Raw genomic sequence first — 912,147 nt, forward strand, 5'->3', positions numbered from 1 at the left:
AGTCAAGGGCCCAGTTTCATAAAAATTTAGGTTTTCATGATTCTGAAATCATTTCTATTAATGCACTCTGAAGGAAATCCTGAGTCCCTAATAAGACTATATAACAAGTAATTGAAACTGAAGTCTTTATGATTTCATAATTGTCAACCCTTCTTTCTCAGAATTATACTTCCAATGAACCAAAAGTTTTCTGTAAGTTTCTAATATTTTCAATGTTTCAGAACTATTTCTGTTAGTGTGAAATTTCCAACAGAGGGAAACAGGTATGTTTTCTATAAACCTCACAGAAATACTTAGCTTGGACAACAATGTTTCACTTGGAAATGTCATTAAAAGTGTTTGGGTTTCTACAGTGTTCACTTTAGAAAGAACTCTAGCCTGCATTTTTCTGTTGTTCCCTGTCTGACTTCCGTTCATTCATCTTTTGTATCCTGATTTCCCTTGTACTGCCCTTTCCATAATCTCAGTAGGGTGGTGTACACTCATTTCCATAGTGCCAGAGGTGGACCTGTGATTCAAGCCTGACCAATCACAGCATCCCTGTGATTCAGCTTGACAAATCAAATCCCCGGGACCATAGTGATTAGTTCAGGGATGAACAAAGGAGCTCAGTTCAGGCTGATTATAGCCAATGAGTTTCAATGTCAGGACTCTACTTTGGAAGAGAGAACTTCTGTTATCATAGGGGTAGCTTTTCATTAATGCATACCTTCCCAAGAAAGTTTTTCCTTATTGTGGTTTTGGCCACGTTCTCAATTTTCTTGGAGCTTTTGGCAAATGAAATCAACCTCAAACTTGGATATTTCACCCCTTTTTTGTTTTTCTTTGTTTTGATCATTTCTGTTCCCTTCAGGTTGCTGACTTGTTTTCTTAAATTTTAGTCTGAAGAACTCTCCTCTATGTCTCATTCTTTCAGAACCACAGTACCCAGGAACCATCCAGAGAATAGGGGGAAAAATGTTTTTTCTTCAAAAGGATCAGGATCTAAGCACCAAGTGGAATTCAACTGGAGAATTTTTTACATGTTCTTTACAAAAACAACAAAACAAAAAATAAATTAAACAACTACAGTCAAAATACAGCCAATCCAGCACTTCTTTTTTCTTGAAGTTTGACTGAACATCTTGCAAAACAAAGCAATTTACTGGCGATGTGGGATGCATGTAACAGTTAAAAAGTTAACCCTTTCTCTTGCATGGGGCTGAATACTCAACTTCAACTGAATTAAGTTTTAAAAAAAAAGTTATTGGCCCTTTTTCCCAGAATTTGCAGGGTAGAGGTTGACTTCAGGATCAACTGGATTCTAGATGCAAATGATATTATCAGGACCAAATGATACTTTCATTCCCTCTCTGCTCTATCTTCTACACTGTTGGCTTTATAGTGAGAATCTTCATGATGACACTGAAAAATCAGGGCTCAAGCACCCCTTATAACTAGAAAAAGAGAAAGAATGCACAATCCACTCAGTGATCCCTGTTTCTCTCCACACAGTTGTTTTTGTTTTACAAACACATATCTGATCATGGCATCTTTAAAATGGTGGCTTCAGATGACAAGTCTATATGACTTTCCAACTCATCTTTCCAAAGGTAACTAATTCAATCACTATGCCTAATTGCAAAAACTCTGGAGAGAGGCTCTGATAGGGGCCATTGATGTCCACCTCTAGTCAAATCAGAGGAGCCATGAATGCTTTTCTGGGCTGTAAGGCAGAGTCTTTACAAAAGCTGAATGGCAAAAGAGGAAATGATAGACTTCTCAAGTGTAACACAGTCCCCACCACAATACACACACACACACACACACACACACACACACATTTCAAAGCCACTTAGAGGTCTTCTTAGTATGCCTACTTATTCTCCCATCAAGCTAGGCAGAATTCCCATTTCCAGCCTCTCCCACGTGCTCCCAAAGTACAAGCTTCCTCACAGATCACTGAAGTAGGGTCAACAAATCTCTCAGAATATTCTAAACACAGATGAGTCTAGTAAAACCCTTGGCCAACTCCAGTTTAACTTCTAACTAATAGAAATTAAGATACTAACTAGAAGTATGTAACAGGCCAGATAAGAGTTCAAATCTTGGTTCCATCAATTATTAGCTATGTTGACTTCAGCAAGTCATTCAACATCTCTGCCATGTTTTCTTTGACTGTAACATGTAGCCTTCACAATCTTCGTGGTCCCTTCTCTATAACATTCTGTGGGTCACAATTTCCCACATGGGTTTATTTAGTAGTATTCTTTTATATTTAAATCCCTGTTAATGCTGTAAGTTTTTAACTACCAAGTAGCATCCAAATGATTGCATGTCAAGAGTTGAAAGAGCATCATTGTGGAAATACTAATCTGAGTTCTCAGCCCAGCACTGACCCATCTTTGTGTTGCCTTGAGAATACACTCAACTTGGGTCCTCAAATCGTCACCTATAAAATGAAGTAATTGGAGTAATTATCTCTATGTCTCTTTCCAGCTTTAGTCTGACAATACCTCTAAGTGTAATAATTATTTTAATATGACACTTGAGGTAACTTCAATGTTACCGTCATAGGAAAATTAATATGCCTTTGTTAAATAAAAGAAGTACCCGAATCCTGTCAAATATGGAATTCTCTTGTACACATGTGGTTGCAGAAAAATAATTAAGAAAACACCCTCTTAGCCAGGCCTTCGGTAAACTCCCTAAGGTAATACCCTGAGAGAACAGAGCTCCTCACTCAGATGCCCAGGCCCAACAAAGCAGAAAGAGAAAAACGCAGGACATTTTCCCTTGTAGTATGTCACTGGTCGTCCGTGGGTCTGCATGTCTCCCCTCTCTGGATTCCATTTATTGTTTAACTAATAATAGTTTCCTTGGCCGGGTCATAAGCCCCATTTGTGATTTATAAAATGGATTCCAAAGCAATCTTTGGTTTGTTGCAGGCAAAGAAATTGGCTTGCTATACCTATGGCCTTTGGGGTTCTAAAGGAAGCTTAACCTGAGCAGAATATTATGTCTGAGTAAGGAGCCAAGCAGTCCCTCGGCTTCCGTATACTCATGGTATGGCAGGAAACACGCTTTGGATCAAGAATCACTTTCAAGTTACTGCCTATGCTCCACAGAAGCAAATGCCATTCTGTCATTTCTTTCTTTCTGACCTGTGTTTGAGCATAAATACATTTTCCCACAGCATCACACACACTTCGCTGGAGGCTCCAGCCTCCAACCATCCTATCAAAGGTTTGAACAGATGATGCCAATTTCACAGTGGAACTGATTTTCAGTATGTGCCCCTTTCTTTGTGAACGTCATCACATCTCCCGTGTAAAAAGCAAAAATCCCATTGAGAAGCAAAATTCATAGATGGGTATGAATGGGTGTGATATCTGACACTCTAGAAAAATAAGGAGGATGGGAAAATCATTCGCTGGGCACTTACTACTGGTTGATCTTTAAATGCGAATGTCAAATTAAATCCAAAGAAGAATCCTAGGGGCAGGCTTTCCTCTTTCCCTTTTATACAGCTAGGAAACAACTTGCCCAAGGTCACTTAGCTAGTAACTAGCTGACCCCAGGTTCGTTTGGCTTCAAAGCCTATGCTTTTTCCCTACCCTCAAAATGCTGAAATGTCATTTGATATGATTGGGAGAGCATTCGTCTCATTTCCTAATTTAGATTCACACTGATGCATATTATATGATGTTTCCTGTAGAATGACCAGGGTTTCCTTCTATAGCATTTTCATAATGCCCCAGAAGGTGAATTTTTTCTCTAAAAGGAACTCTTAGAATATTAATATCTTGCTTACTTGAAAAGGCAGATTACACTCTGCATTCAAAACAAAATAGCTCCCCCTACAGTTTTCGTCCCATCCATGTCCTCAGCTTTGGCAAAAGAGGCTGAGAACCGTCTCGGGTCAGATGCCAGAAGGCGGAGCTGTGCTTTTGTCCCTTAGTGATGGGAATAATGATTCATCCATCTGCTTAGAGAGCATCAGCGGTCCTACTCAGGACAAGGGGACGTCCCTGTGGCATTTTCCTCATTTTCAACAGAATGAATCTTTAACTGCTGAGCCTTGTGCTGATTTTGACCAGCTCTAGGCTGGAGTGAAAGTGTGCTTTCCGGAGGCCAAACCCCTCTGACTCCCAGTGCGTAGCTGGCAAAGGCAGTCTGTCAGCCTTCCAAGTGCTGAGATTCCTCTGTGACATCACCAGTCCCAGCTCGGCCCGGTGCCCACCGCCTGTTCGGAACTATTTGGAACCTCGTAGGGCTGTGCGTCAGCACCACTTCGGGACAGGGCACCAACGAGCTCTCCCATGTGGCTGCCACTAGGGAGCCACCAATGATGCAAGGGCCAGTGGGAACTTCTCTACAGTGTCATGGGTGTCAGGGGGTCTGAGAACATTACGAATTTGAAGTGGCCTAATGTCATTTGTTCTCATCATTATTCCTTCCACCAACAAGCTGTCTCCACCCCTCTCCCATTTGAATCTCTCTCCTAGAGCATTTCCCAGAGAATATGGGGGGGTGTGGGGGGGGAGAGAGGGGCAGGGTGGAGACCCTTAATGAATCCATGCAAAACCTACCTAAGTGGATAAATGAAGTAAGATTGATAATAATCAGAACCTCCACACACCTTATTGATAATGTTAAGGATGATTAAATGAGCAAATGCACCTTAAAGGTGCTGCGTAAACTTTAAAGCAGATAGAAATAGTAAGAGCTAGCATGTCTTGAGTTCTTCACATTAACTAACCACTGTGTTAACAGTTTTCCATGTAATATTCTATTTAATCTTCAAAATAGGCTTATGAGGTCAGTTCTACCAATAGACCCATTTTGCAGAGGAGGAAACTGAGATTCAGAGAAGTTAAATAATTTCACCAAGATCATACAGATGTCAAAGTGCAGAACATAGAATTGAACCTATATCTGTGTAACTCTTAAGTCCAGAATTCTTGGCCCTCTGCAGTACTGTTTCCACAAAATAGAAACACCAGCTCTTAAGTAGCTATTTACAATGGGAAGTACAATCAGCTGCTAGAAATGATACTTAGATACACAGATACTTGAGAAAACTGAAATTTTAAAATATGAGTATGCTTTCCCTGTGAATTGTTCTTTCATCCACAAATTGTTTCTCATCTCAGTGACTGGACATGACAGTTAATGTGTATAGAATGATTTGTGGCTTTTTAAGCATTTCCACATTTTATTAGACATTTCCAGGAATCTATGAGAAACAGAGGGCAGGAATTATTATTATCCCCATTTTCTGGACAAAACTACTGAGGCTTCAGGAGATTAAGTGACATGGCCCTGGTCAGATAGTTTAAAAAGAAGAGTCTCCTGATTCTCATTTCACAGCTTTTCTACTTCTCTGGATGCCTAACTTGAGAATATATGACAACTTCAATCCTCCCATCTCCCATCTACAGCAAATCTGGTCAGTCAGACCTGCCTTCCTCCATCTCAATGAAAGGTATAACAGTCCTTTCACCTGGATATCCCTATCAAGGGACAAGGTTAAGTCACTGATTTGTGCTAATCCTCCCTGACTGCCCTATTTGATGTGTGCTTTCTTCAGAAAATTCCCCAACTTTTTTTGACCAGCTGAAAGTGATGAGAAACAGAGAGAATTTCAAGGCATGAGGGTTGAGTGGATGTGTGGCAGACTAAACATCTGGGGATAATATTGCCTGGATTGGCAAATTTATTTTAATCAAGTAGCTTAGTTCAAACCATGATTAGCTTTCCCATGTCAATGATATCAATGGAATGACTTCCTACAAGTTCTGCTGACTCAGTCTGGCCACTTGGATTCATTTTTCAGCGAAGCCAGTGTAATCTCATAAAAATGCAAGTCCCTCTCCAGCTTTAAGCCTTTCAAGTGCTTCCTAGGGCTTTTAGGATTAAGACACTGAATCCTTACAAGAACGTACAATCCTGAATTACCAGTCCAAATTCTTAGGTTGTCCCCCTAAAGCCACCTTTCCCCTCTGAGCCTTCATCTTGTCCTCTTTGGTCAGTGTACAAGAATTCTCCTTACAACATCCCTGACAATAACCCTCATCCCAGGCACGGGCATCTCCAGAAGTAGCCTGGCTACTTGACAAGTGCATCAAATTATCATCCACTAGTTGAATCCCAATCCACTCCTGGAGTCACAGAGATATGGGTCCAAATACCATTCTCTTATAGACTAGTTGTGTGAGTTCTATCTCAGAGCCTCAGTTTCCTCATCTGAGAGATGGGCAGCCTCATAAAGTTGTTGCTGCTATTAAATGAGAATATGTGTAGAGCGTTTCAAACAATGTCTTACATATAATAAGTGTTCAGTAAGTATTAGTTATCATCATTATTATCATTACTTCACCCATATAACTTCCATTCACTTGGCTACACACCCCGAGTTTCTTCAACCAATGTATAGTAGTATTAACTATTAAGAAAACAAAGTCCTCACAGAAGATAGGGCCCACGGCTTTTTCATATCGGCAGAAAATGCCCTGGGTTATGGTTAGTTTCCCTACCACTGCTGCCAAGTTTATGATTTTACTGACCAGGACCACAAGCCTACTGCCACAGCTCCTTCCACTAAATCATGCCCACATCTCATGCCCGTGCACATGGACCAAAGGGTAAATCAATTTCCCTGTTCAGTTGCCTTTAGAAATTGAATTCTAATCCACCTTGAGTTTTACTACATTCACCCTATAGGTGTATATGGGATAGATGAGAAGAGAGATAATAAGCTAAGACCAGGGGCAGCTGCACAAGAACTTTCTTTTTAACAGAAGGACAGAGAAGTAAAATAAAATAAATAACAAGAAAGAAAAAAAAAAAAACCCTACCTAATGTAATGCTCTCATTTGTGTTTCAGGTTCACAGTGAAAAATCAACAGGGTCTCTGTCTTTTCTTTCCAGAATTCAAATGCTTCCTACTTCAAAGCCTATCATCTGCTTAGTTACTGCCTGTCACAATAACACAAAGTGAGACATTGATTTGTGCAGCGGGAACTGAATTTCCAAAAGAAATATAGGGCGAGTGTACACCAGCAGAACCTACGGATGCCAATGCTATGAAGCCCAGGGCCCTGCTCTGAGGCCATGAGCGAGCACGCTCAGCTGGATATGGGTGGACTCTACCACTGTTCCATCACGCTCGTATTGACAGCCTGAAAACTGCACCAGATGTGTCGTGAAGAAGCAGCAGATTTTCTCTGTCCCTACAGCTTCCTCTAACCGTAAAGAAACAGTTAAAATAGGCAACTGATAAAAGCCCTGGGCCTGTATTTTTTTTACCCAAATATAGTGTATTGATAACAGTTATGAAACAGATCAGAAGAGAAAATGATCAATCTTTGAAGCATAAATTGAAGTGATTCAAAATCAAAACACCATCTCAGGAATGCAGCTCTTCTTGCCTTATCACCTCAGGAGGACAGCCAACTCAGGGTGAAGAGAAGAAATTAATTTCTCAGTCCCCACTCACTTTACAATTCCCACCCCCTCCTCACACCATCGGGCTCTGCTTTGAGCAAAAGCGCTGATGAGGAAGTTGACAGCAACGCCTTTCTCTCTCCATCCTCACGGCCTTCCTCCATCATCACTGCCCTGCGCATCTCTGTGCCCTCACAGCATTCAGAACATTGCTGGATAACTCACTGGGACTCCCTTGGTTACAAATGACAGAAACTAAAATTAGATAAGCTAGAATGATTGGCTGGAATGATTGGCTCAAATAGTGGAGAATTCCAGAGGTAAGCTGGCCTCTGGATTTAGAGGTATGTCCGGAGGTAAGGTTGCCCAGTAACATAGATAATGTGATTAAGTTTTTACCATCTCCCTCCATGTCCCAGCTCAGATTTTACCTAATATCCTCCTTCTGTGTGGTAGCTTGGTTTCTTCCTTGTGGCCAGACTGAGGAATGGAATGACAAAAGAAGTGTGAGTGCAGACAAGTCCAGGCTTCCATCTTCCCTGCTTCGTCACACCAGACCTCTCTATTCTATCATCTGTCTATACAACATAGCAGACATGGACACTGATTGGCCTGAAGAGGGTCACATGCTCATCCCTGTAGCCATGGAACAGGCTAATATGATTGGCCAGGCCTACTTGTGTGACCATTCTTGTGGTCACAGGGTTATGTCCCGTGATTGGCAGCTCCTTAGAACTTCCTGGGGTGGAAGAACAGTTACTGGAAGGAGGGTGTTTGTTGTTCTGAGACGGTGGGTGGAAAGCCAAAAATAACAGATCAGAGAATCACCAGATCATCCCAGTAAGCCTTTATTTCCAGGAGAATCATATACTCTGACCCTCTTTCACCTTATTGTACAACTGTGCCTCCCAACAAATATTTCCTGTAATAACCTTTATAAAAACAGGCCTTTGGGATCCCCCTTAAAGTCCCACTTTTAATCCCATTTTCATATTTAAAGAAATTTATCTTAGCAATCACAAGTAAATAAAAAGCAATTTCAATGTTTACTACAGTTTCATAAGGAAAAATACCAATTTACCAGTTACTCTTGTAACACCTAGAAAATATTCTCTTACCAAGAATTCCCACTTTCTCAAACTCCGAGATGCATGAAGGCTACTGTCAAGGTCATTCACCTGCGATGCTCAAATGCCAACAATTACTCTCCAAACCTTTCCCACTTGTCATTTTCCCCTTAATATTCCTATGACTTTTCTCCTACCATTTGCTCTTTGACCTCATTTGAGTAATTAGCTGGCAACTCCAGACCTTACTGTTTAAAGTGATATATACTAAAGACCTAGAAGCTGGTGATCAAGAGACAAATATGTTTGGTGAAGCACAAGAGGTGGAACCAAATTGGCAAAGTCAAGTTTTCCTTTAGCAGATGAAGGAGGAAGAGGTCTCTGAATATTCACATGTTGATATATTTTCCCTGCCATATCCTATTTACTTAATCTCTAGACAGCTGACAACAGCCCCTATTTCGCAAACTCATTCATAGCCGGGCAGGGTTATACAAAGCATGTAGCATAGACCATCTTCTCATGAGATGTTACACCGTAAAAGGTTTTGTAATTAAATAAATTTGGGAAATGTTTCATATTATATTCCTCCATTTGAGATTTATGATGTGTCTTAAAGACTCTGACATTTCTGCAGAAAGGAAATGTCTTTAATTTGTTTTACCTGGCATTTCAAAACTAGTGTGAAGATAAAAATCTTCAAGGTAATACCTATTAACAGTCTTCATAATACACTTTGAGAATATAACACCATGCGATTTGTAGTAATGATATCTCTAGGAACATTTTCATTTTTTTGAAAGGCTCACCCAAACAACAAAGCTGTAAAGGTGGAGATGCTGGGCGTGCAGTGGCAGTGGTAGGTACATGGATGCAGGACCCTCTGAGAGCTGGTCTGCCCCTGGCTGTGCTTGGCTTGGAATTGCTTTCTGTTACTGGGTACCACAGGGAAGAGAAGAATAACTGTGGTCCCACTGGAAGGCTGCCCTCCCACCAAACCAGTTTAGTGCCTTTACAGCTCACGTTGTACCTCATGCTTGTTAGATGTTCCCTACAAAAGAAACCAGGTGCTGTTATCCATGTTTCAGGAACCTTCTCCTGGTTCCTCCCTTATTGCTCCTTTTGCGTATGCTTCCTCGATCTTGCTATTTCTTGTTGAGAACTTTTGGCTTCAGACTGGGTTTCCATCGCTCTACCTAGTCCCGTGAGATTTGATGTTTTGTTCCAGAGATCTAGCTCCAACTCCAAACTGCTCTCAAACTCCAAAACTATAGGTCAAATTAAACTCAGGGTAAACTTTACCCTATTAAACTCAGATTAGAGAATTCCAGCTCAGGGATGAACTTCTAACCCACTACTGGTCTGCAAGGGAAAAATAAAAAAGTTCCTCTTTGAAACATCCTATAAAATTTTACCTTTCTTTTGTCAAACTTAGTACTTTCTACTTGCATTTATAATTATGTGTCTATATGACCAAAATCCCCACTCTGCTCCCTCTCAGTTTCAAGCTTCTCGAGGACAAAAATCTGTACCATTATTTTCTATATCTTATCTGTCACTATGCCTGGGTAAAGTCAATCGCATGCAGTAAGCACTCAATGAATGTTTATTGACTCATTAAATAGGAGAATGAATGATCTTTCATATAGCATATGGAATTTTGCTTTTGAGGACCAAGAGGAAGGACAACATATTTATAAGTGCAATGTGTAAAAGTAAGACAAAATTACCCCCTTGTTAATTTAGAATTCCCTAATTCAAAAGCTGTTTTAGTTCCCATAGTGCAATCGTTTTGCCTGTCTCCTTCCCCCACCCCCAGGTACATCTAGCAGTGTCTGGAAACATACTCATGTTTCATTGTCACAACTGGGGTTGGGAGAGCAGAGCTATTGGCATCTAGTGAGCCGAAGCCAGGAATACTACTAACCATCTTACAATGCATAGGACAGTCCCCCACAAAAAAGAATTATATGACCCAAAATGTTAATAGTGCCACTACTGAGAAACCTTGCAACAGAGGTCAGGCAAAAGCCCTCCATTCCACTGCTCAATAACAAAAGCTTGCCAAAGAAATTAATAGCCTGAAAAGATTGCAAATAGAGTTCAAGCTTTTTCAAGTGCTTTGAGTCACCTGATTTGCTTTCATCAAAGAGTGGTTTTCATTATTGTTATTATTATTCTACCTTGTAATCACCCAGAATGCTTTGCTCATGCTATGTGTTTTACACCAATTAATTGATGAATTGAATTGCTTAAATGCTTTCTCTTCTTAGTGATGCTTTTGTCTATACTACAGGATAGGAACCAAATTTAATTCCCTCGTCATAAGACAAATATTTACCACAGACAATAGCATTCCAACAACTCCCTAACTGCCAGAAGGGCTTCTATAAAAGAAATTGTAAGCACAAATACTCAGTATTTTAAGACCCAATTGCTCATAAGCCAGACAGCACATGCACAAATTATCGCTTTCTTCACTTGATAGCGGCTGTTTTTATCTTGACACATCCACTTAAAAATTATTTCTGACAAGAATCTTAATAGCTTTAAATCAGCCTAATTAAAGGTAATACATTTTTGCTAGAAAAGTGTTTGAAATTATACAGTATTGCACAGTTCACGTTTCCAATCAAGTTACTGAATACATTAGTAAATGCCAGAGACACCTCTATTGACATATGGCCTTCTGTCAAAGGAAAACATTTCTATTATTCTTATGGAAGTTCCTAACTGTAAAGTTACAGATGGCAAAAAATGCTTAGAGAGTTTGCCTAGAGTGGATCAGCAGCATTTCCTCAAATATTACTTTACATAGATGTGGTAGGTGGGTTCTGACTTGGTTCCCAACGAGGCCTGACTCCTGGGACCCACACCCTGTAATCCCCTTCCCACTTCCCACGAGTGTATATGGGACCTGGTGAGTCGCATCTAGCAAACAGGATACAGCACAAGTTATGGGCTGTCATTTCCATGAGGAGGTTCTGAAAGAGTCCAACTTCCATTTTGCTGGCTTTCTCTCCGTTGCTGGCACTTTCTCTTACCTTTCTCATCCTTGCTACCATGTTGTCTGTTTCCCGGTGAAGAGGCCCACATGATAGCAACCAAAGGTTGTCAACAGCTCCTGAGGAACGAAAACTCAGTCCACAAACACACAAGGACCTGAATCCTGGCAACAAACACATGAGTGGGCTTGGAAGTATCCTTCACAGTTGAGCCTTAAGATGACTTTGGGGAGGCCCAAAGCCGGAGGACCCAGCTACTCTGTACCTGGATTCCTGAGTCACAGAATCTGTGAAATAGTAAATATGTCACCATTTTCAGCTGCTAGGTTTTGGAGCAATCTGTTGTGCAGCAATAATATATAACTAACACATGATATCACCTCCAAATCTTTACCTCTTAAATCTACGGTAATCATACAGAAAACTCCCGTTTCTCTTATTCCTTGATAGGTTTCTTACTGATTCCACCACGCTCTTAAACGGAACTATGTATCTCCTTACCCCACACAAGGATTTCATCTGATGTCTGTATTTTTCAAAAGCGTGCTTCTTTACACTCTTTTTTCCTCTTCCCCAAAGCCCAAATGAATTAACTGAGAAATGTAACCTCAGCCATTTGAATTCAGAGCGTCAGTGTCATCATTATCTTCTCCATTTTCTGCATTGGCAATGCCACACGCGACCGCAATGCCCTCACGCTGGGCCTCTCCTTCACTGAGGCTCTCACGCCCACCCCTCTCTTCTTATTTTTTTAATGTCATATCTATTGTAATTGTTCAAAGCTGATTTCTTCTCTAATTAATTTTGTATCCACAAAGCCAGATTACACCTTGTAAAATTTTTCTCATTTTACATGAAACAGTTGCCTAAAAATCTAGAGAACAGTCATTTACTTGTATTTGGAAAATTACCTTTGACCATGACATTCAATCTGACAGTGCACCTGACATGCCAGTTTCTGTCCCTTTTATGACCAGGATCTTATGGAAACTTGACTTCAGAGGCTTAGTTTTGCTAAGTCTTAGAGCAAAATAACACAGCAGAGCCGACTTCATATAATATATCCATCGAGAACGGTGCGGCAGGTCAGGTTCCCAGGAAGTGGCCTGTGAGACGGAGATTATTACCAGAAGAGAACATTATTCGGGAGTCCTTTACGACTAACGGTGACGGGAGGAGGGCAGGCAACAGGCCTGGGCAGAGGGAGGAGTTGGGTGACAACGCAGTCACTAAACGGGCCTCATCCTTCCTCAGAATAGCGCCTTTATTCATCGAAGCCTAAAACTGGGAACAACCCCAAACTGCCCACAACAAAGTCAATTGTGGTGTATTCAGACAAGAAATGCGATGGAGCAATTAAAATAATAAGAAAAAAGGACAAACTACTTTATTCAACGACATGGGTGACTTTTACAGACATAATATCGAGCAAAAGAAATCAGACACCAAAAGATAATTACTGTATGATTCCATGTCTGTGAAGTTCAAGAAGTGACAAGACTAATCTATGGGGATAGAGGTCAGGATAGTGGTTTCCTGTTAAGGGAAGGGGTTCCTGACTGAGAAGAGTCATGAGGGAACCTTTGGAGGTGTGAGGCACTGAAAACATTCTGTCTTGATCTAGGTGGTTATCATATACATGTAAGAATTCCTCAAACTGCACACCGAATATTTTTGTACCATAATGTATGCATGCTGTAATTTTCTTTTTCTTTTTTTTTTTAAGGAGGGCACAGCTCACAGTGGCCCATGAGGGGGTTGAACTGGCAACCTTGGTGTTATTAGCACCACGCTCTAACCAACTGAGCTAACCAACCACCCTCATAACTTCTTTTAATGGGGAAAAATAAGCATTAGCCTAAATAAAACAACAATTATCTCAAACAAATATATCTATTTTTCTTGACCACCAGCTAAAGTTACAGCCCAATACATCTTCACAGCTGTAAGGCTATATATATAGCTCTATTCGTAAATTACAGATACCTGTGTACAGATACAGTACTACAGATACAATACAAAGGGAAGACACTTGTACAACAACAATAGTAATTTCTGCCCACTTTAATTGCACATAATTTTTATTTTCTTTTTCACCTCTCGATTTTTAAAAATGAACATTGATTGGTATGTTTTTTGTTATGGGAAAGGGTGATTATTCATTTTAAAATACATTATACTTCATTGAAGATAGGCTGAAAGAGAAAGTCAATGCCAAAAGTGAGGTTACAAGCACTGTATTTACTTAGAGTATGTGTTAAACAACAAGGTAAAAGAGAATATGTTTATTTTTTAAAAGGACATGAGAGTGGAGATCAGTATAGAATGTTGGTTAAGAGCCAGCTGAAAATAACCCAAACTGAAACGACAATGCATTCAAAAGGGACCATCCATGTGAAAGGACTACAGCATAACTGCTGACAGCCAGTTAGGGACTTCTGGCAAGCAGCAGGCAGAGACAGAGGGGCTGTTCCCACAATATGGCTCTGATCTCCCAGAAGGCCAAGAGAGGCCCATCCTCTGACAATGACAGGCTCTTCCCATGGTGACAGCCTTCTCTGGCCAGAACACAGGCTAGACAGATGCAGAGCAGGAAAGGATTTCTGTCATTTGCAGGTGCCAGAGTAACCAGGATGTCAGCCCTGTTGTCTGGGAATACCCGGAGTGACAGGTAAATAAAGAAGGGTGTGAATTTGTCAGATTCCAAAGGCTTCCAGCCACTCTGACTCAGTGCCTACTAAAATCATTTCATGACGATGAGACAATCCCCAAAACCCCTACAGTGAAGCATCACATCTCTGCCAGTGCAACTCAGGATCAGGGATCCCCAGGGATGGCCGAAGGAACACAGACATTTTCCCGCATAGTTGTGATAAGGGAGGGAAAAAGAGTCTTTCTTCTCCAAAGAACGCTGAAGGCTCTCAAAAAGACAAAAGTTTCATTTCTCTATCACTTAGTAGAAGCAAAACAATAATAGAAATAATAATTTAGGGATTTCTATTTGGGGAAGGAGCAGAGAGAAAGGGTGGTGGCTGTGAAAGGGTCCACCTCCCTTTGTGGAAGCAAAAATGTCTTGTGATTAAAAGCACTAGTGCTGGCTGCATGGCCTTGGGCCATTTACCTAACCATGCTTGGGTCAACTTCCTCCTGTGCAAAGTGGGAGAATAACACCCATCTCACAGATCGTTGTGCATGAGGAGTTACGGGATTAACATACATCATGTGCACTCTGTGCGATGCCTGGCACTTGGCAGCCTCTTATTAATAACACCTGTTACATAATGCATGCTATTGTGATTCTCACTGTGTATTGGCAGTCTTCATTATAGCCTCTCTGACATTTCATTCCAGTTTCATTCCTGGTGTAAAGTCTCTTCCATGCCTTTTGTTGTGTCTTCTTCCTAAAATAGAGTCTAGCCGTATAAAAGGTATACATGACAAGGGCTAGCCCAAGCCAACTGGCATGACTCACAGTAAATGGATTGGATGTAGCACATGGCAAACCCAGATAGACAGAAGCTTAGTTAAGACAATTATGCAAAGTCATCTTACATGGTTTTTCCCATTGGAGAGACATCAGAATCTTGACTCATAAAATCTGGTATGTTCCTTTTGTCTAAGTACCTACATATGAGAATACACAGACGTGTTCTTTAATCACAAAACCTGAGAGGTTCATAGCAATAAATGGAATCCATATTCTACAAGGAAATCCACATTCTATAAAATTGATAATAAAAGACGCATAGGCTAGCCACTCCTCACTAAGGAACTGGTGATCGCTTCAACAGTGAAGTTGAGGAAACAGTCCTATACCATGTCTGGTCACAGAGAAACTTTGTACTACTTTTGGTTTAGAAACATTGGGTCATAGTTCCAAGGGTGGACTTGGGCATCACACTGCCTGGGATTCTAAACCCAGCACCAACATTTGCTAGATGTGTAACTTGGGTGTGTTAACATCTCTGTGCCTCAATTTCGTCAACAGTGAATGGGATCAACAGTAGTCAGTCTCAGAGGGTGACTGTCAGCATGCAACTGATTTATGATAAGGTAAAGCACACAGTAGTTCAATCTTTAGCTATTTGTATTAATTCATTCTTGATCGATGGCTGCGTTTCATTAATTTTTTATTTATAGTCACTTTAGAAATTTCAGAAAAATTTAAAAAGAGGAAAATAAATTAAAAGGAAGAAAATTAAAAATCTTGTCATCTAACCTTTCAGAGACAGCTATTGGTAACATTTTGCAAAAGTGTTCTTTTTAAATATATAATTTCAGAACTAAGATCAAAGTGTACTTGGTATTTTGTAACCTAATTTGTTTCCACCAATTATTGGGGAGAAAAGGCCTATTTTTCATTTAATCGTACTTAATGGGAAAAAATTCTTATCATAAAATATTCTTCTACAACATTATCGTGCCTAATGCAGACTATTACATTACCTAGAAGAGTTTATTTAGCCATTCCTCCATTACTGGACATTTTGAAGGTTTCTCCAATTTTTACTATTTTTTAAAAATGGTTGGACATCCATGAAGCTCAATGTTTATGCAGATCTATGATCTTTTCTTCAGATAAATTCCTAGGAGTGGAATTTTCAATATCCAAAAGGAAAAAACATTGTTAAACTTTTGGTATAGTCAGTGGACTTCTATTGTAATGCATTATTTCTTCAAAAATGCTCTGTAAAAATCTGGCTGGGAATATGTGATGCTACAGGTCTTTGTCTCTCTAACCAACAGGATCTTTTATCAGTTCCGTTGTGAGATCCACATTCTCTTTTGTGTGGCAGTTGGGACAGCTTTTAAAATTCCTTCTGATAGAAAATAATCCTTTCCTGTTGCCATTAAGCTGTAATTGGATTATACAAAAATATGAAACCCAAGATACTTATTGTGCAACCTTTGGCAATAGCATCCCTAGATGTTATCTTTTCATCACTTGAAGGTCAGTATTTTGTGTGTTTCATTGTTTACCAGTTTGAGGTTCAGCTAGAGTGAAGAGCTTCAACTCCTCTTGACCGTCTCTACACTTTCCTTTTTCACTTTCTGGACTGGTAATGATACTTTTTATAGGCCAAAATAAAACCGAAAAACATGACATCCCAAAACTTCAACAAATTTATAAACCAAGGTTCACATAAATGTCCTCTAGTGGCTTCTTCTTGGACTTAGAATAAATCTCAACCGCTCACACTGGCATGCAAAACCACAGAAGAAAGAGCCCTGGCGATTTCTCCAAAGGCTCAGCTGCCTCTCTTGCCTTTGCCTACTAACCCTAGTCACCCTAAACATTCTCCGGGTTCTTTAACACGCCAAGCACTTCTGATATTAGAGCGTGTGCATGAGCTGTTCCCTCTGCCTGGCATGATTTTTGCTCCTTCTTGTCATTGAGATCACAGCTCAAATGACATCTCAGCACAGACCTTACCTGGCCATTCAATCTTAAGATGCCTCTCACTCACTCTTTCTGACATCACCCAATTTAAGTCTCTGCACTGCACTTGTCATTTTCTGATCTTGAATAACGTCAAGGACCTCAACTGTCTTGTTCCCTGATGTATCCGTTACAACTAGCGCCTGGTACATGGTAGGTGCCCAATAAATATTTCCTGAAAAATTTTGTTGAATGAATTATGAAAAAAAAGCGTGTTATATCCTGCTTAAAACTGCCATCAAAACTTGAGTTCTGGAAGGAGAGGAATGTTGTAATGAGAATAAGGTGAACTTCTGTAAGAACAACATCTGTTATACAACTAGTCTTAGGAAACCAATTGTGAGCGGATCTATAGATACTGAATAGGATGAGACAATCTTAGAGACTTTAAAGTGGCAGAGAAACTTCCTTCTAATTGTCAAAAAGGGATGGAAGGAGATAAGGAACAGGGGTTGGAGAAGAAGAAAGGGAAGGCAGAAGGAAAGAAGGGAAGAAGGGAGGAAATGAGGAAGGGAGAAAAAGAGGGAATTCAAAGTGGGTCTTTGAAATGCAATGTGGTTGAGATCTCAGAGAAGTACAATCCACATGTAAGAAATAGGCCCACAGAAAGCAAGAATGATGTATTATAGGGCCAGGAAACCAAGGAGCGTTTCAAGGAGAAATTTGAACTGAGCTCATAGAATTAGCAAATGCTTCTTTTCTAATAGAAAGAGATGGAAAAGAAAAACACAGAAGAGCCTGAGCAGAGGTGAGGAGAAATAAAAGTGCATGGCTGGTTCAGAGAAATGGAAGTCATTTTGTGGGGCTGGTAGGTGAGGTAATCCTGACTGCTACTATGTATACAGAGGGTGCTAAAAAAATGCATGCACATTTTAAGAAAGGAGAAAATTGTATTAACATTGTAATACTCAATATATACTGATAACAAAAGATGAAGACAAGTCATGTGTATACATTTTTTTGGCACCCCGATATATTCAGCATATTCCTTCCCCAGGAGCCATTGCACGGCCTGGCCAGTTCTGACCAGTAACAAGAAGAGAAGTGAGTCCTGTGTTCCATGTTCTTAGCCGTTGCCCTCAATTTTCTTTTGCCATTTTTCTTTTTCTTGACATCTTTATTGAGATATAGTAAACATACCACCCAGTTCACCCATTGAAGTGTACAATTCAATGGCTTTTAGTATATTCACTGAGATGTGCAACGATTAATACAATCTAATTCCAAAACATTTTCATCACCTGCAAAAGAAAGCCCATACCAGTAACAGTCAGCCTTCATCCCCACCCTCCATCCCCAGGAGAGCTCTAGCCACTTCACGTCTCTATGGATTTGCTTATTCTGAACATTTCATATAAAGGAATCACACAACATATGGTCTTTTCTGACTGGCTTCTCTTACTTAGGATAAGGCTTTCAAAATTCATCCCTGTAGCTTGTATCAGTACTTCAGTCCTTTTCGTGGCTCAGGGATATTCCATTGAATGGAGACATTTTATAAAGCCATCCATCAGCTCACTGTGATATCTCATTCTAGTTTTGATTTGCATTTCCCTAATGACTAACGCTGCTGAACATCTTTTACTGGGCTATTGGCTATTCTATTCTGCCCAGTCTATTCTTCACACACTAGCAAAAGTATCGTCTTTAACCCACACTAGGTCTCAGTACTCCCTTACTGAAGACTTTCAAAGGCTACCCATTACACTAAAGACTAAAATCCAAATGCCCCCTACAATATAGTAGACTCTGCATGATGCTACAACTTGCAATGATTTTACTAACTCGCATGTTTCCTTTTGGAGTATGTGTCAGTCTTCCCCACTCAAAAGGGCAGAAATAATGCCTGCCTGTCCTCCATGCATCCCCGTGCCTAGAATAATGCCTAGCATATGGTAAAACAAATGCTCACCAAATGCAGGAAAAACTAAGAAATTAAAAAATACATGATTCCACCAATATATAGCTAAATAATGCACAGTACTAGGTGGATGAAAAGTGAAATAAATGTCTGCCCTTCATTTATTTAGGTGGAATAATAATACTTTATTAACTTTTCTCATAAAAAATATACACTAGCTGATATAGAAGTAGAGAGTAGAGACTATATTGAAAGTAGACATACTTATTGTAGTTAATTCAATTCAATCACATTCTCTAAAGAGTGTTGTCAGCTGTTGTTATATTCTCAGCCACTACAACTCATATCCATGTGCTGTACATGTCACTCAGAAATATAAAAAAGGAGAATAAATTAGTCAGACAACAGGCCTATTACCATTATGCAGATTTATAATGCAGGCTCTTTTGCATAGGTTGTTGTTGATGTGTCTATTCTGATTCTGTTAACAATGAACTTGTAACAGACAAATGAAATTGTCAGCAGCTTCTTTGTACGTCTGTGTCTTAACACACTCTAAGGGTATTGTGATTCTCCCACAAGTCAACCTTTGCTCAATAAAACATGAAAGTCATTTTGAATTATGCTATAAGATTTAAGTTTCTTTGGGATTTTGAGGTTGCGATTGCCACACCCCAATTTATTTAAAGTAATTGGAAGTTAATAGAGAAAGAAATTATTCATGCCATGTGTTACTTAAAAATGAAAAACCATCAATTCTATGGCTTGTGATCTATTACACGGAAAGCAACTTTTTTCCTTTGCCTTTCTAAATGCATGGCTTAGAGGATTCAAAAGGAAACAAAACAGAAAGTAGGTCCCACCTAAGCCTGACTGTCTTCTCATACTTTTCTACATATTTGTCCCCAAGAACTCATCTTGTTCTTTAATAATTTAAACTTGTTTTACCTCTCCCATAAAAATTCTACCCAGTCCATCTATCTTATCTTGAGTCATCCACTTCTTCCCACCTTCTCACTCACCACCCTGATCTAGGACACTCTCATTTCTCTCCAGGGTGACAGCAACCACCACGCTGCTCTCCCCACCTACACTCAGGCTTCCCTTCAGCCCACCACGCCCCCCAGGCAAGTCAGATCATGCCACTCCCACCATTACTGAACACATGAACCAGTGAATAAATGAGTAATCCATAGGGGAAGAAGCAACAATTCTAACAATAACCTTCTCTTATGAATGAAGCATTGGTTCATATCTTTAAACCAGCATTTTGATGGGGATGGGTGGAAATTATTATTCTTTCCATTTCACAGGTGAAGAAACTGTAACCAGAGCAATGGGATGATTTGCCCAGGGTTATACAGCTAGTTTGGGGGCAGAGCCAAGATTCTAACTTGGAATTCCAAATTCCCTCTCCTTTGTTCTTTCCATGGCACTGCTTCTTCTGCCTTCCTCACCAAAACACACACACACACACACACACACACAGTCAGACACACACACACACACACACACACACACCAATTCAATAAAATCTAGGGTGCCTAATCTGTTTCAAAACAAATCTAAAAGCTAATTACATTTTTCTGTCTTTAGACTGAGAGAAACTATTGCTTGAACATCTGCAATAGCAGAAGTGTACAAGTGAGAAATTACTTCATTTCCAAACTATAACCAATCATGCTGTCCCCAAAACCGCCCGAGAAGAAACTCCCAATCTCAGAACATGCACACAACTCAAATTATCAGGAAAGCCATTGAGATAAGAAAGCCATGATCTCCTTTCTAAAGAGCTGCCTCAAATTAACATTCAGCTGAGTGAATCTGAAAAATGGGAAAGATTAAAATGCTCCTTGACACTTTTCTTCCCTTCAAGCAAGTTATTAAATGAGACAGAGCCCTTTGTGAGGCCTGTTTCTCTGATGGCTCACAGGAGGAACTCACTACATGATGAAAGGGTGCTCTGATTAAGCAGGGCAAAGGAGACTGGAGAAAAGGTAATGAAAAAATAAGAAGGGAATCATAGCGTGTCTCCATACCAAAATACACCTTAGAACAGAAGGCAGGCAGGGGACACCGTGCCTCAAAACTCTTTCACTGGGCCATCTTATTTCTTACGAATCATCTTCATCTTCTTTCTCATCCAGGACAAGAATGACAACTTGTCCTCTGGGGAAGGCGGTTAGGTAAGTGCAAAGGAGCCAACATTTTCATGCGTGACTTGCAGAAGCTGGCTACCATATGGTACATTTTCTGTTACTCTGGTCAGAAAGTGAGCTCAGGAACTAATGGGAACTAAAGGGTAATCGAATGAAATTATCCTAGATCAAGGAGTCAAGGGCAAAAAAAGAAAAGGGATGAATCAGGGCTTGAGACAAAAATACATTCGATGTCAAAAATTCTTCCTCCAGACAACCCACCCTCCTTGTTTCCGCAGGTATGTATTCCCTCTTTCCCATCACCTTACCATTTTTGCTTTGTTAGTGCCACACCCCTCCCAGTTCAGTTCCTCTTTTTTTCTTCTCTTGAGTTCTAAGTATGGGAATTTGTAACAAAACAACTTTCAGATGCCTAGGTAAGTGAAAACAGTGAAGCCCTGGTCTGCCAGAACCCGGCTTCATCTCATGTCTGTCATATGTCACTGCTGTACTGTACTCCCACTTTCACCAGGAAGAAGGATCTCTCTCTCTCTCTCTCTCTCTCTCTCTCTCTCTCTCTCTCTCTCTCTCTCTCTCTCTCTCTCTCCTCTCTGTTCTTTAAACACTCCATACTTTTGATTCTTTGGGACATTCAGAAATGTTCTTTCCTCCTCCTGGAATGCTTTGTTTTTCTTCTCATCCTTCTTTGGATGCCTGCCTTGACCTTGTGCCCTCTGCCCCTCCTATCCAGACCTGATTAGTTCACTTTATCTTGCTCTCATGGTATTTGTCACAGAAACAAAAGTAATTAATGAGGTAATTATAATTATTTATTGTTTGTCTCTCCCAATAGAATGGGCATTCCAAGAGGACAGGAACATGATCTAATCTTCCTTGTACTGGAGGAACCAGAGGCAGGCTGCATGGCACTAAGGACCAAGATGCAGTAGGGCTGCCCCTCCTCCATGGAACATGTTCCACCATCTCTCCTGCTGCACCAGAAATCTAAGCATCATTCTTCATACCTGTCTCTCTCGCACCCTCACATCTAACCCATCACCTAGGACTGTCAGTTTTCTCTCCTATCTAATGCTCTGCCAACCACTCTCCAAGTCCCCTTGACAACACAAGTCCAAGCCACTCTTCTTTCCCAGTTTTCTCCTCTCTGGGCTCACTACATCTCTCTTGCTCCTTTTCCTTCCATTCTCCACTTAGCAGCCAAAGCATCCCTCATGAAACATCTATGATGCTACAGCCCTCCCTACAATGACTTCCCATTGTTCTTAGGATAAAGAACAAAAGCCTTAATTAATCTACAAGGCCTTGTAGAGAAGTCTGCTGTGCACCTAACCCACCTCCATTAGAGCCAGTTCTCCCTATACTCAGCCACTCTGGCCATCTTACTGTCCTGTTGCCATGCCAAGCCCTTGGTGTCACATGAACTTACAAGAATGTTCCCTCAGTCTACAGTGATCTGTCCAACCTCTCTCCTCCATTAACTCCAATATTCACCAATGATACATCTGATAAGAGGTTAATATCCAAAATTGATTAAGAACTCACGCAACTCAACACCAAAAAAACTAACAATCTAATTTAAAAAATGGGCAGAGGACCTGAATAGACATTTCTCCAAAAAGGACATACAGATGGGCAATAGACATATTAAAAGATGCTCAACCTCACTAATCATCAGAGAAATGCAAATAAAAACCACAATGAGATAGCACGTCACTCCTGTCAGAATGGCCCTCATCAATAAATCAACAAACAACAAGTCTTAGCAAGGAAGTAGAGAAAAAGGAACCCTTGTGCACCCTTGGTGGGAATGCAAATTTTTGCAGCCACCATGAAAAACAGTATGGAGGTTCCTCAAAATATTAAAAATAGAACTACATTATGACCCAGCAATTCCACTTCTGGGTAATTATCTAAAGAAATCCAACATACCAATTTGAAAGGGCATATGCACCCCTATGTTCATTGCAACATTACTTAATAGCCAAGATATGGAAGCAACCTTAGTGCCCATCAGTAGATAACTGGATAAAGAAGAGGTGGCGCATACAGTGGAATATTATTCAGCCATAAAACAAAATGAAATTTTATCATTTGCGACAACATGGATGGATTGGAAGGTATTATACTAAGTGAAATAAGTCAAACAGAGAAATGCAAATACCATATGATCTCACTTATGTGTGGAATCTAAAGAACAAAATAAACAAAACAGAAATACACTCAGAGATACAGAGAACAAACTGATGGTTCCCAGATAGGAGGGGGGTTGGGAGACTGGGTTAAAACAGGTGAAGGGATTAGGAAGTACAAATTGGTACCTATGAAACAGTCAAGGGGATGTAAAGTTCAGCATAGGGAATATAGTCAATAATATTTTAATAACTGTATAGTACCGGGGGGTACTTGACTTATCAGGGGATCACTTCATAAATTATATAAATGTCGAACTGCTATGCTGCACACCTGAAATTAATATAAAGTAATATTGAATGTCAAATGTAATTGAAAAAGGTTAAAAACTTTCGTGGATGGATGGATAAATAAATGGATGTATGGATAAATGAATGAATAGTTTCAGGTGCCATCTATCTATCATCTAAGCACTACAAAATCCCCACAGGGACCAACTAGGTAGCATAAATGTGTGTATTATGCTGGGGGTTTGTGGTGAAAAGTGCACTGAAATTTAAAATATTCTTGAAACCTTAGGTTGGCCAAACAAAATTTTTGCCCACTTTTTTGCAGCTTTTAATTTAAGCCTTTGAGAAGACTTTCCAGGAAGCTCCTCCCTCAAGTCCCACCTACCTCGCCCTCAGAGAGGAAGGAGGGCTTTGTTGCTGACAGGTCATGACCACGTGACCTCTGCCCTCAGGAGGCAAGTTCTGTTCAGAGGAGGCAAAGGCTGTCCACACGAGTGTAAGTCCAGTGAAGAAGGGTACACAGAACCCAGAAGCCAGACACGAGAGTGCCCACATCCACGTATTCCGATTCATTTCATGGAATTTCAATGACTAAAAGAGGTTCAAAACTTAAACGTGTGGTATAACTCTAGCAATTCATTTGTTCATTTTTTTCAAAAAAGAAGAAAGAAAAAGTTAAAGTTTGTAACAATAGACTGAAAACAAAAACATTTCCTGGCAGCAAAAGTAGGATCATGGCTTTGAAATTCTGTCTTTTTCCTTCATGGGGAAAGCAAAAGCTTGCAAGCTGCAAAAAAAAAAAGTTTCCTTTTGGGAAACTCTCAGGACCTTGGCTGTCGCTTCCATACAATGTCAACTGTTTTGTGCTGATCTATGCTTTGACCACGTAGAAATGTTCAAATGAAAAAAATCAAGGTCATTTTCACTTATCCTTCTTAATCTTTTCTGTGAAGAGAACTAAATATAGTCTAGGTTTACATATGATTTTACAAGATTTTTGCCATTAGAAATCTGTTTTCCTTTAACTGCAAACCACCTGATTGTAATTTTTCCCTTGCCATAAATCTGAATTTTTACTACATATTATTTGGGATTCACAACAGATGGGCTGTGAACCAAGAAAAATATGATGGGAGGAAAGAAAAGATAAAAATTATTGGGCAAAACTACACAGGCTGTGAAACAATTCTCAGATAGGATATAATGGTGTTGGAAGAGGTAGTCTTACCAAAACAAAAAATGATCTGACAACTAACTTTAATGGAAAAAAGAAAACATTTCCTTAATAAAACTATAGAAACAGTTGCATCACCTTTAATGTCGTCGCAAACAAGAAAGAGAGAAGAAGCCTTGCTGGTATATCAACCATATTTTTACGGGCTGCCATCAAAAATTTCTTTCCACGTTCTCTGTATCCTCTCTGGTCATAAAAGAGAGCAACCATTTTCAATGATGTTAAACCCACCAATTCCATACTCCTGACCCAACACTACATGTTTCTCTGCAGCCAAGCTCACCAGACACTTTTAATCTGCCTCACAGAAAGAAGCTATGGAAACCAATGTCTACTCAGACTGAAGTCTAGCCCATCCAAATCTTTTAGAGAAAGGACAAGAAAGAGCACAGTCAATTGACTAAATAAGTGCCTACAATTTTAAAAGTGATGTTAAAATGCACGATTAAAGCAGAATAACAATTTATACTTGATAAAAATACCTAAATAGGAAAAGTTTATTTTATCATATATGTAATATGTATGCTACCTACATGATGTCAGTTCACTTCAAAGTTGTACATTAAAACAGATATCTTCATGTTAGCAACTTGTATCTAATTTCTACAAGGTTCTCGCCTGCAAAACTCCTCTGATGTACACCATTGTCTTGTTTTTTTAAAATCCATTAGCAGAAATTCAAGAACTGACTTTATCTGATAGAAGAACTCCATCTCTCATTTTAAAAAGCCACTGATAAAACTTGACTTTCAATCAAAACCAAACCTTCATTTCTAAAAATCACACAGCTTTCAGCAAACTTAGAAAAACATTCTGATGAGTTTCTGTTGTCAGTTTTCAGAAGGATTTATCCCTTTTGTGTTAAAAGCTCATTTGGTCACAATAACAGAAATTGCTTTGCGGTAGGGAATGAAGACGAATATGTTGTGGAACTCAAAGACAGGAAACAGCTCAGGAAGGATGGGACCCAAAAAACTAGACAGCCAGTCTCTGGATCTCCTGACCTGTCTGTGTGAAGTCCTGTCATTTCTCCATCTCTCTATAGTCGCCTTCAGGCTTCTCTCTATAGATCAGCGTTCTCTGCACTCTAGGAATGCTTGACAGAAACTGACCATTCCCTCAACTCGCAAATTGTGGGTTCCCAAGTCAAATGATTGGACCAACTCCCTTTTCTGACACTACATTTCCAGATGGAACTCAACTGCCAGTCAGCTCTCAGCAGAGAGGCATGTAAAGCAATCTGGAACTCGTCAAGCAAATGATGTATATGCATTTCCTGTGACCTAGACAGCCTACTCCAAGGAAAATTTCACACAGGTTTGTAGAGATACATGAATAAGGCTGTTCTTTGTACTGCTTGTCGTAGCAGAAGTTAGGGGTCCATTTCTGGGAGAGGAGACTAGGTAAAATTCAGTGGATGCACATCACAGAGTATTATGCAGCAGTTAGAAGCAAAGGACTACATATAGCTACATGGGGGATCTTGGCTGAGTTCAGGACTTTGTCACACACAATGGAAGCCCCATATGGACAGAAGAGAAGTCGTAGGAAAGAGGGCTGCAGCAGGATGGTGGACATGCAATTGTCCTTTACAACAGCACCCCATAGGGAGGTATTCTTGGGCCAGAGTGCAGCCAGGTGTATTATGGGTTGTGCCCCAGGAAGGAGATCCACCCCTTCTTACAAGGCTTGTGAGAGTTGCCTTGCATGCAGGTAAAACAGGGCCCAAAAAGGCTGTGTGTAGGGGTTGGCTATTCAGGGGAGTTATATGCTCATGCTGATAGCACCTTTTGGGAAATTGAGGCTGGGTGCAGCCCACCCCACTGGGGAGAAGGGAGGAACCCCCAATCCCAGCCAGCTTTCAGTTAATGGGAAGAGAACACTGGATCCTGCACCTGACATCCTATTGGTCGCTGCAAATCTTAAATACGTAGTGCTTAGTAAAAAAGGTAGAAAATAGAAAAAAGAACTGTAAAATAATAAGGAGTACCATTTGCATAAAGAATGGGGCACGTACGAATGAAATGGAGTGAACGATGAACAAATAAAAGATCATCTTTCACAGAACAATGAGGATAATGTGACAGCAACAGACCAGGAGTCAACTGAACCCTTTCTAGTGGAGACCCCATAATAACAACAACAAACAAACTTCTAAAAATAAATAAATGAAAGAGTTACATGGCTGCAGTTTCAGAAAGGCTGTGGGTCTCAGGCTGAGAAGACAACCTCAAAGCTGTATATGAAATCCTGTCACTAATCATTTGTACAGACATTAAATGCTTATTCTGAAGCAGAAATGAATGTTGTTTTACAGTGGAGCTGGAATGACCTTTAAATAACAGCCTCTCTTGGACACCGGGATATCTGTCACTGAATGGTAGTCTGCTAAGACATAAGATCAACTCTTCTTTACTTTGAAGGTGGTCGTGATGGTAAGATTAAATATCCTCTTGACCCCCAAAATCACATAAATAACAGCTCAGCAACGTAATGCTTCATTGTTGTCAAGGAAAATCTTGTCCACGAGCTGGTAAGCATTTGTAGAGAAAGAGGAAAAACAATGTACCCAGCAAATGTTTTAATAAATCACTACAGCTCGGTAATGTGTCTGAAGGCGTGTGGCATACATTGATTTCTAGATTTCTGATTTTAAAAGTCTTGAGCACATTCAAGATCTGCAAAATCATATTCTATTTCAATGTTTATCACCTTTTCAAATCAACTTGAAATGAATCTAAGATGGACTAATGTCTTTGACTAACGTGGAACAAGGTAAATTTCCTGTCAGAGAACAATTACACACTGGATTTTTAACGATCAACTTTCATTTATACACCAACTTATATTTCTAGCTTTTGCCTTGTGTCAACAGACCAGACCAGCACTTCCAGAGGGAAAGTTTCAGGGGCAAAATGCTGATTAAAGCCAAGCTGGGGTTGAAAACAGGACAGCTCTTTTCCCTGGAACTTCTTGGGCTCGTACAGAACACAGATGATTGGGTCTGCAGGAGAGAGGCCCCCCGGCCACCAACAGGCAAACAGAAGATCACTAGTTTATGGTGTACAGAATGTCATGGTGACCCTTTGCTTGGGTCTGAGGCTCCACAATTTATAGTTTGGTTGTTATGTGACCTCTGGAAGTTTATTGAGAATCATTAGTTCTCATTAGGAGACTTGTTTTTTAGCTCCAAGTTTTTTATAGCTCATCTCCAAAATTCTTACAAAGGGCACTACGTTTATAAAACACGTCAATACCCAAAAACTTGGCTGAGCCAAGGCAACCCTGGGAAGTAGGTAACATCTGTTCTTGTATTCCAAACCTATCAGCTTTCTGTCCAATGCCACTCTGTTATTAAACCCGTCTCACCCCAAATAGATAGCCAGTCAGTCACACACCCTGCATCTTTGGTCCTCAAACACTACTAACTTCTCCCTTCACTTGGGTTTTTGCTAGCAGACTGCTGATAATAAGATGAATTCACAGTGTGCAAGAGTCAGTAGCTGCCAGTGTCCTAACACCCAGATTTTCAAAGTTAGGGGCATCTCAATGAGCAGAGCTGGTAATAAGTAGCTCGGTGCCCGTGCCACATTGGTTGTCAGTCCTGCATGTGAAGCTTCGGCAAGCTACGTATGCCATTCCTTCCCTTCCCTCCAGTTTCTCTGTTCCCTCACCCCAACCCAAGATTCTGTCTCATGAATCAATGCCAAAGTGAGTCACTGTGACTGATGAAGGTGTGTGGTAATCTGTAGGTGTTTTGATTAAAAAAAAAAAAGATTCAAGAACCAGAGTTTACATTGTTAGTGAAATTGTTTTCAAGCCTGGTTGCAGATTCAAAAATTATGTGGGAAAGCTTTTTTGCTTTTTTTAAAATACTGACGCCCAGTTCTACCCGATGGATGACAATTAAATTTTATTTCCTCGTAGACAGTGAATGGCATCAATATTTTTTAAAAAAAACTTTCCAAGTGATTCTAATTTACAGTCAAGGTTGATAACCACTGGCTTTGTCATTTCCAGATAGAATATTATATTTGTGCTTTAGGATCTACCGTGCTTTAACTCAAAGGAAAATTTTACAGAGAAATTTCAGTTACTCTGGCTGAGTGGAAGAAATATTTTTGATTACTTTGGATAGCACATGATGTAATCAGTTTTTTTTCTTCCATCTCGGCTTGGGATGACAACATTGTGTCTTAAATTCTCATCTTCCTTAACCAACAGGGAAATCAGACTGGCTGAAGAGTCTGGTGAGAGGTGCTCTGGTACCCACTGAAGTGTGTCTGATGAAAGCCTTCTCTTGGCAGTTACGTTCATGCGTGGAAAAGCAAACTATCGTACTGTGCTGTTGAACATGGAAATTAAAAAAAAAGAAAAGAAAAGAAAAGCCAAACCTATACCCTTAAGACACTCTACTTCTTCTTTATTTACTCTACTTAAGTTTACTCCATGCTGGCATTTTTATATTAAATTATTTTTCCTGCTGTCTTGTATTTGAAAGCCCTTTGAGAAGTCCGACATTAAATTGGCCACACAATAGAAAAATTGGGAGAAGCAGACTCCCTCCCACTCTCTTTTGTTAGCATGATTGTTTTTTATTAAGTCAAGTCCCAAATGAAAACCACAGGGGCCTTCCATCACAGACATCCATCATAAGCCATGTTGAAGGCATTCTCCGAATCCTATTAGAAGCCCTGCTCATGTGAACATGGGAACTTGCTTGAAAATTCCGGTATCTAAGAAAGATTTCTGAGGGGTCGGTTTGGCAATTGAGGTACAGGAAAGGATCACTAAACTAAATCACTCAGGATTAGAGAAATACCTCCCTAAAATAGCAGGGTTTTTTCCTATTAGAGTTTTCCCAAAATGATAGCACCACAAAATCCAAGGGATTGTTTAATTTTTTTGTGGGTTTGGCATTTCTTCTCCTCTCGGTTGCTTTTGTTTGTAATTATTTTCTATCTTAATTCCGATGCCTCCATACCAAATATTATATACCACACATAAAACAGTGTTGGAATGGTAGTCAAGGGATCTTTACTTGACACAGAAACTGCCATATATTTTCCTAACCACCAACAATAAAAATACTAAATGCAGCAATCGCTCATTCTGCTCAGTACAGATGCTTCCTGGCCGTGACTGTTAAAAGGCTCAGCTTATGGGGACCAGCTCTGGTTTTGTCACACGGCTATCACTTATTAAGTCCTACTATGGGCTATACATCATGTTCTCATTTTAAGTCTAGTTTATTGTGTAATCCTCACCATGGATATTATTCCCCTCATTTTACAAAGAAACTCACTTCAGAGTGGTTAAGTTACTTGCTGAAGGCCACACAGCTAATATTCGGAAGACCCAAAGAATAGAACTCCAGTGTGTGGCACTCCAAAGCCTATTAGCTCTCAATGACAACTCTATATTCCCTCATGTGACAGAGGCTATTGAACAAAATCTGAAAGGAAAACAAACGCATGCGTATCTTCTGGCTGAAATCCTCCCTAGGCCACCTTGAAGCGGAGGCCTAGGTCATGCAGAGAGCAAGTCATTCACGCACAGCAGGGTTTCTCTGCTCTCGCTATGAACAGTGTGGGCCAGATAATTCTGTGTTGTGGGGGGCTGTCCTACACATTGTAGAGCGTTAGCATCCTTGGCCTCTACCCACTAGATACCAGGAGAAACCCCTCCCCGTTGTGACAACCTAAAATGACTCAACACATTGTAAGAATGTCTTCTGGGGTCAAAATCATCCCCGGTTGAAAACCAGTGACACAGACTCAAACGAGAATGGGGAGCTCAGGCGTACTGCAACCATCCCACGCATTACCAAAGGCTCCCAGTGAAAACTGAGATCCAACTAGAGTAAGTCAAATCAAAGATGAATGGGTGCCACTAGAACAGAGGGGTTTGAGACTCCTCTAAAGCATTTATGCGCCATCAAACTGACTGGATAGGAGTCTGCACCACTACCCAAGTCAGTGAATCATTACTTTACAGATAGCCCCTGTCACATTCTTCCAGGATCAATCCAGATGGTGTCACCTTGCAATGTCTGGTTTATGTCACACCCTGAGCGATCTATTGTCTGCTCTGTGCTGTGGTCCACATTTCCTGTCTTTCAAAAGCAGAACAGAAAATGGAGGCGGTAATAATGCAGGCAGAGTGAAGTCTTGAGGTCAGTGTGTAAAGTCTTGCTACTAGTCTGGTTTCCTTCACAGCATAAAGATTATTCCTATTCTACAAAATGTCTCTGTGTCATATATTCCAAGGATTTTTGACCTGACATTATGCAAATGGCGGACATCGCCCCTCCTTCTCTCACCCCTGCCAAGGAAAGTAGAGAAAATAAGCCACAAAAGGTAGTTCTTTAAATGTCGGAATGTTAAGGCTTACATTAGAATTAAGACCTTGAGAGGCTCCATGTAATGAATTTTAACCTGAGCATCAGGCTGTGTTAGCAAAACAGAGTAACCATGACACAGATTTCATTTATTTGTTGGTCTTGGCACTCTGATCTTCTTATCTCCCCAACTGTTGGTCCTGGTAGAATTGCAGACACTTTCAACTCTAGTTCAAGGCAATACCTAGGATGAAGGCAAGCCATTTCATTAACAGTTGATAACTGGGGGTGGGGGGTAAGGGATGGGTAGCAGGAGTGTTCTAAGATTCCAAGCGTATTTTCTCCAGAGCAGCTTTCACAAGTCTGTCTACAATGCATTTTTCTGTTTCAAACAGGCTCAAGACAGCAGGCTCTGCAGATTTACACATAACATTGAAAAGCTTTCATAGCTTGGTTTTTTGGGGGGTCATTTTGCCTCCTGCAATCACTGAATGTCACAGGAGGTATGGTCCCCTCATTGTCCTGACAACAGAATGCAACTAGGTTGGCTGCTAGCCACTAGGGCTTGGAAATGATGTTAACACCCCAGGAATACCTCTCCCTTGGCACTTTGTGGTCCCAAACTGAACCAATGGCGTTGTGTCCCTGTTAGAAATAACTCTAGGGGTTTTCCTCAAGTGAACTGGAGCTCAGACCCAAGCTTGGCCTTGAAAGCTCTTCCTGCCACTGAACTGAGCCAACAGAATGAGTTGTTTAAGGCAGAAAAGCCTCCTTGGAGCTCAGGACCTCTCTGTCCCTGCCAGATGACTCAAAGGATAAATCTGATTTTCCCTCCTTCTTGCTCATCTTCCTTCTGATGTTCAGGCCATGTGCGTGTCTCACAAACATTTTTACAAGTAGGAGAGCAAGGAAAGGAAAAACAAAGCAGCTCGTTCTGTTACCCCACCCCTTACATTTTTTTTCTGCTAAATAAGCCTCAGGGAACGAAGAAATCAATGGCTGAAATAGGCACATCTGAAAACTTGTGAGTTTTCCCTATTCAGGATTATGCCATCCTCTGGTTTTATCAGTAACTGTGGGTTGGCTAGTTCTTACCTTGGTGCTGGGCATTGAGGCTGGTACATCAGGAGCACCTGAGGCACATGTGAACCAAGTGAGTCCCACGGCCGTTCTTGTCATAGTTTAGAGAATGGCAGTCAATGGAACACAGACCAGAAATCAAAACAGAATTCAAGTACATGAACTATTCACACAGTAACCCAAAGAAATGCCACATGAGGAGCCGCCTAACTGGTCCCTCTGCTTCCTTTCTTAACCGCCTGCAGTCTATATTCCATAAAGCAATCAAATGACCATTAGGCCATGTTACCCCTCTGCTTACAACTATAAAAGCCAAAGTTCGATTATGGCCTCCACGACCTGGCCCATGGCCGGCTCCCTCTCTGATCTCGTCTCCTACCTTTGCCCTCGTGGTGACTCCAGTCCAGAGCTCTGCCTTTCTTTCTTTTCTTTTGTGAATGAAAAGGGAGCTGTGCAACAAACCTGACAAGCTGGAGGGGCCACATGGAAGGCCTGACAAGCTCAGTGACCAAAAGGAACGACACAGAATGGTCTGATCGCAAATTCCTAACTGGGCAGGTCATAGCAGGTAGCCAGGCCAATGGCTTCCTTAGCAAAGGTCAGTCTTTACCTTAAGCGAGCCCTGTCCATTATTCTTCTGATCTATGATAACATACCTTTGAAATGTCAGAGTGATTTTTTCTACAACCTTCAAAGACATAACTGCAGACAAAAGAGCACGAGACCAACAGAACACAGACCCCTGCAGTGTTATCTTTTTGTCCACATACCATCTGTATTTACTGTAAATGTTAAATGTTAACTGTCCTGTACCCATCAATGTAAAAGAAGTATGTATTTCTCCAATTTCCCTTCTACCCAATCCTAGAGATTTCCCTGATTTGCTTCCTCCTGCCTCTTTAATCTACCACCAATGGATTTCATGCACCTTCCTTACTTCTTTGATTCTAATGTATGAAGTAAGCTGCAAAGCTGCCATTCTCTGGAGCATTTGAGACCTTGCTCCCTGGCATATGTCGTCAGTTTCGTTCATGTAAATTCATAAAAACTCTCTACAGGTTTGGATGTTTCTTAGGTTGACACTTTCAAGGCACAGAGCAAGCTTTTGTTCTTAACCTGTTTAAATATCCACTGATCAGGGAGGCCTGTGCTCACTGGTCAATACAGCCCTGTCCCAGCCTCCCACTCAGACTATTTTCTCTCTCCCTTACCCTTTGTTGGCTTCTTATCACATAAAACATTAACCGTTTATCAATGTATTTGTCGTCCCCTCCCTAAAAGGTCAGCTCTGTGAGAATAGAGACTTTGTCGGTAGGGTAATCATGGGAGGCTTCTCTAAGGAGGTGACACCTGAGCAGAGACCTCAATGACCCCAAAAAGCTGGAGGGATCAAGCTTGGGGAAGAGAGCTCTCATCAGAGTGTAACCACAAAGACTCCAAGACAGGACCAGGCTTGGCAATTTTGAGAAACAACAGGGGAAAAAATTTCCAATAATTTTATAATAATTTCTTAATGTTGGCTTCTTTTCTTTCTGCAACAAACAAACAAACGTCTCTTTCCAATGTTGTTTATTATATTTGATAGAATTAGATGAGGCCTTTGTGTTCTTATGGATTTACAAATTCTCTCCTCTGAGTGTGAACATTCTCTGTAGTAAGACATGTGGGACCAGTAGGGATTTTGTGAAAGACAGTGTGTCTGGGGCGAGAAAGCATCAGCAGCTGATCCATCCCTTTTCTACTCCCAGGAAGATTCTTAAATGCTTCTCCCAATCTAAGTCCATCTCTAATATTTTTGGAAAATGGGGACTAAGCAACTGAAGTGTTACCTTGTCCAGTCCCCAAAAGACTAGTTTACAGAGCAAATAGGCTAAGGCCTAATTCTCTAAAAGAATTAGAAAGACAGCCCACAGGCCTATCCTTGGGGAGGCTAATGGCTAATTCGTGGTTCCTCCATCTCTGCATCCCTGTGTGTAATTTCTTTTATTAGGGAGAGAGTATCAGAGGTGTTGTGAATCCTTAAAATGCATATGAGATACACATACCAAATCTTACTTTAGAGCAAGGAATTACCTGCCAGGTAAATCCTTTGGGGTGGGTGGGAGAATTTAGGCCAGGTGTTTATAATTCGATTATGCCCAAAGATCTGGGCTGGTCATGTTTTCTAAGAAGCTTTGACCTCCTTATGTGCCTCTGACTGTGGAGCCATAGGGGATTCAACGCCCATCTATCACCCAGCATTCAGAAAGGACCTTTGATGCTATTTCACCCCAAGGTGATGGCAACTTAATCTGCTTCCTCTCCCACAGATGTTTGCAATACAGTTTCATTTTGCTGAAAAATGTATTAAGCGCTTGCTACGAACAAGGCTTTCTGCTCCCTGATTAAACCTGTCTTATTTCAGTGATTCTTAATAGGATGAAGCTAGCAGATTTAGGTTAGGGAGTGGGCATAAGTAGTTTAAAAAAGATGTGTAATAACTCTATTATTTTCATGGTACAAACTACAGAAATTAAAGTTCAACCAAAATCCTCTTGGCTAGTGGCCTTATGCCAGTTAACCCTAAGCCTTGAACTTCAGTAATTCTGCCTCTTTGTCCCTCAGCCCTCAGGGTACCAGCTTCCTGCTGGTACTGTCGGATTGCCAACTCCTGCTGGCTTTTCAGTCTCTCGTCCATCACCCATACAACCAATTCTCTACATTAGATTCCCTCAATTTTAAATGCATAGAGTGTTCTGTTTTTCAGGTTGGATCCTAATTGATACAGAGACTATGTGTAACACGTCCAAGGTCATCCTTAAAAGAGGTAGAGCTGGGAATGAAACTCCAGTCTGTATGCATCCAATAGCCACTCTTTCCACTACTTCTTGCCACTTAAATAAATGAACTCATTCAATGAATATTTATTGAGCCACCACTGTCTCTTAGGCACTGTACTAAGAAGTATAATTGATAGACAAGATTCTGAAAGCAAAGGCTTATGACTGACAAAGACCTCAAAAGTGGCCTTAGCTTGGACCCTGTGTTTTTTTAAAAAAAGGCATTAAGGATGCCCTTCCCAAGAGTCAGCTTGGTTCACTGCTCTGCCTGCACTTATGGCTACATTCTCCAAACGGCAACTCAGGCACTGAGGGAATGCTTCAAAAACTTCAGTGTCCAAGGAATGAATCACAAGAATCTCCTAATTTTAGGAAATTATAAAGTTCACTTACTATAACATCAGGAGTAGCAACTGTGCTGAGAGATGATCAGAGGGGTATCTGAACTCCACAGTTCTTGTCAGCCCAGTTCACAGGTACTCGAAGCTTGAGCTCATTGGAGCGATCTCCCGGTTTGTTGAGTGCTTCCTCATAACTCAGACCCTTCCAGCTCTTCCCTCTTCCCCTATGGAGATGCACTGGCAAGGCGTCTTGCCTGAGTACCACAAGGTTGTAATAAAATTCATGTTTCACTGTCTCCTGATCCCATAGCAGGTTACCCCCAAATGATATCATGAAATCCATCTTGCTTTTCCTCCTCTTCCTGTATCTCACCAGTAGGGGAATGGGGGGGGGGGTCATAAAATCATCTCTTCCTATGTCTTATCAGCAGGGGAAGAGTGGAAATATATGACAGGGACACAGAGGCAGTGGGGAATTCTTGAGAGGCTGAGCATGTTCGTTTTAAGATTTATGGGGATTAGGCACCTAGGAGGAATTTGGTACAATACATATATAGGAGGATTTTTGTTTTGTGTGTATGAGGCTGAGCACCTCAGGCTTTAAGATTTATGGGTTTTAGACATGAGCTTCTGAATACATGAAGCTCCATGTCTAATGTAGCCCAACAGAGAATCTAAGGCACATAAAAATGACATGATTTACCCAAAGTCATAATCCAAATTCGTTGCAAATAGAATTGACAAAGCCTGCCATTAAAGCTTTTCTCAGGCAGGAAAAGACAGCTGCTTCACTTGTTTTTGCTAATAAAACATTTTAAACCATTTATTTACACACACACACACACACACACACACACACACAATTGTAAATTTAGAAACCCTTAAGAAATATACTAAAAATAAGGCATGAAAGGAGATTAGACAACTTTCGAGAGCAAAAAGCCCTTCTACCACTTGGCATATCACTCCTCAACAAAAATGATTATTTACACAAGAAAACAAACTCCTAAAGATATCCAGAATCCTTTGCAGGCACAGGAAATACAACGGCTTATGACTGACCAAGTATGCTGCCCTCCCTTTACCAGGAGGTTCTCTAAAGTCAACAACAACAAAAAAACACAAACACTTATTGGCGTACGTATAAATTCTCAGTATGAAATCATACGTTTCTTTGGGATTTGGAGTACTGATTAAGAAAATGTATGTAATTTTTTTCTAGTCTAGAAATTAAAAACTTCCATCTTTAAATTCTGTGACTTTTTCACCTTCCTTTGTCAAATACATATAAGTCTCAGTCAAATCTTGGCCTCATCTAGAAATAATTCTCAATTAAGTGCTGGCTTAGAAAGACCAAAAAAAAATTGTTTTTAATTCTCATATGATGGTTTTAAAATGTATCCACAAATTCTTCAATGCTTCTCTCATCAAGAGTGGACTCTCATTCCACGCCCCTTGAATATGGCTCCCTTCTAAGGAAGAGAAGGCAGCAGAAGTGTCACTGTGTGACTTCTGAGGCTGCATTCATAAAAGGCACCTGGATCTCTCTCCTCTTGGGACATAGCACTCCAGAGCCCTGAGACGTGGTGTAAGAAGTCTGGCTACCTTATAACTGCCATGCTGGGGAGACCACATAGAGAGAGAGAGATGCAGAAGGAATTCCAGCTATGAGTCTTCCCAGCGCAGGCACCAAATCTGTGAGTGATGAGACCTGCAAGGTAACTCCAGGTTAGACGCCGCCTGACTGCAACTGCTTTAACGATCCTGAGTGGAGACCATCTAGCCAAGCCCTGTCAGGTCACACGACTGTGAGAGATGATAATAATAAATGAGTATTCTTGAAGTTGGGATGCTTTGTTATACAGTTACACACCGCATAACCAAGTCTGTTTTTTGCTCAAAAACAGACCACATATACAACATCGATCCCATAAGATTATAACAGAGCTGAACTTCCTTTAAGAAATACAAGTATATGTGGTCCAGGAGGAATCATTTTTCTTTGACAGGAGCAAGGTCTGTGGAGCGTGGCAATAGATTCCCTTCCACTCACAGCACCTCAATTGGAGTTCACAGATTACAACCCAGTCAGCCACGGACCTGTTTCAGCACAGAGGAGCCTGACCCCCAGATGTAGCCCGATGGTCTTCACGGCTGTAAGTTCTTTGTTGAGGACCTAAGATCCTGTATAAGAACTCAGGTCTGTAACGGCTAATGTAGCAAGTATTAAAGTGCCACTGCCACTTTAGTGAAAGCTTCCTGTGGGGGTGTGGAGCCAGCCTGACGCTGTACTTTGGAAATATTTTCAGGTTGTAATGATGGAAAGCATGGCATAGACAAGTTTTATTCTCCCATCACTGCAATGCCTTTTGTGCCAGATAGAGTTAGTAGAACCAAAAATAAATTTCTAAAGTCAAAATATCGAGTCCTCAGTTCTTCCCCCGCTCCATGTTAAATGCTCTCTTTGTTATGAATACCACAAAGTTTCGTAACCTGACCACTGCTCCAACATGCAGTAGCCAACACCAGACTGCCCTGTCAGTCCCCTGTGTGCCTTTATCTCTCCATCTTGATTTCTTATTTCTATAGACTCAGGCCACCTTTCCCTCCCTCCTGACCGCCAGTATTATGGTGATCTATGCCTTATCCAGCCTGTTTCTCCTTGACATTTCTAATCAATTCAGCCCACATCCTTGTTCATTAAACAGCATTGATGTTTTATTTCCGACCCTATTGGAAGGAAACAAAGGCAGGGCTTGTGGGACAGTGTTTATGAAGTCTCCAGTAGTGGACAGTCATGTCCTCGGCCTTCACCTTCACTCACAGCTCACTCACTGACTCACCCAGAGCAACTTCCAGTCCTGGAAGCTCCACTTATGGGAAGTGCTCTATACAGGTGGACATTTTTTATCTTTTACACCATATTTTGACTGTACCTTTTCTATGTTTAGATATGTTTAGATACACAATACTCACCATTGTGATACAACTGCCTACAGTATTCAGTGCAGTGCCATGCTGTACAGGCTTGCCAAGGATCCCAGGAGCAACAGGCTCCACCACAAGCCTGGGTGTGCAGCAGGCTGCACCATCTCGGTTCATGTAAGTGCACTCTGTGCTGTTTGCACAATGACTAAATTGCCTAATGACACATTTCTCAGAATGTATCCCCCTACATTAAACAATGTCTTAATTTATAGCAATAAATAACCATAATATTCTAAGAAATAAATTTTTATCTTTCAACTGAGTGGACCTCTCATACTTTTTAGCTGCCTGGAATTTTTTCCTTTTTAGGAGCTCTCTCCCTTCCCAACTCATGTGATTTTTCTGGCGTTGTCCACCAGGTGCCTTGGAGTCGTCTGCCTCAGGGGCAGATATGTGGCCCAACCTAGCCAATCACAGTATCACATCTGCAGATAGTCATTGATCCAAGACAGGGAACATACAACCTAACAGGGCCAGTGAGAGACCACTGGGAGAATCAATGCAGACTCTAGGAAAAGGAGATGTCCTTTCCTCTAGGTTATCTAACTTTGAGGCGACATCTTTGTTGAAAGGAAGAAAGAGTTGGCATGGACACACAAAATGTACAAGAGAATGCAGAGACAGAGGTGTGGAAAGCAGCAAGTGGGGGGATTGGAGAGACAGGGAATTGGAGAGAAAGTGATTGAGTCATGGGGCCTGATTTGAACCCTCACATCTAGTAATGCTGAAGCCAGGACCCACGTCCTTAGATTTTTCACACACATGAATAAATAAAGCCACATTTTTGCTTAAGCTGGTTTGAGTTTGGTTTCTGACACTTGCAGAATGAATTCTGCTTAATTCAATACGCTTTTAGAAAGAAGCGGTCGGGAAAGAGCTAAAGAGATAGACACAACTTTAGCCAAAACAAAATTACAATTATAATTATTCATTCCATGTTTCCCCAAAAATAAGACCTAGCCGAACCATCAGCTCTAATGCGTCTTTTGGAGCAAAAATTAATATAAGATCCAGTCTTATTTTACTATAATATAAGACCCGGTCTTATCTAACACAATATAAGACCGGGTCTTATATTAATTTTTGCTCCACAAAACGCATTAGAGTTGATGGTCCGGCTAGGTCTTATTTTCGAAGAAACGCGGTATAAATGCTACATGTCAATGATGGAACACTAAATATACAATTCATTTTTAATACACTTAACGTACTTAATCCAACTGAAAACAAAGGAGTAAAAGTACAAAATTGAGGGGTCAGGATAAAGATTGGAATTTGACTTAAGAATTATTTTACTTTAGGACGTAAATATTATTTTAAGACCCAAACTTAGTGGTTTAAAAAATGTATTATGTCACAGTTTCTGTGGGTTAGGTATGCAGAAGCAGCATAGCTGGGTTCGTTGCCTCAGGAACTCTCAGGCTGCAGTCAACGTGTTGGCCAGAACTGGGGTCTCATCTGAAGGCTCAACTGAGGAAGGATCCTCTTTCAAATTCACTTATGTAATTACTGACAGGATTCATATCCCCACAGGCTGTCTCAGTTCCTCACTGGGTGTTTTCAAGTGAACACCCTCAGTTCTTAGCAATGTGAACTTCACTAAAGGGCAGCTCACAGTATGGCAGCCAGCTACCATCAGATAAGGAAATGAGAAAGAGTGAGAGAATGAGGGCAAGATAGAAGTCACAGTCTTTTATCACCTGATCCTAGAAGTAACATCTCATCACTTTGTCCTATTCTATTCCTTAGACACAAGTCACTAGGTCTGGCCCACTTTTACACAGGACATGACCACTGAAAGGCAGGGATCATTGAGAGCCATGTTAGAACCTAAATATCTCTCCAGGGGTATTCTCACTTCACAGAAGGCCTCCAGATGCTCTGACGCTAAACTTAAAGCCACAAGGGTCTGATGACAGAGTTCCTGGAACAGAAAGTGATGATGACAGAAAAATCCTTTTAGGAAATTGAAGGCAGGGATTTTTCCAAAACCTAGGCTGCTCTAGACTTTCTATGTATCAGGGGATTATGTTCAACAGTCTTATTAGAAAAGGAAAACTAGATCTGTGCCTTTTTTTTTTCAGCTCATTAGTGAGTAGTTGAGGAGTAAGAATAGTGGATAGAGATTATGATGGTACCACACCTTCTCCAAGCCTCAGGTATGCCAGCATCAGAACTTTTTGCGCAAAATCCACAACTTTCTTGATCTCGAGGAAGATCAGCCTTGGACCAAGTCCTTCCAACGTGGTCACTCTTACCTGGCACCACTGCTGAGAAACACAGGTGCATTGGGGTCCGTAGGAATGATAGCTGTGAAGTTCAGAGTGGATGAATCAGTGGAATGAACAGGAAGAACATCACCAGCTATCTGCTTATCAGAAGTACTTGGCTTCCCTATATTTCAAAAAACTTTATTCCTCCTTTTTTCTAACCACTGTTCCATAAAACCCAGTTTGGCTATTGTACACATGATCCTCCAGCTAAATGAATCCATAAAACAAAATTGACACTATTAGAAGAGCTCTTTGTTAAGCTTTAGAAAGGGACTATCATTATTCTTATGTGGCACAAGAAAAAGGACAGAATCATTTGCATAAAAGTTATTGAATGTAGCATTTTAAAAGAAGCTTTAGGTTCCAGAGTGCTTTATTCCAAAAATAGTTTTACTTTTCTTAAGGAAGCATCTATAGAAGGAGTTGTTTATTATTTTTTGGTTACTTTTTTCCCCACATACAAGGGTACATTCTAGATTTTACATGTTTGGTACTAATTCTTGAAAAAAGTGCCTCCATTTTCCTATCTTTGTAAAAGGCAGTATTGGATTTTCCCTGAGAACAGCAGGCACCAGCCAGTAGCCTGAAGAGCTCTCTTGTGAGCGTGTTTGCTGCATGGGAAGGCCAAGGTAGAGAGTAAAGTAGACACAGAGAATTTTCTCAGCTTGATTCAAGTTGTGTATGTGTCAAGTTCATTCAAGAACACAAAAAAATTATCTGCCATCTAGCTATTAAACCAAGACAGGTGAGCTACAGGAAAAAATTATGTGTCAGCAGAGAGCTCTGCTACAAAACTCCTTCCATCACCAAAATACTAATATAATAATTGATTCTTTATAGTTCATTCTGACCTTCAAAATTGTAATCAAGCTCCTTTCATGTGCCTTCCCAAGCTAGGTATGACCAATATGAACACAAAGTCTGAGACTTGGAGTTTTCCACAAGAAGTGCCTTAAAGGCACCCCTCCCTTCATGTACACTTCAAACCAAAGTCTAGAACAAAGGTCAGAAAGGACACATGTCTCCACCTTGTGGTCTCACTCATGTTGTCCATGAAAGGCACGTGACATGGGTGGGAGGCTATGCTTATTAGAATAGCTCTCAAGTCTAGAGACTAAAGGAGTGACACCATATGTATACACCTCCAGGAACTCCAAGGTACAAACTGCCCTTGAAGTCATTTTGAAGAGGCTTGCTTCAATATATAGTTCCTTTGGATACAAATACGACAGGGGACATGATAGCCCCCCAAAATGGCCTATTGGTCTTTATTCTCAGATCCTCCAACTCTGATGGGAGAGTCTGTCCTTCCCACGTGCCTATGGGAACACTATACTTGCATTTTCTGTATCCTAGCCCCCTGCCTTGATCGTCGGTTCTCAGTTACAAACTACTGATAACTTTCCATCTGGACTGAAATTATTTTTAGCAATTTTATCTAAGGCCCCAGATTAGACATTATGGTTATCTCCAAATATTCATTTCACTCCTCCTCCACTGAGAAGCAGACACACAGCTTGGGAAAATGGACTTCACACCCAAGAGCCCCACTCCAGATAAGTTGTGTTGAGGATTCCCAGTTTTCACTTCCCCTGGGAAACAGCCTGGTGGCTAAGAACACATGTTTTGGTGTCAGAGAGCCTGAGTTATGTGGTCACACAACAGCCTAGACGTCTGTCCCCCCATGTCTTTCCCTAAGAAAGGAAAGATTTGTGGAAAATGACTCAGACCCCTCAGCCTCATCTAATTTCTTTTTTATCCTCTTGGGGGAATCTTTATTGTCTTCCTCTCTTTCTTCCTTTTCTTCTTCTGAATCTGTTTGTAATGGCTCTAGAACTGAACGGAACTTCTCGAAAGTTTCCCAGACTGAACCTGGAAAGGGAACTCCGTTAGCATGTAAATCATGGAGGTCCTGGCCAACTGCTTCCCATTTATCTAAGTCCAACGTTCCCAGGTTTGGAAACCAGGAACAATGAGTCTCAATTACTTTAAGGAGTTCTTCTAATTTCTTTTCTGAGGTTTTATGCTCCCCATTTTTAAGAAGCTGCTTAAGCAGGCAAATATATGGTCTATACTTGCTTTCTGTATTACCCATGTTAGTTAATGAAAAGGAAAGGAAAGGATTTTCACTCGATCTCCACTCTGATGCTCGGCCGGCCGTGCCCCTCTCGGGACCTTAGCACTCATCTTAGCTTAAGGCATGGTCACATAACCCCTGATCCTGGTTGGGGAGACCCCCAAAATTCTATTATGCCTTATGACGAGATGACGAAACCGCGGTGACGAGCCCAATTAAGTCTCATAGCCACAAGTACCGTGGGGCTATAAGCATTCACTCACACAATCACACATTTTCACACGGAAGTGCTAGTAGTTTGTTCTCTGTTAACTTTCCTCCGTTACCCTGGTTAAATCTCCAAGTCCAATGACTACCTCCTTGCCCCAGGTCGCTGCTGTGGCGGATGCTTGGAGCCCTTCAGCCATATCTGCAGACCTCATGACTCTTGGTCGTCCTTCCCTTCTCTCTCGAGCCCCCCACATTGCGTGTCAGATGTCGCGTCCAGCGCAACAAAGGCTGTATGGAGGCGAGAAGGGGCGGCTTTGGGTTAAGCTATAATAAAGAGACAAAGACACAATACAGTTAAATTACAGAGGACCAGGGGACCCACAGTATCAAGAGACTGGGGCCCCGAATTGAGCCAACTGTCAGTATTTATTGATTACAGACAAAGAAGTCACCTGATTTAAGGATTTAAGGCACAGTCTGTGAAACTCTTACACCACATAGAAAAAATGATCTCAAAATCCAATTATTTATCGCAAAACAGCCGAGGCATCCAGTCCCAAGATAACTAAGGTGTGGTATGTACCTCACTGGGGTGGGGAAAGTCTCTCCAGGTAAAACAATGCCTTGAGCTGAGCAGAAAGAGCTTGATCTTATTGCTCTAATGAGCCTCTCTCACAATTAGGTGAGAGGAAGAGGCAAGAGTCAGCATCAGCTTTTCTCAAGCAGGGGGAAGGAATGACACAGCCTCTTCCCATCAATCTTCATACAGCTCATCGGGGGTCTCAACAGGGTCCCTTCTGGCTTAGGTTGTTTCTCCTGTGAGAAATCTTACCCGTCTTTGACTGCAAACCCTTCATCTGAAGACCAGGCAGAGAGACACAAGGTGTAACAAACTCAATCCCAGAGAGGCACAGTCCACAAATCCTTCCTTTCCTAGAGAGAGGCACGGGGGGTTGGGGACAGACGTCTAGGCTGTTGTGTGACCACATCTCCCCCTTTTTGTTTCTGTAGGGTGAGAAACACAGACCGTGCAGTTTCTTCATTTGGTGCCCTTCGGAGGGAGGCTTGTCCACAACCGAGGACTAAAAAAAACAAACAAAATACAACAATCAATACAGCAACAAAACCAACAAACCAACCACCCAAAGTTTTTATCCAATTAACAGGGTTAAGGGTGGAAAGTCCCTCTGTAGCCGCAGAAAGAATATCTTCTCCCGGAAGAAGTGGAAGCTTAGCACTAGACATTTGATCAATCTCTTGTTGTAATTGAACAATACCTACAGTGAGATTAGGCATATGTCCTAAAAGATGAGCTCGCACCTCGGACCAAGGGGTACGAGTTTGATTATATGAAAATGGGGTTACACAATAAGTGGACACATTCCAATCACATTTAAGAGTAATCATTGCACGAAGATTTTCCAGTTGATCACCAAGAAAAACAACAGTTGTTTCTAAATCAGTTAATCTAACATTAATCTCTTGATCTATTTTAACTTGTTGATTCCAAGTTTTACTAGCATTTTCATGCCATTTTTGTACAAATTCAGTGGTCTGAACAGTTTGATGAAGTGCAACACCAGAAACAGCAGCAACAGTGGTTACAGCAATTATTCCCATAATAGCAGCAATCAACAAATCAATAAATCTTTTAGCTCTATGTACAATCTTATGAAGCAATTGAAGAACAGTGTGAATAGTGGGAAGCCCTCCCACACTCGAGGGGCTTGGACAGGAATCCATAGACACCATCTTTTTCTCAAGATCATAACCTTATCTTGAGATGAATTATAAATTGAGGAATCTATACAGGTAAAAAGATGACATTGAGGACATTTAACAACCTTAAGAGAAGAATCAACTGTAAATTTTCCAACTAGAAAAACATAAGGAATTTTAAGACATACCTGTAAATTAAGCATACATGTCTCTTTAAATCTAAAGGTATATTGTTTACTATTATCTTTGGTAAGATTTCCATTCCATACTTTAATTGGACCTAAAGCTAAGGCTACTTTCCACAAGGTTTTTTGTACCGGACAGAGGATCAGAACATCTTCCTTGAGAACAGGTATTCATAGCAATACCATAAGGTCCCCAATCAACTATGGTTCCTAAGGAGGTACAAGCCAACACTCAGTCTCCATTTCCTCTGCATTCTTCCCAATGAATGCAGGAATGAATATTAACCCAATTATCTTGAGGACATGGATGAAGGGGAGTGGGAAAAAGATGAGTACTTAATCCCTCTGTTGGAAATCCTTTACCAGAAAAAATAAACAAATCTTTATATGTATCATTTCCCTTTTCTCCGGGGACTACCCAAACCTGATCAAAAGCAGGAATGCATGGAGGAATGGGACCAATGCAAAGAGGAGGATACACATAACCTAAGGTAGTATGGCCAGAAAGTGTAAACTCTTGGCCTTCTTCCTCAGGAAATTCTGGACCTCTTTGATCCTCAGGTCCTGGAAACCAGGAGCTATCATTGATATAAACTAAAGGAGGATCATCATTCCATGTTATAGGTGTCAGCAATGGGGGATTGGGAACATAAGCCCAATAAGTAAAATTATCAGCTTGAACACCCAATGGAAAACAACTTACTGCTGTAAGAACAGCCATCATGGAAACAAACATATTAGTTCTCGGGAGCCTTTCCTTGACTAACTTTCTTTCAGCCCCTCGAGACAACTTTCTAAGCTGTCTCCAAGCGGGGAGAGTAGTGGCACTAGGAGAAACTCCAGCCGAGGATGCCACAGGATCAGACTGGCGAGATGCACCGCGTGGTTCAGTTTCAGTTTCGGGGGGCGGGGTTTGTTGCTCGCGAAGGTGTCGGCAGAGTTATAATCCTAGTTCTGCCTCTTACTCTCTCTTGGCTTCATTTTCATCATATCACATATCACATTAGAGATAATAATGGCGTCCACTTTATAAGCATGCTGCCAAGGTTAAATGAGACAATCTATGCAAATTGCTTTTAATAGTGAATATAGTAGATGTTCAAAACATGACATTACATTAAAATGCAGTGTGAGTAGGACTGAAAACAAGGCAGGAAGTGCCATCATTATATTGGTGGCACCAAGGTTGTATAAACAGTGAGTGCTTGCATTTGGACACCAAACAAAAAAACAAACAAAAAACTTCAGAGAGTAACAAGGCACAAGCTTTCAGATGAGAGTGTAAAAGTTAAGTGGGAAAAAGAGAGCTTGGATGGGCTAGTAGCTGGACAATTGGTTTGTATTCCTGTGGCTGGAGTAATGGTGGAACAAGAAAAGCACAAACTCTTACACCTTTTGAATTCTTCTCTGGGTCTGATAGGGCCATAACCAAGTCTTAGTTCTAAGGTCATAGAAACCTAGGAGCATCAAGCACAACCCTGTAATTTTATAGATGCAGAAATGGAGGTCCAACAAAGTGAAATGACTTCCCCAAGGTCACTCAACTGGTTTGTGGTAGAAGAAATAATGGAATAAAATCTCACAACAGCCAGGCCAGTACATTTTATCACCAACCAGAATCGAATTAGCTTTGATTATGATACTATCATGGAAGTGTTCCAAGTGTCATGACCTGCAGGTCAACTTTATACATAATGAAAACCCAGATTTGAGTTTTTACTACTGAGAAGGCTCATGTGGCACCACAAGTTCCTGCCCGTCAGTGAGAAAGACAGAAAATAAATATGATTATTCTAACATCTCCAAACCAAATCATCAAACAAAATGTACTTATACTAGGGCATCAGTCTATACATAAAACAGAGCAAACCACCAAACATAAACGGGGTCCAGGCAAAATGGGGCGAGGTTGGATGTTGACTAATAAAAGTGGTCCAAGATAAACCAAAAGAACTAAAAGTGCGCTCGCCACTCCAAGTTAACCAGTTTGACCTTACAACTCTCATGAGATCCAGGACACAAAGACATGCATTTCAATTCTCTTCCACTTACTAGCTATGTGACCAGAGCCACTTACTTAAACTCTCAGGGCTCCAGATTCTGCTTTTATAAACAGGAGATAATCTGACTCACAGGGTTGTTTTCATGAGGCATTAGAGAGAAATTGCTGATGCTGTCCAGAGTAGTGCCTGGCCAACAGAGTTTGGCACTGCCTCTCCCAATCCAGGTATAGTCAAAGATACTCATTTTCTGCAAAAGCAGTAATTATCTGGTATGCAGCAGGTCTTTTCTAATTGGGCTTTTGTTTTCTTTTGCTTTAATGATTTTTCCAAATTAAAAAGAGAGGAAAGAACTGGTTTAGATTACAGGGTCACCACAAAATAACTGAGACTGTAGATATGACCTATTTTTAAGCTGCCACAGCATAATTGGGAATATTTTCTTTGTTATGGGAAAAAGCCAGAGCTAGAAAGCTTCTCTCCTCTGTTTTGTAGGTCATACCAAGAAAGACAGCCACTCTCACAGCTCTAGGGCCCTAACCCGTGCCTGGTTCCTTCTTCTGGCCTTCCTGGCGTTCCTCCCCAGAAGGCTTGCTTAGCACACTGCCCAACATTATTGAAATGTTCTTTACTTACAATTAAAGCCCTAATCAAGGTTATCATAAGTGTATTTATGATGCTATTGCAACAATCTCTGATGCTATCTGTTGTTGGTGGGTGGAGTACAGTACATGCCTTTGTTGAATTCCACAACAATTTATAGTAGATTATCTCTAAAGATGGTCACTAACTCATCTTACAAGAAATACTAAAGGAAGTTTTGCAGGCTGAAAAAAAGTATTCCATGACAGTACTTTGAATCCATACAAACAAAGTACACACCAGTTACAGTAATTATGTAATTATAAAAGATAGTATGAATGCTTATTGCTCTTACTTTCTTCTGTTAATTATTTTAAAGAGCAACTGTAAATACATATTATTGTATTGTCAAGTCTATAACATATGGAAGTATAGAATATTTTACAATAATAGCACAAAGATAGTGGGTTGGACCAAAGCTACATGGGAATAAGGAAATGAAATCAAATGGTAAATTGAATCCACAGAAATGAAAAAAAAATAGAAATGGCAAATAGGAAGGTTAATATCATAGACTTTATAAATATATACTTGTCTCCTTTTCTCTTTGTTTATGCAGATTTGTTTATAGATGTAAGTTATATAAAACAATCATTATAACCACAAATTGTAACATAGGTAGATGTAATATTATAACAATGGCACAAAGGGAGAAGAGAGAATAGAGATCTATAGCAGTAATGTTTCTATATCTCACTGGAATTGCTTTTGTACAAATCTAAAGTCAATTCTGATAAGATCAGATGCATGTGGTAAGCCCTAAAGCAATCACTAAGAAAATTACTCGAAAAAACAGAGTAAAAAGATTATTAAGGGAATTGAAATGTTTCTCTAGAATATATTCATTTAATGCAAAAGAAAGCAGTAAAAAAAGAATAGAGGAGCAAGAAAGACATACACCACATACAAAACAAAAAGTGAAATGGCATACATAAACCTAACTATATAGTAATACCACTAAATGTGAATGAAGCAATCTAATTAAAAGGCAGAGATTGTCAGACTAGATAACAGAACAAGATACAACTGTGTACTGACTACAGGAGACACACTTTAAATTCAAAGACAAATATGTAGAAAGTAAAAAGATGGAAAAAAGATATGCCATGCAAGCAGCAATCATAACAAAGCTTGAATAGCTATCCTAATATTGGACAAAATATACTTTAAACACAAAATGTTACAAGAGACAAAGAAGGACATTTTATAATGGCAAATTATAAATTTTCTTTGACAGTCAATCAGGAAGATAGTTATAAATATCTATGCACCTAACAACAGGGCCCCAAAATACAGGAAGAAAACTAAAAATTGAAAAGAGAAATAGACAATTCAACAATAATAGTTGGGACTTCAATACTTCACTTTCACTAATGGATATAATCAGGATATCAGCAAGGACACAGAAGACTTGAGTAACCGGATAAACCAAGAAGACCGAACACATATCTATAAAACACTCCAAACAATAGCAGAAAAGACATATTATTTCTCAAGGAAACATAGACGATATGCTAAGCCATAAAGTAAGCCTCAACAAATTTAAAGGGATTGAAATAATACATAGTACATTGTCTGACACAATGGAATGAAATTGGAAATCAGTAACAGAAAAATTTTGGAAATTCACAAATATATGGAAATGAAACCACCCACTCCAAAATACCAATGGATCAAAGAAGAAATAACAAATGAAATTAGGAAATACTTTGTGATAATTGAAAATGAAGACATAACACACTGAAATGCATGGGATGCAGCTAAAATAGTGTTTAGAGGGAAATTTAGCTATAAATTTTTAAAAACAAGATCTGAAATTGATAACAATTTCCACCTAAAGGCACTGGGGGAAAAAAAGAGTAAACTAATCTGAAAGCCAGCAAAAGGTGGGAAATAATAAAGATTACAGCAAAAATTAATGAAGTAGAGAATAGAAAAACGGTAAAGGAAATCAATGAAGTCAAAGATAAGCCACCAGTAATCCCTCCCTTCCTGTACACACATGGAGCTCCTCCCATCAAGAGGAGGGCATCTATTTCTCTTCTTTTTGAATCTGGACGGTCATTGTAATTTGACTGACCAGTCAAATAAGGCAGAAATGACACTTAAAGAGGTCACCATGCTATGTAAGTTCAGTCTAGCCTGCTGTGAGAAAGGCCTCCTGGACAGGCCTGAGGGGATGAGAGGACACAGAGTGAAGATCCAAGCTTTCCTAACTATCAACCAGCACTGAGACATCAGACATGAGAGACAGGACTTCTGGAGCTTTCGAGCCCCACCCAGCCACCAGCTAAATGTATAATAACTTCATGAGGAAGCCCTGCCGATACCATGTGGAGCAAAAGAACCACTTAGCCAACCGCTAGAACTGTAAGGAATACCATGTTCCCCAAAAAATAAGATCTAGCCGGACAATCAGCTCTAATGTGTCTTTTGGAGCAAAAATTAATATAAGACCTGATATGATATGATACGATATGATATGATCTGATACGATACGATATATTACATAAGACCAGTCTTCTAGTAAAATAAGACTGGGTCGTATAGTATAGTATAGTATAGTATATTAAACACCGGGTCTTATATCAATGTTTGCTCCAAAGGACGCATTAGAGCTGATTGTCCGGTTAGGTCTTATTTTCTGGGAAACACTGTAGCACATGGTGTGTTGAGCCACTAAGTGATGTATGACTGAAAACAGTTTTTAGATTTAAAGCTCATAAGTAGAAGAACTTACAGTAAATGTTAGCTGAATCTCAATCTCATGTCTCCGTAATGTTGAAGGTAAGGAGGCACCTGATCTTCGGGTCCAATGGTCTTCAGCCTCCCACACACAAAACTAAATGAAAGTGAAGTCTCTCTGGTTGAAGTACAGATAGTGATGGGGAGACACCCAAAACCTTCCTGTTTGGCCTCCATAATTGCCCCTCACAGGTTTCTCATAGCCAGAAATCTGAATAACCAAACACCATTGATGCCATTTGAAGACCCATGACTTAAGTCAATACTGTAATTTTACAAATGAGGCAGCTCTATAAAGGAGAGAAAGGAAGCTGCCCAAGTCACATAAAAAGTTACTGGCCAGTCTCATGGTCTCATTCAGCATTCATCCTCAACCAGGGTTTTCCTGAAAACGACTTCATTTTGTGTCACTTTTTGGACCATCTCTCACTGTTATAGGCTAGACAGAGTGTAGCAGCTAAGACATAGGCTTTGGAGCCACATTCCTGCACTAGTTGGGTAACCTACAGCTCTCCCAGCAGTGGAGACCAACCCTGAGTCCCTGAATATGGCACAATTCCCCAGGGTGACCAGCCAGCTACTTGGTAGCTGGTTGATTACATTGGACAATTTCTATCAGGGAAGGGGAAACATTATGTTCTTACTGGAATAGACATGTATTCTGAATATGGATTTGCCTTCCCTGCACTCAGTGCCTCTGCCAAAACTACCGTTTATGAACTGACAGAATGCCTTAGCACATTCATGCGGTTTTACCCAGCATTGCTTCTGATCAAGGAACTCACTTCACAGCCAATGAAGTACAGCAATGGGCCCATGCTTACAGAATTGATTGGTCTTGCTGTGTTCCCCACCATCCTGAAGGGGTTGGCTTGATAGGCTGCTGCAATGACCTTCTGAAGACTGTTACAGTGCCAGCTAGGAGGCAGTGCCTTGCAGGGGAGGGCAACCTTCTCCAAGAGGCTATAATATGCTCTGAATCAGCATCCAATATATGGTGCTCTTTCTCCCACAGCCAAGATTGACGGGTCCAGGAGTCAAGGGGTGATCTACTAGCTAATACTCCCAGTAATCCACCAGCAAATTGTGTGCTTTCTGTCCCTGCAAACTTATCCTCTGTGGATCTAGAAGTCTTCGTTCTGGAGGGAAGAATGCTTTCACCCAGAGAAACAACAATAATTCCACTGAACTGGAAGTGAAGTCCACCACCCAGTCATTGTGGGCTCATCATGCCTCTGATCCGACAGGCAAAGAAGGGAGTTATACTTTGCTGGCTGGGATGATGGATCCTGAGCACCCAGGGGAAAGTGGACTCCTACTCCATGATGGAGATAAGGGACAGTAGGTCTGGATGAGAGGAGATCCCTTAGTGTGTCTCTTAGGGCTCTTTTGCTTTGTGATTGAAGTAAATGAAAAACTATAACAACTAAATTCAGCTAGGATTACTCATGGCTCAGATCCTTCAGGAATAAAGGTTTGGATCACCCCACCAGGTAAAGGACCACAACCAGTTAAAGTTCTTGCAGAGGATAAAGGGAATATGGAATGGGTCCTGGAGGAACGTAGTTATAATTGCCAACTATGACCACGTGACTAGTTATAGAAGAAACAGGTACCATAATTGTCCTGTGTACTTCTTCATTTTGTTATAAATGTATGTGTATATTAAGCAAATATTTTTTCATCCCTCTTTTATTCTCTTATCATACAAGATAAGATGTGTTAACTTTACATCATGGTAATTAAGTATTGTTAACTTTATATAGTAATATTTAAGTTATAGTATGTCACAAAGAGTGAACATCACCCAAGTATTTTGTACCTTTTCTGGGGAAAGTAATAATGCATTTTTGGTTATAAGTGGGCTATTTGTATCATGTTAGGCAGAAGTATTACCTTGTTATTGTCTTTATTTGGAGATTCAGCATTGTTTAAGGGGATGTACATAACTGCCAAGTTGACAAGAGTGGACTATGATGGTTAATTTTATGTGTCAACTTAGCCAACTAACTACGACTGCAATGGCTGATTTTATGGTCCCCAGGTTTTGCTCAAATACCAGTCTGGATGTTGTTGTGAAGGTATTTTTTAGATGTAACTAACCTTTAAATTAGTAGATTCTGAATAATGCAAATTATCCTCCACAATATGGGTGGGTCTTATATAATCCATTGAAAACAGTAAGAGAAAAAGGCTGAAGTCCTCTAAAGAAGAAGGAATTCTGTCACCAGACTGCCTTTGGACTCAAGCTGCAACATCAACTCTTCCTTGGGTCTCCAGCCTGCTACCCTGACCTGCAGAGTTTGGACTTGCTAGCCTCCAAAATTCTGTGAGCCAATTCCTTAAAAAACATCTCTCTCTCTCTCTCTCTCTCTCTCTCTCTCTCTCTCTCTCTCTCTCTCTCTCTCTCTCTCTCTCTTCCTCTTTCTCTCTCAATAGAAGATGACAGCTAGCTACACACATACTAGATTTTCTCCTGTTGGTTCCATTTTCCTGGAGAACCCTCACTGATAAAAAAGCACTACATGAGCATGTGCTATTATTATAATGTACTTTATTATTTTAGGTATCTGTATATGCCATCTCAATTTCCCTTTAGACTATTACATCAATTTCTGTCCATGGAACACTTCAAATCATATTATAGGTATCATTCTCCATTTATTAAAATATAAGATCTTGAGTACAAATTTTTTTCATCTTTTCATTCCCATGGCAAACAACAGGAGATCAACAAATATTTTTGAATGAATGAATGAAAAAATTCTGCCTTACAGCAGACATAGAAATCCACTTGCTCTTAACTCATGTCACATTAGTCCGATCAATTCTGTCACTGTAACTGAAGGCTAAACTGTGGTTATGCTAAAGGAAAGTTTGAAAAAACACTATTTCAGTGATGAATCACTTATCATAGGATCCATAAGTGCCTTGTCATCCTTTAGTTACCATCTATTAACTAAAATTTCCCCAAAGGCCTTAATCATAACACAAAAAGAATCTATTCAGTTTTCCAAAGTCAGTTACCATGCCGTGTTTCCCCAGGCAATCAGCTCTAATGCGTCTTTTGGAGCACACATTAATATAAGACCCGGTAGATGATATGATATGATATGATATGATATGATATGATATGATATGATATGATATGAAAGAGCCGGTCTTATATTATAGTAAAATACGACTGGGTCTTATATTAATTTTTGCTCCAAAAGATGCATTAGAGATGATTGTCCAGCTAGGTCTTACCTTCGAGGAAACATGGCAGTGTATGAGTAAGTTATTGTCAGGCTGAAGGTGCTTAAGAACTGTGAGGACATGCTTTAAAAAAACAGGAGTATCTCTCAAGACTTCATGATTTCTACGAACTGAAGAGCCAGAAAGAAAGCAGAGCCCAAAAATTCTGAGTCCATCCTCCTTCTGTAACTTAATGGTGTACAATTAGCATAGTGAGCATTTATCTTACTACATCCAGGTTATCTATTCTTAGCTTGCTCTGTCTTACAATTTTAGCATATATGCTGAATTGGTGCAAACCAGAAGACAAGCAGTATAACCGGAACAATCAGTACATATTTCCATGGGCTAATGAAAATCAGTTGCTGGAATTTCAGCAGATATAGTTTTGTAATTATCATTATAATTAATAGTAATAATGATAAGTAATTTTCTAATCAGCAAGGGTGAAACCAATCAGTCAACGTTCAAAATTGACGCGTAATCTCAGTCAGAATTATAGGCTCAACTTTTTAGCTGTTTGGGAATCTAACAGTTCTCCTGTCACTTTGAGGAAATAAGCTTGAGGATTTGGGAAATTTGGTTCATAACGAGTCATAGAATCCCCAAGTCTCAGAAGATCAGAGATAAGAAAAAGATCTACATTCAATCTCTTTAGAAGAGGTTGACATGCATAGACATGGAAATATGTTCAAGATACACTGTCACACTGAAAACAATAAATTGCAATGCAATATATATAACATCAGTTTTCCAACCACAAAAATAAAAGCAAATAGAAAATAAACTTTCTGGAAAATATATATTCTCCAAAATAAAAATAAATAGAAGATATGCATTCTGGATAAATCTAGAAAAGTGTACATCAAAATATTGACAGTGATTATTTCTGAGGGAATAAAGTGATGTAGTGATTGCAAAAATAGCACCAGTTATTCCCCCTTCTTGTATGTATGCTGTTTGCAAAGTGATTTTGCAACTCCCACCAAAATGTGGAGTCAGTTTCTCCTTCTCTTGAATCTTGGCTGGTCTTCTGACTTGTGTTGGCCAATAGAAGCAGCAGGAGTAGAGGTATGCCAACCTCGACCTTAATAGGCTTACACGTACTTTTGTAAGCCTCTGCTCAGCTGCCATGAGAACAAGCCCCAGACTAGCCTGTCATGTGATGAGAAACACAACCCTGATACCCACTGCCCTAACTGACAGCCAACCCCACCAGATTTGCAAATGAGGCCATCCTAGACCAGTCAGCCCCCAGCCAATATACCAGCTGAACACGGACACATAAGTAACCTCAAGTGTGATCTTCTAAGCTTGATCCAGATTAGCAGAACTACCCAATTAACAATTAGAGTCATGAGCAATAATAAACACTTATTATTTCAAGCCACTGGATTTGGGTGTGACTTGTTATGCAGCAACCATTAACTGATACACCCTAATAACGGTACTGTGGACACAACCTAATAATCCTTTTCTATAATGTTATAATTTTACAATGCATATATTGCTTTTTAAATCAGAAAATAAAATATTTTAAAAATACCTAACCCTTTAAAGAGAAGCAACCTAAAGGCCTAAAGAGGAACTGCCCAACTGGTTAGAATTCTGGCTACAAGTGACAAAAACTTAATTCAAAGTTTAAGCAAATCAATAAACTTACTGATTCACAGGAATTCTGAGGCCAAGAGTGGAATGTTTCCAGTTTTGGTAACAGTTAAATTTAGGTGATCAAATCATATTTCTCTGCAGTATGTTTCTCTCTTCTTTTACATTGCTTTTCTTCGAGTTTGTCTTCATTCTCATGCAGGTGCTCCTAAGAGTGAGAAGATGGATATCTACAGGTTTAGCAGCCTCCTATGTAAAAGAGAATTCTCCTTTCCTAAAAATTCTAGGAAAATCTCAGGACTCTTTCTAATTGGCCCATTACATGCCCATCTGTTATTCAATGATTCTTGCTCTCATTGGCCAGGCCTATTCATATCCCATCCCTCAAAAAGGCATGTTCACTGAATAAAGAGCAGTTACTTAAATGATAATTGGGGTCCTGTTACCCTAAGAAAGGAAAAGTGAGAGTTTGGCAGGGAAACCAAAACAGAGGCTCACAACACCCAAGGACATGTAGTAGTAAGTGACTAAGTTGGGATGAACTCTCAGGTCTTCTAACTCCCAGCACAGTCCTGGAAAATGCCATTCCACATCCTGGAACAATATGGTATATTCACCTCTGCCCTTGCACTTCCTCTAACTGGCCAATGGTCTTAAAAATTATGAAATATTTGGCTGCTGAGAAACCTCATAACAAAATACTGTGCTTTCATAAATTAAAGTGAATCAGCTATCGCCTTTTATTGGGAAGCAACACAACTTGCATTCATTTATTCAATAACTATCTTGTGGCCACTACTACATGCGTTAGACTGTTCTATGACTCTATCAGCATATAAATGAAAGTCAGTATAGACACCCAAGAAGGAGGTTAAGTTTAATTATCATCTCACAACCCATCTGTTTCACAGACCTTCCCAAGTAGAGTAGAAAAGATACCTTATTACAGCAGAAGCATAGGGAGGCCATAATTTGATATGTGGAATAAACTGAGTCTGAGAAAATAAGACCTTTAAATGGGTTTTCCCTATACTTAAGTAACCTTCCTCCTTTTTCATCAAGTTTCAGAACATGCACATATTATCCTTTGCCAAATCCTCTCATAGCCAACTCCTCTGACTCACTGTCAAGTGAAAGAAAATGACGACCCAGAGAGAGAAACCAACAGGCTCAGGTTCAGTGTTTCACTAGACCTGTGTCTGTTCTGATCATCCAGGAGTGGAAAGGATTCTGACCCACAAAGTGGAAGGCAGAAACAATTTTCTTCCACATATTTTGACATCACATAGCCACAGCTGGTGCATATTGGAAGATATTTGATGTCTTCCTCCTCCAATTCATTTGGTAATTAACCACAGACTGGCTTGTAACATTTCTTCTTTCTTTCATTACTTTGAACTGGAAAGCTAATCTTTGTACTGCACTTTTCCTATGTTTGCCCTGTCTCCCAATTAAATACAGTGCCTTGGAGACCAGGACTCTGTATTAAACCAGCAAGACCCGTAAGTAGATTGCTCCCTGTGTGCCCTCTCCAATCAACTGCTGGTAATTGATGGGATGTTAGGAAGTTTGATGCCCAGGCTCTGTTGGAAAGAGGGCTGACGTCTCTGGTAATGCCTGCCTTGAGTTTCATACAGTGGGGAGTGGGGGATCCCAAGTCAGCCAGGCACTTGCCACCTTGCAATTCTAACCCCCAGCTCCCTCCTCACTTGGCCCCCCAACTGCATATCTTTCATGAAACGTTGATATGTATTCTTTATCCAGGATTTAAACGTTTGTATTTGTATGGATAAATAAATATCAGACTAGTATCCAATGTATATGCAGATATTCTTTTAAAAACAATTTGTTTTGTTTTCCAATCAGAAAGTTATCATGTACTTTGTGCAGTAAATTCAGAAAATAAAGGAAAAATTACAATGAATATAATATGATAAATAAAAATGACTGTAATTATGTCATCCAGAGATAACCACTGATAATATTTTAGGAGTGTTCCTTACCAGCCAGTTTATTTTTGTTTGGCTTCCCCCCAAATTTGGTTCATACCAGTATATATTTTTTGATTATTTTTATAACAGCATTGTACCTTGAACATTTTAAATGTAACACACAATATAAAAACAATATGTTTATGCCAAATAATATTCTATTGCATGGATTTCCATATGTTGAGTTTCAATTTATTTGAGGCTTTACATGTGTTAATGTATACTGGTTTTGATGATTTAGGTAACTTATTTATAATTTTCCAGATAGCAGTAGGACTTCTCACTGCATTATTATAATAAATAAAACATTCTCAGGGGTTCTGTTTCCAAGCAGGAAAACATCTTGAATTCAAACCCAGCTAAGATAAGTGTCTGCCTTGGCTTTACTGTTGTAAAAATAGATAATTTTATAAGGAAAGGAGAACAATAGTTGGGTTAGGTGTATCTATTGGAATATGATTTTGAAGCACATTATGCTTCTATTTCTCTTACTGAATTAAGAATTTACACAAAAGCCATCTGGTTCACTTCTTGTTCCCTTAATTGTCCTGAGAGCCTCCACATCCTTGAATCCACAGGAAAAGAGTCGGATTACCAGCAGGGAATTTCCCTTTAACCTCTTGGCAGGTAACACAATCTTCACATTTCATTCAGTCAATATTCCACAGAAGCAGTACTTAGGGGTAAGGTCAGGGAGAAAGAAGAGCGGGCAAGATCTAGAACATTCTAATAATCATCCAAGGGAGATCACTCGTAGGCATCCTTATGCTTCATAGACTGAAAAAGAAACTTTAAACCTAGTTATTATAGTTTTTGTTGTCGTTGTTGTTGTCATTGTTGTTGTTACTTAATGTTGACCTACATTAGCAGTTCCTAAATTTAACTGTGCTTAATAATTACCTGGGGGTTTGTTAAAATTTCAGATTCCTGGGCCTTACCCTAGACCTACTAAATCAGCATTGTGGAGGAGAAAAGAAGGAAGCCAGAGAATCTGTAGTGTAAAACGTTCCCCAGGTGATTCTGATGCAACTTTTGGAAAACCACTGTCTGAAAACAAATAGAATTGAAAATCTCAGTCAATAACCTGCTATTTGGTCTGTTTGATTTGATGTCAAACAAACTGAAGAACTTATCTCGATGAAATAGAGTCGCCCTCCCCGATGTTTATGTACTAAACATTAAAATTGTGTTCAACTCTGTCCTCAGCCAATGGTTTGTAATTCTTTCACTATCAAACCATAAGTCTCTGAACTGGCCCTCCACACACATTCCAGAAATTTCTGTAGTGGCCTTGGCAGCCAATTGGTACATCTGGCAAACAAGAAATAACTAATATTATTATCCTGATCATATTGTTCCAGCCAAGAGCGGAAAAAAAAAAAATTGACATTTTGGTTGGCCTAAATGGCTTTAGGATGGGAAAATACATCATGTCTGCTTGACATTTTGAAATACTAAAAATAGGCCAAGAATTTTCATCCATTACTCTCTACTCACAAATCCCTAGTGGGTCTTGGTTTGCTAGGAAGGAAAAGCATAAGGCTTTTCCCAAGAAAATCCTAACGTGATGAGGAGAACAGAATTTATTCCAAATAACTAAAAGAGAAGAATAGAAGACACTGCATAAGCAAGGACTAGATTGTGAAGGAAGGATCTTAAGTACCAGAGGACTCTGGTGACGAGAAAAACTACATGAGATTTGGTTTATATGATGACATTAGCCTTGCAGATGGCAACTTGCCTGCGAATGAGTGGTTTCTCATGATCTTTATTTTAAATGTCTCTTTATAATACCATCTCTGGAGCCTGGATGGGTTAACCATTTTTGTCTGCTAATATATTTGGGGAAATTTTTTGAAAGCTTGATTTCAACCATAAATCAATCAGAACGCTCAACATAAAATCCACTTAAAGAAGCCATTATAATTCACCCTGTCCTTCTGCCTAAGATAACTTTTCACCCCAGCAATCCAATTGTGAATTGTCCAAAAGATGTCACTTGCAGAATAGTTTGTCACATATAATAGACAGGAGACTTTGATCAGTTATAGCCAGCATCATTTCACTATCTGATTTTGGAAAAGAAATTTTTGTTTTAATGTAATGGAAACATTAGCATTTAGAAAACAAACCATATAAAACATTGCCATGAATATAAATACATTTCAATATTAAATATAACCAGAATATTTTTGTTACAAAAAAAGTTTTTATTACATGTATTGGGATGACATTGGTTAATAAAATTTTATAGGTTTCAAGCGTACAATCATACATTACCTACAATACAACATCTGTATATTTACATTGTGTATTTGTCACCCACAGTCAAATCTCCTTCTGTCACTGTATATTTGACGCCCTTTATCCTTTGCTACCTCCCTCTCTCCCCACTTTCCCTTGGTAAACACTAAACTGTTGTCTGTGTCTATGAGTTTTTGTTTGTTTGTCTTGTTCGTAGGTTGCTTTCAGTTTTATATTCCACATAAGAGTGAAATTATATGGTTCTTAACATTTTCTATTTGACTTATTTCACTTAGCATAATAATCTCAAGATACATCCATGCTGTCGCGAATGGCAGTATTTCATCTTTTCTTATGGCCAAGTAGAATTCCATTGTATATATATATGTACCACATCTTCTTTATCCAGTCATCTACCAAAGGATACTTCAGTTGTTTCCATGTCTTGGCCACCATGAATAATGCTGAAATGAACATAAGGGTACATATCCATAAGGATATGGATAAATGTTTTCAAATTTTTCAGGTAGCTACTACAATGAAATACCACACCTGTTAGAATGGCTACTACCAATAAGATAAGTAATAACAAGTATTGGAGAGGTTGAGGGAAAAAGTAACCCTCACACACAGCTGCTGTGGAAAACAGAATGGAGGTTCCTCAAAAAAAATACCAAAAAAATTAAGAATAGAATTACCATATGACCCAGCAATAAATAATAATAATAATAATGCTATAATTCCACCAACCAGAGAGAAGTATTGTTAACACCTTGGTGTATATAACTTTACAAATCTTTTCCTAAGTGTATCACATGCACATACACAGACACACACACACACACACACACACACACAGTTACATTTGTATAACATATGATTAAAATTTTAAATGAATATAAAATTATACATGCATTTTTATAAATAAAGGATTATGCTATACATACATTTTGTAATGTGCTTTCCTTACTCTACATGTGAATATATTTTTTCCATATCAAAATGTTCATCTACAATGTTATTTTTAATGGATAACTTGAATTCTATTACAGAACTCCAGAAACTTTTCAACCAGTTCCACATTGTGAGACATTTAGATTTGTTTTCATAAATTGTTTGCTATTATACAAAACACAGTAATAAACATCAAAAAGACAAAATATTTTTACCAGTATTGATTACATCTTCAGGAAAATTTCTTAATGTGGTGCTTGGGGGCCAAGTGCGAGCTCATGATACATGTAATGCCAAGTGTTCCCTGGCCCCAGCCCAGACCAGAACCATTTACCTGAGTTCTTTGCATGAGGAGGAGTAACTATAAAGCAAACCAATCTTTGCTAAATAGTATGGGTCTCCTGTCCTAGCACACACTATGGTGCTAGCCCTCTACTGAGTAGAAAGACTTCATCCCCATCACAGGTGACCTGGGCCGGGTCAGTCAGATGAGGAAGGGGAGAGCCCCACCAGGCGCATTCCATTCATTCAGTCCACAAGCAGGTATTACGCATGTACTTTGTGCCACAAGCAGGTATTACGCATGTACTTTGTGCCAGGCGCTGTGTTTGGTGCTACCAATTCATAGTTTACTGACCAGCATTTTGAACAGAGGTAATCACGGATTCTCACAGACAATCCTGGAAGGGTTTGATACGTGCTGTGTCAGAGTCTTGTGTAGGGTTCCCTGGAAACACAAAAGATAAGGTGACACGCTCTACGTGAGATGTCAGAGTTCGGATCATCTAATAGAGAAGATCATCTATTCTGAGCCTAAAGGAACAGTAGAAGTTTTCCAAGTAAAAAAAGCAGACAAGGGAAGGATATTATAGCCAGAGGGAACAGATATGCAAAGGCTCAGAGGCCTGCATGAGAATGGTGCATTCTGGGAAATGGCAATAAAATTACAGCTACAGGCAGGGAGCGCAGATCCCAGCTATAGACAGGACATGAGGATGGCTTTGTGACCGCAGCCAGACCTCAAAGGCCATTAAATGCCATGTTAGTGACTCTGGGCAACAAAAGAGTTTTGAGAAATCTTTCTCTAAGAAAAAAAAAATTTTGAGGAGATTGCTCATCTTTAAAGACATGATCTCATCTGACCAGACTGTGAGTGGTTAAACATAAGCTTTGGAGTCACCTGAAGCTGGAGATAATACTGTCTATCCCACGGGATTGTGGAGATGATTAAATAAGTTGACACTTGTAAAGAACTCAACAACTGCCCAAGCTATTCTCTGCCCTCAATACATAGCAGAGGATGCAATGATAGGCGTCCTACAACATTCTGAATCCTCACGGCAACCATTTGGAGGAGGCTTGGAGGGGGGAAGAAAGTTCTAAAGCACTGAGTGTCTTGCTGAAATTCCAGAAGATAATTAATGGAGAAGCTTGAACTCAGCATCAGGTTTTGTGACTCTAGATCAGGGGTGTCCAAACTTTTTTCAACGTTTTTCACCAAGGGCCGTATGCGGTAAAATATACACACAGCCGGGCCACTCACTCGAGGTGAAGTACGTATTGCCTCACCTGGTTTATTTAAGTAAACTAAATATATTTTTGGAATTTGCTGCGGACCAATTAACAATGGATCGCGGGCCACAGTTGGCCTGCGGGCCGCAGTTTGGACACCCCTGCTCTAGATTATTGCTCCCTTTTTTTTAACATCACAGTGTATTGCCTCCACAGTGTCCTAACTGGCTGCTACAATTTCCCCTGACATTCAGCCCAGATAGAGCAAACTGGAACCCCTCTAAAAGACTCTCTCTCCAACCTCTCCAGGAAAGCTAAGAAAACACAGTTGGGTTAACCATTAACCTGATTAAAAATAACATAACGTAAGACTAACACAGCCTCAATAACAACAGCGTTTACAATTGCTAACTTTTACTGAGCATTAACTATAACCAGTGCAAGGCACCACACTACATGCCTTACACCATGTAACAACCCCCATCCCAAATGAAGTAGTATTCTACAGAGGAACAAAGTGAAATTCAGAGAGGTTAAACAATTCGCCCAAAGCTACAAAAAAGGAAGTGTTAGATTCAAACATACACCGCCTCATTCCTAAGCCAGTATGTCTAACCTCTATAAACATTTTGTCCAAACAATCCCGACAGCCCACTTTTACAACAACAACGACAAGAAAACTCCACATCTAGACAGATGCAATCATCAGCTTTGATACAGGCTTGTTCCAGAGCTGATGCTTCTGTACTGCTCCCAGGAATCCCTGCGCATTAGGCCACAGAGTGACCCTGCCTGTTGCCATTCTGTGTCTTGCAGAAGGACAATCTCCCACATGAAAGGCCACATAGGGAAAGACACTTGGCTACTGTTATGGGCTGACAGGAACATCTGCAAATGAGTACCACTGCCTGGCCGTGTGTCTGAGGCTGCTGATACATGGGAGGCGAGAGTGACATTTACTCTGTAAGATTGTATCCTCCATGCAGAGGAGCGAAGAGCACCTGAAAGCAAGAATAATTCACTGAACTTGCTTTGGCAATCTGTGAAGACTTGGTTCCAGACTCGCAGCAGGGAAAAACATACTTAAATCTTGCCCGCAGAGCTCCCCAGGAATGAAATCTATCATATCGCTGCAGGGGGAGAGAGAGATCAGCTCTGTAATTGTGTGCTGTGTCCAGCGTCCAGTCACTGCTGTCGGTATCAGAACTTCCCCTCGATGTGTAATGAGATGCTACCAGTAACACCTGCGCATGCAGCACAGTGCTGGCCGGTGGGCAGGGGAGGCTCCACTGGGCCGTGAGCAGCTTTGATGGGGTAGGAAACAGCTCCGTGCACAGAGGGTGAGAGGAGGTCTTTGTTTAAAGGCTATAAGCCGTCAAGTGGAATAAAAGAGGATTCTAAGGGGGAGAACGCACTGCATCCATCTTCCCTGGTGGTCAGCCATTGTCTCCCTAAATGGAGCTTGCTGTGAGGTGCAGCCTCCTGGGCAGTGGAGGTGGGTCAAATGCATGGTGGTACTCATGTGTAGGGGAGGCAGAAAAGCTTTAGCAACTCCTTACCACCTCATCCTCTTCTCTACCTGTATTGCCCACCAGTGAGTCCTCATCTTTTTTGAGCCCTTACCATGTGCCAGGCACTGTGCCAAGTAAAGCCCATGTGTAAAACAACCCTCCCCAGTGGGGACTTCTATTACCCCTGTTCTACGGGTGAGCTTTTTAGTAACTTGCGTGGGTCACCCAAATCATTGTAACTTTGCCAGGGTTTATACAGCACCTTTTAACCTGAGCACTAGGCTCTCCTATCTCCAGTGCTTACACTTGGTTCTGCCCTCGAAGGTCAGCGCTAATCCCTATTTGTCCCGAATGGGGTGATACCAAACCTTTGTTGATTTCCCACTTCATTTCCTTCATAATATTCATCACAACATGGGACATATTTATTGCCTCTTAGCTTACTAATAATCATCGTTTCCCCAATAGACTGTAAGCTCCCAAACAGCAGGGATCATATGCGTCATGTTCACCAACGACTCACCAGCACTTAAAACCTGCCCAGCATGTACAAGACTTTAATTACATATTTGTTGAATGAATGGTTTGCCATTAACACTCTTGGTTTAAGTAGCCATATAGATCCTGAGCTTCTCAGAGACAGGGCCCATGTTTCATTCATCTCTGTGCCCTACAGTCTAACTCAGGGCCTGACACCTAGTGAGCGAGCAATTCACGCTCATTGCCATGTGGTATAGTTTTAATAGTAGACATCTACTTTTTGGAGCAGATTGACTTGAGCTCAATTGCGCTAATTGTGTGACTTTGTGAAAGTTACTTAAATCATCTGTTCCACCACTGCAACCTTTATACAATGACAGCGTTTTGGAGAGACTTAAATGATAAAAAGCCTGGTACTTAGTCATATGCTAACGTTAATTGTTAAGTTCTTTATCTTCTGTGTCTGGAGTAATGTCACGCATTATAGTAGAGGCTCAAAAATGTTTGTGGAATGACTGGGGGGGGAATCCCTTCCCAGATGGGACCCCTGAGGGCTCCAGTCCATGTGGCCAAGAGCATGTGGTTCAGGGCTGTGGGTGGGCTTAGCCCGTGGGCATTGGTTAAATAGTGGTCTCCTCTCCAAAATTCCTGTCCACCCAGAACTTCAGAATGTGATCTCTCTGGAAATCAGGTCTTTTCAGATATAATTAGTTAAGGATCTCAAGATTAAAAAACAACAACAACATCATGGATGTAGGGTGAACCCTCTTCCTTTTAAGAGGAGAGGACACAGAGCCACGCAGAGGGCAAGGCCATGTGAAGACACACAGACAGATCTTGGAGTGATGCTGCCACAAGCCAAGCATGGCTGGAACCACCAGCAGCTGGAAGGGTCAAGGATTCTTCTCTCTGGAGCCCTCAGAGGGAGCAGAGCACCACTAAACACCTGGATTTCAGACTTCTGACCTCCAAAACTCTGCCAGAATACATTTCCATTGTTTGAAACTTTCCAGTTTATAGTACTTTGTTATGGCAGCCCTAGGAAACTAATACAGTGGTGAATGTAGGTGCTATTTGAGAATACACCTTAACTTTAAATGTATAAACAAACAAACAAACAAATAAATGCAGCACAACAGCAAACAACCTGTATTTGAATCAGTTCATGTGCTTCTCCCTGGGAGCAAGCTTAAAGAATACAAGTCTTAATTCGTAGACAAGATGAATTAGAGAGCCAGGACCTTATCACAATGATCCATCACAGGGTCTCCTTAAAGAACAAAATTCAATTTAGCAAAATGCATTTACCCACAAATTTGCATCCCACACTTGGTGAGCAAATAAGATATAATTATAAAAACCATTGTCCTTGAATCAATCACGTTCCTTTTCTTTTCCTGATGAAATGAGATGGTCAGCTTATTTATCAGGCATCACCCTTTGTGACGTTTTCTCGGTAAATGATTTCATTGAAGTATAACAGATACAGAAAAACGTCCAACATAGTATATAAGTGTGTGGCTCAATGAATTTTTACAAATTGTTCACGCCCATGTAATCAGACAAGAAATAGAGTGTGACCAGCGTTCTAGAAACCTCTCTCCTGCCCCCGCCCAGCCACTCTCTTGACCTCTAACACCTTTGATCAGTTTAGCCTGTTTTGAATATATATAATGGAATCACACAGTACTTACTCTATGTCTGCTTGTTTGCCCAACATTACGACTCTGAGCTCATTCATGCTGATCTATGCGTGGTAGTTGTTCTTTTGTATTTCTAGGTAAATATAACACAATCTATTTATCCATTCTACTGCTGATAAAATTTGGGGTGATTCCAATTTTGTGGCTATTAAAACAGTGCTTCTGTGAACATTTTTATATCAGCCTTTTGATGCACATATGAACACTTTCCTTTGGGATATTCAACACATTAGTGTCAAATTATTGGGTCATTACAAGTACTTACATACATTCAGCTTTCTGACATGTAGTCAATTTTCCAAATACTGATTGGCCATTTGGTTATCCTCTCCTGTAAAGTGCCTCTACAAGTCTTCCCATTTGACAAAAAAATCAGGTTGCCATCTCTAATATATTTTTAGTTTCAGGGTTTCCACGTCACTGTTTTACAAAGATAATGTGATAAACATTTATTCTGGTGGAGTACTATAAACAAGGGGCAGACTACAGGAATTCTGTTTTGCTATGTGGTTAGACTAGTTCCCTTTGTTGTTGGACCGACAAGAGCCTTAAATGATACAAGGCTTCTGGGTCTTGAGGCTAGAAATCCATTTGGGGCCACAACACTGGAGATACTGCTGCAAACAAGCTGTGGGATTCCCCCGGGAGCCAGTTGGAGACTATTTTAAGTTTTTCTCTCTTGTCTTTCTCATAAGTAATTTGAATGCAGTACACATGATTCAGGGTCCTTATAATGAAACTGCTTTAAGACCTCAAAAATTCTCATCTTTTTCTCAGCTTGTGGGGAGCTCATCCATCAGTGATCGCATTGTCTTGATAGATGGGTATGAAGTTTTCCAACATCAATCCCTGCAATGTTTTTATATGTCCTTTTTTCTTAGTAAAAAGAATTGATATTCTTTCTAATTTTCACTTTGCTTTCAAAGAAAATATTTTGTTAAAATAAGTAAATTGGTTGGCTTAGATCTGATTTCTGTCCTTACCCAGTGCTCTCTCTACAAATCACTGGAATGATCGATTTGGACTAGTTTGTCTTCATTGATGGTACAATGATAAAATGTTCCAGAATTTTGACTGTGTAAAAGGCACCTAAAATAATAATTTGAGTTCTTTTGAAGAGTGGAGAAACTTTTACACTCAATAGAGATCATGGTTCCCATTGACATATTAGACCTTGGGTCTAGAGGCAGCTATGTAGGAAAACCCTTGGGAAAAAATCTGCAGAATTGAAAATGTAATCCTTAGTGAGTTTCCCAAATACTGTTCTGAAATGTTACCTCTGGGACACCCCAGAGCAGACACAGTCTCAGGAGATCGATGTAAATCAGGAAGAGCACATTTTTACCACTTATCAAGCCCTTACCTCAATGACAGACCTAAGCTTCTACCTGGGGTTTATACCCAGAACTTAGTGGTAGAGATCTCAACCAAAACTGGTGACAAATAGCTTTGTTGGTTCTGCTTGCAAAATATGAAATAATCCTAATGAAATCATTAAAAATATGCACAAAGATTTGCAGACAAGAAGGGTCACCTCAGCATTACTTATAAAGGTAACGTATTGCCAATTACCTAAATATTAAACAATAAAAGATTAGAGTTATGTGTTACGTTTTCCTTATTTTTGCTTATGTTTTCCTTCTGTTTTTCCACAAAAGTATGTATTTCTTGTTTAATTAAAATATATTCAAAAAATTAAGTGATATTAAAAATCAAGTTAGATAAATAAGGAAAAGAATACAGGAGCAGAATTGCAAAGAAGTATTTCATAATGTTTGAAATAGAGCTGTACAATGAGGCAGGATAGGGCTGGGTAGAACTAGGCTTCCAGTGAAGTAACTTCCTTTAGAAAAGGAGGATTATGGTACAATAATAGGTGAGGCAGCTTGTTCTTGCAGAGACTCTTGTGTGATAGAAAACAGTAACAATAGATTTGTCCTTGGGTCGAGAGTTAGTTACCATTTAAGTGTAATTAGATGTCAGATCACGTGCCAGACACGATAATTATGTGTATCACGTATTGTGGGCAAACATGTGATGCAGCCACATTTTATGGTCGATAGCTCCATCTGCCCTGCAACGCCAATGTGCCTCTCTACACTATTCCCTTTATCCCCAACCCCCAATCCTTACTCCATGCCTTACTCCCAGGCCCTGAGTTAGAGGCTGAGTGGCACCATACTGCCCTCCTGTTCACCAGAATTATTACCCCATCTCTGCTTCATCTGGAGCATTCTGGACCTTCTCTGCTACCTCCACAGGCATGTTATGTACAGCTAAGTCACTCATTCGTTCAGTCTTCCATTCAACATTGAGTCAAGACCCAAATTCAGGTAGGGCAACTCCAGAATCATGCTCTTCACCTTTCTGCTCTACTAGCCTTGTCACACACATGAGCTTTGACCTACATAGACAGGGGTTCAAATCCCTATGCTGCCAATTTCTAGCTGGACCTTGGGCAAATCACTAAGCTCCCTAAGCCACACTGCCTCTAGTAGTAGAAATGGATTTGCTGATGGTAACTGTTTCATAGATTTAATGTAAGAGTTAAATTAAATAAGGCAATGTAGCAAAAGTTCTTGCACAAAGACTGACATATAGACAAATTAGTTTGATTGATTATAATCGAACTGAAAAATTAGCCCATCAAATCAGGTTTCCGAAAGAAAAATTTATTAAGTGTTAATTGCAACATTTGCAAAGTGTCAGAGAATGAACTATGTAAATAAAGGTTTTTGGTAAGTACATAAATACAGAGTTTCTGTTGAGGTCAGTTTGTCCCCAATCATCCCAAATTATCATTTTATAAAGGGCTAATTGAAGGCTTTCTGTTCTAAGAAGTGTCCCTTCTAGCAGATTTTTCTCTGACCTGCCTCTCTCTCTCCGAGATATAATCTTCTGATCTCCCTGATTCCTTCTAATAAGATTTAAAATGGGATGTTATATTATCACTACATCACACTCAAAAATTTCACACAGTATTTGAAAGAAGAAAGGACCCTCCGAGATCATCCCTCCTGGTGCTCGTCAGTCTTTAACGTGCACACAAATAACGTGGGGCTCTTATTAAATAAAATGCAGCTTCTGATTCAGATCTGAGGTTGGGCCCGAGCGGCTGCATTTCTACGCAACGCCCACGTGATGTGCTGCTGCTGGACTAAGGCTCACACCCTGAGTAGCACAGCAACAGAGCCCTAATTCTCAAATGGCCCCACATATCTGAGTCACTTGAAGCTGTTAAAATACTAATGCCTGGTTCTCGTCCCCAGAGATTCTGATTTCACTAATGTAGGGTGCAGCCTGGAGAGTGGATGCTTTTGTTGTTAGTAGCTATACATACAAGCTATACATTTTTAGGAAATGGTAGCACATTTTTCTTGAAGTATTCCCATATCCTAAGCGTACAGAATACTGAGATCCCCAGAAACAAGACAATAGACGTGTACACATACAGCTCAGATTGTCTTCTGTCAGGTAAGGTCCCCACTGTAGGACAACAGCTTCTTATTAGGGAATTTACTATGTATCAAGTACTTTGCGAGAAGGCACATGTATTTCAATGACTCTAAGTCAACCTTCTAGGGTAGATATAACTGAACCCACTTAAATCTGACACTCAAAAAATTAAGCGATTTTTCAAACTAAGAGTATCAGTGAGAAGCAAAGCTGGGATTCAAAATCAAGTCTGTCTGATGGCAAGGTTTGGCAAACCATGGTTTTTATTTTTTAACAGATTTATTGAGGTAAAGCTGACATACAATATACTGTGCATTGTACGATATAAAAGGGTACGATATAATGAGTTTTGAAATAAGTCTACATCTGTGAAATCATAAGCACAAACAAGAAAATGCCTCTGTCTATCTCCCCTAGAAGCTTTCTTATGACCTTTGTCATCCCTCTCTCCCTGTCCCCACCCCACCCCCAGGCAGCCACTATCTTTCTGTTCCTATACCTTGATTTGCATTTTCTAGAGCTTTACATAAATGGAGTCACAGACTGCCTTTTTTCGCAGATTTCTTTTACTCAGCATATTGACTTGAGACGCAGCCATGTTGTTGAGTGTAGTAATGGTTCTCTCCTTTTTACTGCTGAGTAATATTCCATTGTATGGATGTACCATATTTGTTTATCCATTTGACTAAAGATTTAAATTGTTTCCAGTTTGAGACTACTATAAATAATACTGCTGTGAGCATTCACCTAATATCTATGTGAATACATGCTCTCATTTCTCCTGGATAAATACATAGGAGTGGAATGGCTGGGTCATATCTTATCTGAAATTTAACTTTTTGAGGAACAGCCAGATTGTTTTCCAAAGTGGCTGCAGCATTTGACATTCTCAACAGTAGTATATGAGAGTACCAGTTGCTGTACATTTTCGCCAACACTTGGTATGAGTTAGTCTCGTTAATTCTAACCATTCTGATGGATATGTAGTGATATCTCATTGTGGTTTTAATTTTCATTTCCCCAGTGACTAATGATGTTGAACATCTTTTCATGTGCTTATTTCAAGTGCAAGATTTTACACTCAACATCACTGCTTCTCAAACAAATACAGTACGATTCTTTTTAAATGAAAAAATAAAATTATACCAATCCCTGAACTTTACTTAAATAACTTTTATAGTGATATTAATTTTATTATAATATTAATACAATACCAATATAAAACCAGGCAAACATTTATTTTACTTATAAATTTTATACGACTATTAAAAAATTAAAAATTAAATCCAAACAAAACTAAAAATTCACACTAATATAAACAGTAATGAGAAATGATGATGTTTGCTGCCTCTAAGTCACCACTTGTAAATGTACTTGAACTGTTCATATAGGAACCCATGATATTAGGTGACCTCCCTTGGCAGGAATTCATAATTTGTGTGTCAGGTCTGCCTTCACACTTCAGCCTGTGATAATCAGAGTAGCTCTTCTTGGCTCTAACACAAACCTAAGCACCAATGTAAATGTGGGTGCTGGCATTGCATGGCAACATAAGGAGAACCAGATGATTCAAAACATACTTATATTTCATGCCATTTTCATCAAAATGAAAAACATAATATTGAAATACCCTCACAGCAAACAAGTCACCCCCTAAAGACAGGGCTGTGGGTTTCAGGCTTTGGGACCCATCATAGGTAGAAGAGTTCTACGATGTGAGACAGTGTTCTGTGCTCTCTTGACCTGACCACACACTCCCCTTGCATCCTGTGTTCAGTACTCCTCGCACATTCCCACAGCCCTAATGGCTCTTCCAATATTTTATACTTCATTATGTCGCTTGATTCCCCTCTCCACCAAAACCCTGCAAAGAAGGCAGAGCATTACCCGGATCTGCAGACGAGGCAACTGGGGCTGACAACGTTAGATGCACCGTTCCACATTTACACGATGGAAGCTGGTCCATTAGGAGTCAAGACTAAAGCCAGTTCACCCAAGTCCAACTTACATCTTTTTTCCTGCATCGCATAACTTCCCCGGCATTATTACTAGAAGAAACATTCTGGAGAACATACAAACCTGGAACTTTTTTAATAGCTCTTCTTATGATCAAACAACCAAATGTTTTCCACCCATTTCATTTCCACTAATCCAAAACAGACTCAATGCACTTTTCCCTATAATTCATTTCTTTTTTCTTTTTTTAAAAAGTTGTCTCTTTATCCTCTTCAATTGTCTCTTTATCCTCTTCAATAGGAAACACAGAATCCTAGGCACAGAACTGGGTATGACATAAGCCAGCTACCACCCACCATGCAGCTCTGCCCATCATGTAAAAGTAGGGACCCCTTCCTCCCTCATTCCTACAGACAGAACCCTGGTGTTTTGACAATCACACCAGCTTTCAGTATCCTCTGCATATTCACAAATGTCAGTAAGGATGCCACATTTCTTTTCCAGGTGGAACTTTTCAAATAAAACTCTAAAAACAATTACAGCAAAACAATGACATCTGCCATTCATCGAGCTTCTGTTTCACGACAGTTATGCTAAAACTCACACGTGCCTCATCTCCACGTCATGTCCCTGACAGGCAGATACTATCTTACTCCCATTTTGCAGATACTGCAATGAGTTTAGAGTGACAATTTTACACAGCTAATAACTAGCAGAGACAGAATCAAACCCTAGTCTTTAAAGGGTGTTCATCTCATCATGATGCTAATATTACCTCTGATAAGTAGATCCTCCCAGTTTCTGCTAGCTGTAGGGAATACTTTTTTCCTCTGAAAATTCCTAGCCCTTCAACTAGATCTCTCTTACCCTACTTAACACTTCTGACCTTGCACTACCTTGAATTGCGAGTCTTATACAGGGCTTTAGCACATTGCTGCGCTACTTTTAGTAAATGTCTGTTTGTTTGTTTGTTTCTTTGGCGAGCTGGCTGGATGGGTAGGTAGGCAAATAAAGAGAACCCAGTTGCTTTCATCTGGCCAGTATCCTTATTTCTGGAACTGGCACTTACCACCATCACCACCTATTCCATGAGTGGTCAATCATCGCGTCCACTCCCTTCCCTGGTCACATGAACAAAATGATTCCTGAATTTGCCTGCAATACCAGTTGATCCAGAAGGGGTAGTTGATCCAAGCAGACTCTTTTCCTGCAGTCATACATGGACACAGGCAGAGAGAAGTACCTCTTCCTTCTGGAACGGCTTAACTGGGACAATGTGACTCTGAAATGATCAGAGCTCATTTTTCCTCACCTTGAGGACAGAGTTTGCATGTAGGATAATGGAAACGTCATTTGAACCCTGGATTCAGCCAGCCATGCCTGAAGCATGAACCACCCCTCCCCGCAGATATATTAGGTAAGTGAGCTATGTTTGGCTTATACTTATTTGAGTATTGGCCACTTCCAGTTTCCAATGTCCTAAAAAATACAAAGGCCTAGATAAGGACAGTTTTATTTATATAACCTATCACTCTTTGTATTAATATTATGAAATCAGCAAGAGTACGAGAGAAAGGTAGACATAACACATGAGTTTTATGCAATCTGTCATCACTCACAAGACAAATACCACTTAACACATCTTATACATCATGGCACTCACAGAAGTTTTCTTGTCTAGTCTTTTACTTCTATTCTTCTTTTTTCTATTCTTTTTCCCCCTTCTTTCACCTCTCCCCCTCCCACTCCGGTTCAAGCCACTGTTTCTCAGTCTAGGTGTGTAGGACACAGCTCCCTGGCCCCTGCTGGTATTATGAGCCTTGCGCTCCCCCAGCTGAGGTAGTTGGTAGCCAGTTTTCAGTCTGCTGCTCACAGCAGCTCACGGCAGCTCTCGCTGGCTGCCGGCCACTCACACTGGCCACTGGCCACTCATGGCAGCACACGGTAACCCACAACAGTACTTAGCAGCCCGCGGCAGCCCACACCAACCTCTAGCAGCTCACAGCAGCTCAGCTCCAAGGAGAGCTGTTGTTCACAGTCTTAGCTGTAGAGGGCACAGCTCACTGGCCCATGTGGGAATCGAACCCCGAGACCTCGGCCTTAGGAGCGCGGTGCTCCAACCACCTGAGCCACCGGGTCGGCCCCTTATTTGTATTCTTATGCATTGAAAAGAGCAGTTTATTTTCTCACCTAAATGAAAAGTCCAGAAGTAAACCTGATTTCAGGGTACATTCAAATAATACCATGAGCAGGGAGACCCGGCTTCTCCCTTTCTCTTGTATCTGATTCCCCCCTTGTTCCCTTAACCCTCAGGCTTCACATGGTGGCCATTTGGCAACTCCAACCTATCTACCCCTTCATGGATGCAAAATTGCTGCAGCAGTTCTAGCATCACTGCCTCATACTGCACCACACCAAGAGGAAAGAAGAGTCTCTTTTCGTACCTCTTACAAGAGAGATTGGTATAAATGAGGTTGTCAGTTTCCCATAATCACATGGTTAAAAAGGGGAACTCTATTTTCCCTAAAGCAAAACCCATATATTTTACCATGGAGAGAGGGCAGGACACACACGCAAATGGGGGTGGGGTGGAGGAATGGACCACAAGTATGGTAAAAATTGACCATTGCTGAATCTAGGTGTGGAATGCATTTAGATGTTCACTTCAGCGTATGAGTTTTCAAAACTTCTCTATGTCTGTAATTTTCATGATAAAAAGTTGGTGGAGGGGCAGCAATTTGGCTCAGTGGTTAGAGCGCAGTGCTCATAACACCAAGGTCACCAGTTCAGTTCCCACATGGGCCAGTGGCTGTGCCCTCCACAACTGGATTGAAAATGATGACTTGACCTGGAGCTGATAGGTCCTGAAAAAACACACTGTTCCCCAATATTACCCAATAAAAATTTTAAAAAGTTGGTGGAAAAAAAGAAGATGCAGATGTCATTAGTGCTCTCTGCTTTCAAGGCACCTGGTGAGTTTACTCTTCCCTCTTTCTTTGAATGTAGCTGTGCACAAGTGACTTGCTTTGGCCTGTGAGATGTGAACTAGCGTCGCTTCTGAAAGAAGCTTTGTAGGCCTATTTGTGAGTCACCATGTCCCCTTCCCACTGTTGCAGTGATCAAGGAAGCATATATTAAGATGAAACCTTCCTCAACCTAGGTCTCTGAGAGACTGTAACAGAACAATGATCAGGCAAACCTTGGTGGGCCTGCATGTAAGCAAGAAAGAAATAACCCTTTCTTATCACGCATCTCTGAGATCTGAGGGCTGTTTTTTACAGCAGCAACACTTAGATCATCGTGACTGATACAAAATTGATGCTCTGCAAGAAAAACAATACCACCTTATCCTCCTAATAACAGGAGGATGTAACCATGAAGTTTTAACTCCCAGACCATTCTTAAATAGGAACGAACTTTCAAGCACATACTCAAAGCTGGCTAAAAATATTGGTTTTGTTTTTGTTTCAAATTATCAGTTAAAATGTGGCCCAGTGCCAAATACAATGTGCTTGCTCTTCTGAGATGTCTGTGCTGTTAAATAATATTGGGAAAACATTCCCAATTGCTGTATTTCCTACTTTCCTGTCCTCCAAGAATATATCCCCAAATTGTGCCACAGCAGTAGGCAAGAAACTCTGCAAAATAATCTGTCCTATTAGCTGATTGTTGTGACTCAGAAGGGAGACATGTGCAGCCAGCTCCTCATAAGGCACATCACTGTGCACTAAATGTAACTGGAGACAAAGAAAATGCACAAATGGACCTGGCCTTTGGGTAGTTTCAAAGACGTTATAACAGGCAAGTGGAATTCGAGAGAATTCATCAGCAATATCAACCAGAGAAGTAAATGACTTCTCTTCACTACTTAGAGGAACTCTTTCTTACTACTCAAAACCCTTTGCATCAACTCCACAAGAATTACCTGTTGTGACAAGTGGCACTTGGTGGGTCATTATTGGATTTTTTAAAGTAGCTCAAGTGACCTCTCCAAAGAGAAATCATTTAAAAGTGGAAGAGTCACCTGGAGTCCAAATTCAACATAGAAGAAAGATTCTCTGAGAACAGAGAAAGAATAGGTAAACGGCCTGGTGAGTAGGTCCGTGGTTTGGGACAGGAAAGAATCACAGAATTCTGGGTTAATGATGATTCCATGTCAGCTGCTTTATAGTGGTGACTCTCACCCACCTTTGGGGCCCCACCACATGTTACCTCTCAGTAATTCCCTCAGCAGCTCTGTCTGAAACCTTTATATTTGTCTAAATTGACTGAGCAGCCATAGGATCTTGGGTAAGTTAATGAAAATCTCTGACCCTCAGTTTCCCCCTCTATAAATTGGGAATAAGACTATTGTGAAGATTAAACAAAATCAAAATATAAAGTGCTTAGCAAGGCCTGGCACATAGTAAGAGCTCAGTAAAAGTTTAGTAGCTATAATTATAATTATTATGTCTTCCTTGGACATCTTCTGTGTCTTTCTGTGTGTTGGCTAGCCTTTTCCTTTCTAACTCTTCATGGGCTCAAGCCATCATTTTCTTTCCTCTTTAATTCAAGGACATTGAACTGTGTGCCAGGCACTGTCCTCATAGGTTGATGACAATGAGGAATGAGACAGATATCCTTGTTCTCAATAGACAATACACAGAATGTAATGTGATCAGAATGTAATGCAAAAAAGGGCTGTGGCACCACCTAGGAGGGGCACCCGGGGTAGCCCGGGTTCTGGTAGGCCTACCCTGAGTCACTGATAATTTGAATGGCATCTGCTCCCCAGGCCCAGCTCCACACCCAGCAGGAGCTGCAAACACCATTCTACAAATTAGGAAACTAAAGCAATACTCCCCACCCAGCTTTCAGGGCAATGAAAACTGGCCTAAAAAAAGAGCTCCAGGAGGCCTGGGTAAGCATTGGGACCGGGGGCTTGAGGAAGGCATCGTTTTCTGCTTGTATATTGGATATATCCATACCAAAAACCATAAGGCTAGAGCTTCTAGTCCAATAACATTGGGAAAACAATTGCAATTGCTGCATTTCCTTCTTTCTGCAGTTTCTGCTGTAGACATTTCTCATTGCCCGCTTGTGTCATAAAGCCTCACCTGACAGTCTCCCTGCATTTCGATCTGAATTTGTCATTTCAGAAAAACGTGTACATTATATTAGTGTGCACATACATCTTGATTTGGTTGGGACAGTCCTGCTTTACACCTACTATCCAAGTGTAATTATTAATAGTGTTACCTTTCACTGTCAAAGGTGTCCCAGCTTGAACAGTAAATTACAATTATATATTCAACCTAATTTTAGTAAATCTCTCTAAAATTAAAAAAAAAAAATTAAGTGTGTTTTGATGTTGAAGATTCCTTAAAATTATAAGAGAAGTTGAACTCACTTTCAATATTATTCATATCACAGATTGACAGAATCATAGTGATAATAAAATTATGTACCATGTATGAAAAAGCAAATACGCTAGTCATCATGCCAGGGACTTCCCTCATTTTATGTCATATATATACTTTATAGCTTCATTGTTGACCACTTTGTACGGATGTGGAAATGAAGCACAAGACAGGAAAGTGGCTTGAGGGATCATCGAGGGGCAGGTGGACGTATGCCGTGGAGGGAAGACAAAGTCATGGTCTCCAGAGGGAACAGAGAAGGTGCTAGAAGAGGAAGGCACATAGGGACAAAGCGGGGACCATGAAGTCTGCTTGGTTTAAGGCCAATCATACTCCTTGGCTAACACCTTGCCGAAGTTGAAACACAAATGCTTCTTGGCTTTGGAGCTTGAGTCAAACACACAGCTGCCCAGGTGCTTAAGTCCACTGATCCTAGAACACTGCGACACAAAGCTCAGCAATAATGAAGTCTCTTCTCATCTCAACTACCCATCTCCCCAGTTCCAACCCTGAGATTTTCCTTGGCCTTGCATCAGCTGTCGGGAGCTCTCTAGAACAATATCAATTAAGAAAGATAAGCATGACTTTTAAAATCCAAGGGTCATTAAAAATTGATTCGAGAGTTGTCACAGCCTGCAAAATCCCTGATATGGCTCAGTCGCTGAGGACTCATTTCCTGCCTCTGCTCAGATGAGTCTACAGGCAAATATGAAGCATGGTCAGTGGACCTGAGCACAGGGAGACGGGTCCCAATGTCCCTTCTGACATTATTCACAGTCTCACTGCTCCAGCAGTTTCATTCCCAACGGCTTGGTTAATCCAATCCCTCCAGGTTTTCACTACTAATCACATCTTCATAAAGTTTAATTTAATGTAATTTGACGTAATACTGCCCTCTTGTGCCTCACCACACAAGGGGCCTTTTTGGAGAAATGTTTATTTTTAATTAAAAATAAAATTTATAATTTCAGCACGTTATTGAACATTATGCTGGAGACAGGGAGGGCATCTTTCTTATTTATCTCCCTTCATGTTTTACCTCAGTCTTTTGTCACATTGGCTTCCATCAGTGATAACTGCAGGCCAAGGAAATCAATTCTCAGGGCAGACTTCCACATAAATCCACATGTGATTATTTTAAAGTAGCATATGGACGGAAATAGCAAACAATGAATCCAGGCTGCCCAGGAATGAGGAGAGCAGGAGAAACTGAGTAAGAAATCAGGAAATGAAAAGAAAGTTATTAAATAGACTTGCCACAGCTGGCTTAGTGATTTCAATAGACTTGGTTAATGGGAAAAACAATCATAGAGAGCTCTTTAATTGCTTTTCTGCTGAGTTTCTGTCCACATCTCCATGTTTACAGAGATTAATTAGGAGTCTCAATCACAAACTAAAACTAAACTTAGTAAGACAGATCAGAGAATTTTTTTTAAATGGTAGCATGCTTCGGAGACTTCTGAGCAGTGTGGTTCATAAAACTGATGGTCATTGGTTCCAGTGTGCAAAAAATTACTTGCAAGGAATAAGTTATGTAAGTGCAGAACCTAACATGAATTAACACACAAATCACTACTTTCTGAGTCTTATTCTTTACTCAAAAGTTAGGTCTTAGTATTTTTCTCTTGATCAGCCACTACTCAGCACTCAGGGCAAAAAATAATGGGAAGGAAAATTATCCAGAAAACTTCGGATGTTCTATAAATGACCGAAGAAGACAGGATGTAACCAAGCTGACCTGTAAGATAAGGTTAAACAGACAGGGTCTGCATAAACGCCTCTGGAGGTGTGCTCGTCACTCTTGCAGGGACCGACCTTCTAAAAATTGCTCTGTTTCCATTTGGTTTTCTAATTCCAGCATCCATCTCTGTGATTATCTCAGAAGATGGACATGCTGGCCAATGATCGATATCTGAGGACAGGTGCCTAAAAAGTAAGGTGCCTAAAAAGACCAGTTCATGTGTTTCTTTTCCCCTCCCTTACTCATCCCTTTTTAGGCCATTCTTTGCTTTCTGAGGATCTCTCTTCACCAAGTCCAGAAGTTTCCGCATTGCCTAAGGCTCTAAACATTCCCAATGTCTTGAACTACCAAGAAGTCCCCTTTCCCTTTATCTTCTATTCCTTTTTGTTTGTTTTTGTTTTAAGTAGTGTGCCCCCTGCTGGTCAGTTTCACTCCAAACCCCATTAGGATTACATGACAGACAAGCAAACTTGTCCTGAGAGGTTATGAGAGGGTCATCTTACCTACTTTAGCAGGTGGAGACAGGTTTCCCTGAGGAACTTTCACTCTCCCCAAGGAAGGGGACCCTGATGGTGAGCAGAGAAAGGGGTGGAGGGAAGGAGCGGGGGATCATTTCCAACGGGAGGCACAGCAAAGGTGGAAATCAGAATAAAAGAAGGAGCTCAATGTGTGAGGAGAATTTTAAAAATGCAGCTAAAAGTAAATATGCAGGAGGGTGACAGTGTCACAAGATGAACCTGAGAAGGCACGTTTTATGCCATGTTTCAGGAGAGAGCAAGAACTCTTATGATCATTATACTGTCAGATTCCCCTTTCTGTATCCTTGGTACTGTTTCTCAGAGCAACAAAATTCTGCACCTGGCAAAGCCCTCTACCCATCAAAACCACATCTGCACCACACAGCTGATACAACTCGGTCACACAGAGAACTGACTATGAAAGTTGGTGAGTCACAGGACTTTCTGAAGTTTCGGAAGACTACAGAATCCACAGAATCTGTAGATGGCCTGACTTCAAATCCAGTGCTTCACTCTGACCTTCAGTTTCCTCATCTGTAAAGTGGAAACATTAACCATACCTTCCTCACAAAGCTTTGGTGAGGGTTTAACAAGATAGTAAAAGTAAGGCACTTAGTACCATGCCTAGATTATCGTAACAGAATAGTCTTAGCTATTATTTGCATTTTCATCATAGGATAAAACTTTAGGCAGAAGAAACAAATCCTGGAGGCATTTTAGGTGAGAGTGAGCAGGAAAAGGGATGTGCCTTTTGTTCATCTTGGAGTCATGTGCAGATCTCCAACCTGGCACATTGAAAGGTCAGGTTTACTATCTCATGAAGCAAAGTGAGGCATACTTTATAACCCAGTAGTCTGCTTTGCACAGAAATGACAATACAATATTTATCTTGGAGTGGGCACTAAAAGCATTTCTTTTTTTTTTTCTGACTAGCTTATATTTGCTGATCTTTTGGTAATAAACATGAAAGGCTTTTGCAATTTTTTTAAAAAGCATGTTTTTAACATTTAAAATTCATTAAGGAATGAATTTTTAATAAGGTTGAAGACTTACAATTTTTTCTTTAAGAATTTTGTACCAAATTTTGGATGTTGAAATCTTTTTACTCCCTTTATCATATATTATGGACGTTTTCCTTTTGCAGCAGTATCTATTACTGTGTAGGACAATAATCATATTGGCCCAATACATCATTACCTATTGTGTAGATAGCAGTGATACACACAATATACATGTGTGGGAGTGGGAGAAGGGATAGGAAAGGGGGCAGAGACTGATGAGATTTTAAATCTAGAGACTGATGAGTTTTAAAGTCTTAGAGAAGAGCCATGTCCAGGATTAACTGCTTCACAAGGTGGGAAAAAATCAGTACCATCAGAGGCAGGTATCAGTGGTTCTTAGCCTATTCATCAGAACCACTTAGGAGTTTTTAAAAATTGCAGATGTCTAGATGTCTCTGCCCCACCCCTAGAGATCCTGATTCCATCTGGCTGGGGGCAAGGCCCTAAGTATTTGTGATTTTTTTTTTTAAAGGACCCTCAGGTGATTCTGATGTGCAGCCAACGTGGAGAACTATTAGTATAGCTAGATAGGAATGGGGATTCGGAAAAGTATGAGGTTATTTGCCCTTGGAAAGAATGAGAAAGTGGCTTCGTAGAAGAGATGGCATTTTACATGTTGTTATCGGAAATGTCACTTTCAGCCTTTCACTTAAGAGAAAAGGGGGCATTTACAATAGGCAGAGTACAGCATTGGGAGTGTAGAGAGTGGAAATGGGATGGCTCGGTGCGATGTCAGAGAGACAGTGGATGGGGGGCGGGGGGTCCACAGTGTGAGGGATAGAAATGATAAACGTCTAAGTAAAAAACAAACAAACAAACAAAAAAACTCATAGATACAGACAATAGTTTAGTGGTTACCAGAGAGTAAGGGAAGTAGGGGGTGGGAGATGAGGGTAAGGGGGATCAAATATATGGCGATGGAAGGAGAACTGACTCTGGGTGGTGAACACACAATGGGATTTATAGATGATGTGATACAGAATTGTACACCTGAAATCTATGTAACTTTCCTAACAATTGTCACCCTGATAAATTAAAAATAAATTTAAAAAATTAAAATTAAAAAAAGAGAGAGAGAGAGAAAAGGGGCCAGATGGATGATGGGAACACGGGGGCCATACTGACATGCATTGTCTCCCTTCAGTACCCAAAGTGAAAGCAGGGAGCTCTGATTGCTTTTCTAAGGCTTCTGCTTTGCCGAGGTGAGGAGACAGCCCAAACTGTGCCATCAAAACCACTCTGTGTTTTTGTTGCTTTCCATTCTACCTCCACCATGCTTTTATGTTTATTTGAATCTATTGGAATGGCCATGGCCATCTTTGAGATTGGGCTAAAGCTGGCGATACATTAGCTTGGATTTAGTGAGTCGGATTTATTTGTTCACAGTCATTTCCATGTAGTGACATGATCATATAGGGCCAGAGGTCGCACCCCAATATAAACTTTTCCTACAGTACCTGCACCACAAACATGTAGAAAAGAAAAAGAAAATTGAATTGTATAGAGCCAGAGACTCACATGTACAAAATACTTTCAATGTTTGTAGCTCATACATAAAGGATATTAGTCAGCCTTTTCCAAATTTGACAATTCTAAAAATGTATAATATTGCCAAAAATTATGTGTGAAGCTGAAATTAATTTTTAAACCACAAATAATAAAAACTAAGTGTTGATCAAATATGCTAGAGAAAAGACTAACAATAATATAAACTCATGTGAAGCGGATGTCAACTGTAGAGTTGCGTCAGGCAGTTAACTAATGTAAGTATGTTGTTATTTTTCTGTATTTTGTTTGATGTTTGTGGCATTTGTCAAGTTTTTGAAATCTATAATTTGTTGTGATTTCTTTTCTCATTCTAAAAAAAATAAAAGCGCTCTGTGTTTCTATCACTATGACTTTTTGCCTTTCCTTAATTTCACAGAAGCATCAAGGTGAAACTTCTAAATGTTGCAAGAATGCATCTAATCCTTATCTCAGGAAAGCAAAAAATACCACATATTTAAATCAAATTATCTGATTCCCAGTGCCCGATTTATCATGGGATTAGGCAATTGTCAGTCATTATTGGCGTTTCTGCTCTCCCAGGGTTGTGCCAAGGTCCCAGGATGTCATCCAACCCCAGCATGGGGGGAGGGGCGGGGATGACACCGTCCATCTGCGAGGCTCTGTGGCACACTGCTTCCAAGGACAGGTTCCACGGCTGCCGCGCTACGTACGCTGGCAACTTGCCAATCTTGGACTAGTCCTGACGCCCTCGAGCTTATGTTCCTCTCACTGGGTTCCCTGGAGAGGCATCACCCCTCCCCACCCAGGGACACAGCCTTGGATGAATCTGCTAATCTCACTGCCCCCCCCCCCAGCTGCACCATGTTTAACCATGTTTAGACACTTCTCAGTTCTTAGAAATACTCCCTTATTCTCTATCCTTGACCTCAAACACCTTCCCTCTGACCTACACGCTTGGACCCTTAGTCCCATCTCTTCTAAAAGCTTAGGCTTTTCAAAAAGGTGTTGTGTTCAGGCAACTTTGGCCGTTATCTACGGGGTGAGGGAAGAATTTGACTTAAAGGAAATATTAAAGGCCTGGCTACTTCTTGGAACAAAGAGAAGGGGGAAATAAAGGTAGAATATTGACCAAAAATATTTAAATAACATCTCAGATTTAAAAAGCAAGTCTGACCACACCATTCCCTAAACGGTACCTTTTTAGTGGCTTGCCATCACGTGTTAGACAAAACATATAGCCATGAGGAACAAGACCATTTATGATATTTCCCCCACCAAATAAACCCCTTAGAAGTTCTTCACAAACTTTAATGTGCATTAAATTGCTTGAGGGTCTTTTTAAAATGCCGATTCTGGTTAAGATGGTCTGGAGTGGGGTCTGAGGTTCTGCCTTTCTAACAAGTTTGCAGCTGATGCCAAGGCTCCTACTTCAAGGATCACACACTGAGTAGCAGGGACTGTAGCTTTCCCTTCTGGCATTCCAAGCCTTCTGCCAATCTGGAGTGAGTCTGTGCTGCTTTCAAGCATCCCATGAATACTTGAATCCTAATATTCTGTCTACTTGTATGTCTCCCTCACGGCTTATGAGCTACTTGAGAACAGGAAATTCTTTATCATTTATACACTATGGACATTCCCCATTACCAGGGATAGATGGATGGATGGACTGATGGATGGATGGACGGATGTGCGGATGGACGTATGAACAGATGGATAATGAGTGAATCAGGGGCAGATCAGTCTGTTGATGTAAACACACATAATTCTTACTTGAATGGAATTCGTAGGAGTCGTTTAAAACATATTTAGCTAAACGAATAGTGACAAAGTCACGGTGTGTGCTCATTAAAACCTCACCAAAAAATGTCAAGCATGTCAAAAAGCAGGGCTCTTCCTCCCAAGAAGGGTGCTGTGCCCTCCATTTTGGCCTTCAGCCTTGCCAAAGAGGTGATAATATAACTGACTCTTGAAAAGGCCCTTGAGAGTGTTTCCATCTGCTATCCTGTGTGTGTACTTTTATTCAGCCTATGTCGTCCACAAAGCGCATCTAAGTTTCTACTAACCGTAGCTGCTGTATTATAAACTAAATTAGAGCAGCAAGATCAGCTAGAATTTTTTGAGCATTTTTTACCATCTGGGGACTCTGTTGGTCACTTTTATTTTAAATATCTCTCATAAACTTCTCAGTAACACTAACGTATGTGACAGATGAGGAAACTGAGATCAAAGAGCTTAAGTTAGCTACCTAAGATCAAACAGCTGGAAGTAGAATGGAGCTTGGAACTCAGGACTCTCTGACCAAGGAGGCCGTACTTTTAACCTCTACATCACAGCAGCTCCCCAGGGATGTGCTTTGGTCATCCATAGGCACATTGTTCAAAGCCTTTGGGACATTCATTTGGATAGAACACAGGATTTGTCACAATTTCATTGGCTGACCATTGGGAATTTTCATCATAGAATCTCTGTGTTACTTCCTACGGTTTAAATCACACTAAACTTAGTCGGGTCCCATCCAGATTCTGGGATCCTCACACTCCTGGGTAGTCTTGCATTTCTTCTCTTCCACATCTTATTTATTAAAGCAGAGGGAGAGAATCAACATGTGGTTAGTAAATGGTATATTAAACTACCCAAAGAATTGCATAAAGCATACAGTGTCCCCCAGACTCAAGGTGTTTTTCCTAGTGTTACTTGCTGGAAGGATGGTGCGTTCAGGGAAAAATCCACAAAGTCTTCAGCTTTCCTCTATTTACTCATATGGCTGCTGAGACCTCTCTGCATCTGAGATTTAGATTAACTCAGCTTAAATCCATGATTATGCTGCTCTCCCAATGGCCTCTGCCACTTCCCCACTTCTCTTATATCCCCACTTCCTGCATGTGTTCTGTTTCCCTCTTTGTCCACCCAGATGAGAAGTTCAGTCCCTTGCAGTTTCTATAAAAGCATTCTAAGAGTGAGGAAGAATTTATCAGCATGAAGAAAACCAAGAAAGCAGTTACATCAGAGCTCCTCCCACATCGCGGATCCTTTCCCTTACAGCCCTCCTCACTTATTGCACAGAGAAACCAACTTAGTCCCTTCTGAGTATGCAAAATAAATATATTAGACACCGATGCTTGGAGAATCAGCAATATTTCCCTCTTTTGCATCCTAATACAACTCTGAAATGTTTAACGATTCACCTGTACAAGCAACTGTGTGCTTCAGAGGATGCCCCTCTCCCCAGCTCCAGAGACAGGTTTGACTTGTCAAAGAGGAATCCCATTTCCCTTCCAGTGATTGGTGCAGGAAGGGCAGCAATCAATGGCCAGTGAGAGGTGAGGGAAGATTTGCTGGGGGACTGCTGAGAAAAGTGTCTCATTCATGGGAGATAGCCAGAACAATGAGACAGTCTCTTTTCTTCCCTCAGCCATGGTGGTGGTTGGATATGACACCTGGAACTGCTGCAGCCATCTTGTTACCCAGAGAAGGAAGGGGACTGACAACGACAGAGTAGACACATGGAAAGAACTCATGAGAAAGAGATATTTTCCTCCTGGGCACATAGCAAACCAAAATTAACAGACTCCCCTGAAGTTAGTGAGACAAAATTGAGTCCTGACTAGTGGATGATGGATGGAAGTGATGTTTATAGCTTCTAGGCCTGGCCTCTAAGATGTCCTGCTTGATCCTTCATTCTTTCTTTTTCTCCATCTGCAGGCTGGATCACGCCAGGGTGATTCTGAAGCCATAGTCAAGATGGCACGACTATAGCATAGAAGAAGCTGAGGTCTTGGATGTAGTAGAAGCCTCCATTTCCATAGAATGATTACATGAATGAGCAGTTATGTTGTATTGTAGTAAGCCACTGAGATCTCAGGACTAGTTTGTTACAGCATGTTGTAGATTGAATGTCTATATACTCCCCAAATTCCTATGTTGAAATCTAATCCCCAATGTGACGGTATTTGGAGGTGAGGCTGGTACCAGGTAATTAGGTCATGAGGGTGGAGCCCTCATAAATAGATTAGTGCCCTTATAAGAAGAGGCAGAATAGCTAGCCTCTCTCTTTCTGCCATGCGAGGATACAATGACAAGTCGGCAGTCTGCACCCCAGAAGAGGGCTGTCAACAGAACCTGGCCAAGCTGCCACCTTCATCTTGGACTTTCCATCTCCAGAACTTTGAGAAATAAATTTCTGGTGTTTTTCAGCTGCCCAGTCTGTGGTATTTTGTTACAGAAGCATGAGCTGAGTACGAAACAGCACATGGCATTTCTTACACTGATTAGTACAACGGCTGCATCCTGAAGTCCTTCTACCTATAGACTTCCTATGATGAGCTAAGTTTTCCTTAATCTTTAAGCCCATTTGGGGCGAGATCTTTGGTTACATTCAGCACAAAGCATCTTATCAGAGAAATTCATATTTCTGCAGCTCTTACTTTCATACTTGCATAAACAAACTCATCAAGATGTTCGCCGAACCAAGGCCAGGATCTACTATGTTAAAGATTATCAATGTATATCAAAATTTTTTAAACCCTCTCAGGGGGTGGTCTGCTTTCTCAACCTCATTGTGATTTTCCTGCCCTCTATTAACAAGATCTATTTCTGTCCTTATTTCTGTTTGACGAATCCAGTGAATCCTCCTAACCAGCTTTCTCTCCCAGCTAGCCAGCGTGCCTACAGTAGTGTGGGTTTTAGCAGTAGGCATTCTGGAAAATCTCTCTAGATAAATCCACTGATCAGAACTCCTTGAGCAGTTCCCTCCAATCTGGCAACAAATTAGATTTTCTCCTTAGTCTTCTCTTCCCTGCGCTTGGTTCACTGGCCTCCTTTTACAAGGAGAGTCTTTGAGAGATGCTACCCTCCTTCCTTTGTATGCACACTTTTAGTTGCCACTAGATGAAGAGACACGGCCTTGACCTTTCTCCCACTGCAGGAGTCCCATCCTTCTCAGCCTAGTGGCTCCATGATACCTCTGGGTATTGATGCGTCAATGGATCCACCCACACTTCAGGGGATAACAGACTACCCCAATTGGTCTTCCCGCAGCTCCCATGAGATACGCAGATATGGGAGATCTAGAGAAGAAACAAAGCATTCCCAACAAACAGGAGTTACAGCACCTTGTGTATGTATGACAAGTGTCTACATATTCTCCTTCCTTGTGGTATTTTCCCTTACAGAATGAAATAATTTGTCTGAGTGCCAAAGCCTTTCCTGAAACTCCTCTTCCTTACTCCCTACATTAGAATTCATTACTTCCGCCTTAATGTGTGCTGTTATGGTACCTACTGGCCTTTGACATGCTCATTGATGTAGCTGGTATGGAGGTTAGGAGCTTGGACTCTGGAGCCAGGAGGCCTTGGCTAGATTCCTAGTTCTATCAATTACTTGGCCAAAGTAACCCCTGGGCCTCAGTCTCCTCATCTGTAGAAAGGGATAATAATAATGTGGACTTCATCAGGTAGTGGTGAACAATAATTGAGGAAATTCACTTAATGTGATCAGAAGAGTACCTGGAACACAGCGAGTGCTCAATAAATATCCATGTGGCTATTTGCATAGTATCTGTCTCAGCTCTTCTTAGACTATAAGTTCCATGGAGAAAAAAGTCGTATTCATCTTTGTACTCCTGTGGTAGGTCCTAAATAATGCTCTGTAGGTGTTGTTTGAATGAATGAATAAATGAAAGAATGAATGCAAAATAAGTATTTGAGTGAATTTCCAGGTGTGTCTACAGCTAATAAGCAATTATTGGGAGACCATCTCACTGAAAAACATAGCTTTGTAGCTTGATAATTCCAGTCTTTATGTCATCTGTCATAGCCTGAGCCAAGCTTGGTGTCATTTTCTCTGCACCAGTGAGCTTTCTGATGTTTTTCCTGCTTCCACCCCCATCCTCAACCCCCCATTCTGCCCCCTGTACTCGGTGAAAACATCCTCCCTGTAAGTGAAATCACACTATGAGGCCATTAAAAAGAGAGGTTCGATATCCTTCTGTGGAAAGATATTTGTAATAAACTGTTAAATGATAAAATCAGGTTCTAAAACTATATTATAGTTGCCCATTTGAATAAAATACATGTTTTATATACTAAATGTCTAGACCTGTGGTTTTCACCTGCACATTGCACCTAAACAAAATGATCCCTGCCCAGGTCCACTTCAGGCCATTTGAGTCAAACTGTCCGGGGGGATATATAGGCTTTGGTGCAGTAGTCCCCGGTATCTACAGTTTCACTTTCTGCAGTTTCAGTTACCCACGGTCCAAAAATATTAAATGGAAAACTCCAGAAATCAACAACTTATAAGTTTTAAGTTGTGTGTAGTTCTGAGTAGCATGATGAAATTTCACACTGTCCCGCTCCCTCCCTCCCAAAATGCGAATCATCCCTTTGTCCAGTGTATCGACCCTGTTTCTACTCCCCAACAGTTAGTCACTTAGTAGCTGTCTCCATTATCACATCGACAGTCATGGTATCACGGTGCTTGTGTTCAAGACACCCTTATTTTAGTTAATAATGGCCCCCAAATGCAAGAGTCGTGACGCTGACAATGTGTATATGCTGAAGAGAAGCCATAAAGTACTTCCTTTTAGTGAAAGGGTGAGTACAGTATAGTAAGATATTTCACATAACTTTTATTACAGTATATTGCTATCATTGTTTTATTTTATCATTAGGTATTGTCGTTAATCTCCAACTTTAAGTTAATTTTAAGTGAAACTTTATCATAAGAATGTATATATAGGAAAAACATAGTATATATAGAGTTCAGAACACTCCAGAGTTTCAGGCATCCACTGAGGGTCTTGGAATGTATCCCCCGTAATAAGGAGGAACTACTGTATTTCCTTAAAGCCCCCCAAGTGATTCAAAAGATATAAACTGATGTTTATCAGCAGCTGTCTCTGTCTGCTGGAATGGTTGGTGTTTTCTATTTTCTTCTCTTTGCTTATCTCTTTTTTCCTCCCGTAAACATGTACTGCTTTTGTGATAAGAAAAAAAACCCACATTCAATCAAAGCGAAGGTGGAGAGAAGGGTAGAGTGGAGGCAATTTGTAATATCGGCCAGCTCCTTCCTAGAAGGGAGCGAGCTGTACCGCCTGTGCACTGCGCTGTGTAAATTTTTCCACAGGCACTTGTGGGGAAGACGGGGCAGCGTTGTACTGCACACCAACCCAACCAGTGGGAAGATGATTAAACAAAAAGCTGGGTGGCTCTAAAATACTGGGCTCGCTTTTCAAGTTTATTAACCTCCTCGTTAGTTGAATCCAGCTTTAACTGTCAAGTGCCATCAGCCTTTCACTAAAAGAAGACACAGTGTGCAGAGAAGCGTCCACAAGTGGATGGTCCATCCACCAGGCTGTCTAAGAGAAAGCAGACAGCCGTGGCTACTATACAGGTCAGCAAATGCAATCCTCTCTAATGTACAGAACTTGGAAATAACATCTGAGTTTTCTCTAGAGTTCAAGACAATCACGAATTTCAGTCATTACATAAATAGTGAGCTGGATAAGGAAATCTGGGAAAGCCTACCCTAACATTTGAAGGGCCTGGGGCAAGAGTACAAATGGAAGTCCACATACTAAATGTCTATGTTATAAGTCAATCTAACAAACTGTTGAATAAAAGGAGACTAAAGAGACAGGACAATCAAATGTAACATGTGATCCACGCCGAGCTCCTTTTGCTATAAAGGACATTAATGGAACAATTGACAAAACTTGAATGGGGCCTGTGAGTAACATGGTAGTCATTTATGAATGTAATTTCCAGCTGTTGTTGGATGGATGGTAATTACATGAGAGAGTGGCCTCATTTAGGTCAAACGTACTCTCAGGTCTTGGGGGACGACTGGCACGATGTTTGCCACTTACTCTCAAGTGGTTCAAGGAGGAAGAAAAGTTCTTTGTACTGCTTCTTCAACTTTTCTCTAAGATAGAAATTTAAACATCATTTTTAAATCATCCCTCATGCTGAAATTCTACTATTATTGGCATTATTAATTCTCTCCAATAGAAGAAAGCTTTATCTTCTCTTTGCTCCTCTTTTTATACTAATATTCCTGAAGGGGATTAACACATTCTGTTATCCATGACTGACTCCTTCATTTGATAAAAATTTACCCATCCAGTCAATAAATATTTTCAGCACATGTTATGTTTCGGGGACTATATTTGTTAGTAGGGATATGTTGGTGAGCAAAATTAGTCTTGATCGTAGCCCTTTTAGGCTTTTGATCTATTATAGTAAAGATACAAATTAATCCAAAAGTCACACAAGCAGTTATAACATTCCATTGTGACACATGTTGTAAAGAAAATGTGACGCCACAACAGAATAGAATAGAGGAATTGATCTAGTTCGTTTGTTTAGAGCACTGAAGATAACAGGGTGAATGGAATATACATTCAGTGTAATAAAGGAAAAGACACATCAAATACCATTATTATGATGTGATGAGTCTAATAAGAGTAATATTAATACATCGGCAGCTCAAAAGAGGATTTGATCTTACTGTAAAAATTAGGTCATGAATAAGTACCACCTGATCCAAATCTTGAAACATGAGTAGGCAAGAAAGCGCACCCTTATCCAAGAGATGAGCAAAGGCAGTGGTCGTCATGGGGGAGGAGAACCAAGGCTTGTTAAGAAAGAGGTAAATATCGCAGTGTGCCTGCCACACAAACTGGCTGAGAAAGAATGGTTGGAGCTATGGCTTCAAAGGCAGGTTGGGATTAGATTGAGAAGGACCCAGAATGTGACTGTTTTTCTAGGCAATGTGCAGCCTTTAAAAGTTTGTAAACAGTGGAGTCATACAGCCACTTCTTTGTTTGAAAGGTAGCTGCACTCATTCAGAGTTGAGATTCCAAAATGTTGCATGAATAAATGAATGAATAAACTAGACTTACACCTAAACCAGTGACTATTGAAGAGACTCCTGAGAAAAGTACAAGATAAATCTAATGTTTATTGCTAATGTGGTCACCCCAGTTTTAAATGACACAAACTCACTTAGCTAATAACCATTCTACTACCACAAAGGGCTGAATTATCCAGACGCCCACCCACAAAGAGCTCCAATTTATGCCTGAACTGCATCCCTTCCACAAAACTTCTAACAACGAAATGGCATTTCTATGAGAAATAAGATGCTGGGTGTTATACAATCTCTATGATCACTTTTACAAAAAGGGATGGTTTCTAGTTATAAATACAGGAGGGGGCACATCAAAATATGTTGATTCACATAACTATGAATCAGAACCCTGTTTGGTAAGTGACAGAAACCCAACTGAAACTAGTGTAAACAAAAAGGAATTTATAGGACAATATAAATGAGCAATCAAAAGGTTAATAGATGGACATAGTTTGATCCAGAGATCCAAGCAAAATCAAAGGAATTCTGCATCTCTCTTTATTTCTGACATCTTCCTGAATCTGTTTGGCTTCATTTTCAGATAGGTCCTCTCTTCATGGTGGCAAACAATCACTAGCAGCCCCACATGTTTAGGATTCTCAGTAGCAAAAACAAGCTTTGTTTCATAGCTTTGGCGAAAGAGACTTGGGGAAGACTCTTACAGAACGAAGATGGAGCAAGTGCATATCTATAAACCAATCACAGTATCTAGGGGACAGGTTCATCCAATTGGCAGGTCTGAGGCAGTGTCTATGATCGAGTGAATTGTTCCCTTATAGATACATAAATAAGTATAAATAAATAAATAAATAAATAAATAAATAAATAAATAAATAAATAAATAAATTCTGTTTCCAGAAGAAATAGGGTGATGCGGAACAGGCAAACAAGAACAACAGATACGGAAGATTTTTGCAGATTGGTTCATGCCTCTCCACTTCAGCTCCCTCGTCCCATGCCCTCCTGGATGCTAGAAGCTGTAAATCTAAAAACTACCTGTCGCAGACTCCCTTATAGCTCACATTTGCACAAAGAAGTTTCTGCTAGAAAACATACTCATGTAAAATTTAGCAACTTATGATGTTTATCCTGGCAACATGCTTTCATGGAGGCATTTTGGTGAGATAATTATAGATGGTCCCCAGCTTCATGGGTAGCAAGAAAAATAGTTCAGGGCATCTAATTTGCTGGAAAGGGTCATGGCTGAGACAATCAGGCCTTGGAGGCAGTAACTGTGGTGGCGGCTTTCTCATCATTGCTGTGGTAGCAGCTCCTTTGGTAAACCACTTTTGCAATGTAGTTTTGGAGACCTTCCATGAAAGCCCAGCCTACAGCCTGTTCCTCCAGTTCCAAGGATTTTGTAAGCCTCTAAATCTCTCTGTATTTATTCCCTTTCTATTTAAATCAGATAGATTATTTTCTGTTATCTGCAACTAGACCCTGACCAATACAGTTTCTGAACAATGTTCCACAAGCAAAAACTTTGTTTTCAACTTTGATTTTTCAATTACAGTTGACATTCAATATTACATTAGTTTCAGGAGTATAGCATAGCGCTTAGACATTTATATAACTTACAAATTGATTCCTTTGTTATACAATGGTTCTTACATAAATGGAATCCAGCTTCTGGAGTGATCTATATGTTCCATGAGCTCGTTCCATTACTGATGGCCCTCAGCAGTTTGAGATGTACTTTCTTATTCTGACATGTTACATTTCTTCAAGTCTCTCTTCATCTGTATCTAATTTGCTATCAAACTCATCTCTTAAAATGTTAATTTTGATTGTTATAGTTTTCAATTTCCATGTTTGTATTTAGTTCTTTTAAAATCCATTGTATCATTTTTCCAGTTTCCTGACAAGATTTTTAATTTTTCAAGCATAATTACTTTAAAATGTGTTTAATCTTTCCAACATTTGGGTTGGGCCTAACTCTATTTTCTGTTGTTCTATCTGTAATTACTCACATGTAGTCTCCTTGTGTGCCTGGTTATCCATGGATACAAATGTATTTGAAAGTGTCCACAGAAATAATTTGAGAACTCAAATCATGTTATATCTTCTTCCAAAGAGGATTTTTCCATTTACTTTCATCAAGCAACTAAAGGCATTAAAAATCTAGAATCACCACTATCCAATTTTAGGAACCACCCAGATAATTCAAAAATGGGCTGCAGACTCTAAGAGGGCAGATTTGCTCCTGGATTATCTTTCCTAATTAAGGAGTAGTCCTTTATGTCTCCAACCCAATCTACAGAGCTTTTACTAGTTCTCTACCCTTAGTGGGTCCTGAACTCCAACTTTCGTCCCTCTAGCCCCATCAGGCTGTCAGAAGCAGTGCTCAGGCCTCAGGTGCCTCTTCCAGAATCAACAAGTGCACCCAGAGTTGAGGTGACCAAAAATGCTGGTTTCACCTCTCAGTGTGCTTCTTTCTCCTGCATCTTGGCCCAATAGTTTCGCATAACCTAGTGAGCTCTCCTAAGCCTTCAAACATAATTTTGTTGTATATAATACTTGTCCAGATTCCTGGTTTTCATCAGTGAAAGGCTTGTTCCAAATTATAAAATCTGCTATAATCCAAGGGCATTTTACTTTTCTGGGATCTAGAGTTAATTTTTCAAACTCAGTCTAATTCAGATTACAGAGACTCAAAATTAAGTCAGAAACTTGTATAAAATGTTCTAGCTATTTTATCCTAAGTCATAGAAAATCAGTCTGGGTACACTTAAGAAATAAACCAACCATTTTGAGGAAGTTACTGGTGTCACGTGGGGCAGCCTGCGGGGTCTCTGCTCCCGCTCCCCACATAAGAACGCAGGATGTGGCTAGGCCAAAAAGGAACACCCATGGAGCCATAGGTAGGGGAGTCATACCACCACAGTCTCACTGGAGGCTGGATTCACACGACGTGTGACCTGCTGGCCGCTTTTCTGCCTGCCAACCGACCAACTCTCCTCGACTCGACTCCCCAGCGCAGCCGCGGCAGTTATATTAGTGGCCAATGGCTCAATGGTTACAGCTGACAGCCAACTAGCCACAGCTGACAGCCATCTACTACCCGAGCCAGCACCTTTCCACGTGAGGCCGAGAGCCTGGAAACTGCTCTCTGGGCTCTGTCCCAACACTCCACACCTACAGGGTCTCGCCTCACAATCTATGTGACAAGCATCTTCCACGAGGGTCCTTGTGCCATATTAGCCTATCAGCACACAACACAACACAACACCCGACCACACAACACCCAAACACTTGACGGATAAGCCAGGGCCTTGGACCTTTTCCTCATTCACCGCCCAGCCACGTGACTTCAGGTGGCGGAGAAGGGAGGGAGCTGCTTGCTCTAAATCAGAAAGAGAATCTGATGTTAATAAAATATCATCAACATAATGAAACAAGGCCACAGAGGATGGGCGATCCCACTGTGCCAAATCCTGGGCCACGAGCCCGTGGCAGATAGTGGGGCTGGGCAAGTATCCTTGTGGAAGGACTTGAAAAGTCCACTGGCGCCCATCCCAAGTAAAAGCAAACTGCTCTTGACACTCGGGTGCAATGTCAATGGAGAAAAAAGCATTGGCCAAGTCCACTACATAGTGATATGTCCCCAGGTGGACAGTCAGACGATCCATTAAATCATGTATTGAAGGCACTGCAGCATGCAAGGGTGGCGTCACCTTATTTAACTCCCTATAGTCCACAGTCATTCGCCAGGTCCCATCTGGCTTCTTGACAGGCCATACTGGGGAGTTAAAGGGACTGTGCGTTGGCCTCACAATATGTGCCTTCTCCAATTCCAATATTGTACGACCAATCTCCTCCTGCCCTCCTGGCAGGCGATAATGTCGCACTGTAACCACGCTCCAGGGCTGTGGCAACACTTGAGGAGGGTGGTGAGCATGCCCGCGTGTCAGCGCTTTCACCACCCGGATCCGGAGACGGAACTCTCCCACCAACATCTGTAAGCTGAGGCCATGTAGCACATCCACCCCTAGAATATACTCCGGAACGGGGGAGACATAAACCTTGTAGGTACGAGGGGGAAGCCTTCCTATACCCAGTGGTAAGGAAACAGCTTTCACAGTCACAGTCTTTCCCCCGTAGCCATCAATGCAGATTGCTGGTCCGGGGAACAGTTCTGGGTTCCCATAAACGAGACTGCAGTCTGCGCCAGTGTCAACTAGGGCCAAAACCCTCTGCACATTAGAAGGGGACCAGTGTATGGACAGTTCCACATGGGGCTTCCGGTCCCTGCTCATCCCATCTGACCTGGTACCTTGGCTCCACCCCTAATCAGACTGAAAGGAGTCGGCTTCAAGCGGCCGCATGAAGTCCTGGAGGGACACGGGTGGTGCTTTCCCAGACTTCTCCTTTAGGCTTCTCCGGAATTGCTGTTCCGGATGCAACTGTTTCCAAAGTTCCAGCAGGAGTGTACTGGGTTGTTGGTCTATTTTCTCCCGATCAACCACTGCTTCCACGAGATCACATCTGTGCGCGTGTTACTCTCCGAGGCCCGCAACCTCGCCTCTTTACTTTTGATTTGGGCTTCCAGGTCTCAACTGCGCGGACCTCCTGTCTTAACTTCCTTCGCCTCCGGCTTTCAACATCCCCTAGGGTGGCCATGGCAGTTGTAACTTCATGGATCCGTCGCCCTACATAAGGTGTAAGAATGGCAACCAAGGATGCAAAAGCACTCGCAGGTGCAGTATCCAAAACCAGATCTCTCATGCTGGCTGTAAAAAACTTGTCATCCAGCCCCTGCATATTAAGGTTGAAAATAGCATGTCTCATACCCATTTCACGGATGATTTGAGTAAGTTCCGTATATGACTGCCATTGACTCACGGTGCCTGGCAGCTCGCCAGCCTGTCCCCATACTGTGTGGACCGCAGCAGTGAGCCACTCCATTAGAGTATGGTTGCCCTGGTCGTGGGCCAATGAATGGCAGTTCTGTAACCTTTGTCGCAGGGACGGATGCACTGTAACGAAGGCTAGCTTTTCCATCTCACCTGGGGAGCAGAGAATGTTGTCTGCCCCCTCATCCCATAAACGTAGTAGCCAAGCCGAGACTGGCTCTCCAGGGCGCTGTCGGTACCACCTCCCCAGCTCCTGCAACTCAGTGGGAGTGTAAGGGGTGTAGGTTGTGAACTCAGTCACAGCTGGGTTGCCGGCAGCAACGACCCCAGGACCCAAAGGTTGTTCACGTTTTACCCTTTGCTTCAAGATTGGCCCGGCTTGGGGGTTGGGAGCTACATTGTCTCCACTGGCTTCCTCCGCCTCTGCCTCAGAGTCTCCACTGTGGGGCCCCTCTTCTAACAGGAGGACCCGAGCTTCCAGCGCCTCCAACCGGGACATCTGGTCCGGCACCTGGGCCATTTCATGAAGCGCATTTTCCGTGTTGAGACTCAAGGCCGTGAGGAACATCCAGCCCACACGGCCGGCTGTAGCCTTCTCCTCCTCCGGCAGCTGCTCAGCCAGAGCCTGCAGGGCCCTCTCCACGCTGGCCGGAGAGCCATCCATGTCCTCCCACCCCTCCTTGGGGGTCCAACTCCTGAGAACAGTGGCCACGGGACACCACACACTGTGTGGGGGCCACCCGCCCTCCTGCCCAGAGTCAGATTCCATTCCTACCTGGTCAGAATCCTGCTCGCCGTGCCAGGTGTCTGAGTGCGTGGAGGCCTCCTTATAAGATGTCCACAACCCCCGGAGCCTAAGGCCACAGCAGATCACCAAAATGAAGGCAACGCCGTCCACGGCCAAGAGGGCGGTGTGCCAGCTGGAGGCCTGAGTCTCCCAGGCGGACCGCGCCTCCCGGTCCCGGTGTGGCTCCTCGTGGGCCTCCCGAAGCTGGGCTCTCACACGCACAAACCGCGCCACCTTGCTTTGGTAGGTTGTGGCCGGCACCGTACCCTGCTTACGAAACTGAGCTTTTATACGTGTAAACTGCTCCAGTACATTCTGGAGAGTTTCGGCCAACAACACACCCTGCTCGCTGTGCCATTTGTCATGCGGGGTGGCCTGCGGGGTCTCTGCTCCCGCTCCCCACATAAGAACGCAGGATGTGGCTAGGACAAAAAGGAACACCCACAGAACCATAGGTAGGGGAGTCAGACCACCACAGTCTCACTGGAGGCTGGATTCACACGATGTGCGACCTGCTGGCCGCTTTTCTGCCAACCGACCGACTCTCCTCGACTCGACTCCCCAGCGCAGCCGCGGCAGTTATATCAGTGGCCAATGGCTCAATGGTTACAGCTGACGGCCATCTACCACCTGAGCCAGCACCTTTCCACGTGAGCCTGGAAACTGCTCTCTGGGGCTTTGTCCCCACAAGTGGTCAAGAACTTTTGTCTTCCCACAAACACAACAGTGACTGAAAATTCTCTTGTCAAGGAGCGCTCTTTTTATGGTAAGAGACGCAGTTCTCACACGTGAGCGCCTGCTGAGAATCATTTCATTACAGACAACTGCTCTGCCTTCTCCTCACTCCTAACAAGCTGAGAGGTTCTGAGTTGGTTCTCCCAGGAAACTGTTTTGTGTGTGACATTTTTCATTTTTAGTTGGCAGGCCAGAAAATATGTGGTTTGGGAAAAAACTATTTCCTCTCAGTGAATAAAAATAAAAGTAAGCAGGGGACTTGACTCAAACATGTTTTACAAAGAATCTGCATTTTAATATATAAGAGACTTCATCATCTTTTGTATATTTTGCTTTGGCATTTTCCAAGAAATGCTTACCTAGACGGACTTTGACCTACTTTTAATACTTATTGAAAATCTGACCTGGTCTGAGCCTGGATCTCTTAACAGTCTCTTGAGAAATTATTTGCTTCTGTCATGATGTTGAGGAATGATAATCACAGTGCTTAAAGCCATTTGAGTGGCAAAACAAAAAAACATGCGGTAGCACCAGGGAAGCCCCAGCTTTTCTGGTTTTGCTTTATGGACAAATTTTTCCATTCCATTCTACAAGAAATAAACTCCCTCTAGGCTGTTCCTCTGGTAGACAGATTCCTTATTGCTGAGAAATCAGAGAGCAGAGCAGTTCTGACGAAATACTAAGGGTTGCAGTATTGATTGTATTTCTTAAGCAACCCAGGATAAAATATTGGTTGCAAAATCACACAAAATGATCCACGGAAGGCAATAACTCTTAATGGGTTGGGGAAGGCTAGGGAGATTGGTCATTAGAGTTGCCCAGAAAAAAGAACTAGTATTTGTTGTTAATGAGAGACCTTACACATTATTGACATAGAAGTGACATACAGAGCAATGCGACATAGTCGAAGGACAAAGAAAATAAAGATCACACAAAATGAATGTCAGAGAACATAAAAATCTAGGCCTTTGAAGGTTAGTTTTTCCATATAGACCTATGTAATACAATTTTTTTTTTCCCCACAAAAGTGAAATAAAAGTGAGTTCAGTGCCCAGCTTTGTCACTTACTACTAGTTGTATGAGTTTGGACGCATTTCACAGCCTTTCTATACCTCAGTTTGCTCATCTCTAAAATGGACTTAATAATGGTTGCCATCTTCAAAGGCCAGTTACTATGAAGAATTTAGAATAGTTTTTGTCATGGAGTGAGTGATCAATATTGTTATTGTTGATATTAGCACATTATTATTTAGTTAGCTTGCCATGAAATCCAAAGTTTACAAATGGTAAATGAAGTGGTCCCCAGATGAACTGGCATTAGCCAAGGAGGAAGAGAGTACAGTGTTTTCAGGCATTGTGATAAAACATCTTTAAATAAAAATCCACTACTTCAGACCCAGTAGTGTTAAGAAAAATGCCTCACTAACGTTTCCCTTTGAACTGCTGATTTTAAAAAAGTATTTTTAAACAAAACAGTGGAAAGCAGATTATGTAAATGGAATATGACCAAGTTCAACAGAAACCGGAGTCTATGTTCCTGGTCAGTATGCAAACACAACTCTGCTTTCAGAGTTTCCTAAGAGAATCAACCACATTCACCTTGGCAGAGAGCTCTTTGTACAAGCAACAAAGGGTCTCCTCTCATTTCTCTGATGTTTCCATCTTCATATCCTTGGCAAAGTTCTCTAGATCCACTCGTGTCTTAATTTGTATTGTTCTCAAAACTCCTGCCAGCTTACTCTGCTGGAGAAGATGTACCAGTCAGGTTCCCTTACTTTCACCTGGCAGAACCTCACCTTGACTTGACTTAAACTGAAAGGGGTATTATTGCTCATGTTACTAAAAAAGCCAGAGTCCTTGGGCATCAGCAGAGCGGTGTCCAGATGATCAGATGATACCCATTAGGAATCTGTTTCTGTCACATCTCAATTCTCTTTTCCAAGATGGTGGCTGGCTCTCCTTCCAGTAGCAAGCTGACCACCAGATGCTGATCTACTTAGCAACACCAGAAGAAAGAGAGAAGACTCCTTCTTGTAATACATTCATCATGTGTCTTGGGACTGACTCTTACTGAACTCACTTGGGTCCCATGCACATCACTGAGCCAATCACTGTGTCAAGGGGAAAGACACATTTAGCCAGACCTCTATTACACGTCCATCCCAAATAACCGGAAGTGGGAGTCGATCACATCCAAACTACCAGTCTGAGATTGGGGGCACAGTAACCCAAAAGAAAGAATTAGGTTCTGCGAGCAGAAGGGATGCTATGCGACAGAATAACAATTAGTGCATACATCAGGTCTGCCCTGGTCTGGGCCCACCCTCTTCTCCCACTCCTCTGGGCAATTCCTGCCAGTGAAACCCATGGACTCCCCCTCCTCACCTCCGTGCCTCAGAAAGGTAATCCTCACTCACCCTGTAAGACTCTGCTCAGTTATTACTTCCTCCAAGAAGTCTCCCCTGTGTATTCACATCACCATACCCCCAGGCTGGATTAGGAGCTCCCAATGATACTACTATTCCCTTTGCTCCTGTCATGGTACTTACACATTTATGTGCTACTCTCTACTCCTCGACTGAACTCCTTGAGCACAGGAACTATTCAATTTCCTATGCCCTGAATTTAGAGCAATATCTCGCCTATAGTGGCATTCAGTTAGTCTTTGTTGAGAGAATGAATTGATGAAAAAGTCAGATGCCAAATAATTATACACACACACAAACACACAGATCATATTCAAAGTGGTTAACTACCTATAAATTCACAGACCAATCAGAAAGGACACGCTGCCTGAATGATTTGGCAGGGTCCTGAAGGTACCCTTCAGGGGCCGAATGTATTCACCTTAGTTGCTGAATCATGGGGAGACCAAGAATTATAGGGGATGGCAAGAGAGCATGCAAGGGCAGCAGCTATTTACCCTGTGCTATGGAAATATTTCAATATTAGCTCAGTTGGAATATTAGTACTGGCATATACTTGGTGATGACCAGCTACATATGTGCTTGTGTGTATTTATATGCACAATATAGTTAATATACATACTTACGCATGAAATATAAGATTTCTATCAGTTTTCATTTTACACATTTTCTTATCCAAAAACTTTCAACAGTATCCAGGCAGGTATTCAGATTTCTGGGAAATATATCTCTGCCTGGATAGATATTGTAACTCTCTTTCCCATTATACTTTCCATCAGAGAGGCATCTGCTCTGACTTCAGCTCCCAAAGCAACAGACCTCAAAGATGATGCTAGTCTCTGTGACACTTGCTCCTATCATATGCGATCCAGACATACTCATAGCCTTCCCTTAAACTTGCATTCATGTCCCAAAAGGCTGCAAAACCCTCCTTTAAAATGATGGAACACACATTAAGAGTCTCAAGTGATCTAAAGGCAACCAAGGTTGAGAAAACCTTCAGAAAAGCTAATTTTGCATTCACACAGGGGGCAGCAGTAGTCAGGTCCTGCCAGTGGGTGAATTTATAACATATAATTCTTTCAGAATGAGATATGCAAATTAAATCAATTAAATCCTGGCTGTGCTTGGCCATTCTAATGCACACACTCATCACCACATTAATTGAAACGACGCTGAAGGAGCCTTAAATTCAGAGTAATAAGTTGTGTCTGAGATAATCAACAGGCAATGCATTCATATTAGGACTGAGTGGAAGAGCTGATTCTAAATCATTCAAGAATGCAGCATCGCATGTGAGAAAGGCTAGTCACGTGGGGATGATAAACCCCTCCCATAAAAAAGGAGCTCCATTTTTCAATTTTGTTGGCAAGAGGCGCAATTCGCTCAGGAAAGAAACTTCCTCCCACCCCATCCCACCCCATCTCACCCCACCCCACCCCACACTCTGGACACCAAGCAGGCATGAGGGTGAGGAAAAGCAGTGACCGAGATCTTGATTTAGCAAGAGATCAAGAGAATAAAATTTTAGAATAAAACTGGGCCAGTAGCTAGAAGGCAAGCCAGACAATGGCTCTGCCACACACCAATAGTAGCTCAAGACAGAAACCCGGGTGTTATCCTGGATTCCTACCATTCCACGATCCCTTCCACCAGCCAGTCCATCACCACGACCTTCTTTTTGTGCCTCCCAATTATACTCTTAATCCATCAGCCTTTCTCAACCTCCACTGGCATCTCCCTAGACCAAGCCATTACCATGTCTCCCTAAGATTTTTGTAATTGCTTCCTCACTGGTTTGCCTGATTCCACTTTCATTTCTTTTCAACCCAGTCTCCTCATAGAAGCCATAGTGGCTTTTATAAATAGAAATCTGATCGTGTTACTTCTTTCCTTAAAACCCCTCAATAAGTTTCCTATTGCACTTTGAGTACAATCCAAACTTCGCATCATGGTCCAATGGGCCAAGCACAATGGACCCTGTCCTGTCTCTCTGATCAGGTCTGGTGCCCAGTCTCCCCACTCCCCTCTCCCCCAATCCTCTCCCACTCACTCATTACAGCCACACTGGCCTCTTCAGTTCCTCAGATATACCAAGTTCTTTCCTCCCTCAGAGTGTTTGCAATGCTGTTCTCTCTCTGGACATTCTTCCTTATTCTCCACCCCTACCCCCCAAACCCCAGCCTCATCCCTAACCTCTCCTTATGGCTGGCTCCTGCAGATTTTACTGGCCTCACCCCAAGTATTACCTCGATGAGCTCTTCTCTGACCACCCTACCCAAAAAACATTCCTTTCCTATTCCTAAGCCCAACACCATACAATACCACCTCCCCAAAAGAAAGTTTGATACCTTCTCACAAGGTTTCCACGTTGTCCCCTTTAGCTTGTTTCAAGACACTGAGAAATAGAAACCCCAATTTTTACCCTAGCCATCTCAGGCCAGTCAATGCTGCTGCAGTCGCAGTGAGAGAAGAAATACTCAGGGATCTGCTCCTGCTGGGATCCATTTCCTCTACCAGCAGGCATGCTCCAAAAGGAATAGCGTTTGGGTGGCAAGGACCCACTTCAATCCAGTCAATAAGGCAAAGCAATTTAGCCTCACACTTAGTACCACTTGCTTTGCTAAGTACATTCTAACAAGTTTTAATGACCTAACCCAGGGAGCACTCTATCTACATATAAGTTGATTGGTTGAGAACTTTGATTTTTCCCCACTGGAGGCTTCACTATTAATGCATGATTTATTAAGCAATTAGTCAGTGATTTCCACACCCCAAACATACTGTCATTAATATTTCAGCTACCCTTCTATCTCTTACCCTTCTGTTCCACTTCTGGGAATGAATTCTGGGGGCGGCTGCCTCTAGGTATCTCCCCTCAAAACCACTGGCATACCCATCTCACTTCATGTTCTACACACATTCTTCAGCCTTGAACTCTGAATTATCCAGAGGCCTTGACAGAATTGCCATCCTAGTCTTTAACCAACTTCTCTGCTTCCTAATCTAATTTCACCCATCTTGGCCATGTAAGGGCTTTTAATATATGTCCAGTGACAGCTTCCCATTTTTCTCAATTGATTAGCCTAACCCACTTAATTAGATCCATCTTCTGACAACTCACTCATTTTTACAAATATGCTCGAGAATTTTGACGCAAAAGAGGTATATACAATGGATGCCGGCTCTCTGCCAAACACAGTCTATCAAATTGCTAATTTTATATATTTGTTTTTAATTTTTTTTAAACAAAATCTTGCCTCATTTTTATCCTTCCCTGGTGTTAAAGGAGTGGGGGTGTGGTGGATAATAATTAATTTATGATTACCACTGTCATATCCAGTTAAAAAGGTATCTTCTTTGTACTAATGTTAGTGTAGATAATAAGCATTCTTCTAGAATTCAGCTTTCCTCCTTTCCTCATTTGTAACCTATTTCCTTTATCAACCAGAGTTCCTAGTTCCAAGAAACCAAACCAACTCTCAATGTCTGGAGATAAAATGGAGTTTATTGGAAACAGGAAACTCACAGAATCAACCAGAAATTCAAGGATTAGAAAATGTTCAGGAAACATGGTACACTGGGAAGCTGTGTTTCAGGAATATTTTGGCAAGTCACTATTGCCACAAAGCTCCAAAGACAACCATGCTTCCTGCTGCTGCTGCTGCTGCTGCCATCCTATGCAAATGCTAGTGGACGCTTCTTTGTGTTCTTTGCTCCAGATTGCAAGTCCTCAGAGAATGTGATGAGCTGCACTAGCGCATATGCACATGCCCTAGCAGTCAGGCAACATGCAGACAGGGAAGCTGGCCCCTAAAGAGAGGGCTGTGGTGTATGACCAGGCCCTCATACCCCAGCCTTTGGGATGCTGCCCGCTGCTGGCTCACAGGTGAGTCCCTCCTAAGCAATCACCCTTCACTGGGAGGAGCTGCCTCACCCACGGGTACAACCTCTCCTGGGGGCAGCCTACATTCAATGCCTGGCTGATAGAGGGACACAAAGGCTTGGCCCCTGTGCCTCAATTCGGGACATCTCTGAAGGACCATCCCACACTCAGAGCCCCTGTGGGGTTGGCTGGCGTTTCTAATGCAAACTACATCACTATTGAATGCCATCCTCTTTCCTTACTCCTTTACAGGTACTATTCCTAAAGTACTTCCCATGAAACACCTATAGGCAAATGTCTATCTCAGCATTTGCCTTCAAACTGTGACAGCCCCACACCCTCCATTTCCCAAAAAGAATTAAACATAATAGGAGAGTCTGTCATGAAGAAGTCAGGGCTTGGATACTGGGTAACCAAATAAAATGTCATATGTTCACTACACATTCAAATACTTTTCCATTGTAGTTAGATTAGACATTGTCATCACCAAACAGTTTGCAATTTATAGTTCTGCTTTTTAAATCCTAGAAAGTTTCTATCAAGTCAGGCGAGTTTCCTTATGCGCACTCATCCTCCGACCCAGTTTCCCTCCTGTATTTCATTCCTGTCTATATCTATCGATTTCTATTATCTCTCTATGCATCTATCTCTATCCCTAGAGATAATAGGGATGGAGATGGAGTGGAGATACAGATGGAGATAGAATAGAGAGAGAAAGGGAGAGGGAAACGGAGACACAGATACAGATACAGGTACAGATACGGTACAGGTACAAATGAGAGATATCAGAAGTGATTTTACTTCTGTCTGTCCTCATGCTCTCCTCCCTTCCTGGAATTCCTTCTTCCTTTCTCTCTTTGCTGACATAAATCCTACCTATTCTCATTTATAAAACCAATCCCTCACATTTGAAAAGCACTTAGATAGTTCAAAGGGCTTTAATATACTTTAACCGCTTTGATCTCACAAAATCACCACAAAGAAAGCAGAGCAGATATTATTATTCCCATTTTATTCATGGCAAAACCTGTCCTGGAGATGTGCGATACTCATCCAGATTCATTTCTCCATCATGTTCTCTGAGAATCTTCCAATTCATTTTGACCCTTGTCTAAGCTGCTGCAGTGGTAAGAGTTTATACTTTAAACTTGATTCAGAGTGGCAGGTGTCATTCTCTGAGTATTCCTTGCATGGATGCATTTTGTCTCTGTCCCATCTTCCAATCTTCCAATCCACCCCTACTCTGACCCAGGCTGGATACATGCTTCCTGAGGAGCAGGGCGCCATCTTTACTCCTACTATGCATCCAGCAGTGTACAAGGTTAGAGACCCAGTCCTGGCTTTGGCTCTTTCTTGCTGGGTGATCTTGAACAACTTGTTTAATCATTCTGAGACTTAGATTCCTCGTCTACGAAGGGACGAATGACTACTTTGCAAAACCACTGTGAGCATTAAATGAAATAAGGCGTTTGGAAAAACTTCTATCATCAGTCACACAGTGCCCACTTCATAAAGAATCATTTTTCCTTTATTTTCATTTTCTCAGTTCTAGGCACACCAAGGTCATTTTTACGAATATTAATTTACTGTTAAAAGAAATGATGGACATGATCACAATAGGAAGGAAAAGTATACTAAAAATGGGCAATGGGGCCGGCCTGGTCGCTCAGGCAGTTGGAGCTCCATGCTCCTTATGCCAAAAGCTGCCGGTTGGATTCCCACGTGGGCCAGTGGGCTCTCAACCACGAGGGTGCCAGTTCAACTCCTCGGCTCCCGCAAGGGATGGTGGGCTCTGCCCCCTGCAACTAAGATTGAACACAACACCTTAAGTTGAGCTGCCGCTGAGCTCCCGAATAGCTCAATTGTTGGAGCACCTCTTCTCAACCAAAAGGTTGAAGGTTCAACTCCCGCAAGGGATGGTGGGCTGTGCCCCCTGTAACTAACAACGGCAACTGGACCTGGAGCTGAGCTGCGCCCTTCACAACTAAGACTGAAAGGACAACAACTTGACCTGGAAAAAAATCCTGGAAGTGCACACTGTTCCCCAATAAAGTCCTGTTCCCCTTCCCCAATAAAAATTTTTTTAAAAAGAGAGATTATTTATAAATAAATAAATAAATAAATAAATAAATAAATAAATAATAAAAGATAAATAAAAATGGGCAATGGTCTTGAAAACAGTTACTAAAAATGTGTTTAGTGTTTACTTCATGCAAGCCCAAATATATATTTCAGTCACATCATCTTCTACAAAACACCAGCTAATCCCTCTGCCTTTCCACCAACCATTGATCGAAAAAAAATGGCACACATTTGTGCATCTGTTATTGTTACAGAGCACTGCAGTTCATTAACACATGTTGCATTACACATATTGCCAAAACACAGTATTTTAAACCAGGAGCAGTTCTCGCTTTGAGGATGTGGTGGTAACTTTGCCCAGAAAGTAAATGATTATCCAAAGCCACACAGTCAAAAGGCAGCAGAATGGGAGCTAAAATTCAGATTTGGGAGTTCAGAACCAATATCTCTTTCTCTAGTCCACAAATGGAGCATTATTTCATAAGCAATTTACCTTTTTCACAGACCCATTGTGAAAATTCTGGGTTGAGCATCACCAACAACAACAAAAGATGAGATTAAATGCTACTGTCATTTTTAGCAAAGGTTCAAAGTCGTTTGTATGCCAGAAATGGAAACCCACTCAAGGGGCCTTAAGAGGAGATAGTTGTTTCTTTTTTTCGGTTGGACTTTTTTTTTTTTTTTTTTTTTTTTTGAATCAGGGATATCTTATGGAATTATAAGACTGTTGAGAAACAGAGAACTAAAAAAGCTAACTCAAGCCAAGGAAGCATTTTCTCTGTCTCACACTTCTCCATTCTTCACTGCCTCATTGTCTCCTGGTCTCTCACTTCGCACATTCTTCTAGAACCTAGCTTTCTCTGCTTCTTCATAAGCATGATTGAAACATAACTGCCTGAATGCCTACTGCTTCCCTATTCCAATGTCACCAGCTCCTAGTACCATTCCTGTGTCTCAGTTCCAGTATCCCAGGTGAGAAGATCTGACTGGCTGAACCCAACCAATGGAAGGAGTCACTTTACTCGGGTGTCTATCCTCAATCAATCTGATGGAATCATGGAGGACAGTTATGTGATGTAATCATAACTGCATTTGTCACATCTTTGTTTATGGAGAGAGACAATTTCTCAGAGAAGGAGCAATCCAAAAGTAGCTACTAGAATAACGCTGAATATTAAAATGACTGCCTTGTACCAATCATCTGGCTTCTCCCAAACTTCTCCATGATGGACATCTCTATGTAGGCATTATGATAATTCATCCAAAAAGAGATGGGAACTCTAACAGTGCCACAGTCACAGGGGTGCACCACTCAGATCTGACTTAAGAGACCCTGGCATCTCAAAGAGATATTGTACACCCATGTTTATTGAAACATTATTGACAATAGTCAACAGACAGAATCAATCTAAATGTCAATCAGCAAATGAATGGGTTAAAAAATGTGGTATAAACATGCAATGAAATATTATTCAGCATGAAAAAAAGAATGAAATTCTGATGCATGCTACAACATGGGTGAACCTTGAGGACAGTATGCTACAGTGAAATAACTCAGTCATGAAAAGACAATTACTGCATGATTCCACTTATATGAGGTATCTAAAATAGTCAAACTCTTAGAAACAGGAAGTAGAATGGCAGATACCAGGGGCTGCAGGGAGAGGTAAAGGGGGAGTTGTTCAATGAATATGAAATTTCCATTTTGCAAGACAAAAAAGTTCTAGAGGTCCATTGTACAATAATATGCACATAGTTAACATTACTGTACACTTAAAAATGGTTAAGATGGTGGCCAGCCCTGTGGCTCAGGTGGTTGGAGCTCTGTGCTCCTAACTCCGAAGGCTGCTGTTTCGATTCCCACATGGGCCAGTGGGCTCTCAACCACAAGGTTGCCAGTTCAATTCCTCGAGTCCTGCAAGGGATGGTGGGCTGTTCCCCCTGCAACTAAGATTGAACACGGCACCTTGAGCTGAGCTGCCGCTGAGCTCCCGGGTGGCTGTTGGTTGGAGCGTGTCCTCTCAACCACAAGGTTGCTGGTTCGACTCCCGCAAGGGATGGTGGGCTGCGCCCCCTGCAACTAGCAACGGCAACTGGACCTGGAGCTGAGCTGCGCCCTCCACAACAAAGACTGAAAGGACAACAACTTGACTTGGAAAAAAAAAAAAAAAGTCCTGGAAGTACACACTGTTCCTAATAAAGTTCTGTTCCCCTTCCCTAATAAAGTCTTAAAAAAAAAAAATGGTTAAGATGGTAAACTTCATTTTATGTGTTTTTGAGAGAAAGAGAGAGAAAGAGAGAGAGAGAAGACAACTGTCAGTCTCCACCTGTGGGTATCTGCTTGAGTTTTCAGCGGAAGCCACCCAGTCCCCAGGCATCCCCAGCCGGTGACAGAGCACCATGACGGCACAAGACTCACCAACTTTTGATGTCTTTGCAGGTGATCTTTGTACCAGTGCTCCCTTTGGGCTGGTCGAGACTGTCTCAGAGCTATCCTACATTCTGCGGTCTTCCTCCTTCCTTTCCCCTTACTTTTCACAGGTGTCAGCCCTACTTCAGTGTCTGAGGGCTCTCCGTGACTACCCTTCATCCCTTCAGAGTCATATCTTTCAAAGGCAATGTCCCCAGTAAATCTCTTATACGTCTACATTTATCTTGGCATCTGCTTCCCAAGGAATCTAGCTGTCATAAATCAGTAAAACTGCACACAGACAACTTCTCCCCTACCCCCTGTGCATGCATACTTAGAGTTCAGAACACTACATGAGGGAGCACCCCTGGAAGCCAATGTGACTCCCCCAGACAGCGTTAGCTCTCCTCTGTTCCCACTGCATCCTTCATACCTCCATCCTCACACTTAGCACACTGTTGTTGTTGTTTACAAGTCCGTGATGCCACTGTGAATATGCTCCTTGAAAGCTAAGGCCTTACCCTCATTTACTTCTGTATTCCCTGCACCTGTCAGGGTGCCTGGCAGAACAGTCATGCTCGGGAAACGTTTGAGGAAGGAAAGAGGAAAGGATAGGAGGGAGAGAGTGGAGGAAGAAGAGTTAAAGCACAGGGAGAATTCTGGATATATCTCAATACACGATTGACATTCAAAACTGCTTACCCACAGCCTGCGTATATGCAGCAATCCACCCCGTCCTGTGACCACCCAACACTTAACAAACAGGTAGTATGGAGTGCTTACAGTGTGCTGTTTGGAGAGAGACTGTCTCCTTGTGACTTACGCATGTGCTCGCCACACTGAGCATTGAAACACAGGGACGTTTGATTGTATGGTAATCAGTTGGTATCCATATTTCCCCCGACACTATTTGGTAAACAAAGCATCCTGTGTCCACTGTGGGTTTTGACAGATGTGAGGAAGGGTGAGGGTCATTGCTCGAGAAAATGGACAGTCATGTCACTGATGGTTCTCCCAAGACGGTACGGGGAAACATTTCACTTAATGAGCCATTTGTCATTTTCAGGTATAGCCTAAGCTTTCTCTGCACTAATTATGTTGACCTTTCTTGAGGCAAAGATTTACACTGTGAATATATTACCGGTTTCAAAAATCATCAGTTTATAAATGAAATGGTGCCACGGTGCCTGGGGAGATTTGCAGATGTGGTGACATGAGCATTCCTTCCATTTGGAAAATTTTACCACATTTAAGTGATTTGAGGCATTAAAAACAATTGTCCCAACTATTACAAAACCTGGCAACTTTTTTCAAGAACAAATATTACTAAATATAGCCCAATTTTCACTCAATCTTTAAAATTTGTTTTGCTGACTCATCTTGCTTTGGGTGGATTTCTGAGTTCCACAGTGGAGTGACCAGTAAGTGATGGAGATTGCTTCAGTTCAGTGTCCCTTAGCAACCATAATTTCACTTTCCTGTTGCCATAACAACTACAGCATGAACATCAAGGTCATCAAGCCCAGTAAGCCTCTCTCAAGAAGCTGAGTGTCTCACACTCTCCAGGCTTCTCTTCGCTGTTTGCTCTCACAGGAGACGTTGTATGGAAAATGACATTTGCTTGTCTCGTCCTCCACTCCATGTTACTTTAGAAAGCAATGTATTTCAATAAAAAAGATAATCCATAACACAGGAGGTGCAGAGGCCTCCCCTCTAGATTGACAGAGACACTGTCATGAAAACTGTGATATATCCTCAAATGGTTCTGTTTTAAAAGAATAGAGAGACAACATAGCAGGGGGGAGGATTTTGAAATTCTGTAAGCCTTGGGTTCCAGTGACATTTGTCATGACCTTAGTACTCTAGCTTAGGACTTAGGCCCCTAGCTTACAGTTTCTGGAAAAAGAGGGGGGTGCTGAACTCCATGATCTCCAAGGTCCCTTTTAGTTTTTACGTTTTGCGTATCCCCATTTCAATGCATCACAGTTTGCAAATGCTTGTCTGGAAGTGGTAACTGAAGCCAGTCAGAGCAGAGGGAGGTTTATCAGCTTCGTGAAACAAAGGAAAAGACCCCTCCAGACGTGGGCTTTTGTGCTCGTGTCTAGGAGCATGGGGTAGAGTTGGCCCTCTAGAAATGTTGAATCACCCTGAATAATTATCAGCAGGAAAACTTTCCCTTCTTTGTGTTCTCTTAAGAATTAGAACTACATTAGTCAACATTAAAAATGACTTTTGCCTCAGCTCTCACCCCCAAATCAGAGGAATTAGCTAGATATTAGCATTTGGAGATGGTATATAATTTTGCAGCTCTTTTAAGACAGACATAAATCTCCCAGCAAAACTTATTTTACTTTGGGAGAAAGACAGGTCTGCTTAGGCTCCAAGAAGAATAAGTGATCCTTAGCACAGTCCACCTGCCAAGCTTTCCAAGCCATTATTGTTAACTGCAACCATCTTCTGAAATTCTGCACTGCCCATCATGCAATTTGGGCTTTAATGTGTATCAGACAAAATTGACTTTAGGACATGTGCATTGTGCTCACGTAATGAACTGAAGACCTCGCCTTTTTCCCCTTACTTTTTATTGATTTTTTTTGTTGTTGTTGGAAAAAAGAGTTCATTAGTTGAGAATAGTCTTATGGTATTGTGCCTTTTTCTACTGGTCAAAATATTTATGACACTGTTATATGGTTTTTCTTTTCTTTTTTTTCCAGAAAACAGTGCTAGCTGGGGTGGAGGTTTGAAAGTATCATCTGCCCCCTTGCTGGTTCTGCCAAGCCGTACTGACGTCACAAGCTTACTGCTTGCTAGTCATAGCCTTCTCCCCCGGCCAGAATGTACACTTTGAAAAGCTACTGGGGGAAATATGGCACCAAGAGCACCACTTACGTAGTAAAACATTTTTCCTTCGGGATAAGGAAGGACATTGTGAGAAACAATGGCTGCTTCCTGGTTGCCCTGGTTTTGTTAGTGCCTTCTCAGGAGGAAAAAGAAATGACTCTTGGCAAAGGAGGCAGAATACCTGGAAACTAGTCAATAATTTCCTCCAGTAGGCGTGGAGGTCTGAGTAGTGTGCTCCGAAGGATTGGAAGAAGATCATAGATACACAGCAAATGATAAATTCTTTATAGAAATGTGAGGCACTTACAAAACATCTCGAGAATGAATGCACGAATTCCAATGTCAGTAATTAGCTTGTGCTGAGTGGAGGTAGAATAAAGCTGCAACACAGAAGAATTAAATCAAATTCATCCACTCATGGATGATCCACATAATTCTATCCCACGTCTATAATTCAGGTGGCATTCTGGCTTTTCAGTTCTCTGCCACATACTCTCACTGGCACTCATAATATCCCTGTGTGCAGAAAAATTTCCTCTCCCCATTTTATAGATGAAGAAACAGAGATGGACATTAAACAATTTACTGGAAATCATATATCTAAATGGTATCGAACTGGGGTTTTAGTTATCCTGACTTCCAGCCTAGTGGCTTTACCCTAATGTGGAAGTTTTTCTACAAAGTAGATACATTTGGAATTAGAATTCTTTACCTATAATATAGAGTTTTAAAAAAAAATTTAACAAAGCATCAGTTGGGATTCCTGGCTGCAAACAAAATAAACCAAGTGGGACCACATTTAGCCAGAAGGATTAGTTGGAAGGATGTAAATGACTCAGTACAAATGGGAATTTCAAGGCCTCTGAGGTCTGATTTGAGAGCCAGGAGGCACAGCAACTCTCTTCAAAAATAGTCTGGTCAGAACATTGCACTTGACACCACTCTTGCCACTGCCATTGCTATCAATGTCCATGAAAATCCTTCCAAATATATATACACATATATATATATATATGTATATATATTTTATAATAAGAGATTATCAGCAATAATCTATTTTTTAAAAACTTTTATTTATTTTAAGTGTGTTTTTCCAGGACCCATCAGCTCCAAGTCAAGTAGTTGTTTCAATCTAGTTGTGGAGGGCGCAGCTCACAGTGGCCCATGCAGGGACTGAACTGGCAACCTTGCTGTTCAGAGCACCGCACTCTAACCAACTGAGCCAACCGGCCGCCCCTCCAAATATTTTCTTTATGCTTATATCACTACTCCAAGATTAAAGTCCCAGGAAGAGGGTCTGCTTGGCTGAGCTCAAGCCACACATCCAGCTCCTGGCTCTTTCAGAGCAGGGAGAGAAGGAATCTGCTTTCCTTTCCCCACCCCTCAGTTTCTGTAACAGAAGATGAATGATTACTGATCCAAAAATGAAAGTCAAGTGCTTGCTACTCCAGGTTACAGATAAATATATTATCTGGGAGAATTTTACTAGAAAGTTAAAGCCTAAATGTAGAGAGCTGGGCCATCTCCCATCATTTAGACTTTCTTGGGGTCTCTGGGGTAACATAGTGAAAACAGAAGCTAGGCAGGACACATCGAATCCTAGACAACCTGCAGACCTCATGGGATGTTCTGGCATCATGGAAGAAGGCATCTGAAGTCCTCCTTACAAGAGCATGGCTACAAAGCCTTGTATTTATAAACCCTGCTCTCTTTTCTTAATGGCCTCCTAGGTGTGTGCACTCCTCTTCACCATAGTAAGTCACCACTCATACCTACTGGGCGGGGGCGGGGGCGGGGGCGGCAGCGGTTCTTATTAGAAAGGAAGAGAGAGTAAGCTGGCAGATCATTTCTGCCTTTCATTTGGGTTTGCCACTGTGGGCCTCAGCTGGTGATCTAGTGAGCCCTTCGGGTCAATTAGCTCTTTCTTTTTTTTTTCCCTTTCCTTTTCTTTTTTTTTTAAATTAAAGTGATTGGGGTGACAATTGTTAGTAAAGTTACATAGGTTTCAGGTGTACAATCCTGTAATACATGATCTATAAATCACATTGTGTGTTCACGACCCAGAGTCAGTTCTCTTTCCATCGCCATACATATATATTCGATCCCTTTTACCCTCATCTACCACCCTCTTCCCCCTTACCCTGTGGTAACCACTAAAAAGCAAAAGTCTGGGACCAGATGGCTTCACTAGTGAATTCTACCAAACATTCAAAGAGGATCTAATGGTTGTCCTACTCAATTAGCTCTTTCTAAGGCTGTTTCTACTTCTCAGCTTCAGGGATACTTATCAGTCTTACAGGCATTTTGGCACCAAAGTGAATAACTGTTAGTTTTCTCCATCCACCACCCTTGCTTTTTTCTTCCAGACATAGCATCTGAGTTCTGACAGGAAGAACAGCACGTCTTCTATCTCAAACCACATGATTCTGGTGGGGATGACCACACCCTCCCCTGACCCTGGGGTGGGCATGAACAAAGGCTGGCCACCTCCAATAATCCTCCCTCCTTGCGATAAGGATTGGTTAGGAAATGAACATGCTACTCAGTTTGGACCAATGATATTCAAATCTGGGGCTTCTGATGAAGCAGTAGTTTTTTTTACACTGAGATGACTGAATTGTGAGGATACTCTCCTGTAGCTGGTGGCAGTCTATTCACCATAAGGTAGCAGATTAGCCCAGACATTAAGAGAACAGAGAGAAGCAGAGCTTATAGATGGGGAAACGGAGAGATTGATCCTCACTGAGCACTTGGATATGTGGTCATTCCTGCATCCATTCCTGAATCTACACCTGAATTCTCAATTATGTGAGTCAATGATTCCCTTTTCATGATTGAGTCCATTTGAGTTGTATTTATGTCCATGCTTGTTCTCCACAAAAAAAAAAAAAGATAAATCCATCCATTCAGTCCACAAATATTTACTGAGAGCCAGGTGCTCTGATAGGTCCTGGGGATACTGTCATGTGTAAAATAGACATGGACTTGACAGTCTGGGAGTGGAGAGAGACGTTAATCAAGAAACACACAGAAAAACACATTTTGAAAAATTGTGATGAGTGCTAAGAAGGAAAATGTAGAGAACTGTGATACTGTAAGGCCCACTGAAAACTCCCCGGACACAAAAGAGATTGTGAAATGTCTACAGGCCAGTCATCTGAAGGAGAGACCAAGGGAAGTGAGGCAGATCAAACCAGCTAGGTCAGGCAGTTTTACCCCTAGCTTATTTGAGTATCTCTCTCTCTCTTTTTCTAATTGTGATAAGAACACTTAACATGAGATCTACTCTGTAAACAAACTATAAGCGCACGGTTGTATGGCAAATCTCCATAACTTACTTGTCTTGCATAACTGAAATTTTTTACCTGTTGAAAAGCAACTTCCCTTTTCCCCCTCACCCCAGCCCTTGGCAACCAGCATTCTATTCTCTGAGTTTCTATGAGTTTGATGATTTTAGATACCTCGTATAAGGGGCATCAAGCAATATTGGTCCTGACTTATTTCACTTAGCATAATGTCCTCCAGGTTCATCTGTCACACATGGCAGTATTTCCTTCTTTTTTAAGGCTAGATAATATTCCATTGTATTTATATACCACATTTTTTATTATTTATTCATCCTGAATGGGCATTTAGGTTGTTTACACCTTTGGCTATTGTAAAATAATGCTATGATGCATATGGGAGTGTAGATATCTCTTTGAAACGCTGATTTCAATTCTTTCAGGTTTTTTTAAGATGCCTCAACATAGACCATGCATACAGAGTTGAGAATAAGAAAATTTAAGTCTTCCAGAACAGAGAATATAGTCTAAACTCCAAGTAAACAAATTTGAGAGATAAAATCCTAAATGAACCCAAACCTGGTCAGTCTGTTTTCAGTAAAGGACTCTGAGCATCTGTCCATGATCTCTTATTTCACCAGCATTGGGACAGGCCCTGAGGGAGATGAAAAGAGAAACATCAAACACTCCCAGTGTCCTTAGGATGCTCACAGTGTTGTACGGATAAAACTGTAAGAGTAGTCAGTTTATCTGAGGGCATGGTCGCATGAAGCAGATGAACCATGTTCAAGGACAGTGATTCTCAGTAGGGAAGAAGATGCTTGACTTTGAAAAAGCATTCCATACCACAGAAACAAGGCTTTACTAAACAAGTTTGTGGCTGGTACAGATACATAGAAAACAGTGAAAAGTACAGAGGAAACATTGGTTTTTAAAACGTCTAGAACTTCTTCATCTAGAGAAGAGGCTCAGGGCAGGTACAGCAGCAATGGAAGATAGCACTTTTTCAGTACCAGCGCTTTGGAACTGGAGAGTCCAGGGTTCAAATCCCAGCACTGCCACATACTACCGTGTTTCCCCGAAAATAAGACCTAACTGGAAAATAAGCCCTAGCATGATTTTTCAGGATGACAGCCCCTGAACATAAGCCCTAATGCGTCTTTTGGAGCAAAAATTAATATAAGACCCAGTCTTATTTTGAGGGAAACACAGTAATAATAGCTAACTGATATAGCACATGGAGTTGCATTCCAGGCATTATGCTGAGCTCATAGCACAATGGGGAGGTACTATTATCACCCTCATCTAACATGTGACAGCATGGAAGCACAGAGAAGTTAAGTTACCAGTCTCGGCTCACACAGTTCACCAGTAACAAAGCAGGGATTAACCCTATACAGTCTGACTCGTAGTCCCCATACTTGACTGCTATGCAGTGCTGCTCAAGGCAGGGTATCCAGCCTGTCCAATCCTAAGATGTCCTGTAGAAATGGTTTTCAAAACTTCATTTTGAGGGCCCACTTCAATGGGGACCCAAGTCTCCCATTCAGTAAGTTTGGTTTAAAGCTCTGTAGGGGACTCTGAAGATGAAAAGAATTTAGAAACCCCAAATGGAGAGGACCATGACCCTGAAGACCCTGGCTGGGGGTTAACTGTAGCTGCCCCGCCCTATGGCCTTCAGAACACAGTACTGTGTCTCTCACCAATAGCAAAGAACTGTTTTCCTGCAGCACTAACTCCTTTGGAAGCAGATGTAACTCAGTAGGCAGGTGCTGGTTTCCTGCATCAAAGTCAAGAGCTTTCTTTGCCCAGACTTAAAGGCCACTCAAATATTGATTTCAGTTCCATTATAAATCATGAGTTGTAGCATGTAGCAACAGTCTCTTAAAATACCTTGAGCTCCCTAGAGCTACGAAGTCTGTGACCCAGCTCCCCCTCGAGCTATCTCAGAGCTACCTCTCAGAATGTTAGGCTGCCCATTAGTGATCATCCCTGGGCCCCCAGCTCATGGTCAGGTCCGGCTCTCAAACACTGCCAAGGAGAAAGTGAACATTCTTCCTGTGGCTCAGAGTCAAAAGGGCCCAACGTGATTCTCCATGCAGGTTCAGAGCAGAGGAGTTAACTGCTTACGTGGTCTTGTTATATGCTTGGCACAGACTCACTACAACAAGTAAAAGCTCTATTTGATTTTCCGGGAACATTTTTTCTTAGCATACCGGGGATTATGATTCTTGAAAACAAGGCCAGGCAACTGCTAACAAACCCAGCTGAGGAAAGTGAATTTATGCCATGAATTGAACCCGGTTGATCTACTACGTTATTAACTTGTTTCGGAAGAACTGGACAGAAAGTCCTAAATGGGTCAAAAACAGAGCAGGGATTTTAGACCCTTTGAAATCATCTGGCAAAATAAAGGCTGGTACCACACTCAATTCTGAATGTTCTAAATCCTAGAGAAAAAGCACGATGGTCCAGAAAAGACTGTTCTCTCTTCTTTTTGATCCAAGACCCACATGTTTGCTGCATGAGCATATAAAAACAAATGGTAGTAGAGCATTAATTCTCTGAGTTAATGGAGACTATTCAAAGTCCCCATGTTGGGGGTGGAAAAAGGCATAGGATAAGACGGTCCTGAGAATCATTCTAGATCTACTGAGGTCAAGACAAATGGACACAAGACACACTTCTATATGCACGGAAGCTTCTATCTCACCAAGCTACAGACTTTAACTCTTAAGTCCATTTATCTGGGAGCATTTAGAATGAACGTTGTTCTCAGAAGGTCACCTAACCAATACTGGAAGTTGTTCCCTATCGCCTGTGAAAACCACCAGAGGTGAGGGCTGTCTGCATGTGACTGTCAGCTCAGCCCAAACAAAGCTATCACTTCACCAATGATGCCAGCAAGTCATTAATGATGTATGGTACTCATAGATTGCTAACTCAGGCTAATATGTCCAACAGCATCCAAAGTCGAGGGGCACCAAGTAAATGTTTAATCCAGGCCAGGAATTTATATGCAATGAAACTATTCAGCTGCTAAACTCTTTTCTTCCTTTTCCTGTATGATATCCCAGCAGCCATTGCTGCTGCCTGAAGAAGCAATAAACCTTATTTAGACAAGTGTTTGAAGCACATTGTTCACACAACAATGGAGAGACACTGAGCGAAAGCTCTGTGCTTTGACTGATGTGTGATGCAGTCCAAGGTAACATATTATAAAATATTTAGTTGAAACAATGCACAGAGCTGGAACTCGTATGCAAATATAAACACTAGCACCTTCACAGCCATTTCCTCATTATCTGCTGGTGGTTTTCTGCACTGTTGCTTTTGCTCCATCCTTCTTGATAAGAGAACTTTTGGGGACTACCTCTACTGGCTTTCATGTGTTTTTAATAGAAAATTTTAACTTTATTTAAGATAAATGCTTAACTCTGTTCAAGAAGCCTAGGGGTGATGTCCTTTGAAATCCAAACAACCTCATTTTCTACACAAGAGGAGGTATGAGGGTAAGCAATGCTCTTTGGTAGCCATTGACTTCAATCTGTGAAGTAGGTCTCTTCAGGATGTATGTGGACAAGCAGAAAAATGAACTGCCTTCCAGCTCACCTCCCACAACACCCTTACCCTGGAAAATGTATTTAAAACAAATTCTCAGTATGTAAAGCACCTCATCCCTGAATTCCAGATGAGCAAGCAAACCATGAAATTAAATGGAACCAGATGAACTTGGGGAAGGTCTACTCTAAGATTTTTTTATCCCTATTTCTGGTTTCTCTCCATAAATGTATTAAATATAACTGTGTGCTGCTATTCATGTGTCCTAAAAGCTATACTTTTGTGCCATTGGGAAAATACATTCCCTTTTAGTAACAGTTATTTTCATATTTTTACAATTTATTCTTTGCCCCCATTTTTCTTGGTTAATGGTACATCAAGATTCACTTAGCAGAGCCTATTGAATTCTCAGTGCTGCAGCGATTAAACACATTCAAGTGACAAACATGTATTGAGCATATCTTTTATGGTGAAGACACAGACTCTGCTCTCACACACACACACACAAAAATCTAAAATCAAAATAAGACATGCATCTCATCTTCCTCCATCCTCCCAAAAGAGCGGCACACCTTCCACAGTGGTCACCAAATCACCATTTGTGCGTCACCATTTTCTAAGGTGTTATGACAAACTCCTAGTTTTTGTTTGTTTGTTTGTTTTTGTTTGGGTTACTTAAAGCCATCAGCAATCCCTTCGTTGCAGGCAAAGTTGGTCATGGGACTAAAAACCGGAATAATACAGAAAGGAAAAGAAAGCGTTGTGGACAATTGGTGGTAGTTTCCTAAGTTTCCTTCCTTTTCTTTCTCAAAAGCTTTCCATTTGCATTTGGAGATCCACATGGTTCTGAGAAACCGACTCCACCCTGAGCTCCAGCAGGGGAGAATGTGACCTCAGCTGAACCAATCTGCACATACCATTCTCCCATGATTAGTTCAGGATAAGGTAGGTGTTTAAAAAAGATGTGGCTATAAACGAGGCAGAGACCCAAAGTAAACAATGACTTAAACAAAATCAAAGTTTATTTCTCTATCACATAAAACTAAGTTGGTATGATGACTCTGCACTTTAGAGGCACCAGGGGCCTGAGGTCCTTCTGTCTTGTTGCTCCTTCATTCCTATCATTCTGTTCTTGTTTGCATGCTGTCAAGATTGTTTACAACTACAAAAGCTCTCATGTTTCCTCTTTCTACTTTAGGGACAAAACACCGTCATTTCACAGGATTATTTCACTCACGTCTGATTGGCTAGAACTCGGTCACATGGCCATACTAGCAGCAAAGAAAGGTGGAAAATCTGTCTTTTTTTCAGGCAGCTAAAATGTTATCACTAGGAAAGAAGGGGCGACTAGACACTAGAGGTCAACCTGGAAGTAGCTTCTTCTGGGCATGTGACAAACTATTCCAGATGCTCAGCCAACTTGAAATTCAGGAAAACAGGTGCATATTCACCCTCTGAACACATGGTTTGCTGAAGTGGGAATGAGTGACAGTAGCAATTTTTGCAACTATAAGGAAACCAATAGTAAGATGAAGCTGACACACAGAAGAGGGCACAGTCAAGTGAATCCCAGAGAAAAGTACCTAGATATTTAGTGATATCATAAAATTCTGCCTCAAAACACCTGTGAAACTCTATCTCCAGACTTTTCACTTATGTAAGCCAGTAAATTCTCTGAAAACATATTTTCTGAAGCAGCTTGAATTGGGGTTTTCTTATTTTCTTTTAATTCTTCCCCTTCCCCCTTCTTCCGCCTCCTCAAGCCGTTGTTTCTCAGTCTAGTTGTGTAGGACACAGCTCCCTGGCCCATGCTGGTATTGTGAGTCTTGCACTCCCCCTGGCTGAGGCAGTCTGCCGCCTGCACACGGCAGCCCAGCTCCAGGGAGAGCCATTGTTCACAATCTTAGCTGTAGAGGGCGCAGCTCACTAGCCCTCGTGGGAATCGAACCGGTGATCTAGGCATTAGGAACACAGCGCTCACAACCATCTGAGCCACGGGGCCAGCCCGGGTTTCCTTATTTTCAATCAAAAGATATAGAATGAAAAAGGGAAAGAGAAAGAGACGGGAAGAAAGACTATAAGATAAATACAAATATACAAGACAGCCATTAACATGAAATCTTGGCTAAAGTCACTTTCAGAGTCTTGAAGGGTGTAAACTATTTAAACAGAAGAGCTTAATATTAATAAAAGTAGGGAATGACCCAAACATTACCAAAACTTTTTAGAACACAGAATAGAGGACAAAGAATAGCCAGTATTGAGCAGCCAAGAAGTATGTTTTAAATAATTAGTTAGAAACTGCTAGCTTGGATTGAACTCTCCTGTCACATCATACTCTACTCCACCCTCTTTCATGAAAAAGTGTTTGTTGGGTTAAAGAATGCCTTGAATATAAAGACTCATTAGATTGACAGTTATTCTAGATCAAAGGCTTAGGTAGATTTTCCAACAAATTCTGCTGTGATGGTTAATGCAAAGCCTTGAAAACTAGCTCTTTAACCTTCCAAGTATTTAGTCTAAGGCTCCTGTAACTCTTGTCACTGACGACAAGACAAGGCAATTATGACCTTTATGATATAGCCTTTATTTTTCCCTGAGATCATCACCAGGAAGTCATTAAGGAAAAAAATAGAATATAAATGAAGGTGAAATAGGCACAATTCTTAGGAAACTAAAAGGAGTTTCTTTTTTTCTATAAGAAAGTTGAGTAAAATGATATGTTTAAATAAGAAGGAAATTCCAGAGATCAGAAAAAAATAAGATAAAAAAGATTGCGTTCTTCAAAGTCATAAATAAATTAGAGTACATTTACAATTAGAATTCAAATTTACTTGTTATACTAGACATCCTACCAAAAAGGCCTTTCACTTTATTGATTTCTAGACCGAGAAGACATATATAGTAGGGGTAATTGACAGAAATGCAGTTTAAAATTGGCTTAAAACTGCCTCCTACTGCAAAGGGTCATTCAAATTCAAAAACAAAAGCCAGATGTTTCAGTAGATATTTTCATGTATTATTTTTCATGTGAGACAGGTAAGGGTTAGAGCAACACTGCTAAGAGTACAGATTATGGAGAAAGACATTCATTCATTTGTTCCACAAATATTAATTGTCCCGACTACGTGCCATAAACTGCTCTGGGTGCAGACAAGACACCCCTGTCCTCAGGGCCCTCAGGTGGTGATAAGGGCTAGGGAGAAGAAAAAGTTGCAAGGGAGCTAGGGAGTTTCGTGACAGCAGGGGAGTCAGTTTTAAGTAGGGTAGTCAGGGAAAGACTCATTGAGAAATGTGACCGTATAGGTTGTCTATTACTCCATAGAAAATTTCTTCCAAAACTTTGCGTCTTAAAACAACAAACATTTATTATTTCACCATTTCTGTGGGTCAGAAATTCAAGAGCAGCTTAGTTGGGTGATTCTGAGTCAGGGACTCTCAAGACATTGCTGTCAATTGGGACTCCAGGCATCTGAGACTTGCCTAAGGCTGCGGCGCGTGCTTTCACGCTGGTCACGGTTGTCAGCGGCCTGCTTCTGTATGGACTTGTTACACGACGTTCTCTCTATATATATGCTTCTGACAGCCCTCACAACATGGCAGTTAGCTTCCCCCAGAGCAAATGGTGAGAGGGAGGGAAGGAAGGAGAGAGACAGAGAGAGACAGAGACAGAGACAGAGAGACAGAGAGCCCAAAACGAAAGCCACAGTTTTTTACAACATCATCCGAGAAGTGACATACCACCCCTTCTGCTGTATGCTCTTGGTCACACAAATGAAACCTGCAACATAGTGGGAGGGCACTTCACAAGGGTGTGACTAGCAGGAGGCTAGGATCACTGGGGGCCTTTTGGGGGGCTGGCTAGCACTAACATGGAGCAAATACCTGAAGTGGGTAAGTTCAAAGTCTCATAACTTCAGACAAGTCACTCAACTTTTATAAATTTCAGTTTTCTCGTCTACACAGTAGAAAAATTTTTTTAACTATCTACACTGTAGTCATGTTGAGAAGACTTAGAGCAAATAAATTTCTTTAGCTCAGGGCCTGGCATTCCATAGTGAGCAATACATGTTAGCTGTCATTATCATTCTCATTACTGGGGATGTGGTTGTCATTATCATGCTCATTTTACAGATGAGGAAAGTGAGGCTTCAACATTTAAATCCTTACTGATGGTCTTGCCCCTGAAACAGATAATAATTTATTCAAACTTTCTGAATTCAATACCTTCTTTCTTTATTTCATTGTGCTGCCTCCCACATACCATGGTAAGGATGAATTAAAGTTTTAAAGATTTAGCCAAAGCAGGAATTCAAAAATTAGAATTATATGAGGGAACAAAGGCAAAAGAAGATTCAAAGTCTACTCTACTGGTGATAACCAAACAGGGCTGTCAACGTTGCTTTTGGGTTGAGGAGATTCAAGATGCACAGCAGATAAATGCTACGCTTGCCTCACCCCACATCAAAATTGCAACTAAATTACAGAACAATCAACCTGGAGAACCATCTGAAGTCTGGCTAAACAGAAGTTTTATATAACTATAACTAAGGATATAAAGGATATATATATAACTAAGGATATATATATAACTTATATAACTAAGGATATAAAGAAGAAACCATTTCAAGACTGATAGAAGGGCTGAAGGCACAAAACAGGCTGGTCCCACACCCACATGTGGTGGTTGAAAATTAGGAGAGATATCTTGGCCACAGAGGTTCCCCGTGAAGGAACGAGGGACCTCAGCACCCCCAGACTAGCCTCCCCAGCCCAGAGTACTAGTGCCAGGAAGAGGAGCCCCCCCAAATTATGGCTGTGAAAAACAGTGGGGATTTCAACTGTCTAGGTGAAATGGAAAGCTGCAAGAAAACCAGACGTCTCTTAAAGGGCCCGCGCAGGCACTTACCCTGGGCTCCAGCGGAGGAATGCTGATTCGGGGGCCTCAAAGACATATGGGGAGATGCAGCTCAGCTCCAGGTCCAGTCTGAGCTGCGCCCTCCACAACTAAGATTGAAAGGACAACAACTTAACTTGGAAAAAAAAAAGTCCCGGAAGTACACACGCTTCCCCAATAAAGTCCTGTGCCCCTTCCCCAATAAAATCTTAAAAAAAAAAAAAAACCATATGGGGAGAGACTGAGTTGTGTAGATTTGGGGTAGGGACTGGAGAGACGGTCCCCATTTTTTCTGTGTGGGGCCTTCTTTTGTGCAGCAGGCAGGTGGGCACCATCTTTCCTGTGTTAAGCCCACCCCCACAGGCCAGATCTGAATCTGATTGGCCTGGTGAGCTCCACTGTTCCTCCCTGCTGACTCACTGAGACCCTACCTCATCCAAATTTCATGCAGCTGAAGGCTTTATCAGCAGCTGAACCTTACAGAAGCTGGCAAGTGGCAGCAGGCCTCAGAGTTTCCTGGCTTTTTGCAATGCTACCCCAGACCCAGTATTGGTGGCAGCTGTCTTCAGTTCACAGCATGGACTCTCCCACATGCCTCCAGGTCCAACACAGGCAGACTCCAACCATGGATCACATTGTAACTACTACCTGACCAGTCACAGGCAGTGGCAGACCTGGACCTGCACCAGAGCCCTTCCCAACAGGCCCCAAAACCAACATACTTGGAGATTGGCTTCAGACCACAACAGAGCACCACCTAATTAGCCCCACAAGCAGCATGACCAAAGGGTGGTCTTAAAAGCACCAGAGTCCACTGGGGCAAATCCCATTCAGTGGGGTAAGCCTCCCACACAGCAGTCTGTAAACTGTGGACATGGCCAAACCCCACAGCCAGTCAGCCTGAGAGTCAATCCCAACCACTGAAGTGCCAATAGCAACCAAGGCTTAACTACAACAGGAGGGCACACACAACACACACAAGGGACACTCTTGGAGCACCTGGCTCAGGTAACCGGGGAGACTGTGCCAGGGCCCACAGGGCACCTACTACAGAAGGCCACTGAGTAAGACTAGGAGGTGTAGCAGATCTATCTAATACATGGAAACAAACACAGAGAGGCAGCCAAACTGAAGAAACAAAGAAATATTTCCAAATGAAAGAACAGGAGAAAACTCCAAAAAAAGAACTAAACAAGATGGATGCAAGTAAACTCCCAGAGACAGAGTTCAAAACAATGGGCATAAGGGTGCTCAAGGAACTCAGTGAGAACTTCAACAAAGAGATAGCAAGCATAAGAAAGGACATAGAAACCATAAAAAAAAAGTCAGAAGTGAAGAATACAGTAAATGAAATGAAGAATGCACTAGAAGGAATCACCAGCAGACTAGATGAAGCAGAAGAGTGAAACAGCAATTTGGAAGACAAGGTAGCAGAAAACACCCAATTGAAACAGCAAAAAGAAAAAAGAATGCAAAAAAATGAGGATAGTTTAAGAGCCCTCTGGGACAACATCCAGCATAACAACATTCCCATCATAGGAATACCAGAAGGAGACGAGAGAAAGCAAGGGATTGAAAATCTATTTGAAGAATAAATAACTGAAAACTTTTCTAACCTGGTGAAGGAGATAGACATACAAGCCCAGGAAGTGTAGAGAGTCCTAAACAAGAAGAAACCAAAGAGGCCAACACCAAGACACATTATAATTAAAATGGCAAAGTTTAAAGACAAAGACAGAATCCTAAAAGCAGCAAGAGAAAAGCAGTTAGTTACATGCATGGGAGCTCCCATAAGATTGTCAGCTGATTTCTCAACAGAAACTTCACAGGCCAGAAGGGATTGGCACAAAATATTCAATGTGATGAAAAATAAGGATATAAAACCAAGGGTACTCTACCTAGCAAGGCTATCATTTAGAATCAAAGGACAGCTCCCCAGACAAGAAAAATCTAAAGGAGTTCGTTACTAGCAAACCAGTAGTATGAGGAATGTTAGAGGGAATACTTTAAGATGGAAAACAAAAAGATTAGAAAATATGAATAATATAATGGCAATAGCTACATATCTATCAACAATTACTTTCAATGTAAGTGTATTAAACTCTCCAATCAAAAACATAGGGTGGCTGAATGAATAAGAAAACAAAACCCTTACATATGCTGTCTACAACAGACTCACTTCAGATTGAAAGATACACACAAACTGAAAGTAAAGGGATAGAAAAAGTTATTTAATGAAAATGCAAACAAACAAACAAAAGGCTGGGTTAGCAATACTTATACCAGACAAAATACACATTAAAACAAAGGCTACAAGAGACAAAGAAGGACCCAGTAATCTCACTTCCTGGTATTTATCTGAAGAAACCCAAACTGCTACTTCGAAGTGACGTGTGCATCCATAAATTCATTGCAGCATTGTTTACAGTAGCCAAGATGTGGAGGCAGCCTGGTGTCTGTCAATGGACGAATGGATAAAGAGGAGGTGGTACATATATATACAATGGAATATTGCTCAGCCAGGGAAGGGAATGGGTTCTTGCCATCTGCAGTGGCATGGATGGACCTGGAGGATATCATGTTGAGTGGAGTGTGAGACAGTGAAAGACAGATACTATGTGATTTTGCTTATATGTGGAATCTAAAGAACAAAATAAACAAACAAATAAAACAGAAACAAACTCATAGATACAGAGAACATTTTGATGATTGCCACATGGGAGGGAGGTTGAGAGGGGTGGGTGAAAAGGGGGAAGGGATTAAGAAGTACAAATTGGTTGTTACAAAGTAGTCATGGGGATGAAGGGTATAGCATAAGGATTATAGTCAATAATATTGTAATAACTATGTATGGTGTCAGATGGGTACTAGATTTTTTGGAATGATAGGATGGGGGTATGGGGGCAGGGTGAAAAAGGTGAAGGCATTAAGAAGTACAGATTGGTAGTTACAAAATAGTCATGGAGATGTAAAGCACAGGAAATATAATCAATAATATGGTAATAACTATGTATAGCGCCAAGTGGGTATTAGACCTAGTCACAGGGGTCACTTCTTAAATTATGTGAATATTTAATCATATGCTGTATACCTCAAACTAATATAAAATTATATTGAATGTCAACTGTAATTGAAAAATTTTAAAGGGGGGAAAGGTGAAGGGGAATAAGAGGTTCAAATTTCCAGGTATAAAACAAATAAGTCATGGGGATGTAATATACAGCATGGGGAATATAGTCAATAATATTTTGATAGCATGGTACAGTGTCAGATGGTTGCTGGACTTATCATGGTGATCACTTCTTTAGGTATATATATAAATGTTAAATAAATATTGTGTGCACCTACAATGAATATAATATTGTATGCTAACTATATTTTTAATAAAAATCTTTTGTTTTAAAAGTGCTTTTGCCTTGAATTAATAGAATACCAATTTCTCCCTGACTCAAACAAGAAATAAAAAGGTAGCTAATTGCTAGCTTTGATTCTGACAGTTACGTTTTGGTTTTCTATATTCATGCTTGTCTCCGCATAGTTACAAGATGACTGCTGTAGCTTCTGGCATCATAGCTACTGTGCAGGAAGACTGAAGAGTGGTGCCATAAAGTGCTTTCTAACATGCCTCAGCTGACTTTCATTTATATCTAATTGGCTAGAACCGTGTCAATGGCTACCCTAGTACAAGAATAGGTGGTAAATTTATAGCTTAAACCAATCATGATGCACCCCCAGGCCCAGACACATTACCATCCAAATAAATCTGGGTTCTGATTTGGAAAAAAGAAATGTCTTTGTCTTTCTGAGGCAATCGATAGGTTCTGCCACTGTGTGAGTTCCCCAACAGGAAAGCACCCATAAAGCATGGTTGTTTGTACCACACTTACAGGTTAAATCCATTCAAAGTGAAATACTTTCATGATAACTGAGAAGAGCTACCATAATTTACTAGCTTCTAGGTCAGAGATATAAAAATTGCAGAGAAGCCCCTGGGCAAATGCACACCGGCCCATTGGAACCACTTAACCTTGTTTATATAAGGTTTTAGAGAGGCAGATAAGAGAAACATAGCTTCATCTGGATGAAGTCCGTTACAGGGCACCTAGCAAAAAAAAAAAAAAAACACTTGGCAATTCAACCAGAGTATACTGTCACTGCCCCACACACTTCTAACCTGACTTCCCTCACCACGTGACCACACTGCCCAATGTTTTCTTTCGTGGTAATTCAGGATACCACTTCTTGCTCTCAGGAAGTAGTAACAACTCTTCTCACTATTCCGAACCATAGATATCACAATCATCAACATTTAACATAAAATGAATCTTTTTTTTTTTTTCCATTATTTTTCAAATGTGATGTTTTGTGACTACGAGGATTTTCCCTTCTTTGTGGGGCCAGAGAGACCCCAGCAATACATTCTAACGGAGGAAAAGGTTTCAAACAGACAAGACAGACTTTTTAAAAAATGAAACTTTTTCTCCGATGATCAAATGAAATCACAATTCAGAGGACTTTTTAAAATTAATTCAAAGAAAGCAGATGATTTTTTTTTTAATCTCTTTACCATTGAAGTCATGAGGCGCTGTGGTGTATTAGAAAGAGCAAAGAGCCTCACGGTTCCTGAGTTCTAAGCCCTGTTTGTCCAGCCATAAGCCCTGCGGCAGGAAGAAACTCATCTCCTTGCTAAGGCTGAGATCTTTTCTGCCAACACCACAAGCCTAAATGGTGGGCATGGGGCTGACCAAAAACAAGATATTTTGTGTGGAAGTGCTTTCTAAATAGCTGTATTTTATTGTGTGACAAGTTTGTGGAAAATGCTGCAATGCACACTTTACCCTCATCTCATTTGAGCCCAATTTTACATGGGAGATACTATTTCACTATTTTGAAATTGGACATCAGAAGAGCTAAAAGTGATGTAGTCTTGATTATATAGACAGAAAATCATAAAACTGGGATTCAAAATTGGATCTGTATGGCTCTTTCCACCACAAAATTATTATTTTCAGTTCAGTCTCTCTCTCTCTCTCTCTCTCTCTCTCTCTCTCTCTCTCTCTCTCTCTCTCTCTCTCTCTCAGAGTGCAGTGCCTGTATTTATATTCTCTAGTCTTGTCTGCTTTCCAAAACATCTCATTGTCCTTCAGATCTGCCAACAGAATCTTTAAACAAAACCCAACAACTTACTCTAGTATCTGTCCTCCACTGACAAATCCATTATTTTAGAAACACACACACACACACACACACACACACACACACACACACACACACACAGACCAAACACAAACCATTTTGGATTTTACAGTTTGAGGTGAACTATCAGAAAAAGAATAAAGTGATTGAAACACACTAAACTGAAAAAAATTAAAGGAATAAAATTGCTGAAGCTACAAAATGTTTAGAAGCCAATAATCTTTGGACAGAGAAGCTTATTGACATTTTGGAATGTCATTATCTATGGGAAATAAAAAAGATGACAATTGTAAGAAGAAAATGATAATGTGGTTTTAAAATGTGAGGAAGGAGGGGAAAAGAGTAGCATAGGCTAGGGAAGAAATTCTACCAGGACACATTTAGTCTCAGAAAAAGGTTCTTTGATGACCAGAAAACACATTATAACGTTAGAGATTTAATTCTCATAGGTCCATTACAGATAGAATCTTTACCATGCTGGAAATAATTGAAAAACATAGTCATGCAATTGACCTCTTTATGGCTTCTTTGATTTCTCCAGGCTGTTTGAAGAGTTGAATTCTGGAAAGGATTTGAAAACTGGGCATACCAACCCTGACCATCTAATTGCCAATGGAGAAGAATGAATTACTCCGCAATTATATTAAAGGTGAAAGAGGTCCCGGGGAACAATTCTAACAAGAAATGGACTGACATGGGATAAAAGGTTGACTGGTGACAGCCATGACTATTAAGATGTTGAGCCTGAGTTCAAAGGGAGGACAGGAGCAACTTTATGTTTGACAATCTTTAGACAAGGTCATCACCCTCTACCAAGTACATGCCAACTGATTCAGATACGATATTTCAGTTCATATATCCTTTCTTCACCCACCAAAGTTTTACAAATGCTATCAGACTTGTTTACCATGACTTGGACCTGGCTTTGTCCATAAAGTTTGGCCATTGTCAAGTTACAGATAAATTTCTGACAGAGCAGCCCAGATAGACATTCTTGTGGAGTTGATAGGGGTTAGTCACCTTATGGAACTCATTAATCCCCAAAGCTGATAGAACTTGAAAATAGAGATAGATTGCAAACAGGTTTTGATAATTCTTAGATGACAGATCATAAGGGCTTATGAAGAAAAAGGAGGTCCAACAATTATCTATTGAGCTTCTATGAGGGTTGCCACATAAAATACAGGACGCTCAATTAAATTTAAGTGTCAGATAAAAAATGAACAATATTTTAGTATAAGTATGTCTCATGCAGTATTTAAGTCTTACTTATTCTAAAAAAGGTATTGTTTATCTGAAATTTACAGGTAACTGCTCATCCTGATTTGCTTTTGTTTTGTTTTGTTTTGTTTTTTGCTTGTTTGCTGCTTAATTGCTTGTTTTTGCTAAATCTGGCAACCCTAGTGTCTGTTGCCAGAGTCTTCTCACATGGGGTGAGTTTTTTAGTTGGTAAGTAAGGAAAAAAATTGTCTGTTTTAAAAACTATCATGGAAAAACTCTTAAATCACTCAAAGTCAAGTCTAGTTGATTTTAGATCATTGTACCATCTCTCAGTGATTCCAGAACAGGCCATTTTCCCTCAGTGTTCAGAAGTTCTCTAACCAGTTAACCAGTTCTTAATATTTCCCAAATGCTCCAATATCTCTGTCACACACCTCTGAATAATATTTTCCATTTATTCAAACACATCAGTTGCATATTTTTCTCCCTCAAACGCCTTTCTCCTGGAGCTTTCCACACACTTTCCTCCATCCTGCACCTTCCTTTCTAGGTCTGCTATTCAACTGACATTCTGGGTCTTCTGCTTTCCAATTATCCTGTGTTGGCGTGCCTATTCCTGAATTCCATGTTTGCTTTTGTTGTTGTTGTTTATCCAGTTGTTTATAAGAGCACGCCCTCTAGAATCTTCCTAGGGAAGGCAACCCTGAAAGTAAATATTTTGAGTCCTCGCAAGTTATTTCAGTGTCATTTGTCTATTTTTATTTAAGAGACTGAGTAGAATTTTAGCTTGAAAATTAATTTCACTCAGAATTTTGTTACTGCATTGCTTCTCGTTTCCAGGGTTGCTGCTGATGAGAAATCTGATGCCATCCTGACTCCTAATCCTCGACATGTGACTTTCCCCCCTCCCTTTTGAAGCCTTTAGAGCTCACTCTTCAATCTTTGGGTCTTAAAACATCAGGATGGTATTTTGTTTTGTTTTGTTTTTATGTGTGTCTAATCTCATCCACAGGACTGGAAACTTGTATAAATTTCCTAGGGCTGCTGTAACAAACTACCATAAGATGGGTGGCTTAAACATCAGAAATTTAGTCTCTCACAGTTCTGGAGGCTAGAAGTCCAAAATCAAGGTATCAAAACAGTTTGGTTCCTTCTGGAGACTTTGAGGGAGAATCTGTTCCATACCTTACTTCTACCTTTTGGTGGTTGCTAGAAATCCTTGCCATTCCTTGACTTACAGCTGTATGACTGAAATCTGTCTCTGTTGTCATATAGCCCTCTTCCCTATGTGTCTCTGCGTGGCCTTCTTATAACACCAGTCATTGGATTTAGGACCACACTCTAACCCAGTATGGCTTCATCTTAGCTTACATCTTCCAATACTGTATTTCCAAATTAGGTCACATTCTGATGTTCCAGGTGAACATAAATCGGGGTTGGGGGCGCATTATTTAAACCACAACAGTGATCATGGGTTGCTTTCATTCTGGAACTTACCACCTCTACTTCCGGATATTTTCCTTAATGAACTGATGTTTTCCTTCCCTCTCTTTTCTCTAGTTTTGTTGTCTGGAATTTATATTTGTACCCTGGACCTCCAGGAATCATCCTTTAATTTTCTCGCGTTTTATCTGTCCATTTCTTTCCTTTTTTTTTTCTGTTACACCCTTCTATGAAACTTTTTTAAAATTTTTTATTTCTTTTATTAGTTTCAGGTGTACAAAACAATGTAATAGTTAGACATTTAACATTTACATCCCTCACAAAGTGATTACCCCTCTCCCCCAATCCACTACTCCTCTGACATCGTGTACAGCCATTACATTTCCACTATCTCTATGTCGAATGCTGTACTCCACTTCTTGTGAAATATATATATATATATATATATATATATATATATATATATATATATATAATTATACTTGAGATTCATTATTGTTCAGCTTCAGCTTCAGGTGTACAGTGCAGTGATCAGGCATCTACACCATCCCTGAGGTGGTCTCCCTAATAAGCCAAGTGTCCATCGGACACCCTACAAAATCTTTACAACTTATTGATTATATTCCCCAAACTAACTTTCATATCCCTATGGCCATCTTGTGAGTACCGACTGTGCTTTCTAATCCCCTCACCTTCCCCCTTATCCCCACCCCTCCTCCCATCTAGCAACCCTCAGTTTTTCCTCTATGTCTCTGAGGCTGTTTCTGATTAGTTTGTTCATTTATTCTTTTCTTTAGATTCCACATATAAGTGAGGTCACATGGTATTTGTCTTTCCCTGACTGACTTATTTCACTTAGCATAACGTTCTCTAGCTCCATCCATATCATTGCAAATGGTAAGATTTCATTCTTCTTTATGGCTGCGTAATACTCCATTGTGTAAATGTATCAGTTTCTTAATCCAGTCATCTACCGATGGGCATTTTGGTTATTTCCATATGTTGGCTATTGTGTATAGTGCTGCAGTAAACATAGGGGTGCATAAATTTTTTTGAAGTAGAGTTTTAGATTTCTCTGGATAGATACCTAGGAGTGGAATTGCTGGGTCATAAGATAGTTCCATTTTCAGTTTTTTGAGATACCTCTATACTGATTTCCATAGTGACTGCCCCAATCTGCAATCCCACCAACAGTGCACAAGGGTTCCCTTTTCTCCACATCCTCGCCAGCACTTGTTGTTTGTTGATTTATTGATGATAGCCATTTTGACCGGGGTGAGGTGGTATCTCATTGTGGGTTTTATTTGCATTTCTCTGATGGTTCGTGAGGTTGAACATTTTCTCATGTGTCTGTTTGCCATCTGTATGTCCTCTTTAGAAAAATATCTCTTCATGTCCTCAGCCCATTTTTTAATTGGATTGTTTGGGGTTTTGTTTGGAATCGAGTGAGTTTTTTATAAATTTTAGATATTAACAGCTTATCATTGACAAATATCTTCTCCCATTCCCTAGGATCCCTTTTTGATCCCTTTTTGTTTTATTGATGGTTTCCTTTACTGTGAAAAAACTTTTTAGTTTGATGTAATCCTACATGTTTATTTTTTCTCTTACTTCCCTTGCCGAGCCTTCTGTGAAACTTTTAATTTCAGCTTTTGTTTCCATTTCACTTCAGCATTTAATTTCCCAAAGTCTTTTCTCTTTCTTAGATTTTCCTTTTTAAATAGCTTCTTGTTCTCATATCATGGATGAAATATCTTTTAATGTCTCTGAGGATAGTGGTTGCTGTCAGTTATTGCCTCTGCTATTGTTATGGTTTTTAAAGCTTTGTCTCTATTTCTTCCAGGAAAATGAAAATGCCTCTCACTGCCAATTTGAAGGCTTTCCTTAAATGTGTGGTGATCCTTTGCTGTTCTTCCTAAAAAGTGAGACACTAAAAGGGCAAATTGGAATCTCTGTGTGTAGGAAGAGTTGCACTACAGGATGATGACACAATAAGCCAGTTCTCAATTCAATTTCTCCATAAAATAAATATCCATTCTCTTATCAGGAGAGGATAGGGAAGGGTAGTCTACTGGCTGAGAGGGTGGAACAGGAAATCTGGGCTATCATAGCACCAACTATATTTTTTCCACTGTTTCTTCAACCCCATCTATCAGTCAGCCCTGACCTTGGTAATTGATCCAGCTTGCTGGATCAATACTGTGTGAAAGAAGAAGCAACTATTTTTTAGATCTTAGAGTGTACTGGGCACTTTAGCCAATTTTAGAAAGTTCCATTTCTAACATTTGAGGCTACCACCAACACATCCTCTCAAATACTGCATTGTGAATGATGATGATAAGAATGACTCAAAGGTCCTACCTTAGGTGATGTGAAAGCAAAAGATGGCATTTGTTAACAGTCCATCAGGTCTGCATTGGGGAATTTTAGAATAGGCATGAGTTGAAGAAGCACTAACACATGGAGTTGAGAAATCCCTAAATGACCAGGGATGCAATACTAGTTGGGAAATAAAATTGGTACTGGGCTATAGATAGTTAAGGGAAATGGGGAGTGGTGTGTGGGAAGGATGAAGTCGACTATGCTCAGGATTCTAGCGGTTAAGAACAAGGATCTGAGTTCAAGTCCCGGTTGACATATTTTCTCAGCAACTCCAGCTCCAATTTCTATCTCAAGCTGAATTCTCCAACAGTGCGCTGCATCCCTTCCTCGCTTGTGCTTTTCTGGAAAATGTGAGGCCACATTGGACACAACCCTAGAGACTTCACAGCACAGAGTACCCCAGACAAGAGAAAATGTATGAGCTCTACAGATGGTTTAGAAAAGTGTGATGGGACAGTGGTGAAGAAAGTACTCACAGCACTTTCACAGAGATTGGCTAAAGATTGGACTTGGGCCATGATGTTTTGTTTTGTTTTTTAAAACCCTCCACACTTGCACTGGCTTTTAGTTTGTCTCGAGCTAATTTGCTTGCTAGCTCTCTTTCCTCCAGAGCCTCTTCTACCGCTTTCTACAGTGGCCCCTGAGAGCTCTCAGATTCATATTTTATCATGAAGAGAATTTAGTTCTCTTTGTTTCAATTTTCTACCATAAGGACTTGTACACAGGCCATCATTTTGTTGATAAATGACCTGTTATTGTACTTTACTAAGAAAAGGTTATCTGATCTAGAAAGAAATGTTGCCATCCCTTAGAGACAGATGTGGCTACATGTGTTTTATTGTAAAGAACAATTTGTTTTTCTCATACCTTCATATAGTCATATAGTGTGGTTACAGTTTTATAAACATACATGTGTGTATTCCCATACACATACACAGACTTCATATATATATATATATATATATATATATATATATATATATATATATATATATAGCAGCATGTGTATATATGAGATATACCTATTCCGCGGTGTCAAAAAATGTATACTCGTAACTTTTATTCATCTTTTTTATCAGTATATATTGAGTATTACAATTTTAATACAGTAATACAGTTTTTCCTTTCTTAAAATATGTATGCATTTTTTGACAACCTTTGTATACACACACACACACACACACACACACACACACACGAGGTCTGACAATTAAGTTTGCGAACTTGCCACTGTGCACTTACATTGGCAGCACTGTACGGACAGCTTGGTAAGGATTAATAACCATGGTATATCAGTATCTCACAGCTGTGTTTGTGTCAACATGTGGTGGTGTCTTCCTGAGTGGTATTCCTTATTGTTGTTGAGTGTTTTTGTGTGTCATAGCGAGAATGTCGGAGCTTGAATTAGAGCAATGAACAAACATTAAATTTCTTGTTAAACTTGGCAAGAGTGGAAGTGAAATCACGGACATGTTAGTCCAAGTTTATGAGGATAATGCCGTGAAGAAAATGGCAGTGTAAAAGTGTATTAAACATTTTTCTGAGGGGAGAGAACGCCACTAAGGGGAATGTCACTGATGAAGAGAGGTCAGGGCGGCCAGTAACAAGCAGAACTGACAAAAACATTGCAAAAATTCATCGAATTGTGTGTCAAAATCATCAGCTGACTGTAAGAAGCATAGCAGAGCAAATAAAATCAATAAAGAAACAGGAAAATCTTAGTTGAAAATCTTGGCATGAGAAAGGTATGTGCAAAAATGATCCCAAAGGAGCTCACTGATGAACAAAAGCAAAGGAGAGTTGAAGTTTGCCAAGACCTTTTGGAGAGGCAAGATGATGTTTTGGGCCATGTTACCACTTGTGGTGAAACATGGGAATACCAATACAACCCTGAAACAAATCAAAGTGCATAATGGAAGTCAGCCAATTCTCCATGACCAAAAAAGTTCCATCAGTCCAAATCAAGAGTCAAAACGATGTTGCTAACCTGTTTTGATATCAGAGGGATTATTCATTATGAATTTGTACCCACTGGACAGTTAACCAAGTTTATTATTTGGAAGTGCTAAAAAGACTATGTGAAAAAATTAGATGAGGGGCCGGCCCAATGGCTCAGGCGGTTGGAGCTCCATGCTGCTAACACCAAAGTCTGCCGGTTCAATTCCCACATGGGCCAGTGGGCTCTCAAACACAAGGTTACCAGTTCAACTCCCCACAAGGGATGGAGGGCTGTGTCCCCTGAAACTAACAACGGGCAACTAGACCTGGATCTAAACTGTGCCATACACAACTATGATTGAAAGGACAACAACGAGACTTGGAAAAAAAAAAATTGTGGACATACACAGTGTTCCCCAACAGAGTCCTGTTCCCCTTCCCGAATAAAATCTTAATAAAAAAAAATTAGATGAAAATGACCTGAACTTTTCATCAATTCATGCCTCTTGCATCACAACAATGCACCAGCTCACATGGCACTGTCTGTAAGGGACTTTTTAGCACATAAACAAATAATTGTATTGGAACACCCTTCCTACTCACCTGATCTGGCCCCCAATGACTTCTTCCTTTACCCAAAGATAAAGGAAATATTGAAAAGAAGACATTTTGATGGCATTCAGGACATCAAGGGTAATATGACAACAGCTTTGATTGCCATTCCAGAAAAAGAGTTCCAAAATTGCTTTGAAGGGTGGACTAGATGCAGGCGTCGGTGCGTAGCTTCCCAAGGGGAGTATTTCAAATGTGACTGTAGTGATATTCAGCAATGAGGTATGTAGCACTTTTTCTAGGATGAGTTTGTGAACTTAATTGTCAGACCTTGTATATATTGCACACAGAAAGATGTATAGAGACAGATAAAGATAATTTGGAATAGTATTTACCAAAACTCTGAATAGAGTAATAGTTGATTTCTCTGGAAAATATTAAAGAAGTGCTTTGGTTTTCTATATTTTTACAGGGATATATACACAAGGAATGAGAAAGTAAAAGCAAAGCTATCTCCATTTAGAAAAAAATATAAATTAAGTATGTGTCAGATGAATAATAAATGTAAAATGTCTAAATAGAACCACAGAGAATTAAAAACAAAAACAATAAAAAGACATTTATAATAGAGAGGAAGGAAGTCAATCTTAAACAATTCATTAAACAGAGTATAACACATCTTATGTAACAGTCCCATAATAACAAAACAGAGGTCCTAAGTGTATTTCATGAAGCATGAAAAAATACAGATAAAGGTTAATGAAAAGCTAAAATGAAGGAAGTTTGTTGTAAGACCTGCAAAATCTATGCAATCTGGAATTGCATTCATATTAAGGAAGTGGATGGCTCATACTTCCCTGCACAATTTACTTCTTTATGGATATCTCTGGTTATTCTACCAGATTAATACAGCTTAGATCACTTTTTTTAATGGAAACATATTCAATAAGTTAAATAAGTAAATTAGCCAATTTGGCGGATTTTATAGAAAAATGGTGATTATGTATGCAATCCCACATCTGGTATAGACAAGAGTAAAGGCCCAAATTTCATTGCAATGCTTACCATATGCTTACTTCATTTCCCCTTAGCACTCTGAAGTTGATGGTAACATTGGAAAAAAATATCGATTCCAAGAAGTTAGAAAATTTTTTTAATTAGTTTCAGATGTACAAAACAAGGCAAGAGTTAGACACTTAAACCCCTCATAAAGTGATAACACAACCCCCAAGCTACTTCCCCACTGACATCTTATATAGCTGTTACATCAACTATCTTCCCTACGTTGTACTCCATATCCTGTGACTATATATACCTGTATATTTAGTTATAGTTGACATTCAATATTATTCTACTTCAGTTCTTCAGGTGTATAGTGCACTGGTCAGGCATCTACACAGTTTATGACATTGATCCCACTAATGAGTTCAGTGCCCATCTGGCACCTTACATGGTCTTTACAACATTGTTGATTATATTCTCCATACTGTACTATCAATTTGTATTTCTTAATGCCTTCACTTTTTTCACCCCGCCCCAACCCCATTCCCATCTATCACCCTGATAGATCTAGTACCTATCTGGCACCATACCTAGTTATTACAATATTATTGACTATATCCCTTATGCTATACCCTACATCCACATGACTGTGTAACACCCAATTTGACTTTTTAATCCCTTCTCCTTTCACCCCACCCTTAACCCCCCTCCCATCTTAAAGAAGTCCCTCTAATAGTCCCTGTAATACTGGTTTGGTGGTGATAAACTCCTTCAGCTTTTTCTTGTCTGAGAAGCTCTTTATCTGTCCTTCAATTCTAAATGACTGCCTTGCTGGGTGGAGCAATCTTCGTTGTATGTCGTTGCTTTTCATCACTTGGAGTATTTCCTGCCACTTCCTTCTTGACCTGCAAAGATTCTTGAGAAATCAGCTGACAATCTTATGGGAGCTCCTTTGTAGGCAACTAACTGCTTTTCTCTTGCTGCTTTTTCTTTGTATTTAATCTTTGGTGTTTTAATTATGATGTGTCTTGGTGTGGGCCTCTTTGGGTTTTGTCTCGTTTGGGACTTCTATGTCCATTTCCTTCACCAGGTTAGGGAAGTTTTGTGTCATTATTTCTTCAAATAGGTTTTCAATTCCTTGCTCTCTCTCTCTTCTCCTGCTGGTACCCTTATAATGTGAATATTGGTACGCTTGATATTGTCCCGGAAGCCCTTTAAACTCTCCTCAATTTTTTGGATTCTTTTTTCTTTCTGCTGTTCTGGTTGGGTGTTTTCTGCTACCTTATCTTCCACATCACTGGTTGGATCCTCTGCTTCATGTAATCCACTGCTGATTCCCTGTAATATATTCTTCATTTCCATTATTGCATTCTTTATTTCTGACTGGTTCTTTTTTATGGTTTCCATCTCCATTTTTATGAGATCATTGAGCATTCTTATAACCAGTGTTTGGAACTCTGCATCCGATAGGTTGCTTATCTCCTTTTCGCTTAGTTCTTTTTTTGGACCTTTGTTCTGGTCTTTCATTTGGGACATGTTTCTTTGTCTCCCAATTCTGGCTGCCTCCCTGTGTTTGTTTCTATGTATTAGTTAGGGCTGCTATGTTGTCCAGTCTTAGTAGAGTGGCTTTATGTAGTAGGTGTGCTGTGGGGTTCAGTGGCATAGTCTTTATGGTCATCTGAGCCACATGCTCCAGGTGTGTCCCTTTTGTGGGTTGTGTGTGCCCTCCTCTTGCAGTTTAGCCTTGGTTGATAATTGTACATCAATGTGAGCGACTGATCCTTGGGCTCACTGGTTGTGAGGACTGGCCTTGAATACAGTGGAAGAGTTGTTGTGCAGGGGCTGATCCTACAGAGCAGGATCTGCCTCAACAGGACTCTGGTGCCTGCCCAATTTGCCCCTTGGATATGTCATGCTTGGAGATGGCTAGGTGATGCTCCAGCTCTTTTTGAAGCTGGCCACTGGGGGCGCCAGCCCCAGGACCACCTTGGAGGGGATCCACTGTAGGTCTATTTCAGCCACAGCCCGTGCCCCACCCAGGGCCACCTAGCAGGAACCAGAAAGAAATCCACAGATGGCTGCCGCCCATGCTGTGCTTGGAAGAGCCTTGAGAGGCCAAGCTGCAAACCAAGGGCAGCTGCCACTAGTGCCGGCTTAGGGCTGCTCAGCTAGAGTTACAGGATACACTCAAGCCAGATGCTGCTTGTCTGGGTTCTGCAAACCTTTGAGAGATTCTAGGAAAGTGCAGCTTGAGCCAAGGCAAGCAGTCTCCATAAAAAAGCCATGGAAAGCAGCCTGGGTGTGCCTGAAAGTTGGGTGGGGCACGAATTGCCAAGACATGGTGAACTAATGGCGGAGACTCAAAAATGGCGGCCACCTGTATTCCCATGCCAGGCTCAACAAATAAACAATGGCCTTTACCAGCTCCTCTGTCCAGGAGAAAGCCGCCTCTCCAAGACAAACAACTCAATTCCCCATCATTTCTCCCTGCTGCCTCTCCAGCTGCTGCCCCAGTGCTGGAGCTCAGAGCAAATGATTCTGTTGGTGGGTAAGTCTGTGTGCGGTACCTTTATGAGGAGAACCTGGGAGTGCAGCCGCACTAAGTCTCACTCAGTCACAGTCTCTGCTGGTTTTCACACCAGAAATTATGGGGATTTTTCTCCCAGGTACTGGAACACTGGGCTGGGTGGTGCTGGTATCTCTTGCTCCTTTAAGAGGTGGGGGGACCCCCACAGCCGAAATAGACCTCCTGGTCTTTAATGGTCACACATGGATGTGGGACGAGCCCATTCCCCGTCTCTGCCCTTCCTACCAGTCTGGAGGTGGCTTCTTCTGCACATCCTTAGTTGAAAACCTTCAGTTCAGCTTGATTTTAGGAGATTCTTAATAATGGTTGTTTGATAGATTAGTTGTAATTTTGATGTGATTGTGAGACAAGGTAAATGTGGCATTTGCCTACTGCGCCAGCTTTGTTGTCTCCCAAGAAGTTAGAAATTTATCTCGAAGTATAAAAGACAAAGAAAGAGAATAGGGTATACATTAAAGAAAAATTTTGAATTCTTAGTTTTTTTTCCTGATTGAAAAGGAAAAGTTATTAAAGATGATTCATTAAATAACTGATGAAGTGGCAATGACAGACCAGATTATTTGACTATCTCTTCCATGAAAAGAAACAAAACTGCTGCATTAAACAAGTTTAATCCTTTATACAGCATTAAAGAGCTGACAAAATAGAAAGGAAATACTAAATAAGTACTGGAATGAAAAAGGTAAGTAGAAAACTTGATAGTTGCTTTAGCTCTGGAGCCATTTGCAAATCGGAAACTTAGCTGTGTTTTTGATGGCCTGGTGGGATGAGGAAACAAAAGTTATAGCATGGGGCCCATTCAGTGTTGTGTGTCTTGTAAACCACCTGCCAGATGCATTAAACTGAGGTCTCAAGCCTACAGAATCAGGGGAAGGATAAACCAAGAGTATATCTACCCCCTTTTTTCCACCCTAGTAGTTTCGAGAAATGTCCCTTGGCATTGAGTAGAGCAAGAGAAAAGAAAGGAAGGAGGAAACAAAGAGAATTGTCCCTGAGAGGATATAAACCATGGATAGGCTCTCTCAAGAATTTACAGCTCCAATTTTGGAGCATCTAAGTAATCCAAAAACTATAAGCTATGATTTTAACTTAAAATAGTTCTTCAATCATCAGGAACCACAGCCCCTCTCCATACACACACATACACACACACACACACACACAAATAGTTGTTTACAGGCAGTGAGCAACACATGAACAACAAGTACATAGGAAATAATATACCATAAGTGAGAACCAACAGACATAACAGACACAGAAATATTTCAAATACTGTAATTATCAGACATGGATAAAAAAGCTATGTTTCTATGTTTAATGAAATAAAAGATAAATATAAAAATAAATGAAGGGCCCAGGAAATTATAAAAAGTCCTACAGAAGATTTGGGAAAGAACCAAACTGAACTTGCATAAATAAAAAAAACAATAACCAAAATATAAAATTTAATGTATAGACTGGGCAGCAGATCACATAAAAAGAGAGTATGTGAACTAGGAGTGTAGAAGACACTTTTCCAGAATGTAACACATAAAAAAAAATAACTGTAAAAGAAAGAGAGACTTAGGAGAGTCCTGGCTCATAACTACTGTTTAAAAAATATTTGTTGAATGTCCTTAAAACTGAGGACATTCGAACATTTGAGATCTTGCTCCCCTGCATATGTCGTCAGTTTGGTCCAAATAAACTCATAAAAATTATTAAAAAAAAGAAAATGAAGACCCTCTAATTTCACTGATGAGATTATTTTCTGGCTTCAGATATGAGCTGGCTCTTTTAGACTGGTACTTCAAGAGGACCCTGGGAAAAGTCTTTCAATTTCAGTGGCTACAACTGGAAAAATTGGTATGATCAACAGATACTTACTGAGAGCTTACTAATTGCAAAACCCTGGGCTAAGCAACCAAATTAAAAATAAATATGTTGTTGGTGGGATTGCAGATTGGTGCAGCCACTGTGGAAAACAGTATGGAGGTATCTCAAAATTCTGAAAATGGAACTACCCTATGATCCAGTAATTCCACTCCTAGGTATCTATCCAGAGAAATCCAAAACTCCAATTCAAAAATCTTTATGCACTCCTATGTTTATTGCAGCACTATACACAATAGCTAAGACATGGAAACAACCGAAATGCCCATCGGTAGATGACTGGATTAAGAAACTGTGGTACATTTATACAATGGAGTATTACGCAGCCATAAAGAAGAAAGAAATCTTACCATTTGCAACAACATGGATGGACCTAGAGAACATTATGTTAAGTGAAATAAGTCAGACAGAGAAAGATAAGTACCATATGATCTCACTTATATGCGGAATCTAAAGAAAAGAATAAGTGAATGAACTAATCAGAAACAGTTTTGGAGACAAAGAGGAAAAACTGAGGGTTGCTAGATGGGCGGGGGGGTGGGGTAAGGGGGAAAGTGAGGGGATTAGAAAACAATCAGTAACCACAAGATGGCCACAGGGTTTGAAAATTAATCTGGGGAACGTAATTTAGTGGTTACCAGAGGGTAAGGGGGTTGGGGGGTGGGATATGAGGGTAAGGGGGACCAAATATATGGTGATGGAAGGAGAACTGACTCTGGGTGGTGAACACACAATGTAATTTATAGATGATGTGATACAGAATTGCACACCTGAAATCTATGTAATTTTACTAACAATTGTCACCCCAATAAATTTAAAAAAAAAATAAAAAATAAAAAAAATACATATGTTATCACATATAAAATAGATGTTCTTTCTTATAAGATCAAAAGTTTCATAAGGATTTTGTAAGGGTAAGATGGATCTGAGTTCTAATTTGATTCTCCTACTTGCTGGCTGCGCAATTTAAACAACGTATGTAGAAAGTCTCTCTGAGGCTCATTTGCTCTATTTGTAAAATGCAGACCATAGAATCAAAAGAGAACACACAGAAAGCAATGGCAGTGTGCAGGGCGTTTGGTATATGCACAGTAAATGTGAGGATGCTTGCATCGTTAAGTGAAATCATTTTTTGATGCACTGGGCTTAGAGAAACTTACATATGACATTTAATTTCAAATTAATTGTGAATCCTCATAATCTCCAAAGCCCGTGAAGTACTGAAATCTAGCTTTTGATTTTGACAGTTACCTAACAATTTGTGGAGACTATTGCTACTGCCCTACCCAATTTCTAGCTAACAAAATCTTCCTAACAATATCTCCTTAACAGAACCCAAAATGTACTTGTGGCAGTGATATGCTGAGCTAATACTAACAGTTTACTTCCCCGATCCTCAGAAGCCAGGGTGTCCGTGTGGCATAACTCTGGCCAATAAGGCATTAGCCATGCTGCCACACAAGGGTACCTACAAGCCCCTTTGGCCTTTGTCCCGCCATCACCTTCCTGCCTGGAATGCAGATGAAACTCCTGGATGTGCAACAGCAGCCTTGTGAGCATGAGGACAAAGCCACACAGAAAGGCAGGGAAGGATCACAGGGGGATCCTAAGTCTTTGATCAGTGGATTTCCATGTCGATCCAGTATTGCCAACTCCAGACTATTTCTATGTGAGAAAAATAGATCTCTTAGTTATTTAAGTTTTACAGGGTTTTTTTTTTTTTCATTTCAAGCTGCATTAGTATGGTTCTCCAGACAAAGAAAACCAGCAGGATGCATATACATACATATAGAGAGATGGAGATAGATGGATAGACAGATAATAGATAGATAAAGCAAGATGGACAGATTTATTATAGGAATTGGCTCCCATGATTATGGAGACTGAGATATCACAAGATGCGCAGTCAGCAAGCTAGAGACTAAGGAGAGCCAGTAGTGTGAACTCCAGGCCAATAGCTGGCAGCCTTGAGCCCTAAGAGCCAATGTTTCAATTCAAGACCAAAAGCAGGAAAAGACTAATGTCCCCGCTCACGTAGTCAGGCAGGAGAAGTTCTCCGTATTCATGGAAAGGTCAGCCTTTTTGTTCTATTCAGGCCTTCAAGTGATGAAATAAGGGCCACCCACATTAAGGAGGGCAATCTGCTTTACTCAGTCTACTGATTCAATACTATTCTCATCCACACACACACAGGTACACTCAGAATAAAGTTTTTGACCAAATATCTGGGCAGCTTGCAGCCCAGTCAAGTTGACACATAAAACTAACCATCACACAAGCAGATACAATCCTGATACACCAGTCCAGACCTCCCCATGGGCATCTGTAAAAGAGAATCCAAGGCTTCATTTAACAATAAGCTTCTTTATGTGGTGTCCTCACCCTCTACAATTTTACATTTAGAAAGGTATAACACGGGAAGGGTAGTGAAACATGAACATAAATATTAAGGGAGTTAAGAATAGTAAAGGAAATTGGCTACTATAGCTTAAAACGTTAACTAACCCTCAAAGAACAGCTATAGTAAAAGCCTTGGGAACAGGTAGAAAAACCCCGGCCCGTTCCCCAAGATGTCCTTTGCAATTGCTCCCAAAGGAATTTTGCAATCTTCAGTGCTCAACACAGAAAGTGAGATACGAGCCACAGGTCCCACCACTGGCCCCAAGAGAGAGAACAGAACCATGTACTTCATCAATATTACAAAAGCTTTTATGTGAAATTCAACGTTCTTTTTGATCATTTTCCCTGATACTTTTGAATTTGTGTATAATGAGTATGTGATACACAAACGTATTTATACATTAACAGTGGTTTCGTGAGCCAAAGGAAAGGTCCTAATTTACATGTGACACTTGCTCACTCATTCATTCACGTGTCGGATAAATTACTGAGTGCACTCTCCGTGTCAGGCTCTGGGAACACAAAGCCAAGCACTTTGTAAAGAGGTTTAAGGAGGCAGTTCTGTCCGCTCAAGTTAATAACCTAATATTAACACTAACATACATGCAAATACCCCATGGCACAGAATAAAAGAATTAATTCAGGACATTCTCAGACAGTGAAGTATTTATGTCACAGACAAATTAGCTTAGCATTGAAGTTAATGTTTGCAAACAAGAGTAATTGGAAATGTAACGAAATGTGTTTCTGCGTAAACTGCGATTCCCAGTCTAGTTGAATGACCTTGGGCGATTCGCAGAGCCTTCTGTGAACCTCATCCTCATAAAGAAAACAGAGATAATATCTAGCATTGCAGACTCTTAGATGATTAAATAACAGCTTATAAAATATATAACACATATAGCACAATGTCCATCACAGAGGAAATGGAAAAGGCTTTTAATAGCTGCTCCTACAATGATGACAATTTTCTGAACAATATTAATCTCTCTAGAAAAGTAAAGGGTTTATATACTACACGAACATTTAAATTTCACAGACTTACCTTTCTGCTACCAAAGAGGCAAAGTTCCCTAAACTTAGTTTTCATCAAGGCAAAACGTTTTACTTGAGCAAACAGTATGGGGGCTCGAAGTATAAAAAGAAACCAAATTAAGTGATTCTTTCAAATGCCTTTGCCAGTCATGGAATTAGTTATCTCTGTTTTGTCTTATCAGCCACTGGTCTCCTGAAATCCTTCAGTCAATTCACCTTCCCCTGAAAATGAGCAATTTTATATTGCTAATCATTATTTTCTTGGCCCTCCTTTTAATGCATTCATATTTCTGTTTAACATCATAGTATTTTTATTCATTTGTTCACTTATTCATTAGAAATATGTTTTGTGCACCACCTAGAAGCCAGGCACTGTTCTGAATTTAACATGTTAAATAATAGAAAATCACCAGATAAACACAGCCCCTAATCCCAGCTCCCTCAGCCAAGGTCAAAGGTCCAAAATGTCTCCCAGGTCCTTTCATATCATGCACTTTTCTGGACAATCACTATAAAGGTTCATCCCTTAAAGATGGTTCATTACATAAGTATCCACTAAACTCCCATCTTTATGTATAAGCTACAATTGATCATGATTATTTTTATTTCTGCTTCTATTATTTAATCCACAGTTTCTCAAGTTAGTGGGTCCCAGGATAGACAGATGCATTGACGCCTAATTTTGTGATTGGAAAACTGTTGTGTCAAGGTTTGATTGAATAATAGGTCATTCTTCTGACACAAAATGCAATGTGATGATGACACATGAAAAGGAGGCTTTCCAGTAAATTCTTCAGAGTTTTCATCAACTCAGCAGGTAGGAGAGATTGAATGTCTGCTCAAAGCATATGTTTATCAGCGACATATGCACTAAGATGTGAGCTATCATTTTTCCAAGCAAGATTTTAAACTCCAAGTACTTTCATGTTACAAGACATTAAAGGCGTTGAACATTCCCTGCCTGAATTATAGCCATTCACCGTGCAGGGAACCAGCGAGAATTTCTGTGCATATCAAAAGCTATTGCCACCAAATTTTCCATCTCGCTTGACCTTCATGTCGGCCTTGGCTGATCCCCCATGAAAGACTAATATAATGTCTTTTTAAATGGCCTTTTTTGTCTTATGTAACATTCACGGACCAAATACTCAGGAAAACCTTAGCCAATTTGTAGGAAGAGTTGAAAGCATGTTTTTGTTTTAGATATTCATCCTCTCGTTCATGGAGAGATGAGGTAAACACATTTCCAAAAGTTCAGCAAAACTTTTTCAGAAGCTCAATAAAAACCTCCTGGAAAGCTGAGAGGTATCGATTCCTTCCAGCCCAGCAGCGTTGTCCCAGACAAGTGTTTAACAAATGGCGACTCAGGGTCTATATTGATGTCCTTTCTGAATCACCTAATTTATACCCAGGAAGTAACTCACCGAGCAGGGCCTGGCCTCTTTGTTTAATCATCCACCAGCCCTGTCGCGATGACAAAGCGCATCACCGGTGCCCGCCCACCGGTCCGCAGGCAGGCGCGCCCCTAGTGCTCACAGGCGGGGAAGTCTCTGCCTCTCACTTTGCCTGTCTCGAGCTTGTCTGTCAGTCTCCACCACAACCTGACCGATTGACTCGTGTCTGTATCTGTCGCTATGTCTGATTCTTCATCCCTCCCTATTTCTCTGTCACTATGGGGGTCTCTCCCTGTTTGCATGCCTCTCTCTTTAAGTTCCTCTCTATATGTATCTCACTCTGTCTCTGTCCCTCTCTCTTCCTCTCTCTGTGTTTCTCTGTTTCTCTATCTCTGTGTGTGCCAGTGTGTGAGCTTTTCTGTCTCTGTCTCTGTCTTTTTCATATGTGTTATTTTTCAATCTAATAGTTACACACCTACCATCATATATTTTTTGCAAATAGATATAATTCAAGGCTTCTTAATATAGAATCCACAGATGTCCACAATGGATGCCTATAATTTTCTGCCTATAAGCATTTTTCAGGAGAAAAGTCTGTAGCTTTCAACAAGACTCCCAAAGGAGTCCTCATTACACAGAAAAAACAAGTTTAATCATCAATGTGGCTATCATTTTCAATAAATTATAAATTTTTTGTAAAGGTTTCGCTTTTGGTCAACATACACCTTAATCAACCAAGAATACTAATAGGCACACACCCACCATCATACAGAAGTTCACAAAAACATTTTGACATTTAAAACAGTGAAAAAAAACAGTGCAAATAATTGTTCCAGAGGCTTATAAATTCAGCCTACAGGGAACTGTTTCATTTTGCACTGCTGTTATTTTGCAATCTTTTCTATAATATTTGAGAACTATTCATGACATAGTCCAATGATCTCCAGCTCCATACATGTTTACCTTCCTGAATATTTCCACAAGAATCTTTCCTAACACAGCTCCTTAAGCAGATACTCATAGGAGAGGATACAGACATGATGCATTTAGCAAGTAGGGCATTCTGTTCTCTCCAGTTTGTCCCACAGAGGAGTTGTGCTAGAGAAAAGGTTGAAAAGGTTACATCTTGTCTTGCTTCTCAAGGCAGGATGAGATTGTGTGTTTGGCTTCAGCAACTTCCCAAATGACAAAACCTTAGAAAATGGTCAAGGTTAATTCAATGTAGATACCTGACTTTAAATGCAATTGTCATTTCATTTCTAAAACATTTCTAAAAAGAAATGATTGCTTGGAAAATGAGTATCTGAGCAGAGAATTGAAAACAAAATCGAGTTTCTTAGTAAGGATGCTGGCTTCAGGAAGCAACATGAGACCGAGGATGGCAATGTTCTTTAGTAAGTTCCACGGGGCCAAAGGGGCAGATCTCTCATTCTGGACCTCAAGGCTCCCTAGAATGGAGCACCAATCTTCAGATCCATCCTGACCTCCAATATTCTTCCAAAGCCGATTTCTCTCTTCCCTTCCCTTTTGAACCCAATATTCTAATATCCCTCCGTATCTTTGATACTGTGGCACACAGACTGTAAGGTGGCCACCAAGATCTCCACTGTGCCTTGTGTTCACATCTTTGCATCATCCTATGCTTGAGTGTGTGCTTCCAACCAGCAGAATATGACAACGGGGATGGGATGTTATTCCATGATTATATCATGTTATGTAAGACTCCATACTGCTAGCCAATTCATTCTGAAATATCTCTCTCTCTCTGTCTCTCTCCATTATTCACTTTTAAAAAGCAATCTGCCATGAACCCCATCCCCAAGGAAATGAATTCTGCCAACAACTTATTGAAATCATGAAGTGTATGCTACCCAGCCCTGGTCAACACCTTGATTGAAGCCTTGTGAGATCCTGAGCAGAGAACCCCATCAAGTTGTCCCCAAATTCTTGACCCACAGAAACTGTGAGGTAACAAATGTGTGTTGTTTTAAGTTGCTACGCTTGTTACACAGCAAAGAAAATGAGTACAATTAGTACTGCACTGTCTTTCTAGAATGTTCTCACTCCTCCTTTGAAATCCTGTCCCTTTGCCGAGAATCAGATCCAAAATTTCTTCTTCATCTTTTTCTCACCAAAAAGCTGACAATTTACTCTAGGCCTTCTTAGCAGTTTGATTTCCAGTCTCTTCCCAATATCCCTTTCCCACATGGGAGATTCTGGGCCTTGTTCTCTTGTAGGGACATCTCTGCATATTTCCATGTGGATCAACATGACTTCAAATACACGTCTATATGATCCATTCTCTCTACCTGCTAAGTTCTTCATGGCTTTTCCGGTCCTGCTTCCTTGGGACCATCGCTCCTCCTTTCCCTACAACTCAACTCTCTTCCTTTCTCACAACAAAAGCAATCCCTACCATCTCCCTGAACTTTTGTGCGACCCCAGCTTTAGAATTGTTTCTTCTTGGCTCTGAACCCAGGCCGATTGCCCCAGCTGACCAAACCCTCTGGCACAAGTTTGAAAGGTGTGAGGACTTGACTTTGAATCTCTCCATCAGGGAGCACAGCTCTCTTAACGAATCAAGTCCCTCACCACTGGTACACTGGAGCCCTCATCAGGCCCTGCCCGCCTTTTAAACATTCAGCATCCAGATGCAGCGAAGATGAGCCCGTGTTTTGGTCCACATCCAGGTCACACTAGATACACCTCACTTTACTCCACCTCTACCCACTAAACATCAGGTGAGTGTAGAGCTGGCCTTCGATGCTCACAATATATTATCCAGTGCACATCAGGATGGGTGCGAGTGTAAACTGAGAATGCCTTTTTGGAGGACATTCTGGAATATCTACCTAAATATAAGAGTCTATACCCATTGGCCAAGCAACTCTGCTCTGACTAATATCGTAGAAAAAATATTCTCACAGGTGCAAAAAGACATGTACAAGGCCATTCAATGGAGCATGGTGTTTAGAGTAAAAATTTGGAAAAAGTGGAAGGTGAATGAAATAATTATCCATACATTCATACTATTAGGTCATATTCAGCAGTTAAAAAGAATGGTGGGACTTCTGCTTCCAGGAAAACTAAATAGACATCCTTTTTCCTATTCCTCCTGTTAACTATAACTAAGAACTCTGGACATTACTCATAAAACAAACATAAGGAAACTCCAAAAGGAATGAAAAAGATAGATTAGCTAGGAATGAAGAGCAGGTTTTCTTTTAGCCTCACATATCCCAGACCTGGAGCTGAGGGAGTCAGCAACCCAACCTGTATACGAACGTTTGTAACATTCTTAATGGCCCCAAACTGGAAAAAATCAAGGTGTCCTTCAGTGGGTGAAAAAGGTAAACAAGCAGTGGTACACCCATACTATAGGACGCTAAAAAGGAACTATTAATACATGCAACAACCTGAAAGAATATTCAGAGAATTATGCTGCGAGAAAAGAGCCAACCCCAAAAGGTTACAAATGGTAATGTCTATAGAACATTCTTGAAATGACAAACTTATAGAAATGGAGAACAGATTAGTAATTGCGGGGTTTAAGGAGAGGTGGGGACAGGAGAGAAGTAGGTACAGCTATAAGAGGGAAACATTAGGGGTCCTTATGGTGACACCTGTAAAAGGGTACACAGGAGCTCTGTACCTTTTCTGCATATGAATCCACGATTATCTCAAAATAAAAAGATGAATTTTTTTAAAAAGGAAATCTAGTCTCTAATCTCCCCACGGGGTATTTTCAAAAAAAGTAAGTTGTAGAACATTACCTACAGTGTGACCCCATTTATGTTAACAATATTAACTAAAATTTATAGAGACTTACTGGGTGGCAGGGCTGTTCCAAGCCCTTTGCGTACATTCACTCATTTTGTCCTCACTATACCTCTAGGTATACTACCATCTTCATTCCACACAGGAAACGGAGGCTCGTCTCAGAGAGGTTAGGTGGCTCAGCCAACGTCACTTAGCATAGGATTTGAATTCAAGCTGCCTGACGCCAACGTGCTCATAAAGGATTGTAAGTTCTAAGCCAACAGGATACACCCTTAGATTGTTTCCATTTTGTATTTTTGTATTTATTGCGTCTGAAATGAACTTTTACACGTAAATAAGTAGAAAAGGGTCTTAATAGATACACAAGACCAGTGGCGTCCTTGTGAACTATCTTTGCAAGGGACGAGCTCTGACTTGAAGCCAGTGCCAGTTTCCATAGTGCAGACATGCCCAGTTTCAAGCTACTAATGTGATGCCCTTAAACTGAGGGCTGGTAGAAGCCAGGTCCAGCACGTCACCGTTCGTTGAGTCCTGTGTGTTACAACAAACCAAAGTGTGATGGCCTGGGGAAAGGAAAGGAGGGGTAAAAAATACAAAGGGTGATTTTTACTGTGTATGAAAGAACTGCTCACAATGAGAATACATACATTGCTCATGCATTTTAAAAACACAAAATAAAAACAATCTAAGGGTGTGTTCTGTTGGCTTAGAACTTACAATCCTTTAGGAGCACAGCCCCTTCCAACATATTCTAGAGCTCAGAGTACTTCAGTGCAGCCATTCCCCCCAAGAAACTCTCACAGTCCCCTTCTCAGGACACACAAATTCCCATTAGGCTTTGGCCTCCACCTGGTGCCAGTCTCAACTCCTGCCCTCCTTCCTCAAAGCCCTGTGCCTCAAACTACCCACCATGCGCTGTCTTGTGACCATGCCTTCGTTCGTGCCACTTCCTGTCCTGGGAAAGCCTTTTCCAGCTCATGTCCACACTCATGCTCCTCGGCTGACAGAACACCTCCCACTCACCTGTATGCTCCTTGATAAGAAGAACCACTTCTTACTCATCTTTTTCTCGTTTAGTCCTCACAGCAACCCTCCATGAGCGGGTCATTTACTATCCACATTTTACAGGGAAGGAAACTGATTAAGAACTTATTCAAGATGTATTAGTATATAGATAGATATATTGCTGCATAACAAATTCCCTCAAGAGCTAACAACTTAAAACAACATTTATCTGTCATAGATTCTGTGCGTCAGAAATCTGGGCCCCACTGAATCCTGGCCCACATTCTCTCACAAGGCTGTAATCAGTGTTCCCTGCGGCTGCAGTCTCATCTCAATGCTTGACTGGGGAAGTGTCCACTTCCAAGCCACTCACAGTTGTTGGCAGGAGTAGGTTCCCTGTAAGCTCTTGGACTCAGCCTCAGTTCTCCTCTGACTGTCAGCCGGAAGATAGGTTTGGTACCTTGCCACATGGGCCTCTTCACAGGGCAGCCCACAGCATGGCAGGTTGCTTTATCAGGGGGAGCGAGCAAGAGGAGTCAGAGAGAGAAAGGGCAAGCAAGGAGCCACAGTCTCCTAATACCTCTGCTTAGAACTCTCTTCCCTACAACCCCACAGCCTTGCTGCCTCACTTCCTTCCATCTCTGCTCAAAGAGGCCGTCTTCGGCCGTTACCTCTCTCAACATCTCTCTTTATTCTCTTATCTTTTTTTATCACCTGATATAATTTACATTTTTCGGTTTGTGTGCTTGTTCCCTGCTGTCCCTCAGCACCCAGGACAATGCCTGGCACACCGTAGGCATCCAATAATATTTGTTAAAAGGATGCATGTAGCAAGCTACAGAACACTAACCACATGCACAGGCTGATAGAAGAAGCTGCAGATCAGTGTAGAACACGGGAAATGTTATGCCCCTTGGCAGCTGTATAACACAAACGGCGCCCCACGGCCCCTGCCTCCTGCTATCCATGCCCTTAAGTGAGGATGGGACCAAGTGTCTCACTTCAACAAAGAAAATGTGGCCCACCTGATGGAAATGGCTTCCAAGATTAGGTAATGGTTGAATACGGCCTCTTGGGGCAGAGACATGAAGGCTGTGACGGAGCAAGCCCAGTGGGAACATACGGAAGAGAGTTCCCAGCAGAGGGAACAGCAGATGCAAAGCCCCTCAGTTGGGGCTATGCTGAGGTGCTCCAGGAACGGAGAGAGAGAAGGGCAGAGGCGTGGCAGGGCCTTGCAGACCGTGGTGAGAACTGTGGTGTTTTACTTTAAACGTGCCGGGAAGCCATTGGAGGGTCAAAAGACTTCTTTTCAAGACCCAGTCACATAGTGAGAGACCAAAGCGTTTTCTGAGCCTCTTTCTGACCCTCACTGTCATCCTGACTTTGGCAGTTTTTCTTTTATCTGTTTCAAAGGAAGGAGAATTTACAAATCATCAGCCCATGACACACCCATGTGGCAAGTTCACCATCAGAAACCTCATCTTCCACTGAAGGCTTCGCTTCTTTTCTCTTTTTGGCTTCATTTGGGAGGTCAAGAGCAAGTTGCCAACAAAACAGCAAAGACATAGTTTTTCCTCTTTCTTTTTCTAAGCAAACCTCTTGATTTTTCTCTAAACAAACACCATCCAGTTTGACTAAGAACACAAACACTAGCCAAAATGAAGTCCAAAGCCCCATAAGATAAAAACAAAGCTAAACCATCCAGAGCACCTGTGTAAGCAATTACTCCCACACCGTCCAGTGCACACATAGGGCGTCCCTCCAGTTTAAAGAGGCTTTGTGTTATGCATGTTTCTAGAACTGTACTTCTTGCTTCAGATCTGAAGTTAGTAGATCTAAGCTCTGATGCCCTACATGGCAAGAGTAAAACTGGGGTTACCAGCCTCTGCACTGTGGACATTTTGACCTGCGCGATTCGTTGCCATGAGGCCAACCTGTGCACTGCTGGATGTTGAATAGTATCCCTGGCCTCTGATTATTAGAAGCCAGCAACACCTCCCAGTGTGACAGCCAAAATGTCTCTAGACAGTGCCAAATGTCCCTTTCAGGGTAAAATTGCCCCATTTGAGAATATAATTCCATAATGGCTCAGGTACGCGCCCTTGGGGGAAGTTATTCCCCTCTTTTGGCCCTCATGTGTTTTCTTAGACAATGAGAAGCATGTTATTCTATGTGCCTAAGGATAGGAGGTTAGACAATATGATTCTCTGAGAGCTCGGTTCAAGCTTCATGCTTACATGACTCTGTGATACTCAATGAAACCATTACATTCCATTGAGAGCGTCCCTGTGATACTCTGAGCTACTTGAGGGCCAGAGTAAAATCTTATGCAGCTCTCTGTACCAGTGTCTAGTGCAATGTGTGACATACAGTAGGTTCTCAATAAATGTTGGCTTAATTATGGTTAAATATTACCATACTGTTCTACTCATGATTGGGACTACTAGACCTCCTGTTCCCAGCACACAGTAGGTGCTTAATAAATGCTTAACAGTGTTATTTAATGTGGTGAAGTCACCTTAAAATCAGGTCCTATGGTAATTAAAAAATGTGCAAGTTAACCAACTTTATTGGTCACTGAATGATCCAAGTGCTGGAAAGATAGATATAAAGTGGAACATGGCTCCTGCCCTTCAGAGAATCATGCTACAGTGCTATAAGTCAGCTGCATATCATAAGAGACTCTACAAGGAAAGATGGCAGAGGGTTCCACAGATAATTCTGCATAGTTCTGCCAATCCTTTCTTTGCATGGATTCCCAGGGTAAAGAATTGCAGAGAATTGGGGCATATTAATAGAATCAACTATATTTTATAGAAATTAAGTCATTTCTTGGTTAGAACTCTTCATGAGTTGGATCACACATGTCCCCACCTTCCTACCTGAATCATATTGTAATTGAATCCAGCAATGGCTGCATGTTAGTGCCAACTTTAAAACCTATGCGTTTCCACGAGAACTATGTTAAGAATGATGCTGAGGCCACAATCAAGCTCATTCTCAATGTCTGTCATGGACCCAGCACGAAGAAATGGGAGCTAACTTCCAGGTATTGACCATCTCTGTTTTAACCTCTTCTTGTAAGTCAAGATTACATTCTAAACATGGTCCCCCATCTTAGTAAATGACAACTCCATCATTTGAGTTACCTGGGCCAAAACCCTTGGAATCATCCTAGATTCCATTTTCACTCTTACAAGCCACATCTAAATTGTCAGCAAATATTAATAGCTCAATCAGCAACATATATCCACCTCTACTGCTTCCACCCTGGTACGAGTCACCATTATCTGTTTCTATCTCCAACTACTGTCCCTTCCACCAAACTCACCCAATAGCTGTTCTGTGAACCCAGCAGGGAACCTCCCAGCTCAGGACTTTTGAGCTTCTAGTTCCCTCAAGGGGGCAGCTCTTTCACCAGGTAACCAGAGCTTGATCCCTCACCTCCTCCACCTTCTCAGTGAGGCTTTCCCTGGCCTTCCTGTTTACAACTGCGACTCCCACCCCCTGCCCTTCTCCCCATCCCTTTTCCCTGACTTGTAGGTACCTCTCGTCATCAGTTGCAATCCTATACCGGGGGTGCGAGAAAAATGTACACTCATGACTTGTAGTCATCTTTTGTTATTGGTATATATTGTTACAATTTTAATGTAGTTTTTTCCTTTATTAAACTGTGTACATATTTTTTTGGTATCCTCTCTATATTTTTATTATTTATTTAGTGGAGACATCTCTTCACTAAAATACAAACTGCATGAAAACAAAGATTTCTCTCTTATTCTGTTCACTCTTATACCTCCAGCTCCTAGAAAAATGCAAGTACATCGTGTCTAATTAATAGATATTTATCAAATGAAAAGTAGATAAACAAGTGAATGATTAGGGCTATAATTCAATGATACTCAGGGATTGTTATTGGTACTTCAGGAACCTCTTTGTCCCTCTGTTAAATAACCAAATACAATAATTTCTTTGTTTAATTCACTATTGCCAGTGAGTCTGTTTACAGTTGTACGATCCAATAGAATAGCTACTAGCAACACGTAGCTTTTTATATTTAAATTTACACTAATGAAAATTAAGTAAAATTAAAAATTCAGTTCCTCAGTCACATTAGCCATATTTCAAGTGCTCAACAGCCATGTGTGGCTGGCAGCTGCCATATTGGACAGTACAGATATAGGACATTTTCATCACTGCAGGAAGTTCTATTGGCCAGCACCTTTCGGAAACATCTACTCTGACTACCCAAAAGTAATTACTATAATTAATCTGCTCATGTAAAAGACTAACTAAACCAGCTTGTTAAAACTACATACAAGAGGAAATTGAACATCAATGAAGGCCTAAGGAATTCTCCCAGGAGATTGTATGCCTGGGCTGATCCATACTTTATCCCTTAGAGTCTTTCTTTCTTCCTTATGGCTTCTCATTGCTGTTCCAAAGTGACGCACTGGCTGGGTAGACGGCCTGTAGTTAAGTGAGTTGCTACATTATGACCTCTACCACCTAAAAATTGCCTCCTTAACGCAGAACTCTACTTTGTCAATCAAAAGATGAAGGACACACGACACAATTGTCAGAAGTAAAGACAGGAGCAGGATAATATTCTCTTTGTGCCCGGAGATCAGAAGAGGGGTAAGTGACTAGGAAGATAGGAAGTAGACTAATTATGAAGCTACGTGGACAGAACTTACAACATCAATGGTAGTTGACCTTCAGAGTGTGAGATAAACAAGTGGAGGAATAAGGTGTAACTTGACTATTTACAGCTTGAGCATCCTTGGCACACAGGAAGAAAAGGCACAAACATTTGAATGTCTGTCATCAGTTTTTTTTCAGTATACCCACATACTGCTTCATCATGGATCCTTGATCATTGATCCTTGATCCCTCTCACGTATATTACCTGGCCATTCGATAGGCATGTGATGAGTCTCATCACCTAGTGATTCTGTATTCGTTCATTCTTTCTTTCATTCATGCAATCATTAAAAAATTGCACACCAATTAATGGTCAGATTCTTTCAAGATTTTCCGAAATATTCAAGAAAATTTTATTTAGATAGGAGTGCTCATTCTTCATTTAAGTGTCAGTTTATAGATCATTACCTATTTAATAGAAAGGATAGAGCTGGAAGCCACTGCTATTTGATGTTCAATCAGAAAGAGATGAAACAACTTTGATGATATAATGGAAGTCAAAAAATTGCTAAAATTCAATTGGCTTGCAGCTTTTCAGTATATACATTGCATCGAGTATGGTACACCAAGAATAGGTCAACTTTAACCCAAGCTTGCTTCCATTCAATTTGACTGAGTGAAACAAAACATTATAATAGCATTCCTTCTTTTATTCATGCAGTAAATCTTGCCTTCCATGTTGGGGAAAGGTTTTTCCAGAAGTATCTATATTAGTCAAAGAATGCACCCTCTTGGAAGCCTGTCTATTTAAAGAGTATTAAATAATCTAGCCAAGCCACCTGCAGAAATCAGGGTGGGCAGACCTCTCTGGAAAGGAAGTATTTTACTCTGCCTGCCTTCAGCTTTCTCCTCTCCTAAGGACAAACAGATCTGTCACTGCTGAGGGAAGTCTGCCCTTCAACACTTGTAAGTGTCACCTTCAGAAACAACCTCAGTTTCTCTGTCACTTCTTACTTAATTACAAACTGCTTTCAGATCCATCCAAGGAACTGTACTTATCCCTGATTGACAATAAGCCTTGAGGACGCTCAAGGCTAAGATCAGAGGTTGGGTTTGAATGAGCTACCAGTACAATCTGACCTAATTTTAACCCTGCTAAATAACGAAAGGAAAAAAAATTAAGCTAATTTCTTTTAAAAACTCAAGATGGTCTTTTAGTTTACAGTGAAAAGTTATTTATTTTAAAAATGGGCCATGTTTTATCCACTTCTTTTTTCTAGTCTGAGGAATACTTTTGCTATTTCACATCCAAAATGTTCTTATCATTTTCTAAAGGCCAAAATTTTAGCACGGTGACTTTCCACCATTTAATGTTTGTTTCATAACTAACAGAATTGTGTCCTAATTTCATTTCATGATTTATTGGTTCTTCCCTTATCTATGCCTCAATTCCATATTTTAGAAAGCTGGCCAGCGCATCTTTGAGAATTCTGTGTTCCCCAGGGTGCCTTGAGAATCTAACCATGAATTGGTGTGCAATTCTTGAATAAATGTATGAATGAAAGAATGAATGAGTGAATACAGAGTAACTAGATGAAGACTCATCACAGGTGCCTATCAAATGGCCAGTCTTACCTGTGTGTCTTCACTTCAAGAATGCACTCAGATCCTGCAGCCAGAAACACCTTTACCAATGGGACTTGGTTATGTGTGGGATAATCCAGCTCAAGAATAATTGGGAGCAGATGAAGGAGAGATACCATGAGAACACTGGGATGCAACACAGCATTTAAACAGTAATAAAGATCCAACCATATGGCATTTTTCTGATTGGGTTAAAAAAAAAAAAAAAAAAAAGGCAAAGAATATTTGCAATAAGTGGAATGTACCAGGAAACAAAGACAACCTGAAAGTGCTCCCTTTTAAAGTCACATACTGGCACCTGGGTGACTTGTCTGAAATGGCTCTCGGTCACTCCTCTGTTGGTCTATAGAGTGGCACAGAGAAATACAGTCTGAACTCTAATTTAGCAGGTCACCACGCAAATGCAAATGCCCAAGTGGCTGAGTATCAGAGACTCTGGAAAGATGACCTCGTGGTGGAGGAATGAGTATGGTCTCGGAAGCCAGGTCACACTTGGCCATGAGACCCAGCCAAGTTACCTGACACTTCTGTGTTCCAGTTTTCTCACATGCAAAATGGGGACAGGAATTGTACCTACCTCCTGGGTTTGTTGTACAGATGGAACAAGTTGAGAAAATGCAAAGCATTGAGAATAGAGCCAGGCGTGTAGTACGTCACAAGCAGTTATTGATGCTATGACAATAGTGACAATGATGACCAAATTGGGAAAGGAGCATTTGAGGTTTAGATTCTCATTCCAGGACACAGCGTGTGACATGGACATGTCTGGATTGCGTGCACAATTCGTATGTCCTATTACACATCACAGGTCAAGGGTTCCACTGTACATCCACATATGCACCCACATGTGAGACGATCCGATAGCACACATGTGTTGGACCACTACCACAAAAGTGGGAGGCAAAAGAATGTAGTATTTACGAGTCAGGCTGGCATGAGCTCAAACCTCAGCTATATCCCTTATCCACGTAGCGTGGACAAATTAGTCAACCTCGCTCTCTTTCCTCTTTTAGAGATAAAAGCAGCACCTGTTTTCCTACTTCTGCCATGAAGATGAAATACAATACTGCATTTCCTCTTTGGTGCAGGGGACGTGTTCAATAGAAGGTAGCTATCATAATTTATCCTTTTGTTTAAGGTGCTGGTGGCAAACATGGATCTGTCTCTTTGAGTCCATCCCAAGCCTTTGATTCAAAGAACCCTCAACTTTTGAGCTGGAAGGGGCCTCCAGGATCATTCACCCCATCTCCTTTCTTTACAGATGACAAAATCAGAGGCCCAGAGAAGGAATGTCACTTGCCCAAGCTTACCCATCTGGGTGAAGTAAGAACTGATTTCCTGGTCTGGGGCTCTTTCAGCTGTCCCCTGCATGAACACAGCCTTCCTCGTTCTCAGACTCTTTTCTTCACCACGTCCCACTGCAGCCGGTGCTATTACTGCCACTCCATTGTCCCTCAGCACTCACTGCCCAGCTTATAGCATCCGCTGTGGGGGAACATCTCTGAGGATGGTACGCAGTTCTTGGGGATTTCCCCCCAGGACTGGGCCCAAGTTGCCTCAGAGGTAGCCTGTTCACTAATGTACCTTGTGTTGGCTTCCTTCTTTTCCCTGCCTCACTTCCTCATTACCTTCCCAGGCCTTCCTGGGATCACCTTCCAAATACACTACTTGAACTCAGTGGCTTACTTCGTGGACAGCCTCTGGAAAATACAATCTAAGACACTTGGAAATAGGATGGTTGCTTGAAGAGGGGGGAAAATGGAGGAATCAAATAATAGGAAAAAATAACACAGAATAAAACATGTTGCTTGCAGAATATACAGATACAATCTGGGCATCATGTAGACTTGAATCAGAAAGTACAAACTGGTCCTTGGGAGCCACACAGACTAGATAACCTCAGGTTCAAGTACCCTGGCATGGCTCTGGGTTAGATCTTTAGTCAATGGAAAAGTCACTGTATCCTTCTATGGACAGTCATACAGCAAAACACAGCACCTCTCTCCATCAAGTACGCATAAATCTGCCAACCTATAAAATATCCTCTATGTTTTCCGTCTCCCCGCAGAAACCTTTCTCCCCTCATGTACTCTCCAAACATAAATTCCTAACCTCGGTAAACTCAGTCTCTCACTTGCTTTCCTGAACACATGAGTGGTAAGGGAAATCTTTCAGATTGGTTCTGGGCTCAAGCTTTAGAGCCATGAAAGCTGGTTCAACTCCAGGCTTCAGGGCCACTGCTAAATAGCACAAGCTATTTCATCATTATGAGCTTCCGTTTTTTCACCTGTAAAAATAAGTAGTATTGCCTGCTTCAAATAATGTGATTAAACAATACAATGCCTGTAACATACATGCTGGCATATGGAAAATGTTCCACGAGCAGCAGGAACGAAGCTGTGGCTGTGTTGTTATTGTTATATAATGGCCTCATTTGTCATGGCCTTCCAAGACTTCTCTGGGTGGCAGGCGTTCTTCAGTGAAGGCTTACAGAATCAGGCCTTCCTCACCTTTCATCATGAAAGACTCATTTGGAGTCTTTTAGCCACTGAGGGAGGCGAGAAATAGAGAGTCCTCTAAAAATAGAGACAGCACGCTAACAAATCTAAAGGGAAGAGGCCTTGGGAACCAAGGGCCACAAAAAAAAATAAAAGAAACAAAGATGCTATTGTGATGAAGTTTAAAGCTTCCTTGCAAAAGTGCTGCAAGGCTATCTGCTTCTCATTTCAGTTTCACTACAGTTTACTGGAGATCTTGAAGAAACGATGTCATTTCTCCTTCATTGTCTTTGTAATCAGGACAAGTCAAACTCACACAGGAAATTCAACAAAGAGATAAACAGCATGATATCTGTTTCAAAATACGACCACCATGGAGTTAGAATTCCTCTGTTTTGCACTGAGAGAAGGAAGTGTTATTTGTAATCCCACAGAAGCCCACCTAACACAACGAGCATGGTATAGCAAAACAAACTAACAAACAACTTCAGTCTGAGGTAGGCTAACTGCTGTAACAAATAGACCCTAAAACGTCTGAGGTTTATTTCTTGGTTGTATAACAGGTCTGCATAGGTGTCATGCAGGGTCTCTGATCCTGCTCCCCGCACAAGAATGCAGGATATGGTTAGGCCAAAAAGGAACACCAATGGAGCCATAGATAGGGGAGTCATACCTCTATATTCTCACTGGCGGCTGGGTTGGCAACACAGGAAGTAAGAGCCACATGATCCGAATCCGCTGTCAATCCGCTGTCTGCTTCTCTGCCAATCTAGCCACAACAGTTATATCAGTGGCTAATGGCTAACTGGTAACAGCTGATGGCCATTTACTACCCAAGCCAGCGCCTTTCCACGTGAGGTCGAGAGCCTGGAAACTGCTCTCTGGGACTCTGTCCCCACAGTAGGTAAACAGGGTGGCAGGACATGTTTACCATGCAGTCATCTGGGGACTCAGGCTGGTGGAGACTTTTCTATCATCAACACATGACTTACACGGATGGCTGGGAGCAATCTCCATTTGACCCAGCTGGCAGGGAAAGAGCCTAGAGAAATGTGTCGAGAGGTTTATGGGCCAGTGCCGAAGTGGTGTTCGTGGCTTCTGCTCACAGTCCACTGACTAGAACTTGGTGTCATGGTCTCACAGTACTCAAAGGGAAGAAGATATAAATATTGGTAGTCAACCATCTATTCCACAGAACCCCAGATTTTGATTCAAGAGCTGTGACTTCCTAGACCTAGCTACTAACTAGCAGTGAAAAAGTAACTCAACATCTCTGAGTCAAAATGAGCAGCTGAGACTGTTTTTTCAACATGGATGGAGAGTGTATGAAAATCACCTGGGTGAATTTCTCAAACTACACAGCGAGATTCCAGTATGGCTTCTCCAGCCCTGCACACAATGTGAAATGCTAATATGGCTCCACAGGGTTCTGCGCTGGTTGAGAATCGCTGGCACTGGGCACACTGACGGCAGTGTGTGGCATCATAAATTGCTGAGGATGAAATAATCTGGCAAGAGAAGAACCCTAAGGTTGTTTCCGGCTCTCACTTTCAACTGTTAATACTTATACATATAACAACAAAGTAGCAGTTATTTCCCTCATCAAGATATCAGTTTTTATAGACCAGAGTAGAAGCTATAGTCTGTGCTAATTCAGCGTGTTCTTCCCTCTGTCTTCTTCTGGTCACGAACACAGAGATCAGAAGCCAACACCGACTGCAAGCAGAAGCTCGGTGAGACAGGAGGGAGAAAGATCCCTGTTGTCATGATTTGAGATGCTGGATTTGAATGTGAATGCAGCAAATGTCCCAGGATCCCAAGATAATCATTTTTGTTTTACTATATTATCTTGAATTGGTTTTCTGTCATTAGCAAACTAATACAAGTTCTTTGGTTATTAGCAAATTTGGACTAACAAAAGCATACTGTATTTTGCCATGTATAAGGTGCACCCACGTTTTTGGCCCAAACTTTCAGGGAAAATAAACTTGCATTTTAATTTTTTAATGCAAATTTTTATTAGTTTACATTTATGTACTTGTTTTTTGTATTAAAAGGAATTTTAGCATTTATGTTTTAACATATTATGGTACAAAAAAATTTATGTAACAAATAATTACAAAACACAGGAACAGATACAAGGTACAAGAAATTTTATGTATCAGTAACAAATTTACAATATTTAGGTATCATAGATGACCAAGAACTTTTCATCGTTGCAAGTTCATCGTAAGTTAACAAAACCAATGATCATATTCCAGGGTGTTATTTTGCATACAGATATTGTTATTGATTTCTAGTTACACTTTTAACTCATAAGCATAATTAAAGAACTAAAAACATTTATATAGATACAGAATTAGAACTACCCATGTATAATGTGCATCCTTATTTTTCCCTCACAAATTTGGGCAAAAATGTATGCATTATACACAGAAAATTAAGGGAAATTGAACATAAAATAAATATATTGAAAGGGTCTTAGGAATACTACACAGAAGCAAAGGAAGAATAAAACAATCAGAGAAGCTTAGGGGACAGCACTATCAGATGCTCACTGACCACCTTTCTAGGTTATCATTGAAATACGACTTGGCTCTAGCAGCCTTCCATCTATAAGAACCACCATTTGGATTTTCAAATTTCTTGGAGAAAATAATCTAACTGACCCTACTTGGGAAAGATGCCGCTACACTATCACAAGAGTTTCTCAACCTCAGCAATATTGACCTTTGGGTCAAGATAAGTCTTCACCGTGGGAACTGTCCTGTGCATTGAAAGACGTTTATCAGCATCCAGACACTACCCACTAAATGCTAGTAACACCCACTCTAGACATTGACCAATGTCCCCTGTAGGGCAAAATCACCCTTGGCTGAGAACCACTGCCTTAGACTGAACGGCTGTGACCGGGAGCAGTTAATACCACTACAGTCACTGGGAGAGCCCAGCTTGTGTCTACTGAAAAGATTTCTCCCTTGAACTTCAAACTCTTACCCTCAGATACCTTCTGGACATCTCCATCTCGATGTAAGAAAAATTTTTTTAAATGTAGTATTTCCTCTTGAAACTATTCCTTTTTTATTTTGTATTTGCTATCTTTTAAAATATATGTATGTATGTATGTATGTATATATATATATATATATATATATATATCATCATAATGATACTTTTATTGTAATTAATACTTTCCACAAAGAAGTGTGAAATTAACATGCCACTGTTCTGATTAACTATCTAATAGAATTTTCATTTGAATCACTTGAAAAGATGAATGATAATGTTAGGGAAAATTAAGTTTTAACTTGAAATCAGAACTTTTTTCCTCCTGAATAGAAAAGAAATCCCTATAATTTGATATGAACTCTCCTCCTATTCTTTTCCCACATTTTTTTTATTATATAAGTTTCAGGTGTACAACGTTATCATTCGACATCTGTATACACTACAAAGTGATCACCACTACAAGTCCAGCTGCCATTCGTCACCTTACAGTTGACCCTCCTAATGCGTTTCTCCCACTCCTTCCCCTCTGGTAATCACTAATCTGGTCTCTGTATACATGAGTTTGTTTTTGTTTCATTTCTTTTATTCATTTGTTTTCCAAATATGAGTGAAATCATATGGTTTTTGTCTTTTTCTCTCTGACTTATTTCACTTAGCATAATACCCTCAAGTTTCATCCATGTTATTGCAAATAACAAGATTTCATGATTTTTTTTATACTCGTAGCTGAGTCATAATCCATTGTATATATGTACCACATCTTCTTTATCCAATTATCCATCAATGAATGTTTAGATTGTTTCCATATCCTGGCTACTGTTCATAATGCTGCAATGAACATGGGGGTATGGATAGCTTTTTGAATTAGTGTTTTTGTATTCTTCAGATATTAGGTTGGTGCAAAAGTAATTGTGGTTTAAAAGGTTAAAAATAATTGGAAAAACCGCAATTTCTTTTGCACCAACCTAGGATATCCAGAAGTGGGCTGTGTTTGTTATCTTGATGAATAGTAAAACCACTTACCCATTCTCTCCAAGCTGGCCAGTGATGCTCACCTCTGCTTCTTCATCTCTCCCACCTGACTTCCATGCCAACAAACTCTGCCCAGTGTGTTTCATAGTCCTCTTTTCTTTGTACTCTAATACCCACAGCCTTAGATCCAGCCCACATTATTTTTTGCTGCACTTTGACCACAGCCTGCTGACCCGGCTCTCTATCATCACTTCCCTTTACTGTCCATCTCCCCAGAATTGTACCTCATTCTGCCCAAAACATCGCATGCTCTTAATTCTTTAAAGTGACCGATTCCAATTTCTACATTGGTGTATAATGTTATTCCCTGTCTTGCCTCAGATTATTTTTCTCCATTTTATTTTCCTTTCCTCTTCCTTCCCTATTCCTTGTGTTTCAGCCATAACACAGACACACACACACACACACACACACACACACACACACACAAATCAATGTTTCCAAAGATATGTCATTCTTTTGCCCTGCCTTTATACATACTACTGTTCTTCTTTGGAACATATTTTGCTTCTCCTCCAACTAAACTTCTCATTCTAAAGAGTCTCTAGGACACTGTCCCTGACATTTGCAGAAAGAGTTACCTGTTCCCTTCTCTGTGTGCTTGCAATGCTTCATGCCCTGTCTAACATTGCACTTCATTAGCAGAGTTGGACAAACCTGCTTATCTCTCTGTCTTCCCCACAAATTCATAGCTTCCCTAGTCAGTGGTAACATCTGTCCAGCATCTAATGGAATACTGGGCATCTAGCAGACACACAGAAAAGTTGTGCTAAATGGGCTTGTCTATTGAAAGTTTGAGGCTGTTATTGCAAGAGCAGTATAAAATAGTTAAGTGTATGGGCTCCAGAATCAAAAAGAGCCAAGTTCCCATCGCGGCTCTTCCACACACCTACTGTGTGGTACTGAACAAGTTACCCTGCTTTTCTACCTCAGTTTTCTCGTGTGTCACATGGGAATAGACAGACCAAGTTCTGCATAGGATTGCTATGAAACTCGTTAAATGAAAGTTAAATAAGGTCACTTCCATTAAGCGCTTACACAGTGCCTTTGCAAGCCCTGAATAAACATTAGCTGCTATTAATTTCACCATCACCATCATTATTATCCATTCATACTCTGACAAAAGGCATTCAGGTCCTCTGTTGAAAAGCCATTACTGACTATAACTTGGAAGAGAGCCAGAAACAACTACTCATATTTGAAGGGATGTGGCCTGGTGACATTATCCAACACAAGCTGTGCAGACAGTGCTTTAATAAGGCTGAACATCAGCATAATGTCAGACTGTTCTGAGGCTGAAGACAATGGGACATCCCTCATACCACAGTGAGGAAGCATGTGAGGATGGGAAATCTGGCTTTAATCCTCCACCCATAAAATTCTGGGCAAATTTGATCTGGCTGAACAGAACTCCTATAACTAAGGATGTGAAGAAGAAGCCACATTGAGACTGATAGGAGGAGCAGAGACATGAAACAGGCTGGCCCCAAACCTGCATGTGGCAAAAGAAAATTGGGAAGGATACCTCGGCTGTAGCGGTTCCCCCCAGAGGAACAAAGGACCCCATCCCCACTCCAGGCTCCCAGCTGGAGTACTAGTGCAGGGAAGAGGAGCCCCCACAAAAATCTGGCTGTGACAAACAGTGGGGATTCCGACCATATGGGTGAGACGGAAGGCTGCGGGAAACCCAGACATCCTCTTAAAGAGCTCACACAGATCCACTCACAGGCACTCACCCTGGGCTCCAGTGGAGGGATGGTGACTCGGGGGACCTCAGAGACATACAGGGGGCCTCCAAGACATAGAGGAGGAAAGCTGAGGTGTGTGGTTTCAGATGAGGGATGGAGGACAGTTGGCATTTCTCCTGCATGGTGTCCTCCTCCCCTGCAGCCAGCAGGCAGGTGTCATCTTTCCTGTGTTGAGCCCTCCTCCACACAGCCAATCTGAATCTGATTGGTCTGGTGAGCTCCACTTGCTCCACCCTGGTGACTCACTCAGATCCCACTACACCCAGCTACATACTGCACAAGGCTTTATCAGCAGCTGAACCTTACAGGAGGTGGTTACCAGCAGCAAGCCTTTGTGTGTCCTGGCTTTTTGTAGAGCTACCCCAGACCCAGTACTGGTGGCAGCCATCCTCCACTCACAGCGAGGTCTCTCCCACACCCCTCCAGGATTAACACAGGCAGCAACAAACCATGGATGTTTTGTAGCTCCTACCAGGTAGTCCCCGGCCCGTCATAGGCAATGGCTAACCTGGGCCTACACCAAAACTCTGCCCAGGAGGCTCCAGAACCAACATACTTGGAGGTTGGCTTCAGACCACAGCAGAGCACTGCCCAATTAGCCCCACAGGTGGCACTGGGGCAAATCTCGCTCCATGTGGTAAGCACCCCTGCATAGTAGCCCATAAGCTGTGGACATGGCTAAACTCCACAGTCAATCAGCCTGAGGGTCAATTCCAACCACTGACATGCTAACAGCAATCAAGGCTCAACTCTACCAGGAGAGCACACACAGCCCACAAAAAGGACACTCCTGGAGCACCCAGCACAGATGACCAGGAAGATTGTGCCATGGGGCCCCACAGGGGACGTTCTGTATAAGGCCACTGGCAAGTCTGGAGATGTAGCAGATCTACCTAACACATAGAAACAAACACAGAGTGGCAGCCAAAATAAGGACACAAAGAAATACATCTGATTAAGAGAACAGGTGAAAACACCAGAAAAAGAACAAAAAGAAATGGAGGCAAGCAACATCCCAGAGACAGAATTGAAAACACTGGTTATAAGGATGCTCAAGGAACTTAAATGAGAACTTCAACAAAGAGATAGCAAGCACAAAAAAGGACATAGAAACCATTAAAAAAAGAACCAGTCAGAAGTGAAGAATACAATAACTGAAATGAAGAATGCACTAGAAGGAATCACCAGCAGACAAGATGAAGCAGAGGATTAAATGAGTGATTTGGAAGACAAGGTAACAGAAAACAATCAGAACAACAAAAGGAAAAAAGAATTTCACAAAATGAGAATAGTTTAAAAGCCCTCTGGGACAACATCAAGCATGAAAGCATTCGCATCATAGGGGTACCAGAAGAGGGAGAGAGAGAGCAAGGAATTGAGAACCTATTTAAAGAAATAATCACTGAAAACTTTTCTAATCTGGTGAAGGAAATAGAAGTACAAGCCCAAGAAGCACAGAGAGTCCCAAATAAGATGAACCCAAACAGGCCCACACCAAGACATATTATAATTTAAGTGGCAAAGGTTAAAGACAAAGAGAGAATCATAAAAGCAGCAAGACAAAAGCAGTTAGTTACATACAAGGGAGCTCCCATAAGATTGTCAACTGATTTCTCAACAGAAACTTTGCAGGCCAGAAGGGATTGGCAGGAAATAATCAAAGTGATGAAAAACAAGGACCTACAACAAAGGGTACTCTACCCAGCAAGGCTATCATTTAAAATCGAAGGACAGATAAAGAGCTTCCTAGACAAGAAAAAGCTAAAGGAATTCATCACCACCAAAGCAGTATTACAAGGAATGTTAGAGAGACTTCTTTAAGATGAAAAAAAATATATATTTGAAAATATGAATAATAAAATGACAATAACTACATATCTATCAACAATTTCAATGTAAATGGATTAAATGCTCCAACCAAAAGATAGGGTAGCTAAATGGATAAGAAAACAAGACCTTTACATATGCTGCCTATAAGAGACTCACTTCAGATCAAAAGACACACACAGACTGAAATTAAAGGGATTGGAAAAAAGATATTTCATGAAAATGTAAATGAAACAAAACAAAACAAAACAAAAGCTGGGGTAGTAATACTATACCAGACAAAATAGACTTTAAAACAAAGGCTATAACAAGAGACAAAGAAGGACCCAGTAATCCCACTTCTGGGTAATTATTCGAAGAAACCCAAAATGCCACTTTGAGGGGAGGTTTGCATTCCTATGTTCATTACAACATTGTTTACAATAGCCAAGATTTGGAGGCAGCCTGGGTGTCTGTCAATAAAGAGGAGGTAGTACATATATACAGTGGAATAGTGCTTGGCCATGGAAGGGAATGGGTTCTCACGACCTGCGGAGACATGGGTGGACCTGACAGATACCGTGCTAAGTGAAGTATGTCAGACAGCAAAAGACAGATGAAATGTGATTTTGCTTATATGTGGAAACTAAAGAACAAAGTAAACAGACAAACAAAACAGAAACAAACTCATAGATACAGAGAACATTTGGATGGTTGCCAGATGGGAGGGGTATTGTGGGTGAAAAGGGGGAAGGGATTAAATACAAACTGGTAGTTACAAAGTGGTCACGGGGATGTAGGGTATAGCATAAGGATTACAGTCAATGATATTGCAGTAACTATATATAGTGTCTTATGGGAACTAGATTTTTGGGATGGTAGATGGGTGGGGGTTGGGGGACAGGGTGAAAAAGTGAAGGGATTAACAAGTACAAATTGGTAGTTACAAAATTGTCATGGGGATGTAAAGTAAAGCATAGGGAATATAGTCAAAAACATGGTAATAACTAAGTATAATGCCAGGTGAGTACTAGACTAACCGGGGGATCACTTACTAAATTATATAAATGTCTAAACATTATGCTGTATATACCTGAAATTAATGCAAAATTATATTAAATGTTAAGAGTAATTGAAAAATTTAAAAAGGAGGAGATGTGAAGGTGAATAAGAGGTTCAAATTTCCAGGTATAAAACAAATAAGTCAGGGGGATGTAATATACAGCCTGGGGAATATAGTCAGTAATATTGCGATAGCGTGGTACAGTGTCAGATGGCTCCTGGACTTATCATGGTGATCACTTCCTTAGGTATAAACGTTGAACAAGTATAGTGTACACCTGAAACTAATATAATATTAGATGTTAGCTATAATTTGTAAGAAAAATCTTTTAAAAAACATATTAATTGTTGCTGTTGATATTGTTCGGTTTTCTGTCATTTCTCTTATCCTAAATATCAATAAATATTTTATTTAAAAACTCAAAAAAGAAAACTTCGGACAAATTTCTTTCAGGTCTCAGTTTCCTCATCTATAAAATGGGCACAAAATTATATACACCTCCCAGCGCTATGGGTAACTATAAATGAGACATTTTGTTGTAATATCACTTTGCAAAGCTTTAGAATTCAATACAAATGTAGGGCTGTAGTTTTTCAAAGTAAGTTGTAATTGTTCTTCATCAGGTGTCCAGCAGAATGGGCTGGGCTGAGGGAATTCAACCTCCTGCAGGACCACAGTGCTCAGAGAATCAGGCTAGAAACTTGGTCTATGACTCAAATGATTTAGCATACACAACGCCACAAGGCTGATGGGATACACATTAGTCCACACACTAAAAAGGCACTTTAGATTCCTTAAATATGTGCACTTCAGAGCCCAGGGAAGGAAAGCTTGTGACCTAGGGTCACAGGTAGGTAGTGAAAGGAACTTGTTAAAATTCAATCATGGACTGTCTCTAGATGAAAACACAGGCACTGGGGTTTTCACAGAAAACAAATATTCCATAGTTAAGATTCTCAGTAAAAATACAAACTGCCCCTACTATGTGTCAGTCACTTTATTAGGCACTGCACATACTCAATTCTCATTCTTTCCCAAATTCTAAAATAGTAGGTATTATAAATCCCATTTTGTGGGGGAAATTGAAGCCTAGAGAGGTGCAGTGATTTAGCCTGGGTCATGCAGCTTGTACACAGTGGAATAAAATGTAAACCAATACCTTCCTCCAAAGCTGGAATTCTTTCACCCTTTAACATCCTGCCTCATGTTCAATATATAGCTCCTTGAAATGTTAATTGTCTTAGTTGCTTTCTCCTGGCCTTGGCTAATTTAAATTTTGCAGCTAACACAACAGCTGCTCGAATGTGATTTAAAGAGCTTCGGGGCTTCTCTCAAGTTGAATACCACAGGGGGATTATGGAGAGGAAACAAATGCAGATTGTCTCCTAAGGAAAAGGTAATTTGGACTAAGCAAGGCTGGAGTCAGGCTAGACCGCAGGCTACTTTCCCAGCCAGAGCCATGCAAGGTCAAGGTTGATTGGAAATCCCAAATGAGAAATTGAAATACTCAGCCACAAGAAGGTTGCCAAGAAATTAATTCATTAAAGAACAGGCTTCAGTGCCATGAAAAGCACACAGCTTTTGATAAGGGCAAAAAGGCAAGCCCATGGCCAAAACTCTGGGAACCTCCTTTCAAGGAGGAAGTGGCTTCCTCCATTTTGCAACCTTGGTGGTATCCAGCTAAGGGCTCATTTGCCTACGCATTCTCCCTGGTCAAAACCGTTTTCATGATTACAATGGCTATTTATTCAGCATCAGAAAGTAGTCAGTGTGTGTGTGTGTGTGTGTGTGTGTGTGTGTGTGTGTGTGTGTGTGTACTGTGAGAGCAGTGTGGAATCGAAAATAGTCTAGAGAAATGGGGAAAGCCCAAAGTGAAAATGTCCAATGTTAAAATATAGAAATGTCAAGTCTTTGAAAAATAAAATGTAAAGTCAAGAAGGAAAAGTAAACGACTTTTTTTTTAAAAGCTCATGGCTTTTGCAAGAACAGAGAACACTCACTCTTTTCTGTTCATAAAAAAGAGCCAGGAATTCCTGCTATCTGTAAATTAGGATAATCATTGCAAGTCTTCTTCTGTTATTGCCAAGTTGGTGCTGAAGGAGACTAGTAATTTTGTCTGGGAGGGAAAAGCTACAGAGAACTCGAGGTTAAGCAAGCAATTAATCCAATATTGACAGTGGGATTTGCTGACAGACTGACAGCTCATGTGTGATCTGTCTCCTGGCTGCCTACCGTTTCCACCTCACTTCTATTAGCCATTTTTGGATTAGGAAGGGAAGTCAGAGAGAAACAAGAAATAAGCATTTGTCAAGGGGTAGAAGGATCTGGGTTTTAATGGATCTAAAATTTCTACATAGGCGGGACTTGCAATAAGGCATGGGGAGAATGTGGAAAATTAGAAGAGGAAAGCTGAGAAAATTGTCTTAAAGCTGCAATTGCAGAACCAGCACAAAGCTGTTCCTTGGACTGTATGCATCTCTGCAGTTGAAAGGGGCTGACGGACACGTGGGTGGCTTTGCTTCTTACTAACCACATGTGATGTTGGGCAAATTACTTAATCTTTCCAAACTTCAGCACTCAGGAATCTTACATGCAAGTGGCGATGAAGGACAAAAAACATAAATATATACTTTAATTCTAGATAGAGGTAAGCTGGATAAGAGAATAAGGAATGAGTAGGGTTAGAAGAGAGGAATAGTTGTTTCCTAATGAGTGTGGCATGAGTTTTCTATGAAGAGAAAACAACTGAGCAGAGAACGACTCCGGGCAGGGTTTCTCATCCTCGGTACCACGGACCTTTGCGGACCAGATCATTCCCTGTCATGAGGGCTGTCCTGGGTAATACAGAATGGTGAGCAGCATCTCTGATTTCTACCCACTACATGCCAGTAGCACCCCTCCTCAGTTGTGACAATTAAGTTTTTCTCTGGAATTTGCCAGATGTCCTCTGTGGTGAAAAATTCCCCAGTTGAGAACCAATGGAGAAGAAGCAGGGAGACAGCAATGCAGTTGTTGAAGGATAGAGTCTTCCAGGCAAAAGGAAGGCCAAGTGTAAAGGAAATAAGCCAGTGGTTTGGAAGAACAGGAAGTCTAGATGGCGTGACTGCTGAAGTCAGGGTAGTGAGGGGCTGGACCACTCAGGGCCACAGAGACTGCAGGAAGAGGTTTAGAATATGAGTGGCAAGAAAAGCTATTGGGAAGTTTGATCAGGGAAAGGATTTGACCTGATTTTCATCTTGAAAAGATCTCTCTGGCTGCTGTGCAGAAAACCGACCCTAGAGGGCAGAACAGAAGCAATGGGACCTCTTATAGATGCTCAGGCATCTAAGGAGAGAGGTTGTGCTGAAGACGATGGTGATGGCAACAGGGAGGTGGAGAAGCTGTCAGGTGTCGGTTGCATTTCAATGGAAGAACTCACAGAATTTGATGATATACAGGACGGGAGAAATAAGGTGAACAGAAGCCAAAGGAGTGCCTCGTTTGAGGTGTGAGCAACGGGGTGGGACTGCTGCCGTTACTCAGGGCTGGGGAAGACTGTGCAGAAGCAGCCTGGGGTGGAGGAGCCAATAGCGCCAAGTAGCACATGCTGACTGACATGCTTCTCCCGCGTTCAGGGGCGGGGTTTGCACAATGCTTGGCACATAGCAAGAGTTCAGTCAATGGAGCAAGAGATGACGGGGGAAGCAGACACCCCTGGACAATCACAGCATAGAATTATTTACTTTGTAAAGGTTTATGAGCTGTTCATTTAAATTTTGCATTTCCCGTGTACATTTCAATTAAGACAACTTTGGGAAGAAAATTGTATCCATGTCATTCACGCAAATGTTTTTGTCCCCAATATTTTCATGCTGACATGGGGGCAGTTGATCGGAGGAGTTATTTGAGCATCTGCGATCCGTCCTCCATGAAAAGCTTGGTTAATCTTCATGACTCTCCCTCTATTTATCTGTTAGACGGTAAATCAGTGGCAGAGTTAATTGGAACCAATCTCTTTACAATAATTTTCTTTATGGTTTCTTATATTCCAAAAAAAGTTGCACTCCAGAGAGAAGGATTACAGACTCTGCGATGTTGACTACACAGAAAAGTGATTTTTGAAGGAGCTTAAGGATGGTGTTTATATTTAGAACAAGCTGGGCTCCCTGTTGCTGAACAGAGAAATTGCAATCGGTCATTAATTAAATAAAGCCCTGCTGTTCCTCTCCACGAGCATGCTGCATGCATGTGTCCGTGCGAAAAGCACCTCTACCCCAGGTGGGCGGCTGCCATTTGGACCAGCTACCTCTGCAGCTTCAGGTTTTCGCTTGTTATTTGAAATTGCTGTTTTCTCTGCCCTTGTCTTCGTCATCCATATGGCACATCTCTTCTAATTACTATAGCACATGGACACTTCACTTTATTTTATTTTTAAATTCTGGGGAGTAATTATTGTGGGTTTTTTTTTTAATTGGGGAAATATTGGGGAACAGTGTGTTTCTCCAGGGCCCATCTGCTCCAAGTTGTTGTCTTTCAATTTAGTTGTGGAGGGCGCAGCTCACTGGCCCATGTGGGAATCGAACTGGCAGCCCTGTTGTTCAGAGCTCACGCTCTAACCAACTGAGCCATCCGGCCATCCCATGGAAGCTTCATTTTAGATTCTCTAAAGCTGGGATTGGCAAACTTTTTCTATAACGGCCAGACAGTATTTATTTTAAATATTGCAGGCCACATAGTCTGGGTCAAAATTTTACAACTCTACCATTGTGGCACAAAAGCAACCATAGATAACATGTAAACAAATGAGTGTGACTGTGTTCTAATACAATTTTATTTCCAAAAACTAGCCAAGGGTGGGATTTGGCCCATGGACTATAGTTTGCCAAGCTCTGTTCGATAGTTTTAATCTCTTTCAGAAACACTCAAGTCATCTGTAGAGTGACTTCCATGTACATCAGATAACCCAGGCTAAGACAGTCATGTGGAATATAGCCTGCAACACAGTCTAAAATCTATAGTAACATATAAAGACAAAACTATAATATCCTTTCCTTTCAAGTTTTATGTTCCAGATTTAAGCATTTAAAATTCCAATAGAAGAAATTTTGCTAGCATATCAGCTGTATCTATCTATTGCTACAATGAGGTCATGTAACAGATCACTGAAAAACTTAGTAGCTTAAAACAATAGCCAGCTATCATTTCTCCAAATTCTATGGATCACTTGGATGGCTCTGCTAATTGGGCTCTGTTTGCTGACCTTGGCTAGACTTGCTGGTGTGTCTGTAGTCAGCTGCCGAGTTGCTGGGACTGGCTGACCTCAGATGGCCCTGAGTAGGATGACTTGGATCTGCTCCACATAGTCTCTCATCCTCCAGAATCGAGTGAGGTGAGGGCTGGAGTCCAAGCATGAGCAGGACCACGTGTGCAAGACAGCAAGTGAAGTGTGCAAGGCCTCTTGAGACTTAGGCTCTAAACTGTCATGCTTTCATTTCCACTACATTCCTTAGGCTAACGGAAGACACAAAACTAGCCCAGAATCATACTGAAATGGAACCATACATAAAGTTTCAGAGCAGAGGAATGGACAGAGAGAGACCATTAACTGGGATCATCAATGCAGCTACCACTATGGTCATTCCAATACCAGCTCGTTACTGTCATGCTTTCTCAAGATTGGAACACTTCATAGTATCACTTAAGCAGGGGAAAGGTGAAAGAAACCAATTCATTGATTCAGAGTCTTTGAAAACATGTGTTCCAATATATCAAGTTTTTAGAATAGCTGAAAGATGCCATTGCTTATTTCCTCTATCTAACCATGCTTAAGAGAAGTACTTTATCATTTCAAGGGTGGTTGCCATAAAATACAGTTTTCCCCCAAAGTTAGGACTTAACAGAGACAAGAAATCTTAAGAAGTAAAATGGCACCAAAATAATCTAGTTGGATGGACAAACTAAAGGAAAAAAAATAATTCAAAAACCAAAAGCCTCTTAGAAAACAAAAGCACAAAGCACGGTGCTCACCACCTTTGTTCAGACGGTGCTGTGGGCACAGAAGGCTTATTGTTAGGCCACCTACGTGGTTTAAACAAAAATCTACCACCAGGAAAGCACATCAAAGATGTTTCACTTCTTTTGTAGAAAGCTCCATAGGAACACTATCCATTCAAACCCTTTGGTTGCAAGTAACAGAAACAATTTGAGCCAGCTAATGCATTTTTTAAGCTTAATAAGGATACAAGTTGTCTCTCAGAACCCATGAGCAGAAATGCCACTGAGCTTCAGGAAGAGACTGGAAAATTTGCCAGGAACCAAAACAGTTGTCTAGTTTTCTCATCACTCCCTGCTTTATTTTCTTCTCTCTGTAGACTAGTGTTTTTTGCTACTTAGCCCATGTGGTAGAAAATATGGAATGGCTATCCCATTGTTTCTATGTTTTGTTTTTCTCATCTGAACTAGAATGTCTGAATCCAAACTCTATTCCTGAAAGAGTGGATTTTGGTCCAGCTTGGGTCACTGGGCCACTCAGATCCAATCACCTATGACCAGAGTTAAAAACTATAACCATGATTCTCAGAGCCCTGAGTTTTGTGGGTGAAGAGAACACTTAAGTAATTGTTGGAAGCAGTTTAAGTATAGCCCAAAAGTGCTTATGATAGTAATTCTCCCCAGCTTTATGGATGAGTTTCAAAAAGGAAGAGGAAAGCAGTCAATCTTGTGATATTATAAAAAGGCGTCATTCAAACTTTCTTGATTCTGTGCAGTCCTTCAATTCTTTATGTTCTCCTATTCACCAAGCACAAATGGCTATTAATGGTCTAACACACTGAGAAAAGACTAAGAGCTTACTACTGTCATGGTTTGGGGACCCCTGAACAACAGACCCTGAATCATGGATTTGAGGGCAAATGGCTTATTCAGGAGGTGATCCCAGGAAACACCAATTCAGGGGTGAGAAAACTAGACAGAGACCAGAAGGAACCAATCAATTGTGAGTTAACAAGCAAAGTACCACTGTAAGCAACTGACACTTAATCCTGCTGGGGAACTCTGAGAAACAGTGCAGGCCATACATGTAAGGCTTGTCAAGCATTGGTTGAGGGCCTGCTGGGGTTGGGATGTTTAATTCTCTGGCACTGCAAGCCTACTGCTTACATGGTAATAATTGGCTCCACCAGCCAGAGAAAGCTCACAGGCATTGAAATTCAAGTTCTGACCATTGGAATTCCAGCTGGTGTGCACTGAAATGGTTGTCAGCAAGGGGAGTGGGTGTAGTGAATTAGGGAGGGGCTACCCAGGCAGATAAGGAAAAAGATCTGACCCACTTCTAGAAAGATCCACACTAGGGAGATCCAAGATGGTAGTGGATGAACACTGTGCCTGCTTCCTTCCATGAAAAAAATTAAAATTTCAACTAAATTATAGAACAATCAACCTGGAGAACCATCTGAAGTCTGGCTGAACAGAAATTTTATAACTAAGAATAAAGAAGGAACCACATTGAGACTCGTAGGAGGGGCAGAGATGTGAAACAGGCTGGTCCCAAACCTCCGTGTGGTGGTTGAGAAATGGGAGGGATATCTTGGCCAAGGAGGTTCTTCCTGGTGGAGCAAGGGACCCCAGCCACAAACGCGTCTCCCCAGCCTGGAGTATTGGTGCCGGAAAGAGTACTGGTCCCCACAACATAAGGCTATGAAAAACAGTGGAGATTCCGACCATCCAGGTGGGATGGGAGGCAGTGGGAAAACCAGACATCTTCTTAAAGGGCGCGTGCACAGACTTTCTCACGTCCAGGTACTCACCTTGGTTTCCAGCGGAGGGACAGTAACTCGGGGGGTGTTGGAGACATACAAGGGGCAGAATGAGTTGCGTGGCTGCGGGATGAGGGCTGGAGGGCAGTTGGCACTATCTCTGTGAGGGCTCTCCTCCTGTGCAGCTGGCAGGCTGGCGCCGTCTTTCCTGTATTGAGCCCTCCCCCACACGGCCAAATCCAAATTTGATTGGTCTGGTGAGCTCTGCCGCTCTGCCCTGCTGACTCACTGGGACCTGGGACCCCAAGCTACCCAACGCCCCCTTTGCTGGAGGCCCTCTCTCCATAAATAGCCAGCTCCTCCCACATTGCACTCTTTCTTGGGAAACTATCAGAGTCCCACAGGCCTCTGTCTGGCGGCGACTGGCCAGTGTGTTCTGAGAGGTTTGCTGAGTACCTTCAGGCTCAGCACTGGCACAAAACAAACTCATAGATACAGATAGTGTATTCATGGTACCAGATGGAAGGGGGGCTGGGGATGAGTGGAAAAGGGGAAGAGATTAAGAAGTGCAAATGGGTTGTTACAAAGTAGTCATGCAGATGTAGGATATGATATAAGGCATATAGTCAATAATACTGGAATAACTATGTATGGTGTTATATTTGTACTGGATTTGTTGAGGTGATAGATGGGAGGAGGCTTGGGGGGCAGGGTGGAAAAGGTGAAGGGATTAAGAAGCGCAACTTGGTAGTTACAAAATAGTCATGGGATGTAAAGTAAAACATACGGAATATAGTCCAAAGTGTAACATGTATAGTGCCAGGTGGGTACTAGACTAGTTAGGGGGATCACTTCTTAAATTATATAGCACAGTCTAACCACTGTGCTGCACACCTGAAATTAATGTAAAATAATATTGAATGTCAACTGTAATTGAAAAATTTAAAAAGAGGGGAGCAGGTGAAGCGGAATAAGAGGTTCAAATCTCCAGGTATAAACACATAAGTCACGGGGATGTAACGTACAGCCTGGGGAATATAGTCCATAATATTGTGATAGCGTGGTACGGTGTCAGCTGGTTGCTGGAGTTATCACAGTGATCGCTTCTTTAGGTATACAAATGTTGAATAACTGTGGTGTACCCCTGAAACTAATATAATGTTGTTAAGTTAACCATATTTTAATAAAAACCTTAAAAGAAACAAAAAGAGTCACACTAGAAGGAGGGCGATTGTGGAAGGAGTAAGAACAATTAGAAAGCTGGTCCGTTAGTCCAGGCCCAAGATGCTGGTGCCTTGAAAGAGCACTGGTGGTAAGGATGGGGAAGTGTTTGACAGCTGCAAAGAGTTGTGAGGAAGTCTAAAGGAGCTACTAATGGGTTAGAAAGTGACAAAGATGACTTAAAGGTGCATTTGAAATTTTTTTGGTAGGAAGGGGAAGACATTCGAGGCCAGGCACTGGCCAGTACCAGGCACAGGCAAGTACCATGCCATGATTTCTTTCAGAGTGGGTGCCCAGCACCTCTGGGGTGGGGAGCTGCTGGAAGGTTAGGTTGGGCTCTGATTCTGAAAAGTACACCCTGCTTGTCTTTGGCAATGAGTGGCCATCAGAATCTTTTACAGGGTAGAGTGAAATGATCAGATCTGTGTTTATAAAAATCATGAGTATCAAATTATCAGGGGAAAGAGTATAGAGGCAAAGGGGTCCAGTTACAAAACTAATATAATCCTGAAAGTACAGAGATGAGGGCAGACTTGGAAGCAGAAACATCACCAAAGAAATGAGAAGGAAAGCTTCAAGAAGCATGTTAGGATTGCAGAAGAAGAGTCAAAAGAGTTGATGTTTGTGGGGCTGGAAGAGAAAGAAGGTTAAAGAAGGATCTGAGGTTCACCACTGGGTTGATTGGAAGAATGGTGAAGCTAAGGGACATACAGGCAAAGAGACAATTCAAAGACAAATCACTTTCTCTTCTGCAGGGTTGCCAGATGAAATGCAGGGGGCCCACTTGTGTTTGAATTTTTAGGAGAAGTATATCCCATATAATACTTAGAACATACTTATACTAAAAAAGTTATTCATTGTTTACTTGAAATACAAATTTAACAGAGTTTTCTGTATTTTTACTTGCCAAACTTGGCAACCCTATTCTTTGGAGGTGCCGAGTTTGAGGTGTCCATGGGCCACAGGGCGCAGGTGTCCCACATAAGCCTCAGACTAATGGGAGAGGGCTTGGCTAGCACTACACATCTGAGCATCACATAGCGGACAACTCATGCCTCTGGTTCTCACATTTGGCTGCATTCTGGAATCATCTAGAGAACTTTTTAAGAAAACACTGATGACCAGAATTCTGATTTAATTAGTCTAGGGTGCAATCTGGGCACTGGGATGGTTTAAGGCTCCTCCCAGGTGATTCTAATATGCAGCAAAGTTAGGAACCACTGATCTAAGCCATGGAAATAGATAAAATCACCAAAGTGGAAAAGAATGCACAAGGTGGTTCCCTGGGGGAGCCATCTGTATCTGAAGGTACATAGGGACAAGGAGACAACAAAGGGGGGTCAGAGCACAGGTCAGCGGGGGAGGGAGGAAGGAGCAAAGGTAAAGGGGAGAATCAAGGGTGTGGTCAGCTGTGTGCAGTGCTGTAGGAGGGAAGAGAGGGGATCGGGAAGTACCACTGGACCTGTCAATTAGGACAGGTGGCCTTTGTGGGCTCAGGGTCACAAGGGGTCAATGTGTCAACCAAACTGCAGGGGTTGAGGAGTGTATGAGAGAATAGCAAGGTGAATTAACCAATGGCAAATCCATTATCTATGGTCTCTTTATCTGACGAACAGACAAAAAGCCACCTTTCCTATAGACTCCCAGCAGGACACAAACTGCATGAAAAAAAGGTGCAGTGGAATTTCTTTTAGCTTGAGGTTCTAGAAAGAATAAACATTGGCTTTGAAACAATTCGGCCCAGTGCCACTTCCCAGCTCTGTGACCATGGTTGAGAAAGCAGTCCCTGTGAGATCCCGTTACTGCAACTAGAAAGTGAGGATAATCGTACCTATCTCAGTAGGTGTGAGGAGTAGATGGGGTATTCAGCCCTCAAACAGCTGGTGTGCCTGGCACATTTTGGCTTCAATTTATTTTCCATACTACAAAGGCCTATGCAAATATAATCTGTGATGATAAGTGACAATAGTGATGGTTATAAGGGAAGAAGGAAGCAAACCAACTCCAAAGGGGTTGAAAGATAGCGTATACACAGAAAATAAAGATTCCCCCAACACAGGTGTGGTTTACTTGAGACATTTTTAGCAGAGTCTCACAATGACGCTGTCCTCTTGGTGGGGGTAGGGGTGGAGATGAGTAGAGAGGGTGAGGGAAGAGACAATGCAGGAGTGAATAAGCATCAGAGAATACACCATTTCTCTAATTTGCTTATCGGTATTTGCTTCGGGGTATTCAGAGGTAATACCCCGAAGTCTTCCATCACCCCTAAAGGATTTTAATTTCTTTCAGGGATGTTTTTCGTCTCATCTCACCTCTAAAAGAGAATCTGAAAAAAGCCATCACAAATGAAGTTTGCATTTTTCCACTGTGGGCACTATTGCTTGTTCTAATATCTTTCCTCCCAGTGAACTAACTGTTCAGGCAAGTGAGAAGGCAGGCAGGATCAAAGCCATTTGTGATGGCTAAAAAGTGCCTAATTATCATAGTTAGAACTTAAAGCAAAAATTTTTAATCTTTAAAGCACTTTAAAAAACTTAACTAATTAATCCCCATAACAACTTCTGAAACATGCATTATTTTTTAACTCAATGTGAAGTTTCCGTTGGTGGCTGAAATTTAAATCACGGCCACTTGATAGTGACAATTAATACCACAATATTCAACCAATTAAGTTGGCTGTAGATGTCACAAACTGTTCTCCAAGGATCTCGTGTGTTATGACAAAGAAATTTAACAGACTGCTTCAGTAGCCGGCTGAAAAAAAACAAAAGGAAGTTATTTACTGAACTACCCATTTCAAAGCAACATTCAGATCAGCAATTTTGGAGAAATGCAGGCTTATCCAGGAATTACATCTTCTGCAAAATTAAGACACCAATATTCTTTGAAAGTATTTCACTGTCTACAAGGCCCCAGCAAACCTCTATCATTTGGCTGAGAGCAGTTTTTTTCAACCTTGGCACTACTGATATTTTGGGCCAGATAATTCTTTGTTGTGGGGACTGTCCTGTGTATTGCAGGATGTTTAGCAGCTTCCCTGGGCTCTGCTTATTAGATTCCAGTAGCACATCACCCCCCCCACTCCCCCAGCTGTGACAATCAAAATGTCTCCAGACATTACTAACTATGCCCTGAGGGGCAAAATTTTCCCTGGGTGAGAGACACTGGCTTAGAGGAGAAGTCAAAGTACTGATCTCCAGGACTGCACACATCCAGAAATCTCTTGGTTTACCAAAAAAAAAGAAAAAAAAATTTTTTTTTCTTCCCTTGGTCTTGCTCTCTGATCTCAATGAACAAAGAATTCCAGATTTTCCTATGGCATAAAATAAAGTGACAGGAGTATGCACACAGAGGGTTCCTAAAAGATGCACAGAATTGTGACTGTTGCATTTGGTAACTAGATGCAAATCCCCCTGGACAACTCTGGGTAGTGGCCGGAAACTGAGCTGGGGAGGTCTGCCTGTGGCCTGGAGCTTTTTCAGTATTCCCAGGTTTCCCATTGGTGATGCTAATTTTCAAAGAAGGCATGGCGGCCCACACAGGACATTTCTGCCTGCCTCCTCCAACTTTGCATCCTCAAATGCCAGATTCTCCCGCTTTCTTAGCAGGGAGAGAAGAAGCTGAACACTCAGTGGGCTAGTGAGAATGAGTAACTGGATGTCAGCCTTTTAGAAATCAATCTCTCACTTCCTTACCCTCCCCATCTCCATTCCCTTTCTCTTGCCTTCCCACACCCCCCAAAGGTGAAGGAAATCTTGGTGCCTTTTAGACCAATTGGACAAAACCATGCTGTAGTTAAGCTTAAAAAATGTAAAGAAATTTATCCCATGGCAGATAAAGGGGTTAAATAAAGTGTAGTCTATCCATACTACGTGTGATGGACTGAATTGTGCACCTCCAAAATTCTTGTGTTGAAACCTGTATTTGGAGATAGGGCCTTTAAAGAGGCCTTTAAAGTTAAAGGAGGTCATAAGAGTGGGGCCTTAATCAAAAAGAACCGGTGTCATTAAAGAAGAGGAAGAGACAAGAGGAGAGCTCACACTCAGGGGAGGCCATGTGAGGACACAGTAGGAAGGCGGCCACCTGCCAGCCAGGAAAAGAGCCCTCACCAAGAACCAAGCCTGACAGCTTGATCTTGGACTTCCAGCCTCCACAACTATGAGAAAATAAATCGCTGTTGCGGAAGCCTCCCAGTCTGTGGTATTCTGGTATTGTGGCCTGAGCAGACCAAGGCATGATAGAATACTATACAGATGGTTTTTTAAAAAAAGAGAGGGGAAAGGCATGAGAATAATCACAACCTGGTAAGATCTACAAGATGTATTATGTGGGAGAAAACAAATAACACCACCCAACAGAATGTACATTGTCATGCACTTGCCATCTGCAGATCCCACAGATAAAAACTATCATCTGTATCTATCTACCTTTCTATCCAGCCATCCATCTACCTACCATCTAACTATGTATATATACTTTTATGCATTTGCACAGATGTAGTGGTGCATTTGCACATCTGTGCATTTGCACAGATGTAGTGTGTCTGGGAGAAGAGCCCCAATTTCACAACAGCAACTCTGGGGAATTGGTATGTGTGTGGTCATGAAGGGCTTTTATCTCACACTATTTAGATTGCTTTAAACAAAGCTAACGTGGTGTATTAATTGTCTCATAAAAAAATTAAAAATTAAGCTTTTTTTTGGTCTCACTGTCCTTTCTAGTCTTTTCAAAGCCTGAATCCTGTTTTCAGTGATGCTCACACCTCGCCCCTCCTAAAAGTAGCGTAAGACCATAGAGAATATGGAATTTTTTGGATCTAAATCCTATAAATGAACCAGACAATTTCCCAACATTTGAGTGTAACTTTCCACGATGCCATAGGGGAGGGGCACAAAGGAATAACCCCTTCCTGAAAATACAAATTAAAGTTCCTTAATAGGAAAAGAAATTAATAGGAAAGAAAAAGACGTTTTCATTCTCTAGGCATGTGTCTTTGGGATTCTCTTTTTCTTTTTAATGGAATTCAGGATGAGGGAGAAAAAAAAAATTAATAAATATGAAGAATGAAACAAAAACAATCCAGACAAAATACACCAAAGTAATAAAAACAAACTCCCATGAAACAGATTACTAAAACTGAAATCGGTTGACAGGAACAGACATCAGAAGCCAGCCTGGGTGATTTCATGGGATTCATGACATTGCTCAATAATTTTGCCCATCTATCTACAGAAAATGTTTCCTTGTGTTACAAGTCTACAATAAGACCTGCGTGGTAAAAGAGAGTGATGGCAGCAAAGGTAGTCCCAGCCTAAGGGTGCTTTCTATTACCCACATGTTGGCTCATGCAGGAAGAATAAATAAAATATTTGCTTCTTTGTGAAAAGGAGACCAACACATGATTTTCCCTTCATAATCTTGGTTATTCTAGTAGATTTTAGGATTTTAGAGATGTAGAATGTGGGCCCTCCTCACTGCTTTTTGTTGTAGGAGTCGTTTTAGCATGAGGTGGCGGGGTCAATTTACAGGTGAATTGCTCCTCTTGTTTCTCTTTTCTCTCCCAATGTCTCTCCCTAAAACCCACATACACAGTCCAGGTCTTGCTTTTATCTCTTCCTGCCTTGCTATGCTAAATCTTTAGTCCCATGGGTCTTTGCTTCGCTCCTGGAATAAGCCATGAGGCCTTTGCCAAGGTCTTGTTTTCTCCTTCCCCTCCTTGCCTCCCTTCTTTGCACCATCCAGACTAAGCCCCCTCTTATAGACAATCATGTGCACCACGTACACCTCCATAGCTCTTAGCACAATTTAACTCAATTATTTAATGTCTGCCTGTACCGCTAGCCTTTAAACTTCAGAAAGGTTGGGGGGTTTACTGCCTTTGTTTGACACTGGGTGTCTAGCATCATGCCTGGAAAACACTCCTCAGTATATATATTTAATTATTTATTTGTGTTTTTCAGTTATAGTTGACATTCAATATTATTTTACATTAGTTTCAGGTATACAGCATAGTGGTTAGACATTTATGTAATTCATGCAGTGATTCTCCCAATTAATTCAATACTCACCTGGCACTATGTACAGTTGTTGCAACATTATTGACTATATTCTCCGTGCTGTATTTTACATCCCTCTGACTATTTTTTTAACCACCAATCTGTACTTCTTAATCTCTTCACCTTTTCCACCCAGCTCCTCAATCCTTCTCCCCTCTGAAAATAATGTATATTCTGCTTTGGGGTGAAATACTCTCAAAATATCAGTTAAATCCATCTGGTCTAGTGTGTCATTTGAGGCTGCTGTTTCCTTGTTGATTTTCTTTCTGGAAGATCTATCCACTGATGACAATGGGTTGTTAAAATTCTCTAGTTTGTATGACTGCTGATCTCTCCTTTATATATTTAGGCACTGCTATGTCAGGTGCATAGATGTTTACAAGGGTTATATCCTATTGGATTGATCCCTTTATCATTATGTAATGTCCCTCTTTGTCTCTTATTATAGCCATTATTTTCAGTCTATTTTGTCTAATATAAGTATTGCTATCCCAGTTTTTTTCATTTCCATTAGCATGAAATGTCTTTTCCATCCTTTTACTTTCAGTCTGTATGTGTCTTTTGATCTGAAGTGGGTCTCTTGTAGGCAGCATGAGTAAGGGTCTTGTTTTCTTATCCATTCAGCCACCCTAGATCTTTTGATTGGAGCATTTAATTCATTTACATTTAAAGTGATTATTGATAGGCATGCAGTTATTGCCATTTTGTTATTGCCTTTTGTTCCAGAGGCCCCTTAAACTAGCCTCATTTTTAAAAATTCTTTTCTCTTTTTGCTGTTCTAATTGGGTGTTTTATGCTACCTTGTCTTCCAAATCACTGATTTGATCCTCTGCTTCATCTCATCTGTGTGGATTTCTTCTAGTGCATTCTTCATTTCATTATTGTATTCTTCACTTCTGACAGGTTCTTTTTTTATGGTTTTATGTCCTTTCTTATGCTTGATGCTTCTTTGTTGAAATTCCTTTCACTAAGTTCCTTGAGCACCCTTATAAGCATTGTTTTGAACTCTGTCTCTGGTAGGTTGTTTGCTTCTATTTTGTTTAATTCTTTTTCTGCAGTTTTCTCCTATTCTTTCATTTGGGAATATAGTTCTTTGTTTCCTCATTTTGTCTGCCTCTCTGTATTTGTTTTTATATATTAGGTAGGTCTGCTATGTCTCCCAGTCTCAGTCAAGTGGCCTTACGTAGTAGGTACACTGTGGGGCCCAGTGGTACAGTCTCCCTTGTCACCTGAGTTGGGTACCCCAGGAGTGTCCCTTGTGTGTCCTCCCATTATAGTTGAGCCTTGTTTGTTGTTGGCACATCAGTGGCTGGGATTGACCCTCATTATGATTGGCTGTGGGTTTGGACACATCCGCAGCTTATGGGCTGCTGTATGTGGAGCAATATTTGCCCCCACAGACTGTAGTGCCTACCCTTTGGGTGTGCCACACATGGGCTAATTGGGTGGTGCTCTGCTGTGGTCTGAAGCTGACTTCTGGGTATGTTGGTTCTAGGGCCTCTCAGGAGGGGCTCCAGTGCATGGTCAGTTCAGCCAGTACCTGTGACAAACTGGGATTACCTAGTAGGAGCTACAAAGTGATCCTCAGTTGGTTGCTTACTATGCTGGACCTCAAGGTGTGTGAGAGATGCCACGCTATAAACTGAGGATGGCTACCATCAGTACCAGGTCTCGGGTAGATCCAAAAAAGCCCAGGACACCCCAAGGTCTGCTGCTGCCTGCCAGCTCTTGTAACGGGACAAGTGGTGTTCACCAGGTTAATGTAAATTCTGGTTTGGTGCCAGTGCTGAGCCTGGAGTTACTCAGAAAAAGTCTCTGAGGCCAGCCACCACCCACCTTGGGCCTGCCAGCCCCTGAGAGTTGTCCAAGAAAGAGTCCAAGAAAGACTGGGCTGGCTGCTGGCCAAGAAAGTGTCTCTGGAGTAGAGTGAGTTGGGTGGGGCTTGGTCCCAGGGAGTCACCAGGGTGGAGCGAGTGGAGTATACCAGGCCAATGCAGATTCAGATTTGGCCATGTCAGGGAGGGCTCAACAAAAGAAGATGGTGCCCACCTACTGGCTGAATGGGAGGAGAATTTTACATGGCGACTGTTTCTCTTGTCCTTGCCCTGAAGCCATACAGTCAGTCTCTCTCTCTCTCTCTCTCTCTCTCTCTCTCTCTCTCTCTCTCCCTGTATGTCTCTGACACCTCCCGAGTCACCGTCCCTTTGCCAGAGCTCAGGGTGAGTTCCTTCACATGAGTGGGTCTGTGAGCAGGCCCTTTAAGAGGATGGCTGCGTATCTAGTAGCCTTTCATCAAACCTGGATGGTCAAAATCACCACTGTTTTTCACAGCCAGATGTTGTGGGGTCTCCTCTTCCTGGAACCTGTACTCTGGGCAACGGAGGCTGGTGTGGTGCTGGGGACCCCTTGCTTCTTGGGGGTGGGGGGACCTCTGTTGCCAAGATATCCCTTCCAATTCTCAACCACCATGCACAGGTGTGGGGTGGGAAATTTTCGTGTCTGTACCCCTCCTACCAGTCTCGACATGGCTTCTTCTTTATATCCTTGATTATAAAACTTCTGTTCAGCTAGACAACAGATGGTTCTCCAGTTTGACTGTTGTATAACTTAGTTGTAATTTTAATGTGGTCACGGGAGGAGGCAGGCACAGCATTTATCTACTCCCTCATCCTTGGGGATCCCCCTTATCCACAGTATATATTTGCTAACAAACTTCTTTGAACTGAGCTATATTTTCAGGAGATAATAGAAGGAATTAAAGCCAACTAAGATATAATTTCCAAAGATAAGTGAAGAATGTGTCTCAAAAAAGTTCCTTCTAGAATGGATGGTTATAGGGAGGGTTGTCAAATTGATGGTTGGGAGAGACATGAAATTTTCACTGGTCTTGCCACAATCAGCAGCCAATGAGAGATGGATACTAGTAGTTCTATATTTCAGGACTATTTCAAACTTATTCTTGAGTTTGCCTTTGGTCCAGAGTTAGGGCTAGTCATATTAATGGTGAATTCTGCACCACTGGTCTGGATCAATGTTAGAGTCTCTTATGTTAACACAGGAGTTTCTAGGTGAGTTGCATTTATTCCCAGCAATGTTTCCCCCCAAATTTTGTTCCCCTTAAATTTTAAGGCATGTATGTTGTTTTGGTAATAGGAATGTCACATTTCTCTATTCAGCCATGACACAATTACTTTTCAGCCCCCAAACTGTCTGCTAAAAGTGGTTGGGGAAGGGGGAGTAGTATCACATATATTTCAGAAGAATTTATCAGAAAAGAATCTTTCATCCTTATGACTACTAATTGCTAATTATTCAATATTCTCTTTCTCATTTGATTTTAACATGTCCCATTTAATAAGAGCACTAAAATATTTCTCAAATGAGTTTAAGTGAAAGAACTCTGGCTAAATCTTGGATAACTGATAATGCTTTGATCTCTTCTTGTTGAAAATGCAGAAGTCTCTCAATAATTCTTATTAATGAATAGGTTAGCAGTGACAGGAATATGACACAGAATTCACAATTGACACACTTGTGCCCATTGTTTATATTTGGGTAATAACTTCCTGGGACCAGGAGACTGTTTAGTTTACTTTGGGAAAATAATCTCTAACCATCTTTCCTTTGAACTGCTGCTATATTGCAAACTAAAAAAGGCAACAGTCGACAATATAAAGAAGAGAGAAAGAAGCTAAGCAGACCCATTCAATCCCACACAGTCTATGACATTAAAGCAGATGAAAAATGTAATGGCTGCCTATTACAGTCACATGTGACCTTAAAAAAAAAACCAGGCCACACCCCAAACTAATTACATCAGGATCTCTGTGGGGTGGGCCCAGGCATCAGCATTTTTAAAGCTCCCGGGGGATTCCAATGTGTAGCCAAGGCTATGAACTGTTGGTTCAGTGGCTTTGCTCCGCTTAGTAACTCTTACCTGATGAGATATAGCCTGTAGCCTGCAAGCACTTTGCTAAAAACAGCTGTTTCCAATGAAAGCATGCAAAACCTCAATAATATCAGTGTCATCAGAAATAAAAAAGAACTAGGAGTCACAACGTATCCCTTCAAAAATATTTAAACCAAACCACTCAAGGGTACCAAGTTTTATGTATAAGGTTATTCACTGCTGCATATTTTTATTATCCATAAGGGACTAGTTAAATAAATGGTGGTCAACTTCAGAATATGAAACTACTAAGAGAGCAGACTACATCTACTAACTGAGTGCCTACTATGTGCACCTACTATAAGTATGATCTTGTTCCAGGAACTTGGAATTCATCAGAGATCAGGACTGTAAAGACCCTTGCCTCTGTGAAACTTATGCTTTAGACAAGATCAGCTACACAATTTGTGTGACCCAGTGCAAACTGAAAAGGTGATTTTTATTCAAAATGTACTTGTTCAACAATTACTAAAATTTCAAGATGGTGACAGTAGAGCATTAAAGCAAGTCCGGGGCCCTTCTGAGTGCAGGCCTTGTGTGACTGCACAGGTTGCATGCCTGTAAAACCAGCCCAGATTCTAGATGGGAGAGACAGGTGATAAAAAATAAAGATACTAAGTACATAAATTATCAGCATGTAAGAAGGTGGTAGGTGCTATGGAGGGGAAAGAGTAGAACAAAGGAGGAAAATCAAGTTGCAATTTTAAATAGGGTGGTCAGGGTGGGCCACATTGGAAGAATGAGATTTGGGAAAGATCTGAAAGAAGTGAGGGAGTCAGCCATGAATATTTGGGGAAAGAGCTTTCCAGGCAGTTGACTGGCTAAAGCAAAGACCCTAAGTAAGGCTGGGAGCACGCCAGGAGTACGGCTGGAGCAGAACTGGTGAGGGAGGGTCAAAAAGGAAAGGAGAGGCTGGATCACATGGGCTTTATAGCCTGTTGTAAGGACTCTGAACTTTCACTTGACATTTTAAAAGAATCGCTCTGGCTGTTGCGTGAAGAGTCTGTAGGTGGATGGGCAATGGTAAAGGAAGGGAAAACAGTAAGGAAGCCTCTGTGGTGATTTAGGAGAGAGGGGAGAGAGAAGCACAGCTAGAGAATGAGAATAAATTTGGTATATGAGACTACATATATATAACATATATATATACATATACATATATATTCACACATATGCATATATATTCACATGTATACATATTGCAGCATGGAAAAGTATACACAATATATAACATAAAGGTGCAGTGCATAAAATAGTATGTACTTAATGGTGCATTCTTTTTGTGTAAAAGCAAAACCCCAAACTACATACAATGTGGCAGATATGTGCCAAGACCCCCAGGAGATGCCTAAAAGCACAGATAGTACCAAACCCTGTTTTCCCCGATATATGAGGTCTGACAATTAAGTTCGTGAACTCATCCTAGACAAAGTGCTACACACCTCATTGCTGAATATCACTACGGCCACCTTTGAAGTACTCCCCTTGGGAAGCTATGCACCGATGCCAGCGCCTAGTCCACCCTTTGAAGCAATTTTGGCACTGTTTCTGGAATGGCCATCAGAGCTCTTGTCGTATTACCCTTGATGTCCTGAATGTCATCAAAATGTTTTCCTTTCAATATTTCCTTTATGTTCGGGTAAAGAAAGAAGACATTGGGGGCCAGATCAGGTGAGTAGGGAGCGTGTTCCAATACAGTTATTTGTTTACTGGCTAAAAACCCCCTCACGACAGTGCCATGTGAGCTGGTGCACTGTTGTGATGCAAGAGCCATGAGTTGTTGATGAAAAGTTCAGGTCGTCTAATTTTCACGCAGCCTTTTCAGCACTTCCAAATAGTAAACTTGGTTAACTGTTTATCCAGTGGGTACAAATTCATAATGAATAATCCCTCTGATATCAAAAAAGGTTAGCAACATTGTTGCAACAAGTTCACGAACATAATTGTCATAACTATGATAAAGTTTAATTATAAATTAGGCATAGTAAGAGATTAATGATAATAAATAATAGTAAAATAGAAAAATTATAATGATATACTGTAATAAGTTATGTGAATGTGGTCTCTCTCTGTTCGTGTCTTCCACCCACAAATTTTATGTCTTTTCCATCTCAACTAAGCACTTACATCATACAGTGTGGTCCTATCTTTTGTGGTTTGAGGTGTGACAGCAAAACTTGCATGAATTTTTTTCCTTCTTCACAATTTCACATATAGAAGACTCATACTTACCACAGATCTTAGCAACCTCAGCATATGATTTTTTTTCTTTCCTTAAGTTGTGAACTTTCACCTTTTCACTGATAGGGAGCACTTCACAGTTTTTCTTTGGCACATTCGAATTGTCAGCAATACGACTCTTGAGATAAAGTAAAATAAAGGTTAGTTGAACACAAGATACTCTGAGAGTCAACCTCATCACCAAGACAGATGGCTACTAAGTGAGTAACGGGCAGGAAGCATCTATAGCACAGAGACAACTGGGCAAAGGGATGGTTCACACGAGACGGTTCACACGAGATTTCATCGCGCTACTCAGAATGGCGTGTCATTTAAAACTTATGAATTGTTTATTTCTGGATTTTCCATTTAATATTTCTGACTGCAGTTGACCATGAGTAACTGAAACTACAGAAAGTGAAATTGTGACTAAAGAGAGGCTACTTTGCATACATTTAGCTATAAGCAGAAAAAGATCATAAATATCATGAACCAAACTGTTAACAATAGTTACTGCTGTGGATTGGGATTGAAAGGAATAGAGTCTCCTTTTATTTTATACTCTTCCTGACATGCTTGAATATTTTTATTTAAGTATAATTTAGTTTTGTAAATTAAAAAACACTGCTTTTCAAAGTAGGATGTCATAGGAGCGGTTCCTCTTTCACTCAAACATGGGGAATAGCTGTCAAAGACTAGATAATGCTTAATTGGGCTTACGAAAGCTTGAGAAAAATGTGGTTAAATCTAAAAATATGTGAAAACACAGGATTGCAAGGTTTGAAAGCAGGATCTGAAAGAAAAGGGTAGTGAGGTGGGAATTTGTAAACCTAGAGAAAACCAGGTAGAATAGTAAATGATTGACTCTACGTAACACAAAGAGTCCAGTACAAGGTGTTCTGCATGTATTAACAAAGACATAGTGAGAAGGAGGTGGAAGGATTTAGATTGGAAGGAAAATGAATTCTTGTAATAAGATGATGATAAACATGGGCTTGGGAACATTTCAGCTCTGAGAAATCCTGCTTTATCTAGGATGGTTTTTCACGATAAGGGGGTGGACTTGCACTAGCGCCCAACTGGATTCATTGCCACCCTCCTCTAACCTGCTGTGTTGCTTTCTGACGCTTAAACCTGAGGTGGCCACCATCCCTCCCTGAGCACACACCGAGCATACCAGGGGCCCAGTTAAATTCTTCATGGTCTCCTGTTATTCTTAAGTCTAAAATTTGCACAAGGCCAGCCCGACCCGTCAGAGCCTAGCCCCTTGCACTTTGTACCACACTGTCACATATGGGCGCTGGCCTCCTTTCACCAGTGAATTCCTTCTCTGCCTCTGGAATCACAACCTTCCTCCATCTGGTTACATCCCCTATCAATTACCTTCAGGACTCTGTACTTTGGCTTGGTATGTGGTTTACATATATTTATTGGCCTTTCCCACCAAACTATAAGCTCTGAAGACCAGGAAGCAGGTTTCTAGTCCCACCAAGTACCTAGCAGAGTCCGTCCTCAATATGCATAGAAAAAAAAATGAGTAATTGAGTAACAGACCTTGCCTATTATGCACGTCAGGATTGGCAGCCTTTCTGGGCTATTTTCCTTTCAACTCTACGATCCTCTGAGGTCGGAGCCTGTTCCCTGAGGGATGAACACCCTTAAACGGACTGTGCTTATTAGTGTGGTGTTTAGTCCCGGGCTGTGCAGACCAAGTTGTCCTCAAGGGCTATGACCAGGACAATGACAACTTTTCAGTGAAGTGGAAAGGTGATAGAGGGTAGCAGTCACATGCAGTACTTGAGTATTTACTGTTAATACCACCTTGCTTAAATCCATTTACTGTCAGAACGATCCATGCTTTGGATCTGCGATAACCTAGCGCTTACATTAGAGAAGTGACACCACAGTGCCCGTTCATGCCAACGAGCACAATGCATGGAGACACCACTGGGTGGAACTGGGAAAAATATGTTCACAGAAAGCCCTCCTACAAAAACCTCCCCAATAATTGTGTTGGTGAGGGCCCAACTCTGTCATTTCCCTTCTTCAAAGCTTGTAATGACGTGTATTCCAAAAGCACTAGAATCTTATTGTCCTGAACACGCGGCCCCTAATGCTGACGAGGCTGTCTGATTATAAGAAAAATCACCTGGAAGAACTTGAAAGGGCTCGTCCTTTAACGATTAATGCAGACCATCAAAGGTGGTGTCAGACTGCCCACATCAGGAAAAACCCCGAAAGCTGCAATTGAGTGCATGCTTTTGAATGGGGCTATTTATGGCAGGCAAAGAACTTGTGCGACATAAGGGCTTTACAAATAGCTTCAGTTGTCAGTTAAGCCAGGGACCATTTCCAGACACCATCTTTGGCCAAAAAAAAAAAAAAAAGATACCAGGGAAGTGAGCAGTATCTGTAATTACCATGTTCGTGACAAAATAAAGCAAAATACAGGAGAACACCTACTATTAAACTCAGTACCTTTTTGAATGCCCAGGAACTTAGGTTCTGTAGAAAAACCCTAACCACTAAGTCATACTGAACAACCAATAACTGTGTAAGGGAAATTCGAAGGTCATTATAAAGTACATGATCAACCTGGACAGACATTAAATCGCTCACTAATGGGTTACCCTTGTGTGACAAGCTGGAGTATGTTTAACTCCACATACATCTCTATCTACAAGAGTCACGCTTGGAGACTATTTTTGTCTTAACTTTGACAGCACAGCCTTTTGGTTTCGTATTTCAAAACACTGGTAAGCGTAATTATACTTGTGAAGCGGCATGAGCCACATTTAGGGTTTCTAGGCGGGAATTCCCACCCATTCTAATTTTTTTTCGCTTTCCCGTTCCCAAATCCTGAGAAAAGTTGGTCGGAAAATGGGGAAAATCAGCTCCTTGAACCCAGGAATACCCACAATGGGAAATAAAAGTACTACTCACAATGTATCTCTTAGACATTTTTCTTATTTATCGCTAGGGTTTCCAGGCCGGAATTCCTGCCCGTTCTTGGGAATTTTTTCGCTTTCCCGATCCCGAATCCTGAGAAAAGTTGGTCGGGAAACCAGGAATATTGGCTCCTTGAACCCAGGTGGTTGGTAGTAACGGCCGTCACTTTGTGAACGATTCATTGTGGAGAACAGAAAACAGTTTATATCTCGGGATTCGGGAATGGGAAAGCGAAAAAAATTCCTGAGAACAGGTGGGAATTCCCGCCTGGAATCCCTAGCCACATTGTTCGTTTATAATTAAAACAGAAGGTCTTCTTCCCCATTTTAGTAGAGAAATTTCTTCATTTTGATTGGAAAATAAACCAGAATAAAAATAGAATACTGATTACCATTTAGAAAATCCTCCCCCTGCCAAAAAAAAAAAAAAAAAAGCATCTTTTACTTAGGATTTTCCCGATTGTCAGAGGTGTGCTAAGTGCTTTGCATGTATTCTTACCAAGTCTATGAGGTGTGGCCTTTTAAAGATGGCCTTAAAAAGAGGTTAAGGAACTTGCCCAAGATCAAAGTTAGGAAGTGATGAAGCTCTTTGTTTGGCAGGTTTTGGTTCATTACCAGGGTTCCATGTGTTACCATGCTGCTCAAACTTTCATGAGCACATGAATTAGCTGGGGATCTTGTTAAATGCACATTTTGACTTAGTAGGTCTAGGGTAGGGCCTCAGCTTGCATTTCTAACAGGCTCTGCAGTGATGATGAGGCAGCCAGAAGCAGGGCACTACACTAAGCCAAGGCACGATTCCTTCTTTCAACAGAACGGTATATTCATCGAGCTGGAGCCAGACACTCTCAGTTGATTATTTGACCTTGATACATTTGAGACAAGGAGACAAGAAAGATACCAATCCAGAAGCAATAGTGGTTATGGAATGCATACATTTCCATGTATTTTTACAGTAAAAATGCATTAAAAAATCTTTCACAAAAGAAACTTAAAAAATACAGGTAGGGTGTTGAGTTCTTCCGGCAACATTCTTCCAGGCATCCACTGTGTAATAGGTGGGAGGGGCATTCCTAAATGGTTTGATTTCATCACACAAAATACTCATCCACCTTCTCTCATCAAGACAATTACATGAAGCGGGGGACTAGGGAAAGTAGGCTCACAATAATCAGTCTCCAATTTAAGGTTACAGTAGTTCAGAGAAAACTATATGTTTCTGCTTAATGCATAGTCCCTGTACAGTACAACATTTCCAAAGCAAATCTGATGTGTGGAATTCCGATGCAACTGCCACACCGAAAGTCTTCACAGACTGAGACAAGCCCAGGTGGGTAGCACACAGATTTTAAAATGTCAAATGTCATCTCTGACAACAAGAAAGACATCAAGATATTAACTTCAGGAAGTACTCCAAAAATCCACCTTGATTTCATTTATTTAAAACTGTGGACCACAGTTGAGAGCATCATTTAACATCACAGATTGTGCTAGAAAGAGTGAGAAAATTCCTAGCAGGGGAACCTTAGGAATAAAATCCCGAAGTTGGCTCTTAGGAAATGGATGAAAAAGAACATCATTATTCAGTTGTATTCTCCCTCACCATTACTACTACAGCTTAATGTATGCTTTGTATGAAAAACTTCGATAAGAAAAATAGCAGTCAGACTTTCCCCCTCTCTTTAGCTATTGAATGTTCATTGTGTCTATTCCACGAAAGGAACTTGTGTTTTGAATGTCCACACAACTATAGCTACTCATTCTAATGTTGTGTATAAACCCATAAGTCAAATAAAGCTATGAACAATGTAATATTTATATATGCATAGTGTTTTATAAAAAGATTGGCCCACATACTGCTTTTCATCGATACAGAAACAGCATTATGTCCATAGCACACTGCAAGAAATGAGTGAAGAACAGAATGCAAACAAGTGCTTAATAAATCACAAGCAGGCTCACCATGGAGGAAATGATGATATTCAAACCAACTAAAGCTTTAGAGAGTTACTTATATAGCCTCCCATTTTAAAACAGCTTTACATACCTGATTTAGTTTACATTAAAATATATCCAAATGAATCAATTTGTTCCATATTCAGAAATATAAACACGTATCACATTCCTCACTGCTAAATTTTTTTGTCATAAATTCTCTTTTATACAAGAAAAAAAGGCAACAGCTTTTTGTTTTTTTGTTTTCTTTAAACAGGCTCTATTAATTACAATTTTTAACTCTGTACACACAATGATCGGCTGGTTTTCTATTTTTTTTTTTTTTTAACAGTACCATGAGAACAACAGTGATTGACTTTCGAAGTTTTGTGTCTGTATGGAAAATGCACAACATTACTACGGAAATCTACAATGCATTGTAAGCAGCAGTTTGCTGTCGTGGTCCAACAGGTACAAGCAAACATTTTGGCTCAGCTAGGCAGTAATCCATTTCAACCACATCTTGGGGCTATAGCCGACCCAACCACACCTGCTGTGGAATAGCAAAAGAATGTTTTTGTTTAAAGAAAAATCGTTTTGTTCTGCTGTCCAAAAATTCAAGGGACAGGGTCACCAGGGTGTAAGTTTGCCAACTAGATCTAGAATCCTTCTTTCCCCTTCAATCATCCTGAAGACTACTAGGGTTTCAAAGGGAAATCGACGTTTCTCAGAATAAGCACCTCCAACCCTCTCACTTCTTTAAATATCAACAGACAGGTAACTTCCACCAACCCCATTCCCTCCCCCCCAATTTTGCAAAGGGCAATCCTGGGCTTATGCTAAAACAGAGGAACATATTTTCTATATTGGGGATTTTTATGGCTCCTTCACACCGGGCACGTCGTCTCCCACTCCCCATCTACTATTCAGCCTCAAATCAGACAACACAGAAGGTGTTGGTTGTCCACTCCTTCCAGTAGTTGAGCAAAGCTGTGATGGAACTGCCTTAATGAGATCTTATTAGGTGTCGGTAATGCTAATAAACCTGACCATCGGTGCTTGGGCTGCATTAGGGTAATGGCCGCCAACCTCCTCCTCTCTGTGCCTTTCTGTGGCCAGGGAGAATGCCAACTGTTTTCTGAACCAACTATGACTTGAGAACGTAACATTTCTTTGTATTGTGTAGGTTAGCTATAAATATCCTTCATCTGCAATAGTAGTCTCTTCATATAGTTTGCTTGATTTTAGGATCAGCAGCAATCCTAACCCATCCCAAAGAGTCCTCAGCTTTTACAAATATAACTTTTGCCTTTTTTTTTTAAGAAAAACTCCTAACTACAGTATAGCACTACATCATTACATAACAGTTTGTATCAAATTAAACCTAATCAATAATTTCCCTTACTTAAGAGAAAATGATCAACAGCCCTATTTAACCAGGAGAGAAAAAGATTGCCCAAAAAAGGGGAACAATTCTTGACAATTCTACAGTTTACGTAGAAACAAAATTTATAACCCTTTGGGGCAGCATTTGGCAAATAATTTCCAAAAAAGTATGCATTTAAAAATACTTTTTTTTTTTAATATTATACATCAGGCACAACACTTTTCATATATATTTTTCTCTTATAAGATTTCAAATGCATAAAATGTTTGTTGCTATTTATAGGATCATCAGGTGTCAGATGCTTCATCTAAGTAAGAAACTAAATTATTTCAGGTTTGTGACCTTCCCCTTAGAACCTTTGACACGGTAAAGGTTGGAATGTGACTCCGAGCTCAGATACTGAGGTCCGTGCTACACTCTTTGTAAGGTCGCCTCCTCTGCTCCGGGGGATGTCTGGAACTTCTGCCGCCATCCTGCTTCACACTTGTCTCTTCCCTTTCTCGGGGGCCGACTTTGTCCTCTCTGTTCCTTTTCTCCAGTGACCGCTCTCTCCTCCGCTCGGGGGACCTGGCTCGCCTCCGGTCGGTCGACTTTGCTCTCCTTTCGGGCGAGCTCCCTCTCCTCCGCTCCGGAGACCTTCTCTGATCCAGGAGTCGCTCCAGGGACCTCCTCCGACGGCTGGGGGAGCTGTCGCGCCGGCGGGTCGGTGAGCGCTCTCGCCGCCTCTCAGGAGACACTTCTCTCTTCTTCTCCTGCTTCTCCCTCCTCTCCAAAGTGGTGTCCGCGCTGCGGGTGCCTTCCCTCCGCTTCTCGGGAGACCTCCTCTTGGGGCCGTTGGTCACCATCCGCTCGGCGGGTGCTTCTCTGCGTCCGTCCGGCGCCCGGTCCTTGGGTCGGCAAGCCCCGCTGTCGGCTTTTCTAGAAGTTCCGTTCCAGGTGTGATGCTCACTGGCTTGTCTGCTATACTCCCTGCTGCCTTTGGACTCTTTCGCGTGTGCCCGCTTCTCCCCGTGTGGTGATGGTTTGTGAAGGTCGGGTGGGTAACTGGACTCCAGCGACGGGAGCTGTCGGCGGTCGGCTGGCCCCGCCCTCACTTCCGGAACACCTTGTGCGCCGGCGCAGGGGCCGTTGCGGTCGCTGCTGGGGTCTGCAAGGCAAGGAACGAGAGCGACGGGTTGGTAAGAAGGGCCTTGGGCCCCGGCCCCACGCCCACACTTGAGATCTCATTAGTCACAACAAGCACACAACTGTTAAAGCCCTCAGAATCGAAGCCAACGGAGTCTTGGATAAGTATAACTGCAACTAGTTAGGGTTAACAACTAGTGCTTGTGGCTTTCAGGGTCTAGTCTCCTGCTCTCTATACCCGAGACACTGATCAGTGTCGAACTTGTAACAGTCATTAATGTTACTCTAGAAAGGCACAGCCTAAGTAAGTCTGTCTAGAAGTATCAAAACTTCCCCACTTTAACTCCCTTGTCCTCTTTGCCACCCACCAACCCTTCTCCCTTGCCCACCCCTCCCCTGCCCCCATGAAAGAAAATATTTTCTTTTAAAGAATATTTGTTTTAATTTGCTTGAAAATAATTTGGGCGATTGACCTGGAGGGGCATGAGGGAACTTTCTGGGGGAATGGAAATAGTCTGTGTTTTGGTCTGGGTAGATGCAATACGTGCACATAGAAGCAAACTATTCACTGCACTGTACACTCAGGCTTTATGCATGTTACTGTACGCAAAGTACACTTCTATTGAAAAAAAGTAATCCAGGCTGGTGGGCAAAGGGGATTACCGAGGCAACGCCGCCCGACGTTGACGACTGGCAAATGTGACAGGAATTTGAGGGTCCATTAAACATTGTCTCTGTTTTTGTGCACGTTACTCAACTATTTTCTCTACTTTTATGTAAATTTAAGGAACTGTTTTTAAAATGTGGAGTGTTCTGACAGATAACAGAGAATGGAAAGGAGGCGGTCAGTTGACATGAGATGGCGTTCAGATAAAGCCTCTAAGTTTAGAGGCATTTCTCATTCTGCTATAGGAAGCAGCTGTAATTATATCTGTGAGCCATGGAGTCACCGGAATGCTTCCTACCACGTCGAGCTCTCTACAGATTGAAAAGCAGGGCAACATACAAGGGCTGCTATTTATTATACACTATCTGAAATAACACTGGAAATGTTTTAGGTAGCATCCTGAATTTATGAGCGCTCTTTTCAAAGCAGGGATGTTTTGCTACAACTAAACCCAACGAATCATAAGCATTATACCATTTTAGGTAAGGCACCAGCAGTGGTGTGCTGCAGCGTGGAGGGCAAACCAGGGAGCTAGTCAGAGATGAAGTGGATTCTCTGAAAGGATCTTGCATGAGGCAAAAAGGTAAACATTGAGCAATCCATTTCATGAATGATCTCCCAGAAACTTGGGTGGGTGTTAACAAAAGCAGGAATATAGCTTTGAGCAGGGAGGGCTTGGCAAGGTTTTTAGTAAAGGGCCAAGGAATGCATTATTTTTGGCTTTGTGGGCCACACAGTTTGTTACAACTACTCAACTCTGGCACTGTAAAAGCAGTCTTAGACAACACATAAAAGAAATGGGCGTGCCAATGTGCTACTTACTAAAATTTTACTTACAAAAAACAGGCTGTGGACAGGATCTGGCCCGTGGGATAATGATCAAGCCGGAAATCGCATCTTCCCATCTAGCAAAGTCCTATCTACCTAGGTGAGAGCTCTGTGATAAGAGATTTGTTCTTTCTAAATGCTGGGTATGCTACCAGAATGAACACGAAGTCATTTTAAGATTTGGGTGAGGGAAGGTTGCTTAGATCACTATCATAAATCTAACCTTGGGGTTTTTTACACCTACTTTTAAGATAAGGGAGAGCAAGACTTCAACAGGGTCAGTGATGTACTTACAATTCAAAGAACGCAGGGTGCTCAGAATGAATTGCCAAACATATCAAAATAGAGCTAAGCAGAAGCAATGAGGAAATTAGGCCACAGCACAGAAACACCTAGTATTGATTGAGCTACAAACCGTAGTTTGATTATGGCCCATAAGGTAGAAGCAAGCCTCCCCGAGCTTTTCATTTCTCATACATGCAGCGATATTAGGAGGTATCATCGCTGTAGGAGGGAGGGCCCAGCACCAAGAACAGTCAGAGAGAAAGAGAAAGAGAGAAAGAGAAAAAGTTGAACATTTAGATTCCCTATAACAAAGAGGAAAGAAAAAAAATCTGCATTTGTTAACATAGGGCAAAGAGAGTTTATTTGTCCAGTCAGACAGTCTAAGGCAACACTCAATAAGGCTGCAGAGACCGCAATCAGAACAGTGAAGTTTTTAGACAGCCATATAAGGTGACTCGAGGACCCAGACAATAGATGCACCCTTTTTTCTTTCTTTTTCTTTTTTTTTTTTTTTTCAAACAACTGGAACAATGACAGGCTGGCATAGGAGAGCATTAACAATAAACAACAAAAGAACAAAGTTCCCTCCCACCCCCACCCCGGAAGACCGCGGCAGTTAAATTAAGTACAAAAAACTCATTACAAAAATAGCCTCACAGAGAAGCAGGTTCCAATCAAGTCAGAAAAATATTGGAACTTAACATATTATAACCCATTTGTGACTCTAATCAATAGAATTAGATTTAGTCCAAATGACACATGGAGACATTACAGCAGCACAACCCTGGCACGTTCAACCCTTCTTGGAAAACCGAGTATTTAAATGATCTTTATTTTTAGCCCAAAGAACATTTGTTAGTGTTGGATTTTCATCCTCAGTGCAACAGACATAGGTTTTGAGAAGGTACACAGGTTACTGACGGTGACTCTCAAATGAAATATCACATCCAACAGAAGCATAGGGAAGACAGAAAAGGGAGACAATGTTACACATTTCAGTGGCATCCATACACCTATCAGTGGTTTAGTACAGTGCACAGCTGTAACATCTTAATGTTGTCAGAATACCTCCCTTGTGGTTGGCCATGCCTAAGGGGGCCTCATCTGACACCCACCCAACCCCCACCCTGGGCCCCTCATATTTTGCACCTGTATTAATGTCTAACACCTGGAAAGGCTGTCCTTGGAAGGAGTTATCCTTGTCCTTGAGGATTAAAGAGCTTGTCCTTGCATCTGAATTAAAGATCTTATCAAGTCCAAAATGCAACTGGGAAGTGTGCAGAATGACTTTCAGAAAAGAGGGTGACAGATAAAATCCCTAATAAAGGGGACTGACGTATATGGGGACCATTCAATCACAGTTTCTATAGAAACTTTTGTAGACCTTTGGTTGGGAAGAAAAGCCCTACATCTAGGGCATAGCTTTTTTTCTTTTTTAATTTTAAACAAGAATCTCAAATAAATAAATAGGACATAATTATTATAATATACAATATTTTTGCCATCAGGACACTAAGCTATGTAAAGATCATTGCTGTTTACTCAAATCATGTCTAAAGATATGACAAAGGAACTCTATGTATAACCTGGCTTTCCCCATAGGAAAGGTATAGTAATGTGTTTCCCTCATGATGAGCACTGGGAATCTATTTCATCCTTTATCATGTAAAAACATATGGCTAACATATCAACAGTTCTGTTTGTTTTATAGCAGTGGGCTCAGGTGGTCTGATTTGGGGTAGGGACTGGTGGGGTGGATGCAGAAGTGTTGTACACAGAGTATAAAGGAGGTGAGCGAGGCCCCCAAATCATCTGAAAATTTCACGTCTCTTAAATAAGACAGCAAGTAACCAAACAAGGAAAAAAAAGGAAGATTTGTGCCTCAACATATCACTCAGGAAACCTGCTTTCCTGCTTCTGAAAAGGAGTAGAGTCATTTTGTGCTAACAATTGGATCTGAGAAACAGTTTGGCACAGTTCAAACAATCATTCCTTCGCTCTTGGTCGGACTAGACAAAATGTTCTCTCTGATTATCAGAAAGGGGGCTATACAGATCTTGTCCTAGGCCAGGCCCCAGTCCACGTAAGCAAGCAAAAGGATGAAATGTGCAGAGATTTCAGAACAAGCGAGGCAAATAATCACACGGTGCGAAAGGCTGGTAAGACACTGGTGAATGGGGGGAACAAAAAGACTGTCCTGCTGCAGTTCTGGAGACAAATTCATGGAGTCATGCCAGGGAAGGAAGGAATGTTTTCATAGTTTGACCCACCATATTCTGGTACTGAGCCGTCTCCCCGCTTCAGAAAAAGACGCACTCTGCGGCCACCATTCTTAATCAGTTCTATAGCCCGAGAATGCTTCATGTTTTTGGTGGTTTCACCATTGATCTCTAAAATTTCATCACCAATCTGCCCAAAGCAAGAGAGAACAAAGTGAGATAATTACAAAAGGGTTTCACCGGCTACTGAGGTGCTTTATGATTTAATATTCTTTTATCGATTGATTTATTAAATATTTATTGAGTATATGCCAGGAAATCTTCTGTTGCTTAGGATTCAGCAGTTAAAACAACCCCCAAATTCCTGCTCTCATGTAGATGACATTCTAATGGGAGAAAGATAATTAACAAGAACATTAGAAAAATACATGTATGTCAGATAGTGTAAGTGCCAAGGAAAAAAATAATAAAGCAGTAAGGGGATTAATCATTGTTGAAGGAAGGAGGATATGGTAAGCAGTTTCTAGGGGGGCCCCCAATGATCCCCACCTCCTTGTTTTCACATCCTGTGTAATCTCCTTCCCTTTGAATGTGGGTTGAAATTAGTGACTTGCTTCTAACACACAGAATATGGCACATGTGATGAGAGGTCAATTCAAAGAAAAGGTTACAATATTATTTGGTTTCTGTTTTACTTGCCCTCTTTTGTCTGTCACTTGTTCACTCTGATGCATGCTATGAGCTGCCATATGGAGTCCATGGTAAGGAAATGAAGGAGGGCTCGGGCCAGTCGCCCAAGAGCACTGCATCCTGCCAGCGACCCTGTGAGTAAGCTTAGAAGCAAATCCTTCCCCAGCTGAGCCTTCAGATGAGACCACAATCCTGACTGATACGTGGACTGCTGCATTCACTATGTGTCAGCTGCTATTGTAGGCACTGGAGATAAAGAAGTGAACGAGACAGGCCAGACCCATACTTTCATGAAACTTATACTCTAAAAGGGAGAAGAGAAGCACTAGCTTTGGACTTTGAAGCCGTGAATTTGAATTTTATCACTTATTAGCTAAGTGATCTTGCTCAAGTCCTTTTAACTTCTTAGAGTTCACTTCATCTGTAGAAGGAGGTGATAATACCCTATGCCTACCAAGCTAAGGGGGTCAGATATGTCTTGTGATCACTACAGCATTGTACAAAATATCATGATAATGGTATTTCATTCAGTCAGAAACACTTAGGTGAGTAAAGACATGGAAAAGCATGTCTTTGAAATTTAAATAAAAGGAATACATTCCACTATATTTTGCCTAGTATATGTACAAATTGTGCATGTTTATGCACAAAGGAAGGATATATAAGAAACTGGTAGACAGTTTGACACTAGAAACTATATTTTTACTACATACCATTTTTCAGTTTGATGTTTTAAAACCATCTACATGTCTACTTTTCCAATTGAAAAAACAAAAACAAAAACTCGTTAAAAAATTCAATCTGAAGAAATTTAAAAATCGTGTCTTAAGTATTAAGTTCCCTACCCTTGGTCACTTTTTTTCTTTCCTGGACTGACCCTTCATAGCTTTTAATTCTTTGCAAATTGCTCCCTATGTGCATGTCTCAATCTACGTGACCTATCTATAATGAAGGGATGATTTTCCTTTTTTAGAAAAATTATCTGCCTAGGAGAACAACACATTCATACACAATAACAGATATTAGATATCTAAACAGAACAGAGTGGACTTTTGGCATGTGTATATTTAAAATTTGCAGCTTTGACTACCTCAGAGCAACCTTGAATATGCCTGCCATGGAGTAACCCTTTGCAGAGGCAGAGTCAACATGCTCCTGAGGCTGGGGTAAGATGGTTGGTGACTGGCTAGAGAAGAAATGGAGCTCCCCACCGAAAACTTATACCATGTTTCCCCGAAAGTAAGACCTAGCTAGACCATCAGCTGTAACACGTCTTTTGGAGCAAAAATTAATATAAGATAACTGGTCTTATTTTACTATAAGACCGGGTCTTATATAATAACATAACACAACATAACATAATACTGGGTATAATATAATACCAGGTATATAATATATGATATGATATAATATAATACAATATAATAAAGACTGGGTCGTATATAACAACATAACAATTATAACATAATGTAATACCGGGTCTAATATAATATAACACTGGGAATATAATATAATATAACATAACATTAATATAATATACTATAATATACTATAATATACTATACTATACTATACTATAATATAATATAATACCAGGTCTTATATAATATGTTATATATAGGACCAGGAATATAATATAATACAATATAGGTAATTATAATATAATACCGGGTCTTATATTAATTTTTGCTCCAAAAAAAGCATTAGAGCTGATGGTCCGGCTAGGTCTTATTTTTGGGGAAACATGGGACAACTACAGGGCTTTCCTGCTTTCTAAGCATCTGGGTACACCCAGGATTCTTATGAAGTGATGTGTCTGCCACAGGAGATTAAGTATAACAACTGTGGTAATGGGATTCAGAAAATACCTACTTTAATAAGTTTGTAAGTAATTTTAATCCTTCATTCAATTCCGAAGAGTTGGAAGGACTCATCTAACTTGAGCAGCTACAGCTAACTACGCTTTGGGAGAAATTCACCCAGGGTGGGAGTCATGCATTGAGAGTGTATTGAACACTGTAGAAAATGTAATTCTCATGATCAAGAAGGTTCCAGCCACATAATGTCCAAGTCACTGCAGATGACATGTTTACATCTACTCTGGACTCCTCTTACTACTTACCCTCATCTTTCCACATCTTTCTGCCGGACCATCCTCTGCTAAGCGCAGGACATAGAGGTCCATGTTATACTCTCGGCCTCCTCGAAGACTAAAGCCAAATCCCTTGGCTCCTCTTTCCAGTTCCACAGTGTAAAAATCTTGCTCCTATTTCAAGAAATGAAATATAATCATTCTGGGAGAACTTATCTCCACACCCATTTCTCTCCATCTCTTCCCAAACATTTGTATCGTGCTGATTTGACAAAAAGGCACAATCGCTATCCCCCTCTTGGTGAGCCTCAATTGTTTATTAACATCCATTAACCTTAGAAGTTTGGAGATCCAGAATTTGAAAATATTCATAAGTGTGCCTATAGCCTGCAGACCGTATTAAAACTTAATCAGTGAGGCTGCGATTTACATGTGTGGTAGGAAAGTTCATTCCGTGATACTGCGCTGCACAGTGCTAGATGTTTGGCCTCCCTGTTTCATGCCGGAAACATGCCAGCAGCATCCAGCATTAAGATAGCAAAAGGCTCTGAGAAGGCCAGCAAAAAAGGAACCGATTAACTTCCACCCAATGTTTCCCAAATTTACTTCACTTGCTATTATTTATGCACCCTCCCTTACCACCATGTAGGACAGGTATTTAGTTCTATGGATCCCTGAAATTCACAAGTCTGAGAAACACCTTAAGAAAAAGACATTTTGTTGGCATAAATATATTTATGAATAGCACAAGTAGATAGAAATCAGCTGTTTTGCTCTTCTATTGATCCCCAATTATGGCTTTTATTTTGTGTGTTTCTTCTCCCTAGAAAAGGATATCTAGGAATGTTTTTCAAAGGTAGTAAAAGGTCATTTCCTAGACAACCAAATATGTGAGTACATATTTAGTACATCCCTTCACAAAAGGTTATTTCTTTTAATTGAAGATAACTTGTAAAGGATATCTCGTAAAAATAGCTTCAGAAAGCTGGAAGGAAACATTCAAAGCCAACAGAGAAAAAGGAGAAACGGGCCTCACCTGTGTTGCCTGGGGTGCTTTGAACTCAAACTGAGATTCCGGCTTTGGTTTGGTGGAATTCCTGCCAAAGTGAGAGAAATAAACATGAGAACAACCCCTGGGGAAACTGAGAAAGACCCAAGGACCAGTGCCATCCTGCCAGGAGGTACATTTTTCCCTTTAACTAACAGAAAAAAACCAAAGCCATGTCTGACCTGGTCTCCTGGGCCCCTTGCTGAGCAGGGGTGTGTGTGGTGGTGATGGTGGCGATCTTCTCTGCATTGGTCAGCAAAGTGGCATTCGAAGACTCTGCAGGATGAGACAGAATGTCATAAAATGAGGCCCCCAGAGAAGACATCGTCACACCAGGAGGTGTGCAGAAGCCCCATATCTGAATGACAAGTCTGGCTTCTCTAGCACCATTCCAAGCAGTTCTGACGTGAGTTTCTATTAGGTTGGTGCAAAAGTCATTGCGGTTTTTGCAGTTGTTTTTAACCTTTTACACCACAATTACTTTTGCATCAACCTAATAAACAAGAGTTTAAAGAACAATTCTAAGCTATTCTATGATGTGAGCCACGTATAATACCTCCATTACCCTCCTCCCAGCCAGACATCCCCACAGATGAAACAGAGTCTGCCCAAGAAAATGGTCCTCTAACACTGTAGCCAAGATAGGTGTCTCTCACTCCTCTCCCACCACATAGAAACAGCACGCCCATCCAAACACTGTGCCACACCAGAATTCTCGCCCAGAATGTCACAGGCTGATAATAAATATCTTTGCTAACATTTCCTGCAGTTTATCAGCAATATCTAGTGAGTCTGCTTGATTTCCTCACGTGAATATTAAAATTAGAAGTGGGCGAACCTCTTATTACACACACACACACACACACACACACACAATCTACTTTCTTCCCCATTGCTTTTCATGAAGCACAGTTGAAAATGTGGAGTTCTTGACAGATGTTGTCTAATATCACTCATGAGAAATTAATTTTAAAACTTGCATTTGTTAGAGCCAGAGTTTGTAAATACAAGTTGTATAAATCATGAAGCCACCCTAACATAATGAATATGACTATATTCTTATGTAAATTGACTTTCTTCTCCACTGCCCACATTCGTAAGCAGCCTCATTCATCTCTAGAAGACTGGAGATCCAGATCTTGAAAACATTCATGAGCAGGCCTACAGACTGCACCCCAACATGCATATATTAACATGTGATCATTTATATAGTAATGGTTACATGTTACTTTACAAATTATTGCGATCAAGGGAACTAGTAAGCAACTATAAGCAAACTGCACTTTAAATATTTATGTTTAGGTTCACTGTTGGGAGCATGGAATAACTTTGCTATTTAAGAAAATACTGAATATGGTGGTTAGGTTCTAAGATTTGCCTAGAAATGCCCATTTAATGCACAGTATGCCAAGAAGTCTAGAAGTGTTTAGGAGTCCTACGGTTCATTGGAGGCACTCTAATGTTTGTCGAATAAGTGTATCTACCCGTCACATACAACAAAGTTTCTATGGGAAACTATGTTAAGTACCCGCACTGGGCTACCTGGACTGTACCTCTCCCTCTCTTTACTGCAGTCCTGGGTGACTGACATCCCTCAGATCCCAATCGCTTGTGCTCTATCTTCCATTTTAATTTCCTAAGGATATCACTCAGCTTGTTGTTTTCATTACACAGTTGTTAAAAGCATGGGCTTGAGATTCAAACTCCGGTTCAAATCCTCCTTTCCCTGCTCATTAGCTGTGTGCCTTAGTTTCCTCATTGGATAGAAAGAGATGACATTAATTCCCTTCTCTGGGACAAAAGTATGTGAAATGTTTAGTACAGTATCTGACATGCAATACACAATACACGTTTACTGCAGCGATGGCTCTTGCTACTAGTTCTATTTTGTATTTGTTACTGTGGAACTTGTATAAATTATTTAAATTCTCTGCAAAATGAGAAAGTGGAACTATGACTTTAACAGTTTGTAGTCCAGTCATCAAGCCCATGATTCTTATAGCTAAGGTATGAGATTATTTAAAAAATGTAACTAGATCAAGGGAACTGAGAAGTGAATCCTGTTCATGTGTTAGGACAATGTTTCTGATACTGTTTTACCCAAAGTTTTTATAGATTCTGAGGGAAAAGGAACCTCTGGTCAATTAAGAGTGAGAAATAATGGGTAGAATAGAAATGTTTTTGCACATCTGTGGTTTGCTTTTCCTGTGGATTCAGAGCCGTAACCATGCCAACATGCCTTGCAACCCTCCGAGTTGGGGAGGAGGTGCTTCTCAAATTCATGGGGAGGCAGTTTATCTTTAACGGTTATGATGTCAGATTCCCTAGTCAGACTATCTGGCTTTGCCTCCCAAGGTTTGCCATTTACTGGCTGGGACATGAGCAAAGTTACTTCAACTTTCTATGCCTCAGTTTCCTCCACTGCACGTGTGGGATAACAGAGATATCTAAGAGAATTGGTGCAAAGATTATCTGAGAGAAAACTGCGTGGGATAGTTCCTGGCACATAAAAACTGCCCTCCAAGTGAGTGGCATATTTTTTATTGGTAGCATGTGTTTATTACTGTTATCATAATATTAAAAGCATATGAGTACATTTGTATGATTGCAGTTAACTGGTACAATCAAGGTGATAAAGTTAAGATATTTCATAAAGTATACCCACTATGTCAGTACAAAGGACTAAGCCTGCACAGCCTGCCATTATAATCCACCAGAAGTTTCACAAATACATGTATTGGTCCGTTAAAAATACTTGTTATTGCTCATTGTAATTAATTTTACGGGGACTCTCTGGGAAATCACAAGATTGTTCAGGCCATGGGGAAATCATCATCAGGATACCAACTATGTTTCCTGGTGATTAAAGTGATTCTAATTACTGAATTGTGCGGTGGTTCCCCTTGGTAGTTCTTGTGTGTTTTTGGTAGCCAGAGTTTTCCAGGCAGATTAGATCCCATTCTCAGATCAGATTTTTATTTCTGCTGCTTTTCATGATCGCTGAGATTAACAGATAATTACTCAATACACATATAAACAAAAAACTATTTTATTAATTTTCTTCCTAGCCTTCATTTGTTATTTTCTCCGTTTACATGCAAATCTGTTTTGGGTTCAAGCTTAACTTTAAGCGTTTTAAAAATTAACATTTAATATGCAAATGCCTATTTGAGCTCCCTGAATTTTCTTGGTTTTCTTACTCTGAACCACCACCATTTCCTCATCATTTACAGTGTGCTAAGAGCTGTGCCAAGTGCATTATCACATGCATTATTTCATTTACTTCTTACAACTCAATGAAATAGGTGCAATTAGTACCCTCATTTTGCGGAGAGATACACTGAGGCTTAGAAAAGGCAGAGAGCAAGTGGAAGCAACTTTTTAAGTCTTCATTTAGAATTAAACCAAGACTTTCAGGGCTGAAATTCTCTCTGGCTTTTAAAATATAGAGATGAAGCCCATTATCATAAATGTATAGCTCTATCCCAAAGCAAAATTTGCTCCCTGTAAGAGAAAAACTATAAAAGACGGGCTTGGTATCAGCAGCGGTATTACGAAGGGGTGTCATTGTATTGGACTTTTAAAACTCTAAGGAAGGTGGACAGATGGCTGTTTTTATGATACAGTCCAGAAAGTACTCTACATCTTTTATTAAGCAGTGTTCACAGCTACTTTAGCTCTCGCAGAAAAATGGAAATGGATATTACCACACTTTCCAGAGCAATTATGTATCAAGAAAAGCATATCCTAGCTCCCAAGCCACAGTCACGGCGCTGCACTAAATCAGGGCCCTAACTGCTGACAGGAGCTTCTAGCTTCAGTTTCAACGTATCTCTGTGACGAGATTACAATTCTAACCTCGCTTCCACCGTAATATCCTTAGCCTCCCCGACGGAATTCACATTACGAAGCCAAGCAAATCAACAAAGGATACAATCACTCCTTTCATAAATATTTCAGTGCATAAACATGCATGTGATATCTGAAGGAAGTGTTTGAAATTTGAATCCCATAAATATTTGGAAAGTTTTGGGACACTTGAAATGTGTATGGCTGGACCCGTGCTCCTTTTGTCTGAGGATCTGCTAGCATCATATCCACAGAGCCTTGTATTAAGATAAACCTATATCCTATTCTGTGCCTTTGCTAAGGAGATAGTAATATCTGTGTTGCCAAGCCCTACCTCCTATTTAAGCAAATACTGTGAATCAGAGAGATCAAAAGTACAAACTTAGGACCAAAACTAATATATTTTTAAGCTCACAGATATATTCACTATCATGAACTTGATTCACTCTGATGGTTCTATGTTAGCCTGGCTCACTCAGCATCTGCTTGTCTGATTAGAGTCTCATTCGCACCCAGACTTCACAGGGTGTATGAATACAACACAGGTGGAAGGAAGCATGTGTGATCTGATTTGTCAGATTTTAAGTTCAGATTTAGTAGGTGGAGCTATTCTCTGGGCCTTTCTGTGCTGCCATTATGGCTCTCCTATCCCTTACCCATATGTCACAGGAGAAAAGATTCTGCCCCCACTCATCCTCCCACCCTGGTCCCAAAGACAGTAAAAGCAGAGAAGGTAGGACACCCCTGATCTAGGCCTGTCCAAGGTCTGTGAAAGCCAGCCTTCTAATAACACAATAGTGCCGAGGAAAGGGGAGCCCTGTTCCAGAGCTTTTGTTGGAGGGGGCTGGCAGTGAGAGAAGAGAGAGAGAGAGTGTGTGTGAGTGTGTGTGTGTGTGTGTGTGTGTGTGTGTGTGAGAGAGAGAGAGAGAGAGAGAGAGAGAGAGAGAGAGAGAGAGAGAGAGAGAGAGAGAGAGAGAGAGAAGTATGAGAAAAATGGGAGCTGCAGAGAGAGGAAAACTATAGCTAAACCCAGATAAGTGAAGTTGGAGAAAGAATGAGGTGAACAATGACAGGAAAAAACAATTAGGCAGCATGAGTAAGGTAAAGTGGATTCGGAGTGAGTTCCAAGCACTGCCCAACCAAGAATGCATCCTCCTGGAGTGGCTCCTAGGGTTTCTGAGAACAGTACTCTGCACAAGATGGATTTCTAAGAGCTTAGAAACCATTCTGAATAAGAACTTCCGTCTCCTTGTGAGGATCACAAAACAAACTGTCTTTGGGCTACCGGCTGAATTAAACATTAGAGTGAAGGATCTGAATGAGACCAGAGGTCACTAACAGAGAGAGCACCTCCCTTTTACCCTACAATCTACAGTGTCCAACACACTTGCACAGAGAGGAAGTGGATCCATCATGAATCCCCTTCATCAAAGTGTAACGGTTACTCTGTCTTCTAGGTGTTTGCAAAACCTTCCCAGGTTGCTCCAGCATCTCTCCAGGAATCTAATTCCCCTGTCTCAACTCTAATTTCCAAGATGGCAATTTTCGGCCCCATTTAAAAGATGAGTATCAAAAAATCCACTCTCTGTCAGACCTGCCTGCCTTCTCCTGGCTGCCAAAACTTAAAAAGGAACCGAGGAAGTTTTATTATCATGGCAACACACTCCTGCAGTATCCTGGGATGAAATCACATCCTCAGCAATTTATCAATCCTTAACTATAGTGTATCAACTTTAATGTTTACTGTCTTCTAACCAAGGTAGCCTGTGGATGTCTATCTTAGTTACATTTTTGAAGTATTCATGTTGAAAAACATTTTTTTTTATTGACAATTGTTACTGAATAATTCACCTTGCATTATATTTTTTTGGGTTCAGGTTTTCCAAAAATATTTTCCATTGCTCCAAGTAGTTGTTTCAATCTAGTTATGCAAGGTGCAGCTCACAGTGGCTCATGTGAGGATGAAATCAGCAACCATGTTAAGAGCACCGCGCTCTAACCAGCTAAGCTAACCAGCTGCCCTCCATTGCACTTTTTAAAAATTAATCAACACCTAGTATGTGCACAGTAGTATAAGTTGCTTCTGCATACTTCTGTCTTTGCTGATTTCAAACTCTTTTTCTAAGCCCTTCCCTCAAGGAGTGCTTTCTTTTCTTCCTTCCTTTTTTGGACATTCTCATTTCCACATTAAGACGGAATAATACAGATCCAGCAAGTCAATCCCTGTGTCTTCTTTCGGATTAGTTTTTTGAAATCTGACCATGACATGTAGATAATTGTGTCTAAATTTATATGGTACATTTGGCTCTCTCAACCATTTCTCACTCAATTTTTCTGGCTTTCTCCATCCTTTCCATTAGGAACCTATGTTCTATCACCATGTGATTACTTTCTTAAATTGTAATAGCTTTCCAGAGTGGTGAACTGGTAGAATGGACTCCAGACCAGATGGTAAATTACTAGCCTGCATTTGAGGCAGGCTGAAGGAGAACATCAGTCAAGGAGCTATTTTTCCTCAACATTTGTATGGGGTATTTTTGGTGCAGAGAAAATTCTCTGTTCTTGGAACCAACAATTTTCAATATTTATTGTTTGGTTTTGGATTTACTTTTTCTGAAAGGCATAGTCCATACTACTCAAATATTAAACTATAAGGCTCACTTGCTAACCATTCGTATACAAAACTATTCATTTGTTGAATTGTTTAGATAAAAATCTCTGATTTTCTTATTTTACACATCAATGGCATAGAATTCTTATCACACTAGTTCCATAAACCACATTTCCTCTTGAGAAATACTTACTGACTTTTAGAATATATATTTTATTTTATAACATGTAGAGCAAAATGAAAAAAAGACATTGCAACATTCTTGAACAAGTATCAGTTTTCTCCCATGGGCAAAATCTGCTTAGAATGAAGTCAATATTCAGGACTTAGTTCTCTGAAGAATCTGTACTTAGTAACATTAGTGTATCAACTTCATTTTTATTAAATATGAATAATACAATGAGTATTGATATTTTTGCTGGATAACTTTATTGCGGGGGTAGGCTGTTCAGAAGCATCCCTGGGTCGACCCCCTATATGCCATTAGCATCCACTCTAAACAATGGCAAATGTCCCCTGGGGGACAGAATCACCACTGGTGTAAAACAACCTAAGATTTGAATTTCACCAACCAACCAACCAAGCAACCAACCAACCAGGAATAGGCCTAGTTTAATGTAGATACGAATTACAATTAAATAAAAATATAGAGATTTCATTCTTTCTTCATTCACATGTAAAAATTACGAACAAATCAAGGAGGCACAAACCCTAAGACTCTCCCAATTAAATACAAAATTTATTCTGAAAAAAAACATAATACTGACGCTGCACTGTCATAATGTAGATTTTGTGATGTCACCGCATTATATAGTTCAATTTTAGTGATTGTTTAAAAAATATCCTCAGTGATTTCCAGATAGAACATCAGATCTTTACCACCTGTATTCAAACTATTCTATTGTTTTAAAGCCAACGGTACCAAAACCAAAATAAATTGGGGGACATCTGAAGATTTTCTGAAATGTTTCTATCTGCAGCAAGACAAGTATTAAGGGCGAGAGGGTTAAGTAAGAGGGTGAGGTAAGGTTTAGTAACAGTGGCTCACGTTTGTTTGATGGGTGTGTTCAGTTAGGGATGGATAAGTCTGCCTTTAAGTCAACACTAGTCAATTACATGAACACTAATGATAAAGAGATCGAGAGAGAGAGAGACAGAGCTAGAGAGAGAGCGAGCTACAGAGAGAGACACAACAGGTATACTTTACCATCCCCGGGAATGATGCGGAGGGTAACTGTGTTTCCCGCTTCCTTGATTAGGTTGACAATGTCTGAATGGGACTTGTTGGTGATGGAACATCCATTTACTGCCAAGATCCGGTCTCCTACTTTCAGCTTGCCACATCGGTCAGCAGGGCTCCCCTCAATAATCCGACCTATTTTGTGAGGCATAGCCACACATGCATTGCCTGCTTTGATATTGAGTTTTAATTTTTTTTTTTTAAGTTACGTGGGAATGTAGTAAAGGGAGGAGAAAAAGGGTTGAAAAGGGAAAGAGAAGGTTAAGTGTTAATTAATTAAAGCATTAAGCAAATGTTATTAAAGGAGAGCTTGGCGCCTGCCTGTGTTAGAAGCTCTAGCCCTCACACGGTAGGCAGCTCGCTGCTGCAGTCCTTTCCTGATTCAGAAGGAGGGGACAACCCCAGATTCCCTTTAAATCAACTACAAAATGTGGGATATTTAGCAACTTGAAAGATTCTCAAGAGCCCCATGATAGCTGCCATTGGCTTATTTGGGGACTGCAAATGTGAAACCCAGAGTTGGAATGGATGCTTTTACGCATTTTGTGTTCATGTCACTTCACTTTTGCCAGCTGTTGTTTAAGCTTCTACCAATGTTTTGTTCTTTCTCCATTTAGAAAAATAATCACTGGACGTCTGGTGAGGGATGAGAGTCTGCTAGCACCAAAAATTCAATCTGAGAACACCTAATGGACAAACACTTAGACTTCCTGCCTTTTATCCAGAATGATGAAAGCTTTAGAAAAAGGGCATAATTACAAAAGATGAGCTGAGAAAGCCCCCAACCTTGACACCTGTTTTTGCTTTTATGACCCTTGCTCAATTAGCCTATTCTGTGTGCTTTCAGGGTAGGGCCCAAATGGCTCACGAGCTCTGAAATCCTCCAAGCTCACAAAAATCCCTCACAGGAATATGAAAATCTTGTACCTACTTAGGCTGAGGACAGTGATCCAAAGCTAAGTTCCAATCATTCTTCAACCCTTTCTTTTGATCATTTCCTTTCTCATTATCAGTCACTACACGTCTACAATATGAAAAACCAGGAAGAGTGCATTTGAAGAGGAAAGTATATAGTGCACTTTGAGGGACCCCATGTCACAACCATGAGCTAACTTCTAGAGAGAGGTGGAAAATTGCCTTTGAAGCCTGACATAGGGATTTTAGTGAATCATACATTTAGTTTCAAAGTTTCCTATGCATATTCACGTATTTTTGGAATTTGTCTTTCTGGGGACTGTGAAGATAGTTACGCAGTTGAGCTGTCTTTTGGAAAGAGTGACAAAATTAACACGGGAGACATTGAAACGGAGTAGGCTTTTCCATCATAATTTGGACCTTGAGGATAAAATGTGTGGGAAAATGAGCTATAATTCATTTGAATTTTAGCATATTTGCCTGATGTAATTCACTGGATGTAACGTCATGGACAAAGAATTTTTTAAAAAGAAGTTAAACAGTCTTTTGGGATTCAACAGGTAGGTTTGGTGGAAAGCTTCCATACTCAAATTCAAGGTCTTGATTAAGTTTAGCCCCATTCCCAGGACAACTGGCATCAGAAACGTGTGAAACAGCAGGTATGAAGAAAGCTCTGCATAGCTCAGAACAGAAGTCTCATGCAAGGTATTTGGGAAAGTTGAATTTGATCATTGTAAGAGCCAGAGGAAAAGAATCAAAGACCAAATTGAGTGAAGACATTCAATATTCATTAAACAACACATAGCCGCCCACCTGACATATCTGCTACTTTGTTCTAGACAGTGAAGCTGAGAATTCTGAAATCCCGAGAATATCCATGGTGCATGGGGACAGTCAAAATGTAGAGCCGAAGAAAATAACTTGGGATCTTTTCTCCCCCTCTGCTTTTCTTTTTTGGGAAAAGTCTCCAAAATTAATTTTAAAAACAAAAAAATCTTGCCTTAATGTCATGTCACCCATCCATGACATGCTGTGATAACTTTATTAAAGCATCTCACACAAGCACGGTTAGTAATGGGTGTTTGTTACTGCAGCCACACATGCACAGACCTGCTGACTCACTGTCCCTTCATGGACAGACCGCAGGGAAAATGGGCTTAGCAGGCAGCAATGGACCACAACTGAGTGGGGGCAAGGGAGTCCCACAGGAGGAGAAAGCTAAAGGCACGGAGCACCTCACTGGTCCTGGGCCGCAGGTGACGGGCAACTGGTCATCAGACTCCTTGTGAGTAAGTCGTTTGTGGATGGAGTTGGGGGACATTTCAAAGCGTGCACAGCCTTTCCCACCTTCCCTCATATTCCATATTAACCAACAAATGTCCTTGGGGAATAACAAACGACTTTATCTAATGAAGAAGGTGGATAGTTTTTGGAGTATATATTTATAATCCATTGAACTGGAAACAGATTCATAAATTACTAGTTCCTGGAATCCCCTGGGTTCCTATTTGTCTCTGCTAGTGCACCCAGCAGAGAGTTCACCTTCTGAGTGGGTGACAGTTGTGTTTCTCCATACGCTGCCAAAACCCCCAACACCTGGGTGAGATGGGGAAAATCACCCCTGCTAGAATTCAAGGGCAACGAAGGCAAATGACTCTTAACTCAGATTTTAATTAGATTCTTAACCGGGCAACAGTAAAACTATTTTTTAAAATTTAAAAACTTCAGATGGGGATAGAGTAGAAAAAGGACACAGATAAGGTGGAAAGGGCATTTCAGGTAATATTTTTAACTCCTCACGCCTCTATTTTTTCCCAAACATTTTTACAACCACATGTTTCTTTTAAAAACCCTTATGCCTTCCGATGCTACTGCTGTTACAGCTGTCCGACTCAGGACGTCGCCAAAGGCTTTCCCTGGCAAGCATGTCTGACGCTCTACGGTCAGGGGGCTGCTCTGCAAATTTCACATATGCCTTAAGTGAGTACATGTGAACACACATTCAGGATGGAAGCTGAATGGTTTAAAAAAAAAAAAAAAACCAAAAAAACCCAACCTTCAGGATGGGAAAAGCTACCCAATACAGCGCATCCCCAAGTAGGACTTGAATGACCCGACGCGCAAAGCACGGAAGCACTTCTCTTAATGAGATGTTGGCCACCTTTCCCAGGCACCTTGGAAACACCGCGGGCAAGACGGGGCCACACTCACCGAAAGTCGTGCCTGCTTCGGGCCTGCTCACCGACGACACGATGACGAAGCCGAAGCCCTCGCTGTCCCCGCGCCGGATGTCCACGTCGTAGGGCTGCGCCGCCGCGCTCCCCAGGCCGCTGCCGCCGCCGCCGCCGCTGCCGATGCCGCTGGTGCTGCCGCTGCCCGAGCTCACGGTGTTCAGCGAGTTCTGGCTGCCCTGCGGGGTGCGCTTCTCCTCCGTCAGGGAGGCCGGCTGCGTGCTGCTGTGATGAGACGAGGCCGGCGAGGGCACCTCGTTCTCTGTTTTGGGGGCTGCACAAGCGATGCACCTCTCAGTTCCCTGGCGTGGCCAGAAACGTGCCCCGACACCCCCTCCTTCCTTCTCCCAACTCCACAGCGCGCAAGAAATCAAGACAGTAACCGCGGTAAGGCAGCACCGGGGCTTACAGAGCTGAGATGCAAGGATTTAACAGCTTCTCGAGGAAAGTGTTTCCTTTTCAGTGTCTACTGACATCGATCTTACAGGAACACCCCCAGATGGACACCCAAATCCTGTATCCTTTCCAGCGTACTATACATCAGTACCCACACTCAGACCCTGGTTTGCAGCGAGACCAGCCCGCTCTGAAATACTTCCTGTGCACAAAACAAAGGCCACCGTCTCCGCAGTACAGGTGCGGCCCACACCGACAACGACCGCCGTACTGCCTCAGAGATACGACGGTGGCCGCACACTCCTATTTCCATTACCGTTCTATGCAGCGTTCCAGTTTTTGCTTTTTCCATCAGGCAAGTGATTGTAAATTGGAAATACCATTCATGTTGCCATATTGTGGGATTCCTGACAAAACCTGGCAGAGGTAGACTTAATTTCTCTTCCCAGCTTCCAGATGTCAATTACCTACTCTCATCACACAACTGGACACATTAGCCTCCCTCTGAATTCCTTTTATTAAATTCCGCTTTTATTAAATTGCTCTGTCAGGTGACAGGGTGAAGCACTCCTAAGTGGCTACAACAGTTGGTGGAACCCACTTATGTTTCATGCCCAAAGCAAAACGTATGTTCAGGTTTTGGATATGACTATATTTATTACAGAAAGCTTCTCCTTTCATAGACTTCTTTTTATTGTAGTAAAATATCGGAGAACATAAAAGTTATCCTTTTAACCACTTTTAAGTGTATAGTTCAGTGCCATTAAGTACGGTTACACTGTTGTGCAACCATCACCACCGTCCATCTCCCCAACTTTTTCACCTTCCAAAACTGAAACTCTGTCCCCACGAAACGCTAACTAACCATTTCCCCCCCTCCCCCAGTCCCTGGTAACCACCATTCTACTTTCTGTCTCTAAAAATTTGACTGCTCTAGGTACCTCATGAAAATGGAATCATATAACATTTGTCCTTTTATGACTGGCTCATTTCACTCAGCCTAATGTCTCTTCATAGATTCAGCATACCTTTGACCCAGAGCTAAAAATCCGAAGTATTTAAGATTTTAAAAATAATTCTGAAGCAAACAAAAATCATATTATTCTACTATTTTTATTTGGTCCAATGAAGTAAAAAAGTTTTCATGGCATTTCAAAAGCCATTTCTAACTGGCTGCTACTGGATGCATGTGATATGTTAGGAAAGCTTCTGAGGCCAAAAGTGAGCTCTGGGCTCCTAACCAATTCATACCGTCTTCTATAGCTACAGGAGGTAAGTCTCTCCACTAGAATCTGATCTCTTAATGTAATTAATTGTATACCATTAAAATTAGTTTTGCTAGTTTTTTTTTTAAACAAGGTGCCAGTTGACTTTATCTGATAAGTAATATTTCACTAATAATAAAGCTATAGAGAATTCATACTATTAGGTTGGTGCACAGGCAATTGTGCTTTAAAAGGCTAGAAACAATTGCAAAAACCACAATTACTTTTGCACTAATCTAATATTTCACATCACATTTCTTCAGTAACTCAACTGATACCACTGAATCTGCTTCTACTGAATTCTGGGTTCTGTCTTGAATATTTGGAAGTGGGGGCTGCAGACAAAGATGAACCACCAACACGTGTGCTCTCAGGCAGCTGGTGAGTGAGTGGAAAGGACACACACAGTGAGCTAGCTGTCCCTAAATGGTGGATTCTGGTCCAGAAGTAAACCCTGACTCACCAGAATGGCAAGAAGGGAATGCTAAAATCTGGAGCCAATTGGAGGAAGGACGGAATTTCCGAGGGTTTCACAGAGATTATATTTGAGTTGGGCCTGGAAGGGTATGTAGTACTCAGTACGTATGTAGTCTTATTATGTATGTAGAAGTACTTGAGAACTCAAGTACTTCAAAGCTTGCAGGAGGAAGGAATCAAGTATGACCTACAACTGGCCAGTTCTACAACTTTCTTGTAGAGGGGAAAAAAAAAATGTCTGTCAACAACAGAGTAACTTTTTTACGAGCTTATTTTGCAGCACGAGCCTACTTTTTGTTCTCTTAATTTGAAGTTACAATTCTCCTGACTGTCATAATGGCTTCGTTCATTGAGAGTTATCATCAAATGAAGAGACACCTGAGTTCTGGTTGGCAAGGAGTCGGGGGAGGTAATATACATTCAACTACCCTTCTTCTAGAAGCCTTTGCTGAACATGGACGGACGGCACATTAAAGTACTTTTGAATGACAGTAGTTCTGCAGGGTTGGAGAGAAGCAAACCATCTGGAAATTCTGAGCTTAATCACATTTGCAGACATTTGCTAAAATAGATGCTTGAGGAGGCAGACACAGGAAGGGGTCCTTTTCTGTGCATAAAGTGACACTGTACTGTCTGAAGGAAGGAATAAGAAGCATACCCGAAAATACCACTTTACGCCGCACGGTGAGGTTGACATGGCCTTGCTTGGCGGCTTGTTGCATAAGCTGGACCACAAGCTGGTGTGATTTTCCAATCACTGGTGTCCCATCCACACAGATTAATTCGTCCCCAGACCTCAGGCGGCCGTCCGTATCAGCAGCCCCCAGCGGTACGATGTGACCGATATAAATCTGTTGAATAATTGGATGATGGATGAAACACTGACCTTTTGCTTTACTATTATACTGATGGCCTTCACGTCTCCAACATTTCAATCCCTTCATTCATGTCTGCATTCATACCACAAACATTCACTGAGTGCCCACTGGGTAGCAAGCATTGTGTGTGCTATTTGCTGCAACAATTTTTAAATGGTGGAAAAAATAACTTTTTCTTGTTTGGTTCCTTGACACTTATCTATGGTCTGGTGATGATTCACTTCTTCCTCTTTGCAGAAATAAATCACTTCATTCCTTTCATTTGCAAAACCCTTTCTCCTTTTCTATCTACCTAAGAACCCTCCTTTCAGAACACTCGGCTCATTATACTACTAATACCACTTTTCTTTAAAGGTCCAGCACCATGCCTAGCAATAGCAAATGCACAATAAATATTAAGAGTCAGGCAGAGTCTGGTTCGACATTCCCATACCGGTACTCTTTGAGCACCTGCATACGAGCAGTCCTGATATTTCACGCATTGCTGTTATAGTTACCACCCACTAAATTTTAGTTAACATATTTTTGTTTTCTTTACCATCTCACTAAGTAATAACGCTGTAGCTACCTTTACATGACATTTATTGTTTAAAAAGAACTTTGAAATGAGTGGTTTAGAATATGGACTCTGGAACCAGACCTTTTCCAGTCCCTCCATTTGCTAACTCTGTGATCTTGGGTAAGTTAACAAACTTTCTGTGTCTATGATTTGAAAAATGGGGATAAAGTCATGGATTCAATGGATTAATGACAGAATGTACGTTAAAAGCCTTAGGGATAGCATCTGGCACATAGTAAGAGCTCAGTAAATAAATAGCCATTTTTATTATGAGGAGGAAATTAACAATACTCATCTTTAGTCCTCTTTTTCCCTTCCAAAGGATTTTGTGATGTAATACTAAATTTATTCTAGAGATGAGGAGGCCCAGAGAGGGTAAACATCTCCTAACCCTTGTTTAGGGTTCTCTCCTCCTTTTGTAAAGACAGTGGTCCTACTTTCTCTAATCTCCCATGATGCCTTGGTGAAGTGCTCTCAATGTACTAGCTATTCAATATACAAAGCCAACCACCTGTGGCAGATTTAACAGAACTGGCCAGAGCGATCAGGCTATTGTTTTCTTAGTTGATACAGATTCCTTTTTGGTTTCATTTTCTTTGATGGGGATCTCCAGATGCTCTAGCTGCCACTTTTCACAAACACGAACACAAACTTTTTAGAAAGGATCTCGTCCCTTCTTCTTTGAGATAAAAAAAGCTCCACAAACTATAATGAATAACCTCCACTGCTTGACACGAAACATTCAGTATTGTATCTAGCTGGACTCAAATCTTCATGATTTGTCACTGCTGCTGATCTGCCTTGAAGTCTTAGAAAATAGCACTGAGGGGGAGAAGTAGACAAAGAACTCACAGGTTCCCCTGGTTCATTTCCACCCAGAATCCTAAATCCAAATCCAGTCTCTTTCCTCCAGAGGAAGATGTCCTGTTCTTGGTAATCTGGAACTGCAGAGGGGAGAACAAAGAGGGAGATTATTTCTCTGATAAAAGGCATGACACCCTTAAATGTACACAGTTCCTGGACGAGTACTGATGGTGCTTGAGCAGATGACAGCTTTCCAACACAGACAAGGAAGCAAACCATCTGGACAGGTGGAACAAGAGGACGCTGGGCGAAAGGAAACAGTGGGAGGAGTCATTGAGCCCTGAGTTTTTCCAAAGGACTAATCACTGTTTGATAATTCCTAATGAAGCGCAAGTCATTATCCCTGACTGAGCCGGAAATCAGCACTGGTTGCTCTCCTTGGTGCTGTTGCAGGGGAATTAAAATCATCACGTGGGAAACCACAATGGGTGCCCAGGTCCCCGAAGAGAGCTCATGCTGAGTCAGAGTGACCTCTGAAGCCAAGGCTGCTCTGAGGATTTAGCAGGCCGATTCAGTCACCTGATGTTATATCAATGACAGAAGAAAGAGGAGAGCTTGGGGTAAAGACTCTTCTACTTAAAAAACAAACAAACAAACAAACAAAAAAAATCACTTCTTTCTCTCTTAACGTAATGCAGACCAACAACGCCAGAATTTGATTTGGTACATCATATTTATCAAAAAAGGTTACTCAGGAACATCCTTGTATTTCCAAATATACAAAGTGTACTATGATTTCAGCACTGTTACCAAAAGTAGTAGCCTCCTATATCTTTAAGATTAATGAAATTGTTCCATATCAATCAACCATATTTCATCGTTAAAATGACCGTTTTACTGCAGAATTTGCCTATAACATTTCAACATTATAAGTATTAATTTATTATCCAATAACTTGATTTTACTTTTAAAACTCAGTAATAGTTCAGGGTTTTACAATGAAAAATCTACTTTTTTAAAAGAGAATTTCCATATAAACATGCTTACTGTACACGAAATTGTTCTATGTACCAGTCTGTTACTTAAATAAGATCATAAAAAAGGGTTATTTCTATTCAATTCTTATTTAATACTTTAATGTATAGTGTTTTACAGTGTGTAAAATGACCTATCTTTTATTTAAAGAGAAAAAATATAGCTTAGTGGTAGTGAATCTTTAAAACGGAGATTTTCAAATACTGTTCTGCAGACTTTCTGGCTTATTTAGTTAATTGGATTTTAGGCTGAAGGAGTGTGTAGGCCTGAGAATTTACTTCTCGCCTTCTCCAATTTTGTACAATGGGCTACGGAAGAAGAAGGTGGTTGTTTAGATTTCAAGTTGGAGAGAGATGTCCTTTCTTAGTGACTCACCCACAAGCTTACAATGTACAGTGAATTAGTATGCCGAGAGAGAAGAAGCTAAATAAATAGGTAAGTACAAGTCGGAGGAGTTTGAATCTGGTATTTTTGCTTGAGCTATCTTAATGCCATGGCTTTAAATGGTGCTTTTTATCCAATGCTTCTTTTAAAATTGTAATTTGCTGAGGCTGAGCTTCAAGACGCCAAGGAACATGGAGTTAAGCCACATCACAGTACTCCCATGAACACAATTTGAGAATGATATTTTCTTGAGCACGCTAAGGGTCACAATATTTCCTTTCTGTTCGAGTAGCTGGCTAAAGGGTATTTACCGTAATAACCTAATGGAAACAACAAATTAAATCAAGTTGGGTCTCCGTCTTCTGTTCACCCAAGCAGGAGGATTATTACCAAAACAGACCACGGGTGCATTCCAACCAGCACGAGATTCCTGGCAGTCTGCTTTATGTCTGCAGAGCTTTCTGTGAACAAGGAAAGGGCCTTTGCAGAGACCTGCAGCCCAGACCCGTTTTTCTCAGCATCATTTGACACAGGAACACTTGCCCACTCTACAGTGACACGAAATGTACCGAGTCTTACGTTGCTCATTTGCTGTGAGCTAGCGTGGTGCCTATGGGTGGTTGTGGTCAGCAGACTTAGGCTTATCACACAGTTTAGTCCATAGGAAAAAAGCATTTGTTTCTAAGACTCAATGGGAAAATGGCACATTTATTTAAAGAGCTTCCGGTTGAAACACAAGATGCCGAATGACACCAAGGATGTGGAAGACTCCAGACATGAGATGGGAAAACTCCGACACAAACATGATACACCAACACAGAGACATGTTACAAGGAAAGTCTTTTGGCACCTTTACATTGGCATTTTAACATTTAACTCTTCTACCAACACAAGTACATGACTTGGGTGATAAGTCAGTCTGCAACATATTCTAGAATTACAGAATTTCTCTCTTCTGTGTCCTCTGCTGCCACTCCCTGCCAGGGACAGTGAAGTTTCTAAACTATCCCCCGCAAATGGTTTGTCCTCTTCTTTATTTCAGGCAAATTCTATTATAATTAAATTTTTAGGTAGAGCCATCTTTCTGTTTATATTACTTTGTTTTTCTTTTGAGTAAGGCTAAATCAAAAAGAGTTAAGAAAATCTTGTCCAACTTTCTTCATTTTTAAGCCCTAACACAGGAGACAATCTCAGCAGATACTCTCCTTTGGTAACACCAGTGACAGCTCAGTAAAGTGGTCAAAAGACTTCCTTTGATAATTAGAAAGAATGGCATCACCCGGTTTGCTACACTTTTCCAGACGTAGCTAACACATGCCCAGCACTTTTCATTTCATCTTGTCTTTGGTCTATGCCTGGTCAACACGAGCACCAGGACACTTCTGTTCATGGCAGTTCTCTCTCCGAGTGTCTCCCCAGCCCCCAGACCAATGGGAACATCAAACAGGATGAACAATAATGGAGAAATAAAAGTTTTCAGTGCATCCTTACTCTGACATTCTCCAAAATTCGTGGAATTGATTTCTCTCTCTCTTTCACCCTTGCTCAATCCCGATGCAGGCGAAGGTGACATAGCTGGAATATTAATTTCACAATTTTGCAATGCTTAATGTATGTGCTTTCTCTTAGTTCATTTCAATTTAGTTTTGATTGATAAAGAACGTACAGTTAAGCTTTCACAGTAAAGGTCATGGCTGCTGTGGATTTTAAAAGACTATAGTTTGATTCTGTTTTCCTTTTTGCATGGTGCTTTTCTTGTCAAAAAGCTAGAATTTACAATTGTACTGTTGAAAATTTCATAGAACTCCCATTACCATCTGAGACTCTTCAAATTTAATTATACCCTAAAGTACACATTCTTGTATGACCTTGTTTGAATCATGTCATGAACTGTAGATTTGTCTAAACCCTTATTTCCTTTTGAAAAAAATTAAGTATACTTTTGTCACTGCCACGCTACAGCATTTATTTAAAAGAGTATCAAATTCCTGGTGGAATTCATTCTTGTGCTAATACCTGCTCAGATGAATTCTAGGCAGTTCAGCCAGAACAGCCTTTTATTTAGAGACACAAATCATCAGATCTGGCCAAGATCTGAACACACACACTCACACACACAAGAACTGTCATAAACAGCTCTTAAAAATCTACAAGTGCACCAAGCTCCTTAAACTCAGTATGATAAAGGAGCCCATTCACCAGTTCCAAACTTGTAAGTGTGTCTCCCCTGAGCAGGATAGGTTCATGTGGTTAATATGACAGTTTTGACATTTTTTTCTTTCCAAACTATTTTGTGAACAGGCAAAATTTCAACCAAAGTTTTAGATTTTCCTTTATAGTAAACACTAGTGGATACTAGTTGGTCTTCCTGAACACTAACGAATAAGATTGCATCAATGTCATTTTTAAAATCACGTGCACAACTGGTATGTTACCTAAGAAAACACAAAACAGGCAACATGGCTTTAAAGGACTTCCATGTTTGCCTTTGTTTTAAATTAAACATTTAAGCCCTGCAAAGGGATTTATTAACACATCTGCAATTCAGATTGATTCATTTGACACTACTGTTTTGACAGATGGCCATGTCAAGAATGTGGTATTTTGCTCAGCATTTAGATCACGTGAAGATCAGAGACGGTACGAATCTTCACATTGCCTTTCACACACACACAAGAAAGCATATCAGGGAAATACCGGGGGTGCCAAAAACATGTATACAAGTGGACACTTTGGCCAACGCAGCTCAAGCAGTAGTTCGCCATAATCGGAAGTGTCTGGACGCTGATGGTAACCACTTTGAGCACCTCTTGTAATTGCAGAAGTCAAACCTGACTTGTATTCATCTTTTGTTATTGGTATATATTGAGTGTTACAATTTTAATACAGTTTTCCTTTCTTAAAATGTGTATACATTTTTTTTTGCACCCCCTGTATGTTTTCCCAGAAAGGGGGCATAACTTAAGAGTACAATTAAGGTGCTATTGCTGACTTCAATTTTCCCGGAGAACTTTGCTCATTTTAATGTCTTGGGGTAGGGACAGCGAATCACATCTAATACTGCTGCACACCGTGTGTGTGTGTGTGTGTGTGTGTGTGTGTGTGTGTGTGTGTGGTGTGTGTGTGTGTTTTAAGACAAGGTAAAAAACAACCTAAGGGAATGGCATAAAACGATTTGGGATACAGCAAAATACTAATTAAAAGACAAGACTGAGGCAGGTTCACTCACAGGTACTGTGTAAAGAAGGAAATCTATGACGGATTCTGAATAATTACTATTGGGGGAAAAACTGTCATCATTATCCTTACTTAGTAGTGAGGAAGAATCCAAGTGAATCTTAACATCAGTTAGGCTGCTACAATCACTCAATTAGAGTCTCCGATCACCAAAAAGAAATTGATTCTCATTTGTGCTGCTAGATCCTGTTCCTTAGAAGTTAAAAAAAAAAAAAAAAAAAAAAGGCACAAAACTGGCACCCTTCCAAATATTTCAGTCTGACTGCCTCCTGAACAATTTTGAGTCTTAAAGCAGCTGGCTGTGGCAAAATTACAAATTTTCCATTATGGGGTGGGGGAGGGGTAGAAACTTTAAAACAATTGGATTAAATATCAAATTCTGAAGAAATTTTGCTTCCATCAAGGTGAAAACGGCATTTGAGCTGGTGCCTCCTATTAGGTGGATGCATCAGAATTGTCTGTCCATCCGCGATGCCCCTGCCAGCCCTTCAGAATACCATGTATTTGATCACAAAAAGATTCATACATGGGAAACTCAGTCATAAATGTGTACTGCACTGAGAAAAGCAGGGGCACGGTCAATAAAGCAGTAGCTCAACATCAACGGAAGTGGGGTCATTGATTGGAGAAGCTGCATGGTTAAAGAGAAACGTGAACAGAACGTGAAAATATTCCTCTTTGGAAAACATTTCTTCAAAGAAATCGTTGCAGTTAACGAGAGGACAGTGAGAGCAGACTCTAGGCTCATACTCAGGAACCACTGCTTACGAGACATGATCCAAATGGAACTCCATTTCCTGTGGCCTGGTGTCAGGGTGACTCCAGGGGTCTTTCTAGACCAGGGACTAAATCAATCCCTTCTCGAATTATCTGGCTTCTGTCAGCATACTGAACCCTTAGCCAAAACAGCCTATTTAATTCCATGCACTATTCTAATAAGAAGGAAATGATATTTCTCCCCCGAGAAAGAAAACCATGGAGGGACCCTTCAGTGACTTCTAAAATTTGACCATCTTCCAGACTCCAGACTTGCCTTGTGCCCCAAACTGCTGAGTCGCACCCAGTAGTGTGGCTGACATTCCTTCTCAGACAGGGATTCTGGCCTCACCCCTGCCCCTATTTTGTTTGGGTCACAGAGGAGTTGCTTCAGCCAGCAAAGGAAATGCTTCACAGCCAAGCCTGAGTGGGTGAGCGGACCACCTCCCACGCATCCACCACCTCTGTGCCACGACTCCCAAGGGGCTTTGCCTGAGAGACAACCACAGCTGTGGCCATGAACCACACCTGTGCTGAGGGGGGACGGGCACAAAGACGATGGGCGAAATGATTCTCTCTCTCCTCCAGTTTAAATCAGACTTTTCACCAAATGTGGCCTTCTCCGTCATTAAACATTCTCTCCCATCCCGTGCCAGAAAGAGAAAATGAAGCGCATGTACTTCCTGGTTGCTTCGCCCTGACCAATCAGACTCATGAGAAAATGTCAGTGATAGCTACTGCCAACAAGGGACCATCGGTATGCCCTGAGAGGAAAATGAATATTACTTATGGTGAAAGCTTTGGAAATCATTTCATAATAAAAGGTAAGAAATTAAACATGAAGGCAATATTAAGTTTATAAGAGCCAAAAAGTTATAATGTATGGCATCACTAGTTCATATTTCTCGAAAAGGTAAAGCTAGAGGAAGAGGAATACATTTAATCATGGTATAAATAATTAAAGCACCAACCACTCACCATTTTTTTTTAAAGGGGAATATTTAAAAAGACAGATGATAACAGTAAAAAAAAAAAAAAAAAATTACCAGTATTCTTAAAAACTAAGAGACTACTAAGAAAGCATTTAATTTCTTCTCATTCCTCCTGCAATCCAGACCAATCATATTTATGTTCTGTTGGACATCAGAGCTCTTTCACAAGAGCACGCCATGCCGCAATCTCCACACGGGGGAAGCATTAATTAGATGGTAGCTCTGATCTACCACTTCTTTGAACTGAAAGGAAAAACAAGTCCATTTCTGTCCAGGTCCTTTATGCGATGACCGTCCGTATCTACCCCTCCCCAGACTGAAGACATAAGGGAGCCTCCAAGAATATCCAACAGATTCCGTCGCTGCTCTGCTAAGCTTTTGTCTCTCACCTTGATTCACCTCTACCCAGTCTACACACCGAAAAATCTACTTTTAATAAGCCTCAAAAGAAAGTTGAAGCCCTGAGGTGGGGTCATGGAAAGATAGCGGCTAAGGTGCTACTCACGTCGGTTTTCATACATGCTCCTGGACTGGGCCCAGATTTTAAAAGGATCTGGTTTTTTCTGCCCAGAGCTGTCGGTCTGTTCTGGAGCTGGGGCCTCTGCAGGTGGGTACTCGGGGAGCACCTGTGTGCTGTGGCTTGGGGATGCCGTGTGCAGGCTTCGGCGGCTGGAAACACTGTGCTGAGAACTATTCTGGCTGTCTTTTCTCTCCAGTGGTTGCTGCAAGTAAGCGAGTGAGAGGGGCAAGAAGAGAAGATCATTATTGGTTCTCTGAGTGGGTGTCTCCCATCGGCTTGTCTTTGTTCGGCCCTTGTGCACACACATATATAAATGTATCAACAACATTTTGGCTTCTACCTTCCTCCAGCTAATGCTGAATGCAGATAAATCCCCAGGTGATTGGCAGACAGAGAGAGGGGTGGGCCAGATGGAAAGACATAATCACAAACCATACTGCTCTCTGGGCTGTGGCAGAAAACAAATCCAATTTTCATCATAGGTTCTTGGCTAAGACACTGGGCTCATCTATGACAAGATGTATTAGTTTTAACATCCTCATTTTTTGAAAGAAAATGTGTGACACAAAATACCACAAGTGGTTTAAATGTAAGCCTGTGATATCCAAAAGAAATACAATCAAGGCTAAACATGCATTTTGGGATTCCATGTCTTGCACTTTCAATAATAAAATACCCAACTCCTATCTAAGGGTTTGCTATCAGTTCTTCAAGATCATAGGAAAAAGGGATCAGATCTTTTAAAAATCATGCCTAGCATTTTGTGTGCACTTGAATGTGTATGTATATAAATAAGTATTGTATGAAAAGCTTTCATAACTCTTAGCTAATCAATTTTGCAGGCCTCACATTTCACCTCTTGATCTCCTGACACTGCTGTTGGTTGAAAACTAAGATCAAATTTTGTATATAGGCTGACCTCAGAAGGTCAGCCTGCTTAGATTTGCAACTTGTCCAAAGTCCAAGTAGTATTCAATGGGAAAGAATTTCGTTTAAATTTCAATAAAATAAGCAGGTTCCTGTTCCTTAAAACCTGCCTAGCAAAAGACCTTTCCCATTTTATGAAATGTTCTTTGAATGGTGGAAAAAAAATCAGTGGGAGAAAAAAATACCAGGTGGGAAATAAAAGAATTTCAGTTGTTGTTTTCGCCAGCAGAAGACTGTGGTGAGCCCAGATTTTGTCTGCCCCATTCAAAATAAAATCCTGGAGATCTGCCTGTCACGTACCATCACGTAAAATCCTAGACACCTGCTACGTCCCTACACTTACCTGTTTAAGGGCACTGGAAAGGAACAGAGGAAAGGAAGGGGGCACCTGTATGTTCTTAAAGATTCTGTATAGCTTGTGCTTTTGAAGTAGTTTATAAGATCTTTGACTCAGAGCATTCTAGGTCTCTAACGTTCTTCATAGAATCAAAAATTTCCCCTAGGTCTTAACAATGAATCTTATCAAAACAGTTCTTCTTTGCTTTTTCCCCAGGTATCTCCCATCTTTTATTCCCTGTATCGATGGAAATTTCCAAGGTCACTTTCATCTAAATCCCAGGTCTCTCTGCCCCCTCTCCTTCCAGTCCTTGATTTGAAATAAGTGTCTGAAGAAAGCCGGGAGGACAAAGGCTTCATGTGCCCGACTATTACAGATTACAATCTGACGAGAGGTTCTGGCAAGGATTCAGAGGTGAGGAAAATTGGGCATGTCTTTAACGAAGGGAGTATGATTTAAACTTTTATTTGGTGTGCCTATGGGGGAAATTTGAGCTTATTCTAAATTAACACAGGGGTCTTGGTAAAACTGTATGAGGGGTTTAATTCACTTAGACTCAGGGGGACAGCACATGCTGGGGAAGATGCCAGGAAAACACACTGACGTTTGGGTGGTGACAAACACCATCCTAACCCCACGTTCTCACTGTTCTCTTTTGAGGAGAAAGTGTTCACTCCGACCTGGATGGAGCAGCATTCCAAAGATCTGGAATAGAACCTGGCTACCCACTTCCAACAGTGTTCTCTCCAACAGGGAATTCGGTTCTCAGGCCAGCTTTCCAGTTCCTGCCCCCAGAAGGTCAAGACCTGCCTTCTCACTTCCTCTGGAGACATGCTGAAAATTTTCAGTCAGAAAAGATGAATGACAGATAGAATCTCCATGCTCTTTTGCAGCCTTTACGAAGGTCTCTATTATAAATGAGTCCGTGCAACATGAGCTCATTTGTGGTGTGTACACACACTAGCATGAGTAGAAAAAGGTGGGGTTCAGGGTGGGTTTCCCCCTCTTTACACTTTCCTGGATTGTTTATTTTTTCTTATAATGCACAGAGAATGCTTTTTATTATCAAGACAAAATTTAAAGCTATTTTCATCTTGAAAAAAACCTGGTAAAGAGAATTAATGGGGATTCTGCTTTTTACATTTTGGTAGTACTTTGTTTTTGTTCACCTCTTGGGAGCAAAAGTAAAAGCAAACAGATAAAGGACCTCTGAGTTTACCCTGAGAGTTGCATCCCTCCCTTCAAATGCCCACCCCATCTCGGTCCCTCAAATGAATAGCAACTGCCAGACTGTGGTCTGTCCACTGACACTAAATTCGTTCCACAGTTAAGTCTCTGAGCCTTGAAGCTCTAGTCTCCTTCGCGTTGAGACCACAGTTCATGAAGCCTCACCAGGACCGCAGGATTACCGGAGGGCGATGCCACATGTCCTTTCCTGGGGATACTCTATATGCCCTGGACATCTCACTTTAACCTCTTCCATTCCTGAACTGGAGAAAAGTATCTTCCTGGCAACTCTGCCTCACTGACGGAGTCTGAGAAAAGATGGGGTGGGCATTTCTCCTGAAGAGAAGGCACACGTGCTTTTACATGTGCACCCACAAATGCACACGTAGAGTTTGCACCTCAGGGGTTTCCAAGGTCCTTCAATGACTGTCCCAGTGTAACAAATCTCTGGAATTTAACTGAAGAGATGGCTTTGTCACAAACAGAGTGCAAATGAAGTCTACTGGAAATGGCTTGAGCCATTTTTCAAATTTTAACACCCCCTTTCACCTCCCTAATAAACGAGTCACTTAAGTCCAATTTAACACAAAATGACAGGTAAGGTCTGGAACAAGTTTGCAAAACTGCCTCTCAATCAAACTGCACTTCTGCAATCCTTTGAAATGCCATAAACTTTGTTCCTAGATTTGGAAAATAAAAAGTAGCATCCTGAGAATGTGCTCTAAAAACTGTGGCATCACTAAGCTTTCACTAAATGGCATATTCTAACCCACATTAATGGGCTGAATACACAATAATCTGGAAGCTTTTTAGATTTTCCCCCAGATAAGATTTCGCTTCACTTTGTATTTCGTGTCAAGTCCAATTATAAAAATGATTAATTTGAAGATGCAGTCTGTGTTTAATACCTTGTTGGCATTGTGAGCTTTCTGAAGATATGCTCTCTCTATGTGGAAAACTTCAAAATAGGCCTTTTTATTTTCTGTGACCATGCTAATTAGCTATGACATTGTCTTTTATCTGGTTAGAGCCCAGATTGTTCAGGAGAAAAGCCATGTTTATATATCTCTCAAATTACAGTCAACTTGCATGCCTCTTCAGCAGTCTGCATTACCTCCTGGAAGACTTGGGACATGAGAACAAATTCACTACTGAACTGTTATAACATAGGACCAGATGTGCATGTAATGTGATTGTTTTCAACCTTATTTTCTACGTAAAACACTGGCCCAAAGACAAGCGTTTAGTAAAAGATACATTTTCAAGTCTGCTAAAGTAATTCCATGCTTACTAAGAACATGGATAAAGGAAGCACCTAGTACACCACTGACAGCTTATGTCCTCTTGAGTAACCACCTGCAATACATTTATCCACTCATCTAATAAATACATACTGATCACCTACTGTGAGCTAGATTCTAAGGGATACAATGTGTAAATAAGAAAGAGATGGTAGCTAAGCTCTTAGAATTTATATCTCAGTGTGTATCTAGGGCTGTGTGTGTGTGTAGATTGTTATTAACCAAATAAGCACATAACCATTGCTGAGTGATAACACACAGCAATGTCCTTTAGATAGACGGTAAGGAGACGCCTCTGGAAGAACATTCTAGTAATGGAAGCACCGTGTGCTAAATCTTCAAAACAAAAATGAGTGTGGACAGTTTGAAGAACGGAGAGAAGGCTAGTGTGGCACAGAGGGACCGGGGCGATCTGAGATGAACTTGGGGACTAAATCATGCAGGGGCCTCGTGGGTCACTCTAAGGAGCTTGGGTTCCATTCTTAGTTCAGGGTGGGGGAAGCCACTAATGAAGTTAAAGCAGGTGTGCACCAGGAGCCAACTGACTTCCAGAAAGTGTGGTCTGGCTACTGGGTGGTGAAAAAGTTAGTGGGGGTAGGAGTGAAAGCAGAGAGCCAGTCAGGAAACTACCGGCTGTCCACGTGAGGGACCCAAGGTGGTTTATACTAGGGGAGGAGTAGTGACAAAGGAGAGGACAAGTGAAGTTAAAAGACATTTTGGTGCCAGAGTCAATAGGTACTGCTGACAGACTGAACAGGGGAAAGGAGAAAGAGGAGGAAGAAGAGAGCTTAGAAACGTGGACAGACACCTCCCAGGTCTCCAGCTTGAGTAACTGGTTGGAAAGGGGTGCCACATATTAAAATGGGTATTTCCAATGCTAGCTGTTGTCTCTGTACTGATATTTTTATTTTTGAATATAAAATCAGAGCCAACTAGGAAGAAAGAAATGGGTTTCATTTTGAAAACCCCATAGAAGTCCTTGGCTACACACTAGCCGTGAACTTGTGCCATGAGACCTTTTAAAATAAAACTGTACCAACCTCCCTAGAATGAATGACAGGCCAGGGAAATCGGGAAGATGCGGTAATTTCCATAAACTGAAATGGGGGGAAAAAAATCAGCTCATCAGTATTTCACTGAATCATTGCAAAATGAAGGTTCTTCTAAAGTGAGCTGAAAATATTTGCCTGGAAGAGCAAACGAATGCAGACAGCACTTATTAGCTTTAATGATGAGAAGAATTCACGTGGCTTAAAAATGACAAATCGATCCATTTTAAAGCAAAATTATTTACAGTTCACTTATCTGCCAAGATTGAAGGCCACTGCAGTGATTTACATGGACAACAGGAAAAACTGCAAGTGCTGATGAGGTATTAGGCCAATGTCATGAAAGGTGGTGTGAGAATCACAGACGCAAATTCCAGGCAAGGCAGAGGGTGGCCCTTGCTTTTGTCTCTTTCTTCCATCGCTTATGGCTCTAAGTCAAATGATTTCTTCCCAAAAGGCAGACAAGAGGAGTTAATGGAGAAGAAAAGGGAGGTATCGATTGGATATGAAAATGAATTTTAGTCCACACTGAATGTTTTAAAGAAATCTAACCCAACAGCGAAGTCTATTTTCTAGGGCTCCAAAGGGTTGAGGTATGAGGTGCTGTAGGAGGGGAGAGGCAAGGAGACTTCTTGTAAGTAACCCTAATGCTCCTCCCATCCACCCCTCTCTGCAGTCTGTAGGAGCGTTGACAGATTGTGGCATTTCCCTGGCTAAAGACAAGTGGTATTGGGTGCTGAGCCACCAAGGAGTTTCAGGAAACACTGAGCTGGGTGACCCAGGCCAGGCTCGCACACTGTGCACGTTACCTAAGAGACCTCTCCATCACATCTCTTAGCGACTAGTGGTCAGTGATGTCCCTAGCATCCTTTCCAGGGGCAAAGAACAGAAGCCAACGGAACAGAAACCTGCCACTATTGCTACCTTTTATCTGGCCGCCTGTGCTACAAAGAGGTTGTTGAAGAGACTACCTAGCCCACCATTCAGTTTTCCCCACAGGAAAACTTTGTGTGAGAAGCTGTTTTGTAACTGGGAGCGTTGTGTCCCTAGTGAATATGGCATGTTTTCTTTGGTCTGACTCAGTAAATGAGGTGGTGTCCTACGTTGCTCAGGCCGCTGGGGAACTCGGAAGAATTCCATAGCTCAATCACAGCAACTAACTCAATCTTGGGCCTTTTCTACGGCTTTGTATGACTACTTAACTTAGGTCATTGCAATCTAGAGCTGAATGACTTTCATTAAGTGTGTACTTGGTTCTGCTTTAACTTTTGGAAGTATATATGATCATCAGACGTTAAGCCCCATGAGGAGGGTCTGTACAGATCTGCCTGTTTGTGTCGTCAATTGTCTCTCCTCAGCTGCAAGAGCAGGAGTGTTTTCTGTTTCAGTTCCTGTTGTGCACTGGCCCTGGGCCTGACACATAGAAGGTACTCAAGAAACACTTATTGTTGGAAAAAAAATGCATAAAACAATTTTGGTGACTTGTGACAACGAATCTTTTTTTTGAAAGTAGCAATCGATAAATCGATAAATCGATAAGTTTCTATTTGGAAACTCCAAAAAGAAAGGTGCCATGACGACTTACTTATTATAGTATTTCCAGTGCCTCACACAAATCCTGACACCTAATAAGTTCTCCATACTAGTTTGATGAATAAATAGATAATAGATGGATGGATTAAGGAATAAAACATAAGTGCATTGATGGATAAATGGATAATGGATGGACAGATAGATAAACGAACAGATGGACAGATGGAAGAAGGGAGAAACGAAAGCAGTAGTGGGAAATGAACTAGTGAGAAAACATAAGTGAATAAGAACTTAATATTCAGGGTTTGGTATTACAGCTAGAGTTTTAAATTCTCAGACACAAAATCCTTGAGAGCGATCTAGATGGAGAATCTCAGCTAAATAAGGTTCCAGTCAGGACGATTAAATCAGGCCACGTAATGAGCTTCCCAGTAAGGTCTAAAACCTGACAGCAAATATGTCTTATTTTTGTCTCCGCCATTTGGTAGGAAAATCTCTGATGTTATGGATGTCCTGGTATTAAATTAATAAAATTTAATTAAGACACTGCCGTTGTCCCCAGTGAGTATATGAACCACAAATTCAACACTTAAAACTGAACCTTGTAGGTGAAATTGCGTATTAAGAGTACGCCGTAGAGGCTATCCAGAAGGAGAAACTGATCAAAAAGATAAGTCCTTCTGTTCTAATAAAAACCCAACTACTCAATTATTGAAAACATTGTTTTTTTAAAGGTATGAGGGCAAAAGTAAGCCGTCAGTCACATGAGCAAGCTGACAATGTCAGGAGCCTCTAAGAGAAAAGAAGAAACACAGTCCTGGGTTAAGACGGTGTATTCACAGAGCTGAAGGTAAATCTAAGCATCTCACCACGCAGGCATTTCATTACACAGCCTGCGTAAGTGACCTGCCTGTCATCACGTGAATGGCTTTCTGGAACCATGACATGCAGCTTCCCCCTGGGTTCCCTCAGACTCCACCAGAAAAATCCCACAATCATCTGTTTCTCTGGCAGGACATCATCAAAATTCAAACTGGGAAAGGGAAACAGCTTTCAACCCACCTGTACAGAGCTCCCACTGAGCACAGATGTGAGCAATACGCTACTGGCAACAGCAGACCTTGGCTGGTATCCCCCAAATTTTGTACAGCAGCTGCCAGAGTGTGCCAGCAGTGCTGTGAAAACCATCATCCCTGTCCTGGCACAGAACTCGGGGAAGGACAAGCCTCAAGCTGGGGGCTCATTTTTCTCTAACCTAGCAACACACCAGTCTCTTGGCTTGTGGTAATTAGGAGCCAGCAGACTGTGGGCAAAGCAGTTAAGAGAGCTTTTTTCCTAGGAACACAGCCCGAGTAATTGGCTTGCTGCTTGCTAATGACACGGCTTCTACAAAAATAAACTGTCACCGGGCATTCTTTCAACTGACTCGGTGAACGCAGGCTCTGTACCTGTCTGATACCTTTGAGTTTAACAGGGAATTCCAAAACACTTAGGGGAAGAAGAGATGCAACCGAATCTACAAAAATCTTCTTGCACAGTAAATTTAAATAGGATGCAAAACAAAAAAGAACCCCATGCTACGTGAAGTCATGCTGCCCGTGCAGAACTGCTGTATCTCCCCCAGCACGCTCCTTCTCAAGACTCATTTATGTGGGGCGTGTAAAATAAGTCCATCTAGCACATAGGATGGTTGGGGGTTGGGGGAGAAGAAAGGATGGATCCCGCTAACTCGAGCTCACATGACTCATCTTCCAGACGGGCTTGTTTTTCTGAAGGCTGAATAGGTTTCTGACTATGAACCAAGAAGGGGTGGGGAACACACACACATACACACATACACACAGGTGTTGGCATCGGGGTGTTTCCAACATGGGCACCTACCAGCACTTTTCTGCCTGGACATTAACACACACTGACAAGGGACACAGCCCTGAAGTCACCTGTTCCAATCACTATGGCACTATGCCAGTGGATCACATCAATTACTGCAGATTTTTCTCTTTGGAGAACTTAGGAGTTGGACGTCAACACGCAGGAAGAAGCTCCCTCTCTCATCTCCTTAACAAACTTCTTGCGGCCAGGCGTGGAGACAGGTGGAAAGAATTCAGCTGCAGCTCCATGAGCTGCAAAGTTTTAAAGGTTCTCCTTTTCCCGGGTGGCAGAAAGTGGTAAAATTTCCTTGCCCCCGATATTCTAAGACACATGGAAGTACTTCTCTTTATCCTAATGTTAATGAATTGGGAAGACTCTTCCACTCTGATCAATTTTACAGGCATCGGAGTTCCAGATTTTGAGTTTTTAAGTAGCATTTTAATTTGTTGTCAGTGCCCTGGGAGCAAAAGCTCACACCACCGAGCAAAACACTCCAGCCTCCAAGCTATTAGCTAACATGTCAACTAGGTAATGCATCTTCAGGGAAACCAGATTAGAACGGACAGCAAAACATTGATTTTCCTTTCTTTCTTTCTTTTTTTTTTTTTTTAAGAATCCTCTACCTGCAGCATAACGCTGCTAAAGCTAGCCAAACAACAAAGGGCATTTCCACAGCAAGGAAATGTCTTCTTCTTAGTGCTGGGGCAGTGAGCATTGCTCCACGTGAGCATGGACAGATGTACAGGGCAGAGCAGTGTCTCCTCAAACCTACAGGCTTTTTAATTTTGTAAGTAATTCATCATTCATTCAGTGCACAAGAAAGCTCGAGGAGAGAATCTACCCAAGTGAACGGCTAGGCTGGAAACACCAGTTGAGAGCAAGGCTACCCAGAAAGCCGGTGGAGCTTTTTTTTTTTTTTTTTGCCTCCTCCCAAAAGAAACAATAGCATTTGTATCAAGTTAAAACATCTAAGAAACTCAGCCATTTGAATGAGAGTTGTAATGCATTTATAGAGAAGATTCCAATCATGCATTCTTCATCCTGGCTCCTGCAGCCTGCCCACAAATCACTAGACAGTTGACGACAAACCCAAATACCTTCTAAACCAAACACATCCCCAGAACTTAACATAACGAGCTCAGGCTCCTGAATTCCCCATCCACTCTAAAACACATTTAGTGAAGTCAAGCCAGACAGCATCCCCTCCCACCATCAACCGCCCACCCCACCCCTCACCCCAAGGAAGCACCAAGTAACTGACAAGTCCTTACCGACTTTGGGCTCTTCTTGGGAACCGGCAGCCCTGGAAAAAATGCAACAAGGACAGGAGGGGGGAAGAAATCATTAGCATATAAATGTTACCTTTTCCTTAAAGAACCAGCCCCAGGTGTTTCATGGCAACCTAGCCATCTGCAGAGTTATGTCAGATTTTTCCCTAGCATCGGAGTTACCAGGCTGTTCATATCGAATCAAAGCAGAGGGAGGAGGAGAGCGAGAGGCAGGAGATCTATCTGCATTAGCTATGCTGACTTGTACTGCAGCAGCCTGGAGGCTGGGAAAAGAAATTCACAGACCTCAGCGGCCTGGGAAATTGAACACTTGGACAGAATCTCTAATGCTCTTCTGGATTAAGAGAGACTTAACTCACAATTAAGTCCAGGATATTTCCTTTCTACACGATCCACTTGTCAATTGAAGCGGACCAATCAGGATAGAGGAAAGGGTGTATATTGAGTTTCCGAGGAGTACATGGTTAAAATCTAATTTTTTCCTTTTTGTCTTCTCTTTCTTTTGTTCTTCTGCCTTTCAGGAGAGGAAATGCCCTTTCTCTTTGGATGAGCTGAATACCAAAACAAAGACGGGTGCTCCATTGCCAGCACAGAACCCAAATTCAAGTTGGTCTAGGACCCCCTACAGATCGCGGATACCTCTCCATGTGTCACCATCCAAGCAAACTCCTGCTCAGCCTGCTGGGACGACTCAGCTGGGACTGGCCCCTCAGGGGGAAAGCAGATCACTGGGGTGTTAAAATGAGGAATTTCACAGAGCTGAGAGAAAAAATAATAATGAAGGAAGAGGAAGGTAAAGGAGACAACGGGTCAGGGAACCAGGCTGGCTCTTCTGAAACCCTGTTTTTAGTGGGAGGAAGAGAGCTGGAAGGGACCTTTGATCTCATTTCTAGGAAAGTCAGAAGGGATTAGGGGTAAACTATGGAAAATCTGGGAGTGTAACAAAGGAGGGCTAGAAAGCAAAATTAAAGCATATAACAGTGTTTCTAAAGTAATCATTTCTGTAAGCTGCCCTCTCATTTTTTCTTGTTCTGGTTTGAGCAAGGGCTCAAAAGCAAAAGGGAGATTATATCTGTATTAGACACCAAAGATACACTTGGGATCTGATGATTTTTGCACTGGAAATTTCACTCTTCCTTAGAAAATGACCCCTATGTAGCGTGATGATTTCTATTCTTTTGGAGGTGATTTGTCAAACCACGAGACGCGAACTTCAGTGCAAGTGACACGAGGCAACGTAAGTGGGTGAGTAGGCGGAAGCGGCCAGAGGGGCACTGAGAAAGTGCCCGTGCAAGTGAGGCACGAGAGGGGTCACTGGTCCTCAAAGGCGAGGGGGTGCTCTTCTGGCAGGCTCGGCACATCACCCAAATGAGGTCACCAGGGCCTGGCAGAGTGGCGCTCTGACTTCAGAGTGCTTCTGGAGCACCTGGCAGCTTTTTAAAAACGCAGAATCCCTGGGCCTTCCCAGGCAGGGGCCCAGGACTCTGCAGTATGAACAAATAGTGCAGGAGATTCTGATGCAGGGGGTCTGAGGACCACATTAAGGATCCTGTGACACGGTGTAAGGCTTATTTCTCTTTCGAGTCAGGCCAACTCAGAGAGGCAACTTTCAGTGAGTCGCTCTAGAGCCCTCTATGCCTCAACTTCTCAATTTATGGAGCTAATAAGACAGACTTCACAAGATTGTTATGGTAACTAAACAGACAAAATGTTCAAAAGCCTTGTACCTGGCACTGACTAGGCCCTCAAATGTCCACACCTCACACCTTCCTTTGCTCATTTACACCATTCATCAAGGAGGTGGTTCTGGTTTTCTTACTCTAACTAGGGAAAATAATTTGCCTGGCATATTAAAATTACGTAGGGAAATATTTTACCTATGGATGAGAATATTTAGATGTGTCATTATTCTTAACAATAATTATTAGGTGCTGTTATTTCTTCATTAATATCATTCCCTTAAGGAATATTATCAAGTTACACTAGTGTGGGTCACTATACATACTTCAAAATTATATAATATTACATCTTAAAGTTCAGACTTTTCCCCAGTTCACAATGACCTTTAGTTAATTGGATGAACAAAGTTTTACCATAGTTAGCTTTTCCTAGACGTGGCTTTACCCAGAATCCTTATGAGTCACCACAAAAATTTATAAAGAATGTCCAACGGGGTAAGAGGAGTCGGGTAAAAGGCTTCAGTCCACACTCTGCTAGTCATCGATAGGACTACAACCATCGTAAATCCCCTGTATCTTAAGATTTTCACATATAAGATACAGGGTACTTTCCATTGTCAATCATAAAGAAGCACTCCCACACACGTTCGAAGGTGCCTGTATAAAGATGCTCACTGCAGCATCATTGGTACAAAGGAAACCTGGAAAGGACTGGAAGTTCTAAATAAACAGTGGGATAGCCAACCTATTCGAGCAGTCTGCAGAAATTAAAAAAAATAAAAAATGAGCTGTCTCTAAGGGAAACAACATGGATGGTCTCCGAAACACAACGCTGAGTGAGAAGAGCAGGCTGCAGAATGGCCCGTACAGGAAGAGACAGGTATTAATCACACTCAGACACGTGGCACTGGCCTTCTGTGACTGTCCCCACTAAACTGAGAAGTGGGGTATTTCTGGCGGGACAGGACGGGCAGGGATCAGAGGGACGAGTGCAGACAGAACTTACTTAGTCTTAATCTAGAATTCTTTCCCAAGACTATATTCACATCTTGCTGAGGTAACAAAATACTAATTTAAAAATCAACATTAATTAATTAATGGCCCTTCCATTAATTGTAAAAAACCAACCAGTCTGCAGCATATTGGGGTAACTGGTGATAGCCTGTTTCCTCTGAGGAAGTGGTCCATGGAACATTCCGATGGTTCCAGCTCAACTGGAGTAAGTTGTATTTTACAACAGATAATAATAGTAGTAATAATAAAAATTTCTTTTAACCTACAGAGGGATTTGTTCCTCTTTGCAAGCTAATTGTTATAAACTTTCTTTTTAACAATCTGCACCTTTTATAGGAGCCCAAAGTAGCCAAAGTAAAAAATCAAGAGACTCCACTTGACTGCTTAAATACACACACACACACACACACACACACACACACACACACACACATTTTAGGTCCATATAGTCATTAAGTCTTAAAATCTGTTGAATATGAATGCCAGAACAAAGCTCCGGATTATAATTTATAATTTATTTTAGCCAAAACTATTCAGATGGGTTGAAAACAGCTGGGAGACCTCATAGAAAACACTCAAAAAAGGTCACCGTTTGGCAGAATTCTCCAAGCCCCAGAAATCACAGGATGTGGCTCTTGTCTAGCTAGAGTTGACAGCAGGCCCCTCCCTGGCTGCGTGACAGTCCCAGTTCATGGCACGTAGTGGTTTCCTTAGGACAAAGGTACTCCGCGTTCCCAGCGGCAGCAGGGAGCTTGTCCTGCATCCATCATGTCCCACGTTACATCGGAGAAATACTGGTAGAAACAGTACCCGTCTTACTGGACTCAGGGAAAGGAAGGGGAATTTCGCGAAGAGGCAGAAGAAAGAGTTTACCGATAGCACCATCTGCTCTGAGAGCCTACAATGTGGCAAATGCCACTTCAAAAGGATCCCAGCAAACTTCTGGGTAAGTGTACATTCAAAGTGTGAGTCTCGGTGTGATCTACAGAAGTGAGAAAAGCTGAAGAACTACATTTCTGACGGCCCCTGGGAAAAAGATGTCCCTTTGGAGGAAACAAATGGCAGATTCTTGGCTGGTGACTGGGACCTGACCAATTAACTCGAGGTGGAGAAATCTCATTCCTTTTAAATATCAAGGCCATAAACTATGCTGTTGAACATGTTCTCATACAATTAAATGTCAAATGTTATTCTTGGTGAAATGCAGTAACGGTTGTACATAATCTATATGAAAAAAGTAAAAATACAACATAATACATTTGCATTTGGAAACAAAGACTAGAAGGTTACACATTGAAACAGCATGTTCTTTGGTTCACGGGGTCATGGATGGCTTTGTTACCAATTTTAGTATTTTCTACAATATGAACAGTTTTATTTATTTCTTTATAAATGCATACATACATATATACCCAGGTACCACAATAAATAAAACTCCATACTGCCTTTTTAAGTAAGACAAATGCAGCAAATTTCAGAACGTTTTATGGCACTTTGAAATCCTAGAGCCATTACTGACCTGTCTACATCCTCCAAGAACTGCTCACATCTTCCTAGTGATATATACAAAGGTCGGACAATTAAGTTCCCGAACTTGTTGCAAAGACATTGCTAACCTTTTTGGATATCAGAGGGATTATTCATTATGAATTTGTACCAACTGGACAAACAATTAACCTAGTTTACTATTTGGAAGTGCTGGCAAAAAGTTAGGTGACCTGAACTTTTTGCCAACAATTAATTCATGGCTTTTGCATCACGACAATGCACCAGCTCACACGGCACTCTCTGTGAGGGCGTTTTTAGCAAGTAAATAAATGACTGTGTTGGAACACCCTCCCTACTCACCTACTCTGACCCCAAATGGCTTCTTTCTTTACCCGAAGATAAAGGAAATATTGAAAGGAGGACATTTTGATGATATTCAGGACATCCAGGGTAATATGATGACAGGTCTGATGGCCATTCCAGAAGAGTTCCAAAATTGCTTTGAGTTCCAAAGGTGCTGGTGTCGGTGCATAGCTTCCCAAGTGGAGTACTTCGAAGGTGACGAGAGTGATATTCAGCAGTGAGGTATGTAGCACCTTTTCTGAGTTTGCGAACTTAACTGTCAGACCCCATATACATACAGAGTTTAAGCACCCTATTGAGATTAAGACTTGTGTTTGTCCTACTGCCTAAATGGAAATAGGGAAGATGTTTGGTAGCTCAGCTGGGCTACTGGGGAAGCCAAACGGAAGCCAAGCATGGTCATTTTGGCACAGAGAGGAACAAAACCCGAGTTGCTGGGAAAGAGAGGTAACTTCTCTGGGCCTAATGTCCTCTAGGTTTAAAGGAAATAGAAACGTCAACCAACCTCACTCACTGAAAAAAATCAAGAAAAATCCCACAAAGGGCTGTGAAAAGGTGAATCCTGAAGTCACTGCCATATGCAAAGTAGATCAAAAAATTATGAAAATGTACTTTGTCATTTTGGTTTCCTCCTAAGCTTTCTAACACGCTATGTCTATGTCGCTAATCCACATGTCGTGAAGCACATGGGGTACTTTCGTGTTTTGCACAGCAAATGTTGCATTAAAAACTGTACTGCAGCTGAATCAGGTAATGCAGTGTGCAAGGGGCAGGGAACTGTTATATATCGTTAGACACACAGAGAGTGAGAGACAGAGGGGCAGTTCATGGAGATCCGAGCTGCCACGGAAAGCAGAAGACTGTGAGAACTTGATTAGGAGGCTAGTCTTAGATACCAAAGAGGATGAGGCTACTCCTGAGCACTTTTCATCTCAGACCCTAGTCGCCTTCTCTCTTACTCTATATGTCATGCTAAACGCAGGACCTAAAATTATAGCTGACTTTAACTCAGTGAACTCCTCATTAGGAGTTTATAATATGGAAATAATCAGTGTGTCTCAAAGAGTTACATGAAAGATGTTTAATACAGTACTTAAAGAAGATAAAAATTGGAAACAATATGAACTTCCACAAACAGAGGACTAAGCAAACTGATTGTGATATCAATAAGATGAAAAATTATAAATCCATTAAAAATGAGTACAGTGAAGAATATTTAATGCTGTGGCAAAATGGTAAGGATATAAGACATGAAAACAGGACCAAAACTGCTACACAATATAAACTCTGTTAAAAACAGACATATGTATATATCACACGTATACATCATAAATCCGAAGCCTAGAAGGAAATGTATTAAAATGTTTTTTCTGAATGCCAGAATTAATAGGTGATTCGTGTTCTTCTCAGTGTTTTCCTTGTTTTCTAAATTTCACGTATAATAGAGCTACAATCATAAACACCTAAGCATTATGGGAAGTTGCCGCCACATTGAGTGTGCTTGGACAATGGAGGTACTTACTGGCTTTAGTGCTGTGCTAGATTAAATAATTGGAGTTTGTTCTAGCTCTTTCTTGATTCACTGACTGCCATTTCTACTCAAGTGTCTGCGCTACAAAATTACTGGTCCACAGCCTTGATTGAAAATGGGATAGAAAGCTGTTAGAACTTCTCTCAAGCAAAGCTGTACAGAAGCACACAATTGTGCATATAGTCACAAGCGGTCTCTGGAACCTTGACCAATGACCTTGAGAAGCCGTGTGTTGGGGCCTGTAAGCCTTAGGTTAAATCACCCTTGTCCAAGCACATCGCTATGGTGTTAGATGCAGTTCTTAGGGTGAGATTCACATCAGCTACGTGTGTGCCTCTGATAAGGGCAGCGTATGTAAAATACGGTGTCTGCAAGTAGAAGGGACAATGAGAAGGATGAAGCAGAAAGGGAATAGTTTCATTGCTTGCTTCTCCTTCTTCTTTCTTTTAAGATCTAAAGAGCATATCTTAAAAAAAAAAAGAGGAGAGAAATTACATTAAAGAACATACCAGAACACTATTATTTATCGCTGAAAATGCTGCTGCATGAAAAATAATGAACCTTATAGGTAATGCTTTTATTGGGGAGGGGGAGTAGTATGATGACGGAGCCAAACACTAAGAGATCAGTGAGGTACATATGTAAAGGGGTGCAGGAAAAATTGTGTGAGAAAATCTATGATTTCTCCAGAAATGCGGAATTAATGATTATTTAACTGCAAACCAGCGGCTCTAAACAGTTAATATTGATGACCAGTAACCCTTCTAAAGAAAATCACCTGCACCATTCATTGCCAACAAGGTTTCTGTTTTCTGTGTTTAATACATACTATATAAATCATGAAGTAAATTTGCACTGCCTTCGCCTTACCAACGAAATGCTTAACGACAGTCCAGAAAGCTGGAAATCATAGGTCCAGTCAGCCCCAACTTTTTCCACTGAGGGCAGGAAGGAAAATGGGGAAAATTCACTCACTCATTTAACTAAACTGTCCTAAGCTCCTACTGTGTTCCAAGAGTTGGCACAAAATAAAGCAAAGAAAAAAACCTACGAAGGCCTATTTTCACAGCGCTCATATTCTGTGCGCAGAGAATAAACAACTTGGCCAGTAGCTTCAGAGTGATAAGCTGGGTGAGGAAGGTGAAGCAGGATAACGAACAGGCTGTGTGTGGGAGGCACAGCTACCAATACTGGGTGTAAGCACGTCTTTCTTGAGGACATAGTATTTGAGGTAAGACGGAAATCATGAGAAAGAACCAACCATGTGACTATGCATCCATACAAGATTTAGTGAGCTCTGCCATACGCCAAGTGAAGTACTACCGAAGAGATAAAGGTAAATCAGACAGGGCCCTGACCTGGACGAGTTCATAGTCGGCCTTCAAAGAGAAAGATGCAAAGTAACACTTATAATTCAGTGTGGTTGGTGATAAGTGCTACGATAGAAGAAAGCGCTATTGCTCCTGGGAGCACGAGAACTGAAAGCTAAATCCAATGCGCAGAAGGGTCGGAGGGAATGAGCTGAGCTGAACGCTGATGGAGGCCAGCACTGAGTCATGCATGGGGCTGGGGACTGAGCGGCAGCAGCTGCAGTCATTGATGCTCGATGGCATCATGATGACGACTGTGGTTAAAGGTGGTTGTTTTTTATTTTGTTTTGTTTTTTAGCTAAATCAGTGTGCCAACATAAACTCAAGGCCAAGTTTAAACTAGAGTATGTTTTCACTGAAGGACTTTACAAACACTATGTATCACAAAACTGAACCCATAAAACAAAATGAAAAATGGTTCTAGTTTAAATTTGTTTGATTTTTTTCTCCTACCTCTGGCCAAATATCATCATTAACCCTGCGGTATAATTTTTCAATGTAAATCTGGTACCAGCTGCCAAGAACAGGAGCATCAGACCTGATGTCTCCAAAAAGATGAAGACATTCTTTCCTTTGGGGGCCTCTCATGGTCATTATGATATATTATGGCCATCATAATTTACAGAGAGATGGTTGGATTTCAGATGTCCGCAATACGCAGCTCCCAATGCTGTGTCAGTTGGCATTTTGTTAAGAAGATTAAGAATACAGTTGTACAGCTTTACAGCTACGGAGAAGTCTGCTCCAATTACACAGTACGTATAGCCTAATAAATACGTCCTGAAGAGAAATAAATGGTCTGCGAAGCTGGTGATTGCTAATGGCTTTACAGAGCCTTTCACCTCAAAGTCATAAGCTTGAACTCGCACAGGTGAGGAGAGACCCAAAGTCATTAATACTTTGGGCTGCTCAAAATATCTAGCTAAGATGGATGAATTGTCATCATGCAATTCCTGAGAGATAAATGGTCACTTAGAAAAGGTGTCATTGAAATAACATAGATAGTCCTAAGGTTGGTGGCTCTCAAAAACATGTGAAGTACATCTTGAAGGGTTGAAAATGCAGCTTCTCTTTTCATTTCTAAAAAAATTGATCTTCAAAAGCAAGGGCTGAGTGCAAAATTAACTAACTAGCAAGAACTGGGAGCTTGCCTTTGACACATGTACTCTTCATAACTGCTGCGAATGAAGTACTAGTAACATCCCTATTTTACAGATGAGAAAATTGAGATACTGATAATTAAATAATATGGCCAAGGTCACATCGTCAGGTGAGCGGCTTAGAGGAGGCTTGGTCTAATGCCAAGTCTGTGCTTTTAACATTGAACTGTACAGTCTTATACAAAGGTGCTTAATCTATTTTTGGATCATAACCCACTATAAAGGAAATAAAACAACAGTGTTTGTACATGCAAAATACATTCACAGAAAATTTTGCATACAGCTTCATGGACTACATGGATATCAACCTATAGGTCAGTGAATCCAGGAATCTTGGACCCATAACTGTGATGTAGATTTAGGAAGAGTTTCCTTTCTACAGATAGCATGCAAGTCTATGCATAGTCAGTCAAGTTCTTCAAATGTCCCTGATAATTTACTCCAAGTCACAGTACCTAAATCATTGTCTATTCAAGGCTACATATGCTGAAATATAACAAGATGGGTCTCTGATTTGGGGACAATGAAGCAAGTCTTTAATCCCTATGAAGTAGTAGTGGGAGGAACTTTAGCTAGCTTGCAAATGTATCCTGACAGTACCTGATAACAGGAATTTTTAAATTTAAATTAGGAGTAGGCAAAAGATGGAGTGAGTCAGTAGAGTGAGTTATGGCATCTTCTGTCCAGCGGGGGAAAGGAAACGCACTGTCAACTTAAAAAGACCACTAATTTGTTGTGATGTACCTACCACAAGGTCAATCTGTCTTCTCCAGGGAATATTCCTACCAAGATCTACTTCTTTATTTTTTTAATTATTGGGGAATATTGGGGAACTGTGCTTTTCCAGGATGTCAAGACATTGTTTTTCAATCCAGTTGTGGGGGGCACAGCTCAGCTCCAAGTCGTTGTTTTCACTCTAATTGTGGAGGGTGCAGCTCACTGGCTCATGTGGGACTCGAACGGGCGACCTTGGTGTTATGAGCACCTTGCTCTAACCACTGAGCCAACTGGCTGCCCAGCGGTGGCTCAGCTCCAAGCTCAAACCATTGTTTGCAATCTAGTTGTGGAGGGCGCAGTTCACTGGCCCATGTGGGAATCGAACCGGCAACCTCGTTGTTAAGAGCTTGTGCTCTTACCAACTGAGCCATCCGGGCCAACCCCAAGATCTACTTTTTATGGGTGGATTTAAGCCAGTTTCTCAAATGGTTCCAGAAAAGCTCTCTAACTCTATGTGGGTTGAAAATATTTATAATTAGGGTGTTTAGGCATAGGGTGTTAGTTACCTCAGTCAATAAATGCTTCTACTCTGAGAAATAGTCCCCAGCAGCCAGACCGACAGCGTGCCTTTTCTACCACGTATACTTCAAATCTGAATCGCTTTCTGTGCACATGCTTACGGGTGGGCCCTGTTACCCATTCGCTTCTCAACAGTCCATCAAGGTCTCCCTGGAAAAGACTACATGTAGCCTGGAAGCTCCAAGGAAGTTCCCCCAAAGTCAAAAGTTTGACTTTTAGCTGTATAGGATGTATGGGGGGATATGAAACAATAGCTCAAAATAGCTCATTGAAAGAAAAAACCCCATAATGATTCCTTTTCTGGGTTGGAAAAGCAGGATGCTGTGTGAGCCCTGATTTTAAGGTCACTGGCCCCAAAGGGAAACCTATCACTGTAATTGGTGCTGAGATAGTTCTAGGTTAAAAAAAAACACAAAAGAGTACATGCCAGGATCCTTTATTTCAGGACTATGGACTTTTAGAATGATTCTTATCCTGCCTGTTTATTTTTAGCAATGTTAAGTTAGGCACCGGACCAAGAAAGACATCCAGGAGAGTATCCCAAATTTCATCCTTACAGAAAAACAAACCCCTGAAATATAAGGTCCTCCTCCAAAATGTATCCTGAATCCATCATGTCTTTTCATCTCTACTGCCACAGCCTTTTCTTTCTTAAATGGCTGCAAGAGCCTAAAAACTGGTCCCTCTGCTTTATTCTTCATCCCTTTTAATCCATTATCTACACGGAGGTCAGAGACATCTTTCTACAGCACAAAGCAGATGACATGGCCTCCGGGTTACGTGCCCCTGTGGCTTCCCAACACAGTTTCAATGAAACACAAACTCCTTTTCCCGCCCCACAAAGCCCTCCTTAATCTGACCCTGACTACCTCTTTCATGTTATTTCCTACGACTCTTCTCCTTGTCATTCGCTCCAGCCAGGCTGGCACCCTCCTCTTCTGGGCTAATTCCTTCGATTCCTCTGGACATTGCCACTGGCTGTTCCCTCTGCCCAGAACACTGTGTCTCAGATTGATGTCTGGGTGGTTTCTCGTCACTCAGGGCTCTCCTCAATGTCATTTATTCAGAAAAGCCATCCAGGGGTACAGGCCATCAGTAGATCTGAAGTGATCCTTCTTGTCACACTTTATTCACACAGCACAGTTTCTTTGTTTTCATAGACCCTGTGACTCTACAATTATTTTATTTGTTTATTGTTATCATTTCCTTGCTTATTATCGCTATTTCAGTGACCTCGTCTCTTATTTTAGGGCTGATCCCCAGCCCTAGAACTGTGCCTGGTCTCCAGTTCAATAAATACAGAGGGTGCCAAAAAAATGTCAACACATTTTAAGAAGCAATAAACTATTAAAATTGTAGTACTCAATATATACTGATAACAAGAGATGAATACAAGTCCCACTTGACTTCTGCAATGACAAGAGGTGCTCAAAGTGGTTCCCATCAGCATCCAGACATTTCTGTTTATGGCAAACTACTGCTTGAGCAACGTCGACCGAAGTGTCCACTTGTACAGATTTTTTGGCACCGCTGGTATCTTTTGAATAAATGTGTGAATGTGTGGAACTTCTGAGGCGAGCGTGTGCGTGGAGGGATGCGGGAAGGGGAGGGGCAGCTCGGCCTCTCTTGATCACCACCACACCGCTGCGCCTACTGCACAGCCCTCGATCCCCGGGCTCCTTGATTGATGAGTCAGCTGCCGCGCTCAGCTCAACTCACCACGCTCAGCTCAACTCACCAACGGCCTCCCCCCACACGGCGAGCAAGGTTCCACTGTGCCACCTTGTGTTCTAAATTCCCATCACAACAGATGGCTCAAGTCCAGAATTCACTGAATGCTCACAAAGAAACCCCCGACCCTACAGCTCTCAGCCCCAGCCAATGGATATGTTCTCAGGGATTCTATGAAAGTCTAAATAACTCTTCAGTTATGGATACCTTTATGTCTTTCCTTAGAAAAGCAACATTTATGACAAAAGTGAGTTAAAACGCTCCAATGCCTCACACTTTCCCACAAAAAGCAAACAAACACTAATGAAAAAGAATATTTCAGGTCATTTTCTCCAGCCAAATTCATGAATCTCTTGAGTAGTTTTACAACCTCATTGGTGTGACAATCACTTTTCTGTTGCAATGTAATTTTGCAAAATAGGAGCAAAATTTTCCCGTTTGCTCTGTAAGGGCGTCTATTATTTAGCCATTTCAATTAACTTTATTACCAAACTGCTTAATTGTGACTGAAGCCACCCCTGGCACCATATAAGATTTTACTCCAATCTCTTAAATGTAGGAAATCACATTAGCCTTAGGAGACACCGGTCATGGTTAACTGAGGCAGAACGATCGATGTGGGAATCCTGCAGCTCTGCACGATAGGTCTGGAAGTCAGACCTAAAGATCCATTTACTGAAGAAGAATCAGGTTTTTGCAAAGAGCAAAGGACATATGGTGGGCAGCCCCTTTCATCTCCCATGGAGACATTCAATGTCTTCAAAAACCTCTTGCTGAAACAATATCTGAACTGGTCTAAGCGATTATGTGAATTATAGAGAGGAAAAAAAGCTGTTTCCTTGACTTTGTCAATTCCTAATGAATTGGTGCCCCAGATAGCCATGGGAAGCAGCAGAAGCTTATGCTTTGTTCAGCTATTAGATTTCAGGTTCCAGTGAGTCAATACTCATTTTGACAATTGAATTTGCTTAAAGGCAGACTATAGGAACCCGTTTTGTCCCCACACACCCCAGCATACACACTGTCCCACTCAAAATAAATCTCAAGTAACAATAACTTTTATAAGTCAAGTACATTTAAGATGGAGGGAAAAATTGAAGAACTATAAGGCTATATAATGAAATATTTGATCTGGGAACAAGATGTATCACAGGGCATTCATTGCCTTAGAGGAGTACTTTGCATTTGGGGAGGGAAGAGCAACAGAAATTCACACTGGAAATGAGACACATGCTCACCCGGTAAGCATTTACCCAGGAAGATACTCAATACGTTTCTCACGGTGGAGACCAAATGCCAGGTCCTTTTGCTTTCTCTTCTGTCTGATTTTGGCTGTTGCCTATTTTCCTGGCTCTAAATGAGGCTCTAATCAAGAGTCAACGCAGATGGAGAAGTTAATGCAAGCAAATAAACTTGAAATGGATTTTTAAAAGTTGGCAAAGTTTTTGAGATTGCTTGCGCATATAAGTAATCAGACATGGTTATTTTGGGGTACCGTGCGCACAGCGAATGTGCACAGTTCACCCCATTTTTCTTCCTTCTCAGGACAAAAGAATTCATGGAAGAGTCTGACCAATAAAGGTAACATTACATACAGGCAACACATAGGAGAGTGATGCCTCTACCCCCGGACATGAACCCAGACTCAGCTTCTGCCTAATTTAAGATGCCCTGTGAGGGGACAGAGCCCCAGAGAGCAGTTTCCAGGCTCTCGGCCTCACATGGTGGGGTGCTGACTTGGGTAGTGGATGGCCATCGGTTGTGGCTAGTTGGCCGTCAGCTGTAGCCAGTTAGACAACTGGCCCCTGATATAACTGCCCCAGCGACATTAGAGTCGAGTCAAGGAGAGTCAAGATGGTCGGTTGGCAGAAAAGCGGCCAGCAGGTCGCACGTCGTGTGAATCCAGCCTCCAGTGAGACTGTGGTGGTCTGACTCCCCTACCTATGGCTCCGTGGGTGCTCCTTTTTGGCCTAGCCACATCCTGTGTTCTTGTGTGGGGAGCGGGAGCAGAGACCCCGCAGGCCACCCCGCATGACAAATGGCACAGCGAGCAGGGTGTGTTGTTGGCCGAAACTCTCTGGAATGTCCTGGAGCAGTTTACATGTATAAAAGCTCAGTTTCGTAAGCAGGGTACGGTGCCGGCCACAACCTACCAAAGCAAGGTGGCGCGGTTTGTGCGTGTGAGAGCCCAGCTTCGGGAGGCCCACGAGGAGCCACACCGGGAACGGGAGGTGCAGTCTGCCTGGGAGACTCAGGCCTCCAGCTGGCACACCGCCCTCTTGGCCGTGGACGGCGTTGCCTTCATTTTGGTGATCTGCTGCGGCCTTAGGCTCCGGGGGTTGTGGACATCTTATAAGGAGGCCTCCACCCACTCAGACACCTGGCTCGGTGAGCGAGATTCTGACCAGGGAGGAATGGAGTCTGACTCTGGGCAGAAGGACGTGTGGCCCCCACACTGTGTGGTGTCCGGTGGCCACTGTTCTCAGGAGTTGGACCCCAGGGAGGGGTGGGAGGACGTGGATGGCTCTCCGGCCTGCGTGGAGAGGGCCCTGCAGGCTCTGGCTGAGCGGTTGCCGGAGGAGGAGAAGGCTACAGCCGGCTGTGTGGGCTGGATGTTCCTCACGGCCTTGAGTCTCAACACGGAAAATGCACTTAATGAAATGGCCCAGGTGCCAGACCAGGTGTCCCGGTTGGAAGCTCGGGTCCGGGTCCTCCTGTTAGAAGAGGGGCCCCACAGTGGAGACAATGAGGCAGAGGCAGAGGAAGCCAGTGGAGACAATGTAGCTCCCAACCCCCAAGCCGGGCCAATCTTGAAGCAATGGGTAAAACGTGAGCAACCTTTGGGCCCCGGGGTCATTGCTGCAGGCAACCCAGCTGTGATTGAGTTCACAACCTACACCCCTTACACTCCCACTGAGTTGCAGGAGCTGGGGAGGCGGTACAGACAGAGCCCTGGAGAGCCAGTCTCGGCTTGGCTATTACGTTTATGGGATGAGGGGGCAGACAACATTCTCTGCTCCCCAGGAGAGATGGAAAAGCTAGCCTTCGTGACAGTGCATCCGTCCCTGCGACAAAGGTTACATTCATTGGCCCACGACCAGGGCAACCATACTCTAATGGAGTGGCTCACTGCGGCGGTACGCACAGTATGGGGACAGGCTGGCGAGCTGCCAGACACTGTGAGTCAATGGCAGTCATATATGGAACTTACTCAAATCATCCATGAAATGGGTATGAGACATGCTATTTTCAACCTTAATATGCAGGGGCTGGATGATGAGTTTTTGCAGCCAGCATGAGAGATCTGGTTTTGGATACTGCACCTGCGAGTGCTTTTGGATCCTTGGTTTCTATTCTTACACCTTATGTAGGGCGACGGATCCATGAAGTTACAACTGCCATGGCCACCCTAGGGGATGTTGAAAGCCGGAGGCGAAGGAAGTTAAGACAGGAGGTCCGCGCAGTTGAGACCTGGAAGCCCAAATCAAAAGTAAAGGGGCCAGGTCGCAGGCCTCAGAAAGTAACACACGCACAGATGTGGCGTGATCTTGTGGAAGCAGTGGTCGATCGGGAGAAAATAGACTGACAACCCAATGCACTCCTGCTGGAACTTTGGAAAAAGTTGCGTCCGGAACAGCAATTCCGGAGAAGCCTAAAGGAGAAGTCTGGGAAAGCACTACCCGTGTTCCTCCAGGACTTCAATCGGCCGCTTGAGGACAACTCCTTTCAGCTTGATTAGAGGTGGGGCCAAGGTACCCGATCAGAGGGGATGAGCGGGGACCAGAGGCCCCACGTGGAACTGTCCATACATTGGTCCCCTTCTAATGTGCAGAGGGTTTTGGCCCTAGTTGACACTGGCACAGACTGCAGTCTCGTTTATGGGAACCCAGAACTGTTCCCCGGACCAGCAATCTGCATTGATGGCTACGGGGGAAAGACTGTGACTGTGAAAGCTGTTTCCTTACCACTGGGTATAGGAAGGCTTCCCCCTCGTACCTACAAGGTTTATGTCTCCCCCGTTCCGGAGTATATTCTAGGGGTGGATGTGCTACATGGCCTCAGCTTACAGATGTTGGTGGGAGAGTTCCGTCTCCGGATCCGGGTGGTGAAAGCGGAGACATGCGGGCATGCTCACCACCGTCCTCAAGTGTTGCCACAGCCCTGGCGCGTGGTTACAGTGTGACAGTACCGCCTGCCAGGAGGGCAGGAGGAGACTGGTGGTACCCTAAGAAGTCCAAGAAGTCTGGCTTTGCCCAGAGAGAGTGGCAGTGCCCTGAGAGCCCTGGCTGTGTCCAGGATACTGCATTCACCTCAAGGCTCCTCGCACAGGGACCCTCGCGGAAGATGCTTGTCATGTAGATTGTGAGGCGAGACCCTGTAGGGGTGGAGTGTGGGGACAGAGCCCCAGAGAGCAGTTTCCAGGCTCTCGGCCTCGTGGGAGCAGAGACCCCGCCTGACGCCCCACATGACACCCTGGAAACAACAGTCAGAAAAAGGGGGGAGTTCCCACTGCCGTTCTCCAAGTTGGGTTCCAGACCCCGACTCTCACGTTACTTCCGTGCATCCTCCCTCCTATCCTGTCTTCCCAGCCTCCTGACGGCCCTCTTCCCTGCAGCAGACATTCCTAGATTTTAGAATTCATGGACCAGCATATTTGTATAAAATAGATTTAAGCAACTGATTACAATTTGCCAATTCCTTATTTTGCAAACAAGGAACACTGAAGAGGGAGAGACAAATAATGAACTACCATTCCATAAGTAAAAGCCTATTTCAACAGAAAAAAGACAGGAAGGATATAATCTACAAAGGAGTGTTCTTCACTTTGAAAAAACTTAACTTCTACTATTCTGTCACGGTTTTTTCTCATTTCATCATTTGCTGGAAATCATGTCACCAAGGACCAGTATCATCTCCACTATCTTTTCCCTTGAGGCTCCTCCTTTTCCTTCCCTTATCTTTTCTCGACACTGGAAAATGACACTAAAGTACTGAAAACAGTAGGACCACCTGAGTATCTCCACCTCCTTTCTCTGAAGCCCCATCCGATCTGACAGACCAACAAACCCTCCACTGGGACATGGTGGCGCTGTGGGTGTGATGAGTCCTCGTCTCGTTCCCGCCTCACGACAGGGCTGAAGAAGGTACAGTGGCACCCGTATTACAGATGACAGGGCAGAGGCTCAGGGACATTGCCCATGCTGGCCCAGGCTGCACTGCTAGCAGTGGCAGAGAGGAGGTCTGAGGGGAGACCGTGACCACTGGCCCAGCTGCTACTTCTATTACTGAGCCGATGCAGAAGCAACGACTGAGAATAGGGAAATTCTCACATGAAATTTCTTCCATCCAATTTCTACAAAAATAATCCATAAACTGATTTCATTTGCACCTAAAAAAATAGAACACAGCATTTCCAACAATGAAAACCAAGATGGCTGTCAAAAGGGTTAAAGCAGTGGTTCTGAATAAGGTTGACGTTGCTCTTCAGGGGACACCTGCCCTGTCTGAATGAGGGGACACTGCCCTGTCTAAATCAGGGGACACCTGCCCTGTCTGATGATGCTGTTGGATATTACCCCTGGAAAGGAGGAGAGGGTGCTACTGGCATCTAATTGGGGGAGGCCATGGAGGCTGCTAGACACCCTATGATGTGCAGGACAGCCCCCCCCCCCGAAAAGAATCATCCAGTCCGTGATATCAATAGTGCCTAGTTTAAGAAACTGTGATAAAAAGCAGCTGCCTCTTCCTCCTCTAATCGCCAAAGTCTAAGAGAAAATTGCTTTGCAGGGGCAAACTACATAAACAGAGTCCCATTGATTAAAAAAAAAAAAAAAAAAAAAAGGCCTGATAAGTGTTTATCAACACTTTCTTTCAACTCTAAGAAAGCTTTTCAAAATACAGCTTTTAGATGGGTACATTATGCTAAGCCCCCTGAACATACCAATGGCCAAAATAAAAGTCTAATAAAAACACAGGTTTCTGAATGAGGTGAGCTGAGAGCCAACACCAGGGATAGAAAGGGATTCCCTCGATCACACCGTCTCATCATTGGTCCACAGTGCAGTTTCCTAGCTATTATGACTGCCACTCTATGACACAGTGCAAAGGATCCTTTAAACAACTCTGCCTCAAATATTACATTACAAAATTAGTATACCAGAAGTTTTCACTGCAAAGGTAACATACCAGGTGAGACTTCCAGAAAAAAAAGCAGGAGAAAATGGGGAAGATGTGTTAACCACACTACTTTAGATGTTTGCTTGCATGTTAAGCACAGGGCTGGAGTTCGTTAAATGAAAGAAAGAATGAATATTGTTTACTGCATCTGGTGAAAAACAAAAAACATTTAGAACATGAGAAACACAGAAAGAAACAGGAGTTTGAAATAAACCTAGGTAACAACTTGGCGCACACACACAAACCATGCTGCACGTTGCCAGGATAAACACTCCTACAGATTCAAAGCTATTTTCGAAGATATTAAGATTCTACCAAGGAGCTTTCTGAACCAAAAAAGGATTATGTTCACAAATAGGGGACGTGATTAATATCTGAGCAGGAATACAAATGGGAAATAACAGGCCAGGTGTAAGTTGGGGAACATTTTAAAAATCTGCAAGAGACAATGAAAGATTCAATAAAAAGCATGGCAAGTACTTAACTCCATATGGTGGTAAAGAATGTGTGATATAATTTGACGGCAGGGAAGGAAGGTGGAAATACATTACATAGAGTAAACTCTCTGCTTCAGATAACAAGTTTGAAAATGTTCAAAACTGCGAAAAACTTAGAACAGAGGATAGGAAGATACCTCTTGGCAATACACAGAAATTCAATGAAATAAGGCTGCAAAACTAGTATCAGAGAAGGAAGAAGCTGTGACAACAGTGTCCATCATAGCAGAGGCTTTTCACATAGGAGACACCATTCAAAGAAGGTGATAATTACTAAATTAATTTTCATATGGAACCAAAGGAAAGGTAGACAATGAACTCCAAAGTTAAGAAAAAAATATCTGAAGATATCTTGTTTCCTCTGTTTGAAAAAAATGTATAAAAATTAAACCAAAAAGAAAGGAGAAGTAGCCAGTTCCTGGAATTTTGAGACCCTGGTGGTAAAAAGAACTTCCTAAGAAATGGGTGTACAGCAGGTCTACACACCTCTTCCAGTGCTGTCCGCGCACTTTCTCTGGGCCTCAAGCTCAGCTGCAAGTCGGCAATGGCAGGTCTTATGTAAGAGTGTGCCAGCACGGACCCCAGGCAATGGCAGGACTGTGGCCAATGGGAATTGTTGGTGCCAACGAAATGCATTCAAATTTAAGAATATTTTTTAAACTGTCTACTAAAAAAATACATGAAAGGATCATGCCCAACACCAGCCCTGGGCCACCAGTTCACAACCCTAACTCCTTCCGTACGTCACAGTTGTAGTCTAGTGGGTCTCAGCAGAGAGCAATCTTGCCTGTCAGCGGACACTTGTCAGTGTCTGGAGACATTTTTCGTTGCCCCAATTTGGAGGGGAGGGGGGGCGGGGAGGTGGTGCGGAGGCAGGGACGCTGGTAAACATCCTACTACGCACAGGCCTGACTCCTGCAACAAAGACTTCTCTCTCCAAATGTCAATAGTGCTGAGGTTGCGACAGCCCACTCTAGCCTCATGTCATGTAAAAAGACTCCATTGGAAGCCCTCGACCTCCCTGATTCACCTCTTGTCCAAGTCTGCACCACACAGGTTCAGACTACATGTTATTGCTAGTAAAACTCCTGTTAGTCTTGTCTCGCTAACCTGTGAGTACCCTGTTTCTCTTCCCTTATCCTAGAGCTGTGCACAAAGGAAGTGTTCAGTCCTTGATTAAGACCAAGAATGGGTCAAGCGGGAAAAGACTTGCCGCAAATATTATTAGAACTATGAAATTAAAAGAAAAACAGCTACAGTATAACCTCAATTGATTCTACCAACAGGAAACCTCAGATATAGAAATTTCAATAGTTTACTTTTACGAGAAAAAAAAAAGAGTGAATGAATCTAGTCCCGTTTTCTGCATAGTTTACATACACTGTCCCGAAGGCCAGTTCCTCCTCTCACATGCTGGGCTCTTCTTAAAGCCCTCACTCCTGCAGTATTTCCCCTTTTTCCTCGGCATCTCCAGTTTCTCTGTCTTCTAAATTATTTCTATCAGCAAACATGAATGCTGCAGGATCTCCATCTTAAAAACCAAACCAAACCCTCTCCACCAGCTGGTACGAGCTCTCCCCAGCTAGTACCACTATTCTCCATTCCACTTGACAGGGAAACTTGCGAAACAGCTTGTCGGAATCCCCTTTCCACTTCCTCCTCTCCTCCCCACTCCCATCTGCTGCATTTGCACACTTCATGACCCGGCTCTCAGACACCAGCAATGTTTCCGTCCTCATATGCTTCCACTTCTTGATGCCATCCCTGTAGCTCGAATCTCCTTGAGACACTTTCTTGTCTTGGATTTGTAATAGCGTATTTCCTGTATGCACTGGCTTTTCCAGCTTGATCTCTTACTGGTCCCTTCTGCTCAGCCTGACCCGTGAGAGGTGATAAAGCCTGAGGGTTCCATCTTGGAGAATATTCTCATTCTGCTCTTTCCATAAATAATCTCATTCAGCCCCATGGTTCCAAATACTGTCTACATGAATATTTTACAAACTTTTGTGAATGTGGTCCACAATGAGAAATACACTTTATAATACACTCATCCACATATACACGTGTTTGTATGTGTGTATGTATGTATACGCACATACAAGTAAAGGTTTCATGAAAAAGTACTTACCTTTACTAACTATAATGTACTCTGATTGTTTCTATTCTATTTGACTTTCAAGAGAAACCGTGACTATAGCCCAATAGGTTCGTTTCACAGTCTAATAATAGGTCACAGCTCACAGCTTGTAGCACACTCATTGATAAAATAATGGCCCATACGTGTAGTCTCTCCTGCCCTACCCTTGCCAACACTGAACCCCAGGCAGACAACTGCCTACGTTTCCGCTCCATTTAGATGTCAAATGGACATTTCACAATGAACATGCCTGAGACGGAGCCCCTGATTCCAGAGTTCAAGACCCACCCACTACTACCTCAGTATCCAAATCTTCACCAATGGCCCCTCTGTCTATCCAACTGCCTAGGCCAAACACCCAGGGGTCATTTTGGCTGCTCCCCTTTCCTTTCCTTCTTCAGCAGTGGTTGGCAAACTATAACCTGTGGGCCAAATACTGTTTTCTTGGAACACAACCAATCCATTTGTTTACATATTGTCTGCTACAAAGACAGAGTAGAGTACAGGCGACTAAGACCATACAGCCTACGAAACTAAAATATTTACCATCTGGCCCTTTACAGAAAGAGTTTGCTGACCTCTATCCTTTAGTCCACCTAACACGTCCCACTGACTCTCCTAAATCCCCCACTTCCCTCTGTCTCCACTGTAATCATTCTAGACCAAGCTGCCAACACCCTTCTGAAACCACTGCAATGGCCCTATTAGGTCTCTCCCCTTCCACGCCTTCTCCTCTGAAATATATTCCTCACACACACACCAGAGGGAGTGTCTAAAATATAAATGAGCTCTCGCCCTTTCACTGCGAGGAAGTGGACCCACACTGAAAATGAAATTTGAGCTCCCGATCGTGGTCTCCAGTCTCTGAACTTCATCACCACTTCCTGTGTTCACCTTTCTTTAGTCACATGGGCGTCCATTCTATTTCTTGGTGCCTTTGCAGTAACTGTCCCTTCTTCCTGGAATGCCATTCCCTTCCCTGTGATCACTCACATTTTACCACCTAATCTAAAGCAGCCTTCTCACTTCTACCCCTTTCAACTCTTGCTTACTTCACCCAGTTTTATTTTCTTCACAGCACTTCTTTCTGGCTGACATTTTTTATTCTTCTGTTTATTTCTGCCCTTTCTCTCCTTCCTCTCGAATAAAAGCTTCATGAAATTAGACACTTGTTTGTTTTGTTTGCAGATGGTTCTATTCTCAGGCCAGTGCCTAGACAATTCCTGGCACATGATGTTAATGAATCTGTACCCAAAAGGGAAAACAAAACAACTTCTTTATATTCAAATTCAGCCCTGTAAGTAGAAGCACAGAATGATAATTCTATAGCCTGCAAGCCATGCCAATAATTCTACCTTGAAATTCCTACACTCTTTCAGAAAGGGGAGGTTATGTCACCACTGATTAATGAGAATTATGAGTCACACACACATTTATAATAAATAATGCACAAAAGCAAATAACTCAGTGCATTAAGTTTAACGTCAAGGAAGATGAGACATTACTTTACAGGAAGAAACGCTGAAGTTTTACGTGTGCCAACCACTCTGCATTATGAATATAATAGAACTAACACTGAAACATCCAATCAAGTCTAAAACTGCATATAAATGATAGAACAAATAGTGAAGCCTGCTTATGTTTAAAAATTATGAGAACAAAAATCCGTTAAAAATTTTTAAAACCAAAACCAGAGCCCCTTAAGATGCTGAAAGTGAGGGGTAATTTTTATGTTATATAATGAAAGACAGATGCGAAATAGAGACATTTTTATATTTATTTCATCTCTTGCTACAAGTCATCATCTCAAATATAAATATGACCTAACAGTCTGTAAAAAAAATTATCAAATAAAATCCTTGATAACTTTAAAGCATGACAATACATAAAAATAGCAACTTAAAGCTGTGTTAGAAATAAAGGCCAGAAGGCTGCTTGCTAGCAAATGAGACTGCCATCCTGGTCAACCTGTGGGATGTGGCAGTGTTAGGAAGTTTGCTAATTTAACTTCAACGACGTCTATAATAATACCTAAGAAGGTATTAGGCAGCAGAGTAGGTCTGACTAGAGGACTTGACTTCCACAATTATTAGAAACCTTACCTCAGCACGGCAGGTAAGCAGGGAGGTCAACTAGTTTGAGATACCAAATCAGAGAAATATGCCACGGATACGTCAACATCTTTTTAAAAGAGAGTTCTGACAAACTTTAAGTTGCCGATAGTTCCTGTAGCAGATTATATGTTATTTTACATGGAAGGACATAAGGTGAATTTTCCTTGAGTTTTAAAGTTTTTTCCCCTTTTGGGATTTAAGATACTTTACATAATAAGATAATTTAAATTAAGCTTCTTAAACAATGTCAGTCCAGTATAAAAAGACGATATGTATACACTTCCTGGTTGGTGGCGACCTGTAATTCCCATTAAAACTTGATGAGCTGTCTACCTGGGATATAGCAGATCGCCCCAAGTGCTAATACTTTACAAGTCTTTTAAGTTCTCTGAGTCTCAATTCCTTGTGATCCTCTAACATCTAGTTAACACATATAAAGAGCTTACAGCAGTGCCTACACATGGAAAGAACTGAATAAATAGGACCTATTATTATTATCTGTATTTAAAAAAAATCCATTCACCATCAAGTTGCTGTCCATCCCTTATGTTTCTTCTATTGAAATGTATAAAAATAAGAGAAAGGGTAAAATAATAGATATTCAACATCTCACCTCTGAGGGTAAAAGAATCAAAATCTCTACAGCAGCACTAATAGCACTTCCTGTCAGGATGGAAATGTTCTATTAACTTCGCTGTCCAATGTGGCGTCCACAAGCCACGTGTGGCTCCTGGGCTCCTGAAATGTGGCCAGCTGGACTGAAGAACTGAATTTTACACTGCATTTAATTTTAACTAATTAAATAGCCACATGTAGCCAGTGACTACTGTACTGGATGCTGGAGGACATGCTTAATTGGACAAGAACATGGTTCACTGATGTGATTCTCCAGTATCCTGGCCTCAGACATGCCAGTCAATGCATTTCCTTGTCATGGAGAACAGCCTGAAACAGAGAGCACAGGCTTTGCACGTAACCAGGCCTGGGCTGGGATTTAGGGTCTGTCCCATTCTCACTGTGCGATTCTGAGGTGGTTAATCTCTCGGTTGGTGCTCATTTCCTCGGCTATAATGATAGTGCTCAACTCAGAAAAGTTCTCTGGAGGATTAGTGTTTATGAACACAAAGGGCCTGATATTAATTCATATTTTCGTTCAATATGTATAATTTTCTGAATACCTACAATGTGCCAGGCACGGTCGAAGGTGGTGGGGATGAAGAAGTGGTTGAGACCAAGCCCCTGCTCTCAAGAAGATCACAAGGAAGTAAGTGACAAGAGGGAGAAAGACAGAGCAGGAAGTGATGGCGGTGGACGCTCCTTTCTTTTTTATGGAGTGGTCAGAGCAGGCTTCTCAGAGGAAAAGACCTTGGAGCAGAAGCCTGAAGGACGTCAGTGAGAGAGCTTCTGGGAGAAGGAAAATACAGACAGAGGGAAAAGAGCAAGTGCTAGGGCCTTTAGAGTTTACTCTGAATGATGGGAAGCCATTCTGACTGAGGAGTGACTTGATCCAATCGACTCTAACACTCCTGCAGGACAACGGACTGTACGGAACACTGGGACCTGTTGCAAGGCTAGGTCCCACAAGGTGGATGGGGGAAGCCAGGAAGAGCTGGGTGGTAGATGGAGCCTGGCCATACTGAGCGGGCGCTGGCAGGATTTGCAGATGTGAATACACAGAACTATTAGGATATCACTCTGCAAGGAACCTGAATTGCCTTTCAGAGGCCCTGCAGCTCAATTTGAGAGATACTGGCACTCAGACACTTAACTGGTGCAATCTGCAATTCATTCTCCAGTCCAAGACCAGAGGGCAAAGACAGGAGAGGCGTCTGATCACCGGGGTTTAACTCTCTGGCACAGGGCTCACTGCGGTTCTAATTATGATAGGTTTGCATAATTTCAGAAGGAAAAAAACACACACAAAGAAGATGTAATGTCAGTGATGTGCTTAGATGACGAGATTAGATATTGCTGGCCTTATCTGGATTGATGATGATTTAATGGGCTAAATACCATCAGTAAATTTTGATGAAAAATAAGTGGCATCAACTTGCCCATGGACTTCAGACCATACCCATTCCTTTGTGGATAAGATACAGTCCTCAACAGTTATGGCATTGGAGTGTCTTCTCGATAAGCCAAAGGCTGCTTAGCACAGTGGTTAAGAGCCCAGTCTCCAGAACCAAAATTCCTGGGTTCAGATCCTTGGCTTTGCCAATAGTCAGCCACACGAGGATGATTCTTGGTAAACCCCTCAGCCGCTGTAGTCTCATTGTCCTCCTCTCCAACATGGAGCGGAGATTTTTACTTACCTCAGAAGGCTCTTTTGGATTATGATACATAAAATGTTGACAACCAACGATGCTTGGCACATTGTGGAAGTGTTTATTATTTTTACTACAAGTGGTTTAAGCAAGGAGGAGTCATATATGCTTTCCCAACCAAACCAGAAATTCCCTCTTTGCTATATACTAAGCAAATTTAGCTGTGGAGTTTGACCATGAAAGAGAAAAACAATTCCTTCCATTTCTCCCCACTGGCATAGAGGCTAAAAATCACAGCTTTCATTTCCCAGAGGAGCCTCCTCAGACTCACACTGAAAATTGGTAACAGTTCCAATGTGATCACACCAGTGGGGTGTTGTGAGATTTTATTTATGTGTGTGCATTGCCTGTAACATGGTAATAAGCCCGGCACATAGTAAGTACTCAGTCAGTGCTAGTGGTAACATTATCATTACCATCACCACCATCATTTTCATGTCTAATTTTTGCCTTTTAGCATCTCTTTATCATCTTTCTAAAGCTATGAGGTCTGACTATAAAGCTATATGACTAATTTTCTACTGTGACTTGTGGAACAAGTTTAATTTATTCAGCTAGTGTTTATTGAGACTTTACCACATGCCATTTCCCTATGAGGTACCAGGGACATAGAGTCAAAGGTGGACATCCTAACATTTCATTATTTTACATTCAGATCCTAAAAATTGCTGAGTGACCTGACAAAAACATTCAGCATACAGTTTGCGCAAACTGGAAAACAAAACATCACTTCTATTATTGTTGTGATCAGCAAAAGCCACTGGGAGACTGTGCTCAAAATAAACATCAAGATCATGTCCTCCCTTTGTATTCTCCTCTGAAGTAGAAAAATGTAGAATTTGGGAGCTGAAAAGGATCTTAGGGAAGACTGAGAAGTCTGTTGCTTATAAAGCGGACTTTAAAGAAAGATTATTACTTAGAAATAAGAATAATTTTTTAGTTTTAGAAAACTTATTTTCCCAAGTTATATGCCACAGAATCAAAACTAGAAGGATCCAGGAGGGCAGGAGCGTGACATTGGTTAAAACTCTGGCTGTACATCAGAACTGCTAGTGGAACTTCTGAAAAAGTACAGACGCCTGGCAGTCATGCACTGAGATTAAGGTATTATGCGTCCATGCTGGAGCTTTCGTTCTTTTTCTTTTTTTAAAATAAATTAAAAGCCACCCCTACCCAGTTGTTTTTTCTATCAGGTAATATCAGTAAAATACCACTGACTGACTGAGTGACAACTTCTATGTCAGAAATTAGCACAAATGCTATCTTACGTTATCTCCATCGTGCAATGGCATGTGCAAAGTAAGTATTACCATTCCCATTTTGTCCAATGACTTGCCTAAGGTCATAAAGCCAGTAAAGGTGGGGGCTGGGATTTAAACTCACATCACCTGGCTCTAGAGTCGTGTGCTCATTTCTCTACACCTCTGTTAAAAACAAGACAACAGGCCCAAAATAAAGCCACTTATGCTAAGCCCCATGTCACCAAACCCAGACTTAACAGTTTTGGCCTCTCCCAGGAATGGAATCTGAAACCAGTCAATTTGGAATTACCTGATCTGTACTAGTGAGGTCATCTGCCTGAGAGACCCCTGCTGTCCCCTAAAGGAAGGTGACTTAATACAACCACTCCGCTTTTTATCAGTAAAACTTCTTGTACTATTCCCTTCTACCTATAAAAGTCTTCCATTTTGTGCAGCTCCTCGGAGTTCCTTTCTATCTGCTAGATGGGATGCTGCCCGATTCACAAATCACTGAATAAAGCCAATAAGATCTTTAAAATTTACTCAGTTGAATTTTTTTTTAAACACCTCATGAGGTCAATTTTTGCATGAAATTAGAGCCAAAAGGGGTTACGTTAAAGATGATCTACTGCGAATCATCATTTTTTTTGTTTGTTTTTTAAATAAAGAAATGAGTCTCAGGGCAAGAGTGGAAACCTGGTCAAAGATATGGAGCAGCTCAGAGCAGAGTTGAACCAGAGGCTGGCTCCTGATACCTCCAGCTCAGCTTTCTTTTCAATACACACTTTCTCTCAAAAGCAAAATGTAATTCTCCACTTTCATAAAGCATTGTCACATCTTCTCTTGAAACAAAGTATTCTGATTCAACCTAAAAATCTTAAAGTGTCCCACCTACTAACTGATGTTGAATTAGCCAAATATACAAAATATTTTACACAGAGGGACACAGGTAGTTATATATTACACATAATTCCTTTCTTTCAAAAAGTAAAAAGCCTTTATGTGACAAATTCTGTGTCTTCTGTGCATTAAAAATACAACTTAAAAAAATAATAATGACCTTCTAGCATGATTTCCAAATACCTCAAAAACTGTCTCTAGACTCACACTGCTATCAGATGACAGGCTGTCTGAAATCAAATGCTATGTAAAAATGAATGAATAAATAAATAAATAAATAAATAAATAAATAAATAAATAAATAAATAGCATTCTCCTGACTGGACAGCAGAGGGAGAAGGAGGAAAGAACCGCTCATGGGAGCCAGGCACAGGGAGAAGGCACTGCCCCTTAACCAATGACCAGCAGGCAGGGTCATGTTTACAGAGAAGAGACTTGTAAACAAATCAGTAATGGTCCCAGCATCCAGTGCATCTGGTGGACACTGCCAGCCACTCCAAGCCTGACCCAGGAAACTGTCTGACCCCAGAAATTAACAAACGGTATTTCAACCTCTGCTTGATTTCCAGGTAGGGGGGCGGGGAGGGAGGAGGTATGAAAAACACTAAAAATCCAAATAATAACTGAAAAGACTAAATATCAAAAATGAGGTCGGGAGATTAAAAATTAAGACAGTTATGCCCCAAAGTAGAAGAAGACAGGTCTTTAAAGCACAGAAAACCTCATCCTAGAGATTTGAATTCCTGAGAATCACAGACTGTGGATTTAATGAGTTTATCAATCTGCTTACTAGAAGTTATGACAGATGAGATTCATTAGAAAGAATCAGTGAAGTGGCCATTTACTTACTCATTTAACCTAGCTGCTGTAGTTGTTTCATCAAACCTTCTCACCCCCACCATACAGGAGACATGATTAAAATGTCAGCACTGATTCAAATAACAAATGTATGGCAGAAAAAATATATGTATATGCTTCTAGAAAGATTAATAGTAGCTACTGCTAGCCTGCCAACTGCAGATGTACACACTTTCTATCTGATATGTAAATCAAACACAAGACATATGGTGTATTTTAAAGACTGCTGATGTTACAGTGATTTTAAATTACTCAGGTTCTAGAATAAACTATGTAGATGTTAACTAATGTGGCAATATACTCTGGGTATTTCCATATTAATTTAATGTTATAAAATTTAATGGTATCAACAAAAAGAAGGTCTCAGAAATTAAGAACAGAGAATGCAAACACATTTGAAATTAAAGGGCATGTTTGCAAGTCAGTTGTTTGCTAGTTTGGGCACATTCATTGTAACATGGTTCTCGAAACCATTGTAAGTTAGTACATTGCAATAAGATTTTATTTTTTGGTCCCCTTAAAAGTTAACCTAATAAACAAGAAAAACTGAACATAGTGACAAAAGAAATGATGGCGCAAATAACTTAGGTAGGAGAGCAGGATGGTGTGTGACTGTCAAATGAGCAGTGGCTGAATCAGAGACGTCCCTGATGAACTAAGAACTACTGAAAAGTTCCCAAGTTGTTGGCTACAGAAATCAGCCATTATGGAAAAAACAGTGTCATTCAGAGCTAAGTAGGGCAGAGCACTGGACTGGAAACTACAGATCGCAGGTCAACATCTCAGTCATGTTGTGGGCTGGCACCTTCCTACCTTTCAGGAACATGGTAAAAATGAGATGTGAGGCATGTGCCCACGTGAAAAGTGCTTTGTAAATTGCCAACTTATCAGAAGTGCCAGGTATCATCATCATCATCTTCACCATTGTCATCGTCACCGTCATCCTTATACTCAAGTAACTCCCAACTACACCTTGGTCACTTTAAACAACAATCTATGCAGTCAAGTGATGTAGGCACAAGAAGAGACTTCAAAATTTTATCAGTGGCAACATTTTTTAAGAATAAAATCTGCACAATGGCTTTTATAACTGTTCAAGAAGGGTTGAGCATTTCAATTCAGGTTTCAATTCACAGATAAACGCTCTGAATTTTAAATTTCCTTCCAGTGACCCCAATCGGTTTGATCACAGAACACAGAGCTTCATGAGAGCATGAGAACGTGGCTGCTGTGACATAAATGAGCGCTTCTGCTGCAACGGAACCAAGAGGAAATACAAGTCTGGTTCCTGATCTCTTTCCAGAGGGCCAGAATATGCCCTGCAGAAAACAAATCATGTTGGCAAGGATAAGGGGACACCAATCCCAGGCCCACTGTGTGAGGTGATCAGTCAGCACTAGTCACAAATGCATATCCAGAAGCAAGACATTTCAGAAGTGTGGAGAATATTTCTCAGTGTGAGATGCTGGGAGTTCAGGAGAGGCAAGGGTCAGGGGTGCAGGCAGGAGAAAGAAGGAGCTCGTTAACATCTCGAGATTTAGAATAAATACCTCACTTCTCTGAGATCCTTAGCTACTTCCATGAATTGTGGGTATGTTGAGGTATGTTTTTAACACGATTGGTGGAGCTGTTGTTCCTGACAAGTATAAATAATCACATATTCATTCGTTCATTCATTCATTCATTCATTCATTCATTCATTCAGTATCTATTCATTCATGAATACCTAGCAGGAGTCAGGTATTGTGTTAAATGCTGGGACTATAGCGTCAACATGTAGACATGGGCCCTAGCTTTACGGATCGTATATTCTACTGGAAAAGAGAAAGCAGCAAAAATAAACAAATAAATAAACAAATCAATTACTTGTGATAATCACAATAGAGGCTATGAAGAAATAGGGTGAAACAGAGATCACACGGAGGCGTTGGGGGACTACGTTAGATAAGTGATCACTGAGGCCTTCTCTGAGGAGGAGACCTGAATGAGGCTGAGTAGGCCAAGGGAAGAGCTGGGAATACAGCATTCCACGCAGAGGGAACAGGAGGTGCAAAGTCCCTGAGACAGAAAGGGCTTGGAGCACTAAAGGTACTTTAGAAAAAAAAGCCAGGTGGCTAAAGCATAGGGAGAGGAGTGAGATGAGTGGCCATAAGCCACATTTTGCACACAGGTGTTAAAATCTTAATGGTCATTGAAAACACAATTTGATTTACATTTAAGAGTATCAGTCTAGCTGCACACATGTAACATAATGTATAAACACAGCCTTTATTCTAAAGATGCTAGCATTTGAAGAAATCAGAAAGCATTTTGAATGTATTTCCAAATATTTAAATAAAAATGATCTTTAAAAAGTAGACATTTTAAAAAGCCCCGAATAGCCACCCAAAGACCAGTAAGTTAAACAATGGATTGAGTTTAAAAAAAACAAAACCAATGAACAAAATAAATCTACGTACCTCCTCGCTGCACCAGCAATGTGACCTCACTTCCCTTTGGACATTCGATCAGCATATCCACGACCTGGTTGTGAGTCAGAGCCTGCACGTTCTTCTTATTCACTTCCACTATGAGATCTCCTTCTTTCAGGCCTCGGCACCTTGGACTGTCAACAATCTGTTTCACTCTTTGGCCGCCACCACCAGGACTGTCCGCAATAGTAAAACCAAATCCCATTGGCCCTTTGACTATATGAACAGTTATGAGTTCCGGCTGAGTGGCTATGGAAGAAGCCAAAGAGACAGTATCATTGGGGTAACCATGGGAACCGTTTGAAGCCACATCAGCAGGGCTGCTTGGCCTGGCGTCCTTCATGCCATTGACTTTGCCTGTTTTACTACTGTGACTAGCTGGTGAATCATAGGTCTCTTGCCCATTCACGATAATGGGTTCTTTATCCAAAATGGCCACCGAGGTCACCAAACTCGTATTGGGGTCATCTGGGTCAAAAGGCAGTGGATAACCTCGGCAGAGTTCAAGGTCCACGCTGGCACCAATGGGAATGGACTGGAAGATTTTCACAACTTGCGCATGTGTGTGTCCCAAAACACAGGTGTCGTTCACACTGACAATTACATCTCCTGCAAAAGGTAAGAGTTTGGGAGTTAAAAGAAAAACAACAGTACCCAGAAAATTATATCAATATTATATTATAAAATCCTACCAATAGGAAGCTGAACTGAAACTGGATTTGGGGGTGGTCCCATAGGACACAAAGAGACTGTTTCTATTACTTATTTTAAATGCTTACAAGGCATTCTTTTAGCATCTAATGTCTTCCCTACCAGTAAGAATATAATGAGAATTGAAAGCACGTTGGAACTTTTTTCTAAAAAAAATTCTCACTGCGGAATTCCAAGTTCAGAATTCATTTATTCAAACAGATCTACATTTTTAGTAAAGGACTGCTTTACTATACTCAACAGCACCGTAACAGCTCCCCCAAAGTTAAATGGCTTCAAAGGCTTTCATCTGTACCAGGGAATGCATTTATGTCGTGGAGGAATCTTGCTCATTCGTAAAGTTTTTAAAGAACATTCTTGAATTCATGAAATCATGCTGTTGCTTGGTCGTGTTCGGGTGCCAGGGTAGAATTCTTTCCCACCACACAGGAAATGCCACTGGACCATGTAGCATCTCTACCTGTTTCCATCTTGCCGTCCAATGCAGCAGGACCGTCTAGGACCAAGCTCTTGATCTGGAGAAACTCGTCAGGTTCATCCCCTCCAACGACTGTGAAGCCAAAGCCACGACTGCTTTTCCGCAGCTTTGTATGAATAAACTTGCCTTTCAACTCAGAAGGGTTTCGTGTAAAAAAGGGTTTGCCTAGATTAAAACAAGAAAAATATAGGAATGTTATCACAAGTGAAAAGGTGATTTAAGTAAGAAATTATGCAACTTATAGATAACTCTCCAAGCTCCCGCGTTGGGGCATTTTTGCACAAAGCTGTTTTAAGAAAGTCCTCTCTTGATTTCAGTAATAAGGGTGATCCCAGGCTCCTTTGTTTAAGGAGGGGAATACGGTACCTATCTCATGTCAGCATGGTCCAAAAGAAAATATAAGAGAAGAATTAAATTGACGTTCATCATCTGACATGCTCCCATGGTTTCAGTTCAGGTCATTTGACAGCAATTGAGCTGCCATGAGGTCCTTCCAGAAAATGGAGTGGGTCTTTCTGTCTTTGGTTTTGTTATACTTTATATTTTGCAATACAGCCTCCAAGGTGTCGCTTTGGGCTTGGCTTCCACTTGTAAAACCAATTCAACAAAATTTTTAGCTGTTAATCAAACAGAAAACTCATTCTGAAAATACATAGATAATACTAAGAAACATATTATAGTCACAAAAACTAATTTGATAAAAGTGTAGAATCACTGCTTTCAAAATGAAGAGCTTTTACAGTAGTACCTCGGTTTTTGAACGTCTCCGTTGACGAACATTTTGGTTTATGAATGCCATAAATTTTATGGATCTATGGTATCATTAGATAGTAAAATTCATGCTAAATTTGCAGTTTTAGGGGTTGATTTTAAAGATCTGGAATGGATTAATTAATTACTTTCTATGGAGAAACCATGCCTCTGTTTTTGAACGTTTCAGAACTTGAATGGTCTTCCGGAATGGATTATGTTCGAAAACATAGATACCACTGTACTTCGAATTGAATTCTGAATTCAACTGATTTTTCCTGTTAATTTGCATCTTTTAAGAATTTCTTAAATAGCTTGGACATGTCCACTGTTAAAATTTATTGTTTTAAAAATAGTTTAGAACATGTGGCTTAGAATATTAAAAAAAACACACACACAAAAATATAGAAACCTAAATGAAATAGTTACTAACAAGAGCCATATAGCTCCAAATTCAGTTGTCTTATTTAAAAAAAAAAATATATATATATATGTGGCTAAATAACTTCCAAAAATGCTACCTAATGTTTCATTGAATTTTCTTGGTAACATTCATAAATAACATGCTGTACAGAAACCAAAAACCTTATTTTTGGTTTTGTTAGCTAGGTAGTTCATTGTAATGGAGAAACTCACGGAAATTTCTCTGGTTATCTCAAATAGTAGACATAATTCAATGCTTAGACTCTTTCAACTCTCCTAATTAATCATACTTCCTATCTCCTAAGCTCCTTGCCACAGCTTTCATTTGTGCCCTATTTCTTTTCTATCAAAAATATTAAAAAACAAAACAAACGAACAAACAACAAACAGGAGAAAAAGTCCCTGTAACCCCAAACTAGAACCTGGCACCCAGGAAGGAAAGTTATTTTTGGTTAGCTATATTCTAAAACACCTTTTTAAAAAGGTCTCTGGGCACACATACAATTTCTAATTGCGTATTTCAAACGTTTCTGACTCCTAAAAAGGCTCTTTTAAATTGCCTAGAGTCATAAGTCTGCTCACCAACCTCCCCCTCTCCAATGCAATCTCAAGGCTGGTTGGAAGCTTGACAAACTGCAGCCTTGTCACCATGGCTAAAGAAAGTAAAAACGTAGCAGATTCACCATGTAAGGTCATCTGCCAAGGCACCAGGAAGGTGATGCCAGCTGCAGTCAGGGCTTGTGGGGAGACAACGGCCATGGCAATTATCAGATGCAAAAGTGAGGACAAACGAGATAACACCAGATTTTACTTTGAGGTGTATGTCAACAGCCCACATTCTTGAAGCAGAGGCTGCTAGGGAGTTCGGAGAGCTTGAAGGGCAACACACTGCACTTGTGTAGAGGTACCAACAGCCGTTACCTTCTCAGTGAGGCTTTCCCTAACCACTGCATTAAAAATTGCAATCCTCCAACATCCTGCTTTCCTGCTTTATTTTTGCCTTTAGCATTTATTACACCAACACAATTTACCTCTCCCTTGTTGGTTTGGTGTGTTTTCTCACTCTCCTCCACCCCCTTGCATGAGGGCACTGCATGTGCACATACATAAAACCACTGGAATGTCAACTCCATGAGGATTTCTGCTCGTATATTCAGTGTGTTGAATACCACCCGTTTCATTTTATGTGCTCCAAAAATATGTGTTGAATGAATTAATGAATGAATGTGCAACAGAACACAGAAATGAGATTTAATATGTCTTTGAGAAGGCTGAAAGAGGTGGGTGGGTGCTTAAGCTTTTCACCCTCATTATAGGCAGTTAGAAAACATGAACATGTATCTGGGAGTTTATCTGAATGAATTTTTAAAAAACCATTAGCATATTTTGAGCTTAGAATGTTTTCAACTTAATACAGACATGAGCAGAGCTTTGAAATTACACCACTGACGTCCTTTTGCAACACTTAACTAGGGAGAAAAGATCAGAAGGTTTCACATTTAGGCACATTTTATGATGTTTTAAGTATGGGTGGGTCATCAGTTAATGCAGCTTTGGAAAAGAAATGCTTTCCTACCCATAAGCAGTGAAATTTGGAGCTCTCTGCTGCAGCCCTGTGGTGCACGTAACTTCCTAAGAGATTCTAGTCTGCTGACTAGTTGCTGGTTGTAAGATCTGCTTATGTATGAGAATCACCTGCGTAACTTTGTAAAAATGTACTCATTTTTAGGGCCTGCCCTAGATTTACCAAATCAGGATCTCTTGGGTCTGGGCCCCCAAATCTGCTTTTGAATAATCCGGGGGTGCCTGCTTCCCTGCAGATTGGTACTGTTCTGGGCATGACTGTGTGAAACCCTAGACCAGTGCTGTCCAATGGTACTTTCTGAGGCAAAGTTATAATTGTTTGAAAGGCAAGGATCAGCATGGAGACTACACAGTAGAAAGGTTGTAAGAATCATGAATGGTTTCCAGGGATCATTCAGTGAGCCTCTTCCAAATCTCAAACCACTACAGGACCAAAGAGGGTCAAAGAAAAAAAGAAAACACCACCAAAAAGGCCTAGAAAAAGAAGGAATCTGAGATGAAGCTTCTAACACAGATAATACCATCTGGCCCTCAGTTGCAGCACTAAGCATTTGGCACCCAGAACCTGAACCTTTAAAGCTTCAATTTATTCAATCTCTAAGACAATCCTTTAAGGAAGCTGGTCTGCTTATCATGTATGTATGTATGTACATATGTTATGTGCACATACATAATTGTTTCACTCAATAAATTTCAGCCAAAACTACATATCAAAGGGATTCTGCCCTGTTTGGAGGATCTTACAGAGAAAAAAAAAACCCAGTCTCCTGACTCTGTGGGATCTAAAGTCTAAAGAGAAAACTTGTCAAATAGCTGAACACACATAAACACTAATTACAAACTGTTAAAGTCTATAAATGAAAAGAATAAGATGGGAAGAGTGACTCTAACAGAGGAACCCAGCAATAACCGGAGATGAGAAGGAGTTAGCAAAGCAAACAGTGGGAGGAAAAGACAGCTGCAAACAGAGGGAACAGCATATGCAAAGGCGCAGACATGTCTAAGTTTTTCTAGTTAAGGAACTGAAAAGTTAGTGTAGCTAAGGTATCAAGAGACGGGGAAATAAGACAACACAAGGCTGCAGAGGGAACTTTATATTTAAAAAATACAGAGGAAGCCACAATCATGTTATTACCTACTCTGTTCTATCTTTAACAAAGCCATTATCACCATAAAAAAGTATATCCAAGCCAGCAGAAATAATTTTACATAAATTGATATTAATACTAATCTCATGCCAATATCAGTTAGCAGGGAAACTTTTTCTTATGAAAATTATAATGGAGGAGTCAAATTAGAGAAAATAATTATTCTATTTATCTTTTTACACCTAACACAACTATTATCTCTTCGAAAATGGAGAGAGCACAAATTTTATAGTCATTTTAATTGTCCTGTGCCACATTCCCTAAGTCTATCAAATATGGTGTTTGCTCTATTTTTCTTATTTGAAAGAAAAAAACTAAACAAATTAAAAAAAAACAACACCAAAACCACTTCTATCATTTAAGAGTAATGAGGCCTGAAAGTAACAAGATTCGGGACCTTTCAATTTTCAAAATGGACCTCTTTGGGGGGTTCATAACTATTTGAATATAAATAAGTGAGACCCAGTTAAACATTGTAGAACATACATAAAGGCCAAAACTGCAGCAAGAATCTGGAGATGAGAATTTGAAACAGTAATATCAAATCATTTTACATTTACAGGAAAATGTTAGTTAAAAGCAAATATGTTGACTAGAATCTTGAAACAGCCAATGCTGAGTTTTCAATTTATCTTATTTAACACAATAATTTCTATGGATCTAGATCAGTGGTTCACACCTGTGGGATCATTTTGCCCCAGCAGGGAGTTTTTTGACTGCCACAACTGGGGGAGGGGTTTTACTGGCACCAGCTGGGCAGAGGCCAGCATGCTGCTGTCATCCACCCTGTACAGGACGGCTGCCACCACAGAACGGGATCTTGCCCAAAATGTTAATTGTGCCGAGGTTGATAAACCCAGGCTTGATAGATCCTTAATGACAAGTAGTCATTACCTTTAGAGCATTACAAATAGTTTTAGAACTTCATACAGAAAAGTTTCTAATGTTTTTGACAATTCTGGTTAACAATATACTTAGAATTTCAATATTGTGGTTTTTATTATCAAGGCAATGGGTTGGGAGTTACAAGATTCTACTCCTTTAAATATTTTTTTTATTTTTCAATTACAGTTGACATGCAATATTGTATTAGTTTCAGGTGCACAACATAGTGATTAGACATTTATATAACTTATGAGGATATCACCTGATAAATCTAGTACCATCTGACACGACACAGTCATACACAGTCATTACAATATTATTGACTGTATTCCGTGCTATACTTTATATCCCCATGACTGTTTGTAACAACCAATTTGTACTTCTTAATCTCTTTACCTTTTTCATCCTGTCCCTGCCATGCCCCTCCCCTCTGACAACCATCAAAATGTTCTCGGTATCTACGGTATGAGCTTGTTTCTGTTTTGTTTGTTCATTTATTTTGTTCTTCAGATTCCACATATAGGTGGAATCACATGGCATTTGTCTTTCTCTGACTTACTCCACTCAGAGCAAAACTCTCTAGGTCCACCTAAGGTGTTGCAGATGGCAAGATTTCATTTCTTTTTTATGGCTGGGTAATATTCCATTGTATACATGTACTACTTCTTCTTTATCAATATCCTACTTTTTAAAGTGGAAAATTAGAGTTCCGAGCTAAAACTATGATGTCACTGGCAAAACGCTTTACCCTGAAGTGGAGCTTCTCTGGCCGGCTCTGGGTGGCTTGCGGGGCGGTCTGGCATAACAGGAGGCACAAGCGACGAATGGTCTTCTGTCCACTCTACGAGAAAGAGAAGCAAGAGTTTACTGGTCTTCCCTTCAAATGGCTGTTCAAATTCCTTAAGATTCACCTTCTTCTTCATTATAATACTGCCCAAAACAATAAAACCAGGAGCAGAGAACTTAAAAAGAATTTGGTATTTGAGCCCACTTTATGTTTAGGATGTCTCTCTTTTCTAAGATCTTTGGGGAAAGAAATATTGTGATATAACCAATAACTCTCCAGTTCTCTCTGGCTGGAGAGTCCAAAGTGAGACCAAGTGGAAAACACCAGGAAAGACAGAGTCAACTAAAGCCAGCCCAATGAGGGAGACAGTTCTCAAATGCAACTGAGACACACGGGGCTGCTCAGCCTGCTTGTCTGAGGTAGTGATGGTGAATCTAGTAGTTTGCTAAGCTCCTATCATCTTTGAACCCAAATGACCAATGCTCCTGGGTCCTACTGGAGGCCTGTTCCCCTCGGAGGCCCGGAGATAACTCACAGTGAGTGACTCTGACATGCACCGTAGACTTCGTTCCAGCTCAGGTAACACCGTCAACCGCACACTCATATGTAACTGCCCCCTCCCATTCCCCTACTGCTCTAACACCACCCAGTTTCACCGGCTCAGAAAGAATATGAAAAGACAATTTTAAAAATTGAACAGAGATTAAGGTAGAAAGGAGAACTTTTAAACAGGTGAATTCTCTCTCTCTCTCCCCACCCGCCCCGCTCCCTCCCTCCCTCAAATATAGTCTATGGCAGTGGTTGGCAAATAAATTATGGCCAGAAGGCCAGATTGGGCCCAATACCTATTTTTATATAGCCTGTGAGCTAAGAATGGCTTTTACACTTTTAAATGGTTGAAAAAAATGAAAAAAATATTTCATGACAGTTTACACTTCAGTGTCCACATCTGAGGTTGTATCGGGACACACCCACACCCACTGTTCACTATTGTCTAGAGCTGCTTTCACACCACAAGGGAAGAGATGAGTAGCTGTAGTAGAGACTGTGCAAACCACAAAGCCCCCAGGTTTACTATCTGCCCATTTGTAAAAAACGTTTGTCTTCTAAGACCTTTAGGGAAAGAAAAATTGTGATACAACCAACTTTGAAAAATGTGCAAGAAATATATACAAGTGAGAGAAACAGGTCACAAAACATATATGTAACTTTGATTTTTGTTAAAATAAGCATATTTGTACATTTCTAGAAAATGTCTGCTCAATGTTTATCGCTGAGAATGGGTTGGGAGTGCACAGGGGAGAACTGAATGTTCTACTCTCCTGAATTGTTCTTATTTTTACAAAGAGCATGACTTAACTTGTAATTTTTACAAAGCACTCAAGTTATTAGTTTTTTTGTGATGCTTACAGGTAAATACTCCTAAAATTAAAAGTCAGTTTCACACCCGATAACTCCTCAAGTCCTAAAAGTGGTGTGCAAATGCTGCTGGGGCAAGAGAATTCTTTCACCACCAGAAAGTTCTCCACTCTAAAGACAGCTCCTTTCTAAATTACAGTGAAGATTTTGGTGCCTTTGAATTGGGCCCCCACTTGAGCTGTCTGGGTCCCAGGGCAGGGAACTCTAGCTGCTCTGTATTGGGCCCCCAAGACATCACATCCTCTGATGGCAAAAGGACGAGATCACCCAGGCCGATTCTGACCACACGGGGGTGTCAGTGCCCAGGCTTTGCCCTGCGCTGCTCTGCCCACAGAGGGAGACGAAGCCAACCTTCTGGCTGCTGGGGCTGTGGCTGCTGCTGCTGCTGCTGCTGCTGCTGCTGCTGCTGCTCAAGCTGCTTCTTCCGTTTGGCTTCTAGAACTGGGTTCTCATACTGTGTCTTCCTGTTGATGTGGCTGGAGCAGAAGGCACATAGTATGGTTAGGAAACATTTCATCCCACAAGCAAAATGCCCATCAGGCCAAGTACCACGATTAGAACTGAGCAAAGCAGGTGGTCTGAGATGTTGACCATCTTGTGACAAAATGTGCAGTTAGGAAGAAGAAATAAAAATGAATGATTTCCAATATTGACTGCTCAATGTACCAAGCATTGCGCTGTGACTTTTACATGCTTGTTATTTTAAAATCTCCAATAAATGCCAGGAGTTAGGTCCTATTTTTATTTATATTTAATGGCTAAAAAAAGTAAATTTCTGAGCAGTTAAGTAATAACTCACCTAACATAATATAGCTAGCCAACAGTAAAGAGGCATGCAAGCTCAGGTCTGTCTGCTTTCAAATCCCAGGGCTCCCAAATGTTTAAGGAATCACCTGACAGGGCAAGTTGCTTTAATTCAACAAGAAACAGATTATAGAATTGTTAAAAAATGAGATTAAAGTGGAAATGTGCTGCTGTCTCTAACATATAATGCTAAACACTGCTGTATAACTTTCTATGACAGAGTTCACCAAAGCTTAAGCATTCACCCTAATGGTAAAGTTAAAGAAGGAAACTACCAACATCTGTCAACGATTCTGATCAACAGACATGGAGTTAGGATTAAAAGTATAAGCCTTGGGGCAAAAGGACTCCAAATGCAACTAAGCTAAGCAAATATGACATGCTCAAAGTGACAAAGACCCAGATACTTCAGGTGGCTCCAAAACTCAAGGCCACGGCAAAACAAACACATCCTCCTCTGCCCCACCCCACACATGTACATACACATACATACATAGGAACACATACAGAGGTTTTGGTCACGGCCTTATTTATTGTGCGTGTATGTACATACACACGTTATATAAACAGTCGTAAACATAATAGTATTTTTTTCTTTCTTCATCAAAATCATACTTCACTAGAAGTTTGGGAACATACCTATTGTGATTATTGAGAATCAAAATGCTTTTTAAAGCCAGGCTTTATTTTCTAAAGGCAAGCTCGTCAAATAGGTGGATACTCTGACTTACCTTGATTCCTATCGCAGGACTACTAGTGTATTTCCTAACTCTGTAGGCAGTTTCATGCTAAGGAAGAGTCTAATGTTAACAGGCACCTGGGCCTGTAAAAACAAAGGGAGGAGAACTGTATAGCAAAGTAACAGGGGCCCCTCAAACCAAGTTTCTTCACGCATTAAAGCTGTCCTTACCTGTTCCTTTTCTCTTAACACACACATTAGCTGAGGGAGAACTCAAAATGAGCCCCAAATAGGCAAGAACCCCACTGTTCATCTGCAAGAAAGATGATCTGAAGGGCACACAAAGGAATTTTATTTTGTGAAGGTCAGAGAAACCACTGAGCTGGCCTCCCTGATGCTCCCCTCACTCATCCTTCTTGCTACATAAAGAGGTGGCAATGTGACACGTGCTATATTGAACTTGTAACTTTTTACAATACGACACTGAGCATTTTACGACCTGGCCTTTTTCATCGTATGTTCTTATCACCAGGGTATCTATTATACAGATGACTTCTCATTGCCAGCAGTGTGAGGGACAGAAACTTTGGCAGTGATCTTCATTGTGGCAGCTAGAATTATGATGACAGAACAATTATATGACATTTGTTTCCTTCAAAGGATCTTTTATTAGTTATTCCTCATCTTTTTCAAAGGAAATGATACGAGGCATATATATTCAATGTTTAATTGCTTGAGTTTTTAAAAATTTTTTTTTAAAACGGACAAAATGTATGCCCAATGCTAAAATAAGGTACACAGTAAAGAGGATGATAAGGGTTTGAGACACTTAAAAATGGAAATCAGGAGCCAAGTGTATAGTCCCCAGGCAAGGGAAAGACAAAGAGACATACAAGAGCTTGCAGGTTAGGCTAGTTCTCAATTTCTTAATCTTGGCAACATTTCATACATTATCGAGATTTGTCTGACCTTTTTAGAAAGTCTGAATGAATAAATAATTATGAAGAAGTTCAGACCTGGGCAGGGCAAAAAGTAGGCAAAAACATCCATCCTCCTCTTGAAGATAGCTCCTACTCATTTGGTCTACTGAATCCTTGCTTTTCCCATTCATTCATGCATTCATTCATTCTACTACTACTTACTAAGTACCTGCCATTCACCAGGACTAGGTTGGGCCTTGATAATACAGTAGTAAACAAAAGACGCAGCTCTAGCCCTCATGCATTTTATAACTTGCTGTCTTCAGATTCTCTGAATATTTTCTCATGCATTAAAATATACATATATATTTTCATTATAAAATTGTTCTTATTATTTAGTTTATACCTTGTAATGATGGCTAATGCTGTTCAGCATAAATGTATATCATTACATAGGATACAAACAAAAGTGTGGATTAACAGGCACTTACTCTACATAGTAGACACCATAGACAGGGTCTTCAATCTTTTCCCAACCAGCAGGCAGTTCTAAAAAATAAAAGAACATTTAGAACAAGAAGAGCATATTCTTAAAGAACCTAGGGATTGTCAACAAGTTAGGCTAAAAGAGAAAGACTCATAAAAATGCCTTAAATCCAATTAAAACTGTGTGTCCTAAAAGAAAAGACAGCATTATTTTTCTTTTATCAGTGTATTTTTCTACATGAAGAACAATTCTTTACTGATATGTTACACAAGCAAGTGAAACTAATAAAATACATTCCCGGGGGCGTTCTTTCTAAATCAACTATTAAATTCGATTTTAATAAAAATATAGTTAAGATTTGCCTTTGAACGCCTAGCTCCTATCTTAAATATTTATAGTTTTCTCATTTTACTTCTAGACTAACATCACAAAAGCAAAATAGGATAAAAATTAATGCTTCTTTTCATTTTCAATACAATAGTGCTGTTGTTGCTCTTCCTGGAATAAAATAAAATTTACATCTTATTTTCTCCCTGTTCCTAATTAAAACGCCCAGATGGACTTGGGTTTTTAAATTACATGCGTCTATCACTCAACTGCTACATTTGGACATGCCTATCCTACTTCACCAGCGTTTACCTACGAAAGCAGAAAGACAGGCCTTACTCTCCAAGAACTCACTAGATTTTATTCCTTTAAATGTGGTGGTAAAATGGCACTGGGGGACGTATGTGCCTTTCTGAAAACTCAACTGTCCTCTACTGGACTTGACTTTGTAAGGCTTCATATCAAAGGTTTGAACTTTACTAACAAGGGTACAGTGAGTTCTGTTACAGCAAGAATCTACTGTGAAAAAGCCCACCAGATAATTTGAAGTGGTGAAAGAAGCATCGACCCTGTTTCCCCGAAAATAAGACCTAGTTGGACAATCTGCTCTAGTGCGTCTTCTGGAGCAAAAAGTAATATAAGACCTGGTATTATATTATATTATATTATATTATATTATATTATATTATATTATACCAGGTCTTATAGTAAAATAAGACCTGGTCTTATATTACTTTTTGCTCCAAAAGATGCATTAGAGCTGATTGGCTATTTTTGGGGAAACACGGTAGGTTGTGTTTTGTGTCATTAAACAATTCTGTCAGGCAGAGAATAATCACTCAATTTGAAAGCCACCCAGATACAGACATAAGTAAAGCAAGCTCGTATAATACAGTGCTCCAAAGTAACTCATTATGTGTAGAAACAGCTATTAAGATCAACTTGAATGGAATATTACAAACGCTTGAGATATCACTTATTTTGAAATGCTAGATGTTTTTTTAAATTCCAGGAATCGTGTGGTCACTACTTTCAAATAGTGACCGTTTCATCAGTGCACGGGGCTTACAAACGCCACAAACATTTCCTTGCTAAAATGGAGTCATGCACGTGCACCCAAACACACACAGGCTAATTGCTGAGAGTTTGTTTTGCTCAAATTTGGCTGCACATCAAGGCACATTAATTTCATGGTTTTTGCTCCATGTTATACGTTTGCAAACAAAAAGACAAGGTTTTCCCCTTTTTTCTAATTTTTTTTTTTTTTTTTTAAACAGCAGGTTTGAAAGAACTTTTTGAATTCTGGGAGACATAAACTACTAAACAAAATGCAAGACAGGTCCGATTTGCAGATGTTGGTACCACCTGGCCTTTGTATACGCAGTCTCGCAGACTAAGGCAAATCAAATGGCAGGGAAATGGTTTCCCCTTACAAAGCTGGAAATTACCATTTAAATTAAAACGAGCCAAGAAAATATTTCCAAAGAGTTGGGAAAGTGAAGATTAAAAAAATGCAAATTGGTGCACAGTTGTATATTTGTTCTGGCATGGCAGCAGAACCGGTGAGTGTGAGGGGATTGACCACATTATGCTTAATGAACCAAACCTATTTTCAAAACCTGCAACCTTAAATATTTGGCCCTATTTAGATACAATAGAAAAAACATTAAGAATTCAGTTCATTCCATTGTGAAACATTTATTATTAATTTGTGAACCATTTATTGAGCTCTGACTGTCTGCCTGACAGTGTGCTAGGCACCAGACACACAGATAATTACAAGAGCCCCGTCTGAGCAGACAATTCAAACACCACACCACAGTGCTCTAATGGAGATCTGAGGAAATGTAAACACATCTTCTGGTACAGATTAACAAACTCCAAAAATTTTCTAGTTTTTCAACCTAAAACTCATTTAAAATTGAAAAGACAGATATGTTACTTCCAAAGTGGTGATTAATTTGACAGGAATTAGTCTCCTAATGCTTAAAATAGAAATGGGTCATCCATTTAAAAAAGGAAGATGTTTGTCCTCGAATTTGCCATTTGGTTCTAAAACACTGAAAATGGAAGAAAATGTTGAAGCTCAGAAAAAGATGACGTTACACTTTTTTTTTTTTTTTTTTAAACTAAACACTCTGAAGATGCCTGAAGAACCATACTCCTCTCCCACCTTGTTTAACAACTGCGGGACATCAAACCAGACTGTACAACCGGTCAGTGATCTCAGGCAGCTAAGACCCTTTTGGGGTAGCCCAGACCTGGGACTGAACCACCTCTTAAGTCGGGAGTTAAGCTAGTTACTTAACATTTTGGACCACATCTATATCTTCAATTTACCTCAAAGATCGACTGCAGATTAAGTGAGGATGCTTGTAAAACATTTTGCACAGCACCTGGCTGGCACTTAGGCTCCAAAAATGGCAACTGTTCTAGGAAAGCAGAAAAGGAATGGGACAGATTTGTATGGTCTATCTGCTTGCTATTCCTGCCTCTGAAAACCTCAGATTTTCACCACAGAAGCAAATATGAAGCAGTCAGATCTTCTCAGTTCTTTTCAAAAGGGATTTGTCAGCACACAGATTGAAAGTCGTGTTCATAATCAGAGATAAATTTCAAAGCTGTGACTTAGTTTTGGTTGGGAGGAAACCTTGTTTCCTCATCTCTACCTCTCGTAGTTAGTTTCAGCACACAAATACCCTGTAATTCCAAAGGAAGGTTCTATGAGTGCTCTTCAATTCTGGGGAGATGTCTGCAGAGGATGTGAGGAATTCTGCAAACCCGAAGTGCATAATGGAGCTACTGACCCAGCTCAAACAACAGAATTCAGAAATGACGACTCTATAATCAAATGATCTGTGTCTAACATCCCTGCCAACAGCCCCTGCCTCTCAGAGGCAGATTATAGAGAGGGTTTCCCTGTCACATCTGGAATTGTATTATTGTTCTCTGAAAACCTGACAGTTGCTGTTGTTTGAAATTAAGACCCTCTTGTTAAGAAAATGGGCATATGAGCTGGTCAATAGAATCTGGAGTGAATTCAAAATAAAAGTCTCTGTGTGTGTGTGTGTGTGTGTGTGTGTGTGTGTGTGTGTGTGTGTGTTCACATGCACGTACACCACTCTTTACACAGTGGACACGTGCAAGCAAAAACCAAGAGTCTATCTCTACTCCACCCACAGGGGCACAATTAGGTCATTTCTACAGTGTACGTGTTTCTCTCCTGTCTCGTATTAAAGGTAAAAAGTACCACAGGAAGTACTGAAAAGTCCAACAAGAGGGAATTAGGAAATAAAGAATAAAACTGGTAAAAACAACAATATGAGCTGATCACAGGGACAAATGTTAAGGCACAAACATGAAGTTTCCTTGACAAGCACCACGGGAGCTCCTCTTTCAGCCCCTCTTTACAGATAAGGAAAGGGAAGCTAAGAGAAGGTGAATGACTTGCCCAAGGTAATGAAGCCAGTAAGTGGGGGAGCCCGGGTAGGAGGCCAGGCCGCCCTGTCTGACCCCAGAGACAGACGGCTCCTCCACTTCACCACACCAGCTCCCTGACTGTTGCCATGACCCTCATGAGAACGGATGCTGTGAGCCATTACAACTTATTTTTTAGAGTCTGTAACAGCATAGGAAAGTTCCCATAATATTACAGTTACATGGGAAAAAAGAAAACAGACACTTGTTCCCTAAGAATTTCAACATTCCAACTTCCACAGAATCAAATAAATCCGTGCCCCTGCACATGGCCGCATTACGTCCCCCAGCTGCCCAGACAGCACTGGTCACTCACATGTTAGGCAGGTAAAAAGACTGGTTTCAACTGGTTCAGCAAACGATTAAGGCACTTATGTCTGCAAAACCTCATTCTATCTTTTTCAATTACTTTATCCAATATCACTAGATTGATATCTTTTTAAAAAATAAAATTAGTTTCCAATTGTTCTACTACACAGGCTGAATCTCACATCATCCCTACTGCAACGACCACAAAGAGACAACTTAGTGAACATGTTTAAAAATAGATCTATCAATAGTTATTGAGTATTGCTGGCGTATCCACCAATCACAACAGGATATGTTCCAAACATTAAGAAAAAGAGAGGTAAATTCTATCATAACTCTTTTGTTATATGATTATCTTCACCTATATAACAAAAGCAAAATTGAATGAAAACAATAATCTGTATTAAATCTGTATTAAATATTTATATTTCCAGTTCTTAAGACAATCTTAAAAATGCTAGGTTGATTCAATAATCTCAGTACAGTTCAATTCATATTGATATTAAATAATTTTCTATTTAAAACATGTACTACGGTCAATTTTCAGTCACGCAGGCTTTCTTATGCCATCAGCCAGAACCTGTATTTCCCACCTGTGGAGGCATCAGATGCAATGCAAACTATTATTAACATTGTTCAAAGTGGAACATAAAACATTAAACTTAGCAGGGGACATAATTCAATATATTCCAATAGCAAAGATAAAAGAGTTGGCATTATCTGCTAATGTAAATTATTTCTAAACTACAACAGCTAGGGTAGTCAAGAGTTGATTTATATTGATATATACACTCTAAGGAAAATGGCATATATGAACCCAGCATCTGGCTTTCAAGCCATTCACTACAGTCACAAATGACTTAATCACAACACAACACACTAAAGATATTAACTATTCAGTTAATCATTTAAATTACTATATTGCTGTCACTCGCATAAAGATCCTTAAATTAGTCTGGTAGGTTTTTGTTTCTTTTGCTGTGCTTTTTTGTATTACCCATGTAGATTACTACCCACACCAAACAAACAAACAAAAAAAATGAGGCTGAGATCTGTTATATGAGAGTTCAAGGGACCTGACAAGCATCTATGACCTCAGTTTTTCTTAATCTTCAAATTACAAGAATGCCTTGCACTGATTGGCTAATTCTCGTTCTAGTCTCAATTCACTCAGACCTTTTCTTTGTAGACACAATTTATTACAACTCTGCGTGATGCCTGCAGTCGGACACATGGGTGGTAAGAACGACCTTTCATGGACAAGCTGGAATGAAAATCATAATTGGAGAAGTGCAAACTAAAGAAACGGAGAGATTAAGCAATTCACTGGAGACAAAAGCATTCAGGGCAAATCATGCATCAGCAGCAGCAGCAGGTGGGCAGGCGTTACCTAGTTCACTGTCCAGCTCCTCCGTGTGGACACCTTCTTCTCCAAAGGAATAGCAGGAATGAGACAGAAAAGAGAGAAAGAAAAATTCAGACACCAGCACCAAGAAAGGAATTCCCCTCAGAAAAATAGCAGCAAACACATCACTTTATTTTGTCCTTACCTGCATTGTGGCTTATTTCATTGGCTTGGCTAATAAACTCGAGACCTCAGTGTAAATCACAAAGCGGTAAGAGCTGATATTGGTAACGTAATTATAGGGCTCATTTCCTTGCATGTCGAAATCGGGTTTGATTGGTTGTAAAAGATGATAAATACCTTTGCGGTTTCACTGTTCTTAAGTAAAGAGTCACTTATTACAGACCTTATTTCAAGCAAACAAAGCTGTTAGAGCTTTCAATATTAGTCCTTTTAATCCTTCAATAAGCCTCTAATCAGCAAGACAATTATACTCACAATTAGAGCATTACTTAACTTATAAGTAATACTGTTGCCTGAAAAATAGGAGGTGAGGTCAAATTGAGAATGCAGATTGTAAAATGAGCTACACTTCAGTCTCTTTAAAAAGGGTTAGAGAGACGAATTATTTCATGATGATGTGCATTAGGGAAGGAAAGCTTGAAGGCTGCCCCACAGGAGGCAGAGTTTACTTTATATAAGATTTCCAAGTCAAACAGCTCAGGCATATTAGAATGAAAATGTTCTCCATAATTTCAGTGAGCAAAACAAGTCAAGATCCTTTCCATTCCATCCCCTTCCTGCTGTCAGTAAAAGGTTTTGTTACTGCTAAGGAGAGAACACGGGACAGCACACAACAAATCATTTCACGTTTAAAACCTCTCCGGCGACAGAGCAGGTGACTGTCCCCGTCACTGGAAGCACCACAAAACCAGGGACCGAGCCTGTTTTCACACTGTAAGTTGTTCAGTGCCCAGTGTAGTTTGGGTACATGATAGGGACTAAACATTTCTCAAATCGATGAATGAATACACAAATGAATGACTCGATTATTGACTTTAGTAACCAACATGGTCCTACACACCTTGTAAACTCTTCATTTAAAAACTCTACAACTGGCAATAAGTTTTGACACAGGCATCGTTTCTTAAAAAGGGAATATGATTTATATAAAATCTTTCATGAAAATGCCCACTTGGATATTATTTAATAGTGTCGTTGGGAGCACTCATTCATTTCCTCAATAATTATTTAATGAGAACTACCATGTGCCAGTCGCTATGCTAGGGGACAGAGATTCAAAATGAGCACAATCAGACATCTCTCTATCCTTTTGGAGGAGACAAATCCAAAGTCACATAAATAAAAATTAAACTAAAACTGCAATCTTTTCTAGAGTAAAACACATAACAGAGTGACCTAATCATATCTGGGGATAAGGACATAGAAATAGTCCCTGAGTTATAATCTGAAGGATGTGAAAAATTTCACAAAAAGACCTAAAGTACAAAATGTCTAGAATTTAAGCTCTCCAAGAGCAGGGCTTTTTGTTTATTGGGATCACTGGTAATCTGAAGTTCCTAAAACACACTTCACATATAAACAGATGTGGAATTTAAAAGTATTTTAACAAGAGCAGACTGCACATCTAACTGGCCTGGAGCAGGACCTTGATGAGGACTAGTGGGAGTGAAGGGCAGAGAGTGGACAGCAGCGAGGATGAGAGGAACTATAGAGGCTGAACCACATCAAGCTTGGAGAGGCAAGCTAAGGACTTGGCATATACTGAGCAGACCAGACAGCCACTGAACAGGGTGTGAGGGGGTGGTCAGTGATAACACAGTCTCAAAGACTGCTCTGAGTACAGCGTAAGGAGGAGAGTGGGCAAGAGTCCAGGTGGGAGAGGAGCATGACCTGGACGAGGGTGGTAGAGGTGGCGAAGAAAATAGGGAATGGACTGCAAGGTATCTGGGAGGCCAAGTAAACTCAGCTCGTAGAGGGGTTAAAAATGGGTGTGAAGAAAAGTAACAGGTTAAGGGGGACTTCTGAGTATGCATGACTTTACCCTCAACTGAAATATGAAACACAGAAGACCAGGTTTCGGAGGGAAAGATCATTAGTTGGGTTTTAATCATATTGAGTTTAAAGTCTCTTTGGGACAGTTGGTGTGATCGATCAGGCAGATTAAAATATTGGCCTGGAGCTCAAAGGCAAGTTCAAAGGCTTCTTAATTGAATGAAATACATAGAAATGACAAAAAGAGTTATACTCTGAAAATCAAAATCCCAAACTAGTTTTTCAATTTTTGAGATAGGAAATTGAAAATAAAAAAAATTTTTTAAATAAGTATGATGCTATACTGTTACCTTCCATGTTTTTATTACCTACAGAGAGGAAAAGGAAACACAGGAACAATTTTGCAACCAACAAATGTTATTCTTCTTTGTGACATGATATAAACAACAACACAAGGCAGCTTTGCACTAACTGGCAACAGAAGATGCAAGTGTGGGACTTGTATTTGTCATTGTGGAACAATCTGGCAATCTGGTTATATATTTATACTGCTGGTGTATACAGGCAGACAGACATACACGTAATTTCTACTACGAAAAGAATATATAAATCCTAATGTTGAAGGGATAATTACTAAACTCAGTGCATTTGATATGAATACATACTTGTTCTAAAGGAAGTAACATTAACATCAATGATAAGAATCCGAAGAATTAAAAATTACTAGATTTGGTAACAAAACCATTCAGTAATTCTTTTACTGCATTAAGTTTTTCTCAGTAAAAGTTACCAGAGTTTTCTACCACCTATAAAATTATATTAACAGGTGTTTCCATACCTTCCCAGTAGAATTATAATGGACACTGACACTGAAGATCTTATGGCAACGTGAGTGTCTAAAGTGCCTTCAAAATCATCAAGTCATCAAGTAAAGTTTAAATTTTGTTCCATGAAGTTTTACAGTTGAATGTATTTTATGTTCTGATCTTTGAAAATTGGTCACATGTGACTAATCGGGACAGTCCATTATCTATCCCGTAAGCATGCAAAATAACACACGTGACAACACATCTGTTCCATCCTTCTTCAGGACCAGGAGTAAATGAGTATCTTAGTCATGCCCCTCAGTGAAAAGGCTTTGTATTTCCACTTGAAGTCAGTCACAGAAATGTAAACATGAAAGTCTATGTTCATTTCATGTTCATCTGTGATCCAGATACAATGATGAATCTTAGAGTACAAGGTTTTGACAGTATTGTAATTTACTGGCTCACATTTTCAAATAAACTTCAACTACACACACACACACACACGCAACACACATATGTAGATATATACTTACACACACACAATTCTGCCTGAGGATAAATTAATAAAGATCCAGTATCTTACAGTAAAACATGTATTCTATAATTATACTAATTCAAATGCCAGAAATGAATAATGAGTAGCAAAGCAAACCGTTTCTCTTTTAATTTGTTCATACCAAAAAGTAATTTTGGTAGAATATGGGATAGACTTCAGTATACTGAAAAGGAACACATTTGTTCAGTCTCAATTTTTTTTCATTTTGGAAGAGTAATTAAAAATCCCAAAGCCTTGAAATAAACTTTTTAAAATAGGAACTTTTATAACCAGTTGATTCTTTTTCGAGATTAACAAGGAGAGTGGGGCTAGGGTAACACCTGAGACTCTTTCTTGGAAGAACACACTTTCCAGGTACTTAAGAAATACTCTAAGTTACACAGCGATTCTCAAACAAGTCAAGATCTGCTTTCCCTATATCAAGACTTGGGAAATAATAGTTATGAAACATGAAGAGTTTTAAAAATGCTACTGATCTTTTCCTCTAAGAATTTCATAATATAGGAGTAGAGTCCAATAGGTACATGGTTATTTTTAGAGACATTCTAGAGTTTCCTCCAAGGTCCTGAAGGCAGAGGTTGTATCTTCATTTGAATAATTTCTGGCTGTGTATTGTTCCATTGCCAATGGAGGTATGACTATGCATCTGCCTTTATGTGTAAACAAATCATTCTTTTATAACAATTCTACTGATTTCCCTTCTGCTTTTGGAAACCAGAGTGCATTTACTAGAAACTGGATTACCTTGTAGTTTATTTATTTATTTTCATGTATTTATGTTTCAATGAGCTCTAAGCCTGCAGGATCTGTGCTAAACCCAGGTAAATAGAGTCACGACTGAACTAAATTGTAGGACACGCAGGTGGTGTGTATAGAGAATAGGGGGACTGCCCGGTGTGGGAAACCCCCACAGATATGGTGTCAGAAGTGAAGGATTCTGGAAGTTGACAAAAAACTGTTTTTCCTTTCATAGACCATGGGACTCTTGTACCACAAAGCAGAAAGAAGGATATCCACTATAAGCATCTCTTTTGTTATTTATAGTACTCTGAGAGTTCAAATAGATTTCGAAATTGTTCAAATAAGGTTGATATTTGGGATTCAGGGAAATGAATGAGATTTTCCCCAGAGACTGCATTTTACATAGAAACAGGAATGAACTCAAAAAGCAAATACATGATAATTACCAAATTTTAAAAGGGCATACAATGGAAGGAATTCAGAAATCGTTCTCAAAGAGGTAGCAGAATAATGAGAGAGTAGAGTCTGCAACAGTGGGCATGCGACAGTGAAAATGAACGGCGCTGTCCCTGCTCTTGGGGAATTAATTGTAGGACTGGAGAGAGGAGACTGATTACGGTGCCTAACCCAGTCGGGAGTGGGTGGGGTGGTCAGGGAAGATTCCCAGAGAAAGGTACCACCTATGCTGAGACTGAAAGGAAGAGACAAATGTGATGCATGATGTTCCAATGAGAGGCAACATCACGTAAGAAGGCATAGGGTGCACGTTTAGATCGAGTCACTGGGAGCACTCATAGTCCCACTGCATTGAGTCCCCAATCGCAATGAGTATAAACAGATATGAGAAAACAGAAAAGAAATAGGCAGAGACTATTTCTGCTTATTTGGAAGATGTCTAAGGGGTGAAACTAAGGCTTTCGTCCTAGAAAAACCAAAGGAAAAACAACCTCAACCCTATCCAAAGAAAGCTCTTCAACCTTTCCCTTACACCTGCCTTGCATATGGCCAAGAATTTTGAAACTGAAAGTTAGATTGACGATATTTTTGGGCAGCTGACCTAGCACAGGTCCAGATTACCTTTTAAAAACTCTTTGTTGAAACCTGGTTGACCTTTGCTACAACTCTTTAAAATTTGCATGTGTGAACAAACACCCAACTCACTTAAACCATGACCTGCCGAGCCCCTTACCATCATCTTCACACTCTTCCAGAGGCTTCTGCTGCTTGTTCAGGCACCGAGGGTCTAACCAGGATGTTGTTTTTGTGTTATGGCTGAAATCCAGAAACAAAAACAAGAAATATGTTTGAAAAGAAAAGGAAAAAGCTCAATGACAAAAGAATTACATACACTTGAACATTTGCTCTTCAACCAATCAAAGATACTTTCCAACAGCAAACCCACACCAGAAGAGAGCCTGAGTTTGGAATTATAAAATGGCTTAGGAAAGATCTCAGGCAGGCTTTTCACTTATCTAAGATATAATCATTCCATTATTGAAAGCTGAAATTGGAACACGAGTTTTATTTTTGAAAAATGAGTTCCAAATGACACCCCTTGTCTACACTGTCTACTGCTGTCTACTTATTTTAGTCTTCACATCTGCTGAAGAGCAAACTTCAATTTATTTTCAATTTGCTATCACTTAAATCTTGAATGCTGGAATTCACAAAGAAGGCTGCTCTTTCACTCATTCTTTTATATAAGGATTCTCATGACAGTGTGAAATTACCTCAATTCATGCAAGTGGCTCACAGCTGCTAACACATATCATTAATCACAGCGCCCTAAACTATGCTTTAGATATAGTGAAGGCAACCCCAAATTATCTACCATAAATTTCTATTTATGGGCCAAGAAAATCTTTGGAGAAGTTAAACATGTCACCCAACCCCTTGTGGAAGCTATAGCCCAACTCTAGATGAAGTGTTTCAACCGACACTGACTGAGCCCTTGAAGGTCTGAAAGAGCAGGAACATTCCCAAGAATACTGCCCTTCGTCCTGTTAGAAATGTCACGAGAAGGATGGAAACACTAAATCTGAAGCAGAGCAGTACACTGGGTCAAAGTTTTGCCTGAGCTCCCAGCCACTGCATGCAAGCTAAACAGGAGGGGTAAAGGACGGCAAATCCAGTAGTTTATACTGCAAACCAGAAACGAAAGCAAGACATTAAAAATAATTTTTTTGGAAATCTGAAGTTTAGGTTGTAAACATGTTGAAAAATCGCCAGTTCTTTGCCTTAGATTTAAATCTTATTAAGTATTGAAAAATAATATGCCTTAAGTGAAAAACGGAATGCGCAAATGTATACAGAGTTAAAAGAAAAAACTAAGTTAAAAGGAAAAACAGTAAGGTAATATAGTAACAACTGTCACCGTCAATACTACTTATTTGCTCACTTACGAGGTGTGATCAAACCAATACAGTGAATGTTTAAACAAACAAAAAAATTTATTACAGTAAAAGACACATTGCCATTAAATCCCTCTCAAAATATTACCCCCTCGCTTCAAACACACTTATCCCATCGTTCTGGCCACTTTCAGAAGCAGTTCTGGAAGTCCTCTTTCGTGAGTGTCTTTAGTTGTGCTGTCATGGCTGCCTCAATGTCCTGAATTATTTCAACTTTGGGGAAGAGCCAAAAGTCGCACGGTGCCAGAACCGGTGAATAAGGTAGATGAGGACACACCATTATGTTTTATTTGACAGAAATTGCCATACCAGAAGCGATGTGTGACACGGAACGTTGTCATAATGGAGGATGATTTACGGCACACTTCAAAACACACCTCTCAACCATAGCTCACACCTAACTGACTGCACCAAACAAATTGAAGCTTGTCACACATTCTTACTAAGATTCTATGTACTGCTCCCTGTATTGAAGATCCCTGCCTTTCTATTGGATGGCACTTGGCAGCAGCATTCACAGTATTTTGTGATCACACCAGATAAGCTCTGTGTCACGTATCGCTTCTGGTACGGCAATGTCCGTCAAATAAGAACATTACGGTGTGTTCTCATCCACCTTATTCACTGGCACTGGCACCTTGTGACTTCTGGCTCTTCCCCCAAATCAAAATTACCATGAAAGGTAAATGTTTTTAATTGATTCAGGACATCGACAGCACATAGCACACGACAGCACAACCAAAGACACTCACGAAAGAAGACTTCCAGAACTGCTTCAGTAAGTGGCAAGAATGATGGGATAAGTGTGTTCGAAGGAAGGGAGAATATTTTGAGGGGGATTAATGGCAATGTGTCATTTTCTGCAATACATTTTTAAAAATGTAAACATTCACCATATTTTTTTATTATACCTCGTATTCTAGAATTTTCTGTACAACTCTTGAAATTTTCTACATAATCATATAATCTGCAAAGAGGGACAGTTCTATTCCTTCCCTTCCAATTTTTGTCTTTTATTTCCTTTTATTGATTTATTATCCTGGCTAGAACTTACAGTATGATGTTGAATTAAGAGTGGTGAGAGCTAATATCCTTGGCTTATTCTCAATCTTGCAGAAAAAATATTTTGTCTTTCACCATTAAGTATAATGTTAGCTGTAGGTTTTTTGTAGATGCTATTTATCAAGTCAAGAAAGTTACCCCATTCTTATTTTTCTAATAATTTTTTTCATGAATGAGTGCTGAATTTTGTCAAAAGCTTTTACTGCATTGATGATTATGATTGTGTGATATTCTTCTTTAGTCTCTTAATATGGTGGATCACATTGATAATAATTTCGAATATTGAACTAGTCTTGCATCCCTGGAATAATTCCCACTTGGTCATGGTGTATAATTCTTTTTCTAAATTATTGAATATTATTTGCTAACATTTTGTTACAGATTTTTGCATCTATATTCATGAGGATATTGCTCGGCAGTTTTAGTTTTTCTTGCACAGTCCTTGTTTGTTTTTGGTAACAGGGTAACACTAGCTTCATGAACATATTTTAGAATCTAGAATCTCTTTTAGAAAATAGAATCTCTTCTATTTTCAGGAAGAGATTGTGTAGAAATCGAATTCTTCTTTGATTGTTTCTCTAGTGAAACCATCTTGGCCTGGAGATTTCTTTTTCATGAGCATTTAAATTACAAATTCATTTTCCTTAATAGTTACAGGGCTATTTATATTATCTGTTCCTTATTGGATGAGTTGTGGTAGTTCACACTTCCTGAGGAAATGGTCCATTTCATGTAAGTTGTCAAATTTATGTATGCAGACTTGTGGGCAGCATCCTCTAATCTTTTTGATGTCTTCAAGGTCTGAGGCAATTCCTTATTTAGTTCCTAATAATGGTAACTTGTGCCTTCTCTAATTTTTTTCCTTTGTCAGTTTTGCCAGAGGTTCTTCAATTTCATTAATCTTTTTCAAGAATCAGCTGTTTGTTTCATTGATTTTCTCCACTGTTTTTGTTTTAGATTTCATTGAGTTCTGCTTTTTATCATTTCCTTCCATTTACTTATTTCATGTTTAATTTGCTATTTTTTTTCTGGGTTCTTGAGTTAAATGCTTAGGTTGTTTATTAGAGATTTTTCTTCTTTTCCATTGGTTTAATGCTATAAATTTACCTTTTATCACTGCTTTGGCTGTGCCCCACCTATTTTGAGATGCTGTTTTTCACTTTTATTCAGGTCAATGTATTTTTAAAATTTCCCTTGAGACTTCCTGTTTGACCCATAGATTATTTAGAAGTGTATTATTTAGTTTCTAAGTGTTTAGAGATTTTCCTACTTTACCTGTCATTAATATGCAACTCTATTTCTTCTGATTAATGTTTCAAGATATATTTTTCCAGACTTTTACTTTCAACTTAACAATATTGTTTTATTTGAAATACGTTTTGGTAAAAAGTATATTGTTTGGTCACATTTGTTAATCTCTTTGCCAGTCTCTATCTTTTAACTGATGTATTTAAATTTATTTAATATAATTATTGACAAGTAAGAACATAAGTCTTCTATTTTGTTTTCTGTTTTCTATTTGTTGTCTTTTTCCCACCATGTGAGAATACAGCAAGAAGACAGCTGTCTATGAACCAGGAAGTGAACTCTCACCAGACACAGAATCTGCCATCACCTTGATCTTGAATTTCCCAATGTCTAGAACTGTGAGAAATAAATGTTTGTGGTTTAAGCCACCTGGTCTATGCTGTTTTTGTTATAGCAGCCCAAATACTCTAACTATATCATCTCTCACTACATATAGTCACATATAATATAACTATATATAACACACACACACACACATATATATCCTTTAACCCTTTAGCATTTATAATAAAATTGTCTTAAATATTTTCTCTCCATACATTTAAAAACGTATTAGATGGTGTTATAATTTTTGCTTCAACCCTTAAACCTACTTAGAAAACTTAAGAGAAGTGTATTTTATTTACCAATATTTTAACTTTCTTTTGTTCTTTCTTCCTTTCTGATGTTCTAAGATTTTTTTTATAATTTTATTTTTGTTTACAGAATATTGTTTAGCCATTCATTTAATACAAGCTTGCTGGTGACAAATTCTTTTAGTTTTCCTTCATCTAAGAATGTCTTGGTTTCCCCCTCATTTTCACTGGATATTATTTTCACTGGATATAGAATTGTAGGTTGCTTCTTTATCTTCAGCACCTGAAAAATGCTGTGCTGCTTCCTTCTGACCTGTGGCTTCTGATGAAATATATGCTGTCATTTGAATTGTTTCACTAACATAAGGAATGTGTCATTTCTCTGTTTTCAAGATTTTTCTTTATTTTCACAAGTTTGACAATGATGTGTCTTGGTATAGTTTTTTGAGGGGGGACAGGGGTTATCCCATTTGAGACCACTAAGCTTCTCTGTAGGTTTATTTCTTTGGCCAAATTTGAAGGATTTTGTTTTTCAAGTACTTTGTCAGCCCCACCTATTTTCAGTTCTCCTGGGACTCTGATGACACAAGTATTAGATCTTCTGTTATTGCTTCAAAGGCTCCTGAAGCTCTGTTCAACTTGTATGGAGTGTATTCCCTCTGTTGTTCATGTTGGGTAGTTTCTATTTTCTGCCTTCGAGTTTATTGGTTCTTTCCTCTGTCCCCTCCAGGCTGTTGTTGACGCCACCTACTGAGTCTTTTATTTTGGTTCTTGTATTTTTCTGTCCATAATTTCCATTTTTTATGTCTTCTGTTTCTTTCCCGAGACTTACTTTTTGCTGAAACTTTCTATAGTTTTCAAGCATGTTTATAATTGCTCATTAAAGACTTTCACGACGGCTGCTTTGGAATCTTTGTCAGATCATTGTACCACCTGTCATCTTGGTGTTGGCATCTACTGATCATCTTTATTCACTCCATTTGAGGTATTTTCTGATTTTTGATATAACAAGGGGATTTTTATTAAAACCTGGACATTTATGCATAGCATTCTAGAGCTTATTTAAACTTTCCATTTTAGGTGTCCTTCCCTGACACTGCTCAAGCAGGGGGAGGGTGGGTGCCACCTCTTAGTTCTCAGTTGGGGTTCAAGTCCAGCGTCCCAGTTTGGTCTTCATTGACACCCAAGGGGGTGAGGAGCTTCTGGTTACTGCTGGGTGGAGATGGGAGTTCCAGCTTCCCACTAGATCTCCACTGATACCAGCTTAGCTGGGAGGGGAAGGAGTGTCTCATTACTGCTCCCAGCTTATTGCTACTGACTCCATGGCAGGGGCTCTTCACCACTGGATGGTGGTAAAAGCCCCGATGTTCCGTCACACCTCCTCTGATGCCACCCTGGTGGGTAGGGGGAGGCTGCCTCAAACAGCCAGGTCAGGGTGAGAGTCCAAGCTTTACCCGCCATGGCCTCCACTGAGTCCGTGTGGGGAAAGGAGGAGTGCTCATTACTGCCTGGCCACAAGCCAAGTCCCAGCTCTTTCTGAGCTCTTTTGGATGTACCGCAGCAGAGAGGTTTGGGCTCCTAGTTATAGCCCGTAGAGGGTAGACGACCAGGCTTTCCACCTGACGTTTGCTGGCAGGGCTGCGGGAACACAGGATTTTCTGGGCTGTTGGCTGGAGGCCAGCAGTTATTGAATACAATTGTACTGTCTTGTACGATGCCCTTTCCCTGGTCCTTTTCCTAGAGAGAGTAGGCCTTTATTAGGGCTTATTTTTGTCTCTGTGTGTGTGTCTCCACCTGTTGGTATTTCTGGGTTACTGGTTTGGTTTCTTCAGCTCCAAGTCTGCGGTATACGAGGTAAAAAGAAAACTCAGGGAACTCACCATCTGTATTCCTTTGACCCTAAAATCCTTAGCCAATGTGCCTTAGTTTTTCTTCCTTTCAAAGTCTTATATTTGTTTTCTATTTAATGTTCAAAGTTTATGTCAGTCCACGCTTGATTTTTAATGTTCTTTTAAAATTCCAGCATTTCTTAGATTTTTCATAAACATTCACACACATACATAAAACAAGCTACTTCTGATTTCATAGAAATTTAATTTTGCTATTCAGTGTAAGATACTCGAAGATGAAGTTCTTTAGAATGAAGAACATCTGAAAACGAATTAACCTGGATATATAATTTAGGCTAAAATATAAATGGTGCTTATCTAATAACTTAATATCTATGTAATTTGATAGCAGTGGAACAAATGCCACAGTTGTCATAAGCCACACTTTTGCATAATTTTTCTAATAAATATTAGGCCCATGTAGAAAACATTAGCATCAGTTAAAAGCTAAATTAGGTTATGAAATGTAAGGAAATCACTGCACTCTCCTATAAGCAAACCAGAGTCTTGGATCTTCAGTAACCATCAAAATAACCAACTTTCTTTTTTCAAATTTATCAAGTCAGTATTTAGCAAAATTATTGGTACATTCTTTTCCAAGAATTAGAGTTTCACATATTACTCTGTATCAGAAATTCCTCTGTTATACTTTCCTTCGCTCAATACAATGTTTCATTACTAATGGAGATAATATTGAAGGCAATTTATTGCCAAAGGTTAAGTACAAAATCCTAAACCTAGAGTTGATATCCAACCTTAAAACATTTAAACTCCTCTGTAATAACCAAATTTCGATGACGAAAATGGCAACAGTAACAATAATGCTCACTAATTAGTACTAGCCCACTGTCTCATCTTTACATCCACTGTCTCATCTTGAGACAGGTTAGTTAGCAAGGTCCCTGGTGACATAAACAAAAGGCAGCCATATCCTGAAACTCCAGGTTTGGAATGTCTCCTTCACTCCAAGACAAAGACATGAGGATGCGCCTTGAGGTTAATAAATTATCTCGCAAATCCCTTTTGGCCCACAAGGGAGCAGATCTGATAGATAGGAACGGGCTCGTTAATCCCTTTAGGGTGGGCAAACAGGACAAACCTGATAGAAGAATTCTATTAGAAGGCACCAGCCCCCTTCTCCAAGCAGGCAAGGGAAGGCATAAAATGGACAGCCTTTGCCCCACGCTGGGCAACCCGGTGGGGACCCCCTCTCGTTCTGAGAGCTGCGACTCTTTACTCTGTACTTTTAATAAACTATCCTCTTTTACAACTCCTCGCCTCTCCTTGGTCTGTGCTTCCATTCTTGGATTGACGAGACGTGATTCCGGCACAAAGAAAATATCCTACATCAATATGATTCTCACGACAGTGACACGGCAGGTCTGATTTATAATGTTCAGTCCTTTCACAGATATGGAAAATTGAGAGTCAAAGAAGTAAGCACAACTAGTAAGTGGTGGGAACAATATGACTTTGTAGGTGAGCTCTTAAGTGCTATACTTCCCTGACTCCCAGGAAAAAAACTCCATCTTCCATCCCTGTCTTTAATAAGCATTTGTCGTTAATGTGAAGACGGAAACAAGGACTTGTCCCCTCCTTCTAGATGGAAAATAACACAGGAGCTCTCGTTCACTAGAAATCTCAGATTTCCTACGTCGGTTGTGAAAGAGGGTGTTCTGAGACTTAAGCCTTTTCCATTTCTCCCACCTCTTTAGGGAAAATTACACTTTCTTACCCTCAGTGATTTTTCAATTACAAAATATATGCTCAAAAATACATTTGAATGGAAATACATATTCAAGCCAAAGAGAAATGTATAATGGGTTTATAAAGTAAGTTACTTAAATTCCTTATTCAAATTCAAGTGTTAAGATATTTCTAGAGTTTTTCTATACATAGAACTATATCTACATATTCACAAACAAATGTACATATATATACACCTAGCATAATACCCATATATTTTACAAAAGTGAGAAACTTCATATATTGTTCCTGCAATTCCCCCTTTTGTTACTGTTCACTGAACAGAGGAATTTCGATTTCAATCTGTTTGAATATAATAGAGTTACCTATACTTTTATTTATTTTATAGTTTAATTTGGCCATTTTGTTTTTTTCTTTTCAGTGGTACATAAAATTATGGTGAATCTTAATAGACAATCTTAATAATAGAGCCAAAGAACAGCATTTTTAAAATTTACTATTGTTGGTTAGGAAATTACAATCTTAGATTTCTTAATATGGTTTCAATCATATGTATTTTTATTCTTTTCAGTAAAGGCTATTTATTGTTTAACTATATAGTATTCTCTGTTATAATTTTGAAAGACTTCATATCTATATATTCTCAAACTTCAATCAACATGCCTTGCACCATGTAAAAAATTAACTTAAAATGAATCATAGATCTAAATGTAATATGGAAACTATAAAACTTCTAAAAGAAATAGAGCAGACTGCTTTATTACTGAGTTAAACAAAGATCTCTTAGCAACAACACTAAAAGCACAATCCACAATAGAAAAAAATTGGTAAATTAGACTCCATCAAAATTAAGAACCCCGGCTCTTCACAAGACAAAGTTAAAACAATGAAAAAACACCTGACTTAGAGAAAATGTTTGCTAATCAGAAATATGATAAGAGAATTGTATCCAGAATATATAAAGACCTCTTAAAACTCGACAAAAAGAAAACCCAATTAAGAAAAAAATAAGCAAAGGATTTACCTATTTTTAATGGCTAAACATATTCTTTATAGATTATACCATAATTTTTATATATACACCATAATTTAGTTGTCAAACTCTTTTGGGAAATTTTTAACCGTATGGGTCCTCAAGCTATTCAGGCTCAATGATCAGGATGATACGCTAATTGCTGTTTTGTACAAAGCTTGTTAAAGTGTATAAGCGAATACCATCAGTGTGTGATCAATCCTTTTAGATTTGATCTACACCTATAGCTGCTAGAGAGAGGAAAGGAAGGGGAGTAAAAGGAAGGGAGAGGTTCAGGTAGAAATAATGGTATACTTTACTCTATAAAATAGACTTCTCCATTTTCGGTATAGGCCATCTCCCAGTTTTCAGGTAGAGGACCTAAATTATCCTCTGCAGAAAGAGGTAGGTACTGAGGGAACTTCTGAGAAGGGTCCGTGATGGGAGCAGCGGTGATGCTACTATTCCCAGGCGGTAGTGCTGTCTCTTGGAGAGTGTGCTCTTCTTGGTCACCAGAATCGGCTGCTTAACCAGGGGCGGAGAGAGAGAGAAAAAATATCATCAATCATACCCCAAAGTGGGGTACCAGCCCAACCACAGTATGCACCTATACTCTTAAAAGCCCTCATCCTTTCCTAATTTCTGACCATTGACTATGTTCTGTTTTATTTAGATCAAAGTTCTCTTGATGAAAACATCAGAACGATGGACCAAATTTATTTTACCTAAAGAGAAAATGCTCAAATCATGCATTGCTCACAATCTTGGAAATGTAAGAGAAGAAACAAATTCTTGCCTCAAACCTTTAAGTATCTTAAACTAAGAAGACCATCCAAACACAGACTGAGCTGCACTCTCATTCCAGAACTATCGTTTGCTTTCATGACTTAGCGGACTTTCGAAAGTAAAAGTCCAGGCTAAAAACAGATATATAGTAACACTATTGTCCATTCTGTATAAATTATTGAAAACATTTTTGGCAGAGATCAAAGACACAAATAAAGCTGGAAAGTCGACAAAAGTTTAGAATATAGAGACAGCTATACCACTGAGTCAGATTTGAGTCTCTTTTGCCAAACTGAAGAAAATGTTCCTGTGAAAACCAAGATGGTTATCCCCAGAACAGTAGCGTGTGGGTGGACTCATTTGACTTGGGTCTTAAAAGAAGGCTGTAAGTACATGAGTCTTCTCCTTTTTATGAACTAGAAACATTAAGAGGTGATGTCATCAAATTTCTGCAAAGGGCAATGTTGACATTCTGGTTGAATTTTTATAGAGGCCGATGATATTAAATGTCACTCTCTATGGGGTTTTAAAACATAATAATCAGGGGTGGAGTTACTTTCTATCTCCCACAGTAATTTTCCTGTAGCTATTTCTGATTTACTGAAAGCAGATTGAGGAATAATAAAAGGCTGTAATTCAAATATTTCTCAGATGAGAAGCTCCCAATGACACACATGAGAACAAAGGTAATGCAACGAACGGTTGGATAGAAGATATGTTGAGCCTATTAAAAAAATCACCTCCACCAAAAATGCACCACCATTGAGCAGGCTGCCTGTGGTCTTTCCTTACTCTGCATCTATCCCCTCTTCTTCTGGTCCCACCACTTAGATCTCCCTTTAAAAATCACCCACTCTATGCCAGCTCTAGGTGAGGCCTGACTAATCCACTCGTAGCTCATGTGGTGACACCAAGTCACACTCTTACCAGCACATGATCCAAAGCAAACCAACAAATGTCAAACATGGAAGTTTTGTTCTATCAAGCAAAAGGTGGCCTCTTGATGCTGAAGTTACTAAGTGAGTAGGTTCTCATGTTGTAGGTGCTTGGTAAGACCTGCTTGAGACTAAGCCTACACAGAGGAACAGGAGGTGGGTCACCCGGTACCCCCACTGAGCCTCTGATTTCAGGCCTGAAATCAAGGCTGCCTCTGGCCTCTTTAACTGCTGAATTCCCCTGAATTCCCTTTCCTGCTTAAACCAATTTGACTTGGTTTTATAATTTGCATCCAGGAGTACAGATTAATAAAATAACTGTAAGTTTGAGGGAAAAAGGGAAATTAGGACAACAGAGAAGAAATATTTTGAAATTACTAATCAATAAATAATAAATTCAAAACTTTGCAAGGATTGAAAGATTTACCCATATTCATTTCGGGTATATCTTTGGAAGGTCTACCTTTCTCACTTCACTGTACATAATAATCACCCGGAGAGATTGTTAAAAAGGCAAGACTTCATTATGCTGCTGTCACTCTATGCTCCAAGAGGCTGGTGGATTGTTACACAAAGTGGTTCAGAGTGCGAAATGCTCTGACACAGCTAGTTTGATACCCATGCCATAGGCTGGGTAGCGTCAATCATTTGAAAGAATCGATGTGAGTTAGTGCATGGCAGGTTGCCAGCTGTCACAGCTGTAGTTTGGTTAAGTGAGGAATCATATGTTCAACACATTCCGTATATACTGAGGGTGTCCCATCGCATGTATATTTTGAGACCAGGTCTCTCTGTGCATCCAATCACCTTTCTTGGTGCAAAGACAGACACCTGAATAAGGCAATCAGGTGCCTCCTGGCTTTCTTTTTTGTGCAGAAACTAGTGATCAGACTGACTTTAGCTATGACGACCTGGGCCCAGAAGCTTTCCTCTGACGCTAGGATTCCAATGGGGGTTTTATGGAGACAGATTTTCTGAGGCATGGCTTCTATAGACAGGGACAGGAAACAGGAAAAGCCCCAAGACCTAGAGTAAACTACCCCTACTTGCTTTGTCTCAAGAAACCTACTTAATAAACACAGGACAAAGGCACATATGCTTCTTAGGGGCCATGCACCTGGCCTGGCAGGACTGTTGCACCGCAGGTTACTCCTAAGGTCTTCAGTTTCTGAGCCCACATCTATGTTTTGGGTTATATCATGATTTGCTATCCTTACTTGTTGAAAGACTAAGACATTAAAACATTAGCTATTTTTTAAAAGAAATATTGACTTTTTAAATAATCTGCTTTCGGATCAACAAGTGCTACTATAAATGCATGAAATATTTATGTCCGAGTGGATGAAATCAGCTGATTTCAATAAAGGCGTATGTAACAGATGGGAAATTTCTCCTAGCTATTCTAACTATAGGATATAGCCATTGGCCTAATCCATTCTAAATGAGAAAATGGAAATTTTCATGGAATCAAATTCTTAGAGCTGGAAGGGGGAAGTGAGACATGATTTAATCCTGACGAGTCTTTTTAAGGATAAGAAAGATTAGATATTTATTATGTTCATAATAAGACAACTACCAAGAACCAAACTAGGATACCAAACCAGGCCTCTTCCTCCTTTTACCAATGCTTCTTGCAGAAGGCTTGGGCTACTGTCATGACAAAAAAAGTCATCAACACATGATTTTAATGGCCATCTTGGAGAATTTTAGGTCTCTGAGCTCAATGAATGAGAAAACCTCAGAAAGACCTGTACAGTCTATAGAAAGTATTCAACTAATACAAAGTTTTCCCTAAATATTCTCTTAGGCTTGGCAGCACAAGGAGGAAAATACAGAATTTAACTAATTTCCCCTTTATTGGAGTTAGGTCTCACTAAGTAATGAGTGAAGTGGGGTGATGCCAGAAAAGCCCTTATGAGAGAGAAAGAACTCATACATTGCAAATGGAAAGTCCTCAAAAACTATAACCCTAAAGTATAAAAGAAAACATTTAAGTATAGGAAAAATAGAAGATACAAGATATTCTTCAAAGTCAAAACATTATATAGAGTGGAGTAACTCACGACTCATACAGTTGCTACATTCTGAGTAACTACGTAAGGTTAAACCCCCACATAGTGAAAAATATTTTTGAACAGTTCTAGGTCATTTCATTAACACAGAGAACATACCTAAGCCTGGGGGTAGGTAGACCTCAACATACATAAATACATAATGCAATGAGTAATATATGTTGTATAATACAGAATGCATATGCAAGATACAATCTTAGAGTGTTTATTATTTTTCCATCTTTCTCTCATATAGGGTATATAGTAAACTGAACACATGACATATTTCCACTGAATCTCTATTTACAAAGGTATGATGTAAAAGGATGTGCTAGTCTTCTATACAGCATCATTTGTTACTAAACCGTAAAACAAATTCTCTTACTTTTCTTTATAAGCAATCAGCCATAATTATAGAGCAGTGTTAAGGCCAAGAAATAAATGAACAAAAAGGAAATATTCATATATATACACAAACACACACACACACACACATACACACATACATGAGTATATACATATATATGTATACATATAATTTTGAAAAGAAAGAAACAATGCTGATTATTCTTGACTCCCTTCTACAGACATTTCCCTCCAGCCCCTTTAAGCTATTTAGTTGAAGTTAAAACATCTGGTGAAGAAGTATGAAAAACAGACCAGGAGAAAGACCCCCTCTTCCAAGCATTGTGTGGTCAGAGTTTGAATTTTGGCCACCTTTCTGAATTCCTCATGAGAAGAGAAACCTTCTCAACATCCTTTGCAAACGCCTCCCACTGCCCGCTTTACCAAGTCCACTGAGGGGAAGAAGATCTGTTCTTTACCTGTAAAGCTACTGTTCATTTCAGGAACGTCATCATCCTCCTCATTCTCCGCATGGACTATGCCAGCATTTTGCATATCATTGTAGGACTTGCTTCTCTTCGGGGTCGCCTGCTTGGAGCCAGACTGCAGGCTTTGCAAGGCTTCCGTTGTGATCACTTTCCCACTGACTGGCTGGCTAGGAGGTTTGGGTGTCCCATAATAGTTTCCTAGGAGATGGAGAGACACACATTTGCATGTTTCAGAAAGAAGACTTTGTTTTTTTCAAGACTTCACATCCAAATCTCTCAGCACATTTAAAACTATGTATTTAAGCTGGAAAAAAACAACAACACAGAACAAACTGTATTTCATATCTGAAACTGGTGAGAAAAGATGTCTTTGCTACCCAGCTAGACGAGACGATTTCAGAAGCAAGGAGGAAAGTTCTTGCAAAGAACTTACTAGGAGGGCTAAAAACAAAGGCGGCCGTGCTGAATAGCAAAGCTTCATCCTCATTACACTGGGATTTCAATTGGTCACCTTTTTACATACGCACACTAGCATAATGCTGAATCCGATTTAGAGAGAGCCTCACAGAAAATAAAAAATTCATTACCGCCGGCACCCTGACATGCCTACCAAGCGGAGGTCACTTTCCCTTAATAAGGGAACTCCTCAAGAGGGAACCAGGGTAATACTTAAAAAGGAGGACAGTGAGCCCCACGTGGCGCCTCTTTCACTGAATGGCAGGTTTGACTTTCAGGGTCATTGGGGTGGGAACAACCTTGCCAAGTTTTAATAGAAAACTCTGTGTCAACGGTGGGACCCCTTAGGGGTCACTCTTAGTAATTGCCCATCTTCTTTCAGCCACTTTTCTCCTAAGTTTGGTTCAGGTCCAACTATAACGTGCTTAGCGATTCTTTGGTACACGGATGGAGTTTTGCATATTTTTAATGTGCACTAGAAAAAATTCTAACTAGCAAATTGTGGTACTAATATAAAGTTGACTTTAAAAAATTAAGTGAAAAACGGTATTTTTTAAAATTGACTTTTTTAACTTGAAGTTTGAAAAGGTAAGTATGAAGAATAAGAAATTATTCAACTGAATAAAGAATAGCAATGGTAGTGATGAGTTCCTTTTGAAATGCTGTGTTAGAAAGTAAGCTTTTAAAAGAAAATTTTAAGTAAATAATAGACATTATATTCAGATATGGACAAAATCATGAAGGTAATTCATAAATGGCCCAAGTTTGAAAAGTATAGCTTATAATCAATAATACTCCGTGACTACATGATAAAAAAAATCAGCATTAGAATGCCATTGATCCATTCACCATCTCACATATTTTAGAGTAAGCCCCGGAAGACAAATTATATTGAGCTCTTCAATATATCATAAGCAAGATTTGTAATTCTTTGCTTAGTTAAGTAGAATTTGTAAATCACACGGAAGCCTGTACATGCTGTTTCTTTCCAAGGATCTCATCCCACTGTCTAACCTCAGAACATAATTACATAAAATATACATTTTTATTATACAAGCACAAAGGCAAAATGAGACAGTAATATATGTCTCTGTATGAGACACAGATGATGAAGAATTTGCTTCCATTAAGCGTTATAATTAAGCTTTCTTTTTTATTATTTCTTTACAATATTTTTTTAAATCACCAAATGTATGAACGTACACATCCACTTTCTTTGAGAGTATTGTAATGGCATGTCAGCGGGGGAGCTCTGAACACACAAATTAAAAGTGCAGTAGACTACAGGGTACCATGTTTGCATTTGAAGGATACTGGACAGAAACCCGATAAACACATTATGGTGACTTGCCCTCAATCTTCATAGTTATTTCACAGGAGGTGATAGGCACATCAACTCTTCAAAAAGATTCTTTCAGGTTTCCAACCTAAAGGTATGGGGACTGAGCAGAATCAGCCTGAAGAAAGGCAGCCCATTTGTGCTTTTAGGGGCTAACACATACCCAAGGAAGAATGAGAACACGTAAGGAACAAGCCTTATCGTACACTTCGACAGAGCTTACATCAAAGGATGTCCCATGCCTTCTTGAAGTTCAAACTTGGCCACAGTGTTGACTTTTTCATTAACCAAAGACTATTAGTGAGGTTTAGGAAAGTAAAGCAGCTAATTGCTAAAAAAAAATCTTTACAGTGAACAAAAAATAGAGACAAAGCTCTACTGACATTAATTGTGTAGTAATTCCTTCCGATCATTATTACACAAAAACATGATGTATTATTCTGAGTTACAGGTTAAAATAAGGTCAATGTCTACAACTAAGAATCTTCCACTGAAAGATGTGACTAAACGATGGGACCCTTAATTTGTAATTTTATACTTATAATTTTATAATCGTATTACTCTTTTTTCAGTGCCATTAAACACTCATAAAACTATTGTCAATTAAGAATCAATTAAAACTTAGACATCCTCAGTTTATGACAGAAATAAATGTTTGGGAAATAAAAGTTCTACCTATATTTGACAAATATGTATGGATTTTCCTCAAGTTTTCAAGCTCAGGGTCTTTCTTAAATTAATAAATGATTAGCAGATTTCTAAACGCAACTGAAAACTCCCCAAAACAATCCAGTTATTTACAGTTGTTTCCTGTTTCTGGAAATTAGTTTAAGATTGATAGGAGACAGATAAAGCACCTATTATTAGGTTGAAACACATGAAATTGCTGTTCCAGAAAACAAACGGTCAGACATCAGCAGTTTCATTTGGGTTAATCTGAAATACAGGCATTAGTACTCAGCACACTGTAGTAGTAAAGAACGTAGAAGAGACAGCCCATGGTTCAAATCCCAGCGACACCAGCCACTAATTGGCTATGTGACCCTGGGCCAGTTTATTTCACCATTCTGTAAAGTCTTGTCCTCGTCTGTAAAACTGGGATTCTAAGAGTACCTAGTTTCTACCTAGAATACCTGTCAGTAGGACAAAATGAGATGGTGCATTTAGAGCCTGTATGTAGCCCATGCTCAAGTCTGCCACTAGAGTGAGGTTTGATAAAAGCTTATTAATGTTGACAGTGTATGTTTCTAATCTTTAAAATGAGGCTCATTACACCTTGTTGAGAGGATTAATGAGACAATGCGTCTGAAGTGATTGCCACTTGGTAACTGAATATTGTTCCTTGATATAAAGGAAGAAGCAAAGCAAACCTGCCAATGACCAAATAACCTTGGACAAGTTTTTTTTTACATTCACTGTAATCCTTTCTCTATGAAATGCGAAACTTCTCTGAAACAGCACCTGCGCTAGCTAGCGTCCTCTAGCTAGCGTCCTCACAGGATTATTTTGACGATCAAATAATGTACCTTTGTTGAAGGTACCCTGTAAACTAGAAAGTGTTATAAATATGAGATGGTGTTCTTATTCAAATTACTCCAGCATTTCTCGTTTTCCATATTGTCCACAACCTTGACAGAAAAGCTTCTATGTAGTGGTTTCCTAATTGCAGAGGGTTCAACTTTCCTTTCCAGATATTTTATTTTTACATACCGTGTTTCCCCGAAAATAAGACCTAGCTGGGCAATCAGCTCTAATGTGTCTTTTGGAGCAAAAAGTTAATATAAGACCCGGTCTTATTTTACTATAAGACCGGGTCTTATATAATATATAATAATATAACATAATATATTATAATACCGGGTCTTATATTAATTTTTGCTCCAAAAAATTCATTGGAGCTGATTGTCTGGCTAGGTCTTATTTGTGGGGAAACACGGTATTTAGAAAAATAATTTGAATTCGTGACCAACATTTAAAAACAGTCAGATTATGCACTGACTGCCACCATTGGCCACAGTTACTGGGGTCTCTGCTGCCTCGTCCCCACCCTATTCACTCTCTCACTCTACCTGTTGGTCCTCCCAGGTAATTGAGTTTACAACTCCTCCCTTCCAGGAAACTCTCCACCTTATCAATAGTCTGCACTCTGGTAGTAAATATGGCCAAGCCTAGACGCCATGGCAGAAACACAAACCTCACAGCGAGTACGCACGAGAGACTGCCTGTAAAGAATATACAGATCCCTTAATGGTATTAGAGATAAAACTCATGCGAAGAATTATAAATGATTAGAAAATTAATGTGGGTTACCACTTGGCAGGCTGCACAGTTTCTAGGAGACACGAGGTTGACTGTCCCCCAGTCTCCACATTAGCAAACACACTCTTCCCGAGGTGGCTGGGCTTCCTCCCAAGTGGAAATGTGTGTGTGTGTTGCTATTTCCAGAACTGGCTCTACAATAGAACTCAACGGGGATAGCGGCTGGGGACAGAGGGGAGGGCAGGGGATGACGGAAGCAGCAGCCACCGCTGCCCTTAATTAACAGGCATGATCTCTGGCCACCATTAAGCCAAAGAAAATATTTTCTGACATGCATTTAAAAATTAATGGGGACTGCAAATCAATTTTTAGAGCTTGATAAAATATTTAAGAAGGACGGTAACCCTGAGTTGTAAGGCAGAATGAATCAAATCTATACTGCTGCTCACTTTGTACAAATTTAGTATTCACTCATATATTTCCTCACAGAGAACCTTTTTATACCCAGCACCATGCTAGGCACTAGAAATAAAATGTAAAAATGGGACTAAAACACGATCTTCACAGTTGCTCTATATGGTATACATCAGTTTTCTTAAACTTTGTGCAAAGTGTCAAGTCCCACCCTAAATGCAGATTCTAATTCCGTGAGTCAGGGAGGGGCCTGTGAGCCCTCATTTCTAACAAGCACTCGGGATGCCGGCGCCGTTGGGCCACGGAGCACCCTCTGCACAGCAGAGGTCACCAGGACAGAGACAACGATTCCTCTTCGGCAAATAGCAATGCCAAGGCCCAAAGCAGCAGAACTGTCTTTCTGAGGGTCAACTTGGCTGGTCCTGGGGAAACAGCACTCAGGCCCTCTGTCCCCAGGTCCCACCTTTTGTGTGGGGTCGGGGAGAGAGACTTGTCTGTGTTCTCCTATGAAAGAAACTTGTTCAAAATAAGTAGAACAGTATAGTGGTGACCACTAATAGCTGGGAATCTAGAGCACACATTTTCAGTGGGACAATGTCACACCCAAGGGGGCAAACAGGATTTTTTTGGGGGGAGAGGGGTGTTCAAAAACACCTTATGCTCCTGATGTGTAAAGCAGAGACACACATTTGTACATAACCGCCCAGCGTATCTGTGTTTGCCTCAGCCCCAAGGCAGGGCATGACGAGCCCAACAGCTCTGTAGGCACATTTCTGTCGCTCCCCTCTGCTCTTTCTGCTCTAATCCCACTGGTTTTCTTTCAGCCCTCACATACAAACGGTGCTCCCCTCATCTCACAGCTCTTGCACCCACTCTTCCCTCTGCTTCTTGCCCCATGGTCACTCTTCATCCTCAGGGACAGTAACTGACCCCACAAACTAGACCAAAGCCGCCCTTAGAGGTTCTTACGTGTTCTCAGGAAACCATGTACCTTTCCTTCCCAACGCCCTTTACTGTATTTATCAGACTGCTTAATTAATTGATGCCTGTCTTTACCCTAGAGTAAAAGCTTCATGAGGGCAGGGACCACATCTGTTTTCACGTACACCGCATCCCACACCTAACACGGTGCCAGCCATGCACTGTCACTCAGTAATTCTTTGCAGAATGAGTAAATGAACAAGTGGAGACAGTATCCATGAACGGCAGCCATGAATAGCTATAGGTGGGTGTGCTTTTTTAATAGCATGACTCAGGGCGGTTTTACCGCAGTCCATCAATTATAAGTGAATTACCTCCGATCCGCGTCACTTCACTTTGCCACTCGCTTGCCCAACGCCCGATGGTATCATTCATGACTCCCATCACTTTCTTTTCACTCTTCCTTTTCCCTCCTGCTCCACCCTACAGAACTATCATTTGTACGTGCGGGAGGGCAATAAGCCAACATCCTATAATTAGGTGTTTGCTCTTGCCAGTGCCATTTGGCTTTAAATATAAGACCAAAGAGGGCAACATAATAGTTTTATTACCCTAGGCAGGTAAGGGCCCTCTCTCTTTCCAGTCTCAGTTCCCACGGTACAAACCAAGGTAGGACTCGTACCCATCTAATAGACCTTTTGTGAAAATTAAATTAAATAATATATATAAAGTACTCAGCATTGTGCTTGGCACAACATTAGCACATAATAAACCCTAGCAGTCTTAAATTGTGCCAGATGTTGTGGGCAGATAAAAGCTTCAAAATGTAGCACAGGGTATTGTTATCAAAATACATATTCAAAGAACATTAACAAAAGTTACTTTATTGTGCATCTCCCATTTGTCACTACCCATGTATTCACTTACTCTAATCTTTATTAACAAGCCTACAGCAAAAAAGGCATCGATATTTCCACTTCCATGTAAAGAAACCGAGATCCCCACAATGCCTACGTGATGACTGGCATTTACACAGATTTCTCTGTCGCCAGCACCTGTGCTCTCAACTCCAGGAATCTCGGGGGGTCTCTGAGCAGGGAACTAAGAGAAACTTCCCTGCCCCTGGCCTCCTGTCCTCATATGTAGAGCAACAGTCAACAGACTCCCTGTGGCTACTGTCATTATCAACAGAGAACATTCCACGGTGGGGTTTGCCACCAGAGCTTATCACACAGAAGGCTTCCAAGGCCTGCCAAAAGCAGGCCTTCAGCCGGTCTCATTTTCGTCAATGACAAACAAGAACTCTCTTCACCCCTGCTTTTTCTCTGTGTACCCCCAAAGTATACCCATGGCAGTAGCATTTTTGCAGACCTTCTAGGAAGCAAAACAATAATATCATTGAATGCTGACATCCCCCTCCTAATTAACACACAGAAACATGCAACCCTCAATTCCAATTTGAAATGTCACACTGGTACTGCACTCCAATGTTGAGGGAAAACCTCTGCAAGGCTCAAAGTGAATACTCAGTCTCTTCTACCCAGAGGCATTTGTAAAACAGGCATGTTTGGAACCACCCCCACTGAACAGTCATCCCTTGTAAACTGTCTCCTAGAGAAGATCCAAGAGCTGGCCGAGGCAGCACCCTGTCTTGCTGGTGAAAACGTCAAAAGGAGAGAGAGAGACAGAGAGAGACAGAGAGAGAGGAGATGGTGTAATTGATTGATTTCAGGCACCATATCAAATAAATTAGCTCAGTGCCACGATTAGGAAGTTGGGCCAAGGAGAAAAGACATGTTTATCCTTGACTTCTTGGCTTGACTTGCCTTGATATTGATTCTGTCTAGTGACAGAAAGAGAAGTTGGTTCAAATTGCAAAGCAGACATCAATTATGAGCTCCACTAAAACTTTGATGCCTTCTGAGGGGTGATATGGGTTCCTTGCACAGCCAGAAGGGGCCTCTGCTCTGCTGGGGTAGACACAACCGTCTGTATTAGAGCTGGGGGGGGTAGAAAGTTTCATCAAGGAGGCTTGCCCCCCGCCCCCACCACACCTGACCTTTTCTAGTTTCTCATTTCAGCAAATGGTAGCAGCATCTCGCTAGCTATGTAAGACAGAAACGAGGGGTCTTCCTCGGAGGATCATCACCACCTGCTTCTTTAGCTCCTTATTGTAACAAATACATTACCAAGCCCAGCTTTTTTCAATCACATAAACATCTTGAGATTCATCACCACCGCCAATGGAATCCAAAACTAACTCCAATTAGGGTTGCCAGATAAAATGCAAGATTAACTATTCTGCATTTTTATTTGCCCCATCTAGCAACCTAACTCCAGATCCACAGAGCTCACCTCAATTCATGTTTCTGCAGGGGACGTTTTCCCAACTCCATAAGGATCAAATCTCCCCATTCTATGGTCTCCTTTATAGATCCCAACACACTTACAATTATATATGTATTTCTGTGATTATTTGAATAATGTGTCCTGTGCACTAGACTGGAAGACCCATAAGAACAATGATCCTATCTGCAATTGCTCAGTGTTTCATCTTTAATGAATGAGCAAACTAGGAATAGAGTCTACAAAAGAAGTGTCAATTTCCAGGCGGCAGACACAGGAAATACTGGCATTCTCGTCCTGCCTGTGGCATGACCTAGGTGACGGGCATTTGGCCAGGCTTTGTCCCCAATTCCCTTCAGTGTCTTGATCAGTCTCTCTCTCTGGAGCTCAGTTCTATAGTGTGAAGAAATGAGCTCCACTGCATTCCCACCTTTAAAATCCTACAACTCTATTCTAAAACCCAAACAAATATTGGGCCTGAAAAAATATTCTGGAGGTGATCAGGCCTTGAGGCTTTATTGGTTCACTCTACTTGCCTGCCATGTCACAGGTCACTGAATGTATCCACACAAAATGACCACCACTCCTCTGTAGTGACATCCCTCTTGGGAGGATTTAAAATTATACATTTTTTGAAAAGGAGTTTAACTCTTACAGAGGTGCTTTAGCTTTCTGAAGTCAGCTGGGTGAGAAGAGAAAGATCTTTTTGAAGAGGTCCTCACCCTTTCTTGCAGAAGCTTTTATTCTCCAATTACACTGTAAAATATGGCAGCCACCAGGCACGTGTGACTATTTAAGGTTACGTTTGCCTAAATTAAACTAAATTTAAAATTCAGTTTCTCAGTTGCATAGCCACATGTGACTAGTGGCTTTTCCACTGGTCACTTTTACTTCTATCTGAACATTTATTTCTATCACTAAAGAAAGTTCTGTTGGACAGCACCGGTGCTGAAGGAAGCAAGCGTGGTCCCTTGCCCCGCCTTTCCGAGGACCCATCATCCTACCCTTCTCTTTGTTCATCATCTTGCTCTCTCTGGATTCAGGCGTTATGGCCGGAGCTGACTTCTGACCTGAAACCCAATCATGAGCCTCTCACTTAAACCCATGAAGTCCTCTGACACGCTTCAGTTCAAATGTCACTTCCTCCAGGGGCCTCACTCTGGTGCGGGATTAGATGCAGTGCTCTTTCTAGATGCTTCTGGAGCTCGCTGTAGTTCCCTTCGCAGGACACTCATCACTTGTCTAGAAATTGTTCCAATGTAATTGCCTCACAAGCCTGACAGGCTGCAGAGTGCACACCCTGGAGCCAGATGGCCTGGGTTTGAGTCCCAGCTTTAGCTCTGGCTCACCACTTGAACTTAGAAACAGTAACTGGCATCTCCCGGCTTCATACTCCTTTTCTGTAAAATGGGGATAAATGATAACTACCTCATGGGATTGTTGGGTAATTGAGTTAGTGAATATAATGCACTTTGGAGAGCACTCAGCACCTAGTACACACTGGACAAGTGTCGGTAAAAATAAATAACTAAAAAGCATAAGCACGTTAAAGATAGAGCTTCTTTGGTCTTCTGCCCTGGACGTTACACCCTGTGGCTCGGAAAATGTCTGACCCAAAGTAAATGCTCATTCAATATTTGTTGAAACAAATTGTATCTGTATAAAAGGCTTGCTTTAAAACTGCACTGCCAGCAACTTAGCCTATAGATATATATTCAGAACATGATAGTGAGATATTTATACAGGGATTCTCACTGCAGCATTTTCACCAAACACCAAAAAAAGAGGGGGTGGGACAGGGTCCACCCTAAGTCTCCATCTACTACAGGACCACTGGTTAAATAAATTACGTACATTAATACAGGTAATGGGGTACTGCAACATTTATAAAGAATGAGGTGGAACTATGTGGGGTTATGTAGAAAGACCTCTAAGATATATGTGAAAGGCAAGAACAGAGTGAAATAAAGAAGAATATATATGCCATTTATGTACAAGTTTTCTGAATCTTTGTATTAGATCCTTTCACAGTGGTTACCTACAGGGCGGAGAAGAAGGAAGCAACTTGGACTTAGATATGTTTACCTGTTCTTTAAGTTCTTTACTATAGGAATATTCCATCCCGTCCATTTATTACTTACAAATGTTTAAGGTGCCTTGCTGTAGAGAGTGTTTTGTGTTGTGGTGGCATACATTTCCTCTCCGGAAGCAGGACAAGCCGAGAGAAAAAGAATTTGAGCAGGGAAAATAGAGGATGAGTACATACCTGGAATGTAAATAAGATATTTTACTGGCAAATCTGCTGGTTTACTTACTAATAGAAAGGGGAGGGAATCCACTCAGGTGGCAACTGTGGACCGACCGGCCCTGTGTGTAAATATAAGAGCTAATGCTGATTGAGGGCTTATATGTGTCAGACAGTGTGCTCAGCCCTTTCCAATTATTGTCTCATTTAATCCCACCTATGAGGAAGCACTATTATTATCCTCATTTTACCGAAGGGAAAATGGAGACAGAGAGCATTAAGCAACTTGCCGGAGGGCACACAGCTCCACAGCAGAGCGGCTGAGACTCAAACTCAGGCGGTGCCGAACGTAGCCCGCCTGCACGGTCCTCAGTGTCCCACAGACAGCAGCCGCCCTTGAGGGGCTAGGCCAGGGAAGGCAAAGACTGAGGAAGCTCTCTGAAAATCTATCCAGCCCTATTCTTGTCACAGTATCTGGCATTTAATAAAAATCCCACTTTGCTTTCAGCTTATAAGAGTCAACATAATACACTGCAGTCAGTTCCAAAAAATGATGAGCCATCTCACATGGCAGGCAAATTATACAGCTAAAAGGTCAAAGACTGAAAAACACTGCACAAACGCCTTAAAAAATGGAATGGATTAATCCCGGGCATAAGAAAATTTCAACTCCAAAATAACTAAGCGACATTCACAGAAAGTCAGTTTTATGTACGATGTTCAGACATTTTCTGAAAAATGTTTCCCTGTTGCTATATAGCAGGAAGTTAGGTTAAGGTACCTAATGGGTTAGTTCTACAACATTTTGGTTACATTTAGGATATTCCTCCTGGGTTTTCGGGAAGCAGTGTGGGGTATGAAAGTCAAACTGGGCTGGGTTCAGTTCCTGGCTCGAGCATTCTAGAACCAGCTGTACCACCTTGAAAAAGTTCCTAAGTGCTACTTGGCTTCCGCATCCCCATCTAAAAATTGGTGGTAATAGCTACCTCTGTCAAAGTAATAAAATTAAATGGGAAACAAAGAGATTCGACCTATATATCACTTGTAACACTAACACCTCAATAAAATGAGTTTATTTTCCTTTTTCCCCAGACCAGTTGCTGTCTGAGCCACATGCTTTTCCTTTTCAACCCAACATTCTTTGGCTTTGCACAACCACTCTTACCCTTAACCTCTCCAAAAATGTAAATGAAGGGTTTTTTTTTTTTTTATATTAGGGGACTCAAGCTCCCCAGATGGGCATACTAAGTGATTTCAGATAAGGACTATTCGCTTTCTGCTAACGAAGGAGGATTCACATTGGCTCTGTTCTCAGCCACTTGAATTTTTAATTTTTAGCTGGATTCCCATCTATAAGACAACATGTCGAAGAAGCTCCCGGTACTCCTCCCTTCCCTCACCTCAATCCTAGGCCTATTATACTGAACCATTCTTGCTTCAGGCATTGTCAGATACCCTCCCAGGCTCCCAACCACCAGGAAACTAAGACAAGTGATAATTAGCAACACACAAAAGAAATATTCCTGAGTTCACAATCAGGAGTTTGATGAACATCTAAACACTGTCCAGCTTATATTCACAATGTGGAAATGAACAGTAGGTAGGTACAAAGATAATTCTCTTCCCTTTGCCTCTCCAAAGAATGTCAAATCAGAACAACACACGGAAGATTCATGGTCAATTACTTAACTCTTACCCACGGCCAGGAACAGGGGCTGTTCTCACATCAAAGATACAATGTCCCTAATACAATAATAGTCAACTTTGTATTTACCCTTTGTTTTTAAGTCTAATCTTGAAAATGCCCTGTCATTGTCCAATAAATCCTAATTTTCAGAGTTTATAAGAGATACCATAATAACTTGGCCAAGTTAATAATTTGACCTAGTTAATAACAGTATCATATTACAGCCTTCTGTCTCAAATAATAACACTCAAAAAAGCAAACAAATAATATTGTTTTCAGAAAATTAAAGTTTAATGTTTTCCCCACATTTGGCTGACCTTATAATCTCATTTGTGGGATCTCATCCTATAGATATATTTTCACCTGTGTGAAATTATTTATGTCCATGTTATGCAGTGTAGTAGTACTTTGAAATATGAAAAATATTTATCCAAAGGGAACTAATTAAATAAATTATGGTATGCCCATACAAAAAGATGATACAGCCACTTAGAAAAGAAAACACGAAGTGCTCTATTACTGAATTCCAAAAACCTGTAAGACATACTGTTGAATAAAAGAGCAAGGTACCAAATAGCACATATTGTATACTACCTTTTGTGTAAAACAGGGAAGAAATAAACACATAAACACACACAACACACACACGCGCGCGCACACACGTGTACACACACGCACATTTTTTTTTACATAAAAAATATCAGAACAGTAACCAGAAACTAATAACACTGGTTGTAATATTGGAGGGAAAAAAAGAACTGGAAATTAGGCAGGTGGACCATAGGTACATGAAAGAGAGTACTTACTGAATATTTTTGAAATATTTTGCTTTATGAGCCATGGAAATGTATTATGTACTCCAAAGTACATTAAAAATCAGTTAGTGGTAAAAATGACATTCCATTCCTTTAAGATGAAAACAATAGTACCTATAAGGTCACCTTCTACCACAATACATGCACATATTAAAAAACAACACACATACACACATATTTAAATTAATAAATTAAATCAGAAAACTCCTAGAGGAAAAAAAACCCAAAAACTACTTTTACAGAGCCTCTGAAGGCCTTATTCCACACAGATCTTATCGTTCATATTAAGTGAAGTGCAGGCGCCTGTGGTTGTTGAGACCTCACAGTCCACGCAGCACTTCTGCCTGGACGGCCCTGGACGCTCTGAAGTGCTGAGGGGAGCGGCGTCCTCCACGCGGCTACCTGGGCAGCTCACCTTCATAGGTGCCGACTTCCAGAAGAGTCCCGCTCCGCTCGAGGTCCAAGAACTCCTTGACACTCAGAAAGTTATAGTCCACGCCGGGCACTTCTCCTTCTCTCGGAGATCGGGTTGTGCCTGCACCAGACAAGACAAAGGCAGAAGACACCATCAGTCAGCTGAAACAGGAAGCTCCAATCCGGGTGTAATTAAAATAACCTGTTCAGTAAGCTGGAGCACTAAGCCTCGGAGACCGATCTGCCTGGGCAGGGGCCTGGTGAAGGCAACTCTTCCCAACAGAACCGCATCCTCACTTCGCCCTCCACTACCTGGGACTCTCAAATAGGAGAAGGAAAACCACGCACAGCCAGGAAACCCAGGGAGAGCTTTACCGTTTTAAAAATGCACTGAATGAGAAAGGTGAACGGGATTTTATACAGAAAACATTCATCAGCAGCAGCTTTGAGGACTCTGGTAAATGCTAAAACGTTATCCACCTTACGCTCTGAGCCTAAGGGGTTTATATATTTTTATCATAGGCCTTGCAATTCTTGTGTCCCTCAGAACATCCGGCGAGCTCCAATGTAACAAGCCTTTTGGAGAAAATGACACCCACTGCATAAACACATCATTAGAGAAATGTGATTGCCCAGGATCTGTGGATGGATATCTCCCAGGGACTAAACAACGTGGCTGCTCTCCATGTAATTAATATGTTGGGTAAAAAGAGGCCACCCTCAAGTTCTGACTGAAGAGAAAGGACCCTGCATTTGCTAGAAAATTCTCCCCCTGAATTAAGCTGGTTATTCTCTGTGACTAATAAACAGAACTCAGAAAAGAAAATAAACCAAGAAATAGTTACGTAGTGCGTACTGGGAGCCTAGATTGCATATTATGAAAGACCAAAAAAAAAAAAAAAAAAAAAAAAATCCCATGATTTCTACTCCTGTTTAATCGAGGGGATATAACTGACATGATGACATGACTGACTTTGAAAGGCACCATCACCTCTACATAGTGCTTTAAGTTCAATGTTTTCTTACGTAGTGAGCAGGGATTTCTCCCTATTTCTAGGAACTTGAAAGCAATACCAAGGGTCGTACCTACTGGCTGCGATGTTCCTAGCGCCATGCAGGCTCTGATCTCTTGCCTGTGTGAGGGACCACATCCACTTACCTACAGCAGATATCCAAAAGTAACATCTGAAATCTGGGGGCTTGAAATAGTTGCAAATTGTCCCTAGATTGGTTATATCACAAATGTCTGTTCATCATGCCCAGCGTGCTAGGGCTTTCTGGTAAACCTGCCTGCTTGTGTTGTAGCTAGAAGTGTAGTCTTGTACTGTTTTCTAATTTGTTCCCATTTCTGGCTCCCCTGCAAGACAATGCCAAGTCCCTTGAGGTAGCTCACAACTTTTACATTTATATCTCCAGTGTCAGGCACACAGTAGGAACTCCAGAAACATAAAGAGCATAATGTACTGTTGACGAGCAGGGGTCTGGAGTGGGAATGATGGGTGCATGGTCTGATTCCGCAATTTGTGGCCTTGGGCATGTTCCTTAGCTTCTGTTATTTCTCAGTGTCTTCATCTGCAAAATAGGGATCATAATAGTACCTACAACGTAGGTTTGCTGTGCGTATTGCATGAAATAATCCTTTTAGAAGACTCAGCTCAATAATCATTAGCAGATATTATAGTTTGTGTTATTGTTAGAATTAAATGAGGTGATAGAATCTCATAGTTCATATGATTTATATATTCATCATTGCATAAATCCTTATGTTCCATTTACTTAATAAATATTTACTGAGGTCTCAATATATGCCAGGCACTGGGGTAATACTGGTGAATGAGACAAAGCCGCAACCCTAACAGAATTTATATTTACTCTGAAAGACAGAAAATAAACATGTATGTAAATAGATACAGCATTTAATTTCAGATATAAATAATTCTTCTGTAGGAAACAGAGGTTAAAGGGCTACAAAGTATCTCAGAACAATGTAAGTTAAAAGGCTTAAATGTGTCTGGAGAAAGGAAGGAAGGTGGAGAGGAGAGTTGGGAAGTTATTTTAGATAGGTGATGAGGAAAAGCCTGGCTAAGGAGGTGCCATCCAAATCGAGAACCCTGCAAAAGTGATGGGAAAAGCATTCCAGGAAGGGGTTCGGTGCTAGAGCTCTGAGGTGGGAATAGGCTTGGCATGTTGAACAATGGCAGAAAGGTCAGAGAAATTGCGGGGAGCGATAGCAAAGAGGTTAGAAATGAAAGCAAGAGGCCAGGTTATGTAGGCCACAGAAAAACTAGAGATTTTATTCTAAGAATGATGGGAAGCCACTGTAAGGTTTGGAGTAGGGTGAGGCCATGATTCATTTTTAAAAGATCATCTGGCTTTACAGAGAATAGGCTATGGGCAGAGTAGTAGCGGGAGGTGGACAAGAACAGAAGAAGCAAGAAGACCAAGTAGGCGGCTATGACAGCGTCCAGGTGAGAGAAAATCAGGGCACAGACAGGAAGAGTAGGAAGAAGGCGGGAAGAAGCAGTCAGATTTCTATCACGAATTATAAATATCATAAATAGCTGTAATATGAGTACACAAGATAGACGTATGTCATCTCATTGGGCCATGCTAGATCTATGTTTTAAAGTAGAACTTGCTGATGAAGTGGATGGAGTATGTACGAAAATCAGAAGAATAAAGACTGACATCTAATTTTTGACCTGGGCAAATGGGTGGTGCCATTTATAGAGATCGAGAAGATGGGAGAAATGATTTTTAGGGAAAGAGTTCTTTTTTTAGGGAAGAGTTCATGTAAAGTTTGAGATGCCTTTTTGACACCTAGGTGTAGAGGGCTGTGGACAGTTGGATATATTCAGTCTGAAGATCAGAGTGAAGGTTGGGACATGAACTTGGAAGTGATTGGGAAACCCCTGGTATTTAAAGGCAAGAGACAAAAGATAATTTAGGGAGAGTGTATAGAAAAAGAAGCCAAGAACTTTGGTTGAACACTAAAACCCTGTAATACGTAGAAGCTGGGAGAAGAAGGAGGAGCCTCCATGGAGAGTAAGGGCAGCAGTCACAGGGCAGGAGCAAAGGACGAGGCTGTGACGTCTTGGAGCTAAGTGAAAAGACTGTTCAGCCAGCTGTTTGGAAAACACAAACAGCTGACATCATATTGGGAAAGGCCAGGGTAGGGCATGAAAAGAATCTTTTTGAAACTTGCTGTTAAAAGATCTGTCCCAACGATGTTCTGTATGGCAACTGGCCTCCATACCCAATTCCGTGAACTTAATCCATCCCCCACTCCATCCCTACACAAAATGAGGGTGAATAAAACCAAACAAAAAATCTGCTAGGTTTTTAAAGTCTTCCCAAACCAGACAATGTTGTTTTTTTCCTCCCGCTGGAGTCATCTTATCTTTGCCACTTCTTTCAACCATGTTCTCAGAACCAATTTGTCAGATTTACTCTAAAGACAACAACAATCACCCCTGGGTCTTAATTCCTGAAAGGATTCAAAAATAATGATGAACTTCAAAAAATGCAACATTTTAGAGGAAAAATGAAACCAGCAGACACCATCTTCCCATGAAAATAAATATGCTTAGATGGTCTTTGAGCTGCCGGGGAAAGGAGTGGGGGTGGGTAAGTCTCCACCCACAAAAGCTTCAGGGCTTATTACCCAGACAAAACCTTTCCACTCTCCAGGCTAGCAGGAGGTTTACTCCCAGTTCTCCTCTGAGCAGCCCGGCCTGGGTCTCGGCCAACGCGACCAGCTCCATTCAGTGGTGTGAGGGAGAGCAGGGCTGGGAGGGGCTCCGCCTCCTCTTTTCTTCCAAGCAGAATGACGGGCTGCCGGCTGGACACACGCCTGGCAGATGGCATTTCAAAGGGTTTTCAGGAGCCATCTGGGGTGGGTACAATTATTACAAACCATGCTTCTAACAAAGCCAGAAGGGTTACTTCCTGGCAGAAGAGAAGTAAAACAAATTCTATCATGTTTCTCAGGGACAGCATGTTATATTAAAAAAAAAAAAGAAAAATCACCAGGCTGATAAACTGGGGTTTTCTACAGCCTACAACACTGCCTTCGGCTTGTCTAGCTGCAAATCGGGCCAAAAATATCTTGTAGCTATTAGCTTTAAATGAATAAACACGGTGCCCACCTACTACTTTCAAAAAGGAAACAAAAAGAGGTTATGAAACACTAGGAAAAGAATAATAACTTCCATTTATTGGATGCTTACTTATATATCAGAGTGTGAAGCACTTAATCGAGACTATTGGATTTCATCTTCACAAGAAATGTAGAAGTAAGGATGGCTCGGCTACTCGTCTTATGGATGAGGAAACAGAGAGTCAGAAGTCAAGTAACCTGTCCAAGGTCACGTAACAAGGAAGCTGGGCAGCGCTGATGTGAACGCAGACATTCTGACTTTAGCATCCCTCATTCTAAACCATCGCTGTCCAACAGAACTTTCTGCCATGAGGGAAGTGTTCTGTATCTGTGCTAACATGGTAGCCACGAGCCACCTGTGGTATTAATACGTGGCTAGCATGACTGAGGAGCTGAATTTTAAATTCTAAGAACTTTAAATAACCACATGTGGCTGGCGGCAACAAGATTGGCCAGCACAGCTCTCAACCACGTTCTATTTGGGTGGCTTGCCCACATTGCACTGTGTCTGCACCATGCCCCCAAAGCACTTCTGCTCTCAAAATAATAACAAGAAACATCCTTACACTAAACAGCAGACACCCTGTACTCACCCAGGAAAACCTTCCTTTTTAAAAACTCACATGCTTTGAAAAATGATCAAGTCTAACTCTGTTTCATACTAAAAATTCTATTTGGTTCCTATGGGCTATGGTCTCTTAGAAAAAAAACCTCCATAGATATTTGCATAGATAGCATGGTTTGTAGCAAAACAAAAACAAGACCAAAACAAAAGCTGCCCTCCAAAACAAAAAAAAAACCGAGTGCCCGTGAATACAGGAATGATTGAATGAAATGTGTTATTTTCACCCTTAAATTTTTTTTCACTACATAAAGGTTGGATGTATACACAGTTACCAGAAGGAATATCTGTGCTATGCAGTTGAGTAATAAAACAATTCATAGAATAAAATGCAAAATACCACTGCATTTTATTGAAAAATACAAATGCTGCCCTTTTTATGATGCCGCATGTATTATGAGTTAAACAAGAGTTAAAAAGGGGGGAATAACAGTAAACCTTTCACAGTGGCAACCTCAGGACGGTAGGCTCAGAAATGGGAAGGGACGAAATGATTGTTTATTTAAATTCCTCTCACACTCTGAATTGTACCAATAAGTATGTAATCATTGTTTTAGCATTTTATAAATTGGATGAAATAATTATTTAAGGAATCTTGACAGACTTGAATCTTGGACATCCTACTCTGGCATAGTCCTCAGATATTGCCTCAAGGGTGCGAAAGAATACAGGCTCCAACTGAACCAAACAAACAGTATGTTCTAATTCTCCCACCTCCTAGCAGCCAGCACCACTGTGCACTTGCCAGTAGCTATTAATAGGAACATACTACAAAGAAAGTTGAGAGAAGGTGGGACTGCTTTTCGGCCTGGTTTTGTTTTATAAACCTGAAACTCACGTAAACAAAATCCTTTTTAAATGTCTCAGTACCTACAGGAGTTGCACCGGAGTAGTGAACATTACCGACCCATTCCCCCAGCAGATCACAAACTAATTTCAGCTCTGCCCTTCTGAGTATCTCAGTGTGAATTAGCCATGTCCCCCAAGATTCGCCCCTTAAAGCTTGAGTGGTGGCTTGCTTCTTATACACATTTTATGGTTCGTCAGCTTTCAGTGTCCATGGCTTGAGTGACCCTTGCTGAGGAAATCAGAAAGGGACCTTCCTTATCATCAAACTCCACAAGCCATGGTCACAGAAAGGAAACCCCATTCGGAGCTCACTCACTTCTCTTCTTATTCTAGAAATTCTCTTGAAATACCAAGTTGAGGCAGCAGAAAAATCCTAGAAGTGAAACATTGATACGCCATTCTGCCTGCTACGGGTCCCAACAGCACCAGGTTTCTAGGCAAACACCTGTCCAAACTGTCTCAAGGCCAGAATGCTAATAGGGGAATCACGAGCCCACTAAGATTAAATTACTAACACTCAATCATATCACCCAATGTTAAATTAATCTGGGCCCTGCTTATCGAAATCCAACAAGACCAAAAATTATAGTTACCTCAATTGTCGCCATGTTAAGAAAAGACCATCACTTTTTATAACAAAACAATTCTTTGCATTACTTGAAATTGGTTCAATATCCAGGATAGCCTTATGATACTCATTCCTTAGTTAGAGAACATGTTGTTTCCCCCCAAATTCACTGTTACCTGCCACTCGCACAATTTTTGCAGTATCTCAGGACCTGCAGCGGTATTTACTCAATATTTTCCTTTCAAGACAAACTGCTTTAAAACAAAATACATTCATGTACAAAGGAAATACTTAACTGCTACAGACCTATTAGAATTTAAAAAAAAAAACCTTACAACACCAAATGCTGGCAAAAATATGGGCTAACTGGAACTCCCATACACACGTTGTTGGCAAGACGCAAAATGGTACAGTCGCTGGGAAAATAATTTGGTAGTTTGCTAAAAAGTTAAAAATATAAATTTACCATATGACCCAACAACCACACTCCTAGATATTTAACCCAGACAACTACAAACTTATTTTCTACACAGAAACCTACGCACAACAGTCCTTCAATTGGTGAATGGATAAACGGGGTACATCCATACGATAAACACCACTCAGGGAAACCACAGATGTGTACAACAACATGGAGGAATCTCAAACACATTGTGCTAAGTGAAAGAAAAGGCTACATACATACTGTGTGGGACCATTCAAATGACATCCTATAAAAGGTAACCTGACAGCAGGGATGGAGAATAGACCAGTGGTTTCCAGGTGTGGGGTGGGCGTTGACTACAGGTGAATCAGGGGAGGATGAGTTGTTCTGTATCCTGATTACAGCGGCGGTTGAAGGACTATGCATTTCTCAAAACCTACAGAACTGTACACCTCAAAGGGTGAATTTTACTGCTTATAATTTTTTAAAAGAAAACATTTCGCATTACCTCAAATGAAGAATCAGTTTCACCCTGCCATAAATAGTAACTAAAAATAAAACAATTTCATTTTATCTAGAGCCTAAAATCTGAGCCTGAGGTCTGCAATGTTATTACAAAGAGCAACTGACAAACATTAGAAAGGTATTGCATACCTCTCAGTACCAAATTGAGACTTTCTCCTTAACATAATTATAAGGATTTTAAAAATTATAAAGAAAATCAGCTGCTCACTATTGGATTAAATGTTCAAGTGGCATCTGAAACACTGCCTAAACTCCCCTCACGTCATCCTGTAGTTGTTTTGAGACCCACTAGAGCTAAGCCTCTGGCATTTGGGAGATCAGCACTGACTGAGGGCTTCCACCGTGATGTTGAAAACACCTGGTTTCAAAGTCCAGTTCCGTCACTTTACTCTCTAAAGAATTTAGGTTGCTAAATCATTCTAGGTCTCAGTTTCCTCACCTACAGGTGAAGATGGAAAAAATAAATAAAAATTTAAAAACGTTTTAATGAAAATAAAATATCTTCACCTCAGGGTTCTGTGAGATCGTATCACAACGGCCAGCATACAGTATATCTGAAACAAACAAGTGGTTGATATTCGGCTGGCTGCTTTGGCTGGCTTGGAAACGGATCAAATTTCAACAACACTCTTGGAGACAGGCTCCCGGAGGAAAACCTGTATGCTTATGATTTAGATACATTACATATTACTTTGTATTCATGCAAAATATCATCAAAGCCAAACCCGCATCATTCTTTGGATTCTGGCCCTCAGTTAATGCAAGCTTCTTTACTCTGGCTAGGAGTTTACCTGCCTAGGTATTATTTCAATCCTCCCTGTTTCAAAATAAAAATGGAAGAAACGTATATCCTACAGCTAAGCCATTTTTATGGTTTCACCCTGAAAAGCCCTGAGTTGTTGGCTCTGATTCATGAGTGATCTTGTCCTCTTTTCACCACCCCAGAAATGCAAATCTCATAGCACAGGCCATTGCAAACTTTCTCCTATGAATAGATGCCTTTTTCGTATGGAGCCTGATCAGACACAAGGAGGGATATAAATGTCTTTATTCCCAAAACAGAGATTTGGAAACAAAATATCCTCATTACCGACCACAGCCGTCTGCATTTTATGGACTCAAAACAGTAGTCACTTTTCTATGGTGCATTTTATGGACTCAAAACAGTAGTCACTTTTCTATGGTGCCTGACACGCGGAAGCAGGCATCCAAAAGTGGAGCCACTAGAATTACAATGCATGTTATTTTCCTGTTCTTTTTAAATAAAAACCACTAACTTTCAGTGAAGCTTTTGTATCACTAATGCTGTGAGTTAACATGCAGTATCTACAGAGAACGGACAATGGAAGACCAACAGATCTTCTCTCCTACGAGAACGTGCCTATGTTTAATACAAGTCCATGTGGCTTCTTGTTTCTGTCCTTTCAAATCTACATTCCCTGGAAAAGTGGATTGAAACTGATTTTCTGTAACTGAGAGGCATAACAGAATCAACCAGAAAGCATTAAAGGAAAGGTTAAGAAGAGCTAAAGACAGAAAAAACACAAGGCTAGGGCATAATACATGACTGTTGAAAGTATCTCATTAAGGATACAGAACAATATTATTAATAGCTACTATTTATTGAGCACTTATTATGTACCTGGGAATTGCTAAGTAATTCACAGATGACCGGATCCCGATGCTTGGCAAGAGGAAAAGTCTTTAGAATTACCCTTCTAGTTAGGACTAGTTGAAGGACTATGCATTTCTCAAAACCTACAGAACTGTACACCTCAAAGGGTGAATTTTACTGCTTATAATTTTTTTACTGCTTATAACTTTCTAATGCATGCTTGTTCTCTTTTATTCTGCCAACAATTATTTCTAAAGAGCCTACTATATATGTGCCATATACTGTGTAAAGTGATGGGGGTCAGCAAGTCAGGTGCAGGCCCTGCCCTGAGCGAGCTTAATGTTGGTGGGGAGGACAAAACCAAGTATTCACATTAATGAACAATAAGTGATATGAAGGAGAAGCTAGAGAAGGTTCTGGGTGCTCCTCTCAGAGGAATCTAAATGTGAGAAGACCAGAGATAAGACAAGGAAGGGTGTGTTAAAGCGTGTAAAAAAAAATTCCAGTATTGAGAGAATTGGACAAGGTGGTCATGGAGCATGAAAAGGGCTGAAAATATTATGGGGCTCATACTTGGTGTATGTGGGGAGCAGGGGAAGAAAACAAAACAGTGGAGAGGGTGAGAACCCATAACACTGATGGTCTCGGATGTCACAGCTGCTACTCAGAATGGTCACAGGAGTGACTGTGCCTCCAACTGTCAGTGTCAGGGAGCAGCACGCACGCAGGGAACCACACACACACACACACACACACACACCAGCTCAGGGAGCAACACACACACACACCTCTGCTGTGTTTCCAGCAGAACAAAGCTGAGAGGGTAAGGTCCTTGTGTTCCAGGAGCTCTGAATCTACTGGGCCTGTGTCCAATCAAAATTGATGCCTCGTTATAAATGGGAAAGCAACTAAAAGAGACTTGACTGATTAAAATAAAGAGAAATAAAGAAGGACAGCCTAATCCTAGGGGCACCAGAACCAAAGTTTTGAGGCTATTGATGTGTTCTTCAATGCTCCAGACATGGTGATTTACAAATCACCACTCACTCCTTCACTTCACAAGGGGGACCCATGAGGAAGGAAGGTCACACAGGGGATGAGGTTAATTTCATGTGTCAACACAACTGGGTTAAAAGATGCCCAGTCACGTGGTAAAACATGATTTCTGGTGTGTCTGTGAGAGATTCCTGAAGAGATCGGCATGAAGGAGCTGGAGTAAAGAATGCCCTCGCTAGGGAGGGTGCAGCCACCAATCCACTGGGGGCCTAACTACAACAAGGGACAGAAGAAGGCGAATGTCCTCTCTGTTTGAGCTGAGACGTCCACCTTCTCCTGCGCTCAGACTGCAGGCCTGCTGGTCCTCAGGTTTTCAGTCTCAGACCAGCACGAATACCATCAGCGTCCCTGGTTCTTAGACCTTGGACTCAAACTGAGCTACACCGCCAGCTTTCCTGGTTCTCCCACAGGCAGAGGGCAGACTGGACAACTCCTAGGCCTCCCTAACTGTGTGAGCCAATTCCTATAATCAGTCGATCTCAATCACTCTCTCTCTCTCCACACACACCCCTATTGGTCCTGTTTCTCTGGAGAACCAGGACTAGTGCGCAGCGCAATGTAAATCGATCCTGTCAAGAAACACCGCTTTGATTGAGCGGGCATTGGCTCTCTCCAAACATCGTAACAAAGGTCTGAAACAGTACCCTTACCTTTCCTTCCTGGATTGTAACACAGAATACTCAGTAATTACATCTTGAATGGAATACTGCCAAGGTGCTCAACAGCGCATGTGTGAAGGTCATTATTTCACGCCACCTACAACTCCCATGCTTGGATGCGAGGACCTGTTAGGGTTCCATCGTGCACGTAGGAACTGTGCGATGGAGGCACAGGACTCTCATTAACGGATCACACCTAAAATGCCTGAAATAAGCAAGGACCTGGCATTTATTCCACTGTGTTCATGATTTGGAAACGTGCCCTACATACCAGAGATGGCAAGCATCTGATCTGGTTTTCATGATCCTACTTCTAGCTTTTCTCTCCACAACTCTGACTTAGGATAAAGAGGAAGAAGAAGTTGTGAGTGCCAGATCCAAGGGAACTACCAAGTTGAAGGCAGCTCCATAGGAACTATTCAAATTGCCCCTACATCCTTGTCTTGGACGCCAGGCGTCCTCTGTTATTAGAAGTTTGAACATGTTACCTTTCAAGGAGATCCACCCAATAACTGCTGAGTGAATCACATGATGATACAAGAAGAGGGTATGTTTGCCTATGCAAGACTTTGGGAGCAAATGGCTCCCCAAAATAAACAAAGGCAGCAACTCAAGAGGAAGAAACGGGTATAGGAAGATTCAGCTTCAAGTTTCAGCTCTGCCCCTCAATGCATGATGTCGCTAACCTGCACAGTTCTTTTCTATGAACTCAGTGTCCTTAGTTATGAAACAGGAAGGGTCACCATTGCCCTGATGATATCACAGAATCATTATAAGGTAGCAAATCAGTTCCTGTGCAATGACACAAAGTCCTTGGCAAATTTAAGGCATGTAAAAATTGTATTTATAATAAAAATTTGTATTTAGGCCAGCGTTTATACTTTATACATGTATCTCATTTAATCCTCGTAACAACCCTGTACAGTAGGTACCACTATTACCCCCACTTCACAGATGAAAAAACGTGCAGAGAGAGATTAGGTGACTTGCCAAAAATTACCCAGCTGCTAAGTGACAGAGCTAGGATTTGAACCCAGGACTTTATTGCCACATAGTATTTAAAGCTCCTGTACACAAAGATGACACTGGAATAGGGGAACAAACTGGTGACAGCTGAGTCTACACAGCTTGTCACCTGAGGGTGAATAAATCATTACCTGGCCTCATTGAAGAAAGTAAAGAGGCACCGATGGAGTTGGCTTGTGGGAGAGATGTCCCTCCCCCACGACTTCCTTGATTCGAAACCCACACTTTCAGGGACTGTATCTTACTACCTCTTAACCACAATGATGAGGTAAATTAGGGCAGAATCCACTGAACAGGAAAGTCAAGTAATGACTTGAACCTGAGTATTAACCACTCTTCCTCTTTTATGCGGGGGAGGGAACTTTGGCACCTACACTCACAGAAACCCTGCATTCATTAAAAACAGGAAAGTGAAAACTCTCAGGCTGTCATTGAGTCATTCCAAACATTCAGCTTTCAAGAAATAAAGGGTAAGAATCTCCAACACGAGATACATGCTTATCCAAAATCAATCTCTCAGGATTATCTGAGGCATTTTTGTGCAGAAAGGAATTCTGGAAATCTGTAATGCCCCATTCCCTAGTAAAGGCTACCTACGACCAAGATCATAGAGACTTTTGCCATCGACAGGTAACACTCTTTACTTTCTCTGAATTAATGACAGCAATTGTTTATATAAAATGTAACAAACTAATTCCAACGATTTCAACCAGGTAATTTCAAAAGCATGTGAAAGAAAATGATTATTTTGGTGAAAAGCTATAATTAATTAAGAAAATCAAGTTTCCACAAAGTTGGTGACTTTGTAAACCCATTGGTGAATGTTTCTAATATTTGGCAGCTTTCTTTCTTCAACTCAAAAAAAAAAAAAATCAAGAGCGACTGTAAATGGGTACATGGTTTCTTCGGGGGTTATGAGTATGTTCTAAAATTAGATTGTTGCAATGGTTGCACAGTTCTAGGAATATAATAAAAATAAGGAATTGTACATTTATTAATAAAGGGGTAAATTTTATGGAATGTGCATTGTATATCAATGAAACTTCTTAAAATAACATTAAACTACAGAGATGCAGAGATAAATAGAAAACAGTCTGTATGCAATGCTATCATAATTTAGTAGAAGAATTATTACATTTCCATGAACAATATGTGCCTGCTATAATTCATTCTTCAACAATTTATTATCTGCTCCCATTAGTCCTCCCAATGTATGAACCAAGAACAAGTGTGAGATCAGAAATTACTGGCCACGCTATGTCATTTTCCTAAAAACTGCAGGGGTCTGGAATTCTCCCAGAATGACAGCCTAGAGACATTGTTATAAAATCTAAAATCAGACTTGGTGAGTTCAAATTCCAGCTCTGATATTTACAAACTGTGCAACCATAGCCAAACTAAATATCTGGGGCATTGATTACTCATCTCTAAAATGGGGATAATAGTAATAATAATACCTGCCTCATAAGGCTGCGTGAGGATTACAAAAAAGCAACACATATACAATGCTTGGCCTGGTCAAAAGGTGCGTGCAGTAAACACGGGCTGTAACAAGAGAGCATATTTACCATCACCAGCAGCACACACTCTGCTTCTGAAGGGAAACGGTTGTGAAAGAAGGAAAAGAAGCTGGTTATTGATCATTTATTATCCTGTTAACATGAAACACAAGTTTCTTATAAGTAATGCCTAATTCAGTGCTCCCAAGAGGGGTATTGTTCCCCATTACCTGCACAAAATTTTCTACCCTCAACATTTTTCAAAGCTTTTCGCAAAAAATGTACACAACTCCCAACTAAAACTCCTTGGATTATCTTTTGATGAGAAATCACAAAGTCAACACATTCCTGTAAATACCATAATTTTAGCTGACCATTTGTTATTAAGCACTAGCATCTATCTACAAGAAAATGCTTTTATTTGTTGGAATGCAGTGTCTCAATTTGAGGACCTCAAGTGCCCTAATTCCATGTTATTATATTCTTCTTCATATGATTAACTTCTAACTGAATAGATGTGACACATGCTTATTCAACAAATACTATTTGACTGTACATAAAGACAGAAATCAATTTATACCAAGTACTAAGACAATGCAATTACAAGAGCAATTCCAGACAAATAGAGGGAAAAAAGGAGTTTGTGTTGATTTAACGCACGGGTTCTCCGTTGACTTAGGCATGCAAGTTCTTGAAGCCTTCCCAAGCATATAGCCGAATACTCATCACTGTACAGATTTCATTTTGGCTCCCATCAAGTATATATACTGCCATGTCCAAGCAAACAAAAGGGAATATTGGGTAATGGGTATATTAAGCCTACACCAATGAAAGATACAGTGCTGTACTACTTATGTGTTTCCTTACTGAGTACTGCCTTCACAGTATAAAAGAAAACACAGTGGGAACACTAAAATTTCTAGGATTATATTTCAGCACAGTGCTGAAGGGTTACTGAGTGAAGAGTTTAAAAACTGGATATTTCATTCCATTTTTAAATAGTTGCTTTTTTCCTTTTTTCTGGTCTTTTTTTTTAATACCAACATTCATCTTGAAAAACTTTACTGGCACCCAAAACTCTAACATTCAAAAAGTGTCTTATGAGTGAAGACAGAAACATTAGTACTTGAACATCACTTAAGGGTGGGTTGGTTTCCAGGCATCTGAATTCACTCTTGAGACTATTGTTCATAAGTCACTTATGCTTTACCCCCATAAATGGTGACATCACCAGATTCCCAGAAGACTGAATTATCTCCTTGACCCCCCCTCCCCCACCCTGGGACCATCCATTACCTTATCTAATGCTTGCCAACTGCCTCTGTAACTATCGTCAGGATCCAAGGAAGCACGGACTTCGAGCAACTGCAGGATGATCTAGACTCCATTGATTTACTGTTATTGCCCTCATTTCAATTAGTTCATTTCTCAATGAGCAATGATATTCTCACATTATGTAGTATTTCTCTTGCCACAACTCCAGTTCATTTTGTTATAGACTACACTTTCCTGATAGATGACACCTATAAATTATTATTATTCACTCTGTTAAGCCAAATTAGGTAGCTTTTAGTGGTGAAATTAAAAAAAAATTACTAATGCTTGAAGAACATTTGCTTAGAAAATGTAGGCAGAAATGAATAAGCCCGCACTGATACGATAAATTAAAAATCTCGTCTTCACCCACACTCACTTTTTAAAAAATTATTTCATTAGAATACTACATGAGGTATCAAAGGTATTGTTAGAAAACAAGTGGCCAGTTTTTAAAAAGCAAAATCAAGTGGAAATCTTTATTACTAGAAGTTACTAAGAATAATTATTACATAAAACAAACATTACTCTATGCCAGGGGTGTCCAAACTGCGGCCCGCGATCCATTTTTTATTGGCCCGCAGCAAATTCCAGAAATATATTTACTTTACTCAAACAAACCAGGTGAGGCAATACGTACTTCACCTGGAGTGAGTGGCCCGGCTGTTTGTGTATTTTACCGCATATGGCCATTGGTGAAAAATGCTGAAAAACGTTTGGACACCCCTGCTCTATGCCTTCCACTAATAGAAATCGGCCCTTTCAAACAAGCCTTAGTTCAGATGTGTCAGGGAGTGAGTGCATTGCCTCCTGAGACGACCACACCATTTTAAGCCTACAGGATTCTCACTAATCCAAGAATGCAAATTATGCCCTGTCATCTATACAAACTGGACCTAATGTGAGTCCAGATAAAATCGAATCAAGGATCAAATCAATGACTCTGTATTAGACACAGAAATTTAAAGATCGATTAATCAAAAGATAATGACATCTTAGTTGTGAACAATCTATTTTTAAAAGGAAAAAATTGAGTGGTTTTGTTTTGGTTTTGCTTTATTTTATATATGTATTAATTAAATGTCCTATCCTATCACACAATGCTTACTGGTTCTCTCCCTTGGGTTTCATCTATTCGTCATCCCTGAAGACAGCGTCTGCTGATCAAGGGCAAAGGGAGGGTGGAGACAATCTTTATTTCCTGATATGGCAGCAGGGTATAACTGCCATTAGCTTCCTGTCAGCAGGTGAAGACCTGGTGAGGTGATAGATGCCCTGGAGCGCTTGCAAGTTTTCACCAGGCACCTACCTCTTAACCTATTTACCTGGCAGTTAACACTCTCATCTTCTGCCGAAACCCACATTTTTGCCCAGAGGAGAACAAAGAATCAAAGTCTTTCATAAACTAAGAACTACCACCAAGGCCTTCCACAGGCTTGGCTTCTCAAAACAAAACAAAACAAAAAAGAAACAAAAACAAAAATAAAAGGGTATTTAAATGAGCCAGCTTGGAAATCCAGAAAGCTTCTTCCCATCTCAATATGTAATAATACATGTTACATTTGAAAAGAGTAATAAGAGATTAAAGTTATTCACTTTTAAAGTAAGTGACTTCACAAAGGTTTGTAGAAATTTTTGGTTTTACACAGGTAAAACAGGAAATGAGACATTGAGGAGAAAATAATTGGTTTTCTAAGCCTTTAAAGGAAGGACCAACTAATGTCAATTTATTTATTTTTATTTCATTTCTCGATTTTATAACAAATTAAATGACAATGGAAAATTTAAAAATTCACAAAGTAGGACATGATCAAACTTTGGGTAAAAGTTGCTGACTTTAAAACTAGTAACATTAAATCTCTCAAATTTCTCTTCAGATATACAAAGTGCATGCTGTGGAAAATTTAGAACCCACAAAAGAACACAAAGAAGACAAGCTCCGCAACAGCCAGAAATGAACACTATCAAAGCCCCCCGTCCCCATTCCAGTCCCAGAGATGAAGTCTGCAGTCTTCAGGTAAATTCTCAGACCTCAGAATTGTCACCAACCACCGCAGGCTTGTCACAATCAACATAGATCAATTGTTACAATCAACACTCAACAACTGTCAACCAATACTTTGCAAAGAAAGAGCACTGTTGTTTTTCATGACCACATTAGCACAGCAGCTCATGTGCCTCCTGTTACACAAATACTGAAACTGAGAGTGAGGGCACATCACAAAATTTACTGGAAAGCGTAGTGCTGACAGATGCACAATTCAGAAACCTTTACATGGGGTTGAAGGGCTGGAATTACAAACACACCAGAACTTATCAAAAGTAATTTCTTGTTGTCGGTTTTAAACCCTGGGTCATTAAATAAGTACATTAGTATTAGTGTTAGTATTAGTATTAGTGTTAGTATTAGTAGTAATAATAATAATAATAATGAGAAGCAGCAGTAGCAGGAACAGCAGGTGCTGAATTAATAATACAGGTCTATTATTGTCACCACCACAACCAAATATTAAGAGCCAGGCACTGCGTAAGTACTTTAACATTCTTTGTCCGCTGAAACCTCATCACAACCATGAGCATAGTTTTAATATCCTCACTTCTTAAATGAGGAAACTGAGAATTGGGTTTCCCCGAAAATAAGACCTAGCCGGACCATCAGTTCTAATGCATCTTTTGGAGCAAACATTAATTAATATGAGACCCAGTCTTATTGTATTACATTATATAAGACCCGGTCTTATTATATTACACTATATAAGACCCGGTCTTATATTACAGTAAAATAAGACCGGGTCTTATATTAACGTTTGCTCCAAAAGACGCATTAGAACTGATGGTCCGGCTAGGTCTTATTTTCGGGGAAACACAGTATTAACTTGCCTAAGGCCATCATATAGTTAAACAGGGGGATGAACTGGGATTAAAACCCCGTATTTCCTGACTCGGGCCTAAAATCTAAAGTTTGATACTGTATAGATTCATGTATCACTCTGTCAGCCACGTTCGTCTCGTTGTTCCTAGAACACTATAAGCAGGTTCCTGCCTCAGGGCCTTTGCACTTGCTGTAACTCATCCCTACTACACTCTTGCCGGGGGCCACTCTTTCACCAGATAGACTCATGGCTGATCCCACACCTCCTTCAAGTGTTTGCTCAAATATCACTGCTGTTGACTGAACTGTGTCCCCTGCCTCAAATTCACATGTTGAAGCCCCAACCCCCAATGTAATGGTATTTGTAGGCGGAGATTTTGAGAGGTAATTAGGTTTAGATAAGGTCATAAGGGTGGGGTCCCCATGATGGGATTGGTGTCCTTATGAGAAGAGACACCACAAAGCTCTTGCCTCCCTCCCTTGCATTCTCTCTCTCCCCTTCTCCCCTTCTCCTTTTCTCTCTCTCCCTCCCCTCCCCACACCTGCCCTGTGAGGACACAGCAAGAAAGTGAGCCATCTGCCAGCCAGGAAGAGGGTCCTCAGCACAAGCCAATCATGCTGGCACACTGACCTTGGACATCTGGCCTCTCAGACTATGAGAAAATACATTTCCGCTATTTAGGACACCAGTTGATGGTATTTTGTTACGGCAGCCCAAGCAGACTCGTCATCCTCCCAGTAAGGAGATCCCTGATGCCTTATGTTAAATTGCAAGCCTCCCCCTTCCGTCCATCCCTGCACTGCCGCTCTTGCTTTATCTTTCTCCATAGTATGTATCACCATTTTTGCTGGTTATTAAAGTAGTCTCTTAGCTCCCAATCTACCCTTCCAAACCCTGCTCCGTGAAGCTAGCATTAGGAGTCTGCAAACTATTTCCCAGGATTCTTGTGCAACAGAGGCCACCTGAGGAAGATCAGAAGGCAGAAGGAGAGACGGGACCTGCTTCTTCCTGCTTGTTTGCTGTTTCTGTCAGTGCGAGCCCAGCAGAGACCCTGGACCTGGTTCCAGGCCACAGCTCCCCAGAATCAGCCTCGTCTCACCCAAGAGGTCCCAGCACTAGGGGGAGGGAGAGCTCTCTGCCCGCCCCTCCGCACCCCCAGTTAAACAACCCCAACTGCTTTCTTTTGGTCCTCCCACCCTAGGAGCCCAAGGGGCTTCACGGTGTCTTCTCCTGTGTAGCCTCAGCTCCCCTGTGGCTTTTTCAGACTTCCAACACCTATTCCCTATAACATTACAGAGCCCCTCTGTTGAAATACCTAGAGTTCTGTTTCCCTGACCGAACCCTGACTGGTATGTTATAAAACATTACATTATATTTTAATTTTAGATTATAAACAACATTTAGAAAGTATCTTCTCATGCTTGACTGTAAGCTCCATGAGAACAGGGGTTTGTCTGTCTCATTATTTACTGCAGAAACCCTAGAACCTGGAATAATAGCATCTGGCACATGGCAGGGGCTGAATAAGCATGAGCAGAATGAATGTACCCCTCTAGTTAGCAGTTTAACACTAACCGGAAGCCACTGCCTCGTTTCAGCCTAGAGACCACCTGGTACCTGAAGCCTTCCTGTGACCCTATCTAAAGTTGCCTTCCCAGCCTTCCTTTGCAGACCACTGTAGGTTTCTTTCATGGCATTTTCACAATCTCTAAGGACTTTATGTACCTGCACACTTACTTGTCATCTTTCTCTTTCACCATGAGATTAACACCATAAGGACTTGGGTTATGTCCATCCCACTGCGTCCTAAGTGACCAATACGGCCCAGGTGTGCAGCAGTTACACAATTATTTGTTGAACGGAAGGTATGTGGGGGTTTAGATAACCTCACAAAACAATACTCCCTTTTAATGTTTCCAGAAAGAGAGCAGGAGGCGTTGGGAATTAGTGCTTTCACCCTGGAGCTCCTTCGCTATGACTTTGAATCCCAAATGGCTGTTTGTTAAGCCACATATGACGTCCTATAGCATGATGAGACATTGAGTTGTGGTCGTAAATTGAAGTTCTTCATAAACATTGGTTCCATGAAAATTAAATTCTGTGTTGAAATCAAGTTCCTCCATACATTTAACAAGTATTTACTGAACACCTACTATGTGCCAGGTAGTGTTCACGGTGCCGTTGGGAAACAGCAAAGAAGTATAAAACAAACAAACAAACAAACAAACAAAGACACCTCAAGGTTTCTGTCCTCATGGACATTGAGTGGGTGGAAATACACGATGAATAAGCTAATAAATATGTAATGTGTAACTTAGTGTAAAGGAGAACAAGCAGAGTAAGAGTGACCGGGAATCACTTGGGTGATGGAAGTGGAATTACAATTTTCTATGGTCGGGGAATGTCTCACAGAGAAGGTAAAATATGCACAGAGGTCTAAGGGAACTGAGAGTGGGAGCGATGCCGAAACCCCAGAAAACCCAGCCGTGTGTTCCAGGCACAGCAGGGAGAGTCAAACGCAAACGGCCCGTGGCAGGACGGGCGTGGTTTGTAGGGCGCAGTAAGCAGCAGACTGGGCGGGGGAGGGTAAAATTTTGGATCCGAGTTAGTGGAGACTCGATAAGAAAGGGAGATACAGGCCACCATATGGTCTTCAGTTCTTACTCTGAACAAGATGGAAAGACATTGGAGGGTTTTTACCAGAGGAGCGTCATGAGATTTTACAGACTGATTTTACAGAGGTCACTCTGACTGCTGGATTGAAAATCAACTCCATAATGTACGAGAGAAAGGGGAACAATATCATAGTAATTGAAGTAAGGGACTGTGGTAGGGAAATGGGCTAACAATCCCTCCCACGTAAAGTGTCCGGTTCTCCTCCCATCGAATCTAAATCTGTTCAGCGACTTGCATGGAATATGGACAATATGGAAGAAGTGACACTGTGTTAGTTCCAAGGCTGCTCAGAAGAATTCTTGTAGCTTCTGATTTGGCCTCTTAGAACACTTGCTCTTGGATTAAAACAGCCATGCTAGGAAGAAGCACGAGAGACCCACGGACACAGGAACTGAAGCTTCCACCCAGCAGTCCCAGCTGAGCTCCAGACAACAGCGAACACAATTCTGCAGACACAGGAGTTGACCACCGTAGAAGTGGGCCCTCTACTTCCACCTGAACCAGCCAGTCTACTCTTGGTGGAACAGACACGAGCTATCCCTCTGAGCCCTAGCTTAAGTGCAGAGTCTTGAATAAAACAAACACTTGTTATTGTTTTAACTCATTAAGTGCTGGAGTGGTTTGTGACACAGCAATAGATAATCAAAGCAGAATTCACGGGGGCCAGGACCAGCCATAAAGGAAAAGCTCCTACGCACTGCTTTGGGAGATACTAATATGGTTAAGAACTGGGGCTTTGGAGTCGGAAGGACTTGTCCTTGAACCTAGTTATGCCAAATAACAGGTGACCTTAGGTACGTTAATCAATTTTTCTGAACTTCAGTCCCCTCATCTGTAAATGGGATTAATGGTAGGACCTGCTTCCTTGAGACACTGTAAGGTTACCTGAGACAATGTGTGTAGAATGCTTTGCTAATGCATGACACACAATGAGCACTCTTCCAAAAGTAAGCTAGCAAAAGGACTGATTTTTCACCTTTTTAAAAATGGCATATACCACTGAATATCTTCAAAATGGAAGCTTCTGTGGCATGACCCCGATTTCCATTACATTAAGAACCCAGATGCAAAAAAAATTAATCCCAGGGGTATCAACAACCACAGCTGACTACCCACCTTCTAAGTAAGAACAGTGTTTGAGATGCTGTATGATTATCTGCCAAACTCCCTTTCAGAAGCGTGTGGTGACTCGCGAAGCATGGAGGCAATGAAAGGAGCTAACTAAATAGTCCCAACTAGGACAATAAGTTCCCCAAATTTAAAGGCCATCACATCGATTTTGGCAAAGATTTTAGCCAACTCAGTGGAAAGCAAACTATAATGACACTGATTTATGAGACTTTGCAAATTTATAAGAGAAAGAGCATGGTTTTATCATTCCATCCAAATCTTGCTGCAGAAAATTAGTGTAAATTCCATTAAAAAGCCCGAGACATGAGACGGAACATCTACCACAGAGAGTGTAAGAGATTCAAACAGAAGGATCACTTTACCACTTTATTATGCTGGGCTAGATAACAGATCGCTGAGATACTCACATCCACTTCTACTTTATCACAGCGATTACACTGAATAGAGAGCTGATTTTAACCGTAAAAGTCTTTCTCTGGCATTTAGCCAGAAGCAGTAAAATTCTGACCTAATAACTATCACAAAACAGAAAAACCTACTGTCATACATACATCTCTATATTAAACAACCAGTCTTCAAGATACATTGTTGGGAGGACATTGGAAAGGAATGTTGCTTAAAAATATCAATAGCCTACAATTTAAGAGCAAGTACAACAGATGTGCAGAATTGGTTTAATAAATATTTAAATATATATGCCGACATGCCATTAGTTTGTGAAAAAGAGATTTCAGAAAATATTGACTTGAGGCCTGCATTACTTACTGAGTAAATACAAAGTACAATGAATATTCATGAACAATGAAAATTCACTATTTTAATGTAAATATGCATACCTGAGTTTCTGAGTGATTTAGCTTCCTACTTGGCAGTTGTTAGATTATGACAAATGTTATATCCCTTAACCACATGTTAATGAGTAATTTAAAGCACGAGAGCTTTATGAAGAATCAAGTTTTCATCTTAAACTACAAAATGTTGAAATGCATTAAAAAGTCATTACAAAAAAGCAATCATGAAACTTCTCATTTTTACAAAAAAGGCACCATTCATCTGCTGAAGCATACACCAAAATTTTATTTTTAAAAACTTGTATTGGCTATGAAACATTCAATAGAATGTAGTGTATCTGGGATGCATTTCTCTATCATTTCATTTCCGTTAGTCTCCTTTATAGCTACATAAGCTTAAAACAGCAGTGAGTTCCCCAAACTCTATTGTTAGAGAGGTTAATTATAAAGAGAACATACTATCACAGAAGGGGAAAAAAAAAAAAGTTTCATTCTTCCTTCACTCTCACATGATTTTCACCAAAAATTCTGCTTTGTCCTACAGCATGGGCTGCAAATGTTAACATAATTTAATCCAATTAAACACACTTGTTTACTGCAAGACTTCTTCAAAGTCGTTAATGTGCAGATACTCATTGAAAGTTTGCAAAAAGGATAAACTATGCTGCATTTACCCAACTTTTTCTTCACGGGGCATTTCAAGGACTAGCGTTCCCTGGCATACACTTTGGGAAACACCAACGCTGGCTGGGAAGTTTGAGTACCACTTTCCTTAATCCCATAGGCAACTTACTCATGCTTTTAGAGGGACTCAGTATCAAGAAAAGATTCCTGTTCTTATTTTCTCCCCCACATAAAGCCAAGATTAGGATGAAATCTTGCAATGATTTATGAGATAGGGCTCACACTTTCTAGACCCTGGAGACAACAGGAAACACAAATCTAATTACATCATTCCCCTGTATGAAGTCCTCCAACGGCTTTCTAAAGTCTACAAGAGAAAACCCAAATTCTGCAGTTCTTGAAAGATTTTCATGACCTGCTTCTTCCCCAGTCATATCTGCCAGCAATTAGGACCCCAGTTCTGGTATTCCTGCTTCCCTGCACCCCCTCCCTCCAAAAAGCTCCAAAAGCAGAGAAGTCTTGGCTAATTTAGCTGAATGTGGCACGTACCACGATGTCTACACTTGGAGACGGTACACCTGTTATTCCGCAATCAGAGTAACAACGCCACACCGATTCCTGCTGGACTCCTATTGTTCTGTTGGCATTAGGCTCAGCTTAGACATTACTTCCCCCAGTAAACCTTTCCTGATGCAAGGCTGAACCGGGTATCACTACTGTGGGTTCTCACAGCGTTCACCCCTTCCCCACACCACAGGACTCACCACTCGCCACTGAAATGACTTGTTTACTTGCTTCAACCAGCATGTACATCCTTTCGGGGCTAACTATGCGGCCCAAGCACATATATCATTTTAGTAAAGAGTCCTTTACAGCACACTCACTAATGGACATGTAGTCACTTAGAAGATATGATAGCCCATAACGGTCACTAAACAGACTATTGTTGACCCAAAGCATGCCTGCCATTTTATCTCAAGAGTAGGAAATTCCACTTCAGGTGCTCTGGATATTTAATGAGACCATAATCTAGTTCTACTGCTGCGAAAGTGCAATCACTATAAACGCCATTTAATTTGTACAAACTTAGTGGATGAAGTCAAAAAATAAAAGGGAGTGGGGAAAAAAAGGGGAGGGAGGTAGAAAAGCAAGCTACAAAGTGCTGTTGTTTCTCCATTTAAGTGACCTTGTGTCCTGAGTGGCCGGGAGATGACAGCTTGCTCTCCCACTGGCCTCTGTTCCACGTGCATCCCTAAGCGAGCATCTCGCCCCGGGGAGCGTCAGATACTGCACAACTTAAGAGAATTTCAAGGGGAACCTTGACCAGAAGCAATTTTGTTTGCCTTATATGCTTGAAAATGGACTCATTTGCAAGTTAGGCCTCAACTGCATAGACATTCTAAGAAAGAATTCTTTCAGTGCCGGCAAGAACTGGGAATAATGACTAGAACGAAATGCAAACATAAATTAGCCATAGGGGCTAAACTATCCCTTTCATAATTTTGTGTCATTCAAGATAACAAGCACAAATATTTCTAGAGTGCACGTCCTGGGATTTCTCATTTCAGAAGAGTTGATGATATCGTCTTGTTCCTGACACCAACAGAAATTCAAATGTAAAGATCACATAAAACACAGCCTTCCAGTCACTACAGTGGCTATTAAAAGGCAAATGCTCAATGAAACTCTGAGAAAGAAAGGAAGGAAATGAGAAAGAAAGGGAAGGCAAAGCATAGAGAAGGAAGAAAAAGGGAAGAAGGGAAACAGAGGAAGAAAAGGGAAAAGAAAGGTAAAGAAGGAACACTGGTTTTGGTCTTTGAGAAAGGTTTTATTATTTCATAGCAAACTTTTATAATTAAATTTTTAATTTACACTCTCAAACCACAAAGTATGGTATACAATGGAAATAGATACTACTACACAGTGGAAAATATCTGATGTGTTCTATTTGGAAACAATGGAATCTCTTACAGATTCCATAAGAAGAAAAAGTGCCACAGGTAAAGCAGAAGTGCTCATTTCTAATCAGCAGCTCATAATTGTTCTGAGAAGTCTAAGACATAATGCATAGAAAGTTTCTTTGGCAAAGGGCTTGCCGCCTCATGGGACTTAATGAATGTTCACCTCTAGCTCTATTATTCCGTTTTTGCTTATAGAAAAGTGATAGGCATGTAGCTGTGTTTTGTCAAATTTCCAGGGCAAATGCTGCCACATTTCAGAGCATCACTCAAGTCCACAGTTGGCCATGCTAGCACAGAATAGGACTGGGTAAAAGAGGGACATAGAAAAACTGAGCAACTGCAGCCCATGCCACAAAACGTGAACACATCCTGCTCTCCTGGCCTGCTTTGTGAGTGTGAAAACAAGTGAGAAATATGGAAGTGAGTAGTCCTTATTGTAGACCCAAGTTGAGCCAAACAGCAGCTCGATTGACGGGTGGATACGTGAAAAGTCAGCCATGCAGAATTCCTTGCGGGCACGCACTCTAACTCTCTCAGCGCCATGGGGCTCTCTCTGGAGATCAGAGGTCATCCACAAGGTTCTGGCCATGATCCAGAAAAAAATGCAACAGGAAAACTGGCAAGACTCCCAGCCCAGCCCATTGATAATCTGCAAACTATGCCCTTCAGATCAAGCACTCACAACCACAGGTCTTGGAGGTGCAGCCTCACATATGTCTTCCAGAAAAAATTACTTTAAATAGAGGTTCATTTGTGCTATTTGCTAGAAATGGTTCTCCTCTCTCCTCAGCTCCAACCCCCCCTCAGTCATCATTGGAAACATTTACTTGGAGCTGCATCTGTAGACTCAAATTTAAACATTCTCATCTCCCTGTAATGAGTCCAAGGTTCCTTTCCAGGTCACCATCAGTCAGCAAGTTCCCAAGATGCAGCCATCCCTTTATCCTGACTTCACAGATGCCTCAATTGTGAATAACCTTTCCGGAAAAATTCCAACATGTGCTGAAAAGAATCTTTTCCTCAAATCGGCACCTGCAATCCATATCCTCACAAACTCCATCAACTCTAATCATTTCTGTCCCCTCTTCTCCCTTAGTGTATTGTACTGAGGTTGTCTGCAGAGAACTATCAGCTAACCTTAGGAATGCTTTGAAAATTTGTAGAACTATAGTTATTGCCATTTTGTTATTCATATTTTTGATCTTTTTTTCTACTTCTTCTTCTCAAAGAAGTCCCTTAAACATTTCTTGAATACTGGTTTGGTGGCGATGAATTCTTTTAGCATTTTCTTGTCCAGGAAGCTCTTTATCAGTCATTCAATTCTAAATGATAGCTTTGCTGGGTAGAGTAGTCTTGGTTGTAGGTCCTTGCTTTTCATCAGTTTGAATATTTCGTGCCAATCCCTTCCGGCCTGCAAAGTTTCTGTTGAGAAATGAGCTGACAGTCTTATGGGAGCCCCCTTGTAGGTAACTAACTGCTTTTCTCTTGCTGCTTTTAAGATTCTCTCTTTGCTTTTTTAACCTCTGGCATTTTAATTATGATGCGTCTTGGTGTGGGCCTGTTTGGGTTTATCTTGTTTGGGACTCTGTGCTTCCTGGGCTTGTATGTCTATTTCCTTTGCCAGGTTAGGGAAGTTTCCCATCATTATTTCTTCAAACAGGTTTTCAATTCCTTGCTGTCTTTTTTCTTCTCCTTTTGTTACCTCTATAATGCAAATGTTGATATGCTTGATGTTTTCCCAGAGGTCCCTTAAATTATCCTCATTTTTTAAAAAAATTCTTTTCTCTTTCTGCTGTTCTGATGGGGTGTTTTCTGCTACCTTATCTTCCAAATTGCTGATTTGATCCTCTGCTTCATCTAGTCTGCTGGTGATTCCATTTAAAGTATTTTTAATTTCAGTTATTATATTCTATAAAAATAACAATTTCTGACTGGTTCTTTTTTATGTTTCCTATCTCCATTTTAATGTTTCCTAACTCTTTGTTGAAGTTTTCGCTGAGCATCCTTATAACCAGTGTTTTGAACTCTGTATCAGACAGATTGCTTGTCTCTACTTTGTTTAGTACTTTTTCTGTATCTCTGTTCTGTTCTTGCATTTGGGACATGTTTTGTATCCTCATTTTGGCTGACCCTCCCCCCTTTGTTTCTACATAGTAAGTAGAGCTGCTATGTCTCCCAGTTTTGGGAGAGTGGCCTATGTAGTAGGTGTCCTTCGAGGCCCATATCTATCAACAATTACTTTACATGTAAATAGATTCAATCCTCCAATCAACAGACAGGACAGCTAAATGGGTAAGAAAACGAGACCCTTAGATATGCTGCCTACGAGACACTTCAGATCAAAAGACACACACAGATTGAAAGTAAAGGGATGGAAAAAGATATTTCATGAATACGGAAATGAAACAAACAAACAAAAAAGCTGGGGTAGCAATACTTACACCAGACAAAATAGACTTTAAATCAAACGCTATAACAACAGACAAAGAAGAACCCAGTAATTCCACTTCTGGGTACTCATCCAAAGAAACCCAAAATACTAACTGGAAAAGGCATATGCCTCCATATGTTCAACTGCAGCATTATTTACAGAGATATGGAAGCAACCTAAATGTCCATCAATATATGAATGGATAAAGAAGACATGGTACATATATACAATGGAATATTACTCAGCCACAACAAAGAATAAAATCTTGCCATGTGGAACAACATGGATGGACCTAGAGGTTATTTTGTTAAGTGAAATGAGTCAGAGAGAGAAAGAGAGATACCATATGATTTCACTTAAAAGTGGAATCCAAAAAACAAAATAAGCAAAACAAACAAAACAGAAACAAACTCATAGGTATAGGAAACATTTTGATGGGTGCCAGATGGGTTGTAGAGAAAAGGGGGAAGGGATTAAAAAATACAAATTGGTAGTTACAAAATAGTCATGGGGATGTAATGTATAGCACAAGGATACGTTATAGTCAATGATATGGTAATAACTATGTATGATGTCAGATGGGCACTAGATTTACCAGGGTGATTACCTCATAAGTTATATAAATGTCTAATTACTATGTTGTACACCGGAAACTAATATAACATTGCATGCCAACTGTAATTGAAAAATAAGAAAAATATATAAAAAATCCATTAACTCATGATACCCAAAGATTTGTCACTAAAGGACCAAGAGTAATCTGAGAAATATAAATACTGAGTTTAAATTAGTGAGGTTTCAAATCCACTAAAGTAGCTCCTAGGAAGTAAAATAACTTAAAACACGGACTACTGTCAGGAATAAATCTATATGCTCCACTGTATTCTCTTTTAAGATAATGTCGTGGAGTATTCCAATCACACATGCAAAGAACCTGTGATTCGTAAAAAATGTATCAAAAAGCAAAAGGAAAAAACAATTATCTTGTCACTAATATAGCATGTGCCTAATCCTTAATATCCTCAGAGTCAATGATGAGAATCCTAGTCTTATTATACAAATATTTACTGAGCACCTACTACGTTCAATCACTGGGCCTGATAAAAGTGACACAGTCTCCTGTCCTCACCACACTCACTTCCCTGGGGACCTCAGTGACTTTACCAAATCACAGCCATGAGGAGACAACAGGTTTCTAACAAATGTGTATCCAAAAAGGCGTCCTAATCTTTGCAAAGCAACAAAGACTCTTTTGTTACATATAATCATAGAACTGTATCTTACATCCTCTATGTCCATAGTTAACATTACCCTAATTACGTAGACCTGCAAGTTAGAAGTGTCTCTTGTGCTTTTGCACCCCAACGACAGCAAGGGATATCTGATTGTTTCTTTTCTTTGCTTCCTGCCCCTGTGCTGTTCAGTTCCCTGTGAGGGTGCTGTTGACATCGTTGCCACGTTTTGCCAAAATGGCTACTCAAAGGAAGGTAACTTGGGAAGTTATTGCCTGGAAAACAAATGAGGTGTCACGGAAATGGCTACTTTTTGCTTGTATATCATTTGAAACTTAACAAAGTCAGGGAGATGTGTCCCACGAGCATACCTCGGGTAAAAGCTCCAGCTTTTACTGCAACGTATGTTATGCAGTAATTATGCTACCAAGCTGTCCAGAATTCCTTATCTGCATGCAAATTAGTTCAGATGTGCTCCAGCTGCTATTATGACAGTATTAAAAGAATTTGATAATGAAACTATCCTCTTTATGAAAACAGAGTCAATTACTCTAATAACACATTGCATGTACCTGCAGTCCTTCACCAACCGGAGAGCATATTGCTCTCCTCACAGGCAGAACCCTGTGCCTGACCCACCTTCGCACTGCTTTAAATAAATACAAGAATAGCCAGCCAAGAGGGGCATTTCTAGGCTGCCTTCTACAGATCGGACTCTAACGCTGAGATGGGAGTGCTCCCTCAACTGACAATATGGGTAATTGGGTGATTAAATATTCCCACAATCCTCTAAAGGTTAAAAAATTAAATGGCCATCAAACTCACAGCTGTTGGCTCCCAGCTCTGCCATCAATCATTAACATTAAGTCCTGGGACTTTCAAAGGCCACCAGCAGGCAGGAGTAAGGGAAAAAAAAAGAATGTCAAGGTCTTAATTCCAGGCCTAAAACACAGGCATAAAGCTAAGAATGCAGGCTTTAAACCGTTTAGAATCATCATTATATTTTAGAAGAGCTAATATTCACGTATATTCTCGTTCTCTGGTGATTTTCTAGATGTTTCAAACAGCTGTCCTAACTCATTGCTTTTAGGCTGAGCGTGCAGAGGGAGAGTAACCACTGCTCAGTCCCACGGGCAGCCCTGGTTCCAGGAAGCGGAGTCCCAGGCAGAGGCCCGGCACCCACAGCCTGCTGCGCTGGCTCGGGACATTCCCAGGGAGACACTCAGAGTCTCACACCTCGATATCTGCACTACTGTTTTCAAAGTTAACTATATTTCAGAGAGATTATAAGTAGCATCTGGCAATTTTACAATAAGTGGGGAGGACTGATCTTCACATAAAGTTATTTTTATAGATTGCCTTTTCTGGCTGACCAAAAGAATATAAAGGCTTTAAGAGGACTGTACGTTAATAAAAAAACTGCTAATTAATTCCTCCTCGCACCACCTCTATCATTTACATCACAGAAAAACTGAAACACCTTGTAAAAGGTAGCCTGAAACTTAGACTGTTTTAAACTAACAGAAATGCGTATTTTCTTCTCACTTTCCTTTTACTCTGTCAGTTGATACAGATGCATCTAATGGCACAAAATTCAGAACTGACTTTTTTCCAAGGGGCCCGACTGCCATCACACACTGTGCTAGTTAGCATAGCCGAAGGTCTCTGTCCACTCACTGACCAGAGTCAACCATCCACCGTGGCAGGGCCAAGGCCTGCAGTCACCAAGATGAACAAGAAGGGGTGCCTGTCCCATGGAGCAAACAACCAAGCAAACTGGTACTCACAGAGACTGCACCTCTCTGAGAGACCCTGGATGGGCCAGGACCACCTGCACCTCAACTTCGGAATCTCTACCATGGAGAAAGTACCCCCCGCCCCGAACGAAAGGCTGTTGTGATTATTTAAATTGGATAACCTAGTTAAGCACTTCATAAAGGGCCTGAAGAGAGCAAACGTCAACTCACTTTTCCTTCCCTTCTTCCCAAGGTAAAAATTCACCACGTGCCAATACATTACTTTTTGGTATTCAAAATATTGCCATTAATTAATGTATCATTAGAATGCTCTCTTTTCTAAAAATAAAGAAGAAATTCAGGAATGTCCCACTTTATAACAACCTATTGTTATATTGGTAAAATATAAAAACATAAATTTCACCATTTGAACCATTTTAAACTGTACAATTTGGTGGCATTTAGTACATTTACAATGTTGTGTAACCATCATCACTATCCAGTTTCAGAATATTTTCATCACCCCAAAGGAAATCTCATAACCATTAAACATTCACTCATATTCTCATCTCCCCATAACTCCTGGCAACTACTACGGATTTGCCTACTCTGGATTAGAGTTCCATTATATAAATGGAACCATACAATATGTGGCCTTTTGTGTCTGGCTTCTTTCACTTAGCATATTTCTAAGGGTCGTTCATGTGGTAGAATATATCTTCTTGTAGTATGTAGAACTTCCTTTTCATGGCTGAATAACATTCTTTTGTGTGAATATCAATTTTGTTTATTCATTCATCAGTTGATAAACATCTGGGTTGCTTCCACTTTTTGGCTATTGTGAATAGTGTGCTGCATGAACATTCATGTACAAGCTTTTGTTCGAACATCTGTTTTCAATTATTTTGAGTATATATCTACGAGTGGAATAGGTTTTAAATATTTTAAACTTACACTCACATGTATTATATATATATATACACACACACACACATTCATAAAACACATAAACACATACACACACACATATAACATATACACATGCATAAGATCTACATAGATAATATATATAGTTGACCCTTGAACAGCGCGGGTTTGAATTGCACAGGTCCACAAATACATAGATTTGTTAAAAATTGTTTAGAGATTTCCTTATTACTGTGAACCAATTGTATCTATTACACTAGGCTACCATAAAGCAATCATATTTCTGCTTCTCCGTTATCAGTGCATGAATCTTTATGCCTGTAAGTAAATATGAATTTCTTTTTCATATTATCTTTTCATTTTTGATGTCTAGTGTTAGTAATACGTATAAAATCTACAGTTTTGTATCACATAAATCAATATTAATGTAGGTACTGAGAAAGACAATTCATTTTATAATCAGACGATGTAAACCTATAGTATTGATAAATACAGTACAGTACTATAAATGTATTTATTCTTCCTTATGATTTCCTTAATATTGTCTTTTCTCTAGCTCACTTTATTGTAAAAAAATAGTATATAATACCTATACCATACAAAATGTGTGTTAATTGACTATTTATGTTATCAGTAAGGCCATTAGTAGTTAAGTTTTTTGGAGAGGCAAAAGTGACATGTGGGTGTTGGACTGCATGTGGACTGAGGGGTCGGCATCCCTAATCCCTGCATTGTTCAAGGGCTGACTCTACACGACATAACAGGCATTCACACTACACACACACATGCACACAGCAGGTACTTCTGCAGCAAGCCTTCCCTACACTTGTTTGGTGAAGGCTTCTCCTCTTCCTTTATCCACTGTTAGCTGATTTTGACTCCCTCCCACCTTCACATTTGTAATCTCTTAAATGACTTCATGTCCTCTCCATTCCCCACCTGCTTATGTAACCCATGTATCCAGGAGAGTGCCTGGCTCACATTAGGTGTTCACTAAATGTTTGCTGGATAAATGAATGCATGAAACAGTACCTTGTATATAGCAAAGATCAATTGAGCACCTGAAGGAAAATCAGCCCCACAATCATCCAAGGTTAAAACAAAGAAGGGCATCCTTTGGTGTTCAGAGTCGTACCAGGAATGTCACCGAATGCCTGTCACCAGTGTCACCATGGCGTCGAATTAGGCAAGTGCTAGGACTGATTTTGATTGCTCTCTTTATCACAAAACTCCTCCAGAGTGGTGAAAAATGTAAGTGTGGAGACAGCCCAGTGTTAGACTTTCAACTGGTCAAGTTACTTTGCAGTTTCCATAGATTCTATTTGCTTGTCTAAAAATAAGGACAATAATCCCTATGCCTTCGAATTGCTGTGGGAATTGAATGACATAACCCATGTGAAGTACCTGGCACACAGGAAGTGCAATGAAAGGTAGCTCTTACCATTAATTAAGTAGGTTCTAAACATGAACTAAATCTCTCTTAGGGCACACCAAAATCTCTGGGAAAATCGATGCCAGTTTCTCTAATCCAGGCCCATAGTTCTACATCTATATACTCACGAATCTCAAAATTATACTCCTAATTTAGAGCTAGAGTTGCTTGCTGTCTGAGCTGCAGACTTGTCTATTATCCAACTGCCTACAAGAAATCTCTATTTAGATCTCTAAGAGACGTCTTAGATTTAATACAGTGCCAGCCTAAGATATCTTGGGGGGAAGTTTACACAGGAACTCACCGTATTATGTTTGCAAATTTGCGTGTTAAATTATTTCAAAATTAACTTACTAATAATGCTAAAATTCACAAACTGATCTACTCCAGATTAGCTCTCCAGCCCCAATTGCCCCATCCGTCCAGTAGTGAACCACAGAGCACCCAAGCACTCAGGTGAAGCACCTACGAATCATCCTCAAGGTCTACAGAGAGCAGCATTAGGAGCAGATGCCCAGGGATCAGATTGCTGGGTTTGAAAAATGGCTCCTCCCGTTTCCAGCCAAGTGACCTTGGGCAAATTACCTGACCCCCCCATACTTCTGTTTCCTCATCTGTAAAGTGAGAATAAACAGGACCTATGGCATAGAGTTATTATGAGAATTAGTCGATATACTAACGTACTTCAAATGGTGCCCAGCGCATTGCAAGTTGTCAGTAATTAGTACTATCATTTCCCTTTTGCCTCACAGCCGTACTCCATGTGTATTCCAAACCCGACCTCGTCCAGCTCGCTCAGCTGCCAACAGCTCCAGTAGAACCCACCAACCTCATCAATTCCTGTAAATCTGCATCTTCTCCTATTACATGTCTTTGTTCCCACTCTCGCCCTTCAAAAATTTATTTTCCATAGTAGTCAGAGCAAACTTTCTACAACCTGAATCAAATCATCTTATCTTCTACAATACTGGTTTCCTTTTAATACTCCAATGGTTTTCCATTGGGAACAAATTTTTTAAAAATTCCTAACAATAAACTAAAAAGCCCTATATGTTTCACTCCGACTTTCCCCTCAGACCTCCTCTGTCTCCACTCTTTTCACTAATCTCCAGCCACAATGGTCTTGAACGTGGGAAAGCTTCTGCACTTGCTGACTGCGGCAGGGACTGCTCCTCCTCGACCTCCAACACCCTCCCTCCCATTCTGCCTCAGTAAGGGAACCTTCAACTTCTCATGGTGACATGGTGTCCTAGAATAAAGACTAGATACAGATACACATAGGGGATTCCATTCTAGCCAATGAAACCTAAGCAGAAATATTATGTGTGACTTTCAGGAAAGGACCTGAAGTTGAGAAAGCACATCTCCTTTTAGTGCTTCCTTGGTCAGACCGGCTGTGGGGCAAATATGCAGCTCAGGCTTGGACAGCCATTTTGGAGCATGAGGTTGCAAAAGTGCAAAGCAACAAGGGAGAAGAAGCCCAAAGCTATGGAAGGCAAAGCAAGAACACAGAAGACATGTGGGTCCAGGTGATCATCAAGCTGCATTATCAGGTCCAGATTACTCACCTCCATATTGCTAATGTGAGAAGCACACAATGCATTCCTAGCTTGTTTAAGCTGCTTTAATGAGTTCTCTTGCCGTTTTTTTGCAGAACAATTTCCCCGGCTGATCCCTGCATGGCGGGCTGCCTCTTTCTCCTCTCAGATGTCACGACCTTAGAGAAGTAGACTGACCACCCTGGTTCAGCAGGCCCCTCCTCTGTCTCCCAGTGTTTCCAGCACATGTCCTATGCTTTTTTCTTTGTAGCACTGGATAGCACAAGGAGTTACTTATTTACGTCTTTCATGTATGTCTGTCTCCTTTCACCACAGGTAAGCATTTTGGGGATCCTCTGTATCCCCAGCATTTAGAACAGCTCCTGGTTCACAAAAGGAGTGAAATACTTCTCTTTCTAACTGACTGATTTATTATGGTATGTGTGAATGGCCTGGTATGTTTCCTCCAAATACTGGGTGACTTGCTCATCTCTAATTAGTGGATTTAATTCAGTTGAGTATTTATTGAACACCTACTTGGTGGAGACACTGGAGAAACAAAGATAAGTGAGGCAGTCACTGTCCCCAAGAGTGTTCTAATGTGACAATGATGTATTCAACATTTCTTAGCATACCATTAAATATTCAACGAGTAAAGAGTAAGCTGATGGTAACTTTTGCTCTGTGTATACATAGAAAGAAGCTTAGACTTTACCCATTATTTTTATTTTTGGATCTAGTTTTGAAACATACTGCAATCACTGCTTTAGTGTTTTGACTATCACAAAGTATGAACATCTTCCAAAATACAGTTTCAAAATGTCACTAAACACCCAATTATTGAGAAATTCTGTCATTGCACCATTCTCCCTTCAAAAATCACTTTCCAGAATTCAAAGACTCTGACTACACACTGAGAATAGCAACAAGTAGAATTCTACCAAACCTTTTTAATGAGACCAAATATTCCCACAAGATGCAACTTCTCATAGATCTCCTCCATCAAAACATTTTCTGTGCATTTGAATAAGGAATTATTCACATGGTTAAGAAAGTTTGTTGGTCTAATTCTACTTGGTAGAAGCCTTGAAAATTAAACCTGCAAAGTCTTCTGAAACCATCCCACATATTGTATCCATCCAATCCAAAACTCCCCACTACTTTCTAAGATCACTTCTGCAAATTTGGGAGGTTTTATAAAAAGTACGATCAGTAATGGTCCTCCTTCTAAATTATGTCATGACATAAAACACAGTATAAAAGCACAATTTAATATTGGATGATATTTTAGAGTTAAAAGATGCTATGTGTTAAGAGTATGGGATATGGAAAGAAAAAGACCAGAGTTTGAAAGTGGCCTGAGCCATGTGACGTGGGCAAACAAGTGTCTTAATAAACATTCCCAGCATCAGTTCCACGAGAGATGATGTAATAAATAAATCAGATCAGAAAGAGATCACAGTGCCCGAGCCTGGCGTAACTGCTCACTGTGTTCTGTCAGTCAGAACAGTGACAGTCACAGCAAGAGGGAGCCAGGATTTGAACCCAGGTCTGACTGCCTCCAAAACTCAATCTCATTTCACCATTTCTTGTTCAGTTTTTTCATTGCTGGTTGCTAATCTAGAGCATCTAAAGGAGGCCTCAGCTCTGATTTTTAAGGCACAGAGGTTGCGAAGCCTCTGGGGAGTTTGTTCAACCCTCTCACCATGGCAGATAATTTGTGCAGCAGAAAGAACAGACACTGAATGGAGAAAGAGTGCCAACTCTCCATGTGGGGGACAAGGCGCCATATGGCCCTGCAATTAGGGAGGAAGAAGACTGCCAAAGGCAAAAATAACCCTGGCAAAATCCAGTACGGCTGGTAGGAGATGTCAGCCCAGGTCCGCTCTTTCTTGGTGTTGTCCTTGTTCCCCAAGAGATTTTACTGTCACTCCTTACCATGAATTTGAAAAGGATTTGAAAGATGAAAAGGAAGTCTGATGATAGTGGATATTTCTAGGGCCAGTTCATTAAAATAATTTTTCCCTTTCCTGAAAGGCTGGGGCATGAACAACTCTTCAAAGGGGATATCTACTTCAAGAGAAGATCACTGGTAACTTTGAGGAAGCTTAGCAACCTCACTCTCCTCTCCTGTAAAAGAACCAGATGAGATGCCTTGTCCCCTGCAGCTCTGACATAAGCTTCCAAATGCAGTCAATATGTTGGCATTCGGGAGAGGAGGAAGGAAGCGGCACAGACGCAGACTACCAGTTCCTAGGGGTGAGGTTTACGTTCAAAGGCAAAGGGCAGGGAACACTGAAATCGCGTCCATAAGGATGTGTTCCAGATCTCACCTGTACTTCTGTCAGCATACAGGTTTGTTTCACACCAGGAGAACAGCAAACACGGTAGTCTTTTAAACCCAGAAAGCAACCCAAATATCCAGATTCTTTATTTTTTTAAGAGAATAAAAAATATCAAGGCCATTCAAATAGTATCATCCATTTAGTTGAAAGCTATTTCATGCATTTGACCTCGAGGAATGAATCAAAAAAAAAACAGCTAAGGCCCGAATCTGGCAAACTGAAAATTAATATTTCTTAAAATAGAAATCAGTGACGTAATCTTGATCTTAATTATGACACCTCAGTATTTTTGTCTTGACAGCTTATATCCCAAATCACCATTGATCGCTGCTTCTCTGATCAAACAGCAGCTGCAGAAGATGGACTGGATTCAAGGGCCATGATGAATTAAAAATATATATATATATACACTTAACAAGCACTAGAATCACACCCACTTGATGGGATGCTCACACCATGAAGAGTACACAGAAACTGAAAACAAATGAAACAGACCGATTCATGCCTAAATCATGCTCACTCTGACATCTTCACCCATTGTTTTGAAAAGCAGCTGGCACTGACTGTAATATTTATGTTTTTCCTCATAGATTGTTGATTTTCACATATACTCACATTTCACTATATATTATTATTTTTGCTCTAATCTTATCTCCCCTACCAAGCTGTAAGTTCTGTGAATGCAGGATTCATCTTTTCATAATAATTCCTAGCACATTGTAAGTTACTAGCTTCAAGCGCTTCCCACATACTCGGTTCTCAGGAACCCTGTATTGGATAATATGAATGGGGAAGAAAGTGATCTATTAATGCAATATGAGTTTTTTTAAAGGAAAGGCTGTGAAAATACTGCTACAGCTTATCCTTTCTAGGGATTTCTACAAAAAGCATGATGAGGCTCTGCCTGGCCCCCCTTACAACAGTTACGAAGGTAAAATAAATCAGAAAGGATTCCAGGGCATTTTCAAAGGAGCCAATCCTTTTGTTTGTATGGAGTAGAATTTATAGTATTGGAAATGTACTGTATTGGTGTAAGTAGTCTCCATTCCCCATTTTACTGCAACCAGCTCCCAGCTCCAGAGATCAGCACGGGAACCTGACCTAGCTAATCAGCCTGACCGCTTTTCTCCAGCTGAGGTGTTCCGGAGTGGTCACAGGACCCAAATGAATCTAAATGGACTCAATCTCGGGACTTTGGTCATAACTATTAAGAAAAAGAAACTCCTTTCCATAGAGGGTGCTAAGCTGCCAGGATGGGAGTCTAAAGCTTCCAGGAATAATCTAAATCCTACCAGAGATGTGAATAAAAGCAACACAGCAGAGGGCAGAGTTGAGTCATAGGGACAGATTCATGACAACAGCCTTTGGGTACCTGGATCCGGCCAACCTGAAGGCAGTTATAGATCTTTGGATTTTTCATTACATAAGCCAATAAATTCTCATTTTTGTTTGAGTCAATTTGAGTTCAGATTCTGTCTATGGTAATGCAAAGGGTTCCAAGTGACAAATGGTTGTTACTGAGGATTAGCATAGGGTCACAACACTCAGATCCTTCACAATGTACCCCACCCTACTCTAACCTCATCTGCCATCATCCATTCCACACACTTAAATACTGCTGTGTTTCCCCAAAAATAAGACGTAGCCGGACAATCAGCTCTAATGCGTCTTTTGGAGCAAAAATTAATATAATCTCAGTCTTATTTTACTGTAAGACCGGGTCTTATACAATGTAATATAATATAATATAATATAATTAATATAATATAATATAATATAATATAATATAATATAATACTAGGTCTTATATTAATTTTTTCTCCAAAAACTCATTAGAGCTGATTGTCCAGCTAGGTCTTATTTTCGGGGAAACTGGGCAGATGCACTCCACGATATATTGCCAATGAACAGACAATGCACATTCATGCCAGCATGGCTCTGTTCATTATGTTACCTCTTCCTATGAGATCCTTCCCCCTTTCTCTGCCTGGCAAACTCCTATTGATGCTACAAAGCCCACTTTTCTGTGGTGGCCTTTCCCAACACTCAAAGCAGAAAAAAATACTCCTTTCTCCGTGTTTCCTTAGCATTTTCCCCATGACTTATGGCATCCTATGACTTCTGCCACATTGGATTATTGTTATTTGTTCATTTGTCTCTGCCCTGCTCAACAGTCCAAAATGATAACTTATTCATTTTTGTCTTCTTATCATCAATAAAAAATGGAAGGAAAAGGAATGAAAGGGAGGGCAGAGAAAAGGATGTTCCCTGAATAAGAGTGTTTAAGACCTGAATATACCTTGAAATACAAGCAAAAACCATGAGATCAGTATTGGATTCAAATATTTCCAAAATCACCTTCCCATCTTTTGACTTAACACTAGGTTATTAAGTAAATACAAAGGAAACAATCACTGTTTAACTAATAGTCAAATTAGGAGTTCATGTCTTCCTCAAAACCTTTGAAAAGTATACATTTAAAGAGACAGAGAATGAAGTTACTGATCTTTTAAATGTAATCACAATTGTTTCTCTCTCCCTGCCATTTTCCCTAACCTACAGGTTGGAGCATAAAGATAAAACCAGGGGGAAGAATAACAGGAATCAGGAAAGCACTGGACTCAGACCTCCAAATTCTAAGATAATCACCAAAATGCCTCAGCTAGAAATAAATGCTTTAACTGGGATAGACTACACTTTTCAGTGTAGTGATGAAACACCAATCTCTCTCTCTCTCATCCAAAACTATCTGTCGTATGCTAAGCATTTTTCTGAAATACCCATATCTAAAAATCCCCTACAGATAGGTTCTTACCAGGTTAGCTACGTTTAACTCTAATATTACCAAAGCTCTTTAAAAACAGGAAAATAAAATATAAGGAATATCAAAAGATGCATGTAATTGAGCTGAAAAATTAATTACAGACTCTGTAATTCTCTTCAACTGGTTCGATCTGCTAGATCTAACTCGAGTAAGAGAAAGATTCATGTCAGAACCAGACGGACGTGAAGGGCAGCAGTCTGACCCAAAACAGCCACTGTCTCTCGATTTGATCTTCAGTATTTTTCTTTTATGAGAAAAGACACACATACCAACTACTGTCAAACAGAAAACGCTCTTCCCCACCATGTTGCCAAGGGGCCATCTGAAGTGGATATCCTCGCTCTCTAGGGAACAAGCACAACAACAAAAAAAGATGCTGTGTCCTTTTAACCTGCATCCACATTTGTGATCCCCGGCCAAAGCATATGTGCTCAATAATGGGGGTGTAAGGAAACATATGTTAAATAACTCACTACAGCCCAACTCGGATCAAAGGCAGAGCAAGCTTTTCCATGCTATTCCTAGACACAAAGGGAGGTGGCTTCCTCCACACGTTAGCAGACTTTGTACGGAGGGCTAGTTAGCATATGAAGAGAGGCCTGCGCCAGTATCCACTTTTTGGAAACAAAAGCAGCCTGTCATCAATATAAATATAGTTTACATACCAACGGTTTCTAATTAACCTATCAGCAGTAGTTTTGGCCACAAGTGCCTTCTCCTTCTTAGTCTCAGGAAGCTAGGGAAAGACTAACTCCAGACTTCTTAGTTTTGGCCAAGGATGCGTTTTAAGAAGCTTAAAAAAAAAAAGTCTGGATTTGAGTATCAACTCTGCTCTTTAGAAGCTGTGTGAACTTAGGCCAGTAACTTAACCTCACTCACTCCCATACACTTACTTCTATAGAAGAGGCACAATAGCTATCTCATAAGAGCAGTGGGAATATGAGACTAAATAGTATATGGCAAGTACTTGTCACCGAGATGGGCTCAAAAGGAAAGTCACCAACCACACACAGTGACAACTGGTAGTCAGATGTTCACTAACATCTAAGCCACAAGGAATATTCTGGATCAGTAAGCACAACCAATAAATAGGAGAGAGACTGTAATTCTCATTTGCCTTCCTGGACCACTCTATCCAAAATAAGCACCAACCCTTGACACTCTATCTCCTCCTCCGGCTTTACTATTTTACATTACAGCATGTATCATTCCCTGGCACTTTACATTACTTGAGGTTTATTTTCTGTATCCACGCTCCATAAAGTATGCTTGGTTGAGTTCACTGCTATATCCCCAGTTCCCTTACTAGCGAAAAGGAAGCCCTTCAAAAAGTATTTGCAGGATGACAGAAGGAATGAATATAAGTCCAAATATGTAGGGGGTTATAACTTTTATATTTGGTTTGGGACGGGAGCTGTATTTTATTAAAAATATTTTAAATATCACAGGTTGCTTTACGTCTGAAACAGGATTCTCATCTACTTCGGCAACAAATATTTACTAGACAGTGTATTTTACAGACCTGCCTGCTAGGCGCTGAGGAAGAGGTAATGATGAGTCAGATTCTGCCTTAAAGCAGTATTAGAAGAATACAGTGCATCCACACTGGGGGGCATCAGGGCACATTAACTCCCCCTTCACCGGAACTGCCCCGCTCCCTTTTTCCACATCGTGACAGCAAATGCAGCCATGTTGGTAAAACATAAAAACCAGTCAGCAGTGACACAGAAGGAAGGAGGGAGAGCGCGTGCAGAACAGCAGCAGGCTGAGACTCCGGGGCTCTTCAGGGGGCGGGAAGCCAGGTTCTCGACTGTTACCAAACCTCTGGATGATAAAAGTACCAATATCGTTTTGGAGAAATAGTTGGGCAATACATATGAAGAACTTCTAAAAAGTATTTACATCTCTAAGGAAAGATATCCTAAAGAAATAAACAGTAATCTAAATACATTAAATCATGTAGACGTCATCACAGTAGTTAAAAAAGAAACTGATCATTTTAGATAGAATAATTTGAGAGAATGTGTGTATAGTTTATATGTAGTATATTTTTGTGTGTGTGTATATATGGAGAGAGGGATGCAGAAGTAGATATAAAGGAAATGTAACTGAGTGTTCATAATGATTATTCCTGGTTATAGAATTAATATAAATTTTCCTTTTATTCTTGGAATCTTTTGGTACTTTTCACATTCTCTAGAATGTATTATTACTATTTTACAGACAAAATGCTGTATTTCACTTTAAAATATTACTCAAATACTTCTGAAAAGTTCTTCTGTTTCTAGACAACTAAATAGCAAATGCTTCAAAGACCAGCAGGAACATACTGGTAATCGAACAACTCGGCTTACTACTCATTGCAACAGGAAGAATGTACACTAATGGGGAACTGAGCGGTGGGCAGTAGGAGGGTACTGCAAAGGGCTTTTACAGGAGTTGGGCATGTGTCAGGTGACATCAGGTGACTTGAGAGAGGGTTCAAGGAAACAAGGCTTAGATTTTGACTGGATGCTGTTAAGAAGGGGAGGTAATGCTATGCTTGAGTATCCTAATAAATCTTACCTAGAACGCAGGAGGAAGAGAAAAACACTACAACTATAATCACCAAATAAAAGCAGCAGAAGTCAGCCATGTTAGTTAGGAAGGAAGGATGTTTGGTCATTTTTGTGGTCTAGACAAGTTTTATGTTTCTGTCTGTGTTAAGGCATCATTAGGAGTGGTCTTGCCCTTTCCATCACCAAAGCCTAACAGAAAGCAGCAGGGCAGCTCCAGAATATCAAAAAATACTGAGGAAAATATTACAGTGGGATTAGTGTTATCTGTGAGAACAAACATAATGCAAGTGTGATGAGATTATTGTGTGGATTAAGTAATACATGCGATTATAAATTAGAAACTGCCATGACATGTTAATATGTTTCTAACACTTTCACTGTCACCTATATCGTTGTTACCTGTATCGATCTCTTTTCGGACATTAAGGATCAGTATCTTTGTTTGGAGGTCTGCAGTAGACACTTGAGCGTTAGTTTTAGTTTATCGAGAGAGTTCAGGTTAATGGAAATTAAGACCCAAATCTTATAAATGGACTCATACTAAAAATTTGACATACTAACTCATACTAACAACTTAAAATATATACTCGTATTTCTTCCAGACTCTAACGTCACTCCAGAATTCCATAGGAGTGTAGCACTCATCCCAAAATACAGTAAGGTAAAAATTAAAAAAAAAAAAAAAAAGTTGGCAAAGGTGACATGGCATAATGTGGGCAACTAACTTTCAATGGTTCAGCCAAACAAATCAAAACAACGAAGAGAAAAATAAATACCAAATACTATTAACACTCGGGATATATACCGGGGTGTCAAAAAATGTATATCAGTGGACACTTTGGTCAATGTTGCTCAAGCAGCAGTTCGCCGTCATGAGAAGTGTCTGGATGCTGATGGTAACCACTTTGAGCCCCTCTTGTAATTGCAGAAGTCAAACGTGACTTGCATTCATCTTTTGTTACCAGTATATATTGAATATTACAATTAATACAGTTTTCCTTTCTTAAAATATGTATACATATTTTTGCCACCCTCTGTATATGATATTCAAAAAGACAACATTTTTTAAATGTACACAGAACTCTCGATAGTTTCTTCTCGTATTCTTATAGGTCATCTTGCACTTTGGAAACCATCTCCCTAATGGACCCATACAGAGGTCGGAATTCTAAAAGTGCGTGTAAGGTGCTTCTCAAAGACTAGGAAGTACTCATCTTGAAGCAACAATTGAGACTTGCCCTTACTGCTATGCAATTATAAATTCTTAGGTGACTCATACTCTAGCCATCCATTCACTTTAAAATATCTGTGGAGTTCCTGAGAGAGACCATGCTCTGTGTAAGGCGTGAGGTCTATGAAGACAGCTCCAAAGGACAACAGTCGGTGTGCCTCATGAGCGATCTCACAGGCAGGACGATGCACCACTTATTATTACATAGGAATTCCACCTCGTGCACACTCCCATCCACCCCAAAATCCATGCTCTTCATCCTATCAAAGGGCTGCAGGTATTCCAACAAGGCAAAGAAATTATACAGCCTGTAGCAAAGGACTAACAAGAAGGGTGAATTACATAGACTAAAAATTAAGACCAAACTCAGGGAAATCCTCTGGAATGTTTTAATATTTAAAATCTATAAATGTTTTAATTAGTACATGCAAATAGTGCGGTATGTTACAAAAAGCCAACCCACCAACCAACCAACACAAACACTCCCCCATCTTCAACCCTCCAAGCCCCTCCTTGGACAAAACCATTGTTTTCTACACACATGCACACACAAATACATTCACTCATTTAAAAACATACCTGGCAATGACCTACACACACTGTTCAATACCTTGTTTTGTCTCACTGAGTAATACTCACTCACTCATTGAATTATTTATTGAACAACTATTAGGTAGCAAGCACTGTTCTAGGAGGTGCAAAAGAGGTGATCAAAATGGACAAAAATTCTTGACCTCATGAAGTTGATGTTGCAACGGTCCATTCCATATCATCATATATAAACACCTCATTCTCTCAGTGGGGTGTACTCACCTCATTGTATGAATGAGACAATTTCTTTAACGTCTCTTATTCATGGGCATTTGTTTTCTAGTCGATACATTATTTTTTATAAACACTGATCTTACAGCATCCTCTTCCTTTATAAACAATTATCTTAGCCAAATTCTAAACAGCTGTTTAAAACACATTAATCTATGCCAGCATTGTATTTTAAAACTGTTTCATTAAATGACTTCTTTTCACTTACTAACATCTACAGAACCATATCTGAAATGGTACTCATTCTAGAATTGTTCAACTAAGTGAAGAATCCAATTGATTATTCCTAACAGTTTAACAGAATGTACAATATTTAAAAGCCTAGGAAGAAAGTAAATGCCAGTCAATCCATTTTTTTCCTTGCAACTACTAGGTGTGGTGTTAATTCTTCCAGCTGGTTTTCAGCTTTAAAATTAACTTTGAAGTTTCCCGAGCCCTGAAAAGTCAGTCACTGCTTTGCCAAGACCAACAGAGCTCTTACTGAATGAGTCAGAATTCACTAAGTTCTTGTAAGTTCAAATGTAGATGTTCTGGGTTGTGTGTGTGTGTGTGTGCGTGTGTGTGCCTGTGTGTATGCGCCTGCACACACACACACACAGGCACACATGCAAGAACATGAGTGTGGGTGTACATGTGCACAAGCAAACTCTTTAAGGTAAGATTTGTAGAGGGTTTTTGACACACTACAGACCAAAGAGTAATGCTGAACCATACTAACCCAGATATTACAAAACCAAAACAAACCCAATACAGTAGCCTATGCTGATTTATAAAACAAAACAAAACAAAAAAGAGCAATGTCTCCTGAGCACTATGTATGCCAAGCTCTGTGCTGTTTTAAGTACATCTTCTAATATGGTTGCAGAACAACCCACATTACAGATGAGAAAACAGGTTTCTGAGAGGTTGAGGTACGCGTATTTTCAAGTTCATTTAGCCCCTAAGTGAGAGTGGAACATAAACACAGACAGCCTCTGCTTTAAAATCTATAACTGGTTATGGCACTGTGCTCTTGCAACTACAACATACATCTAAAAAATAATAACTTTATAAATTATGTGCTAGGAATTTTATATTCATTATTATATGATGTATCATGTAGGATTTATACAAGTTAACTCACACATTCTGTAAATGTTGCATCCACAGTGCAACCTAAATCTATCTGACTGCACAGTTAAGAGCATGATCTCTGGAGTGATACTGCCTAGATTCAAATCTCAGCACAGCCATGTGGTTGCTGTGGACACTGGACAAATTAATCTCCCTGTGTTTCTATTTATCTGCTAGCTGGGGATTCGTGGTGGCTGTATGTGTATCGACGAGCATAACAGGTGTAAAGAGCCGAGAACAGTGTCTGACCCCTGCTTAGATACTCCACATAACTCACTGCTGTGGTTATACTGTCCGTATTCATTCTGTCTTAGAACTACCATCACACATGTTCTATCGCACATATAAACCAACACAGGGCCACTTTAGGGCAGACCATGGGGTTGGGACACACCACACGTTGTAGAAAAGGCCACCTAGGAAGCTTCATGATCAGGAGAGAATTAAGGACAATGCTCAACTGAGTAGTAAGAGTAACTGAGGAGCTACCAAACTACTGTCCAAGAGCTCCAAGCAAAGGTCTCTAATAACCCCCAACTCAGACTAGAATGCATACAGTCCACTAATGTGGGCCCGTTTTGGTCTGCAGGAAGAAACTGCTCATGGCAGACAGGCATGATTGCCAAGAGTTGCATTTCCTGTCAGTGCACGGGGACACCATGGAAACTAGAGCCAAGAGGTTTCGGGGGCATTCCAGGTAAAATGGGGTCCTCACAGCTTCAGGGCAACCTTTTACTCACAGAGGAAGAATCCCAAGACAGGAGGAGAAGGAGCAGCTGCCAGACTGCAAGCCAAGGAGGTCTGGGGTGCCCTACCATCCTTCCTTCTGTGTTGGGGACCACCACAGGCCCACTGGTGGCAGGGAGAAAGACGGCTTTACATTGGGCTCTGCACAAAAGGGCCTCCTCCTTTTCAGATCCTCTCCATTTTCTCCAGCTGAGTCGTTTTACGCAAACAACACTCTTAAAGAAGCTCAAACTACAGGCTCCTGGGGGTGGGGTGGGGGTGGGTAAGCCAACAATTCATTAAGTGGCAGCGGGCCAGTGAAGTGGGGACGGCAGGAACGGGAGGCAGCAAGGAGGAAGGCGCCCTGGCTCTCAACCCGCTGGGGGCAAAGCAAAGCATCCTCCCACGGACCGCAACCCCTCATCAGCGAAAGCCCGGAGGCGCCTGGCCGCTCCCATCTCCTTCCACCTGTCCCCACGCCGCAGCCACGGCCGTCCCGGCGAGCGGGCCTCGCTGCTCCGCGGGCCGGGCCGGGACGCCTGCCCAGGAAACATGGCTGGCTGGGGCATCCGCGCCGCGCGGGAGCCTTTCGGGGAGGGATGTGGCCGGCGCCCGCCGGCGGGGCGAGGGCGGAGGTGGGGAACTTGAACGCCAGGGCTGCAGGCAAGTGCAGCGCGTCCCGGCGGCTCCCTGGCGCGGCTCCTTCCTTCCTTCTTCCCTCCCCTTTTCCTTCCTGCCCTTTCCTCCTTATTTCCTTCCCTGCTTCCCCTTTCTCATTCCTGCCCAGCCTCCTTCCTGCCTTCCTGACCCCGCCCCCCCTCCTGCTGTCACTTCCAAGCCCAAGGACAAAACCCGCCCGCGCGTGGTTACCTGCGGGCCCCCGAGCGGCCCCTAGGTTCGCCTCGGTCACCGCCGGCGCCCAGGCGCGCACTCAGCCGCCGCCCGCCTCATTCCCGCGAGTCTGAGCGGCCCCGGCGGCAGCTGCTCCTTTTATGGGGCCCGCAGGCAGAGGCACTGCCCGGGCGTCTCCAGCCAGATCGCTCGGGCCGCAGCGGCGTCAATGCGCGCTATTCACAGTCGGGGCCGCCGCGGGATCCCCCTCGGAGTGCGAGGCCTCCCCCCCACCCCCCCCCCCCGGCCCCCGTCCACATGGTCTGGGTGTGGGTGTGGGTGGGGGTGGGGTGTAAACAAGGTTTTCAGGGCACCGAGCAGCCGAGGGGGTCACGTGGTCCCAGCCCAGGGTAGCCAAGGAAATGTGGGCCCACTAAGAGTTGCTGCAACCTTGGAAATGGATTTGGAGGTGTGGGTCTAACAGGACTGCTGGATTTACCTTAAATTGAAGAAGAATAAAGTTGAACCTTCCATCATCATCACCATCATCATTTTACTTACAATAACAATTATCAAATGGCACCTGTCGTTTTATTAAGTAATTAAGAAAAATATTCTTTACTGGTGCAGACCATTTTTAAAGCACTGTTCTGGTATTCCCCTCTACACCCCCACTTTGGTTAATACAAATCCAATCATATTTTCACTCTTCTGGAAACTTGTATTGGCCCTAATCCATGAAATACAGGCTAACCACCTTAACAAAACATTCAAGGTCCCTTCAAAATCTATCCTGGCGCTGCTTTCCATCCCAAATACAAATGCCTCTCAGCCTCCTGCCACCCTAGAAAGGGGTAACTATTTGTCTTCTCTTTGAAAGATGAGAAAGATGGGTTCAGAGAGGTTAAGTAACTGCCAAAGTTGACTCAACTGAGAAGTTAAGTGCTTGGAGCAAGGTCCCAAATCAGTCCAAGTTCAAAGTCCTGTGTCTTAGTCCCCCCAAGCTACTGCCTTTTGTAAACTTTAAGGCCAAGAGAGCATGCCTTTTGAATTTTGGAAGATATTTCACGTCTTCTTGGGCAAGGATAAAACCTGCGGGAAAAATAACAGGACTCCCTGGGCCAAGAAAAAGAATCCTCCAAGAGCATCTTTGAACCTGTCACCTCAAGCCAGCTTGTCCTTTTTATTAATACAGAATTTTAGTTCTCATTTCAGGTGGACCATCGTAATTGTGAGTGGGCATTCACGGGAAATAACTGATTTGACTACACTGGGATTGGCCCCCACGTGCTCACATCCCTGCCTGGGACAGCAAAACATTCACCAAGGCAGAAGCCGAAAAGCAATTATTTGATATACTTTATATAATGTTAAAATAATTTTCCATGTGAATTATATATAGAAGAGGACAATAGAATCCACAATACACATTGAAGCAGGCCTCCCCCCGAGGGTATGAAAATGCATTAGCCAATGAGTGAGTAATATCATATTCGCTTGTGTCTTTTTTATTTTTTTTACTTTTTAAGCAGCCACAGGGGAAGGATTTGACATGAGGGGTTCCCCAAAGCAAAGCTGGTACAATTTCCCTAAGTGGAGCTCATCAGAGGACTAGATAAGCATGATTCTGGTAAGATGCAGAAAATGAATGTCTAGGTTAGTAACTCCAAAAGAAGGGGGTGGGGTTGAGATACTCCTGTTGAAGTGAAAGTGATTTTTCAATTTTGAATAATTAAATTAGGTCATTCAGTGTGTGGAATGGAGCACGTGTAGTACAGGGCGTTCCTGCTGGGAGGGTTCTCAAAGAGTGAGTGTTAGGTGGCAGAAAGCCTGTACTAGAAGCAGGGAAGCATCACCTCTTCCTGAAGAGGGCTCTAGTACAACCTGCCCTGGTATTTAGGATCTGATCGTGTGTGTGTGTGTGTGTGTGTGTGTGTGTGTGTGTGTGTGTGTGTCCCTATTTCCCAACACTGCCCTCGAACTATGCCAAGTCTTATAAGCTTCAAGGGAGTGGGAAAAGAAGAATTAAAAACAAAGGGAAACAAAAAAGCCACTTTACAAGACTCTAAAAAATGAGAATTTGAGAAAGAAATATTTGAACCCACATCCAAAAGAAGCTTGAGTCTAACACAGGGGTGGAAGAGTGGCTTAGCCTTTGAAGCAGCCAGCAAAATTCCTAACCGCTCTCACATTCTGAGCAACTTCGGTTTCATTTGTACTTGTGGTAGATTTTCTTAGAGGCCCTCTCATTGCTGCTGGTAACTGCCACCAGGAATAAAAAAATGAGGATGTGATGGTGATGTCACCATCCCTTTGTCTATCCCTACTCATACAGAGGGTGCCAAAAAATGTATACACATTTTAAGAAAGGAAAAAACTGTTTTAAAATTGTAATATTCAATATATACCGATAACAAAAGATAAATACAAGTCACGTTTGACTTTTGCAATTACAAGAGGTGCTCAAAGTGGTTACCATCAGTGTCCAGACACTTCTGATTACGGCGAACTACTGCTTGAGCAACGTTGACCAAAGTGTCCACCTACATACATTTTTTTGGCACCCCCGGTGTATTAAAATGGGCTTCTTTTGAGCCACTCTAGCCTTCTTGGGCTCTGGTCCTTTGAATTACTTACTTTTGGGCAAGGGCCCATGTAAACTGAAATTTTCATTTGCCTGTAGGGGATAGTTTGGCAAATCCAGTTTAAATCTGTAGCCACTCCTGAATCTTCAACCTAGTTTAAGACGATACGTGTGTTACGCCTCAGTAAGGATTCTAAGATGAATTTAAGTTTTGTGTAATACGCTGATTAATCTATGTTTCCTGTTTACAGATGGTAAATGTAAATTTTCTTAAGGGGAGGAAATTTCAAAATTTCTTGTATATCTTCATCCAACTTGGGATTTCTGCTCATCTGTCCAGTGCAATGAAACATCTCAGGTAGGTTTACTCCCCACCTCAAACATAAATAGCTGTCTTTAATGCTCAACTGATAAAGAAGATGCTTTATATTTCACTCAATTGTATTATCGCCATTCTATCTCAAACAATAATATTATGGGTTTTATTCGAGCCCCTCAAAATGGATGGAAAAATAAAGTCTGATTTAATCTGTCAGCTCTACATGGTATAACGATATGAAGTCATACATTTAGAGTTTGAGTGGCTGGAGGTGGTTTCTACATTAAACTCAACTGGCCACCCAGAACTTATTTTCTCTGTGGTAGGTATGAGTCTTGTCCTACATTTTAGTGGTTGGTGCTTATTTTTTTAAGTGCAAACATCATATCCCTAACATCAAAGAGAATTAATTCAGTTTGGTTTTGACATTTTTTTCTTAAAATATATCACCCTTTCCCCTTTATTCATTCAACACATATTGTTTGAGCACTTCCTGTGTGTTGCATTGTTCTGGACACTGGAGATACCACAGGAAACAGACAAAAGGGCCCTGCTTCATGTAATTATGTTCCTGTACCTAACTAGAATCCTAACATCAGTATTGCAAATGTATACAGAGCTGACCCACAATTATTAACCCTAATCCTAGGGTAATAGAACAGGAAATTCCAATGAATAACTAAGCCTAGAAAACTTTTCCTTGGTTTTAAGATACACAACGTACTTTTTCTATTGACTTTCTAACTACTTTTTAATATGAGTAAGGCTACAAATTGACAGGAATGATCAGTGTTTAGACCTTGGCCTTTGGAGTCTGGGCGGATATCCCCAGTCTACCCTGGGCTGTGTGACCTTGGGCAAATTACTCAATTCCACTAATCCTCAGTTTCCTCATTTGTATTTTTTTGATGGGTATAATAAGAATACTTCCCTTGAGGTAAGGTTTTAAAATTAAATAGATAATATAAGTATATCATTAGGCCTAGATCAATGTTTTAAAATCTTATTTCATTATCAAGCCAATTAATAGGCTTTCTTAGGTTTCTTGTCCCCTAATGAACGTGCCTACACCACCTTCCAGTGAAATTTTAATACTACAGATATCTTGCATGCCTGTTTAGGTATTGTAGGCCTACCTGTACTTACACATAAAAAGAGAAAGATTTTTTCACATCTGCCCCAAGAACCAATGTTTGTCCCTTTAGGGATAATATTGCTCCCTATTGAGAAGGCATAACCTAGAGTCTGGCATGCAGTACTTACTAAATCTTAGCAAATATAATAGTCGTAATAAAAAAGATAACAATAAATATGAGACCCTATGTCCCCAGACTGGAGAAGGGTGTAAGTCTGGTAAAAAGAGGACCAGAAGCACATCAGCTGTGACACCCAGGAAGCTAAAGTCTGAATCCAGTAGCACAGCAGGCGATATCTGGAGGCTGGGGTTGAGCTCCAGTCAAGAAGACCTTCTTGCTGATGGGAGAAGCACAGGACCCAAAGCAGCAGGGTCGCTGGACAAGGAGTGATTACAACTTAACCAGTCAGCTAAGGCTCCCCATTACTTGCACATGCAAAGAAGAACCAAGACAACACCAAAATGCTCCAGGACAGATACAATCCATTCTCCTTGCCTGAAAAGGCCTCTGTCAATCCAAGTCTCAACTTTGTATCAAGCCCAGCAAAAGTCCCACTTTCTTCACGAAGTCTCTTCCAGCACAAAGTCTTTTGCCAGCCCTCAGTCATCTGCAAACCCTAAATTAGTGGAGATTTTACAAAATAACTGACTACAGCTCTTCCTCAAAAGTGTCAAGGTCATGGAAGACAAAGAAAGACTGAGAAGTATCCCAGATTGGAGGAGACATGACAACTGAACGCAATGTAGATCCTAGATTGGATCCTGAAACAGAAGAACATTACTGGAAAAAATGGTGAAATCCAAATAGTCTTTAGTTTAGTTAATAGTGGTGTGCCAATGTTAATTTCCTGGTTTCGATCATTGTGCCATGGATACGTGAGATGTTAATATCAGGGGAAGCTGGGTAGAGGATATAGGAGCTCCCCATACTATTTCTGCAACTTTTCTCCAAGTCTAAATTATTTCAAAATACACACACACACACACACACAAACACACACACACACTCACTCAGCGATTTGTTCATTCTTTCAACAAATATATCCTGAGGGTCTACTCAGTGTTAGGTCCCTTCCGAGGCTTGGGACTCAGTGAACCAAACAAGACAACAACCTCTAACATCACGGATATCATTATACTCTAGGGATTTCGCCTCTCCTCAGAATAGCTATGGGGCAACGCGTCTGGGCCTTATCTTGTCTATTGTTGCCATGCCACGTTCATGCCCTATGGTGGGGGTGTAAATTGCTCATGGGCAGCGTATGGTTGTTGTTCTCTGCCACTCAAGGGAATGGATGGGAGATGAGAGCTCGAAGTCCATTGGCTGGCAGGCAACACGTTCCCTGAACCATGCTTGGTACAGAGTAAATCTTTGATGGGTGAGAGAAGGTGCCATTATTAAAAATATGAAAACCCTTGACAGAGCCTGACACAAAGTAGGTGTTCAACATATTTCTTGCCTAGAATACAAAAATGATCAGCTGCTAGTTCCCTTAGACTCTCAAATGTTATAATTTTATAACATGTCATAATTCTTTGATGAATTAAGAGTGTATATGTGTTTGTGTGTGAGAGAGAGTTCATTAGTGAATTTATTTTGGAGATAGAGGGAAAGAGAAATAGAGGTCTCAACTAACATAGCCCAATGACCCTAAAAATTACTTCAAAAAATAAATTAAGCTGGGATTTTTTTTTTTTTAATTGGGGAATAGTGTGTTTTTCCACGACCCATCAGCTCCAAGTCAAGTCGTTGTCCTTCAATCTAGCTGTAGAGGGCAGAGCTCAGCTCCAAGTCCAGTTGCCGTTTTCAATCTTAGTTGCAGGGGGCGCAGCCCACCATCCCATGTGGGAATCGAACTGGCAACCTTGTTGTTGAAAGCCCTCGCGCTAACCAACTGAGCCATCTGGCCGCCCCTCCAGAAGCCCAGCGGCTGCTTGTTGTCTTCAATCCTGTTGTGGAGGGCACAGGTCACTGGCCCACGTGGGAATCAAACCAGCAACCCTGTTGTTAAGAGCTCGTGCTCTAACCAACTGAGCCATCCAGCCACCCTAAGCTGGGATTTAAAAGAGTTCAACAACTTGCTTTAAAGAACAAGAATGATAATCAAAAGAGAAACACCAAGAATTTCCTGCCATACATTGCCAGACTTTAGCAACTCACACATAAATTAAAACAGAAAACAAAACCTGTCATATGGTTCTAGAAACTTAGCATGCTTTTGTGAATCAGAATGGAATTACATTTTTCCTGGCAAAGAGCTCCCTGCTTGTCTCCATACCTGAATAACCTAATACATTTACTCAATGCGTGTAATGATATCTCTAAGTTCAGGGTCAGTTCTGTCATGTATTTCATATACCTGTTCTGCTTCCAGGGTTTACTCTATTAGTGAACGTTAACTCCATCCATCCCGTTCTGTAAATCAGAACTTCTGCAATCATCCTGAATAATACTTTCCGTGCATCTCTAAGATCTGACAAATTTTCCTCCTAAATATATTTCATGTCCATCTAGTACTATCTCTACTGCCAATGTTCTTCTCGTCCACCACGATCTTTAGGCTGGATAACTATAATAGCTTCTAAACTGGCTTCCATACCTATAATCCATTCTGCTCACAGTAGCCAGAGCGGTTAAAAAAATGGGAGGAGGTGGGTGAATCTGATTGTGTCATTCACCAGTTTAAGTCTCCAAAGAATGAGGTGTTTAATTTAACTTAAAAGGACACGTACACTCTGGTCCCCACCAACCGCTTCAGCATCACCTCTCAGCACATGATTCCCAGCTATTTCTGCTCTATCCACACCAGTTTTCATTCAGTATCAAAACATACCATGCTGACCACCCAGAAAAGGCTCTCCACCACACTCCCCATTTCATGTACTCATCCATTGTGTCTCCGCTTGAACAGCACCTTCTCAGAAAAGCCTGCGAACATTCCCTGGACTCAGTGAGTTGGTGACCTCCAAGATAGACCTTAATGGTGCCAATTTCCTGGTATTAAGACTTTTGTGTATTCTCCACCATCAGTGTACCAGGTCTATGTGACCAGTAGAATGTAGAAGTAATGGTATATGTCACTTCCAAGGTTAGGTTATACAGACACTACCACTTCCATGTTGGTGATGTGCACACACTCTTTCTGACTCCGTTTTGGACTATTTGCTCTGGAGGAAAGCCAGCCGTCGTGTGTGAGCAGCCCATAACTGAAGCCTCTTGCCAGAGCCACGTAAGAGATCTTCAAAGTCCATCCTTCAACCCAGCCAAGACTCCGGATGACTGTAGCCCCAATCAGTAGTATGGCTTCAGCCTCATGAGAATCCTTCAGCTAGGACCACCAACTTATACCATTCCCGGATTCCTGACCCCCAGAAACTGTGTGAGATTACACATTTGTTGTTTTAAATGGCTCAGTTTTGGGGAACTTTGGGAGTGATTTCTTACACAGAAAGAGATAATGAATACACTTTGTTAGATGCCACTGTCATATCTTGTCACAGAACCTTATTCCTCCCCTTGCTCGTGCGTATCCCATTTGGTAATTACATACTTACTGAAGTAAATTGATCAGTGCCGGTCTCCTCATCAGTTTTGACTCTCCATCTTACCATGGTATTTCCAGAACTTTGTGCCAGGCACAAAGTGGACCCTCAAAACCATTAGGTGGTTCAATTTTCCTAGTCTGACATTCCTTCAATAACATAATCACCTTGTTCAATCTGCTCTTGGTAGGGAGTCACCATATTACACGAGGCTTAAAATTAATCAGTAATTAATGTGTGATATCCATGTAGACGAGTCCCCCAACCACGGCCTAATCCTCCATTGATGTCACTCGGCACATGCCTTCAATAGGGAACACCCTGCTCCAAACCCAAGAGTCTGTTAATAATGATAAAATGGCATCTGGTCCAGATCTGGCCATATTGCAGTCGCTCTCTGTCACTGTCTTGCAGATCTATGGGAGTTCAGGCTTTCTCACCTTTGAAAGATGATCATCGTTCTCCATGTTAAGTACAATGTCTAGGCAGACGCTATCAACACTCACCCAGCACCTAAAAGTTCCATTTTTAAGTGATTGATTTTCATTCCTCACAGATGACAACCACTTTTTTGGCCTCCCCTCTGAAACAGTGAGATTGTTGGTCATCAGCGGAATCAGTTTCTAAGTAATACGCCGCTACACGACGTTTAATCAAAGTTAGTGATAGATTTTATTTTTTCCTTGCACCATTCCCTCTCAGCCACTTCCCCAAATTCAGGTCTTGTGGTTCGAGAAAGCCCACCTTTCACTTCTAAGAAACACAGGGGTTTAGCCAATGCTTCCACTGGATTAACTGTAGAGGCCAGGATTGCCCAAACTGGCTTGAATATACAGTTTCAACTGGGCTTCTTGCTTTAACAAAAACATTTTTTTAAAAATGGAGATTTAGACCCCACCCTGATCAGTCAGAATTTCCAGAGGAGGAGCCTAGGAATCTGCATTTTTAACCAGTAACTCAAGAAATGGGCTATAGCACCAGGCATAAAAGCTCTATGTGACCTAAAATCACTTCTCCTATAAGGGGCTATGATCTCCCAAATGCACATATTTGCTCTAATGCAAATGACAGAAAACTGCACAGAACAATGACCCTCCTCCAGCAAAACTCTTTAGGAACTTCATTCTCAAGGACTACTATTCTTCTAAATCAAGCTTCTCACTAAGGAACTAAGGAACTGAAAGGATCAGGTTATACACACACGTGGCACGCTCCATAGCTCAAATCCTTCTCATAGGTGGGGGTAAAAAAAAAGTCATACAACAATGAAAATAACAGTGCTCGTCTTGGAGTTTACTTTCCTTAACGAACTCACAAATAAGGGGCCAACTTTAACATCTTCTTGAGAATATCTCCCTCAGGTGACCATCTGACGGAGACAACCAGAAAGATTTTGTCATGTCACGTATCACCATAAACATGAATTGTGTTCCAAAGCAAAGGACTTAATCATCTTTACACTTTTCTTAGCCACTCTTTCTAATCTTATCAGGAAGAAGAAGAAGCTGTATTTGACCCCATCTTCCAACCTACTTTAAATAAAACTACCTAAAAATCTGAGGGACATTTCCATGCATTTGGCTGATTTTGCAATATTTTCAGTTTCCAAAATACCAATGATTTATTTGAAAATTTGTCTATATACTACTTTAAATTTTCTTTCATTTTTCGTCCTTTGCTCTCTGTTGAAATATCTCTAATATTCTTGTGGTGCTCGCTCAGTATATGCTACGTGCAACACTATGATTTTTAATCCATTCCTTATTTAATCTGCCCCAAACCCTTATAAGAGATTTTTTCGTTTTTTACAGATGAGAAAATGGAGACTCGGAGAGGCTACAAAACTTGTCTAAGTTCACATGGCTCATGGGTGGTGAACAGGTTTAAAACAAATCTGAATTATTCTACAATCCCATTTCTGGGTATATAGCCAAAGAAAATGAAATCAGTATTCCAAAGGGATATCTATACTCACTCCCTTGTTCACTGCAGCATTATTCACAATAGCCAAGATATGGAAACAATCTAAGTAAGTATCTTAGGTTGAATGGATAAAGAAGATGTGAACTATATATATTTATATGTACATATGTATAATACATAGTTATTGCTATTATATAAATATCATGCAGTCATTAAAAAAAGAAAGAAATCCTCCCATTTATGACAAACATTGAGGACATTATGCTGTCAAACAAGCTAGACACAGAAAGATAAATATTGTATGATCACTTGTATGTGAATCTAAAAAACCAGGATTTACAGAACCAGAGAGTAGAACAGTGGTTGCCAGGGGTTGAGGGTTGGAGGAGATGAGGAGATGCTGGTCAAAGGGTACAAGCTTTAAGTTATAAAATAAATAAGCCCTGGGGATCTAATGTATTGCCAGATAACTGTAGTTAAAAATACTGTATTGCATATTTGAAATTTGTAAAAGAGTAGATTTTTTTTAGTATTCTCACCACACACACACAAAGGTCAGTATGTGAGGTGATGGGTATGTTAGTTAACTTGATTATGGTAATCATTTCACAACTGTATACTATATCATCACATTGTATACCTTAAGTATATGTAATTTTTATTTATCAATTATATCTCAATAAATCTGGAAAACTAAAACAAATCTGACTTCAAAGCTTGTTTTCTTGGCAAAATACCAAACTCCACATATATAAGAATAAAAATAATTAATATTGTCACATTGTGACATTAAAAACACTGGTTTGAGACAAGTGCATAGGAGATAGCATAGCATGTATCGGTGCTGGTGTTCTATCGCTTCAGAGAAAGTGACACAACATTGCCATTAAATCAGTCTCTTTTAAATTAAAATGGTTCATTAGGATCGTACAATGAAAAATGGACCCCATCACTTATTCTATCCTTTAACAAGGAGAGACTGCAACTGCTAGACCAAATTCTAAAGATAGTTTTGGATTAAAAAAAAAAAAACAACCCAAAACAGCCACCTGCCATTAATTTAATAGGTGTAGAGGAAACGTGAACTGTTCCCTATCCCCTATGTTACCAGATATAAAAGAAATGGCACTAAGGAAAAAGTAAAGCCACCAAGGACAAAGCCACAATGCGGACGTTTGCCCCAGTGGGAGGGTTTCCTGCTGTGGTGCCCTAAAGGTGGTGAGAGATGTGGCCGGTCTCCGAACACTGAGAAGTGTGGGATGAGGGCTGCTCGGTGATCAATCCAGGTGGGAACTGCTACAATCGCTGACTTGAGCATTAAGGTGATCCATGGAGATAAATGTTTGCATCATGACACAGCAAGCCCACTTTTAAAAATGTTCATGCCAGTACATCCTTCCGCAATTCTTATCAGCACAACACAAGCAGAATGGCAGATACGTACAGCAAAGATGAAAAACAAGCTGTTCAAGCCATTTAAATGTTAGACCTGGTGCTTTTCCTATTTCTTTAATGGACTCTAACTGGGGGTTTTATCGAGCATTTATACTTCCAGGTAGAAAAAGCTTTTATAAATCTTCAAACACTACTAAGAAAACTCAAAGTATAACAATGATCTTTTTCTATCAATAACTCTTCCCTATGTGGCAGAGCTCTGAGTTATAGAGATTATTTTATTAAAGCATTTTGAGAGCTTCTTTCCCTCCAGAGTTGTATTGGCACCTGGTTGGAATATCTATGGCTGGGGCGAATGAAAAGTCAGATCTCTAGCTGGACTAAGGTGGAGGATGCTAGCAGAAGTCTGAGCCTTAAGGAACAATCTATAGATTCAGAAGTCAAAAAGTCCTACTTTACATATTTTCACAAAGAGAAAAACCACAACACAGAAAAATCCAAACTTAAGAAGCAAAATCCAAGGACGTGCTTAGCTTGAAGTCCAAGGACCCTGAGATGTGGAGGGACAAGCTCTGGATTGCCCAGTAACCCCTGAAATCACAGGCAGGCTTTGGGAACATGCACTCTGGGCTCTGCTGGTGGCTGGGGAGGGGTGATAGATTTCAGCCTATTATAAAAGACAGCTGACAGCCCCCAATAGATTAAGAATTAAGTTCTGGTTTCTTCTAGAAGATTCTAGACCCAGAATCTTAGGATGATCAAGGTGACAGGGTGTTTAGACATCATCTATGTCAACTTATTTTACACATCAGAAAATTGAGACACAGACATGTGATGTTTACTGCCTTCACTTAAAAGATAAAATATGAGTTTCTCACTTTTTAAATCAGGCCATGCTTTAGAAAATTTTATTAATAAATTTAGACAGACTGAGTTAGCCCAACGATATCTGGGCAGATATGCCCACCTCAACTCTAATGAGCAATTCACATGTATTTAACATATTTTCTAGAAAATAAAATCATAAAACACACCATATTCGATCAAGTCTAAGTTATAATTTATAAAGACAGACAGAGAAAAATATTGCCAATTAAATGAGAACATGCCACGATGCATGTATTTCAGTTTCTGAAACATTAAAATGAAGAAAATGATGGGTCTTAGAATTGATGAAATATACTGCAAAAAAGTAATGCCTTAGGGGAGAAGGGTTATCACTTTGTGAGGGGTGTGAATGTCTAACTATTACATTGTTTGTGCACCTGAAACTAATTAAAAAAAAAAAAGTAATGCCTTTATTTGCATGGCTCTTAAAAGAAAAGAATACAGTAAACTTCCTTTTGTAATAATAGGTAAGAGCGTATGGAACATCTCATACTGAAAGCCCTGTTTCCAGCAGGTTTGAGACCAACATACAATGAGTTAATCAAAAGAGTTCCACAAAAGAAGAAATCATACCAAATTACTCATCTATACATAAAGTATCTTATTTTAACACACACAGTGTTCACTCTTTCACCTATCTTTAAAATTAGATTGAGAACTTTTTTTGAACCTACACTCCGTGTTCAGGATTTTAAAGAATCTTTCTTGACATAAACTAGTATAGTTATAATTTAGAGCCTATGATTTCCAATTTGGGCTGTTTGGAAATGAAGTGATAATGTAAAAGACACTTGCAAAGCAATTTGAAGGCTTTTTTTTTTATGACTTCTCTGTATTTTACAATCCTTCCTATATGTAATTTAACAATTTTTAAGCAACCAACCTTTGTCAAGTCTCCCTAAAGGATTCAGGTAAGTTTTCAAGGAAGAAAGAGCTCTCTTTTTTTCCCACTTATATTTCATTCATTTATGTAATATTTAGTTAAATTATATTATTATAATAATATAATAGACATAAGCATGTTTGAGAATAAACGAGAGACTACTAGAAAGCATGCAACTCATATTTGGAAGAGAAGTGTGCAAACAGATACCAGTTTTCGAGGTGGCACCCACTGACTCTTACTTCCAGGTAGTCAAGCTCCTACATAGTCTCCTCCCACAATGAACGGGGTTAACCTGATATTGTAGAAATGATGGAGTGTGATTTTTGAGGTTAGGTCATAAAAGACATTACAATTTGCAACTTGCACTCTCTTTGCTCGCTCACTGGAGCGAAGCCAGCTGTCATGTCATGAGGTCGCTCAAACAACCCTGTGTAGAAGTCCATGTGGCCTCCTGCCAACAACCAGCACAAACTCACCAGGCACGCGAGTGAGACACCTTGGAGGTCCAGCCCCAGTCAAGCCCTTCGAACAACACAGCTACCTAGGCTGACATCCTGACTGTAATCTCATGAGACACCCTGGCTCAGACCCACAGTTAAGCCATTCCCAGATTCCAGATCTACAGAAGCTGTATGAAGTAACATGTGCTTACTGTTTTAAGCCACTAAGTTTGGGAAGAGTTTGCCACTTAGAAGTGACGAGTAAGACAGCAGTCTGCTACACAATATGGGCAGTCAGCCAGCCATGGGCACCTTTTTCGAATGAACAGCAAGTTGGTTACGTGGAAATTTCTTAAGTGAGGTCAAACCAAACATCCCTTTAAATGTGAGGCTCTTCTCTCCTTTCCTAATTCCTCAGTAAGGTGCTAAAGCAAATATGAGTTTAAAAAATTGAGGGAGAGTGATAATGGCACCCCAAGCAACAGGGCTGGGTTAAAGATGAATGAGCCATGTACACAAATGGAAATGGGGAAGTAAAAAGGATACCAGAAAACCAAACTCTCCCTGTACCTGTAGTCTTTGTGATGGCAAACCAGTGCCCACAGCCAGACATCCCACCTCAACACCTGCAAATGGCTTCCAGCCAAGAAGTTTAATTCCATTGGCTTTCCTCTCTTCTTGCACCAACGGCATTGCACCTCCAAAGGTCTACATCAGGGAGAGCCTGGACCTCGGAATTGTCAGGCTCAAAAGCGTGGATCTCTAAAGCCCACATACAAATCTGTTTCGTTAACACAACAAAATCAAGAGTAGAAGAAACAAGAGAAAAGTGATTAAGAAAATACCTATATTTCCAAATATCCTATCCAGTCTATCTTTGCATGCAAAGAAAATCAACTAGGAGAAACTACTGTCATCCTATTCAAATCCCATAGTCAAGACTGAGCTAAATAAATCTGTTTCGTGAAATACAGAAGTAGGCTAACATGTTTTATGAGCATGTGTCAGGTGAGGCAGGCTTTTTAGACCTCAAAATTCACAGGAGGACAAGGGTGGGTTTTGATTGACAATAACAGAAACGTTATGGTTCTCAGGTGTTCTGAATATTCTTTATTTCTTACCTGGTAAAGGCAATATTATCAGCCCAATTTTACAGATAAGCAAACAGGTCATGGAGATTAAGAATGTACCCCAAATCATAGTCAGCTTGACTTCAGCACACCCATTTTGTCTGCTATACACTAAAAAGGGGCATCTAATGCCCGGACTCTTTGTCCTGGTCCCTTCCGCTTGGGCACTGAGCACAGCAGGGGCATTCGAGCTGCTCACTGTCAGGGATGGTGAGGGCTTCCCTTGAACTATCCACCACCTTCTCCAGGCATAAGAAGGATAGAGAGGTCACAGGGAGAACGGAACAGGGAAATCAGAGTTGAAAACCAGCTCATAATTAGGAGGCTGATTTTGGTAAAAATACAGATAATTCAATTCCTGGGCTTCTGTGACTGAAATGAGTGACAGCACTGAAGGTAAAATCAAGAATTGAATTCAAAACTGAACCCCAACTCTTATGAGTTGTGTGATATTGGGTAAGTCAGATAAGACCGACATCACCAGGATGTCATAAAGATTAAACGAGAATGTCTACAAAACAGTTGCAAAAAGGAAGCACCCATTACACAAATGGTACTAATCATTATTAATATTATTGGTGCTTATGTGCATAAATTTTGTGATCATTCCAACCTGGGTTGCACTCAGCCACTTATTAGCTGGAAAACTTTGGGTGAGGTACTCCACTTCCCTACCAATCAACATTCTCATCAGTAAAATGTGGGTGGCAATTGTGCCCACTCATTGGATGGTCACAAATTGTTAAAATTCAAACATATTATGTTGGTGCAAAAGTAACTGCAGTTTTGGCAATTATTTTTAACGTTTTAAACTACAATCACTTTTTAAAAATTAGATTCAGGTGTACAAAACAATGCACTAGACATTTCACCCCTCACAAAGTGATACCCCTCCCCCAATCTATTGCCCCTCTGACATCGTGTAAACCTATTATAATTCCATTGATCTCAATTCCTTTTGCACCAACCTAATAGCTAACAAGAAACTGTTACTGAATGCTTACTTATCTCAGACCACTATGCCAAGCCTTTATATTCGTAATCATTATCATGGTGCTAAGCCTTCACAGACCTAGCTTCTCATCTACTAAGGCAGGTAGGTACTAGGGCACGGCCCTTGGGAAGTGCTTGATAAATACAGCTTCTAGCAACAGCACATATGATAAGTAAGCATGCCTGCACCTGGAGGCGGGGCTGCTAGGGAGGGAGGCCCTGGTCCTGACTGGCCAAGTGGAGCACCCAACCTCTTGCATTTTCCTTTTCTATTCCTTCTCTCCTACCCAAGCCACCCTCCTGACTAGGTCATTAAAAACCAATTGGAATGGAGTGCAGGACTGGCAAGTGACCTCATGAATCCTGGACCAGCTCCCCTGCCTTAGACAAGACTACAAAAATAGATAAGAAATTTTTATGGGGGGGGAAGAGAAAAGGGCAAAACAAATCTATTTTAAAGATTCGTTCCTTCCTTTTACAATCACAATGTGCTTTGCAAGTGCCCTGATTTTGATATTTCAACTGACATCCTCTGCCTCTGCAATTGGCTTGTTTCCACATCTAATTCTGATTTTTCTTGTTCACTGAATAGATAGATCTAGCCAAGGCAAAGAGAAAACTAGATGCCGTAAGAATGAATGAGATTTATTTTTTAAAAAAAACCCTTATAAATAACTCCCAGCAGAAATCTTGAAATAACTGTGGACAAGAATTGTCATCCAATTTACAATACTAACATGAAGACCAAAAAAAAAAAAAAAAAAAAAAAAAGCGGACCATGGAATGGCTATTCCTGAATCCCCTGGGAAATTAACAATACGTCTCATGTTCAATGGCAACCTAAAGATTTATTTGCTTAATATTTTGATGGCCTAACAGTATTCCAACCTGCAGCCAGGGTCTTTAACTGAGAGACTACTTGTCAAAAATGCTCTTAAATGGCATCACTAATGTTTTATCATCATTAAATTCTTGTGAGAGAATAAGTTTACTGGTCCCTCGGTGCCAACCAACTCATCAATGGCAGACACACAATATGTTTCCAAAGGCTTCAGACCAAGTGGGACAACAACTTAAGACTAGAGATGAGCCAGCAGGCTGCACACCCAGAGGGCTGGCTCCCGAGAGAACATAAAAACAACAGACCCTCAGGCAAGGTCGGCAGAACTGCTAAGATATTGTGGTGATTATCCGTTTCTTCCTAAGTCTAGATACTCACCAACAGGCACCAGCAGAAACCCATATGCAGTCATGCACACAAATAGACATGTGTGCGCACAAGCTATTAATTAAAGGGTTAAACACATCTCTTGTGACAAACAAGATGAAAACTGTACATGATTTAACACACCTTTTTTCTCATTATCAGATGCTGTGACCTATACCAGATACGAGCTAACTCTAAGAGGAAATAAACATTTTTATCAATGGCCTATCATATTCCTTGCTGTTAGTCCACAGTAGGTAGCCAGATCTAGCATGCCAGTGCTAATTGGAAAATATTTAGGAACATGCAAGGACAACAAATATTTCACAAGACTTTAGGAGTAGTTTAAAAAAGAAAAAGCACACAGTGCCCATTTGCATGCACGGCAGTTAGGCCAAAGTGTTTGAGTTAACATCTCAGAGCCTCACGTTGTTCGGCTGGAGGTGTGGTTTGGTTTGGGCAATACCACTCATTGAGGCACGTTTATGGAAGAACCTACATACCCTCCAGCAGAGCATGGCCTCAACGTGAAAATCTATCACACAATGGATTGAGAGGGAGCCCTTCCCAATTATGTGGCAGTTACAGGAACCAGAAGAGAAAAATGTTACAACATTTTACGTAAAAAAGAACAAAAAGCAATTTTGGTTAATATGGGTAGACGTGTTAGATATCTACATATGTCACCTATATCCCCACAGAAGAAAGACAGGAAGGCAACTAGATCAACAGTTACTAAGTAGTGGGATTCAAGGTGGTATTTCTTTCTCCCATGTTGCTCACCTGTAATTCTTTCCACAAGTAACACAAATGATCTCTGCGATCATCACATTAACTGCAAATGGTAGCAAAGGCAAAAAGTAAACCGTTCACACTAAAAACCTGGGGGAAGTTGTTTTCAAAGTTTCTTAGGGTTTTGGCTAACGTGACCTGTGAACTCAGATGTCCGTTCCCAAGTTAACGTCACTGGGTTTTGTTTGTTTGTTGTGGGATGTGGATCATATGCTTGTGCACAAGCATTTAAGCATTTAGCAAAAAGCAACCTACAGTATGACATAGTTTTAATTTGCAGTGCTTCTCTGAAAGCAGACAAAATTGACAGGGTCTCTGAGATGTCTGAGGAGGCCCAAGACGCTTAGGATTTTTGAGACCTCCAGTGTAAAATGTCCAGAAATAGTTATTATAATTATGGTTTATTTTTAGATATATTAATTAAAATACTGTGAATATATTTATGTGGCTCTATGTCCACTTTCATTTGGAGATAACATCAAAAGTCTGAATTTGAGCCCATTTTTGCTCCCTCCACAGTCAGTCACCCTGATTCTGTGAAAAGGAATGCCTGCCCCCCTCAAAAGAAAATGCCTCAACAGAAGGCCAGCTGTTAAAATCAAAAAAAGGAATTTTTACATGTCTTGGTACTCAAAGCATTTCATGGAAAACCCTCTAATTGTGTCCTTGACCGTTTCATCAAATCTAAGTGCCTAATTAAAGAAAGAAGAGGATGGGGCCAGCAAGCACGCCTCATGCACCACTGTAGCACATCCCACTGGCACGCTACATATACACTTAGGCTGAGCATGACTCTAGCAAATCTCTATAGCAACTGTTTCCTTCAGAGGGGTGTCAGGATACAAATCCTGACATTGGCTTCCAAATCAACATCAGCACAGAAATCTTTAAAAGCACCGTCCTAAGGGAACCCATTTACCAGGAAAGGGACATGACCGGAGGGGCAATTAACGTGAAAGATTACTGAAGGACCAAACACCCACCTAAGACTAACTCTTCATAAATTCTTCATTCACCTGGGTGAGCAGTAGGTCGTGTTCTGCGGGTAATGAAGCAGGAATTATTTCTCCACCTCTTTCCCTCTCCTCTCCCCAGTTCAGATCCCAAGTTTGGTTTACAGAAAATAAAATAAGTTTTCACTATGTAAAAATGCATTATTTTCCCCCTTTGGTAGTTCACAAGAGCTTAACGACCTTTTTTTTATAGACATCTAAGCAATTTGAGTAATGCCTTGCTGTGGTTTCTCAGGTCAATCCTTAACAGTAATGAAAGTGGGGCACAGAATGGAGTCAACCTTGTGACCCGAGTCGGAGAGCCAGGGCAGGTGAGCGGGAGCTTTAACGCGATTACCGCTCAGGCTGGTGATGCGCCAGCAGGTGCTGGGACATAGGGACTGCACAACTTAGGTGTGCAATGCATCCATTCATTCCGCACCTGTTTAGTGCCGGTTTTGGACAAAGCTCTGTGCAAGGTGCTGTATGTTGGTCCCAAAGGAGGAGGACTGCTGCCAAGTTTACTTTAAAATTTTAACCACATTGAGTAGGAAATATAAGCGCTCAGTGTCTTGAAAAGTCTCTGATGATGCTCCATAAATCTCACTTACAGAATTAGCCAACCCTTTAAGCAGAAGGAGGACTGTCCCATTAGTGTGATTTCCAGGGTTATTTTATCCTCTGTGCCTCCAAGGTTTCAATGACCTAAAGCAATAAGTTAGTAATACTGTCCATGTGTAATTTTATTGTCCATATAGGGTGGCTGACACAAAATGGCAGCCCATGGGCTAAATTCAGCCAGCTGAGAAACTTTTTGTGTGTCTCACACAGTGCTTTCAATTCTTTTAGAAAATTAGTTGCCAAGCAACCCAAGTATCCATCAGTGGACGACTGGATAAACAAAATGCTGAATATCCATACAATGGAATATTATTCAGCCTAAAAAGAAAGGAGATTCTGATACATAGTAAAACATGGATGAACCTTGAGAATGTTCTCCTAAGTGAAATATACCAGTCACAAAAAGACAAATATCGAATGATTCCACTTATGTGAGTTACCAAGAGCAGTCAAATTCATTGAGACAGAAAGTAGAATGGTGGTCACCGGCTGGCGGGGAGGAAAAATGGAGAGTTGTATAATGGGTAGAGACTCAGTTTTACAAGATGAAAAGAGTTCTGAAGATGGGTGGTAAAATAGTGTAAATGTACTTCAAACTGTTGTACATTCAGTGTGAATAAAATGTGACAGAATTGTACACTTAGAAATGATTAATAGGGGATGTTTTATATGTATTTTAATTCAATTAAAAATAATTAGTCATCAATATTTAAAAACTGGGATAAGTCACAGAAAAAAATATAAAATAAAAGAGATTCCCAGCTTGGCTTTAAAAACACAGAGCAGATCTGACAGGGCAGGGCCTGCACTGCTCCCTGGCATGATGGCTGGAGAGAAGCAGGAGGCTCTATTTCTGTCCTCCGTTCTCCCGAGCCCCTGCCATTCCTGCTGTCAGCTCTGCACGGCACATTTCATTATTTATGTCAGGACTTCCCAACAGGGAGTGTGTACAGTGCTTGTGTGAATCATGACTCGTAGTGCCAGTTCTTGCCAGAGCACCTTATCAATACCCATAAATAAAAGCTGTGTGCCCAGAGAAGGACACCACATCTTATTAGAACCAGGGTATTAGGCTTGTCTGATTTATGAACACATGAAGCCTAGCACTAGATGGATGGAAGCAAGACAGCCAGTATCTGCAATAACTATAACTAAGGCCAGTATATTGGGACTCACTAAAGATGAAAAGCCCGGAGCTTTCCCCTTTCAATGACACTCGTTCTCACTGCAGGGGTGTATGCAGCCCTTCACTCTCCTAACACTGGAAGCACCAGTCTGAGCAGAGGTGCTGAGCCTTGCTCTGCTTAGAGACCTAATATCGGAGTCAATTCACAGTGATGGTCTCCGGGGTCACTGGCAACACAGGATCCTTCTTCTCCATGGTGACTAAGGGACCACTGCAGACACCCATCTAGAAATAGTGTCCCATAGCCTGCTTACCCTCAATCTCCAAGGATTGTGTGTGTGGTGTGTCTTAATAGGAAGATTTAGTTTAGATAGATTCTTTTTGCTAGAAATAATTTGTTGTATTGCATAATTCCATAATAATAGAAATTGCTTAAAAGGCTACTTCAGGTCAGTTTCCATATTATTTTATGTCTAATTGCAGGAAGTGACTATAAAGTGGTTTGTAGATCTTAAACTCTATAGATTTGATGCAAAAGTAACGCCTATCCACCCTGCCTATCCCGCTCTCCCCACTTCTCAAGCCAGAAAACATACAGAAAATATGTGGATAAGATTTTCGTTGTCACATGATAAACGATCTGCAGTACTTATAACAGTCACACAATGGAACTGTCCCACCCAAATGATCCATAAGATCCTCAATTAAAGAAAGAGAAAAACATGCTGGCATCTGCAGACCTCCAGCGTGTGACCCAGGATACAGAACTAGTTTAACAACGTCAGAATCCTAGAGCTCAAGTCTCAAGGACTGGACACAAGTATGAATACCTTATGTCTACTTCCAAGCGTATAACCTTTCTGAATCTCAACTTCCAGATCTGTAAAAATGAGGCCGGTGATCCCTGACCACCTTCAAAGTTTTCTGGAGGTTCAGATAACACATGGATATAAAAGAGTTTTTTAACTGTAAAGCAAAGGACACATTTAAAAGAGGACTTAAAAAAAACAAAACAAAAAACCTGTGGAAACATCCCAAATGTCCATCCGTGAATGAATGGATAAAAAATGTGGTAACATATGTATATACTGGAATGTGATTCAGTCCCAAAAAGGGACTGACACATGCTACAAAGGATTTACCTCCAAGACATTCTGCTAAGTGACATAAGCCTCTACAAAGGACGAATACTATATAATGCCACTTACTTGAGGTACCTTGAATAGTCAAATTCACAGAGACAGAAAGGAGAACAGCGGTTGGGAACAGCCGAGGGAAGGAGGGAATCGGGAATCACTGTGTAATGAGTACATAGTTTCAGTTTGGGAAGACGTAAAAGTTCTACCGTACAGATAAAGGCTGGTGGTGGTTGCACAACAGTGGGAATGTACTTAATGTAACTGAACTGTACACTTAAAAATTATTAAAGTGGCAAATTGTGTTATTTATATGTAACCGCAATAAAAATTTTTAAAAATAACTTTCCTCATTTATAAAAATGAATATATGTGCATTTATATGGAATCAGAAAATGCAGATGAGTAAAAGAAAGCATAAATCCTTCCACAATTCAGAAATAACCACACTCATTATTTTGGTTTATATTATACCAGGATATTTTCTTTTAAGATCCTTTTAAGATTAAAGATGTTCAAACACGCTGAAATATTTATAATGAAATTATATGATGTCTAGGATTTGCTTCAAAATGATCCAGTGGCCAAGAAGACAGCAAACTGGAGGGCATGTACAGATGAAACAGGAGTAGCCTATTATCCGCTAATATAGGTGATAGGTATGTCTAGATTACACCATTCTTTCTACTTTGATGGCGGGGTGGGGGGGGTGTACACACATCAAGTTAAAAATAGAGAACACAATAAGCAATGAATAGGGACTAACAAATTTATCGCACTATCTCACTCCATTTCTAGCTGTTCGTCTCGTTGTTTGGGGATACCTTTTAGACTCAGTGCTACAGAACGACTACCAAAAAAGAAAAAGGAAAAATAAAAAACATGCAAACTAAACTGTTAAGTACTGAATGAGAAATTCAATTGTGCCAATCGTGTCTGTACAAAAGTGGGTTTAAATGTTTTTAAATATCAGATGCGTTTACTATTTTTGTTTCGTTGAAGAGAGCAGACTAAAAGGTCATCTCTTTTTCCAGAGACTTATAAAGCAGTTTGCTTTTTATTGTTTTTCATTAAAATTTTAAGTATGAAATATATTGCAGCAAATGAAAAACCCAAATGCACCTGCCCACATTAGGGATTAACTGCTTGGAAAATTCCACTTTAAAAATCACAGTGGTTGAAACTAAGGGGCATATTTTCCCCCTTTACTCAAGTGTCTGGAAATTATTTCATATAACTTTCTATCAAGGCAATAAAAATATAAAATAGGAATTTTCCTCAAATGTTGTGTTTTGGAGAACGTTGAAGAAAACAAGTGTTCTTTAAATGGTTTTTAAATCATGAATACATATAACGAAGGCCTATCACTCAGTGAAAATTGTATAGTGTTATTTATAAGGGTATCCAGATGATCTTGAATTGAATCTGTAGCTAACATTTCAGACGACTTTATTAAACTTTAAACTTAATAAGTTATGAAATGTACCCTTCAAAAGCAATTAATGATTATCAGTATATATCCTGATATCCTGGGACTATCAGGAACAAAAACTATAACCAACTAACTTGTTTAAGTAATTATTAGGTTTCTTCATTACAGATCATAGGTCAAAGAATACAGCAAAGGGGTTATCTGGATTTCAAAAGACATTTGGTAGGGTTTTCCTCGATAAGGGAGGGGCGATGGGTGACTGGACAACCACATCCGAACGGTACTGATTGATGGATCAATTTTGAGATATGTCACCAATCCCCACATTTGACTCTGTCTCACTCAGTGTACACATTTTCAGTGCGAACACAAATGGCATGCTAATCAAACATAGCTCTAAGACAGTGCTGGTAATTTGATCCATCAAAGGAGCATTTAAAATAATTCTGTCAGTTTAGATAAATACATCCCACCTCACAAGAAAAGATAAAAAAATAAAAGTCCTATTCTTTGGGTGGGTAAACATAAAAAATATAGCACACATGCATAACCTGAAAAAAAAACAACTAGGAATAAAAGGGGACAGGAAATTATTCTCTAACAGAGAAATAACGTTAAGAAACAAGGAAGGTATTAATCCTATTTAATTTTGACTAATGAGAATGAGGCAGGTCAGACTGCTTTCTAATACCGAGTACTTATTATGTGCTAGGCACCATCCTAAATACTTTATAAATAATATCTCATCAATTCCACCCAACAAGGAGGGTACCATTATTATCACATTTTTATGGATAAGTAAATTAAGACTCAAAGGGGTTAAAAAATGGCCTAAGGTTACATGAATTTAAGTGAGAAGAGCTGGATTTGCTTCCCAGGCTGAGAGAGCACTTAATGAAAACACAAGAAACTAAGAAAAAGCTAAAGGTGTTAGAAGGACAGAGAGAACACCAATGTTACTAACACGTGGTGTGTCGGACAACATGAGGGGACACTGGGTGACCAGCCGGGGAGTTATTGCTGACCACTCCAGTGGAAGAGTGAACACTATAAGGTCATAAACATCCGTCCTTCAAAGTGCTTAAGCAGAGGTAAGAGGTCACCTGTCAAGCATGGAGACTGAACTTCAGCATTGAAGGCAGAGGTGAACTAGAAAACTGGAGTTTCTTCGATTCTACAAACAGTAGCAGAAGTAGTAGTATTGGAAATGTCATATGCTAGTCTCCTTATCCATTAGGTCTTATTTAAACACTTTAAACACAGGAAAATCAAATGCTCATAGCAAGTCAGTTAACAGGATCAGGATTCAAGGTCAGATGTGTTTTGTTACAAAAATTCATGCCCACTACACTACTTTCCTTCCCAAAGGAGAACCGGTCGAGTATTTGGCTTGTTCAACAGTTTTAGGAAGGATCAAACTGTGGCCAAAAACCAGACTGCTTCTCTCCAACTTACACAGTTCCCAGAGTTTTAGCTTCCCATGAATTTCAATTTAGGCTTGCACGTCTTTTACAAATAGAAAAAAAATTACAGCTATATGAAGGCAAAATTAACTATCTTATTCCTATTCTCCAATCATATGCTAAAAATAACCAGTGTGAATATTCTGGTGTTCATATTCACTCGTTTCATACAAAAGTAGATAAACATATGTACACATATATCTAAGGGGTTTCTTTTCATCAAAATAGAATCAAACTGTACATATCACAAAACAATACCTCACATGAACACTGATAGAAAAAGTCTAAATAAAATATTAATAAATCAAATCCAACAATAAATAAGAAGGATAATAAATCAAGTCAAAATGGGGTTTATCCCAGGAATGCAAGATTGGTTTAACATAAAATAAAACAAAACAAAAAACTATCAATATAATTTGCCACAGTAATAGACTTAAAAATAAAATTAATATGATCATCAAATAGACACAGAGAAAGCATTTGACAAACTCTGTCATTGATGATTCCTGATTTTAAAAAAAAGAAAGAAAATACCTTGGCAAACTAAATAGCAGGGAACTTCTTCAACCTGATAAAGGAAATCTATGAGAACCTATAGCTAACATCATATTTAACAGTGAAAGAGCAAACAAGACAAAAATATCTACTCTTTCCACTTTCATTCAACATTTTCTAGAGATTCTAGCCAGTGCAATAAAGCAAGGAAAGGAAATAAAAAATCAGATTGGAAAAGAAAGATATAAAACTGTATTTTTTCTCAGAGGGCATGTTTATTTATGTCAGGGGTTGGCAAACTAAGGCAGTTTTTGTAAATCAAGTTTTATTAGAACAGTCACACCCAATTCACTTATGTCTCTCCTCCAACACTGGGGAAAAGTTGAAGAGTTGCCACAAAGACCATTTGACTTACAAACCTAAAGTATTATCTGGCTTTTTAAGAAAAAAGTTTGCTGACTTCTGATCTACATAGAAAATCTGATAAAACCTACAATAAAACTATGAGAAGTAATACACAAGGTTAGCAATATTTCAGAATACAAGATCAATATACCCAAATCAATTATATTTCTATATACTACAATTTGTACAGAAATTGAAATTTTAATTACCATTGATAATACCAATAAAATTTTTAAAACTCTCAGAGAAATTCTGACTAGAGATATGAATAAACTGCATGAAAACTATAAAAATTTACTGAAGTTTAAAGATGTATCATGGTCAATATTTTTAAAATCCAATTCTCTCCAAATTTATTTCTCTATATGTATCAATGTAATCCTAATCAAAATCCCACTATGCTGCTTTGTAGAAAAGGGCAAATTCTCCCATGAATTAAGTAACAAGTATTAACAACCCATTCAGCAATAATTTTTACACATCCTGACATTGGCTCTCTGGAAATTCTGTTCAGAGCACTAGAATAATCAACATACTGTGTTTCCCCGAAAATAAGACCTAGCCAGACCATCAGCTCTAATGCGTCTTTTGGAGCAAAAATTCATATAAGACCTGGCCTTATGTTATATTAGGTGAAACCTGGTCTTGCATTGTATTGTATTGTATTGTATTATAATATTACATATTATTATATTACATAAGACCCGGTATTATATTGTATTATATTGTATTATATTATATTATATCTTATTTTAACATAAGACCAGGTCTTATATTAGTTTTTGCTCCAAAAGGCGCATTAGAGCTGACGGTCCAGCTGGGTCTTATTTTCGGGGAAAGACAGTAGTGACACCAATACTATTATGTATGCGACGTATTAGCATGAAACTAGTGGTGCTCCATGGGAATCCCATGCAGACATTGTTCCTGATCACTGATCACTGCGCTCTTCCTCGATGAGCCTGGTTAACGGTCCCAGTTAAAATAGCTTGGAGCCAGTACAAAAGGTGACCCTCGTTGCTATTCCAGAGGTCTAGGGGATGTTGCTGATCGAGGTAGGTAAATACTTTTCGATCTTCATTTGTTTTGCCCCGCCTTCTCTGTGCCATTTCATAGCTTCGCCAAAATCAAGGAAAATAGATTCTGTATGGCTGTCTGTATTTGTTTACATATTGTTTAAATATGTTTACATATTGTTCTTTAAGAGCAGTAGGACTCATATGTTGCTGGAAGCTGCCTATTGACTAAGCCTATGTCACACATTAAGTCTGACTTTCTCCGAATCCTTTCCACACCATATTCTATCCTAGAAAATGCCATCCTCAGTTGTCTGCTGCCACGGTTACTCTGTGAGCCTCACTTTTCTCGCCTGTACAATGTTTGCTAAAATGGTGAAACTGACATCTGTATTGCAGAGCTGTTGTGAGGACTAGAGATGATGTATGGTTAACACTGGGATGTTAGTAGCTCTACAAATACTCGAATTTTGTCTAATTTGTGCATCACTATAACCGCAGCACCTAGACTAGTGCTAAGCATACAGTACGTGTTCAATAAATAGCTATTAAATAAATGAATATGTACATAGCCTTTCCCACAATATGGCACATGAAAAGGAGTTCAATTCATGCACACCGTTAATATTCAATAAGAATTGAGCTGCTTGAAGACAGTCACCCTGGGTGCTCTTTTGTTCCCTGGAACCATATTTTACTCAGGGCTTCTAAAATTAGAAATGAAGGCAAATATCACAAACAGAACCAGACAAGAGTGAAACAAATGAAGCACAATCTTGGTGTGCAAATTTTAAAGTGCCAGAAAAACTCAGTAATCAAGAGAAATAGTACACAATATATTTTTTTTAAATGCGACTTTTTTTTTTTTAAGATTTTATTGGGGAAGGGGAACAGGACTTTATTGGGGAACAGTGTGTACTTCCAGGACTTTTTTCCAAGTCAAGTTGCTGTCCTTTCAGTCTTAGTTGTGGAGGGCGCAGCTCAGCTCCAGGTCCAGTTGCCATTGCTAGTTGCAGGGGGCGCAGCCCACCATCCCTTGTGGGAGTCGAACCGGCAACCTTGTGGTTGAGAGAACGCGCTCCAGCCAACTGAGCCATCCGGGAGCTCAGCGGCAGCTCAGCTCAAGGTGCCATGTTCAATCTTAGTTGCAGGGGGCGCTGCCCACTATCCCTTGTGGGACTCGAGAAATTGAACTGGCAACCCTGTGGTTGAGAGCCCACTGGCCCATGTAGGAATCGAACCGGCAGCCTTCGGAGTTAGGAGCACGGAGCTCTAACCGCCTGAGCCTCCAGGCCGGCCCCAGTACACAATATTTTTAAAAATTAAAATTAATGCAAAAAATCCACGATGAATAAAATCAGTTTTAAATAAAGACAAGATCGGTTAACAGTGCCGTCTGAGCCATTTTGAAGCCTGAGGCAAGAAGGAAAAATATGAGTAACACTGATCCTATCTTTATTTAAAATAATTTTGATTTTTAAAAATTGCATTAAAATATTATTTCTCTTGATTACTAAGTTTTTTAGCACCCCCTTAAGTTTTGTGTCCCAGGTGAGTGTCTCACTTGCTTCACCTCATCCTAGCCTGGCACAATAGTCGAAATGGCCCTTGAAAAATCCCTTAGATTGTCCACAAAATACAACATGCCACACTTAATAAATTCAACTTAGTTTGTCTCCATGTTGGAACAGCTCACGGTTTCTCCAGGGGACCCCTGGATGAAGAAGCTGGCTTACATTTACGGAGTCATGCTATATACAAACATGTGTTTTTAACCAGTGGAGTCACATCAGCTCAGGGAGGTGCAGGTGCTATGAGAGTCTCCTGGGAACTGAAAAGAGCAGAATCATGTTTCCCGTGTCACCCTTACGCCAGACACAACTACACTATTTTATTTGTCTATGTTCATTCTATTTGTGTTATTACTCTCCTCCTCAGTTTCTCTCTCTCTCTCTCTCACACACACACACACCCCCGACTTGTGCAATTTGAATGCATAAATAATATGACTCCACTGGAAAGGCAATGCTGCCTGTCCGTGGCTCTAGCCAGCATGCCTCCTTGTTGACCGACTGTGTCCTTAGTGCTCACGAATGGCTAGTAATTTCCTCCAGCCACAAGACAAAGGCGACTCTGGCAAGACAGGCTATGTATTCCTTTTGCTTTCCCTAAGTACCCATATCATGTTGCTTCGTACAAATTCACAGTTTTATCCTGAGATGAAATTGTACCATTTCTGCCAGGAATCGCACATGGAAACCTGGTTTAGTTTTGCTTCTGGACATACTGTATTTGATAAAATTAGAAGGAAGTCACCATATCAACATGTTCACACAAGAAGAAAGAGAAAAAGAGAAGAAAGTAAAATTCAATTAGCTATGAGATCCAGTACAGAGAAGACATTGGAATGTTTCTTATAGGTTCCAAATAGTGAGGTATTAAATATTCTCTCCTATTTCTTTTTGTTCCCACTTATGGCATCTAGCCAGTCACCAACTAATATAAGAGCTGGATGCCAATTCCATTAAATGTATTTACACCTAAATGGAGAGACAGTCCTGGGGGAAAATGAAATCTGTCTGGTCCAAGTCTCTCAGTGAGAACACACATGCACTGCAAGCTCTCGAAAATCAGGTCCATCTTGGGGGTCACTGATACAAAATATCGCCTTGGCACTGGGTCTCCCATTGCAGAAGGGAGGTTCGATAATTCTTTTCATGCAAATATCTATTAGGTAACCGTTCTTGACATTCAAAGCAGGCACTGTCCAAAACCCTCGCGGTGCAAATTCTGGAGTCATAGGGTATCAGCTTCCACAAGTTTGACCCAGGTACTTTCCAGGTGAGGTAACAGGCTTAGCAAGACCAAGTGACTTGTCTTAAGTCATACTGACAGCAGGTGCAACCCTCCATCAAAGCCTCTGCCAAGGAACCATCGTGGTCTCTGCTGCCCTGTGGTAGGACCATTTGAACCCAAGGGTAGCTCATGTGCCTTATACAGTCCCTCCCTATCGTGAGGGGAGTGAGGCCCCTCTCCCCACTGCAACAAGATATACCACACACGAGGTCAGACAATTAAGTTCACGAACGCATCCTAGAAAAAGTGCTACATACCCCATTGCTGAATATCACTACGGTCACCTTTGAAGTACTCCCCTTGGGAAGCTATGCACCGACGCCAGTGCCTAGTCCACCCTTCAAAGCAATGTTGGGACTCTTTTTCTGGAACGGCCTTCAGAGCTGTCACCGGATTACCCTTGATGTTCTGAATGTCATCAAAATATCTTCCTTTCAATATTTCCTTTCTCTTCGAGTAAAGACAGAAATCACTGAGGGACAGATCAGGTGAGTAGGGAGGGTGTTCCAATACAGTTATTTGTTTGTTTACTGCCTAAAAACGCCCTCACAGGCAGTGCTGTGTGAGCTGGTGCATTGTCGTGATACTAGAGCCACGAGTTGTTGATGAAAATTTCAGGTCGTCTAATTTTCACGCAGCATTTTCAGCACTTCCAAATAGTAAACTTGGTTAACTGTTTGTCCAGTTGGTACAAATTCATAATGAGTAATCCCTCAGATATCAAAAAAGGTTAGCAACATCAGTGCAACAAGTTCACAAACTTAATTATCAGACCTTGTAAGCAAGGGCATCAGAAATGCAGCCAGAAGTCACGTAATCATAAATGCTGACTCCTCTGAGATAATAACAGGGAGAAACATGGACGGAGAGAGATTGATAAAAACAAACAAACAAACAAACAAACAAGAAAAACACTCAGTACTGGTACACAAAAAAGCCAATGAAACAGACAAGTTCACTTGCCTTCTTTTTTCATTAATTAATGAATCTTCTTTCTAATTATAAAATTATAATGATATCACAAGATCACAAGGCTATTAGCTACACACACACACATACACACACACACTGAGAAAATCCCCAAAACATGGAGAAATATTTTAAATGAAGCAAAACTCTCCCACCGTTTCTCAGCACAGAGATTTACATTTGAGTTATACTTAATTACATTTTAGGATACTCTGTTCAGCACGTACTCTGTACATATATATATATATATATATACACACACACACACAAGTTTTCAATCTAATTTGAGATTAAACCATATGTAGAATTTTGTATCCTTTTTTGCCAACTAACATCATACCTTGCTTTTAATTTTAGCTTTGCCTTCCCTTCTGTCTTCTTCAACTCAAGTGCATTGGCAGCTAAAGGCACCAAGAATGACTAAATCAATACATAGTGACTCAAAGTCAAACACCAAAAGATCCTCCTGGAGCTCAACAGCTTTGGTGGAGTAAAAAGAGTCCTTCTGAACCAGTTTTTCCTCTCTGCTGACACAGGTCATTTTTTCTGTTAACATGTCAAGCAAACACCAGGCCCACTACAGTCGTACTGAACTTTGTAGTATTCTCTGCATAGGAAGGACATATATCTTTCTATGAAAGAATGGATGAAGAAGAGAAGTGAAAGACAACACTGAAGATGGGGCAGACAACGATCTGGGTGCAAGGGTAATCAAGCAGCTCTGAATCCTAAAGACTGACAAGTGGTTCCTATACGACTGTTTCACGACGTGCACCTGGTTTCCAAACATAAACTGTGCAATTTGACTCAGCAGCCTTCTCTGTCAGTATCGCTGATCAGACATCTAACAGACAGTGAGACCCAAAATGCCGAAGTTGAACAGCCATCTCTTTCTTCAAACCTGCAACCCGCCCCATCTCAGTAAATGATGACTCCCGCTTTCGTTTTGGCTCAGGGCAAAAATCATGATGTCATCCTTTTGGTCCACCTCCCCCCAAACCTCTACTTTCAGAATCAACCCAGAGTGTGACCACTTCCTAGGCACCCTGGGCAAACGTCCATCATCACTCACTTTGATGGTGGCATGCACCTCCCCTGTCCTGCCCTATCCAAGCTCGCCTTCCTACAGTCTTCTGTCCACAGACCATCTAACATCCAGAACTGTCCTTGAAAATGTTAAGATAATGCAGGGGCAGGAAGGAGGAGTTTTGAGAGTAATGGAATGACTGACTGTATCCTGACTATGACAGTGGTTACATGCACAGTCATGTAACCACTGTCATAGTCAGGATACAGTCAGTACACCAATAAAGGGAAATTCTCCTGTATGTTAAAAAAAATTAAAGCAAAAATATAAGTCAGACCACAGAACTTTTCTGCGCAAAACCTGTATTACAAAAGTGAAGTTCACACACAATCTAATTCCCTATTATGTCTTGACTTCATCTTCTAATACCCTTTCTCCTCTTGGTCTATTTTGGCCCAGGCTGGTCCCCTTGCTGCTGGTCCCCTTGCTGCTCTTCAAACAAGTTAGGCACGCTCCTGCTTTAGAGATTTCACACAGGCTGTTCCCTTTCCCTGGACTCTGCCCCCTGCCCCGCCTTCCAGATATTTGGAAGGTTAACACCCTCCACCTCTTGAACAAATGTCACCTTCCCAATTAGGCTATATTTAAAGTTGCCATCCATCGCCCGTCAGCATTCCCAACACCGCTCACCTTGCTCTGACTGTTCTTTTCCTTTCATAGTTTTTATCAATTTCATACATACCATATAACTAACTTACTTACCTTTTGTGGCCGTTGTCCGACACCCCACTACCCATCCCCAGGTGGAATCTCAGCTCACTGAGAACAACAATCTTTCTTCTGTTCACCAACATATCTCCGACACTTAGGAAAGTGCTTAGGACACAGTAGGTGTTTAATAAATATCTGTTGACTAAATGAGCAGACACAATTCGTGCCTATCATGTGGGAGGCACTGCACTAGCCCCTGTGTAGATTCAAAATGTAAAGTGACGCTTATTCTTTTTAAATAAATGGGTTGGACTACATAACCTCCAAGGTCCCCTCTAGCTCACAAATTCATTCCAAATGAGTGTTTTAAATTACATTATAGGCTACACTGGAATGTAACTCCCCAGAGGCAGGGATTTTAGTCTGCTTTCTTGCTGTTGCCCAACGACAGTTCACCGCACAAAGTGCTCCATATTTGCTGGACGAGTAACCTCCTTGTGGACAAGAAATAACAGCTCCTGTTTGCTCCATGTTTTTGATTCTCTCAGCACAGAGAAGGAAAACCAGGCATGGGGGAGGGGCTCAGCCCTGGTTATGCTCTGCCCGGTCTCCTCATGGCCAGATCAAAAACATCCAGTTGACACCAATATACACAGACTTCCCTCAATATTCTTGGGAATAGTGGAGAGAGGGACAATTTTAAACATGCCATAGAGGCATTTAACTGCAGGCCTAGCCCTTTGCAATTTCTACGAGGTGCATGACATTAGAGACAGACTCGCTGATATTGACATACTTGAGGATTCTGAGAGTGAAAATTAGGTCAAATAAGAAGCCCATGGAAAGCAAGCTCCTCCAGAGAAATCGCTGGGTTTTCCTTTGTATTCTGACCTTGTTACCTCATTCCTTTATCTTGAACTTCACACCAAAGTTGTGATAAGCCCAACATCCAGGAAAGAAACCTTAGCCATCACCTACCCAGGCCCCTGTGATCTGCCAGAATGCTCAAAGGCTTTGCTTCCATGAATGTGAATTCTCATTAGCAAATGAACAATACCATGAAATCTGACTTCAACTCCTACAACCATTGTCACAGAGTCACTCAGCACTGTCCAACAGAGACATAATGTGAGCCACGGACGTAATTTTAAATTACACATATAACATTAAAGAGAAGTCAAAAGGAACAAGTGAAATTAATTCGATAATATATCTACTCTAACCCAATATACCCAAACTACTATAATTTCAATAGGAAATCAATAAAAAATTATCAGTGATATATTTTACCTTCTTTTCTCAAGTACTGACTTTTCAAAATCTGGTGTATATTTATTTTATACTGCCAGTACATGTCAATTCACAATGACCACATTAGAATTGCTCCATTTCACGTGTGGCTAGCGGCTCCCGTATTGTACAGCACAAGTATAGATGTTAATTTAAGCTCTTTCTTTTTTGGGATGCTGTTGTTCCTCTCAGACTCAGGCCATGCAAAGACTTATAACTGATTTTCAAATGTCTTCTAATCTATAATGACATCACTTTCCTTACTCACAGCTTCAGAACACGCTTCTTGTAAGGCAGCTAAACATGGCAGCGTCACAGTGGGAAAGGGCTGCAAAGTGCGGCTGAGCTAGTCAGCCTGTCTCTGCTGCTCACAAAGAATATGTGGGTTTCTCTGTAGTCTAACGAGAGCCCATTTCATCGAATTCCAATGAATTCCGTAAGTTTTTTAATAGTGGCGTTTCTCTTTGATGACAGGGCACGTGTGTGCTGACTGCAAGGTTTTTTTAAACAGCTATGCCAACAACAACAACAACGAAAGATAAACTAAACAGCCACAAAAAGGAGACTTCCTGGAAGCAGGAGAAAGTTCAAGTGCATTTAATGTCTCATTATTATTACACCACCATAGACCAGCTCTTAGTGTTCTAAGAGGTACAACCAAGATGAAGCTTAAGAACAGGGCTTTTTAAGGATTCAATGTAATGGTCTAACTGAGTTTTTAATGAAGAAAAACTAAAAACACATTCAGGTTAGGTGGTAATTCACCAGGTGAGAAAGTTGTTTTGAAAATCTATACCAAGAAGAACTGTGATTTTCTCCTTGAAGATGCGATTGTTGCTTCTACCAGCCTCTCAAAGGTGAAATGGATTATCAGAATATGAAGGCAGTTCAATTTGGAGAACTTTCCACAGTGACAGTGGTGTGACGTTTGTGGCTAGATGGAAGATAAATAATTAACACATCACAGAGCATCCAGACTGACATTCTCAGCCCCTATTTCCATTTCCCATGCATGGCCTCAAACAGCTACTTTTGCAAAAAAAAAAAAAAAAAAAAGAAAAGAAAAAAAAAAGAATGCGGCAAAGTAGATTGAAGTTAACTTTCTCTCTTTCAGTGCAAGGTTGGTTTCAAGTATTGCTCAGCCTACAGAATGAGATATTCTGGCCCAGTTCTAACAGCTGACTCAGCAGAGAGCAGCTGCAACAATGGTTTTCAGGAGACCAATGATGGAATGGGTGAGGCTCTGAAAGTACCCTGCCAAAGTCAGCGATTTCTTAAAAATGGAGTCACATTATAGAAACCCAGATGTTGTATCTACAGGCCCAGTTTCTTGGAGACAGGAAAGACCAGCCTGTAACACACCCACTATCCAAAAAACAGTCAAGAAATAATTGGCAGCAACCTCCAGTAGAACTGAGTGATAAGCAGTAGTTGGCACAGAGCGGGGAAGCAATTGATTTATTCGGCAGTTACTTGCAGATATCACACTGAAGTGGAAGAGAAATCCCTCATGGGTCATGGCCCATTTGGCCTTTGAAAATGCATAAAAAGCAGAGAGAAGAAGGAAAGCATGTAGCATCCCAAAACCTTATGCCTCAACCTTCCTAAAAATAAATTTGAAGTGTGTGGGTAAAAAGATATCAGTGACGACAGCACTCAAGCAAATGGAAAATGTAATAAAGGTACAGATACTAGATTCAGAATAGTGCCTCACAACGATATATTTGTGGCATTCTTGGTGAGTCAAGCATAAACTGTACTCACTCTTTTCTTCATTCATGTATTTATTCAAGCGGTTCATCCAAGCCTTTCATCCACTGGGTACTATGCCAGACACTGGTATTACCAAGGTGAAGTCAACATGACAAGGACCTGCCTCAGGGACCCTACTTATTGGCTGTGGGGAAGGCAGACGTGGTTCAATAAATTCACCTGACAACATTTGTAATGAGAATTGTCACTTAGTGAATGCCTAATATGTGCTGGGTTCTACGCAAGGCGCTCATTTAAACCTAACAACCATCAGCAATTAGGCATTAAGACCATTTCACAGATGAGGTAACTGAGTCTTACAGAGGTCTAATGACTTGCCAAGGTCATCCAGATTGTCAATGACAGAGTTAGGCTGTAAACCCAGATTTGTCTGACTGCTATGTTAAGTTTCGTGTTTGATAATAAGATGTTTGTAAATCATGTTTGAAAATATCATCTTGATATTTTAAACAAATTAAGCAAATCAATGGTTAGCAGGATTGAGTGATATTTGTGTATGTCATTAAAATTCATAATTGAAGAAAAACCAATTTAAAACATACATAAAGAGTTTGAACAGACACTTCTCCAACGAAGACATACAGATGGCAAATAAGCCCACGAAAACATGTTCAACATCTTTAATAATTTGGAAAATGCAATTTAAAATCACAATGAAATACCACCACATTATTAAAAAATCTAAGGGAAAAAAAACTTTTTTTTTTAATTTGACACCAAGTGCTATGAACATGCACAGCAACTGGAACTCTTATCCATTGCTAAAGGAGAAAGCAAAATGGTAATCGGTTTGGAAGAGTTTGTCAGTTTCTTATAAAGTTAAATATACCAGACAACACAGCAACCTCTGCTCTCCTGGGAATTTACCCAAGCAAAATGAAAACCTATGTTTGCACACACACCTCTTCAGTATACATTTGATTCTTTCCCTGGAGCTCTGACCGATTCTCTTGCTTTCTTTGGGAGCTCCTTCAGTAACTTTATTCATAATCCCCCAACATGCAAACAATTCAACTTTCCTGAATGGATAAACATATTGTATTACATTCATACAAAGGGATACTATGCAGCGATACAAAGGAACAAACTAACGATACAGGCAAAAACATGGATAAATCTGAAATCCATTTTATTAAATGAAAAGAAGCTAAATCCAAAAGCTTCATACTGTGTAATTTCAATTATATGGCATTCAGAAAAAGGTAAAATTATTAGCAGCAGAACAAAAGGGCTGCAGGAAAGAATGTTTTTGGGGGGAAGGGAAGTGACAGAACTATGCTGTGTGTTCTCTGAAGTGGTGGTTACATGACTATATGCATTTGTCAAACTCAGAGAACCATATAGCAAAAAGGAGCGAATTTTATTGTAGGTAAATTCAAAACGTGAATGAAATTGACTCCAAAAATTGTGATTTTAACATGAGAAGTTAAACATGTCTCATAAATACATTAAAACTCATTTAGATTAACGCCATCTCAAACAAACTACAAGTTTTCTTAATGACAAAATGTTGGAGCCCACGTTTTTTCAAACTGGCAAGTAACCGATTTTCTTTTAACACCTCTGAGATTGGCAAGCAGAATCGCTTGCCCCAACACCTTCACACTGGAAGGTGTAAACACTGGGCAGCAGGGCTTCTGGAATGGGGGTGCAGGTTTCTCTTCAGCCTGTAATAAGTCACAAAATCTGCTGTAGCTAATGTGTGTCTTCAAGGAGGAGAAATTGCCAAGAAGCTAGAATTTTCCAAAGGCTTGCTAATTTTCCAGTAAGGAAGACGCACCAGAAGAATAATCTGGTCGATTGCCCTGGAAGTTTCTATCCTAATCTACTGCTGGTAAGTGCTTTGCTATCAGACTGCTGGTTAAACTCCTTTTATGTATATTCTAATTCCCCAATAAGATATCCTTGGGCCCCAAAGTCTTTCCTTACCTGGTTCCTTTTTCACTGTCATTGGGAGTTTTAAGTACACCCTCTATCCCACATACTTGCATGACATATAACACAAGGACACCAGACAGAAGCTCTGAGTCAGTGAATAACTTTACGAAGTATCTGGTAAGCACAGAGAAGCTCGCCTTGGCAGTGCTGGGAGAGGAATATCCTGGATCTCCATTCTCTGGCACACAGGTGGTTCTCTCCCTGAGGCTCCAGATCCTCTTCTCTTGTTTGCTTTCCTTAGAGGCTCCTTTCGTGAACAGCCCCAAAGCTCTGGCTCATCTGCCTACGAAAGACTCGCTAAAACCCATATTACAAGCAATTCATAGCATGAAATGAAAATTGACGCTTTCAACTCCTGTAAAAATGAAAACGGGAAGCTGCCAGAGATTCTGTATGCCTTCATTTTCTGTGTCAGTTTTCAAGAATACAGATCCCAGCATGTTATATGGGATAAGAACATGGACTGGGGCGCAGCCTCCCTCCCTAAACGTGACCCCATTAAGGCAGAGTTTTTGCAGTATAAGACAAGTCTGGTAGGGTTGTACTGATAGCAAAAAGACAAACTTCAGAATCGACACTCACCAGAGTCGAGATGACAAGCAATGCCCTGTATATAAAGGCGCATTAGAACAATGAAAACTATGTTCTTAAATGGGAATCAAATCACATCATTCAATCTGGACAACACAGATGAAAGCCTCACCACTCTTGGTGAGATGGGCAGTTCTGGTTCTATCGCTATTCAGTGTAAACTTCTGTAAAATAAGAAGGTCGATTAAGAATAAAATCTCAGAGTCCTTTCACAATATTACACTCTACAGTTTTAGGAATTGGAAAAAGCATAGAGGGTCTGGTATTATCTGTCCTCTATTAAAACATAAGCTCCACGAGGGCAATCCTTGCACCCTTCGTACCTAGCAGAGAACCTGGCATATACAATATGATCAAAAAGGTTTTTGTTGAATGACAGAATGAACAAGAGGTAGGATAACTGCTTTATGCCATCATTTAACTATCAGCTTCTGTAATTAAGAAATAAATACTTATACACCTAAATTGTGATTTCACGGTACACTGGTAGTCACAGAAAAATATACGAGATGCTGAACTTCTCTTTGAAGTTATGTTCTAGGTAGGGAAATCAGAAATGTTTCCTGGAGAAAAGAGCCAAGGAGGCAGTAAAGAGTTGCCACTGATACCACACACACAGTGGTTCGGAGCAGAGGTAGGTCACCGAGCGTGTCGTCTGCAGAGTGTGTACACGTGAAGCCAAGCCTTACTTGACTGGTCACCAAATATTAAGAATGACAAAGATGGGAGTTCATTTCAAGAACAGGCTATTAGATGGGGCATTGGGATACGGCGCTTCTGGACTTTTACGTATTAACATGATACTATGAAGACAGGTCCAAACTTAAACTTTCCATTTTGAGCAGCACTTAGGCCACTCCGGGCTCACCTATCCTACACTCCGCTGCACATCTCCATTTGGAGTCCTTTGTGACCTTCCAGCACCTGGTCACTCCTTTCCCAGGACCCCGTGTGCCTGCCATCTTGGACCCCAATCTCTCCCTTCCATCTCCCAGTCCATCACTCACTAAGTTCCCTCTCCTGAGTACCTCGTGGGTATCTGCCTTCCTCCTGGGCCTTAACTTGGGCTTTCACTTGGACCACAGCTTCCCTGCTGCCCCTCCTGCATGAATATCATCCCCTGCATCATGGGCCAACACACTTTTTCTGTAAAGGGCCAGATAAATAGTTTAGGCTTTGGAGGCCATACAGTCTCTGTCTCAACTACTCAACACTGGCATTGTAGCACAAAAGCAGCCATAGACAATGCATAAACACATGACTGTTTCAATAGAATGTTTTAAACAGAAACAGGCAGTGAGCTGACTGTTGCCCGAGGACCATAGCTGGATGACCTCCGCCTTAGATGACTGCCAAAGTGGTTTACAAAAAATGCAAATAGCATACCAGTCTTCTGCGTAGACTTTCCAAGACTCCCATTGCCCCCCAGGATAAGTTCCAGGATCCTTGGCAGAACATACAAGGACCTCTGTGTATCTCCCCCTGCCTGTTCCTCCAACTCTTAGCACTGCACATCCAATAATCAGTGACTTGATGCTTCTCAGAAACACCAGCCTCTTATGCCATGATTTGCACATGGTTGGGTCCTTTTCCTGGAATGTCTCCACTGTCCATCTGGCAAACTCTTGTCTGTCCTTCAAAACCAAACCAATGTCTCTTCCCTGAAACCCTCCCTGACCTGAATTCTGAACAAAGTTGGACCAGTCTCTCTATTCCCCAAGGCCCTTTACATTCTTTTATTGCCCATGTGACATTGGATTGTCATTGCCATGTATGTATCTCCCACTGCCACCAACCCCACTGGACCCTCTCTAAGGATAAAGGCTGTGTTTTGTACATCTTTGTATCCTCTGGATCTAGCAAAATATCTAGTACACAGCTGGGTCATAGCAACGATTTGTTTCATTAATTAGTAAAAAAAAAATCACAAATATTCCTACTTGGTGCTCATTTGACCCTGTATAACTTAAAAGAAATCTGAATTCTCTCAACATTCTAACTACTGTGGTTATACCAATGATTTAAATTCAACATGTGGTATCAAAAGTTGTCCAAAGACCAGAATGCACTGTTCTTCCCCAGGATGCTATAATTCAAAATTTCCTCTTTTGAAGGAGATCTACTTTAAAACTGCTACTTAGGTATCCCCCATTAGTCTTTAAGTGGCTGCTTGAACAATGCTGAATATGTTCCATGCTCTTGCAGAAATCTTAGGTCCTCAAGCAATGAGTCTGTCCTACCGAATACAGGCATACCTCTTTTTTATTGTGTGTCACCTTATTCCATGTCACTTTACCGTACTTTTTATAAAGTAAAGGTAAGACCCTCCGCCAGCAAAACGATTACAACTCACTGAAGGCTCAGACGATGGTTTGCATTATTTAGTAATAAAGTATTTTTAAATTCAGGTATTGTCTTTTAGACACAATGCTATTGCACACTTAACAGACTACAGTATAGTATAAACATAACTTTTATATGCACTGGGAAACCAAAAATTTCATGTGACTCGCTTTACCAGTTTTATTGCACCGTTCCGGAACCGAACCCACAATCTCTCTGAGGTCTACCTGTGTGATCTCAGCCCCCACCGTGCCACGTCAGGCACACCTTCACAGAGCAGGAAAAACTCCTGCTTCCCAGAAGCTGAATACAGCCTGAGGCCAGAGGATACCTGAGCTTGTAAGTAAAGACTATAAGAAAATCTTTCACTTATCAAGCTGGCAAAACTTGAAAACATGATATTCTTTTTTTGGCAAAGATGAAGGGAAATGAATACTTGTACACATTGATGGGAATGTAAATTATACCACTCTTTTGGGAGAGTGGTTTGGAAGTACTTTCTAATCCTAAAATGCACACCTTCTTAAACTCAGTGATCACTTTCAGGAGTTTAACCTACAGAAAGGTTCACAATTGGGCTCCCAGCTCGATGTATGAGAATACCCCACCCAGCATTGCTCCTAGCACCCCCAAACTGGGAAATGATGACCAAAATCATGGTACAGCGATGTTCTCCGCAAACTCCACTCTGCCTTCCTAACAGCCCAGTCTAGTAGACATCTCAGACTCACTAAACCCAAAACGAAACTCCAGAGCGACAACCAAAAGATGACACAGCCCCAGCTTTCCCCATTCATCAAATGGCAGCTCCATCCTTCCAGCTGTTCAGATTTAGAAACACCTAGAGTGATTCGTAACTCCTCTCTTTTTCACGCCCCTCATCTAATCCATCAGACAATTTTTGTGGGTATACTTTCAAAATATATCCATCACTGCTACCATAACTACTCTGGTCTAGCCACCATCATCTTGCACCAAAATTTCAATCACAGCTTCCTGTGTTCTGTGTATCCACCGTTCCATATATCCTTAATGCATTACCTAACGTGAGACTTTTCAAATGTTAATTGAGGCATGTCACTATCTCAATCAAGACCTTGCAGTGGCTCCCATCTCACTCTGAGTATAGTGGCTAAAATGGCCTCAAATGCTTGGCATAATTTGTCCTCTCTCTCTTCCACTCTGACCTCCTTGCATAGCTCTCTCTACTCCAGCCACTCTGGCCTCCCTGTGGTTCTGCAGACAATACAGGCACTTCTGCCACAGGGCCTTTGCACAAGGCCTGTGTGCTTCTGCCACAGGGCATTTGTATTTCATCCAGGTACACAGGTGGCTCCTTTCTTTACCCGTTCACGTCTCTGCTTCAATGCTGCTTTCCCTGTGAGATCTGCCCTGACAACCCTATTGAAAGTCACAACATCCACATCTCCACAGTCTTGGCCGCCTTAGTCTGCTCTGCTTCCCCCCGCCCCAACACCACATCACTTACCACCTGCTAATAAAGAAAATAATGTACTGATTTAGTACATCTACTGCTTATTATCTATTTCCATGGCCAGAGCATAAACTCCAGGAGGGATCTTTATCTGTTTTGGTTAATACTATCCCAAGCACCTGCAACAGTTCCTAGCACATAAAGGTTGCTAAAAAATATTTGCTGAACGAGTAAGTCTACCTTAGAGTTTTTGTGAGAACAAAATGAAGCAGCCCTAGCAAACAACCACCTAATCAATGTAGGTGACAGTTATTACTAGAAAGAATGAGGCAGGCATAGATGTACTAATGTGGAAAGCTGCCCATATGTAATGGCAATAAGAAAAAAACAAGCTGGATGCGTGTGCAAAGATAGCATGGCTAGTAAAACTGAAAAAAATGAAAATAATCTAATCTGCAACCTCTCCATCCCAGCAATGATGAATTAGATTATACAAACCCTCACACACCAGATAGTTGTCACCGAGAATTAGGTAGGAATATTTGTATTCTCCTATTAAGATATAAGTTTCAGGTGGAGGCAAAAAAGTGACTTATTGACTAAACAGGATGTTGAGTGTGATACCATTTTATTTGAAAGAAAAAGAAAACTGTGCGTATATGTTAATGATGAAAGTTTTGGAGGGAAACTAAATTAAATATACACCTAATGGTTACTTGTAAGAAGTGAGGGCTAGTGCATAATTTTATACTCTAGAGTTCCATGGTGCTCGACCTCTTTGCAAGTAATGAAGCAAATGCCAGTTTTGCCAACCACAGTGATTTTTAGGAACAAATGTCTCACAGCTGAAAGATTTCATTTTAACTGATCATTTCCACCTTATTCCCCATTCCCTGATCTTATTAGGACCAAATTCACATGGATTCTAATACAAGATCCAGGAGGGTCGGGGAGTTTTGTCTGTTTCATTCCCTGCACTATCCCAAGACCTAAAATGTGCCTGACACATGGTAGGCACGCAAATATTTAGAAGGTAAGTTAGTTTTGATACGAGATCACCTCCAGGTAAAAATATAAGTAGTGAATTAAGGGGTTCAAAAAGCTACAAAAAGAAATAGCAAAGGCCTCCATAAACTGGAGTATTGAGCCTCATAAAAGGGAGTTAAACATTTTAGACTTCCCTGCTTCCTGTCAGGTCTCTATCCACAATCACTATGTTTTTTTTTTTTAAAGCAACTCTCTTTGGCACTGAGACACAATTAATTAGAAAATTATGGCACTTACTGTCTTACAGGAAAGTTATCATATGGTTGTTGTTAAATTTGTAGGTTCCCACTGATTTAATTTTTCTTGCAGCAAAGAAATATGCCGGTGCGATAATTCAGACCCACGACCCTCTAAAGTAGAAAGGTAGTGAGAGAAGGAGATGCTTTAATCAGGAGGACAGCATCAATTTTAAAGATCAATTAAACAGTGAGTGGAAATCTAAATGCTTTTTTATTGCCAATAGAACTACAGGATAAACTACCTAATTTCTAGGAAAGAACATGTGTTATTACATACAAGGAAAAGCTGTGTTTCCTTTTTCTATTTTTAAAACAACTTTTCATGGAGTTGGACTTTTTGCCTTGTTTAGGTAATGACAGATCCATGCTAGGAAATAGCTCAAACTTCTTAATGACTGGTCAAAGTTCTGGATACATCCACTCATTCAAGTATTTATTGAACACAGGTTACATGCTAAGCATTGTGCTTAGAAGTGGGATATAGAAAGAAAAAGAACAAAAACGCTACAGATGAAAGTGTTAAGACTCACAAAACAGAGTTAAAAGTGCACGGTGCTTTTATGCTGCCCTTTCAGGTCAGATACCACAAACACTAAAACTTTAAAAATCTTTTCATGCAAGAACGTTCAGCCTACTGATTCATTTTTCTAGCCAAAGACCTCCCCTTTACTCTCATGTTTAAGATCTTCTCGAACATCTCAGTAAAAATTAGGTAATATTTTCCCCATTCTGTTTTTACTCTTGAATCTGACAGCCTACTGAAACTTTAAGAGATGTCAACCACATTAGAAGAAGGAATAAAAATCAGCAATAGCAGCTCAAGGACTGTATCAGGAAAAGAGAAAGAATCTAGATAGCATTCAGTTATCAACTCACGAGACTACTGGGGACTGAACAGATTTAGTACCATTGTTATCAATATGGAACTATGCGTTAAACAGGTTTACCAATGAAAAATGGCACATCACCCTATCCACAGGCATAATTTAGAAGCTGCCAATGGCAGAAACTTGTCATCAAGACCTAGTAAGGAAAGGAAGGCCAGCAAGATCTTTGTACTTGGTGTTTATTATAACATTCAAAAGCCTAAAGAGTCATCCAGAGCCGCTTGCTCTCAGACCCAGGCATCGGCAGAGTTACTGAATTAATGGTTGGCATTGCTGCCTTTTCTTCCCACCAGACTTCTCAAAAAATGCTATGACAGCCTTTCTGGTGCCAGAGGGTGTCAGTATGACTGCAAGAGATGTGCTTACATTCAAATGTTTGGGGTCTGATTATCAACATAAGAAACATTTTTTTAAAAGAAGAAACAAACATGCTGACACATTGTTGATTACCAAACTAACTGGATTCTGCCATAAAAACAGAGTTGCAAAGAAAAAAATGTGGAGTGCTTTGACCAGGGTGGAGGGAATCTTTGGATGTAGTTTTTCTATTACTGCATATCATTTCTATATTTACTTTTAACTTTAGAAATCCTTTTACCTTTAGCTATAGGTGTCTCCCTAATTCTTTGCCCTAGAGCGACTCTAATAAGCCAACCTCAGAAAAACACATGGGTCTACATCATTACTGGCATCATGAAATAGGCAATCACAGTTGGTATCACATCAGCTGTTTTATATGACATGGCATAGGGTCAAACAGAAATTACAATTCAATTTTGCAATAACTGGTGTCAATTAATCATGATGGTTGGCTCCTTTGTGACTATGGAGATCTCCTTTTCCTCTCTTCTTTTTCCTCTACTCACATCCATATGCCAAGAGTGAATGGGAGAGGAGGAGCGCCCGGGCAGAAGCCTCTGCGAGACGTGTCTTAGTAATATCAGCAATAGTAATGACTTATGGTGCCTTGAACACATGGGTATAGTTTGTTCTTATACACAAGAATGTCAAAGATCTACAGCCGTGTATCACAAAACTGTCCTAGGGGCTGGGGGAAAGTATAGTGGCTCCAGGAGATTCTTTTTGTTAATGAAAACGTTATCTGCAAATTTGTAGAGAACCTGGGTCCAGCGGACACACATGGGGCACATAACAAATTGCTTCTTCTGGCCACAGTTAATTTAAAAGGCAGTGAGGCTCTGGTCTCCCCTGGGGAGGTCTCATAATAAACACAACTGCCAAGGCTTTTTGACTCGGTGAGGACTGGCAGGTAAGACTCAAGTTAAAGGTAATAACAGACCATTCAAGAACCATAATTAAGTGAAAAGAACAACAAGCGGACCCTACACCTCTTTATCACAAGCACAACAAATCCAATCATGAAAACCCAAACATTGTTTTTTAAATGCTGCCACAGAAATACAGCTTGAAATATGCAGCCTAAGAAAGAAACCACACAGCAATGCAAACGGTAACCTACAGGATTTAAGTTGGGAGGGTGGAGGGTAGGGGGTTAGAGACCAGTGTCCTCAGCAGGGATCCTTTCCCTCGGCCCCATCCCCTTACCCAAAACCCAAAGAGGAAAGGCGTTGGGAGTTGATAGCAGACGGTGTCTGTTTGCTCAATTGAGAAATGGAGGGATCCAGGCTCTGTTGATAACCATTACTCTGCTAAAGCTTTCAACAGCACTAAAATTCACTGGCGAGTGATGAGTTGCGTCTTGTGGACGAGTCACAGTGCAAGTTAAATCATGAAAAGGACCTAAGAGCATATCCAATCAATACTTGAGAGCTTCCAAAGTTATCATAAAACACCAATTTTCAGAAGGTAATATAGCCTTACAGATGATGAAAGACAAGCTATTCTCAACTAAGAAATGCATTTATTTTCCCAGAGCCAGAAAGACAATGTGTTATTCTGTGGGTTACCAAGTGCATATACATGGGTTCATGTACATTGTATACACACTCAACTGAAATATTTTTAATATAAAAAGTCATAATGCCCTCTGCAAAAGCTTCCAGTTTTAGCTGAACCACGAACAAAAATGTCTGAACCTTTTGAAAGCACTGAATACTTGTTCCAGAGGAATTGTCAAACAAGCAGACAACAACAAAACCCCGTGAGGGTGGTTTGGCCAGCACACACTCATAAGTAGTCTCGTAAAAGATTCTCAGTCGACAGAGCCCTAAGCATGGTAAACTCTAGGAAAGAGAAAAGGACACTACATACCTAATCCTTGTAAATATGCTGCACATGCCCTCAAATGATTTGGCTCAGGCACAAACCCACTCCCTTTGTGTGAGACCAAGTGAATGTACCACCACCATGGACATGATAGCTTCCTCATACTCAGGTACCCAGGGCAGTTAGAATTAGGACTTACAAACCCCCCAGCCTTCCTGGCTTGGCCCAGTCCCTTAAAAGAGCCACAGGGAGACTAGCCTCTCAGCTCAGCAAGCCGGACTCTAGCTTCGGCTCTCTATTTTCTGGATGCTCACAGACATGCATATCTTACCTACACGAGACAGTGCTCTCATATACACATGTTAATTTCCAGGAAGCAAACTTAAAAAGCCTTCTGCAAGTACATTCTTTTAAAAATGGGGGAAGTGGGAAGGGGCGTGCGGATCGCTGTTCCTTCCTCCTTTATTAATTCCCGGGAGCTTGCAAAGCCCTCCAAAGTGCAAAGGCATTTGCCCACTGCAACCGGGAGAGGCAGCTTTCCCTTTCCCCGCCTTCCCCGGCCTGGGCGCCGGAACAATGCAGCAACGTACATTTACCAACACCTGCTGGAGCCTATTAATATGCGAGGGGGTGTATTGATCCCCCCCCCTGCCCCTGCCCTCCACACTGAGCAGGCTTTCATCTCCTCCTTTAGCATCCATCAGGAACTCATTTCACCGGCCCCCTTTCCCTCCCACCCCCAGTCCCCATTCAGCCGAGCCCCTCACTCTGAAAGCCCAGGCTGACGAGCACACTTTGGAATGCACTTCATTAAAATTTAGCTGCCCGATTCCAACCTGCAATGCGGAGGAGGCAATACAAAGCGCACGCCACACTTCCTCCAGCATCCCCTTCAAAAGCCCCATTGTTCGCCAGGCATCTGCTCCAGAGCCCGGCCTCTCCCTACCCACTGACCCCTGATTTTTTCCTCCCCCTCCCCCTCCCACCCTGCCCGGCCAAACGGGCCTGCCCGGTGAATTAAAACACGGCCGCAGCCATCTGGCCCTCCAAGCTGGCCCGGCTTCTTCCCGCCCTCCTCCCTGGTCCACACACCGCGCACGGCATCTTCACCTCCATGGATGTTCCCACAACCCACGCGCAAACCTGGGGCGGCAGGGCGCCTCTGCCGCTGTCTGCCGGCCAGTCCCCAGCCTTCCTCCCGCGGCGGAGCGTTCGAATCCAGAGGTGGGCAGGGGGCGGCGGGTGACGGCAAAAGGAGACCATGGACCACTGTACTTGCCTGCGAACCCCAGCCCAATCGCCAAGATTAATCCTTCCCTTTGTGAGCCTGAAAGAGCCTCCCACCACGCTGGTCCTCGGCTCCGCAGCGGCTGTAAAGAGAGGGGGTGGGGTGGGGGTGGGATCCGAACCCCTTCCTAGGCGAGCTGGGGGTGCCTCGGCCACCTGACCACAGAGCGATTTTGCGAGGGAAGAAGGCGATGGTGGCAGGAGCAGCTGACGGTGCGAGAAGGGAGAGAAGATGCCCAAGCTTGCGCCTTTTATTTTACTGGCGACATTTCTAACACATGACAACAATTTCCATCTGTATTTAAGCCGCGAGTGTGAAAAAAGAGCATTACATCACAGAGCCCGGGTTCCTAGAGGCTGCCGGATATCTAGGCCAGGGGGATTAGGGCCGCACCTGCAGGGCAGGCAGGAGCTGAGCGGGGCGGGCACTGCTTCACCGGCCAGGCATGTCAGGTCCCCATGGCCCGCGTGGTCCTGGGGGGAGTCTGGGACCAAGGAAAGGTGGGAAATGGGGCTGCTCTACTAGCAAGATGCAGGAGGCTGGATGGATGAAGGTGGGAACTCTTGGTTAGGGGTGCAACCCTGACTTCACAAGAGCCCGGGCAGAAGGGTTCCGGGTGCCGTCCTGTGGGACCCACTTCTACCCTGCTGCCTCTTCTCCAACTCTGGAGGGGATTTCAAAGATAATACTATAACTCTCTGGTTTGATATGTTTTTCCTTGGAGTTAAGATAAAGGTGAAGGAGAGGCTTAGAATATTAATTTGAAGAACCCACTTTCAAGGAACAGACACTCCAGGAATTAAGGATAGAATCTGGTACAGAATCAAGCTGTTCCCTTACTGCGTATCTCTGTCATCTATGCCCACTCTTTAAAAGAATCTGTGCGAGCCCAGTGGTATTGTCTCCATTCTGTTTCTGATGAGGCATCTCTCCCCTACTCACCCTCCCTAGTGAGAAAACTTTATTCAGAGACCTCTGGCTTTGGACAGCTAAGCTCTCTACGGTCCAGTGGTCAGTCCGTGGTAACTGCTGAAGCCACTCCTTGTCATAAGGCAGAGAATGCCCACGGCTGTCAGGGAGGAAGTCAGTCCACTGTCTGCCTTTCTCTAACCCAGGTGTTACAGACTCATGTGCAACCATCCTCCAGGAATTCACTACTGCAGTTTGAACAGAAGAAAACAAAGGGGCTGGAAGAGGCTCTGAGGTCAAGAATGATAAGAAAATAGCAAAGGAGGAAGCCAGAAGTAAGGGACATTTCTCCTCGTGGGGGTGGGGAGGAGAAGGGCAATGCGAACCCTAGATTCAAAATAGGTGATGGTCCTGCTTTCATCCGATGGGAAAACAGTCTTAAGAATGAGAGCGGAAAAAGGTGACAGGACAGCAGAGCCATTCAAACAACAAGGTAACAGGTCTTTCCCTCCAATGCAGCATCAGCTGGATTTTACAGCAGATGAGAAAATAAAATTTGTTCCTACACATTTGTTACTCAGTGAACAGTCACTGTGTACATGTCTGTCTATCTGTCTATTCCCTGAACAACCCAGGTAGTGGACGGACTGCATTCCTAATGCCCCTTGTCCTTCTGGTCACTCATGACTCAATTCCGCAGTCAGACTCACTGAGTTCCAGCCTCATCTATCCACTTTCCTGTTGTGTGACTATGGGTAAGTTACGTGCCAGGTCTGCACCTGTTTCTCCATGTATAAAAGACGGAACAAAAAGGACTACTTGTTGTGAGGATAACATATACCAAGTGCCTGGCACAGTTCATCATACATAAAAGGTGTTCACTAAATGTCACCTGCTATTACTATCATTATTATGACTATCTCTGTGTGAAGTGTCTGCACACAATGAAAGCCCCAATCCTGTTCTTCTGTGGGACCTGCAAACTGCAACAGCTCCCAGGGCTTCGGTTAGCAAAATGAGACACCAGCACCCCACACATTACTCGACCTGCCGCAAAAAGGAAAGGAGAAGCCTTGGAAGGAAAAACAAATTCCTTTGCTTCATTCTTGGTTCACATCTACTTGTAAGAAGGAGGAAAAGCCTTGAGATCTGAGCGTGAAGTATTTGCTTGTATTTTTGGTTTGTTTGAGAGAAATAATAAAGTTAAGGGAACAGTGTCTTATCAACCATGCACATCATACATGAGAACATTTACATCATTTCCCTTCTCAGTCATCATCCAAAAAGAAAATAAAAGCAGTTCTACGTAAAACTTTTGATTTCTTTAGCCACAACCTAATGCTAAAAAGAGGAATTTGTATTTTATTAGTTTTCCACAAGAAAATGATTGTGCAGTATAAATTAAATTGCTTTTTTGCAAGGAAGCTGCTTAGAGACCGCACTGAAAAGAACAAAAATACAAAAGCCATTTTCTTTATGAAAGAAAGAAGGAAACTTTTCTTCAGTAAGTATTCAAGAATGCAGCTTTCCAATCTTCAATAGGGGGAGAAAAATAGCCCTCATTTGGTTTGGAAATATCCCTAACAATAACAACTTATTTTCTATCAGAGCTCCAAAGACCAGGTTTCTCTCTGTATAACTAAAGCACAAGTAAAAGACTTCCTGAAAATCTACTGTGTTCTTATCAGAGTACTCACTTGCTCTCAAAAGCAGAGCCTCTCTGAGCTTGTGTGGTCTCCAGCATAAGCCAGGAGACATGCTTAACTGCACTTCTGAAGGTTCTGCTGTCACACACACAAAATTAAACCCAATAGGTCTTGGGCTAGTGTTCCTCCAGGGCTGCCTGACCTAGAACCCTGAAGGTCAAACTATGTAGTGTGTGCAGGGCACAGTGTAGAGTGGCAGGGAAGAGTCCACACTTCTTTACCAACAATTTTTAACAAACAACTGCGAGACAACTGCCAAGAATTTCCCTCATTGAACACATCCAAAGCAATGTGAATGATTACAACATCCAGAGAAATTATTACAACTCAGACCAATTAAATGTTGTGGAAATGTGACCACTTATGAGGCTGTTTCAAAAGCCACCCCTGTCTCTTTCTCGGTAGGAATCGTGGGGTAAGAGACTTTACCATGCAACATCTCTACTTTCTCACCTGGAAAATGGGAATAAAGAGTTCCTTCCTCTAGGATTGTTATGAAGACTGAGTGAATACAGGGCAAAGCACTGAGATGAGTACCTGGCACAGAGAAAAGTGCTCAGTTAGGTGTTGGTCTTTACTGCCATGGCAATCACTTCTAACACTTAGGTGTGGATTTCTTCTAACAGGTTGCTCAGCATATGTCTTTCCACAAATGTGTATTGAACACACACCAAGTACATAGCACTGTTAGATGTAACAAAGAAGTATGGTACATCTACAGGGCTGGAAAAAAGGCTTTACTGTTATTTTCTAATAGAAATGTCCTTTGAATAAAGTTATGTTGAACTGACATAATGCAGGCCATACTCACAAAGTAAAATGTAATAAAAATAGACATTAACAGAAAAAAGAAGACAGAAAAAAGAAGGCAAATGTTACCAGAAATAATGAAATAAAATCTGTGGGATGTCAACTAAATTCCTACACAGAATAAAATTATAGCATTAAATGTGTTTAGTAGAGAACACAGTAGAAAATCAATGAAGTATTCTTTCTACTCATGAAGCTATACAAATAAAAATGAAATAAACTTTTAAAACAGTAGAAAATTCAACACATAGAGCTGGGACAACTAGATATCCACATGCAAAAGAAAGAAATTGGACCCCAACCTCACACCATACACAAAAAGGGTCATAAACCCAAATGTAAGACCTAAAACTATAAAACTCTTAGGTAAAAACAGGAGCAATGGGCTAGACAATGACATCAAAAGTACAAGCAACAAAAGAAAAACCAGATAAATTATACTACTTCAAAATTAGAAAGTTTTGTGCTGAAAACAGTATTTCCAATAAAGTGAACAGCCAATCCACAGAATGGAAAAAAATGTAAATCATATATCTGACAAGTGACTTGTATCTAGAATATATTAATATAAAGAACCCCTACAATTTAACAACAAAAGGACAAATAACCCAATTTAAATATGGGCAAATGAATAGACATTTCTCCAAATATGACACACAGGTGGACAATAGGCATATGAAAAGATGCACAATATCATTAGTCATTAAGGAAATGCAAATCAAAACCACAATGAGATACTTCATATCCAGTAGGATGGCTGTCATTAAAAAGTCAAGTATTGGTGAGCATGTAGAAAATTGGAACTGTCATACATAGGAATGTAATGGAAAACAGTTTGGCAATTCCTCAGAAAGTTAAACAGAGTTACAATATAACCCAGCAGTTTACTCTGCGGTATATACCCATGAGAAATATAAACATACATCTACGTAAAAATTTGTGCACAAATGTTCATAGCAACATTATTCATATTAGCCCAAAACTGGGGGGAAAAACCAATGTCCATTAACTGCCAAATGAATAAACAAAATGTGGTATATCCAATACAATGGACTATTATTCAGTCCTAAAAAAGAATGAAGTACTGATACCTGCTACAACATGGATGAACCTTGAAAGTGTTATGCTAAATAAAAGAAGCCAGGCACAAAATGTTATATATTACATGATTCCATCTATATGAAGTGTCCAGAATAGGCAAATTTATAAAAACAAAAAGTAGATTCGTGATTATCTAGAGCTGTGGGAGTTGGTGGTACACATGGTATAATAGTTAATAGGGATCGGGTTTCTTTTTGAGGTGATAAAAATATTCTAAAATTAAATGACAGTTGTACAATCTTTTGAATATACTAAAAAACACTGTTGTTGTTTTTTTTAAATGTGTGAATTATATTGTATGTGAATTATATTTCAATAAAACTGTTTTTAAAATGTAGAAAGAAAGTATAATGAAATTAAGGTAGATATATAGATAGGAAACTGGAGGCAGTAAAGAAAAAAAAGCAAGAGAAAAAGTTGTTTTTATGAAAGGACTAATAAATTTGAAAAACCTTTGGCAAATATGACCCTGAGTGGAGGGAGAAAAAAAATCACAAATAATCAATTTTAGGAACAAAAAGAAATCATTACAAATATAGAAGGCATTTATTTTCATTTTTAAGGGAATGCCATGTACAACTTTACACTGATTAACTTCAAAATTTAGAACAAATGGATCATTTTCTAGGATAAATTAATGAAACTATCTCAAGAAGCAGAAATCCTAAGTAGGGTAATGACTATAACTAAAGTAAAACAAAGTTACAAAATTATCTCTCCCCTCCCTTTTCCCAGCTTCTTTAAGGGAGAAAAAAAACAAAACAAAACAAAACAAAAAAACGTCCTAGGCCAGGATGTTTTATGAACAAGACTTCAAAGAAGAGTGTAGCACCCTTTATGTTAATCCAAACACACACTCTCTCCCTACTATATATTACCTATTTTCTATGAGTTCATACATATTTATGAATGATTCAAAAAGATCTCAGAGGAATATTTTAAAATGATGACCTATGATTACCTCTGAGGAAGACAAAAGAAAATAGCTTTAGGGTAGGATGGTCAAAGAGGATGTTGAAATTCATTGTGATGCTTTTATTCTTAATTTTAAAAGTATATGTTGCTTACATAATAGAAAAAATAATTTGACAATTATTTGAAAAGAAAAAAATTAAGTTATTCCCTGGAGGCTTGGCTTAAATATTCTGTCTGGTTGACTGAACCATGGAGAGTAGTTAAGAGGGAGGCAATATTACCACCTACTGGCAAATTATTCTAATTGCAGGCAAAATCCCTAAGGAACTAAAGTTTCCTAAATGATGAATTTGAAAGCCTAAATATAAAGTCAAAGCAGAAGTAACAAATAGTATCAATAGCCTTGCAACATTTATAAACTTTGTTTTAAGATGTCATTAATTGTAAGGTACATCTTTGATTAACAGATTTTCAGGGAGGGGGGAAACTACCACATTAAAAAATATATATATCTAAATTCAAATTCAGAAAAATACACATATCAGAGAATCAAGAAATAGTGGTTTTATATGATCAAAAGAGATGCTGATAAAAATGAAAAACACTCTTCCGATGATAATATTTTAAGCTGTGTTGTTTAGATTCTGCAGCAAAGTTCTACCTAGGAAATGTTTAGATACTCACATTAGTTTCTAGGGATTATTTAACAAATAACAAATATTTTTGATTATTAAGGGAAATATTGTTGGTTAGGAAGGAAAAGAAACGTGCCTAAATATAGCTAATGCTTTTTAAATTGACTGAGGGGCCTAAATATAAGATTAACATATGACAGAAGAATGATACAGGGAGTTGCTATTGCTGATGTTTATTTTCATGGCTTATGGAATATGATGACTTTCATCTGTCAAAGATAAATGATAAATCACTTCACTGAGTATTTAAAGAGATGAGTATTTTCCTTATGATAACCTTTGATTTCCACCATAAAAAAAAAAAACACAAAAAACAACAACAGCTTGAGATGTTGTTTTTCAGGTGGAATTTAACTTGATTTGCAGTGAACGTGTGAGGAAGTAACTACTCCTTTATGAAGAAATAACTCCATGGACAGTTCTCTGGCTTTTCTTAGTCAGTCGGGGAACCAAACAGCAAACACGAAGTAAAAGAACTTCCATGGCTATAAATTTCAACAAGAAATGGAAATAGAACAGACATTAAACATATACCTTAAAGTGTCACAATTCTAGCATTACTTCTCTCCAAGGTGTGAAAGATATCCATCTTCATGAATGGTACTCAAATCAGTTTTTTTACGGGTTTCCCAAGAAAATGCAGAAAAAGCAAACCTCCAGCTGTTATGCCCGAAAATGGCTCATGAAATGCAAATATGCAACTTAAGATAGCTAATGAGAGAAGAATGATTCTGCAACGACAACATCAAAGATGAAAGTTCCAAGAACTTTAAACTTTTATTGCAAAAGGGACATTGTCAAAACTGACCCTTTATATTTGTAATGACTAGCTCTCTCTACAAATGACCTGTTTTACAAAAGACCACATCCCTCTGTCCTTAAAACTGTGCAACCTACACGGAGCCCACCGTATCATCTTTTGGTATTTGACTCTCACTGGCGTCGGGACACAAATTGGGATTCCCAATAGTATGGTCACCATGTGCACGTTAGAACTTTTCATGACACTCATTTACTAGCCAACTGAGCTTCTGAATAAATTGGTCACAATGAATAAGTGAAGGGGGCATGAAATACAGATTTGATCCTTGCCAGGACGTGTGATGTGAAAGGCACCTGTGCTTCTTAGGGGCCATCACCACCCGAGGGGTGCCCGTCTTCTTGCAGACACACAAAGTCTCAGTGATGAAGAGCACAGGAGTTGGCAATAAAAGAAAAACTAGCCCTTGCAGTCCAATGAAATGCTTCTAGGGAGCCTGTCCTACCTAACGAGTATGCTAAAGGGCTCTTAGCAGATCAGAGTTAATGAGGGGGAAAGAACAAAGAAGTCCACCATATGCACTTACCATTTGAATGTGCCCATCAGTGTGCTGTGTCAGTAAATGACAAATTGCCCAACTCAGCCTCCAGTGCGTGTTTGTTATACAGCAGGCTGATCTCAGTTGTAATCGCTCTGATAAACACCAAGCATTTGGGCAGCAGAATTACAGAGACCAACCTCTGCAATACAGCCTATTTTTACCCATGATAGAGACGAGGTGTAGCAAGTCCTACCCCGTAGAAGATGGTCACACTGAAAAGATCCCTTCCTCCTGCTCTGCAACATGCCATTCTGCTCACTAAATAGTTGTCATGGAAATAGACACGGAGTGTGCAGTTCTATTCATCAGATGCATGGATCTATTTCTGCAGCTTTAACACCTACTGTGTGCGAGGACCTCACCTGGTGCTTCTCATGCATTATGTAACATAACTCTCACCACAATTCTATGGGGATGATACTATTGTCCCGATTTTATGAGTTAGGAAACCTCAGGGAAGCAATTTCTCCAAGATCACAAAGCCAGAGAATGGAGGGGCAGTGAGTCAAACCCGGTTCTGTCCATCTCCAAAACCTGTGTTTACTCAGCGACCAGAACCCCGTGCTTCTCAGTGCCCCGAAAGCAGTGCTCCAGGCAGTCCCCTTGAAACCCAGCTTCTGGTCAATGCCGATATGGGTGCTTTAAGTCAAGTGTCAATAACCACCTGTGCCACTATGATTTGTTTTCCATTCTGACTTCTATGTACATTGGAGATACATTCTCAATGAGTAACAGAACTTTGGGATGTCCAGGTCATCGCCAGCATACACGAATCTAGTGTACAAATGGACGTCCTACACTGGGTCCTCCCAGGGCAGAGGACTCGGTGCTCCTCTCCGACATGCGCACCTCCTGGGGCAGTCACATTACTCTCTGAAACTGCCACTGCCTCTGCCCCTGAAGCAGCTTTTCACTGGAATAGCAACATGTGGGCTAACAAAAGTGGCACATTCAGCACCTTCACCAGCATCGCCATCACCGCCAGCACTAGCACCACGACCATGGTCACCCCAGCATCCCCCAGGGTGTGCATTGCCTGTGAGGCCTCATCACAACCCTTTTATGGGAGGTGTCATTACCCCTATTTTGCACATGAGGAAACTAAGTCTCCAAGAAGCTAACTGATAAGGGCAGAAGAGAAAATTTAAAAAGGCATGCTCCTCACCACTACTTAGGATCCTACATCTACATTTTACCTTATTCTCTCCTTTTCAAAAATTCTCTTCTGGTTCTCATTTGTCCCTGTTGCAAAGACAAATTTCTTAGGAGAACAGATCTGACTTCTAGTGTTCCCTTGTAAGAAATCCATCACTCTCGCCTACTGTGTATTATGTACATGGCCACTGCCTTTCCTTCTGTACTCTAAGTATAAAAAGAAGAAGGTGGCATAGAGAAAGAGAAGGAAGAAAACAATGTTAGAATACCTTAACAGGCTGTGCATCTAATATTAGAATACATTTATTTTTCAATTTAAATACCAGTCATCCATGCGTTCTTTGTACATAGAACTATGCTTAGCGATTAACATGCATTTCCTCATATCATTCTTACCGCAATCTATAAAGCAGGTGTTACCGACCCATCCTATAAGTGAAGCTCAAAAAGTTTAGGCAACCTGTCCCAACACAGCGAATAAGAAACAGAGTTGGAATTTAAAACCCATCTCTTTCTATAAATCAGCAAGAAAAAGACAACCCAATTTGAAAAGGGGGGAGGGAGATTTGAACAAGAACTTCACAAAAGAGGATATCCGAATAGAAAATAAGCATTTGAAAAGGTGCTCAGTATCACTGCACACCAGGAAAATCACAACGCGATCCCACTGTCCACCAGGACAACAGAAAATCAAAGACTGACAATAGCAAATGTTGGTGAGGAAGAGGAGCAACGGGAACTCTCACGCAGTGCAATGTGAGTACAATGAGTACAATCACTTTGGAAACAGTGTGGAAATATCTGTTGCTGCTTAACACATGCCTACATTGTGATCCGGCATTCCTGCTCCTAAGTGGGAATCGAGTATGTGTCTACTTGTGTAAGAATGTAGCCAGTAGGAGCTGAAAACTGGAGACAACTCAAATCAGCAAAAGAATGGATAAACAGGTCATGGTATATTCATACGATGCAAGAGTACACAGCAATAAAAAAATCAAACTGCCACTACATGCAAACAATATGGATGGAGCTCACAGAAGTACCATCAGCTAAAGGAGTTAGAACAAAAGAATACACGTTGCATGATTCCGTTTATATGAAGTTCAAGAACAGGCAAAATTAATCTAGGGTGCTAAGTCAGAACAATGGTTACCGCTGAGAGGGAGGAGAAGTGTTTTATGGGAGAAGACAGGAGGACGCCAGCTAGAAGGCTCACGGTGTTCTGGGTAATGGTCACATGGATGGATGGATGGATGGATGGATGGATGGATGGATGGATGGATGGATGGATGATGGAGGGATGGATGGAGGATGGAGGGATGGATGGATGATGGAGGGATGGATGGATGATGGATGGATGATGGAGGGATGGATGGATGCGCATGCATGTAAATGTGGGTTCCTGTGTGTATGTGTGTATAAAAATGCATCAAGTACTGCACTAAAGATTTATATAACTTATTATATACGTTTTATACCTTAAATGTTGTTTTAAAAACTCTGTTAGAACCCAAATATGCCTAGCTCCAGTAACTGTCACGCTATACTGCCAGAACAAGGGGAAGGAATGGACCAGTTTGTGGTGGAAGGAAAGGGAGAGAGAGGGAGAAGGAAATGAAGGGAGGGGAGGAGAGTGGTAGGGAGGAAAGAACAGAGGAAGGGAGAGAGAAAGATGATGTGCCAGGCCAGGCCTCTAAAGCATATAATACGAATTCATAACAAAACAACGAGTGTTACATCAACAAGTTGGGTTTTTTTCAACGACTCAATGTTCCTTAGAGATAACATATTTTTTTAGTTATATCCAACCATGTGCTTCTCAGTTTGCAAATGATCCACATCTACTGTGAACTGAGAAGACACAGAATTCCCCCATAGGACCCCAGACCATGGGGGTGTGCATGAGGTATCCAACTCCAGCATAATGAAGGAGGCTGGATGCCCACCTTTCAGCAGGTGGCCTATGAGCGGGCTAGACTGAGCAGCAAATGTGAAACTCAATCAGATCCATATTAGCCACAAGTTTCCATCCCCCAGAGAAACACCTAAGAGAGATGGGTCAAATGACCTTCCTGTAGACTCCCAGATTCAGCTATAGTCAAGCAGGCAACAGCGTCAGAACGTACCGAATTTCAGTCCACCTGATGCTTTTATGCGATGTCTCATTTTCAAGTCATAGCATACATGTAAAGAATGTTTTATTTACAACTCAGGCAGCAATTCTTTCCCACAATTCCACTGAAATAGATGTGGTGTTCTCCCCCCAGCCCCAAATCACTAATTAAGTGAAGTTGAGGCTGCAAAAATATTTAGAGATGGAAATAAGAAATGTGCATCCCTCAAATCAATTGACGATGAAAACAAAGAATACAGATGTTGTAACTCCTGGCAATCCTATAAGGCCTGTTTGTAATGATTTTATCACATGAGATTGGGAAGGAGAAAAATGTCAAGTTCATTTATGTACAGCAAGTACAATTAGAAAGCCAAAGTAATAAATCTTTCATAGGTCAGCAGTTTGTTGACCTTGAAAATGACTTCATTTCTAGTACAACAAAATTTTGTCTCATGTTTTAAAGCAAAGCATTTAAGACAATAGTATGGCCCCACTTCTAACAGGCAGATCATGACAATAGGGAAGCCCCAGCTAGAACTAGAGCAACCTCAGAAGAAATGGTCCAAGGAATAAAGAGTTTTCCTTCTGATGACAGGAGTGATGAGAAATGTACCAACAAGGCTGGGTCCTGGGAAAACTGGGGTTCTGGTTGGGCCCACCTTGCTTTTTTAGGTAGTCTAGTCTAACTATCATTTACTCTTGTTAAAAGGTTTCTTCCATTAACAAGCAAATGAAGCTGGATCTGAAATAGCCAAGCCTTGCTGCAAAGGTGTCTCCCCACAGCACCCCATAGCTACTGAGGTTGCCAAGGGCAGGAAGGGGCAAGGTCGTTTGACCCAGGTCTCCACGTCATGAAGGGCCTCAAATTTAGACTTTTGTTCTTTTCAAACAAAGTGACATCTTACAGTTATGTCTCCACTTATAAAGATACACTAAAAGGCATGAAAGATATTTAAACTTGGGGTCTATTACCAAACTATATTGACTTCAGTGTACCTTGAGTTAATATTTCGTACATCTTGCCATTAGTGAATAGCACAATTATAATGCATTGCTATGTGTATGTTAAAAACTTTACATGTAAGCATTAAAACCACATCCTAACTTTTGCTGTTGCATTGGTCTTTGTTGTTACTGTTTTTAAACATTTCAAGAGACTCAAAAACATAAGTGGTCTCTCAACCCTTCGGAGGTCCTAAGAAGCCTGGAGACTGGGCCTGGAGGTGAGGATGCTTAATGCAGCTATGATATTATGCCGCTAATAAACAGAGTCCTTTTCCAAGATGAAGCAAGCCTAGACATGTCAAGGGGAGTCACCTGCCCATGGTCACATGGGTAGATCTTTCCTGATTTTCCCTGGGAAAGAGGTTCCACTGCTTTATCTTGCCTCTCCTTTGGCATTTATTTCACTTCCTGATCACCCTGATTCGCTGGTCTCAAGACGGTGGTTGGTACCTGTCCTTGTATGTCATACAGTCCTGGGCCTGCCCCACCATGGGATTTACCCTACTCCATTGTGGATGCTTCTTGTTTCTCTTCCCCACTCTACTGTAAACTCCCCGAGGGCTGGAATGTGACCTGCTCATAGGGTGTAGTATTCAATACACGCTTGTTAAATGGACAGATAAATGGAATACATGCAGAATGGCTGGGAGAGTAGAGGGATCAACTGACTGATGGAAAGAAAAATGAAAAGAAATAATAGTTACTACCCAATAAGATCCAATTCTACCGTGTTTCTCCGAAAATAAGACCGAACCGGAAAATAAACCCTAGCATGATTTTTCAGGATGACATCGCCCTAATGCATCTTTTGGAGCAAAAATTAATATAAGACCCGGTCTTATTTTCAGGGAAACACGGTAATACTGTCCCAGCCTTTAATTAGATGCACTAAGAATGGAGAAATTTCGTAACTGGATTGAATTGGGCTTCTACTCTTCAAGGATCCTGTGGATATTATCCTTACTGGAATCAGGCACTACTTCTCCATATTGGGAGAGCATGGTTGAGGCTGTACCTCCCAAAGGAATGGCGATTTGATTCTGTCTCTCAGGCTTTATGTCTAGCTGAGTAACTACTGTTAGAACTCAGTCACTGCACAAAGCGACACAGTTAGTCAAAGCCACCATTCACATAGATTACAAACTACACAGTGCCCCCTAAAGTTGTACAATGTAATGGCTTTGATGTGATCATAGAAAGAATTACAGAAGACACCCCACCCCCCAAGAAAGGAAATATGTTTAGTTACTGATTCTTTTTCCTTGCTGTTGTTGTTTTTTCATCTTTTCTAGAGCTATACTTGAACAACACAGCACTGCTCTACCACTTATTAACTGTGACACCTTGAGCAAGTCATTTAACCTTTTTGTTTCTTAAACGTGGTGAGTAATAGCATCTACATTACAGGATTGTTGTGAGGATCAAAGGAGTTATTATGCTAATACAGAACAAAAACCTAGCATAGGGCAAGTACTCAGTATGTTAGTAATAATAATAACTATTATTATTATACTTTTACATTCACCTAGAATCTCATGAGCAGATATTTAGGATCCATTTAAAATCATTTCTCCTAACTTATTTTCTAAAAATAAGCCTACATACAAGTAGATGTACACAGCCTGAGCAAATAAAATGTGATTACTAGTGGGAGCTCTAGTATCCATCTTCACTGCCCAGGTTTCAGTCCCACACCACAGCTGTAAGGCAAGTCACTTAATGTTACTATGCCTCAGTTTCCTCATCTGGAAATGAGAATAACAGTACTTACTAAGTAGGATTTCTATATGGATTAAATGAGAAAGAACTATAATTAAAACACTTACAACACACTTGGGACTCCGTAAGTGTTCGATTTTTGTTTTAATATATGCACAATGTCTTTCAGGCTAGATAGACAAGATCTATCAAAGCACTAACAAACATTTCAATTACAGGCTAAAAACACCAATATTAATAAGGGAGGGGAAACAAAAACATAATACTCACATATAATCCTCTCTCCCCAAATTATACTGGCTGCTTTTTAAAATTTTTTTGGTATGGATTTATTTTGAAAATACTTTATTCGGAAATAATTTTAACTTACATAAAGTTGCAAAAATAAGAACAGTACAAAGAACACTGTATACTCTTTATCCAGGTTTACCTAATATTAACATTTTAATCTACTGGCTTGTCATTTGTTTTCTCTTTCTCTCCACACAATATATTTTTAACCATTTTTAATGTTTTGTAGCCATTCGAGAACAAGTTGCATTTGTCATAGGGATATGTAATTGCTTAACCTTAAATGCAATAGGAAGGTATGTCATTGGGTGGTTAATAAGTCTACTCATATTTTGGCTGAAATGACACTGACATTTCATTGTTTAAATTTAAGGTAATCATTTGGGATAGCTCATTTCACATGGACTTTAGGTACGCCCGTCAAGAGTGTAACTGGTGAAGTAACCTTATTTGGACCTTATCATAAATGCACATAATCCATTACAGAAGATGGAAAATTTATTTATACATATTTTTATGGGACACATTTGATATAGGAGGTTTCTTTAAAAATATGTTGTACTTCATTCTCTTGACTTAAATGATTCTTGGGAAGCTACAATTTTGTAAAACCATATCTTACAATAAATAATAGAGGGTAAGGATAACGTGAAAACTTCCATGTTCCTACAGAAATTGCTGTGGAATTGCCTTATAATTGCAACAAATCTTGATGAAAAATGTCAGCTAAAATTATAAAGCAATTAAATAAATTAACATGCTGCCAAATAGATATTTCAGTATCCTACACCCAGCCAAGGACTAATCTGTACGTTATTAAGAAAAGACTCTTTTTAAATTCCGTATGTTAATTTTTAAAATGGTCTATAAGGTGACTACACCAGAGAAATGAACCAAGAGCGTGGACTCTTGGAGGCAGTTAGAAGTGGATTTGACTCTGGGTTCCATCATATTAAACTGCGCATGCTTGAAAAAGCCACTTACCTAAGCTCGCCACACCTCAACTGCCACACTCATATGACAGGGATGATAACACTGTGCCTCTTGCGGATTGGAGAAGGTTTAAAAAGACAAAACTTGTAAATCACTTAGCACAGTGCCTGGCACATATAACCACTCGATTAATGATAGATGTCAGTATTAAGCAGGGAGGTTGGTCTAACATGTTTTCATAAGAAGGTTATAAATTACATCAACTCTAATTAAATTTAAATTTAAACTCCTATGGCTTTCTCGTTTTCTACACTCCTGAGAACCTTGGAGTAAAGAACACCAGTCAAACCACGTATATGAGTCTATTAACAGACAGATATGAATCAAATCCAGTGTTACGAGCTTTTAAGTTGGTAGTTTTTCTTTTTTCTTTTTTTTCTCCAGTGACTGCATCTACTCAGCAAATATACAGTGGCAATTAGGGTAATAACATATAATGAAAAACACAAAGAAAAATAACATTGGGGAATTAGCTAGTGCTGGGAACAGGCAGAGAACGTGCAGTTTCAAGCCTGCCTATTATTGGCTAGATGCTCCAATTATTAGCCTTTACCATGTTCCCGCCTAGAGTGTCAGGTTGTTACTCAACAAATGTTTGAAAATAATTTTTTTGACTTACCTTATCTCCCCCACCCCAAAGAATCCTATAAATCATTTAAAAATCATTAAAAGAGAGAGAGAATCATATAAATAAGGACCAAAACCTAATGAGAACCTGAAAAGAGAGAAGGGAGAAGGTGGGGCTTGAGAAGTCATGTGAGAAAGGGGAAGGAAAGGTGGCATGAAGAAAGAGGAGCGTAACTGAAGTGCCACGCTCACGGCTCATAAACACCAATATGGTAATGAGAAAATGGAGTCCCAGAACGCCTAAGGCACCTGCCCAAGTCACAAAACTGGTAAGTGGTAGAGTCTGCCAGCCTTTCCAGTCCACCATATCTGAAAGCCCATCACACCTGAATGTACTAGCCCTGAGGAGAAGAGAAAATGTCCAATTCAGGAAATGTCTCAGCTTAGACTTGCTGGAAAAGGAAACTGTATATGAGAAGTGATATAGCAAGCATAGGGGAAAATCCCCTTGGCAAAGACACTCGTTTTAAAGCATTTTCTATGGATGCAGTGCCAGGCTAAGCACTATCAAAAGTACAAGAAGAAATCCAAAGCATATAAACGCATCCCTACTCATGAAACTGAGATGGCAGAGCATGCCATTATATAGGGTGTCTCTAGAAGCACCACATTTAAGCCACCTGTTAAAATAGATACCTTATGTAGGATGGAGAGCCCTATGCCACTATACGAACGATTCATTTCTTTGTTCCAATTCTTGGCTTTTTTTATTTTTATTAGTTTCAGGTGTACAAAACAATGTAATAATTAGACATTTCACCCCTCACAAAGTGACAACCCCCCCCAATCTATTGCCCCTCTGACATCGTATATATCTATTACAGTTTCATTGACTTTATTCCCTATGCTGTACTCCATATCCCATGACTAGATACAGATATTAAATTATAGTTGACCTACAATATTATTCAGCTTCAGCTTCAAGTGTACAGTGCAGTGGTCAGGCACATCCTTGGCTTTTTTGAGGACCAGCTGATAGGAAACCAATGTAGAAAAAATAAGTCTTGATGGAGAAGGAAAGAAAGGTTAAGTGTAGGTAGTAAGAGGGTAAGAGGAGTCGCCAGATCACAGACCAGCGAAGGGCACATGAGAAAATACAGTATTGATGGGTAAAGGGAGGGGGAGAAAAAGAGTTGGGAACTGATGGAGAATTAACGAAGACAAATACTGACTGTATGAGTATTAAAGGCAACAAACATTTGTGACTGAACAGAAAAGAGGAAGGATTTAAGAGCCTAATGGGCTTGAGTTCAGATCCTTAGTAGTCTGTGTGTCGTCAGTGACGCCAGAGTTAGAGATGACACATATATAAGGATCGTACAAGGATCATGGCAGGCTTCCTAGTACACAGGACAGGCAAAAACTGAAGCGCTATTATTATCGTAACGAGTCACAGTCTCAGCCGGGCGAGGCTTTGTAAAAGCTAAAGCGATCCTCTGTCTTAGCAGCACTTACGTTTGTTAGAGTACGAGGGCAATAACCACGGTGAGAAAGTTTCCAGCAACTTTTATCTCATCAGTCCCAGGGATGCCTGTAGAACTGTCAAGTTCATGACTTACGACCTGACGCTTTCTACTTGTGTCAAAGACAACCTGAATACAGGGATGCACATTCCAGGACAGCAGTAATGCTCCAACACCCGGTTCTTTATCCTGGCCTCCTACTGATAAACTGGTCTAGTACGTATCATCAGCTGTAATTACAGAAAGGGTTGATCCTTGGCAAACAGTACTGGAAAGAGCTATATTTAAGAGAAACCAAGAGGTTCAAATATGTTTGAAAATGGCACATTTACAAATAAAGACCAGGATCACCTATGTTTAGCACCACATCAAATTTACATTTGTCTTGTAGGTCAAAGAAACTTAATCCCTTTGTAAACTCCTCTCAGTCAATGATTCTTGCTTCTTAGAGCCTTGATCAACAAAGTGTTAAGCTACAGAACAAAAGTGACCTATCCTTTCCTCTTTCAGATGACCTCTGCTTGAAAAGAGGAGTTCCTTAGAGTTAAGCCCAAACAGAGGCGAAGGGCGGGGTGCTGTCGAGCATTCCTGAGAACCAGTACTACTGGATGAGTTGCATCTCGTTTTGACAGCAGCAGTATAGTAAATGACAAGCCCTGTCAGGTAACTCATCTATCTTCACAGGAAAAGCAGCCATTCCAAAGCAAGAATCTCAGATGTTGTCACATCAGCGAGGATAAGAAGTCATAAAGCAGCAAGGCTAGCAATGCAGGAGTTACAGAGACACGTAGTAGACTGCAGTCGGGTGGAGCTGTGAATGGGCTCCCCCTCCAAGCTCACAGGAACCTTAACTTTTCCCCTCTGGGCCTGGCTTGACAGCCAATAATCAGTGGAGTCCTTATCAGCCATCTAGGAGCTCAAGCCTCAGAGCTGCCTTTTATTCTAAAACATTTATGGCAAAAGCAGCTCTTGCTGTTTCCCCTAAATTCTAAGTAACAAAAAAAAAAAAAAAAAAAAAAAAAATGAAACAAGAAAAACAAAGAGTGTCTTTATCCATCTCTTCATTTGTTTATTCATTCAACAAATATTTACCTTCTGTTCCAGGCACTAAGCTAGGTGTGGGCTGGTCACTGAGGTGGATACAGTGTCCAGCCTTAGAAGAGTTAGATTCTCATAGGACAGACAGGCAACCAGGCACAGTATGTGCTTTATGAGTCACAGGGGTGACTCTGGGAACAGTGAGGAGGGCAGGAGGTGTAATCTATGGAGGCCTGCGTGGAGGAAGTGGCATCCAGGTTAAAGCTTAAAAGAAGGCTGTGAACTGGTCACATCGAAAGGTAGGGAAAGAGGAGGAAATAAGGTGTACCCAGTTACACAAAGACACCAGGTATGTTCGGGAAATTGATGAAGTTTGTGCGGGGTGGGGCGGGGGTGGGGTGGGGGCGGGGCGTCGGGCTGGAATTTAAACATAACTTGAGGAGCAGGTGACAGGAATATTACCCAGATGGTTCTGAGGAATGAGAGAAGTTAGCAGCACGGATGACATTTACATGCATTTCATATCCATATATTGAAAGGTGGTTTTTCATAGGTATGCTCAGAAGAGATCTAATGGAAAATAAGATAAACCTAATTCCCAGGGGGAAAATAAATAAATAAATAAACAAACAAACCTAGATATCCCCAGAGAAACCTGTAATGATTTTTTAAAAGCTGAACAATCATTAAGCAATTATTAAAATCCTATAGTACATACCAGTGAATACTTGAAAATCAGAGAGAAGATGCTTATTTTTAAGGTACAGTGCCTTACATCGTCCCCACCCCCAAGATATAAAACCCCATGATTTTAAACAGCTAAAACTTACAAAATTCAGCAACGAGACGCTTCTTTTTTCTTTCTATCTTAATGGTCCACATTATACTGCTTTAATCACACTATTATGAATTATACCTCAGGTGGGAGTTAGAACCGGTTTAGCCCTGACCATGCTACTTGCTAACTGTGTGACTCTAGGTGAGCTGTTCACCTCTCTGAGCTTTGGTTTCCTATATGGACCCATCCTTGAGAGTTTCTGTCAGTATTTGGGGAGACAATGCTTGAGGGAGGTATTTCTATTTCCATGTTACTGAAGGGTAAATGGGACTCAGAGAGGTTCCGGGACTTGCGCCAGGCCACCCAGCGATGCCATGGCCCTCAGACCTCACACCAGGACTCCAGCTCACTCTGGGTCCTTCTCTTTGCTGTCCTAAATTTTTTTTTTTTTTTTTTTTGGTGGTGATTTTCCATGGTAAGTATATGGATGTACTTAAGTAATCTTTTTACCTTTTACATGGTAAGTAAAAGGTCAACTATGATGACCTTTTTCATACTGTGCAAACAATAAAAGTATTTGAATAAAGGCAAAATAAAGGGGGAGTGGAGAATAATACTAACTAGCAAAAAATAGTACTGGATGAACACTTCAAATGGGTGGATTATATGGTATGTGAATTATATCTCAATAAAGCTGTTAAAAATCAAAATAGCACTAGATAAGAAGTGAGTGATGTGGCATTTAGAAGGGCTTTGATGTTGAGGAAGTTACATTTGTTGCTTCATTTTCTTACCTGTGAGATGGGGGCTGCTAGTACCTGCATTGGGTTTGGTTAGGGGTTAGGAAAAAACGGGATCCTCAACGTACAACCCAGCATTGTGCACATAAGGCTCTACTACACTATGACGACACTAAAAAGAACTTGAGAAAAAAGGGGACTTTATTCATTCATTTCTCATGACATGGATGCCTTCTAAAATGTACAGGAAAAGAAGGCTAGCCCGGCTTGCAAGCACCTGTTCATGAGGTCACCCTTTCTCAAAACACTGAAGTCACTGAAATAGCAGCAGCAGGAAGTTTCTGGAAAATACAGATTACATGAGCTTGTTTCCCTATGACGCAGTTATGACATAATCAGGAGGATATATTCTCCAATCAAGGGTTTCCTAACTCATTAGCGTGACAGGTTGGTAGAGAGGTTCGGCTTTCCCACTTACATGGGTCAAGGAATCAAAATAAACACAAATATGGCCGGAGGTATCAAAGCCTGTAACAGAATCCCCAGTCGTGCCTGGTCTACTTATGTTCAAAGGCAAACACACTGCGCCAGACTTGGAAACAGACTTCTGAATTTCCTTCCCATTTTATGAAGGAAATGTAAAATGAAATGTTACTTGTTTTCTCTTTCAGTGGGAAGACCATTTCCATGTTCCAAATTCCTGATTTACTGGTTTCACAGAAATGAAACATCAATACTAAGGGCTTTATACAAGCAAAGATAAAACATGATTCTCCACTGTTTTTAAAAGGCTGAGGTCATTTTCTTGCCCCAGTTCCTACACAGTGGTAAGCTTAAAATCAAGCCATTTAGCTCACAGTCAGGTCCAATAAATCAGTGGAAAAAATAAATGGGAAAGCATGCCAAAATGTAACCATAGTAACACCACAGATGCATCAAGAAGTGGTGTGCTCGTTTGCTTCATTCCCCATTTCTTAAATTGGAATCTAAGTAGGGGAAAAATTACACAGAGAACAATCATGATTCTGCAATTACCAAATTCTGCAATACTGCATTCAACCTGCTGTACTAGGACTATGGTCTGGCAACAGAAACAGCCCTGGAGGGCTTAAGAGATGCCGCTTATCAGTTACTTAATTTCTCTGCGACTCTGTTTCCTCATCTGTAAAATGGGTATTAAAAATCCCAACCCCAAGGGGTTTTTCTAAGAGTAAAACTGGATGGTATATCAGAGGCAACACAATGGCAGATTCAGAAGACCCAAAGCCCTGATCACCTTTAAGCCTGTTTTTATTGGCTTACCTTATTGCTTTGGTTTCCTCATCTATCAAAATAGAATGATCATCCCTGCCTCATCCATGTGATTGTGATTAACATTAAATTATTATTAATCCAAATGTAAGGAATTATTATTAGGATATTATTAAGATTATAGTTTTTAATTCCAATGCTGAAAGACTAAGAGACCTGAGGGCCGGGAGTTCCCATTAATACATTATTGCAACATTTTCTCTGTCAAATGCAGCTCTGCCACTCAGCAGAAAGAGGCAACTTTGGGGCCCGGACCCAAGTTACGTGCAATCACCCTCTTTTCCTCTAGGAGCCTGGTTAATATGTAAAGTGGAGGGCAGAGGGCTAGGATCTGCTCTCTAAAGGTCCCAGTCTAGATTTCTGGTCTAAGCCCTTGGTATGGCATGCCTTAGACCAGGTCTATTTATTATTCTGCAGTAACATCGGGAAACATTGGCACTCTAGCACATTACTTGCAAAGTATTATTTTTTAAAGAAAACCATTTATAGCAAACAAGTCACAGCAATAAGCAGGGTACCCTGAAAACTTCATCCCTTCTTTCCTTTGCTGGTTAAAATATGATATCTCTAAAAAGGTATTTCAAACTTTGAGGGACAAGGAAACAGAGGAGGTAAGAAAACTTCCAAGTAATAAAACCAGACTCATTCTTTCTTCTGATTTTGAATGAATTAAATAATTGTGCCTTTCCAGGACTCCTTCCTGCCTTATGATTACCTATATATGGATGTAGTTTGGTAGAGCGTGATAACACTTCACTACAACTGAGGTGCCAATTTATTTGCCTCACAAACTCCCTGCCTCCCCCTTTCCTTTGCTTCCCTTAATACAAAAACCCTGCTTTCGTAGTCCCTGTGTCCTATGTCTCGCTTTCTCAGACTTGGTGTGATCTAATGGGTTTGGGCTTGGTGCTTTTTAATTTGTGGAAACCAATTCTTCAAACAAAATTATACATGAAATCCTGGTTTCTGAACCTGACAAAGTTGGGGAAGAAGAGAGTCCTCTGAGGCGTTCTCTTCACTAAGGGCCACTAGGACCCCAGTGGTCTCCACAGTGTGTCTGCAGGCCTCTGTCCTGGTCCACCCATTAATAATGGTTACCATTCAGGGAGGCTTACATCATGCCCACACTACACAAAACCACTACTACGCAACCAGAGGGTAAGCGGGGTGGGGGTGGGAAATGAAGGTAAGGGAGAGCAAATATATGGTGATGGAAGGAGAACTGACTCTGGGTGGTGAACACACAATGGGATTTATAGATCATGTGATACAGAATTGTACACCTGAAATCTATGTAATTTTACTAACAATTGTCACCCCAATAAATTTAAAGGAAAAAAAAAACACAAAAAAAACGCAATGACGTGCCTCAGCCCATTTACTCCTCAGAACAATTCTATGAAGTCATTAGTATGATTGCTATGTCCTTTTCACCGATGTGAAAACGGAACCTTACAAAGGACAAATAATTTGCCCTGCAGTATAAGCTAGTGAGTGGCAGAGCCGGAACGCAAAAGCCAAGTAATTCACATTGTGCTGTGCTGTGTGTCCCACTGTCAATTAGGATTCCCCGGGCTGACAGAGTCATTAAGTGAGCAGGCTGCCAAGGGTTCCAGAACCAGCTGCTGAGCTCTTCTTTCTCCTCTCAACTTTTCACATAGCCACTCAGCAGTAAGATGTGCAAAACTGGCTACTTACAAGGCACAGCATGGCGGTAAAGGTTATCCCTTATGGTCTGCTGGAGCTCATGATCTGGAGACCCTTTCTGGAACCGCTGACTGAGAAAATGTCGCAGGTCCTTGGTAAGCTTTCCTCCTGCAGGAAATATAGAAAACAGAAGAACACATCAACAACAGGGCTTCCTAGAGACTGAGCAGCCTGAGAGCAGTGTGTGGGAAAGCCACATAAAGCCATTCTACTCAGCCACTCTCAGTCTTACTTTAGGTTTTCCTCAGCAGGAGAGAAAGCAAGCAAGAATTTAACAAGATATGAAAGCACTGAAATAGCATTAATTTGGGGGTCCCATTTCACATAATACTAGAGACTGAAATAACAAAGAACTTAAACTAGGCTATTGTGTTAAAAATATATGCCACACACACTTGCAGACATTATTAGAGGGAGAACAAATGGCTGAAACCTGAAAGAGGACAATCTAGCAATAGCTGACAAACTAGAAAATGTTCTTTAATCAGGGATCCAATTGGTAGAAATTTACCCTATGGATATACCTGCAAAAGCCTGCCAAAATCTTCAGTATTGTTTATTGCAGCATTCTATAACAGCAAAAAATAAAATAAAAACTAAACCCTGAAACAGTCACCAGGGATCAAGTAAGGAAAGCAGAGTTCATCCAAACAGTAATTACTCTGCAAAAGCTAGATCTTCATGTGTTGATATTGTAGGAAAATATGTGGAATAATGCATGCTGTCAGGTCCCTTTTGTGTAGAAAGAAATAAAGAAAAGGAGAGACTATGAATTAATGGAAGGAATCATAAAAAAGTTTTAACAACAGTTTACTTTAGGGAGAAGGACTTGAGCGTAGGAAATAAAGGAAGAGACATCACTCTTCATTCTATAAATAGATAGATCTTACTATCCCATGTCCATTCACACACACTCGATACACATTTCTTTTTTATTATTGTTGTTTAAGCAATAGTTAACTGGGTGGAGCTATGAGTTTATTTCTTTGCAATTCTCTACATGTAACAGAACAAAAAAAAAGTTTAAAAATCATAATGTTACAAATATATATCATAGAAAGAAGGTAACTAAATGTTTTTCTAATTATAAACAGAAATTGTAGAATACAGGATGAACAGACGGCTTGTAGCTCAATCTAGCTCACCTTCATTCTTAATGGAGAAAGACGCTTCAGTGACAGCTAAAAATAACAAGGCTGAGATTGTCCTTCCATTTTTAGACAAGATAAAAATTAGGTAAGAGCATTTCTAGCCTTAGAGAAACAATGCAGCAATGACGAGAACTTCCCCATGGTCAAAAAGAATAAATCATGAGGATGACAGGAATAGTTAAGATAGCGACTGTCATACCTAGGGCAGGAAACTACTGATCTTTAGCTTAATATCATGTTCAAAACAAGATTCTCTGCTATAGTTGATCATTTTAGAATATATTAACGAAACCCCAATTTGAACTATTTTATTTGAGTTGTATTATACCTACAGTCTCAAGTGGCTGAAAGGAAAATACATATATTCAAGTCATTCGATAAATATTCAATTACTCATCAAATATTTATTGAGTGAAGAACACAAACACCCACACAGCCCACTCACCCGTCCCTAAAATGGGCACAAGGTTTGAACCGACATTTCACAAAGGAATATATATGATTGGCCATGAATCACATGAAAAGATATTCAATACCATTAATTATCAGAGAAAGGCAAATTAAAAACCATACTATCTCACTTCATACCCACTACCATGGCAAAAAGACTAACAATATCAAGTGTTAGCAAGATTGTGGTGCAACAGGAACTTTTTATACACTGTTAGTAGGTATATAAAATGGTTCATTCTTTCGGGACAACAATGTGGCAGCATCTTATAAAGTTATACCTTCACTAACCAAATGACTTAGTAATTGCACTCTTTATTTATGCAAGCAAAATGAAAACAAGTTCACACACACACACACACAGAAACTTATAGATGAATCTTCATAGCAACTTTATTCATTATACAATAGTCCCAAATTGGAAATAACCCAAATGTCCATCAACAGGTGAATTGATAAGCAAGTTGTATTGTATTCAAACAACAGGATGCAACCCCTCAATTAAACGAGCACATAAGTAATATTGATAAATCTCAGACAAATAACACTAGGCAAAAGAAGCTAGACACAAAAGAGAATGTGCTGTACAATTCTATCGTTATAAAAAGTTTTAGTACAGGCTAACCCAATTTACAGTGACAGAAGGCAGTTCAGTGGTTACCTGAGAACAGACAAAGACCGACTGCAAATGAGCATAAGGCTTTAAGATCTGTGGAGTGTACCAACGTCAGTTTCTTGGCTTTGCAGTTGTACTGTAGCTATGGAAGATGTTACCACTGGGGAAACTGGGTGAGGCGTACGTGGGACCTCCGTACTATTTTTTTACAACTTCCTGGGCATCTACAATGATTCCAAAATAAAATGTTTTAAAAGGAGGGAGAACAAGGAAACTTTTTGGGGGTGATGGCAATAGAATATATCTTGATGATAATAGTGAGTGATATAACAGGTTTATATAGCTGTCAAAACTGACAGCACTGTATGTATAAATGGGTGTATTTTATAGTATGCAAATTATACTGTAATAAAATCTATTTCAAAAGTTTAAAGTATACATAATTATTGAATGACTATGTGGTTGGCACTGTTCTCAACGCTTAGTTCTGAAATTCCCATTAGAAAACTGAACTGAGGATAACAGAATAAATGTTGTAGCTAAGACACACAGGCTAGATTGAAATCCTGGCTCCACTATTTATTAGCTGGAAAGCCCAAGCGCGTGGCTTCATCTCAGAACCGCACCTGTCTCATCTGCAAACACAGAGCACTGATGTGTTAGTAGGTCCATCCCAGGATTGTTGTGAGGACTAAATGAGATTCAGACAATGCTTGGCAAAGAGAAAGCACTCGAGGAATGATGGAAATTCCCATTAGGAGAAGGCAGACTGGACAACAGTTTGAGACAAGTGGCAAAAGAATTCCGATCAGTCCAAAGATGGACTGATACGTTTTTAAAAATAATGCATATAAACTTAAAACCCAGCCTATGGACTTAGAAGTAGAAACAAAATACAGACCTGGGGAAAATTGGACTACAGGATATTTCTAGACTTTCTGAAAGGAAATAAAATTCTACTTGTGGTCAAATGGTCTGGACATATGCAAACTGGTCAATAAACATTTAGTACATTTGTAATATGTTCCAGACACTGTGCTGGAGCAGAAGTTCAGGAAATGAAACCCACTGGGAAATCACTGATATTTGACAGTCACACCTGCCAACTCTACCTCCAGGTACAAAGCACTCTGGAATTTGACCAAATGATAACAGTATTTACCAGCAAAACCTCTATTACCTAGAATCTAGCGTTTTATATTCCCCTTAGGAGACGACAGTTTTAGACATTAAAGATACTGCCAGGTAGGTACTAGACTTACCAGGGGGGTCACTTCATAAATTATATAAATGTCTAACCACTATGATACACACCTGAAATTAATACAATATTGAATGTCAACTGTAACTGAAAATATATTTTTTAAAAAGACACTGACAGTTATCATATGAACCATGAGTACCAAAGATGTCTACGGGATCCAAACATACTGCTTGAGTCAACAGCAAAGAAGAGTCAGGGTACAATGTCTCTTCATCCCACATATAACACAGGTTCACACATCCTTACGGATCATATGTGGTACCTATCAAGATAAACCAGGGACTTATAGATTGGAAGGCACTAAGACATAGACATCATGGTTTACACTCAAGCTTTACATTAAAAGTAGCCAAGCTAGCTACAGTTGATGATCCTCAAACTAAAAATGCTTTCGACTGCACGGGCAGGATTCACTATGCTGCCGGGTAACATTTATTCTGTGTTCCGTGACGTGGGTAAGTGAAAAGCTTCAACCTTCGCATTACATTAAGAATACTGTACTTTTTGGCATCTAATCTCAAATTAATTGCCAATTATTTAGGGGATATGTCGATAAATCTTCTCCTAATTGTCCAGGGCAGTGAGCCAATGAAATAATAAATTGCAAGAGAGAGTTTGTCATAGCATCTGCACTTCCTTTGAAATTTAACATTTGTTGTACAAATGGAAAAGAAAACATAGGTCAGGAATATGTGAAACTTTTTCCAAGAAAAGGATTCAGAGCTTATTATAAGACAATTTTACAATATAAATGGGGAAAACGGGGCTTAGACTGCCCTAGATTTGCCATTATTTTATATTTTCATATTTTATCTATATATCTGGAACTCTCTTTTACATTTAAAACATTTACTGTTTTTTTTTAAATTCACTTTAGTTTACAGAAATTTAACCATGTCGACTGACATAATTTTTGTTAATTATTTTAAATAGTGTATAATTTTCCACTCAAAAGCTACATCAAAATATATTTCTCCTTCATAGACTATTAGACTAATTAGGCTATCTCCGTTGTTTCTGACAATACAACAATGCTGCAATGTTACTGTAATGCCTTTCTGTAATCAAACGCGTTAAGTTTTAAGATGGGAATAGACATCTTCAAGTTACTTTGATGTTGCTAAGTTCTTCTCCAAAATGGCGGTGCCAATTTACCTTCCCTCCAACAGCCTTGGAGGTTCTGTGTCCCCCACACTCACACCGACACTTGTTGTTATTAGTGTATCAGGGGTCCCCTAGACCACGCCCAGATTTGATGATTCACTAGCAGGATTCCAGGACTCAGTAAACAGTTGAACTCAGAGCTATGACTTATTAGAGCAAAAGGGTACAAACAAAGCAAAACCAACAAAGGGAAAAGCTGGTGGGGCCACAAAGTCCAGAGGAAACTGGGTGCAAGCTTCCCAGAGTCGTCTCCCACTGGAGTCGCACACTTAATTCCCAGGGCCATGAATTTGACAACACTTGTGAAATGCTGTCCATTAGACACTTGGGGACCCAGAGCTTTTATTAGGGACTGGTCGTGTCAGCAGCCTCTGCCTGGTATGAAACAGAACAGAACTCTAGATTCACAGAAGGAAAGCATAAGCCACATCTTTTGCACAAACAGTTAAGGCATAGTGAGCCACTCTTACCAAGGAATGGATAGAACCCTTCTGAAATCCAAGGTCCCAAATCCCAGTCAAGAGCCAACCTGGCAAGCAGGGCTTCAGACTGACAGTCATTAACTCTTTTCTGCACAGTCCATCTTTTAAAAATATTCCTATTCAAATAAAGGTAAAATGATATTTTGGTGTTTTACTAATTTACAATTACAGATTACTAGTCAAATTGACCATTCTATCCCTTTTTCAGTCTTTTACATTTTCTTTCCTTTAACTTCCTGTTCATATTCTTTGTGCATTTTCCTAATGGGCTGTCTTGTTATTCTTGATAAGATGCTCTTTATATATTCTGGATATGATCCTTTTATCAATTATTTATATTGCACATTTTGCTTTTCATTATTTAAATATGAAATGCTCCCCAAACATAATTGAATGGTGTAATTTCTCCAACTTTTCCTCTCCCATGTTGGACAGTTTTCTGCCAACTCAACCAGAAGCATCATTTTCAAGGTGACGGATTATGGGGGGGACTCTGCTTGATCTGATCTCTCTGTCTCCTTACACACAGATCCTAAGGGAGAATGCCAGTCAGCACAAATCATCTTCATGGTCAAGAAACTAGCTTTCCAGGGAGAACCCTTCTGAGCCCTCTGAAGTCACATCTGTTTCTGACCACAAAGACAAAACACAGCTCTCCCTGTGTCATGTGAGCTCCAGAATAACGACCTCTACAAGGTCAAAGAGTAGTGTTTTATTACAATTAGAATCTAGACTTTAATACATTTCAAATTTTCAGTGCTGAGGAAAACTTGTATAAGGATATTAAACTAACCACACTTCCAGGTGATTCTGCTTTAGCACACAATTTCTTCAAGAAATGATTAGAGTTGTAGGAAAGATACATTTATTAAGGCGACACAAATGGTTTGCACTGCAGTGGAGCTATTGTAGCAAAAAAAAAAATCTGTCAGTTCAACAGTTTAGATTTATAAAGGATACTTTTTTCTAAATCAAAATTATAAATTGAAATACGAATTAACTAGTTTTAAAGTCACTCAAACTTACAATCCAAAATACATTGAAATGAGCTTTGCCTGAAAAAGATGTTTTCTACGTATTTGTTTCTTTCTAATACCTTTTTTTTAACCGTACAACTCATATAAATTACTGAGATGTTAGTGTTTAATGGGCACAGAGTTTCACTTGGAAAAGATGAGAAAGGTCTGGGATGGATGGTGGTGATGGCTGTACAGCAATGTGAATATATTTAATGTCACAGAGCTGTACGTTTTAAAATGGTTAAAATGATACATTTCATATTATATATATTTTACCACAATAAAAAGGTAATACAAATTAAGTACAATATTTGAAAAATATACAAAAGTACAAGGAAAGTCAAACATCAACTGTAACTTGATTGGCATTACCATCAGTATTCTCATTGTGTGTGCACACACTTATACACACTTATAATACACTTAGATATTTGAGGAGATACAGTCACTCATTCAACAAGTATTTATTAAGTGCCTGCAGCCAGATACGGTATGGGCCCTTATGATCCAATATGACAACACAGAATTCCCGAGCAGGGACTGACGTGCATGTTGGAGGAAGGGGAGAACAGGTTAGCCTCCGGACAGAGATAATTGTTAAGGTGCGAACTAAAGGACAACAAGAGGCCAGCAGGCTCTGCAAACAGCAGAGGAAAGAGCATTTTAGGCAGAGGGAACAGCATGCGCAAATCGTTCCAAGTAGAAAGGAGGTTGGTGTGTTAGTGAAACAGCATGAAGTTCAGACAAGGGTGGCACAGACTAAGGTTCAGAAGAGAAGCAGAGACCAGGTCATTCTGAGCCTCACAGACCGCGATAAAGAGTTTGCATTTTATCCTAAACTCAGTAGGAATCCACTGAAGGGATTTTAGTCAGGGAGTGGGAAGGCCTCGTCTAGATTTTGAGGTTACTTTTGCAGCTTTGCAGTGGGTGGGGAGCAGAGGCAGGTGACAGGATGAAGCCAGCGGAGCTGACCACAGGAGACCTGACCCGGCCTGGGTTGAGGGAATGCCAGGAAGAGGGGGAGAAGGGGGCAGACAGGAGATGCAATTCAAAGCTAGAACTGACAGGGTTGCTGACGTGATGGAGGAAGATACGACACACAAGGGAGGAGTCCAAAGGAATCCAGTGTTTGGGCTTAACTGGTGATGAAGAGGTTTAAGTGGAATACAGAGTTCCTATTAAATTTGAGATGTGTAGGATCATGTCATATATGTAGACTTATATCCAAATATTCTAACACATAATTCCTAACATTTCCAGTATACTACTAGTGCTCGAAAATATAATTTTAACAGCTGCACAGTATTTTATCTTATTCCATCATAACCTATTTAACCATTACCAATGAATAAGCATATGCACTGTTTTCACTGTGATTATCTTCCTTATATAAAATATGTCTGTATTTCTGATTATTTTCTTGTGATCCTTGAAATGGGATTAAGGTTTTTGATACAAATTCCTTCCAAAAAGATTGTATCAGCTCCCCTTCAGTCAGCTTGATTTTAAATGGCTCCAAAGTAGCAGCGTGTGTTCATCGTAATATTATCAGTTTTGTGTTAATTTAGATGTCTTTCCTTTTTAAAAAAAACTGCCGTGAACATTGCCGCAATGAAAAATCTTAAATATGAAATTTCCTAAAAGAGGAATTACTAGAGTAATAAGTATGAACATGATTTTAAAGATTCTTGATACATATTGACAAACTGCTTTCAGAAAGGTTACACCAGTTTCTACTAAAACCTCAAAGAGGTACAAGATCACTAATCTGACAATTACAGTGTCAAAATGACGATTTTCCCCTTTTAATTGGGTGATTTTTAAAATTTTCCACCAATAATTCAAATAGATGCCAACAGTGTAACAGTGAGGCAAAATGGATGGTAAAATTGTGTCTATTCATTTTGAGAAACTGTGACTCCAATAAGAAAATTAATTTGGAGAATAGCCTGTTGAGAAGTAATGAATGAATTCCATTATCGTATCTATTTAAGTAAAAAAGATAAAGACAAACAAAAAAGTCCTTGCTTCTAAAAAACACACAAATTGGGAACACTCTGAGCCAGTTCCTTATAAAATTACTTCTTGGCCCCTTCTCCCAAATGACATGCAAGCACTGGTAGATTAGAAGTCAGCAAAATTTTTCTGTAAAGGGCCAAGGGCCAGATACATATTTTCCAGCTTTGGGAGCACATCTGGACTCTGTCCAACTACTAAACTCTGCCTTTGTAGTACGAAAGCAGCTATAGTTGTATGTAAAAAAAAGGCTGTTTTCTAATAAAACTTTATTTACAATAATAGGCAGGTCTGGCCCCTGGGTCATAATTTGCTAAATTCCTGGCCTAGGTGTTGGCCCTGCATCTCCACGTGAGCAAGTCTCCTTAAGTAATTCTTGGGGCAGAGGTAGAGGGTACTCATTTCTCCAAGGTTAGCCTGAGAGGTATTATCCAGAACCTTGTTAAATGCAAATTTTGGGGATCCATCCCAGACTTACTGAAATAGAAACTCTGAGGGCTGGGTTCAGCAATTTGTTTTAACAAGCCTTTTAGGTGATCTAATACATGCTGAAGTTTGTGAACCAACTGTCTAAGCCACTGCAAAGCCCCCAGACAAAATGTGGGCGCTAGGCTCTGAGAATAAACTTATTTCCCAATTTCTCACAAGTGTTCCCCATCTCTGGCAAACCTTAGGTACTGCCATTCCACTACTGGGCTCATAACAACACCTTATAATAATAACAGACGCAGCAGAAATGATTCAGGCAGGGGGTCCCTCATCAGACATGCAGAGTTTGACTCTGTTCCCCTAGTGGTACAAGAACAGTTGTTCTTTCAGTCATGTTTCTGTAGAACTTAAATAAAATGAAAAGGAAAAATGTGCAGTGCGTCTGAGACGTGCAGTAGAGGCTGCAGGACACATTTATGAAACTCTAGAAACTAACTATTTACATATCACTCCCCACGTGGACAAGCACAAAACATATTGCTAGCACTTCAAGACGTTCGCTTTGTATTATATCCTGACTGCCTTCCCTGTTCTTTTTCTCTCAGTGAATCTTTTAATGACAAATTTCATCCCACAGTGAGAAGAAACTTGAATTAAACACAGCCAGAACAGCAAGGTTTAAATTCCATCATCTCTATTTTTTTTTCATTATTTCTAGCCTTAGAAATAAGGCTAGAAATAATTTATATTTATTCCAGTTAAACTAGTGTAATAGAATACTATCTCTTCAAAAATAAATAAATAATAGATTTACACAGAGAAAGCAGAGGCCAATGTTCTCATTGGTGAAGTAACATGGCTAAAAATGAGTTTATGTCCAGCCCTAATCAACAAAGAGCTGTGTGACCTCGCCCAAAGCTGAAGTCTGGTGTCCCTACACTCAGAATCTTGAATGGAATCTGAAGGGTGTGTGTGTGTGTGTGTGTGTGTGTGTGTGTGTGTGTGTGTGTGTGTGTGTGTGTACATGCGCCCTTTAAGAACACATTAAATTTTTAAAAAGACACTTCATCGGGATCTAAAAGAACTCTGCTCAGGTCACCTAGTGGACTCCAGTGATGACAGTGAACACCTCTCGAGCACTTTTGACAGACCAGACTCTTCACATTCTTCACTCCAACCCAATGAGGTTGGTTTAATTTCCAGTCTCATTTTACAGAAGAATAAACCAATGCTCACAGAGTGCCCCCTCACACAGGCAATGTGGCAAAATGGAACTATTACTATGTCTAAATAAAGAGAGATGGGGTGGGTGCATCAAGATGTTACTGCTAGCTGGTCAGTCTTGGTGATGGGCATTTACATTAAGCCGTTCTTCCAATGGCAGCATGGGTTTGAAATTTTTCAAAATAAAAAAGTAAAATAGGGGCCAGCCCGGTGGCTCAGGCGGTTGGAGCTGTGTGTTCCTAACTCTGAAGGCTGCCGGTTGGATTCCCACATGGGCCAGTGGGCTCTCAACCACAAGGTTGCCAGTTCAACTCCTCGAGTCCCGCAAGGGATGGTGGGCTGTGCCCCCTGCAACTAAGATTGAACACGGCACCTTGAGCTGAGCTGCCACTGAGCTCCCGGATGGCTCAGTTGGTTGGAGCTGGTCCTCTCAACCACAAGGTTGCCAGTTCGATTCCCACAAGGGATGGTGGGCTGCGCCCCCTGCAACTAACAATGGCAACTGGACCTGGAGCTGAGCTGAGCCCTCCACAACTAAGACTGAAAGGACAACAACTTGACTTGGAAAAGAAGAAAAGTCCTGGAAGTACACACTGTTCCCCAATAAAGTCCTGTTCCCCTTCCCCAATACAATCTTTAAAAAAAAAAAAAAGAGTAAAATAATTTTTCTACAGCCATGCCACTAAAAAACATCGATGTGAATTGACTATCAATACAAAAACAAAGACTGACTTCCCATCTAAACCGACACATTGTAAAGCTGTCCTGATATCCTTCTCAATGCCCAACATTTGTAGACACCGAAAAAGTAACATCTGAATGGCACTGGCTTCCAGAGAACACTCAGCCAGGGGTACTTAAACAAGGTTCCTTCCCAGGAACCAGCACCTGTACACAGTGCTGACAAAAAAGATGTTTAAATGCTTTCATGCAAATGCAAACTGAGATCCCATTGACATTCCGTAGCCTGGAACATCCACAGTAATTAAAACAGCTGTTACCCTCCCCTCCCAGCTTCACCCTAATTTAGCCTCATTCAGAAATGGATAATCTGGGCTACAAACTGTATTTTAATATGGTATTATTCACACAACAGTAGGCTGGGGCCAGAGTTCCAGACACTCTGACACACACTGGGAGATCTCATACAAACAGGGTTACCCCCGAGTACGCCACTCCAACTCCTGCTGGACTATGGCAACAGAGACCACCAGCCTTAGCCACATCATTTGATGGGTCTCAGAAAGATGAGCCCATTTACCAGTAGCAGAGTATCCTCAGGAATCGATTCTTGCACAGTGCCCCTGTTTGAATATCTTTCAAAGCAGGAAACAAAAGAGCGAATCCCATGCTCCCAGACAGGTAAGAATGGAAAGAAAAACATCTCAGCATCAGTAGGCTTCTAGGTCAGAGACAGGCAGACATTTTCTGAAAGGTCAGATTGTAAGTATTTTAGGCTTTGCAGGCTGGAAGATCTATGTTCCAACTACTGAACTCTGCTTTCTTAGGAGGAAATCAGCCATAAACAGTATGTAAATGAATACATGGCTGCATTCTAATAAAACTGTATTACAAAAACAGGCAGTGGGGTATATTTGGGCCACAAGCTGTACTTTGCTACTTCCTATTAGAGAGGACCGTGTCTCTCTCAAAAACATGCTACATTTTCTTAATGTTGCCAGTGCATATTTATGCATACGTGTGTGTATGCAGGTAGTTCTGGATGTGCAAACCATCCCCTTAGAAAAGGAGTGGGAAAGTTAGCCATGGGTCTGCACTATGGGGCTTTCACAGAAATATTGAACGGGTTAAAAATACCCCTCCCCCCATTCTCTAGAAAGCAGAATAATGTCAGGTATTTAAAGACTTGGTTAGCCTTCAGAGAAACTTATCAAAAGATTCTTGGAATGGTATCTGTGTCTGGTGTCAATCTCCAGTTTCTACAAGCATGCAGGACAGAAGAACTCATACATTACAAATTTCCTCTGGATGATTATAAATGTGATGCTTAATCATAAATTGCTTTCATGAACATTATCTCCTTCAGCCTTATAGAACCCAGAGAGGAAGACGGCATTATTCCCATCTTCAAACAGACGAGGAAAGTGAGGCTCCCAGTTCTGAAGAGATCAGACGCAGGATTAGAGCGCAGAAGTTCGACGCTTTCCCCTCTCAACCTATGTGACTCCAAACAAAGTGTTCACCCAGCAGTGAAGAGTGAAACTGTTTTGTTAAAACCATATACTGCTATTCTTCAAAACTATCAAGGTCATGGAAACACAAGGAAAGATTAAGAACCTGGCACAGACTAGAGGAGTCTAAGAAGACATGGAAACGAAATGCAAGGTAGAGTCCTGCACTGGATCCAGGGACAAAAAAAACACACAAGTGTGTATGTGTGTGTGTGTGTGTGTGCTGGGGGGCTGGTGAAATCTGAATTCAGACTGGGGTTAAAAGCAATGTACTCACGTTAACTTCTTACTTTTGACAAATGTGCCATGATTATGCAAGACGTCAGCTTTAGGGAAACTTAGGTGAAGGACATTCAGGAACTCTGTACTATCTTTACAACTTTTTTGCATCTTAAATATTCCAAAATAGAGTTCATCGACTTAAAAAACGCATGCAGCACACCAATTATGTGAATGTGGCTGTGTGCAGGGTTCTCGGGATATTTTGTATGTTGCACACCCACTAAGGTAAGATTTCTTACAGATTCATCTCTCTGGATTGACCACTGCTCTCTTTTTTAGAGAGTGTGGTACCCAGTACGCATGGTTACAAATATGTGGGAGAGAGAGTTCTTACCTCACAGACTGATCATCGGATATTTCTAATCTCCATAAGTCCATAAGCGGTGATCATTTTCACACTCTATTTTCATCCTGTCTCATTGTAGTCTTTCAGCTGCTATTCAAAAGTGATTATAAATTATGGGGCTATAAAAGCCATTCTATAACGAGGACACTCACTGGCCATATGCCCCCCTCGACAATGGAAGGTGATTTATGCGAAGCAACACCACATCTGCGAGCCTGGTCTCCACTGTGGCACGTTAACATCGCTCTTAAGGGCGCTGTTTTCTGGACAAGAGAGCAGGCTGGCAAGCCCAAGTGCTGCAGTTTTTAAAATTGTATATACAAGGAAAGAAAAACAAACTCAATAGACCATTTTCTGTCTTGCCTTTTCACATATCCAGAGAACAGGAGGAAAGCATAGCACACACAAAATTCAATCAAGTCAACATCCTGGCTCTTGTCACAGAATGGGAGAGACTTAAGTGAAATTCAAGGACAAAAGAACTCAGACACCACTGAGCCGGTCTCATCCCTGAGGGCCTGAGCCTTTAGCACACAAGCGTCAGCCACCGGCTTCTCACCAGAGGCCCACTGGCATCCTGGCAGGGCAGTGCTCTGTGGCTGTCGGTTTGCCTCTGGCCACCAGCACTCCCATGCTTGGCAGCCCGCAAGGAAATGCCTGCGGTGCTCCCCAGTCACTGTGACCACCCTAGGGAGGCCGTTCCTCCCAGGAGGTCAGTGAGTGGATTGTAGTCAGGGACAGTTACTGCTCAGCTGTCCATGTTTCTATTCATTTAGATCCAAGCCCACATTAGAAACAGATATTGCAAAAGGGCCCATGTGGGGATGATTGCAACTGCTCAGATTTTATTTGCTGTCCACGGGCTTACGTAAACACACGTCTCCTGTACAGGGCTCCTGCCTGAGCCTGCCGAGCTCAGCACTGGGATCAGAGCTTTAAGCTGACCTTCAATTGGCCCAGCAGAGGCCATCTCTGACAAGGCCTGCTAAGGAGGCCCCTCCACCAGCGTCTGTCCCATCGCTCTGGTTTACTATGTTCATAGCCAGTGTTAGTCTTTGAAATAATGTTTTTTCCTTTTTCTTGTTTATGATCTGTGGCCTCCCCTACCAGGAGGGTTGCGTAGGAGAGTTAAGACCCTCTCTGATTAGAGGAGAAGTTGGCACAGAGTTAATGACTGACTAAATGAGTAAAGAGTGATAATACTATTTTAAAAAATATAAGCAGTGGCTAAAGCAAAACCAGGTAGACTTATGTTCTCATCCTGATTTTGTCATTTGCTACCTCTGTTTTCTTAGGCAAATTCCTTAATCACTCTGAGTCTCAACCAGTAAAATGGGGATAATGACAGTATATACCTGGCAGGGCTGTCATAAGGAAAAAATAAGAACACACAATGAAATGCTCAGTAAATGTTAGCTGCTTTCCCCCTCATCATCTGACTTGAAAGAAATTGAATTTCAAAAACACCTTTCATGGAATTCCGTTTGTTCCCAAGGAGAGCTACATTTTTTAAGATTTGTAACTACAACGAAATGTGTAAAACAAACAAGTTAAACAAGCCAGGCTTTCCATATCACTAGACTGCAAACCGATTAAAACCTGTATGTTATCACCAGATTGCTTTCACACACCCACTTCTGCTCACAGCACACTGTATGGCTGACGGTGTGCAAGCAAAGTGATGGATTTCCAGGTTCGTGTGAACTATGACAACAGTGCAAAGTTTCAAACAATTGCCCTCCTCTCTTTAGATCAGATGTCAGGGCATCTGGCATTTACTTTTTATCTCACCATTTATTTATGTGTTCGCCATATATGTATCATATTGTTTCTTCATTATTGTAATTTGGATTACCTGATGACTCTTGATGCCAGGCATCCTGTCGTGCACTAATAATGCAATGTCTCTGTTCATTTGTGAAGCTTCTATTCAAATCGTTTGCTGATTTTCTATTAGGTTGTCTTCTTAATATTGACTTGTAATAGTTCCTCATGTGGGCGGCCGATTGCTCAGTTGGTTAGAGAGCGAGCTCTTAACAACAGGGTTGCTGGTTCAATTCCCGCATGGGATGGTGGGCTGCGCCCCCTGCAACTAAGATTGAAAACAGCGACTGGACTTGGAGCCGAGCTGCGCCCTGCACAACTAGATTGAAGGACAACGACTTGGAGCTGATGGGCCCTGGAGAAACACACTGTTCCCCAATATTCCCCAATAAAAAATTTTTTTAAAAAGGAGTTTCTTATGCATCCTGGATACCAGTCCTTTATAAGAAATATATTTTGCAAATATCTTCTCCTAGTCTGTGTCTTATTGTCGTGCGGGAGACCCTGCTCACTGCGCCACTGCGTCATGCGAGGCGTCAGGCGGGGCCTCTGGTCCTGCTCCCCACATAAGAATGCAGGATGTGGCTAGGCCAAAAAGGAACACGCATGGAGCCATAGATAGGGGAGTCATACCACTATAGTCTCACTGGAGGCTGGAGCCACACGACCTGCAACCTGCTGTCCACTTCTCTGCCTGCCAACCAACCAACTGACCAACCAACACAGCCGCGGCAGTTATATCAGGGGCTAATTGGCTAACTGGTTACAGCTGATGGCCAACTCGCCACAGCTGACGGCCATCTACTTACTACCTGAGCCAGCACCTTTCCACGTGAGGCCGAGAGCCTGGAAACTGCTCTCTGGGACTCTGTCCCCACACTTATCTATTCACTTTCTTAATGATATCTTTTGATGAATGAAAGTTTTGACTGCTGAAGTCTTAATTTCTCAATTTTATCGATATTATTCATTTATGACAGATGAGTCAGGAAACAGCATAATGAAGTAGAAGAATTCTGGGCAAGGGTTAGGATACCTGGATTTAAGACCTAAATCTGTGTCATATTTGTGTTTGGGGAAATCATCTGTGAGGGTTAATTTTATGTGTCAACTTGGCTGGGCCATGGGGCTCCCAGATATTTAATCAAATATTATTCTGCATGTTTCTGTGAGAATGCTTTTGGGTAAGTTTAACATTTAAATTGATACACTGGGAAAGCAGATTGCTCTCCCCACTGTGAGTGGGCCTCACCCAATCAGCTGAAGGCCTGACTAGAACAAAAGAGCTAATCCCTCCTGCCTCAGCCACTGAGCTGCAACACTGGCTTTTTCTTGCCTTTAAACTCGAACTGAAACATTGGCCCTTCCTTGGTCTCCAGCCTGCCAGCTTTCGGACTAGAACTTATGCCATTAGTTCTCCTGGTTCTCAGGCCTTCACACTCGGACTAGAACTATACCATCAGCTTTCCTGGGCCTTTAGCGCCAATTGCACATCTTGGGACTTGTCAGCCTCCATAATTGCACAAGCAAATTTCTTACAGTAAATTTCTTCACACACACATGCGCACTATTGGCTGTTTTTCTGGAGAACCCGAAGTAACACATCATCTATGTCTTCCAGCTCCAGCACAGCATATATCATCCTAATAGGTACTTAATGAATGTTGCTGGAACCTCTCATAAATTGACCTAGCTCACATATCTGTCATCGAATGGGCAGGATTCCACAATCCCAGAGGTCTCTCCCATTCTAACAATCTGACACATACCTTGGTCTCTCATCTTTCCATTCCAGCAATGCCTTCTCCCTCAAGTGTCCTCTTCCCAAATTCACTCAGCTGTGCCTCTCAGAAAAAGTGAGAAAGCATCCTCCTGGCTAATCAACTTAGCACTCACTCTGACAGGCCCCTGCTCCACAGAAACCTGTACTGGCCTGCTCGTCCCACACTGGGAATGTGATGCTAAAAACTGCAAACCATTCACAGTCTTTGAGACTTTACTCACAATAGGGGTGGTAGCTGCTGAATTCTCTCAAGTTTCTCCTCTAACTACGCTGCTTATATAGTAGTATAGACATACTCACCCCACTTCGAAAAGAACAATTTAAAAACGGCAACAAAGATGCCAGGTGAACCGACAAGCCCCATTACTGCCCCAGAATTGGGCAAGCAAGTCCCTGATACTCCAGAGTTACCAAAACATAGAAGGGGACCCAACGTTTGTCTGAGGAACAAACTGAACCATGTCAACACCTCAGCCTGTGGGAACCTCTGACACTCTTTTTCACTGCTTGATTTCAGACCAGTCCTTATGAGAAAGAAACTTATCTTTAGAAATTAAAGTGGCTTTAAATAAATTTTTGCAATGCCTTTTGAGACCAGCCTGTACCTTAGGGACATGCCAAACCACAACTGAGAATTCTTGCTGTCTAATGAATCTGTATTAACAAAAAAAATTAGGTGATGGTGATTGAAAGTTATAGTGAGAATTGGAAGGAATTCAGGTCACTGGGTTCCCACACGTGGCTCTAACAAAAGCAGAGAACTGGTCTCTCCTTGGGTCCTGGAACATTCTAATAGCAGGGAACCAGCCAGGCTTATTCAGAATTTAAGTGGTAACTGGGTGTTACCTCCAAGGGAGGGGTCTGATCCTTGCTGAATGTTAGAATCACTTGGGACACATCTAAAATAATACCAGTACCTAGGCCCCCATCTCAGGCCAATTAAGTAAGAACCTAAGGCAGGGACTAGGCATTTTTTGTTTTTGTTTTTTGTTCTTTTTGGCAGTGATTCCAGTGTGTAGCCGAGCTCCTTCTCTGATCCTGACATCTCAGAGGATTCACTGAATGTGAGAATATCTATAGAGAACGTTCTGCTTATACAGCATCCTGTAAGATCTCCTAAGATGAAGTGCCCTGAGCTTCAAAGTGGAAATACAAGACTCAGAACCAGGAGCAGAGAGGGAAGGGTGGCAGTGAAGAACATTAAGGGGGAGGAGAGCTAAAAAAATCCTAACACCATCTTAGAGTCACAGTCCTGGGGACTTAAGCTGCGTTTCTGCTTGCGCTGACCAAGGAAGAAAACTCAAATTAGCTGGGTAGAAATTTCATCTCAAAGGCTTAGGGGGATGCGGGTGACCTGTACTTTGACGTCTCTCACTGCCGCTCAGCCACACTTTCGCTTTCACTCCACTTCCTGACAAAAGTTATGTTACTTATATTTAGTTTGAAGAACACACATCAAATGTAAAGGGCGAGAGAGGGGCCGGGGGGACAAGGTTTCCGCCTGGCTATAATCGATGACAAAGAGCAAGGTGAAAAGGGGCCTGCTGAGAGCACAAATGTAGGGCTTTCCCACGCTGAAATAATACTACTGATGTCTTACAGCGGCACAGGCTGAGTTCTGAAGCTAAATAAAGCACCAACACATTTGGAAAGTGCTAGAGAAGATGAAAGAACAAAGAGAAGACTCCCCCAAATGAAAGACAACTCAAAGGTGCCTGCTGTGAATGGAGTAATTATTCTGTTGGTGGATTCTACACTCCAGCTAACACAGAGCCGTGTGCTCCCTCAGAAGGTTTCTTCCAGTACCAACAGCAACTGGTGCTTTCAGCCACTCCCAGATCCTGATCAATACTTCCGGTGCTCACAGGAACGTCAATTTCCTTTAATGAGATATGATTCCACCACTGGTCATGCATCTAAGAGCTATTACAGCCATGCCCTCTCCCCAAAAGGCTCCCAAGGAATGAGTGAAAAGGCTGCAAAAATTTTCCATCAGCAACTAAAAATATTTAAGCCCAACATAAAATGCTTTCTTCATCCAGCATTTATTTTCCATAAAGTGTTTCTACACTGACTGACCTAGACATCTACTCTATCTATAATATTGATATGTATGATGTATACACTGAAAGCACACTGGTATTTTAAAAGTTCGAGCAAAATCAAATAATGAAAATAAAGCAGTTGCACATCCCTTCCTTTTTCTTGTTAAAAGAAGAGTAGCTTAACATGTGCTTTCTTACCCATAATTACAAAGATTCCAAAAAAGCGAAAATGTAGTCAAACAGGCTTCGGCAGAAAATAGCTAAAAAAGAAGTCCCATATATAAAAAATAACAACTAAAAAATAAAAGCTCCATCTCTCATTTCATAAGTATTACCTGTCTGGAAATTAGAACATACTTTGTGCCATCTCTAGAGAAGACTTCTGTTCCAAAACAAGGGTCTAATGTTTGAATTGTGCAAGCCAAATCAGCTTGACGAAACAGAAGGCGCTGCTAAGCTTTAGCAGAACAAGCCCTAACATAATATGCCAAAGAACACGTTTGACAAAACAGAAGTAGAAAAATATTTTCAAAATCAGCTCTTGGCTTAATATAGCATTTGGCACCTCCAGTAAACACAGAGAAGAACAAACTTCGTGGTGCCATGTGACTTTGAGAACTGCAGCAGGCCAGATGGTGAGGTAGGTTATTCGTTTACCAGCTCCTCACCTTCCGTGCCTTTCCGTTAGTGACTTCCCAGTTTAGGGTTTCTTAGAACGGCTGGAAAGAAAAGAACTGGATAAATGCACATAACCAATTTCCTTAGTAATTAACATCTCCTTTAAAACCATGCTGATAGCACACATCTCATGCCAACTCAACAGCTCTCATCATTACATGTTCTGGATTACAGAGCCAAGTCCATGTCTCACCTGCCGACAATAAAAAGTAAAGGGGTAGCACTTTCCCATCCTGGAAGAGGAGGCAGATGTACATTTCTCTTTTCCTCCCACTAAGTGCAACAACAGAACCTGGACGTCATCTATAAAACAAAAAGAAGTCTGAAACGTAAACAGATGAACGCAGAGAAAATAGGCATCTCAGGACAGACCTCAGCATTAAGGTGAGTTCCATGGGTTTTCTCTATGCCTCATAAATCCCAGAATTGCAGCTGAATAGCCAGTAAGTGGTAAATGTCAACGGATGCTGACAAAAAGTAATGCAACAAAAGCCTGCTCTCTCTGGCTAAAGAACCAGAAAAGAGGTAGACTGACAAGAAAGAAAACATTTTAAAAAATAGCTGCTCTACTCCAGCCAAATGCCATAGGAAAACAAACTATGGTCCCACCAATACCCAACCCAAAAATGACAAAATAGGGGAGCCTACACCTTCACCTTCTGCAGGCTGCAATGGGGTATCCCAATCTCCCCTCCCCATGTCAGGGATAGTCAGAGAACACTGAGCAGAGAGAGAATTTTCAAGCCCACTGGGCTAACATGAACCCTTCCTCCTCTCTACTGCCTCCCTCCCTATATGTATCCCATAGGAAGTCACAACTCCTGCCCCACCTGGAAGCCACTTCCCCCCAATCAAGTGTCAGTGGAAGAAGAGTGAAGATCCTCAACTTCTCCCCAGCCCTGGCAGTAACAAAGTATTTCCCCCCCCTTCCTCTGCCAAAGCAGTGTCAAACCAAACCATGTAAAACAGAAAGATTAAATAAGTCTGAGAGTCTCATTACATAATAAAAAAATGTCCAGATTTTAACGAAAATGACTCATCATAACAAGATCCAGAAAAATCTCAACCAGAATGAAGACAACCAATAGATGCCAACACTGAGATGACAGAAATCTTGGAATAATCTGACAAAGATTTAGAAACATTTATTATAAAAACGATTCAAAGGGCACACATGAAAAGAAACAAATGAAAACACATAAACTCTCAACAAAACAATACAATACAAAAGGTAAAACAAATAGAGATTTTGGAACTATAAATTACAATCAATTAAATTAAAAAAAAAAAAAAGAAAACTCAATGGATAATGGAAGGGGGACCGAGGAAACGATCAGTGAACTTGAAGGTAAAACTTTAGAAATTATCCAACCTTAAAAAGTGAGACAATGAATGGATTAAAATAAACAGAGCCTCAAGTACCTGTAGGAATACAACAACAACAACAACAACAACAACAAAAACCCCTAACATTTGTGTCACTGAAGTCCTGAAGGAAAGGAGAAAGAGGGCAGTGTTAAATACTTACTTAAAGAAAGAATGACTGAAAACTTCTCAAATTTAGCAAAAGACATAAATATACAGATTCAAGAAGGTGAGCCAACCCCCAAAACAGAAGTTTTAAAAATACACATCAAAACACATCATAATCAAATTTTTGAAAACTAAAGAAAAAGGAAAATCTTGAAAGCAGTGAAATAAATAACACCTTACCTAGAGGACAAAAATAATTCAAATAACAGTGGATTTTTCATAAGAATCTATGGAGACCAGAAAGAAAGGGGTATAACATTTTTCAAGTGCTGGATAAAAGGAACTGCCAAGCATGAATTCTGTATCAGAAATGAGGTGGAAATCAATACATTCTCAGATGAAGGAAAATTAAAGACTTTGTAGACAGCAGATCTATCCTAAAAGGATGACTAAAGAAGTTCTCTAAATGAAAAAGATGTTATAAAATTAAGAATTTTGGAATACGAGGAAAGAAGAACAATGGAAAGAGTGAAAATATGAATTATGATATATTTTCATACTCCCCTTGAGTTTTCTAAGTTAGATTTGATGGTCAAAACAAGATGTATAACACTGTCTGAGGTGGTTCTAAGTGTACATAAAAAAATATTTAAGACAATGATGTTATAAACAGGATATAAAGTTTTAATGGTTCACTCACTTGAACTGGGAAAATGACAATAACAGTAGACTGTGAAAAAAATCTGTATCTAAAGCAACCAAAGTCTGTAAAAAGAGATATACTCAAAAAAATTACGGATAAATCAAAATAAAATGCTAAAAAGTGTTACAATAACCCACAGGAAAGCAAGAAAGAAAAAAATGAATAAGAGAGAGACCCAACTCAAAAGAAAAGCAAAATGTCAGACTTAAACTCTAAATTGTCAACAATTACATTAAATGTAAATGGTCCAAATATCTCAATTTAAAAGACAGATGTTAGCACAGTACATTATTAAACATAACCCAACTGTATTCTGCCTATAAGAAACTCACTTCAAACATAATGCTATAGGTATGTTGAAAGTAAAAGGATGGAAAGATATATCATGTAAACATTAATCAAAAGAAATCAGGATTGCTATATTAATATCAGATAAAACAGACTTAAGAGCAAGTCAAATTAACACAGACAGAAAAAACATTGTGTAATGATAAAAGCGTCAAACCACCAAGAACACATAGCAATCCTAAATGTGTATGCACCACATAAGACTGTTGCAAAATACACAAAGCAAAAATGATGGAACTGAAAGGAAAAAGAAACAAATCCACAATTGTAGCTGGAGACTTCAACCTCCCTCTCTCAACAATGGATAGAATTAAACATAAATCAGCAAGACATAGAAAAACTCACCTTCAAGCAACAGGATCAAGTGGACATTTATAAAACAATCCACCAAGCAACAGCAGAATGCAAATTCTTTTCAAGTGTCCACCAAACGTATACCATAATAGACCATATTGTGGATGATAAAACAAACATAAACAATTTTTAAAGAATTTAAATCATACAGAGTATATTCTCTGAGCACGAAGGAACCAAACTTGAAATCAATAAAAGAAAGATAAGAAGAAAACCTCTAAACACTAAAACCAACAATACACTTCTTTAAAAAAACAAAAAAATGGGTCAAAGCAAGGAAATCTCAAAGGAAATAAAATATAGTGAGCTGAATGAAAAACAAAAATACAACATATCAAAATTTCCGAGACACAGGTAAAGCAGTGCTTAGAGGAAAATGTATAGTACTAAAGGATTATATTAGAAAAGAAAACATATTTTCAAATCAAAAGCCTCAGTAATTACCTCAAGAACCTACAAAAAGAGCAAAACAAGCCTCAATAAAGAAACAGAAAATACAGAGATAAGAACAGAAATCAATGAAATAAAAACAGAAAAATAATGGTGAAAAATCAATGAAACAGAAAGCTAGTTCTTTGCAAAGATCAAACAAGTGACATATTTCTAGCAAGACTGACAAGGGAAAAAAGGACATAAGACAAATTGCCAATAACAGAAAATAAACAGGATTTCAATAAAGACCCTGCATAGATCAAAAGCATAAGGAAATACTATGAACAAATCTACAGAGGAATATTTGACAACATAGATTAAATGGACAAATACCTTGAAAAACACTCAATATGAAATATATAGTTTGGATAACCCTAGACTTATTAAGGAATTTAAATTTGCAAATTAAATACTGAAAAAGGAAATCTCCCAGCCCACACTTATTTGCTGGATAATCCTATCAAGTGTTTAAAAATTAACCACCAAATTCTACACAATTTCTTCAAGAAAAATGAAAAATAAAGAACATTTCACAATTTATTTTATGAGGCTCGTATTACCCTACTACCAAAACACAACAAAGGCAACGTTAAAAAAAAAAGAAGAAGAAAAAGGAAAAAGAATAACTTAAGACTAATATCTCTCATGAACTTAGAGATGTAAAAATCCTTAAAAAACACTTCAGCAAATCGAATCCAGCAATATATAAAAAGAATTATAGATCATGACCAAATGAGGTTTACTTCAGGCATGCAAGGCTTTGTTACATATTCGAAAATCAATCAGTATAATCAACAATGTTAACACGCTAAAGAAGAAAACACATGATCTTATAAACTGATTCAGAACGTTGGAGCAGTTTTTCCCTGCGAGCACAGCTGTTAGAGGCTTTCCTGTCAGAGCAGTTTTCAAGAGATCACAGCTGTTAGGGACGGACATCCCTGGCACCCCCACCGGCTTTAACCAATCCCTTAGCACCGCAATAGGAATGGCTCGAATTCTCCCAAACCCGGAAGCCTAACCCTATAAAACAAAGCGCCCGACCCCAGTAAGTGCTCAGTCTTTTGGGAAGGAGCCCGCTGAGCCCGCCGGCAAAATAAAGCTGTGTTCTCCCTGATCTCTGTGTGCCTCTTGAGTTTCTCGGTCCTCGCCGTTATCCACAACAAGAATATTTGATAAAATTTAGTACCCATTCATGACAAAAACGCTCAGAAAATTATGAATAGAGAGGAACTTCTTCAAATTGATTTAAAAAAAAATAACCTATAAAAACCCGTTGCTACTTTATACTTAATGGTGAAAGCCTAAATAACTTTCCCTCCTAAGATTGTAAACAGCACAAGGCTTCCACACTTCTCATTCAATAAAGTGCTGGAAGTTCTCGCAAAAGTGCTACAGAAAAGACCAAAACAGGAAATAGAAGGCATACAGATCAGAAAGGAAGAAATGAAACTGTCCTTATTTGCAGATGACATGATTATCTGCATAGAAAATCCCAAGGAACCATTAAAAATTCAAAATAAAAATAACCTCCTCGTACTAACAAGTGACTTCAGAAAGATCACAGAATACAAGAAACACATCCAACAATCAATTGTATTTCTATATACTAAAAATGAACAAGATGAAATCTAAATTTAAAATATATTTTATAATTGCTCAAAAAAGATGGAACCCTCAGGTGTAAATCTAAGAAATCATGTACAAGACTTGTTTGCTGAAAATTAGAAAACAGTAAAATAAATGAAACAAATCAAAGAAGACCTAAATAAATGTAGATATGTGCCATATTCATGGATTAAAAGTCAACATAGCAGATATCAATTCTTCTGAAATTCCTATCAAAATTCCATAAAGTTTTTTGTAGACATATACAAGATAATTCTAAAATTCATATGGAAAGGCAAAGAAAATAGAATAGCAAAATTTTTTTGAAAAAGAATAAAGGAGGAATCAGTTTACTTAATTTCAAGATTTATTATGTAGCTAACTATTCAAGACTGTACAGTATCACCGAAATAGACCCACACAAATATGCCCAAGTGATTTTTCAAAAAAGGAACAAAATCAATGCAGTAGAGAAAGGATAACCTTTCAACAAATGGTGCTGAAACAATTGAACAGCCATTGTGGGGGGTGGGTGGGTGAACCTCAACTTAAACATCAAAATTTACACAAAAATTAACTCAAAATAGATGACAGATTTAAATGTAAAATATACTCATGAAACTATAAAATGTTTAAGGGAGAAAAAAATGAAGAAAATCTTTGGTATTGAGACTTAAGCAAGGAATTCTTAGACTTGACACCAAAACCACGATCTACAAAAGGAAAACATAATAAACTGGGCTTCAACAAAATTAACAACTTTTTTTTCTCTGCAAAAGACCATTAAGGGGATGAAAAGACTAGAAGAAAATATTTGCAAACCATATATCTGACAAACGGCCAGGATCTAGAAAGTTATTTAACTCTCAATACTCAACAGTAAACACAACAATAACAAATAACCCAAGCAGAAAGGAGGCAAAAGACATGAACAGATACCAGATATCCAGTAGGAACATTTTACTGAAGAAGATAATACAGATGAACAAATAGCATATGAAAAGATAATAAACATCATTAGTGACTAGGGAAATGCAAATTAAAACCTCGAGTTATCACTATATACCAATCAGAATGGCTAAAGTAACAACACCTAATATTCTCCTAGGGTCATGATGACCTGGTGGAATAAAATCCCACACCATGGGCTTCTCCAGATTCATTAATGACAGGTCTACAAGGGCCCTGGCCTGGCTTTAGCCAGTTCAACTGCCCGCAAGAACAAGACAAAAATAGTAGTCCTGAGGATTCTCATTTGAAGGAACACCCACAGCAGCTCCAACACACTCTGGAGGGAAGGTCCAAGCATCCAGTATAGTCAGAGTCCCTGCATGTCAAAGTCTGGAGGCTGACATTGGCTGCAGGACACAGCTCTGGCATCGAGAGCCCATGGAAATGCTGGGTGCTCTGACTGACTGTGGTTAGTTGTGTGCCCAGACACCATGGCCTCGTACCTGTACATTAAACCCATTATTTCCAGCCACATGGAATCAGCCACATCAGAGACACTGTTTATCAATGAGAGTCAACTTGTAAATTCTTTGCTTCCTTCTTTTTCTCCGTGCAGACAGACATCCCAGGCTTGCCAACCTTGCAAATGGCACCAAGAAAACACCACCAGATTTTCAGAGGATCCAAGACATAATCTTTTTCACATATTTGAACGCAACAATATGCTTCACTCAACCCCAAAATTAATTTTTCAAATGATTTGTACTAAAAGCCAACTCCCCCACCCCTAGTCTTAAAATGACTACATTTTAGAGGAGCTTTTCAGCTCATCTTTAGAGAATGCAGTGCTCCAGTTCAAACATGCTCTGAGAATATTTATATATAAACATCTAAAAACCTATCTTCTTTAACTATTACACTGAAGGGTAAAAAAACATTTAATTAAAGGGATAATGCTAAGTTGGCTGACCAAACAATATCTACTTCCAAACTTCAACATTTATTTATATACATGCTGTCCAAAAAGAAAAATAAATTAGTTTTATTATTGTTTCTATACTAGTCACACTCATGCTATAAAGTCATTATTTAAATAATTTTAAACTCTGATTATCAAAAGGGTAGATAATTAAACATTCTTCTAAGAAAATTTGTTTTCACTTTTAAATATGAAGTCATTTGCCGTTACTTAAACATCTCAAGAAGAAACTAGGATTTATCAGTCATACAAAGTGAATAACAGAGGGGAGCAATAACACCTGGAAGAATTAACATATTTCTTTAATTCAGGGCTCCCCACCTGAGCACTGTTGACATATGGGGCCAGGTAATTCTTTGTTGTAGGAGGCCGTGCTGTGCATTGTAGGATATTTAGCAGAATTTTTGGTCTCTATGCTCTAGATGCCAGATGCCAATACTGATTTCTCGCCAGTTGAGAAAACCAAAAACATCTCCCGACATTGCCAAACATCTCCTGGAGAATAAATTATCCTCAGTCGAGAACCACCTCTTTAACTTAAGCAATAGGGCAGCCTAGTTGAATTCTGAGATGTAACTGAATACTCCCTTGGCTTCTGCAGGTTTAGTGTTTGGTCAACCCCATAAAATGACAATTGCAATACAGCTTCCTATGACTGTATTTTAGAAATAATCCAAGTATTAACACATTTCACGCAATGCAAGGCCGTGCATTCAGGGGCCTCAGCTTTACAGGCCCCTGATATAATAACTGGTCATTGGTTTTCTAGAAACTGAAGTATAAGTGTAAAGCCTAAAGCCAATGACCAGAGTTACCATGAGGCGTACCTGAGAACATCACTCTGCCCCAAAATGTGGGAAACGCTGAAGCCACGGCCTAAGTCACCATCAAAAATATGGCCCTGAATTAGCCTGAATTGCTGGAATCCATGAACTTTGAGTGTTCAGGAGAAGTCCACCAAGTAAGCTAACTCATCCAGCAGTGGTTTCAAAATAATCTCAACTGGGTAAGCAACGCTATATCATTATTTTTCTTTCTTCCCTAATGTAAGTTTGCATGGAGCTTATAACGTGGGCAGGAGGGAAAAGGACCTGCTTACACCTGAAAGTCATCCTGGAACTCCCTCCATCTTTTCTATCCCCTACATCACATCAGTTGCCCAGTTCCAAATCCCACCTCCTGTGTTTCTCTTCAACAGGCCCACTGCTTCCCATCACCACTTTCATTGCTGGACTATTACAAAAGCCTCTTAAATAATCCATTTTAGCCCTTTCCATGGGACAGAAAGTAATCTTTCAGAAGCACAAATCTGATTGGCTTTCTCCAGCTTGTATTCCTTCATGGACTTCCCAATGTGCTTACATGAAATCCCAACACTTTCCAGCTTCTGTGTGATCTGGACCATGATTTAATGTAAGATGGGGGTAGAAAGGGACACAGAAAACAGTGTCAAGTGCAGTGGAATCACATCTCATACAGAGTTTGGCACTAAAAGAGTGTAAGAAGCCAGAATTATTGATAATCCAAATTACACCTAAAACTCACTCTACACTGCCAGGATCTGGACTTTTGGAAGCTGAAAGGCCAAGAAACAACCTCTCTAGTTTCTCTCTGAATTTCTCTTGTGCCTTTCCTTTCCCTGAGACAGTGAGAAGGAACTAGGCCAAGGTTAGTTTAAATCTGCCAGGAGTGGAGATGAAGAATTTACATAAACTTCATTTACAATGTGACTCCAATATATAAAACACAAATCCAACTATGTTCAAAATATACACACGCATACGCATTATAGTTCTATGGTGTGGGAGGCGGGGGAGGGGCAATTACACATAGAGTTACACGCAAGGGAAATGAGCTAGAAAGAAAAAACATATGTTAACAGGAATATCTCTGGATGGTGAGATTAGAGATGATTAATTTGATTCTCAATAATTTCATGTAGTTTCCACTATCAATAATGAAACAAAAACAGATTAAAAACTCTGAAAGTTTACTTTAAAAAAAAAGTCTTTATGTGTAGACTTATACAGAACAGATGGCAAAAAGGTAGCATCAAATTGCTTTAGAATGGAAAGATTTATCACTTACCTTTGTTTTTCTAAGCTATAGATATTTGTGTCTAGATAACAGGGCACAAAATGGAAACTGCTGCCATTTGGTGCTTTCACAAGTTATCTCCCCAAATCAATCATCCCTAAGTTCTTTAACACCCACACAAAGATACACAAAATTGAGACCATAGAAATTTCCAGTAAAATTGTTCATGGTTGCAGCAGAATATTAGCACATGTGTTACAGGTGTGGAATGCTGACCCATCTTGAATATAAATGAAGGGAGAAGTACAGTTCTGAAGCACAGCCGCCTTGTAATAATCAGTGAAAAGGGCACCCTACCACTTTCAAATCAAAGGGTCCATGAATATTAAAAGCTTCAAATTCACAGGTTCATTCAATACACACAATCAAGACTCTTTCTGCGTGCTAGTGACAGAAGTAGTGGCAATTTTTTTGTCCTGAAGAATGTCTTTTTCACTATGGGATGGTGATATATCCATTTACCAAATGTTACCTACTCTTACCTCTACTTACCCAAAAGCCACAGCGTGAATCTTGGTTGGGGAATGAAATGAATATTTGTATAGAGACCACCAAGGGCTCTATCTTGTTTTGCCCGCTGCATTTCTTTTCCTAACTTTTTAGTGTTGGGCTTCAAGTGTAAGAATATAAACTACGTTGACTTTACTGCCAAGTTGCTTTAGAAATGTAAAATCTTAAGCATAGATTGCATGCGAAGTGATTATATCTATTTTGCAATTGTCAAATAACTTAAATTTAAACATGAAAATGCCTCTTGCTATTTTACTCCATTTCTTTCATATCAATTTCAAAAAGTGAAAATTGTCTCCTGCCTTGGAACAGCAAGCCCAGCTGCAATCATCTCAGGGGCCTTTATAACTTCCCTTTGTTATGTACATGCATTCTCCTACCAGTGTGAAAGCCAGTGTGGGGGGAGGGACAGTGTCTCATTCCACTCCCTGGCATTCTGGGAGGACAGGCACAGAGAGAAGGGGGGTGGGAAGCATCTCACCACCTGTAGTCCCAGCTTGCACTGAAAGACACTTCACTGCAAACCCATAAAGCCTTGGAAAATACAGAAAGCAATTCGCTAATTAAAAGGCCAAATTTACATCCAGCCATACAGAGTTACGGCGCAGATTATTACCGTGCTTCCCCGAAAATAAGACCTAGCCGGACCATCAGCTCTAATGCATTTTTTGGAGCAAAAATTAATATAAGATCCAGTATTATATTATATTATACCCGGTATTATATATTGTATTATATTATACCCAATCTTATATTATATTAAAATAAGACTGGGTCTTATATTAATTTTTGCTCCAAAAGACACATTAGAGCTAATGGTCTGGCTAGGTCTTATTTTCGGGGAAGCACAGTATCAGTTATCCCTAATTTAAAGAGAAGGAAACAGAGGCTGAGACAGGCTAAGTCTCTTGCCCAAGGTGAACAATAAGTGTGGGGCTGGGATTTGAACTCCAGGGCCTGTGCTGGCACTGCCTCCAGGCTGAACAAGCAGAAAAGATACCTTTGAGTTCACAGAAGTGGGGGAAAATGCCCTCTATTCTGTAGGTATATAAAAGAGCAGGCAATGTGGAAAGCCAGACGCTGCTATTAATAGTTATTTCGGGAGCAAAATGAACTAATTTCCCAATTGAACACTTTTGTTAAAGGCAAGAGTAAGTTGGATCCCCGAGCGATTGGGGGGTGATAGTGCAGTGAAGTGAAACCCACCTGGCTTCAAGGGCCAGGCTGAAGTTTGGTTTCTATTAAAGTCTACTTGGCAGCATCCTAATTAGCCTGAGCTTTGTGCAGCCCAAATCTGGTAGTGATGAAACTTGCTTCCAAGGCTGGAGCAAAGTCCAATAAAAATCAAACGTGCACAATCCCCCCAGCAGAAGTGATCTAAGATCTTGCTTTAAATCTCGAGTCTGCCATAGAGGAGCAGCTACCTGCTATTGGAAAAGTCACCTGTATTCTGAGTGGAATTTCTCCCTCTATCAAACCAACATGACACTACCTTCCGTAGAGGGTCATTGCTGATTGAGATAATGCATGTGAAACGCTTAGCACCATAAAAGATGTCTTTATCAGTGAATCATTAAGTGTACACATAGAAAATAATTTGGAGTTTAACGTTAATTCAATATGCTAGGACTAAAATGATGGGAAGCTACATCAAGGAAATTCACTGACTTTAACACAAGTTCCCTGGGGAAAGAGATTTAATGTTGAAAAGAACACTATATGTATTAAGAAGGTAGAATGAGGTGATGGTTCATTAAAATGAGCTGATTCTGTTTTTTGGCTCCAAATCACTTATAAAACCTTTCTGTTGGGTTCTAAAGAATTGTACAGCTCTCTCTATAGATATCATTGCTGATTTTAATAAGGAGGTGATGGAGCAACTATCAATGTGTCAGTGCAGGAAGGAAAGCTCCAGTTTGTATTCAGTTAAAAACTAGTAGTCAGGTGAAATGCTACTATTTGACCTATCAAGATTAATTTTTAAAAGATTTTTACTTTCTCTATCCTCCAATACTATCTATGAGCATAAGCACTGAGATTCAGCATGATAGCAACCAAATTAATATAATGAACAAATGAGTTCTGTAAGACGGGTCTTCTCTGGATATCTAACGGCTCCCAGGGATGCCCATGCTGCTGGTCCATGGACCACACCTGGAGCAGCAAGGACGTGAGACACAGTCACCCATATCTGTCTATCTACCTACCTATCTACCTACCTATCTACCTATCTATGTATCTATCTACCTATCCATCTCTATCTATCTATCATCTACCTATCTATCTCGATCTCTCTCTTTTTCTCTCTCATCTAGCTTTACATTTTGTAATCAGGTCAGAAGCAACTTTTTGTCCTCCTACCTCAGAGGATGTTTCTGTCCAATGCAAAAGCAAATAAAGTACCTACAAAACAACTATGTAGGGTGTCAGATGGGTACGGGACTTATTGCGGGGAACACTTCATAGATTATACAAATGTCTAATCACTGTGCTGTACACCTGAAACTAATATAAAATAATATTGAATGTCAACTATAATTAAGTATATATATATATAAATATATATACATAAAAACATGGTCATGGATGTAAAGTACAGCATAGGGAAGATAATCAATGGTATTGTAACAGCCGTATTGTACGATGTCAGAGGGGTAATAGATTGGGGGGGTTATCACTTTGTGAGGGGTGTAAATAGCTAATCATTAGGTTGTTTTGGACACCTAAAACTAATTTAAAAAAGAGTCATCTTATTCGTATAAATGTACACAGCTAATTCTAATGTCAATATGACCCTTGTTGTGTTCGTCCGAGAGCACAGTTTGGCCCACTGTGTATGCCACTCACTACCTTTACTTACATTATAAATTATCAGACTTTATTATGTCTACTTCCATACCATTTCCATTATGGTCTATTATTTTAATATGATATGTTAAAATTGAATTAGCAATTAAAATTACAACATTATTCATACCAAAAAACAAAAACAAAAAAACCTAGAAAACACAAAATTGTGCCGGGTCTAAATTGGAGGGTTTTCTCAGAAAAGAGGAAAGTGAGGCTCAGCGAGATTAAATAACTTGCCCAGTCATCCAGATGGGAAGTACAGAGTCTGTCTAACTCCAAAGTCCATGCTTGTAACATCTGTTATGATGTACATTTATCCCAGAACTTTCAATACTGCTTCTGGAGTAAAAGTGCAGCAAACCACTCCCCATGTCATACTGGTTTCGATCCCAGGTTCTACATTTTTCATCCCCCGATTCTCTGAGCGACGGCAAGGTGAAGGAAGCCGGTTCCCAGAGTCTGATTGCTGTCTCTCCATGTGCTGGATGGAGCATGTGGTTTATAGCCTGCCCAGAATAATATTGAAAAAACACCAATTGTAAGTTGACCACATATTAATCATTCAGCTATTTAATTTAACTGGTGTTTATAAAATGACTCCTCTATGCTGTCTTGTGATGTAAATACAAGAAAGAGAAGGCGGTCAGACAAGAAAAGACAAATACTTTATGATTTCACTTTATATGTGGAATCTAAAAAGCACAATAAACGAACAACAAACTCACAGATAGAATAAACAAACTGATGGTTGCCAGATGGAGCGTGGGGGTAAGGAGATGGGTGAAAAGGTGAAGGGGAATAACAAGTACAAATCTCCAGTTATAAAGGAAGTCACAGGGATGTAAGGTACAGCACAGGGAATATAGACAAAAATATCGTAATAACTATGTATAGTGACAAATGGTTACTAGACTTGTGGTGATCGCTTCGTAAGGTATATAAATATCTAACCATTATGTTGAACACCTGAAACTAATATAATATTGTATGTCAACTCTAGTTTTAAAATAAACTTAAAAAAGGAAGGAAGGAAGAAAGGAAGGAGCGAAAGAAGGAAGGAAGGAAGGAAAAAGGAAGGAAAATGGACCAGATTTCTGCTCTTATCACAGGATTACTTCAAACCATGCTTAAAATCACAGACAGCCAAAGTGTCAAAAAGTTTTTTGCCATCTGTCTCCTAATGATTTTTTTCCCTTTCAGATTAAACAAATTTTGCTATAATGAAACAAGATGAAAAGGGAACATCATCTCTATGGGAGGCCACAATGTCTAGTCTTCCGTAATAAGCTATTATGTTGGAATCATCTATACAATGTCAAAGGACCAATTATTACTAGAATTTAATTCTGGGAATAAGATTAGTAGGGAGAAAGGCATCAAGTTCAAACAAAAATACACTCATCACACTGGCACCTCACAGGGACATCAAACAAAACACTAAATGACACCCCAAGATACCAGCATGCATACTCATTTTCTGAAGTCAATCACGTACCCTTCAGGACACTCAACCATCTTTCCTGACATTGTTTAGAGCTCGAGAAAATAAAACAACAAATTGAAAAGCCCGAATGCATTGTTTGAGGCACATTTGCTCACCGGATGGTTTGCAACTAGATTAATTGTGGGTATATATCCCAAGGGTACAGAAATAGCCTATTTGGATCCCAGGTCTAGAATCTGGAATGAGTAGGGAGAAAAGCAAATGTCAAAGATACCTCCATTATCATATGTAAATTACAGAATAAATGATTTCCTGTCAACAAAATGAAAATTCTGTATGTGTTGTGGATGTGGCATCTTATTAAATACACAAGTCATTTTCGTAATTAAACAAGGATGCATTTAGCAGAAAACAGCCATTTAAAATGACATCTTGGTTTTTCAGGGAAAAAAGTCTGAATATTAACATTTTAAAATATATGGTGAAACCGAAACCACATCAACACATCAATAATCAGCAGGCCCTTCTGTCTAAGGGTTAAAACTGGACTCAGGTCACAACATTTGAGTCAGAATTCCAACTCTGATCCTTCTAAGCTGGGAGACCTTGGCAAGCTACAGCTTCTCTCTGAGCCTTTTTCCTCATTGGAAAACAGGGGACAATAGACTTGCTATGACATGAAACATAAAAAGTCCATATCCTGGCACTTGGTACTTATAATTATTTCCTGTTATTTTTATTCTTATAATCATCCTTGTATTTTTTTTATTATTGACACCAAAACAGCAGGGCCACTGACATACTGAAAAAACAGGAGATACAAAAATTTTACTAACAAGTTCAGGATAGAAGCTCAGTCCGATCAAACTAAAAGGAGAAAAAAAAATTTTCAAATCAGAAGCTTGGGTCTGCCACCCCAACTCCAACCCTGCACCCCCCAGCCTTAAAAAGTAGGACCTATTCAGTCTGAGAAGAAACCAAATTATTTATATCTGAGATGCAAATGAGCAGCCTAGCCTGGCTGTCTATGAAAAAAACTCTTCTAAATTAGGGACCAACCAACGTTTCCTGTAAAAGGCCAGGCAACAGTTAATTTGCAGACCATCCAGTTCTCTCCCAACTCCCCAAGTCAGCCGCCCAGCTTGAAAGCAGCCAGGGACACTGTGCAGACGCATAGGCATGGCCGGGTTCCAAGGAGAGCTGACTAAAACGAAGGCAGTTTACCCTGGTCGAAATGAAAATTTGCGAGGTCAGTATGGTAGCTATGTTCTTGTTTGTGGTTTTCCTAGCAGTAGCTTCTGTCCACTTCCTGAGATTCCACCGTCAGGTGAGGGGCAGGAAATGGAGGGTGGAGCAGAAATGTGGTGTGCGGGGCAAGGCACTGAAGAACCTGGACCAAAGGAGGGCACCTCCTCTCCCTCGCACACACTGAGAGCTCAATAAATATATCCATAATGTTTTAGTTCTTAAAAAAAGAAAAAAAAAGAAAAGAAAAAAGAGTGAAAGCCAACTGCTATAAAAACGTCTCGTATGCTGTTACTCCCACTTTCTTTGCTGGCCTCCTTGTGGACTGAATGCAGTTTGCACACTGGCACCAGGCCACAGGTCACACTTAGAGCACTGCTTATACTATTTTCTACGTTCTCCTTACATAGGAAATATGGCACAATTGAGATTTTAAAAATAAAACCAGAAAGAAGGAGATGAGTCAAAGACCGAATCTTAAAACATGGAGGTCATGAAGCCAGGCTGCAGACGTGCCAAACCAAAGGTTAAGTGTGTTGCAAATTCCTTCCTGCAAGAGGTTTATCTATTGGGGGCCACCTGGGTATCCACTCCTGTGCCAGGCTGCAGGGGGTGAGGGAGTCACAGAGCCTGTCCTCCAGGAGCCTGCAGTTTAGTTCAGGGTTTTTTTGACCCTGGGCACTACTGACATTTTCAGACCGATAGTTATTTGCTGTAGACAGCTGTCCTGTACATTGTATTAGGTTGGTGCAAAAGTAATTGAGGTTTTTGCAATGATTTTTAACCTTTTAAACTGCACTTACTTTTGCACCAATCTAATAGGATGTTTAATGGCATCCCGGGCTCCACCCACTAGATGCCAGTAGCACCCCCTCCAGTTCTGACAAAAAGTGTCTCCCAGACATTGCCAAATGCACCGAGCATCAAAATCACTTCCGTTTAAGCAAAGGAATGATAATCACAGTTAACAAGAACTATAGCATAACAAATGGGGCAAAAGGGGTTTTTAACCCCAAAATGTTCAATCCTCCCAGAAAACTAATGTTCATTATAAAATGTCAAACCCAACTAAGTGACAGTTCCGGTCATGAGGAAAACGGTAGGCTGCGCTTGTACTGCGGCTCCACGACAGTGCAACAGTTCCGGCGTTGGGCTTCAGATCTGACAAAAAACTGTCAGCTATGGTATGTCATGGAATGCTCAGTACAGCCCTGCTAAGTAATTATTACAGCATGCATTGCATGGAAGAGAAAAGAGAGATCCAGAAAAATGAAGCCATTGGCATAAAGGAGCTATGGCAGACACTGTACCCAGGTTTACTGTCTCCAAGTCTAATATTACCATCGCCACCAGTAACACAAAAGGTAATATCTATTCAGTGAGTATGTATATCTCCAAACTACTGTTCTCACACCATATCTCATGTAATGCTCACAACAATCCTATGACAATCCTGGCATCTGATATTGGCACATTTTACACATGAAAAACATGTACAAGTTCACACCACCCTTAAGTGGTGGAAGAGGGGTTTCAATTCTACCACGAAAGGGTTCCCCAATCTAGCTTCACATGGAGAAATACAATCAATCCTAGTTATTCACAGAGTACATATTTATAACCCCAAAATCAACACTTGTGGTCCTTTGGCAGTCATTCGCAGACATGCATGTTAGTCCACAAATGTGCATGTTATCGGTGAGATCAAATAAAACGATGCTTTGCCTTCTTTCTACTTTCAGAGTATAAATGAGTACCTTTCTTATCATCTATTTAGGGGCATGTTTTCACATTTTTGTGCTTTTCGTTTGTGATTTCCCTACTTGAGGGGCAATGCTAAGGTCTGTCTATTGTTCCTGAGTGTGACAAAGCGGTGATGTGCCTTACAGAGAAAACACACATTCAGACACAGATTCTAGTGCCGTTGGCCGTAAATTCTGTGTTATCAAGAGTAAGGTACATCCAGAAAAAGGATAAGAACATTTGCTAATCTGCTCCAGAAGGTACTAAATGTAATATCTGTAGTGCGTGAGGAAGATATGGAAAAAATGAAGTGGGTAACTTTGTAGATTCTTGAGATGATAAGCAATGTAAAAAAAGCATAGTAGAGAGCATCGTCAGCCTGAAAGCCAAAGACATTTAATGACATTATCCAGGGCCAGGAAAATGTTAAATCTTTCTCATCTACTGTTTTATTATAAAGAAATACTGCACATATGATTTGTTAAGAAATATATATTACATCAAGTATAGTTAAACAGAAACACAAATAAAGCAAGGATATGTATTGAGCAACTGACAAAAATGCTGTGATCAGAAGCTCACAGGATCTAACCCCATATTTCCCTGAGAAGGAGCTCAGTTGTCACCAATTCAGGGTTTGTGGCAACTCTACCGTAACTACTGAAAAAAACAAGAATCGACTGGACCTGGACCACTTAGAAATTACATATTTCTGGGCTTCACCTCACAGATCATGAATTAAAATTGTCAGCAGTCAGGCTCCGAAATCAGAATGTTTTAAAGCTCTTTATCCAAAGACCTGTGTTTATGAGTCACTGTGATGCACGACGCTGACACAACTTAACTCTCCATCCTGGCTTTTGGTATCACCATAAATGGGGTTTGTATCACATACAAAGTTGCCTACAGTCATACAAGCCTCACGCTTCGAAATTATGTGGCTTATATCTTTGCTTCCAGGCAACAATTTCCTTAAACCACTAGGGGAAAAAAATGCAAACACCTTCTATATGGTCATCAGAAAAGTAACCCCGCCCAAAATTCTAGCCAGAAGTCTCCCTGCTGAGGCAGTGTAACCACTGTTACACTGACTCGTGTCAGTCAATACACAACTCCTGTCACTCTCAGCAAGTTTTAATTTCCCACCTATTTAAAGCTTCCAATTTGTGTGTTTGTTTACCATGTACCATCACATTAGTAACCAGAGCAATGTACAACTGGCATTGAAAGATAATCAGAGACCCTGATGTGACCGTGAACAGTGACTTGGAAATGTACCCTCGTAAGAGGGCAAGACTGACTCCTGCTCGGGCGGATCTCAGGGGTACCTCCAAGCGTCCTGCAACGTTTCTCTCCAGTACAGAATTCCCCAGAGGCTGTCGTGCTGAACACAAGTCACAGAAAGTACTTTGAGAAAAAAGAATTCTACAGCGGGCAAGGCTGGAAAATGCTGGATAAAGCCTTGTACACACTCAGTCACATATTTGTGTAATAGAAGCTCTGAGAAGCCCAGAAGGGAAGATGGGAATAAAACGTGTCTATAATATGTCTCAACGAGCAGTTCACAGAATTATTTGACGATGCATTTCTTTTAAACGCTTATAAATTCCAGGGAACAATGTTGAGAAATGTTGTTTGAATATCTTGGGGGCAGAGGCCACAGAGAAAGATAAAACAATCCACCACTGGTGGCCCCTCAATGCTCTCATGGACCCTCTTATTACTCCTCTCTCTCTCCTTTCCTCCATGTAAGGATTCATTGCAGATCCATCACTACACAGTTTTGGACCCTTGCAGAAATCCAAGCTGCACCATTTGCTGCATTACCAGTTCAGGGCTGCCATTAGAAGCTGAACACTGGGCTTCACTACCCTTTCTTCCATGACAAAAGCTAGACAACGTGACCCAGATTCAGCCTTTTAGGATACCTACTACTGTCCCCCTGGGACAGACAAGCATAAGCAAAGAATGTTCCCATACAAGAAAAATGGCGGTGTACTGTTTGTTCACAGTGAGTGAAAATGGTTTCCTCTACCTAGAATAAGAACAGAGGAGAAAAGTCTTCAAATTAAGACATTTTCAGTTTCAAAAGGTCTTTATCCAAATTATTTAGTTACATCAGGAGAGATCCCATGAAGGAGGGAGCAATGGTCTATTGTCCCTGGAGGGGCAGCTCAACACGGTAAGTGGGACTAGAGTATGTGACACGCTGGGCTGGAAGCAGGGGGAGATTTCAAAGTGGTTTAAATAGAAGGAACAAATGTGAGGCAGAGAAGAGTTTGATTCATCAGAATTCCACAGTGGCCAACTCCTGTGAGAAAAGCAGCCAGAAGGTAAAACTTAATTATACTTTCCAAGGCCACTGGAGACATTCCTGCGTGAAGAGTGTGATGTATGCTTGGCACTGGCTGAGGAAGGAAGGACCACATGTGTGGAAGAAAAGAGAGAGCTGGAGCACGAGTGTCTTTTCAGAAGTAACTCCAGGCTCTTAAGGAAAATTTAAATAAATAACATTAGCGCTTTCTGAGCAAAAATAGTATAATGCTGAGGTATGCAGCATGAGGCAGGTACAAAGCCATTCCTGGATTTTATACAGGTTACATGAAAATTCTGAGGTTGTCCCCAAATCCTCAACCCAACAACAAATGTTTATGGAGTGCCAGCACATGTGTGGCACAGCCTAGTAATCAGGGACTACAGATGAACCCTAACAAAGCTTGTTCTCCTCCTCCTAGCCCAATGCTTAGTTTGGGTCTTTATCTTTGCAGAAAATCTTAGGTATCGTGTTTCCCCGAAAATAAGACCTAGCCGGAAAATCAGCCCTAGTACGTCTTTTGGAACAAACATTAATATAAGACCCGGTATCATATTACATTATTATATTAGGTTACATATTATATTATATTATATTATAATGTATTATATTATATTATAAAGACCTGGTATATTATATTATATTATATTATATTATATTATATTATATTATATTACATTACATTACATTACATTACATTACATTATATTATATACACGGTCTTATATTATAGTAAAATAAGACTGGGTCTTGTATTAATTTTTGCTCCAAAAGATGCATTAGAGCTGATTGTTCGGCTAGGTCTCATTTTCGGGGAAACACGGTAGCTAAGACTTTCTGCAAAGATATAAGACCCAAACTCACCCCACACCTCCCCTGCCCCCTCATCCTTTATTCATCTCTCACAGGATTAAAGGAAGATCATGTGGGAATCTGGCACCAGGTCACTGGAGAGCAATGTTTTCCCTGGGATCATTTTGAGTATCACTGGGGCTTAACTGCTTTTATTCCTTCCCCCAAGAATCTTAGCTATCTCCACAGTTACTGTGGAAAATAAATACAGCCATAGCCCTGAGGTGTGCATATTTGCTACTCATCCCTTTTACTAGTTATATGCCACACACACACACACACACACACACACACACACACTCACATTCACCTTTTTCAATTTAAATCAACAAGCCTGTATTAAGCCCTTGAAATGTGTCAGAGTGCTTTTTGTGACTTTTTAGGCTTGGGGGCTATTCTTTACTGTTTTTAGCTATGATGTTGCATCAAAACTAAAATGCACGCGCTGCAATGATAGTCAATTACAACACCTAACGTTTATGGAGAATTTCCTAGCAGCCATACATTCTGCTGAGCACTTTACCTAACACCCCACAACCCTGTGAAGTATCCTGTAAATGTCCCCACTTTACAGATGGGAAAGCTTCAAGAGCTTAAATAACGTGCCTAGGGTCACAGAGACGGTAGGAACTACAATTCAGTCTGGAGTTTGGCAGAATAAATCATGTGCGTCTCAGTCTTGGCACTATTGGCACGCAGGGCAGGACAGGTCCTTACTGTGCACTGCTCTGCACTGTGGCCATTTAGCAGCACCTCTAGCCTCTACTGAATAGAGACAGAAGCAATTCCCATTTGGGACAATTCATAGTCTCTCCAATAAGAAACAAACTCACCCAAATGAGTGTGCCAAATGTCCCTTCCGGACCAAAAGTGCCCCTGCTTGAGAACCACTGCTGTAAATGGAGTAGAGGAATCCCTAAACCTAGCTGTATGTTAGAAATGGCTAGGGGATACTCTTGAAAATAAGGTTAAAAATGGAGATGCCAGGCCCTGCCACTGGCTCAAGGAATCAGAATTTCTAGGGTTCCAGAATAATAGTCCAGGTACACTATTAGAGGACACACCTGCCTCCAATTAGTTATGCTATCTTGGGAAATTCCTTGCCTTCTCTGTGCCTCAAAACCCTTACCTATAAATTGAGTGGACAGAGCTAGACTGTAAGCAGCTAGCTAATCCACAGCTAACGGATTGTCTCCACAGCTTACAATCCAATCTGTGAAATCACCTGATATCCCTCACTTTCCTCCTGGACAGGCTTCCACTCCATACTGCACACAGTGGGTCAAGTCCCCAAAGGAAAAAAGTTTGTACAACTCCAATCTTCACATAACTCTGAGACAATCTGGCCAAAGACAGATTCCTGGATAGAAATACAATCTCTATCGTAGATACAAAACCGGAGCAGAATCATTACTGGGAAAAGGCTGGTTGCCACTTCAAATCTGAGAGAGGTAAAAATTTAATCCCAAAATAAAAATGCATCTTTCCATTATGCAAAGTGTCTGCTGCATCCGTGAGGGGGGAAAATACCCAAATCAGTATTATCACAAACTGTATTCACTAGAAACCTTTGACTGGAAGTGACACAGGGAAATGTGCTCATGCTTTCGGATTCATGAGATGCGTTCATGGCCTTTGTGGATTTTCAGGCTGTAGTCTGAAAATCCCAGGTCCTATCCCCAACCCAACAAAATTCATCCCATGACAAGAAATTACCTTAGAGAATCAAACCAACACTGCTATATCTGTATATACCATGTTTTCCCGAAAATAAGACCTAGCCGGACAATCAGCTCTAATGCATCTTTTGGAGCAAACATTAATATAAGACCCAGTCTTAGTTTACTATAACATAAGACTGGGTATAATATAATATAATATAAGATAATACCGGGGCTTATATTAATGCTTGCTCTAAAAGACACATTAGAGCTGACTGTCCGGCTAGGTCTTATTTTCGGGGAAACATGGTACTAGTTAAGGCCCAAATGAGAAAATCGCAGAGGGACCATACCAACAGTTTAAAAGAAGACATTTTTCTTTTCTTTTACCAATTTATGGATAATCTGCCTGTTACATCAGTTTAGGTCACTTTTACTTGATACACCCATGTGTAGAAAGGGAATGAAACGGTTCCATTTCAAAGTGTCTGGGGTTGCTAAAGTAAAAATGAGAACAACCATTCTTTGAGTAGAGAAGTTACAATCCCCGAAAGAATGTTGACTAGAATGGAATTTTCAGTGGGGAGAGAGAAAAGGGGAGAGTTCCTGGACTATAACACCATGATACAGTCTTCTGTCTAGAAATTGCTTGTTATCAATTAATTAAGAGATGATCAGATACTACAAAGTCAAGTTACTAGAAACTGATCTCACAGGAAACAGATTAGTAGCTGTAATTTCAAATCCATAGTAAATATGTACTACCAATTACACGCTATCAAGGGTAGGCCTTACTCAATATTAAAGAGTTAAAGAAATCATTCCAACTATCTTGGTCAGTATGGAATTACAGAAGAAGAGCATCAGTTGACCTGCTGCCATCGAGTATGAAAAAGTATTTTCTTCTATCCCGTCTTTTCAACTAATGTGTTAGACAGGTTCTGAAATGGTGAGTGTTAAAATATACTTGTTCCCAAGCTCAAAGGGACAGCAGTGACATGACCACTACCGCCATCTGTTCGTGATAGGCAGAGTTGCATGTTTACTGGGGCTTGCAAGTTTTTTTGTTCACATTGGATCAAGGTGCCTTGGTTGAAGTTTCATGTGAGGAGAGGCATATTTCTATTACTCTTAATGATGTAGTGCAGAAATTCTTAAACATTTCTCCTAATGTCTGTACACCTTAGGTGGCCAAACCCTAAATGAATTAATTCCCTATAGTGATCTGGAGGTAAAGTCTAAAGTAACTGCCTCAAATTTCCCAGTGTCTAATATTGTATCTTAAAATTTCATCTGAATTTTGTGCTGTACACCAGAGTAATCCATGTCTAGTTCCAACTAAAAGATAGGTAAGATTATTTACAGTTTGCTTATGTGTTATCACCAAATATTCAGATGAAACTGATGATTCATTTGGGTACCATATTTAGCCCCTAGTTTCATGTAACCCTGGATACTGAAATACCCTTGCCCCTGTTTCGGAAGAATCAGCATGCACTTAAGCTCAGCTCTGGCAGAGCCTGCTGCGTCCCCCACGTTGAGCCTCAGTTTCCTTACCGGTAAGGTAAGAACCTAGGACAGGATCTCTAAGGGTACTTCCAGCTCGGGCATTCTCTGCGACAATGACCATCAGACCTGAAGACATGAGCCTCACTCCTCTGTTTACTGGTGAGCCATAGGTGCACATTCTTATAAGATGCGAGCCCAGAAAAATGTAATAACTCTATTATTTTATATAATAGATAATTCAATTAATAAAGATTGCAGACATTTTCTATTTCATCTACATTCCTAAAAGCTTAGTATTCAAGTTGGGATATAAAAGCTCCTCCCCCATTCTTTTCATTAGCAAAATGAGGAAATGCCTTACATGTAGGGTCACCTCATATTTCAGCAAACACAGTAACTCAGACTTAGAGTTCAAGGGTGGAGCAAAAGGGGATGCTAAAGACTTAAGCAATGACCATATCAAAAGAGGTCACAAAAATGATGTTATGATCCAAAATATACAAAGAATTCTTAAAACTCAACAATAAGTAAACAGCCCAATTAAAAATGGGCCAAAGACTTTAAGAGACACCTCATGAAAGATGATATACAGATAGAAAAGCATATGAAAAGATGCTCCACATCATATGTCATTAGGGATATGAAAATTAAAACAACAAGATACCACTACACACCAATTAGAATGGCCAATTCTTGAACACTGACAGAACCAAATGCTGGTGAGGATGTGAACCGACAGGAACGCTCATTCATTGCAGATAGGAATGAAAAATGGTACGGCCACTTTAAAAGACAGTTTGGCAGTTTCTTAACAAAACTAAACATACTCTCTACCATACTATCCAGCAAGCATGCTCTTTGGTATTTACCCAAAGGAGCTAAAAAATTATGTCCACACAAAACCTGCACATGGATGTTTCTAGCAGCTTTAATCATAATGGCCAAATCATGGAAGCCACCAAGACGTCCTTCAGAAGGTGATGGACACATAAACTGTGGTCCATCCAGACAGTGGAATATTATTCAGCACTAAAAATAAATGAGCTATCAAGCCATGAAAAAACACGGAGGAACCTTACACGCACATGACTAAGTGAAGGTCAATCTGAAAACTCCACATACTGTATCATTCCAACTATACGACATTCTGGAAAAGGCAAAACTGTGGAGACAGTGAAAAGATCAGGGTTGGAGGAGGGAGAGAGATGAACAGGCAGAGCACAGAGGGTTTTTAGGGAAGTGAAAACACTCTATATGCCACTATCATGATGAATACATGTCATTATACATTTGTTCAAACCCATAGAATGTAAAACACCAAGAAGGAACCTTAATGTAAACTACGGACGTTGGGTGATTATGACATGTCAATGTAGGTTCACCAGTTGTAACAAATGTTCCACTCTGGCGGGAAAAGTTTATAATGAGGGAGGTCATGCATGTGTGGGGGCAGGGGTATACAGGAACTGTGTCTTCCTGTCCATTTTGCTGTGAACTTAAAACTGTTCTAAAAAAAAATACGTACATCTGTATTCACACATACACTTGTATAAAGAAAGTATCTATAATGCACTATTAATAACCTTTCAAGTAGCATTTTTGGCACTATTTTTTCCCCTGTGTTTAAACTGCATTTATGCTTAGGCAGAAATTACTTTGAGACTGATGAGTGCCGCTTTCCAAATTTATGTATATAAAGAAAAGGGATGTTAAGGTGCTTCGGTTTCCCTACGTGGTGGCCTGTGGATCTTTACACTCTGACAAGCCCAACAAGGGGCGGCACCGGCACGGAGGCCATCAGAGCCTGATCAGCGTGAGGCTCTCTGTCACCATTTTGCAAACACTGAAGAATGCAAAGCCTTCACATGAATTTTCAAGAACGAGACCCGTCGTTTTGTTTCTTCCTATGATCACAGACATCCCCAATCCATTGAGGTTCACATAAAACTCCACATATAGGAACTCTATTTTCAGGAAAAAGGCCCAAGTGTCAGAGGCTGCGTGTCACAAAAATAACCCCTTCTCTTTTACTGACACAATTCAGCTTTCCCTAGTTTCTATAGCAGCTATTTCCAAGGCTTCACACACATTCTCAGACAAGTTTCAAAGCTGCCTTTCCCCTAGAGTCACCACCAAAAACAAATTAATAATAATAACAATAATAATAATAATAATAATAATAATAATACATTTCTAGTGTGTCCTTCACCTTTTCAATATTCCCACTCCCGCCCCTGCCTACCGCACAGCCTGCTATATAATTCAGAACCTGGTATACTTCCCAATCACATGGGTAGTCTAAATTAGTGCTACAACGAAAGCTTCAAGCAATTAATCAGTTGCAAATCAAATATTAAAAATGAGGATTAATCTCATCATGGAAGCCCAACAGATGTGTTTAGTGTTAATAAATAAACTTGGAACTTCCTGCAGACACTGTGGAGTACATTCCCAATTTGCTTTTGTGCCTGGGTCCTAACGGAGAGAAGGGGGATAGCCGCATTGATATTCTAAGGCTGCACTACCCAAGTATTCAAGCAGCCAGCCCTGCTGTATCTCCTAAGATAAAAGAATCAGAAACTAGAAGGGGAGAAACATTCTGACCTGATACTCTCTGATCTCCCTAATAAACCTTCAACCACACCATCATTCTCAATCACATGGTGTGGGCACTGAGATTCATGAGGCCAGATAAAAATAAAATTATGATAGTCACTGATGTGTGTGGTGGAAGGGTAGATGAAAAGCTCCACATGTTTAGAGTTTTCAGTATAATTTAAAACAGCAACGTATCAGCATTAAAAACGGAACCCCCATGGCCTCTAAACTTCAAAGATAATGGAGGATGCTTGCTTAGAATAAATCAGTTTGGAAAGCTGCACTCATCAGTCTCAAAATAATTTCTGCCAAAGCATAAATTACAATTTAAATACAGTAAAAAAACAGTGTGAGAAAAATATTACTTGAAAATTTATTAATAGTAGATTATAGAACACATATAAAAGTTATGTGTTAAGCAACATGGGAAAAATACAGGGAAACTCATATGAACTCATATAAAAATGTAGCATAGTGAATTCAAAAGTATGTTAAAAACAAAAGCAAATCCACCATGAACCAAGTAGGGAGTAATCCAAAACTTTAATTACAGTGATAGGGCATCATGGGTGTCACTAACTTATGAATTTCAACTGTATAACTGGGCTAAAAACAAAATAAAACAACAATAACATAACCAAAAACAATTGTCTTTGATAAAAGATGGTTCTATAAAACAAGCCAACCGTTTCGTAGGGTTCAAAGAGATAATAATCTATTCCAATACAGGAGGAAAATTTGGCTGAGCTATCTCACTAAGAAATGCTAGAGCAGAAATGGGGATGATTTAATGAGTTTCAAAGGTAATTATAGCAGTACTCAATTTTCACCTTGTTTGATGATTTTAAACCTTAATACTCTCTAGATATCAATAGGTTAGAAGGGAAAAAAAACATATGGTTACCTCAGCATATAGTGAAGAAAGCATTTGATAAAATTGAGCACATATTCTTGACACGCTTGTAGTAAAGCACACGGATATGTAACATTACATTTAATAGTAAATTTTGAAAACGACTCAAATATATATCTACATGAAAGCAAAATCATGGTATATCTATACAAATTCTGAGTAACCATCAAAAATAATGAAACATACACTCCCACAGAATAGTAAGAGGAAAACGGAAACTATAATTGCATTTTTATAGAAACCATGACACACACATGTATATGTTTCCATATTTAAAGTAAAAAGCATAAAAAGATATTCATCAAATCATTAATAGCGGTTACCTCTGGGGAAAGACATTGGAGCAGAGGCTTTCACTTTTTACTTTATAACTTTCTGAAAACTGAGATTTTTTTTAAAAAACAACCATATTTCTTTTATAATTAAAAAAAAATCTGGAGGATAAGAAGAAAAGACAAATGTGAATTAAAAACACAGAAATGGAACCAGTCCGGAGAGGTCATCCAGGAAAGGCTATGTCTGCATTTCCATCAAAGAAGACACTCCTTTTATAAAGATTCTAAGGAAGGAGAGGGTAGAGTTCCTGGATAATCCAGTTAATTGTTATACAACCTGAGCAGTAAAAAAAAAAATAAAAAAAAAATCCTTCCTTTTGTCTACCCCCTTCTTCTTATTCTCAGCTTAAAGGCTAATCCTTTAGTTCTTTCCTCAGGAGCTATAAAAAACAGATGGTCACACCATCCTTTGATTTCATCAATGACTCACACACAACCAACAGTGTTTTTCGAAGGGACAATATTGTGTTCGACAACACAGAATGACATATCCCAATTTACTGCCCACACAGAAACTTACCAGACTTCATTACTAATCAGTTATTGAAAGGGATTTTACCAAATGTATTTAATTCCCCAAATATTAATTCTATGTCTCCCATGTATACTTAACATTTTATTATGACCTGTGGAGGGCCCGTTAGAACTTTAAAATTTCATGGTGGGGAAGGAAAAATGACAAGAAGGACATAAACAACTGAGGGAAGTTTAAGGTTAACTAGGAGAATGCACTCATTGATTGTTGTTATTATTATAATTAAAACACACACAAGATCTCGAGAGTTGAGACTAAGCTAAACAGGGTCAGGACAGAGAACTTTTATGACCTTTTTTACATTTGCTATTTTATTTTGTCTTCCTTTTTTAAAAATTGTTTGATATTTACTATTATATTTGCCAGCAAGATAAGCTTTGGAAAGGAGAGCTCTGAAAGTCAGGACAGAGAATACAGAAAAGTGGGGGCAGGAAGGCAAAAGGAGGCTTCCTGAGTCACTAAGGCATCTAGTGATGACAGCTGGAGGTTGAGGGTAGTGAGCTAAACATACAGAAGAAGGCTGGACCTGGCTTGATGACAGACTTAACAGGGTTTGGGCCTCAAGCACAAAAAGGGCTGTTTCTGTCACTGACAGAAGAGTGAAAAAAATGTTGAATTTGAGAAGGGTGCTTAAGGTAACACAGAAGTAACTATCAGTACGTGAAAACAGGAAGGCAGTTTAACAAGTCGAAATTGGACCCACATTTATCACTTAGGAGAGGGAATCACCACTTAGCGTTTGTTGCCTCTTCACTTTCTACACCTTACAGCTTTCCGCAGTTCGCATGAAAGTTTGGTGGCAAACTCCAATTTCTCTCACTCTTTTGTATCCACATCAAAACGTAAAACTTCATTCGCCAAGCAACCCACTTCTGCCTAATCCAAATCCGTAAAGGAATGCACTAAAGAAAAGATTTCAGGGTATATGAGGACAAAAATTCAACACTGTTATAATCAATGGTAGGCTGTGTATGTTTCCCTGCCTCTTAAAGAAACATAGCTACTCATACTGCAAAGTGGTAGTATTTTTGCATTTGTTTTTAACGTACCCTTCTTGGGGATGCAGAAATTAAATCAAACATCCTCGCTAACAAAATCAAAGCGATTGTTACTTAATAGCAAGTCAGAACATGCAGCCCTCCTTTGGCCCTAAGTGGAGGGAATGGATAATTGACACCTCCTCACACCCGCTCTGTGTTCTCAGACTTGGGGAAGCGCAGTCACATTTGGTTACGCTGACACTAACCCACAGGAACCGAACGCAAGAAGCTGAGAGTCATCTTTTTTTCTTTATCTCATCAGCGCTGTTCTTTTCAGATTTTGTCAGCCTGTTGTGCTAACACTCTGCGAACAAGAAAATTGTCCATCGGTGTAACATTTCTCTCCAATTGTAAAACACAACAGGCTTCTGCAAAATTCCACACATACTTATCCTAGGAATTTTAATTCTCTTATTCATTTCAACTTACCATTTTACTTCTGAGAAAGTTATCTTCTATCCTCATTGACACCCAAATGAGTAATTAAGAGCCATCCAATCTTTCGACATGAATAATGGCCTAAGTGGTGAAAGAATTCCTTTTTATTCCCATGTTCCATTTGTTCAGCCTTTCCTCCTCAATCATATTGTTTAATTTCTCATCAGCTAAGCATATCTTTGGACTAATAAAGCAATTTATCCCCCAGTGTGTCATTTCTGCAGTGAAGTTTTTCTGTTTACCTGCCGACATGCTTCTGCTCAAAAACGTGAGTGAACTATGCGTAACTGTCTCAAATATTCCACACTTGCATTGTATTTGATACATGAATTCCACAGAGTGAGCCATGTCTTAAAATCTAATGTGTAGTGATTACTTCGTCTTGGGATCATCTTTTTACAGGCATCCATGGTGCTAAAAACTGTAGTTGAGGTTTCCCTGGGGATTCTTTGATAAACCTCACCATCTCCTTAACAGCATTCCCGCAGCCTAATGAAAACCTCCCCTGGGCTAAAACCATCAAAAAGAAGGGAGAACAAGTCCAAAGCACAGGAACATACGGAGCAAGCTTCCTTCAGAAGGTTCTGCGTGTTTAGGAGGAAGCTTCCTTCTGAAGGTTCTGCGTGTCAGCTCCACGGACGGCTCGAGCCCCACACTGGGTACTGTCTCCATTCTCAGCCAACAGTTCTCAGACCTCACTGTCTGCCCACAACGGTAGGAAGAATGTCACAAGAAACTTTTAATCATCCAATGTTCAGGCTTGCAAATTATTTTTTATTGTTCATATATGCTAGAATGAATTGAGGGCATGTTTATGAAAAAAAGGTACTTTCAGTTCTGCATTCTAATATGTCTTCCTGAGTTAAATGAGAATTATGTGCGTTTATAACTACAATGTGAAATGTTGCAGAGTCCATTTTTAAGCTGGAACCAATAGTAACAAATACTCCTCAATTTAATTTCCTTCTAAAATGACACTTTTTGAGATATGAAATGCCATATCATTACTTAGGTGCTTAAAAAATACTGCTAAATATTCTATAGCAAATCAGGGTGGAGGCAATGATGCCACCTCATCTTTCTTTGCACTGGAAATGTATCATCATGTCACACATCTTTAGAGGCAGAAGAATGACCAGGCCCAATGCTATATACATCATGACCAGGAGACAGGTGTGGTTTTTAAGAAAAGCTTTCATTTCTCCCCTTTTCACACTACCCTCCTGAAAGAGACTTCTGCAATGGTTGGAGAGGGTAAAGGGCATTTTAGTGGTCTCCAAACTAGGTAGGGCTTCATTCTACTCCTCAGAATTGTGAAAGCATGAGGCTGCAGAATCTTTCCCATTTCCCAAGTTTTCAAGAGGCAGTAGCTGAGCTAAGGCTGCTCTAAGAACAAGGACGTAGTCAGATGACTCTGACCTTCTGGCCTTCTCATTGTCTTGTTGAAGTGGGAAAAAGGCAGACAGAGCCTAGTTCCCCCTTAATCCCAAAGCTTTCTCCTAAATGTGGGGAAGAAAGCAAGAAGGCATCCTAGAGGAAAATGCCTTACATCTCACACTTTTTCTTTGTATACTTTCTAATCTCCAATGAAATTAGGTAGAACAGGTCTGCAGGTATGTCCTTTGTATTCCCATGCTCTACGCCAAATTCACCTCCGTCAAGAGGCACCAGTAGACAGCAGCCTGGGAGAACTATTAGGCTGGTGCAAAAGTAATTGCAGTTTAAAAGGCTAAAAATAAATGCAAAAGCCGCAATTACTTTTGCACCAACCTAACAGCTGTCCCCCAAACATTAAGGCAGCCTCTTGTCCTTCATTCCTTCCTTCTCAGGTGTCTCTGATTCAGTGGGCTAAGACTAGTGACCACATTTGTTTATCATCCAAATAGGGACACTCTTGACACTAAAAAGACATCTTTTACTAATTAAACTGGGACAACCAGAGATATATACCAGAATTGTTTCAGGCAAACCAGGGAATTATGGTATGAATTTTTGTCTTTATGGAGTAGAAAGACTGAATATTCAAGTTTGGGCTTTGGGGAGGATGAAGGACTGGGTTTGACCTACTTCAGTTTGTAAGCCATTCTGGGGCACTGGCAGCAGGGCTCAGGAAAGGAGTTCACAAGTCCATAGGTCCAGATGTTCTCTCGATCTACAGTGGGGCTTGGGAGCAAAGCATCTGTGTTCTTGGACTTTGATTAATGATCTATGAATAAGCGTCTTAGGGGCGTTGAGAAGAACATGTAGGTACTCCTTGGTCTACTGGCTAAAACCCCATCACAGAAGCTTAAGAGCATCCATTCCATTATTTGCAACACAAGAAATCATTCTTCCTGAATTTATCCCCTCTCTCTTCCAAAGGCCTGGTTCTCACTCATAGTCCACAATCTAGAAATAACTGCTCCAGACGAGGTATTTTCTCAGAGTCCCTGAAAAGTAACAAAGGATTTATATGACTCTGAAAGATAAAATCATTATTTTATCCTGCCATTATTTTTGAATATGAGTTATATCATTTTCAATCTAAATGAACAACCCAAACATTTTTAAGAAAAAGAGTCTTCATATGTTTATATACCCAACTGGGACAGACATTACAATTTACACTATAATTTTGCTGTCACATTGTTTGGAAACATTTTCTAAAGAAGATAACTCCAAAAAACTTTCTGTTTAAATAAACACTGGCAGACCCTCTGCACTTATATTTACGCTCAAGTTCACCGAGACTCCAATGCAAAAGCATCTTGCTTTTTGAACAGAAAGAACACTGTTAGACGGCCAGTGAGTAATTTCTGTGTCTTCATCTCTAATCCCAGTCACGTAGATAAACTTAAACAAAATGAAAAGAACTAAAGAACCACATGCCCAAGGGAGTAGATGATGCAAAAGCGGAACAACTCCATGGCAAGTTGTTTAAGAGATTGGCAGGTCTAGGTGGGTATTAAAAAACAAAAAAAAATCATTCACAATTTTAATTTTTAGGACGCTCAGAGAAAAAAAGCAAAGAGAGAATTCCCTGGGAAAGGGAAAATGTTCCCTCAGTAAAACAAAATATCTCTCAATGGAAAACTGGAAAATGAATCCAGGGTTGAAACGAGCATAATGAACAGACATGCAATACCAGAAAAGAGGACCAAAGCACCGCAAGTCCTAGACTAACTAAGACAATCCTGACAAAGAAGAAAGAAGAATACTCTATCCAATATTAAGGTTTATTATACATCTACAATAATCAAGACAGTGTGGTATTGGCAGAGGGATAGAAACATAAATCAATGGAATGTAATATAGAACACAGAAATAGACCTACACAGACATGCCTACCTGATTTTTGACAAAGGTACAAAAAATATTCAATGAAGGAAGGACGGTCTTTGCAACAAATGGTGCTAGAGAGCAGGCGGATATCCATAGGCAGAAAAATGAATATTGACCTAAATCTCACACTGCATACAAAAATTTATTCAAGATGGATCATGGACTTAAATGTAAAACATAATATTAGATTTGACACCAAAGGCATCATTGATCATTTGAACCTTATCAAAATTAAAAAATTCTACTCTGTGCAAGCCCATGTAAAGAGAATAAAAAAAGACAACCTATAGACTGGGAGAAAATATTTGCAAATCACATTTTAACCTAAAAATAAAAAGGCCTTTGAAAGTGAGAGGCAACAAGCATTTATTTGAGATCAAAGAATAGCTATTCAGGAAGCAATGATTCTGGCAGAAGCACAAATAATGTTCCAATTAGGAGACAAAGACAAGGGATATTTATGAGAAAGGGAGGGTGAACAACGACATCAATAGAAGGAAGGCATTTCTATAGGTGCAGATAACATGAAATAGCGATGCTAACTCTGAACAATTTTTTAATTTTTAGTCCAGTAACCATCAGTCCGGTAGTCACATTATCGGCTTTCTTGCTATTCTTGCAAACAGTTCTTTGGGACATGAGATTGCTTTACGCCCAGTCCAAAGGATACTTTGCCCTGTTTTAACATTCCCAACATTTGAGGAAATAAGAAGTACAAGGCACTTCCTCTGGCAGGACAGTTCTAGCTCCATTTTAAAGTGGCTCCATTTATATGTATATATTTTTTGACACACGTGACAAAAGACTAATATCTAGAACAGACAAAGAACTTTCAAACTTCAACATTTAAAACAAATCCAATTTGAAAATGAGCAAAAGATCTGAACAGACATCTGAGTGCAGAGAATATGTGGATGGCAAGCACATGAAAAGATGTTAAACGTTATTAGGTGTTTGGGAAATAAAAATTTAAAATATGAGATCACTTCACACCTATGAGAATGGATAAAATGCAAAGAGTGACACTACCATATGCTGGTGAGAATGGGACAAAACTTAGTTACACTCATACGTTGCTGATGAGAAGGCAAAATGGTACAGCCACCTTGGAAAACAGTTTGTCGGTTTATCATAAGCTATCATTATCATTGACCAGCAACTGCACTCTTATGCATTTATCTCAGAAAAAAAGGAAACCATTTATGCAAAAAAGGGAAAAAAAACAAAGAAAAAACTCTGTGCACGAATGTTCACAGCAACTTTATTTGTAATAGCCCAAAACTGGAATCAGCCAAGATGTCTTTCAACAGGTGAGTGGTTCAGCAAACTGTACCAGGGCTTTCTATGTACCAGGGGTGCCAAAAAAATGTGGTATATATAAAAAAATGTATATAAAAGAAATTAAAAGGGACAGACTATTGAGTCTCACAACTTGGATGAATTGCCAGATAATTACGGGGGGAAAAAAAGAATCACAAAAGGTTACTACGTATTACTCCATTAATAAAATTTTTGAAATGACAGAATTTTAGAAATTGAGGACAGAGTCAGTTGTCAGGGGTTGGAAGTAGAGGCAGAGGGAGGTGGGTGTGGTGGAGAAGGGGCAACAGGGGACATCCTTGTGGTGTGGGAACTGCTCAGTATCGTCACTGTGATCTGAGGACACATGAACATACGCTGGTGATAAAACTGCGTGAAACTACACACAGACAGCCACACAGATGAGTGCCGGTAAAATTGAAGAAATCTGAAGAACACTGGTAGATTGTATCAATGTCAATAGTTTTGTAAAATGGTACACTGGTGAAAACTGGGCAAAATATATAAGGGATCTTGCTGTACTACTTCATGAAACTAAAAGTGAATCTACAATTACCTTGAAAATTTTCTATTAATAAAAAACGAATTGCTAAAAATAAAGCATCGCTAAGATGTATACTTTATAATATTAAGTAAAAAAACACTGCCATACAAAATTAGTGGGACTATGCTAATTTTGTTAAAGTGTAAGCATATGCTCGTATATCTATGCATTAAGAAAAAAAGATTAGGAGGAAATACTCTACTTGTGAGGGGCTATCATTTCCGGGTAGTGAGATTATACATAATGTTACTTGCTTTTTAATTTTTTTTTCAAATTTTTAATTTATTTTTCAAATAGTCTGTAATGAATAGATTGCCTTTATATTCCAGTGGTATTAACAATGCTTAATATCAAAAAGGGGAAAATTATCATATATATTTCTTATCAAGCACAATGTCAAAGAATGCAGCTTGTCTAAGGATTAAAATATTTTAAGTTAAGAAACTATTTGAGGCAGTAATGTTGAATATAGAAGCGATAATCCCTTGAATATAAACAGCTCTTGTGAGGCAACTAATAAAACCCACTCTACATATTGCTATTTTCACGCCGTCAATCCGTCACCTCTTCTACTTTAGAAGTAAGGCTTTCAGTAGAACTATACGGTACAAATGCAGATCTTTAGAGAATTATGTAGCCCCGAGTAACTGCTCTGTCCCCTTCTGATGAGAGGAGAACACCAAGGGTCTCTGACACTGGAAATGCAGGGCCACTGGGAGAGCGGGAAACTAAGCTGGAAAAACACAAATTAGTCTATGGTTACTAGGAAGTTAACATTCTCTCTGTCTTTTTTTTTTTTCTTCTTCCCAAAATGATCTCCATTTGCTTCACAGGCCTCCGTTTAACACCCTCTCACAACAGTGCAAAACAAATCTGTCAGCTGCAAATATGGCCATAGCAACTTCTCCCCCAATTACTGGGGTAACAAAGTGAACAGCAGAGAAAACACCTCGAAAAAGCATGCACCACTCTGTTTGTGACAGGCAGCGGAATGACTGTGACTCTGTTGTTTGGGCCCTGGCTTGTGGGACAATTTGCCTAAATAAATGACAGGTAGTCACGGCACACCTCTGAACCTCCCTGGGGCCTATTCCCATTTATTGGTCTTTGGGTTCAGAGGTTCTCAAGAGATGGTAGCTCCTCCGCTGAGGCATCTTGGAAATCCATGGCAGTGTTTTCTAAATACAGAGAGGAAGGGAGCTGTCTCAGCAACTGGGAGGCACAATGGGGATTTGGTGGGCAGGGGAACTACGACATGCGTTCCTCAGCACTGCCCCAGCGGCAGTAAATGAAATGCCAAGACCCCGAGCCTAGAACCTTCCTCTGGCTCACATAAATGCAGAGACCGTTTTTTACAGTTTTAATATACAATGCATGCAAAAGTGTGTCACGTGAGAGGAAATTGCCACTTTGTTAGAAGCTTTACTAAGATTCGTTTACCATTTCAGAAAATTGTATTCCCTACAGCAACACTGCTTCTAGTTTTCAGTAGCCTATTCATTGCATCTGAAGCAGTGGGTTTTAGAGCTGAAGTATTCGCAGGGCTTTCTATGTACCAGGGGAGCCAAAAAAATGTATACACGTTTTTAGAGACGTTATCTATGCTCAAGCTGTCATCAGAAGTGTCTGGACACTGGTGGTAACCACTTTGAGCACATTTTGTAATTGCAGAAGTCAAACAAGACGTGTGTTCATCTTTCGCTATCGGTAAATGTGGAGTATTACATTAATACAGCTTTTTCCTTTCTTAAAATGTGTATACATTTTTTTGGCACCCTCTGTAGAAGTGCAAGCAGCGGGTATTTCATGTCCTCTAGAGCCTTGCTCTTCAAAGTAAGAGCCAAGACCTGTGGTACTGGTATCACCTAAGAGTTAGCTAGAAATGCAGAATTTCAGGCCCCACCAGAGCTGCTGAATCATACCCTGCATTTTACCAAGATTCCCAAGACAGGCACTGCTCTTGCGAACTTGAACCAAAGTACGTATTACATATGTATCATTTACTATAAATCACTTGCCTTTTATAGATATTTTCTATTGTTAGTTAGGTCTCGATATGATTTTAAGAGTTAGGTTTATTAAAGGATGCATTATTACCTATTTATTTTAATAAAGGAAACACCAAAAATATGTATTATACACGTAAAACAGAATCACTGAGTAGAGAACTACTGAGTAAGAAACAATTGACACATTGCCAGCTCCCTTTGTAGTTTTATTTTTCTACATGATCTTTAGCCTTGGAAAAATAGTTGAACTGCAGCTGACGACAAGAGAAACAAATGTGAATTCCCCGTAACTATGATGTTTGTGCCCCAAATTGTCCTCGTTGAGGCAATGTGATGTTATGTCACTAAAACGTGGCATCAAATGCAATTTGCCACTCACAAATGGAAACATCTGAAAATATATCATTCCACTGAGACCAAGACATCAGTGACTTTAAGAGAAAAAAATGCTCCATAAACACTTCCCTTGAACAGTGCACGATGGGATAAAGCATTCCACCGAATGCTTCTCATGAGGAAATATGCCTACACTTTTATCAGAGAAAGTTTTGTTTTGCACTGAAGTAAAAACAAGACTGGATTTTCCTACGATACAATCACACCAGCAGCTCCAATGCATTTCCCTTTCAAATTCATACCCAGCATCTTCTCTCCTAAATGTTTTTTCTTCTTTGCGCCCTTATTTCAGATACCCCCTCCCTCAAATCCCAACCTCCTAATTCTGTGACAATGAAAAAAGTCCCTGAGACTGAACTATGCCAGGCCTCAGTGACACAGTGAAAGAGACACAGTCCCCCTGGTGGAGAAGCCCCAGACAAGGAGAACTCACAGTCTCGTCGTATCATCTGGGACATTTTAAGTCCTCTTGAATCCTCCTTCTCACTTGTTCCCACATTGAATCCATTGTCAGGACCTGTTGCTTTTGTTTCTGTGCCATCTCTTCCATTTGTTTACTCACTCGGCACCTAATCTAACAAACTTAATTAGCTGCAGCTTAACTACCTAGAAGCTCGATTAATCGAAATCCTTTTCATTCAACTTAGAGAAAAGAGGTATTCACAAGTCAACAAGCTAAAGGTAGACGAATGGAATACCTGTTATTTTTACCTGCCAGGCATACATTTCTGCTCCGTTGGGCCACAGCACCTCCATTTTCTTCTGCATGTCCATCTTCCATGTCCCTTCCCTGGCTCAGTGCATGGGGTTTCAAGGGGGTTGACCCTTCCCCTTAGAGTGAGAGAGAACACACAACCCAGCCTTGTCCATCACAGGGCTGGGGGCTATGGGAGGAAGGAGTGACAGGACCCAAACCAGACCAAGGAGTCCAAGAAAAATTCAATTTGTACTGCAAATGCCTTGTGAGTAGACCTGCTGGAGTCCATTTGCTTACACAGGCAAAGCTGTTCCTCGAGAATCAAATGACTCTGAAGAAAGAGAAAATCTAGCAGATGGAGTGGGGCTGAATTCTGATGACACACTCTGAGTTACTAAATCCCTCTCCTGATACTTTCACACTATTTTTTTGCTAAAGCAGTTGGAGTTGGCTTTCTGACCCTTGTAACAAAAAATACAGACGCTTTGAGTTATTTTTTAATTGCTGATTTCAGAAAAGAAAAAAAAAAACAAATACAAAAAAACCTTACAGGTAGATCTATAAAACTTTAACCACTAGAATGGTCTATATTACAAATTGATCATTGGAATGATGCCTGTGAAATACCAAGATACAATACTATGATCTCCTGAATGGTAAAAGACAAACTTCTGGTAAAAATACCCCACTTACCAAACCAACGAAATGTGCGAGCTATTTCAGGTTGTCTAGAGAGACCACTCTCAAAGAGTGTTTCTCAAGACACTAGTGCCTTACGAAAAAAGTGTGGGGGCAAATGTGTGTGGAAGTCTGAATACTGTGTTCCCTATGTGCAAAGTCACTCATACACAAACACATCAAGTTCTGTGTTTAAGAAACCCGCCTTCCAGTGCTCTTTGACCACATTACTTTCTTATTATTATTACCATTTTTATTTATTTATTTTTAGCAACACCCAGTAACATTTCACCAGGGAAGACACTGCACTCCAGGGCCTACCAGCTCCAGCTGAAGCACATACATATTCTTGTTCTCCCCAGCTTGCTAGTGTATTGACAAAAATGGAAGCACCTTGGTTTTCAAAAAATCTAACAGAATTTAAATCCCACTATCACAGCCTATCCCAAGATAATATACTTCAAGAAGTTATGCTGTCAGCAATGTGTTACATTTCTCAATTTTGAACTTGAGACTGCTATGGCTACCTGTGCTGACATGTGAGCAAAAGGAAAAAAGTATGCCTAACTAGACTGAAATCAACCCAGAAAACAGGTGCTCAAACCAATTCCAATGTAATTAGTTTCTCCCAGACACTAAAAACCTGCTTTATAGAACCATAGCTATTATTAAATCAAAGTCAAAGTGCTGCATTTCAGAACAGAATAAAATTCAGATTGTAACTAATCACTCCAGAGTAGAGATTTAAATACTCTGTATTTGTGATTTAATTACATGATTCTCACACTACTTGAGCTGAATCAAGTAAACAAGTATAGGCACATGAGATTTTTTTTTTCTTAATGTGACCTGGACATTCCTAGATCAGATAGTCTAATTTAGGAACAGAGAAAAACAGAACTCAAAGAATAAGCTCAATTTTAGAACATGTTATACAAATGCATGTTTTAAATGTTTCAATTATCAACCAAGTATGGTATCATTCATTCATGCTTGCACGCATAGTCATTCATTTAATAGATGTCTATTGATGGCCTACTCTGCGCAAAGTGCTATGCTAGATGATGGGGACAGAGTGAGCAAAATCTGACTTCTTCCCTTCCCTCGTGTTATTGACTGAATATGGCCCCACCCCTACCAAATTCATTTTGAAATCTTATCCTCACTCTGTCAAAATGTGACTGTATTTGGGGATTTGCCTTTAGAGTGTTAATTAGGTTAAAATGAGATCAGTAGGGTGGGCCCTAACCCAATAGGACTGATGTCCTTATAAGAAGAGGAAATTAGGACAGAAACACACACAGAGGCAAGACCATGTGAAAACTCAAAACGAAGGCAGTCATTTTCAAGCCAAGGAATGAAAACTCAGAAGAAATCATCCTTGCTGAGACCTTGATCTTGGACCTCTAGCCTCCAGAATTATGAGAAAATATATTTCTGTTGTTAAAGCCACCCCAGTCTGTGATCTTTGTTACGACAACGCTTGTACTCATAGAGATTAAACGTTATTTGGAGAGACAGACCTTGATCAAGTAATCACACAGATAAACCCAGGCAGACCTGTAGCTCTGACTTGGTGCAAGAGATGCAACAACTGGCGCTGTAACAGAGGGCAGTGACCTGGTGGTAGAGATCAAGCAGGGCTTCGCTGTGAGAGTGACACTGGAACTGAGATGGGAAGTGAGAAGGGATGGACGTATATTCCAGGCAGAGGAACCAGAATGTGCAAAGTCCCTATGGGAAAGAATACGAAGGACCAGAGGTGAGCTGTGTGGCGGCAGAGCAGAAAGCAAGAGGGTGAGGTGGGAGGTATGTGGCTGGCAAGGTGAGCAGAAGCCAAGGTACAGTGTTCAAAAAAACAAGGAATTATTATTAAGATCATGTACCAAGGGTCTGAGAACTTGGATAGAAAAAAAAAATCACATTCTTATTTTCATTAACCTTCAACTAAAAGTCAGCATTCCCTTCTATTATGAACGTAGACAAGTCATAGTAGTATTATAGCAATATCTGCTATTTTTTTTACCAATAGAAAGTAGTATTTTCATATCATATTGGGGTTCTTGCAGATACCTTGACATTCATTTGTGTTCATCACTACTTTGAAGTTATGGAGTTATTATGCCTGGCTCTAGATCTGGTTACTTAATGCAATTAAAGAAGCTCATAATGATTTCTACACTCCATGTGCTACAAATGTATTTAAGATAGTTTGCTAACTGTATTGAAATGTAATTATTTTCTTTGTAGTATTATGTTATCTATATGCAGTTCAAAACAGTATTCTGAGATGGTTTCCACAGGTTTTACCAGAATGCCAGAGGGTTCCAGGAACAAACAGTTTAGGAACGCTTAAGATCCTTGTTTTGTCTTTTTTCTAAGATTAATTACTAGCTCTATCACTTGGGCAAATTTTTTAACATTTCTGAGCCTCGGTTCCCTCATCGGTAAAATGGAGATTTATAACACCCTCTATCCAATACAGGGGATCAAATGAGTTAATACACATAAAATGCTTAGAATGCTGCTAGGATTTAGTAATGCTTAATAAATGATAGATATTGTTTTTATGATTGATGAGAATCCGTTGTGGTGTTTGGAGCAGAGGGGGGATGTGATGGTCAGGTTTATACTTTGAAAGATCATTCTGGCTGTAGAGAATGCCTAAAAGGGGTCAGAGAGGAGACCAGAATAGACTAGTAGAGCAGTGCTGCATTTGGAGGATTTTCCAATCTAATACGAAACTTTTTAGTAGAGGAAACCATTCTTCAAATCAGATCTTAAGTAGAGGCCAGATACATAAATCAAATAAAAGCAGTGCCACTCTGATTGAAGTTGGGTATGGGAGCCAGAGTCACATCGGCTCAGCATTTCTCTTCTCCCAGAAAATCAATCCCGACACATTTATAAGAAACTCCCGAATCTACAAAGACCATAATTTGAAAACTGTTCACAGTTATTCTGACAGGACAATTCTGAAACTTATAAACTGCAGGATCATCCATTTCTTGATTTGCCTACATGTTAAGTTTCAGTAGAGATTCATTCATTTATTCAAAAGTATTTGTTGAGTGCTACTCAGTGCCAGACACCGACCTAGGCACTGGGGATATAGCTTCACTTACAGTATTAAGTGAAAAATCTAGAGGGCAGGTGAGACAGAAAATAAACACAATACAATAAGAGAAACGTTTATGTAGATGATATACAGAAAATGCCGAAAAAATGTATATACATTTTAAGAAAAGAAAACTGTATTAAAATTGTAATACTCAATATACTCATATACCAACAACAAAAGATGAATACACGTCACGTTTGACCTCTGCAATTACAAGAGGTGCTCAAAGTGGTGACCATCAGTGTCCAGACACTTCTGATTTTGGTGAACTACTGCTTGAGCAACGCTGACCAAAGTGTCCACTTGGATACATTTTTGGCACCCCCAGTATATATTTATATATCATTATAATATAGATTAATATCGATAGGGCCATAACATTGGAAATCGTGACAAGCATACCTTACTCCTTGGCATCACAGCCTAATATTGATGACATTCTAGACCAGCTCCTTGAAGTTCTTACGCCTAATGTTCTTCTATCATAACATCCATTGCTTTTTAATTCCTCAACGTACACTCCCATTTGTCTATCCTATCTTCATTTGAATGCCCTCTGGCAGTGATGCTCAGTCTCTATTTCTTCCATTTTTCCCTCTTCTCCTAATATGTTTTGGATGCTTGGCATTCTTTGGACAAATTTCCTCCTGTTTTCAACCTCCTAGCCAAGCAAGGAGCTCAGTACCTCCTGCTGAAGCGGCATGGCAGACAGCTCCATTTTCAAGCCAGCTGCAGTGTTCTTGGAAAACCATCCAATGGGTCATCATTTCCCCAAACTCTGATCCCCCTTTACAGGATAAAATCTTATTTAAATTACTGGTACAAGGGGATTGAGTGGGAAAGAAAGTAAGCTCTATAAAGACGGGGACTGCATCCATTTCGTTACTGTTGTATGCCCAGGGCTCCAAAGGCCATTTCATAAAAGTGGTATTCACTTGAGGAGAAAAATGGATGGATAGACAGACGGGCATACGGAAAGACAGGTGGGTGGATGGGTGGATGGACGACTGAACAGATGGAAGAAAGGAAAGAATGGAAGAAGAGGGGTGTAGGAAGGTACATCGTGAAGAAAACTAGATATTGAGGGAAAACTAGATCATAGAAAATGAAGTCTATCATTTGAAAGGAGGAAAACAAGCCTACAGTGGCTTTGACTCACCCTACATAATTTCATATCATCTGTATAACCCTCTGAGATTATGAGAGATAATGAGATCCATATAACCCTATAATACCATCAATATCTTCACCACCACCACCCCCATTTTGTAGACATGGGGGCTAAGACTCTAAAACACTGAAGGACCATCCTCAGATCAGCAACCTTTAAATGCAGAGCTGAAACTTGGACCCTTGTCTTCACTGCCCCACTCTCCTGGGTTCCAACGCACCTGGAGCATGAAAAATGACACATACATTGGCCATGCTTTCAAAAAAGCCCAGGGAGATTCTGAGAACACTGAAAATGAGAAGAAGTGGAGGGAAAGCCCATAATCATACTTTCCTGGACGATCTTTCTTAGTTTATTTGAAATGTCTACTCCCCTATCACCAAAGGGAGAGTCCAGGTGAGTCTTCCCGGAGGGAACAAAGAAGGCCTGATCCCAGAGGCCCAGCAGATGTTGTAGGCTAACAGGATGCCACATGCAGAGCACTTACAGGAGGGGAAAAAAATATTTAAAAAACGCTTTTTATCAGCAGAAAAACAATAAAGATGAAAATTAGTGCTGTGAAATGGAGCCAGATAACTAAACAAACAGAAAACAAGAGGTATAAGAATCTGACCTCCTACACTCTGTAATATATTCAAACGATGTTGTTTAGTTAATCTAAACAGCAGCAACTGCAGTTATTTCCTTTACACAAACACTTAATGTGTGTCGGGCATTGGACTCAGCAGGGCGTCCCTGAGCAACTCACGGAACTTTTCTGTGTCATGGTTCCCTGAGTAGGAGGTCGGCCGGTGTCTCCTCACCAGGTTGTTCAGGGATGAACTGAAAAGGCATCTCTAAAGTGCTTCGGAAAATGCCTGGCACGTAGTAAGTGCTCAAACATGAGCTGTTCTCATCACCACCACCCGGGGCTCATCCTTACAGCAACCCAATAAGGCAGATTCAATCAACTCCGCTTCACAGATGAGTAAACCGAAGCGTGGTAAGCCATCCTCAGGGGATGGAGAACAGAAAGGACTCACCAGAAAGTAACTTCAATGCAGACAGTTGCTGACAACACCAACAATTGTTTCTGGCTGACTTTTCTGCTCTTCGCAACCTCACCTGGAAGCTCTTCTCTGCAAACAGCAGGTGCCCTGACACGTTCCCTTGCCTCCTGCTCCTATGACTAACCCCTCAGCTGCACTTCTCAAAGCAAGGCCCTCTCATGGGCAAAAAATGTGTGTTAAAATGCAGAAATCCATTATTTACAACCAAAGACTTGCATGATAAAATACTGCAATTACTGCTTACTACTCTGGCTGCATGACTCTCTGAACAGATGAAATAATTTGTTTCCTTTATATTTTATTTTTCCTATTGAATGACTATTTCTGTGCATACATTTTAGTAACTACTACATCAGGGTACAAAATGAGAATTTTCTTTTGTGCATAAGGTTGCTTGTGCTCAAGGGAAAATTTAGTAAATTACATGGGTATTTATTATGAAAAAAAAAATTTAAAGGGAAAGGAGGAGGGAAAAAGGTCACGAAACTAATAAGCTTATTAATACTTAAATGCCATGTGAAATCCATTCTCATATATTCCCCCAGACAAACCTTTTCCACACAGGTAACTGGTAAGATGAAAAAAGGAGGGTGAGAGACAACTAAATTAAAGGAAAAGAAAGTGGACATGAATGCAGGAGAAGAGAGATGTTTGGGGGCACACGAGTGTTAAGAGGCAGCCCAGAACTGCTTTAGGCACCACCCAATCAATGCAGAGACTTGCCAGCCATGCCTCAGGGAGAACACCGCAGAACTCACACTCTGCATGGATACAAGTGAACTAAGAGAAAACAGGGAACGTGCCCTGGACACTCTCCTCTTCAGTCCATCTTGCCATGGGGACCGTGTACCTGCTGCTCTCCAGTGCCAAAAGCTATTATTTAAATAGCCAACTCCTTATTTTTCAGGTCTCAATCATGTCATTTTTCTTCACAACACTTATGATCTGAAATTAACCAGGTTCATTTATTCATAGATTTATTTTTAATTTTTATTTTTTTACTGTCTGCTTCACAATGCTCAATATATACTGTTAATCAGTTGAATGAACCTAGAGCCTAGATGCCTAGACCTCATCTAAGGATAAATAATGCATTCGATATGTGAAATGTTGGGACAGACACAGAGATCTTATTTCATGTGCAGACTCCAAGAGCTCAGTTCTGCTGAATAATGTGTTGGAAAGTCACCCCAATCAACATCCAAACCACTGGGAAAGGACACTGTCATTGATTTGTGATGTCTGCCATGTGTGTGACAACAAGTATGCCAGTGTTTTACTCATGCTTTACTCATCCTACATCACCTAGGATGCTTTCCTTGTTTCCCCTCTCCACAAGCAGCCAGACTGCTCCTCCTTCTGAAGGTAAGGCAGATTCCATCACTGCACTTCTCAAAACCTTCCAGTGACACCATTTTTCACTCAGAATAAAATGCAGTAGCCATTTATCATCCAATTCCCCTCTCCCACAATGGGTTCCAACTTCACTGGACTCCTAGATCTTCTTCAAGTACAAGGTGTGAACACAAAATACGGTGAATGCTTAAATTTTTAAAAATTTATTATGGTAAAAGACACATTGCCATTAATCCCCCTCAAAATACTCCCCCTTGCTTCAGACACACTTATCCCATCATTCCTAACTTTCTGAAGCAGTTCTAGAAGTCCTCTTTCATGAGTGTCTTTAGTTGTGCTGTTGTGGCTGCCTCAAGGTCCTGAATTGATTCAAAACGTTTACCTTTTGTGGTCATTTTGACTTTGGGAAACAGCCAGAAGTCACACGGTGCCAGATCCAGTGAATAAGGTGGATGAGGACACACTGTAATGTTTTTATTTGACAGAAATTGCCATAACCAGAGCGATATGTGACATGGAGCCTTTGTGACATGGAGCCTTTCCGTTGTGATCACAACATACGGTGAATGCTGCTGTCAAGTGCCATCCAATGGAAAGGCAAGGATCTTCAATATGGGAAGCGACACATCATACCTTAGTAATAGTGTGTGATAAGTTTCAACTTGTTCGGTGCAGTCAGTCGGGTATGAGATATGGTTGAGAGAAGATGTGTTTTGCGCTGTAAATCATCCTCCATCATGACAATGCTCTGTGTCAAACATCGCTTCAGTTATGGCAAATTCTGTCAAATAAAAACATTACAGTGTGTCCTCATCCACCTTATTCACCAGATCTGGAATCATGCGACTTCTGGCTCTTTCCCAAAGTCAAAATGATTCAGCACATCGAGGCAGCCACGACAGCGCAACTAAAGACAGTCACGAAAGAGGACTTCCAGTACTGTTTCAGGAAGTGGCAAGAATGATGGGATAAGTGTATTCGAAGCATCAGGAGTATTTTGAGGGAGATTAATGGTAATGAGTCTTTTACTGTAATAATTTTTTTTTTTTATTTAAACATTCGCCGTATTGTTTGATCATACCTCGTACAGCAAGGACATTCCTGCCTCCCTGTCCTGGAAGCACTTTCCTCCATCAGAAACATCCTCCTTCCCCAAATATGCATGAGCACAGATGCCTTACTTCCTGCAGCAACTATCAGTGTATCCATGCGCCCTGCTCACGTGACGTAAAATAGTCCTCCCTCAGCATCAGTTTCTGTTATTTCACTCAGCTTTATTCTTCTTTATAACATTTTCTACTTGACATGTACTTACATTTATTGTCTGCTTCTTCCCTGCACCCCTTCCCATGCCCCATCCAATACCTAAACTCCATCAGGGAAGGAATTTTGTCATCTTTATTCATGGAGTATCCAGGACACTTAGAACAATTCTTAGTACATAGGATTACCAATAAATGTGTTGAATGAATGAATAAATGAGTTCCCCACTGATAATTACAATGATTGAGGCCTATTTTCATCTAAAGAACAGATAATCCACCCATCAAAACATGTCTAAGTGAGCCTCATACCTTGCTACCTACCCTCCTGCCAGATACCATAAGCCAAATTTCCCAATTTGAAACAATTGTGGTGAAAAGCCAAATAGAAACACGCATTTGGATTCTCAGCAAAAAGCAGTACATCACACTGTGAAACACGTGTAATAAAGAAACCAGACAGAGGGAAAAGCTCTCCTGTGTAACCCCTTATAAATGTTCCCTAAAGCAGTGATTTCCTAATGTGGTCCCTGGACTCAGCATCAGAAGCTTCTGGGAACTTGCTAGAAATGCAGATTCTTGACCCCTACTCCAGTCCCTCCGAATCAAAAACTTGGAAGGTGGGAGCCCAGAATCTGTGTTTTCAGAAACCCTCCAAAGGATTCTCAAGTTTGAGAACCACTGCCCTGACGGAAGATGTGAGATTTTAGAAGTTTATTTTAACTAGGCACAGTTTTACTCTTTTGACTTGTAAATTAAAACCACGATTATAAGGCAGGTGAGAAAGCCCTTAAATAATAAACAGCAAATTTTATCCTATCATTTTAATGGAACAGTCATTTTGCCTAGTAACTGTACACAAATGGATCTAATGTTTTAAATATTTTTTAAAATAAAGCTTTGTATTCCATGTCTGCCTTGAGTCTACTTATAAATAAAACTGAACAACCACATCGAATTTCACCCTAATGTTGTGACTATTGCAGATAGCAGTTCTGATAATTAGCAGGAACCAGCAAATTAAAAAATCACTATGAAACATCGTATAACATACCCTCAAAGGATAGAAAACGTGAATGTCTAACAGCCCGACATACAGAAATGTCAAAAAAGTCTGTACCTGAAGCTGTTTCTTTAATTGCTTCTAATAAAGTCAGTGCATGTGTTAATTAAACATTAAGTGCAAATGTGAGTACTTACAAGATGCAGCACAGCTCTTCAGATCATCAAAATGCTCTAGCCATTCCCCACGTCTAAAGAACAGGGAGAACTGGGGTCCTCAATCACTTAGTCAATGGCCCCTTCTTAATGCCTTGCGGCCACCATCATTACCAAATCTCAGAGACAAAAAGTATGCCCGCAATATGGCTTGAGGACAGTTTACATAAACAAATTAGCAATACGAACTGCTGGCGTTGTACTAAGCACCACTGCCCTGTCGGAATATGTGAGATTTTAGATATGTATTATTTCTAAATAATATATATCTATTTAATTTTCACAATAGCCTATGAAGTTTATATTTATTCGCAGTTACAAATGAAAAAACTGAGGTCCCCAACAGACAAAGTAACTTACCTAAAAATGCACAATTCATAAGAATAAAGCCTGAACTTGAATCCAAGTGACTTTCAATGCAGGAATCACTTTTTTTTTTTAATTTTTTAATCACATATACGGCTCCCTTGAGCTTTCAAGACAAGCCCCAAATAAAGGCACTTTTACTGTAAGGCTAAAAAAGATGGGACTAGGAAGAACTTGAATACCAACTTCATTTGTCAAGAAATGGTCTTTTTTTTTTTTTTTGGTGGATCTAGGCATTCCCCTTTTTTCTTCATCAGTGCTCTGAATCACAGCTGTAAATTTCTAACAGAAAGAAATGTATGAATCACAGTCAACATGAGAAAAGAATAAAATAGAGGGGTAATATTAAGAAACGGTTGCATGGGTAGCCATGATAAAATTTTAATTTGAACATTTTCGGAGACCATATTTCAGCTTATCAAGTGCTATGCAAATCATATGCAAATGACACACAATGCTTGCATATATTCCCTATGCCTGGTTTTTGTTTGTTTGTTTTTCACCCCCTCTCCCCAGGATATGGTCCTCAGGGAATCCAAGTAGAAACAACAGAGCTCTGATCACCCTCTTGGCTCAGTGCTGTGGATGGAACAGTTGCTGTGGTGGAGATGACAAATCTGAGGCGGGTTTTTGATCAGTACGCGGGACATATGTTCGTGAACGAGCCCATTGGTCTCCTACAATGGCAACATTAAATCCAAATGTCAAGAAGAATCTGTATACAAATATTTTTTAACTGTCAGTTTAAAAGGCCTCAGTCCCATTACAGGCAGACTTTTGCCACCCTCCTTTTTAAAAATCAAAGCACAACATATGACAAACCACTTTTGGGGAGTACTCATTAGGCAGAAAGGGTTTTCACAGTTGAACCCAATGCTTTTGAAATGAGGACCAAAATGGAACCAAAGGAAAGTCCAATGCCACCACAGCCTTTTGGGTCACTCTTGTAATTTATCATAGAGCAATATGCAAGCTACCCCAGGAGACATCTGTCATATGGCACACTCTTCTCACTTTCTAGAATTACCAAGCCCTCTCCTCCTGGGCCTTTACTCTTGTTCTTTAACTCTTCTTGATTCTCCTACATCTATCCCTTTTGCATCCTTAAGGACTCAGCTCGAATGCCCCTCCTTGAGAGGCCTTTTCTGGCTAAAGACTATCCAATTATTTTCTATCAGAATACTTCAACCGCTTGTAATTATTTTTTTTATAAATATATGAATTCCAGATCTGAGCTCCTTGAAAGCAAGGACCTTGTCTGTCTTGGCAACGAGGGTGTCTCTAATGTCTTGGTCTTTAATGCATGCTTGTCAAATTAATGAATAAATTAGGAGCTCCTTTTTTTCTTTTTTCTTTCCACTCCTAAAAGCTTGGGCTCAACATATGGTGGTGAGAAACTTTCTTCCTTAGATCTGAGATGCAGGGCTGCTTCCCTGCTAAAAATGATGGAAAGTACTTGCCTTCACAGAATGCTTTCAAGCAGAATCTGGAGCACAGAACTGGGAGGAGGGGCCTCGGAGAGGAAGCCCACTCTCCAAGTTCAGGAGCTCCATGCACTTGACAATCTGTCTCACTCGGGCTTCAAGGCATGATGTACTTCTCCTGCTGTTCAGGCAGAGGATGGCTGGCTTTTGGGTTTTGCTGCTGTACTCCTGAACCAGAAGACGAACAAGTCTGACAGCTGCTCTAATGCTGAGTGAGTTTAACTAGAGTAATGAACTCCAGGAAGACATTCCCTGAACCTGGGAGTAGGGTGCGTAAGTGAGGACTCATGACTGCTGAGTCAGTTATCTATTCAAACGCTAGCGAGACTGCCCTGGACAACTTTTCTCACTGATTAAAATAAAGGCCCAATAAAAACTTGTCCAAGAAGATTTAAAAACACTCCCAGTGCCCTTTCTCGTTTCATTAGATGCACTGTCTTTAAGCGATTCTATCCAAGCCCAAGGCTTCAATTACAGTCTCTGGGCTGGTGATGAGTTTTCCAGGCTGGACCTTTCTTCTAAGCGACTCTCACGGGTCCAACTGCCATTTGGACACTGCCACTTGGATTTATTGCAGGCATCTCCAACTCGAAATTGTGCAAAACTTACCTTGGGTCATACTGATAGACAACGGCAGGTTAATTGTGCAAAACTTACCTTAGGTCATACTGATAGAGAACGGCAGGTTAATTTCAGGTTTAGAGGACACCAAAGAATATACAAAGTCTTTCTGCCTCACTGATGCAGACACCAGTAGGACAGTGGGAAGCAGGGTCTGACTGTGCTGATCTGCACGGGTAAACGAGACTCAGGGAACTGGGTTCTAGATTGGTAATGGAAGTGAAGGCTGTCAATACAATGCTACCCAACCTCCCAAACCCGGGAATTGTTAATGTAACTTCAGTGGTAGCTGGGGATTTCTTATACATGGATGAGCTTAGAGTTCTTTCAAGAAACTCACTTGCCTAGAATTCAGTGGGTTTTTTTGGGAAAGTTGGTACAATCTGATCTTTTATTGCTTACTTTGCTTTTTAAGAGTCCCAGTTAATGAAGTACCTCCCCGTGCAGGGTTGCCAACTCACTGTTCTCTTTTAATAATCCTCATAGGCAAATAGCATTTCTTGAGCAACATTCTACAAGTCCAGCTGGCGATGTGTTCTGCCTCATTTCCTTTATGTTTCAGTTCACCAACACGAATAGGCTTAGTTAGTCCCATTCCTGAATGGAACTTGGTCATCCTTAGGAGACACAGTTCATTTGCAGTTTGCTTCCAAGCTTCAACTCTTTCCAATTTTCTTAGACACAGCTGTCACCAAACAAGCACCACCCCAGTATCCATGCAGCCGACCAGCCCAGAGACAACCATCCATCCTTCCCAGTGGGCGGCTCAGATCCGATGGGCTGTCCTATATTGCCTCATTTCCACACGCTTCCGCAGGATTTTTGGCACATTACTACTTGCCAGGTTTCTCCTGCCCTTTATCTTCTCTATTTCCAATTATCTTTGTCCAGACAGGTTATTTTGATTGGGATTTTTTTTTCTCCTCTTACTTGGCACCAAGAACTTGCACATTTGACAAATGAGTCAATGGGGCTTATGTGGTTTGTAAATTTAGGAATGCTACTGTAGGTCCGTTTTCTTTTTTTAATAGTTATTTTAATCAGGTCCTGGGAATTTCTGCACATCTGAATGCATGACCACATAATGATTCATTTTTTTAATGACACTAGTAGCATTAGAGTGTTAACACTTTATAGAGTGGCACCAATACAGTGGGCTAAGTATTTCTCCTCCATTTCAGTCATGCACTACAGACCTCACCTCATTCCATTCTGCAGATGTGCGCTGTGCGCTACTTCTCAGATTTATCTACTCTTCCCCATAATTCCTATTGTTTTCCTTCTAAACCCAAAACACAGCTTTCTCTGGCTGCACAAATTCCACAGTGGCTCTCCTAAATCCCCGATCAATTAAAAATGGCTCTGCCTGGTTGAATTTTTGGAGACCTTTGCTGGGGTTAAGGATAAGTCACGATTCATCTCACATTATTTTCACACAAATATTGGGTAGGACACTGACGGAGAGAATTTCAGGGGATTTTAGAAAACTCTCATTCTCTTGGTATTATGTCAAGCTACGTTCTTATCAAGGTCTGACTGAAGTAAGGGAAAAGGATTTCTAAACTTACATTTGGATAATATTGTTTTAAGTAACTTAATGTTTGTATAGTATGTTAGCATAACTGGGTATGTTTTCCGCTCTATGAAATTTCACAAAGCAGTCAGCATTCAGTGGCATACTAAGATCGGCTATGAGGTACGTTAGGAATTTACCAAAATTCTAATTAGAGAGTGTCTTGGTAACCACCTAAGAGGACCAAAACCCACTCTACCCTGAACCCCTTAAAAAGCAACTGTGTGCATACACTTTAAAAGGGTTAATTTTATGTGACATGAACTTTAGCTCATTTTTTTAAAAAAAGGAATTGTGTAAAGTTCTAAGTCAGTCTAAACAACGTCTGATGATGATGCTTCTTCCTTCACATGGAAACAACCTACGATTGTCATATTCAATTGCAGAACCTCCAATTTATAGCTGTGACTAATTCTCTGAAGCTAAATCACAATAGATCTTGGACATGTCCCCTCCCCCCCCCAAATGATTAGCCCTTAGCTCCTCCCATTCCAAACATGACTTGAGTGTGAAAAAGGAATTTCAAAATCAAATGACAATTTTCCTGTTCAAACAGGTTTAACATATAGAATCTAATGGGAGGTTAGCACTGATATTTTTATTAATTAGCAAAGGAAAGTCCTCATGGTGGAAAGACTATTTCCTCATTGCAGCATATTTCCACTTGAATTGTAGTTTTACTATCAAACCTATCCCAAGTCCATGAGTTAACAAATTCTTCTCTAAAAGTGCAAACTCTAATTGTGTTTGTAAGGATATGCCTTTCAGTACTTTCTATTCAACAAACAGTTCAGTAGTTACAAACTGATTTCTCCAATCAATTTTTTTCTAATAGATGCAATGAAAACATTTGCACTTTTGTTCCTCTGTTGGGAAAACCACTAATAGATGGTACACAGGCAAGTCTAAATTACACCTTGCTTTGCAGGTAGAATTTAAAACAAAACAATCTTAACTTTATATCAAATTAAAACCTATGGCTGAAAGAAAAATTTGTTTTCAAAAAAAAAAAGCTCTGAAATAGCAAACCATGACAACTGCTGACATGAATGAGCAAAATCTGAGCAGAATTTTTAAAAGCCACATTGCAATATTTAGTGCCTATTCCAGAATAAGGAGCCACACTCAACCTCTGTCTTCCCTCGGTTCACCCTGGCTCTACTCGCTGACTCCACAAACATGCACTGAGCACGGTCTACATGCCAAGGAGAGTGCTACAAATGGAGAAACTGTCGAAAGTGAGCCAACGTCCCATTTCAGGTCCATTTCAATTAGAAGGAAAACAGCGTTCGTTACAGTACAATCTGCCAAGTGATAAGCACACATCAAAGCCTTCCGTCCTTAGGAGGCACCTGCTGTAGATTTGGGTGGCGTGAGAAGGGGGAAGGAGCCAGTCATGTGGGGAGAAGGCAGATACTGAAGAAGAGGCAAATGGACATGCAGAGATCCTGCCACAGTCTGACAGCACCACTGCGCTTCTGGTGACTGGTGTAAGGAAGGTGGGGAGTGGGGCGGGGAGGTGGGTCAGAGCAAGAGCGGAAACTGAAAAAGCAAGAAGAGGCCAGATACCACAGGGCTTTGTTGGCCCCGGTAATAAGTTTCTGCATGTTATTGTAATTTCAACCGGAAGACACTGAAGGTCTTTATTTAGGATGCTCAATTTGCTTTAAATCCAGTGCTATAATTCCATCTTCGCAAGGCATAAACAAAGAATTTCCATACCAAAACCACTTGTGGGTTTCATTCATCATTTCAAGTGAACCACTGTTTTAGCATGGCAGCAGGATAAACTAAAGACTTGGCAAAGGATTTTGGGAAATGACAGCTCATTGATCAAACGTGAATGTGTTTGCTGTAGTTACGATAGATGGTGCAGGAACTTCTACATTCAAAGTCTGACTGAATTTTAGATGTGGGAAACTTTTCTTCATTGCTGACTGGCAGGGCTCCTAAGGTGTAACTTTCAAACTAAACCTGTCATTTCACTTCCAAATTAAATATTTCAGTACTCATATGCTTCAGGGTTGATGCTATGCCACTTGGAAGGACTTTGTAAATAATCAAAATACGCAATCAAGATGACAAAAGCATCCCTGGAGAAGAGAGAGTTATTAAGCCACAAACATAAAAGACATTTCACCAGCCATGGATTTCCAACTTCTCTCTCAAATTTCTTTCTCAGTAAAGCCTTTAAACTAACTACATCAATAGCTGAACCAGAGGAAAACAAGTTAATAAAATATTGACAATTAGAAGACCCGTAAAAGCCTAAGGTTACAGTCATGCCAGTCCAACATGAGGCTCTGATTGTGTGAAGAATATAAAGCCAAATCGGTACAAAGAGTTAAGAATCAGTTATAGAGCATCAATATATGCATACCAAAAAAAAAGGCATTTCATTATCAAAGAGTATGGAATAGAGTATAGTTCTGCATATTTTCCTATTGACCAAAATAATCAACCCTATAAATGTAACCCACTTTCTATACTGGAAAAATAATCTTTGGAACCAGCCTGATAAAATCGATGTTTCTCCCACAACCAACCTTCCACCAACCTGAGGTTCAACAATCCTCCAACCATGTACAGATGAGACTCAGTCTAACTTTTTCTCCTTTAAAAAAAGAATCAATCCCAATTAAATATGGAAATGGTTTAAAAATGACAAAGCCAACAAAGAGAAAATAATGAAGGTTAGGAGGGAAGGAAGACCAGCTTTCTTTGACATAAGTATCCTCTGTCCACTTGCAATTAGAAGTGAGGAGTCTGAGCAGAGCTCTTCTGTTCTTGTGGGAAGAGCGATAATGTGCTCAGAGGAGCCACATGGCTGCTCACTGAGGCAGAAAAGGGCGCTTCACAGATGGAACAAAGAGAGACTGGCTGAGGGACGCCATTTTGTCATTAATCCAGAAAAGCTTTATCTTCTTAAAAAATGAATGTGGGAAGAAATGTTCAATTATCTCTTCTAATTACAGTTGAAGTAAACAGTGAGGTTGGCAAGTGGGATATTGGGAGTGGGGAGAAGAGAAAACAAAGGAGGAAGATAAATTGAAAAAAAAATAGGGAGGGAGAAGAGTAAAAGGATGGGCGTAGAGAAGAAGGAAAAACAGGAAAGAAAAGAGAGAAAGAGAAGAGGAAGGAAAGAGAAAGACTACATAGGAGACAGCATTCCATTTCTTCTGACAGCTTCCAAAGAGACCTTGTCATTCTTCTCAATCAGTACATCCCTTATTTCCTCTCCTTTCCCACCAAATACCAAGGTATAGAAAGGATGTGAAAAGTAAGGAGCGAGGGTAACTCCAGCCAAGCAGGGAAGAATAATTTCCAACTTTCTCAGCCTCTCTCTCAATGCTCTACAGGCTCTGTGACCTTAGAAAGGGAAATCAGAGGTTTCACGAGTTAACAAATTGTTCTAATTTAACCAGAACCCAGAAGATCAGTCAGACCCATACCTCCCAGCTTTGGCATGACAGAAATTAAATTTAAAACTAGTCAATCATTTTCAAATTAAGATGTGTATATATAATATACATTAAATATGTTATGTATGTAATAGATCTCTGTTCTTCTTTGTGTGACCGAAATTTACTCTCTAGTCACATTAGTATCTCTCAGTTGTTTCCAACTGTAAAAGAGGGTGAAGAAAAAAACTGTGCAGTCTGACATATTTCTTAAACCAATCTCTGAGGCGGAGGCGGTTAGTGACATACCAGAAAATGAAAACCTTTTAGTCACATACCAGAAAATGAAAACCTTCTATCTCTTTGTTTCCAGTCCAATGCTTAGCACACTGGATTACAGAGCCCACACTGGATTACAGAGCCCACAGAAGTTTTAAGGAAACTTATTTTTGAAGCTGCGTCGTTTGCCAAGTCTCTATCTTTAAAAGTGAGTTGATTCACCCACCTCTATTAATACTTCAGAGGTCTCGCTCCACATTGAAGGGCCACTCAAAGAGCCAGATTGGAGGACAAAATATATAATAAGCCTCTTTTAGAAACATCATAAATGAGTTTTAGGACAATAAAGAAGCCAAATTAAAGACAAAAGAAAAACATCAGCAGTCTTCCTGCATTTTTGTGCCAATGTAAGCTTTTAGCAAGACCAGATGCATTTAATACCCGCCTGCCCGTATCTTATCCATTAGATGTTTGTAAGCAAGCTGACACCAATTTCGCCACTTCAATCAGCATATAAGGAAAGTGTTTGTTTCATGTGTTGCACAGGTTCAAAATTCAAGATCTGCTTTTGTCAAGTGATTTGAAAAGAATTTGAATGGCTCTGGCCTCTATGTTAATTGAAACACAAACCTGTAACTGATATATATCAGGTCATGCTTGATGTACTTGCCTAGAAGTATCTGGTGCTTTAAGTTCTGAGGAGGAACTGTGTACCAAACTAGTGATGTTACGATTAAAGCTCCTCCAAAAAGCCTACCTGACAGAAAAATAGTAAACTGTGGCACATAAAAGCGTACATTTTTAACTTCTGAAAGTTCTCTTTGTAGATCACCTCGTCATTAAAGAAAGTATGTTAAGAAGTTATTCCCCAAGATTTCACAAGCCTTTTGAGTCTTGGTCTTAGAAGAGCAAAGTATTACTATATGGCAGGACAGGAGGGAGACATTTAAGGTATAATTTAAAAGACATAGGCTTACATTGGGTATGTTCAGAAGATTCTTGATTTTGAGCATCATTTTCCCCTTAGTTTTTAGATTTATCTCAACACCATTACCTCCTTTGAAGCCTCCGTACCCTAGTAGGTAGACAATTGCAGAAAGATAGTTACCCTCATTTCAAATATAAAGAAACTGATTTTTTTTAAGAAACTGATTTTTAAAGACTAATTTGCCCAAGATCACACAACTAATCAAGAGTAAAAGCAAAACTTGAACTACCGTTTTCTCATTTCCAACCGTTCACGTCTTTCAATTACGTGCTTCCCGACTAACAGTCCCATCGTGAATGTGTTCTTCCTAAACGTCCAAAGACATGGACTTTGTTGAAGCCCTGCCGCCCTGCCATCTCTCTAACTGTGGCTTTTCCTCTTTGCTCACTCTCTTTGATCTACCCCCTAAATGTGGTGTGATGGTTAATTTTATGTGTCAGTTGAACTGGGCTAAGGGACGCCCAAAGAGTTGGTAAAACATTTTTTCTGAGTGCATCTCTGAGGGTGCACTGGAGGACACTGCCATATAATTTAGTGACTAAGGAGGATCTGCCCTCCCCAGTGCAGGCAGGATTCTTTCAATCCACTGAGGGCCCAAACCGAGCAAAAAGGCGAAGGAAGGGCAAATTCCACCCCTCTCTTCCTGAGCTGAGACATCCATCTCCCACCCTCGGGCATCCACACTCCAGCCTTGATCCTTTAGACTCCAGGACGTACATCAGTGGTCCTCAGGCCTACAACCTCAGACTGGGAGTTACACCAAGGGGACCCGTAGTTCTCAGACCTTTGGACTCAGGCTGAATTACCGCCAGCTTTCCTGGATCTCCAGTTTGCAGATGGCAAATCATGGGACTTCTCGGCCTCCATAACAATGTGAGCTAACTCCTGTATTCTCTCTCTCTCTGCCTCTCTCTCTCTCTCTTTCTCCCTCCCTTCCTGACTTATACAAATGGATCTTTTGCTCTTTCTTTTTATACTCATTCCACCTGATGTTCCCATACATTTTCATAAGCTCTATGTAGATGATTTTCAAACCTGTTGGTTCTACTTTATACCCTGCATCCCAGGACCACACATTAATTCAACAAACGCCAACTGCATTTGTATAGTAGTTCTTAGTATAGTAATAGGTTTCAGGGATGATGCTATGAATGAGAGAATAAAAGTTCCTGACTTCATGGAGCTTGGCATCTAACAGAGAAGAAACAACTCTTAGTGGGAAACAATTCCTACAGACCCCACAATGCCATGAGCATGGGATGTAACCAATTCTTTATGAATGTACAGATGAAATCAATCACATAATTGACTTCCAGAGAAATAAGGGTAAAGTCTGGAAGCTAGACTTTGAATATACTTTACTTAGTAGATTTTACTTTGAAACTATGTAAACATTTTATTTAACCGTAAAACAAAATTATATTAAAAAGCAAGCCTAAAAACAGAGACTGATTTAAAACTTGGCAATTTGAGCTTCTATTCATAGCAAGATATATCTACAGACAAAAAGACCTGCAAAAAACTTTAAACAGTCCAATCCCTATTATGAGTTAACTATGTCCCTCCAAAATTCGTCTGTTGAGGTCTTCATTCCTAGCACCTCGGAACGTGGCTGTATGTGGAGATGGGATCTTCAAAACGGTGATTAGAGTAAAATGAGGTCATCTGGGTGGGCCCTAATCTAATATCACTGATGTCGTTATAAAAGAGGAGACTAGGATACAGACCTGCGTGTACAGAATACAGACCACGTGAGGACACCGTGACAAAGCAGCCATTTGCAAGCCAAGGGGAGAGGCCTCAGAAGAAACCAAACCTGCCAGCGCTGTGATCTTGGGATGCCAGCCTGCAGAACTTTGCGAAAATACATTTCCGTTGCTTAAGCCCCCCAGCCTGTGGTGTTCTGTTACAGCAGTTTGAGCAAGCTAATCTGGTCCCTATGTTGTAGACACTCCAAGTATGTCCCCACCTGGCCCTTCCCACACTGCTACTTACCTTTTGGGTGATTTTAGATGCACGTCTATCTTCCAGGCTATAAACTCCATGAGGAGAGAAAGACAAAGTGCCCAGCACATTGTCAGCATCTGTGCTGGTTTCAAAACCCAACCTAGAAATTGGCTGGCATTCCTTCCGTTGAAAGGTAGGATCTACTCATATGTTGCCCCTCCTTTACTGTGGGCTCGTGGGCACCATGACCACCAGAACACGGCAGAAGTGATGCGGTGCCAGTTTCTAGGCTGAGGGCTTAAAAGACTTGTAGTTCCTCTCACCTGGACACTCCCTCTTGGAACCCAGCAGCACGCTGTGAGGAAGTCAGGCCATGTGACAAGGCCACGAGCATGTGTCCTGGCTGAGAGTCCCAGCTGAAGTCCAAACAGCCAGCATCCACTGCCATCCGTGTGAGTTAGGAATCCCTCGGGACGAATCCAGCTACGCTGCCATCTGAAATGCACCCACATGGGAGACCACAAGCAAGGACCACCTCCGAACCATGAGTGATAACCATAAAATTGCTGTTTTCAGCCACTATGTTTGGGGATTGTTTGTTATGTAGCAATATATTATCTGAATAGCACTCTGAAAATATTTGCTCAGTGAAATTCTTTCTGGGATAGCTCTATGATTTTGTCCATAAGTGCTTCGGGGTGTCTCTGGGGACCTCAGCAGGGTAGCCGCATTCTGCCTCGATTCTCTCACTGGCAGACTCTCCAACTACATGTGCATTCAGTCAAGTCAAAGTTAGAGTGATGCTACTGTTAACTCTTGACCCCTAATATAATGTAGGCAAAGCTCTCAAACATGCAATAAGGAAAGCAAGTTTCACAGACAAAAACAGCTTTTCAGGACCCATTCCCTCACCACACGGGCCACTTTCTGTCCACTGTCATAGGCTGAAGACCCTACCGTTTGTGGTCCTAAAGGATTTTGGTTACTTTGTCTAATGCTTCCTCTCCATGCCACACCAGCATTATCAAAGCTGCAACCATCACCATGGAAACTAGCCTGGCAAGAAACTCAACATCTTTGGTCAAACCCTCTATGTTGTCACCCACAGAGAGCTCTAGAAAGAGAGGCTTGTATTTAAGTAAAACTGGTTATTTTTTGTTCTGAGAGGCACCATTGCTTTCTCTCATTGTTTTCTCCCTGTGAACCTACAAGACAGATGAAAAATAAACAGTAAAAATAAATGAAGCTCTTTTATTTCTAACTGACTTCCAACATTATGGGAACTACTAAAACCATCCATAAAATACCCTCTGCCCTAAAGAGTTTTGAGCATTGGGCCGATTCCACCACTAACCGAGAAGGACAGAGAGTAATAATAGTTAAGTACGAGGCTTCAGAGCCAGACAGATCTCAACTCCGGTCCTGACTCCATTATTCCGGATCTAGTCAAACCCATTCATTCATTTATACATTCATTCACCAAATTCTTTTCACACACCTACTCGGTCACAAGCACTTGGCTAAACACTGAGAAAACCCTTGAGTACAAAACAGACACAGCCCCGAAATATTTACCCCATGCCTCCACACACCAGCAGGCATTAATCTAGCTATCGGGAAAACAAAGGTGAACAAAATAAGGTCCTTGTCTTTAAAGAGCTTTCATTTTAGTGGTGGAGAGAAAGGAAAACATTTAAAAAACATGCCATCATTAGAGGAGCCATGAAAGAGAAGTAAGGGGCTAGACAACAGAAAGAGTCTCACCTCAGGGGAGTGGGTCGGAACAGGCAACGTTGTTTCAAGAGTCTCACTCTGCATATCTATAAACAGGCACACTACACACTGCAAATCAACCCTCACAGGGGGTGCACACCACTGTGCTTGGCTTGCGTGATGCCCAGTAAATGGCAGGAGGTATTACTGATGTGACACATGAAAGTATCTGGGGAACTCTTGGGAGTGCTAACCCACCATGGGCCCTGAGCCCGTGTCCCTGCAAAGAATGCTAAGCCCTGACTGCTCTTCCGTGGGTCATCACCCAGAATCGTGTCTGCAGTGAGCAATCTTGAGGGATAAGGTCAAGCCGCCCTAAAGGGCAAAGAGCAGGTTTGCTGTAAAAGACGTGCATTCCCCACGCTCAGGGTCCCCAGGCTTCCTAGCAAACCCAGTGTGCAGGATATCCCCCTGAACCCCTTTGCATCACCCCCGTGGGATCAGGGGAGCTTGGGAGTTGGCCTAAAATGACGCACATCCTGCTTGCTGTGCGAGGAGTGATTAAGTCCTTCATCTCTCATGTTTTTCTGTCGGCATGCATGAAACCATAACAGGTGAACTTACTAGATTGTAAGGAGAGTAAATTCCAGATCCGGAGTGTCCCTCAAGAACCACCAGTGACCCTTAGCTTAGTCTTCTACAGAAAAGTCTTCAGTCACTTCCTCTCTGACAGAGTCGTCTCTTTTAATGGCAGTTCTTAGGTACCACTGTCATGAGATACACTCTCACACACACACACACACAACACCAGTCTAAATCATCCTAAATTTCTGTTCATCATTACCACTGAGGCTGGAAGTTTCTTTTGTTCGAGACCTGTTATAGGGATTAACGATGGTGTTTTGTTCTCCCACAAAGTCAGAAAGAGCAGTGACCATAGACACAGCTTTAGAGTCATCAGAAAAGATGGTGACAGAGAGAGAGAGAGAGAGAGAGAGAGAGAGAGAGAGAGAGAGAGAGAGAGAGAGGAGAGCTGAAGGATCACAAAAACAAAGAGGATGAAAATTTGCAAATATGGTATAGTGCATAGATCTGCACTCAAAATGGAGACTAATCAAGAAAGAAAAATGATCTCAGGCAAGTTTTAATCAGCAATGCTTTGCAAAAAGGCACTTGTCAAGGGCATATCACTTTTATCAGGTGATAAAAATGATGTATAACAATCTTATGTAGCCCAAGTAAAGTAAAAAACGCACAGGAAGCAGTTATAATTTTTGCAGGGTCCTGAAGGTTTTCTTGGTCCCCTTGTAGCATTTTCTTCCTTCTCTCCAGGCCATTTTTTTTTTTTAAGAGCAAGGTGTAAGTTGAATTTGCTAACTCTTGTTATATATGGCAAAAGCTCAGAATTTGTAATGCATTTTTAATTAAGTGTAGTGCTGGGAGTTTGGAAATTCCAACTGGACCAGCATTTGTCTATTTCATCTTGACTGCAAAAACAACACTGCTTTCCTCTCTCATGACCACTTACTCCTAAGAGGAACGTGCACATTCAAGGGAGGGAGATGGCAGGTACAAAGACACAGGAACTTACAGGAACCACAGTTACAGGCACACATTTTATTTGTTTCAAAAGAGAAACCACCTGAAGGAAGGAAACAGATTTATCACTTCTCCCAGGCATTAACCATGCTGTGGAATCGTATCACACCAAAGATAATTGCATCGATGGAATATTTATGTGCACTCATTATAGGAAAACACTCCATTTCATAACCAAGATTTTGTGCTGCTTATAAATACAAAAGCAGGAAGAGTTTAGGTTGTAGAAATCACTCTGGTTTGGATTTGTAAATTTAATAAACTAAAGCCAGGGCAGCTATCCTATCAGCTGAGATGTCCCTTTGGGCAACCAGAGGTGCTGGAAGCAGTTTGTGGGAATAGAGCTTTCAAAAAGTTCCATGTTCCAATTAAAGGTATGTGAGATTCAGGTCTCCCTGTTGTCTAATACCTTTGAAAACAAAAGATCGAATTCCAAGAGAGCGTTTGCTGAACTAAACCATTCCGGCTCCCCTGGATTGTTTTACATTAAAGGCAGCCCCTGGTCCTCATCTTTGGGGGATGATGTCCCCAGGAGTGAGACACTACATCAGATGCAGGGCCAGCCTGAGAATCTGTGAGTTTCGGAGGACACAGAAGGCATAGGAGGGACGCCAGTGAACTGCAATCCCAAAGGGATTTGTGTCATCTCCAGGTTAGAAAATCCAGAGACTCCAGAACACACAAGGCTGAGACACACAAAAATGTTTCATCTTGAGAAACTGCTCTGAAAAGGAAAATAAAAATAATAAATTCTCCCCACCCAGATTGATTTATCAGTCATTTACCTCGATGTGCAATGCACAAAAAACAAAGGAACAGGAGAGCAGCAATTAGGCCGACACAAAGACAGACTATCTGATTTCACAGAGTGGTAGGAACAGTGGGGAACTGCAATTTGTTCCCTGCTACCTGACTCGGAAATCCCCAGCTCTTTAAAATCACTTAATTGCTTATCTTTGCAGGGAATGTTTACTTCCTTTCTCTGCATTCTCTCTCCCAAAACCCTGCCTAACAATTCATGTGGTAGAATTTCTAATAATTCTTCTCACGGGACCCAAGACAAATGGAAAGCATAAACCCACATTCAGTGAGTCCACATAGAGGACCCACAGCATACACTGTCTACGCAGGCTCCGTGTGAGGGGCTGGGAGTAAGAAAACATCTGATTCTATACACTGTAGCATGACTTCAAAAGAGGTTTTGGATACTAGGTTTCAAACATTTTACTGTTAACTCTCAGTTGCAGTAACTGAAAGTCAAATCAAACCAGTTCAAGCGAAACATAAATTTATCAGCTCATGTGGCAAGCAGAATAATGGCCCCTCAAAGATGTCCATGCCCTATTCCCCGAACTTGTAGATATGTCACCTCCCATGGTGTAACGGACTTTGCAGGTGTGATTAAGTGAAGAAGCTTGAGGTAAGGAGACTATTCTGGGTTAGCTGGGTGGGCCAATCTAATCACATGAATCCTTAAAAGAGAAGTACCTTTTCCTGGCTTCGGTTGCAGACACGATGACAGAAGCACAGTTATACAGATAGCAGCAACAGAAAGCTAATACAGCACAAATAACCAAATGTCAAAGAGATGCCTTCAAACCCAGTTTGACCCAGGTGTTTGCGACTAGAGAAAATTTCGTCCCTCAAAAGACATTTGGCAATGCCTGGAAACGAGTCTGGTTATCACAACTGGTGCTATGGGGATGGTGCTGTTGGCACCTAGTGGGTAGAGGCCAGGGATGCTGTTAAACATCCTACACTGTATTAAACACCCCCTACAACAAAGAACTATCCAGCCGCCAATGTCAGTTCTGCTCTGTCTTGAACAATGTAATACTGACACCTTTTCTCTACATGTCTTGGCTTTGCTTGGCTTTATTCTCCGGTTAAGATCCCCCTACATGGTAGCAATGTGGCTGCACACAGCTTCAAGCCTACAACTTTCAGTCTCAGGAATCCCTTCCTTGATAGGCCTGGCAAAAGTCCTTGTGTTGATGCTGATTGGCCCAGCTTAGATCTCTCCCTGATTCCTAAACTAATCACAGTTTGTCCTGATTGGCTGAGCTTGGTCACATGCCCCTCCCAGGGTAAAAGAGCTGAGTCAGCTCCAGCTCCACATATACCAAAATTCAATAGCGGAAGGTAGTCACCAAAAGGAAACAAGGAAAGATTTTTTTTTTTAAGTGTCCGCTATAGCAGTAGATTCTGTCTAACCAAGTGGGCAAAGGTATTCTGGAGGGCTTTCTAAGCACTGTATAACAGCACCTTTCAAGCACAGGTCCCTGTACCTCCACGTCTCCACTTGGGACTCTGAATTGATGGGTCTATGAATCTCACTCCCCATCAAGGAGTTTTTTAAGAGGTCACGATGACATACAACTGATAGACTGTGTTATCTGAGGTAAATGTGACATGACTTTGGTCAATGCATTCTTCCTTTTAAGAACGCTGCGACCAGGCACTGTAGCAGTAGAAGCAAGCTCTGCAGCACTGCCAGCAGCATTGTGGCTGAATCTAAAGGATAGCTTCCTAAAATGATGAAAAACAAGATTCCTATGAAAACTTAATACAATTCTCTGCACAATACATGTTTCTACAACGAGAGGGAGACGACCCAATCTTTGACCAGTTGCGATGTTGAGTATTTGCTTTACCTTTTCAAATCACTTTTCCTATCACACTTCATCTCTCTGCGAAGCACAGGCAGTTCACTTTAGTTAAGCACTAGCAATGTGCCTTGACTTCACATTTCTTCACGTTTTCATAACTCTGGTATAAAAAGTCAAAGTAGCCTGTGATCAAAGATGACATACATTTCTGGGCACATCTGAGATCAACATATAAACACAGTAGATTCACATATAAACATGGTAGATGAACCAGGAAATTGATATAGCACTGAGGAGGACAAAATAAAATTTGAAATGAATAAAATCCTTTTGTTTTGACTCTCCCGGAAACAATATGTTGGTCATTGGGGATTCAAGTTTCCCAGGTCAGATATCACTAGGCATCCTGCACAGATTTCCATCTGCTCTCTTAAGCTGGGCCCTCCTGTTTGTTTCTTTTTCCCTCTTTCTTTCCTTCCTTCCAAAAACCACTAAGAGATATTGGCAACGCCTCCTCCTTGCCCCTCTCTGTTCCTCACCCCACCCTATATGTTCCCTCCCAGAATTTCCATTCAAGAGCACACAGCCCTACAAAGAAAGGACACAATGGAAATGCCCTAAGCCGTTGGATACTAAAAATGTTTTTTAAAAAATCTTTTGAAAAATAACTTTAAACCAAAACACTATATATTCATAAGAGAAACATCAGAAGACACAGACAGATACAAAGAGATCTGCAAAGAGTAGTGCATCCACATCAAGACAACCTCTGAAAACACAGTGCTAGAGATTTCTTCAAACTACACGTATATGCATGTGTGGATTTTATTATTTATTATATAAAATACATATAATATAAACACACATATACATATACCTGGACTTACTATATAATTCCATTTGTATATAACAGATATTATACTAGATGTAATATATATGAAATATTTTAATAAGCGATCGGATATTATGTGCTAACTTATAACTAGCTTTTTATTACTTACATTAGATTGTAAATAATGTTCTATGCCAATTAATATTAACCTATGATACCATTGTTAATACATAGTATTTTATTAAAGATGTACCATAATTCACTCACTCAATCCCTTATTCTTAGAGGTTTTTTTGCTAATTTTATGATTGTAGTGCCAAATTTGTTAATGTTACTATTCAGGTAGTAAAACTAACTGCAACTTCTTAACTTTATAGTTTATTTAGCCTCCCTTAAGATTCTCATACCCCCCATCCACTAAGTAGCATTAATTTAACAGTAGTTCAATTTTTTATAGTCTAAATGAGGTCCTTGGGTAATCCATCAAAATGTAAGTTCCACAAAGGCAGGGATTTTTGCCAGTTTTATTTACTGATGTATCCCCAGTGTGTAGAGCAGTGCCTGGCACAGGGTAAGTGCTCAGTAAATACGTTTTAAATGAAAGAATCCATCCCACGCGTGAGAATGCAAACTCGACCCCCTCAATTTTCCTCCTGTCCCTGCTAACCCAGTTGTATGGCAGGCGTACACAATCTGTGGCAGTGGGAAGTAGGGACCTGTGCTGGTCGCTGGATCCTCTGCTCTCTGCTGTGCAGCACCTTCCTGCCCAGGTTACCCAGAGTCGGACACTGAAGACGACCCCGGGAGACCTGGCTCTGCTCTCCAAGCCCAGACGGAGACCTGTGGTCTCCTTTCCCAGATCCCTCCCACCTTAATGCTTTCAAATTCTGATGACCTGTCTGGACCTTGGTTGTGTCTCCCAGCCACACCCTGACTTAGTCGTGTTAGGCTGTACACTCTAGGATATGATCGAATGCTCACTACGTCTCCCCCATGACAAGTCCTCTGGTTTTCTCCTCAAGACCAATACATCCCCCCAAGGAACATGTCAAAACTTCCCGTCCCCATCAGGTGGGAGCCCAGGATCTCTCAGGCCTTCTCTCTGCCTAAGCCGCTGAGCTGCTGTTCTTCTTATGCTGCTGCCAACCTGTCTTATCACGGGGCGACCCTGCCCTGTATCCTTCCTAGGATTCCAAGAGCACTGAGCCCCGAAATACTACTGGTTTTAGCTAAGATGTCAACCATCACCCCAAAAACACAGTCACTGAATTCGACTTTGGAGACAGGGCAACATACACATACACATTGACTGCCCTCCCTTCTACCTTCCTTCTTTCCCATAGTTCACTGGGACTGGGGGACTGAGCTCCACCTCACTCTACCTTCTGGGGCACGGACTGTCCCTACCTATCATTTATCATCCAAACGAGAACACGTTTGTGAATAAAAGGATGCTACTGGTACTTAGGCCAGGACAACGTACCCGCACTGGAGCTGACCCAGGCCCGCTGCTAAGTGTGCTCACTCTAGTTGTACTCACCCTGACACTCAACTCCTAGCTCTCGACACGGTCGTGGAAGCTTGAGGAATTCAGGAAATCTTACTTTGGGACAAAGGTTGAACACTGATTCTTTCTTGCCTTTCTGCTCTAAGAATACTAATCACCCGAGGCAAATGGACACAGCTGAGTGATGAGAAAGGTGATCCCATACACAGAAATATGGAGGAGGAACGCGTATTAATATTCTCAGAATGATTGGCCCTCTTGTTTATGTGATTCTGAACAATACGGCAAAGGACACTCAGGGAATTAAATCATTGTACACTTGCTCAGTGACTTTTTTATGCCTTTTTGTAAGGAAGTGGGCTTACAAAGACTTGATAATAACTAAAGAGGCTTGTGGGGGAAACAACGTGCTGGAAGCCTGGTAAGCGACTTGTCATTTCCTACTCACCATAGTGTTTCTCAACTCCTGGCTGCTGTTTCTTCTTCCTGGGATGCCCTCCTACCATCCCACTCCACCCTGAAAACTCTTGCTCTCCATGGGGGAGCCTTTACTGACTGCCCCTCCCTGTCTTCCCCCTCAAGGTCACTGCTCCCTCCATAGCCCTCTCCTGTGTTACTTACTACACAACGAAGAGGACTTTCCACAGGTTAAGAACTGAGTCAACAAATCTGTACAACACACTGAGAGGTAAGTACGGTATCCCCATTTTGCAGATTAGGAAACTAAAGTTAGTAAACTGTGCTACAATTTAATATTCTAACCAAGGTTTACTCAACATTGCCCACCTTCCCTGGCCTTTTTGTCATTATTTGCTTTGGGTTTTTAAGGATTAAATGACCTATTGAATGTGAAAGCTCTTGGAAACAGTTGAGAAGCTGAGCAAATATAGCAAATTACCTACTTTGGGCCCATCTTCTTTCTACCTAGATTTTAAACTCTTTGATAAGAAAGACTAAATTTTACCTGAATTCCAAAATGTTAGCATAACATGAAAAGCCTCCAGAAATTCCTAATAAATGTTAGCAGAAGTCTCACATGAGCAAACAGAATTTGGCCCTCCATATATGCCACATTTCTGGAAAGAAACAAGGCATCACCACGTGAGTGTCCCGCCAGTTCTGTTTCTAGAATTGGATACTTGGTGGGGGGGAGGGGAGACACTTGAATGGTATCTTTGACTTTTATAGATACAGGAAGAAGGTATCCACTGTTCTGAAGGAAGGTTGTACATGAGAATCTGAAGCTCAAAAATCCCTGAGCAGGAACAATAATTACTGATTATTTGGAAACCCTTGATGGACTAAGCTTGTTTGCACTGTGGTCACAAATCAGAAAAGGATGTCAGGGACGACCAAGTGGAAAACCACGTTAGGGTTTGCACCAGTGACCAGTGCTCAACAAAACCGAGGTGGGCTGAGAGAAGGGAATACAATATGGCTAGTAGTGAAACCCCCTTATGGCATTGTGAATACACCACAGGGAGGAAATGTGCGTGTGTGCGTGCGTGTGTGTGTAGGTGTGTCTGCAACAGAGAGTGACACCACCAAGAACTTTAATACTGGCCCTTCCGTGCACAGCATCCAGCATCTGATGCCCCTCTCCCAAGGTGGCACCAAAAGGATGCTGAGAACCTGCAGGTGGCAGAAATGACAGCAGGGTGCATGGCCTGGCACCTCTGGCTGTGGAAACTCCTGGCACGGCAGTTCTCAGTTTCAGAGCCCCTTTACACTCTTCAAAATTATTCTACCAAGCCCTCTCCCCTGCTCACAGTGTTGCTCACGAAGAGGGCTAGACGCTACAGATGCGACACTTGTAACACACCCAATCCCTTCAGTCACGTAATAAGCAGGGATTTGTGTCTCTCCGACACATACCTCCTCTTTAGGCAGTAACTTCTCATTAAGGTTAGGAAGTTAACAACAACAACAAGAAGACAAGACTAGTAATTCTGACATGCAAAATGCCCGTCATAATCACAGTTTTGGTGGAGACCTTGTGCTTGGGTGAGAGAAATGGCATCTTAATCCCCTGGGAGGGTCTCACTAGAGCCTCGAGCATCTATCTATTCCATCTCCACTGAGATGCAGTGTGTCAGGGAACTGTGTAAAAATTAGTGTGTTTCTGGATTTAAAAAAGTGTGAATTTGCTAGGTGTACCTGTGAACATTTATATTTTAAAAATCCCATCGCTTGCAGACACATTAACATTTCAAACAAAGCAATTTAATACGCCAAGTAAAGCACTGACAATTATAAGCCTGTACAGATAAGTTTAATTATTAGCCTGAACACTGTGTGTCTTAAAAAAGACAAGACACATATGAGAGCTCTCTTCCACTCCAACCAGGCTTTAGAAAAGCACCTGTGTTTGTACATAAACTCACACTGTCCTGTTAAAGTTCTGATGCAGCAGTGGAAAGGAATGCTAAGAAAAGTGGTTACCATAGCAATGAAAAATTGCCACCACACTGGAGACGTCTGAGTGGCCCTGTCTCATCTCTGAGGTTCTTGACCGAATGACTTGCTCAAGTTATTCTTCAGTGGGCAGAGGAAGGGCCTTCAGGCGAAGGACTTGATTGTCCTGAGCCTCCTGAGTACGGTCACAACCACAAAGTGTTGGGGTAGGGAACTGACTGCATCCTGGCTCAGAAGAGCAATCATACTCCCTACCAGAGTGCACTCTACCTGAAAGAAGGGATTTTCCCGTTTTTGTTCTGTGATGAATCTCCATTATCTAGGATAATGCTTGGCACATACTAGGTACTCAATAAATATTTGTTACATAAATGAACGATCACTATGAAAAACACAGCACTAATGAAAACCTCAGCTCAAATCTCCATTCTTTATTTTAAAGTCTCAAGGCCCAGGATTTGGGTCAAAAGAACTCAGTTTTTCAATCTGCTCAAAAGAACTCCAAATAAGATTCCAATGCTACGTAGTTCAATACTGTATCCCTTCCAATTATCATTAAGTCATTCAACGGAGACAGAATCGTACAATGGTTAAGTGCATGAACTCTGGAACCATAATGCCTGGGTTTGAATCCTGGCTCTGTCACTGCGTGACCTTAAAGGGATCACTTAACTTCTATGTGTCCCAGTGTCTCCATCTGAGAAACAGAGAGAGTAATAGGATCTACCTCCAATGTTAGCTATTATAATTGAGCATGCACTCTAGATAAAAAGATGAATAAAACATCCAAAGTTCTTATTACAGCACCACCCACGTGGTATTATATAGCTTGCTGTCTGCCTTCCATTGTTTCAAGTCAGCAAAAGCTGGTATAAATTTTCCTACAGTTGGGAAGTGGATTTTACAGCTACCAAATCTGTAAAGATCATATCACGATAATCACATTTATACCTCATTACATATTCAGAAGCAAAGCCTGGAAAGCAAACATGTGGGCTAGCTTTTTGATCCTCTGCATAGGATGGAAAAGAAGGAATACAAGGGCTCTCAGCGAGACCAAGCTAAAAGAGCAGAAAGCCAGGAATTACTGAATCCTTCCTCCCTGCCCAAACCCTGGAACGAGGAGCAGCACACTTCACTCTAACTTAAAAATGGGAGCAGCACAGCCTTAGCCAGTGATCAAATGACCTGCAGACTAGGGTTCCAAGACTCTCCCAGATGGTTGCTCCAACATTAGAAAAGTCTGTGCCTAATGGGGGAAACGTAGAAATTCATCTTCTCAAAAAAATCACATTCCAGGTGATTTCATTAATAATATAAAAAGGTGGGCATGGGGGTGAAAGGAAGGGAAAGAGAAACAATTATTTGAAGGGTTAATAGTCTAGTTGCTTTTCAAATATTTTCTGAAGTCAGTTTAGCAGAGGAAAAGTGATTTATATGAACATATTCTTGGCAAAGAGAGGATAGTAGAGAAATATAAAATTATGCAAAGACTTGTTGAAATTAAATGAATTACTGCTGCACATGAATCAGTCTTTTAAAAAGAAGCTACACAGTATAAAATAGACTTAGTTTTGTAGTTGATTAGATTTACACTTCCATCTTATTTAAACTATGCTACCTGGAGAATAAAATAATTCAATGCCTTTCATATAAAACACCTTAGCTTAATATTTCACAGTGAGAAACCTTGCTTTTGCATTAAATTATGCCAAAATGGGAGTCTAGGAGAAAAGAATATGCATTGTAAAGGGTGCTAACCATTCAATCTGGTAAAGACATTGATTCTCTGGCGTTGAATATATGCATATATTGCAATGTACATTTTCCCCCAGTTGAGAAGTGGATTTAGAAACTACCAAATCTTTGATGATCCTTCACTAGGCAGGCATAAACTGCCATGTTTTCTTGTAGGGGCACAAAGTTTCTACCCCATTCACAAAGCCTAGAAATCTCTGAATAATGCCATTCTCAGGTCACAGGTGATTATCTTGAAAATAGAGAGAATTATGGTCTTCTATACGCACCAATATGAAAGAAAGCCATAAACAATTGCCCTAAAAGACCATCTCCATAAGTGTGCTATACGGCACAGCTTCTCAACCAGGGTTCCTAGAAAGACTCGGCCCTTGGGGTCCTGGATGGGGACTTGGGCAGCCGACGGCCGTACGGCCACAGGATGCTCGCATCCTACGTGTCTCTTGTCGGGGCTCTAAATTCCCTCCAAAAGGTCATGCAAATAACACCATTGTCTACTTCAGCCATGACATGCAAAGGTGGGAGGCAGATGGAGTGGAGATAGTTCCACACAATGTTAACAGGAATTTGGAAGGAAACAGAACACATGGGGATAGAGATTCTGTGGCCAAATAAGCATAGTAAATAGTGAGACAAATAGAGATTTCCTCACTGCAGGACTTGAGAAATTCTTTAATATGCTAAGGGCATATGCTAAAGGAATATGATCCTGCTGTATTTCACCAACTTATTGGACAGCACACTCATTTTAATGGAGTTCCATCAGGGTTAAGGATGCACAGAACACAGTTCAGAAAGAGCTGCTTTCAGCACTTATGGTATGTTACCTGGTGAAGGGGCTTCGATAAGCACTTGAGTTATGTCTGAATTATTTTTTTTAATAAATAAAAAAGGGGGGGGCATCATTCCAGATGGAGCTCCTAATGAGGTAGATGTTTTGTGATAAAAAGGACCAAATGTGACTGGGGAGAAGTGAGTAGTAGTTGATTTGGATGGCCTCTTCTAAAATACTCCAGGTATATTTGTACATTGTTTCCCTGCCTTTTCTTTCATTCGAGGAGTATGTATGAGTGGCCACTGTGCTCTGGGCACTGGGGAATCCAGTCTCCCTTTCAGAGACAGACATGATGAAGACACACAGTAGGACAGATGGAACTTCCATTTCCACAGAGAGAGACAGACCATAGGACTGTTATATATAACATAAATTCAGGTGTAAAATGACGTTGTGCTGTTAAGTGCACTATATCAACCTGAGTGAGATGATGGAGAAAGACTGCGTGTGGCCGCTCCAAGGAGGCGACTGACACAGGAGCTGGCTCTGAGGCTATGAGAAGGAGCCAGCGAAGCAAAGATCTGGGAAAGAGATTTCCTTCCCCAGCAACAGATGCAAACACTTCTAAGGCAGAAATGAGCACAGGGGGACGAGGAACAGAACTGTACCTGGAGCACCGCATTAACGAAAGTGGCAAACGATGAGTCTGGAGACTCGGGGCGAGGCCAGCAGAGCCCATGGGAAGAAATGCAGATGTTCATTGAAAAGAAGCTACTGCGTAGGTTTTAGCCCACAAATGCCATCGTATGAGTTCTGTGGTTAAAAACGGCTGCTGATGTGTAAAAAACGGCAGAAGGAAGGCTCCAGAAATGAAGCGGAGTCATTCCCACCTACACGTGGGAGGCCACCTCCTCAAACCTCAGGGCCCTAGAATTCTAAACCCTGGAGGAATGAGCCAAACGAGATATTCACCCAGCTAAGGAAGGGACAGATGTTCTTCCACTTTACAGTTGCACTTTACCTTTCAAACAGTATTGTCAGAAGAGACACAGTCCTCCCAAAGAAATGATGCAAAGGAAAAACACATGTGCTTTAACAGTACGTATTTTGTCTAGGGCACCATTATTCTTAACAACCTTCTTGTGAATCTTAAAGAAAAAAAACAAAACAGAACTTGAGGATAAAACTTAAAATTTTTAACAACATAAGCAGTATACCTCTACTGGAACTCAAGTGTGTATCGAAGCCAATTATTTTTTAAAATAGGAAGACTTTACCTTGATTCCTAATCAATAGCCATATGACAGCTCCTCACAAAACGATAATTCACCATGTTGAAAAACTCTTGAGATTAAAAAGAAATGACACACAGTAAAACCTCATTAATTTTGACCCTATTAAATCAGAGTTTCTAAAAATTTGGATCTGGGTAATCTAAATCTAATTCTGCTTTAGCCAGTAAAAAAAACTCTGGTCTAACTTTAGCAATTAACAGACAAAGGGGGAGGGACAGATTCAATCTGAAGAGAACAAACTGTACAAAAATCTATTTACATAGAACAAACACACTGATTACAAAGCGCTTATCTATCCATTATAGCAGGCCCCACAAGATCTCCATCACCTCGAGGTTGCTGAGACCTCTATCTTAGCAAATGAGTGTATTCACTTAAAAATATTTCCGAATCCAAACTTCTCAGTAATTCTAGCTAGCCTTATAATACAGTTAGTTCAAAAGTTTGAAGTTGGCTCAAATCACACGAAATCGGTGTTTTCACATTTTGGGTATAACACTATGCACACCAGATAATATACCATGTTTCCCCAAAAATAAGACCTAGCCTGACAATCAGCTCTAATGCGTCTTTTTGAGCAAAAAATAATATAATACCCGGTATTATATTATATTATATTATATTATATTATATTATATTATACCTGGTCTTACATTATAGTAAATTAAGACTGGGTCTCATACTAATTTTTGATCCAAAAGACGCATTAGAGCTGATTGTCCTGCTAGGTCTTATTTTCAGAGAAACAGGGTATTTTATCTAGTCACTTGTAGATTCATTTTTTTTCCTGACTTATAAGTGGATTAAGCTCCAGCCATTCAGGTTTAGAAATGATGCTGCTGAGAGAGGAGCCACTGCGAACCTTGTTTTATCTAAACATTATAGCAACTGCCCAGCAAGGCCAAATTCCCTGAGCAAACCTGTGCCTGCCCTCTCTGGAACCATCGTGGAGGCTCAGCATCACTAACACAAGTGCACTCCACCTCCTGACCTTTGCAGCTGCTCCGGGAATCCAGCCATAACCAGAGTCTCCTGAGAGAACCTCTGAATCAGTTTACTGTAAATACAGTACTGCAGTCTAATCAGCAGACTGGACAAGACTTTAAAACAAGTGGTAAGCAACAAAAGACAGCAACACTAAAATCACCATGTAACGCGATCATACTAGCTCTGATCTTCGGTTCCATAGTAGTATGGGATGATTTAATTCAGTAAGAAAGGCTGGGTTATTTTCTTTCTGTTGCCAAACATTTTAGGGCCTTCCATTCAATTACAAATTAAAACTTGGCCACATATATTAATAGTCTAATTACATTTCTCAACATCTGTCTTTCATTCCAGGCCAAAAGAAAATAATATTTACAGAACAGCAGATTGAGACAAAATATACTGCTGTCTTTTCATCTTGTTGAATTGGTGAATAGCTCCATTACATGGTTCGCCTTTTAGGGGGTGTATCAGTTAGGAATGTGTTTGGTTGCAAGTAAGAGAATCCCTGAATAATTATTAGTGGTTTATTTTTCTCATAGAAATCTGGAGGGAGGTGGTCCCTGGGGTTGATTCAGGTATTCAACAAAGACACAGCTCTCTCCTTCTATTCCACCACCCTAGACATGCTCCTTTTCTTCTGCAAGCCTGTCACCTCACTCTTACAAGATAGCTGCTTGATAGCAAAGCAACATGTCCTCATTCAAAACAAACAAAAAACAACAACGAGAGTCAAAAGTATCTACATGCATGGGTGGCTGCCATTTTTATTCAGGAGAGCAGCTCTCCTACTTCCCTTTGTGTGTGATTGGCCAGGGCTACTTCCACGTACAGCTCTGGAAGTCACTGTTGAAGTAGAATGAGCTACCAGACTGGCTGAGACCAACCATGATTCATCAAGCATGGCTGGGGACACACCTGCTCTGCCTGAAGCCAAGTAACTGGGATGACTAAACACAAAACCAGGGTTCTGTTAGTAGGAACATGGGGGAGATAGCTGCTGAGGAGGCGAGAACAATAGTGTACCCCACAAATGTTTCATAGAACAGATTTTCTATGAATAAACGCACAAATGGCCATTAAAGGAGAAAAGTAATCTCACATCTTCTGTTCCCTCAAAGCCTGAATCTGTGGAAAGCGTAAGTGTCAGAGCTGTCGAGTACAATGAACTCATGTCAATGCTCCTCTTTGGGTTTTTATTCATTGTTTTTAACAAGAGAGATGGTCCTCTCCAAAGCAAACTTTATCATATTCACCGCAAAGAAGCAGGGTGAATCAAATCACCTCTGGAAATATCTTCCAACCCCGAAATGCACTCATTGGAAAACTCCAGATAACCAAACTGCAGTGGGGTCCGTCATCCAGTTTCCTGGAAGGTGATTTAAATGTCCATTTTGAATGTACAGCACATACCCCAATGATATGAGCGTATACGAAGAAAGGTAAAACTCACAAACATTCTCATGAAAGAAATCTGTCCTCAGAGTGGTATAGCTCCAAACAAATTACGAGAATGTCTGTTTGCCAAGTCAGACACACATACAAGTAATTTCCATGTTACAGCTAAAACACCATCACACATCCAACTTGACATTTGGCTGCCGTCTGGCTACAATTGAATTCTAGCAGCATATAAAGAAATTTACATGATCACACATAAATTAGCAATTATTAGTACTTTAACTAATAAATGGTACTTCTTATAACTCAGACATTAAGTTACATATTTACCCCTAGAAATCAAAGACTGATACTAAGATGAACATTAAATGTTGATGGTAGCCAAAATTTGAACGGAACGTGTGATCTCCATTCTTGCTAAGTTTACAAGCACAGGGTAGAATAAGTCTCCAAATTTTAGAAACTGTCAAATGTAATATTATCGGCAGTGATTATTTGTGGGTTCAGATGTAATGTTAAGATGATAATAAAATGCCACAATAAAGTTTCAGAATTCTAAATCTTGTGAAAACTTTACATTGCTTCTTAGTAGAAAATAACCATGTAAATCAATTAAGCAAAGCGGCTCTTGCTAACATGTTCAGCAATAAAATTAATTCGGACTTGGCTTCAAGAAGAGGCCACAAACCTAAGAGAGACAACAGACTCTAGAGAGGACAGCCTGCCTCTCTGTCCTTGTCTCTATGCTAGGATTACAGTCCAGTCGTTTGGCACTCAGCAGCCAAACAAAGCACATGTGGAAGCTGTATTTGGCTACTCTGATTTAAAAGACACAAAGACTTGCCAACACTTTGTATACCCCCCCACACTTCTTATTTGATTGATTCCTAGGGACACTAATAAACAATACCTAGCAGAGAAGACAACTTTCATCCCTCTTCCCACATCTTCCAGGACCTCTCTGTACTCCCAGGACTTGCCATGAGAAGATGACAGGAAGAAGAAAAGGTTTCTGAATTATTCCAAACCAGTATCCCTGTCCCACTCCAACCTCAAGATGCTCTCTATTGCCCTCCAGAGGATCTCAATATTACAGCAGGAAAAGAAGACATCAAACTGTTAAACTTTCACATCACTGAGCACTTATTATTCACTTATTTCTAATGACTTAGAAAACAAGAATGTGAAATTGATTTAAAATGAGGAATTATTTTATATAACATTCAGAACTCCTGAGACTTAGGTTTTTACATATCATAAGGAAATCATGCAAAAATCTTGCCACAGATTGTACATCACAGTTAAGCAAAATTAACCCATTACCCCATCCCCCCAGGTCTGGTCCACTTCCTAGAGTTTACAAATCCACTATTTGAAGGTAACAGACTATCTACTCTCTAAAGAATGTCTCTAAGTTCTAAAAAACTATGACTCAATGATTCTTAAATTCGTTGATTTAAGAAAGTCAAATGAGAAAAATAAACTGAGTATAAACATTAGGGAATGGTGAGGACTGTGGCAAACTGAAGATTTCACACCCACTAAGAGGTGAGGATCTACTTAGTTCTTGCTGATTATGTGGGCCCAGTGATGCTATATTACCTGATTTTTTTTAAGTCAAAAAAATTTTTTCATAAAATCTCCACATTTTAGATGTTTAAATTACCTCAAGACACTTGATTCAGAAAAAGAAATCATGACAATAGATTGAATTTAGTCCACCAGAGCAGACATCTCTGCTGTAAGATCATCTATCAATGGCAACGGTAAACCAAGAGAAAAACCCGAGAAGGAAAACTCATTCATCTCTCCTACAATGAGATTCATCCTATCAAAAAACCATCTGGTTAATGGGGACAGATGTAGCAGATGTAGTAATTTGAAGACTGCTTAAATCTTCAACCAGTCCCATCGTTGGGTATTCCATCTTAATTTTAAAACAAAGTGGCTTTCTATGGCATATTCAAGCATAAATAAATCACTCCTATAGTCTGGGCTATTTCTTCCCCTGTTGGCTCAGTCCAAAGTCTCAGGAGACAGACAGTCAGATGGACACCCCCAAGAAGGAACTGGAGGCAATGAGAGACTCACGTTTGCAGGACACCACATCACTGCTGTCAGTAACCCTCTCCCAGGGAAGGCCAATCAGTGCAGGTCTAGGTCTGGCTAAACACAGAAGTTTCAGCCTTAATTCCTATCGTTACTTTTCCTCACCTTGGGTCAGATTTCAACACCAATCTACTCTTCCGATCAGCATAATGGCCCTTCCTCATATCCATTTATCTTTCCAGAAATACGTATATACTCTCAGTCCATTTTCTCCATAGCTGACAGACCAAGGGATATAGGATGAATTCAGTAAATTAGGACAACTGACAATTTGCCAACTCATTTCCATTTACAGGTTAAACAGATTATCTTATCCATGTAACCTTTCCTCTCATTAGTCAAATCTCTATTTCAGCAGCATTAAAAACTCCTTAGTGACTATTCCCAACTCAAATACATGACCTTTGAAGATACCTGAAGGAAGCAGAGTTCCTAAAATCTAATAAAAGGACCTAATCCCTTTCGGTATATTTATTCATTTATTAGAAATTCATGGGGTGCTAAATCCAGTAGCATAGCTTGATTAACATCTCTGAAAAAGAGACAGAGAGAGCAAGTGAAAGAGAGAACAAATCCTAAAATTATCCTACTGAACATTGCAATTCACATGACAGTTCCTCTCTATATATTAAAGAAAGTATGTACATGTGCATATAATTTACTTGAAAATCTGGCCAAACCTTTACTGATTATTCAATAATAAATTATTCCTGAAGGAGATATAAAGTTAAATTTAAAGACCTATGAATATCATTTCACCTCCAAAGGTTTCTTGAGATCCCTACTGGAATTGTGCTGTATTTCCAGCATTTCATTCCCCACCCTGAAAATGAATGAACGAAAGCCACACAGACTGCTTTGTTTAAAATTTACACTGTTCCCCAATAAAAGTCCTGTTCCCCTTCCCCAATAAAATCTTTAAAAATAATAATAATAATAATAAATAAATAAAAATAAATAAAATTTCATTTTATTGATTGCTGTCTGCAAAAGTTCTAGGCATACAAAAGCAGAATTTATGTATCATTTTGGTCTCTCATTTTAAAAGTGGATAAAGCCCATTTTTTAAAGTTTTGTTTGATTGCTTTAAGGAGGTCGATAAAAAATATAAATGTTTCCGGTACTACCTAAGGTTATGTAAGGCAGTGAGAACAAAACAGGGGCCTAAAGGAAGGGTGGGATCGATGGGATTCCCTGGATTTGTGTGGACATTATAAATCCGAATAATTAGTAATGTCATCAAAGGGTCAAGGGCAATCGGAAGACTCCACTGACACTCAGACAGCACTGAACTTGGGATCCGCAGCTCTTGCTAGCGATCCTTCTGACTCAGCGGACACCCCATGAGCTGCTGTAAACCTCAACCCCCAGGCCCCAGAGCAGCAAATCAATGCTGCTTATTGTCAACAGCCCACTGAAGACCAAGAACACGCCGACCACACGAGGAGGCTCTACAATTCAAGATCCCTCCTCTGCTAACTCTCATTTACAACAAAAGCAATTAAGACATTTCGATACAAATAAATAGGTTATCAATGATAAACGCCACCATAGATTAAATATTTAGAATGGAAGGCATTGTGCCAACCACTTACAGGCACCATGTCAATAAATCCTCAGGGCGCCTCTGTGGGGCTGCTTCTCTCCTCCCCAGAGTCAGATTCCATGGAGGCTGGTGGCAACGAGATGGCCTGATCCACATCACTCCACAGTGAGTACCCACGCTGCAAGTGAACCCGCGTCTGTACCCCAAAGCCACAACTTTCACCTAAGATGCTCCAACAATTAGAACTGCCATATACAGAATTTTCAAGAATAACACTGATATTTTTTTAAGCGACTTCAGAGAGCAAATGGTTGGCTATCTACCCATCCTTCGATTCTATTCCCATCATGGGACTCTCCTATGGTTTTACATGGATCTCACCACAGGAGGACTTTCATTGCGATCATTCTGTCTCACACCCATCAGAAAAGCTCCCAGAATCAGCAGCAGCCTCACCTATGTGGGATTTGCAGGTGGTGATTTTTAGATTAACAGAGCTCCAGGTGAGAAGAAGAGGGCTCCTGTTTAATAGAATACTATTAATTTCAAAGACGTCATTTACCAAATATTACAAACACCTGTGTTCCCACCAGCCAGCCCTGATTCTTAATTCTGTTTACTTCAAGCCTTTTAAAATAAAAATGATGAGTGGGTGGATGGATGAATGGACGACGGACGGACAGATCGGCTCCAAAATTAATAATAAAAGCAAATTCTGGGCCCGCCCGGTGGCTCAGGCGGTTAGAGCTCCATGCTCCTAACTCCGAAGGCTGCCGGTTCGATTCCCACATGGGCCAGTGGGCTCTCAACCACAAGGTTGCCGGTTCAACTCCTCGAGTCCCGCAAGGGATACTGGACTCCGCCCCCTGCAACTAAGATTGAACACGGCACCTTGAGCTGACCTGCCTCCCTGATGGCTCAGTTGGTTGGAGTGCGGGCTCTCAACCACAAGGTTGCCGGTTCAATTCCTCGACTCCTGCAAGGGATGGTGGGCTGTGCCCCCTGCAACTAGAAACAGCAACTGGACCTGGAGCTGAGCTGTGCCCTCCACAACTAAGACTGGAAGGACAACAACTTGAAGCTGAATGGCACCCTCCACAACTAAGACTGAAGGGACAACTTGACTTGAAAAAAAGGCCTGGAAGTACACACTGTTCCCCAATAAAGTCCTGTTCCCCTTCCCCAATAAAATCTTTAAAAAAAATAATAAAACAGCAAATTCTTCAGGTCAGAGACAAGTCAATCTTTGGAATTAATCCATTTATTCACCAAGCATGCCTTGAGTTAGAACCTAGCAATGTGCTCGGAGGCACTGGAGACCCAAAAAGGCACAAGACAATTCTGTACTATGCCTCCAGCTGTATAACCACTCCAATAGGGGTGAGCAGAGAGCATTGTGGGAGCGTAGCAGCAGGGAGCTATAACCCCGTCCCGAAGACACCAAGGGCACCTTCCGTCCTAAGAGGCCAATGTCCACGATGTGAGTGACATGGATAAGCTGTGGGACTTGCATACCTGGTCTAAGGCTTCAGCCACTTCTCACTCACAACCACTTGCTGCCACATATGACTAAGCTTTCCAACTCTTGTGACAGGCAGGAAATGAAAATTTTAGGGGAGTAGGTGGCCGGGGTCAGATGACAAAGGCCCAGGTAAGTCATGTCAAATTAGAACCAATCAAACATTTCAATCAAGGAAGTGAGGGCATCAGATTCCACTAAGAACGTCACTCTAGCTACATGTCACAAATGGCTGGAAAGAGTAAAGGTAGAAGTCTGAAGTTTTACTTCAATTACCGACAACACTCACACCCACACACATATACCATTAGTCCATGAAACCAGCCTCATTAGATTAGCTTCTGCATTTCCTCATAATTTTCTAAGTTAAAAACTCACTGCAAGTAATAATGCTTTCGAAACCTCTCCAGTTTTCTTTCTTCTTTGTGCCAATGGCTTTGGGCCACATCTTCTCACTATAGTACCGAAGTGTTTATTCACAGATTTATGCTGAAAGTGGCACTCATCCTATCAATACCCTCCGAGAAGACTTTTAATGGTTTTTACATTTGTCTAAAGCCTCTGATACTAATATACAATCAGTACACATAGGTGCTCCCACCTGCACACACACACAACCAACCAGCAACCCATATTCACACTTATGCCAGAAAACACCACGGATCAGCTTCCACTGATCCTGGTGCCTTTTAGATTTTTATGGCAATCAACTGATAATGACACTAATGACTGATAATGATGCTAAAAATATATTCTAAGTGCCAGATATTGTGCAAGGTACATTATGTACATTACCCTAATATTTAATTTAATCCACACGTGACTCCTAGAAAGTTAGTACGACTGTCCCCACTTTGCAGGTACAGAGAGCAATGCTTTGACTGGTTAAGAGCTTGCCAAGGTCACACACCCAGTCAACTAAGACATAAAATCTGACCCTGGAGAACCTGACTCCAACCCCTGTGTTTCTAAGTGACACACCCACTAGTCATCTAGTGCAAGAACAACAAAAGTTGTTCTTCAAAGGCTTCTGTTGTTACGTGTCAATAACAAAAACAATATTAATAGCAGGCATTACATATGGAGGACTTCTGATACATCAAGTACCATGTCAAATACTCTACATCATCTCATTTCATTTGAAGAGATGATTCTCAGATTTTTTTATGCCCATGTTTTGAGACAATGCATGTATTTTGTTCCTTTCAGAAAAATCGCACACACCCCAGAACATCCTTCTCATTTCAATAAATCTTTTTTCTACAGAGAGCGAGTAAGGGCATCAGAGCCTGGCACTTCAGAGTGTGAACTCTGACTGCTCCATGAATTTTTCAAGTGGAATCTGGCATGTTCTGTGGTCTCTGAGACTCTCTATTCTCACCCATGCAATGAAAATGCCAGTCTTCCCCAGAACTCTTCAGAGGATGACATCAGACACCACGTGTGAGTGAACGCGTGTGCCCGGCTTAGCACCAAGCACCGGGAAATGCATGAGAGCTGAGTAGTACCTTACTCAAGACAAGACAGACACCAAATTGTTTCATGTGCTCTCACCCTTTTAATGAATTCCATTCTATAGGAATTATCCTAAGATTCATTATCTGATTTCCCCTGGATTCCGCTGACTTGGTACACTTCTCTGTCTCTGCACCTCTGAAAACCTGTAGCATTTGTCACACAATCAGAATGCAGAAAACAGGCTTCAGAAGCTGATGTTAATTGAAGAAACCTGCTGATCAACAATATGTCCGGAAAATGTTTGCAAACAAACTCTGAAACATCTGCCTACATAAACATCTGAAAACAGATATGAAAATTAGCTTTTTTAAATGGGGTAGGGACAAATGGGAGGTACAGTAAAATAAGCCCAATTTATCAATCACTAAAAAAGAAGAATCCTATGTGTTTTCTATATACAAAGGTTTCTGTACATATTTCTGGATGCTTGATACATATAGGCATACAAACATGATTCATACCGTCCCATTACTACCTTTCCAATTTTCTTGAGATCATGTGTTAAAATAAGTAGTATATCTTTATTGGAATGGTGATAATATTCATATCCTAGTGTAAAAGTTCTCTCCTTTCAAAATCTATTCAACTGCTCATTCAACTGCACATCGAGTTCCTACTATGTGCCTGGTACTATACAAGGAGGAGATAGTCTGGAAGATTCCTAAGAGTCTGTCCATCCAGTTTTTTGTATTCCACCATCCGTTTTCTAATCAACCAAGAAAAATATTTCTGAATCATTCCTAATACCATTTCTGCCAGTATTTTAAAAGTCTAGAGAGCATTTCCACTAGTTAAGGCTTTTGTTAAACTGATCTTTTTCTGTATCTATATTTAGTATGTTATTTTCTTATGTTGATTCTCAAATCTTGAGTTGGCTAATATTTTAATGTAAGAAAAGAAAGTCTGGGGAGACTTATTTACACATAAGAAAGATACTCATTCACAAGACACTGTTACTGTGTGTGGGCTTTGTCCCTCCACTTCTTAGAAAAATGAGACCTCACACTTCTTCACCAGAATTCTAGTAAGGGGATGCACTCTCTATACCAGAGAATTTAGAGGAATGGTATAGAATCATAGGTCATCCAGCCCCGTATCTCCCAAAATACATACATCCCACAGAACTAGATTGTATACATCAGATGATGTGACTCCACTGCTCAAGTTCTGGCTTCCTGCTCACTCAAGAGGGTCCAGAAGGGTGAGTGGCACAGAGTGAGTGCTCAAGAATTATTCAAGAACTGTCTGCTAATGAATGAAATGGAGAAGTCAGCATAAACACAAACAGGCCGAGAAAGATCATCATGGCAATTGGTCTTTAATGAATGTGTCTGATTAGAATGAAATCTTATGTAGCTGACAATATTTATGCAAAGGTTTCTATGATATGAAAAAATACTTATGAAAGAAGGTTGTATCAAAGAAAGTAAGATGTCGAATTTATTATACTATAGAATCTTTTTTGTATCTTTTCAATCACAGTTGACATAGAATATTATATTAGTTTCAGGTGTACAACATAGTGATTAGACATTTATATAACTTACGAGGATATCACCCAATAAATCTAGTACCCATCTGACACCACACACAGATATTACAATATTACTGACTATATTCCTTATGCTACACCCTACATCCCCATGACTGTTTTGTACCTACCAATTTGTATTTCTTAATCCCTTCCCCTTTTCACCCATACCCCAACGTACCTCCTATCTGGTAACCAACAAAATGTTCTAGTATCTATGAGTTTCTTTCTATTTTGTTTGTTCCTTTATGTTGTCCTTGAAATCGTATGGCATTTGTCTTTCTCTGTCTGACTTACTCCACTCAGCATAATACCCTCTAGGTACATCCATGTAGTTACAGATGACATTTCATTCTTTTTTATGGTTGAGTAAAACTCTATTGTATATACTAGTGGGTACCACCTCTACTTTATCCATTCATCCATCCACGGGCACTCAGGCTGCCTCCACATCTTGGCCATTGTAAATAATGCTGCAATGAATATATGGATACACACGACCCCTCAAAGTTGTGTTGTGGATTTCTTCGGATAAATACCCAGAAGTGAAATTACTGGGTCTTTCTTAGTCTCCTGTTATAGCCTTTGTAAACCAGCCTTTGTTGTCTGTCTGTTTCCAATTTCATGAAATAACTTTTTCTATTCCTTTACTTTCAGTCTGTGCGTGTCTTTCAATCTGAAGTGAGTATCTTGTAGGCAGCATATGTAAGGGTCTTTTCTTATCCATTCAGTTATCTTAGCTTTTGATTGGAGCAGTTAATCCATTTACATTGTAAGTAACTAGTGACAGATATGTAGTTATTACCGTTTTATTATTCACATTTTGGGGTTTTTTGTTTGTTTGTTTTGTTTTGTTTTGTTTTTGTCTTAAAGAAGTCACCCTAAGATACTTTGTAATACTGGTTTGGTGGTGATGAACACTTTTAGCTTGTTCTTGTCTAGGAAGATCTTTACCTCTCCTTCAATTTTAAATGACAGCCCAGGTGGGTAGAGTAGTCTTGGTCGTAGGTCCTTTTCATCACTTTGCATATTTCCTGCCTATCCCTTCTGGCCTGCAAAGTTTGTGTTAAGAAATCAGCTGACAGTCTTACGGGGGTTCCCTTGTAGATAACTAACTGCTTCTTCTCTTGCTGCTTTTAAGATTCTTTCTTTGTCTTTAAGCTTTGCCATTTTAATTATGATGTGTCTTGATGAGGGCCTCTTTAGGTTCATCTTGTTTAGCACTCTATGTTTCCTCAGCTTGTATGCCTATTTCTTTTGCCTGGTTAGGGAAGTTTTCGGTCATTATTTCTTCAAATAGTTTTTCAATTCCTTGTTCTCCCTCTTCTCCTTCTGGTGCCCCAAAATGCAAATGCTGGTATGCTTGATTTTGTCCCAGAGGCCCCTTAAACTATCCTAATTTTTGCTGTTCTTTTTGGTTCTGATTGGGTGTTTTATGCTACCTTATTTTCCAAATAACTGATTTGATCCTCTGCTTCATCTAATCTACTGTTGATTCTCTCTAATGTATTCTTCATTTCCATTATTGTATTCTTCATTTCTCCTTGGTTCTTTTCTTATGTTTTCTATCTCCATTTTAATGTTTCCTATCTCTTTGTTGAAGTTCTTTGTTGAGATCATCAACCATCCTTATAACCAGTGTTTTGAACTCTCCATCTGGTAAATTGCTTGTCTCCATTTTGTTTAGTTCTTTTTCTGGAGCTTTGTTCTGTTCTTTCATTTGGGACACGTTTCTTTGTCTCCCCATTTTGGCTGCCTCCCTGTGTTTGTTCTTATGTATTAGAAGGCAGAGCTGCTATATTTCCCAATCTTAGTAGCATGGTCTTTTGTAGTAGGTGTCCTATGAGGCCCAGTGGCACAGTCTACCTGCTCATCTAAGCCAGGTGCTCCAGGTATGTCCCTTCTGTGGGTTGTGTGTGCCCTCCTGTTGCTGTTGAGTTTGGTTGCTTTTGGCATATCAATGGAAGGGATTGACTCAGGCTGACTGGTTGTGAAGACTGGCAGTGACTATAGTGGAGGAGCTGTTGTGCAGGGGGAGACCTGGCATAGCAGGATTCGGATTTGCTTTAGCAGGACTCTGGTGCCTGCCCAACCTGTACTTTAGATAGGCAATTTGTATGAAAAAGCCACTAAAAGCAGTTTGGGTGTGTCCGCAATTTGGGTGGGGCGGGGCCTCAGGGAATCACCAGGGCTGTGTGGACAGTATTAGCCAGATTGATGGTAGACTCAGATATGGCAGCTGCCTGCATCTGCACACTGGATGGGCAGAGAGATGAAAAAAGGAACAGTGGTTTCTGCCAGTATATCTGTCCGGGATAAAGCTGCCCCTGTAGCCCTTACCCTGAGGCCAGACAATTCAGTTCCTCCCTATATTTCCCTGGTGTCTTTCGAGCTACTGCCCCAGCGCTGGAGCTCAGAGCAAGTGAGTCCATCAGTGAGTAAATCTGTGCATGGGCCCTTTAAGAGGAACGCCTGGGACTCGTCACCCTCTGTCTTACTCAGCTCCAATTTTCACTGGTTTTCACAGCCAGAAGTTGGGGGGACTTCTCTTCCCTGCACTGGGAGTCTGCTGTGGGGCTGGTACCCCTCTATCCTCAGGAACCTCTGCAGCCAACATATCCGCATCTCTGCCCCTCCTACCAGTCTTGAGGTAGCTTCTTCTGTATATAAGAGTTGTAGGACTTCTGTTCAACTACACTTCAGGCAATTCTCAAAGATGGTTGTTCTGTGGCTTAGTTGTAATTTTGATGTGGTTGTGAGAGAGGCAAGCACAGTGTTTACCTACTCCACCATCTGGATTGGAAACCTGTGCCACAGAATCCTAACTTCAATAATAAGAAAGACTATACGCAATACGTTAAAGATTTAAAAAGTAAGAAAATTTTACCCTAGTATTAACAGTGAAATCTTTGAGGGGTGGGATTATGGTTGATTTATTTTTTAATTTTTTTTAAGTTGTGATAAAATATATATAACCTAAAATTAACCATTTTAACAATTTAAGTATACAATTGAGTGGCAGTAGTTACATTCACAATGTTGTGCACCCATCACCACTATCCATTTCCCAAACTTTTAAAATTATGTCACAATAAAATGAGGGGGAGCTGTGTTTCATCACATCAAACAGAAATTCTGTAATTATTAAGCAGTTAATGCCACATTCCCTCTGCCCTCCCGTCCCCGGGTACCCTCTTGCCTACTTTCTATCTCTATGTATTTGTCCACTCGAGGGATTTTATATAAATGGAATCATATAATTCTGCTCCCCTGTGAGTGCCTTATTTTAATTAGTGTAATGTTTCCAAGGTGCATCTACAACTGATGTTTTTTAAAAATTTATTTTTGTGTATTTGATTGTTTTTTTTTTACAATGCTAATGTTATATATAGGAAGTCATTAGGCTTTGTGTTTGAAATAATGAGTAAGGTAGACAAAGGAAGACATCGCCGCAGGAAGAACAGGTAGATGGTGCGTAGCCCAGAGCCTCCACAATGATGTGGGGACTAGAGCTAATGGGGAGTGGTCAGGATATCAGACTGCTACTCTGCAATCAGCCCAACAGACAATAGAACTTGAGCATCTTCCATAACTCTTACGTCCAGATTCACTCCAACGACAAAAGCACAGAGCACGTTACTTACAATCGGAGCCCTAATTTTGCAGGCGAGTATACTTTGCATGATTTGGTAGGTTACAAACGAACACAAGAAGACAGCATCTGTTAAGTTCCTTAGGAAAGCAGGCAGAAGCAAATGTAATTCCTTACCTGAAAAACATAAACACATAACACATATTAAAATTCAACTGGCATAATTTTATGACTTTCTAAGTAGTTTAAGCTACATGTTTAATCAGCTATTTCTTCTTCTCATGGCAGGCTGGCAATGGCATATAGATATTCAGTTCTTAATCTAATGCACATTTATTCCCGAGTCAAGACTATGTTCATGTAAACATTCCCATCTAGGAGGTATAGTTGATAAGTGGTCCTAATGCAAGTACATGAAGTCACTGTGTCAAACATAACTCATAGTAAACAATAATTATTAACGGTATAATTAGTTATTTCCAGGACACGATAATCACATAATCAAATGGACCTTTAACTACCACTTGAAATTCCATCTAACCTCTGAATCCATCCATTCAATAGTTGAATATCCATCCATTCACTCTGCACGACATCTATTGAGCACAAACTATGTCTGTTGATGATACACAAAGAAAAAGTATGATTCCAGCCATTAAGGACTTTACAATCTAATGCAGAAATAAATTATGTTCAAACCTTTTTCCTCTTTACTAGTAAAATCCTGAATGATAATTATATTAGTTTCTACTTCTTCTGTCAATCATTGATTCAGTAAGTATGTGCAGAACATCTGTGCTAGGAACATGCCATATAGCAGTGAACAGAACCCCAATCCCTGCCCTTGGGGAACTTATAGTCTAGGAGCAAACAGATGTTCTAATGTAAGTGTGTGTGACGGAAATGCAGAACAGGGAGATCCAGTCTGGGGTAAGAGAAGGCCTCCTTGATGACAAACATCTAAACTGTGACCTAAAAGATGAATAGGGGTTCAAGGAAGTGTCATTTAAGTGCACAGAAGTAGTTCTCAAAGTGTGGTTGGGGCCTCCCAAGATGATCCTTTCTGAAGATACACAAGCTCAAAGACATTTCCTAATAATACTAACATGTATGTGTCCTGTTCACAATCATTGTCTCACAAGTATATGTGGTGTTTTCCGGAGGCTATGCTGTGACGTCACAACAGACTAAAGGCAGAGCAGTTAGGAGAATCCAGCTGTCTTCTAGTAAACCAGACCATAAAGAGACTGGCAAAAATGTAAAGAAATGCCATTTATAGGTTTTTAATTTCTCAGGGTTAATTTCTAAAAAGGTAAATATACAAAAAACAAAAGCCCCTTCATATTCTCAAATATATTTATGAGTGTAAAGGAATAAACTATGGACTTTAAATAATATATTGAAATGGGTTTATCAATTGTAACAAATGTATATACTAACACAATAGAGTAATAATAACGGTTAGGTGTGGAGAGAAAGATACGTGGGAACTCTATGTACTTTGTGCAATTTTTCTATAAACCTGAAACTGCTTTAAAAACTAGTCTTTAAAAGGAAGACAAGTACAAACGAGAGCTGAGATCAAAAAGTTTGAGAACCCCTGACCTATAGAAAAGCAGAATTGAAGCTAGTGAGGGAGGAGGGCAGAAAAACCAGTGAGCAGAGTGTCGTCTAACCAAGATGAGAGGTGATGACCATTGGAGCTAAAGTGTGGATCTAAAGAAAGCTTTCAGCAGGTCTCCTCTTTCCTAAAATAATGACAGCTAAGAGGGACAAAGAAAACATCAAAGTCTCAGAGACAATCCAGCTACCATCAAGGGCAGCATGCGCCTTAGCAGCAGAATTTAGACATTCAGACTTTTCAGGTTTGCTCTTATCAAGATTAGGAGAATGAGGTTATTGTTGATGTTTTAATATATACCAGGTAGCTCAAAAGGGTCCTCAAAGATACAGGGAGGAGCAGCCCTACACCAGCCCACGTCCACTAAAGTTACTCTCTCCTGTAACAAAGAGAAGGAAACTAAAGCCACAAGTGCAGAGACATTCCGATTTTCAAGTTCAAGTCTTCTCAAGATGATTCATGCAAAGCCCAGAGCAGGATATGAGCCTTTAGATCTTCTGGCTCTTTTCTGGATTAGGGTTTTTTAAAACCGAGCAGCAATCCCCAGAGAGTGCAGGACGCAAGGGAAATGCAATTATGGATTATTTCAGACACAGGATGATATAAATTTCTACCTGCTGCTTTGGACTGCTACACAGTACAGGGCAGGCTAGGCTCAGCTGGCCATTCATTCTTCCAAATGATATTTATTAAACCCCTACTGTGTGCCAGACCTGACATTAAGGACCTGGTGATCAAGTTCGAGGAGCTGATTTAAAAAAGAGAGACCACAATTAACAGAATTTGATATGTTATGAGAGACAAAGAAAGGATGCTATAGGTGCCCAAAGGAAGAACATGAGAAACATATATTTCTGGAGGAGATACTACCAAAATTGAGGCCTGGTTGACAAATAATACTGTGTTTCCCTGAAAATAAGACCTATCCAGACAACCGGGTCTAATGTGTCTTTTGGAGGAAAAATTAATATACGACTTGGTCTTATACTATATTGTATTACATTATATTAGACCCGGTTTATATTATATTATATTATATTATATTATATTATATTATATTATATTATATTATACCAGGTCTTATATTAACTTTTGCTCCAAAAGACGCATTGGAGCTGATTGTCCGGCTAGGTCTTATTTTCGCAGATTATGAGCAGAAGGATGGAATGCACAACAGTGATGAGACGGGGGAACCACATGTACAAAGGGGCAGAAGCAACACAGTATCTCAAAGCAGCCCTGGGAAGGGGTGGGAGGACTAAGCCCGAGGCAGGAGATCAGACGGGAGTCGTGGCGGCAGTCCAGATGGCGTCCTCAACTAGGCCAACAGCAGCGGGTTCCGAGAAGCAGATGGGGTCAGAGATATTTTGGAATAGCACTGATGGGGCTTTGGGAATAACTGGATGCATGGAATGAAAGAGAGAAACACAGCATATAGTTCTCAATAGCAAAAGAGCTGACAGGCTTCTACAACTTGGTCAGGTCAGAGTGGAAGGTGCTCGCTGACAGCCAGCAAACCCTAGCAAAGGTAGTGGTGATGATTAAATGAAAGAATACCCAAGGCCTTAAGTGCCTGATAAATGCAATTAACAATAGTTGTTCTTACTACTATTATCATAGCTACTGGATGCATGGAATGAAAGAGAGAAACACAGCATATAGTTCTCAATAGCAAAAGAGCTGATAGGCTTCTACAACTTGGTCAGGCCAAATAAAACTTGGTCAGGCCAAATTGAGAATCAGGCCAAATAAATGAGATGACTTGGATTCTATCCTATGTAAAATATGACCCAAATCAGCTGTAAAACTGTGCTACGGGCTAATCATCTACATGTGAGTGAGGTTGAAGGTTATATCCAGGAAGAGCTGATATTACAGAATCAAATGTGGCCAAGCAAACAAAGGGGAGGCCTCGGGTTATAAGTGTTGTTTGGGCCTCCTCAGTCAAGGTCCCGGTGATTCAGACAGAGCATAGTCTTTCCACCTGTTCCATAACCTTGGGGGGAGCATTTCAAGTCAACATGATGATGTGAAGGCAGACCGGGTCAGGAGGGCTGCAGCACACGGGAGGAAAATCCAGCCTCCTGGAGCCAAGGCTCCAGTAAGGGGCAGACAGAACAGGAAGGGGTCCAGTGCTTGCTGAAACTGGGACACATGCCACAAATTAAAATCAGAAGGCTGATGCCCACAGGCGAATGCTAAAACAAGATGAGTAGGTAATCAGCAAAACGATGCTCGGGTACCGCAAAGCCGCCTGCCTGTAATTCTGCAAAGGGTGCTGACGGAGGCAGGGCCAGAAACCCGCATAAGCTGAGAGGAGTTCAAAAGGGAGGTACACATGTGACAAAGGGGTTGGGAGAAGAGACTTTTACAGAGGGGACTGAGGAACTGAGATTTAGAAATAACGCGGCGAGAAAGGAATCTTTAATGCTGCTTCTCACATACAGATGCATCTCCAACACAAATCTGGTATTAACAATCAAGTTAACAAACGAGATGAACGAGAGAATGAGTTCATAAAGTTTATAAAAGACCTCAAAACATGGGTCCTCTAAGTCGTGATTTATTTAACAAACACTGGTTAATACACATTTTAGAAACCTATGCAATGTAATTAGTGACTCTGAGAATCACAATTAGTCCCAAATTTGCTGTGTAGATCAGAATTTCTCCAAATGTGGTCAATGGACAGCCCGTATCTCTTTCACTTGAGGTATCCGTGAAAAATACACACTTTCAGGCTCAAATTCAGATCCATTCCATTAGACTCTTTGGGTCACAGGAATGTGCATTTTTCACAAGCTCCCCGAAGGTATTTTACATACACTGAAATTTGAAAGTCCCCAGGGTAAAGCAAGCAGACCTTGAAAGAAGGGCTCTTACCTACTCAACTGTTCTCAATCAACAGAAAAACAAAGTATGCCTTGGAATTTTTGTAGCCAAAGGAAGAATTTTACAACGGGAGGTATCACTGAACACTGAAATGAATTACCAAAAATGCTTATAAAAATCTTTGAACTTTTCTTTATATAAGATGCAGTGGACACGCCATTTAACCTCTCTGAACCTCAGTTTCCTCATCTTTATAACAGAGATTAAAAATAACATCATAAGTCTGTTATAGAATTGACCCAGCTAACACATTTACTATGTGCACAGTGGGAGGCACACAGAAAGTGTATAAGCTATGAACTACACAGCACAAGCTATCATTATGAAAATAAGACATCTGATTACAATGGTGTAACTAGTCCCGCATTCAAGAGTGTCGATGACATCTCTGCTTTTACATTTACCCTAGTTAACTAGCCCAGAGACTCGAAAATAAAAGTAAGGATCTTCAGCTGGCGTCGGCTCCTGAAGAAACAAACTGTTCTGCCCCCTGCTGGGCAATGGAGACTTAACAGAGAGAGAAAGAGAAAAGAGAAATGTTGGTAGCATCAGAGCCAGGTTGCAGAGTTTCATTGTGTGTCAGGGTCAGCTTCAAAGAACAAACAGTGTCTGCCTTTGTCTACTTTGATGTCCCTTTTCAATATAAGATTATGATGTTCCACTGACCTTCAGAGAAAAGGGCACTGTTCTACACGGTTCTGATAAGCTGCTTTCTGAAAAACACTTCCTAGATGCTAGTAGTACCTCTTATCCAGAGAATAAGATGATGATCATGTCATTTAATAGTGGCCTTAGGAAAGAGAGACAGATGACAAAGGCTGTTTCCAAATGTCACTGAAAATGGTTTTTGCAAGGATCACTGAGTCCCATGTGGACGGTTTGCATGTAAGGATGTATGTGTATGTGTGCATTTGCATAAGCATGTGCATAGGACATATTTTTTCTGTCCATAGTTGAAGTACACAAAAATTCTCCACTCGTTCATAGAACGCTCTCTTACAGTTTAAAATAAGATGTGTAATATTTAGAGTCAAAAGACTCAATCACTAACCAATTTTTTTTTACTTTCTTTTTTATTCTGTTCAGTCTTTTACCAATACAGAATTCCTTACGGAAGAATTTTTAAGTATCTTTAAAGATATTTAGTTTTATTAAAGGTATTTATCTTTAAATATATCTTTAAAGATCTTAAATATCTTAAAGGTATCTTTAAGACCTAGAGTTAAAAGTTAGTTACTTCAATATGATGTTTTAGGCAAGTCACTTAACCTCTGTAAGCTTCAATTTTCTTCTCTAAAATGGGGAAATGCCCACTTAGGTTTCCGGTGAGGAGTAAGTGAAATAATGTATGGTGTAAAGTGCTTCACAAATGGTAACCAATCACATCAAAATTAAATCATGTAATGAATACAAATGGCTGCTCTCCACAGAATTTAGGAATGATCTTGCACAGTTACAACCGCAAGCCGAGCGGTGTGGTTGTTCAACATGCATGACGGAGCTCCGCAGGGCATGATGCCAGGCAGACATCTAGTTATGGCTGAGTACAAGACCTGGAGGCATGCCCGTGTACCGACAAAGATCCCTCCTTGAGCAACCTTCAGCTGGGCTCCACTGAACCCCCTCTTTGACTTGGCCCCCTATCTGGTCTCTGGCTTGTCTAGCCCCGTTTCACCAAAGAATCCTACTGAGTCATCCCCCTACCACTGATACCTGATCACCTGACCTGCCTGCAGCCAGAATACTGTTAAGTTAGTTTAGCGTGAAGCCCCTACCCTGGCTATTTTGTCTTAGTAATTTCCCATCCCCCGACGCCCCTCACTCTGCTCATTTGTTATAAATTCCCACTTGTCCTTCCGATATTCAGAGTTGAGCCCCATCTCTCTCCCCTATCGTAAACCCTCATTGTAATTGTCCTAAATAATCTTCCAAACCATTTTAACAAGTGTCAGAATTACTTTTTCTTTAACATTATGTTAAAGAGAAATAGGGAGAAAAGGCATGAGTATATGCTATAGGACAGTGACAAAGATGACAGAAACAGATATAAGAAAATCAAGGAAAGCCCATATATCCTGAATTTCAATTGAGTGTCTGAGAACTATAGTGAAGCATTTGCAAATGTGCGTGCACGCGCGCACGCGCACACACACACACACACTCACACACTCAATGGAGTGTGCGAGGCCTAAATTGTCCGGGGTCACAGAAATTTGTGGTGGCCCAGACACACCACCTTCATCACCCAATGAGAAAAACCAAGAGAACTTTCTTCTCCTCCCTACCCCATTTAGTGTTCACTTGAAATCTATCACATGATGGCTATTGCTATAACACAGTAAATTTTTAATCAATTATTTTAGAGCATAAAAGCAACACTCATATCTCCTACTTAAGGCTGAAATACAATTTTGATCATCACCACAAAAGTGAATCAAGAAAATACGCCAAGATCTGATGTAAAAACAAGGGCACGTTAAAAAATAATGCCCATCCCCATTAAAGTGACAGTTGCAAGAGGGAAAAAAAATAAAATAAGGAGCTAATTTGTGACGAAATGAAAAAAAAAGTTAACTATTTAAAGCATCTATCCAAGACTTACTAATATCCAAGGCACACGAAAACACATTCACCCAATTTTATGCTCAATCACTTGTGCTAGTCCTCAGATTTCGACCCCCATCATCCTTTTTCAAGAGCAAAAAGTTATTTCACAAGCTTCCGAAACAAGCATTTTATTATTAGATGTATTTCGGGACACACTCTTATATGTTGTTGTGTCTACCTTCTTATCAGTGCCATTGTGAACAGCCACGCCTTGTGTAAACCAGTGCCCACACCCCCAAAAGGCCGCGTTAGTTCCAAGCATCTGAAAGAAGTAAAATTTTGGAGAAGCCCCACTAGGTTTCAAGTTCTTTATTCTCATTATTTGAAACCAACTATGCCAAGGTACAGATGGCAAATTCCTAGCCAACCAACGTGGACAGTATTTCAGAGGCTAAAGCTATTTGGAGCACATATCAGTTGACTGATGATTGTCATGTCCATGTTTAAAAGAGAGTATCTCCCATATAAAAAGAGGGGAAAGGGACCAGTCAAACACCTACTGAATACCAAAATACAGTGCATTTACAATATCCCAAGTTTTCTTTTACCTATTTCCTCTACCCCCATCCTCAGCCTCTGGCAACCACCAAATTGTACTGTCTCTATTAATTCCGTTGTTTTTTAGATTCCATATATAAATTAGATTGTACAGTATTTGTCTTTCTCTGACTTATTTTACTTAGCATAATACCCTCAAGGTCCATCCATATTGCCACAAATGGCAGGATTTCCTTCTTTTTAGGGCTGAATAGTATTCCACTGTGTGTGTGTGTGTGTGTGTGTGTGTGTGTACCACATTATTTTTATCCATTCATTCATCAGTGGACACTTATATTGTTTCCATGTCTTTGCTATTGTGAATAATGCTGCAGTGAACATAGGGGTACGGGTATCTCTTCAAGATAGTGATTTCATTTCCTTCAGATAAATACCCAGAAGTGGAGTTGCTGGATCACATGGTACTTCTTTTTTCAATTTTTTGAGGAATCTCCAAACTGTTTTCCATAGAGGCTGTACCAATTTACACATAATCTCAATTAATGCTTACAACAATTCCGCCAACAAGGTAGTTATCTCCTTTAGACAATTAAAAAGAAAGAGCTTAGAAAGGTTAAGTAACTTGGCCAGGTTTGTGGTCATTTCTGACCAGGTCCAGCCCATATTTTTTCCACGATACCTGTGGTCTCTGCTACTGGCATATTTGCACGAGCATGTGGGAGTTCATTTGAAATAAAAACCACTACTTTGTGTAGAATCACACAGAAGGCAGGGAAAGAGGGTGGGTGGTATTAGAATTAATTTCTTCCAATCTGTGATGGGATTCAGCATGAGGTGGTAGGAATTTACACATAGGCACATAAAATCAATGTCTTCTATGAAAATGTAAATGAGACGCAAGGATATAACTGTATATATTTATGGCCTCCAGGAAGGTTAGCAATGTTTTAATATTTTCTCAGATAAATAATGAAATTAACTTACCACAATCAAGTCTTAAAAAAATAAAAATTAAGGCAACAGCTATTCTTCAAAGTTATCATAATTAGTAAAATAAAATCTCATTAACCCTGTGCCAACTTATTTCAGATAGTACCAATTTGAAAAAACTGTTATCCCGAAGGCAACTTTATGCATTATTATACAAATAATAATACAAATAATGAATAATCTGAGAGTGGATAATTCAAAATCTGTCATTTCTAATCTCTTACATTTAAAATTTATATAGTTTTGCCATTATCACTTCTCCACTTCTGAATAAGCTCTCCCCTTAAATCTTTAAAATACTCTCAACTTGCACAATGAAAGGTAATCTACATCTGGGAACAACTACACAATATTCATGTGGTGAAACTATTAATATGGGGAGGCTTATGGACTTCTTCCTCTCTCTTTCTCAACTGCGTTTCATCCCTGATCCCCCCCGCCACACACACACACACACACACACTAGCTGACAAGAAAAAGTACAGTCTGATGTCATTTTCCAATATTGGATCTTTGAGGGGAAAAAGGAGTTAGAATGGAGGCTACATTCCCCGGGGGGGTAACATGACCCGTCGGGAAGAAACTGTGTACATTTTGGGCAGCACAGCTAAGGAAATGAAAGGGTAGTTCATGATCAAGTTCTCAAGTGTTGAGAAGCTAGAGAAAATAGAGGCCAGAATATTTCAGTAAGACTTGTCATGGAGCCAGTCATTGTGGACCACCTTTAACATCTCATAAAAACATGAGTGAAGGTCAAAATTCTTGTTGGGACCATGTTTCTTTAAATGCAACACTCCTCTGAGAATGGACAGCAAGAGCAGCACCTTATCAACACTACATGTCCATCCCAGCCTCAGGTACCTGCTGTCAAGCCTGTCAGAAGTATCTCTGTGCAGCATGAGATACGTCATTTGCCCACAGCACACACTCCACAGTGAATGATGGTGGCACAGTCTCTTCCTATAAACTACATTTATGAAAAATTATCATCACATTCCCAAGTGACACATTCTGAGGTCGCTGGTAGTTATTATATTCAACACAGAGTACTCAGAGGACAGAGCTAAAATGAAAGCTATATACAATGTCTGCACTTCAGCCTTAACTGAAACAAAATAATATCCACAACCACAATCATACAAATAAGATAATTAACTCTATTATCTACCCTGGATGGAAAGTAGAATTCCTTTTGTAATGAGGAACTTATACCTGAACCTGTACCTGGAAGGCCAAATTTGAAAGCATTTCAGTTCAAGAAAATAACTCTTAATTAAATAAACTAATTCTATTACAAACACTTAAGAACATATACTTCAAATCCTGTACTGTATCATAGCTTTGGGTTGTTACCTTTTTTAATGCAAAGTTTATAAAATCATTGAAAAGCCCTTACGTAGCTTTCCATTTGCTATTTTTTAACAGTAACTTGGAGAGAATAACATATTTGATACTCTATGTAGACTCTTCACTGAGTTTGCACTCACAAGCACTGATTTATAACCATGTTAGAGTAGCAATGCTGGGGGTGAGAGAGAGGGTTTTTACAGAAAAAAGATTCTCTGAAAAATGAAAACAAAGAGACTCCACTGTAGCTATATAACCAGCTGATTTTTTTTTAATGTAGTATAAATTAAATTTCTATAAATAAAACCATAGCATCCTAATGACTTAAACCATCTTCTCAGAAGTGCTTCAATTTATGCAGGGACAACTAACTACTTCAGTTTTGGGTTTCTCTGCCAGTTTCTCTGCCACCTGACCCATAAAGGAATTACAGAATAAATTATTTTAGAAATTAAAAAGAGGGAAATAAGATTTAAAAAATACTCATTTCTACTTTCTCTGGTTTGTAAGTTGAGGCTTTCATTGTTGATATAGAAAGCAAGATACACTTGAATTTTAACTAAATGAATCACCTAATTTCCTTTGAAAAATAAGAGAGAAACATTCTGTTCCAGGGAGATGCTTCAGAGCATTTCTTCTCTTGCCAGAAACTTCTTTCAGGAAGAAGTAACTTAAGAGGCCCCTTTTCTGTGACTTCTCAGCACCTTACACACATAGCTGGGAGGCACCTGAAATCCTAGAGCCTGATTAAGTGGGTTCTGACCCCAAAAAAGACACTTGCTGACTTCAAGAGTGTACTGATTCTCAAGGAGATAAATCTCCCAGTCCTAGCTCTCAGTGAGGCACAGAAACGACCTCCTAAACTAGAAGTGTTGAACCAATCACCTTCCCATGTTAAGAAAACAAGGCGGAGCATTAGGGGAGCCGCAGAATGAGAAACAAAACTAAGAAAGAAAGGTTAGTCAATGTTTTCAGAGATGCTTTCTTCTAATGATTTTATTATATTCAAAAATTTCCACATATTAGCCAGTCTGTCCCACTGCTTTTTTCTTTTAACCATATGGAGCTCATACCTGGGGGGAAAAAATGCCCTTTTGTCCATAGTGGACGAGATTTTGCAAACTGCCCACATGTACCCATTCTCACATTTACTGAGGCTGCAGTATATTTATTTTTAAGTAAATTCCTTGCCAATATATAATCCCAGAGCAACTGGGGTTGACATCGCCCCCCAGGGGACATTTGGCAATGTCTGGAAACATTTTTGGTTGTCACAACCAAGGGGATGCTGCTGACATCAAATGGATAGAGGCCAAGGATATTGCTCAACATTCTGCAATGCACAGACCTCCCACAGCAGGAAGGACCCGGCCTAAAAGGTCTACAGTGTCAAGGGTGAGAAAGCCCGTCCTACAGAAGTCAACAGAATTGGTGGTGCCTTCACTCACTGAGGGCAGTACTTCTCCAAAGGGTAAACTTTCTAACTCAGACATTTCATGGACTCCAACATGTTCTTCAGGAAGTCTGAAAAATAGGCAAACTTTTACTTATTCCTCCCATTGAAAAGACACTCAATAAACATATATGTTGTGAATGTTAGCAGAATTCACATTTTAAACCCATCAAACACTTGCAAATTTTCTTATGTGTTACTACACACACACACACACACACACACACACACACACACACACACTCCTTACCACAGCCCCACAAAGGAGAAGTATTACGTCCATTGCGGAAAAAAAAGGAAACTGAGCTGGAGAGGAGCAGAGCAATGTGCCTGGATTTTCCCAGCGGGTGCATAGGAGAGCAAGGCATTGAATCTTGTCCCTAATCTGGGTGCTCTTCCTCCTGCTACAATGATGGTCTCTTCCAGGATAGTTTTGCAACGAGCTGCTAAAATTGTAGCCATCCTCATCAATGTCAGACATTCCCAGATGTCACTTAACCTATGTAAGTCTCAGTTTCCTTACCTGTAAGATAGAGATATGTTGTGAGGAGTAAATGAGATAGTAATGCTCCTTAGTTCTGTACTTAGCACAAAATGAGCTTTCAAGAAGAACAAACAGATGCTGTGGAAATTCTTGTGAGTGAGATGGGGCCCCACGTGTGTAATTACAGCAGATATATATTTGAGCAAGCAACCATAAAGTTAGGAGAAGAAAGCCAATGCAAGAACACGATCAGAGCACACAGTAGAAGGGGCAGGGGGCAAGGCTGCTTTCCGGTCACGTGGGGCACAGGGGAGACACATGGCAGCCTGTGGCATTCATCTTTATTTGCATTTTTGCTGCTGAAAACACAGAGTCATGGGGCAAAGCTGTACCTAACAAATGTGTGGAGATCTTTATTCCAGTAAAACTGAGCCTCTGTCTCCCTACTTAAGGGGATAGTGAACAGGTGGAAAAGACTCAAATGGAGCTCGTTTTTGTGGGAGTGAGATGGCACTGAAATAAAACTCAAGGTTCTAGAAATAGACAGCCTGGATTCAAATCCTGGCTCGACCACTTACTAGCTCTGACCAGTAGAAAGTTACCTAACCTTTGTAACCTTCAGCTTCCTTGGCAAATTTGAGATTACAGCAGTACCTCTTTCGTAGAAATGTTCTGAGAGTCAAATGATATAATTCACGTCCACTTAACACAGGGCAGAGCAGACTGTACATGTGGGGGCAACTGTGAGATGTCACTGCTCTTGCTGTTGTCATCAGTATCTTCACCGTCATCCATGAGGCCCAGCTCCATGCCTCGCTCCCAGTAGGATCACAATAAATGTCTGCTGATCAATAACTGTCAACATTCAATAACTGTTTACTGTGTCCCAGGCACGGTTCTATGAGGAACTTACTATTTATATTAAGAAGAAATTGGACACCTGAGAGGTTAAGAAACTTGCCCAAAGGTCACACAGCCAGAAAGTAGCAGAGCTGATACTTGAGCCCATGCTGTGAGGCTGGACTACCACGCAATGCTGCCTTATAATGGAGACAAAGTGAAAGAGAGAGAGAAAGGTTGCAAAAATTTCTGGTAATCTTGGATCCCAATTACTGAAATAGGCAGGTATTTGAGGATGAAAAGACAGAGCCTTTCCACAGGACAGATGAAGCAAAATAAATGTGATTTGAAACCTTCACCTTATCAATTTCCAGAGATACAGAAGGCAAAAGATGGTACACCCATGAAAAACCAGCTTTCAGACATCACAACTTCACAGCCATACAACTTTAACATCTGATCACAGACTAGATTCAGAGGAATAATTACCATATTTTGCAATGTATAATGCGTTCCTGTGTATAACACACACCCAAGTTTTTGGCCCAAACTTTCAGGGGAAAAAAATCTTTCGATTTAATTTTTTAATTCAGATTTTTATTTGTTTACATTTAGGTACTTGTTTTTTGTATTATAAAGCAATTTTAGCATTTATTGTTAAACATATTATGGTACAAGAAATGTTATGTAACAAATAATTACGAAACACAAGAATTGATGCAAGGTACAAGAAATTTTATGTACCGGTAACAAATTTACAATATTTACCCATCATAGAAGGCCAAGAACTCTTCATCATTGCAAATTTGTCGTAAGTTCAACAAAACCAATGATCATATTCCAGGGTATTATTTTGCATATAGATATTGTTATTGATTTCTAGAGTTACACATTTAACTCATAAGCATAAATAAAAGAATTAAAAAATTTTTATAGATATGGAATTAGTACAACCCACATATAATGAGCATCCTTATTTTTCCCTCACAAATTTGGGCAAAAAAGTGTGCATTATACATGGCAAAATACGGTATTAGATGCGCGATGATAACAGAGACTCCTATACAGCCCGAGAAGGCAACTGGAGTCAAATTAAAAACAGACATTTTTATGAAGGCTAAATCGTATTTCCAATAAACCTAGGGGTAATCTTGTCAAGTAAGAACTCTGCAGAACTATAGCAAAGTACCAAATCCTCACACTGTTAAGCCATTTCCTATAGTAATTACATGAGGTTTCATTTCTAACCTCTCAAAATGCTTTTATGTCTCTTTTCTAGTGGCAAAGCGACAGAGGTTAAGAGGAGAGAGCCATTTTGTTTCAAACAAGCCAACACCAAGTACACAATGCTGCAAAAGAAGTCTTTATTCTGTCAGCCAGCCTGCTCCTCATTAACCAGTGAGAATGAGGCTGGAGTGCACAATTTCATAGTAATCACAGAAAACAGATGCCCACGATGGCTGCAGGGAAAGCTAATTGTTTTTGCCTCTCGGTCCCACTTGGTAGGGAATGTGATCTGTTTCATCTCCACTCCTTCCTTCAAGGATTGCTAGGCTTCCAAGTGTTTGTGGAAACAAGTCAGGTGTGGGGGACGGTGCTGCAGAAATGAAAAATGGTCTTGACATGACGAAGAGCTGCACTTTCCATCTTGTTTTCAATGGGCCTAGATGGACACAAATTGAGGGCAGCTTAACCCTTCAGGACCCACGCCTCCACAGAGCAGATGGGAAGGTGAGCCCCGAGAGTTTCAGGAGGTCAACAGGGCAGTGGTGGGGACTGCCCCTTTTTCTTTAGGGCAACTCACTATCATTTACCCAGTGCTCATAATATCCCCGAATGACTGCATTTCAACAGGTAAAAACCACTTCAAATACCCAGGTCCTTCCGGACAGGCAAGTCACCAACAATCAGAGCTCAGGAGGCTCCACTAGAATTCTCCCTCTCCAACAAGAACCACGAATGTGTCCTGGGAGGGGGTTTCCATTGGCAGCTCCTTGAATATCCATTTCACTTTTCTCCAAAATGGAAAATCTGTACAGTGGCTGCAGACCTCTAATGATGGAAAAGAGACACAAGCAGCAGCGGTGACTCCCAGGGCACCGATTCATTCTCCGAATCTAGCCTCCCTTAGGAATCTCGTTACTGCGCAGCAGTAGGACAAGTGAGGTACAGAAAGTGGGAGGGGGAAAGAAAACAGGAAGCACAAATGTGCAGATGTCAGAAAGACACCATTATTATTTCACTTTATAATAATCCCTAGAAAAGAGTGAACCACTCATTTATTCATTGCTCATTTATCCATTCACTGGATAATCATGAGCAGGGCTCTGGGGAAGCCATAATGGCAGCAATAATAATGATGACTTTGTTTCCATTTGTTTCTTTGGTTGCGTCATGTCTGGTATGTTTATTATATGTCAGGCGCTGTGCTAAGTGCTTTTCTCATTTAGTGCACTTAACCACCCACTGAACAGCAGGTAATACTGTTCCTCCCATTTTACAGAAGAGGAAACTGTGGTCCTAAGAAGCTTTTTAACCTCTCTCTCATACAAAACCAAAAAAAGCAAAGGAAAGTAAATAAATAAATAAATAATATAATAAAAGGAAAGGAAAAAAAGGGAGAAAATTAAAAACACACAAACTTTCAGAACTTGACAATTTAGTCTGCAAATGCAGACTTATCTTACCCAAGGTCACACAGCTAGTTAAGTAGCTGAGACAGGATTTAAGCTTTTTATGCGCTTGGAAAAAGAAACAGAGTAGTGCTCTTTGTATAGCTTTACTGTCAGCATCACTCTGCCACCTCCCGAATGTGGTCTCAATGCAGGCAGGCAGAAGTGTATGCAAAATATGCACTAAAAGAATATTTACTGCAGCACAATTTGGTACCAAAACACCTATTCCCCAGATTAGGGGGTGGGTCAGTAAATGACAGTAGAGCCATACAGTGGAATATATGTAGTCATTACAAAGAAAAAGAGCTGAGTGAGGTGATGATGTTATTTGTATAGTACTCCCCACTCGTCAGGCACTTTCCATGTATTATTAGCTCATTTAATCTTCAGAACACTGAGGCACAGAGAAACAAAGTAACTTCCTCAGTCATATAGCTGCTAAATGCAACAGCTGGGATTCCAACTCAGGCTTTAAGGATGCACAGTCTATGCTCACGAGCATTACCTTACACTAACAGTAATAAAACAGCAGTCTCCTTGTCGCGAGTGTATGCTTATTCCATATTTTTAGTGTATTTTTTTAAGGAAAACAAAAAGTACCATGATTATTAACAAGGGTTATAGCTGGGTCTTTCTATTCCCAGTTATAATGAACATGGCACACTTAAACACAGCAGAATGTCTAACTGTCTACCCCTAAAATGGGATGCAGATGTCACAATGGTCTGATACTGAATTATCAAGAGCTTCTCAGCTAAACATTTAATGGAAGCCAGTACCGTGTTCCTGTTGTGCTTCATTCTCTCTCTGCCTCTCTCTATCTCCCTTCCTCCCTCCCTCATTACTCAAAAAGGAAAGGAAACTCTGAATGTCTAGCTCTGACAGTGCATGCATGTATTACGTTTGCTATGTTTTCAAACAAATGTTTTTAAAGAAGAAAGGGACTGTCAGTTTTATTTAATTTCTTCACTTTTTATTCTTGTGAAAATGAACAGAAACCTCAATGCACACTACTGACCCCAACAGGAAGAGACTTACTTGCATCTCCGACAGGAAGTGATAATACTTCACCACCAAAGCAGGAGGAAGAAAAGATGCCTCCTGGCCCGGTAATAGTTCAGCCAATGGGAGGCTGCCATAGCTCAGCCATTAAAAAGGCACTTTACTTAGAACTCTTGGTTTCCTCCAATGGACTCTTTGTTTACAACAGTCTCCTGCCAAGTCCATAAAAGAGCAGTCCTCTGCTTTGTTTCTCTAGACTTGGCTCCTGGTTCACCATTAGGCCTCATGTCCTGAATTGCAATTCTTTGTGTTCCCGAATAAACAAATTTTGCTGGAGAACAATCTGGCTATCTATCTGTTTAAGGTCAACACGCTAAATCCCAGGTCAGTTTACCTTAAAGTTTTAAAGAAGGCCTGACAACTGAGGCCTTTTGGAAAGATCACCTAACCTGACAGAATGCTTAGACAAAAAATTCATCAAAAGCCCTACATTTTGCAGACAGCAACCATAAATCAGCTTTCTTTTTTTAAAAGCATCCTCTTTAGGATATGGTGAGGAAAAAATAGTATCATCTAGCATGACTTTTTAAAAGGAACTTCAGAAATTAATTTGTTTTTGGGATAAGCAGAGATGTGCACACATGGCTTCAGTATATGCCTGGGGTTTGCTGATTTCTTCTAGACATTTAAAAATAGCACCTCTTGATTTGTCCATTTTCATGTCTTTTTTTTTCACGTGGCTCACAAAGTGACATGGCAACAGATTATGTATTATTTATTTGGGGTTCCACAACTGAGCCAAGAATATGGCAGAAAAAAATGGATATTTAATCATCGAAGAAATTATAGGAACTTAATTAAGTCAATCAAACAGCAGATTGATTTCCATAAAGGGCTGTATCCCTAGGTACACAATGTATATTTTCCACAATGGAGGCCAACAGATGTGGCCCTCAATGTGGTGTTCTAAGTCCTACAGAATTTATTAACTAACATTATCTGACTTATCTGTTCCCTTTAAAAAGTATAATACATGAGATCAACTCCAGTCAAACAAAAATCTTTGGCAAACACTATGAATCCCATTTATAGCTCTGGTGTTAGGGAAAGGACTGACCTCTGAAGGCAAAGCTGCCCCGCCCATAACAAAATTGCTATTAGGGGGCTTGACTCTCATTTGAGATAACGCCAAGGATTTGACTTTATCACACCTGGTGGTGGTGACAACTGTAAATTTACCAATATTTGAGTGCTCATTAAGCTAAAGAGTCTCATTAGTACTCTAAACAACCTTAGAAAGTGTGTATATATATATATATATATATGTATATATATATATATATACACACTCATTTTATATAATAAAGTAAATTGGATTTTAAAATATTTAAGTAATTTACCCAAAGTCATTTGGCTAGAGTGCTGAAAGAGGAGTCAGGATTCAAGCCCAAGCCAGCCTAATGCCAAATCCGTTAAGCTTTAGTACCTTTACTCCATCTTTAAGATGCCTTGAAAAGCTGCCTGCAGAAGTATCGAGATTGGTCTTTAGACATACTCAACCAGAGGCTGCATAGTCTTTTGGAATTAATTTTGTAGAGAAGTTAATCACTGGCTAGGGAATGCCAGTGATTCCTTCCCTCTGATATTGTCATGCAGGGTGTCCTGCGGGGTCTCTGCTCCCACTCCCCACATAAGAACGCAGGATGTGGCTAGGCCAAAAAGGAACACCCACAGAGCCATAGGTAGGGGAGTCATACCACTATAGTCTCACTGGAGGCTGGATTCACACGTGCGACCTGCTGGCCGCTTTTCTGCCAACCAACCAACTCTCCTCGACTCCCCTCGACTCGACTCCCCAGCACAGCCGTGGCAGTTATATTAGTGGCCAATGGTCAATGGTTACAGCTGACGGCCATCGACTACCCGAGCCAGCATCTTTCCACATGAGGCCAAGAGCCTGGAAACTGCTCTCTGGGGCTCTGTCCCCACAGATACCAATTCAATTTTTCCCTATGTAAGTCAATCGGCAATCTTCAATGTTTTCAGGATTTCTGTCCTTCACAACCTTGCTTCTAATTCTAAGCAAGGTGATTCCTAGACAATATTCACATTTCTGCAACATATGCCTGAATTGTTAATATGCACATGATCCTGATAACATAACCAAGATATTTGCTGTCATTAAGTAATTTGCTTTGACCATCCCAACCCTCAGTCCCATCTGTGTCTTTATTCTAGCTACTTATTAAATCGAGATGAATAGGTCAAGCTGAACTATGACTAACATTATCCTGCTTGTATAATTAACAGCGAAGGATATTTGCATTTGCCTTCCTAACATATTTAGTATGAATTAAACCTCACAGATTTAGCACAGCTCTTCCTACAAAGCACAGCACAAGTTAACAAATTAATCCTCAGAAAACTTCATCTGGATAAATGGGGGATACCTGCTTCAACTCAGAAGAGATTTTAATAAGCTTTGCTTGCATTCAGTGTAGTACTCATATATTATCTCTGGTGGGCAAATAGTTAGAATATACCGAAGATATTGCAATCCATTCTGGGTGCCACATTTGAAGAGGGACACAAACTGAACTGTTTGCAAAGGAGATGTGGGTGACAAATTTGAAACCAGGTTGAAAGGTATTCAACAGTTGCCTCAAATAGTACAGTGTTAGGTTTGTATTTAAAACAATGTTCCTTAAATTAGCTCAAAATGTAAGTTTAATGAGATACATCAAAAAAAATGGTGAGCGAGTCTTATAGTCAAATAGTTGGAAATATGTTATACATCGTATCTTCCTCTTAAAGTTTAAAAAAAATACTAATATTCTAATGAATATGTTTAGGGAATAAATACTAACATTTTTTGTTGTTTTTTGTTACATGGCCTAGACATCTATGATCTAATCCCAGTTACACTGTAGTTGGCAACTAGTAATCACCAGCAAGAGCTTTAAGATACCAGAGAACGACAAACGAGATCCCTTGATAAAGTGGAAAGTATAGGGAACGTAGCCTGCTGAAGTGAAAGAAAACTCTTCATCACCACCATTATTGTGATGAAGTGACAGAAAATACACTAGCCTGGGGGAAAAGATGCCTGGGCTCTCGTCCAACCGCAGATGGTAACAGCCCACCCTCTTGGGCAAGTCACATGCCCCTCTGTGAGTTTCAGTTAGTTTCTGGTCTCTTCTCTGAGTGTTTGGTCTAGATTATCTACCACGGGTGGCAGAATCATGACCTGCAAAATCAAGTGGCACACAAGTTCTGTTTGGCCAGCATGAATTCCTTAAATGCTCACAGTTGCTCCCCCTCCACCTTATCAATAATCACCTACTCACACATTTAACTTCCAGCCTGACCCCCTCTCTGTGATCCCTAAGTTCTATAATATTTCTTCCAGATCCAAGAATATGTGTACTTTTTCTTTCTGAATCAAGGAGGTTTTTTTCCGGGTTTTTTTTGTTTGTTTTTTTAAAAAAAGACTTACCAAAGAGCAGTTTCAAAATTCTCATCATTATCAATTGGATAATATTTTTATAACACTTTGAAAGCTCCAAGCCTTCCACCAACTAAAGTATACGATAGAATGAAGCTCTAACGACAGAATGAGGCAAGCGTCATCTTCCTAGTAGAAATCCTTTAAAGAAACTGCAGAAAAAATTACTTAAGAACATTGGTTCCACCTTATCAAATTCAAGAAGTGGTAAAACAAAGATCACTTGCCTCAGTCAAGATTTTTAGTCCTTTTAGTTTTGCTTTACTAAAGTGCGTGCAACACACACACACCAAAAGAAAAAACAAAAAGTATTGAAATCAAACAGAAGAAAGTTAGAATGCTACCTGAAAAGCTAGTCACTCCTGCAGGGCTCACATAATAAAGCCATCTGTGGGGTTGGATGACTTTACCCACATCTATTAAACAAATGACAGAGATGAAATGCAGCAATGGAGGCCCATTATTCCAGTTAAGGTGGAGCACACAGGAGTGTGGGTTTGAACCTTTCTAAAGTTTAACTTTTAATATCTTTGAGTTAGACCACTCTACAGTGGCATTACTTTACAGAAATCATTACCTTTTGGAAACAGTGAGAAATATGTTTTTAAAAGATAAAAACCGTGCTGCATAGAAAATAAAATTTTCTCCTTGAAACTGTAAGGACAAAGCAAGTTTTCTGATGCCGTCTTACTGGAGCCACTGGGATTCTGAGAAATCCTGTCCATCCAAACTCAGAACACCTTGACTTAAAACCAGCAAGCAGCTAGCTCTTGGTAACTTAAATCAATGTATTTCGTTTTTAAAGCCAAACAACTCCTTAACTAGAAGCAGTGCCTTGAGAAAAATATTTTGCAAAACTTGAACTCAATATTTGCTTTATTGTTGAAGAAAAGAAATTTTAAAAATTCTTTGAAAGTTGTCAATCTTTGGTTCTGATGACAAAAGTAATATAACTAAACAAGGCCAAATGATTGCCTAGATGTATATAAGAGGTGTGATCAAACAATACAGTGAATGTTTAAATTAAAAAAAAAAATTATTACAGTAAAAGACACATTGCCATTAACCCTCCTCAAAATACTCCCCTTCGCTTTGAACACACTTCTCCCATCATTCTTGGCACTTTCTGAAGCAGTTTTGGAAGTCCTCTTTTGTGAGCATCTTTAGTTGCGCTGTCGTGGCTGCCTCGGTGTCCTGAATCGTTTTGACTTTGGGGAAGAGCCAGAAGTCACACGGTGCCAGATCTGGTGAATAAGGTAGATGAGGACACACCATAATATTTTTATTTGACAGAAATTGCCATACCAGAAGTGACGTGTGACACGGAGCCTTTCCGTTGTGATCACAAAATACAGTGAATGCTGCTGCCTGCCGAGTGCCATTCAATGGAAAGGCATGGATCTTCAATATGGGAAGCGGCACATCAAATCTTAGTAACAGTGTGTGACAAGTTTCAACTTGTTCAGTGCAGTCAGGCGTGAGCTACGGTTGAGGGAAGGTGTGTTTTAAAGTGTGCCATAAATCATCCTCCATCATGACAATGCTCCATGTCACACATCGTTTCTGGTATGGTAATTTCTGTCAAATAAAAACATTACGGTGTGTCCTCATCTGTCTTACTCACTGGATCTGGCACCGGTGACTTCTGGCTCTGGCCCAAAGTCAAAATGATTCAGGACATTGAGGCAGCCATGATAGTGCAACTAAAGACACTCACGAAAGAGGACTTCCAGAACCGCTTCAGAAAGTGGCAAGAATGATGGCAAAGTGTGTTCAAAGTGAGGGGGAGTATTTTGAGGAGGATTGATGGCAATGTGTCTTCTAGTGTAATAATTTTTAAATTTAAACATTCACCGTAGTTTTTATCACACCGAGTACATCACAGGGCAGACTGCTCTCTGTGCTCACCACGAGTTTGTTCTAAACTCCTGCCTGCAGAAATGCAACCACTGGGACAAGACCTTTGAGACCATTTAACTTTTCCCAGGGCCTCTATACCTCCTCCCAGTTCCAGAGAAGACTACCTCCTGGAAAACTGTAATTGGGATCCCCAGTCTTTGTATCAAAATTGGTCAAACTAATTAATTAGAAGTATACAAAATGCTGATATACATTCATCTCTGCCGTTTAGTTATCATAGGACATCGCCTGATAAATTTAATCTCCGACCCATCTTGCCAGGTACGAAAAGAAACAGAACTGGAGGAAAGTCTGCTGATCATTCCTCTTTTTTTGACCATGGCCAGGAGCCCCTAACACAAGCAAGTCCCTCCAGGGGCCTCAGTCCACTCTCGTATCAATGACACCTATTTGTCCCAAGTTTTCCTCAAAGTGGAAAAACTTCCTCAAACGTTGGTAAAAGAAAAAGCTTAATAGATTTAATTTTTTATTCAATACGACTATAAGTGTTTTACTCTATTTCAGCCTTGATCATGAATCCCCAACACTGCCTGGAACATACTGAGAACCAGGAGGCAAGTGGTGTCTGAAGTCCACTGTATGATTCCATATTATGTTAAGATCTTCATTTATGCTTGTGAATATTTTACAAGAATGTTATACCCTGGACCCCTCCCCTGTGGGGGTCAATTTCCTCTCCCTTCAACAAAATAGAGTCTTTATGATACGACTTCATGATTTTATACTCAAAGGTCTATCCATTAGCAATGTCAGACTGTGTGGAAAACCCAGTCCTTGCTCGTCTCTTCTGCCCAGAATTCATGGGACTCCATGGAACTTGGGTACAACCATCCATCACGGGACCTTGCTGCCACTCCTAGCATGGGAACCAGGGTGGCCAATCAACCCTGATCTAAGCATGGGACCTGACAGCCAACTGAGTTGTATTCAGAGAACAATAATGATGCTAGAAGGGAGAGGTGCCTTCTTCCTTGGGATCACTAGGTGTGAGACCGAAGTAAGCTAGGAGCTGTCATGTGGAGAATACCTTCCTGACATTGAAGCAAACACAGAGGAAGTGAACGGGGACCACAGAAAAGAATAAAGCCTCACAAACCAGGAAAATAGCAAAGGTCAGAGGAACTAGGGCTGTTTTTTGTAAGGCAGTCCATGTTTGGGACAAAACGTGTTTCAGGGACCTGATTTTGTGGCCCAGGCCCTGATTACTGAACAGGCTGGTGAGGATGTCCTACCTTCAAGGATGACAGAAAAGATGCAGCTAATGACCTGAGAACTTGGGGAGGGGAAATGATGTGAGGAGTTAGGACAGGGAGGGTTAATGAGGTCTGCAGGACTAGATCAACATCCAGATTTCTCACAGCAGACACTTTCTCCTTAGTGTGGAAAACTATTGGATCTTTCAGGCCCTAGTTTACTTATAAGTTAAATGCGGAAAGTACCAGACTAGCTGAGCTGTTGGAAGAAATAAATGAAATCATATGTATGAGGATTTTAGAAAAGTACCTGGCGTAGAATAGTTCTCCATAAATGTTAGCTATGATTACTTTTACCCCCATAAAAATGTAAAGTTAAAGATAAATTCCCAAGTTCTCACCAACCTTGTGTCAATATGACCAAGGAATAACATATTCAAACAGCAACGAAGACCTCTAAAAGATTAATGACCCAAAGGAGTAGGAGGAAGATGGCTGGCAGACAAACTCTGGCCGCAGGTCTACCAACGTCGTTCTGATTGTTAAAAGTCAGCTACTGGCTTGGAACGTTCCGCGGGTTGTGGAGCCGGTAGACAGACAGCCCTTGGAATTCTAAGTTGCAATCGGCTTTGAATTTGCTCTGTGATCTAAAAGTTAACAAGACTGCCTTCCGGAGAATATGGTAAATGCAGAAGGAAAATGTAACTGTATTCTAATGTGACCTTCTCAGGTCTCAGATTGTCTTGATTAGGCTGGTTAGCCTTAATTATATTTAAGTTATTAATTTTAATGACATTTTTGTAATTAGATACAAAGATTAGAATTTTTATATCCCATTGTACTTTCTGTTTAATACAGATTACTTGTGGTTGCTGAATGAGTTACAAATTAGAATAATTTCTTCCAAAGAACAAAGAGGAAAAGAACTCACAGGAAGAGAGAAAACTCCAAAGGATAAATAGCTCTGTTGCAGAAATTACACACTACAGAATCCCATAATGTAACCAGCCTGATAATTAAGTGGCACGTGGACATTTGTTTTCATAGCTCCAGATTCTCCAGCTAATGCACAAAAGTAAAAAATCGATTTATTCTAGGACTAGAGGAAACTATTCATTGTTATGAATGTCTACTTATGACATATAATTCTGGCTGAGCCAAAATTCTGTTTTTGACAAACACTGAAGTCCTGAGCAGGGTGAAATAGTGGTTATCATCTTTGATGTAGTTTTCAAAGGCATGGAATATATCTATCACAATATCACTGTTGCCTCTAGGATCTCCCTGTGATTTTCTCACTCAAGAATTTATTGAAAACATGTTTGAAATGAGCACCATTTTTGCCCTGCATCACTTCAGGGATACTTAGTTTCTGAAGTACAAATCTGTCCTGCATTTAAAATCTTCTTGAGGCAAAGAGTTCCCTCTTATATTGAATGCCCAGGTTTTGGTGGAAAAGGATGCATAGTAAGTGCTCACATACTTTCCGCAGAACCCCGCTGGCTTGTGTCCCCTAAAAACCCAGAGCCCATCAAGCTTTTGTTCACGTGGTCTGTGGATACACTGTATACCCATTCTTTACCTTGACATTCATCTGCTCCACTAAGAGAAACAGCATGCTTAAAATATTCTCCCATTCGTTGATGAACAACTACTGTGTTTCCCCGAAAATAAGACCTAGCCGGACCATCAGCTCTAATGCGTCTTTTGGAGCAAAAATTAATATAAGAACCAGTATTATATTATATTATGTTATATTATATTATATTATACTGGGTCTTATATTAATTTTTGCTCCAAAAGACGCATTAGAGCTGATGGTCCGGCTAGGTCTTATTTTCGGGGAAACACAGTACATCGAACTTAAAGATCACAAGTGATGTTAAGTACCCATATGAGATAGCCAAGAAATTCAACCAAAGAGCCAACTGGTACTGAGCGTAAGTTCTTGCCTCCCAAGGGGTCCTATGATACACTATCCGGCTTAGGCAGCAGGGAGACCATAAGAAGACAGCCACTGAAAACAGAAAAGCCTGGGTCTGATTTCTGCCTCTGCTACTGATTACCTATGCCAGTCCATTACTTAGGCTTTTTAAGCTTCATTTTCCTCATCTATAAAGTCGGGATTAAAAATATTATCAACATTGGAGAGCAGTGAAAATTTAGTGAATTTCACTAAATGTATATGAAGTTCACAGTGCCTAGAATATAGTAGGAGCTTAATAATATTAGCTGTAATTTTTATTATCATTTTCATTCGTATTGTCACCCAAAAGATTCAAATGAACATAACATAAAAATAGATTTATTGATCTCAAATGCATTATTTTCATTCTAACTTAACTAAAATCTGTGAAATAATAAAATTTCTCTCTTTCCCCTACTCCTCCACCCTACAAAAGTCCTGGTGCTTACTTTGGTGAACAATGATAAACATTACAATAGAGAGTACCTTATAATGCAGACCGCATGGTCTATATATGAATGGTTATACATAGAACAAATCTACAATAATATACACCAAAGTGTTCACTGTGGCTGTAATGATGGGTAAGACTATTAGGTCTTTTGGTAACAGCATTTTCTAATTGTTCTTTGATGAACATATATTACTTCTGAAATAAAGAAATTAAACAAAATCTGTTTCCATAATAGAAGTAAAACATAACCCCTCAACTTACATTGTGCCCAAAATCTAGAATAAATTACATGAATGCAATTTTTTGTCACCCTCACTATACAGTTTGCAACTTTTACTAGTCCCTTAAACATGCCCCTGCCTTCTCCATAGGTGGTACACAAGAATACAAGAAATCAACGCAGCATTCTTTACTACTTGCAGCATGAAACACTTATAGGCCTTAGACAGCTGGGGTTTTATGGCTTCTGAATGTTTTACCTTCCATTAATTAAATCCTACTTACATTTTTTTTTAAAAAAGCTACACAAACATTAATGTCAAAAAAAAAGTGATGAGGTGAAAGAATGGAAGATATATTTCCAAAAATTTTCCAAGTTCTCTGCACAATTTTAAAAAATGTAACCCCTATTTAAAACACACACAGACACACACACGATCTCCTTGTCAAACATATTAAATTATAAATTGGACATCAGTTTTGTAAAGGCTGATTTCTAAATCATAATAGAACACATCTGGGGTGATTTTCTGACTCTCTTCGAATATTTGGTTTTCTTGGCAGCTACAGGAAATCTCTGGGCAGACATACCACTACAGTAATTAATGCCAGCTTTCAGCCTTCATAATGAAAAAAAAAAATTCATGACAGCAAGAAGAGAACGATATCGCCCTCCCCCCAATAACCACGGGGTTTAATGTAAAACATGAATCCACACGGCCTCTAGCCTAGAGCAGCTGAAAGGCATTTGTGTGATTCATGAACAAAGAGTCATTCGATCTCTTCCATCAGAACTTTTCTGCATTTCAGCCACTTTTGTTTACGCCCAGCACTGGCTGCTTCATTCATACCCTGGTTATGTCTGGGAGGAGCTGTGTGTGCTCCAGATTTCTACCACTGGTTCCCACAAGGCCTTTCACTTCTCCTCGCTTTTCATCTCCCCACAGTCCTGGAAGGACATCCAGCCCCCAGGCTAGGGCCTGGAACAGAGTAAGTGCTCAGCCAAAGGCTGAGCAGACAGACTAGAGGGTGAAGGAGTGTGTCCATGGGTCAAGAACGTGTGAACAAAGAGCAACTGTCAAAAACGAAAAGATTTTCCTGATTCTCAAATGACTTCGTTTCTAAAAGCAAATATTCTACTTTCAGAAGCAAACATATAGATGATATGCTCCATAGCTGTGTGACTTCAGGGATATTCCTCCCCCTCGGTGCTTCAGTGCCCTCATCTCTAAAATAGAGATAGGTAGCACCAGTACCTGCCTCAGGGGGCTGCCGGGAGGCTTAAATTATTTACTGTTTGTCAAATATGTCACAGAGTGACAGGAACAGAATAAATGCTACATGTCAAGAAAAATAAGTAAGTAAAAGCAAGTAAACATCAAGTTCATGATCACTATTTTATTAAAATACAGGGGCTGTACTTAGCCTCAGTACCAGACGGACCTGAAAAACATGCTCAGTATTCTAAAAGATGGGGAACAAATGTACACAGCTGGCTTCAAATCCTGCCTGTTTGACTGGAGTGTTGTCTAACCTCTGGGCCTGTGTGTGAACCATTTTTAAATGGAGATGATCGTGACACTTCCCCTCCCACAGGGTTTTTGTGAAGATTATATTAAACAGCATACATGAAGAACTTAGCAAGATGCCTGGCGTAGTTAACAATGAACACATCTTAGCCAACACTGCTTTGTGTTATCTGAGGATCTGGTAACATCACGATTAAACAGCTATTGCATAATCATTTATGTTGTGCATCTTTTATTCCTACACCCAATATTTAGAGAGCACTTATATCATGTTAGGAAATTTCAGATACCATATTCTGCAAAGCCCCACAAGACCACGGGACACAACTAACTTCTTTTAAAAACAAACAAACAAACAAAAACATTAATTTTAAAAGAAAAACCTTTTGAGAAATGGAGGAGAGGATAAAAAGAAACACTTATTGAATAGCCAACATATTCCAGGCCCTCTATGGGGCCCCTTTACATATATAGGATTTCACTTCATCCTCACAGCACACTGAATTTGATACTATTACTTCCCCTGCACAGGTGAGGACACACAACAGTTAAGCCACCTGCAAGACCACACAAGTCACAGAGCCAGAATTCAAACTCAGACCTACCCGACTTTATGCCCATCTCTTTCAAATTTACTAGGCAGAAAAATGTAAAGATGAATAGAGGCAGTCAAAATTTATCTTCACTTTTAGTAACCTTTCAAAAGACAAACTTGCACCTCAGCTCAGGTAGCTATAACAAGTTTCCAAAGATTCCAGTGTATTCCAAAGATTTTCTTCGAGGGGAGATTATGCCCCAGGGGACACTCAATGTTCAGAGACACTAATGGTTGTCACAAGGAGGAGGAGCTACTTGCATCTGGGGCAGAGGCCAGGGATGCATTTAAATGCCCTACAATGCACAGCACAGCCCCTGACACAATGATCATCCGGCCCAAAATGTCAATAGCACCGATGCTGAGAAACCCTATATTCACCAATGAAATGAAAATCTTTGACTTTCCAAAAAGTTGTGCAGTACTTGGCCAATCTCTAGAATCCCACGGGAATAATAACTCACGGCACTGATTCCCACACACCCCCCACCCCCACCCCCCGTATTAAGTTTACGCTTCATCACACAGCAACTTCTTCCATCACACCTTGGGCCTGGCCAGCATTCACGTCAACAGCCCTCTTCTCCACATATATGTGAACAAATGGACCGATAATGGTTTCAGGTTGACACAGAAGGTCCCCAGTTAGCTTGGGAAAGGGCTCCGCCCGAGGTAAGGACAGGCCGGAGGGGGCTCTCCACAACGCCATACATTGTTTCATTCAGCATTTTTCCACATGTAATATATCTTCAACCCAGCAACGGGGTCTTCTTTGCTCGTGTTCCTGGCATATAGAACTGTGAGGCGATTTCAAATTACACTTTGGAAAGGTAAAGTTGAACCTACTAAGAACAGAAATTGCAGTCCCTTGATAGATTTATCCTCTAATTTGATAGCCTCTGCTCCTTCCCAGAAAATCTCACCTTAAGATTTATGAATCTGCTTGGATAACTAGTTCTCCTGTGGGAATGCAAGCCTTTTTTAGAGTCACATCTAATGAATTTTACTCACACCATGGAGGAAAAGATTTTGATTCCTTAAGGTCTCCAAAAACGATCTATCTTTTGAAAGTGACAAGTATACGTTGTTAAGCCAAGGCAGTAACAAGTAACTCTAACCTTTTTCTTACCAGCCTAGATCTGTTATTGATTACAAGTGAAGGGAGCATGAATTTTCATGCAAATCACAGCGTTTAAGAGGTGGGGGGGGAATGACAGCTGTAACACATTTGACAAACTTGAAAAAGGGGTGGCGCTATTTGAGGCTATGCTGTCATCTTAATGCGTACTAAGAAGAGGCAGGAAGAAGCAAAGGCAGTTTATTGTTTTCACCACCAAATACCATGTTTCCCCGAAAATAAGCCCTAACCAGAAAATAAGCCCTAGCATGAATTTTCAGGATGACATCCCCTGAACATAAGCCCTAATGTGTCTTTTGGAGCAAAAATTAATATAAGACCCGGTCTTATTTACAGAGAAACACAGTACGAAAGCAGCAAGGCAAAAATATTTTCCCAATCAAACGTACAGATTAATTTAAATCAATACTTAATTCTAAAATGACTAATTTGCCCTAACAACTTGCAAAAGCACTAAAGATGATTCAAAGCACAAGTTTTACAATCACAATATTAAAGAGATTGAAAGAATAAACAACCAGATCTGAAACTAATGAAAGAGACTTGGATGGCTAATTTGCACATCTAGTCACAGAAAGTTAAGTACTCATATTCCAGATTACACAGGGTCAGAAAGTGTTAACAGCTGAATTAAAGTTTCCCCTTTGACTGAAAGATTCAAACATTTAAAAGAAATCAGTACTTTGATCAATTAGATGAAAAAACCCACTGTATATTTTAAGAGCATGTGTGGATTTGTTTGTAAAACTTAGAAAAATTAAGGATGGGTACCAAATTGTTAACAGTGGTTCACAGAAGATAGGAGGAAAAGAATCTAGCCCAGATAGGGCCAAAGGTAGTAGAAACACTGCTTATTTTTTACTTTTTTAAGGGCTGTGATGCTGGGTGATTTTTATTTTTTCAGTATTTTTCCGCTTTTAGGCTTTAGAACTTCAATTAAAAACAAAAAAAACTTTAGAAGGAGAACAGAATAATGCCTGCGAACAGCATCCTCAAAAACAAATGTTGGTACATCTTAAGATATCTTCTAGCATTCACTGAGGCTTCTAAGTGCCAGGCCCAGGGCTGAGGGGATCATTTGACCATCTGAGCATTTGACTGTTTCATCTTCACTACTGCCTTATCTACCCTGATCAGGGAATGGAGACTTTTTTTTTTTTAACTAAAAGTTTGTTTTATAGAAATAGGTTCATTAAAAGAATTATTATACAAATTATATAGCAATTGCAGCTTTTCAAAGACCAAGGATATAAAGAAATTGACTTGACATTAAACTCATATTATAGATAATTCAGTTTCATCTCATGACTGAGAAGCTGTTACAAGATCATTACAGCTTCAGGCGATATTGGAATTATCCCTAATAACAACAACTACCACCACAAAGACTTGTAAGGGCCGTGAGCTCAACTCTGGTTAATCTCTATCACCCTGCCCCTCTGAGGCTGCAAAAACACAGTTTAGGCAGCTTTCTTGAAGTCACAGGGTCAGTGGGAGGCTGAACTATTTGACTAGAAAACCCCTCCCTGCAAACGTGACACTGTTCTATTAAAATAGAGACACACATGGAAAGAGCATTCTTGTGGGTAGATTGGTAGATTTCACCGTCTCACAGAGTTTAGAATGAAATGCTTTTCATGTCAGTTCATCACGTCCTGTCTAAATAACGCATGACCATCAACACAGCAATAATAGCTGGCAGAAATTATCATTAAGAAGTGTGGTAGGCAGAATAATGGTCCCCGAAGATGTCCACATCCTAATCCCCAAAATGTGTGACTATGTTACATGGAAAAGGAGACTTAACTTGCCAATTATGACGACCCTAGAATAGTGAGATATCCTGGATTACCCAGGCGGGCCAAACCGCATTACAGGGCCCTTACAAAGAGAAGACGAAAGCCCGAGAGAAGAATCGGAGGCAAATGGGACTACAGGAGAAAGGCACAGAAAGATGCAACATTGCTGGCTTTGAAAACGGAAGGAAGAAGCCTCTAGAATTGGAAAAGCCAAGGAAATGGATTCTCCCAGAGAGCCTCCAGAAAGGAACGCAGCCCTGCCGACAACTTGATTCAGTAAAACCCCTATAGGACTTCTAACCTACAGAACTGTAAGATAATACATTTGTATGTCTGAAGATACCAAGTAAGTTTGTGGACATTGGTTACAGCACTAAAAAGGAAAGTAACGCAGGAAGAAACATCTGAGTCTTTGTCTAAACCTCTTGCAACAGAAAGAATATAAACTATTTTTAAAGGAATTACATGGATTTTTTTTTTTTAGCAAAAAAAAAAATCACAAATTTGAAAGCTTCACTTTATTATGATTGTTTTCCTCAAAATATCTGCCTTCCAAAGTAACTGATGTTTACGATTGTAGTTTAGGGTATAATAATCTTGATAGTTTGAAGGGCTCTGTTTTAGTAGAGTTGATCTGTTTCCAGGTTCAATAACCACAACAATAAGCATTTCCTGAGTGTTTACTATGTTCCAGATATAGGTATCATCTCTTTAAGTCCTCACAACCTACGAGGCACATATTGTTACTAAGGGACCATTGGTGAAAAGTGATTTAATGGATTATAAGCTTAAATGTAAGCACTAAAACTATAAAACTCTTTAAAGAAAACACAGAGGTAACTTTCATGACCTTGAGTTAAGCAGTGGTTCCCTGAATACGACCAAAAATGTAAGCAACTATAGAAAAACCAGATAAATTGGACTACATCAAAATTTAAACCTTTTGTGCTATAAACGATTCTATCGAGAAAGTGAAAAGACAACCCACAGGATGAGATAAATATTTGCAAATCGTATATCTGATAAGGGTCCACTGTCCAGAATATATATAAACATCTCACAACTCAACAATAAAAAGACAGCCCAATTGAAAAATGGGTCAAGAATTTTAACAGACATTTCTTCAAAGAAGCGATCAAGGAGCACAAAAGATGCTCAACATGAGTACTCACTAGGATGCTGAAAATCAAAACGGCACAATAACAAGTGTTGACGGGGATGTAGTAAAATCAGAACCCTCATGGGGCAGCCACTTTGGAAAACAGTCTGACAGTTCTTCAAAAAGTTAAACATAGATTTATCATATGACTCAGCTATTCACTCCTAGGTATATAGCCAAGAGAAATGAAAACATATGTCCACACATGAATGTTCATAGCAACATTACTCATAACATTCAAAAAGTAGAAACTACTCAAATGTCTGTCAACTGATGAATGGACAGATGAAATGTGGTATATCCGTACAGTGGAATATTATTTTGCAACGAAAAGGAATTAAGTACTGATGCATGTTACAACATGAATGAACCTGAAACTAAGAGAAGTGAAAGTAGACAGCCACAAAAGATCCCATCTTGTATGATTCCATTTGTATCGATTTGTCCAGAACAGGCACACTAATACAGAAAGTAGATTTGTGGTCTCCTAGGGCTGGGGGCAGGTGGAGAGACTGAGCAAGGAGTGATTACTAATGAGTAAGTATTCCTTTTGGAGGGGACAAAACATTCTAAAACTTGATTGTGGTAATGGTTGCATAACCCTGTGAATCTATTGAAAACACTGAATTGTGCATGCCACATGGCTGAATTGTATCGTATATTAGTTACATCTCAATAAAGCTGTTTAAAATGTGAGTTAACTCTTTACTCCATATGTATCCATGAATTCCTGTATAGTTTTCACATAAGGAAGCAGATATTGGCGAAAGAATTGTCAAACCACAAGAGGGCGCTTTCTTCATAACTACTGAATGAGGAGAGTCTACATTACCAGGGTAATATTTACCAGTTTGATATCATTCCCGGGTGTGTGTGTGTGTGTGTGTGTGTGTGTGTGTGTTATTAATGTTTCATTCAATACATTTAAAACAACAGTGTGACCCAAGTTGGTGATAGGTTGAAAAAGTAATGACTTAGAGATAAAAAAAAAAATGTTTAAACTAATAATAAACTACAGATAGCATTGCATTGGGCTCATTTCTTTTCCTTCCAGTCATACAACAGATTATACAAAGGTATTTATTTAGCATAAAACTCATTAAGATAATACAAATCATTACAAGAAATGAAACATGTTATAAATACTTGGTCTCTGTTTCTCTGCTCTCTATTTCCAGCCCCTGGAACAATGCCTGGTATAATTGGCACTCAATAAATATTTATGAAATGAATGAGATAAACAAAAAATGAGTGCTATCCACATTTCTTAAATTTCAGAAACAAAATTTTATCTACTATGCCTTGGAGACCAGATCAAAATATTTCCCTTCATCCATACAACAAATGAATAAAACATCACAGTCATTTCACTAAATAAGCATCTCTCACATGAGTTCACAGAGACATTCTGTGGTGTTAAATATAATTCGTTTGGCCAAGGTATCCCTTAATATTGACCGACACACCTCTCTCAATGAGTTATCTTTGGTCTTCCTACTTAAAGTTCTTCAATCAATGCACCTCCTAATAAACCACAAGCACACAGCATTTCATTAGGGGAAACCAGATCCCTCCACATCCATCTCATATTTCAAACAGTCTGACATTAGAATAATGTCTGAAGCAATAACAACACTGGCCCTATTTCCTCCCCAGAAGCCATGTTCAATTGCAAAAATTCTATTAGACTCTAAGCTTGGTCACAATAAAAATTAGGCATAATTTTTAGAGATGTTTTTTGTCTGAGATCAACAGACAGGTGAAGGATGAGCTGTTGCAGACACAGGCCCCAGTCACCTTTTAGGCACCGTGAGTTTACCAGGCACTGGAACACTTCCACAGCAACACACTCTGTAAGAAACCGGATCACTGAATGATAAACAACTTGAAAAGTCTTCCTCTACCATTTTTTAGTGAGCAGTCTACTGTCAAAACAAAGATGTCATGTTTAGCAGTTCCAGGCAGCCCAGAAACTTTAAATAGAATGCCTAAACACATTGTACTTGAATGACAAGGGAACTAACGCTCACACATCATTCATTTATAGGCCTAAAAATTATTCCATCTGAGTAGGAAATATAGTCCGTCTTCTAGGAGCTCACAGACTGACAGAGAAGGCAGACAAACAAACAGACAATAACAGAAGGGAGTGGTATGTCAGGGTAGGCACATCGTGCTCTGGGAACACAGATGCTGAACTCCTAATTTAACCTTGGGTGGTTAGTAATAACTATAAATAAATGTGATAATACAGCCGAAAGTTATGAGAAGGAGCTAGCCGTTACAATAATTAGGAAAATCACCCTATGCCAGGGGTGTCCAAACTTTTTTCAACGGTTTTCACCAAGGGCCAAATGTGGTAAAATACACAAACAGCCGGGCCACTCACTCGAGGTGAAGTACGTATTGCCTCACCTGGTTTATTTAGGTAAACTAAATATATTTTTGGAATTTGCTGCGGGCCAATTAACAATGGATTGCGGGCCACAGTTGGCCCGCGGGCGGCAGTTTGGACACCCCTGCCCTAGGCGGAAGGAAAGGCCTGTGCAAAAGCCTGGAAGCAGGACAGCTTAGCAAATTCCAGAAATAAGAGGGCTCGGTATGGTTGAAACTGAGTATGGAACAAATACCAATGGGTTAAGGAGGGAAGCAGAGGCCCATCGGGAAAAACGTAATAAACATTTTGATCCTTAGGGAGTCATCCCTGCCAGGGCCTACAAGGTTAGAGGCTGCATTTTCCTTTTCCCCTCATATTTTCTAGAACCTTCTAAATTTCCTTAAAGTCAAACCAGAAACCAATTAACATGTGTTGTCGTCATTCAACTGTGCCCAAGTTAAGTTCACAGGAAACAATGGCGAGAAATTATCCAAAAGCTCTTTTGGGCAGGACTCAAAAGTCATATGTATGTTAAAAGCACTTTAAAGTTTTACAAAGAGTTTTCAAATACAGTCTGTCCTAGCAATCACACAACCAACCCGCAAGCGACGTAAGTGTTCTCAGCCCAATCTTACAAATAATATTACTGAGGTTCAAAAAGGGGAACAGACCAGCCAAGGTCGTGAACTCAGTAACAGGACTTGGACATGAACTCTGGTCTGTCTTGTTCCAGACTAGTAGTTCTAACTTTCCCAAGAGCCAAAGCAGGCTTACACTTACCCCAATTTCACCAAATAAACCCAACATTAAAAATCAAGATGCAATATTCAAAATTAATAATAACTATAAGGCCTCAGGGCCATCATAAAGCAAAAGAAAAACAAAAGATAAAATGCTTTGCTTGACCTTTTGATCTTGCTGCCTTCTTAATTACAGCAGTTCACATAATTGGGGAAGAAAAGAAGAAAAAGAGCAAGGAAGCCCACTGAGGCCTCCTTTCAAAATATTTGCCCAGAACAGCTCTGCTTAAATTAGTCTTTTATTAACCCAGACTCAGTGAGTTTTTAATCCAACCCCTTTGAAGTCTACTAATGGTCCTTCTTTTGACTAAAAGCCAAATTGGGTAGTCATTTTATTGGTCAAAGAGAAGACATGACTGTCAGACAAAAATACCTATTTTTCCCAAATACATAGATTTAGAACTTGATAGGATACATTTTACTAGTCCTGTTTCAATTGGCTAAAGAATAAAAAAATGTTAAACTTAAACTAATAAAGTGGAACAAAATGGTAGACTGAACTCAAAGAATCTTGACTCATCAAGCTACCAATCTCAGCTTCCTGGGGGAACATGAGATAGCCTTTGAATTCCACAGTGGAAAGAGAATGGTGTAATAAGAGATTGTTCAAATCAACATGCTTTATACACACACTAGGTTCGCAGCAGGCACCCTTCCCAGAGCTGGCCGTCCATTCCCTACCACTGTCAGCTTCTCACTCCGAGTCCCACGTGATTGGGGCAGACTTAGCCTCCATGTGAGGAACCCAAGCTGGGCCCATCACATAGTCTCCACCAGAATTCAAAAATGAAACACGAACTCTAGGTATCTGGTTGTAACCTTGTTGCTGAAACGTCCCAAAAAGCCACTCTGCAATAGCCATTCATCCACCATGTACATGTGAAAACAGAGAAAGCTGGTTTGGAGGGGATGGAAAATGGAGTAGATATAAAAAATGATGAAAGGAAATAATAAAGAAAGACAAAGTGGGACTCTGGTTACTGAATTTCTATCAACCAGATAGAATTTCTATCAACCCATGAGGCCAGCTCTTTTCCTTGTTCTTGGGTTCTTGGAGCTGTCCTTGTATCCTTCCATAAATCTCCTTTTGTGCTTCAGCTAATTTGAATAGGCTTCTTTTCATGTTAAAATGTTTGGTCTGATATTTCCACTTCGATGTAGAATTCCACCTTGAGGTATAATTTTCTCAAGAAAATGGTTGGATAAATATACTAATATATATATATATGTATACTGGTATACATATACTTGTATACTGAGGAGTTACAATATCAAAAATTGGGCGGAAACTTAAATGACAAGCTATATAGGATCGGTTAAGTCAGTTGTGATTCATATATTCTGAACCTTTTCAATAGATATTTATTTACCATCTCCTATGGGCTTTGTTGCAGGCACTGGGCTCAGCTGGGAACAAAACCAGTTGTCTGCCTTCATGGAGCCTACATCCTAGTGATATATGATAGACAGCAATTAGAAAGTACATTGTTAAAAATATTAACATTAGACAATACATGAGGGACACTGAGTGGAAGAAGCTTACAAATGAGAATTTCTAAAAATTATCAGTAGATATACATAATTACATATTTTAAACATGAAAGGGAAAGGGGGAGGAGAAAAGAAGAGGAAGGAGAAAATGGAAAAGGGGAAGGAAAGAGATTATTAACAACGATTAATTGATTCTTAACAAGAAATTAAATTAACAACGAGGTGAACGTTTTTACTGGTAGTTTACTCTTCACACTTTTCCACTTGCCAAGTTTTCTACTTGGAAAATATATTACTTTCATAGTAAGAGAACTATTTATTTATTTGTATACATACACACACACACACACACACACACACAGACACACACAGTCCCAAAAAAATTATACAAATTTTAATAAAGGAAAAAACTATTAAAATTTTATTACTCAATATATACGGATAACAAAAGATGAATACAAGTCACGTTTGACGTCTGCAATTATAAGAAGTGCTCAAAGTGGTTACCATCTGCATCCAGACACTTTTGTTTATGGCAAATTACTGCTTGAGCAACGTTGACCAAAGTGTCCACTTGTATACATTTTTTTGGCACCTCCAGTATATATGCACACACACATACACACACACACACGCTTACACACCGGAAAGCTTGTGAACTTAACTGTTCAACCTTTGTGTGTATGTGTGTATATAATATATAATTATATATCATATATTGTGTGTTTTACTATATATATATATACACATATATACATAGTGAGAGAGAGAGAGAAAGACCGAGAGAGAGAGAGAGACGAGAGAGAGACGAGAGAGAGCGAGAGAGATTCATATCCCTCTCCCTCTCGCCCTTGGTGTTTCTTTAAGGCCTTTGCAATTAGATGCAGTTTAAGCTGGGACCATAACCAATACAACTGTCTATGGGTGTGTTTAGCTCCACTATAATTCTTTTAAACCAGAACCTCTGAGCTGAGGCCCTGGAATTTGTATTCTAAGTCTCTCTCAGTGATTCTCAAGCACACCAAAGCAGGGGAACTGCTACATTTGAGTCTGAAACATTGGTTAATTATATAAGGCTAAATTTTGGGCCTAATGATTGGTTCAGGCAACAACCTAAGTGGAGTGGGTGTCTTTGCTTACTAAGAAACCCTCTGAAGACTGTCTCTAGTGAAGCCAATTTTGGGATGACAGGGACTCTGGAGGGCAGGGAGGGCCAGGGACTCAAAGTGGCCATGGCTGGCAGGGTTTGATTATATCCACGCGGGTAGATACCATGTAGGCACCCTGTGGACGTAGCTGAAGGAAAGAAGCCCGTTTAGTGAGGACAGATGCAATATGGGATGAAGCTATCTTTAATAAAATGACGCAGGCCCTGGCAAAGGACAAAAGCACTGCTTTATAAACTGGTTAATTATACAATTAGCTAATGAAATGATGTCTCACCAACAGAACCTTGGGTAATTAAACCAGTTGCCTTCCACTGTGAATCCTAGAAACTCCGAATGCTAGAGGGCGGGCAGAACGTAGAAATTCTCTAAACCTCTACCTCTGACTGACAAGAAAAGCAGTATTACCGAGGCATTACTCTAAGCTGCCCTGTTCAAAGTATTTCTCTGCAGGGAAAGGAGATTATGGACAGGTTAGAGAATTACTGTAACCACTGAGCTAACTACATGGTGTTAGGCTAAGAATCTGGGGTGCTATCTCGACGTGGTAACAATGAAAACACTGAAGTAAATACCTAATCAACCACCAGCCTGGGTGAAGCAGCTGGAGACCTGCATCTGTCTGGGTGAATTTCCAGGGCAGTCTGTCCCTGGTTCCTCCCCTCTGTAGAGTTTGTCTTCTCTACACGCTAAAGGAGAATCTAGCCATGGAAAAATAAAGACAATATCTTACATGGATATATTTCTCTACCTATACCACATAGACGAAAGCCATTCCATTTTCTGCTATTTGATGCTGGCTCTTGTGGACACAGATGGTACTTAACGTTTCTGGTGGCTAAGAAGTCATCCAACCTTCTCCTCAGGCTGACGATGTAGTTCCGTGAACCTGCAGACTGCAGTCAAACCCATTCCCTTCCTTTCTCCTTGGATCAAAATGGCCACAGAATCTGAGATGTATTGTATCTCCACAATATAAAACATGACTTTGGCCCCAAGCCTTTCCTTTCCTGGACCACAAGCTAAGGCTAGAAGATACCAATAACGGTAAAAGATGAGATGAAAGCCATAGCGAGAAGATCTAGAAGTACTTGCTAAACTCTTCTTCTCAGTCACCTTACATTTATTTGCAAGCTGCCAAGAAAAACTGATTTCTGTTTATGAAAATAAGACATAAAGAACAACTCTGGGTAAAGCTCTTGGGCTAACACCATAGATCTATGAACAATTCATTTTTGAAATGGCAAGAAACCACCACAGAAATTCAAGGGGGAAACTACAGATTTCAAAAACAGCAAGTGTTTAGCTTCCAGTTATAAAAAACCATGGATGTAGACAATACCAGCAGCTCGAGTTTTCCCAGATCTAACACTGTACATTCATAAGACTAGTTTCAAAAAAAAAAAAACCAAAAAGCAAAATACGAAGCTTTGAACAAATATAAGTAGCTAGGTCTTGAGATCAGAAGCAAAGTCATAATATCCTAGAAAAATGCCAGGTTGCTTTGATCTTAGATTCCATAAAGATGCCCACCAAATTTGGAGAAAAATCTTTGCAGTTGGCTCACATAGCAGAAGTAGCATCTTAGACAAACTTGGCTGGAGAAAGATCTACATTGTCAAGGTGAGAGGAAGATCTCCACAAATCTGGGTATTGTCGGAGATGGGGGGAAGTTCCCCCGTACCCCTTTTACTTCTTACTGGCTGGTCTAACAATTAAATTGACACAAGACAGATTGATCGAGAAAAAAAATGTTTATTTATACTTTCGAAGTTCTCATACAAATGGGATCTAAGAAGTGACCAAGGCAGGCTGTGTATATGCTTTTTTAGAAAAGAAACAATTATTTGTGAAGTTATGATACAATAATGCGGTTTTTGCTTAGGGTAGCAAATTAGTGAAGAAGAAATTTGTTTCTACAGCATTCTCAGCTTTGAATTCCCCAACTGGTGATAAGGATGACTTCTCCGTCTCCTGGTATAAGAAGATGCTTTCACACACGTGATTTAATTCCTGCTTTCGGGGGGAAAAGGCAGGGGAGATCAGAGTGTTCTTGCATCAGCTGTTTCTCAAGTTACTTTAATACAAAATAATCAAATGCCAAAGTGTCATGTTTTGGGGTGGCCTGCCCTAAGCCCCACTGCTTTCCATCTCCCTGCAGCCGGCCTCACTTTCCAACGACTCCCCCTTCCACCACTTGTCCTGCACTCCAGCTCAGTAGCTCCCACTTTTCCAAATATGCAGATACATTTTAAAGTTTAGTGGAGGGCGGCCGGTTTGCTCAGTAGTTAGAGCGCACTGCTCATAACACCAAGGTCACAGGTTCAATTCCCACATGGGCCAGTGAGCTGCGCCCTCCACAACTAGATTGAAAACAACGACTTGACATGGAGCTGATGAGTCCTGGAAAAACACACTGTTCCCCAATATTCCCCTATTTTAAAAAAAAAAAAATTCTGCTTATTTGATTTTCAGAGCAATTTCATTAAAAAAAAATTATTGGAACCTAATATGACCTAATATGACAGTAATTATATTTTAATATCAGTTGGTTAAGAAAATACATATAAATTAAAACCATCAAGAAATTTACTGAGTTCCTATTTTATTAACCCTCAAAGCATCCGCATTAAGTTAAAAGTGGAGTCAATTCAAATTAATTTGAGCTCCTACTGTGTGCTAGGCATTGTTCACAGAACTTGAGATACACATTCTGCCCTGAAAAACTTTCTATCCTCCTTCCCTCTCTTACCCCTTCCCTCTCTCTCAGAAGATGTCTGAACAAAATGATTACTTTTGACAGGGGAATTCTAAACTCTATTTGATTGAGGGAAAGAGGGAAGAGAAGGAGGTGGAGACAGTTTTCCTTTTGTCTTTTGGGTTTTAATTTTTGAACATATGAATGCATTAATTAATTACTCACATAACTATGTAAAATTAAGGGAAGGAACTAAAGCAGTTGTGTGAGAGACATTTAGGAAAATAAAAAAGTCCTTTGCAATTACATTAAAGCCTACTAAGAATATGAGATACTACTCAACCACACACTGCATACTGGGATTAGAAACCAGTGGCTCTACACAACTGTTCGTATCAATGCGAATTAGTCAGCTGGTGACAATGCTCAGGCAAGGACCATCTTTCTTTCGTTCATCCCTGTAACCTCCATCGAGTACACAATGTCTCCATATAACCAACACTCAATTAAGTTATTACTGAATGGTGACTCAAAGAATGGGTAACTGAAGACCTAGTCCTGAGTCTCAACCATGTTTTCTTCCTTGGTGACTCCAACACACTCTCCAAGTCTTCCCTCAAAGCATCGCCTTCTCTGTGTGTGTCTTTTGTTGACATCTAACTTCCCCACAGTGCAGAACACAAATCTCAAATCCACACCTGGATGTTTTGTTGTTGGATACACCCACGTACCCCACCATGCAGATGAAAACAGATGCAACATTTTCAGTACTCCCAACAGACTCCCTCCATATCACCTACTTTTAGCCTTTTAATAACATCTTCATCCTTTTTTGTTTGTTTGTTCCTTTGTTTTCTGCTACTTGCAATGTGAAAGAGGTTTCGAATAAGACAAAGATTACATAAGCAAATTTGTTTTTAATTACAGAGAGCAAACATCTCTAATCTGGTAAAGTGATATAAACTAAGAACAGTATGAGAAATCTAACAGTATTCTATCAGGAGGACTTTAAAATTTAACACTGGAATAAAATGATGTAGGTGACATTTATTGTAAAGGGCATCAGGCACGTAAAAAATGTATTAAAGATTTCTAATTGTAATACCTTTATTCTCAATAGTCTCAAATGCTTAAATACTTTTTATGTACATGTTTATTCACTATAACTAGAAGACACACTAAGGAAATATTCAGATGAGACACCATGTACAACCTCAAAATTCTCATCTTAAAATTGTTCCATTTATGAAACCTTGTTCAATCCATCACTTGAGAATGTTGGAAGGTAAAATAATCTGTTAAATAGATTTTGCAAACGACAAGATACCTCAGACCTCCCTTTACACTGGAATGATAACACGAGTGCTTCAAATACAATGTTTAACTAAGGTCCCTAAAGACAAGTTAAAACTTTAAGATCATAATGCTAAATTAATAAGAATCTAGCACAAACTGTTTGGAGCATCTCTAAAATCCACTCTCCATCTCACCCTGCGACAACTGCAAGAACATTCAAGTCTCATTTATAACATTCAAGAAATTTGAAAAACAAACATCTGTCTTATCGATGTAGAAGCCCAGAGAAATATCACCCCATTAGCTCCTCAACACAGCTTGACACAGACTCTGCTTGGCACAGAACACACATAAGAGAGTTCTAAAGAATTCATGACTTTGCAAAACAGCATTTTTTAGATGGCTTAGTAAAAGGAATACAGTAATGCCAGAACATCAAAACGAAGACAAGATTTCCAGATGACATCACTGATTGGTGTGGACAATTTATTCATATCAGAGTTTCTCAACCTCATCACCACTGACACTTGGAACCAGACCATTTTTTTTTTTTTTAATGGGAGGCTGTCCTGTGCATGGCCGGATATTTAACAGTATTCTTGGTCTCCGCCTACTAGAAGCCAGCAGCTTCCCAAGTCGTGACAACCCAAAACCATCTCCAGACATTTGGAATGTCCCCTAGAGGATAAAACAGTCCTTGATTGAGAACCACTGATTTATAATGACAGAGATAATATGACAATGATGACGATAATGACAACATAATAACGGTAATAAGAATAAAACAGAACAATTTCCACCTATTCAGAATTCCACATCACCAGTTGCGCTGAGGACTTCAGACATGCTTTATTCTGTAAAACCACCCTAACACATAGGTACGAAAATTTCCCATATTTTATTGATAAAGGAACTGAGGTTCAGAAAAGTGAAATGCCCTATTCAAGATTCACAGGAAGAGGCTGACCATGGGTTCAAATCTCGGCCCGACTTTTAAACCTGTAAGTTTAACCGCCATGCCATACATTGCCATGTCCACACCGAGAACTACAGGAGAGCTCTCTGAACACAGCATCAGACTGTTCCAAACAGGTAAATGTAGAACATGGCACCCAAGGATCCACAGAGGACGCCAAGGCAGCTGAAGCAGGCCACCACTGGACAAGGAACTCTCGTGCAGCTTCTATTAGTAACAGATGCTCCATATTCTCATAGATCTCAATAATCCTCAGAGCAACCTTTCAAGACCGATACCAGTATTCCCATGTGACAGGTAAGAAAACCGTGTCCAGAGAGATTGAGTAAATTATTTGAGGTCACATAATTGGCTTTCCTGATGGAGCCAAGATTTAAAATGAGATTGCTCTGACAACTGAGCCTCTACTGCTTTGGACGCAATGATTTTATGGGTGGAGGAACAATAACAATATAAACAGCCGACATACCAACAACGGTAACTGACGGGGGGTAAATGCCCTTGGGTCCCACTTTGTGGTGAGACCTTCGTGAGACCAACAGAACCCCAGCCTCCTGCTCCCACCACCTCACAAACTGGGGACTGTTCCGGTCTCCTGTCACGCTGGGCTTATTCAGGTCCTGTATGGTTCTTGGCTTTTAAATCTCATTTTAAGTAGAACCAGATTTGGGGGGAGGTGGGGGAGTGATTTCTCCCTTTACAAAAATATGAACTTCACAGCTGAAGCTCATCTGGGACATGTGAAGTACAGGAACAATGTGTCTCATGGATGACCCAGAGGGGGAAAGGAAGGAAACAAAGGCAGATTTATGGTGGGAAAACGAGAGCGATACCCAGGGTGGGAATAAGCTAAAGTACAGATATTTAATCTGAGAGAAATATTTGGATATTGGGAATTCCAAAGGAGAACGGAGCCCATGATTATGGTCCAGAAGGGCCCATAGGCTGTTATTAAGAAATGCATTTACATTGAAATACTATGCTACATCCACACATACACACACCAGAGTGGTGTAAAAATGCTATTTGAGGTTTCACACAGCACTCCCATCACAGACAGTGATGATATGCTCTAATAGCTGGGATAATTGACCACGCTGGGACCGTCAGCTTCTTTCCTGACACTTCAGCAGCTCAAATGTACAAGATAAATTTGAATTCAAGGCCATTAGGACATAGTAACAATTGTCACCATTTCTAAGGGGAGGTTAAATAAGTAGGTGAAAGAATTTTATATAAACCTTTACCGGCATCACAGAAATTCAGTTCTCTGAATGTCATCCATTTGAAGCTCCCTTGCAATACGAAAACAGAACTTACGCAAGTCAGACAACTGGAGGCAATAATGGTGGCCAAGAAGATGTATCAGTGGGGTGGGGAGGACCAGTTAAATTAGGGGTAGTGCACTCGGCTGTTCACTTTGTCCTGCTCAATCCCACCATCCTGCAGAAATCCCAAACTATCAAAAAACCCCATTCAGTTATAATGGAAGACCCAACTCAAACTGACAACGGGACACTCGCATCTGCTGCCCTGGTCACATGCCCAGCCGGGGGCCCAAAAGCCAGGGAAGGGGCTAGCCCAGAACAGCCTGAGGCAAAATGGTACCCAGTTACCAAAGTCAGGGGGACTGGAGGCAATGCAGAAAAATACACGTGTACTGCACATTCAGGTCAGTCTTGTCATGTACGTGTAATGGCGGGTATTATACAGGTCAGCTTTCTAGGTAAGCTCAGTCGGTCTTAAAACTCACCCGAGCTCCTTTCCTCTCTGCTGCCCTACTGTACACCCTCATCTTACATGCCCCCCCAACTCTCCTCTCACTTGTTCTGTGTGCATAGCTGAGACCCCCACACATGATCATCTATCATTCTCCTTCATTTCAGTTATCTCCTCTTTTCCCAAGTACCTTATGATTTCATCTCCACTAGAACCATGAGTCGGTACATGACTTCATCATCAAAGATTTCTACCAGAATAATCCTTGCCTGTAATGTCACACCATAGGTAAAGTGGTTTTAACTGGAAGGCATGGTGCTAATGGTGGGACTTCAGATTCTGTGGCACTTTGGTGGAGACCAAGAGGACCTTTCTTTCTGATGGCTTTGAAATCATGCCGTGGAGATAGTCTGCCTCTGAAGTCTAGCGAGCAGGAGGCCTCTCTCTTTTATCCACTCTCTACCCCATACACCTAAAAGGCCAATTAGCATGCCAGTAATGCCTCTACCCAGAGAAGTAATTCTTCCAAAAGGTTATTTCAAGACAGACTGTTAAATGAAACATGAGTAATTCCATTAGAGTGTTGATTAGGAACTCAAGTCAGAAACTGCTCCAGACAAGAAACTAGTAACCACAACAAATGGAAAATGAACTCCAACTTGGCTCCCTGGAGAGAATCAAATGAACTGATGGGTATTTTCCTTCTCTGATTTCCGAGGATCCAGCATAGGTTCCATCTCTGTCGGTGACATTAAGGAGTCGGTTTCAGGGACGGAGACAGCAGCCCTCTGCTGGAGCTCTAGCATTCCTCAATCAGCCAAGGGGGAATAGCCCAATCTCAACATATGGCAAGGAGCAGACTTCTCCACTTCCATGGAATACGGGCAATGCAAGATCAAGTTCCGCTGATCTGTTCCTTACACAACATGCACACATACACCCACAGGGACATTAGCACCGGACAAAGGGGTCAATCAAACTGCAGAATAACACAAATACTGTTACCACTGGAAGTACGTGTTTGCCTCCTTAGGAATTTCACCAAATATTTGCTAGTTATTTATTATAGTGAGCAGTTTGCTTTAACGTCAGCCTTGGGAGCTATCTTCCAGTTTCAGTGTATGTCCCGTGCAGTGACTTTCTCAACCCACACCTCTGAAGGTGGTGACAACACGCCCCATGTTCCCAGAAGCTTTAGATGAAAGTGAAACCTCGGGCCTCCAGACCTTCCGCTGTCACCCGGCTCAGCCGGCCTGTGACGGTCGGAAGTCATCCTTGGTATGTACCCTCCCTCCAGAAGGGTTAGAAGCTACCTTCACTGTGACCCTGCAGGACCCTGTACCTCTAATTCCCACATGCACACGTTTGTTGTCATATCTGTCTTGCATGTGAAAATGGACTACGAATCATGTGGTTTTCCTAAAAAATAACAACTCACCATCTGCCAGGCTCATTCGCACCACGGTCTGCTTTGCTCATTATGAATCAGCAATATGACTGCCATTCCTTCTACCTGGAAAGAGCTTTGCCCAATTCTTTCCATTCTTTCAGTCTCAATCGTAAGTGTCTCCCGGTCAGAGACATGTTTTTCATTATCTGAAAACAGTGGCATAGAAAACAGCCCTATTCCTTCCCCAGGTCCACCGATTCTCAAATCCAGTAACCTAGTTATGTTCTTTCCGGCATCCACACTTCTTTTTATTGATTCCGTTGTTTGTTCTTTGTGTATGTGTTTGTTTAGGCTTTCTCTCCTTTCTCCTCCATGAGACTATTTCAGGAGGGTTCCAGGCGATATCCTTATTACCCTGCAAATAGCAGGCACAGAGTAGGCACTTAATATATACTTGTTGGGATAATTAATCCACTGGTTTTAAACAAAAGATTAAACATGAATGAATAGCTATATATTGTCTTAGTCAGTTATACCTATCATAAAGAAATACCATAGACCAGGTGTCCTAAACAGGAATTTATTTCTCTGGAGGCTAAGAAGTCCAAGATCAAGGTGCTGACTGATTTGGTTTCTGGTGAGAGCTCTTTTCCTCGCTCGCAGACAGCTGCCTTCTCACTGTGTCCTCACATGGTGAGAATAAAGAGAGCTCTGGTATCTCTTTTCTTATTAGGACTCTAATCTCATCAAGGGGCCCCACGCTCAGGCCCTATTTAAATCTAACTACCTCCCAGAGGCCTCACCTCCAAATACCATCACATTGGAGGTGAGGGCTTCAACATATGAATTTGGCAAGACATAAACAGTCTGTCCGTACACATATGGACAAAGAAAAGGAAGCCTTTCTTCTCAATAGATAACTGATTCTTAGCTTCTGGAAACTTAACTATAGAAAATGTTCTACAATACCCAAGTATGTATACAGGAAAGCAGAAAGTTACTATAGATACTTCATTATTTACCTCCATGCAGTTCCACAAAACAACCTTCGCATCTTCACCCCTTAGTATTTGTTGAGCATCTACTGTTATGATAACTTTTCCCCTCAGCCTAATCAATCAGCCTCTACTGACATGAACAACGAAGACTACATTTCCTAACATTTCCTGCTTAGAGTCTAGGATATTAGTGTCTCAATCCTGGGTTGCTTTTTTCTTATTATATCGGACATCTTTTGAATTGTCTGCCAAGCCCAGAAGCCAACCCTCTTCTTCGGAAGCTTCCTGCCAGATCTCCATGGGGAGCCCACAGCAGCCATGCTTGGACTGGGAATCCAAGCTCCCTCATTGGCCAAAGGCAGTCACCTGACCAAGCTTGGCAGAGCAGAATCTCTTTCCAGGGAATGTGGACGGTGACTGAGAGCCAGCTCATCAGTCTCCGTGGGTGGCTGGAACTGTAGAAGGAGTGAAGGGTTATTCATGTGTTCTTCCACATGAACACTGCTCTGCAGAGAATGAAAACATGTAGCAAAAACAAAAAAGCAGAGACAAGAGGGAGAGATAAAAATCCTGATTGGCTTTGCAGGGTCAGATTCCAATCCATTCCCAAGTACGAGCTCATTCCCAACCCTTAGTGGCATGAGATACCCCTGTACGATAAAGATCCCCCCCCCTTTTTTTTAAGCTAGCTTCGTTGATAGCAAGTTCATTCATTGTAACCTAATACGTATGTTCTGATTTCCTGAGAATATGAAAATCTTTTGTATATTTACATACGCATGCTTGTACACAGAGAGAGACAGAGAGACAGAGACAGAGAGAAAGCTATAAACACAAAACTATTCCTTTTTGTGCAAAGTCCCACAGAAATGCTGGAGGAGGGGAGGTATCTCATGATCTCTGAGTTAATCCAAGCTGAAAGTCATCTGTGTATCTCTGTAACTTGAAGCCAAGCTATCTAAAGAGGTTTTGGGAAACATGTTTTCCTAGACAAATGATAAATAATTCTTTTAAATGCAGGGGGAATATAGTAATGCACCACCAACCTGGCCAACTTTGATCACATTTCTGACTCACCATTGGTGCGATATAAACATTAACACAGAGTGAGTGTTCCAGAAACATAATCGCTGTTAGACTGTTGCTATTATTACCATTTACCTGCTTCGCACCCAGTGATCCCCAGTAGGGCTGGCAAGGTGGGGTACACATTGCTGTGACCTAAATCTATAAAAACATCTTCTCTGAGTGAAGGTTGAATAAAATTACAGGATAATTAGAGTTAACAATGACACCTGGCATTCTATATTCCAAAACAATTTTAGACGATATAAAATTATTGACACAAAATGGCTGGTTAAAATTGGTTTACGTTTTTTAAAAGAAAAAGATGTAAATTTATATTTATTAAAGAGACAAATTACAAAGTCACAATGGAAATTGAGGAAATGAAAGTATCTTTGTTCTTCTGAAAGAATCCAGGAGTGAGAGGTCAGCATGGCATTTGGGGACTGCTTTCCAAGCTATCCTCTCTCTATCTCACCAAGCCTCGCGCCCCCATTCCTCCCTGCCTTTTTATGGATCCAACATGGGCGGCACGAGCCCTGTAACAGCTGAGCGTCCTGTATTGTTCACTACCAACCTGCCCCAAGAAACACCATAACAGAGCGTGACTAACCTCAAAGACTGGCAGAAGGCAATTTGGGAGACTAGGAGAGAAAAAAAGGGAAATAGGAAAGTGATGGGATTTCATGATCACCTTCACTAGTAATCAAACAAATCAAATGGAAACAATGAAATTGTATTTGGGGTCTATCAAATAGGCAGTTATTCAGATACAATATATACCGCATACTAATAATGAGCATGCAGCCCGACTTGACTCGTGGAAGTGTGACTTGTTTTAAATTTTCCAGTGCCCTTCTTTAAAATATACATCCTCTTTGACCCAGAAATTCCACTTCTAGAAATTTACCATACAGAAACAATCAAAAAGACGCAGAGTGCTTAGGGAACACAAGTGTTCCGAACAACGAAGACCATGAAATAATCTTTAGGAAGAAAATGGCACCAATCTAATGGTCCCATAATGGTGGGGTGGTTCCCAGAAATATATATATATATATATATATATATATATATATATATATATATATATATATATATATATATATATATATATACAAGTCCAGGGTTCTTCAAAATTTGTTTTGAAAAGCTCAAGGAGTTGCTGATGTAGCTACAGGTCCCATGCAGCAGTGACTGGGGAATTCCAGCGGGTGGCTCTCTTCCCCATTCATCCCAGACTTATCCTGTATGACATATCAGGCATCCTAAAATTAGGTGTGATGAAAATTTGTTTCTACTGCTTAAGAAACAAAAAAATGGTTGGTTACTAAGGACTATTATGCAACTCTTATAAATCATGCAATATAAAGATAGACATATACCAGACTAAAAAGAGTGTTTAGCTCCCCAAATATCTAGTAGGTTCCAGTGAAGTCTGAGTTTTTAGTACCTATTAGGTAAAGGCACAGATTTTCCCGACATACTCCAGGGTTTTCATCTTTAATAAACTCTTACATATGGTATAACCTTCTTTAATTTCATCTGCATAGGGCAATAATGATAAAAGTCACTCTTCAGATGGTGATGAAACTTAATTAAGATGCTGCACGTGAAAGTGTTTACCTCAATGTCTGGTACACAATACTCCATAATGGAAGCTCTTTTGATATATATCAGCCTAAAGCTTAGAATTTCACACTTATCCAGCATTTATCCCTCATTTCCCATTACTGTAGCAATTGAAACCATCATCAGCTCAGACATCCTAGAAGGCATCCATGAAACCAAGTGTTTTATATAATCAAAAATTACTTCTCTTGCCCAAAGGACTCTCGTCTTTGAACTGTACAGACTTTTTGTTTTGTTGTTTTGTTTTTGCAGCTAAGGAAGCAAGCACTTCATTTCTTAAGCAACTGCATATTCTCGTTAACAACCCCAACAGGTCACCTTTCCCCACAACCACAGGACTACTCAGAGAATACTCAGAGCCTCATCACAGAATGTTACAGAAGGCTTTATGGAGAAAAGGACGGCTGCTTTGTTTTTATGTCTTTGAGAAATGGTGATAATTCAGGTTTAATTTCTATAGTAATTTGATGTGATCGTTTTAAAACACAGATATAAAATGGTTCATTTTTATAACCAGTTGCTAAGAGTCTTGGCATTTTAATAGGCAGCTTATGAAAACATACCTTTTGAAAGAAAATACTAATGTCTGCAGAGAGGAAAAGGATGGATGAAGCTCATAAAATTTAACTACATTTTAGTTTTGACTTGGGAAAGCTGCAAGATCATCCATTTGGGGGAAATCACTCCATAGATCCACTGACATATTGCTAAGTCCTACCTCATATAGTTCCCAGCCGATGGCTTCCAAGAGAGCCCCCTGTCTAAAGCAGGGGTGTCCAAACTTTTTTCAACGTTTTTCACCAAGGGCCCTATGCGGTAAAATACACAAACAGCCGGGCCACTCACTCGAGGTGAAGTACGTATTGCCTCACCTGGTTTATTTAAGTAAACGAAATATATTTTTGGAATTTGCTGCGGGCCAATTAAAAATGGATTGCGGGCCGCAGTTGGCCCGTGGGCCGCAGTTTGAACACCCCTGGTCTAAAGGGTTCAATGAGCCAGCAGTGAATAGTAGAGTTGATTTCTACCCCTCCTTCACAATCTCTCTGTCCAACCTCATGGAGGTCTCCATGATTCCAGGAACGGGAAAGGAATTTGTCTTTGAAGTCTGACAAGGCTGGGCCCGGTGGGCTGAAAGAAGACAGTCTTGCCTAATCCAGGCCAGGGCCAGGAACTACCAGCCCCGGTCATTTCTCAAGAAAGAATCCCTGCTAAGAGCATTCAAATTCAATCCTGCTTAGCAATTTTACCATGTTATCCAAGAAAGCAGAGCAAACAACTTGTGGTAGATACAGCAGACTACAGAGGCCTTCCAGCTCCCAAATATCTCCCCACTCATATGACAACGGTGCTTAAGTGCCCACCTTGATTTGCCATTGGATACAGTAAGGAGAATATTTAAAACTTCCCTGACAGGGAAGGGCGCAATCCATGAAGACAAATCATGTAGTATCATTTTAGCAACAATTTTATACTATAAAATTATATTATGAAATATATGCTCATATATTTCAAATATTTTATTTTATAGATGACACATATTTTATTGTAAAATTTTTAAATATTTATCAAGGGCTCATGTGCCAGGGATTGTCACAACTGTTTTATATACCTTATCTGAATTAACCTTCACAGGTTTTGAGGCAAGTACTACTATTATCTACATTTTACACATGAAGTGACAAAACCTCAGATTGGTTAAGTAACTGGCTAAAAGTCACTCAGCTAGTCAGGGGCAGAACCCTTGTTCACATGACTCCCACGGTTCAGCCCTCACATTGTATTCTACTTTCTTTCTCTAAGCAGATTCTAAAGGAGGTTGGTCACAGAAAGACAAGTGAACCAAGTTCAACAGACACTGACTTGTACATTAAAAAATAAAATGTTATTATTTAGAATGGCAATGCCAAATGTTAGCAGCTGACTGGAATCACCGAGGGAATTTTTTTAAATGTAGGTGCCTGGGCTTCACCCCCAACACACACACCTGCCCCCCACACACCCAGCCTCCTCTACCATTCTGATGCCAATTGGTTTCAGCACAGTTTTTAAACATTCCCCTGGTGATTTTTATGTAGAGCCAAGGTTAAAAATCACCACGTGGAAGAATTTGGTATAGAACTTAAATGTTCATAGAAGAAGCTAAGTGACCGAATGAGGTTTTGGAAATCTCTAGAGCAGGACTGTCCGTAAAAACTTCCTTCGGTGATGAAAATACTCTATAATCTGTGCTGTTCAAAATGGTGGTCACCAGCTCCAGTGGCTAGTGTGACAGAGGAAGTGAATTTTAAATTTTACTTAAATAGCCACATGAGAAGGGCGGCTATTGTATTGGACATTAATCTGCCTCAGCTTCATTGGTTTGAAATTGGTGCAGAGGGATGTTGACGATAAGCAAAGAGGCAAAGCAGATGAGCTCTAACTGTTCAAATAAGTTATTTGACAGGACCAATTATCCACATGGACCTGTGGCGACAATGCAGATGCTCTGAGTAGCTAATAGGAAAAAAGTGACCAATGCCATTGAAAATATATGTCAAACGTGTTCAGCCAAATGTTTTGAGGACACCCTCTTCAGGGTCATTCTTACTTTGCTGTATAAAGCAACTACCAACTGTTAGCCCTGGCTGTCATACCTACCATATCATAATGATAATACGAAGAAATGAAGTGAATTAAGGATGTGAGAAATTGAGCATCTTCCTATTTTGGCACCTACTCCAGTGTTTTAAATACGTATTCAATAGATTAATAACTTGATAGAGCAGTTATGAATACATTTATCCAATATCTTGAATGTTACTGCTAATCATACTTGAATAATGAGGGCTCAGATATAAGTTACAGTCTAGAAAAATTACCAGTACATCTCACTTTTATTTTAATAAGAATTTTTTACATTCTCGGGTATTACGTTTTGCGTGCCAAGCTAATCTGGGCGACAAGACCACATGTCAGTGGACTAATTCCAGAGATATGAATATTTCCCTAAGTTTTGCCATAAAATGATATGCTTTTTTAAAAGCTTCAGATTTATTGAATTTTACATCAGATGTTGACTTATTTCATATCTGAACTGAATTTAATTTAGAAATGCCTTGCAGTAAATTATACTTAGCTAATTATATACGAGAATGCCTCCATAATTTAAAATCATTTATTATATTCTGAATTTTAAATGATTTATTATATTCTGAATGGCACTTTCAAAAAGAAATATCATCTACGGCCCTATATTTACCTTATAATGCAATCATGCTAAAATCTGGGCTTGGCACCCATCTAAAACCAAACAAGAGCTTCGTTTGGTAAATTAAGTTATCTGGAGAGAAAAACCAAAAAATACTTATTGATATACCTCTTATTAACTCAACAATATACTTGAACTTCCTCCCATTTTCCAAAATGAAGCCAGGTTAACCACTGAGTAGCTATTAGAAAATAGTGAGGGAGAGTGATCAAGGACCCTGAGCGTGTGTCATATGTGCTCAGTTCATCGGTTGCTTTGAGGACACGGCTCTTCTGGACCACACCTGTTATACTTGGCATTATCTAAGTAACAATTACTGCTCTGGCCTTGGTAAGAACCACTTGTATGCTAGTAATAAAAAGGAAGCATTTGCCTGTGCTTTTAAGCTAATGACATAGCAAATGTATTAGAACAAGATACAATGGTCTAATAAAAGAAAAAAGCAAATCCTAAAAGAAATTTGGACTGTGATAATGGCCTGAAACAGTCATTTCCAATGCAAGAGACCATATCTCCTAATTGTTCCTTTCTGTTTACATAGCGAAAGCCAAAATACATAACGCATTAACTAACTGCAGTCAAAGAACAACTAAGTGAAATTATGACTCTCTCTCTCTCTCTCTCTCTCTCTCGCTCCCTCTCGCTCTCCTTTTCTAAATAGAAAAAAAAAAACCTCAAGTATTATTTTTTAAAACAATATTTTATAGTATTCAAACACTGCCCTGATATAGAAAATATTGGTTAATTTATCCTCCATGGGTTCTCTTATACATTTTTCTACCAAAGAATTCACTGCATTATTTTGTAGTTAGTTTGTACATCTATCTCTAACCTTTAGTTCAACAAATATTTATTGAGGGTCCATTTATCAGCACCATACCAAATGTTGGAGACCTGACATGAACTTGGTAAGTTTCATGGTCTGATGGGAACAATACATAGATTTATGGCTGAATAAGGGCTGATAAATGCTATAACAGGAGTAAGAACAGGATGCTGTCAGAACATACAGTGGAGGGTTCAGCTTAGATGTGGGAGTGAGGAACGGCCTTCCAGAAGATGCGACCCAAAGTATGAATCCAAGTTGGCCAACAGAAGCAACAGAGGAGCAGAGGGTAAGGCAAGTTAAGCACATCGCCGGCCCAGGAAATGACCTGTACTCCAGCGGGGCAGTGGACACAGCCCTGAGTGGAGGTGTTCAGAGTGCAGGTGTTCAGCAGGTGGTGTTCAGGAAGCTCGAGGGGAGAGCATGGGTTCGAGATGAGAATGAGCAGAGGAATGACTGAAGGTCTTGTACATCCTGTTAAAGCGTTTTTACTTTTATTCTGACAGTATGGTAGAACCAGAATTGAGTTTTATAGGACAGTTGTTCTGGCAGCCTTGAAAAGGAGATTGGAGTGTGGAGAACGCCAGAAGGCAGAAGACTTCTGCACTATCTCCCAGAATGCAGTTTAACAGGCTCAACGCAAGATAAGTAAGGCTGATTCAACTCAATTCATGCTGGAAAACATACCCATTTACCAATTCACTCAAAAAATATTTCTATTATTCTTTACTAACAATGCATGTGCTCCCAAACAAGAGAATGTGGGATATGAGTTATTTATAATTACTAACTAGCTTGCTCTAAATTTTATTCATTCTGCCTCCTTCCCATCAGCCTCACGTTCGTCGTCCTAGTTATCAATGGACACAGTTGCATTGTGGCAGGTCAGAATTAGAGAGCCCCTGAAACGAGTTAACTCAGTTTTTTTACAATGTTGATTCCATCAATGTGATGGAGTCCACTCCAGCAATACAACAATAAAAAGCAAAGTTGAGGAATAAAGGTAGCTTGGGTATCCATTCAGAAATTGTTGAGCAGAATCATGTACCTTAAGCATATGCATTGCACACGCACAGGGATACAGCTCGAGAAGCATCCACTGCACCACCCTGGGCATCATCCCAGCAATTTATTAATCAGTAGACTAATCTTTAAGCAGATTTACCAGAACGTCCAACAGTCAGCACCCAAACAGAAACAAATCTTTTCTGCTGTACAACCAAGTATTTCAAAATGAAAAAAAAAAAAAAATCACCACACTTGAAAGTAGTGTTTTATACCGTGCAATTTTTTGTTCTGCCTTTCAGCTAGCACTGCATAAAATTACCATTTTCTGGGAAATCTCCAGAGATGAGTTCTTGATGCTTATGCCACAAGTGGGAACAGTTTTAGAAGCCTGTTCATTAACATCTGAGATTTCTCCCGGATTTTCTTGCTATTTACAGCCAATCTGTGAGGATCACATCTCATTCCAGTTACACCAGGGATGTCATCGTCCATGTCAAGGACTTGAGAATGGATAGTGACAGGGCCTTGATCTCTTTTCTGTAAGTCAAGAGTACAGCTTCCACTCTAATTTACAAACATCTTCATCAGGGGTCCTTAACCTTTTGGGGTCAGGAGCCTATGAGGTCAGCCTCTCTACAATCACAATATCCTGACCACAATTTCGGACGCCCACGCAGGGACCCCCAAAGACATCTGGATCAGTTAGGATTCTTTGGGTTCCAAGAAACAGGAAATCTAAGTCAAACTAACTCAAGTCACCCCACCACCAGGGACTATATTGTCTTCTACAAATAACATAACTAACATGTTATATAATAACATGGCACAACTTGAGTCAGGAGGCACAGTTTGCATCATTGAGACTGTCTTTCTTTCATCTCTGTGGGCTTTATTCTCAGGATCTATGTGGTAGTACCATGGAGAGAGATGCTCCAGGAGACACTGTCTCAGGTTCAAGTCTAAAATAAAGGAGACTGTACCTTTCTTCCAATTGCACCAACAAAACTCACAGTGTTAGCTCTAATTGTTTCTGACTGGGTCACACGCCCACTTCTGAATCGATCACTACAGCCAAAGGGATACGTTTCTCTGCCCAGTGTGTGCCACACGCCCACCCCAGGAACTGGGGGTCAAGTCAGAGGAAGGGGCAGTGGTGGTTCAATGAAAATCTAAGAGGCTTGTGAGTGCTGGTTATAAACTCTTCACGTACACATCAAATATAAGTAGTCTAAGCATTTGCATTAGAATCTTAGAATCAGAGATATCTCAGAACTCCAGGAAACACACACAGTAATCTAGACCAGTGGTTCTCAAAGTGTGGACCAGGGTCCCCGGGAAACCTGAGACCTTCTGTGGACTCACCAGGACTGCATCATCCCCTGCACTGTTTCCAGCACTGAGGGCTCCTGTACTTTGGCCACAGTGTATATGTTTATATGACGCGTGCCCTCTTATGGAATATAAGGTCCATATAGGCGATATCCATGTCGGTACCATTTCCCACTGTTTACCCCACACCGACCTTCTCAGAGGTAGAAGATGGTGTATAATAAGAGGCCTGATTCTTATCTACCAACATGGAGTTCAAACAGTTATCACCACAACGAATGGCAATTATTCACAACCTACAGTAAATGCCAACCAAAAGAAACAACATAATCATAATACAGTCATTAACTGACAGGCAGTCAAAGGGCTTTCTTGGTGCCCCTGTGTCTTAGCATATTCAGATTGGGACAAAATTTAAGACAGGCAGCTAACAAGCAACAGAGTAACAGAGGACGGTGTATAACGATGAGGAGAATCCAATCCTAACAAGGCACGCTCCAGGGGAATGACGATGGCTCAGATAAGCTAATAAACTCTAAGACAATTATACTTTTTTAGAATTTCATTTTTGCATTTCAAGGTGATCATCTCAACCTCACCAAATCACTCCGTTTCTCATTCACACAAAGAAGGAAGATATGCACCGACCAACTTCAAGGAAATTGAAAAAGAGAGGATGTAAACTGACACCATAGGGATGGGATCAGCTAATGCACACTGTGGGAAACTACAGGACAAACAACCCAGTTTCTTCAAAAATAAACTGCAGAGAGAGGGAGACTTGGGCAGAGCAGTGTGAATGGAGAAGGAACTTAACAGATTATTAAAAAAAAGCATAAAGGACAATCACAAAATGTAGACCTCATTTAGATCTTTAAAGAGCACAAATATTTTATGACATTTGATAATTAGTAATTAGAACATTGACTGGATATTTGATGACTAAGGCATTACAGTTCATTTTTTAACTTTAAATTGTTTAAATTACTTTTAAAACAATCTCTCTCTATTAGAAGCACATATTGAAATACATGTGAAGTGAGATAACGTCTACATATTGTCAGGACATGATTGAGGAGCGCTCTCGGTGGCAGACAGGGAGGGGTCCAGATACTATCCTGTCTCCTCTTTTTATGATCCATTTCATTTTCTGAAACAGAAGTAAAATGGGTTCCAAAAAGCAGGGGTCTTAGCCATCTTCTTCTCTGTTATATTCCCAGTCCCCATCCGGCACAATTCCTAACAAAGAAAGGGCTCGATAAATATTTGTTAGGTGAAGAAGAAGATACTCCCACTAGTTCCTATTATTCATGTAGTTCATTTTATTCATTTCACTAGTGCAGGGATAGTGGCAGTTATATGGAGGGCCACACAAAGCTAAATAAAACCTTCTCCAGCCTGTTTCTACTGACATACACACTGCATCCACTGCTGTTATCAATAACATCTGTTTCTTCTCCCTGTTCTGCCTCCAGGTGGCTTCTTCAGCAGTACCAGTGGCTTAGTACATAATGTCCATTATCATGGGAGTGAAATAAAAGCGAGAAAAACCCAATCCTAAGCAATCCAACATACATATTTTTTGAACAATGAATATTTGCTAAGCCTGTACTGTGTGCCAGAACTGATCTAGGTACTGAGGAGGCTTTGTGACGCTTCCATTTTAATGGTGGACAAAAACCTGGCACGTGCCTTCTCCAATTTCACCACATGAAAGGCAGGAGTGCATATTGGGCTCTAGAATTTAAGGGACCACGTATGAATCCTGGTTTTGCCACTTACCAGATGGTGGGACATTAGAGGAATTATTTAAACTCTTCACCTCAGTGTTTTCACTGGTAAAACACAGAACATTTAAAAAATTATTGCCTAGAGATTTTAGAATTAAATAAAATGACTTTCATAATGCCTAGTACAAAATAATCAAAAAGTTACTGATTATTATACCATTTTTTCCCCTAAGAAAAGTTTAAGAATTAATTTGTTTTAATTGAAAGAGGAATAAAAGTTATTTGGTCAAGCCACCCAGGACTACCCACCAGCCCTGCAAATTTGGAACTGGACATGATTTTGAAAATCCCGGCCCTGCCTTTATCCTAAGCCTTCGGGGGATCTCGAAGGAGAGACGGAACCAACTATCAGAGCTGCAGATGCCCAAATAGCAGATCTTGTCTGCACATCACATCTGGACTCCTTTCCAAGTCCTTGCTGTCCAAGAACCATTCCCAGTTCCAAAGCAACACACCTGATTGTGCTCCCACTATAAGAGGTAACTGAACACATCCCACTGCATGGATGGAAAAAAACAAGGGGCCCAGCAGTTCTAGATGTCCAAAGGCAATTCCCAAACTTGGTGCTGTTAAAAAACATACGAATGGTGATGAAAACCTTACGAAAGCTAGATGTACAAGCGAATGGACTGTTGAAAGGGTTTTGCCTAAGGTTCATTATCTTCAAAGATAAATCTCCTCTTAGCTGACCCAACCTCTTTCCACCATTAAAGGATTCATGGACAAAGAAACAGACACAATAGCTCTCCATTTCCTCCTGAAAGTGGTCACCTAAATATCTTCCACATCTAATGTAGCATTTAGAGCTTAGGGTTTTTCATCAGGAAGGTAATATTACTAGGAGCCATTTCTTTTTCTTGGTTATCAATAATTCAACATCTTAGTAAGTTATAGGAAACATCTGCTTGCTGAAAAATGCCACGTTTCTTTCCATCTTTACCTCTTTAGCTCCCAAACACCAAAACACCCATGGGAATATTAAAACACATTTTAAGTTTAAATGAACACTATATATTTACAGATGCTCCCGGGGGAAGTATGATCTGCATCCCTACCCCATGCCACCAAACATACACACACTAACAGCCGAAGGTAAGATATCTATGAAGTAGAGGAGAAAAAGACAAAAAGCAAAAAGACACAGAAAATGCATTAACCACTTTTAAAGACCATATTGGTTTAAGAGGTTTTAAAAGATTATCTTTGAAAATTGAAGCTGGTTAGTTATGAAAAACCTAAGAGAAGCAGTGAAAAGAAAAAAAAAAACTTGACAGCTTATCAATTAAACATGTTGGCCAATGGGAGGCACATTCTTTTTCACGCTAGTTGAGAGTGTCTCTGATCATGTTTAGACTCTGTCTAGCATTAAACAATACTTCTCTTACAGAACTACCCTGAAAATCAGTGGTTTAAAACTTTCACCTAAGCAGTGGGGTGCTGAGGCCGGTTTGTACTGGCTCACAGAGTAGCATCTTTCTTAACTCCACGTCCAATGACTTCATACTGGCAGTGGGAAATCAGCCGTGGCGGGTGGAAATCAGCAAGTGCCTCAAATCAGGGCTCTTCCCCCCAGGAGAACCAGTTTTTAAACACTTACCAGCAGACTTACTGAAGCTAAATGTCCATCAAAAAGGCACATTTAAAAAATAAATTATGGCACAAATATACAATGGCCTTCTAAAACACTTCGAAAGGTAATATAGTAGTACATACTTCTCAATGAGGAAAGATGTCCACAGTATTTTAAAGTTAAAATTATATATAATTTTTAAATTATATACATATATTCACATATAGATATTTTATATGTACGATCCCATTTTAGTACTATATACACACAAACACACACACATACAGAAAGAAATCTGGAAAAATATACACCAAAATGGTTAAAACACATTATCAATGAGTGGTAGGATTTAAAGTGAGTTCTAGTTTCCTCATCTTACTTTTCTGAATATTAAAGTTTTTGGAATGAATAGCTATGATTTCATAATGGATAAGGGAACACAACAAAGCTTAAACAAAAGATAGTAATAGTATTATACTAGCAATAGGTACAGGCATTTCAATGCTAGCATTATAAGCTACTTACATATGAAGATGATTGGGGTAAAAAGTAGAAGGGAGTATTATTTTTAAAAACGTACTGAAATGGATTAGACATCAGATTTCTGTGTAACATTTGAAAAGTTGTTTTTGCCTAAAAGAGCCTTCATCTGCTTCTGGGCTAATTAAGTATGGCTACTCAGTTTAATAAAACTTTGGAAAAAAATTAATAGACAATTGAGAAAAATATTTTTCTCAGTGACTTTTCCTGTCATTATGTACACTGGTCAACATCATTCGAGACTTGGTACATTTTGTGCCCAACTCAGAAGACCACACCAACCTGACATCCACCATTGTGGATTTTTAAATTTTTTAAAATTATCTCTCTCTCTAATTACGCTAAGGGCATTATATTGAGACGTCGACAGTTTTGCCATTAGGATGCTCTAACAATCTGATCCCAGAAACTCTTTGCTGTAGGTTTTGAAAATGGGACACATGACCAACTTCACATTTCAAATATGAGCTTTTTCTCAACACCTTTTAAACATATTAGCAACGATAACATTAGTGAGAGAAGTAAGAAAGGCTTTAAAAGTAAATAAGAGGAAGTTAACTCATCCTATTAGTACTACCCTTCGGAACATTCTTCAGCTTCATCTCACACTACCTGACTTGCTCTAATAGGACAGGAATTTGTAACACCATCCCCTGCATCCTACTCCCCAGCAAGGCTTCCTATTTCTCAAGGAGGCCCAGCATTTCATAACCCTTGGCAGTTCAGGTTCTACAATCCGGGGTAATCGCCTGGTTAAAAAGTATTTAAAATAAAGATTTGCTTATTCCCATTCAAATTACTTAGACTTGCTTTCCTTTTCATGACTTTGACAGTTTTGAAGAGTACTGGTAGGTATTTTGTAAAATGACCCTCACTTTGGGTTTGTCTGATGTTTTTCTCATGATTAAACTAGTAAGTTTTGTTAAGTTTTGGAAAAAATACCAAACTGTGAGATGCCCTTCTCATCACATCATATTAGTGGTTCCTGCTGTCAACATAGCTCATCACTGATGATGTTGACCTTGATCTCGTAGTGAAGGTTGTGTCTGCCAGGTTTCTCCACTGTAAAGTCGCTATTTTTCATTCCAGGTCCTAATCTTTGCAAGCGAGTCACTATGTCCATACCACTCTTCAGAGGAGGCAAATTAAGGTGTCCGTTCTGGAGGTGAGAGTACCAACCTATAGCATTTGGAATTAACCTGTAAGGAAGATTTGTCGCTTCTTCACCATGTATTTATCTATCCCATCATTGACTGTTATTACAGATTCAATAATATTTCATTTTATTCTTTGGGCTATATTCCAATACTGTCATTATTTATTTTGTTGCTATTTATATTTTCAGTCTGCACCGTTTTTTGAGAAATTGAGATCCAGGATTTTCTCAACAGCTCTGTTAGACAGAAATAGTTCATTCATCTCCAATTTGTGTTTTCTCAGCTTCAATGGTTGTCCCATAGTTCTGGGATCCTGAGAGTCGCTGTACAAATGCATGCCACTTCCAGGGCCACCACAAGGCATAGTCCCAGGGGGTACTGACTACCAAAAAGAAAAAGTTAAAAATAGGATTTTTCTTTCTACAGTCCCAAGAAACTCAGTGCTGCTCATAGACCTAAATCTTCACCACTAATTATGGGTAATTCTCCGTTTTTTCCTTCCTATATTCCATTCTTCTCCCTGATACAAGGGCAAAACAGCAGCACTTATGACCAAAAGCCTAAGATTTATTAGATGTTGGAAAGTTAATGTTGAATTAGGAGGTAAGACGGCAAGCGGGCAAGAGATGGGAAAACAAGTACTTCCATGTATTGAGCACTTCACTATATGCCAGGCACAGTGTCAACAATATCATTTTAAGTCTCTCAATGCTCAAAAGTCTCTGTAGGATGTAGTATTATCATCTGGAACTTACTCAGAAAAATGAGATAATGCCGAAGTCACACAGAGCTAGTTGGTTAACTGTTGAGTCAAATCACCCTGCTCCAAAGGCCTTCCTCTTACGAACTATGACGTTGGTGCAAAAGTAATTGCGGTTTTTGCAATTGTTTTTAACCTTTTAAATCGCAAGTACTTTTGCGATTATATATATTCTAATATATATTCTTCCGCCTCCAAGAAGCCCTTGGTCTAAACGTTAAAATGCCTTTGACCTAGGATGGTTGCGTCAAGGGGGCCAAACACAGATGTGTCAGGTGCATCTTTATGTCAAGGCTTACTCATCCACATTCCTTCTGGGACACACTAAATTTCTCATTCCCAAGCTGTGTACTCCTGGCATGGAGGAAGTTGCTATGATTGCTGAGATAATTATTACAGAGATGGATAAGCTTTCTCCTGAATCATTTCAGTATTCAAAAGTACAGTTCTACTCACATTTATGGAACGTATAAGGTATTTTCCCATCAAATCCTTCCAATTGCCTGTAATACAACTTTTAAAAAAACCAAATATGAATTATGTGTACAAATAAGCCGCATCTCTATACCTACCATTACAATGGTGAGACTTAAATCCATCCAAAAAATTCCCTGAGCACTTTCTTCCAGATAAACCAGTAACCACTCACTCATACAAAGTGCATGTTCAACTAGAGTTGCTGTCATAATATAGTAATTAACATAGCTTCATTCTGCAGTGACAAGGGCCCATCAGCTTTCTGAGCAGCACAGAAGAGAGAGATTTCAAGTCAGCTAAAAGGAGACCTGAGCCTGGAATGTTTCTATCTGCACAGTAAGCTGAAAGTTCTTATCTAGTTCTACCTTTCAATATTAATTCAGCATGTCTTAACAGAGGGCCAGCGGAGGGCCATTGATTCATCAGGTTCTGTCCCAAGCTGCGTAAATGTCAAGCGCCAGCATCACAGGCTAACTCTGGAACTGAACTTCTGGAGCTGAACGCGGAGGACGGAGAAGACCCATCCAACTATGAAAAGACTCTTCATAGCCGAAACTGAAAGTAAACACGTCTCTCCAGCTAGACCCACTTTCTGCACTGTTTTTGTTCTACGGGGCAGAATCATCTCAAATCTATGGCTGGATCTCCTTAAATGGCTCTTTTCAAGCACTAAGATGGGGGACTAGAAGAAAGGGAGTAAGTACTATTGATGTCACTGTATGGTTAGTGATTAATGCTCTGCTCTCCAAATTCCAAGGGCAGAAATCTAAGCAAATTAACATGGTTTCAAGTTTTAAAGTCCAATAGTGGACAAGCTGTGTTTGGCAGAATAATGTGCCCAAAAGATATCCCTATCCCCAGTGAATATGTTACTTTATACTGCAAAAGGACTCTGTAAATACAGTACAGGGTATGGACCTTAAGATGGGGAGATTACCCTGGATTATCTGGTGGCCCAACCTAATCACATGAGTCCTTAAAAGCTGAGGACTTTTCCAGGTCACAGAGACGGGACAGAAGGAAGAGGAGCGATTGCAAGAGCAAAAGGAACTCATTCTGCTGTTGCTGGCTATAAAGATGAAAGAAGGATGGCTGCAAGCTGAAGGAAATGGGTTGCCTTGCGAAGCTAAGAACAGCTCTCAGTTGACAGCCAGGAGGGAAATGGGACCTCACAACCACAATCACAACAAGCTGAATTTTGCCAGCAACCCAAATGAGCAAGAAAACAGATCTTCCCCTAGAGCATCCAGAAAGGAACACAGCTCTGCTGACACCTTGGTATTAGCCCCGTGAGATCCATGTCGGACTTCTGATCTTCGACAAGAGAAAATAAATTTGTATTGTTTCAAGCCACTAAATTTGTTAACTTTTGTTCTGGCAGCAATAAAAAACTAATATATAGGCTCAGGGCAAATGAACCCATTTCTGAGCATATTAGGCTCTACTCTAAAATCCAAAGGAGCCAGTTACATAGTACTATACTGTTACAAACCCGCTTTAGTAAGAGAGTTGCTGTGGAACCACATTTGCAATGGCAAAACCAGCTGTTGGTGTTGGGCAAAGTCTCTGAGGGATGATCACCAAAAATATGAAATCATCCCAGATCACTGAAAGGCAAAGAGAATTAACTTTGATCTGTAATTCCAAGTTTTTTCAAGTATAAGGAGCATTTATAACGTGCGTACGGACCGGGGTGCGGGGGGGAGAGGGAGGAGGGCGGTATGTACCCCTACATGAAAGCAGAGCTTTCAGTAAGTGTGAACTGATAAAACACATAATCTTCCAAATCTAGTCTGCATTCACCAATGTTTAGAAATGAATCGGTGTCTTATTAATCACAGCATCTACATAGGTGGAAAATTGTATTCCTGACATTCATGAGATAATTATTGATGCAAACAAAGCTCAGTGCACATATGGATGCGAAGGGTCCTTCTGCGTTCTGACTGCTAGCACCGCTCAGACCCCTAATACAAAAACAAGTGTCATGGACTGAATACACCACTAGTGTCTTGGCTCACACGGTGTCAGAGGGGACCTCTGTTTGGGGCAGTGCAGCTTTTGTAATTTTATCTTAAGGATGAGTCTGATTTTTTAATAATCACAAATCCACCTGAAGCTACTTATGTACTGCTAAAGCCACACCTGGAAAAAATATTGTAAAAGGAATGAAAGGAATGATTATTAAAAAAAAAAAAAAAAAGGAAAAAAAAAGCCACTTCCAAAAAAGAAAAAAACACTTGGGGTGTAGCTGTCACTGGCATGGTTCATTTTATTACCAACCCATGATTGGTTCGACCATAACTCCAGTGAAAGCTCTCATGGAAAACATGAAATAAGTTTCAAAAAAAGAAACTGGATTCAATCGGTTTTCTAAATGTTAAACCACAGATAACCAGTGCTTGGAGAATGTGCTACCACACACATTTTCTCTCAGTAGACATTACTTCCACCAGAGTCCCATAGCCAGACTTTGTGTCAGACACCTTATCAATCAATACCAATTCAACAGGCTGGCTAACATTTGCAATCAATTTCCAATATAGTTTATGATTAGCAATATTATATTATGCAACCCACTAAAAATAATCAGATGTCTCCATGTGATTAAACACTGGAACACTTGTCCAAAGTTTATCAAGGTAGCAACACTTTCAATTCAATATTATGGGTAAGTAAAATATAAAGAAATGACGATACCGCCATTATTTATCATGAATCCCACTTGCAACATCTGGAGATAACAAATGAAAAGATTTATAGTATTAAATTGAAGCAAACAAGCACATAAAATTGGAGAGGGGTGGCGCTGGATAGTTTTAGGAAGGTTATGTGGTATTTTTTTAGAAGTAAACACTAGCCTGGCATTTATACTCTGCCAATCATCAACTGTGCATCTTTACATGAGTAATTGGACCTCTCTGAATTTACATGATTTCCCCTCTCGTTTGTGAAATGAGGAGCAGGTCTGCATCTGATGATGCATTCTAAAATTCATGAAGGCTCTGGGGGCCAGCATTGTCCCCAACCGTGACCTTTATTCCCAAGGATGTTCCCACTTCTAACACCAAGCTGGAATCAGCGCTCCCCACTGCTCTGAACCCTTCCCCTAACTTAATGGACAACCTTGAGCAAGGGTGGCTTCCCCAGCTTCCCCTTCTCCTTTGCTGAAAACTTCCCCTGCTAATTGTGAGGGAGAGTAGGGCAGCCTGGAGAGAAGGTTTTACATAACCTAAGTAGCATTACTGTTCACAGAAACTAAAACAAGTCCGGTCTAACACTCAAAACTAGTGATTTTGATTTCCTTTATCTTTTAAGAATGGGGTGTGTGAAGGAAAGAAGTATAGAGATAAGGCATCTCATTGTAACCAAGCTCCCTGTTGGATTTGACCATTCTCTTCCAAAGTACACAAAATAGAACACTTACTCTATAAAATAGATTTGAAGATTGGCCTCTTCCCCTTGACAGCTGGCATGCAACCAAAGAAAGAATGTCAAGTGTTTGAACAAAAAAAGCAAAAAACTAAATTACTCCTGGTCTTCAGATTTCGGCAGGAAAGCCCAAACAAAGCAAAACAAAATTCCAGAAAGATTTTTGGCAAGAGAGAATTTGAAAAGCACCTACTGGAGAAAACCTACTTGTATGAATGGGAGTTTAGAGAAAACACCCACTTGGAACTATATTGACTTAAAGAAAAAGAAAGGTGACAAGTATTTAAAATGTTTATTGCATATTTAAAATTGAACAAGGCAAATATGAAACTTGCCACCACATAGGGGGACACAAGGTCACAGGGAGGAACACACCATCATTTTCTAATTTACATACTTCATCCACTCCTGGGCTTTGTGAACGGTGAGTAGTAATTGTGGGGGCCTTGCTTTTAAGATTGTACCAAGACTCTCTTGAGAGACTTCAGACTGTCATTTATCAAGAGGTCTTTTACATCTTGTTGTCACCACGCCAGAGTGCTTGTTGGTCTCTCATGTTCCCAACCAAGCCCCCTTTTGGAAGCACCTCTCTCTTGTGCACCCATAGTCAAATATTTAATTGTGGCACAAAAGAGAACAACTGCTCAGCCATGGGTATACATCACATTGCAGACCCACTGACCACCACATTTTATTAGCACAATTGATGTCTGCCAAATCAGTACTTAGAAATGCAGCTGGTCCTGTATGGTCCTTGTGCCTTACCCGTTAGTTAAGCCCTTTAAAAATTATGCCTCGGGAGGAGCTAAGAGAGAATCTTCAAAACAACAATGAGAATTTCAGTGTGCTTTTAGCACACATAATAAGACAAGCACATTGAAAATGAAACTGCCAGGGATGGGAAGTCACAAAACAATAAAAAGCATACAAGCAACTCTTCATAGCCAACTGCTAGCCCTCCGTGATTGGGTGAGCTCCAATGCCTATTTGCTTTGCAATACTCTCTGCTAATTGCTATACCTTTATCAGGTCCACTGTCACTCAGTCTCACAGACTCCTGGGTGAAGCCAGAGGCTCCCCTCTGTGCCACAAAGCAGCCAGCTCAGAACACCTACTCCAGCAATTACCGTGGGTTTTGCGGTATTCATTTTTCGGGCCACCTCTCTCAGAAGACTAGAGCTTCCTGTTGATGTCTTCACCTCACAGCTTGGCCTCGCCCAAAGACACAAGGGAGTCTCAATACTGACTGCAATGACTATCAGCCAGGCAAAGCGCCCACCTTAAACGTAACCCTGGCGTCTCCGTCTACTTTGAAGGAAATGGCATACCGTTACAAATATTGCTGAGTTTTCAAGTCCAATTATTCTTCACTGTGGGGAGGCTTGAACCTTACTCACAATTTCCCCCAGGATATGATTATGTCAAGCGAACAGATTAAACATGCATTATTTTGTTGTTGTTGTTGTTAAAATCCTCACACAAACTCTACTGATATGCTTTGATCATTGCCCCCTTTGTGGGTGAGATAACTAGAGCTTGGTAGGGTAAATAACTTTTCCAACATCTCCCAGAGAGAAAATCAGTAACAGAGCAAGAACTACTAGAAGCTAGACGTGTCATACTTCCAACTCCCATGTTTTACGACCTCTCCAACTTACCCTACGGCGTATGTACAACTCCAAATCAAAACAGAAAAACTAAAACCTTTGACGATGATCTTTCACTTGACGTGCATTTATATGTTCAAGTGTCTATTTAATAGGGTTAATCAATTAGCTATTTGCAAGCCTTTGCTATGCCATCTAAAATAAAGAATATTCATTTTTAAATTCCGGTGAATTTAAAATTCACTGGCTTTGATTTTTATTTCATTATTACGACCAACTTTAGGGAACCACATGCCTTTTTTCCACAAGTTAAGTTTGCAGGCTTCTGAATGCTTTTGAGCATATTCAACCGATTTTAATCCAAGCTCCCATAAGAGTTTCCTTAGCTATGTAAACAAATACGTGAAACTAAAGGTTAGCTGAAGAGAGAGTAGTTTGCATGCAGGAAAGAGTTTATTTACTAACTTTCACACAATCATCCCTAGTGGCTTTCTGTGGCAGCAAGAATATCATTAGGTAACTAGTGTACACGGCTACCTGGGTGATAAAAAGCCACTGTCCATTCAACAAATTCTCACTCAGAACCTACGGCCCGCGGGGCTGGGATACTGTGCATCACATGTAATTCCTACTTTTCTGGAGCTAATATTCTTGTGCATAGATAGCATTGGCTAATAAATAAGTAAATAAACAAAAAAAGTAACTTCAGCTATGAATAAGTGCTGAGAAGAAAATGACAATGTAATACTAAAGTTGGGGGAGTGAAGGCAGGAAGATGGCAGCGAGAGGAAGCTACACAGAGATTACTTTAGATAGGGTAATTACAGAAGTTTCTGAGACGGTATGGAACTTAGAGCTCAGAATGAACAAGGCAGGAAAGTACCTGAGGGAAGGACATTCTAGACAGACATTACACATGATGTGAATAAGCTTACTACATTCCAGAAACACTACAGGAAGCCCAAGTAGCTGGACCTGTTTTTCTTTTACTGGTTTCTACTTTGATTACACTGTGACTGGAGAACATATTCTGTATGATGCAATTCTTTTAAATTTGGTGAGGTTTGCTTTACGGCTCAGGATATCCTATCATGGTATATGATCTGTGAGTGCTTGAAAAGAAAGTGTATTCTATTTTTTGTTGTGTGGAGTGTTCTATAAAGCCTGATGGCTGATGGTGTTAAATTCTTCAATACCTCTGAAATCGTCTCTCTCGTTCTGCTATCAATTGTTGGGAGAGGGCTGTTGAACTCTCCAACTATAATTGTGGTCTGTCTCTTTCTCCTTTCGTCTGAGTTTTTGCATCACATAGTTTGCAGCTCTGTTGTTTGATGCATACACATTTATAATAGAATTGCTATGTCAATGTCAGGAAATGGCTCTTTTCATCATTATAAAATGCCCCTCTCTGTCTCTGGATGTTTTATTTGTTCTGAAGTCTACTGATGTTAATATAGCCACCTTTGCTTTCTTTTAATTGTATTTCCATGATATACCTTTTTTCCATCCGTTTATATTAGACCTGCCCTGTGTCATTTTATTTGAAGCAAGTTTCTTTTTCTTTTTTTTTTTAAGATTTTTTTATTGCGGAAGGGGAACAATGGTATTTCCAGGACTTTATTGGGGAACAGTGTGTTTTTCCCAGGACGCATCAGCTTCAAGTCAAGTTATTGTCCTTCAGTCTTAGTTGTGGATGGCACAGTTCAGCTCCAAGTCCAGTCACTGCTTTCAATCTAGTTGCAGGGGCTGCAGCTCACCAGCCCATCCAGGAGTCGAACCAGCAACCTTGTTATTAAGAGCTCGCGTGCTAACCAACTGAGCCATCCAGCCGCCCCTCAGCAGCTCAGCAGCAGCTTAAGTTGTTGTCTTCTATCTAGTTGCAGAGGGCGCAGCTCACTGGCCCATGTGGGAATCGAACTGGCAAACCTGTTGGTCAGAGCTTGCGCTCTAACCAACTGAGCCATCCAGCCGCCCCTGAAGCAAGTTTCTTGAAGATAGCATAAAGTTAGGTCATATTTTCAGTCCACCCTGCCAGTCTCTGTCTTTAGATTAATCGATATACTTAGACAGTTTGCATTTAATGAAATTACTGCTGTGTTACGGTTAAGTTTATAATTTTATTTTTTATTTTCTGATTTTTCTCTTTTCCCTTTCCAGCCTTCCTGTGGGTTACTCGAACATTGTTTCAAATTCCATTTTGATATTTCTATAATATTTTTGAGTGTATCTCTTTGGTACAATGTTTATTTACTTTTATCCAGGGCTTATTATGTGCTAGCTACTATGTAATTACTTCACTCACATCAAGGAAACAAGAGACAACAGTTACATCATAAGGATATTCAAAAATTCACTGGTTCAGACGTGTCTGGCAGAAAAAGTGTCAGAAGGGCCTCTTAATAGCAATGACAAATGTCCCACCAAGTTAATTCATATCAAGCAACTGGAGAAAAGATTCACTTTCAACCCAAAACCAATGCATTTTCTAAATCCATGAATCTGAATTTGCTGACTTTCTGATTCTTGCCACTTTAACAAACAGAATTCATAAATATGATAAAAGGCATCACAGTGAGCCAATATTTGAAAATAGATAACTGTGTGTAAGAAATTAATAACTGGTGTATTGTCATTGTCAAAGAACATCTGCATTAATATTACATTTTTATAGTGAAATCTAAGAATCTAAACTATTGAAATGTAAATAAGACCTTTCTTATTTTACGCTAAGTACTTACAGTCCATTGTTTGGCGGTTGTAATGATTTGTATTTACAATTTTAGCACTCACTGCACCATGTATCCCATCCTGTGCTTGAAACTGAAATGCAGCCCTTCTGTTCAACAGCCCTGTTTCTCCCTTGTAGATGACATTAAGTTTCTTGTTTATTCCTGCTTCAAAGGAGAAAAGATGAAAGCAGAAGGAAGTTCACATCACAGCAAACAGTTGGGGCCGCCTGCTCAATCTGAGGACCCAGTATCAGGACACTGCAGTTTGGTGGCTTCTGCCATGTTACCCACATTACCTCAGGTACAGACTACTGTGGTCTTCCAGCTCAGTGTTGCCTGAAGCAGGTTGTGTGACCCAGGATAGAAGTGAGGCCAAACCTATTCCCGAGTAAGAGGTAAAAGAGACAGCACACATCACCACGTCAAAGAAAGATGTTTTCATTGGAAAATCTGGAAACTTTGCTTCATGAACACACAAGAGACTACAATCAGGAGAGTAAACAGCTCTACTCAGTGACAGGCTGAAGAATAACAAAGAAGCTAATCTAATTCTGTATGTGTAATGTGCCTGCAGTTTTGCTAGTTTCTTAAAGGATGTCTAGAACACACAGAGGTTGAGGACCATTGGCTTAGGGACAGGGATGGCGAAGAAAGGACAAAGATAAGGCAGTCCAGGACAAACAAAGAATCAGATATATTTCCTCCTGGAGCATCATGATGTCTCAGCTCCATGGTGACACAGCTGGGACAGGGGAGCCACATCCTGCTGGAAATGATCGCAGGCGAAATGCCGTTTCCCAGGCAGATGTGTGCGTCCCTGGCCCTGCTACCTCCATGCCAGGCCCTGTCTGCTGTGTCGGTGGCAGCTGGTTGAACGGCCAGTCCCCCAGGTCAACATCAGCTGCCACTGATGGGCCTGCTGAAGGAAAGACGGAGCATAACGTCGGAAGAGGAAGCGGGGAAAATACCAGCACCTCCCCAGGCTAGGACAGGCTTCTGGGCTCTCCCTGCTACATTCTCCAACGCCCGCGCACCTGCGCGTCACACCACCACGTCTATCCCTCCAGCTCACCACAAAGGCTCACCACAACCGGAGGTGGCTTTGTCCTGTGCTTGTGTAAAACACACCGCCGCTGCAGCCAGCTGCTCACCCAAGCTCCAGCCAAGCTCCTGTTGCCTGGTACCAGTGAGCATTTTACTTGTGCTATAAAATCCACACGTGGATGTAAAGCACCAGCTAATTCAAATGTGCCATTTTCTTTGTCTTATCCTATACATTTTTCTCCTTTCAAGTCACAGGAGGGTTTCTATCAGTATTCTAATCTATGTTGGTCTGCTGCGCTCACCTATCACGTCCTATCTGATATTATTATCTGGTTCCTTGAAGATAGAACCCCAAATCTCATGCTTTCTAGGGTTTCTCAAACTCAAACTACTATGTGTTGACATTTTGAGCTGAACGATTCTTCCCTGTGTTGGCTTTGCTGTGTACTATAGCACGTTCATCCCTGGCTTCTACCAATAGCCCCTCCCACCACCACTGTCAGCTGTGACAATCAAACGTTTCTCTACATAATGCAACATACACCCAGGCAGGAGGGAAAGTGTGTGTCTGGGGGGGGGGGGGTCTTCACATTTGGAGAACAAATGATCCCTATTGCTACTGGACTGAAATGAGCCAATGCAAACAGCGTGAGGGACATCAGGGGTTCATTTCAAAAACAGGATCATTATCTAGTTTGATAATACAGACACAAGGGAAGCCAATCCCAGTAATGAAAGATTTAAATAACTAAATATTTAAATATCAGTGTGAGCATTTCTATCATTCCCACTTTCCACCTCCTGCTCCAGACTTCCCCCCACAGAGGTGTTTCACCTCAATCACATTTTATTACCACTTCGCTAACATCAGCCCTGAGTTACGGAGCTGTTTCCTAGAGAGCAGGAAGAAGCTTGAGTTCTCCCTCCTGGGTATCTTAAGAAGTGGCAAACAAACAAACCACCTTCTTGTGACACTACAATGTACACTCTAGTAAGGGAGAGAGGGAGAAGAAAAGGTTATATAATCAAGGAAACAAATTCACACCTGTTTTCCCTCTTTTTCATTTTTAGTTCTGTCTCCCTTAAATTTTATAAATGTATAGTTTGAACCTAATATCGTTTCCTGCTGAAAGAAATAGTTGGACAAAATGCTTCTCTGTAATTCCTTCCTTCCTTCCTTCCTTCCTTCCTTCCTTCCTTCCTTCCTTCCTTCCTTCCTTCCTTCCTTCCTTCCTTCCTTCCTTCCTTCCTTCCTTCCTTCCTTCCTTCCTTCCTTCCTTCCTTCCTTCCTTCCTTCCTTCCTTCCTTCCTCCTTCCTTCCTTCCTTCCTTCCTTCCTTCCTTCCTTCCTTCCTTCCTTCCTTCCTTCCTTCCTTCCTTCCTTCCTTCCTTCCTTCCTTCTTCCTTCCTTCCTTCCTTCCTTCCTTCCTTCCTTCCTTCCTTCCTTCCTTCTTCAAGCTTCACAGCCCACAGGGTTCCCGGGAGCAAAATCATGCAGACCAACTTACTGTTCCTGATTGATTTCAATACATGCCTTACTTTTCTCTCCTTACTCATGGATTATGAACTAGGATACTCACAATGGCAGATGGTAGGGTTTTTTTGGTTAAACTGTTCTGTCTCCTCACCACAAAGGAAAACTAAAACATACCTCCTGTACCAAGAAAATACCATCCCTCTTTTCATTTCTGTGGTAGGGTTAGAAGACTGTCTCTTGCCCTAGGTTCTCTCTCTCATTCTCTCCTGATCCTTCTTCTTGGGAGAGTCAGGCGCCATATTATGCGGCCACTGTGTAGAGAGGTCCACGTGGTGAGGGAGCAAGGCTTGCCACCCACAAGAGTGAAGTTGGAAGGAACCACGATCGAGTCAAGCCTCAGATGAGACTGCAGCCCCAGCTGATAGTCTGACTGCAATCTCCTCAGAAACCTTAAGCCCAATGTATCAAGTTAAGCCATGCCCAGATGACAGACCCACAGAAACTATGAAATACAAAATATCTGCTGTTATAAGCTGAAAAATGTGGGGGCAATTTGTTATACAGCAGTAGATAACTAATATACCTTCCCAGCTAGAGACCTCTACAGCCAAAATAAGATTGACTCAACCGTCATTTAACCCACTTATTTTCAAAGAGCCTCTGTTTCCAAAAGAACCCTTCACTCCAGCTCTCCTCATTAGGCTCCTGAGGTAGAAGAAATAAGACATCACTACAACTTAGCTGTGTGGGATGTTTTTCACATTGAAGCAATCAAAACACAATGGAAGTTAAGAAAAAGTAAGGCTCAAATTCTTCATGTTTTCAACACCTGTCTCAGAGGAGCTCTGTACAAGAGAGTTTCAGGGTCAAAAATATTTTGACAAGCTATGCGCTCTTCTTGGAGAATACTAAGGTTTCTTAGCATATTGAAAGCTCTGAGAATCCTGCAAAGGAGCTCTGCTTCACTTTAACACAATCTCCACACACACAAGTCTCTCCTATTAAGACCATACTGAACTAGTATGAGTGGCATAGTTTGGAAAACAGAGACCTGGAGCAGCAGTTCTCAGCTTGAAAAGAAAGTGAAAACCCAGTTCGCACAGGTCTTGGGTCTTATTTTATAGTGTGTTTCCCAGTGCAGATCAGAATCCATTCTAAAAGATGAAAATCAACTTTTGAATGAAGTGATACTGATTATCATTTACTAATCCTCCTTTAAAGGGCATGCCAACAGGCCATGAGTCTATCTCACTTCAGATTTCAAGGTTAAGGAGACATCAGCATTCTACGTGGCCACGTATAAATTTGCTCAACCCTTTCTTTCTTCTGCAGGTCAGAATCCTTGGGAACAGACAGTGCAGTAAGTAGTTAAGATGATGGGCCTTGGAGTAACTTTGAATTTGATTTCTGATTCCATCACTTACTATATATGTCAATTAACCTTTCCGAGATTCACTGTCTTTATCTATAAAATAGGGATAATAAGACCTACCTCATTGGATTACATGAGATAATTGATGTTTCATGTTGGCACAATGTCTCGCACAGTGTAGGCACTCAATACATGTCACTTATTTGGTACTGTTACAATCATTCAATGCATCGGATCTTATGTTAACCAGTTTAAATTTCTAACAGAGTCCCAACATGTCATCATGTTTCCATCACAGCATTCACAGCTGCACATTTCATGTCGTCACTATGCCTTTGCACTGCCAGGCTGAAGAACCTGATGCTTTAACTTCACTGGCACGTGGCAGCTCTGAGCTCTTCACCCTCACCTATTCCAGGCAACTCTGCCTTCCCTCGTTCCAAACTGCAGACAGTGCCAGGAGAACCACCTCAGTTTTAGAAGTTTCACAGTCCTTGACAAAAGGTAAGCTTTGCTGTTTTGCTTCTGATATCATTCATAATGCCACCCACTATTTTAGTGTGGTCGGAGCAAACATTAACCTGCAAAGCCTATCAGATCCTTTTGTCCTTCTTACCTAGATAAAAGATGAAATGTAGGTAGAAGGCCAGGCTAAAAAAGCTCAATTCTTCCTTCCATTAATCTGGGAATCAGAGCTACAAACCAGCAGTAACGACGCCACACTTAGCGCTGCATTTGGCCAGTTGAAAACGCGTGGAAACGGACGTGGTGTGTGGGCGCACACAGGGTGAAGGATGGGAGATCAGGCCGCTCGCTGCAGGTGCAGCATCCACCAGCCCTATCCGAACACTAACAGAAGGAAGTGATTATGTAAAAGTATTATTTTCAAGACGCTCACTAGAATCTCTAAAGTTGACTAAAGGCTCGCTGAAAATGAGTGTCATTCTGGATTGTAAGCCATGAGGTCCCAAGAAACTATCAGCTGGAAAAGGGAATTTCACCCTAGACTCTACAACATGGCAAACCTAGAGCAAGTTTGAGACACTGAATGCCACTTGGCCTTTGAGAGACCTTAATAAGTTATTGAACCCTTCTAAGCAACGTTTCCTCATTTGTAAAATGGGGGTCACGGTCTGGATCTTCTAGGTTGTTAGAGCTAAATGATGCCCTGCCACCAGAGGCACAGCAGGGCAGAGAATCTGGGATGGGTCCTCCAGCGCCATGAGGGACTGAAATTAGTCCTAAGTAGCAGCCAGCTCCAAGCCGACATCATGGTCACCGACATGTTTTTACAGCATTTATTCTGTAAAAACACACGTGTCATGCTTTTGGCTTCATAACAACCCCAAACAGGTTCTCTTATTATCCCCACAACAACAGATGGGATAACTGCAGGCCTGAGAGGTTAAGCACATTTATTCAAGGCCTCCAGGAAATGGTGGAGCTGCGATTCAAATCCAAGCCGTCTGACTGCAGGGCCGGAGGTCCTACCAGTTGTACCACACTGCCTCCCTGAGAACACACTTAGTATATATTTATGAAAAGGAGGATGAATTGACGAATATAATTATCTAGCTGGTGGTTTCATCCTCTGGCACTTTTCTCTTTCCAAAGGAAGAAAATGTTGATTTGTTCTTCTTGCAGATTACAGAGTAGCAGCAGTTTACTAAAAACCAAGCATATTTGTTTATACTGATTTTAAGACAATTATTTCCTGAACCAAATTTTTACTATCCTGAGGGTAGGGACTTATTTAAATACTGCCACATAATGAAATGACTGTTCAAAAAGCAACAGCTGATCACTACAGGCAATTTTTTTCTTTGCAAATACAAAAATCCTCTCGGCTAAAAGAGTGTAGCATGACAAATCACAAATCAGAGACAGTTTTTGACATGAGGATTTAAAGCTCAGGAATTTCAATGTAGTTAATAACATTAAATCTGAGGCAGATGGCGGAAGGCCGTAAGAAATCCCAAATTGTTAAGGGTATTCCGGATGGAAATTACTTAACTGGGTTTATATTTCTTCTCTCTGGATCAGAAAATGGCTGGCACCACCTGGTGGTTCCTTTTTCTTCTAAAATCCAAGTCCCCTCGGGCCAAAACATTAAGCTCTGAAAGATAGCCACGCAAATCAAAGAAACTGACCTTATGTAAGAAAGCAGACACTCTTTCATTTATAATTTATTCATGTAATTCTAACTAAAACATTGAACAAATTTAGTTTTTATCTATATGGAGATAGTCTCATCTCTACAGAATTCTCTTAAATATAGAAGGTATATCAAAATATATGAGTTCAAAACCCCTGAGACTCACACCTAACACAGTCAAACACTCCTGAACTTACCAAGCGTGGGCAACCCGCCACCCCCATCATTCATTCACTCAAGATGAGGATGGAAAGTGATTTCATATAAATGTGCTTCTGACGATGCAACTCCCCTGGGTACTGAGCTCTTCACATGAGGACTCTGAGACTCAGTCTGAATGTGGAACCTGTCTGAGAACTAGTAAGAAGTGGTAAGTAGCAGATCTGGGATTTGAATGTCGTTGTGTCTGTTCCCATAGTCTTTACTGCTATGCTAGGATTCGCTTCACCTTCATGTCCAGGAGGATGCTCAATAATCCTAACACACCTTTATGAAAATGCAAGAGTTCTACGGAAGTTTTAAACTCCGGTAACAAATGGCAGTTATGCTAAAAAGCTCCTTTGCTGGCAATCCTAATAAGTCAGGTACAGTTGTACTGGACACATAGCAGGTGCTCAAACATGTGCTGATTTATTCGTTTCAAAGTTCAGTTGACCTCGGGTCGTTGTGACGTACTAAATGTTCTTCCCCTACAGAAGCCCGAAAGAGATAACCAGAGGATAAGACTTACACAAAGGATAGGAAGGACACCTGTCAAATTTGTGGCCATCATCAGCAAGGAGAAAAAATTCAGAAGAAATCCGCTTTGTCTTACCACGTGTTTCTGGGTTACTGGAAGTGTAATGAATATGGGAACTGTGTATAATCCTGAATGAAATTCCAAGTAAAAGAAAACCAAATAGGAAACATACGGGAGAGTTAAAGAGGTGGTCTGAGCGAAGCAAAGTGACCTAGAATGTTTCGTATCCTGTATTGGTTTTGGACAATCTTAATTAAGATGGTCAGATTGATATCCTACAGACTGGGAATCCACTTCTGCACTTGTGTACATTTCCTGGCCCCACGGAGCCAGTAGCGCTCAGCTACCATAATACAACACTGACAGGCCATCTTTAATTAAAACGAACTGAAAATAATTTGAGGCACAGTTTACACAAAGAAAATGACTGCTTTTTTTTGTGGAGATACCAAATTTATGCTTTATCCAATTTTCTTTTTTGTGTGTTTTCCCTCTAAGCAGATAGCTTTATTGGAGGGAAGAAATTGACCTTATAACTTATTAAGAAAGGAAAATAATTTGTGGCGGGGAGGGACAGGTGGGTGTGGCGGAACAGCAGTGGTATAGCTTAGTAGTTAAAAGCTTGGATGCTGGACCCAGATAGTCCAGAGTTGGAACCCTGCCAGCTGCAAGCTGAAAGCTCTTGGTCAAGTTACTTAAACTTTCTTAGCCTCAGGTTCTCCATCTTCAAATGGAGACATCAGTGCTCTCATCAAACATTTCTGGCACTCTGCCTGTGGGGACATGGAAGGGTGACACTTTGATAGGTGGGTGGGGCTGTGTGATTAGCTCTGGTTGTGTGGTTAGTTCTGTGTGTCACTCACAGTCCAAACACGTAACTGCAGGTTCAAGACCATCCAGAGCCCTCTTTTCCCTTTTAAGCTGATTGTAAGGAATAAATGAAATAGTGCTGTTAAGACGCCTGTAAGTATTCAATGAATGACTTTTTCTTTTTCCTTGTTCTTTTTGATAAGGAACAATCATTTCTCCTGGACAGGTACAACATGGTTAGTACTCCGGGGGTACACTGGAGGTATATTTTTTTCAGTATTAACACAAAAGGAATTTAACTGAACTACAATATAAATCAATAAACATTTTCTCTTTTCCTTCTTTCCAGGTTCTACTGAAGATTTGATGTTGATGTTTGGGAACTATAAAAATTTAACTCCAAGGAAACCAGCTCTCCCTCTTGGGATCCACCGCAAACTAGAGAATGTCTCTGCAATGCAGATAAATAAGTTACTTCTTTCCAGGTTCTACTGAAGATTTGATGTTGATGTTTGGGAACTATAAAAATTTAACTCCAAGGAAACCAGCTCTCCCTCTTGGGATTCCACTGCAAACTAGAGAATGTCTCTGCAATGCAGATAAATAAGTTACTTTGTACTAGTTTGGTACAAAGCATGAATACACACCTAAAGTTAGATATCAATTATGCTCTATTATGGTTGATGGCCATATCATAGTTTTCTACCAAACAACTGGTATTAGAAGTGAATCACCAGCCAAACTCATTGGGATACCCTGTTTCTTTATAAAAAACATTGCTAATTTAAATCAACAACTAGGAGAATGTTCTATAATTTTGTCATGCTCTCAATTATAGTAAATGTAGACACCACACACACACACACACACACACACACACTCTAGTATGCAATCTAGGATGACCAGCCAGTCCCATTTTGCCCAAATTACCCAGTGTTAGCCATGAAAGTCCTGCAAACCTGGGAAACCACTCAGTGCCAGGCAAACCAGACCACCCAGGACTGTCTCAGTTTTAAGAAAGTCCACATCTTAGGAGCACCCTCAACCCAGGACCAACGAGAATAGCTGGTCAACCTTATTGCAAAGACAGGCTTCAAGCATAAAATAAGCAAGACACATCTTCCTGGAGTGTAAGATATATTACATCATCTAAAAGGGTTTTACATTAAAATAAAGATATGGAATAGAATACTCTATAAATTCCAGGTGAATTTTTAACAACGTTGAGCTTTCTGGACTCGGCTTTTACAGGGGCAAATGGGTGGAAAAGATTGCTCAATAAGGCTATAGAAGAAAAGCCACAGACATAGAAGCACCTAGGGCGTGATGTTCACTCCATCCCTCACGTGCTATTGGACCTTAGACCAGTCATTTAACCTCTCAAGGCCTCGATCACATTTCCATTCTTTTAAAACACTCCCGCCTAGAAGGCAGGGACTTCGTGTCGTTCACTACTGTGTGCCAGGGACCTGGGACTGTGCCTGGCACATAGCAGATGGTCACTCTGTGGTGTTTCACTAAATGAGTGGCTAACTCTCTGAGCCAGGGATGTAACTAATACCCACGTGAGGGTGGGTGACACTCTCAAAGAAGATCATATATGTGGAAGGGCTTTGCATATTAATTGGGGTTGTATGAAAGTGATTTCTATTATATTTACAAAGCTCTTTATCATCTTATTTTTTCCCACTCAGTGCCTTATGGATATGATGTTATTGCTCTATTTGGATTTTGATGGGTGGTAGTGATGGAGTATAAACTTGCAAACTGAAGTTGCGAAAAATCTGTTATACTAAGTTATACATACAGTAATCTCTCCATATCTGCGGTTTCACTTTCCACAGGTTCAGTTACCTAACAACCATGGTCCACAAATATGAGATGAAAAATTCCAGAAATAAACAATCTGTAAGTTTTAAATTGCGTGCCATTCTGAGTAGTGTGATGAAATCTCAGACATCCCACTCCGTCCCACCCAGATGCTAACCATCCCTTTGTCTCCACGCTGCTTATACTCTGCATACTGTTTAAACTCCCCACCCGCTGGTCACTTAGCAGTCATCTAGGTTATCAGAGCAACTGGCGTAGTACCACAGTGCTTGCGTTCAAGTAACTCTTATTTTACTTCATAATGGCCCCAAAGCATAAGAGCAGTGATGCTCGCAATTCAGATATGCCAAAGAGAAGCCATGAAGTGCTTCTTTCGAGTGAAAAGGTGAGCACACTACAGCAAGATATTTGGAGAGAGAGACCACATCTCATATCTTTTATTATATTATATTGTTATAAATGTTCTATTTTATTATATTGTTAATCTCTTACTGTGCCTAATTTATAAATTAAACTTTATCATAGGAATGTAAGAATAGGAAAAAAACAGACATGTGTTCAGTACTATCTGAGGTTTCAGGCATGCACTGGGGGTCTTGGAACGTATTCCCTGCAGATAAATGGGGTCGACTGTATAAACTTATGTGACGACATATGTTTGGGAATATTTTCTAAAATATATTATATTGGCAGAAATCAAATGTTTAAAGTCAGAAATATCAAGAAATGTTTAATTAAAAAAGTTTAAAGACATATGGATCATAAGGAGGAAGAGATTGAACAGTTTGATTTATGAGAGAAGGGAGAACAGGAGAAGAATTTGAGAGGAATGTAGATGAAGGGGGAGGGGGACCAAAGTTTTGCCACTCCAAAATATGCCTTTTGGGATATTGATGATTTCCAGCTGGTTATTTTTAGGAGACAAAAGACTCAGAAAGAACCTTTAACCTTTCCCCTGTCTCAAGAAATTTAGGTAGAGGACCTGCTCCAGGCAGGAAGCTATCACCACAGATAACTATAGTTTAACATGAACATGTGATAGGCGAGGAGGAACCTAGCAAAGCCCACTTGTTCAGTCTTCTCTGTGTCCCATCATTAAAGCTGGCCCAGCAGACATTTATTTACCAAACATTTGCTTTTCCATGTCCCTGTGAGTTGCCTTCCTGCCTTTTGAAGTCCCAGGCGACAACGCCCCTCCCTCGCCCCACCCCCCTTCTCCTGAGCTGCAGAATTGCATATAAACCCCAACTGCTCATTGAAGTGTCAGGTCTCATATTCTTATGGCACCCTGCATGTATACCCATCATAAATTGTGGACATTTTCTCCTGTTAATCTGCCTCATGTTAATTTAATGATTGACTCAGCCAGAAGAATTTAGAACTGTGAGAGGAAAATTACTTATTGCCCCCTACGAGGCCCAAAGCTACGATGGCATAGGAAAGGTTTTTAAGCAGGAATACAAGAGAATACACTGAGTTAGGGTAGGAGGGCTCAAGAGCCCAAGGCAGGCCTGCCATTCCTCCACCTGGTGGGGTTAGCACCAGTCAAAACACCAAGTGTTCGGGGATTGATGTTACCTGCTTCTGCCCCCTTTTTTGGCCCTAGCATAAGGAAGAAATCCTGGCCAAGGTTATTCTTCTGGTGGCTTCCCTGAGGTGATACAGCGGGACGTCTGGATGGACTCCATGGTCTGAGTCAGAATCAGATTTGAGCCTGCCCAGAAAGGGAAGACGGGGACAGTGAGCAAACAAATTTGACGTTTTACCACCTCCCCAATTGTGTTTAGTCAGGATGGTGGATCAAATGCGAAACTCTAACAGGTGAAAAATAAACAAACACCAGATGTGTGTGTTTATACACACATCCATTACCATAAAAAATGTTAGAAGACATGTCTAACATACCTATTTTAAGTAACTGGCAAAGTATTTGAAAATATTTGTGGTTGCTACTCTGCTAACCACCGCCAGTATCCTTCATTGATTCATAACTCAAGATTCAGAAAGGAATCTTTTGAGATTTATTACACTCTCTAGATGGCCCATCCTAATACGGATGCCTCCAACAGCTCAATGGAAACTGTCAGCATTACCTTGCTCGCAATGATAGGAATAGTTACACAAATGCACGTTTACAGCATTGATAAGTGAGTTCCGTGCAGGGTCAAGATCTCAGCTCACCCTTCTGCGCAGGCCCTGTGCTCATAACATTTTTAACACAAGTTACATCCCTCAAATACCTCACTATCAAAAGTCTAAAACACACCCCACATTTTCTCAGCAGCTGGAAAGTTCTGATGTATCAAAACCTTATTCATTTCTCCGCTTTGCCCACCTTGTCCTCCCCGATCAACTTAATATTAGAGAAACAGGATGAATTTCTGGGTCAATAATTAAACCTCAGATGTGTCCAAAAAGGGCAGCTGGATGACAAGGAAAAGAAGCAGTCTCTATCTACACAAGACCATATTTCATTTTAAATTGTATTAAAATGTTTTGAGTGATGTATTTTGTACCTACCACCAAAGAGGAAACCTTCCTGGGAGAAAATGGTCTTGGAATCAAGAACCCTCCAAAATGCCCGACAAAAATTTTGTTTGGTTGTATGAAAATTCTAACCTTTCGTGTGTGGGAGTGCATGTGAGTGCGTGTGTGTGTGTGTGTGTGTGTGTGTGTGTGTGTGTGTGTGTGTTTAAGAAGACAGAAACAAAGAAACAAAAAAAATGCAACACTCTGGAGCTCAGTTGGCTCAGTTGGTTAGAGCACAACCTCTGAACAACAGGGTTGCCGGTTCGATTTTCACACGGGTCAGTGAACTGCGCCTTCCACAACCACAACTAGATTGAAGACAACGAGCTTCTGGAGGGGCAGCTGGATGGCTCAGTTGGCAGAGCGTGAGCTCTCAACAACAAGGTTGCCGGTTCAATTCCCGCATGGGATGGTGGGCTGCGCCCCCTGCAACTAAGACTGTAGGACAATGACTTGGAGCCGATGAGCCCTGGAGAAACACACTGCTCCTCAATAAAAACAAAAATGCAACTTTCTCTTTTCACACAAAAATTTTGTGATCCCAGTAACTTAGTGCTTTGTACATACAAAACATCTAATTTTTGAATGAATGAATGATATGCATCTATTTCTGAACTTTCAAAAGCTCAGGAATTCCTATGCCAGCAGTTCCACAATCATAATTTCCATATAATTTAAATAAAGAGCCCACCAGATAAATAAAAGTGGTTTCAAAGGCCAAATTTAAAAGAACCACGCTTTCTGCAAAATGAGTAACTTTCAAATATATTCATAGAAAAACTCAAAGCTAATCTAACAAACACCAATCCAGGAAGTCCCACTTGGGGACTTTGCATAAAACATCCTACCTGAGGTGCTTAGTCAAGTGGGTTTTACAAATGAGGCATGGACCTAAAAGCAAAGCCAGTCTCGGCCAACTAAATGAACAGGGTGCTGTGTCACGGGGCTTTTCTGGTCCTGCCACGACCCACAGTCACCACACATCTGCCGGGACCACACGACAAAGCCCACAGCCAGTGAAAAGTGGGGCACCTCAGAGGTATGATCAGCATCCTCTGATTAGGGGCTGGAGACAAAACGTCTACAGGACCAGGAAGGTCACATGAATAGGTCCTTCTGCGGGGGGTCACCCATGAGGGGACGGTGCTGTCTGCTGGACACAAAACAGGGTCCTTATGGCTTTCATTAAATTTTGTTTTAAATCTAGCTTTAGAAATCATACCTTTCTCTCTATATGCACCCCATCCCTCCCAGGCAGCAGAAGAACGTAGCCCGGACCTGACTAATGGTCACACGGTCCCGACTCCGGCAGCTAAAGGTAACATCTTGCCCTAAGTTATGTTTCAGCTCCTCGGCCCTAAGGTGGAACGGCCCCCCGGCCATGTTCCCATCAGACCAGACAGAGGGACAACAGAACAGACCTGAGAACTGTCCTCACACCTGAAGAAACGATTCATTACACTTACCTCACTTGTCTATTGTCCTCCCCAATCAACTTAATGTTAGAGAAACAGGATGAATTTCTGGGTCAATAAATAAACCTCAGATGCATCCAAAAAGGGCAGCTGGATGACAAGGAAACAAACGTAGTCTCTACCTACACAGGATCATATTGTATTAAAATGCTTTGACTGATGCATTTTGTACCTACCACCAAAGAGGAAACCTTCCTGGGAGAAAATGGTCTTGGAATCAAGAACTCTCAAAATGCCTGCAACAAAAATAGTTTGGCTCCCAACACGACTCCAAACCCGCTAACCCACGGTGTCTTACGATTTTTGCCTTATATAATCTATGACCTAAATACCACTGGGGACCGGTATGCGCATTAGCTTCCTGCCTCCGTATTGGCCAATGCAGTATTAAAATATTTTTTTTCTTTCTATACTGCAAACTCCTGCTCGTGCATTTCTTTGGGCCGGTGCCTGCAGGCAGGCAGACTCAAAGGAAAAAACAAAACAAAACAAAACTAAACTAAACAAAAAAGCAGTGGAGTTCTAATAACAGGGTATGCCAGACCTGGAGGATAAAAATTAATAGTTAAACTCTGAGCTGATCAAGCAAAACCTGCTCAAATCTATGCGGCTGTAAGTTCACAACCTCTAAAAGGAAAATATAAGCATGAAGTTGTGACAGGCTGCAAAGCACTACCCAATACTCATTCTTCTCTTAGTGCTTGTGGATGAAAGCCGAATTTCATGGGAGGCATTGTGCCTGCTAAACGACGACGCATCCTAGCTTCCTTTGCAGTAAGGGCTAACAGAAAGGTGTCAGTACAGCTGTTGGGTGGAATTTCCAGAGAAACTCCTTAAAAGAGCACAGACAACTGTCGTTTGAGCTTATCCCACTTCTTGTTTCTTCCTGCCTTGAACTCATCCAGGAGCTTCATGAGGTGAGGAGAAGAGCCTGACCTAACGGTGACCTAACTGGTGATACTTTCATGCATGTTACATTCTGGACCACATTCACCTGGACTTTTCATTTTCTGGGAGAAAAGTCAACCTTGCTTAGGCTACGATTTTAGAGTCTCTGCATTATCGTTCCAGTATAATTCGTAATGACACAGAGCCAGAGGTGTTCCGAAGATCAATCAGAATATTAATACACATGTGAAGTATGAGGGCACAGACGGTGCAGCCTAGTGGCTCTGCAATCTTAAACAAGGATGAGACCACTGGCTGGGCCACGCTCTAGGGAGCTGGCTCGCCTTGGATGAGCTTGTTAACCAGGCAGGTCTCAGCTTTCCACTGGCATCTCTGGTAGTACCTACCTCCTACGAGGAACGCAAGGATTGTACTGAATTGTCTACCTGAAGCACTTACTACCTCAGCCAGCATGCAGGAGGTGCTCGATAAAAGATTTCAACAGGAGTAGGAACCTGTGTGAGTCCACAGAGGGAAAATGGCTTGTGAAATGTCTGCTGTGAGGTTTGCAGGCAAGAGATGAACTACACTGAAGAAGTGGGAGGAAATGTTATCAAATAGATGAAGTCAGAAGGACGCAGATACACAGGTAAACTTGTAAGAATCAAGCCTGGACAGCCACTGCCCCCTCTGGTACATCAGCCTGGGTAAGGAAAAGCAGGACAGTCTAAACCTCACACAGGTAGAGTGCAACCCATCGTTCATTTACTCATAAATATCCACTCACTCATTCTTTCAGTCGCTCATGCAACAGATGGTCACTGGGAGCTTCTCATGGGCCAGGCACCCATGGTTCGGTTCAGCACTGAAGACTTGGTGGTGCGCGCACACACACGCACACGCATGCACGCACACATGCACACACATGCACACACGCATGCACACACATGCACACCCACGCACACGCACGCACATGCATACATGCACACACACGCACACGCCTTTTGCTTTCCCAGAGCTTACGACTATCTATAGTGCAGTACAACGAAACTCCTGTGATGACAAAAATATTTTAGATCTGCATTGTCCTTTATGGTAGCCACATGTGGCTAGAGAGCATTTGAAATATGGCTGTTGCAACTGAGAGATTGAGTTTTTTTAAACTGTGTTTCACTCCATTCATTGATATTTTCATTTAAATAAGCACACGTGGCTAACGGCTACCATGCTGGACAGTGCAGGTCTAGGTAGGATGTGTAGGAAGTGGCCCTCAGGCTGGGGAGAAGAGAAGGAAGAGCAAGGAGAACGGAGAACCCAGAGGAATAGAATGCAGGTCCTACCTCAACAACCCCTATTACTCATAACTTTCTATTCCCGTTAAATACCTCCTGCGCTCAGCTTTTCCATTCCTACCTCCTCCAACCTTGTAGCACGCCTTCCCAGGGAGAAGTTAAAAATGAATGGCAAATGGTGACAAACACTAAAGGGCTTCCTATTGATAAAGCATCTACCAGAGGACTGAGTCTATGAACTCCGGTGCCCAATCCAGTTCAGTCCAAACTGCATGCTGCCTGATGCTGTTCCCTTCCCACACATCCCTGCAAGGAGAGTGACAAGGTCACTTTCACATCACATGACACAAATGCTGCAATACTATAAAAAACAAGGAGTCTAAGAGAACACAAACAGGCTTTGCTCCTCTCCGTTCTGACATATTTCGGCTGAATAACTGAGGATGTCATGTGCTGAACTTTCATGTCAATAGCACGTTTTTAAAAGGTCAACTTGTTCCCACTATATTGATGCCTGGGGAACAGAGCAGGGAGCTGATAGTTTCAATCCCCTTGGCAAAGCTGGGATGGTTCTTCTCATGGCAGCCTGCAGCCTGAAGGAACAGCACCGCTGTCCAGGGGAGTTTCAGGGCTTGCTCAAGTTTACAGGATGCTTAATGGAAGGGGAACTCAAATCGCCCACAGGGCCAGACTTTCTTTTCTTGAAACTGAGTGGCATATTAAAAACTGTCAACTACTCAACCAAAAACACAGAACTCACATGGAAAGCAATATAACCTGACTGCCCTGTTCACTTGACAGGAATCGGGGATCCCAAATGGAGGTAATGGGGCTTAACAGGGCTTACAGCCACTGCACACACACCAGGGACACCTGGCGGAAAGGCAGCCCTTACTTCTCAATGGGAGGTGGCCTTTGTTCATGGGATCACTTGCTGGAGTCACGATCAGCACCGTTCAGAAGAGGAAGGAGTGAGGACTGGCAAGAAGTTTCCTGGCGGGAGGAAACAAGAATACTGCACAGAATCTAAGACTGCTTTAGATTTTATGAACCATCAAAACACAGAAATGATGCCAAGTAATCTGTGATTTCAGAGATATCCCAGTTTTCATACTTAGCAACTTAAAAATTGATGGAATTGGGTAATTATCACCCTAAGATTGTTTGCAAATCAGAACACTTTCATAGGTGTTTTCTAATTTACACCTGCTAATCCTCGCATGACTCCGGCTAAAGCAGCTGTCACCGCCCCCAATTCACACGGGAGGAAACACAAGAAGCGGGTCCTGCCTGGTCACACAGTCCAGGGCAGACTGGCTCTGACTTTGCAGTAAGATTAGTTGATGCATCATATAGTAGGAAGTTGATCAGCAAGGCTGTGGATTTTAGCTCTTTTGTCCAGTATTTCCCTCAGGAAGAACCCAAAGGGGAGCAGTATATGCCACCCCAAAGTATACCTCTTTGGCATAGGATTATCTTGAACTGGTTTTAAGAAATGGCAGACACGCAGGAAGCTCTGAAAACCGAGTACAAGTTACCCTTTTGTAAAAGACATTTACATTTATAAGGACAGTCTCCATTTGTAAGGTCCTCTCCCTACCCCTCTGTCTACCAGGAAGAAGAGGACGACTAAAACTCTAGACACTGTTGTCAGTGGAGAAGGCTGGACTTACGTCTGCACAACCTTGATGACTGTGTTTTTCCTGGTCACCTCTCATAAGTGGCCTTCCCCATCCCAGCATCTGTCTTTTGCCTTTAGCTGGAGATGGTATTTATGGTGATAGCTTGGGCCATTTCAGGGAATCTTCCTGGGTATCGCCCATGTACATGGAAGTATTAAACTTGTTTGCTTTTCTCCCATTAATCTTTTATTGGGGTGGGGGGAGGTCTCAGCCAAGAACCTAGACGGGCAGAGGGAAAATTATTTTTCTTCCCCTACAAACCTAAAAAGGCATAAACTTGAGATCTTGAAAACTGCTATGCACTAGGCATCTAGGTAGGTGGTGCTATAGTCTGCCACCCACAAGGATGGGACAGATGCACTTGGGTGGGGCTTACCTGGACTGGATTCTTTGCAGAAGGGAAACAAGGAAAACGTCCCTTAGGCATTTCAAAGGAGATAGAAAAGGAAGGAGGGAGGGAACAAATTACCCTAGCTACATACATTTTGGTGAATAAATAAAGATTCATGAAAACATAGAACTCACATGGAAACCAATATAACCTGACTGCCCTGTTCACTTGACAGGAATTGGGGATCCCAAATGGAGGTAATGGGGCTTAACAGGGCTTACAGCCACTGCACACACACCAGGGACACCTGGCGGAAAGGCAGCCCTTACTTCTCAATGGGAGGTGGCCTTTGTTCATGGGATCACTTGCTGGAGTTTTCTACAGTGTTCATTCTAAAATGATAACAAATACAATATTTTAATAATGGACTAAGCATAAATGGGATCATTACCATCACACAAAAATTCATGATAAACAGAAGTTTCCAGATGACATCAAAAACAACTCATTGTTCCATGTTGACATAATCAGACATGATATTATAATTTACGAGGCTAAACAGTGTGATTAGGAAAAATGCCCTGCTCACATCTATGACACAAGTCAGTCATTACAGAGACAATACATCAGTGGGTCTCTGATGCATTTAGCTAATTTTTAATCTTGTAGATTTGTGACTCTGCTTGGCTAGATAATGCTATTAAAAATTTTGAAAAACTGAGAACCAAGATTTTTAAAGTTCTAATAAGAGATAACTAAATCATTGCTTCTTTCTAGCAGGAATCAAAAATTCCTTTACCTTTAACTCTGCTCTTATCTCTTCATGGGATATAATTGTGACTATCTTTGTCTTTGGAGAAGAGGAAAGGGAGATGAGGATAACATTGTGACCCTAAACCTTTACTTTTTAAAACTACCAAGGGCCTGCTCTTCTCATCTCTGCAAGAAACTCCTCATCTGTGATGACATGGCGTGAAACAACACTGCAATTTTCAAGAATTATTTTATGCAAATATGTAATCTCCAACCTATGTAAATTGAAATAGTAATAAACTAAGTCCTATTTTCTCACTGACTTGTATTATTTGAGTTAATTCATCTTTGCTTCGAATGAGCCAATACCAAGTTTCTCTGTGTTTGCCACCAATGCAATTGGAACCATCAAACTTACAGAGCAAGAAATCCCGACCGTGGGCAGCAAAGGATAAGAAGAGGGAACAATTATATGTTGAATGCCTGCTATGTGCCAGCTACTATGCTGTGTGCTTTCAACATGTGATTGTATTTTGTCCTTATGCCAGAACTGTAGTCTAGCGTACTGACAGCCATCTTTCCAGATGGGGTCAAACAGTGGACCACAGAGGAGCAGGAAGGCACAGAGCTGGGCAGTAAGAATACCGGTGCATCTGGCTCTGCAGGCCCCATACTGTCCCTCCCTCACCCAAAAGAGGAAGTCCTCAGGGATCTCTGGGTACACCTCTACCGGGAGCTGTGGGGAGTTGCCATGGTGATGGCATCCTCAGCCAGGTGCCCTGGGGAAGGGTCCCCTAGGAGGGTGTTAGGAGCTCGCTGGCCCTCCCTAAGGCAGCTGGTACCATTACAGGGAACGCTCAGGGGAGAAAAGCAGGATGTGTGTGTGGTAGGCTAATTTTCTCTCTTCTTCCATTAACGTCAGCTGCTTTGAGAAGGGGCCTGTCTGTCCTTCATAGATTGAAGCTGGGTTTGACATGACAAATATACTGTTTGAGCAATTTCAAAGTAACAAATAATAATCACTATTTTCCCCTCACTTTCTCATTACTTCCAAAGTAACAGACAGAATTCAAATCCGAGGGGCATAGGTTGTCCTTTAATGAAGGTCCCTATTTCAGCAGCATTTCAGCCGCAGCTATGTGACCATGGGGCCAGCGTCACCCTCAGATTTAAGAGCGACAGAAAACAAGTGCTCCTCATTCTGGTTTTCCAGTTGGCGGGGGGGGGGGGGGGGGTAGGGGGGGAGACCTGCCTAGGTCCCCTTCATGCAGCTCCTGGTTTGCACAGATTTTTCCATGTGCTATAGTCCTTATCGGAGATCACAAAGGAGAAACTTGGGGGCTGAACACAGCCCTTGTAAGTATTTTGTTTGCCGACACAGGGGGCTTTTTAAAAATTGAGTTACCAGCTTCCCAGACCAGGTGTGGAATCTTTTGTCCCGCTACCACCCCACCAATTCTGATCAATTCTAACTCAGCCAGGCCAGTGTCACTCTTATGTCACCTCCCTGGCCCTTAAACAACACTCTGTTTGCAAACCCAATTTTGTATATTCAGAGAAAAAAAATGACAAAATAACTCATGTCCACAGAAATTATACCCCCTTTTGTATATAAACCCCAGAAACGGGGGTGTTAAAACCCTATTTGAGGAAACAGACCCCAGTATAGGTCACTGTAAGTAAAGAAAGAGAGTTCACTGCACAGCATGAACAGAGAAGAGGGGAAACCATCTCCACCCAAGAAGTTAGGGCAAGTTTCAGAGTGAGGAACCATTTGACCTGGCCTTCAGGTGAGTGGGACTTTGCAGAGGGGACAAAGACATTCGCACCATGACTCGATGGCTGAATCACAGGGACTGTGCTGCCACTGTCCATCTGAGACGTGCAGCTAACTTTCCTTTAACAACCAATACAGAGCAACCAATGAAAACCCTTATAAAGCAACTTGCCAAGATGTCAACAGGTGTGAGCAGTCCATGTGCTAAATCAGGGCCAGTTGCTGTGAGAGGGCTGGTCTGGAAGTACTGGTGAGGCCTCTGGCACAAAGTCACACGGAATGTGTCCTGTCTCTCTAACTGGCACCAACAGGCTCCCCAGCATGACACCTTGTTCATCTTTGATTCTTCTTTTCCTCACATCTAATGAGGCGCTCATTTCGGACATGGTTCTTTTGTTCACCTTCTCTTCCCTTCTGCATCCCCAAAAAGACAGGATGGCTAGCTAGCAAGCGGCAGTCAGTAGTGGTTAAGAGCTCAGTTGCCAGGCTAGAACCAGCCTGGGTCTGAATCCTGGTTCTTCCAGTTCTCAGTCAATTCCCCCCTAGGCTCAGGTTTTCTTTCTGTCAAATGGGGAAACTGCAGCACCTATCTTATGGGGTCAATGCTTATGAAGTGCTTAACAGCTCCTGCCACATAGTAAGTACTCGAGAAATGTTAGCCTGGTAGCCTTCATAACTCATGCCGTCACGAGAACCCTTCCCCCACCCCCCACCTTCCTGCTTCGCCTCCTCCAGATCATTTTCAATATCACTACCACCACAACTACCAGTGGACCAGAATCTGCTATTCTATTCCTCTTCGTCCCATGCAAGACACCTAGACTCCATTCCGCAGCGCCCGGTGCAGCTTGGTGGAGCCTTATATCAATACCTGAGTTCTGGCCAATGAAATGTGCACAGAGGGACAGGAGACCATTTCCAGAAATGGCTTACAAAAAATTTCATGATACTCTGTATTCTTTCCTCTGCCACCAGCTTTTTTCAGATATGCATAGTGACATAAAAGCCACATGCTGAAGATGGTAGAGCCAAAAAAAAAAAAAAAAAGGGAAGAGCCTGAGGCCCTGAATCACCACTTGGAGGAGAGTCACTGCCAATCGGAAACCCCCTCTTTGCACATTATGTGAAGAATAAATTAATTTCTATGATGTGAAGTCCCAGATGTTCTGAAGTCTACCTGTTACAGCATCTAACATTACCCTACAATATTCAATCTGACGAAATCATTCTCTCACTACATACAAAATAAAACCCAACTGCCCAGCAAGGCATTCAAGGTCTCTCCTAATCCAGCCCCAACTGCTCTCCAAGCCCATTTCTCACCAAGAAGCCAGCCATGCCCCAATACTTTCCATAAGAACCAGTCATCACCAGGCCTCCTCAATCCTTGAAATCTTTGCTCTTAGAGTTCCTTCTATCAGAAGGCCCCAAACCCATTACCGTGTTTCCCCGAAAATAAGACCGGGTCTTATATTAAGGTTCACTCCAAAGGACGCATTAGGGCTTATGTTCAGGGGATGTCATCCTGAAAAATCATGCTAGGGCTTATTTTCCGGTTAGGTCTTATTATCAGGGAAACACAGTAATATGTGATCACCCTTAAGGATCAGGTCAATCACCACCTCCTCTGCGAAGCATCTGTGGATCTGGCTGCAATGCTCCCAGAGTGGACAGAATAGACTGGGCTCACCCCTTTACTACAGATGTACTACTTAGGGTATTGTATACTGAATTTTCTCTGTGTTTTCACACCTACTATGTGCTTCTGGAGGGCGGAGGCTAAGAGCTCTTCCACCTCACATTCTCAGCCTTTAACACACTAGCTGGCACGACGAGGGACGTGGTAAATGTTCTGCATTAATAGACGCATAGAGGAATAGGTCACATGCCAGCTGCCATTAGGTCGTACTCACAGGTGTGTCTATTTGGCCTCAACATCCCCAAAACAAGGCCACTTCCTTAGTGCAATTCCTTAACAGGTCAATTACCTTCATCGACAGCCCAGTCTGAGATGTGCAAATCAGGATCACCAAACATGAGACAGCCAGATGAGAATATTGGTAAATCTAGGCAAATTCTCTCCATTGCTAAACCAAGAGCACAAAGCCTCCAGTTCATCCATTAAAATGGATGAATAAGATTAAAAATCAACAATAATCTAAATGTTCCCATGGTCAATTACACCTCAATAAGGCTGGCAGTGGGGGTGGGGCGATATGTCCCCAAAATAACCTATTACAAAAATCATGACATAGGGGCAGCCGGTTAGCTCAGTTGGTTAGCGCGCGATGCTCTAACACCAGGGTTGCCGGTTGGATCCCTGCATGGCCAGTGCGAGCTGCGCCCTCCACAACTAGATTGAAACCACCACTTGACTTGGAGCTGATGGGCCCTGGAAAAACACACTTAAAATAAATAAAAAATTTTAAAAAAACGGTACCTTTAAAAAAAAATCATGAGATAGCCACACATGGAATATTATACTATGAAAATGGATATAGTCTCCTTTTTTCCCAACCCAATTTGAAATCACGTCTCACTCCTCAGATCACAGCTGAAGTGCCACCTCCTCAGGAGTCAAGTCCCCTCTGCTATATGCTCACAGAGCGACTTTCCTTCAGAGTTGGTATGATTTCATAATATTTCATAATATAGTATCACATAATCCTATTTAGTGATAGAAAAATGTTACATTCACCTGCACGCACACGCACATGCACATACACACACACCCTTCTAGAAGGTACTTTACCAAAATAACAATACACTTTTCTACACAAAGTTAAAAGTATCTGTTGGGGTGATCATGACCCCAATTCAGAAGATTCTAGACTCTTCCTCCTCCCTGGTACAGTCCAGGGCATTTTCCCCGAGTACTACATGGAACGGACAACTTCTGTGAGCAGGTGGAGAAGTTGGCCTGCTTCCCTGCTTCGCTCACCAACTACAGAACAGCAGCTGTGATGGAAGAGTGTAGGCTGTGCACCAGCCACAGCGAGACGGCGGGCCCATGGCACGTGCCACCCCTGACACTGCATCGCTAGCTGCACATCAGAATTGGGGAAAACAGCACTTTGCATCCGAATTTCCCAGCTTGAGCCAGTTCACTATAAAGAGAAGAAGATGAACAAGGAAAGGAACAAAGGGGTCTGTGCCCTTACCCTGCCACTTCCTCCCAGGCTGTTTGGGGGAGAACCAGGTGGCTTTGCATACCGATTCACTGGAAATACTGGACTAATGTGAAAGTCCTACCTACTCACCCTGTCACTGTTCAAATCCAAACTACAGTCACAAAAGAGAGATTTTGTTGAGGCTGCAGAATAAGGGAAATCAAGATTTTTATAGGGAAGGCTGGCAGGCATAAAGGGACACATGGCAATTACCTCCATTATCATAATGACAAACATAAGCAGCCCGTCCCATCAGTACTTTACATAAGTGCATCTGCAATTTTACTGCGCACGTGCGGAAGGTATATGTAGTATATGGTAGTGTTTACAAAAAATCAGAAGTTGGGGAACAGGGGCCACCACAGGCTCCTGTTATTTACCCTCTGATGGTACTATTTATTCCTGGAAATTGATCAAATACATAACCTAGGATGTATGCCAATATGAAAATTTGGAAACATATTAAGCAGCAATTTGTTAAAGAAATTATGGTATACAAAAAAAAGAGTACGAACTTTTAAAACCACAAATACAGCTGTTGACACTGTTCATGATACATTATTCGGAGAAAAACAAGTTCCAAAACACTATATAGTTTTTGATTCAAATTGTGTAATATAAACATATATCTTATATGTATAAAGTAAACATAAGTCTATTAAAACTATGAATAGTATCCAGAATATAAAAATACCAAGGGCGACAAAAACGTGTATACAAGTGGACATTGTGGTCAATGTTGCTCAAGCAGTAGTTCACCATCATCAGAAGTGTCTGGACGCTGATGGTCATCACTTTGAGCACCTCTTGTAATTGCAGAAGGCAAATGTGACTGGTAGTCATCTTTTATTATTGGCGTATATTGAGTATTACAATTTTAATACAGTTCTCCTTATTAAAAAATGTGCATTTTTGGCACCCTCTGTACATAAAACATATAAAATGAATGTATATACCGCATCTGAAGAAAGAGGCCAGGTAATCAGCACAGCGAAGAGAATGAGGTGTTACAGAGCCCTGGAGACTGTGGCCAATTGGCAGGAGGAGAGCCACTCAGCGGCCACTGGCTGTGGATTGGCAGGAAAAGAGCCCAACCATGTCCACCCGTCTTCCAATCATTTTAAAGAGAAATTGAAAGCCCCAATGTCTGGGAAATGTCCCGATATGTTAAGTGTCCATTACTACATTGCTGTGCCCTTGGGTGAGTTCCTTAACCTCTCTCTGGCTTAGTGCCCCCATCTGTGAATGGAAGATAATACCATATGTATCTCACAAGTTGCTGTGAGGTTAAAATGCCATAATCCATACAAAGTGCTTAGAAAGTTACCTGGCCCAAGGTAGGGAAGCACTCGGTGCTTATCATGATCCAACCAGGAGCTCCACGGGCCACCCCTTGACTAATGGCTAGAAGCAACCTGAGTGCAGGGCATGTACCTCCACTCGCGTTGTTCGCCCGACCACCGGCATGGTAGCTGGCACAGTGTCGGCAGCAGCGTTTTCCGAATATATGAATCAATCATGGAATGACTCCTAAGCAGTTAAGTCCACGCAGACCTTGTGTCATCAGCCCAGACCCACTCAACCTCAAAGGGTGTGAGTGGGCTCCACAGAAAGTAGGCTCCCTGTCAGACTGGCTCTTGCCCCAGCCCCAAGGACCTCTGCCTTGTACTTGTATTTTCTGAATTCCACTCTGGGTTGGAGACCCGGGTTGTGACAAGTGAAGGGGAGGAGGGGAACAGATGGCAGTCCCAGGGGTGACTCCTTGTAACTGCTGATCTACCAGGAATCCACAAGCCACTCCTCCCGGCCCTGTCATTTGTTTACACATCCCCCTGCTGAGAAAAATCCCCATGAGTTCTTCTGGTCCATATGCTGTTGGGGGAAAGTTGGCCCTGTGTCGGGAAGTGAAAGTGAAAAGTGCCAGGGCCTCCCGACCCCAGGCCTCTCACCTGGCCTCAGTTCGGGAGCCCTTGTGAGACTAATTGTTATCTCAGCCATCTTGCCAGCAAGTAAAACCTCAAATGATCCTGCAGATGAGGACAGATAATAATGATCACTGCTGCCACAATGTGTCAGACCCCACACTAAACACTGTCAACAATCCTTACATCAGCATTACAACCACCTTTTGAGGTAAATAATATTCCCATTTTACAGAGGAAGCAAATCTCAAAGAGGCGAACTTGCATAGCAGAGCTCAGACTCAAAAGGCAGCTGGACTCTGAAGACAAGGCCCTTAATCACTTCACCACTTAACCTCCGGGAGAGAGTCTCCGCGTGCTGGGGAAACGTGTCAGAATCCCCGTGTGTCCGTCACAGGGTCTCCCACACGCCCTGTGCTCAGCATACACCTCTGAGGGAGTGCTCGCTGACACCCAGGCTTCCCTCCTCGGAACGCCACCGGAGAGCGGTCTGCAGAATTCCCTGGAGCACCTAATTACTTCCTGGGGGCTAACTGATGTCCCTCAACAAACTATAAAGCATTAGGGGGCATGGATGACAGGGTGAACCATTCCAGTATTAACCAGCTCAACAAAGGCTTGTCAGATGGGTTCTTTCTGCTACAGTATAGGACAGAGTGGTCTCTTTCACGTTTCGCACATTTCACTGAATTCTTCAGTTCCCCATGAAGTCCACACTGGCTATTCCATTTAATACCATCATCTGCCTAGGCCTGGACATTTCCAATCCCCTGACCCTGCTCTACTTTTTCTCTATTCTACAGGCCTTACAAACGTCTAATATACTTCATCATTTACTGATTATGTTTCTAGTTTATCATCTGTCCTACCCGACCTGCCCACCCCCACTAGAATGTCCACTACCCAAGGGCAAGGCTCTTTTGTAACTGATGCATTCCAAGTGTCAACAATAGAGCCTGGTAAATGGTTGGCACACCATCAATATTTCTAACTGAACTATACTGAAACGAAGACTCTCGCGGCCGGGTGTCTCGTGTTCCTTGTTTGCAATGAAGCGGAGCTAGTGCTGCCCATTCCACACACTGTTATGAGGACGCAAGGGTGAGAGACACACGTGCAGCGTGGTACAAAGCCTAGTGTGGAGTACGCGTTCACTGCATCTTCCCTCGTCTCTAGCCCAGAAAGTGAAATCTGCATCGTAGTCTGGATCTGGCTTCAGAGATTGAGCTATTGACTGCTACCCTCACCATGGATCAAGTCGTTTCTGAGGTTGGGAAAGCCATTTCTCATGAAAAGCAATTCCTCTTAGAAGGAGCTCTTTGTTCTACCATGGATACTGAGCATTTATTTCTTCCATAGACAGGAACCTGTGATGTTGACAAATGTCTGCAATGATCAAGAAACAAACATGGGAAGCGTAGGGGCTGGACTTAATTTCATAAGCTGCCCGAGCACTGGAGTACATTTTTTAAAAATTTCCCAGGACCCAAGGTCAATTCAATACTAGAATAGCAGGTCTGGGCCTCCAATGACCCTTCAGTTTCATTCAAAATGAATGACAACTGTTCAAATGATAAAGAAAAACTTTGTAGCGATGAGCTGTTCATATCTGACTGCCCCAAAAGATCCTGACCTCCTGCGGGGTAAGGACAGTGTCTTCATGCATCTTTATATCCCCTGGCCCGAGCACAATGACTGGATCAAAGTAGCAACTCAATGAAATGAGGAAGGGACAAAAGAGGGGAAGAGGGGAAAAGGAAGGGAACCAGAAAGAGAAAGTAAGAACAAGGAGGGAAGGCAAGTGTGAAGGAGGGTGGAAGGGAGACAAGAAAGAAGGGAGGAGAGGACGGGCAGGGAAAATAGGGCTGTGTACATCATGAGACTGCCATTTTCGGAAAAACTGGGGTTTTCTTTTAATGAAATGAAGTCAGACTATGGTTTTTATGCTTTTTTTTTTATCTTCCTATAGATTTCAGAAGAGAGTCAGCCTGGTCACACTGGATTCCTGGGGTAGGACTGCAGGAGCGTTGAGATTGGAGGGGCAAAGGAGAATGGGTAACTTTTTCTCTGTGCAGCTATGAATTGTTTGACTTGCTCCGGTACCGGGACTGTGTAACTGCAGTAGAGTCATCCAAGAAAACAGCACTGCAAGAAGAGAATTGGGGAACTGCTGAGGGGAAAGAGAAGAGAGAAATAATGATGGAATCCTGGGTACTTCCCAGGAGGCAAGTACTAGATCTTAGGGAGCAAAACAGGCAGCAGCCAAAAAGGGTGGTGTACAACCAGTACAGCCCGAAACATGGCAGACAGACTGAGGTGAAGGGGAAGGAACAAAAAGGGCGCTTTTATCTGGGACCAGACTCAGGGACCAGAATTCAGAAAGAGCTGGCTGCAGGACGTAAGGCAGGAGTGGGGGTGAGCAGGACCCTGGACTATTCAGCATCACCTCAATACAAAGTTTTCTAGTGAGTGCTGGGAAAGAAACTCAAAACCTTGCCCTGGAGATGAAGCTAAATATTATGGGAAGAGGTCTGCCAGCTTCTTTTCTCCTTCATCCCAACAGTCACTGTTCCTTCTTGGACTACTCCAGAAAACTCTGGATGAATCACTTGTTGGTAATTTATCTGCCTGTATTGACAATAGTTCTTCACTTGTTCATGTCTACAAGTAAGGACATCCTCTTTCATGCCACTCTGCCTCCCACAGTCTGCAGTCAATATATTGGTGCCAACCTATCAGAGTTCTCACTCTCCTGACTCACCGGCTGTGGGGCCTGGCGTCATGTTACTGAACCTCTCAGGCTTTCAGCCTCCCAACTGGTAAAATTGGAAAAATGAAGAGTATTTAAAACTCAAAGGCTTGTTGTAAAGATTAAATTAGATAATGCCATTATAGTGCAGTGACGAGCACCTAGGAAACTCTCAATAAACATATGTAAGCTGTGACTTTTAGGCAATGCTTCATACACTGCTCACAGTCACCCTATGGTACAAGTTCTCATTATTAGTTCCGTTTTACAGGTGAGGAAAATGTGCCTCAGAGGTGAAGTACGTTTCCTGAAGTTAAATCTAGTAAATGGCAGAGCTGGAATTTGAATCCAGATTGAAAGCTTGTGTTCCCAACTCATAATTATACTGTCTCTGAGTCATTCTCTCCACTTTCGTCCCTTAACATTACACCCATTTAACATTTTAACACTCACTATCTTCCTTCAACATTACCCCAACCCTCCACCCCTTTCTTCCTCTATCAAATTCTCTTCCTCTTTCCCGTCCCTGACCTATACAGACCTGAGGCGAAAAACTCATACTCTGAGCCAGAATTTAGAGGGATATACACAGAAGAGGATCAAAAATGAGAATTCACTTAGCAGTGACTTCTAAAGCCAAATGCATCCCTACCATCCAACCCAGTTCTTCCACACCTGTGTAAATACATAAAAGAAATGAGCGCTGTGTCTACCAAAACACCCAGACAACACTAAACCCAGAATTTGAATTGAAAATAGCCCCAAACCACAAACTACCCAGATTCCTATGAATAAAGGAATGAAAAAATACTAGTATATTATGCTATATTCATACACTGGAATATTACACTGTATATATAATATAAAAACAATAGTAAATGAACTACTGATAGGTCCAACAAAATGGATGTGTCTCACAAACATTATATGGAACAAGTTAAGCCAGGCATAAAAGAGCACACACTACAGCTTGTGTTTATTTGAAATTCAAGAGCAGGCAACACAATTGCATGGTAACAGAAGACCAAACAGCAGTGACCCCTTTAGGAAGGGAGCTTTGTGTAGGGAGAAACACAAGGGAACCTTCAGGGGAGCTTGTAGTGCGACGTACATTCATCTGCCTGATGGCAACAGAAGAACACATAGGTGAAAAGGTCACCACGCTCCAGTTAATATTAGTGCACTTTATGTACTTTATGTATTCTAGCCTTCAGTTAAAGAAAAGAACACAAGTAATAAAAATATCTAACTCCATTCTGCAATCTCCAGGGTTCTGGAGCAGCAGGCAAGATGGCGGGCTTTGGTGCTGTCCATAGGCAAAGTGCTGACTTGTCCCTTTGCTGAGACCTGAGACAACCTTGTATTTGGGAACGAAAACAGTGTAGATCGAGGACACAGCCAATGGAGTCACAGCCAAGTGTACCTGCTGCCCTCTGCATCTTTTAGCCCCAAAGTGAGCTCTCAGGTCTGCAGAGGTCTGCCGCATAAGCTAAAGCACAGCTCATCCACAGCTGGACTGCTTGTGCTTATTCTACATTGTGTTCCTTTGGCACCCCTCAAAATTCATTCCTATTTTATATTTTCTGGCTCATTTAATGTTTTTTAGTTTGGCACATTTTGATGCTTTGGTTCTCTGTCTTCCCCTTATCTGACCTGCAATGCATCCACCAAGATGTTTATTCTTTCTGATCACAAAGGTTTCACACAAACAAGATAGAACCCATTCATTTTATTATCAGGCACATTATCACATTGGTCTCCCACACTTTGAGGGAGAAAAGGATGGCATGACAGCATGCCAAAACTCCTGTAGATTTGATTTTCAACGAGGGTGCCACAACAATTCAGTGAGAAAAGAATAGTCTTTTCAACAAATGGTACTGAGACAATTCCATATGTACATGCAAATGAATGAAGCTGGGATCCTTTCCTCACACCTTACACAAAAATTAATTCAAAAGGGATCGGAGACCTATATAAATATAAGACCTAAAACTATAAAACTCTTAGGAGTAAACCTTTATGACTGAAAGTTAGACAAAGCCTTCTTTGATATCAACCAAATGTACAAACACAAAAGAAAAAATAGATAAAATGTTTGTGTTGCAAAAGATACCACCAAGTAACTAAAAAGATGCCCCACAGAATGTGAGAAAGTATTTGCAAATCATAAAACTGATAGGGAACTTGTGTCCATAATATATAAAAATCTGCACAACTCAATAATAGAAATAACACAATTTAAAAATGGGGAAAGCATCTGAATAAATGTTTCTCCAAAGAAGGTATACCAATGGCCAATGAGCACAGGAACAAAAGTACGCAATACCATGAGCCACCAGGGAAATACAAACCAAAAACACAATGATATGCCACTTCATACATTTGAAATTAGTGTACTTAATATACTTGAGATAATAATATGTGTGGTGATGATCTGAAGAAATCGGATCCTTCACACATTGCTGGTGGGAATATAAAATAGTGCAGCTGCTTCAGAAAACAGTCTGGCAGTTCCTCAAAAAGTTAAACATAGATTTTCCATGTGAACAAGCAATGCCACTCCTGGGTGTGTCCCCAGGAGAAATGAAAACATGTATCCACAAAAAAACTTGCATATGAATATTCATAGCAGCCAGAAAGTGGAAATAAACAATATGTGCATCTACTGACGAATGAACAAAATGTATATCTATACCATGGAATATTATTTAGCCATAAAAAGGAATGAAGTACTGATACATGTTACAACATGGATGAATCTTGCAAACACATTAAGTAAAATAAGCTAGTCACAAAAGACCTCATATTGTAGGTTCCATTTATAAGAAATATCCACGACAGTCACACCCATTGAAACAGAAGTAGATTAGCAGTTGCCTAGGGATGGGGGTTAGAAGAGTGAGAGCAAAAGGGTACAGACTTTTGGGGATGATGAAATGCTAAGTTAGATTTTGTGATGACTGCACAACTCTGTGGATACATTAAAAGTACTGAATTATAAACTTTAAATGAGTGAACTGTATGGTATTTGAATTATATGTCAATGAAGCTGTTCTCTGTTTTTTAAAAGAAAGAAATTAGACAAGGAAAAGAGTAATGGCTATGACATTTGAAAAAATAAAAACAAAACATCCCAAAGGCTACTGAGGCTGCATCAGGAAATGGAAAGAACACATGACTGGGATGAAAGTAAATGATGCGGGCACCTACCTCCTCTCTATGCCAGACTAGCCCTGTGACCTTGGTAAAGATGCATATCTCCTCTGGTCTCACTATAAAATGTCATAGTGCTCTCCCAGCTCTAATATTTCCTGATTCTTACAGATGCATTGTAAATTAATGATCATAGCATAACATGGAGAAGAAGAAAACGATGAAAAAGAATAACAGCAACTGATTGAGCGCTACTTCTTGTTACTGCTTTAAATATATTAGCTCATTCCATTCTCACAATAACTTCCTGAGACAGATAATACTATCCCCATAGCACAGATGAGAAACTGGCTGAGAAGGGTTGAGACCCTTTGCCTGTCAAAGATATTACAAAGGGAAATTCTAGGATAACAACTATGGAATGGACATAGAAAGGAGTCAGTCCAGAGTCGAGCAGGACAGAAAATAACAAAAGAGAAGATTCCAAGAAGTTTTTTGTTTTTAAAGAAATTGACAGATTCTTTGATTGGATTGGCTACGTTGGGAGCATTTTTCAGTTCTGCTATAGAGTATAGGGAAAAATTCGAGATGCGCACAAAGAAAATAAAGCAACAGAAAAAGCAAAGCATTTATTAGTGTCATAAAAAGCAATGTAATTATAGTATATTATATGCCTGTGAATGTTTATCCAAAAATGCTGATATGCTGATAATGATATGAAGAAATCAGGAGGGCAGAGGAAGGAAAGGGTGAGTTTTAGGTGGAGTGAAAAATGAACCCTCAACTTCTTACTAAGGATAACAACAGATAATACCTACATTTGAAACTGCAAGAAATAGAAACACAAATATATGGTTTGTCAATGTGGAAGGAAATATCAGAAGAAAGAGCTTACAGAGTTAAAGATGACATCTTCTGAGACGTCCCATTGAAGGGTGGGGAAGGGTAATGTTGGGGACTCATATTTTTTGTTACAAATCTTAAAAAACTTTCTGAGCTTCTTAAAAGTATCTACGTGTACTACTTTGATTTTTTAAATAAAGTTAAAACAACAACAAAAAAACCCTAGCCAATTTTGAGCTGGGATTCAAATGCACGTCTGAGTCCAAAATCTATGCCATGATCAACACACTCAGTGGCCTAAATCTATGGAAACTTTATCCCTGAGGGATTTATATAAAATGCTCTTGGAGATGTCTTAGAAAATGCCTTTAAATAAATTAAGTCACTTTTTACATAATCACCACTATGAGTTAATTCATTCCACAGAAGAGATGAAACCCTACACAGCTCAACCCTCTCTCTACCAACACTTAACTGGCATGAGTAACACCAGTAATTAAGGCAGAGCTGTAAATACTGGCAGCCTCCCTATAAGTAAGAGCAGCTCTCAAAAGCCCCCAGATACTTTAATGTGTTTTTCTCCACTTCCACCCATGGGGCCAGGTTCCCCAGAGATGACCTCAGCTTGTATCGAGCTGCAGAGTGCAGGCATCATCCGTGGAGAGGGTCGAGTGTCGCAGCCCGCAGGCACAGATTCAGAAAAGTGAGAAGAAGGTAGAAAATATATATAACAGCACCTGGAGTTTTCAGGTGCAGAAAGCTGAGAAGCTTTCTGGTCATCAGAAAAGAATCTGATAACCTGCAAGAACAGAATAGCCCATAACAAAACAGGACCATGGTACACCACGAAACCACCTGACTGGACGAAATCCTCACCTGACAAGGGTGTTCAGGCTTCAGTCAACAGTTTGGATGTGAGAATGTAAGTCTATTCTTCGTTGCCCAAATAAAGACAAAATAAATTATTATCCTCTCCACTCCTCAAATAAGTATTTATTATACCCATGATTAGAAGGAAGAAATAAAAGTGAAGAACAAATGACACCACAGACAAAATGGATAGTGTTCCCACCATGATTCATATTACATTTGTGACAGTTTAAATATCGCACTTGGCTTCAGAGCTGTCAGCCTGTTTACAAATAGCCCTCGGCCTGCTCCTGAGCACAGCCCGCCTGGATTGATTTAACGACCAGCTCTGACCAGAAGCTGCCTCCAATTTATCTGAGCAACTGGTTGGGGTGGAGGAAGCAGCTAAAGGTGGGAACTCTTTTGCATTTGGCAGTTTCTTCCTCCAAAGCTTCATCATTCACCCTACCCTCGCTGCTTTCACCTGCCCCTGTTCCCAGAGCTCCTCCAGCTGGGAGCGGGAGTGATCAAAGTCAATACAGATCTCACTCTGGAACAGCTTCCATGCCATCAATGCACCTTAAAAAAAAAAAAAAGCTCCTCAGTCAACAAGAGTATCCCCATGAGGCAGGCTGGCAGCCTAATTGGGGTGAGTCGCTCATCAATGAAACTTTGGCTGAAGCCTCCTCAAACATTTCTCAACTTGTGGATGCAAAGTCAGATACTCAAGTGGAAGCGGCGAGGGAACAGAAGCCATGTAAGTTCACGGGGAGTCCCAGGACCAACAGATAAACTCCTAAAAGCAGTCAATCTACATCCGCTTTAAGGACTGTGCAATACCAGACCCACCTCCACCTGCAGGAGACAGAATTTCAACAAGGGAGTAGGGCTGTGCAGAGAGAAGTCAGGGCTGCCTCCATGAGGGAAGAAGCGGGTTTCCTTGACAATTAAAGACTAGCTTGTGATCATGTTATTACTACACTTTCAATAAACTTACAACGTGCTAAGTGACATCAGGCTCAGAACTGCACGTGTTATAACAACCTTGGACAAAGACCAATCCCAGCTCCCATGCACACTGGCTGTGTGCCCACAGGCGAAGTTCTTACCTCTCTGTGCTCAGAATCATCTATAAATTAAGAATAATGATTCCTACAACTCAAAAGGGATTTAAAAGGTTTGAAGTGGACAGTCTAGGTAAATGACTAGTACGTATTAAGGCATGACCGTCATTTTATTGTTGTACTATCATTATTCCCAGTTTACAGGTAAGGAATCCAGACTTAGAAGGGATCACAAATTTGTCTAAAGTTACACAGGTGATAAGTGGCAGAACTATGTCTGATGGACTCCAGGGACCACTCTTATTACAGTTTCTACTCACCTTTCTACTCTTCTGGTTATCATCCTTGAGGGATACAGGACAGGAGTTATTGGCTGGTCTGTGTGATAAAAAGTCTTGGAAGAAGAAAAATTAGAATTCCCTTAAAACCCCTGCAGTAGTACTAATAATAGTAGCGGTGGTTGTTGTCGTCTTTTTAGTCAGACTCAGTGACCCCTGGCTGAGGGTGCACATACACCATCTCACTTCCCGTTTGAGAGACGCCACGTGTCACAACTCAGCTAAAACATCAGGTATTTGGAAGTGGGAGCACAGAAGGAGAGCTATGTGTTGGCAGGACAGTTATAAGTAAGAAATACTGCTGATCGGCCCCAAAACAAGGATCTGTATGACAGATGTGGGAGGAGGACCAGCATATGAAACGCCCATGTCACAAAAGCGGGCATCACACACGTCACTTCTGAGGAGCTGGTTGACAAGCTGACAACCACAGGTCCCTGGGAGAAGGCCCCTACTAAACCACCACAGCAGTGAAGGCAGGGAAGAAATGGCCTGAATGTTTCTCCATGAGAAAAAGCACAATGAAGCCACGGCACTGAGGGTAAAATTCAAAGAAGTAGTTGTAACCTTCTGCATTAAAAATGAAAAAGATCAAGGTCGTTCTCCTGGCCAGGGAACATGTCACGATGCCGCATCTCTTTCATCTTCTTCTAGGTACATCTTCTTGGGAAATGAATCATCTCTAGGTCTGATTTTAGCTCTTCTGCAACCGCATCTCTGCAAGGGCATGGACTGGGTCGTGTTCACTGCCACACACCCAGCATCTAGAACAGTACCTGGCACCATGTATGCAGATAATAAATATTTGCTGAATTCATAAATGATGTATCTAAATCTCCTAACAGGCAAAAACACAAAGAACTCAGTAAACAAGTGGTACCTCATTATCATTATTTTCTGTTTTTCTCTACAGAAAGATCAATCTATTATATTTCTCTGTATCCCCACAATTTTCAAGCCTTAAATGCAAAGTTCATACTCAATGTGCTTCATGAATCAACGGAGAAGATGAACATTTACCATGAAGCAGATCCCTGACATCATAAATGAGGACTTAACCACAATCATATACACACAATTCATAGCAGCAAAGGTAATGAATGAACCAAATAACGACATTCTTTTCATAACCTGGAAGCTCATCGATGTGGATTCTTCTCTTCCAACCAGAAAGCAAACTCCTTGAGGGCAAAGAGTGAAGAGATAAATCCAAAATTGTATTTCAGACTTCTTTTGAGGGGACAAATAATAATGTTTTAACAAAAAGGGATGCTTCCCATGCTAATTTTTCTGTTACCTACTCACCCCTACTCCTACTTTCATTTAAAAATTCACAGCATTTTATAACTAAAAGAAAAATCAAAGATTATCTGTTGACCAAACTTCTCATTTTACCGACGGAGAGAGCTGAGATGTGGCAATGTGATGAGAAAACTAAATTATACTCAGGACACTTAATGTTCTCAAGTACATAATATAATTAACACAAACTATGAAGGCCACTGACACCACTCTAAATATCTGCAGTTTTGTCTCAATTTCGTCCTTGTTCCTTTCTGCATACCCTCAGCTTCTACTTTTGTAACTTGACTCTCCTAGGAACTCATGGACAAGAAGGGATTTCAGCAGCTGCAGGTCAAGGGGCCCAGTTCCCAAATCCACACATAGGAAGTGACAAAGACCAAAGCCTCGAGTGTAGGTGTGTGGGGGAAATGTGGTTGTTCGCCATCAGTACTCCCCCAAATCAAGGAGGCCCAACCCAGTCTGAGGAAGCCCTGGCTTAGATGAGTGGGGTTACCCACCAAGAGCCCAAGAGTCTGTGGTTCCACTACACACTGTGGGATCCCATCTCATATCTCATCTATTACACTAAAACCAGAGAGACCCTGAAATATATCCCCAGTCCACAGGCCACACATTGGACAATGACACATCCCTAATTCCTCACTGACATTTTCTGTGGTTTACTGAAAGAAAGGTAACAATCGAAAGGCACATTTCTCATGCGAGTCAGATACTAATCAAAGACAAAGACGCATCCATAGAATTTTAGACTTTTAGAGAAGCAAGGGTCCTTGGAGGTCACGTGCAACACCTTCCTGTCACACATACACTGAAGTCCAGAGCAGTGAGATAGGCAGGAGCAAACTCAGGTCTCCTGATTCCCAACTCTGTGCTCTTTCTACCACCCGGACTGCAGAGAGGTCATATGAGTGGTCCAGGGCGGCACAAACACAACTGCAACTTGTCGGCCTTGGTACCTTTCCCGCCTCCCACAAGCTAAATCAGCTTGTCTTTTAAGGCCATTAAATGTCATCTCCTCTGTAAGGTCTACCGTGTCTTCCCCAGCCCGGTGAGATCAATCACTCCTCAGTGTATGTCATCAGCTCTGCCCTTTTCTTGATCCGCTGATTAACCCTCGGTTCAGTCAATCCTGTAAAGACCTTTATCATTCACCACTTGTCTTGTCCTCTGGACTAGAAGCACCTGGGTGGCTGGGTTGATCTTTCTACTCTGCCATTCATGCCAGCCTCCCATGCCTGGCACATTTGAATGTGAGTATAATAAGCTGATCTCGCATTTGTAGTAAGGTCATCAGATGATTATATTTAACCCTAAGAAATTCTAAGTATACAGGAGAACGTGTTTTCAAATGTATGGTGGAGGGCCTCAACTCCTTGTGTCTTTCTGAATTCATCCAGGTACATTTCCCGGCAAGGGAGCGGAAGGGGAGAGAACACTCAAATTTCTCCTCCTCACCTAAGCAGGCGGTGGTCAAAAAGGCATGAGAGCCTCCGGAAATCTAGCAGAGGAAAGGGCCATAGATTAGCAGTGCCCAAGAAGTACCGCCAAGAGAACAGGCTTCAGTCGTGGATCATACAACTAACTCATCCTCGTCACCACGTCACCTTCTCTTTGGGACACTCCTGACTTGCCAAGTGGCTTGCCTACAGGGAACGAATACATTAAAATGCTACAATAAGCATTCTATCCTAATGGTTGGTTTTCTTTTTGCATAGTCATAGCTGATCACGCTACCCGTACATCATTCTCTGAGGTGAGTGGACGTGAGTCTGCTCCTGGCACCTGGATGAATACACCTATGAGGCCCCCTGGCTGCTGCACAAGCTGCCCTGAACCATCATGGCATGTACATTTCAGGTAGGCTTCTTTTGTTAGCAACAGAAACCAACTGTAGCTTAAAAGAAAAAAGAAAAATAAGTTTACTTTGTGGCCATGAAATAAAAGAGAAAGCTAAAGAAACAGGCTTAGGAAGGATGGGAACCAAAATAATTTTAAAGATGTAGGCAGCAGGAACTAACAGTCTTTTCTCACCTCTGCATCAGGAGTTTTTACTTCACTCAGTTCCGTATTCAATTTCAGGAAGAGTGTGCCTGATTGATTGGCTCAGCTTAAGTCACATGTTCTCCCATCACAAGGCAGAGAACCTTGGTTGATCATCCTACTGAGACTGAAAGAGATTTTCCCCAATAAAAAAAAAAGGGGGGGGGGAGGAAAGGAAGAGAGGAGAGGAAGAGAGAGGGAGAGAAAGGGAGGGAAGGGAGTGGAGCAGAGGAGAAGGAAAGGAGGGGTGAGGGAGGGAAGAAAGAAGGGAGGAAGGGAGGAGAGAGGAAGGGAAGATATGTGTGCTGACCCCCACCCCTGGCTGAAAATGCACAAGTTCAGGTCACAAGCATTCAGGTCAACAATAGCAACTTCCAGGACTGTTTATCTTCCAAATTTCTTTATTTAGTTATTTAGTGAATCGAACTACACTAAAAAGGCTGAAGCCCAGGTGTGGAACTACAATAGCCTCTCATGAGAAGAGCACAGTTAAAATCCATATATTAAAAATGAGCCAAAAAGTCAATGAAAGTCATGAAAAAGGATTCAGGTATTTCATTACATAATCTTTATTGAAGATGGATTTTGTGTTACATAAACTAGTTGGAAATCTTTCAAAAAAATACCCATGCTGAAGTTGTACTAGCAACTTCTTGTCTAAAAGAAGTAAAACCAAATAATTCTGAAAAGAGACTATCAAGAATGAACAAGAGTATCTCTTTTACAAGTGGGGTGGGTCATAGCAAGGAAGAATTTAATACTCGTTAGACAAATAATTCTTTGCAACAATTATAACAAAGACTTACTTCTGGAATTCTGCTGAAACTGGCAATTTATGCTAAAATTCCACTGCTGGAAGACCACCCAGATTAAACGGACTATGTCAATTATTAATATTCCCATTTTTCAAAAGATATTCTTTGGAAGAGATGTGTTGCTTTAAACACTGGCATTAGAATATCCAAAGTGGAAAAACAGATGGCACACACCAGGATTGCCACTGCTCTAACCTTCTCCACATCTTATTTTCCCTGTCTCCCACCCTGCCACACAAGGAGAAGGGACAGCTACAATAACAACAGTTATCTTGGGTTTTTTGTATGCATGAATTGCCTATGGGTGTTTGGTAAAATATGACTCCCGCAAATAAACTACTGGGGCCAGTACATTATCACCTTATTGCCTGTTCACGAGGAGAAATCACCTTTTCAGTCTTAATTCCCCATTCTACCAAAAAAAAAAAGAGAGAGAGAGAGAGAGAGAGAAAGAAAAAGAAAGAAAGAAAAAAGGAATTCTTTCAAAGTCATTCCCCAAACAGGTGGAAAAAAAGTCAGAAAGAAACAAAATGAGATTCTAATAGATAGGGAAAAGGATGAGAAGGAAAAGAGGAAGATAAACAGAGAAGACACCAACCACGGGCTACATTAAAGGGATGTAAAGTTGATGGTGACCTAATGCAATTCCTGCATTCACAATGTAATAGAAAGAAATACAAATAAAGCCTCCCAACCTCCTCTGCCCACTGCCCTCTCCTTACATACAACACGCAGCAAATGGCAACACAGAACGTGATGTCTCTAGGCGCAGCCTCATTACCAATATGAAAGGATCAATTGTACCACACGGGGTGGACGAATAAAAGGAGAACTTGACTACACCACTACCTAGAAACACACACAAATGGGTAAACAAGGAACAAAAGTACTTCCCTCAAATACAAAAGGACACATTTTCAAAGTACATGACAAAATTAAGGAAGAGTAAATTTAAGACAATTTGCATCAGTTTCCTGGCTGAAAATAGTGAACTATTGAACAACTATAATTTTGACACCAAGGTTAACAAAAATTTAAGTAAAAGACAGAACTCCAGGGTTAAGCGGAATATAAAAAAAATTGTATTCTGTATGTGTATCATGAAGTGTATCAAAAACCTTTCAAAAGCAAAATTCCATCACCAAGCAATTCTGCATGTAGTTCTCTCAAGAAAATACTCAAATATACAACATTATATATACAAAGACATTCATCATAGTATTGTTTATAAAAGCAGAAGTTCAGAGACAACCTAAATATTCCACAGTTGAACTCATTCAATTAATTATAAAACATCCAGAAAAGGAATACCTGAATACAGATGCAAAATGGCGTTTTACGTGTATCGTGAACATCATTCCTTATCAAATATACATCATGTGGTAAAAAACATTCAGGCTATGAAATAGTTAAAATCTATGGGACAAATGTTCATGCAATTGTAGGTCGTATACACACAAACACGCATATATACCAGGGATGCCAAAAAAATGTATACACATGACTTGTATTCATCTTTTGTTATAGGTATATATTGAGCATTACAATTTTAATACAGTTTTTTCCTTTCTTAAAATGTGTACACATTTTTTTGGACCCTCTGTATGTGAGGTCTGACAATTACCGTGTTTTCCCGAAAATAAGTTTTAGCCAGACAATCATTTCTAATGCGTCTTTTGGAGCAAAAATTAATATAAAGACCGGTATTATATTATATTATGTTATATTATATTATATTACATTATACCCAGATATTATATCATATCAATCGTATCATATCAATCATATTATATTATACCTGGTCTTATATTAAAATAAGACCAGGTCTTATATTAATGTTTGCTCTAAAAGACACATTAGAGCTGATGGTCTAGTTAGGTCTTATTTTCAGGGAAACACGGTAAATTCGTGAACTTGTTGCACCAATGTTGCTAACCTGTTTTGATATCAAAGGGATTATTCATTATGAATTTATACCAACTGGACAAATAGTTAACTAAGTTTAGTATTTGAAAGTGCTGAAAGACTGCGTGAAAAATTAGATGACCTGAACTTTTCACCAACAATTCAGGGCTCTTGCATCACGACAACGCACCAACTCACATGGCACTGTCTGTGAGGGAGTTTTTAGCCAGCAAACTAATAACTGCATTGAAACACCCTCCCTACTCACCTGATCTGGCCCCCAATGACTTCTTTCTTTACCTGAAGATAAAGGAAATAGTGAAAGGAAGACATTTTGATGACATTCAGGACATCAAGGGTAATACCACGACAGCTCTGATGGCCATTCCAGAAAAAGAGTTCCAAAATTGCTTTCAAGGGTGGACTAGGCGCTGGTGTTGGTGCATAGCTTCCCAAGGGGAGTACTTTAAAGGTGACCATGGTGATATTCAGCAATGAGGTACGTAGCGCTTTCTCTAGGATGAGTTCACAAACTTAATTGTCACACCTCATATACATATTCATACCACACACACACACACACACACACACACACACACATTCATATATACCATAATGCTATTTAAAAACCAAATGCTGCATGGTAGTTATCTCTGAATTAGAGGTATCACTGTTTTGTTTATTTACATTTTCTAACTACAGCAAACAAGTTTGATAAACTAAAGCAAAAATAACTTTACCAGGATAATGTGCTACACATATATTACCTGAAGCAGATAGGATAGGGCCACAGGGAGAAAGGTGGAAGAAGAGAAGGAGGTGAGGGGAGGCAAAAGAGGGAGGAGATGAGAGCATCCTTAAGAAAAAGAGTAGCTACCAGACCAGACAGAACTAGATTTCACTTCCAGGGAGCAGATCCCCGATGCCATTTGGTCTCTGAAGGTGAACTTCAGCTAATTGTAATGGATTCTAATATTATTAGCATTGTGGTTAGAAAAAATCTCCACCCCTTGTGTTACAATGACAGTTCCAACTGAGCCAAATAAGGACAAAAATCCCTCCTCCCAGCAGGAAGGAGTGGTCAGCAAAGACCCACCTGGGAATGCCTATAAAAAAAAAAAAGCCACCCCTAAATCTTGAATATTTCGCACCCAGATTTTTAGGGAGATAAATTCCCAAGTCTTACTGTTCTTCAGGCTTGCCCGTTCTCACCTTCTTGAGAGTGTACTGTCCTCCTTTTAATAAATCTGCTGCTGGTTGGCCTGTTCGGTATGTCCTTGAATTCTTTCCTATGGCATACACGAAGAACCCATTTTCCGGCAAAGCTTAAAGGTTAGGACAGTAATGGGCCAACCTTTTACTTAGATTGGGGGTGGGGGGAAATGTTATATTCCAAATCTCCCTGTTTCACAGTTTTGTTACCTAATAAAATCTTGCTTCACATCTATTCTGCCAAGAATATTCCTATGTGAAGGTCTCATTGTTAGCAAAATATATGTAGCATTCTTGACAGTTGACTTACAAAAATTGATGACAACCAGAAAAAAATTTACATAGAAAATTAATTTTTTAACTTATACATATTTGGTCCATCAATGGGATTTTTCACTTAATCTTAAATAAGTGTTTAAATCTCAAGATTCCTTTTAAACAAAGTGATAAAGTCATACTCTTCCGCAAAGACTGTGAGTTGCCTATAAAAACGCATTTTTCCCTTTCCTCAAAATTCTCAACTGAGCATATGGCGGCCCTGATTAAAGTCTTCCATTGCACCTGGTTATGGCCATGAATGAGGTCTGGCTTAGGGGGTGTGAGTGGAAGTGAAGTGTGTAATTTCCAAGACACATTTGCACCCTCCCCTTCTTCCTTTCCCTCTAGCATGAATGCTAAAAAAGAATACTCTGATAATGGCCAAGTTCCCATCCCCACAGAACCATCCCATTAGCCTTGGACTATTACAGGCCTGGTCCATTATATAAGACAGAAAGAACTTCTATAACATTGAGGCCACTAAGATTTGAGGGCCTCTGCTAATGCAGCCAAACCTGTATCTTGGCTGATACGCAGAAAACTTGAATACAATCAGCTATTTAATTGCTCCACTCTGATCTCAAAAAACATCTCAAAATGGGTATATGCCACTTGTCACTTCTTAGTCATTTAATAGAGTGTCTAGTTATTGTCAAGAGCTTCTGTGCAAACACATAAAATACTAGGTGTAGTTACAATAAAATATTGATTAAGGATAGTCTAAGTTGAAAGAAAGATTTTTAGACAAGAGTAAGATATCTGCCATCTAGAAAAAAATTCCAAAGATCATTTGTAAATTTTATATGTATAGAAAAATTTTAAAAATATATCTCAAAGTTTACCTCTGACGGATTAGAAATTTTGGGTGAGGACAGAGGAAAGTAACAGGGAAAATGTAGCTTTCTTCTTAACATACCTATAATTTGTTAGAATTTTTGTAATAAATATGTATTACTTTAATATTTTAAAAACTACTCAAGAAATCATATTTTAGAACCATAAGTTACTCCGAACAAAAAAAAACGCAGAGGCAGGAGGAGGCAATGAAATTTCCATCTGCAAATAAAACCACAGCCTTCTGAATTCAATGAAATAAACTCATAAACTTGTAACTTTTACTATACATAAAAAACTATAGCACACCATAAAAGTTAAATTTATTTCTTTAACTTCCTTGACTTTAGTTGATACCACAGCTTCTCTAAGAGACAGTAAAAACAAAAAAATGCTCATGAAAAATTAAACGAACAGAAAAATAAACATCCCTTGCCTGGTTAAGACATTGAACACACAATCACAGGGCACCACTGGCATCTAAGGACGGTGTTTCTAATTTGGATGTTAAGTCAGCCCATCTTCAAGCCTCAGTCAGGGTTTGCAGGCTATCAGGACCTGATGAGGATGTGGTAGGCAGCCCACTACCAAACTTAGGGATTGATATAATATTCATTACACAGGACTTATTCCCACATAAGAACCACAAAGCTACACTACACTGAACGATAATCACAGCAAATCCTCATTAACTTCACATACACGGAATGTTAGCAACTGTGAGAGCTTCTACGATACAGTATGTATGAGTAACGGATTATATCATTCAGGCTGCCATTCAGTATAGTATATTGTATTGCATAAAGAACACACCATCAAACTAACACTTCTTTAGCTCAGCAATACCCAATCTTTATAAAAGGTACATCCAGTTGATTAGCTAAATCACATTCTCATTACTATAAAAATAATTTCTACTACCTAACCTCAGGGTAAGAGAGCAGCCACACAACTGTGTGAAATCATCAACTTGAAGTATTCCTAGAAAAGAGTGCTCCCAATCTTTGTGGGACTTACAATCTAAGGAGTCATTAAGCATCTAGAATCCATCTCAACTACCTTACAAAAAGTCCAAGGGTATTCAAAGAGAGATGGAGAAAGGAAGGACTGTATCTTCCATGTCCAGGGCTAGAACCAAGGAAAGTGTTGAGCATATGGCAGGGACTTAGTATACATCTAATACTGGCAAACAGAAAATTCAAGATGCCCATTAACTCTCAAGGTCCAAAGGACTCATAAGAGGCTAAGTTGAGAAGAAAAAAATGTTGGTGTACACTGCAAGTTACTACTAGCAGAAGTTAATAAATAAAATTATTCAAGCAGAAAATGGAATAAAATTTCTAATATCGATGAAAGCAATTTTAGTACCTACCTAAATGGGAAAATTGATTTACAAGTCTTAAATACACACACACACACACACACACACACACACACACTGTAAATTTTTAAATGCTAAAACAATATTCTTTATGACAAAAAACAAACAAAAATAAAATACTTTATTATAAAGAACTAAAGCCTCTAATTCCCCCATTCTAAAAAAAAAAAGAAAGAAAGAAAGAAAGCATAAATGTTGCCCAAGATGCACAAGACGTTACAATGCAATGCTCCCATCAATTGTGAATTATGAAACCTGATAGATTAAAAAAGTTATTCCAAGGGGTATGGGATTCTTCTATATGTACATCAAGAATTATCTGTATGCAAAATAATGTAATTAAAATATTAATGTCACATACACATACATATGTAATAGATATATGGATGTAATTTATTACTGGATTCATAGTAGTTTTACAAAAGTAACAGATTCTGAAAGTACAACTAATATTAAGTGAGTGTCTAAAATTTTTTTGAAACATACATTCCATAGACTCCAAAAGACTAAGAACCACCACCCTTATTATCCAGACTGATCTCTCAAATGACCTAGATTATATAATGCCTGATAGATAGAGTAACTAAATTAGCCCTAGGTCAGCGTGAGATAGCTGAATTAACTAAGCATAGAAAATGATCGTCTGATAGGTAATGGAAAATGTGGGAAAAGAGAAAAGATCCGTCTATTTAAAAAGGTAAGTCTTTGTAGAGGTACAGTTCTGCTCCAGATTTAGGATCAGCACAGACCATTCTCTTCTGGGCTTAGTAATACACTGAACACTTTCAGTCCAGAGTCGTAATTCTTTGTCCTCTCAACTATTCAGCTACACAATAAGCCACAGTGATGACTATTCTTGAATACCATTCCCAACTTTCAACAAATTCTAAGCTTATGCTGACCAACTTTTAACCTAAGTGATGCAGGGGAATGACACTCCAAGGAGCTGAAACTTGATACAAGCATCACATTTCAATGTCAGTACAACACAAGAGTTTATTTCACTTGAGAGGCTTTAAAACAACAATAACTAAAACAACAATGCAAAAATTGGCCATAATAAGAAAAAGAAAAATAATCATGGCCGTCACCATCTACTGAGAGCTAAGGCATTGGGTACATTTACACATATTAACTCAACAGGCTGATAGGCTCCAAAGACCAGGGAAGCCACGGTTAGACTCTCCATCTTTTTTAACGCATGCCTTGGAATCAATCAATATTGCATCTCCCATGCAATCAGAAGGAAACAAAGGTGTAGATTATTCAAAAGTCACTGGACAGCAATTACTGGAGTACCACCCTTCTGAATTTCATCTCTTACACAAGTATTAAAATAAATTTACAGTTCTTATACCAAAAGATGATCAGAAATGGCTAAGTAAAAGGACATGTGTGAGGCTTTACTAAATTAACACTGATATTAAAAATATTTTATTACTCACTTTCCTAGTAATACGCTATCAATAAAACAATATAATTTTGAACAATTTAAACCATCACATTTGCATTTTCTGGTAATTTAGTGAAAGGGTATGAGAAATACCTCCCTGAAATTCAACCAACGAGTTGAGGAAAATAAACCCAAAGAAAGAGAAATATAAACCCCAAGATGAAATATCCATATTCTGATTAGACTTTGTAATGTACAAGAAAAGGAACAGGAGGCAAAGGAAAAGGAGACTTTAACTTAGGAAAGATCCATCAACCATCCATCTACTCACTCAAATGTAGGAAGTATGAATCATATGCTTAAAATATGGAATTCAAATATGGAATCAGTACAATGTACACAGAGAACTTCATTTCATGTGTCAATTATACATCAATTTTTTTCAAAAAGACAACAACAATAATTTTACCTTTCACGATTTCTGAGAGACAGGATTTTGTACGGAGCACAGTGGAAATGTTTTATTTCTGCTCCTTGATCCTGGAGCTTCCGCTGGGAAGACAGACGGTGACTCAACAGCTTGGGCCAGAGTCATTCGGGCCCTCGGCTGGTATCTAACACAACACCTAGAGTGGTTAGGTATTTCGTGTGTCTGCTTGAGTTGCCTCATCGCCTGCTGGCTGTATTCCAAAAGCCAAAGTCCCAAGATTGGCAGGTGGAAGCTATGTCACGTTTTATGATCCTGTCTTGGCATTCTCAGAGCACCATTTCCACCGTAATCATAAACCTCTCCTTAATTCAAAGAGAAAAAAACACAGACACCACCGCCCCTGACATCCCCCAGAAGCAGTGCCCAAGTCACTCTGTAAGAAGAGTATGTGGAATGGGAGATGTCACCACAGTCGATTCTGCCATAATCCCTAAAAGAAAATGAATATTATGATTCATAACTAAGAGTGAAAAAACGAGTTTCAAAGAGGCTATGTGACTTGCCCAAGGTCACACAATTAAAAAGCAATGACACAAAGATACTAAAACAGGCCTGTGTGACTCCCAGTCCTGTGTAACTTCCATTACACTATATTTGTAAAACATGCTGTTGAAACAGTGCTATGCTTCAGTGAAAGTCAGGACACATGTAAGTAATTTTTAAAAAATAAAGAGAAGTAAATCATCCCACAAAAATCACACTAAAAGAATATCCAAATATGAATAATCAGATTTTGGAAAGATAGCAATTAGAAATCTTACTGTATTTTTAACCTGATCAATGATGTTGAACACTAGGGTTTGTTTGTTTTTACTTGAGGATTAGTGCAAGAAAAGAGAAGTAAATACCAAGAATATTCTGCAAATAGAGTCCTTGAAAAGAACTTGAACCACCTAAGACAGTGGTGCCACCATCTAATGAAGCCTAAATAGGACAACCCATCAGATGAACCACAAAACTCCATCTGATGTCAAGTCCAAAAGGGGCGTTCTCAGTTATCAACATCGATCGCCTTGAAAATGCCAATCTCAGCTATGAGTGTCTCTTCTGGCATGGGAAATTTCACAACACATCTTTATGGCAGGCCACAGACGCTTACATCATCCAGATTTATTGCCTTATGAAAACCTGCAGTGTGAATGTTTACTGTTGTTATGGAATCCTCACTTCACATAAGGTCAAAATAACACACACCCATCCTTGTGACATTTCCAAATAAGACTGAACAATAACAAGGATGGGTAATGGAGACACTTAATAATTTTATTTATTTCAACAAGTCAAGACATCTCTCTTTTAGATAGCTCTGATGTTCATGGCGGACTTAGCAGTGTGTACATGCTGTTGCGTAACTTGACATTGACTCTGTCAGTCCTTTACTTCACCAAGGGCTGAGTAAAACGCCAGGCATAGAAGTGACTGTACCACTTCAGCAAGCATGTCTTACCAGTGGGCAGTGCCAGCACTTGCTCCCTCGATGGGTTCACAGCAAGTACCATAGGCAGAGTCGCCTATTTAAAACAACAATGCCTCTTTTCAATCCATTTTCTCTCCACTCAATGCCTCGACCAAGGTGTTAAAGAACACAACATGTGAGATACACACAGCATTTGCTGGGTTTGGTCAAGTGACATCTTAAGGGTTCAGAATCAAACTTTCCCCTCAGAGTCAGAGAGCAGAATTCTCAAAATTACTATCATTCATTCCAGAAGGCAAAGCACAATACACACTACCTTTGTCTTCAAACGGTTATCAAATATTTTTCCTTCCAAATTCCTGCAAAGAATCTTGATATGACTAGTGACCATCTATCCTGCAGCTTTCTTAAGGAGAATAACTTAACCTGAATTAATTATAGTTTGAAGTGCCAAGTGCATAGTTAATGACTGAAGTCAAAACAAAGTCATCTAAGATGGTGAAGCCTCTTCCAAAATTATGCCAAATCTCCCTCCATATTAATGTTGAAAAACAATGCCTATCTATGCCATCAATACACAAAACAATTTTATCCTCTGAAAGGATTCTTCAGCAATCAAACTACAATCAGAACTAAGCTGAAAAGAATACTCAACCATAGTATTTAATAAGTCCCTGGAAACCAATTAATTACTGAGCATTCCCTAGCTGCCTAGAGGCCCAGAGATACCCGGTTGTTTAAACACTTGTTCAGCACTCCTCCGATGTAGATAGGACGACAGACTCATGACCATTGCGGCCCGCATGAAGGGGTGCTCACAGGACCAGATCAGGAACAGCCCGGCCGATACGAGGAAGCTCCAGACAAACCACATCTTTACCAGCTGTGGTATTTTTCTCCCTAAAGGCAGTGGCCAAAAGGCAAATGTTGCATCAACCCTCAAGTCCAGACAGAGGTAACACACTTGGACATGGAAGAAACCTGAGGTTGTAGTCAAAAGTGAAAGCTGCAGGATGTTAATAACAATAATTACAACAACGACAGTCGCCACGACAATAAGAGCACAACCATGCTGATGAGAAGGTTATCGATAGAGGGAATCTGGGTTTATAAGTGATTTAAAAAAAAAAAAAGCCTTAGAATCATCAAATGTTGGACTGAGCAATTTTACATCTGGGAAGCTCTTCCAGGATAATTATTAATCTATTGGGCCAAGATTTAGCTTCAAAATGTGAAAACCTAGAAATAGCTAAGATACCCAACACTAAGGAAATAGTTATATCCTATGTCCATACAATGGCATACTAAGCAAACCTTAAAAATAACAGACTAAAATCATGTGGGGGTTTTTTTGACAAGGAAAGTGTTCGTGATATATTAGGAAATGAAAATTCAAGTAGCAACATGTATATAGTTCGACATAAATTTTAATTTTAGACACATACTACAATGTATTCATCTAGAAAAACGTATCCCAAAGGATAACACTGGTTATATTTGATTGGTGGAATTTCAGGCAAATTTTTTATGTATTCTTCCTAATATTTCTGTAATAAACATGTACCACTCTTTTACATTAAAAAATTAATGTAAAGCATTTAAGCATTTCATCAACATTCTGTCCCATGGAGCACTTATAAAGCCATACTGTTTTCAGAGAAGACAGATATTTGCTCCCTAAAATTAACTTGTAGTCCAACTCCAGAAACTTAACTGAAGATAAAGCCATAAACAGCTCTTCCTCTTTGTAGAACTCTTAAGAAAATGAATGCTTCAGATAAGACTGACCATGAGCCAAAGAATGTGATATACCAGTCTGTTCAGTGATTCTTTCTATAGAATCCCTGTTCAAAAGGACTTCTCAATATATCTATTTTGTTGTCATGTGTTTTCACCCAGAAATCCAACCTTAACTATGCCATAAAGAATCGAATCCTTATTCTTCCCAATAGTCCACTGAAAACTTCAAAAGAAAGGGTGTGGGGAGAAAAGGTGAGGATAAAGTACTATTTTACTATACCTAAGGAAAAGCAACAATACAGAAGAGTTTAGTGTGACATAATATAAGTATTTACTTGTAAAAATTAAATACACATGTTTGTACATATATATACATATGTGTACATGTGTATGGGCTCATAATTATACATGCATATATACACACATAGAACAAAAAAACAAAAAAAATTCTGAAATTCAAATTGTTGGTAAGTACAGAAAATAGGAGCAAGTTGATGGGTGCTTCCCTTGTACAATTTATTTCAGTAAAAGTTCCTATTACCATTCTGTAAAACTTATTATACATAGTCTCTCAATATATACTGACCTAGAACAACAAATATCAAGAACAGCAGCCAATGACAAAGGAATACATTGTAAACAGATGTCTTTCAGAAACAGAAAATGCGTTCACACTGAGAACTCCACACTGAGAGGATTCAGCTCCATGCAAACAGCCATCAGAGGCAGGATGTTCACAATGACTTATGTCCATTTTGTTTCTGCAGTTCTTACTACAAACATGTACTTTTATGATCATTCATCTGAAGAAATCACGCTTATCAGGAACTAAAACCAAATCCCAGGAAGGCAGAGGAGGAATGTCCACCTCAGGAGGAAATGAGAGGCTTTCAGGGGCAGTGACAGATAATGGAAATGTCACCCCTGCCCAAACTACCACCCCTTCTGACAGGACTGGGTTAAAACCCCTTACAGACAACAATACCAGAGTAATGAAATGAAGAGAGCTGGAAAGGGAAGAAACAATTACAGGCTGTCCTCATTTTTTATGATGGAAAATTAAATTATAGCAAGGACCGTGGCATCAATATTAATTCTCCATACGTACACCAAAGACCCACAGAGATTTTTAATACGATTTATAGTATACTTCAGCTAACTTGCTTACATTTTGAATTAGACTTGCAAGGGAGTACTAAAGTTAAAACTGAATTAAGAAATGCAAATTAAAACAAACTCTCCCTGATGCATTAATTTTCCAGATACCATATAAAGTGGTCAAGTCCAAAGTGAAAGCACGAAAATGCCCTTAAGTCCATCTTCTTGCTTTCAAAGAAAAAGGGAAAGGGATGTTTTTCACACATCTTGCAGTTAATCATTTGTATGCTTAGATCAAAGAGAATAATTAAAGTTCCAAAAGAATTTCAAATCAGCTTTCACATTATCATGTGTCCCATGATTACAATTACCTGGGCCAAAATATAATGAGCTTTCTATCCTACTGGGAAACCATGCTTCTCTGTGTGTCTTTGGGACAACTGATGGGCAGTATGTATTCAGTCATGATACCTTGGATATTACTGCAAGAACAGACGCAGCTTCTTACATTTCTAATCAGGCCTCTGTGAACTCATTAACTATTTAAAATCACACCCACCACCCAGGACATGAAAGGTATAAATCAGGGCTGTCCAAACTTTCTTTCAACGTTTTTCACCAAGGGCCATATGCAGTAAAATACACACACAGCCGGGCCACTCACTCGACGTGAAGTACGTATTGCCTCACCTGGTTTATTTAAGTAAACTAAATATATTTTTGGAATTTGCTGCGGGCCAATTAACAATGGATTGTGAGCCACAGGTGGCCCGTGGGCCGCAGTTTGGACACCCCTGGTATAAATCAAACATCACTAACCAACCTGCAAAATGAATTCCCACTCACGACAATGAACATGATGGGTGAGAGGTACACAGAAAACATAGGGCTATAACTGAGAAGAGGTAACAAAGGGATGGATGAAAATAAAACGAGGCATGTATTAGGTGTCTAATATTTAGTTTTGTGTCATGGCTTAACATACAGTAGGTACGCCATACATGCTCACTTAGTAATAGTGTACTAGATACAATCACTTTGCTAAATCTGGCTGTCTAACACCATGCCTGTAAATATTCACCACTATTTGACTAGAGTCTAATGAATTTGGGGTTGGGATGGGGACGGAGTTAATAAGCCGTCCAACGAACAAGAATGAAACCCAGCAGTGGAACTCCACTCGGAAGGGTTGTCTCGTAATTACCCTCATCCCCTAATTTGCTAGCTACTGTTCACCCCTATCTACTGATTACAATAGACTTCTTCCAGCCATATTTGCATGGAATTCCACTGCACTGACCAGTTGAATTGACCCAGTCCCATATGGACCAATCAGAACTCTTCTCCCAGGAATTTACAACAAGGACTAAGAGATTCAAGCCTCCCTCTGGCTGAGACGCTGAGAGGGAAAAAACGTATGCTGGGAGCTGTGGGCAGGCAGGCTCTGGTATGGTAGGTAGCTTAGTCTATTTTAAGAGAAGAATAGAAGAATGAAGCAAGAATACAGTAAGGGAGAAAAGACAGGCTCAAAGTCCAGAGACCCAGGGTGTTTCTAAGGCTTGACTATATCCCTCACCTTAGATATCCCTCAGGTACGTTATACCCTTAAAATATACACCGTCTTTCTATTTTGACTCAAGAGCATTGTACTACCTGCAAATCAGAATCCTACACAAAAGATTCTCTGGCAAAAATAATCAACAGACAAGAAAGAAAAAAATGAGGCCACAGGAAGAGAAGGGCAAATAACCCAGGGTTGCCCTTGACCAGATGAGGAAGCCACCCTGGAGGGCCAGAATGGAAATGGGGCAGCTCTGAGGAAGTGCACGAATTACAGTTCTGCTCATCCTCTGTGGAATGGTGAGAGTAACAAAGTGAGGAAATTGGCTAGGATATCGGCATTGTTTCTACGATGCTTTAGTATCTGTGAATACCACGTTCTTTTCCTTTCTTGCACAGTCTTGTTTATAACTCTGGCAAAATGCTGCACATGGGAAGCAATTGAAAGTTGGCTGAGATGAAGTTCTGTTCTTTCAATTAAAAACATTCTTTTACTCGCCACTTGCTACCGCTGTGGAAAATAAAAAACTGCAATGCGAAGGGTTTTTTCCTATTGAAAAATATTTCTGTTAAGCTTCGGAAGGGTGAAAATCATTTATCTACATACACAAATAACTCCTGTTCAAGCTGTACCAGGGCTTTGGTCCAATCTCTAGTTTCTGGGAAAACTGGCAAATTTTGTATAGACTAATTCTACTGTTCTCATTTCCTAAGCGACCTCCATGAAATTGCATTTATATATCCAAAAAATGCCTGAAAACTCCCACAAATGCCTGTTATCCCACAGAGTTCCAATAATTATCACTTTTACTAGCACAGGCTCATTCAGCTTCAGAAGACACATACTGGGTTTAAAAATTCACTATTACTAAAAACACCACTTTTACCACACAAAAAGAACTACCAAGACTGTGCTCCCCAAAAAGAAAACATACTTCTTAACTTTCCACCATGACACTAAACACGAAGGAATACAACAATAAATCTCTTTGTGAGAGTTCTTTGGTGCGAATGAATGATAACATCTCATATAGCGATAGTAGGGAATTAATATCTGGATTTTCTTCTGTTATTGAAGAATGTTACAGGTTGGAATATTAACATTATATAAACAGAAGGGAGGCAAATCAGCCAAGCTGAAGGGGGGAATCCTCCACATCTCTGAACTGCTCTCCCCAGCACTGCTCCTGCCTGCAGGGTGTCTATTAAGGAGAGAAGCCACAGACTGTCACCCGTCTAAATGGAAGCCCAACTTCAAAGAGGGGAACAAAACCAAAAATAGCCAAGATGGTTCTTTCACAGTGAAATTCTAAACAATGCAGGAAGACAGCAGCCCAGATGCAGACATCAGAAGGCAGGGATAGCCCTGACCCCTTGAATATGTAAAATTAAATCCCCTGTGGAGTTATTCATTCCTGCCGGAAGCACCCAGGGCCCTGCAGGAATCTCAAGCAGAAGGGCTGGGTTTCAGCAGCGAAGAAACAGACCAAGCTGGAGCTCTGGCTCTCTTACCTGTACCGGCCTGTGGCTCCTTCCCCCTTATTCCAATTTGGGAGAGGAGGCAGGGACTCTTCGCTCTGCCAACTCTGAGAGAGGGGTGGGGCCACCTGAATTTTGCTGGCACCTAAGTGCAGCAAGCTGAGCATGCTCCCCGACCAGGGTTTAGCACTGGGCAAGGACACCTGTCCTCATCTCTAAGTCAAAAGTAAGCAGCGTCCACCTTCAACATTACTATTAACCTAAGAAAATACGAGAGAAAACTAAAATCGCCCTAAGGAGCTTTAAGAGAATCAGAAATTAAAGCTCAACGAACAGAAGAGAGCAAAAGGAGTCATGCGAGTCACTAAATGGCTTGAACAAGGTCACAGGGTCAGTCCCATAAAAAGGACCAAGGAATTTGTCCACATTGAGGCAGGGGTTCTTTGCTTGAAGTCTTAAGGCAGTGCAGGAGCAGTGGACAAGCATTCAGGCTGTGAGGTTTGGGTTTATATCCTGACTATGCCATTTCCTAGTTGGGTGTGACCTTGGGCAAGTCACTTCTCCTCCCTAGGAAGCAGTCTGCTCATCTATAAAAAGGGGATAACAGCAGTGCCTACCTCATAGGGTGGAACAATAATATAGCACTCAGAAAGTAGTCCTGAAACGGCATTATGGAATATAATACGATCTCGGAGAGTCTACACACACACACACACACACACACACACACACACACATCCCTTCCCTGGAGATCAGTTTCCTTGAGAGGAAAGAAGGTATTAATACTTCCTGAAAGGTTTTTGTTTTTATTCCTTGCTAGTTGGTTTGCTTTAATCAAACTTCCTCAGTGCCTTATGGCCGAGTTTACAATTTGCCTAAATCAGGCACAGAAAATAATTTAAAATTCCTTGAAAGCACATATATCTAGCAAACTAGAAAGGAGGACAGAATCCTTAGTCTTTGGATTAAGGATTAATCTTTGGGAAGTCATCTAGATTGTGCAATAACTTTTTCATTCAGCTCTCACCTGTCCAGCTAATTGCAGGCAGTGAGGAAACAGCATCACATTGATGACTGACAGCTCTACAAAATATGTTCTACAAGCAGCAAAGAGAGCTGGTGGCAGCCAACCCTGCTTTATCTTTTATTTCTCCTGCTTGACCTGAAATCAGACTCTCAGGATTAAAAGGCCAATAAGACCACCCAATCTCAAGGCCCTTCTCATCAACCATGTCTCCAAAGGGTTATTCAGCCTCTGAGATGTCAACCTGGGTGGCAGGAAGCTCACTGCCTACTCCAACGGCTGGCCACTGCCCTTAGAACAAATGCCAACCCCTTCCCATGGTCTTCAAGGCTCTGCTGCCCGGCCTTGCTGCCCTTCCCAATCCAGGTCCCGTCACTCTGTCTGGGCCCAACCTCACCCACCTCTCGGACTTTGTTCCCACCATCCCCCTGAATGTCCCTTCTCTCTTATTCCCATCCTCCGCTCTTCCTCATTCTGCAGGTCTTAGATCACCCTGCCTCATACAAGCCCCTACCCATACAGTTAGCAGCCTGTTTACAGTCTGCCTCCCTATCCCTTCTGGACCGGAAGTCCTATAAGGCAGCGCATGTGCTGATCCCCGGGTACAGGAAGCACCAAGCACATGATCAGGGTGAAGGCAAGTAAGGCAGCAACCACCTCCACAGGCTGCCCGGCTCCTCTTTGGACAGCATTCTGAGATAAAGTTTAGGGAAGTAACGAAAAGAAAAGGCCTTGCTTTGGAAATGTTCCATCTTTTATGGAAATCAACAAGAATTCACAACATCCCAGCAAAATGTCAGGTACTCTGTACAGGGAATCTCAACCTTGACCCCACATTACAATAAGAAGGGGATCTTAAAAAGAAAAAAAAAATTAAGGGAAAAAAAAGTACTGATGCCTGCCTGGGTTATATCCCCAAGATTCTGATTTAACTGATATGTGGTATGTCCCCCGGCGTGGGGATTTCTTTAAAAACTCCCCCATGTGAGTCTATTGTGCAGCCAGGGTTGAAAAACACCGCTTCAGAGCACTGCTTCTCAAAATATTTGTGCGGAAGGACCAGTTGTTTATTATTTCCAAAAGTAGGAAATACAATAAAAATGAATAACTAGAAAAATGAAAAGAAAACACATACAAAACACAAACTCTAAATTTTTTTCATTAATTCAACAGATGTACAATTGCTCTGTAAAATTGTTATTAGATTTATAAATGCTTACACTCAATTTCTGTATTTATACCATTGTGCACCAGTAATAAAAATACACTTTACACCTCAGCATGAGTCTCCAGAGCACACCTAGAGTAGCCCTGCAGAGGGTACAGAAAAGGGACAAAATACTGCGGCTACTGCGCAAAATACTAACAACTACTGCGGCTTCTAGGTACAAGGAAGAGTTCTCCGAGTGTTTTTAGATTCTCGGATAATAGAATTTCTGGAGTGGTTTAGGCACAATTAAAGTATTCCCTTATTAAAAACATAGCATTACTTTTGTTCACTTGGTTTTTTTAACGTCTCTATACTGAAACATGTGTTTTGCGTTACCTACTAATGCAGAGGTGTGTCATTCTTCTCCCTGAAAATATGCTGTTATCATAAAGGCACATATTGAAAATGATAACATCTAACAATACAGAGCAAATATGACTTGAAGTAGGACTAAGGAGGAAAGGGAGGTGCGTGGCCCAAAATGAATTCAAGGGTGGAGAATCCAGGGGGGTCAGAGGGTCTAGGGAAGGCTTACTGAGGCAGGAAGCAGTGTCCATAGGCTCCAAGAGGCGTTAGGGTAAGACAGGCAAATAGAAGCCAAGAAGGAGTGCAGCCCAGTCTGAAGGACAGCAAGACGACTGGCTAGTTGTGACACAAGGGCTGTGCCATAGCAACAGAGAGACACGGTGGGTAGATGTCATGTTTCCGCAGGGAGCCATTCCCCAGGCTCCCAGGCCCAGGCCTGCCCTCCTCAGCATCCACAAAAGTCAATGCTTTCATTAAGCTCTCAAGGGAAATACCAAAACCAAAAATAGTTTCAATACGATCTAAGCCAAAGTCCAGGGTCTTCCTAGTTAAGTTTTAAAAAGGAGAACTTGATACTGTACTTCTGTACTTGAACCATGGTGAAAGGAATGAGATTTCCCTATTATCTCTAGCATTGCTCCACAAAACCAGTGAGAAAAATCCTGCTTCTTGTTTACTTAACAAAACAAAACCTCTGGAACAATCTCCACTTGGGAAGGCTAACGATTTTAAAAAGAAACAACTTGATTACAAATAATATTAGTTCTACTCCACCGCCTACGGAGATCCTGTAATCAGATTTTTCCAATCACTAAGAATATGACTGCTTAGCTCCCTTTGGTTTCAAATGACATGCTATGTAACATTACTGATAATAAACACTTTAAATATGTTATTCTCACTAATCCTTCTGATGACCCGAGTAGTTGGATATTACTACCTTTTTACAGACTGAGGCCTAGAGACGTAAAATTACTTGTCAAAAATCCTACAGATTGTCAGTGTGACAGAAGTAAGATGTAACCTCGGGTCTCTGTTGCCAAATGCTTTGAAGGTCACCACCTGCAAAGTGCTTTCCCTCCTACTGCCTTCCTAGGTCTTAAAACAATTCAGCCAGTCAAGCTTTGGCTAATGAAACATAAGCCAATTTGAAAGCGAAGAGGACATAGTGAAAGCAAAAGCACATATTGTTTTAAAATCTAGAATACTCCTCTGCGGAAATGGCCAACCAAAGGCTTGACATTTTTCAGGTTGAGGTCTTCAGCACACCTGGTGTTTCACGTGACCCAGCCCTGAATCCCCCACATTTGGCGTCACCATTAATCCTTCTAGGTAACTTCACTTATGGTTCTTTAAGCCTGTTTCAAGCTGTTCCTTCTGAACCCATTACCTTCCTCAAACCTCTTTTGCAGATTTGTTCCTGCCTCAAGGCCTTGACACTCGTCAAATTCTCTCTGCAGAGAACTCCCTCTCCCCGACATCCACATGCCTCACTTAGTCCTGCATCTGTGGCTCAACTCAAAATCACTTCCTCCAAGAGGCCTACTGGGAATACTGTGTCCCATGTTCCCCCCACCCTGTCACCCTCTGGTTTACTTTCTCTCTGGTGTTTACCATGACCTGAGAGTCTTTCTCATTGGACTGGCAAACTCCATAGAGCACAACTTAAAAGAAGAGAGAGAGAGAATCAAAGTTAACCCACAACAAATAAACCAGATGCCCCACATATCATACACAAATATTCCCTCCAGGAAAGTTCTTGCAAAAAAATTTAAAATAACAGAAGAGACCAAATATTGAATATTTTGCTAGTTCACATACAGCATACAATAAGAAACACTCAATGATAGTATACACAGAAAATGTCCACCGACAAAACACGAACCTCTTCTTCCTGCTGTTTAACACACTTTCCTTCACCGTATTGTCCAGGACAAATCTTTTTCTAAAAGGAGTAACTTTTCTTTTTCTTTTTCCCCCTTCTTCCGCCTCCCCGCAACCCACTCTGGTTCAAGTTGGTCGCCCAAGGCAGCTCTGCCGGCCGCTGGCCGCTCACAGCAGCCCAGCCCCAGGGAGAGCCGTTGTTCACAGTCTTAGCTGTAGAGGGCGCAGCTCACTGGCCCATGTGGGAATTGAGCCCGCGACCTTGGTGTTAGGAGCACCTTGCTCCAACCATCTGAACCACCCGGCCGGCCCGCAGGAGTAACTTTTCAACTGGCTACAAATTATCTCCTGTATAGCTCCCTCTACGAAATAGTTAGGTTACAAAACTCAGCTAAGAACAAACTGATAACTAAGCTGTCCAATTTGAAGTATATTAGGACTCCCTGGCCAACTGCCCCCTCCAGGCAACTTGGATCAATCCTTCCAACTGGCTCCTTAGGGTAACGTGCCAATGTGCCTTATCATGACCGGATTCTCTTGGTCCGTAGCCATAAAGACTCCTCACTTCTATCTGCAACACCCTGGGGCTGAGATACAAAAGCCTGGTAGTTCCCCAGGATGTTATGCTGATGCAGACCAATTTTTTTAATAAAAGTGGTACGTGTATGATTTTAAAATGTAGAGGCTGACTTCCAGCTATGATACAATGACCCATTCTCTAGAGATGGCCTTTTATAATGCCAACCCCATGCACAATTGGAAATCAAGTTAAAGTATGAATATTTCCAAGGAGAGTGTGAATTCTTATTAAGGGATGCTTTCTGCTCACTGTGCCTCCCCGCCTCCCCGTGAGACCACCCTCAAATTGTATTCACATAAACAAAATCTCTCTCCCTGTACTGACAGCATCAACGAAGTGCTAGTGTCAAAATTGTTTTCCACAGCCCATCTCTTCTCAAAGTAGCTGCCATCAGCTTTATTTCAGAGGTTGGGGGATTACAAACAAGATCAGCAAACCCAGATAATATCTGCACAATGCAAGTGCATAACCCTATGGCTGTGTTTGGATTAAATTATACTGAACAACTGAAGCTAAAACAGTAAATACTTTCAATCATTTTGGCTATTAATCTAAAGACTTGAGTACCTCTGTAAAGAGAGAGAACTGGGAATATCACATTTGGAAGGAGACTTTTTATCCCCATGAAAAGAACATACCAGTTATTTCAAAACAAATACACAGAAAACGACAATAAATACTGTGCTGACTATATACAAGTCTGTCAAACGCACATCCCAGAGTAAAAACAAACAGTGTTGAGTACAAATCCATGAAAAACAACCAATTAGGTAAGTCATCATTTGTTTATATATTAATCAAAGTGGTTGCTAGGGCAACGCCATGCCAAAAGATATTACCATGGGGGCATAGAGGTATGAAGCAGCTAATGGAGAAATGATAAAACTCATCTAAGAAAAGAGCACTTCTTTTTAAATAAATATGTATTTAGAAAATCTTGCTGTGAAAACAAGAAACGGCTCTCAACCTCCACCAAAACCCTACAATGGCGGCCCAGTCTTCTCAGGACATAATCCCAAACCACCTCTCCAACTTTCTTCCCAACATCCTCCTGACACAGAGGTCTTCATCAAGTCAAGCCTCTGCTCATCATCTCTCCAGCATCATGGATGAATTTCTACTTTTAGGTCTCTTTCATATGTGGTGGATTTCTGCTATCCAATCTTCATTTCCCTTCTCCTGGTAGGAGCAAGCCAACTTTATTAAAAGAAAATATCCTTTCTCCTCTGGCTCTCATTTAGTAAACCACCCCTCACAGTGCTCTATGTGGGCACTTTCCCCAAGCATTTGTTAATGGAATCTGAAACTCAAGCAGAAAAGGACTGAAAATGCTTGGAGCGGATTCATCCTCCAGGGGGCGCTTGACAAAGATGGTGGAGCAGTTAGTTCCCTCCATCCAGCAGCCCTAGAACAGCTCAATCTCTACCTTTCTGTTCCCATTTCTCAGGTGTCCTTCAGATTCTATAAGCTGGTCCAAGTTCCTATTGTTTGTTTTTTAATAAATTTATTTATTTATTTTGTTTGCTTAAAGTGGGTTTAGGATAGATTTTTCTGCTACTTACGGGCAAAATATCTAAGCTCACATTTGCCAAGGTCATTCTTGTACCTTGGTACAAAAACCCAGTCCCCGATTATTTTCAAGCCCCTCAGTGCTACTACCCCAACACCATGAGCCGCTTTCCTCAAAACTTTTATGAGTTCTATCATGTACTCTTATTTTTAATTTACCATTCTTTTCCCCAAAAAAATACAGAAGCATAATTTTGTTTTATCGTCCATTGACTTGTGACTTTTCAGCACTGCATCTGCCACCTAGATGATAATAAAATTTCTTTATCTACCACTGTGCTAGATGGCACACAAGATAGCTAGTTATCCCACTTCACAGATGAGCACACCAAGGCTGAAAACAGATTATCTTGCCCAACGGCATACATACACAAGTACTAAATGAACAAATCAGGAATTAAATCCAAGTGTACCTTCAAAAACCTAAATTCCCAACCACTTATTATAATGATGATAATACTTAAAAGTGATTGTATTATATCTTGGGAATTTTATTTTGTTAACTGGCTACCAATAACCAAACCCATATCTTCTCTTGGGTCTGGTTATAAAATTCTACCCATCTGAATGTTCGAAAACCCTGTCTTAAAAACTATTTAGAGTTAAATGGAATAATACACTACTTCAGCTAAACAAAATATAAAATAAAGTAAAATAAAATAAAATCCTGTCTTCTTTACAAAAAAAAGAGTTCTGCTGCCTAAATTATACATACCATGTTTTCAAACTTTGGGTTTGGTTTATAAAGTGTTCTGACAAGGTCAAAGCTGGGGCAGGGAGATTGAAGAACAGGTCAAGAGGTAGGGAAGAACCCAGCAGCCAGCGATTAAAAATTACCTGCAAGTGTATAATTCACATATGATCATTTGGGTTTGGGTATGGTTAAAAATAACTCACATCTGGCTTTAGTTAAGCTCCCTTTTTTGTCTAATAAACAAGTGCCAAAAAATAAGAAATCCTAACTGTTGGTTTTTAAAAAATTAGGTAATATAAATGTATTTTTCAAGTCACACACAAAGTAGAGTTGGTTTGGGTAATGGAGACTTGCAGCTGGAAAACCTAATTTGCTGAACTAACTCACCATGAGACCCTTAGCAAGTGATTTAATCTCCAAGGACCAGTTTCCTTAACAAAATGGGGAAACATTTTTTGTAGTTACCTCACAAGGTTATTTTGAGAAACAAAAGGAAAAAAATTTATGTGGGAAAGATTTATAATCAAGACAAAATATTAACAAATATGCCCAGAGGAGGCAAGGAAGGTCCATCTGAGTTGACATTCAGACAAGTTTGTCCAACATGCTATAAATTGGAGTATCAGCTACAAGTCACCAAAATGGAAAGAAATACAGTCCCCTTGTCATCAAGCAATCCACCCACCAGGCATCATGAAGAATGGCATAAGGTGTTATTTAGCAGAAACACTTTAAATACTACCACGACATGAAATTCAATTCTTCATTAACAGTTGTTCAAATGTGACAAACCAGCATTTTACAAAATAAATCCATTGAAATGGAATTGGGATCACTCCCCGCCCCCACCAAAAAAAAAAAATCAAGACATGGTTTCATGCTTTTAAACAATTTGTACATAGAAGTAATCTCAAAGTATGTTCTGCAGAAAGCTAATAAGTACGGAGATTTGAAGGACAGGGAAGTGACGTACAGAAAGGACATATTCTAGAGGGGGTTCTATGGTCAAGTGAGTTTGTGAATACTGTGTTAGGGAAAACAAAATATGTTCCCTAAATATGGTACTGCTCAGAGCTTTTAACATGTCATGCATTTCAAATCCCTAAGTAGGTGTTGGAATAAAAAGCATTTCCCAAACTTATTCGTACAGAGCATCCTATGGCAAGTATTTCATGGGAAACACACTGAAAACATAGCAGAAGATCCTTAAAGATGAAAATTCATGGAACAGAAATTCCTTCAGAACATAACCACATTTAGAGAAGACATTGTACATAAATAGAAGTGTGGGGTACTTCTACTGACCCAGTATCCCAGGTTCTCTACATTCTATTCAAGGAATCCGAAAGTTTTCGAATATTCTTGATATTTTAGAAGACACTCACATGGGGGCCAGAATGCAATTTATCTAAAGCTGAACAGTCAATTAGTAAGGGAAGAAGGGAGGGGAAAAGAAAAAAGGATAATAGACTCTCCTTTTTCTGCTAATACTTATGAACAAACAAGTAACTTGCTTTCAATTTTTTCCTTCAATAAATTTAGCCTTATGATAAAAATCACCTCAGGGCATATTATTCTACTGAACTAAACATCAGTCTTCAGCAGATGTACCATATGACTCTATCCATAGATCAGCAGACAGATATTCAACAAACATAAAGAGGGTGGAGAATTCTACTCACAAAGGGCCTTCTGTGAAAAATGTTAGAAGTGAATTGATAATAAAGTCAACTCGTTTTATACTGCGTAATATAAACACCAGCAATGTTTATTTCAGGGCAACAACCTATTTGTTAATGTTAATCTGAACCAACAAATGAACACATCCTAACTGGTAGACTTCCGGGTTTAATGGTTTCTGCCATCACAAATTCAAATTCCATCAGGAGTCATGCAGATAACCTTAGTGAGTGAAGCAGGCAGGGCCTAAGAAAATAGGGGCTCATGAGGCCTAAGGGGGAACTTGCTAGTACAAGCTAAGCTTTCAGACATTCACACTCACCTCAGTGTAAACAGTGCTTCCCTCCCTCCTTTCCCCCTCCAGAACAAAACAACAAAACAGTGCAGGTGCAGTCCAAATTCTGCCCACCGGCTGCTAGTCTCAGACCTGTGGGAGCCCATCATCCTTAAGAGGCTTTGAACCTACTCGTCTACAAATGCCTGATGAGCACATAAAATTTACAAATCACCAAGGTGAGAACAGAGTGTCAAATCAGATGTGTCATATAAAATGGATTAGGGTGAATGAATATTTGCAAGGTGTATGTACAACATTGAACACCTGCTGAGTGACTTTGGGCAAGGTACATGTCACCTCTCTAAGCCTCGGTTTCCTCATCTAAAAAAGGAAGATGATAATACCAGATCCTCAGGGAAGTAGTGACGGTTACACAGAAATACATTTGTAACACTCTCAGCATACAGTAGCAGGCACTCCATTAAACAGTAACCATTTCTTTTCACAAAGTTACTATTACAAGAGATGTTTGGAACAATTCAGGTGAAGGCAGAGTGAATTTCATAAGCAAAGTGTTAGGTAAAGGATGCTGATCACTCCCTTGAAAAGAGCTACTAATTGGGTGACCAATCTCAGCCACTTTCCAGAAGTCACGAAGAGATGCTGGTGCCATGTCACGGAAATGCTCAGAGCCCAGAGGAGATTTAAAAAACAAACAAAAAAATACTGGTACCGTTCAAATTTGAACAACAGCTTGTAAACATTTAGCACTGATTCTGTAAAATGAATACTCAAATCAAAAAAGCAAATCCAAACATACACAGGATGCTAACACATAGCTCCCTGCACACACCCTGCAATGTGCATAGTCATTTGCCCTCCACAGTTCACACCCATTAATGTTACTATTCACACTTGTCTTCCAGCAAACGGTCTTTTTACTTGTCCTTTTTTGGACACTAAGTGCTCTCCCCTACAGAAAATTTAAATTCCAACTTGTTGGGTCTTTTTTCTTCTTAATCCCTGAAGAAACTGGACTGAAAGAGGAAAAATGATGAAGTAATAACACACAGGTGCTTCCTACCTAATTAAAAGAGAAGCTTACAGCTGCACTGATAGTCAATCATCCCTGTGGGTTATCCACGTGTATCCTTCAAGTGGCACGTAGCTCCATCAAGAGCCATATTCCATATGCTTTCCTGAAAACTGCCTTCTCTTAGTTTGGTAAAATGATGACTATCAGGTAACTAATGGTATTTTCTGCTTCCTGTCTTTCCTCCCTATGGACACCCCAGTTCATTTGTGTTTCCTTAATTCTAAAAATAATTAAGCAACCTTGAAGCAAGAGGCTCAGAGCTTAGTAAATCAAACTTTGATTTATATTGAATCAAAGTGTACTGTCGCTGGGGGGAAAAAGGTAGATGCAAAATTATGAATAATATGTTAACAATTGTGTCATATATATGTGAGGTAACATATATTACACACACACACATACACACACACACACACACACTGTCTCTAGGCAAGCCCACTGATGGAGGTTAAGGGAAGCCAGCTGATTGAGGGAGAAACTACACTTTTCATCTTTTTATATAACACCCTTTCTATCTTTTGAAAACTGTATACATAATGAATATATTAATGGTCCTAAAAAATTTACCTTTGACTTTTTAAAAATTTATCCAGACTGCCAAACGTTCTCTTCTCAAATTACTAATGTCGAAAGTGTTTAATCTGTTTTTCTTTCTTAAATTTATCCAGTGATATTTTTTGTATATAAACAGAAAAACATCTAGAATGATATACATCAGACCATTAACTCAAAGGATGAGGAGTTACCTGGGGCTAGAGGTTTTGCTTTTTCTCTATCCTTCTGCAATATTATCTCTTTCAAAATTGAAAAATAAAACAAAAAGCTACATAGAGGAACAACAATGAGAAACCACTACACCCTGATTAGAACGGTCAAAATGCAGAACACTGACAACACCAAATGCTGCCAGGGATGTGGAGCGACAGGGACTCTCACTCATTCCGGTGGAATGAAAAATGGTGCAGCCACTTTGGAAGACATGTGGCAGTTTCCTACAGAACGAAGTGGTCTCATCATACAATCACACTCCTTGGTATTTACCCAAAGAAGTTGAAAAAGTTATATCCACACGAAAACCTGGACAAGGATGTTTACAGCAGCTTTACTCACAATTGTCAAAACTTGGAAGCTACCAAGATATCCTTCAGTAGGTGATGGATAAATAAACTGTGGTCCATCAGACAACATTGGAATATCGGATAATTGGAATGATATTGTTGGAATACTATTCCATTGGAGTAATTGAATATTATTCACCATTAAAAAGAAATGAATTATCGAGCCATGAAAAGCCATGGAGGAAACCTAAATGATACGACTAAGTGAGAGTAGCCAACTGAAAAGGCTGCGTGTGTGTGATTCCAACTATATAACATTTGAAAGAGATAAAATTACAGAGACAGTGAAAAAAAAAACCAGTGGTTGCCAGGGTTTGGTGGGGGAGGAAGGGAATGAATAGAGGGGGCACAGAAATTTCAGGGCAGTAAAACTGCTCTGTATGATACCATAATGGTGGATACATGTCATTACACATTTGTTCAAACACATAGAATGTACAATTCAAGAGTAAACCCTAAAGGAAACTATAAATTTTGGTTCATCAATTGTAACAAATATACCACTCTGGTGGGAGCTTTTTATAACAGAGAAGGTTGTGCATGGGGGTATACAGGAAATCTCTGTACCTTCCTCTCAATTTTGCTGCGAACCTAAAACTGCTCTAAAAAAAATAAAAGCTAGTTAAAAAAAAAAAAAAGACTGCATAGAAAATTGTCGGAATAAGATTGAATTAATTTTACGGTTATAAAGAGAATGGCTACATACTGAGGCAGCATCAGAATCATGAAAAATAAATTCCTATACCTAAACATTTTTATTAAATGTCCAGAAAGACACCTTTTAATTTAAACAGGAACTTAAATAATTATTACCAGGTTAGTTCTCTACACTCTTTACTTTTGCTCATCTTGATTAAAAATCTGGGGTTGAAAGCATTCACCTGCACGTGGTACATGGTACCCTTTTGAGGATCTATAAAAATATCTAGCTCCTCAACATTTTTCAACAAATCTCTTTTGTCAACAAATGAGTTGTTTTCATCCTAAGACTTGATGGGTAAACATGTCAGTTTAAACTTAATTCCTTAAAATCGGAATATTTAAAATATCATTCTCCTCTTCCAACTGTCCCACCAACAAACAAATGCAAAATAAGGAGAATGCTAATAAAAAGTGTTGAAGAGTTCAATTGTATCCCAGGGAGATCTATTTTCCTTAAGGAAGGAAGGATAATAGTCCTCATTTTCCAAAAAATAAAACAAAACAAAATGAGACCTAACAGAAAAGGTATAAAATTTGAGTCCCGTATTATTCTGGCAACAGCCTTAGGGTGTCTACTGGGGCCCTCAGTGCACATGAAACCAGGTGTATCATGAACACTGTTTAGGGAGGCTATCCGTTTTCATGACCCTTGCTCAACAGAATTTCCTTTTCCTTTGGAGAAGACTAATTTCATTGAATTTGACGGAGATTTTTTTCATCCCAGGAGATAAAATGCTGACTTCTCATTCTAAAATTATACATGTAAAAACAATTTGACATTCTATTTCTTTACCTCCAAAATGCCTACACAAGAGAAGGCATCCAGGAGGTAACTTGAATATATTATCATTCATTCATTCATTCATTCATTCTCTCTCTACCTCTCTCTCTCTCTCCCCTCCCTCTTTCTGTCTCTCATTTTGCCAAATTATAAAAAAAGGCAATTTCCCCCATTTGAGGCTTTGTTCACAATGATCATTAAATACTGCTGGAATAATTCTCCTCATACACACCGTTAGCCTCTGCCCTAATATCCAGCAACTGCTTTGTATTTCAAAACTCTACTTCTTAGCCACATATCCCAGACCTTCAATCATTTCGCCCCTTTTAACTTTTTCAGTCGTATCTCATTGGTCATCACCTTGGAAACTCAGGATCTAAGTGGCCCAACTCCTCATCCAAGGTTTGAGTCCACTCTAAACTTCTGCTTGGAACAAACCAGCCTGGGCTTGGACGGATTAATTTTCTAGTGAACACAGCTCATTTTAGGGGACTTGGCACATCACCAATGACTCCTCATAATTCTGTCCCCATCGCATAGGGCCACAGAGAACAAACGGGGCTTCATTCACACCTTCACCCATTTAATGATGACCTTCCACCCAACTCCATTCTGCTGCATGACTGTCTTCTAACTAAAGACTGCAGACTGTGCCCTGAATTTCTCTAAGACCTCTGTGACAGTCATGAAAGACACAGAGATATTCAAGAATAAATGGTTCCACATGTACTGTGTATAGTTTTAAGCCGTGTGTAACCAAATCTATTGGCTCTCCAATCATATTCTGTCAGTCATATACAAACACCATGTGAATTTCTAATTTGAACCACCTCTTCTTAAGGCTGTAATACAGAGGTCAGGCGAAAACCTAATCTCTGTTCTCCTAGATTCAGTCAAGCCACTCCATATTTACAAGCTTCATTCTCTCCTGGGACTTAAAAACATTTTTAAAACAATACAGTATAATTAATTTCGGCCCATTTTGCCCCTTCTTAAAGAGATTCTTAACATTTATTCAATTTCACATTTCAGAAGAAAATGAAAATTAATGTTAAATTGAATTATCCCCCCATGATACACAGGTTTTCATTTATATTACAACATTTCCTAAGTACAAAATGGAATTGGGCTGCAATTTTATACTTATAATCTACTCCACTGCCAAACTATGTTCAGTTCAGATTATAATTGCACAGGAAATGCAAACATATTTCTTTGACTTTTATTACCATTTCAATCCACTGAAGAATTATTTAACATGGTTTTGCCAAATTGGAAAAACCCTATCACATGATATCTGGCTCAAGGCAACGCACTCTCAGAAAAATTAGATGTCAAAAGACAATTTTCTTAAGTCCATCTGTTTTTTCGGATTAACTTACTTTTCTTAAAAACTTTACCACCATATTGGAATAATCTCAATCTACACAAAGGCTCTTACCTCTCTGGTAATCTTCCTCAATGAGTGATCAGTCCATCAAATCAATCAAAATGATTAATAATTTGCTACAACCTACTAATAAAAATTAAAGGAGCACAGAAGAAAAGCAGAATTTATTTGGAAAATCAGTAAAAAGAAATTCAGAAATTACCTTTAGGTTTGGGTTAGGATGAAGAAAAGGAATAGTAAGAGTATATTAACTGCTCTTCCCATGTACTGGCCACGTATTACATCGTATGTCTGTATCGCCACATTTAGTCCTCAAAAACCTCTTAAAATACAGGTACAATTACTAGTCACCTTTTATAGAAACTGAGACTGTAAGAGATGACATAACATGCACAAAGTCACACAATGAGCAGCAGAGCCTAGCCCTAAACTCATGCACTAGTTACTAAGGAAAGACTTGAAATCTGGTGTACTGGGTTGAACAGTGTCCCCATCCAGCCAAAATTCATGTCCACCTGGAACCTAAGTTTTAGAAACAGGATCTTTGCAGATATTATTCGTTAAGATGAATTCACACTGGATTAGGGTCAGCCCTAAATTCAGTATGGCTGTTGTCCTTATAAGATGAGAGAAGACACTCAGAGACACAGAGGGAGGACATCCATGAGTAGAGGGAGGCAGACATTGGATGATGAAGCCACAAACCAAGGACTGCCAGCAACCAACACACAGACCCAGGAAGAGACAAGGAAGGGTTCTTCCCTAGAGCCTTCAGCGGAAGCATGGCCCTGCTAACACCCCGATCTCAGACTTCCAGCCTCTAGAACTGGGAAAGAATACATTTCTATTGTTTTAAGCCACCCAGTTTTTGGTACTTGGTTATGGCAGCCCTAGGAAACCAATACACCTGGGAAAAGAATGTAATGGTTCAATGAAGCATTGAGCCCAGAGAAAAATCTGTGAACAGAAAGTAATAGGAACCAGCAAGTCAGAAGATCACCAGGTTTGTGTCAAATACCAACCACTAGTCTATTTCCAGCCCCTTCCAACAGTCATTGGAAGCCTCCGCTTGCAAATATGTCCAGGATGAGCTCTGGTAGCATGCACATATAGTAAAACATAACATTGTTTTCTTCATAGCAGGCACATCTGGTTATGACACATGCAAGAAATTCACAACAGAAGAGATGTGCAAAATGCAGCCTCCCGAAGGGCTGAGAAGAACGGAGATAAAACTTGATTATTCCATACCAGCCTATAGGTCTGATTCTAAGATCCCAGGTTCATGTGCCTCAGGCAAAGACCCTTGATTCTTCAATGTAAGACCTATGCTTGCTCTATCCATTCCATGTGCATCCATTGTCCCATTATGCACGCAACTGTCAAGCCTGCATTCAACATATATCATAAATAAACATGACAAAGTACCTGTCATTTTGCCTGTTCTTAGAGATACAGTGGTAAAGATGACAAATAGGCCCATCCCTTAGGGAGTTTACCCTCTAGTAAGAATGAGTGATATTCAGCAAGTCATTTTAAGCATGAAGAGAATTATCAAGGATACCTGAAGGAGGTTAGGAGGGCTCTGAGATGAGCTGGTCAGTCATGTGCAGCTGTACAAGCTGTGCACTGCACAAGGGCACCTGGCAAAGGAACATGTAGGAGCTAAAGAGCAGCACTCTCCATGTGTACAATCTGACCAGAAGAGTGTTATTTCTCATTACCACAAAGAAGCCATTGAAACTAGCATCAGCCCTGAGGCTACAAAGGAAAGGGACCAGATCTTGCAGGCAGCATTAATGAATTTGGATTTAAGAGTAGTAGGAAATAACTGAAGCTTTTTTAAGTATTACACTCAGCTGTCGAGGGGAGCAGAGGCAGTAATTTACAACATGATTTCATCACTTGTGTAATACTGAAATAATTCAAGGAAATGTATAAATGTATAAATGAAGCTAGACCATCTGTTAAAATGCCATTTTGGCTCCTGACCAATTAACATGCATTTAAAACCCTGATGCAAAGTGTAGCTTTTTTCTATTCTTTTAACTTTAGGAAAATTTAAATGGCTTATTAATCAAATGCTCTTTCACTGAACTAAAGTAGGATCACATACCCTGTTCAAACCTGTCTTCCCTTTCCACATAGCAAGTTCCCACCTTCAAGAGATGCTACTGAAGTTCTCAAATGAAAAAGGACTGCTCTACAAAAATGGAATCTCTTCTCCCTGCCCAGGAAATTGTAGTTGACAAATTAAACCTGTCACTTTAAGATCTATGAGTCCTGCTTCAAGAATTTCTAGCATCAAATCAAGCAAGAATATCACTGGGAGACAAGTCTTTGCAACATGGGGATTCTAAGGGAAGCCATCTTTTCCCATGCAGAAACCAGGAGACCTGGTAACATGAGAAGAGAGTGAGGCCATTCTATGTCCAAAATTATCTAAACGTGAGTCGGTTTACTGAGAGCATTAGAGCAGGTTTCTACGCTCTAATCACACAAGGTGCATCACAAAGCCTGTCTCTGGTCAGGTACAGTCAGGAAACCCCATATCCTACACTCCACACTTCAGTTTCCTCATATATCAAATGAGAATAAATAGACGTGCCTCCCTCACAGGGATGTTGTGAGGACTAACAAGTTAATACGTGTAAAATGCTCAGAACCATGCCTGGTACATACCATGTCTCCCCGAAAATCAGACCTAGCTGGACAATCAGCTCTAATGTGTCTTTTGGAGCAAAAATTAATATAAGACCCAGTTTTATATTATTTTATATAAGACCCCGTCTTATAGTAAAATAAGACCTTGTCTTATATATTATAATATATATATATATTACATTATATTATATATATATATTATATTATATTACATTACATTATATTATATTACATTACATTATATTATGTTATATACCCGGTCTTATTAATTTTTGCTCCACAAGACGCATTAGAGCTGATTGTCTAGCTAGGTTCGATTTTCGGGAAACATAGTAATAAATGCTAAAAAAAAGTTAACTGTTATTATATTCCATTTTAGAGCATTATGATAGACTTGCATACATAAAACCCTCTGAGAAGACATGCAAACAGATAAATCGATTGAGCTTTATGTATTCAGTCTTTCCCAAACTTGTATGGCCACTGGATCCTTTTATTGCCCCAGAAAACATTCTATCACAAGGGGAGCTCAAATCCTACAGAGCTCACCATGGGATATGCAGCTCCAAGCTGTGTCTCTGCCTTCTTTACTCATCCAGCAATTGCTCATCCAATAATCTAGAAGGAGACTTTAGTTTTAATTTAAGCCATGAGATGGCAGAAGGAAAAACAGATCCATATTTAAGCCATCTTTAAATTTCCAGTTCCTCATCTATTGAATCGTCCTGGATACTTCCTTTGGAATTGAATTCCAAAGTAAAAAAAAGGCCTCAGTCCAGGTGGTGTTTTTATGTATTATTTATACATAAGAAATGGGCTGAAAGGTCAAATGAAATGACAATAAAGGGCGCCTTGCCCAGAATTAGTGCAAAAAAGCCCATCTTGACCCAACAAGAACAATTATAAACAACCCAAGGCCAGGGAAAACATAATTCCCCAATGCGAAGCTAGGAGAAAAACAATGGGAACTTTGTTCATAATACTAACACAGTATGGTTTACTCCTTTTTTCTATTTACATGACCTAGAACACTAAGTGATACTCCTTTAACAACTAGAACATATGGTTTAGGCTGATAAAAATGAAGAACCCCATCCTCTTAAAAAGAAAAAAAAAAAAAATAATAATAATAATAATAAAGGCTCACGCTTATATAGCCATCACTATCCTTAATGCATCAACTCACTTAATCCTCACAACTACTCTTTGAGGTAAATACTTTTGTCCCCATTTTTCAGATGAGCTAACTGAGGCACCAAGTATTAAGTATCCCACCCAAGATCATGCTCTTAACCACTATCCACATGGTTATAGTGAGATCTTTTTAGGTTTTGAAATGTTCCTTATTTTACAACCTGAGCTCTTAAAAGGATTTCTGTCTGCTCCTGACTCTGCAGCATTATTTTGACAAATATTAACTAACTTCAGCCACTGGAGAGCTGCTTTCATGTGTCATACTTGAAAAACACCTCTTATTTATTTCATATTTCTTTAAATGAAAATATTTTTAATGTGAATAGATTTAATTCAAAAATCAGTATCATCTACTCTAACTAAAAAGGTAGCCCTAAAAATAAATACAATGTAAATAAAAGAATTTTATTAATTTCTAGCTAAACACTGTCATCTGCAGGGGGGTCAAAATTGAAGTTCTCTCTCTCTCTCTCTCTCTCTCTCTCTCTCCTGAAAAGGTACATCGCAAGTGATAAGATAGTAGAGACTCACTGGCACCAAATGGGACTGTCTCATAATCACCCCCACGGGAGGTGAACTGCACGGGGAAGTGACAAGATTCAGTGACATTTAATGCCAATCCCCTGACGTACCATGGGAAGTCCCACACTTTAGAAAACACGGCTTCGAGGAACATTAAAAACTGGAGATGTCACAAATGCAGATTTATTTGCCAATAAATCAAGCTGCCCCTGTAGGTTTTTTACATAATGACAAACCACAGAGATAAATACAAAGTACTGTTTCTAGGCTCACTCACTTAATGGTAAAACGATATGATGGGGAAAACCAGGCTTGGCTGGCAGGTGTTCCTGTGGGAAAGGGTTTGCGGTTTAGGCTGACTACAGCATCAGCACCCACCAAGAACGTGACCTGGTCCACGGAGAGGGACGAGCCTCTCAGCTGCATTCCTAGCCCCTTGGGGAACAAATCAAGGGAAGGAAGGGAGCCCTGTCTGCACAGTGAGCAGGCAGACCACACCTGGTGCTCACAGCTACGCACCACAGCATGTCCCTTCCAGAGAAGGCAATGGTGTAAGGTCTGAAAATCAAGTGCTCTAAAGGGATAGCATCACTTATTGAAACTTGCAACCCAAGTCCCTCCAGTATTCATAATCCCCTTTACTCCGTTCTTTTCCTTTGTCATGGCATGTTCACCTTCTAACACGTAACAGTCACTGCTCTTACATGAATGTGTTGTCTATCCCCCTCTATGAGGACAAGGGTATTTTACTATTTTATTCACTGATGCACCTGCCAGTATGTAGAACAATGCCTAACACAGAACAGGTGCTCATGACACTGAATAAATTAGTGAATTATTTCCTAAGAACTGTGGATGCTTACAGCTGAAAAGAGAAAGCTTAGGGGAAATGCAATCAACTTTTTAAACATTCGAATAACTTTTTTATATTTTACAGTGATTACAAATGCAGACTCTGGCATCAGAAACACGCAGGTTTGAATCTCAGATCTGCCACTGAGAAACAACCACACTCCGAGGTTTTGAATAACCTCAGATTTCATTGAGATGACTACAGAGAATGAGAATCCAAGTATTTGGGAAAAGAGGCTGTATTAAAATGGGATGAGTAACAGCCTTTATTTCAGACTGTTACTGTGTTGCTTAAATGTATGTCCAACAGCTTTTTAAACTCCTAATCCCAACAAACCATTATCATTCTTCATTTACAGTTATTATATTATCAGTCATGATACTTTATGACTGATAATATAAAGTCACATATTATCAGCAGTGGCAGATGCCCCTGTATTAACACCAAAGAGCCAACTGTATGCCACTCTTCCCAATTCTGTGTTTAGTGCCTTCCCATGAGTCACTTAATATTGGCCAAATATTGGGAGTATTTACACAATGGGAATTGGCAAACACTGCAAATCGGTGCTCCCTGCCCAGAGTAGGTTAACCATTAACCAGCACACCAAGGACCACAAATTGAGAACAGAATTAGGGGCAACAGCAACATAAGGACAAAAGTACAAGTGAGTATTGCAGATTGGAGCCAGTAGCATTATTTAAACAGAAACTGAACATCCTGTTTCATGAGGCTATGAGATTTCATCAGTGCATCGTGGCAGGCATTCCGCAGTGTGGCTGTATTCATTTGTTTCCTCCACCTCAGGATTCTAACGTTCTGTGATATGAGTCAAACCACATCAGGTATAATCTCCAGGGTTCTAATCTCTAGAGAAATGGGTTGACACCTTCTTTTAAAATGAAAAGTTCCATTTCTCCTTTTAAAAATCTACCTTTCAGGTAAAAATGCAATAACAATGTAACAATGGGAGCTGTTACTTAAGGAAAACCACACCTGGCAAGTGTGCTTTTATTCCAGCCTCTAGGCAAAACAATGATATCATTCTGCTCTCCAAAGGGACCCTAAAAATGACTGAAACAGCTTTAATTAACAGTATAATTAGCATGAATTTTCAGGGATACAAAGACAATGCATGTCCAGGGCACAAGAGGCTATCACTGATGCTTTTCCATGTATTCAAAGAAAAAAGCCTGTGACAAGGAACCTGTTTGCAGAGCATCTGTCCTCCAACCTGTCCACACTTTGTTCATCCTTTGTCCTTAATCTGACTCATAATTCACTTCATATCGTATCCTCTTCCCAACTGATAAACATTCAGAGAACAAGGATGGAATCAAAAGAATTATAACAAGGGGACCGGCCCGGTGGCTCAGGCGGTTGGAGCTCCGTGCTCCTAACTCTGAAGGCTGCCGGTTCGATTCCTACATGGGCCAGTGGGCTCTCAACCACAAGTTGCTGGTTCAACTCCTCCAGTCCCACAAGGGATGATGGGCTCCGCCCCCTGCAACTAGGATTGAACATGGCACCTTGAGCTGAGCTGCCTCCCGGATGGCTGTTGGTTGGAGCGCAGGCTCTCAACTACAAAGTTGCCAGTTCGATTCCTCGAGTCCCTCAAGGGATGGTGGGCATCGCCCCCTGCAACTAAGATTGAACACGGCACCTTGAACTGAGCTGCCACTGAGCTCCCGGATGGCTCAGTTGGTTGGAGTGCATCCTCTCAACCACAAGGTTGCCGGTTCGACTCCCACAAGGGATGGTGGGCTGCGCCCCCTGCAACTAGCAACGGCAACTGGACCTGGAGCTGAGCTGCGCCCTCTACAGCTAAGATTGAAAGGACAACAACTTGACTGGAAAAAAGTCCTGGAAGTACACACTCTTCCCCAATAAAATCCTGTTCCCTTTCCCCAATAAAAAAAAAAAATCTTTAAAAAAACAAAAAAAAGATTTATAACAAGAATTCAATGCAATCCACATAAGACACTAGATAATTCTACCTCGAATAACTGAGACCCCTTCATGCTGCAAAAGTGAAAAACTAAAACAAATCCCACAAAGAAGATACACAAACAAGGGAGCCTCAGGGCAAACCAGTTCAGGGTAATAGGGCAAGAAGTTGAGGGACACCAAAGGGCTGTATGTGGGAAATGGGCTGGATCAGAAATCCTGAGCTCTAGACCATTCTCTGACACACTAATACTGATGTGACTGGGCAAGCACTTAGATCAAGTTATACTTTCCTTCAGCAGCAAAAAGGGAAAATACTTCCTTTGTGTATCTTACACCTTTCCTACAAGGGTATGTAACAGTAAGTGCATTAAAAACAAACTCTGTGTAACAAAAAAACTATTCTTGTTTCGAAAGTAAGCATCGAGTTCTTCCGATTGTGTTTTAGCCTTAATTACTAGCTTCTCCTAATCAGGTGAAGTATTTATCAAAAGACCATTTCCATTCTTGGGTTCTCTTCAACTTTTTTTCAAGTTATACCTTATGGTGAAAAATTATGCATTATTCCCCAGACCACAAAAAAACCTGCCATTATATGTGAATTTGAACTCAATTCTGGGTACAGCCCAGCAAAAATCTCCACATATATTGTCTTACAATTGTCTTTTCATTGCACTAAAATTAGAGTTTGCGTACATGTACACTCACAGAAAAGCCTTATGACACAAATTAAACCATGTGTTTTAAAATACACCCTCCCCATTGGGATACTATCACATACAAAAATACTTCATTGAGACTTGGAGTTGCCAAATATTCCGAAAATAAACTAAAGACATATCAAGATATTGAGAATCCAAGCATTTTGGAATAAAAAGAACCTCATTAAATTACCTACCTTTTTGTGGACACAAATGCTTACAAACATTTGAAAAGATTCTACGATTTTTACTTTTCAGTGAAGAACGCCTCAAACTTGCACTTTTTGGATCTCATTTATACATCATTTTCTTGCTCATTTTCTCTTCTATTCTGCTTAAAACAATGCAAAGAAGGCCTTGTTGGAGACCTGTGGATTATGCTCTATTGAAATTACTTCATAACATTGTTCATGGAGGAAGTATTTCAGATGTCCTGACCCTGTTACATGTGGCAGATAAGATACAGTTTTTGATTCTGGCTTTTAGAATGTGTACTAAGTATTTGACCCCAAATACGAAAGCTCTTGATTGTACGAGGTACAATCCCGGATATAAGTGGGAACGAGGAAGAGAAGGAATACTGCCTCCAGGGCTTTGTTGTTGATCACTGCTTTGGAAACAATAGGCTGAGAATTTGCTGCCTCATAAAGCTGAGAAAGTGCCTTATTTTCTAAAACTGGTTCTCTCCTCTGGTAGCAGATGCCTTTGATGTATCTGTCCAACAGGCTCCTTCTTCAGAACCTGACCTGCCCCTCAACATACACATACCTTCACCAGGACCGGCTCCCAGCAGCCCCACCGCGCGCGCGCGCGCGCACACACACACACGGCTGACTGGCTCAGGAATAAACATCTGGCTGTGGCCCTACCAAAGTCTCTCTTTTGGGAAAACTAGAACACAGAGCCTCTGTGTGACTAAAACTGACATAATAAATCAGGGAGCTGGAGGGCTTCCAAATTCTCCCTTGTAGGTGGAAAATCAGAGAAAGACCATCTAGAGAGAAAGATATCCAGAGCAAAGAAGAAATGAAGTAAAGGCCTTGCAACTTTCTATTACAGTTCCCGACCCTTCGTGAGGCTTTATTCCATCCTGACCCTTGGGTTTCACAAGACATTCTTTTTTCTACGTAACAAATTCTCCTTCGTTCTTATGCTGTTACTTGCAATCAAAGCTGATTCAAAATTAAGACAGATAAAGCACTATGCTATACTATCCTATAGTAGACTTCATTTGCTTCACAGCTCTATCGTTTCAAAGTTTTAATCTTATGAATGACATGAGAGATAAGGCAGTGCTACCTATCTAAGTAGCACCTGACAAAAAATGTTCCACTGAAGACTGGGCATCCAGGAAAGGTTACAGTTATACTTCTCTCAATAACTCATTATGGCTGGGAAGACCTTTTCTAGGGCTAAACTCAGCCTATCCAGCTGCTGAAAAAGGCCATGTTTTTTCCTTAGAGTCCAGAGAGAATGCAAAATAGCTAACGTATTCATTCTCTATCGCTGTGTAAGAAATTACTCCAAAGTGTAGTAACCACGGTACATTTATTATCTACAACCACGGTAAACATTTATTTTCTCACACAGTGTCTGTGGATCAGGACTTTGGGAGTTTAGCTGGGTGGTTCTGGCTCAGGAGCTCTCACGTGGTCGCACTCAGGGTGCTGGCCAGACTACAGACATCTGAAGGCTTGATCGGGGCTGAAGGATCTGCTAAGATGGCTGTTGGAAAGAGACCTGGGTTCCTCATCATGGGGACCACTCCAAAAGGCTGCCTTCATATCCTCATAATACGGCAGCTGGCTTATCTGAGAGAGAGTAATCCAGAAAAGCAAAACAAAAGCCACAATATCTTTAATGACCCAACCTTGGGAGTGACATGCTGTCCCTTCCACCATATTTTATTGGCTCAAATGTTTGGAGAGAACTATGCCAGGCATGAATACAAGAAGGGCGCTTGTTGAGGGTGTGCGAGTCTGGGAGGCTCGCCACCACAACTGACTAGATTAGAATATATTCTAACCATTGAAACTCGAAATTTAAAATACTAAATATAGTGTTTGGAGTAAAAGGAAAAAGAAGAAAGACATCTTGGATGAGCCAGTGTTTATTATTTATGAAACTATGCCCTGTGAAGAAGAAAATAAATGCGGAAGAAAACACACTATTCCTTCAAAGAGTTGAATCTAGGTGAGACGCTGAGACTTGCACATGGAATAATTAGAGAGCAATTAGGGCAATACGTTGATTCTAAATGAAATATAGGTTCAGAAAAGGATGAAACAATAGGGTGGATGAGCTAAGGGAAAGTCTTTCTTAAGTTAGCATCTGTAACCACCTATTTTATAGACAATGGGGAAGGCTTTTTCCAAACATTCATTTGATGTGAGCGACTTAACTAACAGGTCTAATGGCTCCATAAGTCTAAGAAAAAGGCTTCAAACCTAATTACAACACCATGTCCCTCTTCTATTTCTTTGAGGCCAGATTCCTGAGCTGAACAGAGAAGGTCTTCTTAAAAAGGAGGGGTGAGGAAGATATTCCAAAGGGGAACATCCAAATCATCTTGTGATCAAACACCAATAAGGAACCTGTACCAATCTGATCTGCATTCATACGTACTTATTTAATACCAGCTATTATAAGCCAGTCACTGAGCTAGATACTAGACACCAGTCCCGCCCTCCTACAGTTTTCGGTTTATCAGGAAAGACCAAAAACTAAAAATTCTTATAAAGGTATGATGAATGACACTGTGGCAAAGAGAGAAAAGGGAATTACTAGGTCATAGAAGAGGGATTATATTTCCCTAAGTCTATAGTATCAGCAGGGAAACGCACTCTTCTGAAATGGCAATGGAGCTGAACTAGTATGTGCAGAAGTTAACTGGAAAAAACATGCAAGAAAGAATATTCCAGGTATACGCGTTTGCAGACCAAAAGCTGGAGAACAAGGTGAGTTTAAGGAACTGAGAGTAGTTTTGTGGCTAAAATGTACACTGAAAGGGGACAAGCGGGAAGAACAAAGAGGAATGGTTTGGCAGATTGAATTCTCTGCAGCAAATCCCACTGAGAGGTGGAGTCTGTTTCATCACCCTTTGAATTTTGGGTAGCCTGGGACTTGCTTTGACCAATAGAATGTGGTGAAGGTGACACTGTGTGACTGCTACAGCTTGGGCATCAAGGGACCTTGCAGCTTCTACCTTCACTGTTTTTGGAATGCTGCCCTGAGAGCACCAGGCAAGAGAGCCCATATAGCCTAATGGAGGTAAAGCGACCACGTGGAAACGAATAAAGATGCCCCAGTGGACAGTTAGGACCACAGGCCAGATAGTGCAGGAGACCACCTTGACCTTCTAGCTCAGTTACCTTTCCTGTTGAACATGTAAGATGAGTTAGCCCAGATGAAGCAACCCCAAGAACTATCTAGCCAACCCAAAAAATCATGAGAAATAACCAATTATTGGGTTGTTGTTTTTTTGGTTTTGGGGGTTTTTTTAAGGCCACTAAGCTTTGGTGGTTTTGTTAGGCAGCAAATAGAAAGAGGGCAGATCACACAAAACCAGGTTAGAGCCATTGCTCTTCACCCTTCATCAATGGAGAACCACGAAGGGTTTTAAGAACGGAGTAATATAATTCATTTGGACACAGGCTCAGTACTGGGCCAACAAGCTATCCCAGCACCTGAGGTCTTGGAAAGGCGGTGGGCGGCAAGGGATTGACTATGAAATAGAGAAAGAAAATGGCAGAATCAGAATTCACTCATGTTTCAGTAGAGTTTGCAATCCATAGCGGGTCAACTGTAAATCAATTCTTACTTAGATGCATATAGTATTTTTCATTTGAGAAGTAGGTACGTTTCACTTAATTTGATTAGTCATAGAGGGAGGGCTTTGTCTTTAAAGGCAAACATGGGAACAAAGAGAAGGACTCACATGTGAGGGGCAGAAAGCAAAGAGACATAAAGGCTTAGCGCACCGAGAGAGGCTGAGCCATCAATGGAGCAAAGAAATTATACTTACCTTGCCAGTCAAAAATAAAGCAAACTCAGCAAAAATTGATTCAAGCTGTTAAAAACTTTTCTGTCTAATAGTCTCTATGGATAAGTATCTTCCATCCTGATGATGAACCAGTTTGCACAGCTTAGGAAAAGCACAGCCTATACCAAGGTGCCTACACCAGAGAGACAATCTCATCAGGAAAGTAAACTAGCACAAGAGAGAAAGGCCTATATTCTGAAACCTAAATTCCAATGGCAAGGTATGACTCCTTGAGATACGCTTTCAACCAATTTTTTGATCTCAGCCTTCTCCTCCTGGTCACATCTCCCTGGCCCTTTGCCCTCAACTTTCCAAGGCTGAATGGCTTTGTCTGTTTTGAATGACAGTGCGCAGTGTTCAGCTAAGGAAATCCCCTCGTTCTCCAGCTGGCTCACCAGGAAATTGAAAGGAAGTCAGCTTTTTTCTAGAGGTGACATGACTGACCACAGGGAGAGAAAGAGGCTGTCTCTGACGGTAGGAACACCCCTGTGGCTGGCCAGTGCGTGCATGGTCGGCTGCACACCTGGCCAGAGGCAGCCATGGCAGCAAGAGGGCCCTGTGGGTACCTGTGTGTTTGCTCTATGACGTGGACAATCACAACTCACTTTCCCTCACCAGATGAACAGAATGTTTAAGCCACACCTTTTACTTTATTTTATTTTATTATGTATTTTTACTTACTCCAACTTAACTTCTGAAAAACAGGAGAGTTATTGCCAAGGGTGATGTTTTATTCAAGGGGGACGAGACAGATAATGAAATTAAAGTTAAGTGAGAATTTTACCTAACGGACATTCTTGGGTTAGATGGGTACCCAAAAGAGTTATAAATAGGAGAAATCAAGCTCAATTTAATAAATAACAAAATATGGCAATTCTTTTCTTTTTATTTATGTATTTAGCTTTTTTTAAAGGAAAGGGAAGTTGTCAGAATGAACAGAATATGAACTAAATAATACTCTTCTAAAAATGAAATATTTAACCATATGCCTTGACCTTAAGAAGTACATTCCATGTTAAATGTCAATATGATCAGCCTTCCCTCTCAAGTTCACATATGCAAAAGGAAGATAAACTTGAAGCTACTGAGAATTTTTCTCAATTACCCAAGTTAAAAATAAAAATAGAGCTGCCATGAGAACTAAAGAATTTGATCCATGGATAGGAACAAAGTCCTTCAACTTACCTTGGTTAACTAAACTATTACTGGTGCAGGGGAGTAGGGTGCGGGGTATTTAGAAACATGCTTTTTGATGAATCTTTCACAAAGGCTCTATTCTCATTTACCTGCTCAAGGTGATTCCAGTATCACATGGAGGCTGGAACAGGGTGACCAACTTCTAGTGTCTCCTTTGCTCTTATGATGACCCTGTTAAAAACAACAACTTCCCCACTAGTCACATTCAATGAGACTTGATACTTTTTGCCTTTCTGTATTTGGACAGGACAATGTAAAGCCCAGATTAAAATAAATTAAAATGAAGTGGCAACCATGCATCCCTTTGACTGCAGACTGCTCGTAACGACTGTATGTGGGACATCCTAATGATCCAAGGCCTCAAGATGTACTTGCTCTTTGGTGCAACAGTGACATAAGATTTATTTATAGTAATCCTGAGATCATTAAACATTTCCTGAAATGAGACCACGTCCCTGAAACCATTTTATTGTGGAAGGATGGCAGAGCACAAAGGGACACCGGTCCTCAAAGACAGTTCTGCCTGCAGTCGGGTGGGGTATGTTTTTTACTGAGGAAGCAGCCATTATAGGTGAACAGCAAGACCTCTCTCCTGCGGTTGTATCCAGTCCTGTTTAACTCATTAATTTAGAAGACTCTAAGCTGCTGGAGTAAACACGAGCATTACAAATTCTTTTGTGACCAGCCCTCAAATCGTTTCATTATGACTATGTAGCTAAAGAGGAAAACATACTTTAAACATCTACTTATACTTTAACACACTGAAGATCACACATCAAATGGGCTATTCAGATCATCAATGAAATACACTCTTTTTGAACTTCATGTGGACCTACAGTTGGACATAAAGAGCCTTTTTATTTCCCTTTTTTTAATTACCTTTTGCAAGTCCTGCAGATTTCCACATTGCTATAACTACGGGCAGGAAGACCAATATAATAGAAAAATGTATAATCGTCATTATTAAAAAAAAAAATGCCAACTACATTTTACCACCAAGATCATTATTTCATACTCTTTCATATTTACTCTATCAGGAGGTAAAAAATCAATAACCAGGAAGATCACCAATGCTAATTCTAGACAAATTACAAAAAGCTAAATGTAGACAACTACAGATGATCTTGAATTACTCACAGGCAGACTGAATAATGCAAAATATTCCAAAGAAACACTGTCAAATGGTCTTAAAGATGGTTCATTTTCTAACTTCAGAGAAAATATTTCAATGGTGAACGTTAAATTATGAGCCCATTAAATTATTAAGTAGGAGTGACAGGAGCTATATAAAATACCAACTCCTGCTTCTCCATCATCAGAGCAGCCTCTCTGATCTTCCCTGGAATGTGTCATCTGCATCTAAGACTCTACAAGAAAGGAAGGGGTGATTGATTTGGGGAGTAAAAAGACTAAAGCACTGATGGTATCAAGCAGTTTGGAGCTAATGAGGATTTGGAAGCAAGGCTGACATTCCTCATATTCTTTGAACATAGTAAGCACATTGATAAAAATGTGCCACTTGATAAAAAGTTGTTTGTAATACTACTAAGTTTCTGGATCATTTTATAGTCTCTGCACATAAAGGAAGAATAAAATAAGAAAGAATAACCCTAAGTGACTAAAATGGTAAGAAACAATCTTAAGTGACTAAAATGAAAACAACCCGAGAAGAATCTTTGAATACCAGTGTGGGAGAGGCTCTTAGTTGCCTGTTGTCCATCCTACCTGTGTCCTGTAGTAACAGAATGTCCCCATCATTGGCAACCAAGGGCCAGGAGCTCCGTGGGCGAGGCCGCCATCAGGGAAGGAAGGCCTTAGGGCACGAGAGTCACACTCAGAAGTTCTCCGAAACTCACTTCTCTTTATCCCAAACAAAGCATAGCTCACAAGGAAAGCGACACTAGGAATGTCCTCTCAAGAGTTATCTATTTATGCCGCGCTTCAACAAAGAATTAGAAAGTCTATGGGGTGGCTGATGAGCTCAGTTGGTTAGAGTGGTGCTGTTAGCACCGGAGTTGCCAGTTCGATTCCCGCATGGGCCACTGTGAGCTGCGCCCTCCACAACTAGATTCAAACAGTACTTGACTTGGAGCTGATGGGTCCTGGAAAAACACACTTAAAATAAATAAAAGTTTTTTTTAAAAAAATACAATATCTTAAAAAAAAAAAGTCTAATGAGATTCTTTCCTCATATTTAAAATAGTTCACATTTTGAATTTTATTGGATATCATAAATAAGCAAAATATATGCAAAGCACTTATCACACTGCCCCATCTGGGGACAACCTTAAATGTCTTTACCATGATTTAGTTTGTTCATAGCAAATGTTTCAGCAGAAGACTTCTCAACACCTCACCAACTCCAAATCTGAAACGGCCCCTTTATTCCAAAGTTCAACAATTAGAGAAACTCCAAGTATCACAATCTCCCTGTCAACTGACACCATCTTTTACCTCTTCTCTCCATTGCAGCCCCCGCCACCCACCAAAAAAAATGGCAAATGGACATGAAACAATGTCCAAGAAAATGATTTTAATAGCATCAAGGAGCAAAGAATTGGAATCCTATCGCTCCTATTTAGAACCAGGACAGTCCGCTAACACAGAATTGCATCAGATTGCTCCAAAGTCGGCTTTCTCATCTGTCAACCGTGTCATGATCTACATTTGTGGCTACATAACTCTTTGTCGTGGGATGTGCTGCTGTGCGTTGCAGGATGTTTAGGCAGCATCCTGGCCTTTCCCCACCAGGTGCCAGGAGCGCCCTCCTGGTAGTGACAACCAAGAACGTCTGGGGACATCGCCAAATGTCTGAGGACAACACAGACCACTGCTACTCCAACACCACTAAAATGAGAACCACCCTCTAAAATCTGCCGCTCTTGGGTACGGCTTCTCTCATAAGTGAATAAAATAACCTCTGCCGAATAAAAAGTGTTTCCTAATGACTATGGGACATTAAAGGAAGAGCATTAGCTTTCTCAAAGAATACCACTTTCTTTTGCAGGGGAGGAAAACATGTTTTTCCTACTACCCTTCTCAGGTCTCAGCTAGGGATCTATACCAACAGACAGATTGACATTAACAAGAGAAAAGCATACAAATTTATTTAACAGAAGTTTTCAGTGACCTGGGAGGCATAATAAACTCAAGAAGGAGTTAAACCTGAGCTTTTTTTATGCTAGGTTTGGTGAGTGCAAAGTCCTGGAAGAATGTGACAGGACAGAAGGCTGTGAGCAAAGGGTAGTAAACCGGGGGGAACTTGGCAAGGCATGTTCACTCCTCTCAGGGCCCGTCCTCTTAGGAGATGAGGATGCTCTTTTCCTCCAGGTGTAGGTCAGAAGACCTGCTTCAGGGAAGATTAGACTGACAGTCCTTCCTGCAAATGCCATTTCTCAGAGTCCTTCAGCTTGAAATACTCAATACGCCAAGGGGCCACATTTTGGGGTAGTGTGTCCTAAACCCTTCTTCTCTCCTATGGCCAGGAGCCCCTCCTCTCAGCATACGCTATATACACCCTATAGTTTGGGAGAAGTGTTAGTTTTACTTTCATCTGCAATAAAGACACTAGTGAAATACTCAGTTATACAACAAACATATTCCTTTCTGAGGACAACTGGCCATCGCACGTGGTGGCCAGAAACACAAGCAATGTTTGAAGACATTTTATTGATGTTCTAGAGATGTCTTCTTTTAATAGTCCTTACGAAGCTGATCGTTCTAGGGCCTACACATGATTTGCTTTGTCCCCCAGCCCCAGTACTATGGGGCCAGAAAGAACATTTCCCATGATCCCAATTCTAATATAATATTGTTGGCTTCTCTTCTTGATTTTTAATTACCATTATTAAATATAAGGTCAAAGTTATATATACTAGAGTAATTATGAAGTCACTATAATTTTACAGTAAATTATATCATAAAGAATGCTAGCAAGTACTTTACTTTTCTCATCCATGAAATGGGAATAATAATAGCACCTAAATCCTACATGGTTGTCATGAGCATCAAATTAGTTAATATTTGTAAAATGCTCACAGTAGTGTTGACACATGGTGAGTACTACACAAGTATTTATTAAGTAAATAACATTGCTCTGTCATTTGAAGAAGAAATTATAATGTTCACACTTGCATTCTTCATGTCACATTGGCTGCATTTTTATGTCGTTTTGTTTCTCTTTTGGTGGAGGGAGAGGCAGAAACAGGCTTTGGAAATGTCCTCTTCTGTCTCTGAACTCTCAGAACACACTCACATGGCCAGAAAAAAAACACATTTCAGGAAAATGTACCCTACCACATGTGATGCACTAATTACGTGTATGTTGATACATATGTAAATGTAAATTCCAGTTGTAACCTATTATGGATCTCACTACCAACAATCATGAATCTTGTCCAACAATGTAAAAAACATCTCTTTAGCATTACCCGAAGAGTGTTCTGTAGAGAAGTGACATTGGGAGATATTAAAAAGGGGTTCTGTGGTCAAATAAGTTTGGGAAACAGTTTATTTCCTATACCCCACCAATAGTACTTTTCCGAAGAAATTCTGCAATTAAGAAATCTGTGAATTCTGTAGAACTCCAAAGGCCCAAACTTATCTGTGAACTGGAAACATTTTTTTTTTTTTTCCATTGTAACAGATTAGCAGCACCTAGCTTGAGGAATGGTAGCTAAGCTTTATTTCTCAAACAAAAACCTGAGTGCCAGGGAGAAACATGCTTCTTATCTTGGTCTCAGAGAGTCTAACCCTGGGCCTAACTCAAGGGCAGCGCGTAGGAATCCTCGTTCAACTCTATGAAGCAGTTTTTCGATTTCTTAGTAAAAGTTAACGAAAAGTGGCCCCTAAAAAAGCAATGTGCTAGTTAAGCGAGTAAGATAGCAGACATTGCAAGTGCCATGTAAATGCTAATAGGTTTTAAAGTCTTGTGTTTTTGACACAGTCACCCATTTATTCAGTGAACTATTCAATAAATATTTATTGACTACTACGTGCAAGGCACTGCATCAGGTGACATAGATATTTGTATTTTGCGTGTGTGTGTGTGTGTGTGTGTGTGTGTGTATGTAATTTGGGGGTGGGAGGATGTTTGGCATTTCTTTTTTCCCCCAGTTTTATTGAGAATTAATTGACATATAACATTGCATTAGTTTAAGGTGTACAACATAATGATTTGATATATATTGCATATATACATATATATATATATATATATATATATATATATATATATATGTATATATTGCAAAATGATTACCAAGATAAGTTTGGTTAACCACCATTACCTCACAGAGTTGGAAATTTTTCTTAATACATAAAGTCTTTTAAATAAATAAGTATAAATTTTAAAAACATGAATTGAGACCTTTGGATATTACAACTCCTTTCTTCAAGAAACTTCTGGAAATAACTCCCAGTTCACAAAAAGAAAAGCTTCATGTGTAAATTACTTACTCGTTTCAGTAATAAATAATAACAGAACACTGGGGGTAGTAGGGCAGGAGGTTATCCAACAATAGGGAATTGGTTAAATATAGAAAATGCCCAATCGTTGGGTAACAGTAAAGTGTTTAAAAATTGGGTAAACATTCACAGTATTGGCATTTGTTTATTACATAATATTACTGGGGTGAGGTGGGACATGAGGAACACAGAATGGAAACTAAAATCTTCATGTTACAATATACAGAGACGGCCAAAAAAATGTATATACATTTTAAGAAAGGAAAAAACTGTATTAAAATTACGCTGATGGGAACCACTTTGAGCACCTCTCAGAACTGCAGAAGTCAAATGTGACTTGTATTCATCTTTTGTTATTGGTATATATATTACAATTTTAATACAGTTTTTTTCCTTTCTTAAAATGTGTATATACATTTTTTGGCACCCTCTGTATATGACAAGCAATGTAAATTATACACACACACACACACACACACACTATGTATATATATGTACACACTATATGGAAATAGTTGGTATGTTAGAGCAGCTGTTCTCTGAAATTTGGAGGCACAAATGAATCTGACTGTGGAAGACTATTTTACAATGCAGATTCTCTGGCCTCTCTCCTAGACATTCTGATCTGAAGGCCCAACTATCTGCATTTGTAATGACCATGCAGGAACTTCTGAGGCCACTGTCTTTGGGCCATATATTCCACTGAAAATTCACTGGGTACCGAGTATGTGCCAACTCTTGTTCTAGGTGCAGTAAATAAAGCCACACTGGAGAAACGAGCATTAGGGTGGCAATAATTCTAAAAAGTCTTCTAAATGAAAATAGTATTTCTCACATAAATTCAAAACAAATCATACAAGAGCCAGAATTTCCCTGCTGTCTAATTTAGTTTTTACATAAGAGGAAAAACACGAGACAGCTCTGTGGGCTGACTCTAAGGTCAGCCTATGGAGGGTATACTGCAAGGGAGTGGAATTAGCTGGCCACAAGGGCTAGCAGCCACCTGCACAGGGCTCTACAAATGCAGCGCCAGCATTTCCTCCCAGTCCTGCATGCTCTCCCAGGGAACTCTGGGCAACAACCGGAAATCAGAGAGGGTGTAACAGACAACAAAAAAATGTGTTACCTCACATCCCAAGCACAAGTTAAAGGACGTTTAGAAACTGTCTATCCTCCTCTGCCTCTTTCTGGTTGTTGACACTGACCTCTGAACTCTGTGCCAAGTAGAATTTGTTCCCTGCCTTTTCTGCCTTTTATCATTTATTTCCTGATTTGGAATATTAAAATTTCAGTACATCCTGTTTTGGTCTTTTTGTTTGTTTCTTTCTCTCTGTTGGGTACAAATTTCAGCAAGCTTCTCCAGGTTGGAGAAAGGCAGAGCCAAGGGTGGAATGAAATTCAGCATGGGTGTGAGCAGCCACCAATGGGGACAACTCAATTCTATTTGTCTTGGCAAGGCATTCAGTAAGCTGTTGGTTATGTCATTTGCCCACAAGTAGGCAGGCCTTGCTGTTTTGCAGTCATCCTTCTCCCACAAATGGTATGCTGACACCACACACACACACACACACACACACACAGCAGTGCACCACCTTCCATCCCAGCCTACTTTGACTCCAGAAAGAAGAAACAGGTCCAGGCACAAGCAAATGAACACAGAAAAGATACAAGCCACATGGAACAAAACACGTTAAGAATTTCAAATACAAAAATATTTTTTCTACCTACAGAGTAAGAAAGCACAGGAAAAAAAGGGAGAAAACTGTATGTACAAAGTAAGTTTATATAACACACTTTTGAAATTCAATCAAAAATGACGAAACCATGAAAGCTAAGCAATACCCAAAATTCCACTGCAAAAGTGTTTTTTCTCAGGTATTTTGTATGAATTAATTTCAATTTACAGCTAAATGTCAAGGAAAATTGGTTCGTTTCTATATTGGGTTTGGTGCCCCTAAGGCCTTTAGGCTCCAAGTAACTTATACATAAATAACACTTTAACCTGATTGTTATGTAAAGTAATTCCCCAACTTGTGCAGCCTTCCGCCAGTCCCTAAAGGAAACAGAATCCTAATGTTGCAAGAGAATTGGATCTATAAGCCATAGCAAACAGTTCCTGAAAGCAGACCAACAAAATGCTAAGATAAAAGGCCTCTGTCCTTTTATATTTATGGTTGTGTCGATAGGAATTCTGGGATTAGAATTTCTAAAATCCCAAACACAGTTGCAAAGTATAACTATCCCTCTAAACTTAGTTAAGGACCTAGAAAAGTCATATGATCAACTACGATGGAGTAATGGGGAGAATAAACAACAGCATTTCTCTACCTTCTGGCGTAAAATAAATTATAAGGATTAAAAATTCTATATTTATACCTTAAAATCATCAAATGAATACACTGACACATGCTATCATGAAATTATTATGCTTAAATTACACTAATTATCAATTGCACATTTTTTAAGTGAAAGCTTTAATCAGCAAAACCTTTTTTAGAAATACTTGGCAATCTGTGCTCTGACCATGCTGAACTTTATCTGAGCCCTGTGCTTGGGAAAGGAGCCTCTTCCAATTGTGCCCCCACCCTTTTGTGACACACTTTTGTGTTCACAGAAAGGACTGACTGCAATGGACCACTTTTCTACCCAACTCTACCCTTTCCCAATAATTCCCTTGTTTTATAAAACCCCAAGTTTCCTCTGTCTACTATGAGATTTTCCTCAGTAATGAAAGTTCTCTCCATTGCAACAGCCTGAGAACAATGCCGGTGCATTTGCCCTTTCATTAGAACAGAATCCAAACTGTCCAAGGAGAGTTTATGGTAACTTTGAAATGCGATTAAACGTTACTTGGCCAAGCTTAATAAACTACACTTTCTGTTAGACCCAAGAGCCTGAAAATTCCTGGAAAGCTTGGTAGGGCTAACTCAAAACAATTAAAATCCATATTTGAATTCTGGAAATCTTTCTTTTAAAAAATAAGACACAATTCAAACTGGATTGGCTTACTCAATATAGTTGTAAAAAAAACGAAAAAAGAAAACAGCACTGTGTCTCAAGCCAAGACATCTATCTTCAACCAACAGACTTCAAAAGCTATATGCCTAGAAATAATACTTATAACTATATAAACTGCTTAAAATTTAAATTGCTTTAAATTGTTCTAACAATTTAAAATCTGTTTTGATTTAAGCACCATAAAATCTCTTAACAGTCATTTAAAATAAAAATCTATGGGGCATGAACATGATGGTACAGATAACACTATCCATGAATCATGCAGCTGAATTTTATGTCCCAAAGAAAAATGACTGCACTGAATCATCCACAGTCTCCTCCAATGGCCCAATAACCATCCCAAGAAGATGACAAGAGCAGAATGAATGAAGCACAGAAAAAAAGATACGCAAAGAAGGCGCTGTCATTCCTTCATGTTCGTCCTCACCAGACCTATCTGTATTCTTCAAAGCACTGATCACTTCCTGTGCATGCTCCCACAGCGACCATGATCACATTAGGCTATAAATTTTTTTTCACTCAACTCATTGAAATGCAAGTATACCTGGGCCATATCCCATACAGTCCCGGCACCTGCAGAACACACTTCAGCAAACTCTGGGTCCACTGTCTTGGTTGCTATATTCTAGAATAGTACCTGACACCATAGTAAGCACCTACTAAACATCTGTTGAAGGAATGCATAAATTCCATGTCTGTTGTTATTACTACTACTTGGCTGGAAATTGCTAAGTTTCTGTTAGGTGTAGAATTTAAAGAAACAAAACAAAACAAGAATCCACTGACAATGTATTTCTGTCTCAATCAGCATTTAGACTTGTCCAAGTTCACTGGTGCATTATGCTGAGACTACAACTCAAGTGGAGGGAAACTGCCATTTATTCTATTCTCCTTCAGAAGCCCTAGCACGGTAGGAGACATGCTTCTAGGCTTCTAAGGGCCAAAAGAGCTCCACGTCCTCTCAAAACTGCCAACTACACTAGGAGTTACTCAGGGACAGAATTCACTTATTGACAATATCAGAATGCCCTCCATTGCTATCTAACCCCCCAAGTCTTTGAACTTTCATATCTAGGAAACAGTATACTGACTGGGTCAGGGCTAACAACTTTTTTATTGGTTCCTAATTTCTTTTCAAAGCTTGTCAATTTTAATCCAAAGAAATGAAAATGCCACACCCAGTATCCAAATCAGACACACACGTTAGGATAAGAAAGTATAGCTACACTGCCCAAGCTGGTAACTTAATATTCGCTGAAATGACCTAGCTTACCTTGGAAAACTAACCCCTGGAAGGGAAAATACATTTCTGACAACTTTAGCCAATGGTGGGAAGCATGAAGCCTCAGGGAACCTTCGGGATAAAGGTCCCCCATGTGGATTTGCAATTCCTCTCAAGTCCCCCAAAGACCAGTGCAGCACCTCTCCTAGGTAGTAAATGACATCAAAGAAGCTGAACTGTGAATCCAGAAGCAAGGACTATAAGGTAAAAGGTTAAACCAAAGGGGTGGATAGTGGGGCTAACAACAAAGCACTAAAAACTTCATGTGTAAATTAAATTCCATTGTGATGACTGAGGATTGCTCAAGAAAAAAAAGAAAAAAAATTAGTATCTTTCCTCTCCAAGAATTTGTAAATCCCTCTTCAAAGGTTGAAATGGAAATCACAAAATTCCACCGCCTACTGATGAGCAAAAGGCACCACTTACAGGGAAAGGCCTGCTTTTGGCTCACACAAAGCCCCACCAGAGTCTGTAGGCTGTGTGTTGTCACTGCTGAGGAGGGTCTGCAGGGCACAGGCAGAGTGTGGGAACACCTTAAGGAGTGGTCTCAACAAGCACCTGCTTCACTAAACAAAGTCACAGGAGGATGTGAGGCCTTAATGATCTCTCCCCAGATGCCCCCTGTCCTCTGCTCATCCCCAGAGGTCCTGGATCCTGTCACACTGTCTTGTTCAGCGGCCTAAGCCATAACTGCGGGCCACGTGCAGGCCAGAGTACCATAAGGTGGCAGGGTGACTGAGAACTGAATTTTAAGTTGTTTTTCATCTTCACTGATTTAAATGTAAATGGCTCAATAGAGTTAATGGAAAACTTTTCATGGTATTTGGACCTGAATCTACTTTTCCAACTAAATTCTGTTAAAGGTAAATACAGATCAACTATTTCCAATGAAAGAGTGTCATTCGTAAGAGATGCACTCTTAGTGTAAAATACACACTTAATTTCAAAGGCTTGCTATGAAGACAAATGTAAATTATCTCATCAGTAACTTAATATTGACTACCTGTTGAAATGATATTTCGAATAGACTCTATTGAATTGATTATCAAATTAATTAATCAATTAAAATTTTATTTACTAAAATAATAAAATTGTTATTACTATCCATTAGACCTGTTCCACTTACTGTTTTTAAAGTGACTACCAGAAATATTTTAATTACATGTGATTCACATTATATTTATATTGGACAGCACCACTCTAGAGATTCAAATTAGCTTCAACTTTCACTTTTAAAACTCCTTCTTTACTGTTTTTTGGTGCCTGGACTCCTTGGCAGTTGGATGAAATCTATGGACCCTTCTCAAGAGTGATGTTTATAAATGAATAAAATACAATATGTAAGAGTACAAAGGAATCCAATTATACTGATACATAGTTTTCAAAACACTGAAAAATGCGTTTGTAATATAACCATGGCTTTTCTAAATTAAGGCAGTGATTAACAATAAATAGTGGTGAGTCTAACAACTCGCATGATTTCTAAGTGGTGACATGCAGGGAACGGTGACGCCATGTTAAAATTGCTGAGTTCCTATTGATGACAAAGCTCTGGGTGCAGTGCGCACTGCTGTGGTTTGTTGCCTGCATTCCTGACTGAAGGAAATGCTCAAGTTCAGTTAGGGCGAGGGAAAATGGAGATGTAATTTTTACCCCACCCAAAGGTAGGATCCCACGGATCCATGGACTTCAGGTTAAGAGGGCTGTTTTATGCCTGAATTCCTGAGTCTGTTTGTCAGAAATGACCCCATCCTTCGGATGTCATTTTACCTTGGCTCATTCCTGTTAATTTGGAGTTCATGACTCACAATTCCTGTTTTTCACCACAACCAAACCAATATTATGAGGAAGCGCTTGCACTTGTTTTTTCCCGATACTTTTGCTCTCCAAAGGGAACAGGAAGGGCAGTAAGGAATGTATATTTAAAAAGAAAAAAAAACCTTAATGACGTACCAGAAAAAAAAAATTCTTTTGACGTAAGGATTAATTTCTGGGAGTCAGAATATTCAGCAACCAGAAAAATCACCTAATTTCAGTGGCAGGTATTTCCCAGTTTATTTTCATTTACAAACACTTCTACAACACTTATTCTGTGCTAGGCACTCTTCTAAGAACTACAAATATTACAATCTTAACCCTTAATACCACCCTATAAGTTCACCACTATCAGTATTATCCCCTTTTTACAGATGAGAAAACTGAGGCTCAGAGAAAGTTCGGTAACTTGCCCGAGGTCAAGGTGGGCTTCCATCAGAGACTAGCTGACTATGGTGTTTTCAAGAAGAGGGCAATACCAAGCAAGGGAACCTCAAGACTAACTCCGCACAAGAGAGCAAAGGTTATTAGCACATTTCATTTCCTGTTTCTAAATCACTTGCTAAAAAATTCAGCCTAGCTGAGATGAGGTAAGGAAGGCTACCTTTATACCTTCTGGCCTATTCACAAGCAGCTTTCAAACTTAAACCAAAAGACTTTCTTTGTCTGTGAGGAAAACTAAAGCTCCTCTGTATCTTAGAGCAGCGAATGCTGGGCCTGGCATTTTTCCACTCTTATCTAAAGTATGTTCCAGGAGAATCTAGGCCCAGTGATAAGCCAGTTTCGACTTCACCACACCGGCTTAAGAGAGATTACACACATACTGGGGACTTAACCAGCAAGAGGACACAGAAACCTCAGTTCCTCAGGTCCAGTCACTGTTGACACTCAGTTGCCAGGGCCCAGTAAACTGCCTGTGTCAAGCGCTGAGCAGGGAGGTTTCATCAGCAAAACCAGCCCTACAGGTGTATCCAGGGAGGCAGGTGTACAGCCCACATTCTTTCCTCCTGTGAACAAATGGAGGTTTGTCTCCATGCTGCCCCAGGCTCCCGGGGCTAGATAAGCCTCTCTCACACACACAATAATCTCAACACAGAAACATTTTAGCCAGCTGACACTCTATAACACCGAAAGTAAAATGGCTTTAAATGCTAACAACTAAAAGAAAGAGGAAGATGATATTACAACAACATTTATCTAGAAAGACAATGCTCGTGAGGTAAAATTTAACTACAGCAATAACTACAATCAATAAATATTTGCGGCTCCAAAAACCTACCGCTACCTTTTAAAAGGTCTCTTGGACTAATTTAGAAGCTTCATCTTGGCTGTGTGAACTGCCATCCCCTTTCTGAAATGATAGAGTCCCAGTGGTAGCTATAATATTAAATAAAATGACCTCATTTCCTCCAAAGAAATATTTTTATCTCAACCCCCACACTACAGCACTCAAATACACAAAACTCCAATATCAGGGGGCAAAAAGTCAGGCCTAATAGGCCTGGATCGTTCTCAGATTAACAACCTTGAGGGAATAATCCTATAAGAAAATATTTTCAAGATTTGGGGTAATAACATTTTTGGGCCAGATGAAATTTGTTAGAGTTTGCACTTTTGTTTCTAAAAACCTCTGAAGTCATTTGTTTCCCACAGTTCTCCTCAGAAGCTACTTTGTGGGAAAGAAAGCCAGTTCCTAGGCATCAAGCCAGCCAGAACTGGGTTGCTCTGAAAGAAAGCCAGCCCCCGCCAAGCCTGAGCCAAATGGCCAGCTCTTGCCAACGTGGTTAATTTTTTACCTTGGTAAAGCTATAGGTACCAACGTGGAAAAATGTTTGTGACACAGCCTATCATGAAACAAGGTACACAAGTAGAGTGGATTGCAGGATCCCAGATTTGTTGCTTCAAATTGCATAGGCAGAGTTCTGCAAACTGAGCAATGGCTGGGGGTGGGGGGTAGGCGTTGTTTGGTGGGACAGTGGGAGAAGAGCAATATTGTGATTAAGGACACAGATTCTACAACTAAACTGCCTCCCCTTCAAATCCCAGCTCTGCCACTTCCTACCTGAGTAATCTTCGTCAAGTTACTTAAACAATGTCTGCCTCTGTTTCCTCATCTGTACATTGAAGCACACAACCCGTGGAGCTGTTGTGGGGATTCAAAGAATTAATGTATGCCAGGTGCTTTAGGTAAGAGCAGCTGTTATTACTTTTGCAATTCTTCTTAACATTTGTCATTTTTCACATAACCTTCATAACAAATGGTAGAATTATTGTCTCCACGGAGAGATGAAACAAATGAGGCTTAGAGAAATCAAAGATGCCCCAAATCATGCATCTAATAAGGGACATGTGGAGGGACGCACACCTGAACTGGAAATTCAAAGCCCAGCAGTATCAACCTCTCTTGACTCCTGTCTGCCTTTTCTTTCCTTACTTTCTCTTAAAAAAAAGAAAGACAAGGGAGAAACAAACATATTTATTAGGTATATACTTTATTGAACTACTAAAAATAACCTTAGCTAAATACAAAGGAAGTTCCACCAGGTCAAACTCTGGGATGCTGCAGAATGAGGGGCTACTCCTCTCCTGGCTCTGGGCCTGGCTTGCACCTCAATCCCAGCTGCGTCTTCCACGCAGAGCACGTGAAGGAAAGTGAGGCCATGCTCAGAGGGACGCTATGAAATAAGCCACCTGAAATGGTATCCTTGAGGAGTCTCTCTCAAGCTCAAGAGAGGTGGCGTGATAAATCTAGGTACTCCAGGGAGGAAATGCAAGCAACCCACGTGATTCTTCTCTGCTTTGTCCTCCTTGAAATGCCTCACAATCTCCCTCAAAAGAAAAATTTATCTTGTGGTTCTTATTTTTCTGGCCATAACTTTTTCATTCCCAGAATTGCTACAGTTCTCTTCTGAATATCAGAATGACAACCACCGATCTTTTAAAATGCCACCCACGGTCACCATGTAACAATGGAAAAGGAAGAAATGACACTGGGGTGCCAGTCACAATATTGACCAGTGCTGGAATGTTTGTTTGTTCTCAGTGGAGGATGCAGAGAGTTGACAAAGGAAAAACAAAGCTCCTCTGTATCAAAACACAAGCTGAAGATGATTTCCTTCTCCGCTGCCCTTGTGTCAACTGCACACAAACCCAGAGCAGCCAGGGCTCCAGGAGTGTTTATGGTCCGGCTAAGCCATAAACATGCCATCCTTCAAAACAACACACAGAGCCACCCGAACATCAAACAAACGAGGTAGTTTCACAAAGGATAGACTGGGTTTTGACGTCTAAGGCTCTGACTGAAATAACTTTGTTTCCCCTAAAAATAGATAAACTAAAATAAATATAGGAGTGTTCCAAAGCAATGTCGCCAGCCACTTCTTCCTGTGACTCATGGTGACCTCATGATTTCTTTTTTATGATGACTAAGGGACAGGAACTACATGTTTTTTTGGTGGACTTGACTTACATACTCTTTATACCAACTCTGTGAGGAATTTAAAATTATCCCCATTTTGCAGGTGAGGAGACTGAGGCTCACAGAGGTTAAATAATTTTGTGAGTTCACATAGTTTGCCACTGGCTTTTAGACCCTGGCGTGTCAGATTCTGGAGGTTGAGGTCTAAGAAGACTGCCCCTCATTCACTTAAGGTCTCAAAAGTTCCCCTAGTGGGCTCTTCAACCAGGGTTTAAGTGAAATTCATTCAAGGTTTCTGGACTCCAAACTTCAGCCTCATTTCTTTTCAACACAACACCCAGATACTATAATGATCAATCTTAAAACTTCAGAGTAAAACCACATTCACAGAACTTTTATTACAGTAGATTGTTATAATAGTTTGATTTTATTAGTAGTTATTATTGTTAATCTCTTGCTGTGCCTAATTTATAAATTAAACTTTATCATAGGTATGTGTGTATAAGATAAAACATAGTATTTATAGGGTTTGGTATTATTAGCAGTTTCAGGCATCCACTGGGGCTCTTGAAACATATGCCCCAAGGATAAGGGAGGGACAACTGTACCTCTCTCTCCATTTTCTCTAAAAAATAAGTTAAGGAAATTCATAAAACCTGTAAATCTAAACCAAGTTTTCAAGACTTGCATAAGAAAAAAAAATGGTACAATATAAGACATTCTTAAACTAGCTCAATATTCTTAACATGCAGAAACAATTCTATAGAGAAATTGATTCAACAGTATTTAAAACATGTTTGTATTCAATAAACAGCTGCTTATTGTGGTATCAAAGAGTCACACATGCAATCCATCTCAAGAAGAGGCGTATACATATAGTGCCTAGGGTTTGAAATTATAACTTATTACAATGATGAAGTCATTTATTATTTTAGCACAAAATACACTGAACCAGTATAAAAATTCAGCATTCTATGCAGGAACTGCTAAGAAAACAGGGGCTAGCTGGTCTTAAATGTCCTTAGCATTACTTCCAAAAGTCACACAGAAGACAAGGCTCTACATCATATGGCACACATATTTAAGGTAAAAAGCCAAGGTCCACTGTCCAAGTGAGTAAAAATACTAATTTCATTCCTTGGTCAGTGTACAAAGAATTCTAGTGATCCTATCTACCGAAGCACAAATAAGGTTATAAACTACCCAGAAGCCCCTGAGGGCATGGTAGCTCCAAAACATACAGACCCTGGGACCCTGAACTAGCCTGCTTCTCCAGCCCTTTCATTTAATTAACTCTCAAAAAACTCCAGACTCACCTCAGCCTCGCTGCTGCCAAGCTTCCCTGACCTCCCTTCTCCCCTGTGTTGGGTCCCTTCATCTTCTGCTTCCTTGGAATGTTCTATCCTATTAGCTCTTCACACACGTTGTCATTATATCCTATCTGCACAATTATTTGATTCACCGTGAAGAACATCACTGTGCTGCCCATCTTTGATACCCCAGGACAAAGGGCATAGTGGGTGCTACACAATGTCCTAATGGACAAATGAATAAATTCTCTCTTAATACCAACAAAAACAATAGAGGCAAAGGTCTTTTTGTTCTTCTCCACCAACAACAGCCTCCCAGTATGTTTCAGGAGTGCTCTAAACTCAGCCCAGATGGGCTTTTAGACAGTCAAGTTCATTTTCCTGTGAACCTGATTTCCCATGTGGAAAAGATCCGAGAAAGGCCTGCCTAGATAAGGAGAAAGTGATGTCTAGACAATTCTTTAGCCTTCTGCTGGGAAAACCTCCAGCTATTTCACTGAACCTCATATAACCAAGTCATAGTTCACATTTCACAGATTCCTCACGAGGGTTTTGGCATCTTCAGAGAAAAGAGCTGGGGGAAGGGTGGGCAGACATCTGCCTTGAGAGTGTTTTCTAACAAAGTGATGAGTACAGACAAAGCTGAGACCACTAGGGTGTCACTGGTCACTGGTCCCATTAACAAGTGTGTAGCTGCCACACAAAAGGTAAGTGTCCTATGGAATGATTCCAAAGGAGTGAAAAAGTGCCTAATCATGATTTAATTACAGTATTTTCTTCTGAAATCACAGAGGAGAAAATCCCCCCGGTTTGAAGCTGCAGCTGTGGGCCTTCTTGTCCACACAAATACACACAAGACTGCCTTGAGCAGAAGCGTGCAGGGAGGTGGCCCTTGGTACTCTACACCTATTTCAATTCTCCCACGTCTCCCTTAAATTCCCCACTTTGTTTCCATGTACTTCCATGTCCTATCCGTCCTCCTACGTGTCCGCCAGGAAATAAATTCTGCAAAATGAGTTTAAATGCTCCACTTACATGCATTCCTTCCTTTTCTGTTAATAACCCATCACTCTTGATGACTTTCTCTGCCTTATCTCTACGCTGTAAGCTCTTGGTGGGCAGGGACTCATCTGTCTTTTCCATGCCGTGGGCAGCACAGAGAATGGACGAGCCTGACATGGTAGGCATGCAAATATTGAAAGTCTGGCTAGCATTAGGTTCCTGTTATGCTTTGAAGTAACATGAAATTCCAGAATTCCCTTTTGAATTTCCATGACACCATGCTTCTAGGGCCAAGAAGAGGGGGGTTATTCCTGTTTCCATCTAGTGTACCCCAGCATCAGGCTATTTCCACCTGCATCAGAAAGGAGAAACAGACAGGAAACTCACTGGTCTCTGTCTAATCAAAAAATTATTCAACACAAACCTGTAGAAATAAAAGTCACCTTGAGCTTGGTACTATTTACCCAGCATGCATTTCCCCTTACCTCTTTGAATTCAGTGCTAGCATTGTTCTTTTCAAGTCAGGTTTCTTCAGCAACATTGGACATGCATACGTGAAGCGTGCATTGTCAGCACTGAATTATGACTAGGGTCTTGAAGATTCCTGAGGTAAATGAAGAAGAAATACAAAACCAAAAAATCCACTGAAAAATAATTTGTGCATTCTGCATAACTGGCTGTAACAGCAGAAATATCTTTATGTGCTCTGCCGGGTATCTTGGGAAATAATAATAAAACGGAGGCCATTTGGAGATACCAATGAGATCAGGAAGGTCAAGTGCTTAGAGAGTACCTCAGAAGGCAATCTGTGGAGACCAGGTATCCGCGCTGCCAATACAGTCGGGAGCTGAACAGATATGATAATCCAGAACTACATCCAGTCATGTTATTTCACATGTTTCAAAAACAAAACTTCCAATAAAGACACACTCCATTCCTCTTCCCACTGACCTTCCTTTCAGGCTGCCCTTTAATAGAGTTTCTGCCAGAGAAACATCAATGTTCCATTGTGCCAAGAAGAGAGAAGCTTACTTCAAATCGCTTAGTTAGAGCTAAGAGCTTGGGAGCCATCTGAACAATCAGCTACATTTCTTGGAGAAGGTTATTCTTCCAATTGGGACAGGTTCCATGATCTGACTTGGCATAATATTCATCAAGAGGTTGTTTTTCTTCCACTACCTTTCTTATATCAATAGTTTCAGAATAAGAAATAAGCACATTTGGCTTGTTTGTTCTTATGGACACTACTCTGAACTATATTATTCAAGTGTATTCAAGCTTTTTCAGGAGTTGTGCATGCACACACACACACACACACACACACACAACAAATGTACTTTCCAACTCAGTTATTTAGGAAGATGAGCTTTGTTATCTTAAAAATGCCAATTAAAGAATCATGACACAATGGGCAGAGAAATTAGGTTTCATCTCATGAGCAGATAAAAAAAGAACATTAAAAGATTATCAGGTTTTCTTAATACTGCCTATAAAATAATGAAGTAATTTGTTCCAAGAGTCCTGTTGTTAAAATAATGACAACCCACTGTAGAATGGGCAGTTCAGAACTATTCCATAATAATTGTTTTATAATTTTAAGATCATCATGCCAAGCCCTTTTATAGGCAATATTTCATTTAAATCTCACAACAATCCTAAATGAGAGGGAAAAGAATTCCATGAGGGCAAAGAGCTCTGCCTGCCTTTTTCACCCACTTATCTCAAGATCTGATTCCGTGCCAGGCATACAGTAGGTACTTAATAATACTCTGTTGACTGAAGGTCAACATTTTTTTTACATGTTACAACAAATGCAGTTCATAAAACTTAAGCAATTTGCCTGAGACCACAAGGCTAAGCCAGGCTTCCAGTGAAAATCAGTAGGATTCCCGAACCCTGGCATGTGACCACCTGGGAGTCTGGTCCTCTTCCTAGGACTCTTACGAGTGCTAACGTTAGCCCTTATCACATCCTTCTCTGTAAGGCAGCTACGATCAGGACACGGCCCTGCAGACTGATGCACAAACACAATTTTTACCCAGTAACTGCCCTGCCCATGGCTTTCACTGTCCTTTCACTGTCTGTTTTACCATGTAACTGTCCCCAGCAACTACCTTACTGTCAGAGATCCACAAGGAACCTAAAGAGCTTCAGGACTCAAGAGAAGCCAAACCATGAACCTTCTGATACCACTGCCCCTCCTTCCGCGTGGGAAGAAGTCATTTGCACACTGATATCACAATCAGACGTTGGCAGCAGGAAGAAGGGAAAAGGGAGAGAGGCTCATCGCGACACCTTGACATTCCAAACAGGCCTCAGATCTCTGGGCCAGGGAGTCTCTCAAAGGGAGAGAACTCTTCACCGAGCAGGGGCCGGTGATACCAAGAGATACAAAGAAAGGAGTCTCCTGTATACACCTAAAATTTCTCAATCAATCTCAGTCTCGCCCACCCCGCACCTCCCATCTGTTCTTGTTCTTAAGGCTCCAGGAATTGTCAACACGTTCTTACCAGTGAGTATCTAGTTCTCTTTTCAAGGTAAGGATCTTGCCCATACCTTCCCTCCTTTCCAAACTTCAGGTTATTTAGCACTAACTCAGCCCAGGCAGCCTTGTTGAGCAGCTGCACACCTTTATCCCCCTACACAGAATCCCGCAGAATCATGCAAATCCTCAGCCTTATCCTGGATTCTCTTTCCGGGGACTTGCTGAGAATGCCATTTTTTGATGTTGTCTGCCTTATGAGGCCACCTCAAGTTTAACAGATTTACAGCACCCATTTCTTGGATGTACAGCCACATAAAAAATGCAAAGAATTTCAATGAGGAGGTGGAAACATCTGCACCCAACTCCCCCAATCTGGGTGCCGATGATACAAGCGCTGTGTCATGAAAACAAGCATGCTTGGCCAAAGCCCCAAGGCATAATTAGCCCTGCTCTAAAACCTTCCAGAGGCCAGAACCTACGGCATATATAGAGGGTGCCAAAAAAAAATTTATACATATTTTAAGAAAGGAAAAAATGTATTAACATTGTACTACTCAATACATACAAATAACAAAAGATGAATACAAGTCATGTGTATACATTTTTTTGGCACTCCGGGTATTTTTCTTAGCCAAGAAACAGATGCAGGGTGTAAATGATTTTCCACTGAACATCTTCAAAACAGATGCAACTGTCTGACAAATGTCCCTCTGCCCAAAGCATTCTCTGTCAATGGAGACTGGACAGTCAACCCTGAGGATCGGTTAGTGTTTTAAAAAACTGCCATCATTTGCATCCCATCTTCACGACTTTTGAATACCATTCTACCATTCCATCTTAGCTTTAATAAAAAAGAAAGGTTATTTTTAATATAATTAAATGTATTTTAAAGGGAAACTTTACATCACCTCCATAAGGAGTCATACAGAATCAGCGGCCATAAAAATAAGGTAACTCTAAAAGTGAGTACAATGTAAGCCAAATGATGTCATTAAAACCTATGGCCTCTCAATTATAAAGGGAGATTAGCAAATGTTCAGGGGTGTTAAAGACACACTGGCACTAGAATTAATGGGAAAGGGGGAAAGGACTGAATCTGAATGAAGGCAGGAACTACAGTAGAAGACAAAATTGAGGGCTTTATTTCAATCTCCTCTTTACTGCCCAAGGTACACAGGCACATAACATAGCCTACTGTGACTGCTTCTCAGTGACACAGATGTTATCAAGGCCACAGGTTCGACCTAAAGTGACCACCTGGGGCAAGGCCCCTCCTCAAAACATCCAGGTCTATGAGAGTGTCAGCAGTCATATTTTTGCTATTTTTTGCCCTTCTTTCCATAAAAGATTTTGGACAGCAAATCAGGAGTCATTTTCTAGCAACTGAGATGCTAAACAGTTGACAAATGATGGCATTGCCAAAACACCCCAAGGAAATTCTGATCCAGCTGGGTCAGCCAGAACTCCAGACAGCAGGAGGACCTGGAACTGGAAATGCTAATAAGACAGAAAGTATTTAAACGAGATACCAAAAAATAGCAAGGTAGTCTTACTTCTGCAAGATTGACCTTAAACAGCTCAAGGTCACACCAACGTGATAAAATCTTGGGTGCTTCTACCTGTTTTCCAGAGTTCAGATGAAGCGTTTTTTTCCCCAGCTACAGAAATCTCTGCCACCTTATACAATCCTGAAATTTCTCCATCTTGTGATTATAAGAGAAAGGGCAAAGCCTGGAGATTATGACCACTGAAGTACCACAGATTTGTAATTAAATCTTACTGCTGCCACTTAGTAGGCCTCAGCTTGTTCATCTGCAAATGGGGATAATCTGCATAAGGTTGTTTTGAAGATCAAATAAAGTAATGTACTTAAAATGTCTGGCACAGTACTAGGCACACAGTAGCTTCTCCCCTAAAATCCATGAAAACCATGAGTGTAAAAAAACCCTACAAAATTCCATAAAATATTAACTTGGCACTTACTTTACAGTATTACTAAATGGCTAATACTGGTACCTTCTGTTCTAAATGCTGTATGTATATGTACCAATTTCTTTAATCTCACAGTACCCCATGAAGTCGGCACTCTTATTATTACCATTTAACAGATGAGAACACTGAGGCAGGCACAAAGACATTTAGAAACTTGTCCAAGGTCCCAGGGTTAGTAAACAGCAGAGTCAGGACTCAAACCCAGACAGTCTGCCTGCATAGCTCATGCTTCTAACCACCAGTGCCATGATGCCTCTGAAACGCCAGAGATTTACCATTAAAAGAGCCCAAAATGATGAATAGAGGGATAGCTACACAATAAAACAAGCCCAGTAAAATGTTTATGGCAGAATCTATTAGCAGGCATATGGGTGTTCACTACAAAGTTCTTTCAACTTTGCTGTATGTTTAAATTTTTTCATAATAAAATGTTGGGAGGAAAGAGAGGAAGAGCCCAGAATGTCAAGTCCTGCTCAAAAACGGAAGACCACTCAAGAGAGGATTTGTCAATAATGTCATGGTGAAAGGACTGAAAAAAAAAATGGGTCCCGGTTAAACTCTATAGGCCACAGAGTCAAGTTACAGTTCCCTCCAATTGGTGTAGAAGGCTAGGAAAGATAGAGAAGCACGTGTGCTGGAAACCTGGGTGCTCTGCCAGCTTAGCTAGAGAAACCATCTCCCCAGTGAAAGCGTTAATGGAAATGCCAGGCCCCAGCAGTCATCTGGAAACCGTTTCTTGACACTGTGCATGCAAACAGACACTGCTTCTTCTGAAATGGCAAAGAATGCAGTGGTCCAACCATGCCTATCTTTAAGTGCTGGCAAGCACCCAAAACAAGTGAAAAGATTTCAACTTCTCAGGCGCTACAGATGAGGACCAGCTCTTAAAAGCCTTCCAGGGAATGAAAGGGAGGAAAGGGTGAGGAAGGGGGTTTCACCCAGATACAGCTGAGCCAGCAATTAACGGGGGAGGGGGGAGGGTGTCCAGTGGTACTGCGTACCCCTGCCAGGAAGGAAACTCCGGCAGTACTCGGAAAACGGACAGCTTCGTGTCTTTCGAGGATGTGCCCACGATTTGTGTTCTACAAACTTCAGTGAGATAAACCCTGCAACTGAAGGCCTCCCAGCTTCTAGGATGGGAAGGGGAGAAGTGGGAAGGAAAAGATGGGAAGGAATGAAAGGACGGAATTTTAAGCATGTCCATGTACTGCTGGTAAAAGTAGAAAACGGTGCATCCTTTTAGAAGGGTAATTTAGCAAAATGTAATAAAAACATAAAATGTACCTACCTTTTGAATCAGAAAGTCTACTACTGGGACTTTATATTATAAATGCAATTACATGTGTATAAAGATCAAAGTACAAGGATATATTACTCACTGCAGCATTGTTCGTAAAAACAAAAGGCTGGAAAGAATCTCTATGCTCAGCAGCAGGGGACTGGTTAAATGAATTATGTATGAAACAGTGACAAGAAGGAAAACTCCAAGCCATTGAAAAGAATGAAGCTAATCTCAGCGCTAAGGGACAAGGGCTCCAAAACAGAGTTGTAAATATTAACTGAAAACAATAAGGAGCAGAAACTGATGTACACATATCATAACTAAGTATACACAGTATGTATGGGTGTATGCGTATAGTGTTTACGTACATACACACATTCCATATATTAAGTGTATACGTACACACACACATACATACATCTACTGTTTTCTATATATATTTTTGGGGGGTAATGTTTTCAAAGGAGAGAAGAGGAAAAAGAATGTGCTTATAATATTATAAACAATTTCTAGAAACTATTAAAGGTGGTTCCATCTGGGAGAACTGGAGAAGTCAGCGATCAGAGGCTTTTCACTCTATACCCTTTGTGCCATTTGAGTTTTTCATTCGACATCTACTCATATATTCCTTTTTCACTTTAAATAAAAGTACATTCATATGGATATTCTAAGTCAGACCACTGAAATAGTTTTATATAGTGTCACAATATATTGTGTTGTTTGTGCATTTGTACTAAATTATTTCCTAGGAGACTGTGACAAATAGTGGCATATCCTAAAATACTGTACATTTGTATAGGACTTTAAAGTTCACTTTCATATGTATTAACTCCTTGTGATTAAAATCTCCAGGACAAAAATATGTCACTCCCATGCACATTCTGTCAAAGACTTTTTGAGTGATAAAAATCAAGTCTCAGGCTGTTGATTTTTGGAAATCTAGTTGACTCATACAGTCTCCAAACTATTAAAAAACAGCCTTCTTTAAAACCATAGGTCTGCCTTTGAGTCCATATAGATCTTTCAGTCATACAGGTGATGCAATGCCAAAAATCCTCATCTGCTGCCTCTGCATGTGAGATGGTAAGATTCAGAAAAGGCATTTTACTGATGCCCTTTGGTTGCCAGTAAAAACATGTAAAACTAAGATTATCACCAGCCAAGAGGTCACTAGTAAAATATGATGAGGCCCCACTGCTTAAAATAATATTTGATTCATAGGGAACATAACAGTTTATTTAGAATGTAGCGAAAACATCTCTGCGACCTTGCTGCCACTGAATGCCTACTGTGTGTTAGACATTGCACAGGACTCCCTTAACTACTACAATACCCAATTTACACAGGCTAGAACTAAAGGAAAGAACTGCTAAATAACTTGCTATATTAGCAACGTTTAGCAAAAGGCTAAAACCCAGTTCAAAATCATTCACGTGATAGAGTCAATAAAGTTTTATAATACTGAGGTCTTTCACAGAACCCAAACCAAGGAAAGAGGCTGGTCTCAGGGAAAGGGCAGTGGAGACTGGACACCCATCAGGAGTCTCTCCATTTCCATGGCTTCATTTTCTCTGACTGCACACCAGCTTCCTCTACCTGCCAGAAAACATGGCTCTCAGTCCCCACTCTTTGTCTGCAACCATTTCACCAGGAGCAGGAACATAGCTCACGTTTGGAATGATGAGCATTTGGCGCCAGATACTTCTTTGCTGTGGGGACAGTCCCGTGCACTGTAGGATGTTTAGCAGCATCCCTGGCCTCTACCCACTGGGAGATGCCAGTAGCACCTCCCTCTTCCCCCGGCTGTGACAATCAAATTATCTCCAGACATTGCCAAAAGCCTGCAGAGAATAAAACTGCCAGTGACCCAGAGAAACTAAATCCCTTGTTCAGTTTACCCTCTTAAGTGCTGAGGGAGGACTCTGATTGGCTGGCTTGTTGCTCAAACCTGAATGAATAAACTATGGCAAGTTTGCACTCACAGATGACACCTTGATAGGCTTGTGGTTGAAGAGGAGTTTCCAGAAGGAGAGAATTGTTACTCTACCACTGCTACCAAAGGCTTTCCCTAAGCCCTTTAATTCAGCAGTATCCAATACAGCAGGCACTAGCCCCATAGACCTATTAATCACTTGAAACGCAGCTATTGCAACTGGAAAACTGCATTCTACATTTTTATTTCACGTTAACTAACTTACATTTAAACGGCCAGATGTAACTATTGGCTACCAAATAGGACAGCACGACTCAAGTACTGGGAGATGTCAGGTTCCTTTAGAACAGCTGCTGGGACAGAGCAGGTGCTTGATTAAGTATTTGTTGAATTAATGAATAATGAATGAACAAGGTTGGACCCAGGGTGAACAAGAATGAATCCAGGGTGGAAAAGATTATTAGACAAAGTCAGATGGCTCCAGTCTAGGGAAAACAGGAACTCATCAACAAAGAATTAGGGAAAGAGAAGTAACCAAAGTGTCCACTGACAGATGGATAAACAAATTTTGGCATAGACATATAATGGAATATTATTTGGCCCTAAAACGGAAGGAAAATTTGACACATGCTACAACATGGGTGAATCTTGAAAAGGCATTATGTTAAATAAAATAAACCAGTCAAAAGGATAAACATTTTATGATTCTACTTATACACAGTATCAAGAGTAGTCAAATTCACTGAGACTAGAGCAGAACGGCAATTGCTAGGGGCTAGGGGAGGGGGAAAAGGGAGTTAGTGTTTGCATACAGAGTATCAGTGTAGAAAAAGGAAGAAGTTCTGGAGATAGATAATGGTGATGGTTGTACAACAATGAATGCAAGTAATGTCACAGAAAGAACTGTACACTTAGAAACAGTTAAAATGGCAATTTTAACGTTTTATATATATATAGGCCTGAATTATATATATATATATATATGAGTATTATACCATGAAAGAAAGAAGGGCAGGAGGAAGGAACAAACCAGGAAAATCTAATACCATATGGTGAACTGAACCATTGCTCTTGACACTTCATGCCATCCCTGTATTAAAATTATGCATCCATGCTCTTTGCCGTGTAATTTTGCAGTTCTTGCTGACACGGATGGCATATACTTCCCGGCATCTTTAATGTCGGGTTTGCCTGTACAATGTTTTGCCAACGGAATGTTCCCGAGCATGACCTGACACGAGCAGAGACAGGATCCCAATGTGCCTTTGCAGTCCGCCTTGCCCTCCTTACACTCTGGTGATTCACCATGAGAAGAGTATGTCAGAGTAGCTGCTAGGCAGAGAAGAAAGAGGAAATAATAGAACAGACCCAAACCCAAACCCATATTCTGGAGCCAAGACCAGCCTGACATAAAGCCACCACAAATCTATGACTGAGTGAAAGACATCCTTGTTTTTGTAGGCTATGGGTTTGCAGGGCAGTTTGTTACACAGCAGGTTTATAGCGAGAGCTACCTGATACAATGAGATTCAATGGTCATGACTTTGCACCAACAGAATCATCAAAGAATAATGAATACAACAATGCTTAAGAATCAGCTGCAGGGCTGGCCCGGTAGCTCAGGCGGTTGGAGCTCCATGCTCCTAACTCCGAAGGTTGCCGGTTCGATTCCCACATGGGCCAGTGGGCTCTCAACCACAAGGTTGCCAGTTCAACTCCTCAAGTCATGCAAGGGATGGTGGGCTGTGCCCCCTGCAACTAAGATTGAACACGGCACCTTGAGCTGAGCTGCCGCTGAGCTCCCAGATGGCTCAGTTGGTTGGAGCAGGTCCTCTCAACCACAAGGTTGCCGGTTCGACTCCCACAAGGGATGGTGGGCTGCGCCCCCCGCAACTAGCAACGGCAACTGTACCTGGAGCTGAGCTGCGCCCTCCACAACTAAGATTGAAAGGACAACAACTTGACTTGGAAAAAAGTCCTGGAAGTACACACTGTTCCCCAATAAAATCTTTAAAAAAAAAAAAAAAAAGAATCAGCTGCATTCGAGAATTATAGATGTATCTGAACAACGACTCATTGGAGTCGTTGTTCAGAGGGGGTCTACTAGGCCTCCAGAGCCTTAAAGAAAGTGGGTCCCATGTAGTTTGTGCCTCGTTGCTTAACGGCCTGCGGCTTTGGGTTTCAGTGGCGTTGAACCTGAGGAAAACAAAGCCTGGTACGTCCTAGAACTCATCACCCCCGGAGACCATCTGACTGTAAAAGGATGCAACAACTTGAAATGCTCCCTGAAGCACTTCAGGCCTCACTCAACATTCTCCTTTTAAAATTTCTCCTTTCAGCAGTGAGTCCCTGGCAACCACTCTGAGTTGGCAGCCAACATACTCTACTATCTGAGACCCTTCACCCAGAAAGGAAATAAAATTTGCATCCAAGTCAAGCACATGTTTTTATGCAACTGGAAAAAACCAAACCACGAAGAGAACAATCGGAGGGCTCACCGGAGCCCTGTCATCAGCACAAAGGTGGGTGTGGCTGACTCAGATGCACTGTCACTTCCACAGAAAGGGGGCCTCCCGCCTCCTGCTGGGGGAGGCCCACGGCTTCCTGCCTGGGGGGCTTCCTGGAGTTAGCCAGCGTCATGCCTACCCCAGCAACCCTTCCCCGCTGCACACAGTGGCCAAGGAAGGGAACCGGCTGACCTTCACTGGGCTGAAACCAGTTTGTTCCTGCGTTTTATTTGAAGTCTCTATTCAGCCTGAAATCTCAGGGATGCCTGCTAAAATTATGAGCCCTCTGGAGGGTTAGGATTGGGTAAGACAGGCTGCGAATGATGAGGGTGGTGATGAAGAGGAAGAGGGGGAATAAAACAAGGTTAATAGTCATCAGGCATTAATCACTATATGCACATACTCATGTAAGCCTCAGAACAACATAAAAGCATGTTAATGCTATTCTAACTTTCTACATGGGGAAATAAACTCAAAAGTGCTCAGGCATCTTGAGTAAGCTCACACATCTGGTACACAATGGTGCTCAGGTGAAAACCAGGGCCACTTATATAATTCCAGTCCTGTTCTCTGCACAACTTCACCAGTATCCTGCCCTCCAGGTGGATGCCAAATACAGCTTTCTGAGACAGAAAGGGAAGGGAACTTGTTCTCCTCCTAAGAGCCGTTAGTCCACTCACCTCAGCCCTCTCTCTTAACAGGGATCAAAATTTAATGACATCAAGTAAATTTTCACGAGACCTCTAATTGGGTATTTTCCCTCTTTTCTCTTTTTCCCTCTTCAGCTCCTTTATAAAGAAGTACCCAAAAGTTCCTTTGCATTGCACAGGATTTGATACCGGGTTTCCCTGAAAATAAGACCTAGCCAGACAATCAGCTCTAATGCACCTTTTGGAGCAAAAATTAATATAAGACCCAGTCTTATTTTACTATAATATATGACCAGCTCTTATATAATATAATATAATATAATATAATATAATATAATATAATATAATATAATGTAATGTAATATAATATAATATAATATATAATATAGGGTCTTATGTTAATTTTTGCTCCAAAAGACGCATTAGAGCTGATTGTCCAGCTAGGTCCTATTTTCGGGGAACAGGGTATAAAATACCCCAGTTCTAGTTCTGACTACTGCAGCATCCATGATATTCTAATATAAATTTGGCCAAACCATGCTTCAGGGCTCAGTTTACACATAGCAAGCAGTAAAACTAAGTGTCTCCTGGCAAAACTATAAACTCCTGAAACACGCAGCCTGACACGGTGTATCAATACATAAGCATAGACATTTATGTCCAGCAGAGTACCTAAGACCCAGATATCTGTGTATGAAACTCACCTCCAACTCTTACTGATTTTTGGACTTTGTGCTAACGAACTGTTCTAAATCTTAGTTTCATTATGAGTAAAATAGAGATAATAATTATAATACCCGTGAGAAGTAACAGAATATACAGAAATTGCTCAGCATATAATCTGGCATAAAGAAAGCATTCCATCAATATTTATATTTACTACTATGTATTGATTTGGCTGGAATCAGATTTTCTTTCTCAAATTCCCTAGTATCTTTTTATTTTTGGAACGATTCATATAATCAGTAAAAACATGTCGACAATAAAGAATCCACTTAAAGCATTATATAACTTATAAATACTGATGCCATAAAACATATTTTGCATTCATTTCATTTAAAATTCATTTTATAGTATAAACCAAATATGATTTAAATTGGTGTTTATTGTTACCTGTCCTGAATTAGAGTAAAGAACACAGAAAATAAGATACATAAAAGAACTTTCTTTAAATATTTACCTTTAAATTTCAAATTTCATCCAAGGAAAAGTGGCAAGGTAGAATCCAACTATAGTTTTTTGGACAAAACTAAGAATTTTGCTCCTTCAGAACATGGATTCAGGCATCACTTTAGGATCACCAAGCCCAGCTCCTGGGACAGAGGAGGTCCTCAGATTTGTTGAAAGCATGGAAAGTGGGATAGATGGATGGATGGATGGATGGATGGATGGATGGATGGATGGATGGATGGACGGACAAATGGATGGATGTATAAACTGACCAACTTTATGCTATCAGTTTGCATTAGTTAGCTATTATTGTGCAAAAATTGTCCCAAGCTAATTGGCTTCAAACAACAAACATTTAGGGGGCTGGACAAATGGGTGAAGATAGTCAAAAGGTAAAAAACTTCCAGTTATAAAATAAATACGTCATGAGGAGGTAATGTACAGCATGGGGACTATAGTTAATCATACTATATTGCATATTGGAAAGTTGCTAAGAGAATAAATCTTAGAAGTTCTCAAGAAAAAAATTATAACTTTGTGGTGATGGATATTAACTAGACTTAAGTGGCGATCATTTTGCTATATATACAAAAGCCGAATCATTAGGTTGTGCACCGGTATGTCAATGTGATCTCAATTTATTAAAAGTTTAAAGAACAAAAAACAAAACAAAAATTTTAAAAAACACATTATCTCACAGTGTCTGTGGGTCAGGAATCCAAGAGAGGCTTAGCTGGGTGATTCTGGGTCAGGATTTGTCACACCTTCGCAAGGTGTTAGTGGGACTGTGGTCACCTGCCTGACAGGGTCTGGAGGTGACACTTCCAAGCTCACTCAGTGGCTGTTGGAAGGGGCTTGGGTTCCTCACTCCAGGGGCCTCCCCACAGGGCTGCTCACCAGCCGGCTTCGCCCAAAGTGAGGGATCCAAGAGTGGGGAAGAGAAAGGATTCCCAGGACAGAAGGCAGACTTCCGTAACGTAATCTCAGAAGTGACATACCACCACTTCTGCCATCACTAGGCTGTTGCTCACACAGACCAACCCTAACGTGGGGGAAAAGATGGTACAAGGGTGTGAATAACAGGAGACAGGAATCAGTGGGGACATCTTGGAGGCTGGAAAATTTGAAATCATCAGATCCTCTAAATCCTGAAGCCAAATTTAGACCGTGACAAATTAACACAGCATCATAGCACTAGTTTTGCACATTTGCAAAAACTTATACAAATCATTCATGTTACAAAGATAAAAAGAGAAATATCTACAAAGAAGAAAAACGTAACTGTCCATGAGAAATATCAACTTTGATTTTCTTCCTGTACCAACAATGATTGAAATGTCCTTGCTGCCTAAATTTCAACTCGGTGATCTTCATTGCCATTCTGAAAATTCAGGACTTGACTCAACAAACATATCAGTGCCCAGAAGGTAAATTACCAAAATTACATCTCTTTCTGGAGCACAGGCTAGACCTAAATGAAAACAAGAGTTTCAACCACAAAATGGTCTGTCACCTCTAGCCCTTGTATAGGCACATAACATTTTATGTAAGGCATAAAATGGAAGGAAACACATTTCTTTGCACTGATTTCTTTCCGCTTCTTCATTTGCAATCAAATACCACTCAGATTTGGACTAAAATTAAGTCATACACGACAGATGTTGACTCCCTGAGTCTGAGCTTTTCTGTGACTGGATCAAGCCCAGGGGTCACCTTACTTGGCACTTTCTTTTTCCCTTTAAATGTTTCCAGAGGATGGTGGCAATGACCAGCATACATTAATGCAAAGTACTTCAAATTATATTTTTGAGGTGGAATTAAGAAGAAACAAATGCCAGACTGAACCCAGTCGCCACTGAATGACGAAGAGGATCTCTGTTGCAAAGGGCAGACTTTATTTATGGCTGCTTCCTATCCTGGTTCCTTCAAAATCGCCCTCTGCAAGTGTTTCATCATAGTTCTGCTCTCAGCGCTAAGAAGCCAGAAGCATTTGATGGACTCAACTGTCTCTCTCTGTATGGTCTGTCAACCCCTTGCTGCCCCCACCAGTCAGCCCACGCGTGACACCATAAGAGCTGCTGAGTCATAAGGTATTCTCAGTTAAAGCAAACCATCACTAAGGCCTTCTAATGATGGAATTTATTGTACATGGTTACTTTTTAAACAGAATGGGGGGCTGTTAAAATGTAAGCCATGCAAAATGTTTTCAAAAGACCTATCTCACTGGTGAGTTTATTGATGGTAAAAAAAAAATTTGATCATTATTTAGAGTTAATTACTCTTGCACTTGACTTTGTTACTCTTTTGAACCAAACTTAATTACATACAAGAATCAATCAAGACACACTTAGCTTAAAGGACAGGTAAACCACGATCTTCGTGGCATTAGAAGTTGAGCAGCATGGTCATGAATGAGCAGAAGCTTTATTACCTGCCCTAATTCAAATCACATACTTTCACACTTGTTTTGTGCAAAGGAAACAACAGACACAGGGCATCCTCAAACATTCTTCGTGGTACCTCTTACAGGTTTTTTCAAGCAGAAATCCTCTGAATATTTCAAGTTAACAAGAAATGGAAGTCACTCAAACAGGCAATCTTTCAAATTCCAGGAAACCAAAATGTCAGTTAAAGCACTTAACCTTGGGCCCTTATGGTGATGGGGCCCAATACCTATTTATAAATGATGGTGGCATTACAGGGTTTGCTTCCATTTAATATGAGCTGTAGGCACCTCAGCCTTGGAAAGGAGATCAGAGGTCATCACAGAGTCTAACCCTGAAGTGCCCTGACACCCCCACCCCGAAACAGCATACACGAAAGGATGTTAACACCACAGCTTCCAGTGTTGTCACCCTCATCCTGACAAAACACCTGGGTACAGGTTCCAGAGTAGCTTTTTCAAAACTTGGTCATGTCACGGCTCAGCTGAAAACACACCACCATTCTAGTAAAGTTCAAGTTCATCTCTAAGACCCACAAAGCCTGACATGATATGGTTGTTGCCTTGTCTTTGAGTCATCTCCCATTTTTGTGCCACACTGGTTTTCTAGCTCTTCCTCAAACTCACTGAGTTCCTTCCTGCCTCAGGGCCTTTGTCGGTGCTGCTTTCTCTGCCCCCAGATCATCAGGAAGCCAACTTGTCGGAACCCAGGTCCTGACTTAAATATCAACTTCTCTGAGAGACCTTCCCTGGCCAGCCTGTCAAATGCTGCATCCCCCATGACCCCTTATTTTGTCTGCATTTATTCATTAACATGCCTACTGTCTGTCATAAGGTATGCATGAGAAAGTAAGCTCTATAGTCATCGCAGTTAGTAAAAACTAAGGCTTATATCGTATAAAAGACTTATGAGACGCCAGGAACAGTTCTAAGCACTAACTCTCACTACAACCAGGTAAGACAGGTAATAGCATTATCCTCATCTTTCAAATGAGAACACTAAAGCACATAGAGGTTGTGGGACAGAGTCCCAGAGAGCAGTTTCCAGGCTCTCGGCCTCACGTGGAAAGGTGCTGGCTCGGGTAGTAGATGGTCGTCAGCTGTGGCGAGTTGGCCGTCAGCTGTAACCAGTTAGCCAATTAGCCACTGATATAACTGCCACGCCTGCGCTGGTTGGTGAGTCGGTTGGGTGGCAGGCAGAGAAGGAGACAGCAGGTTGCAGGTCCTGTGGATCCAGCCTCCAGTGAGACTATAGCGGTATGACTCTCCTATCTATGGCTCCGTGGGTGTTCCTTTTTGGCCTCACCATGTCCTGCGTTCTTATGTGGGGAGCAGGAACAGAGACCCCGCCTGACGCCTCGCATGACAAATGGCGCAGCGAGCAGAGTCTCCCGCATGACAGAGGTTAAGTAATTTGCCCAACACACAGCTACGTACTAGTAAAGCTGGGATGCAAATCCTGAAGTGTGTGGCTCTAGAATCCAAGCTCTTAACCATCACACCCTGCTGCCTTCCTATCAGAGCAGGGACCTTCTCTGTTCTGCTACTGATGAATCTCCCAGAGCTCAGTGCTTGGAAAAGAGACAAGAGAAAGGGAGCTCGCTCATCTCATACACCAGGTCAACGTCCTTCCCTCCTATCAGCCCCAATACTTCCAACTTAGAGATCCCATCCCGTCCTCCACCCCCACCAATGTACTCAGTTTCTTCACTGCAAGAGTAATCTGAAATCATACAGCATGAGTGACTCAGCTCTACATTACTTCATTCAAAGCACAACAATTTTAAGAATCCAGAAAGCATCTCTTTCTTCATTCAAAGAGCCCAAATATCCATTTCACTGACTCACTCATTATTTTTTTTAATTCCAGAAAAAGGAGTCAAGTAAGAGAGAACAGCCAGTTTTTTTTGTTTTGTTTTTGTTTTTTGCCACAGCTACACACAGAAAACTCAAGATCTCTGGAACAATAAATAAGAACTGAACATTAAGCCCAGTCCAATTTTCTTACAAGTGATGTATCCAACAATGTACCACCTCAGCCTACAAGCCCTTCCTGCTACTCCAGCTTCAATTGCGGGCCCTACTATTTCTATCTTCAAGAGATCACATTCTCAGGGCTGGGAAGTAGCCTGTGGCTTAATCAAACACTGTCTAACAAAAACCTTTCTAGCGGTTGAGTTTGGTTTCCTTCAGGAGCAGTTGGCTGAAAGCTCCCTGGGACATGTGGTTTCAGCTATTCTTACTCTCAGGGTAGTGCTATTTTTCTTCAAAGCAATGTAGCCCAGCAACCCCAAGGAAACCTGAGTAACTTCTTTGGGGATGTGCTTGTAAAACTCATAGCTCTCTTCGCTTCAGGGAATTTTAATGGCACACCTCTGTTTCACAACAACCTTAAAATACCCAGAGAAATAAAAGCAAAAATTGATGCCTCTTCTGGTATATTCTTCCTATTTTCCTGGTTCATTTTGTCTTCAGAATGCAGGTCGGCTTAGGAACTAGAAACTATCCCTCATCCCTCTCAAGAATAACTACATAAATAAACTTGATGATATGGGGTCCAAAGGAGTTCTTAATCCGTGAATCGTTTATGTGTTAATAGGACATGCCAATTACTCCAATGTCTGGAGCTGAGCATCTTGGATGGTTCCAGCACCAGGGCATGAGACCAAGGATAAAGAATCAGTCTCCTTATAAACTGTGAGTTTAGCAATATTCCAGGATTCAACGGCACTCTTGGTCCCAGAGAGTCATTTTGAAAGTATGTGTTGATGACTCAAGATTAAGTGGCCCAAAAAGTGGGTTAGTCCAAACTGATCATCATTCCTAAAAAAGCTGCCAGGCCCGTGGCCCGGGGTAAGACCACCCCTGAGCAACCACCAGGATGGGGATTAAAGTGCAAAGCATGAGGCAGTGGTGCACAAGTGTAGGATTGGATCCTGATTTTATTAAAAACCCAGTATTTTATCCATCATAAACGTTTCCATAAAGTCTGATTTTTTTAAAATACAGTCATATCTCGGTTTTCGAACATCTCCGTTGATGAACATTTCGGTTTATGAACACCGTAAACCCGGAAGTAAATGCTTCGGTTTTTTTAACACGACTCAGAAGTCGAACATGTCACGCGGCTTCCACTGAGTGCAAGATCCTGAGGCCTAGTTGTCGGCTGTTTTCGAACATTTCAGAACTCGAACGTTCTTCCGGAACGGATTACATTCGAAAAATGAGGTACCACTATTTGGCATTTCAAATAGGATTAATGAGCCACAGGAGAAAACGATCTCAATTCCCCAATCTGAGCCAGAACCAACTATTGCATTAACCTTGATCACTGGGGTTGTTGGTGCCCCGTAAATTCTGCGCCCAAGGCAAGTGTCTTACCTGCCTTACCCTCGTCCCTGCTGTGGGGACAGAGCCCCAAAAAGCAGTTTCCAGGCTCTCGGCCTCACATAGAAAGGTGCTGGCTCAGGTAGTAAATGGCCATCGACTGTGATCAAATGGCCAGCAGCTGTGGCTAGTTGGCCGTCAGCTGTAACCAGTGAGCCATTAGCCATGAATATAACGGCCGTGGCTAGGCTAGTAGCAAAAAAAGAAAAAAAGGGGGAGCTAGCAAGAAGATGGTGGCTGAGCCTGCAAGCGGCGCAGTGAGGGTTGAGAATTGTGTTGCTCCTGTTTCCTGTTTCTCCAACCCAGCCGCCAGCGAGAGTATAGAGATATGACTCCCCTACCTATGGCTCCGTGGGTGTTCCTTTTTGGCCTCACCATGTCCTGCGTTCTTATGTGGGGAGTGGGACCAGAGACCCTGCCGGACGCCCCGCACGACACTTGGCGTAGTCGGCAGGATCCCCTGCACTACACCTGCCCTGATATCCCATCTCTTTGGGGTAACTGCTTACATCTTAAGCTTCGTGTGCCAGCTGATTTACTCAGCTCTGCTGTGTCATTCAATTGAATCCGCAATAAAAACCTTATGAGGTAGGTATTATTGTTATCTCCATTTTACTCAGGATACCAAAGCACAAAACAGGTTGCATAACATGCCCAAGGTTGCACACTAGTAACAGCAGGGACTCTAAGGGCTTCACTCCCAAAGTAGCCAGAGTGGAATTTGTAGCTGTACGGGTCTGGTCTTCCTTGACAGGTAAGCTTAAACCCCCTTCCTTAACTGTACTGCCTACCGTCACTTAAAGAAAGGGCATCCAATGAACACAACATAATACTCGAAGTAGGAACCCAAAACAGCTTGAAAAAAGAAACAGCTTGTTGGGCTCTCATAAGCTCAACATAAGTAACGTAACACTTATCCTTAAAAGAATATGTAAACAAACAAGCTTCTAAGGTTCCAATTGGCATTTCAAATGGGACTAATGAGCCACAGGAGAAAACGATCTCAATTCCCCAATCTGAGCCAGAAACAAACTTGCTGAAATCCTGGTAAGGCACGCACACACTCAGAGACAGAAATCAAGTGCATCAAAGGTGAAAGGACCAAGGATGTGTGCATGTGCACCTGGGACATCAAAGCAAGAGCTAATTTTAGGACTGGCTGGCCTGTTTGCATCCTTTTACCTTAATTACATACTTCTGCTAACAGAGCTCAGGGATCGGCTGGCTCTGATTCAGAGGCAAGAGACAAATTCAGGTGCACACCCCAACTCATCTATGGATAAAATTAGTATAGGTGGCAAATGTATTTATAGAATCTCTTTCTTCAGCTGAACCTAGGGATCTCTGCAATTACTAACTCTTCTACCAAGATAAGGCAATCATTTTTAACTTAATTTAATACAAGTAAAACCTGGACTACAGTAACAAAAAAGAAGCACTGTCATATATCATGAGTAGCATACAAGTTGCATTTCATGTCCAATTCCAATAAATTGAGAATGACTTTGCAAACAAATCTACCTTTGGGGAAAAGGTGCTGTGATTCATCAGCTATCTCTGCCATAGGCTTGGGGGGCAATGACCAGTGATGTATGTACATCTAACCCATTTGCTCCCCCGTCTTAAACCCTTGCTCTTGAGTTAACTATGCAAAAGCCAATGAAGGACAGGGCATCTATGACCTAGGCAGATATCTTTACACATATCTGCAGTATTTAATACATTCTTCTTGACTAACGGTTCTGAATCAAGTCATAGAACTTGTTCAAAGGGCACTACTGTAATATTTTAGTTTGAATGTTTCAATTTTCCATTTCCCATTCTCTTGGTTTTTCTACGGTGCCACTATCCTTTTCACCTGAATTCAGAGATGCCAAAAATTTGAGCCAAAATTGTTCTACCCTAACTCACTGTCTGAACTCACCGCCCTGCCCTTTGTGACCACAGCCCCCATTGTTCTGCAACAATACGACATTTCCTCCAAACAGGTAGTTAGTAAATAAACAATCAAATACTGGAAATGAAGTTTATTTTAGCTTCCCAAGTTCCGGGTGGGGGAAAGACTAACAATTTGTTAGTCTTATACTCACTTCAATAATCTTTGATTCCACTGAACCCTTTGGAATGTGATGTCTACAGGAATTTTCAATGAGACTTCGGAAAGATACACATTTCCAACTTTTCACAATTGTTTATCATGTACATCTCCAAAAAGGAGATGCCTGTACACGAATTAGCTCCAACTAGCCATTGAAGATATCTCTGCATATGATCAAAATGATCAGGCTACCAAACGTCCAGTGTGGTCATTTTGGTCATTCTTAGTCAGAAGAGATTGAATTCATGAACAAGGTCTTAGCTTAAATACGCAGTAACCTTCCTCGGCCTGCCACCCCCATGCAGATGATGTTAAGAACAACCTATCATATATTTCTGAAACACTCTGAACTCCATCCAGTACTCAGCATGCTTCTAGTTATGTGCTCAGGGTAAGAGAATGGCGATCTAATTCATCACAGAACTCAAGAGACTCACAAAGCCTTTCGAAAGTCACACTAGTGGATAAGTGAGGAAACACTGGGGTTGCCAAAAAGTGGGGTTGGAAGGAGCTGCAGAGAACTGGACTCAGAGAGTCAGAAGGTGTGGGGCCTCAGCCCTACTCTATCCTTAACCATGACTGAGCATTTCAGCTCTCGGTCCTCAAGCTGCTCCACCTGCAAAACAGAGGAAACATGCCCCCTGCCCCCATATCACAATATTAATCTGAGAATAAACAGGTATTATATTTTGAAAGAACTATTTTAAAACTCTTTAAAAATGGGGTAGGGACACATAAATATGCAAACTGGCCCTCAGTTTCATTAAGCACTTCTACCCAAGTGAACATAACTTTTAAAAATACATAAGTAAATACTAGTTTCAGGATCCATGAACGCAAAACCAGGTCTTTCTATTAACCACTCGATTCCCAGTCCTGAGCACACTGCCTTTTAAGAAGGCATTCAATTAACGATTTGATGAATGAGGGAGCAACTGAATGGAAAAATAAGGCTGATAACAATAATAACAACAAAAAATAATAGTAATGACAACATACTGGATACCAGGTACTACTCAAAGCACTTTATAGGCATGAACTCATTTAAAGCTCCTACCACCTGACAAACTGTAACAAGGTATTTACCTTCAAGGGTTAGTACCATCACTATTCCCATTTCACAAATCCAGAAAATTGAGACACAGAGAGGTTAAGTTATCTGGCGAAGTTACCCACGTCGGAAGTGTCTGCTCCTAACTAATGCTTCGTCCCCTGTAGGAGTGCTGAGTAACTGCAGGCATGAGGGCATGCGTGAGTAACGAGAGGGTAACTGGGGGAAAGCGGGATAAGGGGCAACAGAGAAATGAATGATTTAAAAAACTGAACACCAAACCCTTCAGTTTGATTTTTTTAAAAACACGCTATTTATCTAAAAAGAAAATGTATTTAGAGAAAAGCATTCAAATTTGGAATCATGCTATCGAAATCTCGTTGCCTGTTCAAATTCTTTTCATCCAAATTTTTCAAACACAGAAAAGTCCAGAGTTGAAATGGTTTTAAAGTCATTTCACAGAGACCTCGGAGGACCGCATTATACTCTACGTTCTCTGGATAAAAAGACTTCTGTTTAATCTTCACAACTTCAAAGGGGAACCAAGCAAACAATGGTCCGTACGTCAGTAACTACTGAAGCAGAAAGCAAGACAAGAGAAATTAATCATAAGAGCACATAATAAAGAAAAGAGAAGCAAATATTTATGTCAGAAAGCAAGCAACTTCTTCTTTACGATGTATTCTGGATTTTTTCCTTTTCTCTATGAAACCCAGTGCATTAAAATATCCATGTTCCTTGCTGTTAAAATTTTTTTTTGAATTTTTGTGTAAGATGGACCTTGTACTCTCAGGGCCTATCACGAGGGCTTCTGAGAGCTTGTTGTCCCGAGGCCGCTCAGCCACAGCGGGCTTCAACTTCACATTCCTGGCGTTGTCTCCTACTGAGCCTAGGGATACAGTGACTACAACCTACTGATTGGATTGAAATGACACTACAATCATTACATCTTTACACACGAGCCCCGTTACCAGACCACACATGCTCTAAGACATTGATAATTAATATTTTTTATGAAACCATAAGTATCTGGTGGTCACTCCACATGGCATATGATGTATACATGAAAAGCACTAATTTTTTATGCATAAATATTTAAAATACACCATCACTTTTATAGCGTATTTTGGCATTTCTTCCCTTTAAGAATGCACCAGGGAAATTTCCCAAGTGTCTCTTAAACTCTGCCCCTGCCTGGGGACGAACTGTCTCACTGGCGAGGAGGAGAAAGTGACGAGGCAGGAACCGGCCCTTTTTCTTGAAGCTGCACCTTGCGTATGCAGATCTTGCATGAGACAAGGAGCATGTGGCTTCCCACATTAGGCCTAGAGACAAGGAGAGAGTGGGCCTTAACCCCCAGGCTGGCCTCAGGCGGAAGCAGTCATGGACACCCTCTCCCTAAGTCAAGACATCTTCCCAAAGCCATTAGGAAAGGACCAGGTGCCCAGAAACTGGCCAAGAGGTGTAGGCACTTGTCTTCAGATTAAATCCAGCTCCAGCCAAAACAGCACTGCAGGAAAAATGTGTTTTTATGTACTAATGTAAATTACATAACAAAGGTCTCCAGTCTGGCAAGGTGCTGTTCTGCAGAGCTGTGTAAAGAGGCTGGGCTCTGGAGGCATCAGGCGCCTCCCCTTTACAAGACCTGGAGCAAGGGCTAAGTGATACCTAACATACACGTATACCTACTTCAGCACTTAGTACAAACAATAGCTCATGTAACATGTACAATGAGTCTGTAAGGGGCTTGATTATCCCAGATTTACAGATGGTCAAACTGAAGCTTCCAGAGGCTAAGCAGTTTGCCCAATACCATTCGGATAATTAACGGGGAAGCCAAGATTAGAACCGGAAGTCAGCCTAACTCTCATCCTCTTTGTGGCCCTATTTTACCAAACCCCCAAAAGGCAAACTGTGGGCCATACGGTTCACCTGCCTACTGGAGCAACCCCAACGAATAGTACCTCCAGTGATGATGAAATGTTTTATAGCCAAGCTACCCAATACACCAGCCACCAGTCATGTGTGGCCACTGAGCTCTTGAAATGTGGCTAATGTGGCTATGGAACTAAATTGGTCACTTCATTGTAATTCATGGAATTGTGATTATTTAAACTTAAACACCATACACAAGGGCATGGTGAGCTTCAGAGCACTTGGGTGGTCTATGGCAGGGCTGGCACTGGTAAGTGAGTCAGCACTCAGCGGCACTCAGGCCAGTGCTCGTTCCACAGCATCAAACACCAGGAGTCCTGTGTGCTAACTCTCTACACCCATCATTTAACCAGTCTGAACCTCAGCTATTAACTAGCAAATCTGCACTAAGTCACGAGGTTTTCCACATTATCCTTTATTCTTTATGCACCCACGTACTGTATTAGCATAGTCTGTGCAAATGTGCCTCAAAGAGGCTAAGTGAGTTGCTCATGTCACACAGGTAGTAAGTGGCAGAAGCCGGGACTCAAAACACTTCCCTTCTGACTCCTTTCCTTAAAGGTGAACCTTAACCGCCAGCACCATTTACTTGTGTCAGACGAGGAAAAATTCCTTTCCCAATTACCTCATATTGTTACAAGGATGAAATGAGATCATTGATCTAAAAATTCACTGAAGACATAAGACAGGTATAAGGTATTACCTGGACACTATTTTAAAAGTTTGCAAAACAAAACCAAAAACCTCCCAACTTCTCAGTTTTTTAGTAGGAACTTATGACATTCCAGTCAAGTAAGAAACCTAAGTCAATAAAGAATGGGCATATTCAGGCACCTCTCCAAGTCACTCAAATCTACACTCATCCCGAAAATCCAAGATACCCATTTATGTCTGTGAGATCCCATTTTTCTTCAGCCTACGGATCCCCAAAGCGAGAGTGGCCAGCTATTTTCGAGCTGAAGGTTAAATCAGGCCTAATCGTGTTCTTGGCAATGTCAGCAACTGGACGTAGTAAAGGGGGAATCCAGACAGCACCCCTAAACCCAGTGGGAGATGGGGAGGGCAGATGTCTCTCTTCACCCGCATCACTCCATCTGTGCCACTGTCCGCTGCAAAGCACGGTTTCCACCAATAATGTGCAAACGCACAACTTCCAAGGACTCCACCCCAAGTGAGGGCAAATCCAGGGCTCACCCACAGTGGCCAAAACAAAATAAACACATGGAGATACAGAGAAAGGGAATCTAACCTCTAGACACCGCAATCAAGCCAGCCTGTGTTTTTTGTATGAGCTGTAATTAGCAGCTGCAGTTCAGTTCAAGCCTTAAGACAACCCCAGCTGTCCCAGTCTGAGAACAACGAGCACTCGTCCAAGAGTGAAAATATGAGGTAGGTTCTATAATTATAATTAGCAAGAAGTCATTTTTTAAAATCAACACCACTAACGTGAAATACATTCTCCTCAAATTCTTCCTATTTTTCATCTTCCCCCAGACTTGTTAACTAACAATAGGTATATGCCATGGTCCCCTAAGAAAGTTGACTGAGAATTTTAAAAATCCATTTTCTCATTTGACCCGTACTCAATCCTGGGAAATATGCAGAGTAGAGATTAAGATTAGTCTCTCCATTTGACAACTGATTTAACTGAGGTTCAAAAAGATGGAGTCAGTTGCCTGCAACCCCCAAGTTGATAAGTGGCAGAACTGAGCCTGGAACCCAAGTCTGCTCACTCTCCCTCCAAAGCTGTATCACAACATTGCAGATCTGGAATGCTCCCTACGCTGGCACTGTTCAGAGTGCCGTAATTCTTTCTGTATAACCAGTAAGTCTTGAAAATGGCAGCTTTAAGAGGATTAATACAGACAAAATGTAAGATATAAATTAAAACAGGTAGAAACTGAAGACAGTAGGAATATTTGACCATATTCTCGGCTTAGTGTTTGTCAATTTGGGCTGCACATTAGACTCACTTGAGAAACATTTCAGAAAAACTCTCTATACCTGTATCCCATCCCCACAAATTTGACCTAATTGGTAAAGCTTGGGACACAGGGTTATTTTAAAGTATCTTCCCCCCATGAATCTAACATAACGCTTCAGCTGAGAACCAATGCAGTAAGTCAAAGGTTGCTACTACCAACAGTACATGGGCAGGGGATGGTACGTGAAATGGTTTTGTGACACCAGGTACAATTTTTTTTAAAAATGTTAACAGTTGTGTGTTCATTTGAATGAGTATCTGGAAAAAGCTGTCATATAAAATCATTGATTTTACATATTTTTTCGGGCTAAAGTTTAAAAAGCTTTTGGTTGAAAGAAAAATACAAGTGAAAAATAGTGCAGGTGGTACACAGATATGAAGACTATGAATGTCGTCCAAGAACAACCAAAGTCTCGACATCTCATGATGAAAGCTGCAGGGGGTCTTCGGAAGGGAGTGGGAAGAGAGAAGCAGATACAGCAGGAAGAAAGGACAGGACTCACACAGTGATCTGAGGCAGAGAAGAGTTAGCAAGAGTCAACCGAGACAAGGTGCAGGAGGAAGAAAGCAAGTGCTGCGTCTTGCCCCACGTACTACCAATACGTGGGAGGTGGGCAATAAGCATTCCACCGTGGGCAGAAATGGAAAAGTTCAAGGTTAAGGAAGGTATGATGGAAGACCAACATCAAAATCAACTGCCCAGGCTTATTCCCTTAGAAAGATCTACAGTCCCTTGAAAATGGTGCCACCAACCACGGTTGCCTGTCAAAGAATGGCCCCATGGTAAGAAAGACTTTCCTTATTTAGTCGAAGCTTCTAAACCCATGGAAGCCCAGCTGTCAGGCAATTCTTGAGTATTTGCTTCATATTTCACTCTTCAAGTTCAGTTCCTGCCAGGGCGCCATGTTCTTTTGAGCCAATTTGCCTCCTAACACCACAGGGTAACATGAACCCAGTGTAACTCTCCTGAAGCCCACGTGTTATAAACTGGACGACTTGCGCAGAGATGGCTGTAGACAGAAAATTCCAACAATGAGAAGTTATTTACCTTCAGTCATATTGGCCAATGTGCAGAAGACTTTAGAGGGTATACACACAGACACAGCACCAAATTGCCTTCTGACACAATCATTTCCTTTCTAATTCTCTTTCAACCCTTCAGATTTGCAATCTCAGAAGGTCACAGGATGGAACTACACGGGATGTTTCCTCCTAACACTGATTGGTTCATTGCACTCTTTAACGAAGGGACAATGGGACTCAGGCCCAGAAGCTTGTATTTATGTGTATGTTACATTCATGGCAAAGGGTGCAGCTTTCCACTTGCGAGTGTGGTATAAAGTTTGCTCTTACAATACATAAGTAAATCAGTTATAGAAAAACAGGTCAGCAGTACAGTAATACATGAATGTGGCAAAAATCGTGAAGGAGGTTTCTAAGTGACTCACATAGGAGGACTTTGCTTCAGATCTCATGTTTTCATGTTCTTCCCACTTTTATTATAAAAGTGTTTCTCTCCAGCGTCAGTGTATTTATGGAATGTAGGTGTTGGAAATGCAGAACTCGACATCACTTCTTCTCGTTCCCAGGAAACTGAAGGAAGAGCTTGGATGAGCTAATCCTGGCAGACTCTCTTCTGGCCTGCTTCTGATGCCATGAAATTCAAATATTTACCAACTACTACATTTCAGACTTTGCTCTAACCGACCAAATATGAGATTAGGTGTAGACGCTTGTCTTCCTTAGATTTCTCCCTAAATCGCATGTTGCTATCAGTTTAAAACAAAAAATCCCAAAGGGAAAGAAATGTACAGGATGATGGCATAGAAGGGGTTACGTGCCATCCAATGGACGTGCAGTGCGATCGTGGGCAAGTTAACCTCACAGAACCTCCAGGTCCTCACAAAGCTGTAAAAGGATTAAATCAAATAATGCACAGAGGGTGCCTCATATACTAACTGACGTGCAACAGGCACTTCATAAATGTCAGCTCTCTCTCCCTTTCTTGAATAACACAGCCAGTTGGGCAGTTAAGGAAACACTACCTCACCAGTGTCCTGACAGAGACATTCATTCCACAAATAATTTAGCACGAGTATTTGCTCTCCTTTCCCAGACCCCTGCGTACTATCCTTCATGATCTGTAATGAAATAACATGGACTGAGTGCAGTTTGTACAGAAGAAAACCTGAGCCAAAAATAGTGAACAGCCTTGTGATTACAGCTAATCGTGTAGTCGTAGTTGTGTTTTGCCTGCCTAAAGTAACACTTTTTCTTTAACAGTCATCACTTTGCTTCCCTCCAATACCAGGGCCATCAAACCAAAACTTCCCAGTAACCCTCCCAAGCACAGGTTTTATGTGTCAAGGCCTCACCTGGCAATCTTGTTAAAATGCAGATTCTCATCTAATAGGTCTAGAAAGGAGACTGAGATTCTGTACTTAATAAGCTCTCAGATGCTGAAGCTGCTGGCCAGTCCACGGACCACATTTTAAATAGCAAAATCCAAAACAACAGCAACGCCTTCCAGATCCAGCAAGGAGAACAGCGAAAGGAAGGGCACAGTCCTTTTCAAGTTTTCACAAATTCCCTGCTCTTTCCAAGAGTCTGGCCATCATTTCAGCTTTATTTCCAGATGTTCCAGGAGGGAAATGAAATGTCTAGGAGAACATGACATTTCATGGAGAACCCCGGCAACAGGCCATATGGAGTTGGTTATAATGACACATAACTAATTTGCTTACTTCACACAATTTTACCGGCAACCCATGTGATGGCAGCTTCCCCACTGATACAGAACTGCCAGCTCTGCCTGTCATTCCTCAGGGTGTGGCCCTGTATTGGGAAAGCAAGAACCCAGGGAGCTAGAGGCTGGCGAGTCGCTGTAGGACTCCACAGGCAATGGAGAACCAACAAGTAGAAGAACCAACAAGTCCTTAATGAACACCTATTGACAAGAATAACTTACATCCAAACAGACCTCACACAGTAGTCATTCATTCAACAAATGCTTCTGAAGCATTAACTATGTGTCAAGCACTCTTTCAGGTTCCATGGCCTGAACCCCAACACTTGTTCACCACTGTAGCCTTTACATCCTCGGTAGACACTTGATTGTTTTTTAATCAGTTTGAATAAAATCTGATCACAAAAAGCCTCTAAGTTAGGCAGTTCAAATTTTATGTCATCAGACACTATGCCACATCATCACATCATTTTATATAACTGTCAGACTCCATGAGGTAAATAGTATCTGCAGTTAAGAGTTCTCTCTCTCTCTCTCTCTCTCTCTCTCTCTCTCTCTCTCTCTCACACACACACACACACACACACACACACACACACACACACACACCCCCAGCCCTCTTGAGGCGATTCAGTAAAGTTCTCCCACATAAATGCCAACAAAACCCTTCCTGGTTGCAAGATTCATGCTCTTGACTACGAGTCTGTGCCTCCTCCTCAGAGGGAAAAAGCAATTCCCGGCCTGTCCTCAAGAAGTTTATCATCTCCTGGAAAAGAAAAGAACAACCCACATTTGGGGTGCAGGTAAACCAACGTAAAATAGTGAACACTTCAAACACAAATGCTCTAGAACTGAGCACAGTGAGAAACCCACTGCTCTTTTCAAAACACGTTTATCTTAGAACAAATTTACCAAATATCTTTCTTCCAAACCGTACACTGAGGTGGAGAGACCAGCCCAGTGATGGGCCCATGCTTGGTGCTGACTAAACATCTCCTGAACGCATTTGTTTTAATTATCTTCTTTATACCAAACTATCCAGAGCTTAGTGGCTTAGAACAAATGACAACCATTTCATTATGTCTCCCAATTCTGTCAGTTGGAATTTGGACAGTGAACAGCAGGGTGTTGTGTCTTGGCTCCCTGTGATATCTACTGGAACTGGAGCATCCAAGATGCTTTCTACACCTAGAATGCCTTAAATCATGGAGGCTGCTTAGAAATGTTTACAGAGGGTTCAACATGTGTCCCAACAGCCAGGTGCTAAGTGTGAAGGGCATGCAGTTCTTGGACTGGAGCTCCCTCAGCAACATACTCATCCCCCTCCTTCACAGTTTCAGCTACTAATGGTCAACCGTGTTCCAAAACCATCAAGTGGAAAATTCCAGAAATAATCAATTCATACTTTTTAAATCGTATGCCTTTCTGAGTATCTCACTTCATCTCATCACATAAGCATTGTATCATTTCACACCACAAGAAGAGTGAGTGCAGCACAGTAAGATTTGAGAGACCACATTCACATAACTTCTATTACAGTATATTATTATCATGGTTCTATCTTATTCTTAGTTATTGTTATTAATTTCTTACTGTGCCTAACTTATAAATTAAACTTTAAAATAGGTATGTACATGTATAGGGTTCGGTACTATGTGCAGGTTCAGGCATACCCTGGGGGTCTTGGAACACATCTCCGCAGATAAGAGAGGACCACTGTCTAAGCTTCTTGGGGGCAAGAACATTGTCTGGTTCCCCACTGATCCCCAATGCTTATACACTGCAGGCTCTAGACAAACATAACAGGAACCATGCCCCTCTGGTGAGTCACTCAACTTTGGCTTCTCCCTGCTGCAGACAGACAACAAGAAACACATTTCCGCAAAGGCACTGAGATAACCAACAACGTAAGTAACAAATGCAATATGGTCTCAGGATGGATTTGCTACCCAATAGTGTCTGTCCAGGGCAGTTCAGCAATAGCTAATAATTAAAAGTCATTAGTTGTAAGTGGCTAGAGCTGTCCCAACACAGGGCAGCCAAGAAATAATAAAAAAACAGACAGATTTGGTCCCACTGAAAGCTCAAGTTCATTAGAAATTTAAAATATTTTTTAAACAGTATAGCTGATAGAAACAAGAGGACACATTCTTTTCACCCATTTTCTCTGTACAGACTTATAGCTCCCTTAAGGATTTTTTGGAGATGGGGGTCAGATCCGAAGTATATCACCCCAATTAATTCAAATTGTACCCCAGTTATAATCAGGGGAGGAGGAAAAATAAAGGAACCAGCAAGCACATTCATAAAACAGCAAACTTAACAACCTCTCGTAATTTCTTCCCGCTGAGAGCACACTGCTCAGCTGGGCCCTTCTACCCCCATTTGTAATTATTCAGGGGCAATCACTTCCATAGTACTCAATGTCTACCTAAGGCCATGCTCTGGGAGTCCTGGGAATAGATTCCTTCAGACAAAAGTTTGTGTACCAGTTCAAAAGGCTCTTCTTCTGTCTAAATAATAATAATAATAATCAGAGTTCTAAGACTTTGGACCCCAGAGTATCCAGCTGTGGCTTGGAATCTAGGGACATGCCACTCATTAGCTACGTAGGCAACCTTGAGCGACTATTGAACTTCTCTGAGCCTCAGCTTCCTCGTCTGTAATATGGGAATAATAATAGAACCCATAGGGTGGTTTAAAGAATAAGAAACACAAAATGATATCATGTCTGTCAAACACTTTTGTCCAGGACATGGCACCCAATAAGCTCTCAATGATTGCTAGCTATGATTATAAGTTGTCTTTTTATACTTCACCTAACCCTAAATTAACAGTGAGACAACTTTTTTTAAGTCTCATAATTCCACTCCATTCAAATCTAACTGAATTTAAAATACACACCAAACACTAAAAAAGAGATATGGGCACAGCTGCCAAATGGCAAGTAAAAAGCCGTAATTTTCCAGAGTTGGAATATATTTAGTGATAACTATAAATGAAAAACTAAGGGGAAAAACATCCCCAACTTACAGTTACCCTCCCAGTCTGACAGTCTGAAAACCAAAACTGAAGTTAGACTTCCGCCAGCTTTGCTCCTTTCCACTCCCATCTGTCAAAGTTGGGTGGAGAACGCCCACATTTCCTGTTCTGAGCCGGAGTGCTCTGCCAGGTAAAGCAAGAGACAGTGCTGCCTGCACTGGACAGCTGGGACATAGGGAGGCTGAGGACTCGGGCAGCTTTCTCCTGTTCTTTCTGGGATATTTCCAGTGGTATCAGAACCTTGAACCATGGCTGGAGAGGTTCAATCATCAAATGCCCAACATGTCCACATCTTTGCAAGCCAGGACGGCATCTCCAATATACACCTTGTTAGGGGTTCTACTCCCAATTTCTCACAGCTGAAAGCAACTAGCCTGCTGGCTCCTCAATTTGCTTAGAGGAGGCAAAAATGTAATTGGGATATACACATGGTTCCTTAGGTTTCCTTCTGCAGATTGTGTTGCCTCCAACACTTTACACTCCCTAGACAACAGCGTCTCATCTAGAGAGTACTTAAAAATGTGTATGTGTACGTACCTCCACCTTGATGGACATGTTCTGGCAACAGACTTCCTCACTTACACTAACCAACATGTTGTAAAACTTCATACATGATCCAAACCACCAAAACCTCCACCAACTTATCCACAGACCAAAATTCAGGTTTGCCCAAATTATAAAACTAAAGCACCATCATACTAGCAAGGAAAGAACATCGCCCTAAGGAACTCAATAAAAATTACAAAATATGATACACACGACTACATTTCATCCAGTCACATACTAGCACCACACCCCACCCACTAACTGAACCTCTCTTGTTCAACTTAGTGTTTTTTTTCAACTAAGTGTTTCCTGTCTTTTCCCCCACCCCCACCCTCCAAAATCTAAAGGAAGGAATATCAGTCTTGTTCACCATTGTTACTCTAGTCTCACCATAAACGGCAAATAATAGCTTATTTTTTGGCAAATAATCTCTCCTTCCTCCTCCTCCAACCTCTAGGGAAGGAATATACTTTGCTGATGTGCTCTGGATATATACTGAAAAGGCAGTGTCATGTCAGTTCCAAGACATGGCTTCCCTGTCTCCACCTATTCTAGATTGCCCCTCCAGGAGCTTTGATTTTTGCTATCATGCCACTGCTCCATCACCCTAGGCCCCAGATGAGACCCACAGAACAGAGCTCCCCAGGCAATTTGCAGGCCTGCAAGTACGAGAATAAATACTTAATGCTTAATGCCACAGAGTTTCGGATGTATGTTACAAAGCATTCTATGCCAATAGATGACTGATGCAGAAGGCTCTCACTAAATATGTTTAGCAAATGAAACAAATTCATTTGTTATTAACAAATTAACAAATGAATTAACAGTGAAAAAAATTTTCACTATACTCAGTACTTCCAAAATCCATTAATTGTGACAATTCTGCAACCCATCAAGTTTTAAGCCTGGTTTTTCTTTCAAATATACTCCATTGTGTAATAAAGAATACATATTTAGAAATTCAGACTTAAGAGACCAAAGCTGATTTGTTAGGACTTCCTTATTTAACCGGAGCCAAAAGATAATAACCACTTCTTTCACTTGTAGATTATACACAAACCATTGGCGGAGGGTTTTTTACCCCTTCTTTCCTAAAATGCTGTTGAAAGCTTTAAGCTCATAAGATAACCAATTTTTATAGGATAGTACTCCTGTCATCTAGTGCAAAAAGCCTTGATGCTCATAAAATTGAGGCTATAAACTTTTAAGGCATAGAGCTTCATAGGGTTACTGTTGTGTTTCCATTACTTGAAACATTTAATGGAAGTAGTTCTATAGTTCACTTACATATTGTATTTACAATTACTTCATTTCTTAGCAGAGAATGGAATCACATGTAAATGGGAGTAAAACCACGTTACAGTCCATAAATATCTTTTCGTTCTGACCCTTTATTACTCAAGACAATGGCTATAAAAGAATCCCTTTTTAATGAAATTACAACTTGAGGGGTCGGGGGTGGGGGATAGATGGAATCAGACCAATAAATCTGAGACCATTATGTTTCCCATCTATGGTAACGATAGGCTTAATTTGAATATGCCAAACATATGAAATACCAAAATTTCATATGGGCAGATGGTTATAATGCCTCCCCTCCTCCAAGTGTGAAAAAAAGTGGAGGAAGCACCTAACAGAGTACCCAGAACCTTGTGGTGACTATATGGTGAAGTATTCGGGGAATAAGGCAAGTCTCTTCTAATATATATTTTAATGACTTAAAATTCAGATTAATTCTAAATGCTTTCTAGGCCACTTTGGAAAGGCCATTTTTTCCTATGGAAAGCTCAAATTACTTTTTGATATTTATAGTAATGTTGGCTTATTCTGTTCTTTATTATCAAGTTTTTAAGTTCCCTTTTAAGGCATGATGGGATATGCCAGCGGTCCACACTCTCTCTGCCATTGGGAACTAATTGCATCACGTTTCACAAATACATCCCAGTTCGGAAAAGTACGTGCTTGCACACTTCTGCACTTAGGAGCTAATGAGTAACTTATCTGTCCCCAAGACGGCCAGTGTAACCAGCAGAGCTGAGATCATTGTATCTAAAAGGAAAGACACCTGACATTTTAGCTAACCTAGGTGACCACATCTTTAGAAAATGTCCAGTGGGTTTTGTTCTCTTTTAGTCATGAAAGTAGCTTACGATTCCTTGCCCAAAAGCCTTTTAAGGATTCCAAAGAGAGTCCGGAAACCACGTTGGGAAGTAATGTTCAGTTTTATCCCTACTTCTCTTTCTCTTCCTTCCTACCCCAATCGAATGTTCCTACTGAAATAAAAGATTAAACAAAAAAACTAACATGATGAAGGCAAACATACCCCCAATACACACACTCTCTGCTTGTAAATAATGGTACATGATGGGCTTTGTGGGGAAAGAAACCTAAGACCGTCCAAAGGCACCAGACAGAAGAAAGGTGTTCCAAACTGGAGTATTTCAATAAGGAAGCAGGTGGGCTGAGAACCTGGCTTACCTTCCAGTCCTGCTCTGCCGGGGCTTGGCCTGCAGTACGCACTTCACACCCTATCTTATGGGCTAAACGTTCCACCTCAGGCTTTTATAAAAGGACAGCACCTGTTTATTCTCTCCGTCCACCAACCACAGTGAGAATCCACCACATACCAAGCCCTGTGTTGCAAAGGGCTTCACACACATTATTTCATCTAATCATGCCAAGGATCCGGCGAGCAAGACGCACACTGAGGCTCCAGGAGGTGCAGTCGGCATGCATAAGACATTATGAAGACGCCTTGTCCTGGTGCTAGAGATGGAGGAACTTGTCTAATCAGTGTCTCAAAGACTGCTCCTATCTGCCCGTCAGATTTTGCTTCCTGTCCAGTTTATAATAATGTGTGTGCCTAATCAAATTTTGTATAAAAAACAAAAAGCGAGCTATGTGATGACTGTCAAGGTCCAAACTTTCCCCTAGCCTCCGAACTTGTTCGAAACAGAAAGCACAGGTAAGATAAACAACTTCCTGCCTGAGTCCTGTAGTCCCAGGGTGCGCAGACCCTCAGACGCCATCTGAGAAGGCTTGCCACCTCGATTTCCTAGAGTGAGTCTCATAAAGAAACACCAATGGCCAGCACAGAAATTTCTTGCCAGTAAAGGGACTCATATTATTTCTTCTTTGACAAAACATTAACTTCAATAATTAACTTAGAAATAAAACATTTATAACAAGCATTTTTTGAAACAAAGGGCAAATTTGCAGAAGAAAAAATATGCTGGATGTGGGAGGTGAGATCTCATTAAGTGCCATGTCTCTATAATAAAGAATCCCCTAAGCTACCAATTTTAATCACTTGACATTTTGTTTCCTTTTTATGTAAATATACAGAAGACAACACTACAGCTCCAATTTTATTTGTAAGGACATTGGTCTTAAGCAAGAATTAGAGTCTATTTTTAAGACCTTTGGAAGGGGAGGAAGATCTGTGTCTTCTCCAGAATACTGGGTGCTGCTACTTGACTGTCCCAATATGGACTAATTTTCAAGAGGTGCTTCTGATCCACTACACTTCAAGGCTGGTCTCTCTGATACTTACATGGCATGGGGAGGGCAATCGGCCCAGGTAGGTAAATTATATCTAATGATTGACACTAACAAAATTAGTACAAGGCTAGAATTAGCAATAACCACATACGCGCGCGTGCACACACACACACACACACACACACACAGGCAACATTAGATCTATATATTCATACATTAGGCTAAACTTCCACTTGAGCTACTTTGACCTGTCCACCAGCAACACAGGCAAGAAGAAGAAACAAGAACTCCGATGTCTGTAAAATCGTGAAGAAGCAACAGACAGTTGGTGCCAAGTTGCAAAGCCCTTTGGCCCTTGACCTGCAGCATCACAGGGGGGCCGTAAACTCAGATCCAAACTCGTACGTCCCTCCATTCCCTCTCCTTTCTCACCAGACATTCGCTGTGAGAAGACAAGCACACATTACACCAACAGCCACAGGGAACGGAAAGCACAGATTTGCCTGGTTGATCCCTAAGGTTAAAAGGGGGGAAGCATGAGAGAAACTATCACAGTACAGAAAAGGGGTCAATCTATTGTCATATTTGTTTCTATCACTCACTGACAGGTACAATTTTCCTACCATATTTACTTATGTATGCACTAGGAAAGAAAGCATTAGTTCCCAGGGCATCTCCTGTGAATGCGGAGCTTTTAGTGGCCCAGCTTCAGGCCACTCCTTCCTGAAGGGCAGTGCAGTGTTCCAGAAGTGCTGGCCGGAGGGCCGAGGCCAGAACCCCAGGCTCGGCTCTGTCACCTTCTAGCTATGTGACCACAAGCAACTCACTCCTTTCTGGGTTTCTGGAAGATAAAGGTAACAGATGAGGTTACCGCTAAGGTCCCTTATAGCCCAAGACTCTTTAGCAGAAAATGTTCTACCAAATATTCATCAAATCTGCTTCAGAAAATTCATCATGGGTAGGAAGCTATGAAGGAAGACAGTAACTGAAAATCGGAACACAGCAGGTCCTGTGGGATGTCAGGAAAGCAAATGCTTTCTGTTGTTAACGATAACCCAGTAACTACTTGGAGCAAATTCCCCCTTTTTTGTTTGTTTTTAATAATAGAACAGGACCAAGGGAAGGTGAGTACGTCACAATAATCTACCCCTACCTGTTTTCAAACTGACAATGCCACTTCCTTTATACCTGGGAGACAAGCTAAAGCAAGTCATAAAATCATGCTTCATGTTCCCAAGAAAGCAAATTTGGGTGGGGGGGACAAAAGAGAGCAGGGGGGTCAGTCATTTCATTTGAAGGGAAGGCCTTTTTCCATTCTTATTCATTCTCTTTCTCTCTCTCTCATTACTAATGCTCCAAAACAAACCACCCCAAACTCTACGGTACAAAACCACCATTTTATTATGCTCACATGTTCTGGAGCTCGGGAATTCAGAGGGAGCACAGTGGAAATGGCTGGACTCTGCAATGTCTAGGGCCTCAGCTGGGGGTTACTTGACATCTGGGGGCTGGAATACCTGAAGGCATGTTCACTCCCACGTCTGGAGACTGACATTGGCTGTCAGCTAGAACACCTACACATGGCCTCTCCATGTGGTGTCTGCATGGGCTCCTTTGGGCTTCCTCGTAGTATGGTGGCTGGGTTCCAAGAGGAAGTACCCCAGAGAGCAACGCAGAAGCACATGGCACTTTTATGGTTTTGCCTCAAAAGTTATATAGTGTGACTGACTGCTGTCATGCCCTGTTGGGTGAGACATTCACAAAGGTCTGCTGAAGTTCAAGAAGAGGGATAACAGACGGCCCCTCCCCAGTCTATGGGGAGGACAGTCAAGGTCATATTGTAAAATGAGCGTGTGGGATAAGAGAGAGTTTTGCAGCTATCTTTTAAAAATGCAATCTGCCATGCTGAACCGCCACTGACAGAAGAGTCCCATAAACAAGACACACACAAAAATCTGGGTCTCGGGCATCTCTGACTCTTGCAGATTTAAAGCAAACACTTTGATAGGCAAAAGATCACAGCCAAGAGCTAGAGGAATGGGATTTTAGCCACAGAAGCCCAACAAGTTGCCTTTGAAGCCTGATTACAAACACTAGTGCTGGTAACAATTAGGAGGGCCCTCAACATACATACCTTTGCCATTTTATTACAGCTTGGTTCCTTCTGTGTCCCACTGACATTTGATTTAAATGTACAAGAGTATTAAAACATCTGCTGAATTATAATTCCAAAGTTCAGATGACATTGAGATGAAATCTATGAAACTATGAATTCATCATGTTAAATAGATTTTTTATTTTTAATGGAATACAGACAGCAGCTGTTTATAAAGCAGCCCCATATGCAAAGCCATGGAATAGGTTTAATTCGCAGCTGATCTTTGGACATGTTGCAAGGGAGACCTCAGTCTTCAATAAGGCAGCATGTCCCCCAGCCCTGCTCTCGGTGACAGCAGGGGAGGAGAGGCCAGGGGAGGCAGAGGAGACGGTCGACACGGAGCATCCCATACTTTGGTTTTTAGCATCTTTTTTCCCTTTCTTAAAATAAACCATGTTGCAGCCTCATCTTCTATTTTAAGAATGTAATAGGCCATCTTTTAGGTTTCTAGTTCCATCACCAACCAGGATCTCCATCACTGTCAGATGCTGAGCTAATACCCTGATTTTGTAAATAACTGTCTCCCCCACCCCAGTTGTTCGAGAATCTGTATTCATAGGCTCTTTGCCTCTCCTCACCTGGTAAGAAAATCTTTAGCACTGCGCACGCAGCACTAATCCCATCCCTAAATCTCCTACTCACTCCTCTGTCTTACTACGCATATTGAGGCAATTGGTGGGTGTGAGTGGAGGAGGGGAAAACAAAGGAGGTAAGAGAATAGAGCTGAAGGATAAAGACAAAGAGGAAAGGTAGCATGGTTCCAGGGAGAGATGTGGGAGAGAAAATGGACATACAGTTAGGAAAACCTCAAGGCGTCAACCAGGTACCGAGAACTGGACAGAAGACAAACAGGCATAGGAGGAAAATACTGCAGTAGGGAATCACCGAAGGTCCTTGAAATGTCCTTCAAGAGACAGAAGACAGGAATCCCTACTGGCTCCTGGACTCTAGTTCTTTGTTTTTGTTGTTTGTTGTTGCTGTTGTTTTCGTCAGCAGAAAGGATTTGTTCAGGAAAAAGAAAGGACCACAAGCCAGTCTGAGCAGTCGTGGCGTGCTCCATGCCCGTCCCGGACTCCCTCTCTGACCCACACATTGCTCCAAGAGTCAGTCACTTAGGGTCCCTCAGACTTATCACTGCAGCACACTGCCCAATAAACAGGAACCTACACAGATTCATTTAGCCCTTATCATCAGTTGATCACGAGGATTAGCTATTCACCAGGCCAAAACCAGGAAACAATATCAAAGCAAGTGTGTTGCGACTATACAAATAACATCAGCAAATGAGAATTAACTCACGAGAGGCTGAAAAAATTATGACTGCCAGTGGTGGATGTGAAATAAAAGGAATTCTCACTTTCTAAAGAAGAAAATTGCCAAGGATTTTATTTGGAATTTTAAAGTCTTAAAAACTTCACATAAAGTCCAAGTAATTTTTAACTTGCAACACAAATCTATAAACATATGCAGTGTTTATACATAGCTACACACACTCGTATATATATGGGTATATATGTGTGCATGTGCACGTGTGTGTATGTGCCTAAGTCAAATTAGAATGATTTATTTTCAGCAAATGCCAAACCCTAGGCAAAACTAATATAAATCTTTTTTATTTGTTTAGACTCTAACCATCCTATGGTACAAGGACTTAAGGAAGTATCTAATGATGTCACATATTACGCTGTTTTAAGAGTATGACATACTAACATCTGAGCATGCAAAGACATAAATATTATTGGAGAATGAGAGTATTCGTTTTTAAGTTTTCTTTTCATTTGTTTTTTAGCTCAGCAGTCTTAGCTTTAGAGAGCCTGACCTTCGTGTACACTGGGTTCGAGGACAGTGAGGGCACAGTGCAGAGGCCAGGTCCCACGATGGAATGCCACGTGGGGAGGACAGCGAGCCCTGTCCTGGCAGCACCTTATCAGTTCTATCTGATTATCTCTTTAGGCCCAGGTCACAGTGACATTCCCATCTTCCCAATGATTCACTGTCTCTTTTCCTATATTATTACTTAACAGACAAGAATCAAGTGCAAACAAGAGAATTAGGCAAACAAAAAGCAGAAAAGCTGAGCCATACACTCAGAGCCTAATTGGTGCCTGAGAAACCAGGAGTTGTGTCAGCTGGTGGCTGACACAGCATGCCACCAACACAGTCCAACCCCGACAGGGAGGAGACGAAGAGGAAACTCAACTGCACAAATGAGCAGGGATAAGAGCAACCGTGCAAGAGCTGAGGAGAAATTCCTTAACTGCATCCTAAGCAGCTGTTGTCAGTAGGGTCTGTTGTTGTGTTGTTTCAGAGGAAACACTTCAGGACCACTTATCAAGGGTGCTGGGGCAGCATATGGATGAGCTTGATATAAAAGAGAAAATACACTGCAGACAAGCAGGAGGTAATATGAAGAGGTAATATGACAAGCCACCGTGTAGCAGTAGTGACCATTCCAGTGTATTCGCTACACTTTCCTCAGAGCAGGAAAGGTACAAAATGTGGGGGAGGATGGGATGCACCCCAGCCACACCTGTTCTCTGGATCTCACATGGATCCATAGACTCTTACTATTCAGTGTGGTCCCAGGACTGACGTCAGCCTCACCTGGGAGCTTGTCAGAGCTACTAGATGTTCAATAAAACATATTAACTTCATACAGCACTGTAGTTCTTAACCTATGTTCATGAGCATATTAACACTGGAAGCTAAAGAAAAAAAAAGCTATTAAAAAAGGGTAATCGTTGGCAGGTTATGATGCTAAGCCCTCACCTCACATTATTACTTCACTAAGTTGTCACAATAACTCTATGAAGTGGGTGCAGCTATTAACTCCAATTTACAACAAAGCACAAAGAGGGCTTGCTCAGGCAGTAAATGTGAGTCTCGGCTCCAAGCAGGCTTCATGACCCCTCAGGCCTCCCAGTGGGCAGTTCACAGAGGGCTGTCCCGCTCACCTGTGAGCTCCTTGAATCGTGGGGATACCGTGCTGATGCCCCCACAAGGCCTGGGACACTCACACTCTCGCTCAGTTAAAGCTAGAATGAAGGAAGCTGCCCCCTGAAAGAATTCACCCTTAGACCAGGGGTGGAAGCAGGTGAGGGATAAGAAAGGCTGAAAAGAGGTGTACTTCATAAAAGTCCCCCACGTACATCTTTCTGGTGAAGAGAGGCTTTCTCTGGCTCAGCTGGACTGCAGTGTCCTTAGTAAGCCAGTTACCTGAGAATCCCTAAGGATTGAGTTTTGGTGAAAAATGTAACTTCCTCTTCAGAATTTCCTGTTTTGGTTATTTGGAGGAACAGCCTAATCCCTGCTTTAGTCAACCATGAACTAGTAACTACCTTGATTTTCTAATTTTTTGCACACCACCAACTTGGTATTTGCAAAGCACCTTTGCCCTCAGGTTTTCCAGGCAGTGATAAAAGCACAAAGGAAATAGTCTGTGGCTGGTCCTATTCTATGCTGTCTGGGTGTGCAGAATGCCAGCCAGTTGTAAGCACAGGACCAGGACTTCAAAGCTTTCTCAGGGGAAGCCAAGTGTTACCTGCGGTATTTAAATGGAAAGGGGCCTATGGAGTCAAGTGCTTCTGCAGGGGATTAGAGGGACACCAATTTGCTCAAAGTCACCCCTGGCTGGGGAATATAATAGAGGGCTAGAGTTCAGACTTTTATTCCAGCTGATGATTCATTTAGGACAAATGATTTTACCTTTCCTTTCAAACTCTGTGACAAAAGATACATTGGAGAAAGCCAATTCAGCAGACTTCAAGGGTGTCGCCACACTGCAGCTCAGCAGACGTAGAACCACAAGGAAAATGAAAGGGCCTGCCCGCAGTATTCTTGTCTGTGGCAACTAATGTTGCAGCAACTCCTACTGCAGCAAAGATAGAGGTTTGGGAACGGGTCAAACATGAGTTCATATCCACACACACCCACTTCCCAGATGTGTGTTCTTGCTGAAGTCACTGAGGAAAATGGCACTTACCACACACACGTACACACACACTGACATCATGTGCTCATATGCAGCAAACACTGTGCTCTGCCTCCCTCCGGGATCCACCTGCAGGACCTGTCATGACTGCAGAGAGCCACCTGCCCCAAGGTCACAGACCCTTCCCAGAAGGGCCCACACCCAACGGCCACTTGACATGACAAGCCTGTCCTCTCATCTCAACACTGAAGAACCATCTCAACGTCAGAACTCCCTGTGGGTCAGCCCGGGCTTTCCCTGAGACTCCTCACCTCATCACTTATCCTTCAACCGATCTCTCCCTAAGGATTGATGCCTAACAAATATCCTGTGCTGGAAATCTCCATCTTAGTTTGCTTTCCAGGGAGCATAACCATATCCTTCACAAAAAACCGAAAGGAGAAATAGTACCATACTATTCGATTTGTCATTTTACCAAGGTTAAGTAAAATGGAAATCTAAATAAATAAATAAATAAATAAATAAATAAATAAATAAATAAATAAATAAGTTAACTTTTTAAAGAGCTGATATGATATCCAACAGACACTCGTCATTTCCTTTTTCCTTAGCTCTACCTGTCCCTACGTCATACAAACTGGTCTACATCAGATTTGCTTTTCTTTGTTTTAATTAGGATGAACAGCAAAGCGGGTATTTGAAAGTTACAGTTTTTAAACTAAAAAGAATAACAGTTACTGAAGCAATCTATATACAGTCAGCTAACCTGAAACACCCAACTTTAAAATGCATACAGGCTTTAATCTCTCAAACACTTAACTAAAACTTTTCTTGGACAACTAATTAAGTAATATATTAGGACTTATTTTCTAGCATAGGGCAAGAAAAGAATTTACACCATGATCCACTAAATTTGAATGCAAACTATACTTTATCTAGTAAACATTCATTCCAAGTTGTTCTTCCGAATACAAATATGGGAAGAGACAGTATTAGAAGTCCCATCACCAGCTTTGCCTTGAAACACAAAGATATTAAGGCTCAGTAATAACCAGCTAATTGGGAAAGGCAGAGGTGGAAATGGATGAGACAAAATGCCAGTGGTGACACTTTAACTCACTTAAAGGGGATTTCCCAGGAATGAGCCATTAGCCGGCTGAGAAACAGACCTGTATAGTCTTTAAGGAGAAAAGCGTGGCATAAAGGCCAAATACCACTGAATACTTCACCAAACGCTCTAAGCAGAATTATTTAAAACCTCTTGCTATAACTCTGAATGGAGTCATAATGGAATTCGTAATATGTGCCTTCATGGTTACAGCACATTCCTGAATGACCAGGACTAAGAGGAACAGATATCGGACAAAGGACAAGCAAGATTAATAAGCTAAGAAATCTCTTAGTTCAAGATTTTCAACCTTTTCAACATCTGGACCAGAGCTATTAATTGACTAATAGAATGTTCAGCTACTTTTTCCTATTTCCCCAGGCAATAAACAAAAATGAAAAGCAAAGAAAATTAGACCTGGAAGAGGACACAAGCTGCTAAGTGTAAAAGTCTCTCTACCTTTGCCTGACTATCCTTAAATCTTGATTTGTCTGGATTCTATGATGTTCTTTAATTTGGGTGTAGTAAAGTCATTCTCAACCAAGGACTACTCTACCCCTACCCCCACCCACAACCACGGGGACTTTTAGCAACATATAAAGACATTTTTTGGTTGTTACAACTTGGGGGATGTAGCTGAACATCCTACAACAACCCCCAACAATAAAGAATTACCCAGTACAGAATGTCCACAGTGAGGTTGAGAATCTCTAAGGTAGGGGACTGAACACTGAGTACGTGGGGCAGGTACTTAGCAGGTACCTCAGTTTCCATACGTATAAGACGGGGCTAGTGATGCTCCTCCAGAGTTTGGGTAAAGAATCAATGAGGTGACAGATGAGAAATCACCTTCGCAGTGCCTGGCACACCAAAGGTGCTGTGATGTCTGGTAAATCTGAATCACTGCTATTTTTTAACTGCAGCTATTTCCCACCCATCCCCATTTCCTCTAGAATTTTACTGGGAAGCAAAGAAAAGAGGAACCCAGCCAACTCTGAAGCCCACTCGAAGTCAACAGTTTGCATGTAGCTCATTTAATAATTTTGACTTCTATTGTGTCTAAATTTATGTTTGAGGAACCTGGGGGTCGGGGAGGCCACGATGTCTACATTTTTTTTAAAAGGTGTGTTGTTTTTCCCAAGAAGAATTTCAGTTCAATGGCCTAGGAGCCAAATGAAAGAAGGAAATACAAAAATCCCCACTAGGTCTTTGTAAAAGCGTTTTAGTGGCGAAAGCTGAGCGCTCTTCTCAGTCAATAAGTATCTTCAGTGACTTAATTGAAGAATCATTTAAATAGAACAATGTAGATGCGCAGACATCTGACAAAAATAAAAAAGGTAACTTCTTCCTTAGCACAACATGCAAGATGGCTCAGTGGTGAACCACTAAATAATTAATGTCTCAGGGCCATAATCCTCCATTTACCTTGTAAAAATGTACTTGCCTGCTGTAAATTACACCAACAAGTGACATGTGTAATAGCCAGTTTCCCATTACTCTTGCCCCAATTCCAATCCTCAGAGGAAGGTAGAGTAACCATATAATTCATTGTCCAAACTGGGGCACTGAAGACTGAAAGGGGCACTATTAATAATTAGGCCAGGACAACAGGTGTACACCAGGTATTTCTCAAGCAAACGGGGACATACAGGCACCCTGCTACTCAGAAGACGCCCAGGGTAACAGTTCCCCTGTTGTTCAGACCTTTTTATTTTCAGTGCACACACAAACACACCCACCCAGGTCAGTTGTGAACAAGTTACATGAATGGGATCATCCTATAAATGCTGTGGTCTCTTGCTTTTTTAATTTAGTTTGTCATATGTTTACATGTCAAGGCACCGAGTACCACCTCATTCTTTTGAACTGCCTACAGGACATGCCACTGTAGGGAGATGCCATAATTTTTCAATCACCCACAACACATATAAGTCAACTTTGTATTTTTGTCATGAGCAATGCTACATCCATCTTTTATGGGTTTGAGTATTTCCAGAGAATAGGCTTCTAGTGGTGGGAATACTAGGTCAAATGTTACCATTTTTGATGGATTCTTCCCAAATGCTCTCCAAAAGAGCTTTATCAAATCACATCAAGACCAACAGTTAATGAACACTTCTGAATCTCTGCCAAGCTGATAAAATAAAGGGCGCGCGCTGTGTGATTCCATTACATCCTTATACGTTCCCTCAACTCCAGACAGTCTGGGCCGTGGGTGAACTTGGGATTTTCCTACCTCTAGGCCTTTGTTTGCATTTGTTAAATGGCATCTTTAATAACCGTTGCTCACTGGATCAAAAACTAATCATAGCAATAACCATAATAATAATATTAATGGCAGTTAATATGTATTAAGCACTTCTAATGTACTAGGCACTCTAATGACTATTTCTCATGCATTATTTTGTTTAACGCTCACAAACAATTCTATGAGGTAGGCACTTTACAGATAAAAAAACTGAGACTTGAAGAGGTTATAAATCTCACCCCGCGTCAGGTGAAGAGGAGATACACACCCACAGCTGCCTGACTCCAGAGTCTGTATCCCTAACACATTCCAGAGTCTGGGCTCCACACTGCGTCAAACCTCACAACCGAGTCCCCAATCCTCGCAGTCTTACTCACACACAAATTCTTTCATAAAATATAAATCCCTTTACATGTGTGGGGACTGGATTTCCAGAAGGGGAAAAAACCTGATGCTTAGTGCAATGACTACTCAGGTATCCCTGCCCCTTGCTCACCCAGCCCTCACCAGATGTCCCCACCAATGAAACCAAATATTTACTTTAAAAATAAAATGAGCACCAAGGGCAAGGACAGATAAAACAATCCAATGGAGGGCAAATTCCAGGTCTCTGAGGCAAGGCTCCACCGAGGTTTCTTCCAGCCCAGTGGCTCCTGGATTTGAGCACACTGTAGTCTTCAGGTTCAAGAACCTAATCACACAGTTCTACTGCCGCGTGCTGCCCCGGGACAGGAAACACGGCTGGGCATTCCACCAGCTTGGGGAACAATGCAAAAGTGAGGTTTGCACCACCATGTCAGGAACTTCTAGCCCCACGGTGGGTTTCTGCAAATCCTCAGCCCACGAGGCCACTGCTGCCACTTAGAGAGCAGAGAGACCACTCCCCATGATGGCTGCGGGGGCTCGGCAGACATGCAATTAGTAACGTCACTGAATTCTAGCAGTTTGTCTTCACACCTTTAAACATGGCATGCTACTCTTTCTACAGATGAAGCAACTGAGGCACAGGCATCACAAAGCAGCAGAATCCTGGATTACTTGAAAGCAGAAATAAAACGGGACCGCTAGTAAGTACAATATTTTCCCCACAACAGCCACATTGATTTGTGGCCCCACGTGTAGAACTTCTCCTAACTGGCTCTATCATATATCGAGGGTCTTTATTGATTTGGAAAAATGTGAAAGGAAAGACGTAATGTACATACGAGTATGCTAATTGAGAAATGAAGACAGCTGTGGTAAATCAAAATCAGCTCCGGATATGGCATCAAAGACCTGGACATAAAGCTCTGGCTCTGCTGATGCCAGAGAAGTCCATTTCCTCATCAATAAGTGAAGACACAGCCAACCACCCCCCAGTGCTGAAAAGGACATCCGTCATTCCTGGACCCGAGAACCGACTCCTATCCTGGCGCTGCCATTACTAACAGCCATGGCAGAAGATATCTTAACTTCTCAAAACCTCAATTTCTTCTTCTGTCAAATGGGAAGGATTAAATACCTACACTTCACAGAGTTGTTTGTGGAGTAAAGGAGATAATATAGAGTACTTACAGCAAAGCACAGCACACAGGAAAGGCTATAACTAGCATTTGTAAGAACTAAATAAGATAAAAGCATACATAAATTTCCTAAGCAATAAATGTCTAGTGTCTGCCTTTTTATCCCATTCACAGCTGGGACAATCAACTGAAAGAAAAATCGACCCAACCACGCAACTATTCTGGCATAAAGTTTATTGGAAAATGCCGATATGCATTGTTACGCTTCTATCTTTATACCAATCATTCTAGAATTCTAAAGACTCAAGAATAATTTGTAGCTTCCTACAGAGTGGTGACTAAATTCAGAACTCAAACAAGAGATCTTGGGGAAATGACACGACGACAATAAAGACAGTATACTTAGAATATGTTCCTATCAAATCTGCCCCATATCATTTGGTCCAACAAATTCAGCTCCATAAAATCTAAGAGGAGGTGATAGTGCCAGCAAAGAAGATAAAAACCCGGAGTGTTAAACAGAAGTGTTTTGAGTCAATTACGAAATCAATTCAGCACCTCTACAAACCTAAAATCAAAGTTACCAGCTTCGAAAGAAGAAAACTGACAAATCTAATACAATAATAACTACCATTTATTCAACACTGCCTGTGCTCTAGGTTCCCCGCTGAGAGTTTCACTGTAACAATCTGTTTAACCCTTGCAGCAACCATACAAGGTGTGTGTTCTACTTAGCTACTATATCACAGAAGGAAATCATGTACCCAAGGTCACACAGATGAGCAGTGGGACTGGATTTGAGCCCAGACTATTTGAAATGCAACGCCTATGAGCATACCTACTGAACATATGGTCTTTAACCTAGAAAGGTGGAATGTTGCTCAGGTCAAAGCTGCAGGCACCTGTGTCTGGACCTGCGCAGGGCACAGCTGCAGATGGACAAACAAGCTCTGAGGGGCAACTGCCAAGCAGTCTCGTCCCAAACCCATCCCCCCAGGCACAGACATCTCCCTCCCCAAGGAGGGCACAAGGCCTGCGGCCTGCCCAAGTGCAAGGACGGGTACCGGCTTCTAAAGACCACACCCCAGGAGCTCGTGGACCTTGAATTCACACAATGGTGCAGTACAATGTGAAGAGGACCTGCCACATGCCACGAGGCAATAATGCAGCACCCTGGTGAAAGCCTGGATGATTTCCAAGCTGGAGGAGACCCATCGCTGTCACTTCATCAGCTGAGTACCTGGGACAAGTGACAACTCCTCAAGCCTCAGTGTCCTGCCCTCTACAACGGGAGGATGGTACACACACATCACAGCTCGTGCTGAGGAGGGAAGATCATGCTCGTGTGACCCTCAGAGCAAAGCCTGACCTGACAAGCACTACACCGAGTTCTGCCATCACTAGACTCATCGGTGTTGGTCTCCTCCCCTCAGTTTTCACTTCCAGACTTGAAGCCCAACACGCAGATGATAAGACAAGGTGAGAAGGTAAGAACTGGAAGGTTTCCCAACTATGAAATAAAGAAAGATTTTTAGGCACGCACAATAAGCAGGAGAAAGTCAGTGAGCATAGACAAATAGGGAAAATGCTGGGAACCAACATGATAAAAGAAAAAGCAAACATCTTTACACTTTTTTGGGAGTTAATATTTATAAATTGCTGTATCATCTTGGATTCCTTTATTTTTCCTTCTTTCATCTTCGTCAGAGCTGGGGTCCCTAATTATTATCGTCTGTACTCTCTCTCTCACAAACATAACCTTGAAGCAAAGACAAGGTTAGGACACTGGTGTGTGTGTGTACACATTTGATGCTCTTATATTTTACAAGCCTAGAACAAAATACTTGTAACCACCACACACACACACACCCGCCTGCATATTTCCACATTTGTAACTTTCTGCTTCCACAAGTTGGGGGATGTAACAGCAGACTATTTTCCTCCACAGATTATACATCTTGTTAACAGTATTTGGCTCTTTCTTCTGAAATTCTGAGTTACGTGCATCAGCTAATCCCCTTAGTTGTTAAGCAATTTGAGTTTTTTTTAGTATTTGTGACCAAAAGCGTCAAGATGATAAAATGGTTTACGCAACCCAAGGTAAATCAGAGTTTCTTTCTCTGTACAAAATACTCAAATTGCAGTCATTTATTCAACCATCCATTATATCAGATGAGGAGACAGAGCAGGCCACAGGAAAAACATCATCCCTGGCTTCATGGAACATACCTGTTTCATACAAACTACTTCATTTGCAAGAACGTATCACTAGTAAACACAATGATAAAACAGGTAAAAAGGACACTTAAAGACGACCTATCCCAACCTTTTACATTTAACAAGCATCAACCCAAAATGTCACTGCAGCCTTTTTCATGGATCAGGTAAAAGAACGGTGACTGTCTTCACCTTTGTGATGGCACTGTCTCCCGTGCTGTCCACTGCGGTAGATACTGCAACACCTGGCTAGTTAAAATTACATTTAAATTCATTATATGGAAAACAAATGAAAATTTTCATTTTCATGGTGTGGCTAATGAAATGTGGCCACTCAAGCCACCTTACAAGTACATAATCTGCACATGTAGTTAGTGGATAAAATATTGGACAGCGTATATATATGAAGAACATTTCCATCATTGCAGAACGTTCTCTTGGGTAGTGCTGTCTTTCCTCCAGAGTTCCGTTTCTGTCTTAAAAAGGCAAGTGTTGTGCTGAGGAAGAAGCCCCTCTAAATTAGAAGACTGATGGCAGGATCCCAAAGCAAGAAATCGACCTTCCATATACACATATGCACACAACTAGTGTTTGCCACTCTAGAAGAACTAGTTGCTCAAATCAATCACTCTTTCTATTCTTGACTCCCTCCCCCAATACAGTGTTCATTCGAGTATAGAGTGGGGTCTTTTACCATCATTTATTACATCTCTAGAATTGAAAAGGCCAGTATTTTACATCCTGGAGCCTCAAATTGACTTCCCACAATCAGCCAGAACTTTTTTGAACACGGTGGGATTCCAAAGGCCCACGGCCCAGGATTCTGACTCCATAGGTCTGGGCTGGGGCCCAGGGATCCCCATGTTTAATAAACACCCTGGATGGTTCTGAATCAGTGGTGTTTGTGGACCATTCTTTGGAGTTGGGGCATCAGGCTGCACCAGGTACGGAGACATGAGTCAGAATCACTCTTGATGTCGTCCCAGACACTCAGGGCTTAAAACTCTGCCTGGTAATTCTGACGCATTTTCCGTTCATGCAAACCCAGTTTGTGGGCATTTCTGAGGCTGATCATTTCTCCAAGCAGCTCTGCCTGCAATCTGTTAGCAGCCACCAGGTGAATACAAGTGTGTGGTGACAGGTGCACAGGGCCGAAAAGATCCCCCGCAACCTTTGCAGAATCTCTTTCCCTTCAGAATCCAGGCAACAGGATAACTCACCATGTTTTATTAACCCCCATGGATAGGCTCCTTTCACCAAGAAAGGATCCAGTAGTAACCAGCTATCACATTCCCCTTAATGCCTTCTTCTCACAGTCATCTTCCTTTGAGATAATTGTTTCACATGGAGTTGCTTGAGCTTACATTTTTTGCTAAAATGAACCTCAGAAACAGATTCACATAGCTTACGAAAGCCACGCCCCTCCTTCCGTATGGCAGTATTTTCCCACAGACTTTTTAGAGAGACAGAAATAGACAACAGCTACATGAATTTTTTCCTTGCTCTGGCATCCTATCTCTCTGACTTTTCTCTTATAAATGATATATGTACAATGTATCAATACCAAGAGAACACCCTGTGCTTTCAAGAGACGTTTTACATACCCTGAAGTGGTACTTAACTGTGGTTTGCACCACTGGCATGACCCACTATGGCTGGACTCTTCTGTTCACCAAAGACGAAAGCTCAGGAATTTTATTAAGGATCTCCCGTCCTAAAACACCATGGGATATAAGATGTTCCTGCTACATGTAATCCTGAAGCATTTCAAAGTGTCAAACAGAAGCAAAATTTCATGCCGATTTGGGGGAGTTGTGGGAGCCTCAAAAGTGATGATCGTAATGAAGGAAGTAGATCAGGGCAAACAGCAGCTACACTTAACAACAGTCCCTAGTTTTGTCTCAGATCCGAAGTCCTCAATTACATATAGGATTTCCTACCTAAAACGTTGAGTTCCTAGACAGCCTATTGGAATGTTCTTACTCTGATGTGGGTATGGAAACAGGAAAGGGGACGAGGGAAGGAGAGAACAGAAACAGTCCAAATCCAAACCTATAACAAAATCCGCACTCCATGTTGGGCTTCCACGGCCAATCGTATAGTTTTCATTTTCATAGAAGCCCTTCTTTGCTTGGCTCCTTGACAGAAAAATTGCACTGACTGTCCCTCTAGTCTGAATTACCTGAGTCCCTTTCCCCATCCTAGTGCTGCCAGCCTGGCAGCCAACACACATTATGCAGTGCAGAACAATCTAGTATGCAGGCAGAAAAGCAAGAAGGGCTGCACTGGTTTTCAAAAAACAAAACTCTACCATATAACACTGTCCCTGAAAATCAGATCCCACCAGTCATAGAGGTGAATTGTATTCTGAAAACATCCACTCTTGGAGTAAAGATTAGGGTCCTAATTTATCTATAGAATGTCCAAACAAGTCATGTTATTAGGAACTTCCCTGCTATATTTAAAAACTTGCGAAGAGATATACATAAAATTCATTCATATTTTTATTTGTAAAGCCATACATTTCACAGTAAAAATCACCTCAGAGCAGAGGCCATATATAATATTTCCAATACATATTCATATCAGTGTCATAATCAAGATGCCATTTTGCACCCAGTTCTGAGTCAGCACACCTGGACGATGAGACAAAATATTCCAAGAATTCTGATCAGCTGTTAAAATACACCCTCTCCCCCGTTCCTCACAATTAGGATGGAGGAGTTGTCACCAGGTGGGCCCCAAATAAACTTACATGGACTAGAGCGACAAACTAGACCACTTCTGGAACTTATTATTCACCTTGACGCACATTTATTTACCTCACTGCAAGTCAGTCGCTATCCTGGGCCCTGAGAATACAGACAAGAGTAAGAAATGTGATTACTGCTCTTGAGATGAAGTGCGAGAGACGTCAAGTAAGAGAGACAAATACGTAAAGAAGAGGTTGCAAGCTTGTCGCCTGAGGACCAAATATGGCTCCCAGATGTGTTTTCTTTGGTTCATCCATGCTTTTGAAACAACTTTGAACCAACATTTTTAAGTTGACTAAGTTCATTTTTTTAGCAAATTCAAGCTTCTGGATTCCCTTGAAAACTTGAAAAATCTGGCAACACTGGGCCAGTGTTCCCACATGACAGCAACAGGCTGAAGCTGAGCACTCCCTTTGAACAAGACCTGACCTTCAGCTTACGCCAGCCCCCATGGCTCCCTAACGTCTGGTAAAATACCTACTCAGTGTCTGAGTTTTTGGTGACTATCATAAATGAACAACTCCAGGGCTAGGTAGTATCTGTTGTAACTAACATAAGTGAAGAAATACAATACTCTCATATCCAGGCTACAAGTGTTTCCCCAAAAATAAGACCTAGCCAGACAATCAGCTCTAATGCGTCTTTTGAAGCAAAAATTAATATAAGACCCAGTCTTATTTTACTATAAGACCAGGTATAATATAATATAATATAATATAATATAATATAACATAACATAATACCGGCTCATATTAATTTTTGCTCCAAAAGACGCATTAGAGTTGGTTGTCCAGCTAGGTCTTATTTTTGGGGAAACAGGGTATGCCCTCTGAAGAGCACCATAATGGTACGTATTAAGTCTTAAAAAGATAAAACTCACGTGAGCTGAGAGTTCTAGACATCTCTCTGAAGAAAACATCTGAGGAAACTCACTAAAATATCTGTAGAAGCATATTCATCAATGTGTTATGAAAAATAAGAGGAATGAAAACAACCTAAATGTTCACCCTCAAAGCATGCTTTAATATATTACAATACAACCAAAAATTGATTCCCTAGCCACTGAAATGCTAAAGTAGACATATAGATAGTATAGAAAAAAAAGGTCCACGATATATTGTTAGGCACCAAGAAAAAGCCCACTAAAACAACATATATTGCATGATCCAATTTTCATAAGAAAAAGGCCCTCCCAAAAGTATATCCAAAAAAAATAAACAACCCACAAATAATATACGTTTGTGTGTGTGTTATATATTTATAAATATAAATGTCTGAATAAAAATAGAGTGTTAACACGTGCATTTCTCTCAGATGAATGAGCAACGTGGATACATTTTTCTTTTACACTCACATCTTTCTGTATTGTTCGCGTTAATTAAATGAGGAAAAAAATCAAATTTCACCAGAAATTTCAGAAAAAAAGAAATAAGCTATGGAAGCACAGACCAACTATGGATAGTGACAAACAGACACACAAGGTACAACAGTATTTGAGATTTTAAGATTAAAAACCAAAAACATAAAAAACCCACATGCTCAAACACCAACGAGAGTTCTTTTTTAAAAATTTGATCTTGACTTTTGAATTTTTAACCAAGTCACACAGACTTAAACAGGCTGATAGCTGGAGGAGGAAATGAACACGCTCTCCCTATCAGATGTAAATTCTAACACTTGGCCTAGAACCCAGGTGGGAAAATACTGACTATTTAAATCAAGCCGAAGGGATGCCTTCCATGATCACATTACATAAGAATAGGTTCACTCACTGCACACATCTGGTCAGAATAAAGACCCTCCACAACCTTCAACACAATTAATTCAATATTTTCTCTACAGTTCAAAATGCTACAACAACTGCAGACAATCGCCTTAAATCATCACGGAAAAGTCAGACATATGATTAAGTTTATTTAGTATGCCTTAAAAATAAGCCACAGATTTTCTAGCCAATAAGATCTTAGGCAAGGATTTTTTTATCTATGTAAAAGTTATGCCTACTTGTTACCCTCAAAAGAATTCAATTCAACAGATATTTGCTGAGCACCTACAGAGGGCAGAGATTACAAAGAGCTCAAAAACAGGGATGCTGCCTGCAAGAATTCAAGAAACACATAATCCAGTACAGAAGACTGGAAAATCTACAATTACAAGACACTATTGTGACCTGAAATGCTGATGTGCGTGGAGGGGAAAAAAGAGCGAGCGCAGAGAGGGAGGAATCCAGTGTCGGTGAGGGAGATCACGGAAAACAGGAGGCAAATAAGCACAACTACTTGAAAGTATGTGGCAGCACACTGTGTCCTGGTCAATAAACACTCTGGGGGGCCATATTTAATTTCTAGGACTGTCTCTGGTAAGACCACCAGGCATGCTGTGCTGTCTCAGGTAGCAACGGTACGGCCTAAAAGAGGTGCACCCACACTGACCCCCCATAGTAGAAGGACATGGGGCACCCCGCTATGGAGTGAACACATTTCTAGTGCGGAAACTGACAAGAGAAAACTTCTGCGATGTCCTAAATTAAATCACAGCAGACCAGAGGGTGGAAAGAAGAGATAAGGGGAATTAATCAGTGAACAGCCACTGGTGGAAACCAACGAAAGACTGCTCCCATTCTTGAATGTTATGTTAAAACAGAATCAACTGGCAGCTATTTCAGTTCTTATGTAACAGGAATAGCCAGCCGACCACCAGAGGCCACCACATCTTGCTTGGGCATGAACTTTTCCAGACTTGCCCACCAATCCAGAAGCATCAAATACTTCTTTACAGACTTGCACCTACCCCAGAACTCCCTCTGCTTCCCCTTCTCCCACTCCCTTTATCTATAGCCAATGTAAATTCTTTGGAAGCAAGTTACATCTTCCTTCTCCAAAACTCACTGTACACAAGACGCCATCAATCGCAAGATGGCAGACCTGTACGTGTTTTCCACTAGTCCTCTGGCGCTGGTGGTTTAGACTGCACGCCCCAGGACCTGGTCCTCTTTCTGGCAGCATGTGGCTCAATAGACCCTTTCTTTCAGGACAACCTTCAATCTTGAAGGTTTTTGTTTCACAAAGCCTGGGATAAGAATTTTGGAACCAGGCAGATCTAAGCTGGAATCTCACCTGTATCAGCTGCCTGGAGGACAGGATAAAATAGCTGACATCTCCAGCTAATTTCCTCGTGGCTAAAAAGAGAACGACATCACCTACCCAGGTACAACCCTAAACCTGGTCTGTCTGACGTGTAAGAAGATCGACAAATTAAGGCGTAATTATTAGTTCCCCACTCTTAACTCGGACTCCCAGTCTCAACCATAAAGTTACACCTTAGAGCAGCGTTTCTCAGTCGCAGCCTTATTGCCATTTGGGCTAATAATTCTCTGTGTAGGGCTGTACGCTGCACTGTAGGATGCTTAGCAGGATCCCTGGCCTCTATTCCCTAAATGTCAGCATCACTCCCCTATCCTCAGTCATAACAACCAAAAAAATGTTTCCAGACATTGTCACCTGTCCCTTGGGGGGCAAAATCTCCCCCGTGGAGAACCACTGCTTTAGATGAACTCATTGTTGGGTCTCCATTTCTCAACTGAAAATGACCACAACTGCTATTGTGTAGGTATTTCAGTAAGCACTACTTAGGTGCCAAGCAAAGGACTAAGTGTTTTGCATACATGTTCCCATTTAATCCTCACAACCACGCTATGAGGTAGGTATTATCCTCACTTTCAACTGGAGGAATTAAGGTTCTGGAGGTTAACATACCCATGGTCACTCAGCTGAGAAGTGGCAGAGCCTGGATTTGAACCCAACCAGTCTCATAACACCAAGCTCCACTACCTCCCCAGCCATTCCTGATCTGGGAGCCCAGGTCAGGTGCCAGGAAGATCAGAGGACCTCAGTGTCAAGTTCTCAAGGATTATCCTTGCTGGTCCGGCCTGTCCAGGACGTCCAGGAAATAGGGAGAGGACCTGTCCTTCCTCTGTGCCGTTCTGTAACCTGGGGCCTGGTGATAATCATTAGAACCAACTGTCACCAGTGACAATATGGGAGAGGTTCAGGCAGCTCAGGCCTCCACCTACGCATGGTGAGGTCTAGAGGTTTCCTGCTTACTTGTCTGAACTAATCCAGCCCCAGCCTTTTAAAAAAGCAGCATCTGAATCATGCAGAAAAATGAGGGCTTTTTCAAGACTTGAAAACTCTCCAGGGAACTGTGTACCACAATCTCCATCTCTCAAGAGATTCTTCTTTTCCAAGTGCTTTCAAACAGGGAACACTGAAATGATAACAGAAGCCAACATTTATTGAGCACTCACTATGTGCTCGGCCCTGTGTCACGTGGTTTCCTTAAATCTCCTCATTTTATTCCTCCATCCGCCCTAGGAAGTAGGTACCATTATTATCCCCATTTTCACAGGGAGAAATTCTGACGCAAAGAGGTGCAGCCTCTCACCCTGGGTCATGCAGGTAACAAGTGAAAAAGCCTGCCTTCTAACCCAGGCTGGCCTGAATCCAAAACTTGTGAATCCACAACACATCAAGAAACTGGTACTTACGGAACACCTTACAAGCAGCACTGCTCTCCTGCTAACACTGTATATTGCAATAATCCTGAAACATGGCTTATAATCAGGGAATAATTGCCTTTTAATTGCACCATCAAGCCACTGTCCATAGAGCTTCGAATCGTGTCTCATAATGGGCTGAAAGATTAGCCTGATCATGGAAAACATAACTGCATCCCATTAAAGGTGCACCAAGTGTTCTGCAGGCAGTAATGGTGGGTTGACACCTCAGCTGTGAGTGTAATTCTCTTTTGTAACTCACTGTCATGACACTGGAGATGGTAACACAGAATGTCTATGCACACAACTGACGGTACCCAGAAGACCCTCTCACAGCTCATTTGAGGCTGAGAGAGTTTGCAAGGTTCCCTGACTGACTCAACACGGTACTGCCCTCAATCCGCGATATGAAGACCAACTGCAGCAGGCTAGCAATGCTCATTGTCTTCAAGAATATTCCTACATTCATCAGCTAAACTCTACTTAGCCCCAGTCAGACTGCAAACGTCAAACCCTTATCAAGTTTAACATGATCCATCACAAATTACCTAAATGGTCAGACTTTCAAACATCAGAATGTTCAGAGGCAACAAAGCTCAGGAGAGATTTATTCTAATTCTAAATTTGACAGTGGATGTTCAACAAATACTGGAGCAATGACCATGCCCCAGGCACTATTCTCAGCACTTGGGAGGCAGCAGGGCATAGGATCAACAACGTCCCTGTCCCTGCCCTCTTGGAGCTTCTATTCCAGAAGGAAGAGACAAAACAAGGAACTTACTTATTTTGAAGTTATTTACACACTAGAGAGTAAAATAAAGCAGAGAAAGGGGTTAGGGAATGACAAATGGCCCTAAGTGAAGTTATCCTTTTAAATAATGGGGTCAGAGGAGGTGACATTTGGGAAAGACGTAAAGTTCATGAAAAAGCAAGTTTCCCAGATGTCTAGGTGGAGATGAGCAGGCCATGGACGGGAGAGAGAAGAAATGTAAGGGACAGATCATGGGGGGGCCCGCAGGTCACTATAAGGATTTTGGCTTTCACTATAGAAACCACTATAAATAATGGATTACTTAGCTGAGAAAGAAAGAGAGAGAGAGAGAGAGAGAGAGAGAGAGAGAGAGAGAGAGAGAGAGAGAGAGAGAGATTTAATCATGAAGACATTGTTCAAATTACATTTCTAATTTTGCTACATGCCTTCAGAAAAGTTGACATCCAGAAGACACTGGACCCTCCCGAGGACATTTTACTATAAAGCAGAAGTCGATGATAGGTGTGTCCTTGACATCCATGGGGGTTCAGCTATGGAAAAACCAAAACAAATTCACAAGAAATGCTCGTGGAAGCAGACATCCATAGGGATGCAGTAACACAAAGCTCCAGTGTTTACCAGGGATTGTTCAAGCTTACAGATCTCACCGTATGAGCTGCATGAAGACAGACAGGAACGCAGTAACCTACTTGTTTAGGGTGGGAATGTCAGCCCTTAACGAATTTGACAGCCTTTATTTTCAGTGTATACAAAATCAGTATATCCTGTTACACGTATATACAAACTCAAGGAAGAGACCACTAACATCAGATACTAGTGTTCTGCATTAAATAACCATCGTTTATAAAGCAACATCCTTCATGTAAACCCTTGTGGTAAGGAGATGTCAGAATGTTTTCGCTTATAAACCACTTAATTCCCCTTGGTGGATATCATCAATTCTGCCATCCAAAACTAGCTGGAGAATAAATGCCAACAAACGCAGTGAGCCAACTGTATGCTGTTGCATCATAAGGTCAAGTTAATCTATTTTTAAATAACATAGCCATTGGCAATGACTGGCCACTGGAAACAATGCACAAGTTGGGTTGCCTGTCCTTGCATTATTTTTTGTAAAAGCTGTGGAATGTTCCAAAGCATAACCTAAAAATAGCCTTCGGAGAGTGGTCTTTTGGCACCAAGAACAAACACAGATTGATTTTTGAAAGTTTAAGTTAAAAAAAAAAAGACAGGAACACAAAACACAATTTAAGAGCAAAAAAAAGGACAAAAATCAGACTTTTCTGTAGCAAAGATCTGACTTGCGGTTAGCTGGGAAAATTGAACACAGAGAGACGATGCTATAAGAAAACGGGGGTGAAATGTCATCCTTAGGGATCTGAACAGAGCAGATCCCTCATCAACAGAAAACAGATAAACCCCTTATCATCCTGCCTGCTGAACATCTGAAATTTCACTTCTTAAACTCCAGTCAGTCAATAGGCAGAAACGCTTAAATGTAATTCATTAAGCCTTGTTGGTCATTTATTTATTTATAGTTCAGTATAAATTAGACACAGGGAACCAGCTGAAGGGAAGATCTGGTGATGAGAAAATGAACACATTACGATCCTAAATGAGAAGAAGTGAAAAATGAATAGGGTGAAAGGGGGAAGAGAGGTTGCAGATGGTCTGGTATGTGCTCATCACCTGAGGAAGAAGCGACAAAATTCATTCAGGCACCCAACACATCTTAGCGGGCGCCTAGGACTTGCCAAGGACTATTTCAGGCACTGGAAAATCGAGAGGTGAACAAGTGAAGAAAACCTGTTTTCTTGGCCCTTACGTTCTAGTGGGAGGAGAGACAGACAACAAATCAGAAACAAAAGGTAATGTGAGGGGCCGGCCTGGTGGCTCAGGCAGTTAGAGCTCCATGCTCCTAACTCTGAAGGCTGCCAGTTGGATTCCCACATGGGCCAGTGGGCTCTCAACCACAAGGTTGCCAGTTCAATTCCTCGAGTCCCGCAAGGGTTGGTGGGCAGCGACCCCTGCAACTAAGATTGAACACGGCACCTTGAGCTGAGCTGCCGCTGAGCTCCCAGATGGCTCAGTTGGTTGGAGCAGGTCCTCTCAACCACAAGGTTGCGGGTTTGACTCCCCCAAGGGATGGTGGGCTGTGCCCCCCGCAACTAGCAATGGCAACTGGACCTGGAGTTGAGCTGCGCCCTCCACAACTAAGACTGAAAGGACAACAACTTGACTTGGAAAAAAAAAGTCCTGGAAGTACACACTGTTCCCCAATAAAGTCCTGTTCCCCGTCCCCAATAAAATCTTATTTAAAAAAAAAAATGTGAAATTGTGAAATTGTGACAAGACTATGGAAGACACAAAACTGGACGAGGGGACGGCACATGGCTCAGGGAGCAATTTTATAAGGGGTCAGGGGTCAGCGGAATGCTGGGGCCTCCTCAGACTGGCTCTGGAGAACTGATTACATGCAAATCTTCCCACCTTCAGTTATGCTACAAATCAGGGTCTCCCTGCCACCAGAGCTGGTTGTTAAGCACTTAGCAGCACACCCCCCAGCACACCCCCAGGTGAGGAGCTCAATGACGATCTGTCTGAATAGACACTGAGGAGAGGAGTCAATCTTGTGACCATCTAGGGGGAAAGGAAAAGCAAGCCCAGAGACCCTGAAGCAGAGTTCCTGGGAAACCAAGAAAGACGAGGCACTGTGTTTTAAAATGACAACAGGATTATTTTGTTACAGAACTGTTGTCATATATTCCAATTCGTCAAAATAAACACATAACATCAAAACAAAGAAAGGCACAAGAACTATATTCAATCGTCTGTGGTCATAATTCCCTCACTACAGTGAGGGAAGGGCCTGGTGGTGGTGGTGTGGTTTTTTAATTGTGTCTTATTTATTGTCTCCATTCTGTCTCAAAAAAAACAGTGGAAGGACACTTTTGGTTCCTGGGTAATTTGCAAAACCACAAAAGACACCTACAAAAATATGTAAGCATGACTTATAATATTACCAGTTTGGGAATCTACAATCACACCATTTTAAACTTTTGAAGTCTGGGTTATTCATGGAATTGCTGCATGTTGAGTGCAAAAGACCCGAAGGGGCACACCCACTTATTTTGGGCATAAAGAAACTTAGGCCCCAAGAGGGTGACTGCCGGTGACAACAGTACCAGCTGGCATACCTGGAACCCAGGTCACCTGCCTCATATGCTGCTTAGTATCAATGCCAGTCTACAGCCCGGGGTTGTGGTTCTCAACATTGAGCAGCATCAGAATCACCTGAGGGCTTGTTAAAAGCAGCCCCAGGAGTTTCAGAATCAGGGGAAGGTGAGGCCTGGGATTTGCGTGTCTAACCAGTTCCCAGGTGAGGCCAACACCACTGATCTGAGGACCCTCCTTTGAGACCCACTGACCAGGAATTAGGAGTATAGCTTTTGGAATCCAACACAGCTGAGTTCCAGTTCTACTTCTGCCACTTGTATGACCCTTGGAAAAGCCACCCAAACTCTCTGCACCTCAGTTTCCGACATCCAAGTCCCAGTAAGAGGAATAAAGAATGAAATTGCCCATAAAGCACTAACTTAGCCAAGGGACTGGCACATTCTAAAGCAACTGCTTAATAAATACTAGCTACATCCCATAGCAAAGTTTCCTTAATTACTTTTATTCTTTTTTCCACATACACTAGAATGGCTAAAATTCAAAAGACAGACAAAATCTAACACTGGCAAAGATATGGAGCAGCTTTATTCATACAGCTGTTGTTCAATAGCAAAAAAATGATCAACAGTCCAAATATCCATTGATGAGCCAAACATAAACAAACTGGTACATGTACACAATGGAGTACTATTCAACAATAAGAAAGAACAATGAGGCACACAACAATATTAAACCTCCAAAACATTTTGTTGAGTGAAAAATGACAGACACAAAAGAGTACATACTGCATTACTTCACTTATTTGAACTTCAATAATAGACAAAACTAATCCATGGTGAAAGGAATCAAACAACCTTTGCTTCTGGAGGAGGTGGGGGGCACTGACTGGAAAGGGACACGAGGGGACTTTCTCAAGTGATGGAAATGTTTTATATCTTATTTGGGTGAAGGTAACATGAGTATATGCATTGGTCCAAATCCATCAAACTATAACTGAAGACCTGTGCATTTCACTATAGGTACTTATATGCTTATAAAGGATACATATATGCTTTATTACATATATAAAATAACATACTTTATATAGCCTATATAGGTATATGTAAATTTTTTCAGGCACCTTGTGGCAAAAGACTATGGTTCTCCATTTAAAATGAACCAACTCCAACCTGGTAGATCCGCTTAGCTTGATTCCTTCACAGTCCAGTCCTGCTTCATATAATACCATTTGCTACAGACTATTTTGGTCTATGCATCTTTCCAGAGAGCTGCCATGAGATGGAAACAGCAGAATTTTCTCCCACAAGGAGACCATGACATTTCCATACAGACAGCACCCAGAGTGACCCATGTCCCTGGGAGTGGCTAGCTCAGGGTGCAGACAACACAAAAGTAACACTTTCCTTTACCATGTACCAAGTATGAGCCTATCTAACATGAGTAAAACACAGAAATGAAGACACAGTAAGAGCAGTTGTGTCATGTAATTTAAATAATATTCTAGATATAAAAGAGGGAACAGAAGACCAGTGAAATGCTTTCTAGTGCCATCTTTCTGTAATAAAGATGTTAGAAGAGCTAACGGTGCCCGTAATTATCACATGAAATAGTAGCTTTCACTTTTAGTGGATTCCAGCCCATTCAAGTGTCCCCATCTACGTCTTTATTCTGTCCCACTACAAGTAGAACAAGTACATTTACATATACGCACGCTCACCTGCTATGAACATTCCTGTACAGCACACAGAATGGTTCTGGGTGAAGAGAAATAACATAACACTTGGAGACACTACAATTTTCCTTCCAACCCAGAGGTGTCTGATTCCAAACACACTTGATTATCTGACCATCCCCTCCTAAATTCCACTATGAGGCAGCCCTGGGACAGTGCCTCCCAGATCTTTGAAAACTGGTAGGAGGAAGAGGTTCAGCCCCACACAGCACCTTGTGTTGCACACTCAAAACAAGCCCCCACACAGGACCTATCAAACACCAGCAGATCCCTCACCAGATGATACCCCTGGCTGTCCTTCCTCCAGCCCTTTCTCCAAATGCCCCTGAACTGAGACCTTAAGATGCTCCCATCAAATGCAGTATATTCTCTACAGTTCCACCAAGTCCTGATAATCCAGGTACCAGCATTAAATTCATAATCCAGTTTCCTGGCACTAAAAGCTAAACTTAGAAATAACTAATTCTCTAATTCAATTTAAATATAACAATAGCTACTCTTTATTGAGCACTTACTACTATGTGCCAGGCACTGTTCTGCATACTTTACACTTATCAGCTTATGTAACACCCTCAAGAAAGCCAGTTTACAGATGAGGACACATTCTCACAGCGAGGCCAGGTATTAAGCCTTAAGCAAAGCCAGGGGAGATATGCAATGAACAAGCACAGTCTATCCCCTTAACTAGCTTACCACCTGGTATGGAAATGAGGGGAGTGATCTAACTCAGAGTTAGATCACTAGCTGGATGCTTGGAGGGCTTCTTGGAGGAGGTGTCCAAGTGGACAATGAGGACATAAATGGAAGGAGCTTTCCATACCTATGCATCTGCCCCTCAGCTCCCAAAGCTAAAAGGCCTGTATATTCCCCTCTGGTTCCCTCCTCCCTGTCCCCTAACAGGCTTGTTTCCACGACTGGACCGGCCTAGCCCTGCCCAGCCCTTTTTTCCTTTGACCCATTCCTCCAGCTGCTGTTGCCCTTCCAGACCAGGAGGCACATGGGAACTTTTCACCACACTGGACTTTGCCACCTCTTCTAATGCCTTCTTGGGAGAGAAACTGCGTCATGGCACTTGGTAGTATAAGGCCTCCCTTTAAGGGAATGGAGTCCTTCTCTGTTGGACTGATACAGGGACACCCCCTTCCTTGCCTACACGTGCGATGAAAGGGACTCCCCACCACCAGCAGCCAAAGGAGAGGCCATCACTCCTCTACAGGCTTTGGCGAGTCATTTGCTTCCACTCCCTCATCCCACAAGGGTCAGCGCCCCCACCTCTCCCTCTTCAGTGCTTAAGGCTCTGCAGCAAGGGCTCGATCCCTCAGTTTAGTATCATGTGACCTTGGCCAAGTAACTTAACCAATGTCAGACCCAGTTTCCTTATATGTAATACGGGCTTTATAAAAACAACTCATTCTCAGAATTGTGAATCAGAACAAGGTAGTGCAAGGGACGCATTTTACACAGTCTGGCATGTACGTAGTAAGCTAACAATGAATAGTAGCTATCATCATCACCAATAATGATATGGCGATGCTGGTGGTAGTGATGATGGTGGCAGCATAAACTTGGGCTTGATTCAGGCTAAAAGAGAAATACACTTCCTTTCCCTCCGCCCCCCACCACCCTCCCCGCCTCCCAAGCCTGGGGCTGAGCCACACGGTGGAGACACGCATCATCCCTCAGTGGGGCGAATGCAGGCTCTTCAGGCGGCCGGCTTAGGAACCGTTGCGTCCGAACCCACCTGGAGGGTTACGGGATAAAGGCGATTTTCTGATGGAGGAGGTCCAAAAACCATAAACCCTCTCCTCACTCATACCCATTGTCCAGGTCTGGAAACAGACCAGTGGCAAAACAACACAGCACTAGGTCTGCAGCATCACTCCCCCAAGGAGCCAGGAGAGCCTCCACTTGGCCTCAGCCTCAGTCCTCCCAACTCTCCTCCAGGCGCAGGCGAAGCTGCGCTGCATTTGGTGACTGAGATAACAGGTTGGCAAATCAGGCCTGGGAAAAGTCTCCCCGCTTCCCGGCGCAAATCCAATTCCCTCCTCCCAACGCAGGTGGGCAAACAACCCGCAACCTCTCCACAACTTTGTGTATTTCACCACGACAGGGCGCACGGCCTCAATTTCACCTCTAAGCTGCGCTCGCGGGAGAAAAGCGGGAAATTGAGATGGGGGTGGGGGCAACCCGCAGGCAGCTCCCCTTTTCTGGGCGCCTCCGGAGGCGCGTCCCGTCTTACCTTGTCTGACGGCTTTGAAGGTGACGGCCTCCTTGCAGCTGTCGATGACTCCCAGCACGTCATAGCGGGGCAAGCCCGACACCCGGATCCCCTGCACCTCCAGAAGCAGCTCCCCCTCGCCCAGCCTAGGGCCCTCGCCGCCGCCGGGAAGCCCCGTCGCCTCGGCCGTTGCCACGGCTCCGACATAAGGAAACTCCCCGTTCTCCGCGCCCCCCAGCACCGTCACCTCCAGCTCGCCCTGGGGTCCCCGCTTCACGGTGCATTCGTGAACCTTGCTAGTCCAGTGGTTCTTCTTCTGGATCACTTTCGACATGACGAGTTACACCACTCCTACCCCCAAAAAAAATAAATAAAATGAGACAGGTGCCCCCCTCAGCACAAGCCCCCAGTCCCCGCTGGTTCATGGGAGAGACATCTTCCCAAAAATAACGCCACGGGAGAGAGAAACTTGGTAGCCTCACTCCCCTGCACACACTCGCGCACTCAAGCCATCATAAAACAAACTTTCTGGGCTTCCCCGCGAGCCCTGCACTGGCGCCCACGAGCTTTGTTTGCATTCCGGTGCTTCTGGGTCCACGTTCCAGCGCCCGACCGTGCTCTCCCGGACCAGAGTCCACTCTGCGCCGCTTGGGTTTTGGTGGTTTGTTGTGTTTTTTTTCCTTCCTTCCTTTCTTTCTTGCCTCTTAGAAATGCGGAATCTCCTCTTTAGCTCCCGCCTGGCTCGCCTCTCCGCTGGCGGGCTGTTCCTGAGGGTGAGGGAAGCCCTTCCAGCCAGTTGCTGGGAGCCCTGGAGACGCGGTAGCGGAGCGGGGGTGGGGGTAACAGGAGGGAAGTGCCTGCGGCCCCTTTAAGCAGATACAAAGGCTCGGCTTGTTTTGTTACAGTTCATTCTATTCCGCGCCGCGGAGCGCAGCGACCGGCGAGAGAAAACGCACGCGCATGCGCCCCTTGGTCTCCAGCCGGCCGGCCCGCCCCGTCCCTCCTTCCCAAAGGGAGAGATTCCAATGTGCTTCCCGTTGGGTCCTAAAACCGACATTTATGGAGAAGACAAGTTACTCCCTTTCAATCACGCTTCTTATTCCTGCTTTTCTTTCAGTGCCTTGGGCGCAGCAAATCCCTTTGGAGCTAGGGGGAAGCACATGGGTTTTACTCCAACTGTTTGCAACTTTTGAAACATGGGCAATCTGGGTTTGGCATTTTAAAACCATTTTAAACAGGTAGGGGCTGGGGAGGCTCACACACTCACCCTCGCGCTCACACTCACGCACACACGCACGCACTCAACGCCGGCCTAAGCCGCCTAATCGCCCTTGGCCAGTGGCTGGCCACGCTGTCGGTCACTCAGCCCAGCTTGTCTACCGCCCCCACCCCCACTCCGCCGCATTTCCCTCTGATACCCCTGTGCGGGTCCGGAGACTGATGTCTGCCCCGCGCCTGCAGTGAGCCGGGTCCTGGAGTGGAGCTGGCCAGTGTCTCTGGGACCCTGGGGAGGGGGGCGGTGGGTGCCTCCTGGATGCCCCACCTGGGATCCCTGTGAGCGTCACACGCTCCCACACACACTTACCCGTACCCTTAAACTGTGGAGCCAACGTTTTAGGACACAAAACTGTAAGAGAGGGAAAGAAGCCAACAGTTTCGGAGCTTCAACATAAAAGGGCTTTTTAACTGCTCTTCCAGCAAAGACTCCTGGAGTCAGTCATCTATCCCGGGCTCAAGTTCCTGGCTGAGCCGGGAAGCCTGCGGACCTGCCCCGGGGCCAGGAGATAAGGATCACCCCCATGTCTGGGATCTGCACCCGCGTCCTGGCGCCCGCGAGGGCGAGGGCGAGGGTGTGGGCGCGGGCGCGGCAGCCACCTCTCGGAATCCGCAGCCCCAGAGTCGGTGCTGCCTCCGGCGCCCTCCGGGGACCGGGGGTAGCCGAGCGTTTGTCCGGGCTAGGTTCAGGAAGGAGCTCGGGAGATGCCGACAGAAAGAAGACCCTACACCGAGAAGGAGGCTGCCCTCCAAATACGCCCGAAATCAGCCTGGGCGCTAGAGTCTCCCAAGCAATTTTTTTTTTCCTTAGTGATTTATAACTTGTTTGTTCTTCTTTGGTCACAGGAGAGATTCCAAGTGCTAAATAAGGAAGATGAGTGGAAGGGACTCAGGAAAGATGGATGCCAGCTGCAGCCAGGGTTAAGATCTGGCCTCTGGGTTTAACTTGAATAAGCTCCGTGACCCTCAGAGCCTTAGTTTCTCCCCTGAGTATAGCAATACCTCGCAATGTACTTGGGAGTATTACATAGGTGAACACTTGTAAAATGCCCAGCTTGTAAAGTGAGTACTTGTAAAATGACATATAATAAAAACTTATACTACTACCACTAGTAGTAGTAGTAGTATTTTATTTGGAAAGAGAATTAGGAAATCGTTTGGGGTTTCAAGTTAGATGATGATGATAATTCCTGCTCTCCTTTCTAATCTTAAAATATATAGGCATACATTTAAATATTTTTAAAGCACTCTGGAGAGTGCTATCTAAGCTAATAAAAATAAGAGAAGAATATTGATGCTTCTCTCTAGGGATATCCAGAACTGAAAATCCCCTTGCTTTGTAGTATTCGTGAAAGAAGAAAGTAGCCAAGTTTCCTTGACTCTTCTTGGTGAGGGAAACTTCATCTCCATTCTCTTTTCTCAGAAGCAATCAGTTTATCTCACACTTGACTGAATCAAAATGAGTGGGAGCTTCAAAACATTCCTTCCCAAACGCAAACAATGATCCAGCCCATCAGTCCAGCCCCCAGGACTTTTAGGGTTCCCCTGAAGTGGTGCTGGTACATAACATTGAGGACCACAGGTCTAGCATCTCGATTCCTGAGCATCACAGACCCTTTTGGAGAATAAACCTGTAGTCCATATCTTCCTATAGAGTATAAGTTCCAGGGGGGTAGGGAACTTTGGCACTTAGGTTTACTGATATAGTCCCAGTTCCTAGAACAGTGCCTGGTACCTAGTTAATACACAACTATTTGTTGAATGGATCTCCCCACACAAGTGCACATTTTTGCATACCATGTTAGAAATGGAGTCACTGAGTCCCCTACAAATCACTAGTAAGCTTTACCTTGTGTGTTACCCCACTTGCCCACTCCATATTCTAGTAGTCTGATTGCTTGCCAAGAATTTCCCCAACTGCCTAGAATCAGGGGCCTCTTCCTACCTCCCCATTCAACTCTTGCTCCCACCTGGAGAAGTCCAAAGAATGGGCAAAACCAAGTATTTTGTGATTCATCCCACTGCAGCAGCACCATCTCCCCTCTCCGGGATTCCAGGTGTCCCACAGCTGGGAAGGGAAAAGTACTTGGAATTTAGCACACTTCAGATTTTAGATGTGGAATAGCCCCAAGAAAAGAAGGGATATCTGAGGGCACAGGATGGAGAGACGTATAGAGAGACATTGTATTCCAAGAACATAAGTATTTTGAACCTCCAAAGCAGCTAAGACCACCAATTTCCAGTTACTAAGTTTATGATGTCCCCAAACTCTCCTCCTCTGACATTTTTTGTCTACTGTATTTCACCTGGTCCAGTTCCTGTATCCCAGACTGGAAGCAACTTCAAGGCAGAAATTATCTATCCTATCCAACCTTTGAATCCTCAGCACCTAAACCCATGCCTTTTGTGGCGTGTGCACCATACACATTTGTTAAATGAAGACATGGATGAAGTGTGACGTTAAACTGCAGAATATGTGAACTTTGTTGCAAAGCCTTTTTAGATTTGGTGGCTGGAGCGAGCCAAGGTATTTATTTCTTGAAAGAGCTTATAATTATCTCATTTTGAAGTAGATTTTTCTTGAAGAGATGTAAAACGGGATCCTCGTGTTCTGGCTTCTTACACGTAGAATATGACTTTGATAATACATTCCAAAAGGGAAAAATAATGCTATAAAATACCTCACTTTGAGGTTTACCATGTGTGCCTGGATAGCTTTGTGCATTATTTTATCTAATCATCACAATCTTGTGAAGTAGGTGTGACCTGATTTTACATAAATTACCTTGATTTTACAATCGAGGAAAGTGAAGTTAGGGAAGTACAGAAACTTGCTCAACAGCTTAGAAGTGGTAAAGCTAGGATGTGAACCCAGAGGCATGACCCAAACCTAAAAACCCATGCTCAGCACCACTGCACTAAGAGAGTGTAGGATGTGGCCAACTTCCATTCAGTGTGCTTGGGTAACAGCATTGTTTTTGGCTCCTGCATCTGCCACACAGTGTGGGCTCACTAGTTAAGCCACCCTCCCATGTCTTCCCTTTAATCTGAAGGAATACAGTGTTCCATTCTGGAATCCAATCTCCAGTTCGCCATCTGTGGGCTCTGAAGATTGGATAATTTACTGAAATGTAAAGAGGATTAATTTGTAAACATTTCTAAAGTGTTTGGAGATCTGTGGGCTGTGGTACAGGTGACATGCCAAACATCTTTATACTGTTATTGTGTTAACATTTCAACAATGAACTCTTAATAAACACAGTAGATTCAAATGAGACCTAAACTGTAACATAATAAACTCTACACAAAGTAAGATCTTATTTTCATATACGTAGTTCCACTAAGGGAGAGGGGGGAAAAAAACTCACGAATATAAAATCTGCATGTCTTCTCTTTTTCCCAAATAGATTTCTTCCTAAAGTTTTCCAGTTGTGATTAAAGAAATTTATAATTGCAGTGTAAGTGGCATTTTACATTATTTTTCTGAAAACGTGAGGATGCGAAATAAGTTGGTCAGTTGTGGGACAAAGACGAACATATAACTTGGTTTTCATTTCTGAAAAATACCATCAAGAGGTATATGTTATAGATATCAAAACAAGTATAAATGCTTTGCACGTATTCAGTAAGGTAACTGATGATTTAGAGCAACAAAGGAGGTTGAAGCCATTAGTTCAGGTAGCAGGTAAATGGCAGTGAGGGCCATTTTCCTCGTCGTCTCTTTCTGGTGGCATTTTTATGATTCACTTGATAACTTATTCTTTTCCTTACAGGGAGGCATTTGGGTGATTTTCTCTGACCGTAGTAGTTCTCCTTTTAGTACTATCAGCTAAGCAAGAATAAATAAAATGTTAATTCTGGTGACCTTTTAAGAGATCACATGTGAACTATTTTTATACCCCAGAGAAGGAACTCCAAGAAGGAGAGTTTAATCCTGGCTAATGTTCTGGTTCACGTCTAGGGGAAAAAATGAGATGGGTAACTGGAAGATTTGAAATTTGATGATAGTTCCAGAAACCCAAGAATTTATCATGAAAATCTCTCCTAAAATTTCTCTCCTAAAATTTCTCCCCTAAAATTTCTCCTAATGATTCAGCTGTATAAAACACTAAATATCCCAAATTAGCACATTATCCTGCATAATTTTACTGAAAATACATCTGTTAATATTGTTAATTTCCTTAAGAACAGGACATTTGCATTTTCTTGATTACAGACATTTATATCTTTTATTCCATCTCCCACCAAATCTATGAAAATATAATAATCTGAACGTGGTCGATGCTTAAATAATACAGGATTTTGTTATTGAAGGTGTTCACTCTCTTCTTCCTTATTGTATATCTTTAAAAATTTACTGCACCAAAACAGAACTGAATGAGGGAGGAAGAAAACACACACTGAAACAAGGGTGGAATGTCTGTATTTTAAAAAATACTCTACTGGTATGAGTTTTCACAAAACAATTTAAAAAACATAAGTAAAATGGCAGCATTAAATTAAGACATTCAAAATTCTATTACCAAGAGAACCACTTTGTACACTTGGTGTATCTCCTCCTGGACTTTGCCTAATACATACACACACACACACACACACACACACACACACACAGTACCTCTTAAGTGCATATAGTCTCTCTCTCACTCGCTCGCTCGCTCGCTCGCTCTCTCTCTCTCCTTTTGGGATTTATAGATAATTTATGAAATAAAATAATCCTTTTTCACTCACCAATATATCATCAATTTCTTATTTGTAATTACGGACCTATGTTTATCACTTTCAATAGCTTAACAATATTCCATTCTTTGAATGTTTCAAAATGTGTTTATCCAATGCCCTATTAATAATCATTTAGGATTCTGAATGGGACTAAAGTAATTATCTGTATTAGGGTTTTTTGGTTACCAGTGACAGAAACCCAGTTGACCTAGCCTAAGCAAAAAAGGAAATGTATTACTCCATATGACTGATAATACTAGAGGTGAAACTGGTTTTCAGCATGACTAGATGAAGAGGCTCAAGAGATGTCCTCAGTTCTCTCTCTCTCTCTCTCTCTCTCTCTCTCTCTCTCTCTCTCTCTCTCTCTATCTCTGTCTCCCACCCCAACCCTTCTCTCTCCTGCTTTGCTCTGTTGCCCTCATCCTGTCCTACTACATAAAGTGGCCTTTTCCAAACAGCCAGGAAAGATAGCCCCAAGCAGCTTACATCATCCAGGTTTAGCAATGCCAGAAGAAAGGAGATTTTCACTACCAGATTAACAAAGCAATCAGAGAAAATTCAGTCTTTATTACAGCTTTCAGTTTCAATTGTTGAGAGTAAAGGTAGAATTTGCCTACTTTTCAGTGGCTTTGACAATAAACACAAGTACGTCACAAACATCAGCAGCTGTCAGATCCAGCCTGGCAGAGTGTCTGTGGACCTGGGAGACTCTGGGAACATCGTCAGCGTGTTATCTGTAGGCTCTTATGGTCGCCTTTCCTACCGTTATAAGAATTCCAAGAATTCCAATGTAGTGAGAGTTTGATTTCAATCAAAGCTGCAGTGGTTGGCCCACATTTTGGTGGATATTTTGAAGATATTCTGAAGCTGGCAATAGTGCAGGATTGAACCCTTTACAAAGGAAGCCATCAATTGTTATACTTTAATACAGATGGCTTGTTAAAATACATAAGATTGATTTCAAATGTTCTGAAATGAATCTTAAGTTTCTCTGAGGCTACACTGAAAAAGAATTAAATATTCCAAGATGGCCCATGATGGTGGTAGATTGTTTTCATTCATTCGTTAGTTCACCAAATGTTGGTTAAATACTTATTTTGTCAATTCCTACTACGCTATGATAGTACAAAACTAAAAGACACACTTTGTTTTTTTTCTGGAAGAAGTATCCTAACTGGTTACTTGGACAAGAACACAGACCAGTTCAATTACATTCTGTAAGTTCAACAACAGGGAGCATAAGGTGATCCTGGAGGACATCTCATTAGAGAGGATTGTAATTTGCAAGCATGGCTTCAGAAATTAAAGGTACCATAGTTGGAACTTCTTGCCTCCTCCCCCCTAATTTATTTTAATAGTATTTGAAGAAGTGAAAGACAAAGTCCAGTTTTATGATCCCATTATGGTCCTCAAAGGTGTGTTTTATTGGAACCATTCAGAGAGTTCTCAGATGGTTACAGTTGTCCACAGTGTGAATATATGGTTCCATAAAGCACAACTCTGTCTTGCCACAAAGCTGATCCAGCAAACGCTGTAGAGTTTTGGGAAATGACTCAGGATAATTAAGCAATCCATAACCTGAGCAACCTTGCTCCTTGAACTGTGCCAATTTGTGAAAATTGTTCCCCACAAAATCTTGTAGCCAGATGAATGAGGACCCACCCCCCAAAAATATATATATATATTTACTTAATATAGATAATATAATAATATATTATTAATATAATATATATGTATGTGTGTGTGTATATATATATATATATATATATATATATATATATATAATATACTTCCGAGATTTAGCATGTTCCTAGAATTTTAAATTTGTTTTCATGGACCTTTGCCCGCTAAGGGGAGGCTTACCCAAAGCCAGAGTTGTTAAGAGCAACGTCCCCTTGGAAGTCAGTGTCCAGATTTAAAGTCTTTGTATTCCAAACATTCCTGACACTCCTGGCTGAGAAATTCAGCATGCCTGAGTTTGGGTACTCCAAGGACATCCCCCTGCAGCCCAGACTGCTGAATGAAGCTAAGTGTTAGAAAACACTACAGTTTTAATTATTAAAATAGCCCTTTGCTTTAGTGAGTGCACAAGCTGGCATAGGCTTGGTAATGTTTCTGCTTCCAAACTCACAGCATCTGCATTTTTCAGATATTTGACCTTGATCTTTTGACCTCTCTTCTAGAATCCTGAGAGTGCTGGGAATACTCACAACTGAGTGATGGGAGCAAAAACTAGACAGGTAGCAATTCTTTTCTTATTTTCTGTTTTTAACTGTAATCCTAGGTTACCCTGTTTTAGACTAGACCCAATTTCCCCCTCAGTTATTAATTTTATTTGAACATGTCACCTGTTATGACTTTACTTTTTGAATTGACACCACTAAAGCCTAAAACTATCAAAGTTATGCGATCCACTTGCTAAACCAAGCTGGTGTTTCCTGACACTGCTCTCGAGATAGCTGAAATCCTTCTCTAGGTTAGCATTCTCAAACTTTTTAAATTGCTGTTCACTATGAGCAATGCATTTTGCTTCACTACCCAGCTCACGTATACACATACACATACGTACATATATACATATGGTTGAAACAAAAGTTTCATGAAACCATATTCATCCTTTCTGTGTGTGGTACACTACACCAGGGGTCATGGCCCCCAGCCAAATCCATTCCTTAACCTTCCTCTTTATGACCAGTGAGCTAAGAATGATTTTACATTTTTAAATGTTTGAAAAAAAAATCAAAAGAATAACATTTATATTGAGACATATTTACAATATGTCATGCACTCTTACATCTTTGCATTTATTGTCTCATTAAATCTTTACAATAATTTGTCTTTGTCTTGTTCAGAATCAGGACTATAACAGAAATGGTGGATAACATTTTTTAAGTGAGTGCTCACTGTGTCAGATAAATGTTTTGGTAAATGTTTTAGATGATACATTTATTTAATCCTCTCTATGAGACAAGGAGTATTAGTATTCCCATTTTGCAGATGAGGAAACAGAGACATAACAAGACTATGTAACTTGCACAGGATCACACACCTAGGAAGTGGTAGCTGGGATTTAATCCTAGGTTCCTCTGTTTCGAGACCTATGATTTTGACACTACTACTCACCTTTGCAGCTTCTTGCCCACAACTTGACACACAGCATAGGCCCAATGCATATTTGAAGAATGAATGAATACATGCATGAATGAATGAAGGACGCCGAGATAGAATGACAGTCTCTCATGGATCCTGACCAAACATGGGAAAACAGACAAATTAGGTGATTGCTCTGTGCTTTAACAAGCAAGCAAGCAAACAAACGAAGTATATGCCTCATTTATTGAGTGCCAAACATTGCATGTAAGGACTTTCAATAAGTTTTCTCATTTGATCCTTATAACGACACTGGGAGGTTGATGCTATCCCTATTTTATAGAAGAAGAGATTGAGGGCCAAAGAGGTAAAGTACCTTGTCTGAGATGACACAACTAGTATTCAGACCTGTGTGATTAAGACCATGTGCTTAATCACTGTGCTATGTACCTTCATATGAATTTCTAATGTCACTGTAATACTATCTACCCTATTTTGTAGGCAAAATAAGCAGTGTATCAGAGACTTCATTAATAACTATAATGTTTTCTGATGACATATTTCTCTATCAAAAAGTTCAAGCCTAAAGTGGAAGAAGTGGAACAGGAATAGAGATGCCATCCAGGACATTTGATATAGAGATTGTGTTCTCAAATGTTGTTATATAATCTTTGCTAGTCTTCTGTAAATCTAAATCTAAAGACTAAATCTAGGGGCCGGCCCGGTGGCTCAGGCGGTTGGAGCTCCATGCTCCTGGCTCCGAAGGCTGCCAGTTTGATTCCCACATGGGCCAGTGGGCTCTCAACCACCAGGTTGCCGGTTCAACTCCTGGAGTCCCCCAAGGGATGGTGGGCAGCACCCCCTGCAACTAAGATTGAACACGGCACCTTGAGCTGAGCTGCCGCTGAGCTCCTGGATGGCTCAGTTGGTTGGAGCGCATCCTCTCAACCACAAGGTTGCCAGTTCGATTCCTCGCATCCCGCAAGGGATGGTGGGCTGTGACCCCTGCAACTGGAAACGGCAACTGGACCGGGACCTGGGCTGCGCCCTCCACAACTAAGATTGAAGGGACAACAACTTGACTTTGAAAAAAGGCTTGGAAGTATACACTGTTCCCCAATAAAGTCCTGTTCCCCTTCCACAATAAAATCTTTAAAATAAATAAATAAATAAATAAATAATAAAAACTAAAACTAAATCTAAAATTCAAAGTTTATTTGAAAAAACACTCTGAAGCACATGAAAAGATATAGAACATTATTAGTCATTAGGGAAATACAAATCAAAACCACAATGAGATGCCACTATACACCCACTAGAATGGTGGGTATAATTTTTTTGTAATGGAAATTTACAGATGTTGGTGCAGATACAAAGAAAATGGGAACTTATACATTGCTGGTGGGACTGTAAAACGATGCAGACACTGTTCCTCAATAAGCAAAACACAGAATTACTTTATGACCCAGCAATTCTACTCCTAGGTATAAATACTCAAAAGAATTGAAAACAGGTGTACAAACAAAAACTTGTGCATGACTGTGCATAACAGAAATAGTCACAATAGCCAAAGATGGAAACAGTCTGATATCCAACAGACGAATGGGTGAACAAAATGTGATTATCCATACAATGAAATATTATTTAGCTATAAAAAGGAATAAAGTAGTAATGTATACTATTATAATGAAGAACCTTGAAAACACGGCACTAAGTGGAAGAAGCCAAATACAAAAGACCACACAGGTTATGATCCCATTCATATGAAATGTCTAGAATACACAAATCCATAGAGACAGAAAATAAATTAGTAGTTACCAGGAGCTGGGAGGAGGAGGGAAGGGGAGTGTTGCTTAATGGTTATGAGATTTCCTTTTGGGGTGATGAAAATGTTCTGGAACCAGATAGTGGTGATGGTTGCACAACATTGTGAATGTACTAAGTTCCACTGTGTATTTTAAAATGAATTAAATGGTAAACTTTGTTATGTGAATTTTACCTAAATTAAAAAAAAAAACCAAAAAGCACTCTGACCCCATTAAAACATTGTGGAATACTAAAGTAACAGAGTGTGCTGGGGTATATCATACAACTTACAAATGAAGAAATTTACATGTTACATGAAGCATCAGTGCCCAGTATAGCATCTTGATTTCGAGCATGGACTTTCATATCTGGCATCTCTAGAGCCAAAGCTCTGAGCTGTCACATAATGGTGAGGTGTCCTTAGGCAACTTTTACAACCTGTCTGAAACTCACTATCCTCATTCATAAACTGTATTATTGTTGTTAGTTATAATGAAATATATTCATATAAGTTGTCATTAGCATCCAATGATGATTAATATTTACCTCATTCTTTTTTCCCTTTGTATGCGAACTGAGTGTTGCCAATCTTAGTGATCATTACTTTAAAAGCAAAGTGATCTGGGTGTGGGGAGATAATCATATTTTTATCTCCATATGTGGCTTTCTATATCGAAAAGGATACTGTGAACAGGTCTTTAAAATACTTTCCAAAGGAGAATAGCAATCCACTATAACTATTATGTGGGATTATCATAAAATTTATGTTAACTTGCTATTACTAAAATTTCTCGGCCGGTCTCAACCTGTTACCAAGTAAGAACAGTTATGGAATCTGGGCGTTGATAGAAAAACGTTATTAAGAAAAATGATACCTACTTCTCCTTCTCTTTCCCTCCAGGATAAGTAAGCTATCACCATGAATATCAAGTCTGCTGTTTCTACTTGCATTTGCATATGGCAGCCTCCCAGGTAATTTATGGAGCAAATCCTGACACAGCTCCAGGAGAAAGCATATCGCTCCTTTCGTATTATTAGTAACTGAAAGGCTAAACATTTAAAGAGGCAAAGGAAATTCATCTTCCAAAATGTTCACACACAGGACTCTCCACTCTATACCATATATAATTCCTCTACCCACACAACTCAGCCTTCGTAACTAAGAGAATGACACTTCTAGAACCCTGCCTCTAATCTCTGCTCCTTTTCCTCTGTGCCTCTCCTGGGAGTTGAGGAATGTTGAAAAATAGCTTCTGGGTTTGGCTTCCAGTTGGTCAATCCTGATGATAATTTCTCTATGGGACTCTTTTAATATCTGTTCTTGGCAAGAAACTGCAGGACGACAAAAGCTGCCAGCTGGGTGAATATATGTATGTCCAAGAGCAGCGGGGCGGGTCAGATGGTTATCTGGGAGTAAAGGGTTTAACAGAGTTCCCATCCCCACTCATACATTCTAGTGTTACCGCAACTGTAACAAAGTTTCACTGCTGTTTGGCCTATTGTATTAACACAATCAAAGTGGCTGAACTCCCCTTACTTCTTCTATATACCATATATGAATCCTCCAACTAGGTTGAATGCCCTGTATTTGTTTTGGTACTATCTATACTTCTTCATTCAGGCATTCATTCATTCAAAAATATTTACTGAGTGCCTACTATGTGCTAACAATTTGCTAAGCACTAAGTTCTGATTCAGCCTTTCACTGAATAAATATTTATTGAGCATCTAACACTTCTCAGACATTTGAGCTACTAGAGAAAATAACAGTCAAGTAAATTGACTAAAGTCCATTCTCACAGAGCTTACATTTTAGGGGAGCAATAACCAAATGAGAAAATAGTCTTTGAATAGCATGGGTGCTATGGAGGGGAAAAGGGAGACTCGAGTTGCCCAAAGTGGGAATCGCTATTATGCACAAGGAGGTAGGGAGTAAGTTCATATTTCAGCAGAGACCTGACAGAAGTGAGAGAGGGGACCAAACGGCTCTCTGGGACGGACAGTGCTCCAGGCAGAGGGAACAGCAAAGACAGGCCCTGAGGTGGCAGTGCGCTTGGTGTTGCATGGAAACACAAAGGTGAAAACAGTAGACAAGGCTCTCACTTTCCCGGACCAACCGTAGAGTCTGGTTGGAGAGCCAGATAGTAATCAAATATCTCTCAAATAGATGTCTAGTTCTGAAGGGTCTAGGTGCCAGGAGAGAAACACAGATGGGGCTGGAAGCTCCGATAAGGATACCTGATCAAGTTTGAGGGAAGGATTCCCTTAGGATACATAGTCTAAACTGAAATCCAAAGAAGGAGAGGTTCACCTGATGAAGGGGTATGAGACTCTGGGGTACTAGGGGGGCCTTTCCTGTACAGGGAACAGCATGTGTTCAAAGGGGTAGAGGAGGACACGGCTAGTCCTAAGAAATAAACATCCAGGCATCTGCCTCGCGAGAATGAGGAGGTGGCCTCCTGGATAACCTGGAAGATAATGAGCAGGGTCATATCACACAGGGTCTCATTTGTATTTACTTTAACTTGACGTAAGTGTGTCTTCTCTGCTGGAGCAAGCACCCAGAGGAGGGGGCCTTGTTCACTGCTGTATGACAAACTCCTACCCAGAGTGTGGTCCGCAGCTAGGGCACAGTCTGTATTTATTGGCCAGCTGGCTGGCTAACATCTCAAGCAATCTAACAACCATCTGAAAGTCTCAATAATGAAACTGCAGCTTGTGTTTTGTGAGTAGTTGCCTCTGCCAGATTCTGGGTTTAGAAAAGGCCAGTAGACTTGGCAGTATTCAAAGCTCTGATTTCTGTTTCAAAACCGTAGATGAAAGCGGACTGTGACCATGGAGAACTCCTCCCACAGAGAAGCAGAAAGCACACAGCACTTACACCTGAGTCAGACTGGGATGGGGCTGCCTTCTCATCCTGACAAGGCCACGGGGCCCTTCCAGGATGCGTCCTCATTTACACAGCAGTGAGGAGTAAACCTGCCAGCCATGAAAACAATATTGTTCTTTTGCTTCGAGAACATACACGGTGTTACCTAAGATACCTCTTGTCTGCCCGGTAGACTGATTGCCAAGGCAACTTACTGTGAGGGGAAAAAAAAGTGTAACATCACTCTGGGACAAAGTGCAGAGATTTAACTGAGTCTTCATTTTTGTAAGCCTGAAGATGAACCTTTGGGGGACAATTCCTCATATCTGTCTTTTTTGGGGCTGGTGTAACAGACTTAATGCTCATCTCCTCAGCCTCCACTCCCCTCTTTCCTCCTTCCCATTTGAGGACACCTGTGGGAAGCAGACTCGATCCTCCCAGGACACGAACAGGTAACCCAGATGCAGCTGATAGGACCATTGCATTCACCTGGTCACAGTCACCGAGTCAGTGCTGCACAGGTGACCTAGGCTGGTTCATTGGTGTGAACCTCAGGCGTTGCGCTTGGAGTGCTAGGACAAAGGCTCCCTTCATGCTGGACTGTGTGGGGGTGTTGCAGTTACAGGGCCTGGAACAGAGGTAGCCATTTTTGCCACCAATAGGATAGCCAGCTGGAGCCAGTGCTAATTCAGAAGAGGCCAGAGTTGAGAGAATTGAAAGGAGAGAGCGGTGAAAACCCGAAAACACTGTGAACCTCAGAATCAAATCGCACCTGAATCTTGCCTTGCTTCTGGACTCTTCCATTAGGTAAGTCCATACATTCTGTTCTTTGTTTAAATTGATACTTCTATAATTGGTGGTCGAATTGTCCTACATGATAAGGATGATGGAAATTCAGAACCAATTTTCTAGTCTCTAAAAATACAGTGGCATGTATAGGAAATCAGAAGGTGGGTGGAATTGCTCCAAGATCCATCTTTTAATTTTTTTAAAGTGAAATCTTCCAAGAGTTAACATCTTAAATATATTAATGAAATTATGAGTAAGTAAAAATGCATGTTTTTTTTTAAATGCCAGAAGTAAAAAGGGGTACACAATGAGAAGGGGGTCTCCATCCTACTCTTCTTGGGTCCCCTCCCAAAGGCAACATTTTAACTACTTTCCTAAGATGTTCTACACATAGATCTCTCTTTTAATTTACGCAAATGGTACTATATGCTGTCAACCATTTGCATTTTTTGCTTAGAAATAAATCGCAGAGGTTGTTCCATATCAGAAAATATTTAAGCTGCTTCTTAAATATCACAACATGGCTAGAAATTTTTCATTCTTTATTTCATTGCTACCTACAAATAGGGGGCAGGTAAACAAGCAAATTGGTTTGTTTAATCAGTGAAATGAAGCAACAGCAGCAAATATCTTTACAGGCTTCTGAGAAAATTCATTTAAAATTATCAAAGGGCTCCAAACTATCCCATTTTTGTGGTTCTATGATTTAGTTAATCAAGCTCCTATGGAAAGTCCTTTAGGTTGTAACGTTTATGTTGTTGTGTAAGCTCCTTTGTTTGAAGGCTATATAGAATGTTCTACATAACAGTTTATAAATATAGGCTATTGAACTAAAAGTTTTAAATTGGGGATCCTGAAAAAGAATTCAAAAATTGTGTGTGTGTGTTTTTTGTTGTTGTTTTTCTGGTCTTCTTTGGCATGTAACCCTCTTTCCCCTATAATTAGAAGGATTCCTTTTTCTCATTCATTGATCCACCCATTCATTTATTCAACAAATATTTACTGGGCACTCATTGTGTGTCAGGGGATATTTGGGTGCCTATCCTTACCTTGCGGGCCTAACTTTATATGTTCATTTGAGAAGAAGGTAATGAAATAGGTCCGATGACTATTCAGTCCTCTATGGTTATTTGGACACATTAATATGTAAAGGACTGTAACAGCTTTACACTTATTTCAATACAAACCAACTCAGTGTCGGAACTGAAAAAAGCAAGGGGCCAACAGTCCCTTTCTATAGAGATCCTTCTCCACAATCCCTTACTGCAAGACACGGCTCCAGGCCATTCATCAAGCATCGCTGCCCATGCAGGTTCCCTAAATGATAACTAGATGTTTTCTTAGGAGCTGCAATGAGTCTTATAACTATTTTATCCTTAAATTCATTACTGCAAGATTATTTTGTATTTTTCTTTTGAAAAATGTTTAATTTCCTCTTGATTCTTACCAATCAAGTACATAAGAACCAATTTTGGCTCAGCATTTGCATTTTTTTTTCTACTGTTGTAATGTTCCATTCCATCATATCCTCAAAAATACTAAAACTCTGAGAAAATAAGAATTGCTAACAAAATGAAACTGAACTCTTCCTGTGGCCTAGACACCCTGTTCCTGACAAATGAGTGTGTTATTAAAATATTTTACCTATGAGGAAATCTGTGATCACATTTGTTACAAACAGAACTAGAAATTTATGTTAGAAGTTAATTTATATCAAGCCCCATCTTTATAATCGCAGGTCTCATCTTTCACTTTGTTTGTCTTTTGTCAAACTTTAAAATGGAGTATTTATTAGATGATTATTTCTTGTCTTTCTCGTCCACTGAACTCTAAGTTTCATGAGATCAGCAACTGGGTTTATTTGTCGACCAATTTTCTCTCAATGCCTAGCACGTAACAGGTGCTCAATAAATATTAGTGGTGGTTATGGACTAAATGTGTCCCCTCCTCTCAAATCCCAACCTCCATGGAATTTGGAGCCTTGGGGAGGTAATTAGGCCATGAAGGTGAAGCCCTCATGAATGGGATTGGTGACCTTATAGAAAAGAGTCCACAGAGCTCCTGCTCCTCTTTCCCATATGAGAGCACAGCCACAAGGGAGCCCTCACCAGAACCTAGCCATGCTGTCACCCTGGTCTCAGACTTCCAGGCTCCAGAAGTATGAGAAAGAATTTTCTGTTGTTTATAAGCTATCCAATATATGGTACTTTGTTATAGTAGCCTGAGCCAACTAAGACGGTGGAATTGAATTTATCTGGCCATGTTCTTATTACTAAAAGGTACTAAAGCAAGAAAAGTTTGTATAATAAAATTAAAATAATAATATGAAAGTAAAAGTAGAATAATAAAGTGAAAATAAAGTAGCTCATTTAGTAAGCCAGTGAGTAGGAAGGAAAAGCAACATGGCTAGGAATTTCTTCCTTCCTCATTCCCTGATAGGAAACCTACCTGTGACCAAGGACAAGCAAATTAATTTGCTTAATCAGTGATATGAGGCAACCATCTTCACAGACTTCTGAGGAAACAGTTCATTTAAAATGACTGTGCTCTACATACTATAAAAGAAATGTAAGTCTATTATAAAAATGACCGTCTGATACACCAAAATGGCCCCTTTCATCTCAAGACCTTGAGGCATTTTTTAAATGATAATTATCTGTTACATCATCCCCTCTGAGGTAAGAATTATTTTCCTCATTTATAAAGGCGCCTCCATGAAATTATTTCTCCCAAAGTCCCAAGTCATGAATGCTCTTTGAATCCCTTACCTGCTGAGATATGTGTAAGTTAGCACATAAATCACACTGTTGAAGAAAAACTTTAAATCAGGGCAAAGTTATGTTTGAGCTGTCAAGAGACTAAGCTCTTTTGGGATTTCAGATTTCAAGTAATAATTCCCCAAAGATGAGTGGAAATGGGAATGGACTGAAAGAATTTCAAGACAAAATTCTTTTCAGGTCTTCATATTTTGATGACACTTTCAATATTTGGATGGGCTACGAGATGAAGTGACTTCAAAACACATTCTGAAATTGCAGGTGAGCTTGAGCCAAAATAAAGAATATTTGACCAAGCATACATGCTCAAAGGAATGATAATAAAATCCTAGACTGGGAGAATGTTTCATTTTGTTGCCCAAATCCATAGAAATTCATCATGGCAGATCAAACTTTTAATATCTGGTCACAACAGGACATCATTCTTAATGATACCCAGCTGCAGAGAGTATGTGTTTGGAATTTTCATCCCTACCTTTGTGCTGTTAGGGACCCTACATTTTAGATTTACAAAATTTTAAAACTTTCATTCTCAAAGAATTACAAGTATCAAGAAAAATCACAAGGATAATACAAAAAACTCCACATACCCTTTACCTAGATTCACTGATTGTTAACATCTTGCCCCATTTATCCTGTCATTTGTTATATACAAAATTTTTTTCTCAAACCATTTGCAATTAAGTTGCATTCATCCTGTTATCTTAAATTCTTCAGTGTGTAGTTTCTAAGAACAAAGACATCCTCTTACGTAACTTTTCTACAGTTACCTATGCCAGGTAATTAAACATTGATCAATACTTTGATACTGTCCGTGTTCCAATTTTGTCGACTGATTCAATAAGGACCTTTATTGCATTTTTTTCCTTCCAGTATTGGTTTCAGACCAAGATTGCGTATTACATTTTGTTATATGTCCCCTTTAATTTTGACCAATCCTTCAGCCTTTATCTTTCATGGTATCTTTCTTGACAATGATATTTTTGGAGAAACTAGGTCCAATTTTTAAAAAATAAATTTTATTGGGGAATATTGGGGGACAGTGTGTTTCTCCAGGGCTCATCAGCTCCAAGTTGTTGTCCTTCAATCTAGTTGTGGAGGGCGCAGCTTGGCTCCAAGTCCAGTCACCATTTTCAATCTTTATTTTCAGGGGGCACAGCCCACCATCCCATGCAGGAATTGAACCAGCAACCTTGTTGAGAGCTTGCGCTCTAACCAACTTAGCCACCCAGCCACCCACAGGTCCATTTTTAAATAGAGTACATAGAAAAGATTTTCTTGAGAAATGTAGTTTTTATGGTGGTTGTTATTGTTTTCCAATTAATAACTTTTGATGGCAACCAAAATAAAAGGAGATGAGAATTGCCTAGCTCCTAGTTCAGTACTGTCGATGAGTCCACACAAGGCCACTGACATGTAATGTGCCCGGACATAGCTACTGCCCAATAAATGTCCTCAACAGTACCTTTCTGCCCCCTCCAATCATGAGTGTTCCATGAGTGAGGGCCATATCTGAGTCTTATTGGTTGTTTTAACACAATGGGATGGTATTCAGTTGATTCAGCAGAGTTGTTAATGAATGACTACCCACAAGTGCGAGGAAGTGTACTCAGATGTGTTAAATGACAGCATCTCCTTTTTCTTTCTTTTTTCTTTTAATCACCTCAGTATAGTGACAAGACATGAAATAATTGAGCAGGTATTGAAAATTGAAAGCCTTCACCTTCTCAGGAAAGCAGGTTTTCCTAGCAGGCATCAAGCATACTCCTGCAAACAATATTTTACTTCCCAAATGCTTAAAATTCACTGACATGGTGTACCATTATCTTTAATGATTGTTACATGTAATTTTTTTCTTTGTTCATCCTTTTCTCCCTACTTTGGGATACCAAAAACTCATTTACTAAAATTCTGCTAAATTGAAATCTGTGAAGTTTTTGAAAAGTTCTCTGTCATCCAAACATGCTAAGCAAATTTTTACAAAATAAACAGTTGTAGGGGTGCCTGATTAGTCTGCTTACGGAAATCATTAGTACTTTGCTTAGGCATCGTTTACATACAGGTGATGGGTTATTTGCAAATGATTGTACACTATCTAGTTACCAAATTTCTGCAACATTTACTATGTTTCTGTTTATTTGTTCTAATCCTTACACAACCACATTTCAACCACAGACAAGGTGATTGATACTCAGAGATTAGGAACCACCCAGGGTTACACAGCTCATAAATGGCTCAGCTGGGATTTGAATCTAGGTCTTTAAATTTTATGCTGGCTTGTCTAGTCTGAGCCAGTCCTGTGTTAGTCGTGTAAGTCCTTGCAGTTCTGAATCCTTGGTAGGCAAATCAAATGTGCTCAGACACAAGCAAAGCAGTGTCACTTAAAAACAAAAACAAAAACAAAAAACAGAAAGAAGTCAATGTATATACTATTTGAAAAAAAATCAATAATGTGGTATTTGTGGGAAAAACAGAACTTTGGTCTTTTTTTACTTACTTTAAGACTGTTTTTATTTTGAAATACAAAATAGAGTATGGAAAGTAGCCATCATAATCTCTCCAGTCCTTTGAGCTTCTCAAAATTCTAACTCCAGCCCTGGGTCCTTTAAAAGTAATAAAATGGCGTTTCATTTAAAAATATACTTTGGAGAAAGCTTCTCTCACATTGAGTTAATGAGCTTCTCCTGCACAATACAGTGTGAGAGACTTTGCTTTTGAATTACTCAGCTTGGAAAACATTTTGAGCAATTAGAACAGCTCCTGAAATAAAAGGAATCACCGGATAGAAAACACACACATTTGTGTTTAGAGAGAGTTACAGTGGAGATTTTAAGGAAGCATTACTTTTTGACTTTTCGTTGTTTATATTTGGTCAGCTAAGGATTAAATTCTTCCAGTAAAGTGCTCTTCTGAATACTTAATAGGCCACTCTATTTATAGTTGATTTTTATTTCTTTAAATTTTATTTATTTATATTTTTTTACTGGGGGCTGTAGCGGGATAAGTTGTGGGAAGAGTCTGTTAGATGTATGAAAGGAATTTCGTTAATTTCTTTTAAGGAAGAATCTTGAAATGGCCGATGTACCCATATTTTAAATGCTTCTTTTATATGTGTGATTTAAACTGTTCATAGTTTGATTGGTTTCATCTAAGTTATGTGCATTTTCTTGTATTTATGCTGGCCTCAAAAATTATGGGAAAGAGTAGAAGACATGAACCTCCTTTTGCACTTTACCTACATAGACACGTGATGAGTGTTGTGTACTAAACATGTGCATTTTTGTAGTAACTGGGGTGAGATTGTCCTAACTTGCTGGCTGGTGGACAGACCAAGTGGAAATACTGACCACACCTAATATTTACTGTGCAGTTGTTATTTGCAGGCACCAGTGGAAGCACTTCACTTTCACTTAGTCCTCACCTGAAATCTCAGAGATAGTGACTGTTATTATTAGTTTCATAGATGAAGACAGTGAGGCCCAGAAAGACTATGGCTGAGTGAAAGCCCCCACAGCTAACGATCCAGTTCAGGCTGACTCTGGATTATATCTGTTTGGATAGACCTCACTGGGAGTTGTCAGGAGGGTGGACTGGAAGGGCCCTGAATGTATTCAGGAAGCCAGAGAAGGAACTCTTGCAGATGCAGCTCCTTCACCTGTTACCTATCCAGGTGAGAGGTGATGGTAGCTTGGACTAGAATTTTGAGGACAGTGGATAGAGATGGCCAGGTTTTGGTGATGGATTCAACAGAGACATGAGGGAACAAGTCACACTGAGGATCAGCCCTGGGTTTTTCCCTCCCATGGTGTGACACACACATTTGGCCTTCATCCTTGTTTCTGGTATGCAGTTCCTAAAATTCTTGGAACTTCCTAAGTGATGAAGCAATAAAGGTGTCTTTTGTTATGTTAATGAGATGGTTTTGGACCATCTCATTATGCTAATGAGATGGGGGCTAGTTGCCAGCTGAGCCAACTATGTGATTGGAGGGTTGGAACTTGGGAAGGGAGAGGGCTGAGGGGCTGGAAGTTGAATCATTTGCCAATAGCCAATGATTCAATCAACCATGCCTTGTAATGAAGCCTCCATAAAAACCTAAAAAATGACAGGGTTCGGAGAGCGTCCTGTTGGTGAGCATGTGGAGTTCACGGAGGTGATGTGCCTGGAGAGGACATGGGGCCCCATGCATCTCTTCCATCTGTCTGCAGTTCTGTGAGCCGCTAACAAATTAATGAAACCCGACGAGGACGTTGTGGGAAACTTTGACTCACAGCCTGTCAGTCAGAAGCACAGGTAACAACCTGGGTTTGTGACTGGTATCTAAGGAGAGTGGGGGAGGGCAGTCTTGCGGGACTGAACCTTTAACCTGTGGAACCTGATGCTGTCTCCAGGTAGATAGTGTGAGTTAAATTGTAGGACACCCAATTGGTGTCCTGAAAACACCCATTTATTGGAATTGGGTTCATATGTTGCAAGGATAGATGGTGGAGGAGCAGCTCTAGAAGAAAAGATCCATCCAAGCTTATTCGTCTGACTCCTTGTTAGAGGAAAGCCAGCCAGGATTAGTGGAAGGTCAGAATGATAAAACATTTTAAAGGAAACAGTTTTATAATTTCCAGGAAATAGAACCAGCCTATAAAATTATTCCCTAGTCTGCCCCAAGCACTTGTTTAATAAAGAATTAGAAATGGTTTACAATTCACAAATCAGTTGGACTGCAAATGGTGCTTGTCAAGAGTTTGAAGGTGGTTAAAAGCAGTTTGTTTTTCTAAGCAGTTTAAATATTCCCTCTAGAAATCTTGTTAAACTCTTCATTTGCTTCCCAAACTCTTTCTCTTTCAAACGAGGAAAACATAAACTTCAGTCGAGCCTCTGTCCCAGTTAATGAGGCTTTACTCAAGTAGGAAACATTGACCGCTGCGTTAGCCCATGTCTGCCTCTACGGTCAATACAGCACTTTTCCCCAGGCACTTAAACATTAGCTGGTGTTAGTGATTATTTTAACGACTGTTCCAGTTATTATTTTGCGTTCTGCCAAGTAGACTGATAGGGGTGGGGTAAAGGCCAAAGTCTCAGAGCCTGCCTTGCCTAGAAAACAAACTTGGATCATGAACTACGTAATGATAGAGCTGTTTCCTCTAATGTGTATTGAATACCTACCTACACAGGCCAGGTTTCCACATACGCCGTCTTCTTTAGACCTCACAACCACCAGACATGGAATATTTCATTCTGTTCATTTTACAAATGTTAGAACCAAAACTGAAACCTGTATTTCCAGTTGCCTGCTGACCCCCTTTACCTGTACATCCTCCTAGTAACGGCCCAAACACCTCGTTCTACTCCTGACACCCTCCTTCCGGTGGTGTCAGCAGTATCCATCCAGGATAGGAAATCTAAACTCATTCTCGATTCCTCCTTTTCTCTCTTACTCTTGGTTTTTCTACCTTGTATATCCTATCAATTGCTAAATCTTAATGGTTTTGTTACTGGAGAACAGGTTCTTGGTATCTCACAGGAAAGAATTCAAGGACACATCAAATTAAGTCACGCAAACAAAACCAAGCAAGCAGTGGATTTATTAAAGGAAAGGAAAAGAGTACACTCCCAAAATCCTGGGAGTGAGCAGGCCAGGAGGAGGGCAACTGCCCTGAAGAACAAAGAGGCTTAGGATTTTATTAGAATGAGGGTGCGAAATATTCAAGATTTAGGGGTGGCGTCTCAGGAGTTCCCAGGCAGGTCCTCGCTGACCACACCTTCCATCAGGAGGTGGGATTTATTCCCTTGTCCTTATTTCCGCCCTTGTTGGAACTATCATGGCAAAATAGGCGGTAGAGATTTTTCCCTGCCCAAAATGCTGGTAGTATTATAATCCATTACAATTAGCTGTAGCCTCACCTTTTCTTAAGAATGATCTCACTTCCTTCCTTTCTTTGTTTCCCCTCACATCCTTTCTCCTTTCCTCCCCACTCTCTTCCCACAGCCCTATTCTTTCTGCCTACGATAACAGTTTCATTCCTACATATTTTTGTATTAGTTTTTTTCAATCCCCTGTATGAGTTTCTCATGGCTGCGGTAACAAATAACCACAAACGTAGTGACTTAAAACAACACAAGTTTATTTTCTTACAATTCTGAAGCCAGAAATCTGAAATGAACCTTACAGGTCTGAAATCAAGGTGTCAGCAGCGCTGGTTCCTCCTGTAGGCTCTAGGGCAGAATTCGTTTCTCCATCTTTGATAGTTTCTGAAAGCTGTCCGCATTCTGTGGTTTATAATTGCTTCCCCCAAACACATCACCTTTTCTCTCCCCTCATCCCTAGACACATGCTCTCTTCCTCTTCAGTGAAATCTCCCTCTCCTCCTCTCTTACAAGGATCCTGTGATCACAATTAGGGCCCACCCAGATAATCCAGGACACTCTCTCCCTCTCGATCCTTAATCACATCTGCGAAGTCCCTTTTGCCATGTCAGGTAACATTCACAAGGTCAGGGGTTAGGACATGGACATCTTGGGGTTGTCTTTCAGACCCCTACACCACTTCTCTCCTGGTTCCCTCTGTCCTCATCTCTTAGCTCCTAGGTGTCTCCCTGCCTTTAGTTTAATCTATGCTCCCTCCCTGCCACATGTGAGCTAGAGCAGTGGTTCCCATAAATTGAATCCTGGGAAGGTTGTTAAAAATACAGATGCCTGGGCTCTACCCCTAGAGATTCTAATTCAGGGAGTCTGATGGATCTATACTTTATAAATCCACCACCATACTGATTTAAATATGCAAATGAACAGGAAGTTTTATGCTTTCATGAGTGCTCCAAATGTTCTGCATAGGGGAAACTAAGGAGAGAAGCTTGTTCTGGCTCCCCTGTGGACTTACCTGAGACTGTGTTTGCATAGCAAGCATACTACTTTTGCATTGATTGTGTGTTACAGATCAATAAAAATAGAAAAGTTTCTAAAGCTGTTTGTATGCAGATATTATACTACTTTTTTAAAAATTGATTTTTAAATTAGAAGTAGCTTTATGGTGTTGATAGAAGTTATAGGGCGGGGGAGTGATGCTAAAACCTTCCTTCTCTATGCCAGACCTTATCACCCTACTGCTTCTCCAGGTCATTCTGATTCCCACTGAGTTTGGGAACCTCTGATTCTGGCTATAAATTTCTGGCAGACAAGGACTGTAGCGTGTTCTGTATTTAATCCCACCTCCTATGACACTGGCACACAGTCAGCATTCAGTTAATATACAGTTGAGCCTTGAACAATTGGAGGTTAGGGGCACCAAGCCCCCATGCAGTCAAAAATCCATGTACAACTTTTGACTCCCCAAAACTTTAACTACTAATAGCTTACTGGTGACCAGAGCCTTAAGAGAACACAAACAGTCAATTAACACGTTTTGTATGTTATGTGTATTGCATACTGTATTGTTATAATAGTTAGCTAGAGAAAAATAAACATTATTGAGAAAAATCATAGGGAAGAGAAAATACATTTACAGTATTTATTGCAAAAAAATCCCACAAGGGGTGGCTGGTTAGCTCAATTGGTTAGAATGTGGTGCTGATAACATCAGGATTGCCGATTTGATCCACACAGGGGCCACTGTGAGCTGTGCCCTTCTTAAAAAAAAAAAAAAAAAAAAAAAAAAAAAAATCCCACGCATAAGTGGACACATGTAGCTCAAACCCAGGTTGTTCAAAATGAATGATTCAATGAATTAATGAATAAATGAATGGAATTAATGCTAGTACAAAAGAGTTGGTTGAGTTTTTTCTAAAAGACAGCCTACTTTGATGAGAATCTGAGGTGAGAGATTAAAAGATCTGTTGGGAGAAGCATAAACAGAGATCAAGGTGAGCATTTGCTGGTTGGCGGTGATGCATGTCTGGAGTGGACCAAACACTTCCGGGAAGTGAAACGCCAAGCAGCTGTATGTTATTTGTATCTGTTTACATATGGGACATACAGCTAATAGCTGACACCTACACAGCACTTACTGTAGGTCAGGCACTGTTCTAAACACTGTATATCAATTGACATATATGTGTGTTATTTAATTTCCACAAGAAGCTTTATATCTCATGCATACGCAAAAACATTTCCCACGATGAAACAGTGTGGCTAAATAACTTGCCCCTGGTCGTACAGCGAGGGAGGGAATTCACACCAGAGTGCTGGGCTCCAGTTCTCACCCGCCATGCTGCGCGGCCTTGACAGCTGTGTTGGGTCACTGGTTAAGGGGCAAGACAGATGGAAGGATCGGCCTGAATGCATAGTGCAGTGAGGTAGAAAGGACCCAGACAGCATTCTGAGACTAGGACAAATGACTTAATACAAATGTGCTTGTCCCCGGAAGCCTTGACATCTTAAGGAGGCCTAGTGACTTATTCAAGATTGTGCTAGTAAATGGCACAGCTGAGACTAGAATCCATCCACATGTGTCTGCGACCAAATCCAAGTACTTTGAACTGTAATGAGGCTTTCTAAAGTAGATGCCAAGGGAAGGCATAGCAAGGGCATTTTATTTGATCTTGGACTGAGAAAGTCCCGGCATTATTATTGTTGTTGTTATTACTGTTTCCCTGAAAATAAGACCTAGCCAGACCATCAGCTCCAATGAGTCTTTTGGAGCAAAAATTAATATAAGACCCGGTCTTATATTATATAAGACCCAGTATTATATTACATTACATTACATTATATTATACCCCGTTTTATATCATATTATATAAGACTGAGTCATATTAAAATAAGACCGGGTCTTACATTAATTTTTGCTCCAAAAGACACATTAGAGCTGATGGTCTGCCTAGGTCTTATTTTCGGGGAAACAGGGCATTATGATGCAATTCAGTGATTTTTATTAAATTTACTGAGTTGTATAACTAGCACCAAAATCCAGTTTTAGAATATTCTTATCATCCTAATAAGATCTCCCATTCCCATGTACAGTTACTTTCTAGTTCTATCTGCAGGCATACATAACCACTAATCTACTTTTTGTCTCTATGTATTTGCTTTTTCTGGACATTTCATATAAATGGAATCATAATATGTGATCTTATGTGTTGGCATCTTTCATTTCACATATTTTTTTTACATTCATCCTTGTTGTAGCATCTATCCGTACTTCTTTCCTTTTTATGGCTGAATAATAGTCCATTATATAGCTGTACCACATTTTGTTCATCCAGTTGACAAATCTTTGAATAATCTAAGAATAATGTTGCTATGAACATTCAAAGTTTTGTGTAGACATGTTTTCATTTCTCTTGGGTACGTGCCTAGAAATGGAATTGCTTGGTTGTATGGTAACTTTGTTTACTTTTGCTTATGTTTATTTTTTAAGAAACAATGGCCTGACATTTAAGCCCAGATCTGAAGGCTGAAAAAAAGAAAGAGCCAAGGAAGAGAGAAGGGAAAATTTCTATGCAATAGGAAAAGCACCATTTTTGTTCCATATGTGGTACCTATAAAGTAATAATTATCGTATTTTGTATATTAAACCCAAGGCACAATAGTGTTATCAAATCAAAACTGTCAATTTCTTGAAGGTGATAAATGTCCCTGCATCACGACAGGGTTGCCTTTTCTCAGTTTGAATTGAACTATTCTATGAGAAATCACTAAAAACAAAAACACGCAAACTGAAAACAAAACAAAGCAAGCAAACAAACAAAACAACAAAACTCTGGCCCTGATGATTGGGTGCAAGAAAGGCATATTCCAAAAGAATCTACGCTACTCCTTATATTGTCTTTTTCTGTATTTAGCAAATTAATCTCCTCGCAGGTATAGTAATACTTTTTGCAGAGTCTAGAAGCCTTGCACCCCTTCCCAGAAGACAAATGGTATTCCGCAAAATGCAGGAAGATAATCATACCCGGGCCATCTTTTTTCTAATCTGCTTTTTTCCTTGATGTCAAATTTAGTCGAAGTTGTTTTGCGTGCATGTGTGTTTTCCCTCTGTGTGCTTTTCAGTGCACGACAGAGCAAATATTCATGACTCCAGCAGTTCAGCCAATCAGTTGAGCACACAGTACATTGGTTAATCCAAGGTCACCTGCAGGTTTAAACTTTGTTTGTAAAGGCAGCTACAGTACAACTGTGAAGGCAATTACAACATTACAAACCATGGACGTAAAGTTAGAGAGATGATTTCTAAAAGGCCTGAAGAGAGTTTTTACTCCTTAGGCTAGGACCAGAAGCTCATGGCACATTAAGTTTTCCATTTGAAAGCTAGGTGAATCCCTTGCCACAGCTTGTAACTTCTAAAAGTGATCAGAGAGAGAAAATGTCAGTGTTGCTCTTGATGAAAAGCATTCTCCACATACAGTAACAGAAAGCCAACTTTGCCTCTGTACTTTAAGATTGAGGAAGAGGGAGAGATTGGCAGTGTATGTGGATAGAGGTCAGTAGTGGCCATTATTTTTTTCACCATCTACTTAAAATTCTTGCCCCTTTGATTTTCCTTTGTGAAATACTGCCTTTCTCAAATTCCTGTAGTCTGGTTGATCTGCCACTATTCCTATGCCCTGAGGGTAAGCACATGACCCAGACTGGACCAGTTGGAGCTGTGGATATCTCTGGTCACTGTGATTGGTTCAGGAATAGACATGTGACCCAAGCCGGGATAACAAGAAACCTGGAGCTTTTGCTGAAACAATCAGGAAGGACGTGATTCTTTCCTTTTGGTAGTTAGGCTGGATGAATTTCAGTTTAGAGCTGCTGATGAATCTCTTCTCTGGATGCAGGGAGGGGTCCTATCTATAACAGGAGAATGAAGCCACAAAAAAGGAAAGTAGAGCCCAGAAATGGAGGAAGAAAGGTTACCATGGCATCATCTCAGCATCCGGGGCCAGCTACGCTGAAGCTGACATAGCCCCTGGACCAGTCCACTATTTGAACCAGTAATTTCTTGTGTGTGTGTGTTTGAGTGGAGGGAGGTTTCTGTTACATGCATTTTTTAAAAATTCTGATTGGTTTATGGGCCTGCCTAAGCTGTGTTTAGTACTGAAAGAAAATGGACTTTCTCCCTACCTTTAACCCCAACTCTGAATCAACATTGAAATTGCAAAATAATCTCAACACATGAAAATAGTTTTAGCATATTTTTGCTTTATCTCTACACAAATACCATACATCACACCTCAGCAAGTTAAAACTGGACAAATCCGACGTTGGTGACATGGTTGTCCCAACATCATAAGTTGTGGTAAAATTGAAGTGACATGGTGTCTGAGTCTTCCCCTTTCTTTCATTATCTTTTAGTGAAATGAATTTCAAAATTTAAAATCCTATACATACATGGATTGTAAAATCAATGTACTGGGTAGTGATTAGCTTTTTAAAATAAGTGAAAGTGAATAGAAAACATCAGACTACATCACCTGTAATAAGGATAAGTAGCATTTTGTGAAGTTTTGTTTCAGGTGTATATGAAAATATATCCCTGTATATATAGCAATCAATGTAGTGAGTCTGATAGAAACTTTGTACTTCTTTTGAAAAGACATTTGAAAGCCTGTTTGGTGCATGTTTGGGTTTCTTTTATGAGCATGTTTTCATCTCAAAGGCAGAAAAAATGTATTTTTCGTAACAGAATAGGGTCACCTCATCAAGCTAGCCCATTCTGGATGGCACAGACTGCAACGAAGCTTTTGAGTCTCAGTTATGAACACATTATTCTGTTTGTCTTCCACATCACCGAGCTACCAGTAAAAGCATTCTTTTGGAACGCTTTGGAATTCTTTGGGGTATGAAAGTGCTGCATAAAATCAAGTCTGGTCTGTTTATGGATGTAATTCCCTGTGCCCAGAGATCAGGACAAGCCCTGCGGTCTGAACTATGCCGCATCTGATTCTCATTAGCGGCCGGCGAGTCCCCCCTGCTCCGGCTCCTCTGCCCTTTTTGCATTGCTGTGAGCACGGCTGGCTTCCCCAGATCGCGCAGCCCGGTGCATCTGCAGTGGAGTCCGCGGCTCTGTTATAACCCACACTGCAATTTGAGCGGCCCCATATCAAGAGTGTTTTAGACATAAAAATTCTGTCTTAATGATTAAAGAAACTCCCTGAGCTAAGTGCCGCTGACTTGACAGAGTAGAGAAGGGGGAGAGTTAATTTCTCAGGCCTCGAGAAACAAAACGACATGTTTATTACCAAAACTGGGACAGCAAGCAAGGCCTCTCTTGATCCCTTGTTAGTACCAAAAGAGCATTGCTGACTGTTTCTTAACCTGATACCTATGTATGCACGCCTACTCTGTGCCAGGCATATTCTCAGGGCTTAATAATTATTAGTCATGCAGTCTTCATAACAACTTTCTATCAAAGTAGGCTCTAATGCTGCAGGAACAAACAATACCCAAGTTTCACTGTTTAAAACTATAGGTGTTTATTTCTTGTTCGCCCTTAACGTTTTCTTTGGGTCCGTATGGGGGGTGGGGCAGGGAGGCTCCTCTCCATGTTGTCCATTCTCAGGTACCCTGGCTGCACCTGGCTCATAGAGGGCCACTGTGGCAGAGGAAGAGAGAGAAGCAAATTGTGCCATAGTTCTTAAAGACATCTATCTACCTAGAAGTGACACATTGATTCTGCTCACTTTTCATTGGCTAAAGCCAGTTAGAGGCCTCACCTAAGTGCAGGAGGACTAGGAAGGCTATCCTACCCTGTTTCTGGAAGGAAAAGAAGGAGACATATTTTATTGAGCAATACAAACTGTTACTACAACTGTTCTATGAAGAATGTGCTTGTACTATTCCTATTTTTTTACAGACAAGGGAACTGAAACAGAGTTTATGTAACTTGCCCCAGGTCATGAAACTAGTAAATGGAGTAGGATTACCAGGTTTGGCAAATAAAAATACAGGATACCCAGTTAAATTTCAGTTTCAGACAAACAACTAATCATTTTTTAGTATAAGTATACCGCATATGCAGATTTGGGACATATTTTTGCTAAAAATGTATTTGTTGTTCATACGAAATGTAAATTTAACTAGGTGTCCTGTATTTCATCAGTCAACGCTAAAATGGAGCTGTCAGGATTTGAACCCCAGTATACTGGCGCGAGAGATAAATGTTCTATTTCATACCATTCTTTTGCTTCTGTGACTTCCTGTTGTTCTTCTGTCAATGTTGATTTAGTATTTGTTCCTTAACCATGTATATAAGACTGAAGGCAAATTTGAAGACTTCTCTATCAAAATAAAAACAGCATTCTGGAAATGTTTTCTCACTGATAGTTCCATGTAGAGTCCTAGCAGCTGAGGGTGGGCGGATGAGGGGCTGGGGGGCAGGAGGCCAGGGGCAGTAGGAGGACAGGAGGGACTGAGAATCTTTGCTATAAAAATGAACCTGTCTACTTTCAAACATGTCTAGTGATCTGCCCCCTAATGTGCTTAGTTAATGTTAGAGGAAATGTGGAGCAGATAATCAAAATGACAGTTAATCCCCAAAACTTTCCTCTGTGACTTTGAAATGTGGCATATTTGCCTTTCTAATTAAGAAGTACTTAGGCTGGTAATAAAATTAGCTTACGTTCTCTGACCACAAAAGTGAAAGACAGGCTTGAGGAGCTGGAGTCACACCGGGAGTGGACGGTGGGCTATAATTATGCATGTGGGTGGGTGTGAGCTTGAGAGGTGGAAAAGGAAGCCAGCCTAAGACTCCAACAGTTTTCAGATAGTTGACAGTTGATATGCAAATAATTAAGTGCTGATGATAATAATAGCCAATACATGATTAACATTTATTTAATACTTATTAAATGCCTGACACAGAGGCTGGCAAACAACGGGAATTAAATATTTGTTGAATTAATGAATGATTGATACTCTATAAGGCAGATGACTTTATTTGCCCTATTTTACAAAGGAGGAACTGGAAGTTTAGAGGGCGTAAGTGATTGAAGTCAGGCCATCTTCTGAAGAACTTTTTGTGTAGGCAAGAACCTTAGTTCACCCAAAGGATGGTTTTGCAGAGCTCCCTATTATTACTCCCTTTGATTTAACTTGGCTTCCTCAGGCCTTGCAGCAAGCAGCTGAATCAGGCGACGCGTCTCTTCTGTAAGGAATAATGAGAAATAATTAGGAAGAGTTGATTAGCATGCCTGAGCCTTTAGATGAAAAGATAATCAAGTACAAAATTTTTTCCCTTTTTTTCTTTTTTAAAATTTTATCTGTATGGGAAGATGGATGTTAGCTAAACTTATTGTGTTAATCATTTTACAATGTATGAAAATCAAACCATCATGCTGTACACCTTAATCTTATACAGTGACGTATGTCAATTATTTCTCAGTAAAACTGGGGAAAAAAGAATCTGAAAAATTAAAATAGGCTAATAAAGCTGAAAAATTAGGAATTTACCACCAAAACTAAATAAGCTTGAAACACTTAGTATTAAGGTTGAAAAATAGCCTTACAACCAGAAAGCGAATTCCATGCGAATTATACCCTGGGGGTCAAAAAAATGTACACATTTTAAGAGATGTTATCTATGTATTACTTTTCGAAGTTGAATTGAATTACAGTAGCAATGTATACCATAGTATGATATTCGCTCAAAAGATGGCATTAATCAAATGATGCTAGCGTCATTCGTTGTATTACAATTTTAATACAGCTTTTTCCTTTCTTAAAATGTGTATACATTTTTTGGCACCCTCTGTATAATTGTGTGAATACTACTCCGAAAATGAGAAGCACAACATTCTAGAGGGAAGGGATAGCTACAAGGCTGTTTGCCATGATGGTGCAAAATGCTGTATATTTAAATAGATTATCTGTTTAGATATAAGGCGTTTATTGATCTGGTTTATTTAGCTGGCATGCTACAAATTGGATAACTACCATTAAATATATTTTCCATTATGCAAATAGATTTTATTCATCATTTTATTTCTAGTGACTAGTACAAAAATCACTGTTCATTTTGGTTGGCTTTCTTGAAGCATATTTTTCCTACATAAAAAAAAATCAGTGTAAGCACTCTTTTATGCATTTATTCACTGACATTCAGTGTATGATGTACATTAATATTGGATTAATAAAAAAATTAACTAATAGTAAAAAAAAAAAAAGATAATCAAGCATGGAAGATTAACATTTTCTTGCTGCTAAGTGACCTGAGTTTCACATCTTAATCTCTCCACAAAAGGAGACAAAATCTTTCCCTAGGCAAGGTTTTAAAGCAAAGTATTTCTTGTGATTTGAGATCCCACCGACTGAACTACCTTTCTTAAATCTCCTCCTGCAAAGACATAACCTGAGTTTTCTTTATTCTAGAATTAGATGCTGTATGGAAAAATTCTGTGGTGCTTTGTTTTAATCCTACTAGCTTGCTTGTAGTTCAAAGAAGCTACCTCCTCAGTGAGGCCTATACAGACTAATTTCAGATCTGACCAATGCAGATCCCTCAGTATCCTCTTGTTGTATGCCTTGGTACAGGGACCAGGGAAAAGGCAAGTTCATGCAAGTCTGAAGAAGTTGTTCTTTATCAGGAAGCTATTCAACCAGGAAGCTATTGATGTGTTCCTTGGGCCATTTAATACATTTTGGCTAGGCACTAAGAGTATATCAATAAATTGGACGTACACACCTCAAAACTTTAATAGTGTAGTAGAAAAGAACACTAAGGATTAATTAATGTCTATTGAAAATATTAACTTTTAATTAGTCATTACTATATCCCAAGTCCTGTCCTGTGTTCTTTGTCATGATCTTATTTTATAACCCTCAAAACAGACTTATGGAATATTCTAACACTGTTGATGGGCATATGGCAAAACTGGCAGTATCTCCTAAGCTGAACATATTCATACCCTATAACCCAGCAATTCCACTCCTTGATATATAGCCAACAGAGATGTGTATGTATGCTTACCAAAAGACATGTTCTAGAATGTTCATAGCAGGACTGTTAGTGATAGTCCCCAAATAGGAAATATCCAAATGCCCATCAACTTTTATATGGGTAAGTAAACTGTGGTATATTCACACTTACAGCAGTACGAATGAACCATCTGCAATTACATATAGAAGAATGAGTGCATTTTACAACCATAATGTTGAACCAAAGAAGGCAGGCACCAGAGGTAAACTATAGGATTCCATTGTTACAAAGTTCAAAAATAGGTAAAACTCCTGTATTAGATATCAGATAGAGGTTACCCTTAGAGGATAATGTGGTAGGCAGAATTCTAAGGCAGCCGCATGATCATTGCCAGTAGTGTTACTCTCGTGTGATTTCTGCTGCTTGACACAGGTGTAATCTGTGGTTTCATGGCATGTTGTTCCTGCAATTAAGATTCCTAATCAGAGATTTCCGGTCAAGGTGGAGGTAAATGCTGTGCTTGCATCCTCTCACGACCACATCAAAATTACAACTAAACTACAGAACAACCATCATTGAGAATTGCCTGAAGTCTAGCTGAACAGAACTCCTATAACTAAGGACATACAGAAGAAGCCACCTTGAGATTGGTAGGCGGGATGGGTACACAGAATGGAATGGTCCCACACGCACATGTGGCAGTTAAAATTTGGGTGGAACATCTCTATTGTGGAGGATCCCCCTGAGGAGTGAGGGGTCCCAGCCCCACACCAGGCTCCCAGCCCCACACCAGGCTCCCAGCCCAGGGTTCCAGTGCTGGGGAGAGAAGTCCCCACAACTTCTGGCTGTGAAAACCAGTGGAGAGTGTAGCTGAGTGAGATGGTAATGCAGCTGGAGTCCCAGGCATTCCTCTTAAAGGGCCCACACACAGACTTACAGACTCATTCGCTCTGAGCTCCAGTGCTGGGGCAGCAGCTCAAAAGATGCCAGGAACATACAAGGAGGAACTGAATTGTCTGGCTTCCAAGCAAGGGCTGGAGGGGCAGCTTTCTCCCAGATAGAAGTGTCATCAGATTCCATTATTTCTTGATTGAGCCTTCCCCACTCCTAGTGTGCAGAATCAGGCAGCCACCATATCTGAGTCTCCATCAACTTGGCTAATGCTGTTTGCTCTGCTCTGGTCGTTCTCCCGATCCTGCCGCACTGAACTTGTGGACCCATCCAAGCTACTTCCAGTGGCTGTTCCATAAAAATTGGCTGTTATGACTCATGTTGTGGACTTTCCTAAAATCTCTCAACGGGTCACAAAACCAAACAAGCAGCATCTGGCTTCAGCCAGCCCCAAGTCTGACGTTAGTGGCAGCCAGCCTCAGTTTGTAGTTTGACCTCTCCCATGCATCTCCAAGCCCAGAATGGGTGGCTGCCATCTCGGGATTGCTTGGTGCTCATTCAAGGTGGCCCTGAAAATGGCATAGGCTGCAGGTGAATTTGGTCTGTGGCAGGGCCTCTTCTAGGAGGCCCTGGGGCCAGCACGCCCAGGGGCCAGCTTCGGACCAAGCCAGAGCACCACCTAGCTGCCTTCTTGGGGGACGCAGACAAGGCAGGCACTAGAGGCCTGCTAAAGTAAATTCTACTCCATAGTGTCAGCCCCTGTGTAATAGCTCCTCTGCTGTAGTCACAGCCAGTCCACATAACCAATCAGCCTGAGGGTCAGTCCCACCCATTGACCTTCAACTAGCATCCAAGGCTCAACTGCATCAGAAGAACACACACAACTCACACAAGGGACACCTACAGCACCTAGCTCAGGTGACCAGGGAGACGGTCCCACTGGGCCCCACAGGACACCTACTACATAAGGCCACTCTATTAAGACTGGGAGACATACCTAATACATGGAATCAAACACATATGTTCTATATGATATATTTTTATGGGAAAAATATTAAAATGTCACCTACTAGAATTCCAGTAGTACTTTTACCATTAATTCATAGCAATTTTAGGGTGTTAATTCTTCGAAGAGTGGCTGGAAACTTGTAGGTACTCAATTGCTATTATTAACTTAATTGAAAGAAACATTTGATGCCTTCTATCCAACTTCTATGCTAGTAGGCTTAGCAACAATTTCTTAGAAATATAAAACTGTCTGTATTCAAGGAAAGATGCTTTCATGTAAAATATACACCTATAGGGATTTAAGAATCATAGATTAACATTCTATACTATACGAGGTCTGACAATTAAATTCGTGACAATGTTACTAATCTTTTTTGATATCAGAGGGAATATTCATTTTGAATTTGTACCAACTAGACAAACAGTTACCCAAGTTTACTATTTGGAAGTGCTGAAAACGCTGTGTGAAAAAGTTAGACAACCTGAACTTCTCGCCAACAATTCATGGCTCTTGCATCACGACAATTCACCAGCTCACACAGCACTGTCTGTGAGGGAGTTTTTAGCCAGTAAACAAATACTGTATATTGGAATACCCTCCCTACTCACCTGATCTGGCTCCCCAATGACTTCTTTCTTTACCTGAAGATAAAGAAAATATTGAAAGGAAGACATGTTGATGACATTCAGAACATCAAGGGTAATACGACGACAGTTCTGATGGCCATTCCAGAGAAAGAGTTCCAAAATTTCTCTGAAGGGTGGACTAGGTACTGGCATCAGGGCATAGCTTCCCAAGGGGAGTACTTCAAAGGTGACTGTAGTGACATTCAGCAATGGCTTATGTAGCACTTTTTTTAGGATGAGTTCGTGAACTTAATTGTCACACCATGTATAGCTCTTCATGAAATGAAAAAAAAAAATAACACAATGTCACCTACTGGAGCACAATGGAAACGTTCTTAGAAAGACTTGAGTAGTTTCTTCTAGCATTTGGGGGGACCCAGATGGAAAAGCCTTAAAATGAAAGGCCATCTCTCCTGGCACAGCACGTAGTGGGGGCTGTAAGCCAAGAGTGTGGATGACCGTTGGCATTGTAATCTTATTTGAATCTCTTTAAGGAACTCCCCTCTGAAGCGAATGTCTCTGTATGTCTCTGAACGGGCTGTATCACCAGACCAGCAGAGGACGCAAAAGCTGTTGGTGAAAGATTGTATTAACTAAGGAAATAGGGCACTGTCTGAAATTCCTAGTTTTGGGATGGTGAGGGAGGCAATGAGTCTCTAAAGAACTTAAAAGTGCCCCAAAAGGTAAGGAGCCAATATTTGAGATTTTATGTTATCAGTTTAGTAAGACCATATTGTCCTCTTCTGTAAGCTTTTTTCCCTCTCCCCGCCCCAACCCCAACTCTACTCCAGAAGTAGCCAAGAATGGTTAGAATTGGAGGCACAAGAAGAAGAGAAACAGCAAATCATTCTGCTTTGGCATCTGGGGTTAGGTCTGAGCTACTGGGGAGAAAAGCTCGAATTGGATGAGAAACTGAAGTTTTGATATTAAAACTGCACTGGACATTTTAATACCTGAGATTGTTCATACTTGAATATTCTTGAACAAGCCATGGAATATGCCCTGGATATTGACCTGGGATAGGGAAGAAAAGCACAGTAGAGATGATTTGAAGACAGCAATGGGGGAAATTAATTTTTTTCCTTCTGTATCTTATCAAGTCCAATTTATTTAATTAGCCATTTTCCCCCATAAGTCTTCATTATTGTGTAAATTGTGTCTCCGTTTTTAACAACCTGAGATAACCTGATTGACACAATAATCTTATGTGACTTATTAGCTTGGTATCCAGTGAAGATTCTCTACTAGAACCAGGTGGTGTTACATTTGACTAAGCAGAGGACTGGTTCATAGGTCAGCAGCACTGGTGTTACCTGGGAGCTGTTAGAAACGCACAATTGCTGGCTCCATCCCAGAAGTACATAATATGCATCTACATTTTAACAAAAACCCCAAGTTGTTTCATACGCACATAACAGAGAAGCACTGATTAGAGAACTCAGTGTGTTTGGATTATCTGCTAGACAGAGAGTTGCTCGTTTTGATTTCAGAGTTGTGGGATGCTAAGTTAGAAGAAACTTAGAATTATGAGACCTGGGCCCTAGCTGTGCTACCCTGGACAAACCGTCTCTAGGATTCTCCTTTGGTTTTCTCATAGTTGTTTAATTAGATGAAGTGTAAGGGCCCATTTGGCTCTGACATTCTATAATTCTAAGAAATTTTGCTGAAGCAAAAGAAAAAACTAAAATCCAGTTGAAATTTAATAAACATTGTAACAAATTGATTAAAGAACCCCTGCAGCTTTACTATGTCATTGTGTAACTGTGGTGGAAGGCATTGTCCGTGCATCCAAGCTTATCGCACAGTCCTCTGTTAGCCCAAATGAAAAGTAATTTCCTGTTTAGTCACAATTATCCTGTCTTCATTGAGGAGGGAGCATATTTAATAGGAAAAGAAGATTATTGCTAAAACAAAATGATATGCATATTTAGAGCTATGGGCTGCCAGGAGCTTCTGAATCATTTATATTGGAATGATTAGTGAATTCTTTATTTGAATTGGGATCATTTTGGTGTGTAAGGATTTATTTATTTATTTTTTTTTGAAGAAAAGAGAGGTAGCTCTGTTGAAAAACGAAAGAAGACCACACATGCACAACAAACTCATCCTTGACCTTCTGACTGTAAGTCGTCTGTTAGTGCAGACGGAGGACACTGCTGAGCATCAGTACTTAGGAACATGCTTCAGGTGCATCCCTGACTCACTGTGTTACTGTGGCAGCATCTCTCTCCCCTAGGATTCAATTCTGTTACCTGAAAAGTGATCAGATTGGCCCAGTCCTTCTTACATGTTAATTGCTGCTCCTTAACAGAGGTCACCAGAACTTTGGGCTCAGAAGTACAGCAGGACCTCAAGTGAGCTCAGCGGGAAAGCACTGATCAATTAGTAATGTCTGCTAGGGACAAGGGAACAGGCAGTGACAAAGTAAGTTCCATGTGTTGGCCGATTCCTGGGCGAGAGGCTCTCTGAGGACATCCACATTTTAAAATATTTCCTCTTGAGAACATTTATAAAAGGGCTTTATAGGATACAATGAAAGAGAAATAGACTGATTACTAGGCTTACTATTGCTATTTTGGAGTCTTTTAAAAGCTTGAAGTATATGTGCGTTTTTCTGCTCTTGTTGGCATCATGCAGGACAAACTCTGAGGATAAGAAAAACGTACCTGGATTTGAAAGAAATTCAGTGTGAGATATCTGATAGGTTGAAAGTGATTTATGAAATGAGTCCTCTGTTTTGTTAGAACATAGATTGTTGTTCCATTTGGGGCTCTTTATATGAAACAGAAGCCCAATCTATAAATCAGACACCCTGCAGTAAGGGAGATGACATTTTTGTATAAATTATTGTGGATCCAGGAAGTAAAAGAGTGGTTGAACACATTTTTATTGGCTTCTTGGCATAAAAGTCATTTTCTCCGTCATCTGTCTGGTGTGATCTTCCCCCTTCCTCCTAGAGGATTGGTCATGAGGAAAGAGTAGAACGTTCTGTAGAGAAACATGTTCTTTGACCTTACAAGACCCTCCTCAGGTTTAACACGACCAGCGCAGGTAAGTGTCTCTTTTCCCATCCTGCTGAGAGAGCACTGCTGCTGCATTTGGGTTTCAGTTTCACATGTAAATCCCCAAAAGGAAGCTGGATTAAAGTACGCCATGGAGTTCCGAGAAGGAATACATTTATAGTTTTCTGTTTTCCTTTTTAGGTCATTGAACTCTTGCTGCAGTGGTCTACTTTCTACTTCCCATTTTAAAAACAAAAATTTCACTGTTTTTATGTCATTCCTTCTTTCTTTGGTAGTTTTTGACAGTCAGTTAATGATCACTCTCTTTGTACTTGAAAGCAGCAAGCTCATTCATTTATTCATTGGTTCAGTAAAAAGCATGCATTTAATTCCCTGATTGAGAGTAAGGCACAGTAGCTGGCCACCCACATTACATGTTGCATAAGACACACCCTGCCCTGTCTCCAAGGTTTACAACCCCGCGTGGCGCCATAAATACATTCAAAATCACAGGGAATTCAAATATGGCTTCTCACTGATTTTGGAAATGCTTATTCACTTTACAAGATGTTTATTTTCTTTCTTTAGATTGTGTCATTTGAGTTGGTCACATATTCACATGTTCAAAAATGAAAATAAAATCAAGAGTTTTATTCTAGCTCCTGACCCCACCTACCTAATTTCCCACCTTCAGCCTCTTATACGTCACCAGTCTTATTAATTTTTTGTGTAGGTTTCTGGTGTTGATTTTTGTGCAGCTTGTCATGCAGGGTGTCATGTGGGATTTCTGGTCCCGCTCTCCACATGAGAACGCAGGACATGGTGAGGCCAGAAAGGAACACCCACGGAGCCACAGACAGGGGAGTCATACCACTATATTCTCGCTGGCGGCTGGTTGGAGACACAGGAAGCAGGAGCCACACTATCCGCAACCTGCCATCCACTTCTCTCTGCCAACCAACCCCACTTGGTAGCTGCCATCCTCCGTGCTAACTGCAATCCGCTCTTGCTAGCTCAGCCACCACCTTCTTGCTAGCCCCCATTTGCTGCTAGTGTAGCCACGGCAGTTATATTAGTGGCCAGTGGCTCACTGGTTACAGCTGACGACCAACTAGCCACAGCTGATGGCCATCGAATCACAGTTGATGGCCATTTACTACCTGAGCCAACACCTTTCCATGTGAGGCCGAGAGCCTGGAAACTGCACTCCTGGCTCTGTCCCCACACAGCTATAAACAAATATAAATATATTTTTATTTTCCCCTTTAACACAGAAATTAGGATACAGTATGGATTGTTTGGCATCCTGCCTTCTTCACTTAATGGTTTTCCTGAGATATTTTCGTAGGGCATGGGGCACTGCATTCTCTTTTTCACAGCTGTGTAATATTGTGTAAAGTGCTTTGGTTTATTTATCTGCTCCTCTCTAGATGGACACTTGGGTATTTCCAGACTCTTGCTCACACATGTACACAACTCTACAATCAATAATGGGATTTATCTGTCACTTCATGCTGGTTTAAGTATAGCTGTGAAAAAATTCTCACGAGTGAAATTGCTGAGTAAAATAGTAAATGCATTTTTAATTTTGATAGGATTTGCCTGTGAGCTCCCCAAAGGGTCGTACCATTTTGTATTCTTGCCAGCAATGCATAAAAGCGCCTAATTCTACTTTTTATTATAGAACATGTACAAATTTTTAATTGGTTTTTTGCCAACATGATAGGTGAAAAATGATATCCTTGTATAGTTTTGACTTGCATTTTTCTTATTAGAAATGAGGTCAAACATCTTTTCATATGGGTAAGAGACATTTATATTTATTTCTCTAAGACCTGTTGTGGGGACAGAGCCAGGAATACAGTTTCCAGGTGTGGGGACAGAACCCCAGAGAGCAGTTTCCAGGCTCTCAGCCTCACATAGAAAGGTGCTGGCTCAGGTAGTCAATGGCCATCAACTGTGATTGGATGGCCATCAGCTGTGGCTAGTTGGCCGTCAGCTGTAACCAGTGAGCCACTGGCCACTGATATAACTGCTGTGGCTACGCTAGCAGCAAATGGGGGCTAGCAAGAAGGTGATGGCTGAGCTAGCAGGAGCGGATCGCAGTTAGCATGGTGGAGTGTGGCGGAGTATGGATTGCGGATTCTGTGGCTCCTGCCTCCTGTGTCTCCAACCCAGCCGCCAGTGAGACTACAGTGGTCTGACTCCCCTACCTATGGCTCCGTGGGTGTTCCTTTTTGGCCTCACCATATCCTGCGTTCTTATGTGGGGAGCGGGACCAGAGACCCCACATGACATCCTGCATGACACCTATCTGTTAATATTCCCTGCTCATTATTTCTGTTGCTTTATTGATATTTTTTTCTTCACAATTTCTAGGCAGAAACTTTACTCTCATTTATGAACATGTATTTTAAGGATGTCAGCTAAGTCCTTTCGTATGTGCTCTCGTTTAAACCCTACGGCAAGTCTGGGAGTTGCGTATTGCCCCCCTATTTTACAAGTGAGAAGACTGAGGCCCAAAGCAGTTAAGGACCTGACTGCAGGCCACACAACCAGGAAGAGGCAAAACGGATGTTCAGATCCAAGTTGTCTTACTCCTAATGCCTTTCCTCTTAATCAGCCAATAGTACTGTCTTTCTTAAGTGGAGACCAGAGTTTACTAATTCAAACTGGCTTTCATTTCCTGAGCCCAGGAGATGACAGAGGAGGGTTTTACTGAGATCATGCTGGGTGGCATGTGGAAGCCCAGCTGGAATTAGGAACATGACTTGTACAATCCACCCAGTGAATAAGCCACAGGGAGATTGATTGTACAACGCACCCCCTCTCGACCCCCACCAGGTAAGCCTCACCGCGAGGTAACTGAAGCCAAGAGGAGACAGAAATGACAAGCGGCTGAAATTACACAGGAAAAGGATTACACCGAGTCAGGCATCAAAGAGCACGTGTGGCCACTGTGAACCAACACAGAAACCAAACTTTACCCAAGACTAGCTTCCATTAGGAGCCCAGACAAATGTTAGATCCTGCTGCTCCTTCTGCCTCTGCTGTCTTAAAGGAGCTTCAAGGAAGTCTTGGTTACAGGTGATGAATGTGGTCAGTCCCTCGTTCTTTCTCGGTTTGGGGCTAGCACCTGGAGCTCAGGACTTCTTGGGAAGGATGATTTTCCCTCTCAGCTGTCCTCTCTGTTTAAAGTTGCTTCTGCTGTGGATGGAAAAAGAGAGCTGGCCCCCAAAGAGAAAAAGAGATAAAACTGTGGTTCATTTATGGCATTTGACCTATCTGCGAGACTTGATGCAAGTACATTACCAAATGATTAAAACCTTGGATTCTCCCCTCCGAGAATAAGTGTGTGAGAACATTACATCACTCACTGAATAATGTAATCACTGCAGTTTTCTGCCAGTTCAAAAATACAGCTAAGATGTCCTTTTTCAGCCTATTTACTAATTGTGTTCTGAAAGCCATCTTCCTTACGGCAAGTTTCCCCATTTTCTTTCATGCTCGTTTATGGTGACTCAGTAAAGTATGAATCCAGTGGATTTAAACTTAATTAAAGCTACAGTCATATTTTAAGCAAGGTAACAAGCGTGTTCAAGGTGCGTGCGCTGACAGGATTCAGGAGGTGTCTCGGTGTGCAGACTGATCACTCACACACAGGAGGGGATCCAAACGGGTCTGGTTCTGCTGAGCATAGAATGCAAGTGTTCATTAGGATACAGAGGTTCAGCATGTCCCCTGAGTGTATATGTTCAGAAGTGGAAAAAACCTGGAAATGGAGTTTTAGTGTTGCTCCCAACGCTTCAGCTTGACGTCACAGGAGAGCCAATATAGTATAACCAGGAAGATTTTTGAGCTGTAGCCACCCCATAGAGCAGAGGTGGGCAAACTTTACTGTAAAAGGCCAGGTAGTAAATATTTAAGGCTTTTAAGCTCTCTGTCACAACTGCTCACCTCTGCCATTGCAGTGCAAAAGCAGCCATAGCCAACACATAAATGAATGGGAGTGGCTTTGTGCCAATAAAACTGTATTAAAAAAACAAAAAACAAAAAAAACAGGGCTTGGCCAGAGAGCCATAGAGCAAAGTATGAGTGCCTTCTTCCCTAGGTAGGGAATCCTGCTCCGGGCAGTGCCCTCAAGTTACAAAAATTTGCAAGTATGATTACCTTCAGCCACAAAATGAGAACCGAATGCCACCAAAAGGACCAAGGAGGTGGGCGAGTCTTTCCCCAATTCTTTATTTTCATCATTTGTCTTGCTCTTGTTTCCTCTTATTCATAAGCCATTTATTTAATACTTTATCATGTGTCATGTGCCTCTTATCTTTTCAGTTCACTTTCTCTACTTTCCTGCTGACCCTTGAGACAGTATCGGGGAGGGGGTAGGAGTTATTTAAGAAGCTGCTTGACTACTGGAATGCTGTTTATTCATCTTTTGAATGAGGCTTGAGGTAGATAAGCCACAAAGTTGCTTGATGTTTTGAGTAGGAGTGAACCTTCACAGATTAGTACTCAATAAAGTACTAAAAAATATACAAAAATAAGTCTAAATTGTTACTAGTTTGCAATCTCTGGCATTCTCTCTACTTTTATACATCAACTTCTGAATTCTTTCCAGACTTCCATATTTGATAAGGTTGGAAGCAGAAATGTCCTCTGAAGAGAACACATAATTGTTTTGGGTACTATTAAGCTTGGCTGTGAGTGACAAGTAAACAAAATAACAGAGGCTTAGACAGGAGAAGCTGGTGCAGCGGGGCACCTGGGACCCAGGCCCCTTCTACTTTGCGTCTCCCACTTCTGTGTTATTGTCCAGTACAGCTGCTCGGGCTCCAATCAGAGGGTCAGGGCAGAGAGGGCAGGAGCAGGAGGTCGAGCAGAATCAGCCAGTGGCTCCTTCAGATGCCCTCCGTCATATAAACATGCTTTACATTCTGTACTATCTACAATCTTCTTGTGTCTTTGTTTACTTGTTTGTTGTCTGTTTCCTCCCAATATAAGCTTCAGGAGTTGGGGACTATGTTTTCTTTGCCACTGTTTTCCCCAAACCCGAGACAATGGCTGGCATGTTGTAGAGGCACATCAAATATCGTTAGAATGAATTCCAGAGTAAAATGGTTTCACTGTGACATAAGACAGCTTTAATCTTTGTAACCCTCACAATGCTGTGTGCACAGTAGGTTCTCAGTACAAATACTTGGGTGAACACTTAAGCAATGGGCAGAATAGCAGTCAGCTTGGATTAGTGCCAGTACTAGTTAAGTAGGATTCCATGCTGAAGAAAGTGCAGTGTTCTATGTGCTTTAGTTTTACCGCTCCTACAACCCAAGGACAACAGAGAGAGAGTAGTAGGGACAGTACTAGTGGTAGTAGTAGCAGCAAAAACAGCAGTTATCTCATTTTAATGATAAGGATACTAGACTTCAGGGAACTTAAATAACTTGCCCAAGGTCATACCACTGGAGAAAAAGAAAAAAGATAAAGCTAGGACTTGACCCAGATGTATCAGATTTAAAGGTCTGTAGTCTTACACACCAGGTTGTATTGCCCACAGAGGGAGTGCCCTGAAGTCACAAAGAGGAGACTGCGAAACTCTGTGGATAGATCGAGATGATTCGAGATGATTCGAGGGTTCCTGGACTAACTGGAATAAGAGATGTTTGAGGTGCAATAGACCAGTGTCTACTATGTGTGGCAAAGTGATACAAAGAAGCACTTTGCAAAGGAATTCCTTAGTCATTGTCCATTGACTTGACAGTGCGTCTGTCTAAACTTGTTCTATTATTTTATTATGATTAGTGATAGGCATTCAACTTAAATTCAAGGGAAAGTTAATGAAGTGATGTTCAAACGTTAGCGAAAGGTGAAAAATAAATCAAGTTGATAACAAGCTAAACTTAAAGACTTTTTCCAAACATTTAAAGTCACACTTCTTTATAAATAGCTAAGTGCCCAAACTTTAATTAGGCCCCCTTTTTTTTTGATAGAGTGCAGCTAAAAATCATGACCATAAACCAGGCTTAACAATTACATGCAAACGTAAAATGACTTGGCCTGTTTGCGGCAGTGTGGAATAGCAGGAAACATCCAGGACCTAGAAGGCCAATTTCCGCCTGGGTGGTCAATGTCTTCTCACATCTCTGAGACCTGGTTTTCTCATCTTAAAAAAAGGAGGTAGATGGGTACCAAAATCTCCTTTACTGTTCTGTCATGAAAACTCAAGGAAATAAAAAAATCGTTTCACACAGTGTCTGCCAATTACAAGCACCCTTGAAATGCTGAATTGGGCTTTCAAGGCAACATCTGCTGTCTCTCCCGGGGACTTGCTCTATTCATTGGCAGCTCCATGACGATAAATAGTGCATTTCTGGACTTCTACTAGGAGCCTAGCCCAGTGCAAATTACTGAGCAGGTTCATCAGTGTTACTTGGTCAAAATTTATGTGGTTCTTTTTTTAATACTTAAAAAATAAAATTGAAGAATAACATACCTACAGCAAAGGGCATACATCTTATCCATAGCACTCAGTGAAATTTAAATATGTGTGCACCTTCATACCCCAAGATCAAGATAGAGAATATTTTCAGTACCCCAGCTTTCCTCACACCCCTCACAGTCGGTACTGCCCGCAAGGGGAGCCAGTGTTCGTTTATGTTTTTTTGTAACTTGTCATTTTGAAATAATCTCAGCCTTACAAAAACTTGCAAAAATCAGACAAAGAATTCCTGCTTACCCATCACCCACTTTCCCCAAGCGTCAACATATTTCCTAATCACAGGACAATTATCAAAACCTAGAAATTAACATTGATACAATACTGTTAACTATCGTACAGTCCTTGTCTCAATTTTTCACTATGTTCTTTTTCTAGTCCAGTGTCCAAGCCAGGTTTACATATTGTATCCTGTTGTCATATCTCTTTACCCCAATCTGGGACAGTTCCTCCTTCTTTCCTGTCTGTCATGACATTTTAAGAGACTGGTCCATTATTTTGTATAACGTCCCTCAATTTCAGTTTGTGTGATGTTCCTTCATGATTAAATTCAGGTTATGCATTTTTGGCAAGAATGCCACAGAAATAATACTGTGCCGCTCTTGATGCTATCTATCAGGAAATATATGATAATACATGATAATTGGTGAAATTAGCCTTGATCACATGATGGAGGTGGTGTCTGCAGATTTCTCAACTGTAAAGTTATTATTTTCTCCTTCTAGTTAATAAATATCTTGTTGGGAGATATTTTGAGACCAGACAAATGTCTTGTTACTCATCATACATTTACCTGCTAATTTTACCATCCATTATTGCTGTTTGCCAAATAGTATTTTTCTGTTTTTATCATTCCTTCTCCGTTTATGAATTGGAATTCTGCTATAAGGAAGAGGTTCCCCTTCTCCATTTCTTTCTTTCTTTCTTTCTTTCTTTCTTTCTTTCTTTCTTTCTTTCTTTCTTTCTTTCTTTCTTTCTTTCTTTTTTTCTTTCTCTCTCTCTCTCTCTCTCTCTCTCTCTCTCTCTCTCTCTCTCCTTCCTTCCTTCCTTCCTTCCTTCCTTCCTTCCTTCCTTCCTTCCTTCCTTCCTTCCTTCCTTCCTTAATGTTAGTCTGTATATTCATGCAGATTTATTTCATTTTATGTGTTTGAATTCATCACTATCAGTGTTAATTTTACCGCTCAAATTGCCCCAGCTTTGGCCATGGGCAGTCCCTCATGTTGGCTCCTGAGTCCATTAAATGTGCCCCATGATCCTTTTGAGCAGTTTCCTGCTTTCTGTAACCATTATGAGTTTCAAGCTCATCCCGTGCTTTCCCTGCTCCAGCCCTGGGATCAATCGTTTTTTTAAGAAGTCCTGATTCCTTTTATCGGGGAACAGCATAGAGACCATGATCGGGGAATTACATGTGCTCATTGTCACTAGGATGTCATTGTTTTCTTTTTTTTCAATTACAGTTGACATATAATACTATATTAGTTTCAGGTATACAGCATAGTGGTTACACATTTATATAACTTATGAAGTGATCACCCATAAGTCTAGTATCCATCTGACATCATACATATTGTGTTTCCCCGAAAATAAGACCTAGTCGGACAGTCAGCTCTAATCCGTCACTCTGGGGCACACTCCCTCAGCCCCCGTCCTCCGTCATGTGTTATTCAGTTGTAACATATGTTCTTTTGTTACTGTTTGTATTCTATTTGGGATTCCCCCACATCTTGATTGATCTCAATTATGTATTTATATTTTGAGAATGCAAAATATTAACATGGTTCTGAAATCCAGCCGTGTGCTCAGAAGTGTCACTCCCCTTGTATTCTCTTCCACCCCCTTCTCATTTCCCTATTCTTTCCACCCTATCCCCACCCATCTCCTGTAGGGAGCCATTTTCCTTAGTTTCCATTTTGCCCTTCCTGGTTTTTTCTTTCTTTTTTTGGTACAAGTGAGCAGACACCTGTATATTTTCTTCTATCTCCATTCTTACATGAAAGGTGCCATACTACAGATAGTCTTTTGCACTTTGCTTTATTCACTGAAAACACACTCTGTAAATCACTTTTTTCAGTTCATTAAAACTTTCCTCGTTCTTTTTTCTTTTTTTTTTTTAACAGCAACACAGCACTCCATTGTGTGATATACCCTTGTCACTCAGCCATTCTCCTATGTGTGGGCAGGTAGGTTATTTCCACTATTTTGCAACTACAAACAGTGCTGTACTAAGTAACTCGTGCGTATGTATGTTTGTATTGTTGAAGATGTATCTTCAATGTATCTTCAGTATAAATTCCTAGAAAGGGGATTGCTGGGTCAAAAGGTAAGTGCAGGGGCGGTCGGTTAGCTCAGTTGGTTAGAGCGCAGTGCTCTTAACAACAAGGTCGCCGGTCCAATCCCCGCTTGGGCCACTGTGAGCTGCGCCCTCCACAACTAGGTTGAAACAACTACTTGACTTGGAGCTGATGGGTCCTGAAAAAACACACTTGAAATAAATAAAAGTTAAAACACAAAACAAAACAGGAGGTAAGTGCACGTGTTGTCCTGTTAGGGATTTCCAAGTTCTCCTGCGTAAGGCTTGCAGCCGTGTACCTTCCGCCCAGCAATGTACGGGATTACTTATTTCCCCACAGCCTCACTAACAGACTGAGTTGTCATCATTTTTAATTTTCACAAATTGACAAGTAAGAAATAGTATTTCAATGTTGTTTTAATTTACATTTATCTAATTACTTAATTAGGAGGGTGTTACAATATCTTTTCATAAGTTTGAAGGCCATGAGCACGTGCGCTGTTCATGTGTCTTTTCCCTTCTTTTGTTAGATTTTTAAGGGAATTTTTATTTTTTATTTATTTATTTTTATTATTTATTATTTATTTTTTATTGGGGAGCAGTGTGCCACTCCAGGGCCCATCAGCTCCAAGTCGTTGTCCTTCAGTCTAGTTGTGGAGGGCTCAGCTCAGCTCCAAGTCCAGTCAACATTTTTAATCTAGTTGCAGGGGATGCAGCACCATCCCATGCGGAAATTGAAACGGCAACCTTTTGGTTGAGAGCTTGTGCTCTAACCAACTGAGCCATCCGGCCGCCTCTTAAGCCAATTTTTAAATGTTCTTCATGTCTTGGTGGTATTCATCTTTCTGATGTATGCTGCAAATATTTTCTCACAGTTTGTTGGTTCCTTTTTGACTTTGTTTATAGTGGAATTTTTTGGTCATAAAAATTTTAAAATGCTTATGTAGTCAAATTTATCAATCTTTGCTTTATTGCCTCTGGATTTTTGAGTTGTTGTTAGAAAGCTGTTCCTTACACTAAGGTTAATGAAGAATTCAACGATGTTTTCTTCTAGTACTTTCTTCTAGTTTCATTTTTCCATTTTCCGTTTGGCTCCCTAATCCATCTGGAGCTTATTCTTGTGTATGGTGTGAAGTATGCACTTAATTTTATCTTTTACAATTGCCACTTTTACAATCTCAGCACCATTTATTAAAAATCTTGTGTCCTAGTGTCTTAAGATGCCACCTTTATCGTATGCTAAATTTTCATATGTACTAGAGTCTATTTTTAGACTTCTATTCTCTCCTTTATGTCTATTTGTCTTTTCGTTTACAAGTACTACACTGTTTTAATTATACAGGCTATTTGTCTGGTAGAACACAACCCCAAAAAAGTTTTTCTTTTTCAGTGTTGATAACAGCTATTATAACTTCTATCACTGTGGATTAATTTTGGATGTTTTTGATCTTCATATAAATGGAATTCTACAGCATGTATTATGTTATGTCTGACTTCTTTCATTTACTCTTTTATCTGGGAGGTGCATCCATGTAGTCTGAAGTATCAGTAGCTTGTTTATTTTCATTGCTGTGTACTATTCCTTTGTGTGCTTACACCACAATTTCTTTACCCATTCTTCTGTTAATACACATATGGGTTGTTTTCAGTTTGGGCTGGTCATAGGGTATGTGCATGCTTAGCTTTAGTAGATACTACTAAAGTGTGTTTCAAAGTGTTTGTACCAATTTATGCTCCTGCCAGCAACGCATGAGATTTCCTGTTGTTCACAGCCTTGCCAACACTAGATGTTATCTGTCTTTGAAGTTGCTTTAAAAGAAAAGAAAAGAAAAACCTTGCATGACATAAATTCTTCTTCTTCTTGAGACTCAGGAGCCATTTCTAAAGCAAAGAAGACCCTAAAAAGAAAAAGGAACAAACACACAATACACAGTATGCCCCATTTCCAACACACCTAACAAGTTACTCATGATGAATAATTCAGTTTTATAAAACAGCATAAAAATAGTGGTTATCAGCCTAGACTCAGTGTAGCAGTTTGTTGCCTAGTCATAGACCATTTCCTCTCTTCTTCTTTACTGGCAGCACCTCAATTTTGTTCAGCACCCATCCTTCAGGGAAGCTGAATCGCTCTTCAGTTTGGGGGAATCCTGACTAATTTAAGATAATCATGGTTTTCCTGGTTCTGTCACAAGTACTTAGCTGAGCAATGAGCATGTGACTCAGGTCTAGCCAGTGAGAAATGAGGGAAGGACTCCTGGGGGAGAGGAGAGCTCTTAGAAAAGGTTTCCTTACTGTTAAGAATGGGATTCCAGAAGAAATGGTTCTTTTTGCCTCTAGATGTGGTATATGATACAAGGAACTGCAACAGCCATCTGACTGCCAGGCTGAAAATGAGGCACATATATGAAAGAATCACAAGACATGGTGACAGGTCCTTCACTATATGTAGGTTCTGGAACCTACATGAAGTAATAATTACTAATTGTTTAAGACCGTTTGGGCTGGGCTTTTCCATCACGGCCCTTATAACTAATGACCCTGGACTGTGTTAGAATAACAAAGGGGAAAGAGTGCTCTTACTCATCCCTTGTAAATATCTACAGCAACCTCCTCCTTGCTCTAGACTAGTGGCTCTCAATCTGTGGCATGCATTAGAATCACCTGGAAGGGTTAGGGGAAGAGGTTAGTGACATCTACTACAAGAGTTTCTGATTCAGCGGGTCTGGGTCACGGCCAAGGATTTGCATTTTCCCAAGTGAGGCTGATGCTGCTGGTCCAGGGATGATGTCTTGAGACCCAGTGCTCTAAACATAGACACCATTGTACCCGTGTTTAGCAACATGCTATTAAAAAAGTCAAATTTTGCACAGACTTTCTTTTGCATGTCAGTGACTACAAATCTTTATCATCATTTTGAATGACTACCTACTATTATATTATGTGAATGTATCAGAATTTGCAAAACCACGTTACTAACAATAATAGATACTTCTGTTATTTTGGGGGTTTGTGTTGTTATATTAATATGAACAATCCTGCCGTAAATATCATAGTAAACCCAACTAACTCTTTAGTTGTTACCTTAGGGTAAATTCCTAGCAGTAGATTTGCTGATCAAAGGGTGATACTTGGATTTTTTCCTTCTCTAGTCATCTTCATAATCCCTCTAATCTCTCCTTCCAGATACATTATGCTTAGGTTTAGGAATTTTGCCAGAGGACTTTTGGTTGAGCCTGCCTCAGCAGGCCAAGACCTTGGCTATTTGTCTTGCATTCTCCTCCTTTCATGTCAAAAGAGTTAAACACAAAAGACCCTGGCACTACCAGGCACAGGCCATTCCATTCCTAAGAGTTAATTTAGTAATTTTTACTAAGGGAAGGGAATGGAAGCCTGAGAGCTTCTCAAGTCTGTTTTCCTCTGTAACATGCGAATTCGTACATGCTTTCTATCTTTGTCATTTGTTATTTGAAAATAAAGGAAACCGACTTCTCGGTGCTCCAGAGATGCTTGCTTGCATTTGCATCATCTGTCCATTATCTCAGATATCAAAGAAGGTCACCCAGAAGAGGAAAAGTGGGGTCTGAGTTATTGTTGGGATGCTTGACCACGGAAACTGATTTTTCAGATGCATCTGCCCTCCTCAGTCAGTGTAGCGTCTTCAGTATAGCCACGACACTTAGTATAATTTAAGGGAAGAATAAAGCTGGCAAACGAAATGCAGATGGTACCCAATTATTACTGGTCTTGGCTTGAATTCTTTAGAAAGTAGAGCTTGAGGCAAAAATTGAGGCACCTAATACCCTTTTCATTTTAAATATAGAACTTTATTTCTCTCTCACTTAAAAACCCAGTGATGAATGGTTCAATACTGGCATGGCTGCTCAGCCCTCATTGGTTTGTAGCCTCCCAAATGGTTTGAATTTTTGCTACTTCGCAGCCAATGGGGAGTGGATGATGGAGAGAAAGAGAAAGAAAGAGGGAGGGAGGCAGTAGGAAGGAGTTGTATACTAAATTGTTTTTAAGTTTAACTTAAATTATTTTAAGTTTAAAGTGTTTTAAGTACCACTCTGCTTATATTCACTGGCAAGAACTTAGTCAAATAGCTACACCTAACTCCAAGGGTTTGGTCTCTAGCTGTGCAGCCATGTGGAAGGCACTAAAACTTTTATTTAGGAAGTTCAAATCCAGGGAGCTTATAGTTGAAAGAAAAAGTGAAGCCAGGCATGGACAGATGTAAGCAATGCGATGCTTTGCGTTACAAGCCAGTCATGAAGAGTCCGGTGGACCACTCGTCAGGCTTGTAGGCTTTGCACACAGTGCTTTGCTGCAAGGGTTACTACGAGACAGTGTGCCTGGAAGTAGTCCACGACAGAGGGAAAGGAAGGGGAATTTATTTGTTCCTCTCCCTCCTGTCTCTCATTTCCCATTGGTCAAGGTTTACCCTCATGGGGAGCTAATTCAATTCTCTTGTCTTCCTGTTGTATAATGCAACCCCTTGGCAACGGCTCAGGAAGAAGATGCCCTGCCCCAGACATGGAAGAATGACCCCATGTGAATGAGGCACTAGCCAGGAGAGAGGAAGGGGCAGTTAGGGGAATCTAAGAAGGTGTGTAAGATCTGTGTTTCAATACATTACTTAATGTCATTCTGAGTGGAAAATAAAAGAGACCTTGTCGGAAACTGTTCTAACTGAAGTCTGTCTCTTGGGCTTTTGAGTCTGTACCTCACAAAATGAACTGATTGATCAGAAGCTGGTAGGGGGAAGGGAGGCTCCCTTCATCTTTGGCTGAGAACTCTCCTAACATAGGGATGTTTTTGTCAGGCATCTCAGAAACCTAAAGGATGATTTCCTCTCTGTGCTCTCTCCCCATTGGATGTCAATTAGGATGCTATGAGAAGTTTTCCCACCTCCTATCCTTCCTTCCTTCCTTCCTTCCTTCCTTCCTTCCTTCCTTCCTTCCTTCCTTCCTTCCTTCTTGCCTTCCTTCCTGCCTTCCCTCCTTCCCTCCCTCCTTCCCTCCCTCCTTCCAAAAGGGAGATTTATGTGTGATTATTTTTGTTTTTTAAGTTAAACTCCGTCATGGCATTTTTTTGTCTTAAACAAGCAAGCAATGTGCAAACTGACTGTTCCAAATGACATAGAACATGGACTGCTAGGCAACCAAATTAGTGTGTAATTTAGGTTGTCTCTGACTGAGCTTGACATGTTTGTTTACTGTGAATCTGTGAATTTAGAAATACAACCAAATCAAGACATAACCAAAAGACTCATCTACAATGAGAAACAGGCTCAGTGGATTTGGAAACTTCTAACTCTGTTTTCAAACAACCTTTAAAAACAGACATGTGGTCATATTGACACACATGCTGTGGAAGGGGCAGAATGCTTAGTGGTTAGGCTCACTCCCTCTAGAATCAGAAGGCCTAGAATTAGGCATCGCAGTGACCTTGAGCCTGTTACCCAGGATCTAGACTCTCCCAGTATTATAACAGTATCCCTTACTATACTAATATCTACCTCGCAGGGATGTTGTGAGAGCTCCGTGTGATGGAACGTACCAAGCTCCTGACTCATAACATGCTCTCAATAAATGGCAGAAGCCACCGTCATTGTTTTCATCATCATCATTATTTTACTGAATGGTTCACTGTTGTTCTGTCTGTTGACATATTGTTCCACATTGTTGACATTTGGGGGTTTTAGTGACCCTTCATCTCGGTAAGGGAGAATGGCAATCTACAGTATGAGGTCATGCAAGGGTGGTGCTTGCAGTGTCAATCGTTCAATTCTTGGTTTGTCACAGATTAGGCAACCATCATGTTATACATCCTTTAAAAGTCCTTTGGGCTCTTACAGCAAAGAGCAAATGTGTTTACCTCAAGTGTATTTCCCAGTGTCTTGTTAGAAAGCCTTATAAAGTGTTTGGGAATTGTTGAAAACCCTGTGTAAAGCCCAGGTCTCACCTGCACACGGAAATATTATCCTTGTCCACTGAAGCTTTCTGATGTTCGGGCTCCAAAGGATCACATCCAAATTCCACCTTTTATTTCACCTAAAACAAAAACAAACAAAGAGACCTCCTACCTCACATTAACAGAGTTTGTTAGGTCAATAATCCTGTGCAATTGCTAATTGCTGGAAAACATCATTAATCAGTTTGTTTAACTTGGCCTGGGGGGATTTGGCAGTTATAAAGTCTGTTCATTGGTTTTAACAGAAACCAAGGCTTATACCATAAATTCTGCAGCTGTGGCACTGAGAACATTAGGGCTCTCCCTGCATATTCTGGCACACGGATCACCGCAGTGGCTCCCTTCCCCTCTACCTCAGGATAGGTGTACTGCAGATGGAGTGGATGTCCCATAAAGTAAAGCATCATAATTTCTTGACTCAGCAATTCTTAGCTGCAAAGACAATGAGTCATATGCTCAATGCCAGCTTCCAAATGAGAAGAAAAAAAAACAAAAAGCAGCATTAGGAAGATTCATCAATAGGCTTTCTTACCATTTCTCCAATAAGCCTACTTTTATAAAACCATTGGGTTCCAGCATTAGTGTCACTGGGTTTGATTTTTCTAGCTCTTGACTCTCAAAGAAGATACAAGTGAAACCAGAATAAGTTCTGAGAAAAATATCACGGGGAATGTGAGGTTTGAGAAGTAGGTAGTTGTGGACAAATGACCAAATTACCTTTTTGACCACTTCTCTTGACTCAGTTCCTTTCCTTCCCTCCAGTCCAACCACGCCGGTCTCCTTGTGATTCCTCAAATAGATTAACATATAAAAAAAACATAAGGCCCATGAAAGCAAGAACCTCACTTGACTTGTTCACCACTTTATTCTCAGCTCCTGGAAGACACTCTAGTACTTCGTAGGTGCAAAGAAAACTTGACATGGGATAAGATGATTTGGGTGGCATTTCCAGCACTATGTGACCTTGGCTCATTCACCCATCTTCCAAGCCTTATTCCCTCATCTGTAAAATGGGAGTAATATACCTACCTCACAGAGTATTGGTGAAGGTTATTGGAACAATTATCCTGAAAATATTTTTGACCTGTTATTATTACATATGCGAGAGCTGCCTAGGTTTCCTAAAGAACTTTGATAAGTGAATGAATGAATGAAATTTGATGGTGCTCGAAAGGGGGACTCTTACCATTTCACACAGAGAAAATTTAAGATGCTCATTCTCCAGGCTTCGCCTACCCCACCCACCAAAAAAGTACGGAACTTAATATCTCAATAAATTGTATCAATTGACTGTACTGATTCTAGAAAATTACAGCAGGAAGAGCTGTCAAGTTATATAATCAAGTGATTTTTCTTTTTTTTAGACTTGGCTTTCTGAAGTCCTGAGCTCTTCTTGGAGGCCCCCTTGGAGTGTCATTGAGGGAGGGGGCAACAGCGAGGAGAGGGGAAGCTGACGGGAATCATGGCCTCCTCCTCTAACTCAGTCTGATTGGCTTTTCACATTGTTTCCGAAGTGAGTTGTTTATTGCTGATATTCATCCCCCACTGCTTCCTTCCTGCACTCTGATTTTGTGTGCAGTGTCAAAGGGCCCACCTGCAAGCTATGGAGTAAGCTCAAAGTCATTCACGACAATTCTGTCCCTCAGTTTCTCAGTCTTGCTGGCAGCTATGGATTGAATGACCCAATGTTGGCCCATGAAGCACGAGAAGTCCTTGAAGCTAAAGACTTTGTGAAATTTGACTTCCTTATGAAAAAGAGGAGTGGCTGATACTGACCTCTTTCTTCCTTCCTCCTTCCTTCAATGCCAACATCATGTCTACCCCACTGTACGTCAGTAAGCTTGTGACCGTATGGCCAGAAACATGATATGGATGCTTGGAATTGTTATTGAACAGAAAGCATTCGTCCACCCAGTGCTAGCAGATACTGAATACTAAATACTAAACACTGAGAATTGCATTGGAGAAAGATTGTCTGTTTTATTATGAATGGCGCCACCCAGAGAATGGAAAGTTAATGCTCAAAAGCCCAAACTCCTGGATGGCATGTAGGTTATGAATTATCTAGGGCAATATCACAAGACACCGTGTGTTAGGGGGTTGGGGGTCGTGTTGGGCGTTAGTTTGGTCGGAGGTGAGGTAAGGGTAATAAATCACTTCTTGAGGACAGTTCTCAGGTCTGTTCTGCTGTCCCTCTGTCTGGCCTGATGGGAACACGGCCAGGGGCCATTCCACCTTAGGGCTGAGGAGCTGAAACAACTTAGGGCAAGATGTTACCTTTAGCTGCCAGAGGTGTGTGTGACCATTAGTCAGGTTTGGGCTATGGTCTTCTGCTGCCTGGGGAGTGGGGGGTTGCTGATTATCTGGGGGGAACGCCAGGGCTCTGAGAGGTATATACCATGTTTCCCCAAAAATAAGACCTAACCAGACAATCAGCGCTAATGCGTCTTTTGGAGCAAAAATTAATATAAGACCCGGTCTTATAGTAAAATAAGAAAGAGAGGGAGGTATAATTTCTAGAGTGAGGATTTAAAGACAAATTGATTCAAGTCATAAGGACCTTCGTTTTCAGAATCACAGAAACATTGAATCTGACCTAAATGAGCCACTAAACTAATTCCAACAACCATCTGGCTCCAGATTTCTTGCCATGTGAGGAAAGGAACCCCTCATTGTCTAAGCTACTTCAATTGAGTTTTTGTCACTTGCATCCAAGAGCATTCTAACAGATACACACATATTGTGCTTCCAAATAAGAGTTTGTTTAGATAAAGGATTCTGAGGCTAAAAAGAATTTGAGCCATCACGATCTTGTTCCATCTTTTCATTTTAAAGATAAAGAAACAATTTTAATTGTCTATTGGAGCATAACAAACTACCTCAAAACTTAGTAGCTTAGACAACACCTTTTCTTTATCTCTTACAATTCTGTGAGCTCACCTGGCTCAGCTGGTCAGTTCTGCTTCCTGTGACATCCTGTGAGGCTAGTTATCTGGGTGCTCAACAGGATGTCTGGTCTAATGGCTTGACAGGAACAGGAAGTTCCTGAGTCTGCTGGGACACTGGGTCTCTCTTTCTCTCCACTCCCCTCCCCTCGCAGTTTCAGAGCCTTTCCCTGTCCACAGGGCTTCTCCATGTATGCCTCTCCATTTGGTCTCCTTAGCCAGGTAGCTGGACTTCTCACATGGCACCTCAAGCTAGAAAAGCAGAACCATCAGGCCTTCCCTAAAGCTTAGGCCTGGATCTGGCACAGTGTCACATTTGTGGCATTCTACTGACTAAAGTGAGTCATGGGGCCATTTCGATTCAAGAATAGATTCACTACCCAAAGGTGTGAACACCTGATGGTATGCTTTATTGGGGGCAATCTTTGCAGATTGGCTACTATAGAAACTGAGACCCAGACAATGAAAGCTAGTTGTTAGGCTCCTAGAGTCATGAGTATGTGATTTAGAAGATCACTGAAGGACTGAGAGCTCCATCGCGGGATGGAGGGGGCTGTGGAAGGAGAGCATATACTTATCCCTGGCCCACGGGTTTTTACCTCAGCACTCTTGACATTTGGGGCCGGACAATTCTTTGTTGTTGCGGCTGTTCTGTGTATTGTAGGATGTTTAGCAGCTTCCCTCGCTTCACCCAGTAAGTGCTAGTAGCACTTCCCCTCCAGTTGTAATGACGAAAAATGTCTCCAGACATTACCACATGTCTCCTGGAGACAAAAGAGCCCCAGTTGGGAACAACAGCGCTAGCCTTAGAGGTTTTGTTACTGCACAGAAGCCCAGCTGGGATGGAGAGCCTGATCTCACACATGGGCCAGTGGAGCACATTTATATTCTTAAATTCTTCCAGTGGGAAATGTCTCTATGTAATAGAAAAAGACAGGATAATCAATTTTATACCCTGGGCCACTTGTTCTATGTGGAGCCTTCACTTTGGATAAAGGCATTTAAATTTCTGCTCTAAGTTCACCAAGGCGCACTTTTAAGATTGTGCCCGCAAGTAAAATCTGAACTAGCATCCTCCTTCACTGCCAGTACATAACGCTAAGCAATTTCATTACTATTTTTTCTTTTACCAAAAGTCCACAAATGAGTGAGTGGATTTTAAAGCCGTGGGACCAGGTGAAATCAGCTAGAGAAATAGGCAAATGAAGAAAGAAGAAAAGATGGTGGTCAGGCCAGGATTCACCCCAAGTCCCTTCAACATTTAGATGTGGGGGTAGAAAAGAAAGAAAACCAGAAAAATCTTTATGTATATTTGTACACACGTACATCCATATACATACATACACACATACATGCACACACATATATACAAATACAGAGAAATTTATGTATATATACATATATGTATATATTTATATATGTGAGGTCATAGAAAATATATATTAGTCTCTGCCTCCGATTCCTGGCCCAAAGCTCCTAAAACCCTTGTAATTTCCTAAGTGAGAAGAACACTAGAAACATCTTTTGTTCTAATATTGGTTTTTGACCCTGGTTCCTGACACAGAGCTCCTGAAACCCTTGTAGTTTCCAGGGTTATAGGGATGTCATTTGTTCCAGTGAAGCAAGTCTGGGTGGGCTCCCAGATGAGGGCAGGTCACCAGAAAAAACAAATTAGAAGCTTGGAATTTTCAGGCCCCTTTTCCCCCAATTGTCTTGAGAAGGGACAAGGGCTAGAAATGGAGTTAATGATTGATCATGCCTACATGATGAACCCCCATACAAATCCCAAAATTATGGTGTTTCGAGAGTTTCCAAGCTAGCGAACATGTGGATATGCTGGGAGAGTGGCAAGCCCAGGCAGAACAGGAAGACTCCGTGCTGCTTCCCACATAACGTGCCCTAAGTATCTCTTCCATCTGGATGTTTGACTGTATCCTTCATCATATCCTTTTATAATAAACCAGTGATCTAGTAAGTAAAATGTTTCTCTGAGTTCTGTGAGTCACTCTAGCAAATGGATCAAACCCAAGGAGGGTATCATGGGAACCTCTGATTTCTAGTCAGTGGGTCAGAAGTACAGATAACAGCCTGGGCTTGCACTTGGCGTCCTGAGTTGGAGAGGGTGGTTGGAACCTCCACTTTGTAGACAGTCAGTCAGAAGCACAACGTGGGCTTGCGATTGGCATCTGAAGGGGACGGGAAGCGAGAGGCAGTCTTATGAGACCGAAGTCTTCACCTGTGAATCTGATGCTATCTCCAGGTAGATAGTGTCAGAATTGACTGGAATTGTGGGACACCCAGTTGGTATCGCAGAGAATTGCCTAGTGTGAGGAACGCACCCCCACCCCCCAGACACTGGAATTGGTACCAGAACCTGTACTCTCTATGTACGTATTTTCCTATTCACTTGGAGACTGATCGAATATTTTAAAGGAAGAAGGAAGAATTTACAATAATTCTGAGTCACACTTGGATAAGGCAAAGGGTTGATGTGATCACTGCCAAGTCCAGGCTTGACACTGCCCCCTCTAGGATACAAGGGGTCATATTCATGAGTTCTGTGAAGCTCATCTGTCTTGCTCACCCACCCCTGTGTCCACAGTGCCTGGAAAAGTGCACTGATACGTTTGTTGAATGAATGTCTATCTGTGCTGCCAGGCAAAGCACTTTAACGTGGCGAGCCAGATGGCTTGGGTGACAGGTGCAGTCTGTGTGATATCACTGCATTTGGTGCTGTGCGTGCCCTGCCCAATTCCCGTCTACCTAGAGGGGCGTCCATTCTCCAGTAGTTCCAAGTGTCGGCTTCATCCAGGTGAGAGGTGGTGACTTGGACCAGAGTTTTGTCAGTAGAAGTGATTAGAGTCTGGATTGTATTGTTTATATGTTTTATGTTCTGTAGGTTATGCTGTTTTGACATCTTAAAAAAAAAAAAACCCTTCTGGCTGGGGACAGACTGCTCTTTCCAGGGCTAGCCAATTCATAGAGATAGTAAAGGGCTCAGCACGCCTTTGATATGCAAATCAATGATCCAGAGCCATACCTCCTCCACACCTGGCTGGACTTTGCACCTCAGGAAGTAATATTCCTCTACCTTAATCATCCCAAGGCAAGGAACCAGGCAACTAGGGACCACCGTTATGATTTAAAGCCTGGAGAAATTATTCAAACTGTTTATCCTTTCCTGCCTTTCATCTCCCGCAGAAGCCCTAATAAGGGTTCTGGCCTAAAATTTCCCCTCTTGTCTTCAGCCTGCTGCCCAGGCCCGTGTGTTGTGCCATGCCTCATGCTTCTAGGACCTGTGAGCTTATTCAACTTTGTTTTTCTAAGCCTCTCCTCTGTCTCTTCTTGTGGCCACCCCTGATTGACTGTCACCTAAAAGAAGAACACAGACTATGGATACATTGTAATGGGAGAGCCAACAGGACTTCCTGGTTTATAGGATATAGAAAGTGAGACAAAGAGAACAGACAAGGATGAATCCAAGGTATTGGCTAGAACAACTGGAGAGAGGAAGTTGAAATTTGCTGAGATATGGAGGGCTGCCTATGAAACCAGTCAAGGGTAGGGGTGGAGGAACAGAATGGAGCTTGGTGTTGTTAATGTTTCTAGTAGACATCCAACCGAAGCAATTGAGTAGGTAGTTGAATAAGTGAGTCTGAACTTCAGGACAAAGGTCTGGGCTAGAGATATAAATTGGGAGTTATTGGCATATGGATAATTTTTAAAGCCATGAAATTGAAAGAAATCACTAAGGGGGTGAGAATTAAGGAAGAGCAGAGGCCCAAGGACTAAGCTCCAAGAGCACTAAACTAGAACGCTAAATGTTTGTCCCAAGGGTTCTCTAAGGGTTATTTCCATTATCTGAATCTGTAATCCTCATGAAGCTACTAAGTTCTCAAGTTTTTTTCCGAAATTGTGTACCGTGGTTCACAGGAGTTCAATAAATATTAAATGAATGAATGAAAGGTCATTTTAAAAATAGATCTTTCTATGTTTCTCCTGTCTCTTTACAATTTCTACAAATTCAATGTATGTCCTTTTAGTTATTCATCATTTGAATCAAATTGTTATTGTTCTAGTTATATATTGCTGCGTAACGAGCTTCATCAAAACATAGTGACATAAAACACCAACATTATATCTCATGATTTTGTGGGTACAAAATGTGGGCCGGGCTGTGTGATTTTTCGGATCTGTTTTGAGTAGCTGGAGTTCTGTTGATGTTATACATTGGGGGATGAATTGATATAGTCATTGAGGAGAGATGTAAACTGACTCTTGTAAGTTGCCTTTTGTAAGCTGACTCTTGTAAGTTACATGTAAGCCATGCATGTAAGAGCAGAGGAAGAGAAGTTCTATATCACGCAGGAAGAGAGGGTTGGGCATTCCTAGAGAGAAGATGTCAGTCTTGTCTGCCCCTGGGGCTGTTCCGGGGGGTGGAGGGGAGGAGGTGGGGAACGACCAGAAGTTTGGTAAAATGCAGCATAAATAAGAAGAGACAACTTTACTAGTGTTCAGAAGCTACAGAATCCCACTGGAGCATGGCCGTCCCTCTAGCTCATCACTGTCATTTCATCTAATAATTGACCTCCCGAACTATGGATCCTTGCACTGGAAGCCACTCTTGTACACCCTCCACCGGGAACACTTTCCAGACTTCTCCGGGCGGAAGTGGTTGTTTCTTCTACTGTGCTCCTGTAGTGTTTTGCAACCACAGGAGGTGCTCCTCATCTGAGGAAAACTGGCCCTAGATAGAGCCTTCAAACGAGCAGCACGCTTCAGTGCATAGGTGGGTGTGTGTTTGGGGTGAGGGCAGATTTAACGGAATTAACCTTGAAAGAAAATGTCAGTAAAATTACAAAAATATTATTTCTTACTCAATAAAATCTTATTTCTGATTGCAACTACATGCAAGAGGCAGAGAATAAATCTAGTGTTTATTGTTTTGCTTGACATAAAGTTTTAATAAATATTTATGATAAATTGCATTCATGTATCGCTTTTTTGGCCTAATAAAAATAGATCAGCTTTGCATTTATATACACACACCTGTGTGTGCATATGTATGTATAGATGTCTAGACCTTCAGTATTTTAAACCTTTTTGATATACACTATAGTTAGAGAAAAGCGCACAACTCAAAAATGGACAGCTCAGTGGATTTTCATTTTCATAATCCATTCACACCCAGGCAGTCAGCACCGAGCCCCAGGAAGAGGACCTCACTAGCACCCTATGTGCTCCTTTCTTGCCCAAATCCAGTTATTATCCACCCCTACCCAAGAAATAACTCTCCTGACTTCTAAAGTATAGATGGGTTTTGCTTATTCTTGAATGTCATACAGGTGGAATTATATTTTGTATCTGGCTTCTTTTTCTCCATGTTATGTCTGTGAGATTTACATATGTTATTACTTATGATGGCTTACTCATTCTCATTGCTGTGTATTCCATAGGATGCACATAGTAAAATTTATCCATTGCACCACCGATGGACGTTTGGGAGGTTTGCAGTTTGAGACTCTTAGGAATACGGTTGCTATGAACATTTTAGTGCATGAGAAATGCGCACGTTTGCATTTCTGTTGGGTCACAATGCAATTGTTCCTGCCTTGCTAATCTGTTTACTTGGTCAGATCTGTTCAAAATTGTAGCTTCCGCGACATTTTGCACATTGTTGGAACTATATGTATTGAATTCAGTTGAAGTTTGATGTACTTTATAAGAGTACACAATGGCTCAGCATTAAAAGAAAAGTTACTATAGTCACAGGTTTTGCGGCTACAGAAATAGAGTAGTAGGGTGCAAATGGTGTTATCGAAACAAGTATTCATCAAGGGAGGAATACATCGGTTCTTCTAAATGTTTGTGGAAGGAACCTAAGAAGACAGATACCCTCAAGGAGAAAAATCTGCCAATTATACTTGAGTTCATGCTGTTTCTCAGATATGTGCAAAAGCATTTCCCATCACACACCAAGCCATGCAGCTGAAGGAAGGAGAAATGGCCACATTCCCTGAAATAGATGAAAGAAATATGAAAGGATGTGTCTCATTATGTGTCATGCAGGACTGTCATTAAGGTCTTGTGTCGTAGTTTAATTGGCAGAATTTTTAGTCTTCTTGGAGGTAGATAAATAACAATGCATTTCTAGCAATGGTCTTATATTTGATGAAATACGGTAATTAGAATGCTAATATTAAAGCTGTAATGTATGATCCAAGCATTGTACTCAGCAATTTACACTCGCTTATTTAATTTGATCTTCACAGCCTTATGTGGTAGGTAATATTTTAGTCCTGGGGAAATTAGGTCCCTTGTACAAAGCTACATTGATAGTACGCGATGGAGCCAGGACTCAACCCAGTTCAGTGTAACTTAGGGGATGCTGACTCCGCCCAGTGCCGGGAGGGCTGAGGTTTTCCAGCGGCTCTGCGTGGAGGAGAAACTCATCTGAGGTGAGGAGGGACAGGAAGATCATTTTGGCGTCATGTCTAGGCAGTGTTCTTCTCTTCAGCTTTATTAGCCATACAGCTACCACTCGGGTCCAAGCTCTCCTCTATTACCTGCATTAGTTGTAATAATTTCCTTGTAAGTCTTCCTGCAACATTATCATCCTTTACAAACTGTTCTCAACACAGCAGCTAGAGTGAACATTTAAAACCTAAGTCAGAACATTTCACTCCTCTATTGCAAACCTGCAATGGCTCCCATCTCACTTGGTGTAAAATGCTCGCGTCCTATAAGCCTTGTGCCCGTGACCTTATGCTAGTCTCTGACTTCCTCCCACATCGCTCCTCTCCCACCGGCCTCCCTCCACTACAGCAATGCTGGCCTCCTTGCTGCCCAAACTCAGGGCCTTTCTCAGTTTGTGTCCCCCCAGGAGCAGACTTGGAGACAAGGATTTGAGTGTAAATTGTTTATTTGGAAAGTGAAGGAAATGCCCCTAGGACATTGCGCAGGGAGCAGGGAAAGGGAACTCATCTAGAAAAAGGAATGTTACCAAGCCAATTCTACTGTGGGCACTGACCTCACTCCACATGCCAAGTCTAGGAGCCAGTGCAAAATATGCACCTCAGCTTTACCCTCCACTCTGGCCAGTGTGTGTGGAGACAAAGCAGGCTCCAGTGCCCAGACAAAGCTCTCAGGCAAAAAGGATGTGGATGCTGATAATGTGATGCTGATGGTTTGGCACTAAAATGGTAAAACTTGAGGCAAGACCCTGGAAGTGTCCACCACAGGCCCAAGTGTTTGCTAGTTCCTCTGCCTGGAACTCTCTACGCTCTGATACCAGCATAGTACCCTTTCCGGTCTATGCTCAAATGACTCCTTGCAGAGGCCTTTGCTAAGCACCTTCTTTCAACTGCCACCCAACATCGAACACACACGTCTTGTTTATTATTTTTCTTCCCGCACTGAATAGAGGCACCTCGAGGGCAGGAGTTTTGGTCTGTTTTGTGTGTGGCTTTATTTCTAATACCTAGCAAGGTGTCTGGTACACAGTAGGAGTTCAACACACAGTAAATGAATGAATAAAAGGTCATTTTAAAAATATGCCTTTCTGTGTGTCTCCTGTGTCTGTCAGTTGATTTACAATCCTTAGAGATAAAAAATCTGGTTGGCAGCTCCGTGTATTAGACCTTGAACATGAATGGCCTTAGATGGCCCTCCCCCTTTCTCCCTCTCAATGTTAAACATCTACTATGTGCCAGGAAGTGTTCGAAGTACCAGGAATACTGCTATATATCGGCTAGGAATGACTTTTGGCAGGAAGTGACAGAAATGCCAAAAGCAATGAAACCAAGTAAGGGTTTTATTTTTCTCATGTAATTAGAAGTCTAGACATAGGCAGTCCTGGGCTCATACACAGGCTCCAAGGGGACATCAAGGACCCTGTCTGCTTCTACCTTCTCCTGGTGGTCCCACGCTTGCTGCTCCCACTCCAGCAGTGTCTGCATTCCAGGAAGGAAGGGGGAAGGACAAATGGAAAATGCGTGTTCCAGAGGATTTCTTATACTTTCCTGAAAAGTCTACCTGACAATTCCTTCTTCTATCTTCTTATCCATCTTTTGGCCACCTACCAGTAGAGAGCTAAGAAATGTAGCATTTTTGTGGTCAGTGTGTTTTCTTTGGTGGGCCACTTGCTTCTGGAAACAAAATTGGGAAGAAGAACACAATGAAATGCATCCTTGAGTAAGCCCCTAGCAAGACCTGTTGCCATGAGGCTAGTAAGAACCACGGTCTTCCGAAGCTGTCATGATAGTGCAGGCAAACAGAACCAGAAAGCGAGCACACAGCCACTTATACACAAATAGCCACTTGCAAAAAATGCCAACTAGCCCAGAGAGCTGTGCACAGTAGTAAAAGGCGGGGAGAAGTGAGAGTAAATCAGATTCTACGTTACACGGAGAAGACAGGGAGGCAGCTCTCAAAGAAATTACATTGCTGTTGAATTCTGAACGATGAAACAGGCAACCTTGCCAAAATCAATGGCAACTTTACTGATTCTGTGTTGGTTATAATTTTATATGGGACAAGAAAGCAGTGTAACCATGTCTGTCTAGTTTTATAAAGTCCAGCTGTCAGGACGTGGGATAAATCATTAAACATTCTCTCAAAGCTGTGATAGGGGCCTTTTCTCCTTCTTCTGCTCCTCTTTTATTTTTTTCTTCTTTTCATTCCTCTCCCTCACACACAGCAAAAGTTGAGGTTGTTCCTGAAATTAATGGCAAATGGGTGGGAGGGCATTTAGAAGGGTTTTGTTTTAACTTAAAAAAAAATTTATTTAAGTGTGTTTTTCCAGGACCCATCAGCTCCAAGTCAAGTGGTTGTTTCAGTCTAGTTGTGGAGGGTGCAGCTCACAGTGGCCCACGTGGGGATCGAACCGGCAACTTTGTTGTTAAGAGCACCGCGCTCTAACCAACTGAGCTAACCAGCTGCCCCTAGGAGTTTTTCTAAAGCCTGGCAACACCAGGCTTTAAACAATTTTTTGTTTTTCCAGGGAAATATGCCACAGAGAGCAATGTACAAAGAGGGAGAAATTCTAGAGAAATTCTGTTCACCACATAAACTAGTCTGAGGAACGCAGGTTTTAATTAAAGAAGATGCATTGTGAGAGCTTGATGTTCTGGCTTCAAGAGACTACCTGTGACATTGGGTGAAACTCTAATTCATACACAGCTTTAGAGTGGCTCTTAAGGACTCATGTACTATCTGTCAGTTGTTAGGTAGAAATGCGATTTTTACATCTAGAAGGTTTGCTGGCCACAATAAGGGATTCAAATGTTATTGGATACATTTTTTTCTTGAGACTGTGCTGATGTTCTTTTCTCCCAATACTTTTATGCTACAGTTAGTTATTTTTTATGTAATATGTGCTACAGACAGAAATATCTTTGTGCAAGTTGACAACTATAGCTCCCTAAAATCCGGGCGAGACCTAAATCAGCAAGTGTGCTCAGGTCCACTTTCAAGAGAATCAACAGGGAAAAGGGGGAGAAAATGTCAGTGAATGTTGCGCATACGATGTGGCTGTGACATACCGCCTCATGTTCCATTTACCAGTGACTCTATGTTTCGGATAGAAACGTTTAAAACATCTCCCATCACATATCAGTTTTAGGTTGCATTGTTGTCCTGTTTCCCCCTTTTAATTTAAAAACGAAGCACTCTTTGACCCCAGGTATTATCACAGCGTGCACAGGTGACTCAGTACTTCTACAAGACTGCTCATCCAGATGAGGTGATTTTTCATTCTTCATCTGGATGTGCTTGTACCGTGTAAATGTTGCCTAAGTGGAAAAGAATTATTTTTAATTGTAAGAAATCTGTATTCTAATAGACTCAGACATGTTACTGTCTTTATTACATATAACTTTTCTTGTAGTGATCTTCTCTATGGAGGCAGTCCCTGTTGTTTATCCTGTTGCCACTTGCAACTGCTGATAATAAAAGCTTATATTCTTAATTTCTGAATTTCAATAACTTGTTCACATTATAATTCCACTTATGATGTTACCGTAGGCAGGAAGAATAGGGCTGCGTGCGGGGAAGGGGAGAGCAAAGGAAGGAAGAGGCCAGGTCAACAGTTAAGGAGAAAGTGCCTCTACAATCTGCCCAGAACTGGGTTTCAGGGGCTGAAAGAGGATTCAGGGCGCCATCTTGTCACTTTAGGTGAACTTTAGCTGATTATATAGGTTGTAATGCGATTAGTATGGCAGCCAAGAAAAATCTCCCCCCTTGTGTTGCCATGACAGTTCTGAGAGCCAAATAAGGACAAAAAGCACCCCCCACCTCCCGCGGGAAGGAGTGGTCGACAAAGACCCACCTAGGGACACCCAGGTCGCCACCCTTAAGTCCTGAATATTCCACCCTTTCATTTTTAGTGTAACAAAGTGCCAACGCCCACTTCTCTTCGGGCAGCTGCTCTTCTCCAAGCTGGGCTCTCCCCATCTTGAGAGCATGCTGTCCTTTCTAATAAATCTTCTGCTTGTTTGGCTTACTCGGTGCTCCTCAAATTCTTTCTTGCAATGAACACCAAGGACCTGTTCTCCGGTAACAATGGTATAAACATCTCAGATGAAAGATTTTGATAACCAAAATTGTTTTAAAATGTTACTTGAGTGGTTTAAAGAAACTGGTTCATTATTGCGAAGGAATTAAATGATTAGCAACCATGTTCTTAAAATATTCAATAAGAAAATTGTGTTAATATCATATTGAATAAAAATACGTATAGAATAATGTAATTGTTGCTGGAGAACAGGTTCTTGGTGTTCATTGCAGGAAAGAATTTCAGGACCCACCAAGTAGGCCAAGCGAACAGTAGATTTATTAGAAAGGACAGTACGCTCTCAAGATGCAGGCAGGGTTGGAGAAGAACAGCTGCCTGAAGAGAAGTAGGGTCTGGGAATTTATTACATGGAAAATGAGAGGGTGGAATATTCAGGACTTAAGGGTGGCGACCTGGGCGTTCCTAGGCAGGTCTTTGTTGACTGCTTCCTCCCGTGTTGTGGGGGGGGGGGTGTTTTTTGTCCTTATTTGGCTCTCAGAACTGTCATGGCAACACAAGGAGTGGAGATTTTTCTTGGCTGCCATGCTAAACTATAATGTATATAATCAGCTAAAGTCACCTAAAGAGGCAAGATGGCGTCCTGAATCCTCTTTCAGCCACTGAAATCCAGTTCTGGCCAGAGTGTAGAGGTGCTTTCTCCGTAATTGCTGACCTGGTCTTTTCCTTAACAGCTGATCTTGCCTCCTCCTCCCTTTTCTTGGGAGGAGGGTCTTGGAAAAAGACCCTATTTTTCCTTGATAACATAATTACTGGATGGTTCCAATTTTGTAAGATGCATTAAAAAAAACCCTGGAAAACGATATCTCTAAGTATTAACCACAGTAGGTGGGAATTTGAGTAGTTTCTACTTTCTTATTTTGTATTTTCCTGCAGACTTTGAATTATTTTTACAACAAACACAACATATGAAATTAATTTTTAAAGGAATACAAATTTATTATTTGGTGAGGAGGCAATGCATGAGGGAGAAAGAACACTGGCTTAGGAACTGAATAGATGTGTGTTCAAATTCAGTGGACCATTTATTACATATGTAACCTAAACTTCCTTAAGCTTCAGTGTCTTTCATCTGCAAGGGAGTGGGATGAGTGGTTCTCCAAGTCCATGCCTTTTTCAATAAATAAAAAGATGAAGGATTGAAATGACAGTGTTAGAATCATGATGAAAAGATGATAGAGGAATCTGTGAGAAAGCAAGGTCATGAGATGAGACACACAGAGAAAGCAGTCCAAGGGAAGCCTTGATGACGTCCATGCTCCCCAAACAACCATCAACACAGGACACCATCCCTGTTTCCAGACTGCTTCTAGAACTTTGCGACCCTCCTGTTTTAAGACAGGAAAGAAGATGCCAGTAAAATATTACACACTGCACGTACTCAATTAGAATGACCATATACTAATGTTCGCTTCCGTCACCCACAATCTGAAAGAACGAACAGCTAGCACATTAAAATGACCATTTGTGCTGAGATTGCTGCTTTAGATATTTAGAAGTCTATTTTAGCAGACTTCCCTCCAGTTGGAAAACAAAACAGGCATAATGAGCTTGACTTTGTCTTTTTATCTCTTCCCATTTAAACACAGATATCCTGTTGTGATAACCTTTGACACTTCATTACATGGCTGTGGTAAATAACAACTGCCCCATTTCAAATGTCATTCCTCTTAAACAGTGTCATTAATTACTGAACATAAAAGTTGAAGTTTTTGTGAATAGAAGGAAATGTCGTTTGGATTTCTTTGCTTTGTTCGCTAGAGTTCTTGGAGGGTTTGGGTGGTTTAAATAGCTAAGACAGAATCATTGAGTTATTGGTCTGTCACCGAGAACTGCCCCTACATTGACAATAAGAACCAGCCAATTTGGGGGCAGTGCTGATATGTTAAGACTTACAGAGCTTCATTGGAAAATTAAGTGCACAATGAAGAAATGAATGAAATCAAGAAATCAACTTCCAAACACTCTCAAGCTATCTAAATTGGTTAGAAAATGCACCTTGAATTACCTTATTTACTGTACAAAATGACACTCTTTGAGTTAAAAATCATTACTTAGGTCACTTGGAAGTCTTGGAAATTGCTTCGCCATAAATTTCTGTATTGATCAGGACATTGACTTTGAGCTTTTGCCATCTTTCATCTTTGATAGTGTCATTCTTTGTCAGTATTTCTTAAAGAAGGAAAAGCCTGGGATTATATAATTCAAATTTTACTGAAAATTGTTTTAATTTTTTTTATTATCGACTCATTTTTTTCCCTTACATTTTAATTTCAGAAATTACTTATTTGTATTTCAGATGGATTTTCAATTTACTCCTAACTTTTTGAAACTTAGCTTTAGTCAAATAGAAACAAACATTGTAATTTGCTAGGTGATAGCATCCTACAATTTTAGAATTGGGAGGGGCCTTTTCTGTTTTATCTTTCCCAGTAGTAAGATGATCACTGCAGAGTCATTGAGAGCGGTGATATTTTAAATAGGAACTATTTTTTCTATTTGATTTATTATGTATTATAAATCTACTATTTTCAAAAATGGTATTAACGTCTATAGATCAGGTCTGGACATAAGTGTAAGTCAAAATTTAAGACTGGAATAAACAAAAGGGATGACTGGATGTTCTTTCAGTGGAATCCTGGTCTCTGGGGATCACATAATCCTATAGGAATATTTATCTTTGTCATTGAATAAGCTATTTAACCAGTCTGTTGAGATAAAAGTTAACTTGCAAACTGTTTTACTATAAATTTCTGTATTGACCAGAATACTTTGGAAGTTGATGAGAAACTGCAGTCATGCAAATAAGACTTGTCTATGGACATGCAAAGAAATCTGTCTTATGGGTGGTCAGTTGATTTCCCTCTCCCATTGTCAAAGAAGACAGTTTTTTCTCCATTTGTAAATTTATTTCAGCGGTCCCATCTATCTATGTCTCTGTTCTTTGACTTCTCCTTTGAATGAGTTGTCACATTTCATTATTTTTCACTGATAGTGAGTTACGTAAAATATTTACCAGGTATTAATTTTTATTTATATGAGAGTCATGATTTTACTTTTTTGAGAAAATTATCCTTTAACCTAAGATATTATACAAATGACCATTGCATGATAGGAAAACCACTCACCCCTCTCCCCAGGCTTATAGATGAAGACATGGAAGCTCAGAGAAACTCAGTGTATTTATGTAATAAATTGCTGAGCTGGATTTGAACCCACATCTGTTTGGGGCCTAAATTGATGTTCTTTCTCTCTCAATACACTGCTTTCTCATTGAATGCCTTCTCAAAAGTGAGCAAAGCATTTTTCTTTAAAAAATTGTTTTCAGTTTCATGTTCTAGTTAATGCTGATGTTTCAAAGTAATTACTTATTATAAAAAACAAAAAAACAAAAAACAATGCTCCCATAATCTTGAGGTTCATGATAGTGAAATTTGATTTATATAGTTTTTGACCACAGCCTTGCCTTTCTAACTGTTAGGTTTCTCTGTTTGCCTTTGGCTGGGATGTTTTTTTGGCTTTGCATCAAACATCATGTTTCTCAAAGCTCTGGTTGGTATCCTTTAAGGTATGCATTAAATTGCATGCAAAGCAACTCCCTTCCAGGACTTGTGCAGCCCTTCTGGTTGTGTCAGGAAGAGAGCTTCAGTGAGTCTTTAACATCTCTGTCATACTTGTTACTCTCCTTTTTATACCAAAGAGAGAGCATCAAAGCCTCCCCTGAAGGATTGGTATATACTTTTTTGATTTTATTGTGCTGATTTAATGGTTATCTTTTATTTATGGAAAGTAATTCTGTTTTGCATTCACATTGGTACCATAAAGCTCCTTTAAAAATAAGTTTTAACTAAAAATAGGTTGAGATAAAGAAAAGCATTAATTAAATCATGCAATTATAAAGTTATGAGCTAAGAGATGGCAAAAATTATGACTCTTATGATTTGGGAAGGAAGAGAGGCTTTGGAGATGAAAAGCCAGGACTATTTCAGTCAGACCTTGGGAACACATAAACCCAGGGTCACTTAACTATAGGAACTTATCTGTCACACTGAGGATATTAAAGTCATGCACCGCATAACGACATTTTGGTTAATGAGGAACTGTATACACGACAGTGGTCCCATGAGATTATAATGGAACTGAAAAATAACTATCACCTAGTAACATAGTAGCTGTCATAGTGCAATTCATTCCTCATGTGTTTGTGGTGATGCTCGTGTAAATAAACAGCTTTGTGTGCTGCCATCGTCTGAAGGTACAGCACATGCAATTACAGTAGTAGGCGACACAATTTAGGTTTACGTAAGTGGATATTCAGCTGTTCACACAATGGCAAAATTGCCTAACGATGCATTTCTCAGAACGTATCCACATCGTTAAGTGGTGCATGACTGTACTATCTACTTCATAGAGTCTTTGTGACAAGGAAATAAAATGATACAGGTGACTATAAGCTTCTGAGGTCACAGAGTGTATCTAATGAATGTTCTTATCCCTTGGCTTCTAATATGGTCCTTAGCATATAAGACTCAATAAGAGCTCATTTTCTTTCTTTCCTTCTGTCGTGCTACTTGGTATGTTCACATGAACATTTCTTATGGTATTATAAAACAGAGAGTATTGCATATGAACACATAAAACATGCACAAGCATTTGCAATCTTTAATTTTCCCCTGTGATTATCAAAGCTGTATACAGTCAATGTATACAATGTATATATTGACCACACACGGTATATACATTTGAAATTTAAAACTACATAATGAAGAAAGAAAAAAAATTTCTCAAATCCCACACCTCTGTACACATACATCACACTTGAGAGTCAATCACTCTTTTCAATTTTTTTTTTATAATTGACAAAGTTTATTATGAAGAACTTTAGTAGGTTTTTAAAAAGATTGTTTTGACATAAGACTACTGAAAGATGACAATCCATGACAGGACATATACAAACAAGGATAACTAAAATTTTAAATACTGTCTAAATTAAAAGGCCATAATTCAAATTGCTTATTATGTTCTTTGTGTCTTGTTAGAAGCAGTTGTACAAGCTACCCTTCATGAAATTCACCCTACCAACTCATGAAGACTACACAGCCTCACTGAAAACTCAATTATATGATTTACAGTAATCAATGCTGAGTTTTTTGTGCTTAAGCATGCACTACCACAGAAAGCATAAAATCCTAATTTCTGGGACTTTTTCTTTCTTTAGAACGTATCTCAAGCATCTTTTAAAGTGCGAGCTACAAATATGCTGTCTCCTTAAAAGAAGAAGGCTTCTAAAGGAAGTATGAGATAGCTATCCAATACTGCCAGGAGAAATTATATAAGTAACCCAAGCAAAACCGGCAGTACTCTGCTAACTGTTTGAATGTAGCAGACTCCTCCTTTGTAGTTGAATTCTTAGCTGTCATTATACTACCAGCTGAACACATACTCCATTTCTTTGGATACAAGACTTTCATCTTTTTTTGGCATTTGTCTGTCAGAAATGACCTGACAGTCACTAGTAGAAGCTTTGTATGCTGTAGCAAAAGGTCTCATGGTACAAATCCTAGGAGTACTTGCAGGTTGGGTTGGTGTACCTAAGGTTTTGATTGGTGGTATAAAGCTAGAGATGATAAAGCACGCCTATCACTGTTTTCTATAACACTTTTATCTATACATAGTTTTACACCAATCATGATGGACTCTCCAAAAATCCTCCCATCGTTGCTTAAGGCTTTCTGGGCCTGCATTTTAGATTGATAATGAATATGCATCCAATTTCTTGTGTTAGACATCACATGTATTAAGATATTCCCATACTGTGCAAATTGTAAGAATATATAGGAAGCAGATACTTGAGGAAACCTGAACATAGTCAGCCATGTGTCATCGAGGTGATCTTTGGAAGTCAGAGAATCTCCTTGAGTATAAAAAGGATTCAACTGGGCAGGAGATAACATTGTCTTTCGTGGTTGACCAATGTTTGCTGGACTAAACATAATTTTTCCTGTTCCAGGAGTAGTTGTTGTAACTCCAACAGGAGGGCTCTGCATTACTGACATGTTGGCTGTCTTCTTGGAGTTAAAAGTGTTGATCCAAGTCCTGGACTGGAAATGTCATCATATATACTTCTAACTGGTGGAGCTCCACTTTTATCTTTTAAGCTGGTACAACTGGTTGTGGTGGTGACCCACCTCCAAGTAAAGGTGATCTAGTTTCCATTGCTTGTACTGAAGGGCCACTGATTGATCGAGCTTGTGGAGTCACTGGAGCTGGCAAATCCCCCATTAAAAATCCAGGTAAGAACTGAGCATTAACCCCTGGCTTTGGAGATATGGGTGAACCCAGCATCATTGGTTCAGATCCCAACGGGAGTGCCTGGGGTTCCACGGCAAAGGCTGCCATCACGGCAGCAACTACACTTAGCTTGGGACCTTCCCGATTTTCAAAAATGGCAGAAACTCTCCCTGTGAGTAGCTCTTTTTAACTTTTTTAAAATAAAAATTTCTTTTTAATTTTTCAATTACAATTGACATTCAACATTATGTTAGTTTCAGGTGTACAGAATAATGTTTAGACATTTATATAACTTACGAAGTGATCCCCCAATAAGTGTACACCCACCTGGCACCATACATAGTTATTACAATGTTATTGACTATATTCCCTATGCTTTAATTTATATCCCCGTGACTATTTCATAATTACCAATTTGTGCTTCTTAATCCCTTCACCTTTTTCATCCAGCCCCTCATCAAAGTCAACCACTCTTGACAAACTTTCAATTTTTTTCTATGATAGAAAAAAATCTTTATGTACTTGAGATGCAACCATATGTGCAGTTTTGTTATTTTACTTAACAATAGGTCATAGGCTTTTTGACTTGGCATGTAAAGTTATTTCATTCAACATGATTTTAGTGTTTGACCCACAGTGGGGCCTTTCTTTCCCATCCATCATGGGATCTACCAATGTCAACCTGTGAACTCTTTGGTAAAAGGTTCCCAAATGACCAATCAGACTATTTCGGTTTGGGGAGCGTGGCTGTTTTGGGGCCAGGCTAGGGCAAGAGAGAGAGATGAAGGAAGATGGGTAAAGAAGGAGGCATGGAGAAAGGGCTTCACCTTCATAAACTAGATTGGGAGGTCCCGGAAAGGGAAGATGGTTGCTTGGGCAACGCTTGGAACCCACCCATTAACCTTGCACTCCCTCTGCTGGCCTTGCTAAGCATATCCACTGGGGATCAGTGTGAACGGTGACTGCACAGAGCTGAGGCCATCAAAGGAACCCTTGGTGGAGAGGAAAGAGAAACAGCCACCCTTATGCAATTTTCCTAATATCAAAGTTTACATCAACATTGATGGATTTATGATTGTGCTTATTCAGTTGAAACAAATTAGAATGTGAGACTCCCACCACTCCCCTGTCCCAGGGGAATGAAATTCCAAAGGTCTCAGCTTTTCTTTTCAAGATTCTTATTTTCCTGCCAGGTCTCTGGTGATCTTGTTGGTTGTTTCTCTTAACTCTATTTTACTGTTGCTTTTCTATCCTTTTTCACCATTTTTGTCATGCCCTGTCCCTTTGCTGGTGCCATTTGTGAATAAAAAAGTAAGGGTAAAACCCTGCCTTTGCCTTGTAAAGAAGAGCTCCTGGGCTCCTCTAATTATGCAGCCTCTTATTTTTCCATTTGTGCTTAATTCAAAGCTGTAAAAAGCTTTTCAAAACAGGTATATGCTCAACTTGACAGTTGTGATAAAACAATGCCTCCAATAAAGAGAAAGCAAGACACATTTGCAATTTCCTTTTCCATAATTTATAGTGATTTAGCTCCCCTCATCAGGAGATAAGAATTTTTTTTGGCAACAATTTTCTTTTAATAGCACCATCTGAAGCAGCAAACATTTCTTTTGCAGTCATTAGTGCTCCTAGCCTACAAAAAAGTGACTGAAGATTGAATTAGGATTTAGAGAGAGGCTGCCTGCATCCATAAATAAATAATGAGGGCCCTGGCCATTTCATTACAGAACTTAAGTAAGCAGTACAGATGGTCAGCCGCTGTGTTACACATGCCCAGCCTATTTGAAAGTTGACAGTAGAGGGTCAGAAGCATCAATGTACTCACATTTACTCTACTTGAGTGCTTCTTTTATGTGAAGCACCAAAGCCACGGGTCAGGCACATTATTGCTGGCATTCATGCAGACAGATGAGAAGATAAGGGAATTGTTGAATGATGAGAGGACAAATACTAATTTAACTTAAAGATTTCTGGTCCCAAGCTTAACCTAATGAATGTCACCTGCCACGGCTCCTTCTCACTGTATTTATTGTAAGTGACCAAAAAAAAAAAAAAAATCATCATGTGCATTGAAGCACACACAAAAATGTAATTTGTTATTTTATTGCTTCATGTAACAGAAGTTCAGAGCTTCAGGTGGAGCTGTTTCTAGATGCTATTGAAAAACAAGTTTCACCTGGGTGAATTTAAAGATCAAATTGGTTTTATTCAATAATCCATGAATTAGGCAGCATTCTGTCTAGCAAATAGAAAAGACCTCCAAAAGCTGCACAAAATAAAAGGCTTTTAGAGGCAGTGGAGGTGTAAAAAGGAAGTTTCTTGCAAAGAGTGGGTTGTTTCAGGCAAGGTCACCTTCCAATGGGAGACCACAGTGGTCTGTCAGGCAGATGACCTCACTAGTGCTGACCAGGTAATTCCTGATTGACTGGTTACAGGTTACATTCCTGGGAGAGGCTGAAGCTGCAGTTAGCTTAGATATTAAGTCTTGGTTTTGTGACATGTGCTTAGCACAAGCGACTCCATTTTGGGTCAATGCTCAGGGATGGTTGTCAGGTTGCTTTCTTCCATGTTGGCTTTATTTACAGCATGCTGTCACTGTTGGTGTTCCCTGATACTCCATGTCTCTATATGAATGCATTTAAGTCCAATGAAAGAGATTCTTTTTCCTAGTCCTTCTAGCAAAAGTGATGACATCTCTTTGACCAGTTTTAGATATATGCATTTTCTGAAACAATCACTATGCCCAGAAGCATGGAATGTGTGGATTGGGTCATGTGCCCATTCTGTGAGTCATGAGAGTGTGTGTGTGTGGGGGGGGCGGGGGGTGGTGAGGGGCTTTGTGGACAGCACCACCAAAACAACTAGATAAGACTAATATCGACATGCTATTAGCAGAAGATGGTGAGATGGATGCCGAACAGGGAAGACGTGTGTAATCCTTCAGCCAACACAATTTAGAAAGGAGCAGTCACTGGAACCTTCAAACTGATTCATTTAACACACAGGTTGGGCCCTACAGTAAACGCTGGAAAATGTCCTCAAGTCTGTTTATTCATCTGAGGTTCCAGTTCTAAGTTAAATTTATTAGGAGGCTGAACTAGCAAGTGTTCTTCCTAAGTAAAAACCATCATACTGGTATATTTTATGCTACTACTCAATGTTTGCCAAATTTTAAGTTTCCCAGTTTCTCAAATGACAGAAGAAAGTCTTACTGTATCACATCCCTCAGTCTGTTGAATTAAACAAAATGTGTGGCAGCCAATCTAGGAATTGTGCTGAAAGGGTCAAGTGAATGTAGAAGGCATGGTTGAACTAACTGGTTCCAGACTGCTAAACTCCTGTCACTGCTTTAGAAATGTTTCTTTGAACTTGTGGTTACTCTGGTGGTGCCACAGTCTCTCTGGAATTTCTTACTAGTCAACAGACTATAATACTAAAAGGAACTATTGTTACACTTCGGTACAGAAACAGGACACACACAAACACACAAATGAGTACATATAACACCACTGAAACCTGAATGAGATAGATGGACTGTGTCAGTGTCAATTTCCTGGTTGTGATACTATTCTGTAGTTTTTCAAAGTGTTACCATTGGCGTAACTGGGTGAAGGGGACACAGGATCTCTGTGTATAATTTTTTACAACTGCATATTCATCTAAAATAATCTCAAATTTATTATAAAATAGCATAAGACCAACAAACAAAAAAAAACCCAAAAAATTATAGGGTTGGCATTATGATGATAACAATGTCTTGTGTCATCTTGATGGAAGTAAATATTTGAAATGTTTTCCCAAATAATGGTTTGAATGTGTTCTTATATTCACACAGACTCAAAAACTTTGAACTGGAGTTATTGAACCCCTAGACTAGGTTAAGAATACTCTGGGCTTAATTGTGGAAAGAGTTCTGAAACAAGTTCTAGAAGTACATAGTCAACAAATATTTATTTATTTTTTAATTGAGGTAAAATTCACATAACATTAAATTGATCATTTTAAAACATAACATTAACTATCTAAAGTGAACGAGTCAGCAGCATTTAGTACATTCGTGATGTTGTGCAATCACCATCTCTATCCAGTTCCAATCATTTTCATCACCTGAAAATAAAACCGTAAACCCACTAAGCAGCTTCTTGCGATTTCCCCCTCCCCCCTTCTGGCAAGCAACAATCTGTTTCCTATCTCTGTAGATTTACCTATTCTGGATATTTACATAAATGGAATCATACAACATATGACCTTTTGTGTCTGGCTTTTATTTTATTTTTTTTACTTAGCATAATATTTTGCTAAGGAAAATGTTCATCCATGTTGTAGTATGCATGTATGCATGTGTCATTACTTCATTCCTTTTCATTGCTGAAAGATACTGTTGTCCGGATATAGCACATTTTGTTGATTAATTTGTCAAGTTGATGGGACATTTGGTTTGTTTCCATCTTTCGGTTATTGTGAATAAGGTTGCTATAACATTTGTATACAAGTATTTGCTGTTTTCTGTTTTCTTCCTTCCTTCTTTCCCCTCCTTCCTTTCTTCCCGCCTTCCCTCCCTCCCTCCCTCCCTCTCTCTTTCTTTTAGTGGTGTCCAGACAGGCCTGTGAAGAGAATACCCAGGAAAGGAACCAGAAGAGAGGAAAGCCTAGGAGCCGGGTACTGAGAGAAGGTTGGAAGACAAAAGGGCAAGGTTGAGGGCCCTAGCAGCTCCTGGCTCTTCTAGACTAAAACCAAGGGGTGGGTGTGCAGAGGGCTTCCCACCTCAGCCCCCTACCTCTGCAGCTCCTACCGTGGCCCTACCCAGCCCAGGCTCTCCTGCTTCAGGGACACCACACAGACCCTGGTCAACATTTCCTTCCTCCCTCTCCCCATTCTCCATCTCCTACCTTCACCCTTCCATCCCAGGGAAGCCCAAAGCAAAAGTATAGAAGAGCCCAGGGGAGGTGAAGGGACAGGGGCTTCTCAGTCCATCTGTGTCAACCCTCGGTCACTTAGTTGAGCTTCCCTTGGCACTATCACTGCCCTGGCCAAGCAGGCAGACACTGAGGTCTAGGAGAGCAAGAACCTTCAGTCCTCCTGCCGCACAACACCTTAGCTCCCTCAGCCAGAAGAACAGGGACCGCCCAGGACCTGGAGAGGTACAGAGGATCTAAATCAAGCATGGCACCTCCAGGTTCTCAGGGACTTCCATGTCCTCTTAGCACATTCCTCGGAGCCCTGCCTAGCCTGGGAAAATAAAAGCTTGAGGCACGCCAGCTCCATGATGCTGAAAAGAGAACATTGCTGGGGCTGTGAGAGCAGAGGGGACATCGGGCTCCAGGGCCAGGGTGGAGCCAAGCCATGGGAGGGGTACTAGGGCTGGGGGCACAGTGGGGACAGTGTGGTTGGGCTGATGGCAGGCACGGCAGGTTGCGGAGTCCTTCTGGAGCTTCTGGAAGAGGGGACAGTTATGGAGAAGAGTGGGAGGGGCAGGAGGATCTGCGGGAGGCAGTGGCGGGGGAGTCAGTGAGGCCAGAAGACAGCCCCAGAGCAAAGGCAGCCCTGCGTCGCCGTGCAGGCAGCTGGAGACATTAGCAGGAGATGCCAGGCACTGTGGCATGGGAGAAGGCATTCAGGGTTCCATGAGGCACCTGGAGGCCAGTGCAAGGTCCAGCGGGCCAGGTAGGGGGAGGCAGAAGAGCCCTAAGGACTGGTGTATTTCAGCCATTGATGCCACAGCCAGAGCCACACTGCTCACATATGCCCTAGCCCACAGGCAGGGCAGCTCTGCCAGCCACTGGCAGAGGGAGTCCAGGGCCAGCTGCCGAGCTGGCTGCTCCAGCAGCACACACAGGTCTGCACAGGTGTACCAGCCCCATCGCATCCCTGCTGCTCAGCCACACAGCTCTGTAGCCAGCTCAGCAACTTAAAGATCTCCCAAGGGTCAGTGTAGAGAGGCCCATCCATGACACTCAGGAAGTCACTCTCCAGGGCTTTGAGAGTAGGCATGGCCACAGCCCTGCAGCTCCCCATTCATCTTTGAAGACCTTTCTTCCCCCTTCACATAGAGGTACTTACTGGCTGCCATCATGGAGATCAGGAACAAGACAGAGGAGGACACATGCTGTGGTAGTCTGGGTTTCGGTGCCAGAGCCGATAATATGCACCAGAGCTAGTATCAGAACACACGAGGAGATGCATGCCTCCCTGGATGCGTGGGCTGCACATTCCTTCTGGAGTCGGTGAATAGGGCTGGGGGCTGCCTTCAGGAGCAGCTCCACAGCCATGTCTGCAACGAGGCTGAAACGCGGCTCCAGGCTCCAGTCAGATTCCCAGTCCCAGCCATAGTCGAGTCTTCTCCGGCTCTGGGCACTCAGCTTCTGGTGTCCTGGGAGGAACGAGAAGTCCTGGAAGCCGGTGAGGGAGAAGGTGCCTTCTTTGTCTAGCAGGAGCCAGGCTAAGTCCATCACGTTGCCAGCTAGCACCCTGCGAAGTGGGGAGGGAAGCAAACAAACTGTGAGGGGCCGAGGAGCCGTCCCTGCCCTCTGGTCCACCTGCCTGCAGGCCTCCCCAGCGTGGGCTGCCACCCTCGCCACCCCTCCTCATGTGTTGTGTTCTGTTTTCACTTTTGGGGGGAATATGCCTAGGAGTGAAATTGCTGGGTCATATGATAATCCTATGTTTAACTTACCAAATATTTATGGAGCACCTACAATATTCCCTGTGGTGTCTAAGTGCTGACAACACAAAAGTAGACCAGACGTAAAATCCATGCTCTCCTGGGCATATACTCTAATAGCAAAGGACAACAAACAGTAAGCAGGAGTGGTACATAACTCATGGTGCAATGAAAATGCAGTTCCCCTTGGAAGAACATTATTATACAGAATTTTGAGATGGCAGTAGCAGAGCATTAAATCACATGGAGAACCCTTCTGAGTAACAAATCCCTGAGAGACGCATGTCACCCACCCCGAAACCCACCCTGACAATAAGAACATAAATATGCTAAGTTCAGATGCCAAGTACCTGCAAGTACATGAAATGGGGTAACCTGACAGAACAACTGGGACTGGATGAGCTGCTTTGGACAGGAGGTTGGGAAGGAGCTCTCAGAGAAGGTCATGTTCGAGCTGAGACCTGGATGATATAAAGGAAGCAGCTTTATCAAAATCTAGGGGCAGAGTATCCAAAGAGTGAACAATTTGAGCAAAGCCCCTCCACCCCCACCCCAACCCCCCGCCAGGTATGGTTGAGGAACCAAAACAGCAAAACAAAGCCACTGTCTCTAGCACTTGGCTGTCTTTAGCCTGGGTCTAAGTATGATTTCTAACATACCATCCTTGAAGAAGTCACCCAGGTTTTTACATTTCTAACCAATACACCTTTGGGCCTGTTCTTTGGAATGAAGCCAGTGAAGCTGTCCTGGGGACCTCAGGCTGTGGACCCACGCTTCTCAATGAGCAGGACATGGTACACTGGTGTTCCCAGGTACTTCCCAGATGGGCCTCAGATTTTGCTTAAAGTGTAAAGTTTATCCTACTTCCACTGAGAATACGTAGTATTTTAGGAATGCTAAGCTGAGGGATGACTGGATGTGGTGTGTGGAGAATATAATTTGATGCTAGTAAACGAGAAGAAGCATACCATGATGTCAACACAATGCCAGTGGCTGTCTACTGGGATGTATGGAGAATGTGGGTTTCCGAGTGCACGGTCCTGGAAGTAAAGGAGGTTGAACTGAGGCCAAGAGAATATAGTAATTTTTGTGCACAAGCTCGTGGACACCAGACACGGTTGAACTGGGAAAGACACAGCATTGCGATCATTGCAGCCTGGCTCCTCATCCCTTAGCATCCCTTCAAGAGCTCTAATATTCATCAAGTGCTGGGATCAGGGAAAATGTGGAACACGACTCCAGATAATATTTACAAGGACTGCATAAGGTGAAAGAGTCAGACGTCTGGCTGGCCTAGCAACTCTCTTTGCAACTGGGCAAGGCCCAACCCCAGAATTAGGGTTTACACCCAGGCCAAGACTTTCTGCAGCCATGAGGCCTGTGGTGGATGAGTCAGGGAGATAGATGATGCAGTCCAGAAGGAATCTCTTAGGAATTACTGTAAAATCAATGGTTTAGAAAACTGAACTAATGGACTGGCGACTGTCTATTAGCAAGGGGAAAAAAAATCTGTATTTGCCATGTGTTCCCTAAACAGCATTAGAAACCATGAGAAAGGAGCAATGAATATCCGAAAGGAGAAAGTAAAGCCATCAGATCTCAGACATAATCGAGTGGGAGTCGGAATGCTCCATAGGGTTTGCATGACTAAATATTTCCCAGTTCTTTTCGGTGGATAAACACTTTATCTTAGGTCCCTCTGAATAACTTGGATTTATAAATGTGGTCATACTCATTTTAAAAGACTCTGTCTCAGTCACCTGGGGCTGTTGTAACGAACCACAATAGACTGGGTGGCTTAAGTGACAAATATTTCTTTCTCCCAGTTCTGGAGGCTGAGATCAGAGTGCCACATAGGCGGGCTCTGGTGAGGATCCTCTTCCAGGTTGCAGACTGCCAACTTCTCACTGTGTCCCACGTGACAGAATGATAGAGTTCTCTGAGGTCCCTTTTATAAGGGCACTGATACCAGTACTCAGTTCTCCACCCTAGTGAAAGAATTAACTCCCCAAATCACCCCCCCAATACCATCACACTGAGGGTAAAAACTTCATTATATAAAATCTGGGAGACACAAGCATTCAGTCCATATCAGGTTCTGAAGTGGCCTTCATATTTGCTTCATTTGTGGAACTACTGATGGTGAGAACATCTGTGAGTGGTTTCAGCCATGCTTGGGAGTCCAGTTATAAGACAATTCTTGGCAGGATACAGAATCCCAAATCCTTTTGCCTTGTTAACAGGCGTTGCTGAATCAGCATTCCATTCAGTGTGCAATACATAACTTTTGTGTTTTTTAAAATACACATCATCACTTGGCAAGTTTTTAAATAAGTTTTTTATTTTTCAATTACAGTTGACATACAATATTATATTATTTTCAGGTGTACAGCATACTGATTAGACATTTATATCACTTATGAGTATTTCACCTGATAAATCTAGTACCCATTAGACACCATACATAGTTATTACAATATTATTGACTATCTATGCTACACTTTATGTCCCCATGACTAGTTTGTAACAGACAATCTGTACTTCTTAATCTCTTCCCCTTTTCATCCACACCTCCAACTCTTCTCCCAGCTGGCAACCATCAAAATGTTCTCTGTATCTAGGAATTTGTTTCTGTTTTGTTTTTTATATATCCTATCTCTTTGTTGAAGTTCTCCCTGAGCTAATTGAGCATCCTTGCAACCAATGTTTTGAACTCTGCATCTGGGAGATTGGTGTCCTCATTTTGTTTAGTTCTTTTTCTGGAGCTTTGTTCTGTTCTTTTATTTGGGTCATGTTTCTTTGTCTCACCATTTTGGCTGTCTCCCTGTGTTTATTTCTATGCATTAGGTAGAGTTGCTATGTCTCCCAGTCTTAGTAGAGTGGCCTTATATAGTAGGTGTGCTGTGAAACCCAGTGGCACAGTCTCCCTGTTCACCTGAACTAAGTGCTGCAGGTGTGTCCTATGTGTAGGTTGTGTGTGTCTTTCTGTTGTACTTTAACCTTGGTTGTTCTTTGCACATCAATGAGAGGGATTGATCCTCAGGCTGATTTGTTGTGAAGACTGACTATGACTAACTACAGTGGAAGAGCTGTTGTGCAGGGTCTGACCATATGGAGCAGAATTCACTTCAGCGAGGCTCTGGTGCCTGCCCACTCTGCCATTTGGGTGTGTCATCCACAGAGGCAGCCTCGTGGTGCTCCAGCTCAGTCCAAAGCTGGCCACCAGGCATGCCAGTCCCACAGATTCCTGGGAGGGGCCCCACCAACGGCCAACTTCAGCTGCAACCTGTGCCCTGCCTGGGTCCAGCTGAAATGAGCCACAAAGCAATTCTTAGATAGACGCCACGTGCACTTGGCTTGGAGGTGCCTGGGAGAGGGTTAGCTGCAAACTGAGGTTGGCTGCTGCTTGTGCTAGGCTTGGGGCTGCTTAGTAAGAGGTACAGAGCACACTGAAGCCAGATGCTGATTGGGTTTTGTGAATTTTTGAGAGGTTTTATGAATGTCCCCAGCATGAGCCTTAACAGGCTGGTTGTATGGAAAGTGGCACTGGAAGCAGCTTGGGTGGGCCCGCAATTTGGGTGGAGTCTCAGGGAATCCTCAGGGCAGGAGACGTGTGTTAGCCAAGTTATGGAGACTCAGATATGTCACCTACTTAAGTCTGCACATTGGGGGAGGGAGGGCTACACAAAGGAACAATGTCTTCTGTCAGCACTTCTGTCTTGGAGAAAGTTGCTCCTCCAGCTCTTGCCTGGAAGCTGGACAATTCAGTTCCTCCTTGTATGTCTCAGGCTCCTTTTGAGCCTCTGCCTCAGGCGCACTGGAGCTCAGAGTGAGTGATTCCATCAGTGAGTAAGTCTGTGCATGAGCCCTTTAAAAGGAATGCCTGGGACTCAGCAGCCCTCCATCTGCCTCAGCCACAATCGTCACTGGTTTCCCAACAAGAAGTTCTCGGGACTTCTTTTCTCAGCCCTGGAACCCTGGGCTGGGGAGCCTGGTGTGGGGCTGGGTGCTGTCGCTCCTCAGGAGGGACTTCCACAGCCAAAATATCGCTACTGATTTTTAACCACCACATGTAGGTGTGGGACTAGGATATTCTGCATATCCACTCTCCTACCAGTCCCAAGGTGGCTTCTTCTGCATGTCTTTAGTTGTAGAACTTTTGTTCAGCTAGACTTCAGGTGATTCTCAATGATGGCTGTTCTGTAGTTTAGTTGTAATTTTGATGTGGTCGTGAGTGGATGCAAACAGCGTTTCCTACTCCGCCATCTTGACTAGAAAAACTTGGCAAGTTTTTTTTATTCTTTCAAAGTGAAATACCTAGGGAAAATGTGATGTTCTCATTTAGAGCTAAATATAACACCTCCAGATGGAAATAGAAATTAGAAAATGTTTCATCACATTTCAATTCTCTTTTCTTCTCTACTATGAGAGTAAAAGAAATTCACTGAAAACGAGTCCAGTCAAAAAATAATCCCCACAGTTATTTTTCCTGGCCTGAGTGAAATTTGAAAGTTAAGTCACTTCTTTATGAGAGAACTGTGAAAATAATTATTTTTTAAATTGTTTTGAAGATGAAGTTATAATAATCCTAATAGCAATGTTCTACAAACATAAAGCTAATTTTTATATGATCGAAGTTGAATCTGAAAACGTTAGCTTCCTATTACCTTCTTTAACAGGAAAGGTAGACTTTTTACACATTTTTTACTTTTGAGAATTTTCCATTTCAAAGCCTAATAATCATTCCACTTTTGTTTTAAAAATAATCTCTCTTTCTCTGTCTCTCTCTCTCTCTCTGTGTATTTACATGCAAAGATAAAATATGGGAGGGTATACCCCAAAATGTAAGTAATCATCACACATGATTAGGTGTGATTTTTCTTTTCTTTTTTTTCTACAATGATATGTATTATTTGTATAATATGGTTGGGGGAGAAGAGAAAACTAACATAGGCAAACTATGGGTCAGAATCTTGACTATAAACCAATGGCATACTCAAGAGTTTAAGCAAGGAGAGTCGAACTGAGTTCAATCACTTTGTAATTTATCCACGGTCACAGGCTAGCACATATCAGAGCTCCATGGCTGGGGAAGAAAAGAATTAGGGAAAGTGACTAACAGCCACAACTGTGTCTAGTCTATGACCCTACATGAGGGTTTTCAAGGTTTGTAGCTTCCTTATTCACAGATCAATACAAAGGCACAGGAGAACAAAGTTCAGGCTACAACAAAGGTTTATCTCCAAGTCTCCAGCCAGAGGAATTTGAAGTACAAGGGTGAATTTATTAAAGGACATTTTTTGAGCTGCTAGAACAACAAAAATATGACTTTTTTAAAACATACATTTTATTGGGGAATATTGGGGGACAGTGTTTTTCTCCAGGGCCCATCAGCTACAAGTAGTTGTCCTTCAATCTAGTTGTGGAGGACACAGCTCAGCTTCAAGTCGAGTCGCTGTGCTCAGTGGCAGCTTGTTTTGGAGGACCCATGTGGGATTGAATCGGCAACCCTGTTGTTCAGAGCTTGCACTCTAACCAACTGAGCCATCCTGCCGCCCCAAAAGTATAACCTTTAAAAAAATGTGTGATATGGCACCTGGAAGAGCAGCTATCAACAGGGTGAATTTGAGGCTGAATCAGAAACTATGAGATAATATAAATGAGGGCATCTCTTTCTCTCCATTCACTCACAAACCACCTGGGTTATTTAGGAATCATTGGATAATATTTAATAGACTCTCTGTTTTAGACTGCAGTAGCTCGTGTTGGGAACCACCTACACATACTATCTTTCCTTTGGGATCCCTTTTGTGTATGTGTATGTGTATATATGTATGCACACATGAGTACATGCATGGATATGTTTATGGGGTAAAGGAAATGGGGCATGTGCCTAGTGCTGTGCTGTGTACTCCACACAGTCACCTCTCTAACACAACGTTAGGGAGCAGGTGCTATCATCTTATTTTACAGACGAGGAAACTGAGGCTTACTGTGTTTAAGGAACCTGGGCTAGGCCATTCGTCCACCAAATGTTTATTATGACCTTCCTTGGGCCCCATTCACACCCTTGTGGGTGTGTGGCCCACAGTGCTGAGAGTGAAGTACTGATGATGTCACCTGCAGTGGCACTCATAGCAAAGATGTAGAAACTGGTTGAGTACAGGTCAGCCTGATCCACTGCCCCATTCTGCCTGTCAGCTACAAATAAGAAGCATGGTGTGAACATGCTAAGCTATGCTGGTCTGCTCTGCTGGACTGGGCGAACAGGGGAAAGGCAAGAGCAAAGGTGTTGGGGGAAGGGCTCAGGTTTTGCACAATTCTCAGTCTATAAGGTGTGTCATGCTGGAAAGCACTGTATTTAAAATGCATCAGTGACTTTCTGCACAGCAAAGGAAACGACCAACAAAATGGAAATGTATCCTATGGAAAGGGAGAAAATACTTGCAAACTATATGTCTTATAAGAGGTTGATCTGCAAAATGTATAAAGAACTCCTACAACTCAATAGCAAGAAAAACAAATAACCTGATTAAATCGGCTAAAGACTTGAGTAGACATTTCTCCAAAGACATAAAAATGGCCAACAGGTATATGGAAAAATGCTCAACATTACCAGTCGTCAGGAAAACGCAAACCAAAACCACAATGAGATAGCACTTCACACCTGTGAAGATGGCTATTATCAGAAAAGACATCTAGTGTTAGTGAGGATGTGGAGAAATTGGAACCTTTGCATACTGTTGGTAGAGATGCAAAATAGTGAAACTACTGTGGAAAACATTACGGAGGTTCCTCAAAAAATTAAAAATAGAACTACCATATGATCCAACAAGCCACTTCTAGATACTTAATCAAACGAATTTCAGTTAGGATTTCGGGAGATATTAGCACTCCCATGTTCACTGCAGCATTATTCGCAATAGCCAATTTGTGGAAACAACCTAAATGCCCTTGACAGATGAATAAAGAGAATGTGGAATATACACAACAATGGAATACTCTTTGGCCTTAAAAAAGAAAAATCCTGCAATATGCAGCAACAAGGATGAATCTTGAGGACATCAGGCTAAGTGAAATAAGCCAGTTACAGAAAGACACGTACTACCTGATGCTGCTTATTTGAGGTATCTACATTAATCAAATTCGTAGAATCAAAGAGTGGAATGGTAGTTGCCAGGGTTGGGGGGAAGGGGAAATGGGGAGTTTCTAATCAACAGGCATAAAGTTTCAGTCACAATGAGTAAGCCCTAGGGATCTGTTGTACAACACTCTCTCCCTGGAGTCAACAGGACGTAGTGTACTCTTAAACATTTGTTAGGAGGATAGATCTGATGTTGTGTTCTTACCACAATAAAGCCACATTTAAAATAAAATAAAATAAAATGCATCAGTAGCTTTCTGATAGTTTGAGGATTAAAGGGGAAAACTCCGTGACATGGATTTTAGAGTGTTCTAAAGCCTGACCCTTGGCCACCCCCCAGCACCCCAACTCACCATGAACCTCCCCACTCCCAGCTCGGCTCTCTGCATCGGGGCTCCCTGTCGTCTCGCACTTGTTGAGTTCACCTGCTTCCTCCTGAGTGGCAGGGCTCGTGTGTTGTCCTTTCCTTCTTCTGCCTTTGGTGCTCTCCTCTTTACCTGTCCCACCCTTCAGATCTCTGCAGGGCAGGCTTGCCTGACCACCCTGATCAGATGGACTCCTCCCCCCACCCCCATGGCCCTCCGTACCTCTCCAGGGTAGCACCTCTACCATTGGCACCTTAACATTCGATCGTGATTAAGTAATGTCTGTTTTCTCAAATAGACAGTGAGCTTCTTAAGGGCAAACACTGCCCCCTCTCTCTTCGTTGCTCACTTTTTAATATTTTTGCTAATTTTGTTGAATTTATAAATGTAGTAGTAAATACATATTTGTTGAGTGAGTGAAAGAATGAATGAATCAATGAAGATAGGTGTTGCCAAGTGTAAAACAGGGCACCTAACCAAGTCAGAGGAGCCGAGTAACCATGTCTGTTTTTTGCTTACCACTGTGTCCATACCACTTAGCCCAGTGCTTGAGAGACCAGTTATCTAAGCCGCTCTTCTGAAACGTTAATGTTCATACGAGCCACTCAGGCATCTTGTTACCATGCAGCTTCTGATTCTGTAGATCTGGAGAGGAGCCTGAGATTCTGCATTTCTAACAAGGACCACATTTCGAGTAGCAGGATATTGGTTTAGAGTGGTGTATCAGTTAGGATGCTTCTGGTTGAAGTAACAGAGAACCCAGCTCCAACTGGCTTCCTTAAAGAATAAAGATCTTTTATTTGGTCACTAACTAAAAGGGCAGTGACAGGGAATCTCAGGCACAATTGAATCAAAGCTTCAATTCTTTTTCTCTGTGATTCTCTAGGTGCTGCCCTCCTCTGAGTGCCCTTTCCATTTTTTGTTTGACTTACCTGACGGTGGCGAAATGACTGCAGCTCTCTCAGCTGTCAGGTCTCTGTACTGTACCATCTAGTAGAAAAGAAGTTATGTGTTCCCTAGCCATCAAGAAAAATCCCATTCTTAACTCTGATTTGACCAATTTTGGTTATATACAGGTTGAGGTAGAGGGAATTTATAATGTATTTAGTTGAAGTTGTCCATTTGCTAGCTTCAGAAGAGATGGTTCACCTTGTCCTATCTGCATCCCTGGTCCTGATTATACACAGGTGCTCAAATAATTCCACCCATGTGGCTTGAGGATTTATGCCTTCCGTGAAGTCATAAACATGTGAACCCTTGCCTCAAAGTGTCTACGTAGAACAGTGGTTCTCAACTTGAGCACATTAGCATTACTTGAGAAACCTTACAAAGATAGGTGCCTAGCTTCCTTCCAAACAAGTTAGTTCTTGGGGAAAAGTCCAATAATCCAAGTTCTACAAAGATCCCTGACTGATCCTAACGTGCAGCCAGAGCTGGAAACCACTTATCTAGAGCAGTACTTCTCAGTGGGGGAGGATTTTGCCCCCAGGGGACATTTGTCAATGCTTGGAGCCATTTTTGGTTGCCACAACTGGAGGGTGTTTATTACTGGTATCTGGTGGGAAGGTGCTAAACATTTTACGATGCACAGGGCAGCTCCCTTCCCTCAAACAAAAACTACCTGGCCTAAATGTTGGTAGTATCAGGTTGAGAACAACTGATTTAGGGGGGCTAGATGTTAGAACCAATAATTTATGTGCAGCACATTCGGGCACACTGGTAAGGAAGGGAACATACAGTGCAGATTAGTGATTTTCAAGCTTTACTTAAGAACTAGCAGCAGTGCGTGTTTAAAATGAAGTTTCCTGTGCCCTGTGCCCTGAAGTATTGATTCATCCAGTCTGGAGTAGGGCCCAGTCACCTGAGCATTTATTCTGATAAAGTTGATTTGAATACAGGTGTTCCACGACCACGCTTTCAGAAACCGTTACAGACTGCGCTGACTTCTATTTCACATTGTGCTCTCAGGTGTGCACCCAGGCTGAGCCCAGAAGTAGCCTCAGGAAAGGCAGCATCTGGAGCTGGAATGCAAGTCTCCCAGTGGAATTTCAGGGACCCACAGTGGGTGGGAAGGTCTGTGGGGTCTCCCTCAGCAGCCCTGGCAGCACCTCTCATTTCTCATTGCTGGACTTGGTCTTGTCAAGTCAGGTGAAACCCCAGCTCATTCATGATCTCCCCTTCCTTTGAGCAAAGATTAAAGGCGGGGTTAGAGCTTCCAATACGCTGACAGAGCCCTGGGAGTTTTATTGACATTTGTTTTAATAGCTCTGAGGAGGTTATGTCTATCTTTCTGTCAGCAGTGTGAGATAAATAGGGAGGAAAATGAGATCCCCCAGGAGCATACAGTTCTGCCGAGCATTGTAATGTAACTGTGATGAGCCGGGTCTGAGCCTCTCGGAAGCTCTGTGGCCAGGTTGTTTATTGTCTCACTGGGTGCCTGGGTATGAAACCCACATGCCAGAGCTGGGCTGCCGGGGAGATGTGGGGAAGGAACAGCAGGCCTGGCCAACTTCAGCCATGCGCCCTGCCTCCCAGGGCGACCCTGGGCCTCTGGCAGCGCTCCAGCTCTCAAACAGACCTGCTGAGACCCGCGCCGTAGTGGCTTCAGCAGACAGAGCTGAGTAAGTGTCTTTCCCTTTGCTGCTTGCCTTGTTTGGCAGTTTATCCTACAAATAGCATAGCCAAGTCCTGCCTGGGTGTCTTCTGCTTTGAGGTGTGCAGGCTTGTATAATGTGTATGGTTCTTGCACACTTGTCTCACAGAAGAGGCAACATTTTACAGGAGGAGGAAAAGGAAACACCATGGGCTTTGGAGCCAGAAGACAGCAGCTGAATTCCGTCTCTGACGAGCCTCGTGGTCTGTAGCTAAGTCACTTAACCCCTGTGCGGCTCAGTTTTCCTAACTTGCCCACACAACGGGCATCTTCTAAGGCCATTCTCATGAAATCAGTCTGAGGGTCGTATCAGATAAAATATGTATCAGTTCTTTGGTGAAGATCACGATGAGGGTTGTCCATTCTGAGCAGACTGTGTCTCCCTTAATACTGACGACGACTTATGTATCTTTGTATAGCCCACCACCATTCCCGATACTTACCAGGCAGTGTGTGATGCCAAGTTAAATCCAGTATTCCTCTTCTTGTCCGTATTTGATTAATGGCTGTCTCCCTACCAGAATTCCACAACGGCAGGGATGGTGTCTACTTTGCATATCTGTTCGCCTATACCTTCTAGCTCAGTGCCTGACTCAATAAATATTTGCTGAATAAGTGAACAAATTAATGAATGAAAAATGAATTCGAGTCAACAGAGGTTTTGTGGCTGTGTCCTCTGTGCTAGGATTGTGTAGTCAGGAATTACTTGTGTACAAGAAACAGGAACCCAACCAAACTAATGTGAACTGAAAGAAATAACCAAAGCTGGAAATACAGGCAGGTCTTGAAAGACTAGGTGAAGAACTGCAAAATCAGCAAGTTCACATGCCTGGATTTGTCTCTCACTCTCTCCTTACCTCCCTCCTCTCTCATCTTCCTTCTGCTTTGCAATTAGTTTTATTCTCTTTAGCTGCATACTGGCATTTCTACTTTGATCATACTTGAGAGCAGATCACTGTAGCCTCTTATTTTAAACACCAACTCTTATTAACCAGTCTCTGAATACCAAACCTCAACTCCCAAGAAATTATGAACGTCTTAGCTGAGGGAAGGAGTCTATCCCAGGTCCAATCAGCGAGGACTTTATGAGGAGGTGGGGTGGGGGAGGGGCGGGAGGTCCTCTGGTCGGCCCCTGCTTTGCAGAAGCTCAAGGGAGGGCACAGATGGGTTCTGAGAGGTGATCATTGCTGGAGGCAGAACACAGACACTGTGCTGGCCACTGGGGTGAGCACATTCATTAATTCCAGAAACATTCACCGGGTGCCTGCTTTGTGCCAGGCCCTGTTCCAGGTGCTGGGGATACAGACGTGAGAAGGAAGACTAACAACCAGGGCCTTCTGGAGTCCTCATTCTACAATGCCAACAGTGCTACCTTACAGCAAAGGAGAACATGAGCAAAACAACTTCAGATCGTAGTACTGGTAAACGCAAGGAGAAATCGACAACGTGGTACTAGACGATGGCCAAGGGACGGCAAGGGTATTTTCAGTTGCCACTTACAGTGTCCTATTCGGTCAGACTGCCCAAAACAGTGCCATGATCTGGATTTCTGTGTATAAAAAAGGTAGTAAAAGTAGAGTTCAGATTATTCTTTGCAGTTCTCCCTTTGCTTTTCACGATGTGGGGAACAACTGGCGGCAAAGCATCTACCTTGGGCTGGACTGGAGACCACCAGACCCTGGAGCCACCCTCTTTAACCCTCTTTCGGAACCAATTAAAGAAGCTCTGAGACATACCACATTCCAAGAACCAGCTAGCGCTGCTTGATTTGGGGGCCTGCCTAACGTAGGCAGGATTCAGGGAAAGTAGAGAAAATATAGCTGGAGAGGGGAGGTCACCTGTTCACCTCAATTCAGGCCTCACCAACTTTCCCCAACAGCCTTCCATAGAAAGGGTGCGACAAAGGGAGGGCTCTTCTCTACTCATCCTCAGAAATAGCAGCTAAGGCTTACTGAATGCTTCACACAGGCTAGGCAATGTTCTGAATTCTCTACATGTATTAACATATACAATTATACCATGGATTAACTTATTTAATTTCTCCAATTACATTATGAGGTAGGTACTGTTATTATCCCTATTCTACAGGTGAGGAAATCAAGGCACAGAAAGGTTCTATAACTTGCTTAAAGTCATAAGATAGAATTAAACTTCACATCTAGGTATTCCAGCTCCAAAATGCATGGTTTTTATGTATACTGCCTGGTTCCCAGCTGACTCAGGCCCCTGTCGCTGGCTTCCCTCAAAGTAAGTATTAAACAACTAAGTGACATCATGATTTCTATTTCCATTGAATTTTCTACTAAATGAGTGCCGTAAGCATGTCCAGTATCTTTCAAAGCTCCTCCTATTCAAATACAGAAAAAAAAAGAGTGAAAAACCTTGAATGTCAGATCAAATGCAGAAGACTTTTTGTTTGCAACCCTTCCATGAAACCATTTAAGTCTGACACCCACTAAAGGGAGAAAGTGTTGGATTATACTTGTCTTTATTTAGAGACAAGGTAGGTCCCAGAAATTGCTCTGCAAATGTGTTGAGTAAGAGCAAAGTATTATACTACTTAGACTAGAATGCAACTCCACAGTAGAGTTTCAGGCATCAGCAAGTAGGTAGGGAAGCATTTGGGGGCAGGGCAGCCTTTTTGATGCTTGCAACTTAACTGCAGTCCTCTGGACGTGTAGTGGAATGGATCAGCTGAGCCCAAGTCTAATTTTGCTAGAAGGAATTGGAGAGCCAATGATTCTTTTTCCCCATTTCTCACTTAAATTTTTTTAAAAATTGAGATCAAATTCACATACCATGAAATTAACCTTTTAAGGTTAAGTCTAGTATATTCACAGAGTTGTACAACCATTACCACTATTAATTCCAGAACTATTTTTTCACTCCAAAAGATACCCGATACCCATTAGCAATCATTCCCTGTTCCCCCCTTCCCTGGACCCCTGACAAACTACCAGTCTCCTTCCTGTCTCTATGTACTTACTTATCCTGGACATTTCATATACATGGAATCAGATAGTATGTGGTCTTTGTGTGTGGCTTCTTTCACTTAGCACAGTATGTTTAAGGTTCACCTGTGTTGTAGCATGTATCTGTACTTCATTCCTTTTTATTGCTTAATAATATTCTATTGTATGGACATACCATTTTATTTATCCATTCATCAATTGTTGGACATTGGGGTTGCTTTCTTTTCTTTTCTTTTTTGGCTGTTATGAATGATATTGCTCTCAACATGTGTGTACACGGTTTTGTGTGGATGTTTTTCATTCCCTTAAGTACATACCTAGGTGGTACTGCTCCTCTTTTTGGTTACAGGCTGTTGATTCTTGTAGGTATTTGGTTTGCATGTTGTTCTCTAAGGTGGCTTTTGTTTTATGGGCTAAAGGAAAGTAAGGATTTATTTATCTCTTTCTATGTGGAGAGGGAGAGGAGAAGGGAGAGCTAGGGACAATAAAGCGTTTTGTCACCCAAACTTGCCTAATGAATTTATTTTGAATCTCAGGGAAGAGAGGAGGTAGGTAAGAGCCCAAGAAATTCTGGAAAGACCTGGTAAGACTCTCTGCATCAGCAGGATGCTTTGGGACCCAAAGGACGAGGTTCAACAGGGTGGGTACCCTCTCCCCATATTGATGCTGGAATGGGGGACAGCATACAGGGGGCGCTGAGGGACAAGAGCACAGTAGTGACACAGCTGCCACATGTTCAAGAGCACTGGGGAGAAAACACAGTCTGGGAGCCCTCCTCAAATGGCTGGTGGGCAGTGGCTTGCCACAGGCAGGCCAAGGTGCGAGAATTTACTATGACATGGTGAGATGCAAGTCCAGCTTTAGGAGCTAAAAGTTGACACAATTTGGGAGTGAACCTTTGACCCACAGGCCAACAAATGCTGGGACCATGTGCACATGGCCCTACCTCAAAGGCCCGTGCAAACCTGAGTTCTTTTATTTTTTGCCTTCTAGAGAATTCTAGGCTTGACAAGTTTAAGTATCTTTGACCCTAATGAAGAAACGGAAGATAGGGGCATCCGTGGCCTTTCAAATCTTCATTTTGCTACCCAGCCTAGTGTTTCTCATTACTGTTTTACAGACTGGAAGAACATAGATTTTGTGCCATGTAAATTATTTTGAGTTTATGGTCTCCAGTGAAAAGCAGTGCTGGTTCCTCAGAGGGTGTTTTATGCCAGTGCATTAGCACGAGCTGCTTACTGAGGAATCAATAAAGCATGCCCTGCCTGAGCCTTGCAATGGGATCCCCTAATTCATAATTAATATTCAGGTAAAGCACCATCACATTCATCCCATTTCCCTCCTGTGGTAATTGGTGTTTAATTTCTATTTTATTAGCCAGGATTGGCAAATTTTGGAAGATTCTGGTCTAGGCATTTATTCTACGAGGCTTCTGTGTCCTTTATTGTTTTTAATTTAATGAAACCTTTTGATAAGCAAGGAAGCCTGTAATGTCTTAACTTTTTTGTCCGCTTTAAATTTTAAGAAGCCCTTCCATGATCTCATTTGAGCTCCATGCCAGATCAGAAAGGTAGGATGAGATAGATAGTATCTCACGAAGCCTCATTTTAACTTATGAGGAAACTGAGGCTTGAAAAGGGTCATAAGTGGCAAAAATTGAGTCTTGACCCTGGTATTCTCTCAACTCTACACAAGTCCTGTGATGCATTTATTAAATGTTAATAATGAAACTTGTAAAGGTGGTTTTATTGACTTGATTTGTCAAATCGGTTCTGTTTCCTGTTTCTCCAGCACCCCAAAAAACCAAGGTGCTTGGAGCCGAAACACTGTCAGGATGACTGATCAAGTCAGTTAAAATAAAATAAAATTCTGCCCAAGCTAAACAATTTAAAAAATCCGACATGAATGTGTAAGGGGATACATTTATTCCCCGTACACTGGCTTCTCCTCTCCTCCAATACCACAAAATGAATTATTCTGTGTGCGCTATAATCTATGACAAAATTGAACTGACATATTGGGTTAATAAACTATTATGAAAATCAATAGTAATTAAAGAGAACATTTAGCTGACAAAGTTGATAGAACTGAATGTATTTGCAAACTCTTAATTTTCTTTTCCCCCAATTGCTCCCTCTCACTGTCACGGCTTTTAATTGTTACCCAAATATCAAAAAAGCTGATCTAATCTGGGTACTATTGGGTGATTTCAATTACTAAAAGCATAAATTAGGATTCCATTTTAAAAAAGAACTTCTCTAATCTTGGATTTATTCCTCTAAACTCTGTCAATTTGCACTAAGATTAATGGTTACATGAAAAACGGTGACCAATTGCTTTCCTATGCAATCAGCATAAATGGATTTGAGCTGTAGCAGAAGGCACCAAGGTTAGAGATTTGACAATTTCCTGATTGTGGAGTCCTAAATACACAAAGAATCTTTCTTTTCTTTTCCATCTTCCCCTCTCACCATCATTGACCCTGACTCCTATGGGAAATGTAATATAGAAATGGCGATATACAGAACCAAGATAAATAAGTAATGGAAAATCCACCAGAAATTTTTCTTTGACCACTAATAATTCTAGGACCAAATTTGGGGAACATTCAAAATCTGTAACTTCATAGGTCTAGTGAGGTATAGATACTTTTATTAGAAGTTAGTGGATTTAGGTAAACTAACTAGGAAAATGCTGCTTCAAATCATTGTATTTTCTCCAATGAATTTGTATTTGTCTAAATTACCTGGATAAACTGACATGATATTTTTTCATTCACATTCATCCATCCGTCTATGGGAAACATACTGCCTCCTTCTATATGCCTGTAGGCATTCAGGTAGGTCTTGATGATGCAAAGACATACAACCCTTGACCTCAAGACCTTCAATCATCCACCCCTCAAGCCGTTCCATCAACTCACATACACCCACACACTAAGAAGAAGACAGAACATGAGGAGGAGAGATTTCCATATGAGACATGTTTTGAAAAGAAAAATAGAGACTGGTGTGTGAAGGTCACGGCTGGTCTTCAGGAATTCATGCAAGGCTTCCTAGGGTGCATTAGTTTGCTCGGGCTGCCATAACAAAGTACCACAGACTGGCTGGTTTAAAGAACAGAAATTCATTTCCTCATATTCTGGAGGCTGGAAGTCCAAGATCAAGGTGTTGGCAGGGCTGATTTCTTCTGAGGCCTCTCTCTTTACCTCAAAGACAGCTGTCTTTACATGGTCTCTCCTCTGTGTCTGTTTGTGTCCTAATCTCTTCGTATAAGGATGCCAGTCATTGGATTAGGGTCCGCCCATAGGACCTCATTTCACCTTAATGACTACTTGAAAGGCTCTATCACCAAACACATTTGAGGTACTGGGGCTTAGGTCTTGAACATATGAATGAGGGGGACAAAATTCAGCCTATAACACAGGGGAACTAACTTTTGAGCCTTGAAGAAAAAGTAGAATTAGTCAGGTCAAGAGTTAGAGAATAGGTAGGGTGTGAAAGGTGAAATAAAATTGGGTCCCTTATGGCAAAGGTTTTAAAACGGAGCCAGGAGGCTATTAGGGAGGTGGACCTCAAGCACATCCTCACCAGGTGGAATCATGAAATTTGAACTGGGCCAAATCACAAATATTCCAAAGACTCTGCAAAGAACACCTGTAACTTGCTAAAGTAACAGACCTTTGCTTCGACAGCTAAACCACTCATATTTTGCCAAGTTTAGCTTTCTGCCACCAACCCCAATGAAAACTCTTGGTAAACAACTTATGCAAACATTGCTTTTTTTCTATTCCTTTAAAAACCTCTGACTGCTGCTTCCTAATGGGACACTATTTGGCTTGCTACCTAAATCTGTGTATCCAGAGTTGCAATTCTTTGATCCCACACAAGTTTGCTAGATTATTGCCTCCTGATAATTTTAGGTTGACAAGGGAGAACGTTTTGTGCCAAAGGTACCCATGTATCAAGGGCTGGAAGTGACAGAAAGTGGCATATACTGCAAAGTGCAAGGATGTTGGGATGGCTGGAGCTTAGATGTGACATAGAAAGCAACAAGATTTGAGGCTGGAGCATGAGAAGGGCTGGATTGTGGAGGCCCTTGCCATCCAAGTTAAGGTGGTTTCATTGGGGCACCAGGAAGAAGACTGCGGACTAGATATATATTAATCCGACATCTATAGGCCGCTGATGGTGCAAGCACACATAACATGAGCCGTGCATAAGCAGTCGGTAGGCTGTTCGCCTTTCACAGACAGAGGAAAGTTGTGGAAGCGATGAGGATAAGAGTCCTCCCTGTAGGTGCAGTTAAGAAAGCATTTTCATGTAGACATTCTTGTTTAATCCTCCCAATTCACAGCTGAGAACACCAAGGCTCAGAGAAATGGAGGGATTTGCCTGACGAAGTTTACACAGTTTGCACCCAGTGAGCCTGGATTGGAACTCCAGCCTTTTGCCTTTTTGCTCCAGGCTCTTTCTAGGAAATCAGGCTCCCAAGTGGTGAACTGCATTCTCTAGCTTCTCTTCCAAAAAGCCCTACAGCACATATTTCTTTGTGGTCTACTCTACATCCTTGTTAAAATGTTCACTCTTTTAAGGAGGAAAAAAAAAGCTGTCATTTGAGAGGCATTTACTGCCATAATTGCAGCCACCATTTGGTGAAGTTGAGTGAGAAAACCCCAATGACTTAAATAAACCACACTCCATGTGCCACAATCTGTCAGGGCAGTATTTGACAGAAAACAGTTTGATGGAAACTTTTCTGTTGTATTTTCAAAAGAGACAGGCATGTTGCAGGGAACCACACTGATTATTGATCTATTTTTCTCATTATTGGGTTGTGTGTTTTTTAGCCATTTTTATGTACTATCTTCTAATCTTCCTCAGTCCCACCCATCCTTTATCAAAACCGTTGCCTCAAAAGGCTACAGCCTCCCTGAACTCTCTGGGTACCATTAGCAGTATTGCATTTCTTTCTTTTCATCTTTTTTGTCTGGCCCTTTGTGGGCCCCAGGACTGTTTTGTCTAAGACACAGACCAAAAAACTTTTCTCATTATGCTCCAGTAACTTCTACATACCAGAAAGGACCAGAAGAGGAGATAGTAGTGGTTATCTCTGAGCCCTGTCAGCCTGAGATACAGCTGAGATTTCTACCTCCCATCTCTTCCTTTGTCTTTATGGTCCCATCTTGCCCTCTCGATGTACCCATTGTCTCTATGTCTTCACCAGAGTCTGACTGAACCCTGTGTTTAATCTGAAGTTTTACATAATTTATGTTAGAAATTAATATCCTAAGAATCATTCATTTAGACCAGCAGTTCTCAATGAGGAGTGTTTCCCCCCACCCTCCAACCCCCACCAGGGGAGAGTTGGAAATGTCTGGGAACATTTTGTTTGTCACAACTTGGTGGAAGTGATGTTAGTGGCATCGAGTGGGTGGTGCCAGAGATGCTCAGCACAGCCCCACAACCGAGAATTATCCAGCCCCAACGTCAATAGTGCTGAGGCTGAGAAACCATGATTTAGACAACTAATACTTACAACTGTATTCCATGCCAGGACTTATTGTAGAAACAAGGGACTCTGTGATAAACTTACATTTTTACTCTTTAAAGTCTACTGTCTACAGGGGAGTATATGTTATTTAGAATGTTTTCAGCTGCAAGTAACAAAATTCTGAAAGAATAGCTTAAAGATAGTTTTAGTTTTCTCATACAATCAAAATCTGGAAGTAGGTTGTTTTAGGATTGGTTAACTGAGCAATTTAACAATGTCAGTTATCTGTGTTGGCTTCTCCAGAATATTTTTGGCTTTCCCCTCATGGTTGCAAAACAGTTGCCACAGCTCCATTCTTACCAGACACCCCCCATGGTAGGATGGATAAAACGCATAGGGGATATCCTTTGATGCATCCATTTTTTTTTCTTATGAGGGAGAAAAATCCTTTCCAGAAGCAATCCAATGCCCAGTAGACCTTCTCTTGTATCCTTCAAACCAAAATTGGAACACCTGCCTATTCTTAAACCCTTCAAGAAAAGTTGGGGATGGGATTAGACCAGGAATTAGCAAGCTTTTTCTATAAAGGGACAGGTAGCAAACATTTTAGGCTTTGTGTGCAATATATGTCTGTGTTGTACATTCTTCCTCTTTTAATTTTTACAACCTTTATAAATGTTAAAACTATACTTAGCCATGCACCAGGTTGCTGATCCATGGAGAAAGTGCTTTCTAACACCTGAACAAAGCCAGGGTTCTGTTAGCAAGGAGAATGGGGAGAACAACTGTTGGTAAGCAGACAACTGTCTGCCACAGAAGGGTGTGCAAGTAAAGGGAATTATAATACAGTGGATAACTGCTATGATAAAAATGCATGAAAGAGGCTGTGGGGGCGGCTGGATGGCTCAGTTGGTTAGAGCATGCGCTCTGAACAACAGGGTTTCTGGTTCGATTCCCACATGGGCCAGTGAGCTGTGCCTTCCACAACTAGATTGAAGACAATGAGCTGCAGCTGAGGGGCAGCCAGATGGCTCAGTTGGTTAGAGCATGAGCTCTCAACAACAAGGTTGCTGGTTCAATTCCTGCATGGGATGGTGGGCTGTGCCTCTGCAACTAAAGAGAGAAAATGGCAACTGGAGTTGGAGCTGAGCTGCGCCCTCCACAACTAAAATGAAGGACAACCACTTGGAGTTGATGGGTCCTAGAGAAACACACTGCTCCCCAATGTTCCCCAAATATATATATATATATAAAGAGGCTGTGGCAGCCAGCCTCCAAGATGGCCACCAATGACCCATGCCTCCTACAATTCACACCCTTGTACCAGGTTGGTTTGTTGGGCTAATGGAAATGACAGTATATGACTTCAGAGGCTAGGTCATAAAAGGACATTGTCAGTTCTACCTCAGGCTCTTGAAGTACCCATTTTGGGGGAAGCCAGCTGCTATATTGTGAGAACACAAGTAAATTGTTGAGAGGCCATAGTGATGAGCTGAGGCTCTACACCCTCAACCAACACCACCTTGCCCACCATGAGAATGAAACACCTTGGAAGCAGCTCTTCCAACCCCACAACAAGCTTTCAGTTGACTAAAGCTCAGGCTGATATCCTGACTGCAATGTCATGAGAAACCTTCAGCCAGAAAGTCGCAGCTAAAATGCTTCTGAATTACTGGCCTGCAGAAACTGTAAGATACTATATATTTATTGTCTTAAATCCCTTATTTTTGGGGTGACTTGTTATGCAGCCCTAGTTATCTAATATCCAGGTGTCTAAGAGGGGTGGCAATGCCCTAGTCTTAAGACTTTTGGAATGGAATATTCAGGTATTATTGAGACAGTAAGGTGTGGTAGTGGGTGGGAGGGAACCCAACAGAAGACGCAGGAATCCTGGGACCTCTAGTTCATTTCTGAACTCAGGGCAAATTGATTCACTTCTTTGGATGACATAAGCAAATCTAGGAAAGAAAGGGTGAATAATTGTCAAAAAAATCAGGGAACTATCAAAAGTTTGTGGAATGACCTATATATTATGACACATGGCTCAATTCTATTTTCTCAAAGGTAATAAATAACTTGTACTTCCCTCCCCACACCCATCCATCTTGAACACAAAAGTACAGGAAAACCTATAGCACCAGGAGAGGTTGGGCAGGGGTACAAGTGTCCAACATCAGGAAAAGCCACTCTCCATGGAGTAGTGGTTCAGAACCAAGGACAGTAGCCTACATACCTCTCCCGCTTCCCCCCACAGAAAATGTGCATTTGATATACATTTTCTGGCATCCATTCTCAGATATATAAAATTAGGGGAGTTGAATCATATGCTATTTACAACTCTGCTCTAATGTGTAAATTCATGATTCCAGGTTATTTGCACTGCTCTCAAATCCCCGTCAAATACCTTTAGTTTCTGCCAATGCAGAAGGTCAGTCTTGTCTATCAATGGACATAGCACTGAAGGTGATACCCTGAACCTGCATCAATTTACCAAGGAAAAGCGGACAAGCAGAGGCTGCTGACGTTCTTCTTCACTTTATTCAGCTCACATTGACTACTGTTTGCTATCATTGCCAAGCTCTGCAGGGGGTAAAGGAGGGACGTCACAGATTCTTTCTTTAAAAAGTCTGCAGTCCAGAGGGGAAATGACAAGGATTCAAATATCTTTCCTTACTGTGCTTCTCCTTCCTCCTGTTTATATACACTCTACTTGTCTTCCTAAATAAGACTGACTCCCAGATCTTATAACAGACATTTTTACTTTGAGGTAAGTTTAATTCACCATGTTAAGGCACACTTTACTGCTTATCTATCTTATGGAATGGAAGGTTTAATCTTCTGTTAAAAGAAATTTGAGGCCATGGTTAACAGACATTTTTTAATTTGGTCAACTGTTAAAATTTCTTCACCTGAAAAATGGAGGTAACAATATTGACATTGTCTATTTGTAGCTTTCGTCACCTCAGCACTCCTCTTTCCATTGCTGAAATAGTGCCCTCAACCTTAATTCCACATGGCTCTGGTTAGACTGTCAGTCACACCCATTGCCTGGCCACTGATGTGGCCATAGACTTGAGCCTGGCCAGTAATGGTAAACTGTTCCATCGTTCATGCAGATTAGTTCAAGGGATGGGTATATGGCCACAGCAGGGCCACTTAGAATCTCTCCACACAGTCTGATTTCAGCTTTATCTGGAACTGAAATCTACAAGGCTGTAAGCTTAGCTGCCTGTAGCAAGCTATCTATAATAGAAGATGACACGTTTTAAAGAATGAAGCCAAGATACAGTGAAGGAAGGAGAAAGAGAGAATGAGAAGGAACAATGAGAGAGAGGTAGAGAGAGAGGGAGGTAGTTTGGCCTCTGGATCTAGCCAGGTCTGAAAGCAGTATAGTTTATATAAGCCAGCCCTTTTCCTTCTATGCTTATAAAAGCTTAAGATATGTTTACATATCTCACACTTACTACCTAAAAGATTCCTGACTAACATGCTAACTACAAGAGTTAGTATGAGGACCAAGTACTGTGTTTCCCCGAAAATAAGACCTAGCCAGACCATCAACTCTAATGTATCTTTTGGAGCAAAAATTAACATAAGACCCGGTCTTATATTATATAAGACCAGGTATTATATCATATCATATCATATATCATATCATATATCATATCATCATATTATAAAGACCTGGTATTATATTAAAATAAGACCGGGTCTTATATTAAGTTTTGCTCCATTTTGCTTATATTAATTAGAGCTGATGGTCTGGCTAGATCTTATTTTCGGGGAAACATGGTAAAATATTTGAAATCCCTTTGTCAAACACACAATATAAAAACTGCTCTAATGTTCTCTGGAGCTAACCCTTTAATCTCCCCATATGTCTCTAACTGCATAATAAATATTATTCCATTCAATTCTGTCTTGCAGCCTTGATGCCCTGATGATGGGGGAAAAAAAAAACCCTTCAATTTTCCTTCCTTTGATATCTACGCTAATGTGTTTCACTTATTAAATTTCTCAGTGAACTAAATAATAACCCGAAAGATCTCTGTGTTCTTTCAGTATGGGTTAAAAATGCATAGCTACTCAAAGTTAAGTGCAACCAGCTTTTTGCATTACTTTATCATAAAAGCCTTAAAGGAACCACTGCTCTCTTGATGTTTTGCTTAAATTGCAGTGAAATGGCTGTTGTTTTTGGTGATGGAACACTCCACCATTTACTGCCCTTGATTTTATCTGTACTAAGATGAATCCATTACAGTGACATTCCTGAAATTCTGAGGTGGGGCAAAAACTTTTGCAGATGTTTTCTCAAATTAATTCTTCTCTATTTCTCTCTTTTTTTTTTTTGTCGTGGGGGGTTTCTTTAGAAAACCTTACCTTTCTAAGCATTTTTAGGCAGTCTTTTTGGAGCTTTGACTTACAGTCAAAACTATAATTAGTTTTTATTTTTTTCCCCCAAACTTGAAATATCTCTTTGGGAAACATGAGATTTTGCCTTTTCTCCCAAAGTAGGCACGTGCTTGGAATACATTAGAGATGTCAAAATTCTAATGGTTGAAGCGAAAGCAGAGGCTGAAGTGGGGTCTAAAAGTTTGGTGGATCTGAGCTTCCAGTTGATTATAGAAGTGGTTTTGAGACCCGAAGAAGCCATCAGGTCAGTCCTAAAAATTGATCTATAGCCCACAAGTCTTCTTGATAAGCTATTTAATAATTGAAAAAATGCTGGTCCTTTCTAGAATTTTCACAAGGACTTGGTTTCTTAGATTTTAATAATTACACACAGAGTCTATTCCTAAAAACCTATTAAATAGTTACTAAGTAGTTACAAATGTTTATTCAAATTTGACACCTAGAAACTAAACTTAGTGCACTATTAGAGTTTCTAAGTCTTCCAACTCAGTATTAATTTACTATGTGCCAGCTATGTGGGTCCTTCTCTATTCCTCAGTCAGACCATGTTCATTACCTATTGAGGACCTTTGCACTTGCTGTTTCCTCTGCCTTGGAATGCACTTTCTTAGTTCTTCACACATTTGGCTCCATCTTGCCACTTAGGTAGCAGCTCAAATGATTCCTCAGGGATACCTTCTTGCCCACCTCATTAAAATAGCCATCCACCAGTCGCTCTTAGTGACATTATCCTATTTTGTTTTGCACATTGTTTTTTGTGTTTATTAACAGTCTTGCTCCTGGAATTTCGGCTCCCTAAGAGAAAGGGCCTTGTCTATCTCATTCACATCTGTATCACCAGCTTCTAGAACCTATGCCAAACATGTCGTGTACACTCCATAAATATTAGCTGGATGGGAAAAAAACCTGGCTTCCATGCGCCTTTACATCCTGGCCTGCAGATATTGGAGTCTTCTTGGACAAGGAGTAAGTGGCATAAGTGGACGATGGTGTTTCTGCTGCACTGGAAAAAAAAAAGATTGTAGGCTTTTAAAATGTTTTAGTCACTAATCAAGATGGGTTCTTCACCTGAAATTCATAAATTGGTTCTAGAGACCCATGACCCTCTGAAATTTTATGCATATTTTTTGGGGGAGAAGGGCAGTATTTTTCCTTATGTTCCCAGTGGGATGGGCCAACTTGCTGCCCATCTAAACTGAGTCCATCGCAATTTCCCGCACCAAAGCACACACCTGAGCAACCAGAATTTCAGCCTTTCCAGACTGGGCACCCTGCATTCAAGCTCCAAGCAAGTTGTCCGTCAAGTGCTTTTACTTGCCTTTGTGGTTTTTAATTGATGATACATGAAAAAATATTTAAAACTACTGAAGTTCCTAAGAAATTTGGGTAAGGATATATAAAAGCAGAGCAGAAAAATATTTTGGAAACTTTGACAATTTGTTGCCCAAAACTCTCTATGGTTTTTGCACCTCAGGTATGACTGAAGCATTTCAACCCAATTTGCTTCGACTGTCAAGCTTGTGGATGTCTAAGATTTCAGGCTCTGGAGTAAAATGGAGTCTCTCACTGGACCTCAGTCTCAGCTTTGCAGAACGGTGCACTAGCCATGTCAGACTGTCATGGGGAACACGTGGTACTACGTGCTAAGCACTGTTCTAGCTCCTTGGAATACATTAACTCAGTCGTATAATATAATCCTCATACGACTCTATGAGGTAGGTCATTTATAAATCATTGCTATTTTACAGACTGGAAAACTAAGACACAGAGGAATTAAGTAACTCGACCAAGGACACACAGCTATCAAACGTCCCTGCAGGATTCCAATTGCTTCTCCATACATAAATAATTGCACAGTTCCTGACACATAGCGTGCATGTCGCATGGCCTCTGGAGTTGCTGGAATGACTAAATGGGAAGATGACTATGGTATGGGGAGCCCGGGATAGAGCAAGCATTTAATAGATGTGACTGTTCCACTGGAAGCAGTCCTTCGTGTTGGAATAGTTGGCAGCAGAGCTACTCCAAATGTAGCTTAATCCCTGAAGACATGAATATTTTATTTTTGTGGACCAGAATGTGGTAACGGGTAAATCAAGCTTGGGCTACAAAGTGTTTGTAAAACACTGCTCTCCGTCCTCGGTGACCGTGACAAATGCAGCCCAAATTGTGATGTGCAGTATTCAGGGGCAGGAGCAGTGAAGTCCTTGCAGCTGGTTTTGTGGCATGATTTGATCATCACCTTGGTTGCGTGTTCTAATCAAGTCCCCAGTCATCCCAGCAATTATTTGGTTTAGTCAATATCTTTTTAATAAACCCTCCCCCACCTTCTGTTAAACATGTTCTGTTGCTTGCAACTAAGGACTCTGAGATTCTTTCTTTTTTTTCCTAGCATTTCTTTTTTTAACATTTATTTATTTTTTATTAGTTTCAGGTGTACAAAGTAACATAATAGTTAGACATTTAAACCCCTCATAAGTGATAACCCATCCACCAAGCTACTTCCCCACTGACATCTTATATAGCTGTTACAATACCATTGACTATCTTCCCTATGTTGTACTCCACATCCTGTGACTATATATACCCATATATTTAGTTATAGTTGACATTCAATATTATTCTACTTCAGCTTCAGGTGTATAGCACATTGGTCAGGCATCTAGACAGTTTATGACCTGATCTCCCTGATAAGTCTAGTGTCCATCTGGCACCTTACATGGTCTTTACAACATTGTTGATTATATTCCCCATAAGGTATTAACTGCCAATTTGTATTTCTTAATGCCTTCACCTTTTTCACCCTGACTCCAACCCCATTCCCTTCTATCACCCAGATAGATCTAGAAACCTATCTGGCACCATACTTAGTTATTACAATATTGTTGACTATATTCCTTATGCTATACCCTACATCCCCATGACTACTGTATAACAACCAATTTGTACTTCTTAATTCCTTCCCCTTTCACCCCACCCTTAACCCCCCTCCCATCTTAAAGAAGTCCCTCTAAGAGTCCCTGTAATACTGGTTTGGTGGTGATGAACTCCTTCAGCTTTTTCTTGTCTGGGAAGCTCCTTACCTGTCCTTCAATTCTAAATGACAGCCTTGCTGGGTAGAGCAATCTTGGTTGTATGTTGTTGCTTTTCATCACTTGGAATATTTCCTGTCACTGTTTTCTTGCCTACATGAAATTTTACTTTTGTGGACCAGAATGTAGTAACGGGTAAATCAAGCTTGGGCTACAAAGTGTTTGTAAAACACTGCTCTCCATCCTCAGTGACAGTGACAAATCCAGCCCAAACTGTGATGTGCAGTATTCAGAAAGTTTCTGTTGAGAAATCAGCTGACAGTCTTATGGGCGCGCCCTTGTAGGTAACTAACTGCTTTTCTCTTGCTGCTTTTAAGATTCTCTCTTTGCATTTAACTTTTGGCATTTTAATTATATTGTGTCTTGGTTTTGGCCTCTTTGGGTTTATCTGGTTTGGGACTCTCTGTATTTCCTAGGCTTGTATGTCCATTTCCTTCACCAGGTTAGGGAAGTTTTCTGTCATTTCTCCAAATAGGTTTTCAGTTCCTGCTCTCTTGCTTCTCCTTTTGGTACCCCTATAATGCGAATGTTGGTATTCTTGATATTGTCCCAGAGGCCCCTTGAACTCTCCTCAATTTTTTGGACTCTTTTTTCTTTTCTTTCTTTCTTTTTTTTTTTTTTTTAAAAGATTCTATTGGGAAAGGGGAACAGGACTTTATTGGGGAACAGTGTGTAATTCCAGGATTTTTTCCAAGTCAGGTTGTTGTCCTTTCAATTGTAGTTGTGGAGGGCGCAGTTCAGCTCCAGGTCTAATTGCCATTGTTAGTTGCAGGGGGCACAGCCCACCATCTCTTGTGGGAGTCGAACCAGCAACCTTGTGCTTGTGAGGATGGGCTCCAACCGAGCCATCCAGGAGCTCAGCGGCAGCTCAGCTCAAGGTGCCGTGTTCGATCTTAGTTGTAGGGGGTGGAGCCCACCATCCCTTGTGGGAGTTGAGGAGTCGAACCAGCAGCCTTGTGGTTGAGAGCCTACTGGCCCATGTGGGAATCGAACTGGCAACATTCGGCGTTAGGAGCGTGGAGCTTCAACCGCCTGAGCCACCAGGCTGGCCGAGGATTCTTTTTCCTTTTTGCTATTCTGGTTGGGTGTGTTTTCTGCTACTTTATCTTCTACATCACTGATTAGATCCTCTGCTTCATCTAATCTACTGTTGATTCCCTGTAATATAGTCTTCATTTCCATTATTGTATCCTTTATTTCTGACTGGTTTTTTTTTTTATGGTTTCCTTCTCCATTTTTATGCTTCCAATCTCTCTGCTGAAGCTCTCTCTGAGATAATTGAGCATTCTTATAAACAGTGTTTGGAACTCTGCGTCTGACAGATTGTTTATCTCTGTTTTGCTTAGTTCTTTTCCTGGAGCTTTGTTCTGTTCTTTTATTTGGGACATGTTTGTCTCCCCATTTTGGCCGCCTCCCTGTGTTTGTTTCAGTGTATTAGGTAGGGCTGCTATGTCTTCCAGTCTTAGTAGAGTGGCCTTCAGTAGTAGGTGTGCTGTGGGGTTTAGTGGCACGATCTTTCTGGTCACCTGAGCCATGTGCTCCAGATGTGTCCTTTGTGTGGGTTGTGTGTGCCCTCCTTCTGTAGTTGAGCCTTGGTTGATAATTGCACATCAATGTGAGGGATTGACCTTTGGGCTCACTGGTTGTGAGGAGTGGCCTTGACTACAGTGGAAGAGTTGTTATGCAGGGGCTGATCCTACAGAGCAGGATCTGCCTCAGCAGTACTCTGGTGCCTGCTCAATACATGTGCCATCTTGCAGGTGGCTGGGTGATGCTCCAGCTCGTTTTGAAGCACGTCACTGGAGACGCCAATCCACCTTGGAGGGGATCTGCTGTAGGTCTACTTCAGCCACAGCCCATGCCCCACCTGGGTCCACCGAGTGGGAGCCAGAAAGAAATCTGCAGATGGCTGCCATCCATGCATGCAGATTGGCCAGGCTGCGAACCAAGGCCAGCTGCCGCTAGTGCCAGTTTAGGGCTGCTCAGCCAGAGGTACAGGGCACGCTCAAGCCAGATGCTGCTTGTCTGGGTTCCGTGAACCTTTGAGAGACCCTAGGAAAGTCTGCAGCTTGAGTCAAGGTAGGCAATCTGCACAAAAAAGCCACTGGAAGCAGCCTGAGTGTGCCCGAAAGCGGGGCAGGGTCTTGAATCACCAGGGCAGGGCAAATGAACTGTGGAGACTCAGACATGGCGGCCGCATACCAGGAAGAGGGAGGGCTCAACAAAGAAACAATGGCTTCCACCAGCTCCCCTGTTCAGGAGAAAGCCGCCTCTCCAGCCCCTGTCCCAAGCCAGACAACTCAATTCCCCACCATTTATCCCTGCTGCCTTTACAGCTGCTGCCCCAGTGCTGGAGCTCAGAGTGAGTGATTTGCTTGGTGGGTGAGTCCGTGCGTATTCCCTTTAAGAGAAGCACCTGTGAGTGCAGCTGCACTCAGTCTCACTCAGTCACAATCTCCACTGGTTTTCACAACCAGAAATTATGGGGACTTCTCTCCCTGGTACTGGTACCCTGGGCTGGGGTGGGGCTGGTATCTCTTGCTCCTTTAGGGTATGGGGGGACCTAAACAGCTGAAATAGCCCTCCCGGTCTTTAATGGTCACATGCGGGTGTGGGACAAGCCCGTGCTGCGTTTCTGACCTTCCTACCAGTCTGGAGGTGGCTTCATTTGCATGTCCTTAGTTGAAAGGCTTCAGTTCAGCTTGATTTTAGGTGATTCTCAATAATGTTGTTTTGTAGATTAGTTGTAATTTTGATATGGTTGTGAGAAGGTAAACACAGCATTTACCTGTTGCGCCATCTTGGTTGTCTCCAGGACTCTGAGATTTTCATTTCATTGTTCATCAAATATGTACAGAGCATCTACTATGTGAAGGCACTGGAGATACAGCAGGGAACCCCATGGAACATGCTCCTGCTCTCCTGGAGTTTATGTGAAAATAGCTTCACTCCTGCTTTACTTCCTGCCTGTAAGTTGTCATTCAGCTGGTGAAACAGCCCCCGCTCCTTCAACCTTTCCTAGGTTTTATTCCCATTACATTTTGTCCCCCTCCTCTGACGCTCTGTATGTTGATGGGGGTGTTTGTGAGGTATGTTACATAGCAAGTACTAGAAACTCAATCAAATTGGATTAAGTATAAAAAAATTATTGGTTCAGGAAATTGAAAATTCTAAGGTGAGTTAACTTCAGGCAAGACTGGCCATGGCTCTGTATTAGTGTGCTAGGGCTCTCATAACACAGTACTACATGGGGGGGGGGGGTGGCTTAAACAACAGATGCTTACCGTGTTTCCCCGCAAATAAGACCTAGCCGGACAATCAGCTCTAATGCGTCTTTTGGAGCAAAAATCAATATAAGATCCGGTCTTATTTTACTATAATATAAAACCGGGTCTAATATAATATAATTATAATACAATACAATACAATACAATACAATATAATACCGGGTCTTGTATTAATTTTTGCTCCAAAGGACGCATTAGAGCTGATTGTCCGGCTACGTCTTATTATCGGGGAAACACGGTATTTTCTCAGTTTCAGAGGCTAGAAGTCCAAGATCAGGTGTGGGCAGGGTTTGTTCCTTCTGAGGCTGTGAAGGAGACTTTGTTCCAGGCTTCTCTCTTACTTTTGGTGGTTTGCTGACAATCTTTGGCATTCCTTGGAATGAGTCTCCTTAAAATATGAAGTACCAGGGAACAGATAGGATGTCCCTATTCACAGAATGAGACTTAGTTAATTCTTCTATGATAGAGAGTTCCTGGCTGATGAAATGCTCTCCCCAGAAAATATAGGGTCTCCCCAAACTCTCATCAGAGATAAGGGGTAGTTCGGGAAGTTGCACTGAAATTACAGAGCCCTGGGAACGCACATCTCCCCATTTCAGTATTTATATGCACATTTCCATTTTGAACCAACTTTGTAGAAGCTCACTCACTCATGTGACAAGGCTGTCATAAGAAAAGACCCTGTGCCTTGAGCACTTATTAATATTCCTCATTATTTCTAAATGAAGTCCCAAATAAGATGATGTTGTCAGGCTTATGAAAATGCATTATGAAAAGTCACTAAATATTGCTATGCAGAGGATGGCACTTAAAGCTCTAAAGATGTGGTCAGTACATTTCAGTCAACCTAACACCACACTACAGTTAATCTAGAAAGTGAGTAAATTTGCATGTGGGTTTATATGTTAAAGGAAGCACAACTGATACACTGAACACAAAGGTTATTTGCAAACCTGGCTTTTGAATCATAATAGACCTGGTTCTGATCCCAGCCCCAGCCCTTTTACTCTCTGGGCAAGTAACTGAACTGCTCCAAGCATCAGTTTCCTCCTACAAGACAGAAATAAATATACCTGGCTCACAAGATAGTTGAGAATTAAATAGGTTAACCTATGAAATTATGCGGCATAGTACCTGTCTATAGAAAGTGTTCTGCAAAACGGCAACATTGTGAAGTTAAAAAAACAAACATTTTTCTTTAATAACTAGTAAACCATAAGTGCACTTGGTCCTTTTTCTTGAACATCATGTTTAGATAAATGAAATCCTTGAAAACCCATACCTGGATAATTTTTTTGAATCTTGAAAGAGATACCTGTCAAGTTGCAAAGGGAACGTTTCATTGTGTATTTAGTCCTTAGTATAAAAATTAGTTATACCTCTAAGCCATCTATGCATACATATAGTATAGAGTTAGTTCTTCAAGGAAAAAAAAAACTTTAAACAAATATTCTGGCATCTTTCTTTGAACCTGAGAAAAGTGTTGAGATGTTATATAAGTATAACTGAGTAGGCATGATGGACGCGTTTTACAGCCAGAAGGGGGGAAACATGGAGGGATTCTGTGGATGGTGGTATCCTTTATCAGTGACAGTCCTTGTTTCCTATAATACGCTGCTCTAATATAAATTCAGAGGATGCCTTGGAGCCTAGTAAATCAAAAATACATTTGAACCTTATTGATTAAATAAAAAAAATCAAATCAGTCTTCTCCTGAAACTTACAGAATATTGCAGTTACAGAATATTGCAGTTACAGACTATTACCTGAAATTTTAAGAGTATTAAGGAAAAACTGCCAGCTAAAAACAGGTGTTAGAGTTTAGAAGAGCTCAGACTTTTGTATTACTTGACTCACCATTTCAAAGTCTAATATCAGATTATACCTAAATAAAATAAGTGGTAGTACTATAGACAGGAATCAAAGGGCACTTTATATTGTCTTTCTTCTTAAGGGACGCCTCATGGTTTTGTAGGATCTGATGAGGATTTCATTTTTGGATGCCTTAGTTGGGGAAGAATAGCTAGAAAACCGTAAGTGCACTTGATCCTTAGTGGTAAGATAGAATGAGGCGGAAGATGCTGAGAAATCTACTTTTCTACCCACAAAGCATGAAAGGTTAGAGGTCTCTTTTAGTACCAGATAATTGAGCCTATTATCCTGATGATAAATGACCTTCTTAGATCTCTTTTTAGTCCTATAATGTTGCACTTCCAAGGATAAAGTCTCTCTCTAGCTATCAAGGTAATTAAGGTAAGGATCACACTTAGGCAAAAGTGAGATTACCCCAGAGTTGTCCGGATAATTACTATACTCTTGTGTTTCCCTTTGGCTTTGGAAGCCTGGCATGTTTAATCAAAAGAAATGCCCTCCTGATTGAGTGAAAGGACAGTTTACTGGGTTCATTGAGAACTGCAAATATGCTGGGTACCACAGTGAATGTCAGCAGATGTGATCACTGCCCTGCAGAATTTTGGAAGTGATGACATAGCTGGACTGAGCACAGATTGTCTGATAGGTTTAGGCCATCTTTGTAATAATGACAAATAACAAAAAGGCTCTGAACAAAGAAGGTATCGTATTCCAAAGACCACTGGACTAAACTGCCTTTGCACATAAAGAAGATCACAGTGGACCCTCAGTAAAATTGTGAAGATACAGAAACTTTTGTCAGCAACAGCTCACAAAACTTCCTAAGCTCACTCTTTCATCCTTTGGGCTACTACCCTTCATTGCCAACGTCTCTTCTCCCCTCCGTACTGAATCCCCACTGTTGTCCTTTGCCTTGCATAGAACCTTTGCTATGGACCCCTTTATTTTTCACGACGTACCCATCCACTGCCCTATGATTGCCCAGGAAATGGGAATGAGAGCAATGGGTGACTTGGATGGTACATGAAACCCTCTCAGGTATGGACTCATCTCTTGAAGAGTAATGCTAAGTAAAGCTGGCGTTTCAGGCACAAAGTGGAGTCAACAGTTCACAATATATTTACAGTTTACAATATAATTACTGTTATGTGCTGGAATTTAGAAATAGCTGTGTCTCATTCCCTTTAACTGTAGTCTAGTATAGGCCAGTGAGTAAGATACTGTAAGATAGTATGAGTAAGACTTTCTCACACTACTGGGTAGCTGTTTTTTCATTCGACTTATAGGAAAGAAAGTGGTAAAATAAGTGGACTAAATGAACTGATTTTTTTGGTTGGCATTTGGGCCATAAGAGATGGGTGATTTCAAAGATGGTGACTCCTTATTTGGAATTTTCCGACTGAAACAGCTCTCAAGAATTGGAAAACAAGCTTTTCCCATCATTTGTTGAATTTGAGGAAGCAGGGCAGGCCTACTTTGTGTAGTCAAATCGGATTCATTTGTAAGGTAGAAAGAGGCCTGCCATTATCTGTTGCCCAGTCTTTGTGGTCCTAGCTGGAAGCCAGGTTCTGATGGCCCAGCAGTTCTGGGTGAGTTCAGATCCACCCTGGCTGGCTGCATCCTACTAAAGAGGACGCTGTGTATCCTTCTTGTTCTGCTTCAGAGCCTTTCCTGATGCCCACATGGCCCTCTGAACGTGCAGCCCAAATGAGTGAGGAACTAATGTCCCAACTGCCATCTTCAACGAGTGGGGAAGAGGAGCTTGCTTTAGCCAGACAATTCTGGGTAGTGGTTCATGTGCTTTTCAAGAGCCCCTAGTGGAATCGAGTCCCCGTTGCCCCGCCCAATGGTAGTTCCGGTAACGCGCATTTACACTGGCTCCCTCACGCCCCACTTCCTCACTCTTGCTTGCTGGGATTCTCCTGGGAGAATGATTATAGCCAAGTCCTTGTTTTAGGGGGTCCCAAACAAGACATCAAGGGGCTGGCTTTCTCTGATAATATTCTGTAAAGTGTCTGGACTATAGGTGTCTCTCAGTGATTCTGACTTACAAAAGTTATTTAATGTCTTATCCTGCTAATTAAAGTAAAAATGTAAATTGTTAAAAAATTAATACACACTTTTAAAATGCCAGAGTTACATAAGAGGAAAGCCTTCGAGAAAGCATAAGAAGAATGAAAAATTAAGTTGAAGAATGGTGGGCTAAGATGTTTATATACCTGTTTAAAGACATACAAAGCAACATCTTACATAATTGACGGCTATATATTTGTGTGGCCGAAGGATCCATTCCAAATGCGTAATGGTGGTCACCTCTGGGAGGCAGACTTGCCAGACATAGAGAGGGCATTTCAACTTTTTCTGTTAACTTTTGTCATCTATTTTATAGGAAAGACTTAAAGAAAAGTTGATAAAATGTTAACATTTGTTCATTTTGGTTGAAAAGTATGCATACATGTTACATTTTTCTCTATTATTTAAAATTTTAGCCAAATTAAAAAATTAAAGCAGTTTTAAGTGTTTTCTAATAAAATTCTGTGAATTCAAATCTTTGAAAAGGAATTATAACGACCTATAGAAATTAGGCCTAAGCAATAACCAGTGTTGCCAATTTGACATATATTCCTTCTGCTCTTTTTTTCTAACTTAGTATTTGTTGACTTGAAATGCAACTATTAGTATTGCTGCATTAATAGAAGCTCAGAGCTTCTATTGTTGCCTATGGTAACCAGGGAGGAAGTATTAGTAGTAAAGAAAATTTAAAAATATATTAATTTATTTTCCAGAAAATGTGCAATTAGCACTATGAGTAAATATGGGGTGTGACTTATTTCACCATCACACAGACACGGTACCCAGAGTAAACAATGTTTGTTCTTGCTTCAGATGGCTGAACATTCAATCCAGAATTTTTATCAGGAATAAATCAAATTTAACCATATTTCTACCTTTCCTCTACCATCCATCTATAAAAACTGTATGATACAAATTTTATTCTATCTTCTCCAAGAACTTCTGGTTACTGGGCTAGTTTTTGTCTTTTCTTTTTATGATTACAAATAGCCTTCATTAAATTCGCAAACCTACAGTTTGGAATCTTGTGCATGGCTGAAACTTGGTATTATTCAGTATTATTTTTATTAATATATGTGTTGGGAGATAAAAGACCATTTTGATAAATACACATGAAATGTGCCAGAACAGTGCATATTTAGAGTATCTATTTGCACAAAGCAATGACGTGAACATATGGCTCACAAGTTCTGAAGCCTGATAGCATTAGATAGATTGATGCTGGTAATTTATCATGTGCCGCTAGGAGTAAAGAGATGAATTGTAAAACCCTTTAATGGTTTCTGGCATCCAGGCAACAAACCTTTCCAGCCTTTCTCTCTTTGCCCCCGGACTCATCAGCATCTCTGAGAAGTAGGGTTCAAGGATGGAGTCAGCATGAAACTTTTTCTCTAAGTTTTCAGGAACAGACAAGGAAGGCTTGGTTACAAGCAGACCTAAGCAAAAAACACTACAGGCGTAAAAGCACAATTTATTTTCTTCTGAGGCTTAAAGAAAAAAAAAAAAAAACACAAACCTGCAGCTTTGCATGCTCAAATCTTTCTCTTTGTTTCTCTCCTCCTCACTCCCTTACCCCATGGGAACCAGCAATAATAGTTTCTAATGGCGGTGGGGGTGGGGGTGGGGGAGCATGCTGCAAAGCCATGGAAGTGATTTGAAATCTCTTGACTCCTCAGACCCGCCAGCACCAGAAACTATAAATAGGAATGCTTAACAAGAGGGGGAGAAAAGAATGACCTTTCACTTCTTCAGAATGCTCCTAAGCAGGAGCGAGAGAGCAGGAACACTTTAAATATTGTGTGCAAAACCCACTTCATTCCTTTACAGCAGAACTGCTTGGCATTATGGGAGAACAGTTATCTGGACAGGATTCAGATCTGAAGAATTTTGTGGCAGGGGCTGATGGAATTTTAGAAAATCTCTCTTTGTGGAAAAAACGTAGATAAACTTGTTACCTTTTTGGAGTATTTGTCGATTACATGTCTGTTATCCCCAAATCCATATGTTGAAACCCTAACCTGCAATGTGACTGTATTTGGAGGTAGGGCCATTAGGGAGGCAAGTAAAGTTAAATGAGGTCATAAGGGAGGGTCCCTAATCGACAGGACTTGTGTGCTTCTAAGAAGAGGAAGAGAAGCCAGGAGTGCACGTGCACAGAGCAAAAGCCCTGTGAGAAGGCAGTGAGAAGGCAGCCGTCTGCAAGCCAGGAAGAGAGGCCTCCCCAGAAACCAGCCTTGCAGGATCTTGCAGGACCCCGAACTTCCAGCCTCCACAACTGTGGGAAAATAAATTTCTGCTGCTTAAGCCTCCCAGTCTGTGGTAGTATTCTGTTATGGCAGCCCAAGCTGACTAATACAATGTCACTTAATACTGGGAAGAAGACTTCATTTCATTTGGGTGTTTGAAAAGGCACTGGGTACTTACTAAGGTGCGAGAGGTGGCAGAGTGGTTAAGGAAATTGGCTGTTGGACTTCAGCAGGCCTTGTTCATATCCAAGTGGACCACTTACTAGGTGTGTGACCTCCAGCAAATGACCATGCCTCTGCATGTTTCTTCATCTAAAGAAGTGGAATAACAGTTTATACTGGCAAGATTGTTGTGAGGTGAAATGCCTGAATGTAAGCAAGCAGAGCATGTCATCGTGGCTGGTAAACAGCACTCTACAAAAGCCAGCGTTCACAGGGATGCTGGGCCTCACTGTTTAGAGTGTTTTCAGTCCTGCCATAACCATCATCTCACTGGGTTTTTATAACCATCTTATGAGATTAGTTGGGAAGGAAATATTACACCCACTCGAGGAAAGAGGAAACCAAAATTCAGAGAAGTCAGGAAACTTGCCCAAGCTCAAATTTCTACTAAATCAAATAAATCAAGCAAATTAAGGTTCCTAACACCAAGTTCAGTGCTTTGGTCATTAAATTTGCTGTCTTTCTGAATTCCTCCCTTTCCCACCTCGTTCCCTCCCTTTCTGTCTTCTTTTCTTTTCACCAAACACGTGTCAAGTTTCTATCATATTCCAGGCTTTTCTCCTTCTTCCCTGGACCTCTGTGTTTCTTTTCTCTTTATTTGTTGACACCTGGATGCTATGTGTGTGTGCATGCTTATGCATGTGTTTGTGCATGCAAATCGGTGTGCATGCGTGTGTGTGTGCACATGCCTGTTCCTGCGTTCCCATGTTCATGCATGCCCACGCTTGTGCAGCCTGTGCTGTCATTGTCACTAAGGATGACCCTCTGCCTTGTGTCTCTTCTCCTCACCCGTCAGTTTTTTATCTCAAAGAAGTCAGCACTCAGCTTTCAAGGACATATTATAAATAGAGCCTTAGCAGCAACTCTCTTTCCTTATCTGAAAACTGACACCAAGCACAGGCAACCAGGACAAAAAGAAAAGAGGACGGGGTCAGTGGTAGAGCAGATAATCAATATCTTTAAATGACAAGAGAGAGAGATTCCCAAGAGAAGTGAGAGGAGACTTGAAAATGACAGCCTGAGAAAGCTTGCTGGGCTCTTCCAGGGAGTGAGTGGTAAGGTGTTGTTTGAAAAAGCAGATTTCATATTATAATTTTTATATTTGGAAAAATGTCAAAAATCTCTCTTATTCTCATAGCACAAACCACAGAAAATAAAGCTCTGCAGAATTTCCTTGACCCTGGAAGCTGTGTAGGAGTTGAAGTGGGTCCCAATGGGACAGGAGGTGGGTTCTGAATAGTGAAATGAGATCATGACCCTGCATTTTTGGCAATTTGGGATATCAAGTTTAAAAGCTGAGAAACACTACTCTGCAGACTACAGAAGAGAAGCAGGACCTGAAAGTTGGAAGGAGTCAGTGCCTGAAAGGTTCCTATAGGGTGTGAAAAGACCATGAAATCTAACGCCCCTATTTTACAGATCAGGCAACGGGCACGCAGAGAGGTCACTGGCAGGAGGGCGAATACTTACAGCCAGAAACGCCTTGCCCAGTGCTTGCCTCACCCTGACGGTGAGAGGATATCATGAAAGACCAGGGAGTCTCCGAGACGGTATCCTTTTCTCCTAATACAGAGAACGAGGAGGTGCCTTTAGGAGGCTGGCACCAATCCCAGGGCACTGGCTCAACAGGCCTGAAGGAAGAGAGTGGGAGGGCTGTGAACACAAAAGTGGATTCCTCCTGCTGCCCTGGGTGGGTTCTAAGAGTCCACGGTTCTTCAGGCAGGTCTTTCCAAGGACCTGAAGGAGTGGGTTGGACAGGAAGGGATGTGGAGGACTGGGGAGCAGCTGCAGATAAATAACGCCCCTCTAAGGAACAGGGTTTATTTGTCCTGCACAACAAAGAACCCCTCACCCTCATGCTTACCTTGACTCTGACCCCTCCCCAGAACTTACCCTGGCCTTTAGCCTGAAGCTGAACCCAATCCTTTCTCTGACACTTATTCTAAACCCGCCTCTAATCCTGACCATGACTCTGAGCCTGACACCCTAACCCTCGTCAAGACCCTGACCCTGATGTCCAGCTTCATATTGAACCACACACTTCGCCTAACTTTGACTCTGATTTTTATTCTGAGATAGAGCTTGCCCTGGTCCTTAACACTGATCTGGAACGACCACGACTCGTAGCCTGACCCTCACGTAGACCCTGACCCTGACCCTGACACTGCCTGATTCTTACCTTTACCCTCACTTTGAACTGGTCCCGTACACTGACCCTGACCGACCCACCCTCACCCTGAATATGCTCCTAACCTTGATCCTGACACTTACCTGACCCCAACTTTCACCCTGACCATGATTCTGAATCTGACTCTCACTCTGACCCTCCCTATGTCCCTGAACCTGACTATGGCCCCCATATTGACACTGACCCTTATCTTGATGATGACCCGAAACAGTTTCCTCACACTGCCTCTGACCCTGATCCTAACCCTCCCTGATACTCACAGAGACTCATATCTTGATCCTGAACCTGGTCCTTAGCCTGAACTTCAGCCTGAATCTGACCATCATGCTGACCCTAACCGTGACAGTGTCACTGACTTCCACCGTGTCCCTCCACTGTACCCAGAGCCTGACCACGACCCTTACCATCTACCTCACACTGATCCTGACTCTGACTCTCGGTCACCCTGACTTTCACCTGCCTCGGACCATGACTCAGACACTGAAGTTTACCTTCACCCTATGCCTAAACTTGAACCAGACTTTTACTTTGACCCTCTTCACACACCCACCCTGAACCTGACTTGACCTTCACCCTGAACATGAGTTTCAACTTCACATTCACCTTGACACTTCCCCTCACTCTAACCCTAAACCTGAACTGACTCTAAAGCTGACCCTGATTCTCACATAGAACATAGAACATGACCATGACCCGGTATTGACTCTGATTCTGATGCTTAGCCTAGCACTGTGGGGGTATTTTCACCCACACAGTAACCCTAATACTGACCGAGTCCCTGATGCTTACCTGCCACTATCCTTCACCCCATCAACCTGATACTTACACTGATCTTTCACCTGAACCTGAAACTCACCATGACCAGAACCCTAGTCAAGACATTGACTCTGTATCTCACCATGTCCTTGATCCTGACCTTGAGGCTCACATTTATCCTGATTTCACCCACATCAAGACCCTAACATTCACACTGACGCACACCATCATGGTGCTATTATCCTGACCCTGACTCTCAACTGGACTCTGAATCTCACCCTCAACTTGTCCCTGGCCATTATCTTCATCCTCTCCATTAACCTTCAAACAAATCTGACTGTGATGACACCTTGAAACTGACTCTACTGCTAACGAACCCTAGTCCTGAATTTGACCTTCAACCTGACCCTGATTATCACCCATTGTTACCCTGATCCTGATTTTCATACTGATTGTCATCCCGACCAATAGCCTAACATTGATCCTGAACCTTACCTGACCCTGGACATCACCCTGACATTGACCTCTAATGTGATCCTTCCCCTAAACCTGACCGTTAATTTGAACTTTATCATCAACCTGACCCTGACCATATAAATGAAAACAACGGGGACCCTCACCTTGTCCCTGACCCTGATGCTGACTTCACTTGAAGCTAATGCTAAGCATAACCCTGGCCCATACCTTCACCCTTACTCTTTTCCTGATCTTCACACTGAACCTCACACTCAGCCTGATTTTGACCTTGACTGTCAGTATATCTCTGAGCCTGACGCTGACTTTAACTGTGACCTTAAATAAGACTCTAATATTCACTCTGACCTTAACCTTGACTGTATCCCTGATCTTTCCTGGAAACTTTAACCTCACCCTGCTCTTCACCCTCTGCCTGACCCTGACTACCATGATCCTGGCCCTGATTATCACCCTGACCTTGATCCTGACACTGAAGTTGACCATGCTATGGACACTATTCCTGCAGTGACCCTGATCTTCAACTTTATCCTAAACACCGACTTACTGAATCTTAACCTTGACACCGACCCTGATCTTCAACCTGATACTTCTCTGACACTTACCCTGGAATTTTCACCCTGACCCTGTCCCTGAATTTGATCTTGAGTGTGACTCACCTTTTCTCTGACCCTCACCTGGATGTAAATCTGACCTTGACCCCAAACCTTACACTCACCCTGACCCTTACCCTGAACTGGACCTTTATGCCGACTCTAACTCTCACCCTGAACCTGACCGTGTCTCTCATCTTTACCTTACCCCTGATCTGACCATCACCCTGAGTCTGACCTACATCCTGACGCCCACCCCTACAGTAAACCTCACCCAGACCCTGGTGATGACCCACGTGAAGCCCCTGAGAGTCACATTATTTTCCTGACTCTACCCTCACCGTGGCCTTGAACTTCATCCGGAAACTTTGACTGACTCTGACCACCAACCTAATCTTTACTCTGAAAACCTCACCCTGCATCTCTCCCTAACCCAGACCCCTATAAAAATGATATTATCACTGACCCTGCTCCTTTCACTTAACTTGACCATGACCATAATTTTCACACTTACACACCCTCTGAACCTGACCTTTACCCTCTTCCCTTCCCTCACATTCCCAGGACCCTGACCCCCAGCCTTGTCCTTTTCTGAATTTATACTAAACCTCTTTTTTCTTTTTTTAATTTTTATTGGGGAATATTGGGGAATAGTGTTTTTCCAGAACCCATCAGCTCCATGTCAAGTCATTCTTTTCAATCTAGTTGTGGAAGTTGCAGCTCAGATCCAGGTCAAGTTGTTGTTTTCAATCTAGTTGTGGAGGGCGCAGCTCACTGATCCATGTGGGAATCGAACCGGCGACCTTAGTGTTATGAGAACTGCGCTCTAACCACTGAGCAAACCGGCTGCCCCCTATACCTTACTCTTACCCTCACCCTAATTCTAAGCCTCACAATGACCTTGTCCCAAAAGCTGTCCTCATACTGACCCTCAGCTTGACACTTACCCTCACATTCTCCATGACCATGTCCCCAAACAAATTCTGATATTACTCTAACACTGGATCTGACTTTCCCACTCCTGAGCTTTACATGAATTTGATTCTCAACTTGCCTCTACTTTTAACCTGACCCTGAGTATCACCCTATCTTGAAAACTGTCACCCTGATCCTGAAGCAGACCCGGACTCAGACACTATCACACTATCCCAGATCCTGAGCTTGACCCTGAACCTTACCTGATCCTAACCTTTACCCTGACTTCCATCATGTTCCTCAAGGTGACACTGACCATGACCATAAAACTAATCCTTAATTACTCTGACCATTCATCTCTCTTTGACTGTAGCTTGACCTTAACCCTCACTCTGACACTCATGCTGACTCTGACCATAACCTTTTCCCTGAACTTCACCCTTATTCTCACCATGTCTACAACCTTCACCCTTAACCACACATGTATACAAAACCTCCCCTCCATCATATAGTGATGCGGATTCTGCACTTGACCCTGAACTTCAGCATAATACTGACTTTAACTCTCACACTTACCTGATCCAGACCCTCACCCTGACTCTGTACTTGACTTCAACCCTCACTGTAGTCTGAACCTCATCCTTACAGTCTCCTCACTCTGACCCTGATGCCTTGCCTGACATTAATTCCAACCTCACCTTTATCCTTATCTTAAATCTCAGTGTAGCTGTGAAGATTAATCTGACCAAGACGGTCACCCTGATGCTCACATGACACAACCCTAACCTCCCTGACCCTGAAATTGCCTTTTACCTTGACTATGAACTGGATGTTGACCAGTCTCTGAGACTCATTCTGACTGTGACTTTTACCCTGACACTTACTTTAACCCGCACCGTAATCTTAACCCTCATCTTGAGAATGAGCTGATTCTGTAGCTGAACATCACCATGACCCAACCCAGATTCTAACTCTCACCCTCACTTTGACCTCGAACTAGAACCTTACTCTCAGGTTTATTCTGACTCTGAATTTGACTCTAAAACTCAGCTGACCCCAAATATCACCATCTGTGTGATCCTATCCTTTATCATAACCTTGATGCTGACCCTAACCTGCACCCTCAACCTTACTCTGACCCTTACTATGTCCCTGACTCTCCACTTGACCTGCCTCTCACTCTCCTCCTGACTCTATTCCTCATCATGATCCTGATACTAGCCCTCACCTGCAACCTTAACCTTACTTAAGGGACACAGACCCTCACCCTGACCATGTCCCTGACCCTTCACTTGACCTTGACCCCCACTGGGAATTTGAACCTCAATTTCAACATCACTATCAAGCTGATTCTGACCCTGCTGCTCACCTTGACACTGAATCTGACTCTCACTCCTACTTTGACACTTCGCCTTATAGTGACCTTCACTTTGGCCCTGTTCCTGAGGCTGCACCTGACCCTTATACCATGATACACTCTGACCCTGACCTTTACTCTCACCCTCTTCTTGATCCTAACCTTGAAGCTGACTTGACACTGACCCTCACCATGACTGTGACCTTCATTGTGACCATGACCCTGAATCAAACCCTGCACCTGATCCTCACTCTGATCCTAATGCTCATAGTTACCCTCTTCGTGACACTTATCCTCAGTGTGACTCTGCCTTTGATGCCACCCTGACACTCTTTCTGGCTTCCTTACTCCTCAAACATTACTCTCCTTGATGAACAACCTGACCACGACCCTGTTCATCATTCTGAACATGACCAATACCATGACCTTAACCCTTATATTCCTCTCATCTTGAACCTGACCCTCACCCTATCGTGACCCTGATCTTCAACATAATCCTCATTCTGATCATACTTTGATTCTTACCTCACACTGACAATGAAACTGATTAGAATACTCATCCTGTCCCTACCCGGAACAATGACTATTGCCCTGAGCCTCGTCTTCACTTTCACCTTGACCCTGATTCTAACCCTCACCTGACTGTGAACTTCTTTCTTATGTTTACCCTCACACCTATTCCATCCCTCACACTGACACTGACCCTCACCCTGACAGTGGCCTTCATCCTCACCCTGACCCTCACCAAGTTGAAGTTGAACATGGAACCTTGTACTCTTACATACTAGTTTTATCTAGATTTCTTATAACTAGCAATAAGAGCATACTTTTGAGAACTATGTATACACTTATATTGCATGTTTTCAAATATGCTGCTTTGATTTGTGTTAATAAATTTCTTACTCAATGGAAGAAAGTGCAGTCGAGAAGAATGTGTGGTTCCCTTTGATTTGCTTCAGATGGAGCATGGGTTTATTCTAGCAGTCAATAAAAATTTTCTTTAGAGACTAATGTCTGATTTCTTCTTTACTTCTAGTCTGTTCACACAAATATGATTTTCAACGATATTTGCTTTAACTCACAATAAGAAGTTACTGTGGAGAACAATGTGTAAATCTGAGCTCATTTTCACATATATGACTTGGATTCCTCTTATCTTGTTCTCACAAGAAGAAAACGCAGTGGAGATGAATGAGCTGAGGGTTTTGTGTTCATATAAATCTTACTTATATCTCAGTGTGGGCAAATAAAAGTAGAATTGAAAAAATCCATATTAGTGCAAAGAAGTGCAGTCTCAGACATTTGTCTTAAAGGTCAGTCCTTAGTGCTTCTTAGAGTAAACTAACGATGAACACAAGCATGGATGAATATGTGTCATTCATCTCAAAGGCACATTCTTACTGCGAGGCACAGCAAATGAGGAAGAGTCTAAACAACAGTGAAAATAGTCTGTATTAGTATAAGTGACTTCAGTCTCAGACATTCCTCTCAAAAATAACTTCTTATTGTTTCTTGGAGTAAAGCAAGATAAACATGAGGACAGAAAAACACATTTCAAAGGCATATTCTTGATAAAAGGAAAAAAGCAGATAAATTATAGTGTTTACTAAACATAATTTTAAAAATGACCCTTAGTTCTTAAAATGTTCATAAGTTAACAAAATATGTAAATGCCTTTGAATAGTAATACATGTATGTTTGTATTTGCCTTATCAAAGCTTTTAATTAATATGAGGTAAATACTCATAAAAAATTACCTGGGCAATTTTAACTTTCTGTCTTCTAGGTAGTATCTCTTATGTCTAGAGGAAAAAAAGAAAAAATAATTAAAGATAGCATTTATATAGTTGATTATACTGGGTACAAGCATGGCAACGAGATATAGGTTTGTGTATAGAATGTGATTTTTCTGTTTGTTTATTTTTAAAAGTTGTCCATTCACATAGTAAATTTAAGATGACATATTGTTTTATTTAGTCTACTAACAATTATATTTTAAAGCTATAGTTTAAATTTTTAAATTATTTCCTATACATATCTATGTATGTCTTGTTGCATACAAAAATGGTATATATCCTTTACTACAATTTATTACGTATGTACCAAAAGAGTAAAATTAGAATTTGGGCCTTTTGTGTAAAATGACGTGTTATTTTATGCCCACATCAATAAAAGCCCCGTTTTTTCAGTTAACAGTTGGTTAACTATTAACTCTCATGCTTTTTGCCTACTCTTCAACCACATTCTTAACTATTCCAAGAACAGCCTTGACCTAATTTTATCTGTTCCATGTTGAAAACGCTATCACACACTTAAATTCACCCTTAGACATGGACAACTTCTAGAAATTAAATCAGTTCAGGTGACTAGCATAATTGTCTTCACATGGGCTTGCCAACTCACAAAAAATCAAAATGCAAATATTTATACCAATAGTAAATGCGATTTTGGGGTAGTCCACAAATTCAGAATCATTTAGAAACAAAGGTGTTTCTAACCTTGAAAAAAACCTATACATACTGGACGACACATTAAAGAACTTTTAGATGCTCTGCTATTACCTAAGAAAATAGCTATAATAAAACTAAAAGGTCAAAGAAAGAGACCTAGAATCTTACAATGCTTCAGCTGACCACTATGTTAAACAAATAATGTTAACCTAGATAAATACTCTTAGAGTCACACAGGCAAAAAAATGCCTTGGATAAATTCAAAGAGGCTGTTAACTATCAGAAATAAATTCCTTATTTAACTTAGGATGCTCATTACATCATGGGATGGCCAACTGATTACGCCAAAACACTTGAAAATAGAGTTTAACAAAGATTCTTCGTATTACCCAAAAAGCAAAGATAAGTCAGCAACAATATTAAGCCAACAATGGTGGCTTAATTTTAGATGTAGATGCCAAGGATGTTTTCCAGTCCAGTCTTATCTGCCAACCGCACAATCCTGAAAACCTTCAAGGTAGGTAATGGACAGGAACCGAGGGCCCTAGGACCATTTAAACACCTCCAAATGGACTTCATACAAATACATTTTGCATTGAATTAGAAATATGTTCCATTTATTATGCATTTATTCTCAGGGCGCGTTGAAGTTTTTCCTTACCAGAGAGCTATGCCCATTACCTGGGGGGAGGAGAAGGTGGCTTCGTGTTGTTTTCCCACCCGGGAAATTCCCACTTACCTCTCTAATGACAGAGACATTTATTTTACTAGTACTGTGATTAAGTTGTACTGTTACATAAAAGCTTCACTGTCCTCACCATCTACAAGTCCTCAAGAACAATAGAGAGAACAGATGAAGTTCTAAAACTAAAATTAACAAACGTCTCAAAAATCCTTGTACTCCCACAACCGAAACTGCCATTAGCTTTCAAATGTGTATGATCAACCCCTTCTGGGCCCCACACAATTTCTCCTTATTCTGCAGGGTGAAACTTTCTTAAAAGGACAAGTGGTTAGACCCCGTCGTCCACCTGGGTCCCCACCCCGATTCTTCTCCGTTCCCCGCTGTGGAGAGGGCAGAGGGGCAACAGACCTCTGGGTTTACCCCAACCCCACCTCCTTGACCCGTGACCCAATGACGGATTACACGTTTTACACTACCCAGCATCCTTTTGCAATTTGGTTCTTTGGGCACAAATCCCCTTCCACTGCTCCTCAATGCACGCTCGCGGGCAGACGGTACTGCCACTGTCGGCAAAGTTTGTAGAGAGGAGCCCCGCCCCTGTACACTCCACCGAGAACCTGGGACAGTCAGGAATCACTGTTGCTGGGAAACGCCGGCTGCGATCCCTTTGAGGGCCCTCCCGCCCCCAAATACTACTGACCTTCGGGGAAAAGCCCCCTGCCTGACTACTGACCACGCTGGGACCACTCCAGGTGCGTTGATGGCCAATAGTTGTTCGCGAGGGGCGAGCCCTCGGCGGCCCCAAGAGCGCCCGCTGTGGCGGCTGGGGCTGGGCGAGGATGGGGTTACCGGGAGATCTACTGCATGCCCCCGCCCCCCTTTTCCTCAAAAAGATAGAACCACACAGTAGGGAAAGTGGGGGCTCAGATAAACATCGGTTTCCGACCACCTGTTCCTTCAAGAAAATGCGCTTGTGCTGGGCAGGTCCAAGGGCGCTCGTCTGAAGGGGTGGTGCTGAGCAGCCGGGAGCGCATGCGCTCGGCGTCACCACCTGCTGGTAGTGTGGTTTGTGTTTTCAGGGGTGAATTAAGTCTGCGATGGCATTTTAAATATGAACAAATATAATTAGGACAGGGCTAGCCAAGAGAGCCTGAAACTAATGGTCTCAGAGCGTGCAAAAAAACATTGAGAATTAACAATAATTTGGTGACAAAAGGAAACTATTGATTTGGGCATAAAATAACTCAGTAATTTTTACATGAAAGACCTAAATCCTAATTTATTCCTGTGGCACATTACTTATGTAATAAATTGTAAGAAAGAATCTATTGATATATACTGATATTGATATACATCTATTTGTATGGATTTAGGCATCCGTAGATACAAAAACATAATGCATAGATATACAAACATATGATGGTGGTAATTTAAACTTTCTGATTATAGCTTTAAAATACAATTATCCTATACATAGACCTGTATATCTCTACAATCCTTATACCTAATCTAATCAATATTTATATTACTTAGTATCTTCAATTACAGTAATCAATCCTTTCTTTTTTTTTTTCCTCTTGCCATAAAGTACACCCAGAGGACAGACAGTTTAAAAACACCCAGCTTTTTTTTTTTAAATAAGCATTTGTCTCCCATTATTTAAAAATTTTGAAAAGGCAAAAACTAAAACAGTATTCTAACCCTGACCACTGACACCACAGCTCCTGTGCCCATGTGTTTGTTCAACTAGTGAATACCATTAAGCCAAAGACCCCCAAACACCTACCTGTACTTGAATAAATTTGGTTTACTACTGGTTGCATTGAAGGAGAATGTACATTGGGAACCATACGGTGCAGTAAGACCGTTTTAAAAAAGTACCTATTACAGAACTGGGTTTTTGTTGGGTAATTTGGGGAAGGACCAAGGAAGTGAAGGTTTGCTCTATTTTGGGTGTTAGAAAGTGGGGCCAATTCTATGATTGGGCACTTTTTGGATACACAAACACATAATTAGGTAATTAAAGTTTTTCACTACAGCTTTAAAATACAATTTGTCAGTATATTAAATAAAACAACATACATCATTTTGAATTTGTTATGTGTCAACTGCAATAACTTTAAAAACTGAACAAATAGAAAATCAAATAGAAGCTCTCTGTAATTCTTGTACCAAGTATAATCTATCTATAGGCTGTAAACTATCTACATTAATTACTATCTTTAATTGAAGTATTCTTTTCTTTCTTTTTCTGTAGACATAAGTGACACCTAGAGGACAGAAAGTTAAAAACTGTTCAAGTGGTATTTTATGAGCATTATTTCATATTAATTTAAAAATTTGAGGAGGCAAATACAAACGTGTATGTATATAATACAAAATCATTTGCATATTTTAATTCACTGATATCTTAAGAAATAAGAGATCAATTAAAATTATAGTTTATAAATATGTTTTATATATATTTTTTTGTTTAAGTAAGATGTGCCTTTGAAATGCATGTGTTTTGCTCCCTTATGTTTATCTTAGTTTACCTTAAGGAGCAATAAGGACTTTCTTATGAAAGGAATGACTGAGGCTGAGCTGGTTTGCACAAGTATGAATTGTTTTCAATACTGCTTCTTGTTTGCCTAAATGGAGACATATGTAAGATTTATGTAAGAAAAAAACAAAACAAAACTCAGAAATGCACTTTATCTCAACTGTTCTTTCCTCCTATGAGGTAGAACAAGGTAACGGTAATCTAAGCCATATATGTGAAAATGAGCTCAAATTTACACAGTGTTCTCCACAGTAACTTCTTATTAGGAGTTAAAGCAAATATCATTGAAAATTGTATGGAGGTGTACAGACAAGTTGTAAAGAATAAATCAAGCTCTGAATCAGGCATTTGCCAAGAGAATTCTTAATGACTATTAGAATTAATGGAGTTGAACCCATGCTTTATTTGAGCCAAATCAGTGAGAACCACATGTTCTTCTTAACTGCACCTTTTTACTTTGAAGTAGACCACATTAATACAAATCAAAGCAGCGTATTTGAAAACATGTGGTGCAAGTATAAGCAAGTGCAGAATTATACATTGTCCTCAAAAGTACATTCATATTGTGAGTTACAAGGAATATAGATAACACTAGAATGTATATGTACAAAATTTCAAACTCAACTTGGTGATGGCAAGGCTCACTTCAGGGCCAGGGTCATGACAGGGGTCAGGCTCAGTGTCATGGTATTTATAAGGTATTTCATGATGTTAGGTAGTGTCAGGCTCAGGATAAGGGTAGAATTCAAGTCAGGATCAGAACCAAGATTTGTGTCAGGGAGAGTGAGAGTGAGGGTCAATGTCATGGTGAGGGTGAGCTTTAGGGTGACAGTAAGGATAAGGATCAGGGTCAAAGTGTATCTCAGGGTCAACATAAGGGTCTCACAGTCAGTGAAATGTTTATTGTCAGAGTGAGAGTCAAGGGACCGTCAGGTACGGTGTCCAGGTCAGTGTCAGAGTGAAGGTAGAGGACAGAGTCAGGATGACCGTGAGTGTACTATTACAGTCAGTGTCAGAGTGATAGTCAGGGTCAGGTTGAGAATCAAGGTTACTTTTAGGGTCACTGTGAGAGTCAGGGTCAGAGTGAGGGCCAAATAAGGGTCAAATTACAGATGAGGCTTGACGTCAGTTTCAGAAGCAGGGTGAGATTAAGATCAAGGAAAGAAGAGAATGTGGGCTCATTGATTAGGGGATGATCAGAGTGAGGGTCAGAGTCTGGTTGAAGGTCAGGTTAGCTATCAGTGTGAGATCAGAGTCAAGGTATGATCAGGGTCAGGGTCAGTCAGGGTTGTGATTTGGGAATTGGTCAGGGTCATGGTCAGGTTAAGTGTCAAGTAAGGTAAAAAGGGTGGGGAGGTCAGAGATAGTATCAGGGTCAGAGTCAGATTGAGGATAAGGGTCAGGGAGAGGGTGAGGATGGGGGTCAGGATTAGGGTGAGAGCCTGATGCACAGTCATGGTCAGGGTGAAGGTCAGATCATGACAAGGGTAATGGTCATACTGACGGTCAGTGTCAAGTCAGCTCAGGGTCATAGTCAGGGTGATGATCAGGTTCAGGTGAGGATCAAAGTAAGGCTCATAGTCAGGGAAAGAGGGTCAAAATGAGTGTGAGGGTCAGAGTGAAAAGAAAGTCAAGGCAAGGTCGGTTTCAAAATGTCCCATTGTGAAAGTATGGGTGTTAGTGTCAGAGTGAGGGTCATGCTCAGGTTCAGCTTCAGGGTTAGCAACGCGGGGAAAATGAGGGTCAGGATCAGGATGAAGGACTAGGACAAGTAAAGGGTCAAGATGAGAGTGAGAGTTAGGGTGAAATGCAGGGTCAGGGACATTGTGAGGGTCAGAATAAGGTTGAGGGTGTGGATGATGGTAGTGTCAAGGTAATGGTAAGGAATAGGGTCTGGATGAAGGTAAGCGTCAGGTGAATTTTAAGGTCAAGTGCAAGGTCAGGACAAATGTGATAGTAAAGTTCAAGGTTAGCGTCAAGGTCATGGTAATGGTGAGGGTCAGTGTGAAGGTCGGGTGCATAGTGTCAGAGTCAGACTCAGGGCGAAGGTCAGTGTCAGGTCAATGTGAAGGTCAGGAACATAATGGAGGATAAGCTTAGGGTGAGAGTGAGGATATCAGGGTTAACTCATGGTGAAGTTCAGGATCAGGTTTAATATAACTGTCAGCATCAAGTTGAGTGTTATAATGAGAGTCAGGGTTACTGTGAGTGTAAGGATCAATGTAGGGTCAGGGGCAGGATGAGTGTCAGGGTCACCTTCAGGATCCGGTCAACATCAGATTGAGGGTCAGAATCAATATTGGGAGGATCAGGGTTATGTTCGGTTAAGGATAAGGGTGAGGGTTAGAATCATGTCGGAGTGAGTGACAGAATCAAGGTCCATGTGAGGGTAGGTTTCGAACTTGGGTGAGGGTCAGAGTCAGATGCAGAGTGAAGGTATGTGTCTGGGTGAGGGAAAGGGCAAGAGGAGCCAGAGTCAATGTTAGGTTCACGGTCAGAGATAAGGTTAGTGTAAGGCTGAAGATCAGGGTCAAGTATAGGATAGGGTGACTGTGAGATGAGAGGGAGATTTGAGTCAGTGTATATGTCAGGGTAAAAATTAATGTTATAGAAATGGGGAGTTGGAGAGTGAAGTTCAAGGAGAAGGTGAGGGTCAGATTCAGGGTGAAGGTTAAGTCAAAATCAGAATAATGGTCAAGGTCAGATAACATCAAGGACAGTGTTAGGTTCAGAGAGAGGGTAATTTTTAGCATTGAGATAAAGGTAAGTGCATGTTTCAGGGAAAGTGTCATCTTGATAGTCAGGTTGAGTGTCAAGGTCAGAGTCAGTGTCATGATGAAAGAGTGATCGGGTAAGGTTCAGAGTCAATTTCAGGAATAGGGTCAGTGTGGGGGGTAGTATCTGGGTCAGGGTCGGTTTCAGGATCAAGGTTGAGGTCAGGGTGTTTTCAGGATAAGGTGAAAATGAAGGTCAGGGTCAGGTTAACTCTAAAACTGGACCTGAAACTCAGCCTGACTTGGAGTCTTAACCTCACCATGTCTATGACACAATGCTGACTCTAATTGTGACTCTCACCCTTATTAAGAGACTTTTTTTTTTTTTAGAAGGCCTCACATATTTATTACTGAACCAACCTACTAGTGCAGAAACATATTAAAGACAAAACTAATTTTCCCTATAACTTCCCAATAAAACACAACCAACTGTTCAGATAGTAGCGATCTTTTCAGTGCCACGGTTAAGATCCAAGCAACCCTGACAGCAAAAACATGTGGTGCCATCTCATGTGCGATTCCTTATAGACCCAGCTTGGTTCTTCTCCAATGTCTCCTCTTGGAGTTGTACCTGATTTTATTACCAGTTTTCATCCGAATCCATTGGGGAATGGGCCGATTCTGCTTTTGTTTCTTGGCCAGGAAACGCTTGATCCTGAAAGTCTTGTGAGAAGACATGGCGAGGAAGAGTCAGACGCACGCCCTACGATGGCGGCGAATAAAGAGACAAGAGACTTTAATTCACGTTAACCCTCACCTTGACTTGACCATTAGACTCACCCTTACCCTCACTCTCGCCCTGACCTGACCCTCATACTGATACTAATCCTGACATGATCCTTACCTTGACCCTGCCCTAACCTTCATTCTCACCCCAACTCTGACACTTAACCTCAATCTGACTCTTGTTCTTGGCTGACCTTCACCTGACACTGACTATGACCCTCACCTAGACTCTGACATTTATGTTGACTGACCTTGAATCTGACCCTCACTCTCACATTTTTTTCTGACCCATTACCCTATGCCTTATCCTCTTTCTAACACTCACCTTCACTCCTTCACTCTATGATGACCCTCATGTGATTCTCACCATGACCCTGACTCTAAACATCACTAACATTCACACTGACTGTAAATCTAACTCTGACCCTCAACTGACCCTGACACTAAGCCTGAGTTAGACCCTGATTCTCACATTCACACAATACAGAATCTAAATGTTAACCCTATTCCTACCGTGATCCTGACACTGATCCTGACACACTGACTCTGTCCTTCATGCTCACACTTATCCTGATGCTTAGTCTTACTCTTACACTGACCCTGTTCGTAAAATAGACCTAGAACCTGGCACTGAGCCTGACCCTGACTCTGATTTTCTCCTTCCCCTGACACTATCCTCATAATGACACTGACTTTGACTATCGTCCTGATCCTGAGCCTGGAGCATTTTCCAAAACTGACCCTACCCTGTCCTCATGTTCACCCTATTAAAGAACCTGCCCCTCAAACCGACTCTGATGTCACCCTGACACCATCTCTAATCTCCCACTCATCAGAAGTTACCCTGAAATTGACCTTCAACCTGACCTTAACTCTGACCCTGATCTAATCTGTGATGCAGATTGACACCCTGAACTTGACCCGAAAGTTGCCCTTAACCTTTACACTTCTCTCACTTTCACCCTGTTCCTGAAACTTACCTTCACCCTGACCCTGAGCCTTCACCTAATCCTTACCCTGAAACCTTAAACTACCTTGACCCACATTAGGCTTCTCATCCTTACCCTTCACCCGATCTGACTCTCACCCTGAATTTTACCCTGAATCTGATAGTTACCCTGACTTTCATCTGAGTGTGACCTTGATCCTCACCTCAAAGCTTACAATCACGCTGACTCTCACACTGAGCCAGACTTTTACCCTTCCCCTGATTCTGACCCTCACCTCGCACCTGGCCTGTGCCTGACACTCACCCCACCCTGCCATGATTTTCTCTATATACTACCCTTATACTGATCTGAATTCTGGACTTGATCCTGAACCTGACCTAACTCGAACACTCATTCTGGTCGTCAGCACAATCCTGACTCTTAACTTGATACTCAACCTGACACTAACCCTGACCATCAACCTGACCTTTCTCTGAAATGTACATTTACCCTAACCTTGACACTGACCATCATTTCTCTCAGACCCTGACCCTGTTTAGCCATCACCTTACTTGACGCTCTTCTGAACGTCACTCTCACCTTACCCTCATCATGTCTACAATCTTGATCTTTACCCACAAATTTACACTAATTTTGAACCACCCCATCTCAAATTGACGATGCATCTGGCACTTGACCCTGACCTTCCACCTCATACTAAACGTACCGACCATCATGAACCTAATGTTAACCCTCACCCTTATCCTGACTCTTATCCAGACCATCTCCTTCACGCTGTACTTGACTCTGACCCTCACCATAGTCTGAATTTCATCCTCCTGTGGACATGACTCTGACCCTGACATTCTTCTTGACACTGATTCCAACCCTCACCCTTGTCCTCAAGCTGACACAGACCCTGAAGTTTACCTGCCACTGTGACGGTCATCTGATACTCACTCTGATCCTGACCCTTACTTTGACCCTGACCCAGATCCTTTCTGACTCTGACATTTGAAGTTCGCCCTGATACTGACCCTGACCTTGATGTTGGCCCGATACTGACATTCACATAGACCCTGACCTTTAATGTGATCTCACTCTCACACTCAAGTTGATCCTGACTTTAAATCTGAACCTGACTTGAAACCACCATGACCAAACCCTGACACTCACCCTCATGCTCATCCAGACCCTACCCTATTCCTCACTATGTCCCTGATACATACTTTCTCACTGAGCCTGACACCGAACTTTACCCTGAATCTGGCTCTGACCCTGAGGTGTACCTGACTTTCATAGAGACCCTCATTACCATGACCTTGCCTTTGACCTAGAACTTTACCCTCCACCTCATCCTGACCCTGCACTTGACCCTGAAATTCACCTGACGCTAATGCTAACCCTCATCCTGGCTCTATTCCTCAACATGATCCTGATGCTGACCCTCACCCACACGCCTAACCTCTTTCTGACCCAGTCCTCACCTTCACTGTGTCCCTGATACTTCACTTGATCCTGACCCACATCCTGTTGCTGACTCTGATGCTTGCCCTGACCCGAACCTTTATCATTACTATGAACTGGACCTTTATCCTGAATCTGACATTAACACTTACCCTTTCACGTTAGCACACTTTGACACTCATCCTTACTTTGATTCTCTCCTCACTCTGACCCTTAGACTTATTTTGACCCTTAAACTCATTCTGATCCTGACCCTCTCCCTGACTGTGGTCTTACCTTGACCCTCACTGGAACCTGATCATCACCTTGATTTTGACCCTGACCCTGGAGCTGATTTGAAACTGACCCTCAATGTGACTCTCATCCTTACCATGACTCTGATCTTCACCTTGATGATGACCTTGAATCAGACCCTGAACCTCATCTGATCTTTATATTCATCTTCACTCTTTTCATAACCCTTATCCTCAACTCTGATTCTGACCTTGATGTCAGCCTGACACTGTTTCTGACTCCCCTATTCCTCCGACCCTGTCCTTGACACTGAACTTGACTCTACCCCTGACCAATACCCCAAACCTGACCAACACCTTGACTTTAACCATAACTCTCACTCTGAACTTGTCACTACTTTCATCCTGAACCTACCTTTACCGTGATCCTTATGATGACCCTGAGTGTGAACTAAATCATACATTAATTCTTACTTGACGCTAACACTGAACTTGACCTTGACTTGTACTCTGACTTTCACTCTTAGTCCTACCTGTCTTGAACAATGACCCTTATACCAAACCAGACCTTCACTCTCACTTTGACTCTGATCCTAACCCTAACCTGACTCTGAAGCTGACTTTGACTCTTACTGGACCGTTATTCTGACCCTGACTCTTACTATGACCCTGACAGTGACCTTGGTCCTCAGCCTGACCCTGCTGTCCCTGTCACTGACCATTATACCAACACTGACCCTGAAATGTATACTCGCCCTCACCTCGGCTTGCCTCTGATCTTCACCCTCATTCTAACACTGACCCTGAACCTGTGACTGGCCCTTCTTCATTTTCATCTTGATACTGAACCCTTTACTGACCCAGATCCTAACCCTGATACTGATCTTATCCTGATCCTTACCCTGGCCCTGAATCTCACCCTCACGATGTCATTGACTCTGACCCCCACCCTCACCCTGTCATGAGCCTGACCCTGACTTTAACTTTACCCTCACCCTGTACCTTGCCTTCGCTATCACCCTAAAGTTGATCGTAACCCTGCCTGGACCCTCACAGTGACCCTAATCCTGACCTGCCTTCCACCACAGCTGGACCCTGATGTGAGCTATCATCTCCAAATTGAGTTTGAGCATGACACTTTCTGGCATGCCTTCACCCTCCAGTTTTATCTAGGTTTCTTGTAACTTGAAATAAAAATATACTTTTGAGAACTATGTATATGTAACAACTTGCTTATGCTTGTACCGCTTATTTTCAAGTACACTGCTTCAGTTCATGTTAATTAGGTTTAATACAATGAGGTTTAAAAAAGAAAGTATATGGTGGCTGTTACTATTTCTATTTGCTACTATGATAAATTATCCCTCTGGAGGCTTAAGGGTGAGAGGGCTAAAAATGGTTCCAAACTTTTTCCCAGGTTCCACACTAATTCAAGCCCCCTAAGAAGCTCACCGGGCTGGCTAGGGAGACCATGGTCATGCTTGGCCCCATCCACGGCACATGGTTCAATACCTTTCCCCTGGCAGGTGTGGGTGGGGCAGATCAGCTAGTACAATCCAGGCAGCAAGGGGGGGAGGAGAGAACAGGACACCGGGACTCGGTTCCTGGATCGTGGCTTGCAGCTGAGGACCTAAGAGCTATAGCCACTGCAACGGATTCTTTAGCATCGTTTTACTAAATACAAGGTATTACAGTGGGTACTCGACAAATGCATTGCCATAGAGAATGATAATACACACATCAGTCGTGCCTAACAGGAGCAAAGGAGGTCAACACTCTGCACTTTCGTGATCTCTCGCAGAAGAAAACACAAACAAACCTTTGCTTATGTTTTCAGGAGCAATTTTTATACAAGCTATTTTTAAAAATTGAAAAATAAAATGGCTTTACAGGCCACAAACCTATGCATCTTACAAAATCAAAATCAGAAATTACTTTTAGAGGTGACGTAAACTTCAGAAAGTTCATACTGGGAAAGGTTTCCACTGAGAACTTCCTTAGAAGAAAATGCCACTGAACTAGTTTAGAGCAATTGACGAAGTGAAAAAAATATCTTAAGACTTCAGAATGCTTCCTATGTACCAGAGCCAGCCCAGGGTGCTATGGCTACAAAAGGGTTAGCTTAGCATATCGTTAATGAGAAAAGACTGATATTTCTGTGTTAGACAATAACTCAGCAGATCACCAGAGCAGACAATGGTCAGGGAGGAGAAAAGACAACTGATTGTTTATGATTATAATCAGATTTTCCTGACTGCATTACTGTTTTCTTCTTACCAGAGGAAAATCAAAACCCCTAAGAAGTAAGAAAAAGAAAAAGTCCAGATATTAGAAAAAAGAGGAAGAAATAGACATGACTTACTAAAAGAAAAAAAAGGGAGCCTTTTCTTGATCAAATAGAATCTGTTTTCAGCTTGCCAAGTGAGTTAATTGGTTTTGATCCTTTCACTATGAATAGTGCACATAAGGAACTGATCTTGTCATGTCATTTCTGACTTGGTTGTAAGCCTCATCACCAACATCATCAATGAGTATTTCTTATGTAGCCACAGGTTCCATAGCCCTGAATGGACAAGGCAGATAGCTGCACTATTAAATTATGAAAACCTAAGAAACACAGGTCCAATATAGAGTATTTTACACTACATAGGACAGGAGAGGAAAAGCAGAAGCATATAACTGCCGTAAAGCTAGGAAAGTAGATGAGCTTCCTATAAAAGCTCATTTAAGAAAGAAAATAATCTTATTGCCAAGTTCATTTTAATACGGGTATTTAAGTGTCTTAAATGTGCTGCATCGTAGGAATCACCTGAGAAACTTGTTCAACAGTCGGGACTCTCACACCCTTTGTGTAGTTCGAATTTCACCCCCATGTGATCGCACACATCAGCAGGCTTAAGAAAAGCCATTAAGAAATCCCGTTTTAAAAAGAAAGAAGACACACAAAAAAATAGGGAATTCTGCTAAGTTACCTGGATTTTCCATTTAAATAACTCTAGTGGTGTTTGAGTGGCAACCCTGAAGCTTCGGACATCATTCAGTCTCTAACAAATAGTTTACCGTAAAAAATGTTAGCACAAGATTTTGCTTTGTTCAAGACCAAGGTTAAATTTACAATTAAAAATTATATATATATATATATATATATAATTTTAAATTTATAATATATAAAATACACACACACACACACACACTGAGAGGGCCAAAAAAATGTATACACATTTTAAGAAAGGAAAAAACTGTATTAAGATTGCACTGATGGCGAGGGTAATGGGGTGGTAGATGAGGGTAAAGGGGATCAAATATATGGTGATGGAAGGAGAACTTACTCTGGGTGGTAAACACACAACGTGATTTATAGATGATGTAATACAGAATTGTATACCTGAAATCTATGTAACTTTACTAACAATTATCATCCCAATAAACTTTAATTAAAATAAATTTAAAAAAATTACACTGATAGTAGCCACTTTGAATACCTCTTGTAATTGCAGAAGTCAAACATGACTTGTATTCATCTTTCGTTATTGGTATATATTGAGTATTACAATTTTAATACAGTTTTTTCCTTTCTTAAAATGTGTATACATCTTTTTGGCAACCCCTGTATATGTAAAATTGTATTTAACTAAATAACATAATAGTGGATGTCTTCTTAGATAGTATAGTTTTATAAAATTCCAACAGTAATACAATTCATAAAGATCTAATACGTTAATCAAATTGTAATTTCCAGATTCAACTAACTTTTAAAACTAATTTAATAAATTATCTTTAAATGCCTATAATTTCTAAAAGAAAAATACTAACACTGCTGACTAAATATAATTTTAATTTACCCTTGCTTCTTAAAATGTCAGTAGATTAATAAAAAGTGAAAATACCTTTGGATGATAATACATATATCTTTGGTTTTTCTTTTAAATAATAAGAGATAAATGCTCCCCCATAATCACCAGAATGGTTTTTAACTTTCTGTCCTCTGGGTGTCTAGAGAAAAAAAAGATGGATTACTTTAAAGATGGTAATTGTTTGTGGTGTAATTCATAAAAGTATTGTGTTACTTACAGAGCGTTTACAACAGCAGTTCTACAGTGGATTGATTACATTCTAGGCTCAGGTTATTGAGCTGGCACAGTGAGCCCAGGCCCTAGTACTCCACAGTATTATTATGAGTTCACCAGTTTCTTATCCCATATCCCTTGTTACATTGGGAGCGTTACAATGGCAGAGAATGAAACTTAATCATCTTTGCATCCCTATACGTAATTTAGCACCTGGCACGTGGTAGGCAGGCAAGGTGTTGGAAAGAAGTAAAGAAGGGAAAGAAATACTCTACCCAGTTTATTTATCTTTTTCCCCTATATCTGAATTGTTATCAGTAATGCGATAATTGACCTACTGATGCAATGCTAGAATTGCTGGCCTGATAGCTGGAAGTTTACATAAAAATATTAAGAATAGCTATTTGATGGAGTATGCAGCAAAAAATACCTATACCACTCACTTCTGGAGGTTTATTCTTTTGGATTTTCAGGTTTTTGTTTTCAAAAGCACTTATTAAAAAGCTGAGGCCACAGGAAAAGCAAAGATATTGTCTGTTTTGTTCAACACTATATCATGTCATCGAGGACTCTGTCTGCGTTTCCATCACTATATTCCTAGAGTCAGAGCAGTGACTAGAACATAGTAATAAGAATTCAGTAAATGTTAGCGGAAGGGATAACTTTCTTGTACCAACTCTGATTGATTGCTGCTGGCTGCACTTTGTTGAGGAGTGTGATACTATTTCAGCAATAGATTAGCAATGTCTGCGATGGCCACAATAATGCAAAGTGAATACGTTGTAACATGTTTGTCATGAATGTGTTAAAGCACTCCTCTTGCTAACATTTCAGACAGTTAGTTGACTGCCAAGAGGAAGACTATGGTACTGGGGGTGGGGTGGGGTGGGGAGGGGAAGAGTATTGACTAGGAAGGCTAAAGTGGCTCTGAGGTGGAAATGAGAATTCTGGAAAGCAGATTCAGCTGCCTCCATTTTTGGCTGAGTATCTTGGTGGAAAAGGAAGAATTTCAAGTGTCAATGGAAGAAACATCCAAACCTGTAGAGAATATTAATGAGTTTATTTGAGCCAAACTGACGACAATTGCCAGGAAGCAAAATCTCAACGGATTGAAAAAATGCTCCAGAAAATGAGTTTTCAGCTTATTTTATACATTAGAATCAAAGGAGGAGATGTAAGGAAAGTTACATGAAATCTATTAGTGATAGATTAAGGGGGTGAGAGAAAGAAAAGTGGGAAAATCTCTGGGATTGGATAAAAAGTGAAATGGAGAGATGCATACTTCTTTTACATTGGTGACTGTAGGGTAGTTAATAATGAACATTTGCAGCATATGGAGATGGTATTCAGGGAACAACGAGGTGTTCTGTGGTCTCCTGTTCTGGTGCAGTGGGTTGTGTCCTGAAGGGTCTGGAAAAGGAGAGTACTCTGACATTCTAAGGGTAGGTTATCTTAGATGCAAAAAGACAATAGACAGGCTGACTTAAGGTAAAGATTGACCTTTGTCATAGAAGTTACAGGCCTAGGATGTGACTACCCACCTGCTTTCAGTTAGGAATTTCTATGTGGTTAATTTCGGTCTCTGAGTTTGTAGGGCCCACCATGCTGGCCTCCTCTGAGCTTATCAGGTGTAGTGTGGGCCCTTTTCCATCCACGCTAGCTTTATTATTTGCTAGGCTTTTTTGTTTCTTTATTTTGTTTTTCCAAAAATTAAAATGTTAGGTTGTGGAATGCTGTAGTGTTTTAACATTTCATAATTGAATGAAGGGCCTGATGGACAATGAAAAGGTTTTCATGTTTATTTATTGCGATTGTGCATGTACTGTGTTATTAATTTTATACTCTTTGCACATGTATTCCTCCTCCAATTAGAGAGAAAGAGAAAAAGCAGTGTTAAGGCTAAGAGATAAAGGAATGATTTTAAAGAACAAAGAAATGGATTTATAATTCCCTGTCCCCAGGGTCTTACATCTTCCTCTGGTTAGGAAGCAGGTGCACTCATAGTCATTCCAAAGCTAGAGTATTTCAAAGCTTTGCGTTCAAGATCAGAATGAAAGTGTTTGCATGTATTTTATTAAGAGCTTGAAGAGAATTTGAGAGGTGGAAGGAGACATTTCATAGCATAAATACAAAGAGTTTATATTTCTCCGAAGTCAAAAATTACGTGAAGTATGTCAGCGCTGCATAAAGCAGCATTCATTTGCATCTGGAATTGAGCATGCTTTATTGCACACATGACGGGCAATTGAGTTTTCTGTCACATTGTCACACATGCAGTTTGAAGTATGGAACGTACTGCTTAACCCTTTCTTCTTGCTTCCCACCATCCTAATAAGTGGAGGCAACCCAGCATTCCTGTTGCAGAATGATTTGTTCATTCATTTAATAAACATTTAGACTTGGGCCAGCACTCAAGTTACAGAACCAACTAAGGTCATTTATTTCTCATGGTGTCTGTTTTTATTTGGGTTTCTTCTAAAATAGACCCTGAGACAAAGACTTGGGTGCAGGTAGTTTTTTTTTTTTGTGGGAGAAGACAATCCCTGGAAGCACAAATAAGAAAGCGGGAAAACTGAGACAGGAGAGGGGAAAAGGTGGGAAAGCATGCATAAAGCTTTTACAGCACATTAGTGCTGTAGGCAAGGAGGCTCCATTCTCCTGGGCATCCTCCGAGCAACTACGTGGCATCGCAAACTATGTCAGAAAAAAGGTTGGGGAATTTATTTACGCAAATACCTAGACTGTACCTGCAAAGCTCCCATGGTGCAGGAGAGAACATTCAGGTAGAGGATGAGAGACCCTGAGTCCTGAGTTGAGATATTGTCAATATGCCAGGGACTGTCTGCCATAGCTACAGGTGAACTCAGGTGAGCCAGGGAGATATTGGGCAGTGCCTCAATAGCATCTTTTATTTATTTATTTTTACTTTGTTCCAACAACAACAATAGATGAATTTATTTACATTGATGATTATGTTGACACACAGATGTAAGTTTTGGATTTCGCAGCTTTTTTCCTCAGTGATTTACCATTTCTAAGATGCAGTAGAACCACCTGTAGATAGTTGAAAGCATATTCTGTAAATGTATAAATCAATCCCTTGATTTAAAAAAAAATCTGCTTTAAATTGGTAATACATGCCCATGATATAAATGTACAGAGGACTACACAGTGGAAAGTGAGTGTTATGGGTGTCAATAGCATTTTGAAAGCAAAATGTTTGCTTTCTCTACTCCAAAGCAGGGTTCATTTTGGAGCTAGGAAACCTCAGACTGAGCTAGATCCTGGCTGCCATGTATGGCCGTGTAGGTTGTGCACTGTACAACTCCAGGGACTGACACTTATAGAGACTGTAAGTAACTGTGGTCCCCACAGCTGCGCAATAAACAATCTGTGAAACATTTCACATGAACTAAATTATAATTGGCATTCCTCGGAGCCATACAACGCACAATCTGCAAAGTACACACACTTTCTCTTTATAAGAAAATCCTCCTATGAAGAGCAGGTATTATTTTTGGAAGAGTGAATAAATTATTATAAAGCATTAGAGGGTATTTTAGAATAAAAGAGACTTCAGTTAATATATTTGCATCAGGCCAGCAATAGTTACAAGTTCTAAATGGCAACTGGACTCGGGAGACCCAGCAGGCTTTAACTTTCCGCTATCTTTTCTTAGCTTTTTAGATGGACCACATGCACAGCATCTGTGTCTTATTGGGAGGCCCAACTGCTATCTGAATTTCCAGCTTTTCAGCTTTCTTCACCTACACAGGACACGTATAGCTGCCGCACATACCTGGTATAGGTGTGTCACCTTAGCACAGAGAGGCTGCAGCCTCAGTTTCCCACCAATTCTGTAGATCTATCCAGTTTAAGCCTCTTCCATTCTCAGCATGGTCCCAACAATGAGAGGTTTTACAGCAAACAAGCAAGGCACAACCTTCCACATGTACCTTAATTTGTCCTTTCCAATGAGACAGTACTGTAAGATGACAAACTCCAAATTTGTTTCAAAGGCGGATCATGCTTCAGTCCAGGGCTTGATGTTAATAGCATTTTACTCACAATAGTCTGCATGATTTTTTGATGAACAAGAACACAATGCATATTGTGGCCCTCATCTCCAAATTCCTACCCAAAGCAATTGACAAATACTGTAAACTTTCATGTAAACAATGCATCGTTAAAAACAATTTTTTAAAAAATTATAAATTAGTCTCATTATTAGTTATAGAATATTTGGAAAAGAAGATATAGGCACACAATACATATTTTAGAGATATATTTCTCAACTTAATTTTAAATCTTGATTGTAAGTCCTGTCCCAATTTTCTTGTCTAAGTTTTCTTTTAGAGGACTATTTTAGAAGTTGAGAAATAGAGGTGGAAAAGAAAGGTGGCATAATAGATCATCTACTATTGCTATTGATCAATCGTGGAAACATAGTTTATCAACATGACAGAAGTAGTTCTGCCTTGAATTACAACTCATTATATGCAAGCATAAATTAAACTTACTGTGAGTATTTAGGCAAGCACAGTACTCTCTAAGTACTTACTGAGGGTAACTTACATATTGCATGGGAAAAGACTATATTTAGAACAGTATAGAAAAATTACTTTGTTTCTGAGGGAGCAGTCAACTGTATTCTCACTTTCTTGAAACTTATTTTAATCATTCTTTCCCCATGTTTACGAAGATAAAAATCTAGGTTCTTCTTTGATTTTCTCATTTTATTTCTGCAAGCAACATATAGTCTCATTGATCATCATGACTTTCAGAAAGAGAGATGATTACCTGCTCTTGTGAAATGGCCAATCTATTGTCAACAGGGTCTCAACAGAACTGATTTCTCATTGCTCTGGTTAGATTCTGCTGTGATTCTGAGACAGCTCATTTCTTGAAATGAGATCATGGCAGGCCACTGGCAGTGAATTCTGGGAGAGGTGGAGGGTCAGAGACACAGGACAGGGATTGCTATATGGATTCCACACACTGTTTTGCCAGGAACACATACTGCAAACTGACATCCTTTGTTTTCCAATGGTCAAAAATATCGGAAGCATAATTTTCTGGAGAAAGGACACCCTGAAGATTTAAGTAGCATTACAAACCCTCGGGTGCTGGCTTCTAGGAGTCTGGAGGCCTACTGAACCTTTTTAATGAATGTGTACCAGCTTTGGTTCGGAACCAAAGATGCAACCGTGTCATATGGTCTCCTCTATTTCCTTCCTCCCTTCCTCTCTCCTTTCCCTTCTGTCCTTCAGTCCAACACTGAGCCCGTGTTATGTGTCTGGCGCTGAGTATACAGTGTTGAACTTGATAGACATTGTCCCCATCTTCATGGATTTTATAATCAAGACACAGATGTTAAAAAAAAATGAGTGCAGAAACATAGTGTGGGGACAGAGCCAGAAGTGCAGTTTCCAGGCTCTCGCCCTCACGTGGAACACTTGGGTAGTAAATGGCCATCAACTGTGACTGAATGGCCATCAGCTGTAACCAGTGAGCCACTGGCCACTAATATAACTGCCGTGGCTATGCTAGCAGAAAATGGGGCCTAGCAAGAAGATGGTGGCTGAGCTAGCAAGAGTGGATTGCAGTTAGCATGGCGGATTGCAGCTAGCAAGTGGGGTTGGTTGGCAGAGAGAAGAGGACCACAGGTTGAGGATAGGGTAGCTCCTGCTTCCTGTGTGTCACGCAGGGTGTCATGCGGGGTCTCAGCTCCCACTCCCCACATAAGAACGCAGGACATTGTGAGGACAAAAAGGAACACCCATGGAGCTACAGACAGGGGAGTCACACCACTGTAGTCTCACTGGAGGCTGGGTTTGGAGACACAGGAAGCAGGAGCCACACGATCCGCAATCCACACCCCGCCATACTCCGCACTTGCTTTTTGGCCTTACCATGTCCTGCATTCTTATGTGGGGACTGGGAGCTGAGACCCCGCATGACACCCTGAATGACACCTGCAGAAGGAACTAAACTGAAAACTAACAGAGAATGTGGAATTGAACCTGACTGACACATCACCTATAGTGGTGATGTGTTGTCTTGTAATTATTTGGGGGAATAGTGGCCATTTTGCAATGTCAGCAGCATTGAATCTGAGAAATGACAACATGAAGGTATTAACTCACATTTTTCAAGTGATTCTTTGAATTCTAAGGGCAGCCACCTCGGGAAAGATCAAGAAGATGAATGTCTGGTCTGCAGCTTGGCGCCTAGAATGTTCACTTAGGACACATGCTGGGAGCCTAGAAGAAGAAAAGGTCGTGCCCTTTGCAGTGAAGGACTGCTGTTTGTTTGACAGAAGGTAATGAATAAAAAGACCACAGTGCCACAGAGCTGTTTGGAAGGTTTGCAATGAGGAAGGAATAAAATGGCACACTGAGCTGGGAGAGGCACGTAATGAGGGAGTTGGTGAGTGGAAATTCTAAGTAATACCTATCTTTCTTTTAAACTTTTCCATATCGGTAAATTACCTGGGGCATGTAATACTGCTTCACTGATTGCTGTCTCCCTCTCTCCTTCCCTCTGGCAACTCTGATTTATGAAGCAAAATGACATTGCAGGGGTAGGGAGAACTTTGATTAAAGTTGATTAAAGAATATTGTGTGTCAGCTTTTTTGTGAGACTAAGAAACATTTCATCTTTGAAATGAAATGCATTAAATGTGTCCCTCCTCCTAGGAAGAAAAAGTGTCGTTTGTTTATGGTAAAATATGCATAACATAAAACTGACCATTTTAAGTGTACAGTTCAGTGGCATTAAATACAATCATGTTGTTGTGCAATCATCACCACCATCCATCCCCAGAACTTTCTCATTTTCCCCAACTGAACTCTGTACCCTTAAACACTAACCACGCCCCTCCCCCCCCAGACCCTGGTGACCACCATTCTACTTTCTCTCTGCAAATGTGACTAGTCTAGGTACTTCTTAAGAGCAGAATCATACAGTATTTGTCCTTTTGTGTCTGGTTTAGTTCACTTAGCATAATGTCTTCAAGGTTTATCCATATTGTAGCATGTGAGAATTTCCTTCCTTTTTATGGCTGAATAACATGCCATTATATGGATACACCTCATTTTGTTTGTCCAGTCATCTGCTGATGAACATTTCGGTTGGAGAAAAGGGGTCTTTTAAACATGGAGCAATACATGATCTTCTTTTCTTACATTATCTTACTTTTTCTTTCTTCCCCTTCCCTCTTTTTCTTTCTCCCTGGGTAGAAGAAGATTATAATTTGACTAAAGGATGTTATCATTGGCAATCTTAAGGAATAGAACAATGACTTCCTTTTTTATTCTAATAGACTGTATTTTTTTAGAGCAGTATTAATGTTGCGGAAAAGCGGCGAGGACCGAGAGACTCAAGCGGCACGCAGCGATCAGGGAGAACACAGCTTTATTACGCCGGCAGGCTCAGCGGGATTGTTCCCAAAGACTGAGCACTTACTGGGGTCGGGTGCTTTGCTTTATAGGGTTAGGCTTCCGGGTTGGGGGGGAATCTGGCCGGGGTGCCGGGGAGGTCCATCCCTAGCAGCTGTGATCGCTCAACATTGTTTTGACGGGAAGGCCTCTAACTGTGGTGCCCTCCGGAGACTGCTCCGATTAGTATCGGAGGAGGAGGACGGGGATGGAGCTCCTAACGGTGCCCTCAGGAAAAAACCGTCCCGACATTAGGGTCACAGCAAAATTGAGCAGAAACTACAGATAGTTCCCATAAACTCCTTGACACCCCCCTGCCCTCTGACACACACACACACACACACACACACACACACACACACACACCCTCCTCTACTATTAACATCCTCAACCAGAGTGGTGCATTTCTTACAATTGGCAAACCTACACTGAAACATAATTGTCATTCAAAATCTATAATTTAGGTTAATCACTTGGTATTGTGCATTCTATGGGTTTTGACAAACGTATAATGACACGTATCCACCATTATAGCATCATAAAAAATAGTTTCGCTGCCCTAAAAATCCTCCATGCTTTGCCTGTTCATCTCTCCTTGCCTCTGACTTCCTGAACCTTTGGAAACCACTGATCATTTTACTGTCTCCATAGTTCTGCCTTTTCTAGAATGTCATATAGTTGGAATGGTACAGTATGTGGCCTTTTCATATTAGCTGCCTCCACTTAGTAATGTCTATTTAAGGTTTCTTCATGTCTTTTCATAGTTTGAGAGCTCATTTCTTTTTAACACTGAATACTCTTCCATTGTCTGAATGGACCACAGTTTATTTATCCATCACCTACTGAAGGACGTCTTTGTTGCTTCCGAGTGTTGGCAATTATGGCTAAAGCTGCTATAAACATCCATGTGTAGGTTTTTGTGTGGACATAGTTTTCATCTAATTTCAGTACCAGAGAGTGTCACGTCCAGCGCAACACGGGCCGTGAGGGAACGAAAAGGGGCGGCTTTAGGTTAAGTTTTTTTAAAAAAGAAAGAAGCAGAGACTTGATGCAGTTAAATCTCAGAAGGGCAGGGGGCCTCGCAGTCATGGAAGTCTGGAGCCTAGACTCAGACCAACCGGTGACTTTTATTGATATTCACATAAGGCATTAGCATTATTTATTCCACTGTCCGTGAATCTCATACATCTTAATAGAAAACTGATTGGAGTCAATCACCCTTGCCTGCAGACAGCTGGACCTTAAGTCTCAACTTCCCCCAGGGACAAACCCTATATGCATGTGAATAGATGGAGAGCACCTCATTGAATCACTTCCCTTGCAGGTTCTGGGAAGGAATGCAGCCACAGAGGCTGAGGCTTTCCTTAGCCTGAGGAAGGCGGGGGGCTGTGCCCACCTCTGTGAACCCCGTGGCTTCTCCTGTTGGTCCCCACGTGACTGCGCCTGGCTTGAGTTGTTCCTTCCGTGAGGAATCTTACTCGTCATTGACTGTCCAGTCATTTTTCTGGGACCAAACAGGGAGGCATAAGGTGCAAACACAAAGGTTTAGCAAAGTCCCTGAAATGATCCGTCTTACAGACTCTCCTTTCTGTGGGGGCAGGTAGAAGGAAACAAACGGTTATGCTGTTGCGTGGCTACAAGGGAGCATAATTCCTAGATCAAGTGCTAAAACTATCTTTAGCTTTGTAAAAAAAAACTGCCAAGCTGTTTTCCGAAGTGGCAAGGACTTCTTTTTGGGTTTTATTGTTTTCTTTTCAGAAACTAGGAGTCTAGGCTTCATCAGAAAACTTAAGTCACAGGGTAGCAGTTTGGATCAAGTGAGAAAGTAAATAGGGAAATCATCAGTCATCTACATGGGGCCTGACATAAAATGTTTG

At 40.8% G+C, this 912,147-nt stretch overlaps 2 protein-coding genes and 2 pseudogenes across 25 annotated transcripts; all 4 read right to left on the minus strand.

Moving 5' to 3' along the window:
• Positions 1-191,887: 191,887 nt before the first annotated feature.
• Positions 191,888-765,888, minus strand: MAGI1 (membrane associated guanylate kinase, WW and PDZ domain containing 1). 24 transcript variants are annotated; one of them, XM_033131855.1, is made up of 25 exons: positions 764,948-765,888; positions 428,449-428,565; positions 313,396-313,515; positions 300,490-300,696; positions 296,214-296,415; positions 287,119-287,201; positions 281,853-281,888; positions 276,354-276,411; positions 273,811-273,935; positions 272,002-272,094; positions 266,446-266,628; positions 265,263-265,883; positions 234,906-234,937; positions 225,374-225,590; positions 221,375-221,458; positions 218,513-218,604; positions 216,882-217,074; positions 214,066-214,359; positions 210,907-211,107; positions 203,422-203,515; positions 203,228-203,288; positions 202,222-202,365; positions 199,461-199,599; positions 197,321-197,409; positions 191,888-195,432 (listed from the first exon to the last, which is right to left on the minus strand). In XM_033131855.1, exons 1-25 carry the CDS (start codon positions 765,258-765,260, stop codon positions 195,376-195,378), a joined length of 3,855 nt encoding a protein of 1,284 aa, XP_032987746.1. In that variant the 5' UTR covers positions 765,261-765,888; the 3' UTR covers positions 191,888-195,375. The 24 variants fall into 24 exon arrangements, with proteins under 24 accessions (XP_032987746.1, XP_032987745.1, XP_032987741.1 ...); XM_033131854.1 differs by having other exon boundaries at positions 296,214-296,418; XM_033131850.1 differs by having other exon boundaries at positions 210,907-211,110; positions 296,214-296,418.
• Positions 765,889-837,315: 71,427 nt separating this feature from the next.
• Positions 837,316-838,329, minus strand: LOC117037211 (nucleoporin NUP35-like; annotated as a pseudogene).
• Positions 838,330-843,406: 5,077 nt separating this feature from the next.
• On the minus strand, positions 843,407-844,631 carry LOC117037307 (protein CNPPD1-like; annotated as a pseudogene).
• A 51,111-nt stretch (positions 844,632-895,742) lies between these two features.
• Positions 895,743-896,122, minus strand: LOC117037096 (60S ribosomal protein L39). The gene has a single exon (XM_033132810.1). The coding sequence runs from the start codon at positions 896,085-896,087 to the stop codon at positions 895,932-895,934; it is 156 nt and encodes a 51-aa protein (XP_032988701.1). The 5' UTR covers positions 896,088-896,122; the 3' UTR covers positions 895,743-895,931.
• Between the last annotated feature and the right edge of the window lie 16,025 nt (positions 896,123-912,147).

This window comes from Rhinolophus ferrumequinum, chromosome 17, assembly GCF_004115265.2.
Source record: "Rhinolophus ferrumequinum isolate MPI-CBG mRhiFer1 chromosome 17, mRhiFer1_v1.p, whole genome shotgun sequence".
NCBI lineage: Eukaryota > Metazoa > Chordata > Mammalia > Chiroptera > Rhinolophidae > Rhinolophus > Rhinolophus ferrumequinum.

Bases quoted from the DNA above. Each gene is read 5' to 3' on its own strand.
- MAGI1 (XM_033131834.1), bottom strand. From the start codon at position 765,260: ATGTCGAAAGTGATCCAGAAGAAGAACCACTGGACTAGCAAGGTTCAC. The intron at 428,566-764,947 runs GTAAGACGGGAC...TATTTCCTGCAG, and splicing joins CTTCAAAGCCGTCAGACAAG to GAGGAAAGCTTACCAAGGAC. The intron at 273,936-276,353 runs GTAAGTGCCTGT...CTTCTGCTCCAG, and splicing joins TATGGTGTCTACTATGTAGA to CCACATCAACAGGAAGACAC.
- LOC117037096 (XM_033132810.1), bottom strand. From the start codon at position 896,087: ATGTCTTCTCACAAGACTTTCAGGATCAAGCGTTTCCTGGCCAAGAAA.